The sequence below is a fragment of the Pinus tabuliformis genome, chromosome 8, assembly GCF_031772625.1.
Source record: "Pinus tabuliformis cultivar Carrire ecotype Pingquan chromosome 8, CPIR1, whole genome shotgun sequence".
Classification (NCBI taxonomy): domain Eukaryota; kingdom Viridiplantae; phylum Streptophyta; class Pinopsida; order Pinales; family Pinaceae; genus Pinus; species Pinus tabuliformis.
The window spans coordinates 1,119,877,599-1,121,031,031 of record NC_142294.1 but is presented as its reverse complement, the minus strand read 5'-3'; the positions used below and the strand labels follow the sequence as shown (position 1 = coordinate 1,121,031,031).

At 39.0% G+C, this 1,153,433-nt stretch overlaps 5 protein-coding genes and 2 pseudogenes across 7 annotated transcripts; 4 read left to right on the top strand and 3 right to left on the bottom strand.

The window, feature by feature from the left end:
* The first annotated feature begins 32,205 nt into the window (after positions 1 to 32,205).
* Positions 32,206 to 33,505, top strand: LOC149239269 (non-specific lipid transfer protein GPI-anchored 9-like). The gene is made up of 3 exons (XM_089373378.1): positions 32,206 to 32,935; positions 33,033 to 33,056; positions 33,240 to 33,505. Exons 1-3 carry the CDS (start codon positions 32,608 to 32,610, stop codon positions 33,371 to 33,373), a joined length of 486 nt encoding a protein of 161 aa, XP_089229504.1. The 5' UTR covers positions 32,206 to 32,607; the 3' UTR covers positions 33,374 to 33,505.
* Positions 33,506 to 152,211: 118,706 nt separating this feature from the next.
* LOC149239268 (putative ribose-5-phosphate isomerase 3, chloroplastic pseudogene) lies at positions 152,212 to 153,317 on the top strand (annotated as a pseudogene).
* Positions 153,318 to 164,719: 11,402 nt separating this feature from the next.
* Positions 164,720 to 165,787, bottom strand: LOC149239267 (uncharacterized). Its single transcript, XM_089369811.1, has one exon. The coding sequence runs from the start codon at positions 165,785 to 165,787 to the stop codon at positions 164,720 to 164,722; it is 1,068 nt and encodes a 355-aa protein (XP_089225937.1).
* A 93,883-nt stretch (positions 165,788 to 259,670) lies between these two features.
* On the bottom strand, positions 259,671 to 262,281 carry LOC149239266 (large ribosomal subunit protein eL15y). The gene is made up of 4 exons (XM_089373377.1): positions 262,126 to 262,281; positions 261,859 to 262,025; positions 260,390 to 260,587; positions 259,671 to 260,117 (listed from the first exon to the last, which is right to left on the bottom strand). Exons 1-4 carry the CDS (start codon positions 262,127 to 262,129, stop codon positions 259,872 to 259,874), a joined length of 615 nt encoding a protein of 204 aa, XP_089229503.1. The 5' UTR covers positions 262,130 to 262,281; the 3' UTR covers positions 259,671 to 259,871.
* A 348,287-nt stretch (positions 262,282 to 610,568) lies between these two features.
* LOC149239263 (SNARE-interacting protein KEULE-like) lies at positions 610,569 to 1,125,080 on the bottom strand. Of its 3 annotated transcripts, XM_089373374.1 has the most exons (22): positions 1,124,718 to 1,125,080; positions 1,037,988 to 1,038,046; positions 1,011,552 to 1,011,644; positions 1,007,484 to 1,007,565; positions 944,164 to 944,242; positions 911,542 to 911,592; positions 911,270 to 911,366; positions 911,071 to 911,103; positions 910,515 to 910,643; positions 891,877 to 892,071; positions 891,684 to 891,767; positions 891,481 to 891,576; positions 891,306 to 891,382; positions 846,161 to 846,257; positions 826,692 to 826,817; positions 826,458 to 826,553; positions 749,341 to 749,454; positions 749,139 to 749,216; positions 720,311 to 720,510; positions 680,687 to 680,777; positions 680,450 to 680,539; positions 610,569 to 611,192 (listed from the first exon to the last, which is right to left on the bottom strand). In XM_089373374.1, exons 1-22 carry the CDS (start codon positions 1,124,794 to 1,124,796, stop codon positions 611,136 to 611,138), a joined length of 2,103 nt encoding a protein of 700 aa, XP_089229500.1. In that variant the 5' UTR covers positions 1,124,797 to 1,125,080; the 3' UTR covers positions 610,569 to 611,135. The 3 variants fall into 3 exon arrangements, with proteins under 3 accessions (XP_089229500.1, XP_089229501.1, XP_089229502.1); XM_089373375.1 differs by lacking the exon at positions 1,011,552 to 1,011,644; XM_089373376.1 differs by lacking the exons at positions 944,164 to 944,242; positions 1,011,552 to 1,011,644; positions 1,037,988 to 1,038,046; positions 1,124,718 to 1,125,080 and having other exon boundaries at positions 1,007,484 to 1,007,504.
* On the top strand, positions 647,050 to 649,028 carry LOC149239265 (uncharacterized). Its single transcript, XM_089367099.1, has 2 exons — positions 647,050 to 648,039; positions 648,150 to 649,028. Exons 1-2 carry the CDS (start codon positions 647,085 to 647,087, stop codon positions 648,743 to 648,745), a joined length of 1,551 nt encoding a protein of 516 aa, XP_089223225.1. The 5' UTR covers positions 647,050 to 647,084; the 3' UTR covers positions 648,746 to 649,028.
* LOC149239264 (SNARE-interacting protein KEULE pseudogene) lies at positions 970,189 to 971,642 on the top strand (annotated as a pseudogene).
* Positions 1,125,081 to 1,153,433: the final 28,353 nt, after the last annotated feature.

Here is a 1,153,433-nt window from a genome sequence, read left to right as displayed (position 1 = left end):
AAGCAACGTTCGGTAACTGTCTGTTGGTTTTTTGTGGCAAGCGTCCAAAACCGGAGCGGAGCCCGTGGAGTGTTCTACGCCCTCTGCCCTCTGCGTATGTTCTGAAAAATTGTGGAGTGGTTCCATTGGCTAGAGCCTCATGCTTTCCAAAACCTGTCTAGTGCCTCCGCGTTGACTGGCGAGGAACCTGCGTGTGAATTGCTGCAACTGCAAACCCATTTTCTGCATGTGAAGGGACTTGCGTGGAATCTTGTTGCTTGTCGAGCAGAACGTGAAGGGAGCTGTTGCCCAGTCTTTGTTGCAGAGAAAGAAAGAGCCGCTGGACCTGGCTGCATACCTGTTGCTGGCCACTTGCGTGTGATCATCTTGGAAGGTTCGCTGCAGAGAAAGAAAGAGCCGTTGGACCAAGCTGCGTACCTGTCGCTGGCCACCTACGTGTGATCATCTTTGAAGGTCGGGTATTTTTTTTTTAAATTTGTGAAGAAATTTAGGGTTTGTTGAAAGATTTCTTTGAAGTAAACAAAATCTTTGAAGGGTTTATTGAAAGATTTTTGTAAAGTGAAGAAAATTTTTGAAGTGAAGAACAAAGTTTTTTTTTTCCAAATTTCATTTAAATTGAAGAAAAATAAATCCAAGGGTTTCTTCCATTAAATTGATGAAAAAGAAAACAAAAGATTTGAAATAAAATCTGTTGAATTGGGGAATTATTTTTTTCATCAAAATTTTTTTTTAAGAAAGGGAAACCAAAGATTATAAACCCTAGTTGAAAGATTGAAACTGTAGGAAGAAAAAATGGCCAAGATGTCGAGTGCAAAATTCGAGGCGGAGAAATTCACCAGCAAGAGCAATTTTGCTCTTTGGAAACTGAAAGTTAGGGATCTGCTTGTGCAATAAGGGTTGCACAAGGCATTGGATGGGAAAACTAAGAAACCTGCAACTATGATTGATTCAGACTGGGAGGACTTGGATGCCGGAGCTCTCAGTACCATCAGGTTATGCCTGGTGGACGAGGTTCTCTTCAACATTGTTGAAGAGAGTACAACTTCAGGGTTGTGGGAAAAACTGGAAAAACTCTATATGACAAAGTCATTAACCAATATAATTTATCTGAAAAGACAGTTGTACAGTATTCGAATGAAAGAAGGTTCAAAAGTTGCAGAACATTTGAATGTTTTTAATACACTCATATGTCAATTAACAGATATGGAAGTTAAAATTCAGGAAGAAGATAAAGCCATAACCTTGTTGTGTTCTTTGCCCGAATCATGGGATCACTTTGTAACTTCAATCAGCTTGAGCACTGTTGATTCTTTGAAGTTTGAATCAGTGGTGGGAGCTCTCCTGTCTGAAGAAGTACGAAGGAAATCCAGTACTAAAACAGTCGCATCAGAAGCCATGGTAGCTAGAGGACGCTCAAAGGAAAGAGGAGAAAAACCAAGGGGGTCTTCCAGATATAAATTGAAGGGAAAGAAGTGTAAGGCAAAATGTTGGCACTGCAATAAAATTGAACACTTGAAGAAAGACTGTTGGAAACAAAAAGAATTCGATAACCCGAAGAAGGAAGCAAATCAGGTCGATTCAGGTATGATAGACGAAGTTTTATCTGCTAAAGAATTATGTATGATAGATGAAACTTCACCTGAATGTAATGTCTCTCAGGGTTTAGAAAGCTGGCTGTTAGACTCTGGTGCTTCTCATCACATGTGTCCACACAAAAATTGGTTTACTTCATATGAAAATGTAAATGGTAGTTATGTGTTTATGGGTAATAATGTGTCATGTCAGACTGTTGGGATGAGGAATATCAAGATTAAGATGTATGATAACACAGTTAGAACATTAACTAGTGTTAGACATGTACCTGATTTGAAGAAAAATTTGATTTCTTTGGGAGTGTTGGATTCAGATGGTTATAAGTTTACAGGTCAGGATGGCGTCTTGAAAGTCTTTAAAGGAGCCCTAGTGGTTATGAAAGCAGAAAAGGTCGGAAATCTTTACAGGTTAAAAGGAAGTACTCAGGTCAGTGAAGCAGCGGTTGCGTCAGAAAAGGAAGAAGCAGGTACTTGTCTATGGCATCAACGATTAGGTCATATGAGCGAGAAAGGTCTTCAGATACTGATGAAACGTAAATCTCTTCCCGATCTGAAATCCTTGAAGTTAGATTTCTGTAAACATTGTGTGTATGGAAAACAGTGTAAACAGAGATTTAAAGTTGGAAATCATAATAGTAAAGATATTTTAGACTATATTCATTCTGATCTGTGGGGACCATCCCCTATTGTGTCATATGGAGGTGCTCTATATTTTTTAACGTTTATTGATGATTTCTCCCGTAAATTTTGGGTCTTTATGCTAAAAAAGAAAGCTGATGTATTCAATGTCTTTAAACAATTTAAAGCAATGGTAGAGAAAAGAACAGGCAAATCTATTAAATGTTTAAGAACTGACAATGGTGGTGAGTTCACTTCAATTGAATTTGAACAATACTGTAAGGATGAGGGAATTATTAGACACAAAACTGCTGTTTATACTCCTCAGCAAAATGGTGTTGTTGAGCGTATGAATTGGACTCTTATGGAAAGAGCCAGAAGCATGATCAGCAATGCTAACTTGCAAAAGGAGTTGTGGGCAGAAGCAGTATCTACTGCTTGTTATTTAGTTAACAGATCACCTTCAATAGCAATTAATTGTAAAATTCCTAAATAAGTTTGGACAGGTCAGTCTTGTGATTATTCACATTTGAGGATATTTGGTTGTGATGCTTATTCTCTTATTCCTAAAAATCAACATTCAAAATTAGATCCAAAATCGAAGTGTTATGTCTTTGTTAGGTATGACTATGCAGTGAAAGGATACAGGTTGTGGGATCTTACATTGTGGAAAATAGTCATTAGTCGAGATGTAACATTTGATGAATCTTCTCTTTTAAAATCAAATGTTGAAATAATTGAACAGGAGCAGGTATCGCCAAACCAATGAGTTTAGTTGGAGGCTAGACCTTTCGGTGACAGTCAAAAGGAAGGAGAGACTTCTGGAGAAAAAGGTGTTGAAGACACAAAGGAAGTCATTGAAGCTTTTGAACCAGTTCAGCAACCAGTCACTCTAAGAAGGTCTACAAGGGAAAGAAAAACTCCCAAAAGGTATGAAGATTCTACTTCATCTCTTGCTTTGATTACTGAAGATGAGGAACCTTCTTGTTATCAGGAAGCAGTAGATGATACAGATCGCGAAAAATGGAAAACGGCTATGGGAGAAGAAATGGATTCCTTAGCCAAGAACAATACCTGGGATCTTGTAGAGCTTCCTGAAGGGAGAAGTGTTGTTGGATGCAAGTGGGTCTTCAAATTGAAAAGGAAAGTTGATGGAAGTATCGAAAGGTATAAGGCGAGACTGGTAGCAAAAGAGTATTCTCAGGTTGAAGGTATAGACTTTCATGAGAATTTTTTCTCCAGTTGTAAAACTTGTTTCTATTCGTACTGTGTTGGCACTAACTGCGTTACTTAATCTTGAGTTAGAACAGTTAGATGTTAAAACAACTTTCCTACATGGTGATTTGAATGAAGAGATATATATGGAACAGCCAGAAGGTTTTGTACAAGGTCGCAGCAGAAGATTAGTTTGCAAGCTCAGGAAATCATTGTATGGTCAAAGGCAGTCTCCCAGATAATGGTACAAGAATTTTGATTCCTTCACGGTGAGCCAAAACTTTATAAGAAGTGAGTATGATCATTGTGTATACTTCAAAAGTTTCAATGGCATATTCATTATCTTAGCTTTGTATGTTGACGATATGCTTATTGCAAGAAAAAGCATGGAAGAGATCAACAGGTTAAAGGCTCAACTCTCTAGGACATTTGATATGAAGGATCTTGGAGCAACAAAACATATCTTGGGCATGGAGATACACAGAGATAGGAAAAATGGTAAGCTTTGGTTATCACAACAGAAGTATGTGGAGAAAGTACTTGAAAAGTTCTCTATAAACAATGTGAAACCTGTTAATGTTCCACTAGCTTCCCATTTTAAGCTTTCTTCGGTTTTGAGTCCTAGAACTGATGAAGAAAAGCAGTATATGTCTCATGTACCATATGAAAATACTGTAGGAAACTTAATGTATGCGATGGTATCTACAAGACCTGACATTTCACATGCAGTTGGAGTTGTCAGTAGGTTCATGGCAAATCTAGGTAAAGAACATTGGCAAGCAGTGAAATGGGTGCTTCGATATCTAAGAGGCACAAGTGACCATTGTGTCATCTTTAATGGTAGTGAAGGATCAGTCTGCGGATATGTAGATGCTGACTATGCAGGTGATTTGGACAAAAGAAGATCTACTACAGGTTATGTCTTTACTCTTGCAGGTGGAGCAATTAGTTTGATGTCAAAGCTTCAAGAAACAGTTGTGTTGTCCACTATTGAAGCTGAATATATAGCTGCTTTAGATGCCAGTAAAGAAGCAATCTGGTTAAAGGGTCTGCTCGATGAGATTGGAAGGACGCAGGAGAAAGTGAATGTACTTTGTGACAGTCAAAGTGTTATTGACTTAGCTACAAATCCTGCTTATCACAGCAGAACCAAGCACATTGATGTAAGGTATCATTTTCTGAGACATGTGATTGATGGCGAAAAAGTAGCTCTTCAAAAGGTCCATACACAAGATAATTGTGCAGACATATTCACAAAGCCAGTTACAGTAGAGAAGCTGTGATGGTGTTTAGCTTCTCTTGGGTTGCAGAAAAGATGATGAATGGGCATGGGCAAGGGATTAGGAAAATTGTTGTCAAGGTGGAGTTTGTTGGAAGTTTGACAACGAATTATGTAAATTTGGGTAAAAATGTAACTAGTTAGTTTTATACCGAAATAGCAGTTATGTAACAGAGGAGGCTTGTATAAAACTAGTGAATGCCCGAGAAATGTAATCATGGAGAATCATTGTTGAATTAATAGAGATTCCAATCCCTTGCCCCGTGGATGTTTCCTTGACACCCTGTCAAGGTTTTACCATGTAAATCCTGTGTGTTTATTTGTGTGTTTGGTTTCAGTTTTCCAGTTAGTTATGAATCTTTCTTGGTCAGTGTATAACTGAATGTTTATTTTATTTATTTATTTCCCCTATTTGAACTACAAAATTCCATTTGACTTTACTCTTTTGGCATAAACCCAGATAATTTTTATCTTTGGTTTTGTTGTTGGGGGCTTGAATGAATAAGATGTGGGAGTTAGGTGCAAAGACGCTTGGATCTGAATCTGTTATATAATATGACTTGTGGTGTGGGTATGCATGTTGGGTCCCTATAATACTAGTGATTACCCCATTACTATTGTAGTTATACCCCTTATTTATATTGTTGTGCCCCTATTACCCCCATATTGTTATTTATGTGCCCCATAGAATCCCTCTATTGTTATTTTTGTGGCTTTATATTATTATTGTTAGGTCGACTGGATTATAATGTGACTCCATAGACTCCTATATATAGAAAGGAGGTTTTGTCATTTGAATCATCCAAGAATTGTTCATTTATGTAATGTAAAGGAGGTTTCCCCTCGAAGAGGCTGAATTCTAAGGCGTTGATCTATCTTTTCTATCTTTTCTTGAGCTGGTTTCATAACATTTGGTATCAGAGCTTTGGATTCTAGGGTTTCGCTGCTCCAAACAGGTCATTGTGGCATTTTCGCTATAACTTTTTTTCTGTGACGTTTCAGAAGTCGCAGAAAAAACCCATTTGAGAAGGAATCGCGTTGAACCTTGGGTCCAAATTTCAGAGCTTTTCACGCGATATTTGCGGAGATATGATCTGAGGAAGTTGGTCTTTTTGTAGACTCCTGAATTACATTCAAAACAGGTGACCTGGGGAAAATCGTCATAACTTTCTCTCTGGGGATAAGATTGAAATTTCATAAGAAGCTACAGAAAGAGGACGGACTTTACTTTCTTGTATGCAAGTTTCAGATCCAAAGGTTGAAATAGTGACTGGTGGCACGTCGTACAAGTTCGCTCTACTGAACTAGTCTAAAAGCAAGTCACTGTGGGAGATTTCACATAACTCTTCCTTGGAGAATCCAATTTGGGTCAGACTTGTGGCATTGGAAAGAGGACACAGAGGGATACTACAGGTCACAAATTCAGAACTAGATGATTGGAAAGTACAGAGATACATCAGAGGCAATATCGAGCTCCTACAAAGTGAAAAAAGGTGTGTAGATTTTCTTAAATTTTTGCTTAAGCTTGGTTTGAAAATTTATTTTGAAGGAATTCAAAGGGCATAGTAGAGCATTATTATCGGTAACTGATGCCCCGAGGAAAGAAAATGCAAACACCTAGTAAGGAACCTGAAAGCTCTAGCATGACTCATGAAGAAGAGGAAGAAATGCAACATGATATATCAAAATTACAAGACCAAGTGCAACAACTGTCCCTTGCACAAAAAGGAACAGAATCTAAGATGGATGGTTTAAAGAAAGATGTAGAAGCTAAGATGGATGGTTTAAAGAAAGGTGTAGAAGCTAAGATGGATTGTTTAAAGAAAGGCGTAGAAGCTAAGATGATTGACGTGGAAGCTAAGATGGATGATTTGAAGATAGATTTGAAGACAGACATGGACGAATTGAAGATAAATATGAATAAGTTGCTACAAGAAATGGTCCCTAAGGGTGAAAGGGTACTAAAGGAAACTCATGATGAGAACAAAAGAAATGTTAATCATGATTCCATAGACGCTAATGTTGGATCGAAGAATCACCATATTCCAAAAATCGATATGAGGAAGTTTGATGGCAAGGATCCCGCCACATGGATATTACAGATGGAGCAATTCTTTGATCTCAATAATGTGCAAAACACACAAAAGGTACGTATGGCAACTGTATATTTGGAACCAAATCAGTTTGTATGGTATCAATGGCTTTGTTCTCGTAAACAATTTATCACTTGGGCAATTTTTACGGAAGAATTGATAGCACATTATGAGGATACAAAAAGCAACACTTTTTTAGCCAATTGATAAGTCTCAAACAAAAGGGTTCAATAATGGAGCACATTGAGGAGTTCCAAAAATTGAACATAAGGGTAAAAGATATTCCAGAGGAGCATAGGATTGATGTGTTCATAGGGTCTTTAAAGGATAATATCCAACATGATGTTCGCCTTTGGGAACCTGATTCATTAGAGAAGGCATTCAGGTTAGCAAGAAAAATGGAAAGCAAAATTATGGCAACTAGGAAGCATACCACTCACAACTATAAAGATGGAAGTGTTGTTGCCCCTAGTCTTCCACAACCTACAAGGTTGACACCACAACAATTGGAAGAAAAAAGAGCAAAAGGGCTTTGTTACAATTGTGATAGCAAATACACAAAAGGTCATAAGTGTGCTGAGAAGAAATTATTCTACATAGATTGTGAAGAGGAAGAAGAAAAGGAGCAAGAAAGGTCAAAAGAAGAGAATATACTCCAGGAACAAAGCCTAGATGAAGAACAAATAAATCCGACCATATCTTGTAATGCATTGGTGGGAATTACCACTCCTCAAACCATCAAGATAGAAGGACAAATCAAGAAGAAAAAGGTAATAGTGTTGATTGATTCAGGAAGCACCCACAATTTTATTCATTGTAGGGTAGCAAAAGAATTGAATTGCTTCCTATATCCAGCACCAGAGTGTCAAGTGATGATTGCAAATGGAGGAACAATAAATTGCTCTGGAAAGTGCCATAATATCAAGCTATCCATGGGAGAATATGTATTGACTAGCCCAATGCTTTCCATTCCAATGGGAGGTGTTGATGTTGTACTAGGAGTCCAATGGCTACAATCCTTGGGTACAATAGCTTTTAATTTTCAAGAACTTTTCATCAAATTTCTATGGAAGGAAAGGAAGTTGAATTAAGGGGTATTGCAGGGAAACCAGGAAAGATAATCAGCTCTAATGGCATGACAAAGCTTCTAAAAAAGGAGCAAAGAGGTGTAATTGCACAATTATGTTCGCTAGATGTTTCCACATTGGAATCATCTATTTCTCCAGATCTCCAAAAAGTCCTGGACAATCATTCCAAGGTATTTGAGACTCCCAAAGGTCTCCCACCTATGCGTGATCATGATCATGCTATTCATCTGATTCCAGGAAGTGTTCCTCCAAACATCAGGCCGTACAGATATCCCTATGCCCAAAAAAGTGAAATTGAACGTATGGTTGCAGAAATGCTAGAGGCTGGTATAATTCAACCGAGTCAAAGTTCTTTCTCAGCTCCAGTAGTATTGGTGCACAAGAAGGATGGATCATGGCGCATGTGTCCGGATTATAGGGAGCTCAACAAGCTCACTATTAAAGATAAGTTCCCCATTCCTGTCATTGATGAATTACTGGATGAATTGCATGGATCAATTTACTTCACCAAGTTGGATCTTCGTTCGGGATATCATCAAATCAGAATGAAGATTGAAGACATTCCGAAAACGGCATTTAGAACTCATGAGGGTCATTATGAATTTTTGGTCATGCCTTTTGGCCTTACCAATGCACCTTCAACATTTCAAGGTTTGATGAATTCAATTTTCAAACCATTCCTTAGAAAATTTGTGTTAGTATTTTTTGATGATATACTAATCTACAGCAAGTCTTGGAAGGATCATGTTGAACATGTTGACAGGGTGCTACAACTATTGGAGGAGAAACAATTATATGCAAAAAGATCCAAATGTTTCTTTGGAGTCCAGGAGGTGGAATATTTGGGTCATATTGTATCTCATGAAGGAGTTAAGGTAGACCCTAGCAAAATTAAAGCCATTAAGGAATGGAAAATCCCCACATCCATAAAGCATCTGCGAGGATTTCTTGGGTTGACAGGGTATTATCGCAAGTTTGTTAAGAATTATGGGAGAATAGCAGCACCTCTAACAACATTATTGAAGAAAGATTCATTTTCATGGACTCCGGAAGCAACAAAGGCCTTTGAACATCTTAAAGAGGCAATGTGCCAAGCACCGGTCTTAGCTACACCGGACTTCACAAAAACCTTTATTGTGGAATGTGATGCTTCAGGAAATGGAATTGGTGCTGTTCTAATGCAAGATGAAAGACCCATTGCTTTTGAAAGTCGTCCAATCAAGGGAAAGTTTTTAAGAAAAGCTATTTATGAGAAGGAAATGTTGGCAATACTCCATGCACTTAAGAAATGGCGACCCTACCTAATGGGAAGACACTTCAAGGTAAAAACGGATCATGATAGCCTTAAATACTTTTTAGAACAAAGATTATCCTCTGAAGAGCAACAAAAGTGGGTCACAAAGATGTTGGGTTATGACTTTGAAATCATCTACAAAAAAGGGAAGCAAAATGTGGTGGCAGATGCACTCTCAAGAAAGGATGAGGATGTGGAAGCATTGTTGTGTGCCATTTCTATTATCCAACCAGATTGGATAAACGAAGCAAGGGAGGAATGGAAGAATGACGAAGAAGTGTGGGCACTTATTCGAAAGCTACAACAAGATTCCAGTACTTCTGATACATTTAGCTGGCAAAATGATTCGTTATGGTACAAAGATCGCTTATACCTCTGTAAGAATTCCCAGCTAAAACAAAAGATTCTTATGGAATTGCACACTTCTCCCTTAGGAGGGCACTCAGGATTTTTAAAAACTTACCACAGGGTTAAGAAGGAATTTTTTTGGGATGGCCTTAAATCAGATATTCAAAAGTTTGTGGCGGAATGTTTGGTTTGCCAACAAAATAAAGTTGAAACAATTAAGACACCGGGTCTATTACAACCTTTATCCATTCCAAGCCAACGTTGGGAGGAGGTTTCAATGGATTTTATCACAGGTTTACCCAAGTCTGAGGGAAAGAGTGTCATCATGGTGGTAGTTGACAGACTTACCAAGTATGCACACTTTTGTGCATTATCACATCCATTTAAAGCCAGTACAGTTTCTACTGCATTTATGGAAACAATTCAAAAGCTACATGGAAACCCAAAGATTATTGTAAGTGACAGAGATCCCATTTTCACTGGAAATTTTTGGACAGAATTATTTTCTTGTCTTGGTACTCAGTTAGCTCATAGCTCATCTTATCATCCTCAATCTGATGGGCAAACTGAGATAGTAAACAAATGTTTGGAAGGATATCTTCGTTGCTTTGTATCTGATAAACAGACACAATGGGTCAAATGGTTGCCTCTGGCTGAATGGTGGTATAACACTTCCTTCCATACAGCAACAAAAATGACCCCATTTATGGCACTTTATGGGTATCAACCACCATCCATCACATCATATTTAAGAGAAAATTCTAAGGTTCAGGCAGTGGAACATCACATCGAACATCAACAACAAGTCCTCCAACTCTTAAAGGATAACCTCGTGTTGGCACAAAATAGAATGAAACAACAGGCAGATCAACATCGCAGTGAAAGAAGTTTTGATGTAGGTGATTGGGTATTCCTACGGCTACAACCATATAAGCAAATGTCCCTAAAGCAAGCTAAGAAGGATAATAAATTATCACCAAAGTATTATGGTCCGTACAAGGTGTTGCAAAAGATTGGTACTATGGCATACAAATTGGAGCTTCCTGCAGCTTCTCGATTGCACCCAGTTTTCCATGTTTCATGTTTAAAGAAGGTTATAGGTGACAAGCTCCCAATTCAAACAATATTGCCAGAACTTGACGAGGAAGGAAAAATTATATTGGAACCGGAAGCAGTCACAGAAACAAGAACTCGACAGCTACGAAATCGATCAATTTCAGAGTATCTTATCAAGTGGAAGAACTTATCCGCTGAAGATTCCACATGGGAGGATGAGAATTTTATGCAGAAGTATCCAGAACTACTCAAGCGTTGAGGACAACACTTTTTTGAAGGAGAGGGGCATGTTGGGTCCCTATAATACTAGTGATTACCCCATTACTATTGTAGTTATACCCCTTATTTATATTGTTGTGCCCCTATTACCCCCATATTGTTATTTATGTGCCCCATAGAATCCCTCTATTGTTATTTTTGTGGCTTTATATTATTATTGTTAGGTCGGCTGGATTATATTGTGACTCCTTAGACTCCTATATATAGAAAGGAGGTTTTGTCATTTGAATCATCCAAGAATTGTTCATTTATGTAATGTAAAGGAGGTTGCCCCCTTGAAGAGGCTGAATTCTAAGGCGTTGATCTATCTTTTCTATCTTTTCTTGAGCTGGTTTCATAACAATGCAGGATCCGGTATGCAGGATATGCTCCACTTAATGACGCTAACACTTCTTATGTCAGCACAAAAAAGAGAGCAATATCTTCATAGGCTTTTTCTAAGATATTGCCTCTGTTGGCTTTCATTCTGCTTGGACTGGATGGCCAAGTATACCAGTATCAGTTTCAAAATATTTCCGCTATTTGCAAGGACTTGGTTGTTTGACTTGGTTCTGTGAGTAGCAGAGTTGCAATTGCTTGTCTTACTTTGATTTTTAGTATTAGAGATAAAAAGAGTTTCCTTCATTTTACTAGTCTCATTGATGGCCTGGTTTTGGAATTGAATTATTGTGATATACATGTCATATTTTCACATTAGGTTTTCCAATTATTCTCAAATTAGGATTTCCAATAAAGAATCTTTTAGGATTTCATTCGCTTAGGTTTTCAATAAAATATAAGAGAATCTTTCAGGATTTCATTTATTTAGGTTTGATTATGTAGGGATTTGTTTCGGTCAGTTAAGGGAATAGTGGGGAAATAATATTTACAGAGTTGTATATATAGATATCTTTAATTATAATTCAGGTCATTGCCAACTAAAAAATGAACTTAGTAAGCTCCAAGGGTTAGCCCAACTGGTCAAGTCGTGCCTCGCCAAAACGGGAGGTCACAGGGTCGATTCTACCCGAAGCCCTTGGGGTTAGGTTTGTGATGGCCGAGGGGTGTGATCCTAGAGATCAGCCCTAGTTATTTCGTGGATGTAGCCTGCACCCCCTGACCACGGGTGTATGTGAACCACCGGGAAAAAAAAAAATGAACTTAGTAATAAAAGTGAAAAAAAATCATAGCATTGTTTTTTTGCGCTGAGGGGTTATGGCCTTGTATGTGAAATGGAGAGAAAAGGAAGAACAAAAGAAATTCTTACCCTTCTCCTTTGACATTGTAAGTCAATCAAGTAGCTCTTAGTGCCCTGCTTCAACTGCTACCTGAGTAGAAAACAAAAAATTCTTTGACCAGATCCCAATAAGACAATTGCATAAGCAAGGACTTTGGTAGATGGAGGACCAAAAGGTTTGTGATCTAATTATCTAGTATTATGTAACAAAGAGCTAGCTTTGAAATGCTGGGTAGACCTGGTTCTATGTTAATCTTATTCTTTAAGTAGTATCTATGATGTGGGAAACCTCCCAAGTTTATGGCAGAATATAGCTTTGGACATTAAGCTACATACAGGTAAGCTTAAGTATTAGATCTGGCCAATTATGACAATTTCAAGTAATTGGAGCAGTAATTTGGCCAATGAACTATTTGCTTTGCTATCTAATGATTGATCTAAGCGGGTGAAGTAGCCTTCAGCTGTATTTCACTTTTATTTTTTTGAAAAAATCTTCGACGTAGGGACTTGAATTATTGAAGGGATGGTATTGTTATCTTTCCAAAGCATACCCACTGATCCATCTTTACATCAAAACAACCTTCCCCTACCTATCTGGGTATAGTGCAATTACGTGAGGTGTGGCTCCTAGATCAAGATTTTCACGACCATGAGTGGCCCATAGCTTATGATTTATTTGATTTAGCAGGTGAGAAAGCCTATAGCGTTTAGATGGGTTGCAATTCTGTGTTTTAAAAAAGTTGTTGAGAGGGATATAATTGTCATCTATTATGCTAAGCTATTATTGCATAAAAATGTATTTTATTTTACCTATTCAAATGTAGTTGTAAATATAATCGGTGTGGTTTTTATATTTAACTTTTTAAATTTTATTTATATATATATTTTTAAATTTATAGTCAGGTTGAGCTTAGGATGTGCAGCTCCAAATTTGGATAGAAAAATACCTATCTATTCAAATGTAGTTGTAAATACATGAGGTGTGGCTTTTACATCTAATTTTTTGAAATCTTTTTGTTTTGGTTCTTTTTTTTGTAAATGTGTAGTTATGTTGAGTCTAGGTTGGGGCAGTTTCATTTGCCAATTGCAAGGTGTTGTCACAGGATTGTGCGAGGCTTGATTGACCCTAGACATTTCGCGGGACAATTTTTATCTCCTATAGGTGGCTCCCATCCTCAACCCCTCCTCATGAGATTTTAACCATTGACCTAATGAGAGACTGTACTTCATACAAACCAACTAATCTACACCTCATGGGTATACCACTTGAACCAATTTTCACAATATTTTGTTATGACAACAAGTTGAACTGAAAAATAGGAAAGTGAAGGTCAGTGCTGGAGCCAAAAAGCAACTAAGTTTGAAAATGAACCTGACAAATGCTAGGGGACCCCTTCACCACCATGAGAGCATGATTAGACAATAGTAGATTGTAGCTCTTGCAACTCGAGGATAAATTCACTTAGTTGGATAATTGGAAAGTGGAGAGGTTCATGTAAATCACTGCTCATTTGTACTGAGATTTGGCATCGAAGGAAGAGTCTTTGAAGAAGATACAAGAAGTTGTGCAAAAGACCAAGCAAGCCCATTTTGTCACACTATGGAATCCAACTCCATGACTAAGCTAAGCATGGTAAAGTCACCTTCAAAGATCCTCCCTTAAGAGATGTTTAGCAATGTTGAAAACCACAGTAATGACATTATTTCCAAGCTCATGAGGTAAATGGGCTATGATGGCCAAGGCGTAGGCAAGGAAGGCCAAGGGATTCCGATCTCCATTTTAGCTCAACAAAATACCAAACATGAAGGCATAGAATTTAGTGAACAAGAAGCAAACACAAGTTCATCTCAAGCCACTTTTGTTAGGCCTACAAGAGGAATCATAAAACATGACATTCCTATGGAGACAAAGGAAATTGAGAAAGAAGTGTACAGTGAGCCACTCAAATATGTGTGTAGAGGTTTGGAAGAGGGAAGCAAAGAGTTTATTCTATGATGCATATTTGCTCCCACTCTTACAGGACCAGGCAACCAAGTTAGCAAGCATCATCACAAGCTAAAAAGGCATTGCATATTATATTTGGTTTGCTTCTACTACAAGAAAAGGGGTCATAAGGCTAGAAATTGTTGGAAAACTAGAAGGCCAAGCAACCCGTGTAGAAACTATTTCCAGTACCATAGACTAACCAAATATTAGAATGCCAAACGTTAGAGGCTTCACTTGGAACTCCATCCCAAGAACCAAATGGCCGAGAAGAAAGCTTGGAGATTCAAAGTTAAGGGGATTGAGGAGTTATTGGCATTTGCAACCCAAGGAACAACCATTATCCAATGACCTGTTTCAAGAATGATTGTCATCTCTATCATGAAATGGAAAACAAACTTATGCCAAAGGTGACCCCTATTCAACACTTATCTTCCATCTTGCAGCAAAGGAACCCTTTCTTGGAGATTTTCTAGAGAATACTTGAGGGAAGAAAAGAAGAATATTGAAGGGAATTGAAGCTTTTGAGGACCAAAAGCTTGCAAATGGAGAGGTGTTATTTGCACTAGATCCTTTCCATACCATAAATAAATAATTTAAACCTAACTCTTTGTACGCTGTGTGAGCATTTAATTGTTTTTTGGCGAAGTTAAGAAAATGTTCAAATTTCCCTTGTAAGTTGAAAGAAATCGTTGTGAAGGTTTGCCTTCCAAGGGAGCCCTTTTGAAAATGAAGCTTGTGATGGAGAAGAGCATTGAATGGAACAACAAGGAGGAAAGAAAGAAGAGCAATAATAGAGATAAGAGCTCAAGGAAGCAATCTACTTGATGATCGGAAGAGAAGGAGACATTGAATTTGTTCCATAATGAGTGAAGATTGTTTTGAACTATGGTCATCTGCAAGCTTCCTATTAGTTATTAACAATACAATAACTGTAAAAACAAATCTTGATTGTCTCATAGTGTTAATGATTGTGTATACTTAATGCGGCATTAGATTTAATATGTTTTTGCAATCTATGTAAACCACTAGAACTATAACAAAAGTACATTGTAATCCTGCACCTCTATTCATTAGTTTATATTGTTAATTCACTATTTAACGACATTCTACAATCAATCTTATAATTGATTTTGTTGAGTGTTTGTCTTTATGGTGGGTTTGTAAGAGCACACAACTTTTCATTAATTCTAATACCATACATTACCACATTATTTTATTCACCCATTATTCACTTATTTGATAACTAGAATATAACTACAACTCTACCACATATCTTCCATTAAATATGTAGAGAGAACTTATAGCTAGACAATTATAAAATAGAGCCATTAAACTTTTATATTTGTTTGTAATAAGTAACCTAAAATATTATTATATATATTTTTTCATACAAATTTCATTTTAATTTTCGAAAATTATTCGATTAATTTAAAAATTACTAATACAAACTAATCATTGTTATTTTAATTCAAACTCAAATCATCATTTTGAATAAAAATAACTATTTTTTCAATAAAAATAGTGGCACCTTCCATTTATTTTATGAAATTTAATACTTTTCTAACCCATCCACATATTTACCATCATTACTTTAATTTCCTTTCTAAAATCAAAACTCAAATCATCATTTTGAATAAAATTAAATATTTTTTCAATAAAAATAGTGGCACCTTACATTTATTTTATGAAAATGAGGTAAGCTTAAACTTGCAAGGTCATTAAAAATATGTTTTAATTTTACTAGGCCTATAAGTAACTATAAATTATAAACACGAATTAAAGAAAAAAACAAAACAAAGTTTCCACAATAAAATTGTAAAAATAAAATCATTTAAAGAGAAAAATAACATATATTCTCTTGGGGTTTTGCATAAGGTTGGTGATTAAGTTCACTATGATCAAAACAAGTTATCTAGAACGTAGTAAGACCAATTTAAATCCATCTTAACTTTAGATCTACTAAGTGTTGAGGGATCAAATCTTCTTTTTTTTTACGCTAAAAGAGGTTTGCATCTCAAGAGATTTTATCCCTCTTGGTGCTTGGTTGATCTAAAGTTAAGATGGATCGAAGATAATTTAATTATTAATTATAATTATTTTTATTTTCATTTTATTTTGACCGAGTCAAAATGTTAAAGAAGACATTACAACTTACCTTGATGGGGTTGACAGTCCCAAGACATAAAACAGACGGTGTCAGTGGTCTTAATACCCCAGAGGGAGGTCTCTCAGATGATCGTGCGGCGTAACAACAACTGGGGCTGGAAGGTGAGGACAGTTGGATCCTCCAACTCGCGCCTGCTCATTATATCTTTGCAGAAGCACATTTGGAAGTGGTATACGGTAAAGGTTATGGGAGAGTAGTCAAAAGGTGATATAATAGAGGCGAATGCGCATGTGGCTTGGTTGTGCATGCCCAAACCATGGAGGGCACATAATTATTTCATCAATTACAATTGTAGGGTCGGAAGAGGGGTCGGGGCAGTGAGTGAGTTTGGTCGGACTTGGGACCCTGGTGTGGGCACGTTTTGGAGGTGCATTTTTCGTTAACAACTTCAATTGAATTGGGATAGCCACGCTAGCGGGTGCGTTGTTTGGGGGGTTTGGACAACCTAGTCTTTTCCAGGTTCCATGCTGCGATTTCGTGTGGTGACAAACTTTCCAGTGTCGAGGTTTCCTCATCTTCATCCTTTGATTGGGCTTGTGTACCAGTCTAGAGTTTTGGGTGGAGAGGTTGGGCTTAGGGGTCTTCCAACTTGTGGTGGGTTTGTCGGCTTATGGCACTAGGTCTTGGAAGATTCCCTACTTCTAGAGGTCGTGGTGGGCTCAACAAGGGTGGTTAGTAGCAACTGATAGCTAGAATTTCAGTGGGTGCGCATTAGTGGTGGTGACCCTTCTTTTTGGGCGGGGCAATACAATAGTGGGATCAAGGGTTTTGGGTCTTAAGAGGTGTGAACGGTGACAGGGTGGTTTAGCCGAAGCGATACGAAGCGGTACATTGGCCGATTCATTGCAAAAGAAATTATGATGTGACAAAGAGCCAGGTCTAGGCGAGGAGGAGCCTAGAGGGGCGAAAACCATGTTCATGCTAGCAGAGGAGTTGGGGATGCAGGAGGGGGTGGACCCGAGGTCGAGTCAAATGGTGAGGTGGCCCAAGAATTCGTTCTTGTGCCGGGTCCAGGGGTTGGGCTACCCTCACTAGAATTGATTACTAGGAAGCTCCAGCGAAATCTAGTAGACCTAGGTGAAATGAGCTAACAATGTCACGACTATTGTAACAAGTTGATTTCCTTACTAAATGATATCCAACATAACAAATGGGTGATGATGGACATGATGGACCCCATCAGACGTCGCCAACTAGACAGGAGGATTGATCACTTGGAGCACCATGCACATGATGATATTCGACTCTTGGGCCCACTGGTGGATGGGCAAGCACTAGCACCCACAAGAAACTTATGATGACATTCGACTTTTTTTATTATTTTGTATGTTTTATGGTGTACCTATGTTTATGGTTTGTATTTCAAATCTAATGTTTGGTCTTTTGTGTTTTGCCTATACATTGCTCTCCTGATCAACAAATCCAGTCGGAGTGATGCCAAGAGAGCTAAGCAGATATGGAAAATCCAATGTAAATTTTTGAGAAAATATTAGAACTCCTTTTGACCGAAAAAAAGAAGAAGAAGACATTACAACATTTACCATAGAATTTTTTGTTTTTATTTTATTTTTTAATTTAATTTAATTTTTATTTTGTTTTATTTTATTAATTTAATTTAATTTTTATTTTGTTTTATTTTGATCCAATCAAAATGTTTAAGAATAAATTACATGTTTAATAGGACATGAAAACATATCTTCCATACTAGGCTAGAAAAGGCAACAATAAGATTTATATCAACATTATAATATATTTTATTAAAAAGTTATTTTTTCATATGAAATTGATTTCTTTAAATTTCTTTATATATTAATTACGCTGTAAGGTGTTCCCTTTGAGAAAAACTCCCCTAGGTGCCACCTTGCACCATTATGCACCTTCAGATTTAATGTTAGATGATTGAACAATAGTCAACCATCAGATTAATAGTTAATAATAATTTCAGGTTAAAATTCAGTTAATAGTTACTTATTAACTACCTCCCTCTTGAAACCCATATGAGCAAGAGGATGCTAGCATCTTGGGAGAAGCTTTCTTTGAGGTTTTTAATGTTCATTTTTAGTGATAAGAATAGATGCAGGGGATTTGATTATCTGACATTGAGTCACGAGTAGGAAATAAATGCAGACTAGGGCACAAAGTTGGCAGCAACTCCTTCTGCGAGATCTACTTAGGTTTTGCTTCATTTCTTTTTTTTTCTCTCATTTGAAGAGTCCCCGTTTCATTGACTTTATACCATTGAATTTGTTTAGTGTTGTGGACTGTTAAGAGAATTATAGGGTTTAATATGGTAGACTTAGGAAATTTAACTGATTTTTAAGGTGATGTAGGGTGAATTAAAAGCACCAATGACAAATGACGAAGTCAACATTAAAATGGTAAGTTCTTTTCATCATCCATGATTTGATTCGATTCAATTCAATTAGAAGTACACATTGCACAATGACAAAAATATAATTATGTTTTACTAGAGTTTACAGTTTGATTCTCTTATTTAAGACTTTGTTTTAATGTTTGCATGCACATTGTTATTCTGCGCAACTTTCCAATCCATAATATTGTTATGGTTACAGACAGAAGTCACTCTACTAATGTTGAAGCTCTGATGGCGTTCAAGAAATTCGTTGCTAGAGATCCCTTTAATGTTTTATCCGACTGGGACAACGACTATTTAAATTATGTTGAACATCAACATTGTAATTGGTCTTGTGTTGCATGTGATTCTCTCAACAATGTCGTCTCGATAAACTTATCGAGCCAACAAATCTAAGGCGTCATTTCTTCATTCTTGTGAAATCTATCTGATTTGTCTTCACTAGACCTAAGTTCTAACTTATTCAAATGACCTATACCTTCAGAGCTCGCCTTATGCTCTCAACTTAAAATTCTGGAGCTATTCCACAATTCTTTGATGGGTATCATTCCTTGCAGCTTGGGTGTGCTCCCTTATCTCGAGGCCCTAGACCTCACTGTGAATTTATTTTTGGGAAGCATTCCTGAGATCATCTGCCATTGCACCATTTTAACAACTGTAGGTTTTTCATTCAACGTTCTTACAGGAAGAATCCCCCACAACATTGGCAATTTAGTTAAATTGAAAAATTTTGTTGCTAATGATAATCATATGGTGGGAAGAATACCTCCTTCATTTGGAAAGTTTAGAAGTCTTAGATCTCTTTAATGATCTCCTCGAAGGCTCCATACCTCCCAAACTAGGGCGTGTCCTAAGCCTACAATATGTGTGCTGGGTGAAACCCACGAGATGAAGGTTCAAATCTTATTGAGTATATATGACCTGTTGTGTCTTGGCTAGAAGAGTAGGCGACCCCAGAGCAGATGTCTCGGCTCTTGTTGAGGCATAAGTTAATTGCTATTGTGTGGCTTGCAAGCTGTTGCACCTAGCCTAGGTTTATAGTGGCAGCCAGTTAGATTTGATCCTGGGTTTGTTCAGGATAACTCTCACCAGTTACCTATTATCCTAGATTAAAAAAAAAAGGTAATGCCTTAACATGCACTATTCGTTCCACTCTCAGCTCCTGCAGAAAACTTCTTAAGATCATTGTGTATGAAAACAACATGACAGGTTCCATTTTGGATGAATTTGGTGAACTTTCTCAGCTACAAATGTTGTCGCTCCATAAAAACAATTTATTTGGAAGTATTCCACATAGTGTTTCTCGATGTAAATTTTTGTTAGATTGGAACTCTCAAACAACCAGCTGACTGGAAGCTTCAGCTTCGGCATAATCCTCATGGAGTTTTTGATAATGAGAAGACCCACCAGTATCATTAACTCCTCCGGATTTGGTTCAGACAAAATGAGAGCAAATAGTTTGCAAGAATAGATATAAAATAGTTGCAATGATGGGAGCTTAGTTACCCTAGTTTATCTTGCTCTATTGCATATAGAAAAAGAGGAGAAGATGACAGTGAGCTTATCGAAGATGGCGTTGTTGTGTGCAAAACCAAATACAGGGCATCATCTAAGCATGAGACAAGTGTTGTTGTGGCTCTCGGTTATAAAAGAGAACCGCATGAATGATAGATGAAGTAGTCGTGGCAAGACATAAAATTTGATTGTAATGGTCGTACTGTTTGCTAAAATGTTGAACTTAACTCATTTTAGATTCTAGGAAGAATGTCAACTTAACCTTAATTTAATTGTATGCATTCCATTACTAGATGTGAGGAGTAACAATCAACGTCCAAGGCTTGTTCTTTGTAAGTTGTAATTGATTTTAAGAGGGATTAAAAAGAATAAAAGAAGTATTAATTTGAATATTCAAAAAGGATTAGTCATTGACTCGTTAAGTGCATTTTTTTTTTAGGTTTTGGCAGATTTCTTGACGGAATACGGGGGAAAAAATTGTGGCTAAATCTTGATTTCTGTTGTTTAGACTAGTTTTTTTACTGCATATATGGATTCAACACCCTTAAAAACCCTAGGAAACTTTGATTGTGAAGAGTTCACCTGTCAAACTTGTGATTTCAATGAATCCCTCCCAGATTTTAGATAAATTAGATCGGAAAATAAACTGGAAAACTTTCCAAAAAGTCCCACTTAAAGACTACTCTATTCAGAAATAGAATGCAAGTTAAGTAGGGTGATTAGATACAGTTTGTATCTAGTTTTTGCGATTAATTTAAAAGTTAATATTTATACATAAATTACTAATGTATTAGCATACCAAGGGGGATGCTAGGGGAAGGTAACATACCATAAGGTTAAATTTTGATTTTATGTAAATGTGTTGAATTGAAAATTCAGGCATGAATATTGCAATATTATATGTGATGCAGTTATCCACATGGCATTGTATGACATGCTAGGGGAAGGTAACACATCATGACATTAAATTTTGATTTTTTATATAAATGTATTGAATTTCAAATTCACACATGAATATTGCAATATTATATGTGATGTAGTTATCCACATGGCATTGTATTATGTAAAGGTTACAATAAAACCTTTAAGTTATGGTACAATCAGATATTTGAAAAATAGTGTTTTTAATAATATTGAAAAATATATATTTCGCAAAGTTAAATATTATAAATCATATTGGTCAATGTTAAAATAATAATGATCAAGGTTATCACAGTCTCATGATAAAAAAAACATTTGTAAGTAAATTAATGAATCGATACATTTTTGGACCAAGAAACAATTCCTCTAGGATTTTTTTACCCTACAAACTCTATCTGCAAATCCTATCATTCAAAATTTCAGATGATATGCAACAATGAATACATACCTGAACCTCTAGGAATTACCTTGAAGTGAGTAAAATGTACCAGCCCATTTGTATTATCAACTTGAAGCAAGCTCTCTTTTAACTTACAAACTATACCCATAAACATTATCATGGAAAATAACAAATGACACGCTATCGAGAGATACATATATGAATCTCAATGCAGTGTGTGATAAGTCATCTTATCAAAGGACAAGAGTGGAGATCACAGAGTAACAATTGCATTAAGTTAAGCATGTATCACCATACTTACCGACTCGTACACTCAATGTTGACTCTCAATTTAGGGGATTTCCTTATTTTTAGCGAATAAACCCTTTTTTGGCAACGGCAGAGTATAACGAGTCGTTTCTAGGTGCATATTTGTTCAAGTGGTTGCGAAATAACTTGTACATGTTGAGAAACTTTTATTTTCTTCATATTTTCCAACGCTAAGACTCAAATTGGAGTTTCCTTTCCTTCAGGTAATTTCCTCTAGGCATATTGCCTAATAATATCATTGAGTAATGTACTATGGAGTTATATTCACAAACAGGATGTACCACCATAATTTGGTGATTCTTACACTCAATGTTGACTCTCAATTTAGGGGATTTCCTTCCTTTTGGCAAATAAACCTTTTTTTGACAAATGTAGAGTACAATAAATGGTTTCCATGTGCATATTTCTTCAAGTCATTGCGAAATGACTTATGCGTGTTGAAATTTTTTTATTTTCTTTATATTTTCTAGCACAAAGACTTAGATTGAGTCTGCCTTGCCTTCACTCAATTTCATCTAGCCATATTCCCTAATAATAGCATTGAGTCTCATAATTTTTTTCGAGGCTCGAACCTTGTTTCGGAATTTAGGTTGCGCCCTCTATGAAATGATTTATTACTAGATGGAGAGCAATATTCCGATCGCAGAGTAAATCCTACTTTGAAGTTTATAGAAGCTTTGTTTAATTCTTCCATAAAATTCTCAATTCAAACATTTCATGACACCAAGTAATCGAAAGTTTTTCCCTCTCATGTTTTGAGTTTTAAACTTAAGATATTTTACCGTGTTTGTACCTATTGCACTTGAACAAAATGTTGGAAATAATACTGAGAGGGGGGGGGGGTGAATCAGTATTATCAAATCAATATAACTTTTTCATTTCCATATTCAGATTCATATACGCTACTTTAGTTAAGGCAAACCGCGTGTATACGCAACTGTGTTTAATGCAACAAGTGTATATCTAGTAAACTTATGATTCAGTTAGTTGATCCTTAATGAGTGCATCAGAATATTATTAACCATATGAACAGTAAACAGGATCATAAGAACAGAACAGATCATCACACATAAGAAACACACATGAACACCGAGATGTAAGGTGGAAACTCAATGTGGGTGAAAACCACCTGCTACAATTCGTCTCTATCTTCTTTTAATAAGAAACTTCTTTTGCAATATTTCTATACGGGTGCAGTCTTATACCAATACGCAGGCTTCTAACTGCAAAAGGCTACAACCTTCTCTCATTTTCCAGTTTCTACTGGAAGGGAGCTACAACCCCCTTAGCTCTTGTACTGGCCGATATGTTTACGAGTACATAGGCGTCGGCCTACTGAAGGCTACGATCTTCTTTCTTCCTCCAGGGACCACGTTTCATAAATTTTCATACTGGATACTCCTGAAGCACAACATCATAATCTGAAGGCCACGTTTCATCCAATTTTCATACTGGACCCATCAACAACATTGAAGCACAAAAGTAATCATCACTACAATAAACCGATCAACTACACCTGCATCATCAATCTCTAAATCACCCAATACTGAAACACTGAAACCTTGTCAACAACATAGTCACCAGAACACTGAACAGACAACAGAACATTGCAACAATAACCAGATCCAACTGCAACTTCAAATATCATATCTCATAATGTATATGCTACTATGATGAACCAAACCAGTGTACATACGCGCTTTTACCAAAGCCAACCCGCGTACAGATATTCTAAGCCTCTCGATCCATTGTTCATCATCATCCACATGAGTGCATCCTTGGTCCATATCAAGTAAAGCATCACAAACCCATAACCAACATCAAATATTCATCACTTCCTCACTTGCACCACTTGGCCTAATGATCTTCTCCTTATATAGGTTTAGGCTTCTCTCAATACCATGGTCCAAAACCATGTTGAACCAATACCTTGGACCCAATACCTGGGGTCAACACTTCGGACCAAATACCATGGACCAAATACCACGGACCAAAACTTAGTTTTCCGACATGTACGCGCCTTTCCTTCTGTGAACCTGCGTGTGTACGTATACGTGTCTTCTGTTATGCTCATCCGCATGTATATGCACTTTCATCAAGGTTAACTTGCGTATACCTCTCTCTTGACCTGTTGTACTATGATCTATCATTTGATTGAGTTGCCACCTGTATCATACCTCTGAGTGAGTTGCCATCAAGGACAACACCTATATCATAATGCCAACAATCTCCCCCTTTGGACTTGATGGCAACCACCACGCCAAGTCACTCTCCCCCTTTGACATCAAGGGCAAAGGGCGGACCAAGATATTCTCTTCTTTGATATACATTCTGCTGTCCATGCTCCCCCTGAGTACATGCTGAAGTTTCTGATTGAGCTCCCCCTTTGTACATGCCAAGATGTACCAATCCATCCATGCTCCCCCTGAGCACATGCAAGGTCTGAAAAAGCATAACATGACTCTATACATGCATCAATCTCCCAACCAAGTGGGGATACACCATTTTTGACTCAAACACAAGAACCATTACATCATCCATCCCATGCATAGTGGGGTAACAAGATACATCATATGACTCACAAAGACCAAGGACCTAAACAAGACCATGACAGTTATCAACAACTATCATACACTATATGATCTGCACTATAAGCATCTTAACCTGCAATCCATTCTCTTGGTCAATCAACAATCAGTAGTAAGATATGTCAATAAGCATCATCACCAAGGACTTCTAACCATAATGCCAACAATGCATTATTTGAGGCATATGCTCCCCCTGAGCCTGTGCCAACCATCATATACCACGATAGAACCATTTCCTGAGTCTGTTCTGTTGTTTTTCTTCAGAGCTCCATATACGCGACTGTGCAACGTCTAACTCACGTATATACGCGACTTGTCTTCATGATACCTGCGTATGAGATTTAGAACACTGATGTTCCACACTTTCAGCTTCCTCTGAGTCTGTCATGTCTGTGTACTCTGCTATGCCACATCTTTCTGGTTGTACTTCCTTTTTCTTCCATATCTTCAACTGTGATGATGTTTTCTCCTTTTGGTATGGTGCCCAAAATCTTCTCCTGCATTCCTTTGCTATGTGTCCAAGCTTGTTACATGCATAACATCTTACATGTTTCATATTCCTTCTGTAGCAATCAACAGCTTTGTGACCAAACATATTGCAAGAAAAACAATATCCCTTAAAGTATCTAGAACGTGATGATCTTTCTGAGTGATGGTCTTGAACCATTCTACTTCTGCATCTGGCTGCAACATGTCCAAGATTATGACATACATAACATTCAACATTATTCATCGGAGGAAATAATCATCTATCACTTCCACAGTTAGGAGCAAAAGATATTCTTTGAGGAATTTCTTTCCTTGGCTGTTGATGGGGTTGTCTTCTCATCTCCTTGTTGAGCATTTCAGATTTCTCATTAGAGTTCCTTGCCTCACCTTGTGATCTAGATTCACCTTCAATAGATTCATAAAAACCAAGACCAGTTTTGATAGCAGGCGACCTTTGACTACTGAGAATATCATCCAAAATCTTAGTACTATCCTGAAATCATATTAGTTTATCCTTTTCTTCTAATTTACCTTTCAAGATATTTACCTCAACCTGATGTTGTTCTTCCTTTTCCATACATCGCTTCTCAAAATTTCTTTAGACTTTCTTCCTTCTTCCACTTGTTGCCTTAGTTTGAGAATCTCTTTTTCTTGTTCTTCATTCAACTCCTGCAGCATTTGACGAACTCTGAAGGAACATTCCAGCTGAGCTTTTAAGCTAATAATTTCTTCTTTGAGGTCACTCTCCCTTTTGCTAAGTAGATCTTGTTGATTTATGATTTTATCTGATGCTTCATTTGGTTGTTCATCTTCAATATGAGGTGATTCAGAATCTGAATACTTTAACGACAGACTGTCATTGTTCCTTTGAGCTGTCTTCTTCTTTTGACGTGCTTTCTTTCCCATTGTTCTACGAATCTCCTTCAAGCGATCAAGCTTCTACCAAAGGACCTGCTCTGATTCCAATTGTTGGAAATAATACTGGAGGGGGTGAATCAGTATTGTCAAATCAATATAACTTTTTCATTTCCATATTCAGATTCATATACGCTACTTTAGTTAAGGCAAACCGCGTGTATACGCAACTGTGTTTAATGCAACAAGTGTATATCCAGTAAACTTATGATTCAGTTAGTTGATCCTTAATGAGTGCATCAGAACATTATTAACCATATGAACAGTAAACAAGATCAGAAAAACAGAACAAATCATCACACATAAGCAACACACATGAACACCGAGATGTAAGGTGGAAACCCAATGTGGGTGAAAACCACCTGCTGCAATTCGTCTCTATCTTCTTTTAATAAGGAACTTCTTTTACAATATTTCTGTACTGGTGCAGTCTTATACCAATACGTAGGCTTCTACCTGCAGAAGGCTACAACCTTCTCTCGTTTTCCAGTTTCTACTGGAAGGGAGCTACAACCCCCTTATCTCTTGTACTAGCTAATCCATTTACTAGTACATAGGCGCCAGCCTACTGAAGGCTCCAACCTTCACTTGTTTTCCAACTGCTACTAGAAGGGAGATCCAACCCCCTGGCTCTTGTACTGGCCGATATGTTTACCAGTACGTAGGCGCCGGCCTACTGAAGGCTACGATCTTCTTTCTTCCTCCAGGCACCACGTTTCATAAATTTTCATACTAGATACCCCTGAAGCACAACATCATAATCTGAAGGCCACGTTCATCCAATTTTCATACTGGACCCATCGACAACATTGAAGCACAAAATTAATCATCACTACAATAGACCCATCAACTGCACCTGCATCATCAATCTCTGAATCACCCAATACTGAAACACTGAAACCTTGTCAACAACATAGTCACCAGAACACTGAATAGACAACAGAACTCTGCAACAATAACCAGATCCAACTGCAACTTCAAATATCATATCTCATAATGTATACGCTACTATGATGAACCAAACTGGTCTACATACGCGCTTTTACCAAATCCAACCCGCGTACAGATATTCCAAGCCTCCCGATCCATCGTTCATCATCATCCACATGAGTGCATCCTTGGTTCAGATCAAGTAAATCATCACAAACCCATCACCAGCATCAGATATTCATCACTTCCTCACTTGCACCACTTGGCCTAATGAACTTCTCCTTATATAGGTTTAGGCTTCTCTCAATACCATGGTCCAAAACCATGTTGAACCAATACCTTGGACCCAATACCTGGGGTCAACACTTCGGACCAAATACCATGGACCAATACCAAAATACCAGGGACCAAAACTTAGTTTTCCGACATGTACGTGCCTTTCCTTCTGTGAACTTGTGTGTGTACGTATATGCATCTTCTGTTATGCTCATCTGCGTGTATACACACTTTCATCAAGGTTAACCTGCGTATACCTCTCTCTTGACCTGCTGTACTATGATCTATCATCTGATTGAGTTCCACCTGTATCATACCTCTGAGTGAGTTGCCATCAAGGACAACACATGTATCATAATGCCAACACAAAAGGATTGTTGTATGCCAGAGATGATGCTAAGCGCACACAGTATTGTGAAGTATTGTCAAGATACATACAATTCTTGCAACATGAACATAGTTACTTATGAAATACTCTCAATATATAAACAATTCTTGCAATGTCGCTATAAAATTTATGAACTAAGTATATTCTACTTGCCAATTGAAAATGACACACACACACACACACACATATATAATTTTCAAAATAAATTTATGAAAAGTATTCATACTATACTTACAATTAACAATGACATATACATATTATATATATAATCTTTTTCAAAATATTTAATTAACAAAGATAACCATTCATCATATGAGTAAATCCATATCATTTTAGCTTTTTTGGAGTTTAAGAGATTCAAAATAACATAAATACCCATCAAATTAATTTATTTAAGTCATTTGAAAATACCAAGTCATCTCTCACACTTATGCTGGTTAAAGCCTGCAACATAATTTTTTGGATGTAATAATAATTTAGAAGATAGTTGTATTTTTTAACATAGTAAATTATAGGTTGATTATATTTTGTGTAAGAATTTTAAGCATATGTTTTTTTAGTGGGTTTATATAATAAATATTTATTAAGAAAAAAAGTTATCATAAAGTATTGTTTATGGTTTTGATATGTGAGGATTTAAGAAAGATAATTTTGAAGGAGAACAAGTTTTGCAGTAACACTATTGAATTATAATATGGAGATATTGAAACATACTAGATGGCTTGCAAGAGCATATTTCTCAATATCTTCTAAAAGTTGTCCAACTTTGTCACTTGAGAGGGAAAAAATGAGCGCAGATTATCCTCGAGAGTGCTTCGAATCAAGCTACAAAATCACAGACTCGCAAGTGAGAGCATGTCAATCTGGCAAAGGATGATTTTCTACTTACTCTGGGATGCTTACAATTGAAAACTTGATATGCGGAGGTATATAACCTCTCCATGAGGGGCATATCTCACTGGGAGAATAAGATGAGAGAGGCTCTTTTATGTTTCCCACACAAGTTGAACATAAGCAGGTTACTTCATAACCAAAATTCAAGGAATAATGTTACTTTCAAATTTCAATGTTGAGACAAAACAAGAATACATATTATTTTGATTTTTGAATGGCTTGGACGACTTAATTGAATGAATGCCTATGGGGTGGGAAATTTGCTTCTTCATAGACTCATACAAGTCAACACCTTCCATGAAAACATGACACTTGGATTTTATTGAATATTTAGTATAGAGCTTGTGCTCTTACCCCAATCACACTTTAAATTGCATCCTATCTACTTAACTTGTCTGATCCTTGCAAAAGGACAGGAAGGATGACTCCATAACTCAGGCATTTTACTCATGATTGACATTTTACTCCAACATCCTGGTTATTTGAATTGGTACATTTGTATGAAAATTTAGTTAAGAGAAAGAAATCATAGGAAATCAGTAGGAGTATTCATGGGAGTTAATATGGAAGACTTAGGAAATTTAACTGATTTTTGGGGTGAATTACAAACACCAATGACCAAACCAACGAGGAAGTCACCATTAAACTAGTAAGTTCTCTGTGTCATCCATGATTCAATTCAATTAGCGGTACACAATAGTAAAAATATAATTCATTTTTTAGTTAGAGTTTACAGTTTGTGACTTTGTTTTAATGTTTGGATTGTGCTCCGGGGTTTGTTTTGTTGGATATTTGTATGTATAAATAACAAGATTTAAAATGATGAAATCACCTGATCATGTGTGAAAAACCTATGTATACATATACAATTTGAGAACTGGAAATAAACAAGTGTACATGTGGATACAATGTGTGAGAAGTAATGTAATCAAAGGACACGTTCGAAGATCATAGAGTAACAATTGCATTAATTTAAGCATGAAAACTAATAATGAATTGGATGCCACCAAGTTGAAGATGGAATTTCCATAGTTGTTGTCAATAAAAGATTAAGATGAAGATTCTTTGAGCCCAACAAGAAGAACAAGTTAGCCACTTGTGTCTTATCGTTGATTATTGTTCTTAGAATGGGTAGGATTGGTCATGTTCAATGAAGAAGCTTCTCATATTCTTTTAGATATTTATGCCTTCCCATTGTCAGCAGAAAGAAAACAAAATGTGGAAGAGGGATTCTAGTTAGCTAACTTGGAAATCATCTTAGGTTGTATCTAATAATTCGTTGAAGTCCACTTGTACAAAAAAAGCACCTTATCTATAGAATCACTCAATAGCCATTTCATTATTCAATCATTAAAACTTGCCACAAAATCTATATTGAGATTATCCATTCAAATTTAAAATAAATCATGTATATTGAAATGATGAAACATTCAATAAAATAGTCTATTAATTCTAGAAATGACAATTTTAAAAATGAACCTATCTTGCAATTATAATCCATGATATAACTATATTTTGCAAAATTTAAATTTCGAAGTTTTTCTTAACACTAATAAATAAATAAAATTGCATAAAATTTTGACTTCCATCTTCTATGCTACTCTTTCCTACGCTCTTCCCTTAGGGCATTCCCATTGCAACATGTGGTGCAATTGCTAGTTATAAACTTCATGGATTTATTATTGGGCCAAGAGGCCCTCTCCAACCCAATATGGTAGAGATGTTGTAATGTAAGTATGAGATGTATTGTAATGTAAACATTTTAACTCCTTTGAAATAAAATAAAAATAACTCATAGAATTCATGTGGAATATAGGCTATTTAAAAGGGGAAATTAAACCAACCTAAATCCATCTCAACTCTCGATCCAAGACGGAGAGAGAGATCAAATCTCTTGACATGCAAACTGATCCAAGGCAGAGAGAGATCAAATCTCGACATGCAAACCTCTTTTATAGTGAAAAGAGGTTTGATCCCTCTCAGCTTAGTACATCTTGAATTAAGATGGATCTAAGCTGATTTATATTTTTGATTAAATAATAATTATATTTTAAAATTATTTTACAATTTAATATGGAAGAGATGTTGTAGTGATATGTTGTAAAAAAAATTCAATTATATAATAATAAAAAACATACAATTGTCTCAATTAAAAAGATAATAAAAACTAAAAGATAATAAAAATGAAAAAGATGAATAACTTGCTTACATTTAAAAGTGCATATATGTATTAAAATTAAAATTAAAAATATTTTCATATAGGAAAATTAAAATTTATATATATAATCTAAATACTATTATAAAAAATCAATATAGATTCCATTGGTGTATAAGAACCCCTTGTTTGTGGGACAAGGGATCCATCTCGGGGAAGGCATACATACTCTACCCCTTTGGTTTTGAACCTATAATTTCTTATGAGGAAACACATGCTCTTAACCATTAGGCCCACTCACACTGTATTATTAATTATTATTAATAAATTTAAGTAAGTAAATAATTTAGATAAATGTTTTTCAAAATAATCACATCATTAGAATTTGATCCTAATGATGTAAATTATTTTGACCAAATCCTAATGATGTAATTATTTATCTACAATATGGATCACAAAAGTCTAAGATCTAAGTAAATAATTATTAATTTATAATAATTTAAATGGTTATGGGATCATTTTGTAGTGTTTCAATAACAACAAATAGACTTTTCCATAACTATGGTGATTAGCATTTCCCTTGTCAGTGGTTGTCTTAGCTCCTTGGAGCGCATCTCCACTGCTGGAAAGCTCTCTCACTTTCTATCACTGGCTAAGTCTTCTGAACGTTGTTTATCAATAGCCATTAGAGTATTTCTTTCAATATCTACTGGATCGGTAGGTAATTTGTGATGACAGTGGTTTTTAGTGTGATCTTTTGTACTTTCCTGTACCTGAATCTAGTGGAAAAATTTGAGGTGAAATCTTCATTTGTGTTATTTAAACGGGTTTTTTGACTTTAGATATGGATTCAGTGCCCTGAAAAACTCTTAGAGCACTTCGATTGTGCAAAGATTACCCATCAAACTTGTGATTTCAATAAATTCTTACTAAATTTTAAAAAAATTAGACATAAAAACTCACTTAAAAAACTTCCAAAAAAAATCTATAAAAACAACTCCATTTGTGATACAACAACACAATTAAAATAATTAAAATTCTGCAAATCACGTGCCTCTCTATTTTGGAGTTTTTGCCTTTGCCGCCCAAAATATACCAGAAGCCTTTGCCCAAGTCTCACGTGTATTGCCTCGTACAATTAAAATAATTAAAATTCTGCAAATCACGTGTCTCTCTATTTTGGAGTTTTTGTCTTTGCCGCCCAATATACCAGAAGCCTTTGCTCTCACGTGTATTGCCTCATTGCGCTCTATCCACTATGCCAATAGTAATACCAACAGCTACGCAAAAGCCCAAAATATTATAAAAATCTGCAATATCATTTCACTTTTGACATTTGCAGCAACAACAGCCCAATTGAAAATAATGTAAGGAGTCGGTGACACTTATTTGATGGCCTTAGCGCTTGAGTTGTGAATACACAATAGGCAACATCCATTTTGAAAGAAATGGCCTTCAACTTTTTATATATATCTTCATAATTTCGGTCGACTGTTTTCTGTTGTCACTCCTACATCATACTGATTAGTGTGGTGTGTTTTAATTTATATATAATAATGATATGGTTCCTCCCAGTGTCGACAAACCCAAATGGTGGAACTGTCATTAAATCACTTAAATCTGTCTATTTAGATAGGTGCACATCGTCATCAATCACTTTGTCTGGGCTTCTTTTCAATAATGGCTATTATAAAAAATCTGGTTGGACTTTGACCTAGGGGTTGTTTGCAAGGATCAGAACAACTCTTTTGGCTCTGCTGCTTTTCAATAATTCGTCCTTGAAAAAATAAAAACATCATGTTGGGCTTTGATCTAGGGGCTGTATCTAAGGATAACAACGAGACACGTAAAGAACACGAATTCACTACCGACTTCCACCAACTTCAGGGAAGACCAAGGGCACACGGAACTAGAAGCATGCATTTATGATAAACCAGTGGCCAGCACGATACTTTACTTTCACTGACTCGGGTACTCTGGCATTCCCACTAACAAAATAAAAAGCTGGGGTCTGAAAATTTATTCAAACCATCTCCTCCTCCCCTCTCCTGCCTTGCTGCAAAATCGATTAGGTGTTTAGGTTTGGGCTTTGAGAAATCCACACAGTTGATTGTTTGGGCTCTGGGGATTTGAGAAATCAGTTCTCAGACACATTGATTGTGGTTTTGGGCATTTAGAAATCATATCGATCGATTGATTGTTGGGTTCATTTTGTTTCAAAATGGGAAGCATGAGCAGAAACGGTGTATATTTTGGAACAATGGCAATGGTTCTGTTGAGTCTATGTGGCCCTGCGAGAGGGCAAGATTCAAGCGGTAGTACTGATTGCATAACCGCGCTTGTGCCCTGTGCAAATTATCTGAATGTTACGAAACCACCCAGTTCCTGCTGCTCTCCACTGGTGACAGAGTACAAAACTAATAAGGCATGCCTGTGTAAGCTGTTGAACAATACTGCACTCATTACGCAATTCCATATCAACATCACTCAGGCATTCGAACTCCCTATCAAATGCGGCCTCAATGCTTCTGCCAGCGGTTGCTCTAAACGTACGTTTCTACCTCAAACCCCATTTTCTCTTCAAAAATCACCATTTTTTATAGTTTTTGTGAGACCTTATAGTTTCTCTCTTTGTTGTTTTGACAGTTGGTGAAAACAGCACCTCTCCAGGTTTAGTTTTTTTCTTCTCCTCTTCATTAATAAAGTTTTTGTTTGTTCTCTTGGCATAAACCTAGATATTTTTTATTTCCGGTTTTGTTGTTAGGGGCTTGAATGAATCAGATGTGAGAGTTAGGTGCAAAGACACTTGGACTGAATCTGTTATATAATATGATTTGTGGTGTGGGCATGCAGGATCTGCTTCAGCTCCTAACGCTAACACTACTTCTGCCAGCAGTAAAAAGAGAGCAGTATCTTTGCAGACTGTTTCTGAGATATTGCCTCTGCTGGTTCTCCTTCTTGGATTGGCTGCCCATGTATACCAGTAGCAGTTTCAGAATATAATTTCCGCTATTTGGAAGGGCTTAGGTGTTTACTTGTTTCTGTGAGTAGTAGAGCTGCAATTGCTTGTCTTACTTGGATATTCAGTATTAGCAATAAAAGGTTAAGTTTTATCTTCATTTTATCAGTCACATAGATGGCCTGGCTTTGGAATTGAATTATTGTGCTCTACACCTCAGATTCTCACATTAGGTTTTCCTAATATTCTCACATTAGGTTTTCCAAATTTTCTCACGTTAGGTTTTCCAATTTCAATAAAATATAAAAGAATCTCCTAGGATTTCATTTGTTTAGGTTTGATTCTGTAGGGACCTGTCTTGGTCCTATAAGAAAATAATCTTTTAGGATTTCATTTGTTTACGTTTGATTGTGTAGGGATCTGTTTTGGTCTTTATAATTAGATAGATTAGATAGATTTGGGAGAAATATTGGACAAATAATATATACGATGTGTGTATAGATGTCTCTTAATTATAATTTATATCAGTCATTTAAGAAAAGGAATGTAAGAGTAGAAGAACAAAGAATGGGGATGGAAAGAAGGAAGAAAGAAAAAACCTCTTAACCTGCTCTGGCTTTGACTTTGTAACTCAATCAACTAGCTCTGAGTGCCCTGCTTCAACTGCTACCTGAGTGTTCGATGTGGAAAACAAAAAATTCTCTTACCAGATCCCAGTAAGACAATAGATGTGGTCTTGTGTGAGGGAAAGAAGGAAGAAAGAAAGAACCTCTTACCCTGCTCCTGGCTTTGACTTTGTAACTCGATAAACTAGCTCTGAGTACCCTGCTTCAACTGGTACCTGAGTGTTCGATGAGGGAAACAAAAATTTATCGTAACAGATCCCAGTAAGACAATAGCATAAGCAACTACTTTGGCAGATGGAGACTACAAAAGGATTGCGATCTAATTAAATAGTATTATGTATCAAAGAGCTAGCTTTGAAATGCCTGGTAGACCTGGTTCTATATCAATCTCGATCTAATTAATTAGTATTATGTATCAAAGAGCTAGCTTTGAAATGCCTTGTAGATCTAGTTCTATGCCAATCTTCTTCTTGAAGTGGTATTTATGATGTGGTAAACCTCCCAAGTCTATGGCAGTTTGCAGAAGATAACTCTGCACATAAAGCTACATACAGGTAAGCTGAAGTATTAGATCTGGCCAATTATGACAATTTCAAGTAATGTTTGAGCAGTGATTTGGCCCAATGAATTATTTGATTTGCATATGATTTCTTTGATCTAAGCAAGTGAAGTAGCCTTTAGGTGTATTTCACATTTTTGTTTTTTTAAGCAGTTTGAGACGTCAATTATTACAATGGATGGTATTGTCATCTTTTCAAAGCATACCCACTGAGACATATTTACATCAAAACCACCTTCCCCTACTACCTATTTACATATAGTGCAAGTACATGAGGTGTGGCTCCTACATCAAGCTTTTCACATTCTAAACGGGTGAGGTGGCCCATAGCTTATGATTTATTTGATCTCAGCAGGTGAGATACCTTTAGATGTGTTGCACTTCTATGTTTTGAAAAAAATGGTTGAAAGGGATATAATTTTCATCTATTAAGAACATACTTGCTAAACCACGATTATATTAAAATATTTTTTATTTTACTTATTCAAATGTTGTTCAATAATGGATGTGGAAGAACAATCTGTCCACTTACAAGATGTTGTGAAAGGATTGTGCCAGGCTCCATCAAGCCTGGACATCTCAGGAAACAATTTCTATACTCCACAGGTAGCTCCCACCCTCAATCCTCGGCGATGAGATTTTAACCAATAACTTCATAGAGAACTAAACCCATACCAACTGATCCACACCTTATGGGTAAACCAGTTAAATCGATTTTCTATACTCCACAGGTAGCTCCCACCCTCAATACTAGGCGATGAGATTTTAACCAATAACTTCATAGAGAACTAAACCCATACCAACTGATCCACACCTTATGGGTAAACCAGTTAAATCGATTTTCACAATATTTTGTTGGGACAGTAAGTTGAACTGAACATTAAATGGTGTGTCCTTTCTCTACCTACTCAATTGTAGTGAAAGCGCTGGCCCCTACATCAAACTTTTCACAATCTTTCCTGAAGGCCAGAAGAGTAACGGAACGATAACACGCATGAAGTGTGACTACGACTCAGTTTTTTCACAATCTTTTCTCCGAGGGCAGCCAGATAAGCTGGACATTGTATAGCTGTGGAGTTCAATGTCTAGATGTGCCACTTTTAGTTTCCATATTATTTCACTTCTACTCTTATGTAGAAAACCCATAGCATTTTTGAGTGAAGAATGTATTTCTGTGGTGAATTGCAAAAAACAACACTTTCTGTGGCAGTATGTGTTTAGGTCCCCCTTTAAATGAGTTTCCAAGGTTTTTTTTTATACCACGTGTCTCGCCAAAATCAGTTGCTGGACCATAAATTCCAATGGGAAAATAATTTTTTTGTTAGCGATCAAAATAAAGACCTCTCTGATCATTGATGTCTTCTGAAAAATCTGTGCCAGTTTTTCTGCCCCTTTTCATCCTCTTTTCGATCTCCAGTTATTCTATTTACGAGGCATAACTTGCTTGGAGCAGGCAGTGATATTCCTGTTGCCCGAGTTAATAACTTGGAGTTTGGTTTCTCAATCTCGAAATTCAATTTGACAGTTAAAGGTTCTCTGATGCACTTCACTTGCTTTTCACAACCATTTGTCAGTGGTTCACTATTCAGAGGAAAGGTTCATATATTACCAGGTTAAAACATTAAAAACATTGTTAAAAATTCCCTAATTTTTAGAATGCATTTCCATCTGCAAAATCGAAGTTTCGTTTCCAAAGCATTTTTTAGTTTTTGCAAAACTATTGTTAATGTAAACCTGAATTTGTATGGACTAGTAAAATAAGGCCCCGTTATCCCAGTAAATTAAGAAAAGCATTTTATCTGAATTTTTCCCTTTGAAAAGCACTTTGTCAGTACCTTCTGTTATGGGTAAACTGAGTTATGTCGTTTGCACTGTGCTTTAGTTATAAATGGGAGTTCTCATTAACTGGTTCATGTTCGATTCCCAGTGTCTCAGTGCCGGCACCCTGTCCACGCTCATTTAGGAATGACCACAGCAACACATCCCAGGTGATTGACCCCACTCCAACCACAATATCAAGAAAGTTGCTTGCACCCTCTCCCCACTGACTGGGAATCCCCAGAGCAACACATCCCAGGAGATTGGAGATTGACCCACTCAAGCCGCAATGTCAAACGAGTTAGAGTGAATCCTGAAGATTGCAGATATTACTCAGAAAATTTCAGATATGACTTAGAGTAGCTCCTAACCTCTAGATACTTTAAGAAAGTTATTTGCGCCATCTTTAAGCCAATCTGCCCTTAGTTTCTGCAAAATGGCCACATGGTAAGAGACATCAATCTCGTTTTAAAAAGTTACTTGCGCCATCTTTAAGCTAATGTGCTGTTAGTCTGTGCAAGATGGCCACGTGGTAAGAGACATCAGTCTTATTAGCAAAATTAATGACTCAACAAATCTTTTAACTACGTTTTCTTACATTGGTATAGGTGAATGCATGATCATGATCTGGAGTTAGCTTCCTCTGGAGTGGAAGTTATCTGTCCAATGCTAGTTCTCGCAAGTCTTAAGCTCTTCTGGGTTACTGAAGGAAATATATTTTTTTGGGTTTTGAATTATATTTTTATCTGGGTTACTGAAGGAAATATATTTTTTTGGGTTTTGAATTATATTTTTCATTAGTTTTTCCGGTAGTTTCCATTGGTAATAGGAAATCTGAGGTTTAAATTCAGTGCGTTTTCTTACATTGGTATAGGTGAATGCATGATCATGATCTGGAGTTAGCTTCCTCTGGAGTGGAAGTTATCTGTCCAATGCTAGTTCTCGCAAGTCTTAAGCTCTTCTGGGTTACTGAAGGAAATATATTTTTTTGGGTTTTGAATTATATTTTTCATTAGTTTTTCCGGTAGTTTCCATTGGTAATAGGAAATCTGAGGTTTAAATTCAGTGCGTTTTCTTACATTGGTATAGGTGAATGCATGATCATGATCTGGAGTTAGCTTCCTCTGGAGTGGAAGTTATCTGTCCAATGCTAGTTCTCGCAAGTCTTAAGCTCTTCTGGGTTACTGAAGGAAATATATTTTTTTGGGTTTTGAATTATATTTTTCATTAGTTTTTCCGGTAGTTTCCATTGGTAATAGGAATTCTGAGGTTTAAATTCAGTGCGTTTTCTTCAATTGGTATAGGTGAATGCATGATCATGATCCGGAGTTAGCTTCCTCTGGAGTGGAAGTTTATCTGTCCAATGCTAGTTCTCGCAAGTCTTAAGCTCTTCTGGGTTACTGAAGGAAATATATTTTTTTGGGTTTTGAATTATATTTTTCATTAGTTTTTCCGGTAGTTTCCATTGGTAATAGGAAATCTGAGGTTTAAATTCAGTGAAGAGACATAAGTAGGTACATAAGGGTTACAGTGGTAGTACACTTAAGGTCTTGGAAATTATAGTGGTAGTAGTTGAAACTTAAGGTCTTGGAAATTATAGTGGTAGTAGTTGAAACTTGAAACTCAGATTTTAAAATGAAAATCTTTAAATAAAATTAAGATTAATTTGACTAATACATTTTCTTAAGAGAATAATGTGTAAAATTGGCCATTAAGCAAATAAAACTTGACTCTAATAATTTTAATTTGACTAATACATTTTCTTAAGAGAATAATGTGTAAAATTGGCCATTAAGCAAATAAAACTTGACTCTAATAATTTCTTAGTTTCACTTTTGACTCAATACATTTTCTTAAAACTTGACTTTAATAATTTCTTAGTTTCACTTTTGACTCAATACATTTTCTTAAGAGAATAATGTGTAAAATTGGCCATAGTCAAATAAAACTTGACTTTAATAATTTCTTAGTTTCACTTTACATTAGTTTCACTTTTGACTCAATACATTTACATTAGTTTCACTTTTGACTCAATACATTTTCTTAAAACTTGACTTTAATAATTTCTTAGTTTCACTTTTGACTCAATACATTTTCCTAAGAGAATAATGTGTAAAATTGGCCATAAGCAAATAAAACTTGACTTTAATAATTTCTTAGTTTCACTTTACATTGGTTTTCATAAGTAATTTGCCAAAATTGAAATTAGTATATACAATGAGCCTGCCTTCCATTGCAATACACATGTTCAACATACTATTTATATGATTAAATACAAATGTTTGAAGGCAATACACATGTTCAACATACTATCTATATGATTAAATACAAATGTTTGACATGTTATCTATATGATTAAATACAAATGTTTAACATGCTACCTATTAAATACAAATGTTTGACATGCTATCTATATGATTAGGTTGATTTGGTAAAACAAATCTGTTTACATTACAGCTATTTTTAAGTGTGTGTATTGGGATCTGTATTATCTTTGCTAATAAATGTGATGTAATTATTGATTTAAGAGTGTGTATTGGGATCTGTATTATCTTTGCTAATAAATGTGGTTTAATTATTGATTTAATTGCTATTTGTTGTTGAAATAAGTTTCATAATATTTGGAAATGGTTTTATGATGGGATTTAAATTGCTATACTTAGGTGAGTTTTTAATTATATTTGTTTTATATATGGTTTTTCATTACTGAATTTTAATAAATAATTGATAAAGAAGATAACCTTCTCTCAATCACCTAAACTACACTCTTTATATATATAAATTTGGTCAAAATACATGAACTTATAAACCTAAGTTGCTTTGTATAGGTTGCTTTGTTCAAAATGAGAAACAAACTGGTCAAAATACATGAACTCATAGTTTATTGCTTCGTTCAAAATGAGAAACAAAATAATTATGAATTAATCATTGATTAAAAATTGTACAATGAAAACTAATCATTGATTAAAAATTGTACAATGAAATATGAATAGCATAAAGCTTATTAAAGCAACAAGTATCAACCCATGACTCAAACTCAATGGGCAGCAAGGTAACTCTGAATTAAATATTAATTAATTAAATTGTGCAATAGAATATAAAAACATAAAACTTATTGCAAGAACAAAATATCAGCCGATCAACAACCAACTTATTCACAACCTTAGCTTTGGCTATAACTACTTTACTAAAAGCATACAAAACACTTCAGTTCTCATATGCTTTAACTTTGTAATGGTATAAAAGTTGGGAAAAGAAAGAGATTTATTGTGATTATTGGTCTTCACGTGTGACTATACACTGAGATTTCCCAATATCGTAATGTGTCTTAGCATTATTAATGATAAGGGTTGGTGTATTGTTCCCACTATGATAACGTGTCTTAGCATTATCAATGATAATGGTTGGTGTATCGTTCTTAATATTGTAATGTGTTTTACCATTATTAATAATAAGGGTTGGTGTATCGGCGCGGATGAGGGTTGGTGTATCGGCGCGGTGAGGCAATGTTAGCACATTTGAACTTTGAGATTCTGTGATCATGGTTTGGTATTTGAATTACATGATTATGAATATTAGCAGTGTTTGTACCATGACAACTTATTTCTGATTTTGTGTTGAAGTTGTTCACTACAGTATGTCTTAAAAATAAATTAATAATTTTGTGTTTGTTTTTATTTTGAAACTTTAATAATATTTTTTGGTGCGAATTTCTCTTTTGCATTGCTCACTAAATGATGGGTATAGTTTTATTTTTATCCCTTTGAGGTTCAAACCTCTCCACCTAGAAGTTGTTGGGACACTGTGCTCAAGTATGTTCTAAGGTGTATCATTTATTGCCCTGGTGATTGTTCTCTCAATTTAGTTTGACAAAGTTATAAGGTTCTTTATCTGGTTTCATATATTTTTGCACAACAGAACTATATGTGTGTCTAGTTTTTTTGTGAACTTTAGTGACAATTTCTTTAGGACTTTGATGCAATAGAATCTTCATATTTGTTTAGCATCAACAGTTCATATATTCAAGCAATTTACATTTGCATTGAATATTAGATGAATGCCCAAGCACATTGGGAGATCCAACTTGAGTGTGTTCTCTCCAATGTGCTCAAGGATGGTGTATGAACCATATCATAACAATGTTTCTTTTGTTTCTCCTTAAATCACTCTTTCTAAAGACAAATTAGAGATTTGACTCTTAAGTGACATTGATGATTGGCTTGATGTTGATCATCCCTAGCATTGTGCTTTTGTTGAGTATTTTGCAAAGCTTTTCAAACTTGATCATGAATCTTCATAAGTGGGAAATGAACCATATGGCTTCTCCAAGTGTAGGTATCACTGTCATTGCATTGCCTCATGGATAGGACTTGGAATGGAGAATGGGCCCTTCGTAAATAAAAAAACGCTTTAAAAGTTGAAGTGTGTCACATTGTGTCGTGCATGAGTGATTTTGTTTGCACATATCAGATGTTGTCATCTTGTGTCTTTGAGTGTTTGCAATTAAAATTTGTAACTTTATGATGGTGTGATTTGTTACCTTTGTTTGTCCCTTTGTCTCCAAATCGAAGATAATTCTCCTCTTCAATTTTGTATCCATTAATCAATATGATGTTTGTCAAAAGTACTTGAGAAATATATTATAGCTATCAAAATATGATTGAGGATGGAAAATTGAAGTGCACCCATACTCTATAAAAAACAATTGTGACTTATTGAGTTGAAACCATTGTTTTTCAATGAATAAAAAAATTGTACTTTAATTTAAAAAGTAATTACATAGTATGGGGATCAAAGTCTTATCCTTGCTTCTATAGTCCACAAAATAAGGATACTCATCAACAAAGATATTCTTAGAATCATAATGTCCCTACAAAAACTATCCATCTATCTAAACTACTAGGCATTGTCTCCTACCATTACTTACATCTATTGATCTGCACGAAGTAATGAAATGAAAACATTAATCAATATCAAAATATATGATAGTTACATAGTTTTTGTTGAGGAAAGTAACCAATTCTTTATATTTTAATGTTCCCCTTGTTGTACAAGGAGCCATGTTCATATAATGAATATAAGATCTTACCTCACTCGTAGTAACAACCCTCCTTTGATAGAAGATCTGCCACATTGTTCTATTCTCTGAATATGTGAGAAAAAGATAAACTCTGGAAAGATCTCATCAATATCTTGATACATTGCATCCAGTATATAAGGGAGTGTGATATGAAGTTAGAAATTTGCAAGGCCCAATCAATGATCACCTTAGAATTGCCATTCATTGCAAGGACCCCAATTGCAACCCATTGTGCATAGAGAATAGCCGCCCAAAGTGCAATTAATTCTACTCTATTGTTTGACCCATTGCTGCTAAGCCATCTGAAGTGGTGGAAACTGTGAGGACTCGTCACTAGAAAAGCTCCACTGCCACAAACTTTGGCATTAGAAGCCACATCAAATAATACTATTGGGAAAAATGACCAAACCTCCTTATTGAGAAACTCTCTTATGGGGCTTCGACAACTTCAGCCCAATTTCCTTATAGTATGTGATGATGCTAACAACAATGCCTCGGATATTTGAGATCTTCTGTTCAAATATCCTTTCGTTTCTGCAACTCCAAATCCCCCAGAGTATATAGAAAGACAAAGTGCGAAAATACTTGAAATCTATGAACCAATTTGTGAGACAACTTTCCATAGAAGACATATTACAAACTGCTTGAAGACATTTATGCACATGGTATCATAATGATAATTTTCTTATAGCAAGATATAAACCAAATGTACAAGCATGCATGCACTTAATCGCCCTTAGTGATAATGGTTGATCCACCTTTCCTTCTAGTGTCACCAAGATTACTCCATAATGGAGTGTGCACATGGAGAACATGAGAAAGCTCAAAGGAACAACATGAGTGAAAGTGAGGGATGTGCATGATTTTCACTTGAGAGAAACACATGGACAATGGGGCTCCAAGAGTGATTGAAGAGAAAATATCCATACTTCAAAGTTTCTCAAAAGAGGAGAGGACTTATTTCTATTTCCAAGAGTGCATGGAATTAAGATATGCTCATACAATGGTCCAACATTTTGCAATAAACTTTGAGACAAAACAATGAGGCAAAAGAAAGCACAATATCACTTCGCATAACAAATAGATGGGCATCAATGCATTAAGAGTCACCAATTTATCCAGGTTAATCATAATATAACGACAGATCATTATCCAAGAGTTGATGGCCTTATGGAATGGAAGGAATAGTGAATTTATAGAAGAAAGGAACCAAAAATAACTTGGATACTTTTGTGTGTTGAATGTAGGTTTTTATATTATGGATTTTTAGTTTATAGAGACATTATGTCTCTAGAGTCAATGAACTAGTGATAAATCCACACTTGAAAAGCCAAAACATACAAAAGATGAGAGATCATATAGAATACTTGCAAAAATCCAAAAATTAGCTTTAGGGGTCTCATACATGTGAATTTTAAAATGGAAAGTTGTCACTTTATAACTCAAAATGCCTAGGATTGAAAAACTCATAAATGGATATAAGGATGCATGGCCTTGTTTCCTAAATCTTATTTAAACCCCTTGTTGTGAAGTTTTGATTCAATGATATTAGGTTGAAGAAGGGAGTTTTTTTGTGAATTAGAAATGGTCATCAATGTGACCAAGGGAGGGCTTACATACGTGGAAATACCCAATTAAAATAGAGAAAATAAACATGTATTGTGCATCCTGCCTTTTGAGATTAAGAATCCAATGAGATGATTCTAAATACCTCGAAGATAAGAAAGTAACACTAAAGAAATTACAAATGAAGGTAAGATTAAAAAAGTTAGAATGGGGACAATTAAGTGAGGTGAACAAGTAAAACAAACAAAATGAAGTAAAACAAAAAGACACCCCATGCAAAAATAAGAATTCACTAGGTGTGATTTGATAAAAAGGGAGTAAGATTCATACATTGAACTAAGATGGTAGGTGGTCGTCTTGGGGTATTAAATGAGTAGCATTGGATTTACATCATCCTCTTGATGCAAGGAAGATCAACAAAGTAAGAAATTGAAAATAAAATAAAATAAAAAGACCCTGCATCTAGAAATAAAGGTTTCCTAGATGTAATTTAATAAAAAGAACTAAGATTTACAAATTGAACTAACATGAGAGATGTCAACCTTCAAATATCACGAGTAACATTGTATCCACATTGTCTTATTGAGATTGGAAGCTCCATAATCTAATTAGCAAATAACATTGATGTAAAACTTTTTTGTTTCGTAAAATTTCAACTGATTAAAATACAACAAATGAATAAGTGAAAAAAATGTCATGGATTAGGATCTACAAGTTGAATACCAACCTATAATTTATAGCCATTGCTTCATGATATTGTGAAACACAATGGTATATTTATTTTACTACAGTTGATTTGGGTAAATTGAAACTTTCTTAACCATTGATGAAGTATGAATTAAAAATATATAGATACAATATTTAATAATTATATTCTCATAACTATTACGTCATACAAAAACTTCATTTTATTAATTTAAAATAAATTAAATATGAAGTAAATAATCTTTAAACGGGGAATGTTATTGTGCATACACCCATTCAATCAAACTCTTGATAACAAAGGGATTGTATGATAACATTTTCAAATATATAGGTCATATCCAAGTCCACATGCAATTACCATACTGCACTTTGATAATAGTCATGGACTAGTAAATTCCTTCTTGTTCTCCATTCACATAGAATTATTCACTTCTTTTCAAATACATGGAATTATGTAACATAACATTTGAGATACGTCTCTGTTAAAATTCCCTGATGGGGTATTGTGGCAGATAGAACGAGGCCTTGCGCGATGAGCTGACCACCCTCGAGTATGTATCATTACTTAAATGTGTAGAGGATGTGGCCAACACTTTGCATGCATGAGCATGCATTGTAATAGTTGGATGATGGTGTATTTATGGGCTTTGTGAGTTGGTGAAAGCATTAGCAATGATGGAGAGGAGTCGAGGTATGGCCCTCGGCCTCTCAAAGTGATTTCTTTGTGAATTTGTATTGCGTAACAATCCTGGTGCTATGGGAGGAGATGAATTTTGAGGTTTGGCAGGGAATTCATGTTGCTCTATGTATTTGGGGAGTGGTTGTTTGAGGCATCCGTGGAGCTTGGTTCTGTTCATGGTTGATGGAAGTCTTCGCTCCAGAGGTCCTGCTGGGGCATCAATGTGTAAGCATATAACGCTCACTTGGGCCTCATATTTGCTTCTTTTGGCTACCTTGTATAGACGTATTGGTGGGTTTAGTAACAAGTATTATGAGCTCATTTTTCTCTGTTTAAATCTTTGTCTTTTGTATGGGATTTTCGCTGAGAGTGTTTGTTTATTCTAGTGTCGGGGCGTGTCTAGGGTATTGTTCTCTTAGTTTAATGTGGTATTTCTATGATGTAGTAGGAAGAATTTTCTAGGGTTTGCTTGTGGGATCTTATATTTGTGGCAAGTCAAGGGTTGGTTGTGGGAATTGGGTGTCTAGTTGCACTATTTAGGGTGCCGAATTTTATGGGTCCTGGTTTTGCTCCTTTCTTGTTCAATGGTTAAGAGTGAAGGGTCTTTGGTTGAGGAAGTTTCATCCTTTGCCCTTTATGGTGGGTCTTCGTCCAAAGTGAAGTCTTTTATCTAGTGTTATTGTGACAAGTTGGTATACTGGTTCCTTGGTTCTATTGAAGGTTGATTAAGTCAGTTTTGTTGCTCTTTTGCACATAGAGGAAATCATATTTACTGATTTTAAGTCTCCTCCCCGAGATTTGATAATGCCACCTAGGGAAAGGATGAGGAGTAAGAGGCGGGGAGGTGGAAGGGCTCAGCCTAGGCAATGTGGGGCAAGACTCTTTGCCCATGATTCGCGCTCACATATTTAAACGCAATTTCGCTTGATACTCATAAGGAAATCTGAGAGCTCGAGTCCAAAGCAGGGGAGGAAAGGAAATCACTCTTGGATTCAAACCTCCTAGAAGATATGTCAGCTTGGGTTATAGGCCCTGAACACACCAGTGGTAGGAGGAAACAATATTTAAACTTGATCGCTCTTCATTAGAAAATGAAGACCTTGTTCGGCTTGGTATTAAGGGATAAACAAGTGGAGAAATATAACATATTTTCTTCTCTAGAGGATGTCAAGAGGATGCTAAGGAACCATAGGTTCTACTTGGATAGGATTGACTCTCGTCTAGCCCATGTGGAGAGTGATATTGGTTGTGACTTATATGGTGGGGACATGTTGAATCCTGTTGGTCCCAGTGCAAGGGTTCCAGTAAATATCTCATCTATCGATAATGACTAGGGAGCATGGGCGGTGGGTAGCACAATTTGGGGATTTCATGATGGTTCTAGTTTTGTTCAACGCAAAAGATTACGACGACATAACCTAGTTGCAGTTTTGTGTATTATGTGATGACTTTATTTCGTTGTTAATTGGAAGTTGGTTTTCCCTTTTCTTACCATGTTATTTGTCTATGGTGGGATGTGGCTTATATGTATTTGTGGAAGCCTTTGATCGGTTTGGGCTCACTTCATTGGTTTTTTGTCATCCCTGTTGGTTGTAGTTGATGTTGTGTTTAAGGAAAGGTCGTGGCCCAGAGTCTCTAATTGTTTTCTAGTTCTCCAAGAGTGGTGCAATTTCCAGATATCCTACGTCTTTTTGGGAGGTTGTTTCTTGTATGTTAGTGTTAGACATCAACTTTTTGTGGGCAATATGGTTTGTACTTGGGAATGGATTGTTTGGGTAGATAGGTAAGCCATATTTGGTCGTGATCCATTTGTATTCTGATCATTGTAGTCTCTTGTGTTCTTAGGCTTCTGGGAAGGTTGATGTGGTGTTTTTTGCCCTCTATGATCGAACGTGATAGTGATGTAATACAATTTTTTTGAGTAGTACAGAACATTAATTCACAAAAAAATGAGATATGACTAGTGCAATTATAAGTAAATGTCAATAGGCATCAACCTATAATAAACATCAAAACACTTACTTCATTATACATGTCAATTTGATAAAATAAAATAAAAAACCATAAAAATTAACTAAATTATAATTTTATTTAAAATAATAATAATTATTACTAATGATAAAAAAACTAATATATAATTTAAACTTATATACATCGTAAAAACTAATGTAACAAGATTCTTAACCATAGAGATTCGCCCCACTTTATCATGGAGATTCTTAATATGTAATTAGGTTTTGTTACAATACCATGGCTTATCAATACCAAATCCCCAAAAAACTTGACTTGTTTTATATGATATTTTTAATTAATAAATTTAATTAAAAGGGAAAAATGACATAAATACTTTGGAAATAAATTTCAGCCCTTATTTTTATATACTACTTAAAATATTCTATGGAAGTTGAGTACCTACCATCTACCTAATACTTATTGATAATTAAATGAAAATTTTGGCCCCCCTTTTGATGCAGGGGCATCTATAATTCTCATTGACCGAGAGGTCAACAACATTTACCAAAAGAGTTAATTCCTTAATGAGTGGTTTGTTAGGATAGGAGTTGTTTGAAATTGCCATGTAATTTGTTTAATGTAGGCAAATTGCTAAATAATTTTTATAGTTGCTTAATTTTTCCCTAAAAAGGTCTTTTGATCCTATATTTATGGATCTAGATCGAACCATAATGTAATCTTTATATTCTTTGAATTTTCATAAAAATGGGTTCGTGTGTGTAGTGATGAGAGGCCCAAAATTCTATTATAAACCAGTGCTTCTGCAATCTCATCATTATTACACAGTCAAATTATAATAATACCATATTTTATTGACAGGGCTGAGTGTCCATATATGTGTATGCATCACTTGTTGGAGTGGTTGCAAGAGGGCGAAGAAGGGATAGGAGTTTCTCAAGAGTGGCATTAAAGAGCACAAAGACAAACCAACAGAGGAGTCGAGCCTTTGTAAAGAACAACGAAAAACTTCATGTTTTTTTCCATTCCTCGCAGGGATCTATCATTAGACGGTGCGATAGTCAACATAAGTGTTAATTGACAGAATCCGCCCGACGGTTGTTACCCCGACGACTTTGTTAAAGTGCCAATTCGAATGCGTTGGGTTATTGTGAGCGGGTCGGTCCCACCTAGAAGTTTCCACCCGACGGCGAAACAAGAGGAGTTGGGAGGCATTGGAAGGTTACAATTTTCGTAACGCTTATTTTAAAGGAGTTACAATAAAGAAAGGCTCTGATATCGCAGCCCCTCAGGGCTAAGCCTCTAGTCATGGCACCCGGTTCCGCGGAGGAGTTGCGATAAGAGGGCCAATGGAAAAAGGATCACGGTGGCATCAGAACTTTACGATTTTGGAAGGTGATTTCAAATGAAGTTACGAGGATAGGAGGCTCTAATATTTTAGCCCCTATGCTCTAAAGCCTTTTGTCACAGGAAGTGGTCCCATGGTTGAGAAGAAATAAGGAGCTAAGCATAAGAGGGCTGAAGACATTAGAAGGTTATGTTTTCGTAATTTCATTTTAAATAAAACTACGATGAGTTGCGGATCGAAAGTGACGTTGTGGTAATGTTAAAGGATATATTGGGCTTCGATAATGTAACATAGAAGTAATAGAGGATGGATAAGTCGAAATCTATGTTACAGAGCATCACTTAGGCCACCACATTCGATCGCTTCTAGCTCTAGAAAGTGGGGAATTCAAATAGTTAAGGGGGAAAGTGACAAGCGTATCGGTTGGTAACTGTGGAGGAAAATTGTGGTAGAGATGTGGCCTGATCAAAGGAAATCACAAGAAATGGCATGAGAATATTTTGTTGTGGCCATCATTCAGTTTTTCCACTTTTGTTATTTTTGAAATTTCTGTATCTTAAGGAAGGTATTAAATCTGTTGTAATGATTGGGGCAACAGAACCTCCACATGCTGAGACAATTAGTCGATCAGACAGTTGGAGTATGGCTGAGATATTTTGTATATGTTGTTTCAAGCTTCACTTCTCCCTATAAAAAGAGGGAAGAAACTCTTTAGAAAGGTTCCTAAATTTTGCACTCGAGAGGCCTGAATTTTGTTTTTGCAAATTCTAAGCTTTGTTTGCAGAGAAAGTGGTTCCACTTTTGGTTCAATTTTGCTTGTTCATGAGGTGCTCGGGCTTATAGAAATGTTAACTATGATGGATTGGTGATTTGGACTCTATCTTCAAAGGTTAATGAAGCAGTTTTGTTGATTCCAAGCAGAGTAATGTGTAGTATGTTTTCCCTTCTTTGTATAATTTCATGTATGTTTTTCCTCCTCTAAAATTGTCTAATGAAGTGGCAAGTTTCACTCTCACTTATGGTTGTATGTATGTTGTGAAGTAGTAAACAATACCTATGTAAATGATAGATTTACATAGCTTGTTGTACTTGTGTGAGAACATATTTACTAATTGTTTTTTGGTGACAAAATGTTTCCATGAGGCATAGAGCTTGAGACCTTAATTTGTGTTCCACTATTTCTGCATTTTCACCTCCTCATCCTTCCATACTTCTATTGGAACTTGTTCCTTAGGATTTTGTGTTTTATCCAGCCCTCTGTATCAAATTCCTTCCTTTCCTTCCTCCCATTCATCTCTACTACAATGCCAATATTAAGCTACATTTTGTTGTGTGTTGGCCACACGAATCAGGACATTCCTCTTGGAGATGAGCCATATCTACCCATATCTATATATATATATATATATATAGATATATATGCTTGAGTCTACCTTGGTGAAGGGCTATTGAACAAAACTCTGAGTTAACTTACGTCAAATTATGTGAAATATGGAGTGCAACAGAAAGCCCTTAGAGAATGTTCAAAATCACTCCTCTAGGATTCCATAGGCAGTGACCTTTTCCTTCAACCTGAGGGTTGTCTCTAGGAGGCTTCTACATATTTTGAAGCATCTGCGTCGGGAGATAAAAAAAGCTAGAACATCTTCTGGCGTCGCTTCCAGGGAACGAATCAGAGTATTTTTCCTTGTGTACGACAAGTCTTACATTCCCTTTGTTAGGTGAGCAAGGGAATTGTTGGCTGAAGATCTCTCACCTTGGAAACTCCAATGTCTGAATCTTATTTTAAACACCCTGGCTTTCTGGAGACCTCATACTCGCTCTGATACTAGCCAACAGAAAACTCCTCCTATATTTAACCTTGAGAAAATCATATCCCAGAGGATTTGGAAAGCGCAGACCCCTGTTACTCTAGATTCCATAAGATCTTTTCCAGAAATATCATCAACCAGTTCTCAAAAAGTTGTGATAAACTACCCTGAGTCTGCCTCCAAAGTCTTGGAATATCCTGAAGAACATTGTGTATTGTTTGGCTCATTTCCTTCTAGAGTAAAAAATGAAGAAGCTTCTGTCAGTTCACCCCATTTCTCATTTCATCCCTCCCCTAAGGCTGAAGAAGTTAAAGACATCCTCATAAACAGTCCCACACAGAGTGTGAATAGTTTCCCAACCTAGATCCAGTCAGCTGTGACTCAGATACCCTCTTAGCAAGGACCTGTGATAAATATCCTACCACCTCCTTTGCTCAATGATCCAAATCGGATCCATAAACGACTTTCAAAGAACCCTGACTGTATCGGGATGAAACAAATCCTTGAAGAATCCAAAACAACGATCGAAAACACCCTGAACCAGTGGCCATGGCAGTCGGCATGGAACGACGAGGACCTCGGTCAAAGCGCGCTGACCGAGGCCCATGGAGACTGCGCAGGAGGTCGATGTAGCCCTTAGGAGCCCCGGAACGGGAAAAGGAGCTGATTTTTGATGCGCGATTAGCGCCTCGCTGGGAAAACAGGGCCGAAATGGAGGGGCCTTAAGCCCTTGGTCACGTTGGGAGCCGGAGAACCGCGGGCGGAGAAACGAAAAGCGCCAACGTACGAAGGTGGGACCCATGACCTGGAAACCGACGGTATTGATCGGGGCGCCCTTGAACAGTAAGAGGTTTTGGAGGAGAGCGGAGCGATCCCACTCAGCGATCGACGCGTGGCAGTGGAGGTGAGAGAAAAACCGCCGTGATCGCGTGTTATCAGTCGAGCAAGTCAACTGCGCTTGACGTGTGTATGACGTTGGATTTGGAGGAGCCCAAATCGGACGGCTGAGATTGCCCCGATAGACAGAAGCGGAATCGACAGGGAATTAAACCACGATTTAAGGGGATTTGGAATTCGTTGACCGCCACGGTGGAGAAAGGACGTATCCACGACATAACCGAAGAAACGAATCGACGAACAGGCTGGCGCTGTTTTGATGGAGACACGTGGCTACTTCTTGAGCATTCATGTTGACACCGAACAAGGAACTCCCAACACACAGGTGGAAGGAGAATCGACACAAGTAGGAGAGGAACCGAACAGGCATGGAGATCGAATGGCTAAAGCCATGAACAGAGACAGTCGAATAGGGAGATTCAGAGAGAGAAGAGTCCAAGCGACCAAGAGAGACAGTGAACAGTGAACCCTGAGAGGAGGACTGAGCACAGAGAGCAGTAAAGCCAAGCAGAGGAGACAGAGGGCCGAGCTGACCGCAAGCAGCATCGAGCACCAGAGAGCTTGAAGAATCAAGCCTTCCCATAGAGGAATTTGTCCGGATTGAGCATCATAGTTGGATCTTTCCACTGTAGACCAAAGGTCACAAAGTTGGTAGGAAGAACAAGAGTCTGTGTACTCCGAGTGGCTTGGGGGATCCAAGAACCACCCTGCCAAGCAAAATCTGCTTCAAGAGAACTCATATTGAGTACCTGCATTGTAATCTCTCTGATGAAAGACAATAAAACAAGGCCACCACTGAAGCTGGACCGGAGACGTAGCCCTGGAGAATAGGGTGAACTCCTTATTAAAAACTGCTTGTGTCTTTGTGTGCTTACTGTATTTCTGTGCTGTCTTTCCATTTATTTTCTGTGTATTGGCAATCTGATCGATCCGTTGTTTCAATAACACAGAACACACACTGTTGGCATTATGTTTTCTGGTATGACTGTATGTTACAGATGTTGTACTTGATGGCAACTCCAGTGGTAAGACTCTCAGTTTGTTGAAAATTAAGAAGGACGCAGGCAATCGGTTCAGAAAGTGCGTCCCCGCAGGTATACCATGCAGAACCCGCGTCCAGGGACGCCGGCCAGCCGTTCAGGGGGTGCGTCTACCCAGTGCACACATTTCAAGGCAGAGAAAAGCACGTGGGGGTTTCTTGTGTGGTATCTAGCCGATGGTTTTGTGTTTCTTTGGTGTCGGCTCGTGGTATTGTTCCATGTTTTGGGGAGGAGCTTGCCTATATAAAGCAAAGGAGTTCATTTGGATTGAGCAAGTGTCTTGGGTTGAATATCTTATTTGGTGAGATCTAGTCCAGATCTAAGAGGGCGAATCTTCTAATGGACTGTGATCTCTATGGCGCATGATCAGATCTGTAGATCTGACTATTTGGGTCTGTTCTGAAGTCTTCATATCATTTACATCTGAAGGGTCGCAGGTTCAGTGAAGGGAAAGTGCGCCGGGACGCTGATACTGTAAAGGGCAAGTGCGCCGGGACGCTGATACTGTAAAGGGTAAGTGCGCCGAGACGCAGTACAGTAGAAAGAGACCTGCGTGGGGACGCAGGGCGATCAAGGTTCAGGTGCGTCTCTGAAGCAGAAGGACGCGGCGCGATAATGTTTTCAGGTGTGTCTCTGTAGCGAAAGACGCGGCGCGATAGTATCTTTGGGTGCGTCCCTGAAGCAACAGAACGCAGAGCAGTCACAGGAACAGTGCGTGGGCACGCAGCGGAGCAGAAGGATATCTGCGTGTGGACGCAGAGTAGCAGAAAGTTAACGGCGTCTGGTCGCAGGCCACAGAAAGAAAAACTGCGTCTTTGTTTTAAGATGTTCTGTTGACTGAATTTCTCTGTTGATAAGGTGTTCTGGGTTGTTTCTGTTATTACTGATCTGATATCTGTAGTGGTCTATATCTGTTATGTATTTGTTGATCATCTGATGCTTTATGAAAGGAAGTAGGGGGTTGTAGCTCCCTTCCAGGAGTAGACTGGAAAACGAGAAAGAGAGAGAGTTGTAGCTCTCTGCAGGTTGCAGCCTGCGTACTGGTAAAGGACTGCACCAGTACAAAATCATTGTAAAAGAAGTTTCTAAATTGAAAGAAGATAGAGACATATTGCAGCAGGTGGTTTTCACCCACATTGGGTTTCCACCTTACATCTTGTGTTCTTTGGTGTGATTATCTGTTTTTCATGCTCATTATTTTATGGTACTGACATGCAAAAATAATTCAAGATCAAATAAGGAAGATTTATTAAATTGCTTGATAATACTGATTCACCCCCCCTCTCAGTATTATTTTCAACAATTGGTATCGGAGCAGGTCCTTCAGAAAAGCTTGATCGCTTGAAGGTAGATCGTTCATCATGAGCAACTACGAGAAAGAAGCATCAATCAGGCCACCTATTTTCGATGGGACAAATTTCAATTATTGGAAGGTAAGAGTTACTGCATATCTTCAATCTCTTGGTACAGAAGTTTGGAACATTGTAGAAACAGGCTATGCTTTTCCTTCAGCTACTCCTACAGATCCAGCTGAGAAAAAGCAGTATGAAACAAATGCAAAAGCAGTCAGTACTCTATTAGGAAGTATATCCCAAACAGAATTCATGAAGGTCATGCACTTCAAATCAGCAAAAGAGATATGGGACAAAATGATCACTAGCTATGAAGGAGATGAACAGGTAAAACAAGCTAAACTTCAAACTCTCAGGATTCAATATGAGACTCTCAAGATGTATAATGATGAAAGTGTGGCTAATTATTTTCTTCGGGTAGATGAGATTGTTAATTGTATGAAAAATTTGGGTGAAGAAATAAAAGAGACTATAGTAGTTCAAAAGATTCTAAGATCATTATCCCCCAAGTTTGAATCTAAAGTATCTGCAATAGAAGAAAAGGAAAATCTCCGTGTTCTCACTATGTCTCAGCTACATGGAATTCTAACTGCTTATGAAATGAGAAAGGGAGGTCCATCAGACAGAAGGGAAGCTGCTTTTAAGGCATCAGGCAAAGAAGATTACTATGAAGCAAGCCATGTTCCAGAAGAAGAGGAAGAAGAATCAAATTTTGTCAGAAATCTTCAAAGGGGTTCTGGAAGGTTCAGAGGTAAGCTACCTTTCAAATGCTTTGCTTGTGGAAGAGTAGGTCATTATGCTGCAAAATGTCCTTATAAGGATAAAGGAAAAGAATCTGCTAGATGGAACAGGAAACAAAGTGCAAATAAGAAAAGCTACTACACCCATGAAGATAGTGATGGCTTATCAAACAGTGATGAAGATGAACAAGGTAATAAATATAAGTTGTTAATGGCATTTGAAGATGATGATTATGAGGATGCTGTAGATGTGGATAATCTCTATGATGAAATTACTAGACTCAAGAGATGCATAGAAGAAAAGAATGTGATCATTGATACTTTGCAATTTCAAATTGATGAAAAGGAAAAACATCTTGAAAAACTAGAAGGTGAAATTGTTGGTCTCAGAAAAGAAATCGAGAAAACAAAAGCTATTAATCTTAAGTTTGTCAAAGGATCTGAAACTTTGGATGAGATTATCAATGTGCAGCGATCTCCTCTAAACAAGACAGGTTTGGGCTATAATGGAGAAACCTCTCAAGCATCCACCTCAAAAAGTTATCTTGATGCAGCAAGAAGAAATGAGCAGAAGAACAATGAAGATAATCAGGTAAAGCAGGGACGAATTACAAACAGAAATTATCAGGGACAATCCATCCTAAGGGTGAACAAAAGCTACAACCAGCCACAGGTAAAATCTTCTCAGTTTGGTTCAAGAATAGATGAAAATAGAAATTACAATCAGTTGGCTGGTAGATTCAATAACCGCAGAAGCTTCTTCAATGGACAATGCTTTTCTTGCCATAACTTTGGTCACAAAGCAGCTCAATGCGTTTCATATAAAACAATCATGACTAGGGAAGCTCAAAAACAAAGAAGTATGACAGGGATTACAAAGAGGACCTATAACAACTTTTCGGTTCTTGAAAATGAAGTTGAATGTTCTATTTGCAATAATTTTGGTCATGAAGACTCTGAATGCAGGAGCAGGTTTCAGGAGAAAAAGGAACAAGCCACAAGCACCAAAACATGGAGAATAAAGGAACCTCAAACAGAAAGATGTGGGATAGCATTTTATGCAGAAGGACAGGAAAATCTATGGTACATTGACAGTGGATGTTCGAAACATATGACAGGTGATAAAGAAAAACTTGAATCTTATTCTACTTTAGAAAAGGGAAAGAAAGTTTCTTTTGGAAATGATACTCCTGCAACTATAAAAGGAAAAGGTATTGCTCCTTTGAAAGAAAAGGTCAAGGCTGGAAATGTTTTGTATGTTGATGGATTGAAGCATAATCTACTAAGTGTCAGCCAGATGTGTGATCAAAAAACCGAGGTTATTTTCAGATCGAATGGATGTCTTGTTCGTGATCTTGATACAGGTAAAACAGTACTCAAAGGCAAAAGAACTCCAAATAATCTGTACATATTTGAAGAAGGAGAACAACAATGCTATCTTAGCAAGGATGAAGAGCACTGGTTATGGCATCGAAGGTTGGGACATCTAAGCTTCTCACAAATAAGGAAAGCATGCAAATATCAGGCAGTTCACGATCTTCCAGATATCAAAATTCCTGACAACACCATATGCAGATCATGTCAGTTTGGAAAACAAACCAGGACTAACTTTCCAGAGAAAGAGGGATCAGCTAGCATGCCTCTTGAGCTAGTACATACAGATACATGTGGCCCATTTAGGAAAAGAACACCTAGAGGAGAGGAATACTTGATATTATTTATTGACGATTTCTCCAGGTTTGTCTGGTTAGGACTTATGAAGCACAAAGATGAAGCATTCGAAAAATTCAAGACCTTCAAAGCCTTGGTTGAAAATGAATCAGGTCACAAAATTAAGTGCCTCAGATCCGACAGAGGTGGGGAATTTACTTCAAATGAATTTTTCGATTTCTGTGATGAACATGGGATAAGGAGAGAATTCTCTACAGCTAGAACTCCTCAGCAAAATGGAGTTGTTGAAAGAATGAACAGAACAATCCAACAAATGGCTCGTGCTATGCTTGATGAATCAGGAACTCCCGCAACTTTCTGGGGTGAAGCTGCACATGCTGCGGTTATTATTCTCAACAAGACAAATGTCCGGGTGAACAGCACTCAAACTCCTCATGAGCTCTGGAGTGGTAAAACTCCTTCGGTAAAGCACTTCAAAATCTTTGGGAGCAAATGCTATATCAAGAATACTGATGAGCAGCTTGGCAAACTTGAACCTAGAGCAGATGAAGGCATTCTTCTTGGCTATTCTCCACATAGCAAAGCATACAAATGCTACAATAAAAGACTTGGCAGAATTGTTGACAGCATTGATGTAGTGGTTGATGAGAAGGGATATATTCCTAGGCAAGTACATCATGAAGATATAGAAGAAGATGAAGGCTACCCTCAAAGACAGAATGATGAAGAAGAAGAACCCCAAGGAGAACCTCAAGAAGAACCAGAGGAGCAGACAAGAATAGAAGAGAAAACTCCATCCAGATATGTTCAGAAGAATCATCCAGAATCTCAGATTGTGGGGCAGAAAGAAGCAGGTGTACAAACAAGAAGAACAGTTGCAGAAGCTTCAAGCTATTTGGCATTACTCTCCTCTACTGAACCACAAAATGTGAAAGAAGCCTGCAAAGATGAATGTTGGGTGAAAGCAATGGATGAAGAACTTGAGCAAATCGAAAAGAACAACACTTGGGAGCTGGTTCCTAGACCAAAGGATAAGAATGTTATCGGAACAAAATGGGTCTTCAAAAATAAATTGAATGAAAATGGAGAAGTAATTAGAAACAAAGCCAGACTTGTTTGTAAAGGGTATGCGCAGCAAGAAGGAATAGACTTTGAAGAAACTTTTGCTCCTGTTGCAAGACTTGAGGCCATCCGAATGTTCCTTGCTCTCTCAAGTTTTCAAAACTTCAAAGTATTTCAAATGGACGTGAAATCAGCCTTTCTGAATGGAGACTTGGAAGAAGAAGTGTACATTGAACAGCCAGATGGGTTCATTCTTGGAAATGATCCAAATCTTGTATGCCGATTGAAAAAGGCTCTCTATGGTCTCAAACAAGCTCCAAGGGCTTGGTACTACCGGTTGGACAAATATCTTCATCAACAAGGCTTCTCAAAAGGTTCAGCAGATAGCAATCTGTATATAAAAATTGAAAATGACAAATTACTAATACTTGTTGTGTATGTAGATGACATTATTTTTGGCAGCGATGAAGAAGCTATGAGTCAAAGCTTTGCCTCGGTCATGCAGAAAGAATTTGAAATGTCCTTGCTAGGAGAACTGACATATTTCCTTGGTTTGCAAATCCAACAAAAGAAAGGAGGAATCTTTTTATCTCAAACCAAGTATCTCAAGCAGATTTTGAAGAAATATGGCATGGAAGATGCAAAACCAGTATGTACACCCATGGTCACAGGATGTAGTCTCAGTGAAAATGATGAATCTGCAGCAGTACATCAACCAACCTACAGATCTATGATTGAAAGTTTACTATATTTGACAGGTACCCGACCGGACATCATGCATGCAGTTGGAATAGTTGGAAGATTTCAGGCAAATCCGAAGGAGACTCATCTTCAGGCAGTAAAGAGAATTTTCAAATATCTTCAAGGGACTCAAAATTATGGCTTATGGTATCCTAGAGATACAGATCTTACTCTTCATGCTTATACAGATGCAGATTGGGCCGGAAGCGTGGATGACAGGAAAAGCACAAGTGGTGGTGCGTTCTTTATGGGTTCCAGACTGGTATCTTGGTTCAGCAAGAAACAGAGTTCGATTGCCTTGTCTACAGCTGAAGCAGAATATGTTGCTGCTGCATCTTGTTGCACTCAACTCCTTTGGATGATGCAGACTTTGCAGGATTTTCAAATCACTTGTACACCACCTATCCCCATCTTATGTGATAACACAAGTGCAATCAGCATCTCAAAAAATCCGGTTATGCATTCAAAAACCAAGCACATACCAATCAAGTACCATTTTCTCCGGGAACAAGTGCTTGAACAGAAAGTCAAGTTGGAGTATGTTCCTTCCAAGGAACAAGTTGCTGATATTCTTACCAAACCATTGCCCAGGGACACGTTTGAATACCTCAGGCAAAAGCTGGGGGTTGTTGATGCATCATCTTGTTGAACTTCTTCTTATTGGTGGTACAGGCTCAGGGGGAGCACATAATGCATTATTGGCATTATGGAGAAGGAGATCTTGGAAATAGCTGCAATATGTCTCTATCTCTTTCATGGTGGTGCGTTGCTGCAGATCTGGTTCATTTTCAGGGGGAGCATGAGCTTAGGGGGAGCATACCCTTTGCCCTTGATGTCAAAGGGGGAGAATGAAGCTGAAGTTTGTGAGGTTGCCATCAAGTCCAAAGGGGGAGATTGTTGGCATTATGTTTTCTGGTATGACTGTATGTTACAGATGTTGTACTTGATGGCAACTCCAGTGGTAAGACTCTCAGTTTGTTGAAAATTAAGAAGGACGCAGGCAATCGGTTCAGAAAGTGCGTCCCCGCAGGTATACCATGCAGAACCCGCGTCCAGGGACGCCGGCCAGCCGTTCAGGGGGTGCGTCTACCCAGTGCACACATTTCAAGGCAGAGAAAAGCACGTGGAGGTTTCTTGTGTGGTATCTAGCCGATGGTTTTGTGTTTCTTTGGTGTCGGCTCGTGGTATTGTTCCATGTTTTGGGGAGGAGCTTGCCTATATAAAGCAAAGGAGTTCATTTGGATTGAGCAAGTGTCTTGGGTTGAATACTTATTTGGTGAGATCTAGTCCAGATCTAAAAGGGCGAATCTTCTAATGGACTGTGATCTCTATGGCGCATGATCAGATCTGTAGATCTGACTGTTTGGGTCTGTTCTGAAGTCTTCATATCATTTACATCTGAAGGGTCGCAGGTTCAGTGAAGGGAAAGTGCGCCGGGACGCTGATACTGTAAAGGGCAAGTGCGCCGGGACGCTGATACTGTAAAGGGTAAGTGTGCCGAGACGCAGTACAGTAGAAAGAGACCTGCGTGGGGACGCAGGGCGATCAAGGTTCAGGTGCGTCTCTGAAGCAGAAGGACGCGGCGCGATAATGTTTTCAGGTGCGTCTCTGTAGCGAAAGACGCGGCGCGATAGTATCTTTGGGTGCGTCCCTGAAGCAACAGAACGCAGAGCAGTCACAGGAACAGTGCGTGGGCACGCAGCGGAGCAGAAGGATATCTGCGTGTGGACGCAGAGTAGCAGAAAGTTAACGGCGTCTGGTCGCAGGCCACAGAAAGAAAAATTGCGTCTTTGTTTTAAGATGTTCTGTTGACTGAATTTCTCTGTTGATAAGGTGTTCTGGGTTGTTTCTGTTATTACTGATCTGATATCTGTAGTGGTCTATATCTGTTATGTACTTGTTGATCATCTGATGCTTTATGAAAGGAAGTAGGGGGTTGTAGCTCCCTTCCAGGAGTAGACTGGAAAACGAGAAAGAGAGAGAGTTGTAGCTCTCTGCAGGTTGCAGCCTGCGTACTGGTAAAGGACTGCACCAGTACAAAATCATTGTAAAAGAAGTTTCTAAATTGAAAGAAGATAGAGACATATTGCAGCAGGTGGTTTTCACCCACATTGGGTTTCCACCTTACATCTTGTGTTCTTTGGTGTGATTATCTGTTTTTCATGCTCATTATTTTATGGTACTGACATGCAAAAATAATTCAAGATCAAATAAGGAAGATTTATTAAATTGCTTGATAATACTGATTCACCCCCCCCTCTCAGTATTATTTTCAACACACCATCACATGGATCTGTAATACCTTTTGTTTAATAAATATTCAACTGAGGTCACTCATATGGTGATTATCAGATCAAGTGGTATCAGAGCTCTAGGCTGTAAGGTTAGACAAGCTTGTGTTGGTTTAGCTGTGAATGCTCACTAGATCAAAGCTCAAATTAGGAGAAAGAGAGTTGGTGGAAACTAATCCTGAAATTGGGAGAGTCTATTCTCAGAAGACAATGTCAGAAGAAGGTTCTATAGGGCCAAACCCTCAATTCATAGAAAGTTTCCTAGCTATAAATTCTATGGTAGAGGAAATGTATAGGGACTTTAGAAAGCATAAGGGTGAAGATTCATCAGGCTTTAAGCAAGATAAAGAAGAAGATGAATCTCATTCCCATGACCACTCCAAAGGAAAGGGGAAAGAGGAAAGCTTCCCTACACCTCCTAGTAGCCCTGTGCATAATAAGAAGGCATATTTGATTAAGATAGATGTTAAACTTGATTTGCCTATATATGATGGAGAGCTAAATGCTGAAAAGTTGGACAATTGGATTAGATAAATTGATGTGTATTGCAGAGTACAAAATATAGACTCAGACAAGAGTAAGATTCAGCTAGCAAGCCTACGCCTAGGAGGCACTGTCTTGGTTTGGTGGGAAGGCAGAACCCAAGTTGATATGAGGAAGCATGGTAAGACCATCTTTGTCTAGAGTGAATTTGTTACTGCAATAAAAAAGCAGTTCTATCCATTGGCCTACATGCAACAAGTCATGATGAGTTGGAAAACTCTTTGGCAGTTGAAAGGGAAAAGTTTGCAAGGGTATACTCAAGAGTTCAGAAAGAGAGCATTGATGTTGGGTATTTCATTAGACTCACCAGAAACTCTTTTGAAGTACATTGGTGGTCTACACAGCTACATGAGGCATACCATCTTCATGTTTAATCCCACTAGTATAGATGAGGTATCTATACAAGCTACTCATCTAGAAGCTAGAGGAAAGAATGGAAATCCAGAAGTTGAGGGACCATCCCAACCCACTGTAAGCAAGAGCAAGGAGAAAAGAAAGCAAAAGTGGAAAGCAAGGAAGGCTAACACTGCACAGAAAGGAAAAGCTTCATGCACTCATTGTAAAAAGGAGGGGCATGATGATGAACACTGTTGGATCTTGCATCCAGAGCTGAGACCTAAGAATTCTGAGGGCAAGAAGAAGAAGACTGCTGCAGCTATTCAGAAATATTTGGGGTCAGACTCGGGAGATGAAACAATCATTGCAGCCACAGGTATAAAAGGTAATAATTCTGAAGCATCTACTAGTAATTCTGCTCAATCTGTTATTTATGAAGAACATGAGAGAAAAAGACATGAGATTTTCCATTGGCTTGACCAATGCCCCTGCTATTTTCATGAGATTAATGAATGATGTACTCAGACCTTTTCTTGATGATTTTGTTATTGTGTATCTGGATGACATTCTGATTTTTAGTAAAATGTGGGAAGAACATTTAAAGCATGTTAAGCAGACATTAGATGTTTTAAAAAGAGAAAAACTTTATGTTAAACTCTCCAAATGTGAATTTGGAAAAACCTCTCTAAATTATTTGGGTCATATAGTAGGGGGAGGTGAATTGAAAATAGATCCCTCTAAAGTGGCAGTGATTGTAAACTGGCATAAACCCAAGTCTGCTACAAAAGTGAGAAGCTTCTTAGGAGCAGCACAGTATTGGAGGAAGTTCATTTCAAATTTTTCCTCAATTGCAGCTCCCTTACATGCTTTGACAGGATTGAACAAGGTGTTTCAGTGGGGAGGCAAACAGCAGAAAGCCTTCGACACCTTGAAAGAAAAAATTAGTACAACACCTGTACTAGCACTGCCAGATCTACAAAGACCATTTGAGATCCAAACTGATGCCAGTGACTATGCCATGGGAGCAGTGTTGACACAACACGGTAAACCCATATGTTATCATTCTGAGACTTTTAATCCTGCAGTAGTCAACTATCCTACATATGATAAGGAATTGTATGCATTAGTTCAAAGTGTGAAAAAGTGGAAACATTACTTAATGGGCAAAGAAACAGTAATACATACTGATCATTAGCCACTTCAATATTTACACTCCCAAACTAAGTTGCAACAATCAAGACATTACAAATGGATGGGTTTTCTACAACAGTTTCATTTAGTCATCAGATATAAAAAGGGCATACATAATAAGGTTGCAGACATGTTATCTAGACCCATTATAAATGCATCTACCATACTTAAGCATAATTCTATGCTGCATGAAAGCTACATAGAACAGTATGCTCAGGACATGGACTTTAAAGATGTATATGAAACTTTGAGTCAAGGCAAAAGAGTAGAAGAATTAGACTATCATGTGAAGGATCGACTCTCATATCATTGTGGGAAACTCTGCATTCCACAAACTAAGAGAGCAAAGATAATTAGGGAAGCACACACTTCTCTGATATCAAGTCACTTTGGGGTAAGTAAAACAATTGCACAACTGCAAAGGTTCTACTATTGGCCAAGAATGAGTGAGACAGTTTCTAGATATGTAAAGGGATGTGCTATGTGTGCTAAAAGCAAGCCCAACAACAAAAAACTAGGCTTATACACTCCCTTGCCAGTTCCTTCTTACCCTTGGGAAAGCATTTCCATGGATTTTGTTGGAGGACTGCCTAAATCTAGGAAAGGTCATGATTATCTATATGTTGTTGTGGATAGGTTCAGCAAAATTTGTATTTTGATACCCTGTAGTAAACAGATTACAGCTGAACAAACTGCAAAATTATTCTTTGAACATGTATGGGTTCATTTTGGATTACCCACTTCTATTATATCCGATCGAGACACCCGATTTGTGGGAAAGTTTTGGTCCAGTATGTGGGAAATAATGGGCACCAAATTAAAGAAAAGCACAGCTTTTCATCCACAAACAGATGGCCAGACAGAAGTAGTTAACAGGACGGTGATCCAGTTACTGAGAGGATATTGCAGCAAACACCCTAAGTTTTGGGATGAACACTTGTGTTATGTGCAGCATGCTTACAATAGAGCTAAACACTCTTCTACCCAGAGATCTCCTTTTGAGACCTGCTTTGGTTTCATACCAAGGTCTCCCTTGGATTTTGTCTTTGGTAAAGATACCATAGTTGATAGACATAGTGATGTGGACAGGGCAACTAGGTTCATTGAACAGATCCAGGAGATCCACCAGGCAGTACAGGAATAGCTGGAAAAGAGCCAGGCCAAGTAAAAGGCTAGCCATGATAAGCATCAGATGGAGCATAGTTTTCAAGTTGGAGACCAAGTCTGGCTGTATATCAGCAAGGACAGGATGCAAGGTGAAGGCAAGAAGCTAAAACCTATCAGGTATGGACCCTTTAGGATACTTGAGAAGATTGGTGAAAATGCTTTTCGCCTTGATCTACCAGCTTACATGCACATATACTCAGTCGTGAACGCAGATTTCTTGAGGTTATTTGAACCTTCAATGATTGAGGACCCTGAAGAGCAGAGTCAATTTCCTTCTGTTGACGACCTGCTACCTGAATATCTTAATGAGTTGCAGGAAGACACAATGCTGGACAGGAAGGTATGGACGACGTGTAGTGGACAGGTGGAATACCTCAGGATTGGGCTTAAAGGTTCGAAGTTGAGCAGTGCGAAGTGGATTGAGATTGGACAAGTGAGCAGTTTCCTCACTTAGTCGATGCTTGAAGAAAACCAACTTTTGGTGGTCCAAAAGCTTTTCAGTAGGGAGGGCGTGATCCAAATCGGATCCATAAACGACTGTCAAAGAACCCTGACTGTATTAGGACGAAACAAATCCTTAAAGAATAAAAAACAACAATCGAAAACACCCTGAACCAGTGGCCATGGCAGCCGGCGCGGAACGACGAGGACCTTGGTCAAAGCGCGTTGATGGAGGCCCATGGAGACTGCGTAGGAGGTCAATGTAGCCCCTGGGATCCCCGGAACGGGAAAAGGAGCTAATTTTTGATGCGCGATCGTTGGGCAAACAGGGCCGAAATGGAGGGGCCTTAAGCCCTTGGAAACATTGGAAGCCAGAGAATCGCGGGCGGAGAAACGAAAAGCGCTAACGTACGAAGGTGGGACCCATGACCTAGAAATCGGAGGTATTGATCGGGGCGCCCTTGAATGGTAAGAGGTTTTGGAGGAGAGTGGAGCGATCCCACTCAACAATTGACGCGTGGCAGTGGAGGTGAGAGAAAAACCGTCGTGATCGCGTGTTATCGATCGAGCATGTCAATCGCGCTCGACGTGCGTATGACGTTGGATCTGGAGGAGCCCAGATCAAGCGGCTGAGATTGCGCCCGATAGACAGAAGCGGAATTGACAGGGAATTAAGCCGCGATTTAAGGGGATTTGGAATCCGTTGACCGCCATGGTGGAGAAAGGACGTATCCACGACATAACCGAAGAAATGAATCGATGAACAGGCTGGCGCTGTTCCAATGGAGACACGTGGCTACTTCCCGAGCGTTCATGCTGACGCCGAACAGGGAACTCCCAGCACACAGGCGGAAGGAGAATCGACGCAGGCAGGAGAGGAACCGAACATTCCTGGAGATCGAATGGCTAAAGCCATGAATAGAGACAGTCAAGTAGGGAGATTCAGAGAGAGAAGAGTCCAAGCGACCAAGAGAGACAGTGAACAGTGAACCCTGAGAGGAGGATTGAGCATAGAGAGCAGTAAAGCCAAGCAGAGGAGACAGAGGGCCGAGCTGACCGCAGGCAGCATCGAGCACCAAAGAGCTTGAAGAATCAAGCCTTCCCATAGAGGAATCTGTCCAGATTGAACATCATAGTTGGCTCTTTCCACTGTAGACCAAGGGTCACAGAGCTGGTAGGAAGAACAAGAGTCTGTGTACTCCGAGTGGCTTGGGGAATCCAAGAACCACCCTGCCAAGCAAAATCTGCTTCTGGAGAACTCGTATTGAGTCCCTGCATTGTAATCTCTCTGCTAAAATACATAATAAAACAGGGCCACCACTGAAGCTGGATCGAAGACATAACCCTGGAGAATAGGGTGAACTCCTTATTAAAAACTGCTTGTGTCTTTGTGTGCTTACTGTATTTCTCTGCTGTCTTTCCATTTATTTTTTGTGTATTGGCAATCTGATCGATTTGTTGTTTCAATAACACAGAACACACACACACCATCACATGGGTCTGTAATACCTTTTGTTTAATAAATATTCAACTGAGGTCACTCATAGGGTGATTATAAAATCACTCAATATGGTTCTCCCAGGTTTTCTCATGAACAAATATGCCCCATTGGACTTGCCACAACCCTTGAATGGTATGCCACAAGATTATCTCAATCTCTTGCCAAGATTCACAGGGGAAGATGACTTTTCAGCACAGAAACATATAGAATCTTTTTGTGCCTTTGCAGAAAACATAAATGTTGAACACCTAGATGTAGTGTTGAGGATTTTTGTCTAGTCTCTGGATGGGGAGGTTGGGAAATCATTCAAATCTCTACCAGATGCTTCCATTACCACCTGGGAAGAGATGGAAAATTCTTTTAAGCAAAAAATGGGGGGAGAAGAGAGATCATGGTTACATCCTCACTGAATTCAATGCCATGAAGAAGAAACACAATGAAGACGTGTCAGAATTCATAAAAAGGTTCAATAAATTATATAATAATCTTCTTGCTAAAATTAAACCTCCACAAGCAGCTGCCAAATTAGTCTTTTCTGGGGCGTTCGAACCAGAATTTGGTTTCACACTTAGGGAAGGAAGTCTTGTACTCTCGACCATATTCAAATGGATGTCTTAGAGGTTGAAGCAAACGTTACCTCTACCGAGAAGTCAAGAGGAAGAATTGATCATGGAGAAAGGAGGAGAGGAAAAGAGGAAGCTAGCTCCTCAAATCATGGAAAGGAAACCCAAGAGAAGAAACTGGAGGAAATGAATAAATTGATAAGAAACATGTCTAATAAGCTCGTGAAGTTGGAGCTAGAAAATAAGAATCCTCCCCGACAAAATCCACAAGCCCCTAACTGAGGGTTCAATCCTCAGTACAGGAGACCTCCCTTGCAAATTTTGCAAAGGGAGAGAAAAGAGAAGCAAGACCACATTCAACCCCCATTATACCTAGAGGATGATCCAGAAGAACAAATACAAGAAACCAGTGAGGTTCAAGAAAATATATTCTCTTCTTTTTTAGATGAGGAATACGAAGTTGAAATACATGAGGAAGGAGGGGATGATTTAGATGCCCCACTGGATGATGGTGAGATTGATGATTACTATAGGAAGTTTGCGGACTTCATGCAAGCACAGTTGCATGGGGAATATGATCTTAGGGCTTCCAGAAAGAGATCTAGAATGCATGACCAAAATGAAGACTCCTCTCCCCAAATTTCTCCTAAATCACCAGAAAATGGAAAGAAGCCTTTAGACTCAGTCATACCCAAAAACAAGGATCCCTTAGATCCAATTTGTCATAAGTATAAATCTTCTAAAGCATAAAAATCACCCTCACCTCCCAAACTAGTCTGTGATAAGGAAAATGAGCTTGTTGAGGTTGTCATAGTTGAGAAGAGTCTTATCATCTTTAATCTCAAAAAGAACTTGAGAAGGTCAAAATATTTGTCTCGCTGAATGAATTGCTAAAAAAACCTACTTATAAAGCTCAAGTTTCTCAGTTTATGTGTCCATCCACCACGGTCCCCCTACACAATAGTTTGAATCTCCAAGAATAAAGGCCTATGGTTGTATTTGGACCCCACGGTGAAGAACAAGACCCTTCCACTGCCCCTTTGTATGTTACCTTGGTAGTACATGACCTTCTGCTACATAATTGCATGCTAGACTCAGGTACGTCTCATAACCTGATGCCTTTATTTTCCATGGAGAAACTGGGGCTACAAATAACCATACCATATAAAGACCTATATTCCTTTGACTCCAAAAGGGTAAAGTGTCTAGGTATGATTAAAGATTTGGTGGTGAATTTGGCTCAGATTCTTGTAAAAAGTGTAGTGATGGATATTGTAGTGGTTGAAATCCCTGCAAGGTTTGGTATGCTCTTATCAAGGTCATGGGGGTCCAAGATTGGAGGGTCCATTAAATTGGATTTGACTTATGCTACCATCCCTGTATTTGGTGGAGAAGAAAGATGACTGTATAGAGAATCAAGGTTTGTTAAGATAGTTACAAGAGCTGACTGTTTGAATAACGCTCTTGTGTATGGTAAAGAAAGAGAGTTCTCTTGCTTGTTGTTAGAGGAAGATGATCTTATCCTGGAAGAGACACAGATGTAGTATTATGTCCAAGTAGACGAATAGTTGCTAGATTGTGATAAGGTGTGGAAGTTATACTTTGATGGTGCTTATTCCAAGGAAGGAAATGGGGTAGGTGTGTTGTTGATATCCCCATAAGGCAGTTTGATCCCTCTCTCTTTTAAATTGGAATTTGAGGCCACCAATAATGTTTCTGAGTATGAAGCTTTACTCTTGGGCCTGCAAGCTGCAAAAAATCTGAACATTGAGTGCTTGGCTGTGTTTGGAGATTCAGAGTTGGTAGTGAAACAAATAAAAAATCAATGCCAAACCAAGCATCTAAGATTGAAGGCTTACTGTAATGAGGTATGGGATCTGATTGATAACTTTTTCTTAGCCTTCAACATTCAATTCTTCCCCAGAGAAAGAAATCGAATGGTTGACTCCTTGGCCATAGTTGCCAACAATTTTAAACCACCTCAAAATCCACTTCTTAGGTATGAGGTTGAAGTCAGATATAGGCCCTCAGTGTTAGATAATGTCAGACATTGGCAGGTGTTTGAAGATGAGGAGAAGATCAAAAGCTTCATGGAAGTTATTGGGGAATTCTCAAATTCAGTAATTGACCAAGGGGATGAGAAGATGATAGATGAGCAGCAGGTCAGTTGGGAAGAAACCATTGTGGGGCACAAGATTTTACAACTGAAGGGTAACACTATTCCCTGGGGTTTGGTTCCCCTGGAAATATTGTTTAACTCAAACGATGTAGCTACCAAACCAACCGAACAAGAAATTGAAGAACAAGTGGAGGATTGCAACATCGGTTCAGAAAAGGATCCCCGGATAATCAAGCTGGAAAAAGGAATTTCCCACAAGTACAAGAAAAGGTATCTGAACCTTTTTAGAGATTATAGAGATGTGTTTTCTTGGTCATATGATGATTTAAAAATGTTTGATACTAATATTATTCAGCATAAGATTCCTTTGAAGAATGGGCTGAAACCATACAAGCAAAAGCTTAGGAGACCAATCGTCTTCTACTCCCATCCATTGAGAAGGAAGTAAGGAAATTACTCCAGGAAAAAATCATTGTACCCCTGAGATATTCAAATTGGTTGGCAAATCTAGTTCCTGTTAGGAAAAAGAATGGATAGATAAGGTTGTGTGTGGAATTTAGGAATCTCAACAAAGCCTCATTAAAAGGAAATTACCCGTTGCCTAAAATGGATTACATCTTATAGAAGGTATATAATAGGGTCAACTCAGATGTCTATGGTGGATGGTTTTTTAGGATACAATCAGGTGGAAGTGCATCCAAAAGATCAAAATAAAATTGCATTCACCACACCTTGGGGGACCTTCATGTATGCCAGAATTCCATTTGGTCTCATAAATGCAAGAGCCACTTTTCAAAGAGAAATGGATATAGCATTTGTGGGAGAGTAGGACAAGTTTGTAGTAATTTACCTGGATGACATTATTGTCTTCTCTAAAACAAATGAGGAACACATTGAACACTTACGACTCACTTTTGAGAAATGTAAAAAGTATGGCTTGTCCCTTAATCCTAAAAAATCTCAGTTTGCTTTAAGTGAGGGAAAGTTATTAGGCACATAGTAGCAAAAGAAGGGGTGAAGATTTATCCCAAGAGGGTGGAAGCCATAAAAAACATTCCCCTACCAAGGAATAAGAAAGAGGTTCAAGGTTTTTTAGGCAGGATTAAAATTTTTAGGAGATTCATACCCAACTATGTTGAGATAGTAAAAGAAATCATAGAAATGTTGAAGAAGGACAACAAAGTAAAATGGATTGGAGAAGCTCGGGAGTCATTCGTCATAGTCAAAAGGGCCCTTGCAGAAGCTCTTGTATTAGTTAGCCCTAAATACCTAAAACCATTTTTCATTTTCTATTTTGCTTCTCCTCATACAGTGGTTGTTGTCTTATTGTAGAAAAATAATGCAGGATGCCGAGTTAAAGTATAAAATTTTGGAAAAGGAGGCCTATGATTTGGTCAAGGCCCTAAATAAATTCAGGATATATGTCCTACAATCATGCATAACATCTTATGTTCCTACAGTAGCTATGAAAGACATTTTAGTACAAGGGGACAATGAGGCAAAAAGAGGTAAATGGATTGCTAAAATCCAAGAATACGACTTGGAGATCAAACCCATGAAGTTGATCAAGGGGCAAGGATTAGCTAAAATCTTGTCTGAATCAAACTTCCAAGCCTTAGGTATAAATTTGTTGACAGAGGAGGAAGAAAGTTGAAGATAAGAGGAGCAGAACAAGGTCAAGAGCTCAACGCAAAAAATCCAAATGAAGTACCTTGTGTCTCACTGGTATAAACACATAATCCACTATTTACTTTTTTCTGAGTTGTCTAGTCAATTTTGATAAAGTTCAATATAGAGCTTTGAGGCTACAAGCCTAGAAGTTTCTCATTTCAAATGGCCAATTGTATTGGAAATACGTAGTGGGGATTTTGCTTTTATGCTTGGTTGAAGAAGAGATCCATGAAGTGATAGATGACTTCCATAATTGTTTGTGTGGGGGGCATTATAGTTGGAGAGCAACAAGCCATAAAATTCTCAAAGTAGGTTTATATTGGCCCAAGTTGTTTGGTGAGGCACATGCATATGTTTGGGCCTATGAGAAGTGCCAAATGTTTGCTGAAAGGCGAAAATTAACACCCTTTCCTTTAATCTGTGTTTTCATTAAAGAACCTTTCAGATAGTGGGATTTATATTTCATTGGGTAAATACACTCGCCCTCCAGCAGTTAGCACAAATGAATCCTTAAGACCACTGATTACTTCACTAAGTGGGTGGAAGTAGTCCCAGCTGAAAATGAAACCGATGTTGTGGTTGTCGAATTCATGGAGGAGAATATCCTTGCAATGTTTGGTTTCCCAAGAAAGATTATCAATGATAACGCTCAAGTTTGAAATTTGCCGAGTTTATGAATTTTTTCCAGAAGTACAACATCATTGTGGGTCACTCCACTGGCTACTATCCACATGGGAATGGATTGGCTTAATCATCAAATACAACTTTGGTAAGGATTCTTAAGAAGACAATATCAGAGAATCAGAAAAGCTGGGACTCACAACTGAAGTTTTCTTTGTGGGAAAATAGAGTTACTACCAAAATTTCAACTTGAATATCTCCTTTCGAATTAGTGTATCGGAAAGATGCAATTTTCCCCATACAACTGGCAATTCTCGTGGCCAAAATTCTACAGGATGTTGATGAAGAGCCAAATTATCTAACTAGGAGGATCCATCAGCTGGTAGAAGTTCAAGAAGATGGGGGGAGGTGATACAAAATCTGATTCAATATCAGGAAAAGATGAAGGCTCTGTTTGACAGAAAGGCAAAAGACAAAACCTTACAGCCAACGGATTTGGTGCTTAGGTGGGATGTCAGATGAGAAGATAAAGGAAAAATGGAAAATTCAATCCTTTATGGTTTGGACCTTTCAAGGTTGTTGAGGAAAAGGGGAAAAACACTTTCTCATTGGAAACTTGGATGGTGAAATGCTTGAGATGCCTGTGAATGGGTAGTTTCTCAAGATTTACTTCCAGCAATAAAGAGGTCCATTTTCACGCATTGTACATACCAGTGAGCCATTGTAGATACCAGTAATTCTGTAAGTGTTTGATGTTTTTGTTTTTGTTTTTATATACTTGAATAAAATGACTCCATGCCTAATGGTTAGAAGGCTACTAGTTTGCAGGTTCTCAGCACCTTGCCAGCAAGGAACTATCCCCATTTGGAGCCAATGTTGTCACCTACTGCACCTTGTTCGAATTGTGCCAAAATGATGTCAAATGAGTGCAGAAGGGTAAAAAAGAGAACAAATATCAAAGGACAAAAGTTAGAGGATGAGGCCAAAAGCCAAAAGCCAAAAGCCTAAGTTTCAAAGCTAAAATGAAAGTTGAGTTTTAAAGAGGACTGTCGAAGTTTGGGAGCCGATCATATCGAAACCTGATATCGGAGGGATGGGAAGAGAAACATATCAGAGCTGTGGCGTATCGGAGGTCATTTTTTCGGAAGATTGGAAGCATCAAAACTAAATTTAAATTCATTTTTAAAAAGTTTTGATGAAGAGGGGCTTCGATTTAAGCAGGAAATTGGTTACAAAGACTTCAAAGGACCAAGGGCGCAAAGCTAGGGGTTGAGCATTGAGAGATTCAAGCCCATTAAAATCGGAGGTTATCATAATTCCCATGTTAATTCCTCTTCAAAAAGTTTTGATGAGGGGGGGCTTCCTAATACAGGTTGACGAATGGTCACGGAAGATCCATTGAACCTGAATCCAGGGGAAGATTTAGCACCTGAGAGCTTTGAGCCCATTAGAAGCAAAAATTATCGTAACTTCAATGTAAATCCCAATTTGAAATTTTTCCGATGTGAGGGACTCTGATTTAGGTTGGCACTCGTTCGCCAAGAATTCCAAAGGACCAAAGGGCAGAGAACAAGGCAACACCTCAAAGCATATGCCTGTAGAAATTTTGAATAATTTAACACATATTCAATGGAGATTATCCTGATCATGTACTATTGCGGAATACATACACAATACATAAGCTCCTCTACGTTGATCATCAATATAGTAGCATCAATAACAATAAAACATCAAGAGCATTCACACATTAACACAGTATGTAACCCGGGGAAAGCATCTCGCTAAAAACCCCAACTATCTGTTTATTAATGATTGAGACCATGTAACATTACAAAGTACAATGCTTATCACAAGCAATCCAGTACCAGCTCCACCTGTTACACACAATACAGCTCAGATCTGATCTCCAAATCTATTCCACTGCTTGCCTGCCTCTCCAGCTCAATACCTGCTCAAGAACTGATGAGAATGGTTTACCAAACTCGTATTTTACCTGCAAAGAATCACTCACACTGTGTTGGACGTGAGCACAAGCTACAATTCTTGATATTGGCCAATTCATTGGCATACTCAATCCCTCTGATTGTGCAAATCATCATGCACAACTATAGTCACAACTGATAGCAATCTGATCCTCTAACACCTGTCCTTGCTGAACTGAACATGCACTGACATGCAACTGAGTTAACTGATGTATTCTATAGTTGCATTATGAGTTAATAACTTGTGAATTAATTAATAACTAATTCACCCAACTCATCTCTAGTCTATTTTCCAGTTAGACTAAATACATCAGTTTAACAAAGCTAAACTGAACACAACTCCATCAACTGCACCTCCAGTCCACTAAACTCAACTCACTTGAGTTCTAACTGAAGTCCTGCATGCAAATATTAGTCATCCCATAGGTAACCACGTATTTCCTTCTGGGATCTGCATGTACCACATCCGTAGCTCATCCTGAAGTGCTCCAAGAGAATAAGATCAAGTTTATAGTCCAAATATTATTATGAGACAATAATATTTGACTTTTCTATTTTTGGCAGCCAGTCTAAAAATAGACTTTGATCACTCATACTATGATCACTCACACTGTGGTCACCCACATTGTGATCACTCATACTGTGGTCACCCACACTGTGATCATCCCTGTTGGGACCAAAAATAGAACTTGCGCCATAATTTGCCTGCGGGCCCACTTAGTGAAGGCGACTCTTTTCACTAAGCTCCATCATCTTGTTGCAATCTCAACAATGCCATCAGAACATCGATGTTTCAGAACCCCTTAACAAATGCATCTTTTTGAAAGCACCGAAATCTTGGAGGAAAGGAAATACAAAAGAAACCTTCGAAAATCCAAAGACCCCAGGGACATTTCTCTCTCATCCTTCGAAGACACCTGGTAGCAGATAGTTGGTTCCAATGAGCTAACAGGGCAGATTATGTCAACATGATGTGGTGGGATAAGGACACGTGGTAGGCAATTTTTCCATTTTGAAGGGCCTATGGGGGAAAATATGGGTGACATGTGTCCCCACTTAGGAGGCGCCACATGGAGGTGATGATGTCAACATGATGTCACTTTGGAGGTCTGCATTTTGGAGGATGGTGGCCATCGTAACTCTGTTTTAATTCCTTTTCGAAAATCTTTTGATGAAAGGATCTCTAAAATCTACTAGCACCCGATTGTGGAAATCGAAAGGGACCAAGGGCGCAGGGCTAGCCAGAGCACCTAAGGGCTAAGATGGAATTTCGGAGGATGGTGGCATCATGACTCTTTAAATTCCTTTTTTAAATTATCCCGATGAAGAGGGCTTTGATATATGCTGGGCTTGGTCACAAAGACTCAGTAGAACCAAGGGCTCAGACTAAGGCCAAGCACCCAAGTGTTATAAGGCAATAGGAAGGCAGCTATAGTGGAACCCAATATCGGAAAGCTGGACCTTAGAGAAGAGGGATTTTGGAGCCTCGGAGTTTCGTAACTCCTTAAAAATTGAATTTGTTTGGAAATCCCCAAGGTTTCTGAGAAGGGGAAATGCAAAGGTAATCGTCGTAACACCAAGGACCCCATGGACCCTTTCTCTCTCCTCAAGACAGGACACATGGCAGCAAATAATTTGCCTTGAGAAGTTGACGAGGAAGATGATTTCATCTTGACGTGGCAGCATGAAGGACACATGGCAGTCAGTTTCATCATTTTTTAGGACCTAATGGGGAAGATATGGGTGACACGTGTCACCACTAATAAGGCTCCATGTGGAGAAGATGGCGTCAAGATGATGTCATTTTGGAGGTCGGAATATCAGAGGGAGAGGGCATCGTAACTTTGTTTCAATTAGAATTTGAAGAAATTCCAATGAGAGGGGCTCCGAGATTATATGACACTCGATCATGGGAAACCAAAGAACCAAAGGCATAGAGCTGGGGCCGAGCATCAAGTGTTATTGAACCTTATCGAGGATGTGAATATTGGAACTCCTATGAAATTTCTTTTCTGAAAAAGTTCCAATGAGAGGGGCTTCAGAGGCATCGTTGGCATTAGTATAGTGGGCTCAAAGAACCAAGGGCAGAGCATGATTACAAAGGGAGATAGGCCCCTGACAGGAGCCCAAAGGCTTAAGCACCCAAGCATCAAGCGTTTGGTCATTGCATCTGGTGCCATGGAGGAAAAATAGAAACTTGGCTAAAAAATAGGAGTTGGGGGGCATCAGAATGTTACAAATTTTGTAACATTTATTTCAAAGGAGTTACGATAGAGAAAGGCTATGATATTGCAACCCCTTAGGGCTAAGCCTCTAGTCATGACACCCGGTTCTGCGACAGAATTGCGATAAGAGGGCTAATGGAAAAAGAAGCACGATGGCATCTGAACTTTACGATTTCGGAAGGTGATTTAAATTGAACTTACGAGGATATGAGGCTTTGATATTTCAGCCCCTATGCTTCAAAGCCCTTGGTCACAAGCATTGGTCCCATGGTTGAGAATAAATAAGGAACTAATAATAGGAGGGCTGAAGACATCAGAAGGTTTTGTTTTTGTAATGTCATTTTATATAAAATTACGATGGGTTGCAGCTCTGAAGTGGCGTTGTGGTAATGTTATAGGATATATTGGGCTTCGATAATGTAACGTAGAAGTAATAAAGGATGGATGAGTCAGAAGATATGTTACAGAGCACCACTTAGTCCACCACAGTTGATTTCTTCCAGCTCCAGAAAGTGGGGAATTCAAGCGGTTAAGGGAGAAAGCGACAAGCGTATCGGCCAGTAACTGCGGAGGGAAACTGTGGCAGAGACATGACCTGATCAAAGGAAATGACACGGGGATAAATTTGTGTGGCCATCATTCATTTTTTCCACTTTTGTTATTTTTGAAATTTATGTATTTTAAAGAAGGTATCAAATTCGTTGTAATGATTGGGGCAGCAGAACCTCTACATGGAAAGACAACTAGTCGATCAGATAGTTGGAGTATGCCTGATATATTTTGTATCTGTTGTTTCAAGCTTATCTTATCCCTATAAAAATAGGGAAGAAACTCTTTAGAAAGCTTCCCAAATTCTTCATTCGAGAGGCCCCAAATTCGTTTCTTGCAAATTTTGAGCTCTGTTTGCAGAGAAAGCAGTTCCACTTTTGGTTCAATTTTTCTTGTATAAATGTTAACTATGATGGACTGGTGATTTGGACTCTATCTTCGAAGATTAATGAAGCAGTTTTGTTGATTCCAAGCGGAGTAATGTGTAGTATGTTTTCCCTTATGTGTATCATTTCATGTATGTTTTTCCTCCTCTGAAATTGTGTAATGAAGTTGTAGGTTTCACTCTCACTTATGGTTGTATGTATGTTGTGAAGTAGCAAACAATACCTGTATAAATGACATATTTACTTGTGTTATCATATAGCCTGTAGTGCCTGCGTGAGCACAAATTTACTAATTGTTGTTTGGTGACAAAATGTGTCCATGAGGCATAGAGCTTGAGACATTAATTTACGCTCCACTATTTCTGATTTTTCACCTCCTCATTCTCCCATAATTCTACTGGAACATTTTTCTTAGGATTTTGTGTTTTATCTAGCCCTCTGCATCAAATTCTTTCATTTCTTCCCTCCCCTTCATCTCTACTACAATGCCAATATTAAGTTTCATTTTGTTGTGTGCCGACCACTAGAATATAGACATTCCTTCTTGAGATGATCCATATCTACCCTTATATGTGTGTGTGTATGTATTCTTAAGTCTATCTTGGTGAAGGGCTATTGAACCAAACTTTGAATTATCTTACTTCAAATTATGTGACATATGGAGTGCATCATAAATCCCTTAGAAAATCTTTAAAATCACTCCTCTAGGATACCCTAGGAATTTACCATTTCCTTCAACACGAGTGTTGTCTCTAGGAGGCTTCTACATCTTCTAAAGAATCTACAATGGGAAATAGAAAAGGCTACAACGTGCTAGATGTGCAATCAAGGTTATGATCTCACTTTTTGTGCTAAAGATTGTGAAATAAGGAAGACTAATTCAAGAAGATTAGTGAGAAGAAAAATGAGGGCTCTAGGAAATGTATATATTCTTGATGAAATTGAAGGATAAAAATGCTACATTGGGCAAATAGATGAGGTTTGGTTATGGAATAAAAATCTAGAACACTTGAGCTTTGAATTTTTTTTAAAAATCAGTAGAACACAAGCAGTGAAAGATATGCTTAAAATCTCAAAATCAACAAGCATCATCTATGAATATTTCCAACATGGGAAACAAACAAGAGTAAGCTCCAAGTCAAAGGAGTGTTTGATATCAAGGCCACTAGAGCTTGTTCACACAAATCTATGCAGACCAACAAGAACACCAACCCTGCAAGGTGAAAGGTACTTTATGTTGTTTATTGATTATTATACTAGAATGGTTTGGGTTTCATTTCTTAAAGAAAAATTAGAAGCACTAGATGCCTTCAAAACATTCAAATCCTTGGTTGAAAAATGAAAGTGATATAGGAATCAAACACCTAAGATAAAATAGAGGAGGTGAATTTACCTCAAATGATTTTAATGAATTTTGTGAGAGGTAAGGAATCAAGAGACAACTTTCAGTTACCAGAACTCCACAACAAAATGGAGTCCTAGAAAGAAAGAACAAATTAGTACAAGACACAATGTTGCTAGAAGCCAAATTACCATATAAGTTTTGGAAAGAAGTAGTTATTGCAATAGTTTACATCAAGAACATAGCACAACTATGAGTTAACGACGACAAGACACCATACGAGATATGGAAAGGTAGGATAGCTTCAGTTGTAATAAAACTGCAAATAGATTGAAACCTTTGATAGAATAGATCCAAAAGAAATTGCACCAAGAACAATAAAGATATGTAAGGATAACCCTTGAGGTAGGGTAACACCATATATTACTCCTTAAGGAAGGAGAACACTCCACAAACCATGTGCTTTTCAATACAATACAATACTCGATATATCTCCAATGGAGAGTCTCTAGCCTCTATATAGGCTTCATACATACAATACCATGGGTAATACCTTTTGTAATGACATAAGCCCTCAATACCATACATCTAATACCATGGTCTTATTACATTTACATCACATTATTCCCTTGTGTATCTTCCTAGGTACCCCATGATATTATCCACCCCCAGGTATACTACAATCCACCCCACTTAAAGCATGTTTCTTCCTGAAACATGAGAAGAACACAAAGAATGTGATATACTCAAAAGAGTACTCCATTGGTACCATTAATGTGCATACATCCATCCAAGAGAAAGGTGAATACTCGGTCTATCAATTTCCTCACTCGCTTGAGATGGAAGTTGGTTCTTGGGGTTCCTATATGTTGATGTGTTGTGAGGGGATTTCCATCTCTCTCTTTGTGTCTTTCAGGTGCATCTGTCCTTGTTACTAATCTTGTGCCATCTTGGTGGTTTTTGTCTTGTTGATTGGAGTATTTTTTGGTGTTATCATGTGAATATCGTTATCTGCATGCACTAGAAGACACTCAAAGTCAGTTATCAGCACCTACAGAGGTTACTTTTTCAGCTGAAAGCACCATGAAGACCAATAATTAAAATATTTCCTAAGGTTCAAGTTAAGAAATTGAACCACGTGGGTGCCCCATTTTTGGAGATTAATAATCATGTGGTTATTTCTTCGATAGCCATGCGGTTTTGAAAAACCCAGTCAACACCTCGGGCCATGAAATTGCATGAAGAATGTAGAAATTTTGAATAATATAACACTTATTCACAGAGATTATCCTCATTATACACTATTGTGGAATGCATGCATAATACATAACCTCCTCTACGTTGATCATCAACTTTGCGGAATTAAAAACAATGAAACATCAATCGCATGTGCACATTAACACAATATTAACCGGGGAAAGCATACAGCTGAAAACCCCCAGCTATTTGTATATTACAATGATAGAGAACATGTAACAATACATAGTACAATACTCCTCACAAGTACTCATTACAATACTCCTCACAAGTACTCAGTACTATCTCCACCTGCTACACACAAACTAGCTCAGATCTGAATCAAGTCACAGGTTCAAATCTCCTCCGCTGTCTGCCTGCCTCTACTGCGCAATCCAATGTGAGAATAGGAATGATCCAAGCTCGAATTCCTTTTTGTTGTACTACGCAATCCTCATTGGCAATCTCAATCAATCATTGTGCAAATCTCATGCACAACTATAATCACAAATGATAGTAGTCTCTACCTCTAACACCTATCTCCACTGAACTATCCATGCACTGAGTTAACTGATGTATTCTTTAGTTGCTTTATGCGTTAATAATTAGTGAATTAATTAATAATTAATTCACATCACTCATCACTAGTGTATTCTGCAGTTAGACTAAATACAACTAGTTCAACTAAGTCAAACTGAACACAACTCCATCAACTCCTCAATCAACTCCACCAAACTCAATCACTTGAGTTGTAATTGAAGTCCATCATGCAATAGCTCAGCTGACCCATAAGAAAAGCGTATTTCCTTCTGGCAACTGCATGTGCCACATCCGTAGCTCGAACTGAAGTGCTTCAAGAGGATAAGATAATGTTTATAGTCAAAATATTATTAAGAGCTAATAATATTCGACTGTTCTATTTTTAGCCTAGCAGTCTAAAAATAGACTCCGCCCATATGTCTAAAAATATAAGTCCATCTATTTTTACCAACATGACCAATCATCCACAAATAGCATCCTGCAACTCATAGACCATGATCCATATGTCTAAAAATAGACATAGTCTAAAAATAGACTTTGCGCCAAAAATATCTTGCGGGCCCACTTAGTGAAGGCGACCTCTTTTCACTAAGCTCCATCATCTTGTCCATTTTCAACAAAGAAAACTCCAACTCTTGACATTACGGGTTGACAAATTCGAAGATTGAGCCCCAAGAATCCTTAAAGGCAAGGAGATGGTAGCTCTCATCTCATTTATGAGGTAAAAAACCACATTTATGAGCCAAGGAGGGGAGTGTCCAAAAAACTATATAAATACAAGTTCAAGGAGAGCTTATAGAGAAGAAACATAACATTGTTATGATGCCAAAATTTCTCCCTAGCAATCAAGCATACCATTGAGAAGAGTATCCCATCATTGAAAGTATACTTCTTTGATAGAGAGAGAGAGCTTGCAAGGAGATTTGAGAAAGGGAATTCCTTGTTGAGGGTTTTTTATTACCATTGCTCAAACAATTTTCTTCAAGTGTCTTTTTCACTTATATTGTAACTCTTCTACCTTCAACAATCAATAAAGGGGACCCTTTTCCTAACTCTTGTTGATTTGTTTGCTTCATTAAGCTTGTTTATGTATTATTTAGCGTAGTTTTTAGTTTATGTTCCTTCATGCATTGTTTCCATTACTTTCAATGCTTTGTTTATCCATGTTTGTCCACTAACAACATCCAATTACTTGTATGCTCCTTGTAGGTAACAACCAACTCCAAGGAAGGTGTCTTTGGTACTCACAAGAAAAAAACACACCAATACAAGATGGTGACTCCACTTGTTTCCTTTCTTTGATCTAATGGTTGTTTTGCAAGACCTTTCTCTCTGCATTTTCACTCCATTGTGCCTCTATTAGTTCTCTAGAATTTTTGCAGCCCCCCTTGGACTTGTTTCCGGCCTGAAAAGACTTCCTTTTAAAAAATTCACGTGAGTCGGATTTTATCGCAAACATACATGTGGTTCGCATGTCTATGCATAACATATCCCGCGTAGGCTACAAAGAACTCAAAAAATCATTTTAATTCTTCTTTCCTAAGTGTTGGGCAACCTTTAGTGAACTTCCCACACTTATGCAATTTTTTTATAGTTAGATAGATTGTTTAATTTCTTTACTAACCACAATTAGTAGGGTAATTACTTAGTCTTTACTTTCAAAATTTGCAATCCAAACATAGCTTAATTAGGGGAAGTGTAAGTGGCCATTATCCACCCATATTTTTTCAACTTGTTTTTCTATTTTTTCACAAGTCACATAGCTTAATTCAGAGGACAGTAAATGGCCCAAAATCCACACATCCTTTTGACTAACCAAAGCATTTTACTTCATTAGTAGTGGGACAAGGTCCTTGTGTTATTAAAGAAAGGGAGTAGCCCCTGCTTGCCTTGTGTCTTTTAGACGATCCTGGGCTTGCATCTGAAATCTTTCTTAACACACTTGGTTTTTCCATCTCCCTTTTTGGCACACATAGTGTAATAAGAATCAAGTAAGCGACCCATTATCCACAGATTATTTATTTTCATGCAAGGAACAATCATAACTTAGTGTAAGTAGGGAATTGTGTAAAGGATCATTGCATATCCATATCTTTACACACTTTGGATGCTCACTTTGTCACTTGAACACACATTACACTCCATATACTAAGATACTATAAACTTTGTTACAAAGGGCATCCAGTTTCAGGAGCCTTTGTACTTTGTTTATTTTAGCTCAAATTTTCACACCATAATTGAAGTAAGACTCCCTAAAAGAAACCATAACCTTGAACACATTAAATTCCACATAGGGGCCATAAAAGAATTTATAGTTTAGGTTAGGACCATTGGGGGTAGGAATCCCATAAGTTTCCATGGTCATGTTACATTTTCAAACATAGAAGTTGTCTTTTAGGGTGCTTCAAATCCCTCATCATCCCATGTAAAAGACTACCTGGGAATGTCAGAAACCTGATTCAGAGGGGGTTCAACTTAGGTCTTTGTGTGTGCGGTATTATGTGGGGCTACCCAACCGGTATAATGCTTGATACTGATGACTGACTACCAAGAATCTAAAGACTCGATTGTCCCCCGTGGGATCAAGGTATCCTAGTGGCCATATTTTAGGAAATATTTCCTTATAGGTGGAGGTGTAGGAAGTAGTAAATCCTCTTCATTACCTTTGTTTATTCTTTTGGTTATTGGAAGTGTCACTAGTTCTTTTGGGATGTAGCCCCAATACCCTTCAAAAAAGATATATTCACAAGTCCCAGTTACTTTGAGAGTGGAAAGGATGAATAGGTATAGTTAGTACTTTTTATCATATGCAAAATAAACAAAGACCTTTTTCTTGTTTGATTGATCACATAAGATAAGAAACCATTTATTTTTCGCTTTGTTTTATGTATGTGACTTACTTTCTTTGATACATATCATCCATCACCACAGAAGTAGCACACACTACATTTGACACCATAGGGGACCCAATGATACCTCATCGCTCTAGGCACTTCCAAAACCTCCCCCCATTGTTGGGAGGTGTGCCAAGTCTCTTGCCATTTTGACATAGAAGACATCACACAACCACTATTATTGGTTCATCCTTTATTAGTGTAACTTTGATTAGGACCCCTCCCCCTCAAAGTACTCCTTTCACTACCACTCATGGGACTCCACAAACTACCCCTCAGGGGATTCCACACACCACCCCTTTGGGGAGTCCACACAGCACCCCCTCGGTAGTCCATCTCACACTTTCCCACAAGGAACTCCTTTACAAATCACAGTTAAAAATAGTTTTACGATAGCGAACAACACCATAGTCTCATTTCTAGCTTCCTTAAATATCCCAGATCTAAGCAAGTTGAAAAATGACCTTATTACTCATAATCAAAATTGGCCCCCTATGCCATTCAAGTTACCCTCATATATTCCAAAAGTTGAAGGGAAACAGGGGGAAGATCTGAGAAACCACATAATGACCTTTCATCTTTGGATCTCATCCAACAACATCACAGATGAGTCAGTTCGCCTACGAATTTTTTAATGCACCTTCTCCAGGCTTGCGATGAAATGGTACATAAGAGAAACCTCTAGTTCCCATGGAATCTTTGACTCTCTAGCTAGGTCATTTCTCACTTTCTTCAAACTCTCAATATGTCATGATACTGGATTGGAGATGCTCACCCATTTTCGACAAACGTCTTCCATACATATCTCAGACCATGTCCATGAATGGTAGAAACATCGTAGCTTGGGCAAGGTGCATGTAGATGAGGACCACCTCCTCGACTTATTTTTGAAATATCTTAAAAGATGCGGCTTCCACAAATTTCCCACAAATTGAAGAAGAGGTTATCAATAAAGCTCAACAATTTGATCTCATTTATACTCAATCCATATACCTCTATCATGTTCTACCTGCCCCTCGCATATAGTCTTTCACACCAGAGATACCTGGAGCATCGAGTGTTGCAAACGACTTGAATGGAACCATAGAAAAAAATCAACCTGGAAACACTTTCCAATAGCCTAGAAATGTGTACAATGGACCAACCACTTACCAACCATATAGTACCCCACCTACAGTACAATCACCATCTAACATGGGATACTATCCCAATCAGCCTATAGCCCCGCAGAACTCTACTATGTTGGGTAACCAATACTCTGCCATGTAAAGTAGCCAATACCCTCCCATCTAGGGTGGTACATACCCTCCAACGGAAGGTGGTTAATACCCTCTCACGCAGGGTGCTAAATACCCTCCATGTGTGGCAGAGGTGGTTTCCACCTCCCAAAGCACTTATACCAACACAGAATAAGCGAATCCCTACTTCCCTTTTACAACACCCCAAGAGAGTAACCCCCAAGCACAACCTAACATTGGGGCTAATTTCATGGAACTCTCTTTTCCGCAACAACATCAGTATTTTGAACAACTGAATATGGAAAACCCACTAAATGCCAATAAGAAGAAAGGAAAGAACAAGAAAAAAGGGGAACCTGGGCATGGGACAACAACTAGCAGCAATCCTCGCAAGCACCGGCTGGGGGAAATCCCCCTAACTAGAACCAAAACCAGGGCCAAAACAATAACAACCCACAAAATCAGAAAAAGGACCCTATTCTAGGGACTCATCCTACTTGTGTTGTTTTTGGGGAATATGAGCATTATACCCACCATTTCCCTCAAATCCCTGAGTTGAAAAGGATGAAAGATTCCAGGGGAAAGGGGGGACCAAACCAACAACCTACAGTTATGCAGAATCCCTTGCCACACCAGGGAGTGGAAAATACCCAGCATGAACCCTCCCACCAACAGTATCAAAATTCTCCTCGAGGAAGTTTCCAAGGTCCCACTAATTGCCACATTTACATGGTTGGAGAATATGTCCTCCTACAAAAATGAAACTGGGAGTACAGAACCCCTCCAGAAACCAACCCTTCCACATCAACCACTGTTACAACTACAACACCTTTGACATTGCCTCGACCCCCCTTAGAAACCATCCCACGTATGGTCAAAGGGTCACTATGTCAAGCATGAGATAATTCAAAGGTTGTTCAGAGTTATAGCATCAACAATGGTCTAGCTCAATCCCTATCAACTATGTCAACATTATAGGTATTACAAGATTTCCCAACCCAATGGAAAGCTTTCCCAACCCAGTCGATTCACATTTGATGGCTTTCAATTTGGATAACACCACTCCTCACCTTCCTTCGATAGTCGCATTCCAGATTTTGGTCACCATTCAGAATATCAACATCCATCATTGCATTGTCTACTAGGGGGAATCCACATGTATCTTGTCCAAATTAGTTTGGCAGAAACTAGGGTCCCCCAAGCTTAAACCATCACCCATTACACTCAGAGCTTATGACTAGCACCCCTCGGCCCCCATAGGACTTTTTCAGAACATTTTGGTAGAGCTTATCGGAAAAAATATTCTCATAGATATAGAGGTCCTTGATGCCCAGCTAGATTAAAATATCCTGCTAGGTCATAGGTACATGTATGCAATGACTGCAGTGGCATCTTCATTTTTTTGTATCACGATGTTCCCCCATGATGGAAAAACCGTTACGGTAGATCAACTAAAATACTATGAGAAAAGGACGTCGACCACCTTGATGTTGTATTACCTTTCGTAGGATCCCACACAGAGTTCATCACATCTTTTACTTAAGTTGGTCCAGGGATGTTCAAAGCATCATCACTCCTTGGCATATACCCTAGTGACCCACCTTTAATTTAGGTTTCCCCTGCAACTTCGGTGTGTATGACAAGTTCGTCAAACACACCTCAGCCTCAAGAACTAGTTTCAAACACCCCTAGTGTTGTGACTACTGACTCAACATTCCTCCCATATAAAATCACTCAAAAACATTTCTTGTATCCCCCACCTGGTTTTGTCTCGCACCAAGTCATGGAAACATTGACATTGCCAAATATGGCTTTCGCGATACCTATTTGGTATTTGGCCCCACAAGCCATGTCAGAAAACTCAAGTATTACCTTGACAAGAATCATTCCTGTATCCACCCCTTAGGAAGCCACCCCGAAACAAGATACACGACACCAGCGGGTGCCAAAAATAGGGACAAGAAAAAAGGAAAGGAGGTGGAAGCCTCAACCACCTCTTCATCCAGGGTACAACCACCCTGTGTGTTATGTGAACTATCAGGGCACCCTACCGACTTGTGCCCAAAATTAGAGGAGTTAAAAGCTCTTCTTCATGCCCCAAAAATTCCAGTAGCCCCACCTCCACCGACAGGAGAAAATGCCACACCAACACGTAACAAGGCATTACGCACCAACCATGCATGCACTATATGCGCATAATATGAAAATTACACACATCATTGTCTTGAAATTCCTCGTTATTGAGATGCATTGGGATCCCTCACTCAAGAAAATATTATGACACCATCTTGTCCAAAACCATTTATTTTTTCTTTGAGGAAGAAGCTTCATTCCAAATTCCATTCTACTGCTTACTCGCGATTAGTATCCAGAAGGATGAAAAACCTGCCTAAGACAATATTGCCACAACCTTCCCACTCCTGCACCCCATGTGACAGACCAACCCATTTTATTAATTAATGTTGCGAATTGAGAAAAATCAGAGATGTTTTTCTCTTGTTGGTCCACATTCCTCGACCTAAACACTCAAACTAGTCTAGACATGTGCGCAATCATTGTTGCATTTGTTCCCAAGTTCATCATATGCAGAACTGTCAATACCTCCTGTGATTTCGAGCAGCAAGAGAAGCCTTGCATCAAACTGACATTGAGATTACAAATCCTCCTCCCATCGCTGATACTAAGATCCAGAGGTGGCATGCACCCTTAAATTCCCCACCTCATGACATCAACCATGTGGCATCATAACGAACCACAAGAAATTTTGATATGCACACCATTTATTACATTGGCACAAAACCTGCATTTTGTGTAGTACATGCATGCAACATTTGTAACAACAACTTTCATAGCTTAGACACGTGTCCTATGTTCCAAACATTTGGATAGCTTAGCATACAGTGCCACCCAGTTCAAGAAATCGTTGAACATCATCCTCCAATAGAGGGAGATGCCTTGTCTCCTAGGATGCCAACATTATCTCGGGAACCTTCTCCCACTCATCATCAAGCCACCATCACATAAATTCTCCCACCATATGGTGCTAACAACATACAACATCATATATGATTCATTTCCTCGATTGTAGGAACCTTGATTCATGTCATTGGCTCATCATTTTTTAGTGTCGAGACCGTTATACTCACCATAAAGGTAGTATCATCCCTGACTATGCAGACCCAAGAAATCTACACATTTTCAACATCGTTAGGTTCTACAACAGCGACCATCGAGTCATTCTCTTGTTTTTGAGCCAGCACCACTAGGTCCCAATCCCATCCTCATGACCTTTCGCAACCTCTATGACCATTAGGCAATATTTTTCACTCGGATGAAGATATTTTGGAGGTTGTGATGGAACCAAAGTTTCCTTGGGATGCCATGTATCATTGCTCTTTATTTTTACCCGAGAAACCATTCTCGCATATTAATGCAACAAGCCACAATATTGGCACAATAGAAACAAAGGACTTCCTACCACTAGGATAGGTAGATTGGTTCAAAAATACCATTCCTACACCAGACGCATTTGAGGAAGGGAATATTTCCAATATCTCACCTACAGTCAAGGTAGATATTTCCACCAAGCATGGCATAGTTGAAGAAATCTCGCTTGGGGTACCATGCTCCCGAGACGAAGTAGCCTCATAAAAAGTACTATTTCAAGAATATAGGGGCATATTTGCATGGTCTTACTTCGAAATGTCAGGCATTAGTCCTATAATTGTGGAACACCACATCGACACATGGTTTGATGCCTACCCTTTTAGGCAGAAGCAACGTTAGCTCCATCCCTCTAAAGCATAAGTAATTAAACAAGAAATCAACAAGATTCATAATGTCAGTTTCATTTACCCGATCGCTTACACGTCTTGGGCTTCTAACCATGTACCCATAATGAAGAAATAGGGCACCATTCGAGTTTGTATTGACTTCAGATATCTGAACAAGGAATATCATAAATATAATTATCCTAACACCCTTCATTGATCAAGTAATTGATGTATGTATCGAGCACGAAGCCTTATCCTTCATGGATGGCTTCTTAAGGTATAACCAGATTTAGATACGACATACTAATTAGTACGGAATAGAATTTACTACCCCATGGGGCAAATTCTCCTATCAAGTAATGCCTCTTAGCCTTAAAAATGTTGGTGCCATCTTTCAACAGGCCATGAACTACATTTTCCACGACTTGGATCATCTTACACTAGCTTATTTGGATGACCTTACAGTGTGATCCAAAAAGCACTCTAACCGTTTGAAAATCTTCGCCTGGTTTTTCAAAGGTGTCGGAAATATAACCTACACTTGAACCCTATCAAGTGTGCCTTTTGCATCAATGCAGGATGACTGTTGGGATTCATTGTTTCCTAGAAAGGCATTATAGTCGACCCTTTGAAGATCTAGGCCATATGAGAAATATCACCATTGAAAACTTTGAAGCAATTACAAAGCCTGCAAGATAAGGCCAACTTCTTACACTACTTTGTCCTCGATTACACCACTTATTTTCATGTTTTCTTATGTCTCCTTCATCAAGATGTTACCTTCCACTGGGATGAGCAAGCCCAAAAATAATTTGAGGCCTTGAAAGATACATTATCACAAGCACTGCTGATTAGACCTCCTAACCATACCAAGGATTATACCCTCTACTTATCAGCATCTGAAGTAGCCATTCCAGGGGTATTAGTCCAAGAAGGAACATATAATAGAGAACACGTCATCTATTACATAAGAAAAAACCTCTCCAGGCTTGTTTTAAAGTATGAGCCAACAGAGAAAAAAAAAAAAAAAAAAAAAAAAAAAACAAAACAAAAAAAAAAACAAAAAACAAAAAACAAAAAACAAAAAGCAAAAACAAAACAAAACAAAACAAAAAATAAAAAAACAATAACAAAAATAAAACAAACACAAAAACAAAATAAAACAAAACAAAACAAAACGAAACAAAACAAAACAAAACAAAAAACAAAAAACAAAAAACAAAACAAAAGAAAACCCTAGCCATTGTACACTCAACACAAAAACTTCGACACTACATCATCTTGCGGACACCACCATAATAGAAAACATAACCCCATGAGATACTTTCTCACTCGTCATATGATGAACCTTAAGTATGCCTGATGGGTATTTATTTTGCAAGAATTTGATTTACAATTTCCTTCACCTAAAAGAAAGAAAGCTCTTATACTTGTAGAATTTATCACGGATCTCCCAACAGAATCCCAAGGGTCTCCTGTTAATGATTATTTTCGAGACGAACACTTGTTCATCATATCTATGGATGACCCTTGGTATGGTGATATCCTTATTTTTCTTAGAACTTAGAAGTTCAACCCTCAGCTCATTAAGCCACAAGGTATTCATCTTGAAAACCTCACGGCTATCTCACTCACAGTCACACGCATTACACGATTGTGTTTCTCTTGACCACGCAACTAACATTGACTCTCCCACGTGATTTACCAAAGATGACCCTAAAAGGGTCTATACATGCCATCATGTATGACCTACCTAACCTAGGTTACAAAAATCATAAAGGTGGGGCCATAATCTCTTACTTGGCTCTCCTCATGCGCTACTTGGGTGCTCTGGCCGATCGCTAAAGATAAAAATAGCTTGTGGACCTTGCTCTGGATTCCACCACAGAAAGTACAAATGAGGTGGCATATGACCCATACCCCCCTATATATCACCCTCTTTGTCATTTTCTAGAGGCACGTTCATGAGCTCAAGACCTCCTTTTGCAAAATTGTCAATGATGTTGGGATCAGGATGTCGTCATCTACATCATCGTCCCCTCTGTTTCTTTTTAGCATCATACTCATGTTTGGGACCATTTCACTTTTCTGAGTACCCATCAAGTGCACCCTTCCTCATTTTTTGGTTCATCTTGTTTAGTGCATTTAAGTTTACACATGGTTTCATAAAGATGTTTTCATTTGGGGTATTGGTTGTTGAAGTTGGATTCCCTACAATTTCTCAAAAAAATTATTCCCCCGGTGATAATCTAGAGTTAAGGTATCATTCTCCACTCAGCATGATAGGATTCCTAGAAATATTTGCATATCCTGACATCATTTCTTTGAAATAAACCATAGGTTCCATCATCTCGACCACGTTTACCACCACCTTCCACTTGCACATGGTAAACATCCATATCGGTTGATAGCACTTCCCTTACATGGATCACCTCATTTTATAGTTCACCTTACACTATTGGGATCCATGACTATTCTCCTAGGCCGAGGAGCCATCTCATATGCATGTCTTGAAGATCAACCTCATTCTTCTCTTCATTACTCAGGCTTACCAACCTTACTCTTGGGCCACCATATTTATACATTGTCGGATTGAATCAAATGCACACCCACATTCTACATTTGGCCTATCACCCCTCCATATGGAAATATCCCATCTGCGTCACTTCATCCACCTCATCAACCTCACATTAAGAGAAACCAATGGGGCCCCTGCCCTCAGCAAAAACCCCACCTGCATCATTACATAGACCACCATTTGCTTAGGGAATCTGTCTCTGTGCTTGTACATCCCAAACCAATTTTACATTCTTTTGGAAAGTGTACAAATATTTTTTAAGGAAAAATATTCTCACCCATATTTTTGTGTCAGTTACCCAGTGGCAGTCCCTAGTCACCCTTGGTTGGAGCTTGATATCATCACCACACCATGACTCATCATTCATTCAATATCCACCATTATAGTCATAACATACTTATACCCACCCTGCATGTCCTATCGGCTCTAAGGGAATTTCCCTCAGAAAAAATGTTTTATTTTGTGCCACTAGCATTATAGCTCCAATTTCAGGCAGTTTTCTGTATCCACTCATACTGTCAGCTCTTGTTATCAAGTCTTTATGACCCATCATATTACAACCATCTATTTTCCTTCACAAAGATTCTCTAAATCATCTTTTTGAGTGGTTGACACTTCTTTCATGTCGACTTCAACACTCATCTTCCACGATAAAATAAATACCTCGGTTGCTCCCCCCTTTAAGGGAAAACCTTGGGTGGCGCAATGTGAATCATTATTTCCTATTGATGTCATTGATCTCCATGACATTCAAAACAAACATATATTTTCATGTCAAGGTAGTATCATACCTTGTGACCATTGCAATTCTCTCTTTCAGTCGAAGACTCTGTTAGTGTCAGTCTTTCCAGCCTTCCTACAGTGATCAAATGTGCTCTTACAAAGTGATTTTGAAGTGTCAAGGTCAAATTTTGTCATTTCAGTGAGTCTTCAAGCAAAATTTGGTCACTAGGCATTAGGTCTAGGGTTTGCCCAAATGTCAGTCCATGTCACCATTCAACTGAGTTTATCATCATTCATAGGGTTGTCATTATCATGTCAGTGTCTAATGAGTCATTTTACACCTTGTTCATGCTTCATGTTGCGCCCAGGCAAGGTCATTTCCCTCTCCTAGGGTTTTGAAGGCAATTTCTCTTGGATGGTCAAATCACCGGCAAAACTTGTTTCCTGATATTCATACACCTTCCCCTATCCTTAAAGTACCTTATCAAACACTTCCCATCCCTTAGATCCGCCAAATTCCTCATTTTTGCACAAACCCTAGTTTCTAGCTACAACCTGGCAATTTTCTAGGTTTGGCCTGTGTTTTGTCCTTTTCGACCCCTTCCCCTCACTCAATCTCTGAGATTCCACTTTCCCCTGCTTCCTAACATCCCTCCCCACTCCCAAAAATTTCCCCAAGAATTTAGAAGCCCTCTATCCCCTTCATTTCGCTCCATTTCGACAAAATCCCTTGCTTCACACATCGGGACAAGTTTCACTCAAAAGCTGTTTCTGAGCAATCAAAGATGAATTTTGAAAAACTGAGGGAGTTTTTTGTCCACAACATGACAAGGAAGAAAAACCTCTTTCACTTTTTACACAGGTGTCATGGTTTGAGAGAAATGTCAAAAATACCGGCGAGAACGAAGGTGCTCCAAGGACGGTTGGCCAAAGCACAAAAACGAAGGAAAACACCCGATCCACTCCAAATTTTGGCCAAAGCCTCTTTGACTGAGCATGGTACTTGATTGGGGACTCCCAGCCCAAATTTCAAGAAATTTGGAGAAAATTTTGTCATTTGTGAATTTTTTGTGCAATTTTACAGGTTTTGGCCGTTGGAGTGGTCTCACCCCGCGCGCGACCATTCGGGGGGACAGCTCAGAATGAGAAAAACTTTGCATTTTTGGAATTTTCATGCAAAAATACACTTGCCTATGCATGGGGTCAAGTTTTTATGGAGATTTGGGCCTCCAAAAGCTCAAAATACATGCAAATTTTGACTTTCTGCCCACTTTTTGAGTTGCAAAAAGCTGTCTTGGGAGAAATGACTTTTGAGGGGTCAAATCAACTCCAAATTAAGAAATTCCAGTGGGGTTGGAAAGTAGACTCATAGACCTTTCCAACAAGCTATTTTTCACTTGATTTGGACACCAGGAAGGCCCTCAAACACAGCTGCCAATGTGCGCGACCACTCCAAGGCAGGGGCGCGACCACTCAGGGAAATTTTGCCAGTTTGACCATTTCGGCCTGCAAAACTCAGTTTTTACTATGGTTGACTCTTAATGCTTGTAAATGATGGATTTTTGGATAATTTTCATGGCACATGGATACATTTACTCTCCTTTAACCCTTCTAGAAGTTTCCTTGATGTAAATAGTGAATATTAAATGCATGGATGGGTTACCTAAGTTTTAGAGGCAAGTTGTTTTGATTGCCTATTATCTAGTGCTTAGTTTAGAATTAGTTCAAACTGCTCCTAGGAAGCTAAGCTCGACCCCTAGAGGTGGGGAAAGGAGTTAGATCATCTATATTATGCCTTCTCTTGCTCATTTTCATGGTTGGACTCTTGAGGGAGAAGCTCTATTGTATATTTTACTTGTATCTCTGCAATTTGAGGAAAAGGAAGGCCAGGGTTTTGCAGACATCATTGTGGATTCTTGTGGATTATTGTGTTGATGGTGTGTTTCCTACTTGTCATTGTAAGTGTGTTTATGTGTTCCATCTCTTATTCTATTGTTGCTAATTAAACAAAAGAAGTGATAAAGTTTGAATTCATGCATGCCATGCTCAGCTTTCAATTTTGTTTAATATTTATGTTTTCCACTGTCTAAAGAGGATTCAAAGTCATTGTTTGCCCTCTTTAGCTCCCTCTCTTTCTTCCTTGATCATCCATCTCAGCTAAAGGCATCAACACAAACTCCTACCTTGCCCCAAAGACCCACCTGCAAAACCTGAGCTCAATCCCCGCACCCTGAATTGCACTCCCTCCAATTGCCACCAAAAAACCCTAAAAACTTTAAATCAACCATCCTTATCAGTTTACTAGCCTAATATCAGTGTTCCTAATTGGGTCAGCTCATCCTATTGAAAGATCTACCGAGTTTGACCGGAGAGAGCCTTCTCATACTCCGTAGGGCTAGCTACGAGGTGAAATGGTTTGATGTTGCCTTGAAGGTTTACCTTCCTCAGCCTAGGGTGAAATCTCAAGTGCTAACATAGTGGCGACCATACTGGGGAGAACAAACTTGTTGTGGGTTGATGTGTTTGTTTCATAAGTCTTAGACGGAGCCTGAAGTTACGCCAGGTAGCCTTCGAAAACGCTCTTGTTTTACATCAGCGTAAGTAGATAAACGCTGCTTCAGTCAATCTCCGTGAGCTTGTGAATATAGCACTTCATTTGCATTTTACCCCAGTACATGTATCAAGTTCAGATCTGATTGTTGATGGTGAACAGCGATCAGACACTTGAAAGGCTGAAATCATTCACTTGGCGACTCTAAATCAGTTTTGAAGATCAGATCCAAAGACTCCACTGGAGGATGATCCCGACCAGCAGAAACATGAAAGGAGAATATGGCAAAATCATGTATTCAAGTTGGAATTTCATCCAAGACATTTTGTTCTTTGTCATAAATTATTTCTTATCTTTTCCCACGAATGTCAAGAAGGCTTTGCAAAGTATATTGTATTTGAGAAGAGATCCTCAGCCTACAGTTAATTCTTTTCCTTCGAAGATTGTGAATACCAAAGATTTGCATGCTTTTGAGCTTGATCAAGATCCTTTTTCCGAATTTTGTGATGAACCCCAAGCGACCAAGTCCGATTATATACCTGCTGTACATACCCATACACCTTGTAAAATTCCAGATCGGTATAAACCTCTTGTTTTACCTTTTGTTCTTCATGCTTTCCCCAAAAGCTATGATCTATACTTGCCGATGTTTGATGGTGAATGTAAGAATGTCAACGCTGAGCAACATGTCCAGAATTTTGAGAATTTTCTAGATCTTTTTGAAGTTGATGAAGAAGATGTTAGTATAAGGCTTTTTGCTCTTTCTTTGCAAGCTGAAGTGAAGAGTTGGTTCAAAGCCCTGCCTGATGCAAGCATCTCAGATTTCTAGCAGTTTGTCAAAGTTTTTCTCGACAGGTGGATGATCGGGCAAAACCTTCTCTTGATTGTAGAAGAGTATAACCATCTGAAAAGATTGCCAGGGGAGACTGTACAACAATTTTCAGCCAGATTTAACCAAGTTTATTATTCAATCCCAGTTGATATAAGGCCTACTCCTAGATCTGCTCTCTTGCACTATCCGGGTGCCTTTGATCCGGAGATGGAGTTTCAGCTGAGAGAAAGGGATATTGCAACACTTCACGAGATGCAAAACAGTGCAGTAAATGTAGAGGCGCATCTGCTGATCCGAAGGGCAAGGTTGAAGGAAGAAGAGATGAAAAACATAGATCCGGAAAAATCAACATCTCTAGAGGTGAAGCTTGATATTTTGGTAAGTGCAGTGGAAAAGATGATGGAGAAGGTCACCTCAAGAAATGCTTATGATGTTCAAGGCTCGCTGATTGAAGAAGAACAAGTTGCTGATCCAAAACATTTTGTTTCTTATCCTAGTTGTCGTAGATCTGATAATGATTGTTTTGTAGATCACCTTGGCGAAGAAAGAACTGTTGATATGACCTGCATGCTTGATGATATGTTTTATAGTGATGATTTGCCTCATTATGATCAGTATGATGATGATTATGTTCTCCAAACAGAAGCTAATCTTGCAATCAAATCAGCAGCTAGTTGGTGGGAGGAAAAAGTTCATTTTCAGCAGCTTGAATACAATGTTCAGCCATCACATATCAGCTATGACAGTGACGAGGAAAGTGCAGCAAATTTTGAAGTAAGTGAAGGATCTTTACCTTTTTGTTTTGATTCATGTCAGTTCATTAAAGACAACTTCCATGAAATTAGAAATCAGCTGTCAACAAGTCTTGATCTAGACCATCTTGGAGGCAATAAAAACTTTGTTCAAGACTTCTCATATTCAGATTTGCAGCCCCCAAATGCCATTGGTTGTCAAGTTGCAGATGAAGGTATGGAAGTTGACATATTTGATCAAATGATACAAGAAGGTTCCCTACCTTTTTGTTTCGAATCATTTCAGTTTTTGAAAGGTAGATTGCATAGTAAATCTTCAAATGAACAGCCTTTAACAAATCAGCAATCTCTCAGTGTTAATGTTGAGGACGAGACAAATAACAAAATTCTTGAGCAGCCTGTAGCATTAGATTTGCAGCCACCAAATGAAATTGAAGGGCAGATTATAGATGAAGCTGTGGAACACGATTTGATGATGCAGGAAGATTCTATACCCTTTTGTTTCGAAGCATTTCAGTTTATAAGGCAGAATCTTCGTAAAATTTCTCAGGAAAAAGATGAACAGCTAGAAGGATGTCATGCATTTTCAATGGATACATTGCAGCAGTCTTTTCAGGTTTTTCATGATCCAATAGCTGATGTTTTGGATGAGGTTTGCAGTCAAAGTCTTTCTCCATTGACCACATGTGAGCTTGAAACATGTGCTGATATGAATTTGATCCGGCAGCCGGTTTCTTTGTCATTTTCAGCAGAGGTCTCATCACAAGGCTCAGATCGAAGTTTGCATTCATGGTATGAGGAAAAGAGAAGTAATCCATTGGATGAGCTAAGTTCCAGTGTGCTTGAATTGCAAGATCCTTATGCAGTGTTTTTGGAGGCGGATAGAGCATTCATATCATTCAGCGGATCTGTTCCCAGGTTGTCATCGGAGTTGCCTTTCAATAATTCTCTTTTGTTGTTCATAAGTGAGAACTTGCGGAGATTTCAAACAGCAGATGAGATACTTACTTGGTTGCATTGGTTGTTTCATTTCACTTGATCAGGTGATGAATGAAACTATTAGAGTAGGTTTTGATGAATAAGCTCCACTTTGAGCATCATTTTCAGTTGGTCGAGTGTGTTTAAGTATCGAGTTAGTTTTTAGTTGAGTCATGAGTCCTTTATGAGTCAATTTTTAGCCTTGTGGTTAAGTTAGTTTGTGTCAGTTTTCAGTCTTGCATTTCAGCTTGAGTTTATGACTCCATTGCCCAATGATTGTAAGGCACTGGTCTGCTCTCCCAGAGGTCTAAGGTTCTTGGCACCTCCAAGGAGCTACCATCCCCATTGGAGCCAATGTTAGTGTCAGTCTTTCCAGCCTTCCTACAGTGATCAAATGTGCTCTTACAAAGTGATTTTGAAGTGTCAAGGTCAAATTTTGTCATTTCAGTGAGTCTTCAAGCAAAATTTGGTCACTAGGCATTAGGTCTAGGGTTTGCCCAAATGTCAGTCCATGTCACCATTCAGCTGAGTTTATCATCATTCGTAGGGTTGTCATTATCATGTCAGTGTCTAATGAGTCATTTTACACCTTGTTCATGCTTCATGTTGCGCCCAGGCAAGGTCATTTCCCTCTCCTAGGGTTTTGAAGGCAATTTCTCTTGGATGGTCAAATCACCGGCAAAACTTGTTCCCTGATGTTCATACACCTTCCCCTATCCTTAAAGTACCTTATCAAACACTTCCCATCCCTTAGATCCGCCAAATTCCTCATTTTTGCACAAACCCTAGTTTCTAGCTACAACCTGGCAATTTTCTAGGTTTGGCCTGTGTTTTGTCCTTTTCGACCCCTTCCCCTCACTCAATCTCTGAGATTCCACTTTCCCTTGCTTCCTAACATCCCTCCCCACTCCCAAAAATTTCCCCAAGAATTTAGAAGCCCTCTATCCCCTTCATTTCGCTCCATTTCGACAAAATCCCTTGCTTCACACATCGGGACAAGTTTCACTCAAAAGCTGTTTCTGAGCAATCAAAGATGAATTTTGAAAAACTGAGAGAGGTTTTTGTCCAAAACATGACAAGGAAGAAAAACCTCTTTCACTTTTTACACAAGTGTCATGGTTTGAGAGAAATGTCAAAAATACCGGCGAGAACGAAGGTGCTCCAAGGACGGTTGGCCAAAGCACAAAAACGAAGGAAAACGCCCGATCCACTCCAAATTTTGGCCAAAGCCTCTTTGACTGAGCATGGTACTTGATTGGGGACTCCCAGCCCAAATTTCAAGAAATTTGGAGAAAATTTTGTCATTTGTGAATTTTTTGTGCAATTTTACAGGTTTTGGCCGTTGGAGTGGTCTCACCCCGCGCGCGACCACTCGGGGGGACAGCTCAGAATGAGAAAAACTTTGCATTTTTGGAATTTTCATGCAAAAATACACTTGCCTATGCATGGGGTCAAGTTTTTATGGAGATTTGGGCCTCCAAAAGCTCAAAATACATGCAAATTTTGACTTTCTGCCCACTTTTTGAGTTGCAGAAAGCTGTCTTGGGAGAAATGACTTTTGAGGGGTCAAATCAACTCCAAATTAAGAAATTTCAGTGGAGTTGGAAAGTAGACTCATAGACCTTTCCAAAAAGCTATTTTTCACTTGATTTGGACACCAGGAAGGCCCTCAAACACAGCTGCCAATGTGCGCGACCACTCCAAGGCAGGGGCGCGACCACTCAGGGAAATTTTGCCAGTTTGACCATTTCGGCCTGCAAAACTCAGTTTTTACTATGGTTGACTCTTAATGCTTGTAAATGATGGATTTTTGGATAATTTTCATGGCACATGGATACATTTACTCTCCTTTAACCCTTCTAGAAGTTTCCTTGATGTAAATAGTGAATATTAAATGCATGGATGGGTTACCTAAGTTTTAGAGGCAAGTTGTTTTGATTGCCTATTATCTAGTGCTTAGTTTAGAATTAGTTCAAACTGCTCCTAGGAAGCTGAGATCGACCCCTAGAGGTGGGGAAAGGAGTTAGATCATCTATATTATGCCTTTTCTTGCTCATTTTCATGGTTGGACTCTTGAGGGAGAAGCTCTATTGTATATTTTACTTGTATCTCTGCAATTTGAGGAAAAGGAAGGCCAGGGTTTTGCAGACATCATTGTGGATTCTTGTGGATTATTGTGTTGATGGTGTGTTTCCTACTTGTCATTGTAAGTGTGTTTATGTGTTCCATCTCTTATTCTATTGTTGCTAATTAAACAAAAGAAGTGATAAAGTTTGAATTCATGCATGCCATGCTCAGCTTTCAATTTTGTTTAATATTTATGTTTTCCACTGTCTAAAGAGGATTCAAAGTCATTGTTTGCCCTCTTTAGCTCCCTCTCTTTCTTCCTTGATCATCCATCTCAGCTAAAGGCATCAGCACAAACTCCTACCTTGCCCCAAAGACCCACCTGCAAAACCTGAGCTCAATCCCCGCACCCTGAATTGCACTCCCTCCAATTGCCACCAAAAAACCCTAAAAACTTTAAATCAACCCTCCTTATCAGTTTACTAGCCTAATATCAGTGTTCCTAATTGGGTCAGCTCATCCTATTGAAATATATACCGAGTTTGACCGGAGAGAGCCTTCTCATACCCCGTAGGGCTAGCTACGAGGTGAAATGGTTTGATGTTGCCTTGAAGGTTTACCTTCCTCAGCCTAGGGTGAAATCTCAAGTGCTAACAGACTCGTGCATCACTTAGCACCTCATTTAGTAGTGCTCACCTTTCGATGCATGGGAGGTACCTAGAGTCAAAGACCCATGCATTGCATAGCACCTCATTCAACAATGCTTCACCATTGATGAATGGGGGCACCCAATTAATTCTATTTATCAGAGACACCCCTAAGGGTATAAGAAGTTATCTTCATCATCCATCAACATGTCAACCAAATCAATGTTGACTTTAGAGGACCATTTCATGTATGATTTTAATACTTAGTCATAATCATCATAACAAGCATGGGATATGCCCGCCTCATATATACATTTTTGTATCAATATTTCTACCGAGTATGGTTCTCTTTAGTTCTCAATCAAGGATTTTCCCTAATCATATCTACAGTAAGTTTCTCTATCTCTCAATAAGTTAGAAACGCTCTTAGTCAGATCAGTAAAAAACGTGATTTATTTTGGCTATATTCTTTCTCCTAACCTCATACATCAGGGGGAAATTGTTATCAAGTGAAAAACGTACACTCATATATACACACTAGAAGACACTCAAATTCAGTGATCAACACATACAAAGGTTACATTTTCAGTTGAAAGCACCATGAAGACCAAAAATAAAAATATTTCCTAAGGTTAAAGTTAAAAAATTGAACCGCAAGTGCACCATTACAGGAAATTAATAGTCCCGCAACTATTTCTTGGATAGTTGCGCGGTTGCGAAAAACCCAGTCATCACCTCAGGCTGTGAACTTGCTTGAGTAACACTCCAACTCATGACATGATGGGCTGACAAATTCGAGCCTTGAGCCCCATGAAGCCTTAAATGCAAGGAGATGATAACTCTCATCTCATTTATGATGTGAACAACCACATTTATAATCCAAGGAGGGAAGGAGTGTTCAAAAAACTCTATAAATACAAGTTCAATGAGAGCCAAGAAAGAAGTAGAAGTAGGGCATTGTTATCCTACCAGAATTTTTCCCTAGCAATCAAGCATACCATTGAGAAGAGTATTTCATCATTGTGAGTGTATTCTATACTTCTTTGAGAGAGAGAGAGATAGCTTGCTGGGAGATTTGAGAAAGGGAAATCCTTATTGAGTGTTTTTTCGCACCATTGCTCAAACAGTTCTCTTCAAGTATCTTTTTCACTTCTATTGTAACTCTTCTACCTTCAGTAGTCAATAAAGGGGACCCTTTTCCTAACTCTTTTTTATTTGTTTGATTCATTAAGTTTATTTATATATTATTTATTGTAGTTTTCATTTTATGCTCCTTCATGCATTGTTTCCATTACTAGCAATGCTTTGGTTATCCATGTTTGTCCACTAACAACAACCAATTATTTGTATGCTCCTTGTAGGTAACAACCAACTACAAGGAAGGTGTATTTGGTACTCACAAGCAATAAACACACCATTACACTAGGTCATGTGGGTGGGGATATGAAGAGGCCTTAACTAAAGGTGTTTCCTTCTGCAATTCCCCAACTGATGGTGCCTTAGTGGTGTTTAGTTCCTTTTATGGTGCCTACTTTTTTTTATGTGCTATCTTGTCTTTCGTCATTTCTTCCGCCAAGGACTCATCAACTGATGTGTTAGTTCCTGTAGAGATTTTTTATTGTGCCTCCTCAGTCTCTACCTATTTACTAATGGAAATATCCGACAAGGTAATTTCCTTCTTTTTGTACCATAGCTTCAAAGTTTTATTTTATACATTAACATTAACTGTACAAACTAATTCCATCCATGGATATCCCAAAACAACATCCTTCCCATCCATGTATAAAGCATCAAAGTATGAATGTAACACATATTTATTCATGGTAACCTTCAAGTCCTTAAATATTTGAATAATCGCACCATCAACTTGTGTGTTTTCAATATGTTGTGGAGTAAGTTGCAAACTTTAGGCCTATTTTTTATCGATGAGATTATGCTTGCAACTAGCATTAATAGAAACAATGACCTTCTCCTTGCGAATACATCCATGAACTTGTAATATGGAAACATCAGTCAAAAATAATCCTTTATGGTTCTCATTATCCATGTTTCTAGCATGAAACCATTTTTCCAAAAGGAATTTTTCAAATTCTTCATCGAGAAGTGCCACCATCTGATTACGGTCAAGTGGGTTCCACCATATGGAAACCTAAATTTTGAAATAAAGCCATGATAAATATTTCCAAAATGTTGGTTATTGTGATTTTTCACGTTTATAAATTCTTTAATAGTAAGACCATCATATTTTCTTGTAAAAAACATCTTGCTATAACCCCTAAAATAGAATGAGGGTTTTGAAAAAAATCACTTACTTTGGGGTGGAAAATTTGAAATGGTCACAACTTGGCTAATATAGCTCAGAGTTATTATTATAACTTGTTTTTGGAAATGGAATTGTCACTCTACATCTTCCTACATCACTGGAATCACAATCTGGGCACTCTGTTACATAGATATGCGATGCAAACTTTCTTGTCGTATATATATATATATATATATATATATATATATATATATATATATATATATATAATTGATTTTAAATCAGCGAGATCTCCTCCATCTAGACTTTGTTTCAGAATACTTTTTTTAATTGGTTATTTTCTCTAGAGGAATTTATATCAGCAATTATTTTCTGAAAATTTTGCACCAAAATCTCCAAAGAGTGACCTAAAAGTCACCACTCACTATTTTCCATCGCCAAAATTTTTGCAAAATAGTTGATTTAAATCAAGGAGATATCCTCCATCCAAACTCCAATTCAGAGGACTATTTCTTTGAAATTGGGTATTTTCTCGAGAGGAATTTAGATATGCAATTATTTTCTACAAATTATGAACCAAAATTTATAGATTTGTTATGTAAATGTGTGTTGTCATAAAAATTTCTAAAAAATAGTTGAGTTTAAATCAGCAAGATATCCTCCATCTGAACTCTGATTAATACGGTTTTTTTTATTAATTGGATATTTTTCGAGAAGGATTAAGGTTTGCAATTATTTATTTAAAATTATGTACCAAATTTTTCAGAAATTGAAATGAAAGTCGCCACCCACTATTTTTCCCCAAAAATTTCTTAAAAACCAAAAAAAACAAAAACAAAAAAACAAAACTTCCCACTTTTTCAAGGAAAAAGATTTGATACCAATTGTAATAAACCTTATTTGATACTTCAAAAAAAAATTCCTCCAATTTCTATATTAGAATAAATAAGAATGTTCTTGGTATTTGTGTATTTAAAAAACTTCAAGTTTATCAAATGGATGTTAAATCAACCTTTATGAATGGAATTAAATGAGGAATTATACATCAAACAAATAGAAGGTTTTGACTTGCCCGAAAATAAATATTATGTTGGGAAATTAAAGAAATCTCTTTATGGATTAAAGCAACCTCCAAGAGTTTGGTATGCCAGGGTGGGCCACTATCTTCAACAACAAGGTTTCAAAAGAGGGAATGCTAACAATAGTATATACATCAGGGTGGAAAAGAACAACTTATTGATTACACTTTTATATGTGGATGATCTCATATTTGGAAGCAATAACAATGATATGAGTCATGGATTTTCCCAGAAAATGTCAAAGGAATTTGAAATGTCAATGATTAGAGAATTATCCTTCTTCCTTAGACTACAATTTTTCAAACTGACAAAGGAATATTCATTGCACAAACCAAATTCCTCAAGGAGATGTTCAAGAATTTTTGAATGGAAGAATGTGCACCAATTAGTACCCCTATGATTATCAGATGCAATCTAAGTAAGGATGATGAATCTTATAAATTCAATTCAACACTTTACATATCTATCACCGGGGGTCTACTATACTTGACGACTTCAAGAACAGACATTATGCAATCATCTGGAATGGTTGCAATATTTCAATCGACACCAAAGGAATCACATATGGAAGTAGTGAAAAGGATATTTCGATACTTAAAGGGGAACCTTGATTTTTGGCTTTGGTATGTTAAGAGTGAAAATTTTACATTAACAACATACACAAATGTTGATTGGGAAGGTCACATTGATGATAGAAAAACCACCAGTGGGAGTACACTTTATTTGGGATATTTCCTTGTATTTTAATTGAGTAGAATACAATCATCAATTTCACTTTCGGCAGTTGAAGATGAATATATAGTAGCAGTAGACTGTTGTACTCAAGTTCTCTGGACGAAACAAACTTTACAATACATCAAAGTGGAATATGATCAGTGCATTTTTATTTTTTACAACAACACTAGCGCATTCAATGTCTCAAAAAATCCTATCATACACTCAAAAACAAATTGCATTTCAATCAAGTATCATTTCCTCATAGAATAAGTCATCGAGCAAAATGTCAAGATGGAATATATTGGCACCAAAGAATAGATTGTTGACATATTTACCAAAACTTTGCCTAGAGAAGATTTTGAATATCTCTGACAGAAGTTGGGAGTGATCTCTCCTTTATCTTAGTAAAGGAATCACAAACTCAGGGGGAGAAACTGGCAATAAGTATGAAGAGAATGCATATAGGGGGAGCAGTCGTCGAAATAAGTAGATATCAAAATATTTCCATCAATAACAAACGGGAGAATTATTGAAAATGGTTCTTATTTATTTCAAAGGTTGTCCAAGTGAAAGAGGAAATTACATAGTCAAATAGAATATTCTTAGACATTTCCAATGGTATATGGAAATCCCTCTAATTCCATTGAAATGAGGAGATATGAAATATTTTGTCAAGAAGACCCAACCAAAGTAGAGGCATGATGCATTTGGATATCCTATGCTTAAAGTAATTTTTACTCCAATTACCTATCTCAATGGGAGCATAGGATATATGGTTGGAAATCTTATTATGAGAAGTTTAAGATGATATATTGCATGCCTTCTAACTCCTCACGGTTGAGGATAAATCAATTTTTGAATATTCACTATACATTCTACCAGTTGTAGTAATCAGCCCAGCAAGTCGATAAGTAAACCCTAATCCAACATCCAAATGCACTATAAATAGGCATGAGAAGGGGCATTTATAACCACTCAACTCAAGAATTATGTTATATGCTTAGGAGGACAAAGGATCATGTCTGAATTTCATACCTCATGAACCAAGAGGAAGTGAAGTGAAGTTGAGTTGAAGTAGTTTTCTGTGGAAGGGTTTTGACACATATTTTGAAGGGGTTTTGGCATTGTTCTTGGGAGGGGTTTATGTTTTGTTTGAGGTATATTTTTTAGGGTCAAGGACACGTGTCCTTGGAGACCGATTAGGCTAAGTTATGGTGAGGTGAAGGCTGATATTTAGGCTTTTCTTTGGGGGTAAATTTTGTCACTATAGAGGCTAAGTTTAGGTTTGTCTTAAGGTAAAGTTTCAGTTCTAAATTGAGGGTTAAGTTTCATCCCTATAAAGGCTAAGTATTGTTGTTTAAAGGACAAGTCCAAGTTCAGGTCTGTTTTGAAGTCAAAGTTCTGGTGTATTAAAGATTAAGTTCGAGTTGGAGCCTACAAGTACTATAATTTGGATTTGAGGATTGGTGTCCTCATCTACTTGACAGCTTGGAGCCTGCAATTTTTGTAAGTTGGTTACTACAAAGGATTGGTGTCCTTATAAGATATTTTAATAAATTAAATATTGTTTTCAAGTATTTATTCTTCAAATTCATTCGGGATCCTATAATATGGGTTTGGATTGCTTTGGGACGAGCAATCTCAATAAGGGAGGGTCGTAATGTCTCTTTCCAAGAATATTTGTTTACTGTTCATTTCCACTTGGAGAGAAAACAACATCAAAAAGTGAAATGAATAATTAAATTAAAATGTTTCTATTAAGTGACTTTATATTATTGAGTGAGAAAAAGTTAAAAAGGGTAGATCCATGGTATTTTAATGACCCATAGCAAACTAACTCATGGTAATATGATGAACCACAGTGTGCCCATGGTATTCTGACCCATGGTATTCTACGATAAAGTTATAAAAGATAATTGGAGCTCATGTTTGGATTATGCATTTGTGATTGTCTTTGATATTGATTGTGATCTCTTTGAACCTCGAATGTAAGGGTGTGAACCCGTGTAAGGCGGATAGTTTCAGTGGTGTGAGATCCACATTAGTTGTTTCAACTATATTGGTTCTTGTGTTGCAACTATTCACCCTATCCAGTCGACAAGGAGTATCACTTCATATCTCTCAATTATTCTTCATATCGAGGAAAGGGAGAGATCATACATATCCACTCATTAGAGATTTAGTTTGGAGGTGGAGGAGGGAATCACTCAAATTTACTCATTACTGATCAACATGGAGATCAATAGGGGATATCAATTAAATCTCTCACTAGTCTCCTAAAGGGTATTTTGTAGGGCCAATCATTATGGATTGAATCATACATTGTATATTTGTTTTCGGGTAGAGTGTTTTTCACGAAGGACTGAGTATAGGATAAATAAATTATTGTTAGTTGAAGCATAGTTCTATCTCCAATAGACTAAGATTATAACATACTTGTAGGCCAAGTTTGAATTTGATTTCCTTCTAGGAGAATAGTTTGAGATCCTATTGTGAGGCCAAGTATACTATGTAGTGGAGGTCGAGTTTTGCATTCTTTGTTTATGGCTAATGTCATGTACTTTTTATAGGCCTATATCATACCTTGATTGAAGGCTAATTAATATCTCAAGAAGGAGGCCAAATTTACTATAGGAGAAAGGAAATTTGGATAGATAGTGTTGTGTCTATGGAGGTTGAATTTTTTTTTTTGGTTAAGGATCTGCACACTCCTTTTTGACAAGTGTTGTTGTCCCAAATGCCACACTGAGAGGGAGGGTGAATTGGTGTGAAGATAATTTTACAATTTAACAATTTTAATTAATCACACATTCATTTAACAGTGATCATAAACATCAATAATCACAATGAAACATAACTAGAAACAACACAAGAAAGAATCACATCACAAGGAGACACAAACTCTTAGGTGGAAACCCAAATGGGAGAAAACTGCCAACTCTTCTTCTACCCAGTCTTTAATTTCTTTACATCAATTTGTAGGCCCAAACTTGTAGGAGACAACTACCCCAAAAATACATAAGTTAACACTTGTGATAGGCTACAACCTGATTGAGGCTTTAACCTCAAGAATGCACATGCTCCAACCTTCTCCAAGCTCCAACCTGATTGAGGATCCAACCCCCTTCTTCAACTTCCTTGTGGACCTTTCTTTCATCACATTTTCAAATTGGATCCAACATTATCATATATAATTGAGTCTGCATATAAGATACCTATCACAATTTACAAATGTTTCCTTTTCCATAAGCATTTCCATTGTACCATTCATTGTCACTTCAAATAATGATGCTACCAACCTACATTAATATTGTCATAAAAATGACCTACTAGGAATTATGAGCACCCTACGTTTCTCGGATCTGAAATTGACTTACCTATGCCTTCAAATGACCAAGTCAAAATATGCCCCTCAATAATTGACATGAAATCCCAAAAATAAAAAAAACATATGTCTGATCATATCCCCTAACAACACATTTTTGAGCATATTTCCACCTTGTCAAAAGGTTTAGTCTCTTTAGGACATTTATTTATTTTACTATACAACCATCAACATACAAATCATATATGAAATTCTCCATCATATATCAAACTTATATTGGTGCAAGTTCATTAACATTATATCAACAACTTCATCCATATATCAACTTTATATCTGTGCAGAGGTCATCAACATTATTCCAATGGGGTCATAAACATATATTAACTTAACACCAATGCAGAGGTCATCATATATATGTCAACTTTATACCAGTGTGGGTTCATAAAATATATTTCAAAATTATACCGGCGGGGGTCACATATATCAACTTTTATACCATCACAGAGGTCATCAACCATATATATCATGTGATCACACATTAAAATGCATACCATGATGAATTTCCACGATCAAGGATCTAGGTTAGAGTCTTAAAATCACTTATGCTACCAAACCAAGAATCTCAACCATAAACTGCTTTGTACAACATAAATATTAAAGCAGTAAATCACATATGCACAATATACATAGTTTCAAACAAAATTGTACAATCCCAAACTTCATTATATTAAACCAAATTTGAATAATACAACAGCCTATGGTTACAAGATACAATGACAAACTTGGTTGCAAAACTTCTATGTCGTATCTTGTCATGTCGTTCCATCACACCCGTACTTCTCACTAGTAGTGCCTTAGTCCATCAAGGCATCTACACTTCGAGACTCCAATAGGGTTGCCTCCTATCACCGCTGCAAGTCACGTCTGCTACAATGAACACAGACTCATCAAACTGCTCTCTGGGTAGGCCTAATTCCTGAGCTCCAATCTACCATGCTAGCGACAACTTTAGTCCATCAAAGTGTTGCACTTTGGCACCGTCCTTCACCCAACCTTTAGTTGCTCTTCGTCCTTCAAGATAACTTGTCTAGGGCTACTTTGGGTAGCCATCACACTACCTTCCAACCAACTCTATGACACCCAATACTTCATTACTGAATCTGCTCCTAGGAATACATTACACCACCTCAGAATGTCCTCCAATTAGCTCCAACAAGATGCTCTATAATATGATCCAAATCTGACCCAAAGACAAGGATCCAACACTCATAAAAATTGTTTTTCAAATCTGCGCCACTGTTGTTATGGTTGTGATTGGTTAGGTTATCTTTGATTGCTGTAATAGCCCCTAAACAGTCACCAAAACAACCTTTATTGACTTCGTCCCACCTTTGGAGAAGTGCCCATCCACTTTATTTTTATTCTGGGCATAGCCATGCCCCAAACAACTCAACACTGCCCTCCAAATATGAGGTAGGGCATGCATCCCACCTACAATAAACTTTGTTTCCTCTCCAAGGCTTCAACACTCAAGAAACCACCTCTACGCAGTTTAAAACAACCCTCCCTTGACTCGGTCCTCTAGGGAGCTACCTCGGCCTCCCTTACAGCATACTTGGCCCTCAAAAAGACCCCTGAAACAGATCTCAATTTCCCTCATTGTCCAGTCTCCTTTGCAATAGCCAAATCAGAAGTAATCCTCCTCTCCAACGAGTTTTTCTCAAGTGTGAATGTTGCACAATTGGATACTCAAAATGACTCCATATCACCTTTTATATATACCATAAACAAGGGCTCCCAAAACGTCATATTTGAAGAAACACGTCCATTGGAATATTCAAGTCAACCTACTTAACAACCAATAATAATTATGTCAACTTCAAAAATTCATTTCTCCTAAACGAAAACTCCTATTCAGACGAATTTCAATGCGTTGGAATCGTCTTTCCGAGTAATATCATCCTCATCCGTCACATGTCGTGATTCCAACATGGTTTTTCCACAAAACAGGAAGGGTGCCAAAACCCCATACTTGGTTTCCAATCCCACAAGTTTCCCTTGTGGCACTTTGTCCTCTAAACCTTGAACCCTAGGGCTTGGAGTACCTCCCAAGCTACACAAATAAACACTCCCTCTTAGCGAGGGAGGTACTTCCAAGGCTACGAAGTATATCGTCATCATCATGATTTCTCGGAACACTTGCCCAACTCTTGGCACTCACAATTGTAGCAATCCCTGTACGGTGAACTATGCCCTTCTCGGAAGTGTTGTTGTCACTACTGGAAGCAACCTTCTTCTTCTTCTTATCCTGTAATTTCTTCCACTCTTTCCGTGATTCCTTCTTATCATTTGTAGGAGCACCCTTTCTCACCACTAACCACGTGCTCTTCTTGGGTCATAGAGTCTCCCTCTAAATCTGCAAACACCCTCTCGAACTAGACTCCTTCTGAGCCTCTGGAACCTAGACCTACTTAGAAAATCTTACCTTCTTCTCGGGAACCCGTACCTTCTCCTTTGAAGCCTACATCTTCACATGCACCTTCTCTTACTTCTCTGGAACTTGTACCTACACCACTTGTTTCTTTCCATGATCCACATGCTTTCCTGTCAACCTGTAGAGACCATGCTCTCTAACTCTAAGTATAATCACAGCGGACTTAGAGCCTCTGAGCCTGAATCTTGCCTTTCCATCCTAGAACAAAACCTCAAACCCCCTCTTCTCCATCATCGAGATGGAGAGCACATTATATCTGAGTCCTAGTACAAACACAACATCCTGGACCCGCATCATACGTCATGTCTCCATTTTGAATGGCACAACACCCAATCCTCAAATCTCCAACTGACTCTTGTCACCCAACACCATGTGCAACTTCGAGTCCCGTCCAGCTAGAGTCTCAAAAATATCTTGTGACCCTGTCATATGTTTTGTTGCACCACTATCCATATACCATCCATCCCCTTTGATAGTACTCTGCGAGAAATGAGAAATCATAGAAAAATCATCATCTTCATCTTCAAATCTTCTAGCGAGCTCGTCCATCTCTGGTTTATTGGAAATAAGAGCGGCTTGCTTCCCTTTTATTTTCTCATCATCTTCCTTCTTCTTCTTCAGACATCTTGACGAAAAATGACCCATCTCACTACAATTGAAACACTTGACTTTACTCAAGTCCTTCTTTTTCTTACCCTTCATTCGTGATGCAAGTGCCACGTCATCATCTGAAGCTTTCTGCTTCGGCTGAAAATCCTCTTCTCGTAACTCTTCCTAAATGAAGTCATCCCACAGCCTATCCCAATCTGGTAGCTTATCCCTGGCAACGATCCCTTTGATGAAGGGATTCCATTCATCAGTGAACCCTTTCAAGGCAATCCTTACCATATCTCCATCTGAGATAGTCACACCGATGGCAGCAAGCTCATCTTTGACCTGAGATAATCTCGTTAGATACGAGGTCATGCTTTCACCCTTTAACATCTTGGTGGACTTCAACTTATCCTTCAATACCAATACCTGGTTCTCATTCTTATTCTGGAACAAATTCTAAAGAGACATCCACATCTCATGTGCATTGTTCTTCACGGACAAATGAGGTATTAGGGCATCCCTCACACCATCAAGGATGATCAATCTCGCCCTCGCATCCAAATCTTCCCATATTTCCAGCTCCTTAGGATCGGTTGGTTTTTTGATCTCTTTCTCGGAAAAATCCCAGATCCTGTTGACTTGCAAGATAAGCTTGATCCTTTCCTTCCATGGACTACAGTTGGACAACCCGTCCAATCTGTCCTCATATCAGATACCTACCTACAACTTCAAAATTGTAGTGAACCCTTCACTCACAATGTGACCAATTCCCTCTCACATTGTACTTTTTTGTGCACAACTCCGATTTACTTACTTCCTAAGTAGCTCATACACGCTCTGATACCATGTTGAATTTCCATGATCTTGGATCTAGGTTAGTGTCTTAAAATCACTGACACTACTAAACCAAGAATCTCAACCATAAACTACTTTGCACAGCGGAAATATTAAATCATTAAATCACATATGCACAATATACAATCCCAATCTTCTTTATATTAAACCAAATCTGAATAATACAATAGTCTATGGTAACAATATAAATGAAAAACTTGGTTTCAGCCCTTGTATGTCGTATCTTGTCATGCCTGTCCGTCACACTTGTACTGCTCACTAGAAATTGCTTAGTCCATCAAGGCATCTACACTTCGAGACTCCAAGAGGGTTGCCTACTATCATTGCTGCAAGTCACGTCTTCTACAATGAACACAGGCTCATCAAACTTCTCTCTAGATAGGCCTAATTCTTGAGCTCCAATCTGCCATGCTAGAAACAACTTTAGCCCATCAAAGTGTTTCACTTCAGCACCATCCTTCACCCAACCTTTAGCTTCTCTTCGTCCTTCAAGATAGCTTTTCTAGGGCTACTTTGGGTAGCCAACACGCTTCCTTCCAACGAAATATATGACACCCAATACTTCATTGTTGAATCTAATCCTATGAAAACATTACACCACCTCATAATGTCCTCCAATTGGCTCCAACATGTTCCTCTATAATCTTATATAAATCTGACCCAAAAACAAGGATCCAACATTCATCAAAACTATTTTTCAAACCTATGTCACTGCTATTATCACTGTGACTGGTTAGGGAATATTTGACTGCTGTAATATCCCCTAAACATTCACCAAAACAACCTTTCTTGAATTCGTCCCACCTTTGGAGAAGTTCCCATCCACTTTTCTACTATTCAGGGCATAGCCAGCCCCCAAACAACTCAATGTTACCCTCCAAAGATGAGGTAGGGCCTGTGTCCCTCCTATAGCAAACTTTGTTGCCTCTCCAGGGCTCCAACACTCAAGAAACCACCTCTACGCAGGCTAGAAAAACCCTCCCTTGACTCGGTCCTCTAGGGAGCTACATCGGCCTCCCTTACAGCATACTTGGCCCTCCAAAATACCCCTGAAATAGACCTCAATTTCCCTCGTTGTCTAGTCTCCTTTGTTAAGGCCAAATCAGAAGTAATCATCCTCTCCAACGAGTTTTTCTCAAGTCTGAATGTTGCACAATTTGATGCTCAAAATGACTCCATATAAACTTCTATATATATAATAAATAAGGGCTCCCAAAACCACATATTTGAAGCAACACGTCCATTGGATCCTTCAAGTCAGCCTACTTGACAACCAATAATAATTATGTCAACTTCAAAAATTCATTTCTCCCAAACAGAAACTCGGATTCGAACAATTTTCGATGCATTGGAATCGTCCTTTAGAGTACTATTATACTCATCCATCACATGCCATGAATCCAACATGGTTTTTCCCCAAAAAATTATGGGTTCCAAAACCCCATACTTGGGTTCCAAGCCCACAAGCTTCCCTTGTGGCGCTTTGTCCTCCAAACCCTGAACCCGAGGGCTTGGAGTACCTCCCAAGCTACACAAATCAACATACCACATATAAAGCCATCGAGGAGACTCAATCCCAGAACCTCCATCGTCTAGTCCAATGAGATAACCAATCAAGCTATCGGTCGTGGCTTGAAGAGCCATGTGATCAACCCATTTTGTTTCCAAATTATTTCCTTATGTCAAAAATGTGCCATCTCCAGTCACAAAAACCTTACCCGCATAAAAATCATTCACAACAAGGTTATGTATGAACATTATAGGATTTTCCATAATGCCAAGAATCCTTTGAGTGCTAATCCTGCATCAATGCAAATATAAGACTATTTCCTATGTGGACTAGTCAATAAGGAAGCTCGTCCTCCACAAACTAGTCACTGTGAACCATAATGTAAAACTTACACACCCTTCGTGGACTTGTCACTATGAACCATAACGAAAACCATACCCATCCTCCACGTACTTATCACTATAAACCATAACATAAATAATACACGATCTTCGCAGACTAGTAATTGTGAACCATAATGAAAACCATACTAATCCTTTGCGGACTAGTCACTATGAATAATAAAGAAGCTTGTCCTCAACAGACTAGTCACTATAACCAAACATCATTGTTACCAACACAAATTTTCCCTCTACAGACTATTTACTGTAGCCAAACATCACTGTAAACAAACAAAATTTTCCCTCCACGGTCACTGTAGCCAAACATCAATGTAAACCAAACAAAGCTCATCCATCGCAGACTCAAAATCACAACCAAATATTTGTCATTGTAACCAATTCACCACATAGTTCTTGTTTGTTTTTCTCTATTGTCGCCCTTGTCACATGTATTTATACATGTAGCTGGGGGTTTAACTCCACATTTCGAGGTTTGGGCCAACCATATGAATTTTTCATTCATCAAATAAGGTAGCTCCATGTTGGTTTAGCTCTTTTGTTTACTCATGTGACCAAAATGATATGACTCGGTCCTTCGGGATATAGTCTTCCATTTGCTGACATCATCATGATATCACACCAACCACGTGGTACACAGTGAGTGGGCCACCTATCATCCAAAATCGTGCCCATTGGATAACTGAAACTACCAATTCTTCCTGCCATGTGGAAGCCCCTGGTGGCTCCATGTGTCACTATGTTGATGACAGCAAAATCCATGCCATCTCCCAATAAGGCCTTGCCACCTATCATCGTCATGTTGGTCCAATTGAATTGGTTAGACGTTGAGCATCTTTTCCTTGATCTAGCCATTAACCTATTAATGACATTTTTGTTTGATTTGAGACTTGCACAACCTTTAACTGTGTTAACCAATGCATAACTACATTCGCTTGTGGTCGTTGATATGCTTGTCCACTGGTGGGTCTAATCCCAACTTGCACATTGTTTAACATATTATATTTTTGGGTTTGACATTGTAGTTTGGCCTTTCAATTTTACCTTAACTAATATCGAGTTTCAACTGACCATAACTTCTTATCTAGGAGGATATTTTCTGATAAAATTATATCGTTAGAAATATATCAATGAAAACTATGCAATTATAATATTTTTAATATAGTTTTATCATCTTAACTTCATCAAAAACTCAAATAAATTCAAGCACCCATATCCTCATGTAATGAGACCTTACAAAAGGTCAAGTTGTCATACTACTTCACAAAGAGCCTTGTTACGTCCTTGGTCATCAAGGATGGTCCTGCTGGTGTTGTCCCATGCTCCCCTTTAACATCAATGACATATTTTTGTCATCAATGACAACACTATGTGCAAGAATCTCACCCTTTTTCATTTATGGCGACACCCCTAGACATTGATGGTCATTGAATGTCAAAGTAAATCAAGAGCTCCAAGTGAAGTGTTGCACTATTTCCCCCGTACAAATATAAGTGAAATTATTGCAATATCTCCTCAATACATCAATTTCTACAAACTCAAATAAATTCAAGCACCCATATCCTCATGTAATGAGACCTTACAAAAGGTCAAGTTGTCATACTACTTCACAAAGAGTCTTGTTGCCTCCTTGGTCATCGAGGATGGTTCTGTTGGTGTTGTCCCATGCTCCCCTTTAACATCAATGACATCTTGTTGTCATCAATGACAACACTATGTGCAATAATCTCACCCTTTGTCATTATGGTGACACCCCTAGACATTGATGGTCATTGGATGTCAAAGTAAATCAAGAGCTCCAAGTGAAGTGTTGCAATCTTTCTTTGGTACAAATATAAGTGAAATTCTTGCAATATCTCCTCAATACATCAATGTCTACAATATCTCCCAGTTACATCAATGTCTACAATCTCTCCCCTTTTGACATCGATGGCAAAGGTCTCGAAGATCTATATAAATCCTATCATGTTGATGATCCTATAAAACTACATGTTCCTGAATGATTTTGTGGACCTATCATGAACCATTCTCCTTTCTTTCTAATGTATAGTCTCCCCATGAGATCATGCTTCCATTTTGTGCTTCTAACTCTTCCAATTCTCCCCCTAAAACCTTGCTTTCACTATTGCTTTATGACCCATAAGATCATGCTTTTTCTTGCACTCTTTTTGCATTTGAGGTATCACCATCAAAACATAGTCAACATGCTTCCTTCATAATTTCTTCTTCATGTTTCAATTTGACAAATTTTGATCTTGAAGAAGCTTTCTCCAAAGGATTATATCTGAGGGATCAAACCTAATCGAGGTCCTCCTTGACCTCTTCTCCATCTGCCAATATTGATAGGAATTATTTCTCTATTGCACCATCCTAAATTAAGTGTGCAATCTTGAGCTATATTACCTTCATTTTGACATATATGACATTAAATATCAAGCTTCAATGCTTTCTTGTATTTCTAAGGTATTATTTTTATTTGGTCCACATGTATCCATCTAGGTACTTGTTCATATCCTCTATAGCTAACCATATCATTGGTCCAGCAATCTTATGTTTCATGTCCAAAATTTGTACATGAGAAAAAATAACCAAGAAAATTTCTTTGATACCTAGGCATAGATCGACATATCGATCTTTCGATGGTGCTTCATTGATAAGTCATGTTTCCTTGTTGTTCAACCTAGCCATAAGGCATTTTTACACGTTGATTTCAAATATTTTTCCCATTGTTGCTTGAGGATTCTTTCTGATGATCTATGTTCATTGTCTTTCCTGTATAATTTTTGCTTGTGTGTCCTTCTTCATTCTAACTCCTTGCATGTTTCTATTTTCCATGAGCATCATTAAAGTGAACATGATTGGCTTGGTGTTCTACTTGCTTTGCATCTTTGAGTGAGATGTTGCCTGATGTTATGAATGTTTGATCAATCCTATTGGAATTACTTCCATTTGACCTTATTGGATCATTGTCTCTTGGTGTCTCAGCTTCTTGATAGCCAAGACCTATTTTGATGAGCAAGGACCTCTACATGCTAAGAATATGATCTAGGGATTCAGTCCCCTTGATAAACTTTGAATTAACCTGCTCCAATTCTTCTCTTAATTACACAACTTATTCTTCCAATCTTTCACATATATGTTCATTTTCATTTATTTGTCCAGATAGATATTCCTATATTATTTTTTCTTCTTCTAGTTCAAATTTAAGAGCATCAATAGTATCTTTATTTAAACTCTTGTCTTGCATCAATTGATTTTTTTTCTCGAGGATCCTAATTTCCTTTAATGCAATTTTAAGCTTGCCTTCAATATCCACTTCTGCTTCGGGTTCTTCAACCTCGGTTATGAATAGTATCTCATTCCTTTCTTCATCAGACGCACTTACATTGCTTTCATTGTCACTTTGTTCCTTTCAGTAAAAGTTATTTTTCTTCCATGTTTTCTTCTTCTTTTGATACTTGGATTTGAGTTTTAATTCATCATCACTTTCTTCCATCTTAGCATAATGAAATTTAGATTCACAATGACCAATTCTTTCACATTCGAAACATTTAAAAGGAACCTTACCATTAAATTTGTGGGTTGCTCTCTTGATATTTTGAACAAACTTGGATTCTTCTTTATCAAAATTTGAGTCTTTTTTTATCTTTTATCTTTTTCTCTTCTCTTGTTGCCTTGAAAGTTTCTTTCTTGACTACTGGATTGTCTTCCTTAATTCTTAACTCATATGCAAAAAGATTTCCATGGAGTTGATCTCTAGTCATTTTTTAAACTTCTGTTAGTTCCTCAAGAGTTGAGACTTTACGATTGAATCTTGATGGGATTTATCTCAAAAAATTTCAAATAGCATAATTGTTAGAGACATCTTCCCCAAATCCTACAATGGAGTTAACTATATTTTCTATACGAAGGAAATATGAAGCAATGTCCTCATCATCTTCCATCTTCAAATTTTCCTCTAAGAGCTTGCAATCATACATGTTTAACTTTCTTATCCCATTCATAATAAGTTTGAAGCTTATTCCATTCCTCATGAGCTAACTTTCACTACATAACTTTAACAAATTCTCATTCTTCCAACCCACTTAAGATAGCATGCTTATCTTGTACATTATATGAGTAAACTTGTTGTGCAGACAATCCCTTCTACAGACAATCACTCTGATGCTAAATGCTCGTTGATGTTTTCCTCAATCTTCTCGCTTTCAAGTTCACTCCTCTTTATGCCATTGTGGATGAGTACCTATAGGGAAGATCAAAAAAAATTACAAAGGCATAGCATAATTCATTCTAACATAAACTCTATGACATATCAAGGAATATCATACTAAATGAGTAATGCTTTACACACTTATGGAAAGTAAACACATGGTGTATTTATTAATAGAAAATGAGGGAAGCATACAACCCCTCAAGCCTTGATGTTGGAAGCCTCCTTTGGATGAGTTTCCAAGTCCTAGGCAAGACCTTCAAGCGCTCCTTCTCCTTAGCCAAATGCGCAGCATTTAGGCATAGTTTCAGCATTGGAATGCAACCAAGCAATGACAAACTAGTTGTGGATAGTATGGATCTAATTTATAGGGAAGGAGAGGGAGTTAAGGATCCATTAAAGGAGGGATAGGTTCCACAACTCAAGGGGAAGATCCATGAGAGTAGTATCAAGGACCAAGAATGGGAGATCTCGTTCTAATCCTTATTCACCTGTAACCAACTCATCTTTCTCGAGACTTCTAGTAAGGGAAACTTCTCCTCCACTTTAGGAAAAATTCCCTGAAGAGGTTCAGTGCAAGTTTTCCTATAAAAAGTTGCACTGACAGTGCTAGATCAGAAGAGTGAAACAAGTTACCAGCGCTGGTCACCAGTGGTGCAAAACGCGTTGATCCAGAAAACTAGGTTTTTGACAAGTTTTCTCAGGAAATCTTTAAGGAAAAATTTTCTTCTATTCTTCAGGGAAGCTTATATATATGTTTCATGGTGAATACAGTGAAAACTTTCATCATTTACATGCTTCATTATACGGGACGAGAAGTGTGACAAAATATTATGTAACAAAACTTCCTTTTCTATTGCATTTGTTGGAATAGAATTGGGGACTTTACATTCTTTGTTCACAATTTCCCAAAATTTTGCTCCCAAAGAAATTAGATGTGTCTCAATCCTTATCTTCCAGAATATGTAATTGATTCCATCAAATATAGAAGAATTCCCAATTGCTCTAGTAGTATCCATTTCTTCTTTATCTTCAACCTTCTAGTAATTAATTGTTTCTAAAGGCACCTGCTCTGATACCACTTGTTGGCCCAAATGTCACACCAAGATGTGGGGGTGAATTAGCGTGGAGGAAATTATACAATTTAGAAATCTTAATTAATCACACATTCATTTAACAATTATCATAAGCATTTGTTATCACAATGCAGCATAACTATAAACAACAGAAGAAAGCATCACATCACAAGGAAACACAAAATTTTAGGTGGAATCCTAAATGGGAGAAAACCACCAACTCTTCTTCTGCTCAATCTTTAATTTATTTACATCAATTTTCAGGCACCAACCTATGGGATACAGCTTCCCCAAAAATATGTAAGTTTACACTTGTGATAGGCTCCAAAATGATTAAGGCACTGACCTCAAAGATGCAAGCAACTGATAAGTATGGGGTACAACCTGATTGAGGCTCAAACCTACTCTAGGATCCAACCAAATTGAAGCTCCAACCTCCTTCTTCAACTTCCATGTGAACCTCTATTTCATTACATTTTCAAATTGGATCCACCATCATCAAATATAATTGAATCTACATATAAGAGACCTATCACATCCTAGAAACACAACCAATAAATGTTTCCTCTACTTAAGAACTACCATTGTACCAATCATTGTCACTTCAAATGTTGATGTTGCCAACTTGCATTAATACTCTCACAAAAATAATTTACTCGGAATTCTGACACCTTGCTTCTTTTGGATATGAAATCGGCTTACCTATGCCTTTAAGCAACCAAGTCAAAGTATTCCCCTCAATAATGTCACAAGGCTAAGTTGACATGAAATCCCAAAAATAACTAACATATGTCTGATCATATCGCCTAACAACATTGGTTTAAGCATATGTCAACATTGTCAAAAGGATTAGTCCCTCTAGGACTTTTATTTATTTTTGTATACAACCAACAACATACAAATCAGATACAAAATGCTCCATCATATATCAATCTTACACCAACATGGGGTAATCAATATTATACCGATAGAGTCAACCATATATCAACGTTATATCAATGTGGAGGTCATCAACATTATTCCAGTGGGGTCACAAACATATATTAACTTAACACATGTGCAAGGGTCGTCAAATATATGTCAACTTTATACTAGTTTGAGGTCATCGAATATATTTCAACATTATATGACCTAGGTCACATATATCAACCTTTATACCATCATGGAGGCCACCAACCATATATACCATGCGGTCACACAATAAAATGCATACCACATATAATGTCATTGATGGGACTCGATCCCGAAACCTCGATCGTCCAGTCCAGCAAGCTAACTCGCTCCCATTTTTTTCAAGATTATTTCCCTTTTTCAAAAATGTGTCATCTTTGGTCACAATAACCTTACCTGCATAAAAAACATCCTTAGCAAGGTTATGACCAAGCATTACAAGGTTTGCTACAGTGCGAAGAACCTTATGAGTGTTAAGACCACATCAATGCAAATATATTAATATGTCCTTCGTGGACTAGTCAATAGCGCAGCTCGTCCTTGCGAACCTGTGAGTCACTATGAACCATAACGTAAATCGTACATGTCCTATGGAGACTGGTCACTGTGAGCCATAATGAAAAATAAACTCGTCCTCCATAGACTAGTCACTGTGAACCATAACATAAACCATACACATCCTCTACACACTAGTCACATTGAACCATAACAAAAACCCTACACATCCTCCGCAAACTAGTCACTGTGAATCATAATGAAGCTTGTCCTCCACGGACTAGTCACCGTAGACAAAAAATATTGTAAAAAACAAAATTTTCCTTCTACAAACTAGTTACTATAGCCAAACATCATTGAAAAATATCAAAATTTTCCCTCTGTAGACTAGTCATTGTAGCCAAACATCACTGTAAACAAACAAAGTTTTTCCTTCGCGAACTAGTTGTTATAGCTAAACATCATTGTAAACAAAACAAAAGAAGAAAAATAATTTCCCTCTATGTACCAGTCAATGTATCCAAACATCATTGTAAACTAAACAAAGCTCTTCTATTGTAAACTTGAAATCAAAACCAAAGATATGTCACTATAACTAATTCACCACATTGTTCTTGTTTGTTGTTATCTGTCATAGCCTAGGTCACATGTATTTATACATGTTTCTTGGGGTTTAATTCCACATTTCAAGGGTTGAGTCGACCATATGACTTTGTAATTCAACCAATAGGGTAGCTCCAAATCAGCTTAACTCTTTTGTTTACTCATGTGACCGAAATGATATGACCGATTCCTTAGGGTCGCGGTCTTCCATTTTTTGATGTCATCATGATGTCAAACCAGACACATGGAACACACTAAGTGGGCCATGTTTCATAAAAAATCACACTTATTGAACAACTGAAACTTCTATTTTCACCTACCATGTGGTAGCCCCTGGTGGCTCCACGTGTCACTATTGTGATGGCAATGAACTTCATCATCTCCCAATACATCCTTGGCATTTGTCATCATCTTATTGGCTGATTGGACTAGTTAGACGTCAAGCATATTTTCCTTCATCGGGTCGTTAACCTGTTGAGGACACCATTGGTTGATTTGAGACTTGTAAGGTCTTTAACTATGTTAATTATTGCACAAATCCACGTGCTCATGGTCATTGATTTTCTTGTCCAATGGTGGATCCGCTCCCAACTTGCACATTATTTAATAGATTAAATTTTTGGTTTTTACCCTATAGTTTGGCCTTTCAATTTTTCCTCAACTAATATTGATTTTCAACTAGCTATAGCTTCTCATCCGAGGGGATTTTTTCCGGGAAAAATATACCATTGGGAAGATATCGATGAGAACTATAGAACCATGTCATTTGTAAGATATTTTGAGCATATGAACGTCAACAAAAACATATGCTCATGTAATGAGACCTTACAAAAGGTCAAGATGTCATACTACTTCACGAAGATTCTTGTTGCTTCTTTAGTCATCAAGAATGGTCTTTTTGGTGTTGTCCCATGCTCCCATTTGGCATCAATGACATCTTGTTTTCATCAATGACAACACTTTGTGAAATGGGTGGCATTTCCTTGGAGAGGTCAAGCATCTAGTCATCAAAAGGGTGAGTTGTATTAACGGAAGACTGACATCCAAGCTTGCAATTTTCAGGTTGAATTTTCCTTAGAAAGATGCCAAAAATATTGAGGTTGTTTGGGTCTCGTACACCCATAGTGGAAGGTTGATTTTGTTAAGGAGATAACATTTCTTAAGTCGGTTGAGATTGATTATCAATTGTTGGGTGAGTTACCCTCCATTTGCATGCTACGTCACTCTTATTTTAGAAGGTAAAGATTTTTGTTAGCAATTCGAATTTACTCTTTGCTTGTGAGGGTCAAGTTCCCTATCCTGGAGGCCAATTTATTGAGTTTCTTGAGGTCAAGTTTAGCATTTTATTTCATTGGAGTAAAGGTTGACTCTTCTTCCTAGTGCGAGAAAAATATATTAAAGGAAGGTCATGTAATGGTGGAGCAATTGAGTGCAACCTTCTTGGAGTATCTTATGTAACAACATCTCATTGGAGCGGCATATTTATTCAACAACCCACTTTCAAGCAACTCATTTTAATTCTCAAAGTATTTACAAGTTCCATAAATTAAAAATTTCCATGTAAACTTCAAAATTTCATTAATAAAAGTGGTTGTCCCGTGGAATTATTTGAGTTCCTTGTTGTATAAGAGTTTGTGCTCAAGTTGCCTAATAAATGTTTGAAGTAATGTCCTTTCTATAAATTGTTATTTACCTTGCATGCTAAGTGTTTGTAAAAAAAACTCATGCAAATTGTTTGACAAAATGTTCCTTTTAAAAGTATTACAAGTTTGTTTGCTTTATTCTAGAGAGGTACATTACATAATTTCCTAGGGGTACTGCATTTATCAAACCAGTGGATGCATCTACATATGTAAAATATGAATCATTATTGTGCGAGTTGTTGGATGGGTTCCTCCAAGAGATTTGTTTTCCCAATGTGGTGCAAATCATAACTGATAATGCAACTAATTATGTGTTTGCTGGCAGGATGCTTATGGATAGTCATCATTCAATATTTTAGACTACATTCACTACGAATTGTATTGATTTGATGCTCGAGGATATGGAAAAACTTTCTTTCATCAAGGAAGTGTTTAATTAGGCTATGAGCATCCCCAAGTTCATATATATAATCATTCTTATTCTCATGAGGAAATGCACTAGAAACATGGAAATAAGTCATCATGTAATCACATGCTTTGCAACCAAATTCCTTAATCTTCAGTCATTACTTCAATGACAATTTGAGTTGAAGAAAATGTTTGTTTGTGATGAGTGGTATGCATGTACATTTAGAAGGATATATTGTGGAACATTTATAGCTAAATTGATGTACATTGACCACTTATGGGAAGGAGTGGAAGAAGTGTGCTCGGTTAATGAACTTTTAGTAAAGGTTTTGAGATTGGTTGATTGTGACAAGCCTATGATGGACTATCTGTATGAGGCCATGGACAAAGCCAGAAAAAATGATAAGATATTATTATGTGGGATTTGATTGATCATCAGTAGACTGGGATGCTCCATCAACCCACTCATACAACAACTTTTTTCCTCAACCCCCCATTTTCCTACAAATGAAACTTTGATTTTGAAGGCAAGGTGATGGAAGGGTTGCATACTTGTATTTATAGGATGGTACCTAGTTTTGAAGTTCACAACACAATTAATTGTGAGATAAAAATGTATCAGAAAGAAAATGGACTCTTTGGTTGTGATGATGTTATTCATGGAAGGACCACTTTGATTTCACACATGTCATTAAAATTTAGAACTTCAGATTTTTTAAATTCACTTTTGTTTTATTTGAAAGTTTAGTTATGTTTTCTTTGTTTTTTATCATCCACTTTATTTTAAAATATTTTCCATTTTACTTTAAATTAATATTAAAATATATTTTTATTTTTATTTTAGTATTAAATAGCAATACCATATTAAATATAAAATTATGCATTATGTATTTTGGAATAGCGCTTCCAAAATTTTAATTTAACTATCAGTAATTATTAGGTTGATGATAGGGATTTAACATCCATAAAATATTCTTAGTAGTATACACAAATCAAACACTCAGAATTATTTCCAAAGTAGTAATGCAATTTTTCCCTTTTAATTAAATTCATTAATTAAAAAATGTTATATAAAGAAGTGTCATATGAAATGAGTTATGGTTTTTTGGGCATGTTATATTCATAATCCATGTTATTATAACAAAACATATTTACATATTAAGAATCTCCATGATAAAGTGGGGTGAATTTCCATGGTTAAGAATCTTGTTACATGTTTTTTTGAAATACAAATATGTTTAACTTATACGTTATTTATTTTTATCATTAATAATAATAATCACTGGATCCCCAAGGCTTAGCTCAATTGTTAAAGTCCCCATCATTAACATGTATGTCACTTGTTTGTAACTGGCATGCAAAGTAATTTTATGGCATGACTTTATGTCATTGACATGTATGCCACTTGTTTGTAATTTGCATGCAATGTAATTCCATGGCACAAGGGAAATTAACAATAAGACTTGAACCTATTAGACCAATATACTCATTATAAGTTCAACATGTAACTTGTGGGAGTTGAACCTAAATAGGGAGGATAACTATCATACTTCCCAACCACCTAAAATAAAACCAATTGACCATGATGATGTTATCTATTAATCATATTTAAATATTTGAATGTACATCATGAGACATTAAGGATCACATAGATATGAATATTACCAAATGAGTAGTAGTTAAAATTCACATATTTGTTGACGAACAATGAATGAGACTGACATGAGCATTATTATCTTCACTAACGTCTAATATGTCTCTGTAATCTTGAACAATTTAGTCTCCCTAGTGGTAGAATTAATTGATTTAGAAACCAGCCCATAAACCTCCTCCAAAATTTGGGTTGCAAACAAGGTCTTCTTCCTCTCCCCAACTTCCATCTCAATTTGCTTTGTTTCTTTTTATGCCCCATTCAAGAAAAGTACATAATAGAATTTCTTGGCTTCCCAAGCCATCCCAACCACCTTGGATGGGTGAATGGGGTGGGAAATGTAAGAGGCCCAACCAACCTCGTACCTCGATTTCATTTCCTCCGACCTCCAACTCAGCTAACCCCTTGCGCCATACCAACTCTACTAATCAACAACCATGGCACTACTAAAACCAAAATAGACACACCACTCAAGAAGAATAAAATAAAGCAAGGTAAGTTTGACTTAACCCCCACTCACTTAACCTTCTTCTTCTTGTAGATTGAAACCCTCAATTGTGGGGGCAACCAATTGAGGCCACAATTTTTTTGATTTTTCTACAATAAACATAGTAAAAATAATTTTCTAATATCATAATTACTTCTAATAAGCTTTAATTATTTCTTCTTATGCCACCGATATCATTAAGCAATTATACAAAGAAAATATCAATAGTAATGAAGCAAAAACAATAGAAACAAATAAGATCATAAAGATACAACCATGCATAATAGAGACAACAAAATTTCCCAAGGAAACCAAACCTGTGAGAAAACCCAACAACTCTTCTTCTAGTATAAATTCTTCTTTAGCAACTTTTACAATAAAAATGTCTAGAAATGTGTGCCAAAAACTAAGTCCAAACTTTAGCCATTTCATCACTTTTCTACTCCCACGAGTGTCTTCTATATAAGAGAGATGTTGAGTGAGTGAGTCAAATGAAGTGTCACATCATGTGTATATATTCAAGTCGAATGGTTTTATTTACCCCAAGGGACACACCCTTTCATAGCGAGGCTGACTTATCCCTATTGAGCCTACATGAAACCCAAAAAAAAACTATGTTATTTTAATTTCCATAATTTTTCTAGGTCGACTTAGGAGTCCTCTTGGAATGTAGGAATACCTCATGATGCTACACAAAAATCAACACTCCATTTTAGAGAGGGAGGTATTATCCTTGGCTACAACAAATTCTCCTTTAGCCGAAATTTATCCTTCCTTAAGAAGATTTTATGAGTTTTTGTTGTTGATGCATGCCTATAAAAAACTCCATCCTGAAGTGGGAAATGTAACTCTCTCATATGTACATAAGCATCCAGGGATTTTGACCAAAGTCCTTTATGTGTCCTGAGGAAAATGTATCAATCTCCTCTTGTCATGACCCAACCAAGTCCTGCTAATTTTCTTAAAAATTTGTAACTACTTAGATGAATTTACTAAACAATCAAGGAAACTGAAAACTGAAAAATGAAACCAAGATTAATTTTCACCAAGATACAGAGTTTCTTAACATTGAACATGCAATGGAAATTTTTTAAGATAAAAACACATGCACATGTAAATTTGAAACCAATGTTTACCCCAGGAAACCCAAAATGGGAAAACCTACTTTCTTTGTTGTGGTCTTCTTACTGCTTTTTCTTTGAGAAAATAAATCTTTTACAATTCAATGTGTTTCTATTGTAACTAGAAAATAACCCCTAAGAAAGATCTTGTATTTATTCTCACTAATATCAGCTCCACCAATTGTTCTCAACTTGTCACTTGTCTGGGCCTTGAGAAATTTCTCTCGATCCTGCCTTTTGATCTTGGCCTGTTCACACAATTTTTCCCTACTAAAACTAGTATCAGCTTGCTCCTCAAATTTCTAATCTTTGCTCCTCAACCAATGTGATGTACCATCAACAAAGAATCATCAATATTTGTGTGTTCATCCTTCTCTTTCCTTAATAGAATTTTAACGCATGAAAGAGGCCAAGTTCGAATGGTTGTTCACACTAATGCAACGAGTTCCTTTTTCTAGTTAACTGGAGCAAGTCTCAATAACACTTGGACTAGCTCTCAATTAATTGGCTCGAGTCGCTCCTTGATTTCCTCTAGTTCTAAACTCAGTTAAATGAGGACTTAACTTTTCCTCTCTTCACTTCTCTCTGAAGTCTTAACTCACCCTAACTGAACTTGTCTCTATAGCCTCACTCTATAGTCTAACTAATGAAGACTCAAACGACCCGAAGCTCCAACACCACGCATGCAGTCTACTAATGGCCATTACAGTGAACTAAAAATCAACTCCTCACACTAGTTTCTATCTCATGATCTCCCAAGTAAGCTATAGAAAGACAATTCGAATTCTTTATTGGCTAATGCACAAGCCAGAAGACCTTCCTTAGATACATTTTCAACGCTCCCTCTTACCGAGGAAGGGTTTGTGTACAACTCCCAACTTATCTCTAAAAAACATGAACTTGCCTTTGACTAAGGCCTTCGTCAAGATATCAATGACCTACGTGTCTATGGGAATGTACAGTAGCTTTTCTATCCCTTTATGCACACAGTCTTTGAGATAATGGTACATGATCTTGATGTGCTTGGAGAGGTCATGAAAATCTTGATTCTTAGAGAGATTAATGCAACTATGATTTTCATAGTAAATCACGGTGGGCTCCAACTCTTGCCTAAAAATACCCACAAACAAATTCCTCCTCCAAATGGCTCCACATGCTGCCAAGATGGAAGCCATGTATTCAGCCTTTGTTGAATTGAACTGATCTTTGCTTCCTGCTGAACTAGGAAACAACTGTTGACCCAATGTTGAAGACGCAACTTGAATTACTCTTTCGATCTGTGGATCTCCCTTCCCAATCTGCATCTGTGAATCCCTCAAGCCTCACTCCATCAACATGTCTATGACATAATCCATAATCTATCGTGCCTTTGAGATACCTCAAGACATGCTTAGAAACAACCCAGTGAAATCTGGTAGGCTCCATCATGAATTGGCTCAATAGGCTCACTACAAAACATATGTCAGGTCATATGTTGAAAAAGTATATCAAAGACCTAATGATATGCATGTACAACATGGTATCTACTCGCTCTGTTATACTAGCATCCACCTTCCTCTAGTTTGTCACTAGAGGGGTGGTCAAGGGCTTACAATCCTACATACAAAAACTCCTGAGAATATTTGTTGTGTACTTCTCCTAGCCTAAGAATATTTACCCATGACCCTTCCATACCTTGATCTGATGTAAATAATACAAAATCTTTGTGTCCTTCATGTCAAACTCTCTTGTAATATTTTCCTTGCAATCTAGGGTCAAGTTGTTTCCCTCGGTCAAGATAAGATCGTCAATATAAAGCACTAGAATGATTGAAATATCTCCAACCGTGATATAGTACAGGTTTGCATCTTCCTCACTCTCAGTGAATCCCAATACCTGAAGATAGTTTTCAATTTGAGTGTACCAAGCTCTCGGTGCCTACATGAGCCTGTAAAGAGCTCTCTTTAACAAACATACATGAGTGTCTCTATTGAAAGTCTCAAACACCTTTGGATGCTCCATATAAATCTCTTCCTCAACTACCTCATTGAGGAATGTTGTCTTCACGTCGATCTGGTGTATTTTCCACCCCATATGAGATGCAAGTGCCAGAATCATCTTTATGGATGAATAACGAGTCGTTGGAGAAAACCTCTCCTCATGGTCAATGTCCTTAACCTTCAAGAAGCCCTTTGCCACAAACTTGGCCTTGTACATCTCCACATTCCCATATTCTCCATGCTTCACATTGTACACCCAAAGTGAGCCTACCACTAATCTACCCTCTGGGCGCGACATAATATCCTAGACGTCATTCTTGATGATGGAGGAATATTCCTCCACCATGGCATCCTATGAAACTTTTTGAGAGGTTTCCTCCTTGAAAAAGGAAGGCTCTGAGTCTAAAAACTCATTTGTTAATTCCATATACCTGGTGTACCTATGTGGTCGCTTGATTTACCTAAATGTAGATTTGGGGGTATCAACTTGCTTCTAGGTCTCTTGAATCAACCTCTCATCCCATTTTTCTCTCTTCCTCCCTATGTTAGAATTCACTGATTGAGTGGTTTCCTCTACTCATCCTGGTCTCTCCTCCTTATCCTCCAATGTTATGCAACGAACTCGCAAAATATAAGAAGAGATAGATCAATGACTTCAAAATAAGCCTCTTCAAGGGGGAAACCTCCTTTACATTACACAAATGGACAATTTTTGGATGATATAAATGGCAGTACCTCCTTTCTATATATAAGAGTCTAAGGGGTCAAAATATAATCATATCCTACATAAAAATAATATTTTAAGGGCACAATAATAACAATAGTGGGCTTCTATGGGGCACAATAATACAATAAGGGGGTTGCACTAATAACAATAAGGGGCTACATTAGTAGTATAGGGACCTAACATGCCCCTCTCCCTAAAAAAGTGTTGTCCTCAACGCTTGAGTAGTTATGGATGTTTTTGTATAAAATTATCATCCTCCCATGTGGAATGTTTAACGGGTAAGTTCTTCCACTTGATGAGATACTCTGAAATTGATCAATTTCATAGTTGTCAGGTTCTCGTTTCCATGACTTCTTCAGGTTCCAATATGTTTTTTCCTTCCTCTTCAATTTTTGGCAATATTGTTTGAACTAGGAGATTTTCACCTATCACCTTCTTTAAGCATGAAACATGCAGAACTGGGTGCACTCAGGAAGATGTAGGAGGCTCCAATTTGTATTCCATATTACCAATATTTTGCAACACCTTCTAAGGAACATAACACTTTTTTGGTGATAACTTTTTATCCTTCTTAGCTTGCTTGAGGGACATTTTCTTGTATGGTTTTAGCCGTAAAAATACCCAATCTCCTGCATCAAAACATCTTTTGTTGTGATGTTGATATGCCTGTTGTTTCATCCGATTATGCGCCAAAGTGAGGTTATCCTTTAAGAGTTTGAGAACTTGTTGTTGATGCTTGATGTGATCTTCCACTGCTTGAACCTTAGAATTTTCTCTTAAATATGATGTGATGGATGATGGATGATATCCATAAAGTACCATAAATGGGATCATTTTTGTTGCAGTAAGGAAGGAAGTGTTATACCACCATTTAGCCAGAGGTAACCACTTGGCCCATTGTGTTTGTTTATCATATACAAATCAACGAATATATCCTTCCAAACACTTGTTCACTATCTTCATTTTTCCATCATATTAAGGATGATAAGATGAGCTATGAGCTAATTGAGTGCCCAGATAAGAAAATAATTCCTTTTTCTTCTTGATATTTCCTTCTATCTTGAGAGTTTGAGGAGTGGTAATTCCTGCCAATGCATTACAAGATATGGGTTGGTTCCTGGTGTATATCCTCTTCTTTTGACGTTTCTTGTTCCTTTTCTTCATCCTCTTCACAATCTATGTAAAATAATTTCTTCTCGGCACACTTATGACCTTTAGTGTATTTGCTATCACAACTGTAACAAAGCCCTTTTGCTCTTTTTTCTTCCAATTATTGTGGTGTCAACCTTGTAGGTTGTGGATGGCTAGGGGCAGCAACACTTCCATCTCTATGATTGTGAGTGGTAGGCTTCCTTGGTGCCATATTTTTTCTTTCAATTTTTATTGACAACCTGTATGCCTTCTCCAATGAATCAAATTCCGAAAGGTGAACCTCATGTTGGATGTTATCCTTTAAATTCCCTATGAAGTCTTCAATCCTATGCTTCTCTGGAATATCATTTACCCTTATATTCAATTTTTGAAAGTCCTCAATGTTCTCTGCCATTGAACCCTTTTATTTGATATTTATCAATTGGCTAAAGAAGGTGTTTCTCTTTGTATCTTCATAATGTGCTATCATTTCCTCTGTGAAAATTAACCAGGTGATAAGTGTTTTATGATAATAAATCCCTCTATACCATATAAATTGATTCAGTTCTAAATATAAATATGTAATATGTACCTTTTGTGGCAGTTTCACATCATGTAGATCAAAATATTGCTCCATCTATAGTATCCAAGTTATCGAATTCTTTCCATCAAACTTCATCATATATATCTTTGGAATATGGTGGCTCTGACATTAGATTCTATGAAATCATGATTAACATTTTTGTTGTTCTTAGCATGAGTTTCCTTTACTACCTTTTCGTCATTAGGAAGCCTTTCTTGTAGCAACTTTGTCTAGCCTTCCTTCAAACCTTCCCTGTATTTCTTCAAATATTCCATGTTGCCTTTAAATTTTTCTTCTATACCATTAGTCATAGCTTCCATTCCATAGATAAAACCCTTGATCTTAGCTTCGATCACATTCTTCAAATCATCCATCCAATTTTTCTTACTAGGTGTTTCTATTTTCTTGATTCGAGTCATTCTTTTTATTTCTTTTAGGAGCTCGATATTGAAACAACTGTAACTCGGTAATTTTGGATCTCCAAGGCTTGAAATTTTGTCCTGTGGTACCCCTCTAAATCCTCTTTCTAACCCTACAAGTCTTTTCGATATTGTATTCTTCAAGCAAGAGTTAATTCAAATCTTCCACGATGACCTGATTATAGACTAGTTCAGTAGATAGAACTTGTACAAAGTTACACGTGTCATTGTTTCAACCTTCAGCCCTGAAAATGATATAAAACAAACCGCAGTCTATCCTATTTTTTTAAATTTCAATATGATGCTCAGAGATAAAGTTATGATGATTTTCCCAAGGTTACTTGTTTCAAACGGAATTTTGGATCCTGCAAAAACCCTATCTTCCTTGGATCACATCTCCGAAAATAGAACGAGACAAGATCAAAAATTTGGTCAAGAGTTTCATCAACATTTTAGCTCAAATGGTTTTTAATGTCAACTTCTGAATATTTGTAGAAAAAATGTTATATCGAAACTTCCATGATGACCTATTTGAAGTAGCGAAATCCTAGAACCCAAAGCTCTGATACCAAATGTTATGCAACCATCTCACAAAATAAAAGAAGAGATAGATCAACGACTTCAAAATAAGCCTCTTCAAGGGGGAAACTTCCTTTGCATTACACAAATGAAAAATTCTTGGATGATACAAATGACAAGACCTCCTTTTTATATATAGGAGTCTAAGGGGTCAAAATATAATGAGAGCCTACATAACAATAATATTGTAAGGGCACAACAATAATAATAGTGGGATTATATGGGGTAAAATAATACAATAAAGGGGTTGCACTAATAACAATAAGGGGCTACACTAGTATTATAGGGACCTAACACATAATCTCCCAGACATCGTTCTTCATGATGGAGGAATATTCCTCCACCATGGCATCCTACCAAACTTGTTGAGAGGTTGCCTCCTTGAAAAAGGAAGGCTATGAGTCTAACAACTCTGTTGTTAATTCCATGTACTCGGTGTACCTATGTGGTTGCTTTCTTTTCATAAATGTAGATTTGGGAGTCTCAACTTGCTTCTAGGTCTCTTGAATCAACCTCTCATCCCACATTTCTCTCTTCCTTCCTATGTTAGGAGTCACTGACTGAGTGGTTGCCTCCACTCATCCTGGTCTCTCCTCCTTAACCTGCAATGATTCCTTGTCATCCTATTGTATAGCATGATTTCCACCTAGATAAGACTCAATCTATGGTAGTAGTTGAGGCTCTTGTTTGGGAGTGAGAAGCTCCTCCTCAGGCACTTCAACCTGCTCTCACCCCAGGGACTCCCTCAAAGCTTGGTCCTCCTAAAACTTCATGCCCCGCCTGATAACTATCTTCTTGAGTGATGGTAAGTAAAACTTGTATGCTTGAGGTGTCTCATAGTAACCAAGAGAAATTCCATTTTTAGATGTGGGCTCTAGCTTCTTCCTACTCTCCTTAGACACATGGCAATGACAGGTTTCAAAATTGTTATATTTTATACATCTTCTTGCCACCATGATATTGTATTTTACCCCCTTGTTTTACCAATTATGACTCTTTTATCATGCACTGCCTTATGAATTTGACACAAAAATGAAGGATTATATCTAATGTGTATTTGTAATCAAATTCCTTCGTTCATTTATGTATTCTGAAATTTATGTGTATCATAAGTCACTAATACAAGTGTTTATTCAGTTTTTTCACTCCACAGAGATCCTACACCAGAGTTAAAATACATGTAGAACGATTTATCATTTGATCTTTCCATGGAGGCCAATGCTAGTTGGTTGTATGAGCACCTTTTCGAGATTATTTTGGAACCTATATGACAATCAAAGGCGCACTTATCATTCACTGATTTGTTCCTGCACCAATTTGGGGGTTTGATGCATTGGCACACTTCCGGGGAAAACCGAAGATGGTTTTTGTCCATAATGATGTTTTAATGCTTCCACATCATTTAAACAAACCCAAGTTGCATGTGTGAGTTTGTAGGATTAAATTAATTCTACAACCCTAAATTTGCAATAGTTTTCAAACTTCCAACTTCCTCCTCTATTTGCATGCAAATGAAGGAAAATTTAAAAATTATGGAACATGGGTTTTTCTCCTAGTATAGGAAATTGAGTAAAATTAAGGTGGTTTTTGAAAATTCACTATAGTTTGGGAGATACAAAGGGTTATTTGAGGCATATATGTAAAAGAAAAAACAACTTTTTCCAGAATTATAAAATTATGCCCATATTTGCAAAAAAAAGTACAATTACGTGTCATATTTACATTTCCTTGATTATATTATCGTTTTAATAGGTATCCATCGATTGAAAATGGTTGGGATTCGATTTTTCACCTTGTTGTAATGGATTGGCTAGCCTAAAGCCAAATTTGTATAATGAAATGCATAAAAACAAAGTTATGGCTCTAGGCAAGAGGGGAAATTCATTCCATACTGTAATTTTATTGATTTAGATTGGGAGGTAGCTCTCTTTTGGGTGTTAGATCTTGAGCATTAACGATGTAGAAGGTTGAGTTATACTTCCAATACAAAAGAAATCTTGTGTTAGGTTTCACTTTTCAGTTTTTTTCAACTTTTGATTTTTTAATTTAATTTATCTCAAGAGGAACCAAGTTTGTTGGGAGGGCCCCTCAACCCAACTTGTTTTCCTCTCTCATTTCCCTCCTTTGTGTTCATTTAGAATTATATATTTAGATATTCTAACATTGTTTGAAAAGATGGTGTGCTAATTTGTGAACAACAAGTTATTGTGTGTTCACAGAAATAGGGGTTGTGCCTTTTATTTCTCTGGCATTATCTTTATTTTGTGCCTAGCCTAAAATTTATTGTCCTTGATAGGTTCCTCATCATATCTATAACCCTAAAGTTCCATGGAAGACTTATAATCCTCCTCAAATTCAAAACCCTACCTTGTGGCCATAGTGGCCCCTCCCTCGAGCTAGATATTGACGAAACTTCAAGGATGGTTTGGAGCTCCCTCTCTATGGAAATTCCCCATGAAAACCCAATTTAATTAGCAGAAATAGTTGCAATTCCCATCCAATGTATTACGAATTCGTCCTCCTCTATTGTTCTAGTTACCTGTGCAACAAAACTCTAACTCTAATCCCATCAAGCAGGTTGTTGTTACATGTCAACTTGTTGCCATGACACTTGATTAGTTTATGGATTTTTTTAACCTCCATGAACATGTTTGAACCATCTCCCTCAGAAGTCAAGCCACCCAAAATATTTTGAAGTACATGAGAAATTTGGGGAAAATAGTTGTCACACCTTGTTAAGTTCCACCTGCACTAATTTTTCTAGAGTTTCTCCCGCATTCACTAGAATTAACTCTGAGAACAACGCAGAGTTGCGCTTTGTCTACCACTATAAACCCGGGCAGGTGAATTCAAGAAAGTAAAAATAAAAAGTATATTCTAGAAACATAGTTGGTCAAATATTTCCCAACTAAATGTGTCTAGGTGATGAATATTCGAACTATAACTCTCAGATGATGCATCTTCATCCATTTTCTCATGGGAACCTAATATCTCAATGAAGGAGTCTCATCCTCCCCTTTTGGATCTGAAACTTCTTCCTCTTGGCTTGTAAAATGACTAGAGGGTAGAGGGATTGAGGAGGTAAAACCTCAAAGAAGACAAACTTATGTTATTGGTTTGAGATTGGAAATCATGTCATCTAAGGAGGAGATTGAAGGAATTTGGGAGGGACCTCACGGAATCAAGGCGAAGGTTGTAAGGCTCCTCTTAATTTTTTATTAATACAAATGAACACTTTCTCCCATTGATTTGTCTTATTGGAATAATGAATGGTTTACAATTGTTTATAATGTTTATTAAGGAGAATTCAATTCCTAATCTCCTTGATCATTAGGTTAAGTTGTTTGGATTATTATATCATATGTGCTTTTGATCCTTTTATGGTCGATGTTTGCAGGTCTTATCAAGCATTGAAGAGATACATCGAATCACAACAATGGATCTTCATCTAGCATTTAGTGAAACAAGTAAGAGGCTCATCCATTAGCTACAATTCTTATCATTCAAACAAGTTCAACTTAGGGAAATGGTTAGTTCAATAGTCTTGCTTGTTTCTAGTTTCTGTCAAGGATCCAGGGAGATCGCTCTTGTCCACAATAGGGATTTGTCCGATGTAACAAATTGGTGACCATACTAGGGAATGTCTATGTTCTCGTCTTTTTCATTAGTTTTTCTTTCTGATTCTTCTGATTTATCCAGACCAAAGTCTTTATAAATTAGCGACCTTTTAGATCTGTGTGGTTGATTTTTCAAATTTTTATTTTTTCTTAAGTTTTTTTACCCCCACGTTGTTTCTATTTGCTAACAAAATGCATGCGCTCTCGTTGCCACTATAAACCCATGCAAACCTTGAGAATTTTTGAAAATATAGCTTTTGCTTCAACCCATACCTAAGTTTGTTTTTCTAGAAGTGTCATTATCTTTGTTTGGACTGTGTTGTGTCTCTTATAAACTCAATTGATTGATTTGTTAATGATTTTTGAGAATTGGGTCTTTTTGAAGGAATTACATAGGGTTTTACCTGGTTGATTTGTTGATTGACCAAAACAAGATAGATTTTCATTTTGCTTATGATATTCTTATTTTGTTAGGTCAAATACACCAGTTAAGCCTTAATTGTTTCTTATTTGTAGTCAAACTCATTTTCAATTGCAAATTAGGGTTTCTTGAGACGTAGTGCTTTTGTGAAGGGATTGTGATCATTTTTGCTTCATAAAGGAAATTGTTGCTTTCATGTTGGAAATTTCTCGCAATTACACTGTTATTATCATTAAATCAAAGCATTCATAGGGAAAAAAGTGTTTTCTCCAACTCTCTTGATTGGTTTCTATGTGCTTGAAAGTTTTGAGTGATTAGAGATAAAAGAGTATTTTGGTTTATTTGATGTTTAGGGAAATCTGGAATTTGGTTTGTTGACTGCATTTTCATTACATTATAGTGAAATTGGTTGCTTTAGAAAAATTAGAAAAGTTGTGAGTTTTTGCATTCCATTTCTAAAAATTCAAAGAAACTCTTTCTTTTCTATAAATAGGATTTCATCGAATTTGAAAGTTGCTATTGAATTTTTGAGTGCATTAAGATTTCGAGTCATGTCATAACATCATAAGTTTCACCTTCATCACCTATTGAGTAAAGAACAACTTAATAATATGGCGTTAATTAAAATTCATCTAGAATTTTACATTTTTTAGGGCTCTTGTCACCTATAGTAGCTTAAGTGTAGGGATTTGGAATAGGGAAGGAAGTAAACTTTCCAAAGCTACAAACAAACAATAGAATCTTGAGTTAGGGAGAGAAAATCCAATTATTTCCGTTTTGCTTTGGGAAGCTCTTCTTATACATGAGTTAAGCACGAGATTGTTTCGAATTTGGTGAAGTGATCGTACCCACTTCATCGGCCTAGATATAGTGATTTGCACGTATTACGACAGTACTGAAAGGTACTTGGGGTCACTTGAAATTAAACCTCCAATTGATCATGTGGAGAAGCCTTCATGAGGATTCAACTTGTTACTCTGCCCTTGCGTGTACTTCCAATCTGTGACTTTCCCCCCAGGTAAAATTATTGTATTTGGTAAACTTAGTGACTATAATACTAGGGCTTAGCCCACGGGGCTTTGGATTGGCGGTGAATGGGTGCATTGTTAAGACAGTCCTTGTGATAGGTCACTGGTTCAAATCCCCCGTGGGTGCTTACCTACCAAAAAAAAAGACTATAATACTAGGGCTCTACCTAAGGTGACGGCAGAGGGAAGGTCTTGTTGTACTTGGAACAGACGTTGACTATACTCACTTGGAATTTTTGGAGGGTAATCTTTGCTCCATATGGTTTATAGCAGAGTTACTTATACCAGACTGTTTCATTAAGCAGGTTGTCAGGGTAGCTGGTTCCAAACGCTCATTTCTATAAATATTTTCACCTTGATCACTGCGAAGTTGGATTTAATCACAAACTAGTAATCATTGATCTCTGTGAAGAGTTATTTTGTATGGTTTGAACTTGATTTTTAGCGCGTGTTACTTTTTGTGTTGTTTTTTTTTTTTACTTTTCAGAGACTTCGGGTGTAATTTAGATATTGTGTAATTGATCAATTGAAATTTTTTCATTGTGGCGGAATTACCAAGACAATCACATAGAATTCTCGGGGACCCCCCTCGGTATACATCGAGTCAGTTAGAAAATATTAAAGCCGAAATATCTAAATCATCAGGATCCGGAACTGCAACAGAAACTGAAACTTCTACTATTATAGACTCCAAAGTAAGACGAATTGAAGTTAATCAACCGATAACATCTACTATTTTAGGCCTTAAAGTAACAGAAACTGAATTTGATAAAACTCAAAAATTAACATCACACTGAGAAGGAACTGATTTACAAATTACTAAACTCGTTCAAACTGAATCAGATACTGGAGACTTTTCAAATACAAATCCCATTTCTGAACTAGATATTGACGAACCTGAGTCTGATATTTCTGATCCTGAGACTTATACATCTGCTACATCACATATTTCAGATCCTCCACATTCACTGCATGTGAAACTTATTATTATTGATAGTCTTCCTCCTAGTCTCATTGCCATTGAAGAACTTGTTTCAGACGAAGAGGAAGAACCAATAGTTTCTACCAGTGAACCTACAAATATCTCAGAGCTTTTGTTTAGATCTCTTCACCCTGACCCTTGGTATTTTACACCCTTGAACTTTTTAGGACAAGGGATTCCGCAATACATGACTCCTTATTCTACCGTACCAGGTTTTGACTGGTCTATGATGGCTTCTAGAAGTACCTCATCAGACACATCTATGTTTTCTACTTCTCCGGAGTCAACATTGTATGGTGGTTTTCTACCACCTGGATATCACTCTCTTGCGGGAGCTTCTTCCTTGAACTCATCTTCAAACATGTCAACTGGTGTAATTAACCCTACCAATGAAGGTTTGACATCTGAACAATTTATTAATATAATTTTCGGTAATATTGGTAATCCACAAACTAACCCAACAGGTGGTTATTACACACTTCGGGGGTAACCATCCTATCCTCCACTCGGAAGACAACCTTTTGGTGGATCTTACCCTACAGCTGGGGGGAAACCCCCTACCAGGAATTACCTTAATTATGCTCAAATGCCTCAAACTGGTTTTGGTCAACCTGTTATGCCTCAACCCATCATTGGAATGCCTTACCCTGGAATGAATACAATCTGGAACCCTTCGTTAAATCAACAGTCAATTCCAGTTGCTTCTCAAGTGCCTTTGTATCAACCTGTTCAACCTATTGGACAACCTATACAACAAATACCTTTTCAAGGTATTCCTTTTCAAGTCCAACCAACTGTCCAGGTTAATCCATCGACACCTACCCAACAACCACTTCAACATCCTATCCTGAGTACTCCTCAAACCTTGGTGTAGTTTTCCATACCAACGATTGTTCAGAATCCATGTTCAGGCTCGCCTCAAACTCCCATTCCAGGAGTATCGCAGGTAACTATCCCACTTATATCACAATTTATGGTGCAACCCTTGTTTAGTATTTACCTCAGGTATCTGGTGTTCAATCCATTCCTACAATTTTGTCAATACCCCAAATACCTGTTGTACAGCCTAACGTCCCATATATGCAAGTACCGTTTCAAGGGCCACCTTTCCAAGGTTTACCCTAGAGTTAGTTTTTTCAAGGTCCACCTTTTCAAACTCAATTTCTCCAAGGTCAACCTTTGCAAAATCAACCCTTTCAAGGAAAGTTCATTCAAGGTCAAATGGGTCAGAGTCTCCCTTTTTAGAATCAACCATACCCAAGTCATACGTTTCAACAACCTATACAACTGCAATACGGTATGGCTCATCCTAGATATCCAGGAGGTATGCAGATTCCAACTGCTCAGGCTATCCCAAGATATCCTGGGTATCCTCCTCCCAGTACAGGACTCATCCCTCAGGGTTATCAGTATCCATCTCAGGATCCTAACCGCCAATTTCCCTTCATTGCAACTTTGGATTTTCCTGACCTCTCTCAGTTAACTAATGATCCACTTTTTTATTTACCATTTTGGCCAGCCATTCCTACTAAGTTTCCCAGTGATATTCCTAAGTTTGAAGGTAAGTTGGGTGAAGATCCATCTAACCATGTTATGACCTATCATATTTGGTGTGCGTCTGACTCATTAATTGACTATTCTATTAGATTATGACTTTTTCAATGGACCTTAACCAGTTCGGAAGCCAAATGGTATGTATAATTGTCACATGCTTCCTTCAGCACATTTAACGCCCTTGCTATAGCTTTTTTGACCCATTTTCAGTTGCTCATTCAATATGATAATGGAACCGAGCTTTTAACTTCTTTGAAGCAATCAATGTCAACCCATATCTCAAATCACATTCATGAATGGAGATGAATACGTCGCTTGGTTAAATTTTACATTCCATACCAGATTTGGGCTAAATGGTTCATAAAATATCTTTTACCGGTAATAACTGAAGATGTGGCCAAAGGAGGTGTTGTAATTGAAGAGAAATTAATTGCTCGTGCTCAATACCTTGATCTTGTTTGTACTCAATTTGGTCCTTTGTATGAAAAGATCCTAGATTTACCTCGACCTAGTCAAACTAATCCAGCCCTTACAGGATCACATGCCACAGATGGCATGATTAGTTTTGTGAGCCAAAAATTTAAGAACAAAAAGAAAATTTCTAATAAAACTCAGATTTCGGCTCTATCTTATTCACCTGAAGAAGATCCTTCTCCTGAAATTACTTCAAAAATTGGCGTTGTAGAGTCATCTACCAACAAGGGTAAGCAATCCAGAAATAAGGAAAAGGGAAAAGGCAAATCTAAACAAGACAATCTTTCTGATGAAAAGAAGAAAACTCGGTATCCTTGCCTAATTTATGATGAAGATCATTACACCAAGGAGTGCCCACATCGTGTGAAAGTTTCCAAATTCATCAAAAGTTCACCCACACTCGTTGTTTTGGAGGATCCTTTTCCTCCCCAAGACATTAAAATGGTTTCTCATGACCAATCCTCCTCATCCGCATCGGAATATATCATGATGATGTCTTCCAAAGTGATGGTAACAATGATATACAAAGATTACACGTCAAAGAGTCCTACTGAAGATGGAGATGACTCCAGTCCATCTGGTCAAACTTCTACATCTACTCCTCCTTCTTATGAATAATTTCATATTGAAAAACCAAACCCTAATATGATAATTCATTCGCCTCCTAAGGGCGTGCTTCAATAGTCAGCCTTTAATCCTAATGCTAGGGATGCTCAAAACTATAACATCGTCGAGGATTTGGCTATGTCACCTTTGGCAATGTTGGCTCTTGAAGTGCTGCAAACTTGTCTAGCACAAAGGAAGTTATTATTATCGGCCATAGGAGCAATAGATCCTCATGACTCCAATTTAATTATATTCGATCTTGAAAATCATGTCCAGTGTCTCCCACACCAACTGGCTTTTCAGATACCAGCCCATGTCAAAACTCGACAAGTTTTTCGAACAGTGATTGACGAAGGAGCATCGGCATGTATTATGCCCATTTCCTATTGGAAATCTTTGGGTTCTCCAACAATCAATCAATCTCCCATGACATTGAAAGCTTTTGATGGAAGAGGTTTTCGTCCATATGGACTTTTAAATTAATCGAATTAGAGGGAAAAATGGTTGCAATAGATGTTGAGGTTGTTGATGCTCAACTTGAATATAACCTTTTGCTTGGTCGGAGCTAGACTTATGCCACGACGACAATATTCTTGTCATATTTTAGGATGATCATGTTTCTTTACAAAGGAATAATTGTGAAGGTAGACCAATTATCCTACTATACCTCAGACCCTAATTCCACTGGTAGTGTGCCTTTTCTTGGAAAATCATTGACTCCACATGAAGAAGTTGGTGTTGGTTTTCTCAAAGAATCATCTTTGATGGGAACTTTCACATTCCCTCCAACCAATTTCCCTCATAATGATGCCCAGTTTAACATGATTACATCAAGTACTTTCAAATCTAGAGATCTGTGGAAGTACCTTCAGAATCAGAAATGATCTTATATGGAAATTAAATGCCTCGTAGCCCTTTTGAGTTAGCCTATGAGGCAATTCAGTGCTTTTATAACTCATCAACATCTGAAGACAATCGATTGAATACGATTATTGATGAATATTCTCATTTGTCACACTTGGAACCAATATATATGTATGATCCTTTTAACACGGATTTTTTTAACTAATGAAGGGATTATGGAAGTTTTGACCTTGGACGAAATTCCATGGAACAATACTCATCATCGTTCAACCTTCTTGCTATCCTTTAACAAAATTGAGAATAATTTCTTGTCTATGTTTTCATTTGAGACCCTTAGTGATCCTCAATGTCCAATATCTACCCTTTCTCCCATTTTTGAATAGAATTTAGGGAACATATTAGCAATGATACCCATAGATATCTCATTGAAACCCGGGATAACTAAAAATATTCATATAGGAGCTTCTTCTTCTTTAGAATAAATTCAAACTTACAAGTCTCTATTTCAGGAATTTTCGACATCTTTTCCTGGTCATATGAAGAAATGCTAGGAATCGACCCTGGCATAGTTGTACATGAAATAAAAACTTATCCGGATGCTAAGCTTGTTAAACAATGATTACGTCCTATACATCCACGAAAAGCTTCCGCTATGAAGACTAAGGTTGAAAATTTGTTGAAAGTAGGATTCATCTACCCCGTTCCTTTGACTAATTGGGTATCAAATATTGTGCCCGTTAATTAAAAAACAAGGAACTATTCGAGTATGCGTTGATTACCGAGATATTAATAAGTCTTGTCCCAAGGAAAATGATCTGACTTCGTATATCGACCAATTTGTCGATGACTATGCCGGGAATGAAATTTTTTTCTTCATGGCTAGATTTTCTAGCTACAATCAAATAAAAATACTCCCTGCCGATCAATACAAAACTGCATTTATATGCCCATGGGGAAATTTTGCTTATCGCAAACTCCCATTTGGCGTGACTTTTTAGCAAGCAATGTCTTGCATTCCATGATATCAAGCATATTTTCAGCCTTATTTAGATGACCTACCGGCTCATTCAATGAAAAGGCAGGATCATCCATTTCACTTAAAAGAAATTTTCATTAGGTGAAGGCACTACAATATCCGCTTCAATCTGCACAAATGTGTTTTTTGTGTGCAATCAGGTCAGCTTCTAGGTTTCATCATTTCAAAAGAAGGCATTTGTGTCAACCCCCTCAAGGTAGAGGCAATTTTGAATTTGCCTGCTCCTTCTAGCCTTACTCAACTCCAAAGTTTGCAGGGGAAAGCAAACATTTTGCGTAGATTCATCCATAATTATGTCAAACTAACCCAGGGTTTTACTCGACTATTGAAAAGGGCATTCCATTTCTCTGGGATGATCTTGCTAATAAAGCTTTTGATGCATTAAAATAAACACTGACCAATGTGTCATTACTGCATCCACTCAATTATCATCGAGATTACTTTATGTACTTAGCCACGTCCGATGCCACCATTGGCATGGTGTTCGTCGAAGAGGATGATTCTAGCAGCAAAAATGTGATTTAATATTTAAGTAGCAGTCTCACTAATACCGAAATTAAATATGCACATGTGGAGAAGCTAGCCTTGTCAGTTGTACAAGTTGTTCAACAATTCCGTCACTTTATACTTCTCCAAAAACAATGTCGTTTCATATTGCAACCCTATGATGTATATTCTCACTAAACAATTTCTAGGGGGAAAATACTCCAAGTGGATAGTTATCTTACAAGAGTTTGATTTGGAATTTGAAAAATCCAAATTAAAATAATCTTTGATTTTCGTCGAACTATTGTGTGACTTTCCTCATACTGATATAGAAAATTTAGCAGAAGATTCTTCTGCTGATGAATCTCTCTTTCTTATTAGTACGTCAGATTCGTGGTATGGAGATATCATTATATATCTCTAAACACAGACTTTTAGGCATGAGTTATCCAAAATTGATCGTCGTCGAATTCGATACCAATCCCAACAATACAATTGTGACACTCTTACCATCGCGGTATCGGTTCTATATTTCAACTTTGTTTGACTCTCTAAGAGGTAGAAAAAACATTAAATGACTACCACTCTAGAGCGTGTGGTGGTCACATGCCTGGGTATGTTACTGCCCAAAAGATATTACGTGCTGGTTATTTTTGGCCATCATTGTTTAAATATTTCATTATTACAATCTGCAAATGCCATAATTTCCAAATCTATGATCGCAAAATGTGAGCACCTCCAGCTCCTCTTGCTCCTATCATAGTTGTCAGTCCTTTTGCCAAATGGGGCATCGACTTCGTCACTTGTAACCCTCACTTGGACGGCCGGCATGGGTATATTATCCTTGTTGTCGATTACTTTACGAAATGGGCCGAGCCAATGCCTACATATAGAGATGACAGTGAAATTGCAGCAGTTTTCATTTTCAATCATGTGATTGCTCGGTTTGGTGTCCCACAAGATATTGTTACAAACCATGGTAGTCATTTTCGTAACTTTATGATTTTCAAACTATCCGCACAAATCGGCTTACGCCATGATAGCTCTAATCTATACTATCCACAAGCTAATGGTCAGGTCGAAGCTATGAATAAAGTTTTAACCAATATTATTAAACAGATAGTTGGTATTCATAAAGGAAAATGGAATTCTATTCTCTTTTCAGGATTGTGGGCTTATCATACTACTGCAAAAATATTGACCGGTTTTACTCCTTTCCAACTTGTTTATGGTTTGGAAGTAGTATTACCCATTGAATGTGAAATCCTATCCCTAAAACTAGCTATTGAATTATTACCTGCTAGCTCTGCAGACGAAGAACGCTTTGTACATTTAGCACATTTAAATGAAAAACGACATGATGCCACATTGGCTTGCAAGGCTCATAAAAAATGTGTCAAATCTCAGTTTGATCAAAACGTTAATCCTCTTTCATATTTAGAAGGTGACCTAGTCTTGGTTTATGATCAAGCTCATGACAAGTTAGGTGCATGAAAGTTTGAACCCATGTGGAATGACCCTTACATCATAAAACACGTATTAGCTAAAGGTGGCTATGAGTTGGTTGATTACAATGTTATTCCTTTGGGAAAGCCTAGAAATGGTCTTTACCTAAAGAAATATTATGCATAAAAAAATTGGTGGAGATCTGTACATTATTTACCATTTTTTTTAGGTATGTGTGATAGTTAATGTTTTTCACATTTTCTACTACTTCTCCTACTTATCTCGTTTTTACGCTTGATTTTCAAATGTCGAAATTCTCTAATACTTACATTGGCTTTGTTGATGGTGCTAGTCATAGTACTTGGAATTTATCTTCCGCAGCCTGGGTTATCTATTCACCCAATGATGAGCTAGTCTCTATCCATGGAAATGTCTCGGTCAAACAACAAACAACATAGCGGAATATAGCGCAGTCATTGAACTATTAGCTTATTCCATCACATTTGGTATTCGGTTTTGGATCGTTAGGTTAGATTCACGGCTCGTGGTATTACATTTAAACGGTGTCTATACAGTAAGGAGTCCAAAAAAGTTGAGAGTATTTTTATGAATCCGTCTTTTGGAAAGGCAATTTGATTATATCAAATATCGACACATTCCAAGATATTTAAACACATTGACAAATGCATTGGCGAATCATGTGTTAAATAGACATTTGAAACATTTGTAAATTAAAAGAAATATTCATTCATACATTGATCAAGATAAACAATAGGAAAAAGTAGTAGTTTTTCATTAAAATAGAGTTTGTATAAAAGTGTGTGTCTACAAAATATGTCATCCGAGGACATAAGGCCCTGTGGCCTTTTATTTTCTGAATATTCTAACACCAAAAATCAAAATGTGGTCCTAGAAACTAGAACAGCTAAGCATGATGATGCTCATGATAACAAATGATAGCACGAGCAACTCGACGCAGCAAACGTTTGAGGGGCCCTGGAACCCCAACTACATGTCTCTGATAGGTGCGAGGAATGTCATCTGTCCTAATATCTGGGATGTTCAAAGTCAACCTCTCAAGGTTGTGTTCCAGCTCTATTAATATATCCTATGCCTCTGGGTTTTTCGTCATAACTGCTATAGGTTGCTCGCCTCGTCTATCAAATCGTCTCAGCTCAGCTGGTCGGGTTGGGCCCACATCTATACATGCATTTTGGATAATTAGCCTTTCAAGACAAAAAAAAACACATAAAAAATTGCAAATATGTCAAAATGAAAAATTCTCACATAGATCACCCCACTGAGTTTTGGTTGGAAGTGGGATATTAGGATCACCTCTGTAATCCATCCTGGCATATGGAAAGTCCTCAATCGGAACAATCTACTGGCCTAACCAGTCAAAGAACTTTGCATTATACCTCACTACTAGTCCATCACCTCCATGGTGTGCCATCAGTGCAACCCACCTCATCATGCGTGGATCCCTGGGACCCCCCTCATCTGCTAAAATATATTGTTGCGGAGAATAAGAATCCTCTCTAGGGAAAAAGCAACAAGAATGGCACCATAACCGAAATTCTTCAGTTTTCCATTCTTGCATCTAGTCAACTGGCCCTTCATGCTCACCACCACTGCCTCACACCAATTCTACACCATGGATTCCCAGCATTCCACAGTCCTCTGCATTTTTGCCCATGTGGCTAAATGAAGGGTAGCACTACCACACAGTTTTCAAACAATGAAAGTAATGGTCCTTTGTCTGAATAGTGAAATATCGGCTCCCCAATGAGACAGCCTAGTCAAGAAATAGATGTCATCAGCCTCAATGGTAATGCGATGATCGGAAATCAAAAAACATTGTTCCTAGACATTCTAGGTTCTTTCCATTTATGTCATCAGATCTACCTGAGCTTTCATCCTAGGAATGAGCCAGTATTTCAGGAGGCCACAAGTCTTGAGAGCCTGCATGGTGGTTGGATCTGCCAATGTTTCCAAATCATTGGCTTCATGCTCTCTTTCCCTCCACTCCACTTTGAGCAATCAAATGACCTGAAATGACCATTTTAAAAGGATTAGAATAATTTTAGAAACCCATATCACATTTTTTTTTCCCAAAACTTGTATAAAAATAAAGCCTCGGCTCCTACGTAGCCACCATTTTATAGACAAGGCGCAGCTGCGCAGATTTTTCCAATAAAATTCCGCGCAAACTGTGATTTTCTGTATGGAAAATTTTATCGGCCTGCACGGGCCCAACTAAAAATAAACAGCGCAGGGCCAAGGCACGTTTTTTAACATATTTTTGCCCCAAAAAAATAAATGAAAGCTTAAAATGAAATTTTAAACGGATGAAAATCTATGTTAAGGAGATATTTTCTACCTGGAAAAAGCGGTGTGCGATTTCTTCCATCGGTTAGCTTGGAATCAGTCCTGGAAGTCTGGTGGTAAAAGCCCCTCTCTCTGCTCTCAAATGGAAAAATGTAAATGGTGAAAATAATTTACCATTCCCACTTTTATAAGTTTTTTGGAGCTAAATATATCATTTTTTATATTTAAAACCTTTTAAGAGGTAAAAAGACATTTTTGAGCAATTATGAAGAGTTATTGAGTTTAAATGTGCATGATAGGTTACGGAGCGAGTATGAATCATTTTGATTTTTTAGCGAACTTTTATCACTTTTCATGCTCTTAAAAAATTACGAAAAGCGAAAATCAAATAGTTCTCTTTTAATCCCTTTTCAGACTATTTCAAAACGAAAAGATTATCTAGTACTTGGTTGTTCGAACTCGTAAAAGTAAATGAACAACAATCCACTCATTATAATTTTACTCCTTTTACGGACTGAGTTAGGACTATTTATGAAAAAGGTATACGTTGACCGAACATGGTCAATAGAGTTCTCTCTTGTATTATTTTATTCTTTTTTGGGTCTGATAGACTAAAACTTACAAAAAAGAACCCGCTGGAGTCTACTTATGTTTTTTTTCCGACTCTCTCAAATTGAAAAACACCAAGCTTTACTTTCTCTCGGCTCATTAAAAATTTACGGTAAAAGAACTGAATGAGTTTCCTTTTTGTGCCTTTTTCAAACCCTTAAAATAAAATGACATCGAGTTACTCCTTTATTGGACTCGTAAAAAACTAAGCAGTATAAGACCCATTAAGCATAATGGGACCGAAGCATTCCTTCTTAGGGTTCGTTAAAAATACTTCGATGGACTCATTTGAAGGATGAGCTTATAGTCCAAGCATATGTTATCCTCCTCAAGCTTGTAAAAAATAAAGAGGTAATGTCCAGTAATAGTGGGGGGAAATTGGGAAAAGGTGTCCATTTCACATTTTCATTTTTTTTAAAAGGTAACAAGTTGCTCTTGAACACGACACTCCGTCACACTCATGTCCGGGTTAGGAAATCCATTTGTCTTACAATTAATCAAGCCTTTTTTGAAAGTCTTCATGGTTTTGGGTATTATCGTTAAATCAAATGTTGCCAAGTCAATTATCGTGTCGTTATGTGTTCAAAATAAGTTCAACCTCTGTTCAAAACCCCTTTGCAAATTCTAGCCTTCAATCGTGTCGGCCATCCTTGAGTCAGTTCTTGTAAACTATTTTCAAAACTTGACATTGTGTTTCGCGTCGTAGGCTTTCCTACGATGGGTCACTTCTTATCGACTTTGTTGAAAATAGCAACAATAAATGATAAAAATAGAATCTGGAAATTCCAATTTAATTTGTCCTTGAATTAAATTGTGAATTAAAATTGAATTTAGTCTTAACAGATACTTGGAAATAATTAATTAAGTTATTTTGACTTAGTTAGTTGGATAAATTCAAGTTAGAAGTCTTTCTAAATTCATGCAAGAGTTATCCCTTAAATTAAGGAGATAAGATTGAGTTACATTTGAGTTGTAATTAGTTAACTCAGTTTACTGAGTTAAGTCCAGTTAAATTAGTTCCAAACTGCTTGAGGAACTAATAGAGAGTTAACAATTAGTTGATGCGTGCATGCACTCAACTAGTGTACTCTAGTTAACTGAAGATTCGCTCATCAGAAACTCATGCATGTCTATTCTGAGAAAGAACCAGTTGAGATTAAAGACAAGGATAGTGTACTATCAGTTGCATGTATTTTCCTATAAGGAAAACTCATGCATGCATAAGGAATCAATTCCCTGAGGATTGCGCAGTTCTGACAGTGTGTGAGAGCAATGTTCCACTTGGTGAAGTGAAGATCATCCACTAGGAACAATGCAAGGAAATAGGAGCTTGGAGGGTAGAGAGGAAGGTTTGTGAGAATCTAGGATTGCCTGTGAGCATCTGTGAGGATTTTACTGAGAGATGGCTAGTTGTGAGAGCTAAAGCTTTGTATAATTCCTATGTATTTCCACCTTGTATGATAATACAGATAGTGGGGTTTTTAGCTGAGGTTTTCCCCAAAGTATTTTTATGTGTATTCTGTGATTGATTCTTCTTCTTATGGTTATATTGTTCAGCTCAATCTTTAGGCTTCCACAAAGAAAACTTTGATAGTAGAAGTAGGTTATAGTATTCTGCTTTGATTTATATTGCATTATCGGGTTAATCTACAGTCATATTTTCTACATGGTCATCAGAGCGAGATTTGTAGAGAATTTGCAGAATTTCTACAAACTTCAGCTCATTATCTAGGAAGTTGATCTAGAAACCTTCAGTACCTTGAAGCCTGTATGCCTTAATGGCATATTTCTCACTTTCGACAACGAATTCTCATCATTGGCATTCGATCGAACGATTCTATGAGTGTTCGACTTCATATCACCTATTCACACTTCATAGATTGTATTGGAAGTACATTGAGAACCATTGTCATTATTCGTGGTTTCTCTTGCACTTGTTAACGGTTCATGTCATTGACCGGTAATTAAGTGGTTTATGCCATATTCGACTTCGAAACATTCATTCGCATGGTTAGATTCATACTATGAATCAAGAGATGAAGATCAAGACCCTGGATCTAGTTTTATCAATCCAGGTTGCAAGGAGATTTTATATTCATGATTATGTAGACAGATGGTTGCGTCCATGTTGTGTCTACCATCTATATGATTTTGGTTTATCCAAGCTTGTTCATTGAGTTCGTTTTACTTTGAGTATGGGAATTCCTACCTCAAAGATGATTTTTGATATATATTTGCATTATAATCCTTGAAAGTTCCCTGCAGGTTTTCGACCATTGCCTCTGATACAATCCTTGGAATGATAAATTGCTTCAATCTTTTAAACTTGTTTTTACAGACTTCACACTTTATGGGGAAATCTATTATATGTCAATTTGTCGCCATGACACTTTATCATTTTATGGATATTTTTACTCTCCATGAACATGTTTGAACCAACTCCCTCAGAAGTCAAACAACCCAAAATATTTTGAAGTAGATGAGAAATTTGGGGAAAATAGTTGTCACACCTTGTTAAGTTCCACCTACGCTGATTTTTCTAGAGTTTCCCATGCATTCGCTGGTATTAACTCTGAGAACAATGCAAAGTTGCGCTTTGTCCACCACTATAAACCCGCGCAGGTGAATTCAAGAAAGTAAAAATAAAAATTACATTCTAGAAACATAGTTGGTCAAATATTTCCCAACGGAAAGCTTCTAGGTGATGATTATTTGAACTATAACCTTCAGATGATGCATCTTCATCCCTTTTCTCATGGTAACCTAATCCCTCAATGAAGGAGTCTCATCCTCCTCTTTTGGATCTTAAACTTCTTCCTCTTTGCCTATAAAATGACTAGAGGGTAGAGGGATTAGGAGTTCAGAACTTAGAGAAGACAAACTTATGTTGTTGGTTTGAGATTGGAAAGATTGTTATCTAAGGAGGAGATTGAAGGCCTTTGGAAGGGACCTCACTACATCAAGGCATTGGTTGTAAGGCTCCTCTTAATCTTTGATTAATACAAATGAACACTTTCTCCCATTGATTTGTCTTATTGGAATAATGAATGGTTTATGTTTATTAAGGCAAATTCAATTCCTAATCTCCTTGATCATTAGGTTAAGTTGTTTGGATTATTATATCGCATGTGCTTTTGATCCTTTTATGGTCGATGTTTGCAGGTCTTATCAAGCATTGAAGAGTTGCATCGAATAACAAAAAGGGATATTCATCGAGCATTTCGTGAAATATGTAAGAGGCTCATCCATTAGCTACAATTATTATAATTCAAACAAGTTCAACTTAGGGAAAGGGTCAGTTCAATTGTATTTTTTGATTCTAGTTTCTGTCAAGGATATAGGGAGATTGCTCTTGTACACAAGAGGGATTTGTCTGGTGTAACAGTTGCACAAAAAGTTAAAACACCTACTCTTACTACTCACTCCCCTATAGAATGTAATTTCATATCTTTTAGAGAGGGGAGAGGTGTGAATTTTGAAACTTCCCCTATTACAAAAAAAAAACATTTACCTCAGGAAGAAAATTTAATCCATAAACCATTAGAGGAGAAATCTATGATTGGAACTTGTTAAATTTAACGTTGAATCTCATGAACAATATCAAGATAAAAACCCTATAATTTCACTTAACCATCCTTGTCAATCTAAGGAATAAACATTGGAGCCTGAGATTGAGGATTTTCTCTTTTTCCTTTCACCAAATCTTGTATCTTTTCGAGAGAGTTTCCATCAAGCTAGGGAAGACCTGCATAACATATCAAAGGAGTACATGCGAATAGTTTTGAATGAATTAAATAACCATGAATATGTTCATCCAATCAAAACTTGGTTCCAAACAATCATCGGCAGGCAACCTTCCCTCATCATTCGACGAGATCTAATACCATATCAATTAAATCAGTTGGTTTCTCATACTCAAGTATGTGTTAAAGTCTAGTTTTAAACCTGAGTGTGAGTATATTTAGAATTATGTTATGCACATGGATACACTGGAAGTACTCCTACACTTGAAGGAGATCTTCATGTCTCTAAATTAGAGTACGGTAGCATAGAAACAATAAATAAAAGTGCCATTTGGAATAAAATTGTTATAGCAACACTCTTGAAATTGAAATTCCCTAAGGCACAACTATTGAAATTTATGTTATTATGCACTCTTGTGGTAAGTCTTGTCAGAAGCAATTCACTCTTAATGCCTCATTATTTTGTAAAGTGACTATAATTGATGGGTTGGTTCCTCTTAATTGTTTGCTCATCCATTGAGGTTAGTTAGGGGGAATTCTCATTGTTATGCTTAATACTTTCCATTTATAAGCCCAAAACCCTAACCTAGTCACTTGATCAAGTTTCTATCCAAGAAACCTTTTCAAGTTTCTCTTCGAAGGTATTGATGAAAATCCTCCTATGGTGGACCACTTCTATGAAACCCTAATGAGATCTCATGATAAACCTAGCATGATTAACTTGAGGAATCTTTCAATCATTATCTGAGATGATTTCTTTAAAATTAGTCTTTAGGGTTGCAAGACCAACCAGTAAATATTAGTCATTAAAAAAATTTCATGCCATCCTGTGCTCTTAAGGAGCATATTTTCGTCCCCAGTTATTAATCAACCTATGTAAGGTTAATCATAATCATATTTTATTTTAAAAGGATTAATTAAGGGATAGTGGTCTCATTACGCGCCAACCTACCATGATCGTGGATCCTAAAAAGAATGGCGTTACCGCTACTAGTCACCAATCCAGGGTAATGGATTTCAGTTGAAAAAATAGAAGACAAGAAGTCTCATCATGAGTTGGCTTGTTCATTCTTGTTATTTCTTGTGAATGGCATTGTCGTTAGTTGGTTACCGAGCTGGGACAATGACCTTCAGTTAATTTCTATACCAATGTAAATGATTTTAAATGAATTTGAAACTATATCTAATATATGGGACACATAAATTTCATTGGGTTAGAAGGTATTCTTGTCGAGTCTATAGACGCTTGTTGGAAGCAATGACCTTGGCTATCGTATTAAAGTTAATCTTACACTATGATTTACTTGGTCATATTTGTCTTTCCCTAAACTCATTATCATATCTCTCTAAGAATGGCTTTAAGATCCTTCCAGTATTGTTCTTTGGAGTTCTATCTTTTAGAAATATGAAGGTTTTCATGGATGTGGGATTGTTAGTGCAGGTGATTCATTTTTCCCAAACAAGAGAAGCTTTAACTATATGATTGGATAATGGTAAGATTCTCATCCTAGGAAGGTATCATTTTTCCATCTTTCTTTTTCCTATTTTCATCCATATTTAATGCCATGGCTTTCAAATTATGTCACTTTTATTTGTAATGAGGGTATTGAGATGAAGAACTACTAACTAGGGTTGCTCCTAAGATGCTTTGTGGAAATTTTAATGGTTGGCTATTTCATAATGAAATTATCCCTGCTATGACAACATTGTTATCATTCCTAGGGAAACCATGGCATCAGTTTTTCTTTTGGATCATAATCCAACACAAAAACAAACCAACAACATTTTTCTATCAGGATGGCTAGATCTAGTAAAGGAACTTGTGTTTATGCAAAGTAGCAGGAATGTTACTGTGAGTGCAGGGCCATTTATGTTACAATTTTGGTTTTTTTGCAAGGGAGTGAAAGTACAACAGCTAACTCTCTTGCATGAAGACATGCAAGATGATCGGCATGGCGGAGATGTCAGGTCTCAAAATTGTTATATTTAATACATCTTCTTGCCCCCATGATACTGTATTTTACCCCCTTGTTTCACCAATTTTGACTCTTTTATCATGCATTGCCTTATGATTTTGACACAACAATGAAGGATTGGGTCTAATGTGTATTTGTAATCAAATTCCTTCATTCATTTATGTTTTCCGAAGTTTATGTGTATCATAAGTCACTAATACAAGTTTATGCAGTTCCTGCACTCCACAAATATCATGCACCAGAGTTAAAGTACGTGTGGAACGATTTATCATTTGAGCCTGCCATGGAGACCAATGCTAGCTGGTTGTACGAGCACCTATTCAATATTATTTTGGAACCTATTAACAGTCAAAGGTGTGCTTATCATTCACTAATATGTTCCTACACCACCAACAATTCTTGCACCAATTTGGTGGTTCGATGCATTAGCACACTTCCGGGGAAAATTGAAGATGGTTTTTATCCATAATGATGTTGTAATTCTTACAAATGAGCTAAAACGCACCCAGGTTGCACGGGTGAGTTTCTAGGAGAAAACTAATGCTACATCCCCAAATTTGTAGTAGTTTTCAAACTTCCAACTTCCTCCTCTATTTGCATGCAGATGAAGGCGAATCTCAAAATTTTGGAACACGATTTTTCTCCTAGTATAGGAAATTGAGTAAATGTTAGGTGGTTTTCAAAAATTCGCCATGGTTTGGGAGATTAAAGGGTTCTTTGAGACAAATTTGTAAAAAAAGGCAATTTTTCCAGAATTATAAAATTATGCCCAAATTTGCAAAAAAAAAGTAAAATTACATATCAAATAATATATTTTATTGAATATATTATTTTTACTAGGTATCAATGGAAAATGGTTGGGATTCGACAAAATATAAAATTACATATCAGATCTATATCTTATTGAATATGTTATTTTTACTAGGTATCGATGGAAAATGGTTGGGATTTGATTTTTCACCTTGTTGTAATGGATTGGTTGGCCTAAAGCCAAATTTGTATTGTGAAATGCATAAAAGCAAAGCTATGGCTCTGAGCAAGAGGAGAAAGCCATTCCATACTCTTATGTTATTGGTATATATTGGGAGGTATCTCTCATTTGGGTGCTATATCCTAAGCATTCACGATGTAGAAGGTTGAGTTATATTTCCAATACAAAATAAATCTTGTGTTAGGTTTTTCAGTTTTTATTCAACTTATGATTATGTAATTTAATTTATCTTAAGAAGCAACAAGTTGATTGGGAGGGCCCCTCAACCCAGTTTGTTTTCCTCTCTCATTTTCCTCCTTTGTGTTCATTTGGCATCATAGATTTAGATACATTGACATTGTTTGAAAAATTGGTGTGCTAATGTGTGATTGTATTTTCAAACCCGAAAAGTCACTATGTTCACACAATTTCATTTCTTTGACATGATTTTTATTTTATGATTGTCTTGCCTTTATGAATCAATCTGGAAATATGGCACAATTGTCATGGCCAAGTACAATGTAAGATCATTTGTAGATCATAACATGTTTTTCATATGCGCATTGAGATGAGTAAGTAACCAACACTTTGTTCCACATGTTTTTCCTATTTTTTCAAGTCTCAACTAGTCGTTAAACTCTGGAGCGTTGTGATTAATTACAAGTGTATAAAACATGTCTCTTTGGTTGATTTATAACCGTTATGATCTATAGTCTACTGTTGGAATTACCTTTGTGGTGTTTCAATTGCATTTGCTTAGATCCCTTCATAAAACACCAGTTCAAATCTAGAAAGTTATATCCCTAAAGAATTAATTTCCAATAATTTATGTTTAAAGGGGATCCTTAAATATTCGAAGTGCACATTTGAACTTATTGAATATGCATGTAGCCTTGAGAATTGATTGTGTAGAAAACCATTCAAGTGGAATGTAACCCTCATCCATGTAATGTTGTCTTCTTTATGGAATTTCAGATTAAAACACGTCTGTAAAATTGTGTGCAATATTATAATGAAGACCATGTATATTTTATGAAGTTCGCTTCATCTCTTTTATGAAAACAAAATCTAAAGAGTTCTAATCACAATGCTTGTACAAATTTTAATGCTTGGTTGAAATGTTTCCAAATAAGATTTAATAAGAGTATTTTTTGGCTGCATTTGAATTTGTGGAAGTGCATTTTTTATTGGTTGGGCTTTATGTTAGTAATGACATACATGCACAGGATGAGCCTCAAATATAAACAAGGAGCCACTGTCGTGGCGGTAGTCTCTGCTGGGGTCTGCAGGGAACTTAGAGGAGGTGGCAACCTTGCAGAAACCATATTTAACTTTGCCTTTGGATGACCAAATGTGATTAATGAAGAGTTTGGTGGGTGCGGCAATCACATTCCATCCAACATAAAACTCGTTTTGTGCTTTGTGATACGAATATTATATTTCTACTGTAATATAATTTACTGTCTAAATATTTGTTAAGAATAAAACTTCTGATTTAAAAACAAAAAAATCAAACTTTCGTAAACTATTACATTAATTTATTAAGATATTTAAATTAAAACATTATTTTATATAATGAATATGTTTAGGCCGATAGGCCTTTCCTATTGAAAGAGACTTTCGTCGTCTTTTTCAATCTCACGTTGACACCTGGACCGTCTACGCTTTTGATCTCCGTCTGACATTTGTGCACAGTTTTTTAGCGCGACCAGTCTGCTTTAACGCATTTTCAGGTTTTTAGCGCCACCCGTCGTCATAGTCTTTATCACCCTGTCTCGTCATGCTCTTCATCATCCTTCGGACGAAATGGTAGGAATTTCTGTTACGGTCTTCATCCTTCATAGGTATTTCTATTATGGTCTTCGTCCTTCATGCAGAATGATATCCATTTGTGATATCAAAGATCGAATCTGAGATGGTGCAGTCAACCACTTAAATAAAAAAAGGCCAGAGGAATCGACGAGCATTATCCAGGCCCTGCAGCAATCGACATAGTTGAAGTTGTGTCCATAGTCTCAGGGTTCCATGTCCATGGCGATCGCAACAGGAGCTGCTTTTTGTACGTTACCCTCGTTGTCCTCCTCCTTAGAATTGAATAATTGGAAGCCCTTGAATTCCAATACCCACCTTCACTTCAACCATAACAGGAACCTAAACACTGCCAGATTATCAGTGAGAGCCATGTCCTCGTCGACCGGCGTCCTGACGTAGGATCAGTTGAAAAAATTGGCTGCAGAGAAAGCCGTGGAATATGTGGAGAGCGGCATGGTGCTGGGATTGGGCACCGGCTCCACCGCTGCCTTTGCCGTGGCTAGAATCGGGGAGCTTATGAAGGCCGGGGAGCTGAAAGACATCGTGGGCGTCCCCACCTCCAAGCGCACTGCCGAGCAGGCCGCGTCTCTAGGCATCCCCCTCTCGGTGCTTGATGATCACCCCAACATTGACCTTGCCATCGATGGCGCCGACGAGGTCGACCCGGAGCTCAACCTCGTCAAGGGCCGCGGTGGCGCGTTGCTCCGAGAGAAGATGGTGGAGGCTGCCTCCGCAAAGTTCGTGGTCATCGTCGACGAATCGAAGCTCGTCAGTGGCCTCGGCGGCAGCGGCCTGGCAATGCCTGTGGAGGTGGTGCCCTTCTATTGGAAGTACAATGCTTCGAGGCTGCAATCCCTCTTTCAGGCCGAGGGCTACGAGGAGAAGCTCAGGATGGACGGTGACAAGTCGTACGTTACGGATAACGCCAATTACATCGTGGATTTGTATTTCAAGACTCCGATCAAAGATTCGAGGGCCGCGGCTAAAGCCATGCTGGCTTTCGAAGGCGTGGTCGAGCACGGGCTCTTCTTGGATATGGCCACGGCTGTAATCATTGCTGGGGCGGAAGGTGTTAGGGTCAATACCAAGTGAGAAATTTTTGGGTTGTCGTGATGACTGTCGGTGTCCGGGTAGCTTTCTGTAATCAGCTAGAAATAAATGCAATATAAATATTGCATGCATTTGTATCGAGTTAGCAGGTAATTGTTTGACTAAATTCAAATCGTTTAGGCCATATGGGGCTTTGGGTCACTGTACCTATTTGGCATGAGACCAAGTGTTTCCTTTCTACAATATCTTACATTGAACGACGTATACAGTTTCTATGAAAAGCCTGCAAATGTTGAAAAAGTTGTTTGAAATTAGCAAATGACAAATTTTTCTATCCAGTTATTATTCAATTTCAGAGGCAGAGTTGTCGGACGTTTCTTTGTGATGTTTTTGCCCTTTAAACGCAACATTTGCCATCTTGTTCTACTATCTGCTGTTTAAATGTTTATCAATTAAGCTTGTTCCATTTCAGTAGAAACATCTGGTATTGGATGTATCAAATATATTTAAATTGATTATCATTTTACACTGGTCAAAAATATTGTTGCTCAAACCAATCTCTTTCACTTAAATTTGATGCTTCATTTCATAGGATTAGAAAAGTATTTCCTGAATTTGTTTATCATTTTACATTGGTCAAAAATATTGGTGCTCTAACTAAACTATTGTTCTTAAATTTGATGCTTCATGTCATAGGTTTAGAACAGTATTTTGTGATTTTGCTTATCTATTTGCATTAGCAGACAGCAGTCTTAAAATGATGCACTAAGTTAGCCCATAAATTTGAATTTTCCTCCAACGTACTTGCGAGTATGCTGGTTACCAGTGGCAAATTGGAATCTTTTACCGCATTTATCTGTGATTGATAATTTGTTCTTTGGATTATTTGCAATATGTTTTGCCAATTGTGCCATCTGACCATGGAACATCTTCCATTCCTAACTACAAAGTGGTATATTTATTTTCAGAAAAACCACTTGTTGTTTGAGCTTTCTGGGTACAAACTGCGCAATTTTTTTTGGGCATTTCACATGTTTTTACATATTTTATATCCAGAAAGGTCAAGCAACATGATGACTAACTGTGAAAACTTATACACTCAAACCATTTGTACTTTTTGCATAACAGCTCCAAGATCTTCCCAAGCTCTTCTGGTAAAAGGTAAACTGCTTTTCCTACGTATGGCCATTGCATATGTGGTGCATAATGTTCAAGGATCGCTAAAGATTGCTTGTGAACTTATAAGTGTGGTAGCTCCCCATGTCAATCCTTTGGAGTATTTCTAGAGCCGGATAAAATTCTTAATGCAGCATTGGAAAACTTTAGCATTGCATATTTGCAGATTTTTGGTTGAGTGAAATCTGTTTTTAAATGGTCTTTGAAGGTTCAGGAACAGGAACCATCTTCAAAACACCAGAGATGTTAATTCAACAATCTTTTTTGACAATATTGTATGCCAAAATAAGGATTTTGTGTATAAACTGTTAGTTCATCATTAAATTATAGTCTAAACATATGACCTACTTGGTATCAGTCTGAAAAAATATTGGATTCTATTCAGCTGCGCTGAGAATCATCTATTATGATGTTTCTGAGCCACATTAGTGTTTGTAGGTTTGTGGATAATGCAAATCCAATGAGAGATGGGGTTCATGTTTTTCTTGTTCTTAAATTTGACATAGCCTTGAAACTTTCCTTTCAGTTAGGAGCAGGTCAATAGGAAATTTTCCAACTGAGGCACTGCAAAAGTCTAGAGGCACATGAACAAATAATTTGAGAATAAATTCCTGAAAGATCTAGCGAAATAGTTTTTGAATGACCTTGTGAGAATTGCGGTGATTGTGGAATACACAGTCGGTCTCTCTTTTTTAATTCCAAGCATTGATAAAAACATGTGACAGCACTGATTACTTGTCTCAGTTTCCAACTATCTTCTTCGTCATTCCTTAAAAGCATCTTGTGCATGTATTTGGGTCTTGTAGATTGGGTTTTACCACATCTTACTGTGTTTACAATGTTTTTTTATACACATCCTTTTGACATTTTAGCTACTTCTTACCATGGTTATTCTTTTTTTTGTTGGATGTGACTCAAGTGCCATTAACCCACTTTGGTCATATGTGGACATTAAAAGAACCTTTTTCATGTATCTACACAGAAAATTTAAAAACAACATGTATTTTCACTACCAATATACTGACCTCACAATCTGAGCCATTGTTTCCATCGCAGAGGCTACCTGCAATGATTCCAATGCATCCAGGTAAGCTTGGTCCTGCCTCTGCAAATCTTCCTGCACATTTTTCATTTATTAGTCATCAAGGTCTCTCAAACCCTCTTTGCATCCAACAAAAATTCATGAGCAAACTAATCATGTATAAAAGGATTTAAGACATTCAGTAAAACTTTCTCTGTCACTAAATACACCCTCTAAACATACGTCCAACAAAGTCCACAACTAATATCAAGGAAACCTCATGGTATCCAGCAAGAATTGGTGATGAGAACCTTTCATTCATACATCACGGCTTTGCAAGCCCTCATTACACCAAACAAGAATTCGTGACAAGATATCCAGTAGTGTTCTCAAATTTTTCGTTGGGTAAAGAAATTAAGAATTCACGGATTCTTTTTTTTTGTTCTAGTCAATTTGCTCATGCTACATTCGACCTGACTGACGGGTTTTTGTATAAAGACTCTTATTCAGGGTAAATATATTGGAATTTTCCACAGCATAGGAATCTGCGCACGCGTTTGGAGCCTCATCTTTTCAGCATCTGTGTGGGTCTATTTTTCTTTCAGTCATGAATCAAAATTTTCTATTTGACCGAGTCGAACTGTCCGCTACAAAAATTAGTGACAAAATCGGTATAAATTTAGGTTTGCAACCGTGGAGTTGTTGTTAATCTCGTTCAGAAAGAAACCTTGCAAAGTGCGTCGACTGAGAAGTTCGGCTCTGTTAGCTTTTCAGATGGTAGAATTTAATAAAGCTTCTTGTTGTCCTGTGTGTTGAAATTGGATCCCCAAAAGCCACTCGAACTGTGTTTTTGCAAAATAACCATCATATTTTGATTGATTGAGCGGTTGTAGAATTAGGTTTATAAAATGAACCCAGATTGTCAAAATATCAATCATAGTACTGAATTGTGAACTCTGACACTTTGTATCCTCGGATTTTGGCAACTTTAGAGGGATTTGTTGCAAAACTTTAGTTCTTCATGGAACTATGACTAACACATCATTTCCGCCCAAATTTTACCGTATCAATCAAAAACTTGTTAGTTCGGGATGATAGTTAGTGCACACCTCCCGTGTGTGCTTGTTGTCACGTTTAACTGCAATGGCATACCTAACAAACATCTTCTCACAAGGTAGAGCCAATATATTTGACTATTATATTAGAGCCAATATATTTGACTATTATATTTTTGAGTAAGTAGATAAATTCAACTTCTTTTGGTAGAAATTATTCTTCAAATTTAGTAAGAATTCTATTTCACGTTGGAGCTCTAGATGATTGATGGGAATTTTGATCCCGAAACTCTTCCTTCCAGGGTTTTGGTATGTTTTAAGATGATCTATATTGTTTTTTGTGAAATCATAATATTTATATTATGATTAAAAACATGAGCATACATTACCAAATGTTTCTATTGGTCTGTCACTCGGAAACCAGACCAATAGCATAGACCCAATTGAGGATTTGATAATGCAAAAGCTGCTAGGAGTGCTACATAGAAAACATAATAATATAATGCTCCTCCTCTTTATCATTTTTCCAATTTTCATACTATTTATGCAATTGAGAATTTGTGATTATTTAATATTCTTAGTTTGAATATTTGTGATTGAGAATTTGTAATTATTTAATATTCTTAGTTTGAATATTTGTGATTATTTCACTCTTCAATTACTAGCCAAACTCATCCTGGCCTTCATTTTTGTTATGGGGGTCCTTCATTTTTATGAGCTGAATACATATCTATAAATGCATTTTTTTTATCATTTTTCCAATTTTCATACTATTTATGCAATTGAGAATTTGTGATTATTTAATATTCTTAGTTTGAATATTTGTGATTATTTCACCCTTCAATTACTAGCCAAACTCATCCTGGCCTTCATTTTTGTTATGGGGGTCCTTCATTTTTATGAGCTGAATACATATCTACAAATACATTTTTTTATCATTTTTCCAATTTTCATACTATTTTTCTAATTTAAAAAATCTATCGGCCTCTTCTTGCACTTTTTAGGGCAATTGCTAGTTATAAAATGTTTAAATTAAAATTTAGCAAATTGTCTATCCAGAAGTTATGAAATTGACCAATTAATTGTTTCCCTAAAAAATAGGAGGTTGTATTTGGGAGTGGGAAACAAAATCTCATTAATGATCTAGCAACTACCTGCCACTTTTTGGTGAGGTGGAGGTAGTTACTAACCACAAAAGAGTGGTAGATTGGAAATTGATAAAAATCTTGTGTTGATTTCTTTTGGCTCATTGTGAGAGAAAATGCTAAAGAGAAGCAATATCCTTGAGGGGATAATGGTTGGATGCAATATCAATGTTGAGAGGAGCCAAGTACTCAACTACTAGGTTTCCCAAACTACTGATTTTGAAGTCAGTGTCCTTACTTATTGTTCTTTTTTCTTTGGAAAAAGTAAATAATTATGTTTTTCATTAGAAAATTCTATGTAGAAGAAAGAAAATAATTTAGTTACATTTTACTTACTCATTTTCCATAGTAAAAGAAAAGGAAAAGAGTTAGTTATAATTTTATTAGAGAATTTTGAACTGTAAAGAGAAAAGGGCTAATTGTTTTGTTTTATTTTATAAATTTTATATAGTAGAAAACTTATGGTTATATTTTTATTCATAAATATTGTGTGGAGGACTATTAAAGGAAGAAAACTAGAAATTATGCTAAAGAAAACAATCGCATACATAGTAGACATTTATTGTGTTAATTGAGAAATTAAACATGAAGGTATTTGTTGAAACTAGATAGGTATTGGTTATGTATACAAGTCTATCTATATGTGTTATTTCAACACACACCGTACCTAGTAATACAGGATTAGAAAACCTTGTTCGACTTTGAAGAGTAAATATGTATACAAAACAATAATAAAATATGTATATAATAAATTTAGATTAACGTAATAACTCTTAATCTTCACTTTGCGAATATAATAAACTAGCCTAGATACACAATGATCGAAAATACAAAAGTATCAATATTTACCATTGTTTTCACAAGAAAACACAATGGTATTGTTTTCCAAAATTATACAAAGTTTCATTTATGATCTAAAAATATCATTACATGGAGACAAGATTTGGAAGAGCTCTAACCAACCTCAAGAAACATGTAATTAGAAAAATAATTATATAACTTAAATGTTTTCTTCATAATCGAAAACAATACTCAATACATGAGAGGCTCATATCATTTTATAAATAATTATGTTTTAGAGGAAGTACATGTCCCAAAAGACGTGAAAGAAAACAATTAACAAACATTTCGGAGGTTAACAGTCGGGAGATTCCTCTTCGAACAAGAGAAATCACACCCATGTAGAATGAGAAACCAAAATTTGGGTACCTTAGACGTGGCGGAAGAGTTGAATAAGTTGAAATCAAGCCATGCCAAATTTGGAAAAGTTAAAGGAAAACGTTATGTTCAAAAGAGAAATCGGTACCTGAAATAAGCATATACGAAATTAATAATTAGTAAACAAGAACTGGATAAATAACACAAAGAAAATTTAGCATTAAAGGAACAAATGTGAAGAGGGTTATAAAAATAACTTGAAAATAAGTTACAAAATTTTGATGGCTTCTTCCACCTATACAAGAGTAAAATTAACTTATTTACTATGCATAGAAAAATGGTTGCTATCTAAAATAAAGACAACAATGTTATAGGTAAAAATAATTAAAGATTGAACTCAGAAATTATAAAGTGAATAACAATGTAAACCCGGTGATTACATTATTTTAACCTATGTAAAACAAATAATTGATTTTTGGATAAATACCAATCTAAACTCTGTACAATGTGGGAAGGAAATAATTGCTAAGTAATTAAGAACTTCAATTCATAATTATTTTTGGGTAAATTTACCGCAGGCATATGACTTTATCGCGCTTCATGCAAATGGCAAGATGAAAGAAATGAAGAACTTTAGCACATAATTTTTTTGGATTTATTTGATTTCGAATCATGGAAATGCCAAAAAAAGAAGAAGGAAAAAGTGTGGCACATAAATTCATGACAGAAAAATGCTAAAAATTCAGACCAATAAAGAATAGAATGAAAATCTTAGGGCATCAACAAAAATGATACACACACCAAAAATTACAATACACGCACCCAAAAAAATACGAACGGCCCTAACCAAAAAAATTAAAAATAGTTACCTGAGCAGTAGCATAGGGAAGAGCGGGAGACATCCCTGCTGCCTTTTCTCTATAGAAAACTGTCCTTTCCGCATCAACTACTGGTTGGACAAAGACGACATTAGAGAAGCCCAGAAAGATAATAGCTGCGAACATGGATCCCAAAGCATTGAATATATCTTGTTGCTTCTACCTGCAAACAACATCCAACCACACATAAGAATTGGATCGTTTAGTCCACATCGAACAACACATTAGAATTGGAGAAAGTAATGTTTACATGTTCCGGTCAATTCTGCAAAAAATAGAGCCAAATATTAGGGCGCAGCAAAAGGTGAAAATGAGTCGAACGGTGTTGTACTGAGGATTTCACCAATACGACCAGTGTTGCTTCCAGAAACAAGCCATGGTTTGAACGGCAAAGGATTGACCAAATTGCCGTTCGAAACACAAATCCTTTGAGTCCGGGGCAAGTTGGCTGAGTCCCTGAATGAGAATTTTATTATGCCTGTGCAAAAAATAACAATACATTTCGTTTTCAGTCACATGAATAAACCCACATACATAAAACACAAAAATGTGGGCATTATTGCTAATGGATCTCTAAATTATAAGTCAAAAAGATAATAAATTGGGATAAATAAATAAGAAAACTTCTTTTTTTTTCGGAAGAAAAAAAATAGAAATATGTTTTATTAGATGTGAAGATTGTTTTATATCAGCTTATATCTATGGCAGGCTTTGCCTTAGCTGGATTGTAAACTTCGTACATATAACCAAAAAAATTGATCACTGATATATTAACAGAATATTAACAAAAAAACAGTAACAGTAATCTTGTAGTCTAGGTCACAAACCTTACCATAACTTGCGCCCTTCCATAGCTAATTTCCCCCGGTGACTGAGATTACACGATAATCGACTGCCTGTTCTGGACGATAGAATCCAACCGCTGGTCGAAAGAAAGAATCAACCCAAGGTTGGGATGGATAATAAACTGGCTTGCTGACTTGTAGATAGCACTAGAGTTGCATGCATGCAGATAGACATGTGGCAGATACAAAACTTTGCCCCAACTGCACTTTGGATAAAATGAACTTTGGATAAAATGAAGGCAAGTTTGTGTCAGTGAATTATATGTAGTTTGGATATAAAAATCTTTAGTGAATTATATTTAGTTTGGACTAGGAATTTACAAAATCCGCTTTAAGTAGGCATCAAAACATGAGAAATAATCAAATTGATAATCACATACTTATTAAGCTTTTTTATAGTATGAAAATAGGGAATATCTGAAAAATAAATAAAAATGGATAGTAAATGAAAGGGTAATAGGTTCCAATAAGTTTATAAAAATTTCAAAGTTAAATCTTGATAATTATAAATTAAAACATAGTTATTAAAAATAAAAGTAAATAAAGAAAAAGATTAAAAAGAAAAAAAGAGTAAAGTATAAATGGAAAAAACATAGAATGGAAAAACATATATTTTATATATTTTACAAAATATAAACAAGAGCGATATTTTATTGAATATTTAAATGAAGGGATTATCATCGAAACTTTTGTTTACATATTAAAAAAGAAAAAATATTATTTTAAATTATGAATATGAATTCAAAAATAATATGTTTGTCAAGATGAATGAAAATGGATTATTTTTGGTTTAATGGTACTGAAAAAATGATATTTGATTTTGAAATCACTACGAAATGAAAAAGTAGTAGAAGAAACATCTATATTTTAGTTTTTGCATTATTTCATTATGTTTTTTTTTTTAGACAAAAACGGTTATTTTATTTATTAAGCGCCAGCAATAATGCAATTGGAGAATACATCGTTTTCCTGGAGAATCCAGCGATTACACAACCCTGGTAGAAACGGATTCAATAGCGCTGCCCTTTCGGATTTGTAGCCGATCTCTGGTGGCTGGATGGGCCGGTGGCAATAGCTCTCCCCATAGCCGCAGTCGGATTCGACAATCTCAGAACTCCTCAAATCGTTCTTCTTATTGATCCTTTGGATGCCCTTACAGCAGAGAGAAAACGCAAGGCGACGAAACAGCAACAAATCCAGCGAGCTCATTTTAGGGGATGTTGCAGAAACAGTCGATCTGGTTGACTGACATCGAACATTTGCTTCGCAAAACGCCTTGGTTGGCTTCCATATCTGCTTGGGAGTTTAAATTCCTGAGGATGTGATAGAAGGAGATCTTGTGAAATTTGGGCAAAATAGATCTGATTCTCCTGAGGATGGTTGATAATTGGAGCTGCGAAGGATTCTTTTTGGAATGCAGAGCCTGAATAATAATTCTGGAGTCCCCGAAGACTGATATGGAACGGACGTTGCCTTTGATCGCTTGTGAGAGCCCCTGCCACAGAGCCAGAGCCTCCGCTCTGTTGTTGGATTCCTTGCCTAATCCCCAGGCAAACCTTAACTGCTCAGAGCCATCCGGGCACAATAGAACTCCGCCTCCTCCTGCGAAACCGGGATTGCCTTTGGAGGCCCCATCAAAAAACAGGCAATGCTCATTCAGAGCCGACCTCCATTTTATGAACTCTTGCTCCTCCAGCCTGATTTCCCAATTAGAGGGAACGTTGATAGCGATGGCAGCACAATCTTTATGATTTGGGACCAAACAGTTCAGCCAGAGTTCCTCTTCTCTATTCAGGGCTTTCCCAGATTTTTTGGCAGTGTTGGCATCCAGAGTTTCTCCTAAAAGAGCTTTAATTTTGGTGATGACTTTGAGCGGGTTGCAGCTTTCATTTCTGAAAAGTCTGTTATTCCTTTCCAGCCACAGCTTCCAACAAACGAACTTGGGGATCCAGAGCCAGCAGTTTTTGAGAAGGATATTTTTGGAGAGACCATACGGCGACAATTTGCTCCAGGACTGGAAAAGGTTTTGGATGTTCCTCGGGAGTTCGAAGTTATCAGCATTTAGCATGAGGACTCCCCTCCAGACTTCTGATGCAAAGGGGCATGTTAAGAACAAGTGATCAGCTGTTTCTTCCTCTGACTTACACAGATTACACCAGGATGGTCCTTCCATTCCTCGCCTACGGAGATTATCTCGAGTGAGAATACTATTATGAGCTAATGTCCAGCAGAAGAAATCAATTTTGGGAAGAGAGGGGGAGTCCCAAATAAAATGCCATTGAGCCGGGTTTGGGGGAACATTCGGGATGGCCGTGATGCTTTTGTATCCTTCAGCAGCGGAATACGAGCCTGTGACAGATCCCCACCCTCGTTTGTCTTTTGCTGAAGCTTTTACAGGGGCTTTCCCTTGTAGCTTATCCAATAGAACAGAGGCTTCACCCTCCAGCCACTGAGGGACCTCCCCCAAATGCCAGCTTTCCCAAAGACCATCCTCCGACCAAGAGGAGATATCCCAAAGAGTGTTCAGGTTGCGATCTTGAAGCCAGTCTCTGATATTAGAAATTTCTTCCTCCTGATTCATCGGTTGGTCACCTAGAATAGGATCATCCCAAATTCTTATTTTTCGCCCATTACCTGGAATCCAATACAGATTACGACTAAAATGATCCCAAGCTTTGATGCAGAGATTAAAGACATGAGAACCTTTGGTGGAGCGAGGCGGATGGTCCAAACATCTGAGGCGCTTCCCATGGAAATATTTTCTCCACAGGACCTTCTTGCTCCAGCTAATTTTCCCAGAGACAATGTCCCAGAGCAGCTTGGTTCCCAAGGCCAGATTTTGAGTAGCCAGATCGCGGATTTGTAATCCTCCTTCCATAAATGGCTTTTTAATAGTATCCCATTTAACAAGGTGCAGCCTTCTTTCGTTGTTTTTCCCCCCTTCCCACAGGAAGCGTCTGAGCAGAACTTCCATCTTGTTGATGAAGGTTTTAGGGGCCAAGAGGATAGAGTGCTGATATAACGGAAGACTTGAGAGGACCGCTTTCATCAAAATGATCTTCCCTGCGTTATTCAGCCATGAAGCTCCCCAGGCATGAATTCTGTTTTTGATCTTGTCCAGCAAGGGCGTCCAATGGGCAACTTTGGAAATGGTCCTGAAGATAGGAATCCCCAGATATTTGAAGGAGTCCCAATCCCAAGACCCTTCCATTTGGAGAATCCTTGCAATATCAGATAGTTCCCTGGCCGAGCAATTCCAACTATATACTGTGCTTTTAGTATAATTGATCTTGCTGCCCGAAACTTCTCTGTAGCTGTCCAGCTCCTTCTTGAAGGATTTTGCAGAGTTTATGTTTGCCCCACCCAACAAAAGCGTATCATCAGCAAATTGGGCATGGTTTATGTCTTTGACCTGATGAACCATACGGAGTCCAGGAAGGATTTGAGACTAGAGATTATGATCCAGTTGGAAGCTGAGAACCGAGGCTTGGATCGCGTAGAGGAGCGGGGACAAAGGGCAACCTTGTCTGAGGCCCCTAGAGGCTTGGAAGAAATCTGAAGGGCGCCCATTAACTAAAGGCGCAATCCAAGGAGAGGCAATGCAGGCTTTTATCCAGTTAGTGATAGCTGGAGAAAAGCCCATTTTTTCCATAACCATAAACAGGAATTCATGCTTTACCCTGTCAAACGCATTTGCCAGGTCAAGCTTAATCACCATACCTTTTTCCTTTCGGTGATAGCTTGAATGAACAGCTTCTTGCACCAGCACTATATTATCAAGAATTTTCCTCCCTTTGATGAAACCACCTTGATTTTCCGGAATAATGGCAGGAAGGATTTTTTTGAGGCGGTTGGCTATAATTTTGGTTATAAGCTTGTAGCTGGAGTTGCACAACGAGATTGGCCTAAATCTGCTGAAATTAGCTGCTCCTTTCTCCTTTGGTATCAAGGCCAGAAACGTTGAATTGATGCCGCCTCCGATCTTGGCACAAGATTGGGATTTCTTAACCATTCTCAGAAGATCAGAACTGATTATATCCCGACAGGAAAGGTAGAATCTAACAGGGAACCCATCCGGACCCGGAGCTTTGTCCAGTTCCATACTGTCCAAGGCGCTTCTGAGTTCATTCATGCTGATAGGGGCCATCAGCATAGCGTTGGTAGGATCTTGGACACAATGAGGAATCATATTCATCGGATAGATATGGGGATCCAAAGGTGGTTCTTCCGGGGCTGAGTAAAGATCTTTAAAGTAATTGTGAGCTGCCCGCTTTATTTCTTCGAAGTCTTTGACCACCACATCTTGATGGTGAATTTCTTTAACTGATTTGAATTGCTTGCGGGCTTCAGCGTGCTTGTGGAAAAAGCTGGTATTTTTGTCCCCAGCTTGTAACTAGAGAGCTCTAGATTTCTGCCGCCAGAATTCTTCTTCTTCCCTGCTTGCTTTGTGAAAATCTTTTTGCAGGTCAATTTCTCTCTGAAGAAGGTCTTGGGTGACTTCAGTGTTTTCCAACGACATTTGGTGGATTGCTAGATTGTCCATGGCCGCTTTTCTGTTGGAGGAGGGGGATTTCAGCGTTCTTGCCCAGTCCTTGAGTCTTCTTTTGAGCCTCCTCAGCTTTTCTTCCCATACATAGAAGGGGGAACCTTGAACCGGTCTATTCCAGGCTTCAGAAACCATCTCTTGGAACCCCTCATGCTGAAGCCATAATGAGCTGAATCTGAAGGGAATGGGCCCAAGATTTTCCTCCGTGGAGAGCTCAAGAATAATGGGTTTGTGATCCGAAGTGCTGTTTGGCAAAATCTTGGACGAAGCCATGAGACCACAGGTCAGGAAAGAGGATTGAACCAGAAAACGGTCTAACCGAGCTGCGATATGATTTGGACCCACTCTTTTGTTGGACCATGTGAACTTCCCGGATGAGGGCTTGATATCCTCTAGATCCCATCCCAATATGAGATCTTCAACCCATTCTCTTGCTGGGTCCCTGACCGGGGTCCCTCCCCTTTTCTCATTTGCATCAAGAGTAACATTCATATCCCCAGCTATGATAATGTTTTTAGGGTTGTTCAGAGAGAGATAGGACGAAATTGAATCCCAGCATAGTTTTTTATCAGAAGGGAGAACAGGAGCATAAATATTGAACAAACTTACTTGATGACCGGAGTCTTTGTGGAGGAGCTTCGTGAATATCCAGTGGGTGGAGTTCTCTTTTTGAAGCAGGTCATATATAGTGCTGTCCCAGAAGGTAGCGATTCCACCGGAGGCACCTCTTGCACTGACAGCACAACCAATACCTTTTCGCCAGAAGGATTTGCTAGTATTAAGGAGGAAATTTTCCTCCATCTTTGTCTCCTGGATTAGTAGGATTTCAGGCGAGTATATTCTGACTATATCTTTGAGGGCATCTTCTTTTAGCTTGTTGCCTAATCCTCTGCAGTGCCAGGAGACGTACTTCATTATTTATTGGCTTGGGGGACTGTGGCTCCTTTTGGAGCCGAGCCATGCTTGCGCCCAGACCTTGCATTCATCATTCCCTTGAGATTTTTTTGGGATCCTTGAAGAACATCCCTATAGGTTTTCTCCTCTCTTAGTTTCTTCTTGGATTTTCGCCCCCTGGATGACTTGATAGGGGTGACTTGAGAGCTGTCTGACTCATCGGTTCTTCCTTCTGAGTCCTCATCCGATTCGGAGGCCAGGCTTATGTGATCTTCATTATCTTTGTTTCCTTCAATGCCTCCTGAGGCTGGGGGGGTGATTGTTTCAGTACCCGTTTCTTTTGCTTCCTTCATTGGGTTTTCAGTTGCTTCTTGAGTCTCGATGGTTTCTGCGTTCCCACCAGAGGAGGTTCCCACTTTTGGATCTTCATTGTTCTTCAGATTGGACTTCGGCTTCTCCCCTGAACCAGAATTTTTCTTTTCTGTTGGTCTTGGGATGGCCTTTCCCCTTTTGATTTCTTTCCATCCCTCCTCGTCTTCCTTAGTCCCGACTTGGGATTTGGGGCAATTTCGTTGGAAGTGTCTGTGTTCATGACATGTTCTGCACTTGAACGGAAGTTGTTCGTAGTCCAGCTTTTGATAGTGCTGCCATTCTCCCACTGTGATTTTAATCGCTTCGGGAAGCCCAGCCTCTAAGTCAACCTCCACACAAATTCTTGCACAAGTGTATTGGCCTTTAGTGTCTGCTTTGTCAATGAATCTGCCCAGACCGTTCCCGATCTTTTGCAATGACTGATAGCTCCAGCAGTGGATCGGAAGGTTGGGGAGCCTAACCCAGACTGGAACTTCCTTCGGAACATCTACTGAGGGATCAAAGTCCGGGGTCCATTTATTGAGGTACAGACCCTGGTTTCCCATGAAATACGGTCCATTCCTGAAAACCAGATCCCGGTCTTCTTTGGTGGTGAACTCGAAAATGAAGAAACCTCTCCCTACCGGATAACAGATCACATTGTTCTTCAACTGAGGCCTCCAGTTGCGTTGAATCCAATCGTCCGTGATTTTAGTAGAAGGCCAGCGCCCCATGAATTGCCTGACCAATCCTCTATCAGCAAGGGCAAGAGCAATTTTGATCGGCTGATCTTCTTGCAGGGCTATCTCTGGCACTTCCTCGAGTTTCTTAATGAATTTAGGGATGTCTGGGGCTGGGCGTTTCTTTCCTTTCTGCTTTAATAATCGCCGAAAGGCTTCTTCAGAGGATAGCGGAGGGGTGGGAGAGGATTCCCCACCCCCAGGATCACCCATGGCTGCCTCACAGGAGCGCAACCTGGAATCTCAGATGCCCCTGCGCCCTTTCAACGCCAAGAAAACAATCTATGGTGCTCAGAAAAGCACCCATCTAACTCACTGCTACAGAGAGAAACGGATCCAGGGAGGAAGCCGGATCAGCCGCAGAGGGCCGAGGCCGCCATCACGAACCCTAGCAGAGCTCCGCCTCCAGGTGCATACAACACACTTACTCCTCCCAGCTTGATTGTTGTAGGGAGGGGTTGTAGCTAATTATCAGTCTGATCCGCTCCTTCAAGTGCATTATTTCATTATGTTACCAGAAAGGAAAATAAGAAAAATAATATTTCTTATCTACAAAATTAACTTTGAATGTCAATCATATATATGTAAGTGTGATATATTCTAAATTGTTGTTAAAAAGATATTAGGAAAAATGAAAAAATATTTAGTTTTTGCATTATTTCATTATATTACCAGAAAGGAAAATAAGAAAAATAATATTTCTTATCTACAAAATTAACTTTGAATGTCTATCATTTATATGTATGTGTGATATATTCTAAATTGTTGGTAAAAAAAATATTAGGAAAAAGGAAAAAATATTAAATTTTCTCTGGTTTATAACATTTCATATTTTTGATGTGGTTACTTCAAAGTTATGCCCAAAAAAACATAATACAAGAGATTACACAATGATGCTACCCTTTCAGGGCTCTAATCGAAATATGAAAAAGTAGTAATATTTTGACTAAAGAAATTATTAGAGATAATTGTTAAAAACTTACTAAAATATGACGTAAAAAAATGAAATATATCAATTCAAAGTAGCTGCTAGAAAATAAAACTTTTATTTATAATATAAAAATCTTTTGCACGAGAAAACCTTGGATAGCAGAAAAGTTGAATATCTTTTGCACCTGAAAACTTTGGATATCAGAAAAGTTTGCCGCAAGGACACGCAGAAGAGGTACCAAAAACTTAGGATATCTTACTTTTACCCGTCTTGAAACCTGCAAAGCCTGCAATAAGACCCTCAACTTTGTTGGCCAATCAGCAATTACATAATAAATTTTATATTATTTTTTAATATGAAAACTTTGGTTAAAATTGTGATGTATAGCAATATTTTTTGGTCAAACAAGAGATTAATAGACAGTCAACGCACGATCGATTGCTAAGAGTCCCAGGCAGGGACTAATAAGATGCATTATGCTTGGACTATTATGTTGAATTAATGATTGATTATGTAAGGAATATTTTTATGGATTTGGGGCATCATAAATTACTTTCTAAATCTTGTGGCAACACGGTGTTATAAATATTTTCCATGTTCCATAAGTTTGAAGGATATGGTTTTGGGAGGAATTGTAATCTTAAGGTTGATATTGTGCAACCCTTTTATTGAAAATTGAGGCGGTGAGTAGATTTCTTGAAGCATATCTTTTCAAATTTTGATTGAGTTTGATTTTGTAAGTACATGCTCGGGTTTTGACAATAAATGTTCAGCTTCAGATTTATATACATCGGTTACATCTTGCATAGAATATTGGATTGGAATTGGCACTTGAATCCAAATTAATGTGAGATTAGAGCATACCTAAGAGCCCTTTTCCTCTACACATTTCATTTTATCACAGAGTAGTGTAGAATTATAATAAATTTGGTTGCCTAAGTTTTCAATTTTTTGTCTTTGACTTATTGAAGACGGCTTTTTTCTTAACTAAATGCTCAAGTTTTCAATTAATTAGTACAATACAAAGAAAATATCTTCTAATATAGGCTATAACGAAGGTTTTTAGTGTTATAAAATTGTCAAAAAACATCCACTAAAACATTTGTTTTAGGTAGCAGATGTTTTAGTGGAGTTTATAACGGAACTTCATCACAACTGAAAAAATATGGGTGGTTGGAGGTTTTAGCGGATGTTTTTTTAGCGTTGCGCTTCATGGAAAATAATATAGGTGCACTACATATATAAAAGCACCAAGGATGCATAAGTAACTAAAAACACTGAGTCATTGAATGCAAAGAACATCAATGCATGAAATATATATTGTCCTGGTGTGTATATATTAACAAAACTCACTAGGGCGTTCTTTTCAGGAATAGCACCAAGGCAGGCAAAAACATATTGTAGACCCAGCTTTTTTATTTAAACTCGCAGCTCCAATGTGTATGGTTGGTATAAAAGCATCAGTGTGTTAATGATATAAACGAGTCAGTTTTTTTAATTTGCATAATGCACCGGGGATGGAAATATTATTATTTAGCATCGAACGTTAGTTCTATAAAAGCGTCGGTGCTTTAAGAATTACAATGCACTGGGGCGTTAATTCCAAATAATACCAGTGATTGAAGAATTAAACGCCATAGTATTTTGGAATTCATAAAAGGCACCAGCCATGCAAAAAAATGGTGTAGCAATGCTTTTTAGATAACATAACACATTTCTGTATGAGACTTTCTCTTTTTTAGAAACATTGACCTTTGATAGTGTAGTTATTATGATTTTTTCAATTTGTTATTCTTCGAAAAATCAACATATATCTTATAACAGTATTTATATAAATTAAATTTTGATTAGTGCATTTGTATATGATGTTTGGATTAATTTGTTGCATTATCATGTTTTGCATCTTTTCATTATAATATTTAATCATCCATATATTTAATTAGTGGTGTAACATTTCACAATGACATTGGATAACACAATAGAATAAATTAAAATGTATTTTATTATTTATCAATAAGAAGTTCTCTGTCATACAAAATAGAATTTTTATTGGCAACCCCTTGCCTTTCAATTGGGACACTATGTCCATTACATTAAATAATTTGTTTGATTTTGACAGAGAATTATTTCAAAAAATAAATCATCTTGCATTGATATCCAAATTGATCATCATTCTCCGTCGAAACTATCGTCACTGTTTGATCTAATTCCATGGCTTGAGTTATTTGGATGAATGTTTTGTTGATTGCATCGATTATTTTTACCTTTTTGATCTTGTTCCATCTACAAACATAAAAATAAAATGTAATTAGTGTATCTACATTGGTGAGAATAATGAAAATTCAAATGAATAATATACATCAGTGTAAATCAAATAGAAATGTACCATAGCAAAAAGTGACTCATGAACTGCACACATGGTTTCAAAGTCAAGTCTCATTCCTTGTTGCAACAACTCTTCTTTTGGTGTAGTTTCATACTTTATTTTCTGCAAGTTTTATACCTCATTATAAATCATAGATTTAATATAAAGGTTTCTTTTGTTCTATTAATTATGAACTCAGATAAATAAAACAACATAGATACTTACAAATTCCACAATTAATTTTTGATATGCCAATATATACTCACAACCCATATTTAACCCAATGTTAATCAATTCTTTTGATGGCTCTTCTTTGTATGTTAACATCTATTTGAAGACATTCAAGGACCGTTGTTGTAAAACAACTTAAAATATACAAAAATGAAACCTTGGGTTGTTATAAGGAAATATTAACAGTCACTCAAAAACTTCGATATCAACCATTTTCTTCCTTGTCGTCATGTTTTATGTGTTGAATGAGTTCCATTTTCTTTTCTTTTCTGCAAGAAAATACTTGAAAATTAATATTTAATGCTAAATTATTTGTTTATATGTACAAAGTCAATCATGATTACATACATTTGAAACTTGTTGTTGTTGAGATGGCTCTTCCTGTGATGCAATAACGTCCATTTATTTGACCATCTCCTTGTACACTTTTTGGGACATTCCTACTGGCATGTTTTGCATATCAACTCATTGATCCTTTTGGATTTTCATAATTTTCCTAAAAAAAAGTAATACACTATTTTAAATTGATATATGAAAACTAAATATAACAAAATTGATATTAATAAATTTGTAGTAATATATACATATAATTCTAGAAAATCATTTTAATTAGGAATGTTACCTTTTAAATGATTCTTGTTTGTTGTTGTATGCTTTTGCTATTGCAAGTATGACGAGTCTTATTGACAATTGCTTTGAAAATGGTTCCTATAGTTTAGATATAATTTGGTTATTAGAATCATTGGATTGATTTTGTATTATAAGTGAAAAGTATGTCTATACGTTCATTCCACTATATCCCTGATAGTTTTGTAAAAAAAAATCCCCCTTTCATTAACCTCCAGTACCACTCCAGATGAGCTAAGGACTAATTCATCATCATTTACATGTTCTATAATTTTTCTTTTCTTAGAACGACATTTATTTTTTCCTTCATTGTTACTCCCTATAAAACATTAAACATATATTAATTAATACATTATTTGAAACATGTTATCTAATATTCTTAAGTATATTATTAATGAAAATTCAAAAATAAAAACTCATATTGAATAATATTTTTTCATTCACCTGATTCATTCTTTTGAAATTTTTTTATCAAGTTGTTATGCTCTTCTGCACTTAGATTATAAATAATATTATCAACCTTCCTCATTTTATGGCTCTGCATGACACACACTAACCAATACATATTAGTTAAACTTACGTATAGTTCAAACATATTAATTTTGTAAAGAAATTACAAAGAACTTGTCTTCTATGTTATTTTGGATGCATTATCATTGCGTCGATCAGTGTTTTGTTACTTAACAACTTCACAAACATTTTTTATCAATATACAACGTGTACCATTTAATACAGAAGCTATTAAATATATTTTATACATAAATCAAATAATTTTCAGCCAAAAAGAGCTCTGGTAACCGGTGTGGTTATTTTAATAAACGTTCTTGTGCGTTTAATATACTAAATTCATCGCACGTTTAATTGTTCAGCACCGATAGCGAAAATTATTTTTTTAAATGATTTTAAATTATGACGGTGTTATTTGGAAGAGGCGCGTCGATGTATTATATTACACTAGGCGCACCGACAAACATACTGGACATGGTCGATGGGATTCGATGCAATATGTATTGATACAAGCACCGCCAGCACTTATGTGTTATATTACACAAGGCATACCGCGAAACAGACGACGTTTTTTTTAACGGACGGGGCCTACAGGGTTTGAATCTAATTCAATAAGTAATCCCCCTAATTTACATGTAAAACACCCTGTATAAGTACACAAACTCATTAAATTGAAAATGCCTAAAATGAAAAACCCTAATTGTTAAGTGGTAGGAGTTAAACTCTAAGGTGAAATTTTGCAATCACATAAGTAAGGAGAAGCAAGGGTTTAAGGTAAGTATTGAATTTTTTTTTTTGAATTTTAATTAAATCTGAATAGGAACAGAGATCGTAAAAAAATTTATTAGTAAAATCAATAGCTATTTTTTTTATTATGCAGAGTTTTTAATTTTTTTTTCTGAATTTTGAATAAATCTAACATAAATTGTAAAAGTTTTTAAGAGTAAAATTTAAAAAATTTGTTATGCAGGGTTTTGAGTGAATCACCATACCTTTCAAATTTTGATCTTTCTACAATTCCAAAATATTATGTTGCTTCATAGTGCTCCCAGTATGTGTCCCTTGCAAATGATATCTCTTTTAATTAAACTCTAATAGAAATGTAAAAAAAAATATTCGTAAAATCAATAGTAAAATTTAAAATTTTTATTATGTAGAGTTTTGAATGAATCACCATACATTTCCACTTCTTATCTTTTGAATAGTTCTGCTACTCCAAAGTATTCTATTGTTGCACAATGCTCCCAGTATGTCTCTCTTGCAAATCACTCCCTTGAAATTTTGGGAAAAATAATGAAATAGTGAATAACTTTTTACTATTTAAAATGCTTTATGAAATTAGATTTTGAAAAATCAATTGTCGCTCATTTTTCAATTAAAAAAAAAAAAACCTTGCACTTTTTTTTCACTTAATCCAAACATCAGTACTTTCGATAATCATGAGCATGAGTGCATTTACAAGGAAAGCGCACCAAAATTGTCGGGGCGCTTAATTTTCTAAATGCACCAACATGACAGAATTTTTTATTTTTTATTTTTTTTTTCGAAACCCTGAAACAATGTAGTTAATATTTTAATGCGACAGTGTGGTTTGTAATTAAATGCATCGGTGTTCTAATTGTTATAAAAACACTGACATGGTAGAATTCATTTTTATTTTTGAAATCCTGGAAACAGGGGTAGATCAATGTTGTTTTTATTTAAACACATTGGGGCTTTTTTTACAAGAGCACCAATATGATAGAATATTTTTTTATTTTTCAAAATGTCAGAAATTGGTGCAGTTGTTATTTGAACGCCTCGGTGCGGTTATTATTGAAATGCATTGGTATGATTAATCCTGATAAAATCATTGGTAGGGTTTAAAAGCTATTTGAAATTTTATTTTCACATAAAATGGCATATTCATTTCAAAATATCCTTTACAACACATCCACATGAGTTACAGTGGTTCATAGTATACATTGTTCGCTTGAAATCGCCTTATTTTTGAAAAATTGTTTGAAAACTATATTGAAATTAATTTTAGATATGTACACAAAATTTTATTTCTGATTTTTCTCAAATGCAAGGAGAAAATATCATAATATCAAATGATCAATTCTTCAAATTCCATTTCGTTCCATATTGTTGATCAAAGTCCTTCATGCATTTCTCCCTTTCCATCTCCAGTAAGTTCATATTTTATTTGTATTTCGATTATCTAATTGAATTTATTTTTTTTATTCCTTGTTAATTAGAATAAAAATGTATCCAAATTTTCAAAATCCTAATTCAGAATCGACTACAGATGCAGAAAATACTCTTCCATTTCAAAAATGTCAAAATCTCTTATTGTAGGCAACATATCGCAAGAAGTTGGTAGATGAAAATGGACAGCCACTTCACCCTGCCAATTGGAACATGGCATCTTCCAACTGCAGTTCTTAACCAACGATGGTAATAATTGTTTGGTATAATGTAATTTCAACAAACTAATTGCATTGACGTGTTTACTAATATCATTGATGTACTAGCGTTCAATATTTTTTGAAATCGGTATTCTAGTGATGATGAGCGGCCACCTACCATCTTCTGGTGCACTCCACTACAACGTCAAATCGGGAGAAGGTTTCATTAAGAGAAATACTCGAAGAGGAAGCATACAAAGAATGGTTGAATCAATAACCTATTAAATTCCTACTACGTCCAAATTCACCAATTAGGCATGAATACAACAATAGTAATTCTTTATCACAACTTGGCAATGAAACGACACAACTGTGGGTCACATCGTACGATTAGTAAAGGAGGAAACGGGGTAGTGACAGGAAATAATTCAGACGGTTGAATGGTAGAAGTGTGCCTTATCCTAATCATTTAAAAGAAAATATGTCAATGACATGTCCTAATAATTGGGTTGCTAATCAAGTCAGAGAGAAATATGGTGCATCTAGTTGTTACCCACGTGCTAAAGAGGATGTGCTAAACATAGGGATTAGGTGCAGAAACTCAGTAATAATCTCTTTCTATACATTTTTAACTTCATAATGCACCTTTGAATTGTAACATCTATATTTTATATTTTTAATTATGCTCCGGTTATTAGACAAATGAAACTGTGATTTTTTCACTTTTTTATACTTGCATTTGTTCCCATCTATGTGGGCATATGGACATCATTTTCGCACAGAGGATGTCAATGATGGATGCATGACACAATACTATGGGGTGGAAGTCGAGTTCTATCAATCTAGTCATGTTAGCCACCACGATCGAAACCTAATAGAGGGGACATTAGGTTATGTCAAAAAGATACAAGAGATCATTCAAGTGGACTTCTCTTCATTCCTATGTATTATTTTTAGGTGCAAGTAGTGGGACACCTTTGATTAGAATAATGTAAAGGAAGATCATTTTAGTGGGTTGATATCTATCAACTTTAAAAAGATGTGGCATGAAGCTAGGGAGCCTTATGTTTTTCCCAAACACTGCAACCATGTGTTTTTACGCAGATGTGTTGGATAGGGGTTGTTGGTTCGTATTAAGACATGGCCCTAGATCAAAACATATTTTTGAGAACAAAACTGTTATCATGCCAAACGAGAAAGATAATCAAGGTGATGACAACGGAGAATGATATGTACTTGTGTTATTTCATGATTTTTACTATTGTTTTATGTTTTTGTTTTCTTTATTTCGCTAATTATATTGTTGTATATTCGTCTTGTTGGCATTTTATATAATTGGTAAGATTCACCAACGTTTTTACACGTTTTTTTACAGTGGAAACATTTTTACTCTTAAAACTAAGTATTTCCACTTGTGTAATTTATAATTTAAAAAATAAAATTTTAGCATACTTTTTAATGTGTTTAAATCAAATTTACAGTAGACTTCTTCTATAGGCTTTGGATAGACATCTATATGGATCATAAAATTGTAATTCTAAGCATGAGTTATCAATTTATAAGTATATTGTATTAAGATATCAATCTAAATATACTGATATTATATCCTTCTTCAAATGATATTGTTATTATCAATCTAATTAAATAATTCACAAAGTGATAGAAAATGGATAAAAAATGATCAAAAAATTCACAAAGTGATAGAAAATAATTCACGTGTTTTATCTTTAGGTTTACTTCAACATCAATATAAATCATGTAGTGATAAATCTATGAGGACTTTAACAATGAAAAAATTGTGTATTAATATGTAAAATTAAATTTTTTGCATGAGAGGTAAAGTCATGTTTACTATATTTACATTTCAGTACTTACAACATTTTGTAAACTAAAAGGAGGATGTATGCGTGTATAAAATGTTGATTACATATTTTATGGATAATAAGAGAAACAAATGGGATTACATGGATGCATGAGAGGTTTTAATTTTTTCTTCATGGATAATGGAAGAGTTTTGACTTTTCTTTTCAATGATAATTATAAATAAAATTTGAATTAATAAATATTTTATGGCTAAGAATTAAATGATAAATAATGTGATGGTGATTAAGAGGCATTTGTTTGACTTTCTAATAGACTTGGTGATGCATTTTTCTTTCTTATTTAGATTATGTAAAATAAATATGTATTTGTATATATTTACAAGTAAATTATTTAAAGTAGACATGTCTTTATCATTGTGAACATGATGTAATATTAGCTAAGAAAAATGTGAAAACATGAATTTTAATGACTATCGCGTGATAAGTATGTAGAAAAAATGATATTTCTTAAATTGTTCATCGAGATTTAATCAAATATATTATTTTTCAAAAAGTTAAATGTAATATAGCATGATTTTTGTATTATTTAACTCACGGTTATTATTAAAAAAAAAAAAAAAAAAAAAATATGATAAATTTAAACAAGTACAATAGCAAATAAAGAACCAAAATAGCACCAAAATGTTATATCTTTATTACTAGAAAAAAGTTCCCTTACCTCTTTAAGGGAGAACTTCCAATAGAGCAAATCCCCAACTACAAGTAACTTCACAAGCCTTATTTTACATTTCTTGATCCTCATCTTTAGAGAGAGAGATTTTTAATCTATATTGGTAAAAGTTATTATAATATTAAATTTAAAATTGCTTGAAAATCTCATAGGTGTAGTGATAAATTGAATTTTATAAACCAATATAGATCCATCTTAACAATGGATCTACTAAGAGTCAAGAGGGATCGAATCTCATTATAAGGAAATCTCTTTTTAGAATGTAAAACTTGAAAAAATATGTGCATGTCAAAAGATTTAATCTCTTTTACTGATTGATAAATATGTTCTTAAGATGGATCTATAGTACTGGTATTTTATCTCTATATATAGATCGACCATAGTGTAATTTTTCATTGGTTAAATTGTATTTTTGAATAATTTATTATTATTATTATTATTTTATATTAAAAATTGAATGAGCTACACATTTTCGTCTTATTAAGAACTAACTATATTATTTTACATTTAATTATTTTTTCCTTATGAGTATTGAAATATTTTACTAGTTAGGTTAAAATGAATATGAATGAACTATCTAAGCAATAGAAAAGTATTTATCATAATTTTACAATCATAATTTCAACCATACTAAACATTGTAATTTATAAAAATATATTTGCACTTTTATTTTTTAAAATAATTCGTTTTACATGCAATTTCATATATAAAATTTTGATATAAGTTCACCAACACAATCTGTGATAAATATTATTTCATAAAAACAAACAGCGTGATGATAACCATCTAACAAACATAAACATCATCTAAGATACACATTCAAATTCACTACCATCATCTAATTATATACACCTCTAGCACATATAAATGTCACTAGCTAGCGCACAAATCTAATAATTTAACAAAGCATCATCATCACATCTAACAAAACACAAGCATTGCAATCTAACATCATCACCACACACAACCTGAAATTAATATACATCTCATGTCAAATAATTTCTATCACATACACATCTATTTGCAAGCACATTAAATGAACATATCTAACAAAACCTAACAATATACACATCAACACCAGCATATAAATTAAATACATAAACATGAACAAAAAAAATGCAACACACACACACACGCATATATATATATAGATATACAAACAAGTCAAATAACTCTTATCAAATATCTGATACAACAGATGTAGTAGTGGCATCCTAGTCTGTGGCAGAAGAGATGGATGGTCAAGTACTGCGTCAACTGTCGAAATATAAGGTGGGGGAGAAGGTGGTTGGTTTTCTCTCTCAAGAGAAACATGAGGCACATCCTCTAGCTCTGGAATGTGATCACCATGCGAATGATGAGGAGGTGTACTACCAGAAGGATCACTAACACCCTAACCATGATCTGATGGGGTAGTACTACCAGAAGTATCATTAACACCCTAACCATGATTCAATGGGGTAGTAATACTAGAAGCATAGTCACACCTACATCATCATGATCTGGCGGGGTAGTATTACGTGAAGACTCGTGTGACGTATCTAGCACTGCATGCCTTGCATCCCTTCTTGCTACCAGTAACCTTCAAGCTTTGACGATATAACGTATAAGACTCATCATATCTTGCGGACAGTACCTCAAGAGATCCATGAACCTAGGATCTACACTCATGTATCGAACCCTCACAGGGCAGACCCCCTCCTCAACCAAAACTCTAGACAATTGGTTGCAATGGTCCATCTTAAATATGAGACCAGCCCTACAAGCCCAGATGCCCATGACCCTCTGCATCTGAGGATGTGCCTCACCCTCTTGGGCCTCGCTCATCTCCTCATATGCTCCCTCTGGTGGGGGATGAGGCACCTCCCCAAGTAATGTGTTGATGTCTACAAAATATGTAGTACACAACAATAATTAAACAATTTCATTAAATAATTTACTAAAACAAGATAAATAATGTGCTAGAATAAATTTTATTCTAATTAGTTAAGACAATAAAATGAAACTAGATTAATTTAAAGAAAACATTAATATTACCTCTATCATTTGCAGGATTATCCAATGTGAAGAAGATGTTGGGACACTATCTCCAATCCATACCCACGTAAGAAAATGGAAACAAGATAAACATGTGGTCATCCTCATTGGCTAGTAACGTCAGTGCCTTGGTGGAAATCCTAGTCAGGTACTCCGCGGGCCCTCTTGGGCATCATCTGGACCCACATGCGCATTCACACCTCAGTCATCAACCTAGGAGGGTGACGGTCAAATGTAGTCCTTGTCTCTAGAAACCTCTCAAAAAATACACAAAAAATATCTGAAGTGAAAAGTAACTTTGTCCTCTCATGTATCATCACATGACATCTATCTAAATCCCTACAAAAATGCCTCAAAAAAATGGCAGACCACCTGATACATCATAGCGCCTGCATCAAGGAATCAACATAAAATAAAAGAGGGCAACTAATATGTTGCACATCACTAGTATAGTGTGCAATGGTGGTCACTAATAATGAAAGGAACCAAAAATCCAGTGCAACAAAAGAAGCAATATGTAGTTATCTGTCATTCACCTGAAAATATATTGGATGGACTACATGACCCCCAACATATCTCTGAAAGTAGACAATCTAACTCTTTGTTGGAACCCCATGGTGAACATCAGGGAACTCGGGAAAATCCTCCCCTCTCTTGGATAGGCCAATGATAAAATATATATCCTTCTTAGAGGGCTTATACCACGTGTTAGGACCAACACAGAAATATTGTCGCTGGACATCCCACTGACGAACTAGTTGTGATAGCAAGCCAAAGTGTGCCTTTAGGGATATAGCCTCCTCATAGTACTTAAGGAGGCCTACATTTTTCAAGAGCGCTTGGTTCGATGCGCTAATAGGGCGAGAGTATAAATCCCTCTCCCTCTCTAGTGCCTCCCATGGTCAGATCATATTGTATTGATCCACTATTTGCTCATGCTCTGACTCCCTCTGTTGACGTTTATTCTACATGATTGGCATATAAAATACATCAGCCTCATAGATAAAAACATATTTTTTCTTATTAAATAAAAAATGTATTTATAATTATGGAAACATAACTTTCAATTAAAAAGAAAAAAAAAATCATCCCTGGTGCGCCAAAAAAATAGTAATGCACTGGCTTTGGTGCACTACTAAACATAAGATCACCAGCAACAACGTGTACATACATATGATGCGTTACTTTTGGTCTGCATAAATACATTTTCAACATTGTGCATCAACAAACTTAGGCACCAGTGCATACATATATCCTTTTCGCACTGGTACGGAACATTCTAGTTGTAGAACACACCGAGCTATATTTTTTGAATATTATGTTTGTGGTGTGTGTTAGTGTCGGTCTTAAGCCCTCCATCGGTGATCAATAGCTCTTTGCATATGCATTTGTAGGTGTCTCATCAGCATCAGTCTTGCATCCCGTTAGGCATGCCATAACACTGATGGAGGAGCTGGTCTTGTTCCCTTCTTGGCTTTGCTGGAATCAGGTCATACCATTTGAAAAAACCTTGTGTCACACTTGTTTCATTTTTGTCTTGAAATTCCAAGTCTAGGTATAGGGTTTCGGTCAAAATCATTGCCAGGTCATGAGTCAAAAATCTGATGGTCTTTAGTAAGCCAGAAGGAGGTTTGTAATTATGTTTTATTGATAGTTTTCATCTGCTACAGCTTATTTTTACCTTGGTTTTAAAAACTCTATTTTTAAACCCAAGGTCATGTGAAAATGGCAACAATAAAGGAAATTTTCAAAAATCTTCAGAATGCCGGCAACAACCCTGGTTTCTTCCTCAGAATCCATCAGAGAATCAGCCTGCAAAAAGAACCAAGTGAAAACACTCAAAAGATCAATTTCAGGGAAAGTGAAACTTAAAAAACAGTGTTAAAATGAATGTCAAAACATACAACATTATAAAGTGGGTTTGATGATTTAATTTTTTCTAATGTGGACCTATAAAGATTAAAAAAGCCCTCTTCATGGCCTCATTATGCATTTGCAAACTTGCATGACACAAGAAAGAAGCAAAGAAAGGCGATTTTGCAGCGATTTTGGTCATTTCTGGAGGAGCGACTAGTCGAGTTTGAGGTGCGACTAGTTGGGCAGGTGCGACGAGTCAGAGCTGCTCTCACAGTGTAATTTTTGAACTGGAGCGACGAGTCAGAGGGGTGCGACTAGTTGAGTGGGAGGTGCGACTAGTCGAGCTGGGTTTGCCAAGAAATGTGCCAAATCACCCTAATCGCCCTCTCAAATTGCTAAAACGACCAGGTAAGCTCCAAATTCATCTATGATAACAAGGAATAAGTGAATGATGACATGTCTCATGGTTTTCTTCTTCAAAAATTTGCAAGAGAAATGGTGAATTTAAATGTTGTCAATGTAGGCAAATCTGCTAGGGTTTTGTTTGTTTTTCAAGGTAAAAATCCCTCTTATCCCATCCTTGTTCCCTTGGCAATTAAATTCACAAATGTTGCTACATGTTTATCTTATTATTTCATTTATATCGTTTGCCAGAAATACAAGGTTTCCATCCCATATTCCTTCAAAATCTTTCCCTTCCCAAATTTCTTTGCTAAACCCTAATATCCTTCATGTTCCCACAAACCCTAAATTGCCCTTCTCCTTCCCACAGCAAGCAAATTACATGGACCTGCAGCAAGAAAATAAAACAAAAAGAATAAAAAATATATATATATAAAAATTGATATGAAAAGAAAAATAAAAATAAAATGCCAAAATGACCCAAATATGAAAAACAAAGATATTATTGGGTATAAAAAAGAGGCAAGCTGCTGTTATGAAATTTATAAAAAGAAAAATCAAAGATTGCAGCTGTGTATATATTCATAATGGACATATTGCTGTGTTTTTGGTCTATAAAATCGTGTTGTTGTGCTGCCCAAAATAAACTCTGTTTTCCCTTTTTTACCATTCCCTTGAAGTTGTCAAATCTCCTTTTGATAAAAATACAAGTGAAGCTCTCTTTCCCTTATCACTAAATGCATATGAATCCCGTCCAGATAGCAGAGTTTGCTTCATTAAAGGATAAAAATCAAATGGATAATGCTGCCCCATACCCCCTGTCATAATATATGTTCTTTCCCTTGGTCCCTATCATACATGGTTTCGTTGCAAATGATTTCTTAAAAATGATAAGATGGTATGTGTGACATTTTGTGAATTTTCCCTAAAAATCCCTGTTTTTATTTCCCATTCCTTATTAAAAATCCCTCCCCTAACAGTTCCCTTATGATTTTTCCCTTTGAAAACATCATACTTCTCAGCATTTTGCAGGCAGAGGCAGCAGTTCTATTTACCTTTCAGCTTGCTCATCTGGTTCCAAAACCATGTCAGACACCGAGAGTTATGAGCCTAGTGATGACCATTCATCAGCTACAGAGGTGGTGGTACAGCAGAGGGTTCCTAAGAGGGGTGGTCATCATAGGAGACAGGAACCTACTTCTTTGGCAGCATTGCAGGCTTGTCCTTTGGCAATGAATGGTTTTCGGTACATGTCATGTTTTCAATTCTGTGAGAGGCTTGCTCACATTCAGCATCATAGTGAGTTGGCACGTTTATTTGTTTTGCACCTTCATGATGGGCAGGTCACTCTTGCAGGGGTGAATTTTGTGTTATCTCCAGAGATGATTTCAGAGGCTACCGGGATACCGAATGTAGGGGAAGTGTGGCCCAAGCGCAAACTGCTGGACTTTATCTTTTTTGAGCCATATGTCAGGCCCTCATTTGTGAGCCACTTGTCAGGAATCTTTCCTTCCAGATTCCTCCGGGCGGAGTATGTTTCGATCATGAAGCTTATCATGCAGTACTTTACATGTGACGGAAGATTTTCACTGGTCTCCACTTGTCATATTCGCATGTTGATGCACTTTACCAGGGTGAGGATGATGAACATCCCGGTTTTCTTCTGCCAGGACTTTCAGAGGATGTCATCCGTATTTCAGAGGCGGACCCCAGCCCAGCAGCATAGGAGTTTGTGCCATCATGGTCTCATTCAGCTCATTGTTTCCCATCAGTTGAGGCAGCAGGGCATTTCATGGGTAGACTTCATTTCTCATGAGGTCTTTACAGCGACATCACGGCCACAGCCAGAGCCACAGAGAGGTCAGCCAGAGCCACAGATCATTCATGAGGAGGGAGGTCCATCACGCCAGGCAGAGATTATTGTGCCTACACATGTTGTTTCCCCACTACAGTGTACATATCAGAGAGGTCATAAGACCTTATTTGCAGCAGCTCGACGAGTACTTTCTCCACAACAGGTGGAAGGGGTCTCGTCATCATCTTCAGAGCAGCGAGTGTTATCTCCACACCAGGTGGAAGGGGCCTTGCATCCTTCAGTAGCAGAGGCAGTACGGGAGGGCAAGCAGCCCATGATTGAGGAGGAGAACGCTGGCGATACACGTCATGATTCCATTGATTTTGATGCTCATTCTCCTTCTTCAGATTTTTATGAGCTTATCAGACAGAGAGAGGAGGAGAACCTCGTGTTGCAGCGGAAGCTCGAAATGGCTCAATGGACCATCACTTATCTGGAGCAGCGCAACAAACAGTTGGAGGAGGAGAAGGCACTCGATGAGTTGTGGAAGATTCGTACTGACCGAGTCTTAAACCGAAGGAGGCCCGGTGATCTATTGCCTGCTGAGCGAGAGTCCATGCTCATTCAGGTGAATGCCCACTTGGAGAGATTGTTGGAGAAGGCAAATCATGACAAAGAGCTGCTCCGAAACATGAGGACACATTACTGGGCCAGGTTGCACGTTTGCAAGGCAAAAATGAAGATACTCCAAAGGAAGTTGTCCGAGGCCCGCAAGAGGAAGAAAAAGACCAACCCACTCCGTATCTTGGCTGAGGCCTCTCTTACTCACCATGATACTGACTAGCCTTCTTCTAGCAGCAAAACCAAGAAATTTTGAGGATTTTGAGGCATTTTTGGCATTTTTTGGAATTTTACAGGTTTTGGCCACTCGACTCGTCTCACCCCGTACGAGACGAGTCGTTGATACAGCTCAGAACGGGGAAAACTCTACATGGTTGGATTTGTCTTGTAAAAGTACACTTGCCTATGGAAGGGTTTCAAATTTTGTGAAGATTTGGGCAGCCAAAAGCTCAAAATACAACCAAATTTTGACTTTCTGCCCCTTTTTTGAGTTGCAGAAAGCAGTCTTGGGAGATTTGATTTTTGAGGGGTCAAATCAACTCCAAATTCAGAAATTCCGGTTGGGTTGGAAAGTAGACTTCCAGACCTTTCCAACGAGCTATCCTGTGCTTGATTTGGACTCTAGGAAGGCCCTCAAACAGCGCTGCCAAAAGGTGCGACTAGTCAAGCCAGAGGTGCGACCAGTCAAGCAAAATTTGCCAGTTTTTGACCAGTTCGGCCAGCTAAGCACAGTTTTCACTTGGGTTGATTATTTAGGCATGTAATTGATGGATTCTTGTGTAAATTTCATGGCATTAGATACTTTTACTCTTCTTTACCTCTTCTAGAAGCTTTTTTGATGTAAAAAGTTAATATTTAATGCATGGATAGGCTTCTTAACTTTTAGAGGCAAGTTGTTGTGCTGGCCTATTATCTAGTGACTGATTTAGAATTAGTTGTAACAGCTCCTAGGAAGCTGAGCTCGACCCCTAGAGGTGGGGGAAGAGGTTTGACCTTCTATATTATGCCTTCTCTTTCTCATTTTGATGGTTGGACTCTTGTGGGAGAAAGCTTTATTGTATATTGTACATCTATCTCTGCAATTTAAGGAAAGGAAAGCCAGGGTTTTGCAGACTTCATTGTGGATTCTTGTGGATCATTGTGTTGATGGTGTGTCTTCTAATTGTTACTGTAAGTTTGTTTATGTGTTACATCTCTCTTTCTTAGCTGCTAATTGAACAAGATGAAGTGATAAAGTTTGAATTCATGCATGCCATGCTCAGCTTTTAATTTTGTTCAATATCTATGTTTTCCACTGTTTAAAGAGGATTCAAAGTCCTTGTTTGCCCTCTTTAACCTCCTCTCTTTCTTCCCTGATCACTCATCCAAGCCAAAGGCATCAGCACAAGTTCCTACCTTGCCCCAAAGAACCCCCTGCAAAAACTGTGCTCCATCCCCGCACCCTGAATTGCACTCCCTCCAATTGCCACCAAAAACCCAAAAATCTTTAAATCAACCCCCCTTATCAATTTACTAGCCTAATATCTTTGATCCTAATTGGTCAGCTTATCATATTGAAAGATCTACCGAATCTGACCCGAGAGAGCCTTCTCATACCTCGTAGGGCTAGCTACGAGGTGAAATGGTTTGATGTAGCCTTGAGAGTTTGTCTATCTCAGCCTAGGTGAATTCCAAGCGCTAACAGTGTGTATGGTAAATATAAATGCACTGGGATTAACTTAAAATGTATGCACCGACGTACAATTTATATTCTTTCCCATTGAATTTTAATTTAAAATATGCACCGACAACACCATGGTGTGTTAGGTTCACACACCAAACTGTGGTGCACCCTGTAAATTTACAAGTTGGTGCACTGCTATAAGTGCGAGTCGAACCTTTTGAATACATTGTACAGGAAAAAAATATCCAAAATAGTGGGTTTTTGGAGCTATTTTGAAATTCTATTCCACTAAAGAATTAAATTAAAGAGAAACATAGACATTACCTAGACATTTGGTCGTTAGGGAGGCATATTTGACACATAAATTAGAAGAAGAAAAATTCACCATCGTTTGAGAAAAGTGGAAAGATATGCACTGAGCATGGTACAGAAGGATGGGGAGCAAGAGAAGCACTAATGTTGGGGTGCTTGTCTAAGGAAAGAGTGGCACTGTTGGTTCAAAGCTATAAAACACTGCAAATGGAAAAAATGGAATTTACGGTTGGTATCTTTTTTATATTTAACCTTGTTTATGTGTGTTATTGCAACAGCATTAGTGTGCCCTATCTCCAAGAGCACTGCTTTTTTTTAATTAAAAACACTATAGCTATGCTCTTTTTAAGATGCATCGGGGTGTTTCAATATGTGAATCGCACTGTTTCTTCGTGGAAAAATAGCACCGCATCATTTTAAAATAAAAAACCCCCCTAGAGGTGTTATTTCTAGGACGTACTGGGGAGTTTTGATACATGAACAACACCGACGCTTCATGGGAATACGGCATCGCATTTTGTTTAAATTAAAAACCTTATAGCGGTGCTCTTGATAATAAGCATTGGGGCATTCTAATACATTAATCGCACTGGTGTTTCGTGGGAATATAGCACCGCATTTTTTAAATTAAAAACCCAAAAGAATAACACTTTTTAAGTATGCATCAGGGCGTATCAATGCATGAACAACACCAGTGCTTCTACTGTATATAACATTAATATGGTGAAAATAATTTTAGGACCGACACTTTTTAAATTTAACATTGTTCTGGTGCTATCAATATTTTACACATTGGGGAATTATCGTATTATTTTAGCACTAGGGCGTCATCACAAGATAGCATCGGACTTGGAAAAATGAATTTTACGACCTACATTTTTGTATTTTTTTTAATAAATCTCGCACGATGTACCATGTTCTATTAGGCATTTTTATTTATATGTATAGTAAAGCACCAGTGTGTTTTTATATTATAGATGCACCGTTAAAAAAAATAATTCCAGCCCACCTCCGCCAGTGACCTCCACTACAAATGGATTTTTGGGCTATTTTTATAAGGGCTTCCACAAAAAACTCTGCTAGCTCGTCTTTTCCTTGTAGTGGTATCTAGGGTTTGTAGTTGTCTTTTAACTCTCAAATAGGGTTTGCATTTCGATTGTTATGATTTGTTATTTTCTTGCCAATAGTTAGGATATTCTTTCCAGATTTCACTTGTTAGGGTTTGTTCATTGATTTTTGCTATTTAGGGTTTACTTTCTCAATTGACAATAACTAGGGTTTGCTTCCAAATTTTTGTGATTTGTAGGATCAGTGATTGAAATGGTTAGGGTTTTATTTCTAATGAATGTTTTTGAGTGCAGGATTAGAACAGGTGTAGGAACTCAAGGTATGAGCATTTTTCCGAAAAATTAGGGCTTTATTTTGCAGGTTCCCAAAGTCCTTCTCTAGCATTTCCAGTGTTGTGTCTCGAAGTCCACGGACCCTGGATTGACATTAAATGTTGATCAATTATTCAAACACATACTGCAAACTCTTGTCCCAAATATGTGAAAGTGAGAAACACCATTCTTCTTTCCTATGAAATCCCCCTCTGGTGTAACTCATCCAATCACCTTGTGTGGACTCCTATTCTATAAAGATATTACATTGGCGCATGCCTCTTCCTACAAGAACATGAGTAGCCCCTTGTCATGCAACATGGCCTTGGTCACTCCAACTATGTTGCAGTTCTTCCTCTCATCCACCCCATTCTACTTAGGGTTATGGGGTGTTGTAGGCTGTCTCCTAATGCCCTACTTGGCACATGCGTCCCTGAAGGAATTGGAGACATATTCCCTGCCATTTTCACTCCTCAATTATTTGATCTTCTTCCCAATCTGGCTTTCTACCAAGGCCATAAACTCCATGAACTTAGAGAATACCTCCTCCTTCTTAAAGATGATCCATGTTTTCTTATAATAAGAATATATGAAAGTGACAAGGTACCCGTGTCTCATGAGGGATGGAGAAGAGAAGGGCCCACATACGGCTAAATTTACCAGCTCCAAAATCCCTCTGGCTCTATTGTCTCGACCCTGAAAAGAAGACTTTGCATACTTACCAAGTGTGCATCCCTTGCACACTACATGTTGGTCAATAATTCACTATTATAGCCCTGTGGTTATTTGTTGAAGGATCTCTAACACCCCATGATGCAAATGCCCCACGTGTCTATGCCAAAAATACCCCACATCTCTGCCATGCTCACACCCTACCTTGCTACTCAAGGTTGTGTCTGTCTCAACTTGCAACTTGTAAAGGTTCTTTGCCCTCACACCAATCTGCTTCATGACTCTAGATGCTAAGTTCTTGAGGTAGGCATTTCCTCTGTTAAAAATGACATCATAACCCTTGTCCTCTAGGGTTGAAACAAAAAAAATGTTCTTTTTAAGGTCTTGAAGATGGATTACATCCTTGATATGGAGAGAGTTACTAGGCTTCCTCCCAAAACTAATAGTACCCATGCCCTTGGTCAAGTACCTGCCATCATCCCTAGCTCAATATGCAACTGCATGTCCTTCTCTTTTAACTGGCTGAAATATTTCTTGTTCCCATTCATGTGAAAGGATGCTCAAGAATCAATGTACGCACATTGTTGCACACTAAGCTTGCCATGTAAGCTATCAATGAGAAATCCTTATCAAACTAAGAATAAAAAGAATCTACCTTATTTGATGTTGCCACATGATCCTTATTAGACCCATTCTTCCAATAAAGACACTTACTAGCATAGTGTCCAAACTGGTGGCAAGAGAATCATTTGATCTTGCTTAGATTTTTCTTCTTCTTCTCACTCTTCTTACTGGACTCAACCTTGCCTTGGCTATTCTTGCCCTTGGCCTTGCTTCCTTTTCCTACCAAGGAAAATTTCTACTCGTTCTCTGTCTTCACTGAAGCTCTAACTCTCATCCCCCTGCGGATTTCTTCTTAGAAACAGTCTCCCCACATCCTTTACCAATTAAGAATATTCTCTCTTCCACTGACTGCATCCTAGAAATTCTCCCAAGACTTATGAAGTGTTGGCATTATGATACATGTTTTTAATTTGATGGAAACCCAATTGTAGCAGAACAACTAACTTGTATATGGTCACTAGATGAATCTACGTAACTAGATGAATCTACAGGAGAGATATCAGATGTGACAGAATGCATGGCAGTTGTGTTTAGAGATGTGACAAAATGCAGGGCATTTCAAAAAGAATCATTTCAAAAGTGATATGGCAAATCGCATTATAAAAGGTCTATTCGGAGGGAACAAAGTAATGGTACAAAAAAATAGGATGAAGGAACAAAGGGCTACAGATCAGAATCAAGAAATTGAAGAAAGAGAATGGTTCAAGAAGTATACGTTGGTTCACCTTGTCGAAGTATCGTATACACGCAGGTTCACAGAACAAAAAGAGCATATACCTATGCACGCACTTTCACAAGAGGAAAAGCGCGTATAGGTTGGAAAATCGAGGAATTTCAAGAGTAGAGAGCAATAGGGGTCAATACCATGGTATTATCCCACAATATTAAGTGGAGTAACGACTATTTGATCCCATCCAAGGATACCATAGATCCTAAGTGTGGTTTTAGTCTGAGGTATTGGTCCGAGGTTTTGGTCTAAGGTTTTTAGTCCGAGGTATTGGTCCGAGGTTTTGGTCTGAGGTTTTTAGTCCGAGGTATTGGTCTGAGGTATTGACAAAGGATCAAACTATATATATAAGGAGGAGAAGATAAAAGGGCTAAGTTCAGAAGTAATGAATGTCTTATGAACTGATAGATCAAAAGCAAATATGCATGTTATGGGTTTCTGATTATTTTCTTGATCTGAACTAAGTATGCACCTGAGTGTTTGATGATGGATGAGATCTAATGATGGATCGAGATCATAATGACTTATCATTATGTGATTTGATAATGGATCGGCTAGATCTTATTTCTAACACACGTTTTATCCTTTATATGTGATGATCTGGGTATGTCTAAAGTCTGGATGCAGCGAAGTTATAAGTAAGTATTTGCAGATCTATACGCTGGTTCGCTTTAGTGAAGGTGTGTATACATGTTTGTTCGTCTCTTCCAAGTAGTGTATGCAAAAGAATATATTGATGTTCAGGGATGATTGATCTATCATATCAGTGTTGTTGTTTTACTGTTGTATGTTAATGAAGTCTTCTTAGATCTAAAAGTAAAACTGAATGCACAAAGAGTTTGTGTCTGATTGATTGATTGATTGAGTAAGAAGGGTTATCCTTGCTGCTGTCTGTTTAGAACTTTGTAAATTGACAGTAGATCTTTAATATGTCACTGATTGGTACAGTTTTTGGTTCAGAGGTTTTATGATTCAGTATCTTTAGAGGTATACGCAAGTTGGGCTAAAGGAAGTTGCGTATACATGCAGGTTGTCTTCATTGAAGAAGTGTATACAGTCTGACACATGATTTTTGAGGTTACAGTTGGTTCTAGCTTTTGATGCAGTGTTCTAGGTTCGGATCTGTGTACAGGTTACAGTGATCTGTCTATTCCGGTTAATTGGTTGAATTTTATTAAGTTTGAATGAATGGTTGATTTAGTTGTGTCAGAGGTTCAGTGATTGTTTGATTCAGTATGTCATAGGTTCAGTAATTGTTTGATTCAGTATGTCAGAGGTTTGAGTGATTGGTTGATTCAGCTATGATTGATTCAGAGATTGATGATTGGTTTCAGTTATGTCAGAGATTGATGTTTGGTTTCAATTATGTCAGAGATTGATGATTGAGTTTCAATGATTGGTTTTGATGGTTGTGATTAATTTTGAGCTTCAATGTTACTAATGGGTCCAGTGTGAAATTTTGATGAAATGTGGCCTTCATATTGTAGTATTGTGTACTAGGAGTATCCAATGTGAAAATTTATGAAACGTGGTCCCTGGAGGATACTGAGGGTTGGAGCCTTCAGTGAGGAAGTCGAAGCTTCCTGCTAGTAGTGGCTGGTGATTTGATCAAGGGGTTGGAGCTCCCTTCCAGTAGCAGCTAGAGAACAAGTGAAGGTTGTAGACTTCTGTAGGTCAGAGCCTACGTACTAGTAAACATAGCGGCTAGTACAAGAACTAGGGAGTTGTAGCTCCCTTCTAGAAGAAGTTGGAGAACAAGAGAAGGTCATATCCTTCTACAAGTGGGTGCCTACGTACTAGTATGAGTCTGCACCAGTACAATATTGTAAACAGATTTTTTTATTATTAAAATAAGACAGAGATGACAGCAGCAGGTGTTTTTCACCCACATTTGGTTTCCACCTTAAATCTTGGTGTTCATGCGTGTTGCTTATGTGTGATGGTTTATTCTGTTATTACTGCACATGGTTAATGTTTAATGCTTAATAAAGTATTGATGCACTGATTAAATATCAACATATGGTGAATTAACTGAATCATAAGCTCACTTGATATACGTTGGTTGCCTTAAGAATAGTTGCGTGCACACGTGAGTTCCCTTCACTGAAGTAGCGTATATAAATATAATTATGGAAACGAAAAAGTTATTGATTTGTAAATACTAATTCACCCCCCCTCTCAGTATTATTCCCAACAATTGGTATCAGAGCAGGTCCTTTGGCAGAAGCTTGATCGCTTGAAGGAGATCCGTAGTATCAATGGGAGAGAAGCAAAAGAAGAAAACACCTCAAAAGAAGATACCTCAAAGGAACAACGACAGTGGGAGAGACGATTGGACATTATGTGGAAGCAACTCTTCATATAAGAATCGCCTCAGAATGAAGATGAACAAGCAAAAGAACTATCAAGTATGAAGTTGTTGTCCTCTGGTGATACATTTCTTTGTTCATTTGAATATAGTGAAAGTGACAACAAAAAAACTAAATTTGATCTTATAAGTGAAAGAGAAATAAATCAAATAGAGGCCGAATTTAGAAAGCTCACAGACACAATTAGAGATCAAAAAGATCTAATTGATAAAAGGGAATGTGCCTACAAAGAAGAAGTTACCAGGTTAAAATCCCAGTTGGAGGAAGGAAACAAAATAAAGAAGCAGTAAAAAGAAAAGGAAGATCAAAGTCAAAGGTTGCAGGATGAAGTGACATCATTGAGAAATGAAGTGAATGAAAAGGACACAACAACCAAGGAACTTATAGAAAGAACCAGCTATTGTGAAGGTCTTGAAGCTATGGTCATTTCTCTAAAAGAAGATCTCAAAAATTCAAATAAGCAGAATGAAGAACTACTCCAAGCATTTGAAGAACAAGAAAATGAAGTTCTCGAATTAAGGCAACAAGTGGAAGAAGGAAGAAAAGTTGAAGAAATCATGAAGAAGCAGTATCTTGAAAAGGAAGAGAAATATCAGGTTGATGTAAATATCCTAAAAGGTAAATTAGAAGAAAATGATAAAATTTTACGGTTTCAAGATAGTACTAAGATTTTGGATGATATTCTTAGTAGTCAAAGGTCTCCTGCCATCAAATCTAGTCTTGGTTTTCATTAAACCGTTAAAGGTGAATCTAGCTCACAAACTCAAGCAAGGAACTCTAGTACAAAATCTGAAATGCTCAACAAGGAGACAAGAGGTCAACCCCATCAGCAACCAAGGAAAGAAAGTCTTCAACAAAAATCATTTACTTCAAACTATGGAAGTGTTAATCGATTCTTTCCTCTAATGAATAATGTTGAATGTTTTATATGTCATAATTTTTAACATGTTGCAGCCAGATGCAGAAGTAGAATGGTTCAAGCTAATAACAGTCACATACAAAGATCGTTAGCTTCCAGGTACTTTAAGGGATATTGTTTTTCTTGCAATATGTTTGGTCACAAAGCCATTGATTGCTATAGAAGGAATATGAAACATATAAGTTGTTATGTTTGTAACAAGTTTGGGGATATAGCAAAAGAATGCAGGAGCCAATTTCGGCCAACATACCAAAAGGAAAAAACATCATCACACTCCAATGAATGGAAGAAGAAGGAATTACAGTCAGAAAGATGTGGCATAGCTCAATATACAGACAGAATAGACTCAGAAGGAACTGAAAGTATGAAATTTCAGTGTCCTAATTCTCATACACGGTTATCATGAATATAAGTCGCGTATATACGTGAGTTAGAATCTGAACAATCGTGTATATTTTGGTTTGATGAAGAAGTAGTGGGACAAACTTAGGAAAAGGGATCTGATATGGTTCAGTCAATTGTCAATTATCTTTTCTATTCTAGTTGATTATGATTACAGTCTGTTGATGATATGTAGAAGTGATTTTGACCCTCATAAGTTGTTGATGCCTTGATGTATAACTATTTGATGATGATGTCTTGATGATCCTTATTGATATATGCAATGATCAGATCTGACAGTGGACAGTTGGCACAGGTTCAGGGGGAGAATATGTTATGCTTCTAATAATGCATTGTTGGCATTATGTCTAAAAGTATTTGGTACTTATTTTGTTGAAGTGTTTAAATGATACATCGTGCTATGTTGCAAGTCATGAGTTGCCTATAATGAAATCTCAAATGATACTTATATTGCTTGAGCCACATAGTTGTTATTCAGATCAGATTTATGGATGATTGTGGATGACCTTTTTGATGATGCATATAGCACATATGATATGTTGCTTACATGGTGATATTCGTAAGGACAAGAAGAAGTACAAATATTGAGTACACAACTTCATTATTATATGATGAGTCACTCATTTCTTTTATGTTGTTGTCATGATGCCTTCAGAGATGCATAAAGTTCATATGGTACAGTTATGGTGCGGGATTCCTATAGTTCTTGGCTCTCACATGGTTGAGGATTGTTGTTGTTGATGGTATCAATAAAACTTGACAAATGACTATGAGCTCATTGTTTTCTAGATACATATTGCTATCTCTTTGATGGATACACATTATGTTGGATACATGGATGATTACTTAAGTTGCATATTGATAAATATTGTTGGTTGGCCGAGAGAATGGCGTTATTGCAAGTCACTTGAAGACATAGCTATTTGAAGACATGGATATTCGGAGAGATGGCTTACTTAGTCACATAATAATGATGACTTCTTACTTTATGATGATAATTTTGATACTCACACATGTTGATTATCATGGTTGATGCTTATCAGATGTGGGATGTTCCCTAGTGATGATACATGGTTGATATATTGAGGGTTCTTGTGGAAATATCATGCAGTTCTTGATGATGATGTATGATAAAAAATGATGACTATGGTGTTTTCACATACATATGATATGATGTGAATGATTTTGTGTTACTTATTGGAGATATGACATATGCTTAGTTGATTCATGGAAGGTTATGATAAGGCTCTTTCTGCTAAGGAAACGAAGCAAGTTGATCTTGATGAGATCAAGAGGATGAGTTGATCTCTATGTGTGGCATACTTTGTCACAAGATGATGATATTTACATATCTTGGGAACTGATGATGGACATATACAGGTTGCTGGTATGGATGTTTTGTGTAGTATTTACTGGATTATCCACAATATCATATTCATCATGTCGACATTTTGAACCCCAAAGAGGATCCATCATCAGGACCAAAAAATTATAGATATTGTTCTTTGAGAGAAGAATCCTTCGACCAGTGTATATTGTAGGTCGGCAGTTCTTCTCTCAATTTTTATCCTTGAGATTTCGAGAAGACAAATCTCATTCCATGTATCCCCTCCGTACAGGGAAGTAATGTAAGACTTTAAGCTCCTGTGGTCGTTATTTTGTGTAGTATTTACCAGATTATCCACAGTATCATATTCATCATGTCGACGTTTCGAACCCCAAAGGGGATCCATCATCAGGACCAAAAAATGGTAGATATTGTTCTTTGAGAGAAGAATCCTCCGACCAGTGTATATTGTAGGTCGGCAGTTCTTCTCTCAATTTTTATCCTTGAGATTTCGAGAAGACAAATCTCATTCCATGTATCCCCTCCGTACAGGGAAGTAATGTAAGACTTTAAGCTCCTGTGGTCGTTACCGAATTATCCACATTATCATATTCATCATGTCGACGTTTCGAACCCCAAAGGGGATCCATCATCAGGACCAAAAAATGGTAGATATTGTTCTTTGAGAGAAGAATCCTCCGACCAGTGTATATTGTAGGTCGGTAGTGCTTCTCTCAATTTTGCTGATAGATGCTTATGGTGCAGATCGTATATGGTGTATGATAGTTGTTGATAACTATCATAGTCTTGTTTAGATCTTTGGCCTCTATTATAAATTTCATGTATATCATTCGATGTAAAGTTCATTTAAAGGCCCATGATGTAATAATATGTCTTTTTCTATCATAGTCTTTTAATGAGTCCTTTTTGATATGATGTAATTTGTAACCCTACTATGCATGGGAAGGATGATGTAATAATTTCTATATTTCAGTCATGTATAAACAATTGGTATATCCCCACTTGGTTTGGTAAATGAGTCAAATTTGGTATATCCCCACTTGGTTTGGAGATTGATGTATGTATGAGTCATTGGTGATAGGAAGGTCATACTCACATAGTTGAGTTATAGAGTCATCTTATTCTTTTGGAAAATATTTTTTTGCAAACTCTGCATGTGCTTAGGGGGAGCATGGACGATATAGTGCATCTCAGCATGTACAAAGGAGGAGTTTAATCAAAGAATTTAGCATGTGCCTAGGGGGATCATGATCAATGTTCATATTCAGGTGTTCAGATATGAAAGTCTTCGTTTTGGTCAACCCTTTTCCCTTGATATAAAAAGGGGGAGAATATCTTGGTCTGCCCTTTTCCCTTGATGTCAAAGGAGGAGAGTATTTTGGTGTTGCTTGTTATCTCTAATAGTTTATATAGCTTGCAGTAATCAACACCAACATGGTTGCCATCAAGTCCAAAGGGGGAGATTGTTGGCATTATGATACATGTGTTGTACTTGATGGAAACCCACTTGTATTAGAACAACTGACTTGTATATGGTAACTAGATGAATCTACGTAACTAGATGAATCTACAGGAGAGATATCAAATGTGACAGAATGCATGGCAGTTGTGTTTACAGATGTGATAAAATGCAGGGCAGTTCAAAGGAATCATTTCAGAAGTAATATGGAAAATCGCATTATAACAGGTCTATTTAGAGGGAACAAAGTAATGGTACAAAAGAATAGGATGAAGGAACAAAGGACTACATATCAAAATCAAGAAATTGAAGAAAGAGAACGGTTTAATAAGTATACATTGGTTCACCTTGTCCAAGTAGCGTATACACGCTGGTTCACAAAACAAAAAGAGCGTATACGTATGCACGCACTTTCACAAGAGGAAAAGCGTGTATAGGTTGGAAAATCAAGGAATTTCAAGAGTAGAGAATACCAGGGGTCAATACCATGGTATTATCCCACAACATTAAGTGAAGTAACGACTATTTGGTCCCATCCAAGAATACCACAGATCCTAAGTGTGCTTTTGGTTTGAGGTATTGGTCCGAGGTTTTTGGTCCGAGGTATTGGTTCGAGGTTTTGTTCCGAGATTTTGGTCTGAGGTTTTTTGGTCCCAAGGTATTGGTCCGAGGTTTTTGGTCCGAGGTATTGGTAAGAGGTTTTGGTCCGAGGTTTTTAGTTTGAGGTACTAGTCTGAGGTTTTGGTCCGAGGTATTGACAAAGGATCAAGCTATATAAGGAGGAGAAGATCAAAGGGCTAAGTGCAGAAGTAATGAATGTCTTATGAAGTGTTAGATCAAAAAAAAATATGCATGTCATGGGTTTCTGATGCTTTGCTTGATCTGAACTAAGTATGCACCTGAGTGTTTGATGATGGATGAGATCTAATGATGGATAAGGATCATAATGACTTATCATTATGTGATCTAATAATGGATCAGCTAGATCTGATTGCTAACGCACGTTTTATCCTTTTATATGTGATTATCTAGGTATGTATGGAGTTTGGAATTGCAACGAAATTATAAGTATTTGCAGATCTATACACTGGTTCACTTTAGTGAAGGTGCGTATACACACTAGTTCGGCTCTTCCAAGTAGCGTATGCAAAAGAATAGCTTGATGTTCAGGGATGACTGATCTATCAAATCAGTGTTGTTGTTTTACTGCTATCTGTCAATGAAGTCTTCTTAGATCTTAAAGTAAAACTAAGTGCATAAAGGGTTTGTGTCTGATTGATTGATTGATTGAGTAAGAAGGGTGATCCTTGCCACTATCTGTTTAGAACTCTGTAAATTGACAGTAGATCTTCAGAATGTCACTGATTGGTACAGTTTGTGGTTCAGAGATTTTATGATTCAGTGTCTTTAGAGGTATATGCAGTTTGGGCTAAAGGAAGTTGCGTATACACGCAGGTTGGCTTTATTGAAGAAATTTATACAGTCTGACACATGATTTTTGTGGTTACAGTTGGTTCTGGATTTTGATGCAGTGTTCTGGGTTCAGATATGTGTATTGGTTACAGTGATCTGTCTGTTCCAGTTGATTAGTTGAATTTTATTAAGTTTGAATGAATGGTTGATTCAGTTGTGTCAAAGGTTTAGTGATTGTTTGATTCAGTATGTCAGAGGTTCAGTGATTGTTTGATTCAGTTTCAGAGGTTTAGTGATTGATTGATTCAGTTATGGTTGATTCAGAGATTGATGATTGTTTCAGTTATGTTAGAGATTGATGATTGGTTTCAGTTATGTCAGAGATTGATGATTGAGTTTTAGTGATTGGTTTTGATGGTTGTATTGCAGTGGTGATTGATTTTGAGCTTCAATGTTATTAATGGGTCCAGTGTGAAAATTTGATGAAACGTGGCCTTCATATTGTAGTATTGGGTCCAGTGTGAAAATTTATGAAACATGATCCCTGGAGGATACTGAGGATTAGAGCCTTCAGTGAGGAAGGTGAAGTTTCTTGCCAATAGTGGTTGGTGATTTGATCAGGGGGTTGGAGCTCCCTTCCAGTAGCAGCTGGAGAAGGAGTGAAGGTTGTAGCCTTCTATAGGTCGGAGCCTACGTACTAGTAAACATATCAGCTAGTACAAGAACTAGGGGGTTGTGGTTCCCTTCTAGAAGAAAGTGGAGAACGAGAGAAGGTTGTAGCCTTCTGCGGGTGGGTGCTTGCATACTGGTATGAGTCTGCACCAGTACAAGATTGTAAACAGATTTTCTTATTATTAAAATAAGACAGAGATGACAGCAATAGGTGGTTTTCACCCACATTGGGTTTCCACCTTAAATCTTTGTGTTCATGTGTGTTGCTTATGTGTGATGGTTTATTTTGTTATTAGTGCACATGGTTAATGTATAATGTTCAATAAAGTACTGATATATGATAAATTAACTGAATCATAAGTTCACTGGATATACGTTGGTTGCCTTAAGAACGGTTGTGTGCACACGCGAGTTCCCTTCACTGAAGTAGCATCTATAAATCTAATTATGGAAATGAAAAATTTATTGATTTGTAAATACTGATTCACCCCCCTCTCAATATTATTCCCAACATGAAGTCCCAGTAGTGCAAGACTCATGAGGTATTTGTCTGCTACGGTATTTCCCACTCCAGCTAGTTCATCCCAAACCCAAGTGAACTTGGAAAGGTATACAATGATGGGGCTCTCCTTTTCCCATCTAGATATTTCTTAACTTGTCTTTAAAGGCAAGCTTCATGGTATCACTAGATCCCTGATACAAAGCCAATATGGCTTTCCACATATCATTTGTTTTATATTCCCATGGATATGAGGGATAATTTGGTCTTTGATCCCCTCAAGAATGATCCTCCTAGCCTTGGTGTCATTCTTATCATGTTGGAATAATTGTTGGGCCTTTGTGGGTGTAGTTTGTGGGTTCTTCACAAAATATATCACCCCATTATCTTCCAAAACTACTGAGATATGCACCCTCCGTGAGAAAAATTTAGAGGTTCTCCCTACACAGTGATATGCCCTTAGTCCTTGGAATGACATATTGTTATCCAAATACTGCTATCCAAAATATTGCTCTTCAAAATCTAGTGCAAGCATGCTGACCCAATTGCACTCTTCACTAATTGAACAATTTTGGTGTTTCCTTTAACATAGAGTGTGGCTCTGATAACATGTTAATTTCTTGAAAATTTGCAACTACTTAGATGAATTTACTGAAAAACAAGGCAACTGAAAAATGAAACCAAGTTTAACTTTCACCAAGATGTAAAGTTTCTTAACTGCTGAAAAGAGCAACAAGAAATGCTAAAAATAGAATTGCTAAAAATAGCACTGCTATAAATAGCAATTCAGCCAGTGTTGATCTTAGCAACAATGGATGGAAAAATGGAAGTGCTAAAAATAGCATTTCGGGATACCTTCCTATTTTAGTCAGTCCCTATACTAAAATAGTGAAGTAAAATTCGAATTTGATCTTAGCAGCAGTTTGTAAAATAATTAATTAATTCATCTTGAGTTAATTAGTTAAGGAAAATCAAACTTGAAGTCTATGTGGGGACATGCAACAGTTTCTCCATTAATTGAGGAATTTATCCATCAGTTAAAGAGATAAGAGTGAGTTGTAATATTGAGTTGTAATTAGTTGACTTAGTTAACTGAGTCAAGTCCAGTTAGATTAATTCAAACAGTTTGTTGAATTAATGTAAGTTCAGTTAGTTAATGCTTGCATGCATGTAACTACTACACTTCAGATAACTGAGTATTCTCTCATAAATAACTCATGCATGTTAGTTCAGTCAGAGACCCAGTTGAGATCAGATGGAGGGGCAGTGTATTATCAGTTGCTGGAATATTCCATTGTGAATATTCCTTGCATGCAGAAGGAATTATTTCCTTGAGGATTGTGCAATTAGATCAGAGGTTACAGTGAGTGCGATGAGGCCAATTCACACATGTGGTTTCATTGGACCCCAAGAAAAATTGTGCAAGGAAATAGGAGGCTTGGAGAGCTTGAGGAGGACATATACTATGTCTATTCAATCTGTGAGCTGTATTGTTTGATTGCAGAGAGAGCAGGATAGCTTGAGAGCTGATTCTTTTTGTAACTTGAACAACATTTCCACTTGTATGATAATATAGAGTTGGGGTTTTAGGCTGAGGCTTTCCCGTGATATTTCTTTTGTGTTATGTGTCATTGATTTCTCATTCTCATTTATATTTGTTCTCTTGATCTTGCTCAATTCGATTAAGCTTCCACAAAGTGTTGTAGATGTAAATCTTGTATTGTGTTTTAGTATATTGCATAATCTGTTGATCTACAGTGAGAATTTCTACATGGTATCAGAGCAAAGGTGATCAAGGCGAAGAACAGTATACAAGAAGGAGAAGTTCGAAGTTTGGTTCCTGAATATAGAAATCGAGTTCTTATCACATCTCTATTTCACCTATGGCGTTCAGTGGTTTAAGACTCGAGTATGCCCTTGATGGCAGCTCAAATTATATAGCCTGGAAGGATTACATGGAGGCAGTATTAGAGGATAACAGTCTAAAGGACTTCATTGATCAAGAAGTCCCCAAGCCGACTGATGCTACTCAACTGGCAGAATGGAATAAATGTGTGTCTAGAGCAAGGAGAATCCTCCTGGAGGGAGTTCGAGACCACATTGTCTCGAGCCTCCATGGGAAGGAGACTCAGTTTTCGATGTCTAAAACATTGAAAGATTTATATCAAAACAGCAGCGATCAGAGGAAGCTGGCGCTGAAAGACAAGCTTCGTAAGATCAAGTGTGAAAAGGGCAACACAATCTCTACATATCAGAATAGGCTCACCACCTACAGGGATGAGCTTGGAAGTGTAGGGATCACTACCGCTGATGATGACATGGTGAGTCTTGCACTCATCGGTCTTCCTAAGAGTTGGCATAGCTACCAAGACTCGGTTAATGGAAGAGAAAAACTGCCAGATTGGGAACGACTTTGGTCAGATCTGATGCAGGAGGAAATAAGAAGAAGCACCAGAGATGGATCCTCATCAAAGCAATAAGATGAGGAAAATATAGCCTTGGCGAGTAAGGCAAGGAAAGGGAAAGGGAAGGCGTCCCATCCCAAATCTAGTTCTTCCCATGGTGGGAAGAAGATAGACAAATCGAAAGTGTGATGTTTTCATTGTCATGAAGTGGGCCATTATGCTACGAATTGCCCACAGAAGAAATCCAAGAAGGGTTCCTTGAAGGGATCTGATGGTGAGGCACTGGCCTCACAGTTTGAGCTGGATTTCTCGCTTATCACATGCATGGTTTCATCCATGGTGGGATGTGTGTGGTACCTAGGCAGTGGAGCTTCATTCCACATGTTAGGTGACAAGAATCTTTTCAGTACCTTGGAGGAGAAGGATCTCCAGATGCGGATCAAGATGGGCGATGATGGAAAGTACCATGTTTCAGGTGAAGGTACAATTGTATTTCAGAGGGATCATGGAGCTCCCCTCACCCTAACTGATGTAAAGTATGTACCAGGTCTGAAGAAGAATCTTTTGCCTGTCACTATGCTAGAAGATAAAGGTTGTGATGTAGTCTTTAGTAAAGGAAAGGTATTCCTGAGGCATATCGGTACTGGACAGACAAAGCAAATAGGGATTCGAGTCAAAAAACTCTACAAGCTAGAGGTAGACGACTATGATGCTTTGAGTTCCAAAGCTGAGATGGTGCAGAGCCAAGATGTTGGCGAGCTATGGCATAGAAGACTAGGCCACTTGCACCATGGAGCCCTGAAGATCATGCAGCAAATTTCTACCGAATTACCCAAGGGAAAACTTGAGCAGACGACTACATGCAAAGGTTGTACCTTGGGTAAGTATGTGAAATCTTCCTTTCTGGATCGAGACAGTAGAGCTGGAGCAATCCTGGAGCGAGTTCACTCAGATGTTTTTGGACCTTTCTCTACAGCCTCCACCGCTAAACAAAGGTACTATGTTATTTTTATTGATGATTTTTCTCGTAGATGCTGGATCTACTTTATGCAAAAGAAGGATCAGACCTTCTTGAGGTTTTGTGAGTTTAAAGCCTTGGCAGAGAAAGAATCTGGAAAGAAAATAAAAGCCTTGCGTAGCGACAATGGTGGAGAGTATGTCTCCCAATAGTTTAAAGACTTCTGCGCTACAGAAGGTATTAAACGGGAATTGATGGCACCCCATAACCCACAGCAGAATGGGGTGGCCGAAAGGAAGAACAGATCGATTGTGGGAGCAGCTCGAGCGATGTTGCATGACCAAAGCCTACCACTGCATTTGTGGGCTGAGGCATGCAATACAGTAGTATACTTGCAGAACAGAAGCCTGCACCATATACTAGGGATGAAGACACCTATGGAGGCCTATTCTGGGAAGCGACCTAATGTAAGTCACTTCCGAATCTTTGGATCATCATTTTACTGCCATGTGACCAAAGATGCCAGGAAGAAGCTAGACCTAACAGCTGAGTTGGGAATACTTGTGGGGTACATGGATACACCCCACAACTATCGGGTGTACCTTCCTTCCACTCAGAGGATTGTGGTACACAGGGATTTGAAGTTCGACGAGCAGAAATCCATGCACTATCACTTGAGAGGGAGCTCAAGTTGCATGTAGATGAGGAACTTTCAGTTCCTAAGGAGGAGGAGCCTCAGATTGATGCGGAGTAGCTGCATGCAGAGGATCTGGGAGTGGAGACATCCACTCATGCTGATACTTCTAGAGATGGACAGAAACGCCCAAGGGAAGCTGACAGGTTGATGTTGGATGCGCAAGAGAATGTGGGACAGCAATCTTCTCAGCGCAGACAGAGGAGGTCACCCGAGCGGTACACTGGGTACATGGCCCTAGTTGGGGAGTGTGTAGACACCGAACCTTCTTCATTCGAGGAGGCAGTGTAGCAACCAGTCTGGGTTGATGCAATAGTAGAGGAGTACGAATCTATCATTCGGAACAGTGTGTGGGATGTTGTCCCAAGGCCGCAGGGCAATTCAATGGTGAGTTCTAGATGGCTTTACAAGGTAAAGCAAGTCGCTGATGGCAGTGTTGAGAAACATAAGGCAAGGTTTGTTGCCTGGGGTTTCTCACAGGTCGAGGGGATCGACTACGATGAGAATTTTTCTCCCGTAGCAAGTTACTCATCGATTAGATCAATATTGGAACTATCATCTCAGATGGGGTGGAAGATCCACCAGATGGATGTGAAGATAGCATTCCTCAATGGTAAGATTGATGAGGATGTGTGCATTGAGAAGCCAGAGGGTTTCAAGACCTTCGCTCGTGAGTCGCATGTGTGCAGACTCAAGAGGGCTTTTTATGGGCTGAAGCAAGCACCCCATGCTTGGTACACCAGGATCGGCAGCTATTTCACTGGTTTGGGCTTCACCAAGAGTGAAGTAGATGTGAACCTTTACCACATCATGGTAGAAGGTAAACCATTGATCATTGTTCTTTATGTCAATGATCTGATTTTGACAGGTGATGATCAGCTGATACAGTCTTGCAAGGAGGACCTTGCAAGAGAGTTCGAGATGAATTACATGGGCCTTATGCACTACTTTCTAGGCATGGAGGTGTGGTAGAAATATGGGGAAGTATTTGTGTCTCAAGGAAAGTATGTCAATGAGATACTCAAGCGCTTTTACATGGAGAAGTGCAAGCCCATGTAGACTCCTCTAGCTGGGAACTGGAGGAAGGAGGATGTTACTTCAGGTGAGGTAGTAGCTGCTACTGGTTATCAGCAACTGGTGGGTTCACTTATGTATCTGGTGAACACATGACCCGACTTATGCTTTACGATGAACCAGCTGAGTCAAGCTCTGGTTCAGCCTACCAAGCTTATTTGGAAGGTGGTGAAGCATGTGCTGAGATACCTCAGAGGCACATCTCAGTTCGGATTGTGATACAGACAGACAAGGCAGCTTCAGGGCTTCGCAGATGTGGATTGGGTAGGGATTCCATCAGACCGGAAGAGCACTCCTGGAGGAATCTTCAACCTTGGTTCAGTTGCAGTTTCCTAGTACAGCGGGAAATAGAGATCAATTGCACTTAGCTCAGCAGAGGCTAAATACATGGCTACTAGTCAGGCTGCATGTGAAGCCATTTGAATGCGGAAGATTCTAGTGGGATTGTTTGGGCAAAGGATGGAACCTACAGTGATCTACTGCGATAACCAGAGTTGTATCAAACTCTTTGAGAATCCAGTTTTTCATGAAAGGTCCAAGCACATAGATCTCTGGTATCACCATCTTCGAGACTGTGTGGTCAAGAGGATCATGTTGTTGTTGTATGTTTCAACCGAGGAACGGGATGCACATATTTTGACTAAGGAATTTTCAAGATGCAAGTTCGAGTTCCACAGAGACAAGATCGGGGTTACTGATAATCCCTTTCTTGTTGAGAGGGAGTGTTGAAAATAGCAACAAGAAATGCTAAAAATAGCACTACTATAAATAGCAGTTCAGCCAGTGTTGATCTTAGCAACAATGGATGGAAAAATGGAAGTGCTAAAAATAGCATTCTATAAATAGCATATCGGGATACATTCCTATTTTAGTCAATCCCTGTACTAAAATGGTGAAGTAAAATTTGAATTTGATTTTAGCAGCAGTTTGTAAAATAATTAATTAATTCATCTTGAGTTAATTAGTTAAGGAAAATCAAACTTGAATTCTATGTGGGGACATGCAACCGTTTTTCCATTAATTGAGGAATTTATCCATCAGTTAAAGAGATAAGAGTGAGTTGTAATATTGAGTTGTAATTAGTTGACTTAGTTAAACTGATTCAAGTCCAGTTAGATAAATTCAAACAGTTTGTTGAATTAATGTAAGTTCGGTTAGTTAATGCTTGCATGCGTGTAACTACTGCATTTCATATAACTGAGTATTCTCTCATAAATAACTCATGCATGTTAGTTCAATCAAAGACCCAGTTGAAATCAGATGGAGGGGCAGTGTACTATCAGTTGCTAGAATATTCCATTGTGAATATTCCTTGCATGCAGAAAGAATTGTTTCCTTGAGGATTTCGCAGTTAGATCAGAGGTTACAGTGAGTGTGATGAGGCCAATTCACACATGTGGCTTCACTAGACCCCAAGAAAAATTGTGCAAGGAAATAGGAGGCTTGGAGGGCTTGAGGAGGACATATACTATGCCTATTCAGTCTTTGAGTTGTAATGTTTGATTGCAGAGAGAGTGGGATAGCTTGAGAGCTGATTCTTTTTGTAACTTGAACAAGATTTCCACTTGTATGATAATGCAGAGTTGGGGTTTTAGGTTGAGGCTTTCCCCATGATATTTCTTCTGTGTTATGTGTGATTGATTTCTCATTCTCATTTATATGTGTTCTCTTGATCTTGCTCAATTCGATTAAGCTTCCACAAAGTGTTGTAGAAGTAGATATTGTATTGTGTTTTAGTATATTGCATAATCTGTTGATCTACAGTGAGAATTTCTACATTAACATTCAACATGCAGCGGAAAACAATTGAAATAAAAACACATGCACACACAAATTTGACACCATTGGTTTACCAAGGAAACCCAAAATGGGAAAACCTTCTTTCTTTGTTGTGGTCTTCTTATTTATTTTTCTTTGAGAAAATAAATCTTTACAATTCAACGTGTCACCACTGTAGCCAGCAAATAACCTCTGAGAAAGCACTCGGCTTTCTTCTCACTAATCTCATCTCCACCAATTGGTCTCATCCTGTCACTTTTTCATCCTTGAGAAATTTCTCTCGACCCTACATTTTTATCTCGGCCTGCTCACACAGTTGTTCACTGTTAAAACTAGTCTTGGCTTGCTCCTCGAATTTCTGATCTTCGCTTCTCAACCAATGCATTATAACATCAACAAAGAATCATCAATCTTTGTGCCTTTATCCTTTTCTTGCCTTAATAGGCTTTAGATTAATGCAAGAGGCCAAGCTCAAATGGTTGTTCACACGAGTACATGAGTTAATTTTTCCAGTTAACTTGAGCAAGTCTCAGTGACACTTGGACTAGCTCTCAGTTAATTGGCTCAACTTGCTCCTTGATTTCCTCTAGTTCTGAATTGAGTTAAGTGAGGACTTATCTTGTCCTCTCTTCAATTGTATTTAAAGTCTTAACTCATCCTAACGATCTTCTCTCTATAGCCTCATATTGTAGTCTAACTAAAGAAGAATCTAATGAACTAGAGATCCAACTCTACGCATGCAATCCACTGATGACTATTCCAGCAAACTGAAAGTCAACTCATAGCACTGAAGTCTATCTAATGATCTCTCATGTAATCTAGAGAAAGACAATTTGAAGCCTTTACTATCTAAGGCATAAGCCAATAGACATTCCTTTACTACATTTTCAACATGTCATTCTGGCATCCAAGTTCTTCAAGCTTCTCTGGAGAGAATTTTCCTTTAGACCATTCACCTTTCTATTCAAACTCCTTTATGACCTAACCATGTCCTTCTAGATTCAAAGGTGAATTACATCTTTCTCCTTTGGTTGACCCGCCAAGTCCTTCTGGAATCCAAGTCCCTCTAGCTTCTAAGGAGAATATCTATCTCCTATCCTACCTCTTGATCAACTTAGCCATGTCCTTTTGGCTTCAGAGGTGAATGTATCTTATAATTTCCCCTATAATTTCCTTGTGCCATTCATCTTTCTGATTAAATTCCTTTATGACCTAGTCAATTATTTATGGCTTCAAAGGTGAATGTATTCATATCCCCTGGTCAAAGTTATTTATGACCCATCCAGAGTCCTTTATGGCTTCAGGAGATTGTCTTCCCAATCCTATAAAGACCTCATCATTCCCTTCCAATGAGGGAGAAATTCAGCATCATGCTAAGCTCATATTTGCACACAATCTACTCATTTGTGGATATGTACATGATCTCTACTACTCCTCTTTGTATCATGTCTCAGATGAAGTAGGTTGGCCATGTCCTTTTGGCTTCTGAAGCAGGTCTTCTGGTGGTAGTCCTAGGTGACCCCTCTTTCATGGAAGCAAATCCTTCTGCCATGGATGCTCTCTCTGTCACTGAAGCATATCCTTCTACCACTTCTACTCCCTCTTACACGTGAGAAATTCCTTTTTCCACCACTACTCCCTCTTACACGTGATCAAGTCCTTCTACCACTAATGCTCCCTCTTACTAGGAGAACCCTCATATCACAAGTCTTGCTTCGTTTTTCCTGATGTTTCCATCCACTTTCAGAATCATTGCCTTAGTAGTCTTCACGATGTGCCTGGTTAGAAATGTGAAGTTGGGTTACACTTTTGTGAGAATTGGTAGTGGAAAATTTGTCATCACGCCTTTTTGGCCGAACTATTTCATTTTTCGACCGAATTAGGAAATTTGTTTTAGCTGGAGAATTTTTTTTTGATTGAACTGTTATACATAAATTTTAGCTAAAAATTTCAATGTTAAAGTTAATGGCAGCCTGCAACGGATTTTTGGCCATTGTGGGGAAATCGGGCCACTCGATTTTTCAAACAAGATATTTTTTCGGCCTAAAAAAGGTTTATATATATCTGGGTCATGAGCCCATTGCAAAATTTCACTCTATTTTTTCTGTTCAACGTTGTTTGTGCACTATGATGCGGTAAAGGGAGAAGGTTGGCTCCTACATTGCAGGTCAGGTTGATGTTTAATGCATTTGAAATTTCTAATTTGTTGGTATTGTTGTGTTGGTAGATTGGTTAATTTATTTATTTTTTTGCAGATTTGTTGGGCTGGAGAAGTTCAATGTTGGAGGAGTTTGGCGCTGGAGAAATTCGACTCTGGATGAGTTCGATGCTTAGGAGTTCAACGTTGAGGAGTTCGAGCTGAGGAGTTCGACACTAGCTGGAGGAATTCAAAGTGTTTCATGGAATATTGTAATTAGGTCAAACCTTAAATATAATACAAGTGTATCTACTTAGGAAATTGTTTTTCAAATAATTGTGTGAGAAATATGTGTTTGTATTTCCAATAACGGGATCGTAGATTAGCGGGGCAGTCAGATGTTTTGTGCTTTTGGATGGTCTTGGCCATGTTTTTTACTTTTGTTCAAATGGTGTACTTCGGTCCTACCCAACTCTACTTTGTTTTCCTGTTATATTTTGGTTTGTCACAGTTTGATTACTGTTCTCTTGGGCATCATCTGCATGTATCTAAATTGTGTAACTTCACATTTCTTAATGATTCACCCAAGGAATAAATGGGTTGATAACTCCATCCTTCACGCCAAAATGTGTAAACTCCTACTGAGTATAAAATGTGAATTGCTTGATAGTTGAAACTTATATCCATGATTCCTTAAGAGGCATGTCTGGCTTTTCAAAGGTCACCCTGTGTATATCATTATGCTTCACTGTCCAGTCTTAAGTAAAATAGGTACCTGCTAACTCTGATACGTGTAAAATCCTTCCTTATCTAAGCACAAGTTATTAATTATATTGTCAGACAAGATCCCATATGTCTCAGATTTAAACTATGATATATTCAACTTATAGTGAGTGTGCTAGCTTGAGAGCTATTAAGACCCAAATCACATACCATTATCTGCTACATGGTAACTGGAAGTGATCTGGTAAATTATGGGGTGGCTGAATGTCTAGTCGATTAAAATTCCTCTTTAAATCTTTGGGGAGAAAATCATACCATCAGATCCAAGTAATGATGACACCCTGAATGGTGACTCGTACAAGTGTGTGGGCTTGGATAACTCGTACAAGTTTTTTACTTCTAAAAAAGGGATTTGCAGTCATATTCCTAAGTGCTTTCTAATCAACGTGAAATAATCCTAAACTTTTGAAACCATGACCATATTTTTCCTTAAATAACTGTATTGTTTTTTGAAGGCTACGGGAAATGTGAGAAAAACATAAATCAACAATTTCCTTTTGTATCATCGAGACCAAATCAGAATAATTGGTGCATGCTCCATCTCTGATTTTTGTATTTGCCCCAGGTATTACCAATAATTTTTATTCACCTATGTAATTTTGAACTTGGTTGATACCAAGTAGTATGGATTTATGTATGTTGTCTTGTAGTGTTTAAATTATAGAGTTGAACACTTACATTGGCTGCAAGTCTTACTAGTGTGTTCTTGTACCCATAGAACCAATGTAACTTTTTATCCATTTCTTAATGTGAATGGGGACCCAACTTAATGTGCCAATGTTATTTCCAATAAGATAAATAAAACTTCAAACAAACCATTAAGATAAAGGTTATGATCTCGGAAGGCTCCTCTTATTCCAAATAACTTGGATTCGATCACCTCAAAGTTCTCACTTAGCTCTAATCATACGGGGGTTAGGGTTCTTACTTCACCTAAGTGAGAACTTATTTTTGGCATCATTATATAATGTAGTTTCAACCTCTTGTTTTGGAATTTTCAAATGATCATATCCATTAGTCACTTACGAGAGATAAATTATTACAATTCTAGCCGATTTGTATTGATGTTTTAAGTAGATGAAATTCCTTTATATAAATCTCAACGCTGACTTGTTTTTTGGTTTTTATTTTTGATATTATGGCAACATTGCATGTTCGTTTATCTCAAACATCATGTCCTTACCTTGAGTTCTTTTATGATGTTAGACGACCACCTTCATTAAATTCAAAAACACTTCACAGATTTTGGGAATATTTTTTAACTTTTCTTTCAATTCTATTCATCGTGAGGTTCCAGATTGAGAGCCATTTCCCCAAATGAGTAGAATCATTGAGCTGGCCCACTTCTTTTCAAAGCTTTAAATTCGTTAAATCAATAGGTAGATATTTTATCTTTCATTTTCTATTCTTTTCTTGCCATAGCTTTATGTTGTTTAATATTTTATACTTTTGGCCTAACTCTTCTAAAGAGATGGAATTGTTCCTTTTTCCAGTAATACTTTATCTGAATTTTCATTTTCTACTATCAATGTAAATTTTTATCCAATGTTATTGTAGTCTTCACCAATTCTTCAATAGATGTAAGAATATAATGTTTGTTTACATAGAGTTTGATATATATTTTCCTAGTCAATTTTACATTCAGTTTCTGATCTATGGATTAGAACAATGGAAAATACCCATCTATAAACAAATTGTCACAAGTTAAATGTCGCACAATGAATTGTTAGTTATGTTCCACAGCAAGTGAAATGTTGTTTAATGAATTGTTAGTTCTATTCAGTGGAATAGTGAAACATTTGTAGATTTTATTATGCAAATGTCTCTCAATTATGATATAACTTGATTTTCCAAATAGAAACCTTCATTCGATTTATAATTGTTTTAGCAAAGGATACATCTAATATAACTAAAGATCATTGATTAGTGAGGCAAGGGCCATGTTAGATGTTATTTTGGAAAATTGTTATTTATATGGTTGGAATAATGAAATATTTGTTGATTTTATTTTGCAACTGTCTTTTCATTATGATATAACTTGATTGTGTGAATAGAAAATTTGCACTTGCTTGTGACTATTTAGGAGAGTAATTATTTACAGGAAGATATATATCGTTATAAATAGGAGCATATATAAGTAAGAATAATGTTTTTTTTTTTCTTTATTTTATAAGATCAGATATATTATATGACTGCAAAAAGCATATTTACAATATCGATAATTTGTGAAAATGGATAATTTGAAATCAATTTAGATAACTCATTTCAAATTATCCATTTTCTCAATAAATTTCCCAAGTCCAAGGAGTGTGGGGAGCATTGTTGTTAGGGACGTGTCTTTTTGGGACACTAGAATAAACTAGGACTAGGAATAATTCTTTTTCATTCTTTTCCCACATATTTATAGGAATATGATATGAGCTTTAGCATAATTAGTTAACGTTAGATTCATAAAGATTCACATAAACCTTAAGACCAACCTATTTAATCAAGGATTTATTAACTTTGTCTAAAAGCTTCAGTTAAGTTTAATCCAATTCTTAGCAGGTGCTTCCTTTGATCACAAGCCAAATCTTTATAGATTCAACAGGGGAGAGGCTAGACATACAATCAACAATACCATATCTAAGCTTGAAACACTTCTCCCCTTGACAACCTCAAATGTGTTAAATACATTCCTACAGTCTACCTTTGATACACAAGCCTAGGGAAAATGATGGATAGATACAAAGGTGAAATGTTGCAGTATCTAAGATGCTAAAATTTTGTGACAAAATTAGGGGTGATCACAAAAACACTTAAGATGAGATGTCGTCAAAACTAGCTACTCAGTTAGTACATGTTTTACAAAGGAGATGAGGAAGTAGTGTTAAATCTACCAAAACTTATAATACTTATAATCTTATAATACTTATTTACTACTTTGAACTCAGTGAACCAAATAACAACCATGTATAAACTAGTTGTTGGGAACCAAAAACTGTCAGTTTCAAGTGCTATATTGGTTTTCCCTTGGCCATTTCTTTTGCAAATGCAAACACCTAAGTAATCCAATTTGAATAATAGATATGATTCCAACTATAGTTAAAAATAAATATGTCAGCAGGAAGACTAGTAACTACTTTTTGTTGTCAACTCTATCTAACCATGCCCTGAGATCGATGCAAAACCAATTTTCAACTTCACCTAGGAATCATCTTGGACTTGAATTACTTTCATTAACTATAATGGAATGAAGATTCTAAAATGGTGGGAAAGAAGTTGGTACTTTGCATGGTTATAAAAAAAACTAAATTTGAACTTTACAATACTAAAAAATGACGAGTTCAATCTCTCCACTTGAAACAAACAATCGGCAATAATGTTTCCAAAAGGAAGTAAAATTGGACTCCTCCCCACTTGCCATGCTAACCATTTGCCTAGTACTTAGAATGTATTCCATGATAGAATTTGATTTTAGATATTTATTTTTCATCATTATCCCATAAAGTTATTGATCAAACTTTTTATGGCCAAGGCATTTGCAAAAAAGAAATATATTATTCATTTTATTGAATTTGTTTTTTACAAGGATCAGAAAACCCATTAAACATGGTTGAAAAATGGACATTATGCATTGAAGTTTCTTGTTATCCCAATAGAGGATAAGCAATGATTACGTTTTTAATATACAAAATTGTGACGAACAAAGTCCTCCAAAGAAAAGGGATGTACCTAGAAGGAAAACAAACAATGAAGCATATTATATTGCATTGATAGAAGGCTTAGGAACAGTTAGGGAGTATGGATCCAATGGAATTGTAGTCTTCACCAATTATGAACTTGTGTGCAACTAGATGAAAGGTGTGTACCAAGTCAAAAAGGAGAAGTTAAAACAACTGCATAGAGAAGCAAAAATTATTGCTAGTCAATTTCAATCATTTAGCATAAGTCATTGTGCAAATGTTAATAGGATGTCTAGTGATCTATTGTATGGGGCAATGCCAATTCAATATTTGTGTGTGAAAGATGAATTGGTGTCAAGAACCACTCCATCAAAATTTATTGATGGACATTGTAAGATATCTCTTATATGTGTATGTTTTTTAGTTATAAATGTGGTGTCTTTAATGACCATGTGTTTCTTTCAATACTATACTAAGTGTGCCCCCACTGTGTAATCAAAACTTGGTGAATTATAGGAGTGACAAGTTTAAGAAAAAAAATGTATTTAATCCTCAAGATGTGCACTTTAGCATTTGTATTTTTAGTCTTTGAGTATATTTGAAATGAAGAATTTACACCAAATAATTTTAAAGAAACCTTCAGATAGTTACATTTATTTGTCTTATTAATTTTTTGAATTCTTGATATTTTTAAATAGTATTTTAAATATTTTTAAATGCATGAGGTAACTTAGGTTTTTTAAAGATCACACACACACACACACACACACACACATATATATGGATTGAGGGTCTAGATCATCACATGAGCTCTCACCACCTAAATGTTCGAGGCGTAAATAGGATAAGGCATCAATTGAGTCTCGAACATCGACTAGACTAATACTTTCTTTGCATGTCGATGAGATTGGTCGTGGATTGAGAAGAGTATCAGATGAATCAGGGGAGGGCCATTGTTCATTACATCATCATCGTGGTATTTATATGTTTATGTGCAAACTTAAATGATATCCATAGAATCATATGTACATACATATTGAATTGATTTTTGTCAATTTAGCTTTAATAATTTAAATAAATTTAATCTTTTTTAAGAGCATCTCTTACTAGGTCGATGAGAGTATCGGATCAATCAACGGAAGACCATCATTCACATCATCGTGATATGCATGTGTGTGTGTGTGTGTGCATTTACTTAAATGATACATTGGTAGAATCATATGTACATACATATTGAATAGATTTTTGTCAATTTAACTTAATTAATTTATAATTTCTATTTTTTTTAGAAGCATCTCTCACTAGGTTGTTGCGTGAGGGTGCTCAACATTCTCCATGTGGTAAACAAGGTCAATCAACTCATGTACTTGGGTGTGATGGTGCTCAACCATCTTCAGGTGGTCGTGAATCTCAATCAGATCATGATCCTCAATTTGGTAAATTATATCATTTTAATTATTTTATGTTAAGAAAAAATTGTACGTAAATAAATTGTATGTACATATACATGTATGTCTATTTTTCATGTATATAAATACATTGAAATGTTTTAATATTTATGTAATTATATTGAATTAGGGGTGAAAATGTTAACTAAAGTCAACATAGTCGAAGGAGGGTGATTCAAGAAGAAGACCATATGCCAATTACACCTTTTCGTCTAATATTCCTGATGAGATTCCTTGGAAAAAAAATCCAATGGTGTACGTTACATAGGTGCATGTATCATTGTTCAAAATTGAAGAACGATCTTGGGAGGTTGGAGCTCCCTATAGAGAGTCGGCAAAGCTTAGAAATAGTTTTGCACTCTCTAAGTACATTTCTTGATATTTACAAGAACCTTGGGCTAACAATTTATGGCTTTATAGATATGATGAGGCATAGAAAGAAAACAGTGATGGGTCCCGATAAATGGGTCGAGCTAAATAGGAGGGTTACAAAAGCACATGCCAAATCTATGTTTAATTTCAAATATATTACAAAATCGGAAAGGCAAAAATATTTTCTTATGTTGATAATTACTTGTGATATTATTATGTTCTTATTAACTTATTTTTTTATTTTTTATATTATTATCATCAAGAAATCATCAAAGCAAAAACATGAAGATCAGGGACACCAGAACTAGGCACTCAACCAAGCTAAGACCCCTTTTATAGGGGAAAACCCAGTCAAACTCTTCCACTAGAAAATTCAAATTAAGATAGATCAAGACCTTAGACCCAAAGGCCTTCCTCCTCCACCAAGTCAGCCTTCTAGTGAAATAAAACAACCTTCAATAGTCTCTTCTTGTCCAGCAGTTATAACCCAACAACAATCCAAAATTTAGGCCCCCCATAAACTCATAATTTTGGCCCCGCTTCAACATTGTACTTTCTGCTCATCTATAAGCTAAAAAACTTCACACACACACACGTGTGTGTGTGTGTGTGAGAGAGAGAGAGAGAGAAATTTTTGACTTCTTATTCTTGATGATGACCTCATTCTCTTTTGTTGGCCCTTTCCTCTTATTTCCTTGAAATTTGCACTTTTTCTAGCCCCATAATTTTCAGATCTAACTTGATGAGTGAGTGTTCCAAATGAGATCGAATTTTTGCCTTTATATAGGAGTTTCTACCCCTTAGTTAGGATGACTTGTCAAATTTGAAGCCGACTTGGTGGAGGAGACCTAGAAGACCTAATTTAGATTAAAAATAATGTATTTCTATCCCAAGAAGGGTATTGTACATTATGACATGGACAAGGATACTTGACATAAACCCTAGAATCCTTCAATGGAGGATTTGACCTTAAAAAAAATTGACCCGGGCATGAAACCCATGCTTTAATGAGTCGATTTCATTAATAATAAATTTTATTTTTCTTTTATTTTGACAAATACATTTCATTATGACTCAAATATAATTATGAAGACGGACACATGTTACATTCTTCAACATTCCCTATTAACTAGGGAGGTATTCATAATTACATATGTACATAGGTACATGGAATATCTCAAAATTATATGCTATATGAAGAGTCATAGCACACTCAGTGTTGCGGACTAGATACTTGAATAGGGTATTCTATCTGGGTGGGACTAAGGGGACTCAAGCTCTAGACACTCTAGGTACCATCAGGCTTTTAATCTCTATCACCAACCCAGGGATATAGGTGAGTATCCAAGGTCTTAGCTCCATGAAAAATGCCACCCTCCCTCTTCAAGATCTAGATATCAACACATATTTCCATAAGATGCTTCATCTCTCCCTATTAACTAAATCAGATATATCCATTTTTCCAAGGATGCTTCTAGAGTGTTCAACCTTTTTATGGAGAGATTTACCTATACAAACAGAACCCCAATCAGTAATAAACTTTCAAATGTATATATACAAGTAAACACAAACCTTCATGGTCCTTAATCATTTGGATGTTGCTTATATCATCATCATGTTATCCAAATACATCTTGTTAGAAGCTTTCTTCTTTTAGTTTTTTAGTTGTACCAAATACATCCTCAGTATTTCTTAAGTCTTTTTTTCCAACTTCAATAATCATGAACATCCATCTGTAGTACTTTCATTCATTTGGTTTCATTCTTACTTCACGGTATTCATTGTCATAATATGCCCTCCCTCTCAACTGGTGAGGTATACCCTTTCTTTTATCCAGACTCCCTCTCAACTTGGGGAGATCAATAGCTTCATAATATCGGAGAAGATTTGTTCTTTCATAGATTTATTTCTTTCTTATGACATCAAGGTCATCTTGATCATATTTATTCTTATAGTTTCCTTCATCGTGTTAACCCATATTTACTAACATCTTCAACATATTGAAGATTGTGTACCTGCAAAACTTTAATAGAAAGTACAACCAAAAACAAATATACATAACTAATGGAAACATCAACTCAATTATGTTTTTAGATATCAAATACCTAAACCTAGTTAGGTTCATAATCAGCAAGAGTCATATCTTTTATATTCTAGAATTCAACTTCTTGTTAGGGATTTGTCATAAACCCTAGACTACTTCATCAATACTTAAAGCAACTCAATCAAGATATCGGTCTCATTATACCTAGGGCTTCAATATTACTTTTGGAGATATATGACAGGCTCTACTATGATTTATTTCAGACCCTATATTTTTCATCATTAAAGTTAAACAATTGAAAACAACATCATCATCTCCTAGAATATCAATCTCTACTAGGGTTTTACAGACCCTAGAGTTTACAAACTAAAACATGAGTAACAACAATTAGGTAAGCATACTCGCATATACATATCTAGGATTTCATGTACTTGCATTCCTCATCAATACATCAAAGTTAGATATACAAAAAAAATTCTTCGGGCTAGGGTTTCGATCAGATGAATATACACCTAGGGTTTCATTACTAGGATCTTACTATAGATATAATAGGGGTTTTTCTCATAAACCCTAATTCACCAAACCATAAATATCTAGGGTTTGAATACATAACTTATACATTAACAGCAAACCCTAAAGAACTAGGGTTTCTATCATAACAATGCCAAAACCCTAAACATCAAAATAATAGGATTTCTAGATTTCATCAACAACCCTAAGTAGACTAGGGTTTCATAATCAATATTGACATGCCCTTAGCAATAAGAGGCTAGGGTTTTATAGTGAACCCTAAAGGTTAATGTTTCACAAGAATGATCCAAATGATAGAATCAGGAGGGTAGATTTAATCTAATGATTTATCACCCTAACAATAATCTTTAAGATTCAAAACCCTAGATATAGTGATGTCATTAATGCAAAGAAAAATTTAAAAGAGAATGATCGTACCTTTTACATGGAGAGAAATTTATAACAAATCTTATAGTCTAAGACATATCTTAAGTTGTTTCTTAACAAACCTTGTAGGACATCAATTTTGAAAGGGATTCCTTTGCAATAGAAATTCTTCCATGCTTCAAATCCATATTTTGAAGTCTCCTCCATAACCTTTGTGTATTCTGCAACATGTCCTACCAAGGAAAATATATAAAGAAAAGGCTAGTAGCATACAATACAAACAAAATCCTGATGTGAGAAGGAAACCAAACATGAAAATATCAAAGAACAAAATACTTATCTTTTGGTAAAATGGTGGAGGCTCCCTCTTAATTAAATCTTTCTGAGGGACACCTACAACTTATAAAAATAATTTAAAATGTTCTAACAAGGCATTTTATACCTACAAATTATAGAAATTAAAACATAAATCAAAATAATACAAGGCTATGAGGGATATGTGAGAGAGGACTTACTAATATAATTCCTTGACTTCTAATTCTTCAGTTGTGTTCTTCTTAGGTGGAGCTTCATCGGTAATATTTTCTTGCCTCCTATATCTCTTCTTATTCCTTGGATTCTTAGGACATTGATTCTTGTAATGAGCCATATTATGACAATTGTAACTTTAAATTTTGGATAGGTCAACTTTCTTCTTTTGTCCTTTGAACTTCTTGAAGTATCCCTTTTTCTTGTGATGAGCATAATAAGCATTAGAGGTATTTTCTTCTTCATCTTCCTTCTTGTTATTTACTAATGATATTCTGGCTTCTTCTTTACTGCGTGTATTCCACATTTTTTCAAATGTTGGAGTTTCCTTCCAACTGTTAATTCTTGATGCAAAAGAACTCCAAGATTTTGGTAGTCCTAGAAGAGCAGTAATTACGGGCTCTTTTTCTAGTACAGCTTCATATGTTCCTTGGAGTTCATATGTGATTCTAGATATCCTTATAAAGTAGAATGATACAACGTTTTCTTTCATCATCTTAATAGTTCTTAATTCATTCTTGAGGCTTTCTATTTGACCAATGTCCTTGATGGTGAATAATTTGGAGAGAGCCTCATGCATTTCTTGAGCGAAATCTATGTTGGAAATGTATGGGATTAAGTTGTGCTTTACTCCATCCACTATTAGGTTCATGGCCAAATTTTCGGTTTCTATGAACTTATTTTTCTTTGCTTCATCAAAAGGTTTCTTGACTTTTCCTTGAACAAGATTCAAAACTTTGTGATTTTCAAGGATAAGATCTATCCTCTTTTTCCATGCCCTATAGTTGGAGGCTCCTTCTAGCTTGTTTTCTCCCTTCATTGAAGTTGACATAGTTATTGTATATTGTAATCTTCTCTTATTATATAATCATTTTCCTTAATTACCTTTGTTTGATCCCCTTTTCTTCAATAGATATTTAGTCTGCCTTTTTCCTTCTTCACCTTAGCTCTGATACCATGTTCGAAAATCGAAAAGGAGGAAGTATTTTTTTATGTTGATAATTACTTGTGATATTATTATATTCTTATTAACTTATTTATTTTCTTCTTTTATCTTCTTCTCATCAACAAATCATTAAAGAAAAAACATGAATATCAGGGACACCAGAAGTAGGCACTCAACCAGTGCTAAAACCCCTTTATAAGGGAAAACCCAGTCAAAATATTCCACTAGAAAATTAAAATTGAGATAGACCAAGACCTTAGACCCAAATACCTTCATCCTCCACCAAGTCATCCTTCCAAGGAAATACAAAAACCATCAATAGCCTCTTCTTGTCCAGCAGTTATAACCCAGCAACAATCTAGAATTTCAGCCCCCCAACAACTCAAAATTTTGACCCAGCTTCAACATTGTAGTTTTGTCCCCTCCGGCAGCTCATTAGCTTCACACATGTGATAGAAAGAGAGAAAATTTTGACTTCTTGTGCTTGATGATGACCTCCTTCTCCTTCATTATCCCTTTCCTCTTCTTTCCTTGAATTTGGCACGTTTTCTGGCCCTAGAAGTTTAAGATCGAACTTGATCAGTGAATGTTCCAAATGAGGTTGAATTGTTGCCTTTATATAGGAGTTTATGCCTCTTATTTAGGCCAACTTGTCCAGTTTTAGGCCAACTTGTCCAATTTGAGGCCGACTTGGTGGAAGATGCATATAAGACCTAATTTACATTAAAATAAATTTATTTCTTGACAAATAGAACCCAAGAAGGGTCTTTTACATTATACATGGACAATGATACTTGACATAAACCATTGAAGCCTTCAATGGAGGCTTTGACCTAAAAAAAATTGACCCAAGCATGAAACCCATGCTTTAATAAGTCAATTTCTTTAATAACAAATTTTCTTTTTCTTTTATTTTGACAAATGCATTTCATTATGACTCAAATATAATTATGAAGATTGGCACTAGTTACATTCTTCAACAAAAGAAGGGCCAAAAAGAAAAATGTTGAAGGTGCAATATTTCAAGCACCCTAAAAAAATAGCTCGCCATTTGTATGATAGGTTCCTTGCAGCGTATGGCAAGTTGTCATGGAATGATGAGGTTCCACATTATTTTTCTCAATTATTTTGTACAGAGTTTTTTTGGGCATGAAATTGATTATATTGACCTTCCATCCGAATTTATGGTACTGGGAAAGGTCAGACATATGAATGTAAGGGTGCATTAAGGGATACTAAATTTCCTCGTCCTCCGCCTCCTTTGGTACCTCAACCTTCATGTCTAGTAACTTTGCAGTCGAAGATGGATGTCACTTCTCATATTGGTCGAGAAGAAAGGGATGCCATTATAGACAACATATAGACTGCATTGGATGGAATTGATGCCGATCTAAATCGACAAATAGCACGAGTTGATGCATCTGTTAATTTTTTATTTAAATCTGGCGTGGAAATAGATAACATGAATATTAAAGAGTTAAGAGTGTATGCAAAGGCTTGTCGTAATAGTTGGCAAGACCTAGTTGGTCATGAGGAAGAGGGAATGGCATCGGTATGTGTTAATGTTTAGGGTTGATATTTTAATGTAATGTAATGTATGTGTTAATGTTGATTCACATATATTTTGCAAATTTTTCAGATATAATCTAACACAAATGTATCATATGTTCACCATTTGCAGTTAAGTCGTTTGTTGAATGAAAATTTTGATAATATAATGTTGTCAAGTTTGGGTTCAAATGAAGATATGTTGAGAGATGTTAGTTTTTTTTAAGAACATGTTCATACTATTAATTTACTTTTATTATATCGGTATTGTGAAGACATTTTGTAAAAGAAATAATTACATAATTAAATGTTAACAAATTTCCATTCCATCCAGAATTTTTGACACATCACGACTCTCTTCCTCCCTATTAGGAGATGTGTCAGATATTGGCTATTGAATATTTCAATTTTGTTTTGTTATAAATTGAAGAAAGTTTCGTTAAAAAATGAGATCTATCTTACAATTTTAAAATTTTTGAATTTTAGGTTTGTGGAGATAGTTTCCCTTCTCCGGGGACATTGGTGATGGATTCAGCTATGGGGATAGGATCGTCTAGATAATTTGAAAAAGTTGTTACTATTTTTTTAATATTACGAGTTTATGCATTTTCATGTGCAATTTTAAATTTTTAATATATACATGTACATGTGTTGTACAGGGCATCCATGAAGACATAATGCAGGGGGAACACCATGAGGTATTGCATGGAATTTGAAACCTAAGTCAATTATGGGGATTGGATCATTTAGACGATTTGAAAATTTGTTACAATTTTTTTAATATTACGAGTCCATGCATTTTCATGTGCAAAATTTAATTTATAATTTATACATGTACATGTGTTGTAAAAGGCTTCCACGAGGGTGCAATGGAGGGGGAACACCACGAGGTATTGCATGGAATTTGAAACCTTTTATAATTTTGTTTTGATGATAAAATTCTCATTTAATTTTAATACATTAAAATTTAATTTAAAAGTACACAATCTTATGTATATATGCATATTACACATGTTGTGTAGGGCACCCATGAGGATGAGGATGATGATAGATTGTATATTGCAGCGAGATTCTCTTTTATGCATATTTTTATTTGACAGTCTTTTTATTATATTTACTTTTATCATGCTATAAATTTTGGACATATTTTAAGTAAAACTCTTTATTATGAATTGATCTCTTTGATGCATATTTTTATTTGACAGTCTTTTTATTATATTTACTTTTATCATGATATAAATTTTGGACATATTTTAAATAGAACTATTTATTATGAATTGATCTTTAATATGCAAATTTTGGAGTTTATACATTTTGCATGATGATTCTTATAATGTTAGTAGAAGATAATATGGATTTGGGTTGATTCTTAGGTTTTGTGAAGTTGTTTTGTCAAGTTGTTTAATGAATAGTAAAATTGAAAATTATAAAACATGGTACATTTTGCATTCATGAATCTTATCATGGTGTAGATGTCTAAAACAATCATAACTTAAAATTGCATTATAAAACATGGTATAGATTTTTCCGTCATGAATAGATCATCATCTTCTATAGAAGAGCTACTATGGATGTGGGTTGATACCTAACTTTTAATATAAAGTTGTTCAAAGCAAACATACTATAAAATTGCATTATAAAACATGGTACATTTTGCATGATGCATGGTTTGATGCTTAAAGGTTTTACATTTAAGTTCATGAATATGAAGCAATGAAAGTAAATTTGCATTTAGTTGGTACTTTGTATGGCTCACATATGTAGAGTTTTAGAACCCAATTTTTGATACCCTTTGTAATAGTTACAATTTCCCCATACCAACTTTTCAAGTGATGTATATTTCAAGTTAAACGATAAGTAGTAGAATGCATATAGTTAAAATGTGGATAATTAGAATGCATCACAATTGTGAACAAATGTAGTCACATATAAGTCACATTTTGGATGTCATTATTACCCACCAAATCTCATATTGATCAACTTTTTATTGGTTCTTCAAGTTAACTTCCAACTCTTTATTTGATGTAAGGTTTCAAGTTATAGTTTGTGAGATTAATCAACAATCAGCATTATAAACATTGTACATTTTGCATGATGCATGGTTTGATTCTTAAAGGTTTTACATTTAAGTTCATGAATATGAAGCAATGACAGTAAATTTGCATTTAGTTGGTACTTTGTATAGCTCACATATGTAGAGTTTTAGAACCCAACTTTTGATACCCTTTGTAATAGTTACAATTTCCTCATACCAACTTTTCCAGTGATGTATGTTTCAAGTTAAATGATAAGTAGAATTCATCAAGTTAAAATGTGGATAAGTAGAATGCATCAAAATTGTGAACAAATGTAGTCACATATAAGTCACATGTTGGATGCATTATTACCCACCAGATTTCTCATTGATCAACTTTTGCTTGGTTGTTCTAGTTAACTTCCAATTCTTTGTTTGATGTAAGGTTTCAAGTTATAGTTTGTGAGTTTAATCAACAATCAACATTATAAAACATGGTACATTTTGCATGATGCGTGGTTTGATGCTTAAAGGTTTTACATTTAAGTTCATGAATATGAAGCAATGAAAGTAAATTTGCATTCAGTTGGTACTTTATATGGTTCACATATGTAGAGTTTTAGAACCCAACTTTTGATACCCTTTGTAATAGTTACAATTTCCCCATACCAACTTTTCAAGTGATGTATGTTTCAAGTTAAATGATAAGTAGAATGCATCAAGTGATAAGTAGAATGTATATAAGTAGAATGCATGATTTATGGTACATATATATGAGATATGTGTTTTGTACAAAAGGACATTCCATTAAGCTTGTTAAATACATACATTCTAAAGTTAAAGTACCTTATTTGTCTTAAAGTCTCTTACTATTGTATTTTTCATGAAATTTGAGAAAACTTAGAGATTGAGAATTAAAAATTGCAATGTTGAATCAACTAAAGTTGCATTAATCTCAATGTGGGCCTAAATTTTGTCTTAGTAAATAAAATTTTCAAATATTAAATACTATGTGTGGAGCATGCATTGTTAGTTTTAATAGGTTCATATAATGGAGATTATGCAATGCACATATAGATGGTGTATGCACTACATGTATAGGACAAACATTTTTTTTAACTATCAAGATGTACAAGAGATACAACACATTTGAAATTGATGGTAATGTGATTTTAATAAAGTATATAATGTTACTAAGATAGTACTAAAAATATTTGAAAAGATACAATAATGACATTTAAAAAAAAAATATGCATTGCAAACATGATAGGTGTATAATCAACAAAAAACAAGAAGATTGTGATGCTACATCCTTACATTATAGTATTATTTTGGATCTTTGAATTTTATTTTAACTTAACAACAAATGCACCACATTAATGAAAATAGTTTTGTAATATAACCTAGTAGCAGCTAGAATGGACAACTTAAGAGTGCACAAAAAGAAAGGCTAACAATCTATTTGAGCTCTTTCTCAAAGATGAATACAAGGAGTAGATATTGTTAGGATATTCCGACACATAGGAAATAGTTAAGTACAACTTGGTCTAGTATAGAGTTAGGTAAAGTGTGTTTCTTTACTATGTACATTTTGTAACTTACAATCCGACGGTCACGATATGTAGTGATCCGACGGTTCATTCTCTCCTCGGTATTACCGACACTTGATCCGTGGCTTAACACCCGATTGGTCCATGATCTCTATTTAAAGAGCATGGAGGGTCATTTGTAGTGTAATCCGTCTATGAGAGAAGCATATGTAAATTTTCATTCTTTTATTAATAAATTGCCTGAAGTGGCCGCGTTGGCTCAGGCCGTGGACTGTTTCCCTCTTTGAGGGTTTTAACCACGTCAAAATACTGGTGCATTGATCTGTGATCCATTTGTGAGCGGTGTCCTTTGGTGTTCTGTCTGAGGAACTTACCTTGTAAATCCCTACATGGTATCAGAGCTATTTGAGGGCCGCGTCTGTTGGTGATCCAATTCTGAAGCCGGTAGAACTGCATTCGACTACCGTTTCCTAGATCTATTGTTTCTGACTGCTTTCGGGCCGAGAGGACTGCTCTGTTGTGTTGGGAGCATCTGTTCCAGTGAGGAACCCCTTTTGTTTCACACGAAAAGGTTTCCGGTAGCCCTAGCTGCGTCATTTTTAAGATCTGGAGGTATACAGTGTTTATTTGCAGTTTACAGTTATTTTCTCTCTGTTTATTTCGGTTTTTGGTTTATTTAGCTTTTTTTATTACCGGATCTATACCTTTCATTTCTACGTATGCTCTTTGCCCTGCGACTCTGTGCGATCTGGGCAAATCAGAAACAGAAAGGAAGGATTTTTCTCATGCGTATGCTCTTTTCCGCTGCGCCTTAGTGTGATCTCAGAAAATCAGAAACATTGAGGAAAATATTTAGTTTCCGGCTAAAGCTAACTTCGAGCCGCAAGGTTCATTTTTGAAAATATCTAGTTTCCGGCTAAAGCTAACTTCGAGCCGCAAGGTTCGTTTTTTTTTGTATGTCCGTGTTGGGTTTTGTGTTTTTTGTTTTGTAAGGAAAAAGAGCTTTCTCAAAGCAAGCACGCAACCCAAAGCATCAACCCCCCCCCCTATCTCTCAAACTTTTTGTATAGCTCACTTGGTGCAAAGCTAATTTATGAGAGTATAGGTCTTGGGTTCAAGTCTCCATTTTTTGGGGGCGGATTTTTCATTCCCGCACTTTGTCGGCAACTTCATCAAATTTTCTTCAAAAAGCCATAACTTCTTCATCCGAAGCCGTTTTTAGAACCGTTTTTTTTTAAACAGCCTAATTTTTCGAGATCTTTCCATTGAAACACTTAGTTTCAGCATCTATAGCTTCAGTTTTTTTTAAAATGGAAAGTCCATGCCAAGTTATTCTTGATAGCACCAACTACTTCCAATGGTGGTCCTACATTGTGGATTTACTTAGAAGTAAAGGTCTTTACAGAATAGCCACAGGCCAAGAGACCAAACCAAAAGATGAAGACAAGGTAGCTAAATGGGAAAATAGGCAAGACCAAGCACGTGGGTTGATAGGGATGTCTATTTCTCCAGATCTTAGATTCCATATTGCAGAACTTGATACTCCTGATGAAGCAATGAAACAGATTACTAAAGTCTTTGGAATTAAAAATGAACTTAAAGCCCATCAACTTGAAAATGAATTGCTTACATTGGACCCCAATAATTTTTCTTGCATTGAAGATTTTTTGTCCAAGTTCAAGACCCTTAGACTTCTCTTGGAAGGTGTTAAGGTTAAGAAAGAAGATAGTAGCCTTATCTACTCCATTCTTACTAAGTTGGGACCAGCCTATTCTGTGTTTGTTTCCACCTTCCATTCTACAAGAGAAGCCTTCATTTCTCAAGAACAAACCTACAAGTCCCCTTCCTTTGATTCCTTTTGTGATTCTTTAATAAGAGAACAAGAAAAACTCGTACACCTTGGTCTTCTTCATCTTGGAAACTCTTCTAAGAAAGCGTTAGCCGCCCAGCAGCAACCAAATCCAAAGAATCCTAGGAAGTTGTATCCTAAAAAGAATGGTCCTAAACCAAACAAGGGTCCTAAGCAATTTCAGCCTCAAAATGAAAAATCATTTCAACAAAATGATAAGACAAATAAAAACAAAGGGAAGAAGACTAATAGACATTGCAACTTTTGTAATCGAGATGACCGCTTAGAATCCAAATGCTTTAAGAAGATGGAAGCCTTGGAAGCAGCAATGAAGAAGCATAACATCCATTTGGAGCAATCTTCAAATTCAACTTCATCTTCAGGAATGGCACTTTCTGCATGTGGTTGTCAAGCATCTCGGTCTGGCTATGCACTAAATGTATCTTCTTCTTCTCATTCTCATGAGTGGCTCATTGATTCTGGAGCTTCTTATCACATGGCCAAAAACAAAGCCATGTTTTCTTCTTTAAATGGTTGTAACACCAAAAATATATATGTTGGTGATGATAGATCTCTTAGTGTTGTAGGGACTGGAACTGTTCATCTAGACAATGGTCAGTTAATGATGTATTATGTGTTCCAACCTTATCCTGCAACCTTCTATCTATATATCAGATAACCCATTCAGGTGAAGGTAAAATCGTTGAATTTTCACCTCACGATGTTGTAATTAAGGACCTAAGAGATCCTAGACAGATTTTAGCTACTGGCATTGCTGATGATTCTAGAAGGTTGTATAAGTTTCACAAATTTGGGTCATCAAATCTTCCCTCAGTATTTGTTGCTCATAATGATGAAGTGAGCAAACTTTGGCATGAGCGATTTGGTCACTTAAACTATTGCTCTCTTCAGAATCTATGTAAAGAAAATATGGTGACAGGTCTTCCAATGGTATCTTGCAGAGATGGTGTTTGTTCCGGATGTGTACTCGGAAAACATCATCGGGACAGTTTTGGAAAACGTGCCTCTTGGCACGCCTCAGCCCCTTTACAGCTCGTGCATAGTGATTTATGTGGTCCACTTCCAGTTGCTTCATTCTCTGGCTACAAGTATTTCTTAACTTTCATTGATGATTTCTCTAGACGCACTTGGGTATACTTCTTAAAACTCAAGAGTGAAGTATTTAACATATTCTTGGCCTTTAAGGCCTTTGTTGAAAAACAATCTGGACATCAAATTCTTAAGCTAAGATCTGATAATGGCGGAGAATATGTTAAAAACACATTCATCAACTTTTGCACTGAGAATGGAATTCAAATGCAACATACTGTTCCATATACTCCACAACAAAATGGTGTAGCTGAAAGGAAGAATCGCACCTTAAAGGAAATGGCTAATTGTATGCTTCAATCTAAAGGGCTTAGTCTTAATTATTGGGCAGAAGCAATTAACTGTGAAAATTACATAATAAATCGCACTCCTACTAAAGTTTTAAATAACATCACTCCAGAAGAAGCATGGAGCTCAATCAAACCAGATGTAAGTCACTTTCGTGTTTTTGGAAGTGAAGCATGGGTCCATATTCCAGATGAGAAACATAAAGCTTTAGAACCTAAGAGTGAAAAATGTATTTTTGTTGGATATTCTGAAGATGTCAAAGGATATAGACTTATTCCACTTAAGTCCAAAAATGTTATCATTAGAAGAGATGTAAAGTTTGCTGAAATATATCGGCCTGCGAGCCTAGTTCAGCGGATGTGCCACCTCTCCCTATCTCTTCTACTTTTGACAATATTTCTTCTTCAGATGATGAAAGCGAGGATGAAAATCCTCCCCCACCTTCTCAGGATCCTCCTTCAGCTCCTCAGCTTCCAAAATGGGTCCGTGCTACTCGAGATGCAGCAAGTGATCTTGCCGGTGATCCTACAGATCAGCGACGTACACGTTCTCAATTCGAGAGAGCCTCTTCTTTACTGGCACAAGCTTCAGTGAATTATGATCCTGACACCTTTGCAGAAGCTTCAGGCCATCCAGATTGGGAAGCAGCTATGAATGAAGAATATCATTCATTATTGGCAAATGATACATGGGATCTTGTTCCTCTACCAAAGGGACGAAAACTTGTTAGATGCAAATGGGTTTACAGAACCAAGTATGGACCAGATGGGAAAGTTGATAAACATAAAGCTCGTCGTTGTTGCTAAGGGTTTTTCACAAGTTGAAGGCATTGACTACACTGAAACCTTCTCCCCTGTTGCCAAAATGAACTCTATCCGCCTTGTTCTTTCCCTTGCTGCTTCTTTCAAATGGGAAGTCCATCAGATGAATGTTAAATCCGCCTTCTTGCATGGGGACTTGCATGAAGAAATCTGTATGGAACAACCTATTGGCTTTATACAAACAGACTCCAGCCTTGTATGTCGGCTTAAGAAATCCCTTTATGGTCTCAAGCAAGCTCCTCGAGCTTGGTATGCCAAAATGGATAGCTTTCTTTTAGAAAATGGATTTTCTAGGTGTCATTCTGAAAATACTGTCTACACCAAGAAAGTGGGCAAGTCTCTTATCATTCTTGTGCTTTATGTTGATGATCTTATCCTGACTGGTAGTGATCCCAACCTTATAAACCATGTGAAGTCTAGCCTTAAAAGGAAGTTTGAAATGACAGACTTAGCACACTTACATTATTTTCTCGGTCTTCAAGTCTTGAAATCCAAGGAAGGTATTTCCCTTTCTCAGTCCAAGTATGCCTGTGATATTCTACGCCATTTTCACATGGAAGACTGTAAGCCAGCCCCTTCTCCCTTTCAGTCTGGAGTCAAACTTTCAGTCACTTGTACTTCTCTTGAAGTTGATGCTACCTTATACCGTCAACTTGTAGGAAAACTTTTGTATCTAACCCATACTCGTCCTGACCTTTCCTTTGTCGTTGGCCTTGTTGCTCGGTTTATGCAAAACCCACATGAAAGTCATTGGAAAGCAGCTAAAAGAATACTTCGTTATGTTCGAGGTACAGTTCAGTTTGGGATTCATTACAGTGCCGAAGCAGCTCCTCTATTGGTTGGTTTCACTGATTCCGATTGGGCTGGTGACCCTGATGATCGGAAGTCTACTACAGGTTATGTGTTCACTCTTGGTTCAGGACCTATTACATGGGCTTGCAAGAAACAAGGTGTCATTTCTCTTTCTTCAGCAGAAGCAGAGTATCGTGGTGCCGTAGAAGGTAGTAAGGAAGCCTTGTGGCTTCATCAGATCCTGTCAGAGTTTGGCATTCAGCAGCAGCATCCGACTACACTTTGGTGTGATAATCAAAGTGCCATTCAACTATGCAAAGATCCAGTCCAACATCAGCGCAACAAACACGTTGAACTACACATGCACTTCATCAGAAAGCTCATTCATGACCATGTTCTTGAAGTGCAATATTGTTCAACAGATGATCAAGTTGTAGACATCTTTACAAAGGCTCTCACAGAGGCGAAGTTCACTAAACTTCGATTTATGGTTGGAGTTCAGGAAGTTGTCACTAAGGGGGGATAGGCTCTAGTGCCTCCTTCCTTCTCCTATTGTGTCATATTTGTAAATCCTTCAATCCTATCCCAAGTTGTTCTTAAGGGGGGATGTTAGGATATTCCAACACATAGGAAATAGTTAAGTACAACTTGGTCTAGTATAGAGTTAGGTAAAGTGTGTTTCTTTACTATATATATTTTGTAACTTACAATCCGACGGTCACGATATGTAGTGATCCGACGGTTCATTCTCTCCTCGGTATTACCGACACTTGATCCGTGGCTTAACACCCGATTGGTCCATGATCTCTATTTAAAGAGCATGGAGGGTCATTTGTAGTGTAATCCGTCTATGAGAGAAGCATATGTAAATTTTCATTCTTTTATTAATAAATTGCCTGAAGTGGCCGCGTTGGCTCAGGCCGTGGACTGTTTCCCTCTTTGAGGGTTTTAACCACGTCAAAATACTGGTGTATTGATCTGTGATCTGTTTGTGACTGGTGTCCTTTGGTGTTCTGTCTGAGGAACTTACCCTGTAAATTCCTACAGATATTATTGGTCGGTTCAATTAAAAAAATTCTAATGGATTGATATCCTCAATTATCCGTTCATGGTCAACTTTTGACATTCTCCATTTTTTAAATTTCGATTTTTTTCTTGATTGAACTTCTACCAACTTTATGTGCATTGCACACACCAAGTGACTATATTGACAACTTATGGCATCAGGTTGATAGTCTTGAAAGTAAACATGACTCTCAGTTTGATGAGTTTCTTGGAAAAAATATCCTTTCAGTATAATAGACCCTCTTTCATATATAAAACTGTTATCATCATAGTCCTCCAATAACTTCATCTTTTGTTCAGTTCACCGCATCAAATAATACTTGACATTTTCTCTGTTGTTAACGAATGCAACTACAGCAAAAAAATATCCTGCACAGTAAAAAAAATGTGTGAATTCATATCATAATTAACAAGAAATTAATTATCAACATGTACTTGATTTTATTACATTTAGATCTAAATTTTAACTATTATCTATAATTATACACAATGATTTTACACACACACACACATATCCTTTGAAAGCAATTGAAATGTTACCTTCTCTAACAAGATCAAAAACTCTATCACCTTCAGATGACATTATAGTCTCCTCTGATTCCATCTCTTCGAAGCTTGCAAGCAGCATTTTCCCCTATGTGTTAAGTTTTGTATGTTTCCAATATTTCACATACATATTGTTCTCACAAACATCATTGAATTGTGTGTCCTCTATGCAAACAAGACAAAACAAGATTCTTTTCTTTTATCAAATGCAAATGCATTTCGGTACTCTTTTGTTTTAATTGAATGCAAGTTTTGAGTCCCTTTTGTTGTTTCAAATTCATATGGAATCAATTTATCTACATCTTGGACTCCATTATGCGAAAAGAACCTATAATAAATTCAAACAAGAATTTAAATATGTTACTTAAGATACAATTTACATATCAAAGATAATCATTGATCACTTTTTTAAACTATACTTTTTTAATTTTTAAAATTTAAAAATTAATAAAAAATCATCATATATTAAAAATATATACAAGTTCATATATATGTACATACCTGTGAACCTCCCTTGATGGGTTAGGCTCATGGCTTAGTGCAGCAATGCACCATTGAACAACTTGATCAGCTAAGACAAGTTGGTTTGCAGAGTGGCCCATTTGATATCTCTGAAGTGCTCATTTTATGCATTCCTTTGCACCATCATGTTCTCCTTTTCCATGACCAGTCTCAAGGAAATTCCAACAATTTTTAATGTTGGTTTTCATTTGAAGAAGACACAACCAAAAGAATTATCATGAAGATTTGAATTGTTGTGCATCCATCTGACCATAACCAATGTTCATTGAATTTTATTTCATGGCCTTTCAATGAATCATAAATCTTATCAAAGCAATGTTGTACAAAATGTCTATCATGTGTACGATCATCATTGATATAAAAATGGTATTCTTTAATAACATGTTGATTCTCACTAATGTTTTCTATGTGATCAACATTATGTTCAAAATGTCTATATTGAACATGGACAATCATAGAGACTTGAACAGAATGATAATATTCACTCTGTATTTCATTTTGTGCAACAAATGTGTAATTTTCTGCAAAATCAACTATCAACATAATTATCCTTAATGGAAAATTTTCACAAGATTTTTTGAATTGTAGGTCCTACCATCGAGCTCTATGAGAATACTTGGTGTATTTATAAATTTTTGTTTCAAACTTCTTCAAAAACTCTATCACAGAAAATTCTTCTTCTTGTAAATCAATCCTTCTAGCACTTGTACTACCACTTTCACACTTCGATGTATGGATATATTCATCTCTCTTCCATTCCACTTTTATGTTGGACAATGATTGATTATTCATATCAATAGGATATTTATTTTGAAACAAAGTCAAATTTCTACAATTATCACATTTTTTACCACCAACACATTTCTTTTGGTAAAATTATTCATCATTTTCTCTTCCACATACAATTTGGGATATGAAATCATGGATAGTGGAAGGAGGAGGTGAATTTCTCCAAAATGTTTTACCAAAATTAAGGAATGTGTCATAATATAATTGAAATTCCACATGATAACAACAACAACAAGTGTCAAGTGTAGTGATAAACTTAACATACCATCGTTTTTGTTGCACAAAAGTATTGATTGAGACATTAATTGCATTATTCTCTTCTTTGAACTTATTGAACAACTCTATCTGAGTGGTGTCCAAGATATGTTTTGCATGTTCTTCATATTGATTTTGTGTTATTCTTCGTTGCATCACATCCCTTTCTTTTGGTGAAACACGTGATTTTTCACCCAATATTCATATATCATTTTTTTAACATTTTCTCCAAGTCTATCTTTGTATGGTTGCCTACAAATAACTGTCCAGCAAGCAAGCTCATCATTTGCATCTATTTGCAATCGAAATTTCCTATGCTTGTGCAATATTTTTCGTGAGGTCCCTAATGCTTTTGCCATATATTTTATCAAACGATTTTCTTTAGTAGTTGATGAAACCATTGTTGTTTGTATTGCTCTACGTGCATCTAGATCACTTTTCTTTCTAGATCTTCCAATTGATTTTAGAGCACTACTTATATTTTGAATCACATTTTCCTTCACCTTTTTATATTTTGTTGATTTTTGAATACCCAATAGTGTTGTAGCTTCTTTTAATTTCTTCGGTATTAAGAGACTTATAAAAATTTAAGTTTGAACTGTCACATTTTCATCTTTGAAGAACTTATCAATAATGAGCTTAACACGATATCGTATAACATGGTCAGCTTTTTTATCTCCATATGTGTCAATGTCGACATTTTCTAACATCTCATCATTGATATTGATTTCATCTGTACATATGAGAATTTAATGTAAATGAGTATAAATAGACATTAAAAAAATAAATTAAAAAATAGAGTTCATGAAATTGAAACTAATAAATATGTATAATTTCAATAATACATGACATATATATACATACCTATGGGTGGTTCAACTTCTTCTTCACTTGAATCTCTTTCAACATCTTCAACAACATCATCAATGACTGGTTCATTTTCTTCTTCACTTTGTCTTTCAACATTTTCAATCTCATCATCAGTGTTACGAAGAAAATATATTTCTGTTTACATTGCAAATATTTTTCAAATTAGTTCTTCAAATAAAAATTAAATTGCACATTACACCATTGAATTTTAAATATCATTTATAATATCAACGTTTACATACCTAGTTCAACTTCTTGTTGAGATTGATTTGCCCTTTCAATATTTAAGTGTTCTTCCTTCTTTCTTTTCTATTCGTTTCTTAAGTATTATCTACGGGCCTCAATGTCTCTAATTCGATCATATTTTCTCTTGCAATTTCTTCGATTCCCCGTGATAATTCAATATATATATATATATATATATATATATAATGAAAAATTTATATTAAGAAATATAATTTCAAAGCAAAAGTTTTATACTAAAAAAAACAAAAAAAAAAAAAAACAAAAACAAAAAAAAAACAAAAACAAAACAAAAAAAACAAACAAACAAAACAAAGAAATCAAAACAAAACAAAAAACAAAAACAAAATAAAAATAAAAATAAAAAATAAAAACACAAAAACAAAAACAAAACAAAACAAAATATATATATATATATGGAGAAGAGAATGGGAAATAGACATTTCCATTAAAATAAAAGTTTGAAAAAAACTTTAATACTAAAACCTTAAAAAAATCTTACTTATGCTATCTACAACCTTATTTATCTATTCAAGAAATATGCGACTCAAAAAAAATTACTATCTAAAAGTTAGCCCAAAAAAGTTCAATATACAAAAAATAAATCCAAAAAAATTTACTAGATCCATTTAGCATATAAATGAAAATCCTATCTTCTACTTCAACTTTATCAATCCTTAAAGATAAGTCAGCCATTAGCCCTAGTCAACAAAAATATTATTAAGTCAAACCCTAACCAGTAACACTCAACTTAGTAGCTTCAATAGTAAACCCTTGTGATTGGAAACATTACTAACCTTGAACAATAATTTGATCTAACAATACAGTGACAAACTAGCACTTTCAATACATCTTAAATATTCATAAACAATACAGTGACAAACTAACACTTTCAATACATCTTAAATATTCATATAACCAAACCTTGAATCGAGAGTTTTGATAAGTGCGGCTTAAACCAACTATTTACCATTCTTCAATAAGGCACTCAATGAAAGAGATGATAAACTTTTTTTTTGTAAAGAGAGTTGCATATACAAATATGTTATCCACAATCTTACTTACCTATTCAAAAAAATTGTTAAAAAAAAAAAACAAACAAACCACTTTCAAAATCCAACCCAAAAAAATTACTATCCAAAAGTTAGATTCAAAGAAGTTTTTTATTCAAAAGTTGCACATGAAAGATGTGAGTGATAAAATGATGTTTCTGTTGAGTTTATTTATATCTTTCAGCCTAAACGGTTACATTGGGCAGTTGCATTATTTTAATTTCGCGGCCCACGGAAAAGGAAGAAAAAATGGGCCAATAAATATAGATTTTCAGCCAAAAACCTTTTTCTCGTTAAACTTTACGCGTGTTCGGGGTAAAAAAAATATATATATAAAAAAATTGGCCGAAAACATTATTACTTTCGGCCGAATGAGTTTTTTGTCTGAAAACCCACAACTCTTCAACAACTCGGCTTTGTTCACTTTTATCCAATTTTGGAATGGTTAACCTCCATATAGTGAATTTACTTTTAGAACCAACACCAATATTTGCAAAATTGAATCTAGTTTTACTAGATATATATTTTATAGAATTTCATAGATATTTGCTAATTTTAACTAATTTTCTAGTAAAATGTGTGCCAAAATTTCTGAAGGTCATTATGATTCAATGAAATCAAAATTTTGTATATTCCAAAATACATTGTGAAAAAATATGGAAAATTTATGGTGCATTACATTGGTCCATCCTCTTTAATGGGTAATCTTTAGATTTTTAGTTTTTAACTAATATAATGAGAAACATGGCGCTTTGTTAAACATCTTCAAAATTTGCAGTTTTTTCATAATGGTTCAATTCAAAAAATTCTAGTAATTATGATATTATCTTTTGGTTTCGTAAATAGAGCCATACTGAAGTAGAGTCTGTCTAGATTGTTGCAATACATTTTGTTTTTCAAAAATGCAAGGTTAACAAACAAGTACAGTGGGGCCAAAAAAACATGACCTTTTATTAATCCCTTAATTTTTAAAGAACACACGGTCAAATAATTGTTAGGTTGACATATAAAATGTGAACAAAAAAGCTAAAAAATAAGGATTAGAAAGCTAATAAATTTTATTTTTACTGTAAAATGAAATTCTAAATAGAAAATTTACTTTTGCTTAGTGAAAGTTGAAAAACTTCTAGAAATGATTTTTTTTTTTCTCAAAAAAGGGCCAAAAGTGTAACCCAACTTCACTTTTTCACCCAAAGGTACCATAATGGAAATTTTATTTTTATTTTCTATATAAGTTTATGGCAATGAAAAACTTCTAAAATGATATTTTTTTCTCAAAAAATGGCCAAAAATGTAACCCAACTTCACATTTTCACCCAAAGATAACATAATGGAAATTTTATTTTTATTTTCTATATAAGTTTATGGCAATGTGTGCCTTAACACTGTGGACGTTATCAATTAGGTATTTGATGACAGAGAACCATGAACGATGAGGAACTTCGGTCAAGAAACAGATATATGAATGCTTGTCATGCACACAATAGCCTCGAATTCTCCTCATGCTCTGTAGTTAACTAAAATCAATATATCAATGGATTATTCTTGCTTTACAACCCAAATAAATAGTTGTACTCTTTGACAAACCACTTGTTACCATATGTCCTTTACATAAATAACTTTATTTCCCAAAACTATTGCAGACCATTTCTTTCCAACAATTTTGTGTTTCCAATGGTTCTTATTTTTTTTATTGAAACCATTTGAGACCTCCAACACAAACCTTGGACTACTATAGATTTGGGATTGATTTGAAGGTGAATACATATGTAACAACCTCCATAATGTGTCCTTCAACCATATTTTCAACTATAAATCATCCATTAACTATAAGTGGACCATCCAAAAAAATGCTCCTATCTTTCTACAATGTCTATGCCTCATTTAGCTTTGGCATACCCCTTCCCTTACTTTTGGAGTATAATAGTTTTAAGGAGGAGCACATGATGAATTTTATCAATTATGGAATTCGTTTTTGTTGTTATCATTAGATGTGTAACAATTTTATTTTTGAACAAAGCATTATGAATGAGCCAATGATAAATGATAAATGAACTCGTCTAGTAACTAGTAAATTTTACATAAGATATCTAAATTCATCTAGTAACTAGTAAATTTCACATAAGATATCTAAATTCATATTTGGGATTCCACTTATTTTTTCATTTTATTTAAAACACTGGGAATAAAAATCATTATTTGATTCATTATTATTTACTTTTAAATGACCTAAACTCCGTTCAATGATTTAGGCTTTAATAGATTATAGATAGGATCTCTAATGCCCAACCCATTTTAATGTTTTTATTCATAACAAAAGTCAAGTAAATGTCATTTGTTTATATATGTATTAAAAAGCAAGGCATCTATGTCATTTTTGTTTACTCTTGTTTCCTCAAAGTACCTAAACTGAAAATTTGAATCCTAATAGGTGTCCAAAGAATTGGTGAATGTTCCAATAGAACCAAATAATTGGTCCACATCTCCATACATATATATATTCCATGCACCATTTTAGATACATTGGAGTTGTCACATTTGCCTTTGTATTTCGAAACTAATTCATGCTCAAAATGTTTTGCAAAAATAACGAACACTAACAAACTTTTGATTAATAGATATGAATTCCATATGTTATTAATAGATATGAATTCCATATGTTTATAACATACCCAAAAGGAAAAAGATCCAAAGAAGTATCCTCAACTCCAACCCTTTCACAAGAACATGCAGTACCATCACTTTCACTAGACACGTCTTTCAATACAAATTGAACTATAACAGATTATAATGACCATTATTTGAAACTGTATAGCAAAATGCCCTACTAGTACTTGATGAAGATGCAATTTAACCATGTTATTCAAAGACCACATCTTCATTACATAGTAGATTGAGTAAAAAATCTTCCATGGTTAGATATAATCCATTGCCTAATGCAACCATTCAAGTAGGAGTTCTCTCGAAGTCAAATATAATCTAGTGGCTAATTTTCAATAGCTAATGTAGACAACAAACAAATTTATTAAAACATAAGAACCATTGGTTCATATGCACCTAGTGCTTTGATTGCTATCTACAAATTCTAGAATATTGAGTGGTTCTTAAATGTTCGACCTCGTGGGGAGCTTCAACAAAGAAAATGATAACTAGAAAAAAGATTTGTTGACACCTAATCATCAGGATTGGGTGAATAACTGAAATTGATGTAGATAAATAATAGAAAATATGAATAATCATCGGGAGATGAAATGAACAGTCTCTCCCTCATGTATATAATAAAGACCAACCTGAATGAATATCAATGAATTGATTTGAGGAGTTACCTCCTCGTTTGACATGGTATTAGAGCCAGCGCCCAAAAAATAGCTTTTGTGTAAGTCCTGGTGTCAGTTTCCTACCTATGTTCTACCTATTTTGTAGAAATCACACCTCTGCCTGGTGTCAGTTGCCTGAGGCCTGAACCTACCTTCCATACAGTGTCATATGTGTTTTACATTCCCTCTGAATAGTCGGCCCTCCAACCATCCTGCTCGGTGGTATCGTTGGTCCGACCTACTCAGTTGTATCGCTAGAAACTTAGTGGTATCGCTAGAATTGCTGGAAACTTAGTGGTTCTGGTGTAGTGGTATCCCCACAGAGCTGAGGAGGAAAAGCTTCGTCTCGTCCCACAGATTTCGTAAAGGGAGAGAGCCAAAAGCTGCTGGCCAGAACACCCCTCCTACACATTTTAGAAATCAGAGTGTCGCAGCAGGAAGAAGGATTGTTCCTTAGTGAAGCACGTCCTTCCGAAATTCTGAGCTAGTGATCATCACGCTTTCCACCTGTGTAACTCCTGGTATTTTCCTACTATTGTCCTCATTTTTTTACCCTGTCTTTATCGTCTTTCCCTCTGCCAAAATTTGAAGCCTTGAGTTCTGAGTGTGTTGGCTCGTACTCATCTTTGTGTGATGAAACTTCTCCTGTAAAATCTGGAAATTGTGTGTTATTTGTTTGAAAGTCGATTGTTGTTCTAAGTAATGTATTGAAGCAGTGTTGAATAGTCTTGAAGAATGTGTTGAACTCCTGGTGCATTGGTCATTTTTATTGGGTTGGTTGAACGATGGACCGTGTATGCCTATTGTGAAGCTGTTGCAGCAATTTTGTTGCATCCACTAAAAATCCTTCCAATTTTCACTGCAATTGGTCGATTAACGCTCGAGTTTGAGCCAGGCTAGAGCAATGGGAAAGTGATATTCATTAAACTGTGGATATGGTGTTGCATTCTGCATTGACTATATTCAAATATTGTTGTCGTTTGGTATGTCCTTTTTTAATGGTCGAAATCCATTAACAACACATACGTTGAAGCGTTCGATGGTCAATGGCATGTGTTCTAGGGGATACAATACCACATAATACCTTTGTCTCCATATATCATATATCAGAACCAATTTTTTAGCAGCAGAAGTTTTTTTTTTTTTTCCTCCACAAAAGCACTTTTTTTTTTGCCAGCAGAAGTATTTTTTACAACACTCAGATTTTACAATGCATTCAATCATATCTATTGTGGGAGTAGTTCTCACTGGCAAGGAGAACTATCCTAAGTGGTCCCGAAAGATAAAACACACCCTCATTTTCAATGAGTTGTGGAAAGGAGTGTGTGTTGGAGACGGAGACAAAGAGCCAGAACAGCCTACCTCAAACAAGGAATTTGTCATTTGGGAAAATAAGAATAGCAAAGCTTATGCATTACTTGCAGCATCTGTAAGTGAAGAGGTGAGTCGCCATATTTTGCCATTTCAAATGCTTTCGAAGACTTACAAACGCTAAAAGAATTCTATGACTCACACTCTGCACTTGAAGTTGTTCAAATCGTTATTAAACTCTTCACTCTTGAATTACAAAATAATGATCCTCTTGCTCTTGCATCTGAAGTAAAATCTATAATGCATGATATCAAAGCCACTAAGGTTGAATTGGATATGCCTCTGATAGCTTTTCTCAAGGCACTTTATCCTACTTACTCCAATTATCTTGAGTCATTGCAAGCAAATGGAAATCTAAAAGAGAGAAAGCTTTTGGAAAGAAGACAGCCCCTGAATCTTCTGAAGAGGTTGTGTGCCTTGCTCATAAAGAAAAGAATCTTGCCCAAGATTCTTCCAGAGGAAGAGGTGGTCGAAGAGGAAGAGGAAGATATTTCAAAGGCAGGAGGGGCAGACACTCTCAAGGAGAAAAGTCAGATTTGCACTGCATACGCTGCAAAAGAAATGGATCACATGATGCCTCTACATGCAAGTTACCTTGGGACAAAATTGAGCAACAAAGAAACCAACCCAAGGGTAAAACTAATGACACAGACAAAGGTAAAGCACCTGAATCCGCTCATTATGTTGTGGCACAATGTAATATCGGAGTAAATGAAGATTTATTTAATGCTTCACTTACTTCTTGGAAAAATGATTGGTTGCTTAAATCAAGAGCAACTTTCCACATGACTCATAGAAAAGATTTTTTTAAGAATTTACTAACAATGTTGATTGAGTAGTATACTTTGCAGACCAATCAAAACTCAAGCCATCAGGGCTTGGCACAATCAGGCTTAAATTGCCTGGTCTTCCAGACTTTCTTCTGCATCATGTTCTATATCTCCCACAGTTGAAGAGAAACTTGTTGTCCTTGGTCCACATCCGCCAGCAAGGTCACTCCATTCATATGTTTGATGGCAATCTTGAGGTAAGGAAAGCATCTGACCACTCACTTGTCATGAGGGGGATAGAAGAAGAAAGGCTTCTCAAGTTGTAGGGTACCTCTGCTCGTGCACAACATTTCTCATACAATTCTAATTATGAAGAAGGTACACTTCCATCAAGTTTATTATGGCATGCTAGATTTGGACATTTCAACTATGACAGCCTCCGCTTGTTGAAGAAAAATGGTGTTACTGTTTTACCTACAATTCCTAGGAAACTTAAGCAATGTGATGCTTGTATTCTAGGAAAGCATAGCAAACAGTGTTTTCATGATTCACATTCAAGAGCACATAGAAAACTTGAACTCATTCATTCAGATTTATGTGGTCTAATGCCTGTTCCTTTTGCAAATGGAAATAAATATATGATGACATTTATTGATGGATGACTACACCAGAATGTGTTGGGTTTATTTATTGAAGGACAAATCTGATGCTTTTCAAACATTCAAGAACTTTCATACATGGATTGAAAATGATGCACAATCTCATATTGGTTCTATTCGCACTGATAATGGAAAAGAATACACTTCAAATGAATTTGAAACTTATCTTCGCCAACATGGGATCAAACATCAAACAACTGTGCCCTATAATCCCCAACAGAACGGTGTAGCTGAAAGAATGAATAGGACAATCTTAAATATGGTGCGCTCGGTGATGTTTTTCAAAAATGTAAAATTGATGTTTTGGGTTGATGCAGTTCTATGTGTTGTATATATAAAGAATAGATGTTCATCTAATGCTATCAGAAACAAGACTCCCTATGAAATTTGGTATGGGCACATTCCTTCGGTAAAGCATCTCAGGGTCTTTGGTTCCACCTGTTATGCCTTGATACCAAAGGTACATAGAAACAAACTTGGTGCAAAAAGTCGTAAGTGTATCTTCCTGGGGTATTCAAACACTTCCAAAGCATACTGTCTCTATGATGAAGTCAATAAAAATTTTGTTGTATCTAGAGATGTAATCTTTCTTGAATCATCCAAAACTGACAATGTTGTTGAGCAGAAACTTGATCGCTTGGATAGATTCGCAAATGCAAAATCATTTCAAGAATTTGATAATCAGATTCCACATCTTGAAGGATGGATTCTTATACTAGATCAACCAGTGGAATCTTCTTCTAAAGCACTCTATCCCCCGCATGAAACTCCAATAATGGATGATACTTTAAGTGATGTGATTGATAGAATTGGGAGACTCAATCTTGATTCAATCCTAACTCAATCAACGGAGCAACGTGGACCATCTGAGAAAGGTCCCCCAAAGTGGCTGACAAAAACACTTGAAAGTGTTCACCCTGATGAGGTTGGAAAGACAGGAACTAGAAATTCAAACCGACAAAATGGAGGTGATGTAGATGACTCTGATTCACTTGTTGATATGGATGTTTCTTATGATTGTGAATTGAATTTGTCTACAGATTTCGAACCAACTTCCTTCAAAGAAGCTGCTTCTCATGATGAATGGAAAGAAGCTATGCAAAAGAAGTATGATGCCCTGATAAAGAATGGCACTTGGAAGCTGGTTGATCCTCCATTAGGAACCAAACCAATTGGCTGCAAGTGGGTCTACAAGAACAAGTATAAAGCTGATGGCTCACTTGACAAGCACAAAGCCAGGCTTGTGGCAAAAGGTTTTGCATAGAAGGAAGGGTTCGATTATGAGGAGACTTTTTCCCCCACATCAAAATGGGCTACCATCCAGACACTCTTTGCCCTAGCAGCTCAGAACGGTTGGAAAGTCCATCAAATGGATGTAACCACTGCTTTCTTGAATGGAGATCTAAAAGAGAATTTTTTTATGTCCCAGCCTGAAAGATTTTTTGTGAAAGGAAATGAACATAAAGTATGCAAACTTGTGAAATCCTTGTACGGCCTCAAACAAGCATCGCGAGCCTGGTATGAAAAACTAACTGAGCATCTTTTGAAACTCAATTTCAAACATTATGATCTTGATGATGCAACTTTATTTATCAAGAAAGTTGGCAAAACAATTGTGTATCTTGTGGTGTATGTAGATGATCTTTTGATGATAGGGAACAATGAAAGCTACATTAGATCCATAAAGAAGGAATTGAGGAAAGGTTTTGAAATGACTGATTTGGGCTATGTTCATTACTATCTTGGTATTGAAGTAACTCAACATCCGAAGTCCATATTCCTTTCTCAAAGAAGTACATTGGAGATCAGTTGAACAGGTTTGGCATGACAGAATGCAATCCTCTTACTACTCCAATGGAACAAAACTTAAAGCTCACATCCATTGAAGGAAAAGAATTTGAGGATGCAACAAAGTATAGACAGCTTGTAGGAAGTCTCAACTACCTAACTACTACCAGACCAGAAATTTCATTTGTTGTTGGAATCCTCTCCAGGTTTATGCAAAAGCCTTGTGAGGGACATTGGTCTGCTGCAAAAAGAGTTCTAAGGTACTTGAAGGGAACTCAAGACTTTGGAATCAAGTATACACAGGTGGACGACTTCAGCTTGATTGGATACTCTGATTTAGACTTCGATGGAGACAAAGAAACTTGGGTATCTACTTCAGGTTATGCTATGAGTCTTGGATCAGGAGCTGTCTCCTAGAGATCACGCAAACAATCAGTTCCAGCAGATTCCACAACAGAGGCAGAATATGTGGCAGCAGTTGAGGCAACAAAAGAAATTGTGTGGCTCAGGAAAATTCTTGAAGATTTGCAGGTAAAACAAGTACAATCAACTCCACTCATGATTGACAATACCTCGGCAATAAAGTTGGCCAAGAACCCAAAGTTCCATGATCGAACGAAGCACATCAATACTAAATATCATCTGATTCGACATCATGTTGAGGCCAAAACAATCCATCTCCACCATTGTTCCACTAATGAGCAAATTGCAGACATCTTCACCAAAGCGCTTGGAAGAGAAAAGCTTGAAAGATTCAGAACGATGCTTGGACTCACCAACATCCCTTCAGATTAAGGGGGGGAATGTTGACACCTAATCATCAGGATTGGGTGAATAACTGAAATTGATGTAAATAAATAATATAAAATATGAATAGTCATCAAGAGATGAAATGAACAGTCTCTCCCTCATGTATATAATAAAGACCAACCTGAATGAATATCAATGAATTGATTTGAGGAGTTACCTCCTGGTCTGACAAGATTAGGTCAACGATGGTTATTTTTTGATTAAAAAAACTTTCAGAAACATCTTTTAAGAAGCTATACCATTAGAAAAAAAACCACCCTCATAAATACCATAATGCTAATCTTCAACACTAAATATTTGAAGAAAAAAAACTAGCTACCAATAATTGATAAAGGTTGTGCAAAAAAAAACAAACAAACCTCTTGAGTTATACTATAACTGAAACTTGAAATCTTTTAAGTAATTTGAAAGATAATATAAAGAAGGTTGAAACACTTATAGTGGGTCAAAAACCTAAGTTTTAGGTGGCTTCGTATTCTTTTAAGTAATTTGAAAAATAATATAAACAAGGGAGGTTGGTCCCTGCCTTTAGCAGGAAGCATGCCGAGTCTCTCGGCTCATCTGTTCAGAGCCAATACAAGCAAGCTAGATGAAGTGTCGGATAAAGTTCCTTGCTCTATGTCTCTCATCTCATCCGCTAATCAAGGCATTGATAAGGAAGCCTAATTTAACAATCATATGTATTAGTTCTTCATTGTCAGGTAGGTTGGAACTCACAAGTATGGAAACACTTTAGTAATTAATAAAATGCATATTGGAAAGATCATGGCAATAAGGTCAACCAAACAATAGTTATGATCTATTCACACTCACACAGACTCATTGATAAATATATTTTCGAGTCCATTCCATTCCAACAATCTCGTTAATAAATCCATTGCATTTATTCTAGCATTAGGTTGTGAGAAATTTGCCAATATACAAAAGAATGGGCATATAGATTGTAAGTATTCTCCACACATCTTCCCGCTATTCATATAATAATAACAAGAGAAAAATTGCATCCACAATTGCAAAGCAGATACCCATGAATAAGTGCCTATAGCCGTATATCATGCTCGCTTGGAGAATGAGAAGTTGTAAGATGAGATAGATCACAAGGTAAACAAGCAATTGAAGAGAACTATGCACAGTACTCACTCAACTTTCGTCTATCCCAACTTTCATCTATCTAGGATGGAAACTCTATTCATTCATAGATTCACCTGCAACAACAATTAAGGAGCATAGCACTCTAACTCTACTCATTGGATTCCAACTGCGCTTATTGCATGCAAAGAGTTATAATTTTTCCCATTCGTATATGCCTATCCATTTGATTTAGTTGTCGCCTGTAGTGATAATAGCAAAGATCCAAATTTAATTGATTTGTTTGTCGCCCGTAGTGATAATAGAAAAGAGCTAAATTGGGGTTTTGGAGGATTTATTGTTTTTAAAGTTAACTCAATCACACAGTCAAATTTAAAATTAATCGCAATCTCAATTTGACTCCTAACTACCTATGAGAAGAAATCATGCTTTCTTTCCATTTTCAGCATGCACGGAAAAAAAAAATCCCTCAAGCGCTTGCATTCATAAACTATCCATGTTAATCAGAATAGCCATGTTGCTTCTTTCTGATGCATTAACTCACTCAGCCACCAACATTGTTGAAAACCATGCAACTCTTAATGGGATTGGTCATACACATCCTGGGTCTAATCTTCTCAACTTGGCAATGACATACTTTCTTATCAATCAAGCATTTGGTTCTACTAAACTCCGCCTCCTACTAGAACAAGGAATGCATAGCAATGTCAACGCTTGTCTTTTTCCCTTACAATTCCTATAACCCGCGGAATATATGTTTCTCAAAGTAGACTTTCTTAGCTTTGACTGATTGTAAGGTGCTACGCTTCAGTGCAAGCACTGGGTAGTTTTAACTATGATCTAGAAAATAATCGCTAGTGTAAATATAATCATAAAAAATACCATTCAATAAACAAAAAAAACAAACAACAATAACAACATAAAATAGATTTTAAATTTTCAAAAAAATTCAGTCTTCATGAAATATCTGGAATATTTTTGTTGAATCAAAGTTTGTCTTGGTTTTCAGTTAGCTCGGTTTGCTATCAGTCGGATGTCTTTTCTTGCTCCATGTGTTCCTAACTCATTGGGGCTTTTCTTACTACTAGACTATGATCTGGTGGTGTTTCTCGAGTTCTTAAGTAGTAAAGATCATTGCTTGGTCAATAGGTCTTCCAAGCAAATTTGTTAAAATGGTGGAGTCAATTCTCTCTTGGTTTCATTCTCTGCGAAGAAGAATGTGACTACATTGAAGGAAAGAGGGTTGATTGATAACTTCACTAGCTTTTGGCCTAGTTATAATTATGTTTTGGAATGGACCTCTCTCAATTGGCTAAATCATGTGTATGGGAATTTTCTATTGTGGAAACAATTATTATTCTCTTTTTTTTGAAACGAGGATAGGGATCAAATCTACAGATATGGGTCTCATTTCATAGGCACTAGAGGAATGTTTCTCACCAACTAGTCTTTGGATTTCAATCCCATGTTGGAAAAAATTTCTGCACTAGTGTGGACTAGATTGTCATATATTCACCTTATTTGTTGGGGTGAAGGCATTTTCAAGGCTATAGGAGATAAATTGATTCAATTTATTTCTAGTGATATCGACAAGGAGAATAACATCACTTGTATCAGAATTTGTGTTGAAATGGATTTTCCAAAAGGCCTTCCCAAGTCGATTCAACTTAACATGGACAGTGGGTCCCATCTTCAAGCTTGAATTATGAACATTTTTCCTTTAAATATATTTTTTTCTACAAGTATGAGCACTTTGTAAAAAGTTGTCCTACGGCTCCAGCGTCTCAGAGTTCCTCTGTTCCTCTACCATCTTCTCATAGTAATGATGAACAAGAATCATTCAAACCAATTACAAGGAAACACAAGAAGCATTTGACTAAGAGTTCAAATGCTAAAAAACCTTAATCTCATCAGCATCCTCCCTCCAGTAATAGATATGAAGTTTTGAAGTCCCAAAGGCAAAAATTATGGGTAATGAGGCCCAAGTTGATTAGTTAGTCTAAAATCAAGTGTCTTCAAAGAATATTAATTCATCCGTTGAGGAAAATTCTTCATTCAAGGATACTGACAAAATCACTCTTACAAAAAGAAAGAAGTTGGAATAGAGGATGGAGAGGAGATCAAACCCCCCTCTTCTTCTCCTTCCTATTCGGAGATGCTAAAAAAAAATCACATTCTTCCCCTCCTCTAACAAGAAGTAAAAAAGATTGAAGCAAGAAAACCTTGAAATCTAGTGCTAAGAATTCTCTTGCCTCTCGGTGGGTCAACTTCTCTCAAATCTTAAAAAAAAAAAAAAAATTGCATCATTCTGTGAAAAAAAATTGCAAAAATCCACTCACATTCTCAAGAAGTGATAGGTGCAAGATTTAGAAGGTCTAGTATTGTATCTCCAACCCCCTTCCTTTTTTAGGCGAAGGATAGTTTAGCTGCTTTCTTTTTAGATTCATGGAAAAAAAAATGTAATAATCACTTCAATGTACTTGCTACATATTTCAAACACAATTTTTTTTATTAATACAAATTCTCAACTATATATATAAATTAAAACAAATTTAAAATAATAATAATAAATAACAAAAAAATTATGTGCCCTAGAAAAATATTGGACTCTTATCCTCTAAGTGATAATTTGAATAAAATAAGATTAAAACAAAAAAGAAAAAACACTTTTTGTTCACATAGAAAAATCTAGGCAGATCAACCCCAAGGAAATCAAATCTCGTCGGCCAAACTATCAAGGCGTCAAGGAGAATTGACCCTGTGACCTCCCAATCGGCAAGGCACTTAACAACAAGGATTCGACCGGTTGAGCTAACCCTTAGGACTAAAAAATAAAATAAACATTTTATATACATATAATCAAAATTTTAAAATAATAATGATAAATAACAAAGAAGTTATGTGTCCTAGAAAAATTTCAAACTCTGATTCTCTGAGTGATAGGTCATGTTATTCATGTAGACTTTAGGGTAAAGGAGAGAGGGCTTGGAAGGGATATCTAACATCACCGGACATCATTTGTTTTGTTTTTGTTTTTTTTTTATAATTTTGCTTTGTGTTTGTTAAGTTGTATGAGTCCTAAGATGATTGTATGCTTAACCTTTGGCTTGAAAAATTGTGACCCGAGGGCATCTAAGCCATCAAAATCATCGAAGGATTGCACTCAACCTAGGTCACACTAGCCTTTGGCATGGTTGGATTTTTGCCCACAAAGTTTCGAACCAGTAACCTTCACATCACGGAGTGCTTTAACAGTGCACCCTATTATCATCTATTCTACACCCAGTAGGTAAAAAATAATAATTTATATATTTATGTTATATTTTATAATTTTTTCAAATTTTATTAATAATTTTTTTAAATTGATTTTTTCTAAATTGCTTTTAATTTTTTTTGAGTTTTTTTTTAAGTATTTTCAATTATGTAATTTTTTTAAATTTATTTTTGGTTTTTTTTAATTTATTTTTTATTTTTCTTAAAATACTTTTTTTGGGGTTTTTATTTTTTTAGGTCAAAGTAGTTTTTTTATTCAATAGATTATATATATATATATATATATATGTTTTAATGTTTTTTTTTCTCTAAGTTTAATCTATTAATATGATACAAAAAAGGATTACAGTGAGGTTCGACCACAGACGATTCTAGCAAAAATCATCACACAGTCGGAATAACTATTTTTGACTGCCCCAACAGAGGGGAAACTAGTCCAAAAGAGTATGAGTCCAAAAAAGATAGCCCACACAGGGGTAACCAGTTTTACCACAGCATAACAAAAACAGTGGAACCAAATCAAGGACCTAACCAGAAGACACATAAGACTGAACAGTAACTGAACCATCAACATGACAAAACGTCCACCTGGCTAACACGACACTTGGCACTCAGTCATCCGGGGTTGGTTCCTCTACAATCGGACACGCGTACTTGCCCGAGTCATTATCCTCGTTCGACGTGCCACGTCCATGTGTTAGTTGGCCTCCCTCAGTGCTGCATGCTCCAGCACACGGTCCTGACATGTCTTCTCAGTGACTATCAGTAGCCTACATGTAACTGAGTTTGCCCTTCTCAACGTGCTAACTACCAGCAATTGTTTGGCCATGCAAGGTGGCCCGAACTTCATTAGCTTCCCAATCACCAATGGTGTCCCATCTCCTGCTGCTCGGCCCTGCTCTGGTCGCCTCCTCAGCGTGATCAGCCAGAGGAGCTAGTAGCTCCATTTCTTCAATGAAGGTAATTGAGATGGTGGCGACAATTACTGGGCGATTCAGAAGACTGCGAGAACGGAATTGCGTGGTGTGAGTAGCAGGGTGCGGAGGAAGGGGGAAGGTAGCAGTGTGGAGAGCAGCATCTCCACGACCAGTGCCCTGGAGCCATGCTCTGCCTCTGACGCTTCGGGTCTCTGGGTAGCGCCTCGCGAAATTAATCGAGTTGGGGTTATCCGCTGAGGAGGCAGGGGAAACCGAGTCGGGGCTAGGCATTGCAGGAGAGCGAGAGCTTCCACCTCTTGTGCCTCCTTTTCTACTGCGCATACAATGGTGGACCATGGTGGGGATGGATACAAGGAGAGAAGCAGCAAGGTTTGTGGATGAATTGACAGAGGAGCAATGCGGGGAAATTACAGAGGAGTTGTGGTCATGAGCAAGATTACAGAGGTTGGTGTGGGAATGGTGGAATCCATTACCCATATCAATACAGCGTAATAGCCAGCGTCTACGACCAGTGACGGTGCGTGCATTAGGTTCTCCCACCTACGGAGGACAGGCATAGTGAATCAGGGGAGGAGGAATAATAGAGGAATTCGCAGGCTCCATGGTTATGTGGAAATTGGCTCTGCCTCGGCCTGTGCAGTTATTTAATGGCTCCTACAAGGTTCCATGAATGCCATTCAGAGTGGCATGGGGGAAGTTGCAGGGGGCCATGTGGCCAGCCCGTCCGCCGCCATGCTGTCTTGTCATTTTAATCTCTGGGATGAACAATTGCATCCGGGTAAGTTGTTTTAATGTTAATTATTAAAAGAAAATTAATAAAAAAATTCAAGTAGGGTACTAGTCATTGAGCCATAATATCAATTAATTCATAACTTGAACCCCAAAAATAAAATTAAAAATAGAAATTTTACAAATTTAAAAAGCACTTATCAAATCCAATGTTTGAAAGAAAAATGTTGATACTTTATGGATAAGAAGATTTAAATGTCTCCCTAGGGGGTGTCTCCAGCAAACAATCAAGTGACAAGTGACAGACGTGACTTGGCTTATAGCCACCTCCCTTCTCTATATGCCACTAGTAATCAACCCTTAATACCTATGCCAATCGAGACACCACCCTCCTCGCATTATGCCTCACATTAATCCCACTTGTGTAAGCACTTCCAAAGCCTTCATATAGGGTGTTATCCTCAAGATAGAGGACATGGTTTCCATTTTTACTTTGGTCCTCTCCTCCATGTTTTCTTCACTCACCATGACTTTTAGTTATGGTTCTCCTTTTATTGATCCTCGCATTGGTCTCCTCCCTCTTGCCTTTCTCTTGCCTTAGTTGGGTTTAATAGAGAGGGATGGTCTTGACTCTAATTCAACATCATCATACATCATTTGTTTTGTTTTTGTCTTTTTTTTAATAATTTTGCTTTGTGTTTGTTAAATTGTGTGAGTCCTAAGATGATTGCACGCTTAACCTTTGGCTTGATAAATTGTGACCCCGGGGCATCTAAGCCATCAAAATCATCCAGCGATTGCACTCAGCCTAGGTCACACCAGCCTTTAACATCGCTAGAATTTTACCCACAGAGTTTCGAACCAGTAACATTCACATCACGGAGTGCCTTAACAGTGCACCCTATCACCGTTTATTCTACCCCCAGTGGGTAAAAAATAATAATTTTATATATTTATGTTATATTTTATAATTTTTTCAAATTTTATTAATAATTTTTTTAAATTGATTTTTTCTAAATTGCCTTTTATTTTTTCGAAGTTTTTTTTGAGGTTTTTTTAATTATATATTTTTAAAATTTTATTTTTTGTTTTTTTTCAATTTATTTTTTATTTTTCTTAAAATACTTTTTTGGGGTTTTGATTTTTTTGGGTCAAAGTAGTTTTTTTATTCAATAGAATGTATATATATATATATAGTTGTTTTAATGTTAATTATTTATAATAGAAAAAACAATTAATTAAAAATTTTCAAGTAAGGTACTAGTCATTAAGGCCATAATGTCAATTAATTCATAACTTGAACCCAAAAATAGAAAATTTACAATTTTAAAAAGCACTTATCAAATCCAATGTTTGAAAGAAAAATGTTGATACTTTATGGATAAGAATATTTAAATGTCTCCTTAATGGGGGTGTTTCCAGCAAACAATCAAGTGGCGAGTGACAGACGTGACTTGGCTTATAGCCACCTCCCTTCTCTATATGCCACTAGTAATCAACCCTCAAGACCTATGCCAATCGAGACACCACCCTCCTCGCATTATGCCTCACATTAATCCCACTTGTGTAAGCACTTCCAAAGCCTTCATATAGGGGTGTTATCCTTAAGATAGAGGACATGGTTTCCATTTTTACTTTGGTCCTCTCCTCCATGTTTTCTTCACTCTCCATGACTTTGGGTTGTGATTCTCCTTTTATTGATCATCACATTGGTCTCCTCCCTCTTGCCTTAGTTGGGCTTGATAGAGAGGGATGGTTTCGACTCTAATTCAACAGTTCGTCCTCTTTTCTTTGAGACAGCATCACTCTCTTCTTTGGCATGCACTTCCTACACCCCCTATTATGGGTCTCCTTGACTCCATACATTTCTTCCTCCCTCTAGTTGCTATGACCAAACAGTGCACCCGTTGTCACAGAGGAGGTGGTGGTTGAGGCAGTGCAGGAAGATCACATGCTTGATTCCACATTGAAACCTCAACTTGTCATTATCAAGCTCACACCTTGCATGAAATTCAATCATAAATCAATGCAATTGGGGAGGAAGTGCACCAAGAACATCAAAGAATTTTGGACCTCTAGGTTCTTGATGGTGTTGCATACTAAATTTCAAACACCAAGAATAGTAGGGGACATCAAAATCACTACCTACATATTGTTGATCTATATTGGCATGTCAGGTTACTTCTTGGGAAGCCTCTCGTTGATAGGAGGGGGGCATAGGACAACCTCATTCACAAGTTGGAGGAGTTGAGGTAGTTGATGATGGATGTGGAGGATCATCTAGCACGTCTAGAGATGGGTTCGGCCCCAGGTTCTACAGCAACATCTTGGTGCAAGGATGTCGACCATCCCATCAATATGGACACCTCCCTATCTTTTGCATTTATAGGTTTTTCCTTATTGTTGTTATGTCTACTAAGAATTTTGGTCTATGTGATGTTCACTCTAAGGGTTGGTGTTCCCACTAGTGAGATAGTCTTTTTTCCTTTTTGTTAGACATGGTTAGTGTTGGACATGTGGACATACATGACTATCCATAATTGTGTTTTTATTCACTGATTTTCCCTCAATATGGCAACAAATCTCTCTAATCTCTATATCTATTGGGTGTTGTTTTCCTCGACTATCTTTTGGACAATTATTGACTCGTAGTGTTGTCTGTAGTCTGGTTTCCCATGTGTTAGGCCAGAGACAATAACTCTAATCAGATGTATATTTCATAATTATCAATAGAAGACTAGTTTAAAAAAAAAAATAGAATTAAAATGTCAAAAATGTACCCCCCAAATAAGGGGTGCTACAAATATTATTCCAAACTAACCAATCATTATTTATGTCTACAATTTATCAACTTTTAAGTATGTATTGATAGAATGTAGCTATATGGTAAACTGCTCACTTAGAGAAGAATACTTCAAGAGGTGTGACCCACTAGAGATGGTAAAAGTTTGCACTACTTCGCAAATCATAAGCTACCATATAGTAACCACAATATCTTAATGAATATTCTTAAGGAAACACCCTTGATTATGAATGAGTCTTAAAAGGGAAAACATATATAGCTCAAACGAGGCAAGAATTGAAGTTTCCATTAGAATCTGAACTTTGCATTGGAATCAATGCCAAAATGCATGAATAAAACTAGAGGACATCCAACTACCTCACATCAAGAAGGGACAACCAATTAGCAGCAATGATGAAAACTCAATGCCCAACAACTTAGAGCATTGACATCATTGATTTCATCGAGGACATTAATACTCAAACATTGACAAAGGTGTCATAGTCATATTGGAAAGGAGAATCCAGGAAATCTAAGTACATGAAAGGGTTAATGGGGCATAAATGAGGCAACAAAGTAGATTGAATAGTTAAACCAAACAAACCTTAAAACGGCTTGCGGTGCTAGAGAAGGGAAATGACAAGCATGGGACACATTAAGGGAACTCCTCCCCGCAATCATTGAAGAATCGTGGTTCTAGCAAAATCTTAAGGCTCCCTAGACCTTTGCATATGACATTTGTGAGACATTGGAAATATTTTCTTTTGATAAAAAGAAAAATTTGTTGAAGAAACAAAAGAAAGATAAGCCAAGGGTTAGTTCAATCGGTTGATGTCTTGTTGCTAAAGCACCTTGCCATTAGGATGTCACTGGTTCAATTCTCCTCAATGCCCTTTGGGTTAGGCTCGATTAGTTTGGTTGGGGGGTGTGGTTCCTTTGGATGGACCTACCTGATTTTCCATAGAAATTAATAAATAACAAAAAAAGATAAGATAAATACAAATGAGCTCTTAATCAAAACCACAAAGGCCATCAACATTAATGTGAGGACAATACATCTTAATGTCATTGCATTGCCAAAAGTAACAATAATGTAGATTGTCCACTAGTTTATAGAGATGATGGAAAAGCTCTAACTTAAGGATGAGGAAGTATCCAACCTAAGAATAATCAAGTCTAGTATTACGAATCATCCTTACACAATTTGAAATAATTTACCACTTAATATCTATGATGAGAATTTGCCCGCAATCTTAAAAGCATTGATGCCTCGAAATTTTGAAGATATACCCATCATAATTAATTTGTCTACATAAGATAATCCTGTAACAAAACAAGTTTAAGTCCATCCCAATAAAAATAGACACCTTGAGCCCTAAAAGAAACTAAACAATTTGGAGTCAATGTCACAATGTAGGAAAGTATGAAAAGGGTCACAAATATTTTGAGACATTGTTACTGAACAAGGAAAAATGTTTCATAAATGCATTAACAATAACAATGTTATGCAACCTACTTGCTTATGAGTTAAAATTACTTTCAATTTAATTCAAACTTTGATCACTTGATCAAAGAACCTACAAATATACCAACAATTTGCAATTCCCAATTTGTTTGTATAAATATGTAAAAGAGTACCTAACCAAAGGTCCATGGATTTTAGTGAAATGTCCTTTGCATCTAAATTTTGAAAATATTTAACAACCATTTAATGAAGCTAATGAATGTTGTGTTTTTACATTTACCCTCTTTTGCTATCATTTATTTACGAGTATATTTTAATGAATGTATTTTAATGTTTTCATGTCCATGTATCCTTCAATGTTAAAATAGAAATGGAAATAGGATTTTACCAAGTAATTTGTAGTGTTTTTATGTTTTAATTTCATTCTTTGCAATGTATAGTCTTACTCTTTAATTATTACATATTTATTTATTTCATCAATAAAAAGTGACCCCCAAATTAAGGGTTTTTATCTAATAAATCGTTTACATTGACAAAACTCGAAGGCTAAAGGGTATTTTTCCTAGTGTTGGGCAAGGATATTATCCTTCCATGGGCAGGGTGCTTTTCCAAGTGTTGGGCAAGGATATTCTCCTTCCATGAGCAATCAAATAAACGCAAGAATGATGAATTTGATCTATTTTAAAAATTCTATTTTAATAATGCTAATAATCCAATTTTAAGATCACATTCAAGTCAAACAAATTGATATATGAAATCCTCTTGTTTGTAAAACAAGGAACCAACTTCTACAATGGTTAACTATTAAAGTTGATGGACGTATACATACTCTTCTCAAAATACATCTTAACCGTTAGATCCACTCAAGCTATCAATATCTCCATATGATATAACAAATACACCATATTATAAATTGAGCAAGAATGCATTCAATTTTTTTAATAAATAGAAAAAAAATTATATTTGAAAAAAAAGAAAAAATGAATCATACAACAAACACACCAAAGATAAAAATATCATTATAATTAAAAAAAAATATTATATTGAATCATCGTGGCAAACTCTATCTCCATATATATATATGAAAAAAAATATTTGAAAAAGAAAAAATGAACTATACATCCAACATACAAGATAAAAATATAATTATAATGAAAAGATATTATATTGAATCACGGTGGCAATATATATATATATATATATATATCTTCTAGATGTGGGTATTTTTATCGATTGATTTCGTAAAAAAAAAATAAGAAAGGACAAATTGTAAGTTTGAGTTGTGTAATCTACTAAATCAGTTCCATAGTCTACCAAATCAATTACACAAATGCTAGATGGTTTTTCAGATCACTAAATCTAATTATGAATTCAAAAACATTTTTGAAATTGGGGAAGTTGGAGGATTAGGGGATTAGGTGTGGCAAGCAATAACCAGGCAAAGTTTTTGGCACTTTGGAAAGGTCTCAATAAAGCTTTATTGAAAGGAATTCATAACCTCCAAGGATTTTGGATTTGATGTTATTTGTACAAGTCCATAGGTATCAAGAGCACCCTCACACTTTGGCATCGCCAATAGTGCAAAGAATAGGGGCTTTGATAGTTAAATTTGATGACATTGCTATCTATCATGTGAAACACCTTCATAATCATCTCGATGATGCTATGGCCAACCAAGGCATCAATCTAGGCTTTGGGAATACAAGCAAGACAAACAGCCCATTGAATTAGAATACTTACCATGATAATTTTTTGAATGATTGAAATATTGTAAGTTTGGAAGATTGATTGGGGAAGACTTGTTTGGGTGGGTGCATCCATTTTTGAATGATTGAAATATTCGTAGATTAGAAGATTGCTTGGGGAAGACTTGTTTGGGTGGGTGCATCCTCCCAGGCCTCCGCTTGTTTGGGTAGGTGCATCCTCCCAGGCCGCCCCTGCCAAGTATTTGCTTCTGCTTAGGCAAGAGGTGTTTATGGTAAAGGCTCACCAGTTGGAGGTGGAGGTCAACGCTAAATAACATAGGTATATGACTAAATTTAAAAAACTAATATAAATCTCCTCGATGGGGTGAGAACTGGGATAAGGTCATTGGTGGGTTCTGTGACACTGATGTGCAATTAATTGAATGACCCGAGGGTGGTGAAGAGACACACACCACCCTACGCGAGCGATGTTAAGAACATTTAATAGGCATTTGGAGAAGCATGTAGTGATATCCCCTGGATCCATTGCAAGTGGTGTAGTGTTGTATTCAGTGCTCAACCCTCCTTCCACTGCTTTCAAAGGCAAGGAAACATACCAAGGTCGCTGGGAGAGGGATAGACAACGCTCTTTATGCATTGTATGCAAAGAGTTGTTGATAGTCAGTTTTGTCACGTCTTTCTAGTTTAGAATGAAATCCAGTGTGGAAATTCTGGGAGAAAGGGTTGGCTTCTATGTTGGCATGGTGTTGGTGGCTCTTCACTAATAAACTCACCATCGTTCTTAATAACTTGTCATTCCCTGGGTTCATGCATCTTGGGGATATGTATCTATCCTGGTTGCTAGTCAATTGATGCTCGTAACCATCAATGCCTCCACATTTTATATGCAATAATTAGACAAGTCAACTCAGGGTGGGTACGCAAGGGAGATACTATGCATACGTTATGTTTCCTCTCTCCGAGACAACGAGTTCTTTGGAAAACTTGGATCAAGCTCTTCAAACAAATTCATGACGATTGTGCAGGGAAATCTCTTTTGTTTTGGTTGATTGCATGTTTTTCTCTGGACTTTGCATGTTCACACATTAGTTTGGTTCTCTAGTTATTCCTCCAATCAACCTCCAAAATTTAAATTTGTAGTCAGGAAGAGTAAATTTGGAGGGGCATATGTTTCCCCAATGATTGTCCAGCGCATTCCCAACGACATTCAATTGCAGAAGATGGCCCAACCTATCTCACAGCGTGGGCGAGCCCCAACTGTTGATCGAGGTCAAGGTCGTGTCCATGGGAGGGGACAATTACAACCCACTAGAAGTCGAGATCCTCAGAGCAACAATGAATTGGTCTTGAATGCGACCAAAACCTACAAGACTAGCACCCATCCCCAAGCCCACTAGATAATTAATGGCTGGGAAACTTGAGAACAAGCAACAAGAAGAACGACGAGCAAGAGATTAATGATAGGGATCTTATTCCAAACCCTAGCCATACCCATTGTCATCGCACTTAGTTTTAGCAAACCCTCTAACTTTTTTGGATGACAAAGAATCTCTTGGCTAAAGGTTTAACAACCACTTTTACATAAATCTCAAGGCCCATAAAAGAATTATAGGAAATACACAGAATTCTAGTTTATGTAACACTAAATCCAACAGCAAAACACTCACCTTGCATGCATAAAGTGGCACATACCTTCCCTTCCACAAATTGAGTTGGCAAGCTCAAATGCCAAAGACCCAACGCCAATTGTCTTCTGACGATTAGTATGGTTTTTAGTATAGTTTGAATACTTTGTTATTTTTGTCATGTTTAGATTAACAATAAGTTGTTTTTGTATATATGGTATAGGCATATGGTCAATAATAGTTACAAAGACACTCAAGTATATTTAGCCTTACTAAACATTCTCAAACAATTCAGATTATGGCTGGCTTATAATGCAATCAGATATCAAAAGACCTGACAGACTTGAGACTATGGTTATGGTTGCTAACCTTGTAATACCTAATTTTTTAAAAAATAATGGAAAGAAAATAACAAAAAAATACAACTCAACAATATCAAAAAAAAAGAATAAAGAATATTTAACTATGGTTATGGTTGCTAACATTGTAATACGTAATTTTTTTTAAATAATGAAAAGAAAATAACCCAAAAAAAATACAAATTAATAATATCACAAAAAAAGAATATTTACATAGCCAGCACACCAACGTTGATACATAATAAGATTAGACATACAGCTTACTATATAAAGCATGCAATAACATCACTTATAGAACAAACATTTTAAAATGAACATAGTACCAAAATCCAAGCCCCCCTTTAGACTTTATTAACCGATAACGTTTAGAATATCACTGTAACCCAGTGTCGCACCTTACCATATAGAACAGAGTTCATTTGAGAAAGGGGCCAAATTTTAAGAATTCTCAAACCTTGTTATCAAACATCTTAAAAATGACCATCAAAGCATATAATGATTTTAATTTAGGATCTTGGAAGTTACAGACTACACATCAAAGCATACGCGTAAGAACACGGTATACGTTCCACCCTTGAAGGGGCCACTCTAGCATATGATGGCAGACATCTGTCAGTCATCATCTCAGAAATGACAAACAAGATTTTCCACCCTTGAAAAAAAGAGTTGTCATTAGTCATTACCGCTAAATTAATCTGAAAGAATAAGATTTTCACCCTTCAAAACACTTGTCATTAGTCATTTTAATCCTAAAACGACTTCTTTCTTGCTTTCGTATAATATACTTGATATATACATCGATATGAAAACCAACCACCTTTTGTATAGTCGTAACAGTATCTATTAGCTGACCATTAACTTCGCGAATTACAAGACCATTTCTTCCCACCAAACTTTTATCTCTTCTAGTTACAAATTAGAGGGAAAAGAAATGCGAGACTTCTGGTTGCATAACACGAAAACGTCTAGGGGCTGAAAATATTTAACAGGAAGTGACTAAATACAAGAAATAAGAACAAAAACGAAAAAGAGTTCAGGAGAGCTACTGGAAGACACGAAAAAACCTCTCAGAAAAGACGAGACACATCGTACAAGTGGCTTGTTAAAGAGAACGAAGGACCGAACATACGATGACCCAACACAACATATGATGAATATGACAGCAACTGGAGCAAACGTGACAAACGCAGTTCAAAGGAAGAATACGCTAATTCTCTCTACTTTTAGTCCATTATTTATTTTAGTATTGTTTTCCCAGATATGATTTACAGGGAACCATAGTAATCCTACATTTGTTTGTCCATATAATATGTTAGGGAAACGAGAATATATATATATATAGGGAAACGAGAATATATATATATATGTATGTGAGAGATTATTTGGACAAAGCTCAGCTTCACATCCAGATGATTGCTGTGGCTGGAATTGAATCTGAGTTGGAAGGAAAGCAAACTATATCCACCCAAACAATCCCACCATGAACCCTTGATTTCTATATAGTTTATAAATTCAAACAATTATACATACTAATGTCCAACCCCACATTCATGTACTTACAGTAGAAGGTAATTTTTTAGATATTCCAGATAAATTTTTTGGTTGATTTTCACTGAACTGAAATGAAATTGGGAAACTTTTTGGCCCTCTTTCCTGATAATTTTTTTGGTTGATTTTCCCCGAAAACTGCCCAGATATTGGGAAACATTTTGGCCCTTTTTCCAAATAAAATTGTTGGTTGATTTTCACTGAAAACTGACAGAAATTGGGAAAACGGTTTTTTTTTTCAATAGACATTTTGGTTGATTTTCACTGAAAACTGACACAGAAATTGGGAAAATTACAAGTTTAACAATTCAAATGCCCCAGAGGATTCCCAAGGCGTTCAATAGCAAACACAAAGGCAGTGATCTCACCATTTTCTACATTCAAAATAGAGTATAAAAAACAAAACATTATTATCTCACCAAGTATTCCCAAGAATGATGTCAAACATTATGATCTCACCAATAATCATGTCAAAACCAAAATTATTTTATTCCCAAGACATTATGATCTCAACAATAATCAGGTCAAAACCAATTAGACTGTCCTTTTTACGTCCCAGACTTTCCCAAGGCTCAATGCTAAGGCTAAGAATATACCAATCCCAACCTTCACCAAGGCTAGGAATGCTAAGCCTAGGAATTCCCAGAGTGATCCGGATATAAAATATTTGGATATTAAAATATATATACAATTTCTAATCAAATGTCTTTAACCCATCTCAACTGGCAAGACACAGATCATCCAAGAGATGTAGCCAATCTACTTGGAAGTAGATACGGTTTAAACATATTAGTCGTCTAACGCAAAAACATAATATAATATCTAATTGAGAAATACAACATATTTGAGAAGTGTAACATTACATTCCTTTGTTTCCACATGTGAATGTTATATAGTACCATGTAATTAAACTACACAAAATAGGGCTTCCATGGGATACTTATGACGACCAGCTTGTAGGTCCAAAAGCTCCCAGTTTGGAAGCGAATTCCAAAGCATTTTTTATAATATATATATCTTTATAAAAAATGTTTTTTATAATATATATATATATATATATATTTTATATTTTGATATAAAAAATATGTCAACAAAAAGAACGTGTAGAACGTGAATGTAGAATGATGAATTAGATATAAAGAAGAAAGAAAAAAGAAAAAAATTGAATCATATAACAACAATCATCTAGAAGTTATAATCTTCATCAACCACGTCCACAAGTTAGTAACATAGTAATATACAACATATTGAGTCTCATGATTCATCAATCTTAAAGTTTCAAGCTTTCAAAATTCAATATATAACATTTATCATCATTGATCACCAAAGTTGCACTTGTAAGCTAAATGTAGCCATTACAACAAATAATATCTAACATGAAATGAAATGTTATAAAATGAAATGAATGAAACAACTTTCAACTTTTATGAAGCATCATATTCATAATTCATTACTAATGAATTATAATTGCCAACTTCAAACTTAAATTGCCATATACTGTTTAGAAAAGATATCATAATAAATATGAAAGAGTTGATAGTTATAAAAACTACTAGAAACTAGAAAAGACAAGTAAATCTATTATCTATTGCTTATGTTTGGGCCTCTTGCCACCACAAGAAATGTCTAATTTTTTAGTCTTGTTGGAAAATCAAGATCTTTGTCATTAATATCACCCTCTAATCATTAATATCCAGAGGTATCTTTGTCATTAGCTCTGTATCTGTACAGGGATCTTTGTCATTAATAGCACCCTCTAAGCATTAACATAAGATAGAAAAAGCATAGCATGTCAAGTCAAGATTTTGTTTGAGTGATGAGTACATTTTTAAGAGGGTCATGATAGAGAAGTTCAATCTCCAATTTCACTAACATCAAGGTACATAGAGGGATTGGTGCTCTTGATTAAATACGAGTTCCATACCCTAATACATGACAAAATTCAATGGAAACATTGCAATCCCCCAATCCTGAAATCCTGAAAAAACTGGTAAGTCCGCTGGATTTTGAATGAAATCTAAAATTCTACTTTCTCGATATGAAATCCAATGAGGTCGGAACCACTCTCAAACATCCAGAGTCATTTCATGGTAATGTTAAAAATTCAAGTAAAATGATAAAAATGAAGATCAAGGAGAATGTCACTTTTACTTTAACTTGTTTCTTTGAAAAAATTGCATTTGGAACATTACTGCAAAAAAAAATTTGCAAAAAAGGCTAAACGCTCCCGAAAAGGGAGGGAGCACGCTCCCAAAAACGCTCCAGAGGCTCCTGCTCCTCCTGCTCAGAGCACGAATTGGGAGCAGGAGCGAGAGAGGGGAGTGCTCCCCGCAACACTGGATGATACGGAGCTTACAGGTAGATTTCTGGGCAATTAGACAGAAAATAAGAGATGAACCAAGTGTTTGCAACTAGAGGATAAATAGTAGCATTGTTGTCAGAGAACTCAACAATTCAAGTTCGTAAGTTGCTTTTCCAGAAATCTATCGTCCGAATATTGTCTATTATTTTAACAAGGTATAAATACTAAAGTCTAATCTGCCACGAATGCCCTAACATGAAACAATACATTTCAAGCAACTTTAATAACGTGGCATTAAGTGGACCTCTATTTATTGCAGTTAAACAAAGATAATAAGCACATATATGTTCCACTTCAATCCCTCTCAATTATATGGGACAACAAAATATAGATATCAGCCAAAAAATTAAAGACACAAATACCTGCCCGGACTCAATTTGGGTCAAGAAGACTAGATCCAATCAGAAACTCTAAAAGATCAACAATTTCAATTTCTCGCATGTTTCAATTGCAGAAACAGTAAGAGTGCAGACTCAAAAATTACGTCCATTTAGAAATAAACTAAACCACCAGTTGTTTCTCTAGAATAACAAAACAGTATGCTGCCGACCAATGAAACAATATAAGTTTTGAATGCAAAGCTATTATAGATGCTACCCAAGAATCTATCGATAACGCCGGAGAGATAGAGTATTGTTTCTTTTCCATGTAGCACGTTTGGAAGGACGAGCCTTGTGGTACAGATGGCCCCGTCCTCGGAGACCCCTGTACTTCTTTCCAGCTGATGTAAGTCCACGAAGCTCCCTGTGCTTGTGAACTGCATTACAGATCCAGTTGATTCGAGGATCATTTCGTATTACCTTGTGTGCCTGGTCAACCAGGATCACTTCATAATACTTGTAGGTGGAGTCCTGAAAAAGAATTATGTCACCATAAGCGTAAGAAAAACAGAAACTAAACAACTAGGGAATACTTAGTAAGAGATACACTCGAGTTTAACACAATCCCTTTTGACAATTAAAGAACCTAAGCGAATGCACACATGCATCTGACAACTCTTTTCGATGGAGAAAAAATTACTAAGAAAAGAAAGAAACTAGCATGCTGAAAAAAACATCTACATAAAGCATGCATTTTGAATTAACAAATGGTAAGTGAGATTCACAGTATAGAAAAAACTGACCTGATTGATCCAGTAAGAGTTCAAAACTCTCAATCCTCCCAACTTCCGTCCGGCTCTCTCTTCTGCCACGGATCTCAAGCTACGCTGGAACTTGAGTTGGGTAATACCCTGGTTCTTGGGCTTCCCGTAAACAATACCTTTGGGCACTGGCCTCTTCCGCCCACCACGCCTTACTCGTATGCGGTAAACAACATAACCCTGTTCATGGGGAAAAATCATTCAAACATGGCAAAATAAAACCATATAAAGACGTGAAAATAGCGGTATCTATAATCTAGGAATGACATGAATGACACATTAAGTAAAATAAGTCTAAGCAGTTCCTTCTCCATGCAAGAGCATCATATTTCCCCCCCAGAATGTGCGATGTTGTTTCTGCTATATGAGAAACACTCTTTACATACATAATAACAATCCCTACATCCACAATAACCCAACCCTACGATTGGCATCTGCTAGTGTTTCAAGTTTTCATGATTCTTTTAGACTACGGAGAGACAAATAATGGGGGACGCCTATCCTTTCAGCCAAAACACTTCGGGCCATTACTCACTGCACTAGTTCTGATAAAAAAGAGCAGCAGAAAAATACATTTTTGACAAGATGTTTTATCAAATACCTCTAAGCGGTTTCTTCTCTCCGCAAGAACATCAAACTTTATGGCTAGAATGAATAATATTGTTTCTGCAATACAAGCAATAAACAATACATACATATATAACATTCGGCCCTGAATCCACAATCACCCAACCTGTGATTGGCATCTAATAAGGTTTAGAATTTTCACGATATAACTTACAGCATAAAGGTATTTTGACAAGATGCTTCTAAAATAACTCTAAGCAGTTCCTTCTCTCTGCAAAATCACCATATTCCCCCCCCCAGAATGTGCAATATTGTTTCTACTTACGAATGTACAATATTGTTTCTACAACACGAATGACATAAGATCTGACCCCGACCACAATCACCCAACCTATGATTCATATTTTCGCACTAGAATGAGCAATATCGTTTCTGCTAGGGTTTTAAGTTTATGATATTCCTTACTACCTTAGTTTTTAAAATAGGAACAGCTAAAAAATACATTTTTTGACAAGACACTTCTGTTCGTGCTGTAAAACAAATGTGCCCTTTCCCATGGGAACATTGCAATAAATGTTATTGGTTTGCAAAGATCCCATGGGTGCGACATCTAATCCGCCAGCTCGTTCCACAGGAATGACGACCCACCAGAAGAAACATATCTAAGGGGACTTGAACCTTGTTGGGTGTATGACAAACCGCAGTTTTACCATCTAATCAAGACCCCAAGACCCTAGAAACCCCAAAAACTAAACAAAACATTACTTTTGAAGGAATTTTTCATTTGTGCTCGCCAAAACCCACACCATGCTTTACTTTGTGGCATTTAACTCTGGCAGTTCGTGGCATAAATTCATTTATACGAAAGAATATGAGAAAACTACCTGTTTGGCCTTGTATCCAAGGCGGCGTGCCTTATCGGGACGAGTTGGGCGAGTAATCCTCACAATGCCGGGGAGCTGCCTGTACTCCCAACACCTGACCCTCTGCAGAAATCTCATCACATCCGATTGCTTCTTCTTCCATAACTCCTCTATGTACTTATACGCACCTGCAATCCCCACACCAGCGCCGCTAAATAGATCATAACAACCATGAAAGAAAGCCATGCGAATGAATGAATACATACAGAGATTGAAAACAATACGTACCCATGGATGGATTGCTCAAATCCCCTGCTACCTCTGAGTCTCTGTCTGCGCCCCCTCCGCCGATGCTCCCACTTCTCAAAACAATAGAGAGGAAGTGACAATGTAAAACCCTAAATATCTATAATCCCTCTTGATTCGATGAGGTGGGGGTCTAACCTGCTTTTTCGTGCCATCTTTAAGCCCTTGATTGTGGTCACATGACATAGTTCGTTTATGCGTCTAATGAATAAGCTTGCCTGCGGTCATTACGTATAGCTCGTGGTTTCATGGGAGCTAAGTCTCCAATCACTAACGGAAGGAGAGCTATAAACCCCATCTTTCCAACAATTTCTTAGGAAGGGGAGTATTAATGTGAATGAAATAGATATATTTTAATTATTTAAATCATTTTGAAACATTATAAAGATAATAAAACTATCCATTAAAGTCTTACAAATCACTATTTTAAAATGGTATTTAGTATTGGTTAATGTTCTGTATATTATTTTTATATTTTATTTCTGCAATATTAAATATTATAAAAGGGTAAAAAAAAATAAAAGAGTATTTAATATAAATTAGAAAATGAAGTTTTATAGGGGTTTCTTCTTGGGTGTAAGTTTAAGCAATGTAATTTTGTGGAAAGCAGAGAATTGTAGAAAAATATTTGAAATAAATTATAACACTTAGTTTATGATATCTTTTAATTGAAGAAATGTAAAAAATATATTTTAAAATTTTGGCACATCACCCTCTTTTTCCAATGGATTGATATGATAGTATCTTTCTTGTTGGTATGAATATTGATACGATAGTATCTTTCTTGTTGGTATTAATATTGTTGATGGTTTTGATGTTATGTTTTGTAAGTCTTTTTTAGCTTGTAATTTTAGATGGGTTTGAATAACATAAGGACGAATAGGCATTCCCAACTCAAGAAGTAGAGGTAAGATTATTGTATTCCATTTAGGTGGCGAGCTAACTTTAAGCGAGATAGGTAAACAAGCAAAGGGATAACTCCTAGGGTAGCAAACCAACTCACTGCCTAATGGTGTTTGTTGGGCTTGGATGACTAAAGTTAATAAATAGGATTTGTCTCTTGGTTTTAGTACAAACTCATAAAGAAAGGAAATGGAGGAAGGGCAAGGCTCATTAAGTATATTAAGGTTTAATCTTTCATATTATACCTATGGTTGTAGATAGTTGAATTTTATAATGTTGGGAATTTTTCAGTAATAATCATATCCAGAGAGTTTGGTCGACGCGTTTTGAACCAACCAATGTGGTTCATCATCAGGACCAAATACAGAGTCAGATCTAGGCAACCGAATAAATAGTGATAGTGATGGAAAGAGTCGATAATTTGACCATTAGAATCTAATGACTAGCTTAACCCACAATATAAAATATTCAATAAAGACGAGGACCCTAACTAATTATTGACCAAATTCATATAAAAATATATTTATTAAAATAAAATAATACTCTTTATTGTTACAAATAACTCTATGATGACTCTCCGTGAGAAATAGAAAAGTTCTATTATTTTAATTCTTTTATTTTATTTCAAGTTATGATTAATTAAATAAATAAATATAAATTAAGGAAAATTACACTAAAGGTACTAAAAAACATGTTGAATAATAGAATAAAAAACAATAAAGTGAAGGTTAAATCAACAAAAATACTTAGAATCAAAATTAATTTAAGAAAACCACTTTAAATAAATTAGGTAAAGAGATTAAAAATAAATCAAAAATTAGACAATAAGCAAGCTATTAATAATAAATGAAACCAATATTAATAAAACTTAAATAAGAAAATCGCAAGCATTAAAATTTTGAAACTAAAACAAAATTAGAAAATATAAAGATCTTCATAAAATCAAAAGCTTAAATGGTAATAATAAATAATAAAAGAACAAAAGGGAAGAAAAAAAACATAGGAACGAAAGACAACTAAAAGGAAAAGATAAAACTAGGAGGAAAGCGCAGGGACCAACAACTACTAATCTTTCAGTCACCATCTCGGTTCAGATTGTTAGGCCTCCTTTCGATTTCTATAGCTTCCCTAAACTTATAGTGATGGAAATGGTCAATTTTAGCAATGACCTGAGTGTCCTCAATGCAGATATGATGCTTTGTCTTATCTGCATGCTCTGCCAAAGCCGATGAACGCGTTCTTCCATGTTTTATATCTGTTGCATGTTCTTGAATCCTTTAACTTATAGAGCGGCCTTTCACCCACGTAGGGAGTCCCATAGGAACAGAGGATGAGATAAACACCTTTCATATTCTTGGGGTCCACATGGTCCTTCACCAACCTTAGAGAGCTCTTAATGCTATTAAGGGGTCTAAAGGTAAAGGTCGAGGGGACTTTATGTTTCCTTAAAATTTTAGCAATTTTATCGGTGGTCCCTCGAATAAATAGAAGATGCACTCCTGAAAACTTATCCGTGGGTTCTTCCTTAATCGAAGGACCTTTTTCCACTTTCTAGAAAGCTTTTAGACATTGATTCTTACTATAAGCATTACTATAAAAAAACATTCATAAGATGGGTTTTTTCTTCATCAAGGTGCTTTCCATCATAAACTCTAAATGACCTAGTGGCTAAGGTGTTGAGAACACCCAGTTTCTGGGTCAGGAAATGATGGGATTTAGCATTAAGATATATCTATGTGTGAGTTTTTTTTCCGAAAGACCTGATGGGAAAAATAACCATCCTCTTCTTTTGAAATAGGGACATTAAAGAAAGGCAGTCAACCATTAGATTCACATTCCATAGTAAACTTTATGGAACTCGATTGATTGTTCAGATGTTGGAAAAATAGGTCCAACCTTTCTTGACCATGGGGCCATATGACACAAGTGTCATCTGTTGAAGAAAAGTGCAACCAGGTTCGATAATTGTCAATGCAATTTTGATCTTTGTACTTGTCAAGAAAAATAAATATTATTTTTGTAAATATAATTTTGATTTGTTATATTATATGTGTTGGATGGGCTATGTATGAACGTTGAAGACAATGCAAACCTATGTTAATCTATTTTAAAAGTTCGATAAATGATGCTCTCCATATATATGAAACATTTTCATTGGTATTGAATAAGTGTGAGGAGCCCATTTAAGTTATATGTGTTGGTTATGTTAAAGCATGGATATGGTTCATATATTTTATGCATTTGAAATCCTTTTATATGTTGAGGTCGTGGTATATAATGTGAGAGTGGGTGGAATTCTTAAGGTATGAGTGGTGGGTATGATATATCTTGTTATTTATTTATATATATATATATTATTATTATTGAAATAGTGTAAAGTGAAAAATTGCTATTATATATTTAACAAGTTTTTTACTTAATCAAGAATGCAAAAAATAAGGTTGTAATTATTTTGGAAATCAAAAGTACATAATTTTTATTGTTTTTTTTGTTTTATGTTGCATTCACTAATTTTCCATTGTGGGAGTAGTTCTCTCTAGCAAAGAGAACTATCATGAGTGGTCGAGGAAGATAAAAACACACTGTTATGCTCTTAACCTGCAAAATGATACCCAAATACAGAATATGCGAAGAAAAAATACCCAGAACACAGAATAGCAATGATTTTATTATTCAGATAGTAATGTTCACTTGCCTCTTCGAGGGGGCAACCTCCAATAGAGCAGAGCTCGATTACAAAATAAGACACGATGCTCCTCGCAGGGAGTCTCTATCCTTTATATATGACTCATACATGCAATACCACGGGCCAATACCGTGGGTTTTATTAATACCATCTATCTAATACTACGGCCCATTTGCAACTAACTGTGGTTCCGTCATTAATTGCGGATTAACCACTTACAATTATTAATATGGGCTTTATTGACTCTTGACTATGACGTGATCCCATTACATAAATAAGGGGGTTAGGGTGGGACCCTAACATGCCCTCCCCCTTAAGACTAGCCTTGTCCTCAAGGCTGAAGCTGCGGAAACTGCTGAAGAATAGTGGTTGGTTCCCAAGTTGCATCTTCTGGAGAGGTGTCTTTCCATTTGACGAGGACTTCCTTAATCATGCGCCCGCGCAGTTGCTTGTCTCGTGTGTTTAGGACCTGTTCGGGTTGAAGCCAGATGGACCCTTCTTCGTCCAATTCAGGTAGACTGGTCTGAATTCTGCAATTGTTCCCAATCACTTTCTTGAGGCATGAGACATGGAAAACTGGATGGATTTTCGCAGTAGGTGGCAAGGCCAACTTGTAAGCCACTTCTCCAATGCGCTGAAGTACTTGATATGGTCCGTAGAATTTGGGAGATAGTTTCTGACACCCCTTGTCTTTGAGTGATGTTTTCTTATATGGTTGTAGCCGTAAAAAGACCTGATCCCCTTCTTGAAATTGGTGCTCTGAGCGATGCTGGTCTACCTGTTGCTTCATGCGGTTCTGAGCTTGATGAAGATTCTCTCGAAGATGGGCGAGCATGGTTGCGCGGTGTTGTAGGAGTTGATCCACTGCTTGTACTTTTGAGCACCCCTTGAGATACGAAGTAGGTGAAGGTGGGAGTTGACCATATACTGCTTCATAGGGAGTCATTTTGGTGGTGGCATGATAGTTGGTGTTATACCACCATTCAGCCAGAGGTAACCACTGTACCCAAAGGTGTTGCTTTTCTGAAGTGAAACACCTAAGGTAGGTTTCTAGACATTTGTTGACGGCTTCGGTTTGACCATCTGTTCGCGGATGATAGGAAGTACTGAGTTTTAGTTGAGTGCCTTGTATTCTGAAGAGTTCCTGCCAAAATTACTGGTGAAGATCGGGTCACGGTCGGACACAATAGAAGTGGGCATGCCATGCAATTTGAAGATCTGATCCATGAAAGATTGAGCAACCAAAGTTGGTGTAAACGGGTGGGGTAGGGCGCAGAAATGAGCATACTTCGACAGTCGGTCCACAACCACCATGATGACTGACTTGTTCCCTGACTTTGGAAGACCTGTAATGAAATCCATAGAAACCTCCGTCCAAATTGATGCCAGAATGGGCAATGGTTGTAATGTGCCTGGTGTGTTGACGGTTTCTCCTTTGTGGCGTTGACAGACATCGCATTTTGCTACGAAAGTAAGGATGTCCTTTTTCATGCCTGTCCAAAAAAATGATCTTCTGGTGCGAGCATACGTCTTTTGAAAGCCCGAATGTCCTCCAATGGGAGATGAGTGCAATTCTGCCAAAATGCGACTTTTGAGGGTGGATGTTGGTGATATTACGACTCTGTCCTTGTAGCGAAGAATATCATCCTGCCACGAGTAGCCCTTGGTGGAATTTGGATCTACCTGCAATTGAGAAATGAGTTGGGAGAGCCCGGGGTGTGAAAACCATTCCCTGCAAGCCTCTTCAATCCATTCTAGAATGGGGAGGGAAATTGCTAGCAGAGTACTTTCCTCCTCAAATTGGCGAGATAATGCATCTGCTACACTATTGTCTTTCCCTTTCTTGTAAATGATCTCATAATCATATCCCAGCATTTTGGCGAGCCATTTATTTTGTTGTGGGAAGGATAGGCGTTGCTCCAAAAAATATTTAAGACTGTGATGATCTGTGCGGATTTGGAAACGTCGCCCCAATAAGTAAGGTCGCCAGGTCTCGACTGCATGTAAGATGGCCATCATTTCCTTCTCGTAGGTAGATTGGCCCAGATTCCTCCCACTTAGTTGTTGGCTTGTGAAGGCCAACGGTCGCCCTTCCTGCATTAAGACCGCCCCAATACCTATACCCGAAGCATCACATTCAATGACAAAAGATTTGGTGAAGTCAGGTAGTGCTAAGACTGGAGTGGAACACATGGCATTTTTTAGAGCTGTAAAGGCCTGTTGTGCTTCCTCATTCCAGAAGAATGAATTTTTCTTTAGGAGTTGGGTGAGGGGCTTCGCTATGCGACCATAGTTGCGGACAAATTTACGATAATAGCCTGTGAGACCCAAAAATCCTCTCAAGCTCTTCAAGGTCTTAGGTTGAGGCCATTCCTGCATTGCCTGGATCTTTTTGGGGTCCACCTTGACACCTTCACGCCCCACAATGTGGCCCAAATACTCTACTTCTGCCATGCCAAACGAACACTTGGACATCTTGACAAATAATTTATGCTTGCGGAGCAGTTGCAAGAGTAGATCTACATGCTGAAGATGTGCGGCCCAAGTGCAACTATAGATGAGGATGTCATCGAAGAAGACAAGGACAAATTTCCTGAGATATGGTTTGAGAATGTGGTTCATAAGGCTATGAAAAGTAGAGGGGGCATTACAAAGACCAAATGGCATGACCAGGAATTCATAATGGCCTTCATGAGTTCTAAAAGCAGTCTTAGGAATGTCGACTTCCTTCATGCGAATTTGGTGGTAGCCTGAGCGAAGATCCAGCTTAGTGAAGAATTGAGCCCCATTGAGTTCATCCAGCAAATCATCAACCACCGGGATGGGAAATTTATCTTTGACTGTCAACTTATTGAGGGCCCTGAAGTCGGGACACATCCGCCACTCCCCATCTTTCTTGAGCACCATGACCATTGGGGATGAATAAGGACTAATGTTGGGACGAATGACACCTGCTTCCAAAAGTTCCTTGATGATTTTTTATATTTCATTCTTTTGGGTGAATGGATATCTGTATGGGCGCACATTTGGGGGTTGGGCCCCTGGAACCAAGGTGATGCTATGATCATGTTCCCCTCATGAGGCTTGTCAAAGACCGGCAGATGGTTATTTAAAATCTGTTGCATCTCAGGATGAATCGGCAGAGGCTTGGTTTCGACTGCCTGGATGGCATTAAATTGAGCTACAACTCCATGATTGCCCTTTTTTAACAATTTTTCCATCCTATGCGAGCTGATGATAGAGGGGGCTCCCGCCTGGAGTCCACGGAGGGTATGTGTGTAGTTGTTCTGCTTAAAACTCATATATAACTCCTGGAAATCCATTGTGATTGGCCCAAGAGTGCGGAGCCATTCAACGCCGAGGACAATGTCGCAACCCCCCATGTGTATGGAAAACATGTGGGTTTTCAACTGATAATCCCCCATTTGAAGTTTGACAGTTTCACAGCGGCCTTCACATTTCATTGTGCCTCCATCCGCAATTTGAACTTGGAAGTTAGAAACTGTTCGTACAAAACAATGCACTGCTTCTGCGACTTTTTGATGGATGAAATTATGTGTACTTCCACTATCAATCAAGACTACTACTCGGCGATGTTTAATAAAACCTTTGATTTTGAGAGTTTGAGGGGAAGAAATTCCTGCCAAAGCATGCAACGAAATAACTGGTTCGTCAGAGACATTGTCCTTTTGGTTGTCTTCTTCTAGCGGCTCATGTTCCTCCAGTGGTGGATCTTCCTCTGTTGAGCTGTAGTCAGTGGCATCAATTTGAAAAAATTTGGGCTCCTTGCATTTATGACCTAGGGAGTATTTTTCATCACAGTAGTAACATAGGCCTTGCCTTCTTCTTTCGGCCATTTCCACAGGTGACACCTTTTGGACCTTAAGTGTTTGAGTCATGTTGTGAGCCTGTGGGGGGCGACCTTTAGCGAAGAAATTTGGGCGACTGTATTGGGCTGCTAATGCACGTTCCAAGTTACAAGCTACCTTGCAAGCCTCCGTCCATGTGGGAGGGTGGTGCAGTAGGGCTTGGGCTTTGATAGCTTCTTTAAGACCACTGATAAAACATTCCGTGTAGAACACATCTAAGAGACCCCAAGTGCGGAAGGCTAAGGCTTCAAAAGCTGTAATATATTCATCCATTGTACCAGTCTGTCGGAGCTTAGTAAGACGACCCAAAAAAGATGATTCATGGTCAAAGCGGTCTTGAAGAGCTTTGGTGAATTTGGTCCAAGTCCTAAAAGGTCCAGTGCAACGTTGATGCCATTCCCACCATTGCCACCTTTCATTGTCCACGTACATGCTCCCCAAAATAAGCTGAGTCTCATCATCGAAGATGTGATTCAGTTTGAAATACTGCTCCATTTGTGCTATCCATGCCGACGGGTGAGAACCGTCAAATTTATGCATATCCAACTTGGGAGGTTGCTGACTGGGTTGTTGGTGAGTGTGCCAGACGTGAGGAGAGTGGCTAGACTCACCCTCATTGTGTCCATTGCCATTACGCCTCCTCGTGGGCTTGCTCCTTGCCCTTCGGGATTATTTTCTCGACCATGCTACATAGTCTGCTAAGCTGAATGTGGAGGGATTGCACTGATTCTTCAAGTTTTTCCATCCTTTCATTGGCCATGCTTGAGCTCTAGTTTCTACCATACACCAACCTGATTTTTTTTTAAAATTGGGACCACCTAAAAAAATTTCACTAAGAAGTGAATGGTACCACCGTGCTCAGCTCGTCGTCCTGATTCTGATGGGCTAGATCACCAATAAGCGCCCCGAAAGATCTCAGACTCGTTTTTGTTTTTGTTTTTGTTTTTTTTTTTTTTTTTTTTTTTTTACTCCTTCCTTATCAATACTGCAGTGGCCAAATCCTCAAAATGTCAATGCGGCCAAAAGTCCTGCGAAAATTATACCCCGGTATAGGAACCCTTCACAACGACTCCGATCTGGTGGATCTGAGAGATCTGAATGGCGGATCTGATAGCTCTGGGCGGCAGAACAGACTACTTCTGCGGATCTGATGGATCTAATAGATCGGAATGGCTGATCTGCGAACTTGAGACTGCGGGACTGATGTCTGCTGCTGCTGCACCCCTTTGCACAAGTGGATCTGGAAGAGATGATGTGTGATCCCCCGATAGAAAAGGGAACTATGGTCTTGAGGAGTGTCAGGTGCTACAGATCGCAATATACATAAGGGTCTGGCAGTAGTACTCGGCCCAATGTTTCAGGGCTCTAACTAAGGAGGATCGACCGTACCCTTAGCCGTACAACCCGACTACCCTATCGTACAGGCGAGTAATCTCTCTGAGTGCTGTTCTCGGTGTACTGTAGCCGCAAGACGGCCGACAGTTTATCTATGGCGAGGTTTCAAGGGAGCCTAGGGGGCTTCCGATATACCCAGAGGTTACGTGGAAGACAGTCCGTGCGCGGTTCTATCTAATGCGCTACTACTCGAAGGGGTACCCACAGGGGTTACAAGGGAGTCCAACAGATGTGACCACCTCTTGTATTTCCTGCGTGCATGCCTCCCCAAATCCACAGGTTTATGCGCTCAACGACAGATCCCGTGGTTTAAAGACGCCGGAACACGTCTCTAGCCAAAAAAAAAATTGCTAAGAAATGGAGATCCCACCGGCCCTGGAAAGTGCTTTGATACCACTTGTTATGCTCTTAACCTGCAAAATGATACCCAAATACAGAATATGCGAAGAAAAGATACCCAGAACACAGAATAGCAATGATTTTATTATTCAGAGAGTAATGTTCACTTGCCTCTTTGAGGGGGCAACCTCCAATACAGCAGAGCTCGATTACAAAATAAGACACGATGCTCCTCGCAGGGAGTCTCTATCCTTTATATATGACTCATACATGCAATACCACGGGCCAATACCGTGGGTTTTATTAATACCATCTATCTAATACTACGACCCATTTGCAACTAACTGTGGTTCCGTCATTAATTGCGGGTTAACCACTTACAATTATTAATATGGGCTTTATTGACTCTTGACTATGACGTGATCCCATTACATAAATAAGGGGGTTAGGGTGGGACCCTAACACACACCCTAATTTTCAATGAACTTTGGAAAGGAATTTGTGAAGGAGAAGGAGATAATGCACCTGAAAAGTCTACTTCTGACAAGGAGCTTCCCATTTGGGAAAACAAGAACAACAAGAAGTATGCCTTGATTGCAACTTTAGTAAATGAAGAGGTGAGCTATCATATTTCACCATTTTCAAATGCTTTTGAAGCTTTAAAGAAGTTGAAGGAATTATATGACTCACACTCTAAGCTTGAAATTATTCAATTGATGATCAAATTGTTCAATCTTGAGTTGAAAAATGATGGCCCCCTTGCCTTAGCATCATAAATAAGATCCATTATGCATGACATAAAAGCCACTGGTGTTGAAATAGATGTAACTTTCACTACTTATTTCAAGGCATTGTATCCCACTTATTCACATTATCTTGAGTCATTACAAGCAAGTGGCAAACTTAAGGAGATTTCCTTTGACTCCTTTGAGAAGAAGTTTGCTAAAAGAGAGAAGGATTTTGGGAAGAAGACAACTCCTCAGCCTTCTGAAGAAGTTGTATGCCTTGCACAAAAATATAAGAATCATGCACAAGATTCTTCTAGAGGAAGAGGTAGTAGAAGAGGACGTGAAAAGAATAATTTTAGAGGTAGGGGGGCAAACATTTCCAAGGAGAAAGGTCAGATTTTCATTGCATACAGTGTAATATAAATAGACATGATGCTTCCACATGTAAGTTGCCGAACAGGAAAGAAATGAAGAAAAAGGTAAAACACCTGGTAAAGAGAAAGAAAAATCACTTGAGTCTGCTCATTATGTTGTGGCACATTACAACATTGAAGTAGCTGAAGACTTATTTAATGCTTCACTTGCTTCATGGAAACATGCTTGGTTGCTTGATTCAAGAGCAACTTGCCACGTGATTTTTAGAAGAGATTTCTTTGAAGAATTCACTAACAATGTTGATGGAGCAATATACTTTGCAAACAAGTCAAAACTCAAGCTATCGGGGCTTGGCACCATTAGGCTCAAACTTCCTGGTCTTCCATACTTCCTTCTACATGATGTTCTATACCTCCTGGAGTTGAGGAAAAACTTGTTGTCTTTACTCCACATCCGCCAGTAAGGACACTCCATTCATATATTTGATGGCAAGGTTGAGGTCAGAAAAGCATCAGATCACTCACTTGTCATGACTAAGATAGAAGAAGAAAGATTGTTGAAGCTGCAAGGAACCTATGCTCGTGCACAAAACTCTTCATAAAATTCTCATTATGATGAAGGTACACTTCCATCATGGCATGCTAGATTTGGACATTTGGACTATGACAACCTTCATTTGTTGAAAAAAAATGGTGTTAAGTGTAACAACCCTAGGTTAAAAGTTCATGTAATAAATTTAATAAAGGCAAAATAAGATCAAGGTCATGGGACATGTATTCCAAGTTGAATGTTGGGGAAAACATCCTAGTGGGTGTTCATTTGGTTTATTATGGCTAAGGGAAATTGACAAAAGCAATGGAAAAGACTTTGAAAAGGAAAAGTGACATTAATTGGCACTTTATTTATGAAAATAAAGGAAAATAGGAGAAAAGGAATATGAAAGGTCACAAGTTGCATGTGAGGAGGAAATTAAAGGAAATTAGTGGAAAGTGGAGAAAATAGAGGCCTCATTAATAAAAAGGCTTATGAGGATCAATTCACAACTTTTGTTAGTTTAATCTTTTGTCAGTTTAGTTTTGGAGCTCTCTCTTTATTCCCTCTCTCTCGCACCCTTGCACACTTAGAGCATTCTTGGAGCATAGGAGAGAAGAAGGCAAAGAAAGGACAAGGAAGCAAAGGGAAGCAAAGGCCAAGCAAGGAAGAGTTGGATCAAGCGGCTACAATGGGAATACCTGCTGGTATCAAATCGCATGTATGATTTCCTTACTAGTTTTGGCATGCATTGTACATGCATGTGTGTATTTGGTTCTCTTGCTATCATTGTCATGGGATTTGCCAAGTGTGACAGTGGTTTCAACCTTACCTTTCCATTTTTTGATAGCCATGGTGTGATGGGGTTATTTCATTGGTTTAGCTTTGGATTGTCGGATGGTTTTGGAACCGGGTGAGGTGGTCTCAGGAAAATTCCCAAGGGCCTGGGAATCCCTTGACCAGTAATGATGAGATACACAATAAAGCCTGAGGGTGGAGACAGGAAAATTCTTCAAGGTATTGGTGAAGATATCTGGAGGCATCCAAGCTTGTTTATTCCTACTAATCCCTTAACTAGTAATGGCAGCCGGTAAAGCCTGTAGTGTATGTTTCTTTGTTTGGGCCTAGGAATCTCTTGACCAGTAATGATGGGATACTCTGTAAATCCTGGTTGTATACACGAGGGTTTCGGACCTAGAAATCCCTTGACCAGTAATGGCGAGATATGTGGTAAAGCCCAAGGAATCCTTGGTTATTTTGTTGTGAGTCCCGCATTCGTGCTTGGAATATGACACGAGGGTGATTGACTGAAAGAAATATTTGGTTCAGCCTAATCTATGGTCGGGTGGTACGTGGACCTGACTTAGTTTCCTTTTGAATATGTTAATAAGAGCTCTTTTCCCCTTGAATTTCATGATTATTTATACTTGTTATTGTGTGGCTTTGATGGTTGTTCTATCATTGTTATTTTTGGTTATATGTCGGTTATAAGCATGATTTTATGACAAACTTTAGTTATGGATCTCATCATGTTTTGATTAGTAAATGAATGGTTAATGAATGCATGACCTATTATATGACAATACAATGATTGAGAGAAATTCTCACTGTAGATCACCTGATAATGCAATATACTAAAGAAAAATACTTGATCTACTTCTACAAACAAACTTGTGGAAGCTTAATCGATTTTGAGCAAGATCAAATAGAACACATATAACAGATGAAGAAGAAACAATCACACATGAACACAGAAGAATACTCTGGGGAAAGCCTCAGCTAAAAACCCCGATCTCTGTATTATCATACAAGTGGAAATATCTCCGGATTACACAAATCTTTAGCTCACAAGCTATTCAGCTCTCAGTACAATCCCTCACTGTTGCTCATAAACAGAATAGACAACACATATGCCTCCCTTCAGTCCTCCAAGCCTCCTATTTCCTTGCGCATTTTCTCCTGGGTCCTCAAGCTGCCACCTGTGTGTAATTACCTCACACACTACTCACCAACCTCAGAAATAACTACACAATCCTCAAGGAAAGAATTCCTTCTGCATGCAAGAGATATCCTCATGGGAATATTCCTGCAACTGATAGTACACTGTCCCATCCTTTGATCTCAACTGGGTCTCTGTCTGAACTGACATGCATGAGTTATTTATGAGAGAATATTCAGTTATCTGAAGTACACTAGTTGCATGCATGCATGCATTGACTAACTGAACTCACAATCAGTTCCACAAATTGTTGGAACTAATTTAACTGGACTTAACTCAGTTAACTGAGCTAACTAATTATAGCTCAAAGTACAACTCATCCTGATCTCCTTAATTAAGGGATAACTTCCTCAATCAAAGGGATAATTGTTGCATGTCTTCATATAGACTTCATGTTTGATTTTCTTTAACTAATTAACTCAAGATGAATTAATTAATTATTTTACAAATAGTTGATGAGCTCAAATTCGAATTTTAATTTAGGGACTAATTAAAATTGGAATGTATCCCAAAATGCTATCCATAGGAATGTTATTTTTAGCATTTCTATTTTTAGCATTTCTTGTTGCTATTTTCAACGCTCCCTCTCAGCAAGAAAGGGATTATCTATCACCCCGATCATGTCTCAGTGGAACTCAAATTTGCATTTTGGCAATGCCTTAGTCAAAATATTTGCATCATGCTCCTCGGTTGAAACATACTGCAACAACATGATACTCTTCACCACGTAGTCTCGAAGATGATGATACCGGATATCGATGTGCTTGGATCTGTCATGAAATACTGGATTCTCAGAGAGTTTGATACAACTCTGATTATCGCAATAGATCACATTTGGATCCATCCTCTAATCAAACAATCTAACTAGAATTTTCCACATCCAAATGGCCTCACATGTTGCCTGAATGGCAGCCATGTATTCAGCCTCTGCTGAGCTAAGTGAAACTAACCTCTGTTTCCTGCTGTACCAAGAAACTGCAACTCAACCAAGGTTGAAAATTCCTCTTGAAGTGCTCTTCTGATTTGATGGACTCCTTGCCCAATCTACATTTGCGAAGGCCTGAAGATTCACTCCCTCTGTCCATCTATACCATAATCCATACTGAGATGTGCCTGTGAGGTATCTCAGCACATGCTTCGTTGCCTTCCAAAACAGCTTGGTAGGCTGAACCATAGCTTGACTCAGCTGGTTCACCGCAAAGCACAAATCTGGTCGTGTGTTCACTAAATACATCAATGAACCCACAAGCCGATACACAGTAGCAGCTACTACGTCACCTGAAGTAGCATCCTCCTTCCTCCAGTTACCTGCTAGAGGAGTTTTCATGGGCTTGCACTTCTCCATGTGGAATCTCCTGAGTATCTCATTGGCATACTTGCCTTGAGACACAAACACTTCCCCATCCTTCTGCCACACTTCCATGCCTAGAAAGTAGTGCATGAGACCCATGTCTTTCATCTCGAACTCTCTTGCAAGGAGGATCTTGCAAGACTTAATCAACTGATCATCACCTGTTAATATCAGATCATCAACATAAAGAACAATGATCAATGACTTACCTTCCACCATGATGTGGTATATGTTTGCATCTGCTTCACTCTTTGTGAAGCCCAACCCGGTGAAATAGTTGTCGATCCTGGTGTATCAAGCACGAGGTGCTTGCTTTACCCCGTACAAAGCTCTCTTGAGTCATCACACATGCGACTCACAATCGAAGGTCTGAAATCCTTTCGACTGCTCTGTGTACACCTCTTCCTCATTCTTGCCATTGAGGAATGCAGTCTTCACATCCATTTGATGGATCTTCCAACCCATCTGCGCTGATAGTGCCAACGTCGATCTGATAGATGAGTACCTTGCTATAGGAGCAAAAGTCTCATCATAGTCGATCCCCTAAACTTGTGAGAAACCACGGGTAACAAACCTTGCCTTATGTTTCTCCACGCTACCATCGGCTGCTTGCTTTACCTTATAAAGCCATTGGGAACTCACCACTGACTTGTTCTCCGGTCTTGGAACAACATCCCAAACACTGTTCCGAACTATGGAGTCATACTCCTCCACCATAGCATCAACCCAGACTGGTTGTTGCATTGCTTCCTCGAAGGAAGATGGTTTGGTATCTATACATTCCCTAACCAGGGCCATGTAACCAGTGTACCACTTAGGTGACCTCCTCTGTCTGTGCTAAGAAGATGGTTGTCCCACATTCTCTCTCGCATCCATCAACAATCTGTTAGCTTCTCTTGAGCGTTTCCACCCATCTCTGGAAGACTCTGCATGAGTGGATGCCTCCACTCCTTGATCCTCTGCATGTGGCTGCTCTGCATCAGTCTGAGGCTCCTCCTCCTTAGGAACCAAAAGTTCCTCCTCTGCATGCAACTTGAGCTCCCTCTCAAGGGATACTTGCATGGCCTTCTACTCATCGAATTTATAGATCTTTGCGTACCATTGTCCTCTGACTGGTAGGAAAGAACACTCGATAATTGTGGTGTGTATCAGTGTACCCCACAAGTATCCCCAACTCTAATGTTGGCTCTAGCTTCTTTCGGGCATCTTTGGTCACATGGAAAAATACTGATGAGCCAAAGATCCTGAAGTGACTCAGTCTCTTCCCGGAGAAAGCCTCCTCTGGTGTCTTCATCCCCAGTATGCGATGTGAGCTTCTATTCTGCAAGTATACCGCTATATTGCATGCCTCAGCCCACAAATGAAGTGGTAGACCTTGGTCATGCAACATCGCCCAAGCTACTCCCACAATCGTTCTGTTCTTCCTTTTGGCCACCTGATTCTGCTGTGGGTTATGGGGTGCCGTCAACTCCCATTTAATTCCTTCTGCTGCACAGAATTCCTTAAACTCTTAAGAGACATACTCTCCACCATTGTCGCTTTGCAAGGCCCTTATCTTCTTTCTTGATTCTTTCTCAACCAAGGCTTTGAACTCACAAAACCTTGAGAAGGTTTGATCCTTCTTCTGCATGAAATAGATCCAGCATCTATGAGAAAAATCATCAATGAAAATAACATAGTACCTTTGTTTAGCGGTGGAGGTTGTCGAGAATGGTCCACACACATCTGTATGAACTCGCTCCAGGATTGCTCCAGCTCGACTGTCTCGATCCTGAAAGGAAGATTTTGCATACTTACCCAAGGTACAACCTTTGCATGTATCCACTTGCTCAAGTTTACCCTTGGGAAGTCTGGTAGAAATCTGTTGCATGATCTTCAAGGCCCCATGGTGCAAGTGGCCCAATCTTCTATGCCATAGCTCACCAATATCTTGGCTTTGCACCAACACTGTTTTGGAGCTCAATGCAGCACAATCATCTTCCTCCAGCTTGTAGAGATTCTTCATTCGAATCCCAATCCTCTTGGTCTATCCTGTGCCGATGTGTCTCAGGAATGCCTTTCCTTTACTAAAGTTTACATCATAGCCTTTGTCTTCCAACATTGCGATGGACACCAAGTTCTTCTTCAGTCTAGGCACATACTTTACATCAGTCAGGGTGAAAGGAGCTCCATGCTCCCTCTGAAACACAACCGTGCCTTCACCTAAAACATGGTACTTTCCATCATCGCCCATCTCTATGCGCATCTGGAGGTCCTTCTCCTCCAAGGTACTAAATAAACTCTTGTCGTTGGTCATGTGGAATGAGGCTCCACTGTCCAGGTACCAAACACAACCCACCATCGATGAAACCATGCATGTGATGAGGGTGAAATCCAATTTGAACTGTGAGGCCAGTGCCTCACCATCTGATCCTTTTGAGGATCCCTTCTTGGATTTCTTCTGTGGACAATTTGTTGCATAATGGCCCACCTCATGAAAATTAAAGCATCTCACTTTAGATTTATCAATCTTCTTCCCACCACGGGAAGAACTCGATTTGGAATGGGAAGCCTTCCCTTTCCCTTTCCTCGCCTTACTCGCTAAGGCTAGATTTTCTTCATCGTCATGCTTTGATGAAGAACCATCTTTGGTGCTTCTCCTGATCTCCTCCTGCATCAGATCTGACCATAGTCGTTCCCAATCTGGCAGTTTCTCTCTTCCATTTACTGAGTCTTGGTAGCTATGCTAGCTCTTAGGAAGACCGAGGAGAGCAAGACCCACCATGTCATCATTGGTTTTCATGATTCCTACACTTCCAAGCTCATCCCTACAGGTCGTGAGCTTATTCAGATATGTAGATATCGTGTCGCCCTTTTCACACTTGATTTTCCGAAGCTTGTCTTTCAGTGCCAGCTTCCTCTGATCCCTGTTGTTCTGATATAGATCCTTCAATGTTTTCCACATTGAAAATGGTGTCTCCTTCCCATGGAGACTCGAGATAATGTGGTCTCGAACTCCCTCCAGAAGAATCCTCCTCGCTCTAGCCACACATTTCTTCCATTCCGCCAATTCTTGGGCATTAGCAGCTGCTGGCTTGGGGACTTCTTGATCAATGAAGTCCTTCAAACCATTGTCCTCTAATACCGCTTCCATGCGATCCTTCCAGGCTATATAATTCGAGCTGCCATCCAGGGCATACTCGAGTCTCAAACCATTGAACGCCATTGGTGAACTTTGAGATGTGATAAGAATTCGATTTCTATAATCAAGAACTTCAACCTTCGAACTTCGAACTTCTTTGTATACTGTTCTCTGCTTTGATCACCTTTGCTCTGATACCATGTAGAAATTCTCATTGTAGATCACCTGATAATGCAATATACTAAAGAAAAATACTTGATCTACTTCTACAAACAAACTTGCGGAAGCTTAATCGATTTTGAGCAAGATCAAATAGAACACATATAACAGATGAAGAAGAAACAATCACATATGAACACAGAAGAATACTCTGGGGAAAGCCTCAGCTAAAAACCCCGTTCTCTGTATTATCATACAAGTGGAAATATCTCTGGATTACACAAAGCTTTAGCTCACAAGCTATCCAGCTCTCGGTACAATCCCTCACTGCTGCTCATAGACATAATAGACAACACATATTCCTCCCCTCAGTCCTCCAAGCCTCCTATTTCCTTGCGCAGTTTCTCCTGGGTCCTCAAGCTACCACCTGTGTGTAATTACCTCACACATTGCTCACCAACCTCAAAAATAATTGCGCAATCCTCAAGGAAAGAATTCCTTTTGCATACAAGAGATATCCTCATGGGAATATTCTTGCAACTGATAGTACATTGTCGCATCCTTTGATCTCAACTAGGTCTCTGTTTGAACTAACATGCATAGTTATTTATGAGAGAATATTCAGTTATCTGAAGTACACTAGTTGCATGCATGCATGCATTGACTAACTGAACTCACAATCAGTTCCACAAACTGTTGGAACTAATCTAACTGGACTTAACTCAATTAACTCAGCTGACTAATTACAACTCAAAGTACAACTCATCCTGATCTCCTTAATTAAGGGATAACTTCCTCAATCAAAGGGATAATTGTTGCATGTCTTCATATAGACTTCATGTTTGATTTCTCTAACTAATTAACTCAAGATGAATTAATTAATTATTTTACAAGCAGCTGCTGAGCTCAAATTCAAATTTTAATTCACAATTTTAATTTAGGGACTAATTAAAATTGGAATGTATCCCGAAATGTTATCTATAGGAATGTTATCTTTAGCATTTCTTGTTGATATTTTCAACAGGTTTCGAACCTAGAAATCCCTTGACCGGTAATGGTGGGATATGTGGTAAAGCCCAAGGAATCCTTGGTTATTTCGTTGTGAGTCCTGCATTCATGCTTGGAATATGACACAATGGTGATTGACTGAAAGAAATATTTGGTTTAGCCAAATCTAGGGTCGGGTGGTATGTGGACCTCACTTAGTTTCCCTTTGAATTTGTTAATAAGAGCTCTTTTCCCCTTGTATTTCATGAGTATTTATACTTGTTATTGTGTGGCTTTGATGGTTGTTCTATCATTATTATTATTTTGGTTATATGTCGGTTATAAGCATGGTTTTATGACAAACTTTAGTTATGGATCTCATCATGTTCTAATTAGTAAATGAATGGTTAATGAATGCATGACCTATTATATGACAATACAATGATTGAGAGAAGGCATCAAACCTTCTTGGTGATTCTCATGTAAGTATAAGATCTCTATTTTCAGATATGAATTCATGACTTGTATCAGAGCATGGTTCAACACTTGGACTAGTTGGGCAAATTTTGGTTGTCATGCATGCATGAAGGTTATACATATGCTTGTTATGTATGCATGGTGGTAGTCATTGTTACAATTTTGTTGTCATGTCGAAATTGATGATGTTGTTGTTGGGATGTGTTTGTCATGAATGCATGTCGGTTGTATATGAATTTGTTATGCATGTTAGTTTCTATATGTTGTTATGCATGCATTATAATGGCTATGATTAGCATGTATTGAGTTGTTGTTACAGTCTGTGACATCATGCATGATAACTGGATGATGATTGAGATTATGTCGATATATTGTTATGATTATGATTTGATCTGAATTGGATCGTTATATTGTTTTTCATCCATCTCGATGCATTTGGAGTGGAAAAAGTAGACGAATCAGCTCACCGGACCGTTTTTTTATCAGCAGGACACAGTTTGGCGAAATGGGGTCCGAAACCTTCTGAGAGAGTTTTGAGGCATCAAACAATGTTTTTTGGGGGTAAAAATTTGCCACTTAAGTGAAACACCTTTTAATATTATTCTACACACAAAGATCTTTCCAAATACGTAAGAATCACGTCATTCGGAGTCCGTATGCCAACGTTATGCCACTCAAAAGTTGACCTTCCTGTTTTCACACATATAGTTCGGGAGGATGCTGTGTCAACCCCCATTATTCATGGAAAAGGGGTTAGCCACATGTTTATGATGTAAAAGGATTTAGAAGCATCTATTTTGTAACTATAGTTAAGAGTTGATGTAGTCAAACTTAACCACTAGTAGGCTATCAGGCTATGTTATAATCGGGCCACTGGGAGGAAGAGGCATTCCATTCTTTCGAGAGCATTTTGTTCCATAGTTGAGAAAATATAGCCAGGAGAGATAGGAGGCATAGAACGTAGAGAGGATTCGTGCACTATAGCACCCATGGGCCACATACATTACTTCTTTGTATCTGCAGCCATATTTCTAGACAGAGAAAGAGAGCAAAGTAGCCTCACCTTCCAGCTGGGTTTTCTCCCGAAAGGGTTTACCAGAGAGCATATCTTGTGTATTATGTGTGTGTGAGATTATTTTTTCGTTTTCTACTTTTCTGCTTGATTTATTTTTACATGCATGCACTAATTACAATTAATTAAACATATTAGAAATTAAATAAAAATGTGATAGTGTAGAATCTCATATTTTTAATATAATATTATCATATCTGTTGTGACGAACTGTCTAGTGGAATATCCATGATAGTTTACAGATCATTTGGTATCAGAGTGGGTTTCTTTGGGTATTTTGTGGAGATTGCAGGGATCTAGATCGACAAGGCCGAAAATTGTAAAACCCTAATAATGGGCGACGAATTTGTAAATGAACCTCGTGATCCTGCAAAGGTGAGGTTTTCGCGGCTTGAAGAACAAGTTGCGGATATAAACTACAATGTCAACCTCCTCATGGAAGCCCTAAGAAATAAGCTTGGGATATTTGGAGAAGAAGGGGGTTCAAATGCAAAGGACAAATCAGAAGGGGGATTGGGAGATCAGGAAGATGCAGATAACCAGTCGAAGAAAGAACCCGGAAAATATCAACCCAGTTTGAGTGTCGTGAACCAATCCTTGTTTAAAGTGGAAGCAAAATTCAATATCAAGCCATACCATGCGAGATAGACATTATGAAGCTGAACCACTGGTTGCAGCAATTGGAAGTTTATTTTAGTGTACATCAGATCGAGGAAGGGCAAAAGATCTCATTCGCGTGACTGAAATTAGAGGGCCATGCACTGACTTGGTGGGAGAGCCACACAAAAACCCTGAGGTTCGAGGGAGAACCTCTAGTGACTAAGTGGGAGGATTTCAAAACCCTCATTAACTCATGGTTTTATCCCATTAGGTACGTGGAAGACTAGTGGATCCAGTGGCATTACTTCAGGCAAAAGTCAGCCCAAAGTGTGCAGGAGTACACCACAACATTCAAAAATATGGCTATAATGTTGGGTATCTCTCCAAAGAATCTAGATGTACCCCTCAAGTATTTGGGGGGTTTGCATCGCCATCTACGTGAGCAAGTGATGTTGTTCAAGCCCAAAATGGTGGACGAAGCTTGTGTACAGGCACAGTACCTGGAGAACATACGCCTAAAAAGAGCGCAATTAAGTGGATCGAAGCAAAAGGAGCAACAAGACGCTTCTAAGGATGGGAAGAAGAAACAAAAAGGGGGAAAAGATAAAAATACGACAACCACAACACACCAGTGCAAAGATCCTAGCAAACCACTACAACCACTGCAACATTGTTGGCCATACAGAGGATAAGTACTGGAAGTTGCATCTAGAGCTAAACCTGAAGAACAAGAAGAAATATAATAAGAAAAAGAATCTCATGGCCACTGATTTGAGCAACCAAGTTGAAAGCAACTCAGACGTGGATGAGAAGATCATCTGTACATCAGTGTAGAAGGAGGTGAATCTGAGTAGCCTTCAGCAATAGGAAGAGAAGGAAATGACCAAACTCTTCCATGTAAAGATACAGGTCAAGAAGATGAAGATTGATGTTATGTTTGACTCGGGATCGCAGGAAAATCTCATTGTAGCAAATATAGTCGAGAAGTTGGGACTGGAAGTTCATGATCATCCAAACCCATATCCACTGGGATGGGTACATAAGGATGCAGAGCTGAAGGTAACAAAACAATTTAAAAATAGATTTGCTAACAGTGTTGATTTTATTGATGAAGTAGATCTTGTTGTGGTTCCCCTTGATGTATGTGGAGTTGTGTTTGGGAGTCCATACATGTACATGTGTGATGTAATATTCATGAGGAGAGCTAACCAGTACCAGCTCATCAAGGATGGAAAATAATTCATCATCAACGTGCACAAAGGTAAGTAAAAAATTTCACTAGTAAGTGCCAACCAAGCCAAGAAATTGACCAGTTCCAACAAGAAGTATGATTTATCGTTTTTAAGGGAAAATTAGTTTGTAGAGAAGTCAATAAGAGGCAAGGCATCCCTAGAGGGGCGTACTAAGAAACAAAAACATCAATTGGAGGAGTTGTTATAGGCATACAAGGACGTGTTCTGAGAGCCTAAAGGGCTACCCCCTAACAAAGAAGTGGAGCACGAGATCTAGCTATTGATAGACTCCCCATTGCCAAATATTGGGCTATAGTAGTCTGTTATAAAAGAAAGTGAGGTGAAGAAACAATTGCAGCAGTTGTTGGAACATGGTGTCATTCGACCAAGTACATCACCATGTGGGCCACCCATTATCATTGTGCCAAATAAGGATAGGACTTGGCAGATGTGTATAGATTACAGGACATTGAATAAAATCACACTCATGAATAGATACCCCCTGCCCAGGATAGATGATCTGCTAGATCAGTTGCAGCAAGCAAATTATTTCACCAAGATGGACTTAAAGTCTGGATATCACCAGAGTCAAAGAAGAAGATACAAGGAAGAGCGCCTTCAAAATGAGATAAGGTTCGTATGAGTGGTTAGTTATGTCTTTTGGCCTATGTAATGCACCAACTACATTGATGAGATAAATGAATGATGTAATGTGCCCTTTTATAGATTCATTTGTTGTTGTCTATTTGGATGATATACTGGTATATAGTGCTATGTGGGAGGAGCATATTTCACATTTGATGCAGGTTGTAACACCCCTCCCTTGTATGTAAAATTTTTCAAACCTAAGCTAAGAAAAGCTAGGTCTGATGTGTAACAAGGAAAGTAAATACTTTATGAAATAAATAAAATAATTAATCACTTGGAAAAGCGAGACACCAAGAGATGAGATTCTTGCCAAATCTCATTGGTGAATGGGAAGGGATAATTCTTTCATGATAAAGCTTCTAGATAATCTGGATGGATTGGAGATAAATATCCATTGAGAAAAAACATAAAAGCTTCGCGAGAGAGAAAGGCAAGCTTTTATGAGGAAAAGCCTCATGAGAGAGAAAGGTGAGCTTTTATGAGAAAACCCTAAGCAAATGGATAAAAAAAGATCCATAAAAGCAGGATGTCATTAATGGAAACCATATCATGAAAAAGGGCATTAAATACCCATTGCATAGATCAACAGGAAGTAGTTGATCCATGGCAAGAACTCTCGGCTCGGGGGTGAACTAGAAGAGTCAGTTCTAGGTTGGGTGGTGGTGCTCTGTTTTCCAAGTGGTGTTCTCCCTTCTAATCTAGTTGGATTCACTTGCATGGGATACATTGTATGTGTAATCCTTACTTTTTATGATGTCGAATCATTCAACTCAGATATATAGATGTTTGTGTTATCTTTAGTATGAGAATGATTGAATTCTTATGCATGTTATTTTTATTGCATCCAAGTGTAGAGTTAGTAATGGAAGCATAGTAGGTAGTTGTTAATACTTGGGTCAAGGAGCTATCCGACACATGTTATTCATGGTAGAATCTGCATGCATAGGTAGAATTGCCTATACTAACTTTGCTTATAAGATGATCATATACGGATGTGTGGGATATCTATTGAATCTAAATTTGAACATTACTAAATTTAGTGAATGAACATAGTACACCTCTAACCTTATGTGATATATTGGCTTTAAGTTGGCAAATATCTATGTATGAGACATTGATGCATGCATAACAGTTATGGAATAATGCTTCTAATTGTATAGTCTATGGTTCAGGTTATCTATGCCATGCATTATGCGTCATCGGAATTGCATTCAATGATGCTAGTTTAACTATTCATGCATATTGCATAAGGGTTATGTCAGTAACACTTTTTACCATACCTGTAGGACTATGATCATGATTCATGGCCATGCTAGCCACAGTAGATTCAAGATAATGTTCCATTAATGCCTGTGTGAAGTCAGCAAAGAATTTTATTGGTTGCATGCCATGACTAATTCCTTTCTCCAAATTGTCAATTATGCTTTAAGGTTGATCTGATATATAAGTTTTATAAATGAATCTAAAAGTCCACGTCGTGGATCCAATACATCATAGAAGGAGTATGTAGTATTATGATTTCTTTACTTTGATATTGTTCATTTGTTAAGATTATGAGTATAGTTGCAGGAATAGTATTTGTTCATGTAATGTTGGAATAATATTACTTATGTTGGCGGTTGAATCTTAACTTTAACCAAAGAAAACTTATAAAATGAGAGCCTAGTAAGTAATTCGCAAAGTAGGCTCAGGGGGTATGTTAAAAATGGTATCAGAGCTCCAAGTTCCAACGTTGCGGCCTAAGGGCTAATCCACCTCTGTAAGATTATGGACTTCCATTTTATTATAATTTTTTGTAGAACAAAAAAAAATGTTTCTTCCTAGATATAATATAGCTACATGCACTATTTGTGTGAGAACTCCGTGCATTATTGTGAATGGGATATAGTATAAAATGCACGATTAACTATTTTAGCACCATATCTATTATGGTAATTGAGGATGAGTTGGTGGATGCTCGAAGTCGGTCATTTCACATTTGGTTGGTGTAGACCTACCAAGCTGTGAGAGAATGTGTGCAACTATTAAATGATGAACTACACATCAACCTGTCTGAATAGTAAAAAAAAATTGAAAAATTAATTAACGGGCTTTGACTTCTTGTTGACCTCTTCATAGTTAATCTAAGTTGTGAGAAGTATTTTCCCCTACCAGCATACTGTTGGCAACCTAAGTGTGGTGAAAGAAATGCTTATTGGTTACAGAGGTACTTTTTAAATAAAAGTAGAATTCATTGTTGGGAAGTCTGGTTACCTCTTTTTTTTTCAAGAAAATTTTTCATTTTATAGTTAGAGGGTTATCATTATTCATTGCAAGTTTGCGTGAGTGAGGCATGCATGAGTTTGTACGGTGTAGGAGCCAAGCCCTAATGACAGAGCTTCATGCTGGACCATGTTGAAGCCTAGTTTTCCTGTCGAACCAAGGTTACTCTAGCGTTCAAGGAAACCTGCGACGTTTGAGCCAAGCCTTGAATTGTTCTAAAATATTTAGCAAAGGGAGCCAAGCCTTGAATTTCTTTTTTCCAAGTGTTAGCCTCCTATTGCAATAGGTTTCATATTTCATGATTGACTGTTTTACATGCCAAATATGTCATCTTGTCATGCTGCAAGGTTCCATATTTCCAAGAAGTTCCTTTTTGAAGAATCATAACATTTTGAAGAGTTTTACAGTTAAGGGAAAGCCAAACAGCTTAATCTTGGTTTCCCTAGGTTTAAATTGCTTGTTTTAGAAGATAGAGAATGAATATCTATCCAAACAGCTTAAGCTTAGCAGATGAGTAGCTAGGTAGAGAAATGAAGGAGCCCAACTGCTTAATCTGGGCCCTTGGAAGATATAAGGGTACATTTAGATAGGAGGGCAGTCAAAAGAAAAGAAGATAATCAGGGTCTGCAAGTCCAAGTGCACCCATGCAAAAGAAGAAAAAATGCTAGGTAAGTAGGCTGGGTAAGTAGTTTTGTGGTTGCAGAATCAAGCTATGTGATCCATTTCATGTTTTCAAGTGTTATATCTATTCAGATCACAATTATGAGGCAGTTTTTCATTTGGAGGAGCTCAAACGAGGCATGTCTAACTCCCCCTTCTTCTTATTCCCCAAATCACTCACTAACATCCCCTTGAGGACCTTGGGATCTACCCAACCAGTCCTGTTATCACTTCATTTTTGAAAGATACTAAGTCAAGCTTTGACTTTCTTCAGTGAAAAGAAGCCACATTTCTTGTATAAAAATCATTTCTCCGCAGTCTATTCACTTCCTATGTCTAAGTTTCAGTTCACAAACTTAACCTCTCCCCTACACTTCACCTCACAAATCCATATTAACTCCTAACTCTATTATCTAGCTCCCTAGATCATTTCCTTATCCCCTATTATACAAAAACTATATTAAATTCCAAAAATAATACATATCCCACCTTATAGCATTATAGCTATGTATATATGGTTTTGGGAAATGATAGTCCACCTAGGGCTACTATTAACCCATCCGCGTCCTAACCCTCGAATTAACTTAACATTTGGTTAAGTTAATAACCTATTTCCTCACCCCTTTACCCATAACATTCCATTAGTTTTACCCTCTTGCGCTCGTCGTTTGAAATGTAGTGTTAAAAATGTTTGAATAAACATTAAACACCACCAGCGCATAACCCACAACCCAAAGGTTTGAACCCCCGCCATGTAAAAAAATATTGATTTAATATTTGGGCGGGCCCCCGCACATAAACCTACCGCCACCTCTGCGCTTCGACAGCCCTCCGATCCGCCCTCCCAGATCCAACAGCTATCGGCGATTTCGGAGCCGCCCCGTCACTCGACAGTTAGCATCGGATAGCATGGTGGCTTTGTCGTCGTACAGAAGACAGGTGTCTGCCCTTGATTGCATCGAAGCTCCTCTGACAATTACCGCTCTCGTACAGAAGGCGGTCCGATGAAACCACAAACTGCCTTCTACCTCTCCCCCTTGACGTCAGCGCCACGTCAGCGCTACATCACCTCTGCATCGACCCCCCACTGCTACGTGTCTGCCACCGCATCTGCCTCCGTCCCTACCTCGCCACCGTGTCCTATGCCACGTCACCTTGCCGTACTTCCACGTCACCCTGCCGTACTGCCACGTCACTGCCGTACCGGGACCCACCGCTGACATCATCACCAAAAAAGGCGTGAAGGGTGAAAAATCGCAGCGAAGGATGCCCGGAATCGCTAAGAAAAAATGATCAAAATGGAAGGTTGCCTATTGCTCTGCTACCTGCAAAACCCACAAATTCGCAATTTGACAGGATTTCTTTATAAAGTTTCATATTTAATCAGCCAGTGCCGATAACATTCTAGAGGCCATGAAAAACATTTGTAGCAACCATTTTTGCCTTGAAAGGGCAGAAAGGGGGCGATTTGACAGTTTCAAACGTATCAAGAGAGAGAAAGTGACCCGAATCAACTGTTAAAGAGTATCAGAGGAAAAATGAAGCCCAGATTAAATTGAAGAATATCAGTGAAGTGGCAAAGAGTATCAGATCGACAATACCAAAGCAGGTGAACATTAAAGGCCCCCAAGCAAAGTCAAAGAAAGCGGTGAAGCCATTTAAGGCTCTCAAATCACAGTTAAGGCACGTCAAAACCACTCAAGAGCAGGGGATCAAAGCCCAAAGCATAGTTATGGCTAAATGAACAGCACAGAGCCATAAGGACACCATATTAACTCATTTTGATACAGCTGCCTCCAGCGCAGCTCAGAGATATTTTCTTGCATTAATTTCAGGACAAGATTAGGTTAACGAACTCATTTCCCTCAGACCTGTTTGAGGTCTGCTATAATAGATATTTTTAGATATTTTCCCTATATAAACCACCCTAATTCGTTGTTTAAAGGGTTGGTTGGTTGATAATTCTCATTCTGGACTTGCGTTGTATTTCTGAGAAGCTCTGTAATCAAAGACTGCTGGAATGCTTTGGATGAAGAATTGATTGTTGTGTTGTTTGATGGCCAAAGAGTGACTGTGGCATTCCTGTGCTACTACATGGCTCAATAAGTGTTATCCTATCTCTGTTTACAGTTTACATATGTTTATGCACCATTGTGTTACCATCTAAATAACAAGAAAGAAGAATAGCTTAGGTTTTGCTTAACTGCACCCTATGCTCAGTTCTTGTCATTTCTATATGTTTTCTTCAGAAATGGTTATGAATATGCATACTTAAATGATCATGTTTACCCTGTTTCTTTCACATATGACTGTTATTTAGGAATTCTTGACTGCTCCTAGACAAACTTTCATCCACCTTCCCTCTCTGTTAGCTAATGAAAGATTCTTAGTTGCCTTTCATTTTTGACCTTCATTCCATCTTTATTCTAGCCTGATATTGTTCTATGTGTAGCTATCCTGCTCCATATTCCTCTTGTGACCAAGAAAACGCAACAGCAAGCCCTAATCCATGACTCCATGCCCAATGGTTTGAACTTCTCACTCTATGCATTCCAACTCTACTTGAAAACATCATCCTTCCCACCAAAATCGAAACAAAACCCATGTACACCATAACTAGCCTAAAATCAACCCAAAACAAAGTTAAATTTTAAAGAGAGAGCCCTCTCTGACTGCAGGTAGGCTAGGACCTGCAGCCCAAAGATTGGTTTGTGGTTACGTCGGTTGTATCCCTTAAGGAGCCAAGGGACAACCTGAGTGATAACATCATTGGCGACTCCGCTGGGGACATTATTCAGAAAATTCCAAAAAAAAAGTTAGAAGCTGGCTCCAAAGAGGAAAAATTATTATACCAGGTCAAACCCAGACCCAAATCCACCAGCTGTTTTTGAAAATCCCAATTTAATCTCTAGAAACCTTAGCAAACAAAAACAAGAAGAGGTTGCTGATTCTAGTCCTGAAACAGTTCAGCCAAGCTGTTTTCCAACCCCTGTTAAAGTTTTGTTTCGTTCAACCCCTACTTCCCCTTGTTCATCATCCACTTCTCCAACCACCTTTTCCACACCTCCATTCACTGCGCATACTACCACTACCACCATTGTTATTACAGTTGTCCCAGCTGTTCCAGTCGTTCCACTTATCCCTGTAAATATGGCTAACAGATATGCACCTTTACAGCTACCTGCAAATCCAGGGGCTATGCCTCAGGACTATCAAACTAAAATCACATACTTTGATGCTACTAGTTCTGGCACAGCCCTGCAACATACAAAGAAAATGCAGGACTTTTTTGAGAGTTATGAAATAGATGATGATAGTGTAAGAATGAAGATTTTTGTCCAAAGTTTAACAGGAGATGTAAGGCCCTGGTTTAGAGCACTTGCTGTAAATTCCATAGCTGACCCAAAGGCCCTTTACCAAACATTTCTTAACAGATGGGAGAAGAAGAAGGACCCTCTGCACATATTATCCGAGTATGACACTATCAAAAGAGGCCCTCAAGAAGCTGTCTTAGACTATTGTGCCAGGTTTAACAATGTTTATAACGCTGTTCCACAAAACCTTAGAACTCCACCTGATCTTGCTTTATACAAATTCCCTGATGGATTTGATTCAGACATGGCTTATCAGTTAAGGGAAAGAGCCCCTCAAACCTTAGCAGACATGCAGAATGTAGCTGTTAGTGTGGAGGCAAATCTGATTGCCAAGCGAAATAGAGCAAGAGCTGAGATAAGAACCACTTTCAAAGATGAACCTTCAGCCTTTGAGCAAAAATTGGACACAATCATCAAAGGTATGGACAGCTTTGAAAATAGAATGGGAACTATCGAAAGAAAAGCCTCATGGGAAGGACAGCAAAACAATCCTATCAGAAATCCAAACTTTAGAAAAAATCAGAACCCAAACGTTGGAAGGGCAAGTCCTAACCATGATATAAGACCTCCTTTTCATGAAAACTATGTTGAAGCATCCACATCTAGTGAGCAGATAGAGGACACTCACATAAACTTGATGGGTTTGAAAAGTGAACAACAAGTATTTCTAACCCAAGAAGACCAAGATGACCATGATATAAATCAATTTCAGACCAAGTCTGGAGAGTCATTTGATTTCAAACAAGGCTATGATTCAGCTGTCTACGAAGTCCATAAACAATACAAATTGAGAACAAGAACCATTGATGTTTCTGATCCCATCAAGCCAAAGCATGCCAAACTAGCTAAGAAAGTAAAGGACAAGGCCGCTATCACAGAACCTACTGATAAAACAGACCCAAAATTAAAAGAAGTGACCATAGAGGATGTATCTGACATGCAGCCCTCTAATAACCAGCGTTTTGTATCCTTTCCCTCAAAAGACAATGTAAGTTGCACTCCTCAAAGCCTTCCCAAAACAGAACAATCTCAAGAAATCACTGATAACCAAGAGAAGATCACTGAAGATACAATTGAAAAGGGAAAATCTGCCAGTCACAATACTAAAACACAGTCAGAAAAACTGTTTGATTTAGAAGCAGAAATTGGTAAATTAAAGATATCTATTCCTCTCTCTGAGCTTGCCAAACATGATGTGTACAGACAACAAATCAAAAGATCACTGCAAATGCCAGAGAACAGGGATGATGTTAATGTCTTAGATAATCAACCCGAATTACTTTTTGGTCCTGAAGTCAATGGTAAATCAGGACATCGAGCTGTTCTACCCTTTTATGTCAGTTTGCACATTCATGATAAAGTGTTGCACAATGCTATGTTTGATTCAGGTGCTTCACACAATCTAATGCCCAAAGCTGTAATGGAGAAGCTAAACCTTGATGTCACTAGACCCTACAAAGACTTATTCTCATTTGATTCTAGTCAGGTCAAGTGTTTAGGCTTAATCAAAGACCTTTGTGTGTCTTTAGTCCAATTTCCCAACAAAAGGGTCCTAATGGATGTGGTGGTTGCTGATATTCCACCAAAGTATGGCATGCTCTTATCAAGATCTTAGGGAGCAAAACTCCAAGGATCTCTCCAACTAGACCTCTCCTATGACACTATTTCAGTCTTTGGGCAACCAAAGAGACTGTATAGAGAAACACTGATGAAGTATGTGGTAAGTAGTGAGGAAAAACCCCAAAACTTTCCCATTTACTCAATCCATTTTGATATGGATTCCTTTATATTGTTCAATAATGATAGCTACCCTCCCACTGATGAGAAGCCTTTGCCTTTAGAACAAGAAACATGTATCAATCAAGAGTCGGTTGCCCATACCTGTGAAACTGTTAAAACAATTAGTGCAACCAGCATACAAGAAGAACCACATGAAGCACAAAACCTAGGTCCGCCCAATCCTAAAATGACTGAAACTCTTAAGACTAACCACAAGCAAGAAATCACATGGTATTTAGAGTTTGATGGTTCTGTTAATAAGCTAGGAGCAGGGGCAGGAATATGGATTCACAATACACATAATAGCCATGCAGAGGGTCATGCTTACAGACTAAACTTCAAATGCACCAACAACATGGCAGAGTATGAGGCTCTCTTTTTAGGCCTTAAACTGCTCAAAGCTCTAGGAGCTGCAAAAGTGTCCATTCTAGGTGACTCTGATTTAATCATTCAACAGATAAAAGGTAACTTTGTTACTAATGATAATAGGCTAAGAGCTTATAGGTCTGCTGCCACAAAAATACTCAATTCCTTCACCGAATCCAAGCTTGCTAAGATTTCTAGAAACCATAACATGCATGCTCATAGTCTAGCTACTTTTGCTAGCACTTGCAAGCTGCCCTTTGAGCCCAATTACCACTTTACTGCTGAGATAAAGCACAGGCCTGCTGTCCCTAACAATATCAAAGATTGGCAAGTGTTTGAGGATGATGCTCAAATCAACAATTTTCTTACCTTACAGCAAGAATTCTCAAGCTTAAACATTGATGAAGATGCCATGAATGACCCACAACAGCAAATGAGCCAAAATGAGAAAACTATAACAGCTGAAGCAGCAAATCAAATGCTGCACCCAACCATTTTTGATGAGAAGAACATGCAAGAGTTGAAGCAAATGCATTTAGATGAAATAGCTAAAGCAGAGGCTGAAGTGATTGATTTAAAAGACAATTTTCTACCTGCTGGCCTCACTCCATTAGAAGACATATTTGATTCAAACGATGTCCCCAAAAAGCCAAAGATGCAGCCCTCAAACGCTGCTGTGGAAGACTGTAATATTGGGACAACAAAGAAGCCCAAAATGATTAAACTGTCCAAGTCTTTGCCTCCCGATCAAAAACCAAAATATGTTGATTTATTTAAAGAGTTTCAAGATGTATTTGCCTGGAGTTATGAGGACCTTAAGTCCTATGACACCTCTATTATTCAACATACCATTCCCTTAAAGCCAAATCAAAAGCCCTTCAAACAGAAACTAAGGAGAATCAATCCTGTGCTTCTCCCTTTGATTGAGAAAGAAGTGAAACGAATGTTGGAAGCTGGTATCATAGCACCCATTAGATTTTCAGAATGGTATCCAATCTTGTTCCCACAAGGAAGAAAACAGGGGAGATTAGACTATGTGTGGACTTAAGAAATATGAACCAAGTCTCCCTTAAATATCACTACCCACTGCCAAAAATCGACCACATTCTACAAAGAGTAGTGGGGTCTTCAAGAATTTCTTTGCTAGATGGTTTTTCAGGTTTTAATCAAATACTGGTTCACCTGGATGACCGAGACAAGACATCCTTTACAACACTGTGGGGAACATTTAAGTATGTGAAGATGCCTTTCAGACTAAAGAATGCAGGTGCTATCTTTCAAAGGGCCATGGACATTGCATTTGCCAAAGAAATCCATGATTTCTTAGTGGTTTACCTTGATGACCTTACTCCTTTCTCAAAATTTGATCAAGAGCACCTAAAACATTTGAGGCAAGTGTTCATAACATGTAGGAAATATGGTATTTCCTTGAACCCCAAGAAGTCTTTATTTGGCCTTGAAGAAGGTAAATTACTAGGCCATATCATTTCAAAAGATGGGATTAGAATTGATCCTGAAAGAATTCAAGCCATCCTTCAAATCCATTATCCAAGAAACATCAAAGAGTTGCAAACATTCCTAGGAAAGATCAATTTCCTAAGGAGATTTATCCCAAACTTGGCTGAGCTGATAAGAATGCTAAATAAAATGTTAAGGAAGGATTCCAAGGTAAAATGGACTTTAGAGGCCAAGCAAGCCTTTGAGGGCATAAAATCTGCCTTAACCCAAGCCCCAGTCCTCACAAGTCCTCAATTTGATAAGGATTTCATCATTTTTTCATTTGCATCTGAACACACCATTGCTGTTGTTCTTTTGCAGAAAGATGATTAGGGAAATGAAAAGCCAATTGCATTTTTCAGCTGAGCCTTTAGAGCTGCGCCCTTGAAGTACCAAATCATGGAGAAGCAAGCATATGCCATTGTTAAAGCAATCAAAGATTTCAGAATTTACATTTTATATTCACATGTGATTGCTTATGTACCAAATGCTGTTGTAAAAGACATATTAACTCAAAAGGGCATAGAGGGCAAAAGAGGCAAGTGGATTGCCAATATCCTTGAGTATGACATTGAGATAAAACCCACCAAGCTGATAAAGGGACAAGTTTTAGCCAAACTGATGTCCGAAACTAATTTTCAAGCCTTAGACATTAATCAACTGGACAATGAACAGGAGCTGGCGACTCCATAGATCAGTCAAGCTTTTTTGCAATCCCCATGGTATGCTGATATATGTTTTATATTGTTAAACCTGTGTGCTCCTCTAGGGTTGTCCAGAACCAAAAAGAGATTTTTAAAGATGAAAGCATCAAAGTTTTGTGTCTTAGATAATGCCCTGTTTTGGAAAAATCATGAAGGAATATTGCTGAATTGTCTAACTATGAATGAAACTGACAATGTCATGAAAGAATTCCATGCAGGTGATTGTGGAGGGCACTTATATTGGAAGTCCACTGCTGATAAGATACTAAGGGTTGGTTTCTATTGGCCCTCTTTGTTTGCTGATGTGAGAAAGTTTGTTGTTTCATGCCACAAATGCCAAATCTTTGAAGGCAAAAGAAAGCTTTTGCCCTTGCCCCTTAAACCCATTTCAACCGAGAAGCCTTTTCAACAATGGGGTTTGGACTTCATTGGAGAAATCCATCCATCCTCTTCTAGCCTGCATAAGTGGATTCTAACAGCCACAGATTACTTTACCAAGTGGATTGAAGCCATCCCATGCAGGCAAGCCAATGACTCTACCATCATCCAATTCCTTGAAACCAACATTTTGTCCAGATTTGGCTGTCCTGAGAAGATCATTACAGATAACGCTGCTGCCTTTAAATCAAAGAAAATGATTAGTTTTTGCCACAAATTCCACATTACCTTAGGTCACTCCACAGCCTATTACCCTCAAGGGAATGGCTTGGCCGAATCATCCAACAAGAGTCTGATTAACATCATTAAGAAAGTCTTGGAGGAGAACAAGAAGAACTGGCACAAAAAGCTTGTAAATGCCCTATGGGCAGACAGATTGTCAACCAAGAGATCCATTGGGATGAGCCCATATGAGTTAGTTTATGGCATGGAGGCCAAGTTCCCCTCATCTTTGGGAATCCCTGTTATCAAATTGTTGCAAGAGATTCAGGCAAAGCCAAATGATCTCCAAAGAAGAATAAACCAAACCATCCATTTGCAGCAAACAAGAGAGCAAGTGTACGACAGAGCTCACATCTTACAATAGAAGCTCAAGAAAATGTTTGACAAAAGAACCAAGGTTGAAGATTTCGACATAGGCAACAAAGTCTGAAGATGGGATTCAAGAAGAGAGGACAAAGGAAAGCATGGCAAGTCTGATTTCCTGTGGAAAGGCCCCTTTATTATTTTTGTTGTTCAAGGCAACAACACATATTTTCTGAAGAGTTTGGATGGTAGCACAGCTAAAGAAGGCCCTGTTAATGGCCGAATGCTAAAGTACTATCATGATCCCTTTTGTTGAACGCAACACAGTTCTGTATACTATCTGTACATTAATATTTATATTTTTAGCACTTCTTATAGCAGGCCAATAAGAGGGAACAACGCAACAAATTTTGAAGGAAAGATCAAGGGAAGCTCTATTTCAGATCTCTGTTTTAAAAATAATTCCAAAGAAGTGCTCAGGCAGATTTCAATATGTTTACAAGCACCCAAAAGGCAAGAAGCAGAGCTGTAATTGTTCGGAAATTCAGCTCAAAAGGATACTGCATATCAGCTTAATTTAGTCAAAGGCATTGACAAGAAGGAGAATTTCAGTTTACAGCAACAATTGAAGATCAAGGCATTCTGACCTGCTGTTCTTGGCTTTTCATCCTAAAAAACCATCCCCAAGTGGAGCCACTATTAGCCTCCTACTGCAATAGGTTTCATATTTCATGGTTGACTGTTTTACATGCCAAATATGTCATCTTGTCACGCTGCAAGGTTCCATATTTCCAAGAAGTTCCTTTTTGAAGAATCATAACATTTTGAAGAGTTTTACAGTTAAGGGAAAGCCAAACAGCTTAATCTTGGCTTCCCTAGGTTTAAATTGCTTGTTTTAGAAGATAGAGAATGAATATATGTCCAAACAGCTTAAGCTTGGCAGATGAGTAGCTAGGTAGAGAAATGAAGGATCCTAACTGCTTAATCTGGGCCCTTGGAAGATATAAGGGTACATTTAGATAGGAGGGCAGTCAAAAGAAAAGAAGATAATCAGGGTCTGCAAGTCCAAGTGCACCCATGCAAAAGAAGAAAAAATGCTAGGTAAGTGGGCTGGGTAAGTAGTTTTGTTGGTTGCAGAATCAAGCTATGTGATCCATTTCATGTTATAAAGTGTTATATCTATTCAGATCATAATTATGAGGCAGTTTTTCATTTGGAGGAGCTCAAACGAGGCATGTCTAACTCCCCCTTCTTCTTATTCCCCAAATCACTCACTAACATTCCCTTGAGGACCTTGGGATCTGCCCAACGAGTCCTGTTATCACTTCATTTTTGTAAGATACTAAGTCAAGCTTTGACTTTCTTCAGTGAAAAGAAGCCACATTTCTTGTGTAAAAATCATTTCTCCGCAGTCTATTCACTTCCTATGTCTAAGTTTCAGTTCACAAACTTAGCCTCTCCCCTAGACTTCACCTCACAAATCCATATTAACTCCTAACTCTATTATCTATCTCCCTAGATCATTTCCTTATCCCCTATTATACAAAAACTATATAAAATTCCAAAAATAATACATATCCCACCTTATAGCATTATAGCTATGTATATATGGTTTTGGGAAATGATAGTCCACCTGGGGCTACTATTAACCCATTCGCGTCCTAACCCTGGGATTAACTTAACATTTGGTTAAGTTAATAACCTCTTTCCTCGCCCCTTTACCCATAACATTCCATCAGTTTTACCCTCTCGCGCTCATCGTTTGAAATGTAGTGTTAAAAATGTTTGAATAAACATTAAACACCACCAGCGCATAACCCACAACCCAAAGGTTTGAACCCCCACCATGTAAACAAATATTAATTTAATATTCGGGCGGGCCCCCACACATAAACCTACCGCCACCTCTGCGCTCCGACAGCCCTCCGATCCGCCCTCCTAGATCCAACAGCTATCGGCGATTTCAGAGCCGCCCCGTCACTCGACAGTTAGTGTCCGATAGCACGGCGATTTTTCCGTCGTACAGAAGACAGGTGTCTGCCCTTGATTGCATCGGAGCTCCTCTGACAATTACCGCTCTCATACAGAAGGCGGTCCGATGAAACCACAAACCGCCTTCTGCCTCTCCCCCCTGACTTCAGCGCCACGTCAGCGCTACGTCACCTCTGCGTCAACCCCCCACTGCTACGTGTCACTGCCACCACATCTGCCTCCGTCCCTACCCCACCACCGTGTCTTGTGCCATGTCACCTTGTCGTACTGCCACGTCACCCTACTGTACTGCCACGTCACTGCCGTACCGGGACCCACCGCTGACGTCATCACCAAAAAAGGCGTGAAGGGCGAAAAATCGCAGCGAAGGATGCCCGGAATCGCTAAGAAAAAATGATCAAAATGGAAGGCTGCCTATTGCTCGGCTACCTGCAAAACCCAAAAATTCACAATTTGATAGGATTTCTTTATAAAGTTTCATATTTAATCAGCCAGCGCCGATAGCATTCTAGAGGCCACGAAAAACATTTGCAGCAGCTATTTTTGCCTTGAAAGGGCAGAAAGGGGGCGATTTGACAGTTTCAAACGTATCAAGAGAGAGAAAGTGGCCCGAATCAACTGTTAAAGAGTATCAGAGGAAAAATGAAGCCTAGATTAAATTGAAGAATATCAGTGAAGCGACAAAGAATATCAGATCGGCAATACCAAAGTAGGTGAACATTAAAGGCCCCCAAGCAAAGTCAAAGAAAGCGGTGAAGCCATTTAAGGCTCTCAGATCACAGTTAAGGCACGTCAAAACCACTCAAGAGCAGGGGATCAAAGCCCAAAGCACAGTTATGGCTAAATGAACAGCACAGAGCCATAAGGACACCATATTAACTCATTTTGATACAGCTGCCTCCAGCGCAGCTCACAGATATTTTCTTGCATTAATTTCAGGACAAGATTATGTTAAAGAACTCATTTCCCTCAGACCTGTTTAAGGTCTGCTGTAATAGATATTTTTAGATATTTTTCCTATATAAACCACCCTAATTCGTTGTTTAAAGGGTTGGTTGGTTGATAATCCTCATTCTGGACTTGCGCTGTATTTCTGAGAAGCTCTGTAATCAAAGACTGCTGGAATGCTTTGGATGAAGAATTGACTGTTGTGTTATTTGATGGCCAAAGAGTGACTGTGGAATTACTGTGCTACTACATGGCTCAATAAGTGTTATCTTATCTCTGTTTACAGTTTACATATGTTTATGCACCATTGTGTTACCATATAAATAGCAAGAAAGAAGAATAGCGTAGGTTTTGTTTGACTGCACCCTATGCTCAGTTCTTGTCATTTCTATATGTTTTCTTCGGAAATGGTTATGAATATGCATACTTAAATGATCATGTTTACCCTGTTTCTTTCACATATGACTGTTATTTAGGAATTCTTGACTGCTCCTAGACAAACTTTCATCCACCTTCCCTCTCTGTTAGCTAATGAAAGATTCTTAGTTGCCTTTCATTTCTGACCTTCATTCCATCTTTATTCTAGCCTGATATTGTTCTATGTGTAGCTATCCTGCTCCATATTCCTCTTGTGACCAAGAAAACGCAACAGCAAGCCCTAATCCATGACTCCATGCCCAATGGTTTGAACTTCTCACTCTATGCATCCCAACTCTACTTGAAAACATCATCCTTCCCACCAAAATCAAAACAAAACCCATGTACACCATAACTAGCCTAAAATCAACCCAAAACAAAGTTAAATTTTAAAGAGAGAGCCCTCTCTGACTGCAGGTAGGCTAGGACCTGCAGCCCAAAGATTGGTTTGTGGTTACCTCGGCCGTATCCCTTAAGGAGCCAAGGGACAACCTGAGTGATAACACCAAGGAAAAAAGCATAATTTTCATTAAAAAATTAAGAAAATTACATGTTGCAAACCAGCATGTATGAGATTATTTCACTACTAAACAGTAACAATCCAAAAGTCATAAACAAAATATTTACATAATAGCCTTGTAAGGCAATAAAAACAATGGCTACAGAAGCCATAAGTCTAAAAACCGATCCAGCTCAAAAACTAGTATCTGCAAAAAGCAAAAAAGGAATGATCCCATAGATCATTCCAAGTGGTTGCCCTCTCCTTTAATGAAAGGTCGATGGTAGATCTGGAAGAAAGCCCCAGCCCTGTACTCATGAATCAACCAATGTCCTCTAATCAGTTTCGTGACCTCTTTGGAAAGAATATCAACGACTTCATTTCTTTCCCTATATATATGAGAGCAGAAAAAAAACTCAAACTGAGATTTTAAATATAAAGCATCCTTCAGAAAATCTCTGAGTGTGTGCAAGTGACAGAGATGGATCCCATTGGTCCAATTAATGATAAGCTAAGAGTCCTCAAAAATCTGAATCCTGTGGCAATTTTGCTCCCTGGCGAAAAGGAGGAGGTGTCTAAGGCTGTTTAATTCTGCAAAATTGTTTGTGCCTCTCCCAAGACCCACTTTTATTTTGAAGTACACAGAATCATTTAAATGAAGGACTGCCCCCCCACCACAACCATCAGCCTGTGCCGAGCCATCGAAATAGGCCCAAGGCAAACTTTTGTCTATGATCTCAGGGCTGATGACCCTGATAGAATGTTGAACCAGATCCTCAGGAATCATATTGAAAATAGACAACATGTGATTGCAAGAGACAACCCAATGAATAGGCAACTCCTGAAAAATCAGGTGGTTTCTAAATAGCCAGATACCCCAGCAAACAATGAGGGGAAGATTCCTGACTTTCTGAGTGGCAACATTCGACCACCAATGATGCCAGGCATCATTAACATTCTGGCCTGCCCAATGAATATCAATAGAGAGCACAATAGTAATGAGGGTCCATATTTCTGTCGAGGTCGGATAGTGGAGGAAGAGGTGGTCAGTATCCTCTGAATCAAATTACACATGCAACAACGGGATGGGCCCTGTAGCATACATTTGCTCAAATTTTCTTTCGTAGGAATTTTTTTAGCGAGATGCACTACATGAACAGGTGTGATTTGTGGGGGGCCTTGAGTTTCCAAAGGTGCCGCCACCACCAACCAACCTCACCCAAAACCCAAGCCTCCATGATCGTAGCAAAGCCATCTTTTGGGGAGTATCTGCCATTTGGGGCCTTTGCCCAAATAATATCATTAACCCTATCTGAAATTCAGATGTTGGCTTCCTCCAAAGCCCCCACAAACCAGAACCAAACCCTGCTCCATCTTTCCTCTATTCCCAGATTCTCGAAAGCCAGCCAATGCAGCCTTGGCCAAGCTAGTTGCCCCACCGCCACAATGTGAGCAAGCTGAGTGAAACCTGCCTCCATCAAGGCCAGACACATTTCTCTAGGTAGGATGTGTGCATTCCCACTACCAGCCCAAGCATTCGAGCCAATTCTAACCTGTGATCCATCGCCAACTTTCCAAGCCAAACCATCCTTGATAATGCCAAATGAGTGAGCAATGGCTTTCCAAATAATCGAGGCTCCCGTGATGCTTTGATGGCTTCGGATCCATTCAGCAATAGATAAGGGGAATATATACTTGCTGTAAACCACCTCCTTCTAGAGACTGTCAGAGGTTATAATTTTCCATCCCAACTTTGCCCCAAGGGATTTTGCAAACTCCTGGGGTTCCTTCAGCCCCCACCCACCCCACTTTTTAGGTTTTGTGATCTTGTCCCAGCTGACCCATGCAAAGGTACGTCCCAAATTTTGTCCCCGCCAAAGAAATCTGCAACAGATCTGCTGAATTCTATGAAGAATTCCTTTAGGAATCCAAGCAAGGGACATCCAGTATACAGGGATTGCCTCCAGCACAAATTTTATCAGGGTGAGCCTTCCGGCTCGAGAGAGCCATTTTTGCTGCCAAATGTTGATATGACTTTCAATTTTTGCTAATAGCCACGACCAATCAGCAATACGGTATCCATTCGGCTTCAACCTAAATCCCAAGTACTTAAGACCTGAATCCAACTCCTGCCTAACGAATGCAAAGTGTTGGGTAGCAAATCTTTGTTCATTTTGTAGACATGAATTGAAAATGATAGTTGATTTGTCATAATTCGGCTCCATACCTGTCACTTTACAAAACAGAGATAGGATGGACTTGAAACAAGAGGAATCATGGAAAGAGCCATTTAAGAAAATAAGTACATCATCTACAAACAAAAGATGAGAGAGTACAATCCTGTCAGTGATCGAAACCCCTCCCACGTCTCAAGTCGAGTGCACTTTTTTTAACAGTCTACTTAAACCTTCCATAATTAGAAGAAACAACAAAGAAGAAAGAGGACATCCCTGCCTAAGCCCTCTTTCAGCATGGAAGAAGCCCGAAGCCGCCCCATTAATAAGGACACTAAACGACACAGAGGTGAAGCAACACATAATCCAATTGATAAAAGGATGAGGGAAACCAATGTGTGTAAGAATGAGCTGAATGTAGGACCAACTCACATGATCAAAGGCTTTGGACAGGTCAATCTTGAGGATAACAACCTTTTTGGAGAGGGATTTGATCGAGTGGAGCCCTTCTTGAGCAGTACCAATCGCTTCATGTATCTGGCGGTGATTGAGAAAGGCAAACTGTTCCTTGGAAATCATCCTAGAAAGGATAGGCTTGATGCGAAGGGCTATAATTTTGGAGATAATCTTGTAGACACAATTGCAGAGGGAAATGGGCCTAAAGTCATCAAAGGTAAGGGGCTTGTCCACCTTAGGAATGAGGGCCAGGAAAGTAGAGTTGAAACCTTTCGACATCCTACCAGATAACTGACATTCCTCAATGGAAAGCAGAAGGTCCTACCCAATGAGATCAAAAAATAAATTGTAAAATTCCATGGGCCAGCCATTTGGCCCCAAGCTCTTGTCTTTGCTAAAGCAATTCATAACTGCTTCCAATTCCCCCAAAGTGACTAGATGATTTAGAGCCTCCCCTTCATCCTCCTCAACAAACCTAGGCATAGCCTCTACAACCCGAAGGATTTCAGCGATGGAGGTCCCCCTTGGATCCTTATAAATGTTTGAAAAATGTCGAACTCCCATGTCAGCCAGCTGAAAGAAAGAACTGGCCTCTCTGCCTGTATGGTCCTTCAATGCCCATATCGTATTAATAACTTTTCTACCTCTGGCGAACTACTAAAAAAAATTGTGTTCTCGTCACCCGCCTTTAACCATAGTGCTCTACTTTTTAGACATAAGGTTTCCTCATTCCTTCGCAGCAGCCTGATCTTCTCTTTCTCGAATTTAATTAAATGGTCTTTTGCTTGAAGAGAAGTGTAGCTAGACAACCCCAACGACTCAAGTTGTTTTAACTCCCTTTCAATCTTATTTAACTCCTCGCCTTCCCTTTTCTGCTTGGACTTAGCCCATTTGATAGTTTTCTCTTTTAAGCAGGCTAGGTTGTTTGATATAACCACCGCTGGAGGGGGATCATAACCCATATAGCATTGTATCAAATTTCCTTGATGATAACAAGGAATTCCTCCTTGTTTAGCCAAGAAGCATTAAATTTGAAAGGCGAGCCAGGTTTGAAATTAACATCCTCAATTTCAAGGAAAATTGGTGAATGATCAGAGTATCCCCCTGAACCCACCCATTTTCGAATGTGTGCAAGGCAATTAAGCAGGGGGGTCTTGATTAGGAAATGATCGAGCCTTCTAGCTAGGGCATCCACCCCCGTTCTGCGGTTCCGCTAAGTCGGCATGATACGTGCCATGTCAATGTTTATCAGGTCATGGACATCCAACAAATTCTCAAAAAAACCTGTTAAACTATCCGACTAAGCTCTATGCCCCCAAGATTTCGCGAGCCCGAGTGAGAAATTGAGGTCACCACCAATAAGCAGGTTCTCATCTTGCATAAAATCTGCTTGGAGTAGGTTCTCCCAATAATCCTCCCTATTTTGGCAGGGCCCATAGATATTTATGACCCTCAGGGGGATATTGAGCGAGATGGAGGAGATGTTTGCTCCCAGAAAACCATTACCACCCCAAGAATTTGTAACCTTAATCGATTTGTTATTGAAACCCAAGGCACAACCCCCTGATCTCCCTCTCACATCCAGAAAAAAGAAAACCCAATCTGGCAAGAAGGATTTTAGGGCTTTGTTGATAAGGTAACCATCGCCTAGGGTTTCTTGCAGTAAGAGGACATCCAACTTTTCTGAAAAACACAGTCTCTGCAACGTTAATTTTTTCCTGGGCTGGCCAAACCCCTGCAATTAAAAGAAAGGCACTTCATGGGGCAACTTTTATAGGGTTCCCCTTTGCTCTAAGAACTTGATATATGGGAGACTATATACCTGAAGCCACTTTAATGCTGTCCCATTTGATAGCTTTAGACAGGCGGGATTGTCTGCCCTGGGGGACCTTTGGGGGTAAGGATGGGTGAGGGTCCTCATCCAATCCAAAAGAGTGCAGGGTGGGAGGTAAAAAGCGCAGGTTATACCGGCGAGAGGCGCCAGAGGCTGAGTTCCCCTTGGAATCTCGAGAAAGAACATCTTGATCAAAGGCAAAAGGGGTACAAAGGGAAGGTGAAGGAGCAGAAGCCACATGATAGATAACGGGGCTCAGCTTGCCGACCTCGGAAACAAGACCCGTCATACATACAAAAGATGAAGAAACAAATAACATACAATCTTTTGTAAACAGAGGATGGGGAGGAGAAGAAGTACCTGAAAACAAGGCAGTATCTCTAGCGTGTGCTCTCGTAATTGGTGCAACAGAGGTCCAGGTGTCCATCTCAGATCACACCTCTCTAGCCAACCCTAGTTCCTACATCGACTCCTCCTGTAGAGCAACTTGTGCACCTTCCACCCTCGTCTTAGTTTGAGTACCCACCGAGGTAAAGAATTTCAGAGGGCTCGGCCTACACCCGATTATCAAGGGGCAAGATTTGTAGAGATGGCCAACCTCATGGCACCTTTGATGCCTGAAGGGGATACCCTCATAATCCAACTCTTGCCATCTGATATTGTCCCCCATTTGAAAATGGTAGCTCTCCACAAGTCCCTCGCGGGTATCCAAATGGACGAGAATTCTGGCCATTGCCAGACAACCGGAATCCAGATAAGTTCTGTCATGGTCAAGGTAAATCCCCAAATCATCCCCTATACATCTGAAGATGTCTTCTGACCAGAACTACAACGGAAGCCCCGCAGTCGAACCCAAATCAGCCCAGCCCCTAGATTTTCCTTTTCCAGATCAAAGAGAGGTGACCAACGTTTTAGCAGGACGGGGGTCATTTCAAGATGCCAATAACGTGTCAACACCCAATTCACCTACTCTGGCTCCGGAAAAATAAGGGCAAACCATCCCCCAGACATTCTCAAAACTGCAAGAAGTTGCTCCATCACATTGCCCCACACCTCCACAGTCCATTTCTTCAATCGTCCCGGGGAGTAGTTCCTACCACGGGCCCTGCCCACCAACACTATGCTTGCACATAACGAAAGCGAGAATGCAGAAATGCGGAAATAAACAAGATCCGTGACTGATACTTTAATCACAGAGAGGGAAGAGACTCCTCTACTGCGCAATCTAGCATCACGAATCTGTTTTTGAATATATTTGAATACGAATGCCAACAAGAGTATTAGTTCATAATAAATACCAGGTCTGCTTAATCGCTCCAATATCTGACAATTCTTCTGAATAATATCCTCGTGCCGAAACACAAACTCTGGCCCAACGGTCTACTTCTGCGTCTTTGTGACTCCTTCAACCTTAACAAGGCTCATACAAGTTCGAGAATAGAATCCAAAACAATCTACAAAGGAGACATAGATTTACAGAAATTGAGGAATCTCTATTGATGAACTTCAAAACTCAAGTATTACAAAGTTTCTTCTCAAGCAATACCAAGTTACTCCTCCAGCAGAAAGGCTCTCTAAATTTCTCAAAACCTGAATGCCTCTCTTCCCTAGTCTTCATCTATTTATAGATCCTCCCAGTTCTAGGTTTGGTGATACCTCCATGTCGGATATGACAAAATCTTACTTGACATCAAAATCAAATCCTTACATCAGATAAGAGAGAATCCTGTCCTTACATCAGATAAGAGATAAGAGAGAATCCTACTTTCGGGTAACCCGGAGGACATCCACACAGTATCTCAATCACAAAATATTTTATATTTATTCTTATCCCTTTTTTTAATTATATATGTCGGATTGATTACACTGTAAGAGATTCTTTTTCAGGGAACCTTACGAAAAACCTGTCTGCCACCAAAGTCGGACAGAAAGACATTACAAAATGACAAAATGTTCTAGTTGTTCACGAGAATAATGATGTTCTTTGAACCTAGTCAAGGAGTCATTATTAAAATACTGTGAGTAAATTTCTTCCTCACATTCCCAAATTGGTACTTCAGCATATTCTGGTACTTCGTCCTGAAAAAGTAGTGGGCCAAAAGGATTTAAATCTGGATCTGTCATGGCATGAAATGACTCATAGTCATGTGAAGAGGAGCCATTCATATTTCCCCCGAATCTTCTGAAGAAAATATTTCGTGTAATAAACCAATGAAAGGATCCATTGGCGCGGAGTGCTGCAAGCATGTGATAATTGGTGATATTGCTGATATCCAAAATCCTTTTGTATAAAATTCTTGATTGATGTGCCCGTGGTTTTGTAAATCCAGGAAGTTGTAATAACCAAAGAGAGAATGGGTAAAAACATAGAGGACTGATACCATAAATGTTCCAACATTCTTTAAACCATTCAGGTGTGGGGTCTTGTTCTTTGATTTGTGTAACTTGCATCCCATGGTATCTAAAAGAAAATTGCACATTATAGAAAAACGAGTTAGTTTTATTTTCAAAACACATACCTGTATACCGGGGTTTCTCTTGGCGTGCATGATCTTTAGAGTTTTGAAAGTTGGGTGTCAATAGGAAGTGATCAATGTAGAGTTCACAGCAGATTAGATTTTCATCTGCATCTCTATGTAATGTGAAATCAAGATTTCTCAAATCTTGAAGAAAGCTTAAAGCTTCAAAAGCTTCATCATTTCTTTGCATTTGATCATCCCATGAGAAATAATGCTGTCCAGTTCCATGCTGATATTTGATTTCTTTTATTGGAAACCAATCTGCTTGATAATCGAGCAGAGGTTTCTGCAGATTCAAAGTGTGAGAACCATCAGCACATTCAATGTGAATCTCATTTTCTAATCTTCTTATGACGTTACATCTAAGATTATTTACATCATTTCTTTGTAAAAATTCCTGGCTGAGAAGATCTGCGAAGGAATTCTTAACTCTAGAAATGAACTCTACATCAAAACGATATTGGGCCAATGTCATTATCCATCTAACCATTGCTGCATCTTCAAAGTCACATTTATGGATAGCAAACTTAAGGGCTTGGCAATCTGTTTTGACTGTAAAATGTTTATAGATCACAAAATCTTTGAATTTGGAAATGCCAAGGCAGACAGCTCTAAGTTATTTCTTTAGGTTGGACCAATTTTTTTGTGTAGTTGACCAGATTCCAGAGGCATACTGGCAAATTTCATATTCCATTTTCTTTTTATTAGGATCATGTTGGCAGAAAATTTCACCCCATCCGATATCACTGGCATCTGTAATGATGGTTTTAGGCCATTCTTCATTGATTGTGCTTAAAGGAGAAATATTCCTAATTTTTCCTTTAATTCTTCTGATTGCCTCTGTTAAATCCTCTGTCCATGGAATTGGATCTTTTTGCAATCTTTTATTCAATAAGACTCTATCTTGGGCACAATGTCTGACAAATTTGGAGATGTAATTCAAACTACCCAAGAATCTTTGTAGTTGAGTTTTATCAGTGATTCTATCTGGAAATTTATCTATGAAATCAAGACTATGTTGCATAATGTAATATGATCCATATTGAATCACATATCCCAAGAAATCTATCATAGTCTGAAATAACTTCATTTTTGAATCTGATAAAACTATACCTTTTTCTTTGACTCTCTTGTAGAATATATTAAGATGCTTTATATGAGAGGGAATATCTGCAGAATGAATTAGAACATCATCAATATATTTCTTCAAGAAATCATCCATACCATCAAAAGTTTCATCCATAATCCTATGGAAGGCAGATGGAGCATTTACTAGTCCAAAGGGCATAATATCCCATTCAAAATGTCCTTCTGGTACTGAAAAAGTTGTTTTCCACTTATATTCTTCTTTTATCCCTACTTGCCAGAAACCAGACTTTAAATCAAACTTGGAAAAGATTTTTGACTGTGATATCTGAGACAAAGGCACTGAGGGCTTTGGCAAGGGATAAGCATCATAATCAAGAATATTATTCAGAGGCTTGTAGTTTACTACCAATCTTAGTTTTCCTCTGATAATCTTTGAATGTTTGTTGACATAAAATCCAAAACAAGCAATAGGGCTATGAGATTTTCTGATCAAACCTTTTTGCAGTAAGGATTTTATTTCTTCTTTATAATACCTGAGTTGTTCAAAATTCATCGGTATTGCTTTTGATCTTCTGAGTTTTCCATGAAATTCCTTTTTCAAAGGCAATTCTACTTCATGTTTATGAATATGCCAAAAGGCATTTGGATCTTCAGAACAACAAGATTTTAGTTTTTGAGAGATCTCACTTATTTCTTTTTCAAATTTGCCTTTCAGAAGATTTTCATCAATCTTGAGCATTTCTTTCTTCTTCTCCATCTTTGCCAAGGTATTCTGTAACCTGTCAATTCTGCTCAATCTATTAGGAGAATTGGAATGAATAAAAGGATAGAAATAATCTATACCTTTGAAGAGAAGAAAATATCCCCATTTCTATGATTTTTCATCATAAGTGCTTCCATGTCTTCTGAAATTGCTTAGGAAAGGAGTTCCTAAGTACATAGCACAATCAAGCCCTGTGACTAATGGAGCATGAACTTGAATTCCTTCAGATTGAGAAACGAAGACATCTATTATAGCTTCTTCTGTTGTCTTTATTTCTCCACTTGCAGTAACAACTCCTGGAAACTTTGTCTTTTGTCTTTGAGGGTAGGGAATTACAGTGCCACTTACTATGTTCAATCTTGAACCTGTATCAATTAGAACCTTCCACCATTATATGGAAGAGCCAATTCTAATTTTCATTTTACACAGTACATTACATCTGCGTTCATTGCATTAATTCCTAATCCAGATCTAGGATCTTCAAATTCTTCATCTGAAATTTCAAAGTCTTTAGATTTAAAAATCCTTTTCATTGGATCATGATATGGATCAGGTTGTCTTTCTAGTTCTTTCTGTTCTATCTGTGAAGATTCTCCTTTTGTGGGTTGTGCATGTAAAGAATGTATATTGTGCCCCTGAAGTGCTTCAATGCATAGCCTTCTATTTTCTCTGACTTTTTTTCTGAGATGTTTGATAGCTTGACTAATTGCAAGAAGTGTTTGAGGAAGATCATCTTCAATTGTTTGTTGTCTGAATTGTCTTGTTAGACCATCAACTGAAAATAAGGCTGCAGAAGGAATATAGCTATGTTGATGATTTATCTGTGACTTTTGTTGTTCTTGATATTGCTGTGACTTGGACTGTTGAAGATGGGTCATCAGCAATCCTTTATACATTTCTTTGAGTTTTGGATCATCAGCATTAACCATTTGTGTAAAATAATTTCTAGAAAGCTCATCATGATCTAAGCTTTCATTTGATAGTGGTATGAACATCCTGACTGCATTACATTTGCAAATGTGAGGATCACTGTTCACAGAGTTCTTGAAAACATTCATTACAGTGTGGATCTTTGCAATATTCAACTTCAGAATCTTCTTCTTCATAAACAACATGTATCTGGTCATTTAGATCATAATAATTTTTTGAATCTGTTAATTCTTCACAGCTAGAAGAGAGATCAATAATATTTACCTTGCCAGATTTATTCTTATAGCTAAATTGTTTCTTCTTCCCAGATCGTTGTTTCAGTTTTGGACAATTTGGAGCAAAATGTCCTTTTTCATTACAATGGAAGCAAAATATTTGCTTCTGTTTTGGCCTTTCATGAAACTGGCGTGTTTTTTTGTATTCTCTAGGCAGCCTTCAATGAATGATTTTTTTGTTTTCTGCGGATCTCAAAGTTTGCTTAGAGTAAGCTTTCTTTTTAGAGCGACAATGATCATATCCCCCTAAACTTTTGGAGCCATGTAAATGCCATTGTTTACATAGTTGTTGATAGCCCTGTGGTTTAGTGGAGCTGGTGGCAGCTCAAGCAACTTTCATCTGAGAGCAGAGTTCAACAATGACAGCCTTAATAGCTTGTCTTATAACACCAAATTTATAGGCACCAATCTTTCCAGGAAGCTTATTCAAAATGGCAGTAGTTATCCAATTTGGTAAAGAAGAAATGAAGATTTCTTTCCATTTGGGATGTAGAATCATGTCAGAAGAAAGAGTATGCAGACGATGAAGATATTCCATAAAATATTCTTCAAAATGCTGCATATTAGTAAGCTTCGTGGATGTAAGTGTGACTGCAGCAAGTTCATTATTGATCTGAGGATAACCACAAAAATTGACAAGAATGCCATGCATTAAGCAACCAATCATGTTATTCACAGGTAATGAAGTTTGTGGATCCATATATGTAGTATTATATGGGTTCATTACCACAGATGTTTCCCAAGAAGGAATGAGGACAGGATCATAAGGAATTTCTGCTTTAAGCCAAGAATCAAGGAGTCCTTCAAATCCACTGATGATTTTCCTGGTTGCATTTATTGGATAAATGTCATATGCTAAATATGTGTGGTAGCAAACCAACATGGAACTTATTGTAGACAATATTTCTGCTTCAAAACAATTTTCAATATTCCATGAATATGTGGAAGAAGCAGACAAATCTTTATGATATTCTGATTTCATGACATCTCTTTTATCAGGAGCAGGTGACCAAGAAGAATTCCAGGAACTTCTATCAGATACTTTATGTACAGTTGTATCTTTGGGTTCTTCTTCATCAGAAAATGAAATCAGATCAGGAATGTCTTTTTCTATCCGAAAATTTTCTTTATTAGGAGGAGAAAAGTTATTCACAAGAAACTCTAAATCTTCTAGAGTAGGAGGAGCAGAGGGCGCTGCTTCAAATTTGTTGAGTACTGTATCAGAATTGGAAGGCTTATCAGGATCATCTCCTGATTTCAACCACTTAGAAATTGTCATTTTATGTCCAGGGCTTGAAGATTTTAGACTGGAAAACATGCCAGGATTAGCCATAGGAGCATAGACAAAGGTAGTTTCTGGTTTAGGAAAAATGATATCACCAGGATTCTTCATTTTTGATTGAAGAGTAGCAGGAACAACATGGAAAGGCAATTGATCTTGAGGATCTGAGAAATAAGTAGTAGCTTTAAAAGTAGGATCAGGAGTGTTTTTCTTTTTCAGACTTTCAACAGAAGTAGAGACAACCCAAACTTGTTTCTTTACTACTTCAAGTGACGTTTTTAAGCTTGTCATCATATCCTGATTCTTATCTGCTACTGAATGTACTTTGCCAATCCATTTGGAATTATCATTAATCCCTTTTTCTAAAACATCAATAGTTTTAGCAATATGCAAATCATTTGATCCAAGAGTTTTTATTCCATCTAGTAATTGATCTCTGGTAAAATCTACCTTTTGAAGAATTTTATCAATTATTTCTTGGAGCATTTTATTTTCTCTGGCTGCATATTGATGATTTATTTCTAGATGTTTAATCAAACTATCTAGAGCAAGATTTGTCCAGTTTGTTGCTGCAACCGATTCCCTGTCTGAAAGATGAGACTGGTCAGACTGAAGTGGAAGTAACTTAAAAATCTTATCATCTTGTCTGATAACAAGATTTTTCCAAGGAGGAATTGCTGTCTCAATGCTAATAATAGTGCCATCTATTAATTCCCATTTGTGTTGTGGCACTTCTGTCTGTAAGGTTGACCCTTGCATCATATTCACTCTAAGGGTTTGACAGATGTGTTCTAACAAAAGCTGCCCTTTCATCTTAACAGACTGTAAATGTTTCAGAACATTTGATTTTTGCAACATATTTTTATATTTATCATCTATGTGAGGGATGATAAGAGGTCCAGGAATTTCAACTGGATTTTCCTTAATCTTTGTTTTTATATCTTCACAAGATAGATTCTTGAAATTTTTGACCAAAGCCATTTCTACTTCATTTGTACTTGGATAATAAAATTCATAAAAAGAAATCCATTGGTTATTCTGTTCCATCTAAGCTTTCCAATTTTTATTGTTGACTTTGTTGATTGTTGACCTATCTTTCTTTGAATAGGTTTTCATTTCTTCACAATATCTTTACTCTTGTTGATGAGTATACAGATCCCAGTTAAACATTTTCTTATACCATTCATTTGAGGGATCATAAGGACTTATTCCTTTGTATATCTTAAGAAATTGAATGATTTCTTCATCAAAAGGAAGTTGTATTTTACTAGGAATCTTATTCCTAGGATCCAATCTGTAGTTGGGGATTTCTTTTGGATATCCTAAGCCTTTTGTAGCAGATTTTCCTATTGATTGAAGCAAAATTTCTTCATGAGCTGAAAAAGGAGTACACTTTGTATATTCCTGTGTTTGATTTCCAGAACTTGGAACAAAACGAATCATGTTTATTCTTCTTCTGTCTTTATCCTGTTCTTATTTTTCATGGGGTTTTGGAAGACTAGGAGTTTGCTGACAAAATCTAGGAGAACAATGAGGATGATTACATACAGATGGTTGTGGAAATTGTGGAATTTGGAATGCTAATTGCATATTAATTGTTCTAGGATGAACAATATTTGAATGCAGAGACTGAAGAGTTTGTGCAATCATATTTGATAACATATGCATGAAGTTTGGATCAGAAGTAAGATCATATGAAGGACTTGGTGATCCTTCAGGAATATATGCAAATAGGACATTTGTGGTTTTATTGCGACTTCAATTTTTACAGGGTTTTGTATAACAAGAGGAGGAGGAAAAATTAGGAATATTTCTCCTTTAAGCACAATCAATGAAGAATGGCCTAAAACCATCATTACAGATGCCGGTGATATTGGATGGGGTGAAATTTTCTTCCAACATGATCCTAATAAAAAGAAAATGGAATATGAAATTTGCCAGTATGCCTCTGGAATCTGGTCAACTACACAAAAAAATTGGTCCAGCCTAAAGAAAGAACTTAGAGTTGTCTGCCTTGGCATTTCCAAATTCAAAGATTTTGTGATCTATAAACATTTCACAGTCAAAACAGATTGCCAAGCCCTTAAGTTTGCTATCCATAAATGTGACTTTGAAGATGCAGTAATGGTTAGATGGATAATGACATTGGCCCAGTATCGTTTTTATGTAGAGTTCATTTCTGGAGTCAAGGGTTCCTTCGCAGATCTTCTCAGCTGGGAATTTTTACAGAGAAATGATGTAAATAATCTCAGATGTAACGTCATAAGAAGATTAGAAAATGAGATTCACATTGAATGTGCTGATGGTTCTCACACTTTGAATCTGCAGAAACCTCTACTCGATTATCAAGCAGATTGGTTTCCAATAAAAGAAATCAAATATCGGCATGGAACTGGACAACATTATTTCTCATGGGATGATCAAATGCAAAGAAATGATGAAGCTTTTGAAGCTTTAAGCTTTCTTCAAGATTTGAGAAATCTTGATTTCACATTACACAGAGATGCAGATGAAAATCTAATCTGCTGTGAAATCTACATTGATCGCTTCCTATTGCCACCCAACTTTCAGAACTCTGAAGATCATGAATGCCAAGAGAAAGCCTAGTATACAGGTATGTGTTTTGAAAATAAAACTAACTTGTTTTTCTATAATGTGCAGTTTTCTTTTAAATATCATGGGATGCAAGTTACACAAATCGAAGAACAAGGCCCCACACCTGAATGGTTTAAAGAATGGTGGAACATTTATGGTATCAGTCCTCTATGTTTTTACCCATTCTCTCTCCGGTTATTACAACTTCCTGGATTTACAAAATCACGGGCACATCAATCAGGGATTTTTTATACAAAAGGATTTTGGATATCAGCAATATCACCAATTATCACATGCTTGCAGCACACCGCGCCAATGGATCCTTTCATTGGTTTATTACATGAAATATTTTCTTCAGAAGATTCGGGGGAAGTATGAATGACTCCTTTTCACATGACTATGAGTCATTTCATGCCATGACAGATCCAGATTTAAATCCTTTTGGCCCACTACTTTTTTAGGACGAAGTACCAGAATACACTGAAGTACCAATTTGGGAATGTGAGGAAGAAATTTACTCACAGTATTTTAATAATGACTCCTTCACTAGGTTCAGAACATCATTATTCTTGTGAACAACTAGAACATTTTGTCATTTTGTAATGTCTTTCTGTCCGACTTTGGTGGTAGAAAGGTTTTTCGTAAGGTTCCTTGAAAAAGAATCTCTTACAGTGTAATCAATCCGACATATGTAATTAAATAAAGGGATAAGAATAAATATAAAATATTTTATGATTGAGATACTGTGCGGATGTCCTCCGGGTTACTTGAAAGCAGGATTCTCTCTTATCTGATGTAAGGATTTGATTTTGATGTAAAGTAAGATTCTCTCATATCCGATATGGAGGTATCACCGAACCCAGAACTGGGAGGATCTATAAATAGATGAAAATTAAGTAAGAGAGGCATTCATGTTTTGAGAAATTTAGAGAGCCTTTCTGCTGGAGAAGTAACTTGGTATTGCTTGAGAAGCAACTTTGTAATACTTGAGTTTTGAAGTTCATCAATAAAGATTCCTCAATTTCTGTAAATCTATGTCTCCTTTGTAGATTGTTTTGGATTCTATTCTCGAACTTGTATGAGCCTTGTTAAGGTTGAAGAAGTTGCAAAGACGCAGAAGTAGACCGTTGGGCCAGAGTTCGTGTTTCGGCACGAGGATATTGTTCAGAAGAATTGTCAAATATTGGAGCGATTAAGCAGACTTGGTATTTATTATGAACTAATACTCTTGGTGGAATTCGTATTCAAATATATTCAAAAACAGATTTGTGATGCTAGATTGCACAGTAGAGGAGTATCTTCCCTCTCTGTGATTAACGTATCAGTCACGGATCTTGTTTATTTCCGCATTTCCGCATTCTCGCTTTCACTGTGTGCACTTTGTAGTTGGTATCAAAGCTGTCAGAGCTGCTTTGTCCATACCTATACCTTCCTCAAACACCAGCAAATGACCCCTCTCTCTTGATTTCGTCAGTTTGGATTTCTTTCTGGCCTTTGCACTTGAAACCTGGCCTACACTTTACTCTCGTTCGGCTCCCTGTGGATTTTCATCTGAGTCCGAGGCACGAGCCTCTTCCACCTCAGAATCCTTGCTCACAATGACGTCAAAAAAACCGAAAGGCAGAGGGTTCCCTAAGGGAGTTGAGTTTGGAAAACCTTCTGAGAAAAACTCATGACTGCATATGGGAATGTTCGCTACTTCATGAATGTTCACTGGTTCGTTTAAACTGTGCCCCAAACCGCAAGACCCTTCCAACGAAACCCCCACGCTACGCAACAAAACCTCGGCACGTTGGTTTTGAGTTGTCTAGTTTTGTAGATATGAGGGCCACGAGATTGAGAAAAACGACAAGCTCGTGCCTCCTCCTGGGTGTATGAACCCTTCAGCCACTGCCTCAGCTGGTTGAGAAAGCCCCAAACCCTGCAAAGACTCCTCCATATCAACTGTCCCTAACACTAAATCATTCCCCTGCGCTTCTGGTAAAGGGGGTGACTCTGGTCTTTGCTTAGTGCGCAACATGGGTCGTGATTCCACCCAGATGTCCGAATGTGTTAAACTGTCCGAGGAATAATCAATTAATTCCTCCTCCATTCATTAACACACAATAAACAGTGGGAAAAATGATGCTGAGTCTTGGGAGGTGTCGAGAAACCTGGGTCAAACCCCTTAAACCTGCGTTGAAACCCTGCATTGCCTCTGTTACTCCGCCAAGACCACCACGGGAACCATGGAAACACCAAGATAAACGGTGGAGGTCGCGCCAATTGTTAAGGAAAATAATAAACGGAGCAAGAGAAACGATAACCGGTGCAAGAAAATCAAACCCAAAGGCTAACTATTAGACACCTTAGAATTTTGATTGCCACTCTTCACAACTGCCCCGATGAGACCCCATGTGTGCATAGAGGCACCGGTCCATTCCCCATGGGAACCTCTATCCCAACCATGAGCCGTTGAAACTAAACCAGAGAAAAACCTTCCCCTTCAGAATTTGATATTTGATGAAGAGCAGACAAGCGTCGTGTGAACGTTGGACAAATGATTACTATCTGAAAGGAATGAGTTAAGAATTTTCAAATCGTTTTTTGCAATAATTTTGTGGGCATCACAAGCATATGTTGTGGCAGATTTGACGTCTGCAAACTATTCCAACCGAAGAAAAAAAAAATCACTGCGTGCTTAGATGGACAAATGTAGACTTAAATATATGTTATAATATCATCAACTCTGTTGGAAGGCCTCATGTTTTCTGAGGCTTTAGAATTCAAAGTATGAAATTGAGTCCATTTGAGAAGAATAAGGTGCATGTCTGGTTTAGAATTGACGAACCAAGGGTGACCATTGGCCTTTTTTATAAAACGTGCTTCATAAAATAACCAAAGAAATGTTGCTTACATAGTGAGGCTATTTTGTTTTACCATCAAGGCACAAAATATTTGTCTTACAAGTTTATTCCAATCGAATTAACTTTGTTCAATGTGTTAAGCATATCATGTGCTCTCAATGAAATATAGTGGAGTAAAGAGTAATACAAAAAGATAACTACAAATTAACATATTGATTAATTTCAATTGATTACTATTGGATGATGTGAAAATTTTAAAATTCTTTTTATTATATGTGTGGAAGGTTTTGAAATCTAAGCTATTGATGAATGCTATCATGGGGGCCTAAATACTGTAAACCATAAGTTAAAAGTGATACTTGCATAGTTATAAATATGCATAGCAGAGTTAAACAATTTGGTAATACTAGTGAAGTATGGTTCCATACCCACAGTATTAGTGAGATAATCAATTAGATCACGGGCAGTATCTCTATCATGAAAATTATGGTGGTAAATAAGAATTTTTAAAATATGTTATTGGATTAAATTTTTTGATGATATGGTCATCATGTTATTTTACTCGTAGTAAAATCAAATTATGAGTTGTACAATTGCTATACAAGGGCATGGTTTAATAAAATTCCAACTAATATGTGAAAGGATGGTCCACTCTGTTAGCGCTTGGAATTCACCTAGGCTGAGATAGACAAACTCTCAAGGCTACATCAAACCATTTCACCTCGTAGCTAGCCCTACGAGGTATGAGAAGGCTCTCTCGGGTCAGATTTGATAGATATTTCAATATGATTAGGCTGACCAATTATGAATAAGGATTTTAGGCTAGTAAATTGATAAGGGGGGTTGATTTAATGATTTTTGGGGTTTTTGGTGGCAATTGGTGGAAGTGCAATTCAGGGTGCGGGGAATGAGCACAGTTTTTGCAGGGTGATCTTAGGGGCAAGGTAGGAGTGAGTGCTGATGCCTTAATCTGAGGTGAATGATCAGAAATGATAGAGGAGGAGCTAAAGAGGGCAAACAACCAATTTGAATCCTCTCTAGACAGTAGAAAACATAAATATTGAACAAACTAAAAAGCTGAGCATGTCAAAGCATGAATTCAAACTTTACCACTTCATCTGTCCAATTAGAAGCAAAAGAGAGATGTGGAATACATAAACAAAACTTACAAGAACATGTAGAGAACACACCATCAACATAACAATCCACAAGAATCCACAATGATGTCTGCAAAACCCTGGCCTTCCTTTTCCTTAAATTGCAGAGATAGATGTACAATATACAATGAAAGCTTTCTTCCACAAGAGTCCAACCATGAAAATGAGAAGGAGAGAGCATAATAAAGACCATCTAGACCATCTAACTCCTTTCCCCACCTCTAGGGGTCGAGCTCAGCTTCCTAGGGGCAGTTTGAACTAATTCTAAATTAAGCACTAGATAATAGGCAGTCCAACAACTTGCCTCTATTACTTAGCTAACTGATTCATGCATTAATTATTCACTTTTTACATCAAGGAAGCTTCTAGAAGGGTAAAGAGAGATAAAATCTATCAAAGTGCCATGAAAATATTACATTTATCCATCATCTACAAGTAAAAATGGTCAACCATAGTCAAAACAGTGTTTTTTGACAAAAAAGGTCAATTCTGGCAAAGCTGGCTCGAATGGTCGCACCCCTTTGCAGCTACTTTTGAGTGGGTTCCACTGATCCAAATCAGGTGCAAGATGGCTCATTGGAAAGCTTGGTCTGTCTACTTTCCATCCCAAGTGGAATTTCTGAATTTGGAGTTGTTTTTCCCCCTCAAAAACCATTTCTCCCAAGGTCACTTTCTGCAACTCAAAAAGTGGGCAGAAAGTCATTTTTTTGATGTATTTTGAGCTTTTGGAGGCTCAAATCTCAAAATCAGGCTTCTCCCAAGTATTGGTAATTTTTCTCTTTGCATGCCCTTTCCAAAAATGCCAAGTTTTCAAAATTCCGAGCAGTCCTCCAAAATGGTCTCACCCGGGGTGAGACCATTCCAATGGCCAAAACCTGTAAATTGCACAAAAAATTCACAAATGAAAAAATTTTCTCGGGATTCCCCAATCAAGTACCATGCTCAGTCAAAGAGGCTTTGGCCAAAATTTGGAGTGGATCGGGCGTTTTCCTTCGTTTTTGTGCTTTGGCCAACCGTCCTTGGAGCACCTTCGTTCTCGCCGGTATTTTTGACATTTCTCTCAAACCATGACACCTGTGTAAAAAGTGAAAGAAGTTTTTCTTCCTTGGCATGTTGTGGACAAAAACCTCTCTCAGTTTTGCAAAATTCATCTTTGATTGCTCAGAAACAGCTTTTGAGTGAAACTTGTCCCGATGTGTGAAACAAGGGATTTTGTCGAAATGGAGCGAAATGAAGGGGATAGAGGGCTTCTAAATTCTTGGGGAAATTTTTGGGAATGGGGAGGGATGTTAGGAAGCAGGGGAAAGTGGAATCTCAGAGATTGAGTGAGGGGAAGGGGTCGAAAAGGACAAAACACAGGTCAAACCTAGAAAATTGCCAGATTGTAGCTAGAAACTAGGGTTTGTGCAAAAATGAGGAATTTGGCGGATCTAAGGGATGGGAAGTGTTTGATAAGGTACTTTAAGGATAGGGAAAGGTGTATGAACATCTGGAAACAAGTTTTGCCGATGATTTGACCGTCCAAGAGAAATTGGCTTCAAAACCCTAGGAGAGGGAAATGACCTTGCCTGGGTGGCAACTGAAGCATGGACCAGGTGTAAAATGACTCATTAGACACTGAGATGATAATGACAACCATATGAATGATGATAAACTCAGCTGAATGGTGACATGGACTGACATTTGGGCAAACCCTAGACCTAATGCCTAGTGACCAAATTTTGCTTGAAGACTCACTGAAATGACAAAATTTGACCTTGACACTTCAAAATCACTTTGTAAGAGCACATTTGATCACTGGAGGAAGGCTGGAAAGATTGACACTAACACACTCAAGGACATAAATTAGTGGAATAAAGTTTATAGAAATCCTAAGAAAGGATGATATATAAAAGAGAAATGTTAAAATTTAGTAAGGTAACTCACAAACAAAAAGAGATAAAATATAAAGTGTTTCCTTCCATAGATCATGGACAACATGAGGAAAAATCAAAAGTAAAAGTATATAAAAGGAAATTATATACCTCATTAGATAAGAGACCCAAGACATACCATACACATTAACAGAAGTTGATGGTTAATTAAGTGGGTTCCACCCTAGAATAAATTCTAAGGTGTTATGTAGGATATCTATTCGTAAAGATTCCCATGAAAGATAGTAAAGCTCAGGAAGGACAAGTCATAGTATAGGACTATGTAATTGTACAAATTATCTTTCATTTTAAGCTTTTGATTAATTCATCTCGAATGTAATTTTGTCATTGGAAAAAATGCTATTGAAGAGAACTTAACCTTAACAGGTAACCTATGCATAGTTGGACCTACAGGTTCTTAAGTGAAACCATACTTAAGCAATTGTAACCAATAAGAAGCACAAATTTTATGTTTAGATTTGGACTGAACTAGGGTCAAAGTAGGCACACATGCAATACAATTTTATTATTATTATTATTATTTTTAATTAATTAATTAATTTTATTTTATTTTATTTTAATTTTTAATTTTTTTTTTTTTTACAAGAACGGTTATGGAGCTTTATATTAATCTTGGGCAGAATGCCAAAAACTGATTACATTATGTGCTACTTTGTCTTGATGCATTTCTTCGCTAAGAATGTAGCTGAGACTTACAAGATTCTTCCTTGGATAGACCCCTGCTAAGTTATTTTCAGAGATTTTCCCCCACTTGAAAATACAAACGAATTGTTTTAGTAATAAGCAGTAGAACATGGCAGCAGTCTAATTATGGAATAGGTTCCCATGATTCTTCTTCCTCTTTCAGCTTAGTCCCTGCAGAGAGTTGGGCAACTTTATTAGCTTCGATGTCTGCCTTTTTATTGTGTATTGTCAACACATGGTAGTACTTCAAATCCTGAAAGTTGCTTTCCAAGCCTTTGATCCCGGCGATCAGCCTTGCTAGATTGAGGTCCGGTATTGGATTGCTGGAAACCATTGCATTTATAATGATTTGAGAGTTTCCTATTACAGTTGCTTCATTAATGCCCAGATCTTTAAGGGGCTTGAGTCCTTGGAAGAGGGCTAAGGCCTCAACTTGGATGCTGGTAGTGTAACCAAGACCCCAAGCGTAGGAATGCATTTTTCCCCCGGTTTGATTTAGAACAACACCTCCTGCACCAGATTTGCCCGGATTTCCCTTTGCTACTCCGTCAAAGAAAAGGGAGTGCCTTGCTTGCGATTTAAGCTACTCTTGGAAGTCATTCTCTGGCTTTCTTATTTGCCATTCTTTGATAGTGGGGGCTTTTTTGATTGCTGGGTGAAATTGAAGTTCTAGCATTGATCCCCATGCTATGTCCTGTTGTCTGAGATTGGAGTCGTCTTTTAGATCAATCAAGCACTCCTTTATGTGACTTTTAATTTTGGTTTCTAGGACTTTGTGGCTCTGTTTTGTATTTCTGAAAATTCTTTTATTACGCTCTATCCATAACTGCCAACAAATAATTTTTGGGAGGACAGCCCATGATGCTTTGATAATCAGATTTTTAGGTGGAGGACCTGGAAATCTGTTTGCCCATTCAGAGAAAAGTTCAGATGTGGAGCGAGGAACAGTGAAATTAGGATCCAGATCGTGGGTGAAATAGGCCCAAATCTGCCTGGAGAAGCTGCAATCTAGCATTAGATGGATTGCTGTCTCGGCGTTGTCATTGCACAGAGGACATATGGAAGGGCCGTAGAAGCCTTTCTTTTGCAAATTGTCATAAGTTAAAATTTTTCCATGGCAGTAAACCCAGGCGAAGAAATCGACCTTGGGCCAAGAGGGCAGTTGCCAGACGCCTTTCCAAGGAGCTGGATTCGTGGGAACATGAGGTCGCTCGATAAGTTTAGCATACCCCTGTGCGACTGTATATCCGCTGCCTTTTGGCCCCCAGCCCATCTCATCTCTCTTCCGCGAATGCGTTGGTGCCAGACCATGGAGGGCATCGAGGAGCGTGGTCCACTCTGAGATCAGGTTGTCCGGCACATGTAAATGCTTCCAGCCTGCCCAATTCGCATCATTCCAGCAAGAAATATCCCACAAGGTTTGCATGCCTTCGCTGTCCATCCAACAACGCAGCAAGTTTGTGGACGCTCTGCTTTCAATTGGCTCGTTGTTCATTATTCTGTCCGACCATATATTAATTTTTTTCCCGTTGCCTGGTATCCAGTAGGAGTGGGCGGAGATTAGTGTTGCTGCTCTGTCATATATTTTGAGGAATGTCGAATTTGGCCGGCGTATCACATTGTCTAAGCATCTGGCTCTTGGACCTCTGAAATATTTTTTCCAGAGCGCCTTTTGGGCCCAGCCAGGATTGGGGGCGATGATCCTCCAAACGATTTTTGCAGCCATTGCCACGTTCTGCTGTCGAAGATTCTTGAAATTTAGGCCACCTTCCCACAGCGGCTTGGAGATGATATCCCAGCTGACCAGAGGGATCTTTTTTTCATTTTGTTTCCCTCCCTTCCAGAAGAATCTCCTTATGTATTCCTCCATTTTTCTTAGGATGGTTGTCGGAGCGAGGAGAACTGAGAATTGGAATAGAGGCAAGCTGTTGAGAACAGATTTTATTAAGACTGTTTTGCCAGCAGCATTCAGCCAGGAGTATCCCCAGGCTTGAATCTTTGCCTTGAACTTTTCTACCTGTGGGAGCCAATCTTTGCTAGATGATCTCTTTTGAGATAATGGGAGGCCCAGGTATTTGAAGGAAGACCAGGTGGAGGAAGCTTCAAAGCCCAAACATCTGGAGATGGCAGATAGCAGCCTAGGCGAAGTATTCCAACTGTAAATATGGCATTTTCTCTTGTTAACAACACTTCCTGAAGCTTCACTAAACTCATTCAGGATTTCTTTGAACTTTGTGGCAGAGGGAATAGAGGCGGGACCTAGCAGCAGAGTGTCATCCGCAAACAAAGCATGGTTAATATTTTTGGTCCCTCTTGCAATGCGCAAACCATTAATTTCTTGTTCATGCAGCTTTTTATCTAGCAGGAAGCTGAGGGCTGAGGCCTGAATGACAAAGAGCAGGGGGGATAGAGGGCACCCCTGCCTGAGTCCTCTCGAGGCTTTAAAGAAGTTTGTGGCTCTTCCATTGACAAGAGGAGCTATCCATGGCTCTGAGATGCATGCCCAGATCCAATTGATGAAGCTTGCTCCAAAACCAAATTTGCGCATAACATTTACAAGAAAGCTATGATTGACTCGATCAAAAGCATTTGCTAAATCAAGTTTGATCACCATACCTCGCTCTTTTCGCTGTAGACTCGAATGAATTGCCTCCTGGACCAGTAGAAAGTTGTCCACAATCTGCCTTCCATGAATGAAGCCTCCTTGATTCTCTGGAATTATTTTGGGGAGGATAAACTTTAATCTGTTTGCAATTACTTTGGTGATCAGTTTGTACCCTGTATTACATAGAGAGATCGGCCGAAATCTGTTGAAGTTATTGGCACCTTTTTCCTTGGGTATGAGCGCTAAAAACGCAGAATTAGTGCTGCCTCCGATTTTCTGAGTATTTTGGGATTTTTGAACCATTTTGAGAAGATATTTTTCAATAATAGGCCAGCAAACTTGGAGGAATCTAATAGAGAAACCATCCGGTCCAGGTGCCTTATCCGGGTCCATATCGAAGAGAGCCTTTTTCACCTCATCTTTAGTGACTTTGGCCTCCAGAAATTCATTTCTTCGCTGAGAAATTACAGAGGGTATATTTTCTAACAGCTCCGGGTAGTGGCTTGGGTCCTTGTCTTCACTATATAATTTTTGGAGATGAGTAAATGTTGCCCTCTTTATGTGATCAAAATCCTTATGGATATATCCCTCTTCTTTAATCTCTGAGATGGTGTTGAAGCATTTCCTTGCCTGGGCTTGTTTATGAAAAAAAGCAGTGTTCCTATCCCCTGCTTTAAGCCAGAGATTTCGAGATTTCATTCTCCAATACTCTTCTTCAGCTAAGCAGGCTTTGTGATATTGCTGTTGAAGCAGACTTTCTTGTTCTAGAGAAACCTTTGTGGGCACTGCGTTTTCCATATCATTTTGATGGGCAACAAGAGCTGCTTTAGTGGTTTTCCTTATTGTGGCCGGATTGGACAGCGTTTTGGCCCATCTTTTTAGAGCTCGTTTCACCCTTCTGAGTTTTTCCTCCCAAATATAGAACGACGATCCTTTAACTGGTTGGATCCAGCATTCCTTGACAGTTTGCATGAAATCAGGCTCCTTTACCCAAAGGGGGCTGAATCTAAAAGGAATGGGACCCATATCATGGTGAGCTAAAAGATCTAGCTTTATGGGCTTATGATCAGAGATGTTGTTGGCAAGAATATGCATTCTGGGCTCTAAACCTAGCAGCAGGTAGGAACTTTGAATGATAAATCTATCTAATCTAGCAGCAATGTGTCCAGGGCCCACTCTTTTGTTAGACCAAGAGTACTTACCTGAAGAGGGCTTGATGTCCAACAAATCCCAGTCTTGCACTATGTCCTCCACCCATTCTCTAGCCAGATCTCGAACTATGCTGCCTCCCTTTTTTTCTGATGGATGAAGGGTAAGGCTGAGATCGCTGACAATTATTATGTTTTCCGTATCTGTCAAATCTGCTTGAAGTCTTATAGAGTCCCGACAGTCTTTTTTTCCCCTAATGTTGACTGGAGAGTAAACATTGAAAAGGTAGAACTTTTCCTTAGTATCCAGGTTCTGCATTTTCAGCATCAACCAATGGGTGTTCATGGCCTCGAATAATACTGTAAATTTGTTTGCATTCCAAAGAGTACCTATCCCTCCTGAGGCACCCCGGGCGGAGATTGCTCTTGCTTCGCTTTTGCTCCAGAGTTTCTTGCTTGTTTGAAGGAAGACAATGTCTTCCAGCTTTGTCTCCTGGACTAGAAGTAGGTTTGGGGTTTCTGTCCTGATTAGGCTTCTGATGGCTTCTTCTTTAGTTTTGCTCCCCATCCCTCTGTAGTTCCAGGAGATGACCTTCATTATTTATGCTTCTGGTGGGCTCCCTTGGAGCCTTGGGGTGGGTTTTTCAATATCTTCGGCTTTGATGCTAGCATTTTCTCCAAGGTTGGTTGACTGCCCTGAAGTTTTTCTTTGTAAGTCTCCTGCTCCCTTTTTTCCCTATCGGTTTTCCGGCCTCTTGCTGATCTTCTTACCGGGGTGTGGGACTCTCCTATTTCTCCTTCCTCTTCTGATTCTTCCGTTTCTTGCTCTTCTTCTTCATCTTCTATAGTCATGCCTTTTGGATCTTCAACACCTGTTCCTTTGAGAGAGATTGAGATTGAGGGAGTACCTTTGCTTGTGGGTTGAGCTTCGGTCTCCTGTGTTGCTTCTGTCTTCTTTTGAGTCTCGCCCTCTTGTGTGCTCTCTGGTTGCGTGTTCAGGAGATCAAACTTGTTTTCAGAGATGGGTTTGGAGACGATCTGCTGAGTAGCAGTTTGTTGGGCTCCTTTGCCATTGGGGCCTCCTTGCTTCTGGTTCTTGGGATAATTTTTGTTTCGTTTGACTTGGTTCCATCCATCCTCTTTTCCCTGCTCAGTCTCTTTATTAGATGGGCATCCTCTGGCGAAGTGGCCGTAAACATGGCATTTCCGACATTTGAAGGGCAACTGCTCATAGTCCAATTTCTGCATGTGCGTCCAGTTTCCGACCTTTATTGTGATGGCCTCTGGTAGTCCCACCTCCAGATCTACTTCTACACATATCCTGGCACAGTCATATTGATCCTTGTTATTCGCACGATCTATGAATTTTCCCAGGGCATTTCCAATGTGTTTCAGTGAATCCCAGTTCTAGCAGTGCACTGGGAGATTTGGGAGTCTGACCCACACCGGGACTGCTTTGGGCACGTCTACTACTGGATCGAAGTCCGGGGTCCATTTGTTCAGATAAAGACCCTGGGGACCCATGAAGTAGGGGAAATTTCAGAAGATCAAGTCTTTATCTTCTTTTGAGGTGAACTCGAAGAGGAAATAACCTCTCCCCAAAAAGTAAGAGGCGACGCTTTCTTTGATCAGAGGAGCCCAATTTCTGTTAACCCAGCTTTCTGTGGTTTTTGGAGACGGCCATAGCCCGGTGAATTGGCCGATGAGAGCCCTTTCAGCCAATGACAAAGCAACCTGGATCGGGGTTTCTGGAGGGAGGGAGATCACCGGTATATCGTCCAACCTCTTGACAAACTTCGCTGCTTCAGTGTTTTTCTTCTTTGGCAGTCCTGCCAGAAGCCTGTTAAAAGCCTCAGCAGGAGAGGACGGCGGAGGAGGCGGATGAGGCGCATGGGTTCCCATCCCCTCCATGGTCAGAAGATCTAAGAATACCTCTGATACACTGCTGGACGGTCCATGCAGACAGGCCGCAGCAGGCAGGAGGCTCACCAGCGGGTCGCAGGACGGGCCAACAGAGGGCGGGCTCACTGACCTAGCGGGGGCTGCGGATCGGATGGAGGTCGAGGGTAGCAGAGCGCCGCACAACAGGGATCCGAAAAAAATCTCAAAGTTTTAGCTTTGTTCTAAATTTATCAAACCTGAATTTAATTTTAATTTCAATTTTAATTTATTATTATTATTATTATTATTTATTTATTTATTTATTTTTTAAACTGAAACGGTTATGTTTTATTTATAGAGAGAATCAGGTTGGGCTACGCCAAACAACCAAAATACATTCTTCGGAAAGTCAGAAGCACAACCTTCCCACTCAGGGGATTATTGCCTTGATCGGGGAATCAACATTTGTACTTATCATCCCAATTTGCAATGTACATCCTATATTTGCCAATCTGTCTGCTTCCTTGTTTAAACCCCTGAGAATATGGTAAAATTGAACAGAGGGAATTTCTCTCAGAATTCTCTTTAGTCTTGTTAGCAGCTTGTTTAGCACCAGATCCTTTAGCTCTTTCTCACTAATGAGCACTTTTATCAGCACTTCCGAATCTCTAAAGACTAAGATTTCTCTTATATTTTCCTCTCTCACCATTTGACAAGCTTTCAATAAGCCGAGAATTTCTGCTTGGTTGTTGGTTCTCTGACCAAGCCCCCAGTTGAAACTATCTTCTTTCTTCCCATTCAGTGAAAAAATCACCTCGCCCACCCCTGACTTTCCTGGGTTGCCTTTTGAAGCACCATCGAAGAAGATTGTGCACTTGCCTTGGGATCTCCACCAATGTTGAAAGTTGTCCTCTGAATCTTGGATTTGCCATCTTTCCTTTTGAATTGGGTGAGGATTTGCTTTGATTCTTACCTTGCTGGAATAAGCATCCAGCCACATCCTTTCTTCAATTAGAAGGGAACTGTCATCTTTGACGGGGAAATGATTCAATGTTTCTAAGAGCAGGCCCTTTGCTCGGGCAACCACCATTGCTAGAGACCAATTTGTTTTGTTGAAAATGATATCATTCTTGGCGAGCCAAAGCTTCCAGCAAACATATTTCACGGCAACAATCCACACTCGGTGCCAAAGAGACTTGCTAGTGATGCTATGAGGATAACTATCTTTCCAAGAGGTAAACATGGAGACAACCGAGACCTGAGATGGAGGGCAAACATTCAGCCCATGCAGGAAAAAGGACCAGACCTCCTTCATGAACTCACACTCTATAAATAAGTGATTAGAATTTTCCTTTGTGCATTTGCATAACACACAGCGATGGGGGCCTACTATATTCCTTTTGCACAAGTTTTCTCCGGTCAGAATTTTCTTGTGCATCAAAGTCCAAAAGAAGAAATTAATTTTGGGGATGTTGAAGCTATCCCAAATCTGCTTCCAAAAAGATTCCTGGTAAGTCGATTCCTTCCTAGTTTGCATCTGAATGTAGCCTTGAGCTGCCAAATAGACCCCAGTCTTGCCCCAGCCCCATAATCTTCTTCTTCCTTATGGACTGATGCGAAATCAGAGATTGCTTCAAAAATAATTTCCAACTGCATTTGTAAATGTTCTGGAGTTCTAGGAAACTTCCATCACTGCTAGTTCCCATGGATGTCCCATTCCGAGATGTCTTCTATTTTCCTGATTCCTTTCACATGTAACCATGATCTTAACTCAGAGATTTCGTTAACTTCTGCATGAGGAGGATGGCCCATAATGCTGTCTCTCCATAACATTGTGTTTTTGCCATTGCTAGGAATCCTATACAGGTAGGATCTAAAAAATTCAATGCCTTTGCTACACAATTTCCAAGCCAAAGATCCTTTTGGATTTTTCTCCACCGTGAATTGCCTCAATGACTGATTGTTGATATATTTAAGTTTGATTAATTAGCTGACCGGGTGGCTAGGCTTTGTGTGGATCTGCCATAATTACTTGCATCCCATTGCTAAATTGGCATGCGTGGGGTCTCTAATTTGCAATCCACCTTCCACAATAGGTCGCTTCACCATGTCCCAGTTTATTAAGTGAAATCGGTTATTGTTTCCACGACCTCCATTCCATAGGAAATCATGAATGAGCCTTGAAATCTGATCGGAGATTGCTGTTGGAGCTAGCATTAGAGAAGCCTGGAAAGTGGGTAGTGCCAAAAGAATAGATTTGATTAAAGTGAGATTGCCTCCTGTGGTGAGCCAAAAACCTCCCCAGACAACGATTTTCTTCTTGAATTTTGCTATAACTTCCTCCCACAATTGGTTTCTGTTGGAACCCAACGTTAGAGGAAGGCCTCAGTATTTTATTTTTTCCCAGGAAACGTGCCCAACAAAGCCTAAATGGTTTGCAATCTTCTCAATTGTGTGTTGATCTGTGTTCCATCCAAACACAATGCTTTTCCTCTCACTTATAAGGGCTCCTGAGATGCTACCGAATTTTTGGAAGATGACTTTAAAAGAATTTGCTATTCTCAGAGAATCTCCTCCAAGCATTAAGGAGTCATTTGCGAACAGAGCATGGTTCACGAGTTCAATTCCTTTTACTATTCGAATCCCAGGAATATTGCCAGCTTGTTTTTCAAAGGAAAGCTTTCTACTCAAGGAGTCTGCCATCTGAATATAGAGGAAGGGGGATAGAGGGCAACCTTGCCTCAATCCCCTGGTGGCTAGGAAGTAGTTGGCAGGCCTTCCATTTACCAAAGGCACGATCCAGATCTTTTCTATGCAGGCTTTGATGAGATTAATGAACTCCTGACTGAAACCAAAGGATAAAAGAACCCTGTACAAAAATGAACGGTTAACTCTGTCAAAAGCGTTAGACATGTCCAGTTTGATCAACATACCTTGTCCTTTTCGGGAATGGCTGGAATGCAAAGCTTCTTGGACTTGAATTACATTGCCCAGGATGTGCCTTCCTTTCACGAACCCCCCTCGAGCTGGAGAAATTAATTTTTGTAGCAAAGGTTTGATTCTATTTGCTAGGAGTTTAGCCAGAATCTTGTAGGAGGCATTGCATAGCGAGATCGACCTATATCTTTCAAAAGACCCAGGGTTCGATTCCTTGGGAATTAACGCAAGGAAGGTGGAATTGATTCCACCTACGACCTTAGCTTTCCTTGGGAATCCATGAATCATTCTCAGAAGGTCTGATTTAATTATCTCCCAGCATAGTCTATAAAAATGAATTGAAAAGCCGTCTAGCCCAGGAGCTTTGTCGGGCTCCATGGACCACACTATTCTAGAGATTTCCTCTTCCGAGATGGGATTCAACAACATGTTATTGTCATCTGTGTTAACTAGGTTCGGGATATGAGTGAGGAAATCATTTATGTCCTCTTCGCACCCATCCCTTTCAGCGCTGAGAAGAGTCTGAAAGTGGTTCCCAGCTGCTTCCTTTATCTGATCAAAACCTTTGCACACCTGCCCACTGGAAGTGGTGATTTCAGCGATGTGGTTTCACGAAAGGCAAGCCCTATACTGTCTGTGGAAGTATGCAGTGTTTCTGTCTCCAACTTTTAACCACAAGCTGCGAGACTTGATTCGCCAATATTCTTCTTCTCTTCTGAAGTAACTGTAAGTATTCCTTTGAGCAGATTTTTCTTTGTCAATGTCTAATGAGGAGATTTCAGTCTTTTCCAAACCAAATTGGATTTTGGCCAACTGTTGGACAACTTCTTTCCTCTGGCTGGTAGGAGTTTTTAAAGCCTTCTTTATCCAATCTTTCAAGGCATACTTTGGATTTTTTAATTTTTTCTCCCACACAAAGCTTGGGGAGCCTGTTACTTCTTTTTGCCAAGTTGCTTGAACTGTTTCGAAGAACCCTTCTATTGCAGCCCAGAGAGGACTAAATCGAAAAGGAAGTGGGCCTAAGTCCTCTTCTTCTTTCAAACAGAGAAGTATTGGCTTGTGGTCCGAGGTTAATTTTGGAAGAATCTTGGAGAAGATGATTCTTCTATCCATCATGATTGAACTGTGGGTGAGAAATCTATCTAGCCTGGCTGAGATATGAGTCTCCCCTATTCTATTGTTGGTCTAGGTATATTCTCCTTTCACTGGCTTGAAATCTACCAGATCCCATTGAAGCATGAGGTTTTCCATTGTGTAGAGCATAGGATCCCTGGTATAAGAACCTCCTCTCTTCTCTTTGGGATCCATAATAATGTTCAGATCTCCTTCTATGACAATGTTCTTTGGATTATGAAGTTCTAAAAAGTCCGAGAGTGACTTCCAACACTCTCTCTTTTCAACATAGTGTACAAGAACATACAAGTTAAAGAGAGCTAAGATGATATTGCTTGAGGTATGTCGAAGCTCGATGAAGATCCAATGCTGTGTCTCATAGGATCTTTCTAACAAGAAGATTCTTCCAGACCAAAAGGTGCCTATTCCTCCAGCTGAGCCTCTGGCGCTTACTGCCTTCCCATTGTCAAATTTCCATTTTGTGCTGCTTGTATTTAGAAGGAGCTCCCCTTATATTTTTGTCTCTTGGAGCATGAGAATGTTTGTGGGTTCCATTTTCAATAAGTCTTTAATAGCTTTTGCCTTTGAAGGATTCCCCAATCCCCTGCAGTTCCAAGAGACTAGCTGCATTACTTACTGCTTGTTGGGATGGGTCCACCTCCCTTGGGAGGTCTGGTTCTGGTGCTTCTCCCGAGAGTCATCTCGATGGTGGCTTGGCTCCCTAGGGTTTTTTGTCTTTCTGCTTCTTCTTCTCTAGTTTCCTTGTGAGTTCTCCTTCCGGTTCTCTTTGAGGGCCTCTCGAAGGTCTCATCCTTCGATGAGCCAGAATTATCTATGGTCTTTTTCTTTTCTTTTTTATAATGTCTACATATGACAGAGAGGAATTACTACCTAGAACCAGACTTGAGGGAAGGATTTCCACATTGCTTGAAACCGGAGAGGCGAAGTTGTTCGTCTGGATGAGTCCTTCCTGATCTGCTTCTGGTGGTTCTGGAGGAGTGTTGAGAGGTTCGAAGGAGTTTTATCTTCCTCGGTGTTGTTTGGTTACATGCTCCCTGAGATTTGAGGGTTTCCACTGTCTTGCTTGGATCTTTTCCCCGTCTCTTTGCCTTTGGATTTATTATTTTGCTCGTTGTGTGTTGGTTTCTTTGCTTGCTTCCATTGTTCTCCTTTGTCTTTCTCTGCTGTCTCCTCGCACTTATTCTTGTAGTACCTTGCGAAATTCCCGTACTCGTGGCAGTGTCGGCATTTGAAGGGAAGATGTTCGTAGTCAAGCTCTTGGATGTGGGTCCAGTCTGCAACTGAAAGTTTGATGGCTTTAGGTAAACCGACTTCCAAGACAACTTCGACACAGATTAGGGCACAGGAGTATTGGTATTTTCTCACCGCTTGGTCTATGTATTTTCCTAGGGCATTGCCTATATACTGCAGCGATCTCTGGTTCCAGCAATGAAGAGGGAGATGAGGAAGGCGCACCCACACTGGAACTGCTGTGGGCACACCTTGTGCCGGATCAAAATTTGGTGACCATTTATTCAAATAAAGCCCTTGAGGGCCCATAAAATATGGCCCGTTCCTGAAGATCAGACTTCTGTCTTCTGCATTGTCGAACACAAAGACGAAGAACCCTTTGCCAACGAAGTGACTTTTAATTCCTTCTGAAACCAACGGAATCCAGTTTCATTTTACCCATTCTTCTACTACTTTCGGGGATGGCCATAGCCCTGTGAACTGGCCAATAAGACCCTTTTCGGCTAGATTCAATGCTAATCTGCAAGTTTCTTCCACCGGCAATACCACTGTGGGGATATTATCTAGTTTTTTCACAAACTTCTGCTGTGATCCAGAGATTGTTCTTTTTCTACCTGCTTATTAACTTCCTGAATGCTTCGACTTTAGGAGGCGAGGAAGGAGGGGCCTCAGAGCCACCTCCAAGATCCATTGCAGCAAGGAACCTCTCGATAGGAAGGGAGAACGTAGCTAGGGTAGCTACAGTCCAGCCACGCGCGTGATCAAGAAAAAATTATAAATTATATTTTGATAAGTATTTCATGCAATACAACTTAATGTAAGCAAGAAGACATCATACATTAATAATTGTATGACCTTAATAAGGAAGTCAATGGGACTGACATCAAAAGTATCTCTAGTGTAAATACATAATGGGAGTGTAAAAGAAACTCCTGGTACTTCTTGGTTAATAACAAAAATACCGTATTGAGTTAAGAGCACCTTTTCAACAACTCACTCAAATTCTAATGTGTAAAACCTTGAAACTTTAGGTGTACCTTAATGAACATATCCATCTAGATATAGATGGATCTCCGTTAATATAGCACAGAGAAGAACCTTCCAGAAAAGTGCTTACAGTAGGACGATAGAAGATCTTACAATTATACCTTTCGAGGAAAGTGATAAGGGAATAATAATCAGTGGGTTTCTACTTAACTGAGTAAAGTATATTGGTAGATTAGACATGATGGGGCTTGATGCATTAGAGAAATGCAGAGCAGCCTAATGAATAACAAGAATGCTACACTAGATTCAGAACATGATGGTCTGAATTTATAAGAAAATTCTTGATAAACCAAAAGGTTTCGCATAATTATGGCTTATGATGATCTAAGAATATTATGTTAGTAGTAAAATAACACATGCAACGAGTAAGATAAGAGAAAGGATAACAAACTATGCAACAGATCGTGGTTAAATTAATATGACGACTTCGCTATATTGATGGCTAATTGATATTGGTAATTGAGATTGTGTATACAATTGGTTCGATAAAATGATCCATTCAAATAGATTTGACAACTACACAAATTGAAATACATATTTTGTATCACTAATCCCTAATAAGCAATAATGGGACGTTTGCTTGACAAATGCATTGATAATGTTGTATGGGTGGATCAAGACAACATAAGAATTGTTGCATAAACCACGCGGGAATTCATGCTAATAAATTTGATAATTGATCTCTTTGTTTCAAGGATGAATTAATGTTAAAAGGAGGTGTTAACATTTAAATACCCTAGGATCACACCCTCGTACACATAGTGCATAAAAAATTAAGGGTGTGGAATTGAAAACATTGTAACTTTTAATTATAAGTCATGAAGGGGAAATGAGTTCATGCCTATAATTATTCATGGCCAACAAGATGTTGGAAGAGGTGTAAAAAGGGCATATGACATGACTAGTTAAAGTATGGAGTACTTTTAAGTACCAAACGATCATTTTCTTGGTTAAAGATAAAGTTAAGTATCATAGTCAATAGTCTGCTTTATGACTAAGTGGAAGTAATATTTCGTTGTTATTAAAACCTTGTCCAGATGACAGATTTAATCCCAAAACTCAAATTTATGGGTATGATAAAGTTGTAGTATGCATGATTACTTTTATGATACTATTTTACTGACATTGTACTGCAACCACCTGGCACGGGAAAATGAATCGCTAAATAAAAGCACCTAATACTTTGACATAAAAAATTGCACTGATTGCAAAAGTTGAAGAGGTCCATGAAATTCCTTATTCTCTTATCAATAAATGAAGCACGGTTTGTTCCACTTACCTAAAGGTAATATAAATAAATGAAGGAATTTTTGGCATAATACCAACATGGTTAGAAACATGTGGATGAAGTATATGTCATACAAGTGATGCTATGGACATCGTTATGATGTACAAGTTGTACAGATAGTACTGTGTACAAGCGGTACATATGGTACCGGTATGGATACATGTATTGTAATATATGATAGGTATAGTTGTGTGTGTGTAATACACACTATGTGCAGGTACGCATGAGGACACTGGGTGATTGTCTGGTATGGCAACCAACCCGGAGTGTGTATAGAAGAAAGAAGCTAAGAAGTGATTCAAGGAGAAGTATCAGTGTTTTATTTCAGTTTTGTATGTGATTATGAGTCTGATCTATGTGGATTACAGGTGATCTATAATTGAGGGGTACATGTGATTTTGATGGTTATGTTGAACTAACATGATATGATATTTTGTACATATTGATTTGGAAAATGTGCTAGTTGACTTGTTGGATGTAGGGGAAATTGCAAGAAGTAAGTGTTCGACAAGAATACAAAGGCTTGAAATAATGTAGGGGAAAAGCATGCATCTCTTCAAATACAATAAATGGCAGGCAATATAAGTCGTAGCTACTCAAATAGTAGTAATGTGTATCAAATTATGATATTAATTATGGTAAACATAGTTGATTTTCTGCATCTAAAATCTCTCACAAAATTGATTGAAACAAATGTTTCAGGTAGTGATGGAAGGAGATGTGTTCCTTGTAACCGATATATATAGGAAGATCTCCATCAGATGGCAAGGCCATGGGAGCTTGTAAATTTAGAAACAACTACCTGTGAACGAGGAAATAATATTGTAAGATGCAGTAATACACCGAGGACAATGTAAATTTAAGGGGGGGAGTATGTAACACCCCTCCCTTGTATGTAAAACTTTATAAACCTAAGCTGAGAAAAGCTAGGTCTGATGTGTAACAAGAAAAGTAAATACTTTATGAAATAAATAAAATAATTAATCACTTGGAAAAGTGAGACACCAAGAGATGAGATTCTTGCCAAATCCCATTAGTGAATGGGAAGGGATAATTCTTTCATGATAAAGCTTCTAGATAAGCTTGATGGATTGGAGATAAATATCCATTGAGAAAAAAATAAAATCTTTGTGGGAGAGAAAGGCAAGCTTTTATGAGGAAAAGCCTCGCGGAGAGAGAAAGGCGAGCTTTTTTGAGAAAAGCCTAGGCAAATGGATAAAAAAGATCCATAAAAGTGGGACGCTGCTAATGGAAATGATATCATGAAAGAGGGTATTAAATACCCATTGCATAGATCAATAGGAAGCAGTTGATCCATGGCAAGAACTCTCGGCTCGGGGGTGAACTAGAAGAGTCAGTTCTAGGTTGGGTGGTGGTGCTTTGTTTTCCAAGTGGCGTTCTCTCTTCTAATCTAGTTGGATTCACTTGCATGGGATATATTGTATGTGTACTCCTTACTTTTTTTGATGTGGAATCATTAGCTCAGTTGTATAGATGTTTGTGTTATCTTTAGTATGAGAAAGATTGAATTCTTATGCATGTGATTTTTATTGCATCCAAGTGTAGAGTTAGTAATGGAAGCATACTAGGTAGTTGTTAATACTTGGGTCAAAGAGCTATCTAACACACATTGCTCGTGGTAGAATCTGCATGCATAAGTAGAATTTCCTGTACTAACTTTGTTTATAAGATGATCATATACGGATGTGTGGGATATCTACTGAATCTAAATTCGAACATCATTAAATTTAGTGAAGGAACATAGTACACCTCTAACCTTATGTGATATCTTGGCTTTAAGTTGGCAAATATCTATGCATGAGACATTGATGTATGCAGAACAATTATGGAATAATGCTTCTAATTGTATAGTGTATGGTTCAGGTTATATATGCCATGCATTATGCGTCATCGGAATTGCATTCAATGAGGCTAGTTTAGTTATCCCTGCCATGACTAATTACTTTCTCCAAATTGGCAATTATGCTTTAAGGTTGATCTGATATATAATTCTTATAAATGAATCTAAAAGTACACATCGTGGATCCAATAAAGCATAGAAGGAGTATGTAGTATTATGATTTCTTTACTTTGAGATTGTTCCATTGATAAGATTATGAGTATAGTTGCAGGAATAATATTTGTTCATGTAATGTTGGAATAATATTACTTATTTCGGTGGTTGAATCTTAACTTTAACCGAAGAAAACTTATAGAATGAGAGCCTAGTAAGTAATTCTAAAAGTAGGCTTAGGGGGTATGTTACACAGGTGCAGGAAACATTGAAGAAGCTCCACCTGCTAGCAAATATCAAGAAGTGCAAGTTTGCGCAACGATCCTTGGTGTATTTGGGATATGTGATTGATGGAGGAGAATTGAAGGTAGATCCTTCTAAGATGGAGGCCATCATGAAATGGCCGGTGCCTACTATTGTTAATGAGGTTAGGAGTTTTAATGGAGCAGCACAATACTTGAGGAAATTCGTAGCCTCGTTTTTAGCGGTAGCAGCACTGCTCCATGCCATAATAGCAAGTGGTAAGAGTTTCTAGTGGGGAAAAGGGCAACAAAAGGCTTTTGTTGAGTTAAAGAAGAAGATCAGTGAAGCACCAGTTCTGGAAGTACCAAACTTGCAATGGACCTTTGAAGTGGAGACAGATGCGAGTGGGTATGCTATGGGAGTTGTCTTGATGCAAGGATGAAGGTCTGTTTGCTACCATTCTAAAGTATTTCATGGGGCAATTCTTAATTACCCTACCTACGATAAGGAGCTCTATGCCATGGTGCAAGTTGTGAAGAAGTGGAAGCACTATCTGATGGGAAAGGAGACAATAATCCACACGGATCACCAGCCGTTACAATACCTGCAAGCCTAGAATAAACTACAACAGACCAGTCATTACAAGTGGATGGGGCTTTTACAACAATTTCATTTGGTGATCAAGTATAAGAAGGGAAACACAAACAAGTTGGCTGATATGCTTTCAAGGCCACCCACGTCAAATATTAAAGCTTTGGGGACTCTTATGCACATGGATTTCACCCATGATGCATACAAAGAGGCATATTAAGAAGATGAGGACTTCAATGAGGTGTATCAATAGTTGTAGAGTGAGAGTCATGTGCACGATGGCGACAACACCGTTGACTACCATCTTCAGGATGGGTTACTCTATAGGCTGGATAAGCTATGTGTTCCTAAAGGTGAGTGTTTGCAACTAATTAGATAGGATCACACCTGGTTGAAGGGAAAGTACCCCTAGGGTCCTTTGGGCTAAGACTCTACCAGACTGAAAATTGCTTATTCAAAGAAACACACACACACAGCCATCATTTTTACTTTTAAGCAAATTCTAATGTTTAGGGCACGTACCTAAGGTCCTACGTTCGAGAAGACCTTAAGGGTCCAAATCCTTCTTGGAGTTCCCTTCTTCTTTCTTCGACCTGCAAGACAAACAAATCAAAGAACACAACAGTACATGTATAGATACTTATGTATAAATCATCTTTATGCCATAAAGTTAGTTATAAAAAATCTTTAAGTAACCACTTGCATAAGAATTCAAGACAAGAATCTCATAAGCATAAAGAAAGATTGTTTCGGGAACAAAGACGTGTTTCTTTATAAATAAAGGCAAGTAAAGTACATATATCGGAAAGATATCACCTGAACACCTTCAGCAGGCTCCAAGCAAAGCTTCCTCCCGGATTCGTTCCAGCCTCAAGCCTCCGACAAGAGCTCCTTCCAAGTCCTACTCAAATGATGATATCAAGGATGGATGATCACCAAGACACATGGAAACAAGGGTTTCCTATGCAAGATGGGGGAAGTGCAGAAAACACCAAGGGCTTCAGACCTGGTCTAAGGGAAAAATCTCAGCATAATGATCTTGCTCTCTTCTCTCTCCCCTTGGCCTTCCCTTTGATGTCTTTTTATACCCTCTCCAAAGTAGTTTTTTAGTTAGGAGTTAGTTGGGAACAGTTGGGCCACGGGAAATAACAGGTGATCCAGCAGGTAAAACCCGCGATCTCCGCCCGAAAAAGAGGAATTTATTATTTTTTAAGTGTTTTAATAGATACACGCGGGTTGGGTATAACAGACCCGCGTGTACACGCGTTTAACTCAGGGCAATGTCGCGTATAGGGAATAAAACACTGTTTTTAAAATTTTTGGACCAGGTCTGGAAGGAGGGGTTGCCCTAGGCCATGAGTGCAGCATCACAAACCATAAGAGTGAGATTTGGAGCTATAACAGATGCCCCCTAATGTATGAGGTCAGAAGGGGAACATGATGGCCGAAATATATTAAGTAAGTACAAGGAAAGGAACTCTGCCGAAAAACCGAGGAGGACTTCACCAGAATTCAGCCTGCCAAGCCACCGAAAGGAGATCAGAAAGAAACACTGTCTGAGGCGGGCATACCCATGCTCAGGAAAAGTAAAGCATGTCCGCATATCAAGTATAAGCGGATCCACTAAGTATACAAGTATAACTGACTGGAAAATACATAATGGATCATCTGATCATAATGAGTAAGTACATGTCTGAATATCACATATAAGACTATCAATGATGCTGAAAGATGCAACGGATCACTGAAATCAAAGACTGATCCCATAAGGTACCAACTGAACATGATGGAATAGGATGGTACTACACTGCAAACTCAGGTGCCAGCATATAGAATGTCGCCGTGACTGACTGCAACATATAAGGTGGAGTGGTATCAACTAGCAGCAACAGGAGCAACTGTCAAGTGAACCAATGAATGCTGATACAACCTGAGGTCTTCACCGACCGCCGTGGTACATTTCTACACTATGGGAATAAATGATCTGAAGTCGACCATGTGAGAAATCGTTTGATTACCGGTCATTGATGTATACCGTTAACAAACGCGAGACTACTCACCGATAATGATAATGAGCGTCAAGGTACCCAGTATAATCTAACAAGTGTGAATAGATGAGCTGAAGTCGAACACCTGTAAGAGTCTATCAATCAGGAGACAATGATGGTTTCCCACTGTCGAGTCGATCCCATAAGAGATTGCCTCGGATAATAAATTGATAACAGCTGTATACTCGGCCATATTGTTTGAAGCAGGACCGATACACACGCCTCTCGATGTCATCAACTGACCAGTTGGGTAATAAAGTACCCAAGCTGCGGAAGCAAGATTCCGAGTGTGCCGACTAGCACCATCGGCGAATCCAAAATAAACCAAATCATCCATCAGCACCTGTCAAGGCAGACCAAAAAGTGCTGATATCAGAAAACGCTCGATAATATATGTACAAATACACATAAAATACAAAGAAGCCATTGCCTGGTAAAACTAAGCAAAATACTTCTTTAAATAGAGCCCATTTCGGGGCTCCGCCAGCTTGTTTCCTTCGAAATCAATTAACTCATACGATCCTTTTTCTAAGACTCGTTTGATAATGAAAGGACCGTACCACATGGGCTTGAATTTGCTTGCCCCCAAGGCGTCCTTATCTTGGTCATAGACCAAGACAAGGTCACCTTCAGAAAAGACACGAGGACGGACAGACTTATCATACTGAGTTTTGACCCTTTTCTTATGGGCCTCATTCATCATGGCAGCATCTCGACGCTGCTCATCGAGATGTTCCAGGTGAACTAGGTGCTCCTCGAGACTCGAAGTCTCAGGAAGAAGCTCGACAGCCAATTTCAGAGATGGAATTTCACATTCGACCGGAAAGATAGATTCCATCCCGTAAACTAACTGAAAAGGAGTAAAACCAGTAGCCGTTTTGACGGAGGTTCGGTATGCCCAAAGAGCCGGGTACAACATAATGTGCCAATTGGACCGATTCTTATCGATTGTCCGTTGGAGTATCGTCTTAAGAGTTTTATTGACTGCCTCGACCTGTCCATTGGCCTGAGGATAGTAAGGGGACGAATGCTCCTGACGGAAACCTAATTTAAAAGCCAATTCAGACATTAGCTGATTTTGGAAATGATTGCCATGGTCAGTGACAATCTCTCTTGGGATACCGAATCTTGAGATAACTTGATTGAAAAGAAACAAAGCTGCCGTGTCACTGTCGTTCTTATAAGTAGGCATGGCCTCCGCCCACTTTGTGAAGTAGTCTACGGCCATGATAATGTACTTGTGATTCGCCACTGAAGGCGGATTACAAGTCGTAAAATCAATACCCCACTTAGTGAAGGGACCGACGGTGACAACGGGAAAAAGGGGAGCTGGATGCGCGCGCATCTTGCGAGTAAAAATTTGACACGGGTGACAGCGTTTTACCGCTTCCACACAGTCCTTAAAGAGTGAAGGCCAAAAGTAGCCGGCACGTAAGATGCGCTGGGCTGTAGCAAGCCCGGATAGATGACCACCACAAGCTCCACTGTGGCAATCATTAAGAACAGACTCTGCTTCCTCTAAGGTTAAACAACGTCGAAGAATTGAATCAACCCCTCGACGGTATAATGTGTCACCAATGATAACATAGTTTTTAGCCAGGTGACGTAACTTGCGACGTTCATCCTTGGAGAAAGTAGAGGGAAACTTCGAAGTCTGGAGATAAACAATGATATCTCCATACCAAGGGTCTTGTGAAGAGATGAGGAATATATGCTCGTCGGGTAAACTTTCCTCATAAACAATATCCTCTCCACAAGGAAGCTCAGAAATTAGCTCCGCGAAAACCATAGATTTCTTAGACTTGGCGGACAAGAACTCGAGATCGAATTCTTGTAAAATAACTATCCATCTATTATATTTGCCCCCAATCACTCGCCTACTGAGGACAAATTGGAATGGATTGACCGCCGCTAGGACAAAAGTTTTGCGTAGCAAAATATAATGACGGAGCCTCTGGACAGCATGGACAGCTGCCAAGGCTAACTTCTCAACCGGAGAATAGCGAAGTTCAGGGCCTATTAAGCCTCAGCTCAAATAATAAATCACGTGCTCGACAAGAGCATCGTCTTCCTGAACTAGAACCATACCAATGGTAGATTCTGCTGCGGCGAGATATAAAAGGAAGTCTCTACCATAATCGGGTGGACTCAAAAGCGGGGCAGAGACTAATGCCTTTTTCAAAGCATCAAACGACCGCTGCGCAAAGTCGTCCCATACAAATGGAACTCCTTTTCGTAACAAACGCATGAACCCTTTAGTGATCTCGGCGTAGTTTGCTATAAACCGTCTCAAGAAATTGGCCTTCCCTTGAAGACTTTGAAGTTGACGGATTGAGGACGGGGGAGGCAACTGAACTATTGCCTCAACCTTGAAGGGATCAACCCGAATCCCTTCATTGGACACTATAAACCCTAACAATCGACCGGATGTAACCGCAAAAACGCACTTATTGGGATTCAACCGGATTTTATAGAAACGACATCGCTCAAAGACCAATCGAAGATGACTAGGGTGATCTGTTCTCTTTCGAGAACGAGCAGCGAGATCATCTAAGTATGCTTCGATGACATGTTTGATGTCGTGGAAAGCGTAGGACATGGCCCGCTGAAACGTGGCTCCAGCGTTTTTAAGACCAAAGGGCATCTTTCGATATGCAAAGGTACCCCAGGGACATATGAAGGCAGTCTTATGCTGATCCTCAAGACGAATAGAGATTTGATTATAACCTGAGAAACCATCCATAAAGGAGAAAATCTCATTACCCGCACACTCGTCGATAATCTGATCAATGAATGGCGTGGGGTAATTGTCTTTTGGACAAGCCTTGTTTAAGTCCCTAAAATCGATGCATACACGGATTGTTCCTTGCTTTTTGTCCACAGGGACTGGATTTGAAACCCAATCCGTAAGAGGAACAGGGTATATAAAACCCGCCCTTAGCAGCTTCTCAACCTCAGCTTTGATAGCCGCTGCTTTCCTAGGGTTAACCGGCCGAAGCCTTTGACGAATTGGTTTTGCGTTTTCGTACGTCTTGATCTCATGTTGGACGATAGAAGGATCAATGCCGGGCATTTCCTCATAAGACCAAGCAAATACATCCCGATATTCCTTGAATAGGTCGGTATAAATTTGAATTTCTTCAGGGGAACACTCAATTCCGATGAAGATATTCTCGACGATGTTAGGATTCTTAGAGATGTTTATAGGTATCGTTTTTGAGATTACCGACATATTACCTTCGGCACGTACGTGTGTTGGAGCCAAAGGGTTCGACACCATACGAACATCACTATCAACGAGCTCGGAGAATTTAGATTCCACTTCCTGCAATGGAGGAAGAAAATATGAACGATGGTGTAAGTCTTCCCAAGGTCGATCTATACCCATCATTACTTCGAGGATTGCTTCTTCAGAAGGTAGAACCGAATCTAAGCAGTCCAAGGCAGAGTTAGAATCAAAGCTCCAAGCGGGGGCCACATGACCATCTAATTCCTCTTCGGAAAAAGGAGTAGAATGGTTATCTGCAGAGTCTACGATAGACTGATATCTAAGCTCAGCTGCAGATATAGGAAACACCATTCCATTCACTTGTCCTTCAACTAATGTGGTGGTAGGTGAAGGCAAGGTCCAAGGGTCGGAAAAATAATGAGTTCGGAAGAATTCTTCTCGAGAATACTCCTTGGATGATGAAATAGCATTGATTCTTGCAAAAGGAGAGGGAAGATCAAACGTACCCATCAATGAGGAATACATCCCTACTCCTAAATTCTCAGTCGGCGGGCGAGGGTTATCCACCAAAGGAACAGTAGAGTCGGAGGTTGCTTGAGGATCGATTGGAGCATAGTCCAATTGATCAACCTTAACGATTTTCCCCTCATGAGGAAAGCAAATGACACGAAACAGAGTCGATACAACGGCTTCCATCTCGTACACCCAGTTCCTTCCTAATAGGAGATTATAATCTAGGTTAGCATCTACGACTTCCACTTCGATATTAACGACCTTTCCTCCAACACATATAGGAAAGGCCGGGATAATCCCATGCGGCTTGTGAGAATGGCCATCAAATGCAGTTAAGACGGTTGGTGAAGGAACGGCCGAAGGTGAACCAATAGCCTTCCAACATGACATGGACATGACACATGTGGAAGCTCCTTCATCTATAACGGTGCGAAAAATATTGATTTTCCGGTATGTTGACTTTACCTGGAAAGCCATATGATGAGGGAGTCTCTTTTTGACATTTGACATGTCGAAAGAGAGCACTAACGAGTTACCTGGATCGACTGCTCCAATGGCGGAGAGTAAAGCACTTCTCTGAGACGGACACGATTGGAGAACTTCCAAAGCGGACATAGCACACGGGCTTTGAGCCAAATCCTCCACAATGGAGTAATTTTGGGCGGCCCTAGCGTTAGGGTTAATCGTCGCGCGTTTGGCGGAACCTTTCGGTATCCTAGGTATAGTCTCAACAAGAGGTCGCTCAATATGAAGGTCATTACTTCCGGGAGCCGTTTTATCCTTAGATGTTTCGGCTTCACCATAATCGCGTGACCGAGTAGTCACGTTAACGTTTGAACCCATCATAAAAACATTTGATGCTTTTTCCCCTTCCTGGTTGCCCCCTGAGGAGGTCCCAGGATTTGAATTTGCGCCAGCAAGAAGTTGCTGCCCTTGGGGAAATGGGTTAGTTAACACAGCTTGCGAACTAGAAGTCCCTTGCTGTCCTAACAAGCGCTGAGCGTCTTCAATTCTAGGGCAAAGATGAGTTAGATGGTCCCCACTGCATAACTTGCAAGGGAACTTAACTTTCTTTCTCGACTCACCTTTACCACCACCAGCGTTGTTGCCGGATTTATTTGCATCGGGCTTCCCTTCCGAATTCTTCTTCTTACCACGTCCTTTCTTTTTCCCATTGGAATTTTGATTTCCTTTGGGGTTATCGGATTGGACGGCGTTAATGGAAGAATTTTGGGAAGCTTGAGGATTAGACATTGTGACTTGGTTGTTAGGAGCAGTTTGTAATGACAACTGCTGCAATTGATTCAACAAGTTCACTGTAGTCGAGTCTACTGACCCCACAATACCATCCGCGTGCGGACTTGGCTTCGGCTTAGCTAGATCAACCTTAGATCCAGGAGCATCTTGCAAGTACTTTTGGAGGATCCCAGACTGAGAGTAAATCAGTTCTAACTGCTGGGCCCTGAAAATGGCTTGCTCCTCAGAATAGACCCCAGACATGGAGACATCCTTGGAGATCTCGGGTTGCAAAGACTTCAAAAACCACTCTAAACGGTACTCCGGAGGGATTTCGGCTTTGATGAGCCTCTTTCTCCGTCTCCATTCCTGAATGTGATCAGAAATGTGGGTTGCCTTATCCTGACGAAAGGTAGCCAGAAGTTCAGTTCCGACATCATAGCGGACAGGCAACTGGAAGTGATTCAAGAAGATATTAGCTAAGTCTGCGAACGATGTAAAGCTGCCCCCTGGCAACTCTATATACCATTTAGCCGCATTACCAGTCAAGGTGCGCTGAAAGAGTCTCAACCTAACCGAATCTTCGATGAGGGAGTTGGATGAGCACCACAAATGGAATGTGGTTACATGATCGCCCGGATCTTCACCACTCTTCCCTTCGAATTTTGGAATGTCCGAAGGGAGTTTGGTTGGGACCGGAGGCCAGGCCGGATTGTATCTGATAGGGTCGTTTGTTAGCTTAGTGAGGTCTGGCAAGTTTAACGTTGCCAGAAACGGAAGCCTAGGAGGACCTAGGGGATTCCACCCAGACTGGGCAGAACTCCCAAAGTTCTGAAAAGATTGTCCTGGGATTTGAGAGGCACCAGGCTGCCCGAAGTGACCATTAGAACCGGCTGAACCAAAAGGCAAACCTTGTGGCCCAGCAAAATTCGGAGTTTGACCAACTCCTGCCGTATAACCTCCATAGCCTGCAAAGTTTCCTCCTAAAGAATGGTAAGGAGTTGATAACCCCTGATATGGGTTCCAAGCCGAAGCAAGGGGAGGAATACTTTGAAACATGCTAACCGTGGAATACGGCCTACTTCCTTGTTGGCCGATGAATGGATTCGCAGTTCCTGCGTTACTAACCCCAGGGTTATTCCAACCTTGGAAAGGATTGCTGCTTTGTCCTATTGAAGAAAAAGGCATGGATCCTACCGTCGGGTTGGAATGTGGTATATGACCACTTCCAAAAGGAAAACCCTGGAATGAAGCCGATCCGCCCATCATGGATGTAGCGGCACTGAACGGAACCGATGGAATACCCTGTGATTGGGTGCCAAAAAGGAAGGAACCAGTACTAAAAGCATTGGTTTGGGCATTTCCACTCGTGGACGGAATGGAGGTAGACCCCACCAAAGATGTGCTAGCAAACGATCCGAACAAGGAAGTAGAGGGGATGGAAATGGTTCCTCCCCCTTGCACCGATGTTGGGGTTTGCATAGTCGCAGCACTCGTAGAAGCCATGCTTCCAGTAGTGATTATAAATGGTAAGCGCGTAGCGTAACCTGGACTCGCTGGTCTATGCGACGGAGTCCCAACGTATTGCAATACGTCCGGATAACTAGATGGTAGTGGAGAATTTGGAATCACTAATGATTCTGAAAGTTCTTCTACCTCTACGTTATTCTCCGCTTGAAAGCGAACTCGAGAAGGGACTGAAGTGTCCCTCTCTTGCTCAGAAGTACCAGGCCTTGCTTGGCCGCTAATATCCCCGAGAGGAGGATCAATCCCCGATGCGTCAACCGGCGTGGGACGGGCCCTACCGGTAGTATCCCCTCTGCGCCTTCTAGGAGAAGGCTCTAAACTAGGTGGCGAGAGACCACGAAGTCTTCGAGACCGTCTTGGAGACCGGTCAGCCACTTTGAATTTTTTGTTATGATCTAACTAAAGACTCAAAAAATTAAAAGCTAAGCCGACTAGGAGCACAGAGCACACACTATAAAGTTCCTAAAGAAACAGCCAGTCAAACAACTTTCAAGTATTTCCGCTCCGAGTGATTAGGACCGGACACCAAAATACGAGAAAGTGAATCAAAGGGCCTTCCGAAGATAGTCTGGGATGATGAGGGCCCAGTCCTATCAGCGAAGGTATCAGAGGAAGTTACGCTGACCTCCTAACAACAGCCTGCGCCGGTGCAAGCCCCCAAGCTTCGCAAGGGTGCCCTCCAGTAGTACTGTTGAGAGTGATACAACGTCGACCTCAGGTGCCACGGGATTCCCCTCCGCAGCCACCTATGCAGATCCCTAGGAGAGGCAACTATGGGTACCAACTCGTCGCAGAAGCCAGGCGGAACAGTCGTGAGGTAAGTTCGGACAAGTAGGAGAGGGGGTATCTCTCTTCCCTGTCTTCACAGACCCTCGTGCTTAACTCCCAGATCCGGAGCTTTCCTGGTCTTCCTAACGCTATTGGATTTACTCTCGTTAATCAGACTCTTATGTTTGATGTTTTATGTGGCCTTGGAGAGTTAACTCTCCACTCGCCTATTCCAAGGCCCTAAAATCCTAAACTTGTTGGTGTAATAACTAAAACAAAAAGTTCTAGTGGATTTTAATTAAGCGCTTGATTTTATTAGGCTGTTCTTTAAGTCACAGGGTTATGGAGATGAAACTTGTGGTGTTTTTATGGATGCAAAAGAAATTAATAAAACTTAGCTACATGCACATGCACTTTTGTTTTCGATGAAAAGCAATTTCTATGAGGTTCAGAGGTACTTCTAATATAAACAAATTTTTTTTCTTTTTCTTTTCAGACTCCACACTCACAAAAACTAACAAAACTAAATATGCCTAAAAAGAGATGCAAATCTTACCCTAATGCAAGAACTATATGTGGATGCAAGATTCAAAGACTACTCTAAAAACAAAGAAGGAAAGTTGCTGCTTTACCAAATTTTGTCTTGCCACTAAAATGCTTAGATAGAAGATGATGTGTTACCAATCATTTCGTCCAAACAATAAAAACAAGTTCTAAGATAAAAAACAAAGCACTTTCACTTCGCAAAAAAGGAAATCAAATGAGAAGCAAGTTTAAGAAAGCGAAACTCAAAAACTTTCAAAAGATTTTCTTTCAATCAAACCAAAAAGTCTTTTTCAAGGGAAAGCTCTCAAAAACTGACACCAATGATTGATAAACAAGCAACCAAACACTTTTGTGAATAGACACCTTTCAAATGATGAAAACTCAACAAAAATAAAATGTGTTCGAAATCGCTTTTGACAATCAAAAACAACAATGAAAGTCCAAAATATCAAAAGACAAGTTTCAAGAAAATGGTAACAAACAAATTTCCCGAAACGAAGGAGCAAATGGTCATAAAAATGATTTCGTTAAGCAAACAAAAAGTGTCATGAAAGCAAAAATGGACACAAAGATTGAACCCAATCTTCCCACTCTGCCGAAACAGAGCAATCAAGATTCTTAAACAGAAATCTTGTGTGTCAAAAATCAATGACGCTTGCAATCAACGAAAATAAGACTAATACTCCTTATGACTAGAGAGAGTTCAAACAAGATGCCCCCTGTCAAACAGAGAACTGTTACTGGAGAAATAACTGCTTGACACTGACCCAAACCACCAGACAAACATTCAGCAAAAAGAAAATTTATCAATCTTGAAATTTATGTAATATACGCGCCTGCAATTAAGTGCAGAATGCGTGTATACGCGACTGAAACTAAGGAAACCTGCGTATACGCGGGTTCACTTAGTGCAACTAGCGTATATACGCTTCTGTAATCCAGAAAAAGAGCGTATCTGAAGTCTTTCAAGAAAAATAAAAAAACACAGACTGAAACTGGAAAAGTTTGGAATTCAAGAAAAGATCAGACAGTCAGAGCCAACAAACAGAGGGGCTGAGCCTTGATTGGCTTGAAGACTACCCAAACTAGGAACAACAAGAGTGTTGTCCCCAGCGGAGTCGCCAATTCTGGTTGAAGGGAAAGTACCCCTAGGGTCCTTTGGGCTAAGACTCTACCAGACTGAAAATTGCTTATTCAAAGAAACACACACACACAGCCATCATTTTTACTTTTAAGCAAATTCTAATGTTTAGGGCACGTACCTAAGGTCCTACGTTCGAGAAGACCTTAAGGGTCCAAACCCTTCTTGGAGTTCCCTTCTTCTTTCTTCGACCTGCAAGACAAACAAATCAAAGAACACAACAGTACATGTATAGATACTTATGTATAAATCATCTTTATGCCATAAAGTTAGTTATAAAAAATCTTTAAGTAACCACTTGCATAAGAATTCAAGACAAGAATCTCATAAGCATAAAGAAAGATTGTTTCGGGAACAAAGACGTGTTTCTTTATAAATAAAGGCAAATAAAGTACATATATCGGAAAGATATCACCTGAACACCTTCAGCAGGCTCCAAGCAAAGCTTCCTCCCGGATTCGTTCCAGCCTCAAGCCTCCGACAAGAGCTCCTTCCAAGTCCTACTCAAATGATGATATCAAGGATGGATGATCACCAAGACACATGGAAACAAGGGTTTCCTATGCAAGATGGGGGAAGTGCAGAAAACACCAAGGACTTCAGACCTGGTCTAAGGGAAAAATCTCAGCATAATGATCTTGCTCTCTTCTCTCTCCCCTTGGCCTTCCCTTTGATGTCTTTTTATACCCTCTCCAAAGTAGTTTTTTAGTTAGGAGTTAGTTGGGAACAGTTGGGCCACGGGCAATAACAGGTGATCCAGCAGGTAAAACCCGCGATCTCCGCCCGAAAAAGAGGAATTTATTATTTTTTAAGTGTTTTAATAGATACACGCGGGTTGGGTATAACAGACCCGCGTGTACACGCGTTTAACTCAGGGCAATGTCGCGTATAGGGAATAAAACACTGTTTTTTAAATTTTTGGACCAGGTCTGGAAGGAGGGGTTGCCCTAGGCCATGAGTGCAGCATCACAAACCATAAGAGTGAGATTTGGAGCTATAACAACACCTCCAAGGTTGCAGGGCACTTTGGTGTAGGGAAGACCATGGCTAACTTGCAGAGGTATGTGTATTGGCCCAAGGTGCAAGAACAAGTAGCTAGGTTCATAAGAGGATGCATGATTTGTTGTACCAACAAGCCTAGCGACAGGAAACAAGGTATGTACCATCCCTTACTTGTACCTACTCGTCCTTGGGAAAGCGTTTCCATGGATTTTGTGGGAGGTTTACCTACAACCAGGAAGGGACATGACTACCTATTCATGGTAGTTGACAGGTTCAACAAGATGTGTGTTTTGATGCCATGTAAAAAGACCATCAACAGACAAGAAGCAACAAACTTGTTCTTTGGATAGGTGTGGGTACAATTTGGGATACCAAGGAGCATCATTTCAGACGGGGATACAAGATTTCTCAGTGCATTTTGGATTGCATCGTGGGATAATATGGACATGAAGTTGAAGAGATCTACAACATTCCATCCATAAACAAATGGGCAAACAAAGGTAGTCAATAGGACTTTGGTGCAACTTCTCAAGGGTTACAACCAGAAGCATCCGAAGAACTAGGATGAAAATTTGGTATGCACACAACATTATTATAACAGAGTGGTCCACACTTCTATAGGAAAGTCCCCATTTGAAACTTGTTTTGGATATTTTCCACCTTCACCTTTGGATATTGCATATGGGCAACAAGGAGGAGTGAAGGAAGACATTACAAGAGATGCTTTGAGGGTTGAAAAATTTATAGAGAAGATCATGTAGATCCATATACAAGTATAGGAAACACTGCAAAAGTCGCAGGTGAAGTATAAGGCTATGCATGATCAACACATAATAGAGAAATCATTCAAGGTGGGAGACAGAGTATGGCTACAGTTGAATAAGGAGAGGCTGCTGGGGTCTAGTAAGAAAATCAAGGCTCTAAGTTATGGTCCCTTTGAGATACTGGAAAAGGTTGGTGATAATGCTTATCGACTTAGTTTACCACCATATATGCGCATTTACTCAATTGTAAATGTAGATAATTTGAAACTCTATGAGCCTTCCATGTTAGATCGAGAAAAGGAACAAATCCTATCCTCTATTGAGGATTTGGCACCAGAAGTTGAGGAAAAGTTGACAGAAGATATAGTTTTGGAGAAGAGGTCTAGAACTACAAGACAAGGGCAACAAGACCTTTGGTAGATTGGGTTAAAGGGACAAATTCCAAGCAAATCTAAATGGTACACCAGAGAGAAGGTGGAGGAAAAATTTCCTCACCTCATCTAGTAAAAGCTTTTGGGGACCAAAATCCTCCCAAAATGGGGAGGTTTGATCCGAATGGGATCATTGTATTGTTTTTCATCCATCTCGATGCATTTGGAGTGGAAAAGTGGAGGAATCAGCTCACGAGACCGTTTTTACCGGTGGGACCTAGTTTGGCGAAACATGGTCCGAAACCTTATGCGAGAGTTTTGAGGCATCAAATGATGTTTTTTGGGGGTAAAACTTTGCCACTTAAGTGTATCAGATTTTCATGCTAGTCTACACATAGAGAGCTTTCCAACGGCGTAAGAATCACATTAATCAGAGTCCGTATGCAAACATTATGCCAAAAGAAGTTGACCTTCCTATTTTCACACATATAGTTTAGGAGGATGTCGTGTCAGCCCCCATTATTCATGGAAAAGGGGCTAGCCACGTGTTTGTGATGTCAAAGACTCTAGAATATTCGATTTTGTAACTCTAGTTAAGAGTTGATGTAGTCAAGCTTAACCACTAGTCCGCTATCGGGCTGTGTTATAACTGGGCCACTAGGAGGAAGAGACATTCCATTATTTTGAGAGCATTTTGTTCCATAGTTGAGCAAATATAGCCAAGAGAGATAGGAGGTAGAGCACACAAAGAGGATCTGTGCACTATAGCAGCCCACGAGCCACAAACATTACTTCTTTGTATTTGCAACCATATTTCCAGACAGAGAAAGAGAGCGAAGCGACCTCACCTTCCAGTTGGGTTTTCTCCCGAAAGGGTTTCCCAGAGAGCATATCTTGTGTATTATGTGTGTGAGAGATTATTTTGTTGTTCTCTACTTTTATTCTTGATTTACTTTTACATGCATGCACTAATTACAATTAATTTTACAGATCTAGAAATTAAATAAAACTGTAATAGTGTAGAATCTCATATTTTTAATATAATATTATCAGATCTGTTGTGATGAACTGTCTAGTGGAATATCCACGACAATTTACGGATCATGATTATACATGTATCGTGCTAATCTGGTTGATCTTGTAGACGAGATAGCCTCCCATGAAATTCACTGAGGTATGCTGATTATGTTTATATTTTTGTTTATCTGACATGGTATGCTTGAAGGAAGAAGAGCATCAAAGATGACTAGCAAAATGGTGGTTTATGGTTCATGAGAGTCTCCTTACAGATCAGATGAGCAACATGGTGATGAGTGCTCCGCTCACATAATAGATACTTTGAGAAGTTTGAAGGCAAAAATAATAAGTTGCAAAGCAGATAATGAGATAATCATTCAATCACAAGAGAGACTTATCAGGACACAGGAGAAACAAGCAGAGGTCAATGTAGTCATCCTTCTGATTTTTTATATTTGCAGAGACAGGGACCGCTTAGCATTAGTCATGGATAGGGGGGACAAGACTAATTGATCCTATGGTAGCAGATCTCATGATGATCATAGATTGAACATGAATGATACTGTCAGGGATGACAGATTCTTGGACACACCTGATAGGAGAGGCAGTGGATTGTAATGACCAAAAGTCGTATACGCGACAAAAATCTTTAAAATACTTCAAATACATAAATGTCCATTGTAAGACATGTAACTATATGTTGAATATTGTATAAGAATTGATATAAGATATGAGATATTTTCAAATGAGAATGAGTGCATGCTTTTATACCCTAGGCATGTTCCCTTTCATGAATGGTCATGTCTCTAAGACACGCCTCTTCATTACTAACTAACTAACCATTAGTTAATTAATTATTAATTATTATTATATTTATATTTATTATTTTTATATGAATTATATTCATAACATTGCCTCTCTCTTCAAGAAGCTTTGTCATCAAAGATTATTGAGAATATCTTCTCATCTCTTAAATTTCATCTCCGTTGATACAAGATGATATGATGCTCTGAGTGATAGAAAAAATTGTCGTATTGAGAATGGATTAGACCATTTTAGATTAATCTTTTGATCTCTAAGAATTTGTGTTGAATAGTTATCATAGGACTGGATTCTGCAAAATCCAGTATTCTTGGGAACATAAATTTGTTATTTATGTTATGAGTGATACTGGTATGTAGATTGATTAGAAAGTTTACTCTTGTGATTCAGATGTCGATAAACAATTCTTCTGGTTAGACTTTCCCTTATCATGTTAATGGTTATTTCTTGATTTCCTTCAGGCATTGTTATTGTTGAGTTGTCTATTGAATCATCATTTGGAATGTCCATCGTTTGAACTACAAATTCTACAAATGTCTTCACTTCAATAGGTTTATCCTTTGCTTGAGTTACGATTTTGACTGGATTAATATTTGTTTCTTTATCTTCAACTTGGACTGAAACAACTGGAGACTTCAATACTACTTCTTGAAGTTGCTCTAACTTGTCATTTAGTGATTTCTTGTCACTTTTAAGTTTCTTTATTTGTGTAAGTAAGGTTTAGTTATGATTCCTTAGACGTGAAAGTTTGTCATTTTTCTAAATCGTTGACTTTGTCCTTAGTATCTTTCTCTTTATCTTTTAAATTTTTTATTTGCTCTAAGAATTTTTTATTAAGTGTTTTTAGGAACTTTTTTTTAGATAGATTCTCTTTTAGTTCCTTATCAGAACTTTCATTTTCTTGTTTTAGTCTTTGTTTCTTAACCTTGGAATTATTATTATTATTATTTATTTATTTATTTTTTGTTTATGAAAGTAATTTTTCATTGTGGTCTCTTAGATGCCAAATTCGTTGATTTTTCATGAAACCGATCTTCGAGATTTTTATATTTCTTCTCTAAGGCTTAGTTCTTTTGTTGAATTTTTGTGATTTCTTCCTTTAATTGTTTTATTTGTATTTGCTCATTATCCTTATTCTCTTTGGTACTAAATAATATTCCACACCTTGGACATCTTAAATTGCATTTTTTTTTTAATATAAGTATATCAAATTTCGTCTAAACAAACTGAACATTTAGTCCAAAATAATGATTGTTGTGTGGGACTCATCTTGACTACTTCTTTCATTATTTTCGAATTAGGCTATATTTTTCTTAACTAGATAACCTTCCTCGTTGTTTTTTTCTTCTTAAACTCTCTTATATATATATATATATATATATATATATATATATACTTTACTTATTTTTTATATAATTTTTTTTCTTCTATATATATTTATAATTTTCTTTTCTTTTCTTTTTGAAAAGTTACAACCCTAGTGAACGTGGCTATTCACCTCTTTGGGGTATAATATAAAATATATGTCCACTTATGTGTCTTTGACTCGGTTAATTTTCTCCATGTAAAAGTAAAACTTAGCATTCACATAAAGAGATTTTATATTCCTTTTGTTTTTTTTTTTACCTTGAAAATACCATGGGCAATTACAATGGGTTGCTAAAACCACGAGCTTGTAAACTACTTAATGAAGAAGCAAGATAATCTTATCTACTCTTCTTTCTCTTACGTATAGTTTTAAAGATATTTGGAAAGATTCTCTTTTGACTTTATCATGCACTTTTTATTAATACTGTAGAACCTTTTTATATATATGAATGTTCTCCTTCAAAATTTACATGAGACTATATTTTTTTTTACTAGAATAATTGAAATGTCAATTTCCAAAGGCCTTATTATTATTATTATTAGTATTATTTTTTCATTTTTTTGGGTCAAATGCCTGAATGGTGATATGGAGAATCTCCAAACTCTTAGCGAAACACTTCAATTACACACACAAGGTTGACGAGAGGTTGATGGCCAAAGGCCTGATAATCAGCCAATGTGGCTCTGATACCAATGTAACGAACAAAGTTCGGTTATGCTCATAGGAATTCTCTGATACCAATGTAACGAACAAAGTTCGGTTACACTCAGAGGAATCCTCTGATACCAATATAACGACCAAAAGTCATATACGTAGCGAAAATCTTTAAAATACTTCAAAGATGTAAATGTCCATTGTAAGACATGTAACTGTATATTGAATATTATATAAGAATTCATATAAGATATGAGATAGTTACAAATGAGAATGAGGGTCTGCTTATATACCCTATGCAGGTGCCCTTTCATGAATGGTCATGTTTCTAAGACATGCCTCTTCATTACTAACTAACTAACCATTAGTGAATTAATTATTAATTATTATTATCTTTATATTTATTATTTTTATATGAATTATATTCATAACATGGGCACGAGCTTTATTCTAGTTCTGGTTTGGACAAGTACCATGGTCATCATCGCTATCATCCTTACAGAAGGAACGATAGAGGATATTTTCCAGATGAGTTCAAGAAATCCAAGTCACCTACATTTGATGGAGAGTTGAAGAAACCGAAAGATGCAGAGACATTATTTCTTGGAATGAAGAAGTTCTTTGAGTTACATGATTACAAAGAGAACATGAAGGCCATGATAGCTATTTTCAGCCTCAAAGGGAAAGCGAACATCTGGTGGGAAGATGTGAAGTAGGTCAAAGACACATCATGATAGAGGAGTTGAGTTGGCATGAATTCAAGAAACTTTTCAAGAATCTTGTCAGAGAGGTACTTCGACAGTAAAGCCAAGGAGTTCTACGAGTTGAAGATGGGATCGATGACATATGAGGAGTACACGACTAATTTCTTGGAGTTATTGAGGTATGTATCGTATCTTAAGGATGAGCAGGAAAATTTTAGAGATTTATCAGTGGATTACCATTAACATTTAAAGGATTGAGTATGATGGGCCTCGGTCACTTGAAGAAGTAATTGGAAAGTTGAAGCACTATTATGAGCAATTGAAGTGTAGACAAAATATCAACAAGGTTGGAAAGGGAAAGCCAAGACTAAGGGTAAATGATCACTGGTGTGAACAAGGCCTCAGGATGTAGGTGATAAAGAGAATGATGTTCCTTGCAAGAAGTTTAATGTAGTTGGAAAGGGACATGGATCACAACATGAAGGGCAACAGAATAAAGTTGAGGGTAAGGGACAATTGTAGTGTTGGATATGTGGCAAGGAGCATCTCAAGAAGGATTGGCCACCGTATCAGGGTGGTAGGCCTTAGATATACATTGCACAAGAAGTGCAGACAATTGAGAATGTTGGACAGATCATTCCTCAGATCTATGCAACATTGGATAAGAAGCAGGCAGATCACCAAGCATTTATTATTGAGATGGATGGTAAGCTTAGTGATCAAGTTGTTTATATTTTTATTGACCCTAGATCTAATTATATTTATGTTAAACCTAACTTGGTGGATAAGTGTGGTTTGAGAAAATAAGTATATGCATAGTCTTGGGTAATACAATTGGTTATAGGTATTAGGAAGAGAGTCCATCATTGGGTAAGAGCTTATGCATTTGAGTTGAATGGTATGCCCACATCATCACATCTGAATGTACTTCCATTAAGATCATACAATATGTTTCTAGGTATAGATTGGTTGTACCTTTATAAGGCTGAAGTAGATTGTTACAAAAAGGCTATCGAGTGCCTGGATGACCATGGAGAAAAAATAATCTTATAGGGTAAGAAGAAGGAAACATCAGTTAGGATGGTTACAACTATGCATGAAAAACACAATTGTAGGAAAGGGTGTGTACAATTTGCAGTGCATATTTCTAGTGATAAAGGTAAGGATGTTGAGGATGCGGAAGTCTTCAAGAAGTATCCGGTCTTGCAACAATTTTAAGATGTATTCCCAACAAAGATTTTAGAGTTGTTGCCTCATAGGGAACTGGACTTTTCTATTGAGTTGGTACTAGGAATAACACCAACATCAAAGGCACCATACAATATGAGCAATCTAGAGTTAGTGGAATTGAAGTTGCAGTCGAAGGAAATGCTTGGCAAGGGATACATAAGGCCAAGTGTATCACCATGGGGTGCACCGATGTTGTTTTTCAAGAAGAAGGATGGCACTCTTAGATTGTGCATTGATTACAGACAACTGAACAAGGTAACCATCAATAACAAGTATATGTTTCCAAGAATTGGTGACTTGTTTGACCAGTTGAAGGGAGCAACGATATTCTCGAAGATTGATTTGAGATCAGGATATCATTAGGTACTTATTAAATAAGAGGACATTTACAAGACTTCTTTTCGAATCAGGTATAGGAATTATGAGTTTGTTGCAGTTCCTTTTGGTTTGACTAATTATCCAACTACTTTCATGTGCTTGATGAACAGTGCATTGCATCCTTATCTAGACAAGTTTTTGATTGTATTCATTGATGATATATTGATATATTCTAAGAATGAGGAAGAGCATGCCGAACACTTAGCAACATTATTGAGATTTATAAGAGAGCATCAGTTGTATGCCAATCTTAGTAAATGCAGTTTCTTTCAGACAAAGGTATATTACTTGGGACATGTGGTTTCCAAGAAAAGCATAAAAGTGAATTTGGAAAATATAATAGATATCATGGAATAGGCAGCTCCCAGGAATGTGGATTAGGTCATATCATTCATGGGGTTAGCAGGTTACTATAGGAGGTTCATCGGGTACTTCTCACATATTACCTATCCTATTACATCATTGCAAAGGAAAGGAAATAGATTTGAATGGACAGAGGAATGTGCAACAAGTTTTGAGCAGTTGAAGTGGTTGCTTACAAATGCTCTAGTTCTCAAGATTGCAGATACGGATGAAGAGTTTGTGGTGTTTACAGATGCTTGCAAGAGAGGACCCAATGGAGTCCTCATGCATGAGGGATAGGTGGCATGCTAGGAATCAAGGAAACTAAATGAGCACGAGTAGAACTATGTGACGCATGATCTTGAGTTGGCAACGATCATCCATGCATTGAATATGTGGAGGCACTATCTTCTTGGCAGGAGGTTTGTGCCGATGAGTGATCACAGTGGACTAAGGTACTTGTTTGACCAACCGAATCTAAATTCCAGACAAGATATATGGTTGGCCACGATCAATGAGTTTGAATATGAGATCATGTACACAGGGTTGCATATGCTCTTAGTAGAAGAGTAACATTAAATCACATAGCAACTATGAGTTCATATGGGACGGATTTATAGGATCAAATCTTACAAGTAGGACAATATGATGACATGTATAAGGATCTTAGGCATAGGTTACAATAGCAGGGTGTAGGCGATTAGGATGTGGATTATCATCTCAATGTAGATGGTTTGGTGAGATTTAGGGACAAGATCTGTGTTGGACAACAATGAGCTCAAGAAGCTCATATTGAGGGAATTTCATGTTAAGTCGTATTAAGGTCACTCGGGATATCAAAAGACATTGAAAACAGTGAAGAAGTTATACTATTGGCCGAATATGATGAAGGAAGTGGCAGCGTTTGTGGCTAGATGTTTGGATTGTCAACAGGTAAAAGAAGAGTGCATGCATCCAGGTGGTCTACTACAATCGATTTTGATTCCAGAGTGGAAATGAGAGGTCATTTCCATGGATTTCATTACAAGTTTTTCGAGGACATCTAGACAACATGATTCTATTATGGTTGTGGTTGACAAAGGTAGTACACTTCATTCCAATGAAGTCTACTTATTCAACTAGTGAGGTAGCACAGGTCTTCATCAGGGAGATAATGAGGTTCATGGTGTTCCGAAGAAGACTGTATCTAACATAGATGCTAAGTTCACTTCAAGGTTTTGGAAGGAGTTATTTGCAGGTTTGGGTACAAAGTTAGCCTTCAGTACAACTTATCATCCACAGACAGATGGACAGACAAAGAGGGTCAATAGGATTTTGGAGGACATGTTGAGAATGTATGTTATGCATTAGCAATGAAACTCGGAAGAGTATCTTCCATTGGTAGAATTTGCTTACAACAACGAGTATTAGGAGTCACTAAGGATGAGTGTATTTGAGGAACTTTATGGACGAAGTTGTAATACTCCCATTAGATGGAGTGATTCATTGAAAAACGTATTGAAAGGACCATATATGTTGGTAGAGATGGAACAAGAAATGCAGGTTGTCAAGAAAAATCTAAAGGCAACACAGGATATGCAGAAGAGTTATGCAGACCATTACAGGGAAATTAAGGAGTTTCAGGTTGGGGAATATGTGTACTTGTGCATCAAGCTCAAGAAGATCTCCTTGAGGATTGGGTCATGTGCGAAGTTGGCACCTTGGTATTGCGTGCCTTTCGAGATCCTTAAGAGGATTGGAGTAGCGGCCTACAGACTTGCACTCCCTATGACAATGAAAGTCCATGATGTTTTCCATGTTTCTTTGCTTAAGAGATATGTAAGGATGTTGATGATTTGATTGATTGGTTTGTATTGTAGGTGGAGCCAGAAGGAGAATTCCAGCCGGAGCCTCAATGCATTTTGCAACATAAACAACTTATGCTCCATAATCGATAAATTGGGAAAGTTAAAGTGCAGTGGAAGCACTTTAGGCTCGATGAAGCTACATGGGAGATGAATGATCAGATGCGGGCTATGTATCCTTCATTATTTTCCGGTGAAGGAAAATGAGTTGTGGTATATGTACATATTTATGTATGGTTGTTATTGTAATACCATAATGCATTGTGTTATAAAACTCTAATAAGCGGTATGGGTGTCATGTTGTTATCTTTGTCATGTTGGTTTTGTTTTTCAGTAGGTTATTCATTGTAAACATTACATTGAGCTAAGTTATAAAGCTCCATGCAGTATGCTTTGGTTTTCAATGGTCTTGCTAGTTATAGGTGTCATAGAATACCGAGGACGGTGTTCCCCTAAGGGGGAGGCGTTTGTAACAACCCCGGGTTAAAATTTCATGTAATAAAGTTAATAAAGGAAAATAAGACGAAGGTCATGGGACAAGTATTCCAAGTTGAATGTTGGGAAAAACATCCTAGTGGGTGTTCATTTGGTTTATTATGGCTAAGGTAAATCAACAAAGTCTTTGAAAAGGCAAAGAGACAATAATTAGCATTTTATTTATGAAAATGAAGGAAAATAGGAGAAAAGGAAGATGAAAGGTCTTTGGTTGCATGTGAGGAGGAAATTAGAGGAAATAGAGGCCTCATTAATAAAAAGGCTTATGAGCATCAATTTAACCTTTTGTCAGTTCAGTTTTGGAGCTCTCTCTCTATTCTCTTTCTCTCATATTCTTGCACACTTAGAGAATTCTTGGAGCATAGGAGAAACAAAGGCAAATGAAGGACAATGAAGTAAAGGGAAGCAAAGATCAAGCAAGGGAGAGTTGGATCAAGTGGCTACAACGAGATTACTTGCAGGTATCGAGTTCATGTATGATTTCCTTGCTAGTTTTGGAATGCATGGTACATGCATGTGTGTATTTGGTTTTCTTGTTGTTATTGGCATGGGTTTTAGTAGGTGTGACAGTGGTTTCAGCATTGTCTTTCCATTTCCAGATAGACATGTTGTGATGGGGTTCTTTCATTGGTTTAGCTTTGGATTACCAGATGGTTTTGGAACCGGGTGAGGTGGTCTTAGGAAATTCCCAAGGGCCTAGTAACCCCTTGACCGATAATGGAGGGATATGTGGTAAAGCCTGAGGGTGGAGACGGGAAAATTCCTCAAGTTATTAGTGAAGAAATTTGGAGGCATCCAAGCTTGTTTAGGCCTAGTAAACCCTTGACTAATAATGGTGGGATTGCGGTAAATCCTGTAGTGTATGTTTCTTTGTTTGGGCCTAGGAATCCCTTGACTGGTAATGATGGGATACACGGTAAAGCCTGGTTGTATAAATGATTATTTCAGGCCTAGAAATCCCTTGACTAGTAATTACGAGATATGTGATAAAGCTTGAGGAAGCCCTGATTGTTTTGTTGTGAGTCCCACATTCATGCTTGGAATATGGCACGAGGGTGATTGGTTGAAAGAAAGATTTGGTTTAGTGCAATCTATGGTCGGGTGGTACGTGGAAGTCCTTAACTTGGTTGGCTTTTGCATATGTTAATAAGAGTTATTTTCCTCTTGTACTTCATGAATATTTATACTTCTTATTATGTGGCTTTGATGGTTGTTCTATCATTGTTAATATTATGGTTATATGTTGGTTATAAGCATGGTTTTATGACAAACTTTAACTATGGATCTCATCATGTTTTGATTAGTAAATGAATGGTTAATGAATGCATTACCTATTAGATGACATTGCAGTTATTGAGAGAAGGCATCAAACCTTCTTGGAAATTCTCAAATAAGTATCAGATCTCTATGTTTAGAAATGCATTCATTACTTGTAGATTACACGTTCATGATGTGTTTAGCAAGATCACTGTCATGGTTAGGACGGGTTAGGTTAATTCCTTGATCAAGTTTTGAAAGGTTTTTTATTTGTGTCATTTATCATTTCCAAGAGTTTCATCAAGTTCTGAGTAGAGGTTTGGATCCCAGCCCTGAAAAAGTGGCTCAGATCTCGGGGTTGTTGGCACAAAACTGAGTAATTTAGTCTACAGTCGTTGGGAAGCAAGCTCATGGGAGAAATTGGAGGGTTATAGTCACTGGATTGCCTTATCATGGGAGCGATTGGGAGTCTAGATCATTCAAATGTCAAGTTAACTCAAGGGTTGGGAACCTGGAGTGGTTGGTTAGCTCCTAGGGGTCCTGTAGTCCCTGAGGGTCATTAGTAGCATTTTGGTTGGACGATTTCACTTCCTTAATTGTACCAAGGAGGTTGAGTCATATCATAGTAACACTTCATCACATATTTACCCAAGTGGAATGATGAACTTGGGTAAGCGTGGGAGGAGGGTGTTCCATTACTGGTTTGCCTGCAATTTCTAGGAAACTTAAGCAATGTGATGCATGTATCTTAGGAAAGCACAACAAACAATCATTTCATGATTCTCAGTCCAAAGAACATAGAAAGATTGAATTCATTCATTCTGATTTATGTGGTCCAATGCATGTTCTTTTTGCAAATGGTAATAAATATATGATGACATTTATTGATGAATACACTGGGATGTGTTGGGTTTATTTATTGAAGGAGATATATGAAGCTTTTGAACATTAAGGAATTTTCATGCATGGATTGAAAATGACGCACAATATCATATTGGCTCTATTTGTACTCATAATGGAAATGAATATACTTCAAATTAATTTGAAAGCTATTTTTGTTGGTATGGGATCAAACATCTAGCAACCATGCCTTATAATCCCCAACATAATGAAGTAGCTAAAAGAATGAATAGGACAATCTAAAATATGGTATGTTAAATGATGTTTTTCAAGAATGTTAAGCTGATGTTTTAAGTTGATGCAGTTATATGTGTTGTGTATATAAAGAATAGGTGTCCATCTCATGCTATTAAAAGCAAGACTGCCTTTGAAATGTGGTATGGCCACATTCCTTCGGTGAGGCATCCGCCAACTTTATCGCTTGGATAGATTCGTACAAGAAAAGTATTTGCAAGAGTTTGATAATGAAATTCCACATATTGAATGGGGGATTCCTATATTGGATCAATCTACAGAATCTCCTTCTGAAGCACTTTCTCTCCAATATGAATCTCCAACCACTAATCAAGAAGACACTTTGAGTGATGTGATTAAGAGAATATGGAGGCTAAATCTTGATTCAGCCCCATCTTAGTCAATTGAGCAACTTGGGACATCTCAAAAAGGTCCTCCAAAATGGCTCACAAATACACTTGAAAGTATTCATCCTGATGAGGTTGGAAAGACAGGAACGAGAAGCTCAACGATACAGAATGGAGGTGATGTAGATGATCCTGATTCACTTGTTGATATGGATGTTTCTTATGATTATGGACTAAATTTGTCTACAGATTTTGAACCAACTTCCTTTAAAGAAGACGCTTCTCATGATGAATGGAAAGAAGTGATGCAGAAATAATATGATGCTTTGATAAAGAATAACACCTAAAAGCTGGTTGATCCTCCATTGGGAAAAAAACCAATTAGCTGTAAGTGGATCTTCAAGAACAAGTATAAAGCAAATGGCTCACTTGAGAAGCATAAAGCCAAGCTTGTGGAAAAATGTTTGGCACAGAAGGAAGTGGTTGATTGTGTGGAGACTTTTGCCCCCACAACAAAATGGGCTACCATCCATACACTCTTTACCTTGGCAGCTCTAAACAGTTGGAAATTCCATCAAATAGATGTAAAAATTTCTTTCTTGAATGGAGATTTGAAAGAGAATGTTTCTATGTCCCAAGCAGAAGGATTTGTTGCAAAGGGTAAGGAACACAAAGTATGCAAGCATGTAAAATCCTTGTATTCCCTCAAGCAAGCACTGTGAGCTTGGTACAAGAAATTGATCGAGCATCCTCTGAAACTCAATTTCAAACATTATGATCTTGATGACCAACTTTGTTTGTCAAGAATGTTAGAAAAACAATTGTATATCTTGTGGTGTATGTAGATGATCTTTTCATGACGGGGAACAACGAGAGTTTAATTGCATCCATATAGGAAGAACTAAGGAAAGGTTTTGAAATGACATACTTGGGCTATGTTCACTACTATCTTGGTATTGAAGTAACCCACAATCTAAAGTTTATATTCCTCTCGTAGAAAAAGTACATTGGCGATCTATTGAACATGGTTGGTATGGTTGAGTCCAATCATTTGATTACTCCATTGGAACATAATTTGAAGCTCATATCCACTGAAGGAAAATAATTTGAGCATGCAACAAAGTATAGACAACTCATAGGAAGTCTCAACTACCTAAGTACTACTAGACCAAACATTTCATTTGTTGTTGGAACCCTTTCTAGGTTTATGCAAAAGCCTTGTGAGGGTCATTGGTTTGTTTCAAAAAGAGTTCTAAAGTACTTGAAGGGAAATCAAGACTTTGGACTCAAGTATACATAGGTGGGTGACTCCAGCTTGATTGGATACTCTGATTCAGATTTCAATGGAGATAAAGAAACTAGAGTATCTACTTCAGGGTATGTTATGAGTCTTGGATTAGGAGTCGTCTCTTGGAGGTCACACAAATAATCAGTTCCAACAAATTCCACAACTGAGGCAGAATATGTGGAAAGGGTTGAAGCTGTTAGTGTCAGTCTTTCCAGCCTTCCTCCAGTGATCAAATATTCTCTTACAAAGTGATCTCAGAGTGTCAAGGTCAAATTTTGTCATTTCAAAGAGTTTTCAAGCAAAATTTGGTCACTAGGCATTAGGTCTAGGGTTTGCTTTAACTCCTTCTAAAGTTGTCAAAATGTCGGTCCATGTCATTATTCAGCTGAGTCTATCATCATTCATAGGGTTTTCATTATCATCTCAGTGTCTAATGAGTCATTGTACACCTTGTTCATGCTTCAGTTGTGCCTTGGCAAGGTCATTTCCCTCTCCTAGGGTTTTGAAAGCCAATTTCTCTTGGACGGTCAATTCATCGGCAAAATTTGTATCCAGATGTTCATACACCTTCCCCTATCCTTAAAATACCCTATCAAATGCTTCCCATCCCTTAGATCCCCCAAATTCCTCATTTTTGCACAAACCCTAGTTTCTAGCTACAACTTGGCAATTTTCTAGGTTTGGCCTGTGTTTTGCCCTTTTGAACCCCTTCCCCTCACTCAATCTCTGAGATTCCACTTTCCCCTACTTCCTAACATCCCTCCCCACTCCCAAAAATTTCCCCAAGAATTTAGAAGCCCCCTATCCCCTTCATTTCGCTTCATTTCCACGAAATTCCTTGCTTCACACATCGGGACAAGTTTCACTCAAAAGATGTTTCAGAGAAATTGAAGATGAATTTTGGAAACCTGAGAGAGATTTTTGTCCAAAACATGCCAAAGAAGAAAAACCTCCTTCAGTTTTTGCACAGGTGTCATGGTTTTAGAGAAATGGCAAAATTACAATCGCCGGATCCAAGGAGGTTGGCCAAGGCACTAAAACGACGGAAAAGGCCCGATCCACTCCAAATTTTGGCCAAAGCCTCTTTGACTGAGAATGGTACTTGATTAGGGACTCCCAACCCAAATTTCAAGAAATTTGGAGAAAATTTTGTCATTTGTGAATTTTTTGTGCCATTTGCGGGTTTTTCCCATTAACGGGTCTCACCCCGCGCGCGACCCTTCATCATGGCAACTCCTTTTGGCGAAAACTCAGAATTTCTAGATTTTTCATGCAAAGTTACATATGCCCATGGATGGACTTGAGATTTTGTGCAGTTTTGGTCCCCCAAAAGGTCAAAAAACTACCAAAAAATGACTTTCTGGCCCTTTTTTGAGTTGCAGAAACCAGTCTTGGGAGAATTAAGTTTTGACAGGGAAAATGACCTCCAAATTCAAAAATTCTAGTTGGGTTGGAAAGTAGACTCACAGACCTTTCCAACAAGCCCACTTTTTCTCAATTTGGACACCTGCAAGTGCCTCAAACATCGCTCCAAAGGCACACAACCCGTCAGGCAGGGGCGCGCGACCCGTCAGGCAGTTTTTGCCAGATTGCATTGTACAGCCTAGAAAATGCAGTTTTGACCTAGTTTGACATTTTGGGGTGGAAGATGATTATCTTTGATGTAATTATTATAACTCTAAGACACTTTTACTCTTGTTTAACACTTCTAGAAGATTCATTCATGTAAAGGGTAAATATTTAATGAATGGATTGGTTTCCTAGCTTATAGAGGCAAGTTGTTTTGACTGCCTAGATTGTAGTGCTTAGTTTAGAAGTGGTTGAAACAGGTCCTAGGATAGTGAGCTCGACCCATGGAGGTAGGGAAAGAGGTTAGATCATCTATATTATGTACTTTCTTGCTCATTTTCATGGTTGGACTCGTGAGGGAGAAGCTATCATTGTATTATTTCACTTGTATCTCTGCAATTTTTGGCTAAGGAAGACCAGGGTTTTGCAGTCCTTTTTGGGATTCTTGTGGTTTCATGTATTGATGGAGTGCTTCTTAATGTTCTTGTAAGTGTGTTATGTGATTCATCTCCTTTCTTTCCTTCTGCATATTAAACAAATGAAGTGTTAAAGTAAGAATTCATGTTTGCCATGCTCTGCTTTTAAATTTGTTTAATTTCTATGTTTTCTATTGTTTAAGGAGAATTCAAAGTATTATTTGCTCTCCTTAGCTCCTCACCGGTCTTTTCTATCTACTCACCTCAATAAAAGGCATCAATACGGTCTCCTACCTCGCCCCAAAGAACCCCCTGCAGAAACTGTGTCAAATCCCCGCACCCAAAATTGCAATTCCTCAATTTGCCACCAAAAACCCAAAAAACCCCAAATCAACCTTTTTAATCAGTTTACTAGCCTAATATCAGTGTTACCTTGTTGGTCATCTCATCCCATTGAAGATCTGCTGAGATTGACCGGAGAGAGCCTTCTCCTGCCCCGTAGGGCTAGCTACGAGGCTAAATGGTTTGATGTAGCCTTGAGGTTTACCTTTCTCAGCCTGAGGTGAAATTTCAAGCGCTAACATACTGGCGGCCATACTGGGGAAAACAAACTTGTTTGTGGGTTGATGTGTTTGATTCATAAGTCTTAGACGGAGCCTGAAGTTATGCCAGGTAGCCTTCGAAACGCTTTTGCTTTGCATAAGCAGAAGTAGATAAACGCTGCTTCAGTCAATCTTCGTGAGCTTGTGAAAACAACACTTCGATTGCATTTTACCCCAGTACATGTATCAAGTTCAGATCTGATTGTTGATGGTGGACAACAATCAGACACTGACAAGGCTGAATCATTCACTGGTGACTCCTTCACTGAAAACTCCAGAGATCAATGCTTCATGGTGACTTCACTATAGAGAGATCAGTAGCTTTGAGCTTTTCAAGATGGATCAGATTGCAAGAAGATACGCTCCCCTGAGCCGAGATCACATTCCAGGTTTTCCGAATAAGATTCCCAAGGTAGATTGGTCAAGGAATTTGCCTACATTTAATGATGATGGTAAGAAGGATGCTGCTTTACATGTAGTTAGATTTCATATGCATATTCGCGAGTTGAAGGTGGATTTTCCTGAAGATTGCTTGATGAAGATATTCTTGGCCACTCTGGAAGGTAAAGCCCAATCATGGTATGAAAGTTTGCCACCTGCTTGTATTTACTGTTTAAAGGATTTTCATGCCTTGTTCATTGAACGATATAAGGACTCTTATCCATCATTGAATTTAGTTCAAGACTGTTGCAAGCATGCCTATAGTTTTATTGAAAGCCTTGAGAAGTTTTATGAAGATGATAATTTCATGGATGAAGAGATCATGGAAGCCCTGTATGAAAAGCCGTTTCAGCAGCACATAGAAATCTTAGAGGATACTTGTCAAGATCAACAGGTTGAAGATGGCCATATGGCTGTAATTGATGAAAGAGAAGAGCTTGTTTCAGATCTGCCCACAGAAGAAGACAGCGTGCAGGGTAGCCAAGATTCAATTTTAGAATGTAATGCAGTCAACTCAACTATTTCAGATCAAAATTCAGAATATGGTGACAATGAATACCTTGTGTTGAATCCTATAAAGAAGAACTCGACTGTTGAGATCAGCTGGCATGAAGAAAATGAAGTTACAAATCTAAGTGCTCCCACCTCACCGGAACTAGATCTTCATGAGGAGGTCATTCAGTCAGCTCATGAACAAAAAGGTGAGATCTTTGCTCAAGCAAGTGAAAAAGTTTTTCTGCATGAATTTGTGGTAGACGATATAAATGATCATCTTGTGCTTCAAGGACCATCTGAAGTTTCTTCTCTTATGATTGATGAATGTAATAAGGAACATGATAACCTGGCCCTCATGTCATATACAAATGACCTACAACACATTCACACCATAGAAGATCAAAACATTCAGGATTTCCTTTCAGATTCTTCATATGTTTCATGTGCTGAAATGTCTTTCCAAGAAGAGATCTGCTCATCCATTTGTTCAGAGTTTTTTGAAGCCCATGAGCGTACTTTTATTGAAGCACATGATGAAGGCAGATCAAAATTTGAAATAAAGGATTACTTGTTCTTTCAGCAGAAGGTGGCAATGGCAAATCTTCATGTTTTTCACGATCCTCTAGCAAGTTTGTTGCAGCCAGCAGTGACAGGGTTTATTGCAGTATTCAGTGATGAAGGAGAATATGGTCGACTATATTTTTGGATGCCCAGTTTCCAGTATCTATTGTTGATCATGAGATCTGATTGGGAGAATCAATCAAGAAGGCATCTGCTTGATTGGTTGCATTGGCATTTTGAAATAGTTTGATGGTATATTGTTTTGTAAGAAACACAGGTGGTTGTCATCATGATTTCAAATCTTGATGCACTGCTGCCCTTCAAAAAGCTTTGTATGTTCTTGTTTTAGTTAAGTCAGTCATGAGTCATTTGTGTTTGGTCTGTTGAGTGAGTTTTTCAAGTTATTTCAGTTTGCCATCGAGTTGGTTTGAGTCAAGCTTTAGTTAAGTTTCAGTCAAGTTATCATTCAATAAATGAGTCAAAGTCTTGTGTCGTTTTCCGAAATAATGACTCCATCGCCCAATGGTTGAAAGCACTGGTCTGCTCTCCCAGAGGTCTGCGGTTCTTGGCACCTCTAAGGAGCTACCATCCCCATTGGAGCCAATGTTAGTGTCAGTCTTTCCAGCCTTCCTCCAGTGATCAAATATGCTCTTACAAAGTGATCTCAGAGTGTCAAGGTCAAATTTTGTCATTTCAAAGAGTTTTCAAGCAAAATTTGGTCACTAGGCATTAGGTCTAGGGTTTGCTTTAAATCCTTCTAAAGTTGTCAAAATGTCGGTCCATGTCATTATTCAGCTGAGTCTATCATCATTCATAGGGTTGTCATTATCATCTCAGTGTCTAATGAGTCATTGTACACCTTGTTCATGCTTCAGTTGTGCCTTGGCAAGGTCATTTCCCTCTCCTAGGGTTTTGAAAGCCAATTTCTCTTGGACGGTCAATTCATCGGCAAAAATTGTATCCAGATGTTCATACACCTTCCCCTATCCTTAAAATACCCTATCAAATGCTTCCCATCCCTTAGATCCCCCAAATTCCTCATTTTTGCACAAACCCTAGTTTTTAGCTACAACCTGGCAATTTTCTAGGTTTGGCCTGTGTTTTGCCCTTTTGGACCCCTTCCCCTCACTCAATCTCTGAGATTCCACTTTCCCCTGCTTTCTAATATCCCTCCCCACTCCCAAAAATTTCCCCAAGAATTTAGAAGCCCCCTATCCCCTTCATTTCGCTTCATTTCCACGAAATTCCGTGCTTCACACATTGGGACAAGTTTCACTCAAAAGATGTTTCAGAGAAATCAAAGATGAATTTTGGAAACCTGAGAGAGGTTTTTGTCCAAAACATGCCAAAGAAGAAAAACCTCCTTCAGTTTTTGCACAGGTGTCATGGTTTTAGAGAAATGGAAAAATTACAATCGCCGGATCCAAGGAGGTTGGCCAAGGCACTAAAACGACGGAAAAGGCCCGATCCACTCCAAATTTTGGCCAAAGCCTCTTTGACTGAGAATGGTACTTGATTAGGGACTCCCAGCCCAAATTTCAAGAAATTTGGAGAAAATTTTGTCATTTGTGAATTTTTTGTGCCATTTGCAGGTTTTTCCCATTAATGGGTCTCACCCCGCGCGCGACCCTTCATCATGGCAACTCCTTTTGGAGAAAAATCAGAATTTCTAGATTTGTCATGCAAAGTTACATATGCCCATGGATGGACTTGAGATTTTGTGCAGTTTTGGTCCCCCAAAAGGTCAAAAAACTACCAAAAAATGACTTTCTGGCCCTTTTTTGAGTTGCAGAAACCACTCTTGGGAGAATTAAGTTTTGGCAGGGAAAATGACCTCCAAATTCAAAAATTCCAGTTGGGTTGGAAAGTAGACTCACAGAACTTTCCAACAAGCCAACTTTTGCTCAATTTGGACACCTGCAAGTGCCTCAAACATCGCTCCAAAGGCGCGCGACCCGTCAGGCAGGGGCGCGCGACCCGTCAGGCAGTTTTTGCCAGATTGCATTGTACAGCCCAGAAAACGCAGTTTTGACCCAGTTTGACTTTTTGGGGTGGAAGATGATTATCTTTGATGTAATTATTGTAACTCTAAGACACTTTTACTCTTGTTTAACACTTTCTAGAAGATTCATTCATGTAAAGGGTAAATATTTAATGAATGGATTGGTTTCCTAGCTTATAGAGGCAAGTTGTTTTGACTGCCTAGATTGTAGTGCTTAGTTTAGAAGTGGTTGAAACAGCTCCTATGATAGTGAGCTCGACCCATGGAGGCAGAGAAAGAGGTTAGATCATCTATATTATGTACTTTCTTGCTCATTTTCATGGTTGGACTCTTGAGGGAGAAGCTATCATTGTATTATTTCACTTGTATCTCTGCAATTTTTGGCTAAGGAAGACCAGGGTTTTGCAGTCCTTTTTGGGATTCTTGTGGTTTCATGTATTGATGGAGTGCTTCTTAATGTTCTTGTAAGTGTGTTATGTGATTCATCTCCTTTCTTTCCTTCTGCATATTAAACAAATGAAGTGTTAAAGTAAGAATTCATGTTTGCCATGCTCTGCTTTTAAATTTGTTTAATTTCTATGTTTTCTACTGTTTAAGGAGAATTCAAAGTATTATTTGCTCTCCTTAGCTCCTCACCGGTCTTTTCCATCCACTCACCTCAATCAAAGGCATCAATACGGTCTCCTACCTCGCCCCAAAGAACCCCCTGCAGAAACTGTGTCAAATCCCCGCACCCAAAATTGCAATTCCTCAATTTGCCACCAAAAACCCAAAAAACCCCAAATCAACCTTTTTAATCAGTTTACTAGCCTAATATCAGTGTTACCTTGTTGGTCATCTCATCCCATTGAAGATCTGCCGAGATTGACCGGAGAGAGCCTTCTCCTGCCCCGTAGGGCTAGCTACGAGGCTAAATGGTTTGATGTAGCCTTGAGGTTTACCTTTCTCAGCCTGAGGTGAAATTTCAAGCGCTAACAGAAGCAACGAAGGAAATTATGTGGCTCAGGAAAATTCTAGAGGATTTGCAAGATAAACAAGTACATTCAACTCCTATTTTGATTGACAATATTTTTGTAATAAATTTTTCCAAGAACCCAAAGTTCCATGATTGAACCAAGCATATTAATACAAAATATCATCTGATTCGACATCATGTTGAGGCCAAGACAATCCACCTACGACATTGTTCTACAAATGAGTAGATTGCAGAGATCTTTACCAAAGCACTTGGAAGATAAAAGTTTGGAAGATTCACAATGATGCTTGAACTCACCAACATCCCTTCAGATTAGGGGGCAATGTTGACACCTAATCTTTGGGATTAAGAAAAATCATGTAAACATTGTAAATACAAAATAAAGGACATTGGAAGATGAAGAGACATTGGGAGATGAATCCGAATAGTCTTCCTCTCCTTTTATATATCCATGTTTTCGCTTAATGCAAAAATACAATTGATTTGTGGAGTTACTCTCCTGGCCTGACATATTCTATAATTTTTTTTTTCCAACATATCAATATTGACAATGTTTTTAACTCACAAATCACACACTTTGGGGTGTTATTTCGCCTCATACCGAGGCAAGGGATAATTTTTAATTTTAAATAAACTTAGGAAATGGAGTATATATTTCCACTCATTTACAATGAAGCTAATTAATGCTAGCCTTCGGGCTAGCATTAATTCATGACATTTTATGTTTTCCTTTTTGTAAAGGAAATAACGTGGGTTTATTTTTCTATGCTATCACATTGCATGTAGGCATAAGTTTTGTGCTCTATCTTCTTTTCTTCCACCAACATGCCACCTCTCATTGTTTCGTTCCACCATTTCGCACACATTGCTTCACTACTTATGCAAATTGCTTCTATCCACCACTTATTTAGGGGACCACGGTCACTATATCAAAATTATGTATAATCTCTTCTCTATTGATGAATGCTTGTCTACTTATGAACAAAATGAACATAGTAGAAGAACAAGAAGCAAGTAGGCAAGCAATCTGGGATTTTTCACCTTCCATGTTGTGAGGTTGCACACAAGCAATTTGAGCTTTCACACATTCCTTGCTGCAAGGTTGTTGTTGAGATGATAAATGGTTGCATCTTCAACTCTACAAACAATTATACAAAAAGGTAGGTATCTCTGAAACCAAATTTTGCAACTAACTATCATATTCAATAATATCAACGACATATTATAGATAGATATATCACACGTACTTATAAATTGTGAAAAAATCACATGTAATTTAGCTTAAAATGTGAAAACATAAAATTGATTCAAATTGAACATTGGTTCGTAGATTATAAATCCTAGTATGATGTTGATGCCTATCAAATCTTCTATTATTTTTAGGCCCATAACCCCATGTAGAATAAATCATTATCTAAATCAACAATCTTTGTTAGCTCAGTAGCCTCTGCCTCACCTATTTTCCTACCCTCATCCTCACATTTTGTCGTGGCTTTAGAGGCATCTATTAGATTTTTTGTAGCACCGAACAAGTGTTCTAGTCTCTAAACCGTCAAAGAGAGTAAGGGACATGAGATCTCCAATACCCACAAATGGTTTCGTGAGATATAGCTCTAAAATACCTTAATTAAATTAATTGACCATATAATTAAATGTCCCAAGTTGAACTTGTTGTTGGAGGCCTTATGGTTTGATTAGATTTTCCTTCTTTCACAATTGCTTGTGAAATTTGTTGGCTTATTATTTGTTCAATTATGTTCTTCTTCATCAAACAATTGTCAAAACATAAATATGAATATCACAAGAAGACAAAGAACACAAGATATAGGCTCCAAGCCAAGGCAAAACCCCTCCAAGGGGAAAACCCATAAAATTTTCTTCTTATAGAATCAGATCAATGAGATATCCAACTCCCACAACCACATAAAACTTCCACCTCTAGATACCAAGTCAAGCCTTCCTTCTTTCCAAAAAATCCATCAACAAGAGACCAATAATAAGAGATGTACCAAGGAAAAACTTCCACAAATTCTAGCTCAAAAAGAAATGCTCTCTTTCAAACTTCGGCCCTCCACTTCTTCTCTACCCTCTTTGCAATATTGCAGACCATAATCCATCAAGTGTGTGTGTGTTTCCAAATGAGCTCCATCTTCCCTCTATTCATACTGTTCATAGGGGTGCGAATAGAAATGTCCATTGGGGCAGGGCTAACTTGATAGGTAGGTTGACTTGACACTTAGAGGGGTTTTTGACCCAAAATTACATATTTAGAAATTCTCTTTCTTTTTATTTTATAATAGGGCCAAATAGGACTTTGACTCTTTGACTCAAAAACCTAGAAGCATGAAGAACATGCTTGTTTGGAAAAATAACAGTGATAATTTTTCTTTTTCTTTTCTTTTCCATTTTACATAAAATACATAATGGTACAAATTATGAAGACCAAACTTAGTTACATTTGCCAACACTCCCTCTTAACCAGGGAGGTATTCATAATTGTACACATGGTACAAGGATACTCGTAAATTGAAATATTATCATAAGAAGATTCAGATTGATAAACCATATTTAAGCATCAACATCATAACCAACATTATCAACATAGTAAGGCTTTAACTAGCAAGCTCTACTTATACTAGAGCATAATATTGGGAGGCTTTACGTGAGACACCACACTACCTCTTAAGGAATATACCCCATCTAGATGCTCACTAGGTATGTCCTTTTAGGACTATTCTTTTCTTGGATTTCCAATCCTTAAATAATATCACTCCTCTTAGACCACTCTTGTCTTGGATACCTATCCAATCCGAAAAGAGTGTCGGTCTACTTCCTATCTTGGTTTCTCTATCCTCAAGGAGATATCATATGCTTATCCAATCCTCAATTATCCTTCCTTGTGCCTTCACTATACTTACTGTTTTTAGTCTTAGCCTAGTGCATGACACATGGAGAATATGATGTCTTAACATCACCCCCCTCAACCAGAGAGGAAATCCTCATTCCCTCTTATTAGGGAATATATCCTTGCTCCTTATTAAATATTTTAAGGAGACTTTCTACTTCCTCTCAAACATAGAGGAGATTCCTTACTTCCTTTCAATTGGGAAGTCATAACCATGTGTCTTTTTCAATACATCAACTACTAGTTCATCATGGAGATCTTCAAGTGGTAATTGCAGGACTCCTCCTCCTCCTTGCATCTCATCATATAGAGTTTTTATCTTTCGAGATATAATGGATCCAACCTTTATCTTCAATATGTGACAAGGTTAAGACCATCAACCTTTTATATTACTTTCCTCTAGGCATCATCAATAAAGGCATTTTATTGAGATAATAAAAGTAAAACTAGACATAACTCCTAATCATGAAAGTGATCTTCATCATCATTGAAACATAAACATCAGGTTATCCATTTGTACTCCCACCTTTCAACCCCAAGATGATGTAGACATTTTGACCACATAATCCTCTAAATATTATCAAATCCATCCACTCAATCCATGTATTCATTGAATTGAGTTCAAAACAAATAATTGTAGATACACTTGCCTCAACTACTATTATGCATTTATGCAACATTCTTCCAGGAAGCGAAACCATATACTAACCAACTAACCAATATCGAAACATTACTATAATTACTTCATCATGATGGCCTTTTATCAGGACTTCAAATTATGCTTACTTGTTTCCTTTGAGATGAACATCCTTTTTTTTGCATGTTTTATCTCCATATTGTAACAAATTTTTCTTACAACTTTCAATGTGTTCCCAGAATGAACTCATCAGCTGAAATCTTCACTATCATCAGGGTCCTTAGAACTCCCTCTTTCCATCATGCTCATCATTATCAATGAGTCATCATCAGGCAATAGTCTTGCCTTATCCATCCTTATCATCTTGCTTTCATAATTTTGACTCCATTCATTATGTTCTTGGAATTTTCACCAACAAGTACAACCAAGCAAGATATACAAAGACAAGAGCATGATGTCAATTTGGTTAATATACAGTTTCTATGATTTCAAAAGTGTATTTCTAGGGTTTTAGATGTAGACTTTAAAACTTCTTGACCTAACCCTTATTATGGTTTTTACTTTTAACAAAAACACCCATTCCTAGGGTTTTGTCTTCAAGCCCTAGGATTTGTCTTAATCCACTTTTGCTAGGGTTTAATACATACCCTAGATCATTTAACCTTGCAAACCCTAGATACCATTTCCCAAGAGCTAGGGATTCCTAAAGAGGGAACAATTAGTTAGGGTTTCCTTTACTAGGGTTTTCCAATTCAAGTCTCATCTAGGGTCTACAAACCCTAGATACCAAAAGCTTAAAAACCCTAGATTCTTATTAGGATCGACCATGCAAAACTTCTACAAGTATGCTACAAAAACTAAATGCATTTCATTTCTAGATCTTAGTATCTAATATTCACATTCAACTAAATATTTGGACCATTTTTCATCATATCTGGTCTTAACATCAAGATGACGTAGTATCTGCCATGCTTAAGAACTAGGTCCTCTTTCCTTTCATAGAGGAAACAATAATTTAGGATTTCCATCTATAGGGTTTCTCCTTTCATTCCATACTTTGTTAGGGTTTGCAAACCCTAGATGCCAATACCTGCCACTTACAAATTATAAAGTTCTACAACCACACACAATAAGGTTAGTTAGAAAACCCTAAATTTTAAGGTCTTTAGGATATGTTTACACAAATCCTATAGATTTACATATCCTTAGCCTTAGATTTCTTCAAGCTGATGAACTGCAATTGATATATGTAGGTGAGTTCTTCACAAAAATGATCTATAGGAAGGACTCTGAAAAATGATCCTCAAAACACATTGAACTATTGTAGTTTCGAGCCATTGCCATATCCAAATATCACATATAATGCATCAAGACACAACCATATAATTCTGGTGGTGCCATGATGTTACTATACATAGGACGACGATTATCCAATTATGAGCTTCCATAATGTATATAAGTCGTTGTTGTAAAGAGCGAGCCATAGTACGATACACCATAGAAGAAATAGGTAACGATCCCATCATATAGTCTCTATACTTTCCACTGAGATGTTAAAGACATAATTTATGAGGAAGGAGCCATAACCAATGTCAACAAACCATTACTACATGAATTTGAAATGTTGCCAAATATTGTCTTCAAGGCTCAGTAATTTAATACAACATCACAAAGATGAATGCCACCGAGCCACATAGTTAACACCACTAAAAAAGTGATGCTACTGTGTAGACATATCAAATGATAAAAAATTGTGATGACTCTATTTATATAATTGTAATGTCACTGCAATATGATACACGGAGTGTAGAATGAATTCAAGCTATCATAGGATCTATACTATCTTCCACAAAGCAATCATCAAGCAATATAATGAGTGAGTGATTTCTAGATCATAGTAACTCTATATTACATAGAGATCATAGATGCGAGACATTCTGCCAGAGATATAGTGAAAATAGAGTGCGAGATCATTGAAGCGAGACCACTGAGCACATAGAACCTCATAACCTCATAGTAAAATGTGATAATATTTTTCATGAGAGTCACTGTTTGACATGTATGCGCACTATACAATGTAATGCCATAGTGAAATAACGATGCCACTAATCCAACAATGCAAGCAAGCTACAAATTGCAAAATTATGAACTATGGATTGCAAGATTCTATAGAAAATGTAAATAGCACAGAAGATGTTTATTTGAATCTTCCAACTATTGTAGTGCGTGACCCTTACAAACTACTGTATCACAAAAAATAGGATCTGACCTTCAAGCGAGTCGTAGAACCACAATATCAGATCTCCTAGGGTTACCACAAAGAATTTTGCAACAAATATTTACACCCTTTAGATGTTTGCAGATTTCAAATGATGATCTTCATCAAAGATGCCAACAATAATGTGATCTTTAGGCGTCCTTTCCACAAACCTTTGCTCTCATACCATGTTGGAAAATTAGGAGGCTTTATGATTTGATTAGATTTTCCTTCTTTGATAACTGCTTGTGAAATTTGTTGGCTTCTTATTTATTTAATTATGTTCTTCTTAATCAAACAATGATCAAAACTTAAATATGAAGATCAAAAGAAAAAAAATAACACAAGATATAGGCTCCAAGCTAGGGTGAAACCCCTCCAAGGGTTAAACCCCAAAAAATCTCTTCTTATAGAATCAGATCAAATGACATAGCCAAGATCCATAACCACATAAAAATTTCCACCTCTAGATTCCAAGTCAATCCTTCCTTCTTTCCAACAAATCCATCAACAAGACACCAACAATAAGAGATTTACCAAGGCAGAACTTTAATAAATTCTAGCTCAAGAAGAAATCCTCTCTTTCAGACTTCGACCCTCCACTTCTTCTATGCCCTCTCTGTGATATTTCAGACCATAATCCATCAAGTGTGTGTGTCCAAATGAGCTCCATATTCCCTCTATTTATATTGTTCAAAGGGGCGCGAATAGACATGTCCATTGGGGCAGGGCCGACTTGGCACTTAGAGGGGTTTTTGACCCAAAATTACATATTAAAAATTTTTATTTCTTTTTTTTCTACAATAGGTCCAAAAGGACTTTGACTCTTTGACTCAAAAACCTAGAAGCATGAAGGACATGCTTGTCTGGAAAAACAATAATAATAATAATAATACTTTTTTCTTTTCTTTTGATTTTTACATAAAATACATGATAGTACAAATTATGAAGACCGAACTTAGTTACATTCTCCAATAGAACTTAGGAAAACTGGTTAATTAAAATGTATTAATTAAGGAGATCGACTTATGCTCTAGAGACTTCCAAAGTGACTTGGACCAATTCTAAGATGATCTTAGGAATTGATCACGATTAGATCTTGTTCGTTGGTGCTTCAATGAGAGATTATAATAGAAAGTCAGGGGGGGCTTGGAAAAGACACCTTGAAGGAGAAAGAGAGAAGGGTAGTCTGAATTTCCTTGCACACAACATTCAACGAGGGAAGAGTTCAAGCCAATAGAGCATTAGTGAGAGGATCAACAAAGATTGGAGAAAGGCCTTCCATAGAAGGTTTTCTCTGAAATTTTCAGAGGCCAAGTCCACTAGTAGGAAGGTTATGTGAGTTTATCCATTGCGCAGATCTAGGCAACAAATTGTGTTTTCCAGTTGTCGAGGTTAGATATAGAGTATAGAGTGAGTTTCCTAGTGCGAGTGTACGATCACCAAAAGCAGTGTAGGATCAATATATCTCAGTTTCCAACAAGTGTGTATTTCCTACAGAGAGCATTTTTTGTGCACATTTATTGGAAGAGTCCGAGCTTGATTTTGCAAGGGAAACAAAGGGTTTCCATGTTGATCTGCCAGTTGGAGTGGTGGAGTTAATTTCCGAAGCTTGGCCAGTGTTTTGGCAAGCAGATCTATGTACTCTCTAATTTGCTAAAGGTAATAAGATATAAACCCTCATATGCTGCAACGTTTTTCCCTTCATGTTTTTTCTGGGGACCTTAGTATAAACCTTAGCGTCATTTTACATGTGTGCATTATTTCTCAGTGCCTGATTTATTTCCACAACATTTATTTAATTTGTGAAGATTGCAGTAGTGAGCTATTCGTTATTTGCCATTAATTAATCAACAAAAGACGAATAAACCGCATTAGTTAGAAGAATAGTTTCAAGTTTATTGCAATCGTGGATTTCTCACAACATATACCACTTGTGGAGCAACAATAGGTGGAACCATTTCTATGGTTACAAATGGATTAGGTGTTTTACCGGAAGAGGATTGAGTTCAATGAACTTTCACAATTTTTTTGGTTAACATGACCTCTTCACAAGGCCCTTTGAGAACTACTTGTTTCTTTCCCATGAACATCTTCATCCACAACACATGGATCATCATCCCTTGACAACTCCCTTCCCACTAGTCTCCTTCTCAAAACACCGATTGCATAATTTACACCGCCCATTTGAGTTAGCTTATATAAACCAATGTGTCACCTTGAACTCTAATGGTTGTTTCCTAGGGTGTTGATATTATTTTTTCCTTTTTCAAAAATTTCTCATTTGGTCTTTGGATAGTTGCTTCCTAAAGGTACAACCATTTAGGATCAAAAGCAGAGAAAAAAATAGGCATTCAAATTAAACACAAAGCAACAAAACAAATATGAGTATTTACATTGAAATCAAAGAAAACATATAATAACCACAAGGAGCATCTAAAACCTTAAAAAAATATCATTTGATCACAATTCAAGTAACAAAGCCCAAACACTCACATGTTTGTACAGTATCCAAGTAATGTAATGTATGAGGCTATACTATATTTGTTTATGACCATGAATAAAATCTAAGGATGGATTCTTGGAAAAACATAATATGCCCACTTGAGAAAATAATGAAACAATAATCAAGATCATAAGGGCTTAACTGAAGTTAATATAAATATAACAATCACACCTACTAAGGAACATTTAACTATATAAACTAAAGAAATAACTATTTTAAAAAATAAGTCCCTGATATCTCATAAACCCAATGATCCAACACTATTGCCACTTCAGAGCTCTCAAACCTTAATATCTTAGAAACCCAATCAACCAACTCTATGGGCACTTCATACCTCTTAGTCCTTGGTGAAGACATGGGCATAATAAATGTGAAGTAAATATCAAGACTAAAAATACAATAGAAACAAAAACAAATCCAACACATCTTGTACCACCCATTTGTGAAATTCTAGAATCTATTTTAAACAAAACAAGGATTGCCCAAAAATTTAAATAGTTTGCATTAGCTAAAACAACATCTAACTATTGGGATTTAAAGATACCCACCTTTCCTAATCTATGATTGAAGTTGTTATGTTAATGGATCCATAGGTCCAGGACGTCATAGAGCTATAATTTTCCACAGAGTAATTTGCATCCCTTCCATTTTGACTATTTGTGATCTACATTGTTTTCCTTCTCGTTGCAAGTAATGGTTATCGATATGCTTATGGTGCCCTTGGTCATGGATCAACCTTAGCTAGACTCACTAAATGAAACCTATAATGTTGACAAATGTTGGGGCTTACAACATGTTGGGCACATGGGTAATAGATGGTTCTATGGCCTACATATTAAGTTGTCTTCCATAATTAATTAAATTAATAATATAAATCATTGATCAATTGAGCATAGACCCAACCATGTCACCCCATTCCATGTGATCCATAGTTGATTAAATTAAATAATATAAAACGTTGATCAATTAAACATGGACCCAACTAGCTATCTCACCTCATTTGTATGTATTGCATGTGTAGATTAGGTTCTCGATTTTCCATGGATAGAATAGGTCCATAAGGAGATTTTATGGTGCTTCAAGGAGAGTTTTGGTTTGTAACTTAAGGTTTTGCATTCTCTTTTATAAGAAAATAAAGTTACCATTTAATGAGAATCGCAACCTCAAAAGGAGAACTCTAGTCCTAAAATCTCATATTTTTGCCTAAAAAACATGAAAAAACATTTCAAAATGCAAATATGGTGATGCAACATCACCATTTTTCATTTTAGGGTTCAAATTTCAACATTTAAAACCAAATATCATGACTACAAAAAACATGAAACAACACCCCAAAATGAAAATATAGTAACACAACATCACCTTCCTTTTAGAGTTAAAATTTCAACTTTTTTCAACCATGGAAGTAAAGAACAAATATCATGACCATGGAAAACCTTAAATTTCATCACTTAAATCAAAGAGCATTTTTTTTAAATGTTAAAATTATAGCTCATTTGAAATCCTAGCCTAAAACGACTTAATCCCCTTTACAATGAGGCATTGAAATTGAACATTTTTTATGCAAGATTTATATAAAATCCTTAGTGTAAACAAAATCATAAAAACACAATTTTTTTTCTCAAAAAAACATCATAAAACATATTTAAAAAGTAAGTAAAAATGTTTGTTGTTTTATCATAAGGAATATAAATTAAATAGTTTAAAAATATACATTTTCTTTAAAAATCAATTAAAAATTATTTAAAAACAATATTTCAAAACCCATTTAGATTTTTTTTTTTAATAAATAAAATAAAAAATAAATGTAATTTAATTTAAATAAGAAAAATAATTATTTTGAAAAAAATCAAATAATTAATAAAATAGAAAAGAGAGAGTTAAAGACTTATGTATTATTTTTAAAAGAAAAATTAAAATAAATAAAAAATCAAATTAATAAATAAAAAGAAAACAAAGCAATTAGAGAGGAAAAATAAAAATAAAACAAGGATAGGAAGAGCGGGAGTCCCTATTCTTGATCAAACAATAGAATTAACATTTTTACAAGGATTGGGACAACAAACCAACAAACATATATAAACATATGAAGATTGGGACAAGAAACCAACAATCATGCAGGAACATATGCCCAAGTTCAATAATCATGGAGAAGCATATTCCCAAGTTCAAGTGTGGTGTCAGTGCATGTCAAAGCCCAATGCTCTCATAAGGTTAGTGAGCTACTATGGTCCTTTTGTATCTAGAGTTTGGTTATAAAATTTAGTGGCATCTCGCTCTAGCTCCTCTGGTTCAATATTTATGGGATTCTCCTGTGTGAGGACCATTAAGATGATGTGAACCAAATTATGCAAATGATGAGAGACATATAGCAGGGATGCCTCAACATTCATGCAGGAAATCCATAGACAAGTTACAAAATCCATAGATTTAGGATGGCAAGGCAATTGTTTGCAAGGTTGGAGCCTAAAATTGGTAATTCGCTCAGTAATTGGAGTGGTACGAGTAGCCTTGAAGGCTTTTTATCTATGGTAACCTTTTGCTATGTTGTGTTATTTCCCTCTGATTGTGAACAATAAATGGGTTGAATTGAGAATTCAAAGAATTGTATTTGTATGGGTAATTCAGACTAAGTTTGGTATTGACCCCACTCATGGCCATAGCCCAGTCTCTATTTCATGTGGGTCAAATGGAGTGAGGTAATTTTGAGCTCAATTCGACACACATATCACTTCTTCGCTTGGACCAATTGTGGGTGGCAATGTCTTATGTTAATTTATCATGTAATTCACTAGCATTGGGTATAAATATTTCCCTGCTCTCTATCTTGTCTTTTGATTGGTTTATTGGTGCAATCGAGTTTATGATCCGCTTTGGGAACCTCCAATCAAGTTCTGGCATCCTAGAACAGTAGTGTTGGACTATTTACCAGCTTGTGCTGCACAAGAGAAATATTGTTATGCAGAGCAGGGTAAGTGTATTTGGCACGAGAGCGAAAGTGTGGTAAAGCCAAGAAAGGAGAAACAACATCTTTATGGGTTCCATCAATCATTAATCTGTGTATTGATTTGTGCTGAGAAGAGTGTTTTCGCTCCAACAATGCAATGTCAGTTTCACATGATTTGTGCTAAATTTCAATTAATTAACAGGAATAGGAAAGAGCGAGAATAACTCAGACTAAGCTCACAACCTAGTTTTCCTCTTTCCAAGGTAGTGGATACTAGGTTTGTTTCATAAAAACCTACAATTACTAAGTTATTTACTTGAATTCTTCTTTTCAAAGCATCAACACCTCTTTTTTTTGCCTTTTATGTACTTGATTTCAAAGTCAAATTCACTGAGCGTGGCCAACCATCTTGCTTGCCTAGAATTCAATTTCGGTTGCCCAAACAAATACTCGAGTCCAGTATGGTCTGTCATGAGTGTAATTTTTTTGCCAAGGAGGTAATGCCTCCACATTTTCAAGGCATAGATGATGGCAACCAACTCTAAATTTGTTGAGAAATCAATGCATGTAGATATTAGGGTTAGATTCCCCATTTCTTGATAATTACTTGTGATATGTGTTGGCTTCTTTTCCTTCTTTATTATGCTGGCTTTAGTCCCTCTCTTGTATTCTTTCCTTGTTCTTTTTCAAGTCATTTCATTTATTTATTTATTTTTAGGTAGGAGTTACATCACAAAACTTGCAGTTGTAGGTTTTCCTATCACCTAGGAAGATATACAAGAACAACTCAAAAACACGTGTTTATGATTTATTGGAAATTATTAGTTTGTAATCCTTCTGCAGGCTTGGTTTCTGCAACTTAGAAGTTAGTAACATTGATTTGGAAATTAGAGTTGTGTTATAGGGTAGAGTAGATTTTAAGAAAATTCAACTCATATTTTCCATGTTAGTTTGTTGTTCTATAATATTGATCATTTGATGCATATTCTTGATTAGTCTGCGGGGATTGTTTTTTTACTTGCAGGGGTGGGCACACTCTTCCACATCCACCTATACCTTTCCATCTCTCTCCTAGACACTTCACATTGCTTCTAAAATCTACCACTGAGATCACTCTTCCAGGGCAAATAAAGGACATCATGGGCATAAACCTTGGTGCAAGACAAGCCTCCGAGGGGTAATAAGCTTGGATAAGGGGCTCCCAAACCATTCATTTAGCTTCATCCACCTTCCTTCACCTTCAATATACCCTTCTTGACCTCAAAAATCTCTTGGATCCCTTCTTTAGAAAAACAAAACCTCCTATAACACTTTGTGTAGGAGTCTTGTAGCATTGCTTCCTTCAACCAGATTCACTCTAGAATTTGACCCTTGCATTTTGAAGTTGACTAATGGCCCCGAAGCTTTGATTTCATGATTAGGGAAGAATCTAAGACCACTTCAACCCCATCCTTTCCTCACTACAAATATAAGACAACAAGTAGAATCATACTTAGAATTTTTTTCATTGTTGTGTTGAAGATTGAATTCCTCATTTTAAGCAAGTTACAAATAGATAAATGCTTCATGCAAGTAGGCTATTGATTTGATTAAGTGTGCAAACATAGTATCATGGTTTACTTATGCAACTAGACTAACCTCTTCCTTCCATGAAATTTCAATTAGCATTTCCATTTAATGAATGGCATTTTCACTTCTGTAGTTAGAGTCATGTTCATCTCCTTGCAATCATGATATGATTTCATAAGAAATTCTCTTTGTAGTTAGTTGAAGGAGTGGTCTCTGAATACCTTGATTTGATCTAATGACACATGGTGACATGTGTAGAACCTAACCTGCTATGCCTATAACACTATCACCTCTAAGTTTGTGCGAACCTCGGGTTGATAATTTAAGTTGAGAAGCCTTGGTAGTTGCAACATCCTTGGTGCAATAACGGGGCTCATCAACAACCATGCTTTTGAAATATTCAAACTTCTTATTTGGAAGAGATTTTTTCAACATGTCAGCTACCTGTTCATTAGTTAGAATGTATTGTAGCTTCACAACCCCATTCTGCACGAAACTTCTAATATAGTGATACTTGTTATTGATATGCTTTGTCCTAGCATGTAACAAGAGGTCTTCAGACATCTTGATGTTGCTTTGATTATCAGAATTTATAATTGTAGGATCTAATGGCCCTCCAAGAAAACATAATAAAAGCTTTCTTAACCAAACTACTTCTTTTCCTACTTCACATGCAACAACATGTTCAACCTAAACACTACTCAAAGTAATTGTATCTTATTTTATACTCATCCAAGAAATCATTGTGGATTCCAAACAGAAACAACCACCGCTAGTGCTTCTTCCATCTGTCTCACTACCACCCCAATCAAAGTCGGTAAAACCAGTTAATCAAATCTCCTTCCCATCATATTTTAGGCAATGATGAATAGTTCCACGTAGGTATCTCAAAATGTGTTTTGCAGCTATCCAATGATCATAATGATGCTCCAATTGAAATTGACTAAGGATGTTTACAAAAAATCATATGTCGGGTCTAGTGTTCACCAAGTACATCAGGGAGCCAACAAAATTTCGATAACTTATGGGATCAATAGGGATAGAATCAAAACTTCTCAACTTCTTTAGATTCGTGATCACAAGAGTTATCACAGGCTTGGAATCCATCATACCAGACTTTTATAAAAAAATAATTATATATTTTCCTTGAGCATGATATACCTCAGTGTATTTTTACCAAAATTCCAAGCCCAAGTAGTAATGCATAAGTCCTATACCTTTAATTTCAAATTTGGCTGCTAACATCTTCTTACATTCTAGAATTTCGTGCTCCACACCTATAAAAAATAAATCATCCATATATAAAAGTATAATGACCAGTTCATTCTTCACTGTCTTGATGTAGAGGTTTGCAGCTGGAGAACTTTTGATAAATCCAATCCTTAAAAGATATGCCTCCATTCTTGTGTGCCAAGCCCTAGGAGTTTGCTTCAAGCCATATAGAGCTTTATTTAATCCGCAGACGTGATTTTCCATCCTGTTTATCTCAAAGCCTTTTGGTTGTTCAATATATACTTCTTCATCTATGGTTCCATTTAGGAAGTTTTTTTTGACATCCTTTTGATGGATGTTACATCCCACAGTGGCTTCTAAAGAAACCAAAGATCTAATAGTAATGTACTTGGCAGTAGGAGAGAATGTTTCTTCATAGTCTATTCCTTCCTTTTGATAGAAACCCCTTGCAACAAATCTTTGTTTGTATTTGTCTATGCTTCCATCAATGGAATGTTTGATTTTGTAAATCCATTTGGAAGTGAAAATAGATTTATCACTGGGTCTAGGAACAATTTCCCAAACCAAATTCTTCAAGATAAATTGATATTATTCCTGCATTTATTTCTTCCATTCTTATTAATGAGCGGCTTCTTCAAAAGTAGTTCGTTCTACTTCAATTAAATTTGTCATGTATGCTACATATCCTGAATATCTTTTAGGCTTCTTGCTTTCTTTGAATGTTTCCTTCAACTTCTTCAAGTGTAGCTCTAAACCAGGTTGGTCTCTTTTTTACTTCGAGAATTATAGTAGGTTGAATAGGCTCACTTGGTCCTTCTTCTTCTATATTTGTAGGTGACTTGTCATGTTGCTCTGCTTCTTCAAATAGTGGTGCATCTTCTTCATCAGATTCAATATGTATATCCTTGGATCTTTTGTATGCAATATTTTCATCAAATATGACATCCCTACTGGCATCAATTCACCTTTCTTCTTTAATGTAGATTATATAAGCCTTTGATGAAAGGTTATAACCAACGAAGATACCTTTTATACTTGTAGAGTCTAACTTCTTTCACTTGTCTTTTGGAACATGAATGTATGTAGGACATCCAAATATTCAGAGATGATATACACATGATTTCTTCCCCGAGAATGCTTCTTCTGGTGTCATATTGTCAAGAATTCTATGTGGAATTCTATTTTGTATGTATAATGCTATCATGGATGCTTCTCCCCATAGGAATTTTGGTAGGTATTGATCAAATATCATAGTTCTTATGCATTCCTCAATGGTTATATTCTTCTTTTCTGTTACTCCATTTTGTTCGGGATTGTAAGGAACTATGAGCTCCCTCTTAATGCCATCTTCTTTACAATAATCTATGAGTTCCTGAGAAGTATATTCACCCCCATTTTTGGATCTAAGATTTTTTATCTTTCTTTTGGTCAGGGTCTCTAATTCAGATCTAAATTCCTTGAAATTTTCAAAAACTTCATCCTTTGCCTTGAGAAGATAAATCCATGTCTTTCTAGAGTTACCATCAATAATATAGATGGCCTCTAAGAGATTTATTAGACATGGGTCCACATACATCAGACTGAATGAGGTATAGTATTTCTTTAGACCTTTTGTCCAGGCTTGTAAAGGGTTTCCTAGTATTCTTTCCCAAGGAACATTGCTTACATACTCCTTCATGGTCTTCCTTTATGTTGGGGATGCCCTTCACCATTTGACTTAGCCCGAAAGTATCTTGTAGTGAATATGTCAATATCTTCTATGCCAAAGATCGATGGGACTAATTTCCATGTGAACGAGGGCTTGAGGAGATATTCCTTCACGAATCCCAATAACCCTCACCTTTTCAAAACTAGAATCCTTTCCCCAAACCAAAACTTTACTATCTAAAAAAGAAACTCTATATCCTTTATTTTCTAAACAAGAAATGGAAAGAAAATTCTTTTTCAAAATTGGGACATAGAGAATGTTGTTGAGATGTAGATTTATTCCACTTTCTACTCCAAAGATGTAAATCCAAGGCCTTTGACTGCATAGCTATTGTTATCTCCAAGCTCCACTGAATTAGACGATGATCCTTTTGATAAAGTATGAAGTTGTCCAATTTCTCCTGTCATATGTCTTGAGGCTCCACTATCAATAATCCAAGCATTGTCATCATCAAGTGTACCTAAGTGTAGCCAAGAATCCTGAACTCTTGACTCTTATAGATAGATTGTAGATGACCCTTACACCAAATCTTCCTATAATTTTCAAGAGGTTGAGTCCCATATTCAAATAACTTGCCATTGAGAGAGTGATATTTCTTCCAAGATTACTTTCATTCCTTCAAATGATAGCCAACAAAGTGATCTTCAAATAGTCCTTCCTTCACCTTAGTACTTCCACTATCAATAATCCAAGCATTGTCATCATCAAGTGTACCTAAGTGCAGCCAAGAATCCTGAACTCTTGACTCTTATAAATAGATTGTAGATGACCCTTACACCAAATATTCCTATAATTTTCAAGAGGTTGAGTCCCATATTCAAATAACTTGCCATTGAGAGAGTGATATTTCTTCCAAGATTACTTTCATTCCTTCAAATGATAGCCAACAAAGTGATCTTCAAATAGTCCTTCCTTCACCTTAGCTCTGATACCATGTTGATAAATCAATGCATGTAGATATTAGGGTTATATTCCTCTTTTCTTGATAATTACTTGTGATATGTGTTGGATTCTTTTAGTTCTTTATTATGTTGTCTTTCATCAATCAATTACCAAATCAAAAGTGCATGAATATCACAATAACAAGAGACACAAGATGTATGCACCTAGCCAGGGAAAAACCCCTATGAAGGGGAAAACCCAATCAAACTCTTTCTTTAATAGATTCAAACGAAGATGAGACAATCCAAGATCCTTTTGACCTAGAAAAAGACTTCCTCCAGTCACCAACCCAACCCTTCCTTCAAGTAGTCAAACTCTGCCAAAGTCACCAAGTATTAGCTCCTCAAATACTGCTTCAATCTATAATTTCGCCCCCTAGCTATAGAATTTTAGACCTACAATTACTGCAGAAATTTTGGCCCCTCCAACTTGCCAAGAAACCCTTGATAATTCTCCTGTGTGAGAGAGAGATGCCCAAAAAATTTGATGTGGTCTTCCTTAGCTTTCTTCTTCCTTCTTCTTGACTTCACTCTTCTTTTTGTTGCTCCTGAATTGTCGATCAAACTTGTGGATGAGTGGTTTCCAATAGGTCAAGCTCCTCTTCTATTTATAATGCTTCTATGGTCAGGTCCAACTTGGTGAGGAGGTGACAAATGCCACTTTTGACTCAAAGATAATTTTCGTTACATGATATTGTTGGGCAGCAGATCCCCCGATAGCGGGTTTTTGGGGCTAGAAGCCCGGGTTTTGGTCAAGTGTAATGAAAAGACCCCGCGAAATGCGGGCGCTGAGCACGAGAATCTAGGGTTGTCCACCCTAAAATAATGTAATGTAATGAATAGTATGTCGGCCTACCCATGGTTTGCGGACCATGGGAGTGTATAAATAGAGCGAGGCTCTAAGGGTAAAGGAGGTATTAAGTCTTATGTTCTTTTGGATGATGAATTAGCTCTGAGTCTGTAAGTCCGAGTCTTGGGTTATAGTAGTAGGAAGAGGCTCTGCAGCTGTGTGTGCAGAGGCCTGATAGAGTCCGCAGCTGTGTGCGTGGACCCTTGCAGCTGAGTGTGTAGGGCGGAGTTGGGATTGTACTTGAACAGAGGATTAATAAAAGATAAATTGATTCTGAAATACTGTGTGTTTATGCTTCTGTTATATTTATGCATCTCTTTATAGTTTTATGATTGCACGCACTTGTTATGAATGTTGAATGGCTAATGAGAATATTGGGTACACATAATTAAGTCAAGATCTATAATAATAGCACAATAAGGATTAAGGATCTAGACAATGCCTCTTTGCGCTCCTTACAGAGTTGCATGGAAGCAGTCGCACAAGTTGCGAAGGACAGACGGCTGCGCGGAGCAGTACAAGCGCACAGGTTTGGTCCGTGAACTTCCTAGAATTCATCAAGACATCCATAGGGTGCGGAAACCTGGTTCTAGCACCCTCCCATACTACCTCAAGTGAGACCTCAGTCTGCGCACCGCGGACTATTGCCAAAAGGGTCGGTAGTTTCGGGATTTGTTTGGCTAAATCACTTCTGAACCCGGGTCAAGCCCCAACAAGCCAACAAATGGTTCTGTTGTCGGGACCGAGATCTGCCTAAGGGATGTCTGATGTCGTGCTACTGGAACCCAACAAAGAAGGAAATTAAAAAGTGGTTGGACAAGAAGACCCACGAGTTCGTGACGCAGGAAAACAGAAATCCGTAGGTATCCGAGAAAAGGTGGTTGAATCATTACGTGTATACAGAAATCCATGAGATCTTCTTTGCATCCTTTCCTTATGAACTATATGAGTGGATCGTGAGGTTAGTTTATAGCCAGGGAAGGTGCAAGCTCTACCAACCGATAGTGTGGACCAAGGAATTAGTGTGCAAACTAGAGGCATTAGAAGATAAGATCGCACGAGCTATGGACCTTTGGCTCGACCGGATAATTGGGGGATTTATCACTGAGTTTGTGATAGACACGACCATGAGCTACAACGAAGCAGAGCAACGTTTTCTCAAGGGACCGTAAGGTAAGTACATTAAATCCCTGAATACATGGATTAAGATGCTGTTATGTGAAAAATGGGTGATGCAAATACATTAATGTTTTGGAACGGCGTAGAGCGGAAGGATCTACAAAGGTAGCGGGGAATTAGGAAACAACCCCTTGATTTCACCTTCGTGAGAGAGCGAGGAAGAGCTCGCTCGGGTCTCTCCTAGAAGTGCGGTTAGTTTGATAAGGCAACGCATTCCGTAGTTACCACCTCCACTTACGCCATCACCTACTTCACCTCCTTCACCTCCATCGTCACCCACTCCACCTCCACCAAACCTGCAGTTGATCATGGCGAGCACGATCAAGCTACCCGTATTTAGAGGAGTAGGGAATGAGGATTCGGATCAGTTCTGATTCATGGTAAGAGTAGTGTGGGAAGCACAAGGGGTTATGGACAACAACATTAAGAAGGCTACATTGGTGAGCGCGCTGCAGGATCGTGCGTTGACGTGGTATATCAAGCACTCTAATGATCACCCAAATGCAAGAATAGCAGAGATCCAGAATGTACTGAATAGAGAATTTAGCTAGTCGAAATCAGAGACATAGCCATTTATCGGATTTAAAGAGATCACGATGCTTCCAGGTGAAACCCCCTGGGATCTGGATCAGCGGCTGAAAAGTATGATCCACGAGGCTAATATGACGTTAATGGATGCGTAGCACTGCGCATGATTTGTGGCATCTTTGGCACCACACCTGAGGACGGTGCTATCACAGCAGAAGCTTTCAACCCAGGCCAAAGCGTTGGAAATGGCGATGAGGTTGCATGAAACACCGATACAAGATCCGGGGTTGGGAGTTCAACAAATCCACGTGCAACTACAGAATCTTTGCCTGGAAATGCAGAGCTTGAAGCAGGATAGGGCACCGCGGCTAGAGGCGCGCGAAGAAGTATGGTGCATAAAATGCAAAGGCCAGGTCCACAACAAGGATCATTGTCCGGTATTCGCGAATTACTTCGTAGGAGGGGGATCAATGCCATTGAGACCAGAGGCATAGGCAGGGCCGAGTGCAACACCCGCGTTATGGTGTGCGATCTGTCAAATAGGGGCAAACACACAACGAATAACTATCATTTGTTACAGAAGTATACACAAACTCCCCAGTAGCTGTTTTGTAATTTTTGCAGGTCTGTAGTCTACGACGAGCGTACTTGTCGCAACTACGAGTTAATGATGGATCAGACCCCAGCCTACAGGATGCAGATAGAAATGCGAGGCCTCGACCTAGCCACGGGGATGGCGCATGCTAGATTTCAGGGGATAGGTCGAGGACGAGGAGGAATGGGGCGAAGAGGGGCTGTGGACAGTTAATATGTTACAATTGCGGAGGACCAAGGCACTGCGCTCGTGATTGTACCAACCCAATGAGAGTATCTTGTTCATACTGTGCTCAGTTTGATCATGAAGCAGTAGATTGTCCTACGTTGATTGAGCATATGTGTGAGAAAGGGGTACTCCAGCCTACTCTAACTCAAAATATCCAAATGATGAGATCTGAACCGCGTGAAGAAGACCCAAATGTGAACATGATGCTCAGAAGCGGTGCGACCACAGGGGAAGCAGCCCGAGGAAGATACATGGGTTCGCAAGGCTCATACAAAGGAACCTGAGTTTGACCTAGAATGCGTAAAGGAGATGTTTATGGAAGCTAAGAAGAGCTTCACGGAGGCCTCTACTTTAGGTAGTAAGGATCAACCAAAGCCATTGATGGATCCTTCTATGCTTACTACCTTTTTAGAGACATGCATGAAACTACTGCGCGAAAATAAGGCAGTTAAGGGACTACAAGAGTTGATCACTAGGTGCACGGGGTTAGGGGAACCATGTGTAGTCTGGAAATTGGGGAAGCATAAATTGCGCATTGGGAGGGAAATGAGGTTGACGGCGTAGATTGACAAATATGAAATGGATCAGGTAATCCTAGACTTGGGTTTGGACGTGAATGTATTACCGAAGCAGACATGGGAACGTATGGGCAGGCCCGCATTACAGTGGTCTCCTATTCAATTAGGAATGGCGAACCAACAGAAGATTTTGCCCATGGGGAGGTTGCAAGGGGTAACAGTTGATATCGAAGGCGCGAGCACACAGACGGACTTTGAAGTAATAGATATTGTCAATGACAACAATCCTTATCCCACGTTTCTAGGAATAGACTAGGCCACTGACATGAATGGAGTCATTAACCTGAGGAAGTGGAAGATGATATTCGAGAAAAAGTCCCTACGCGTAATAGTTCCGCTAGACCCAGCTGAAGGAGCACGCTACACTGAACCAGTGCACGACGATGAGCTAGATTGTATTTACTAGATAACAGTGCAAGACTAAGATCAGGTGAACCTGACTGCAGATGGGAGAATCTCATGGGAGCGTGATAGTTCCTGTACTTTGGATTCAAATGAATAAGTAGAACGTTGGTAGAACCGGTTACACGAAGTGACAACGTTGAATTGCAATATGATGATTAGATCATTGCGTTGAGTGATGACAGAGGCAAGGGAACTGCCAACATATGATGGGTTGACAGCAGTGGATGAATTCTTGGACAAATTTGAAAGCGCAGTACCGGAAGAGCAGTAGTACGGTGCGATGGAATGGGCACTGCGCACAACACCCGCACGATGGTGGAGTACACATCAGAAGACCATTGGAAATTGGCACGAATGTAGAAGATGGATGTGCTTACGGTTTGGAAGTCCCCAACGTCGAATGAGAGCCGGGCAACCAGGATGAAGTAGCTTGCGCACCCACCTGTGTTGATGGGTGCAGACGTGTGCTGTGCAAGCACAACCCAGACTAAGGATTGAAAATTGAAACTAGATGTGGCAGCAGGAAAAGCGACACGCACCACAAATATTCCATGTTGGAGAATTCAAAAAGCTGTGCGGAATCATGAACAGAGTTTTCCAGGCGAGACGAACTGACTAGGACCTGCGCGTACCAGCGGTTCGATGGGCCTATAGGGCCATAAGCAAAAATCAGAGTGTGGAAGTGATCCCAACACTGACGAGAAGAGACGAAACCATAAGAGTAGAGAAGAATCCCCCTAAAATAGCTCCCACAGTTGGGATAGTATGTGAAGACCCGGGTAAAGGAATTATGTAGTTACAGGAAGCCATTCGGCGAGGGAACTTGAAACTTCGCGAACTCAACGACGATTGGTTACGGCTGAGAAAGAAAAGTATGATATTGGATGAAGAAATCAACAAATTGGAAACCAAAGTTGCGCAAGCATGCTGCGTCAAGAAACTAAGCATGATGGGACAAGGAATAGTCAGCCATACTACTGCAGTAGAGGAAGTTATGACCCTGCTACCATGGCTGCGACCACACCTTACTAGACAAAGTAAACAGGGGAGCACACCGTGGAAGGATGAATGCAAGGCGTTGACTGGCGCGAGGGTAGCAAAGGAAGGCCTGTGGACTGGGTTGGAAGGTAACTTGAAGCTTTGCACCGGTGGTGTAGGAAGCACAGTCTCAGTGCTCCAAGCAGTTGAAGGAGAGCGTGGGACACTAAACGAGTCTGTATGGGAACTGCGTGACAAGGAGGTTGTGCGCAGGATCGGTATGTCACAGGGGTCGTGGTCGCGCATAAGGAGTTGCGCTGCTGCGCAGGTAGGTTGGGAGGTGACTGTTGGTATCACTGTTCATGACAAGAGATCCAATTTAAGGCAAACAGGAGTGGGCGACGAGCAATTAAGACACAAATTAAGAACGAGATTTGGGATGATTTTCCGCCAAGAAGGCATTAATGATGCAGAAGTGGAGGGAAGGGTCGAATTCAAATTCAAAGGATGCTATAAAAACCCCAAGGCCAGCTCCAAGGCAACACTTGGTTGGTTAAGAATTGAGCAAGCACAGAGCATTGAGCGCCATGTAATCTTACCATCCTCAAGTGTAGACACAATGACAGCTGCTAGAACGAGAGTGCGATTCGCCGAAGTTACCGTGGAGCCCGGTATGGCCCATGAGGAGCCTAGAGAGGCGGTAACTACGGCCGAAGTTCCAAAATCACCACACACGTCGCGGCCACAGAAAGATAAGCAACCGATGGGGCCAGTCTGGGTATCCCCAAGGAACCCACGGTTTGGCAAATTGTCAATGGCGGAGAAGGGAAAAGCCGTCACCATGGAAACAGAGGAGGAGGAGGAAGACTTGCAGGCCCTGATTGCCCAAATTGAGGCGCAAGATGACGAGGCGGAGGATGCCTCCCAAAAGCATTCGGCGATAAAGTTACCTCTTTACATCCCCCCGTGGAAGGGGAAGGCCAAGGTACCTGTTAGCGCTTGAATTTGGCCTCAGGCTGAAAAAGACAAAATCCAAGGCAACATCAAACCACTTAGCCTCGTAGCTAGCCCTACGGGGCAGGAGAGGGCTCTCTCCGGGTCTATCTCGGCAAAAGGTCTTCAAAGGGTGGAGATGACCAATAAAGAACACTGATTTTAGGCTAGTAAACTGATTGAGAAGGTTTGATTTCAGATTTTTAGGGTTTTGGTGGAAAACATGAGGAGAGCAATTTTGGGTGCGGGGATGAGACACAGCTTTTGCAGAGGTCTTTTTGGGGCAAGGTAGGAGATTGTCTTGATGCCTTTGATTTAAGTGAATGGATAGGAATGATCGGTGAGGAGCTAAAGAGAGCAAGAAACTTTCGAGAGTTCTCTTCAGACAGAGGAAAACATAGATATTAAGCAAACTTAAAGGCAGAGCATATAAATTATGAATTCTACCTTAACACTTCATTTACTTAATGTGCAGAAAAGAAAAGTGGGAAAATGATACACACAACACACTTACAAGTACATGAGAGAAGCACACCATCAACACAAATAACCACAGGAATCCCAAAAAGTGCTGCAAAACCTTGGTCTTTCCTTTGCCAAAATTGCAGAGATACAAAGTGTAATACAATAGAAGCTTATCCCTCAAGAGTCCAACCATGAAAATGACTAAGAAAATACATAATATAGGCAAGCTAACACCTTTCCTTGCCTATAGGAGTCGAGCTCATCATCCTAGGAGCCGTTTCAACCAATTCTAAACTGAGCACTACAATCTAGGCAATCAAAACAACTTGCCTCTATAAGCTAGGAAACCAATTCATTCATTAAATTTTTGACTTTTTATGAATGAATCTTCTAGAAGAGATAAATAAGTGCCATGACATCATAAAATTACATCAATTACATCAAGGAGGATGAAAAACCACTCCAAAAAGTCAAAACTAGTCAAATCTGCGTTTTGTTGAGCTGTAGGTGAAAATCTGGCAAACTTCCCTGATGCGTAGCGCCCCAATCCTCAACGCGTAGCGCGCATTTGAGCCAACTTTTGAGGCACGTCCCAGCATCCAAATGAGGCAAAAGTAGGCTTGTTGGAAAGTTCTGGATGTCTACTTTCTAGCCCAAGTGGAATTTCTCAATTTGGTGGTCATTTGCCCCTCCAAAATTGCAATCTCCCAAGACTGCTCCCTGTGTGTCCAAAAAGTGGCAGAAAGTCATTTTTTGCATGTTTTTTGACCTTCTGAGGGCTCAAAACCTAATGAAATGTCTTGGTAATTGCTGAGCAAGTGTAATTTGTCATGAAAAATCCAAAAATGCTGAGTTTTTGAGGAATGGACTTGCCCATCTTCAGGGTAGCGCGCGACGCGCTACGTGTTGAGAGCAAAACCTCTGTGTGGCACAAAAAAGTCAAAATTGACCAAAATTGCTCAAAATTTCCTGAAATTTGAGCTGGAAGTGCATCATTGAGCACCATGCTCCTTCAAGGTAGCCTCAACCAAAATATGAAGGGGATCGGGCCTTTTCCTCCGTTTTAGTGCCTTGGCCAACCGTCCTTTGAGCACCTTCATTCTTGCTTTACACACATGCATTCGAGCCCAATAGTGATTCTTCATGTGTTGGAGCATGTATTTGTCCCTGTTTGCCTTTGCTATCAACCTCTCTAGATGTGTGTTCACCTGGATGAGCATAGAGATTTGCTCCTTAGGTGTCAAATCACCGGGTCTCTTGCGAGCCAAGTTCCGGTCTTCTCGGATCCTCCGCAACTCATCAAGAGAGTGTTCATCCTCTAATTGCTTGTTGCGCTGCTCTAAATAAGTAATTGTCCAATTTTCCATCTCCAATTTTTGCTGCAACAAGTCATTTTCAGCCCTTAGCTGCTGGATGATCTCCTCTGACTCTAGGCTAGGAGAAATGATATCAAGGTCCACAACATCTATGCCTGGAACACCTGATGGCCCCTCATCAATCTTGGGCTTCTTTCCTCTCTCTGGTACCTGTGCTGCTACCGAAAGCGAGGCCCCTTCCACCTGATGTGGAGATAACACTCGCTATGCTGATGAAGAAGGTGAGACCCCTTCCACCTGATGTGGAGATAATACTCGCCGTGCAGATGCAAATAAGACCCTGTGGCCTCTCTGATATGTAACATAAGGAGGAGTGCTGACATGCTCGGGCTCTGGAATATAAAACTGATGTGAAGGCCCTCCCTCATCACGGACAACCTCAGGAGGTGGCTGTGGCACTGTGAACAAGTCACGAGAAATGAAATCCTCCCATGGAATATCCTGTTGTGCCAACTGATGCATGACCACAATCTTGATCAGTGCATAATGATAGATGCTCTTGTGTTGCTGTACTGGGCTCTTTCTTTGCACCAAGGGCACCATCCTCTCTATATTTCGGCACATGAAGAATGGAATGTTCATCATTCGTACCCGTGTGAAATGCATCAACAAACGGATATGGTACGAATACAAACGTGAAAATCTGCCCTCACAAGTGAAATAGCGAATGATGATCCTCATCAAAGGTGCATACTCGTATCTTAAGAATCTGAAGGGAAAAACACCAGTTAGGTACCTCATATATGCAGGTTTGATATATGGATCATAATGAAATCTGTCCAACTGCTGGCGCTTGTTCCATTCTTCTCCAATATTGGGTATCCCTGTTGCTTGAGCAACAATCTCGGGTGACAATGTGAAGTCCACTCCTGCAAGATTCACATGCCCATTGTGCAAATGTAGGACAAACAAGCGGGCCAATTCCTTGTGGTGTTGAATTTGGGAGATTCTCTCACAATATTCATAGCATGATAGATATTGGAAACATGACACTGCAAGTGGACAAGCTTGTAGATAAGCCAAAGAGGTGGGTTCCTCCCTGACATGCTGACCACCCTTACCACCCCTGTGATGCCTCCTTAGCACCTCTACCTCTGGTGTTGATTCACGGTCATCACTTTGCTCATAATCTGTTTCGGTTTCTGACATGGTTTTGGAGGCAAGTGACTGAAAAATAATGCTGACTGTGCACCCAATGAACTGCTGTTTTGACTTGTTTAAATGCTGTTACCAAGGGGACAAACACACATGGGAAATGTTAGGGAAAAGGGAAAATTGAGGGGATTAGGGAAAACAAATGTGAAAGGAAATTTTAGGAAAGGAACATGGAACATATACAATCATAATTTGTAGGATTGTAATGGGAAGTGGGGTTTAGGAAATTTACATAGGATTTTAGGAATTAGTAGGGTTTGGGGATTTTAATGATTTTTAGTAGGGAAATTATATGATTTTCATGGAAAATGTCAAGGAAAATGGTGAGGAAAATATGGGGAAAGAGGAATGGGAAAATGGGTAACCTTGGGCAGCAAATTTCAATGAAACCCTAGCACATTTGCAATTTTAATATTTGATACAGCAAGGTAGGGTTTTACTCCATATTAGCATGGCATTTTTGCATTTTCATTGCTCATTCATCTTAGCCAAACCAAAACCACCATAGATTAGAGGCCTACCTGAAAAAATTTGGAGAGAGAAGCAGTTTTGGTGGCTTGCTGGTGATTTCCTGAGCAAGGAACCCAATGCGTAGCGCACCCAGCCTGATGCGTAGCGTGCCTTCAACACGTAGCGCCTGAGTTAATTTGAACTGGAAAATGCGCGCTAATGTGTAGCACGCCTCCAACGCGTAGCGGGCCTCCTCTGATGCGTAGCGCGCTGTTGCAACTGCTCAATTCGCCCAATGAACTTTGAAATCGACTTGACAACTATTCTCTTGGAGTGTTGAGAGGCAAATGAATTACCAATGAGGGATGGCATGCTTTTATAGGCTTCCTTTTAATTTTTTACTTGCCCAAAACCCACTTTGTAATGTTTGAATGTTGACACTTTTTGCTTTAATTGGCTCTGACCTTTAATTTCATTTCTTTGAAAAATTGGTTGAAATGATGATTTCTTCTGAAAATTTTTGCAGGGATAGCTTCTGGGATGCTTTGGCAAAGGAGACCAAGGCTGCACTTTGACATTTGAAGAATTTGAAATTTTGATAATTTTTACAAAAATGAGATAATGACCTTGTTTTCAAAAACAGAGTTTTTGAGAACAAGGTAAAAATTTAGCTGTACAATGATGAGAAATGTTTAATGAAGGACATCCCTCTAGCCTACTGGTCCTTGATGACCTCTCAAGATAAAATTAGACTCAACCCTAGACCTAAAACCTAAAAACTTAAAGCAAAATGAATGACCCTTTGAGGACTTTATTTATTTGAACAAACCTGAACCAGCAGTGCCAAACAAGAGGGGAATAACGACATAAACTCCTTCCACCGAGATTATGGCATGCCTAACGGAATGCAACATGATCACACTGATGAGACAGCTAACTATGAAATGCAAAGAGCTTTTGATCTCTGGTGGAGGGCTACTAGACCGACTCTAACAGTACCAAAGGACCTGGAGGCCATGAAGAGTGCGCTCCAGAACTCGCTCCTCCCTGATGATATAAGGTTTGAAGGTTTGCCATTGGGACGAGTACCTACTATGAAGTTCGAATATTGGGACCTCGTGGATAGTGAGAAGTTCCCATAGTTGGCCGCGGAGAAGTTAATAAAGCAGAAATGGTTGCACGGTGTGGAGAAGGCTGGGTTACTCCATCTGCGATGGATACCCCACTACCACCACGCGCCCATCACCATTTTTGTCATCAGGCAACTGCTGTGCCTGGTGCATGATGGGTATCTCTAGCTGGAGGAGCCGATTCCCATCATGGCCGATCTGATTCACCAAATTTCTTGACTCTCAATCAAAGGAAATGACCCCACATCCATAGCAAGAAAAAGGAGCGACTTGGCCCTCGTAGAAGCTATGAAGGCCAAGTATAGGCTAGAAAAGAGAAAGCAGGGGTACGTAATAGCAAGTATTAAAAACCAAGGGGTGTGGGTAGCCACCCAGCTGCTGGCCGACAAGCTAATGAGGAAATGCTGCACCGACGAAGTACCAGTGTCTGTGGTCGCATTGGTAGAGCAATGCGCAAAGGGGGTCCAGTTCAACTGGGCGTAGTTCTTATGTGACGAATTCTTGACAAACTGCAGGGAGGCCCAGGAGAAGGGTAAGACATTCCACTATGCGTGGTTGCTCTTATCCATTCGTTGGTTGTAGGGGAGCTGCCAGCGGACAGCCAATTTCCCACTACTGAGGGTGACCTGCTCGAAGCCGTGCGGTACACCTTGCTCTGGGCTACGAGAGACGCGAAAAGGATTCGCGAGATAAAGGTGTTCTAGGTGTTCGTGGAGGCAAGCATTCGAACATGGATCAACAACAGGCCATGCTTGTCCCCTACAATTCATAACAGCTTGCAAAGCACAACAGAATTCAAGGCGGATATGCATAACCTATATATCCAGGCGCACAAGGATCCGGTACGAAAGTGGGAGAAGCTTCTGTTCATTGCAATAGACGATGCAATTTTTGTAGTGATGGAGTCATGGCCTTCGAAGTGGCATGCCCCAGACTTGGCGGAAATGGAGAAGGTCACATCTCAACAATGCAAGAAGGACACCAAGCTGCGCCTCGCGCAGCTGGCTGAGAGGAAGCGCTAGGAACAAGAAGCAGCACAAATGGCAGAAACCACAACCACGCTAACCAGAGAGGCCGAGGAAGGCCAGGAGATGTCCTCGAGGTAGCAGACCGGGGAAGTGGACAGGGAGGAGGACCATGCGGACCCTAGTATGACATCAACACAACTCAAGCGACTATGCGAACGAGAGAAAACAGCCCCAGGAAGAAAAGGAAAGCCACGAAGATGTCTGTTGACCCAATCACGCTCACAGAAGGTGATCTATTGGATATCAGCAAAACGATTTGGGAAGTCGCGGAAGGCGTGCTCCAGAGATTGCGTATGGAGAAGAACACTGTGTTGGGGGCGTTCAGCGCGCAACTACAAGGTTTACAGGTACAACACCCCCGAACAGGTAAAATGGCCCAGTATGTCACAGCAGGAACCGCTGAGGCCGAATAGACGTTGCGTGCCCGTATGAGTAACAAATTCATATTGCCCGAAGGTGCGTTAGCAGCAACAAACGAGGATGACCGGGCTGCGATGAGTAGCATGAAAGGCGTCGGATTGAACTTGGCCACCTTGCTGCGCAAAATACTGTACCAGCTACAGGATGGGGTCATCGCCGAACTCGACACCTGGGAAGGCCGAGCAATCTAGGTCCTAAATGAGAAGAAAATCAACATGGACCAGATCAGCATCCAGAGGGATGTGTTGGCTGTGATCCTTCAACTCTGGAGGCTCTGTGTCACCCTTTGTGTGGCTTCTGCACAGAAATGTGTCACCCTGGGAAGCTTCTACATCACTCCTCCTGGGTATTACGTTGCCTCTCTACTGGCTAGGAAATCGACTTTCCTACCTCCTAGAATTACACCCTCGCTTCGGACAACTGAAATTCGAATTCCCTCAGCAGAAACTCGACTTTCGCTCATTGACTGCGTTGCCTCTGTGTCAGCACTTTGTAGGCCAGCGTCAACCTTCTTCTGGACGTCTTTATGTCTTCTCTCTGCCTTGTACTCTCCAGGAATTCCTTCTCCCAGATTCTCACTGCCCCTTTGCTGCAAGATCTCCTCAATTGATTTTCCTCCTGAGAACTTCTCACCTCAGAAAATTGATTTTCTCAATCTCTTCGTGTGTTTTCCAAATGACCCTCAAGCCCCTTCTTATGTCTTCATGTTGGATCACCAACGACCTAGATTAAAACATAATCAAAGGCTCAGATCATTTTGGCACAATCCATGGTTTTTTTTAGAAGTTTCACCCCTAATTAGATTAATACCCATTAATATTTTAATTTTCCTAAGTTTAGACTTAGGAATCCCATTAAAAATATTAATTATTTTAATAAAATTACTTGTGGGTGGAATTTCTCAAAATGCATTCTGGGTTCTTTGGAATACTTATGCCCAAGCCTCCCCACAAAGCTTGAGGCTTAGAGCACATTCGATGCTACCCCAAATGAACACCTTCCATCCTGCAACTCCAACAGATCCCAAGCCTCATTTTTGTGCAAAGATGCCATTTCATTAACCATGGCCTCTTTCCAAAGTTTTCCATCCTCTGAAGCTACTGCTTCCCTCACAGTTCTGGGATCATCATCAATAATAGATAAAGAAAAAAATTGAGCTGAAAGCAGATGGACTATACCTTTCTAGCTGCCTTCTTTCTCGAACTAATCTTCTCATTACTGGAGTTTGTGGCTCTTCATCTTTTGATTCCTCTTCTGTTGTATAGTCCGATTCTTACTCCTTTAGCTCAAACGCTATCTTCTTAGGTTCCTTTGGTAGGACTTCATGTTTAATAACATCTTTCACCTCTCTAAACACCACATCACAGCTGTACACAACCTTCATTGTTTATGGGTTCCAAAGCTTATAACCTTTTAAACCATCCTTATACCCAATAAAGATGCACCTTTTAGATTTACTATCCAACTTTGTTCTTTTCTCCCTTGGAACATGTACATTTGTATCATGTCCAAATACCCTCAGATGTGAATAAGCAAGGTTTCTTTCCAGTCAATACCTCTAGTGGAGTCTTATCCTCCAACGCTGATGAAGGTGATCTGTTGACCAGGTAACATGCAGTCTCCACCACCTCCGCCCAGAGTTCCTGTCCTAACCCGACACCACTGAGCATTCTTCTTACCTTTTCCATCAACGTCTTGTTCATTCTTTCCACAACTCCATTTTTCTAAGGTGTGTATGGAGTAGTCTTCAGTCGTGCTATACCACTCTTCTTACAAAGCTCTTCAAATTCCTTCTTGCAAAACTCTCCACCGTTATCTGTCCTCGACACCTTTATCTTCTTCTCCGTTTGGTTTTCCACCAGAGCCATAAATCCTTTAAACCTGTCAAAGAATTCAGATTTCTTCCCGAGGAAATATATCCATGTATTCCTTGAGAAGTCATCTATAAATGATACATAGTACATAGAATTACCTAGTGATGGAATCGACATAGGTCCGAACACATCACTGTGCACAAGCTCTAATATTTTTTTCGCCCTCTTAGCACCAGAGTAGAAACTCACCCGATTCTACTTCCCATATACACAATTCATAGAAATCAAAATCCATAGAGAAATTAGACATACCTCTACCATACCATCACCATGAAGTATTCAAAGGCCCATCTCTCCAATATGTCCAAGCCTTTGATGCCATAACATGGTCTTTTCTCCAGAGACCACTAGATTTTCTTCTCCACTTTCAGGAACTACAGAACTGTTGCACCCATCAATAACAATGCTACCTAAAGCTTGTATAGAGTTCCAATCTGAACTCCCCACATCAATACTAGTGCTCCTCGAACCATCTTTCATGTATCTTTATCGAACACTATTTTTACACCTGCATCATCCAGCTTGCTTACAGAAATCAGATTTCTAGCCAATGCATGAATATGCAGAACTCCCGTAAGTGTTATAATCCTTCCACCTTGCAACTTCAACTTGAATTTTCTGCAACCAACGATTATATCCTTCCTATCATCCCCTAAGTAGACATCACCACGATCATATTTCTCATAGTCGCAGAACCACTCTCTATGGGGAGTGAAGTGAAAGGATGCACCTGAGTCAATCAACCATGCCTCATGATCTACATGTGTACTTGAAGAAGAAGCCAAGTACACATCCCCACCTTCATCTGAGGTGGTTTTTTCCTCTGCAGAAGGAGCATCATCAGATCCCTTTCCCTTCTAAGGAGCTTTAGATTTATAGTCCCTTTTGAAGTGCCTTTCCTTTCTGCGTTTCTAGCACACATTTACATGTTTTCTTCGAGATTTTGATCTCCCACTCAAGGACTTATTTTTGTTTTTGTTCTGGGACCATCCTTGTACAGAAAAGGCATCACCATTCTGGCCCTCCATATTTTTTCATCTCATCTCCTCCGACAGCAAGGATGAGACTATTTCATCAAACTTCAAGGCAGTTGCATTGCTACCTATTGCAACAACCAAACTATCCCACGAATCTGGTAGATAACACAACAAAATGATGCACTTATCTTCATCTAAAATTTTAATATCAATAGATAATGATTGGCTTACCATAGTATTAAAGGCGTTCAGATGCTCTATCACCGAGCCTCCATCTTTCATCCTCAAGTTATACTGATTTTTATGTAGGAACAATTTATTCACCAAAGACTTAGATTGGTACAAAGTCCCTAACTTTTCCCACAAAGCCTTCACCAAAGCTTCCCCTGATACATTCAATAATACTGAATCTAAGACACACAATCGTATAATTTGTTCTCTTTTCCTTTCGATCCAACTTTGCCCAATCTTCAACTGACATTGCCATTGGTTTAGAACTCAGATCTACCGTGATCCACTGATCTTTATCCACCAACAGATCCTCCATCTTGAGTTTCCACAACTCAAAACTATGACCATTAAATTTCTCGATCTCTATCTTTTCACTGTTCGCCATCTTCTTTCACCACAAGAAACGATCCCATAGATCTCCCACTGAACAGGGTCTACCACAGGCTTGAGCAAAACCCCTTAGCAGCAAAGGTGTCTCCTTGAAGCTAAAACAAGTATGATACCAAATGTAGGTTTTAACCGCATACATAAATTACCTGCAAATGAATTCTTAAAAGCAGAAAATAAACAATGGTGAGAGAATAAAACATAAAATAGATATACACAAAGATTTTCCCCTGGATCCCAAAACCCTTACTACCGGATTGATTTTTCATTATATTCCTTTCAATATTACAATACATATATATACACGTCGAGGCATCCATAAACCCCAATCCATTAACCCTGGATTAGAACATAATTGTAGTTCCCTTGACTGGATCTACAAAATACCATGGACAAAAAACCATCATACCCAAAACCATGCGTGAAATCCATGCACAAAACCATAGGTAGGGCCCCCCACCTAATATAGGGTCCAATTTTTTTTTCATGGGGTGCTGCCTCGAACCCCGTGTAGGGGGGCTACCACCCCCCATGTGACCCCCCCGCGTGTGGGGTATTCATGGAAAGAATATAACACACACCTAACATGACGCACCAACTTAGTGCCTCCACCTATTGTTCCTTTTAAGTAACCTGGGTGGGGTCGTTCCCTCACACACTCCTTGCTTCTGATTGGTGCATGTGGAAGATCTACCACGTCATCGCACACTACTCATTCTGCTCTCCTCTTCCTACACCCTTGTAAATGTTCCGAAGGTGAGCTCAATGGAATGACCTATCAACGGGTCCACCCCATGTAAATGTTCCGAGGTGAGCTCAATGGGATGACCTATCAAGGGGTCCCCCCCTAGCCAATAGAATGAGCCCCAGGCTGGCGTGTCATCCATCTCATCCCGATTGAACTCATCCTGCCAACCCCTTTATGATGCAAACTAATTCTTCTAGGATAGAGGCTCCAACCCTACATGGCCCGTGGGCTCCACTTCCAACTAATAGTAGGACCATTGAGCTTGCACATTAGCCAACTCATCTTGGCTGAAATCATCCCAGTCGATCCTATAAGTCTGGAGCTAGGTCCTCCCTGCATCGCATCAGTCAGGATAGGATAACTCTTTTTTTGAGTATAACCCTTTGCTACATAAAAGAATAAGAAATTCCCTTTGTCGTTGTGGGATAACAAGCATTCAAATATTGATCGATTTATCTAATCGATTTGGAGCTATTTGATCCAGATGTTGGGGGGAGGCCCCCAAGATCTAAGAGATTGAAATGGATTTTGGGGGAGAGGCCCCCAACATCTGAAAAATTGAAATGCCAGAAGAAAAAGAGGAGAATGCCCAATAAACAAAACCACAAAGATTTTTTTTATTAAAACAAAGAATAACTGTAAAAGCTACATTGTGGACAGTGTGCGGCCTAGCAAATGGACTTCAATGACAAGGATTTTGTGCAGTTGACCCATAACCTATTGGAAATACTGAGGGGGGGGGGGGTGAACCAGTATTCCTTTTCAATTGTTATTTTTATCAGTTAAATAATTTATATTTAGAACACAAAATGAACAACAGGAATAAATGGTTTTATTAATATAATCTTTACAATAAATCAAGTACAATGTATATAGGGCTTCAACCAGTTTCCAAGCACCAACTTGGAATTTTTGTGAGGCTCCAACCTCCAGGGCACCAACCCTGTCTTGTCAAGGCGCCAACGTTGGATTTAGGAGCACCAACTCCAAGGACACCAATCCTTCTGCTGTATATTGTCTGGATATGTTTGGTAGTTATTATCTACTCCCAACCTTGCTGGAACTACGACTTACTTCTGTCCTCCTGATCACTACCCTCTCTCTCCATCTTCAGCTTCTTTTGTACCTTCATCGTCTGCCAGACCTTTGGTTTCTCGACCTTTCGAGTTCTTCTTTTGTTCGCTTGACCTTCCAGCTTCCTCTGTTCCTTCAAGTTCACGAACTGTTACTTCTTCTCTGTGATAGATGCCCGAGATAAGTTACCCATATGGAGATCCCATGTGCCACGTCAACACCTTAATTACAATTGGTAGTTTACCATCTTTACATTTCGTCAAGACTTGCGATATGCGACAGATGCGATATTCCAATAAGTTATGTCATAGTGGTGCAGTCGGGTCCACCACAATATTTCGCAATTTTTATTGTGACATCCATTTTTGAATTGCGATATGAAAGTTCTAACACAGCGGATGCGATATTACGATAGGGCGTGTTATAATGGAGTAATCAGGTTCGTAATAATATCGCGATCGGAGGTTTTAATGTGACAAGGCTTTAAACACTTACGGTATGGTGGATGCGATATTTCATTAAGATGTATTATAATGGCGCAGCGGGTCCACAATGTTATCTCAATCAACGGTTTGCGGGACTTCAACTGACACATAGATTAAAAACTGCCCTTAATCCCCACAGTTGACCGTGATCTAAGGGTTGACTATGAGATCGATGACTAGGATTGAGTGTGGGACTTCAACCACGATCAAGGAAGTCTGTACTTTCCTACCCCCTCTCTTACGATATGTTAATTTCCTGATACTTTGCAATACTCCTCTGTTATCGCTGTTCAATTGCTCCTGTTCAATTGCTGGTCAATAGAAGTCAATTGACCTCCTGCGTCAATTGTTGTTCAATTGCTGTTCAATCTACCTCTTGCGTCATTTGCTGTTCAAATGCTATTCAATCGACCTCCTGCATCATTTGCTGTTCAATCGACCTCCCGCGTCATTATATCATCATATATCAAACTTTCATCACTATGAGCATTATGATCAATGGGCATCAATGGGAAATCATTGTATCAAAGAATTTTCCATCACAAACACTGCTATATTGACATCAATGAAAACCTAGAATAAAATTCTCCCCCTTTGTCATTTATGGCAATATTCTTCTTCTCTCCCCCTTTGACATCAATGACAAAGGAGTGCACAAGGACTCCCCTTGTCATGCAACATCTTTATGAATCAACTTAATGTGATGCTAAGGAAATAACCCCCATCTTTAGACGAAGATGTTCAAATGCTTATCGAGGAAGAGGTTTTGTGAAAATATCAGCTATATGCTCCTTAGTATTGATATATTCCAAGATGATGTTTTTTTCAACTACTTGTTCACGAAGGAAATGATACTTGATTGGTATATGTTTGGCCTTTGAGTGCATCACTGGATTTTTGCTGAGGCTGATAGCACTTGTGTTATCACAATAGATGGTGATTGGTTGATTTGTACCTATGTTGACATCTTTCAGAGCTTCCTTCATTGATAATATTTGAGTACAACAATCTGCGACAGCTATATACCAGGCTTCAACTGTAGATAGTGATATGGATGTTTGTTTTTTGCTGAGCCAAGATACTAGACAATCTCCCAGGAAGAATGCGTTTCCACTAGTACTTTTCCGATCATCGACACTTCCAGCCCAATCAGCATTGGTGTATGTCGTCAAAGTAAGAGTTGAGCTCTTAGGGTACCAAAGACCGAAATCAGGGGTTCCTTTCAAGTATCTGAGAATTCCTTTTATAGCCAACAAATGGGATTGTTTAGGAGTTGATTGAAATCTTCCCACCATTCCTACTGTTTGCGTAATGTCGGGTCTCGTAGTAGTTAAGTATAGAAGGGCTCCAATTATTGACCTGTAATGAGTTGCATCTATCAGAGGAGAATCATCATCTTTGCTTAATTTGCAATATGTGGTCATAGGTGTCCTCATGGGTGCATAGTCTTCCATTCCATATCTTTTAAGCATGTCTTCAAGATATTTGGCTTGAGATATGAACATGCATGCCGTGGTTTGAGATACTTGTAGTCCAAGGAAGTAAGATAACTCTCCTATCATCGACATCTCAAACTCTTTTGACATATTTTGAGCAAACTCATGGCTCATCTCATCATTATTACTAGCAAAAATTAGATCATCAACATAGACAAGTGTGACTAGTAACTTATCCTCATCCGTCTTTATGTAGAGATTACTTCCTGCCACCCCTTTCTTGAAGCCTCGTTGTTGTATATAGTGATCCAATCTTGTGTACCAAGCTCTAGGAGCTTGTTTCAACCCATATAATGCCTTTTTCAACTTACAAACAAAGTCTTTTCCTTCTGCTAGATTAAACCCTTCTAGTTGCTCCATGTAGACTTCTTCCTTGAGTTCCCCATTCAGAAATGCTGATTTTACGTCCATTTGATAGATTTTAAATCCTTTTGAGCAAGAAAATGCCAAGAACATCCTTATAGCTTCCACACGAGCTACTGGTGCAAAAGTTTCTTCAAAGTCAATTCCTTCAATTTGTGAATAACCTTTACAAACAAGCCTTGCCTTATTTCTGATGATTTGTCCATCTTCATTCATTTTGTTTTTGAACACCCACTTGGTTCCAATTATATTTTTATCCTTTGGTTGAGGTACCAGCTCCCATGTCTCATTCTTCTCGATTTGAGACATTTCTTCTTCCATGGCTTTTACCCAATGAGGATCCTTACTTGCTTGAGTAAATGTTTCTGGTTCTATCATGGATAGAAGAGAAACATCATTTTTCTTTGGTGTACTTGTCATCCTTCTTCGGGTTTGCATCCCTTCATCTATATTGCCAATAATCTGCTCTTCTGGGTGATGTTTTTGGAGAAACTTCATCTTTGAAGGGGTTTGAGATGGTTCTTTTTCCTTGTGTTTTTCTTGATCTTTTTCCTCTTTTTCAGGTTCTTCTTCAATGAGAGGGTCAACTTCATGATCTTCAATTTCTTTTTCTGGAAGGTCTTCATCAATCTTCACATCAATGCTTTCCACTATTTTCCATAGTTGATTATTGTAGCACTTGTAGGCTTTGCTCCTTGTAGAATATCCAAGGAATATACCTTCATTAACCCGAGAATCAAATTTTCCTGGTGGGCCATCATTGATTTTTATGAAGCACTTGCTTCCAAAAATCTTGAAGTATTTTACTGAAGCATGTCTTCCTTTCCATAATTCATAAGGAGTCTTCTCATTATTTGGTCTTAGTTGAGTTTGATTCAAGGTATAAACAACTGTCCCGACTGCTTCTCTCCAGAATTTTGGCTGCAAGTCAACTGCTATTAACATTGTTCTTGCCATTTATTGAACTATTCGGTTTCTTCTTTCGACTACCCCATTTTGCTTGGGTGTTCTGGCAGCAGAGAGTTCTCTTTCAATTCCATGTACTTTACAGAATTCGTCAAATTCTTGTGATGTGAATTCTCCCCCTCTATCTGCTCTATGACATTTAATCTTAGAATCCTTTTCATTTTCTACAAAAGCTTTAAGATTCTTAAAACATTCAAATGCTTCAGATTTATATTTTATGAAATATACCCACATCATTCTAGTATAGTCATCAACAAATAAAGGAAAGTACCTTTCTCCTTGGAGTGCCAGAGTTCTAGTTGGTCCACATAAATCAGCATGGATTATATCCAAAGGTTTTGATGTAGAGAATCCTTGGTCTTGTGCCTGGTTCTAGTTTGTTTTCCATGTTGACATGGACCACATACTCCTTGATTTGGCTTGAATAAATTTGGGATGTCTCGTACTGCTTTAATCTTGCCGATATTGATCAAGTTATCGAAACTTGTATGTCCAAGTTGCTTGTGCCACATTTGTTTGACTTAAGTAACATTTATCTTCTTGAATTTTGTTCAGAATGTAGACCTTATCTGATGTTCTAACTCCTTTCGCCACAAGTTCCCCTGAGGAAGAGTTTCTTATTTCACAATATTTAGTGCTAAAGACAACATTATGTCCTTGGTCACAAAGTTGGCTAACACTCAGGAGATTGTGTTTCAACCCGTTTACTAGCAAAGCATTTTGAGCCTTTCCTTTTCCATTAATAAGGGTAACAATTCCTTTTCCAACAATTTTCGCAGATCTACTTCCAAAGGTTACATTTCCTTCCTTTTTGTTTAATGAGACAAATTTCCTTTTGTCCCCGGTCATATTTCTAGAGCACCCACTATCCACAAACCAATGATTTTCATCACTATGAGCACATAGAGCTCGGCCACATTTATCCATATTGGGATTCTCATTTTTTCTTTTCTTCTTTTGAGAGGGAAATTTTGTTCATTATGTCCATTATCATTACATAATGAGAAAAATGGATCAAATTTGGCCAAGGGATCAAAAGAGTTGTAGGTCTTGATTTGTACTTGCCCTATGAGGCCATATGGTTTGCTTGTTTGATCCTTCAATTTTGGTGTTTCATTCTTATGGGTCATGTAATGTTTAGCTTGATGATCGAAATTTTTACAATAAAAACAATCCCCAAAAAACATAGTTTTGTACCTGTTGTAATAGCCATGATTTGAATCAACATTCTTCCTTGGAGTTACTCTCTCTTCATTCTTTGGATTTGAGATGGGACTTTGATGAAATAATCTTTCTTCTTTTGGGTTGCTGGAAAGTATGTCGGCATAGCTTTTAGCATTATTCTTAGTACTTGATCATTCTCCATTAAAACCTATCCTAGATTTGTCATGTTGAGGTTTTTGATTATTTAGGAGAGTCAAGTTTTTGAGAGCTTTCCCAACCCTTTTTGACTTTCTCCAATTCCTTCCTCAAAGATACTATTTCGGCTTCACGTTCTTCACAAATTTCTTCTTTTTCTTTTAGCTTATTTTCCAAGAGGTCTTCCCTTGTTTTGTTTCTTCATTTTCTACCTTGAGAGAGATGATTTTATTTCGTAATTTCTCATTTTATTCAATGTCACTTATGAAAAATTCATCTACATTTCCTTCTATACCTGAATCATCATCATTTGTGAATGCCATGAATAATACTTCTCGGCTTTTAGGATGGTCATTTTCTTCATCTGATTCTTCATTGCCTCCATTGCAATGAGGGAACTGATTAGTTGATTTCTTTTTTATGACTATGTTAGCGCTTGAAATTTCACCTCAGGCTGAGAAAGGTAAACCTCAAGACAACATCAAACCACTTAGCCTCGTAGCTAGCCCTACGGGGCGGGAGAGGGCACTCTCCGGTCTATCTCGATGAAGATCTTCAATGGGCGAGATAACCAATAAGGTAACACTGATTTTAGGCTAGTAAACTGATCAAAGGGTTGATTTGGGATTTTTAGGGTTTTTGGTGGCAAATTGAGGAGGTGGCAATTTTGGGTGCGGGGATTGGACACAGTTTCTGCAGGGGGTTCTTTGGGGCGAGGTAGGAGACAGTATTGATGCCTTAGATTGAGGTGGATGATTAAGAATGACAGATGAGGAGTTAAGGAGAGAAAACAATAACTTTGAATTCTCCTTAAACAGTAGAAAACATTGAAATTAAACAAACTTAAAAGCAGAGCATGACAGTCATGAGTTCTACTTTAACACCTCATTTGCTTAATGTGCAGAAGGAAAAGAAAGGAAATGATTCACATAACACACTTACAAGTACATAGAGAAACACACCATCAATACATGTAACCACAAGAATCCCAAAAGGGACTGCAAAACCCTGGTCTTCCTTAGCCAAAAATTGTAGAGATACAGTGAATAATACAATGATAGCTTCTCCCTCAAGAGTCCAACCTTCCAACCTCTGAAAATGACTAAGAAAATACATAATATAGGCAAGCCAACCTCTTCCCTTGCCTCTAGGGGTCGAGCTCATCCTTCTAGGATCTGTTTCAACCAATTATAAACTAAGCACTGAAAACTAGGCAGTCAAAACAACTTGCCTCTATAAACTAGGAAACCAATTCATTCATTTAATTTTCACCTATCTCATGAATGAATCTTCCAGAAGAGATACATAAGTGTAAAAGTGTCATAAATTTACATCATTTACAACAAGAAGGATAAAAATCAACTCCAAAAAGTCAAACACAGTCAAAACTGCGTTTTGCTGAGCTGTACACTGAAATTTGGAGAAATTTGCCTGACGGGTCGCGCGCCTCTGCCTGACGGGTCGCGTGCCTTTGGGACCACTTTTGGGGCACTTCCAGGTGTCCACATTGAGCAAGAGTAGGCTTGTTGGAAAGGTCTGTGAGTCTACTTTCCAACCTAACTGGAATTTCTGAATTTGGTGGTCATTTGCCCCTCCAAAATTGCAATCTCCCAAGACTGCATTTTGTGTCTCAAAAATGTGGCAGAAAGTCATTTTTTGCTTGTTTTTCGACTTTCTGGAGGCCCAAAACTTCATAAAATCTCTTGGCCATGGATGAGCATATGTAACTTCTCATGAAAAATCTAGAAATGCTGACCCGTTAATGGAGAAAACCTGTAAATTGCCTGAAAAAACCCAAAATTTACCAAAAATGCTCAAAATTTCTTGGGATTTGTGCTGTGGCTAGGCTATTTAGTGCCTTGGTCCTTCAGTGAGGCCTCGGCCAAGATATGGAGGGGATTGGGCCTCTTTCTCCTTTTTTGTGCCTTGGCCAACCGCCTTTGGAACATCTTCATCTTTGCCTTGCACACGTGCATCTATGCCCAATAATGATTCTTCATGTTCCGGAGCAGGCTCAACTTCTGGTGTTGACTCAAGGTCATCACTTTGCTCATAGTCGGTTTCGGTTTCTGACATGGTTTCAGGGGCAAAGTGACTGAAATGTACTGCTGCTTCTGCTTTGAAATCTGCTGTTTTAACTGTTTTGAAATGTTGTTTCAAGGGGACAAGTAGCACAAGGGAAATGTTAGGGAAGGGAGACTTGGAAGGGAAATTGGGAAAAATATATGAAACAGGGAGTTTAGGGGAAGAATTATGACATATACATCATCATACAATTTTATTTGCAAGGATGTTATGAGAGGTAGGGTTAGGGTTTGATTTTTACTTGTTAGGGAAGAGGGGTAGGGTTTAGGGATTTTTACTAATTTTGCAAGGGAAATTTACATGGAATGACAAGGAATAAGAAATGGGAAATGGGGAGAAAATGATAACAAGGGGATACCTTAAAACAGCATATAAACCCTAGCCATTTTTACAACTTTAAACCAAAGCAAAGTGGAGCTTTTCATTTGCAAATGAAGGCCTTTGAGAATGCAATCATGATTTCCTTTAACCATGGCAAGCAAGAATTGTTTAAGATTGAGGGCCTACCTTACGAAGTTTGGCGATTTGTGGCTCCTTGATGAATTTGCAGGCGGTTTTACAAAGAGGGCGCTGACGGGTCGCGCGCCTGGTCTCACGGGTCGCGCGCCTGATCTGCTCACAATTTCGCTCCAACCCTCGCCCAATCTCTCTTGCAAGTGAGTTAGATGCACAATGAGGGTAAATGGAGGGAGATTGGGCTTTTATAACTTTGATTTGAAATAATTTCATGCCCAAACCCACTTTATAATGTTTTTCTTTGACACTTTATAAAATTGACCATTTTGGTTTCCTTTGTCCTGAAATTGACTCATTTAATGCTTTTGCTCGATACTTTTTGCAGGGATATCATCTGAGGGATCTTGGCAAGGGAGCCAGGGTTACATGCTATCCTTGGAAGCTTTTTTGAAATTTCATCACTTTTTAAAAAAATTTGAAAAATGACCTTGGCTTTAAAAACAGGGTTTTTAAATCCAAGGTGAAAATTAACTGTACAAGATAGAAATTTGCGAAGAAACATTTTGAAAATCATCCCTCTGGCTTGCTGAGCACTTATTGACCTTCAGAGACATGACCTTGTAAACAAACTTGACCAAAACCCTAGACTTAGGAATTTGACCTCAAGACAAGACAAGACAAGCCTGAAAGAGATTAAGGACTGAAATGACTTTGATCCAGCAATGCCAAGAGGGGGACAAAGACACCAGCTCCTCCATCAGGGTTATGGCATGCCTAATGGGATGCAAAAATTGACACTGATGAGACACCTACTTATGCAAATGCAAAGAGTTTTGATCGCTAATGGAGGGCTACTAGACCGACTCTAACATTGGCCCCAATGGGGATGGTAGCTCCGTGGAGGTGCCAAGAACCTCAGACCTCTGGGAAAGCAGACCAGTGTCTTATCCATTGGGCAATGGAGTCAAAAAATCAAACTACAATGCATGACTGAAAACCGACACAAACTAACTTAACAACAAGACTGCAAATTGACTCACAAAGGACTCATGACTCAACTAAAAACTGACTCGATACTTAAACACAATCGACCAACTGAAAATGATGCTCAAAGGGGAGCTTATTCATCAAAACCTACTCTAACAGTTTCATTCATCACCTGATCAAGTGAAATGAAACAACCAATGCAACCAAGTAAGTATCCAGTCTGCTGGTTGAATTCTCCACAAGTTCTCGCTTATGAATAACAAGAGAGAACTACTGAAAGGCAACTCCCATGACAACTTGGAAACAGATCCGTTGGATGATATGAATTCTCTATCCGCCTCCAAAAACACTGCATAAGGATCATGAAATTCAAGCACACTGGAACTTAGCTCATCCAATGGATTTCTCTTCTCCTCATACCATGAATGCAAACTTTGATCTAAGCCTTGTGATGAGACTTCTGCTAAAAATGACAAAGAAACCGGCTGCTGGATCAAGTTCATGTCAGCACATGTCAATGGAGAAAGACTTTGACTGCAAACCTCATCCAAAACATCAGCTATTGGATCATGAAAAACATGAAAAGACTGCTACAATCCCATTTCTATTGGTTCCATTGTGACTACATGATTGCCTACATGCTGCTCATTCTTCACTGAAGATGTACTATGCAAATTTACCTTGAAATACTGAAATGATTCAAAACAGAATGGTAGGGAACCTTCTTGTATCATTTTATCAAATATGTCAGCTTCCATGCCTTCATCTGCAACTTGACAACCAATGGCATTTGGGGGCTGCAAATCTGAATATGAGAAGTCTAGAACAAGGTTTTTATTGCCTTCAAGATGGTCTAGATCAAGACTTGTTGACAGCTGATTTCTAAGTTCATGGAAGTTGTCTCTAATGAACTGACATGAACCAAAACAAAAAGGTAAAGATCCTTCACTTACTTCAAACTTTGCTGCACTTTCATCATCATTGTCATAGCTGATATGTGATGGTCGAACATTGTATTCGAGCTGCTGAAAATGAACTTCCTCCTCCCACAAACTAGCTGCCGATTTGTCTGCAAGATTAGCTTTTGTTTGGAGAACATAATTATCGTCATACTGATCAAACTGAGGCAAATCATCAGTATAAAACACATCATCAAGCATACATGTCATATCAACAGTTCTCTCTTCTCCAAGGTGATCTACAAAACAATCATTATCAGATCTATGACAACTAGGATAAGAAACAAAATGTTTTGGATCAAAAACTTGTTCTTCTTCAATCAGCGAGCCATGGGCTTGAACATCATAATCATTCCTTGCAGTGACCTTCTCCATCATCTTTTCCACTGCACTTACCAAAATGTCAAGCTTCACCTCTAGAGATGTTGATTCGGCCAGATCTATGTTTTTCATCTCTTCTTCCTTCAACCTTGCCCGTCAGATCAGCAGATGAGCCTCTACATTTACTGCACTGTTCTGCATCTCGTGAAGTGTTGCAATATCCCTTTCTCTCAGCTGAAACTCCATCTCCGGATCAAAGGCACCCGGATAGTGCAAGAGAGCAGATCTAGGAGAAGGTCTAATATCAACTGGCATCGAATAATAAACTTGGTTAAATCTGGCTGAAAACTGTTGTACTGTCTCCCCTGGTAGTCTTTTCAGCTGGTTATACTCTTCTATAATCAAGAAAAGGTTTTGCCCGATCATCCACCTGTCGAGAAAAACTTTGACGAACTGCTGGAAATCTGAGATGCTTGCATCAGGCAAGGTTTTGAACCAACTCTTCACTTTGGCTTGCAAAGAAAGAGCAAAAAGCCTAATACTAACATCTTCTGCATCAACTTCAAAAAGGTCTAGAAAATTCTCAACATTCTGCACATGTTGCTCAGCGTTGATATTCTTACATTCACCATCAAACCTCGGCAAGTATACATCATAGTTTTTGGGGAAAGCATGGAGAACAGAAGGTAAAACAAGAGGTTTATACCGATCTGGAATTTTACAAGGTGTAGGGGTATGTACAGCAGGTATAGAATTAGTCTTGGTTGCTTGGGGCTCATCAATTTGAAGATGGTCATCACAAAATTCGGAAAAAAGATCTTGATCAAGCTCAAAGGCATGCAAATCTTTGGTATTCACGATCTTCAAAGGGAAGGAATCAAATGCAGGCCGAGGATCTTTTCTCAAGCATAGTATACTTTGCAAAGCCTTCTTGACATTCTTGGGAAAAGAGAAGAAATAATTTATGACAAAGAACAAAATGTCTTGGATGAAATTCCAACTTGAATACCTGATCTGTCTGTTAGCGCTTGAAATTTCACCTCAGGCTGAGAAAGGTAAACCTCAAGGCAACATCAAACCATTTAGCCTCGTAGCTAGCACTACGGGGCAGGAGAAGGCTCTCTCCGGTCTATCTCTGTAAAATCTTCAATAGATGAGATGACCAATAAGGTAACACTGATATTAGGCTAGTAAACTGATCAAAAAGGTTGATTTAGGGTTTTTAGGGTTTTTGGTGGCAAATTGAGGGGATGGCAATTTTGGGTGCAGGGATTGGACACAATTTCTGCAGGGGGTTCTTTGGGGCGAGGTAGGAGACAGTGTTGATGCCTTTGATTGAGGTGGATGGTGAGGAATGAAAGGTGAAGAGCTAAAGAGAGCAAACAACAACTTTGAATTCTCTTTAGACAGTAGAAAACATTGAAATTAAACAAACTTAAAAGCAGAGCATGGCAGGCATGAATTCTTACTTTAACACTTCATTTGTTTAATGTGCAGAAATAAAAGAAAGGAAATGAGTCACATAACAAGCTTACAAGTACATTGAGAAACACACCATCAACACATGAGTCCACAAGAATCCCAAAGAGGACTGCAAAACCCTGGTCTTCCTTAGCCAAAAATTGCAGAGATACAGTGAATAATACAATGATAGCTTCTCCCTCAAGAGTCCAACCATGAAAATGAGCAAGAAAGTACATAATATAGATGATCTAACCTCTTTCCCTGCCTCCATGGGTCGAGCTCACTATCCTAGGAGCTGTTTCAACCACTTCTAAACTAAGCACTACAAACTAGGCAGTCAAAACAACTTGCCTCTATAAGCTAGGAAACCAATTCATTGATTTAATATTTACCCTTTTCATGAATGAATCTTCTAGAAGTGTTACATAAGAGTAAAAGTGTCTCAAAAGTACAATAATTACATCAAAGAGAATCATAATTCACCCCAAAAAGTCAAACTGAGTCAAATCTGCGTTTTCTGAGCTGTACAGTGCATTTTTGAAAAACCTACCTGATGGGTCGCGCGCGTTTGGCACCATATTTGGGGCACTTTCAGGTGGCCAAATTGAGAAAAAGTAGGCTTGTTGGAAAGGTCTATGAGTCTACTTTCCAACCCAACTGGAATTTTTGAATTTGGAGTTCGTTTTCCCTGTCAAAAATCAAATCTCCCAAGACTGCTTTCTGCAGTTCAAAAAAGTGGCAGAAAGTCAATTTTTGCTAGTTTTTTGACTTTCTGGAGGCCCAAAACTTCACCAAATCTCAAGTCCATCCATGAGCATGTGTAACTTTGCATGAAAAATATGGAAATTCTGAGTTTTTGTCAAAAGGAGTTGCCATGATGAAGGGTCGCGCGGGGGGTGAGATCGGTTAATGGGAAAAACCTGCAATTTGCCTGAAAATGCCAAAATTCACCCAAAATTCTCAAAATTTCTTGGGATTTGTGCTGTGGCTAGGCTATTTAGTGCCTTGATCCTTGAGTGAAGCCTCAGCCAAGATACGGAGGGGATTGGGCCTCTTTCTTCGTTTTAGTGCCTCGGTCAACCGCCTTTGAAACATCTTCATATTTGCCTTGCACACATGCATTCTTGCCCAGTAATGGTTCTTCATGTTCCTCAGCAATTTCTTCTCTTGGTTGGCCTTAGCCAACAGCCTCTCCAAGTGTGCATTTACCTGGATGAGCATGGACTCTCGGTCAGCGGGCAATGGGTCACCGGGTCTTCTTCGGTTCAAGATTCGGTCACTACGGATCCTCCACAGCTCATCAAGTGCTTTCTCATCCTCCAACTGTTTGTTGCGCTGCTCCAGGTATGAGATTGTCCATTGTGCACCTTCTAGTCTCTTTTGCAATACCTCATTTTCAGCTCTAAGGTGCTGAATGATCTCCTTTGCCTCTTGGCTCGGGGAAATGGCCTCAAGATCAACAAGCTCAATATCTGGAACTCCTGATGGCCCTTCATCAATCTTGGGCTGCTTGCCCCTCTGTGCTGCCTGTGCTGCTGAAGAGAGCGAGGCCCCTTCCACCTGATGTGGAGATAACACTCGCTGAGCTGATGATGAAGGCGAGACCCCTTCCACTTGCTGTGGAGATAGTACTCGCCGAGCTGCTGCAAATAAGGCCCTCGGGCCTTTCTGATAGGTAACCAGAGGTGAGGAGCTGACATGTCTAGTGACAAGGATGTCATGCTGCTGGGATGGTCCTCCCTCCTCGTGAACAACCTCAGGATGTGGCGAGGGTGGTGCTGTGAAAAACTCACGAGAGATGAACTCCTCCCATGAGATGCCCTACTGAGCCAACTGATGCAATACTACAAGCTGAATCAAACCATAATGGTACAGGCTCCTATACTGCTGTGCCGGGCTCTTCCTCTGCAACATGGGCACCATCCTCTAAATGTTCTGATAGAAGAAAACAGGGATGTTCATCATCCTCACTCGGGTGAAGTGCATCAAGAGGCGAATATGATATGAATATACCTGTGAAAATCTTCCCTCACAAGTAAAATAGTGCATGATGAGCCTCATCATGGGAGCATACTCACTCCTGAGAAACCTGAATGGAAACACACCTGCCAAATGTCTCATGAATGGTGGCCGGACAAAAGGCTCAAAGTGAACATTATCCAGCACCTTGCGCTTATTCCACACCTCCCCAACATTAGGTATCCCTGTGGCATGTGAGATCACCTCGGGTGTCAATGTAAAGTTCACCCCTGCAAGGTTGACATGTCCATCATGCAAGTGTAAAACAAATAGGCGAGCCAACTCTCTGTGGTGTTGAATCCGAGAGATCCTCTCACAAAACTCATAGCAAGACATATATTGGAAACATGTGACTGCCATAGGACAAGCCTGTAACTCTGCTAAAGAGGTGGGCTCCTCTCGCTTATGATGTCCACCCTTACCACCCTTATGAGGCCTTCTCTGTACCTCCATCTCTGAAGCTGATGACCGGTCATCACTTTGCTCATAAGTTTCGGTTTCTGACATTGTTTAAGGAGCAAAGTGGGCAAACTGTGCTGCTGTTTCTGCCTGTAAAAAGTTGATTTATATGCTGTTTCAAAGGGACAAGGAACATGAGGGAACTGTTAGGGGAGGGACATTTTTACAAGGAAAATGGGAATACATGTATACAACAGGGAATTTAGGGAAATACACTGCAAACATCATTGCATATACATCATCAAATTCATATGTTTACATGGGCATAAGGAGAGATAGGGTTAGGATGTGATTTTTTATTTTCAAAGGGAAAAGGGGTAGGGTTTATTCTCTTTACAAATTTAAAAGGGAAATTGACATGGAAATATAGGGAAAATGAAATGGGAATGAAGAGAATAATTACAAGGGGAAAAACAATGAAACAACAATAAACCCTAGCATCTTTTTACAAATTTACTATACAGCCATATGGAGCGTTTTCTCTTGCACGATTTGATCATTAAAAACACACTCATGATGCCCTTCAACATAACCAACAACCATTTCAAAGTTTAGAGAACCTACCTCAAGCAATTTGATGATTTAGAGGGTGCTTAAGCAAATTTGAAATGAATTTGGAGGGAGGTTGCTTTGACGGGTCGCGCACGCCTGACGGGTCGCGCTCGTTGAAAATTTGAACTGCGGGAAGCCTTCTGACGGGTCGCACGCCTCTGACGGGTCGCGCGCCTGTCCTGCTCCCAATTTCAACCAGTTTCGCTCAAATTCGCTTGGAAGCTCGCCCAATCTCTCTTGCAAGTGTTTTGGATGCACAATGAGAGTAAAAGGAGGGAGATTGGGTCTTTATAGATTCCATTTGAATAAATTTCATGCTCAAACCCATTTTCTAATGTTTCTCTTTGACACTTTATAAAACTGACTTTTTTGGTTTCCTTTGTCCTGAAATTGACTCATTTAGTGCTTTCGCTTGATTCTTTTTGCAGGTAGATCATCTGAGGGATCTTGGCAAGAGGACCAGGGTTGCATACTGTCCACTGAAGTCTTTTGAAATTTCATCACTTTTTACAAAAATTTGAAAAATGACCTTGGCTTTAAAAACAGAGTTTTTAAATCCAAGGTGAAAATTAACTGTACAAGATAAAAATCTCGAAGAAACATCTTTACAATCATCCCTCTGGCTTGCTGAACACTTATTGACCTTTAGAAACATGACCTTGTAGACATACTTGACCAAAACCCTAGACCTAGGAATTTGACCTCAAGACAAGACCAGACAAGCGTGAAAGAGCTTAATGACTGAAATGACCTGATCCAGCAATGCCAAGAGGGGTATAAACACACCAGCTCCTCCATCAAGGTTATGGCATGCCTAACGGGATGCAAAAATTGACACTGATGAGACACCTACTTATGCAAATGCAAAGAGTTTTGATCGCTGATGGAGGGCTCAAGACCGACTCTAACATTGGCTCCAATGGGGATGGTAGCTCCTTGGAGGTACCAAGAACCTTAGACCTTTGGGAGAGCAGACCAGTGCTTTATTAACATTGGGCAATGGAGTCAACTTTTACACATGTGACCAAATTTGGACAACTTTATTTGACTTGGACAATTGACTGAAATCTTAGACTAACTTTGACACTAACTGACTCACTTTATGCAGAAAACAGACTGACTAAAACAACTTGAAAAACTCACACCAACTAATCATCATCTTCAGAATTATAGCCTTCACCGCGGGCCCCAAACTAAAGATGGGAGATCAGTTCACACTTGCTGCAGAATGAAAGTAAAATGGTAATTACAATGAGAGTGATTAGTGCAGAAAATGCTCAAGCATGATACCTTTTGAGCAGCCGGCCATTCACCGACCCACCAAGACATTCCTCACCGTTCATTTCTTTGAGAAGAAAAGCATTTGGACCACGGTACACTGCAATTTTGTAGGGACCTTTCCATAAGTTGTCGAATTTTCCATGTTTCCCTTTGTCTTCATTTCGGGCATCCCATCTCAAAACAACATCATCTATCTGAAAATCATCTGATTTGGCCTTTTTGTCATAGATTTTCTTTATGCGCTCCTGCAACTTAAGGGAATTTTGATGAACCTCCTCTCGTGTCTGCTGTAAATGAATCATTTGACTGATCCGCCGTTGCATAGGATCTTCCTCGCCACCAGCTTCTTGAAACAACTTGGCCACTGGAACACTAAGTGAAGTAGGAAACACTGCATCTACTCCATAAACCAGTTCAAAAGGTGACATACCAATTGACTTCTTTTGACTTACCCGATCAGCCCATAATGCATTTACTAACTTTTTGTGCCAGCTCTTCTTATTTATTTCCAGCAATTTCTTTATGATGTTCACTAGAGATTTGTTCGAAGATTCAGCCAGCCCATTACCTTGCGGATGGTAGGCGGTCGAATGCCCCAAGCTGATGTTATATTTATAGCAAAAATCAACCATTTTCTTCGATTTGAATGCTGCTGCATTATCTGTAATCAACTTATGTGGACATCCGAAACGTGACAATATGTTACTTTCAAGAAAAGAGATAATTACCGAGTCCGTGGCTTGCCGGGTGGGAATGGCTTCAATCCACTTCGTGAAGTAATCTGTGGCGGTCAAGATCCATCGATGCTGCCCGGATGATGCTGGGTGGATTTCGCCAATAAAATCCAAGCCCCATTGCTGAAATGGTGCGCTGATTTCAATGGGCTTGAGAGGCAACGACTGTAATTTCTGCTTTCCTTGAAAAATTTGACATTCGTGACAGCTCTTTATCGCTTTATACACATCAGAAAATAAAGAAGGCCAATAGAAACCAGCTCTCAAGATCTTATTAGCCGTGGTCTTCCAAAACAAGTGACCCCCATAGTCACCTTTATGAAAATCTTCTACTGTTGTCTTAGCTTCTTCTTCGACCAAACAGTTCAGCAATATACCACCAGGATCTTTCTAATAAAGTGCTGATTTGATAATGCAAAATTTGGCAGCCTTTAGCTTCAATGTTCTAGCTTTGTTTCTAGGCATCCCAGGGGGTGAAGACAAATTTTGAAGCACATAAACTATATCAGCATACCAAGGAGAAGACACAAAGATATCGGATACCTGTAGAGCTGAATTTTCTTCATCTTCATCGGACAAGGCAGCAATCAAATTGATGTCAAGGACGTGGAGATTCGTTTCAGCCATCAACTTAGCAAGACCTTGACCTTTAATCAACTTGGTAGGCTTAATTTCTACGTCATATTCTAATAGTGCAACAATCCACTTACCCCTTCTTCCTTCCGGTTCTGTTTGTACTAAAACATCCTTAAGAGCTGCATTGGGAACATATGCTAAAATATGAGAATTCAATATGTATACCCGGAAATCTTTCAAGGCTTTGATCAGCGCCAATGCTTGCTTCTCAATAATATTATAATTCAGCGCTCCGTCCCTTATGATACGGCTGAAAAAAGCGATGGGCCTCTCAACCCCATCTCTCTTTTGCATCAATACGGCTGCCAATGTATGCTCAGAAGCAAATGAAAATAAAATAAAATCCTGTGTATAATCTGGGCTGATTAAAGTTGGGGCTGAAGATAAGATTACCTTTATCGAATTAAAAGACTTTACCGCCTCTTTGGTCCATTTGAGCTCGCTGTCCTTCTTGAGCATGTTGGTTATCTCTCTAAGATGTTCGGCAAGATTGGGAATGAAGCGACGGAGAAAATTCAATTTGCCATTGAAGGACTGAATTTCTTTCTTGCTTCGGGGCTGCTCTAATTTCTGAATTGCTTCCACCCATGCATGATCTATACGAATGCCATCTTTAGAAATGATATGGCCCAGCAACTTGCCTTCGCTCATAGCAAAAAGACTCTTCTTCGGATTCAATGAGATACCATACTTTCTGCACTTTTGGAACACCTTAGTCAAATGAAACAAATGCTCTTCATCTGATTTAGAAAACACGGTCAAATCATCAAGATAAACAACCAAAAATACATCTTTCTCATTAGCAAAGGCCATGTCCATTGCCCGCTGAAAAGTGGCACCCGCGTTCTTCAATCCAAACGGCATCTTGGCATAATGAAATTTACCCCATGGAGTAGTAAATGCTGTCTTGTCACGGTCATCTTCATGTACCAAAATCTGATTATACCCGGAATAACCATCAAGCAATGACATCCTCGATGCCCCCACTACCCGCTGCAATATATGGTCCATTTTGGGCAGCGGATAATTGTCTTTTAATGACACCTTGTTCAGATTTCTGAAGTCTATACACAATCGAATCTCGCCGGTCTTCTTTCTCACGGGAACCAAGTTGGAAATCCAATCAGAAAATCGGATTGGCACTATGATTCCAGACTTATACAACCTGTTGACTTCCTTCTCAATCAATGGCAGCAATTTAGGATTAATTCTTCTCAACTTTTGTCGGAAAGGCTTTTGATTTGGCTTTATGGGAATGGTATGCTGAATGATACTTGTGTCATAAGTTTTCAAATCTGAATAATCCCATGCAAAAACATTAGAAAACGAAGACAATAATCTGATATACTCTTTCTTTACCTTTGGCGGCAATGCTTTCGAGAGCTTCACCATCTTTGGATTTTCGGCTGTCCCAAGATTGACATCTTCAACTCCTTCGTCCATTGGCCTCAAAGTTGGCTTGCGGGCCACATCATCTTGATCGAACAATTCTTCTAAAGGAATTAATCCTTTAGGAATGTAATTGTCCTTGAGCTGCAACACATCCATCTGATTTACTCCTTTGGCTTCCGTGTCTATTGAAATGTCTTCGAATTTACCCTCAATTTGCAGAAAATCTTTGATTTCTTCGTCATCTTGGAAAACTTGCCAACACCTTTGGTTATCTGGAACTGTAGGACGATGCTTCACATATATCTCAAACTTATTGCTGGAATTCATGGGTATTTTCAGATTACTTGCTGCCTTTGCCAATGCATCCGCAACACCATTTTGAATCCGGGGCACACATGTCAAAGTATGTTCTGAAAACCGCTTTAAGATATCTAGGACAGCATTCCGATATGCTCGCATACGAGGATGTCTGGCCTGAAATTCACCTTTCACTTGCTTGATAACCAACTCGGAGTCGCCATATACCGCTATCTTCTTTGCCTTCAACTTCCGAAGGATTTTCAGACCAGCAATAAGAGCTTCGTATTCCGCCTCATTATTTGAACAATCAAATACCAATTTATAAGAACATACCTGTACCTTGCTTGGAACTTGGTTTTGGACTGAAAATGGGCTTCGAATCCACACACCTATACCAGCACCATCGCTGCCCACTGCGCCATCAAAATCCATGGTCCAAAGACCATCCTCATCATCTTCTAAGTGTTGAAACTTTGATGTTGATGCATGCTCTGTTTGCTGTCCATTTGTTTCAGCAATTGGCCTTAAGACAACAGACCTTTCTTCACTTTCCTTTCTCAAAACTTCTCTGAAATTTTCTGAAATGTCTGGTATATCTTCTACTTGAACTAACTGACTATCTACCTCATTGAAATTATCCGCAAACAAAACAAAAGATTCTAAATCTGTTTGTACATAATTTACAGGATGATTGACGGGCTTTTCCTTACTAGTGATCATGTATTTCATCTTTTGTTCCCGATATAACTTCCTCATTTGACCAAAAAATAGAATTGTGGCATATGAAAAATCAAGCTGAAGTGTACCTTTGAGCTTGGCTCCCCATGATCTCGACAACAACATGCCAAACCGCGGAGGAATATCCGCCACCACCACATCCATCAAAACATTCTTCGCTGGAATTTGATCTAGACTCACTACCAAGTCTTTGATCAAACCAATACATCTTACCCGGCTGGAATCAAACGAATACAAATCATGATACTTCCTTGTGATGTCAAGTCCCAGCTTCTCCATGATTATTTTTGGCATCAAATTATGCGAAGCTCCCGAGTCAAACATGGCATTGTGCAACACAAACTCATGCAATCGCAAACTGATATAAAATGGAGGAACATCACTTTCAGGAGACTCACCATTTAAAGCTGGACCAAAAATCAACTCCGGCTGATCATCTTGTACATTCACCGTGTCTAGCATTGGATCAAAATTCAACATTTTGGAGAACTGGCCTCGGTAGGTGCTATTCTTCATGATTTCTGTCAAAGGAATGGGCACTTTCAACTTTGCAATCTCATTCTCCAAACTGAAAACTGAAACCTTCTCACCTTCTTTAGCCGGATTATCTCTTTTTTCAGCTTTATCTTTTGGTGCATTTGATGGCTGATCCGTCTTAGCTGCTGGTGATGATTGACTTGTTGAAGGACCGACTATGTCTTTTCCTTTTGCGTGTGAAGAAACCGAATCATTCTTTGCTGATGTATCTTTCCTTTTCTGAATGGGATTTATGGGAACAACTCAGTTTCTCAATTGTCTTTGCTGGCCTTGCTGGCCTGATAAAGCATGCAAATACCCTCTTTGATACTCTTCGGATTCTTCTTCAAGTATTGCATCGTTTGACAAAATATAATGCTCATCTTGGGGAATGATGGAATTACTCACCAGTTCATCTTCTTCTGTAATATAAGTGGGCATATCATCAGGAGTGAAGAAGTGATTTTCCTCTCCAACATTATCACCTTCATCCTCTGATTCTTGGCTAACAAAATTCTGCTGAAAAGGAGGTTTCATTTGCTGCTGAACTGCTGCCTCTTGTGCCTTTGTTTCATGCTGCTTGATCCTATATTGTTGCTGCTGTTGACCTCTGAAATTTGGATTACGAATTTGAGGCTCTGGCTTGTCAATACTAACCTTTTCAAATACCCTTTTAAGCTGTTCAAGTTCACGGAGAACCTGATTTGATGTGGATGCTTCCTCCTTGATTGTGACTCGCTTTTCAGCCTTCATTCTTGCTCTTTTGTCATTTAAGTTTGCTTCAACGCTGACAACAATCTTCTGCATATCCTCCAAGGTAGGAGGGTCTCTATCTCTCAATGAGTAGGCCATCTCCGGATCAAAACCATCCGGGAACTTAAGAAGTGCTGATTTCCTTGATGGTCTCAAATCATCGGGAATAGCATTGTAAACTGTATTGAATCTGATTATGTAATCTTGAATCGACTCACCCGGATTACGCTTGAGGTTGTTGTATTCGGCATTTATCTGAAGCGGATCCTTTCTGATTTCCCACCGATCTAAAAACTGATTCTGAAGTGCTTCCAAAGTGGCAATGCTGTTAGCTGTCAACCCTCTGAACCATTTTCTAACTTCTCCTGCAAATGTTTGCACGAACAACCGCATGGTAACATCTTCTTCATCTAACTCATATAGATTAAAGAAAGTGGTCATTTTGTCGATATGTTGCTGAGCAGTAATACTTTGCGGAGTGCCATCAAACATGGGAATTTTACTTTGATAATCAGCTGGCATATCATGAAGATTTGCAGGCAAAGCAAGTGGGGCAAACCGAGCAGCCATTGCTCTAGGAGGGGGGGTAGGATGAGTGTGAGGAGGAGGAGCTGTGATAGCAGGGACTATAATAAGAGGAGGTGTAGTTTGTGGAGTTGGGGGAGTCGGAGGGGTAGGAGGAGTAGGAGGGGTATGAGGTGTAGAAGGAGAACCGACTGTGGATTCGGGATAGGTGATTATAGGCGAAACTAAAACATAAGGAGGATAAGATTCTTCGTGAGCCGTGATAGTGGATCCAATATGATCAGAGATATTCTCAACAAAGTCAGCAAGGGTAGTAGCTTGAATATGCGTCTGGAGATGTCGCAAGATGAAATTTTCGACCAATTTGTTATGTTTCTCAAATTCAATAGCAGCTGCAAAATCAGGGTCAAGAACTAGAGAATCTAGCGCACTTTCAGACTTGGCTTTAAACAAAGACAACTCAAAGCTTTCGTCAAAATCTAAATCTTCAAGATAATAAAAAATAACTGGGCATGAACGAGATTTGAAAATGGGTCTAGGATCTGTAGCCAGCTTGTTTTTCTCAAAAAGACTAGGAAATAAAAACCATTCAGCCTGTGAAAACTCTCAACCTATCATCCACGGCTCAGAGTTAACAATTATATTGGGATAAAGTGTCAATGAAGCGCTACGTTCACAAGCTCACGGAGATTGACTGAAGTAGCGTTTATCTACTAACGCTGATGTAAAACAAGAGCGTTTTCGAAGGCTACCTGGCGTAACTTCAGGCTCCGTCTAAGACTTATGAAATAACACGTCAATGAGCAAATGATTAGTTTGTTCTCCCCAGTATGGTCGCCAGTATGTTAGCGCTTGAAATTTCACCTAGGCTGAGAAAGGTAAACCTCAAGGCAACATCAAACCATTTAGCCTCGTAGCTAGCCCTACGGGGCAGGAGAAGGCTCTCTCCGGTCTATCTCGGTAAAATCTTCAATAGATGAGATGACCAATAAGGTAACACTGATATTAGGCTAGTAAACTGATCAAAAAGGTTGATTTAGGGTTTTTAGGGTTTTTGGTGGCAAATTGAGGGGATGGCAATTTTGGGTGCAGGGATTGGACACAATTTCTGCAAGGGGTTCTTTGGGGCGAGGTAGGAGACAGTGTTGATGCCTTTGATTGAGGTGGATGGTGAGGAATGAAAGGTGAAGAGCTAAAGAGAGCAAACAACAACTTTGAATTCTCTTTAGACAGTAGAAAACATTGAAATTAAACAAACTTAAAAGCAGAGCATGGCAGGCATGAATTCTTACTTTAACACTTCATTTGTTTAATGTGCAGAAATAAAAGAAAGGAAATGAGTCACATAACAAGCTTACAAGTACATTGAGAAACACACCATCAACACATGAGTCCACAAGAATCCGAAAGAGGACTGCAAAACCCTGGTCTTCCTTAGCCAAAAATTGCAGAGATACAATGAATAATACAATGATAGCTTCTCCCTCAAGAGTCCAACCATGAAAATGAGAAAGAAAGTACATAATATAGATGATCTAACCTCTTTCCCTGCCTCCATGGGTCGAGCTCACTATCCTAGGAGCTGTTTCAACCACTTCTAAACTAAGCACTACAAACTAGGCAGTCAAAACAACTTGCCTCTATAAGCTAGGAAACCAATTCATTCATTTAATATTTACCCTTTTCATGAATGAATCTTCTAGAAGTGTTACATAAGAGTAAAAGTGTCTCAAAAGTACAATAATTACATCAAAGAGAATCATAATTCACCCCAAAAAGTCAAACTGAGTCAAATATGCGTTTTCTGAGCTGTACAGTGCATTTTTGAAAAAACTGCCTGACGGGTCGCGCGCGTTTGGCACCATCTTTGGGGAACTTTCAGGTGGCCAAATTGAGCAAAAGTAGGCTTGTTGGAAAGGTCTGTGAGTCTACTTTCCAACCCAACTAGAATTTTTGAATTTGGAGTTCGTTTGTCCTGTCAAAAATCAAATCTCCCAAGACTGCTTTCTGCAGTTCAAAAAAGTGGCAGAAAGTCAATTTTTGCTATTTTTTGACTTTCTAGAGGCCCAAAACTTCACCAAATCTCAAGTCCATCCATGAGCATGTGTAACTTTAAATGAAAAATCTGGAAATGCTAAGTTTTTGTCAAAAGGAGTTGCCATGATGAAGGGTCGCGCGGGGGTGAGACCCGTTAATGGGAAAAACCTGCAATTTGCCTGAAAATGCCAAAATTCACCCAAAATTCTCAAAATTTCTTGGGATTTGTGCTGTGGCTAGGCTATTTAGTGCCTTGATCCTTGAGTGAAGCCTCAGCCAAGATACGGAGGGGATTGGGCCTCTTTCTCCGTTTTAGTGCCTCGGTCAACCGCCTTTGAAACATCTTCATCTTTGCCTTGCACACATGCATTCTTGCCCAGTAATGGTTCTTCATGTTCCTCAGCAATTTCTTCTCTTGGTTGGCCTTAGCCAACAGCCTCTCCAAGTGTGCATTTACCTGGATGAGCATGGACTCTTGGTCAGCGGGCAATGGGTCACCGGGTCTTCTTCGGTTCAAGATTCGGTCACTACGGATCCTCCACAGCTCATCAAGTGCTTTCTCATCCTCCAACTGTTTGTTGCGCTGCTCCAGGTATGAGATTGTCCATTGTGCACCTTCTAATCTCTTTTGCAATACCTCATTTTCAGCTCTAAGGTGCATAATGATCTCCTTTGCCTCTTGGCTCGGGGAAATGGCCTCAAGATCAACAAGCTCAATATCTGGAACTCCTGATGGCCCTTCATCAATCTTGGGCTGCTTGCCCCTCTGTGCTGCCTGTGCTGCTGAAGAGAGCGAGGCCCCTTCCACCTAATGTGGAGATAACACTCGCTGAGCTGATGATGAAGGCGAGACCCCTTCCACCTGCTGTGGAGATAGTACTCGCCGAGCTGCTGCAAATAAGGCCCTCGGGCCTTTCTGATAGGTAACCAGAGGTGAGGAGCTGACATGTCTAGTGACAAGGATGTCATACTGCTGGGATGGTCCTCCCTCCTCGTGAACAACCTCAGGATGTGGCGAGGGTGGTGCTGTGAAAAACTCACGAGAGATGAACTCCTCCCATGAGATGCCCTGCTGAGCCAACTGATGCAATACTACAAGCTGAATCAAACCATAATGGTACAGGCTCCTATACTGCTGTGCCGGGCTCTTCCTCTGCAACATGGGCACCATCCTCTAAATGTTCTGATAGAAGAAAACAGGGATGTTCATCATCCTCACTCGGGTGAAGTGCATCAAGAGGCGAATATGATATGAATATACCTGTGAAAATCTTCCCTCACAGGTAAAATAGTGCATGATTAGCCTCATCATGGGAGCATACTCACTCCTGAGAAACCTGAATGGAAACACACCTGCCAAATGTCTCATGAATGGTGGCCGGACAAAAGGCTCAAAGTGAACATTATCCAGCACCTTGCGCTTATTCCACACCTCCCCAACATTAGGTATCCCTGTGGCATGTGAGATCACCTCGGGTGTCAATGTAAAGTTCACCCCTGCAAGGTTGACATGTCCATCATGCAAGTGTAAAACAAATAGGCGAGCCAACTCTCTGTGGTGTTGAATCTGAGAGATCCTCTCACAAAACTCATAGCAAGAAATATATTGGAAACATGTGACTGCCATAGGACAAGCCTGTAACTCTGCTAAAGAGGTGGGCTCCTCTCGCTTATGATGTCCACCCTTACCACCCTTATGAGGCCTTCTCTGTACCTCCATCTCTGAAGCTGATGACCGGTCATCACTTTGCTCATAAGTTTCGGTTTCTGACATTGTTTAAGGAGCAAAGTGGGCAAACTGTGCTGCTGTTTCTGCCTGTAAAAAGTTGATTTATATGCTGTTTCAAAGGGACAAGGAACATGAGGGAACTGTTAGGGGAGGGACATTTTTACAAGGAAAATGGGAATACATGTATACAACAGGGAATTTAGGGAAATACACTGCAAACATCATTGCATATACATCATCAAATTCATATGTTTACATGGGCATAAGGAGAGATAGGGTTAGGATGTGATTTTTTATTTTCAAAGGGAAAAGGGGTAGGGTTTATTCTCTTTACAAATTTAAAAGGGAAATTGACATGGAAATATAGGGAAAATGAAATGGGAATGAAGAGAATAATTACAAGGGGAAAAACAATGAAACAACAATAAACCCTACCATCTTTTTACAAATTTACTATACAGCCATATGGAGCGTTTTCTCTTGCACGATTTGATCATTAAAAACACACTCATGATGCCCTTCAACATAACCAGCAACCATTTCAAAGTTTAGAGAACCTACCTCAAGCAATTTGATGATTTAGAGGGTGCTTAAGCAAATTTGAAATGAATTTGGAGGGAGGTTGCTTTGACGGGTCACGCACCTCGCCCAACGGGTCGCGCACGCCTGACGGGTCGCGCCCGTTGAAAATTTGAACTGCGGGAAGCCTTCTGACGGGTCGCGCGCCTCTGACGGGTCGCACGCCTGGCCTGACGGGTCGCGCGCCTGTCCTGCTCCCAATTTCAACCAGTTTCGCTCAAATTCGCTTGGAAGCTCGCCCAATCTCTCTTGCAAGTGTTTTGGATGCACAATGAGAGTAAAAGGAGGGAGATTGGGTCTTTATAGATTCCATTTGAATAAATTTCATGCTCAAACCCATTTTCTAATGTTTCTCTTTGACACTTTATAAAACTGACTTTTTTGGTTTCCTTTGTCCTGAAATTGACTCATTTAGTGCTTTCGCTTGATTCTTTTTGTAGGTAGATCATTTGAGGGATCTTGGCAAGAGGACCAGGGTTGCATACTGTCCACTGAAGTCTTTTGAAATTTCATCACTTTTTACAAAAAATTGAAAAATTACCTTGGCTTTAAAAACAGAGTTTTTAAATCCAAGGTGAAAATTAACTGTACAAGATAAAAATCTCGAAGAAACATCTTTACAATCATCCCTTTGGCTTGCTGAACACTTATTGACCTTTAGAAACATGACCTTGTAGACATACTTGACCAAAACCCTAGACCTAGGAATTTGACCTCAAGACAAGACCAAACAAGCTTGAAAGAGCTTAATGACTGAAATGACCTGATCCAACAATGCCAAGAGGGGTATAAACACACCAGCTCCTCCATCAGGGTTATGGCATGCCTAACGGGATGCAAAAATTGACACTGATGAGACACCTACTTATGCAAATGCAAAGAGTTTTGATCGCTGATGGAGGGCTCAAGACCGACTCTAACACTCTCCATGTTGTCCTTTCATGCTTTTGCTGGTCGGGATCATCCTCCAGTGGAGTCTTTGGATCTGATCTTGAAAATGATTTTAGAGTCACCAAGTGAATGATTTCAGCCTTTCAAGTGTCTGATCGTTGTCCACTATCAACAATCAGATCTGAACTTGATACATGTACTGGGGTGAAATGCAAATGAAGTGCTGTATTCACAAGCTCACGGAGATTGACTGAAGCAGCGTTTATCTACTTCCGCTTATGCAAAGCAAAAGCGTTTCGAAGGCTACCTGGCATAACTTCAGGCTACGTCTAAGACTTATGAAACAAACACATCAATCCACAAACAAGTTTGTTCTCCCTAGTATGGTCGCCAATATGTTAGCGCTTGAAATTTCACCTCAGGCTGAGAAAGGTAAACCTCAAGACAACATCAAACCACTTAGCCTCGTAGCTAGCCCTACGGGGCGGGAGAGGGCTCTCTCCGGTCTATCTCGATGAAGATCTTCAATGGGTGAGATAACCAATAAGGTAACACTGATTTTAGGCTAGTAAATTGATCAAAGGATTGATTTGGGATTTTTAGGGTTTTTGGTGGCAAATTGAGGAGGTGGCAATTTTGGGTGCGGGGATTGGACACAGTTTCTGCAGGGGTTTCTTTAGGGCGAGGTAGGAGACAGTATTGATGCCTTAGATTGAGGTGGATGATTAAGAATGACAGATGAGGAGTTAAGGAGAGCAAACAATAACTTTGAATTCTCCTTAAACAGTAGAAAACATTGAAATTAAACAAACTTAAAAGCAGAGCATGACAGTCATGAGTTCTACTTTAACACTTCATTTGCTTAATGTGCAGAAGGAAAAGAAAGGAAATGATTCACATAACACACTTACAAGTACATAGAGAAACACACCATCAATACATGTAACCACAAGAATCCCAAAAAGGACTGCAAAACCCTGGTCTTCCTTAGCCAAAAATTGCAGAGATACAGTGAATAATACAATGATAGCTTCTCCCTCAAGATTCCAACCTTCCAACCTCTGAAAATGACTAAGAAAATACATAATATAGGCAAGCCAACCTCTTCCCTTGCCTCTAGGGGTCGAGCTCATCCTTCTAGGAGCTGTTTCAACCAATTCTAAACTAAGCACTGAAAACTAGGCAGTCAAAACAACTTGCCTCTATAAACTAGGAAACCAATTCATTCATTTAATTTTCACCTATCTCATGAATGAATCTTCCAGAAGAGATAAATAAGTGTAAAAGTGTCATAAATTTACATCATTTACAACAAGAAGGATAAAAATCAACTCCAAAAAGTCAAACACAGACAAAACTGCGTTTTGCTGAGCTGTACACTGAAATTTGGAGAAATTTGCCTGACGGGTCGCGCGCCTCTGCTTGACGGGTCACGCGCCTTTGGGACCACTTTTGGGGCACTTCCAGGTGTCCAAATTGAGCAAGAGTAGGCTTGTTGGAAAGGTCTGTGAGTCTTCTTTTCAACCCAACTGGAATTTCTGAATTTGGTGGTCATTTGCCCCTCCAAAATTGCAATCTCCCAAGACTGCTTTTTGTGTCTCAAAAATGTGGCAGAAAGTCATTTTTTGCTTGTTTTTTGACTTTCTGGAGGCCCAAAACTTCATAAAATCTCTTGGCCAGGGATGAGCATATGTAAATTCTCATGAAAAATCTGGAAATGCTGAGTTTTTGCAAAATGGAGTTGCCAGGATGAAGGGTCGCGCGGGGGGTGTGACCCATTAATGGAGAAAACCTGTAAATTGCCTGAAAAAACCATAATTTACCAAAAATGCTCAAAATTTCTTGGGATTTGTGCTGTGGCTAGGCTATTTAGTGCCTTGGTCCTACAGTGAGGCCTTGGCCAAGATATGGAGGGGATCGGGCCTCTTTCTCCTTTTTTGTGCCTTGGCCAACCGCCTTTGGAACATCTTCATCTTTGCCTTGCACACGTGCATCTGTGCCCAATAATGATTCTTCATGTTCCGGAGCAGGCTCAACTTTTGGTGTTGACTCACGGTCATCACTTTGCTCATAGTCGGTTTCGGTTTCTGACATGGTTTCAGGGGCAAATTGACTGAAATGTACTGCTGCTTCTGCTTTGAAATCTGCTTTTTTAACTCTTTTGAAATTCTGTTTCAAGGGGACAAGTAGCACAAGGGAAATGTTAGGGAAGGGAGACTTGGAATGGAAATTGGGAAAAATATATGAAACAGGGAGTTTAGGGGAAGAATTATGACATATACATCATCATACAATTTCATTTGCAAGGATGTTATGAGAGGTAGGGTTAGGGTTTGATTTTTACTTGTTAGGGAAGAGGGGTAGGGTTTAGGGATTTTTACTAATTTTGCAAGGGAAATTTACATGGAATGACAAGGAATAAGAAATGGGAAATGGGGAGAAAATGATAACAAGGGGATACCTTAAAACAACATATAAACCCTAGCCATTTTTACAACTTTAAACCAAAGCAAAGTGGAGCTTTTCATTTGCAAATGAAGGCCTTTGAGAATGCAATCATGATTTCCTTTAACCATGGCAAGCAAGAATTGTTTAAGATTGAGGGCCTACCTTACGAAGTTTGGCGATTTGTGACTCCTTGATGAATTTGCAGGCGGTTTTACAAAGAGGGCGCTGACGGGTCGCGCGCCTGGTCTAACGGGTTGCGTGCCTGGTCTGATGGGTTGCGCACCTGGTCTGCTCACAATTTCGCTCCAACCCTCACCTAATCTCTCTTGCAAGTGAGTTAGATGCACAATGAGGGTAAATGGAGGGAGATTGGGCTTTTATAACTTTTATTTGAAATAATTTCATGCCCAAACCCACTTTATAATGTTTTTCTTTGACACTTTATAAAATTGACCATTTTGGTTTCCTTTGTCCTGAAATTGACTCATTTAATGCTTTTGCTCGATACTTTTTGCAGGGATATCATCTGAGGGATCTTGGCAAGGGAGCCAGGGTTACATGCTGTCCTTGGAAGCTTTTTTGAAATTTCATCACTTTTTACAAAAATTTGAAAAATGACCTTGGCTTTAAAAATAGTGTTTTTAAATCCAAGGTGAAAATTAACTGTACAAGATAGAAATTTGCGAAGAAACATTTTGAAAATCATCCCTCTGGCTTGCTGAGCACTTATTGACCTTCAGAGACATGACCTTGTAAACAAACTTGACCAAAACCCTAGACCTAGGAATTTGACCTCAAGACAAGACAAGACAAGCCTGAAAGAGATTAAGGACTGAAATGACTTTGATCCAACAATGCCAAGAGGGGGACAAAGACACCAGCTCCTCCATCAGGGTTATGGCATGCCTAATGGGATGCAAAAATTGACACTGATGAGACACCTACTTATGCAAATTCAAAGAGCTTTGATCGCTGATGGAGGGCTACTAGACCGACTCTAACAGACTACAAATTCACCTTCATCAGACTCATCTTGCTTAGAGAAGAAATTCTTCTTATTGAACCCTTTCTTTTTGTATATCATCCTTTTAGAATTTTCCTCACCATCACTATCATGCTTATGAGGACATTTTAAAACATAATGACTTATTCTTCCACATTTGAAACAAATAAGAGGGTACTTACCTTTTAACTTAGATCCTTTCTTTAGTTTTCGTACAAATTGTGCTAATTCGGATTCAACATCGGAGTCATCACTACTAGTATTCCATTCTTTCCTCTTTTTTGATTTTGAGGCCTTGAATGATGCATCTTTGGAACTTTGGATTCCTTTTCTCATCTCATAGCCAATGAGAATTCCATGAAGTTCATCCATATTGAGAGTATATAGGTCCTTCATTTCTTCTATAGCACTTACTTTGGAGTCAAATCTGTTTGGGAGAGATATTAAGACCTTTTGAACAATAGTGCTTTCTTCAATGTTTTCTTCCAATCCTTTAAGAGAGTTGACCAATTCAGCTACTCAGAGAAAGTATGATGCAATATCTTCTTCATCAACCATTTTCACACTTTCAAATTTCCTTCTATGAGTTTGAAGCTTTGCCTTCTTAACTTTGGAGTCCCCATCGTATAATCTAACTAGCTTATCACATACTTCTTTGGCCGAGTCTCAATTCACGACTTTTGTAAATTCAGAATCAGTGATTCCACTAGTGATGGATTTTAAGGCTTTTGCATTTGAAATGTAAGCTTTCCTTTCATCTTGATTTGTTGGAAGAGTGGAAGGAGCTGTGTATTCATTTAAAACCGAATGCCAAACTTCAGGTCCAAGGGACATTAAGTAGTAGGACCTTATTTTTTTTTCCAAAAATCAAAATTTGTGCCATCGAACAGAGGAGATCTTCCTGACACTTCTTGATTTCTCATTGTGAATAAGAATCATTCTTCTAGCTGTTAGGCTGATATGAAGAAGTTGGCTCTGATACCAACTGTTGGAAATACTAAAGGGGGGGGGGGGGCTAATCAGTATTACTTTTCAATTGTTATTCTTATTAGTTAAATCATTTATATTTAGAACACAAAATGAACAATAGGAATACATGCTTTTATTAATATAATCTTTACAATAAATCAAGTACAATGTATATAGGGCTTCAACTAGTTTCCAAGCACCAACTTGGAATTTTTGTGAGGCTCCAACCTCCAGGGCACCAACCCTGCCTTGTCAGGGCACCAACCTTGGATTTAGGAGCACCAACTCCAAGGACACTGATCCTTCTGCTGTATATTGTCTGGATATGTTTGGTAGTTATTCTCTGCTCCCAACCCTACTAGACCTACGACTTACTTCTGTCCTCCTGCTCAGTACCCTCTCTCTCCATCTTTAGCTTCTTTTGTACCTTCATCATTTTCCAAACCTTTGGTTTCTCGACCTTTCGACTTCTTTTTTCATTCGCTTGACCTTTCAACTTCCTCTGTTCCTTCATGTTCACGAACTGTTACCTCTTCTCTGTGATAGATGCCCAAGATACGTTACCCATATGGAGATCCCACGTGCCATGTCATCACCTTAAACACAATTGACGGTTTACCATCGTTACATTTCATCAAGACTTGTGATATGCGACAGATGCGATATTCCAATTAGTTATGTCATAGTGGTGCAGCTGGGTCCACCATAATATCGTAATCGCAATTTTTACTGTGACATCCATTTATGAATTGCGATATGAAAGTTTTGACACAGCGGATGCGATATTAAAATAGGGCGTGTTATAATGGAGCAATCGGGTTTGTAATAATATCGTGATTGGAGGTTTTAATGTGACCAGGCTTTAAACACTTGCGGTATGGTGGATGCGATATTTCTTTAAGATGTATTATAATGGTGCAACAGGTCCACAATGTTATCTTGATCAACGGTTTGCGGGACTTCGACTGAAACATAGATTAAAAACCAGCCTTAACCCCCGCAGTTGACCATGATCTAAGGGTTGACTATGAGATCGACGACTACGATTGAGTGTGAGACTTCAACCACGATCAAGGAAGTCCATAATTTCCTACCCCCACTCTTCTGATATGTTAACTTCCTGAAACTCTAAAATACTCTGTTATCGCTATCCAATTGCTTCTCAATAGAAGTCAATTGACCTCCTGTGTCAATTGTTGTTTAATTGTTGTTCAATCGACCTCCTGCATAATTTTCTATTCAATTACTGTTCAGTCTACCTCTTGCATAATTTTTTGTTCAATTATTGTTCAATCGACCTCCTGCGCCATTATATCATCATATATCAAAGTTTCATGACTATGAGCATCATGATCAATGGGCATCAATGGCCAATCATTGTATCAAAGAATTTTCCATCACAAACACTGCTATATTGACATCAATGACAACCTAGAATAACAATCTCACCCTTTGTCATTTATGGCAATATTATTCTTCTCTGCCCCTTTGACATCAATGGAAAAGGAGTGCACAAGGACTCCCCCTGTCGAACTGCTCCCCTTGTCATGCAACATCTTTATGAATCAACTTAATGTGATGCTAAAGAAATAACCCCCATCTTTAGATGAAGATGTTCAAATGCTTCTCGAGGAAGACATTTTGTGAAAATATCAGCTATCTCCTCCTTAGTATTGATATATTCGAAGATGATGTTTTGTTCAACTACTTGTTCACGAAGGAAATGATACTTTATTGGTATATGTTTGGCCTTTGAGTGCATCAATGGATTTTTGCTGAGGCTGGTAGCACTTGTGTTATCACAATAGCTATGTTGACATCTTTCAGAGCTTCCTTCATTCATAATATTTGAGTACAACAATCTACGGCAACTATATACTCGGCTTCAGCTGTAGATAGTGATATGGATGTTTGTTTTTTGCTGAGCCAAGATACTAGACAATCTCCTAGGAAGAAGTCATTTCCACTAGTACTTTTCCGATCATCGACACTTTCGGCCCAATCAACATTGGTGTATGTAGTCACAGTAAGAGTTGAGCTCTTAGGGTACCAAAGACTGAAATCAAGGGTTCCTTTCAAGTATCTGAGGATTCTTTTTATAACCAACAAATGGGATTGTTTAGGAGCTGATTGAAATCTTCCCACCATTCCTACTGCTTGCATAATGTCGGGTCTCGTAGCAGTTAAGTATAGAAGGGCTCCAATTATTGACCTGTAATGAGTTGCATATATCGGAGGAGAATCATCATCTTTGCTTAATTTGCAATCTGTGGTCATAGGCGTGCTCATGGGTGCACACTAGTCCAAGGAAGTAAGATAACTCTCGTATCATCGACATCTCAAACTCTTTTAACATATTTTGAGCAAACTCATGGCTCATCTCATCATTATTACTAGTAAAAATCAAATCATCAACATAGACAAGTGTGACTAGTAACTTATCCTCATCCATCTTTATGTAGAGATTACTTCTTGCCACCCCTTTCTTGAAGCCTTGTTGTTGTAAACAATGATCCAATCTTGTGTACCAAGCTCTAGGAGCTTGTTTCAACCCATATAATGCCTTTTTCAACTTACAAACAAAGTCTTTTCCTTCTGCTAGATTAAACCCTTCTAGTTGCTCCATGTAGACTTCTTCCTTGAGTTCCCCATTCAGAAATGCTGATTTTACGTCCATTTGATAAATTTTAAATCCTTTTGAGCAAGAAAATTCCAAGAACATCCTTATAGCTTCCACACGAGCTATTGGTGCAAAAGTTTCTTCAAAGTCAATTCCTTCAATTTGTGAATAACCTTTACAAACAAGCCTTGCCTTATTTATGATGATTTTTCCATCTTCATTCATTTTGTTTTTGAACACCCACTTGGTTCCAATTATATTTTTATCCTTTGGTTGAGGTACCAGCTCCCATGTCTCATTCTTCTCGGTTTGAGACATTTCTTCTTCCATGGATTTTACCCAATGAGGATCCTTACTTGCTTGAGTAAATGTTTCTGGTTCTATCATGGATAGAAGAGAAACATCATTTTTCTTTGGTGTACTTGTCATCCTTCTTCGGGTTTGCATCCCTTCATCTATATTGACAATAATCTACTCTTCTGGGTGATGTTTTTGGAGAAACTTCATCTTTGAAGGGGTTTGAGATGGTTCTTTTTCCTTGTGTTTTTCTTGATCTTTTTCCTCTTTTTCATGTTCTTCTTCAATGAGAGGGTCAACTTCATGATCTTCAATTTCTTTTTCTGGAAGGTCTTCATCAATCTTCACATCAATGCTTTCCACTATTTTCCATAGTTGATTATTGTAGCACTTGTAGGCTTTGCTCCTTGTAGAATATCCAAGGAATATCCCTTCATTAACCCGAGAATCAAATTTTCCTCGTGAGCCATCATTGATTTTTATGAAGCACTTGCTTCCAAAAATCTTGAAGTATTTTACTGAAGCATGTCTTCCTTCCCATAATTCATAAGGAGTCTTCTCATTATTTGGTCTTAGTTGAGTTCGATTCAAGGTATAAACAACTGTCCCGACTGCTTCTCTCCAGAATTTTGGCTGCAAGTCAGCTGCTATTAACATTGTTCTTGCCATTTATTGAACTGTTCGGTTTCTTCTTTCGACTACCCCATTTTGCTTGGGTGTTCTAGCAGCAGAGAGTTCTCTTTCAATTCCATGTACTTTACAGAATTCGTCAAATTCTTGTGGTGTGAATTCTCCCCCTCTATCTGTTCTAAGACATTTAATCTTAGAATCCTTTTCATTTTCTACAAAAGCTTTAAGATTCTTAAAACATTCAAATGATTCGGATTTATATCTTATGAAATATACCCACATCATTCTAGTATAGTCATCAACAAATAAAGAAAAGTACCTTTCTCCTTAGAGTGTCAGAGTTCTAGTTGGTCGACATAAATCAGCATGGATGATCTCCAAAGGTTTTGATGTAGAGAACTCCTTGGTCTTATGGCTGGTTCTAGTTTGTTTTCCATGTTGACATGGACCACATACTCCTTGATTTGGCTTGAATAACTTTGGGATGTCTTTTACTTCATTAATCTTGCTAATATTGATCAAGTTATTGAAACTTGTATGTCCAAGTTGCTTGTGCCACAACCAATTTTCATCTGTTTGACTAAAGTAACATTTATCTTCTTGAATTTTTTTCAGAATTTAGACATTATCTGATGTTCTAACTTCTTTCGCCACAAGTTCCCCTGAGGAAGAGTTTCTTATTTCACAATCTTCAGTGTTAAAGGCAACATTATGTCCTTGGTCATAGATTTGGCTAACACTTAGGAGATTGTGTTTCAGCCCGTTTTATAGTTGTTGTGGCCACAACCACCACCCTATTAAAACATGCTCTGGCAGCAAATTTGAATGGGTTCCCTAGAAGTTTGATCTTTCATTTATCCGAATGATAACTCTCCGAATGATTTGTTTTTATCCCAGGGATTTCAACTCTGTGCCAAGTCAAATATTCATTCTTAATGGTTAAGGCCCCCTGAATAAATCTCTGCGACATGATTCATTTATAACCCAGTCTAGCCCTTCATTCATGTTCTGTCATCGGGACTTTTCTCATTCCTCATAAACATTCATGGTACTCTATGCCCGCACATATAATCACCCCACTCTTTACTATGGGTGTTGCAGAATCAACCCTCAAAAAGCTTCTGTCATGTCCTTATCTCCATATCAATGCTTTGATAATAGAAATACTCCGCGAGCATCCTTAACTTACCTTTTCCGTGCTTTTTTGGTCTTTATACATCTCCCCTATGCCTACCTTTATCGCTATCGCAATATCACAATTTCCACGGTCACGCTACGCATTCCCCTCTTGCATCTGATATGCGATGACCTTCCGGACCCCGAATGCAATTAATCGCATCTATATCCTATCGGGTCCGCCGTTACATCGCTTATAATAATCGCTTGCCTACCCCCCATCGCATATCACAATCGCGCTTCATTGAAACCAAATGTCCATTCAATCGCCATTGAAACACTGTGATGCGATATTTGTTAAAGCTTTTTCAACGTTGATCAAAGAATATAATCCAATGGTCAACCGATTGCATATTGCAATCGGCAGAAATCGAGGCTCATACATAAGGCGTTCCATGATATGTCAGACCCGCCGAGATCATTAACCGCAACACATATATTTTCGGGTCCGCTTCCCCAATCGCAAATCGCAATTGGTAGAGTTTAGCGTTTATATATAAAGCACGTTGCGATATGGCGAACCCGTTGGACTATTAAGCACAACGTATATATTTTCGGGTCCAGGCCTATCTCATATCGTAATCGACAGTCAGCAAAAGTAAAGTGACATGCGATATGTGAAGGTGCGATGAGCGGACCCGATGTTAACTATAGATCTGGGTGCATAGTATTTGAAGTCTGGCTTTATGGTTCGTCTGAGTGTTTTCTCGTGTATTCCCATGTGTCCCGATTTAGTGTTGCGGTCCGGGTTTTAAAGGAAAATCTGATAAAAATGAATGGTCGAGGTTTAACGGCTTAATAATTACAATTTCTCTGCGTTGTGGGATTAAATAGAAACTTTGATTGAAGACGAGGTTTGTTTGTGGGCATGTCTGTCATATTCTCTCATAATCATAGCTGATATGAACTGTTTCTGTAGGTGAGCATCAAGAGAAGAAAGGCGAGTTCAAGTGGACCCGATAACGGATACATGCAATTTATATCAAGACGACACCTCTGTGCCACCGATGTCAATATTGCAAAGACATACTCTGTAGGAAAGGGATACGAACCGCCATAGTGCATAATGGAGGCACACTCTATGTTTAGTGGAAGCACTCATGACAACGCTGATCCATCAAGATGTCATTACCTCCGAATACACCTTAAAGCATGCCAGATGTGAGATGATGAGTGTAGTGTCTTTAGTTTCGTTCAGGAAATGATAGGGAATAATGTCCACTCCATACAGGTGTAGAGAGATGACACGCAGTCACACTCTCTTAATCAACATCCTTTCATTTTCCCCAAAAAATAAAAACGCCCCAGCAAATGTAACCTCAAGGTGTAAGTAGTTTGACGGACCATTCTACATCCGTATATTTAATTTGTCTATTGAATAAGCTGGGAAGATGGAGGGTCACGGGGATACAAAGAGTTAGTTTCTTCCTGCATAAATATTACCCCCGGAGATGGGGGGAAGACCTTTTTTGGGAAGAACAACTTTGGATTTATTGTGCTAATAAAGAAGACTGTTTGGGTCAAGAAGGAGCCTTTTTTAGATTTATTTCCCTCTTCTTTCATGTGTTTAGAATCAGGGTGTTGTTGCTGGCATAAATATAAATGTGTTTTGTTTTGTGCATATTGATAACAGACAATTCATGACTAGTCTTGGTTATTCAGATATAATTTGTTACCATGGTTAATTCATGAAAGGTTGTTGATTCGAAACCTTGTTAAACATCAGTTGCAAATTTTATTTGTATGGAAAGGAATGTGTATTCCTGTATGGGTAATTAGATTGAAATTAAGATTTAATACAACCTTAATCATCTGTGAACCAATAATTGATTCATTTGGACTTGGAATCTATATATGATGTTTAACCTCTTTTGTTATGCTCCTGCAGGATAGATTAGTGTAGTTAGGACTAGCATAAGTAGTTAGAATTAGTGAAGACAGGATTTGATACATATAGGTTAGTTGTTTCTTTTGTTGATTTAATTGAAGTTTTCCTCCAAGAAGCAATCTTTCAACATCTATAATAGTTTACGGGATCCTTTAAAACCCGTTGAAACTAGCCACTCCAAATGAAAGCGGATCTAATTGGGGTCTGCGATCAAGTTAGTTCCCCTTGTTGGCATAGCGAAAATTCGCCACATCAACAAATTGGCGCTAGAAGGAGGGCCTGAACCGATGTCCACAACTTTTTATGATTTCATCTATAAATGTCGCGCATGGATTCGAAAAGATTAATGCATGGATCGTAAAGGTCGAAAAGATCCTTCCTCCTATTTGGAAAAGCCTCATTTCGAAGAAACAGAGATCCCTCCAAGTCTCGTGTTTGGGTCACCCAAGGAAGAGAGACTGTGGGAGTACCCTGTCACTTAGGAACAACCAGTCAGATTACTTACTCGTGCTTATGATCGTTCCCTATCACAACTCCCCATATTTCAGTCTTTACCTTTGATAGATAAAAGAAAGCCAAGGATCTATCACATAAACGAAGATACATCTGCATCCCCTTCTCTTGAAGATATTGTACTAGAGTCTTTGCAAAGTATCGACACTCCTTGTGAAGAAATTCCTAAGGATCCCCCTTCTAAAGGTAATCCATGGCCTGATTTCGAAAATCCTAATGAAAAACACCTGGGGGAAACCTTCAACCAGAACCTCTCTATCCATAATATGGCTAACGTTCCCCCTCCAGGTGGGAATCCGCCTCTATCGCCCCCTCCAGGTGGGAATTCGCCTCTACCGCCCCCTCCAGGTGGGAATTCGCCTCTACCGCCCCCTCTAGGTGGGAATCAACCCCCACCTCCTCTGGGAGCACTCCCTCCCTGGCTTGCTTAGGATGCCATAGCGGTACCTGGGCAGCAACATGCCTTACCCAAGAATGTAGAAAGAGTATTGCCTAAATTCGACCCTGAGAGGGGAAACACTGCTGATAACCATATTCACTCTTTCTTCCTAGCTGTGAGCATGTTGGGGGTAGCCGATGAAGATGTAGTATGTCGCTTATTCCCTTTTACTCTGATTGGTGTGGCCTCCACATGGTACTTTAGCTTGAGAATAGGATTGATGACCTCATGGGTCTCCTTTCAACATGCCTTTTTGGACAAGTTTGGAGATGGAAAAACACCTGCGGCCTTAGTTTTAGAACTATCGCGTTTGAAAATGGAAACTAAAGAAAAGGTCAGGGATTTTAACATCCAGTTCAACACTTTATTCAACAGAATCCCGGCTAATGCTAGACCTACTGATGAGGTGCTCATGGAATTCTACATCACTGCTCTCCCTGTCCCTACTGCGATGTGGGTCAAGAGAAGTAATGCACAAACCTTACAAGGTGCTATCGATGAAGCAATAAAATTTGAGAATGAAATGATCAGTCTCACAACATGTCATCATACGACCGAAGGAAAGAAAGCCTCTCAGTCATCCAAGAAGAATAATGGGAGTGATAACAAAGTGGCTGAGGTCAAAGAAAGGGACACCAGAGATGTGGAAGGTTTGCATCGGATCATTAAGAAATTGATGAACACAATCATCGATATGAAAAGGAATTTTGGAGAGAGTACAAGTGGGAATGGAGGAGATTATAATAACGGAAAACCCTTCAAAGCTGTCTATCGTAAGAAGATAGAAGGTGGTCATGTTCAACTTGCGTTGCTGCTCCACCCAATGAAGGGAATTTAAATATGGAAGAGCTGGCTCTTATCGGATCGCTTCTTACCAAAGAAGAACCTATAGTAGAGTTGGATCTAGAACAAGAAGATGAGGAGGAGTATCAAGTAGAAGAGCCCTTGGACGAGGCATCTCAAGTCAATGTACTATGGTATTTCTATACAAATGGGAATGATGACGACGAAGAAGATAATACAGCAGAAATCCACACTAATGAAATCCACACACGAAGTAAAGGGCCACTTGCAGACGTGATGAAGCTTGTAGACCAGACAAAGGAAGATGTTCACCCTTCGAACACATCCGCTCCTAAAAATCTTGTTGAGAAGGGTAGACCCAATGGTGATTCCAAGAGTGCTCTAGTTGTGAACTATCCACATAAAGATAATACATCTCCAAATGCAACGAAGGCAACTCAAAATGGTAAAATCCCACCTAAGAATGGAAAAACAGGTACGTTTACTCTGCCCTACTCTGTTTATAACATTGATTACAACATTGTGGATGATCTTAAGAAATCTCGAGCTAATATCACATATTTCGATTGTTAAAGTTAACGCAGCAGAGAGATCTACCTTTGAAAGCTATGAAAGAACGGAATTGCAAATCTCCCACCAACCTGACCAGCCAAACCAAGAAGTCGGTGTCCAAACTTGTTAGTATCCCTAGTATAGCCCAAACACCATCAGCTATGGAAGCCACTCTATAAAAAATGAATCGAACCTCTCAAGATGTCAGTACGGCCATGATAGGAAGGAAATCAAAATCCATGACTCCAACTTTCCTTATCACATTTGAAATCTTCAACATGAACGTACACAATTGCTTGGTAGATTCTGGTGCCTCGTCCACTGTTATGCCTTACGCTGTTGCTAAAAGACTTCATGCGATACCTGAGAAAACTAGAACTTGAATTATGCAATTGGACAGAACGAATGTTAAAGTAATTGGGGAACTGAAAGATGTGTTGATTTGGATGGCTACCAAACCACAATACACACAAGTCATTGAAATAGTGGTAGTTGACTTACCCAAGGCTTATGGAATGATGCTTAGTAGGGACTAGTCATCAAAACTGAATGGATATTTCTCAACTGATTGGTCCCATCTCTTGCTGCCTCAGAAGGGAAAAGGTGATATGTTGAGAGTTGATCGAGAAAGATACATGAAGTATGTGGCGACGAAACTAAACGACCCCAATGAACCTATAATGTTTACCAACTCTATCCTTGGGAATTATAGTTTCGATGTTTGTGCCATCGAAACTTGCTTCAGATAATTCCATGCGGAGACAGTTGAAGAAACTGTGACAAACACACAATTGGAAGCTCTCCCCCATAGTCCAACTGATGAGCCACCCTATAATATAGTAGATAATAGGAACAATTTCATAGGAAGCAGTTCATTTAATGTAACATCTGATGGCCAGCTAGTTGGAGTTCGCATGCACCAACAACACGACAGAATACGAAGGCTTGCTGCAGGGCCTGAAAAAAGCCATTGATATGAAGGTAAAAAATCTTAAAGTTTTTGGTGACTCACAAATAATTGTGGACCAGGTAAGGAAAAGGATACACTGCAATTCGCCACACCTGGTAAGATACCAACATGAGGTATGGAGCTTAATTGACAATTTTGATTCTTTTAATATCACATACATACCTCGAGGGCAAAACCAAGATGCTGATCTGATGGCTGGTATGGCTGTGAAACTTTTGCCTGATCTTAGACTAAACAAGAATAAATGTTACGTTGAATTGATTTTCAGACCATCCGTGCCTGATAACATCTCGAATTGGCAGGTGTTCGAAGGTGATGAGCAAATCCTTGAGTTCCTGCATGGTGAAAAAACATTCAAAAATGCAGTCATTGATGAAAAAGAGCATGACAAGCTTATGAATGGGAGTAAAGATGAGGAAAAGGAGCAACTCAATATAATTCCCAAGTCAGTTGTCAAGATGGAGCACCTGTATGACCTGCATGATAAATTTAAGAAGCCAACTAACTGCAAAATGCATAGCTCATCCATGAAGTGTGAATTGGTCAACCTTGGAATCGAAGAAGACCTGAAAATTGTTAATTTGGGCTTGGGATGCTCTCCACGAGAAAAGGCTACATTTGTTAAGCTGTTTAAAGAGTACAAGGATGTCTTTGCATGGACATATGGCGACTTAAAAACCTTCAGTACCAACGTTATGCAACATGTGATTCCGTTGGAGAAGGATGTTAGACCATAACAACAAAAGCTTCACAAGATGCATCCAAGCCTGGAATCATTGGTGAAGAAAGAATTAAACAAAATGCTGGACGCCAAAATCATTTTTCCTGTCAGGCACACCCGTTGGGTAGCCAATGTTGTGCTAGTAAGAAAGAAAAATGGAGACATCAGGTTATGTATCGATTTCAGAAACTTGAATAAAGCATCACATAAAGATAACTATCCTGTCCCTTCTATGGAACACATTCTTCAGTGCGTTTCTGGGTTTGAAATGTTGCCCCTATTGGATGGTTTTTTTAGATATAATCAAGTGTTGGTATTGAATGGAGATCAGCTTAAGACAACCTTCAACACTAAATGGGCACTTACACATACCGTAAAATGCCATTTGGACTTATTGATGTGGCACCACATTTCAAAGAGCTATGGACATAGCTTTCCGAGGATTGATTAACATATCAGTAGTAATGTACATGGATGACATTACTATGTATTTGTATCGCAAAAGGGATCATATTTATCACCTGAAATAGATTTTTGAAAGATGCAGAAGATACAGAATATCGTTGAATCCAAATAAGAGCATCTTCGCAGTTACAAAAGGGAAACTACTGGGTCATATCCTCTCTAAAGAAGGGATTGTCATTGATCCTGAAAGAATAGAGACCACCATGAAAATACAACCCCTTGCAAATAAAAGGGCAATGCAATCTTTCTTCGGGAGAATTAATTTCATTAGGAAATTTGTTTCAGGTTTCACAGAAATAATGCGTCCCATGCAGCTAATGATGAAGAAAGACGTTGCATATAGGTGGAGTGATGAAGCTAAGAATTCGTTCAACGAATTAAGGAGGCCATCACAGAAGCTCCTGCGTTGGATAGCCCCAATTTCGACAAGGAATTATTCTTGTACACTTTCGCTTCTGATGTTTCATATACCACAATCCTCACCCAAAAAAATGAAAATGGCAACAAAGTCCCTATTTCTTATATGAGCTCTAATCTTCAGGGAGCATAACTGAACTACCCAGATGTGGAGAAACAAGGTTTTGTGGTTTTTAAAGCCGTAAAACATTTCCACCCTTATTTATTGAAGGCCAAGACTAAAGTAATTGTTCCGCACCTTGCTGTAAGAGCCCTCTTCGTACAAAAAGAAATGGGTGAACAGAGAGGGAATTGGATAACGCCCTTCAAGAATACGACCTCGAGATTAAGCCAACGAAGATAGTTTGAGGGCAAGGATTGTGTGAGCTCTTGGCAAAAGCCTTGGTGGATAAAGAAGTAGCGTCCAAAGAACCAAAAGCGCAAAACATACATAATGCACAAGTAGAATTCAGGGGGGATCCCTTATGGATTAATGAGACGCTGATGTGTGAACGCGAAACGTTGGAAGTCCCTTTGGACCCTGAGTCGTGGTATTACGACATACGCTTTTATTTAACACGGGGATCATGTCCTGAGCACATGGATGCATCACGAAGGAGAGCACTTAGATTAAAATCTAATCAGTATCACTTGGCCAATGACACATTATACAGGAAAAATTATGATGGAGTTTGGCTGAGGTGCTTGGAAAAGGATGATACTGATTATGTCTTGAAAGAAATGCACGACAACCCAACAGGTGGTCACTATGGAGGAGATACCACTGCTCACAAAATATTAAGAGCTTGATATTATTGGCCCATAGTGTTCAGAGACTCGCATGCCTACGCTTGGAAATGAAAGGTATGTCAAACTGCTGTAGGACGAGAAAGAAAGCCAGCCGTTCCCCTCAGGCCCGTTATGATCTATCGCCTGCTCCAACAATGGGGTCTAGATTTCATAGGTGAGATCACTCTAAACTCTTCACAGCATCATAAGTATATACTCACGAAAATCGACTACTTCACCAGATGGATCGAAGCCATCCCGCTTCAGAAGGTTAACAAAGACGAGGTAATATCTTTTATTGAGAAATTTATTATCAACAGGTTTGGCATCCCTGACACACTCATATTTGGTAATGCTTCTTACTTTTCATCACTAAAATTGACTGAATTTGCTATCGATAAATCAATTCGCATAAGGTATGCATCAAACTATTACCCCCAGGGAAATGGAGTTGCAGAGTCCTCAAACAAAAACCTCATACACATAATCTGTAAATCTGTCACCAACAACCAGAGGAATTGGCACAACGCTCTAACAAACGCCCTTTGGGCCGATAGGGTCACCCCAAAAGTAGCATTATGAAACTCCCCATACTTCCTCGTCTATGGACAGGAAGCCATCTTGCCTCCTAACATTACCCTTCCCTCTTTACAGCTCTCCCAAGCTTCGAGAGGGACCCCTTTAGCCTTACTTCAAAAAAGGATCAACCAACTGGTGAGGTTGGAGGAATTGAGAGATAAAGCCAGAAATAAATTTAGAAATCACCAAATGATTGTAAAGAGATGGTTTGACCATCATCTGGCAGGAGATAAATATTACCAAGTAGGAGAGCTAGTCTTGAAATGGGACAAGCTGAGTGAGCCAAAAGGTATGCACACGAAATTCCAACACTTATGGCTAGGACCATTCCAAGTTGAAGAAAAAATCGGTCAGGGAACTTATAGATTGAAAACTTTACAGGGAGAAACTGAAAAACTCCCTGTTAATGGCCAACATCTTAAGAGATACTTCCGGTAGCCACCACATGGTGGTTACCTCCTGAGTAGGTTAGGATTCATTTTATTTTGCAGTTAGCTTAGTTACATTTTCATCCTGTCCTTTCCTGGTTTATGCAAAGTTTATTTTCCTTTTGATTTTCAGTCCTTTTCAGCCAATTGATTTCGGTCCTTTAGTCTTGTTTTCACCTTTATATCTCTCTTCAGGTTGCCGTCATTCCCCACCTTCATCTTTTTGCCTCCCTCAGTAACCCGCTGATGAGTCTACCAATCCTAAATTCATCGTTACCTTGCAAATCAAGCAAACTTTTAATGAGCCTATGAGAACTGGAAAATCAGCAGCGAAATTCAAATCAAAGCCACTCATTGGCATATGTCGGGAACTAGGTAGGATCTATTGATAACCTGGATACCGGAGCATGTAGGGACATCTTTATAAAATGAAAAATGTGTAACCACAACTGGTCTGGCATGGCAGAATGCTACATTTTTAAAATCCCATCCAAACCTAGCCTATACTTGTCTATAAGGTTTATAGTCATTCTCCATTGGCTTCGTCCACCACACTAAAATTTCGAATATCTGTCATCTACAAGTAAACATCCTCTCATGATCTAAGCTCGATGTCGTATATCCTATGGCAAATCCAATTGTGCTCTAGTCCTTGCGCCTGAAACTGGAAGGACTTATTTAAAAGAAAAGGAAACGTCAAGTCCTTGTGCCAATATGGAAGGACAGGTTGTTTGGGAAGCCGGTTGGAGTAGGGCTGTTGCTGGACTCAGAGTACCGTTGACACAACAAGCCCAACCTTGCTTAAGCAGTTTAAAAACATGGCATGATCCATGGCTGCGCCCCATTCAATCACACGAAAGTATAGCAATAAAATTCTTACATAAAGTGCAGATAAACATATCTACATCAAGTTTGATGAACGATAAAGAGCTGAGGTACACACCTAAACAGGTATTGATAGACTAGTGATGGCCCCGAAAGGATTTTGAAAGTAGAAAATAGGTAAAGGAAGGTCAATAAATCCCAGAATACAACCATTGGAGAATGCCTATGAAAACGCTATCAGTAAGTAGAAGCTATTTGTCTTTATCCCACATAAAGCTATTAAATGCTGAAGTGGAACCCATGCCTATCCATATATACAGTTTTCATTTCAAGTTTATCTTAACACCTTGATGTTATACTAATCCAGAGTTTATTTGGTAACAGAGATAACTGGTTCACCCAGCGGTTCGCCATTTGTTGTGACCACAACCACCATCTTATTAAAACCTTCTCTGGCAACAAATTTGAATGGGTCCCCTAGAATTTTTATCTTTTATTTCTCCAAATGATAACTCTCCGAATGATCTATTTTTATCCCAGGGATTTCAACTCTGTGCCGAGTCAAATCTTCAATTATTAATGGTTAAGACCCCCTGAATAAATCTGTGCGGAATGATTCATTTATAACCCAGTCTAGCCCTTCATTCATGTTTTGTCATTAGGACTTTTCTCAATCCTCATAAACATTCATGGTACTCTATGCCCACACATATAATCACCCCACTCTTTACTATGGGTGTTGTGGACTCAACCCTCAAAAACCTTCTATTGCGTCCTTAACTCCATATCAATGCTTTAATAATAGAAATACTCTGCGAGCATCCTTAACTTACCTTTTCTGTGCTTTTTCGGTCTTTATACATCTCCATATGCCTGCCTTTATTGCTATCGCAATATCACAATTTCCGCGATCACGCTACGCATTCCCCTCTTGCATCTGATATGCGATGACCTTCCGGACCACGAATTCTATTAATCACATCTATATCCTATCGGGTCCGCCGTTACATCGCTTATTGCAATCGCTTGCCCGCCCCCCATTGCATATCGCAATCGCGCTTCATTGAAACCCAAGAACCATTCACTCACCATTGAATCATTGCGATGCAATATTTGTTAAAGCTTCTCCACTGTTGATCAGAGAATATGATCCAACGGTCAACTGATCGCATCGCATATCGCAATCGGCAGAACCCGAGGCTCATACATAAGGCGTTCCGTGATATGGCGGACCCGCCAGGATCATTAACCATAGCACATATATTTTCGGGTCCGCTTCCCCAATCGCAAATCGCAATTGGCAGAGTTCAGCGTTTATATATAAAGCGCGATGTGATATGGCGGATCCACCGGACTATTAAGCACAACATATATATTTTCGGGTTCAGCCTATCGCATATCGTAATCAACAGTCGGTGAAAGTAAAGTGACATGCGATATGCAAAGGGGCGATGAGCGGACCGACGATTGTTGAGATTGCAACAAGATGATGGAGCTTAGTGAAAAGGAGTCGCCTTCACTAAGTGGGCGCGCAGGCCAATTATGGCGCAAAGTCTATTTTTGGATCACAACAGGAGTGATCAGAGTCTATTTTTAGACTGCTAGTCAAAAATAGAAAAGTCAAATATTATTGTCTCATAATAATATTTAGACTATAAAATTTATCTTATTCTCTTGGAGCACTTCAGTTTGAGCTACAGATGTGGCACCTGCAGCTGTTAGAAGGAAATACGCTTTCTTTGTGGGTCAGTTGAGTTGTTGCATGCATGACTTCAGTTAGAACTCAAGCAGTTGAGTTTGGTGGAGTTGATGGAGTTGTGTTCAGTTTGACTTGGTTAAAATAGTTGTAATTAGTCTAACTGCAAATAGACTAATGATGAGTTGTTAAACTAATTATTAACTCATAAAGCAACTAAAGAATACATCAGTTAACTCAGTTGCATGTCAGTGCATGTACAGTTCAACAGGGACAGATGTTAGAGGATGAGATTGCTATCAGTTGTGACTATAGTTGTGCATGAAGATTTGCACAAGCAATGTATTGAGTATGCCAATGAGTATTGCGTTGATTTGCTTAGTAGAATAGCCTGTGCTCACGTGATTTCCAGTGTGAGTGATTCTCAGCAGGTTTATGCAATAGAGGCAGGCAAAGCAGTGGAGTAGATTTGAACTTGTGACTTGTTTGAGTCTGAGCTGGTTTGTGTGTAACAGGTGGAGATAGTGCTGGATACTTATGAGGAGTATTGACTATGTAATGTTACATGTTCTCATTCATTAATATACAGATAGTGTGGGGATTTCAGCTGTAAGCTTTCCCCGGGTTACATACTGTGTTAATGTGTGCATGCTATTGATGTTTTATTGTTATTGATGCTGCTAAATTGATGATCAACGTAGAGGAGCTTATGTATTGTGTATGTATTCCGCAATAGTACATGATCAGGATAATCTCCGTTGAATATGTGTTTATTGTTCAAAATTTCTACAACAATAACTATAGACCCGGATGCATAGTATTTGAAGTTCGGCCTTATGGTTCGGCTGAGGGTTTTCCTGTGTATTCCCATGTGTCTCGATATAGCGTTGTGGTTCAGGTTTTTAAAGGAAAATCTGATAAAATGAACGGTCCAGGCTTAGTGGCTTAATAATTATGATTGCTCTGCATTGTGAGATTAAATAGAAACTTTGACTGAAGACGAAGTTTATTTGTGGGCATGTTTGTCATATTCTCTCATAATCATAGCTAATATGAACTGTTTCTATAGGTAAGCATCAAGAGAAGAAAGGCGAGTTCGAGTGGACCTGATAACGGATACATGCGATTTATATCAAGACGACACCTCTACACCACCAATGTCAATATTGCAAAGACATACTCAACAAGAAAGGGATACGAACCACCATAGTGCATAATGGAGGCACGCTCTATGTTCAGTGGAAGCACTCATGACAGCGTTGATCCATCAAGATGTCATTACCCCCAGATACACCTTAAAGCATGCCATATGTGGGATGATAAGCGCAATGTCTTCAGTTTCCTTCAGGAAATGACAGAGAATAATGTCCGCTCCATACAGGTGCAAAGAGATGACACATAGTTACGCTCTCTTAATCGACATCCTTTAATTTTCCCCAGGATATAAAAATGCCCCAGCAAATGTAGCCTCAAGGTGTCCGTAGTTTGATGGACCGTTCTACATCCATATATTTAATTCGTATATTGAATAAGCCGAGAAGATGGAGGGTCAGGGGGATACAGAGAGTCAGTTTCTTCCTATATAAATATTACCCTCGGAGATGGGAGGAAGATCTTTTTTGGGAAGAACAACTTTGGATTTATTGTGCTGATAAAGAAGAATGTTTGGGTCAAGAAGGAGCCTTTTTCAGATTTATTTCCCTCTGCTTTCATGTGTTTAGAATCAGGGTGTTGTTGCTGGCATAAATATAAATGTGTTTTGTTTTGTGCATATTGATAACAGACAATTCATGACTAGTCTTGGCTATTCAAATATCATTTGTTACCATGGTTAATTCATGAAAGGTTGCTGATTTGGAACCTTGTTAAACATCAGTTTCAAGTTTTATTTGTATGGAAAGGAATGTGTATTCCTGTATGGGTAATTAGATTGCAATTAAGATTTAATACAACCTTGATCATCTGTGAACCAATAATTGATTCATTTGGACTTGGAATCTATATATGATGTTTAACCTCTTTTGTTATGCTCTTGCAGGATAGATTAGAATAGTTAGGACTAGCATAAGTAGTTAGAATTAGTGTAGATAGGATTTGATACATATAGGTTAGTTGTTTCTTTTTTTGATTTAATTGAAGTTTTCCTCCAAGAAGCAATCTTTCAACATCTATAACAATTTACGAGATCCTTTAAAACACGTTGGAACTAGCCACTCTAAACGAAAGCGGATCTAATTGGGGTCTGCGATTGGGTTAGTTCCCCTTGTTGGCATAGCGAAAATTCGCCGCGTCAACACTAGCAAAGCATTTTGAGCATTTCCTTTTCCATTAATAAGGGTAACAGTTCCTTTTCCAACAATTTTGGCAGATCTGCTTCCAAAGGATACATTTCCTTCCTTTTTGTTCAATGAGACAAACTTCCTTTTGTCCCCTATCATATGTCTGGAGCACCCACTATCCACAAACCAATGATTTTCATCACTGTGAGCACATAGGGTTAGGCCACATTTAACCATGTTGGGATTCTCATTTTTTGCTTTTCTTCTTTTGAGAGGGCAATTTTGTTCATTATGTCCATTATCATTACATAATGAGCAAATTGGATCAAATTTGGCCAAGGGATCAAAAGAGTTTTAGGTATTGATTTGTCCTTGCCCTATGAGGCCATATGGTTTGTTTGTTTGATCCTTCAATTTTGGTGTTTCATTCCTATCGGCCATGCAACGTTTAGCTTGATGACCAAAAATTTTACAATAAAAACAATCCCCAAAAAAGATAGTTTTGTACCTGTTGTAATAGCCATGATTTGAATCAACATTCTTCCTTGGAGTTACCCTCTCTTCATTCTTTGGATTTGAGATGGGCCTTTGATGAAATAATATTTCTTATTTTGGGTTGCTGGAAAGTATTTCGGCATAGCTTTTCACATTATTCTTAGTACTTGATCATTCTCCTTTAAAACCTATCCCAGATTTGTCATGTTGAGGTTTTTGATTATTTAGGATAGAGTCAAGTTTTTGAGAGCTTTCCCAATCGTTTTTGACTTGCCCCAATTCCTTCCTCAGAGATACTATTTCGGCTTCACGTTCTTCACAAATTTCTTCTTTTTCTTTTAGCTTACTTTCCAAGAGGTCTCCCCTTATTTTTGTTTCCTCATTTTCTACCTTGAGAGAGATGATTTTATTTTGTAATTTCTCATTTTATTTAATGGCACTTATTAACAATTCATCTACATTTCCTTCTAGACCCGAATCATCATCATTTGTGAATGCCATGATTAATACTTCTTGGCTTCCAGCATGGTCATTTTCTTCATCTGATTCTTCATTACCTCCTTTGCAATCAGGGAACTGATTAGTTGATTTCATTTTGATGACTACAAATTCAACTTCATCAGACTCATCTTGCTTAGAGAATAAATTCTTCTTATTGAACCATTTCTTTTTGTATATCATCCTTTTAGAATTTTCCTCACCATCACTATCATGCTTATGAGGACATTTTGTAGCATAATGACCTATTCTTCCACATTTGAAACAAATAAGAGTGTACTTACCTTTTAGCTTAGATCCTTTCTTTAGTTTTCATACAAATTGTGCCAATTCAGATTAAACATCGGAGTCATCACTACTGGTATTCCATTCTTTCCCCTTTTTTGATTTTGAGGCCTTGAATGCTGCATCTTTGGAGCTTGGGATTCCTTTTCTCATCTCATAGGCAATGAGGATTCCATGAAGTTCATCCATCTTGAGAGTATCTAGGTCCTTCATTTCTTCTATAGCACTTACCTTAGAGTCAAATCTGTCTGGGAGAGATATTAAGACCTTTTGAACAATAGTGCTTTCTTCAATGTTTTCTTCCAATCCTTTAAGAGAGTTGACCACTTAAGGCACCAACCTTGGATTTAGGAGCACCAAATCCAAGGACACCAATCCTTCTACTGTATATTGTCTAGATATGTTTGGTAGTTATTCTATGCTCCCAACCTTGCTGGACCTACGACTTACTTCTATCCTCTTTCTCACTACCCTCTCTCTCCATCTACGGCTTCTTTTGTACCTTCATCGTCTTCCAGAAGTTTGGTTTCTCAACCTTTCGACTTCTTCTTTCGTTCGCTTGACCTTTCCGGCTTCCTCTGTTCCTTCAACTTCACAAATTGTTACCTCTTCTCTGTGATAGATGCCCGAGATACGTTACCCATATGGAGATCCCACGTGCCACATCATCACCTTAATCGCAATCGGCAGTTTACCATCGTTACATTTCATCAAGACTTGCGATATGCGACGGATGTGATATTCCAATAAGTTATGTCATAGTGGTGCAGTCGGGTCCACCATAATATCACAATCATAGTTTTTACTGTGACATCCATTTATGAATTGCGATATGAAAGTTCTGACACAACGGATGCGATATTACAATAGGGTGCGTTATAATGGAGCAATCAGGTTCGTAATAATACCGTGATTAGAGGTTTTGACGTGACAAGGCTTTAAACACTTACGGTATGGCGGATATGATATTTCTGTAAGATGTATTATAATGGCGTAGCAGTCCACAATGTTTTCTCGATCGATGGTTTGCGGGACTTCGACTGACACATAGATTAAAAACCAACCTTAATCCCCGCAGTTGACCGTGATCTAAGGGTTGACTATGAGATCGACGGCTAGGATTGAGTGCGGGACTTTAACCATGATCAAGGAAGTCCGTAATTTCCTACCCTCGCTCTTCCGATATGTTAACTTCCTGATACTCTGCAATACTCCTCTATTATCGCTGTTCAATTGCTGTTCAATTGCTCCTATTCAATTGCTGGACAATAGAAGTCAAATGACCTTCTGCGTCAATTGTTGTTCAATCGACCTCCTACATCATTTGCTGTTCAATCTACCTCCTGCATCATTTGTTGTTCAATCGACCTCCTGCGTAATTTGTTGTTCAATCAACCTCTTGCATCATTATATCATCATATATCAAACTTTCATCACTATGAGCATTATGATCAATGGGCATCAATGGGCATCAATGGGCAATCGTTGTATCAAAGAATTTTCCATCACAGACACTGCTATATTGACATCAATGACAACCTAGAATAACAATCTCCCCATTTGTCATTTATGGAAATATTCTTCTTCTCTCCCCCTTTGACATCAATGGAAAAGGAGTGCACAAGGACTCCCCCTGTCGAACTGCTCCCCCTGTCATACAACATCTTTATGAATCAAATTAATGTGATGCTAAAGAAATAACCCCCATCTTTTGATGAAGATGTTCAAATGCTTCTCGAGGAAGAGGTTTTGTGAAAATATGAGCTATCTGCTCCTTAGTATTGATATATTCCAAGCTGATGTTTTGTTCAGCTACTTGTTCACGAAGGAAATGATACTTGATTGGTATATGTTTGGTCTTTAAGTGCATCACTGGATTTTTGCTGAGGCTGATAGCACTTGTGTTATCACAATATATGGTGATTGGTTGATTTGTACCTATGTTGACATCTTTCAGAGCTTCCTTCATCCATAATATTTGAGTACAACAATCTACGACAACTATATACTCGGCTTCAGCTTTAGATAGTGATACGGATGTTTGTTTTTTGCTGAGCCAAGATACTAGACAATCTCCTAGGAAGAATGCATTTCCACTAGTACTTTTATGATCATCGACACTTCCGGCCCAATAGGATTGTTTAGGAGTTGATTGAAATCTTCCCACCATTCCTATTTCTTGCATAATGTTGGGTCTCGTAGCAGTTAAGTATAGAAGGACTCCAATTATTGATTTGTAATGAGTTACATCTACCAGAGCAGAGAATAACTACCAAACATACCCAGACGATATACAGTAGAAGGTTTGGTGTCCTTGGAGTTGGTGCTCCTAAATACAAGGTTGGTGCCTTGACAAGACAGGGTTGGTGCCCTGGAGGTTGGAGCCTCACAAAAAGTCCAAGTTGGTGCTTGGAAACTAGTTGAAGCCCTATATACATTGTACTTGATTTATTGTACTTGTCATCCTTCTTCGGATTTGCATCCCTTCATATATATTGCTGATAATCTGCTCTTCTGGGTGATGTTTTTGGAGAAACTTCATCTTTGAAGGGGTTTGAGATGGTTCTTTATCCTTGTGTTTTTCTTGATCTTTTTCCTATTTTTCAGGTTCTTCTTCAATGAGAGGGACAACTTCATGATCTTCAATTTCTTTTTATGGAAGGTCTTCATCAATCTTCACATCAATGTTTTCCACTATTTTCTGTAGTCGATTATTGTAGCACTTGTAGGCTTTCCTCCTTGTAGAATATCTAAGGAATATCCCTTCGTCAACCCGAGAATCAAATTTTCTTGGTGAGCCATCATTGATTTTTATGAAGCACTTGCTTCCAAAAATCTTGAAGTATTTTACTGAAGCAGGTCTTCCTTTCCATTATTCATAAGGAGTGTTCTCATTATTTGGTCTTTGTTGAGTTCAATTCAAGGTATAAATAGCTGTCCCGACTGCTTCTCTCCAGAATTTTGGTTGCAAGTCAGTTGCTATTAACATTGTTCTTGCCTTTTCTTGAACTATTCAGTTTCTTCTTTCAAATACCCATTTTGCTTGGGTGTTTTGGCAACAGAGAGTTCGCTTTTGATTCCATGTACTTTACAGAATTCATCAAATTCTTTTGATGTGAATTCTCCCCCTCTATCCATTCTAAGACATTTAATCTTAGAATCCTTTTCATTTTCTACAAAAGCTTTAAGATTCTTAAAACATTCAAATGCTTCGGATTTATATTTTATGAAATATACCCACATCATTCTAGTATAGTCATCAACAAATAAAGCAAAGTACCTTTCTCCTTGGAGTGTCGGAGTTCTAGTTGGTCCACATAAATCAACATGGACTATCTCCAATGGTTTTGATGTGGAGAACTCCCTGGTATCGTGGCTGGTTCTAGTTTGTTTTCCATGTTGACATGGACCACATACTCCTTGATTTGGCTTGAATAACTTTGGGATGTATCGTACTGCATTAATCTTGTTGATATTGATCAAGTTATCGAAACTTGTATGTCCAAGTCGCTTGTGCCACAACCAACTTTCATCTGTTTGACTTAAGTAACATTTATCTTCTTGAATTTTGTTCAGAATGTAGATGTTATCTGATGTTCTAACTCCTTTTGCCACAAGTTCCCCTGAGGAAGAGTTTCTTATTTCACAACCTTTAGTGCTAAAGACAACATTATGACCTTGGTCGTAGATTTGGCTAACACTTAGGAGATTGTGTTTAAGTCCATTTACTAGCAAAGCATTCTGAGCCTTTCCTTTTCCATTAATAAGGGTAACAGTTCCTTTTCAAACAATTTTCAAAGATCCGCTTCCAAAGGATACATTTCCTTGCTTTTTGTTCAATGAGACAAACTTTCTTTTGTCCCTTGTCATATGTCTGGAGCACCCACTATCCACAAACCAATGATTTTCATCACTGTGAGCACATACAGATAGGCCACATTTATCCATGTTGGGATTCTCATTTTTTGCTTTTCTTCTTTTGAGAGGGAAATTTTGTTCATTATGTCCATTATCATTACATAATGAGCAAATTGGATGAAATTTGGCCAAGGGATCAAAAGAGTTGTAGGTCTTGATTTGTACTCTCCCTATGAGGCCATATGGTTTGTTTGTTTGATCCTTCAATTTTGGTGTTTCATTCTTACGGGCCATGCAATGTTTAGCTTGATGGCCAAAATTTTTACAATAAAAACAATCCCCAAAAAAGACAGTTTTGTACCTGTTGTAATAGCCATGTTTTGAATCAACATGGAGTTGCTCTCTCTTCATTGTTTGGATTTGAGATGGGCCTTTGATGAAATAATCTTTCTTCTTTTGGGTTGCTGGAAAGTATGTCGGCATAAATTTTCGCATTATTCTTAGTACTTGATGATTCTCCTTTAAAACCTATCCCAGATTTATTGTGTTGAGGTTTTTTATTATTTAGGATAGAGTCAAGTTTTTGAGAGCTTTCCCAACCTCCCATAGATACTATTTCAGCTTCACGTTCTTCACAAATTTCTTCTTTTTCTTTTAGCTTATTTTCCAAGAGGTCTTCCCTTGTTTTTGTTTCCTTGTTTTCTACCTTGAGAGAGATGATTTTATTTCGTAATTTCTCATTTTATTCAATGGCACTCATTAACAATTCATCTACATTTCCTTCTAGACCTGAATCATCATCATTTGTGAATGCCATTAATAATACTTCTTGGCTTCCAGCATGGTCATTTTCTTCATTTGATTCTTCATTACCTCCTTTTTAGTGAGGGAACTGATTAGTTGATTTATTTTTGATGACTACAAATTCACCTTCATCAGACTCATCTTGCTTAGAGAAGAAATTCTTCTTACTGAACCCTTTCTTTTTGTATATCATCCTTTTAGAATTTTCCTCACCATCACTATCATGCTTATGAGGACATTTTGTAGCATAATGACCTATTCTTCCACATTTGAAACAAATAAGAGGGTACTTACCTTTTAGCTTAGATCCTTTCTTTAGTTTTCATACAAATTGCGCCAATTCGGATTCAACATCAGAGTCATCACTACTGGTATTCCATTCTTTCCCCTTTTTTGATTTTGAAGCCTTGAATGCTGCATCTTTGGAACTTGGGATTCCTTTTCTCATCTCATAGGCATTGAGGATTCCATGAAGTTCATCCATCTTGAGAGTATCTAGGTCCTTCATTTCTTCTATAACACTTACTTTGGAGTCAAATCTATCTGGGAGAGATATTAAGACCTTTTGAACAATAATGCTTTCTTCAATGTTTTCTTCCAATCCTTTAAGAGAGTTGACCACTTCAACGACTTAGAGAAAGTATGATGCAATATCTTCTTCATCATCCATTTTCAGACTTTCAAATTTCCTTCTATGAGTTTGAAGCTTTGCCTTCTTAACTTTGGAGTCCCCATCGTATAAGCTAACTAGCTTATCCCATACTTCTTTGGCCGAGTCACAATTCATGACTTTTGTAAATTCAGAATCAGTGATTCCATTAGTGATGGAATTTATGGCTTTTGCATTTGCAATGTAAGTTTTCCTTTCATCTTGATCTGTTGGAAGAGTGGAAGGAGATGTGTATTCATTTAAAACAAAATGCCAAAGTTCAGGTCCAAGGGACATTAAGTAGTAGGACATTCTTTTTTTCCAAAAACCAAAATTTGTGCCATCGAACAAAGGAGGTCTTCCTGACACTTCCTGATTTCTCATTGTGACTAAGAATCCTTCTTCTAGCTGTTAGGCTGATATGAAGAAGCTTGCTCTGATACCAATTGTTGGAAATACTGAGAGGGGGGGGGGGTGAATCAATATTCCTTTTCAATTGTTATTTTTATTAGTTAAATCATTTATATTTAGAACACAAAATGAACAACATGAATACATGATTTTATTAATATAATCTTTACAATAAATCAAGTACAATGTATATAGGGCTTCAACTAGTTGCCAAGCACCAACTTGGACTTTTTGTGAGGCTCCAACCTCCAAGGCACCAACCCTGTCTTGTAAAGGCACCAACCTCGTATTTAGGAGGACCAACTCCAAGGACACCAATCCTTCTGTTGTATATTGTCTAGGTATGTTTGGTAGTTATTCTCTACTCCCAACCCTGCTGGACCTATGACTTACTTATGTCCTCCTACTAAATACCCTCTCTCTCCATATTTGGCTTCTTTTGTACCTTCATCGTCTTCTAGACCTTTGGTTTCTCAACATTTTGAGTTCTTCTTTTGTTCGCTTAACCTTCCTGCTTCCTCTGTTCCTTCAAGTTCGCGAACTATTACCTCTTCTCTGTGATAGATGCCCGAGATACGTTACCCATATGGAGATCCCACGTGCCACGTCATCACCTTAATCGCAATCGGTGGTTTACCATCTTTACATTTCATCAAGACTTGTGATATGCGACGGATGCGATATTCCAATAAGTTATGTCATAGTGGTGCAGTCGGGTCCACCATAATATTGTAATCACAACTTTTACTATGACATCCATTTATGAATTGCGATATGAAAGTTCTGACACAACAGATGTGATATTACAATAGGGTGTGTTATAATGGAGCAATTGGGTCCGTAATAATATCACGATCGGAGGTTTTAATGTGACAAGGCTTTAAACACTTGCAGTATGGCGGATGCGATTCTTTAAGATGTATTATAATGGCACAACGGGTCCACAATGTTATCTCAATCGACGGTTTGTGGGACTTCGACTGACACATAGATTAAAAACCGGCCTTAACCCCCGCAGTGGACTGTGATCTAAGGGTTGATTATGAGATCGACGGTTAGGATTGAGTGTGGGACTTCAACCACGATCAAGGAAGTCCGTACTTTCCTACCCCCGCTCTTCCGATATGTTAACTTCCTAATACTCTGCAATACTCCTTTGTTATCGCTGTTCAATTGTTGGTCAATAGAAGTCAACTCACCTCCTACGTCAATTGCTGTTCAATTGACCTCCCGCGTCATTTGCTGTTCTATCTACCTCCTGCGTCATTTTTTTTTCAATTGTTTTTCAATCGACCTCCTGCATCATTTGCTGTTCAATTGCTGTTCAATCGACCTCCCACATCATTATATCATCATATATCAAACTTTCATCACTATGAGCATTATGATCATTGGGCATCAATGGGAAATCATTGTATCAAATAATTTGCCATCACAAACACTATTATATTGGCATCAATGATAACCTAGAATAGTAATCTCCCCCTTTGTCATTTATGGAAATATTCTTCTTCTCCCCCCCTTTGACATCAATGGCAAAGGAGTGCACAAGGACTCCCCCTGTCAAACTTCTCCCCCTGTCATGCAACATCTTTATGAATCAACTTAATGTGATGCTAAAGAAATAACCCCCATCTTTTGACGAAGATGTTCAAATTATTCTCGATGAAGAGGTTTTGTGAAAATATCAACTATTTGCTCCTTAGTATTGATATATTCCAAGATGATGTTTTGTTTAGCTACTTGTTCATGAAGGAAATGATACTTGATTGGTATATGTTTGGTCTTTGAGTGCATCATTGGATTTTTGCTGAGGGTGATAGCACTTGTGTTATCACAATACATGGTGACTGGTTGATTTGTACCTATGTTGACATATTTCAGAGCTTCCTTCATCCATAATATTTGAGTACAAAAATCTGCAACAACTATATACTCGGCCTCAGCTGTAGATAATGATATGGATGTTTGTGTTTTTCTGAGCCAAGATACTAGACAATCTCCCAGGAAGAATGCATTTCAACTAGTACTTTTCCGATCATCGACACTTCCGGCCTAATCAGCATCAGTGTATGCAGTCACAGTAAGAGTTGAGCTCTTAGGGTACCAAAGACCGAAATCAGGGGTTCCTTTCAAGTATCTGAGAATTCTTTTTAAATCCATTAAATGGGATTGTTTAGGAGTTGATTGAAATCTTCCCACCATTTCTACTACTTGCATAATGTCAGGTCTTGTAGCAATTAAGTATAGAAGGGCTCCAATTATTGACCTATAATGAGTTGAATCCACCGGAGGAGAATCATCATCTTTGCTTAATTTGCAATATGTGGTCATAGGTGTTCTCATGGGTGCACAGTCTTCCATTCCATATCTTTTAAGCATGTCTTTAAGATATTTGGCTTGAGATATGAACATGCCTGCCATGGTTTGAGATACTTGTAGTCCAAGGAAGTAAGATAACTCTCCTATCATCAACATCTCAAACTTTTTTGACATATTTTGAGCAAACTCATGGCTCATCTCATCATTATTACTAGCAAAAATCAGATCATCAACATAGACAAGTGTGACTAGTAACTTATCCTCATCCGTCTTTATGTAGAGATTACTTCCTGCCACCCCTTTCTTGAAGCCTTGTTGTTGTGGATAGTGATCCAATCTTGCGTGCCAAGCTCTAGGAGCTTGTTTCAACCCATATAATGCCTTTTTCAACTTACAAACAAAGTCTTTTCATTCTGCTAGATTAAACCCTTCTGGTTGCTCCATGTAGACTTCTTCCTTGAGTTCCCCATTTAGTAATGTTGATTTTACGTCCATTTGATAGATTTTAAATCCTTTTGAGCAAGAAAATGCCAAGAACATCCTTATAGCTTCCACATGAGCTACTGGTGCAAAAGTTTCTTCAAATTCAATTCCTTCAATTTGTGAATAACCTTTACAAACAAGCCTTGCCTTATTTCTGATGATTTGTCCATCTTCATTCATTTTGTTTTTGAACACCCACTTGGTTCCAATTATATTTTTATCCTTTGGTCGAGGTACCAGCCCCCATGTCTCGTTCTTCTCGATTTGAGACATTTCTTCTTCCATGGATTTTACCCAATGAGGATCCTTACTTGCTTGAGTAAATATTTCTGGTTCTATCATGGATAGAAGAGCAACATCATTTTTCTTTGGTGTACTTGTCATCCTTCTTCGGGTTTGCATCCCTTCATCTATATTGCCAATAATTTGCTCTTCTGGGTGATGTTTTTGGAGAAACTTCATCTTTGAAGGGGTTTGAGATGGTTCTTTTTCCTTGTGTTTTCCTTGATTTTTTCCTCTTTTTCATGTTCTTCTTCAATGAGAGGGTCAACTTCATGATCTTCAATTTCTTTTTCTGGAAGGTCTTAATCAATCTTCACATCAATGCTTTCCACTATTTTCCATAGTCGATTATTGTAGCACTTGTAATCTTTGCTCCTTGTAGAATATCCAAGGAATATCCTTTCGTCAACCCGAGAATCAAATTTTCCTGGTGAGCCATCATTGATTTTTATGAAGCACTTGCTTCCAAAAATCTTGAATTATTTTACTGAAGCAGGTCTTCCTTTCCATAATTCATGAGGAGTCTTCTCATTAGTTGGTCTTAGTTGAGTTCAATTCAAGGTATAAACAACTGTCCCGACTGCTTCTCTCCAGAATTTTCGCTGCAAGTGAACTGCTATTAACATTGTTCTTGCCATTTCTTGAACTGTTCGGTTTCTTCTTTCAACTACCCCATTTTGCTTGGGTGTTCTGGCAGCAGAGAGTTCTCTTTTGATTCCATGTACTTTACAAAATTCATCATATTATTTTGATGTGAATTCTCCCCCTCTATCCATTCTAAGACATTTAAACTTAGAATCCTTTTCATTTTCTACAAAATCTTTAAGAGTCTTAAAACATTCAAATGCTTCAGATTTATATTTTATGAAATATACCCACATCATTCTAGTAAAGTCATCAACAAATAAAGCAAAGTACCTTTCTCCTTGGATTTTCCGGAGTTCTAATTGGTCCACATAAATTAGCATGGATGGTCTCTAAAGGTTTTGATATAGAGAACTCCTTGGTCTTGTGGCTAGTTCTAGTTTGTTTTCCATGTTGACATGGACCACATATTCCTTGATTTGGCTTGAATAACTTTGGGATGTCTCGTACTACATTAATCTTGATGATATTGATCAAGTTATTGAAACTTGTATGTCCAAGTCGCTTGTGCCAAAACCAACTTTCATCTGTTTGACTTAAGTAACATTTATCTTCTTGAATTTTGTTCAGAATGTAGACATTATTTGATGTTCTAACTCCTTTCACCACAAGTTCCCTGAGGAAGAGTTTCTTATTTCACAATCTTTAGTGCTAAAGACAACATTATGTCCTTGGTCACAAATTTGGCTAACACTCAGGAGATTGTGTTTCAACCTGTTTACTAGCAAAGAATTTTGAGCCTTTCCTTTTCCATTAATAAGGGTAACAATTCCTTTTCCAGCAATTTTTGCAGATCCGCTTCCAAAGGATACATTTCCTTGCTTTTTGTTCAATGAGACAAACTTCCTTTTGTCCCCTGTCATATGTCTGGAGTGTTAGTGTCAGTCTTGAAAGCCCTCCATCAGTGATCAAAGCTCTTTGCATTTGCATTAGTAGGTGTCTCATCAGTGTCAAAGTTTGCATCCCGTTAGGCATGCCATAACCCTGATGGAGGAGCTGGTCAATTCATACCCCTCTTGGCTTTGCTGGATCAGGTCATATCAGTCATTGAGTTTTTTAAGCTTGTCTTGATGTGTCTTAATGTCAGAATTCTAGGTCTAGGGTTTTGGTCATTTGTCTCTGCAAGGTCATGTCTCTAAAAATCCTTGAGTCCCCAGCAAGCCAGAGGGAGGATGGTAAACATGTTCCTTTGATATTTTCATCATATACAGTTCATTTTTAAACTTGGATTTAAAAACTCTGTTTTTAAAGCCAAGGTCATGATAAATTTTGTAAAAAGAATAAGTTTCCAAAAAGATTTCAAAAAGGCAGCAATAACCCTGGTCCCCTTGCCACAGTCCCTCAGATGATCTACCTGCAAAAAGAATCAAGTCAAAGCACTCAAAAAGTCAACTTCAGGATAAAGCAAACCAAAAAATCAGTGTTTTAAAAAGTGTCAAAATAGACTTTGTAAAGTGGGTTTATGGATGAAATTTTTTCAAGTGAAGATTATAAAAGGTCATATTCCCTCCTTTCACTCTCATTGTGCATTTCAAAGCTTGCAAGAGAGTTTGTGAGAGAGTGATTGAAGAAAGGGCGAAATTACAGTGATTTCAGGCAGTTTGGAGGTGCGCGACCCGTTCAAGGAGGTGTGCGACCTGTTGGGCGGTGCGCGACCCGTCCAGACCCTTCCCGCAGTGCAAATTTACTACGGGCGCGACCCGTTGGGCGGTGCGTGACCCGTTGGGAAGCCTGCGCGACCCGTTCAGCTGTTTGCATTCAAACTTCAAACAAATTCCTCAATTTCCCTTCAACTCTTCTCAATCGGTCGAGGTAGGCTCTTTATGCATGGTTTTCAAGATTGGTGGTGAATGTAAGGTTGTGTGTTATGATTCTAACCTCAAAAATTGCAAATGAATGGATTGATATGGCTGCAATATTTGTATGCAAACTGTGTTAGGGTTTATGATGTTTCAAGTTGTTTTTCCTTTGATTCCTTTCCCTTCCTTCCCTCTTGCTCACACTCATATGTATATCATTTTTCCCCATGTCATTTTATCAATGAAATGAAAATCCCTTTACATCCCTAAATCACTAAAACTACAAACCCTACCCCTCTCCCAAAGTATCAAAAACAAAACAAAGTGAAACTCTAAATCCCCTTTACCATATACATGTAAAAAACAAAGAAAAGATTCATGTGAAAACAGTAGCCAATATTGGTGAATATATCAGCAAATTTTGTATATGGTTTCCCTATTTCCCTATTGATACATATATGCATATGTGCTCATGTTCACTTGTATGCATGTTTCTTCCCATATGTAATACTCTTTGCAAATGATTTCCCTATCACAAAAATGTGTTCCTTTATGAATATGATTTGCAAAGCTTCCCTTAAAAACTCCCTGTTGTTGTTATATATTCCCATTCCTTGTTAAAAAATTCCCTCCCCTAACATTTCCCTCATGTTTGGTTCCCCTTGAAACATCATAGATTTCAGCACTTTTGCAGGCAGAGACAGCAATTTAGTTTGTCCACTTTGCTCCAAAACCATGTCAGAAACCGAAACTTATGAGCAAAGTGATGACCATTCATCATCTACAGAGGTTGAGGAACAGAGGAGGCCTCGTAGAGGAGGTAAGGGAGGACATCATAAGCGGGAAGAGCCTACTTCTTTGGCAGAATTACAAGCCTGTCCTTTGGCAGTGAATTGGTTCCAGTACATGTCTTGCTATCAGTTTTGTGAGAGGATCTCTCAGATTCAGCATCATAGAGAGTTGGCCCGCTTGTTTGTCTTACACCTCCATGATGGACATGTCACTCTTGCAGGGGTGAACTTCACATTGACACCTGAGGTGATCTCAGAGGCTACATGGATACCAAATGTGGGTGAGGTGTGGCCTAAGCGCAGATTACTTGATTTTGTTCACTTTGAGCCCTATGTCCGGCCATCATTTGTGAGACTGTTGACGGGTGTTTTCCCATTCAGATTTCTCCGGAGCGAGTATGCTCCCCTCATGAGACTTATCATGCATTATTTTACCTGTGAGGGCAGATTTTCACAGGTGTATTCATATCACATTCGCCTGTTGATGCATTTCACCCGGGTGAGGATGATGAACCTCCCGGTCTTCTTGTTTCATAACATTCAGAGGATGGTGCCCATGTTGCAGAGGAAAACCCCGGCTCAGCAGTACAGGAGCCTTTGTCACTATGGTTTGATCCAGTTCATAGTCTCTCATCAGTTGACTCAGCAGGGCATCTCATGGGAGGAGTTCATCTCCCGTGAGTTTTTCACAGTGCCACCTCAGCCACATCAGGAGGCCGTTCATGAGGAGGGTGGACCATCTCAGCAGCCTGATGCTCCCATCACCCGACATGTCAGCTCCACTCCTTTGGTCACCTATCAGAAAGGTCCAAGGGCCTTATTTGCAGCAGCTAGGCGAGTACTATCTCCACAGTAGGTGGAAGGGGTCTCGCCTTCATCTTCAGATCAGCGAGTGTTATCTCCACATCAGGTGGAAGGGGCCTCGCTTTCTTCACCAGCACAGGTACTGCAGAGGGGCAAAGAGCCCATGATTCATGAGGATCCGGTGATTGATCTCGAGGCTAGTTCTCCTAGCCAAGAGGCAAAGGAGATCATTCAACATCTCAGGGCTGAGAATGATGTTTTGCAGAGGAGACTTGAGGGTGCCCAATGGACCATCACTTACCTGGAGCAGCGGAACAAACAGCTAGAGGAGGAGAAAGTTCTTGATGAGCTATGGAGGATTCGTAGTGACCGAGTCCTAAACCGAAGGAGGCCCGGTGATCCTTTGCCTGCTGACCGTGAGTCTATGCTTATCCAGGTCAATGCACATTTAGAGAGGCTATTGGCTAAGGCCAACTAAGAGAAGAAGCTGCTGAGAAACATGAAAAATCACTATTGGGCGAGGATGCATGTCTGCAAGGCTAAAATGAAAGTTTTTCAAAGGAGGTTGTCCGAGGCTCTTAGGTGGAAGAGGAAAACCAATCCACTCCGTATCTTGGCTGAGGCATCCCTCAAAGATCATGGCACTCATTAGCATCAGCTACAACACAAATCCCAAAATTTTTTGAGAATTTTGGGTAATTTTGGTATTTTTTGGAAATTTACAGGTTTTGGCTTCTCAACGGGTCTCACCCCCGGTGAGACCCTTTGTTATCGTAGCTCCGTTTTGAAAAAACTCAACATTTTTGGATTTTTCATGCAAAGTTACACATGCCTATGGATGGACTTGAGTTTTTATGGAATTTTGGGCCTCCAAAAGGTCAAAATACAACCAAATTTTGACTTTCTGCCCCTTTTTTGAGCTGCAGAAGTAGTCTTGGGATAATTGACTTTTGACTGGGCAAATGACCTCCAAATCCAAAAATTCCAGTTGGGTTGGAAATTAGACTCAGAGACCTTTCCAACGAGCTATCCTGCACCTCATTCTGACACTGGGAAGGCCTCCAAACAGGGCTCCAAAGTGCGCGACCCGTTGAGGAAGATGTGCGCGACCCGTTGAGGGAACTTTGCCAGATTTGACCAGTTCAGCCCAGAAAACGCAGTTTAGCTCCAGTTTGACTTTCTGAGGTGGATGGTGATCCTCTTGACTGTACTTGTGACACTTTTTGGATACTTTTACTCTAGTTTATCTCTTCTAGAAGTTTCTTTCATGTAAAGAGTAAAAATTGAATGTATGAACTGGTTTCCAAGTTTATAGAGGCAAGTTGTTTTGACTGCCTATTTTCTAGTGCTTAGTTTAGAAGTGGTTCAAACAGCTCCTAGGATAGTGAGCTCGACCCATGGAGGCAGGGAAAGAGGTTAGATCATCTATATTATGTACTTTCTTGCTCATTTTCATGGTTGGACTCTTGAGGGAGGAGCTATCATTGTATATTTCACTTATATCTCTGCAATTTTTGGCTAAGGAAGACCAGGGTTTTGCAGTCATCTTTGGGATTCTTGTGGACTCATGTGTTGATGGTGTGTTTCTCCATGTTATTGTAAGCTTTGTTATGTGATTCATTTCCTTTCTATACTGCTGCATATTAAACAAATGAAGTGATAAAGTTAGAATTCATGCTTGCCATGCTCTACTTTTAAATTTGTTTAATTTCTATGTTTTCTGCTGTCTAAAGAGAATTCAAATTCATTGTTTGCTCTCTTTAGCCTTCTTATCTTTCTTCCTAATCATCCACTTCAGCTAAAGACATCAATACAGGCTCCTACCTTGCCCCAAAGACCCCCCTGCAGAAACTGTGTCAAATCCCCGCACCCTAAATTGCAGCTCCTCAAATTGCCACCAAAAAACCCCAAAAAACCCCCAAATCAACCTTTATAATCCGTTTACTAGCCTAATATCAGTGTTACTTTGTTGGTCATCTCATCCTATTAAAATCTACCGATATTGACCGGAGAGAGCCTTCTCCTGCCCCGTAGGGCTAGCTACGAGGCTGAATGGTTTGATGTAGCCTTGAGGTTTACCTTTCTTAGCCTGAGGTGAAATTTCAAGCGCTAACATACTGGCGACCATACTGGGGAGAACAAACTTGTCTGTTGATTGATGTGTTTGTTTCATAAGTCTTAGACGGAGCCTGAAGTTATGCCAGGTAGCCTTCGAAAACGCTCTTGTTTTATATCAGCGTTAGTAGATAAACGCTGCTTCAGTCAATCTCCGTGAGCTTGTGAATAGAGCACTTCATTTGCATTTTACCCCAATACATATATCAAGTTCAGATCTGATTGTTGATAGTGGACAACGATCAGACATTGACAAGGCTGAAATCATTCACTGGCGACTCCTTAACTGAAAACTCCATAAACCAATGCTTCATGGTGACTTCACTGCAGGAAGATCAGTAGCTTTGAGATTTTCAAGATGGATAAGATTGCAAGAAGATATGCTCCCTTGAGCCGAGATCACATCCCTGGTTTTCCAAATAAAATTCCGAAGGTAGATTGGTCAAGGAATTTGCCTATATTTAATGATGATGGTAAGAAGGATGCTGCTTTACATCTAGTTAGATTTCATATGCATATTCGCAAGTTGAAGGTGGATTTTCCTGAAGATTGCTTAATGAAGATATTCTTGGCCACTTTGGAAGGTAAAGCTCAATCATGGTATGAAAGTTTGCCACCTGCTTGTATTTACTGTTTAAAGGATTTTCATGCTATGTTCATTGAAAGATATAAGGACTCTTATCCATCATTGAATTTAGTTCAAGACTGTTGCAAGCATGCCTATAGTTTTATTGAAAGCCTTAAGAAGTTTTATGAAGATGATAATTTCATGGATGAAGAGATCATGGACGCTCTGTATGAGAATCCATTTCAGCAGCATAAAGAAAACTTAGAGAATTCCCATCAAGATGATCAGGGAATTTTGCAGCAGAATCAAGATCAGCAGCTTGAAGATGGCCATATAGCTGAAAATGATGAAAGAGAGGGTTCTATTTCAGATCTGCCCACAGAAGAAGACATCGTGCAGGGTAGTCAAGATTCATGTGATGCAGTCAAGTCAACTATTTCAGATCAACACTCAGATCATGACGACCAAGCATACCTTGTGCCGAATCCTGAAAAGGAGAGTTTTGTTGTTGAGATCATAGACAAAGTTCTTGATCCAAATATCCTTATGCCATCAGAACAGAGCCTGCATGAGGAGGTAATTCAGCCAGCTCATGAACAACAAGATGAGATCTTTGTTCAAGTAAGTGAAAACTCTTCTTTCAATCATGATTTGGATAGTTTGATTGCCATGTCATATGAAGATGATCAACAATGTTTCCAAGTTTCAGAAGATCAGGACTGTCATTCAGATTTTTCATGTTTTGAAATGTTATTTCAAGAAGACAAGACTTGTTTGAGCAAAGGGAAACAGAAAGCCTTATCTCCTTTGTCTGAAGAGGAGATAGATCAGCTTTTGAAAGGTCATGCTACAACCCAAGCTAAAGCAAATCGGCAGTGTGCACATGGTCACGAAAGTGTTGGTGAAACTTCTTCCTCTTTTGAAAATGATGACAGTCTTGTAATTAATTTTATAGATCAGCAAATAGATAATATTTTCTTTCATGAAGATAATGAGGCTGTCATGTTTGATGATCTTGAGGATTGTTTTCTGTTTAAGAATGACCTAGACCATGAAATTGAGGAATATAAGCTTGAGAGAGACAATATGCCAAAATTTCTCACGGTCAAGGAATTTACAGCCAACACTCATATGGCAGAAGCTTATACCTCTATGTGCCTTCCTATCAATCAGCAACTCACTGTTCTTTCAGATCAGAATGAAGCGAGTACTTATATTTTTGCAGCTGGAACTCCAAACAAGGTAGTGCTTCAGGATTATCAAGATCCCTTTGGCATTCTTCTGCAAGCATTAGAAAAGATAAATGTTGCCTGGTTCATTATCATAAGCTTTGGTTTCAGTGGTTATTTTGAGTTGCCTACAGGTTCATCGTTTCGCCTGCTCGAGATAAGCGAGAGCAGAAATTTGGTATGTAGCCATCTGCTGGATTGGTTACATTGGAAAGCTCATTATACATGATTGTACATATTTCATTAGTATGCAGGTGGTTGTCATCATGATTCCAAATCTTGATGGATTTCTGCCGTTTTTCCAAAAGCTTTGTAAAGTTTTGTTTTAATTCGGTCATGAGTCATTTGTGTTTGGTCTATTGAGTGAGTTTTTTCAAGTTATTTCAGTTTGCCATCGAGTCGGTTTGAGTCAAGCTTCAGTTAAGTTTCAGTCATTTTTCAGTCAAGTTTTCATTCAATAAATGTGTCAAAGTTTTGTGTCAAAGGTGTAAATAATGACTCCATCGCCCAATGGTTGCAAGCACTGGTCTGCTCTCCCAGATGTCTAAGGTTCTTGGCACCTCCAAGGAGCTACCATCCCCATTGGAGCCAATGTTAGTGTCGGTCTTGAAAGCCCTCCATCAGTGATCAAAGCTCTTTGCATTTGCATTAGTAGGTGTCTCATCAGTGTCAAAGTTTGCATCCCGTTAGGCATGCCATAACCCTGATGGAGGAGCTGGTCAATTCATACCCCTCTTGGCTTTGCTGGATCAGGTCATATCAGTCATTGAGTTTTTTAAGCTTGTCTTGATGTGTCTTAATGTCAGAATTATAGGTCTAGGGTTTTGGTCATTTGTCTCTGCAAGGTCATGTCTCTAAAAATCCTTGAGTCCCCAGCAAGCCAGAGGGAGGATGGTAAACATGTTCCTTTGATATTTTCATCATATACAGTTCATTTTTAAACTTGGATTTAAAAACTCTGTTTTTAAAGCCAAGGTCATGATAAATTTTGTAAAAAGAATAAGTTTCCAAAAAGATTTCAAAAAGGCAGCAATAACCCTGGTCCCCTTGCCACAGTCCCTCAGATGATCTACCTGCAAAAAGAATCAAGTCAAAGCACTCAAAAAGTCAACTTCAGGATAAAGCAAACCAAAAAATCAGTGTTTTAAAAAGTGTCAAAATAGACTTTGTAAAGTGGGTTTATGGATGAAATTTTTTCAAGTGAAGATTATAAAAGGTCATATTCCCTCCTTTCACTCTCATTGTGCATTTCAAAGCTTGCAAGAGAGTTTGTGAGAGAGTGATTGAAGAAAGGGCGAAATTACAGTGATTTCGGGCAGTTTGGAGGTGCGTGACCCGTTCAAGGAGGTGCGCGACCTGTTGGGCGGTGTGCAACCCGTCCAGACCCTTCCCGCAGTGCAAATTTACTACGGGCGCGACCCGTTGGGAAGCCTGCGCGACCCGTTCAGCTGTTTGCATTCAAACTTCAAACAAATTCCTCAATTTCCCTTCAACTCTTCTCAATCGGTCGAGGTAGGCTCTTTATGCATGGTTTTCAAGATTGGTGGTGAATGCAAGGTTGTGTGTTATGATTCTAACCTCAAAAATTGCAAATGAATGGATTGATTATGGCTGCAATATTTGCATGCAAACTGTGTTAGGGTTTATGATGTTTCAAGTTGTTTTTCCTTTGATTCCTTTCCCTTCCTTCCCTCTTGCTCACACTCATATGTATATCATTTTTCCCCATGTCATTTTATCAATGAAATGAAAATCCCTTTACATCCCTAAATCACTAAAACTACAAACCCTACCCCTCTCCCAAAGTATCAAAAACAAAACAAAGTGAAACTCTAAATCCCCTTTACCATATACATGTAAAAACCAAAGAAAAGATTCATGTGAAAACAGTAGCCAATATTGGTGAATATATCAGCAAATTTTGTATATGGTTTCCCTATTTCCCTATTGATACATATATGCATATGTGCTCATGTTCACTTGTATGCATGTTTCTTCCCATATGTAATACTCTTTGCAAATGATTTCCCTATCACAAAAATGTGTTCCTTTATGAATATGATTTGCAAAGCTTCCCTTAAAAACTCCCTGTTGTTGTTATATATTCCCATTCCTTGTTAAAAAATTCCCTCCCCTAACATTTCCCTCATGTTTGGTTCCCCTTGAAACAACATAGATTTCAACACTTTTGCAGGCAGAGACAGCAGTTTAGTTTGTCCACTTTGCTCCAAAACCATGTCAGAAACCGAAACTTATGAGCAAAGTGATGACCATTCATCATCTACAGAGGTTGAGGAACAGAGGAGGCCTCGTAGAGGAGGTAAGGGAGGACATCATAAGCGGGAAGAGCCTACTTCTTTGGCAAAATTACAGGCCTGTCCTTTGGCAGTGAATTGCTTCCAGTACATGTCTTGCTATCAGTTTTGTGAGAGGATCTCTCAGATTCAGCATCATAGAGAGTTGGCCCGCTTGTTTGTCTTACACCTCCATGATGGACATGTCACTCTTGCAGGGGTGAACTTCACATTGACACCTGAGGTGATCTCAGAGGCTACAGGGATACCAAATGTGGGTGAGGTGTGGCCTAAGCGCAGATTACTTGATTTTGTTCACTTTGAGCCCTATGTCCGGCCATCATTTGTGAGACTGTTGACGGGTGTTTTCCCATTCAGATTTCTCCGGAGCGAGTATGCTCCCCTCATGAGACTTATCATGCATTATTTTACCTGTGAGGGCAGATTTTCACAGGTGTATTCATATCACATTCGCCTGTTGATGCATTTCACCCGGGTGAGGATGATGAACCTCCCGGTCTTCTTGTTTCATAACATTCAGAGGATGGTGCCCATGTTGCAGAGGAAAACCCCGACTCAGCAGTACAGGAGCCTTTGTCACTATGGTTTGATCCAGCTCATAGTCTCTCATCAGTTGACTCAGCAGGGCATCTCATGGGAGGAGTTCATCTCCCGTGAGTTTTTCACAGTGCCACCTCAGCCACATCAGGAGGTCGTTCATGAGGAGGGTGGACCATCTCAGTAGCCTGATGCTCCCATCACTTGACATGTCAGCTCCACTCCTTTGGTCACCTATCAGAAAGGTCCAAGGGCCTTATTTGCAACAGCTAGGCGAGTATTATCTCCACAGCAGGTGGAAGGGGTCTCGCCTTCATCTTCAGATCAGCGAGTGTTATCTCCACATCAGGTGGAAGGGGCCTCGCTTTCTTCACCAGCACAGGTACTGCAGAGGGGCAAAGAGCCCATGATTCATGAGGATCCGGTGATTGATCTCGAGGCTAGTTCTCCTAGCCAAGAGGCAAAGGAGATCATTCAGCATCTCAGGGCCGAGAATGATATTTTGCAGAGGAGACTTGAGGGTGCCCAATGGACCATCACTTACCTGGAGCAGCGGAACAAACAGCTAGAGGAGGAGAAAGTTCTTGATGAGCTATGGAGGATTCGTAGTGACCGAGTCCTAAACCGAAGGAGGCCCGGTGATCCTTTGCCTGCTGACCGTGAGTCTATGCTTATCCAGGTCAATGCACATTTAGAGAGGCTGTTGGCTAAGGCCAACCAAGAGAAGAAGCTGCTGAGAAACATGAAAAATCACTATTGGGCGAGGATGCATGTCTGCAAGGCTAAAATGAAAGTTTTTCAAAGGAGGTTGTTCGAGGTTCTTAGGCGGAAGAGGAAAACCAATCCACTCCGTATCTTGGCTGAGGCATCCCTCAAAGATCATGGCACTCATTAGCATCAGCTACAGCACAAATCCCAAATTTTTTTGAGAATTTTGGGTAATTTTGGTATTTTTTGGAAATTTACAGGTTTTGGCTTCTCAACGGGTCTCACCCCCGGTGAGACCCTTTGTCATCGTAGCTCCGTTTTGCAAAAACTCAACATTTTTGGATTTTTCATGCAAAGTTACACATGCCTATGGATGGACTTGAGTTTTTATGGAATTTTGGGCCTCCAAAAGGTCAAAATACAGCCAAATTTTGACTTTCTGCCCCTTTTTTGAGCTGCAGAAGTAGTCTTGGTAGAATTGACTTTTGACTAGGCAAATGACCTCCAAATCCAAAAATTCCAGTTGGGTTGGAAAGTCGACTCAGAGACCTTTCCAACGAGCTATCCTGCACCTCCTTCTGACACCGGGAGGGCCTCCAAACAGGGCTCCAAAGTGCGCGACCCATTGAGGAAGATGTGCGCGACCCGTTGAGGGAACTTTGCCAGATTTGACCAGTTCAGCCCAGAAAACGCAGTTTAGCTCCAGTTTGACTTTCTGAGGTGGATGGTGATCCTCTTGATTGTACTTGTGACACTTTTTGGATACTTTTACTCTAGTTTATCTCTTCTGGAAGTTTCTTTCATGTAAAGAGTAAAAATTGAATGTATGAACTGGTTTCCAAGTTTATAGAGGCAAGTTGTTTTGACTGCCTATTTTCTAGTGCTTAGTTTAGAAGTGGTTCAAACAGCTCCTAGGATAGTGAGCTCGACCCATGGAGGTAGGGAAAGAGGTTAGATCATCTATATTATGTACTTTCTTGCTCATTTTCATGGTTGGACTCTTGAGGGAGGAGCTATCATTGTATATTTCACTTATATCTATGCAATTTTTGGCTAAGGAAGACCAGGGTTTTGCAGTCATCTTTGGGATTCTTGTGGACTCATGTGTTGATGGTGTGTTTCTCCATGTTATTGTAAGCTTTGTTATGTGATTCATTTCCTTTCTATACTGCTGCATATTAAACAAATGAAGTGATAAAGTTAGAATTCATGCTTGCCATGCTCTACTTTTAAATTTGTTTAATTTCTATGTTTTCTGCTGTCTAAAGAGAATTCAAATTCATTGTTTGCTCTCTTTAGCCTTCTTATCTTTCTTCCTAATCATCCACTTCAGCTAAAGACATCAATACAGGCTCCTACCTTGCCCCAAAGACCCCCCTGCAGAAACTGTGTCAAATCCCCGCACCCTAAATTGCAGCTCCTCAAATTGCCACCAAAAAACCCCAAAAAACCCCCAAATCAACCTTTATAATCAGTTTACTAGCCTAATATCAGTGTTACTTTGTTGGTCATCTCATCCTATTGAAAATCTACCGAGATTGACCAGAGAGAGCCTTCTCTTGCCCCGTAGGGCTAGCTACGAGGCTGAATGGTTTGATGTAGCCTTGAGGTTTACCTTTCTCAGCCTGAGGTGAAATTTCAAGCGCTAACATGGAGCACCCACTATCCACAAACCAATGATCCTCATCACTGTGAGAACATAGATTTAGGCCACATTTATCCATGTTGGGATTCTCATCTTTTGAGAGGGAAATTTTGTTCATTATGTCCATTATCATTACATAATGAGAAAATTGGATCAAATTTGGCCAAGAGATCAAAAGAGTTGTAGGTCTTGATTTGTCCTTTCCCTATGAGGCCATATGGTTTGTTTGTTTGATCCTTCAATTTTGGGTTTTTTATTCTTATGGGCCATGCAATGTTTAGCTTGATGACCAAATTTTTACAATAAAAACAATCCACAAAAAAGATAGTTGTACCTATTGTAATAGCCATGATTTGAATCAACATTCTTCCTTAGAGTTACTCTCTCTTCATTCTTTGGATTTGAGATGGGCCTTTGATGAAATAATCTTTCTTCTTTTGGGTTGCTGGAAAGTATGTTGGCATAGCTTTTCGCATTATTCTTAGTACTTGATGATTCTCCTTTAAAACCTATCCCAGATTTTTCATGTTGAGGTTTTTGATTATTTAGGATAGAGTCAAGTTTTTGAGAGCTTTGCCAACCGTTTTTGACTTGCTCCAATTCCTTCCTCAGAGATACTATTTCGGCTTCACGTTCTTCACAAATTTCTTCTTTTTTCTTTTAGCTTATTTTTCAAGAGGTCTTCCATTCTTTTTGTTTCCTCGTTTTCTACCTTGAGAGAGATGATTTTATTTCGTAATTTCTCATTTTATTTAATGTCACTTATTAACAATTCATCTACATTTCCTTCTAGACCTGAATCATCATCATTTGTGAATGCAATGAATAATACTTCTTGGCTTCTAGCATGGTCATTTTCTTCATCTGGTTCTTCATTACCTCCTTTGTGGTAAGGGAATTGATTAGTTGATTTCCTTTTGATGACTACAAATTCACCTTCATCAGACTCATCTTGCTTAGAGAAGAAATTCTTCTTATTGAACCCCTTCTTTTTGTATCTCATCCTTTTAGAATTTTCCTCACCATCACTATCATGCTTATGAGGACATTTTGTAGCATAATGACATATTCTTCCACATTTGAAACAAATAAGAGGGTACTTACCTTTTAGCTTAGACCATTTCTTTAGTTTTCGTACAAATTGCGCCAATTCAGATTCAACATCGGAGTCATCACTACTGGTATTCCATTCTTTCCCTTTTTTTGATTTTGAGGCCTTGAATGCTGCATCTTTGGAACTTGGGATTCCTTTTCTCATCTCATAGGCAATGAGGATTCCATGAAGTTCATCCATCTTGAGAGTATCTAGGTCCTTCATTTCTTCTATAACACTCACTTTGGAGTCAAATATGTCTAGGATAGATATTAAGACATTTTGAACAATAATGCTTTCTTCAATGTTTTCTTCCAATCCTTTAAGAGAGTTGACCACTTCATCTACTTGGAGAAAGTATGATGCAATATCTTCTTCATCATCCATTTTCAGACTTTCAAATTGCCTTCCATGAGTTTGAAGCTTTGCCTTCTTAACTTTGGAGTCCCCATCGTATAAGCTAACTAGCTTATCCCATACTTCTTTGTTCGAGTCACAATTCATGACTTTTGTAAATTCAGAATTAGTGATTCCACTAGTGATGGGATTTAAGGCTTTTTCATTTGCAATGTAAGCTTTCCTTTCATCTTGATCTGTTGGAAGAGTGGAAGGAGCTTTGTATTCATTTAAAACCGAATGCCAAACTTCAGGTCGAAGGGACATTAAGTCACATGACATTCTTTTTTTCCAAAAACCAAAATTTGTAACATCGAACAGAGGAGGTCTTCCTGACACTTCTTGATTTCTCATTGTGACTAAGAATCCTTTTTCTAGTTGTTAGGCTGATATGAAGAAGTTGGCTCTGATACCAATTGTTGGAAATATTGGGGGGAGGGAGGTGAATCAATATTCCTTTTTAATTGTTATTTTTATCAGTTAAATCATTTATATTTAGAACACAAAATGAACAACATGAATAAATGCTTTTATTAATATAATATTTACAATAAATCAAGTACGATGTATACAGGGCTTCAACTAGTTGCCAAGCACCAACTTGGAATTTTTGTGAGGCTCCAACCTCCAGGGCACCAACCCTGTCTTGTCACGGCACCAACCTTGGATTTAGGAGCACCAACTCCAAGGACACCAATCCTTCTGCTGTATATTGTCTGGATATGTTTGGTAGTTATTCTCCGCTCCCAGCTCTGCTGGACATATGAATTACTTCTATCCTCTTTCTCACTACCTTGTCTCTCCATCTTCGGCTTCTTTTGTACCTTCATCGTCTACCATACCTTTGGTTTCTTGACCTTTCGACTTCTTATTTCGTTCGCTTGACCTTCCAGCTTCCTCTGTTCCTTCAAGTTCACGAATTGTTACCTCTTCTCTGTGATAGATGCCCGAGATACGTTACCCATATGGAGATCCCACGTTCCATGTCATCACCTTAATCGCAATCGATGGTTTACCATCATTACATTTCATCAAGACTTGCGATATGCAACGAATGCGATATTCCAATAAGTTATGTCATAGTGGTGTAGTCAGGTCCACCATAATATCACAATCACAGTTTTTACTGTGACATCCATTTATGAATTGCGATATGAAAGCTCTAACACAGCAGATGCGATATTACAATAGGGCGTGTTATAATGGAGCAATCGGGTCCGTAATAATATCGCGATCAGAGGTTTTAATGTGACAATGCTTTAAACACTTGCAGTATGGTGGATGCGATATTTCTTTAAGGTGTATTATAATGGTGCAGCGGGTCCACAATGTTATCTCAATTGACGGTTTGTCTGACTTTGACTGACACATAGATTAAAAACCGGCCTTAACCCCCACAGTTGATGTGATCTAAGGGTTGACTATGAGATCGATGGGTAGGATTGAGTGCGGGACTTCAGCCACGATCAAGGAAGTCTGTACTTTCATACCCTCGCTCTTTCGATATGTTAACTTCCTGATACTCTACAATACTCCTCTATTATTGCTGTTCAATAGAAGTCAATTGACCTCTTGCGTCAATTGCTGTTCAATCGACCTCCTGTGTCATTTGCTGTTCAATCTACCTCCTGTGTCATTTTCTGTTCAATTGCTATTCAATTGACCTCCTACGTCATTTTCTATTCAATTGCTGTTCAATCGACCTCCTGTGTCATGATATCATCATATATCAAAATTTCATCACTATGAGCATTATGATCAATGGGCATTAATGGGCAATCATTGTATCAAATAATTTTCCATCACAAACACTGTTATATTGACATCAATGAAAACCTAGAATAACATAACCGTGATGTTGGTTTTTGATGAAGTAGCAAGTGCCTACATAGCCTAGCGTGGGAGGGAACGTCTCCAAAGAACCCAAGACGAATGCTGCTATGTTGAAACTAATGAATATGAAGCAGGTGCCTACTAAAGCGGGGTGGGAGGGCACGTCTTGGAACCCGCTCCGGATGCTGCTCCAGAAGTAAAATAGACATAACTTTGTCAATATAACTCAAAATATTTATTACAACTTGTTTTTGGAAATAGAAGGACCATTTTGCATCTTCCCATGTGTTAGAAATCCTTATCTGGACACTCTAGAATCTTAGATTCACGCTGCAACTTTTCCGTCGTCACAAAAGTTCTGAAAAAATAGCTGATTTTACATCAACGATATCTCACACATCTGTACTCCGATTCAACCCATTTTGTTTTTGAAATTGAGTGATTTTTTGAGAGTAGCTCAAATCTACAATCACATTTATGAAATTCTTCACAAAAATTGTAAAAAATGATAGGAGAGCCACTGTCCACGAATTATCGTCAGAAACATTTCTACAACATAGTTGATCTTAAATCAGTGATATCTCCCTCATCCGGAATCCGATTCGGCCGATTGTTTTTTTGAATCTAGGTATTTTTTGGCAAGGAATCCAGATATGTTATTTGTTTTTGTAAATTTTGCACCAAAAATTTTAGATTTGATCTACAAAATCGCCACCCAAAAACATTCCTTCAAAAAAATGAAAAAAGAAAAAATATTCCCGCTTGGCCCAAGAAAATTCTCTGTGGAGGACGTAGCACGTGCCTGAAGTTTGTTTAATATTTCTGCAGAAACTTGAAACTGAAAGATGCATCAAGCCCTCATTCCCATGGAATCATAACCTGCTCTGAGACTACTGATCCAGATGTTGGGGGGAGGCCCCCAAGATCTGAAAGATTGAAATGGATTTTGGGGAGAAGCCCCCAACATCTGAAAAATTGAAATGCCAGAAGAAAAAGAGGAGAATGCCCAATAAACAAAACCACAAAGGTTTTTTTTATTAAAACGGAGAATAACTGTAAAAGTTACATTATGGCGGACAAACTGTCATTTTACAAAATGCGACTTGTTACTTATAGTTTTTTTTTTCGGTTACAATACCATGGGTAAATTCCATGGGTGATTGAATACCATGGGTGGATGCCACAATACCATGGGTGGATGCCACTTACAATACCATGGGTAAATTCCATGGGTAGATGAATAACATGGGTGGATGAATACCATGGGTTGATGCCATTTTCCATTCAGGTCACTATTAGAGTTGGATCCACTCTTTGGGGGATATGAGTGGAAGAAATAACAAGAATATTTTGATGAGTACTACGAGAGCTTTCTTTAGCTCCTCATCGATCACTTCTTGCTAGTTATTCCAACCAGGGCTCTACCACATAGATTCAGTAAACATTGAGAATGACATTGTCACTCAATGACAACGATGGAGAAAGTGGCTAACGAACCCCATGGTGCTACTACTCCTGAGCTTGGACGAAGGCATCTCCAATGAGTTCTTGGCCAATAGACATTCCCCATATCAAAATAGGGAATTTTGGGTAGGTTGGCGTGGGTGCTCTTGCGTCCTCTCCGTGTCAGAGGTTCGTAGTGAACTCTTGAAGGAATGCCACCTCCCCTGCCACATGCCAAGGGTTCTAGGCTCCAAATTAGGTCTGTAAGTGTCTCCATGGTGCTATGTAGATGCTTCCCATGCCTAACCAGCTTCATGGTGGCACTAGTCAAATACCTGTAGAGAATTTGGCTACTAGTGGTGACATCCCCCCATCAATTACAGTGCCTATAGGGAAAGAGTGTAGGCTACTGATAATACATGGCTGAGAGGCCACTTAGGTAAAGAGCATAGGGATCGAATGGGCTCAAAAGAGGAATAATTCCTCAGCATTGGCTCAAAGCCCGCTGTGTAGTTTGACAGACTTGTAATTAGGTGGACAAATATATGTGTATGCAGATACTACTAAACGAGCAGTCTCTCATGTAATCATTTCTTCTTAAGAGAAAGGGGTTTATGTACCTAATGTTCCCATGCTTTAATCCACATCCTCATGGATCCTTTCACTGCCTGTAGCATTTCATAATGTCTCTATATTATATTCCTATGTGTTGTTAATCAATATAGAAAAGCATTTACTACATGACGATATTCTATATCTAGGGTATAGCATAAAACTTGTTATCATGTAAATCATACATATTCTACTTCTTATTATGTGTTATAAACAAATATTTTGCACAACACTTCATCTCCAGTATAGAAGCACACACATGCTTGACTTATTTGACAACATTATTCATCTCAGAAATACAACACACATACACACACATATTTAGTCATAAATGTGAGTGTCATTTCATATAGAGGTGTATCCACGCACTCATTGATTAGTAGCACTGTTATAGTCCAAAATCCAAAGCCATTTCGAACCATAATGAATCACAATTTCATTAACTTAAAAAAAATAATACAAAAGGATACTTATCTTTAAAATTGCAGGGCAACTGAGTTTGGTACAAGGACTCTCCTTCCAACCTTAGATAGTTATAAATAAGCTTACTTTCAGTTTCCACCCCCAATCCAGATTCCAAAGACTAAGGGGGCTTTCTTATAGGACAATAACACCATTTTTCTAGCTGAAACAGGGACTCAAGAGGACCTCTGTCTTCAATCCCACCAACTGCCCATTGCAATGAGCAACACACAGGGAATCTAGAGGTTCTCCACCTCCACCCTCAAGAGTAATACCATGGGTTCACCTCATTTCTAGGAAGTCTAGAATCCACTGCAAATGTTGAATCAAAGACTGGTATCCTCCCAAGATGTCGAGGGCTCCCGGGACTACTATCTCAACCCACAACCTCTAGAAAACCCAAACTGTTATAGGGATCCAAATATTTCAATCTCAACCCACAACCTCCAGGGGATCCAAACTGTTACATGGTTCCAGAGACTAGTATCCAAACCCACAAACTCTAGGGATCTGATGACCAATCCCTTCACTTCTCTTCACTTCTCTTCTACAAGTTGTTGATCTCCATTGAATGTTGCTCCAACCATTTCCCTCTGGCATGAATGAACAAATTCCCCCAATTCTCCCCAACTGTTGCTACTTGGATGTGAATCCCTTGACTTCTTCTCTGGGCTTGCATTTACTACCTCCTCCTTGTTACCTTATGAGTGATATCCCAAGCAACATGGGGACGTGTATGTTAGAAAATTATATATTATAGAGAAATGTAACACAAAATACTGCAGAAACATAAACACAGAAAATGCATAAAATAAGAGAGAGACATAGATATACGTGATTGCCCCAATTTGGGCTACATCCAAAGAGAAATAGCCACTCCTTCCTTTTATATTATCCAGCAAAATGAAGAGATACAACCTACAGCCAATCCATTTTAATTTCCTCTTCACTCCAACACAATATCCTCTCTTTTTCTCGCTTAGAATACCCATTTATTCATCCACAATTCAATTCCCTCATATATAGTGAGGGGTTTCCTTCTAGGGCAAAAAACCCTAAATTAAATATAACTTCTACTGTCAGATCATCCACCTAATGAACGACCCATATTGACTACAAAATTAAAATATTTTACAAGGCAATTTTACATCTATTTTTAGTTCGGGGTCATTGCCCTCGAACTCTCGCTGAGGGGGGGCTCATAAAAATCATCGTCGCCCCCCATTGGACCCCCCTAGTGGTGAACAAATGGGCGGCGTTGCCGCCCCATTACAAACTGGGGTCCAATGAGGTGATACCTATGAATAAAGAAGATAATCAAGCCCCACACCCAATAATGTGCTTTCTTTTACAACTCATTTAATTTAAGAATCAAACCATTCAAATCATGCACCAACCAACCTTTAATGGGTTTCCAATTAATTCAGATTTTATGCACAAGAAAACCTCAATATCCCAAGTAAGAAATCCTCGTCCTCAACTCTAAAATCCATGTCCCTTTGATTCAGTCCCCTTTTTATAAATTTGTATATTTGTAAAAATAATAATATTTACAATTCATTTTATGAGAGAACCATGGGTGGGCCTGTCACATTACCACCAACTTGCAGGATCCATTAAAATGGGTATCTACTTGAAGGATGACGAATTACAAAGGTTGTGTAAGGATCACTATAAAGGTTATATATGACAATGCATGCAGATATCATATATCGAACACTATAAGGGATTATAAATTGAACATTGCAAATGAAAACCATAAAAGTAAAAGCAAGGAAAAATATTGTTGGCATATGAAAAGGAAGATAAGATCAAGTTGAGAGAAATAACCTCTGATATTGTCAATGCACCAACAAAGCATCTTTTCCAAGCTAAGAAGCTTGTAAGCCATTGATTTCAGCTAGGGGTTTCTCACAAAGGTTGTGCAACTATGGTTTCAACCAGGAAGCAAACTAGCTCCATATAGACTTCTAGGACCATTCGATAATCCCAAAGGCATGACATCATAAGATGGTTGAATGAAAATGAGGCATAAAGACAACTGACATACATTATGCGAGGGTTGGATCAATTTCCATAGAATGGTCCCATATAGCTACCCGAGGCACTATGTCAACCAAGTTAGGGAATGTTGATATTGGTCTTAAAACCAACCAACTTGATGACAGGTGCAGTAGTAGGAAAATTTACATTCAATACAACAAATGAACATAAATAATTTGTTCATCAGCTCTTGCAAGCTCCCATGTCTTTGCAACAACATTAAGAACAAGTACTTTAGGGTTTCAAATAACCATCTCTACTCTCCTCACAAATTCTCTTCTCTCATAGTGTAAATACTTCTTATCCTAATGAAAACATCTATACATATATCAATTGGACATGTAATAGTCATTAGACATGAGAGAGTAGTTAGGAATTTCAAGAGACATGAGGGTTATCAAAAGGTCATGGTAGGTGAATATTCACCCCACTTCTATAAATATACCCTCATGCCTCATTTATGGGGAATTTTAGCACTTGAGCTAGGACTAGCATTAAATAGCTGATTTTTTCTTAAAGAACTAGAGGTACTCAACTCTTGATAACTAGTAGGGTGAGTTGTGGTGAGGCCAAGGTTTTTCTTTAGATGATGGTGTTAGTGTCGGTCTTGAGCCCTCCATCAGTGATCAATAACTCTTTGCATATGCATTTATAGGTGTCTCATCAGTGTCAGTTTGAATGGAGGAGCTGGTCTTTGTTCCCTTCTTGGCTTTGCTGGATCAGGTCATACAACAATGTAATTGAGTCATACTTGTTTTTGTTTTTGTCTTGAGGTCCCATGGTCTTAGGTCTAGGGTTTTGAGTCAAAATCTTTTCAAGGTCATGAGTCATGGTCAGCAAGTGCCCAGCAAGCCGGAAGGAGTTTTGTACATATGTTTCATTATCATTTTCTTCAGCTACAGTTCATTTTATGCCTTGGATTTAAAAACCCTGTTTTTAAGTCCAAGGCCATGTGGAATTTGAAAAAATAAAGAAATTCTCAAAAATTTGTAAAAGTGCCGGAAATAACCCTGGTTCCTTCACTACAGTCCCTCAGGCGGTCAACCTGCAAAAAGAACGGAGTCAAACGCATCAAGAGAGCTCATTTCAGGACAAAAAGACTCTAAACAGTGTTAAAAAGCAAAGCAAGTTGAAAACATTAGAAAGTGGGTTCTAAAGTTAATTTTTTTTTAAAGTGACCCTATAAAAGCTAATTTCCCTCTCAATTCACTCTTATTGTGCATTTGAAAGTCAAAAAATTTGTGTTAGAGGCAAAAGGAGGCAATTCGGGCAAGTTTCTGCAAGTTCCAAGGTTAGAAGTGGTGCGCGACCATTCTGGACAGGTGCGCGACCACCTGGGTGCGTGCGACCAAACGGAGGCCAAAGCGCAGTGTTAAATAACACGGGCGCGACCAAACAAAGGGGCGCGACCATTCTGAGGGCGTGCGCGACCAAAAAGTCTGCCCGCCTTGAAACTCTCCCAAACGCTCAAATTCACTCAAATTTTTAAAGCATACTTCACAGCATTTTGCAGGCAGGGCAGCGGTCATCTTGACTTGTTTATTCCACCTTGCTCAATAACACCATGTCAACCACTGAGACTAATGAGCAAGGTGATGACCGGTCTTCTTCTATAGAGGTTGAGACACAGCAGAGGCCTCGTAAGGGTGGCAAAGGTGGTCATCATAGTGGTTACATGTTTGCAAGGCTAAAATGAAAATTCTCCAAAGGAAGCTGTCTGAGGCCCGGAAGAGGAAGAAAAGGACAAACCCACTCCGTATCTTGGCTGAAGCCTCCCTCACTCATCATGGTACTGATCAGCCTTGATCTAGCATCAAAATGTGAAAATTTTGAGAATTTTGGAGCATTTTGGAAATTTTTGGTAAAATTACAGGTTTTGCCCACGGTTTGGTCTCACCCCGGGTGAGACCATTTTGGAGGACTGCTCGGAATTTTGAAAACTTGGCATTTTTGGAAAGGGCATGCAAAAAGAAAAATTACCAATGCTTGGGAGAAGCCTGATTTTGAGTTTTGAGCCTCCAAAAGCTCAAAATACACCTAAAAAATGACTTTCTGCCCACTTTTTGAGTTGCAGAAAGTGACCTTGGGAGAAATGGTTTTTGAGGGGTCAAATCAACACCAAATTCAGAAATTCCACTTGGGATGGAAAGTAGACAGGCCAAGCTTTCCAATGAGCCATCTTGCACCTGATTTGGACCAGTGGAACCCACTCAAAAACAGCTGTGAAGGGGCGCGACCAGAACTTCCAGGGGCGCGACCAGAACTTCCAGATTTGCCAGAATTGCCATTTTCGGTCAAAAAACACTGTTTTGACTATGGTTGACCATTTTTACTTGTAGATGATGGATGAATGTAATATTTTCATGGCACTTTGATAGGTTTTATCTTTCTTTACTCTTCTAGAAGCTTCTTTGATGTAAATAGTGAATAATTAATGCATGGATGAGTTAGCTAAGTAATAGAGGCAAGTTGTTGGGCTGCCTATTTTCTAGTTCTTAGTTTAGAATTAGTTCAAACTGCTCCTAGGAAGATGAGCTCGACCCCTAGAGGTGGGGAAAGGAGTTAGATGGTCTAGGAGGTCTATATTATGCTCTCTCCTTCTCATTTTCATGGTTGGACTCTTGTGTAAGGAAGCTTTATTGTATATTGTGCATCTATTTCTGCAATTGAAGGCAAGGAAAGCCAGGGTTTTACAGACATCTTTGAGGATTCTTGTGGATCTGATTGTTGATGGTGTGTTCTCTACATGTTCTTGTAAGTTTGTTTATGTGTTTCACATCTCTCTTATGCTTCTAAATTGGACAGATGAAGTGGTAAAGTTTGAACTCATGTTTTGACATGCTTAGCTTTTTAGTTTGTTCAATTTTAATGTTTTCTACTGTCTAGAGAGGATTCGAATTGTGTGTTTGCCCTCTTTAGCTTCTCCTCTATCATCTCTGATCATCCATCTCAGATTAAGGCATCAGCACTCATTCCTACCTTGCCCCTTAGATCTCCCTGTGAAAACTGTGCTCAATCCCCGCACCTTGAATTGCACTTCCACCAATTGCCACCAAAAACCCCAAAAAATCATTAAATCAAACCCCTTATCAATTTACTAGCCTAAAATCTTTATTATTAATTGGTCAGCCTAATCATATTGAAAGATCTATCGAATCTGACCCGAGAGAGCCTTCTCATACCTCGTAGGGCTAGCTACGAGGTGAAATGGTTTGATGTAGCCTTGAGAGTTTGTCTATCTCAGCCTAGGTGAATTCCAAGCGCTAACAGATGGTATGAGCAGCCCATGTTTCACTATTGGGATTGATGTTTTGTAGCACATGTACTTGTATTTAGAACAACATTAATAATAATTTCTCCGCTTTCAACATTGATTCCCGTGTTTATTCATTTTGGTTATATTGGTTGTCCATTATTTCCATTCTGCTTGTATGTGTTTTTTCATGTGGGCAATATGTTAATGAATTCATGCATGGCTTATGGCTTGCATGTCTGCTTTGAATCTTTGCTTTCATGTTTCACGCAATGCCGATAAATTGTTGTAAACTGATTTGCAATTAACCTCTGACACCTTCCTGTTCATGTATGTTTGAGATGGGTTTAGCTCACTAACTCTTTCTTGAGGCATACTTCTTATTGTTTTGTTGTTACATTCTTGTATACCATTCTACAGGTTATCAATGATGACCTAATATCAATCCCATTCTTCGGGCATTTCATGCTTTCCCTCACTCTAACATCTCCACATCTGATAGTTAGGAGCAAAATATTCATGGTTGCAGCCAGACCCACATACCAGATAGGGCTCCTATACTAAACATTGTGAGGTCTAATTGGGACTTCACACTGGGGATACCCCCTATCTATTGACGCAACATCCCCCCCCCCCTCCCCGTCAACAAATTCATAACTTAGCTAGAATTTGATGTCTTCTACGAAATGGAAGTTCTCTCAAATCGTGGTTTAAAAATGATTACAAACTAATGAAATGGTGGAGATGGTGGTTTAAATATGACCACAAACTATTGTCTAGTAGAAATTGTAAGTCTTCTATTGAGTGGCGATTTAAGGAAGACCACAAACAAAATCATGCTCATGGAACATTACTCCAACTACAACTTTGATTTTGGGTCTATGATATATCTGATGGATTTAGTTGTGGATGTGGCACAAGCTTGCTTGTTTTTGTTTGATTGATATGAATTCAAAACTTGAAGCTTGGTTTTCAATCACTAATATTTCCCACTTGTCAGATACAAGGTGAGAAGATGAAAATATCTCCGTTGTAAGATGTGTCAATAATCAGGAATGAATCCTATGGTATGAATAATATATCTTCTTGGCTGCTAATGATCATTGCCAAAAAGTAATCCATCCATTGTGATTCTTTACTAACCATTACCAAACAATGATCCATCCATTGTGAATATTTACTTTTGTAGGATTATTATGAAAAAACATCTATTTAAATAGTGAATATGCTTCCCACAATTATCACAAATATGAAGGTAAAAAAAATAATCCATCATGTGGCCAACTCAATGGAAATGTTGACATCTAGGAATCTGATGTGAAATTTGTTGAGAAATCTAGGGAATCATGTAGTTAACTTGATTTCTCCTGTTATGACATTATCTTATGATGTTTTACTTATTATATGTTATTTCAATTTGATATGTTCTTATCATTAAGACTAATTCAAATTCATGAAGATCATGAAAAAAAGGGAACATAAGATATAGGCACACAACCAGGGAAAACCCCTAGGTAGGGAAAAACCCAGTCAAGAAATCTTCCTTCAGTAGATTCAAATCACAGTGAGAAAACCAAGACTCTTAACTTGAACCTTTCTCCATCCACAAGTCATCCTTCGAAGTATTCTTCTTCCAGAATAGATATTAAAGTTTTGATCCTTCTTGACATCTTCTGCAATTCCAGAAATGTTTACATCTTGCAATCATAGAGGCTTCGACTTCCTGCAATTATAAACTTCAAAATTTGGCTTCCTGTAATAGAGTTTACTTCCTTTACTTCATACTTCAGTCCTGCAATAATTTCTCGGTCCTGTGAAACTTCACTGTCCTTCACTCTTCTGTAATATCCGAACTTGACTGACTATTCCCTGAACTGGGTCGAGTACACATGGGTATTTATAGTTGTTGTTGCCTATAAATGAGCGGACATGAGTAATATCTTGTAGAAGATTAATTTGAGGCCGAATTGCAAGGTGACAAAGGTCGACTTGATGGTGGAGGAGTTATCATGACTCAAATTATTTTCTTTCTATAACACAATGATCCCAAGAAGGGTTTACATAATTAAATTTGACTTTGACTCAACAAATTCCTAGATCACTCAATGGGTGCCTTGACCTATTAAATATTGACCCAAGCATGAAACCCATGCTTTAATAAGTCAATTTATTTAACAATAAAATTTTAGTTTGACAAATAAAATACGTCATGACTCAAAATATAATTATGAAGATCAACACTAGTTACATTCTGTTGTGCTATACAACAACCCCCCATTTCAAAAAAATTTACTTTCAAAACTATAATATGAAATGGGTCCCTTTTTAGATTAAATTGGTATCAACTTATCATTCCTCAAAAGGTCCGAAAAGAAATAAAACATTATAAAACCTTTTGAGACAATATATAATCGGTCTTATAATAAAAAAATGAATAATTCTTTATTATTGCGATAAAGCGATCGCAAGATCGCATATCGCAATAACAAAAGATGCATAACAAAAGGCCCCTCTCTTTGCTCCGATGTGATATCGCTATCGGCGATCGGGGAATGTAACATGCATGCATCTAAAAGCCCTCTTTTAAAAACTCCCGATGCGAATTGGCGATATCGCTATCGGCGATCGGGGAATGTAACATGCATGCACCTAAAAGCCCTCTTTTAAAAACTCCCGATGCGAATTGGCGATATCGCTATCAGCGATCAGGGATTTCAAAAGGACACCAATATAACAACTTAAGCATTCCTCCGATCGCTGATTGCGATAAAGCTAAGCGCGACTTTCAAAAAGGATTGATAAGGCCTGGATATATTGTGTTGAATTATTATTAAAGGCCTTTCTCTTCCCGATAGTGATTCACTTACGCCCAACCGCCAAAACATCAAAGCCATACTTAAATGAATTATTCAGCCAATAAACGATATGATGAGCATTTAAATTATTGACAGGTTTAAGCGGCCATTTAATGGAGCAGTAATGCCAAAATCTCTTTAGAGATTGTATCCGCGGCCACCTTATGTTAATACTCCATTATTCATTGATTAATATACCTCATTCATATTTGGTTTGCGCCACCTATTCTCTGCATTACATTCATTTTATCTCCTGTGCAGAGCTCCTCCGAAGCAGCAAATTTAGGCCAAATGGGGAAGAAGTCTAAGAAATCTGGAACAGCTATAGCTTCCGCAGTAACAGGACAACACACTGCCGATCCGGGACCAAGTAAGAAAGGATTAATCTCAGACACCACATGTCTTGGTCTTGGTAATACTACTTGGCAGAGCATCTATAATCTGGTTGAGGCCAAAGAGCCTCAGGAAACATCAATACAAGCTACAACAGACTCGACCCAGAAGTCCGAGGCAACTCTAAAGGATTTGGCCGATTCTTACCTACACTGGATAGCGGCTCGAGAGCAAATTCTTCCATATACAGATGTGGTAAGATGGGCAGTTGAGGAAATCCCAATTACAAACAAAACGTTTTGCACTATCGACGGGAGAGTATTCGGTTCATTTCAACCCGATGATTTGAGACAAATGTACCAGTTGCCCAAACTAGAGAAGAAGTATAACAAAGCGTTTCTGGAGAAGTTCACTGAAAATGAGATTGAATCAACGCCTATATAGGAATGGAGACAAAACCCAGTACAAGCATGAGTCCTCGGGTAAGTACTCTGTCGATTCCTTGTGTTCTTCTTATTGTTATGCCAGAGTGATGATGTGTAGGATTTGGGGGTTGCATGATTCTTCAAACTTCACCATAGAGATGGTACCTTTAATGGAAGCAGCATGCAATAGAGAAATAATGGATTGGGGGAATATATTATCTGATAAGTTAGCAACAACTATTCTTGAGTTCAGAAACAAAACCCGCGTTACTGAAAGGTTCATTCCTCCATTTTACTTTAGTGCCTACATCTTAGATACTCTCTGTTTTAACTCTGAATTTCCTGTGCTGGGGTGGAGATGGACTCCACAAGACCCCATGCCCATTCATATCTATCACCAGAAGTTGTGGAAAGCCCACTATAAACACCACCTATATCAAGTTTGCAATGGATTTATGTTACCCATTTACTATGAAATTTTTGACAAAATTGCTCCTAAAATTTCCTCTCAAGCACAGATTGACTTGACAGCCGCAGGAACCTAGTTCAGAGAAGAAAAATTTACATATATAAGAGTTTTTGTCAGTCATGCCAGGCCTCCGTCCTCCCCTTGTATATACCTGACAAACTATTGGCTTGAGAAATAGCATATCAGCTTACATCCCAAGGAGTTACAAAGACTCCGAGGAATAAAAAGAAGCAAGTTTGGCCTCCTTTTCCTCTAAGGTGCGGCGTTTACACTCTGCATGACTACAAGCATGCAGAGAAAGAAGCGGAAAAGATAAATACACTGAATCTCACCACTCTTCCTAATAGACGATTTGATCCAAACAAAGTCGTCTATAATGCACTAGAACAAGAAAAGCTCACTAAATTTGAACATCAAGAAGATGAGTTTGAGGACCTATTCTCCTGGTCCGAGTCATTATTTCAGATTCAAGCGATAGCTAAATTGAGATATCACGACGACGGGTTAGTTGAATTTAACAAACTTAGAGAGCAGAGGTTGAAAACTCTGCCTCTAGATTTGTTAGCCACTACCCCGATGACACAGTCAAGCGAGCCTGAACAACGACTTACCAACGAACCTCTTGCTACATCAGAAATTGCTGGAGAAGTCCAAATAAGAGAGCAGGAGGAACCCCAGAGGAAAAAACAGGAGGAAGTGCAGAGGAAAGACCAAGAGAGGATATGTGAAGAGGAACAGAAAAGGCAGCAGGAGCAGAGCAGCAAGGATGTGAATGTCGATGCCCACATTGACCCAAGGTTGCTACAGGAATGGCAGCAATTTGATTCAATCATAAGCAATATAGAAAGCTCAAGAGAAGCCGATACATCCAAAGCGGCTAATACATAGGATACAACATCAAAAGAGGTTCCAAGCGAAGGAACCAGTGGTCTACCCCCTACTACAGACTTAGAAGTAATTCCCAAAGATCCTTCAGATCAAATCATTTTGCAAGTGGAGGATATACCTCCATTGGATGTCTTTTACAGCCCAAAGCACAGGGCCGTAGTAAAGCGACAACGGAAAAGGAGAAGGATTGATCAACCTTCCTTGTTACCTGAACAAATAGTGACATCCAATGTAGTTTGGAAGGAGGAGTTTGATCCTTCTGATGACCTAACAAAATTGTCCCAATATGCTGGAGCCTATTCGGTGGCCACCATGGACAAGGCATCGGAAGTGAGTAATTTGTTAAAAGAAAAAGACCAGGCAATCGATTCGCTACAAGCACAGCTATCAGAGACACAACAGAAAGCAGAACAATTAGAACAACAATTGTCCACGTAGCAACAGTTAAATAACCAATTGAACAAGCAGTTGCATGAAGAGAAACAGAGGATCAATTCGAGTGCGATTCAAAAGCAGAAAGAACTATCGGAGGCATTAGCAAAATTTAAAGCAATGAATGAACAGATGGCAAAGACAAAAGATGAGCAAATTGCTCAATTATCAGGTCAAATAGAGAAGTTCAAGAATCTTCCGCAGCCTGCCAAGTTCAGAGCAGAAGCACTACAGATTAATAAGGCACTGGTAACACAAATAAAATTATTATGCCATAAAATTGCTCAAGTTGAACCCCTGTGTGACATAACAACATCAATAATCGATAAATCAGTCGATGCTAGACAAGACTTCGAGCAGGCCGATGAGACCGTGACAAATTTTCTTAATTGGAAAGACAAGAATGAGGGAGAGGCAACAAATTTGCCTAAAATCTTAGAATCCCATAAAGAAATTCTATTTATGGAGTGGCAGTCCCAGTTGATGAAGGCAGAGAGAGTAATTTCTAGATGCAAATTATCCACTAGTAATTTGATTGAATTGATTAATGATACTCTCTATTTATCTAATATGATCTCTCAGTGTACACCAGGTAAATTACTATCAGCCAAAACATTGGAGCAATCATGTTATCAAGAGCTGGAAAAGAATAGGAGATTGATCACAGGTATTAACAGTTTAACTTGGGACACCTATTGGTTGTTCCTAGTAAAACCATACAGCCAGAGAGCCGCCCTCAAGTGCCTAACATATGTAATCGAGTGTATCATTCCCGATATACATGATGCCACCTATGCTGCTCAACTCAATTCTCGTCTCAACCGCCCTCAAGAAGTGGAACCAATGCTAGCGATATGCCAACTCAGGTCTAAAGGCAAACAGTCAGAGTGATGAATCATGCTGCCGACTGCCAGATTGCTATGGGGAAGATATTCAAGATCAAGTTGTACCAATTTAGTAGCATTTTAATTTTGTAGTTAGTTAGTTTAATCAAGTATTTATAGACCCTTTCAATGCATTGGAAAGGGTCGTAAGTTTTTGTATATGACTTAAACCTGAAGTTGCACTACTGTACTTTAGGTATATTTTTTTATAAAGGCTGGGCCAATTATTCCAATTTTGATAACGAAGCTTTTATGTGGATGTGCACTACTTCCTTTATTTAAAAGTATTTCTGAGTCGGAAGAAGGAATTCGAATTGCGATTGATGTTGGGAATGATTTGCAGCTTATATGGTACTACTATCTATGTCTGAATTCATTCTTTTTATGTGAATTGTTATTTGGTCACTCTTGCTATTATTGAATATATGCATGTGTTTTAACAGCATTCTTTATACTTTCCACTATTGGATGTTTACAACATGCTTTTCTTCTAATCATACATGTATCAGTAATATAAAAAGATAAGTGTAACAATGTTTTATTAATTACTTTGTTCAACTATTTGAACAAAGCAATTATTATATGAATGAATGTCTATGTTTATTGAATAGAATCATCTATATGCCTATTGATGAACAAAGATCATCAAAAGTTGTACTTAAGAATAGAAGCTTCCCGGGATAGAATAGTCATTTGTATTTTCGCTTTTAGATTAAGTCATCCATTCATTATCATTTATTAGAAAACCAATCACTCATCCATCCCATTTTTATTTATTACTGGGAAACTGGTCCCATTATATCCAGTCAGAGCCATCATCCCAAACGGAAAAGGAGCTGTATTAAGGTCTGGACCGGGTGGTTATCCCCGATGTTGATGCAATGACTTTCGAGGCATCAACACATTCTTAAACACTCCCTCTTGACTAGGGAGGTATTCATAATATGTATGAAGGTACATGGAAGATCTCAAAATGAAATGAAATATGAAGAGTTCTAGCACACTCAGTGCTATAGACTAAATACCTGACCAAGATACATAAGAAAGTTAGTAATACAAGGCAAATTTCAAAAAGATTGTATCCTTTTAATAAAGAAGTTTAGCTATGAATTTTTATACATACATTGAGATACTTATTTTACAAACCTTATAGGATCTCCTCTTAAAGGGCTCCCTCTTACCTTGAAATACCAACATTTATTTATATACTTGTAGTATTTACTTAAAAATATACAAGTACAAGAACATGATAACAAACTTCAAACCTTAAGTCATCTTTTAAGATATCAACTCTGGGGTTTTGAATTCAATTCTATATTTTGCCAGGGTTTCCAATTTCTCCCTAGACTTCCTACAAACCCTAGAGACTAATAGGCTAGAGAATAGGGTTAGGGTTTCTTAACTAGGGTTTACAAGAGTTTAGATGCCAATAATTTCATAAAGGTTACAAACCCTAGATCCAAAAATGAGATATATAAAAAAAGAAACTAATTAGAGCTTTGCAGAAATAATTATATGTACCTTATATCCTTCTTACCTCATCCTATCTTTGCAAGTGACTTCCTTTCAAGGATAAAGTTGTACCTTCTTTAGTTCTGCCTTCAAGACAAGATTGACTTCTGCTTCTTTTGTTTAAGGTGTTTTGTTGTAGATTTTCATCTTAGCTTTTATAAACCATATGCCACTTTCTTATTGCAAATTTTCAAGCCTTTGAAATATCACTGCAATTCTTCCTCTACAAGTCTACTGGACTGTAGCTTCGTACCACACAATTCCCGATCACTGTAATTTTCTTTAAATTACTGAACTATTATTGCAACCTAGAATCACTCCAACTTTGACTATAAGATCGGATCACAATAACTTCAACTACATCTTTGGGTCACTGTATTTTCGTCTGCTCATTTGGATGGACAAACTTGCAACTTCAGATGCAACTTCAGATAGACTAATTTTGGATGACAGACCTGTAACTTTGGATTACACATGCAATTTTTGAGTCATTGCAACTTCGGATGATAGACTTGCAATTTTGGATAGGCATATTAATGTAGCTTTTGGTCTTCTTTTATAAGTGTGATGCTTCTTACTGCAATCTTTGGGTTACTATGGTATCACTGTACCTTCGTTTTGAATGTTTCTTTCAAAATTCTAGATTTCACAGAACTTTGTATTTATGCCCAGATCTTAGTCTTTTTCCATAGGGATCTCTACTATTATCACATATTATGGTGACTGATGCTTCATAATAGACCTTCCAGCTAGGCCTATAAGGCCTCTAAAAATTTTAACTTTGGTTTCCTTCTAGAGAAGGGTCTTCACTGAAGATTGGGATTGATATTAGCATACAAAAGGCATCTCAAAAAATATGATTCGATTATCTCTGTAATGATGCACAAAACATGAATTTCAGACCTTCTGAGGTGACACCAAAATTCGGATGTGAACACAAATTTTTGCTTTTTCTTCCAAAGGATTCGACCTAGTCTAGGCTTATATCTTAGCACTTCGGATCCCACAAACAATGCTTCAAATTCTTTTGCTTATATTAATTGAGACCTAAAATCTAACCATAGGGAATGTGTCTTTCTAGGAGCTTAGTCCTAGAGAACTAGATTTTGTTCCTTGTCTTGAAGCTCTTGTGACCTTCTAACTGCCCTCATAATGATGTCCTTAGCTCTGATACTATGTTGATAAATCTAGGGAATCATGTAGTTAACTTGATTTCTCCTGTTATGAAATTATCTTATGATGTTTTACTTATTATATTTTCTTTCAATTTGTTATGTTCTTATCATTAAAACCAATGCCAATTCATGAAGACCACAAACAAAAAGGGAACACAAGATATAAGCACACAACCAGGGCAAAACCCCTAGTTAGGGGAAAACCTAGTCAATAACTCTTCCTTTAGTAGATTCAAATCATAGTGAGACAACCAAGACTCTTGACCTAAACCTTTCTCCATCCATCAAGTCAGCCTTTGAAGTATTATTCTTCCAGAACATATCTTCAAGTTTTGATCCTTCTTGACATCTCCTGCAGTTCCAGAATTTTGACTTCCCGTAATCATAGAGACTTCGACTTCCTACAATTATAATCTTCAAACTTCAACTTCCTATAATAGAGTTTACTTCCTTTACTTCATACTTTAGTCCTGTAATAATGTCTCCATCTTGTGAAACCTCGTTGTCCTTCGCTCTTTTGTAATATCCAAACTTGACTGACTGTTCCCTAAACTGGGTCAAGTACAAATGGGTATTTATAGTTTTTACTGCCTGTAAATGAACTGACATGAGTAATAGTTTGTAGAAGATTAATTTGAGGCCAACTTGCAAGGTGAGAAAGGTTGACTTGATGGTGGAGGAGTTATCACGAATCAAATTATTTTATTTTTTTAACATAATGATCCCAAGAAGGTTTTACATAATTAAATTTGACTTTGACTCAACAAATTCCTAGACCACTCAATGGGTGCCTTAACCTATTAACTATTGACCCAAGCATGAAACCCATGCTTTAATAAGTCAATTTATTTAACAACAAAATTTTATTTTGACAAATACAATACATCATGACTCAAAATATAATTATGAAGACCAACACTAGTTACATTCTATGGTATGAATAATATAGTTTCTTGGCTGCTAATTATCATTGCCAAAAAGTAATCCATCCATTGTGATTCTTTACTAACCATTTCCAAAAAATGATCCATCCATCGTGAATCTTTACACTTGTAGGATTATTATAACGAGAACATCTATTTAAATAATGAATATGCTTCCCACAATTATCACAAGGATGAAGATAAAAAGAAAATCCATTATGTGGCCAAATTAATGGAAATATTGACATTTAGGAATCTAATGTGAAAGTGGAATAGGGGGTGAACATGAGTTTTATTGAAGGAAGCCAATGCTCTAGAACTGGATTGGTTTGTAATAGTATGGAATGGGAAAGATCACTTTCTTTTGATATCCAAGATTGATTCTATGATTGTTGTTGATCACTTCTTCCCAAGGTTTAATGATGGGATTGAGAAGTGAAAGTGAAACTTCTTCATCTTCATTTGAATCTGCTTTTGAAGTGGTGTCACTAATATGATCATATGTTAGATACTGATAAGAATATGTATCAAAGTTAAAAAGAGAATTGTTATAAACAAGGAGTATTTCAAAATGATGAATATTTTTTTTGTAATTCATCTTGTTGGAGTTGTGATTCAAGTTACAAAAATTTGATTTTATCCCATGAATCTTGTAGACAGGGTAGGACATGAATAAGAGTTTCTTTTTAGATTTTAACTATATTTTAACAAGAAAGAGTATTAAAGTATTAAATAGCTCTCATACTTCATTAATTTGATTCACTTAATACTTCAAAGAGTTTTTTGAAACTCCACCCTTTAAAAATATTAACTTAGCAAATGAAAGGTGTAAGCTTTTACCAAAAATGCACTTGTTTACAATGAAATTCAATTTACTTTTGAAAGAGTACAAGTGTGTTGAACACAATTTTTTAATGTATCTTCAATTTTTGTCAATGTGGGTCTTCTCAAAAGTATGCATAATGGGTACTCATTGGATGTGGAATTTAATTCCACATCCAACGAGTGTCTACACTTGAAATTTGAGTAAACCTATAAGGAGATAAGCCAAAAATACAATTAAAAAAAGTAGTTTTTCTTCTTTTCCCTCCAAAATATTTACATGTACCTCTTTTTAAATTTAAAGGATTTTGATTGGTTTACATATTATGAGATGGAAATTACGTGAAATTTTCATGGGCACTTTTAGGCTAAAATTTCCTCTAATGTCTTTTGATGCTTCAATGATCAAATTGGATGGCTATAAATGGTGCTATGAATTGATTGGTGTTCCAAAAGCTAGATACCACTTAACATGTTATTGCAACGCTTGAATTTATACACAAAAATTAAATATATTTAGATACAATGTCATTAAAAAATCACTATGATCAAAAGGAAAAGTGCCTCCTCTATGAGGGCACTTGCTAATTCTATGGTTGCATCTGCTCACCAAATGAACAAACTATATGTATATTTGTGTGCCGACCTATGCTCTTTTTTTTTTTTACAAGAACAGGTATGGGTTTATATTAGAATTTGGCCAAAATTCCTTTCACCGGTTACATTTGATCGGGCATAGCCCTTAAACTTTCTTCCACTAACTGATCAAAGGCCCCAAATCCTGCAAACCCACAAGATTTACTCGAGACTATCGAGTCTATCTCCATTATTTTCCCTACCTTAAAAAGACAAACAAATTGATTCAGCAAAATGCAGAAAAACATGACAATCTTTATGGAATGGAGTCCCAGCTCTCAATTCTGTCTGCCCAGAGACAACCAGCGGGAAGAGGAACTGCCCTGTTGGCTTCCAAATCAGCAGCTTTGTTATTTTCCCTCAAAACGTGGAGGAAGGTTGTAGTCTGGAAAGATTTCATCAAGGTTCTGATTCTTGAAATCACTCTTGCCAGTCTAATGTCTACAGGAGAGGAATCCTCTACTAAGACTTTGATAATGGCTTGAGAATCTCCTATAATGCTGACTTTTGAGAGACCAATAGCCTTTGCTTGCTTAAGACCTTGCAGAAGTGCCAAAGCTTCAGCTTGCATGCTGGTAGACTGCCCTAATCCCCAAGCGAACTTTGCCACAGTTATGCCCTCTTTATTTTTTATAGTTCCTCCTGCCCCAGCTAGTCTAAGATTGCCTTTCGCTGCTCCGTCGAAGAACAAAGAGAATCTGGATTGCCTGAGGAGCAAATCCGATAGATCATTCTCCTTCCCTTTGAATTGCCACTCTTTTATGGCCTTATGATGCCTTGTTTCGCCAGAGAAATGGAGGTCCATTGAGTCACCCCATTCTAAGTCATGCTGGGTCAGATTCAAATCTGGCAGATATTCCCCTATACTTTCTTTCCAAAGGCATTTTGTTTTGGTGATGATGAACTGTGAATTTAGACTTTCATCTCTGAAAACTCTTTTATTACGCTCGAGCCAGATCTGCCAGCAAGCGAATTTCGGCAAGGAGAGCCATGCAGCTATGAAACTTTCATTTTTTGGGAGCGTTTCTGGGTAGTAATTCTGCCAGTTTGCAAAAAGATCTGATATAGACACGGGTAAAATGAATTCAGATTTCCAGTAACTCAAAAGGCCATGCCAGATTTCTCTTGAAAATTTACAGTCCAGAATGATATGCTGAGCATTCTCCTCACTGTCACAGCATAAATGGCATCGAGAGGGACCATGAAATCCTTTCTTCTGCAATCTGTCTACTATTAAAATCCCTTTGTGACATAACAACCAACAAAAAGAATCAACCTTAGGCATGGATTTGAAATTCCAGATCCCGTTCCAAACAACAGGATTAGGGGGGACGTAAGGACGATCATGGAGGCATTTGTAACCTTGCGCAACCGTGTAAATCCTTGGGGTGGCTCCCTAGCCACGGGCATCCTTCTTACCCACGCGCAGAGGTGCCATACCATTTAACAAGGAAAGAAGAAGATCGCGAGCTTGAGACAGCTCAGGAGGGACGGGAGGGAGTCTCCAGTGTAGCCAGTTTCTGCCTTCCCATTGCGAAATGTCCCAAAGAGTGTTGCAACCTGTGTTGTCCAACCACAAATGCAGCGCATGAAGAGAGGAGTGAGACGATAGAGGGGGGTGCATCATAATGCTGTCTTCCCATATCTTACATTCTTTGCTATTTCCTGGAATCCAATACGCTCTGTCTCTGATTAAAGGGGCTACTTTATGGCAGATTTTGGTCAGTTGTGAGCCTGTGGTGGGTAGAAGGGCGTCCAAACATCTCTTCCTCTTTCCCATGAAATATTTCCTCCAAAGAGCTCTTTGCGCCCAACCTGGATGTGGTCCAATGACTCTCCAGAAGATCTTGGCTCCCATGGCTATGTTTTGGAGGCTGAGATCTTTAAAGTTAAGGCCTCCTTCGCTCTGGGGCTTGCAGATTTTCTCCCAACTTACCAAAGGGATTTTCCTGTCATTGTGATTTCCCCCTTTCCAGAAGAACTTGCGAATGAAGGCTTCCATTTTTTTTATGATGCTTGAAGGGGCTAGAATTACAGAGAGTTGAAAAATGGGGAGACTGCTGAGAACGGATTTGATGAGGACAGTTTTTCCAGCAAGATTTAGCCATGAGAATCCCCAAGCTTGGATTTTGGCCTTAAATTTGTCAAACAGAGGAACCCAATCTCTGTTGTAAGCCAATTTGCGGAAGATGGGGAGGCCCAAATATGTAAAGGAGGACCAGTTGAGGGAGCAATAAAGCCTAGAATTCTTGAAATGGCAGAAAGGGTGGAAGCCGAGATATTCCAACAAAAGACTTTACACTTACCATTGTTTAAACTGCTGCCTGTAGCTTCACTGTAGTGGTCCAAGACCTCCTTGAATCTTGAAGCAGATGTGGCGGAGGCAACCCCTAACAAGAGGGTATCATCCACGAACAGGGTGTGATTAACAATTTTAACCCCTCTGGCTATATTGAGCCCCAAGATCTCTTGGTCAACCAGTTTCTGATCCAGGTAGAAACTCAGGACAGAAAAATGAAGGATGAAGAGGAGCGGAGAGAGGGGGCAACCCTGCCTAAGCCCTCTTGAAGCTTTAAAAAAACCAGCTGCTCTCCCATTCACCAGAGGGGCGATCCAAGGATCAGCAATACAAGCACAGATCCATTTTAAAAAGCCCATTCCAAAGCCAAATTTTTTCAGGACTTCCCACATAAAGCTAAGTCTAACCCGATCAAAAGCATTAACTAAATCTAATTTAATTACCACACCTTTCTCTTTACGAAGCTGGCTTGAGTGAATCGCCTCTTGCACGAGGATGAAGTTGTCAGCAAGCTGTCTCCCTTGAACAAATCCGCCTTGGTTCTCCAGGATGATGGCTGGAAGAATACCTTTTAGTCTATTGGCAATAACCTTTGTGATTAATTTGTATCCAATATTACAAAGAGAGATGGGGCGGAACCGATTGAATTCTTTAGCACCCTTTTCCTTGGGGATGAGGGCAAGGAAAGCTGAATTTCCCAATTTTCTGGCAAGTTTGGGATTTCAAAATAATTTTGTAGAGGTCTTTCTCCACAATCTGCCAACAGGTTTGAAGAAATCTTGCAGTGAAGCCATCCAGGCCTGGGGCTTTGTCAGGCTCCATGTCGGAGAGAGCATCTTTTATTTCTTGCATAGAGATCTTCACTTCAAGCTGTTGATTCATTGAAGGTGAGATCCTAGGGGGGACTGTCTCCAAAAATTTGGAGTTTGGGTCCGTCACGCCCTCTTCTGTATACAGGTTTTGAAAGTGATCGAAAGCTGCTCTTTTTATGCTATCAAAGTCTTTGTGTGTCGAGTTTCCATCTTTGATTTCTGCGATAAAATTGAAGCTCTTTCTGGCTTGAGCTTGTTTGTGGAAGAAGGCAGAATTTCTGTCTCCTGCTTTAAGCCATAAACTCCTCGACTTTTGTCTCCAATTCTCTTCCTCCGAAAGGCAAGCTTTATGGAAGATTTGCTGGAGCTCGGCTTCCTTGTCTAGAACTTCTTTAGTGATTTCTGCATCTTCACTTTGAGCATGGTGCTGGACGAGATTGTCTTGGGCCTGCTTTCTCTCTTTTGTAGGGGAGGGAAGGGATTTGGCCTAGGTTTTAAGAACTGCTTTCAGTCTTCTAAGTTTTTCTCCCCAAATGAAGAAAGAAGAACCTTTCACTGGCAACTTCCAACAGTCTTGAACCAAATTCAGAAACTCTGGTTCCTTGACCCAAAGAGGGTTGAATCTGAAGGGGATGGGTCCAAGATATTTGTGGCCCAACATCTCAAGCAAAATGGGCTTATGATCTGAAACATTGCATGGGAGGATATGCAATCTGGATTCTAAGCCTAGCAGAAGGAAGGAACTCTACACCAAACATCTATCAAGTCTAGCAGCAATGTGACCAGGACCTATTCTTTTGTTAGACCAGGTGTACTTACCATTTTCTGGGGGGATGTCAAGCAGATCCCAGTCTTGCATGAGGTCTTCCACCCATTCCCTTGCAGGGTCCCTTATGATTGTGCCTCCTCGCTTTTCCTCCATGCACATGGTAAGGTTTAAATCCCCTGCCACAATGATGTTTTCCAAATTTTCTGACTCCGACAGTTGTCTGATGGAGTCCCAGCACTCCCTTTTCTCCCCTATATTTGTTGGAACATAGACATTGAAAAGGCTGACTGCCTCCCTCGAGTCCAAAGGCTGGAGCTTCAAAAACAACCAGTGGGTGTTGTGTAACTCGATGACCAGCCTATACTTGAGAGGATTCCAGAGGGAGCCTAGACCCCAGAGTCTCCCCGTGCTGAAACTGCATGTCCGCTGCTTCCTTTCTAAAATTTTTTACTGATTTGGAGAAACTCCTTGTCCTCCATTTTGGTCTCTTGAATCAGAAGAATATCTGGGGCTTCTCTTCTTATAAGGCTTCTCGTTGCTTCTTCTTTCACTTTGCTCCCCATTCCTTTGCAGTTCCAGGAGACAATCTTCATCATTTATTTTTATGATGATGGGCTCCCTTGGAGCCCTGCACTTGGTTTTTGGTCATCTTCGGATTTTTGCCAAGGAGTTTCTCCAGAGTGGGCTGACTACCCTGAAGCTTGTCTTTGTAAGTTTCCTGATCTCTCTTTTCTCTAGCAGATTTGCGGCCTCTTGCAGATCTTCTGACCGATGTCTGCATGTCTCCTATTTCTCCATCCTCCTCGGATGCTTCTGTTTGCTTTTCCTTGTTTCTTGCCGTGGCACTTTCTTCAGGTCTTGCATTTGCTGAAGTCATTTTTTCCGGAGGTTTATCTTGCTTATCTTCTTCCTGAGGAGTCTCTTCAGCAGAGCTTAAGACCTCATACCTGTTTTCTTGGCTTTTTGGCGGGGGAGCATTCTGTGTGGAGGCAGGTTGGGGGCCATGTACGCCAGATTTCTTGTGGGATCTCTTTAACCTCTTGACCTGGTTCCAGCCCTCTTCCTTACCTTTCTCTTCTTCCCCTTTGTTCGGGCACCCTCTTGCAAAATGGCCATAGATGTGACATTTACGACATTTGAAAGGGAGTTTCTCATAGTCCAACACTTGTACATGCGTCCAACTGCCAACCTTTAATTTGATGGCCTCCGGAAGCCCCACCTCTAAGTCCACCTCGACACAGATTCGGGCGCAATCATACTGATCATTGTTGTTTACTCTATCAATGAATTTTCCCAAAGTATTTCCTATGTGCTTGAGGGACTCCCAGTTCCAACAATGCACTGGAAGATTAGAGAGCCGAACCCAGACAGGGACTGTCGTTGGGACATCCATGGTCGGATCAAAGTCAGGGGTCCATTTGTTGAGGTAGAGACCCTGAGGTCCCATGAAATAGGGCCCATTCCTGAAGATCAGGTCTTTGTCCTCCTTTGTGTTGAACTCGAACAGGAAGAAGCCTCTACCCAGAAAATAAGAGGTGACATTGTTTTCGATCAACGAGACCCAGTTCTTGATGACCCAGTTTTCCGTCAATTTTGGTGAGGGCCAAAGGACCCACCAAGGCACGATCTGCCAGGGACAAAGTGACCTGGATCGGGCCCTCAGGAGGGAGGTTTACCTACAGAACATCGTCGAGCCTTTTGACGAACTTAGCGACTTCAAACTTCTTCTTTTTAGGCAGCGAAGCAAGAAGAGAGGAGAAGGCTGCTTCAGCTTCTGGGGATGGAGCTTGCGAGGGACCGATAGGCGAGCCTTGGGCCTCCATGGCAAAGCACAAATCAGCAAAACCGATCTGCACCAAGCAAATACAAGAAGCGAGGCATCTCAAGACCGGAATGAAGGAAAAAGGATCCGATCAGACCCTGCAGGAGCCAAGGGCGCCGATCCAGGCAGATCTGACAAGAGCAGGAGGCTCAACGAGATCTTGAAGAAGAGCAGGAGGGAGGGACCTAGAAGATCCGAGCGACACAGAGGTCAGGAGGACCAGGGTCAGGGGCGGAGTCAGCCGAGAGGGCAGAGCCCAGTCTTAGTCCGCGCAGAGCAGATCGCAGCGGGAGGCAGCAGTGCTTCGTGCCGACCTATGCTCTTACAAATATATATCTATACAATTGAATCCAAAATGTAATGCCATGAATGTTCGTAACAAACTCAAAATCTTACACAAATTCAAAAGACCCTTAGAGAGTGTATCCTATGTGGCCATGGCTACGAGTTATTTTATTTAAGGAAATGGAATATGCTCATTAAAACCTTTACAAATATTATTAATCCTAAACAAATTGTTAACTAGTGGAATATTTCTCAAAACAAGATATTCTTCCTTTAATATGGTGTTCTATCTTAGGTGGATCACTTTTTGCATTAGACAATCACCTTGAAGTTGCTTGATGGCCACCAAGGTTTCGAGAGGCCCAAAGTCAAGTCAAGGAATCAATGCAAAAACAATGCTAATGCTTGATCACGTGGAGAAATATCTATAAGGGAAGTCACTTCGAGAGATGAAGTCACAAGATCCAAGTTCTCTCCACATTCAATGAGATATTGTTATGAATATAAACAATTAATCATTAATAAAAATTAACATACTGAAGAGGCATCTTTCTAAGGACATGGATACTCGTGAAGGGGCATCTTGCCTAGTATATAAGCGGGGCCCTCATTTGTAACCACATCAGATTATATTTATTGTACATTTAAACATTCTTATATAAATATATTACTTGTCCTATAATGTATATTTACATATTCCAAATATTTTGAATATTCCATTGTGTATACGAACTTTGTTTGCTACATTGGTATCAGAGCTTCGTTCTCTGATCCTGGGCTTTTGCCATCAATCCTTCGTCAAGTTTGTTGTTGTTGCGATTGAGGATTTTAGCCATAGAAAGTTTTTTTGGAAGTTCTCCATTCTATTGTCAAGCCTTCGGCCATTAAAAAATAAAACAATGATATATGTGTTTGTATGTGTGTATTAAAAAAAGGAATACACACATACATATTTATATATATATATGTATGATTATATTTTTTAAAAAAGTCAAAGATTAAAAAATAATTAAAAAAAGAAAGAATAAAAAAATATTTATTTCTGGAGTCGTCTCCAACCACCTTTGGTTGTTTCCACCACACATAACACATCAACAACAATATTATGTAGTTGCAACCCCATCATCATCGCCACCAAGAAACTCTGGTCATCTACAAAATCAACTTAAATTGCATATTTGATTTTGGAATCAAGCACCATTAGGAGCTTTTCTTTGATTTTGATCCTGTTGGCATTGAAAATTTAGATTCCATTGCCATTAAAGAAAAATAATACACGTGGCTGGGAAGGGATCCAGGAGGATCCTAAAAAGACCTAAAATTTAAAATCTCAAAAATTTGTTGGAAATATCGTCATGTCAAATAACTCAACAATCCAGAAAAACTAATATCCAGAAGGATTTACTAATAAAAAACCCTCAATAATGATGCTACTGTCCCTTAGTTTCCTAAGACATTCTCATCTAACTCACAAAATTCCATAATTCATTGCTCTGATTTTCCTCCTAGAGTCCTGGTATATCTTTAGAAAGTGGTTAGCTACTCAGTACCACCTCCCTAGAGGTCAAGGAAGAAGAAGTTTTAGTAAACATCCCCTCTCTCTCATTTCCTTCCCTCCTTGAAGTTGAGGAGGTAAAATATATCCTCTAGAGAATCTCCAACCACAATGTGAACAATTTCTCATTCCACGATCAATCAGTTGTCTTGCAATTGGCCATATCTCAGAGACCCCTAATAAATCAAGCACCATCACCTCCGCTCTAGATGGCTGTCCCAGGTTTCCTGTTAAACAAATACTCTCCCTTAGACCTGCCTCAACCTTTAAATTCTATGTCGCATGACTATCTCAAACTCTTGCCCAGTTTTAATGGAGAAGATGACACATCGACGTAGAGACAAATAGAATCTTTCTGTACCTTTGAAAAAAAGTTTAATGTTGAGCACCTGGATGTAGTGCTGAGGCTCTTCGTCTAATATCTGGATGGGGAACCAAGAAATGGTTCAAATCCTTGCTGAATTCTTCCATTGCCACTTGGGAAGAGATGGAAAATTATTTTATGAATAAATGGAGAGAGAAGAGAGATCACGGTTACATTCTAACTAAGTGTTAACCAGGCAATCCCTTTTATGGATAGAAGTGATCCCTTTAGCCCAATGTGTGGGTCTAGTAACAATCGTGACAAAACAAGCAAATCTCCCTAACCTAAATCAAAATGACAAATGAGAAAGGAAGATGGCCTACCTCTCTCTATGCGCTCGACCTTTGATGAGGATCCCGATCCCTTAGCTCCCAGGCTCGCTCCTCACTATTCCTTGCATCCAAATACCTGCAAGAGAGATAAAAAAACAACACCAAGAGAGATCATAGCATATGCATTCCAATATAAGTTATGCAACCGATCAAAGAGTATTGTACTAAGCAAACCATCATAGACAATCTTATGTGAAGTAAAACATGCTTTGTATTAATGATTAAATCAAAGAGGGAAGCATAAAACCTGTGCCTTGATGTTGAAGGCCTCCTTCAGGATGTTTCCAAGTCCAAGCCAAACTTAACAAGATCACCCTTCCTCTCTCACCAAAATGACAACATCTAAGCACAATTGAGCAGAAGAATGGAAACTAGCAATGACCAACCCATTGAGGAAAGTGAAGAAAAAATTTATAGTGAGGGAGAGGGAGTTAGAGATCCACAAAAGGGGGAAGAAGGTGCTTATTCCAAAGGTAAGATCCCTAAAGGTAGGATCAAGGGCTCTCAATGGGAGTACTCGACCATATCTTCATCCAACAACTACCATCTCGTCATTCTCGAGGCTTCTAGTATGAGAAGCTTCTGATCCATTTTTGGAGAAACTGCCTGAAGAGGACCATCGTGGATTTTCCTATCAAAGTCGCACTGCCAGCACTAGTCATTACTTAGACAAAAGGTTACCAACACATATTTTCCTACTAAAAGTAGCGCTAGTCTTGTAAATTATGGTTTTTCACAAGTTTTTCAGAATTGCTTCAAGACATTAGTTCTCCATCTATTCAGGGATGTATTGAGCATATAATCCATGGTGAATGAGTTTACACAGGTTTTGTCGCATTCCGAAAATTGTGACAATAGTGGCACAAAGGACGAGACTTTAGGTATAGAGTTGGGTATGTGACAAAATACTATGTAACAGATGCCCCTAAAGCATGAAAGAACAACATGAAGTGATGGTTGAAGTACTTTCTCAGTTAAGGCAAGGAGCTTGGAAGACCATCATAAGGAGACCTGCAAATCAAACATGATACAATATATGACATATTTGATATATAAATATGCCTCATAATACATCTGAATAGGCATCAAAATATAATACATGAATCCAAGGTATGGATGCAACCATCCATTTGAAAAGGATCATGTCTATGGATCCACAACATGGATGCAACCATCTATATGAAAAGGATCATGTATACAATCATGAATACTCAATAACTCCCCGCAACCTAGGTTTTAATGGATGAGATCCAGGGGATTCATCCCTATCCCCATCGAAGTACGAATCTAACCATGTGAATAGATGTGTTGACATATAACATGGTAGAAACCACCTAATTACTGGTCAATAATGTAAACCATTAACAGGCGTGAGAGAAACTACAATAATGACGATAACCCTCAAGGTACACCAGTACAATCTACAAGCGTGAATATGTGAGTTGAAATTGAACACTTGCCGAATCATTCGATCGAAGGCCAATGATGCAAGCCTGTCATCAAACACAAAGAACTTGCCATTGAGGCATGCAAGCTCCAAGGTACTGAAAGGGCGTTTGTAAATCAAATTCCTGGATAATGAGCTGAAGTTGATAGGAAGTGATTTGTCGAAGGAGGGCCATAATGTTTCCCACATCATCGAACCGAAACATAGGATATCTCAAAATGATAGGAGTGATTAAGGATTGTTGCAAAGAGGGTCACATAGGTATAAGAGTTTTGATTTTTTCACATAGGACTTCTCTTGAACATATTGACGACATGACTCTAGAGTTCGACAACACTTGACTCAAAATGGAATCAGAGGTCATGATGACAACAAGGGTGATCGAATAAGAGGAAAATGGATTTTCCAAACCCAGGAAGGCAAGTGGCGAAGAGAGGATATCCCAAACCCAACACGAGATGTAGATGAGTGTCATGTTCAAGAGTGACATGCTGCCTTTACACAAAATACAGGACATGTTTACTTCCATTTTTCCCCACTATCGCTAGCGAGTACCTCTTTATTTTTAATCACAAGCTTGAAGAGGATACCATATGCTTGTCGTATAAGTTCATCCTTTGGATGAATCCATCCTAGTAAGTTTAACGATCCCTAGGAAGGAGTAACTTGGTCTCGTCATGGTGACAAGTCCTGCATCATTTAAGTTTTACGAGTCTGACGAAGGGTTAACTCAACGCCTTTTTCATGTTTAAAGAGTTTGAAAAAGAGGCAAAAAAGAAAACTCTAGAGGTCCCTTTTCGTAAATAGTCTCTCGAATCCGAAAAGGTAGAAAAAAATATCCAAGAGAACCTCTTAGCCACGTGTGACCAAGGTATTCCTTTTTCGTACATTAGTCTATCTCTGTCCGGAAAAGGGTTAAACTTATACTCAGTAGACATCTTTTCATTTACTTTTACGAGTTCATGGAGTCTGAAAATAGCTGAAAGACGAATCCGCCTAGAAGAACAAGTGGTATAAAAGGATAACAATAGGTTCCGGTGATGATGGAACTAATCAAAACATTTAAAGGTCAAGAGGCTGGCTAATAAGACCACTCATCACAGATGTTCCTCAAGCAATGGTAATACAACCAAGTGAAAGCGTATGATCGACCAAAGAGATGGTGACGATGGAATGAAAAAACCAAGGCTCATCCAGCAAAAGCAGGCTGATAAAGATGGAAATCACGAGAGTTAAAGTGGGAATAGTTTTCTTTTTACACAAGCTTGAAACATGGGAAACTATGCTTGACTATACTTGAAGATAGTTTCATTTTTTCACAAGCTTGAAACATGAGAAAAAACTGTGCTTGGATTTGGTTTCATTTTTACACAAGCTTGAAACGGAAAAAAATTGTTGGGATTTGGTTTCATTTTTGCACAAGCTTGAAATGGAAACAGACTATGCTTAGATTTTGATTCATTTTTACATAAGCTTGAAACAAATATAAACTATGCTTGAGACGAGTTTGCATGCCCCAAACATAATGAGTCAATTCGAGGTACATCAAACTTCCCTAACCTAAATAAGAATGAAAATGAGAAAGGGAGATGGCCTACCTCTCTCCTATGTGCTCGAACTTTGATGATGATACCAATCCCTTAGCTCCTAGGCTCACTCCTCACTATTCCTTTCATCTAAATACATGCAAGAGAGATCAAAAGACAACAACAAGAGAGATCATAACATATGTATTCCAATATAAGTTATGCAACAGATCAAGGAGTATTATACTAAGCGAACCATCATAGACAAGCTTATGGGAAGTAAAACGTGATTTGTATTAATGATTAAATCAAAGAGGGAAGCATACAACTAGTGCCTTGATGTTGAAGGCCTCATTTAGGATGGTTCCAAGTCCAAGCCAAAGTTAAAAATCTCTCCTTTCCTCCCTCACCAAAATGACAACATCTACGCACAATTGAGTAGAACAATGGCAACCAACAATGACCAACCCATTGATGAAAGTGAAGAACGGATTTATAGTGAGGGACAAGGAGTTAGAGATCCACCAAAGGGGGAAGAAGGTCCTTATCACAAAGGTAAGATCCATAAAGGTAGCATCAAGGGATCTAAATGGGAGTACTAGACCATATCTTCATCCAACAACTATGAGCACACCGTTCTCGAGGCTTGTAGTAGGAGAAACTTCTACTCCATTTTTGGAGAAACTGCCTAAAGAGGACCAATGCGAATTTTCCTATCAAAAGTTACGCTACTAGCATTAGTCACTTGTTAGAAAAAAGGTTACCAACATGGATTTTCCTACTAAAAGTAGCGTTGGTCTTGCAAATTAGGGTTTTTCACAAGTTTTTCAGAATTGCTTTAAGGTATTAGTTCTCCATCTCTTCAGGGATGTATTGAGCATATAATTCATGGTGAATGAGTTTACACAACTTTTGTCTCTTTAATACATTTGTGACAACAGTGGCACAAAGGACGACACTTCAAGTATAGAGTTGGGAATGTGAAAAAATAGTGTGTAAGAGATGCCCCATAAAACATCAAAGCAGAACAATAAGTGACGATTGAAGTGCTTTATCAGTTAAGGCAAGGATATTGGAAGACCACCATTAGGAGACCTACAAGAGTTGGGAATGTGAAAAAATAGTGTGTAAGAGATGCCCCCTAAAACATCAAAGTAGAACAATAAGTGACGGTTGAAGTGCTTTATCAGTTAAGGCAAGGATATTGGAAGACCACCATTAGGAGACCTATAAATCAAACATGATACAATATATGACATCTTTGATATATACATATGCCTGATAATACATTTGAATAGGAATCAAAATATAATACATGAATCCATGGTATGGATGCAACCATCCATTTGAAAAGGATCATGCCTATGGATCCACGACATGGACGCAACCATCCGTTTGAAAAGGATCATGTATACAATCATGAATACTCAATAACTCCTCGCAACCTGGATTTTAACAGATGATATCTAGGGTCTTCATATCTATCTCGGTCGAAGTACGAATCTAACCATGTGAATAGATGTGCTGACATCGGTAATGGTAGAAACCACCTGATTACCGATCAATAATGTAAATCGTTAACAGGGGAGAGATAAACCACCAATAATGAAGATGACCCTCAAGGCAGACTAATACAATATACAAGTGTGAATTTGTGAGCTGAAATCGAACACTTGTCGAATCATTCGATCAAAGGCCAATGATGTAAGCCTGTCGTCGAACACGAAGAACTTTCCATTGAGGCATGTAAGCTCCAAGAAACTGAAAGGGCGTTTGTATATCAACTTCCTGGATAATGAGATGAAGTCGACAGGAAGTGATCCATCAAAGGAGGGCCATAATGTTTCCCACATAGTTGATATGATACATAGGATATCTCAAAATGATAGAAGTGATTCAGGATTATTGCAGAGAGGGTCACATAGGTATAAGAGGTTTGAATTTTGCATATAGGACTTCTCTTGAACATATCAGCGACACGACTCCGAAGTTTAGAAACACTTGAATCAAAATGGAATAAGAGGTCATGATGACAATAGGGGTGATTGAATCAGAGAATGGATTTTCAAAACCTAGGAAGGCAAGTGGTGAAGAGAGGATATCCCAAACCCAACACGAGATGTAAATGAGTGTCATGTTCAAGAGCAACATGTTGCCTTTACACAAAATACATGACATGTTTACTTCCATTTTTCCCCACTATCGCTAGCAAGTACCTCTTTATTTTTAATTACAAGCTTGAATAGGATACCATATGCTTGTTGTATAAGTTCATCCTTCAGATGAATCCATCCTAGAAAGTTTAACGAGCCATAGGAAGGAGTAACTCGGTCTCGTCATGGTGACAAGTCCTGTGTTGTTTAAGTTTTACGAGTTCGACGGAGGGGTAAATCGATGTCTTTTTCAAGTTTAGAGAGTTTGAAAAAGAGGTGAAAAAGAAAACTCTAGAGGTCTCTTTTCATAAATAGTCTCTCGAATCCGAAAAGGTAGAGAACAATATCCAAGAGAACCCCTTAGCCACGTGTGACCAAGGTATTCCTTTTTCGTAAATTAGTCTATCTTAGTCCGGAAAAGGGTTAAACTTATACTGAGTAGACGTCTTTTCATTTACTTTTACGAGTTCGTAAAGACAAGTGCTTGACAATCTTTTCATATTTTTGGAGTCTAAAAAGAGCTCAAAGATGACTCCAAGTGGTATAAAAGGATAACAACTGGTTCTAGTGATGATAGAACTACTTAAAGCATGTAAAGGTCAAGAGGATGGCTAATAATACCAATCATTGCGGATGTTCCTCAAGTAAGGGTAAAAAAACCAAGTGAAAGCGTATGATCGGCCAAAGAGATGGTGATGATGGAATGAAAAAACCAAGGCTCATCTAGCAGAAATAGGCTAATAAAGATGGCAATCACGAGAGGTAAAGTGGGAATGGTTTCATTTTTACACAAGATTGAAACATGGGAAACTATGCTTGAGTATACTTCAAGATAGTTTCATTTTTTCACAAGCTTGAAACATGAGGAAAAACAATGCTTGGATTTGGTTTCATTTTTACACAAGCTTGAAATGAAAACAAACTATGATTGGATTTGGTTTCATTTTTACACAATATTGAAACGGAAACAAACTATGCTTGGGTTTGGTTTCATTTTTACATAATCTTGAAACAAAGATAAACTATGCTTGAGATGAGTTTGTATGCCCCCAACATAATGACTCAATTTGAGGTACATGCCCCCTAAGCTTCATTTCATTCACCTAAGGAGACCACTGGTTACTAATAGGTTGATAGAATGAAGCTTCACTTACAAGATCAAGTGAAAGACTCGACTGGGATTTTACAAGATCTAATCAAAGACTCGAATTGGAAGGGCATTAGTTTCACTTTTTAGTGAGCTTAACACATGAAAAGAACCATGCTCATGACACCTTGTTTCATTTTTAACGAGCTTGAAACAAGTAAAAGAACTCTGCTCATGGAGGCTTATTTCATTTTTTAATGAGGTTGACATAGTAAAAGCACTCTCCCTATGGGGACCTATTTAATTTTTTAATGAAGTTGACATAGTAAAAGAACGATCCTCGTGACACTTATTTATTTTTAACGAGGTTGACATAGTAAAAGAACTATCCTCATGGGAACCTATTTCATTTTTTAACGAGGTTGACATAGTAAAAGAACTATCCTCATGGGAACCTATTTCATTTTTTAATGAGGTTGATATAGTAACAGAACTATCCTCATGACCTTGATTATGGACTATAAGAGACCATGGATTCCAAAAGGTTCTCATCAGATGGGAGAACATCACTTTGGAAGGGATACCTGTCAAGGGATCTAATGGAAAGATCAAGTTCCAATGTACCCAATACATGATGCACTATATCACTAACTAGATCATTAGTAAACGTGCGCATGGAATAGGTAGTCACATAATTAATTTGTGGCAGGGGTGACACCACTTGCATACAAGGACCATTTAGGGAAGATGGTTAATCAGGAGTCAAATTAGGACCAATGAATGGAAGTTGATCAATGGCCATAATTCTTCGTTCATGTGGGAAACATATCACATGAAAGAGAGAATAGACAAGAGCTCCCATGACATAAACATAATCACGAGCGAGGAGTAAATTAAAATCCATAGGGCATTGGACAAGCATCACGTTAGGATAGATGATTTTTCCTCCCAAAGTAATAGGCAACTTAGGAAGGATCCCTAATGGTTGACTGGTTCCTCTGTTAAAAGCTAATAGATTCTGGGTAGCTGGTACAAGCTGTAGAGAACCTAAAGCTTTCCAAGTAGCTAAAGATAGAATATTAAGAAATGCGCCTTCATCTATGATTGTGCCAGGTACAGGAATATGATAAGCCTATACGGTGATTCAAAAAGGCACATGAGAAGGAAGACTTTATCCTACTAGTTGAATCCAATCAAAGAAAGTGACTAAACTACTTGGAGGGGGTGCCATTGGAATGGGATAATTTCCCCCTTACGTTACAGGAATAGGAGGATCGCCCCCCTGTATCGTGGGAATAGGAGGATCATCCCCCTCTATCTTAGGAACAAGAGGATTTCCCCCTAATTCTTTGGAATATGAAGAAACCAGAAGAACCTGAGCAATATGAACTTCACTCTGTATAGGGTGATGAGCCCCAAAAATGGATAATTATTTCGGCTCATTCAACTTCCTAATTCGACTTAATCCACCATTCTCATTAGTTTATTGCATGTTTTTAATTATATTTATGCTAATAGAGTGAATTGGGTTAGTCATTATGCCAACAAGTCTAATGGGTGCTTTGTGTAGCCTTTTTGGTCAATTTGGAGACAAAATTGAAGGTTTTAATGAGAACTTGGCAACCAAATTCGTGGGAGAACAAGGGAGAGGATTTGTAGGAAGGTGTCCCCTTCATTTATGGGCCCTTAACTGAAATTCTCCACCATCAGCTCGGAGTTCAAGGGCCACCAAATCAATTAACACAAGGGCAGCCAAGCAAGTCAAGTAGGACTGCTGTTAACTACAAGTTTTGGGCAGTCGAGTCCCTAAAGTTTAGGAGGACTGTTGGGGTCCTCAATTTGTATAAATAAGAAGGCTTAGGGCCTCATTTTGGTTAGCTGGTAGTTAGTCATTTCATAGTCTTGTTGTAGTCATTTTGTAGTTCGGTTTTTAGGCAATAGATTAGTTTTGCAGTCAGCTCATTTTCAAGTTCTCCTTGTGGACAGTTTTGATGTAACTCTTCATTTCTTGATCAATAAAGATGAATACAGCTTTGCACCAGCTCTAAATCTCTCTTAGGAGGCTGTAGCTCTTGGGGTTGGGCCCATCTCAAGTGCCCAGTACCTCCTTTGTTTACTTTCATGTGTCTTTGCTGCATTCTTAGAGTAAAATCTGCTATTTAGATTTAAAACTTGTTGTGTTATTTAGGTTGCTTTTGATGATTAAAGTAGATTTTCATGTTCAGATTGATTTGGATAGATTAATAACATAAAGGATCCTTGGAAAAAGGGGCTCAAGCACCTCTGATCTTACCTCTCTCTCAGTGGGATCGTGAGTTGGGACAAAGGTGACCTTGCTGCCCACAAAAACATTGTTTTGCTTCACCATGCAAGTATTAGTGTTGGATTCTTAGTTGTCAAACTTGATATCAGTTTTGACTGCATGCTTAGGGTTATGATTGCTTAGTTGCATAGTTAGTTCATCTGATTTTGTGCAAATAAACTTCTGTTCCATTTCTTTTGCTATTATCTAGGTCAAATTAGGTCAAGGTAATTAGGTTCTTGATTTTCCAAGTCTTCATTTGTTAAATTCGAAAAATAACTTGCAGAGCACCTGTTATCCTTCTCTATCTACCCATAATCCATCAGATAATCTGCTCCAACCCTTAGTCCATGATTCGTACCCTTCATTTTCCATACTTTCCCCACCTTGCCCTAATTCCTACATTCTTGTGCATCATCGCTTCCTCCATCCTTGAACAAATCCAATCGCTCCTTAGCCTCATCCACCAAGTCCTAGACCTCTTCACACCCCTATTTCACCTCCATACTCATTCCTCCATCTTTTTCCCTCCATCCATGCTCCAAAATCCCATTTCGAAACATCCTGTAGAAGAATTACAGAACATCCTGTAGAAATCCTAGAACATCCTGTAGAACCCCTGCAGACTTCCTGTAGAAGCTCATAAACGCGGTTTCTTGGCAGCCAAACTTTGTGAAACTCTCTGGAAGGGTGTTAGGGACTCCTTAGACCCTCTCTGAACCTTCCCGACCTCTTCCAAGCATTTCTCCTCCTTGATCCACCTCTGCACAGTCAAAAATAGTTAAAAGCACATGCATGATAATTCCAACAACTTAATCAAAAATGCAAAAAGATGTTTTCTTCAGATAGAGGTAGTCTAGACACATGTATTTTACCTTCATAGAAGTAATGGCATCTCTTTCAGTAGTTTGCATGCTCTCCTTTGCGTCAGTAGGACTAGCTGGTAGAATTAGGGTTTGCTAGGGTTTGTGTTTCATTTTGGCTTTCAGTTTCTCTTTGCAATTAGATTAGCTTCCTTCGAATTAGCTTTCATCCATCAATTAAAAAGCTTCTTCTAAGAGCTCATAGAAGTTGGCTTAAGCTCCTAGTGGACTTGTGCCAGCTGACCAAGTGACAGCTGCGGCAAGAGCTAGTACTTGTGCATACAGCACCGTCGCTTCCAAGTTTGTTACGAACTATCGGGTTGATAAAATTAAAGAAGGGAGTTCCAGGAGTTGTAGCATTATTGCTACAATACTGGAGCCCACCATCTTTTTGGCGCCGTTGCCGGGGAAGCGTCAGAGTATTGGTGATTGCTGCTTTTCTTCTATTTTCCACTACAATCTTCTACTAAGTAGTTTATTTCATTTCCATTATGCAATTTCGTTTATGCAAAAGTAGATTAGCATTTCCCACTTTCATAGATTAGCATTTCAATTCCGCAATTTCATTTTTGCAAGCGTAGATTAGCATTTCAATTCTGCAAGCGTAGCCTAGCATTTCATTCCTGCAATTTCATTTGAGCAAAATAGATTAGTCCTTTCATGCTTTCATTTCAATTCCGCATTTTCGTTTCAGCAAGATAGTTAGTTGCAGTTCAACCTATTTTAGTTTTGCAGGTACAAGAAGAAAAATGCAAAAATCAACCAAAAAGATTTCATTTCATGCCTTGTAGGAGTAGAGATAAGTTAGAAAAATGATTGCACAACACCCCCACTGCTTCACACAGTCAACCTTCTCTCTTCTTCAATGGCTGTGATGAAAGAACCCTCAGGTGGACAACAAGACATATTTGAAGAACCTCAAGGGAAGAAGAAGAAGAAACCATTCCTCTGGAGCAAATGGCTACAAGCAGAAATGTTGGGAGCAGTCCCTTGTCCAAAGATGAATTTGAAGATCAGATAGAAGATTTCAAGAGTGATATGAGGCAGTTTCTTGCCATGCAATTGGATACCCTGTGGATCCAAAAGAAGCAAGAGGAAGCCAAGAGGGCTTTGGTCATCTTTTGTCCCAGGTGCACTAGAAAGCATCCTAGGAACGAATGTCCAATGCACTCCCTAGAAGTGTGTTTCATCTGTGAAGAATACCATCCTACAGATCAGTGCCCTTCCTTACCCAGAATCAAAGCTGCATATCAGAGAGCCAAAGGAGCCACTGAATCACTCTACTATATGAACCAAAGGAGGCCACATGAACCAAGATCTTATCAGCAGGAATTGCAAGGGACATCTGAGACCTATTATGACCCCTATCAAGCCGCTTTCATGCCTTCTTGGGGTCCCCCTGCTCATCCTTCCTGGTTCACACCTCCTCCTTGTTCCTTCACAGATCCATATTATGCCCAACCAGCTGCTAATTCATTTCACTCTTATGCTCAGCCACAGCCTCAGTGGAATGCACCTCATCAGGGGCGGAGGCCCCAGTACAACACTCCTCTCACTCATTTTCCTCCACCCCCTGCTCAACCGCAACCATCACCTCCTACTCCACCAAGGCAACCCCAAATGCCTGCCCAACCACAACCCCATCCACATCCATCTCAAATACACACCTCCACTCAACTACCCATACCACCATCTCCAAACCCGTACAATGGAGCAGCTCAACCCAATTGCAAAGCTGAGGCACAACATGTCCGAACAACTCCTCTTGAGCTCAATGATCTTCACCATAGCTCAGGAAAGAGTAATGCAAAAAAGAGATTATATTGACAACATTGAAGGACCAAAGGTAAAAGAAGATTCAAAAGAAAGGATCAAAGAACCATGGGCTGCACTTGATGAAGAGAAGAGATTAGAATCAGAGATCGAGGAAGCTTCCTCATACTTACCATCAAATCTTCCATGTATTCAAGAGAAAGATCAACAAAAAGAGAAAGATGAGAAAGTCATGGTAGAAGGTGACATGAAGCATGATCCAGATCAGCAAAAGGACCAAGGATATCAAAGCTATATTGAGATATGGTTCCAGACAGTCACTAAGTTGCAGCGGTACTCTCTTCCTCAGCTATGTTTGATCCCTTCAAAGTCAGATCATTTGGTCTCTGAAATCCGGATAACTGTCAAAGCATGCATTTCGAGCCTCCACATCATTTTGTCTCTAATCTCGATGTGCACATGGCTCCATTGGAAGTATTCTTATACTTGAAAGGAATTTTGTTTTTCAAGTAGGGTAGGGTAGGAAAAAAAATGAAAATAAGAAGAAAAAAATAAAAATCTAAAGTGAAAACCTCCTCGGAGGCGCCTTAGATTGGCTCATTGATTGAAAACCTCCATGAGGCGGTCAATGGGTTGGGAAAAAAGAGAAAAGAGAATAAGATCTCTGGGTGAAAACCTCCCTTGGAGGCGCCCAGGGCAGGCAATTAGGGTGAAAACCTCCATGAGGCGCCCTAGTTGTTTTTCAAAAAAAAAAAAAGAGAAAAAGAAAAAGAAAAATAAATCTAATTTCCATTGAATAATTTCAGGTTGCAGCAATGACATTGCAGGTCTGGAGGATCACTCAAAGCAAAGACAAAGGAATTTTTGTGCCTTCTACAGGAAGTTCTGTATTTCTACAGGAAACATCCTGTAGAACCTTTGGATGAACCAAATTCAATTTTAAAAGGGAATTAGATGGTGGGAATCTGTTGGTTAGGCCTGCAAGTACCTCTGTGTCCATCCCTCACCTTTCTCCATCATTTTTCCACCTCATTGTGCTTCTACATTGTGCTTCTACAGGAAGTTCCTGTAGAAATTGTAGGAAGCTAGAAATGGATTTCAAAGAGGCGGTTTGGTTAACATGGTAGCTTCCTCAAGGGTTCAGAAGTCCTCCTGCACTTTTCAAACTCCTCCTCCATCATCTCCATGCCTACATCACAACCCAAGCTCAGTTTTTCTTACCATGCAACAAAACTGCAAAATGCCTTGAAGCAAAAATACCTAGAACAGAATTTGTTTTTGCCCTAACTTGAAAACCATGCATCCATTTGAACAACCGTTTTATGGGGAATTGTACAAGGGTGATGGCAACATGCCTGAGCAGTTTCAGCCAATTCCGATGCACGATTTCCGAGAAATCAACCTCCATCTCCTTCAGCCATTTTTGCATTTTCTCCATATCCGTGCATCCGTTTCAAAACCTGTTTCATGGGGAGATGAAAATGGGTGATAGTAGCCTACCCAAGCAGTTTCAGCCGATTCCGATGCACGGTTTCCGAGAAATTGATCTCTGAAATCTTCAACCATTTTCCATTTTTCTCGACATCTGTGCATCCATTGATCGCAATTTTGATATGGGAGGTGCATCATGATGATAGGAACAAGCTCAACAAGTTTCAGATCGATCTGGTTTACCGTTTGGGAGCAATGGCGAAAACAAGTTCTGGTCCGGTGAAAATTCAGCAGCAGCAGCTTGAAGGTGCAGATCTGAGCGTGGAAATGAACTCCTGCAGCATGCATCCAGCTAGAGGACACCTGCACAAGGAAAACAACCAAAAATCATCAGCCAAGCCCTCATGCAACCAAAGAAACCAGTGCATGCAGCAATGACTAGCCACAGCACCTCCCAGCAGCCATTTGACTTCAGGTACGTGATTGAAACTCGTTCTTCTGTTGCACAAATCTAATTTAAAAACTGCATGAATGAATGGAATGGTGGAATTAAGCCACAAATATAGCAAGGTTAAGCCGATTTCCTTCTCTATCACTCAGCCGGAAGTCACGCAGTACACGTGGACAACTGACTTACGTGAAAATTAAAGCAATCAGGAGTGTTGGCCATTTAAACTTCAGTTCAATTCACGGCAGTGATTACAGGGGGATAATGCACAGTTCAAGAAAAACACTTCCAGTTGCATGTGGCCACGTACACTTGGCCACTTCACTCTCTCACGTGAATCATGCTGCAGTTAAATGACACTCGACTGAAACTCTCACCACTCTTTGTTCAACTGCGGTCAACTGAAGCACATGTCCACCACTTCCATATCAGTTAACCAATGGTCCTCTACAAGATTTATGCCTGGTTTCTCGAGATTTCTGCCGTTTCTTGAAGAAATTCCCGCCTGTCACGCTCTACAGGCGTTTCTACAGGAAACACATAAAACAGCCTTCCAGAGCAGAAAAGCTTGGATTTTTCTTCGATAAATTGGAGTTTCGAAGAGAGGTAGGCTCAAACATGCCATCCCCATGCTTACTTTTCGAAAGGTGGTGAATTATCTCGTTTGAAGTGAAAAATATTGGAACCAATCTGCCTGTGGGTCTAGACAGTGTTTTGCTTATATAATACACATAATTTGTTTTGAATGGTGCTGCATCATATTCACCTCCATGGTTCCTGCCAGAAAACTCTCCCCATTTTAATGACAAACCACTGTAACGCTCACCTGTGCGCATATAAACTACTTTTTTTTGTGACTGTTATATGGTTAGTGTGAAAAGTAGCTCTACACTCTGTCTGTGAGGGCTTAATTCCTTTTGAAAAGTTTATTTTTGGGCGGCAGCAGTATTATAACCAAAGAATTGGTGAAAGGGGAGATACAAACAACAGAGAAATCTTGTCCTAAGAACCAAGGAGGAAAGCCACATCTGAATTTCCATTCTAACCAGAGCTCAAGCCGAAAACAGGGTATTCTCACCATGCCTGGAGGTTTTATCAGAAAGGAACCCTCGGATTCCAAGAAGTTGAGAGAAACTCCTGAGGTGGTAGACCTGTTTACCTGTGCAAAGTGGATGACCTTCTGTTCCTGCAGCCCAAATCAAAAACATTAGCAACTGTGGATTTCAGAGGGTTGACCCTAAAGCTTACCCCACCACTCATTAGAAGAGAAAGCCAGTGGAAAAGAAACACAAGAAAGACCACCACAGAAGGAATAAGAAGAGGAATGAGGGAAAAGGATAAGCTGTTGAGGCCAAAGTTGTGGGTGAAGTAAAAACACAAATGCCAAGGGAGAAGCGGTTGCAAGCACGGGCAGAGAAGACTGAAAAAGGCCAAACAAGTAGGGACACACCCAAGGCAACCGCAGCACAGGTCAAGGAGAAGGCACCCCCATCCAAGCAAGCAAAACTAGAGAAAATTGGTTCTACAGGAAGCCAGCAGACTGTTTATACAGGAAGACAGAGAACTGCTTCTACAGGAAGCCATAAATCAGCTACAGGACTTTCTACAGGAAGTCCTGAAAAAGGGAAGCAGAAGGAGAAATCGACCGAAATCCTAGCTAGGGAGGCAGCAGCTGTGCTGGCCACCCTAAGTACCTCTCCCAAGCTGAAGGAGAAGTGAAAGAGTGAGCTTCCACTATATTTTAAGGCAAGAAAGGGCATGCAGATACTCTAGGAAAAGAAGCATAGGCAGTGGGAAGAAGCAAAGAGAAAAGCATGGTTTCATGACATAGAAGAGGGCATCACTTTAGAAGCTTGGCATGACAGGGAGGCCACCAGGGCCATCAAAGATGAGGAGATAAATTGGTTGCTCAAAGGATGAGCAACACTTTCAGTAGGGGGTGATGATGAGCCCCAAAAATGGATAATTATTTCGGCTCATTCAACTTCCTAATTCGACTTAATCCACCATTCTCATTAGTTTATTGCATGTTTTTAATTATATTTATGCTAATAGAGTTAATTGGGTTAGTCATTATGCCAACAAGTCTAATGGGTGCTTTGTGTAGCCTTTTTGGTCAATTTGGAGACAAAATTGAAGGTTTTAATGAGCACTTGGCAACCAAATTCGTGGGAGAACAAGGGAGAGGATTTGTAGGAAGGTGTCCCCTTCATTTATGGGCCCTTACCTGGAATTCTCCACCATCAGCTCGGAGTTCAAGGGCCACCAAATCAATTAACACAAGGGCAGCCAAGCAAGTCAAGTAGGACTGATGTTAACTACAAGTTTTGGGCAGCCGAGTCCCTAAAGTTTAGGAGGACTGTTGGGGTCCTCAATTTGTATGAATAAGAAAGCTTAGGGCCTCATTTTGGTTAGCTGGTAGTTAGTCATTTCATAGTCTTGTTGTAGTCATTTTGTAGTTCGATTTTTAGGCAATAGATTAGTTTTGCTGTCAGCTCATTTTCAAGTTCTCCTTGTGGACAGTTTTGATGTAACTCTTCATTTCTTGATCAATAAAGATGAATCCAGCTTTGCACCAGCTCTAAATCTCTCTTAGGAGGCTGTAGCTCTTGGGGTTGGGCCCATCTCAAGTGCCCAGTACCTCCTTTATTTACTTTCATGTGTCTTTGCTGCATTCTTAGAGTAAAATCTGCTATTTAGATTTAAAACTTGTTGTGTTATTTAGGTTGCTTTTGATGATTAAAGTAGATTTTCATGTTCAGATTGATTTGGATAGATTAATAACATAAAGGATCCTTGGAAAAAGGGGCTCAATCACCTCTGATCTTACCTCTCTCTCAGTGGGATCGTGAGTTGGGACAAAGGTGACCTTGCTGCCCACAAAAACGCTGTTTTGCTTCACCATGCAAGTATTAGTGTTGGATTCTTAGTTGTCAAACTTGATATCAGTTTTGACTGCATGCTTAGGGTTATGATTGCTTAGTTGCATAGTTAGTTCATCTGATTTTGTGCAAATAAACTTCTGTTCCATTTCTTTTGCTATTATCTAGGTCAAATTAGGTCAAGGTAATTAGGTTCTTGATTTTCCAAGTCTTCATTTGTTAAATTCGAAAAATAACTTGCAGAGCACCTGTTATCCTTCTCTATCTACCCATAATCCATCAGATAATCTGCTCCAATCCTTAGTCCATGATTCGTACCCTTCATTTGCCATACTTTCCCCACCTTGCCCTAATTCCTACATTCTTGTGCATCATCGCTTCCTCCATCCTTGAACAAATCCAATCGCTCCTTAGCCTCATCCACAAAGTCCTAGACCTCTTCACACCCCTATTTCACCTCCATACTCATTCCTCCATCTTTTTCTCTCCATCCATGCTCCAAAATCCCATTTCGAAACATCCTGTAGAAGAATTACAGAACATCCTGTAGAAATCCTAGAACATCCTGTAGAACCCCTGCAGACTTCCTGTAGAAGCTCATAAACGCGGTTTCTTGGCAGCCAAACTTTGTGAAACTCTCTGGAAGGGTGTTAGGGACTCCTTAGACCCTCTCTGAACCTTCCCGACCTCTTCCAAGCATTTCTCCTCCTTGATCCACCTCTGCACAGTCAAAAATAGTTAAAAGCACATGCATGATAATTCCAACAACTTAATCAAAAATGCAAAAATATGTTTTCTTCAGATAGAGGTAGTCTAGACACATGTATTTTACCTTGAGAGAAGTAATGGCATCTCTTTCAGTAGTTTGCATGCTCTCCTTTGCGTCAGTAGGACTAGCTGGTAGAATTAGGGTTTGCTAGGGTTTGTGTTTCTTTTTGGCTTTCAGTTTCTCTTTGCAATTAGATTAGCTTCCTTCGAATTAGCTTTCATCCATCAATTAAAAAGCTTCTTCTAAGAGCTCATAGAAGTTGGCTTAAGCTCCTAGTGGACTTGTGCCAGCTGACCAAGTGACAGTTGCGGCAAGAGCTAGTACTTGTGCATACAGCACCGTCGCTTCCAAGTTTGTTACGAACTACCGGGTTGATAAAATTAAAGAAGGGAGTTCCAGGAGTTGTAGCATTATTGCTACAATACTGGAGCCCACCATAGGGTAGATATGATCAATTGAAAGAAGAATCGGGTCAACCATTTTTTGACCAATGGTTGGTTGGAAACAGACTCATGGGATTCACTTTCAGAGAGAGTGGCATTGACTAGATATGAACTTTGATCAATCACTTGATCAACTAGTGATGGATTAGGGGAAAACTTTTGATAACCAGTCGGAAGACGGGGTTGAGAAGTGGTAAGGTTATCCAACACGTTAGAGGCTTAATCCATATAAGGACAAAGGTGAATATGATGTTTCCCTTCATATAACCTACATGGAAATTTGCCTTTTCCCTTTTTCCTATGGGCTTTACTGTAACTAGTCGAAGGTTTATCACCAACATGATCTCCAGAGGCTGATGACAAAGGTTGATGTGAACTTGTAGACCACACTTCGAATATCTTGGGAATACTAGGACATTTTTAAAGAAGGTGGTCACCCTTACAAATCTTGCAAGGGAATTTCACTTTACGGGGTTTATTAGAAGATTTTTCAACATCAATTACATCAGTAGAATTGACTATTTGGTTGCCCCCTTGCTTATTTTTATTTTTCTTAATCTTCCTTTTCTTCTTCTTCTTGTCCACCTGGTTACTAACTTGCATGTTTTCACCAAAAGAAGCAGAAGAAGAGGAAGAAGAATGAACAAGCAAAGAAGGCAAAGGGTCAACTTTAAGATCAACTGGAGGTTGATATACTTCAGGGGGAGGAGAGCACGGTTGAGGGGTAGTTTGGACATTCAGAACCATAGGGGTCGAAAATAAACAAATCGACAAATCAATGGTAAATCCAGGAAGAGACAACGTTGCCATATAGGGAGAACAAACATTTCCAAAAGAAGAAAAAGGACTAGGGTTCCCATCAGAGGGGTTTCCTTGGTTGGTAGACTCAGGAACTGTTGCCATTAGTCTCAACCTAAGATCTACTAAGCAGTATTTCCACAGGCAGGATATTTTTTCGAAGCCAATTAATTTTAGAAATTAACAACAAATAGATCAAAAAGGGGTAAATAGGAATAAAGGTTTACCAAGCAACCATGAACTGAAATATACACCTTGGCGAGCCAAGGACTTAACATACAACATCCAATCTCCCCGAATGCTGTGTTTGGTGTATCACGGTATACAAGGCGACAGACTCGGTTACCTATGGATGGATAACAACCTATAGAGGACTCCCAAAATATACGCCACAATACATGGGAGTGAAGTCTATAGTAGTGCTATCTAATGCATAACCGTTTGATGAGAGTGTTCCCATATACTTACGATGCGTGGAGCACCTCCAATATACTCGAAAGTACTGGAGAACGGTCCTATACACTTCCATATGTGGAATGAGATTTCACCCCCGGGATACAATGTTGGAAAATAATGACAGCTCCTACGTTTAACGACACTGAAATACGTCTCTAGCCTAGACCTCTAAATGTTTGCATTAAGTTCCAAATGCTCCTTAGGTTAATTGAGGTAAATTTTAAGTTTATCTTCAATTAAGTTTTGGTTTTAAGGCTCAAAACGATGTCACCTGAACTCCTATGATGCAACTATCATGAGAAAAGGATTCTTTCTGTTTCAATGAAAGCTAATCTAGTAAGGGAAGAGATTCAAACAATGATGCAACAATGAAGAATGCAACAAACAAAGCTTTCCTAACTAGATCTTTCACTTTCACTTTCCAAATGCAATGCCAAAAAGTAAAAATGATTTTCACTTTTCCTAAGATGCACTTATATGAATTATGCTTTTCTTTTTGCTTTAAATGATTTAATGCAACTAATGCACCATTTAGTTTTCAATTATTGAAAAATGTGATCTATTTCCAATAATTAATTCCAAAAAATAACTTTTCATGCAAGTGATCTAATGCAATTTTAACAAAAAGTAATTTTTTCGAAATGAAAACTAATTCAATGCAAAATCAATTCCTTTAATCAATGAAAAAGAGAAATCACTGTTTAATTAACAGAACAATCAATAATTATCAAGAACACAAGTAGTAACCAAAGATCTCAATTGACTCAAAACTTGAAAAAACTCAATCAAAATCCGATTCTTTACCACTTCAAGCAAGATACAATCTTTTTCATTCCACAAAGAAATTAGAAGCATACAAACAAAGACTGATGCAAATAAAGCAGAGAAGAGACCTCGGAGACTATGACGAACTAGAGTTTTCAATAGAGATGCTAAAAATTCTCACATTCAAGGACCAGAGCTACTTTATATAGCAAAAACTATGCTGACAGGTTCATCAGTGCTACTTTTCATAGAAAAACCCGTGTTGGAAACACTACTTTTCATAGCAAAACTCGTGTTGGTATTCATCACAGGTAAACAATGGAAGACAAGGTTTTCAGTGCGAATGTACAGGGAAAAACATGCGCTGTCGGCATGAATATCATTGATAAAACACACGTTGAGCGAGGAAATTTTAGGAAAAACAAGAAAGAATCAGGAAAAAACTCTAGACTTGATACCCTAAGACACCAACAATTCAGAGTACATATTGAAAATCAATCCAAAGACAAATGTGTTAAAATATGGATGAGTCAACAACTATGTTACAAAACACAACTAAGGCTATCATAGGTGATCACTCCTAGCTCCAGAAAGTGGGGAATTCAAGCAGTTAAGGCAAAAATGATAGGTGAACCAACGAAGTAGATGAAGAAGAACATCATCGAAAAGACATGGCCTGATCAAAGACAGTCATAGGCATGACATGGAGATATTTTCTCGACCATCATTCGGTTGTTCTGTTTTGATATTTTTATGATTTTGTGTATTTTAAAAAAATGGATCAAATCTGTTGCAATGATTTGGGCGACTGAACCTTCTCACGCCGAGATGGCTAGTTGATCAGACAACTGGAGCTCGGCTAAGATATTTTTCTCGATCATCATTCAGTTGTTCATTTTTTATTTTTTATTTTTGTGATTTTGTTTATTATAAAGAAAGGAATCAAATTTGTTCAATGATTTGGGCGAATAAGCCTTTGCACGCCAAGACGGCCAGTCAATCAGACAACTGGAGCTAGGCTAAGATATTTTTTAACTGTTGTTCAAGCTCTCCCTCTCCTTATAAAAAGAGGGAATAAACACTTAAGGAAGGTTCAAAATCTTTGGAAGGAAATCTTCGAAAGAGCCTTTTCCTATTTTCATGAAGGTAGTGCTATGAATCTTGAAGTATGCACATTTCTCAGGAAATTAATGCGGGATTTCTGGTGATTCCAACTTATTAGATTGCAATATGTTCATCTCCCCTTGTGTTTTCATATATGTTAAATATTCTTCTCATATTTCATGTCAAGTAGCTACTTGACATATTTCTCATTAGATGTAGATTCATTTAGATCAAGTTATTGATGGAAAATGCTTGTATTGATGTGGAAACAAGGTCTTTAAAAAATGCTCCATGTATCTTAACATTCCATAAGAAATTCCTTACTCCTGTTTCTCTCTAAATCCAGATACACAAAATTCTTAACGTTTAAGCTCTATATGATGGATTTCTCCTCTACTGTCTTCTACAATTATATATGTCTTAACAACTGATTTGCTGCAAACTCTCAATTTGATTTGGCCACCACGGATCGAGGATATTTTCCTGTGTATTCCTGCATGTGTGTTGGTTCATACAATTTATCTTTATGGATGGTTCTGAATCAATCTTATTTGATTTATATGTAAAAGATATGGTGCTACAAGTCCTTAAGACAAATTTGACAACACTAATTTAGATGTCCTAGGCACTGGTCTCCTGTTAACCCAGAGGCTTTCCCTAGGAGTGACAACATCTTTTTGGCGCCATTGTCGAGGAATGAATCCGAATATTTTTCCCTAGGTACTACAATTTTTACATTACCTCTATTGGGTGAGCAAGGGAAGTGCGGATTGGAGACCTCTCACCTTGGCGACTCCACTGTTTGAATCTTATTGTAAACACCCTGGCGAATCCACTGTCTATATATTTATTTGGTCATCTTGGCTTTTAAGAGGCCCCATTTCTCTTGAAATATAGATACACAAAATTCTTAACGTTTAAGCTTTGTATGATGGATTTCTCCTCTATTGCCTTCTACAATTATATCTGTCTTAACAATTGATTTGTTGCAAACTCTCAATCTGATTTGGCCACCACTGATCGGGGATCTTTTCCTATGTATTCCTGTGTGTGTGTTGGTTCATACATTGTATATTTATGAATGGTTTTGAACCAATCTTATTTGATTTATATGTAAAAGCTATGGTGCTATAAGTCCTTTAGACAAATTTGAAAACACTAATTTAGATGTCCTAGGAACTAGTCTCCTATTAACTCAAAGGCTGTCCCTAGGAGTGACAATATATTTCTGGCACCATTGTCGGGGAATGAATCCAAATTTTTTTCCTTGGGCATGAAAATTTTTACATTCCCTCTGTCGGGTGAGCAAGGGAAGTGCGGGTTGGAGATCTCTCACCTTGGCGACTCCACCGTTTGAATCTTATTGTAAACACCTTGCCGATTCCACTGTCTATATATTTATTTGGTGATCTTGGCTTTTAAGAGGCCCCATACCCAATTAGATACCTCTTAGCAAAGAAATCCATCTGTATCTGATCCAGCAAGACTAGTATCCAAAAGGATTTATAAATAAAAACCCCCCAATAATGATGCCATTATCTCTTTATTTCCTGAAACATTCTCATCCAGCTCATAGAATGCCATAATTCATTGCTTTGATTTTCCTCCTAGAGTCCTGGTATATCCTTCAGAAAGTGGTCAGCTACTCACCGCCTCCCTAGAGGTCAAGGAAGAATAATTTTCAGTCAACACCCCTTCTCTCTCATTTCCTCCCCTCCCCGAAGTTGAGGAGGTAAAAGATATCCTCTAGAGAAGCCCTAACCACAATGTGAACAATTTCTCATTCCACGATCAGTTAGTTGTCTCACAATTGGCCATAGATCAGAGACCCCTAATAATTCAAGCACCACCACCTCTGCTCCAGATGGCTGTCCCGGGTTTCCTTTTAAACAAATACGCTCCCTTAGACCCGCCTCAACCTTTAAATGCTATGTTGCATGACTATCTCAAACTCCTGCCCAGTTTTAATGGAGAAGATGACGCATCAACACAGAGACACATAGAATATTTTTGTGCCTTTGCAGAAAAGTTTAATGTCAAGCACCTGGATGTAGTGCTGAGGATCTTCATCCAATCTCTGGATGGGGAGCTAGGAAATGGTTCAAATCCTTGTTGAATGCTTCCGTTTCCACTTGGGAAGAGATGGAAAATTATTTTATGATAAAATGGGGAGAGAAGAGAATCATGGATACATTCTTACTGAGTGTTAACTAGGAAATCCCTTCTACGGATAGAAGTGATCCCTCTAGCCGAATGTGTGGGTCTAGTAACAATCGTGACAAAACAAGAAAACTTCCCTAACCTAAATCAGAATGACAAATGAGAAAGGGAGATGGCCTACATCTCTCCTATGCGCTCGACCATGATCCCAATCACTTAGCTCACATGCTCGCTCTTGCTATTACTTACTTCCAAATACTTGCAAGAGAGATCAAAAGACAACAACAAGAGAGATCATAACATATGCATTCCAATATAAGTTATACACAAATAAAGGAGTATTTTACTAAGCAAACCATCATAGACAATCTTATGGGAAGTAAAACATTCTTTGTATTAGTGATGAAATAAAAGAGGTAAGAATAAAATCAGTGCCTTGATGTTGAAGGCCTCCTTCAGGATGGTTCCAAGGCCAATCCAAACTCAACAAGCTCTCCTTTCCTCTCTCAGCAAAATGACAACATCTAAGCACAATTAAGCAGAAGAATGGCAACCAGCAATGACCAACCCATTAAGGAAAGTGAAGAACTGATTTATAGTGAGGGAGAGGGAGTTAGAGATCCACCAAAGGGGGAAGAAGTTCCTTATCCCAAAGGTAATATCCCTAAAGGTAGGATCAAGGGCTCTAATAGGAGTACTCAACCATATCTTCATCCAACAACTACCAACTCACCGTTCTCGAGGCTTCTAGTAAGAGAATCTTCTGCTCCATTTTTGGAGAAATTTCCTGAAGAGGACTAGTACAAATTTTCCTACCAAAAGTCACGTTGCCAACACTAGCCACTAGTTAGACAAAAGGTTACCAACACAGATTTGCCTACTAAAAGTAGTGCTAGTCTTGCAAATTAGGGTTTTTCACAAGTTTTTCAGAATTACTTCAAGACATTAGTTCTACATCTCTTCAAGGATGTATTGAGCATATAAATCATGGTGAATGAGTTTACACAACCTTTTTTTGCTTTACAACATTTGTAATGACAGTGGCACAAAGGACGACACTTCAGGTATAGAGTTGGGAATTTGAAAAAATACTGTGTAACACTGAGTTCAATGCTATGAAGGAGAAACTTGATGAGGATATGTCAGATTTTATAGAAATGTTTAATAAATTGTACAATAGTCTACCTGCTGAGATTAAACCTCCACAAGTCGTTGCTCGAGTAGTTTTTGCTGGGGCCTTTGAATCAGAATTCGACTTCACACTTAGAGCGAGGAATTCCTGTACCTTGGACCAGATTCAAACTGATGCTCTTGATGTAGAAGTGAATTTTACATCAACAGGGAAGTCAAGAATCAGAACTGACCCTGGAGAGAAGAAAAAGGGAAAAGAGGATGTAACCTCAAGTCATGGAAGAGAATCCCAAGAACAAAAGGTGGAGGAGATGGATAAGTTGATAAAGAAATTAACAAATATATTGATGAAACTAGAGCTGGAAAATAAAAACCTCCCACAATAGAAATTCCAGGCTGCTAATCGAGGTTTCAATCCCCAATACAGAAGGCTTCCCCTATAGATATTGCAAAGGGAGAGGAAATAACAACAAGACCACATCCATCCTCCATTATATATAGAAGATGATCCAGAGGAGCAGATACAAGATACCAACAAAGTTCAAGGGAACCTATATTCCTCTTTTTTTGATGAAGAATAAGAAGTCAGAACGTATGAAGAAGAGGGGGATGATCTTGATACAACGTTAAACGATGGTGAGACTGATAATTACTGCAAGCAGTTCGCTGATTTCATGTAGGCTCACTTGCATAAGAAATACGATCTTCGGTCATCTAGGAAGAGGTCAAGAGGGCAAGAACAAAGCAAAGACACTTCCTCCCAAGTGCCTCCTAAGCCAGCTGACAAGGGGAAGGGGCCTTTAGATCCAATTACTCAAAAAAATAAGGAGTCCCCAGATGAAAACTACCATAAGCTCGAAGTCCTCAAAGAAGAGAAGTCATCTCCCCCTTCTAGGCCCATCTTTGAAAAAGAAAAAAAGCTGGTAGAGGTTAGTGCTACAGAAAAAGGCCCTGTTATCTTTAGCCTTCAAAAAGAGCTTGAGAAAGTCAAAATCCAGGTCCTGTTATCTGAGCTCTTGAAACAACCCACATATAAGGCCCAATTTTCCCAGTTCATGTTTCCATCTGCTTCAGTCCAATCCCATGATAGTTTAAACCTCTAAGAAGAAATACCAATGGTTGTCTTTGGACCCCATGTTGAAGAAAAAGATCCCTCCACAACACCTTTTTATGTTACTCTAGTAGTACATGACCTCATGCTCCATAACTCCATGTTGGACTCTGGCGCCTCTCATAATTTGATGCTACTATCAGTAATGGAGCAACTAGGTTTGCAAATAACTAGATCATACAAATATCTCTACTCTTTTGACTCTAAGAGGGTAAAGTTCTTGGGAATGATAAAAAGTGTAGTGATGGACATTGTAGTAGTCAATATCCATACAAGGTTTGGGATGATTTTGTCCAGGTCTTAGGGATCGAATATTGGAGGTTCCATCAAGATATATCTTACCTATGCTACCATCCCTATATTTTGGGGAGAAGAAATGTGACTGTATAGGGAATCAAGGCTCGTTAAAACAGTTACGAAAGCCGATGACCCAAATAATGCTCTTGTGTATGGGAAAGAAAGGGATCCCTCCTGCTTACTGCTAGAAGAAGATGATTTTATTTTAGAAGATACACAGGTAGCTCAGAGATTGTAGCAAAGTATGGAAGTTGTATTTTTATTGTGAAAATTCTAATGAAGGAAATGGAGCAGGAGTGTTGTTGATATCTCCAGAGGGTAGCTTGATTCCCCTCTCATTCAAATTGGAATTTGAGGCAACCAATAATGTGGCAGAGTATGAGGCATTACTACTAGGCCTGCAAGTAGTGAGGAATTTGAACATTGAATGCCTGATTGCGTTTAAAGAATTAGAACTGGTGGTAAAGGAAATCAAGAACCAATGTCAAACTAAGCATCCCAGGCTAAGGGATTACATAAATGAGTTTTTATATTTAATGGATAACTTCTTCGTAGATTTTAATGTCTAATTCTTAACCAGGGAAGGAAATCGAATGGTCGATTCCTTGGCTATAGCTACCAATAATTTTAAGCCACCGCAAAATCCACTTCTCAGATATGAAGTCGAATTTAGGTACAAACCCTTAGTGTCTGATAATGTGAGACACTGGTAGGGGTTCGAAGATGATGAAAAAATCAAGCTTTTCATGGAAGTCATTGGGGAATTCTCAAATTTTGTGATCAAACAAGAAGAAGAAGAAGTGATACAGGAACAACTAGTTGCTTGGGAGGAAACTATTGCATGGCATAAAGTTGTGTAGCTAAAGGGAAATACCATTCCCCATGGCCTAGTTCCTTTGGAGATATTATTCAAATCCAACGACGTGGCCTCAAAACCTGCTGAACTGGGAGTCGATGACCAAGTGGATGATTGCAGTAATGGCTCTGAGCACGAACCCCCGATGATCAAGTTGTCAAAAGGGATACCCCATCAATATAATCAAAGGTACTTAAATCTCTTTAAAACCTATACATATGTATTTTATTGGTCATATGATGATTTAAATACTTTTGATACAAATGTTATTAAACATAAGATTCCGTTAAAGAATGGAATGAAGCCTTGTAAGTAGAAACTCAGACAGATCAATCCCATTTTACTCCTATCCATTGAGAAGGATGTAAGGAAGTTACTTCAGGACAATATCATTGTACCCTTGAGGTACTCAAAGTGGGTGGAAGTAATCCCACCCCGAAATGCAACCGACATTGTGGTCATAAAATTTTTGGAGGAAAATATCCTGGCTAGGTTTGGGTGTCCTGTGAAAATTGTGACTGATAATGCTGAGGTTTTTAAGTCTGCAAAATTTATCAACTTTTGTCAGAGATTAAAAATTACAGTTGGCCACTCTACTACCTACTATACTCAGGGAAACGAACTAGTTGAGTCTTCCAACAAAACGATAGTGAGGATCCTGAAGAAAAGAATTGGAGAAAGCCAGAGAAATTGAGACTCCAAACAAAAAATTTGCCTTATGGGCTAATAGGGCCACTCAAAGATCCACAGGGAAATCTCATTTTGAATTAGTCTATGGGAAAGCAGCTATATTCCCTATACAACTCACCATGCCGGTTGCCAAGATATTACAAGATGTGGAAGAAGAACCAAAATCCCTGACTCGAAGGATAAATCAACTAGTGGAGCTCCAGGAAAATAGAGAGCATGTAAACCATAGGTTAATCAACTACCATCATAAAATGAAATCTTTGTTCGATAAGAAGGCTAAAGACAAACCTTTCCAGCCCGGAGATCTAGTTTTGAGGTGGGATGTAAGAATAGAGGACAAAGGTAAACATGGAAAATTTGATCCCTTATGGTTTGGAGCCTTCAAGGTTACCGAGGCAAATGGAAACAATACTTTCTTGCTATAAAACTTGGAGGGTGAAATGATTGAGATTCCTCTAAATGGGAAATTCCTCAAGCTTTACTTCCAGCACTAAGAGGTCCATTTATCAGCCATTGTACATACCAGTGAGCCACTGTAAGATATTAGCAATACTTTCAGTTATTTATGTTTATGTTTTTGTTTTTACATACTTGAATAAAATGATCACATTCCCAATGGATAGAAGGCTACTAGTTTGCAGGTTCTTAACACCTTGTTAGCAAGGCACTATCCCCAATTGAAGCCAATGTTATCACTTACTACAAAATTGTTTGAATGGTGCCAAATGATGTCAAAAGAGTAGAGAATATTGCAGTCATTTTCCTAGTAGCAAAATGACTCAAAGCCTACATCGAACCCTCTCCATTGGAAAGTGCTCTGGAGAAGATTTCCAACGATATGTGGAAGTCCAAAAATGGACTCCTGGATCATATGGTCTGCTGAAGTTTCAAGGGTTCAAGCCTTAGGAAGGAAATAATATTGGAGATCGCATGTTTGAGGTCCATAGATATTGACGATCGCATATTGGAGGTCCAGATATATCGACAATTGCATATCAGAGGTCCAGAGATATCGACGATCGCATATTGGAGGTTAGGATGTTGGAGGTCCAACATATCGGTGACCAGATATCAGAGTTCTTTCATATCAGAGAAACAATGCATCAGAAGGTCAATGAATCAGAGGAACTTCTTAAGGTGAAAACCTTTAAAAAGTTGCGATATGCATAATGTGCCGATAGTGTTAAAAACTGCCTGGGAACGTCGATAAATATTAACAAAGGATTTCATCGCAAAACCAAAGGTGGATGGGCCATTTTCTCTCTCCTATAGTGGGACACATGGTAGCACATGATTGGCTCTAATAAAGCTACAGTGGCATTCGACGTCAACATGACGTGGCAGTATGACAGGACATGTGGCAAGTAGTTTTGGCATTTTGAGGGGCCTAAGGGGACAAATCTGGGTGACACGTGTCACCACTCACGAGGTGCCACATGGAGTGATGACATCATATTGAAGATCGCATATAAGAGAATGAGGATGCCAACATTTTATAATAGTTTGAAATTGGAAACTTCTGATAAGGGGGCTCTGCTATTGGGCTAGCACACAGTCGTTAAGACTTAAAGAACCAAGGGTGCTAAGTACTTAACAAAGAAAAATGGCCCTCGGCTGGAGAAAAACGCCCTAGCACCTTAAGGCTAAGCGACAGGCCAAAACCCTCGGTCCTATGATGAGAAATGTAGAAAGGGGCTAAATAAAAGGAGCTTGGTGGCATAGAAACTTTACGATTTCAAAAGGCTTTTGCAAATGAAGTTCCGATGAGTTGCAAATTTGACATATTGGGCTTCGATAGTGTAATGCATAAGTGTTAAAAGATGGATGAGTTAGAAGATATGTTACAGAACACCACTAAGGCCATAACAAATGATCGCTCCCAACTGCAGAAAGTGGGGAATTCAAGCAGTTAAGGCACAAATGACAGGTGAACCGATTGAGTAGATGAAGAAGAACATCATGGCAAAGACGTGGCCGGATTGAAGGAAATCAAGGGCATGACATGCAGATATTTTTTTCTCGGCCATAATTTGGTTGTTCCGTTTTGATATTTTTGTGATTTTGTATATTTTAAAGAAATGAATCAAATATGTTGCAATGATTTGGGTAGCAGAGCCTTCACACAGTGAGACGGCTAGTCGATCAAACAACTGGAGCTCGGCTAAGATATTTTTCTCGGTCATCATTCAGTTGTTTCGTTTGTTAATTTTGTGATTTTGTGTATTTTAAAGAAATAAATCAAATCTGTTGCAATGATTTGGGCAACTAAGCCTTCGCACGCCGAGACGACTAGTCGATCAGACAGCTGGAGCTCGACTAAGATATTTTTCTCAATCATCATTCAGTTGTTTCGTTTTGTTATTTTGTGTATTTTAAAGAAATGAATCAAATTTGTTGCAATGATTTGGGCAATTGAGCCTTCACATGCTGAGACGACCAATCAATCAGATAGCTGGAGCTCGGCTAAGATATTTTGTAACTATTGTTCAAGCTCTCCCTATCCTTATAAAAAGAGGGAAGAAACACTTAAAGAAGGTTCATAATTTTTGGAAGGAAATCTTGGAAAGGGCCTTTTCCCATTTTCATGAAGGCAATGTTATGAATCTTGATGTATGCACATTTCTCAGAAAGTTAATATGATATTTCTGGTGATTCCAGCTTATTGGATTGCAGTATGTTCATCTCCCCTTGTGTTTTCATATGTTATATATTCTTCTCAGATTTCATGTCATGTAGCTGCTAGAAATATTTCTCATTAGATGTAGATTCTTTTAGATCATGTTATTGATATAAAATGCCTGTATTGATGTGGAAATAAAGTCGTTAAAAAGCGCTCCATGTATCTTAGCATTCCATAAGAACTTCCTTACTCTCGTTTCTCTCTAATCCAAATACACAAAATTCTTAACGTTTAAGCTCTGTATGATGGATTTATCCTCTACTATCTTCTACAATTATATATGTATTAACAATTGATTTGCTGCAAACTCTCAATCTGATTTGGCCACCATTGATCGCGGATCTTTTCCTGTGTATTCCTGCATGTGTGTTGGTTCATACATTACATCTTTAAGAATGGTTTTGAATCAATCTTATTTGATTTATATGTAAAAACTATGGCGCTACAAGTCCTTAAGACAAATATGACAACACTAATTAAGATGTCCTAGGAATTGTTCTCCTATCGACCTAGAGGTTGTCCCTAGGAGTGACAACACATCCACTACAGACTCATCATCTTCCTGTACAAATCGTGTCCATACCGAGTTGTTTGAGCTTGCTCAAGTTTTAAATTTTTCTAAGTTAGTAGTCAAATGCCCTGCCTGTCAATCATTGGTTGACTTAGAATCTCTTGTACATTTTGGCATTCATGAGAACCACAACCCAAGAACGGGAGAAGCACCATCAGCCATGTTGAAAAATTCTTGTCCGAACCCCAAATGCAGTGACATATCATTCCCTCATGATACTCTCTAAATAATCCATGAACTTCCATCTCTTGAAAATGAGGACCCAAGGCAGATATAAATGTTTATCAAAATGAGGCCGCCTGGAATGCCCAAATATGGACTTGAATATCTAGAATAGATGGATGATCTCATTCCATCCCGTCAGTTTCAAAAACCTGTGCCAAATGACTGCAAAAATCCATCCAAGCCAGAGATTTATAAATTCTTTACTAATATAGAAGGTTGATCAAAGCACAAACTGGACACAATATGGATGAAAAGAATGTTAAATTGGGATTTATTCACTCATCCAAACTCCAAAATATTCAGTATGACCACATCCCGAGAAGAGAAGACAAATCTCTCCTTAAGCTAGAAAGAATATATAGATAAAACATATGGATTTCTTTCTATGAATGGAAGAAGCAAGAAGAAAATATGGATGTACAAATGATATCTGTAGAATCCTCCTCTTCAAAACATTAATGGACAACCAGTGATGGCACAAAGATTGAATCCTCTTCTACTTTTCCTCCATATAAAGGAATCATCCTTGAAGACACAAACAAAGTTTCTAGAGCAGTACCTTTAGTACTAATCAATGACTCCACTTTAGAGATTGCTGGTAGAATATAAAAATTTAGTGAGCAAATAAATTGGACTAATACTGCCCTGAAAGGATTAGCAGTACATTCATCAACAACCAGTGCACAGAAGGAACAAGTAGACTCTTTGCAAGTTTCTGTAAATAGTGTAAATAAAAGCATGAATGAGTTTTAGTTTTCTGTTTCTACTATAGAAGGCTTTGTTCGAGAAAGTTATAATGAAGCAAAGACATTATCAACAAAAATAGATAGTCAATTTGGAGAAATAGAAAGTGAAGTTCACAAGGGATTTGTTTTAACCCATGCAAAAATTGAAGACCTTTCCTCACAATTTGAAAAATGTCTTTGACAAATAAAGACAAAGAGATCCCTTCTTCACTATTATTTAGCCATCATGTGCCAGTACATTCTATCCAAAAGTCTGTAGATAAATTTCCCAGTTTGTTCCCAAAAGAAAAAACAGAAAAACCATAATCTTCATATGATTCTCATCTTTTGTTGGTTTATGAACCTCTACCTAGCCAATACTCTCAGTATTCTGCCCCTGATTTGAGCGGTTAAGGAAAGTTGCCTGAGTCCCACACATTTTTCACTGATGCCCATAAAGAATGGAACATTGACAACTTAAGCTCATGCCAAATAAGGCAAATGATTGATCAAATGTTCACAAAATATAAATTGATGTGCATGAGGGGACAAAGTGAAGTAGAAGCCTATAAGACATTGATTCAGTGTTTTACTGGTACCCTTCAAAGATGGTGGGAAGCAAAATCCTCTCCAACACTTGTAGACAAAATGGAAAAAGAAATAGTCAAAGATGAATAATGAGATATTGTACATAATGAAGATGGGAATTCACAAAATAACATGATAGGTGATCTAACATCATTCATTCTTGAGAACTAGTGTGGTGCAGAGACAAAGATTTCAGATAAACACTCCTTGGTACTAATGAATCTCAAATGCAAAAAGATTTCCCAATATGAAAATTTTCATAGGGATTAGGTCTAGAGAATTTACGAAGTGAAAGATAACAAAAATATTTTGTGGAAACAAGTATATCTTACTTCTCTTCCTTCCAAATTTGTATATTACTTGAAGATTCGAGAAGTTTTGCAAAATCCATATGAATCTTATACTTGGGGGAGAAATATATAACCTCATAACTAAATCTTTGTTAGGACTTTGTACAAGCATGAAAGTGAACAAATCCATACAAAAACTGTCCAAGTTGCCTGATAGCAGATCTATCTGTAATAAATATGGTCTATCAATAGATGATCTAGTTGTACACAAGAAAAGAATGAAAAAGGCCATAAAGAAAATTTCAAAAAGAAAAATGAACTATTATACCAAGCTCCAAAGGTCCAAAAAATCGAAAGGATATTACAAAAGGATTCCTATATCCCACTATTATGGTCCTCAAGATATTCATCTTAGGACACATAAGCAAGAGGCTTGGAATAGACTCACCTATTGGTTATGTGGAAAAAAGGGGCATACTTCAAATAATTTCCCACAAGGAGAAGAATCAAAATTACACAAAGGGAAAAAATCACATGAAATTGCTAAGAAATACCAACAAGATAGACAAAGAAGAGAAGAAAGGAAACCACTAGTCCAAATTCAATGTTACAAATGTGGTTTTAAATTCCATAAAACTGAAAATTGTCCTAATATTCACATCAAAGAAGAAGTACATGTTTTGGGACAAAACTGTTGCGACTCTACAGAAACTTCCAGTTTCAGTATTTCTGATTCAGAATCCACAGATGATCATGATGCAGTTTTTCTTGCTGACTATTGTAGATGCACATATTCAGAAAATTATCATTGCAGTAGCTCAAAGCCACATCTATATGAGGAAGAGCCTATCTTACAATAGAAATTAAAAATATGTATGGCTCATATTTTCGATGACAAAGAAGCCAAGGCCTTAGCAGGAATCAAAATGCTTCCTGAAGGAGAGATGAAAGAAAAGCTGATGGAAACATTCCTGCAGACCATGCTTAATAACCAAGGTTCTACATCAATCCCTACAAGCAAAGGTACTACCTCAAGAGCCCTCTTTGTTGATGCTTCATATGAGAAGAATACTAAGTCATTTCAAAGAAACCATCAACAAGATAAACAAAGAGTTCTTACAATCAATGAAGTCAGTAAAGAGATAAAAAAATATGAAAAAGGAAATCAATGAAATTAAAGCGCAAGTTGCCAGATTAGAAAAGGGAAAAATGAAGAAAGAAAAAGAAGATAATATCCCAGAACATCATTTGGTATCAGAACAAAATCCCTCTTCAAGAAAGAATTCAAATATAGAAATTTATGAGGTTAAATCAGATGACTTCTCAGGGCTAAACAATATGAAAATTATGGCAGTCCAACACCAACAATATCATGTTATGCTCAAATTTAAAATTCAAGGTGAAGTCTTTACTCTAAAGACTCTATTGGACACAGGGGAAGAAATAAATGTATTAAATAAAAAATCAATTCCTACTAAATATTGGGTTAAGGCAAGAAGATGAGTCACAGGGATAGGAACACAAGAAAACAACTTTTAGTATGAAGTTCCTAAAGGCACCATTTATTTAGAAAATTATTGCATAAATATTAACTTTACAGTAGGAAGCATCCTAGTAGACTATATTTTGGGAAGTCCATTCTTAGCAGCCGTTGAACCCCATGGTTCAACAAGATTAGATTATGGTCGGATTGGGTATCATATCTCTGTCCCAAATCAAGAAGGGTATTTACAAGCCATAACACTACCTTTTGTCTCAACTCCAAGGATTTTAACTATGGTCCAGGCCATGCAAGAATTGGGTCAGTCCGAAAAGTGTATGGAAGAGCTCAAAGACCTGAAATCCCATCTTACTATTGATGAAGGATTGAGACAAGCTAGAGTCATAAGAAAAATAGAAGACTTGAGGAAACAACTAGAGGCTGAATGTTGTGTAGAAGAACCCAATGTTTTTTGGCACAAAAAACTGTGTTTTGTAGAACTACCCTACAAAACTGAATACATGAAAAACTTGTAGGAGTAGAGCCATCCCAATGAATGAAGAATACAAAAATATTTTCCAAAGAGAAATACAAGATCTTTTGAAAAGACGGCTAATAAGAGAATCTAACAGCCCCTGAAATTGTCATAGATTTTATGTGAATAAGCTCTCTGAATAGATTAGAGGAGTACCTAGATTGGTAATAAACTATAGATCACTTAATAATGTTTTGACTGACGATACTTATCCCATTCCCCACAAAGGAAATCTAATAGCCAGAATTGTAGGAGAAAATATGTTTTCAAAATTCGACATGAAGTTTGGTTTCTGGCAAGTATCAATATAGGAAGAATATCGATTGAAAACAATGTTCAGTGTCCCCTCCGGACATTATGAATGGAATGTGATGCCTTTTGGACTCAAGCATGCTCCTTCTAAGTTCCAAAAAATCATGGATCAAGTTTTCAGGTCATATTTTGATTAGTTAATTGTCTATATTGATGATGTTTTAATCTTTTCCAAGTCCATAAACAAACATTTTAAGCATGTATATAAATTCATGTATGTAGTCAAGAACAATGGATTAGTCCTAAGTAAGAAAAAGATGGATATTTTTCAGACAAAGGTCATATATGGATTAGTCCTAAGTAAGAAAAAGATGGATATTTGTAACAGTGGCAGCTATAAAAATCTTAGCAAAAATCCCCTGAAGAAGGTCTCTCGAACTATTGCTCTAGCTATTAAATCTAGCAATATTGTGGGTTACTTTTGCTACAAGCTTATTGAGAGTAGCCCCATCATTCCTCGGATCTATGGTCTTCCAAATATTCACAAAGAGGGGGTGCCCCTAAGGCCAATTGTCAATACCATAAGTGGTCCAACCTACCTCCTTGCTAAATACCTTGCCTTGAAGCTTAGACCCCTTGTTGTCCTCACAGAGTCGTTCATCAAAGACTCTTCATCCTTTGTCAAAGAGCTTAAAGACAAAAAATTCAACCCCGAGGAAATTCTTGTGAGTTTCGATGTGGTTTCCCTTTATACTTGCATTCCTATAAGGGAGGCCATTGAGTTCATCAACCGCCTTACTAATCCTGATACCGCTCATTTAGATGAAATTTGTCTCACTTCCACTTTTTTCAACTTTGAAGGGGAATTCTATGAACAGACCTGTGGGGTTGCCATGGGCTCACCCCTATCCCCGATCATTGCTAATCTCTTTATGGAAGGCTTTGAATCCAAAGCTTTGGCCTCAGCTCATCTCTTGACCAAGCTCTAGAAGAGATTTGTTGACAACACTAGTGTCATCTGGTCTCATGGCCAGGAAGAATTGGAACTTTTTTTTCCAGCATCTCAACAATCAATCCCCATCCATAAAGTTCACTATGGAGCAAGAAGTTGATGGGTGTTTACCTTTCCTTGATGTTCTAATTTCTAAGAATGATGACGATTCTTTCTCCCACCAAGTGTTTAGGAAGAAAAATCATATTGAGTAGTATCTTCATGCTAGCTCCCATCATTTCCCTGCTTAGAAGTTGGGTGTCCTCAACACACTTGCGACTCGTGCGTTGAGAATCTCTAATGAAAAGAACCTTGAAAGGGAGAAAGCCCATCTCCTTAACGTTTTTGTTAATAATGGTTATAGTAGGCATCAGGGTCTAAAAGCTTTCCTTAAAGCCAACAAAGGTCTCAAGGTTAAGGGAGACCCTAAGGATCGAGTCTCATGGGTTCATCTCCCTTTCATCCAGGGGACCATGGATAAGATTGCAAGGATCCTCAGAAAACATAATGTTCCCTCTACCTTTAGACCCCTTAGCATCATCCGTAGGTCCCTTAGGTCTGTAAAAGACCCCATTGACCCCAAGGACATGAAACGTGTCTATGTTATTCCTTGCTTCTGTGGTACCCCCTATGTTGGTGAGACGAGGCGTTTTATTAATCACAGGATTCATGAACACTCAACTGACATTAAACACGGGAGGACCAGGTCTTCTGCCTTAGCAGAGCACACGAAAAAAACCAAGCATCACATATGCATTGAGGAGGCCCAGGTCATTGCCAAGATTGCTCATTTTCATCATCGGAAATTTAGGAAGGCCATTGAAATTGAAAAAAGGCCAACGAATCTCAATAGGGATGACGGCTAGAAAGCTAAAAGTTGTTGGATCCTTGCCCTTTCTTCCTAGCTACCCCTTTCCCCTCTCACCCCCACCCTTTGGTTGTTCTTTGCGTTGAGGTCTTCTTTATTTTTCCCCCTCATCTTCCTGGTCATCTGTTGTCCTTTTTTCCTTCTCGTCTCTTGGGCTTTTATTCATTTTCAAGGTTTTATTTCACTCCTTCTAGATTAAAATTTCAGAACTAAATGTTTAAGTAGGTTATAAAATCCTTTTAATTAACATAATACACTATTATTGTCCGTTCCTAAACATTGTTGAAAGGATTCCAAAGGTATGATTTTTTCTTACCAACCCTTTAGATATTATTAAATAAAATTAATATTGAATCAACTAACCTAGTGAAGAAGCTATATTTTTTCTAATTTAATTAATTTCCAATTAGGTTGGATTCCTTATAGTTAGTTTGAGGTCAATATTTAACTAATTTAATAAGATATCTAATTTAAATTTTCTTATTTCGTATAAATTTAATGATATATGTTTTATTCATTTAGATAGTTTTAATAATATTAAATGTATCTATTAATAGGTTATGGTTCTTGGTAATTAAATACAAACATTTATTTTTTAGGGTAATAAATATAATAACTAACCCTTAAATTAATTAACTAATTATTTGTCTATTTAGTTTTAGTAAAAAGGCCCATTAATAGATTATTGCTCAACTTTAGGGTAATAATTATAAGAAACTAACTTACAAATTATTTATTTTCCTCCGACCCCACTTAGTAATTAATGGACCTTTATATATATATATATAATATATATATATATATATATATATATTTTAATTGTATAATATATTTATAATTAAGTGGTTAAAATCGTTAATTATCCAATTCCTTTCAGTTAGTATGAGGTCATTATTTAACTAATTTAAAGGTTATCTATTTTAATTTTTCTTTTTATTTCATAAATTATTGATATATGTTTTATTCATTTAGATGGTTTTAATAATAATTAATGGACCTATTAATAGGTTATGGTTCTAGGCAATTAAATAAATATAACAAAATAACCCTTAAATTAATTAACTAACTATTTGTCTATTAAGTTTTAATAAAAAAAGGTCTTTTAATAGATTATTGATTCATTCTCTTAATAGTTAATTACTAGCATATGGTAATAAATATAACTAAAAATTTAATTAACTAATTATTTTTTCCTTTCCCTATCCCTTGGTCTTGTTGCCCAGTCAATCATAGCCGTTGGTCCAGTCTAGTTGCCCAGTCAAATTTAGCCGTTTCCCAGTCAAATATAGCAGTTGGATGACCGAATCTCCCTATTTAACATGCAGCCTTCATCTGGTTCTTCAACTCATCCTGACGATGAACCACACTTGTTGGTTTGAAACGCGTTGACAATATGAATTATGATGTGATTTTCGCTGAAGACTCTTCTCATAAAGGTCAAATTTCTCGGACATATCATAGAAAACGACTAGATTTCTCTCCAACAACATGTAGTTGCATTTGCAGACAAATTCCCAAATGAAATAAAAGATAAGACTTAGCTACAAAGGTTCCTAGGTTGTCTAAACTACGTTTGTAATTTTTATAAGGATTGTGCACAAGACAGAAAAATTCTGAACCAGAGACTATAGAAGAATCTAGAGCCTTGGACCACAACACATACAACTATTGTAAAAAAGATTAAAGAAAAGGTAAGAATGCTTCCCATCTTGTATGTTTCAGATGAAAATCTGTATAAAATTGTTGAAATAAATGCCAATGATATAGGCTAGAGTGGAGTTCTCAAACAACTCAAAGAAGATCAAGAGAAAATTATCCAATTTTGCTCAGGTGTGTGGAATCCTGCAGAGAAAAACTATTCAAAGATTGAAAAGGAAGTGAAAGTTGTCTAGAATTGCATTGATAAATTTGATATACACCTAATAAACAAAAGATTTCTTCTCAGAACTAATGCTTCAACCATGAAGAAGGTGTTAACCAAAGACATCAAGAAACTAGGAGAGTCAAAGTTTGCGTGATGACAAGCTCTCTTCACCCACTTTGATTTTGAAATTGAACACATCTAGGGTAGTAAAAACTGTATTCCTGATTTTCTCAGTAGAAAAAATCTTCAAGAACATTCCTATCTAATGGTTATAGTAACTGAATGGGATTCTTCTCTTAGTCATGAAACTCGCAGAGAAATTCTAGACTCCATGAATTGGGAAGATTATATAAATTTGTGGAAACCAATTTGGCAGCTTCAAAACACTCATGTCTTAGACACAAATCTCCAACCTCATGGAGATATACAACATTTGGTCCCAGAACGTAAAGTTTATCCAAAATACAACAAATGGATCCATGATATGGCTTTTAACCATTCTAGACATTTGGAAATCCTGGCAGAAGATGCCTTAAACCTTCATTTCAAAGACCTGAACATAATTTGGGAAGAGGGAAATAACAAATTTAAAATTTTCCACAAATATTATGTGATAAACAAAGCCAAATATCCAAAATTCCATAGACTCTTGTGGCCTCAACATAATCCAGAACTTATTTTTCATGATTCTTATGATTTCGCTAGATATAAAAAGTTATGGTGGAACATAATTTACAGAGACAAACCAAATTGTACATATTATACTCTTTTAAAATTTGGATCACTATTTGTCACTTAGATACTATATCGGCCAGAGTGGTTAAAAGAATGGTGGACATGGTTCAACATCAATAAGATTGTTATGGACCCAATTTATTTCCAATCAGATTACAGACAAGCATGCGACGAAGGTATGGACTGCTTTCACCAGCCTTGTAAAACTATAGCAGATTTGAATAGATTCACAGATGATGGGATTCTTTTGGATTTTATGGATAAAAATCACCAATGGTTAGTCATGACAAAAATAAAGCATCAAATAGTACTAGGGAAGCCCATGATAGTTCGACGCATCTTTTCTAAAGCATGGGAAAACAATGGAAAATATGCCAAACAAAGATTCCTTGGCACAAATATGTTGGGAACACAATTATTGTACATATATTCATTTCTCGTGGGCTTTGCACGATAAAAACATCCACTGTGTAAAATAATGTAAAATTCTATTCACCTGACAATGAGTGTGACTGATATTGTGGGATTCCGATAATATCTCCACAATGTAAATACAGGTATCATGGGATGCCTTACATCTCCACGTTATATACTTTTAGGATGATTCCCTGTCCCAAAATTCATTGTTATAAAACTTTACCGAATGATTCTCTGAGACCCTGAGCACCTCTCCAATGATTGGTGCAGTTTGACCCACATCTCAGAGCATCTACGGAAAAGGCATTAGTCAGTATCAGTAGTACCATAGGATGCCTTTTGTCTCCCCCAACTTCTTATAAATAAGGGGGAGGAGAACCATTTGAGGCATCAAAAGTTAGAGAAATTTAGGGTATGAGAGTCAAGAATTATCCCTGCTCTGCATTTGCGTCTTGAAGGTGATATGTTTGAATCACAGAGAAATTATTAAGTCTGAGTCATAGAGAGTCTAAAGTCTGAGAAGCATATGCATCAAGACTCATGAGCTTGGTGAGAACCTAAAGTGGCCATACTTTCTTAGGGAAGAGTCTTTCGATTTGAGTTCTCTAGTTCATAGGAAGAGTCTGCAACAAGCCAGGAAGCCTTCAATTTCTAGCTTGTTCTGGGATAATATAACTAATAAATGCCTTAGCGGTCAATCTCTGATAAAAATCGAGACTCTATGATCATTGTAGTATCTATTTATTATGAAAATCAATAAAAGAAGTATTCTATCTCATTTTTGGTTGCGTTATCTCTTCATGTTATATTTTGACTGTGTGAAGTTAGTATGAGATTCATTGGAGGTTCGCTTAGTATCCTAAAGTGCAGTTTTTCTCATATAGGTAGGAGGTTGTTAATTAAGAGAGCTTGTTTTGCATTGGATCTGTCTGAAGGTTTGTGTACAAGTTTGCGTAAGAGTTCGTGTAACACAGTCAAGAATCATACATATTTGCAAGCTTCATTCTCTGGCGGAGGAAGCCTCTGCGACCAAAGTTATATGGTTATAACAAAATAGCTGAAGTTTATTTATAGTATGATTACATTAATATATAACCTGAGTTGCATTGGTGGTAACAATTATAACGAAGGTCATAAATTATATGGTCACATTATACCATATATATCACATGGTTACGATGTAATGTTGTTGAGTATAGTACATGGTTGTAACAATATATATGTGGGCCAACCATTGTTGGAGGGCACAACATTTTATGGGTTCAAGTGCCAATATATTTATTTTGATATGGTTGCAACGATAAACCATATAAGATGGTTGCAACCAAAACATAAATAACCCCTATTTTTGTCATATGCCAACGTTATATAAGTATTGAGATTTGCGAGCAACAAGTCTCTTTAAAGTACAAGCTTTGAAAGAGTTATGTGGTTGTAAAAAATAGGATGTCGAGAGCCTTTTGAGATATGATTGGGCTTGTGTTTATTTTTGTAGAAATTTGTAGACAAAGAGTGTTGGAGTTTAATTTTTGTAGTAACCTGAGGATGGTTTTGATGGTATTAGAGGCCACTTTTTGGCATCAAAGAGCTTAGTTTTGTAGTTGGCCTTTGGAGGCATTTTGAATTTTGTAATTTCGATTTTGGGTAGAATAATAAAGAGGCGACTTCCTTGGAGGAAAGACTCGGAGATGTAGTCCACACTAGCCAAACTCCATTACTAATTGGTTTTGTGTCTATTTTATTCTTGTTTCGATATTTTATATTTTGTTTTAGATTGCAACTCCATTTAAAGTATTTCATGCTTGATTTAAGTTATTGTTAGTTTAAATATAATTCGCGCTTAAATATATTTACAAGGCGAGTCACTTTAAAATATCCTAGAACAAGTCCAAATCAAGAAGACATCCACCTTTCTCTTGGTCCACAAACATCACAGTGGCCACTAATAACTATCAAGCAATTGCAGGGTTGATACAATTTTCAAGTAGAAAAAAGCTACAGTTTGAAATTCCATCTAAGTAATGCCATTATTATTTTTTGAAGATATTTTGCCACTAATACTTACCAAATAGAGTCACAATAGTCAACTCAACCATGCTAATTAATCAATCTACAAGTTGATAAAACAAAGTGACCCTTCAATAATTAAACCGATAGCAAATTAAGGATACATATCTTTAATTCTCAAGCCACCAAATCTCATGCATTTTCAAGTCAACATTAAAAAATAAACCATATTCAAATTTCATAAGTCTATAACAAAAGTGTAATTAAATATTTTAGTATTAAATTAAAAACAAAATTTTTCCTCCCATGTGAGAAAATAAGGGTGAATTGTTTTTATTTAGTTTGTGGTTAAAACAAAAATTTGTTTTCACTATGTAAGGGTGAATTATTTTTAAGTGGAATGATAGAAATATTAAAGAGTTAAGTATTGAAATTCAAACCAACCTAAATTCATTTTAAATTTTTATCTATCAAGTGCTGAGACGGATCAAATCTCTTTTCACTCTAAAAAGGTTTAAACCTCAATAGATTTGATCCGAAGTTATTCTCTCTCTCTCTCTCTCTCTCTCTCTATATATATATATATATATATATATATATATATAATTGGCAAAACCATGGGCTGTAAAAAATTGTAGCCCAAAAACCACCAATGATTAATTGACTATTTTACCTCAATTCTATTTTAATTATAAGTTTTTATTTATTTATTTTAATTTTAATTTATTTATTTTGTTTTGCATGTAATATGAGAAGCTTGATGGAACTACCATGTCCTTCCTAGTCTAGATGATGCTACATCGTATCTTCACATTGCATAATATGCTTCTTAAATCACTCTCGAAAATGGTTTTAGCAACCGTAAGTGTGATTTCAAGCTTCATATTCATCATTTTTATAGTGAATTCCTTCACGAACGAGGGCTTATCTATTAAAATATGTAACCAGGTTCGATATTCATAATGACATATGTAATCATGATTTTATGTATTTAATGAAAATAGAAAAATAAATTTATTATTGTTATTCTTGAGGCACGAGTTTCATGCTCAATGGAAATTTTTGTTTACATCAAGCACCCATTAAGTGCTTCTAGGGTTTGTCATTGAGTCTACAAGTCAGTTGAGTCATTGTCATGTATGAAAGACACTTTTGGTCATGTTACATATTGTAAGGAAAAATTATTTAAGTCAAAATAAAGTCAAAAGACCCTCCAAGACCTCATCATGGTGCAAAGATCAAGTCAACCTACATGAAGGGACACGTTTGCCTAAATATAGCAATTCGTAACCCTCAAAATCCTATAAATAAGAAGGAACTCGACCTCATTTGGACACACTCTTAAGCAAGTTCGGTCTCCTCAAGAAAGTAGTTGGAAAAGGATGAAAAATAACAAGAAGAGCAAGATCTAAGTTTTGGGCTTCTCTTTCTCTCTCTCTCATGCTAGGGTTTCTACAGTTACTAGGTAAATCAAAGTGCTGGAGAGCTGCTGGGAAAGTAGAAGTGTTGGAAAGCTGCTGGGAAAGTTAAAGAGCTGGGAAGTCGAAGTGTTGTTGGGAAAGACGAAGTGCTAGGAAGAAACTGCTTGGTTGAAATTCTAGAAGAATTTTCTGTGTAGGTTGAAGTTCGAGAAGAATTTGCTAGGTAGGTAGAAGTGACAAAAGAATTAGCTGGGCAGGTCGAAGTTGTAGAAGAATTTGTTGGGAAGGTCGAAGTTGCAGAAGGTGTTGGAAGGAAAATTTTGTCAATAAAGAAAGGTTTGACTTGTATTAGAGAGTCTTGGTCAAGGGGAATAGGTATTGGAATTCGTCAATTGAAGATTCTATAAGAAGAGAATAATTTTCATGGGTTTTCCTCTTAGTTGGAAAGGTTTTGGCCCTGGCTGATCTCCTATATCTTGTGTCCTTTGTCTTATTGTTATTTATGGTTTGGTAGATGTTTAATGAAGAGAATACTAATAATAATCAAGTGAAATAATAATCTCATAAAGTTAAGTAAAAAAAATTCACAAGCAATTATCAAAATAAGATAAATCACCTAACCTAGCCGCCCCTAGATTTCTCAACATGGTATTAGAGCTAAGGTGACTACATCAAGGAAAAGCAACTTAAAGAAGGCCACTCAAGGGTCGAAGCACTAGAATATCATCAAGAGAATCAATCATCAAGAAGGACCATTCATCTCAAGGATCATCACATCCCAAGAAAGAAGACCTCAAAACCCTAGCTCATCCAAAGAAGGGTTATACACTTGAAGCATTCTTAAGAAGCTCACATCATCATCACAAAGATAAGATCTATAGGACCCTACCTCAAATTAAAGAAGGACTAATCATTGAAGCATATTTAAGTCTCTACATCCAAGGGAAACAAGAAGAGGCATTGTCATCATCATCAAGGAATCAAGGTGATTTCCCTCTCTTTGAAGGATCACTTTTGAAGGAAGACATCTTCATCAAGAATATATCTTCTAGTATCAACATCATCATCAAAATCAAGAAGGCATCAAGTTGAATATATTGTAATCAAGGAGCATCTTCACTTGACAAGTACCTCTATATTTAAGACTGAATTTGTTATAAAATGACTTCATTTTGCAAGGAAAGCAACAAATTGTTTGGGTCATCAAACTTTATTGCATGGAAGAATAAGACAAACTTGATGCTCATAGAAAATTAAGTCATTGAACATGTTAAAGGATCAATTACTAAGCCTCCAAAAGAATAATATCAAGCTCTAGAAAAGTATACGAAAAGGGAAGTAAGGCCTCAAAGGATTTTCATTGAATCCATCAAGCATCCCCTCATACCTTATGTAGTAAAGTTGGAGACATCAAAATAAATATATGACAAGTTAATAGAATTGTTCTCCGTAAGTATCGTAGGAGAAGTGATATCTTTTAGGAACAAGATGTAAAAAATGAAGATCTCAAGGGAAGATGGAATAGCCCCATATTTTATGAAGGTTTTAGAAATAAGAGACCAACTACAAGAGTTGGGAGAAATAATGCCTGATAAAGAAATGACCACCATAGTGCTCAATACATTTCCAGAGGAATGGGGCAACTTCACATCTAACATCTTGGAAATAAGGAAGCCAACCCATTCAATGAACTTTGGTCATTGTGTAAAATTGAATAAATTAGATTGAAGGCAAAAAGTGATATAGGATAAAACGAGCAAGTCCAAGCATTTGTTGCCATGGCTAAGAAGAAAGGAAAGTTTGGAAGGTTTGGTCCTCAGAAAAATAACAAGAAGAATATGTCAAAGGTCCAATGCTATGGCTGTCATGAGTATGGGAACTACAAGAGAGATTTTCTGAAACTCAAGAAGGACAACAATAAAAGAGGAAGGGAATAATCCTACATTACCAAAGAAGTGGAAGAACTTGAGAAGAAGAAATCAAAGAAGGAAGAAGTAAGAGATCTCTACTATGAATGAGATAATATCCTCCACTATGTTATTTTTAGTTTTGTAAATAATAGGTATCATAGGATGCATCATATTAGGAAATGGCATCATGGGAGAAGAATACGATTGAAACAAGAGCTCATTATAGAAGCTTGAAAATCATAACAGAAGTAGAAGTCTACACAGATGTAACAATCATCACATAAAGGAAATAGCTCATGGTAACCTCATTGAAAGCATGTATAGTGCATATAGTTGAAAGAAAGTCATCAATCGTAATAGAATGAAATCATCATACATCATCATCATGAGAAAGGAGCTTATGCCGAATGAGGATAGTCTAGATCCTCTATTGGAATCTTCATTAGAAGGTTCACTTCTGCTTGGAAGAAGTAAGTGTCTCACTAATCATTCCACCTTGTGTGGGATATATTGTTTATAACGATGATGGTATGGTGACAAAGGAGTGCTGTTAAAATTGGCAACTAGGGCAAAACTTCATGTGGGTCATCTTATTCATGGCTGGTAATATTTTTATTAGATTCCTCTCGTTGAGAGGTGTAGGATTGATATAAATATCATCTGATTCCGATAAGTATTCATGGAGATATGGATTTATTTTGATTATGGAATTATTATCAAGCCGACCTACAACTCATGTAGGCTCAGAAACCCAACAGTCACATCTATTCAAACACCAACATTGTGTATAAATATAGGAGGAATTTTTCTCATTTAGAATCACTCATCTCAACACATCTCTCTCTCTCTCTCTCTCTACTGCGTAGAAAAGAGTCTCTTCTCTACTGCACAGAAAAGGGTCTCTCCCTCACACAGTTTGAAGCCAGAAGCTGCCAAAACTGAAGCTGCAACTGCAGAAGTAAATATTGACCTGAGTGGACTAGAAGATCTCCTTATCTGAACTGTACTATACGTTCATCTGAACCTCCTCTGAAAGCCGCAACTTTTGGTGGTGGAATCAAGTCAATCCGATGGACGGTTTGCAAGATATCCATTGCCCTAGTTTGAACCCAAAAGCTGCCGAAAACTGAAGCTGCAACTGCAGAAGTAAAGTTTGACCTGCATGGACTAGAAGATCTCCTCATTTGAACTATATTGTAGGTTCATCTGAACCTCCTCTGGAAGCTACAACTTTTGGTGGTGGAATCAAGCCAATCCGACGGTTGGTTTGTGAGATATCGTCTACCCTAGTTTGATGATGAAGCCACTAATGCTGATGTTGTTAATCTAGGGTTTGCTACTGCTGATATGAATCAGATTTATTGTACTATTTCTCTCTGCTAAATTATTGAAGATAAAAGAAGATTTGATAAAAGGGTTTCCCCACACATTGTGGGGTTTGTCCCTGGCTAGCCGCCATATCTCGTGTCTCTTGTATTGGCTTGTTTTCTGTCGATCGTTTAATGTTCTATCTGCACTTTACTTTATGTACATGTGATTGCTAATCTGTGGAATATAATAAGGAAAAGAAGTAAACCGTTATAAGCATAGAACATACCATAACTTAACATGGAATTGGAGCTGAGGTGAAGACAAAGCCCGAGCAAGAGCAAGAGCATTCACCGAAGAGAAGATTGGCAAGGCTATCCTAAAAGAACGATGGGGTCCTCAACACTCTTTCCTGCCGAAGACAAGCTCCGTGAGAAAGTTGACTATCACAGATGGAAGATGTCTATCGATCTAACCCTTGAGGATCAAGGAGTGTTGGACCATGTGAGAGGCAATATTGTTGAGCCTCCATCAAATGCATATGTTGCTACCAAGAACAAATGGAAAACCGGTGAAGTCTAAACAAAGAAGATCATTCGAGACTCTATCGACAAGTGCTTGGTGGCCTACATCTCCGATCTGGACACCTCCAAGGAAATCTACGATAGACTGGTGAGTTTATTTAAAGTAAATGATGCAAATCAAGTTTTGTTTCTTAGAAATAAGCTGAAGGAAATTAAGAAGGGTAAAGATGAGAGTATGCAAGGATACTTCTTAAGAATCATCAAGATCAAGAACAATCTCCTATCTATTGGGGAGACTATTATTGATAGGGAAATGGCACTCACGACTCTTGGAGGATTACCATCCGAATGGTACGTGTTTAGGACTACTCTTCTGAACAATAATGTAATTCCTGGTTTCGAGGAATTAATGGCTAGATGCATTCAAGAAGAAACAAGGGTAGAAGAGCAATAAATGCCCATGCCTAAAGGTCCTCCTGCTGCCTTTTCTTCTCATACTAAGAAAATAAATAATTCCAGGACTAAATCAAAAGGAAAGGCTAGACCTAAGGATGGAAGAAAAGGATGATGTTACATCTGCAATAAAGCAGGTCACTATGCAAGGGAGTTCCATAATAGAAAAGACTCACACCGAGACGATGATCAAAATCCCTTTGATGGAAATCAAAGGAATGACAAATTCAATAGCAAAGGTAAGAGTAGAGCTGGGAATCAAGGAAGAGGACAACCATTCAAGAAGGCTAGAAATTCCATCATGTATTAAATGCACCTGACCTCAAAAAGAACCTGGTGTCCATATCGGAAATGGAAGACAAAGGCTACAAGGTAACCTTCAACGATGGCAAGGTACGTATATGGAAAAATAATGTTAAAGATGCCTTTACTCTTGGGTTTCGTGTTGATTCATTATATCAGGTCGATGGAAGTCCATTAGGTGTCATATCTTATGACACATCTCTTCAGTCCGAACTTTGGCATCAGAGGTTTGCCCACCTTCATTATAAATCTCTACCCGGTGTAAGACAAATGGTGACAGGGATGCCCGAATTCTGAGTAGAGAAAGAAGGTGTATGTCTAGGATGTGCTGAAGGAAAGCTCAAAAGGGGACCATTTCCCTCAAGCCAAAGCAAGACCTCCGATATATTACAGTTGGTTCACTCAGGCATATCTGAGGCTAGCATTAAGAGGGAGACTACTACACCACATACTCCTGAGCAGAATGGTGTGGTGGAAAGGAAGAACCGTACGATTGTGGAAGATGTCTCTATGGGTAGATGATGTAACAATTCCTGATGTGGAGGAACCCGTAGATCTTATTTATCCACCTGAAGAGGCCTTCATGGATTAGGGGGATACTTGATGATGCTGAAGGACACGTTGCACCCCGAGGAACCTTCTGTGAAAGTAAGAAACCTAACAAGTATCAGGGATACCTGACCATCATGAGCACATTCATACAAAATGAGCCTCCATCATTCTCAGATGCCGTCAAGCATCATGTATGGAAGGATGCTATGACCAAAGAATATGAGTCTATTATGGAGAATGATGTATGGGAAGTAGTTCCCAAACCCTAGGACAAGACAATTGTCACTTCTAAATGGCTTTACAAGATAAAGCATGCAGCAGATGAAAGTATGGAAAAGTATAAGGCTCGTTTTGTTGCTCGTGGTTTCTCCCTAAAGGAAGGTATAGACTATGATATGATATTTGCACCTATTACCAGATATATGACCATCTACTTGATCATAGCCCTTGTGGCTTCAAAAGGATGGAACCTACATCAGATGGATGTCAAGACCGCATTCTTGCATGGTTCGATCAAAGAAGAGGTCTACGTGGAGAAACCTGAAGGATTTGAGATTTATGATAAAAAATATCATGTATGCAGGTTGAAGAAGGCTCTCTATGGGCTGAAGCAAGCACCCCCAGCATGGTATGAGAGGATCGATAGTTACTTGATGAAGCTGGGATTCACTAGGAGTGAAGCCGATCCTAAACTTTACTTTAAGGTTGAAGATGACAAGCCTCTCATACTGGTGTTGTATGAAGATGACCTCTTTCTAATAGGCGCATACCCTCTCATTCACAAATGTAAGAGGGAGTTGGCTTCTGAATTTGAAATGAAGGACAAAGGACTTGAAGTGTGGCAGAAGCCAAGGGAATTTTTCCTATCTTGAGGAAAATATGTGGTAAAGATATTGGAAAGATTCGGTATGATGGACTGCAAGCCTGTGACTACCTCGAAAATCTTAAATTTTAGAAGTTACATGGTAGTGATGTCAGACAAGATTTGGGAAATGCCTCTGAGTTTCATAGACTCATTCATGTTGATGTTCTTGGTGAACCTCGAACATATGTTTTGCAGTTAGCATTGTGAGCTCATATTTGGTTGAGCCTCACTGGATTGATGCCAAGAATCTTCTGAGATATCTTCATGGCATAATTACTAATGGGTTAAGATACACTACCGAAGATGTGAGACTACTTGGATATAATGATGCTGATTGGGCAGGCAGTGTGGTGGACCATAAGAGCACTTCTGGGTGCTATTTCATCTTGGGATCTACTTCAATATCCTAGATGAGCAGAAAGCAAAAGTTGGTGGCTTTGAGCACCGCCGAAGCATAATATATTGCTGCTAGCATGGCCTTCTATGAGGCAGTCTGGTTGCGAAAGCTCTTCAGTGAGCTGTTTGGATTTACATTAGATACCACTGTGATTCTTTGTAACAACCAGAGGTGGGATTCAATTGTTGAGGAATCCCGTATTCGTCGATTTCTCCAGCAGATAGACATCATCTAGGATATGGTAATTCGATGAGCAAGGAGGCTCCACTGCATTAAGATGATGTATAGGTCGATACACCTTGTCAAAGCCCTGAGGAAAGATCTAATCTGTGATTTTCCCAAACAACTTGGAGTCGTCAAGAAACCCTTGTACAAGGGTCCTGTATGTTGCATACATTGAGCTCTGGGAGCTCTGAGGGCTTGCGGTTCTTACTGGAGCAACATACGACCACAGGGTGACTCACCCTCCCCTAGTGGTGTGCACTGGAACAAGATGATTCGCTCTCTTGTGGGACAAGATGATTCGCTCTCTTGTGGGACAAGATGATTCGCTCTCCTGTGTAGCAGGCTGATTAGTTCTCCTGTGAGGCATGGATTTATGTGTTCTCCATGGCAATTGTAGCAGGATTGATGTGTTCTCCTGTGAGGCCTAGATTGATGTGTTCTCCATGGCGATTGTAGCAAGATTGATGTGTTCTCCTGTGAGGCCTGGATTGATGTGTTCTCCTGTGAGGACAGGATTGATTAGTTCTCCTGTCGAGGCATCTTACCCATGCAGTTTGGGACTCATGGGAAGTACCTCTCATCTGATCAATGAGCAGGGAAATGAAGTTAGGGACCATAGTAGTACCAATGGACGCATTGTTGTATCTACCGTACTCCCTACGCTAGGATGACCTCCATTGATCTGGGATAAATCATACTGGTCTGGGACCAGTGGTAGGAGTTGTACCATACTATGACACTGACTTCGGGTCGGTTGAGACTGGTTTGGGACCAGTGGTACATACTCTGAGACTGACTTCGTGTCAGTGCAGTACTGGTCTGGGACCAGTGAGAGTGGTACATACTATGACGCTGACTTCGGGTCGGTTGAGATTGGTCTGGGACTAGTGGTACACTCTTTGAGACTGCGATACTGGTTTGGGACTAGTGGTAGGAGTGGTACTTACTATGAAACTGACTTGGGGTCGGTTGAGACTAGTTTGGGACCAGTGGTACGCACTCTGAGATTGACTTTGAGTTAGTGGAGGATGATACTTGTCTGGGACCAGTGGAGTTGTACTCACTATGACACTGACTTCGGGTTGGTTGAGACTAGTCTGGGACCAGTGGTACATACTATGATACTGACTTTGAGTCAGTATGATACATCCTCGATCATTTCTTCTTCTTCATAATTCGGACAAAAGCAGAGTAGAACAGAACAATGCAAGAGCAAAGCAGAACATAGCAAAAAAATACAGATCAGTATAGGGCAGAACAAGACAAAGCAAAACAGGCAGAATAGAGCAGAGAAGGGCAAGGGACAGGTTGTACAGGGCAATGCATTTGATGGATGAATAGTAATGACCGATAGACAGATTGCAGATGAAGTTCTCCCTAGTTGAGAGGGAGTGTTAAAATTGGCAACTAGGGAAAAACTTCATGTGGGTCATCTTATTCATGGCTGATAATATTTTTATTAGATTCCTCTAGTCGAGAGGTGTAGGATTGATATAAGGATCATCTGATTCCATAAGTATTCATGGAGATATGAATTTATTTTGATTATGGAATTATTATCAAGCCGACCTACAACTCATGTAGGCTCAGAAGCCCAACAGTTCACATCTATTCAAACACCAAAATTTGTATAAATACATGAGGAATTTTCCTCATTTGGACTCACTCATCTCATCACATCTCTCTCTCTACTGCACAGAAAAGAGTCTCTTCTCTACTGCACAGAAAAGGGTCTCTCCCTCACACAGTTTGAAGCCGGAAGCTGCCGAAATTGAAGTTGCAACTGTAGAAGTAAAGATTGACCTACATGGACTAGAAGATCTCCTCATTTGAACTATGCTATAGGTTCATCTGAACCTCCTCTGAAAGCCGCAACTTTTGGTGGTGGAATCAAGTCAATCTGACAGATGGTTTGCAAGATATCGGCTGCCCTAGTTTGAAGCGAGAAGCTGCCGAAATTGAAGCTGTAACTACAAAAGTAAAGTTTGACCTACATGGACTAGAAGATCTCCTCATCTGAACTATATTGTAGGTTCATTTGAACCTCCTCTGGAATCCGCAACTTTTGGTGGTGGAATCAAGCCGATCCGACAGTTGGTTTGTGAGATATCGTCTGCCCTAGTTTGATGATGAAGCCGCTAATGCTGATGCTGTTGATCTAGGGTTTGCTACTGCTGATATGAATCAGATTTATTTTACTATTTCTCTCTGCTGAATTATTGAAGATAAAAGAAGATTTGATCAAAGGGTTTCCCCACACATTGTGGGGTTTGTCCTTGGCTAGCTGCCACATCTTGTGTCTCTTGTCTTCGCTTGTTTTCTGTTGATCGTTTAATGTTCTATCTGCACTTTACTTTATGTACATGTGATTTCTAATATGTGGAATATAATAAGGAAAAGAAGTAAACTGTTATAAGCATAGAACATACCATAACTTAAAAAGTGCAACAAGTCAAGTTGATTGAAGTACTCTTAATCAAGAAAAGGAAGCTGCCGAAGGAAGTCTAGATGACCAAAAGGAGGAAAGAGGTATGTATATGTTTGATAAGTTAAGTAATGTCATCATATAGTTGCAGATAACATGATAAAATTTCACGAGCATGATCAAAAGAAAGGATATCTCTTCCTTTGAAAAATGCATGAAAACAAGGTTCACATATTGACAAGATGAAATCAACATAATATGTCCTCATATGGAATATGAGGTGGTTGACAATCATGATGAAGGAACTTTGTCAAGAAGTTCCAGGGGAAGCAATATGTGAAGGAAGGAAGAAGAGATCATAAAAATTGCAACTATGGTCTCATAAGATAAGGAATCAACATCCGATAAAGAATCTGATGTAACATCTCCATGAAGAAGGTATGAAGACCTTGATAAGGTCTGTAAAAGAAAGAAGACCCTTGACACATGAAGTCTTGGAGATGTGTTTATGAATGTGCAAGATGTTGTAGGAAAGCAAGACGTCATAATGAAAGGCCATTAGAAAAGGTAACTTTGATTTGATGTTCATTTTTTATTTTTAAACAACATCTATGTGGGTTGATATTGAGCTAATGAAAAGAGACTTGTAGATGTCATCTACAACTAGCACTCATGTGATTGGATGGAATATCCTAGAGGAAACATGAGTTGAAAGAGGTTGCTGTATGAGGAAAAATCTAGATGGGGACTAGAGGATCACTTTTTGACAGAGAGAAGGATGACATGATTGATGTGGTTCATGAAGGAAAGTTATGGATGGTCGATGCCCTATGAAAGATGAAGTCTCCATAATGTTTAAGATGAACTTCATGACATAGCAAGAAGGATCCCCAAAAGCAATTTATAGTCCCATGATCTCCACCTAGAGAAGAAAGCTGCTAGAAGGAAGTCCTTCGTTAAGAGGGGTCTTGGACAAGTACCTAAATAAGAGGGATCTTGGGTACATTCCTTTTATAAGAATGGGTATATCCTCCCTAGTTGAGAGGGAGAGATAGAAACATCATTATTTTCTCCACTTTGGAAAGAAATAATGGAGGATTGGGTAAACATCTGACATCTGATACTCTTTGAGGATGAGGTAGGGCATCCAAGATAAGAGTAGTAGAAGAGGACCAATATTCTTTGAGGACTGGGAATCCAAGATAAGAATAGTCTTGGAAGGACATTCTCTATTAACACTTGGGTGGGGTATGTACCTTGAGAGATAATGATGATGGTGTCTATAAGTCATTGGTCTTGCCAGCATTGTGCTCTAATCTTGTGGAGAGATATATATGTTAGTCGAGGCCTTGCTATGTGACAATATTGGATGATATGATGCTAAACATATGGGTTACCAATCTGAATCTTCTTATGAGAATTATTTAGATTGAGAATTTCCAAGTACCTTGTATGGCTTATGAATACCTCCCTAGTTAAGAGGGAATGTTGAAACATGTAACTAGGTTTGGTCTTCATAATGACATATGTAATCATGATTTTATGTGTTTAATGAAAAGAGAAAAATAAATTTATTATTATTATTCTTGAGGCATGGGTTTCATGCTTAAGAGAAATTTATGTTTAGGTCAAGCACCCATTATGTGCTTCTAGGGCTTGTCATTGAGTCTACAAGTCAAATGAGTCAATGTCATGTATGAAAGAACCTTTTGGGGATGTTACATATTGTAAAGAAAAATTATTTTTGTCAAAGGAAATTCAAAAGACCCTCCAAGACCTCATCATGGTGAAAAGATCAAGCCAACCTACATGAAGGGACAAGTCAACCTAAATATAACAATTTGTACCACTCAAAATCCTATAAATAAGAAGGAACTCAACCTCATTTGGACACACTCTCAAGAAAATTCGATCTCCTCAAGGAAGTAGATAGAAAAGGAAGAAAAAGAAGAAGAAGAGCAAGATCTAAGTTTTGGGCTCTCTCTCTCTCTCTCTCTCTCTCTCTCGTGCTAGCGGTTCTAAAATTTCTGGGAAAATCAAAGCGTTGAAAAGATGTTGGGAAAGTTGAAGTGTTGGAAAGATGTTGGGTAAGTCGAAATGCTAGAAAGTTGCTAGGCAAGTCCATAGAAAGTCAAAGTGCTGTTGGGTAAGATGAAGTGCTAGGAAGAAACTGATGGGTCGAGATTCCAGAAGAATTTGTTGGGTATGTCAAAGTTCTAGAAGAATTTGTTGGGAAGGTAGAAGTTGCATAAGAATTTGTTGGGTAGGTCATAGTTGCAAAATAATTTGCTGGGCAGGTCGAAGTTGTAGAAGAGTTTGCTGGGTAGGTCAAAGTTGTAGAAGAATTTGTTGGGAGATCGAAATTGCAGAAGGTGATGGAAGGAAAGCTCATCAAGGAAGAAAGGTTTGACTTGACTTCAGAGGGTCTTGGTCAAGGGTCATATGTATTTGAATTCGTTAATTGAAGATTCTACTTGAAGAGAAGAATTTTTGCGGGTTTTCCTCTCAGTTGGAGAGGTTTTGGCCCTGGCTGATCGCCTATATTGTGTCCTTTGCCTTATTTTTCTTTATGGTTTAGTAGCTATTTGATGAAGATAATACTAAAAATAATGAGGTGAAAGAAGAAGCTAATCAAGTTAAGTAAAAATAAATCAAAATCAATTACCAAAATAAGAAAAATCACCTAATCTAGTTGCCCCTATATTTATCAACATTATCAATGCCATTTAGCAAAGGAACAATCCCTGAAACCCATGCTGAATAGTTGGATTTTATTGCACCAAAAAGTCCATCGATATATCCACATTCAATTCCTCCTTCATAGGATCCATCGTTCAAATACCTGAGGAAACAACAACAATGCTTATATGACTAATTGCAAAAAAAATAGAGGAAAGTTTATGGAGATTACAACTTTAGTGCCTATAGTTTGGTTCTTTACCTTAGGGAAGCACACAATAATATCCCACCATTCTAGAAACTCAATGACATATGTACACACACTTGTCTATTGTAAGATCATATAAAATGGTGAGAAATGTATGGTAGAATATCTTTCCACATCGACTGGTCAACCCCAAATCTGTGTGAGAGAACTAATATCCACTCGCCAAAGCTAAATACTCTTACATTAAAAGCCACATCAATTGGTTTCCCCCAAATCCATGTGAGATAACTAGTATCCACTAGCCAAAGCCAAAAATTCTTACGTTAAGAGCCTCTATCAATGCATGAGATTCCAATTTCACCATTTTTGGAGGTCAGGAGTTTATTGCTTTCTTCCCTTGAAGCGAGATATATCCAACCGATTTGGGTGTGAAGATCTAGGATTCTTGTGGGAGCAATATTAGTGATAATCACATAATTATTTTTCCAAGAATCATAATAGGATCAATGAATATAATAACAACTTGGATGTAGTAAAATAGATTGATACTCTACATAGGCTTCTTATAAAATTTCTCAACACAAACTATATGGAGGGTGCCTGCTCCAAAACAAACCTAGACTATACATTGATGTGATCATCTTTATTTTCTCAAGACAAATTACACACAAAGTTCTTACTATTGTCTCTATGCATATATAATAACGATGAACAAAACAACAATATAACACAAATCAAGAAAAAAACATGATTGCATGTCATAGTGATGTTCATGCACAAGTCAATTTGATCAACGACTTGAACCTTACAAAAAAGTATAATCAACAGACTTCCATTTAGCTCATAATGTCAGAAAACCCAAAAATTAGAACACAGGAGAAAAAAAGGTATTCAAAGAATTTTTTTACTGGGTAATCCAACAGATAAACTCAGTGAGCGGGACTATCACAATGAGTGAGTGAGTGGTTGATTGATATATTATATGTTGTATATTTAGTTATACATTTACTTTTGATTTGTTGAAGTCAACATTTAATTGTGTTTAGTTAGTTTTTCCTCTATATATTTTTATATATGTATCTCAACCATATGTAATGTGTAGTAGAGTTGACATTTAAAAAATGTTGGCATACTTACATTGCAGTTAACATATAATGCCTACACATATCCCCTATACCAAGCTATAGATTTCCTCTCAATACAATAAAAATAAATTATAAACATATAAATCCCCATTTGAAGAAAAATGTTAGGTTATAAGGGGTAAATAAAACAAAAAATTAAGTGGGCATATGTCATAAACGGAAATCATGTTTATTTTCTAAGTGCAATATAGACTAGAACAATATTTCTGAAATACTGATAATTACTTTTGATGTTGATCTTCTTTTAAATTATTCCAATATATCATTCAACAATTATACTTCAGAAAGTCAACCATATAAGAATAATAAAATAATAGATATCACAATGCACAAAAGGAAGACAAGATTTACTCTGGGAAAACCCAAGGGGAAAGGCACAATAACCTTTTCAATAGAGAACTTTTTATGTTCAACAAAAGACACACCTAGACCTATGGTCAAAATTGGTCAACCCATCCAAGTCTAGCCTCCCAATCTGATCCAAAATTTTGCTCTTCCTGATCTAACCCATAATTATGCCCTCCTGTAGCTTCTATCTATCCAAGAATTTCGGGCCCTACGACTGCCCAAAATTTTGATCCCCTACAACAAAACTACTTAGAAAAACTGTGAACCAGAAGAAGAGACTATCCAAAAATGCGAGTGTGAGAGAGAGAGAGATAATTCATCTTTTTTTTGTCCTCCTTGTCCTTCTTGATCTTCATTAAGATGCCCAAAAATTGTCTTCACAAGAGAGTGTGAATTGGTGCCAAGAGAATGAGGTTGAGCTGCCTTTATATAGTGATCTGTTGGGAGGGAGGTTGACTTGAAAAACTTGGAGCCAAAAATTTCAATTTTAAAATTCAAATTTTCTTCTTTAAAAGTCTCAATGGGACTTTTCAAAATATATTTTTCTTTTGACTCTAGCATTTAAAATATATGATTTATAATAATCAATACAAATACATCAAGTGGCCAAATATACATTATGAAGACCGACCATAGTTACAAATTATACAAATCATAAGAGATAATATTATAAAAAGATATCTAGGGGTACATTTGAAAGTTCAAGTCATTAAAAGTTTCACAAGTCTCAATCCAAGTTATAAAGGGTTAAATGATTTGAATTGGATAATTATATTGTTTTTCATCCATCTCGATGTATTTGGAGTGGAAAAGGTGGAGGAATAAGCTCACGAGACTGTTTTTACCAACGGGTCCCAGTTTGCCGAAACGAGGTCTGAAACCTTCCAGGAGAAGTTTGAGGCATCAAACGACATTTTTTTGTTGGCATTATGATGTATGTGTTGTACTTGATGGCAACCCACTTGTAGCAGAGCAACTCACTTGTATATGGTAACTAGAAGAATCTACAGAAGAGATATCAGATGTGACAGAATGCATGACATTAGTGTTTACAGATGTGATGAAATGTAGGGTAGCTTCAGGGAATCAGTTTAGAAGGCAACTCACTCAGATGAAATATCACAATATAGCAGGTAAACAAAAAAGAATGACAGATCAGTCTTCACAGAATGAAGAAAGAGAGGTATACGCAGGTTCACTATTAACCAAGGTATGTATACACGTAGGTTCACCATTAACCAAGCTGCGTATACACGCAGGTTCACTGTATACAAGCCGTGTATGCGTACACATGCACTTTCACAGAAGGAAAAGCGCGTATACCTTGGAAAACTAAATTTTTGGTCCGAAGTATTTGGTCCATGGTATTGGTCCAAGGTTTTTGGTCCGAGGTATTGACCCTAGGTATTTGGTCCAAGGTATTGGTCCTAGGTGGTTTTGGTCCATGGTATTGAGAAAGGCCTAAGACTATAAAAGGAGGAAAAGATCATTAGGCCAATGTGTGCAAGTATCGAATATCTGATGAAGTGTGAGATCTAATATGTAGGTTATTGGCTTATGGTGCTGTGCTTGATCTGAACCAAGGATGAAACTTAGCGTTTGATGAAGGATAAGATCTAATGATGTATCATGATCTTAAGGTTTGAAGTGAATTATATTTATGTGGTTTGATCACGTATCTGAATAACTGGCGCATGTTGTAGTCTGTAAATATGATGATCTGGGTATGAATGAAGTCTGGAATAGTTGTAATGTTTAAATCATCATTTACAGATCTGTACGCATGTTCACTTTAGAAAAGGAGCATATACACGCTGGTTCTGCATATCAAAGCAACGTATACATCATAAATTTGATTTATAGATCTGTACACTGGTTCACTTTGAGGAAAGCACGTATACACGCAGGTTCGACACATGGAAGTAACGTATACCTTATAAAATATGTTTTAGTTGCTTATGTTTGTTGTTGCACTGTTCTGGGTTCTGGCTTGGGTTCTGGTTACTGTATTCTGGTGATAGAATTCTGAATGATTAGATTGATGGGTTGTCAAAGTGATTGATTGATTCGGTTGTGGTTGATCAAAAGGAGATTGGTTGATGCATATATATTTGATGATTGAACGATGTTGTTGATGGATCCAGCCTGAAAATTTATGAAACGTGGTCCCTGGTAGAAAAGAGAAGGTTGTAGCCTTCTGTAGGCCGACACCTACGTACTAGTAAATATATCAGCTAGTACAAGAGCTAGAGGGTTGTAGCTCCCTTCTAGTAGAAGCTGGAGAATGAGAGAAGGTTGTAGCCTTCTGCAGGTAGAAGCCTGCGTACTAGTATAAGACTGCACCAGTACAAAAATTGTAAACAAAATTTTCTTATTATTAAAAGAAGACAGAGACGACAACAGTAGGTGGTTTTTACCCACATTGGGTTTCCATCTTATATCTTGGTGTTCTTGTGTGTTGCTTATGTGTTATGCTTTATTCTTCTTTTACTACACTGTCTAATGAATTCCTGATATACTGATTAAAGTTCAATACATGATAATTTGGGTAAATCTAAAGATCTCTGCATATACGCTAGTTGCATTAAGTATAGTTGCGTGTACACGCTAGTTCACTAAGCTGAAGTAGCGTATATAAATAAATTTTTGAAAATTAAATTATTGATCTGATAATACTAATTCACCCCCCCTCTTAGTATTATTTCCAATAATTGGTATCGAAGCAGGTCCTTCAGAAGAAGCTTGATCGCTTGAAGGAAGATCCAACATCATGAGTAATCAAGAAAGCAGGATATCCATTAGACCGCCAATCTTTGATGGGAGAAACTTTGTTTATTGGAAGGTAAGAACCACAACCTATATTCAATCACTTGGAACAGATGCCTGGGAAATCGTGGAAGGAGGATATACATTTCCATCAGCAATTCCTACAAATACGGTAGGTAAAAAGCAATATGAAACCAATGCCAAGGCTGTCAATACATTAATATTGGGAAGTATGTCACAATCAGAGTTTGTCAAAGTTATGCAGCTCAAATCAGCCAAAGAAATATGGGAAAAAATCGTTCTAATCTACGAAGGAGACTCTCAGGTAAAACGTGATAAACTGCAAACTCTCAGAATTCAATATGAAACTCTTAAGATGCACAATGATGAAAGTATAGCTAGTTACTTCTTACGTATAGATGAGGTTGTTAATTGCATGAAGAATTTGGGTGAAGAGACAAAGGAAGTTACCTTAGTTGAAAAAGTTTTAAGATCCTTGTCTGCTAAATTTGAATCAAAAGTATCTGCCATAGAAGAAAAGCAGGATCTACATACTATTACTATGACACAACTTCATAGAATCTTAACTGCCTTTGAGATGAGAAAAGTAGGTCCTTTAGATATGAGAGAAGCCGCATTTAAAGCTTCAGCAAAAGGAAAAGAAGAAATCAATGAATCATGACATATTTCAAAAGAAGAAGAGGAAGTAAACTTTGTCAAAAATCTTCAACGGGGTTCCAGAAGATTCAGAGGTAAACTACCTTTCAAATGTTTTGCCTGTGCTAGAGTCGGTCATTATGCTGCTAAATGTCCTCACAAAGATAAAAATGATAAAGGGAAGGAATATGAAAAATGGAATAGAAAACAAAGTGTAAGTAAAAAGAGCTACTATACTCATGAAGATAGCAATGGTTTATCAAATAGTGATGAAGATGAAAATAGTAATGACTATAGACTTTTGATGGCTTATGAAGATGATGGTTTCTGAGATGCTTTAGATGAAGATGACCTCTATGAAGAAATCTCTAAACTCAAAATATATTTAGAAGAAAAGAATATGATTATAGATACCTTGACATACCAACTTGCTGAAAGAGAAAAACACAATGAAAAACTAGAATGTGAAATTGTGGGTCTAAGAAAGAATCTTGAGAAAAAAAAGCTCTCAATCTTAGATTTGCTAAAGGATCAGAAACCTTAAATGAAATTATCAAAGTGAACTGTTCTCCTCTAATAAAGACAGGTCTTGGATATACTAAAGAAGCATATCAATCACAGAAGCCGTCAACCTCCACTAAAACTATCTTGATGCAGCAAAGAGAAGTGGACAGTTTGACAATCGTCAGCAAAGGCATAAAGTAGATCATCAGGTAAATCAGGCTCAATTTACTTCAAGGATGAATAGAAGCCACAACCTACCTCAGGTAAATCGTACTCAATTTGCTTCAAAGATGAATATCAATAGAAACTACAATCACCAGGTTAGTTGATTCGATAATTGCAAGAACTTCTTTGGTCAATGTTTCTCATGTCATAATTTTGGACACAAAGCTGCTCAATGTGTTGCTTACAAAACCATCATGACTAGAGAATCACGAAATCAAAGGAATGTGACATGGATCAAGTAAAGTTCCTATAATAACTTTTCTCTTCTTGAAAATGAAATAGAATGCTCAATCTGTAACAACTTTGGCCATGAAGAATCTAAATGCAAGAGTAAATTTCGGAAAATATCTCAAAAGGAGCAAACTCCATTAAATCCCAAAATATGGAGAAAGAAATAACTGCAAATAGAAAGATGTGGTATAGCCTTGTATGAAGAAGGACAAGAAAACCAGTGGTACATCGACAGTGGATGCTCAAAACACATGACAGGTGACAAAGAAAAACTACACTCATATAATGCCTTAGAAAAGGAAAAGAGTGTCTCATTTGGAAACGACACTCCTGTTGTCATAAAAGGTAAAGGCTTTGTTTTCTTGAAAGAAAAAGTTAAAGCTGGGAATGTTATGTATGTTGATGGCTTAAAGCATAACCTATTGAGTGTGAGTCAAATGTGTGATCAAGGAAATGAAGTAGTGTTTCGATCAAATGGATGTGTTTTTCGTGAGCTTGATACAAGAGAAACCGTGATCAAAGGTACAAGAACTCCAAACAACCTATACATACTCAAGGGAGGACAAAAACAATGGTATCTAAGCAAAAATGATGAAAACTGGCTATGGCATAGAAGATTGGGACATCTAAGCTTTTCTCAGATAAGAAAAGCATGCAGATTCTAGGCTGTTCGTGATATTCCAGATATCAACATTCCTGAAAATACTATATGCAAATCATATCAATTCGGTAAGCAAACCAGATCTCACTTCATCGAAAAGGAAGGAGCAGATAGTAAGCCTCTTGAACTTGTTCATACTGATTTATGTGGACAGTCAAGGAAAAACTCACCTCGTGGAGAAGAATACTTTATATTTTTCATTGATGATTTTTCCAGAATGTGTTGGATAGGTCTTCTAAAGCATAAAGATGAGGCATTTGAAAAGTTCAAGGCCTTCAAAGCTTTGGTTGAAAATGAATCATATCGCAAAATCAAATGCCTCAGATCTAATCGAGGAGGGGAACTTACCTCAGATGAATTCTTTGACTTTTGTGAACAACATGGAATAAAAAGGGAGTTCTCCACTGAAAGGACTCCTTAGTAAAATGGAGTGGTATAAAGGATGAACAGAACTGTTCAAAAAATGGCTCGTGCTATGATAGATGAACCTAGAACTCCTGCAACTTTTTGGGGTGAAGTTGCATTTGTCGCCGTCACTATTCTCAACCAAGCAAATGTTCGAGTAAACAACAATCAAACTCCACATGAACTTTGGTATGGTAAGACTCCTACTGTAAAATACTTCAAAGTTTTTGGAAGCAAATGTTACATCAAAAGGACTGATGAAAAACTTGGTAATTTTGAACCCAGAGCAGATGAAGGTATTATTCTTGGCTACTCTTCTCGAAGTAAAGGATATAAATGTTATAATAAAAGACTTGGGAAAATTATTGAAAGTATTGATGTTGTGGTTGATGAAGCATGCAAAATTCCAAAATAGATAAAAACCAAAGATTATGACAATGAAGAAGATGAGGATCATTTTCCTACATCAAATCACACTGATTCTAAAGAAGAAACCAATGAAGCACAAGAAGAAGAGATAATGATAGAAGAAAAAACCTCGTCCAGGTATGTTCAGAAAAATCATCCAGAAACTCAAATTTTGGGGGAAAAAGGGGCAGGTGTGCAGACAAGAAGGACTATTGCTGAAACCTCAAGCTATCTAGCATTACTATCTTCCACTGAGCCTCAAAATGTAAATGAAGCATGCAGAGATGAATGTTGGGTCAAGGCCATAAATGAAGAACTTGAGCAAATTGAAAAGAATAATACTTGGGAATTAGTTCCTAGACCTCATGATAAAAATATCATAGGAACCAAATGGATATTCAAAAACAAGCTGAACGAAAATGGAGAAGTTATTAGAAACAAAGCTAGAATCGTTTGCAAAGGATATGCTCAACAAGAAGGTATAGATTTTGAAGAAACTTTTGCACCTGTTGCTAGACTTGAAGCCATAAGAATGTTTCTTGCTCTTTCTAGTTTTCAGAAATTCAAAGAATACCAAATGAATGTAAAATCTTCCTTTCTTAATGGAGACTTAGAAGAAGAAGTCTATATTGAACAACCATAAAGATTCATTCTTGGAAATGATGAAAAACTTGTATGCAAACTCAGAAAGGCTCTCTATGGTCTAAAACAGGCTCCAAGGGCTTGGTATTACCGTCTTGATAAATATCTCCATCAACAGGGTTTTTCAAAGGGGTCAGCAGATAACAATCTATATACAAAGATGGACAGTGATAAGTTGCTAATAATTATTGTGTATGTTGATGATATCATTTTTGGTAGCAATGAAGAATCCATGAGTCAAAATTTTGCTTCGGTAATGCAGCAAGAATTTGAAATGTCTTTGCTTGGTGAGCTTACCTATTTTCTTGGTCTACAAGTTCAACAAAATAAAGATGGTATTTTTCTCTCACAAACCAAATATCTCAAACAGATCCTGAAAAAGTACGGCATGGAAGATTCTAAAATAGTATGTACCCCAATGGTAACAGGATGCAGTCTTAGGTCAAATGATGAATCAGCAACAGTACATCAACCAACTTACAGATCCATGATTGGTAGTCTACTTTATCTAACAGGTACTCGACCGGACATCATGCATGCAGTGGGAGATTCCAAGCAAATCCAAAGGAATCACACCTTCAGACAGTCAAAAGGATTTTCAAATATCTTCAAGGAACACAAAACTTTGGTTTATGGTATCCTAGAGATACATATCTTACACTTCATGCATATACAGATGCAGATTGGGCAGGAAGTGTTGATGACAGAAAAAGCACTAGTGGTGGTGCATTCTATATGGGTTCCAGGTTAGTGTCTTGGTTCAGCAAGAAACAAAGTTCAATTGCATTATCTACAGCTGAAGCAGAATATGTGGCTACTGCATCTTGTTGCACACAACTACTTTGGATGATGCAAACCTTGCAAGATATTCAGATCACATGTACTCTACCCATCTCCATTCTATGTGATAATACAAGTGCCAACAATATTTGAAAGAATCCAGTCATTCACTCCAAGACCAAGCACATACCGATCAAATATTATTTCATACGTGAACAAGTGCTTGAAAAAAAGGTCAAACTGGAATATGTTCCCTCCAAAGAACAAGTTGCTGATATATTCACTAAACCACTGCCCAGAGAGACATTTGAATATCTCAAACAAAAGCTGGGAGTAGTTGCTGCATCTTCCTGCTATTAAATTCTATTTTTTTTTAAGAAAAAGGTGGTTATACGTGAGTTTTATGAAGCGTAGTCACGTACATACGCGGGTTTCTGTGGGCACAGTCGCGTATATGTTGGTTTAAAGAAAAGCAGTGACCTAGACTCAGGAAAAAGGGGTATGCTATGGTTCTGTCAATTATTTGCTCTATTTGATGATGTTTTCACTCTGCTAATAACATGTGGAAATATGGTCCTCATAAAGTTGTTTATAACTTGATGTATATTTGATTGATGATGATGCTTTGATATCTCTTACTGACATATGCAATGATCAGATCTGACAGTGAACAAGTGGAATAGGTTCAGGGGGAGAACATGGTTGATGATATTTTGGGAACTAATGATGGACATACACAGGTTGCTGGTCTGGATGCTGTTGATAGATGCTCCTGATGGTGCAGATCATATGATAGTTGTTGATGACTATCATGGTCTTGTTTAATATATTTGGTCTCTGTTATATATGTCATGTATATCTTTTAACGTAACGGTCATGAAAAGACCTAATTTGTAACCCCACTAGCATGGGATGGATGATGTAATGTTTCTTGTTTTTGACATGTATAAACAATTGATATATCCCCGCTTGGTTGGGTGGTTGAGTCAAATTTGGTATATACCCACTTGGTTGGGATATGGATGTATGTATAGAGTCATGTTATTCTTTTAGAACATCTTTTTACAGACTTTGCTTATGCTTAGGGGGAGCATGGACTCGATCATGGGAGCTCAATCAGCACACTTCAACATATCAGAGAATTCAGCATGCAGTCAGGGGGAGCATGACCCTTTTCCCTTGATGTCAAAGGGGGAGAGCGACTTGGTGTGGTTGTTGCCATCAAGTCGAAAGGGGGAGATTTTTGGCATTATGATGTATGTGTTGTACTTGATGGCAACCCACTTGTAGCAGAACACCTTACTTGTATATGGTAACTAGATGAATCTACAGAAGAGATATCAGATGTGACAGAATGCATGACAGTAGTGCTTACAGATGTGATGAAATGCAGGGCAGCTTCAAGGAATCAGTTCAAAAGGAAAATCACTCAGATGAAAGATCACAGTATAGCAGGTAAACAACAAAGAATGACAGATCAGAGTTCACAGAATGAAGAAAGAGAGGTATATGCAGGTTCACCATTAACCAAGCTGCGTATACATGCAGGTTCACTATATACAAGCCGCGTATACGTACACACGCACTTTCACAGAAGGAAAAGCGTGTATACCTTGGAAAACTAAATTTTAGGTCCAAAGTATTTGGTCCATGGTATTGGTCCAAGGTATCTGGTCCGAGGTATTGATCCTAGGTATTTGGTCCAAGGTATTGGTATTAAGTGGTTTTTGTCCATGGTATTGAGAAAGGCCTAAAACTATAAAAGGAGGAGAAGATCATTAGACCAATGTGTGAAATTATCGAATATCTGATGAAGTGTGAGATCTAATATGCAGGTTATTGGCTTATGGTGTTGTGCTTGATCTGAACCAAGGATGAAACCTAGTGTTTGATGAAGGATAAGATCTAATGATGTATCAGGATCTTAAGGCTTGAAGTGAATTATCTTTATGTGGTTTGATCATGTATTTGAATAATTGGCGCATGTTGTAGTATGTAAATATGATGATCTGGGTATGACTGAAGTCTGGAATAGTTGTAATGTTTAAATCATCATTTACAGATCTATACGTAGGTTCACTTTAGAAAAGGAGCGTATACACGCTGGTTCTGCATATTAAAGCAACGCATACATCATAAATTTGATTTGCAGATCTATACGCTGGTTCGCTTTGAGGAAAGTGCGTATGCATGTAGGTTAGACACATGGAAGTAGCGTATACCTTATAAAATATGTTTTAGTTGCTTCTGTTTGCCGTTGCACTGTTTTGGGTTATGGCTTGGGTTCTAGTTACTGTATTCTGGTGACAACATTCTGAATGATCAAATTGATGGGTTGTCAAAGTGATTGATTGATTCAGTTGTGGTTGGTTCAAAAGGAGATTGGTTGATGCAGATATATTTGATGATTGAACGATGTTATTGATGGATCCAGTCTGAAAATTTATGAAACATGGTCCCTGGTAGAAAAGAAAAGGTTGTAGCCTTCTGTAGGCTGGCACCTACGTACTAGTAAATGTATCAGCTAGTACAAGAGCTAGGGGGTTGTAGCTCCCTTCTAGTAGAAGCTGGAGAACGAGAGAAGGTTGTAGCCTTTTGCAGGTAGAAGCCTGCCTAGTATAAGACTGCACCAGTACAAAAATTGTAAACAAAATTTTCTTATTATTAAAATAAGACAGAGATGACAGTAGCAGGTGGTTTTTACCCACATTGGGTTTCCACCTTATATCTTGGTGTTCTTGTGCGTTGCTTATGTGTGATGCCTTATTCTTCTTTTACTACACTGTCTCATGAATTCTTGATATACTGATTAAAGTTCAATACATGATGATTTGGGTAAATCTAAATATCTTTGCATATACGCTGGTTGCATTAAGTACAATTGTGTATACATGCTATTTCACTGAGCTGAAGTAGCATATACAAATCAGTTTTTGAAAATTAAATTATTGATCTGATAATACTGATTCACCCCCCTCTCAGTATTATTTCCAACATTTTTGGGGGTAAAATTTTTCTTCTTTAGTGAAACATTTTTTCATACTATTCTACACATAGAGAGCTTTCCAATGACGCAAGAATCACGTCAATCGGAGTCCGTATGAAAAAGTTATGACACTCATAAGTTGACCTTCCTGTGTTCACACCTATAGTTTGGGAGGATGCCGCTCAGCCCCCATTATTCATGGAAAAGGGGCTAGCCACGTGTTTGTGATGTAAAAGAATATAGAAGAGTCTATTTTTTAACTCTAGTTAAGAGTTGATGTAGTCAAACTTAACCACTAGTAGGCTATCGGGCTGTGCTATAACCGAGCCACTAGGAGGAAGAGGCATTCCATTCTTTCGAGAGCATTTTGTTCCATAGTTGAGAAAATATAGCCATGAGAGACAGGAGGTATAACACACATAGAGGATATGTGCATTGTAGCAGCCCATGGGCCACAAACATTACTTCTTTATATATGCAGCCATATTTCCAGACAGAGAAAGAGAGTGAAGCGACCTCACCTTCCAGCTGAGTTTTCTCCCGAAAGGGTTTCCTAGAGAGCATATTTTGTGTGTTATGTGTGCGTGGGCTTATTTTGTCATTCTCCACTTTTCTGATTGATTTAATTTTACATGCATGCACTAATTATAGCTAGTTTTACAGATCTAGAAATTAAATAAAACTGTAATAGTGTAGGATCTCAGATTTTTAATATAATACAGATTTGTTGTGATGAACTATCCAGTGGAATATCCACGGTGGTTTACGGATCATTTGGTATTAGAGCAAGTTTCTTTGGGTATTTTGTGGAGATTTCAGGGATCTAGATCGGCGAGGCCAAAAATCGTAAAACACTAATCATGGGCACCGAATCTGTAAACGAACCTCATGATCCTGCAGAGGTGAGGTTTTCGCGGCTTGAATAACAAGTCACGGATATAAATGGAAATATAAACCTCATCATGGCAGCTCTAAGTAATAATATGGGGATATTTGGAGAAGAAGGGGGTTCAAATGAAGAGGACAAATCAGAAGCAGGATCAGGATATTGGGAAGACACATATAATGAGCTAAACAAAGAAATCGGAAAATATCAACCCAGTTCGAGTGCCGTGAACCAATCCCTGTTTAAAGTGGAATCAGAAGTTGATATCAAGACATACCATAGCGAGATCAATGCTCTGAAGTTGAACCATGGGTTACAACAACTGGAAGTTTATTTCAGTGTCCATTAGATCGAGGAAGGGCAAAAGATCTCATTCGTGCAGTTGAAACTGGAGGGCCGTGCACTGAGTTGGTGGGAGAGCCACACGGAAACCCTGAGGTTGGAGGGAGAAACTCTAGTGAATAAGTGGGAGGATTTCAAAACCCTCTTTAAGTCACATTTTTATCCCATTGGGTACGTGGAATACCAGTGGATCTGGTGGCATTACTTCAGGCAAAAACTGGGCCAAAGCGTGTAGGAGTACACCACAGAATTTAGAAAGATGGCTATAATGTTAGGTATCTTTCCAAAGAACCCAGATGTAATCCTCAAGTATTTGGGGGGTCTGCATCGCCATCTGCGTGAGTAAGTGATGTTGTTCAAGCCCAAAACGGTGGATGAGGCTTGTGTATAGGCACAATACCTGGAGAACATAGGTCTGAAAAGAGCGCAATCAAGTGGATCAAAGAAAAAGAGGGAAAGAAGAAAAAAAGGGGGAAAGTATAAAAATACGACAACCACAACACACTAGTGCAAATATCCTAGCAACCACTGCAACTATTGCAACATTGATGGCCATAGAAAGGATAAGTGTTGGAAGTTGCAACTAGAGCTAAACCCGAAGAACAAGAAGAAAGATAATAAGAAGAATAATCTCATGGCCACTGATTCGAGAAACCAAGTTAAAAGTAGCTCAGACATGGATGAGAAAATCGTCTGTACATCAGTGAAGAAGTAGGTGAATCTGAGTATCCTTCATCAACAGGAAGAGAAAGAAATGACTAAACTCTTCCATGTAAAGATACAGGTCAAGAAGACGAAGATTGATGCTTTGTTTGGCTCTGGATCACAGGCAAATCTCATTGCAACAGATCTGGTCAAAAAGTCAGGGTTGGAATTTCGTGATCATCCAAACTCATATCCACTAGGATGGGTACATAAGGATGCCGAGCTGACGGTAACAAAACAGTGCAAAATTAGATTTGCTATAAATGCTGATTTTATTGATGAAGTAGATATGGATGTGGTTCCCCTTAATGTATGTGGAGTCGTACTTGGGAGTCCATACATGTACATGCATGATGCAGTATTCATAAGGAGGGTTAACCAGTACTGGCTTATCAAGGATGGAAAATCGTTCATCATCAATTTCACAAAGGCAAGTCGAAAATTTCACTGGTAAGTGCCAACCACGTCAAGAAATTGATCAGTTCCAGCAAGAAGTATGTGTTATTGTTTTTAAGAGAAGGTCATCTGTAGAGGGGTTAATAAGATGAAAGGCATCCCTAGAGGGGTGTATTAAGAAACAAAAACAACAATTGGAGGAGTTGTTACAGGAATACAAGGACGTGTTCTAAGAGCCTAAAGGGTTACCCCCTAAGAAAGAAGTGAAGCACAAGATCCAGCTATTGCCAGACTATCCATTGCCAAATATTGGGATGTACATCCAGTTTGTTATAGAAGCAAGTGAGGTGAAGAAACAGTTGCAGCAACTGCTAGAAAAAGGTGTCATTCGAACAAGTACATCACCATGTGGGTCACCCATCATCATTGTGCCAAAGAAGGATGGGACTTGGAGGATGTGTATAGATTACAGGGTGTTGAATAAAATCACGCTCAAGAACAGATACCCCCTACCCAGGATAGACGATTTGCTAGATCAGTTGCAGCAAGCAAAGTATTTCACCAAGCTGGACTTGAAGTCTGGATATCACCAGGTTCGAGTCAAAGAAGAAGATACATGGAAGACCGCCTTAAAAAACCAGACAAGGTTTGTATGAATGGTTAGTTATGCCATTTTCCTATGTAATGCACCCGCTACATTTACGAGATTATTGAGTGATGTATTGCACCCCTTTATAGATTCATTTGTTATTGTCTATTTGGATGATATACTAGTATATAGTGCTACCTAGGAAGAGCATATTTCACATTTGACGCAGGTGCTGGAAACATTAAAGAAGCACCAGCTACTAGAAAATCTCAAGAAGTGCGAGTTTGCACAACAGTCCTTGGTGTATTTGGGATATGTGATTGGTGAAGGAGAATTGAAGATAGATCCTTCTAAGATGGAGGCCATCATAAAATGGACGTTGCCTACTAATGTTACTGAGGTTAGGAGTTTCATTGGGGCAACACAATACCTGAGGAAATTCATAGCCTCATTTTTAGCGGTAGCAACACCGCTCCACGCCATAACAGCAAGTGACAAGAGTTTCTAGTGGGGAAAGGGCAGTGAAAGGCTTTTGATGAGCTAAATAAGAAGATCAGTGAAGCACCAGTTCTGACATTAACAAACTTGCAATGACCCTTTGAAGTGGAGACAGATGCAATTGGGTATGCTATGGGAGCTGTCTTGATGCAAGGAGGAAGGCATTCTTTCTACCGTTATGAAATATTTCATGGGGCAGTTCTTAACTACCATACCTATGATAAGGAGCTCTATGCCATGGTGCAATCCGTGAAGAAGTAGAAGCACTATCTAACAGGAAATGAGATAATAATCCACACGGATCACCAGCTGTTACAGTACTTGAAAGCCCAGAGTAAGCTACAACAGACCAAGCATTACAAGTGGATGGGGTTTTTACAACAGTTTCATTTGGTGATCAAGTATGAGAAGGGAAACATAAACAAGTTGGCCGATATGCTTTCAAGGCCACCCACATTAGGGGAATTTTGAGTTTTAAAAGGGGTCTCCTAAGGAAAATATAAAATAATAGTGGAAATAATAAAATAAGATAAAATTACATCATCAAATTTTAGAGGGAAAAAGGAAAAACCTATTTTTTCAACTTATATCCCTACGGGTTACTCAAATTTTGAGAGGAAACACTCATTGGATGTAGAATTTGATTCCTCATCCAAGGAGTACCCGTGTTTCATACTTTTTATGGACCCTACTACACGAAAAATGAGGAATACATGAAAAACGTCATTGCAATCACATTTTTTCATGTACTCCTCATTTTCCTTGAAGAAAGATCCATCAAAACTATGCAACATGGGTGCTCCTTGGATGAGGAATTAAATTTTGCATCCAATGAGTACTCCCACTCGAAATTTGAGTAAAACCTTAGAGAGAGATAAGTTGAAAATACGAGTTGAAAAAGTAGTTTAATTATTTTATTATTTTTTAATCTTTTTTACTTTTTTGTTCCAAAAATGGTGAATCATCCCCCATGGTTTACATCATCATCTTGAATCCTATTAGTTCCTATAAAGTTTATTTTTGCTATTCATTTTTCTTTGGAGGCCCATTTTAGACCTCAAAATTCCCGTAATGCATCAAAGATCACAACTTTAGGGACTCTTATGCACATGGAGCCATTCACCCATGATGCATACAAAGAGGCATATTCAGAAGATGAGAACTTCAAGGAGGTGTATCAACAGTTGCAGAGTCAGAGTCATGTGCACGATGGCAACAACAAAGTTGACTACCATCTCCAGGATGGGTTACTCTACAAGCTAGATAAGCTATGTGTTCATAAAAGTGAGCATTTGCAACTGATTAGAGAGGCTCACACCTCCAAGGTTGCAGGGCTCTTTGGTGTAGGGAAGACCATGGCTAACAGATAGAGGTATGTGTATTGGCCCAAGATGCAAGAACAAGTAGCTAGGTTCATAAGAGGATGCATGCTTTGTTTTACTAGCAAGCCTAGCAACATGAAACAAGGTCTGTCTCATCCCTTACCTGTACTTACTCATCCTTGGGAAAGCATTTCCATGGACTTTTTGGGAGGTTTATCGACAACCAGGAACGGACATGACTACCTGTTCATGGTAGTTTATAGGTTCATCAAGATGTGTGTTTTGATGCCATGTAAAAAGACCATTAGCAGACAAGAAGCAACAAAATTGTTCTTTGGACATGTTTGGGTACACTTTGGGATACCAAGGAGCATCATTTGAGACATGGATACAAAATTTCTTAGTGCATTTTGGACTACATTGGGGGAGAATATGAACACGAAGTTGAAGAGATATACATTATTCCATCCGCAGACAGATGGACAAAAAAAAGTATTCAATAGGACTTTGGTGCAGCATCTGAGGGGTTACAACCAGAAACATTCGAAGACCTGGGATGAAAATATCGTATATATAAAACATTCTTATAATAGAGAAGTCCACACTTCTACAAGAAAGTCCCCATTTGCAACTTTTTTTGGATATTTTCCACCTTCACCTTTGGATATTGCATCTGGGTAGCAAGGAGGAGTGAAGGAAGACATTACAGGAGATGCTTTGAGGGATGAAAAAATTATAGAGAAGATCAGGTAGATCCATCTACAGGTACAGGAAACACTGCAGAAGTCGCAGGTGAAGTATAAGGCCAGGCATGATCAGCACAAAACAGAGAAATCATTCAAGGTGGGAGACATAGTATGGCTACAGTTGAACAAGGAGGGGCTACAGGGGCTTGGCAAGAAAATCAAGGTTCTAAGGTATGGTCCCTTTGAGATACTAGAAAAGTTGGGTGATAATGCCTATTGACTCGATTTGCCACCATATATACGCATTTACTCAGTTGTAAATGTGGAGAATTTGAAACTCTATGAGCCTTCCATGCTAGATCAGGAAGAGGAACATGTCCTACCTTCTGTGGAGGATTTGGCACCAGATGCTCAGGCAGAGTTGATAGAAGATACAGTTTTGCAGAAGAGGTCCAGAACTACAAGAAAAGAGCAATAAGACCTTTGGCATATTAGGTTGAAGGGGCAACCTCGAGTCAAAGCTAAATGGTACACCAGAGAGAAGGTGAAGGAAATTTCCTCACCTCATTCAGTAAAAGTTTTTGGGGACCAAAAGCCTCCCAAAATGGGGAGGTGTGATCTGAATTAGATCATTGTATTGTTTTTCATCCATCTCGATGCATTTGGAGTGGAAAAAGTGGAGGAATAAGTTCACGGGACCGTTTTTACTAGCATAACCCAGTTTGGAAAAACGGGGTTCGAAACCTTCGAGGAGCGTTTTGGGAATCAAACGACATGTTTTAGGGGTATAAAATTTATTTCTTAAGTGTATCACCTTTTCATACTATTCTACACACAAATATCTTTCCAACAGCGCAAGAATCATGTCAATCGTAGTCCGTATGCAAAAGTTATGCCACTTAGAAGTTGACCTTCCTGTTTTCACACCTATAGTTCGGGAGTGTTAGAGTCGGTCTTGTTGCCCTCCATCAGCGATCAAATCTCTTTGCATTTGCATAAGTAGGTGTCTCATCAGTGTCAATTTTTGCATCCCATTAGGCATGCCATAACCCTGATGGAGGAGCTGGTGTCTTTGTCCCCCTCTTGGCATTGCTGGATCAGGTCATTTCAATCCTTAGTCACTTTCAAGCTTGTCTTGTCTTGTCTTGAGGTCAAATTCCTAGGTCTAGGGTTTTGGTCAAGATGGTTTACAAGGTCATGTCTCTGAAGGTCAATAAGTGCTCAACAAGCCAAAGGGATGATTTTAAAGATGTTTCTTTGCCAATTCCAATCTTGTACAGTGAAATTTCACCTTGGATTTAAAAACTCTGTTTTTAAAGCCAAGGTCATTTTTCAAATTTTTGTAAAAAGTGATGAAATTTCAAAAAGCTTCCAAGGACAGTATGAAACCCTGGCTCCCTTGCCAAGATCCCTCAGATGATGTCCCTGCAAAAAATATCAAGCAAAAGCATTAAATGAGTCAATTTCAGGATAAAGGAAACCAAAATAGTCAATTTTATAAAGTGTCAAAGAGAAACATTATAAAGTGGGTTTGAGCATGAAATTATTTCAAATCAAAGCTATAAAGGCCCAATCTCCCTCCATCGACCCTCATTGTGCATCCAAGTTGTTTGCAAGAGCGATTGAGTGAAAGATTGAGTGAATTTGGGAGCTGGACAGGCGCGTGACCCGTCAGACTAGGTGCGCAACCTGTCAGAGGCGCGCGACCAGTCAGCAGCGTTCCGACAGTGCATTTTTTCAACGGGCGCGACCAGTCAGAGGTGCGCGACCCGTTGGGTGAGGCGCGCGACCCGTCAGCGCCCTCCTTTCCAAACCGACTGCAAATTTGTCCAAGGACCCTACGAAATCGCCAAATTTCCTAAGGTAGGCTCTCCAACTTAAAAATGGTTGCTTGTTATGGTTAAAGACATCATGAATTCATTTGTAAAGATCTCATTGTGCAAGAGAAAAGCTTCCATGTGGCTGTAGTTTGAAATTGTAAAAATGCCTAGGGTTTTATGCTGTTTGAAGGTATTCCCCTTGTAATCATTTTCCCCATTTCCCATGTCATTTTCCCTGTTTTTCTATATAAATTTCTCTTTTGAATTTGTAAAGAAAAAGCCAAACCCTACCCCTCTTCCCTAAAAAATGAAAAATTAAAGCCCTAACCCTACCTCTCATTACTCATGTAAACAATGTATATGATGATGCATGTGCAATGATTTTTTGCAATGTTTTTTCCTTAAATCCCTGTGTTATATATTTATTCCCATTTTCTCTTTAAAAGTGTCCCTCCCCTAACATTCCCTTCATGCTCCTTGTCCCCCTTGAAACAGCATACAAATCAACATTTTACAAAGTAGAAACAACAGTACATTTTGTCCACTCTGCTCCTTAAACAATGTCAGAAACCGAAACCTATGAGCAGAGTGATGACCAGGCATCAGCTTCAGATATTGAGATACAGAGGAGGCCTCATAAGGGTGGTAAGGGTGGTCATCATAGGCGAGAGGAGCCCACCTCTTTGATAGAGTTACAAGCTTGTCCTATGGCAGTCTCATGTTTCCAGTACATGTCTTGCTATGAGTTTTGTGAGAGGATCTCTTGGATTCAGCACCACAGAGAGTTGGCTCGCCTGTTTGTTTTACACTTGCATGATGGACATGTCAACCTTGCCGGGGTGGACTTCACATTGACACCTGAGGTGATTGCACATGCTACAGGGATACCTAATGTTGGAGAGGTATGGAATAAGTGCAAGGTGCTGGATAGTGTTCATTTTGAGCCTTTTGTTAGACCAGCACTCATGAGACACTTGACAGGAGTGTTTCCCTTCAGATTTCTCAGGAGCAAGTATGCTCCCATGATGAGGCTCATCATGCACTATTTTACCTGTGAGGGCAGATTTTCACAGGTATATTCATACCATATTCGCCTCTTGATGCACTTCACCCGAGTGAGGATGATGAACATCCCTGTTTTCTTCTATCAGAACATTGAGAAGATGGTGTCCATGATGCAGAGGAAGAGCCCGACACAACAGTACAGGAGCCTTTATCATTATGGTTTGATTCAGCTAGTGGTATTACATCAGTTGGCTCAGCAGGGCATCTCATGGGAGGATTTCATCTCTCGTGAGCTTTTCACAGCACCATCACCGCCACATCCTGAGGTTATTCATGAGGAGGGAGGACCATCACAGCAGCATGACATCCCTGTCACTAGACATGTCAGCTCCTCACCTTTGGTTACTTATCAGAGAGGCCAGAGGGCCTTATTTGCAGCAGCCAGGCGAGTATTATCTCCACACCAGGTGGAAGGGGTCTCGCCTTCTTCATCGGCTCAGCGAGTGTTATCTCCACATCAGGTGGAAGGGGCCTCGCTTTCTTCACCATCACAGGTACCAGGGAGGGGCAAACAGCCCAAGATTGATGAGGGACCATTAGGTGTTCCGGATATAGAGCTTATTGATCTTGATGTCAGTTCTCCTAGCTGAGAGGCAAAGGAGATCATTCAGCATCTCAGAGTTGAAAATGATGCCTTGCAGAGGAGATTAGAGGGGGTACAATGGACCATCACATACCTCGAGCAACGCAACAAATAGTTTGAAGATGAGCAAGCACTTGATGAGCTGTGGAGGATTCATAGTGACCGCATTTTGAACCGGAGAAGACCCGGTGATCCATTGCCCGCTGACCGAGAGTCCATGCTCATCCGGGTAAATGCACACTTGGAGAGGCTGTTGGCTAAGGCCAACCAAGAGAAGAAATTGCTGAGGAACATGAAGAACCATTACTGGGCAAGAATGCATGTGTGCAAGGCAAAGATGAAAATGTTCCAAAGGCGGTTGGCCAAGGCACAAAAAAGGAGAAAGAGGCCCGATCCCCTCCATATCTTGTCTGAGGCCTCACTGAAGGACCAAGGCACTAAATATCCCAGCCACAACACAAAGCCCAAGAAATTTTGAAAATTTTGGGTCAATTTTGATTTTTCAGGCAATTTACAGGTTTTTGCTCATTAACGGGTCTCACCCCCCACGCGACCCTACATCATGGCAGCTTCATTTTGCAAAAACTTAGCATTTCCAGATTTTTCATGAGAAGTTACATATGCTCATCAATGGACTTGAGATTTTATGAAGTTTTGGGCCTCCAGAAAGTCAAAAAACAAGCAAAAATTGACTTTCTGCCACATTTTTGAGTTGCAGAAAGCAGTCTTGGGAGATTGCAATTTTGGAGGGGCAAATGACCACCAAATTCAAATATTCCAGTTGGGTTGGAAAGTAGACTCATAGACCTTTCCAACAAGCCTACTCTTGCTCAATTTGGACACCGAGAAGTGCCCAAAATATGGTCCCAAAGGCGCGCGACCCGTCAGGCAGAGGTGCGCGACCCGTCAGGCAAACTTCTCCAATTTTCAGTGTACAGCTCAGAAAAACGCAGTTTGACCCTGTTTGACTTTTTGGGGTGGATTATTAGGCTCTTTGATGTAATTATTGTACTTTTATGATAATTTTACTCTTATGTACCTCTTCTAGAAGATTCATTCATGAAAAGGGTGAAAATTAAATGAATGAATTGGTTTCCAAGTTTATAGAGGCAAGTTGTTTTGACTGCCTAGTTTATAGTGCTTAGTTTAGAAGTGGTTGAAACAGCTCCTAGGATAGTGAGCTCGACCCATGGAGGCAGGGAAAGAGGTTAGATGATCTATATTATGTACTTTTTTGCTCATTTTCATGGTTGGACTCTTGAGGGATAAGCTATCATTGTATTATTCACTGTATCTCTGCAATTTTTGGCTAAGGAAGACCAGGGTTTTGCAGTCCTTTTTGGGATTCTTGTGGTTACATGTATTGATGGTGTGTTTCTCTATGTACCTGTAAGTGTGTTATGTGAATCATTTCCTTTCTTTTCCTTCTGCGCATTAAACAAACGAAGTGTTAAAGTAAGAATTCATGACTGTCATGCTCTGCTTTTAAGTTTGTTTAATTTCAATGTTTTCTACTGTTTAATGAGAATTCAAAGTTATTGTTTGCTCTCCTTAGCTCCTCACCTATCATTACTGACCATCCACCTCAATCAAAGGCATCAATACTGTCTCCTACCTCGCCCCAAATAACCCCTGCAGAAACTGTGTCCAATCCCCGCACCCAAAATTGCCATCCCCTCAATTTGCCACCAAAAACCCTAAAAAACCCCAAATCAACCTTTTTGATCAGTTTACTAGCCTAAAATCAGTGTTACCCTATTGGTCATCTCATCCATTGAAGATCTCACCGAGATAGACCGAAGAGAGCCCTCTCCAGCCCCGTAGGGCTAGCTACGAGGCTAAGTGGTTTGATGTTGCCTTGAGGTTTACCTTTCTCAGCCTGAGGTGAAATTTCAAGCGCTAACAGGGAGGATGCCACGTCAACCCCCATTATTCATGGAAAAGGGGCTAACCATGTGTTTGCAATGTAAAAGACTCTAGAAGAGTCTGTTTTGTAACTCTAGTTAAGAGTTGATGTAGTCAAACTTAACCACTACTAGGCTATCGGGCTGTGTTATAACCGGGCCACTAGGAGGAAGAGGCATTCCTTTCTTTCGAGGGAATTTTGTTCCATAGTTGAGAAAAGATAGCTAGGAGAGATAGGAGGCAGAGCACACAGAGAGGATCTATACACTGTAGCAGCCCACAGGCCACATACATTACTTCTTTGTATCTGCAGCCATATTTCTAGACAAAGAAAGAGAGTGAAGCGACCTCACCTTCTAGTTGGCTTTTCTCCCAAAAGGGTTTCCTAGAGAGCATATCTTGTGTATTATGTGTATGTGAGCTTATTTTTTCATTCTCTACTTTTTCCTCATGATTTAATTTTACATGCATGAGTAATTACAATTAATTTTATAGATCTAGAAATTAAATAAAACTGTAATAGTGTAGAATCTCAGATTTTTAATAAAATATTATGAGATGTATTGTGACAAACTGTCCAGTGAAATATCCACGGCAGTTTATAGATAATTAAATCTAGAGTTATAAGGAGACTTATAAAGACAACAAGTTATCATAAAGGAAGTGGACTTCTATAAACCATTTAAAAAACCATTATAATAAGATATAAAGTGAGAGAATGTTGAAATAGTGGAGAGATATTAACCCTCTCTAAAGTGGGAAAAAACATAATTGAGGAAAATAACGTTAAAAGGATTTCAATAATAATAATAATAATAATAATATTTGACATATAAATATAAAAGCAATGGTTTTGTTACCAACGTTATATTAAGAAAGACAATAAAATAATTTTTTTTACTAATAAAGGAATTCATAAAGGTGTTCAACACCCATCAAATAAAAAGGAACTTTATTATATCTGGAAGAAGTGGGTCACTCACACAAAGAATATATAAGCTTTATAAACAAAGTATCACTTGACAAAATTATCAACAAAACCAAATGGTGTCTATGGCTGAAGAAAAATGAATGAATTATAATTCGAAAATGAGGGAATATTTTTTAGAAATCTCATATAGGGAACAATGCTATTAAAATTAAGGGGATTCTGGAAAGAAAAGATAATATTTATATCTCTCCTGCTGAAAATAAAAATGATATAAACCATACACTCAAAAACCAATTGGTGATTCATGACTCAAATCTAATAAAAAAAGTAGAGCATTTGGATAAGAAACAATATGACATAACCAATTTACAATTAACCATTGGGGATTATATATTTATATCACAATTCTCTGTTTGATCCCTATGGAGTGATCAAGGTGACATTATTCTGGGTCCACCCTGGACAAAAATATTAGGGTCCATCCTAAATACAAAGAATATTTTAACATGTTTCTATGGGAAGAAAAAAAACACTACATGACATTACATTGAAGTCAGAATCAATAACACCAGAAAACATACAAGATATCTCAAAAGTAATTCTTCAAGAAAGTCGAAAGTTGGGCAAAATATGAAAAAGGAAGTTGACAAAATTATAGCTAACAAAAATGAAGAAATTTCTTAGCTTAAGGACCAAAATGATAAATTACTTACATAGATTAAGAAGCTTATGAAGGATAATAAGTCATTGGAAACCAAAGTACAACAACACATTGAGAGGGAAGCATGAAAATCTTTATATGTAAAAATGTAAGTTGAGGAAAAATGAACAAATATCAATCCAGTCAATATCACAACTTAAGAATATGACAAACCAATTGAAGTAAAAATGTCTTCAGATGTTGTAGTTCAAATGACAAATTTCAAGTGAAGACCCAACAATTAGTCAAGTAACTTCCGTACATGGAGGAAATCAGATACTTCAAGTAAATCAAGGAATTTCCACAAAAAATATAAGGGGAAATAAGATCACAAGAACTCATTATCAATACCCAAATTGTAAAATCATAAATCTCAACTATTGTGCAAATCCATATCACTTAGACTAGAGACAAGTGACTTATGTTCCAAAGAATATCAATGTCACCATAATTTAGTCTTATGATATCAATTCATCCCAAGTTTCTCGTAATCACAAGATTTCACAAAAAAATAATTTGCAATGGTTAGACCGTTTCATAATAATACAATTCTATACTAGACTTAGAAGTTCATATCATTTTGTATCATCAAAGTCTTGAAGAATGTAACTAGTTTTAGTCTTCATAATTGTATTTGTCAAAAGAAAAATTTATTGTAAAAGAAATATTTTTGAAGCATGGGTTTCATGCTCTTTTATTTATTTTCTAGGTCATAGCCTCCATTGAAGGATTCTAGGTTTTGTCAAAAGAGTCCTTGTCACATTTATTAGACCCTTCTTGGGTATTTGTGTCATGTAAATAAACTTATTTTTGAGTCAAAAGTGTCATTTGTCACCTCCTCACCAAGTCAACCTTGTCTTGGAGAAGTCAACCCAGAAAGAGGGAATTTGAACTAGCAGAAGCAGTATAAATAGAGGCAACTCGACTCATTTGAAGCACACACTCACAAGTTCAATCTACAAGAGAAAGTGGACGAAAAAGAATGAATTGTACAAGAAGAAGACCTAATTGAAGGAAGAAACAAAATCAAAGTCTTGGGCATATATCTCTCACATGTGTGAAGTCTTCTACGGTTTTTGGACAAGTAGTTGGGGCCAAAATTATGAAGTAGCCGCAGGTCTGAAATTTTGTAGTTGGGGGGCTGAAATTATGGATTGAAGCTGCATTTGGAGAGTTGACACTTGGAGACTAGCATAATACATCTTCTTGAAGGAGGGGTTGACTTGGCGATTTGAGGAGGTCTTTGTCTAAGTTAAAAGGGTCTTGGATTGTCTAATTTTGATTTGAATCTACTAGTGGAAGAGATGGACTGGGTTTCCCCCTAGATAGGGGTTTTCCCTCGCTGAGTGCCTATATATATTGTGTTCCTTGTTCTCATGATATTCCTACATGCATTAATTTATCAACAAGGCATCAGAGCTAAGGTGAAAGAAGAGCTATTTGAAGATCACCTTGTTGGCTATCATTTGAAGGAAGGAAAACAATATTGGAAGAAAATATAACTCTCTCAATGGAAAGTTATTTGAAGATGGGACTCAATATCATGAAAATTGTAGGAAGCTTGGTTAGAAGGATCATCTACAATCTATCTAGAAGAGTCAAGAGTGGAGGATTCTTGATTGCACTTATAGGTACACTTGATGATGAAAATGCATGGATTATTGATAGTGGAGCCTCAGGGCATATGACAGGAGAAAGTGGACAAATTCACTCTTTCAAAAGGATCATCGACACATGCAGTGGAGCTTGTAGACAACAAAAAATATGCAGTCAAGGGCCTTGGATCTACATCATTGAAGCTAGAAAGTGGAGCAAAGCTACACTTCAACAACATCCTCTATGTCCTAGGTTTGAAAAATAATTTATTTTCCATTTCTTTTTTAGAAGATATAGGAGATAGAGTTGCTTTTGTAAATAGTAAAGTTTTGGTTTGGGGAAAATATTCTAGTTTGAGAAGGCAATGATTATTGGGATTCACGAAGGAAGATTATATAGAGTTATAACTCCATCTCCTCAAATCCTTATTCATATGGAAATTAGTCCCATTGAACTTTGGCATTGAATATATGGACATATTCATTACAGGATAATACCCTCTCTAAGTCAAATGGTGAAGGGCATCCCCAACATAAAGGAGGACCATGAAGGAGTATGCAAGGGATGTGCCTTGGGAAAGAATACTAAGAAACCCTTTACAAGCATTAATACAAGGTCTAAGGAGACATTAGATCTTATTCATTATGTTGTAGGTGGGCCCATGTCTAATAAATCTCTTGGAGGTCACCAATATTATTATGTGACCTTCATTGATGCTCACTCTAGAAAGACATGGCTTTATCTTCTCAAGACAAAGGATGAAGTATTTGAGAATTTCAAGGAGTTTAGATCCGAAGTTGAGACCCTAACTGAAAGAAAGATAAAAACTTTGAGATCCGAAAATGGAGGTGAATACACTTGAAAGGAATTATAACATATTGCAAAGAAGCATTGATTAAGATGGAGCTCATTGTTCCCTACAACCTCGAACATAATGGAGTGATTGGAAGGAAAAATAGAACCATTGAAGAATGCATAAGGACTATGATATTTGATCAATACCTACAAAAATTTCTATGGGAAGAAGCAATCATGATAACAGTGTACATACAAAATAGAAGTTCTCACAAAATCCTTGATAATATGACACCAGGAGAAGCATTCTCAAGGAAGAAGCCATGTATAGACCATCTATGAATATTTGGATATCCTGCATACATTCATGTTCCAAAAGACAAGGGAAAGAAGTTAGACTCTACAGGTATAAAGTGTATCTTCGTTGGTTATAGGCTTTCATTAAAGGCTTATAGAATCTACATCAAAGAAGATAAACAAATTGAAGTTAGAAGAGATGTTATATTTGATGAAAATCATGCCTACAAGATATCCAAGGATATACCAATCGAGTCCGATGAAGAAGATGTACCACTATTTGAAGAAGAAGAGAAACATGACAAGTCACCTGCAAACCTAGAGGAAGAAGGACCAAGTGAATCCATTCAACCTACAATTGGTTAAATTGGTTAAAAGCGAAGAAGAGGCGAAATTGGTTAAAAGCTACGCTTGAAGATGCCGAAGGCCATGGAGCAAAAAAGGAACTTTTAGAAAAAGAAAATGACCAAAAAGATACTCAGGGTATGCAAAATATATGACAAATTTAATCAAAGTAGAACCAACTACCTTTGAAGAAGCTGCTCATCAAGAAGAATGGAAGAAAGCAATGTAGGAAGAATACCAATCTATCATGAAGAATGGGGTTTGGGAAATCGTTCCTAGACCTAGTGACAAATCTGCTGTCACTTCCAAATGCATTAACAAGACCAAACATGCCATTGATGGAATCATGGAAAAATACAAAGAAAGATTTGTTGCAAGAGATTTCTCTCAAAAGGAAGGAATAGTTATGAAGAAAACTTTGCTCCCACTACCACGTACACTACTATTAGATCTTTGGTTTTGCTAGCTACAACTATGGGATGGAATATCCATTAAATAGATGTTAAAACACCGTTTCTAAATGGAACCATTGATGAGGAAGTATATATTGAACAACCATAAGGATTTGAGATAAGTAGAAGGGAAACTCATGTTTGCAGACTAAGAAAACTCTATATGGCTCGAAGCAAGCTCCTAGGGCTTGGTACGCAAGAATGGATGCCTATTTTTTAAGGATTAGTTTTGTCAAAATATATGTTGATGCAAACCTCTACATGAATATTGTGAAGAATGAACCAATCATTATACTTATATATGTGGATGATTTATTTATTACAAGTGTGGAGCGCATAATTCTAGAATGTAAGAAGTTTCTAGCGGCTGAATTTGAAATGAAAAATTTGGGACTCATGCACTACTAATTGGGCTTGGAAATTTGGTAGAAACCTGATGAGATATATATTGGTAAAGGAAAGTACATAATAAATATGTTACAAAAGTTTGGTATGATGGATTCCAAGCCTATGACTACTCCCATGATCACAAATCTAAAGATGTTGAGAAGCTCTAACTCTAGTCTGGTTGATCCTACAAGCTATCATGAGTTGGTGGGATCTTGATGTAATTGGTGAATACCAAACCTGACATATGCTTTGCTATAAAGATTCTTAGTCAATTTCAGTTGGAGCCTCATCATGACCATTGGATAGCTCCCAAACATATTTTGAGATATCTACATGGAACAATTCATCAATGCCTGAAGTATGATGGGAAGGAGATTACATTGATATGTTTTATCGATTCCGATTGGGGTGGTAGTGAGACTGATGGAAGAAGCACTACCACTAGCTATTTCAGTTTTGGATTTGCAATGGTTTCATGGATGAGTAGAAAACAGATCCTATTGCTTTAAGTAGTTTTGAACCTGAATATGTTGTTGCATGTGAAGTAAGAAAATAAGTAGTTTGGTTAAGAAAAATCTTGTCAAATTTCTTTGGAAGGCCACTAGATCCTACAATGATAAATTATGATAATCAAAGTAGCGTCAATATGTCTGAAGACCCCTTGTTTCATGCCAGGATGAAGCATATAAATAATAAGTACCACTATATTAGAAGTTTGGTGCAGGATGGGGTCATAAACCTATAATATAGTATGACAGATGAACAAGTAACTAACATGTTGACAAAATCCCTTCCAAATAAGAAGTTCAAATATTTCAGAAGCATGCTTGGATTGGTTGATATTACATATTTAGTAGATAGGGAGAGATGGGACATCTTGGGGTGATAAGATGCTTGGGAGAACATCTGGCCAACCTATGATTATGTCTAGATCTCAAAGTAGGGAGGGTGGCATTGGTCTTGGAGCTTCGACCTTTGATATGCACCTAGATCCTTGGGTTGGTGTTAGAGCTAAATCCTGATGGTACCTAGAGTGGCTAAAGCTCAGAACACACCTTAGTCCCACCTGGTTAGATACCCTGGTCAAGTATCTAATCTGTAGCATTACGTGTGCTATGACTCTTCATAGAACATATCATTTTAAGATCTTCCACGTACCTCTGTATATATGTAATTATGAATACCTCCATAGTTAAGAGGAAGTGTTGAAGAATGTAACTAGTGTCAGTCTTCATAATTGTATTTGTCAAAAGAAAAAATATTGTAAAAGAAAAATATTTTTGAAGCATGGGTTTCATGCTCTTTTATTTATTTTCTAGGTCATAGCCTCCATTGAAGGCTTCTAGGTTTTTTCATGAGTCAAAAGAGTCTTTGTCACATTTATTAGACAATTCTTGAGTATTCCTATCATGTAAAGAAATTTATTTTTGAGTAAAAAGTGTCATTTGTCACCTCCTCACCAAGTCGGCCCTGTCCTGGAGAAGTCAACCCAAAAAGATGGAATTTGACCCAACAAAAGCAATATAAACAGGGGCAACTAGACTCATTTGAAGCACACACTCACACGTTCGATCTACAGGAGAAAGAGGATAAAAAAGAGCGTGAATTGCAGAAGAATATGACCTAATTGAAGAAAGAAACAAATTTGAATTTTTAGAAATCTATCTCTCACATGTGCAAAGTCTTCTAGGGTTTTTGGATGAGTAGCTAGGGGTCAAAATTTAGAAGTCGCTGCAACTCCAAAATTATGTAGTTGGGGGGCCGAAATTCTGGATTGAAGCTACACTTGGAGAGATGACACTTGGAGACTTTGGCAGAATACATCTACTTGAAGGAGGGGTTGACTTAATTGGAGGAGGTCTTTGTCTAGGTCAAAAGGGTCTTGGATTGTCTCATTTTGATTTGAATCTACTAGTGGAAGACTTGGATTGGGTTTTCCCCTAGATAGGGGTTTTGTCCTAGCTGAGTGCATATATCTTATGTTCCTTGTTCTCATGATCTTCATACAAATTATTTTGGTAATTTATTGATGAAAGATAACATAATAAAGAAGTAAAAAAAACCAATATAATTGACAAGTAATTATCAAGAAAAGAGGAATCAAACCCTAATTCCTACATGCATTGATTTCTCAACACAAATAAGATGACAAGACATGATGAGACATAAAAATATATCAAGCATTGCTATCAAGAAGCTTTGAGGACAAATATTTTCTAAAGGGGAAGAAAATGTTATGAATATAAATAATTAATAATTAATTGATAATAATGATTAGTATATTGAAGAGGCATGTCTCTAATGACGTGAAGGGGCACCTTTCCTAGTATATAAGCAAATCCCTCATTTGTAACCACGTCACATCATATCTCTTGTACATTTAACATTATTAGATAAATATACTACTTGTCTGATAATGGTAATTTACATATTCCAAATATTTTGAATATTCTGCTGTGTATACGAACTTTGCTTATTACATATATTTTCATTGAGATTGTTGTCACTAAGCCAAGGATACAAATAGATGGGTCTAGAAAGCCATAGGCCTATATTCATTGTGTATTTAAAGTTTTTCGGTTAATTTGAAATTTCACCTCATCATCTATAACCCTCAAGTTTTCCCTCACAAAAGCATAAGAAATTTATCTAGATCCTCTTGAATCAAGAAAAAGAAGATACCTTAACCACCTTTTGTTATGCTATTTAATGGACAAAACCATAAAGTTTGATTAATGTAGAATTTGTGGCTTAAAACACTTAAGTAAGAACCAAATCATTTAATGAGAAGAATCTATAACAAGCAATATACTAATGCGTATTTTCCACCCCTTTTTTAATTGTACTACAACATGTATAACTAGTATGCCACATTAAAATAGATTTGGCACTTAAACAAATTTGATAATGACCCTTGTAGCTTCTTCTGTTGCTTCATTCATTATGTAAGCATTCTCACCACTAAAGGTTTCAAAAGAAGGGTCTAGGAATCCTTTGCAAAACATTTATTAGATTTCAGGACATTTAGCCATAAAAGTTCCCATTGATAATTATTTGCTATGCTTCATCCTTTCAAGAATAGCTCATCTTTTTTGAAAGAAGGGAATGGTAATATCTATAACTTACACATTCATTGCCAACTTAAGAGACGTCTTGTAGAGCAAGAATTGTGGTAAGAATTCTCAACGATGTTCAAGTGCATTCATAGATTAAAGACTATTCTCAAGCATAAAGCATGTTTGTCACTAGGTTGTTGAGTGGCTTTTTTTATTATTTGTTCTAACATGACATAGATTCATTTGGGCTTCTAAGCTCCTTTGCTCATTTCGATTGGAAAATGATTGCTTGTTTATCTTTGATCAAGTCCACCATGAACTACTTCAATTCTCAGTTGGTGACATCTGATATAGAGGGAATTATGTGAACTACTTGGTGATTTGTATGTATTCTCTTGGCCAATTAAGTTGCTGAGGCTGGCTAACTTGATATCTCACCACACTCGGTATCAAGAATACTTAATAGGGACTTGAAATGGTGATGACCGCCAAAACTAGATCTACAAATAAGTTGTAGTGGAGACATAATTTAAATTGTATTATGGCATTTGTATCTATCGGAATGTAAGATGTTGGATAAACCTTGATCATATGAACATACCATGAAAGAGAGAGCTAGGAGGGAAGGGACAAGTCAAGGAGTGGTGCCTAGATCAAGGAAGCTCTGGAGTTTCCACAAATAATGTATGGAGCCATATTTGATCATGTATTGGGTAATGAGATGTTGTCTAGGGTTGTGGGGGCTTTGAGGGAAATTGCAATAGGGACTATAGTTGACATCAACTATGGTCATGGAAATTACCTTAGAGCAACTAGGGTGATTGTTATGATGTGTTTTAATGCTTTCAAGTATCTTGATGTAATTTTGTGTTTAGTATCATAATGATTATCATTATAACATCATTTTTGGGGCACATGTACATGTAACTTGTCCTTAATGAACTTTTGTAATATTTCACGTGTGCACATGGAGATAGTTTTGTTAATTTGGTGGTGACCTATCTCGCAGGAAATGGTAACCTACACTCATATAAGTAATTCTTATCCACTATTTTTTCCTTATCTCTTGATGAACTTATTATCAACCTTTATGGATTTGCTAATATCCACCTTTGATTGTCTTATGATCAAGGTTCCAGGTTTCTCCTAGTTACTATCAACTGAGGCAATTGGTCTTGAATGAAGAAAGAGTGAAGAGTGTCATAAAGTATTGATCATTAGCTTGAACCTTGGGATCCTTTGGCTAGATCCTTAAGAGTTGTATGAATCCCATTTGAACTTCATACATGTGTGTGCTTTAGATATTGCAATTGCAATTGTTATATGAAGAATAAGGCCTTGCTTCCATGAATGATTCCCCACCTTGGGGTTTTACTATGTGGATTTCATATCTTCTCTCTCTTAATTGATAATGTTATAAATATAAAGAGCGAAGAATAAAAAACTAATTAAAAAAACAAATAATAATAATAATGGAAAAATCATGATATGAAAAGACATGACTAATTTAAAGGGACACCCACTTGGATTATTTATATGGGGCCCATCCATGTAGTCACCATCTCATTCATATTCCTTCTTTATTAAAATATTATATTTTATTATTCCATTAAGTAAATTTAATTTTACTTTTTATCATAATATATTAGAGCCAAGTGGCCTAGTTAGACTTAGAGTTGTCAAAGGTGCACATAATTCATTTATACACATCTAGCTTCTTGTTACAGTGGTCTTGCAAATACATACTCCACCTGTACTCATCTGATGAATGTACTCAATCACTATCCTGCTATCTTGCTCATTTCCAATGTCATACAAATTGCATCACCTATTTTGTTGGAATTTGTTATATATCCGTAGTATGATTTGCAGTGGCTCATCATACAATTTGTTTGTGATCATATTGCCATTTAATGGGCCATTTTACAAGCTCCATTTACAACACGTACAATCACGTCCACACAACTGTACAAAAAAACATTTTTTTTTTTAAACTGAAACGGGTATGTTTTTTATTTATTTGAAGGTAGATGGTTGGGCCAAAGCCTAAACAACCAAGAGTATAGTTCTCCTTATCCTCTTTCTTATGCTAGGATGGATTACAATTCTGTCAAGAGAAGCAAGATTGGTATGATATCTCGTCATTAATGTTGAGCTATCCCTTCTGAAGAGCGCACCCTTTATTTGCCATGAGGTCTGCTTCACTGTTCGAATTCCTTAGAATGTGGTAGAATTTGTAGGCATCGAATTCAAGGGGGGTTCTCTTTAATCTGCTGAGAATTTTGTTGAGGCTTGCATTATTGAACAATTCCTCCGTGTTGAGTTTTTTGATTAGTATTTCTGAGTCTCCAAATGCTTGAAAGTATTTGATCCCTCTTTCCCTTAAAATTTGGCATGCTTTGAGGAGAGCTAGAAACTCTGCTTCATTGTTGGTTTTTTGCCCAATACCCCAGCAAAAGCAATCCCTTCTTGAGCCATCCAGAAGTACATAATACCCCTGCTCCAGCAGCACCGGGGTTCCCTTTGGAAGCCCCATCAAAGAAAATCGAGGTTAGATGTTGTTGCCTCCACCAATCTTGGAAAGTGATGTCAGAATCTCTTTTTTGCCATTCAGGGTTTGCAATGGCTGGGGACCAAGGGGAGCTTTCGAGGCAGAGGGGAAAGAGAATCCAACCATATCTTTTCTTCAAGAAGGACAGTGAGGTATTCTTTAAAGTAAGATTTCTGGACTGCTTCTAAAAAGAGGGATTTTGCTTTGGTTGTTACTTTCAAGGGAGTATAAGAGATTTCTTTGAAAATCTGTTCATTCCGGGTCAACCAAATTTGCCAATCTACGTATTTGGGGATGGCGATCCAAATTCTGTTCCATAGAGATTTAGTGGGAATATTGTGGGGATATAGGTGGCTCCATGAGGCAAATAACTCTGCTACAGAATCATGGCCTAGGGGGGCAATATGGAGTTCATGGAGAATGTAGCCCCATACTTCTTTAGCAAAATAGCAGTCAACAAAGAGGTGTTTAGTTGTTTCAGTGTTACTTCTATAGAGGGCACATCTATGCGGTCCTGCGTAGCTTCTCTTGGCCATATTTTCTCATGTTAGGACTCTGTTATGCATCAAAATCCAGGAAAAAAAAAAAATTGACTTTGGGAAGACCTCCAGGATCCCATAATTTTTTCCAGAAAATGGGCGGATGATTGCTGATTTTTGTTGGGTGAAGGGCGCTGTAACCAGCAGTTGTGGTATACCTTCCTGAGTGTCCCCATCCCCATGTGCCCTTCATGCTTCGATGAACTGGTGCTGCCTCTTCAAGCAATTCGATGAGCCGATTTTGTTGCTGCAAGAGTCTAAAAGGGACGCCGTGGAAGTCCCAACAACACCAATTTCCTTTGCTGTCCCACCTAGAAAGATCGTAGACGCTATTGATGCCAGCGCATTGGAGCCACACCTTTATACCTGTGATGTCTTCAGACTCTGATAGCGGAGCACGATCCATAATGCTATCGTCCCACAAAGAGGTTTTCTTTCCATTTCCGGGCACGTGATACACCTCTCTGAAGAAGTGTAGACTTTTTCGGCATAAATTCCAGGTTTGGGAGTAGTTAACAGATATGTAGGCTTGCAGATTCCGTAGCGCAGGACCATCTGCGTAATTGTGCAAGAGTGATTCACTGACCGGGTGCTGTGGATCACAATGCAATTTCCACAGGATTTTTCCACCAAGCACAAGGTTAACCATCACAGGATCGCGAATTTGTAAACTGCCCTCTGTGATGTCTCTTTTGACTGTGTCCCAGTTGATCAGGTGAATTTTTTCCTGATTCCCTTTCCCCCTTGCCATACAAAATCCCTCAGGAGTTTAGATATTTGATCCATAAAATTTTTAGGAGCAAGAAGAAAAGCAGCTTGGTAAATTGGCAATGCAGACAACAAAGTTTTAATAAGAATTACTTTTTCTCCTTTTGTTAACCAGTAGCCTCCCCAAAATGAGATTTTTGTTTTGATTTTGCTGATAATGTTGCTCCACAGATCCCTTTTGTTAATTCCATTTGTAATGGGAAAACCCAGTTATTTGATCTTGTCCCACTTTGCATAGGCTTTAAAGCCCAGCATCTGAGATATGCTCATGAGCTCTTGCTGTTCCATATTCCAGCCATAAATTTCACTCTTTCTTTCACTTACTAAGGCTCTTGTTACTCTGCAATAGCATTTGAGGATTGAGTCAAATTCCACTACAATTCTGAGAGAGGCTCCTCCGAGAAGAATAGAGTCATCCGCAAACAGGGCATGGTTAAATGGATCTATGCCATGGGAAATTATGAGGCCAGGTAGTGACCCAGTGTCTCTCTCAGCAGTGAGCTTTCTGCTCAGAGATTCAGCCAGCATAATGTACAGAAAAGGAGAGAGGGGGCAGCCCTTCCTAAGGCCTCTCTGGGCATGAAAGAAGCCAGTAGGGCGCCCATTAACTAGGGGGGAAATCCAGGGATTGTCAATACAGGCTTTTATAAGATTCATAGACTGGTTTGAGAACCCAAAGGAGTATAAGACTTTGATGAGGAAGGTGTGATTAACCCTATCAAAAGCATTCGCCATGTCTAGTTTTATCAACATTCCTTTTTCTTTTCGCTGTTTACTTGAGTGAATTGTCTCCTGCACTTGGATGACATTATCCAAGATGTGTCTACCTTCAACAAATCCTCCTTGGGAGGAGGAGATGAGCCTTTTGAGTAATGGTTTAATTCTGTTTGCCAGCAGCTTGGCCAAAATTTTGTAGGAGGCATTACATAGAGATATGGGTCTGAATCTGGCAAAGGTTTCTGGGTTGGCCTCTTTTGGAATTAGTGCGAGGTAGGTGGAATTGGTTCCTCCTCCTATCTTAGATTTCTTCTGGAACCCTCTTATCATTTTCTGGAGGTCATATTTAATGGTATCCCAACAGATCTTGTAGAAGTGAATGGTGAACCCGTCAGGCCCAAGAGCCTTATCAGGTTCCATAGACCAAATAACATTAATTATTTCTTCCTCCGTGAAGGGTTTGATGAGAGCATGATTGTCTTCTGAGCTGACAAGGAAAGGGATGTTTGAGAGGAGCTCTGCTGAGTCTTCCTCGTTGCCTTGTGTCCCTGCAATAAAAAGCTTTTGAAGTGACTTTCTGCTGCCTCTTTTATTTGTGCAAACCCTTTGCAGATCTGCCCTTCTTCAGTTGTGATTTCTGAAATATGATTACGTGAGAGTCTAGCTCTATATTGGCGATGAAAGAAAGAGGTGTTTCGATCCCTAGCCTTCAACCACAGGCTACAGGATTTGATTCTCCAGTACTATTCTTCCATTCTAAAGGAGCGGAAGGAAGAGCGTTGGGCTTCTACCTCTTTTCCTATCATCTTTGAGGTGATATCCTTGTGTTCCATTTCAATTTGTATGTCCTCCAAAGTCTGCACTATTTCTTTCCTTTGGCTGGTTAGATTTGAAGTGGGTTTTTTTATCCTTTCTTTCAAGGCTTGTTTTGCTGCCTTGAGCTTTTGCTCCCAAACATAACATGGTGATCCTGAGATTGGTTTGGCCCATGCTTCTTTCACTGTTTCCATGAAACCATCCCTTTTAATCTAGAGGGGGCTGAAGCGAAAAGGAAGATGACCCAAGTCTTCTTCATCCTCTAGGAGAAATTGAATGGGCTTATGATTTGAAGTTAATTTGGGGAGGATTTTTGTATTGATTATCTTGTTGTTCATCATGAGCAAGCTTTGAACTAAGAATCTGTCCAAACAAGCATATATGTGTTCCTCCCCTGTCTTGTTATTTGTCCATGTATAGAGACCTCTTATTGGGCTAAAATCAAGGAGGTCCCATTGCTGGATGAGATCTTCCACAAAAGGCAACAAATGGTCTCTACTGCTGTTGCCCCCTCTCTTTTCTTTGGGCTTTAGAACTATGTTCAGATCTCCAGCAAGGATTATGTTATTGGGGTTATGCTGCTCTAAGAATGCTAGGAGGGAATTCCAACATTCTCTTTTTTCAGAGTAAAGAACTGGAACATAAAGATTGAAGAGTGAGATAGTCAACTTACTTGCACAATGCTTTAATTCTGTGAAGATCCAGTGCTAAGTTTCGAAGGAGTTGTTTAGGTGGAAGAGATCTTCTATCCATAGGGTAGCTAGCCCCCCTGAAGAGCCCCTTGAGCTTATTGCTTTGCCTGTGTTTTTCTTCCACTTCACCTTACGATGCCGAGGAGGGCTTGCCCTTCGATTTTTGTCTCTTGGAGCATGAGAATATTTGGTGGTTCGATTTTCAGTAGATCCTTGACTGCTTTTGTTTTCATGTGGGTCCCCAGACCTCTATAGTTCCAAGAGACAAGACACATTATTTACTAGATGGGGGGAGGGATCCTCCCTTAGGAGGCCTTGTTCTGGTATTTCTCCCAATAGACATCTCTATCGTAGGTTGGCTGCCTTGAGTTTTAAGTCTTTCAGCCTCCTCCTCCCTTGCTTCTTTATGGGATTTCCTTCCAGCGCTTTTTGACGGATGCTTGTAGATCTCGTCCTCTGATGATCCTGAGATATTTGCTGGCTTTTTCCTTGTGACTTCTACATACGAGGGATTGGAGGGGCTGCCTTTGGAAGCCTTTGGGTGGCTTGCTTCTTCGTCTTCTTTGTTGGAGTTGGATGTTCCTTCCTGGTCTACGTTTTTTGGGATTATTTCTGAGGGTTGGGCCTGACTGCTTTCTTTTTCATTTGGGTTTGGACCCCTTCTTCGGTGGGTTTGGAGTTGTTGGGGGCCTCCTTCTGAGTGACTTTCCCCCTACCTTTTTTTTGCTACGATGCTTTTTGGACTAGGGTCCATTGCTCGCCATTGTCCATCTCTGCTTGTTCCTTAGCCTTTTTCTTGCAGTGTTTTGCGAAATGGCCATGACCATGGCAGTGTCTACATTTAAAAGGGAGTTGTTCGTAATCCAGTTCTTGAACATGCGTCCATCCGACGACCGTTAGCTTGATTGCTTCTGGTAGTCCCTCCTCTAGATCGACTTCGACACATATGCGAGCACACGAATACTGATCTTTTTTGACTGCTTGGTCTATGTATTTTCCTAGAGCATTGCCGATTAGCTGAAGAGACTTTTGGTTCCAGCAGTGGAGGGGAAGATGGGGAAAACACACCCAGACGGGAATAGCAGATGGAACATCCTGAGCAGGATCAAGATCGGGCGACCATTTGTTCAGATATAATCCTTGTGGACCCATAAAATATGGTCCGTTCCTGAAGATTAAGCTTCTGTCCTCTGTACTTTCGAAGATGAAAACAAAGTAGCCCTTGCCCACAAAGTATATTTTTATGGCCTCTTTGGTTAACGGGATCCAATTTCTCTAAACCCACTCTTCAACAGATTTTGATGAAGGCCAGAGGCCAGTGAACTGGCCTATGAGGCCTCTCTCTGCAAGATTCAGAGTTGCTTTGCATGTTTCCGGGAGTGCAACAGAGGGTATGCTGTCCATTTTCTTCACGAATTTTTGTTGCATGGTGGAAGGGGTTCTCTTAATGCAAGCTGCTATCATCGTTTTGAAAGCCAGAACCTCTGGGGGGAGGTGGACCCCTGCTAGAGTCCATTGGAGAGTCGAGGGGCTCAAGAGCTGCTGTGCGCAACATCCACAAGGGGCGCGCAGAGCAAAGGCAATAGACCTAGTTTGCAGCAGAGAGGCAATGCGCGCAAGTGAAAGATTCTTTACAAAAAACCACTTTTTAACTAAACTAATGGATGTACAATTAATTAACCCAACAATTATTAACTTTAATATGATATCATTACAAGTATTAAAATTAAACTGCTATAAATTTCAATTAATTTAACTTACAGTAATTACAATTTGATTAAAATTGATCGAAAAACCCTGCTAGTGACTAGGACAATGTTTATGAGTGAATTCAATACAAGGTTGGTCAAAATGGAAAAGTAGCAAAAGCAAAGTGGTGAGAAATACAAGGCACTTTAAAGGAGTTAAAAAAGAAGCATGAATTGTTAGCAGTACAAACCAATTGAAATCATTATATTGTACAACAAGATTAGGCAGAGATAATAAGCCGCATCAACAAAAATCATTGAATTAAAAGATCGATTCACTAAAATACTTGTCAAGTCGCAAAACATGGCCAATCCACAATAAAAAAATTCAGATGCTTCAAACCCTCCGAGCCCATCAAAGATGCCAAACCCACAAATCAATATATCTCGAAGCCCGACTAACACACAAAACCCACAAATAAATATACCTCGTCATGCTTGATGCTTCACAACAAATTCACAAAATAAAACCAACCAATCTTCACATATCCACCAAGAGTAAAACTTGAATTGCCAAAATTTCATGGGAATAAAAAACAAGGTGTGGCTTGGTTGATTAAAGCAAAATAATATTTTGAAATATATGGTATTTGTAATGATGATGAAAAATTCAAATATGCATCCATGCAAATAGAGGGAGACACATATGATGAATTCTTTAAACAATTCCAAGGCATCAAAGAAAAATATTTTTTCACCGAATTCACCAAGACATAACGCAAAAGAAATGTGAATAGTTTTACACGTGAATAATAACGCTAACTACAAGAGTACCTGAAATGTCAGCAACATGTTTAGTGAAATTCTACATCATTGGACTAAAACCACACATCTAGGATGAGATAAAATTATATGATATTACAACTACGAAAGAACAAATAGGTAAGGACAACAATGCATACAAAAAAGTTTAAAAGATCAATTTTAACAGATTTTGATAAGACTTATTCACAACAAAAGCAATACAATTGTAGGTTTAGTGGAGACAAGTGGACATCGAGACACATATGCATGGCCCAAAAATCTTATGGATATGAAGCCGAAAAAGAATTAGACTCTTCTAGTAGCAACTCCAAGGAAATAAAAAAGAGAAAACAATTATCGTAGATGTGGTAAAAAGAGGACGAAGGCCCATAAATGTGCAACCAACCACAAATATTTTTGTAAATTTGTAGAATGGAAGGAAGTACAAGTTCCCGCTACAGAAGATGTGATAGACATTGATGAGGAAGGAAATTCATCAAGGGTGTCATTAGCCTCAATCACATGCATAAAACAAACTTGTGAGGAATATAAGTCTTAAATTTTAGCCCAAGAAAAGTACAACCACCTTTAGTACATTATACTTGTCATCTAAGAAGAAGGGTAATCCCCAATACCTTCGGTGAAAAACCCATGATTTCATTTGAAGAAATAATAACAAAAATGAAACCAAGTAAGTATAGAAAGAAAAAAATATCACAATATTAGTAGATTCTGAAAGCACCCACAATTTCATGGACATTATTCTTGTAAGAAAATTAAATATTTTTGTATACCCTACCAAAGGTCTCATGGTTACAATTGCCAATGGTCAATCAATCAAAGGGCTAGGATGATACCATACAACCTTAGACATGTATGCAAAACTTGAACTACAAACAAGATATTACACTCTATCACTTGACGAAATGGATATGTTAGGAACATAATAATTGTTGCAACTAAGAACCTACATGGAAAATCTTTGTATGAAATATTAAAAAAATAGATCCCATTTTATAGGACATATGAATAGCTCCCATTTTATTGTACATATGAATTCTTACCACAAAGAGAGAATGGACCATGTATGCATCTATATAGAATTGATCTTGATATTGAATATCATAGATTTGAACATTGGATTATAATACCTTGTGTATTTGGTTGTTACGAGGTCTTATGCTTAAAACCTATTACTCTTAGCATTAATTAACATTTTGTTGAATATTTTATCATTTGGAAAAGTAGCCATATAATTGCTATGTGGACTCGTCCATCCAACTGGCATGTAACACATCAATAAGTGTATCCAAACATAATGCCAATTCAACTACCGTGTGTTATTTTCAACACATATCACTTATGCATTCTTTACATGCCACATAAACATTATATACATGCAATGTTAGCTGATGTAGTTTTCCATGTCAACATATGGTGGGTTCCATTCAGACCAACCAAAGGCTGCCATGTAGCACTTTTGCTTACTTGCATGCATTAACACCAAATTTGTAAATTGCCACAACTTTCTTATACATCATCAATTTTTGATGCAATTTTTTGTAGATTGATTTTTAGTTCTTTACACAATGACATAAGTGGCTTGAATGCGTTATTCTATTTGATGTAGGTGGGTTTGTTTGCAAAACTGTAAGACTAGACATTAATTTTGAGACTTCAAACAATCATAAATTTTTGATACATAAATTGCGTTAAGTGATTTTATTTTTTGTTTAAATGCACAAAATTTCATACTTTATGCAACAGTGATATTAATTCATGTTGATTTGGCCACATGATTATTAAGGATGGTAAATGTCACATATTTCACTATTGTTTCATTATGACAATGGTTTGCTTGAGATACTTTTTTGATGGCAGAAATTTGATGCTTCTCTTGGCACTTTATATCTGTGGCAAGGAGAAAATTTTGCATTGCATGTTGTGCACATTTGAGCACTTATTGTACTTGATGATGCTTGTAAGATCATATTCAAGTTCTTGATTGTAGTACTTTAGTTGATTATCAACACTTTCAACTTGTTGAATCACTTCAATATTTTATCTTGCACTATTATTCATGTTTTATTTGAGAGATTGTACTTTTGACACATTGTGGACTTACCATGATGATTCATGCCTTTGCTCCTGAAGGATCTTTCTTGTATTTAGCCCTTCATTTGCTTCACCTTTTCTAAAGTGGTGTGTGTGAATAGTTGGAGGATACATTGGTTTGTAGATTACTACTCTATCTTGAGTTGCTTAGCACTTCATCACAAACATATTGATGTTGTCATTATCAATGATTTTGCATTGGTTATTGACAATAATAAGTGTCTTCTCCTTGCATCTTATTGGTGGTTTTGTAAATTGTTTCACTCAACTGCAAAATTTGACACTATATTTTTCACTTATTCAAGATGTTTGTGGTTGTCATTAGGAGGAATGTATTCATTACAATCCATGATGTAATGATTGTCTAGTGGAAACATTTACCATTGTATAACCTATTACTATGGTGACTATGGAAACATCTACACAATGAGACATCATTAAGAGTTGTAAGATCTCAATATCTCACATTATTGGCCTATTATTCTTATGTAATACAACTTCTTTGACTCAAGTGCTTCCTCTCGCTTGATATAATTTTGTATTTAGATTCATAATGATGATCATTATAACATCATTCATAGGGCATTTACACATGTAACATGGTCTCAATAAATTTTTGAAATATTGCACATCCATCTTTTAGATAATGGTGACCTACAATCATAGGCTATTCTTATCTACTACTCTCTTATCTATTGATGAACTTATTATCAACATTTATGGATTGGATGATCACCATCCTTAATTGTGATTTCTAATCAATGGTCTATATTTCTCTCTATCACCATAAATTTTCATACAATTGGTCTTGAATCAAGAAAAAGTGGAGGGAAACTTATGGTGTTAATCGTTAGACTATACCATATGAGTTATAGGTTATTATCTACTACTCTCTTATCTATGGATGAACTTATTATCAACATTTATGGATTGGTTGATCACCATCCTTGATTGTGCTTTCTAATCAATGGTCTATATTTCACTCTATCACTATACATTTTGATACAATTGGTCTTGAATCAAGAAAAAGTGGAGGGAAACTTATGGTGTTAATTGTTAGACTATACCATATGAGTTATTAGGCTAGATCATCCATATACTTGAGAGTTGTATAGATCCCATTTGAACTCCATACATATGTTCTCTATGAGAATTGTAATTGGGAGAATTATACGAAGAATAAGACAGTGTTGCTTCCATGTTGTATCCACACTTTGGGGTTTTACCACAATTTTTTTGTCTCCTCTTATTTGCTAGATATGATTTATGTATTTGATGTTTCCCATAAGAATTTAGATATAATAAATCTTGATGTGTTTTTACATTTTTTTCCCAAATTTTCAGTGGTAATGGCACCCCATGAATATGGCTTGGAGTCCACTATATGGAACACATGAAAATAACTTGTTTTCAATAAATTAGGATATACATACCAATAAATTGGCTATTCACAAAAAAGAAGAAGAAGATTGCTTTCACCTTGGTTATGATCAAGCAATCTTATTTTAAAAAGTGTTTTTGCCTATTGGCATTGCCTTTGAAATGCGATTTGCAAAATATAAATAATACCATTAATAAGTTACATATAGACAAAGAGCACCTTATACCACATTCATTAGGACTTTCTTCTATTTAAAAATGGCCACTTGTGAATACATAAGTCCTCAAATTGAAACCTTGTAAAGATGGAAAGTGTGGGTGGTATATGGTGTGCGATTCAAATTGATCACAATGACCTTCATAATACCAAATAGGTAATCAACTTTTGCCTTTGATGTGAAAAAACAAACATGAGAGACATTTTCATTAACCATCCATAGGTAAGGAAACATTTATTGTCCAAATATGTGACACTTGAAAAACCACACTATGATTATATGGAAGATTTAGCTGAATTTGTCCCTATTTATTTTAGATAACCTTCCATATTTGCATATGTTTATCATAATATTCATTCACACTTGCTTATATGTGTTTCATTCATGTATGTTACAAATTTAGAACTAGGAGGGTATGTATTATTGCATAGTCTAACTAGTCAAATCATTGCATGGAGGGATCCCTTGTTCCATAAACAAGAGGTATTATATATCAATTTGGATTCTATCTAAACCATGACCTTATTATTATTATTATTATTAAACATGCCGCTTTGTAGTTATTTTACCTGCATCACAACAGATCAAAATCTTCTATAACTTTTTCCTAAACTTAACAATTCAATCAAATCCTATTCCTACAAAATAGAACTCCTCCTCCTGTGATCAACCTAATTCTTATCACTGACATATCTATATCTTAGATTGATAGATAACCATTTCAATACACATTGCCAGGTTCTTTAAGAGTTAAAAAACAACATCATTGGACAAATGTTTATGGACAAAACCAAAGTAATATCACCTTCCAGTAATCTCAAGGTTGATAATATTGATGCACTAGCTATATTATTGCTATTACCTAGAGCAAACAATAACTATAAATCTATGAGGGATGCACATACCTTTTTCCATCTCCAATTATAACAATAAAAACTTGGCATTGATGAGATATCCCTCTTTTCAATTGAAAGACCTTATTTTTTGTTGATTTTGGGTAACATCGAATGTGCTCTAGCTCCGAAATTTTGTGTTGGGGCTAGAACACATGAGATCTCCAAAACCCAGAAATCGTTTGGAGAAATTCGACCCGGATGAGGAGTTATTAAAATAATTAATATTTTTAAGGGTTCTTAAGTCTAAACTTAAGAAAATAAAAATATTAACGAGTATTAATAAGAATATGGGTGAGAAATTTCTAAGTGATGAGGTTCAAGTTTGTTTTAATCTTAGCCGTTGATTAGGGACTTAATCTTGATCGTTAATTCATCAATAGGAAAAGTATAAGAGGAGGCTTGAGGGTCAATTGGAGATACACTTGAGAGATTAGTCAGGTCGATTTTTCTAGGGTGAGGTTTGCTGAGAAAATCGAACAAGTGATTTGTTGCAGCAGAGGGGTAGGGATAGTTGAGGTTGGAGGATCTTCTCCGGTTCCTCGAATACACAGTAGAGAGAGGCAGAGAGATGCCAAAGGAGGCAACGCAAACCCAGGGAGATTGACGCTGGGCTAGGAAGGGCCCATGCATTTCTAGCACTAGGGTAGAGCCACCCTCCAGCAGAAGTCCGAATTCAGCTGGATAGCAACAAGATCAACATAGAAGGCTGACATCAAAGCTCCAAGAGGCAGAGGAGACAACGCAATGCTGACGCAGTGTCCCAGTGTGCTCCACACAGGCCCACACAACAACTGCTAGGGGGCAACGTAGTTGTAGCCGAAGACAATCGGTCTAGTTGCCGGAATGGAGAGATTTTAAAGGGTGAAGTGAGGTAATCTCACTTAGGTTTTTGCCAGTATATTGTTATCTCTGTAATTGGATCGCTGAGAGGGCATCTAGAGTTGTATTCAGAACTACTGCTTAATAATAGAAAACCTTCAAAGCTGCTGCACCAGTTTTCCCGCATTAGGTTTTTCTGGGATGTTTGTCCAAAAATAACGGTGTCCCTTGTGTATTTGTCTCGTTCTATTTTTAGTTCATGATTTGTATGTATGCGTAGTCTGCAATAGTGTTTTCATCATTGTTTAATATTTAAATAACTTGTTGAATGTAAACACAAGTAGGAGATGATAAACCAGTGATTGCAATAGGATTTTTGATGTATAGATTCAGAATTTTTCACATGATATCAGAGGATTGCAGATCATAGGAGACTGAAGACACCAAACAGGAGATCCAGAGAATTCGCTGCAGAGAGGCAGCTGTCCCAAGTGACAGCGTTGTTTTAAAGCCCCAGACGCAGAGGGAGAGTGACACAGTGCAAAAGAGGTGACGTAGAGGCTCACGCAGTGCCTGCGTCAACATTTTGAGCCAGGTGAGGGTGACGTAGTAGCTGGGAGGAGCCCACGTAGTAACTGCGTTGGCTGTCTAGGCCAACACAGAAGCAAAGAGGGGCAGATGAGGCTCACGCAGAGCCACGTCATCTTTCCGGACCAGGAAGGAGTGATGCAGTGGCCAGGAGGAGCTGATCTAGCTCACGTAGTGATTGCGCAGAGCCAGAGGAGCTCAGATTCTTCAGTTGTCGGGGCTGGTGGAGTAGAGAAGATTCGATCTGAGGAGCTGGTGGGACGCTGTTACTATTGTTGCAGAACACCGTCTGTGGTGACAAAGCCGAGGTAGAGGGAATCACTGTCTTGACATATTTCTAGCCAAAAAAATCTAGATCCGTATTGCAACAACAAATGAGAATTAGAGAAGAGTCATTTGACGTTTGGTCGGAGGATTTCCATGAAGGAAATCAAGAATCAAAGGGAGTCTAGAAGAACTTGTTCCTTAGAGGGTTTCTTGCGCCAAAGAAATCCAGATCCAAGTCTTGCTGGATTAGCAGTAGGAGAGGGAGAAGAGAACCTGTCCTACATTTGTTGAGTAGAGATGGCAGTCCATAGACTGAGGGATTAGGACAGATTGGATGGAGCATCCAATTTTGTCATCTGGAAGGCCAAGACCCTGACAATCCTAGACAAACATTGCATCAAGGACTATGCCTTGAAAGTAGTTGTTCCGGTCGACGTTGATTCGCTAAATAAGTACGAGGAGGCCCAGGTGAAGGCCAAATGCATGATCTTAGACGGGGTCAAAGATCATGTAGTACCACACATTGCTAAGAAAGAAACAACAAGGGAGATGTGGGAGACACAGACCACCTTGTACCAGGGCACTTCCATCCAACGGAAGATGCTATTAGAATATTAGCTGAGACAATACCAGATGCAAAAGGGAGAAGAAATCGATCCCTTCCTCCTCAAGTTGCAAGGGATTAAAGACCAGTGGACTTCCGTGGGGTCTACACCAGATCCTGAGTTCATGATCAGGACTGCCATGAATGCAATCACCGAGGACTGGGAGACATTTTTCCAAAGTATCTTGGGTAGAGCGACTCTCCCCAGTTGGGAGGAGATGTGGGCAGCTCTTCGACAAGAAGAGATCAAGAGGTTGACCAAGGCGAGGGGCAGCGACAAAGGAGCCCGGGTCAAGGAGGAGGAGGATGCAACTCTTGCATCATCGGGAAAACAAGGGCAACATAATCGAAAGAATAAGGATATTTCCAAGGTCAGATGCTTCAAGTGTGGGGTCTTTGACATTATGCCACTCAGTGTCCCTAGAAGAAGGGCAAGGAGGAAGCTTCATAATCAAAGGCCACTCCAGCGAACGCTGACAGGGAAGGTGAGGATGATGATTGTGCCATAAGTGCTCATGTGCCTTTGGAAAAGAGGTGGGGCGACATGGAGTTGTAGTGGAGAGGACTACATGAACTGGGGCAGGATCCTTGGGGCGACATGGAGTTGTAGTGGAGAGGACTACATGAACTGGGGCAGGATCATTGAGGTGCCCAAACTCTTGGATCACATATGGACATGAGAGCCCTTAATGACAACAGGAAAATGAAGGGTGTCAATTGGAGCAAGGTGTGATGCAGTGATAATGGCAGAGCTAGAGTGCTAAAGTCTGAGGCAGCGCAGTGGATGTTGTAGCAGTGCAAGGCACAAAGCAGTTTGTAACAGTATAGGGCTAGCACAAATTAGCAGTAGAGGTAGCTTCAGCGTCACGTGGCATCTAGACTGACCAACATGTCAATTTTTGGGTGAAGTTTCAGTTGCTTACTTCTCAGCAACTGAGTTGCAGTGCAGCAGTTAGCAGTGGCAGTGCCATGGGCAACATGATGTAACATTTTGAGAGGGAGCTGTAGTACAGATGTAACAGTGGCAGTGGCAGAGTCATGGGCAACAATGCAGTAGATGAAGGGCAACAATGCTGTAGTACAGGAAGACCGATGCAATGGATAAGTGTAGTACTTCTGTTGGGAAGTATTACTTAAGCACATTCCTCACTAAGAGGGAGTGTTGATTTTGGGTAGCATCAGATGTGCTCTAGCTCCGAAATTTTGTGGAGGGCCTAGAACACATGAAATCTCCAAAACCCAGAAATCGTTTGGAGAAATTCCACCCGCATGAGAAGTTATTAAAATAATTAATATTTTTAATGGGTTCCTAAGTCTAAACCTAGGAAAATAAAAATATTAATGGGTATTAATAAGAATATGGGTGAGAACCTTCTAAGTGATGAAGATCAAGTCTGTTTTAATCTTAGCTGTTGATTAGGGACTTAATCTCGGCTGTTGATTCATCGACAAAAAAAGTATAGGAGGAGGCTTGAGGGTCAGTTGGAGATACGCTTGAGAGATTAGTGAGTTTGATTTTTTTGGGGTGAGGTTTGCTGAGAAAATCGAACAAGTGATCTGTTATAGCAGAGGGGTAGGGATGGTTGAGGTTGGACAATCTTCTTCAGGACCTCGAATACACAGTAGAGAGACACTAGAGGAGACAATGTAGACCCAGGGAGACTGACGCTGGGCTAGGAAGAGCCCACACATTTCCAACGCTAGGGTAGAGCAACCCTCCAACAGAAGTCCGAATTCAGCCAAGGAGCAGCAGGATCAATCAAGAACGCTGATGTCAGAGCTCCAGGAGGCAGAGGAGGCAACACAGTGCTGACACCGTGTCCCAATGTGCTCCATGCAAGCCAACACAGCGACTACAAGGGGGCAACGCAGTTGTAGTTGGTGACAGTTGGTTCAGTGGCTGGAATGAAGAGATTTTTCTGGGTGAAGTGAGGTAATCTCACTTAGGTTTCTGCCACTATACTTTTATCTCTGTAACTGGATTGCTGAGAGGGCATCCAGTGTTGTATTCAAAACTAATGCTTAATAATAGAAAACCCTCAGAGCTGCTGCACCGGTTTTCCCGCATTGGGTTTTTCCGGGGACATTTGTCCAAAAATAATGGTGTCCCTTGTGTATTTGTCTCGTTCTATTTTTAGTGCATGAACTATATGTATGTGTAGTCTGCAATAGTGTTTTTATCATTGTTTAATATTTAAATATCTTGTTGAATGTAAAAACAAGTAGGAGATGATAAACCATTGATTGCAGTAGGATTTCTGATGTATAGATTCAGGAACTTTCACATATTTGTCATGGTAAGAATATACGAAAAGAAGAATCTTCTCCTTCATGGCAGTCGAAACATCTTCTGACAGTAAATCAAAGGGGAACTTGGGTCTTGATTGAACTGCATGCTGTTTCCATCTGAAATTGGGAGAAGCATGAACAAAAGAAACACAGTTACAACTAGAAAGACCTTATTTGTCATGGTAGGTATATACCAAAAGAAGAATCTTCTCTTTCATGGCAGTTAAAACATCTTCTGACAGTAAATAGAAGAACTCGAGTCATGATTGAACTGCATGCTGTTTCCATCTGAAATTGGGAGAAGCATGAAAGAAAGAAACACATTTACAACTACAAAGTCCAGTTCATTCGAATGATCTTGTCCCAATAGTAACATCAATCATGCTATGTAGTGAACAACTCCTTTGCACTATGTAGCATAGGATTAAGACACCCTCAAGGCCTCCCTTTCCCTTTCATGAGGGAGACAAAAGTAGAATCCTCTCACACCGATTAAAAGAACAATTCATAGTAGCAGATGCAACGTTCTTTTGGATTATGGGCAGTAAAACTATCAATTGGTGATACTTAGTTTTTAATGTGTACGCTGCAAGTTTAGCTTCTATGCTGCAGCACAAATAAAGAACTTTTTCATGCAACATGCCCCTCTCTGCATTTTAAAAGTTTGAATTTATTTTTCCCTTCAAAGCAGTACTGTTGCACATACATTCACAAATAACTAAAGCAAATACATGGACTGGAAAATTGTCAGTTTAATGCATCAAAGTGCTGTGCAAGCCATCCCAAGGATAAGGGCTATAAAGATATGAAAAGCTGTAGGTGATCAAGGATCTGTTATTCTTATCAATTACTATAAGGTCTCCGATCTATAGATGTGATTCTCTTTCCTGATGAAGTTTGTCGAGCAAAGTGGCTTTTGAACTAGTCCTCTTAATACTTTCTAAGGTTTCATACAGAACCTATATAGAAAAATACATTAAAGCAATGGACACCACTGTAGGAAATTGGAAAAAAGATTGAGCAAATAGGGTCCTTGTGCTGCAGCAGTAAACATCTGACATAAATGCAACATCTTTGTGCACATCCATCAATATCAGGCTCCAAATGATCTCTTCTGGGTTTCCCACTCAGAGGACCAAACAATTTCAAATGTAAGATCCCTCCAATATGGTGCAAGTAAAATGTCATACATCTGAAATGAAGTTTACAAGAAAATAAAGGGGAGGTGAATCCTACATACCATGAGATTTCCATCTCTGTTGACTAGTGTACAAAGGCTTAATTTTCAGACTCCCTACTCCCTTATTACAAATAAGGTTTGCAAATATAAATGGATACTCTTCAATATAAAATGAATTTACACTGAACTAAATCAATCCTCCAGTGCATATTTGGAGAAGTGAAATACTCACGAATATACAAAAACTCACTCTGGTTACAAGAACAGAGGTTGCTATTTTAAGATTAGCAAAATAAGCATAAAGTATTCCTTACTAATCCCTTCATATATTGTTTCCTGATCAAATATGAAGGTCCTTACTGATCCCTTCATATATTGTTGCCAGATCAAATATGAATGTCATCCAAAGAAAGGTCCTCAACATCACCAAGCAACTTCAATTTCTGCACAGAACAATTCACCAAATTACACTTCAGAATTATATTTTCTTAATATCTCAATCTTCAGAGTCAACTGTAGATGGGGTATCAAAAACATATATTTTAACAATGAAAAACCTTCATTAATTGCTAGATAGGGAGATCATCAGTCAATCCTCGCGTAGTTTTAACTTAATTTAATTTCAGGTAGATTCAGATTCACTAACCAGTCACAAATATTTTTTCTCACATAAATAGAGCTAAAAATTACTTAGTGCTAAAAAAGTAGCAGATAGTAGACATACGTTTTTAGTGCTCATTATTGCCTCTCTGTTTAGAGGACATTTTCTTTGCTAAACATGTGGACACTGATAAAAAAGGCTAAGTTCCCTTTCAGACTCTGTAATAGTTTAGTTGCTCTGTGTATTTCTGGTCTCCATATGTAGCACTGCATCTCTAAAAGTGGAGTCAGATAATCTGAAGCACTTGGACTAGGGGTTGAGCTCTCTGTCAAGCTGAATAATTTTGGAATGGCAAACCAGAAGAGTCCTCCCCACCTAGAACAACTCTTATGGAAAAAGATTGTTGAATGTTACGAAGTGCAGGCACTAATGTAAAATAAACTGTGCCTGCCTTCAAGCAGTTGAAAGGCTCATTAGTGTCCGGTTCATTAGTCTGTCAGTCTTCTCGATATTATAAAAAGAAAGATTGCCATTCTTGACTGCTGTGTTGTTCGAGACTGTGATGAAGACATGAATTTATACACCTCATTGTCCTTGTGCAAATATAATCTTTTATGGTAGCCACCATATATAGCCTTGTGTCGTCTTGATATGGTGTGTGATCCATATAAGAGGGGATTAAGTTATATTTTGAATTCAGTGACAGTATCCCTATGTACAAGTTGATATTAATCATTAATAATTAGTCAACATTGAATTTTGAATGGCCATCAAGAATAACAAGAAGGTGAGACCAACACGCCAGGATAGTCTATGCCGAGTTTTGGCATAAGGTGCCTTGGGGAATATAATGAACATGAGTTACTGTGACAAGTAATTTAACCGGTCACAATGGGTGGAATGAAAACCTTCTCTAACACCTACGGAAGTCAGTTTGAAGTTAACTGCACATAAAAATTCAAAAATATTGATGAAATGATACGAAACAGCTGGTAGCCTGGTAGTTAGTTTGATATATCTTATAACTACAGTACCAGATTTAAGTCATCCAGTTGGTCATGTTTCCCAGTTTATATGTTCTCCTAAAGTGGTGCAGAGGAATGCTGCAAAAAAAATTTAAGATATGTTAAAAATTAAGGGACCTGTTACCCCTCATGTCAGTAGGGGTACATATAGATTTTTGCAGCACATTTCACCATCATTGTAAGCCCCAGGTCACAAGGCAAAAGCCTTGCAACAACCATGCGAGACCTTGTGTTGGCCAAACCATGGCCAGTCCCTTTGGGTTCATCTTTGGTTCCTTACATCCTGCATAGGATTGGAGGGCCTTGGATGGGCTTACTTGAAGACTCGTGGTTCTAGAGGAGACTGCTTTTTGTATAGGTGATCACCGGTGTATGGACTAGTCTAGCCCGTGTCAAGGTGCACCATGTCTTACTGCATGGCTGTGTGTCTATAGACTCTGTATGATAGTTCTTATACATGGCAGTCTCAACTCTCACACAAACAACTTTTCATGTTTCCCAATGCAAGAGATTCCAAAAGTCAAAAAATCATTTTGGTCTCATTTTGTTCAGCTTGATGAGAAGATAGCATGCCATGTAACTTTTTTTTGAATAATGAAGGTAGTGGCAAGTTACAGCTGGTCAATGTGGTCAAACAGATACCACAAGTTTCTAGGTTGCAGAACAGGGTTAGCATTGAACAGTTTGAAGCATGCATTATGTTAAAAGTGCTCTATAGAAGAAGAGGAATAAAACCCAAGTCTCAAAATCCTCAGGGTGTTAGAGAACTAGAATAGAGGCATGATGACGTGGACAAGGCAATGCTGATGTGGCAATGCTAGGCAAGATGTGGAAATTTGAAGCAAGTCCGAGTTCATATCAGGGTAGGTTACAACAATCCTAGGTATCAAAAATGCAAAATTCATCAAGGTGTTGGAGATCTCAATCAAAGGTGTTCAAGTCGAGTTTATTAAGCAAGAAAGGTCAGGTGAACTCACTGTTGGTGAGTCAACTAACCATTAAATGGGTCAAGCTGGATGTTGGAGATACTTTGGACCATCGCTGATATTAGGAAATATTGCGATATTTTCAGGGAGCTGAAACATCATCGATAAAATATCGCAATATTTCCAAGATATCGCTGATACCTCACGAAGTATCGCACAATGATATGAAATATCGCCGAGCCAGTTGGGTCCGTGGCTAGACAAGGGAATTAGTGATTTTGTTTTGCTCATTTTTGTTTTCTGAGTGTTGGAGAAGGAAGGGGAGAGCGTTGTGGTTGTTGTCAAGGAGGAATTGAGGATCGAATAGCCATTATCACCACCAACTACGAATTTTTTGTTGATCAAAGATTGAAGAACAGTGAGACAATCTTCATTTCTTCCATTAACAGGTATGTTCTTAAAAACCCCTGTTGTCAAGGAGGGATTGAGGATCGAATAGCCATTATCGCCACCAACTACGAAATTTTTGTTGATCAAAGATTGAAGAACAGTGAGACAATCTTCATTTCTTCCATTAACAAGTATGTTCTTAAAAACCCCTATGTTAATGATTTTTTTCATAGATTTAGGGTTATTCTTGCTTGCCTCTTTGCCTACCAACATTTTGCTTCTTTTTTTTTCATTTGCTATGATTTTCATGCCCATGAGCCAATGCAAGGGTTTTCTCCATATTTGGACAACAAACTCCATTTCTTTTTTTAACTTTCAAATGCACCCTCTTATTGTCATTTTTCATTGAATTCACATTGCAAATAATGTAGCAAAAAAATTATTTTGTAAAATGAGGTGGTTATTACTTATTATTTTTTGTGTATGGGTGGAGTAACTTTAATCATTAATTCCATTTTTTTGTTTTTTTTTGTGCCCTAGGTTTGAATTAGCTCACTACAAATATGCCAAAAGCTTTGGACCCATTTTGGGAGTACGGGGCGCCTGATGTTGGGACAAATCGGGCATATCTATCATGCAAATTGTGTGGGACTAGAATGACTGGAGGGGTTATGCGATTGAATACCATCTGGCTAGACTCCATGGACATGATGTTAGGCTTTGTATAGTTTCTAGTTTGGAGCTTATACAAAAAGCTCTTGAAGCAATTCATGAAAAAGACAAAAAGAAGGAAGAGGCAGAAAGAAACAAGGTTGAACATGTAGGTAGATCTTTCGAGATATCTTCTTTTGATTTTGAGGCTGAGGGTAGTGGGAGGGGCTCCACTAGTGCGAGGTCATCATTTTTTGTTCCACCAACAGGACATGGAGCACAACTTTCCATAAAATCAATTGTTAAAAAAAAGGAGAAGCAAGAAGCAGAGAGAATTATGGGGAGGTGTCTTTTCTAGAGCGACTTACCTCTCAGAATCACCAAAACCAATCCATTTTGGCAGCCAATGTGTGATGCTATTGCTGTTGTGGGCCCAGGGTACAAAAGTGCTACATATGAGGAGTTGCGGGGGCCAATTCTTTAAGCAGAAAAGTAGGACATCAACTCTAGATTGGCGGAGTTGAAACAAACATGGGAAGTTTCTGGATGCATAGTGATGTCTGATGGTTGGACAGATAGGAAGGGTAGGACCCTTCTAAATTTCTTGGTACATTGTCCTAAAGGTACCATGTTTATTGAATCAATGGATGCATCAGCACATATCAAAGATGCAACAACGATATGTGAGTTGTTAAATGGGTTCATTTGAGAGATTGGTGTGCAGAATGTGGTGCAAGTCATAACAGACAATGCAGCTAATTATGTGTCTGCCGACAGGATGCTTATGGAGAGGCACCACACATTGTTCTGGACTCCGTGTGCAACACATTGTATCGATTTGCTGTTTGAGGATATGGGGAAACTCTTCTTCATCAAGGAGGTGATTGATATGGCTAAGAGCGTCCCCAAGTTTATTTATAACCATGCTTTTGTTCTTAGCCTCATGAGGAGGTACACTAGTAGTTGCGGTGTCCTGCAATCACACGTTTTGCCACCAACTTTAATTCTCTTCAATCGTTGCTTCGATGCTAGTTCGAGTTGAAGCAAATGTTTGTTTCTGATGAGTGGCATGATTGTAGATACAATAGGAGACAGGACGGGAGAGCCATTGCAAAAATGGTGTACTCTGACACGTTTTGGCAGGGAGTAGAAGAAGTATGCTCAGTTAGTGAACCTTTAGTAAAGGTTCTAAGATTGGTATATGGGGACAAGCCTGCAATGGCTTATTTGTATGAGGCCATGGATAGGGCCAAGGAGGCCATTCGTTCTTATTATGCAGACAAGGGTTCTGTTGGGCTCGATAAGCATATGATATGGGATGTGATTGATAGTCGGTGGGCAAGGATGCTTCATCGATCCATTCATACAACAACACTCTTCCTCAACCTCGCATTTTCATACAAATGCGCCTTTGATTTTGATGGCGAGGTGATGGAAGGGCTCCATTCCTGTATTCGGAGGATGGTACCTGATCCTGAGCTTCGTAGCAAAATCAATAACGATATACAGTTTTATCGGGATTGTGTTGGCCTATTTGGCTTTGATGATGCTATTAGGGAAACGACCCTCTTCATGTAGCGTAAGTGACAAGTCATCACTCATTAGAATTTTCAATTTAGAATTTCCTTATTTATAATTCTAGATTTTTAAAATTTAATTATGTAACTTTTATTTGAAAGTTTAATTATGTTTTAAGTTTTTGACTTTTTTATTTCTTTATTTTGTTGTAGATATTTGATGGCGAAGCTATGGTGCAAGGGCACCAAATTTGCAGAAATTGGCCATAAGAATCCTGAGTCAAACATGTAGCTCTTCAGGATATGAATGCAATTGGAGTGTATTTGAGAAAATACACTCAAAAAAGTGCAACAGGTATAACTTTGAGCTTCAGCCTTCAGTTGAGCAGTTACATTTATTGTAATTTTTAGTTTTTAATTTATGATCCTCAAGTGTCAAGAATCAAGACTTAAGACTCATTATTTTTTTTGACACTCTTACAGGTTGGAGTTTGCATGCCTCAATGATTTAGTGTATGTGCATTATGTTGACCTCGCCACCTACACCTATTTACAAGTCAGTGAGAAAAACCTTCAACCCCACAAGGTGTGGTTGGTGGCAGGGAACTCAGAGAAGGGGCTATCACACTAATCCCGACTCTCTCCGTTTGAGCTATCTCCTAGGTTAGCTAAGGGGGGTGGTCCCTAATGAAAAGTTAAGTTAAAATATGTGAGTTTCTAGGAGAGTGTTATAGTGAAAATAGATTACTTTTAAGGATTTATGAGCAAATATGAAGTGAGCAACTTGAAATAACAATGCCAATCATTAATATGATTAAAAACCATAAAACCAGTGTCTTATAAGGAATTTTCTCAACAATTTAAAGATATATTTGTTGAAAGTAAAATGCAATGCTCTCAAAAGAGAAAACAAAGTCACTCTGAAATGTAAATAAGAATTGTTAGCACAAGATATGTAAGATACAAAATGTTTTTGAGATAATCAACTTTATAAATCAAAACATGTGAAACATATCTTGCCAAAACACAAAAATTAATAATTAACTTGGAAATGTAAAAGAAAGGAAGTGCTAAACCAAGACATCAGTATGCAATTAGACTCGAAACATGAAAAAAAACACTTGTTTGAAATGATTACAATACTTGCTTTTGGAATAGACTTTGCATATGAAAACTCAAACCATCAAGAGACAAGTAAAGTAAATGTAATGGAAAGTGCTCTTGGTTAATTTTATTAATTAGCTCTACAACAAGTTTACAATTTAACTCTTCAATCCTTAGACCTCACTCTTGCCCAATGATATGGATCTCACAGTGAGGAGTCAATAGAGGAGTAGAGGATCCCTAAGATGTTTATTTCAATCAACTTATGTTGGAGGTAAAATTTTAATGAGGCTTGGGGCCTTCCTACACTAAAATGCCTAGATGAAATGCAAATTGTGTTAATTCCCCAAATTAAAATAATGATACATGCAAATGCTTCAAAGAGATTGATTTGCAATGCTTGAAAATGAAATAATATTCAACATAAGTTGCAATTATAACTTCAATTGGAGGAATAAAATTAGCTTACAAGTGTTGCATGTGTTTTATCAATGAACTAAAATGATACAAGTAATTTGTTTGAAAGTAAAATTTGTTTCAAATAGACAATGACAATAAATTGCTCCAATATTCAAGATAACAATGTAGCATAAAATTGAAGCATGTATTCAAGTGCCCATGAAACAATTTACCAAGGTAAATGGAAACGAATCAAAGTTTGTTAAGAATATAAAATGCTTGCATGTAAAGGATGAATTGCCCAAAGTAAAGTGTAAGCTTGTAGTTCCAAGCAACAATGAGAAAGAAAATGCAAAGCTCAAATGAAATTGTAACAAAATTTAACTTAATGAAATGTGATAGTAAGGTTGTGTTAATTCCCAATTAAAGCATGCATGTAAGTGAATGAAGTATGAAAGCTTAAACCATGCAAATGTCAATCCACCCAAGAGAAGCCTCCCTCTAAACGGGGAGATAGGATACCATGGGAGAAATCCCAAGCTCCCACAAGCAAGTTAGATCTTTTATTAAATTACAATGAGAAGAGGGCCCTTCAAAGTTCTCAACTATGCTTCAAGGAGAGTCCTCACAATAATTGCTTGAAACTTGGACACTAGACCTCCTTTCTTGAGAAAGTAGTGACAAGATCTCACAAAACTTATGCAAGGGAAACAAAGTGTGAGTTTCCTCCAAATGCCCACGGTTTAAAGAGGAAAATGAGCAGCCCTCTAGTGAACTCGACTTGGCCAAAATAAGCCTCAAAAGGGCTCACAACCTCCTTGGAAATCGAACCCCCAACACTTGCCAAAGGTCTTGCAAATACTTGTTAGATGTTGCGGGAAGTTGTTCTTCAAAATCTGCCACACGAGTTAGCAAACAATCTAAACAATGGCTGCAAAACAAGTTAAGTATTAATAGAAAAATTAACAAGATAAAATGTGTATGTACAATTATAATTTACAAGAGGCTAAGCTAAAGAGTGAGAGTAAATTCTCGTCTTTGCTTAGCCATCTTCAAGCTCTTAGATAGCAAATTAAATAAAGGAAGTACAATGTTTTTTTTAAAAGAGATTTAAATTTAAAAGTTCTCGGCTTGTGTACAAGCTATGTGCTGAAATCAATGTTTTAAAAAACGGCCGAATCGAATCCGAAATGACTGAGTTGATCCAAGTCGTTGGGATTTTTTGTGACCCGACAGAAAAAACGGAACGGGAGGCCGAGTCATGACTAACTCGGCTGAGTTATTGCATGACTCGGTCAACCCGGCCGGTTCTGCAATAATGTGGCCTGTAACCCCAAAAAAAATGCGATTTTTCATATTTAAAAAAAAAAATTTAACTGTTAGTTGGGGACTCCAAGGTGTTTTCTAAATTAGTTAAATGCTATTTGGGGTCCATTCCCCTCTCATAGTATTGCTATGCTATTCAAATTTCATGGTAATGTTAAATTCTTAAAATAAAAGTGACATTCTCCTTAATCTCCATTTTCATCCTTTCACTTAAACTTTTAACATTACCATGAAATGACTCAGGATGTTTGAGAGTGGTTCCGGCCTCATTGGATTTCATATGGAGAAAGTAGAATTTTAGATTTCATTCAAAATCCAACAGACGTATCAGTTTTTCAGGATTTCAAGATTAGAGGATTGCAATGTTTCCATTGAATTTTGTCATCTATTAGGGTATGGAACTCGTATTTAATCAAGAGCACCAATCCCTCTATGTACCTTGATGTTAGTGACATTGGTTGTTGAACTCCTCTGGGATTCGCTCCCAAACTAGGAGCTTCTAAAAATGTCGCTCCCGATCCCGTTTTCGCTCTCGCTCCCCACTTTTGCTCCCGCTCCCAAGTAACACTGAGCCAGATGATGTTGGCAACTCTAGCAGTAGCCAGTAGTATTGGTCACAGAGATTTGTTGTAGAGGCCATTTATAGCCTCCTTGGTTATGTGTTTTTGTTTTGATCTCTATATCAAAATCGTGTATGTATTGGACAGTGCACTGGGTGCCATTTTGATATAATGGATATATTCATGAGCCTACTTTGATCATATGTTGTCTTCTATCTATATTCTAATGCTGTGTGTTTGGAAACATGAATGAAAATCTTTAAAATTATGTGTTTTTATAAAAAATAAATATTTAATGTATTTTTTGCAACGACCGAGTCACTGAAATCAAGCCGGCAGAGTCGGAGTTTTAAAACATTGGCCGAAATCCCTGCAAAACCACTTTGTAAGATAAGACTATGAAGGTTCAAAGAACAAATGAGAGCTCCTTTAAGAATGTATCAAGAGTGGGTAGGTCTCTCCAAAGACTTCCCCTCACGCTTGATTCTGTAATCCCAACAAGGTGTTCCCTCTACAAAACTTCAATCAAGAATTAGTTCCATATAGATTTAGCAATAAACAATGATAAGAAAATCTAGAGATTTATTTAAAACCAATTAGAGCATTCTATACCTAGAGCTTACTTCTAAATCAAATGTCAATGCAAGATAGCTCTACATTAACAAATCTACAAGAGCATATGGAAACAAATTAGATCAAAGCATGAGTAAAAGGTATTATACCAATGCTCAACAATTCATCACACTCGAAAAGGAGCAACACCCCATGAATGAAATCCCAAAGTCTTTATTGATATTTCTGAAAGTGTACAAGGCAGCAACATTTCCGCAAGCACAATAGCTAGTAACAATATTCTTACAATGTGAGAGCCCATGGCTCTATTATATAGAGAGTTGGGAGCAAATCCCAATGAAGAATGACAATGACAAATGGAATTGGAGCCAATCCCAATGTAGAAGTGATTAAACAAGTGGCATGAGGTGACAATCCCAAAGATAAATTCAAATTTGTTGAATGGGGCTCCAATGCCAAGTGTAAAAATCGAATTTTAGCAAGTGGACATCATTTTCTTGTTCCCTTATGTGCCAAATTCGAATTTTATAGTGGAATGACAAGTGTATATGGGTGGTAACCCATGTGGGGATAATTTCACACAAAAATATTCACTAAATATTCTCCCAAATCCTCCCAAATGTGCATTAATTTCACAAATTCGAATTTCCAAGTAGTTTTTTCATTTAATGCCAGAAATTCGATTTTATTTGAGCACATGTCATTTCCTTGATTTTAGGAGTCCACATCACCTTACGATTTCACTTTAACTCTCCCATAATTTTCCACTTCATTTACACAACATTTAGCATGTGTGGATATTTATTTTTCTCCATTTATTTAATTTCTGGCTTAATTAATAGCCAGATTTCCCACTAAACTTAGGAAAAGTGGGTTTTAAGGGTCCAAAACACATTATAAACCCCTCAAAGTGTCATAGTAGAAAGTTGAGGGTGAGAAGTGTAAATTTGATTACTCATACCCCATACAACTTCTCTAGACTACACTTATTACAATTTAAATACAATTTTATTTGCAATTTTTGACCTGCGGGAAATCTAAAAAATTAGAAAATGACTAACTAGACCTAACCAAATTCCACGAAATTTTTTGTGTGATCTAATATGGTAATATACATCGATTCTAGACACTAAGATGTGTCAGGGGCTCAACCTTCAAATCGTCACCCCAGCTTTGGGGTAAAACATGAGTGAAAAAACTTAGAAAATTATCTGCCTCTGAAAAAGAAGGGATAATTAACTAGATAAAAAAAACACTCCAAGGTGTACTCATTTGCTGATCGAGTCCAAACATCCTAGGCCTGCTACAGACTCAAAACTCATCATTACTAGTATAACTTATTACAATTTCCCGTAGGGTGTGGAATCTGGGCACAAGAAAGATGATGAGAAAATAGAAGTAGAGTTAAAAAACTCCGTTTACTAATGATATCTGATGGTACAAGTGTCCTCTGGATCATCCTTGGGCATGGGGTCTTCATATAATCATCAGGTGCCACTCTAGTGGTCAACACATTACAATATCCGACTTTGAGTGAAGCAAATAGAAGCACCAATGGATCTAAATGCCATTTCCTTAGACAATATTTGATGTATTGTCTCAGTGGAGGGTGGAGTTTGAGGTGCCCATCTTGGACGAGTCACTTTCATGGTTAGAGCCAAATGATCCATTAGAACAGGGGCAACAAGAGGACTCGGAGGAGGAGTAGCACGAGGAGGATGTTAAAATTGGCAACTAGGGCCAAACTCCATGTGGGTCATCTTATTTATGGCAACTGATATTTTTCTTGGATCCCTTTCATTGAGAGGTGTAGGATTGATCTAAAGGTCATTCGATTCCGATAAGTATTCATGGAGTTATAAATTTATTTGTGTTATAAAACAATTCGTCAAGGTCAGCCAGCAACCAAATAAACCCCACATGTGCTCAACGTTTTAGTATAAAAGGAGATGACTTGAGAGTCATTTCTCACACACACTTCTATATTGATTTCTCTCCACTTGTCTTGGGTTTTAGTGGAAGAGAAATCTAGGAGTGGAAGCCCTAGATGTTGGAGGAAAGAAGACTAAGGGAGCTGCCCTAGCCCTAGACACTATCAAAGAAGAAGTCAAAAACCACTGTCAAGGAAGCATGCCCTAGCCGCAGTTTTGGAGGAATCTTATCACAACAAAGAGAAGCCATAACGCAGTCTAAAGGCATCCCTAACGCTAACCTATAGTGCCCTAGATGCAAGCCTAATACACCTAAAAAGGTGGGTTGTAGGTGACCCTCACAACAGGGACAACCCTCAAACATGCCCAGGACAACAATGCTAATAAATGGGACAGCTGGGCTACATGGTGCTGCTAAGACACATGGGACAGGAACAGATATGGTAAGGCTAAGGGGACAGCAGCAAGGGGATAGCAGCAAGGTATAGCATGATTGTCAAGGGTAGCAGCTACACTTATATATCTAGGCAGCAGTGGCAAGGGACTGTTGAAAATGCAACAAGATGATGGAGCTTAGTGGAAAGGAGTCACCTTCACTAAGTGGGCCCGCAGGCTATTTTTGGCGCAAAGTCTATTTTTAGACATATGGATCATGGTCTATGAGTTGCAGGATGCTGTTTATGGATGATTGGTCATGTTGGGAAAAATAGATGGACTTCTATTTTTGGTTCATAGCGGAGTGATCAGAGTCTATTTTTAGACTGCCAGGCTAAAAATAGAAACAGTCAAATATTATTAGCCCTTAGTAATATTTGGACTCTAAACATTATCTTATTCTCTTGGAGCACTTCAGTTCGAGCTACGGATGTGGCACATGTAGCTGACAAAAGGAATCACGTGGTTTCTTATGTGTTAGTTGAGCTATTGCATGGAGGACTTCAGTTAGAACTCATGCATGTGAGTTCTGTGGAGTTGGATGTGGAGTTGATGGAGTTGTGTTCAGTTTGACTTAGTTGAACTAGTTGTATTTAGTCTAACTAAAGAATACACTAGTGATGAGTTGTGTGAATTAAATATTAATTAATTCACTAATTATTAACTCATAAAGAAACTAAAGAATACATCAGTTAACTCAGTGCATGGACAGTTCAACAGAGACAGGTGTTAGAGGTAAGTGAAAGGGTGAGTTGTGACTATCAGTTGTGCATGAGATTTGCACATGCATGGATTGAGTAATGCCAATGAGGATTGCGCAGTGTGGGCCAATATCAAGGCAATTGTAGCTTGTGCTCACGTGATTCTCTTGTAGGATTGTGCAGTGGAGGCAGGCAAAGCAGCGGAGGAGATTTGAACCTGTGACTTGTTCGGATCTGAGCTAGTTTTGTGTGTAACAGGTGGAGATAGTACTGAGTACTTGTGAGGAGTATTGTACTATGTATTGTTACATGTTCTCAATCATTATAATATACAGATAGTGTGGGGTTTTCAGCTGTATGCTTTCCCCAAGTTACATACTGTGTTAATGTGCGCATGCGATTGATGTTTCATTGTTTTTAATGCTGCTAAATTGATGATCAACGTAGAGGAGGTTATGTATTATGCATGTATTCCGCAATAGTGTATAATCGGGATAATCTCTGTGAATAAGTGTCATATTATTCAAAATTTCTACATGGTATCGGAGCTGGTTGATTTGTAGAAAAAGTTCTACAGGATATCAAAGCGGGATTGATCATCAGATCTATTATTTAGAAAGCATTTACATTTTATTTCTTCAGGCAGAGTCTGTAATCGGTCCAGGTAGCTTATGGATTCATCCTTCTTTTGGAAGGTGAGATATCCGGTGAATGCCCATACAGTCGATCTCTGTACAAGAAATACTTTGTTCTCACGAATTTTAGATCAGAAGCGGTTGAGTTTTGAGCTGGTGGAATGGCGCTCAAGGATAAACTCATAAGCATCAAAGCTGAGAATGGAGATGCCAGAGATTGTCCACAGAAGAAGAAAAATAAGCAAGCTGTTGGATCTGTAGCGGGAGAGGCCTTAGCCTCGCAGTTTGAGCTAGATTTTTCGCTGATCGCATGCTTGGTATCAAGTGTGATGGGATCGGTATGGTTCTTGGACAGTGGTGCGTCTTCTCACATGACAGGAGATCGAGATTTGTTTTCTGATTTGGATGAGAAAGGAGTGCACATCGAGATGAGCGAGATGGTAGATACAGTGCGACCGGTATCGGTACCATTTCCTTTGAGAGGGAGTCTGGTAAACCCTTCAGATTGAAGGAAGTGATGCATGTTCCAGGATTGAAGAAGAATCTTATCTCTGTGGCGATGTTAGAAGACAAGGGGTATGATGTTGTTTTCAGCGAGGGAAAGGCTTTCCTGCACAACAAGACAACTGGAGAAACCCGAAAGATAGGGGTTCGAGTTAGGAATCTTTATCAGTTGCATGTAGATGCATACAAAGCCTTGAGCAGCGAGGCAACTGATGGAGACTTGGTGGTTGAGAGGGAGGGTATATTACCTCTCAACATGCAGAGCCAGAAGAAGTCTCAGACGATTGTGGAGGAGCCACGATTGGTGCAGCAGCTTTAGGAGGTTGTGGAGCAGCCACAACAAGGGAAGGGAAACTTCGAGCCAGGTGGGCTGAGGGATCGCATGCAGCCATACCTCCAGGTAGGAGGTGGGGTGATGTGGATTGATCGTCCCAAGCAGGAGGGGCAAGATCCTTGAGGTACCCAACCTCTTGGATGAGACCTTGCTACGGGAGCCCCGATGTGGAGTAGCAGGAACTGACTGATTGGGTAGAGACAGATGCAGATGGAGCAGTAGAGAGAGTGACAGTGTAGGGAATCCCAGGACAGCTCATAGCTAGCAGGTTGCAACAATGCGAGAGGCACAAGTGTTTTGCACAGTGTTAGGTGGCACAGAGAAGTGTGCAATGGTGCGAGATGCATGGAGATGTTGCAGTAGCGCAGATGTCAGAGAGGGAGCACTTGTCAGCAGTAGGTAGAGCTTCAACATCAGAGTATGTTCCTAGCCTAACAGAGTGGTCAGTTGGGAGTGTTTTTGTTCCAAGTGTTGTTGGAGAAAGTGGACCGGGCAAATGTGTTGCATGCAGAACATTCCAGAGTTGCAGGATAGGGGTTGCAGATAATCCATATCTTGTTGAGAGGGAGTGTTGAAAATGCAACAAGATGATGGAGCTTAGTGGAAAGGTGTCGCCTTCACTAAGTGGGCCTGCAGGCTATTTTTGGCGCAAAGTCTATTTTTAGACATATGGATCATGGTCTATGAGTTGCAAGATGCTGTTTATGGATGATTGGTCATGTTGGGAACAATAGATGGACTTCTATTTTTGGTTCACAGCGGAGTGATCAGAGTCTATTTTTAGACTACCAGGCTAAAAATAGAAACAATCAAATATTATTAGCCCTTAGTAATATTTGGACTCTAAACATTATCTTATTCTCTTGGAGCACTTCACTTCGACCTACAGATGTGGCACATGTAGCTGACAAAAGGAATCACGTGGTTTCTTATGTGTTAGTTGAGCTATTGCATGGAAGACTTCAGTTAGAACTCATGCATGTGAGTTCTGTGGAGTTGGATGTGGAGTTGATGGAGTTGTGTTCAGTTTGACTTAATTGAACTAGTTGTATTTAGTTTAACTAAAGAATACACTAGTGATGAGTTGTGTGAATTAAATATTAATTAATTCACTAATTATTAACTCATAAAGAAACTAAAGAATACATCAGTTAACTCAGTGCATGGACAGTTCAATAGAGACAGGTGTTAGAGGTAAGTGAAAGGGTGAGTTGTGACTATCAGTTGTGCATGAGATTTGCACATGCATGGATTGAGTAATGCCAATGAGGATTGCGCAGTGTGGGCCAATATCAAGGCAATTGTAGCTTGTGTTCACGTGATTCTCTTGTAGGATTGTGCAGTGGAGACAGGCAAAGCAGCGGAGGAGATTTGAACCTGTGACTTTTTCGGATCTGAGCTAGTTTTGTGTGTAACAGGTGGAGATAGTACTGAGTACTTGTGAGGAGTATTGTACTATGTATTGTTACATGTTCTCAATCATTATAATATATAGATAGTGTGGGGTTTTCAGTTGTATGCTTTCCCCAGGTTACATACTGAGTTAATGTGCGCATGCGATTGATGTTTCATTGTTTTTAATGCTGCTAAATTGATGATCCACGTAGAGGAGGTTATGTATTATGCATGTATTCCGCAATAGTGTATAATCAGGATAATCTCTGTGAATAAGTGTCATATTATTCAAAATTTCTACAGGGACAACTGTATAGTAAATGGGATAGCAAAGGAATGCTAAGGCAAGCATGGCAAGCATGGTGCTGCAAGCACATGAGACATGCTGCGTGTCAACAGGGTTCAACATACCACTTGGGATAGCTGTGTGGTAACATGATCAACTTCAGAACAATGATGGGACAGCAACATGATGGGACAACAATGACATTGATGGGACAGAACTACGATGGGACAACAACATGTTGGGACAGAACTATGATGGGACAGCAATGACATTGTGCAACAGTGGCATAATGGGATAACAGCAACAGCAAGGTGCAACGATAGTATTGGGACAACAATAATGCTTGGTGCAGCAAGTACATGGTACAGTCATGATTGGTGAAGCATGATGAGATGCAACATAGTGATGATGGGTGCAGCATGGTGTAGCATGATGACGAGATTCAACACAATGATAGGTGAAGGAGTCACCTTGGAGAATCAGTTGAAGCAGCGTGTCTTCAACTGATCTCACGTATCATCTTCTTAGAGAAGATCTATGCTCTTATCTAGATTAGTCAAAGTGTTGACTTCTATTGTAAATGTACTATCTCTCTCTCTCTCTCTATGCTGAACTATTGAAAAACATATAAGAAGAATTGGTCAAGGGTTTCCCCACATTGGGGTTTGTCCCTGTCTAGCGCCACATCTTGTGTCCTCTTGTCTTGGCTTGTATTCTGTGATTTATGTTTATGTTCTATCTGTAGTTTACTTCAACGTTGATGTGATTACTAATCTGGAAAAGATATTGAGCTAACTGTGAAAATTGAAATAAAATGCTCTAAGCATAGAACATACCTAAAATTAACATGGTATCAGAGGTGATGCGAAGACAAAGCCCAAGCAAGAGTGAAAGAGCAATCATTGAAGACAGTTGGGAAAGGACAAGGGGATCAATGGATTCCTCATCCCTCTTCAAATTCACCAAGGGTGAAATCGAAGCAGAGAATATTATCAGAATGGCGTAGAAGAAGCTTCTGATGACCTACCTAAAGATCACTTCAGTGGGAAGATTGGATCTGAGGGTAGAAGGAAAGGTAGATGCCTTGTTTGCAATAAGTTCAGCGATTATACGAAGGAGTGTCCAAGGTAGGGACACATCACTTTATGATGATAAAAATCATTCTAGGGACATCTTCAATGATCAGAGGAATGATAGGTAGTACAAGTCATCAAGGAAATAACCGACTTTTCAAGAAAGCAAGGAACCCCAGGTATGAGTTTCTGATAAGATATAGAAGCGTTATCTTGTATTGGCCCTCTCCTTTAGACTCTTTGGGAATCTGGCTTATTGATTGTAGTGCTTCAAGGCACTTCATCAGATAGAAGGGTGCTCTCTCTAACTTGGTAGAGATGGAAACAATCGTGAGATTATACTTGGAGTCAATGCCACCTATCCCGGAAAGGGTGTAGGGAATGTTACCCCTCAATTGAATGAGGGTAACTCAATTCATTTACGAGAATCTCTTTATGTACCTGTTCGCAAGAAGAACTTGGTGTCCATTTCGGCAATGGAAGTCAAAGGTTTCAGGGTGGCATTAATCGATGGAAAGGTGCGTGTTTGAAAATAGAATTTTCAAAGATGCTTTTTCTCATGGGTTCAGGGTTGGCAATTTGTATCAAGTTGCAACATGGTCCATTGGGAATCATGTCAATTGACATATCTCATCTATAACACCGAAGGTCTACTTTATGGGGCCCTACCCGATGTGAGTCAGATGGTGACAGGGATGCCTGAATTCAAAAGGAGCATGAAGGTACATGTCTGAGATGTACCGAAGGAAAATCTTACAAGGGGACCATTCCCCTCATGTAGCAGGTCCACAGGTTTGGAACAACCCAAGGGGTTTGAGATTCATGATTGGGAATCTCATGTATGCAGGTAGAAGAAAGCCCTCTATGGCTTGAAGCAAACACCCCGAGCTTAATATGAGAGGATTGATAGCTGTCTGATAAAGCTGAGATTCACTAGGAGTGAAGTCGATCCAAACCATTGCTTGAAGGTTGTGGATGATAGACCTCTCATACTGGCACCTTATGAGGACGACCTCTTTCTAACAGGTGCAGACCCTCTCATTTGCAGAAGTAAGAGGGAGTTGGATTCCGGATGTGGAATGGTAAACTGCAAGCCCGTGACTACCTCGAGGATCTTAAATTTCAAAAGTTATATGGTAGTGATGCCGGACCAGATTTTGGAAATGCCTCTGAGTTTCATAAACTCATTTGCATTAATGTTCTTGGTGAACTTTTGTCCGGACATATGATTTGCAATTAGCATGTTGGGCTCATATTTTGGTTGGGCCTCACTTGATTGGTGCCAAGAATCTTCTCTGATATCTTCGGGGCACAATCTCTCATGGATTGAGATACACTGCCGGAAATATGAAGCTGCAAGATTATTCGAATGCTGATTGGGCAGGCAGTGTGGAGGATCACCAGAGCACTTCTCAGTGCTGGTTCTCTTTAGGTTCTGCTTCAATATCCTGGATGAGCAGGACGTAGAAGTTAGTTGCTATAAGCACTGCTGAGACCGAATACATAACTATGAGTATGACCTCATGTGAACCTGCCTGGTTGTAGAAAGTCTTCAGCGAGCTGTTTGTATACATGATGAATACCACCGTTATCCCTTGTGATAACCAGGGGGGAATTCGATTGTTGAGGAATCCCGTATTTGATGATTGCTCTAGCAAATACTACCTTCTCTGGGATATGGTACATCGACGAGCGAGGAGGCTTCGTCGCATTTAGACTGATGTACAGGTCGCAGATATTTTGTCAAAGCCCCGCGGAAAGGTCAAATCTGTGACTTTCCCGAACGACTTGGAGTCGTTGAGAGACCTTCTTATAAGGGTCCTGCATGTTGCATGCATTGAGCTCTGGGAGCTCCGGGGGGATTGGGGTACTTACTGGAGCAACACATGACCATAGGGCAACTCACCCTCCCCTAATGGTGTGCTGTGTACAGGGTAAATGGCTTAGCCTTCCCCGGTGATACCCCAAGGCGACTTAGGGACAGGATGAATGGTTCTCCTGTCGAGGCATCCTACCCATGCAGTCTGGGACTCATGGGAAGTACCTCTCATCTGGCCAATGAGCAGGGAAATGGGGTTAGGGACCACAGTAGTACTATCGATGGACGCATCGTTGTATCTACCATACCCCCTATGCAAGGATGACCTCCATTGATCTAGGATCAATGAAACTGATTTGGGATTAGTATGAGTGGTTTGAGACACTCTCTTGTGACATTGATCTGGGATTAATAAAATTGACTTTGGGTCAGTAGAGAATGGTATGAGACATTCTCCATCAATTCTTCTTCTTCATGGTTCAGCAGAGCAAAGCAATGCAGGGCACTGATGCCAGAGATAGTACAGTCGGACATATGGATTAGCGGATGGAGTTCTCCCTAGTTGAGAGCATAGTTTTCAAAACCGTTTTAAAAAACCGGTTACCGGTCTAACCGGCCGGTTAGCAAGGCCGCCGGTCTAGACCGGCCAAAAAACCCGGTTGGAAGGCCCCCTTCGCCCAGTTTTTGCCCTAACCGGTGAAAAACCGGCCGGTTCCGTCCTAAACCGGCCGGTTTTAGGCATGCTCTTCAAACGAGTTAAGAAACAGTTTACTGATCATATAAAATACCACTGGTGACTGAAGAAGCCAAGTCTTTAATTCATTGAGAAGCTGATCTAATGCCACCTTGAAGTTTGAAGTCATGCCAGCAAAAAGGTGATGAGATCTGTGAACACAAAGCCGAGGAGCTGAGCTGGTGTCTCTGTGGAGGAAGCAGCCAAAAGAAGATCTCAGTCTGAAGACAAGCAAGCTAAATCCTTGTCTTTCATGTACAATAATGAGAACCAGGAAGCCAGAGATCAGAATTACAATGAAGTCTGAAAGGTGTACTAACACTATCATTCTAAGGCTCAGATACAAAAGCCAGCAGCTAAAGGACTATACCTTTTAGTTTTAAATCACTCCACAATGAAATATCTATGAAGAAAAACAATTGCTACAAAGTCTGAAATTTGAAAGCATTTTCAGAAGCCAAGCTAGTATCACCTTGGAGATAACATCCAAAAGATGCTTGAAAGGATTTCTGTCTGAAGACAAGCGCATTGTGAACAAGTCATCCTTTGTGAGACATTATACATTAAATAAGAGTTTGGGTTGATGTCACAGTTTGGACTAATATCTCGTAAGTGTTTCATGGACCCTATATGAGTATTCTGGATGATACAATTTACATTGTCTAAGAAGGATTGATCTACAGTTCTATGATGAATATGAGGCCTGATCTACATCAACAGTATGTGTCTGCAAAGTAAAACATATGAAGCAATCACTGAATTTGCTATCAGTGATTTTTCATTCTTGTAGACTGTCCGTGGACCGGTATAGGTCTGCAGAAAATCAGAACTATTGGTCTCAGTATATCTTGAAGTTTGAACTTGAAGACTCATTATAGATTAATCAGGGACTGTAAGGTATCCTTAAATCCTTAAGGACAACGATGAACAGTCTTCAATCATGCCAAATGAAATAGTGCTAAAGCAAGAAGAAATGACAAGAAGTACAATATGGATTGTGGCTCAAAGCAAGTCATAGCCACATATAAGAAATGTGAGATCTTTACTCATATACTGAAAGACTGAAGTGTGGAAATATTATACTGTGAATCTTGCATTGCATATGATTACTGATGGGTATTTGAAGAACTGTATCTGTGATGCTCACCCTTGAAATAGAAAATGGATCACTTTCACTAGCATGCCTTTGGAGAAAGCACATTGTGGTAAAGGGAGTTCTATCACAGTGGAAATGAGACCAAGTACTTCTTCAGTTGAAACTTGAGAAATCAAAGGTCCTCCCTTGAACAGGTCAAATCTTTTGCAGCAGGCCAAAGACATAAAGGACATGTTGGATTGAAGATTGATGCCATATGCATTTACTACTATGAACACTTAGGTTCTGAAATCTAATGCTAAGGCCTGAATAATGAAGGTCATTATTTGCACAAAATGTTGCTACAGTGATTTGGAAGCAGTGATGGACTTCATCACATGAGCAAAGGCTCTAGGGTTTTGACATTTGGGTGTGAAAAAGGAACTTGTGAAATTGGAAGGACTGTAGGCCAATGGCCTCATAGCTTGCACCATTGTTTTTGGACTTTATAGGCCATTTAAAGCCTCATTTCTTATGTATTTTGCTATTTTGTCGATGATATGTATTGCACTCGGTGCCATTTTGATATATTCACCTTTACATGGTATATAAATGAGCAAACTTTGCATATTTTGTCTCTATTGGCTTGGAATCATGGTTTTACATCTTAAAAATAGTTTTGTTTCATTAAAAATTAATTATTTAATGTTTTTTTTAAAACCGGTTCGTTTAGACCAAACCAGTCCCGGTTAGACCGGTTCCGGTCGGTAAACCGGTTCATTAGGTGGACCGGTCCGGTCACCGGTTCCGGTTTTAAAAACTATGGTTGAGAGGGAGTGTTAAAATTGGCAACTAGGGCCAAACTCCATGTGGGTCATCTTATTTATGGCAGCTGATATTTTTCTTGGATCCATCTCATCGCGAGGTGTAGGAATGATCTAAAGATCATTTGATTCTGATAAGTATTTATGGAGTTATGAATTTATTTGCGTTATAAGACAATTCATCAAGGTCGGCCAACAACCAAATAAACCCCACATGTGCTCAACGTTTTAGTATAAAAGGAGATGAATTGAGAGTCATTTCTCACACACACTTCTATCTTGATTTCTCTCCACTTGTCTTGGGTTTTAGTGGAAGAGAAATCTAGGAGTGGAAGCCCTAGACGTTGGAGGAAAGAACACTAAGGGAGATGCCCTAGCCCTAGACGCTGTCAAAGAATAAGTCAAAAAACGCTCCCAGGGAAGCATGCCCTAGTCACAGTCTTGGAGGAATCTTATCACAACAAAGAGAGGCCCTAACGCTATCTAAAGGCAGCCCTAACGCAGTCTAAAGGGAGCCCTAACGCTAACCTACAGTGCCCTAGATGTAGGCCTAATATGGCTGAAAAGGTGGGTTGTAGGTGACCCAAAAAACAGGGATATCGTGAGAGTTTGCGGACTCAAACATGCCTAGGACAACAATGCTAATAAATGGGACAACTGGGCTACATGGTGCTGCTAAGACACATGGGACAACAACAGGTATGGCAAGGCTATAGCATGACTATTAGGGACAGTAGCTACACCTATATATCTACGCAGCGGTGGCAAGGGACAGCTGTATAGTAAATGGGACAACAAAGGAATGCTAAGGCAAGCATGGCAAGCATGTACAACATGGAAAGCATTAAGGTATAGCATCACTGTTAGGGATAGCAGCTACACCAATATATCTAGGTAGCAGTGGCAAGGGACAGCTGTATAGTAAATGGGATAGCAAAGGAATGCTAAGGCAAGCATGGAAAGCATGGTGCTGCAAGCACATGAGACATGCTGTGTCAACATGGTTCAACATACCACTTGGGATAGCTGTGTGGCAACATGATCAGCGTCAGAACAATGATGGGACAACAACATGTTGGGGCAGAACTATGCTGGGACAGCAATGACATAGATGGGACAACAACATGTTGGGACAAAACTATGATGGGACAACAATGACATTGTGCAGCAGTGGCATAATGGGATAGCAGCAACAACAAGGTGCATCAAGTACATGGTGCAGCTAGGTGCAACAATAGTACTTGGGACAACAATGATGCTTGGTGCAGCAGGTACATGGTACAGTCATGATTAGTGAAGCATGATGAGATGCAACATAGTGATGATTGGTGCAACATGGTGAGGTGCAACATGATGACGAGATTCAACACAATGATAGGTGAAGGAGTCACCTTGGAGAATCAGTTGAAGCAACATGTCTTCAACTGATCTCACGTATCATCTTCTTAGAGATGATCTATGCTCTTATCTAGATAAGTCAAAGTGTTGACTTCTATTGTAAATGTACTATCTCTCTCTCTCTCTCTGCTAAACTATTGAAGAACATATAAGAAGAATTGATCAAGGGTTTCCCCACATTAGGATTTGACCCTAGCTAGCGCCACATCTTGTGTCCTCTTGTCTTGGCTTGTCTTTTGCGATTTAAGTTTATGTTCTATCTGCAGTTTACTTTAATGTTGATGTGATTGTTAATCTGGAAACGATATTGAGCTAACTGTGAAAATTGAAATAAATTGCTCTAAGCATAGAACATACCTAAAATTAATAGAGGAGGAGCAGGAGGTAGAGGAGGAGGAGGAGACTGTGGAAGCATCACCATCAACACCATTTTCTATAGATAAAGAAGAGCACAACTCCATACCTATTACTCATTATTTGACATTAGGTGCAGGGGCAGGGCCTTCTACTGCTAGGGGCAAGCTTGGCAAACAACCCATCATGTTTTCTTGTAAAAGGGGGAGAGGGCACTGATTTTAGATAGATAGCTGCTAGTTTTATTTGTTTTTCTACATATAACTCATGATGATGAGATACTTTTATATATGTGATGTTATTTTGTATTGGTTCTCCACATTTGAGTCCTTGATTGGACAATTATTAGGGATCAACAGGATTTGGTATCACATTTGATGTATCATTTCTATTTGACATCATATCTATCAGTGCTTTCTTCATATTTATGTGCCAATGTGTTTATTTCATGTTGTTATTGCTTTATATATTTAAAAATCTGAAAAAAATGAATATATTATGCATTTTTTATGCTTGTTGATATTTTCGCCAATAAGATGTTTTCTGGACCCTCATTGATATTTTGCTGATATCAATATTATCGACACTGCTTTGGACCAAGGAAGTTAAGGAAGGGACAACAAACTAGCCATTGTGAAGTTAAAAAGTCATCTTGAGGGCCTATTGCCTCACAATCTAATATGTTTCGTGAGGGTGACTCACAAGAAAAAGCTAGACCAGGGGACAACAATATGAGGTGTGGCCCATTGTCACCACGGCCACTACCTCCTGCTCTTTTATGGACTTTCAACACCAGGGAGGCTTCCCTTTAATAGGTAACCTAAAGGATTTATCAAGTACAAGGGATGAAGTCACAAAGCAGGTTGAAGGAGCACAACTCTTCCCAAGAATGAGGATTATCTAACATAATAGGGCAATTCACATCCTCCAATATGCCTAGTTAGGGAACAACGTGACTTAGCACTTGAGAAATAACAAGGTAAATGGATCAACCTAGGATCACAAGGCCAAGAAAACGCTTCTAATAGATGAATACTTTCAATTCATGTAACAAAAAGCCTTCAATATACCCCAAGTTGAATCCTAGAGCAAACTAAGGCTTTTCTAGGGTAAAATCTACTTAGGGCACAAGACATTAGCCGTAATATGGATGGATTGGCCATTAAAAGGAGCTGATTTTGAAGCAACCACCTTTTGGACAATTGTTGAATCCTCCCAAAGGCCAACAAATTTAACCCTAGTTGAGATTCATGCCCTAACCCTAACTAGCAGCTTGTCCTTGAAGGGTTGAAAATGAGGTTAAGGAGAAAAAGTGAAATTTAAGGTGATTTTAAGACGATCAACCATGCAACAAAAGGCCAATGCCTTGACCTCGGGTGATGGAGTCTAGGAGATGTTAAAGATTGCAAAACCTTGGCAAAAGAGCAAGGGAATTTGAAACCCTACGTTTCAAACCCTAACTATCACTTTTGCGAGGGAGCAAAGTCAATGGGGAGAGCTAGTTGAAAGGTTCACCCATGGGATTGTCATTCACATTCTATAAGTGAGCAATGCATGCAATACTATCATCTAGAATTCATAGAATGATTTTCAACAATAACTGGCACAATAGAAACCTTAGATAATTAACCATTCCATACATTAGACATAAATATCAAAGATTTATCAATTACAAGATAGAATGCACAAACTGTGAAAATTCCTACAATTGGAATCCTATTGCAGCCACTGGTATTATTTCTTCTAACTGATAAATCAATTATTCAGTTTATTGCTATGGCAACATCGAAATAAACACACTGCAACCTTCACAAATAAATAGCACTGGAACTGAGAAAAAACTAGTACACACAAAATTTACACCGTTGCTTTAGGACAAAAGTCCCCAGAAAAACCCAATGCAGGAAAACCAATGCAGCAGATGAGGGTTTTATCTTACTATGCAACAGTGAAATTCTGAGTACAATCTATGGATGCCCAACTGGCAATCCAAACAATAAGTAAATCTAGCCAAAATTATTTAAGGGAAACTACCCTTCTTCCACAAGCAACCTTGACACAAATTCTCTTCAGAAACTCATCCTCCTGGACCCTCTACACTGCTCTGCGCAGATCCTATGACGTCAAGCCTTTGAACTGCCTTTGATGAAGTCGTTCTGCCTGTCTCTACTAAGGAAATCGCTTCTCCGACAGTCTAGACTGTCTGCTCGACCTCTGGAATTGAAAACGAATTTCTCTCCAGCAAAATCAAATTGCTATTGAAGCAACTGCGCAGTCCTCTGCGCTGCCTCTTTGGGAATAACTCGACCTCCTTGTTGCTGCCTCTCCGGATATGGAAAACTTCCTCCAGATCACTGTCTTTACCCCTCACTGACCCTGCTTCGATCTCTAGCTCTTCGACAACTGCTGCTGCTCTCTGGAAATCGATCTTCAAAGAAAATCGAACTCTCCAAGTGACTCTGGTGCTTTCTCCATCACCACATCGATCCCTTCTTATATCTTCCTGTTGGGACTCCAACGACCAAAATTAAATCTTAATCGATGGCTCAGATTATTTCTGGATCGATTCGTGTGAGTTTCTAGAGAATTCTCCCCTTGACTTAATTAATTCTGATTAATTAGCCATATTCCCCAAGTTTAGACTAAGGAAATATTTAAAAATCATTTAATAATCTAATTAATCCATCTCTAGGTGGAATTTCTAGAAACGATTTATGGGTTTTGGCGATCTCATGTATTCTAGCCTCTCCACCAAATTTCGTGGCTAGAACACATTCGATGCTACAAAAGCTAACACTCCCTCTTAGCGAGGAATGCGTTCTAGTGCTACATACCCTGCTACAACACCCTGTCTCTATATCACCTCTTGTCACGCTGTTGATGTCTGGCTACTGTGACTGCCTGCCACTGCCCATCAACCACTGTGCAACTTTGATGCTGCTTCTGTGCTATTGTTGACACTGCCAACTCTGCATCTGCACTACAACTCCCTCTCATCTGTTGTTGCTGCAACTGCAACTTTTGCAACTGAGAAGCATCCAAAATATTGAATCCACTGTTTTCAGTATGATGCATCTGTCTCCCGAGTCCTAACTACTACCAGCATCTGCACTGTCACTGAAGAATCTGCGCTATTGCCAACTCTGCACTGAGCTACCTGCTCTGCTGTCAACACTGCATTGCGCTCCTCAACATTTGACTGCTACTAGTCTGCAACTGTCACTCTAGTACTGACTGCACCTTTGACACTGATCCATCCTACTACTGAACATTGTGGGCTCCTATAGCCAAGTAATGATCCACGAGATGGACTCCTCAAGGACCCTGCCCAATCTACATAGCTCTCTGGGGCTACAACTCCAAGTGACCCCACCTCACTCCTGGAGGTATGTGGGCAATCATAGCAAAGTCTTCTTCCAACCTGAAGGATAGCCTATCTATCTCAAAATGTGCTGCTGCCTAGTCCTGCTTCTCCTCTTTGTCCTTTCTATGAGGACAATGGGTACTGTAGTGGCCAAACTTGCCACACCTAAAGTAATTGACCTTATATAGGTCCTTCTTCTTTCTCTTCTCCCCCTGACAACTCGCACTGTGCTCCTGTATTGGAAACTGGACTGTGTAGCTCTGCGCTAAGAATCTCCTGGCCAAAACTGCACCTGCATATTGCGATTGGGCAATTCGCATTGCCTGTGTCACTGGATCTAGCTCTGCAACTGTCTCACATGTACTGATTGCAACTAGATCTGCAATTGTCATCTAAATGATTGACAACGCCTGTTGACACTAAATTTGCTACTATGATATTGTGGGCCCCTGTAACAAAGGTGATGGTCCGCTACAACAATCTGGAATTGATTTGACTGGACCATGTTGCAACTGCGTTGGACCCTGCCCATCTGTCACATTGGAGTCTCATAATCCTCCATCTCCTGGATTTGGGGCCCCACTATATCCTTTCAAGCCTAGTCCCTGGCTGGGACCCTTCCTTTCTTTTCAACTCACACTTCCTCTGGCATCTACCTCTAGCAATTGGAAGTCGATCTATTGCCCAAATCTGCATTCTGGACTCGCAGGACCTTCTATGGAAATCTCGAACGGTCATCCTTGCAGAGCTGTAAAATCTAGAAACTCAAAATTGGAGACTGGATTTGGAAATCTCCCTCTTCTCTGCTCGATTGCTGAATCTGCTACTTGCACTCCCTTCTGGAGTGAGAAAATCTGCTCACAACTACTGCCAATTTCCAACTGGGAAAATTAGATTTCTTAACTAGAAACCCTATGAGAGAAGTCTCCCTCTATTGTGTGTGCTTTTCTCTTCCACCCGACGCTGATTCTGCTACTGCAAAATCCTCTGCGTCCAACCAAGGAATCTACTCAACGAAAATATGAGTTGTTGCTGCTCCCTCTGACTGTTGGAATCACTATCTTGGGCAATTCGACTTTTCTGCCAACCTGCAATTGAAAATCAAATTCTACCCCATCAATTCGGCTTTCCTGTTTGGGTACTACGCTGCCTCTGAGAATTTCGGCCCGCTGCTCCTATTGAACAACAAAATTCTCACCTTCGCTTCTGAGCTTCCCGACTGATCACTCACCCTCTGATACCATGTGAAAATTCCTACAACTGGAATCCTATTGCAACAACTGGTATTATTTCTTCTAACTAATAAATCCATTATTCAGTTTATTACTACGACAACATCGAAATAAACACACTGCAACCTTCACAAATAAATACTGGGGAAAATAAATAGCGCTGGAATTGAAAAAATACTAGCACACACATAAAATTTACACCGTTGGTTTTGGACAAAAGTCCCTAGAAAAACGCAATGCGGGAAAATCGATGCAAAAGATGAGGGTTTAATTTTATTATGCAGCAGGGAAATTCTGAGTACAATCTATGGATGCCCAACTTGCAATCCAAACAAGAAGTAAATCTGGCCAACAAAATTATTTAAGGGAAATTACCCTTCTTCCACAAGCAACCCTGACACAAGTTCTCTTCAAACAATCGTCCTCTTGGACCCTTTGGGTTAGCCTCTGTGCAGACCCTATGATGTTAAGCCTCTGCACTGCCTCTGATGAAGTTCTTCTTGTCTCTGCTGAGGAAATCACTTCTCCGACACTCTGGACCCTCTGCTCGGCCTTTGGAACCGAAAACAAATTTCTCTCCAGCAAAATCAAATTGCTGCTGAAGCAACCGCGTAGTCCTCTGCGTTGCCTCTCTGGGAATAACTTGGCCTCCTTGATGCTGCCTCTCTAGATTTGGAAAAATTCCTTTATTGTCTCTGCCCCTCACTGACCCTGTTTTGATCTCTAGCTCTCCAGTAACTACTGCTTCTCTTTGGAAATCGATTTGCCAAGAAAATCGAACTCTCCAAGTGACTTTGGTGCTTTCTCCATCACCACGACGATCCCTTCTTATATCTTCCCGTTGGGACTCCAACGACCAAGATTAAATCTTAATCGATGGTTCAAATCAGTGTTGATAATATCGGTATCGGGAAAATATCGGCGAGGGTCCGGAAAATATCTTATCGGCAATATCGGCGAAAATATCGGCAAAATATCGGCAAATATCGGCAAGCATAAAAAATGCATAATATATTCATTTTTTTCAGATTTCTAAACATATAAAGCAATAACAACATGAACTAAACACATTGGCACATAAATATGAAGAAGGCATTGATATATATGATGTCAAATAGAAATGATACATCAAACTTCAAAGGCGATACCAAATCCTGCTGATCCCTGATAATTGTCCAATCAAGGACTCAAACAAAATAACATCACATATCCTGCTGATCCCTGATAGTGATAATTGTCCAATCAAGGACTCAAACAAAACAACATCACATATATAAAACGACAGCACCCCTCAGTGAGGAGTCCTTAGTGAACTAAACCTTACAAACTCAAATATATGTATTATGGACTGATATTTAACGTAGCATGTAATCATCAGAATAGGCAATTACTTCAATTACCTCTACAGGTAAAAAACATCAAATTAATAAACAGTTGTAGAGGCTTTATTAATTGATATGCCTACAACTGAAGGTGTGCATTTTTCCATCCAACCATAGGTTCATCTGTGCCTATCTCTATCCACAGTTGGTCAGTTCCTAGCCAAGCAATGAAAGGCCGAAAGGTTCCTCAGGTAGGCTGAATATTTCAGACAATTTAAGAACAATTTCTAAGAGATTGCATATGTGCATATAGTTACTCATAATGTGGAATAAAGTTAGTGCTACATGTCCCGAAGGCTTAGAGGGCTAGGTATAAGAGCTATTCATATTTCAAAGCTTCACCACCGATACTTAAGACTCTGTTATAACTTATGATATATTTTATATGCTCAGAATACAGTTACACCATGGTGGTTACATGCAGATATGCCAGTTACAGTCAACCAGGTCTCCAAGTTGCTGGACTTCACATGACTGAGCATCAGTCACCAAACTGATGATGCAATGGTTCTGTTCCTTAGCATCAACCGCAATCTCCTCAGGCCACAGTCAGTTAGTCACTATATCCCAGGCTGCTGAGTCTCAAGTCATCAAGTCTCAACTTATATGATTATGCTTTATTCTACGATATATTAGATATTATATTATTTTAGGAATAAAATGCAGCCTTCTTAGCAGCCTTACAAAAGCCAAAAATGAGCTCTTCAGTAAGATATCACACCCAGGTAGATAAGATAGGATAGGATAAATGTATTAATGCCAACAAACAGGTCAAAGGGACTGTCGTTTTCGTTGAAGAGAAGAAACATTAAAATATTAGTGATAAACAGATCACATAGCGTGCAGAGTTAAGAGTCCAGACGTAACGTATAATGTAAGGCATATATTGAAGGTATAAGAGCATATATTGAAGGCATATATTGTAAGGCATATGCCATATATTGAAGGTACCTGTATCAGCAGCAACCTTCCAGCGCCCCTCAAATGAAAACGACGGCACCCCTCAAACCCCAATGGAAAACGACAGCGCCCCAATGGAAAACGACTGCGCTCCTCAAACCCTCGGGCCTCCTTCGCAGCAACCTTCCAGCGCTCAGAAGATCATTAAAAACCAAAATGACTAAACAGAAAGCGCAAAAATTCATTTATACAGCCCGCGCGGAATTTTTTTAACCGCAGCCGCGATATTTACCATCGTCGCGCGATTTTTTGGAAAATATCTCCGAAAAATCGGATTTCTTGCGCGATTTTCAAAATGGGAAAATAGCGCGATATTTTCCTGCCGATATCTCGTTTCGCAGAAAATCGCGCGATATTTACGAATATCGCCGAGATATCGGCAATATTATCAACAATGGTTCAAATTATTTATGGATCGATCCATGTGAGTTTCTAGAGAATTCTCACCTTGAATTAATTAATTCTGATTAATTAGTCATATTCCCTAAGTTTAGATTTAGGATATATTTAAAAATCGGTTAATAATCTAATTAAGCCATCTCTAGTTGGAATTTCCAAAAATGATTTTTGGGTTTTGGAGATCTCATGTAATCCAGCCTCTCCACCAAATCTCGTGGCTAGAACACATCCGATGCTACAAATACTAACATGAACAAAGCCTTTTTTTCTCCAAAATGACATCTCCAAAGCCAGATAGATAGCTCCAATAGAAAAATCCACCATAGATCACATCTCCACAAGATACAAGTTACAATTCAACTAGGCTGAATTCTCTAAGAGGGCCGAAATAGTCATAAGTGATGATCAACAATGAAATGAAACTATCCTCTACTTATATGAGGATTAGGACAAGTAATTATCTCTATGAAGCCCCTAAAAACAAGTTGTCACTAAATGACCTTAGGTAACAAGCCAAACCATTACCTAACATCAAAGCAAGCCTAATTGATCCACACGTGTGAGTCGTAACCTCCCAAAAAGACTATGTCATCCAATATAAGTGCTAAAAATACCATGTCCAAGGGTCATGAGGTGTCCAAGAAGGTGTAGATGCCTGTAAGGTCTAAGATTTGAGGGTCCACCCTTAAATTCACCTCCATATCTCCTGTGGGGTCCTAGGATCCAACTGGGGTGCCATAAAGTGGTCTCCATGGGTCTCCATCTATTTAATAGGGCTTCCTTCTCTCCAACATTAGGGCTCCCTCTGGTGCAACAAGCCCTCCCTAGTCTCTCAATGTGAGACCATCCTCATCTGGGCTTTGAATCAACTCTCACCCATCAAGTTGTGTCAAGGCTAGCCTAGGGGCATGCTGGATCTTGTGGTGTCATCCTTAAGAATGCTAAAATCTCGATCAAAGTTGACCAACGTCCTAGGTCCTGGAAGTGTTCTAGGACGTGTCATCTGCTAGTGCTGTTAGGAGACTCTAGATTCTCAACGCTGCACTTGTTTTGGCCAATGTACTCCTTTAGAGGGCCTGTGTACCTGTGTAGTGGGTGCCCAAAGCCTGGGTTGTTGAACTACCTGACAAGAACAACATGGATTTTAGTGAAAGCAACTAGTCATTAGGGACTAAGATCAATAATGCATCTAAGTGAACCAAACTTGAATGTTAAGGGCAATCTAATACTTCAAACAAGGATCCCTTTCCAAAATCAGGACCAAGACATGGCAAAGGTATTTTCTCCATAGGTAAAGGTGGCTAAAAGTCAACCTTATTACGTGCTTCCATCTCCTAAGGGGAAGTAACAATTCTCTGGTCCACCCTTCAATTGATAGGTGTTAGTGAATAATAATGTGGTAATGGAGGGGAGAATGCTTCATGGCCAAGTGCCATGGTCAAAGGGACTAGCTGATCGGGGTGTCCACATCCTGAGTGTATAGATGTGAGGAGAGAGCATTTGTGGATGCATGAGTTACCAACTCGGCCTTGGTTTTTCCACCCCTTTTGTGTGCCTTTTACTTCTTGATTTTTCCTTGTATTATCACTTATAGCTCAAGGGTTAGAACTTGCTTTGTATGATGTAGTAGTTTTATTACCCCTTTAAGATGAGCCAGTTTATCACTCATCGGGGTTGGTGTGAAAATTCCTGAATCTAACACATTAGAAACCCCTACCGCAATTACTGTTTTACAATCTCCTACTTGTTTTTTACATTAACAAGTTATTTAATTGCATAAACATCGAAGTAAACACTATTGCAGCCTTCACAAATATATAGAGCATGCACTGAAATAAACTGAGACAATAACACAAGGGACACCGTTATTTTTGGACAATTGTCCCCGGAAAAACCCAATTCGGGAAAACCGGTGCAGCATATAGAGGGTTTGTATTATTAAGCAGATTCGTGAATATAACTGGGGTGCCAGAAATGGCTCACCCAACAGAGAATATCATTGGCAATAGTACCTCTATCAGGAGACAGATATTCCGACAAATCAACAATCGGATGATCAAACCCCACAGCGACTCCGGCTGTTCCCCCTATTGGACAGCGAAAGCTGCTCCAAGCATTGCTCTGGAACTATGTCATCCTCTCCTGGCTCAGAATCTACGGATCTGCTCTTAGTCTGCCTACAAAATCTCTCCAGCGTCAGCCTCTGCGGCTTCTGCGTCCTCTGCATCAGCCCTTCTAGGGCTTACGTTATCTCTCCCGGCACTGCGCTGCCTCTCTGCTATGTATTCTTCAACCTCGGATGAAAATCCCTTGTTGAACTTCCCCTCACTGCAAATTTGACCACTAACTCAATTTCCTTAGCAAACCTCGCCCCGAAATATTGAATTCTTTGATCTCTTGGTGTATCTCCAATTGACCCTCAAGTATCCTATTATACTTTTCTTGTTGACGAATCAACAATCGAGGTTAAGTCCCTAATCAACGGCTAAGATTAGAACTGGCTTGATCCTCGTCACTTAGAACTTTCTCACCCAAATTTTATTAATACACATTAATATTTTTATTTTCCTAAGTTTAGACTTAGGAACTCATTGAAAATATTAATTATTTTAATAACTCCTCATCCGGGTGGAATTTCTCCAAACAATTTTTGGGTTTTGGAGATCTCATGTGCCTTAGCCTCCCACCAATTTTCAAGGCTAGAGCACATTTAATGCTACCCAAAAGCAACACTCTCTCTTAGCGAGGAGTGTGCTCTAGCAATGCTTCAACAAAGAAGCATCACACTGATCCTCCGCATTGGTCCTCTGTGCTGATGCTTGGCCTATTGCCCCACATCCACTACACTGTAGCTTCCTGTACTACTGTCCATGATACTGCCACTGCCACTGCTACATCTGTACTGCAACGCCCTCTCAACATGCTACCCATAGCACTGCCACTGCTAATTGTTGCACTGCAACTCAGTTACCGAGAAGTAAGTAACTGATTTCACCCAAACACTAACATCCTAGTCAGTTTGTAAGGCTCATGATGCTGAATCTACCTCTGCTGGCACTGCTGCAACCTCTTCTGTGCCTCTCGCATTGCTGCAACCTCCACTACACTGCTACAGACTTCTGCACTCTAGCACTGCCTTGTCGCTCCATCACACCTTGCTCCACCTCACACCTGTCATCATGCTACTGTCTTTAAGGGCTCCCGTAGTCGGATGTGATCCAATATTTTGGGCACCTCAAGGATCCTACCCCGGTATGTAGTCCTCTCGACTACAACTCTAGATCACCCCACCTCTTCTCTAGAGGCGCATGAGCACTCATGGCACAATCGTCATCAGTCTCGACATCCTTCTTCGCCTTTGCTGGAGCATTCTTTGAGTCGGAGGCTTCTCCCTTGCCTTTCTTCCTGGGGCACTGAGAAGCATAATGTCCCTGCTCCACACAATTGAAGCACTTGACCTTAGAGATGTCTTTCTTCTTCCTTTTCTGTAGCCCCTGCTATCTCGCTGATGCGAGAGATGCATCCTCGTCCTCCTCCTTGATTCGAATTCCCTTACCGCTACTCCCTGCCTTGGTCAATCTCTTGAGCTCTTCTTGTCGAAGAGCTGCCTACATCTCCTCCCAACTAGGGAGAGTTGCTCTACCCAAAATGCTCTGGACAAACGTCTCCCACTCCTCAGAGACTGCGTTCAGGGCAGTCCTGACCATGAACTTTGGATCCAGTGTAGACCTCATGGAAGTAAGATGGTTGCGAATCCCTTGCAACCTAAGAAGGAAGGGATCTATCTCCTCTCCTTTCTGCATCTGATACTGCCTTAGTTGATTTTCTAATAGCATCTTCCGTTGCACGGAAGAGCCCTGATACAAGGTGGTCAGGGTCTCCCACATCTCCCTTGTTTTGTTCTTCTCAACAATGTGTGGTAGTACATGATCTTTGACCCTGTCTAGGATCATGCACTTGGCCTTAGCCTGAGCCTCCTCGTATTTCTTCAATGGATCAGCGTCGACCGGTTCAGCAACAACCTTCAAGGCATAGTCCTTGATGCGATGTTTTTCTAGGATTGCCAAGATCCTGGCCTTCCAGATGACAAAATTGGATGCTTCGTCCAATCTGTCCTGATCTCTCAACCCATTCATTTCCATCTCTGATCCTCTTCTCTAGACTCCCTCTGATTCTTGATTTCCCTCTCGGAAATCCTCTGACTGACCGTCGAATCACTCCTCTCCAATCCTCCTTTGCTGCTGCAACTCGGATCTAGATTTCTTGGCTAGAAATCTATTGAGGTAGTGCTTCCCTCTACCTTGGTTCATTCTCCTTAGACACTGTTCTGCACCGACAGAAACAACGTCCCACCAGATCCTCAAATCAAAAATATGCACAACTCCCTTAGCCCTGGCAACTCGAAGAATCTGAGCCCTTAAGGGTTTGCGCAATCTCTGCATGAACTGAATCTGCTCCTCTCCGCCAACTGCGTCAATCCTTCCTGGCTTAGAAAGATGACGTGGCTCTGCGTGACTCTGATCTGCCCTTCTCTGCCTCTGCGCTGGCCTTGATGGCTGACGCAACTACTGTGTGGGCTCCTCCCAGCTATTGCGTCTTCCTCTCCTAGCTCAGAATGCTGACACAAGCACTGCGTGAGCCTCTGCGTCACTCCTCTTTCTGCTTCTCTGGCTCTGGAACAACGCTGTCTCTCAGGACAGCTGTTTCTCTATTGCAAACTCTCAGATTACTTAGCTGGTGTCTTCAGTCGCCTATGATATGCAATCGCTCTGATACCATGTGAAAATTCCTGAATCTAACACATCAGAAACCATAGTTTTAAAAACCGTTCCGGTCCAACCGGTTACCGGCCTAACCGGCCGGTTGGGAGGCTCACCGGTCAGAACCGGTGAAAAAACCCGGTTTACAGCACCCTTTGCCCGAAAAATTGCCCTAACCGGTAAAAACCGGCCGGTTTAGGGCGGAACCGGCCGGTTTATTGCTAACCGGCCGGTTTATGGACAGGCCGCCGGTCAAGCAAAAAGCGCAGCGGTTTTTTGGAACTGAGGGCGGTTTAGGGGTTTTGGGGGTGAGGGAAAGGGATTTTCCCTCCAAAAACACCCTCACACTTGCTATAAGACACCCCTCTCACTCTCATTTGTCTCACACAACTGATTTGGAGTGTTTGTGAGTGTTTGTGAGTTTGTTTGTGAGCTTGGAGAGTGTGGAGTTTTTGCTGAAGTAGTCATCTTGGAGTTGGAGTTGGAGCTATTTTGGAGATAGTGTGTAGCTGTCAGTGGAGTTGCCATCATCAAGAGGAGGCTAAGGGAGCTACTTTGCATTTCCAGGTAAGGATTTGCACTTGATAATTCCTCATTTGGGTCTGCTGTCCATGAATTATTTTTTTTGTGCTATAAACTTCTCACTTCAATGATCTATCATCTATGCTAAGCCTATGAACTCTCTAGCTCTATGCTATCAATTTTTGTAGCTTGCATGTGCATTTTTTTTCCTACATTTATCATTGGTTTTCCATGTTCCTTAGCTGCAATTTTTTTTTTAAATGGCAGATTTCTTTGCAAATTGTTATTATTTCAAGCAAACATGGCTCCAAAAGGAAAGGACAGTGCATGGGTTCATTGTGATGTAATTGAGGGAAAAATGATATGCAAATTATGCCATAAATCTATTGGAGGTGGGGGTATTCTTAGGTTGAAACAACACTTGGCTGGGGTAAGAGGCCAAGTAAAGCCATGTGATGCACCAAAAGAACTGTTAGGTCCTATTAGGGCAGAATACATTGCCAAGCTTGAAAAATTTTATGAGGATAAGGCTAGGGAGAAGGCCATCCAAGATGAAATTGCAAGGAAGAGGGAATTAATGGAAGCCATGAATCTTATGAAAGAGAGTGGGTATGATGATTATGAGATTCAAGACTCCACTTCTATCCCTTCCACCAATGACCCCTTTCACTATGTTCATCCTTCTGTTGGAGTTGGCCAACCATCAAAAGGAGCAAAGAGACCAAACATCCAAAGTTATTTCTCATCTTCTGCCAACATTGCCTCTTCTAAATCTAATCCCACTTCCTCCCAGCCAAGTTCTCAACCCACTTTGGATCAGCATTGGAAAAAACAATGCAAAGAAACTTCTCACCAATACATTGCTAGATGGTGGTATGATTCAGATATCCCATTTAATGCTGCTCGCTCACCTTATTACCAAGCTATGTGGGACTCTGTTATAGCTGCAGGAAAGGGCTTCAAAGGCCCTAGTATGCATGACTTGAGGGGAGCTCTTTTGCAAAAAGAGATATCTTCCATTGATGAGTATTTGGCTGAGTTTAGAGAGTCATGGGTCAAAACAGGTTGTTCCATTATGTCAGATGGATGGACCGATGGAAAGAACCGCACTCTCATTAATTTCCTTGTTTCTTGCCCTCAAGGAACCATGTTTTTGAAATCAGTTGATGCATCTGATAGGGTAAAGGATGCAAGCCTTCTATTTGAGCTTTTGGATAACATTATTCAGGAAGTTGGGGAGCAGCATGTTGTGCAGGTCATCACTGATAATGCCTCAAACTATGTTCTTGCTGGAAAGATGCTTGAGGCCAAATATAACACCATATTTTGGACTCCATGTGCTGCACATTGCATAGACCTCATGCTTGAGGATATAGGCAAGGTGGAGTGGGTAAAAAACACTGTAGAGCATGCCAAGTGCATTACAAAATACATTTACAACCACTCATGGGTATTGAGCCTAATGAGGAAACACACTGGAGGCAAAGAGCTTGTTAGGCCTGCAATTACGAGATTTGCAACTCACTTCCTCACGTTGCAATGTCTCAATGGTCAACATAGAAACTTGCAGAAAATGTTTTCCTCTGATGAATGGTCTGAATCTCGGTGGGCTCGTAGACCAGATGGAAAAGACACCAAAAAGAAAGTGTTAGACACTTATTTTTGGAAAAGGTCTGTAGAGCTTGTGAAAATTACTGAGCCCCTTGTTAAGGTGCTAAGGTTGGTGGATGGGGAAAGATTGGCCATGGGCTACATTTATGAAGCTATGGATCAGGCAAAGGAGCAGATACGGGCAGCTTACAATGACAGGTTAGCTAAATATGGCCGTATATGGGAGATCATTGATAACAGATGGAACAATCAACTCCATCGTCCTATACATGCAGCCGGGTATTTTTTGAACCCAAGGTATCACTATAAAAATCGGCTAGGAGATCAGCATGATGGGGAGGTCAGAGCTGGATTGATTGATTGCTTGGAGCGCATGGTCCCTAACCATGTAGACCAGTTGGATATACATAGACAGCTTACTATTTTCAATCAAGCAAGTGGTACTTTTGGCAAAAACTTGGCAAAGATGGCAAGAGATGTGGACCAACCAGGTAAGCAATTCCAATTTCCATTTTGTTTTTCATTTCAAGTTAAAATTGTTTACGTTCTTTACAATTCAAATTATAAACTAAGTTACTAATTATTGTCTTTTTCTTTGCAGCACATTGGTGGGAGTCATTTGGTGGCCAGTGTCCTCAATTGCAAAGGTTTGCAATTAGAGTCCTCAGTCAAACTTGCAGTGCTTCAGGTTGTGAGCGCAATTGGTCTGTTTTTGAGCGCATACACACGAAGAAGAGAAACCGTTTGGAACAAAAACGGTTAAATGATCTTGTTTTTGTGCAATACAACCTTCGACTGAGGAGGAACCAAATGATGAGCAAATCACCTGATCTAGATCCCATTGTGTTGGACGATATTGATCCAACATCAGAATGGGTGGAGGAGACTGAAGATCCTGTGTTTGAGGCTGATTTTGATATCGACATGGCTTTAGCGGAGGATGAGGCAGATTATGTGGCGGCATCAGAACCAGGATCAGTAGCGGCATCAAGGAAAGGCAAGGAACCAATGGAAGGCACTAGTCGTGCAGGTCGAAAAACTCGTGCTTCCATTAGGTCCACTTCTATTGTCATTGGTGGCATTGATACTGATGTTGCAGATGAGGCAGAGGCATCCTCAGACTCTGAACCAGATGATGTCTATGTAGCTCCTGATGATGATCCTGTGTCTAGTAGTGGTGATGGACTTGATGATTGATCATGTGTACACTGTAGACTTGTAGTAGGCCAATGGCCTCATAGCTTGCAGCATTGTTTTTGGACTTTATAGGCCATTTAGAGCCTCATTTCTTATGTATTTTTCTATTTTGTCGATGATATGTATTGCACTCGGTGCCATTTTGATATATTCACCTTTGCATGGTATATAAATGAGCAAACTTTGCATATTTTGTCTCTATTGGCTTGGAATCATGGTTTTACATCTTAAAAATAGTTTTGTTTCATTAAAAATTAATTATTTAATGTATTTTTTAAAAACCGGTTCGTTTAGACCAAACCAGTCCCGGTTAGACCGGTTCCGGTCGGTAAACCGGTTCATTAGGTGGACCGGTCCGGTCACCGGTTCCGGTTTTAAAAACACTGTCAGAAACCCCTACTGCAATTACTGGTTTATAATCTCCTACTTGTTCTTTACATTATTATTTAATTGCATAAACATCAAAGTAAACACTATTGCAACCTTTACAAATATATAGATCATGCACTAATATAAACTGAGACAATAACACAAGTGACATTCTCCTTAATTTTCATTCTCATCTTTTTACTTAAATTTTTAACATTACCATGAAATGACTCGGGATGTTGAGAATGGTTCCGACCTCATTGGATTTCATAAGGACAAAGTAGAATTTTAGATTTCATTCAAAATCCAGCAGACTTATCAGTTTTTCAGGATTTCAGGATTGGGGGATTGCAATGTTTCCATTGAATTTTGTCATGTATTAGGGTATGGAACTCTTATTTAATCAAAAGCACCAATCCCTCTATGTACCTTGATGTTAGTGACATTGGTTGTCAAACTCCTCTATCATGACCCTCCTAAAAATGTATGCATCACTCAAACAAAATCTTGACTTGACATGCTATGCTTTTTCTATCTTATGTTAATGCTTAGAGGGTGATATTAATGACAAAGATCCCTATACAGATACAGAGGTAATGACAAAGATAGCTCTAGATATTAATGCTTAGAGGGTGATATTAATGACAAAGATCCTAATTTTCCAACAAGAATAAAAAATTAGACATTTCTCGTGGTGGCAAGAGGCCCAAGAATAAGCAATAGATAATAGATTTATTTGTCTTTTCTAGTTTCTAGTAGTTTTTATAACTATTGACTCTTTCATATTTATTATGATATTTAAAAAAAAAATATATGACAATTTAAGTTTGAAGTTGGCAATTAGAACTCATTAGTAATGAATTATGAATATGATGCTTCATGAAAGTTGAAAGTTGTTTCATTTCATTTCATTTTATAACATTTCATTTCAGGTTAGATATTACATGTTGTAATGGTTACACTTAGCTTACAAGTACAACTTTGGTGATCAATGATGATAAATGTTATATATTGATTTTTAAAAGCTTGAAACTTTAAGATTGATGAATCATGAGACTCAATATGTTGTATGTTACTATGTCAGTAACTTGTGGACATGGTTGATGATGATTATAACTTCTAGATGATTGTTGTTATATGGTTCAATCTATGCTTTTTTATGTTTTTTATATCTAATTCATCATTCTACATGTTTTTGTTGACATATATGTATCAAAATATAAAAAATATATATATTATATAAAAAACGCTCCGGGATTCGCTCCCAAACAGGGAGCTTCTGAAAATGTCGCTCCCGCACCTGTTTTCGCTCCCGCTCCCAAGTAACATTGTTCCGGCAAATCAGCAATCAGATGATCAAACCCCACAACGAATCCGACTGTTCCCTATGCTGGTCAGCGGAAGCTGCTCCAAGCACTGCTCTGGAACTGCGTTACCCTCTCCTGGCTCAGAATCTACTCTCAGTCTGCCCCACAAAATCTCTCTAGCGCTGCCTCTGAGGCATAACATCAGCCTCTGTGTCTCACTGCATCAGCCCTCTGCGTCCTCTATGTCAGCTTTACGGTCTCTGCGTCAGCCCTTCTAGGGCCTGTGCTGTCTCTCTCGACACTGCGCTGCCTCTCTGCTATGCATTCTTGAGCCTCGGATGAGAAAATCCCTTACTGAACTGCCCCTCACTGCAACTTTGATCACTAACTTGATTTCCTCAGCAAACCTCACCCCAGAAAATCAAATTCTTTGATCTCTTGGTGTATCTCCAACTGACCCTCAAGCCTCCTTGTATACTTTTCCTATTGACGAATCAATGGCCGAGATTAAGTCCCTAAGCAATGGCTAAGATTAGAATTGGCTTGACCTTCTTCACTTAGAACTTTCTCACCCATATTTTATTAATACACATTAATATTTTTATTTTCCTAAGTTTAGACTTAGGAACCCATTAAAAATATTAATTATTTTAATAACTCCTCATCCGGGTGGAATTTCTCCAAACGATAATCTGGGTCTTGGAGATCTCATGTGCCTTAGCCTCTCCATCAATTTTCAATGCTAGAGCACATTCGATGCTCCCCAAAATCAACAGTTGGGACATGCAAGGGTTCCTTGATCTAATGGAGCATCATGTGTTCAAGAACTAGGTGATGGCCATATGAGGTAGGTAGGACCCATACTAGGCTTTTGCCTCTGTGCTAATTCTTATGTCCCGACCATATGAGGTATGTTGGACTCATGCTATGCCTTTTCCCACGTGCTAATAATTAGGGTTTTGTTGTTAGGGCATCAAAGTATCACTACTCCTTTGCAAGTTTTGGCCATTTGTAAGAATCCATAGACTCCATCAAACATAGGACTAGGCACTGACCATGTCTTGTTGGTGATGAAGTCATCTTTATTTGGCCCTCTTAAGGCTAAGTGGCTCAATTAGGGTATAGTGCGAATTGGCTTGGGAAGGAAATTTTTGGACTTGGAGGGATTCAAAAACAAAGGTAGAAATGGTTGCCTCAAAATCACTCTTCTTGGTGGCCATTCTCTCCATTTCCATCCATAATTTCTCTTTCCCTAGTTGTTTTCCCTAGTAGAAGCCCTAGTTTGGTTAAGCTTCAACTTGAGGGCTTGTTGAAGGTTTCATGTGCCTTTGTCTTGCTAATTGTTATGAACAAAGTTCATATATGGAGCAAAATACTCAGAAGAGCTAAAATATGTAAATATCCACTATAGAATAAGTAATATATTTATATAGAAATGTACAAAAGATATGAGATGACCTTACAAATGAGGGCCTGCTTATATACATAGGCATGTGCCCCTTCATGAACTGTCATGTCTTTAAATACATGCCTCTTTATTAACTAATTATTATTTAATTAACTATTATTATGATTATTATTTATTTATATTTAAATTATTTTTTATATAAATTATATTCATAACATTGCCTTCCTTTTCAAAAAGCTTTGTCCTCAAAGCTTATTGCTGACAAGGCGTGTCATATGTTTCTTGTCTTGTAATTTGTTCGCATCTTCTACAAATTCTTGGAGTTGTCATCTTCATTGATACAAGATGATACGATCTTTTGAGTGATAAATAAAATTGTCGAACTGAGAAGGGATCTAACCATCCTAAATTAATCTTCTGTGGAATCTTGCGGTTACTGGATTCTTCATGAGAATATTTATCACAAGACTGAATTGCACTGACGTTAGTAGTCTTCAAAACATAAGTTCGTTGTTTCTGTTATGAGTGATACAAGTATGCAGAATGATTGAGTTGTCAGCTCTTGTGATTCAGATGTCGATAAGGGGTTCTTGTGGTTTGATTTTCCCTTATCATGCATGTGGCAATTTCCTGATTTACTTCAAGTATTGATGTTGTTGAATTGGTTATAGAATCTTCACTTTGTTTTCTCATCGTTTCAACTGCAACATCTGAATATGCTTTCACTTCAACTAATTTGACATCTTCTTGAGTTGTGATATTGACTAGATTGGTATTCGTTCATTTTTCTTCAATTTGAACAAGAATTCAATACTTCTTTCGTAATAAGTTCTACTTTTTTTTAATGATTCCTTATCATTTTTAAGTTTCTTAATTTGAGTGAATATACTTTGATTATGATTTCTTAAATGTGAAAGTTCTTCAGCGTCTGATTCAACTTCATTTTGATGCTTAAGCCTCTCTTTTTTTAAATCTCTAATTTGTTTTAATAACTTTTGATTAAAGTTTTTTAAGAGCAAATTTTCTTCTTCTCTTTGATAAACTTTCATTGAGTTTTTTCTCAAAACTTCCTTTTCTTGCTCCAATTTGTGCTTCTTAGTTTTACACTTTCTGATTTGTGCCAGTAGTTTCTGATTATGATCCTTCAAACGTGAATTTTCTTCGTGTTTTTGTTGGATATGACTTCTTCAAGCTCCTTCTGCTTCTTCGACATTGTTTCTTGATTCTTTTGAAGCATCAGTTTTGAAATATCCTTAAAATCTTCTGATGAAGGAATTATTGATTCTGAGTTCCTTGTCATGTCTTGGAATGCCATCATCTTCTTCTTACAAGGAGACATTACAATTTTTTGCTCTATGTTTAACATGAACATGCCCAGTTATTTAAACCAAGTTAGAGTGAAAATTATGTCAATCTCTTTGTTATATATAGATATGATGCGGAATTGAGATATATATTCATAACGATCAATTGTTACTTGTAAATCATTAATTTCATACTATTCTTTCTCGCCAAAAATATTTTCTCTTTCACCAATATTTGGCTTTGGAATTGATTGCTGATCCGTCAAATTAACATTGATGTCCACGATTAGCCTATCAGATTGCTGCTTGATCATGCTACATCGTTAAATAGATTATCCCATTAGCTGCCAGCGTATCTGCGTTTTTGTTGTCCCTTTCTAAAATAAAATGGTTTCCATTCTAATTTTCTTTGTTGCTCATTAATATAACATTAATCGTATAGTAATCTGAAATCTGGAATTGGAAGTCCCTTATGGGAGAATCTTCCTTCCTTCATTTTTGGATTAAAACTCATTCTTTTTTCTTTAGTGAATGACTCCATTTAATCTTCCATCAACAATTTACAATTTTTTTTATACTTAAATTAGTACTTATAATTTAAATAATATATATATTTTTTAAGTTTCCCTTTTATAAGTTTGTATTTTATAATACCCTTGGTTTCTGGTTTACAATATATTGAGTCTCCTTAATTAATGTTTCACCTGTCCCAATTAGTGATCATAGCCTTCAAACAAAGGGATCTGTTTTCTTTCTTATTGTGATGCTTGTTATTTTTTTAACTTTGAGCAGTCAGCTTGATTTTATTTATTTATTTTTCCATTACTATTTGACCAATCGATTTGTATACCGGTGCAACCTTTGGATTAGCAGTGTACCTGCACACAACACTTCATTAATTCTAGTGTCAATTTTGAATGTTATTTGATTAATTTTTTTAGCCGAAGCCTGGAAGTGGAGTACAACGTAACCCCAACGATGATGGGTGCCTTTTGGTGAGACTTTATTTTTGTCTTAGGGTTAAATTATGCTTTGCGGTCTCTACAAGGTTCGACTCTCTAGTTTTTCCACTTGATCTTTCTTAGGTGTTATGTGCTTTTTTGAAGCTCTGCAAATCCTAATCTCGTCTTGGCTCTAGTGTGGGTGACAGAATGATGGCGTAGAGGTTGATAACAGTGGCGACCGTGGCTTTGGACAACGGCAGCAGCAAGCAGCGTGTAGTGGTTGTGGTAGGCTTGCGTGTAGCAGCGAGGGATGAGGCTACAACTGTCTGGAATGGACGGTTGTGACAGCGGTGGGCTGAGGTGGCTCAAGTGCAGTGTTTGCTGGAGATGCTGGCGATGTCGGCAGTGTACCGTAGAAGAAGAAGGCCGTGTGGTCTGTCGATGACACGACTAACAACACTAGAGATGGCCTGTCGGCGACACGTATGACTTTTTTTATTTTTTTTGTTGTATTTTTAATTATATGGTTTTTTAATATATAATGCTCTTTTTTTATTTTTTATTTGTAAATATAAATAACTATTTTTTTCTTTTTTTATAAATACATATATATATATATTTATGTTTTTTTAAATATTATAAATTATTTCCCTCTTTTTTTAATAACCAAAGGCCTGACGGCAAAATGGAGAACCTCCAAAACTTGTGTAGCAAAGCACTTCAATCACAAAGACAACAAAGTTGACGTAGGTTGATGGCCAGAGGCTGGATTAGACTAGCTCTGTGTAGCGGTTGAGCAGCCAGAGGGTCGAACAACCCTGATACCAATGTTATGAACAAGATTCATATATGCAATAGAATACTCACAAAATATGAAATATGTAAATATCCATAATAGAATAAGTAATATATTTATATAGAAATGTACAAAGTGAGTGAGCCTTCGGCTCAGTGATTGAGCCTTCGGCCAACCTTCGGCCAACCTTCGGCCCCACCTTCGGCCAACCTTCGGCCCACCTTCGGCCCTCCTTCGGCCCACCTTCGGCCCTCCTTCAGCCCACCTTATTGCTACTGTTGAGTTTTTTCAGATTCTATAAATATTTTGGCATTATATCGGAATATAATGCCAAAATATTTATAGAATCTGAAAAAACTCAACAGTAGCAATATAAGGAGGGCCGAAGGTGGGTTGAAGGAGGGCCGAAGGTAGGCCGAAGGTGGGCCGAAAGTTGGCCGAAGGTGGGGGGCCGAAGGTGGGGCGGAAGGCTCACTCAGGGCCGAAGGTTGGCCGAAGGTGGGCCGAAGGTGGGGGGCCGAAGGTGGGGGGCTGAAGGTGGGCCGAAGGTGGGGCCGAAGGCTCATTCACTGAGCCGAAGGCTTAATCACTTGGCCAACAGATATGAGATCATGTTACAAATGAGGGCCCACTTGTATACATAGGTAGGTGCCCCTTCATGAACAACCATGTCCTTAGAGACATGCCTCTTTATTAACTAATTATCATTTAATTAACTATTATGATGATTATTATTTATTTATAATTATATTATTTTTTATATAAATTATATTCATAACATTAATATTCATCATTGGAAACCTTTTCTTTACACCTTGATACAATGAATTTGGATTATTTTTGCATATCTTTTACCCACCGTATCAAGTATTTTTTTTGCAGATCTGAACATTTTAGTGGCAGTCATTGAATAAATTTGCAATACTTTGAAGGTCCCCTCCGAAGGCTCAATCACTTGGCCAACAGATATGAGATCATGTTACAAATGAGGGCCCACTTGTATACATAGGTAGGTGCCCCTTCATTAACAACCATGTCCTTAGAGACATGCCTCTTTATTAACTAATTATCATTTAATTAACTATTATGATGATTATTATTTATTTATAATTATATTATTTTTTATATAAATTATATTCATAACATTAATATTCATCATTGGAAACCTTTTCTTTACACCTTGATACAATGAATTTGGATTATTTTTGCATATCTTTTACCCACCGTATCAAGTATTTTTTTTGCAGATCTGAACATTTTAGTGGCAGTCATTGAATAAATTTGCAATACTTTGAAGGTCCCCTGCTCATACCAAGTTCTTTGTTGGGATTTTGCATTTAAACTCTAATAATAATAATTTCATTGCTGATTTATTGATTTACAGTCATGAATATAAGCTTTTTCATTTTTTTCCTATTGAATACCTAATACCTATCACTGTAATTTTTCTGGGCTTAAAATCTAGTGGGACGTGATCCCAAGATCACAAAATTACAATTTCCAGCTTGCTAAAAATTGATATTTTATGTTGTCCCACGCTTGGAAGTGATCTCTTACGAACTATTTAACACCTTCCAGCTCCCCCAACCCCAGAGCTATGATCTACAAGTTCTTTGACGCTCATTGGGTGGTCTGTTAAAGTGAAACAGGTTGCTGTCCCTGCAATTCATGCAAAATTTGTAGTCTGTAGTTATAGGGCAACAAGGTTGATTTGATTTGCAACCTCTCTAATCAATGACCCAAACTCAAAAATAACTTCATAGTTGATTTTACATCAATTTCAAGTATTTGTATGCCATATTTAATGCTGCTTGGTGTAATGTTTTGCTGGTTTTAGTTTTCTACTGCAATTTATATACAAAAATCAATAGGATAGCCCCCTAATTAACTCCACCTCATCGTTCACCACATTTAATGCACTAATCTTACTTGGAGTGGTTGGGGTATAGACAGCAAATACTCCCTTCACCTTTTAGGAGGATGTTGGGACTAAAAAGTTGGGGTTCAGGCCGAGGTGATAGTGAGCAATTACCCTATGTGTGCCCATTCTAACAGGGTGCACGAACATTTGTAAACCTGCTAATTGGATTGGTAACGAGACCATCACATTCTATGGACGGATTTGTGAAGAATAGTAATTTTACTTTGATAGGGTACAAAAGCAAGATGTGCAGATGAGAGGTAGTCAATCGTACATCAATTACACCAGATTTAAGTCATGCAGTTGGTCTTGTTTATGACTTTATATGTTTTCCTAAAGTGGTCCAAAGGAATGCAAAAAAAAAAGATTTTAAGATATGATATGAGACTGATACTGCAAAATCTAGTAGGCCTAGTGCAAAGCTTCACTAAACAACCTAGCTCTTATGGCAACAGGAGATCAACCACCACTGTCACACCAATGGATTTTCTACAGGTTTTTAGTGGTGGATATTATCCCCACAAAGGAGGCTTCCCTACAAAAGATCACCAATAAGATATTCAACCAAGGAAAGCTCAATGGTGATGCAAAGTCTAATAATTGAAGCAAAAGGTACTAACCAAGCTTGTTGAAGTTTGTAGCTCGAGAATTTATTTCTGCACAAGCCTTATGTCTATGCATGTAGAAATTGCCCACATCTCCTTAGAACACTTGCTCTAGGTTGAGCAAGTTGTTGATGTAACTTAGCCTAAGTTTAGCTTAGGAAAAAGCACACATTAATATGTTGCCTTATTGAGCGAATACAACTTAGGAAAAGTAAACTAATTTACTTTAGTAAGTTTTAATCTTAGCCATTGATCTCAAGTGACATGAGATCTGATTTCGGCCATCAATCACTTTGATATTAGGTTAAGGATTAGGGTTTTGCCTCAATGTAAAGTTATAAAAGCAAGGTCGAGGAGAGGCAATACAATAGTAGCACAAGATTGAGAGGGACATCTCAGTGAGCGGTGTGCTGGGTCCAAGGGAGAGCAAAGGGGCTAGAGATCTAGATCTGCAAGAGAGGTCGAGCATTGATCTAAGGCAAATCTGCTGGATCCTAAGTCACCTGACATGGGGATTCGGGATTCGTAGGATTCGAGATTCGTGGTGTCGGATTCGGACACGTTGACCCCCCGGAACAGGACACGTAGGATTCGTTATATATTATTTTATTAAAAATTATAAATATATATTAAAAATTATAAATATATATTAAAAATTAAAAATTAAAAATTATATATAAATTAAAAATTATATATATATTGCTGACTGTAAAATTCCCTTTCCTTCAGTTTTCATAAATTTCAACAATTTCTGGGTTTGTGTTAAAGTTTGTAGAATGATATAAGCACGATTAAGCAAGAACAATAATAACTAGAATTCTGGAACTTTCACAATTGTGAGAATTACATTTCAGTTGGGTTTATAAATGAAGGAACAGTGGAACCTGATTTGTGGCATGAAATATATATTAGTTTCTATCGTTGATGATGTGAAAACCTGTCCTTCTTCAGCATTCTAAACTCAACAAAAGGTGGCAAGGATCGACCCGCTTCAACGCACTGTGTACTTTGATCAAAAGAGTCTTGCTACAACATTAATACACTCAAATCATGATACCTTCCAGGAATAATAACCTCAAGCTTGAATCTTTGTTGGATTTGTATGTGATGTGTTTCTTCTTTTGACTTGACTGTGAATACGCTTAGCACCAGTGTCAAATTTGGCCCGCAAAGAGTCGTATGGCAATTTGTCACAAGAGACAGATTTCATATCCCTTGCAATCTTTAATTTGGGCACTTCAAATTGTTAATGTGGTCCTTTGCAAATAATAGTCGACCCCTTCACCGTTCTTTTATGGTTGATAGTAAATACTTCACGTCCACGACAGTGTTAATCTTGTCCAACCACTAATATGATCCCGCAAACTTGGCAAATGCCCTGGCTAACCTTATTGCTCACACCAACGCACATATCAATGTTTTTGAACAATGAATTCAGTGTCACTGTAGACAAATTTTGGGTTTATTTTTTTATTTTTTCTTTTGACAGAAGCTCAAATTGGCCTGTGCCTTTCCCCACATGCATTTCCAATCGAATCCCTTTGTGGTTAAGTCGATTGGTGTAAATTTTGTCTCATGACAATGTGCACTGACCAAAATGAAACTCAACGATATACTCGCCGTCAACAAATTCGGCCCTGTGGCCTCTCGCAACCGCTTTTTCCACAACCGGCTTCGGTCTGCGCAAAACTTGATTTCTAATTTGCACGACTTTCCTTCATCGTTGCAATGACGGTAGGTTCGGTGACACAGCCGCCGCCCAATTCCGCCTGACACGATGTCAAAAATCGTGACACGCTGGTGAATTTCGTGACACGCTTGGGATTCAACGTGTCATGTTTTTTGGACACGATTTTCGGGCGAATCGTGTCCGACACGCCGGATTCGGATTCGTGGACCCTATATAATGAATCCGTTACTTAGGCTGGATCAGATCTAGGTTATTGTATTTGTGTTTTCTCAGTTGGGTCATTATACCAGGATGGGAGCCCAAGTAGGTTATGAGTTTTTATTAATGATGAACTGATTTGTTTGGTGGAAACCTGTGTATCATTGCAATTACTGTGATTCAGATCATTATTTGCTTCCACCAAATATTTTTTTTGTTTGTTAGGAACCTAGCTATGTATTTATTCAGTAAATTTTTGCTAAGAATTAAATACTAGGTATTGGGTTCAAGGAAATCTATCACGGTATTAGAGCCGAAACTCTGAATCAATCCTACAATTGTAGGTGCTAGTTTCGTACTAGATTGCCAAAGCCAAGTTCGGGCACAATTCTTTTTAGGGTTGAAGGGTGTTGATTTGAGGTAGCATCGGGTGTGCTCCAACCACGAAAATTGGTGGAGAGGCTAAAGCACATGAGATCTCCAATAGCCAGAAAGGGTTTGGGCAGATTCTAAACAGTTTGGGAGATATTAAAACAATTAATATTTTTAATGGAGTCCCTAATTCTAAACTTAGGGAAAATAAAATATTACTGTGAATTAATATAAAATTGTGTTAGAATGGTCCAAAAGTCATGGATCAAGCTAGATCTAACTTAGTCGTTGATTAGGGACTTAATCTCGGCCGTTGATTTGTCAACGAGACAAGTATAAGAAGAGGCTTGAGGGTCACTTGGAGAACACACCAAGAGATCAAGATTTCAACTTTCTAGGGCTGGGTTTGCTGAGAAAGTTGAGAGAGTGATCAGAGTTGTAGCTGAGGGGCAGTGAATACAAAAGCAAAGAGGCAGAGATAGCATCGAGAGGATCAGCGCAGTAGCCGGAGAGAGGGACGCAAAACTAGCTAAGGGTTCACATAGAGGCAACCAGGGCTCACACAAAGGCAACCAAGAGCTGTGCAGTGCCTTAGAGGGTCAATGTGAGTGACACAGAGGGACAGAGGACTGATGCAGTGCCTCTAGAGGCTAACATAGGCCAAGCCAGAGTCACACTGGGCTATCGCTGGGCCAGAAAGAGTTGACGCAGTCCCTAGAGGCTGACGATGGGGTATCGTGGGGCAGATTGGAGTTACACAGCTGCAGGAGTGTTTATCCGGGGTTTCAGCCGAAATATCTGCTTCCGAGTAGAGAGGTACTACTGTCGGGATTTTTTTCTGTTGAATGAGCCAAATTTGGCACCCAAATTGTGTTCTGAAACTGCCTAATAAATCAAACCCTCAGATAGCTGCACCGGTTTTCCCGCATTGGGTTTTTCTGGGGACATTAGTCCAAAAACAACGGTGTCACTTGTGTGCTTGTTTCTGTTTCCTTCAATTGATGATCTGTAATGTGTTGAGCATGCACTTGTATTTATTTCTAGTATTTACATGGTAAATAACTTGTTAATTAACAAAACAAGTAGGTAGGAATAAATTAGTAAAGTACATGAAGGGTTTCTAACGGATAGACTTAAAAATTCTAACATGGTATTAGAGTGTGGTTGCAGATCACATGAGAACTGAAAACATCAACCGAGCAGAGCAACAACAACAGAAAACAGCTGTCCCGAATGACAAAAGTTATTCCTAGCAGAGAAGCAGCAAGGGAGGGGTGACGCAGTGCCTGTGTCATCAAGTTCGAGCCAAGAAGAGGCAGCGCAGAGGCTGAGGGAGGCAAAGACAGGCTTACACAAAGGCTAGGAGGGCTGATGCAATTGGTTGAGGAAGCTGATTTGCCGGTGCCAGGATTGCGCAGAGCCTAGGAGCTCTAACCTTCAGTTTGCTGGGGTTCAGGAGGCTATGGGTAAGTTGCAGAGTGAAGCTGGTGGGGTACGTAGTCAGCACAGTACCTAACAGGGCAAGGCCAAGGAGGAGGGAGTTGCTATCGAGGATTTCTAGCCGAGAAATCTGGATTAGTGGTGCAGCTGCACTAACGATCAGAGTGGGGGCATCTCGACATTGGCAGAAGGGTTTCCAGGAGGGAAATCGAGGCTCAGAGGGAGTCACACCAAGAACTTCCAGGAGGGAAGTAGAGCGAGATGGCAGTGAACGGGGTAAGAGACCAGGATAGACTGGACGAAGCCTCGAACTTTGTAGCTTGAAAGGCCATAATCCTATCTGTTCTAGACAGGAATGGTGTCAAGCACTTCACCTTGAGGACGATAGCTATCCCAGTTGACCCAGCTGATAACGACAAGTACGAGGAGGTAATGGCAAGGGCCAAAAGCATCATTCTTGACGGGGTCAAGGACCATGTAGGACTACATATTGCCAAAAAGGACACGACAAATAAGATGTGGAGGCCCTAAAGAAACTGTACTAGCGTACTTCTGTGCAGAGAAGGATGTTACTAGAAAATCAACTGCGATCATACCGGATGCAAAAGGGAGAACAGATCGACCCCTTCCTCGGTTGATTGGAGGAGATCCAGGATCAATTGATTTCCATAGGGGCCACGCCAGATCAAGAATTGATGGTCAGAACAGCCCTGAACGCAGTCTCAGAAGACTGAGAGGTGTTTGTCCAAAGCATACTGGGCAGGGCAACCCTTCCAGATTGGGAGGAAATGTGGGCTGCTCTTCGCCAAGAAGAGATCAGAAGGTTGAGCAAGGCGGGAAGTAGCGACAAGGGGATCAAAATCAAGAAGGAGGAGGAGGTGGATGCTGCCCTAGCATCTGACAGAAAGCAGGAGAAGCGAAAGAACAAGGACCTCTCCAAGGTCAAATGCTTCCACTGTGGGGCGTTGGGTCATTATGCGACCCAGTGTCCAAGGAAGAAGAGCAAGGGAGAGGCCTCCAAGACCAAGGCTGCGCCAGCAAGGGCAGAGAAGGAAGTGAAGACAGACAATGACTGTGCCATGAGTGCACACACACCACTTGAGCAGATGTGGGGAGACATTGAGCTGTAGTCAGACGGACTACAGGCGATGAGGGGCAGGATCCTCAAGGTACCCAGCCTCTTGGACTAGACCTTGCTACGGGAGCCCAGAAGAGGAGTAGCAGTACTGGCGGATGTCAGGAGAGACAGATGTGGATGGAGCGACAGAGGGAGCTACAGTGCAGGATTCCCACGACAGTGTGAGGTAGCAGTGCGAGAAGCACGGGAGTGTTGCACCTGTGTAAGATGGCACATAGAGGTGTGCAACGGTGCGAGATGCATGGAGTTGTTGCAGCAGCCTCTGTTTTAAAAAACGACCGGCTTGAAATCGACTCGGCCGAGTTGGTTTGAGCCAAGCCCTCCAGCATCGACTCGACCTTGGGTTCGATTCGGCCGGCCGGGTTAATACCGCACCGGTCGGGTCGTCTAACAACTCGGCCGGCTCGGTCGAGTCTGAACCTACTCGGCCGGGTCGTCTAACAACTCGGCCGGCTTGGTCGAGTCTGAACCTACTCGGCCGGGTTGGAATAGCGGCCCGTAAAACCCGTGTTTCAACGATTTTTTTTTAATGTTATTTTAGGGGACTCCAAGCCATTTATTATTTTGCCTATGTGGTTTTTGGGGTCCATTCCCCTCTCCTAAACCCTATTTAACCCACTCAACCCCTCTCATTCTCTCACAACCATCTCATGCATTTGAGTGAGAGTTTGTGAGGAGTTGTTGAGTTTGTTTTTGGAGCAGCAGTGAGGAGTCTTGGGCAAGCATTGTAGCTAGAGTGAGGAGCTTCTTGGGTAGCCATTTAGAGCATCATTGAGGAGTTGGTTTCTTGGAGCAAGCTTGAGGAGGCAGTTTGTGCCTGGAGGTATTTTTTTTCACTTGTAAAAATCTGTTTTTGCTTATTAAATTTTATGTGCAAATCTAGAAATCCTAAAGAGTGTTTTTTGTGAAAGAAATTAACATTGAATCAATGTTTTTTTTGTTTGTTTTCATTTTCAGACTGTTTGCCTTCATTTCCAAGTCAAAAAATGGCACCTAGAGTGGAAGATGCTGCTTGGGCATATGTTGAAATGGTTAATAGCCAAATGCATTGCAAATTTTGCCATAGAAAAATTAAGGAAGGTCCTGGGGCATTAATAGGCTGAAACAACACTTGGCGGGGATTAGAGGCCAAATTACTCCATGTACCTCACCAGAAATTGGAGAGATTAGGAAGGATTTGTTAGCTAGCTTTGAGAAGTTTAAAGAAAATAAGGCTAGGCAAAAAGAGTTAGAGGCTGAAATTAGGAGGAAGAGGAATATACAAAAAATGCTGGCTACCAACCCCCATTTTGATTTTGAGGGTTCTTCCTCTATCCCTTGTACTGATGCATCCAACCCCTTCCGATATGTTCCTCCCTCTTTTGAGTCTATTCAAGAAAAGGGAAAGGGTAAAATGAAAAAGGGTGATATGAATATCAAAAGTTATTTCACTCCCTCCTCTCCATCAGATGCACATAGATGACCATTGGAAGAAAGAATTGAGGGAGACGGCTTGTGACTACATAGCTAGATGGTGGTATGATGCTGATATACCCTTCAGTGCTTCCCGTTCACCATATTATGAGCCTATGTTTGATGCCATACATGCTACTGGAAAAGGCTTCAAAGGCCCTACTATGCATGAGCTAAGGGGGTATCGTTTGCAGAAAGAAATTGCCTCCATCAATGAGTATTTGAAAGATTTCACGGACTCATGGGCAAGAACAAGATGTACCATCATGTTAGATGGATGGACTGATCAAAGAAACCGTACCATCATAAACTTTCTTATCTTCTGCCCATAGGGAACCATGTTTCTAAAATCAATTGATGCATCTAATAAGGTAAAAGATAGACAATTGTTGTTTCAACTATTGGATGAGGTTGTTGAGGAGGTGGGGGTGGCTAATGTTATTCAAGTCATCACAGATAATGCCTCTAACTATGTTCTTGCTGGTAAATTGTTAGAGGAAAAGCACAGAACCATCTTTTAGACCCCATGTGTTGCACATTGCATAGACCTCATGCTTGAGGATATTGGAAAATTAGATTGGGTCAAAAACATTGTAGATCATGCCAAAAGCATAACAAAATTTATCTACAATCGTTCATGGATTTTGAGCTTGATGACGAAACAAACAGGGGGCAGGGATATTATTAGGCCTGCCATCACTAGATTTGCTACTCATTTTTTGACATTACAATCTATGCTTTCACAACATAGAAACTTGCAAAAGATTTTTTCCAGTGAAGAATGGAATCAAAGCCAGTGGTCTCACAAACTGGAAGGCAAAGAATTCAAAAAGAAAGTTAATGAAGACATATTTTGGAGAAAAGCAACAGAGATTGTGAAGCTTGCTGAGCCACTGGTTAAGGTGTTGCGGTTGGTGGATGGGAAAAGACTGGCTATGGGCTTCATTTATGAGGCTATGGATCAAGCAAAGGAGCAAATAAAGAGTGCATACAAGGATAAAGTGGCTAAGTATGGGCCCATTTGGGCAATCATTGATGAAAGATGGAACAATCAACTCCATCGCCCTATACATGCAGCTGGGTATTTTTTGAACCCACGATATCATTATAAAGCTAAGACGACAGTTGCTTTGAAGGGGGAGGTTAGAGATGGATTGATTGACTGCATTGATCGCATGATCCCATTGAGTGTGATCAGCTGGAGATACATCGACAGGCCACAACCTTCAGGAGTGCCTCACGTACCTTTGGGAAGAACCTAGCAATGATTGCAAGGGAAGTAGATGAGCTAGGTAAACAAAGATTTCAATTTTCAAATTCTTAATACTTATTTCGTTAAATCGTTCATACTTTATAATTTGAAAGTTGGATATAATTTGTAATTTTGTTGAGCTAACTCATTACACTCCTATGTTTTTTGCAACACAAATGGTGGGAGGCTTTTGGTAGCCATTGTCTTGAATTGCAGGGGTTTGCAATTCGTATTTTGAGTCAAACTTGCAGTGCTACTGGGTGTGAGCGCAATTGGTCCATCTTTGAGAGGATTCACACAAAGAAGAGAAGTTGTTTGGATAAAAAACGATTAAATGATTTAGTCTATGTCCAATACAACCTCCGGCTTAGACGCAACCAATTGCTGAACAAAAGACCTGATTTAGATCCCATTGTGTTGGATGACATTGATCCAACATCAGATTGGGTAGTGGAGAGTCATCCAGCAGAGTTTGATTTTGATGACGATCTTGATTTGGATTTACAGGTGGAGGCAACACTCGAACATAATGTTCAGTTGAATGCAGATCCTGATCCACTTGTACTAGCGTCAGGGCCAGCCCCAAGTCCTCCAGTTGCAGGTCCTTCTTCTGTGGAGCCACGACAGAAGTGCATATCTCGTCTATCTCAACTTGCAGCTGTTACACAGCCTGCTAGTGCTACCACTTCTACAATTGTAGTTGGAGATGATGAGGAGGAGGTTCCATGGGGCCCCCTGTCTGACTTTAATGATGATCCAGAGATTGATCCACGTGATCTCGACTCCTCCGGCAGTAGCCAGTAGTACTAGACCACTGGTCACAGTTTACTTTTGTTGTAGAGGCCATTTCCAGCCTCCTTGGTTATGTGTTTTTGTTTTGATCTCTATATCATGATCATGTATGTATTGGACAGTGCACTGGGTGCCATTTTGATATAATGGATATATTCATGAGCCTGCTTTGATCATATGTTGTCTTCTATCTATATTCTAATGATGTGTGTTTGGAAACATGAATGAAAATCTTTAAAATTATGTTTTTTTATAAAAAAATAAATATTTAATGTATTTTTTACAACGACCGAGTCACTGAAATTGAGCCCGCCGAGTCGATACCGAGTCGGAGTCAACCTTCGACAGAGTTGGTGTCGGAGTCGGAGTTCTGAAACATTGGCAGTAGCGCAGAGGTTAGAGAGGGAGCACTTGTCAGCGACAAAGGGAGTTTCAACATCGAGGGCGTCTCTGACCTGACAGAGATGTCAAAGTTGGGAGATCAATTACTTACTTCTTAGTAACTGAGTTGCAGTGCAACGGTTAGCAGTGACAGTGCTATGGGCAGCACAATGTAGCATGATGAGAGGGGTTGCAGTGTAGATGCAACAACACAGATGCAGAGGGAGTTGCTATACAGATGCAGCAGTGGCAATGGCAAGGCCATGGGTAGCAGTACCGGATGCAGAAGTGCAGAGGATGGTGGGTAGCATGCCTAGCATCAGCACAGGGACCGATGTCAGATGATCATGGTGATGCTCAGTGATGAGTATTGCTAGAGCACAATCCTCGCTAAGAGGGAGTGTTGATTTGAGGTAGCATCGGATGTGCTCTAGCCACAAAAATTGGTGGAGAGGCACCTCCAATAACCAGAAAGGGTTTGGGCAGATTCTAAACAGTTTGGGAGATATTAAAATAATTAATATTTTTAATGGAGTCCCTAAGTCTAAACTTAGGGAAAACAAAATATTAATGTGAATTAATATAAAACTGTGTTAGAATGGTCCAAAAGTCATGGATCAAGCTAGATATTGCAGGAAGAATTTCTAATGGGTTACACTTAGAAATTTCAACAAAAAATTCAAGTCTGGAACAAGTTTCTTTAGCAAAGCATGGTTTTCAGGTATGGACATCAAATTTGGCCTTTTTTCTTTTTGTTTTTTTCTTGTTTTTCCTTGGGTTTTTATCATCCATTTATTTACAATGATTTTTGATTGGATTTGATTATGTTTTTTTTTCATTTTTGTTGCATATAGTGGAAGGTTTATTTTGGTAAAAAATGCAAAAACTTTATTGTTAGATTTATTAGTTTAATTTCTTCTTGTGCCCTAGTTTTTTTCCATCATTTTTGCTTGGGTTTGAATGTGTATTTTTTCCATTACTGTTGCATTGAGTTGAGGTTTGTTTTTTGTCAAAAATTCAATATGTTGTATGTAAATTTTAATTTTATTCTTTTAACTTGCAGTTCTTCTTGTGCCCTAGGTTCAACTTCAAATTTCAAACTTCATCTTACATTAAAACTCAAGAATTCAACAAAGTTACAAACATGCCAACAAAATTGGACCCTTTGTGGGAATTTGGTGAACCTGATGGAGGGTTTGATATATCAAACTTGAATTGCAAGTTATGTGGGCATCATATGACAAGGGGTATATAGATTGAAGTATCACCTTACACAAATTCTCGGACATGAGGTAGGGCCTTGCACAAATACAAATCCAGAAATCATCTGAAGATCCCTCAGATCATTGAAAGAAATAGAGCAAACCGAATTGTCCAAGTCAGGTCTAAAGAGTCAACTAGCAGGGAGTAGAGTGTTAGAATTGGCAGGTGAACATGAGAGGTACTGGTCCTACTTCAACATCAACATCTACAACCAACCCTGTAGCTGCTTCATCATTTTTTGTTCCTAGAACCACATCTGCTTCACAACCATCTATCTCTTCAATTATTAAAAAAAGGGAGAAAGAAGAAGCTAACAAGTTGTTGGGAAAGTTTCTTCTTTGAAGTGATATTCCTTTCAGCATTACAAAGAACAATCCATTTCTCCAGCCCGTGGTTGATGCTATTGCTATTGTTGGCCAGGGTACAAAGTCCCTTCTTATGATGATTTTAGAGGGCACATTCTTCAAAATGAAAATGTTGACTGCACCAAGAGATTGGAGGAGTTTAGGGCATCATGGGCACACACAGGATGCACTGTGATGTGAGATGGTTCGACTGATCAAAAGGGTAGAAGTCTTATAAACTTCTTGGTTAATTGTCTCAAGGGGACAATGTTTATGAAATCTGTTGATGCATCTACACATATCAAAGATGCACAATTATTATGTGATTTATTGGATGTGTTCATTCTGAAGGTGGGTCCATAACATGTTGTCCAAGTCATAGCGGACAATGCTGCAAATTATGTTGCTGCTAACAAAATGCTTATGGAGAGGCATCCTACCTTGTTTTGGACACCTTGTGTTGCACACTGCATTGATTTGATGTTGGAGGAAATAGAAAATATTCCTTTTGTCAAGGATATTGTTGAGTCATCAAAAAGCATTACAAAATTTATATATAATCACGCATTTGTACTTCATTTGATGAGAACATCCACCAACAACAATGAGTTGGTGCGCCCTGCCATTACATGGTTTGCCACCAGTTTCATATCTCTTCAATCCCTCTTGAATTTTATGTAGGATGTGATGAGAATGTTTCTTTCAAATGAGTGGTGTGCTTTGGCATTTAGCCGCAAACCAGAGGGAGAGGCCATATGCAGGTTAGTTTCATACTAGGAAATATTATGGGCGGGAGTGCATGAGGTGTGCAACATTACTGAACCTTTGGTAAAGGTTCTTCGATTAGTTGATGGAGACAAGCCCACAATAGGTTACTTGTATGAGGCCATGGATAGGGCCAAAGATTCCATTCAGACCTATTATGATGATAAGGGGGATGAGGAGTTTGAGAAACAACAACTCCTATGGGAAGTGATTGATAAGCGATGGAACAATACACTCCATCGTCCCATTCATGTTGTAGGGATCTACCTGAACCCCGCATTTGCTTACTCCTGTGGTTTCTTATTTGTTGATTTGGGGTAGCATCGGATGTGCTCTAGCCACGAAATTTGGTGGAGAGGTTGGGGCACATGAGATCTCCAATACCCAGAAAGGGTTTGGGCAGATTCTAAACAAATCAGGAGTTATTAAAATAATTAATATTTTTAATGGAGTCCCTAAGTCTAAACTTAGGGAAAACAAAATATTAATGTGTATTAATATGAATCTGTGTTAGAATGGTCCAAAAGACATGGATCAAGCCAAATCTAATCTTAGTCGTTGATTAGGGACTTAATCTCAGTCGTTGAGATGTCAAAAAAAAAAGTATAAGAGGAGACTTGAGGGGCACTTGGAGAACACACTAAGGGAGACCAGTCAGTTCAATTTCTAAAGCGGGGTTTGCTGAGAAATTGAACCAGTGGTCTAGAGAGCAGTCAGGAGGCAGCAAGTACGGAATAGAGAGACGGGCCAGAGGAAGCCAGGCAGAGGCAACAGAAACTGCGCCATGTAGAGGCTATAGAAGTGACGCAGAAGCCTAGAGAGGCTGCACAGAGCCTCAGTAGGCTGACGCAGAGGGTTTCAGGCTGTAGCAGAGGTCAGTAGGGCCTACGCTGGGTTTAGAAAAGTGTTGGAAGTTTGTCTATCTGTGGGTAAACCAGTTTGGCACCCCGCTGCACAAGAAAATTGCTGAAAAATAAAGTCCTCCCTTGCTGCACCGGTTTTCCCCCTTTGGGCTTTTCCGGGGACATTGGTCCAAAATGATTGTGTCAATGTGTGCATATGTTTGTTTTTGTATTATGGTGTGATATCTGCAGCAGTATTTATTTTAATGTTTGTTGAAGTAATTTCATGAATAACTTATGATGAAATAAGTAGGAAAAGTAAATCAATTGCTGCAGTGATAGAATTTTCACATGGTATCAGAGCAAGTAATTAGAGGTAGAAAGGGAAAATCAGTTATGGGTCAAGACCACGATGCAGAGGCATCCACCTCAGGAGACTCACGTAGATTTTCAGAAGATTGCACAAGAGAGAGAGATTTCGATTTTTCTATGTTGGCTTCCAGGTTGGAAGAATAAGTGGCATGCATGACTAGTGCTGCATCATCAGAAGTATGGTATATAGACAGTGTAGCCTCGTGGCATATGACGGGAATCAAGGAGTGTTTCTCAGAATATCGAGAAGAGAAGATGAACTTTTAGATCACCATGAGGAACAAGGCAAAGTGTATTCCAGTAGGAAAGGGTACCATAGTTTTACAGAAAGAATCAGGAGAGCGGTTCCGTGCCACAAATGTGTTGCATGTGCCAGGATTGGGGATGAACTTACTTTTCGTGTCACAACTACAAGGCAAGGGCTATGATGTCTACTTCATCAAGGAAAAGGTATAAATCAAACACCCGAGCTGGAAAACGAAAGTGCAGATCGGGATCAAAAGTAATCGGTTGTACAAATTACAACTAGAATCTCCAATGGCACTAATAGGCAGTCACGGGGACAAAGACTTGAACGAACTATGGCACAAAAGGATGGGTCACTTGTACCATGGAGCTCTGAGAATTCTCAAGAGCACTGTAACAGGAGCTTCAGATCTGAGTATTGAATGAGATGATGTATGCAGGGGATGCGCTCTAGGAAAGTATGCCAAGGCGACATTTCCTAGGAGCAACCACAAGGCCAAGAGTGTACTAGGATTGATACACTCAGATATCTGCGGACCTATGTCCGTCAAAGCTCTCAGCGGTGTCGAGTATTTCCTTACCTTCATTGATGATCACTCGAGGAAAACTTGGATCTATTTTCTGAAAACTAAGGATGAGGTTTTCTGTCAATTCAAGGAGTTCAAGGCCCTAGTGGAGAATCTGACAGGTAAGAAAATAAAAGTCTTGCGCTCAGATAGTGGTGGAGAATATGTCGATAAGGACTTCACTGATTATTGCGCTAAGGAGGGCATCAAAAGAGAGTGGATAACTCCCTACAATTCGGAGCAGAATGGGGTGGTAGAAAGGAAAAATAGGACTATTGTAGAAGCAACTAGAGCCATGCTGTATGATCAGGATATGCCAAAATTCTTGTGGGCAGAAGCATGCAACACAACTGTTTACGTTTAGAATAGGACTCTTCTTCGGACATTGGGCAAGATTACTCCAGAAAATGTCTTCACTCTGAAGACACTTGAAGTTAGTCATTTCAGGATATTTGGGAGTTTGGCATATTGTCGCATACCCGAAGGAAAGAGTAAAAAGCTGGATCAGACTGCAGAAAAGGGATATCTGCTAGGATATAGCGAGAATGCTAAGGCATACAGGATCCATCTTCCAGAGAGCAAGCAGGTAGTAGTACGATGAGATGTAAAGTTCATGGAGGACAAAGCTTTTAGAAGATCTCGTGAAATGCCTTCCAAGGAGCAGTCGAAAGAGGATCCGTTGGTCATGCCTCTTCAACCAACAGAAGTGAAGAATCCTTCCTCAGATCAAGAAGATTCTCAGGATGAGGAAGAAGAGTGAACAGAAGCACTTGTTGGCAGAGGAAGAACCAGCATGGAACTTCGTCAGACTCTGCGTAATGCAGAGAACTTCATCGGAGAGCCAAGGAACAGTAAAAGGGAGCGAAAATAGCTAGACAAGTATCAAGCGTTAGTAGCTCAGGATGGAGAGCCTGCCAGCTTCAAGGAGGCAGCTCAGCATCAGGTCTGGCTAGATGCGATGGTGGAGGAGTATAACTCCATAATGGTAAATGATGTCTGGGAGGTGGTGTCAAGGCCTCAAGATAGATCTATGGTAGGTTCAAAATGGATCTAGAAGATCAAATATGCTGTGGACGACAGTATTGAAAAATACAAGGCCAGGTTTGAGGCTAAGGGGTATGCTTAAAAGGAAGGGATTGACTATGAGGAAACCTTCGCCCCGGTAGCCAGGTATACATCTGTTAGGACTGTGATATCTCTTGCAGCTCAGATGGATGTCAAGACAATATTTCTGAACAGGGTAATAGAAGAAGTATACATTAAACAACCAGAGGGCTTTGAAACTCATGAGAAGAAGTCTCATGTATGCAGACTGAAGAAAGCCTTGTATGGGCTGAAGCAAGCACCAAGAGCGTGGTATGGTCAAATAGATGGCTACTTGCAGAAGATGGGGTTTGTCAAGAGTGACGCAGATTCGAATCTCTACTATCTGGTCGTAGAGAGCAAGCCACTTATCTTAGTATTATATGTGGATGATCTCTTCCTGACATGATCATCCAGACTCATTAAAGACTGCAAGAAGAATTTAGCCACAAAGTTCAATATGAAGGATCTAGGACGAATGCATTATTTCCTAGGGTTGGATGTTTGGCAGTAGAAAGGAGAAATCTTCCTTGGGCAAGGAAGGTATGCTACAAAAATCTTGAAAAGGTTTGGGATGGGAGACTGTAGACCTATGGCTATGCCAATGATCACCAACTAGAAGAAGATTGATACATCAGAAGACAAGGATGTCGATCCCACCCTATACCAATAGTTCACAGGGTCCCTGATGTATCTAGTCAATACCAGGCCATATATTTGCTACGCTATCAACACCCTCTGTTAGTTCATGGTGGAACCAAAGAGGGCTCATTGGGCAACAACCAAGCATGTTCTCAGGTATTTACAGAGAACAGTTGATTATGGGCTCTTGTACAACAAGGGGAAGGATATCAGGTTGAGTGGATTTACTGATGCAGATTGGGCAAGAAGTTCAATGGATCGGAAAAATACCTCTGGGCACTGTTTCAATATTGGATCAAGAATAACCTCCTGGTGTAGTAGGAAACAAAATTCCGTGGCTCTGAGCTCGTTTGAGGCAGAATATATAGTAGCAAGCACAGCTTCGTGTGAGGCCATATGGCTTAGAAAATGGCTGGTAAACCTATTCAGAAGAAATATGGAGGCGACCAGAACATGTGTGATAATCAGAGTTGCATCAAACTCTCTAAGAATCCAGTATTTCATGATAGGTCAAAGCATATTGATATCCGATGTCACTTTGTCAGAGAATATGTCCAATGAGGAGCTGTACAGTTGAGATACACTCCTACAGGGGAACAAGTGGCAAATATCCTCACCAAGGCCCTTGGAAAGTCAAAATTTGACTACTTCAGGGAAAAGATGGGGTTGGTAAAGAACCCCTTTCAGAAGTAGTGTGTTCGCAGCACGAATGAAGAGGGAGTTGCAGTGCAGATGCAATGTTGGAAGAAAGGACCACCAATAGCACAAATGCAGAGGGAGTTGCAGTGCAAACGCAGTGTTGGGAGAAAGGACCAACAACAACACAGATGCAGAGGAAGTTGCAGTGCGGATGCAGTGTTGGGAGAAAAGGACTAGCAACAGCATGGATGCAGGAGCTGTTGTACATATGCAGCAGTGGCAGTAGCAGAGTCATGGGCAGTAGTGCAGAGGATGTTGGGCAGGAAGGCCTAGCATCAGCATAAGCACCGATGCCAGATGATCAAAGTAGTACTCAGTGAGGAGTATTGCTAAAGCATAGTCCTCGCTAAGAGGGAGTGTTGATTTGGGGTAGCATCAGATGTGCTCTAGCCATGAAATTTGGTGGAGAGGTTGGGGCACATGAGATCTCCAATACCCATAAAGGGTTTGGGTAGATTCTAAACAGATCAAGAGATATTAAAATAATTAATATTTTTAATGGAGTCCCTAAGTCTAAACTTAGGGAAAATAAAATATTAATGTGTATTAATATGAATCTGTGTTAGAATGGTCCAAAAGACATGGATCAAGCCAGATCTAATCTTAGCCGTTGATTAGGGACTTAATCTCGGCCGTTGAGATGTCAACAGAAAAAGTATAAGAGGAGGCTTGAGGGGCACTTGGAGAACACACTAAGGGAGACCAGTCAGTTCAATTTCTGGAGCGGGGTTTGCTGAGAAATTGAACCAGTGGTCTGGAGAGCAGTCAGGAGGCAGCAAGTATGGAACAGAGAGACAGGAGATCAGCGCAAAAGAGGCAGATGCAGAGCTAGAGGAAGCCACGCAGAGGCAGCAGAGACTGTGCAGAGCCAGAAGGGCCTGCGTCATCCACGCAGAGGCTACAGGAGTGACGCAGAAGCCCAGAGAGGCTGCGCAGAGCCTCAGTAGGCTGACACAAAGGGTTTCAGGCTGTAGCAGAGGTCAGTAGGGCCTATGCTGGGTTTAGAAAAGTGCTGGAAGTTTGTCTATCTGTGGGTAAGCCAGTTTGACACCCTGTTGTACAAGAAAATTGCTGAATAATAAAATCCTCCCTTGCTGCATCGGTTTTCCCACATTGGGTTTTTCCAGGGACATTAGTCCAAAATAACCGTGTCAATGTGTGCATATGTTTGTTTCTGTATTGCGATGTGATATCTGCAACAATATTTATTTTAATGTTTGTTGAAGTAATTTCATGAATAACTTATGATGAAATAAGTAGGAAAAGTAAATCAGTTGCTACAGTGATAGAATTTTCACATTATTTGATGCTGAGGTCATGAATGGACTCTTCACTTGTGTTCAGAGGATGGTGCCATCTCCAGCAGAACGTGTAGAAATCTCCAAAGAAATGGACATATACAAGATGGTAGGTGGCACATTTAGCTTTGACATCGCTATGGTTGATAGGAAGACTAAAATGCCAGGTATGTTTTAGTTTGTTTCAAATTTCATTGTCTCTTCAAGTTCAGAACTTCATACTTTGCTTCAACTTTCAAATTTCAATTTTTTCTTATGTTTATCTTATTTCTTGTAGATGCATGGTGGAGAAGCTATCGTGGCAAAGTACCCAATCTCCGAAGGCTTTCCATTTGAGTGCTCAGCCAAACATGTAGCTCCTCATGATGCGAGTGCAACAGGTTAAAACATAAAATATTCCAAATTTCCAATTAATTTTTTGAATTCATTAAATAATATTTTTTTTATAATTTTTTTATAATTTATTAATTTATGACCCTTGTACAGGTTGGAGTCCCAACGACTTAATGACATGGTCTACGTCTACTACAATCTTTGATTGTGGGTGAGTCAACTTGAGAGGACACCTGATGTCGAGGCCATCTCATTAGATGGGATTGACACCACTGATGCATGGAGGGTTGAGGCCGAGAGGCCTCTCATGGAGTCGACTGCTGATTGGTTAGAGCAAGAGGTAGTGGAGGGGGTAGAGGAGGAGGAGGAGGTGACACCACCTACCCAGGCTACCCGTCACTAATAGAGGATGTGGTCTACCTCCTATAGCTCCTAGTTCTTCAACTTCTAGAGCAAAACAGAGTCCACTGCCAACTCCATCGCCATCTACATCTAGAGGGAAAGCTATTGCATTTTCTCGCAAGAGGGGCAGAGGAAATCAATAGTATTAGTTATTTGGTTCATTTCATTATATATGACATTATGACTCATGATATGAGATACATTATTATATTTTTTATTGATATTTTGAGACTGAGTTGGGACTTAGGACTTAGTATTCAGGATAGGATTCATTGTTATGTGTGATGTAGCACTAGAAATGATATTACACATCTTATATATTAGTTCTTTTATCATATTTATGTGTCAATGCATTTATTTTATGTTGTAGATGCTTTAGATATTAAAAAAATTGAAAAAATTGAATATTTTTGAATTTGCCGACTTTTTCCCGATTTTTCTGATTTTGGACCTTACTGATTTAATCCCAATCGCGCTGTACGCAACACTGATATATATATATATATATATATATATATATATATATATATATATATATATATATGATCCTCTAAGGGATTTAAATTGCCTAATTAGGCCTAATGATGCCCCTAGTAATAAAATAAAGTAGAATTAACAAACTTTTGGTGACAAGCCCACCAAATAGCTCAATAATAAGAATGATAAGCCTCTCAAGAGGGCCCAAATGATAATACAATAACTAGGAGGGCCATTAGAAGGCCTAATGAAGTCCCTCATGCCAAAACGAGTGGAAGGGCTCCAAAAATAGTGATGAAGGGGATGGCCCCTTGATCTCCAAGCAAATGACCTGTGGTGCTCCCAAGTGGTTGTGGGGGCACAAAAACATCCTCATGGGTCTCCAAATGAATCGAATAAGCATGTATCCCATCTGCAAGGGCTGGAACAATGATGCAAGCCCTCCCTTGTCTCCCATGGTGAGACAAAACCTCATCTAGGCCCTGGATCCACTGCCAAGTGTGTGGTGCAAGTGTGTAGCGAGTTGGGTAAGGTGGTCCAGGTGCATCATCATCATCAGCATCATCATCAAATAAGCGCAACACGAGAGAGCAATGAATGGTGCTGAAGGATCCCATGGCATGGCTGTCTGCTCTCTGCTAACTGGAGGCCCATGGCTCTCAATGCACACTCTATAAATGCCAATATGACCCTTGGGGGGCTTGGATCCCATATAGGGAGACTAAACCCCAAGATGAAGATCCATCTGCAATTTTGTATAAGATCGAGTGTGCCTCCTCACCTTCCAGTACAACAAATCATTAGTGTAATTAAGCAAATGAGCTTACAGATCGTGGAACCAATTGGGCACTTCATAGTGGCATGCCCTCTATAATGGGATTTAGAGTGTATAGGGGTCTCCAAGTTCAAGAAGCAGGTTAATCAATGACCCTATTAGGTGGTTTCAACCTCTAAGGGGGTGACAGGTCTATGGTACATCCGTCATGTGGCTGGTGTCATGTGAAATAATGATGGAACAGAGTGGGGCATCAGGGAACGACTCTAAGCCACATTCCATGGTATAAGGGTAGCTATGATGAGGGATGCCCACATTTGGGTGTATAGATGTAGGAGGGGGCAATCATGGTACATGAGTTACACACATGTTTGTTTTTACACCCTTCTTCATATGATTTTTGCCCTTTTATTGATTTTTCTTTTATACCTTCTCGGGGCTCCAGGGGATGAGAGCATGATGTGAATGATATAGCAATGAATACCCCCTTTAAGGTTGGGCAGTTCACCACTCACCAGGGGGGGATGGGATAGTAATGGGTTCCTTAATGATGCAGGGGGCCAATATAGGGGCCCTAGGAACCAAGGTGATGGCCATGATGATAATGGGCAGAGCTTATGATGACTTTTGCCCATGTGCTAAATTTGTATGTCCCGACCATCTTTTGCATTTTATGGTACATTCCCTGTTGAAAGTGGCAAAATTATGCTTTTTACTTTCTTTTAGCAACATCAACCTCTGGGACATCATTCGAGGCTTGATCCAAAGTGTGGACAAGGGGAGGGTGGCTAACTCCTTGTGGACCCAATGGACAAGTGTGGACCCGAATGAGAAATATGTGAAAAATGGGTCATAATGAGTGGAGGGGAGTGATGTATGTGGTGTCGGGAAGTGGGACCACACAACCAAAATCAGGGTTTCCCATAAAGTGTCACCCTAAAGCTAGTAGCTAAAAAAGAAGATCCCATAGGATTAGGATACAAGGTAAACCACCTAGTTGGACAAGGGGACAAAAGTACAAACCAAGCCCATTCTTTCCGCCGAATCCCCTCACTAATCCATGCCCAGAAGTGAACATGATAATTAAGCAAAAATACCTAACTACATAATGAAAGCCATACCTTTAGGGTTGAAAGGCCCACCTTCAAACATATGGTCATTACAGATGACGAGGGTGCATAATGTCTAGCTTAGGTGGTAGAGATAATGGCACATCAAGTTATCTGGTGGCTGCAAGGGGTTGCTGGCTGCCGACTGAAGACAATCTAGGAGAAAAATTTCTCCTATGGGTGTCATCCACAGGTGGTGGGTAACAAACACATTACATATAAAATTTTAATTACATAAAGATTATAAATTTTGAGAAGAACCAAATGTTGGAATTTCTAAGTTTAACTCATTAGAAACTCTTCCTGTACTATCTGATTTATTTCTTCCTGCAGGGGGCCAATATAGGGGCCCTAGGAACCAAGGTGATGGCCATGATGACAAGGGGTAGAGCTTATGATGACTTTTTCCCACGTGCTAAATTTGTATGTCCCGACCATCTTTTGCATTTTATGGTACATTTCCTGTTGAAAGTGGCCAAATTATGCTTTTTACTTTCTTTCAGCAACATCAACCTCTGGGACATCATTCGAGGCTTGACCCAAAGTGTGGACAAGGGGAGGGTGGCTAACTCCTTGTGGACCCAATGGACAAGTGTGGACCCGAATGAGAAATATGTGAAAAATGGGTCATAATGGGTGGAGGGGAGTGATGTATGTGGTGTCGAGAAGTGGGACCACACAACCAAAATCAGGGTTTTCCATAAAGTGTCACCCTAAAGCTAGTAGCTAAAAAAGAAGATCCCACAGGATTAGGATACAAGGTAAACCACCTAGTTGGACAAGGGGACAAAAGTACAAACCAAGCCCATTCTTTCCACCGAATCCCCTCACTAATCCATGCCCAGAGGTGTCCATGATAATTAAGCAAAAATACCTAACTACATAATGAAAGCCATACCTTTAGGGTTGAAAGGCCCACCTTCAAACATATAATCATTACAGATGGCGAGGGTGCATAATGGCTAGCTTAGGTGGTAGAGATAATGGCACATCATGTTATCTAGTGGCTGCAAGGGGCTGTTGGCTGCCGACTGAAGACAATCTGGGAGAAAAATTTCTCCTATGGGTGTCATCCACAGGTGGTGGGTAACAAACACATTACATATAAAATTTTAATTACATAAAGATTATAAATTTTGAGAAGAACCAAATGTTGGAATTTTTAAGTTTAACTCGTTAGAAACTCTTCCTGTACTATCTGATTTATTTCTTCCTACTTGTTCAATTACTTAACAAGTTATTTACCATGTAAATATTGAAAATAAATACAAGTACAATATCAACACATACAGATCATCAACTAAAAGTAAACAAGCACACAAGTGACACCGTTGTTTTTGGACTAATGTCCCTGGAAAAACCCAATGCGGGAAAACTGGTGCAGCTATTTAGACGTTTTTATTATTATGCATTTTCAAAAATACAACCTAGGTGCCAAAAATGGCTCACCCAATAGAGAATGCCCTCAGCAGTAGTACCTCTCAGTCAGCGACAGATATTCCGGCTAAAAACTAGATGAACGATTTCACAATGACAATGCAGCTTCTGCTGCTATGCGTCACTCTGATAGGGACTGCGTCACCCTATCCGGCTCTCCAGCTCTTAGTCTGTCCCACGAAATGCTCCCAGTGCTGCCTCTAGGCCCTGCGTTAGCCTCTCTGGCCCTGCGTCAACCTTTCTAGCCCCTGGACCCTATGCGTCTCACACGTTGGCCCTCTCTGGCTCTGAGCGGCTCCTGGATGCCTTTAGCTGGCTCTGCGTCTCTCTCCCTGCTCTTCGCAGCTCCTGGCTGCCTCTGCGTGGCCTCTAGCTGGCTCTGCGTCCCTCTCCCGGCTCTGCGCTGATCCTCCTGGTACTAACTCTGCCTCTCTACTATGTATTCACTGCCCCTCAGCTGCAACTTAGATCACTCACTCAATTTCCTCAGCAAACCCTGCCCCAGAAAATCGAGTTCTTGATCTCTCTTGGTGTGTTCTCCAACTGACCCTCAAGCCTCCTCTTATACTTTTCTCGTTGGTCTATCAATGGCCGAGATTAAATCTCTAATCAACGACTAAGATTAGATTTGGCTTGATCCATGACTTTTGGACCATTCTAACCCAGTTTTATATTAATACTTATTAATATTTTATTTTTCCTAAGTTTAGACTTAGGAACTCCATTAAAAATATTAATTATTTTGATATCTCCCAAACTAATTAGATTCTGCCCAAACCATTTCTGGGTCTTGGAGATCTCACGTGCTTTGGCCTGTCCACCAATTTTCATGGCTAGAGCACATCTGATGCTACCCCAAATCAACACCAAAATTTATCTAAAATATTGAAACTTTAAACTAAAATAATATTACTTATTAACTAATGATCTTCTAAGACTCGGGTGAAAGGTTGGCTGACATGTAAAAAAAGAATGGAGAATTTAAAATAAAACTCAGAAAATCCAAATGATTAAATTTATTTCGGGCCTTGACTCACTAAGTGAAAACGCTTTTGACTGCCTATTGCTGCTGCCATGGCCAAGAATCTGCTGCTGCTACTGTTATCAATATATATATATATATATATATATAGTTTTTTTTAATTTTTGACTAGCACATCCCAGGTAACATGGATGCCCTGTGATTTCAGATCTTGTAGTGTGGGGATGTTTCTATACACATCCTGGTTACAGAAAATGTGTTCCAGGGAAAGGAACACATCTCCCAGGCTGTGGGACTTGTCCCTGGCAACACATTGGTAACCTTATACATAGTATAGTTTATCAAAATTATACATTAGTTATTTTCTTTGTAACAAACATGCTCATTTGCAAAAAATGCATTATCATTATCATTATCACTAGCCCTTGTTCAAACATAGAACAGGTAATCATAAAATGCATGGCCTCTATATTTATTATTTATTATTTCTTAATACCAGGTAAGCCCACAACAACAACTCTCAGATATTATGATGATTCAAGTAAAGCTTGGAAAAAGTTCTTGATATAGTTTCTTAATTATTGGGGAAATTCATGAAGAAAACTCTGAAACTACTCATTACCAGGGTAAATTTGTGATTATAATTGTTGGGTGCTAATTAGCAATTATTAGTAGGAACTTATCAGTTATAAGATGTTACCGTAATGAACTGGTGAGGATCATCCAGACTTGTTGAGCCCAACACAACTTCTCGTTTCAATTTTTCAGTGAGCTTATGTACAGTGCGCAACTGATCATAGGAAAAACAAATTAAAAAAAAAAAACAATATATTGCTAACTTCAAAGTTTTCAAAATATAACCCATCATTCCTTGTTTTAATGGAAACTTAAAATCAGCAATAGAAACTAAAAAGTAACAATCACAAGTATATTATACCTCCGAGCGAGTAGCTCCTCCAATAATAAATACAAAAATGCGCTTCCCTAGAATCATGGGGTCACTTGTAGCATGCCACAAACTAGATTCACTGCACAGACATGAAATCAAATTTTAGCCCAAATTTATTCTTTTCAACTATCCCAACAATTCAATAGGAAGAGTTGAAGATATTCTTTTATTTCCCAAAATTTGATAATGGTCAGATAGTAGCTTTCTGGCTATCATCTTTTGGCAATTTCATCAGTTACAACTTACAACAGTCTGTTAAAGGCATACAACTCCAAGCTATATACAAAATGAATTGTTGAAAAGTGAACATTTTCATAGCCTCCAAAAAAAAGGAGAAGACATCACATGAAACATAGCAACCCAAAGGTATCTCTCCAGATATAAGTTATTCAATCATAAGATTTTCATAGATATCTTGTCGTATTCATTGATTCACACATTAACAAAGAAGTGATACATTTATGAGACGGTACACAAACACCTTATCACATTGTTCATAATAAGGATGAAAGGGTTCAGAATTGTCTGTATCCAACAGGGTTGCGGGGGAGCGGCTCCCCCCTCTCGAACCCGCTCCCGACTCGGGAACACGCTCCCGAAATCACTCTTGCAGGGAGCGGATTTCGGGAACACGGTCCCTAAAACAGAATTCATTCCTGCCTTTTTTTGTAACTTTTTTTTTTGGAAACACTTTCCAAATGCAATTTTTTTTCAAAGAAACAAGTTTTGAGTGGGGCAGCCTAATGATCAGGCCTATGGCCCCAGTATTGATATGCAATTCATGCTAATGTTAAATTCTTAAATTTTTAACATTGAAATGACTCAGGATGTTTGAGTGGTTCCGACCTCATTGGAGTTCATATGGAGAAAGTAGAATTTTAGATGTCACTCAAAATCCAGCAGACTTGTTACCTTTTCAGGATTTCAGGATTGGGAAGATTGCAATGTTTCCATTGGATTTTGTCATCTACTAGTGTATTGTTAAAATTGGCAACCAGGGCCAAATTCCACTTTGGACAGCTCCTTTGGGGAAGATAATTGTGGCATTGAATTCCTCTTTTTGAGAGGACCAAAATGGACCTAAAGATGACTGAATTTGGATAAGGAAAAATATTTATTTATTTAAAAAAAATTCTACAAGACATGATTTTATTAAGGCGGGAAACTTGAAAATTTCAAATTCAAATTTGCCTCCTAGTTTCAAGGTCGGCTTCACCTCCATAAGGACAAATTGTTATATATATAGGTGTTCTCCATCCTCATTAGACACACCGTATGGGAATCAAACTCAAAGGTATCATCTTTTGTGGCAGCTGCAGCACAAGGTCAGGGCCGAGGTAGCTAGGGGTTGTTTAGAGGTCTGTTTGTGGGCTTTGATGGGTCTGTAATGCAGCAGGGGCAGGCCAAGGCATATTGGTGAATGGCCTGAGTAATTTTCTCCCCGTTTGGATAGGCTGCAAGCCTTGAAGTAATTACAGGAGGACCGCAGGCCTATTCTGGGCTAGTTAGAGAAGCCGTTAGGCCTTATTCCCACAGCAAATCAAGTTACAGGCAGTCATGACAGGCAACATGAAGAAGGATGCTAGCCGCAGGGATTGGAAACCCTGTTGAAGGAAACTGAATGGGCTAATGTGGAATAATCAAGACCGAACCAAGTTTGAGATCTTCTGCTGTTACATTCTCACATTGACCAGGCTTGACTGCCCAGTATATATCTGTTTTGGGTTTCATTATAATCAGTTATGAAGGCCGCTCTAATTGGACTAGTACCAAACTCTATTTGGAGACTTCCTTGTAGCTGCTCTGTCTACTATTGATCTCTGGTTAGGGCAAAATCTGATTGCTATTGTTTGAAGACAGAATGGATGTCTTGCCTGGGCTGCCTCTTTGTCATTGATTGTATTTTTCTCCCCTGAACATTTGATATTGATAATAAGAAGATTTGATCAAGGGTTTTCTCCATCTTGGGGTTTTTCCCTAGCTTGAGCCAATCCCGGTGTTCTCTAGTCTTGGCTTGGCTTTTGCATATGTTATTTATGTTCTTTCTTCAATTACTGTCAATGAGATAATGGTTTATGTGATTGCTAATGAAAGAAGATGGAATTAAACTTGGGTTTATGAGTTATTGAAGTAATTGACCAAAGCAAAGAACATGTTATTCAAATTAACATGGTATCAAAGCTCAGGTAAGGACATGCCCAAGCAAGAGCGAAAAAGAAAGCAATCACCAAGAGAAGTTTGTTGTCAAAATCTCCATGATGTTCCTCAAGCAAGACTTCACATTGCCAAACTGATTAGAAGCAGAAGAAAGGATGGATTTACTAAATAAGGATGCCAAGTTTAGGACCTCTGTTCTAAGACAAAGAAAGGCTGGGATTTCTATCTTACCTGAAGGTAATCTTGACTGGTTCTAGGCTCCTCCTCTTTCAGAATAATTAGCCCAATAATGAAAGGAGCAAGGAGAAGTTTGTTGATCACATTACAGAAGCCATTGTAGGGGTTTCAGACCTGCGGTTTCTCCAAGCCAGAAGGATAAATTTGCAGGCACTGATTTAAAAGCCCTCTCCAGATCGCACTTATGGTAAGCTGTCTGAAGCTTTTGGGCATCATTATCTAGCCCTAATCTCTGCATCGAAGGTAGAAGACCTAGCAATCACCAAACGCGCAGTTATGAAAACTAAGGGACCTTTCTAGCAGCAAGAGAGAGACTGTCAGATCTGCATCTTTCACCGAATATTTGGACACCTTCACAACTCTGGTATGTACATTACAATCATGATTGATCAGTAAATTTATCATAGTTTAATGACTAGTGTTGCTTGGCATCAAAAGGCCTTCCTGTTTGGCAACCATATCAACCCTAGGAGGAGGGAAAATCTTCAGCTCATATTCTATGGTATCGTTTCATAGATTAGTTTCATTGATAACTCAGAAAGGTCAGTCCCCAAAGGAATCGAAATTCTGAATCTTCATCTGTGTTAATAATCAGTCCTATATCGATTTTGTTGGAATCGTATTTTGAGCATGAATCTATATATATTCCCGAGTGTGAGGTCCGAACTACCCTTCAAAATTCTGATCATTTAATAAAATCTGGAAAAGAAGAAACTCATCTCATCTACATTTCAAAAGGGATCTAATTCAAAGCCTGTGTCATAAAGAAAGAGGAGCCAAGACTTCCATGTATAAAGGAGACCTAGGAAGAAGGATCATTAAGTTATCATCCAATAAGTCTAGACTCATCATCTTGTTCTCGATCTTTATCATAAACATAAGGAGTATCTTATAGAGAGAAGAATACTCGCTATCCTGTGGAGATAATATGAGCCCTTGTGAAATCGGAACCTTGACTTCAGTCCTCATATCCATATAAACTCAGTCTGACCTACTTGAGCTGACCTGTGGAGAATGCTATCCTGTGGAGATAATATGAGCCCTTGTGAAATCAGGACCTTGACTTCAGTCCTCATATCCATATAAACTCAGTCTGACCTACTTGAGCTGACCTGTGGAGAATTTTGATTAACAGTGGCAATATTGTCATTAATAAGAGCCTACCAAATTCCCAAGGTATTCACATAAGTGAATATTTTGGTCACGTTGGAAAGAAGGAAAGCTTCAGACAATGGAAGCGTGTTATATTGAAATTTATGTTGAAGCCCTGTAATCAGCATCATTAAAAGAATCAATCTTGTATAGTTGTGGCAAAGGCGTGTACAGGTTAACAGTGAAGGGGGGATTAGCAGACTTGTGGGCACTATTATTGATATACTTGACAGGCATCTTCAGTGGCACATTTTGCATAAGTAGAAATCTTTAAGGATTACAGGAGCTCATCGCCAGATTTGAGATCTTGAGGAGCTGTTGGTCAGCTTTGCATCATTACTGATTATGAGCTTATGATGCCACCAATATTCCTATGTCAGAGATCTCTTCTCTTCATGAAGTGAAGGAGGGTTAGTTTGGATCCTCCATTGGCTTCAGAAATAAATCAACATTGTATTACTCCGTGTCTCTAATTCTAGGCTTCTGCAAGTGTTCATCAACCAATAACAAGTATAAGAACCTTGAGAGCAGAAATCAGGTTTTCATCAAGTTAAAGAATTACATTGCCATGTCCTTTTGTAACAACGATGCATCTTTCTGCAGCATTTGATTCAGGATATGCATTGCCTGGGTACTCTCTAGACTATCTAGATTCCAGAGTGTGGCTAAAGATGTCAGGAACAGTGCTTAAAAAGGGCCTGGGCTCAGAATCAGGGTCACATAAGAAATCAGATTTGAAACAAGCTACTCCAGTAAGGTTCTTTCAAGAAGTTGGAAAGATTTATGATATCCCTGTTCGGAGATTAATCAGAAGGAAGTCTTGGAGCAGTCAAAAGTTCAGGAGCCAAGAAAGAATATGGTGATGTAGGTTGCAATATGAACAACCTTGGAAGTTTCCTCGTTTAAAGAACATAGACCAGTCTTTTGCAGCAGCCTCTATAATCATGAAGGACAGTGGTTGGATTATTGAAAGGTCTTATTGTTATGGTTGCATGGATACAAATGCCTGGATGAGAAGGACCTCCACATGATGGATGGGTAACAGCTGGTTGATTGGATAATCTCATGGGAGGAGTTCTTCACCCTAGTTGAAGAAGGACCATGATGATAACTTTCTCTCTGATTTGGATTAAAGAAGTTTTCTGATGAAATTGCAGTATGATAAATCTTCATATTAAAGCTGAAGGGCAGATCGATGAAGGCTTGATGTCCATCTAAAGTAAGATTTCTGAGGGAGCCATAGAATTCCTGGTAGAATGTCTTATGGCTGAATGAAAACCATATGATTATGATTCAAGTACCTGAATGAATAACCTTGCAACATGGACCAAAGGATTAATGACAGGGAAAGTAGCAGGTTGCAGACAGCTTGGTGGTTATGTTATGGGAAAGATAGCTTCCCCAATATTTAGAAAGAGCCATGGTCAAAGATACAGCTATGATGATATCCGTCCAACAAATGATGATCCTCTCATTCATCAAGATGAGAGGGAGTTGATCTTTAAAATAAAAATAAAAGACAGGCCTGATGAAAAGGAGGAGCTGTTAATTCAGATGTAGACCACTTCTCGAGATCCTGGTGTTCTGGTTATCAGATGTGTACCTTGCTACAATTTATGGTTAAGCCACGCATATTAGATATCTGCCTATTGTTGTCTGATCTGGCAATGTGAAGAATGGAAAGAGCACATCAAGGTGTTGTATCTCCTAGGATCCAACTTTGTTTCGTGGATGAATCAAACTCTGGAGTCTATTACTCTGGGAACACCTTTGAGGCTGATTATATAAAGCAGCAAGCATGGCTTATTATGAAGCCATTCGGTTGAAGAAGCTCTTCAATAAGGCATTAGTGCTCATTCTAGAATCCACCGCTATATATTGGGATTCATCTCTCGAAAAACCTCATGTTCCACGACCATTTCAAGCATGTTGGCATCAGGTACCACTCTATTTGGATATGGTAGAGCACGAAGCAATCAAACTCCATCATTTCAGGATGGTTGTGCAGGTTTCCGACATATTCTCAAAGCCTCTTGGTAAGAACAAGTTTCCAGAGAGAGGCTGCAAGTCATGGATAGACCCTACTAGGAGGGTCCCAATTGAACATTGAGCTCTGGGAGCTCTTGGGGGGTTTGGGGTACTTCTTGGAGCTATGAGCAACCATAGGGTGAGTGGTTCACCTTTTCCTGTGACACCCCATGACAGATGACATGTGTGTAGGTGAGTGGTTCACCTTCCCCTACGATTGATGACATATGCATAGGATGAGTGGTTCACCTTCTCCTACGGATACCCCAATGAGAGATGCATATAGGCATCTATGGACATGTCGGTGGGACGTGGTTCATCCTTTCCCCACGTGTAGGATGCTCATTCCCTACAATCTGTGATAGACATGTTGGTGGGATGTGGTTCATCCTTTCCCCACGTGTAGGATCTTTCCTACAATTGTTGGTTGGCATGCATGTAAGACGTGGTTCATCCTTTCCCTACTCTCGATGACTTGCATGTGCGTAGGATGTGGTTCATCCTTTCCCTACGATGATTGTGACATGTGACTATAGGACGTGGCTTATCCTTTTCCTACGTGTGGTTGTGAGTAGGATGTGATATATTCTTTCCCTGCTATTGTATCATCCTACCCATGTAGTCCAGCACACATGGGAAGTATCTCTCATCTGGCCAATGAGTTGGGAAAAGTGGTTAGGGACCATAGCACGAACGATGGACGCATCATGTATTGCCATACTCCCTATGTCTAGGATGCATGTTGTTCTACAACTTGATCTAGGATCAAGTTTGATTGGGGTTCTACCCCTGGAATGACTTTTTCCAGTGGAGAGCGGTAAGGTCTTGTGACTCACTCTCGATCAATTCTTCTTCATTATCTATATCGGTGTTCAACAGAGTTGAGACAAGATATAGAGATGGTTCATAGTGACAGGATGGCATGATGATCGGTGACAATGGCTGATAGTTTGACAGGTGGAATTCTCCCTAGTTGAGAGGGAGTGTTAAAATTGGTAACTAGGTCCAAATTCCACTTTGGACAACTCCTTTGGGGAAGATAATTGTGGCATTGAATTCCTCTTTCCGAGAGGACCAAAATTGACCTAAAGATCACTGAATTTGGATAAGGAAAAATATTTATTTATTTAAAATAAATTCTACAAGACATGATCTTATTAACGTAGGAAAATTGAAAATTTGAAATTCAAGTTTGCCTCCTAGTGTCAAGGTTGGCTTCACCTCCATAAGGACACATTGTTATATATATAGGTGTCCTCCATCCTCATTAGACACATCATATGGGCATCGAACTCAAAGGTATCCTCTTCTGTGGCAGCTGCAACACAAGGTCAGGGCAAAGGTAGCTAGGGGTTGTTGGAGGTCTGTTTGTGGGCTTTGATGGGTTCGTAATGCAGCAGGGGCAAGCCAAGGCATATTGGTGGATGCCTTGAGTAATTTTCTCCCTGTTTGGATAGGCCACAAGCCTTGAAGTAATTATAGGAGGACCGCAGGCCTATTCTGGGCTAGTTAGAGGAGCCGTTAGGCCTTATTCCCACAGCAAATCAAGTTACAAGTAGTCATGACAGGCAACATGAAGAAGGATGCTAGTCACAGTGATTGGAAATTCTGTTGAAGGAAACTGAATGGGCTAATGTGTACTATAATCAAGACCTAATGAAGTTCAAGATATTCTGCTATTACATTATCACATTGACTAGGGTTGACTGCCCAATATATATCTATTTTGGGTTCATTATAATCAATTATGAAGGCCGCTCTAATTGGACTAGGACCAGACTCTATTTGGAGACTTCCTTATAGCTGCTCTGTATTCTATTGATCATTGGTTAGGGCAGAATCTGATTGCTATTGTTTGAAGACATAATGAAGTCTTGCCTGGGCTGCCTCTTTGTCATTGATAGTATTTTTCTCCCTCTCTTTCTTTGTTGAACATTTGATATTAATAATAAAAAGATTTGATCAAGGGTTTTCCCCATCTTGGGGGTTTTCCCTGGCTTGAGCCAATCCTACTATTCTCTTGTCTTGGCTTGCCTTTTGCATATGTTATTTATGTTCTTTCTTCAATTACTGTCAATGACATAATAGTTTATGTGATTGCTAATGAAAGAAGATGGACTTAAACTTGGGTTCTTATGAATTATTGAAGTAATTGACCTAAGCAAAAAACATGTTACTCAAATTAATAGATATGGAACTCATATTTAATCAAGAGCACCAATCCCTCTATGTACATTGATGTTAATGACATTGGTTGTCGAATACCTCTATCATGACCCTACTAAAAATGTACCCATCACTCAAACAAAACCTTGACTTGACATGCTATGTTTTTTCTATCTTATGTTAATGCTTAGAGGGTGATATTAATGACAAAGACCCATATACAGATCCAGAGGTAATGACAAAGATCCTAATTTTCCAACAAGACTCAGAAATTAGACCTTTCTCGTGGCGGCAAGAGGCCCAAGCATTAGCAATAGATAATATATTTACTTGTCTTTTCTAGTTTATAGTAGTTTTTAACTTTTTATAACTGTTGACTATTTCATATTTATTATGATAATTTTTGTAAACAATATATGACAATTTAAGTTTGAATTTTGAAGTTGGAAATTATAACTCATTGGTAATGAATTATGAATATGATGCTTCGTGAAAGTTGTTTCATTTCATTTCATTTTATAACATTTCATTTCATGTTAGAATTTTTATATAATTTTGTTGATCAATGATGATAAATGTTATGTATTGGACTTTGAAAGCTTAAAACTTTAAGATTGATGAATCATGAGACTCGATATGTTGTATGTTACTAACTTTTGGACATGGTTGATGAAGATTATAACTTCTAGATGATTGATGTTATATGGTTCAATCTATGTTTTTATGCTTTTTATATCTAATTCATCATTCTACATGCTTTTGTTGACATATATGCATCAAAATATATAAAAGTATATATTATATAAAAATTCGCTCCTGATTCACTCCCGAACTGGGAGCTTTTTGAAAATGTCGCTCCCCATTCATGCTCCCACTCCCAAGTAACCTTGGTATCAAATAAGATTCACGTCTTGAATTGGGGCTTGCATGTGCATAGGACCAAAAAATATAAGAGACATCGACATATGGTGACCTCCTAGGTCATCCAAGCCTAGATTGGCAGTTCCTTAGCACAAAATAGCATAAAGATGTTGTCTAGGGTAGATGATCAATAAAAGTGAACATTTTCTAGCAAAGAATGGACCCCTTCCTTTGATGATTTTGTATCTGATCAATCTTTTCCAAGGTTCCTCACCAATCCCATTGCTTGGGCAAAGGTAGAAATGCTCCATGGAACCATAGATAAAGCATAATACCCCCTAAATTTCAACCATTAAAAGCTTCTAAATCGTCTCTTCAAGAAGCTAAATTGGGCACTGGAAGGAAACTAGCATGAGCCATAGTAAATGCCTTTGGCCTAAAGGATTTTGCCCAGAACTACAATTTACCAATAGATAGCAAATACCCGAATAGCCAACAATTATGTTCTGTTGAATCCCAAATAGAAGAGAGGGAGATACTTATATGTAAAGGAACTCTCAGTTATATAACTATATCTCGGTCTGTCATGTGCTGCCTGTTGATTTGTGGTAGCATCATATGTGCTCTAGGCATGAAAATTGATGGAGAGGCTAAGGCACATAAGATCTCCAAGACCCAGAAATGGTTTGGAGAAATTCTTCCCGATTGGAGAGATATTAAAATGATTAATGTTTTTAATGGGGTTCCTAAGTTTAAACTTGGGAAAATTAAAATATTAATGGGTAGTAATATAAAACTGGGTGAGAATGTTCAAAATGACATGGATCAAGCCAAACCTAATCTTAGCCATTGATTAGAGACTTAATCTTGGCCATTGAAGACTCAACAGGAAAAGTATAAGAGGAGGCTTGAGGATCAGTTGGAGATACACCAAGATTGATCAGTCAGTTCGATTTTCTGGAGCGGGGCTTGCTGAGAAAATTTGAACAAGTGATCTGTTGTAGCGAGGGGCAGTGAGTACATAGCAGAGAGGCAAGGATAATGCTTGAGGGACAACGCAGTGATTGAAGAGGCTGACGCAGAGGCAGCGGAAGCTACGCAGAGGCAGCTAGTGGCTACGCAGAGGCTGAGAGGCTTACGTGGGTGACGCAGAAGGCCAGAGAGTTGACGCAAAGGGCCAGAGTGCTTGCACAGAGGGCCAGAGGACTAGCGCAGAAGCTTTAGGGGCTGATCGGAAGCTAGTAGGGCTGACGCAGAGCCAAGAGGAAGAGCCGAAAGGATTTTCATGGGGCAGAGTATAACTGAGACGTTGAATATCTGTCTCCGAGAAGAGGTATTATTGCCGTGTAATAATCTCTGTTGGGTGAGCCATTTCGACACCCTAGTTGTACTCGAAATCTACAAAATAATAAAACCCTCAAAACTGCTGCAACAATTTTCCTGCATTGGGTTTTATCGGGGACGATTGTCCAAAAAAATCAGTGTCCCTTGTGTGCTTGTTTCAGTGTTTCAGTTGATGATCTGTATATGAGTTAAGGCTACATTTGTGTTTATTTCAGTATTTATATTTATAAATAACTTGTTAATGGAATAAACAAATACCAAAAATAAACCAGATAATGCAGTAGGAATTTCTAACGTGTCAGACTTAGAAATCGGAAATTTGCAACAGTAGCAGTTGTCCCAAGAGACAGAGTTGCTCCTAAGCAAAAGGCTGCAGAGGAGTGATGCAGAGGGCCTGTGTCATCATTTCAAGCCAGAGAGAGGGTCAGAGCAGAGGCAGAAGAGGCTCACGAAGAGTCGTGTCATCCTAGTCAGCCAGGTAGGCTTGACGCAATTGGCTAAAGGAGTGATTCAGCCTTTTTCGGGATTATGCAGAGCTAGAAGGCTCAGTTTCTTTAGTTGCTAGGGCCTAGGGAGCTGTGGGCAGATTGTGGATTGGGAAGCTGGTGGGGTGCTGTTTCTGTCGAAGAAGAACAATACCTAATGAGACAGAACCAAGGTAGAGGGAGTTGCTACCTTGACAGATTTCTAGCCAAGAAATCCAGATCCGAGTTGCAGTTGCAAAGAGGATTAGAGAGGAGCGGTTCGACAGTTGGCGGGAAGATTTCCAGCAGGGAAATCAAGACTTAGAGGGAGATTTCTAGGAGGAAAGTCGAAACTCAAAGGGAGTCCAGAAGAAGAGTGGAGATGGTAGTGAACAGACTAAAGGATTAGGACAAGTTGGACAGGGCTTCCAACTTTGTCATTTGGAAGGCCAAGATCCTGGCAGTCCTGGATAGACATCGCATCAAGGGCTTCGCCTTGAGAATCATAGCTATCCCAGTGGACCCAATTGATAATGGGAAATATGAGGATGCAATGGCGAGGGCAAAGTGCATAATCCTTGATGGGGTCAAGGATCATGTCGTACCACACATTGCTGAAAAGAACACAGCAAAGGAGATGTGGGATACTTTGATGACATTGTATCAGGGCACTTTCGTGTAGCGGAAGATGCTATTGGAGAATTGTTAAATTTTAGGTAAGTCCTATGCTTAGAGCAATTTATTTCAATTTTCACAGTTAGCTCAATATCTTTTCCAGATTAGCAATCACATCAGCATTAAAGTAAATTGCAGATAGAACATAAACATAAATCGCAGAACACAAACCAAGACAAGAGGACACAAGATGTGGTGCTAGCTAGGGACAAACCCCAATGTGGGGAAACCCTTGATCAATTCTCCTTATATGTTCTTCAATAGTTCAACAAAGAGAGAGAGAGAGATAGTACGTTTACAACAAAAGTCAACACTTTGACTTATCTATTGAGACCATAGATCATCTCTAAGAAGATGATACATGAGTTCAGTTGAAGACATGCTGCTTCAACTGATTCTCCAAGGTGACTCCTTCACCTATTGTTGTGCTGCATTTCGTCATCATGTTGTACCTCACTGTGCTGCACCATGCTGCATCTCATCGTGCTTCATTAATCATGACTGTACCCATCACTGTACTGCATTATGTGCCATTGCTGCACCATGTTGCCATACTGACCTATGTGCTTAGTTGCATCTTGCTTGCTTGTTGTCCCTAGCATGCTTGTTGTCCTTTGCATGCTTGTTGTTGCATGCTAGTTGTCCCTTGCATGCTAGTTGTAACATTACATGCTTGGTGTCTTTGCTGCTAAGTACCATACAACTGTCCCAATGTTAGTTAGTTGTCCCTTGCATGCTGCTCTCCTTCGGAGATAGATGCTCAGGCTGTTCCGGCAGTTTCGGCAATTCTGGTTATTCCCGACAATTCCGGCTGTTCCCGGCAATTCCAGCTATTCCCGGCAATTCCAACAATTCTGGTAGTTTCGACTGTTCCCGGTTGTTCCTGGCAGTTCTGGCAGTTCCAACGATTCTGATTGTTCTTGGCGGTTCCGGCAATTCCGACAATTCCGACAGTTCTAGCAGTTCCCGGCAATTCCAGCAATTCCTGGCAGTTCTGGCAATTTCCGACAGTTCTGACAGTTCCCGGCAGTTCCCAACAATTCCGACTATTCCGGCAATTCTTGCTGTTCTTGGCAGTTCCTGGCCATTTTGACTGTTCTCGGCAGTTTTGGCAATTCTGGCAGTTCCCTGCAGTTCCGACTATTCCCGGCTATTCTCGACAGTTCCGGCTATTCCCGGCAGTTCCAACATCTGCCTTCTGGATTAGGGCAACATTATCCATTAAGATCTCTCCTCCTACTAGAACCCAAAGACAAGTAGAGAGGAAGAGATCCCAAGTGTGTTGAAAATGACTTGAAGGCCACCTCTATTTATACTAAAACGTTGAGCACAAGTGCGGTTTATTTGGTTGCTGGCCGACCTTGACGAATTATCCCATAACACAAATAAATTCATATCTCCATGAATACTTATCGGAATTGGATGATCTTTAGATCAATCCTACACCTCTCGATGAGAGGGATCCAAGTAAAATATCAACTTCCATTAATAAGATGACCCACATGGAGTTTGGCCCTAGTTTCCAATTTTAACACTCCCTCTCAACTAGGGAGAACTCCATCTGTTGATCCATATGTCTGACTGTACTATCTCTGCCATCAATGCTCTGCACTGCTCTGCTTTGCTCTGCTGAATCATGAAGAAGAAGAATTGATCGAGAATGTCTCATACCATTCTATACTGACCTGAAGTCAGTTTCATCTTAAGAGAGTGTGTCACATCACTCTTACTCGCCCGAAGTCAGTTTTATTGATCCTAGATCAATATCACAAGAGAGTGTCTCAAACCACTCACACTGATCCCAGATCAATGGAGGTCATCCTAGCATAGGGAGTATGGTAGATACATCGATGCGTCCATCGATAATACTACTATGGTCCTTAACCCCATTTCCCTACTCATTGATCAAGATGAGAGGTACTTCCCATGAGTCCCAGACTGCATGGGTAGGATGCCTCGACAGGAGAACTAATCATCCTGTCCACAGGAGAACGAATCATCTTGCCCCACAGTCGCCACGGGAGAACTAATCATCTCGGCCAAAAGGAGAACTAATCATCCTGTTTCACAGTTGCCACGAGAGAACTAATCATCCAGGTCCACAGGAGAACTAATCATTCTGTTCCACAGTTGCCACAGGAGAACTAATCATCCTGTTCCACAGCTGCCACGAGAGAACTAATCATCCCGCCCATAGGAGAACTAATCATCCTGTTCCACAGTCGCCATAGGGTATCACAGGGGAAGGTTAAAATTGTCATCTTGTACATAGCACACCACTTGGGGAGGGTGAATCGCGCTGTGGTCGTATGTTGCTCTAGTAAGTACCCCAAGCCCCCCAGAGCTCCCAAAGCTCAATTCATGCAACATGTAGGACCCTTATAAGAAGGTCTCTCAACGACTCCAAGTCGTTCAGGAAAGTCACAGATTTGATCTTTCCCTGGGGCTTTGACAAAATGTCTGCGACTTGTACATCAGTTTCAATGCGATGGAGCCTCCTCGCTCATCGACTTACCATATCCTAGATAAGGCAATATCTGATGTCTATTTGCTAGAGCAATCATCGAATACGGGATTCCTCAATAATCGAATCCCCCCTCTGGTCGTCACAGAGAATCACAGTGATATTCATCATGTGTACAAACAACTCACTTCAGAGTTTCTACAACTGTGCAGCTTAACACGAGATCATACTCGTAGCTATGTATTTGGTCTCAGCGATGCTTATAGCAACTGACTTCTGCTTCCTGCTCATCCATGATATCAAAGCAGAATCCAAAGAGAACCAGCACTGAGAAGTGCTCTAGTGATCCTCCCCACTACCTGCCTAGTGAGCATTCGAATAATCATGCAGTTTCATATTTCCGACAATGTATCTCAATCCATAAGAGATTGTGCCCCAAAGATATCTCAGAAGATTCTTGGCACCAATCCAGTGAGGCTCGACCAAATATGAGCTCACCATGCTAACTGCAAAACATATATTTGGATGGAAGTTCACCAAGAACATCAACGCGAATGAGTTTATGAAACTCAGAGGCATTTCCCAAATTTGGTTCGACATCACTACCATATACCTTCTGAAAGTTAAGATCCTTGAGGTAGTCACAGGCTTGTAGTTTATCATTCCACATTCGGAATCCAACTCTCTCTTCTGCAAATGAGAGGCTCTGCACCTGTCAGAAATAGGTCGTCCTCATAAGGTGCTGGTATGAGAGGTCTATCATCCACAAACTTCGGGTAATGGTTTGGATCGGTTTCACTCCTAGTGAATTTCAACTTCATTAGACAGCTATCAATCCTCTCATACTACGCCCGAGATGTTTTTCTTCAAGCCATAGAGGGCTTTCTTCCACCTGTATGCATGAGATTCTCGATCATGAATCTCAAACTCCTCGGGTTGTTCCAAACCTGTGGACCTGTTGCATGAGGGGAATGGTACCCTTATAAGATTTTCCTTCGATACTTCTCAAACATGTACCTTCATACTCTTGTTGAATTCAAACATCCCTATCATCATCTGACTCACATCGGGTAGGGCCCCATAGGTAGACCTCCAGTGTTATAGATGCGATGTGTCAATTGACATGATCCCCAATGGACCATCCTGCAACTTGATACAAATTTCCAACCCTGAACCCATGAGAAAAAGCATCTTTGAAAATTCTATTTTTTAACACGTACCTTTCCATCAATGAATGCCACCCTCAATCCTTTGACTTTCATTTCCGAGATGGACTCCAGGTTCTCTTGTGATTAGGTACATAAAAGAGATTCTTGTAATTGAATAGAGTTACCCTCATTCAATTGAGGGGTAACATTCCCTACACCCTTTCCAGGATAGGTGGCATCGACTCCAAGTATAATCCCACGATTGTTTCCATCTCTACCAAATTAGAGAGTGCACCCTTCTATCCGATGAAGTGCCTTGAAGCACTACAATCAATAAGCCAGATTCCCAAAGAATCTGAAGGAGAGGGCCAATACAACATAACGCTCCTTTATCTTATCAAAAACAAAATTTGATTCTTCATACCTAGGGTTCCTTGCTTTCTTTGAAGAGTCGGCCATTTCCTTGATGACCTGCATTACCCGTCATTCCTTTGATCATTGAAGATGTCCCTGGAATGATTGTTATCTTCATCAAGAGATGTGTCTCTGCCATTCAAACACTCCTTCGCACAATGACCGAACTTATTGCAACCAAGGCATCTGCCTTTCCTTCCACCCTTAGATCCGGTCTTCCTAATGAAGTGATCTTTAGGTAGGCCATTAGAAACTTCCGCTGCGCCATTCTGATAATATTCTCTGTTTCGACTTCACCCTCGGTGAATTTGAAGAGTGATGAGGAATCCACTGATCCTTTTGTCCTTTCCCAACTGACTTCAGTGATTGCTCTTTCACTCTTGCTTCGGCATTGCCTTCACCTCAGCTCCGATACCATGTTAAATTTTAGGTAAGTCCTATGCTTAGAGCAATTTATTTCAATTTTCATAGTTAGCTCAATATCTTTTCCAGATTAGCAATCTCATCAGCATTAAAGTAAACTGTAGATAGAACATAAACATAAATCGTAGAAGACAAACCAAGACAAGAGGACACAAGATGTGGCGCTAGCCAGGGGCAAACCCCAATGTGGGGAAACCCTTGATAAATTCTTCTTATATGTTCTTCAATATTTTAGTAGAAAGAGAGAGAGATAGTATGTTTACAACACAAGTCAACACTTTGACTTATCTAGCTGAGAGCATAGATCATCTCTAAGAAGATGATACATGAGATCAGTTGAAGACATGTTGCTTCAGCTGATTCCCCAAGGTGACTCCTTCACCTATTGTTGTCCTACATTTCATCATCATGTTGCACCTCACCGTGCTGCACCATGTTGCACCCATCATCACTATGCTGCATCTCATCGTGCTTCATTAATCACGATTGTACCCATCACTGTACTGCATTATGTGCCATTGTTGCACCATGTTGCCATACTGACCTATGCGCTAGCTGCATCTTGCTTGCTTGTTTGTCCCTAGCATGCTTGTTGTCCTTTGCATGCTTGCTGTTGCATGCTAGCTGTCCCTTGCATTCTAGCTGTAACATTGCATGCTTGGTGTATTTGCTGCTAAGTACCATACAACTGTCCCAATGTTAGTTAGTTGTCCCTTGCATGCTGCGCTCCTTCGGAGACAGATGCTCAGGCTGTTCCGGCGGTTTCGGCAATTCTGGCTGTTCCCGACTATTCCCGATAGTTTCGACTATTCCCAGTAGTTCTAACAGTTCCGGCGATTCCGACAATTCTGGCTGTTCTGGTAGTTCCCGACTGTTTTGGCAGTTCCGGCAGTTTTGGCTGTTCCCAACGGTTTTGGCAATTCCAGCTATTCCCTGCAGTTTCGGCAGTTCCTGGTAGTTCCGGCAGTTCCCAGCAGTCCCGACAATTTCCAACAGTTATGGCAGTTCCCAGCAATTCCAGTTGTTCCAGCAATTCCTGCTGTTCTCCGCAGTTTTGGCAGTTCTTGGCAATTCCGACAGTTCCGGTAGTTCCAGCAGTTCTTGGCAATTTTGGTTGTTCTTGCTGTTCTCGGCAGTTCTAGCAGTTCCTAGCAATTCTGGTTGTTCCGGCTGTTCTCGGCAGTTCCGACAGTTCTGGAAATTCCGACAGTTCTCGACTGTTTTCGGCAGTTCCGGCGATTCCCAGCAGTTTTGGCTTTTCCCGGCAATTTCGGCATTTGCCCTCTGGGTTAAGGCAGCGTTATCCCTTAGGATCTCTCCTCCTACTAAAACCCAAAGACAAGTAGAGAGGAAGAGATCCCAAGTGTGTTGAAAATGACTTTAAGGCCACCTCTATTTAGACTGAAACGTTGAGCACAAGTGGGGTTTATTTGGTTGCTGGCCGACTTTGACGAATTGTCCCATAACACAAATAAATTCATATCTCCATGAATACTTATCGAAATTGCATAATCCTCTAGATCAATCCTACACCTCTCGATGAGAGGGATCCAAGAAAAATATCAGCTTCCATTAATAAGATGACCCACATGGAGTTTGGCCCTAGTTGCCAATTTTAACAAGAATCAACTGCGGTTGTATCAAATGCAGAAGGGGGTGCACATAGATCTATACCTTCTCAGATTGCAGGAGATTCAGGACCAACTTACTTCCATAGGGGCCACGCCGGATCAGGAGTTCATGGTGAGAACCACCCTGAGTGCAGTCTCCAAGGAATGGGAGACATTTGTCCAAAGCATTTTGGGGAGAGCTAATCTTCCAGGATGGGAAGAGATGTGGGCAACTCTTCGCCAAGAAGAGATCATACAATTGACCAAGGCGGGGAGTAGTGGCAAAGGAGGTCGAATCAAGAAAGAGGAGGATGCGGCTCTAGCATCTGCAGGACAACAGGGAAAGAGGAAGAAGAAGGATATATCCAAGGTGAAGTGCTTCCATTGTGGAGAGCTGGGTTTATGCATCCCAGTGTCCTAGGAAGAAGAACAAGGGAGAGGCTTCTGACTCAAGGAAACTCCAACTAAGGCGGAGAAAAAAGTTGAGACTGATGACGACTGTGCCATGAGTGCTCATGCCCCTCTAGAGAAGAGGTGGGGAGACATCGAGTTGTAGTCAGGAGGACTACATACTAGGGGTAGGACGCTTGAGGTACCCAAACTCTTGGATCATATTCGTCTACGGGAGCCCTTAACGATAGTAGCAGGATGACAGATGTTGGGAAGAAGCAAGATGCGATGGAGCAACAAGGTAGTGCTAGGGTGCAGAGGTCTGTAGCAACACAGTGGGGATTGCAGCAGTGCAAGAGGCACAAAGGGAGCACATGATAGCAACAGAGGTAGCTTTAGCATCAGGAGGCTTCCAGACCGACAAGGATATTAGTATTTGGGTAGATCAGTTACTTCTCAGTAATTGAGTTGCAAATTCAACAGTTAACAGTGGCAGTGCTATGGGCAACAGGGGCAACATATTGAGAGGGCGCTGCAGTACAAATGTAGCAGTGGCAGTGGCAGTGTCATGGGCAACAATACAGGAAGAAATAGTGCAGTGGATGTTGGGCAGCAAGCCAAGCATCAACACAACTACCGATGCGGAAGGATCAGTGTGATGTTCAATGGTGGAGCATTACTAGAGCACATTCCTCGCTAAGAGGGAGTGTTGATTTGTGGTAGCATTGGATGTGCTCTAGCCATGAAAATTGGTGGAGAGGCTAAGGCACATAAGATCTCCAAGACCCAGAAATGGTTTGGGGAAATTCCACCTGGTTGGAGAGATATTAAAATAATTAATATTTTTAATGGGGTTCCTAAGTCTAAACTTAGGAAAATTAAAATATTAATGGGTATTAATATAAAACTGGGTGAGAATGTTCTAAATGACATGGATCAAGCCAAATCTAATCTTAGCCATTGATTAGAGACTTAATCTCGGCTATTGAAGACTCAATAGGAAAAGTATAAGAGGAGGCTTGAGGGTCAGTTGGAGATACACCAAGATTGATCAGTTAGTTCGATTTTTTGGAGTGGGGCTTGCTGAGAAAATTCGAACAAGTGATCTGTTGCAGTGAGGGGCAGTGAGTACATAGCAGAAAGGCAGGGATAGTGCCTAAGGATTAGCGCAGTGACTGAAGAGGCTGACGCAGAGGCAACAGAAGCTACGCAGAGGCAGCTAGTGACTACGCAGAGGCTGAGAGCCCTGCGTGGGTGACGTAGAAGGCCAGAGTGGTGACGCAGAGGGCCAGAGGACTGACACAGAGGCTTCAGGGGCTGATCTAAAGCTAGCAGGGCTGACGTAAAGCCAAGAGGAAGCGCTAGAAGGATTTTCGAGGGGCAGACTAGAGCTGAGAGGCTAAATATCTGTCTCCGAGAAGAGGTATTACTGCCGTGTAACAATCTCTGTGGGGTGAGCCATTTCGACGCCCTAGTTGTACTCAAGTAATTTGCATAATAATAAAACCCTCAGAATTGTTGCACCGATTTTCCCGCACTAGGATTTTCCGTGGACGATTGTCCAAAAATAACGGTGTTCCTTGTGTGTTTGTTTCAGTATTTCAGTTGATGATCTGTATATGAGTTAAGGCTACATTTGTGTTTATTTCGGTATTTATATTTATAAATAACTTGTTAATGGAATAAACAAGTACCAGAAATAAACCAAATAATGTAGTAGGGATTTCTAACGTGTCAGACTTAGAAATTTCAACACTGCAACGGATGATTCAACCAATCTAGTTTCTTCTTCATTCCAACCAACCAACAATTATAATTCAACTCGCTTACCACTGCCTTGGCTGCAACACATGGGCATCATATCCCTCAGGAGCTTCGCCTGGAACTTGCTTTCTTAGTGTTGATTTTCCAAGTGCAGTAGTTACTAGCACAATATTTCTGAACACTGATATTTACTTCCAATGATGTTGATCTTCTTTTAATTTTTATAGTATATCATTAAGCAATTATACTTCATAAATTCAACCATACAAGAACAATAGAACACTAGAGATCACAATGCACAAAGAGAGCTCAAGATTTACCAAGGGAAAGCCCACTAAGGGGAAAAACCCAACAACTTTTTCAATTGAGAAATTCTTCTATTCAACAAAAGGCACACCTAGACCTTCTAGTCATCAACTTCTATGCTCAAACCAGGTCAAACCCTCCACAAGTCAAGTCTTCCAAACTAATCCAACAATTCACTTCTTCTAATCTGCCCTAGAATTTTGGCCCTCTTGCAACTGCCAAAATTCCAAAATCTTGGCCCCTTGCAATTTCCGGCCCTTGCAACATAAATATCCTAGAAAGTATGCAAACTAGAGAGAGAGAGAGTCCTTCCACACATGCGAGCTAGAGAAGAAAGAAATAGATGAATTTCGTCCTTTTCATCCTCATCCTTTCTTGTCCTTCACTAGGATGCCCAAAAACTGTATTGCTTTAGAGAGCACGAATTGGTACGTTGAGGAGAGGTCGAGCTGCCTTTGTATAGTGAATTGGATGGGTCGAATGGGTGTGACTCCCCCTGGGTCAACTTGACTTGGAGGGAGGCCGACTTGACTAACTTTGGAGCCAAAATTTCAAATTCAAAAATTCAAAATTTCTTCTTTTAGAAGTCCAAAAGGACACGACTCAAAAATATAACTTTCTTTTCCCTGTAGCATGAAGAACATGCTTTACAATCAATATAAATACATTAAGGGCCAAAATATACATTATGAAGACTTACCATAGTTACAAAATTCAACACTTAGGTTCAAATTGGAGGAACTCTTGCATAGGATCTCTGAATTTATATTGCAATATCTAAGATAGGATATGATATTTTATTAATTCCCAAAAAACGACCAAGAAATAGGTCAATGGGACTAGAGACCATAAAAGTATAACACACCATTAGAAGTCAAAAAGCTAATGAAAAAGGAAATTATACAACTGATAATAAAAGAAAGAGTAGCAGAATCTAGATACAACAATGAAGGAAAACCCTCAAGAGGCCCAAAGCCCTAGTATAAGCATCATAACTAGATATAAAAGTAAAAGTAGAGAAGGAAGAAGACATATTTGAACCCTAACGATGTCCTATAGAGAGCATTGAGTGCTCAAGGGGCTTTGGCTCCAAAATCTCAAGAGGATCTTTGGAGAAAAATGAATTGGTCTTCTAACATCAAAGGTCGAAGGGAAAACCCCCCAATATAACTCTGGTTGCTCAAGCAAACTCGATGGGTAGTACTCTGTATGGAGTGGATCTAGCTCTAAAATTTCCCACAAGTATGGTGCTTGTTGGTTATGTGGGAGGAAGTCTATTGTCTAACTGTGACACCCTTTATATGTTATGTTTGAGTTAGGTGGTTGTAGGAGATGGCATTTTAGACTCACTATCCCCTTGTTGGTTTATTAGCTATGTTGCACGGGTTCCCGAACCCAAGGGTGGGGTTCTCAAACCCGTCCCGGCTTCCCGTCCCCACGTTCCGGGTGTTGGAACGGGTACCTCTGAGAAGAACCCTGAAGAACCCGGTTCTTCTTGAAAGAACCCGAGACTTCAAAATCATAAACCGGGTTCTTTTGATACATCAGAAAGGATTGGAAAGTGTCGATGTAGATGTAATATTCCCAACTCAAATATACTCAATTTTCTCTTAAAATTTCTGAGTTTTTAATTGAGTTTCAATGAGTCTTAATTGAGGTATTTTATCAAATAGTTGAAGGACAACTGCTGTACATGTTGGTTTTATATTTTCTCTCAAGTGACATGGACAGGGGTCATTGCAGCAATGAGAAAATGCTTCAAATAACTAGACAACTTATTTATAAACTCAGAATTAGACTTTCACTGCTGTTACAACTTAAAATGATGAAAATTTCTGAGCATAAACAGCCATGCAATTAACTAGACACCAATAGATGTAGTGAAGGTCAAAATGGTGGAACCTCATAGTATTACAACAGTATGTAAATGGAATATCAGCCTTTAAATAATAGATCTTCAGCCATTAAAATCTGTCTTCTACAGCAGAGATGGATCAGCAATAAACATAGCCTGTTCTCTGAAAAATCGTTGTTTAATAAGGCAAAGTCTGATATTGTTTAAGAGCAAATTTCCCAAATTTTACAATGCCATTGCGAAGGACACACCTGGAACATGCTCCATCTCATAAGAACTTAAACTTGCTGATTGTCAGAGCTTTTGCAATTAACTTGATTTCTTGAGTAGGCAAGGGATTTGGCAAAAATCTTGAAATCTGGACAGTGAATAAGGATACATAAATTGGGCTCTATTATATCTTGAAAGAGGATATTCGATTAGCCTTTAACCTCTGAAATCAATACGGTTAAATCATAAATATTTTAGTTTTCTTGTTTAAAGTTGAAAAATATACAAATTCATATATATTATAATTTATAAAATATAATATTTATATTATATACATATATAAATTATAATATACCCCCAACGAACCCACGCACCTTGTTTCAAAAAATGATGTCCCCGGACCCCATTCCCGTAACCGTCCTTGTCCTCGAACCCACATTTCCTGGTAACAGTTTATTAGTGATGATTGATTATGTTAGGCTTATATCATTGTATCACTAATGGAGGAATGGTACTAATGACATGTATATGCATTGTAAGGGGTAGGATATCTTATTATGACGATGTCATATATGTATTAATTTTAGTGGACTACGCTATGACATGTTGAGGCATTGATGATGGATGGGTACAACCTTAATTTGGTGTTAGGAAGCCTTTGGGATGGGAAAAGACTCGAAAAGTAGCCACCAAGGTGAAACTAGGATGAAAAGGGGAAAATCAAAGGCGTCGTAATTTACTTTTACCTTCTATGGGACACTTGTAAATTCTCTCATTAGCTTGATTTCTCCCTAGATAAGTTAGATGGGGGAAAGGGAAAGTGGTTACACTTGGTAACCACTTGAGTGCACTTTAAGAAGGGAAGACCTCCTTTGAGAGGAAGGGGGTAACAAACAGGGACTGGTGACTTTTGTATTGGGAAAGAGTTGGTGAATCTAGGCAGTGATCCTAACATTCTGTCATTAAGGATTATTAGTTCTTGGGATAACAATGTCCAAGGACTAAAAGGGGTATAAAAATCCTTACAAGATAGAAGAGTCACCACAACCAAGTTGGATGTTGCCAAGGAGTTGTAAATTAGTAGCAAGACCCTATTGACTTAGAGTCATTTGCATACCGTAGTCCTTATCCTCATTGGCACTGAACCTTACTTTGGGGGCAACACTTGTGTAGGTGGATGCATTCATTAGGTGGAAAATCGACCCTTCAATGTGATTTCTTCTCTATTGATTGAAGAGTTGTTCATCAAATCTAGAGCATTAGTAAAGCAACACCTAGACTCTAGAGAGCTACAAGATATAGGCATTTTTACATTTGTGTATTTAGTTTTATATTTATGATTATCTTGCATACGTGACATAGCTGCTTATATACCCTTGATGGGTTCATGGCATAATTGTTGCATTATGTTCTTGCTGGACACTTATATTTGACTACTTGATGTTGATATAGAATTCTAAGTAGATTTACTAGTCTACTTTAGAGTAAGACATTGAAGGGCTTGTTACCCACCAGAAAGGGTAATACTATAGGAAACAACTTTTCTTCTATTCTTCACATCTAGTTGGCCAACCATGCGGCCCTTGATAGCCACCACTTGCTGATGACATGTCATTATATCTCCACCACCTGCATCAGCCATATGCTTTTCACCCATTCGACAAAAGCACATGGATGAAGGTGGACTTCCAATCAAAAGGTACTTTATTCATTTTGCAATCGAGTGTTTATGCTTGTTTGTATTTGGCCATTTGATATGGATTATGGGGTGAACTTGAAGAAGGAAGGGTTTTGACCAAGATCTTGTTCTCTCACCTTAAAGGGGGGGTTAATCTTCGATTCTAGTCCAGTGGGACCTCTCAAACTAGTAGAGGTCCAAGAACGAGATCCTATAAAGCCACTATTAGGTCAAGGGCGACAATGGAGCGATAGCCCACTGTCACCTCAGCTAAGGCTCTCACTGATGGGAGGAGACCTGGAGTAAGAGGAATCACAAAGAAGGATAAATCTATGAAAGGGTAGGAGGTGATTCCTAGGGCCTATTAACAAGGGAGACTCAATTAGATGGCTTGCTTGCTTCAAAAGCAAGGTGGTGGGCTCTCTAGGAAAGGCTAAAGGGATTCTTGAGGCTAGGGTTTGGGAATATATTTTGTCAAGATGATTCCTAGACCAAAGAATCCTTATGGAGAATTGGCCTTTATGTGATATTTGTGAAATTAGAGTTGTAAAATTGCGGGACCACAAAAGACCAAGTGGACCCAAAATTAGGTCAAGGGTATGGAGTTGATCACTCAAAGAGGGGCTTGACCTAATTGGGGAGGAGAATAGGATCAAAGGACTAATTTTCTTTTGAAATACAAATACAATGACCCAAGTGAGGACACTAACCCAAATCAACCTAGGGCAAGATATGGTCTCATGGCTAGGGCTTGCTATATCTCTCACCATCGAAATTGCTTGAAATTTGGAGGACCCCTTGAGCAAACTGTGAAAATTATATCACTGCAACAACTGATTTATTTTACCTACTTATTTCCCAATAAGTTATTTATGAAAATCCTTCAGTAAACATTAAAATAAATTCTGCTGCAAATATCACATCATAATACAGAAACAAACACATGCACGAGAATTAACACATTGACACAAATATTTTGGACAATTAGTCCCCGGAAAAACCCAATGTGGGAAAACTGGTGCAGCAAGGGAGGATTTATTATTCAACAATTCTTTAGTACAACCGAGTGCCAAACTAGCTTACCCAAAAGAGAGAAAATTCTTTAGCACTTCTCCCAGTCTCAACGTTGGCCTGGCCGACCTCTGCGAAGTTCCCAGTCCCTATACGTCAACCCCTGCCTCTCTACGTCAGCAATGGGCCTCTTTGCCTCACCCACGCAAGCCCTCCAGTGACTGCGAGTCTGTTGCCTCTGCGTCTGCCTCTCCAACCTCTGCACTGTTCCCGAATTTCTGTTCCGTACTTGCTGCCTCCTGTGGCTCTCCAAACCACTAGTTCGAATTTATCAACTAACCCCGCTCTAAAAATTGAACTGACTGGTCTCCCTCTGTGTGTTTTCCAACTAACCCTCAAGCCTCTTCTTATACTTTTCCTATTGGTCCTTCAACGGCCAAGATTAAATCTCTAATCAATGACTAAGATTAGATTTGGCTTGATCCATGACTTTTGGAACCTTCTAACTTAGTTTTATATTAATACCCATTAATATTTTTTTTCCTAAGTTTAGACTTAAGAACTCCATTAAAAATATTAATTATTTTAATATCTCCCAAATCGGTTAGAATCTGCCCAAACCATTTCTGGGTCTTGGAAATCTCATGTGCTTTAGCCTCTCCACCAATTTTCAAGGCTAGAGCACATTCGATGCTACCCCAAATCAACACTCCCTCTTAGCGAGGACTATACTCTAGTAATATTCCACACTGAGCATTACTCTGATCATACAACATCGGTACATGTGTTGATGCTAAGCCTCCCTGCCCATCATCCTCTGCACTGCTACATGTTATACTGCTGCCCATGGCTCTATCACTGCCACTGCTACATCTATACTATAGCTCCCTCTGCATCCGTGCTGCTGCTAGTCCATCTTCCCAACACTGCAACTCCCTCTGCATTTGTGCTGCTGCTGGTCCTTCTTCCCAACACTGCATCTGAACTACAAACTTCTCATCATGTTGCATCGTGCTACTACTAACTGCTACTACACTGCAACATCATACCCATTTATGCTACTAAAATGGATTCTTTATCATCCCCATCTTCTCCTTGAAATAATCAAACTTGGTTCTTCCAAGGGCCTTGGTAAGGATGTCTGCCACCTGTTATCCTGTAGGAATGTAGCTCAACTGTACAATGCCTTGTTGGACACAGTCTTTGACAAAGTGACAGATATCAATATGCTTTGACCGATCATGAAACACTGGATTCTTAGAGAGCTTGATGCAACTCTCATTATCACACATGATCCTGGTCGTCTCCATCTTTCTTCTGAATAGGTTCACAAGCAGTTTTCTAAGCCATATGGCCTCGCACGAAGCTGTGCTTGCAGCCATATATTCTGCCTTTGTTGAGCTCAGAGCCACGGATTTTTGTTTCCCACTGCACCAGGTGGTCATTCCTGATCCAATGTTGAAACAATAACCAGAGGTACTTTTCCGATCCACTGAATTTCCTGCCCAATCGACATCAGTAAATCCACTCAATCTGATATCCTTACTCCTGGTGTATAGGAGTCCATAATCGACTGTTCCCTGTAAATATCTGAGAACATGTTTGGCTGCTGCCCAGTGCGCCCTCTTCGGCTCCACCATAAACTAACTGAGGGTGTTGACAGCATAGCAAATGTTTGGCCTGGTATTGACCAGATACATCAGGGACCCTATGAGCTATTTGTATAAGGTGGGATCAACATCCTTGTCTTCTGATGCATCAATCTTCTTCTAGTTGGTGATCATTGGAGTAGCCATGGGTTTACAGTCCTCCACCCTGAATCTCTTCAGGATTTCTGTAGCATATCTCCCTTGCCCAAGGAAGATCCCCCCCTTTTGCTACCAAACTTCCAAACCCAGGAAATAATGCATTCATCTCAAATCCTTCATGTCAAATTCTGTGGCTAGATTCTTCTTGCAGTCTCCAATGAGCTTGGATGATTCTGTCAAAAGAGATCATTCACATATAATACTAAGATTAGAGGTTCATTCTCTATAACCAGATAGTAGAGATTTGGCTCTGCATCACTCTTGACAAATCCCATTTTTTGCAAGTAGCCATCGATTCGACCATACCATGCTCTAGGTGCCTATTTCAGCCCATACAAGGCTTTCTTCAATCTGCATACATGAGACTTCTTCTCATGTGTCTCAAAGCCCTTTGGTTGTTCAATGTATACCTCTTCTTCTATCACTCCATTCAGAAATGCCGTTTTAACATCCATCTGATGGATCTCCCACCCCATCTTTGCTGCAAGAGATATCACAGTTCTAATAGATGTATACCTGGTTATCGGGGCAAAGGTCTCTTCGTAGTCAATTCCTTCATTCTAAGCATAACCCTTAGCCACAAACCTGGCTTTGTATTTCTCAACACTGCCGTCTGCAGCGTATTTGATCTTGTAGATCCATCTTGAACCTACCACTGATCTGTCTTGAGGCCTTGGCACTACCTCCCAGATATTGTTTACCATTATGGAGTTGTACTCCTCTACCATCGCATCCAGCGAAACCTGATGTTGAGCTACCTCCTGAAAGTTGGTAGGCTCCCCATCCTGAGCTACTAATGCCTGATATCTATTTGGCTGTTTTTGATCCCTCTTATTGTTCCTTGGCGCACTGATGAAGTCCTTTGTATCTTGCAGAATCTGATGAAGTTCCCTTCTCATTCTTCCTCTGCCAGCAGGTGCTTCTGTTAGCTCCTCCTCATCTTATGATTCTTCCTGACCCGAGGAAGAATTCTTTTCTTCCATTGGTTGAAGAGGTTTGACCAACGGTTCCTCTTTTGACTGCTCCTCGGAAGGCATTTCTCGAGATTTTCTAAAGGCCCTGTCCTCCATGAACTTCACATCTCGTCGAACTACTACCTTCCTGCTCCCTGGAAGATAGATTTTGTATGCCTTAGCATTCTCGCTATATCCCACTAGATATCCTTTCTCTGCAGTTTGATCTAGCTTCTTCCTCTTTTCTTCGGGTATGTGGCAATATGCTAAGCTCCCAAATATCCTGAAATGATTGACTTCAGGCATCTTCCCTATGAAGACTTTCTCTGGAGTAATCTTGCCCAATGCCGGTGAGGAGTTCTATTCTGAACATAGACTGCTATGTTGCATGCTTTTGCCCACAAGAATTTTGGCATATCTTGATCATACATCATGGCCCTAGCTGCTTCTACAATAGTCCTATTCTTTTTTTCTGCTACTCCATTTTGCTCTAGATCGTAAGGAGTTGTCCACTCTCTTCTGATGCCCTCCTTATCGCAAAAATCAGTGAAGTCCTTGTCGACATACTCTCCACCATTATCTGAGCGCAAAACTTTTATTTTCTTCCCAGTCAGATTCTCCACCAGAGCCTTGAACTCTTTGAATTGAAAGAAAACCTCGTCCTTGGTTTTTAGAAAATAAATCCAAGTTTTCTTTGAGTGGTCATCAATGAAGGTAAGGAAGTATTCGACACCACTAAGAGCTTTAGTGGACATGGGTTCGCAGATATCTGAGTGTATCAATCCTAGTAAACTCTTGGCTCTGTTTTTACTTCTAGGAAATGTTGCTTTGGCATACTTTCCTAGAGCACACCCTCTGCATACATCATCTCATTCCGTGCTAAGATCCGAAACCCCTGTTACAGTGCTCCTGAGAATTCTCAGAGCCCCATGGTGCAAATGTCCCATTCTTTTGTGCCATAGTTCGTTCAAATCCTTGTCTCCATGACTGCATATTAGTGCCATTGGTGATTCTAGTTGTAGTCTATACAACCTGTTACTTTTGATCCCGATCTGCACTTTCTTTTTCCAGCTCGGGTGTTTGACGTATACTTTCTCCTTGATGAAGAAAATGTCATAGCCTTTGCCTTGAAGTTGCAACACGGAAAGTAAGTTCATCCCCAATCCTAGTACATGCAACACATTGGTAGCACGGAACCACTCTCCCGTTTCTGTTTGAAAAACTATGGTACCCCTCCCTACTGGAGTACATTTTGCCTTGTTCCCCATGGTGATCTGAAAGTTCATCTTCTCCTCCCGATAATTTGAGAAACATTCCCGGATTCCCGTCATATGCCAAGAGGCCCCATTGTCTATATACCATATCTCTGATGATGTAGAGCTAGTCACACAAGCCACTTCTTCTTCCAACCTGGAAGCCAACATAGAGAAATCGAAATCACTTTCTCTTGTGCAATTTTCTGAAAATCTGTGCATGTTTCCATGACATAAATGCCTCTGCATCATGGTCTCGACCCATAATTGATTTTCCCTTCCTGTCTCTGATTACTTGCTCTGATACCATGTGAAAATTCTATCACTGCAACCACTGATTTATTTTACCTACTTATTTCCCAATAAGTTATTTATGAAAATCCTTCAATAAACATTAAAATAAATTTTGCTGCAAATATAACATCATAATACAAAAACAAACACATGCACAAGAATTAACACATTGACACAAATATTTTGGACAATCAATCCACGTAAAAACCCAATGTGTGAAAAGCGGTGCAACAAGGGAGGATTTTATTATTCAACAATTCTTCAGTACAACCAGGTACTGGTTTACCCAACAGAGAGAAAATTCTTCAACACTTCTCCCAGTCTCAACGTCAGCCTAGCTGACCTCTGCAAAGCTCCCACACCCTCTGCATCAGCACTGGGCCTCTCTGCGTCACCCACGTAGGCCCTCCAGTCACTGCGCAGTCTGCTGCCTCTACGTCTACCTCTCCAACCTCTGCGTTGTTCCCTTGGTGCTGTTCCCGACTCTCTGTTCCGTACTTGCTGCCTCCTGCCGCTCTCCAGACCACTAGTTCGAATTTCTCAGATAACCTCACTCCAGAAATCGAACTGACTGGTCTTCCTCGTTGTGTTCTCCAGCTGACCCTCAAGCCTCTTCTTATACTTTTCCTATTGGTCCTTCAACAGTCGAGATTAAATCTCTAATCAACGACTAAGATTTGATTTGGCTTGATACATGAATTTTGGAACCTTCTAACACAATTTTATATTAATACCCATTAATATTTTATTTTTCCTAAGTTTAGACTTAGGAAGTCCATTAAAAATATTAATTATTTTAATATCTCCCAAATCGGTTAGAATCTGCCCAAACCATTTATGGGTCTCGGAGATCTCATGTGCTTTAGCTTGTCCACCAATTTTCAAGGCTAGAGCACATCCGATGCTACCCCAAATCAACACAAACTACAACACAATAGTGGACCAATTTTCAAGATGTTTGGACGACTACCAAGAGATTCGTTTGATGCCCTAGGTGACCTTCAAGGGTTAGGCCTAGAAATTGGAAAGGTGAAGAAAAGAGGTAAATTTGACCACCAAAGGGATACGAGGATCAATGCCTTATTGCTTGGGCTTAATGGAGTCAAAATACACATAGATCATGAATTTTCGTGAGCTAAGGAGCCCTAATTGATCTTTGCTAGCCTCTCCAAGGGTAGCAACTAGATTAATAGAGATTTATACTTCAAATTTGTGGAGGACACAAAGTTTTGAGGTCTTTAACCTAAGAGGTGCCTCTTGGAACATTCACCCAATCCCTCAATGGTCAACGCATGCATTTAATCACTTATTCAAGGTCCTAGAAGAATTTCACATTACTTTTAAACCATACAAGAATAAAAATAACAACATACATGCAGTTAACCAGTAAGATAACAAGAATATCATCAAAATTTCGACTTACATGAGAGAGAGAGTATATCCATTTGTCAACTTCGCATAAGAGAAGCTCCAAAGACAATAGCGAAAATCCAAACATCATAGTGCATCAAGAAAAGCTCCAAAAATTCATCCCAACAAAAGGTGCAAAAATCTCATAAGAGATACTAATCCAATCCAAGTGATGACGAGAGAAATGAATCACTTCTCATCTATTTATACCATCTCTAATGAATTCGGTTTGCCTAATTGGCCTAATTAAGCCTATCCACATCCCTCAATTGGAGAACATAACACACAACATACAAGTCATCATCTTTGCAATCTACGAAGTACTCAAGGAGAATAGAAGGCCGAAGTGAAGAGAGATAAGAAGAGATCTATGTACCCTTGCTCAAGCAAGAAAAGATGACCAAAGGACAGTCCAAATCTCTATGACATTTTTCTGTAGCATCCGAGCTTACTATGGCAACAATTTTCTGTGCATTCGAGCTTACTATGGCAACAATTTTCTGTGCATCCGAGCTTACTATGACAACAATTTTCTGTGGTATCCATACTTACTGTGGCGATATTTTTCTATGGCATCCAAGCTTACTATGGCAACATCTTTCTGTGACATCTGAGCTTACTATGATCATATACTTCTGGGTATCTGAGTTTACTATGATACCACTGCTACCGTGGAATGTGAGCTACCTAAGAACGTGGCATCTAAGAATAGAAATATGACATCTTGTGAAATTTATTGACAGAGTTGTGATGAAGTTTTGGGCCATTAATGGAGGGTTGACTTGGCACTTGGACTACTAGCCAGGTTAGATGTGACTTGGATTTTTCTCATTAACAAAGATTCTACAAGGAAAGGATTGTTGGGTTTTCTCCTTGTGGGTTTTGCCCTGGTTGCTAGCCTAATCTCATGTATCTCTTGTCTCTTGTGCACTTTCTTTATATCTTTAAATGCATAATTGCTTAATGACATAAGTAAATGAAGTAAATGCTAAAAAGAAACATAGATAACAGTCACAAGTAATGATCATCATTAGAAATTCTAGTCTGCAAACGAATTTCAATAACAACTACCTCCAATTTGAAAGGGTATCAACGAAACACCACCTTCATGGAAATTCAAATCATGATTATTCTTTTTCTTGGAATCTTTAATGATATATAAATGTATTTTAAAATTATATTACTATACAAATATAGTAGGGGAAAGAGAACATTCTTGTTTAACCCTAATGGCACTCTTAACACTGCCAGAGAACCACAAGATATGCCAAGTCTGCCCATGTGTTAATTTTAGGTAACAATGGTATGTTCTATGCTTAAGAGCAATTTTACTTCAATTTCATTATTAGCCCAATATCAATATCCAGTTTAGCAATCACATCAACATGATAGTAAAATGCAGATAGAACATAAACATAAACAATAGAAGACAAGCCAAAACAAGAGGACACAAGATGTGGCACCAGCTTGGGACAAACCCCAATGTGGGGAAACCCTTAATCAATTCTTCTTATATTCTTCAATAGTTCAGCAGAGAGAGAGATAGTACAATTTACAAATCTGATCATTTATGACAGTAGCAAAAAGCTCGAACTAGAAAAGTCAACGGTGGTCAAACAGGGAAAAATTCTTCCTCTATTCAACTCGATCAAACCCACTCAACTTCAGCCTCCAACAACAAGTCTAATCAACTGAGTCAGATCGAGCCAATGCTTGGCCGAGTCGGCTCTGTGGCCGAAAAGGAACAGCTGGTTGGGTTGTTACCAAGCCGGTCATTGACTCGGTCGACTCGGTAACAACTCATCCGACTCGGTAACAACTTAGTGGGTTCGGTAACAACTCGGCCGACTTGGCTCTTTGATAAAAATCCTAAAGCACATTTGTCAAAAGTTGTTTCGCCTCCTACATATCAATGGTTGGGTTGTTGTTTATTGCATATTTATAGCCCTAAAGTAATCTATCACTGTGAGAAAGTTTTGAAAATGCCGAAGTATGGTTATCCTAGTGGCATGAATTAGAAAACTAAAACAATGCATTGAGTCATACAATGTTTTTAAAAAGGAAAACGTTCTGGAAATGGACTAATAAATACATATTTACCTCTAATTGTTCCGGAGCTTGACCAGAATTAAATCAAGGGTTTCAAGACTTCATTAGGGGTAGAGTATTGGTATTATTGTTGTTGTAGTCTAGCGATTGTCCTTAGACTGAGGCAAAAAAGATTCATGGCATTGGTGGCTAAGTATGAACTGTTGATTTGGGGTAGCATCGAATGTGCTCTAGCCACGAAATTTGGTGGAAAGTTTGGGGTGTATAAAATCTCCAATACCCAGAAAGGGTTTGGGCAGATTCTAAACAGATCAAGAGATATTAAAATAATTAATATTTTTAATGGAGTCCCTAAGTCTAAACTTAGGGAAAATAAAATATTAATGTTTATTAATATGAATCTATGTTAGAATGGTCCAAAAGATATGGATCAAGCCATATCTAATCTTAGTCGTTGATTAGGGACTTAATCTCGGCCGTTGAGATGTCAACAAAAAAAGTATAAGAGGAGGCTTGAAGGGCACTTGGAGAACACACTGAGGGAGACCAGTCAGTTCAATTTCTAGAGCGGGGTTTGTTGAGAAATCGAACCAGTGGTCTAGAGAGCAGTTAGGAGACAACAAGTACAAAACAGAAGGATGGGAGTTTAGCGCAGAAGAGGCAGACGCAGAGCCAGAGAAAGCCACGCAGAGACTACGCAGAGCCAGAAGGGCCTGTGTCATCCACGCAGAGGTTGCAGGAGTGACACAGAAGCCCAGAGAGGCTGCGCATAGCCTAAGTAGGCTGATGTAGAGGGTTTCAGGCTAACGTAGAGGGTTTCAGGCTACAACAGAGGTTAGTAGGGCCTACGCTGGGTTTTGAAAAGTGTTGGAAGTTCGTCTATCTATGGGTAAGAAAATTGCTGAGTAATAAAATCCTCCCTTGCTGCACCAGTTTTCCCACATTGGGTTTTTCCAGGGACATTAGTCCAAAATAACTGTGTCAATGTGTGCATATGTTTGTTTTTGTATTACGGTGTGATATCTGCAACAATATTTACTTTAATGTTTGTTGAAGTAATTTCATGAATAACTTATGATGAAATAAGTAGGAAAAATAAATCAGTTGCTGTAGTGATAGAATTTTCACATGGTATCAGAGAAAGTAATTAGCGACCGAAAGGGAAAATCAGTTATGGGTCGAGACCATGATGCAAAGGCATCCACCTTAGGGGACTCATGCAGATTTCCAGAAGATTGCACAAGAGAGAGAGATTTCGATTTCTCTATGTTGGCTTCCAGGTTGGAAGAAGAAGTGGCATGCATGACAAGTGCTACATCATCAGAAGTACGGTATATAGACAATGGAGCCTCGTGGCATATAACGGGAATTAGGGAGTGCTTCTCAGAATATCAAGAAGAGAAGATGAACTTTCAGGTTACCATGAGGAACAAGGCAAAATGTACTCCAGTAGGAAAGGGTACCATAGTTTTTCAGACAGAATCGGGAGAGCGGTTCCGTGCCAAAAATGTGCTGCATGTGCCAAGATTGGGGATGAACTTACTTTCTATGTCACAACTACAAGGCAAGGGCTATGACATCTACTTCATCAAGGAAAAGATATACGCCAAAAACCCGAGTTGGAAAAAGAAAGTGCAGATCAGGATCAAAAGTAATCGGCTGTACAAGTTACAACTAGAATCTCCAATGGCACTAATAGGCAGTCATGGGTACAAAGACTTGAACGAACTATGGCACAGGAGGATGGGTCACTTGCACCATGGAGCTCTAAGAATTCTCAGGAGCACTGTAATAGGAGTTCCGGATCTAAGTACGAAACAAGATGATGTTTCAGGGGATGCGCTCTAGGAAAGTATGCCAAGGCAGCATTTCCTAGGAGCAACCACAAGGCCAAGAGTGTACTAGGATTGATACACTCAGATATCTATGGACCTATGTCCGTCAAAGCTCTCAGGGGTGCCAAGTATTTCCTTACCTTCATTGATGACCACTCGAGGAAAACTTGGATCTATTTTCTGAAAACCAAGGATGAGGTCTTCTGTTGTTTCAAGGAGTTCAAGGCTCTAGTGGAGAATCTGACAGGTAAGAAAATAAAAGACTTGCGCTCAGATAATGGTGGAGAATATGTCGATAAGGACTTCACTAATTATTGCGCTAAGAAGGGCATTAGAAGGGAGTGGACAACTCCCTACAATTCGGAGCAGAATGGGGTGGCAGAAAGGAAAAACAGGACTATTGTAGAAGTAGCTAGGGCCATGTTGTATGATCAGGATATGCCAAAATTCTTGTGGGCAGAAGCATGCAACACAACTGTCTACGTTCAGAACATGACTCCTCATCGGGCATTGGGTAAGATTACTCCAGAGAAAGTCTTCATTGGGAAGACACCTGAAGTCAGTCATTTCAGGATATTTGGGAGTTTGGCATATTGTCGCATACCCGAAGAAAAGAAGAAGCTGGATCAGACTACAGAAAAGGGGTATCTGGCAGGATATAGCGAGAATGCTAAGGCATACAGGATCTATCTTCCAAGGAGCAGGAAGGTAGTAGTACGACGAGATGTAAAGTTCATGGAGGACAGAGCTTTCAGAAGATCTCACGAAATGCCTTCCAAGGAGCAGTTGAAAGAGGATCCGTTGGTCATGCCTCTTCAACCAACAGAAGTGAAGAATCCTTCCTCAGATCAGGAAGATTCTCAAGATGAGGAAGAGGAGCAAACAAAAGCACTTGTTGGTAGAGGAAGAACTAGCAGGGAACTTCGTCAGATTTTGCGTGATGCAGAGAACTTCATCGGAGAGCCAAGGAATAGTAAAAGGGAGCGAAAACAGCCAAACAGGTATCAGGCGTTAGTAGCTCAACATGGAGAGCCTGCTAGCTTCAAGGAGGCAACTCAACTTCAGGTCTGGCTAGATGCGATGGTGGAGGAGTATAACTCCATAATGGTAAACGATGTCTGGGAGGTGGTGTCAAGGCCTCAAGATAAATCTGTGGTAGGTTCAAGATGGATCTACAAGATCAAATATGCTGCGGACGACAGTATTGAAAAATACAAGGTTAGGTTTGTGGCTAAGGGGTATGCTCAAAAGGAAGGGATTGACTATGAGGAAACCTTCACCTCGGTAGCCAAGTATACATCTATTAGGACTATGATATCTCTTGTAGCCCATATGAGATGGGAGATCCATCAGATGGATGTCAAGACGACATTTCTGAACGGGGCAATAGAAGAATAAGTATACATTGAACACCCAGAGGGCTTTGAAACTCATGAGAAGAAGTCTCATGTATGCAGACTGGAGAAAGCCTGTATGGGCTAAAGCAGGCACTAAGAGCATGGTATGGTCAAATAGATGGCTACTAACAGAAGATGGGGTTTCTCAAGAGTGACGCGGACCCGAATCTCTACTATCTGGTCGTAGAGAGCAAGCCACTTATCTTAATATTATATGTGGATGATCTCTTCCTGACAGGATCATCTAGACTCATTGAAGACTGCAAGAAAAATCTAGCCATAGAGTTCAATATGAAGGATCTGGGACGAATGCACTATTTTCTAGGGTTGGAAGTTTGGCAGCAGAAAGGAAAAATCTTCCTTGGGCAAGGAAGGTATGCTAAAGAAATCCTGAAAAGGTTCAGGATGGGAGACTGTACACTTATGGCTACGCCAACGATCACCAACAACAAGAAGAATGATGCATCAGAAGACAAGGATGTTGATATCACCCTATACCGACAGCTCATAGGGTCCCTGATGTATCTAGTCAATACCAGGCCAGATAATTGCTACGCTGTCAACACCCTCAGTGAATTCATGGTGGAACCAAAGAGGGCTCATTGGGCAGCAGCCAAGCACGTTCTCAGGTATTTACAAGGAACAGTTGATTATGGGCTCTTGTACAACAAGGGGAAGGATATCAGGTTGAGTGAATTTACTGATGCAGATTGGGCAGGCAGTTCAATGGATCGAAAAGGTACCTCTGGGTACTATTTCAACATTGGATCAGGAATAACCTCCCGGTGCAATAGGAAACAGAACTTCGTGGCTTTGAGCTTGTCTGAGGAAGAATATATGGCAGCAAGCACAGCTTCATGTGAGGCCATATGGCTTAGAAAACTGTTGGTAAACCTATTCAAAAGAAATATGGAGGCGACCAGGATCATGTGTGATAATCAGAGTTGCATCAAACTCTCTGAGAATCCAGTGTTTCATGATAGGTCAAAGCATATTGATATCCGGTGTCACTTTGTCAGAGATTGTGTCCAACGAGGAGTTGTACAGTTGAGCTACACTCTATAGGGGAACAAGTGGCAAATATCCTCACCAAGGCCCTTGGAAAGTCAAAATTTGACTACTTCAGGGAAAATATGGGGATGGTGAAGAAACCCTTTTAGAAGTAGTGTGTTAGCAGCATGAATGAAGAGGGAGTTGCAGTGTTGGGAGAAAGGACCAACAACAACACAAATGCAGAGGGAGTTGCAGTGCAGATGCAGTGATGGGAAAAAGGACCAACAACAACACAGATGCAGAGGAAGTTGCAGTGCAAATGTAGTGTTGGGAGAAAGGATCAGCAGTAGCACAGATGCAGAGGGAGCTGTCGTACAGATGCAGCAGTGGCAGTAGCAGAGTCATAGGCAGTAGTACAGGAGGCAGTAATGCAGAGGATGTTGGGTAGGAAGGCCTAGCATCAGCACAGGTACCGATGCCGGATAATCAGAGTAATACTCAGTGAGGAGTATTGCTAGAGCACAATCCTCACTAAAAGGGAGTGTTGATTTGGGGTAGCATCGGATGTGCTCTAGCCACGAAATTTGGTGGAGAGGTTGGGGCATATAAGATCTCCAATACCTAGAAAGGGTGTGGACAGACTCTAAACAAATTAGGAGATATTAAAATAATTAATATTTTTAATGGAGTCTCTAAAGTCTAAACTTAGGGAAAATAAAATATTAACGTGTATTAATATGAACCTGTGTTAGAATGGTCCAAAAGACATGGATCAAGCTAGATCTAATCTTAGTCGTTGATCAGGGACTTAATCTCGGTTGTTGAGATGTCAACATAAAACGTATAAGAGGAGGCTTGAGGGGAACTTGGAGAACACACTGAAGGAGACCAGTCAATTCAATTTCTGGAGCGGGGTTTGCTGAGAAACTGAACTAGTGGTCTGGAGAGCAGTCAGGAGGTAGCAAGTACGAAACAAAGAGATGGGAGATCAGGTAGAAGAGGCGGACGCAGAGCTAGAGGAAGCCATGCAGAGGCAGCAGAGACTGCGCAGAGCCAGAAGGGTCTGCATCATCCACGCAGAGGCTCCAGGAGTGATGCAGAATCCCAGAGAGGCTGCACATATCCTCAGTAGGCTGACGCAAAGGGTTTCAGGCTATAGTAGAGGTCAGTAAGGCCTACGCTAGGTTTAGAAAAGTGCTGAAAGTTTTTCTATGTGTGGGTAAGCCAGTTTGGCACCCTGTTGTACAAGAAAATTGCCGAATAATAAAATCCTTCCTTGCTGCACCGATTTTCCCACATTGGGTTTTTTCAGAGACATTTGTCCAAAATAACTGTGTTAATGCGTGCATATGTTTGTTTCTGTATTAAAGTGTGATATCTGCAATAGTATTTATTTTAATGTTTGTTGAAGTAATTTCATAAATAACTTATGATGAAATATGTAGGAAAAATAAATCAATTGCTGCAGTGATAGAATTTTCACATGAACTTTGTATTGGACAGTGCACTGGGTGCCATTTTGATATAATGGATATATTCATGAGCCTACTTTGATCATATGTTGTTTTCTCTCTATATTCTAAAGCTTTGAGTTTGGAAACATGAATGAAAATCTTTAAAAATATTTTTTTTAATAAAAAAATTAATATTTAATGTATTTTTAACAACGACCGAGTCAATACCGAGTCGGGGTGGGAGTCGGAGTCGACCCTCGGCCGTTTTTGAGTCGGAGTCGGAGTTTTAAAACATTGGTCAAAACTGGTCAATGGAAGTCAACTCTGCAGCCAGCCCTAGGACAGTCAACGCTGCTCAAAGGAGAGGTCAGATTGCCTCGATCTTAGTGCCCAGATCTGCAGCCTGCTAGGACAGATATACCTCACCCAAACCGAAGTCAAAACAGGGCAACGCTTGAGGTCAACACAGTCAAACAGCCTACCTGCAGCTCGGTCAACGCTTGAGGTCAAAGCAGTCAAACAGCCTCCCTGCAGCTTGATTAACGCTGGTCAACACAGTCAAACAGAAATTCGTCCTTCTTCCTTCGCACATGTGAGAGAAAGCTGCCCAGATATGCCTACCCAATCACAAGAGGAGAGAGAGAGATTAGATGATTGTTAAAATGAATTGAGGTCTCCTCCTTTTATATGCAACGTTGCGGATGAGTTGGGGGCTTGAATGCCTGTTTTGCTTGCTGGCCGACCTTGACAATTTATCCATAATATAAGTAAATTCATATCTTTATTTGTACATGTCGGAATCAGATGATCTTTAGATCAATCCTACACCTCTCGGAAAGAGGAATCCAAGAAAAATATCAGCTGTCATAAATAAGATGACCCATGTGGAGTTTGGCCCTAGTTGCCAATTTTAACACCATGATAATCTTAGAAAGTCACATGACCACTGATACCAGGAGAAATACATGTCAACTTGTCCTTGACCACTTTAGGTTTGTCAACATTCTTCCATAGAACAAATTTTAAAATCCTATAAATGGTGATTAGGTGATGGCCTTAGTTTTTAATGTAAAACTGGAATCCTCTTTCTGGCTTAGTAAGCTTATGCTGCATATAAGCTAAAGATGGCAAAAACGCTACCCTACAACCAAATATGAGCTAACAGTCTAATTTTCAGGAAAAACAAGGAAAACAGAGAGTTCAGGAAGACTTACAAACTCTTCTAGAAACTCTTCAGATCTTTTATGTTTTCAAACTCTTCAAAAGTTTGTATGGACACTTAAATATTTGTGAGCTCTTCAAAAGATAAGCTGTATGAATAGGCTGCAATGTACGCAGTTAACTTTATGCACTGGAAGAAACCATATTGTACAGAAAATTAGAGAATGTAGGTAATGATTTCTGGTTTCTTATATTCTGTTATAATTCATGGCTGTACTCACAATGAAGAGCATAATTAATAGACTTCTCTCTTGAATATAGGAAGAGAACGTCAATATTTGTAGGTAAATTTCTTGTTCTTGATACACTGCATCATCTTCCCCCAGTTAATTGCTAGACATATTGGTGTTATCAAATGAAATGTCCATACCAAGAGGAAACTGGCGCAGATGAAATAATGCCAAGTGACAACAACAGGCATAATAATGCTACAAACATGTATGCATTCCTATAGAAAACTTAAGTTGCAGTAAGCAATGCACATGTTGGGCATATTCAAGTTATGTAAAGATCATATTTTTAATATTTTATTCTTATCCATTTGAAATCTCGAGTCTAGTGTACTTAATAATCAGGATGTGGCAGTACCTCGAATAACCATCATCTGATTGACGAGGTCTTGCCCATGTAGAAGTTGCCCTTGATGTTCGCCTTGAATGAACTGGTCGAGAGTTGTTTGTTGAAGATGGGATGTCTGCCCAGCTTGCCTGAAAAGATGAATTTGGGTCCCTCAAAACCGGATACTCATCCATAGATAACTCCCCTTTTGCCAGGTTTTCAATCAGTTCCTGCAAGTCAATCAAGGATTGCATCTGAATGTTAAAAAGATCAAGCTACAAGAATTCTGCATTTACAAATTGAAGAACAAGAATTCTGCATTTACAAATTGAAGGGCACCCACACTATATTTTTACAAAGAATCAAAATTAATTAAAAATAAGGATCTCCCTTTTATAACAAGTATAGTAGAGAATCATGATTCCTTACACCACAAAGCAATACAGTCTATGCAAAAGAAAAAAACCTCTCAAATAGGACACCCCTAACAAGGCTAATAGTAACAAGGACTCTCTGAAGTAGAAAAATAAGGGAATTTTTCAGTAAGCTTGAAAAGGATTGCGCATGAAAACAGGACAATTTGAACCATAAGAATGAATGCAAAAAATACGTAAAAAAATTAAGAAAAAGGGTAAAGAGGATTATATCACCGATTGAAGAATATTAAGTGAATCCATTAATCTAATAGAACATTTTAGGTAAACCAAAAGCATTCCCTTGAAAAAGAAACAGATTGTACCATTAGAAAATGCATATCTCTTACGGTTTGAAAATAATGAGTTCTACATGGAAAAGAATGGGGTAACCTTGAATAATGTGAAATCATGTCAAACCTGTTGATAATAGATATTTCTAGGGAAAACAAACTAGAATAATTTTCTTCCACAGATAACTACTTCCAGTGATCAGTTAGCATTAATTTCACATATCATTCATCCAATATCATTAAGCAGTTATACAGAAGAAAATTCAACCATTAAACTGTTAAAAAATAATGTACCTATGGTCGGTATTTTTCACTGTGAACATAAAGAAGAAATACATTTTTTGGACACCTACAAGTCGGCCGAATTAAGCCCTACAGGTCAGCTCCAAGAAGGTCTTCATGTCGGCCTACTAGGGCTAATTAGCCCTCACATGACGCCTATATATATGAGCTCATCGACTCTCATTTCAACAAACCAATCGTAAAGAAATTCAATCTGCAATTACAAGAAGAAGAAACCACATGTGCGAAGAAGAGGATAGGATTTCTGTGATCTGCATTGACCTTACTTTTGGATCTGAAGTTGACCAAAATTTGTATTGGGCTATCTTCTCTTCTGTTTGGGCTACTATTTCATGTCACCTTGAAGCCGAAATCTAAAGAGACTTGGATATACTCGCAGACTGTAGCTGATGCTCCTTGACCGAAGTTTCTTGTCCAAATTCTTGATGCCGAGCTTCTGTGATATCTCTGTGGAAACTTCAGCACTATTTTCTGCCTCCCATAACAGTGACTTCGGCCTTCTCAAGCAGTCTATTACAGGAAATCAAGGGGTGTTGAGGCTTTGCAAGTGAAGCGTTGCTTGGGGAGACATTTGGCTGACACTTTGTGTTGATGTCTGAGTCCCCGAAGTTGGAAAGATGGCGTTGGTCATTGAGCTCTAACAATAACTAGATTTTGGGTTGGTGGTTAGCAAGTAACCCTGATTGTACCTAAAAGGGCTGAACGCTTGAGTCCACCTTAGTCCCACCAAGATAGATTTCCCTGGTCAAGAATCTAGTCCATGGCATCGTGGTGCCCTAAAGTTCCTCATGGTTTATATAGTTTGAGATCTTCCATTGTATATGTACATTATGAATACCTCCCTAGTTAAGAGGGAGTGTTGGAAAAAGTAACTATGTTTGGTCTTCCATAATGTATTTGAGTCATTATGTAATGTATTTTTCAAAAGAATAAAGAAAAGAATTTTTACTGTTATTATTGTGACTTATTAAAGCATGGGTTTCATGCTTGGGTCACCATGTTTTAGGTCAAAGTCCCCATTGAGGACTTCTAGGGTTTATTTTGGGTCTATAGAATTATTGTACATTTAAAGAGACCCTCCTTGGGCTTTTGAACATGTAAATCGGTAAAGTATTGAGTCAAATATGAATTATGTAACCTCCACACCATCTCGGCCTAAGAGTAGATCAAGTCGGCCTAAGGACCCATTCTACCCCATGTCTTTCTTGAGAAGTCATCAATAAAGGTGATGTAGTAGAGATGACGACCAACAAAACATACAGGTATCACACCACATATATCAGAATGAATAAGATCGAGGATGTCATTTCTCTTGTTCTTACTAGAGGGAAATGGTCCCCTTGTTTTCTTTCCACTTGTACAACCTGGACAAACTCCATCATGATGAGCTTGAACATTAGGAATACCAAAGACCAATCTCTTCAATTTTGGAAGTGCATCATAGTGCAGATGAGCCAGCCTGCGGTGCCATAATTCACTCAAATGATTGGTATTATGAACCAATGCTACAAGAGGTCTTCTAGTGATTCTGTAGAGTCCTTCAAATCTCGATCCTAATGTGAATGCATCTTTCATAGGTAAATCGACAGGCCAAGTTAAAACTTTTCCTTTGATGAAGGCAACCCTCATACCTTTATCTTCCAAAGTGGGTACAGATACTAGATTCTTCATTAATCCTGGTACATACATAACATCATGCAACAAAACTGATTTCCCCGAATTTAACTGGAATTTGACGGACCCAAAGCCTTTCATGGGATGAGTGGAGTAGTCTCCAAGAATGATCTTTAGCTTAGTATCCCTCGTTACTAGGTTAGAGAGGACTTCCTTGTAACCAGAGAAATGATGAGTGGCCCCATTATCAACCAACTAACTATCCCACGAATCCCGTGGAGAAGAACTACTAAGAGAAGAAATAAGAATGTATTCAAATTTATTTACAACAATCCTTTCATACCTTGGAGCCTTCGATTTCTTTTGAGGAGGACGATTTTCTTCACAATCACTTGAGGAGTCTCTTCTTCTTTCATATCTCCTATCACGGTTCTTCTTTTAATAGTCATTTCTTCTTTTGTTATTGAAGTTGTCTCTAGTGTTGTAGTGATGTCTTTTGTTCCTTTCGGGACAGTCACAAGCATAATGACCTGTCTTGTGACAATTGAAGCATTCAACATGAGATAATGATATGTCATACCTTCCTTTGGAATTTTGAGAAGGAGGCTTCCTTGATGGACCTCATTTTGCCTTCTTCCTTTTGTCATAAGAGGTAAAAGCAACGAGCTCTCGCTCTTCATGTTTTTCAATTCTTCCTCTCGCAATCATTCTTGACTCTTCTTGAGTGAGATTTCCAATAATTTCATCAAATGTCAGAAGGACATTACTACTGCTAATTGTAGTAATGAAGACTTCCCAAATAGGAGGTGTTGTCGCACAGATTGTCATGGCAACGCTCAGACTGGGGCTGTCACCCTAATCCCCGATCTCTCCGTTTAAGCCGTCTTCCGAGGCTAAGGTGGGTAGACCCTATGGGATGAAGGAAGACCAACTGTGGACCAGTTGGGTTGGAAGACACAACAAGGCAATTTAGCACCTGATTGATTTTAGAATATATGTACCAGTGCCTTATGGAGTTAATGATTAAATGATTATTTATTAAATCTTGCAAAAGTATGAACCTTATAAAACAATCATTTATCATCAAATAACCCAAGCAATGAAAGATAATCGATAAACACACAATGCTTTAATAATGATCCAACAATTAAATTTCTAAAGATTAAATGCTTTAAACAACCACGCAAATTTTAAATGCTAACCAGTTATCACTTTCATATAGCTAATTTCCAAATGAGCATTTGAGCACGTTTAACCACATAAAAAATGATAAATATTAATCCCACATCAAAATTTTAGCCTTAGCAGAAAAGATGCATCAAAATCACAAATATGAAAAAACCTTGAGCCAAGATTGAATCTGACAAAATATTTCCAAATTTATTTTTTGTATTTTTTTATATTATTTATTAAATAAAATAAATCTAATTCTAAAATTAAAACTACAGAATCAAAATTTTAACTCTAACCAAATGAAAAATTATTAAAACTAAAACTTAACTAAACAAATCTTAGAATAAAATAAATCTAAAACCAAAATCTAACTAAAAATTTATTCTAATACTAAAATCTGAACTAAATCTAACTCTAAATGAACTAATGCTAGCTCAGAAAATAAAACAAAACCATAAAAACCTTTTTTATTGCTTTGATTTTTTTTTTCTTTTTCTTTTTTTTTTCTTTTTTTTCTTCTTTTTTTTCTTTTTTAAATCTAACTTCAAACAAAATTAAATCTATTTAAAGAAATCTAAAGCTAAACAAAAACTTAAAATTTAATAAAATCTAATCTGAATTAAACACCTAAATCGATTCTAAATTATTTCCTTTTTTTTAATTCAAGTCCTAAATTAAAAGTTAATGAAACAAAAAAATATACATATGTAACCCCAAATAAAATAAACAAATAAACCTAAAACTTAAATAATTCTAAATTAACTAAATAAAAGAGCTATCTAGCCTAAGACTAAACCAACGTATATACATCCCAGGAATAAAAATAAACTTTCTACACTAACCTTACGTATGAAATCAGAACATACAAAAATAAATAACTAAAAAAATTTCGAAATGCTTTGCATACGCAGGTGACAAGGGTTGCGAAGGCTGCGTGGAGCTCCAGTGACGAGGCCAGTGGAATTGCACAGGTATGTAGAGGAGCAAAAAATTGTATGTAGGGACAGTAGCGTGGATTTGATATGATTTGCAGGTGAAGGCGTGGGCTGGTGAAAAACGTTGGACGGTCGTCGGGCAGTAGGGAGAGAACAGGTAGCACGCTGGAAGGGTTTGGCAGCAAAAGAACTGGAGATGGAGCTGCGTAATGCATAAAAAAGAGAAAATGTGTGGAAGGGTGGATACACAGAAGGCGCTGAGGGAGAGCTGAAAGGCGCCGACACAGAGGAAGAAAGCCAGACGTGAGGATGGAAAGAGGACTGGCAGAAAGGAAAGACAGCAAAGAGAGCACGTGCGGAGTTTTTTTTTTTTGTGCAAGTCGACAGCGGAGGGAGAGTAGTACGCAAGTTTGGAGGAGGCTGCATGTAGAGGACAGGCAGCCAAGGGAAGGGATTTGCAGGGGTAACTGAGAGGAGTACGATGATGGGAGCGTGAGATGTCTAGCATATGCAGAAATAATGGATACCATGAGATTTTGCAGTGTTTTGCAACCTGCTTGAAAGAAATTTCGAAAAAAATTTCCTGCAATAAAAGTGAAGCCCCGAGTAGCAGAGAAAGTGAAACTGGCGGCCTAGAAACTCTAGGATGCCACAGCATAAAAAAATTTCGAAAAAATTCTGTCAATATGAAATCCTAGGTAGCAAACAGATAGCCTAGAAAAACCCTCAAATTTCTTCAGAAAAAACCTGCAAATTCTCCAGTAAATTTTAAATTGCCCTGCATTCAGATTTGTCTAATGAAAACCCCGAATTTTTTTTTAAGATCTGTACCTGCAACCTGCAATGGCAAAAACAGAACACCGAGAAGTAAAATGTGCCAGAAACAAAACTGAAAACCCTAAAACCAGCTAAAAATTTTACAATATTTATAGATTTTCGACACTTAAGCAGCCAGATTTGTCAATAATCCATATAAATATTTTCAGAATTTAAATTTAATGTGAGATACTTCAAAAAACCCTTCATGCATTCATAAAAAATTTCAAATGATAAGCCTGGGATTAAAATTGGCTGGGCTCTTTCAGAAAACGCAATCCGGAAGTTTGCTGGTTCAATCGAGAACTTCCCCTAACCCCGGTAAACTCAAAACTAAGATTTCTTGCACAACTTAAAATCAACCATTAACATAGAGGGAAAAAACAATAGTGAAATCCAAATCAAATGGAGATACCTGCCATTATATTTCAGAATCTAAACTATCATTCAAACCCCAGAGATCAGACAAGATACCTGTGCCCAAATCAATCTTCATCAAGCTATTATCAATGGCTGAAAATAAAATTATGCAGAAAAATAAATAATCTTACAGCACTTCCAGAAGAGTAACACCAGCAAGATTTCAACCCCAAAGTCTTTCTTTATTGCACAAAAAATGACTACAAGAGAGCTTTCTTTAGCACACGACTCTAAGATCGAATCTCATCTCAAATGACCCCTAACACCCTATTTAAAGGAAAATTTCCCAATGGCTAGTTTGAGTGATCCATGTCAAACTAATCTCGACAGTCGATGAGGATCAAAATCCCTTTTAATCTCATCCGTCAAATTTTTTAAATGCATTTTAATATATTAAAAAATTAAAATTCTGCATTTATTTACTCAAAACTTTGACTTAATATTATTTTATTTTATTTTATTTTAAATTTTTATTTATTTTTTTATTTGTTTTTTAAATTTTAAATTTTATTTTTTATTATTTATATCTTTTATTTTTTATTGTTTTTTTTTTTTTTGGATCCTCGAACTTAGCCTTTGGAAAAATCACCTAGGACTTAGGACTTATGAGGGGATTAAAACATTTTCTAGCCCCCAAGACACTTTACATCATGAATTTTACAATTTTACATCTCAAGGGGGAAAGCCCATTTGACATAGACCCTCATAGACCACCCAGTACTGCGACACAAATATAATCTAGCAGATCAAACAATTTGTAATAACCTAACCAAATAGTTAGAATTATTTCCAAATTACTTTTACATAGACTCGAAGCACACTAGGATTCCCTTAAGATTCTAATGACAAAATCCATTCCGGTTTTGGGGTTAGGCTGAAGGAAAACTCCGCCGATCATGGATCGGTGAGACAAAAAATCTTCCGGAACGTAGATCATCACTAGAAGATTAGGTTTACCTAGGCAAATACATACATGACACAAATCTGCTAAGATTATTTACAATTTACACATGCACACTGGGTTTACAACATAACATGATCGAGCTAATGATGAAAGTCGAATGGCACAGACATATCGATCAAGCGCTATCCCTTTTGCGAAAAAGGGGGTGTACTGCTATGGGTAGTTGACACGTAGTGGTCAACATCTGGCTCTTCTTGGGGACACGTTGCTGCACTGTAGGAATGTGAAAATCCAGAATCTGCAGCCACGCAACACACAACAAAACATAAGTAGTGTCCATTCAAAAATCATCATATAACATTAATCACATGAAAGATATAAGCTCTCATTTATTAACTATCTAATAACAAGGAAAGTAAATCTAATCCTAAAACAGAAATAAAATGTTGAAATGACAAGGAGTAAGGTTAGAAATACAATACAAAGGATGCCCCATGGCATCAGATATCATCTTTGAAGAACAGCTTGAGAATTTGGCCATTTGCAGGTAAATCAAGTGGTTCACCATCCAATCTGCTCAAGTGGAATGAGTTTGGTCCAACAATATCTCGAATAATGCATGGTACCAGCCACAAACTATCAAACTTCTTATGTTTTCTTGGAGAAAAAACAGTAAGATTATCCTGATAAATTTCAATAAAATTCCCAATCAACCCCTTGAAAGCATAATCCATAGCCCTTCGAAATTTCAATTCATCATAAGAAAATGCTAAAACATCTCGATATTCGAGAAGTAAATTGGTTAACTTTTTTCTTTCTTCAACACTAGTACCTTTACCAATTTTAACAATCTTTGGGTTCGCAGGAGTACCAATGTTTATCTTGAGATATTCGCCTGGGTCCATCTTAGTTTCCTCTCTCAACTTCATGGCATCATGCCGATCAAAGTGTTGCTCTAAGGCAACCACATTCCTAGGAGTAGGAGTTGTGATATGCTCATGATTAAAAGATCCATCCTCTTCATAATCTATCCGGAAATCTTCAAACTCATCTAGACTATCAAGAAAATGAATCACTTGCTTTTTTTCATTAAAGACTTGCCAATGCTCTGAGTTATCTGGAACAGACGGTCTAAATATTACTTCCATTTTGATCTTATCCTTAATTAGCTCTTCAGATAATTGGAAGGTAGTAGCAGCTACGGCAAGTTCATCCGCCAAACTATTATGCTTTCTTGGGATAGCTTCAAGGTCAAGGGCATCAAAGTGTTCCAAAGTATCTCACACAGCGTTTCGATAATTCCTTAATCTTTGATTTTCGCATGTAAAGTTATTTTTAACTTCAAGGTCAAGGGCATCAAAGTGTTCCAAAGTATCTCACACAGCGTTTCGATAATTCCTTAATCTTTGATTTTCGCATGTAAAGTTATTTTTAAGCTGCATGATAATTAAATTAGAATCCCCCTTAATGCTAAGCAACTTAATTCTCAAAGATTTTGCCAATTCAAGACCCAACAATAAAGCTTCATATTCAATGACATTGTTGGTTGCTTCAAATTCTAATCGATAGGCAAACTTGAAAATGTGACCAAGGGGAGATTTAAGCACTATTCCTGCACCTTTACCATGCCTAGACGATGCACCATCAAAGTACATGTACCAAACTCTATCATTGAGATCCTTAATCTTATCATCAGGAGGAAATATGAAATTAGACATGATAGCATAATTCCCAATGTTTGATTGTTCTTTAATTATCTTGTTGTGGGGTATCTTAAGATCTTCAACATGAAATTTTCTTTCGGGCTCTCTATTAAGTCTTACAAAACCATCACCTGTAGGCTACGAAACCGGATTCGTCCAAACCCCTGGACGAATCCCGAATCGGACGAATCGGACACGATTCTGTCCGGACACGTGTCATATTTCAATGACACGTCGTGTCATATCCGGGTACGTCGTGTCATGAGCGAGTCAGCGAAAATGAAAAACGTGTCGCGATTTTGGAGTCGAATCCTGGTTTCGGATTCGTTTTTCGGGCTGCTGTAGGTTTAAGTTAGCTGTTCTCGTTCCCATTTGACCGCATTTGCAACGTTAACATCGATTTGGAGCGAGTAACAGCGATTTGGAGCGATTTGGAGCAGCGGACCGCATTGCAATTTGCAGGTTTAAGGTTAGTTTTCTGAACGATTCACGCGGCACGCCTTATCAGTGATTCAATATATAAATCCAAGTCATTAATGTGACAATGCCCCATCTCAAGCCCTAAACCGCAGCCCAAAAACACTGAGCTGAGTGTCTTCGAAGGTTCGTTTCGTTTCGTTTTACGGTTTCGGTTTACGGTTTACCTTTGTTCTGGTTATTATAACAGTGGGCCGTGGCGTATACAGTGGGCCAAGACTTATTTCTGAGCATAAACTTATTTGGTTTATGCTCAGAAATAAGTCTTGGCCCACTGTATACGCCACGGCCCACTGTTATAATAACCAGAACAAAGGTATACGCCACGGCATCTTGTTTATTAAATTATTACCTTGATGACGGATGTGTAATAAGACAATGGTCTCTCCACGGGTTCTAACGACGCTTTATTCTCTATTCATACTGGATTTTCAGATAAAAGATTTTCAAAACTCCAATCTCCACAAATAGAAATAACCTCGGCACTGCATACACTCTGCTTTGGAAGATTCGAATCAACTGTCAGAACTTGTAATCTCTCACACAAAAATCCAGATGAACTAAGGCTGTGAATCAAGAAGCTGAGAGGCCATGAAATCCATGTTACAAGATTCGAGTTTCAAATATTATATTATATTTATCATTCTTCCTTGTTATTAAAAGTTATATTTCTTTGTAAATATTTTAGTAAGAACCTGCCATCGGCCCATCATTATACAACCACAAGAAAATCTCCTAGTGGTTGTGCACTCACTCTCTTAGTGGCTGTGCATAGGCCTAGAGTACTCAGAAGTGCCACAAATTCAACATATTTAGGGCTGCTGAGCAGTGAGAACACTGTCTTGACTCTTTTATAATTATAAATTTATAACACTCAGTCTTCAGACCTTGGCCTGTCCTGGCAGTGTAGAAGTTTACAACACTGTCTTTAATTTTTTATACAGCAACATAGATGATAGAACTAAGAATAGTAAATATAAAATACATTATACAGCCAGTTGGCAGTGAGCCACTGCTAGCCTATAAAATGAACTTGATTCTTGTTCATTTCTTTTGCTGTTTGCATTTTAAAATTTTTACAGCAGTTTGACTGTTTGTTCAATTTTTTTACAGGTTGAGGTAACATGGCTCAATCAACGGCAGGGGCAGCAAGGAAGGGCAAGAATGTCATGGGTAGAGATGCTCTTCCTCCCCCAATATCATCAGAGTCTGCTGCAAGTAATATTGAGGGAAGAGGAGTTAAAGACAATGAAAAATATCCATTGTGGAAATATGTCGCAAGAGAGGATGGGTCAAACAGCAAGGGAAAGGGAGGAGGCAATGTGCAATGGAAATGCAGCTTTTGTAACATTTCTTTCACAAGCACATATCACCGTGTGAGAGCACATTTGTTGGCTATACCTGGTAAGGGGATTGGAGCTTGTAAAGATATTCCTAAACAAAAGAGAAAAGAATTGGAAAAGGAGGCCCATGTTGGTATGGAACATGTGGCACTGGCTTCAAAATCAAAAGCACCCAAGGGCAAGAATGAAGACCCCCTTCCATTTCTGAGGAAAGCCACCTCCAAATTTCCATTTGAGAGTTCTACTTCTACTGGGGGACAAGCATTAAAAAGAAGATCACTTGGTCCAATGGACAGGATTTTCCAAAAAGAGAGACGGGACGAGCTTGATCTCACCATTGCCTTCTTTTTCTATCAAAACTTCATATCATTTAATGTTGCACGTTCACCTTTATTTGTTGAGATGTGCCGAGCTCTAACTCAAGGGGCTCCAGCAGGGTATGTGCCTCCTGGGTCAGAGAAGCTGAGAACCACATTGTTGACGAAGGCAAAAAAAGAGGTGCAAAAAATGCTCGAGCCTATTAAGGCATCATGGCCAACATCTGGGGTTAGCATTGTTTCTGATGGATGGACAGATCCAGCACGACACCCAATCATCAACTTCATGGTGTCTTCCTTGAATGGTCCAGTTTTCCTGAAAGCAGTGGATACACTTGGCGAATACAAGGATGCACAATTTATGGGTGAGTTATTTATTAGAGTTATTGAAGAGGTAGGTGTTGATTCTTGTGTGCAAATCATTACAGATAATGCACCTGTTTGCAAGGCGGCTGGCATGATTGTGGAAGCTAAATATCCACAAGTGTTTTGGACACCTTGCATTGTCCATTCATTGAACTTAGCACTGAAATCCATTGCTTCTGATGTGCTTTGGATTGGAAGCATTATTGAGGATGCAAGACATATCCGTAACTTTGTGCAAAATCATACAAATGCCCTCACTATCTACAAGGAGTACAGCAATCTATCATTGTTGAAGATTGTTGATACACGGTTTGCATCTTCATTCATGATGTTGAAGAGGTTGAGGGAGGTCAAGACTGCTCTTGGGTCCATGGTTATTTCTGAGTTTTGGTCTTTTTGGAGAAAGACAGATCAGGCAGCCTCTAAAAGAGTGAAGGACACGGTACTAGATGATGCTTGGTGGGAGAGGGTAGATCTAATTATTCAGATCATGGACCCTATCATCTCTTTGCTTCGAGTTGCAGATACAGACAAACCCATCCTAGGAGAGGTTTATGAGGGATGGGATTCCATGATTGAGTCTGTGAGGAGCATTATTCTACAGAGTGAGTGCCCCCCGTATGAGACATCACCAGAGGCCTTCTGTGATACCATACATGATATTCTTGTCCGCAGATGGGACAAGAATTGTACACCTTTACATTGTTTGGCTCACTCATTGAACCCCAAATACTACAGCCATGAGTGGCTGAATGGTGGACCTTCCCGCAGATTCCCTCCTCACATGGATGGTGAAATCTCACAGGGGAGGAAAGAGGCGCTTCAGCGGATTTATCAGGATAGTGCATTGCTTGCTGAGGTGGAGGATTCCTTTGCAGAGTTTTCCACTGGCACTGGTCGGTTTGCAGGTTATGATGTGATTAGAGACAGGGGGCTTAAGAAGCCATACTCTTGGTGGGCATATCATGGGGCAACAAGCCGTCCTCTTCAGCAGTTAGCCATGAGGCTCCTCTCTCAGGTGACTTCATCCTCTTGTTGCGAGAGGAATTGGAGCACATATGGGAATTTGCATACTGTGAAGAAGAACAGGCTTGAGCAGTCCAGGGCAGAGACAATGGTGTATGTGCACACCAACCTTCGTCTTATTTACAGGCAGAGGGAAGAGTGGTTGAGGGGAAAGACAAAGATGTGGGATGTCTTTCCTAAAGATATGGGTCTGGACACCACTGTTGAGTTGGCATTGGCCAACATGGATCTCGGTGATCCAGTGCTAGACCCTATTAGTTTTGATGACTCAACCTCCATACCAGCAGATGCAGAGGCGACTATGGATACAGGGGAGGAGGAGGATGCAGAGGAGAGCAGTGGGGACCATGATGATGGGGACAGTGATGCTGATTCTGATTCTGATTGATGCCTTGAGGGCCTGAGGCTTGTATACCTATAGTTGTTTTATATTTTCTATTTCTATTTGCCATTGGCATTGCACCAACACTACCTATGTAACAGATTTTGATTTGATGACTTAATGAGAAAACTACAGTTGTCAGTGTGTTTATCTTACTATCTTGTAGTACAGTAGTTGTAAGTTGTCTTTCAGTTATGAATTATGAATCATGATTTAAATTTTTAATAGATTTATCATTTATCATTTATGTGACCAGTACCACTGACATTTATTTGAATTTTGTATGTACTATGCATGCTAATAGCTATAGATGAAGATCTATGTTTGAAACAATGAAATCAATAAATTTGTATCATTAATTAAAATTTGTGTAAGAAATATGCTAATAACTAATTTTTAAGATATATATATATATATATATTTTAAATATATATATATATATATATATATATATATATATATATTTTAATAAAATAATATATAACGTGTCTTGTTCCGGGGGTCAGCGTGTCCCGAATCCGACACCACGAATCCCGAATCCTACGTGTCTCGAATCCCCGTGTCAGGTGACTTAGCCTGTAGGAGAAGGAATCATAGCATATGACCAATTCATTTGAATACTTCCTCCTAGATCAGAAGCCCACTTTCTGGATAAAAGCATACCCCAAGCATCAGGCACATCAACAACAACAATATCCATAACAATCATGATGTCTGATAGATGAACTTGTAAATCTTTGACCAAACCATGCACTTCAATCTTTTTAGAATCCATGGCACATATATTATAGTAGGGTCTAGAAACTCTTCAGTTAAGCTGTTCCATGACCCTTTTAGTCATGACACAAGTTGATGCACCAGAATCCAACATGCAATTATTCAATTTATATCGATTAAGCAACAAGGTGATAAAGAAAGGCCGGTGATCTTTGTTATCCGTATCTAAGCTTTGCAAATATATGGGAGCATCGTGATAGTCAACTTCCTGGGTCTTCTGTTGAGAAATATTTACTTTAGGACTCTAAATAGCTTTTAGTACCTTATCTCTTCGGGAAGGGATTTTAGCAATCTCGGAGACAGGAACCCAGATTTTCGCATTGTTAACCAACTTCCCGAATCAACATCTAATCTAGAGTTTAAATCAGGGTTAAAAGTTTGAGGGGGAATTTGATTCCATCTCTGATCTTTATCCTTTCTCTGATAGGTTTTATCTCTAGCAACTTCCATGATTTGTTATGGAGAGGGTTTTTCACCATATAACTTAGCCAAAATGTCATCTTCATTTTCAAGATTATTTATTCCAAAAGCTGACGAGGGATGCATAACATCTCGACTATTTTCCTTAACCTCCATCCAATCGTTCATAGACAAAGGAAACTTGTTACCCACTACATTCATTTGATCACCTGCCCCAAACATTCCACTATCCAAAATTTTTCTAACGATGGGACAAGTAGCCTCCTCATGAAGAGCATCACAAACCCGAGAGTAAGGTGAAGCATCATCGACCGAATTAGTAAGTAGATTAGGAGGTCTTTGCTCACTAGATTGACCCTTCTTTTGCCAATTATTATTTCTGGGTTGGAAATTTTGCATTTGCGCTCTTTCCATTTGGACCAACCTATTCTGCAAAGTAACTATCTCTTTAGCATGGTTAGATATTAATTTAGCTATATTAATTTCCATGCTTTCAATCTTTTGGAGCAATTTTTGAACAAGTTTGCTTTCAGGCTCTTGAACTGCTCTTCCTTCAGGTTCTTTTAGCTTCGTAGCAGCCCTATCGAAACCTGGGATCTCAGACTTCCCAGACGTCGCCTTCTCCTTTTCAAGCTCTATTGCTAGGTCTTGGCAATCCCTATAATCATTAAGTTTAGCGCACCTTAATTCATAAGAGGGCTCAGGACTAAAGGCATCAATGTAAAAATCTCGAGGAGATTTGTCGGTAGGTTTATAATTTTGAGGTAATTCTTTAACAATATCATTAAACCTTTTGTTAAATTCTTCAACGGTTTCATTCTCTCTCTTTTTTATTATGCTAATAGCTTTCACGAGGTGTCTTCCTTCTCTCTTATCTCCATACTTTTCCTTAAAGGCATCAATGATCGATTGTAAGGAGTTAAATGAATTCCGAGGTTTTTTTGAAAACCAGTCATGAGCATCACCCCCCAAGGTTAAAATAAAAAGAGTCATTCTAACACCCTCATGATCGAAATCAGTAGACCTTGCGTACTTAGCCATCCATATACTAAAATCTCTCAGATGCGAATTAGCACTAATCACATTATCTCCTGGAAAGCTAGGCAAATTATCTATCCCAAGTGCTGAAAGATCATTGGGATAACCTTGAATGTTAGAAAAATCGCAAGGGGCATATATACTCATGATGTTGTGCCCAACTTGACTAGTAAAAAGCAAATGGATATCAGAGAGGGCTTCTTGTTCAAGGTTAACAAGAAGTGTATGAGAAGAGAGTTTGTGTAATCGTACCCTAAGAGCCCTTCCAGGATCAGGAGCAAAATTGCACAAACTGTTTGGATGTCTTCTAGTATACGCTCTTGTAGATGATATATGAAGTGGAGTCGCCACCCGGACAGGAAGTGAAACACGGAAGGGCTCGAAATGAAAGAGCTAAGGACGAGAGGAAAGAAACAAGATGAATGTCAAAGGAACCAAGGACAGAAAAAACTCTATCCCCAGCAACGACGCCAAAAAATGTTGCTGTTGCCGGTTCAAATGAAAAGATGAGAAATGAGAAGAAAGATGAGGAAATGTTGTTGAAATGCCAAGAATAAAATGTCCCCGGCAGCGGCGCCAAAAAACGTTGTCGCACAGATTGTCACGACAACGCTCAGACTGGGGCTGTCACCCTGATCCCCGATCTCTCTGTTTAAGCCGTCTCCTGAGGCTAAGGGGGGTAGACCCTATGGGATGAATGAAGACCAACTGTGGACTAGTTGGGTTGGGAGTGTAATATCCCTTATTAGAGATATCCTTCAAACACAAAAAAACTCCAACCAGAGAAATAACATACAATAATGTATACATGGAATATAAGCAGATACTCAAGAAATGCAGAGAGAAATGCTAAGCCATTTTATTATACTGAGTAATGGAAAGAGTACAAGAGGTGATCAGAAAGATGGCACCTCGACTTGCACAAGGCAAGTGAAGAAATACACTCAGAATGGTAAGGAAATGGCCTCTCTCTAGACTGCGTCCAAACTGCCGGAGAACTGTTGTGCTGCTGCTACTGCTGGAATCAAATGAGGATTTGGGGTTGTTCCCCTCCTCGGAAAATGTTGAAACTCTGTAATCAGCCTCTGCTCAAAAAACCCAGAAAACTCCAGAAAGCTTTTCTAAAATGGCTAACCCCTGAAAATCACCCCCTTGGGGATCTACGCAATCCCTCAAGGCTCTGCGTTGCCCCTGAAGAGAATCTTCCAAAACTCTACCCGAAACTCTGCCAAAATCCTCCAATATGCAAGGGTTGATCCCTTGCTCAATCTCCAAGCTCAAATCCTCCACACAAACCCAGTCCAAAGCTCCTACCAAAAGACGCTGCATCCTCCCCTCTCAAGACTACACAATCATAAAAATGCTTAGTTCCTCCTCAACTCCAGAAATCGCTCCTCCTGCAAAATACTGCTGAAACTACCTTGCCCGAGCAGGCACTCGAAGTCCCCCGGGGCTAAGAGTGAGATCTCTGAACGGAAACACTCGATGCACTAAATAGTGCTGCAGACAGGCTAAATAGCCAGCATGCTCTAAGGCTCAAATGCAACATAATCGAATGATCAAAATGAGGAGGCTCCTCTCTCCTTTATAGTGTTGGCCTCTCTCAAAACCCTAAGGCCCACCTCCTCCAACATAGCCTCTCTCTTGCCACATGTTCCTTCTCCATCTGTGCAGTCCCTCCAAGTGTCTACGTGGGCCCCTTCTCTACGTGGTCCTTGGGCCCCCTTGGCTCCCCTTTTAAGTTACAACGTTGTGCTACTAGGGAGTTACTTTATTCATAAAGTGAGTTATGTTCCCCTTTCCTCACCTTTTTATTTATAAATAACTATAGAAGGCAAAATTGAGCAATATCGAATATTCTAATTAGCCATGGCTAATTAGGAATATTACAGTCTCCCCCGGCAAAATGTTGCTTGTCCTCAAGCAACTGAAGTGATGGATGCTGCAAAATTTCCTCACTTTCCTAAGTGGCATCCTCATCCGGTAAATTCTTCCACCTCACCAAGAATTCCCGGACTGTCCTGCTTCGTAGTTGCCTCTCCCTGGTATCAATAATAGCCTCTAGCTGCAACACCAAATGCCCCTCATCATCCATGGGTGGTAGCTCATCTGTCACTTTCACCCGTTGCCCCAATGCTTTCTTCAGGCATGATACATGAAAAACGTTATGAATCTTGCTGCCTTGGGGCAGCGCCAATTCATACGCAACCTGTCCAATCCTGTGTATCACCCTGTATGGCCCATAAAAGCAGGGCTTGAGCTTATCAGCTCCGTTCTACTTCAGTGACGACTGTCGGTATGGCTGTAATCGCAGGTAGACCAAGTCCCCTACCTCAAACTATTTCTCCACCCGACCCTTGTCAGCATACAGCTTCTGCTGGTTCTGTGCTATAGTCATATTATCCTTAAGAGCTCAGAGGATATCCTGACTCTCTTGGATCCAAATCTTGGCTCTCGGAGCCTTGCTAGCACCAAACATCACGTCAGCAAAAGATAAAGGATGATATCCATACAAAGCATAGAATGGTGACATACCAATGGACATGTGATGTGTAGTGTTGTAGCAGTACTCCCCCAGATGCAGCGACTTCAGCCATGCTCGCTGCTGCCCACTGACATAGTTACACAAGTAGCCCTCCAGCCACTTGTTAACTATCTCCGTTTGCCCGTCCGTCCATGGGTGATAACTGGTACTCGGTGTCAACTCCGTCCCCACCAACCGGAAAAGCTCCTGCTAAAACCCGCCCATGAAACCGCTGTCCCTATCACTAATGATGGTCTTAGGAAGACCATGTAGCCTAAAGACCTCTCTGAAGAACAGCACGGGCACCTGCGCTGCTGTGTAGTGTGCGGATATGGCGAAAAAATGTGCATACTTTGTCAGTCGATCAACGACGACAAAGATACAATCCTTGCCCTGCACCATGGGCAACCCTGTGATGAAGTCCATCGAAATACTCTCCCATTTCCCCTTCGGAATGGGAAGAGGTTGCAATAATCCTGCGGGATGACTTATCTCCCCCTTGTTCCTCTGGCAAATATCGCACTCCTGAACATGCTAGTGTACGTCCTCCTTGAGGCCCTTCCATGAGAACCTCTCTCTAATGACCCTGTAGGTTTTGGTAAACCCCTGATGGCCGACCAATGGTGAATCATGTGATGCCTGAAGTATCTTCTTCTTGAGCTGAGATCCCTCAGTCAAGAAGATCCGGTCCCTATAGCAGATGATCTCATCGATTACCCTATACCTATCATCCACCACTTGCCCATCCAGAACCTCACATGCAAATCTGTCCTTGGAGTACTCTACTAAGAGTCGAGCCCTCCAGTCTATGTCCAAGCTCATAAGAGACAACGTCGCTGGTCTACATGAAAGGGCATCTGCTGCCACGTTGTTCTTACCCTTGACATATTCAATGTCAAAGTCATATGCTTGGATCTTACTAATCCACTTCTGCTGCCTCTCCTGTCGCTGTTTCTGCTTCAAAAAAAACCTAAGGCTGTTGTGATCAGTCCTCACCCTGAACCTGTTACCTACTAAATACTGTCAGAATTTGGCCAATGCATGCATAATGGCTAGCATCTCCTTGTCGTATATAGAATACAACCTCTCATGCCAAAGGAGCTTCCGGCTCTCGAAGGCTATAGGGTGACCTCTCTGCATCAACACTGTGTCGATCCCCTCTCCCGATGCAACACACTCCAAAACAAATGGCTGCGAAAATCCGGCAATACAAGCACTGGGCAGTTGCTCATAACCTCCTTGAGCCTGTCAAAGGCTTGCTACACTATATCCAACCAACCAAATGCCCCCTTCCTCGTCAGATTTGTCAGGGGTGCAGCGAGCTGTGAGAAACTCTTGATGAACTTCCAGTAGTAAGTGCAAATGCCAATGAATCCCCGGAGTTCTGTCACATTCCTCGGCTCCGGCCAATCTCTGATGGCCCTGATTTTCTCCTCGTGGACTCTCACTCTGTCCACCCCTATGATGTGTCCCCAGTACAACATCTCCGTCAACCCAAACTCACACTTGGAGAGCTTGGCATAGAAATGTTGCTCCTCCAAGATGCACAACACTGTCTCAATGTGCGGGAGATGCTCCTCCCAAGTCCTGCTGTAAATGAAAATATCATTAAAGAACACCAACACAAACTTCCTTAAGTGGCTGTGGAAGATGTGAATCATGTAGGATTGGAATGTAGCTGGGGCGTTGGTTAGCCCGAAGGGCATCACCAAAAACCCAAAGTGCCCATAGTGACACCTAAAGGCGGTCTTGGGAATGTCCTGCTCCCTCATGCGAATCTGATAGTACCCAGATCTCAAATCAATCGTTGAGAAGAACCGTGCTCCTCTCAACTCATCCATCAACTCATCAATCCTAGGTATGGGGTACCTGTTCTTCAGGGTCTTCTTGTTCATGGCCCTGTAGTCAATGCACATCCTCAATGTGTCGTCCTTCTTCTTCACCAACACCACAGAAGAAGCAAAAGGACTCGTGCTCGGCCGAATGTGCCCAAGAGCCAGAAACTCCCGAATGGCCCGCTCAATCTCATACCGATAGGCCTTGGGATGCCTATAGGGGGTAGTAATCACTGCCTGTATGCCTTGCTCAAGCTCAATGGTGTGCTCAAACCCCGGTCCAGTGGCTGTCCCGGCGGAATCTCCCCAAACACTGTGGCATACTGGTCAAGGATGGACTGTATCTTTGGGTGCATTGTCTGCCCTGTGGTCCCTGCCTCTGATGCACGTAGCTCTGGACAGTGTTTGGGGAGCTCCCGGTCGGTGCCTCTGATGCATGCAGCTCTGTCGTGACCTTCCCTAGAGTGATAAGCCACTTAACACCCAGTATCATGTTGGTGTCTGGAATAACGACCACGAAAAAGTGGTCAGTCAATGTGTAGGTGCCCATCGTCACTGATAACTATGGAACATAACGAGCACACACCATGGTCTGATCTCCTGGGACCAAAACTGAAAAGCCATCGAAGCTCTCTGTCTGTATACCTCTCCGCTCAACCATCTATGCATCAATGAAGTTGTGGGTTGCCCCACTGTCAACCAACACTGACACTCGTTGGCCACGTACTGTCCCCCGTACGCGCAGCGTCAAATACTTTGGAACTCCTCGCAACGCTGCAAGGGCCCCTTTGGTAGGTGCAAAAGCTGCACCACCTGCTGTTGGTGGTGGAGGTAGCAAAGCATCCTGCGCGGCATGACTATCTCCTACCTCCACATCATCCTCCTCATCCTCTTCCCCGTTGCTCTCGGAGAAGACCTTAATAAAATGTGCTTTGTCGGCAACACATCTATGTCCCGGTGCCCACGGTTCCTGACAGGTAAAGCACAACCGCTTTTTCTTCAGCTCCCTCCTGGAATCATCATCAATCTGTGCTCGTCCTGGATTCCCATTTGGAGGCGGAATCCTCACATCCTTCCCCTTAGACTGGAAAGGCTGTCTCTGGGGGTAAGGTGTCCGGGTCCTGGGTAAGGCATCTTGTAAGTCCCGGGTCCTGCTAATAGCATCCTGGAGTGTGGTTGGTCTAGTGGATCTGACTAGACCCCGAAGTGGCTCTGCTAACCCCTCAACAAACATGTAGATCCTCCGTGCCATGGATAGATTTGGCACCATCACTGAAACCCTCAAAAAGTCTGCAATGTAGGTCTCTGGGTTCCCGATCTGTTTGAGCCTCGTCAGCTTAACAAAGTGTTGTTCCAGATCCCTCCGGTCAAACCTCTCTATCAGTCTCCTGGTGAACTTGGCATATGTCGCCACTGTGGAGTGTCCGAGTGTAACCAACCCATGGAACCACCAGTCCTGGGCCTCACCATCCAAAACTTGATGGCCTCTGTCTCCGACATCTGGTTAAGCTGGAAATAGATGTCCAGCTTCTCCACCGAAGACTTTGTCGAACTGTTTGATGAGCCATCAAATGTAGGCAAGTGGAATCTACTAGCTGTGCGGTGGGTGTCTCCATCATGATAATGTCGGTATCCTCTATGATGGTCATGGGGTCTACTATCCCGCTGGAGCTGAACAAAGTCTCTGAATGACAGAGCATCCCTGAACTCCTACCCATAGGCCTGGTACTCCGCAAAATAATCGCCCATATGACCGGGCTCTGCCTCCTGCTGTGCTCCGGCCCCCGTGTTTGCTCCTGGGAAAGTGTTCATGGTAGAATGTGTAGGGGCATGTGAGGCCATCTGCTAAGTAATATCACACTGAGTGGCGCCTTGCTTTGGCAAATGGTGGGATGTACCCGATCCCTCACCAACCTAGAAAACCTGTGGGTTCTCACGCTGTCTAGCCCCGACTACTGTGAATCTCTGCCCCATCACCTCGATCTGCCTCGACAGATCCTGCACTTATTTGAGGAGCATGTCTGCAAATCTCTTCCCATCCTCATCTGCCATCGGATCCTCTTGCTCTGCATCCACCACAGGCTCCTCCTGTTCTGTGTTCACCACAGGCTCCGCCTTTTCTGTGTCCACCACCCGAACACAGTCTCCCTCTCCGTAGGTGTTTTCCAACCTACGCTCCCTATCTTTGTATTTCCTACCTCTGTAACAAATGTAGGGCTTCTCCCTCAGTGTCAAAGACTGTAGCTCCACAGGCTGAGCCAGATCTATGCTCTGATACCACTGTAATATCTCTTATCAGAGATATCCTTCAAACACAAGCAAACTCCAACCAGAGAAATAACATACAATAATGTATACATGGAATATAAGTAGATACTCAAGAAACACAGAGAGAAATGCTAAGCCATTTTATTATACTGAGTAATGGAAAGAGTACAAGAGGTGATCAGAAAGATGGCACCTCGACTTGCACAAGGCAAGTGAAGAAATACACTTAGAATGGTAAGGAAATGGCCTCTCTCTGAACTGTGTCCAAACTGCCAGAGAACTGCTGTGCTGCTCCTACTGCTGGAATCAAATGAGGATTTGGGGTTGTTGCCTCCTCGGAAAATGTTGAAACTTTGGAATCAGCCTCTGCTCAATAAACCCGGAAAAGCCCAGAAAGCTTTTCTAAAATGGTTGACCCCTGAAAATCACCCCCTTGGGGATCTACGCAATCCCTCAAGGCTCTGCGCTGCCCCTGAAGAGAATCCTCCAAAACTCTACCCAAAACTCTGCAAAAATCCCCCAATATGCAAGGGCTGATCCCTTGCTCAATCTCCAAGCTCAAATCCTTCACACAAACCCAGTCCGGAGCTCCTACCAAAAGAGATTGCGTCCTCCCCTCTCAAGACTACACAGTCATCAAAATGCTCAATTCCTCCTCAACTCTAGAAATCACTCCTCCTGCAAAATACTGTTGAAACTACCTTGCCCGAGCAGGCACTCGAAGTCCCCCGGGGCTAAGGGTGGGATCTCCGAACGGAGACACTCGATGCACCAAACAATGCTGCAGATAGGCTAAACAGCCAGCGTGCTCTAAGTCAAAGTGACTAGCTCAAATGCAAAATAATCGAATGATCAAAATGAGAAGGCTCCTCTCTCCTTTATAGCGTTGGCCTCTCTCAAAACCCTAAGGCCCACCTCCTCCAACGTAGCCTCTCTCTTGCCACGTGTTCCTTCTCCATCTGTGCAGTCCTCCAAGTTTCTACGTGGGCCCCTTCTCTACGTGGTCCTTGGACCCCCCTTGGCTCCCCTTTTAAGTTACAATGTTGTGCTACTAGGGAGTGACTTTATTCATTAAGTGAGCTATGTCCCCCTTTCCTCACTTTTTTATTTATAAATAACTATAGAAGGCAAAATTGAGCAAAATCGAATATTCCAATTAGCCATAGCTAATTAGGAATATTACAAGGAGACACAACAAGGCAATTTAGCACTTGATTGATTTTAGAAATTAATGTACCAGTGCCTTATGGAATTAATGATTAAATGATTTATTAAATGTTGCAGAAGTATGAACCTTATAAAACAATCATTTATCATCAAATAACCCAAGCAATGCAAGATAAACAATAAACACACAATGCTTTAATAATGATCCAGCAATTAAATTTCTAAAGATTAAATGCTTTAAACAACCACGCAAATTTTAAATGCTAACCAGTTATCACTTTCATATAGCTAATTTCCAAATGAGCATTTGAGCACGTTTAACCACATAAAAAATGATAAATATTAATCCCACATCAAAATTTTAGCCTTAGCGGAAAAGATGCATCAAAATCGCAAATATGGTAAATCCTTGAGCCAAGACTGAATCTGACAAAATATTTCCAAAACCTAACTAAACAAATCTTAGAATAAAATAAATCTAAAACCAAAATGTAACTAGAAATTTATTCTAATACTAAAATCTGAACTAAATCTAACTCTAAATGAACTAACACTAACTCGGAAAATAAAACAAAACCATAAAAAACCTTTTTTATTGCTTTGATTTTTTTATTTTTTTATATGATTTTTTTATTTTATTAAAATCCAACTTTAAACAAAATTAAATCTATTTAAAGAAGTATAAAGCTAAACAAAAACTTAAAATTTAATAAAATCTAATCTGAATTTAACACCTAAATTGATTCTATATTATTTCTTTCTTTTTTTTAATTGAAGTCCTAAATTAAAAGTTAATGAAACAAAAAAATGTACATACGTAACCCCAAATAAAATAAACAAATAAACCTAAAACTAAACAAAACTTAAATAATTCTAAATTAACTAAATAAAAGAGCTATCTAGCCTAAAAGACTAAACCAATGTATATACATCCCAGGAATAAAAATAAACTTCCTACACTAACCTTACGTATGAAATCAAAACATACAAAAATAAATAAATAAATAAAATTCGAAATGCTTTGCATACGCAGGTGACAAGGGTTGCGAAGGCTGCGTGGAGCTCCAGTGATGAGGCCAGTGAAATTGCGCAGGGATGTAGAGGAGTAGAAAACTGTATGCAGGGACAGCAGCGTGGATTTGATGTGATTTGCAGGTGAAGGCGTGGGCTGGTGAAAAACGTTGGACGGCGGCTACTCGTCGGGCAGTAGGGAGAGAACAGGTAGCACACTGGAAGGGTTTGGCAGCAAAAGAGTTGGAGATGGAGCTGTGTAATGCATAAAAAAGAGAAAATGCGTGGAAGGGTGGATGCATAGAAGGAGAGTTGAAAGGCGCCGACGCGGAGGAAGAAAGCCAGACGTGAGGATGGAGAGAGGACTAGCAGAAAGGAAAGACGAAAAAGAGAGCACGCGTGGAGTTTTTTTTTTTGTGCAAATCGACAGCGGAGGCAGTGCAGTACGCAGGTTTGGAGGAGGCTGCGTGTAGAGGACAGGCAGCCAAGGGAAGGGATTTGCAAGGGTAACCGAGAGGAGTACGATGATGGGAGAGTGAGATGTCCAGCATATGCAGAAATAATGGGTACCGGGAGATTTTGCAGTGTTTTGCAGCCTGCTTAAAAAAATTTCAAAAAAAATTTCCTGCAATAAAAATGAAGCCCCGAGTAGCAGAGAAACTGAAATTGGCGGCCCAGAAACCCCAGGATGCCACAGCATAAAAGAATTTCGAAAAAATTTCTGTCAATATGAAATCCCAAGCAGCAAACAGATATCCTGGAAAAACCCTCGAATTTCTTTAAAAAAAACCTGCAAATTCTCTAGTAAATTTTAAATTGCCATGCATTCAGATTTGTCTAATGAAAACCCCGAAAAAAATTTAAGATCTGTACCTGCAACCTGCAATGGCAAAAACAGAACACCAAGAAGTAAAATGTGCCAGAAACAAAACTGAAAACCCTAAAACCAGCTAAAAATTTGCAATATTTATAGATTTTCGACTCTTAAGCAGCATGATTTGTCAATAATCCACAGAAATATTTTCAAAATTTAAATTTAATGTGAGATACTTCAGAAAACCCTTCATGCATTCATAAAAAATTTCAAATGATAAGCATGGGATTAAAACTGGCTAGGTTCTTTCAGAAAACGCAATCTGGGAGTTCGCTGGCTCAGCCGAGAACTTCCCCTAACGCCCAGTAAACTCAAAACTAAGATTTCCTCCACAGCTTAAAATCAACCATTAACATAGAGGGAAAAAATAATAGTGAAATCCAGATCAAATGGAGATACCTGCCATTATATTTCAGAATCTAAACTATCATTCAAACCCTAGAGATCAGACAAGATACCTGTGCCTAAATCAATCTTCATCAAGCTATTATCAATGGCTGAAAATAAAATTATGCAGAAAAATAAATCATCTTACAGCACTTCCAGAAGAGTAACACCAGCAAGATTTCAATGCCAAAGTCTTTCTTTATTGCACAGAAAATGACTACAAGAGAGCTTTCTTTAGCACACGACTCTAAGATCGAATCTTATTTCAAATGACCCCTAACACCCTATTTAAAGGAAAATTTCCCAACGGCTAATTCGGGTGATCCATGTCAAACTAATCTCAACCATCGATGAGGATCAAAATCCCTTTTAATCTCATCCATCGAATTTTTTAAATGCATTTTAATATATTAAAAAATTAAAATTCTGCATTTATTTACTCAAAAATTTGACTTATTATTATTTTATTATTTTATTTTATTTTTTCAAATTTTTATTTAGTTTTTATTTTTTTATTTTTAATTTTTAAAATTTTATTTTTATTATTTATATCTTTTATTTTTTATTGTTTTTTTATTTTTATTTTTATTTTTTTTTATTTTTGGATCCTTGAACTTAGCCTTTGGAAAAATCACCTAGGACTTGGGACTTATGAGGGGATTAAAACATTTTCTAACCCTCAAGACACTTTACATCATGAATTTTACAATTTTACATCTCAAGGGGGAAAACCCATTTGACATAGACCCTCATAGACCACCCAGTTCTGCGACACAAATATAATCTAGCAGATCAAACAATTTGTAATAACCTAACCAAATAGTTAGAATTATTTCCAAATTACTTTTACATAGACTTGAAGCACACTAGGATTCCCCTAAGATTCTAATAACAAAATCCATTCCGACTTTGGGGTTAGGCTGAAGGAAAACTCTACCGATCATGGATCGGTGAGACAAAAAACCTTCCGAAACATAGATCATCACTAGAAGATTAAGTTTGCCTAGGCAAATACATACATGACATAGATCTGCTAAGATTATTTACAATTTACACATGCAGACTGTGTTTACAACATAACATGATCGAGCTGATGATGACAGTGGAATGGCACGGACATATCGATCAAGCACTATCCCTTTTGCGAAAAAGGGGGTGTACTGCTATGGGTGGTTGACACGTAGTGGTCAACAAGAGGGAGATCTCTAAGAGTCACAACTACTAGCTCCTTGTTAGGGACATTTTCTCCAACTCTCTGCAATTGATCTCTAAGGCGAGAGATCCTCATAATGTAGGATTGAACAATTTCCCCTTTGTTCATCTTAGTTTCCTTGAGTTGATCTTTCAGAGTGATGATCTCATTCAAGTTGTTCACTTCATACATGCTAGCTATCTTGTCATACATATCTTTGGACTTTCTTAAATTCCCTACATATGCAAGTAAATGATCTTGTAAGCCATCAGCTATAATTTGCTTTGCTTTGGACTCACCTTTCTTGTACCTATTCTTGAGGGAAGCGAAAGCATTTTCTGGAGGCTCGGGCATTCTTCCTTGGATGTATTCCAGCACATCATTGTTGTCAGCTATGATCTCCAATCTGACTTTCCATGTAGCAAAGTTTGATGCATCACCCAACTTTTCATGCTCCTTGAAGGTAGAAGATGACATCTTGACCTTGACCCGATAATCTGCTATTTGAAAGAGAGGGCTTCAATGGTTGTCTTCTTTTGGGTTTGTCCTTCACCTTCACCTCACCTCTAATACCATGTTAAATTTTCTGATTGTTCTATGTTGTATTAGTTACTTTAGCCAAATATATCTTTTCATTAACAATGCATCCAATTATTAGTAGTATAATCAATCATAAATGTAACTGAAGAAAGATTAATGTCTGCAGTGACAAAGAAGACAACAACACAACCATAAGATACAATAGATTGGTCCAAGACCAGGGAAAACCCGCACTAGGGGGAAACCCTTTCAAATCTTCTTCTTTAGTAGATCGTCATAAAAGGATTTCAGCAGAGAGTACAATGAGCCCAATACATGTAATTGCAACGAATAGTAACAAATCAGATCTACAAATCTGTGTAACAGTAGATAGAAATCCAGATCTACTAGATCACTGAAGTTGACTGAAGCCAAGATGAAAAAACCCTAGATCTAAATTGGGTCGCTCTCATCAACACTGTCTGTGAGTGACTAAAACTCCTGGGTCGCTCTCTCGAATACTGTATGTGAGCGACTGTGACTGCAGAGTCACTCTCAGGAGGCCTTCATGGGTGCGATTGTGGCATAATACAGTAGAAACCTAGAGTCGCTCTCTTCCTGTTGATGTTCGTGCGACCAAGGTGGCAAGGTCGCCCCCTTACTGATGTTCTGCGAGTGACTGAGATGGCAAGGTCACTCCCGAGGCTACCCTGTGCAAGCGACCGGGGACCGAAACCTTCCGATCTGATTCTGAACCCAGAGTTGGTCCCACTGAACTCTCTTCGGCCGACCAGAGAGCCAGAGTCACTCTCTTGCCTACTTTGTGCTTGCGACCGGGGACGAAAAACTTATGTTTTGTGCCAGCGACCGAGATCCAAAAAACTCTAACCCAGAGCGAACCTTTCGCCTGTAATTTCGGACCCTATTTGAACTCCTTTCGACGCACCTATGCGAGCCAAGACAAAATAGAAAAATAGAAAGATGATGATGTGATCAAATGAACTTGAGGTTGCTTCCTTTTATAGGCTTTCCTGAGGGTTAACTTGGGGTTAAGATTGACCCAAGCAATTACCGATGTGGTTAGGGCCGACCCATTCCATAATGTATGCATGAATAAAATAATTCAAAACTTAACTTCCATTTAACCAAATTAGGTGATCTTTAGGTCGATTTTGGTCCTCTTGAAAAGAGGAGTTTCATGTAGGCATCATCTTGGTCATCTAAGTTGTCCAATGTGGAATTTGACACTAGTTGCAAAAATTAACACTTATATGGTGATGCCAACAATATTCTAGAATAAACAATGAACAACACACGAAGGTGTCCAATGTCATTATGGATTATATGACAGACTAATGGTTGATTTCTTTAACATAAATGATGCCTTCACAGAACAAAGAAAGCACCTCACTGTGATATTGGAGGAGAGGACAACAACATGTAAAGGAATAGGCAAAAAGGGTTATACAAATGAAATGAACACAATGAAGGTAAGGGTTCAAAGGGAAAGATGATAAACAAAAGGAAGGAAGGAATGCAAAAACACATTACTTTAAATCACATGCAAAAAATGGGAAGAACTGAAAAGTAATCGGGGTTTATTGAGTGGTAAGAAAAACAAGAAGCAGCAATAGAATACTGAAAATAAAAGGAGGAAGTTGAAGCCAGCAAAAGAATAAGAAAAGAGCTTATTGTTCTGATACCACATGTAAGATATAAACCCGATTAACATCCATTTCTAGAGAAAGAGATATAAAAATTGTTGAAAAGTGATAATATTGATTGATTGAATGACAATCGTGATGATTCTACGAAATCAAATGGGTTGTGTGATTGGTTGAATGATGATTCAATGCAATTTAAATCAACCACTTTTTACAGAGTAAATAAGATGAGTCATGACAATGGACATACCCATTTATAAATCATTCAAATATAAAATATCACATTAATATGAGTAATAATTAATTAATTCCCCAGTAAATGTTAGCCCCTCATAGATCATCATGATCGCAAAATCATACCAGACAGTGAAGAAACAACTTACAAGTTCCTAGCCCTAGTGTCAAAGGCTTTCCACTTTGGTGTTTATTGGAGAACACTAATAGTCAAAGGAAACTTATTAAAATAATAATTCGTTAAATTAATATCTTGGAAGTTAGAACTTGAGACACAACAGAGGTTGTATTGCAGCATACATGAGGAATGATTCCTAAGTTGTTCCTTGTAGTTGAATTTACTAATAAACACAAATTCCATACCAAAACATAAAAGTATCAAATACAAACCATTACTCCCAAATGCGATCTTGGCCTTTATATAATCATTCCAGAAATCCTGTTATGAAGCTGTGAAAAATACCTCAAGCACTGGAGAGAATCGAGAGAGCTCCCACACTTTCTCACCATTATCTCTCTCCTTTCTTACAGCAAAGTTTTTCTAAGAAAGGCAAAAAAACAAATGTAAGTAACCTTTAAAGACAACAAATTTCCTCAATGTCAAACATCTTAGCACATTCAAACAAAAAGTGGGAAATGGCTTAAAAATAAGGACAGACCAATACCTTTCGATTGCCAAATTTGAGAGAAAAGCCACTAGCATGTTTTTTACTAACTGAAATGCCTAGGTACTCCATATTCTTCACAGCATTCATGTCATCCACTGTAAGCTGTGCCAACTGCAAGAAACAAAAACAAGAAAAGTTGTCAAAGAAACTCAAAGAAGTCACGCAATTAAATAACAAACAAGCTGACAGCTTGTGTGGGCCTGATGGTTATGAGCATGTGCTTTCTCCAAAGAGGTCACAAGTTCAAAGCCAGAGGGGGGCAGAATATGTACACTATAAACTTTAGCAGTCAAATAACTGCACAGAGGGGGGGAGGGGGGTTGGGCGCGCTCTCTTGTCCCACAAACAAGAGAGTGTTACACACCAATTTAGTGTCTGACTTAACCATGACATTAACATTAAATTATTATTATTATTATTATCATAATATAAAGTGAAGTACAACAGTAGGTAGCTATCATGGAATAAGAGACTCTAATTAAACATTCATGAATCAAGCAACGTAATTCACTAAGCGAAACTACAATAGATTTCAATTGTGGGCCTTAAACATCATGGTGCTACCTCAAGAGTGTAGTATTGTAACAAAAAAAATTAACATTTTTGTAGTTTAAAAAATGACAAAAGGAAAAACATAAACCCAGAAACGAAGCACTTTCAAATTTATCAGGACTGTTATTTTATCTTTTTTTTTACTTAACTATGCATGCAAATGGAATAATTGCACTGAAAATTTTCGAATAAATCACAAGTTTCAGAGTATATTAGACAGCTAAATAGAACTGATTTTTATGCCAATAATCAAATGCAACAGCGAACATGCTCCGACATTATCATTCCGAGGAAGAACTCCTTAGGTGACAAAACAGATTGAAATTGATTGATTGAATGGCTGCGGTTATCCTCAAGTGTCCTTTTGTCTGCGGTTTTATTACCTTTCTGTGGTAGACTTTAGATAAAAGCCAGCGTAATTGTTCTGAGCAAGATCTGAGCGTAAGGTGTCTGATTTATATCTCTCTGTGGTTTCCTAGGGCCAACAAAGCAGGCCTAAACACCAAATCTCTGTGTCATTTCTTTTAATCAGCACACATCCTATCAAATTGAACTACAAGGCATTTTATCCTGAACCAAAATTCGCTTAACCAGAATTCGCTTAAGAACTTCATCACAAATTGAAGGGCTTAGGTGTGACACTTAGGGCACATATCTATTGTGACTGAATCCTCAACACGTCATATCATTGATATTTAAACAAGTAATTACAATGTAACACATAGGAGAATTTGGCTGCTAAATTTGAAGTCAATATGATACATGCAACTCAAAGGTTGAGTTAGGGGACGCATATTATATCGCTGAATGCTCAATGGTTCCTAACCTTGACATTTAGAAAGGTGTTCCATTTAATTATACATAGCAATGTTGGCAGGTTCTGTTACCCACCATTTTGTGGGTGATATCCCTAGAAAAATTTTCTCCAAGATGGACCTCAACCAGCAGCCACCAACTAGCTCATTGTGCCATTTCTCTGCCACCTGGGCCAGCCATGTGGTCCCTCACCCATCGGTCATGATCATATGTTTGAAGGTGGGCCTCCCGAACCTAAAGGTATGCCTTGTCATTTGTTAATTGAGTATTGTAGTTTGCTTATCATGGACACTTCCGGGCATGGATGGGGGGATTTGGTGGAAAGAGTGGGCTAGGTATGTGCTCTTATCCCCTAGACCCCTTTTGGATGTTAACCTTGGACCATAGTCCCGCGGGATCTCTGTTACTGACCCTTGGGCTTTAGGGATGGTATTGCAATTGGTCTCCATCTTGGGCTTGGTCTCCCTATACGGGGTCCTAACCCTCCAGAGGGCTACATTGGCACATGTAGGGTGTGTGTTGAGAGCCATGGGCCTCCACAGTAGTAGACAACACTCCATGGATCCCCAAAGATGTTCAAAGATTGCTCAAGATTCACCTATTGGACGAGGAAGATGCACCTGGTTCACCTTTGCCCAGTCGGCCCCACAATTGTACCATGCACTTGGTAGATGACCCAGGACTTGTATGCTGATATGGCATCACTTACACCATCATCTGAGCCCTTACAGATGATTTACAGGCATCTTCGACTTACTTGGAGACCCATGAGGTCACTTGTGTGCCCTCACATCCATTGGGAGCACCACAGGTTTACTATGTGGAGAACAAGGGGTCAATGCCTTGTCCATTACTTTTGGAAGCCCTATTCATCATTATGGCACTTATAGGCTTCATCAGGCTCCTTAGAGAGCCCAATGATATGTATTATTGATCATTCGATCTCTTGAGAGGCTGGTTATTTTGTTTATGAGATAGTTTGGTGGGCTTCTCACCAAATGTTAGTTATTTGCACATTATTTCTATTTTAGGGGCTAATGTCGGCTCAAGTAGCTAAATCAAACTCATTAGGAGTGTGTAAATACAAATGATGAGAGTTCATTTATCATCATCACTTGGTTTGGACTTGTATCCCTCTTGAGATTTTCGCTATTCCTTCTTGGTGAACGAAATTTTGGAGCACGAATGAATTTTGATGTATGGATTGTCTTTTCTTATCTTGGAGCTTCTTGATTGGCAAGTTTATTGGTTGTTGGATATATTCTCTTACATGTAAGTACAAATTTAAAGTTGTTTATTCTTTTACTTTGTCACATACATTGATAATGAGATTTTCCTTATACTAGGGCTAGTTGCTGCATGCATTCACTGCAAAATCGGGGAATTATGTTTCTATATAGCATATCTCTATGTATGGGCCATGTATGTGGTTGAATTTATCTTGACAAGCCATTTTACCTTGCAAAATGAAGTCTAAAAGATTTTAAGGTCACTCTCCTTTGCCCTAATGACAAGCAAAGTTGATCTTAGAGCCTCCTGACCTTAGAAACAAAGTCCATTCTCATATTCTTCTTGACTCCAATCTCCCCAAAGGATTAGGCACTGGTCTACCATAAGGTTATCACTTAAAGAACCATTTTTCTTCCCCTCTCCTTCTTTATTCTAGGTCTAGCCATACTAGGGCTCCTACGACATCACTTTCTCGGCAAACCACCCATAGAAAAACTTTGATCTCTTGGCCTCTACTGTGTTCGTCTGTCTCCTAGGCCTCATCCAAATTTGAGAGAATTCTAATGGTGGGGTTGTGAGATATCCCAAGCCCTAGCCTCAAGATCGGCTTTTACCTAAGTTTCCCTAGGCTAGTTCCTCATAGGGATCATTTTGTGCCTTTGAGTGAAAATCACTTCTTTGATCCCCTTCTTCTCCTTGTTTAGGTCAAGTCTATCATTGATTGCTAGACTTCGTCCTCTTGACCTAACCTGGGTCCGCTTGGTCCCGTGTGGTCCCATACCTTGTCAAAGTCAACTCTTCAAAAACCACTTGGGAAACTAAGTTCAACAAGGATTTTAGGGTTTACGAAGCTCCTTTACAATTCACACTCCTTACTCCTAGCCCTTAAATACTCACCCCCTTCTCTTAGAAAGCCTTGTACCTTGCTTAAGAGGCAAGCAAGTCCCATTCTTGAGCCTCCCCTAGGAAAGGGTCCCCGAGATCACTTCACATCCATCTTATTTGATCTATACTTCATAAGTGATTGTCTATATATCGGGTCTCCTCCCATCGGTGAAAGCCCGTAAAGAGTAGGAAGTTTTAGCTGTGGTGACAACGAGCTTTAGCTTCATTATTTCTCCTAACCTAGCAAGTTCCCCTCTAGAACCCCCTACTAGTTTGAGCAGTAACATTTTGGTGCCATTGTCGAGGACACAAAACGTGTGTTTTGCTTCCCCATACGACATATTGACATAACAATATTGGTGATTCCATTAGAAGAACGAAGCCCTAGTTCTTCATTGAACTTTAAGGTCGATGCTTGAATGGTGAAGCAAGCATTTTTATAGGCACCTTTAAATTCACCCTATTGACTCCTACATATCTTTCATGTATATCTTAAATAGGTTGTCTTTCTTTGATAAATTTACAGCTTTGGACATTGCTAGCATCCCTAGGCATCCTAATCATGTCGCGAGAAGGATGGTACATGGGGTGCCTGTGTTTGATGGTGATCCACTCTCCACAATTGACCACGTAGAAAGATTTAATGTGCATGCTTCAAGAGAGGAGGTTGTTCACCAAGATGTCCTTATGTTATTATTCATGGGATCTCTTAGTGGTGACAACTCATGGTTGCATGATCATGAACCTAGGAGCATCTCATCTATTGAAGAGTTTGTTGATGGCTTTCTTAAACATTTTGAAGTAAGTTTATTGATGGCTTTCTTAAACATTTTGAAGTACACCCTACATTAAGCATCCAAGAGGAAGCCTTCATCGAGCATCATCAAGTTGTTGAGAATCTAAGTAGTAAGCAGGGAGATGAGTCCTCCTTAGGTCCACATGATGAAAAGGATGATTTTGAGGACACGTGTTGGGAAGAATGAGTCTATGGAAAGTGAAGTTGAGTCTGACCTTACCTTTCTCAATGATAGTACTCCCGATGATTCTCATTTTGAAAACCTTGAGGAAGGTAATCCCATTAACCCCTTAGAGGATGGCATTGGAGATTATTTCCATATTGAAAAAGAGAAATGGGAAGTTGTTGGCCCTCAATTTGACTGTGCTCCCATTTATGACACCGATAATGTTTTAAAAACCAGTGAGCTTGAACCAAAAACTAGTCAAACCGGTACAAAATCCTGGTTCAGGGCTCCTCTTCACCCATAAACTAGAAACACCAACCCTAACCGGCTGGTTTAGGACAGAACCGACAGGTTTATGGTCAAACCGGTTAGTTCTGTCCTAAACCAGTCGATTCATTGCCAAGGCCGCGACAGACCCACACGACGTGGTTTAGGGAGGTTCCATGGTGTTTTGGAGGGAAAATAAGGATTGTTCCCCTCCAAAATCACCCTCTCCAAGCCTTTAAAAGGAGCTTACCCCTCTCATTTGTCTCACACATCTCGTTTGGAATTTTTGTGAGTTTGATTGGGAGCTTGGAGTGTGTTGAGTTTTCGCTGGAGTAGTTATCATGAAGGCTTGGAGTTGGAGTTGGAGTTGGATCTATTTTGGAGATAGTTTGGAGCTATTAGTAGAATTGGCATCTTCAAGAGGAGGCTAAGGAAGCTAGTTTGCATTTCCAGGTAAGGATTTTCACTTGAAAAATTCCTCATTTCACTGTTGTGCATGTATTTAAATTTTTTTATGTGTTCTATGCTATCAAATCTCTAGTTCTATGCTATAAAAATTTGTAGGCTACAATGTGCATTTTTTCCCTAAATTTAGGTTTGGTTTTCCAGTTTTCTTAGCTACAATTTTTTTTAATGGCAGATTTCTTGCAAATTTTAATTATGTCAAGCCAGCGTGGCTCCAAAAGCCAAGGACAATGCATGGCCTCATTGTGATTTGATTGATGGAAAAACAATATGCAAATTTTTCCATAAATCTATTGGAGGTGGGGGTATTCTCAGATTGAAACAACCCTTGGCTAGGATAAGAGGCCAAGTAAAGCCATGTGAAGCACCAAATGAAGTGTTAGGTCCTATTAGGGCAAAATACATTTCCATGTTTGAAAATTTTGAGGAGAATAAGGCTAGGGAGAAGGCCATCTAAGATGAAATTGCAAGGAAGAGGGAATTATTAGAAGCCATGAAAGAGAGTGGGTATGATGATTATGAGATTCAAGACTCCTCTTCTATCGCTTCCACCAATGACCCCTTTCACTATGTTCCTCCTCCTCTTGGCCAACAATCAAAAGGAACAAAGAGAAAAAACATCCATAGTTATTTCTCATCCTCTGCCACCATTGCCTCTGCTAATCCCACTTCCTCCCAGCCAAGTCGTCAAACCCACTTTAGATCAACATTGGAAAAAACAATGCAAAGAAATTTTGTATCAATACATTGCTAGATGGTGATATGATGCAAATATCCCATTTAATGTTGCTCACTCACCTTATTACCAAGCTATGTGGGACTTTGTTATAGTTGTAGGAATGGGCTTCAAAGGCCCTAATATGCATGACTTGAGGGGAGCTATTTTGCAAAAAGAGATTTCTTCCATTGATGAGTATTTAGTTGAGTATAGAGATTCATGGCTCAAAACAAGTTGTTCCATCATGTCAAATGGATGGACCGATGGAAAGAACCACACTATCATTAATTTCCTTGTTTCTTGCCCTCAAGAACTATGTTTTTAAGATCAATTGACGTATCTGATAAGGTGAAGGATGCAATCCTTCTATTTGAGCTTTTGGATGACATTATTAAGGAAGTGGGGGAGCAGAATGTTGTGCAAGTCATCACAGATAATGCCTCAAACTCTGCTCTTGCTGGAAAATGCTTGAGTCCAAATATAAGACCATATTTTGGATGCATAGACCTCATGCTTGAGAACATAGGCAAAGTGGAGTGGGTAAAAAATATTGTAGAGCATTCCAAGCGCATTACAAAATACATTTACAACCCATCATGGGTATTGAGCCTAATGAGGAAAAACACTAGGGACAAAGAGCTCGTTAAGCCTGCAATTAAGAGATTTGCAACTCACTTCCTCACGTTGCAATGTCTCAATGCTCAACAAAAAAATCTGCTTAAAATGTTTTCGTTTGATAATTGAACTGAATCTTGGTGGGCTCGTAGACAATATGGCAAAGACACCAAAAAGAAAGTGTTTGACAATTATTTTTGGAAAAGGTCTGTAGAGCTTGTGAAAATTACCGAGCCCCTTGTTAAGGTGCTAAGGATGGTGGATGGGAAAAAATTGGCCATGGGTTATAGTTATGAGGTTATGGATCATGCAAAGGAGCAGATACGGGCAACTTACAAGGATAGGTTAACTAAATATGGTCATATATGGGAGATCATTGATAACAGATGGAACAATCAACTCCATCATCCTATACATGCAGTTGGGTATCTTTTGAACCCAAAGTATCATCATAAAGCTCGGCTAGGAGATCTGCAGGATGGGGAGGTCAGAGCTAGATTTATTGATTGCTTGGAGCATATGGTCCCTATCCATGTAGACCAGTTGGAAATACATAAACAACTTACTCTTTTCAGTATGGCAACTGGTACCTTTGGAAAAAACTTGGCAAAGATGGAAGAGATGTGGATCAACCAAGTAAGCAATTCCAATTTGTTTTTCTTTTCAAGTTAAATTGTTTACAAATTTACAATTCAAATTAACTATAAATACTTGTAATTTGTAAATAAGTAATGAAATGAACTAAGTTACTAATTAATGTCTTTTTCTTTGCAGCACACTGGTGGGAGTCATTTGGCGAACAATGTCCTCAATTGCAAAAGTTTGCAATTAGAGTCCTAAGTCAAACTTGCAATGCTTCAGGTTGTGAGCGCAATTGGTTTGTTTTTGAGCACATACACACGAAGAAGAGAAATCATTTCAAACAAAAATGGTTAAATGATCTTGTCTTTGTGCAATACAATCCATTGTTGCACGAAGCCTCATTGGACTTCATATGGAGAAAATAGAATTTCATATCCTATTCAAAATTCAGCAGACTTAACAGTTTTCAGGTATTCAGGATCAATGGGATTGTGGCATTTCATTAGATTATATCAAGTATGAAGGTATGCGATTAGCATTTAATCAAGAGCACCAAGCCCTATATGTACCCTGGTGTTGGTGGTGTTAATTATTGAACTCCTTTGTCACGCGGCACGCCCTTAGCAAAAAATTACCTTTCAATCAAGTCAAAATCATCGATCAAACATGTTAAGCTTTTTCTACCATATTTTAAGTCTTGAATTAGGTAGTTTGATCAAAATTGGGCAATGTTGACTAATATCCCTAGACAATCGAGGTAGAGGCAAAGGCTAGACAAGAGGAGAAGAATCTAGATTCTAGATCATTAATGTACAATGGATGTTATATCTATCTTGATTTATGCAAAAATATGCATGTTTTCATGTCTTCTACAATTAATTTGGTATTTGGGATGTTTGTTTTGAGTATAAATGCAAAAAAATATAAAAAATATATATATATAGCAGACGCTTCCGCGGACACTTCGCTTCCTAGATTTTTGGAAAATGACGCTTCGGCGTCCCCGCTTCCAAAAAACGCTTCCGCTTCGCTCCCGCTTCGTGCAACATTGATACAATCTTCGACTAAGGCAAAACCAAATGATGAACAAAACACCTGATCTAGATCCCATTGTGTTGGACGATATTGATCCAACATCAGAATGGGTGGAGACTGAAGATCTTGTGTTTGATGCTCATTTTGATATTGGCATGGCATTAGCAGTGGATGAAGCAGATTTGGTGGCTCCATCAGAACCAGCGTTCGTAGTCGCATCAAGGAAAGGCAAACAACCAATGGAAGGCACTAGTCATGCAACTCAACCAACTCGTGCTTCCATTGCGTCCACTTCTATTGTTATTGGTGGTAGTGCTACTGAGCTTGTAGATGAGGCTGAGGCATCCTCAAACTTTGAACCAGATGATGTCTATGTAGCTCCTGATGATGATCTTATGTCTAGTAGTGGTGATGAGTTTGAAGATTGATCATGTGTAGAGTCTAGACTTGTAGTCTTGGAGTAGGCCAATGGCCTCATAGCTTGTAGCATTGTTTTTGGATTTTATAGTCCATTTAGAGCCTCATTGCTTATGTATTTTGTCAATGATATGTATTGCACTCAGTGCCATCAAAACTAGCAATAGTAGTTGCATCAAGGAAAGACAAACAACCAATGGAAGGCACTAGCCATGTAACTCGACCAACTCGTGTTGATTTGGGGTAGCATCGGATGTGCTCTAGCCACGAAATTTGGTGAAGAGGTTGGGGCACATAAGATCTCCAATACCCAGAAAGGGTTTGGGCAAATTCTAAACAGATAAGGGGATATTAAAATAATTAATATTTTTAATGGAGTCCCTAAGTCTAAACATAGGGAAAATAAAATATTAATGTGTATTAATATGAATCTGTGTTAGAATGGTCCAAAAGACATGGATCAAGCCAGATCTAATCTTAGCCATTGATTAGGAACTTAATCTCGATCGTTGAGATGTCAACAGAAAAGTATAAGAGGAGGCTTGAGGGGCACTTGGAGAATATACTGAGGGAGACCAGTCAATGCAATTTCTGGAGCGGGGTTTGCTGAGAAATTGAACCTGTGTTCTGGAGAGCAGTCAGGAGGCAGCGAGTACGGAACAAAGAGACAGGAGATCAGCGCAGAAGAGGCAAATGCAAAGCCAAAGGAAGCCACGCAGAGGCAGCAGAGATTGCACAGAGCAAGAAGGGCCTATGTCATCCACGCAGAGGCTACAGGAGTGACGCAGAAGCCCAGAGAGGCTACGCAGAGCCTCAGTAGGTTGACGCAGAGGGTTTCAGGTTGTAGCAGAGGTCAGTGGCGCCTACGTTGGGTTTAGAAAAGTGTTGGAAGTTTGGTTATCTATGGGTAAGCTAGTTTGGCACCTTGTTGTACAAGAGCATTGCTGAATAATAAAATACCTCCTTGTTGCACCAATTTTCCCACATTGGGTTTTTCCGTGGACATTAGTCCAAAATAACTGTGTCAATGTGTGCATATGTTTGTTTTTGTATTATGGTATGATATCTGCAGCAGTATTTATTTTAATGTTTGTTGAAATAATTTCATGAATAACTTATGATGAAATAAGTAGGAAAAATAAATCAGTTGCTGCAGTGATAAAAGTTTCACAACTCGTGCTTCCATTACGTCCACTTCTATTGTTATTGGTGGTAGTGCTATTGAGGTTGCAGATGAGGCTGAGACATCCTCAAACTTTGAACCAGATGATGCCTACGTAGCTCCTGATGATGATCCCGTGTCTAGTAGTGGTGATGAATTTGATGATTGATCATGTGTAGAGTCTAGACTTGTAGTCTTGTAGTAGGCCAATGGCCTCATAGTTTGTAGCATTGTTTTTGGACTTTATAGTCCATTTAGAGCCTCATTGCTTATGTATTTTGTCGATGATATGTATCGCACTCGGTGCCATTTCGATATATTCACCATTACATGGTATATAAATGAGCAAACTTTGCATATTTTGTCTCTATTGGCTTGGAATCATGTTTTAGATCTTAAAAATAGCTTTTTTTCATTAAAAATTAATTATTTAATGTATTATTAAAAAAACCAGTTCATTGAGATCTGACCAGTCTTGGTTTGACTGGTTCTGGTTTGAAATCCAGTTTATTAGGTGGACCAGTCCAGTCATCAGTTCCGTTTTTTAAAACTATGGACACCGACAAGGAGGATGAGGTTGAGAGTCATTCTCCCTTTCTCTCGAGCATTATTTATGAGGACATATCCATCGATACCCTTGGAAAGGAGAATTATCACTTTCTCTTGCATAAAAAGGAGAAATTGGAGCTGATTGATTCTCCTTTTTGGTAAGACCCTATCTTTGATACCAACAATGATAGGATTGATAAGGCCCTTGCTCATACCTACCTTCCTTATGACTTCGAGAGTATATTCAAATCACTTGAGCCTCTAGAGTTGGATTTTCAAGAAAAGGGTCCCATTAAGACTTCACCTTCCCCTTTGCCCTTTTCTATTGTTCATCATATTGAGTCTTCATCAAGCAACTCCCTCACCCCTTGTCATATGATCTCAAGTGATTGCGAGCCCTTTTCCCCTACCAAGTACAATGTCAAGGAAGAGCCCCTCATTGATTATACTTTACCTTCTTGGACGCACCCTCAAGGTCTTGATCACTCCATGACCTCCCCTCTGCAATGTGACCATCACCTTGAGTGACCTATTTATTGCACCTCTTCCTTCCCTTGCCCTTTGTTACCCTCTCATCACGACCTTGTGGTATCTACAAAGCATGATATTGTAAACATTGATTGTGATAGGGAGTTTTTCAGAATGATATTTCATTCCACCATTGTGTACTTAGAGGGAAAGCCCTGCACTTCTAGATTGGCTTATTCTCCTTCTCCTAGGGCTTCCATTTACCTCGAATGGAGATCATGTTTTCCTACCTCCCACCCACTTCATCCTTCATACAAATGTAATTGCATCCGCTTCGGGATTTGCTACATGAGTAGTCATATTGGCAGACATATACATATTGATATGATGATATGTTGCTTGCACTGACTTTATGATTACACTTAGCATTAGCACTATTATATGCATGTTAGGGTAGGATGCATTGCATGCTGATTTTTGCATTAGAACTAATGACATATGATATTTCTCACCTCTCCTTCTCTATTCTAGGTCTAGCCACGCTAGGGCTCCTCGACCATCACTTTCCCGGCGAACCACCCATAGAAAAACTTTGATCTCTTGGCCTTTACTGCGCTAGTGTGTCTCCTAGGCCTCCTCCAAATTTGAGGGAATTCCGACAGTGGGGCTGTCAGATATCTCAAGCCCTAACCTCGAGATTGGATTTTGCCCTAAGTTTCCCTAGGCTAGTTCCTCATAGGAATCATTTTGCGCCTTTGAGTGAAATCAATTCTTTGATCTCCTTCACCTCCTTATTTAGGTCAAGTCTATCATTGGTTGCTAGACTCCATCCTCTTGACCTAAACTGGGTCCACTTGGTCCCGTGTGATCCCATACCTTGTCAAAGTCAACTCTTCAAAAACCACTTCGGAAAGTTCAACCAGGATTTTAGGATTTATGAAGCTCCTTTACAATTCACACTCCCTAAACCGAGCCGTTAAATCCTCAAATCGTTCTCCTAGAGAGCCTTGTACCTTGCTAGCCCACTTCTAATTCTCCCCTAGGCTAGCCTAATATTCATGCCTATGGCCCTCAGCCTAACAATCAAGCATACGGCCCTAGTATTGTTATGCAATTCATCGTAATGTTAAATTCTTAAAGTAAAAGTGACATTCTCCTTTATCTTTCATTTTCATCCTTTTATATAAATTTTTAACATTACCATGAACTGACTCAGAATGTTTGAGAGTGGTTCCAACCTCATTGGATTTCATATGGAGAAAGTAGAAATTTAGATTTCACTCAAAATCCAGCAGACTTAACAATTTTTCAGGATTTCAGGATTGAGAGTGGTTCCAGCCTCATTGGATTTCATATGGAGAAAGTAGAAATTTAGATTTCACTCAAAATCCAGCAAACTTAACAATTTTTCAGGATTGCAACGTTTCCAATGGATATTGTCATGTACGAGGGTACGAAACTAGTATTTAATGAAGAGCACCAAGCCCTCTATGTACTTTGATGCCAGTGGCATTGGTTGTCGAACTCCTCTATCATGGCTCTACTAAAAATGTAGCCATCACTCAAGCCAAATCTTGACATGACATGTTATGGTTTTTCTATCTTATTTTAATGCCTAAATGGTTATATTGATGACGAAGACCCCAATATTGAATATAGGCAATGATTTTGATGATATGTAGGAGTTTGTTGTAGCATGATTTTTTTGGATGCTAGAGGCCATCTAGAGCTTATATGTTGATGTATTTTCAGTTCATAGATGGATTGCACTCGATCGACAAGGTTTTTCGGTTCAATCATCGGGTTGGTTCTGATAACATTCATTGAAAGCTAACATATCCAAGTGCTTAATAGCTATATTTCAGCAGCTATAAGACATATGCTAGTAGCCCTACTTGGGTAGAGTTTGAAAACATTGCAAGCAGGTCATATGGATGATCTAAGGCATCTTGGATTATGCTGTCATCAGACACTTGCTTTCAGCACTTGCAGTTGTACAAGCAATTTGGTACAATGGTAATTGGTAGCCAACTTTGTGAGCACTTGAATGCTCAATTTATTCATGTGCAGTGTAGTGATTTGGCAACGATGTGCAGTGGCCTGTTTGACCTGTGACATGCAGAGATGTGTAGTGGTCAGTGGTAGCAATTAGTACAGTGATGAGCAGTGATCAGAATGTGCAGTTGTCAGTTGATTTGGCATCGTTGATAGTTTGGGATTGATATGTAGTGAGCAGCATTGTGCAATGATCAGTTTGGACAGTATTGTGCAGTGTGGTAAGTGGCTACCAGGATTTCACAGGATATACAATATAGCAGTATCTTTTATTCAACTTTCTTATATTGATTCAGAGCACGAGGGGATCTAGTCTGAAAATTGTGAAACGTGGTCTACAAGCCCTTCAGGGTGATTGGAATCACCTTCAAGTTGTGGCCTAAAAAACCTTCAGGGCGGCAAGGTGGTCCTAGGGCAAGTCATAGCTTGCATAGTGTGTTGGGGCTGATAAATTATAGGGCAATGAAGCATCCTTTCGACAACAGCTAGTAAACAAAGTGTTGGGGCACTTGTCAGGTTGTGGTTTGACTTACATGGCATTGGGGCGTCCTTCCGATTGTAGCAAGTTATTAGGGTGTAGTAGAGTCCTACAAGTTGTAGCCTCCTTTAGTTGTAGTTAAAAACTTGATTTAATTATTTTCTTTTAAAAGGGAGAAGACAATTACTAAGAACCATTCGATGGTTTTTGACCTAGAGCGATTTTCCACCTAAAAATATTGTGTCTACCGTCTTTATCCTTTTGCGTCGCTGAATGGTATTGTTTACTAGTTTTTCTATTTGATATTGAGTTATAATAATATTGTTGAAGCTTAACTAATGCTTTGAAAAAAATTAATAAAGTGTTGATTGCTAACAAACACTGATTCACCCCCCCCCCCCCAAGAGTATTTCCAACAATTGGTATCAGAGCATGTTCCTTCAGTAGCAACTTAACAATTGGAAGGCAAATCTCAGAGTACATAGATGGTAAAATCGAAGAAGAAATCCGCCAAGCATTCAAAGGAATTTTCAGGTACTGTAACAATCTCCAAATCTAAAGAAAATCAGTTTTGTACACCAACTCCCTAGTTACTGGATATGAGAATCTAGAATGATAGTCCATCCGAAAGCTCATGATGTATGACAATCTATTGTTTCCAGAAACACATCTACCAACGAAGCTAAAAGGTACAATATGAAAGCCATGAATGTCATTTGTAATGCTCTGCCAGATCCTGTAAAAGCAAGAGTTGGTTAACACTCAACAACGAAAATTCTTTGGGAAAGGCTCCATGTAATGTTCCCAAGTAGGGCTTTACGTGATATTCCAAATAAATCAATAGTGCAGCAACATAAAATTAAAAACAAGCATTAAACACACATGAAACACTGTAACTGTTGAGCCATATATTATGAAATATGAGTATAAATACAATATATAAATGAAGTGTTGCACCTGAGCTTGTCTCAAGGACAAGCTGGACCAAACCCAGGTGATGGAATAACTGAGATGGTTGTTCAGTTGCTGCACCACTCTGCACTGCGTTGTCCCAGTAAAACTGTTGATCTGCTGACTTCGACCTGCTGGAATGTGCCCAAAAACCACCCAGAAAATTTTGTCCTTTTAGCCTTAGACTCCTTGGACAAAACCCAGAAAAACCCAGAAGGGAATTTCTCTGGTTTTGACTTTGGATTTTCGGCCTCCTTGGAGCCCCTCTCTGGCTACTGCTGCCAAATTCGATTTGCAGGAAACAACCTGCAAATCCACCTGGAAACACCCCTCAAATGTTGCTTTCACCTGTGATAGCTGATTCCTTGCTCCCCGAATGATCCTTGGCCCGGATGGCTGCTCTCCTAAGCCCCACGAAATTGCTGCCAGAGGCCACTACGCAGTCCCTTTGCCCAGAAATGCGTATTGTTGTGATTACTGACTGGCTGGCTACAAAACTCTAAGAAAATGTCCTCAGCCCTCTACCTTTCCTGCTCCCAGAACCCCCAGCAAGCTAGGGACCTCCTGGCTGGCTCAATCCTCTTCTGCGTATTTCTGGCTGCCAAGAAAGTACACAGTCTCCTCCTTTGCATCGCTGGATGAACTGTAAATTGATGTTGGAACTCCTGCAATCTCTGTGGAACAACCTCCCTAGGGCAGGCATGGATAGTCCCCGAAGTGGAAGTTGAATCCTCCCTGCGGAAGACTTGTGGCTAAACCACTGGTAGACTCACTAAGCAGTAGAGCGTACAAAGGTAAGTTTGTTTGTCAAATGATTAGAATGCTGCAAAATGAGAGCTCCTTCCTCTTTTATCACTTTGGGCCCCCTTAGCCTCTTGTGGGCCCCTCCTTCCACTAGTTCGATTTCCCTCCAACGTATTCCTTGGCCAATTCGAATTATTCATGTGGGTGGCCCCCACATTCCACTAGCTGCCAAAAATAAAGTCGAATTGCCTATAGTTCCTAAGTTCTGCGTGTGGGGCCCTCCTCCTAAGCCAAAAATGATGCCAAAATTGTGTAGTTGCACCCCGTGACTAATACATTTGAGAAGGGACATGACAGTCATCCCCTCCCAAATGTTGCTTGCCCTCAAGCAACCTCAAAGCCGAGTGCTCCAATATGTGCTCACCCTCCCAGGTGGCATCCTCATCCGGCAAGTTCTTCCATTGTACCAAAAACTCCATGACAATTCTGCTCTTCAGTCTCCACTCCCTGCTCTCCACAATGGCCTTTGATTCCAACACCAAATGGCCCTCATCATCCAATGGGGATAGATCAGTTGTTGCGGTCACCTATTGTCCCAACACCTTCTTCAGGCATGAGACATGAAATACGTTATGGATTCTACTCCTCGGAGGCAGCTCTAGCTCATAAGCCACCTCTCCAACCCGCCTAGTCACCCGGTAGGGCCCATAGAAGTGTGGTTGTAGCTTCTCAGCCCCCTTCTGTTTCAGCGTAGATTGTCTATAAGGCTGCAACCGAAGGTACACAAGGTCCCCGTCCTCAAAGTGCCTCTCTATCCTATGCCGATCTGCATACAGTTTTTGCTAATTCTGAGCTATAGCTAGATTATCCTTGAGACCTTTGAGGATATCTTGGCTCTCTTGGATCTAGTCTTTGGCCTTTGGGGCCCGACTGTCTTCAAAAATAAAATTAGCAAAAGTCAGAGCATCATAACCATAAAGGGCACAGAAAGGAATCATACAAATAAACATGTGGTGTGTGGTGTTGTAGCAGAACTCGCCCAAGTGCAACCACCAAATCCACGTCCTCTACTGACCTGTCACATAGTTTCTCAGGTACCCCTCCAACCATTGGTTGACCCTCTCTGTCTGGTCGTTCGTCTGACGGTGATAACTGGTGCTAAGAGTGAGCTCCATCCCAACCGACCTAAAGAGCTCCTGCCAAAAGCCACCCATAAATATACTGTCTTTGTCGCTCACAATCTTCTTGGGGAGTCGATGTAGTCTGAAAACCTTCCAAAAGAACAACTCGGTAACGTGGGCAGCTATGTATCTAGTGGGGATGGTGAAGAAGTGGGCAAATTTGGTTAGCCTGTCGACCACCACATATATGTAATCCTTCCCTTGTACCATGGGGAGCCCAGTGATGAAATCCATCGAGATACTTTCCCATTTGCCCTCTAGAATGGGAAGTGGTTGTAATAGCCCTGCAGGGTGAGCCAGCTCCCCCTTATTCCGCTAGCAGGCCTCACACTCTCTTACATGCTCCAACACGTCCTCCTTGAGGCCTTTCCACGTGAACCTCCCCCGAACAGCCATGTAAGTTTTACGAAACCCCCGTTGTCCGGACAGTGGTGAACCGTGAGTTGCCTGGAGTACCCTCTCCCTCAACTACGAGTTAGGCACCAAGTAAATGCGCCCCTTATAATAGATGACCTCATCCATCACACGGTAACGCTCATCTGCATGTGTCCCCTCCAGCTTCTCGCAGACATTCTTATCCTTGGAGTACTCTATCAACAACTGAGCCTTCCAATCCTGGCAGATGCTCATAAGAGATAACCCATTCAATCTCCTAGATATAACATCAACCAACACATTGTGCTTGCCCCGCACATACTCAATATCAAAGTTGTAGGTCTGCACCTTGCTGACCCATCTTTGTTGCTTGTCATTGAGGCCCTACTGCCCCATGAAATGTCGAACACTGTTGTGATCAGTCTTCACTCGGAATCGGTTGCCCACCAAGTACTGGTGGAACTTGGCCAATGCATGCATAATGGCCAGCATCTCCTTGTCATATATGGAATATGACAACTCATGTAATAGGAGCTTCTGACTCTCAAAAGCTATGGGGTGCCCCTCCTGTGATAATACAGCTCCAAATCCTACCCTGATGTATCACACTCCACCGTGAATGGCTGGGAAAAATCCGGAAGTGCCAGAACAGGGCAACTGCTCATCACCTCTTTGAGCCAATCGAAGGCAGCCTGTGCTCCCTCAGTCCATGCGAAGGCCCCTTTCTTGGTCAAGTCAGTCAAGGGTGCTGCCAGCTGTGAGAATCCTTTGCCAAACTTCCTGTAGTAAGTGCAAATGCCCAAGAAGCCTCTCAACGTAGTCACATCTTGGGGTACTGGCCAATCCCGGATGGCCTGAATCTTCTCCTCATGAACCTTCACCCCGTCGGTTACAATGATATGCCTGAGGTAAAGCATCTCTGTCAATCCAAACTCACACTTGGAAAGCTTGGCATAAAACTACTGCTCGTCCAAAATGCGCAATACCTCCTCCAAGTGTTGGAGGTGCTCCTCCCATGTCCGGCTATAGATCAGGATGTGAACAAAAAATACTAGCACGAACCTCCTCAACTACCCTCGAAAGATATGGTCGATGCAAGAATGAAATGTGGCGAGAGCATTGGTCAGCCCAATGGCATGACCAAAAACTCAAAGTGCCCATAGTGGCACCGGAATGTTGTCTTCGAGATGCCCTGATTCTGAACTCTAATCTAGTGGTACCCAGAACACAGATCGATCTTAGAGTAGTACTTGGCTCCTCTAAGCTCATCCATCAACTCATTAATGCGAGGAATGGGGTACTCGTTCTTGAGGGTCTTCCTATTAAGGGCTCTGTAGTCGATACACATCCTGAGGGTCCCATCCTTCTTCTTCACCAGCACTACAGAAGAAGTGAAAGGACTGGAACTAGGCCTAATGTGACCCAAAGCAAGCAGCTCTTGAATAGCCTTCTCTATCTCGTCCTTATAGGCTTTGGGGTGCCTATAAGGAGTAGTGATGATTGCTTGTATACCCGGCTCCAGCTCAATGGTGTGCTCAAACCCTCTATCTGGTGGAATGTCCCCGAACACTACTGCGTACCTGTCTAGTAGAGCCTGTATGTCGGCTGGTGGTGACTGTGCCTGTCCCCCAACCTCTAAGATCCTCAACTCGACTGCCCATGCAATGTCCCCATGTCGAAGATCTGCCTCCATCCTGTGGGCCAAAACTGTCTGAGGTGGATAAGACTGCATGCCTCTCAAGACCACGAGTTTGCCATCTGGCACCATGAACTCCATCTCAAATTTCCTCCAATCTGTCGTGACTCACCCAAGGGAATACAACAACTCGACACCCATCACCACGTTGGTGTCTGGCACATCGACCACAAAGAAATGGTCTGTCATAGAGTAGTTTCCCATAAATACTGTCAAGGAGGGCACGTATCTGGTACACTGGATGGTACGGTCGCCTGGCACTAGGACGAAGAACCCCCAAACTCTGTTGTGGTGAGGCCCCTCCTCTAGACCAACTGTGCATCTATGAAGTTGTGGGTAGCCCCACTGTCCACTAGTACCGACACCCTCTGTCCCTGTACCGTACCTCTGACCATGAGTGTCAAAAACTTAGGAATCCCGCATTGAGATGCAAGGACTCCCCCTGATGAGGCAAGGGATGCCCCTCCCTGTGAAGGTGTTGGTGGTGGCCCCATGGTCCCCAAACTCTCTCCATATGTCCCACCACAATCCTATTCCACCTTGTCCTCCTAGTCATTGTCAGAAAATACCTCAATATAATGTGCTCTACCTGTTGTGCACCTATGGCCTGGTACCGAGGGCTCTCTGCATGTGAAGCATAGCTTCCTCCTCCAGAGGTCCTTCTGTGTCTCCTCATCTAGTTGCCCCCTCCCTTGTGTGGTCTAGTCTCATGCCCCTTCTGTGGGAAAGGGGTCCATGCACGAAATGGCACTCTGGTCTTGGGGATGGTCCCCTGCAAGTCTCTAGCTCACACCGCCGCTTCCTGCAGCATAGAGGGTCTGTGTGACTTCACTAGTCCATGCAGAGGCTCAAGCAAGCCCTCAATGAAGGTGTATACCGTCCTGGCCTCGGACACATCAGGGACCATCACTAACACACACAGAAAATCATAAAAGTACTACTCTGGGTTGCCTGTCTGCTGCAGTTGTGTCAACCTCCTGAAAGATGCCTCCGAATCCCTCTGATCAAATCACTCCACCACCCTCCTGGTGAAGTCCTCATAAGAAACTATCTAGGCATGCCCCAAAGTGGTTAGACCGTGAAACCACCATTCATGGGATTCCCCCTCCAAGTGCAGTGCTGCCATCTTAATGGCCTCCTGCTCCATCATCTGGTTGAGTTGAAAGTATGTGTCCATCTTTTCAACCCAAGCCCTGGTTGTGCACATGGCAGTGCCATCAAATGTAGGGAAGTATATCCTCCCTATAGTTCTCTGCAACTCATAGTTTTGGATCCCCTGTCCTTTGTACCCCTTGTTCCTCTCACTCTATTTGAGCTTGCAGTAATCTCTGAAGGAGAGGGCTTCTTTGAAATCTTCAACCATTGCCTGCCACTCTCTGAAGTAATCACCCATCTGGGGAGTGTTTTCCTCCCTTGCTCGTTTGATTTGTGTTATTGACACGAAGGAGGGTAGTGTAGCCCTAGTGGGCACACTCACTGAAAGGCGATGCACTGCTGGTGAGGGATAATCAAAAGGCTGAGAAGCCCCGGAAGTTTCTCCACACAAAAACCCCCTAGGTGTGGCTCTATCTCGGCTCTGTGATTTGATCTCCACCAGCATGTCTTTCTGCCCCTTGGCCAAGTCACTCAAAGCCCTCAAGAGGCTATCGAAAGCCATCTCCTCCCTGCACTTGGGCTTTGTCATCTTCTCCTCTCCGGCCACTGTATTCCCTTTTCCCCCCATGTCTGGTGTAACTTCCAGCTCCCTTTCTCTGCTCCTATACCTCTGCCTTCAGTTAGTGATGTTCTCCCGATCTTCTCCTCTCATAGGAAACCAACCCCACAACTCAGCCAAGAATTAGGCTCTGATACCACTATAAGGCTCCCAAGTAAAAATTTAAGTGATATTCCAAATAAACCAACAGTGCAACATCGTAAAATTAAAAACAAACATTAAACACTGATGACACACTATAAATCTGGAACTGTTGAGCCATATATTATGAAATATGAGAGAATAAGTACAATATATAAATGAAGTGGTGCACCTGGGCTTGTCTCAAGGACAAGCTAGACCAAACCCAGGGGATGGAATAGCTGAGATGATGGTTGTTCAGTTGCTGCACCACTCTGCACTGCGTTGTCCCAGTAAAACTGTTGATCTGTTGACTTCGACCTGCTAGAATGTGCCCAAAACCCACCCAAAAAAAAATTCCTTCTAGCATTAGATTCCTTGGATAAAACCCAGAAAAACCCAGAAGGGAATTTCTTTGGCTTTGACTTTAGATTTTCGGCCTCCTTGGAGCCCCTCTCCGGCTACTGCTACCAAATTCGATTTGCGGGAAACAACCTGCAAATCCACCTGGAAACACCCCTCAAATGCTGCATTCACCTGTGATCGCCGATTCCTTGCTCCCTGGATGATCCTTGGCCCGGATGGTTGCTCTCCTAAATCCCACAAAATTGCTGCCAGAGGCCACTGCGCAGTCCCTCTGCCTAGAAATGCGTACTACTGTGATTACTCATTGGCTAGCTACAAAACTCTGAGAAAATGTCCTCGGCCCTCTACTTTTCCTGCTCCTAGAACTCCCAGCAAGTTAGGGACCTCCTGGCTGGCTCAATCCTTTTCTACGTATTTCTGGCTGCCCAAAAAGTACGTAGTCTCCTCCTCTACGTGGCTGGGTGAATTGTAAATCGATGTTGGAAATCCTGCAATCTCTGTGGAACAGCCTCCCTAAGGCAAGCATGGACAGTCCCCGAAGTGGAAGTCGAATCTTCCCTGTAGAAGACTCGTGGCTAAACAATTGGTAGACTCGCTAAGCAGCAAAGCGTACAAAGGTAAGTTTGTTTGTCAAATGATCAAAATTCTGCAAATGAGAGCTCCTTCCTTTTTTATCGCTTTGGGCCCCCTTAGCCTCTTGTGGGCCCCTCTTTCCACTGGTTCAATTTCCCTCTCATGTATTCCTTGGCCAATTCGAACTATTCATGTGGGTGACCCCCACATTCCACTAGCTGCTAGAAATAAAGATGAATTGCCTATAGTTCCTAAGTTTTACGTGTGGGGTCCTCCTCCTAAGTCAGAAATGATGCCAAAATTGTGTAGCTGTACCCCGTGACTAATACATTTGAGAAGGGACATGACACTCCATAATCTCTACTCAAGAAAGCATGCAAGTCAAGATATAGATGTTGATGATCATGCAGATCTTGATATCAAGGAATCAAGCAATGATAATTATGAAGAAGTTGAAGAAATGAGTGAAATCGAATTTCAAAATAAGTTGTCAATGTTATAAAGAAACTCAAGAGTGAAAAGGAAAGGGCTAAATTTCTGGAAGAAGAATTGAAGATAGAAAAACGACATGTTGGAAGACTTAATAAGAAGAATGAAGAATCCAAAGAAATTATCAATAGTCTTATAATCCAGTTAGAAGAAGCCGGAAAAGTCAGAGAATTGTACACTCAAAAAGAAGTTGCTCTATTGAAATTCCAAGTGTAGGAAGCAAAGCAGAAAGAGAAAGATTTGGCAAGTCAATTAAAGGAATTTGGTAAGAGGTATGTATCTGAGGTTGATCAAAAGCGAAAGGAATTCGATATAACTATTGCAGAAATAGACAGGCTCAAGAAGGAAAATGGAAGGTAGAAGGAACAAATACAAGTTCTCAATAGAGAAGCATAAAAGGTCACTCTTTTAAAGCTATAAATAGAAGAAGCAAAAATAAGACAAATCTTGAAAAGTCGGTTTCAAGAAGACCTTGCTCAAAAGCAAGAATATCTTGACACAACCCTTAATGAAGTCAACAAGTTCAAGGATTGGCAAAAGGAACATTTGCAGGTTATTGACAGGAAAGATCAAGAATTGTCCCAGTTGAAGATAAAGGCAGAAGATGTAGGCAAAACTCCATGTGACGAAGGCACAAGCTCTAATTCTTTGCAAAATCAGGATGAGGAAAAGACTGAGAATGTTGCATATTCAAAGAATGATGGTGACGCAGTCAAGGGCAAAGGACAATGAAAGACTACACCAATGCCTCTGAAGAAGAATACAAAAGACCATCCAGGTACACCCATTCATTTAATGGTAATTGTTTTTCATGTACTATGGACATATGGCTAGGGATTGTGAAGTTGATGACATGTACAATTATCAAAGGCCACTGCCTACAAAGAAGTATGAATCATCTAGGTACACTCAATCGTTTATTGGTTATTGTTTTTCATGCACTAACTATGGACATATGGCTAGGGATTGTGAAGTCTTGGGCAAGTACAATTATCATCAACAAAACCCTAGAAGCAAGGTTACAGGATCACAAGACAAGTTCCACAATGTATTTGTCAGTAGAGAGTACATGCCAGATCGGCTCGCAATCCCAGATATTAGATGTAATCTTCTATGGACAACATTGAATGCTTCAAATGTCACAACTATGGACACATAGCTCAAGATTACAAGTACAAGAAGATCAAGCAGATAAGAGGGTCTCAACAATTATGCTTTTGGGTTTCATAAAGGCAAAGGGTCATGATGAAGCAACAAATGTATCAGATAATGACCTGAGTCAAGATGGTTTGTTATGTGATACATTATTTAGAAAGATCGAGCTCGTCAACTCCTTGAATTTTGAAGAAGGGGAGTTTAAGTGACAATATGTGGCACAAATCTACAGTTAACAGATAGGTAGCATTATGGGCAGAATAGCAGCTTCAAGTTAGATATATCAAGCCCATTATAGGATCAGGGGGACAAGAATAATTAAAGGATTACAGGTCCACAGTGATAGATCATAAAAAGAGTCATCAACATTGATAGCAGGTTAACATTACAGGGTTACAGATGGTCATCAATATGAAGCACAGTATGACAGTGGGAGACAAGTCATTGCATTGAGTATCAAGGAAAGTACTTCGAAGTAGACAAGCACTTTGCAGGAGGATAGAGGAAGGTTTCTCGTCAAGGGGAGCACAAGCAGGTTAAAGGTCCACAAGAAGCAAGCAGATTGTCAGGGGGAATCACCTTTTGCCATTGATGTCAAAGGGGGAGAGAAATCATGAGAAGTAGATCGAAGCATGAATTTAGGAGAAGTTGTACTCACAGAAGGAGTACGTGTGTTGCCAACTTGCCACCAATGACAAAGGGGGAGATTGTTGGATGGTGTTCTTAGTCATTGACGTCAACTCTGGGGTTTGATTCAGTTTGACTTTGACTCAAACACCCGTCATTGATGTCAAATTGTAATGAACGGTTCTTATAATTGTCTAGATTAGATCAAGTTGGCAGCTCCACTGTTGGATGGATGAAACCCCAAGACTTGGGGTTTGGGTTCCCTAGACTGAGGACATACCCTGCCTTTGTTGATGGATTTTGAAGAGGAAAAACACTGAGTTTGTTCCAGAGATCCATGTCATTGGATTCTCCTCGGAAAGATGTTTCTGATGGTATGTGTTAAGCCCTTATAGGCCTCCTGGTTTGAGAGATAACTGAGTTTGAAGTAGAAGAACGCAGATTCTGGGCTCAAACCCCAGAGGATAGTCATATTGTTCCCACACCGTGATCAAAGTTCAAAGGAAATCTAAATAAATAAATTTAATTAAAATCATAATTATAATCTTAATTAATTATACAAATACTTTAATTGATTATATACAATCATTAAAAGTATAAAGCAAAAAAAAAAACAAAAGAAATGGGAACATCATAAAAAAAAATAGGTTAAATTATATATTAATTATTAAGGTTTTAATTTTATTCAAATTGAATTAAAGTTTTAAATTTAACCTAAGTTGGCCCCCTCCTAAACTATTATGTCGACTCTCTCAAATAATGTCTTTATACCATTATAAAAGGGGTCCTACCCTCAATGTATCGAACAGTCAAAAGTTCTCTAGAAGATTAATTTGCTCTGCGGCTAAGGTATTTCGAATGATACATCTTTCGTATTTGTGGTCTAGCTCAGTCAATAAAATCTGAAGCAGTAGCTGAAATTGATGTGTTTTTATTTTGCATTTGGGATTCGTAGGGGTAGATTTCTATTGCAGGTAGAACAAGTCTTTTGAAGGAATCAATTCTTGGAGTAATTTTCTGAGACTTATATGCATACCCTCTAACATCATTTTGTGCCTACATCTGCAGATTCTCTGCATATCTTTCTCTCATCTGTTGCGTCCCTAATATCTGAGATAAGCATACCACAGAGCATTGTAGCTACCATTTCAGTATTTTGTGGTCTATCACACCAGTCCTTAAGTGATCTCATTCTAGAGCCAGCAAGTTTAGCACAATTCTGTGAGCAGGGAAGAAGGAAAGTATATATACATTTGTTAACAGTAGAGCTGACCTTACATAAGCAGCATGTTAATGCCTTGATCTTTTGCCATCAAACAAGCAATTGAAGAGGAACGCCTCTTTAGATTAAGGAACAGACATAAGAGGCTCGTGGCAATTGATTGAATGCCTGTGGTTATCCTAAAGTGTCCTTTTGTCAGCAGTCCTATTACCCTTCTGTGGTAAACTTTAGATGAAATCTAGCGAAACTGTTCTGAGCAACATCTGAGCGTAAAGGGTCTAATTTATATCTATCCGTGGCTTCCTAGAACCAACGAAGCAAGCCTAAACACCAAATATTTGCGGCATTTCTTTTAATCATGACACATCCTGGCAGATTGAACTACGTGGCATTTTAACCTGAACCAAAAGTCGCTTTAGAACTTCGCCACAAATTGAACAAGGGCTTAGCTGTGACACTTAGGTTACATATCTATCATGATTGAATCCTCAACACATCATATCATTGGTATTTAAACGAGTAATTACAAGGTAACACATAGAAGAATTTCGTCGCTAAATTTGAAATCAATATGATACATGAAAAAAGGGTTTACTTGGGGGATGCATATTATATGGCTGAACGCTCAATGGGTCCAACCCTTGACATTTAGAAAAGTTTTCCATTCAATTATACATAACAATGTTGGAAGGTTCAAAATAATTTCTATTTGATTTTTTTTTTTCCATTTTGTCGAACTATTAAGAAATCAAAGGTGCATCTTTTGTAGAAAGGTTGTCAGGAAAGGGTTATCTGTAGAACCAATTCTGAAAGGACCATTTTGTAGAACAAATAGTTTAGTTTTAGTTTCTAGACTGAAATTATGAACCAGCAAAAGTATTGATCTTGTTGAAGTGTTTGATACTTGCTAGTATTGAAAACTAACATATGCAGGTGCTTCATAGCTATATTTGAGCAGTATAAGACGTATGCTTGTAGCCCTCCTTGGGCAGAGTTTCAATGCATTGCAAGTAGGTCATCGGAATGATCTGAGGCATCTTGGATCATATCGTCATTAGACACTTGTGTTCAGCACTTGCAGTTGTACAGGCAGTTTGTGTTGAAGAATCTAGGGCAATCAGATAATCAGATTCTTCTCATGATCATAACTATTTGTGAGGTTCTTTTTACTCTTTCTTATTAGCACAATTTTCGTTTATTATTAGTGTGTGTTTTCTTACTTCATCAAATAGTTACCAAAACAAAAGAGACAAGAACACAAGATGTTGGCTTTCTGCCAAGGCCAAAACCTCTCTCATTGAGAGGAAAACTAGCACAAATTCTTCTTATAGAGATTCCAATTGACGAATACCAAGACCATGACCCTTGACCTATTTGGCCACTCCAAGAAAAAGACACCGATCCTCTTCTTCATCATTGCTGAGATCATTATCACTGCTACTAAAGTCATCACTGCTGTGACACAGAGGCCATCGCTACTGCACCACCGAGATCATTACTGTCGCACCATTGCTGCACCTTCACTGAGATCTTCATCAAGACAATGAGATCTCTATATTGATACATGTATTTAAGAGAGTTGCATCGAGATCTTTATCAAGATCATGACCTTGTCACTACGTCTTCATCAAGATCATGATCGAGATCATGACTACAACTATGCCAAGATCATGACTGCGTCTAGAATGTATGCCGAGATCATGACTACATCTAGAATGTATGCTGAGACAGAGTGTATCACTATGGGATCACCGAGATCATCCTCATCACAACTATGCCAAGACCGTGATTGTGTCTAGAGCATATGCCGAGAGTGTGTCATGTGAGATCACCTAGATCCCCCTCATCACAAATATGTCGAGACTGTGACTGCGTCTAGTATACGACAGTGATCACCAAGACTGTGAGGAGGCTGAGACATCATCTCTGTGGTACCCATCCGAAAACATAGTGATATCCGCATACTGCACCATGGACAGACTTCTGAATTTACCTCATTGTGGCATCCGAAACCTTTTTCTATGACAACCATCCGAAACTTCAGAAGAATCTGAGTTCTCCACTGCCCTTTTGCAAAGACCCTAGGTGGGTATTTATAGTAGTTCAACCCACATATTAAACTGACATGACAGTGTCAAGAGATGTGTCTATTGATGCAAGCCGACATGATCTTCCTTTAATTCAATTTTCTAGCCGACTTCTTCAAGAGGTATTGTGCTTGTCTTTGGAGGGCTTCTAGACATTTCTATAGACATGTATACATTAAACATAGGCTCAAGAAGAGCCCTTCATACATGACATTGATTCTAGACTCTATATGACAAATCCTATTATTCTAAAATCACTTGCTCATGAAACCCATGAAGCAAGTTTACTATAATAATTTGGTTCTCTTTATTACGTCATTTACATCAATCCTAATTACATGTCATTATGAAAACCGAACCTAGTTACACTTTCTTCAACACTCCCTCTTAACTAGGGAGGTATTCATAATGGTACTTGGTCATTCTCAATCTAAAGAATTTCTCATAAGAAGAATCGGATTGTTAATCCATCTGTATGGCATGATAGTAACCAATATTGTTTCCACAACAAGGCCTTGACTAACAACTCTATCTCTCATCAGATCAGAGCACAATGTTGGTGAGACCAATGATTATAGACACCATCATTATCTCTCAAGGTACATACGAACTCGGGTGTTCACTGAATATGACCTTCTAGGACTATTCTTATCTTGGGTTCCCAACCCTCAAAGAATATCAGTCCTCTTGCCTACTCGTATCTTGGATTCCCTACACATCTTCAAAAAGCATCGAATGCTAGATGATTACTCAATCCTCCATTCTTTCTTCCCAAGTGAAGACAAGAATGTTGTGTCTATCTCTCCCTCTCAACTAGGGAAGATATGTCCATTCCTGTAAAGGGATGTATCCAAGCTCATTCTGACTAGGAACTTGCCCAAGCTCCCTCTTAATTAGGGACTTATCAGAGCTCCCTCTTAACTAGGGACTCTCCTTTGCATCAACAACTTCTTCTCCGTGGGTCCTTCAGAGGCTTGATCAATTTCTTTCCTTGATGTCATGCAATTCAGTCGAGCTTCTTCCTTGTAGGGCATTAGCCATCAATCACTTTCCTCCTTGGTTCGTCATGTCATTCCTTTCTTCATGGAAAGTGACCTTCTTGGTATATATCTAGAACTTTCTTCAAATGGCTACATCTTTCTCATTATGCTTCTTTCAAGGATTTCCATTCACCACATGAATGCTAGTTGTACTTGTGCTTACAACTCTTGTTGCAATAGCCCTGCATGAATTCATCCAAATATTATTCAAGAAATCAAAACATAACACTAAATCAAATAGTACCTTCTGATATGGCTCTTCATCATGACATCTTCCAGTAGGTATCAACATCCTACATACATATTGACACATCTCCCAAAGATATCCATTGTCAAGGGTCTCCATCTTATTCGGACTTCCATCAAAGTATACATATCTTTCCAGGAGATTTCCTAGTCAAATCTTCTTGGTCTTTTGGATGTTGATCGCCTTCATCATGGTTGCATATCTCACGATCTCTTCCTTTCTTACACATTCCATTCCTGGGAGCTTCCAAATAAAGTTCCTTGATTGTGGTCAACCACCTCATATTTCATATGAGGACATATTATGTTGATTTCATTTAGTGTGACTTATGCCTTCCTGCATCCTTTTGGAGGAGGAGATCCTTTTTCCCTTGATCACACTTCTCAAGATAGAAGTAGTGATCCATGTTACCTACAACCATACAACATGACTTTATAATATTAAATACAAGCATACATATGTCATTTATCTTTAGGACATCTAGGCTTCTTCTAGCAGCTTCCTTGATTGAAAAGATCTTCAACCCCTTGATCTGCTTCATTTCTCATGTCATCATACCATCATTCCATGAATTCCACAAGTTGGAGTTCCTAATGAAACATTTGCTTCCTCTCTAGATTAGTGAACCCTCTGATGAGGATTACATCAGAGAATCTTGAGGATCTTGCATATCCCCATCTGGCAAATGTTTCCTTTTTGACTTGATGTATGATGAGCCTTGTGTTGGGTGACTTCATCCTTTCCTTCAATGTCCAATGAGGTTCCCAAGAGCTATATTCTTCATGTTTGACTGTCATGGATTTAGTTCCTTCTATCCTTCATGATTCCCATGGTGATGTCACGAGCTCTTGTTTCTAATGCTTCCATGATGCCACGATGCATCTTATTATTTATCATGGTCATATCTATAACAAAAGATTTAGGAGCTTATGATAAGACCCTTTTGTGAGGGATACCATCTCAATCATAGTAGAGATCTGTTACTCCCTCTTTCCTTGGCCCTTTTCTTCAACTTCCTCCATCTTTCCAGTGATATGAGCTTTCTTTCCATAACATTGAATCTTAGCTATATTGTTCTGTCTTGTTTGAGGACCAAACTTCCCTTTCCTTTCTGCAAATGTTTGAGTCCTTTAACCTTCAACACTTTTGCCCTCAACTTGTCTTTTTCTATCTAGCATAGAGACCACAAGTTGTCAAATGAGGTAACTTTAGTGCATTTAAGAACAATGATGATTATCTTCTTATCATCTCTCCCAGATCTCCCAATTGAGATCTTATAAAGATATCCCTTCATTCTTTGATACCTTCAATTTTGTGTAGATCAGGTCTAAGTGATATGACCTTCTTTACTGCATTTTCAGAGAATATATCTTCTAGCATTTCATATATCTCTTTGATGTCTCCTCTGCTACATAGGGATGAGAGGACCTTTGACTGATTTCATAAGAATCCTATGAGTCCCTTGATCCTTTTCCATGCATTCAAACAATGCTTGACCTTCAAAGACTTTTCCATAGATATCAATGACTTCTCTTTCGGGGACTATATCTATCCTCCTTTCTTATGCAAGGAATTTTGATGACCTATCCAACTTATAGATCTCCTTGCAACCACGAAGTCATTTTACCAAATAAATTAATGAATGAAAGATACTTACTTGACAAGTGAAGATGAACTCTTCTACTTGATCACTAGTTGAAGAAGATGTATTAGAGCTTCCTCTTGGATGATCTTCTTTCAAATGAAAAATCCTTTCTCCAATAGAAAAGATTACTCCTTTCGATGAGGATGATTTGTTGCTTCCTTGGAAGATCTTCTTCTAGGGCAAGGAGATGATCCTTGCTTGTTTTATGACCTTGAAGATGATGACAATGCCTTCAATATGCTTTTCCTTCTTTTGTAGTGCAGATTAGAACTGCTACTAGGGTTTCGACTTTCTCCAAGATGATGTGATCTTCGTTCTTAAGCTTCTCTGAGCTAACCTGCTTTGTAGACAACTTGATGAGGGTCTTGGTGGCCTTTTGATGATGACTATGGAAACAAAAGCTCTTGCTATTGTAGACTGCTTCTTCGATCTAGGATTTGATCAAAGTCAAGGTTTGATTCTTCAATGTAGATCTTGATCATTTTCTTTGATAACCTTCAACTTGCTTTGATGCCCTTTTTAAAACTTGTTACTTGAATGTCTCTTTGCTACCCTTACTTTGACTTCAGCACCCTAGCTTCGATACCATGTTGAAGAATCTAGGGCAATCAAGTTAATCAAATTCTTCTCATGATGATAACTATTTGTGAGGTTCTTTTTACTCTTTCTTATTAGCACAATATTTGTTTATTATTAGAGTGTGTTTTCTTACTTCATCAAATAGTTACCAAAACAAAAGAGACAAGAACAAATGTTAATTTTAGGTATCTTCTACGTTGATAGCAAATTTACTTCAATTTCCCATATTATGTAATATCCCTTATCAGGAATATACCCCAAACTCAAGCAAACTCCAACCAGAGATGGACTGGGAGGGCATTTACCAAATATGTTGCCTCTGAAAAGAGGACGAGATCCAGAGGCTACCTGGCCCTTTCCAGACTCTGTCTAAGAGTATAAGAGAAACACCCAAGTGGTATAATAGCCAAGAATGCTCAAAGAGATACAAATAATAATGATGCAACGTATAACAATAAAACCATAAGCAGATACTCAAGAAATGCAGAGAGAATGCTAAGCCATTTTATTATACTGAGTAATATAATGAGTACAGGAGGTGATCAGGAAGATGGCACCTCGACTTGCACAAGGCAAGTGAAGAAATACACTCAGAATAGAAAAGGAATGGCCCCTCTCTAAACTGTGTCCCAGCTGTTGGAGAATTGTTGTGCTGCTGCTGCTGCTAGAAATCAAATGAGTATTTGGGGCTGCTCCCCTCCTTGGAAATGGCTGAAACTCTCGAATCGGACTCTACTCAAGAAACCCAGAAAAGCCCCGAAAGCGTTTCTGGAATGGCCAACCGCCGAAAATCACCCCCTCGGGGTTCTACGCAGTCTCTCAGTGTTCTACGCTGCTACTGAACGAAACCCTCCAGAAATATGCCTGAAACCCCTACCAAAACTCTCCAGATGCAAGGGTTGAACCCCTGCTCTATCTCTCAGCACAAATCAAACCCTCAAACCAGAACTGCGTCCCTCTCTTAGTGCTGCGCAGTCCTCCAGAACTGCATCCCTCTCTCAGTGTTGCGCAGTCCTCCAAAATGCTGATAAAACTGCTGATGTATCTACTGCTGAAATGCCAATGAAAATACCTTGCTCGAGCAGGTACTCGAAGTCACCCGAGGCTAAGGGTGAGATCTCCGAATGGAAACACTCAGTGCACTAAACAGTGTTGCAGACTAACTAAACAGCGAGCGTGCTCTAAGTCGAAATTACTATCACAAATGCTCATAACTGAATGAACAAAATGAAGGGGCTCCTCTCTCTTTTATAGCCCTTGCCTCTCTCAATCCAAAGGCTCACCTCCTCCTGCATGATTCTCCTCCTTCCACGTGTTTCTTCCCTCCTGCACAATTCCTCCATGTGTCTGCATGGGCTCCATTTCTGCGTCCCCCTTTGGCCCCCTTGGCTCCCCTTTAAGTCACAACGTTGTGCTACTAGGAAGTGACCTTTTTATTCTAAAAGTGAGTTATGTCCCCCTTCCTCACTTTTTTATTTACAAATAACTATACAAGGCAAAAATTGAACAAAATCGAATATTCAATTAGCCATGGCTAATTAAGAATATTACATATTACCTCAATATCAATACCAGATAGCAATCACATTTAGCATGATAGTAAAATGCAGATAGAACATAAACATAAATCGCAGAAGACAAGCCAAGACAAGAGGACACAAGATGTGGCACTAGCCAGGGACAAACCCCAATGTGGGGAAACCCTTGATCAATTCTTCTTATATGTTCTTCAATAGTTCAACGGAGAGAGAGAGATAGTACATGTACATCTAAAGTCAACCTTTTGACTTATCTAAACAAGAGTAGAGATCTTCTCTAAGAAGATAGCATATGAGGTAGCTGATCTGAGCTGAGTAGACGGCATACTGCTTCCACTGATCCAAGGTGACTCCATCACCATGTTGCTCCTCACTGAGCTGCACACAATCATCATGTTAGACCTCCTCGTGCTGCATCATCAAGTTGTACCTTACTGTAGCCATCATGTTACATCTCATTGCAACATTCATTATCACAGTGTTGCACTTTGATACACTTTTGTTGCACACCCTTGACTGCCTTTAGCAGCCCTTGCTATGGTGCTATGGCCTGCAGCCTAGCACATAGCAACCCTTGTAGCAAACATATCCCAGATAGTGTCCAATCATCATTAACACACCAATATTTAACCTATAGAAATGTCAACACTTGACAATTCTGCAAATTTTGCAATTATGGGACTGGTTAGGGTACTAACCACAGTCCCTAACAGCCCATCAAAACTAGCCCAGAATTGCTCCTAATGACTGCGTTTGTCCTCCAATGAGATGTTGCCCTCCATGCTATCCCTTTGAGGTAGTTTCAAGCCCAATGCTTTTACCTATCTCCCTCACACAGTTGCGGCACCCAAAGAGTCCCAGACAACAGTGTTGTCTTCTTCATAAACTCTGTCTAATTAACAGCACATGCTAGCACTCAAACACATTCATTCTTCACGCTATTATAGGGCTCCTTCTGTTGTGGCTAGGGCTTTTCTCTTGCTGTGGCTAGGTCTTCCTTAGATCTGCGGCTAGGGCTCCTAGACTATGGATTTAAGGCCTCCTCATGACAGTGAATTAGGGATACCTTGTTGCATATTGAAACTCCTCTAGATAGTGGATAGATCTCCCTTCAATCTGCAGCTAGATCTTGCTTTTGCTGCGGATGAGGAGCCTCTCTTGACTGCAGTTAGGGCATCCCTCTTTTGTTGCGTATAGGGTCTCCTTGCTGCCGAATGGAGTCTTCCTTTTCTAGCGACTGCTGCCAGATGTCTCCTTTTAACTGCAGCCAGACCTCCTCATTGCCAGATCTTGCTTTCAACTGCGGCTAGGACACATTGTGACAGCTGACTTAGGGCCTCATAGATCAGCATTGTAGGTCTCTTCTAGACCTGCATTTAGAAGCCTTCTCCACTGCATTAAGGCCTTCTTCATCATGATAGCGTTAAGTTATCTCCTTTAGTGTAGAGCTTCTTTACATTAGGGCGACATACCCCTTCTTGAATGTGGCCAAAGCATCTCCTTTCCTCCTGCATCTAGGGCTTCATCCTCTTAGATTTCTCTTGCCACTAAAACCTAAAACAAGTGGAGAGAAATCAAGAGTGAAGTGTCTGTCTAAATGACTATTAAGCCACCTCCTTTTATACTAAAACGTTGAGCACAAGTGGGGGTTATTTTGGTTGTTGGCCGACCTTGACAAATTGTACCATAACAAAAAAAAATCATATCTCCATGAATACTTATCGGAATCGGATGATCTTTTGATCAATCCTACATCTCTCGATGAGAGGAATCCAAGAAAAATATCAGCTGTCATAGATAATATGACCCACATGGAGTTTGGCCCTAGTTGCCAATTTTAACACTCCCTCTCAACTAGGAAGAACTCCATCTGTTGATCCATCTACCAGACTATGCTATCTTTGCCATCAGTGCCCTACACTGCTCTGCTAAACCATGAAGAAGAAGAATTGATCGAGAATGTCTCATACCATTCTCTAATGACCAAAAGTCAGTCCCATATGAAGAGAGTGTCTCATACCACTCTTACTGATCCGAAATCAGTTTCAAATAAAGAGAGTGTATCATACCACTCTCACTGATTCGAAATCAGTGCCAGAAGAGAGTGATTTATATCACTCTTACTGACCCGAAGTCAGTTTCATTGATCCCAGATCAATATCAAAAGAGAGTGAGCTATATCACTCTTACTGACCCGAAGTCAGTTTCAAAAGAGAGTGTCCCAAACCACTCATACTGACCCCAAGTCAATTTCATTGATCCCAGATCAATATCATCCTAGCATAGGGAGTGCGGTAGTAACACAATGTGTCCATCAGTACTACTATGGTCCCTATCCTCATTTCCTTGCTCATTGGCCAGATGAGAGGTACTTCCCATGAGTCCCAGACTACATGGGTAGGATGTCTCAGGCCTCGGCAGGGGAAGGATGAACCACTTACCCTGCCTACATGTCGCAAGGGGTATCCCAAGGGAAGGCTAGCCGCTAAACCACTCACCCTGTACACAACAAATCACTAGGGGAAGGCTGAACCATTCACCCTATGACTGTGTCTCAGCAGGAGAAGGATGAACCACTCATCCTGCCTACATAGCAAACCACTAGAGGAAGGTTGGACCACTCACCCTATGGTTGCTCAACGCTTCACGATGTACCCCCAAGCCCCCCTGAGATCCCAGAGCCTAATGTCCATATCATATAGGACCCTTAGGAGAGAGTCTCTCCACGACTCCTAGTCGTTCTCGGAAAGTCACAAATTTGACCTTTCCGAGGGGCTTCGATCGGAATGTCGGTGACCTGCACATCAGTCCCAATGCAATGGAGCCTTCTTGCTCATTGATGTACCATATCCCAGATTAAGTGGTACCTGATGTCTATATGCTTGGAGCGATCATAGAATGCGGGATTCCTGAACAATTGAATCCCTCTCTGGTTGTCACAGAAGATCACGGTGGTATCCAACATGTGTCCAAACAACTCACTGAAGAGCTTCCTCAAGCAGGGAGCTTCACACGAGGTCATACTCGTAGCTATGTTTTTGGTCTCAGCAGTGCTCAAAGCAACCGACTTCTACTTCCTGCTCATCCAGGATATCGTAACAGAGCCCAAAGAGAACCAGCACCCAGAAGTGCTTTTGCGATCCTCCACATTGCCTACCCAATCAGCATTCGAATAACCATGCAGCTTCACATTTTCGATAGTGTATCTCAATCCATGAGAGATTGTGCCCTGAATATATCTCAAAAGATTCTTGGCACCAATCCAGTGAGGCTCATCCATATATGAGCTCAACATGCTAACTACAAAACATATCTCCGGACGGGAGTTCACCAAGACATCAATGCTCAGAGGCATTTCCCAAATCAGGTCTGATAGTACTACCGCATAACTTCTTAAAGTTAGACTTCATCGAGGTAGCCACGGGCTTGCAGTTCACCATTCCAAATCCAGAATCCAACTCCCTCTTACTTTTGCAAATGAGAAGGTCTGCACCTGTCAAAAAGAGGTTGTCCTCATAAGGTGCCAGTATGAGAGGTCTATCATCCACAACTTTCAAGCAATGGTTTGGATCGGCTTCACTCCTAGTGAATCTCAGCTTCATCAAACAGCTATCAATCCTCTCATATCAAGCCCGAGGTGTTAGCTCTAAGTCTAGAGTGCTTTCTTCAACCTGCATACATGAGATTCTTGATCATGAATCTCAAAACCCTCCGGTTGTTCCAAACCTGTGGACTTGCTACATGAGGGGAATGGTCCCCTTGTAAGATCTTCTTTTGGTACATCTCGGACATGTACCTCCATGCTCTTCTTGAATTCAAGCATCCCTGTCACCATCTAACTCACATCGGGTAGGGCCTCAAAATAAGCATACCTTCAGTGCTATAGACGATATGTGTCAACTGACATGGCCCCCAATGGACTTCCTGCAACTTGATACAAATTGCCAATTCTGAACTTCAAAAACATCCTTGAAGATTCTATTTTCAAACACGTATCATCGATGAATGCCACCTTGAAACCTTTAACTTACACTGTTGAAATTGACACCAAGATCTTCTTAAGATCAAGTACATAAATAACTTCTTGTAAATGAATCGTGTTACCCTCATTCAATTGAGGGGTAACATTCCCTACACCCTTTCCAGGATAGTTGGCATTGACTCCAAGTATAATCCCACGATTGTTTCCATCTCTACCAAATTAGAGAGAGCACCCTTCTATCCGATGAAGTGCCTTGAAGCACTACAATCAATAAAATAGATTCCCAAAGAGTCTGGAGGAAAAGTAGTGGAGATGGCCAATATAGGATAATACTCTTTTAGCTTATTAGAAACAACATTTGATTCTTCACACCTGGGGTTCCTTGCTTTCTTTGAAGAGTCAGCCATTTCCTTGATGACCTGCATTACCTGTCATTCCTCTGATCATTGAAGATGTCCCAGGAATGATTGTTATCATCATCAAGTGATATGTCGCTACCTTGGATACTCCTTCGCATAATGGCCGAACTTATTGTAAGCAAGGCATCTGCCTTTCCTTCCACCCTTAGATCCGGACTTCCCACTGAAGTGATCTTTAGGTAGGCCATCAGATGCTTCCATTGTGCCATTCGGATAATATTCTCTACTTCAACTTCACCCTTGGTGAATTTGAAGAGGGATGAGGAACCCATTGAGCCCTTTGTCCTTTGCAACTATCTTCGGTGATTGCTCTTTCACTCTTGCTTGGGCTTTGTCTTTGCCTCAGCTCTGGTACCATGTTAATTTTAGGTATGTTCTATGCTGATAGCAAGTTTACTTCAATTCTCCATATTACCTCAATATCAATTCTAGATTAGAAATCACATTTAGCATGATTGTAAAATGCAAATAGAACAAAAACATAAATCGCAGAAGACAAGCCAAGACAAGAGGACACAAGATGTGGCGCTAGCAAGGGACAAACCCCAATGTGTGGAAACCCTTGATCAATTCTTCTTATATGTTCTTCAATAGTTCAGCAAAGAGAGAGAGATAGTACATGTACATCAAAAGTCAACCTTTCGACTTATCTAAATAAGAGCAGAGATCTTCTCTAGGAAGATAGCATATGAGGTAGCTGATATGAGCTGAGTAGAAGGCATATTGCTTCCACTGATCCAAGGTGACTCCATCACCATGTTGCTACTCACTGCAATGCACCCAATCATCATGCTGGACCACCTTGTGCTGCATCATCAAGTTGTACCTCACTGTGGCCATCATGTTGCATCTCATTGCAGCATTCATTATCACAGTGCTGCACTTTGATACACTTGTGCTGCACACCCTTGACTGCCCTTAGCAGCCCTTGCTATGGTGTTATGGCCTGTGGCCTAGCACATAGCAATCCTTGTAGCAAATGTATCCCAGATAGTGCCCAATCATCATTAACACGGCAATATTTAACCTATAGAAATGTCAACACTTCACAATGTTGCAATGCTGCAATTCTGGAACTGGTTAGCGTACTAACCACAATCCCTAACAGCCCATCAAAATTGGCCCAGAATTGCTCCTAATGATTGCGGTTGTCCTCCAATGAGATGTTGCCCTCCACGTTGTCCCTTTGAGGTAGTTTCAAGCCCAATGCATTTACCTATCTCCCTAACACAGTTATGACACCCAGATAGTCCCATACAGCAGTGTTATCTTCTTCATAAACTTTGCCTAATTAACAACACATGGCAACACTCATACACATTCATTCTTCACGTTGTTATAGGGCTCCGTCTGCTACGACTAGGGCTCTTCTCTTGTTGCGGCTAGGTCTTCCTTAAATCTGCGGCTAGGGCTCCTAGACTATGGATTTAAGGCCTCCTCATGACAGTGGATGAGGGCTACCTTGCTACGTATTGAAGCTCCTCTAGACAGTGGATAGATCTCCCTTCAATCTACGGCTAGATCTTGCTTTTGTTGCGGATGAGGAGCCTCTCTTGACTGCGGTTAGGGCATCCCTCTTTTGCTACGTATAGGGTCTCCTTGTTGTGGAATGGAGTCTTCCTTTCCAGCATATAAGGCCTCCTACACTGCTGCCAGATGTCTTCTTTGAACTGCGGCTAGACCTCCTCACTACTAGATCTTGCTTTCAACTACAACTAGGGCACGTTGTGACAGCTAACTTAGGGCCTCATAGATCAACATTGTAGGTCTCTTCTAGACCTGTGTTTAGAAGCCTTCTCCATTGTGTTAAGGCCTTCTTCATCATGACAGTGTTAAGGTATCTCCTTTAAAGTAGAGCTTCTTTACATTAGGGCAACGTACCCCTTTTGGACTACGTCCTCCTGCGTCTAGGGCTTCATCCTCTTAGATTTATCTTGCCACTAAAACCCAAAACAAGTGGAGAGAAATCAAGAGGGAAGTATGTGTCTAAATGGCTATCAAGCCACCTCCTTTTATACTAAAACGTTGAGCACAAGTGGCGGTTATTTTGGTTGTTGGTCAACCTTGACGAATTGTCCCATAACACAAATAAATTCATATCTCCATGAATACTTATCGGAATCGGATGATCTTTAGATCAATCCTACACCTCCCGATGAGAGGAATCCAAGAAAAATATCAGCGGCCATAAGAAGATGACCCACATGGAGTTTGGCCCTAGTTGCCAATTTTAACAACAAAAGATGTTGGCTTTCTTCTAGGACCAAAACCTGACACTCTTAGAGAGGAAAACTTGCACAAATTCTTCTTATGGAGATTCCAATTGACGAATACCAAGACCATGACCCTTGACCTATTTGGCCACTCCAAGACCAAGACACCAATCCTCTTCTTCATCATTGCTAAGATCATTATCACTGCTACTAAAGTCATCACTGCTACAACACCGAGACCATCACCACTGCACCACCAAGATCATTATTGTTGCACCATTACTACACCTTCATTGACATCTTCATCAAGACAATGAGATCTCTATACTGAGATATGTAAATGCATTTATGAGAGCTACACTGAGATCTTTATCAAGATCATGATTACAACTATGTTGAGATCATGACTGTGTCTAGAATGTATGCTGAGATCATGACTAACTAGAATGTATGCCAAGACAGAGTGTATGACTGTCGGATCACCAAGATCCTCCTCATCACAACTTCGTCGAGACTGTGATTGTGTCTAGAGTGTATGCCAAGAGTGTGTCACATTGAGATCACCTAGATCCTCCTCATCATAAATATGCCGAGACTGTGACTACGTCTAGTATGCCGAGATAGTGATCACCAAGACTGTGAGGAGGCCAAGACTTCATCTCTGTGGTACCCATCCAAAAACACAGAGATATATGCATACTGCACCATGGACAGACTTCCGAAATTACCTCACTGTGGCATCTGAAACCCTTTTCTGTGACAACCATATGAAACTTCAGAAGAATCCGAATTCTCCACTGCCCTTTTGCGAAGACCCTAGGTGGGTATTTATAGTAGTTCAACTCACATATTAAGCCGACATGACAGTGTCAAGAGATGTGTCTATTGATGCAAGCTGACATGATCTTCCTTTAATTCAATTTGCAGGTCAACTTCTTCAAGAGGGATTGTGCTTGTCTTTAGAGGGCTTCTAGACATTTCTATAGACTTGTGTACATTAAACATAGGCTCAAGAAGAGCTCTCCATACATGACATTAATTCTAGACTCTAAATGACAAATCCTATTATTCTAAAATCACTTGCTCATGAAACCCACGAAGCGAGTTTACAATAATAATTTTGATCTCTTTATTACAACATTTACATCAGTCATAATTACATGTCATTATGAAGACCGAACCTAGTTACACTTTCTTCAACAGTTTGGTACAATGGTAGTTGGTAGTAAGCTCTATGAGCATTTGAATGCTCATTTATTCATGTGCAGTGCAGTTATTCAACAATGATGTGCAGTGGCTTGTTTGACCAATGACATGCAGAGATATGTAGTGGTCAGCAGTAGCAATTAGTATAGTGATGAACAATGATAAGATTGTGCAGTTGTCAGTTGATTTGGCAGCGTTGACAGTCAGGGTTTGATATGCAGCGAATAGTTTGGACAGTATTGTGCAGTGATTAGTTTGGACAGTATTGTGTAGTGTGGTAAGTAGCTACCAAGATTTGACAGGATATACAATACAACAATATCTTCTATTAAGCTTTCTTATATTGATTCAGAGCACGAGGGGCTCCAATATGAAAATTGTGAAACATGGTCCACCAACTAGCCTGGGTGATTGCAGTGACCTTCAATTTGTGGCCTGAGAACACTTCAAAGCGGCAGGGTGGTGCTAGGGAAATTTGTAGCCTGCATAGGGCATTGGGGCATCCTTTCAGCTGGTGTTGATAAATCGCAGGGCGCTGGAGCATCCTTTCAGTTGGGGCTGATAAATTACAAGGCGACGAAGCATCCTTTTGACAACAACTGGTAAACAAAGTGTTGGGACACAAGTCAGGTTGTGGCTTGACTTACACGACGTTGGGACGTCCTTTTGGTTGCAGCAGATTATCAGGGTGTAGTAGCATCCTGTAAATTATGGGGTTGGGTCCTCCTTCATTTGCAGCTCAAAACTTGATGTAATTATTTTCTTTTAAAAGGGAGAAGACAATTACTAAGAAGCATTCAGTGGTTTTTTATTCAAAGGGGGTTTTCCACCTAAAAATCTTGTGTACTATATCTATCCTTCTACATTGTTGTATGGTGTTGTTTACTAGTTTTTCTATCTGACATTGAATTATAATAATATTGTTGAAGATTAACTAATGCTCTGAAAAAGATTAATAAAGTGTTACTTGCTAAGAAATATTGATCCACCACTCGAAATATTGATCCACCAACCCTCTCAGTGTTTCCAACAAATAGAATAGAAAGCCTTTTCCACCAGTTCACTTTTCATGTCTCGCTCATCTTGATTCTTAGCATAGAAGAGGTATTTATGAAACTTGTTGGAGCAGTTAGAAAACAATTACAGTTTTTGGCATATTTATTAGATTAGCGACCATTATGGAAATGGTCTAATAAATTCCTTGAGGCAGATTGTAGAGAAGGACCGCATCCTTGTACACTGCCTCGTTTGGTTTATTGTTTCTCAAGGGATGGATTGGGTCAAAAGCTCAAATGTATTGCTATTTTGAGTGTCTCTTGGATGTTGTGTGGAGTTTGTTATGCATTGGAGGGAGGGCTCTCACCTTTCCGACTTGGAATTTATAACATTTTACTTGGAGTTGGCTATGGAGTAGATTCCTTGAGGAGAATATTACATATGAAGGGGACAAGTGGCACTTTGCATGCCTTGCATGAGATTGGAGCTTGTGGAAAATAAGAATGTGGAATCACATTTATTTAGAATCTTTTGCCTAGAGTATTTTGATGGGCATTTTGGTCTTAGTGAGCTCAATTATGCATTATTATAATATTCCAATGTGTTATTGTATTGTTTCCCTTGATAAATTCATGGACATAGGAAAATAAAAACTCTTTATTGTTGTGTAGATTGAGCTCAAACCTATATAAGGGTCTCTTCCACTTCATGCATGATTGGATTTGGGGATAAACACCCTTGGAGCTTAGTTGAATAACTATTGGATATCTGTGGGATATTGAGTATATTGCTTTATGGATGAGAAAATCCTCTAGACTTTAATGCTAGTGTCCCTGCTAGAATTATCTTGACATATCATCTTGGAATAATGAATGGACTATCTCTATTCCTTTTTCTTTTATGTTATCAATGGGGTGCTATTCATGATCGCATATTTATCTACTCCTGGATGGGTGCACATACATTATGATCCTAATAACCATAATCTTGATAAGTGTGCTAGTTTAGTTGTACTAGTAATTTCCCTCGCTATATTTCTGTAGTTTGGAGCAGCAAGGAGAGGATTTATGTAGCTTGTATTTCTTAGCCTCAACTATCATTATTCCTCACTATCATAGCCTACTATTGAGCCTTTATTTGATCCCATTTTCCCAATGGAAATACACTAATCTTCAGTCCATTCATCTTCTTATTTATTTAACTTTATAAAGTCATTTTGCTAGAATCATCTCTTCAGTTCACATTGGACTTCATTGTATAAGCTCTAGAAATCCTTTTCTATGGAACCTCCCTTGATCCAAAGCAAAGTCGACCTGAAGTGTGATGAGGATTTGTGAGGTCACATTGGCATCCCTCTTAGTTCCTCCAAGGTCTTGCTCGAGCTTTTTCTCAAGAAGTGAGGGTTTGAGACATAACAATTTGATGTCAATGTTGGGGATAAAGTCCATTTCACAGATTCAATGGATTTGCTACATTGATGTTATGGGTACTTTCAATAAAGGTCTTTTGCTCATATGGTGGCTGCAATGTAGAAAAGAAACCCTTATTTGTTGAAAAACTTTGAAGACATTATTGTGTTATGAGGTGAGCACACTCAACAATCTTGAAGACACTTGAAGGCTTACCTTGGCGACTCCACATCTTGGTTAGACGGTTGTTTTATTGTTATGCTCTTCCCCTGTGAGAAATTTCAAAATACCAAATATGCGAAGAAATACAACCCAAAACAGAGAATAAAATGAGAAAAACAGCAAGTATTTTATTATTTAGAGATAAAAGCAATGTTCATTTGCCTCTTCAAGGCGGCAACCTCTAGCAAAGCAGAGCACAATTACAAAATAAGACTCGATGACCTTTTCCTTCTAACTACGACTATTTAAAGCTAAATGACCTTCAACAACCTAACGACTAGTGGTCCTTTGCATAACATGGGTTAACCACTTTATTTATTAATTATGGCTCGTTTGCAACTAACTGTGGTCCCTTTCTTAAATGCAGGTCAACCACTCACAATTATTAATACGGGCTTTATTGACTCTTTAACTAACTATGACTATGACTTGACCCTATTGGGTTTATTACATAAAGAAAGGGGTTAAGGTTGGACACTAACACACCCTCCCCCATCAAAATCAACCTTGTCCTCAAGGCTGAAGCTGCAGAAACTGTTGAAGAATAGTGGTTGGTTCCCAGGTTGCATCTTCTGGAGAGGTGTCTTTCCACTTGACGAGGACTTCCTTGATCGTGCAACCACGCAGATGTCTTTCACGAGTATCAAGGACATGTTCAGGTTGGAGCCAGAGTGAACCTTCCTCATCCAATTCGGGTAGACTGGTTTGAATTCTACAATTGTTCCCCACCACTTTCTTGAGGCATGATACATGGAAGACTGGATGGATTTTTGAAGTTGGTGGCAAGGCCAGCTTGTAGGCTACTACTCCAATGCGCTGAAGTATTTGATAAGGTCCGTAGAATTTTGGAGCTAATTTCTGGCAGCCCTTTTCTTTGAGCGATGTTTGCTTATATGGTTGTAGCCACAGGAATACCTGATCCCCTTCTTGAAATGTGCGCTCTAAATGATGTTGGTATGCATGTTGCTTCATTTGATTCTGAGCTTGATGGAGATTATCTTTGAGACAAGCTAGCATGGCGGCACGGTTCTGTAGGAGTTGATCAACTGCTTGCACCTTAGAGCATCCAGGGATATAAGAAATAGGTGAAGGTGGGAGTTGGCCATACACTGCTTCATATGGAGTCATCTTGGTGGCTTCATGATAGTTAGTATTATACCACCATTCAGCTAAAGGTAGCCACTGTACCCATTGATGTTGCTTTTCTGAAGTGAAGCACCTTAGGTATGTCTCCAAACATTTGTTGATTGCTTCAGTTTGACCATCAGTTTGGGGATGATAGGCAATACTTAGTTGGAGTTGGGTGCCTTGTAGCTTGAAAAGTTCTTGCCAAAATTTGTTGGTGAAAGTCGAGTCACGATCAAACACAATGGAAGTTGGCATGCCATGCAATTTGAAGATTTGGTCCATGAAAGCTTGAGCCACCAAAGTGGGGGTAAATGGGTGGGGTAGAGCGCAAAAATGAGCATATTTAGAAAGTCTGTCCACAACCACCATGATGACGGATTTGTTGCTCAACTTTGGGAGACCAGTAATGAAATCCATAGAAACATCCGTCCAGACAGAGGCAAGGATTAACAATGGTTGTAAGGTTCCTGGTAACTTGATTGTTTCTCCTTTGTGGCATTGACACACATCACATTCAGCTACAAAAGTAAGAATGTCATTTTTCATGCCTGTCCAAAAGAAAGAATGACGAGTGCAAGCATAAGTCTTCTGAAAGCCTGCATGCCCTGCAGTGGGAGATGAGTGCAACTCTGCCAAAATGTGAGTTTTTGGGGTGGATGTTGACGATATAACTACTCGATCCTTGTAGCAAAGAATCTCATCCTTCCAAGAGAAGCCAACTGAGGAATTAGGATCTGCTCTTAAGTTATTAATGAGTTGGGAGAGAGAGGGGTGTGAAAACCATTCCTTATGGGCTTCCTCAATCCATTCTGGTATGGGAAGAGAGATTGATAGCAGGGTGCTTTCATCCTCAAATTGGCACGATAAAGCATCTACTACAACATTGTCATGCCCTTTCTTGTAAATTATCTCATAATCATATCCCAACATTTTGGCCAACCATTTATTTTGTTGTGGCAAGGATAGACATTGCTCCAAAAAATATTTGAGGATTTGATGGTCTATGCGGATTTGGAAATGTTGCCCCAATAAGCATGGTCGCTAGTTATCTACTGCATGTAAGATGGCCATCATCTCTTTCTCATAGGTAGATTGTCCCAGATGTTTTCCATTGAGTGGTTGGCTGGTGAAAGCCAAGGGTCGACCTTCCTACATTAAGACAACACCAACACCAATACCTGAAGCATCACACTCAATCACAAAAGATTTGGTGAAGTCAGGCAGTGCCAATATTGGAGTGGAACACATGGCTTGTTTGAGAGCCACAAACGCCTATTGTGTTGCATCAGTCCAGAGGAATGAATTTCTCTTAAGAAGGTTAGTGAGGGGTCTAGCAATATGACCATAATTGTGCACAAATTTGCGATAGTAGCTAGTGAGACCAAAGAATCCCCTCAAACTCTTCAAGGTTTTTGGTTGGGGCCAATCTTGCATTGCCTGTATCTTTTTGGGATCAACCTTGACACCTTCACGACCCACAATGTGTCCCAAATACTTGACTTCTTCCATGCCAAAAGAGCACTTGGACAATTTGACAAATAATTTGTGATTTCGGAGCAGTTGCAAGATCAAGTCTACATGATGAAGATGTTTTTCCCAGGTTAGGCTGTAGATGAGAATGTCATCAAAGAAAACGAGGACAAATTTTCGGAGATATGGTTTCAACAGGTGATTCATGAGGCTTTGAAAAGTAGATGGAGCATTACAGAGACCAAATGGCATGACCAAGAATTCATAATGGCCTTCATGAGTTCGGAAAGCAGCCTTGGGAATGTTTACTTCTTTCATGCGTATTTGGTGATAGCCAGAGCGAATATCTAGCTTGGTAAAGAATTGAGCACCATGTAGTTCATCAAGCAAATCATCAACAACCGGAATAGGGAATTTTTCTTTGATAGTGATCTTGTTGAGGGCCCGAAAGTCCGGACACATGCGTCATTCCCCATCTTTCATTAGCACCATGACCACTAGTGATGAATAAGGATTGATGCTAGGACGAATAACACCTGCTTCAAGCAGTTCCTTGATGATTTTTTCAATTTCATTCTTTTGGGTGAAAGGATATCAATATGGGTGCACATTAGGCGGTGCGGCCCTTGGAACCAAAGTGATGCTATGATCATGTTCCCCTCTAGAGGGTGGAAGCTCTTTAGGTTTGTCAAATACCTGTTGGTGGCGGTTTAAGACCTGTTGCATCTCAGGATGAATATGAAGAGTAGTGGATTCTATGGCCTGGATGGCATTAAACTGGGCGATGACTCCATGATGGCCCTTTTTCAACAACTTTTCCATTCGATGCGAGCTGATGATAGAAGGAGCACCTGCCTGGAGTCCATAGAGTGTATGAATGTGGTCATTCTGCTTAAAGCTCATATATAACTCCTGGAAATCCATTGTGATTGGGCCTAGTGTGCGAAGCCATTCAGCACCCAAGACAATGTCACAACCACCCATGTTAATCACAAACATGTGGGTCTTTAGGTGGTAGTCTCCCATCTAAAGTTTAATATTTTCGCAGCGGCCTTCACATTTCATTGTCCCCCCATCAACAATAAGGACCTGGAAATTAGAGACTGCCCTTACAAAATAATGAACAACTTCGGCGACTCGCTTATGGATAAAGTTATGAGTGCTGCCACTATCAATCAATACTACTACAGGGTGATGTTTAAGAAAGCCTCTGATTTTGAGAGTTTGGGGCACAGAAATGCCCGCCAAAGCATGTAGCGAGATAACTGGTTCATCTGGCGTAGCTGTGAGATCATTGTCCTGCTAGGTTTCCTCAACTTCATCCTCTAGTCCCCCAAGGGGTGGGGCTTCCTCAGATGAGCTGTGATCAGTAACATCAATTTGAAAGAATTTTGGTTCCTTGCATTTATGCCCCGGGGAGTATTTTTCATCACAGTAGTAGCACAATCCTTGTTTTCTTCTTTCAGCCATTTTTGTTGGAGACACCTTTTGAACCTTAAGTGTTTGGGTAGGGCCCTGAGCTTAGGTGGAACGCCCCTTAGCTACGAAATTTAGACAAGTAGACTAGGCAACTAAGGCAAGTTCTACCTCAACAGCCTTTTTGCAAGCATCTATCCATCTGGGTGGGTGGTGTATCAGGACATGTGCTTAGATGGCTTCTTTGAGACCACTGATGAAACAATCCAAGTAGAATTCATCTCCTAGACCTTTCGTTCTGAAGGCCAATGTCTCAAACGCTGCAATGTGGTCTTTATTGTGCCTGTCTGTCAGAGCTTAGTGAGACGGCCCAAAAAATTAGATTCTCTATCAAAGCGGTCACAAAGGGCTTTTGAGAACACCTGCCACGTTATGTTCTCAGAATAATTCTTTCTTGGTCCAAGTAAAGGGTTCCACACGTAGTTTAGTTTGATCATCATGGATATCATTCAGGGTGAAATATTGTTCCATTTGTGCTACCCATACTGCCGGATTAGAGCCATGAAATTTATACATGTCCAGCTTGGGTGGCCGAGGGTGGGAATGTTGGTGATTTCCATGGAAGTGAATATGATGGCTAGATTCTCCTTCAAGGTGTTCATCAATACTATGCGCCTCCTGATGATACCCCGTCATGCTCTTGGTGACTAGGTCAAGCGATTTTGAAATGTTGTCCAATTGTTTGTTGAACAAATCCAACCTTGTTTCAAGGCACTAGATCCTCTCATTGGCCATGACTTGAGCTCTGGTTTCTACCATACACAGATCTCGATCACTTGAAGTCACTCCGAAAAAATTTGGGACTGCCCGAAAAATGAGGCTGACTAGTGAATGGTACCATTGCGATCAGCTCGTCGTCCTGAATCTTATGGGTTAAGTCTCTTGTAAGCATCCGAATGGAGTTTTACTCCCTGCAGATCAATACTGCAATGGCCAATTTCCAAAAAACTTGACCCTGCCCAATGTCCAGCGAAAATCGGGCCCAAACTATAGCAACAACAAGCCTCACAGCACAGAGAGTCAGATCTGCCTATGAAACCCCAACTACTGAATGTGAGTTGTACTGCAACAACAGAACCCCAACTAGTGGATCTAATTGGTGCGGCGGCAATAGAACCCCAACTGCTAGATCTGAATTGTACTGTGGCAGTAGAACCCCAACTGGTGGATCTTATTGGTGCGGCGGTGACAGAACCCCAATTGCTAGATCTAAATTGTACTGTGGCGGTAAAACCCCGACTAGCGGATCTGATCTGGCAGATAAGATAATGGGCGATCTTCAAAGAGCCGAGGGAACTATGGTCACAAAGGAGTGTCAGGTGCTACAAATCGCAATATACATAAGGGTCCAACAATAGTACTCGGCCCAATCTTTCAAGGCACTAACTAAGGAGGATCAACCGTACCCTTAGCCGTACTACCGACTACCCTATCGTACGCGCGAGTAATCTCCCCGAGTGTTGTTCTCAGTGTACTATAGCAACAAGACGGTCGATGGCTTATCTAAGGCAAGGTTTCATGTGAGCCTAGGGGGCTTCCAATATACCCAGAGGATACGTGAAAGTGCAGTCTGTGCACAGTTTTGTCTAATACGCTACTACTCGAAGGGGTACCCACAAGGGTTACAAGGGAGTCCAACAAGTGTGACCACCTCATCTATTTCCTGCATGCATGCCTCCCCAAATCCGCAAGTTTATGTGCTCAACGACAGATCCTGTGGTTTAAAGACACCAGAACAAGTCTCTAGCCTAAAAAAAGGTCTATAAAAATGGAGGTACCACTAGCCCTGGACAGTGCTGTGATACCACTTGTTATGCTCTTGACTTGTGAGAAATTTCAGAATACCAAATATGTGAAGAAATACAACCCAGAACACAGAATAAAATGAGAAAAACAGCAAGTATTTTATTATTCAGAGATAAAAGCAATGTTCACTTGCCTCTTCAAGGGGGCAACCTCTAGCGGAGCAGAGCTCGATTACAAAATAAGACTCGATGATCTTTCCCTTCTAACTACGACTATTTATAGCTAAATGACCTTCAACAACCTAACAACTAGTGGTCCTTTGCATAGCATGGGTTAACCACTTTATTTATTAATTATGGCCCGTTTGCAACTAACAGTGGTCCCTTTCCTAAATGCGGGTCAACCACTTACAATTATTGATACGGGCTTTATTGACTCTTTAACTAACTATGACTATGACTCGACCCTATTGGGTTTATTGCATAAACAAAGGGGTTAGGGTTGGACCCTAACATTTACTATTGTATTCACTGTCGTAAATAAAAAATTTCAGATTGAGTTTATCAATGATAAGACTGCCCTAAAGGGCTCAAGCTTATTAGAACACTTTCGTATCTTTTCTCTTGGGTTGCCTAGAAGTTTGGGATTGTTAATTATTGAAATATTGTCCACTGGCTACAGTTTTAAGTGTTTCATTACAGCCCTAATGCTAAAAAATCACCAGGTTAAGATTTGGAAAACCGTAATGTCCTCTCCAAATTGATGGGTTGAGAAGGACAAAATAACCTATTTGACCCCGTAAGCTATAGTCTTGATAAAGGGGTAAAACCAAATTTTTCCAACATTGTGCAAAAGTGTTGAAGTTTTGTAGTTGCGGTCGATCTTCAAAATAAAGAGAAATGACAAATATTAATTGGATTCTAAGACAACTTCAAAAAGGACCAAATTTTGAATTTTAAATATTGAATTATGCCCCCAAAACATAAGTTTGGCTCCAAGTCGGCCCAACCCAAAGACGTGACCATTCGAACCCCTTTTAATCACTATATAAAGAACATTAGGCCTCCTCCAAAAGTACATTTGGATCACCATATCTATTAGCTTTGTTCTCACATGGAAACAAAAGAAGGATGAAAATCTGAGGAAGAAGAAGGATAAATTCGTTGTTTCAAGGAGGGCCAAAGTTTCAGGAAGGCAAATTTTGTCTCTGTTTGACTAGGCTTGCCCTGGACCTAATTTCTGGGTTGATTGATTTGTTTTTCACTGAAGAAGGTTGGATGTATTTCTTGTAAAATGGACAAATTTCTCTAAGAAAGGTTGTTGGGTTTTGTTGAAAAATGTGTAACTAGGTTCGGTCTTCATAAATATGAAATGTACTTTGATTCTTATATATTGTAAAATGAAAGAAAAATTATTATTGTTATTTTGAAACATGAATTCCATGCTCAAGGTCTTTTATTTTAGAGGTCAATCACCCATTGAATGCTTCTAGGGTTTGTCCTAGGTCAAGAAGTCAAAAGCGTCATTGTCATATGTTGAAGACCCCATCATGCACATTGTAAATTGTAAAAATAATTATTTTTGTATTTAAAAGTGTCAGAATAATCACCAAGACCAAGTTGGCCTGCTAGCTAAGAAGTCAACCTAATTTAAGGAACTTCATCCACCTTGGAAGCCTATATATAGGAGGGAACTCAACCTCCTAGAGAGATAATCCATTCTCTCATCAAGCAAGCGAAGGAAAAGAGGAAAGAGGCTAGTGAAGAAGGAAAAGGACGAAGATCAAGTGTTTGGGCTATTTTCTCTCTCTCTCTCTTCACACATGTGAAGGAAGGAAACTAGGGTTTCTGTTGTTAGCTAAGGTTTTTGTCTTTGCACGATCAAACTTGGAGAAAGTGCAAAAAGAAGATCAAAGGAAGGGTCATTACATCATCCTCAAGCCCTTGAAGAAGGAGAAAGTGAAGTGAATCTCTAAAGAAGTCTCGGAAGCCCAAAATAACCTCACATGTGTGGAAGCAACTTTTGTTGGGAGGGTTGCAAATTTTAGACCTGCAATAGAGGCTGAAATTCTGTTGTTGGGGGTCGAAGTTGTGCTGCTGGAAGAGATTTGATTAGGTTTGTCTTGGATAAAGGAAGCACATCATCAAGAAGGATGGACTTGGTCTTGGAATTCGTCAATTGAAGAATCTATAAGAAGAGAAGAGATTTGTGGGTTTTCCTCTAAGTGGAAAGGTTTTGGCCCCAACTTGAAGCCTATATCATGTGTTCTTGTGTACTTTTGATCTTCTTGTTTTGGTAGTTGTTTGATGATAAGAATAACATAATAATACAAGAAGCTAATAAGTAAGAAAAAGTAAAAAGATATCACAAACAATTATCAAGCTAAAGAGAAATCATTATATCCATTGCCCTATAGATTTCTCAACATGGTATTAGAGCTAAGGTTGGCTAAGGGCATGATGAAGATCACTACTCCCTTGAAGAAGTTTCTAAAGAATTGTTTGATGGTAGCAAGTCATCTCAAGAAGGGCATCAAGGCATTGTGGAATCTCCTAGTTTTCAGGAATGATATGGCCAAGACATCTACAAAGGATGAAGGACTATTCTCAGCTCTTACTAGCACATTTGAAGATGAGAACATTTGGGTGATCGACAGTGGAGCATCAAGACATATGACTGGTGAGCACAAGCAACTAAAATCCTTATCAAGAGGAAAATCTTATTACTCTATTGAGCTTGGTGACAAGAAGAGCTATCCTGTAAGAGGAATTAGATCAACCTCGTTGGAGCTAGAGAATGGAGGAAGCATTCATCTCAACAACATCCTATTTGTTCCAGGTTTGCAAAAAAACCTACTTTCTATTTCATGCCTAGAAAATAAGGCAGATAGAGTCACTTTTATAGATGGAAAGGTTGTAGTATGGGATAAAAATTCTAGCACCGAAAATGCAAAGATTTTTGGGATTGGAGAAGGGAGACTTTACAAATTGTTGAGTCCTCTATCTCAAGCTTTGGTTCACATTGAAATTAGCTCATGTGAACTTTGGCATAGAAAGTTTGGTCACCTTCATTACAAAATCTTACCTACTCTAAACTCATTGGTGAATGGCATCCCTGAACTCAAGGAGGATCATGGAGAGAGTATGCAAGGGATGTGCATTAGGAAAAAATGTCAAGAGACCATTTGGAAGCAGTCCTTCAAGGTCAAAAGAAATTTTGGATCTCATTCATTCTAATGTTTGTGGTCCTATGTCTCAAAATCTCCCGGAGGTCATCTATATTATGTGACATTCATTGATGACCATTCAAGAAAAACTTGGGCTTATTTGCTGAAATCAAAGGATAGAGTATTCATCAAATTCAAAGAATTCAAAGCTGAAGTGGAAAACCTTACAGAAAGATTAATAAAGATTCTAAGGTTCGATAATGGAGGAGAATATACTTCAAAGGAAATCATAGCTTTCTATAAGGAGACTAGGATTAAGAAGGGGTTGATAGTCCCAATACAATCCCGAACAAAATGGAGTTGTAGAATGAAAGAATCGATTTATTGAAGAAAGTGTAAGAGCCATGTTACATGATCAAGATTTGCAAAAATTTCTGTGGGGTGAAGCAACAAAAACTGCTCTATATATTCAAAATCAAAGTCCTCACAAATCACTAGACAACATGACTCTTGAAGAAACATTCACTGGGAAGAAACCAAGCGTGGACCATCTCTGAATATTTGGTTGTCATGTCTATATTCACATACCAAAGGGCAAGAGAAAGAAGTTGGAGCCTACAAGCATGAAGGGAACATTTGTTGGCTATAGCAAATACTTCAAAGGCATATAGGATTTCTATAACGGAAGGACACCGAATAGAAGCTAGTCAAGATGTGATATTTGATGAAAGTATTGCATTTAAGAAATCAAAAGACTTCCAGGTGGACTCTGATGACAAAGAACTTCCCATATTTGAAGAGAAAGGTACTAGGTAGGAAGAAAATTCAAATCATGAAGATGAAGGTCCCAATGAACCCATGCATCATGTAGTCATCCCTAAAAGTGGAAAGAGACCTAATTAGCTGAAATCTACGCTTTTAGATGCAGAGGGGCATGGTGTAGCCAAAGGCACATTCAGGGAAAGTAAGAAGTCCAAAAGATATTCAGGGTATGTAGCCTGCATGACAAAGTTAATAGAAGTTGAACCATCCACCTTTGAAGAGGTTGTCAAACATCAGGAATGAAAAGATGCCATGAATGAAGAATATCAATCCATACTGAAAATTGGAGTTTGGAAGATCATACCTAGGCCCGAAGACAAATCTGTGGTAACTTCCAAGTGGCTCTATAAGGTTAAACATGCAGCAAATGGAAGTATTGACAAGTATAAGGCAAGATTTGTGGCTAGGGGCTTCTCTCAATAGGAAGGCATCGACTATGAAGAGACATTTGCACCTACAAAAAGGTATACAACTATATGTTTGTTGGTCTCTTTGGCAACATCGATGGGATGAAACATCCATCAAAAGGATGTCAAAATTGCACTCCAGAATGGAACTATTGATGAAGAAGTCTATATAGAGCAACCCTTGGGATTTGAAGTCAAAGATAGAGAGAATTATGTTTGTAGGTTGAAGAAGGCATTGTATGACCTCAAGCAAGCACCAAGGGCTTTGTTGATTTGAATCTATACATCAAGGTTGTGAAGGATGAGCTTGTAATCATTCTTCTATACATGGATGATCTTCTCATGACAGGTGTGGAAGGTCGTATCCAAGAGTGCAAGAAGCCACTAGCAACAAAATTCGACATGGATCTAGGGTTTATGCACTATTATTTAGGACTCAGAATTTGGCAAGGTCCTAATGAGATTTCTCTAGGTCAAGGAATGTATTTGATCAAGATGTTGAAGAGGTTTGACATGATGGATTGCAAATCTATGACTACTCCCATGATCATAAACTTGAAGACGTTAAGAAGTTCTGAGTCAAGCCCTATGGATACGACCAAGTATAAACAATTGGTTGGCTCACTGATGTACCTGGTGAATACTCGACCAGACATGTTTTGCAGTGAATGTTCTTAGTCAGTTCCAGGTAGAACCCAAGCATGATCATTGACTAGCAGCCAAGCATATACTGTGATATCTGCAAGGAACAATCCATTATTTCCTAAAGTATGACAAGAGGAATGATGTCCACTTGATTGGATATACAGATTCTAACTGGGGAGGCAATGAGCAGGATGGCAAAATCACTACTAGAGGATAGTTTAGTTTGGGATCCTCCATAGTCTCCTGGATGAGTAGAAAGCAAGAATTGATTGCTCTGAGTAGTGCTAAGGTTGAATATATTGTAAGCAATGAAGTAAGCAGAGAAGTTGTCTGGACGAGGAAGTTGTTGTCGGATTTGTTTGAAGGACCAATGGACCAAAGACAAAGCACATAAATAACAAGTATCACTACATTTGAAAGCTAGTGCAGGATGGAGTGTGTTGTAGCTATGGGTATATCTCCACTGATGAACAAGTAGCTAACATCTTGAAACAATCTCTTCCTAACAAGAAGCTTGTGTATTTGAGAGACAAGCTTGGACTAGTTGATAGATCTTCCCTGGTTGCGAGGGAGAGATAGACACACATTCTTGTGTTCACTTTGGAAGAAAGAATGGAGGATTGGATAAGCATCTGGCATCTGATACTCTTTGAGAATGAGGTAGAGCATCCAAGATAAGAGTAGTTGTAGAGGACCAATATTCTTTGACGACTGGGAATCCAAGATTAGAATAGTCTTGGAAGGACATACCCTGTGAACACACGGGTGGGGTATGTGCCTTGAGAGACAACGACGATAGTGTCTATAAGTCATTAGTCTTGCCAACATTGTGCTCTGATCTTGTGGAGAGATAGAGTTGTTAGTCAAGGCCTTGTTATATGGAAATGTTGGTTGATATGATGCTAAACATATGGGTTAGCAATCCGATGCTTCTTATGACATCTCTTCATATTGAGAATGTCCATGTACCATTTATGAATAACTCCCTAGTTAAGAGGGAGTGTTCGAAAATGTGTAACTAGGTTTGGTTTTCATAAACATGAAATGTACTTTTGATTCTTGTATATTGTAAAACGAAAGAAAAATCATTATTGTTATTTTGAAGCATGTGTTTCATGCTCAAGGTCTTTTATTTTAGAGGTCAAGCACCCATTGAGTGCTTCTAGGATTTCTCCTAGGTCAAGGAGTCAAAAGAGTCATCATCATATGTTGAAGACCCCATCGGGCATATTGTAACTTGTAAAAAGAATTATTTTTGTATTTAAAAGTGTCAAAATACCCTCGAAGACCAAGTCGGCCTAATTTGAGGAACTTCGTCCTCCTTGGAAGCATATATATAAGAGGGAACTCAGCCTCCTAGAGACAATTCATTCTCCCATCAAGCGAAGAAGAAGAAGAAAGAGGCTAGCGACGAAGGAAAAGGACGAAGATCAAGTGTTTGGGCCATTTTCTCTCTCTCTCTCTTCACATGTGCGAAGGAAGGAAGCTAGATTTTATGTTGTTGGGTTAACGTGTTTGTTGTTCCAGGATCGAACTTGGAGAAAGTGCAGAAAAGAAGGTCGAAGGCAGGCTCATTAGGTCATCGTCAAGCCATAGAAGAAGGAGAAAGTCAAGCAATGATCTGAGAAGTCTTGGAAGCCCAAAAAAAGCTCACACGTGTGGAAGCAACTTCTGCTGGGAGGGCCAAAAATTTCAGACCTGCAGTAGAGGCTTAAATTTTGTTGTTGGGGGTTGAAGTTGTGCTGTTGGAAGAGATTTGACTGGGTTTGTTTGGGTATGTCTTGGATAGAAGGTTGGACTTGGTCTTGGAGAAGTATTGGTCTTGGTCTAGACGTCTTGGAATTCATTAATTAAAGAATCTATTAGAAGAGAAGAGACTTGTGGGTTTTCCTCTCAAGTGGAGAGGTTTTGGCCCTGGCTTGAAGCCTATATCATGTGTTCTTGTGTATTGTTGATGTTCTTGTTTTGGTAGTTGTTTGATGATAAGAATAACATAATAATACAAGAAGAAGCTAATAAGTAAGAAAAAGTGAAAAGATATCACAACAATTATCAAGCTAAAGAGAAATCATTCTATCCATTGCCCTATAGATTTATCAACAGGTTTTTCCCCTGGTTTGGGGTTTTCCCAAGGTAATTTTGTGTCTCCTTTCGTTTGGTTCTCTCTTCATGTTCCTATTGTTGTTATTGTCAATTGCTGAAGATTTTCTATGTGTAATTGCTTAATGTTGAATATGTGATGAATTAGCTAAATAAACATTAGAAGTAATTATCAGCTAAAGGAAATCATGTAAAATTCAACATGGTAGCAAGCCTATGGTTAAAAAGTTGCCTATAAGGTCAAAAATGATGCTAATGAAAGACTAAGATTTGTTCCCTTGCTTATGAATGAGAAGAAGGATGGAAAAACCCTAAGAAATCTAGTCCAAATCTTTGACAAGCTTGTGTCAAAGGTCGAATGGCCTCAATCCTTTTTTTAGGCCAAAATTTTTAGAACTGATTACAAAACTAGGCCATAGGCCTATTAGTATCTGAAGTGCCTCAGAAGTACCATCAGACAGAGAGTATGTTTCACAATTTGCAAAGAAGAACAATGTACATCATAGATCTATCCAGGATCATTCTTGGAGAAAATTTTATATAGGCCCGAAAACATAAGTCTTTTGCAGTAGAACAAAAGCTTAACCTCAGAACCAATACGAACGTCTAAGTTACCTTAGGAAGTTGGAAGAAGACTGAATAATTCAGGACTAATGATAGAGGCCTAAATTAACATAGTCTACATTTTGTCATTAGAGCATATCTTGTTTACAAGGATCAAGCCTATGTCTATTGGACAAAAAAACTTCATAATTTGGGACCAAGAAGCCTCAAAGGTGAAAGCAAAGGCAACTTGTATTATTATTATACCACACTGAATAAGTTGAATTATACCTCATTAAAAGGCAAATCATCTTAAGAAGAAGAAACATGAAGTCCTTTGAGAAGTCTATCTAATGTTACCTTGAAGTTTGAAAGGACCTCTATGTATCCTTAATCTTTGAGCAAAGGAAGGCACTAATCATAAAAGAAGGTGATAAAGTTTGTGGAGCCTATTACCCACCATTTTGTGGGTGATATCCCTAGGAGATTTTTTTTTCTCCAAGATGGTCCTCAACCGGCAACCAACAGCCCCTTGCAGCCACCAACTGGCTTGTTGTGTCATTTCTCTGCCACTTGAGTCGGTCATGTGGTCCCTCACCCATCTATCATGATTGTATGTTTGAACGTGGGCCTCCGGAACCTAAACGTATTCCTTGTCATTTGGTAATTGAGTATTATAGTTTTCTTATCATGGATTATTTTGGGCATGGATTAATGGGGGGATTCAGCAAAAAGAGTGGGCTAGGTTTGTGCTCTTGTCCCCTAGAACCCTCTTGGATGTTAACCTTGAACCCTAGGCTCGTAGGATCTCTTTTACTGACCTTTGGGCTTTAGGAATGGTACTACATGGGAAACCTCGATTTTGGTTGCGTGGTCGCGTTCCCTCATCCACATATATCACTCCCCTTCCACTCATTATAACCCCATTCATCATTTCTGCCACTTGGGTCCACATTCCTCCACTGGCTCCACATAGGGTTAGCCTTCCCCCTCCCCTTGTCCACACTTTGGGTCGAGCCCGAAATGGTGCCCCGGAGGTTGATGCAACTAAAAAGAAAAGTAAAAGCATAATTGGCCACATCCAACAGGAAAATGTACCACAAAATGCAAAAGATGGTTGGGACAAACATATTTAGCATGTGGGCAAAAGCCAATGCATGAGTTCTAACTTCTACCCCATTATCATGGTCATCACCCCGGTTCCTATAGGCCCTAGATGAGCCTCCTTTATCATTCATGAACCCATGATCATCCCAACCCCTAGTGGGCAATGAACCGCCCTACCTTAAAGGGGATATCCACTACTATACCTTACACATCATTGCTCTTACCCCTTGAGCCTCGAGCAGTTAATCAAAGAAAAATCATAAAAGGCATATAAAGAAGGGTGGAAAAGTCAAGGTCGAGGCACCTCATGCACCACGATTGTTGCCTCCTATACATTATATACCCAAGTTTGGGCTTCCATTGTATTAGCTACCCTTGTACCCGAGCATGTGGCCCAGGGTTGCCCCTTTCATTCCCTACTCCAATCATCTCTTTATCACATGCCACCACCCTTTGAAGGATATACCTTGCACATACTATCCCCTTTAAGGGTAGAAACCACCTAATAGGATACCTAGTTAACCCTATTTGGAGGATAGAGACATTAGCACATGCCAAAGCCCACTATGGAAGGACATGTCATTATGAAGTGTCCACTTATTGTCCATGGTTTGTAAATTTCCTTTGATGACTTATTGTACTAGAAGGCTAGGGGACGCATTGGATCTTACGTAGGATTGCAGATGGTCTCCATTTCTGGTTTGGTCTCCCTATACGGGGTCGTAACCCTCCAGAGGGCTACATTGGCACAGGTAGGGTGTGTGTAGAGAGCCATGGGCCTCCACAGCAGTAGACAACACTCCATGGATCCCAAGAGATATTCATAGATTGTTCGGGAATCACCTATTGGACGAGGAAGTTGCGCCTGGTTCACCATGCCTAGTCGGCCGCAAAGTTGTACCATGCACTTGGCAGATGACCCAGGACTTGTATGTTGATGTGGCATCACTTACATCATCAGAGCCCTTACAAATGGTCTACAGGCATCTTCAATCTACTTGGACACCCATGAGGTTACTTGTTTGCCCTCACACCCATTGGGAGCAACACAGGTTTATTATTTGGAAAACAAGGGGCCAACCCCTTGTCCACTACTTTTGGGAGTCATATTCATCATTGTGGCACTTATGCACTTCATTAGGCTTCTAAGAAGAACCAATGACATGTATTATTGATCATTCGACCTCTTAAGTGTTGGAATTTCTAAGTTTAACCCATTAGAAATTCTTCCTGTACTATTTGGTTTATTTCTTCCTACTTGTTCAATTACTTAACAAGTTATTTACCGCGTAAATACTGAAAATAAACACAAGTACAGTATCAACATCTACAGATCATCAACTGAAAGAAAACAAGCACACAAGTGAGACCATTATTTTTGGACCAATGTCCCCAGAAAAACCCAATGCGGGAAAATCGGTGCAGCTATTCAGAGGGTTTTATTATTGTGTAGTTTTCAAAATATAACTAGGGTGCTAGAAATGGCTCACCCAACAGAGAACGCCCTCGACAGTAGTACCTCTCCTCGGAGACAGATATTCCAGCTAATTAATCACCGGAAGAACAATCCCACAGCAACAATTGCAGCTCCCACTGCTCTGCAGCACTCTGATCGGGACTGCATCACCCTGCCCGACTGACCAGCGCCCAGTCTGTCCCACGAAATCCTTCCAGCGCTGCCTCTTGGCCCTACATCAGCTCTACTAGCCTCTGCGTCTTTCGGAACTTCTGCGTCAGACCCTAGACCCTCTACATCTCACACGCTAGCCTCTCCTAGCTCTGTGCAGCTCCTGGCTACCTCTACGTAGCACCCAATTGCCTCTATGTCAACCTGTCCGAACTCTGCGCTGTCTCTCTGGTACCAACTATGCCTCTCTACTATGTATTCACTGCCCCTCACTGCTGATCACTGATTCTATCTCTCTTAGCAAACCCTGCTCTAGAGAATAGAGTGACTAATCACTCTGGTGTGTTCTCCAACTGACCCTCAAGCCTCCTCTTATATATTGTTCGTCGGTCCATCAATGACCAAAATTAAATCTCTAATCAACGGCTAAAATTAGATTTGGTTTGATCCATGACTTTTGGAACCTTCTAACCCAGTTTCATATCAATACCCATTAATATTTTATTTTTCCTAAGTTTAGACTTAGGAACTCCATTAAAAATATTAATTATTTTAATATCTCTTAAACCGGTTAGAATCTACCCAAACCATTTCTGGGTCATGGAGATCTCATGTGCTTTAGCCTCTCCACCAACTTTCATGGCTAGAGCGCATCCAATGCTACCCCAAATCAACATTAAGAGGTTTATTCTTTTGTTTATGAGCTAGTTTGGTGGGCTTGTCACCAAAAGTTTGTGGTTTTGCACAATATTTTATTTTAGGGGCTAATGTAGGCCCAAGTAGTTAAATCAAACTCATTAGAAATGTATAAATAGAAGTGATGAGGATTCATTTTAGCATCATCACTTGGATTTGGAACTTATATCTCTTTAGAGATCTTGGCTATCCTTCTTGGAGGACGAATTTTTGGAGCATGGAATGAATTTTGATGTTGGATAATTTTCATGTCTTGGAGCTTCTTGATGACAAGTTTTTGGATGGTTGGATATATTCTTATACATGTAAGTACATTTTAATGCTATTCTTTCTTTCTAATTTTGTCACATACATTGTTTTCGGGATTTCGCTATACTAGGGCTTATTTGCTGCATCTCTTATGCGAAGTTGTGGAAATTTTGTTTATGGATAGTGAATGCTTCATGTATGGGCCATGTATAATTAATGAATGTTCCTGGGGATGTTTCATTACTGAAATTCATCTTGACAAGCCATTTCTCTTGCAAAACGAAGTATAAAGTCTTTGATGCTACTTTTGTTGTTGCCCTAATTCCAAGCAAAGTTGTCTTTGAGGCCTCCTTGACCTATGTGAAAATTCGAGAAACCCCTAATCACTATTGCAACAAACTAATATTACTTCTCCTACTTGTTAATCCATGCAAGTTATTTAGTGTGTTCTACTATAAATATCGAAGTAAATACAATTGTAGCCCTCACAACTTTAAATAATATGCAGAAACAAGAATCTGAACAAGAAAGAAATAACACACACAAGTGACACCATTGCTTTCGGACCAATGTCCCCGAAAAAACCCAATTTGGGAAAATCGGTGCAACAGCTAAGGGTTTGTATTACTAAGTAGTGATTTCTATACACAATCTTTGGATGCCTTACTGGATATCCAATACAAAGAATCTGACTGACAGAGAGATGAGTGAGATATACCTCACACTATCATTGGCGATCCAATAATGATCCAGACACTGAATAGCTAGCCCTTAGCTACCTCTGTGCAGTTTCTGTGCAATCACAGCACTGCTCTGCGTCACTCCTTTGGTTGATTGATTTGCCTCTGGAACTCCGAGTTTCTGCCCTTCTGTTCCCACACCCGACTTCTGGCTCTAGAACTCGACTCGTCAGCAAATTTTGAATCTCCTCCCAGGCTCTGCGCTACCTCAGCTTGGATCTACGCTGCCCAGCGTGGCTCTACGTTGCCTCTTCTAGATCTCTCTCTGCCTCCTCCACAATGTATCCCCAAATCAAGAAAACTTTCCAACCGAAAACTATCTTTTCCCCTCACTGCAAGAAATCACCTCGATCACTTCTCCGGCAACTGTTGCGCTGCTCTCTTCAGAAATCGATCTCTTGATCTCTTACTCGATGTGTCTTCCAAATGCCCATCAAGCCTCTTCTTATATCTTCTCGTTGAGTAACCAACAACCCAGATTAGATTCTAATCAACGACTCAGATCATTTTGGCTTGATTCTTGTCTTCTTCTAGAAGTTACACCCCCAGTTTAATTAATACCCTTTAGTTATTTTAATTTCCTAAGTTTAGACTTAGGCATCCATTAAAAATAATTAATTATTTTAATAAAACTGTCTCCAAGTGGAATTTACCAAAACGATTTCTAAGTATTCTGGAATACATGTGTCCCAGCCTTCCTGCAAATTTTGAGGCTTAGAGCACATCTGATGCTACCAAAAATCAGCACTCCCTATTAGAGAGGAATGTGCTCTAGTAATGCAACTTGCTGAAGCATCACCCTGACTTTGTAACATCTCCCTCTCTGCAGCGAATGTCTGGCATCACAGTCCCCCAACTACTGCGCAAATGTTGCATCCCTGTTGTTCATAGCCCTGCCACTGCCGACACTGCATTTGCACTGCAACCCTCTCCTACCGCTGTTGTTGTTGCAACAACAACATAAAAGTATCCAGAATACTAAACCAAGGGTGTTCAACGTGATGCATCTGTTGCTGGTCTATATGATGTCACTAAAGCCACTATACTGCTGCTGACTCTGCTCTGCGCCAACTGCACTGCTGCTAACACTAGCTCTGTGTTGTTCAGACTCTAGCGCTCCTAGCTACTGCAACTGCCACTCTGACACTCCTCTGCACCGACTGACCCTGGTCCATCCTACTACTTCTGATATGGGCTCCTGTAGCAAGGTATTGATCCAAGAGGTGGACTCCTCAAGGATCCTACTTTCGAACTACAGTACTTGATCACCCCACCTCTCCCCTGGAGGTATCTGGGATATCATGGCAAACACCTCCTCGATCTTTGCAGTTGCAGCCTGCGAATCATGTTTCTTGTCTTTGTCCTTCTTCTTGAGACGACACTATGTAGCATAGAGACCAAATTCACCACACCGGAAACATTTGATCTTTGAGACGTCCTTCTTTCACCTCTACTGCTCCTATTGCCCCTTTGATGCAAGGGCTGCATTCTCCTCCTCCTTAGGCTTCGTCCCACTGCTGCTGCAGCCATCAATTTTGCACTTAACTAAGTCTCGCCTCATCTCTTCCTGTTGAAGAGCGACCACATTCCCTCCCAGTCCAACAATCTCTCTCTTCCAAGATACTCTGGACAAATACTTGTCATTCTTCTGAGACTGAGTTCAAGGCCAACCTCACCATTTATGTAGGCTGAGGTATTGATCCTACAACTGCCAACTGATCTCGGATTTCATGAAGCTTTGATAGGAATGGATCAATGTGTTCCCCTTTCTCCATCCTTGTTGATCTTAGCTTCTCCTCCAAGTAGATCTTCCACTGCTCAAAGGATCCTTGATATAGCATAGCAAAGGCACCCCACATCTCTATGGTCGTCCCTTTGCCAGCAATGTGACATACAATGTGATCCCTCACTCCATCGAGGATTAACGCTTGGCCTTTGCAATCTCAGCCTTGTATTTTTTGAGTGGATTTGCATCAACAGGTGCAACTACAACACTATCGACATATATCTTGAAATCATGCTCATCCAAAAGGCATGAGATCCTAGCCTTTCAAATCACATAGTTGGATGCTCCGTCCAACCGATCTTGATCTCTCGGCTCGTTAGTTGTGATCTCTACCAACAAAATGTTGAACTATCTCCTCTCTCCTGCTACTCAGTAAATGAGAAATCAAATTCCCTGGCTAGGAATTCTTTGAGGAAGAAATTCCCTCAAATAGTGTCTCCTCCCTTCTTCTGACGTTTCTCTGCAGTAGCAACTGCTGCAAAAAACTGCATCTCACCTGAAGACTGCTCAGCCCCTGATCTATTGTTGCGCTACTCCCTCTGCCACTGACAAATCACGAACTGGAAATCTTACCTCTGTCAACTCAAAAGGAAAAATGCATATAAAGAAGGGTGGAAAAATCAAGGTCAGGGCACCTCATGCATCGCGATCTCTGCCTCCTCTACATTATATACCCAAGTATGGGCTTCCCTTGTATTAGCTACCCTTGTACCCCAACATGTGGCCAAGGGCTACCCCTTTCATTCCCTACATTCATCTCTTAATCACATGCCACCACCCTTTGAAGGATGTACCTTGAACATACTATCCCCTTTAAGGGTAGAAACCACCTAATAGGATACTTGGTTAACCCTATTTGGAGCTTGGAGACAATAGCACATGCCAAAGCCCACTATGGAAGGGTGTGCCGTTATGAAATGCCCACCTGTTGTCCATGGTTTGTAAGCTCTTTAACTCGATTTCTTTTGATGACTTGTTGTACTAGAAGGCTAGGGGCGCATTGGATCTTATGCAGGATTGCAGATGGTCTCCATTTTGGGTTTGGTCTCCCTATACGGGGTCCTAACCCTCTAGAGGGCTACATTGGCACATGTAAGGTGTGTGTAGAGAGCCATGGGCCTCCACAGCAGTAGACAACACTACACGGATCCCCAGAGATGTTCAAAGACTGTTCGAAAATCACCTATTGGGCGAGGAAGATGCGCTTGGTTCACCATGCCCAATCGACCCCACAATTGTACCATGCACTTGGTAGATGACCCAGGACTTTTATGTTGATGTGGCATCACTTACATCATCATTTGAGCCCTTACAAATGGTCTACATGCATCTTCAATCTACTTGGAGACCCATGAGGTTACTTGTGTGCCCTCAAACACGTTGGGAGCACCACACGTTTATTATTTGGAGAACAAGGGGCCAACCCCTTGTCCACTACTTTTGGAGTCTTATTTATCATTGTCGCACTTATGCACTTCATCAGGCCTCTTAGAAGGCCCAACGACATGTATTATTGATCATTGGACCTCTTAAGAGGCTTATTCTTTTGATTATGAGCTAGTTTTGCAGGCTTGTCACCAAAAGTTTGTGGTTTTGCACATTATTTTATTTTAGGGGCTAATGTAGGCCCAAGTAGCTAAATTGAACTCATTAAAAATGTATAAATAGAAGTGATGAGGAATCATTTTAGCATCATCACTTGGATTTGAAACTTATATCTCTTTAGAGATTTTCTCTATCCTTCTTGGAGGATGAATTTTTGGAGCATGGAATGAATTTTGATGTTGGATAATTTTCATGTCTTGGAGCTTCTTGATGGCAAGTTTTTGGATGGTTGGATATATTCTTATACATGTAAGTACATTTTAATGTTATTCTTTCCTTCTAATTTTGTCACATACATTGTTTCTGGGATTTCACTATACTAGGGCTTATTTGCTGCATCTCTTATGCGAAGTTGTGGAAATTTTGTTTCTAGATAGTGAATGCTTCATGTATGCACCATGTACAATTAATGAATGTTCCAAGAGATGTTTCATTATTGAAATTCATCTTGTTAAGCCACTTATCTTGCAAAACGAAGTATAAAGTCTTTGGAGCTGCTTTTGCTACTACCCTAATGCCAAGTGAAGTTGCCTTTGAGGCCTCCCTAACATATGTAAAAATTTGAGAAACCCCTAATCACTAAACTGATATTACTTCACCTACTTGTTAATCCATGCAAGTTGTTTACTGTGTTCCACTATAAATATCGAAGTAAATACAACTGCAGCCTTCACAACTTTAAATAATATGCGGAAACAAGAATCTGAGCAAGAAAGAAATAACACACACAAGTGACACCGTTGTTATTGGACCAATGTCCCGGAAAAACCTAATGTGGGAAAACCGGTGGAGCATCTGAGGGTTTGTATTATTAAGCAGTGATTTCTGAATACAATCTTTGGATGCCTTACTGTCTATCCAATGAAGAGAATCTAACTGACAGAGAGATGAGTGAGATATACCTCACACTATCATTGGTGATCCAATACTGATCCAGCCACTCAATGGCTAGCCCTTAGCCGCCTCTACGCAGTTTTTGCGCAATCACTGGGTTGCTTTGTGTCAGAGCTTCTAGGGACTACGTCACTCCTTTCGTTGATCAATTTGCCTTTGGAACTTCGATAGGGACATTCTCATACTGAAGAATTCTCATAAGAATGGTCGAATTGGTGAGCCATCTCATAAGCTATCCTTTCAGCGTCTATTAGAGCATCTCATCATATTAACCATCATAGCCATATAGCAAGGCCTTGACTAACAACTCTATCTCTCCACTAAATTAGAGCACAATTTTGGGGAGAATGATTTATAGACACCCTCATCATTGTCTCTTAAGGCACATACCCCATCCGGATGTTCACAAGGTATGTCCTTTTAGTACCATTCCTTTCTTGGAATTATGCATCATCAAGGAATCTCTTCTTCGACTACTCTTACCTATTAGATGCCCTACCTCATCCTCAAAGAGTATTGGTTTTCATATGTTTACCCAATCCTCCATTTTTTCTTCATAATGTGAAGACAAGAATGACACATTAGAGGAAATTTCAGCCTAAAAATGGCCTCCTAGGGAAAAATAAAGATATTAATAAAAAATGTCATGTAGACAATTTTTTAATATTACTTTACTTTTATCTATGTTCCACAATATTTATTAGCACGTGATTTAATATAATTTTTTAATATATTCTTTCTAATTTTTTACTTTTATTGAAATCCCTCAATATATGGAACTTTTATTAAAATAATTGTCTATATATATTTAATATTTAACTTTTTATAATCTTTTTTTAACGACATTATCTACAGAAGCCAGAATTTCGCCTAGAATATATATTTTTGGCCGGAATATGGTAATTTGTCCTTTTTGGAATATGTTTTCTAACTATTTAACTATTTTATATTTAACTAATTTTTAACTATTTAACTATTTTATATTTAATATTTAACTATATATTCTATATTTTTGGCCGAAATCCAGTAATTTGTCCTTTTTGGAATATGTGTTTTTAACAATTTTATATTTAACTACTTTCTAACTATATAATTTATATTTATGGTTGGAATCTGGCAATTCGTCCTTTTTGGAATACATTTTTCAACCATTAACTATTTTATATTAACCATCTATTTATATTTTATATTTAAATATTTAAGGCCAAAATTTGGTAATTTGTCATTTCTCGAATATAATTTTAACTATTTAACTATAATTGTCTATATTTATATTTTATATTTAACTGTCTATATATTTTATGTTTAACTATTTTTTGGTGTTTTTTGGGGCATGGTTATTAATGTCAAATGGGCATGCATTTTTAATTTATATTTTCTCAATAATAACAAAATTCACAGTGCATTGAGAACTTTTTTGATATTCTAATTCATATGGGTAAGGTAGGTAAATAATATTAATAAAATATTTCATGAATACCCAAATTAATAATAAAATATTTCACCAATACCCAAATTAAACAATTGAAAATTATTTAGGACATATACCTCTTTTCAAATTTAAAGTATTTTGATTGGTTTACATATTATGACATGGAAATTACGTGAAAATTTCATGGGCACTTTTAGGCTGAAATTTCCTCTAATGTATCTATCTCTCCCTCTCAATTACAGAGGAAATATCAGCTAGTCCAAGCTTGCCTCTTAAATATAGAAACTTCTTATTAGGAAGAGATTTTGTCTAAATATCAACTACTTGTTCATCAGTGGAGATTTATTGTAGCTGTACCACCCCATCTTGCACCAATTTTTGTATGTAATGATACTTGTTGTTTATATGCCTTTATCTTGCATGGATTATGGAGTCTTCAGATACCCTTATCACACGTGTTGTCACAATGTATAATTGTAGGGTCCATCAGTCCTTTAAACAAATCAGATAGTAACTTCCTTAACCAAACAACTTCACATGTTGCAATATATTCAGCTTCAACACTACGTAAAGCAACCGATTCTTGCTTTCTACTCATCCATGAGACCATAGAGGATCCCAAGCCAAAATGTTCTCCAGTAGTGCTTCTTCCATTAGTCTCACTGCCACCCCAATCTAAATCGATATATCCCATTAGATGGATATTGTTCTTTCCATCATACTTCAAGCAGTAATGTAATTTTCCCTCACAAATATCTCAATATATGTTTGGTTGCTATCCACTGATCATGTCTAGGCTACATCTGAAACTGACAGAGAATATTTACCACAAAGCAAATATTTGGACGTGTTTACAAGATACATCAGAGAGCCAACCAAAAGTCTATAATTAGTGGGATCTACGAGGCTTGATTCTGAACTTCTCAATCCCTTCAAATTGGTGATCATGGGAGTTGTCATTGGTTTGCTATCCATCATGCTAAATTTTTGTAGCATCTTAATTACATACTTTCCTTGACCTGGATATATTTTGTCATACTTCTGCCAAAATTCCAACCCCAAGTAATAATGCATAAGCCCTAGATCCTTCATATTGAATTTTGCTGCCAATTGTTTCTTACATTCTTGAATACAACTTTCCACACCTATTATGAGTAAGTCATCCACATATAGAAAAATGATCACTAGTTCATCCTTCACTACTTTGATATAAAGATTTGGAGCTAGAAAACTCCTTGAAAAACCAATCTTTTGTAGATATGTATCCATCCTAGCATACCAAGCCCTTAGGCTTGTTTAAGGCCATAAAGTTCCTTCTTCAGCTTGCAGACATGAGTTTCTTTACTATGTACTTCGAATCCCAAGGGTTGTTCAATATATACTTCTTCATCAATGGTACCATTCAAGAAAGTTGTCTTGACATCCATTTGATGGATGTTCCATCCCATAGTTGTTGCCAAAGAGATTAATGATCTTATTGTTGTGTATCTTGTTGTAGGAGCAAATGTTTCTTCATAGTCGATGCCTTCTTGTTGAGAGAAACCCCTAGCCACAAACCTTTCTTTGTACTTGTCAATACTTCCATTTGTTGCATGTTTGATCTTGTAGAGCCATTTGGAAGTTACAACAGATTTGTCATTCGGCCTAGGAACAATTTCCCAAACTCCATTTTTCATTATAGATTGATATTCTTCTTTCATAGCATCTTTCCATTCTTGATGTTTGATAACTTCTTCAAAAGAGGATGGTTTTGCTTCAATCAATCTTGTCATATAGGCTGCATACCCTGAATATCTTTTGGGCTTTTCACTTTCCTTGAATGTTCATTTAGCTGCAGCATGTCATTATGCTTCTTTAAGAGTAAGACGTTAACCAAGTGGGTCTCTTACAGGTTTCAGGAATATGACTTGTTGCACAAGTTCACTGGGACCTTCTTCTTCATAATTAGGTATAGTATCTTCTTCTTCCCTTGGACATTCTTCAATATTCGTAGATCATTATTAGAATCAATAGGGAGATCTTTAGACTTCTTATAGGAAATCTTTTCATCAAAAATCCAATCTCTACTTACTTCAATTCGGTGAGCTTCCTTGATGTAGATTCTATATGCCTTTGACAAGGCACTATAATGAACAAATATGCCCTTCATACTTGTAGGATCCAATTTCATCCTCTTATCTTTTGGAATGTGAGTGTAGACAGGGCAACTAAATATTTGGAGATGATCTACACATGGTTTTCTTCTAGTAAATGCTTCTTCAAGAGTCATGTTGTCAAGTATCTTATGAAGACTTCAGTTTTGAATATACATTGTTGTTTTGGATGCTTCACCCCACAAAAATTGAGATAAGTCTTCATCATGCAACATAGCTCTAATACATTCTTCAATTGTACAATTCTTTCTTTCTGCTACTCCATTTTGTTGAAGGTTGTATGAAACTATTAGCTCCCTCTTAATTCCAGCCTCCTTACAGAAAGCAATGAGTTCTTTTGAAGTGTATTCCCTTCCATTGTCAAATCTTAGCACTTTTATCTTCCTTTCTGTAAGATTCTCTACTTCTTCCTTGAATTCTTGAAATTTATCAAATACTTCATCCTTGGACTTAAGAAGATAAACCCAAGTTTTTCTTGAGTGGTCATCAATGAAAGTTACGTAGTGCAGATGACCTCCTAGGGATTTTGTAGCCATAGGACCACAAACATGAGAGTGAATGAGATCCATAATTTCTTTAGATCTTGTAGTACTGCTTCCAAAAGTTTTCTTCACATTTTTGCCTAATGTGTATCACTTACAAATTCCTTTATGCTCTTCCTTTAGATCAAGGATGCCACTCACCAAGGCGTTTAAAGATGGTAAGATTTTGTAATGAAGGTGTCCAAACCTTCTATGCTAAAGTTCACATGAACTGATTTCAAGGTGAACCAAGCCTTGAGAGAGAGGTGTAAGTAATCTGTAGAGTCTACCCTCACAAATTCCAATGTTTTTTGCATTATTAATGCTAGAGCCCTTACACCATACCATAACTTTTCCATCAACAAAAGCAATTCTATATCCTTTATCTTCTAGACAAGAAACAGAAAGTAAATTTTTCTTCAAATTTGGGACATATAGGATGTCGTTGACATGTAAATTTCCTTCGTCTTCTAGCTCCAACGTGGTTGATCCAATTCCTCTTACTGCATAGCTCTTTTCATCTCCAAAGTCGACTGGATGAGAAGATATTCCTTTTAATAGGGTCTTTAGTTGTCCATGTTCACCTGCCATGTGTCTAGAAGCTCCACTATCAATTACCCATATGTTGTCATCTTCAAAAGTACCTATAAGAGCTGAGAATAATCCTTCATTCAAATCTTTTATAGTGAAGGTTTTGGTCATATAGTTCTTGATAGACAATAAGAGATCCCCAAATGCTTTGATGCCTTGATTGAGATGTTTTCTCATCATAGAAAATTGCTTCAATGAGAACTTCAATGACTTCTTCAAGGACGTAGTGATCTTCATTATGCCCTTTTTCAACCTTAGCTCTGATACCGTGTTGAGAAATCAGTAGGGCTACAATTGAAGTGATTTCTCTTTAACTTTATAATTGCTTGTGATATTCTTTTACATTTTTTTATGATTGGTTTCTTCTTCTCTTATTATTATAGTGTTTTTATCATCAAATAGCTACCAAAACATGAAGATCAATAAAACAAACGGACAAAAAGATGTAGGTTGTAAGAAAGGGCCAAAACCTCTCCTAAAGAGGAAAACCCACAAAAATCTCCTTTCTTCTTCTAGAATCTTCAAATGACGAATTCCAAGACCCTTAGACCTCAGACCAAGACCCTTCCAAGACCAAGTCAACCTTCTTGAGGATGTGTTTCTCTTCACCAAGTCAAACCAAGTCAAATATCTTCCAAATGCACAAATTCGACCCCCCGCAACAAATTTCGGCCCCAAAAAAAACTTCGTCCCTCACTGCAATCTTGCAACTTCAGCGTTCCAATGATTTACTGCAACTTTGCATGTGTGGGTGATTTTGGGTTCTTTAGGCTTCCTCCTTCCTTTGCTTGGGTTGCTTCTTGATCAAAGGCTTTTAGATTATTAACTTGACTTCTTTGCGTCAAATTCCGTACCTCTTCTTGTAGTTCAAAAATTTCGTCCTTATAGTTGCAAAAACCCTAGTCTACTTCACACGTGTGAGAGATAGAGAGAGAGAAAAAAAAAATCGAAATTTATCTTTTCTTCTTCCTTCTAGACCTTCGCTTGCCTTCTTGCTTCTTGTCATTGTTTCCTTGATCAAATGAATGAGTGCATCTCCAAATGAGGTCAAACGGTCTCTTATCTATAGGTTTCCAAGGCAGACGAATAGCCCTATATAGGCTAATGTCTTCACTGCTAGGCCGACTTGATCTTGGAGGGGCATATTGACACTTTTGACTCAAAATAAATTCTTTTGGCTTGTTACAAGATGCCCAATAGAGTCTAATACATATGACAATGACTCCTATGACTTCTTAACTCTATGACAAAACCTAAAAGCACACAATGGGTGCTTTGACCTAGAACAAATTAAACTTGAGAATGAAACCCATGTTATAAAAATAACAATAATAATTTTCTTTTTCTTTTTACATCAAATACATGAGATCGAGAGTACATAAAATAAGATGAAGACCGAACCTAGTTACAAATTTCAACATTTTGAGATGGAAAAGCCCCATTAGCTAAAGACTCCATACAAGAAAGTTAGGGCATTCTCAAGATACTCAAAGAAAACATGCAGGCTATACCCGAAACTGGAAAAAGTTGTACGCAGACCAACACTGAACAGAACGCAGCTTTGAGGTAGGAGACCTCGCTTTCTTGAGATTGCAACCATATAGGCAATCTACACTAAAGACAAGCGATATAGAAAAGTTAGACCTTACAACGTTCTCCGGAAGGTTAGTGAAGGGGTGTATGAGTTAGAACTACTGAAGGAGAGCAAAATTCATAGCATCTTCCATGTATCATGTCTCAAGAAGGTTGTCGCAAAGCATGTCACTACTTCTATCGAACTGCCCCTTTAGATGAAGAGGGACAGTTGGAGCTAATCCTAGAAGCAATCATGGTAGTACGAGAAAATAAACTAAGGGGCAAAGTAATTTCAGAGTATCTTATTTGATGGAAATACCTATCGGAAGAAGACGCCACATCAGAAGGAGAACGAATTTGACAACACCGGTATTTACAATTGCTAGAAGGAAAGCAATTTCGAGAGGGGGGGACTGTAATGTCCTCTCCAAAATTGATGAGCCGAGGAGGATGTAATAGCCTATTTGACCCCATAGGCTATAATTTTGATAAAAGAGTAAAACCCAATTCTGCCAATGTTGGGGCAACATTATGCAAAAGTGTTGATTTTGGGTAGCATCGGATGTGCTTTAGCCTTGAAAATTGGTGGAGAGGCTAAGGCACATGAGATCTCCAAGACCCAGAAATCGTTTGGAGAAATTCCACCCAGATGAGGAGTTATTAAAATAATTAATATTTTTAATGGGTTCCTAATTCTAAACCTAGGAAAATAAAAATATTAATGTGTATTAATAAAATATGGGTGAGAAAGTTCTAAGTAACAAGGATCAAGCCAGTGCTAATCTTAGCCATTGATTGGGGACTTAATCTCGGTCGTTGATTCGTCAACAGGAAAAGTATAAGAGGAGGCTTGAGGGTAAGTTGGAGATACACCAAGTGATCAAAGAATTCAATTTTTTGGGGCGAGGTTTCCTGAGGAAATCGAGTTAGTGATCAGAGTTGCAATGAGGGGTAGTTCAACAAGGGATTTTCATCTAAGGTTGAAGAATACATAGTAGAGAGGCAGCCCAGTACCGAGAGAGACAGTACAGGTTGTAGAAGGTTTGACGCAGAGGCCGAAGAGCTGACGCAAAGGCTGAAGAATTGATGCAAGTGACGCAGAAGCCGTAGAGGCTGGCACTGGGCCTCAGGGCAGCGTTGGGGAGATTCTGTGGGATAGACTGGGAGCATATCAGCAGATTCTACGCTGGGAGAGGGTGGCGCAACTCTTGGAGGAGTGACGCAGTTCTAGAGTAGTGCTTGGAGTAGCTTTCGCTGTCCAGCATAGGGAACAACTAGAGTCGCTATGGGGTTTGATCATCCACTTGCTGATTTGTCGAAATATCTATCTCCGAATAGAGGTACTACTGCCAAGGATATTCTCTATTGGGTGAGCCATTTCTGGCACCCTAGTTGTATTCACGAAATCTGTTTAATAATACAAACCCTCTATATGTTGCACCGGTTTTCCCAAATTGGGTTTTTCCGGGGACGATTGTCCAAAAATAACGGTGTCCCTTGTGTTATTGTCTATGTTTATTTCAGTGCATGATTTGTATATTTGTGAAGATTGCAATAGTGTTTACTTCGATGTTTATGCAATTAAATAACTTGTTAATGTAAAGAGCAAGTAGGAGATTGTAAACTAGTAATTGCAGTAGGGGTTTCTAATGTGTTAGATTCAAGAATTTTCACATGGTATCAAAGCGATTGCAGATCATAGGCGACTGAAGACACCGGCCAAGAAATCTAAGAGTTTGACACAGAGAAGCAGTTATCCCGAGAGACAATGTTGTTCTAGAGTTGGAAAGGCAGAAGGAGTGACGCAATACAGAAGAAGTGACGCAGAGGCTCACGAAGTGCCTGCGTCAACATTCTGAGCCGAGAGATGAAGACGCAGTAGCTGGGAGGAGCCCACGCAGTAGCTGCGTCAACCATCAGGGCTAACACAGAGGCAGAGAAGGGCAGATCAGGCTCACGCAGAGCCACGTCATCTTTCTGAGCCAGGAAGGATTGACGCAGTTGGCTGGGAGGAGTAGATTCATCCCATACAGAGATTGCGTAGAGCCTGAAAGGCTCAGATTCTTCGAGTTGCCAGGGCTAAGGGAGATGTGCATATTTTTTAATTTGAGGAGTTGGTGGGACGATGTTTCTGTCAGTGCAGAACAGTGTCTAAGGAGATGGAACCAAGGTAGAGGGAAGCACTACCTCGATAGATTTCTAGCCAACAATTCTAGATTCGGGTTGCAGAGGCAAAAGAGGATTGGAAAGGAGTGATTTGATGGTTGGCCGGGGGATTTACGAGAGGGAAATCAGGACTTAGAGAGAGTCTAGAGAAGAGGAGCAAATATGGCAATGAATGGATTGAGGGGTCAGGACAGAATGGACGAAGTATCCAATTTTTTTGTCATCTGGAAGGCCAGGATCCTGGCAACCCTAGACAAACCTCGCATCAAGGACTATGCCTTGAAGGTTGTTGTTGAACCAGTCAACACTGATCCATTGAAGAAATACGAGGCCCAAGCTAAGGCCAAGTGCATGATCCTAGACGGGGTCAAAAATCATGTAGTACCACACATTGCTGAGAAGAACACAGCAAGGGAGATGTGGGCGACCCTGACCACCTTGTATCAGGTCTCTTCCGTGCAACAGAAGATGCTATTAGAAAATCAATTGAAACAGTATCAAACGCAGAAAGGAGAGGAGATAGATCCCTTCCTTCTCAGGTTGCAAGGGATTCGCAACCAACTTACTTTCATGGGGTCTACACTCGATCCAGAGTTCATGGTCAGGACTACCCTGAATGCAATCTCCAAGGAATGGGAGACGTTTGTCCAAAGCATTTTGGGCAGAGCAACTCTCCCCAGTTGGGAGGAGATGTGGGCAGCTCTTTGACAAGAAGAGCTCAGGAGATTGAGCAAGGCAAGGAGTAGCGGTAAGGGAGTTCGAATCAAGAAGGATGAGGAGGAGGATGCAGCGCTTGCATCAACGGGACAGCAGGGGCTACAAAAGAGGAAGAAGAAAGACATCTCCAAGGTCAAGTGCTTCAGTTGTGGGGAGCTAGGACATTATTCCTCTTAGTGCCCCCACGAAGAAAGGCATGGGAGAAGCTTCTAACTCAAAGGCTGCTCCAGCAAAGGCGGAGAAGGATGTCGAGACAAATGACGATTGTGCCATGAGTGCTCATACACCTCTAGAGAAGAGGTGGGGAGACTTGGAGCTATAGTCGAGAGGACTACAGATGGGGAGGCTAGGATCCTTGACGTGCCCAAACTCTTGGATCACATACATCTACAGGAGCCCTTAAAGACAGTAGCATGATGACAGGTGTCGAGTGGAGCAAGGTGTGATGGAGCGACAAGGAAGTGCTAGAGTGCAGAATTTTGTAGCAGCGCAGTGGAGGTTGCAACAGTGGGAGAGGGACAGAAGAGGTTGCAGCAGCGCAGTGGCAGCAAAGGGAGCATAGGATAGCATCAGAAGTGGCTTTAGCATCACAAGGCTACCAAACTGACCAGGATATCAGTGTTTGGGCGAAGTCAGTTACTTACTTCTCAGTGACTGAGTTGCAGTGCAACAGTTAGCAGTGGCAATGCTATGGCAACATGATGCCGCATGTTGAGAGGGAGCTGCAGTTCAGATGTAGCAATGGCAGTGGCAGTGTCATGGGAAACAGTACAAGAAGCAATAGTGCAGTGGATGTGGGGTAACAGGCCAAGCATCAACACAGAGGACCGATGCGGAGGACTAGTGTGATGCTTTTATGGTGAAGCATTGCTAGAGCACATTCCTCGCTAAGAGGGAGTTTGATTTTGGGTAGCATTAGATGGGCTCTAGCCTTGAAAATTGGTGGAGAGGCTAAGGCACATGAGATCTCCAAGATCCATAAATCGTTTGGAGAAATTCCACTCGAATGAGGAGTTATTAAAATAATTAATATTTTTAATGGGTTCCTAAGTCTAAACTTAGGAAAATAAAAATATTAATGTGTATTAATAAAATATGAGTGAGAAAGTTCTAAGTGACGAGGATCAAGCCAGTTCTAATCTTAGCTGTTGATTGGAGACTTAATCTCGATCGTTGATTCGTCAATAGAAAAGTATAGGAAGAGGCCTAAGGGTCAGTTGGAGATACACCAAGTGATCAAAAAATTCGATTTTCTGGGGCAAGGTTTGCTGAGGAAATCGAATTCGTCATCAGAGTTGCAGTGAGGGGCAGTTCAGCAAAGGGATATTCATCTAAGGCTGCAGAATACATAGCAGAGAGACAGTGCAGTGACGGCAGAGACAACACAGGCCGTAGAAGGGTTAAGGCAGAGGCCAAAGAGCTGACGCAGGTGACACAGAAGCTGTACAGGCTAACACTGGGCCTCAGTGGTGGCACAAGGGAGATTCTGTGGGGCAAACTGGGAACAAAACAACAGATTCTAAGTCGGGAGAGGGTGATGCAACTCTTGGAGGAGTGATGCAGTTCCAAAGTAGTGCTTGGAGCAACTTTCATTGTCCAGCATAGGGCACAGCTAGAGTCGCCATGGGGTTTGATCATCTGCTTGCTGGTTTGTCGGAATATCTGTCTCCAGATAGAGGTACCACTAACAAGGATATTCTCTATTGGGTGAGCCATTTCTGGGACGCAGAACCAGCCAAGGGTTCATGCAAAGCCAACCAAGGGTCACGAAGAGGTAGCCAAGAGCTGCGTAGTGCCTCAAAGGGCTAGCGTGAGTGACATAGAGGGCCAGAGGATTGACACAGGGTCTCGAGAGGCTGACGCAGGCCAAGCCAGAGTGACATTGGGCTAATGCTGGAACAGAGAGAGCTGACACAGTCCCTAGAGGCTAACATTGCGGTTTCGTGGAGCATATTGGGGCTGTGGAGCTGCCGAAGTGTTTATCCGGGGCTTCCACTGGAATATCTGCTTCTGAGTCGAGAGGTACTAATGCCGAGATTTTTCTCTATTGGGTGAGCCGGATTTGGCACCCAGATTTTATTCTGAAACTACTTAATAAATCAAACCCTCGGATAGCTGCACCAGTGTTCCGGCATTGGGTTTTTCTAGGGACATTAGTCCAAAAACAATGGTGTCACTTGTGTGCTTGTTTCTGTTTCCTTCAGTTGATGATCTGTAATGTGTTGAGCATGTACTTGTATTTATTTCAAGTATTTACATGGTAAATAACTTGTTAATTAACACAAGAAGTAGGTGGGAATAAATCAGTAAAGTACATGAAGGGTTTCTAACAGTTAGACTTAGAAATTCCAACATTATTCATTACTATTGTCACTTTTAAATTCATTGTTGAATAAGAAAGAAATTATGTTGAAAACCCTAGATTTTTAAGAAACACTAAGGGCAAAATTACGTTAGGTCATTACAGAACCTCTAAGACAGAGGTAAAAAAATTGTTTTGCTTTAAAACCTTTGGAATGCAGAAATATTTACATTGCCACCCCTGCTGAAAATTCACAGGCTTATGATCTAAGAAACCTCTAATATAGAGGTGAAATTTATGATTTGCTTTAAAACCCTAGGAATGCAGAAAATTTTACATTGTAACTCCCTTCCTAATGAAGGTGGCATCATAAATACAAAAATGGTTCACTGACCCCTATCTTATAGCTATGGTAATAAGCATAAGGAGTTCATTCCAAGGTTTCGACATTATTTACATGAAAAGGGTGAGATGTCTGCTTTAATATTTAAAATGTTTTCAATTGTGTGTGGTCATGTGCAGGTCCTTTTTACTCTAGCTATGGGAAAAACAACAGGTGTATCATCAGTTAGTCTCCCCTTGGTTAGCTTGATATGAACACAATACCAACAATATGAATATTCACAAGAAAGAGAACATAAAACAGTGATCAATTTAGAATAAGTCACCCAAAAGAGAAGGATAAATTACAAAACAGAATGGTCTCGACTCTTGACTCTCAGTAGGCATATAAGGATTAAATTTATATATGAAAATAGTTGGTCTGTTGGAAAGTGGGTGAATTTGGGAAATGAGAAAGGACTAATATATTTTAGAGGTCAATAAAGTCATTATTAAACACATTGGCATATGATTACTGTACATGCATGTATTTTAGTTATTTGGGAGTTTATCTCTTAATCTGTGAGTTATTTTGTAACTTATCATTAATAATACTTTTGAGAATTGTTATCCATGACATGATTAGTTTACAATGTGCGTATGCAGGTTTATCATGCTTTATTGTGTATTGTGTTCATTACATTTGGTATCAGAGAGAACAATTCCCGATTAAGCAATCAAACGGGAATGCACGTGGCTAATATGTGATACATACAGACAACAAGCAATATAAACATGGTAAAAGACCTTAAGAGAAAGGCATCTCACAATGATGTTGACACCAAGCTATTGAAGTAGTCCCCTATACACCAGAATACACTGATGCAATACAGCAAGAAATAAATATAAACAGAACAGGGGACAAAACATGAGAGATGATTGGAGCTTAGGAATGATTATACAGTACCGCTGATGGATAAACATAATACTTGGATATAAAAAACAGAATAGATACCTCTGTAGGAAGCACCAACAAAAATAACCAACTAAACTGAGATAGTGAGAGTAAAATATTACCTGCCTCCATTGAACCTGTTTGGTAGCATCAAATTTCTCTGGATGGGTTACCGCATAGATCATCAATAAACGTAATTTATTTTCTGTACTTATAACCTGAATACGAAGGAAATACATATATAGTGTGTTATTTAATATATCTTCAATATGGCACAAGCATATCTCTCAATAAAATGATAGTTCACCATTGCGAATCATTTGAATTTTGAACAGCCTACTTGGAATGAGCTGTACCTCCTTCGTCTTCAGAAAACTAATCAACTCCTTTGTCCCAGCATCCCCAAATACAAAATCCTGCTCTAGGTGGCCAATGTCCCTTAATTCATTCACTTTAATTATATCATTAAGCTTTGCAGCAATCTGCACACAGAAGATGACCATTTATAGCTCAAAGAAAATTAATTAAATTGATATATATTCAAGTCATAAGGCTACCAGGCCTGCATGGGCATAGCTCAAGCCTCAGTCACTTCAAGAGACAGTCTGCCAACCATCCATTGCTTCAATAACAACAAAAACCAAAACTGATCTAACTTCATCTCCATCAGAAATGTGCTATCAGAACTCAAGCACAGAATCTGAAAGATACAAGGTATTCTCTACCCTGACCATTCATGCAAAAGCTTAAATTTTCTTATTTTGAGATAAAAACAGACAGCAAAGAACAGAAATATTAGGCATAAAATAGAAGACCGGCTGCTTTCAGCATAGACTATGGGAATAAATAATTGTAACATTCGCTCTATGACTCCATACCATAGTAAAACCACTCCGATTAGTTCAAGGCCAGATAGGCTTAATGTTCGCAATATGCATATAGCTGCATGCCATCCAAGAGTCATGAAGTACCAGGCAATGTACGATAGATACCATATGTCTTCTTTCTAGTTGTATTTCAAGGGGAAGCGTAGCTCTTGATTGGAAATCTTCTGTTGTGCTAGAAGATATACATGACTAGAGGAGGAGGGGCAAGTACAAAATCCCCCATACCATTTATCTACTCCACTACGAGTGCTAATTACCATCAGAACTAGATATGCAAACAAATTTGTGATAATCCCCAGAGGCATTGTTCTTGTTAATTCCACATCAGTAGCCACACAATTTTATATGTTGAAAATTGAAAAGTTACTATTTGATGAAAAATCAATATCACAAGAAAGAAAAGAAGTGTACAATATTCCACTGAGAGACTGTCAAGGAAATCCATTTCATTGTCTAGAAATAATTAGCAGAGCAGTATGTACTAAGAGCCCACATTTGGAGAATTACTGTAAAAACAGTGCTAGCATTATGTGTCTTTAATGGAATATATGATAGGCTACAGAAAGAAAGGGTGTTGATGTCAGAAAACTGAAACAATCAAGTGCATAAGTATCATGCAACTTACAAGACAACATATGACTGGGCCAACCATAGTGTCCTGCAATAATAATGCAAATGGAATCCCAGATGAGGAACCTAGGCCATTTTGAGACAAGACTATACTAACACTATAAATACTTCCAATATAGGCTACATTTCCCCACATATCTTCAGATTTTCTTCTCTTGCTTACTCAACACTTATTAAAATCAGCAACTTTTTATTGTATAAACTCTCTATCATGACAGTAACATTGACTTCTTTGGAGTCACTATTGAAGCTGCATCATAAGAGAGACGAGCTGTGTCAAGTAACTATAATATGAAATACTTTCACTATTCTTCATCTTCATAGTAAACTATTTTACCACTTATTTCAGTTCGTGTATACTCCTTTATAACGAAGATACTAATTTGTATAAACGCATGATCATGTGCCATAGTTCTTGCCTTGAAATTACTCCTCCTAACTTATACTATCTCCCCCTCTATTATTTTTGTTCCTTAATTAGTGGGGTAAGCCTGATATTAGATCCCTTGGATCTTATTCATTATCAATGTAAGACTGCAACAATAATCTCAATAATATTTTGATTACCAGGGTAAATTTCGTTAAAATCTCTATTCCAGCAACCTAGGTCAATTAACTCCTTATGACTTTCTCACTGAAAAATTAATTTAGGTTGAATTCTTCAGCTCATAGAACAAAATAAACTTGATTCAAATTTCACTGGAAATTAAAAAAAACAGCAGAAGCTACAGAAAACCAATCTCCAAAATACACACAATTTCTGCCCTTCAAAAATCAGCTTTTCATTAAAATAAATGCCATATTACAAGGGCTCCCAAACAGGAAAATTAGCCCATTGAGAAAACAAGAAAAAATTACAGCAAAACCTGGTTGTTCTGGCGCATCGTATAGCCTGTAAAGCCCTACCAACACATGCTGTAAAAACCCTTTTTATGTTGTTGAATTCTGTCCCAGAAACTTGTATGCCCACCCTTCTCTTTTGATAGGTTGAACGACCTTCTGAAGTTGCCTCTGCACTTGCGATTTACAGCGCCTTCAACTTTTGAGAGCTGGGTTAATATACTTTTGCTGCTCACACTATTTCCTCTTTCTTCTTTTGGACTCGCACACTGAGTGAAGATCCTTTGGTACTCTCTCAATTGCATTTTTCCTAACACTCTGTGTATCACACTCTCTATCTCTTTTCCTTTCACTTTGTCTGCGTAATGTTCCTAAACAGGAATTTAAGTGATAAACCAATTAAACAAACAGTGCAACAGTGGAAACTTAAAAACAATTAGCAAACACCCATGAAACACTATAATATTGGAACTGCTGAGCCATATATTATGAACTATGAGAGCATGAGTACAATATATAAATGGAGTAGTGCACCTGGGCTTGTCTCAAGGACAAGCTGGACCAAACCCAAGTGGTAGAATAGCTGGAAATATGGTTGTTCAGCTGCTGGTCTACTATGCTCTGTGCTGTCCCAGTAACTATTGATCTGCGGACTTCGGCCTGCTAGAAAGTGCCCAAAAAATTCTGCCCTTTTAACTTTCGACTTGGACAAAACCCAAAAAAACCCAGAAGGAAATTTCTCTGATTTTGACTTTGGATTTTCAGCCACTTGGCAAATGCTCTCCGACTACATCTGCTGACTTTCGGCCAGCTAGAAAGTGCCCAAAAACTGCTCAGAAAATTCTGCCTTTTTAACCATAGACTCCTTGGACAAAACCCAAAAAAACCCAAAAGGGAATTTATCTGATTTTGACTTTGGATTTTCGGCCTCTTGGGAGCTGCTCTCCAACTACATCTGTTGACTTTCGGCCTGCTAGCAAGTGTCCAAAAACTGCCTAGAAAATTCTACCCTTCTAGAATTAGACTCCTTCGACAAAACCTAGAAAAACCTAGAAGGGAATTTCTCTGATTTTGACTTTGGGATTTTAACCTCTTGGGAGCTACTCTCCAGCTACTGCTGCCATATTCGATTTGCACGAAACAACCTGCAAATCCACCTGGAAACACCCCTCAAATGCTGCTTTCCCCTGTACTATCTGATCCCATGCTTCCCGGATGGTCCTTGGCCCTAATGGCTGCTCAATCAAGCCCCACGAATTCGCTGTTGGAGGCCAGTGCACAGTCTCCCTGCCCAGAAATGTATATTGTTGCGTGTATTGGCTGTCTGGCTACAAAACACTGATAAAACACCCTCCGTCCTCCACCTTCCTTGCTCCCGAAAACTCCTAGCAAGTGGGGGTACTCTTGGCTTGGCTAAATCAACCTCTACGTATTTTTGGCTGTAGAGAAACACGCAATCCCTTCCTCTGTGTGGTTGGTTAAGCTGTGAATCGTTGCTGGAAACTCCTGCAATCTTTGTGGAACAGCCTCCCTAGGGCGGGCACGAATGCCCCTCGAAGTAGAGGTTGAATCTTCCCTGCAGAAGACTCATGGCTAAACAGCCGGTAGACTCGCTAAGCAGCAAAGCGTACAAGAGTGAGTTTGTTTGATTCAAAATGAGAAAAAATGAGAGTTGATCTCTCTTTATAACTCCTTGGGCCCCCTTAGCTTCATGTGGGCCCCTCCATTCACCCATTTAATTTTCCCTCCCAGCATATCGAATGGCTAATTCGAACTCCTATGTGCGTGGCCCCCACATTCCACTCGTAGCTAAATAAAGTCGATTTGGCCCCTAAGTCCCTAAGTCGAAAGTGTGGGGCCCTCTTCCTTGGTCAAAAAATGTGCAAAATTGTGTAGCTGCACCCTGTTACTAATGTGTTTGAGAAGGGGCATGACAGTCCTCCCCTCCCAAATGTTGCTTGCCCTCAAGCAACCTCAAAGCTTGGTGCTCCAAAATATGCTCACCCTCCCAGGTGGCATCCTCATCTGGCAAGTTCTTCCAATGCACCAAACTTCGCTTGTCCTCAAGCAATTCCTGTCCAAACACCCTCTTTGACTGTGGACCCCCACTATCACTGCAAACTTCACCAGGGTTCCAAATGTGCCATTGGATCATCCTTGATCGTTGCACTATCCTATAGTGAAGGACTCCCTCGATAACAGGATCCCAAGCCAACCTGATCAACATGAAGCCCCCCTTCCTCCACTCACTATCCTTCTAGATATGGGCATTAGGACCCCTGTGTCTATCACCAATAAGTAGAGTATCTTGACGATGTAAACTCTGCCCAAATCCTCATGAAGTTGCTCTATCGAATAGTCCATCTCATGCACTACAAGAGTGAACTCTTGAATATGAAATCCACTGCGCAATCTCCCTGCCCAAAAATGTATATTGTTGCGTGTACTGACTGGCTGGTTGCAAAACACTGATAAAATACCCTCAATCCTCCACCTTCCTTGCTCCTGAAAACTCCCACCAAGTGAGCAGCCTCTTGACTAGCTAAATCAACCTCTGCGTATTTTTGGCTGCCCAGAAAACACGCAGTCCCTTCCTCTGCATGGCTAGCTGAGCTGTGAATCGTTGCTGGAAACTCCTGCAATCTCTGTGGAACAGCCTCCCTAGGGTGGGCACGAATGGTCCCCTGAAGTAGAGCTTGAATCTTCCCTGCGGAAGACTCGTGGCTAAACAGCCAGTAGACTCGCTAAGTAGCAGAGCATACAAGACTGAGTTTGTTTGTCAAATATTTAGAATGAGAACAAAATGAGAGTTGATCTCTCTTTATAACTCCTTGGGCCCTCTTAGCCTCATGTGGGCCCCTCCATCCATCCATTCGATTTTCCCTCCAAGTATATCGAATAGCTAATTCGAACTCCTATGTGGGTGGCCCCCACATTCCACTAGTAGCTAAATAAAGTCTATTTGGCCCCTAAGTCCCTAAGTCGAAAGTGTGGGGCCCTCTTCCTCAGTCAAAAATGTGCAAAATTGTGTAGCAACACCCTGTTGCTAATGTGTTTGAGAAGGGACATGGCAGTCCTCCCCTCCCAAATGTTGCTTGCCCTCAAGCAACCTCAAAGCTGGGTGCTCCAAAATATGCTCACCCTCCCAGGTGGCATCCTCATTTGGCAAGTTCTTCCAATGCACCAAGCATTGCTCGTCTTCATCAATGCCTGAACAAACACCCTCTCTGACTGTGGACCCCCACTATCACTGCAAACTTCACCAGGGTCCCAAATGTGCCATTGGATCATCCCTGATCATTGTACTATCCTATAGTGAAGGAGTCCCTCGATACCAGGATCCCAAGCCAACCTAATCAACGTGAAGCCCCCCTTGCTCCACTCACTATCCTGCCAGATATGGGCATTAGAACCCCTGTGTCTATCACCAATAAGTAGAGCATCTTGACGATGTAAAACTCTGCCCAAATCCTCATGAAGCTGCTCTACCAAATAGTCCATCTCATGCACTACAAGAGTAAACTCCTGAAGATGCAATCCAATCCTAGTGAAATTGAACCCTCGTCTACCCGAGCCTCCCTTGATCTCCTCCTGTCGATCACCCTGCCACACCAGTGAAGTTCCCCACACCATCAATGAATCACTAAAACCAAATGGAAGATCTACATGACCCTCCCTTGTAGAAACCAGCTCACCTCTACGGGTAGTTGAACTACTCAACCCTGTTATGCCAGAATCCCCTACCCATCGCAGAAGGAACCTATCCTGCTGACATCGTGACACTCTGGTCATGAATGACTGCCTAGCATGCTCATACCAGAACCTCCTCTCCCATAACTCTCGACCATAATCTATGCGATGATTGAGGCTAGGCCAATCTTGCCAAAGTGACTCAATAGTGCCAATGCCTATCACTCCATGGCTAGCCCAAATCCTGAGCAACAATCTACCTTGTCCTATAGTGAGGACTTCGGTGATCGCCCATGTGTCCGCCTGTGAACGAATCAGTCTGCTTGTTATCCCAACCATGCTCACTGAGGAGTGGAGTATCCCACCAATCCAATGGATACCTGGATCCCATAACCATACTGCAAGTCCACAAACCCCAATCCTCTATGTTTGTCGCTATGATATGCTGCTAGTTGTTGGGACCCCTTTGTGCCCCATCTCTGCCTCCTGTAGGTATCCAATTGGTAGGCATTGAGCATCAAGAACACATGTCGCCAATATCCAACTGTTCTGTGCCTGCCAAATCACAAAACGAGATCTGCTATCCCAGCTCCTGATGATGTGCTCGGGTACTACCAAAATCCTAGGCATCATCCTGCCAACAAGGACTACTGTCCTCCGCACCTCATGCTCCCCTAACGCCTCAAGCTGTCCAACTGAAAAAGCACCATGTAACTCCCTCTCGGTCACCTCCCCAAGTGTGAACCTAGGGGTGGAACATATGCTACCTCGACAATCAACCATGCCATCCCTAAGTCTATAACCGTCAACTCGTGCACCTACCAAGTGTCTCAACTAGAGAGTCTCCTCTCGGCCCATGACACGTGGTGTCTCATCCAAGTGCCTAGGGTGAGTCCCCCATGCCCTATTGCCTGAATGGAGAGTGTCAAAGTGAAACAACCAAACTCTCTGCGACTATAAGCAACCTAAGTCACCTGACACGTGGATTTGGGATTTGATGAATACGGGGATTTGAGTGTCGGATACGCACACGTTGACCCCCCAGAACAGGGCACGTTTGGATACGTTATATATTATTTTATTCAATATATATATATATATATATATATATATATATATATATATATATATATATATATATATATATATATATATATATATATATATATATATATATATATATATATATTAAAAATTAGATATTTCTTACACAAATTCTCATTCATGATACAAATTCATTGATTCAAACATAGATCTTCATCTAGATGTAAGTTTTACAGAGTAACATTATGCATACAAAATTACAAATACAATTGTGACATAAATGATAAATGATAAATTATAAATTTATAATACATATTCAATTCATCAATGATCCAATAGGAGAAAGACAAGATAGTAAGATAAAGATATTGTAGTTTTCTCATTAAGTCATCAAAATCAAAATGTGTTATTGTTTACATAGGTAGTGCAATGCCAATGGCAAATAGAAATAGCAAATACAAAACAACTACAACTACAAGTCTACAAGTATACAAGCCTCAAGGCAGTAGGTAGCTCATGACTCATGAGTCATCAATCCTCATAGTCATCATCAAAATCAGCATCACTATCCTCATCATCATGGTCACCACTGCTCTCCTCTGTTGCATCCTCCTCCTATGTATCCAAAGTCATCTTTGCATCTATTGCTGTGGAGGATGAACCCTTTATAGTATCACCATCATCAAATCTGACAAGCTCTAGCACTTACCTGTTGCTTGAATCTCCTTGAAAATGCTCCCAAACCCTTTGCTCCTTGCTCCCAAACACCCATAGCAAACCCACAGCAAACTAAACAAGTGAATGTGCAAATAGAAGTGTCATGATCGGGACACGTTCCGGATTCGAAGTGTCCTAATCAATGTTGCACGAAGCAGGGACGAAGTGGGGACGTTTTTTGGAAGCGGGGACGCGGAAGCGTCATTTTCCAAAAATCTAGGAAGCGAAGCGTCTGCTATATATATATATATATATATATATATTTATATTTTTTTGCATTTATACTCAAAACAAACATCCCAAATACCAAATTAGTTGTAGAAGACATGAAAACATACATATTTTTGCATAAATCAAGATAGATATAACATCCATTGTACATTAATGATTAATTATTCGAGCATCAACCATTTAGATGCATCAACCATCTAGAATCTAGATTCTTCTCCTCTTGTCTAGCCTTTGCCTCTACCTCGGTTGTCTAGGGATATTAGTCAACATTGCACAATTTTGATCAAACTACCTAATTCAAGACTTAAAATATGGTAAGAAAAGCTTAACATGCTTGATTGATGATTTTGACTTGATTGAAAGGTAATTTTTTGCTAAGGGCGTGCCGCGTGACAAAGGAGTTCAACAATTAACACCACCAACACTAGGGTACATATAGGGCTGGGTGCTCTTGATTAAATACTAATCGCATACCTTCATACTTGGTATAATCTAATGAAATGCCACAATCCCATTGATCCTGAATTCCTTAAAACGGTTAAGTCTGTTGAATTTTGAATAGGATATGAAATTCTATTTTCTCCATATTAAGTCCAATGAGGCTGGAACCACTCTCAAACATCCTGAGTCATTTCATGGTAATGTTAAAAATTTAAGTAAAAGGATGAAAATGAAAAATAAAGGAGAATGTCACTTTTACTTTAAGAATTTAACATGATTCTTACATTACCATGAGGGAGCATCTGCTATATTTATATTTTTTTTGCCTTCATTCGTCACCCTAACCCAAGGTGGACCCACCCCCAACAAGCAAACTCACCTAAAATTAAAAAAAAAATTGAAAAAAAAAACGATTTTCTAAACGTTTTTCCAAAAGCTTTTCTGGAAGCATACGGAAGCGTATGGGAAGCGTACGCTTCCTCCTCCGAAGCGCCACGCTTCCAACACCCAAAGCGTCGTACGAAGCGCGCTTCGGCCCTTCCGTACCACGCTTCTGAATTTCCAGGAAGCGGCAGAAAATTTGGAAGCGCGCTTCCGTCCAAGCTTCCTAGGCGCCTCCGTACAGGATGCGCTTTGAGGCTTGGAACCGGGGGGCGCTTTGTGCAACATTGGTCCTAATTGGGACATGTTTCGGATTCGAAGTGTCCCGATCGGACATGATGTGTCCCGATCGGACATGATGTGTCCCAATTTTCGGACACGAATCCGCCATAATCGTGTCCGATTCACCGGATTCGGGACACGTAGGGCGTGGGGGACGAATCCAGTTTCATAGTAAGCAACACTGTAGGATGATGGGTGGGTACGGACAACCCTCTCGCCGCCTAGGATCTGTTGATAACTCCCTCGAGGCCCTGCCTCCACTAAACATGGTGACCCCAAATGCTCGACAATGTCCTCATCGATCCTAGGTGAGTTGCGTCTATTGGTACACCTACTATCCCTGTCTGTAAGTCTCCATGGAGGCAAAGCTCCAAGAGCTCGTTGCACCGCATCATGTGTCACTGCATATCACCAAGTACCACCGCACTCCATGAAATGCCACTGTATGCCGCAACCTATCCCTATACACCACTGGATACCCCCAACTATAGCTATACCATCATGTACCCTCCTGTGTCTTGCCTGTGTCACTACACCTATCACTCCTCCAATGTCCTCAATGCGATGTGAGTCACTCCTCCTAACCCACAATGTAAACCGGCATGCTATGGTATACCACCATGTATCTCCATGCTCCTCTGCAAACCACTACTCCTCGCTGCATAGCCCTACAAACCACTAGGTGCTATGGCCTAGAATTGGGTTTGTATGCATCAAGCCATGTCGCTCTAACACTGAATGCTATGCCCTAACTCTATGTAGTCTTGTGTACCACTGCCTACTATCATACCACCCTGTAACATATGGTATCCTACATGTGCCAAAGTGTCTGCCACTCTGATAGTGACCCCACCATGACACACGTCATGTCCCCTCGTCCATCCTGGTAAACCTGAGCACCCTAACTCCACTCCTGCTAAGGGAGATATCTCTGCTGTGTCGATCGTTTGTGAACCCTGAGTCCTAAACCTCAATGGGAGAACATTGTATGCATACAATATCTGGTCTGGTGGCCTACCCATGCCACCTCCTCGAACCAGCTCCTACCAGAGAATGTTAATCATCCTGTGCCCCCATGTGCAACCAACATGCCAAAACAACCAATGGATTCTGCTCACAAACCACTTGGCCACTAGCGTCAACTGGAGCTCCCCTAAGGAATGCATGCGCTCAGGCATGGAATTGACTACCTCATCAATGCCATAGCCATCTCGCATGTCTAATATCAAATAGGAAACCCTGCCTGGATCCCAATGCCAACTTGGGCCTCCAACACCCTCAATGTCTAAGAGCTCCTCCTGAGCTTTACTCCGAACTACGACCATCTCCATGAGTCTAGCCCACTCCACCGGTACCAACTCAGAATCTCTCGCCATCCAACCCCAAGAGAGGGATCAAATGCACAAACTCTAGCACATAGAACAAGCCCGACATGCGGATGTTGCACCTTGTGCAACTCTCACTGTCTCATCCCACTACCCAGGTCAACACATGAGATTTGACTAGGTAGCTCTGTCTCTCTCTCTCTCCAATGGGAAAAGGTGAACCAACAATGCTGCTAACCTAGTCATCCCCTTTGGTATGTCTAGACAACTCTGCCTCTCTCAATCCAATGTGCAAGGATGCGTTGATAGCATTGTAGATCCTGTCAGTGTGCCTCTGAAGCGAACTGTGTTGAAATCCCAATGTGTGGTCTCTATGCTGCCCCTCATCACTGGCTAGCCCAAAGGATGGTTGCACATCCTCCTCCATCATGGGCTCGACATGAGCCTCCAACTGCTCCTCCCTAGACAACCCAACATGCAAGACATGCTCATCAGTCAGTTGTAGGTGACTGTCGTCCGACAACTGTGTCATAGATCTGGATGCCTCTGTATCTATTGGCTCCTCATCAATAGTGGGGATGTTTCCTGACACCTCATCAATGGATGGTCCTATGGGTGTATGCTCTACTTTCTCCCCCAAGGTGTCAACTGGTGCTATCAAAGAGGCCTCCAACAATGGTGACTCTTGTGCCACACTGGGTATACCAATGTGATCCTCACACTCCCGCGTGTCCTCTACCTCATGTTCAATCCCCTCCTCAGGCCCCTGATGTCTAAGACCAGGTCTCCACCAGCAAAATCATCTCCTTGACTCATCCTCTAACTGTCTCTGGCCTACTTGCTCCTTTCTAGGAGATCTGGTGCCCTGATTCTGTTGGCTTTCCCCACATAGTGTAGATGGTTGTATTCCCACGGCTTGTGCCCCTCTAGTGTCTATGTTGTAAGGACAAGGATGGATCTGGTCTGGCACCTTCCTCAACTGAGCCAACCTCTCATCACTCCAGTGGATTCCACCCCAGAATCCCTGCATACTGAATCTACCTTGAGCCATGGGTAGTGTACGATGTAACACGTCACTATGCATACATGCCCAAATCTCCCATGATCTTACTGGTTACCCACAACTGGGCCAAGATCATGCTCCGATACCACTATAATGTTCCTAAACAGGAATTTAAGTGATAAACCAATTAAACAAACAGTGCAACAGTGGAAAATTAAAAACATTTAGCAAACACCCATGAAACATTGTAATACTAGAATTGTTGAGCCATATATTATGAAATATGAGAGCACAAGTACAATATATAAATGGCGTAGTGCACCTGGGCTTGTCTCAAGGATAAACTGGACCAAACCCAGGTGGTAGAATAGCTGGAAAGATGGTTGTTCAGCTGTTGCTCTACTATGCTCTGCGTTGTCCTAATAACTATTGATCTGCTGACTTCGGCCTGCTAGAAAGTGCCCAAAAATTGTCCAAAAAATTCTGCCCTTTTAGCCTGAGCCTCCTTGGACAAAACCCAGAAAAACCCAGAAGGGAATTTCTCTGATTTTGACTTAGGATTTTCGACCTCTTGGGAGCTACTCTCCAGCTACATTTTCGGACTTTCGGCCTACTGGAAAGTGCCCAAAAGCTACCCAGAAAATTCTTCCTTTTTAGCCTTAGACTCTTTGGACAAAACCCAACAAAACCCAGAAGGGAATTTCTCTGATTTTGACTTTGGATTTTCGACCGGAGCTGCTCTCTGGCTACTGTTGCACATTCGATTGCAGGAAACAGCCTGCAAATCCACTTGGAAACACCCCTCAAATGTTTCTTTCACTTGTACTATCTGATCCATTGCTTCCCGGATGATTCTTGGCCCTGATGGTTGCTTAATCAAGCCCCACATATTTGTTGTTGTAGGCCACTACACAGTCTCCCTGCCCAAAAATGTACATTGTTGGGTGTACTGGTTGGTTGACTGCAAAACACTGATAAAATACCCTCAGTCCTCCACCTTCCTTGCTCTCAAAAACTCCTAGCAAGTGAGGGGCCTCTTGGCTGGCTAAATCAACCTCTGTGTATTTCTGGCTACCGAGAAAACACACAGTCCCTTCCTCTGCGTGGTTGGTTGAGCTGTGAATCACTGCTGGAAACTTCTGCAATCTGTGTGGAACAACCTCCCTAGGATGGGCACAAATGGTCCCCCGAAGTAGAGGTTGAATCTTTCCTGCAGAAGACTCGTGGCTAAATAGCCAGTAGACTCGCTAAGCAGCAGAGCGTACAAGAGCAAGTTTGTTTGTCCAATATTCAGAATGAGAACAAAATGAGAGTTGATCTCTCTTTATAACTCCTTGGGCCCCCTTAGCGTCATGTGGGCCCTTCCATCCACCCATTTGATTTTCCCTCCAAGCATACTGAATGGCTTATTCGAACTCCTATGTGGGTAGCCCCCACATTCCACTAGCAGCTAAATAAAGTCGATTTGGCCCCTAAGTCCCTAAGTTGAAAGTGTGGGGCCCTCTTCCTTAGTCAGAAAGGTGCAAAATTGTGTAGTTGCACCCTGTTACTAATGTATTTGAGAAGAGACATGAAATTTTGTTTTATAACATTCAGTTGATGACCTAGTCTCCGTAACGCTAATATCTCAATGAAATTGAGAGTTAAGATTAAATCCTAGTCGATGGTGGTACTTTACATTTTATTACACATCAATCAACTCACCAACAAAAGACTCTTCACTATAATAATTAACTTTAATTTAAAAGTTCTTCTCTGATGCTACAAATATCAACAAGTTCAAAAACAAGACCTCTCAAAATAATTTCATTACCAGGGTAAGCTCACAATGACATGAATCAGATACTAACTATTGGGGTCTGCTAGTACAGACAACCCTCAATACAATAAAACAAATGAGTGATAAAAGATATGGTATATTGTTAGTGAGCCAAAACCATGTGGGTTGATAAAAGCGATGAGTCTGAAACTACAATGACAATCTGAATTTTGACCATAAGTGAGGTTTGATGCTAGCCCATACTCTCTATTCTTTCTCAACGTATATATTTGAGAAAATATGCCACCAATTTATGTTGCATTTCAAAATTCATGCCAACATCTTTTCATGTGTCCATAGATGAAGACATTCTGTAGTGTGGAAGGAGTATTAAAAAAACAGAACAAAAATACAATAGAGAACATAAGAGAGTAGTACATCTTAGATATCATATGGAGAAAACAATAGTTTCCTTATAACAAAGTATTGAAATGAAATGAAATGATATTTTAATGTCCACGAGACTAAAAATAGTCTATGGGACTATTAGTTCCCTGCTTTTCGTCTTTTGCAATTCAATCATTTTCTTGTTCAAATTGATGATGAGCTGGCCCAACTTAACAACAATCCCTTCACTGAAGAGAAAATGCCAAGAAACCAATGCTAGCATATTCCCATAACTTTCTCAGATGTCTTTGAATGCATCACATTCCAAAATGAAATGTTTTTCCGATTCCACTGCCCCAGACGTGCAAAATGTACACACTCGTTCTTCCCAAGCTTCTTTAGGCCTTTTCCGTTGTCCGGTTTCACACCGAAGTTGATGCGAGTTGGTTCTTAATTGAGCAATAAGAACCTTTACCCTCCATGGAATGCTAGCTCCAATGAACTCTTTTTGTTGTAGATCACACGTAGGTTTGAATTCCTCAATGTAGTACTTCTTCTTTCTACCCAACTCTTTTCCCCATACTCGTTTACAAAACTTCTCCATAACAAAATCCTTTAGCTCCTTGCAATTTGCGGGACAGGCATTGAGGTAGATATTCCATTTTTGCATCCATATGTAGTTTTGTTTCATCCATGTTTTCTTTCTTTCATTCATGCCTTCATTGAAGATAACATCAGGCCATGTACCTACACCCATTTGCTCAATTCCTTTTAGATATCTTATGAGCCGCACTATAGCAATTGCTTCGATGGGAGTTTCTCCTGTTTCACTCAACATTATCTCATAAGATACCGAATTTTTTATTTTGAACTTGCTCATGATATAACCCTCTATGCATAAACCTTAAAATGCTAGATTGTCGCTTAGGCCATTAATACAACACTAAAGCATAAATTAAACAAAGTCATATGGTAACCTTATTATTATGACAAACTCTCTCTCTCTCTCTCTCTCTCTCTCTCTCTCTCTATATATATATATATATATATATAGTCTAGTTAGGAACTAGTGGGTGACTAGATCTTAGATGCTGATGTGGGGACGCTTTCCTCATGGTTCTGGTATTGAACATGAGCTAGATGGATTCATCAACATAGCTGAGCTCATTCAACCTTTTTCTTGGAATGGAGAAATTTTATTCATCATATGTACATCAATGGAATTCAAGGAGAAATACCTCCCTTGCTAAGAGGGAGTGTTGAAAATATGTAGTTGTAGTCAGTGTTTAAGTCAACAAAGCCAAAGGGAAACAAAGTTATATTTTATTGTTTATGTAGGCTCCAAAACTGATAGGTCAGTGTTGGAGCCTACATAAACAATAAAATATAACTTTGTTTCCCTTTGGCTTTGTTGACTTAAATATTGACTGCAGCTACATAATTTCAACATTCTTTTGTGCATTTATAGTGGTTAAATGGGTGCCCTTTAGAACAAGGGTCACCTCTAATGGTGGGGCTGACTTAGGCTTCTTGGAGCCTTACATAAACCAATAGAAAATGAGTGTAAAAAGGACTTTAAGGGATCATACACCCGGTTTAAAGCACATTTGCTTGGGTTAAAAGGCAATGGCATTTGAATATGCACTGGCCCACCTAAAGCGGATGGGACAGATGGAAAAGGTTTTCACAAGGAAAACTTGCAAAATATCATAAAGAACAAGACAAGGAACATGCTAAAGCAAATCAGGCAAATCCTACCTCTCAATTCAAACAACCAACAAGATTGGGAACATCTTCATCAAAGCCTCCACTTCCCTCTTATGGAATTAGCAACCCTAGTTCAAAGCTGTTAGAAATACTAACAGGGGGAGTGAATCAGTACTTCTTTTACAAATGTTATTTTACCAGTTTTAGATCACTTATAAACTTAACACAAAATGAATAATACAAAATAAATAAGTCTATTAATCAGATATATCAAGGACTCCAATCCTCCTTTTACAATAAATCGAATACAATAATGTTTAGGGCTCCAACCCTAGATGAAAACACTGTATTCCAGTCCACCAGGCTCCAACCTGTACTTTGCCAAGCACCAACTTGGACTCCACGAGGCTCCAACCTGTACTTTGACAAGCATTGACTTGGACTTCACGAGGCTCCAACCCTATCTTTCACAAGGCTCCAACCTTGTCGCTATTTGGCACCAACCTCTAGCACTCCAACCCTCTCACTGGAACAGGCTCCAACCTGATCTTCTTGAGGACTCCTATCCCCTATGGCTCCAACCCACAACTTCAAGATATTTAATATGGAATTAACAGTTCTTCAAGGCTTCCAATGTCGTCTGCAACAAGCCTTAGAAATATCTTCAAGTTCTTAAACAATGCCCGCACTTAATCTCCAATACGCTTAGCTCATCAATGACAACTTTAGTAATCATAGTAGATTTCTCCAAGACTCTTCGTATTTACCCAAACAATCTATTCAATATCACTCCATGAGGGCTTCAGCAGTGCATCTTTAAATGTCCTCAAGGATTTTGACAAATCTTTAAGGGTATTCTAGCAACTCAAAGCTTCTCCACAAAGTATCTTTAAAGGTATCTGCACAATGGTTCTCCAGAGGCTACATCAAAGATCTTCTATTACTGCTTCAGAACTAGCTTCACAATCTGCTCTAGGATGATACTCTAAGGTCTGCCCAAAGTGCCTTCAAGACTCCTCCCTAACGCACTTCAAGATGCCTTCAGAACATCTCCATAATATAGCTTCAGAGATCTTCAATACTTCTATAAGATGTAATCAAGAATACCTTCAAAGAATGCTCCAAGATATTGACTTCAGTCTGCTTTGAGACTCTTCAAAAAGGTGTTTTAAGTTTGTTACACCGTCTCGCGGTTTGCTTCAAGACTGCTTCAATAAGCCAGCTGCAGGATTGACATTTAGAATGCTCTTAGGTCTGTTCCACAAGTGTTGAGCCTTCCTTTTCCAAAGATCTGAGTCTGCCACAAAATGCTCACAGGTCCAATATTTGTTGCTTTTACACCTGTCCACATGTCTGAGCCCTCCGAGCCTCTTCACAAATCTGAAGGTCATAGGTTTGACTACTATTGCTAAAGGGTCGAGACTGTGTTGTTACCAGGCCTGCAGCTCCACAGGTCTGAGATCAGCACTCAGGGTGAATGTCCACAAGCCTGAGGTATCACAAATTCCAGGTCTGTCTGAGCAATAATCAGAGCTTCTTGTGCTGACTGTGCTTCAGGTCCATGGTCTGTAACTCTTCCATGGGTTCAGTCCAAGCTTGAAAGATACCTTAACACAGAAATTGCCCAAACAGTAATCTTCGTCCTCCTCAGTCTCCTTTAACACCTCAGATGCGAACTTTTTGCCTTTGTACTTCACCAATTTTCCGAACTCAAATTCTCCCATTATCTGAATGCACTAGATTCATATATATAGTCGTTTGATCCTATGAACCGTCATGTCTCTTTTGGAGAGCCAACATGACCATGTGGAAGTCAACCTGTATATTTTCATTAAATATTGGAGTTGACCTGAATATATGTATATACATTTTGAATAGATTTTTGTGTGTTGTCTTTATAATGCTAGAATAATTAATAAGTAGTCTAATCACGTCACCCTCCATTTTTCCTCAGCCTGGGGACACTGAGAGTAACTTTTTTTGCATTGACGCCGGAATAATGAAAAGTATTCAGTGTTATCTGAGTAGCTTGTTCACCAATGGATTGCGCTGCAGCCTGCAACACAGCCAATCATCTCACCTAGAGCAACTAAGGACTACAGGAAACGAGATTCTATATCACCAATTACCCATTCAAATGTCTCCCTTGTAAGGTGGTACCCCTTCAGCACACACTTAGTAGCAAATGTACTTCGAAGCAGAATGTTGAAAAACAGAGTGGCCTGTCAGATGCATATATGATGGTTTTCTCATATCAATTTTTAATGTCTTCTGGCTGTTCTAGATGAGCCTCTTAAGATTTACAAGAATAGGCCACGTGTTATCTCCAGTGGTTACAATCTCCATACCTAGTTGTCAAGTTCATATTTATAAGCATTTTCTAACTACTCCTTTTCATCTCCAGAGAATCAAGCTTCTGTGACTCAATCCAAATAGCGTCCATACCATTTTCACCAATACAATGTTTAGGGTATCTTTGTTATAGACCTAGGATTTCTTTCATAAGTGCTCATTCAACATTCGGCATGCTTCAACGATTTTAGGGCTTTGTTATCATCAATGAGGTTGTATCAACAAGAGCTTAGGGTTTGTCATGTACCTAGGTTATGCACTTAGGGTTTCTTCAACTTTATTAATTGCCCTGGGGTTGACTTCATTAATGGCTTGACATCATATTGTCTTAAGTGATTCTATGGTTAGGGTATCATGGACATATGCGCATAGGAATTTCTCCTAGGGTTTTCCAACTTTCTATGGTTTCATGAAGAATTAGGGATTGAGGTTGGACTTAAGGTATTATTAAGGTTTAGCCATAATGCCATATTGACATCAATGATAACTTTGACCAACAAAACCGGTCTAATTTGGCACTGCTTGAAAAGAGTTTTAATAATGATGCTCGAAAGAAGGCAGATACAGTTATAGGTCAATGCATTTATGCAAATGGCCTTCCCTTTAACCTTGTCCGATTTCCTTATTGGACAAAGATAATCAAAGCAGTGAATGAAGCCCCAAAAGGGTACATGAGCCCTGGATATGAGAAGGTCTGCACTACAATGTTCAGTGCTGGGAAGTTAGATTTGGAGGCTAAATTAAGCCCCATTCGTAATTCATGGCACATTTCAGAGGTCTCCATCATTTCTGATGGATGGAAAGATCAAAGGAATAGGCCTTTGATCAATGTGATTACTCAGAGCCCAAAGGGGCAATGTTTTCGAAGGCAGTGGATTGTGAAGGGAAGTTGAAAGATTCCCAATTCATTGCTGACATCTTGATTGAAGCAATTGAATTGGTGGGGCCAGAAATGGTTGTCCAGGTAATAACTAACAATGCAACGGTGCAACAGGCCTAATAATTTAAGGCAAATATCAGCACATCTTATGGACCCCTTGTGTTGTACATTCATTGAACCTCATGTTGAGAAAGATGGGGAAGCAAATTGAGTGGATTCAAATTATTTTTGAAGAGGCAAAAGAAATTCAAGCCTTCATCACAAACCACCACATGTCCCAACGCATCTATAGGGAATTTGCAAAGATGTCGCAATGCATCTAGCAAGAAGAATTACTTTGATGGATGGCCTTCATAGAGACTGTTTCCAATTATGCAAATGAGGCAATTATGTTCTGAATGATAGACCTCAAGTGACATAATCATTATCACTTAGCTCTATGTCATAGCCTAATGTCCTAGCTTAGTCAAGTTCAACATCTGATTTTGCATTCAACATTATTTTTATTCCTTCTGTTAATGCATATCTTGCAAAACTATTACCAGTTCTAGCACATTACAATTGATTTCTGTGATGTTTTTCATGAAGATTTTTTTTTTCCAGCAAATGAAGTGATTATGAATGATTACCTTTCAAACAATAGTTCTCAAGTGATTTAATTTTTGTGTCCTTTCGTGTGCTTTGAATCTTGATGCACTGGCATAGTCAAGTTTAACTCCCAATTTTCATTTACCCATTCATTTTTATTATCTTCTAGGTAACTATGTCATTTACTTTGCCAATAACCTTCAAACCATCTGAAGTTGGCAAAATACACGAAACATGTGAGTTGCGATGATGTCATTGTTGGCTTAAAATATTCAGCTTAATTGCTTTTTATGTTGGCTTAAAATATTCAAGTTAATTGCTTTTTATGTTTACTTATCGATGTTTAGGAGATTGCCTTGAACTACTACAACTAAATCAATCAAAATTGTCAGCATTCGGCAGATGTCATCCACAAATTTCTGTGCAATGCACTTCAACTGAAAAGGAATAAATGAATTTTCAATAATCATTACAAAACTTTAGCCTTAAAAAAAATTGAAGTAAATGCATGAACAACAAATAGATACTCTCTAACATTTTCATTCAACTGTGCTTCCAACAATATAGATTACAGTTTTTAGCACCTTATATCAAGAAATTTTGACCAAGCAGTTTTTATGTCATTTGAAACATAATTTTAAATGAAATAAACTCAAACTTTGGTTTTAACTTTTTACTCACATCAATATGCAGACTAAGCTTGTCAAGTTGGTCACCGTATTGTGGCAAAGCTTGAACCATCTTCTGTAAGTCCCTAGTTGATAAGTCATCCCCCTCCCTTTTTTGCCAAAGATTTCGAAAGTATCCAAATATGTCATCAGATAAACATTTTCATTTAACTAAATACAAATGTTATATTAGAATTTACAACAAAGTATCACCATTCTGCCTTCGAAATAATAGTAAAAATAAAATTTCTAAAACTGATGCAGGAAAGCCCTACAAAGAAAATGAGGACTTTCAATGAAAATTAATTACAACTATAATTTGCAAAGAAACAATGAAACTGGATTAATGTCAATAGCTGACCAAAACAATCAATGGGATTCATGAGTATTCCATGGCAAAGAACAACATGGTGAAGAGCAGGAGGCGCAATAAATTTCCACATAGCAAATGCACAATGAGATCTCTATAAAGTTGCATTAAGTATGAGTTAATTTTTATATAAATACACATTTTGGGGCTGCTAGACACAAAGAGATGACATTAGTGTTGAAGAAAAGTGTAACTAGGTTCGGTATTTGTTAATGTAATTTTGATCTTTGTACTTGTCAAAGAAAAAGAAATATTGTTTTTGTAAAATATATGAATGAGTTTCTTGCTCATTCCAGAGGTCTAGGAAAGCCAAAGAGTCAAAATCATGTTAAAGAGCTCTTCTTGAGCATTTATGTAATGTACATGGGTCAACATAGTGTCAATTAGCCCTCCAAGACAAGCTCCATCCTCCAAAGAAGAACTCTGCCTGCAAAAACGATGTGAAAGTCAGCCAAGTCAGCCTATAGATGACAAGTCTGCTCAGAGAATAAGTGACAACGATTCATCATGACATGTCGACTTAAATAGGTGGGTCAAACCACTATATATAGGCGTGTGAACTCAAAGTCAAAGTAAGAAAAACATTCGGATACATTTCTGATGCTTCGAAGCACAAGTAGATAAAGAAATCTTGCATGAAGAAGACAAGGTTACAATATTTCGATGGAAGAACGATTCTACAATCTTCGATGTGTATAACAGTGTCACACAATATGATCTCGGCACTCTGTCTCAGTGAAGGAGGAACACACTCTGTCTCGGCAGCCTTGTGTTGTCTCCACGCAAACACGATCTCGACACTCTGTCTCGGTGAAGGAGGAACGCACTCTGCAGCCGTATGCTATCTCCACGCAAACACTGTCTCAGCATTCCTGTCTCAATGCTCTATCTCCTTCGTGATGATAACAATCTCAGGATAATTGCAATATACTCTCGTCACCCCTCTGATGTATGATCACGTGACATCTCAGTCACCACCTCTGGGTAGTTGTGTAACATGGTCTTGAAATTTTTGAACGCAGTCACAAATTGAACATTGTTATAAATCTCTGCCTCGGTACACAGTCACGACATAATAGTGGTGGTCTTGAAGATAGATAGACACAGCATAATTTTGAAGTCTAAGATCTCAGTCATATATTCACAGTCTCGACATACTTGTAGATGCAGTTACAATCTTTGGATAGTGACAATTATGATGATTCTAAAGAAGATAACGAGAAGATCTCGGTAATGATCTAGTTGACATTATGAAGATCTCATTGAATGAACAGCAGTCTAGCAGCAGTGATGAGCTTGGCAGTGACAAAGCAGAGGATTGGTGTCTTGGTCTTGGAGTGGCTTAGTAAGTCAAGGGTGGTGGTCTTGGTTTTTCGTCAATAGAAATCTCTATAAGAAGAATTTTGTGCGGGTTTTCCTCTCTAAGAGGGAGAGGTTTTGGCCCTGGCAGAATGCCATTTTCTTGTGTAACTGTCTCTTTGTTCTGATAGCTATTTGATGAAGTAAGAAATACACACTAATAAAATTGCCTCGCAAATAGTTATCATGTAAGAAGAATATCATTAATTATTATGCCCTAGATTCTTCAACATGGTATCAGAGCTATGGTTACAATCAAAGGAATGGCAGAAAAGAGACATTTCAAGGACCAAGTTTCTAGCAGAGCATCAAAGCAAGCTGAAAGGATATCAAGATCTACATTGCAGGATCAAACCCTAACAATCTACAACAACAGCCTATATCAGCAAGGGTTTTTGTCTATGCAATCAAGGAGACAATCTACAACGGCATGAACTTGTGTCTCCACAGTCATCATCGAAAGGCCACCAAGACTCTCATCAGAATGTCTACAAATCAAGATAGCTCAAAGGATTTCAAAACGAAGATCACATCATCTTGGAGAAAGTTGAAACCCTAGCAGCAATCCTAATCCACACTACGAAAGAAGATCATCTGATGGAGTAGAAAATCATCCTCATGAGAAGGAGCAACCTATCTATTGAGGAAAGGCTTTCTCATTTGAAAAAAGATCATCCAAGAAGAAGCCCTCATACATCTTCTTCATCAACATGATCAAGGTGAAGATTTTGTCTTCACAAATCAAGTACTTTTCATTAATCAATTTGGTAAAATGACTTCATGATTGCAAGGAGACCTACAGGTTGATGAGTCATCAAAAGTCCTTGCATAGAATAAGGAGGATTGTCATAATCCTCATAGAAAAGAAAAGTCATTAATATGGAAAGGTCTCTGAAGGTCAAGCATTGTTTGAATGCAACAAGAGACTCATAGGATTTGTATGAAATCACTCAAAGGTCCTCTCATGCCTATGTAGCAGAAGAGGAGACATAAAGAGAGATATATGAAATGCTAGAAGATATACTCTCTGAAATTGTAGTAAAGAAGGTCACATCACTTAGACCTACACAAAAATAAAGGTATCAAAGAATGAAGGAATATCTTCATGAGATCTCAATTGAGAGATCTGGGAAAGATGATAAGAAGGTAGTCATCATTAATAAGCAAGGTAACAAATGTCAACAAACAAAAAGGTTACCTCATCTGGAAATTTGTGGTCTCTATGCTAAATAGAGAAAGGCAAGTTGCAAACAAAAGTATTAAAGGTTAAAGAACTCAATCATGTGCAGAAAGGAAAGTTTGGTCCTCAAACAAAACAAGAATAGTATAAGGTTCCATGTTATGAAAAGAATATGGAAAGAAGTTCATATCGCCGGAAAGATCGAGGAAGCTGAAGAAAAGGGCCAAGGAAAGAGGGAGCAACAGATCTCCACTATGATTAGATGACCTCCCTCAGAAAAGAGGTCTTATCATAAGCTCCTAAACCTTAGATATGCCCATGATATTAAGATGCATCGTGGCATTATTAGAAGCAAGAGCTCATGGCATCACCATGGGAATCATGGAAAACAAAATCCATGACAGTCGAACATGAAGAACATAACTCTTGGGACCCTCATTAGACATTAAAGCAAAGGAAGAAGTCATCCAGGACAGGTCTCATCATACATCAAGTCAAAAGGGAAACATCTGCCATATGAGGATATACAAGATCCTCAAAATTCTCTGATAGAATCCTAGTCGGAAGATTCACTAATCAAGAGAGGAAGCAAGTGTTTCATCAAGAACTCCAACTTATGGAATTTATGAATGATGGTATGATGTCATAAGAGATGAAGCAGATCAAGGGATTGAAGACACTTCAATCAGGGAAGTTGCTGAAAGAAGCCTAGATGACCTAAAGATAAAATGAGGTATGTATGCTTGTATTTAATTTTTATAATGTCATGTCATATGGTTGCAGGTAATATAGATCATCATTTCTATCTTAAGAAGCATGATCAAGGGAAAAGGATCTCCTCCTCTAAAAGAATGCAGAAAGGCATAAGTCACACAAGATGAAATCAACATAATATGTCCTCATATTAAGTATGAGGTGATTGACTACGATGAAGAAACTCTGATTAAAAGTTGTTGGGAATGGAATGTGTGAGGAAGGAAGAGATCGTAAGATATGCAACCATGATGAAGGCAATCAACATCCAAAAGACCAAGAAGAATTGAATAGGAAATCTCTCGGAAAGATATGAAGACTCTGATGAAAGTCGGAAAAAGATGAAGACCCTTGACAATGGATATCTTTGGGAAATATGTCAATATGTGTGCAGGATGTTGATACCTACAAAAAGATGTCATGTTGAAGAGCCACCTAGTAAGGTACGACTTGATTTAATGATATACTTGACTTCTTGAATAATATCTAGATACGTTCATGCAGAGCTACTTACAAGTACAACCAGCATTCATGTGATGAATAGAAGAAGCATGATGAGAAAGAAGTAATCATAGACGAAGGTTCCAGATATGAAGAAGGCCATTTTCCATGAAGAAAAGAACGACCTGACGAACTTAGGAGGAAAGTGATTAATGACTGTTGCCCTACAAGAAAGAAGCTCAACTAATTTTCATGACATCAAGGAGAGAAGCTAATCAAGCAGCTGAAGGACCCACACAGAAGAAGTTGTTGATGTATTGAAAAGTCCCTAGCTAAGAGGAAGCTCTGACATGTCCCTGATCAAGAGGAAGCTTGAGCTAGATCATCCCTGATTACAAAGAAGCGACAGTTGTGTTTTTCTATTTCATGTGTCATGCACTAGACCAGGACTAACAGCGGTAAGTCTAGGTGAAGGCCATGAATGGAAATATAGACACATGATAGACACAACATTCTTCTCTTCACCTGGGAAGAAAGAATGGAGGGTTGGGTAATCATCTAGCATCTGATACTCTTTGAGGATGTGTAGGGCATCCAAGATAAGAGTAGGCAAGAGGACCAATATTCTTTGAGGGTTGGGAACCCAAGATAAGAATAGTCCTAGAAGGTCATACTCAGTGAACACCCGAGTGGGTATGTACCTTGAGAGACAATGATGAAGGTGTCTATAAATCATTGGTCTCGCCAGCATTCTAGCTCATGGTCTCATGGAGAGATGGAGTTGTTAGTCAAGGCCTTGCACTGTGACAATGATGGTTAATATGATGTTTGTTATACAGATGGGATTACCAATCTGATTCTTCTTATGAAGAATTCTTTAGATTGAAAATGACCAAGTGCCATTGTAAATACCTCCCAAGTTAAGAGGGAGTGTCAAAGAAAAGTGTAACTAGGTTCGGTATTTGTTAATGTAATTTTGATCTTTGTACTTGTCAAAGAAAAAGAAATATTGTTTTTGTAAAATATATGAATGAGATTCTTGCTCATTCCATAGGTCTAGGAAAATCAAAGAGTCAAAATCATGTTAAAGAGCTCTTCTTGAGCATTTATGTAATGTACATGGGTCAACCTAGTGTCAATTAGCCCTCCAAGCTCCATCCTCCAAAGAAGAAGTCTACCTGCAAAAACGATGTGAAAGTCAGCCAAGTCGACCTATAGATGACAAGTCGGCTCAAAGAATAAGTCACAACGATTCATCATGACCAATGTTTTCAAAACCGGAACCGGTGACCGGACCGATCCACTTAATGAACCGGTTTACTGACCGGAACCGGTCTAACCGGGACTGGTTTGGTCTAAACGAACCGGTTTTAAAAAAATACATTAAATAATTAATTTTTAATGAAACAAAACTATTTTAAGATGTAAAACCATGATTCCAAGCCAATAGAGACAAAATATGCAAAGTTTGCTCATTTATATACCATGTAAAGGTGAATATATCAAAATGGCACCGAGTGCAATACATATCATCAACAAAATACATAAGCAATGAGCCTCTAAATGGCCTATAAAGTCCAAAAACAATGCTGCAAGCTATGAGGCCATTGGCCTACTACAAGTCTACAGTGTACACATGATCAATCATCAAGTTCATCACCACTACTAGACACAAGATCATCATCAAGAGCTACATAGACATCATCTGGTTCAGATTTTGAGGATGCCTCAGCCTGATCTGCAACCTCAGTATCAATGCCACCAATGACAATAGAAGTGGACCTAATGGAAGCACGAGTTTGTCGACCTGCATGACTAGTGCCTTCCATTGGTTCTTTGCCTTTCCTTGATGCCGCTATTGATCCTGGTTCTGATGCCACCACATAATCTGCTTCATCCCCTGCCAAAGCCATGTCGATATCAAAATTAGCCTCAAACACAGGTTCTTCAGTCTCCTCCACCCATTCTGATGTTGGATCAATATCGTCCAACACAATGGGATCTAGATCAGGAGTTTTTCTCATCATTTGGAGATCTAAGTGCATTTATTGTTTACCCCCAAACCATGAAATCTTGAAAACCATTAAGTCTGCTGAATTTTGAGTGAAATCTAAAATTCTAGTTTCTCCATATGAAATCCAATGAGGTCGAAACCACTCTCAAACATCCTGAGTCATTTCATGGTAATGTTAAAAATTTAAGTAAAAGGATGAAAATGAAAATTAAAGGAAATGTCACTTTTACTTTAAGAATTTAACATTACCATTAATTGCCAACATTGTTAGGGTTGAAACACCCTTAGTTCCCCCCCAAAACCCCTCAAACACAGTCAAAAATATGCTTTTTTAACTTTATGGTGGGTGTGCCTAAAACCGGCCGGTTTAGGACAGAACCGGCCGGTTTGTTACAAACCGGCCAGTTCCGTCCTAAACCGGTCGGTTTTCACCGGTTAGGGCAAAAAAATGGAGAAATCAGCATTTAAACCGGGTTTTTTGGCCGGTTTAGACCGGCGGGCTTGCTAACCGGCCGGTTAGACCGGTAACCGGTTTTTAAAAACGGTTTTTAAAACACTGATCATGACATGTCGACTTAAATAGGTGGGTCAAACCACTATATATAGGCATGTGAACTCAGAGTCAAAGTAAGAAAAACATTCGAATACATTTCTAAAGCTTCGATGGCACAATAGATAAAGAAATCTCACATGAAGAAGACAAGGTTACAGTGCTTTGATGGAAGAAGGATTCTACGATCTTCGATGGGTGTAACGGTATCACACAATACAATCTCAGTACTCTGTCTCGGTGAAGGAGGAACGCACTCTGTCTCGGCAGCCTTATGTTCTCTCCACACAAACATGATCTCGACACTCCGTCTTGGTGAAGGAGGAACGCACTCTGCAGCCTTATGTTATCTCCACGCAAACACTGTCTTGGCATTCTTGTCTCAATGCTCTGTCTTGATAGATGCTCTGTCTCCCTCGCAATGATAATAATCTCAGGATCACTGCAACATACTCTCGACACACCTGTGATGTATGATCACGTGACATCTCAATCACCATCTCTGGGTAATTGTGTAACATGGTCATGAAATTTCTGAACGCAGTCACAAATTGAATGATGTTATAAATCTCTGCCTCGGTACACAATCACGACATAACAATGATGGTCTCTAAGATAGATAGACTCAACATAATTATGAAGTCTAAGATCTCAGTCATATATTCACAGTCTCGACACACTTGTAGATGTAGTTACAATCTATGCATAGTGACAATTACGATGATTCTAAAGAAGATAACGAGAAGATCTCAATAATGGAGAAGCAATAATGACCTAGTTGACATTATGAAGATCTCATTGAATGAACAGTAGTCTAGCAGTAATGATGAGCTCGACCGTGACAAAGCAGAGGATTAGTGTCTTGGTCTTGGAGTGGATTAGTAAGTCAAGGGTCGTGGCCTTGGTTTTTCGTCAATAGGAATCTCTATAAGAAGAATTTTGTGAGGGTTTTCCTCTCCAAGAGGGAGACGTTTTGGCCTTGGCCGAATGCCAATTTCTTGTGTTCTTGTCTCTTTGTTCTGATAGCTATTTGATGAAGTAAGAAATCCACACACTAATAAAATTGGCTCACAAATAGTTATCATGTAAGAAGAATCTCATTAATTATTATGCCCTAGATTCTTCAACAATTAGTTACCAGTTACCACCCATTGTAGGCCTGAGAACTCCCAACCTCAGGTTATAACAAGCTCAAAACCAAAACCTTCAATGCAAGTTAGTATTAATTTCAAGGTCTAGTTGTCGTATCCCATAAAATCACGTGAGTAGTGAATACAGATGTCAAGGTTCTGTAAGGATAGGACCCCTTTAGCACTAGTAGCTTGTTGAAAGCTTTCACCATACAATCTCAACAAAGAAAACATAGGAATCTCAGGATTTGCCACCAAGACTTTCACAGAAGTTAAGATATGACTAAATATGGGTCTTTAAGGCTAAGTTTTGACTAGGCCAGGGTGTTACTGCCTATTCATAAGATAGCATATCATGGTTTAGTTCCAAAACCAGTTCACTTAAACAACTACAGTATGCACATTGTTATTACAACTCCCCAATGGGCCAAATTTGAATCTTATCCCATCAGACTATAAACAATTTAGGGATTTAATCATAAAGTAAAGGCCTAAAATATTACACATCCCTGATAACAAAACTGAATATGGATCACTATAACCCAAGTTGAAAGTGAAAGCCCGAATTTAAGTGAGGTTTAAATGAAAAAAAAATGTACAACAAAAATAACGATGAGCATTTTGTGACATGCATAATAACAATGACCAAATATAGTGCTCTAAAATAATATGAGATACCAAGAGGGTATTAAATCGGTGGGGAGTTCAAGTAAGTGTTATGCCATCTATCAGGGTTCTATCATTGATTTGGCCTACCCTGCCCGTAGGGCATAAGCTTTGAATGGATGAGGCTGGCTACGAGTCCTCACCGATCTTGGTGGAATGGATTACCCAGACCCTATTGAAAATGGTTGTTATTTATGTCAAAGGTTGTCCAAATGAAGGAGAAAGTTACATCGTCAAATAAAACTTTTCAAGACCTTTCCAATGATAGGTGGCACGCCTACTAACTCCTCAATCCTCACAGTTGAGGAGAAATTAATTTTTGATGTATATATATATGCCCACGGGGTGTAGCTCAATTGGCAATCGCCTTGTTATGAAGTAATATGTAAAGCATGAGATTTAAAGTTCAAATCCTCGTGGGTTAGACCAACAATATATATAAACACCCTGTCTTTGCATAGGTCAGCACAAAAGTCGGCCCTACTTTAGGTGTCAAACACACTATAAATAGGCGTCAAGAGGAGGAGAAATCATCCAATTTGCTCAAGCATTTTCAGTTCTATTTTAGTGAAGAGAAGGAGCTAGTCTTAGGTTCATACCTAATGAACCAAGAGGAAAAGAAATAAAGTCGAGCTCAGGAGTTTTTCACTGTCATACCTGAGTTCTGTTGAGGAGGCCAAGGTTTGGCGGAGTCTTGTTGAGCAGGCCGAATTCTGTAGCAGGTCCAGCTGAGCTGAGGTAAGTTCTAATTGTTGTTCTTTATGATAGGCCGAATTATGTTCTGAAAGAGGTCGAACCCTTGTGGCAGTGCTAAGGGGAATTTGTGGTAGGAAGCAACACTTACTAAGGCCATATGCAAGTTAAGGGCCTGTTTGTGGACAGATTGCTATTGTGCAGACCTATTGAGTAGATCAACCCGTAAACCATTGAAGTTACACACTTTTGAAGGCAAAGTCAAAGAAGAAGGAGAAGTTGTAGGAAAAGCTGATTGCGTTGATTTATTACGAAAAAGAAGAAGGAGAAGTTATAGGAAAAGCTTTGCGAAAAAAGGGAAAATTTGACTTGATCTAGGAGGAGTTTGGTTAAGGGTCTAGGTCTTGGAATTCATCAATTGAAGATTCTATAAGATGAAGAATTTTGTGGGTTTTTCTCTCAAGATTGGAGAGGTTTTGGCCCTAGTTCATCGCCTATATCTTGTGTCATTTGTCTCATTGTTATTTATGTTTTGATATCTGTTTGATGAAGAGAACACAATAATAATCAAGCTAAAGAAGAATCTAATCAAGAAAAAGTAAAAAGCATTCACAAGCAATTATCATAAGCTAGAGTAACCATCTATACTGCTGCCCCTAGATTTCTCAACATGGTATCGGAGCTAAGGTGACAAATCAAGAAAGGGAAGCTCAATAAAGGATAGTCAAGCACTCAAGGACCGAAGTTCTAGAAGGGTATCAAGGGTTCGAAGTATAAAGAGATCATCTTGAAGATCATCAAAGGCATCAATCATCAAGAAGGACCACTCACCTCAAGAGCACCTTGAGGATAAGGATCACATCATCATCTTGGAGAAATTCAAAACCCTAGTTCGATCAAAGAAGGCATCTACTCTTAGAACATTCTTGGGATTCGCACTCAATCATGACCTCAAAGAAGGAGACCTCAAAGACACTATCTCTACTTAGAAAAGGAAGGACTACAAATTGAAGCATCTTGCAGAATACTCGTCCAAGGGAAGCAAGATCAAGGACGTTGTCATCATCATCAACGATTCAAGGTGATATCCCTCCTTTTGGGTTAAGGATCACTTTTGAGAGAAGACATCTTCTTCAAGAAATCTTCTATTACCATATCATCATCAAACTCAAGAAGGCAACAGATTGAAGATATTGTCATCAAGGAGTATCTTCTCAAGTAAGTATTTTTATGTCCACATCTGAATCTATCAAAATGTCTTTTTGCAAGGAAAGCAACAAGTTGGTTGTGTCTACAAACGTTCTTGCATGGAACAAGAGGACTAATTTGATCCTCATAGAAAAGAAGTGGTGGAACATGTTAAGGGCTCAATCACTAAACCTCCAAAGGAAGATGCTCAGCACTTGCAAAGAATATGAAAAGGGAAGTAAGGGCTCAAAGGATTCTCATAGAATCCATCAAGGATCCCCTCATTCCCTATGTAACAAAATTAGAACCATCAAAAGAAATATATGACAAACTTGTAGAATTGTTCTATGTAAGCACTGCAGGAGAAGTAATCTTGTTAAGACAAGAACTCTACAAGATGAAGATATCAAAAGAAGAAATAATAGCCTCATACTTTACGAGGGTGTCTGAAATAAGGGAACATCTAAAAGAGCTGGGAGAGATAATGTCTGACAAGGAAATGACTACTATAGTACTCAATGTACTACCAAAGGAATGGGGTAACTTTACATCAAGCATTTATGGGAAAAAGGAAGCTACTCCATTCAATGATCTATGGTCACTATGCAAAATTGAAAAAACCAGGTTGAAGACAAAGACCGATGTAGGATAAAATGAGCAAACTCGAGCATTTGCTGCCATGGCAAAGAGAAAAGGAAAGTTTGGGACATTTCGTCCTCAAAAAAGAAAGAAGAATATGACAAAGGTTCAATGTTATGGATTGCAAGAATATGGGCATTACAAAAGAGATTGTCCTAAGCTCAAGAAGTACAACAACAAAAAAAGAAGGGAAGAAGCCCATAACACTGAAGAAGTCGAAGAAGCTAAAAATAAGAAATCCAAGAAGGAGGAAGTAAAAGATCTCTAATATGATTGAGATAGTCTTCCTCACCTATTTCTTTTCAAGTTTTTGTTTCAAGTTTTATGTTGTAAAGTATAGCTATCATGGTAGGAATCATTAGAATCATGATAGGATGCATCATGTTAGGAGATTGTGTGAAAAATTCTGAATCTAGATACATAAATCCTACAGCAGTAAATCGTTTAGCATCACCTACCTGTTATTTCATTCAACAAGTTATTTAATTTATAAACAATGCTGAAAAACACTACTATAGACTACACTGACATACAAATCATAAACTGAAACAATAGATGAGACAAACACACAAGGGGCATCATTATTTTTGGACAACACGTCCCCAGAAAAACCCAATGCGGGAAAACCAGTGCAGCAGATAGAGGGTTTGTATTATTAAGCAAGCAGAATCTGAGTACAATAATTTGCCTCTCACACCAGCTAACCTTGCAGGGAAACCATCGCAACAAGAAATACATTCGAGGGTTTACCTCGTTCCCCAAGTCACAGCAAATCCAATGAGTGATCTAACCCTCCTGGCAAACACTGCGAAGTCTCTGCGCAATCACTGTGTGGGTCAACGTCTTCCCTCTAGAAGACTGTGTCACCCTTTTTGCTAGATCGAATTGCTAGATGAAGACTGTTGTTCAGCTCTCCCGGCTCAAAACCTTGCTTCACCAGCAAAATCTCGGACTTCTGACGAATACTCTGCATTGCTACTGCAAGAGTCCCTCAGGATTGTGTCAGCTTTGCATGAGCCCCTGTTGGGCTACGTAGGCCTCTGCGTTGCCTCTATCGATGCTCAGGCTACCTCTCTGCCACGTACTCTTTGGCTCAAAACTTCCTCTCCAATCCAAATCTTTGCTTCCGCCCCTCCCACTGCAACTCAGATCACTTGTTCGATTTTCTCAACAAACCATGCCCCAGAAAAATCGAACTAACTGATCAACTTGGTGTATCTCCAACTGACCCCCAAGCCTCCTCTTATGCTTTTCCTGTTGATGAATCAACTGTAGATTAAGTCCCTAATCAACAGCTAAGATTAAATTAGACTTGATCTCCATCACTTAGAAGCTTCTCACCCATATTTTCATTAATACCCATTAATATTTTTATTTTCCTAAGTTTAAACTTAGGAACCCCATTAAAAATATTAATTATTAGAATAAAACACAATCCTAGTGGAATTTCACCAAACGATTTCTGGGTCTTGGAGATCTCATGTGTTCTAGCCCCTCTACAAAATTTTGGAGCTAGAGCACATTAGATGCTACCCAAAATCAACAGATGGCAACACAGAAGCATATGATTGAAAGCAAGATCTCGTGACATCATCATAAAGAAGCATGAAAGATAGATGGAATAGAAGTCTATAGCAGTCACCTACAGAAGGAAGTAGCTCTTGGTAACCTCATTAGAAGCATAAGTAGTACTTATGGAAAGAAGAAAATCATCTAGTATAGAACTCATCATACATTATTCAAAAAGGAGCATTTACAGGTTGAGGATGATTGAGATCCTCTATTGGAATCTTCATTGGAAGGATCACCTACTGGAAGAAGCAAGTGTCTCGCCGAACAATCCACCGTGTATGGGATTCATGGGATGATGGTATGATGTCAAAAGAAGTAAAAACCGGTCAAGGTGATTGAAGTTCTTTCAATCAAGGAAACTACCGAAGGAGGACTAGATGACCAAAAGGAAGAGATGATGTATGTATGCAAAAAATTGAGTCATGTCATATAGTTGCAAGTAGCAGGGATAAATGCTCTACCTCATGAGCATAATCAAGAGAAAGGGATATCCTCCTTTGGAAAGATGCATGAAGGCATAAATCACATATTGACTAAGATGATATCAACATAATAAGTCCTCATATGGAATATGAGGTGGTTGACAAAAACAAAGGAACTATGGATTGAAGTTCCTGGGATGCAATATGTGAAGAAAGTAAGGAGAAAGATGCAACTATAGTCACATAGAAAAGGAAATCAACATCTAATGAACTAGAAGAATTGACCGTGAGATCTCCAGGGAAAAGGTATGAGAACTCCGACGAAATCTAGAAAGGAAGATGACCCTTGACATGTAATATATTTTTGGAGATGTGTCAATATGTATGCAAAATGTTGATGTGACAACAAGCAGATTTCATGATGAAAATACCATCAGAAAGGTAATTTTGATTTAATTTTCATTCTTGATTTTTGAACAATATCTAGATGGGCTAATGCAGGGCTACCAGAGGAAGAGTTGTAGATGTCATCTACAACTGATACTCACGTGGAAGGATGAAATATCTTGAAGGAAAACATGAAGTGAAGAAGGTGGCAAGGTATGAAGAAAGGCCAGATATGGACAAATGGATCACTTTCCGAAGAAAGGAAGGGTGACATGACTAACATGATTCATAAATGAGAGTGATAGATGGTTTGAGCCCTACAAAGAAGTCCCAAAAGATGAAGCCTTTGTATCAAAGAAAATGAAATTCATGAAATCAAAAGAAGGAGCACTTCAAGCAGTTGATTGTCCCATGCTCTCCACCTAGAGAATTGTTGGAAGGAAATCCCTAGTTAAGAGGGAGCTTGGGTACATTCCTTTTATAGGAATGGGTACATTCCTTCTTTGGAATGGGAATATCCTCCTTAATTGAGAGGGAGATGTAGACACATCATTATTGTCTTCACTTGAGAAGAAAGAATGGAGGATTGGGTAAGCATCTAGTATCCAATACTCTTTCAGGATGTGGTAGGGCATCCAAGATAAGAGTAGTCGTAGAGGACCGATATTCTATGAGGACTAGGAATCCAAGATAAGAATAGTCCTGGTGGAACATACCCTGAAATAACCCTGGTGGGGTATGTTCCAAGAGAGACAATGATGATGCCGTTTATTAATCATTGGTCTCACCAGCATTGTGCTCTGATCTTGTGGAGAGATAGAGTTGTTAGTCAAGGCCTTGCTATGTGACAATGCTGGATGATATGATGTTAAACAGATGGGTTACCAATCTGACTCTTCTTATGAGAATTCTTCAAATTGAGAATGTCCAAGTACCTTGTATGGATTATGAATACCTCCCTAGTTAAGAGGGAGTATTGAAATATGTAACTAGGTGGTCTTCATAATGACATGTGTAATCATGATTTTATGTATTTAATGTCATGAGAAAAATAAATTTATTATTATTGATCTTGAGGCATGGATTTCATGCTCAAGGAAAAAAAAAAAATTTAGGTCAAGCTCCTATTGTGAGCTCTTAGGATTGGTCATTCAGTCAAAAAGTCAATTGAGTCATTGTCATGTATTGAAGACCCATTTGGGCATGTTACAAGAAATTTATTTGAGTCAAATAGAGTCAAGAAACCCTCCAAGATCAAGTCAAAAATGCATGCAACAAGTCGGTCCTCCTAACATGTCAAGTCGGCCTAGAAGTTGAGAGATGTCAGCCTATTTTGAAGGGACTAGAAGGCTATATATAGAAGACTAGTTGACCACATTTGGAGAAAAGCACACACATAAGAAACTCGTCCAAGAATACAGAAGATAGCGAAGAAAGGAGAGGAAAGAGCAAAGAAGAAGAAGCATCATTTCAAGATTGTTTTTGGGTAAATACTCTCACACGTGTAGGCTAAAGCTAGGGCATCCACCACAGAAGATACATCAGATTACAGTCAAGTCTAAAAGAAGAATTGTGGTATCCATATAGTCCAAAGTGAAGACCGAAGTCTTGAAGAGAAATATGTTTGTCAAGCGAAGGAGGAAAAGGGATAAAATTACCCTGTTTCACTTCACACATGTGAAGACTACAAGAAGTTTCAGGAGGCCGAGAAATTTAGACAAAGAAGCAGTCTTCTATTGCAGGGTCGAGGTCAAAGAAGAAGGAGAAGTTGCAAGAAAAGTTGATTGTGTTGACTTATTGAGAAAAAGGGCAAAATTTGACTTGATCATGGAGGACTTTGGTCAAGGGTCTAGGTCTTGGAATTCGTCAATTGAAGATTCTATAAGAAATGTGGGTTTTCCTCTCAAGATTGGAGAGGTTTTGGCCCTATTTGATCACCTATATCTTGTGTCGTTTGTCTCATTGTTATTTATGTTTTGATATCTGTTTGATGAAGAGAACATAATAATAATCAAGCTAAAGAAGAATCTAATCAATCAGCATTCACAAGAAATTATCATAAGCTAGAAAAATCACCTATATTGTTGTCCGTAGATTTCTCGACACAACAGGTACCTATCTCAAGTCGTCTAAAGATTAAATCGAGCTCTGAGGCCCACAATAATATCAGTATATGCAAAGCTAAGAAGACCGCCCAAACACCAATGGTATACTTGGAATTAGATAGTGCTGTTGTAATGACCAGAAGTCATATACGCAGTGGAAATCTTTAAAATACTTCAAAGACACAAATGTCCATTGTAAGACATGTAATTTTATATTAAATATTGTATATTGAATTGATATGAGATATGAGATGGTTACAATGAGGGTGAGAGCTTACTTATATACCCTAGGCAGGTACCTCTTCACTAACAATCATATCCATAGGGGCATACCTTTTCATTAACTAGTTATTAATTTAACCATTATTTATTATTATTATTGTTTTACATTATTTATATTATTTATATATATTTTTATTCATATTGCCTTCCTCATCAAAAAGCTTTGTCCTCAAAGCTTACTGATGAAAGGGCTTGATCTCTTTTCCCGTTTTGAGTATCTTATCGCCTCAATACTTTCATCCTTGTTGATACAAGACGATATGATGCTCTGAGTGATAAACAAAATCATCGAACTGAGAATGGATCTAACCATCCTAGATTAATCTCTTGTGGAACTTTCCGGTGACTGGGAATTTGTAGTGAATTGTTATCATAGGATTGGATTCTGCAAACTTCAGCATTCCTTGGAACATAAATCTATTGTTTCCGTTCTGAATGATTCAAATATATAGATTGACTTAGCTATTTTCTCTTGTGATTCGGATGTCGATAAGGAACTCATGCAGTTTGATCTTGCCCTAATCTGTTTGTGGAGATTTCTCGACTTACTTCAGGTACTGTTGTTGTTGAATTGGTGACTAAATCATCACTTGGAATTTCCATTGTTTGAACTGTCACATTTGAATTAGTTTGAACTTCTATAGGTTTATCTTCTTCTTGAGTTGTGATATTGACTAGATCGATATTTGTTCCTTTATCTTTGACTTGGACTGTTGCAACTAGAGACTTCAATACTTCTTCTTGAAATTGTTCTAACTTGTCATTTAGTGACTTCTTGTCACTTTTAAGCTTCTTTATTTGCGTAAGAAGGGCTTGGTTATGATTCCTTAAGCGTAAAAGCTCTTCGTTTTCTAAATCATTGACTTTGTCTTTGATATCCTTCTCTTTATCTTTTATACTTTTGATTTGTTCTAATAATTTTTTATTAAGGTTCTTTAAGCGTAAATTTTCCTCTTCCTTCTCTGATAGACTTTCATTGAGCTTTTGGTCGAAACCTTCTTTTTCTTGTTTTAGTCTCTATTTCTTAACCTTAGATTTCTTGATTTGTTCAAGTAATTTTTTAGTATGGTCCCTGTTGACCACTACGTGTCAACGACCCATAGCAGTATACCCCCTTTTTTCGCAAAAGGGATAGCGGCTGATCAAGGTATTCGTGTCGTTTAGCCATCATTGTCAGCCTAATCATCATGTTATAATGTAAACCCATTCTGCATGTATGTGATGTAAATAATCTCAGCAAATCTGTGTCGTGTATGTAACAACCTAGATAAACCTACTTTTCTGGTGACGATCTACATTCCGGGAGATTTTTTGTCTCGCTGATCCATTCTCGGATGGTCACAGAGTTTTCCTTCAGTCTTACCCCAAAGCCGGAATGGATTCTGTCACTGGGATCTTAGGTCAATCCTAGAGTTCTAGATCCAATCTATGTAAAAGTGATTTGGGAATAATCCTAACTATTTGGTTACGTTATTTTATTACAAATTGCTTGGTCTGTTGTATTATATTTGTGTCGCAGAAATGGGTAGTCTATGAGGGTCTATCACAAATGGGTTTTCGGTTTTCCCCCTTAAGATGTAAAAAATATGAAAATTATGATGTAAAGTGTCTTGAGGGTTGGAAAAATAATTTATCCCCTCATAGGTTAATTAATTAAATTTTCTGACCAAAAATTAATTAAAATCCTAAGCCATAAATTTAATTAATTCTAAGTCCTAGGTAAATTTAAATTCTCCGAACGCAAAATTCGTCAATCCTTTAAAATTAAATTTTAAGAGGTCCAGGGACAAAGGTAAATTAATTATTTTGATAAATTTTAAGCCTTTGATCCCTGGGTTTAAGTCAAACTCAAAATTTTCAGAAAATTAATTCAAAAATTTGAATTTTCAATTAATTAAAATGGATTTAATTGAAAAATTCGAATTTCCTCAAGAATTTAAAATTTCGATGGATAAGATTATAAGAAATTTTGATCCTCATCAATGGTCGAGATTGGTGATGCATGAAGGGTTTTGAGCTAAGCACTTCATTTAAAATTTAAAGATTTAAACCTTTTTTATGTGCGAAATTGATGAATTTGGCTATTGAAAGCCTTAGACTATCAGATCTGGGAGCGGACTCAGAGTCACACTCCCCAGATCTGATAGATCTGCCATTCCTGTGGATAGATCTGTAAATTATTTTTTGGTTTTCTGACTTGGGTTTTTCTGAGTTTTAGTTTTTATCATTGTATATATCGTTTGGGTGTTTTCTTGTTGTCGTGCAGCTACAGATCTAAAGAAGAAAACTGTGTAGAGTCCATATCTAAGCACTGGAGGGTAAGATCTAGATCTCTAGGGTTCATCAACATCTTTTTGCAGGAATATTATTCAAATTAATTTTGCAGTCTAAGGGTTTAAAGAATTTTAAATCTAGAAAATTTTAAAAGGGTTCCAAAATTCTTAGATCTGGAAACTTTGTGAGGGTTTCAGGGTTAGATCTGAAGCAAGTGGATTCAACATTTTAATTAAAATTTCCGGAAAGCTTTCAAAGGGTTTCTGGGCTACCATTTTTCTAATTGGTTCGTTCCCTGGTTTTTTGGGTTCATTGTGCATTTCGAAGAAAAAGAAAAATATTTTCAAAACCCTCGCTGCCATCTCTTTTAAATCTGCAAGGGTCCCTCATCTCACTGATCCGCAGCTCTCAGCTCCATCCATCTGTCTGTCGCTTTTCCCATTCTTCTCGTTGTCCACGTATCCTTCCTTCTGTTGCATCTTCGTTGACCTGCAACAGCTCACCATCGCTTTCCTTTCATCCCATCTACATAATCCTCTGCCTCCTTCAAAACCCTTAGTCTATTAAACACTCTCAGTGCAGCTCCATTCTCCCCTTTGAATCCTCTTCACTCCACGCAGCCATCATTCCTAACCCGCACCTTCATCACCCCTCCGTCGCTGCCATACCTGTTGTCAATGCTCCATTTTCCTTGTTGCTCGCCCATCGACCTGCACATTAATCTTTTGTCCAGCCAACAAACCCTCGACCCTCATACCAACATCGCCCTCCTCTCCATCTGCGAACAACCCATCGCAGCTCCATTCTCACCTTTCCGTAGTCTTTAGATCTTCTCCTCCCTCGCATCCCTGGGACTATCCTTTCATCGCTATTGTCGAACCCTCTTTTACGTCGTCCAAACGTTCCTCGACCTGCAAACGCACACAAATATTCAAGCTTCTCTCTCACTCCATCGTTACGCTGCTCCTCGCTCGCCCTCCTTTTTGTTGCCTATAGCATCCCTCCTCCCTCCACGTTGTCGTCGACCTGTTCTCCTCTCTGCCGCCGAACCTGTAAAACATAAACATTCGATTTTTTTTGTGTTTAAATTTTTAATGTTTATGTTAGCTTAGGGTTAGGCTTCATATAAAATCAATTCTTCATAAAATCAATTCTTCAGTTAGATTCATTAAAAGTTTAAAAAAATCGATTTTGTTTTCACTTTTATTTTAATTCGATTTCATTTCATTTTTTTTTTAATTTATGATTTTCATTTTCATTAAAAAATATAAAAGTTTCAAAAATCTAAAAAATAAAATTAAAAAATTAATCTTTTGACATTTGATTTTTTCCTTTTTTTTATTTTTGATTTAAAATTCTAAAAATTCTAAAAATCTAAAAAAATAAAAAAATCAAAAATCCTAAAAATTAAAATCTAAAACATTAAAAAATTCTAAAAATAAATTAAACTCTCATGACTAAGGAATTAAATTAAAGGGATTCACGCATTCACATTAAAATTTTAATGTGGTCTATGGCCCGTTAAAATTTTAATTTATTAACCCTTTGATTTGGATTTCTTCATTCACTAATTGCCTAAGGAATAATTAAAATTTTAATTTAAAGTTCCTTGGTGTTATTTGGTGATTAAATGCATTTTTGTGATTTATCTATGGTCAAGGTGCGATGTTTTAAATTATATTGGCTATAACATGGGTGGGACTACTGAAAATCGATTCCAAACACCAAAACTCCAGAGGAGAAAGTTAATTTTTCTAGACCTGAGTCATTAATGAAAATTACTTTAAATCTAGAATCTCTTGCATATTGCAGTTTTGGTCATTACATTGATCATTCATGATTGTCATTGTTCGTCACATTGGAAAATTGTTCTGGATGACTTGTTTTCTTACTTAATCTATGGTTAATTGAACATAAAGGCATTGGTCTATAATCATTTCTATCTTGTGGTCATGTCTTGGTTACATTAGCGTTTAATCTATTCATCTAAGTTAATCAAGACTCATTTACATTTGTCAGGTTGTCCATCTTTAAGTCTCCTAAAGCCTGTGTTCCACAGGTTTTTCTCATTCATTCACCTTAGGGACTACCCCCCTTGACTTGTCTAGGAGAGAGTCTAAACGGAGTCAGTAAGGATTAGAGTGACAACGCTTACTCTGAGCGTTGTCGCGGTGCCTAGACACTTTGTTCGACAACATTTTTTGGCGTCGTTGCCGCGGACCAATTTATTGGGCCTTGGCTCTACGACATTTCATCTTTCATCTTTCCATCATTTATTTTAGCCAGCAACTCCAGCATTTTTTGGCGCCGTCACCAGGGATAGAGTTTTTTTGTCCTTGGTTTCCTTGACATCATTTTAATCATCTCATCTTTTCTGCCATTCATTAGCCCGTCAAGCGGCACAACATTTTTGGCGTCGCTGTCGGGGACCATTTCCTAGTGTCATTTGATCTTTTCATCGCTTTATTTTTCATCATCTCATTAATCATTTCATCTGCACTTTTAGCACCTGGCCATTCCGGTTTGTTTCTTGTTTGGGTGGTGACTCCACTTATTCATCCATTATTTCTCAAACAAGAAGCCCTCCCTTATATCCAGTTGTTTCTACCGTTTGGATCCTAGAGCTAAATTCATGTTCAAATGGCGACTCCATTTCTTCCATTTCTTACAAGAATTTCTACTAGAAGCTCACTTCTTGTGGATCTCTTGATTTTCTTGAGCAGGGATCTCTCTCTAACATCCATTTGATCCAAGTCACCATGGATGACTTGTTTACCCCGTGTCATTTTGATAATTTTCTCCATGATATCCCGAAAGATGCCATTCATAAATTACCTTTTTCCTCAGTTGGTGATTCAGTCGTTGCTAGAAACCATCTATCTAGGGTTACTCATACAATAATCAAATATTGTAGTTCTTCCCAATATAAACATGAAGATGTCAAGATGCGTCTATTTGCCTTTTCTTTAGAGGGTGATGCTTTGAATTGGTTTCATAATTGTCCTGAAGATTCTTTCGCTTCTTTACAAGACATCATCAATGCTTTTAAAGATAGATATGAAGATCAAAGTAGCTCGCTTGTGCCCCTAATATTATGCAACAGGATGAAAGTGATCTTGTAAAGGATCCAACTGTCAATGAAAGATTTCAAGACAATTCTCCATATCAAAATGTGCCATCCACTTGTACCGTTGCAAGCCGAATCCATGATAGTGGAAAAGCAAGAACAAGTTATCAAATCAGTGTCGACAATGAAAGGAAGAATGATAAGCATCTTATAGAAGAACTAAAGCAGTTGGTTAGAGACATGTAGTTCATTCAAACGCAGCTAGTAAAAAATATGGAGCTTAATCAAGAAAAATTTATCGCTGATTACGCCAAGGATATGATAACTTTATACACCCAGCTGGAAAAACGTGATAAGGAGATGGAAATCATGAAAATTAAACACTCTGATCACGTAGCCACCATAGTAGTAAAGTGTGCTCAGAATATGGAGGCTCATCATGAGAAAGAAAGGACTTCCATGCAAAACTATTTACTTGTCATGAGAGAAAAGCATGCTAAGGAAATGGAAACCATGAAAGCTAATCATGACAGAGAAATGAGCTCTATGAAAAATTGCTTGATGACCATAAAAGTAGACAATGGCAAAGTAATAAAAGATATGGACGTTGCTCAAATATGTCTTCAGAATAAGTTATTGACCATGGAGGAAAACCATGCCAAGGAAGTCAGTGCTATGAAGGTTGAACACTCTAACCAAATGGATGCCATAACAATACAGGTACAGAAACTTCAGCATCAGTCAAAGGATGAAAGAAACAAGGAAATGCCAATAGAGCATAAGCCTCCTGTCTGCTGCAACAAGCTCCATCTTATTATGAGGAGGTCATTTGTTCCATTGAAAAGTGGTTAATTGAAGGTGACCCGGATAAAATTGAAATTGATAAGAATCAGGTTGACGCTCACATGGTTAATCCACCAATCATAAAAGATCAAGCTATAACTCATGACACCGGTGAGGCCGATCCATCATTCTTTACAGAGCAGATGCAGAATGAAGAAATACGTGTCATGCATATCTTACATACTTCATCTGAGAGTTTTGAAGCAGAATGTTCCACATCATCAGTGATACAGCCTGCCACAAAGAAAAAACACAAGAGAAAGAGAATGAGAAAGCGGTTTGATGTATCTGATGGTCGCGAGCAGCTTGATTTTCGGATAGGAAAAAGTCCGACCATATGCAGGATTGGACATGGCACATCTGAGAAACAACCGACAGATTTGCCTGAAAGTAGGCAAATGCTCAATATGCACTGTATTGAACACATATGATGTCATGGGGCATCTTTGTATTGTATTTCTAACCTTATACCCTATTATTTTAGTATTTCATTTTGTAGTTAGATTTGTGTTTTCCATGTTATTATGATAGTTAATAAATGAAGAACTTATATCTTTCCTATGCTTAAAGTTATATGATGATTTTTTGCATGGATGCTACTTAAGTTATATTGTGTGTTGCGTGGATGCAAATTCTAGATTCTCACATTCCCCCGGTGCAGTAATGTGTCCCCAAGTAGAGCCAAATGTTGACCACTACGTGTCAACGACCCATAGCAGTACACCCCCTTTTTTCGCAAAAGTGATAGTGCCTGATCGAGGTGTTCGTGCCATTTAGTTATCGTCGTCAGCCTGATCATCATGTTATAATGTAAACCCATTCTGCATGTATGTGATATAAATAATCTCAGCACATCCGTGTTGTGTATGTAACGACCTAGGTAAACCTACTTTTCTGGTGATGATCTACATTCCGGGAGGTTTTTTGTCTCACCGATCCATTCTCGAATGGTCGACAAAAGTTTCCTTCAGTCTTACCCCAAAGCCGAAATAGATTTTGTCACTGGGATCTTAGGTGAGTCCTAGTGTTCTAGATCGATTCTATGTAAAAGTGATTTGCGAATAATCCTAACTATTTGGTTAAGTTATTTTATTACAAATTGCTTGGTCTGTTGGATTATATTTGTGTCGCAGAAATGGGTAGTTTGTGAGGGTCTATCACAAATGGGTTTTCCCCCTTAAGATGTAAAAAATATGAAAATTATTATGTAAAGTGTCTTGAGGGTTGGAAAAATAATTTATCCCCTCATAGGTTAATTAATTAAATTTTTTGGCCAAAAATTAATTAAAATCCTAACCCAAAAATTTAATTAATTCTAGGTCCTTGGTAAATTTAAATTCTCCGAAGGCAAAATTTGTCGATCCTTGAAAATTAAATTTTAAGAGGTCCAGGGACAAAGGTAATTATTTTGATAAATTTTAAGCCTTTGATCCCTAGGATTAAGTCAAAGTCAAAATTTTCAGGAAATTAATTCAAAATTTTAATTTTTGAATTAATTAAAATGCATTTAATTGAAAAATTCGAATTTCCTCAAGAATTTAAAATTTCGACAGATGAGATTAAAAGAAATTTTGATCCTCATCAACGGTCGAGATTGTTTTGACGAGGATCACTCGAACTAGCCGTTGGAGGATTTATCTTTAAATAGAAAGTCATTTGTCAGTCAATTCATCCGACCTTTTAGTCATGTGCTAAACGAAAAGCTCTTGTAAAAATTTTCGGATTATAAAGAAAGACTTTGGGGTTAATTTTCGTCGGTGTTACTCTTCATGGAAATACTGTAAGAAGTGTCGTTTTTCATGCGTAAATTTTTTTTTAGCCATTGATAATAGCTTATGAAGAGTGATTTGAGTATAAGTATCTTGCTTCATCGTTCGGGTTTAAGTGGTAATTTAAATTTTGAATGTAATAGCATGTATCTCTATTTATCTGAATTTTATTATCATTTTCTCGCTCTATTTTGATGGCTAGATTGAGTTCTGTAGGAAAATCTTGATTTTAAGGTCATCAAGCAATCGGGGAAGCTTTCAGTTGGACCAGCCAACTCCCGATCCGTGTTTTTTTAAGAGCCAAGCTTAATTTGATCTCGAGCTTATCATAAGATTTTTATTGGTGATGATGCATGAAGGGTTTTGAGCTAAGCACCTCATTTAAAATTTAAAATTTAAAATTTTAATTTTTTTATGTGCGAAATTGATGAATCTGGTTGTTGAGAGCCTTAGATTATCAGATCTGGGAGCAGAGTCGGACTCACACTCCCCAGATCTAATAGATCTGCCATTCCTATGCATAGATCTGTAAATTATTTTTTGGCTTTCTGACTTGGCTTTTTCTGGGTTTTAGTTTTTATCATTGTATATATCGTTTGGGTGTTTTCTTGTTGTCGTGAAGCTATAGATCTAAAGAAGAAAACTATGTAGAGTCCAGATCTAGACCCTACAGGGTAAGATCTGGATCTCTAGGGTTCATCAACATCATTTTGCAGGAATATTATTCAAATTAATTTTGCAGTCTACGGGTTTAAAGAATTTTAAATCTGGAAAATTTTAAAAGGGTTCCAAACTTCTTAGATCTGGAAATTTCGTGAGGGTTTCAGGGTTAGATCTGAAGTAAGTGGATTCAACATTTCAATTAAAATTTCCGAAAAGCTTTCAGAGGGTTTCTGGGCTACCATTTTGTTGATTGGTCCGTTGCTTGGTTTTTCAGGTTCATTGTGCATTTTTGAAAAACCAAAAAAAAAAACAAAACCCTCTCTGCCATCTCTTTTAAACCTGCAAGGGTCCCTCATCTCACTGATCCGCAAATCTCAGTTCCATCCATCTGTCTGTCGCTTTTCCCATTCTTCTCGATGTCCACGTATCCTTCCTTCTGTTGCATCTTCGCTGACCTACAACAGCTCACCGTCGCTTTCCTTTCATCCCATCTGCATAATCCTCTCCCTCCTTCGAAACCCACAGTCTATTAAACGATCTCATTGAAGCTCCATTCTCACCTTTGAATTCTCTTCCCTCCACACAGCCATCATTCCTAACCCGCAGCTTCATCACCCCTCCATCGTTGCCATACTTGTTGTCGATGCTCCATTTTCCTTGTTGCTCGCCCATCGACCTGCACATTAATCTTCCATCCAGCCAGCAAACCCTCGGCCCTCATACCTACATCGCCCTCCTCTCCATCCGTGAACAACCCATCACAGCTCCATTCTCGCCTTTCCGCACAGTCTTCAGATCTTCTCCTCCCTCGCATCCCTGCAGCTATCCTTTAATCGTTGTTGTCGAACCCTCCTTTTCACCGTCCAAACGTTCCTCAACCAACAAACGCACACAAACATCCGAGCTTCCCTCTCCCTCCATCGTTATGCTGCTCCTCACTCGCCCTCCTTTTTGCTGCTTGTAGCATCCCTCCTTCCTCAACGCTGTTCCTCGCTCGCCCTCCTTTCTACTGCCTGTAGCATCCCTCCTCCCTCAACATTGTCGTCGACCCATTCTCCTCTTTGCCGCCAGACCTGTGAAACAAAAACGTTCGATTTTTTTTGTGTTTATATTTTTAGTGTTTATGTTAGCTTAGCATTAGGCTTCATATAAAATCGATTCTTCAGTTAGATTCATTAAAAGTTTAAAAAAAATCAATTTTGTTTTCACTTTTATTTCGACTCGATTTCTTCATTTTTATTTTTTTTAATTTATGATTTTGATTAAAAAATATAAAAGTTTTAAAAATCTAAAAATTAAAAATTAAAAATCCTAAAAATTAAAAAATCTGAAAAATTAAAATCTAAAACATTAAAAAAATCTAAAAAAAAAGAAAATCTCGTGACTAAGGAATTAAATTAAAGGGATTTGCACATTCACATAAAAAATTTTAATGTGGCCTATGGCCCATTAAAATTGTAATTTATTAACCCTTTGATTTTGATTCTTCATTCACTAATTGCCTAAGGAATAATTAAAATTCTAATTTAAAGTTCCTTGGTGTTATTTCGTGATTAAATGCATTTTTTTTATTTCTCTATGGTCAAAGTGCGATAAATGTTTTACATTATATTGGTTATAACCAATGCCACATGGTTCGGGTTCGGGTTCAAGTTTGACAATGATTAGGTTCGGTTTGAGTTCGAATTTTCTGATGAGGTTCGCTATTAGGCTCCTCTATATATATACACATATATTAATTTAAAATGAATTATAGGATAAAATAGTAACAAATCAACATCAATAAACATAAAATATGCTATCACAAACATGGAAACTGCAAGGATAAATTACAAGCTTGAGTTGTGACATGAAATTTGTAAAATTTTCTGTTTCCCACCCCGGTTTTCAGTTTCACCTTATTTCTCCCATGTAGTTAAATGCCCATTCCCATAACCATACATTTAACAGACTGAAAAAAATAAATATTGCTGAAAACACAAATTCTGGAAATTTTTCAGAATGCTGGAAATTGCAGAAATAAAAATCAGCAATTAAAACAGCCATTAAAACACATTTAAACTCAGTGATTTTTGGTCAACTTGACCCTGGAAAAACCCCCTACAACTCTTGGGGAAAACCAGTTTGAGAGCTCTTCTTTATTTCTGGAAATGCCTTTTTACAGTGAGAAATTTTCAGCAAAAATCAGCAAACAAATTTACAACTTATCTCGATTTCTGAGCCTCACAGACCACCAGAAATTTCCAAACAGCAACACAATGCTGTACGACCACTGTACGGACGGTACGTGCGACTGTACGGACGGTACAGACGGCTGTACGGACGGTACGGACAGGCTGTACGGACCTCGATTTTTGTGCAGAAAATCAGCTGCCTCGATTTCTATGCAAAAACAAATCTGCCTTTTGCTGTTTGCTCAAGAAAAATCTGCCTTTTACTGCTTGCACATTCAGCTGTAAGGATTTGCTTAAATGCTGCCTTGGTATGTGTGCCAAGCTGCTGCCTCCTTCTCCTCCTTGTCCAGAAATCTCCCTTGCTCTCTTGCTCTATCTCTCTCAATCTACTCATGAAAGAATGAATGATCTTTTCCTCCTTTTCCTCCCTTAACCCAACCCTAAATGACTTTTAGGTGATCCCTAAATCCAATGGCTGAAATAGATTTAGATCAATGGCTGAGATTAAATGCTCATTTAAATCTCACTTTCTATTTTTTAATTCACCCCACTTTAATAAAGACCCACTTAATCATTTATTTCCAAAGTCACTTTTCCTTTCTAATTTTTCATTGACTTTATAAAAGTCACTTTAAAATTAGACTTAGTAACTTTATCAATTAAAGTCACTTTCAAATTAGATTTAACTTTATAAAAAATTATAAAGTTACTTTAGGAGAAAAATTAAATTCTTTTGGACACTTTTCCCTAGGCCAAAGATCAAAGCCTTAGGGAACCATCTGTCCTCCGGTACCAAATTTCAACACTCCCTCTTACCGAGGAAGGTGTTCCTCACCACACCCATCTTGTCTCTGAAGTAGACATGCTTGCCCCGTGGTAAGGCTTTGGTAAGAATATCTGCAACCTGCTCATCAGTGGAAATATACTCAAGCTTCACAGCTCCCTTCTGAACATAGTCTCTGATGAAACGATATCTGATCCCGATATGCTTTGACCTGTCATGAAATACTGGATTCTCCGTGAGTTTAATGCAACTCTGATTATCACAGTAAATCACTGAAGGTCTCAACGGCTGACCAAATAAGCCAAACAACATCTTGCGAAGCCAGATGGTCTCACAACTAGCTAGACTGGCTGCCATATACTCTGCTTCCGCTGAACTCAGTGCTACTGACTGCTGCTTCCGGCTGAACCATGACACTACTGCTGAACCCAACCCAAAACAACACCCTGAAGTGCTCTTCCTATCAGAAGCACAACCTGCCCAATCAGAATCAGTGTATCCAGCCAATCTCACTCCATCTCCCTGCCTGTAGTCCAGACCATAATCCACTGTCCCCTGCAAGTACCGCAAAATGTGTTTTGCAGCCACCCAGTGAACCTTCCTAGGCTCACACATAAACTGACTCATCGTGTTGACTGCAAAACAGATATCTGGTCTAGTGTTGACCAAATACATCAAGGAACCAATCAGCTGCCTGTACAATGTGGGATCCACCAACTCGGAATCCGAAGCATGAAGCTTCTTCCAGTTGGTGATCATCGGTGTCGACATGGGTCTACAATCCTCCATGTGGAATCTGCTAAGGATGTCCACAATATACTTCCCCTGCCCCAGGAAGAAATGCCCCTCCTCCTGCCACACCTCCAAACCCAAAAAGTAATGCATCAAGCCGATGTCCTTCATCTCAAACTCCGCCGCAAGATCTCTCTTGCAGTGCTCTATGAGTCTCTCTGCACCTGTAATGATCAAGTCATCCACATACAGCACCAGAATGAGAGGCTCCTCACCAATCACAATAAAGTAAAGGTTCGGATCTGCCTCACTCTTTGTGAAACCCATCCCCTGCAAGTATGCATCTATCCTGGGGTACCAAGCTCTGGGAGCTTGCTTCAGGCCATAAAGGGCCTTCTTCAATCTGCACACATGGGACTCCTTCCCATGCACCTCAAAGCCCTGTGGCTGCTCAATGTACACCTCCTCTTGTATGAAGCCATTGAGAAATGCGGTCTTCACATCCATCTGGTGGATCTTCCAACCCATCTCTGCTGCTATCGATATAATGGAGCGGATCGAAGTATATCGAGCCACGAGAGCGAAGGTCTCCTCATAATCAACTCCCTCTACCTGGGAGAACCCTCTAGCCACAAACCTCGCTTTGAATTTCTCAATGCTGCCATCTGCAGCATGCTTTACCTTGTAAAGCCATCTGGAAGTAACCACGGATTTGCCCTCAGGCCTCGGCACCACCTCCCAAACATCATTCTTCATGATAGAAGAATACTCCTCCTGCATGGCCGCTCTCCAGACCTGCTGGCTAGCTGCCTCCTCATAGCTAGAAGGCTCAGAGTCAAGGATGCTGGTAACCATCGCCATATAACTACAAAACCTCTCAGGTGGTCTACTCTCTCTGACCGGCCTCTTCGGCTCAGCAACAGATGTGGCATCTCTCAAGGTGTCCTGAAGCCACTTGGGCTTCCTCTTCCCTGAGCATGCTTCTCCCATAGGAGAATGAAACTCCTCCTCCTCATCACCATCAGTAGCCTGAACTCCTGACTGTCTGTCTGCTGTCCTCCTGCCTGCACCTGAACCTGTAGAAGCTGAGGTACCGTGTGAACTGTCCATCAGTGGACTCCCTAGTGAACTGCTCTGTGAACTGCTCTGCATGCTGCCCGGAGCACCACCCCTTTGGCTCGGCGAGCCACTGCTCACTGATGGACCTGACATCCTCATAGATGTACCTCCGGATCCTCCTGATCCCTGCCCACTGGATCCCTGCGACTGACTCAACTGCTGCCGAGGGTCTGGCTGATCCAGATACTCTAACTCCCGTGACCTCCTAAAGGCCCTGTCCTCCTCGAACTTCACATCCCGTCTGACAACAACTCTCCTCTGTGCAGGAATGTAAATCCGAAAGGCCTTTGAGGTCTCACTGTAGCCCACAAAGATACCCTTCTCTGCGGTGGGCTCTAGTTTGGTCCTCTTCTCCTTGGGTATATAGGAGTATGTAATGCATCCAAAGATATGAAGATGACCAAGATCAGGCTTCTTTCCAGAGAAAGCCTCCTCCGGAGTCATGCGCCCCAAGGCACGATGCGGACTCCTGTTCTGCAAGTAAACAGCTGTGTTGCAGGCCTCTGCCCACAAGAACAATGGCAACCCCTGATCATGTAACATGGCTTTGGCAGCCCCTATGATGGATCTGTTCTTCCTCTCCGCAACCCCGTTCTGCTGGGGGTTGTAAGGAACAGTGAACTCCCTCCTAATGCCTGCCTCCGCACAATAGTCAACAAACTCTCCAAGGGTGTACTCTCCTCCATTGTCCGACCTCAGGGACTTGATCTTTCGACCTGTCTGAGTCTCCACAAGAGCTCTGAACTCCTGAAACCGCTTGAAGACCTCACTCTTGGTCTTCAAGAAATAAATCCAGGTCCTCCTGGAGTGATCATCAATGAATAAGACATAGTACTCATATCCACTCAAGGAAACATGAGACATCCGACCGCTCACATCGGAATGAATCAAATCAAGTATCCCCGTCGCTCTGCTGTCACTGCTGGGAAAAGGGGATTTGGCAAACTTGCCCATCGCACAACCTCTGCAAGTATCAAAGTGATCAGTACTGAAATCTGGCACACCTGTAGTGATCTCCCGCAATGTCCTCAAGGCTCCATGATACATGTGTCCCATCCTGCGGTGCCAAATCTCACGCAGCTCAGAACTGCTAGCTCTGCTGTCGGTACTACTGCTCAATGCCAAAAGGGGCTGGAATGCAAACTTGTACACCTTTGCATGGCGTACACCTATCACTCTAGCTGAATCAGCTGGAGTGCCCCTGGGATACATCAACACCTGTCCTCCCCTGAACAGTACCTCATATCATCTGTCCTCCAAAGCTGAGACGGATATGAGGTTCTTCCTCATCCCTGGCACATAAAGAACATCTGACACTTTCAAGGGAGGTTTGGACTCCCTCTGAAATGTCAGTGTACCCACCCCGACTGCTCTAACAACTCTGTCATCACCGAGTACTACCTCAATATCAGTGCCACTCTCTGAAAGCTCTGAGAAGTACTCCCGGACTCCTGTCATGTGGCGTGAAGCCCCACTGTCCACATACCAGATACCAGTAGATGCTCCGCTAATCGAGGGAAAAGCATGCTCCCTCTGAACCTGTGTGGCAGGTGATCCTGCACTAGAGGACTCACATGTAGTGAACGCAAACTCCCGGTCAAAACGACCTGCAAAGTCCTCAATCTCAGCTGAAGCTGCCACATCCTGGTTCTTCCCCTTCTTCTTCTTCTTCTCCGGACACACAACTGCATAGTGTCCCATCTTCTGACAATTCCAACACTTCACTTTGGAATAGTCCTTCTGTGAGTTACCCTGTTTACCTTTACCTTTGCCTTTGCCTCCACCACCGCTTGTGGAAGCCTGCTTCTTCCCTTTGCCTTTCTTGCCTCCTGCCACCAGTGCTATGTCCTCATCCTGCTCAACTGGCTTGGCTGCCCCAAGCTGTCCTTTCCTGATCTCTGTCTGAATACAATCATCCCAAAACCTCTCCCACGTGGGAAGGGTCTCACGTGCACAAACCCCATCAGCAAAGTTCAACCATGAACGGGGGAGGCCATTCACTGCAATACGCACCAACTCAGTGGATGGAATGGCCTCTCCAATCGCTGCCAACTCATCTCTCACATTGGTAATCTTTGTGAGATATCCAGCTGCACTATCATTCCCCATCTTAATGTTCTTCAGCTTCTCCTTCAGGACCATCTTCCGGTTCTCATTGGTACTCTGGTAGAGATTGGACAATGATGTCCACATCTCATGGGCATTGCTCTTTCCTCTCACATGAGGAATGCAATGGTCTTTGATTCCGTCTAGAATCAGCCTCTTACCCTTGTTGTTCTTTCTATTATAAGCTGCCAACTGAGTAGCATCAGTAGGCACAACAACAGGGTGCTGTGCTTTATGCACCATGATATCCCAGACTTCTGCCTCCTCAAAGATACTCTGCATTCTCTCCTTCCAAACGCTGTAATTTGTATGCCCATCCAACCTATCCTCCACCCTCAATCCCAATGACATCTTGCTGTCCTAAAACTGAAAAATAGCACTGTTGTGGTAAAGATAAAACTGCTGTTTATGAAAAATCAGCTTGCTGGAATTTTCTGAGTGAAAAAATCAGCCGCTGTATTTTTTCCTTTTGCTGTCCCAAACTGCCCTTCAGCACTCAAGCTCTGATACCATGTAAAATTTTCTGTTTCCCACCCCGGTTTTCAGTTTCACCTTATTTCTCCCATGTAGTTAAATGCTCATTCCCATAACCATACATTTAACAGACTGAAAAAAATAAATATTGCTGAAAACACAAATTCTGGAAATTTTTCAGAATGCTGGAAATTGCAGAAATAAAAATCAGCAATTAAAAACAGCCATTAAAACACATTTAAACTCAGTGATTTTTGGTCAACTTGACCCTGGAAAAACCCCTTACAACTCTTGGGGAAAACCAGTTTGAGAGCTCTTCTTTATTTCTGGAAATGCCTTTTTACAGTGAGAAATTTTCAGCAAAAATCAGCAAACAAATTTACAACTTATCTCGATTTCTGAGCCTCACAGACCACCAGAAATTTCCAAACAGCAACACAATGTTGTACAGCCACTGTACGGACGGTACGGGCGGCTGTACGGACGGTACGGACGGCTGTACGGACGGTACGGACAGGCTGTACGGACCTCGATTTTTGTGCAGAAAATCAGCTGCCTCGATTTCTGTGCAAAAACAAATCTGCCTTTTGCTGTTTGCTCAAGAAAAATCTGCCTTTTACTGCTTGCACATTCAGCTGTAAGGATTTGCTTAAATGCTGCCTTGGTATGTGTGCCAAGCTGCTGCCTCCTTCTCCTCCTTGTCCAGAAATCTCCCTTGCTCTCTTGCTCTCTCTCTCTCAATCTGCTCATGAAAGAATGAATGATCTTTTCCTCCTTTTCCTCCCTTAACCCAACCCTAAATGACTTTTGGGTGATCCCTAAATCCAATGGCTAAAATAGATTTAGATCAATGGCTGAGATTAAATGCTCATTTAAATCTCACTTTCTATTTTTTAATTCACCCCACTTTAATAAAGACCCACTTAATCATTTATTTCCAAAGTCATTTTTCCTTTCTAATTTTTCATTGACTTTATAAAAGTCACTTTAAAATTAGACTTAGTAACTTTATCAATTAAAGTCACTTTCAAATTAGATTTAACTTTATAAAAAATTATAAAGTTACTTTAGGAGAAAAATTAAATTCTTTTGGACACTTTTCCCTAGGCCAAAGATCAAAGCCTTAGGGAACCACCTGTCCTCCGGTACCAAATTTCAACAAAATTATGAGTTTTAATCTATGGACTTGGTCAATGGCTATGAGGTTCAAAGAGGTTCGTCGAACTTCAAAACATTTTTGAGGTTCGTCAAAATTCGAACCTTAAGGTTAAAGTTCGACGAACCTTGTGACATAGGTTATAACACGAATGGGACTACTGCAAATCGATTCCAAACACCAAAACTCCATAGGAGAAAGTTAATTTTTCTAGATCTGGGTCATTAATGAAAATTACTTTAAATCTAGAATCTCTTGCATATTGCAGTTTTGGGTGTTACATTGATCATTCATGATTGTCATTATTCGTCACATTGGAAAATTGTTCAGGACGACTTGTTTTCTTACTTAATCTACGGTTAATTGAACATAAAGGCATTGGTCTATAATCATTTCTATCTTGTGGTTGTGTCTTGGTTACATTAGTGTTTAATCTATTCATCTGAGTTAATCAAGACTCATTTACATTCGTCAAGTTGTCCATCTTTAAGTCTCCTAGAGCCTATGTTCCACAAGTTTTTCTCATTCATTCACATTAGGGACTACCCCCCTTGACTTGTCTAGGAGAGAGTCTAAACGGAGTGAGTAAGGAATGGAGTGACAGCCTTTACTTTGAGCGTTGTCACGGTGCCTAGACACTTTGTGCGACAACAGTCCCTTAGGCGCAAAATCTCTTCATTACTTTTTAAGGTTTATTCATGAAACTGATCTTCGAGATCTTTATATTTCTTCTCTGATACTTCGTTCTTTTGTTGAAGTTATGCGATTTCTTGCTTTAATCATTTTATTTGCATCTGCTCACTGTCTTGATGTTCTTCTAAACTAAATAATCTTCCACACCTTGGACATCTTAAATTGTATTTCTTTTTAATATAAGTATATCCAATTTCGTTTAAAAAAATGGACATTTAGTCCAAAATAGTGATTGTTGTGTGGGACTCATTTTGACTACTTCCTTCATTATTTTTGAATTTTTCTTCTTAAACTCTCTTCTTCTTTTTATAATTTTATTTTAACTTCCATTTTTTTTTCCTTTTTAACTTTATTTTGTTTTATTTTATTTTTTTTATGAACGTTTTTTATCTATATATATTTATAACTTTTTTTTTCTTTTTGAAAAGCGACAACCCTAGTGAAACGTGGCTATTCACCTCTTTGGGTTATAATATAAAATATATGTCCACTTATGTGTCTTTGACTCAGTGAATTTTCTCCACGTAAAATGTAAAACTTACAATTCACCTAAAGAGATTTTGTATTCCTTTTGTTCTTCTTTTACCTTGAAAATACCATGGGCAATCACCGTGGGTTGCTAAAACCACGAGCTTTTAAACCACTTAATGAAGAATCAAGATAATCTTATCTACTCTTCCTTCTCTTACGTATAGCCTTTTTTTTCTAAATTAAATAATTTTTTTAAACTCCTTTCTTTTATAATCTTTTTTCAAATTTTTTGTAACTTTCTTCCTTTCTTTTTTAAGTTTAAATTCTCCTCTTTTTTTTATATATGGCCAAAGGCCTAAATGGTGATATGGAGAATCTCCAAACTCTGAGCGAAACGCTTCAATTACACGACAACAAGGTTGACAGGCGGTTGATGGCCAAAGGCCTAGTGATCGGCCAATGTGGTTCTGATACCAATCTAATGACCAAAAGTCATATACGCAGTGGAAATCTTTTAAATACTTCAAAGACGTAAATGTCCATTGTAAGATGTAATTTTATATTAAATATTGTATATTGAATTGATATGAGATATGAGATGATTACAATGAGGACGAGAGCCTGCTTCTATACCCTAGACAAGTACCTCTTCACTAACAGTCATGTTGGAAAATCGATAAAGATGGTGATTAAATGATTTCCCTTATTAATGACATTATCTTGTGATGTTTCCGTTATTATTATTAGTTCTTACGATTTATCTTTTGTTATCATCAAGACTAATGCCAAGCAACAAAATAGAAAGAACACAAGATGTAGGCACAATGCCAGGGCAAAACCCCATTCTAGGGGAAAACCCAGTCAAATCTTTCCTTCAGCAGATTCAAGATGAGATGACCAAGACCCTTACAAACTAGACTAGACTCCCTCCATCAAGTCATCCTTCATCCTTCAACATTGCAACCTTATCACTGTCATAATATCCAGACCTTGAACTGAACCTTGAAACCATATCATTGTACTAGCATCAAGATTGATCATTGTTGTAGTATTGGAAATCATCAAAACATCATCACAGAATAGTACCGAACCATCCACAAAAAAAAATTATTTTTCCTTCAATGAAATCCGCATCTATATCACAAAAAGTATGTCGATATTATCCCTGTGATTCATATGAATCCTTCTCTGAAAACTGAACTTGTCTTATGAAATTACCACTGAAACCTCCTCTCTAAAATAATGCGATCTTTTGTATTTCTGTCCTGAGATCACCGAACTGTTCCACAGAGACCACCAAAACTACTTCAGAAAAATGTGAGCTCCACAAATGATGAAATGCGACAAGCTCAGTTGGGTATATATAGTAGTTTTCCATCCAAAAATGAACTGACATGTGTACATGAACAGGCGTGTCGTTGTATTTAGGCCGACATGATCTTCACTTAATAGTTATTCTTTTGAGGCCAACTTGAAGAGGCAGTCTTGAAGACTTTGCTAAAGAGGATGACTTGATGGAAGAGTCAAACAACAAATGACTTTAACCTAAAGCCTACAATGGAGGCTTGACCTATAATTGACCCAAGCATGAAACCCATGCTTTAATAAGTCAATTCAATTAAATAATAAAATTCTTTTCACTCTCTTTTGACAAATAAATTACATTTTGACTTCAAGTACAATAATGAAGACCAAACCTAGTTAAATTTTCCAACACTCCCTCTTAACTAGGGAGGTCTTCATATTTACATATAACCAAAGAGGTGCACGGAAGATCTCAAACCACGTGCCATGGACTAGATTCCTGACCAGGGCAATCTATCCATTGGTCTCTCAACAATTTACGCACCGCAATGCCACGGACTAGATTCCTTACTAGGGCAATCTACTAGGGCAATGTGTACATGAATAGGTGTCTCGTTGTATTTAGGCCGACATGATCTTCACTTAATAATTATTCTTTTGAGGCAGTCTTGAAGACTTTGCTGAAGAGGATGACTTGATGGAGGAGTCAAACAATAAATAACTTTAACTAAAGCCTACAATGGAGGCTTGACCTATAATTGACCCAAGCATGAAACCCATGCTTTGATAAGTCAAATCAAATTCACTTTCTTTTGACAAATAAATTACATTTTGACTCCAAGTACAATAATGAAGACCGAACCTAGTTACATTTTCCAACAGGTCATGTCCTTAGGGACATACCTTTTCATTAACTAGTTACTAATTTGACCATTATTTATTATTATTATTGTTTTACATTATTTATATTATTTTATATATATTTTTATTCATAACAGCTGCCACAAGCCCCCTCAATAGCCAACACGTTCAATGGCAGTACAGTAGACAGTGCGTTAACTAGTATAGTAAGAGTAGTATTGGATTGTGCTAGCATGAGCTATAATTGGAATATTGAATATTGACATTGCAAACAAAATTTTACTAGTGGATTATTGGTTGAATACATCTTCTGTTCATTGAGCGGTCTGGCCTAACTCATTGTGGTTATATCACTGTTGGAAATCTTTTATATTATTCGTGGATACCTACTATTGGATAATGTGCACTATTGTTGTATAGTCCTTTCTGATTAATTGAAGAAAAAAACGTACTCAAATAGAACCCTAAGCGCAAAAAATCCCCTTGGGATATTATAGTGGTATCAAAGTTGGCCTATCCTGCCAACCTGTTGTTAAATTTGGCAGCCAGGAAATAATTCCCTAATATTATTTGACAAAATTTATATTAGTCAAAGAGAATTGGTCAAACAAATTAATTGGGTCAGTAATTTTTAAAAAGGGGGGGTTTTGGAAATATATATTTAAATATAATTTGCTAAATTCTAAATTGAAAATTTCCCTCCAAGCATACTTAGGTCAGCTCCATAATTATTAAGGTCGTCTTATGCAAATAGACGTGACTATTCATTCATAAAAATGACTATAAATACCCAATCGGGTTAATCTCCAAATATGCCTTGAAAAGGCGTAACTCTCTCTGAGATTTTCGGATAGGTTCCATAGAACCTTCGCTCTCTGTTTTGGACAACTGTAATGGGCAAATATGTTCTGCACTTGAACAACTATGGGATCTCAAACTTCTGAAATAAAAACTCAATGGCTCACAATGGACAAATCGCATAAGAATCACCTGTGGAAAGATCAACGTAAATTTTGGCATTCGCATATTATCTGAAGTTCATTGGTTTGCAATATCAGGCTGGATATTCATATTTTGAAGCTCGCATCTTTATTGTGAGTTTCACAATATTCGTAAAGCTCGCTAATAATCTCTGAGGTTCTTTGGAGTCCGTTGGTTCGCTTCTGGAGCTGCTCGATGACTTACATATCTAGGGCACGTACATAATTAATATTGCAGAGGATTAGCACAGTGCTTGTATCATTTCTCAGTGACTAAGGCTCAGGTGTCATATGAGTCGGATCCCTCTTTGTTCCGCATTGAAATTACACAGAGGCAGTGATTGACAATTAACTACACGCATCGTTTTACAGTGCATTCTACAATGGTGACATCACATTACCTCTATGACCTTATGGACTCGCTCTCTGTAATGACGGTTGTTTTACGTGTAATGGATTCGCTGTACCTCTACAGTATCGAGTTGTTGTAGCTCATATTACAGAATGGATTCGCTCCGTTTATTATCATGATATTGGATTGATATCCTCAATTGGTAGATACCTTCAGTAGCAAGCTACAAAGTTTTATAGTGACTTAGAGTGGTCTCACATTACAGTGGTTATGATGGTTATTACAATGGAGACATTCTCTGCTCTTATGATGCTTGGCAACAACAATAGCATATATGGTCTCAATGCACAGTATGTATGTGTCTAACAGTTCTACGAGATATATATATATATATATATAATGGTTTATAGTGACCTAGAGTGGTCTCACATTACAGTGGTTATGACAGTTATTACAATGGAGACATTCTCTGCTCTTATGATGCTTGGCAACAACAATAGCATATATGGTCTCAATGCACAGTATGTATTCATCTAACAGTTCTACGATATATATATATATATATATATATATATATATATATATATATGGTCTCACTATATATGGCATCATCCTTTGTTAGGTTCATTATGTTGAAGACTCTCTTAGCTGTTATATGTACGGACTGAGCACTCAGGTATGGCGTTACAGCTATGTGGTCTAGATACTCATATATATATCATCACAGCATTTAATACATATGTCATCACCGCATTATAGTACACATGACATTACAGTGAAAGTTGTTTGGCATCTCAGTTCTTTAGTATATCAGCTCGGTATGGCTTCATTGACATTAAAGTACCTTGGTCTCAACCCTGGCAAGTTATTAACATTGGTGATAAATCTCGTTCACAAATGAAGGTGTGAACAAGTCATGTATAGGTCTTGGGTAGCCTGATGACATTTGTACTTTGTATCTTAGCTGTACAGTTGATGAAATCTAACAGAAGGAGAAGTGATTGAGAGTTTTCCCCCTTGTGGGGTTTTTCCCTGATCTCTGACCAATCTTGGTGTCTCTTTGTGTGCATGCTTTTCTTCTGATATTCTTTTTACTGTTTCGCTGCATTACTGTTGATGTTGTTCTTTCTACATAATTTCATGTGAGGTAATGAAGTCATAATGCTATAGGGGTGAATTCAATGTGTAAATGATGTAATGCAATTATCTTAAGCGAAGAACAATATCGCCCTTAGAAATATTAACACATGTTAATTTTACACAGTGTTCTATGTTGTTATAATCAATTAAAACAATTTCATCTAATTCCATTAACCCAAGGAATAGTTAAGCAACTATAGATAGAACAATAAACAGTAATGCATAATAGAAGAAAGCCAAGCACAATGACACAGATTTCCTGGTCAAAGACCACGGCAAAACCCCACAAGAGAAAAAACCCAGATTCAATTATTCTTCTTTAGATATTCATCTCAGCAGAGATACAATCCAATAGTACATCCATAAACTAGTCAAAGTCAAGCTTTGACTTTCCAAGAGAATGGGAGTCAAATCAAATCAACATCAATCAAAGATCACAAATCTGTTACCAATCAACAGTCTAGTCAAAGGGCCGGATTTCAGCCTGCAACTTCCACAGAAAAGTTCAGTCAACGTCAACAGTCAACCCTGCAGTCAACACCCAACATAACCCAGAATTTGGTCAACTCAGAGTCAAAGATTTGGCCTTCTCCCTTAGTCAAAGATTCAGTCAAACAGAGATAAATTCTTCCTGCAATCGTCAGCCAAATATTCTAGTCAACATTGCAGTCAAACCCTAGTTCAAGCCTGCAGTCAACCTCATTCAACGTGCCCAATAAACAAAGATAAATTCGATCAACCAAAGTCAAAGTCAATCTACAATTTTTGGCCTCCTTCAACATTTAAGAACACTGTCAAAACACCTCACTCAACAGTTTTGTAATTCGGTCAAAAATCACAGAGTTGACCAGTGGTCAACTTGTGGTGAACGTGCCTAGAAATAGTGTGAAACCTCAATCAAAGAAAGTCAAGGAGTCCCTGTAATTTTCAGCCTCCAAGCACAGTCAAAATCTTGGTCAACAAAAGCATATTAAGCCCAGGTCAATGCAAGTCAAACAGAGAGAGAAGAGGTTGGTCAATGCAGATAAAAGATGCCTTGACTCCTTCACACGTGTGAGAAGCTCCTGCAAGTTTAGACCAAACTTGTGTGATGATGTGATGTCCAAATGAGGGTCAAAGATAGTCTATTTATATGCATTTTGGGATGTGATTTTTCACACATGTGGGCCAGCATGAATTCTTTGAGGCCAACTTGGTCAAACCCACAAATATTAATTTTCTCCATTAATTAGCAAAATAAATTTTGACTGAAGTTTCTTATTTTCAACACTCCCTCTCAGCTAGGGAGGAATTTCTTGCTGCACCATAAGTCTCATCTCAGATTTACATGTCTCAGCATAAGAGAAGCTCATCTCATAGAAGAATGATCCACAATCGACGATACGGGAGATAGATTTACCACAACCAAGTCCATGGCAGTCACATTTGATCTTGGTAAAAATCACACACACCCTATTGGACTCGAGGTCAATCTCCATGACCTGAAGGAGTATATCTCACTCAGTTGAACAATGATATCTCGATCCAAAGAAGAAGAAGAATGATCCACACGACAATAAGGGAGATCGACTTACCACAACCAAGTCCATGGCAGTCATAAATGACCTTGGTAAAGATCACACGTACGGTCCCTATGTCCACTGACTAATCCTCACCCAGCTCGATCCTCAATAATCAAGTGGTAGAACACCTACATCCAATACAGAGGGAGATCAATTTACCTTAACCAAATCCATGGCAGTCACATCCGACTTTGGTAATGATCACATGCACCTAAGTCTACTCACCCATTAGCCAGATGGGTGGCAATCCCGGCAAGCTTAACCATGTCAATATGGCCCTTGGCCAATAAAGACACGTAGGTAACTTGCAGGTAGGGTGCATACCTTAACCAAGTCCATGGTAGTCGCATCCGACTTTGGTAATGATCATATGCACCTAAGACTGCTCATCCATTAGCCAGATGGGTGGCTATCCCAGCAAGCTTAACCATCTCAATATGGCCCTTGGCCAATAAAGACATGAAGGTAACTCGCAAGTAGGATGCATACTGGTGTGTACTCGGCCAAGTCCATGGCTTCAAGGAGTAACCTCACACCCAAGAGCCTCACTTCTCATCCCCCCCCCAACCAAGTCCATGGCTAGTCAAAAGACTGGGGGAAGAGCATATGCTCAATGTTCTCGATCAACAATGTTCCCTCTCGGAGAGGGATACATTCTCCTGCACTCCAAGCTCCTCTCTAAAGAATAAGAACTTCGCTTTCGACAAAGGCTTGCTGAGAATTTTTGCAACCTACTCATCTGTCGGGATGTGTTGGAACCTCATTGTTCCTCTCTGTACCATATCCCTGATGTAGTGGGTACTTAATCTCGATGTGCTTCGACCTATCATGGAATATTGGATTCTCTGAAAGTCTAATCCCGCTTTGATTGCCACAGTATGTTACCGTCGTATCTGGCACATGATCAAACAACTTTGCAAAGAGCGTACGCAACCATACTAGTTGCAATGTACTCTGCCTCAGCTGTACTAAGAGCAGTGTTATCAGAACTGGACCAGAACTAACGGAACCAACTGGTCTGACCAGTTTAAGCCCACTCCCAAGCAACCATGGTTAGGGCTTCGGAACCGAAATAGACCAGTTTGGTACCGTCACCAAACTGGGTAGTTCGAGACCGGTTCCGTCAGTTTGTACCTGCATGGGCCAACGTAAAAAAATTGCCTTTTTTTATTTTTTATTTTATTTATTTTTTCAATTGGTTGGCCCACTTTTGATTCTCTCCTAGGCCAGCCTAATATTCAAGCTTATGGCCCTCAACCTAATGTTCAAGGCTATGGCCCTAGCATTGCTATGCGATTCAAGGTAATGTTAAATTCTTAAAGTAAAAGTGACATTCTTCTTTATCTTTAATTTTCATCATTTCACTTAAATTTTTAACACTATCATGAAATGACTTGTGATGTTTGAGAGCGGTTCCAACTTCATTGGATTTCATATGGAGAAAGTAGAATTTTATATTTCACTCAAAATCTAGTAGACTTAACAATTTTTCAAGATTTGGAGATTGGGGGGATTGCAATGTTTCCATTGAATTTTGTCATGTACGAAGGTATGGAACTAGTATTTAATAAAGAGCACCAAGCCCTCTATGTACTTTGATGTTAGTGGCATTGGTTGTCGAACTCCTCTATCATGACTACTAAAAATGTACCCATCACTCAAACAAAATCTTGAGATGACATGCTACGTTTTTTCTATCTTATTTTAATGCTTATAGGGTTATATTGATGATGAAGATCCCAACATATGCAATGATTTTGATGATATGTAGGCATTTACTGGAGCGTAATTTTTTTTGGATGTTAAAGGCCATCTAGAGCCTATTTATTGATGTATTTTCGGTTCAAAGATGGATTGCACTCTACGCTATTTTGGTGATGTGCACCCTTACATGTTATATAAACGAAAACTTTAGCTTATTTGTGTATAAATGGTTTGGATTCATATGGACACACATTTATATATATGTTTTTCTTTAAAATTTGAATATTTTATGTGTTTTTGGTCAACCGGTTTTTTGGTCTAGTTTTTTTACCGGTTCTCGATCCGCATGGTTTTCTGGTTCGATCACTAGTTCAGTTCTAATAACATTGACTGAGAGCGACAAATTTATGCTTCTTGCTCATCCAGGAAATCATGGCAGATCCCAAGCTAAAATAGCACCCTGATGTGCTCTACCTGTCAGCAACACTCCCGGCCCAATCTACATTTGTATATCCATGCAATCTCAAATCATCACCTGAAGTGTATCTCAATCCATAATGGCTCATCCCATGTAGAAATCTCAACACATGTTTTGCAGCCACCCAATGAGCATGCAAAGGTTCCACCATGAACTGGCTCAAGGTGTTCATGGCAAAACCTATATACGGTCTTGTATAAACCAGAAAAATCAGGGACCCAATCAATTGTCAGTACAAAGAAGGATCCACTAGATCTGGTCCCGCAGCTTCACCACATAGCTTCTTGAAGTTTGCCTCCATTGGTGTGGCCATGGATTCACAATCCACCATCCCAAATCTCTCCAAAAGTTTGACAACGTATTTTCCTCGACTATGGAAAATCTCTCAAGGTCTCTGCCACACCTCTAAGCCCAGGAAATAGTGCATCAACCCAATATTTTTTAACTCAAATTCAGAGGCAAGCTCCCTCTGACATTGAATGATCAGAGGCTCTACTCCTGTCAAGGATAAGTCATCAACATATAAAACCAAAATAAAAGGCATACCTTGGAAAATCTTGTGTTGAGATCTCTAGGGCAGCGAGTACAGATGATTTCTCTAGCTGGTGATATCTGCTTGTGAATACTTTTTAATCTTTTCTTATTAGATTCTTCTTTAGCTTGGTTATTATTTTGTTCTCTTCATCAAACAATTACCAAAACATAAAGAACAATGAGACAAAGGACACAAGATGTAGGCTATCAGCAAGGGCCAAAACCTCTCCAAGCTTGAGAGGAAAACCAACCGAATTCTTCTTCTTATAGAATCTTCAATTGACGAATTCCAAGACCAAGACCCTTGACCTAATAACCACTCCAAGACCAAGTCAATGCTTCTTCTAGATGAACTTCTCCTTCTCCTTCTCCAAGTCAATGTTGGACTAACTTGTACCACAGCTTCAGATTTCAGCCCTAACTCAAAATTTCGGCCTTTTCTACAGAAACCCTAGGTCACATGTGTGCCTAGAATATGGACAAATTATCCTCCTTTTGCCTTCGCTTGACTTGGACTCTCTTCTTTGACAATACAGCTTGCTAATTTGACCTTCCTTGACCCAACTTTGGCTCCCTTTAAGTGACTGTAATTTTCGGCTTTCACTACTGTAAATGATGCCCTAACCTTCGCATGTGTGGAAGAGAATTAGCCCAAAACAGATAAGAAAAATCTTTCCTCTTCTTCCTTCTCCCTTCACTGGGTATTAGGCTCCTTACTCTTCCTTGATTGAACTCTTCTTGATGCTCGAATGAGTGATCCTTTAGTGAGACCGAGTTCTCCTTTATATAGGCCTTCATGAGCCCTCAAATAGGCCGACTTCATCTTCTAGAGAGTTTGGCTCGCTCCTTTGTAGGCCAACTTGATCAGAAGCACTAGACAAGGTCTTCGAGGGTTACTTGACTTGACTTTGACTTAAATCATTTTTCTTACAATATGTAACATGGCCAAGAAGGGTTATTCATACATGACAATGATTCTTTTGACTTTATAGACTCAATGAAAAATCCTAGAAGCTCTCAATGGAAGCTTGACCTAAAATAAATTTCCCTTGAGCATGAAACCCATGCCTCAAAAACAATAATAATAAATTTATTTTTCTCCTTTTATTGAATACATAAAATCAACATTACATACGTCATTATGAAGACCGAACCTAGTTACATATTTCAACATCTTGAAATAGAGGTTCGGATTGACACTGCTTCTATTGGATCCCAACTTCATCAGGTATCCATCAATCCGAGCACGCCTTGCTTCAAACCATAGAGGGCTTTCTTCAATCTGCAAACATGGGATTCGCTGTCATGTTACTCAAAGCTCTGTGGTTGTTCCAAATACCCCTCTTCCTTAAGTACACCTCTTCTTGTTGTCTTGCATGTTATGTACCTCAAAATATTGCTATTCTGTGCTCTTCTATCCTGTGTTTTCACATGTATCTCTCCAACTAAATATCGATATTTCAATTTTAATCATTAGATAACCCAATGGCAGATTGCAAAGATAAATACTAACCAGTCAGGCATACAGGAGTTGTCACAACAAATATGTATAACTAGGCTGTGGATTGAATGGAAAAGCATGCACATAATTATATGTTTGGGTATAATTGTAGTAGAGTAGCAGGTGTGTTAAAAATTCGGTGAATAGTAGGTAGGTTTTGAGACAAATTTGGTTAGGCGAAGCAAGATGGAAGCATGTCTTTTATATCTTTAAGTTCAGTAGTCATTCCATCCAATCGGGTTTCCAGCTTGTGTAATCTAGCTTTGTTTTCTCCCCACATTTTGGTCACTTGATCCATTTTTGAATGAAATTCTGTTGTCAATTGGTCCAATCAGTTATCCAATTTAGCACTGAACTCTGATTTTCCAAATATTTTAGGATAGCTTCAATGACTGGTAAATGCCTCACTTGAAGCTGTAAGTAAAGAACATTTATTTGGATTTTTTATGTTTATGTAATATAATATATGCTGCATTTTCCAAAATAACTGCCAGCATAAATCTTGTTGCAGTTTTCACATATAAATTAGAGATCTCATAAAAACAAGGATGCATACAAGTAAATTTAGTAATTCTGCCAATCGATCAACCCAGTTCCTACAACAAAATTGAATAGATAGACCAACAGATATCTGGAAGTTCAACCACAATCTATCCTTACCACACCTTGAACCAAGCCGAATTTGTGCAGCTTTGTTCACTGACCCAAATTGAGACATATTTTCATGCAACCGCAAGCTTGCCTGTCATGACAATGGTTATAGTATAGTAAGTACATAACATTCATTCATATATCACTAAAATTTCGTAGATAGATTCTGTAATTAATTAAAAAACTTACTTCTGCAAAATGGAGATCACGCAATTCAAGCCAAACTGGGTCGTGCTCCTCCAAAAGAACCTCTTTTTTTTCCTTTCTTCCTTTATGAGTAGTCATCTAGAGAATACACAAGAATCACTTGCCTCATAGGAAGATCAAAGAAAGTACATTTTTCCTTTGTAAAGCAACACAATGCAGACCTCACAAGAAAATAAGAAACCTACCTCATAAACATACTTATTTCCTTCCATATTCAATAGATCATGACACATAGCATCATATGTCCATTCATGTATCACTGGAGCAATCTGCATAATATACAGGTACAAGAAGTCAAATGAGGTGATCAATCTAATGCCATAGCTTAAAAGATCAAACACAACATATTTGAAGGCAAAGGATAGATAGTGGAGTTACTGGATCAATTGATCGATCAACAATGAGCAATTCACAAGTTTCTGTCTGTGGATAATTTAGTATTGTTGATTTGTATTTGACAAGGCGATCCAACAGTTCCGCTGCAAGTTTGGTAGAAACCAATTCACGGAAAGTGGTCGGCATTGTTGTATCTTTAGCTGATTTGGGGGCACAATATCTGACTGTTGGGAATTCCTGAGACAATACAAAATGATAAGCAAGAAAGGGAACTATACTGGAAGGTTCACAGATATTTTCAGTAAAATGGAAGAAAACTGTAATGGTCATGGCCATGATCACAAACAAAAAATAGTTCATCATAATCATGATAAACAAAATGACCAAGCATGGCTACAAAGAATAAAATCTACAAAAATGACGCATAAAAAATGAGCAGTTTACCATAGTAGAAAGTAGGCCACTTAATAGGCATGGTAATTTTTAAAAGGAAAATGAAAAATGAAAACAATACAAACCATTCAACTTCCTAAAACCATATAGCATAATAAACCATCTATGTTTGGTATTGAATCATTCCCAATACGGCAGCATAGTATGGATAAAACAGTTAACACAGTGGGGGCTTAAATATAACAGTCCAACCTTGAAAGATCAATGTTCCATTAGCCATGAAAATAAATTGAAAGATGAGCAACTAACAATGACAAGCATTGTAATAAGAAAAGGAAAAAAAGAAAACATAGGAACCACTCAACCTCCTTGAACTCTTCGACATAATAAACAATCTATGCTTGTTATTGAATCATGGTCAGTGAAACAGCATAGTATAGATAAAATGTGTAAACACAAAGAGTACTTCTACAAATGGCCAAATCCTCAATGCTCATCAGAGGAATTTTCTATTGTTCCACAACCAATGAAAATGCATAAGATAATCCACATCTCAGATATTAATTTTCAACCATAAGAATAGATGAACTTTTAAGGAAATGTAAACCCTTTCATGATCTAGCTGTGCATCCCCTTGAAATGTCATCCATTTTACCCTGTTTAAGAATCTTGCTTTTACTTTCAAGTTTCCTATTATGATTGTCCATGAAGTATAGTGTTCCTTCTTCCATAAGGCTCACTTCATCCCATGTCATTCAAATAAATGTTTCATCAATACCGAAACAATACACTTCTCATCTGTTGAGTTTGTGCAAGACATTAAAGCAGAAGCTGTCTTCCGCATTCAATAATAACCATTTCTAGCCCTTCAACTCTTGTATTTTTTAATCATTATCTTCATTGCAAATTATCATTGGCCTATAGTTTCTCTTATTAAACCATATCCATCAATATTCTATTAACAGGATGTACAGTTTGAAGTGTCCAACAGATATTGCAAAGTTCTTTATGCTTTGCTGTAAAACTCCTTGGAATTTGTAAAGAAACCTTGTACTGTGGAAGGCCTGAGATATGCTTGGACTCGACCAATTTTGGTTTCTGATAACTGTTACCTGCTCAGATGTACCTAGCAGGGAAGTAGACTCCATTGCCCAATGGACAGGGCACCAATAAAAAAATTTGAAGTTCAGAAGATATCAGGGCAATTTTGCCCCTTTCTCTCTCTATCTTGTCTCTCTTCTACCACACAAATTCCATAACCAACAGGGGAATTGTATAAAATGACACTAGCATGATGAATTTATATAACACACTTAGACCCATGGGGCCTAGTTACTAAGGAAGTTACTCTAGAGTATTTTTTGACTTGATTAATTATTTTAGTTTTTCAGCGATAAATAACTTGTGATATTCCCACTTGCATTATTGCTAAGTGAAATATCAATTTTGGTAAATTGTCTTCATTCATGTTTGCACTTAGGAAATGTGGGTTTAGAGGCCCCACGTCAATTTTTTATTAAAAGCAATGCCCCAAACATTAGAGGAGGAGGAGAATATCAAGTCCCTAGTGGAGCATGCAGGCCACACATGGAGAATTGCAGCCCACATGGAGAATACGAATGCCTTGGAGGGAAATTCGGTGGGAGGAAATCGAGGTGGGCCCACATGAGTACGTTGGAGGCATTTTGACAAAAAGGAAGGGAAGGCACTCTTTTGGTCATTCATTCATCTATTCAAAAATCTTGTCTTTGACATAACACACTTGAGCTGAAGCCAAGTCTGCAAGTGTTGTTTAGCACACCACTTTCTCCAAGCAGGGTACTCAACCCTTTCTTCAATGGTTTCGAGTGCCAACCCAAGGATGTGTTGGAAAAAGTAACTGTGTTCGGTCTTCAATAATGTACTTGAGTCATTATGTGATGTACTTGTCAAAAGAATAAAGAAAAGAATTTTTATTATTGTAACAATGACTTATTAAAGCATGGGTTTCATGCTTGTGTCATCATTATATTAGTCAAAGTCCCCATTGTGGACTCCTAGGATTAATATTGAGTTTATAGAGTCATTGTATATTCAAAAAGACCCTTCTTGGGCTTTCGAATCATGTAAAAAGGTTTTGTATCAAGTCAAATAAGAATTATACATCCTCCACACCATGTCGGCCTACGGACCCCCATTCAACCCACTAGAAGCCTGTATATTGAAGGAGGTCGAAATCATTTGGAGCACTCACTCTCAAGCACGTTCAATATCTCAAGAAGAATTGGAAAGTGTGAAGTTTGTTGTCCGAAGGATGAAAGAAATGCAAGTTTGGGGGAGTCTCTAGAGAAGAAGAAAATCGAACTTTTGGTGCCTCTCTCTCTGTTTCGTGGTCTGGGTTGGGAGATCGAAGTCTCCTAAGATTTCGTTGTTGCCGTAAGCTGCATGTTGCCGGAAGTTGTTTCCTAGTCGAAGTTGCTAGAAGGGGTTGAAGATCTTGGAGGCTGACATGGTGTGGAGGGAAAGTTTGGTCTTGGTCTAGGGTAAAGAGTCTCAAAGAATACTATTGAAAGAAAGAATTATCATGACTGGGTTTTCCCCTCGAAGGGGGTTTTGCCCTGGCATGTGCCTATATCTTGTGTCTCTTGTTTTGTGATCTTCATATATGTATAATTGCTTGATGAAAGATAAGATAATAAAGAAGTAAAAGAATCCAACACACTCATAAGTAATTATCATTAAAGGAGAATCAAAGCCTAATATAATATCCTTAATTTTCCAACATGGTATTAGAGCTAAGGTCAAGGGAAGTCAAAGATCACTTTGTTGGCATGGATTCTCCCTCTATGGTGAACTACATAAGATTGGGTTTCAACTCTACTGGAAGATGGATCAAGAAGATCATCTACTACCTATTCAACAAAGTCAAGAGTCAAGGTTTCTTGGTTGCCCTTACAGGATCTCTTAATAATGACAATGCATAGATCATTGATAGTGGAGCATCTAGACATATGATAGGTGAAAGTAGGCAACTACACACACTATCAAAAGAGTCATCCTCTCATGCAGTGGAATTGGGTGACAACAAAAGCTATGCTGTTAGAGGCCTGGGATCTACATCATTGAAGCTAGATAATGGATCGAAGTTGCATCTCAACAACATTCTCTATGTTCCAGGTTTGAAAAAGAATTTAGTTTCTATTTCTTGTTTAGAAGATGAAGGGGAAAGAATTGCTTTTGTTGATGGAAAAGTATTGGTTTGGGGAAAGAACTCTAGTATTGACCAAGCTAGGGTTATTGGAGTTCGTGAATGAAGTCTTTATCCAGTTATCACTCCATCTCCTCAAGCTCTGGTTCATATGGAAATAGACCCCATTGAACTATGGCATCGAAGGTATGGCCATCTTCAGTATAGGGTCATCCCTACTCTTAGTCAATTGGTTCATGGTATTCCTGATATGAAGTTAGACCATGAAGGTGTGTGCAAGGGATGTTCTTTGGGGAAGCATACTAAAAAGCCATTTCATCATAGTGAATCTAGATCTAAAGAAATATTAGATCTCATCCATTCCGATGTATGCGGGCCCATGTCTGACAAGACACTTGGAGGTCATCTCTACTATGTAACATTCATTGATGACCATTCAAGGAAGACATGGCTCTACCTACTCAAAACTAAAGATGAAGTATTTGATAAGTTCAAGGAGTTTAGGGCTGAGGTGGAAACCCTAACCGAAAAGAAGATAAACACTCTAAGGTCTGACAATGGTACACCTCCAAAGAGCTAATTACATATTGTAAGGATGCAAGTATTAAGAAGGAGCTCATTGTTCCCTACTATCCCGAACAAAATGGATTGGCCGAAAGGAAGAATAGGTCAATCGAAGAAGGCATTTGAACTATGCTCCTTGATCAACATTTGTCGAAGTTCTTATGGGGTGAAGCAGCGATGACTGTCATGTATGTTCAAAATAGAAGTCCTCGTAAGAATCTTGATAAACTACACCCGAAGAAGTATTCACGGGAAAGAAGCCGAGTGTGGATCATTTCCGCATATTTGGAAATAGCATATGTCCATGTTGCGAAAGAAAAGTAAAAGAAGTTGGACTCGACAAGCATCAAGGGAATATTCGTTAGTTATAGTCTTTCGGCAAAAGCATATAGAATCTACATAAAGGAGGGAAGATACATTGAAGTTAGTAGGGATGTTATATTTGATGAGAATCACGCTTATAAGAAATCAAAGGATATTCCTATTGATTCTGATGAGGAAGAAGTTCTCGTATTTGAAGAAGATGAAGTTCATGAGAACTCTACTGCAAATGATGAAGAAGAAGAACTAAGTGAGCCTATTCAATCGGTGGTTATCCCACCCACAAGGAAGAGGCCAAATTGGTTGAAAGCTACATTAGAAGATGTTGAAGGACATGAAGCTGCAAAAGGCTCCTCCAGGGAAAGTAAGGAACCAAAAAGGCATTATGGTTATGCTGCATATATGACAAAGTTGATTGAAGCCGAACCATCTACACTCTAGGACACTGAGCATGAAGAGGTTTGGAAGAAAGCTATGCAGGAAGAATATCAATCCATCATGAAAAATGGGGTTTGGGAAATCGTTCCTAGACCTAGTAACAAATCGGTTGTCACATCAAAGTGGATGTATAAGATCAAACATATTGTTGATGGAAGTATAGACAAGTACAAAGCAAGGTTTGTTGCAAGGGGTTTCTCTCAAAAGGAAGGCATTAACTATGAAGAAACATTTGCACCTACTGAAAGGTACACTACCATTAGATCATTGGTTTCATTGGTTGCTACAATGGGGTGGAATATCCATCAAATGGATGTTAAGACCACATTTCTGAATGGGACCATTGATGAGGAAGTGTACATCGAACAACCTGAAGGATTTGAAGTGAATAGCAGGGACTCTCATGTTTGCAGACTCAAAAAGGCTCTATATGGTTTGAAGCAAGCACCAAGGGCATGGTATGCAAGAATGGATGCATATCTTCTTAGGATTGGGTTCGTGAAGAGTATTGTTGATCCGAATCTATATGTTAAGGTCGTGAATAATGAGCGAGTAATTATTCGACTATATGTGGATGATCTATTCATCACTGAAGTAGAACGAAGAATTCAAGAATGGAAGAAGATGTTGGCAGCTGAATTTGAGATGAAGGATCTAGGACTGATGCATTACTACCTAGGTCTAGAAGTATGGCAGAGACCTGGGGAGATATATTTGGGGCAAGGAAAATACATCATCAAGTTATTGCAAAAATTTGGGATGATAGGCTCCAAGTCAATGGTTAATCCTATGATCACCAACCTCAATAAGTTGAGGAGCTCCAACTCGAGTCTCGTGGATCCTAACTTATATCGTCAGCTGGTGGGTTCCTTGATGTATCTGGTAAATACTAGGCCAAATATATGTTTTGCAGTGAACATTCTTAGTCAGTTTCAGTTGGAGCCTCATCATGATCACTGGATAGCTCTCAAACATATATTGAGGTATCTTCGTGCTACTATACATCACTGCCTAAAGTATGAAAGTAAGGAAGTCAATCTAATTGGCTTCACAGACTCTGATTGGGGTGGCAATAAGACCGATGGAAGGAGCACTATCGGAGCATGCTTTAGTCTGGGAGATGCTATTATCTCATGGATGAGTAGGAAGCAAGATCTCGTTGCATTAAGTAGTGTCAAGGCAGAATATGTGGCTGCATGTGAAGTAGGAAAAGAGGTTGTTTGGTTAAGGAAGCTTCTGACACATTTGTTCGAGAAATCTATGGGTCCTACTATGATTCATTGTGATAATCAAAGTTGTATCAAGATGTCTGGAGATCCCTTGTTTCATTTGAGGATGATTCATATCAATAATAAGTTCCACTTTAATAGGAACTTGGTGCAGGATGGGATCGTGAAGTTAAAGTATGTTCCCACGGATGAACAAGTAGCAGACATTCTGACAAAGGCTCTTCCTAATAAGAAGTTCGAATACCAAAGGAACCTGCTAGGTTTGGTAGATATTGGTGATTGTATTGATGATAAATAAATGGAAGAGATTTTTTGAGGATTTAAGCATTGCCTGGGGTGACATCAAGCTGGCACTCTGTGTTGATGTCAGGAATCCCGAAATTGAAAAGGTGGTGTTGTTTATTGAGCTTTGTTTTGGATACACACTTGTATGTTTGGGTTGGTGGTTAGCAAGTAAGCCTGATGGTACCTAGAGGGGCTGAAAGCTTGAGTCCACCTTAGTCCCACTTGGATAGATTGCCCTGGTCAGGAATCTAGTCCATGGCATTGTGGTGCCTAAATTGTTGAGTGACTGGTTGGATAGATTGCCCTGGTCAGGAATCTAGTCCATGGCATTGCGGTGCCTAAAGGTTCTTCATGTTTTCATATAGTTTGAGATCTTCCATTGTATTTGTACATTATGAATACCTCCCTAGTTAAGAGGGAGTGTTGGAAAAAGTAACTATGTTCGGTCTTCAATAATGTACTTGAGTCATTATGTAATGTACTTGTCAAAAGAATAAAGAAAATAATTTTTATTATTGTAACAATGACTTATTAAAGCATGGGTTTCATGCTTGGGTCATCATTATATTAGTCAAAGTCCCCATTGTGGACTCCTAGGATTAATATTGAGTTTATAGAGTCATTGTATATTTGAAGAGACCCTTCTTGGGCTTTCGAATCATGTAAAAAGGTTTTGTATCAAGTCAAATATGAATTATATGTCCTCTAAGGACCCCCATTCGACCCACTAGAAACCTATATATTGAAGGAGGTCGAAGTCATTTGGAGCACTCAGACTCAAGCAAGTTCGATATCTCAAGAAGAGCTGGAGAAGTGCGAAGTTTGTTGCCGGGAGGACGAAAGAAGTGCGAGTTTGGGGGAGTCTCTAGAGAAGAAGAAAATCGAACTTTTGGTGCCTCTCTCTCTTTGTTTCGTGGTCTGGGTTGGGAGATCAAAGTCTCCTAAGATTTCGCTATTGCCATAAGCTGCATGTTGCCGGAAGTTGTTTCCTAGTCGAAGTTGCTAGAAGGGGTCGAAGATCTTGGAGGCTAACATGGTGTGGAGGGAAAGTTTGGTCTTGGTCTAGGGTAAAGAGTCTCAAAGAATACTATTGAAAGGAAGAATTATCTTGACTGGGTTTTCCCCTCGAAGGGGGTTTTGCCCTGGCATGTGCCTATATCTTGTGTCTCTTGTTTTGTGATCTTCATATATGTATAATTGCTTGATGAAAGATAAGATAATAAAGAAGTAAAAGAAGCCAACACACTCACAAGTAATTATCATTAAAGGAGAATCAAACCCTAATATAAAAAATCCTTGATTTTTCAATAGGAGGGAGTTCCATCCTTTTCCGATTGTTCCAGCAGTGGGAGTGCAAGTTGTCGGGAGGAGACACTAGCAGCAACGCAATGACTGTGCAGTGCTTGGTGGAGGCACACTTGAGAGTTGCGGAGTGAAGGGAGTTTGGGCTTGAGATTTGAGGAGGATCCTGGGAGAGCCTTTGCTTGGAGTTTGCAACTATTTTTGGGCCCATTCACAGCAGGATTGAAAGGTGGGTCAAATTTCCCAGCAGCAGAGCCATAGAGGGAAAAGAGGGTCGAAATTCTAAGGTCAACCATAGCCAAATTTCTTCGTGGGTTATTTTGGGTTTTTGGTGGAGAGGTTGAGGTTAAATTCCCAGAATTTTCTGAGCACCAAAGGAGACCCTAGCAACAAATCTTCTCACCCAGTAATGTATTTCTAGGCAGTTCAGCGCAGAGCCAGAAGATAGAGCAGCAGTGTACCTGAGGGAGACCTCTTATTGTTCATTTGCGCTTAGCTAGCTTACCTTAAGCAAGACTAGGTACACTCTTTCCAACAAGTCATTGCACCCTCTTCATATTATAATAAAATGGCTTAGTAGTGCGGTGCATATTCATGGTCTGATTCATGTGTTTAATTTTTGTGGTTTTTTGTCTATGTATGCTTTGTTATTTACTGTAAAAATTCCCTAGGAATATTACATAACTAATCAAGTTTTTTCACCCATAACCTCCAAAGCTGAAGTGTGTCTTAACAGTTGTTCCTTTTTCTCAAATCTTAGAGGAATAATCTGCAATAAAATGAGGGGAAAAAGGAATGGGAAAGAGTAGGATAAAAGGAAAAAACAGCAAACAAGGAATACAAGGAAAGGAGGGAGTTGGGGTTCACGCTTAGCTCTTTAGCTCTTGAGAAATTGGGATAGATGGAAACCTTTTTTATCTTCTCCAAGCTCCTCTTTCTTCACTCCTCCATGGTCTCCTTTGCTCTCTCCTCCATGCTCTCAAAAATCTGCCCTCAAAAATATGCTCTCTCCTTTTCTCTCTTTCCCAAGCTCAAGAAAATAAGATGGAAAAATGATGAAAAGGGAGGGGGAAGAGGTGTTTTAACCTCATCCTCACTTTTCCCTCAACAGTAAACCCACCCTAATGTTGAATTTTGTAGCTATGGTCAATATTCATAATTAATATTTTAGCCCTTGAAATATATAATGAAAATGTAAGACATGTTCTTCATGTCATTTTTATTGATTACCCGTGAAATGATTAAAGAGAAAATTTTGAAATTTGAATTTTGAATTTTTGGCTCCAAACTTGTCAAGTCAACCCATCCCCTTCAAGTCAAGTCGACTCTAGGCAAACAGACAACCACTCGACCAAGAATAACACTATATATATGTAGTTGACCTCCTCCACAAGGCACCATTTGACCTCTCACACAAGCAGATATATTTTGGGCAACCAAGCGAAGGAAGCAAAAAGACAAGTAGGACAAAGAAGGAGAAGTTCAACTCAAGCATATCTCTCCCTCTTTGACTTCACACGTGCAACTTTTTGGGCATATTCTAGGCAGGTCGAACTTCTTGGTAGCAATTTCTGGGCAACAAGGCCAAAATTATGGGCAGCATATTCTGGACAAAAGAATCAAGTTTCAAGGCAGTTTCTATTGAAAAGTGTAACTAGGTTCGGTCTTCATAATGACATGTAATTGTGACTTTTGTAAATGATGTAATGAAGAAAATAAAATTATTTTTGTAAGCCTTCCTTCATGGGTTTCATGAGCAAGTGATTTTATTTTAGATGGCTCCCATTGAGAGCCTTAGGATTGGTAATTAAAACTCAAAGAGTCTATGTCATGTATGAAGAACCCTTCTTGGGGATATAACAATGTATTTGAGTCCATAATGTGTCTAAATAGACCTCCAATGACAAGCACACAATCCTCTTCCTATGTCGGCCTGCATGTTGAAATAATAACACATGTCGGCTCAGTTATATGGAGACACATCTAGTCAAGATGTCATGTCACCTTAATATATGAACCAACCACTATAAATAGGGTGAACAAACTTCGCATTTCCACAGTCAGATTTCACATAACTCTGTGACTCGGATGGGTAATAACAAAAGAAATTTTGGATGGATATGTTTGACATTTCGGTGAAGAAGTCACAAAAAGAGAGGTTTGGATTACCTCCAATTCGGATAGATCTCTCAGTGAAGTCTTTAGTTTAAAGGCTACAGTTGAAGGCTACAATTCTGTGGGAAGGAAAAAGGGAATTTGGATCCCTCTAAGATTCAGATCACAAGAACAGTGGTAATGTTACAAGTTCGCATGTCTAGTCATTAACAAGAATGAGGGACGGCAAGTAAAAGGACAAGGGAGTAACGAATTGTAAGGGCTGAAGAGAATCTCAGATCTCTCTCAAAACTCAGATCACAGAAAAGAGGAGGTATCCCTGAATTTGGATCACAGTGACCAGTCTAGATCAAGTCATTACATGAAGTTCGGATTTCTGGTAGGAAGAGGTCTCAAGGATTCGGAGCTATCTTTGATGACATGACAGTTCGGATCACAGTGACCAGTCTAGATCAAGTCATTAAATGAAGTTCGAATCTCTGCTAGGAAGAGGTCTCAAGGATTCAGAGCTATCTTTGATGACATGACAGTTCGGATCACAGTGACCAGTCTAGACTCTAGATCAAGTCATTACATGAAGTTCGAATCTCTACTAGGAAGAGGTCTCAAGGATTTGGAGCTACCTTTGATGACATGACAGTTCGTTGACATGAGAAGAGATGATCTCAATTTATGCTATGAAGAAGGTCGAAGTGGAAGAGAAGATGAGAAGATGTAAAAGGATGTGTGTCTTGGTCTTGGAGAGGCTACTAGGTCAAGGGTCTTGGTCTTGGCATTCGTCAATTGGAATCTCTATAAGAAGAATTTGTGCATATTTTCCTCTCAAAGAGTGAGAGGTTTTGGCCCTAGCTCATAGCCTACATGTTGTGTCTCTTGTCTATTTATGTTGATGCATTGGTTACTGTTTGATGAAGAAGAACATTAATAATCTAACATGAAGAAGACCCTAATCTAAAAAGGTAAAAAGCATTCACAAATAGTCAGTAATCGAAGAGAAATCACCTAATGCTAATGCCCTAGATTTCTCAACAGTTTCTGGGAGGACGAATTTTGTCCTAGAAAGATCAAGGAAGGTCGAGTTTGTTCAGCAGAAAATTGACTTGATGAGAGGATTTTTTGACCATGTTTGACCATAGCATTGTTGGACAATTTGACCATCATAGTTGACTAGCAGAATTAGGTGTATCTCTTGTTGAACTAAAGAATTCCTCTAAGGAAAAGGTTGTTGGGTTTTTCCCCCGAGTGGGCTTTTCAAGGGTAAATCTTATGTTGTCTTTGTGCATTGTGATCTCTACTATCCTCATGCATTTATGGTTGAATTTTTGAAGTGTAATTGCTTAATGATAAACTGAAGTGCTAAAGAATATCTACATCATTAGAAGTAACTAGCAGTTTTAAAACATTAGTGCTTGTATCTATTGCACTTGAAAAATCATGGTTTTAGAGCTTTGGAGAAGAAAAGGGCATTGAGATGACTTTTGAAGAGCTTTGGCAAAGGAAAGAGCCTTTGAAGAGACCTACATCTACAATTTGATTTTTTGTCTAATATCCATGGGTTCCTCTATGAAGTCAGAGAACAAGATTGAAGGAGCAATAAATTTCAAGGCTTGGAAAACAAGGATTGACCTCATCCTTGCAAAGAATGATATCTTGGATATTGTGAAAGGAAAGGTTACTAAACCTTTAGATGATGAAGGGAAAGCAAAATATGAAAAGGATGACATCATAGCTAGAAGTATTAAGGAGATTCTATCAGAGATCATTTCATTCCATAAGTCACAAATCTTGACACTTCAGAGAAGATGTATGATGCCCTAGTTGGATTATACACCATCAACAACATTGGTCAAGCAATGAGTTTGAAGAATGAGCTTCATGATGTTAAAATGTCAAGAAATGATATCGTGGCCTCATATTTCATGAGGATCTCTCAACTAAGAGATCAACTTCAAGCAATTGATGAAATCATTTCTGATAAAGAACTTGTGACTACAACAATTAATGGTTTGCCTGACTCATGGGATTCGTTTTCATCTAGTATCTGTGGCAAGAAGAAGATTCCAAGTTTCAAAGAACTATTGATCTCATGTACTCAAGAATAATCTAGACTCGTATAAAGGGAAGGATTCAAAGATCTGAAGAAGGTGACTCTCAAGCATTTGCGACACGTTCCAAGGAAGTTGGAGGAAGAAAGAAGTTTGGCTTCCAAAGAAGAAATGAAGATAGAAGACCTGAATGTATAAGACCTGCTCCTCAAGGGAAGAATAATATGTCGAAGGTTCAATGTTATCATTGTCACGAATCTAATCATTATAGAAGCCATTGCCCTGAAAGATCAAATGATAGAAGAGAAAGGGCAAGCACCATGCTACCATAGCAGACATTGATGAACATCCAAAGAAACCCAAGAATGAAGATTTGGGTGACAAAGATTTCTTCTATTTCTCTGCTCTTACAGGTTTTGTTGCAGATAGCAATGACTTGTGGTTGGTAGATAGTGGTGCCTCAAGACACATGACAGGAGATCGTGACAATCTCACAAGTTTGATGGAAAGGAAATTATCTCAAAAGGTAGAGCTTGGAGATAACAACAGTTATGTAGTCAAAGGCATTGGAAAAATGTCCATTGAGTTGGCATCAAGTGAAAATGTTCATCTTAGCAACATACTATATATACCAAGTTTGAAAAGGAATTTGGTTTATATTTCATGTTTGGAAGATAAAGGGGATAGATTAGCATTTGTTGAAGATAAAGGAGATAGATTAGCATTTGCCAATGGTAAAGAGTAAATGGAGTTCCTGAAGGAAGGTTGTATAGACTCTTGAAACAACTAGCTCAAGCATTAGCACATAATGATATCAATCTATGTGAACTATGGCATAGAAGATACGCTCATCTTCATTATAGAGCTTTGCCAACTTTAAATCAAATGGTTTCAGGTGTTCCAAGATTGCAAATGGAGCATGAAGGAGTATGTAAAGGTTGTGTGCTTGGGAAGAATGTCAAGAAGTCTTTTCCAAGCAGTGAAAGTAGGTCCAAGGAAATTTTGGATCTAGTTCATTCTGATGTATGTGGTCCAATGCCAGTAAAATCTCTTGGAGGCTCTTTATACTATGTAACTTTTATTGATGACTTCTCTCGAAAGACATGGATTTACTTCATGAAGACCAAGGATGAAGCCTTCAACAAGTTTCAAGAATTTAAGGCTGAAGTAGAAAACTTGATAGGAAAGAAAATCAATATTTTGAGATCAGATAATGGAGGAGAATACACTTTCAAGGAACTTGTTGCCTTCTGTAAAGAAGCTCGAATTAAGAGGGAGTTGATAGTCCCTTACAATCCACAAGAAAATGGCGTTGTTGGAAGAAAGAACAGGTCCATTGAAGAATTTGTCAAGGCAATGATGCATGATCAAGAGTTTCCCATGTTCTTATGGAGTGAAGCATCCATGACAGTAGTCTATATTCAAAATATAAGTTCTCATCAAATTTTGGAAGATAAGATTCCTGAAGAAGCATTCACCGAACAGAAACCAAAGGTTGGATGTTTCAGAATCTTTGGTTGTCCATTTTACTTTCATGTACCCAAAGATAAGAGGAAGAAACTAGAGCCTTCTCGAAAGAAAGGTATATTCATTGGGTACAGTGAGTTATCAAAGGTCTATAAGATCTATGTTCCAGGACAGCGATAAGTTGAAGTCAGCAGAGACATTACCTTTGATGAGAACGAAGCATTCACCGAACAGAAACCAAAGGTTGGATGTTTCAGAATCTTTGGTTGTCCATTTTACTTTCATGTACCCGAAGATAAGAGGAAGAAACTAGAGCCTTCTCGAAAGAAAGGTATATTCATTGGGTACAGTGAGTTATCAAAGGTCTATAAGATCTATGTTCCAGGACAGCGATAAGTTGAAGTCAGCAGAGACATTACCTTTAATGAGAACATTGCCTACTAGAAGTCTAAAGAAGTTCCCATGGACTATGATGATGATGAAGAACAAGAAGCTCCCAAGGAAGAGGGCTCAGGCCCATCCAATCCTTCATAAAATTTCATAGATCATCAAGAAGAGCCAGAAGGGCCTAGTGAAACAATGGATCCAGTTGTTGTTTCTAAAATCAGGAAGAGGCTAGCTTGGCTTAGATCTACCTTGCAGGAAGTAGAAGGAATGCAGCACCATGTGGCACCTTTAGGGAAAGCAAGAGACCGAAGAGATATTCTGGATATGCAGCATTAATGACAAATCTCATTGATTCTAAACCCTCCAACTATAAAGAGGCAACTAGCCAGCAAGTTTGGAAGGATGCGATGATGGAAGAATACGAATCTATTATGAAGAATGAAGCATGGGAAATTGTGCCTAGACCTGAAGGGAAGTCAGTGGTGACCTCCAAATGGGTATACAAGATTAAGCATGCAATGGATGGCAGTATTGACAAATACAAGGCAAGATCTGTGGCTAGAGGATTCTCCCAAAAAAAGGGAGAGGATTGCGATGAGACTTTTGCTCCAGTGTCTAGGTACACTACTATTAGATCTATTATCTCTATTGCTTCTTCTACGGGTTCGAATTTACATCAAATGGATGTAAACACTGCTTTCCTCAATAATGTGATTGAGGAAGAAGTGTACACAGAACAACCTCAAAGTTTTGAGGTTCGTGGGAAGCAGTCTCACATTTGCGGATTGAAGAAAGCCTTGTATGGACTCAAGCATGCACCTAGATTCTGGTATTCTCGAATTGATAGCTACCCGGTTTGGGAGATATTAAAATAATTAATATTTTTAATGAGTTCCTAAGTCTAAACTTAGGAAAAATAAAATATTAATGGGTATTAATATAAAACTGGGTTAAAAGGTTCCAAAAGTCATGGATCAAGCCAAATCTAATCTTAGCCGTTGATTAGAGATTTAATCTCCCCGTTGAAGGACCAACGATAAAAGTATAAGAAGAGGCTTGAGGGTCAGTTGGAGAACACACGAGAGTGATCAGTCATTCATTTTGCTGGAGAGGGGTTGCTAACTAAAGTTGAATTAGTAATCAACAGCAAAGGGCAGTGAGTACGAGGCAGAGAGGCAGGGACAATACTAGGAGACCAGCACAGAAGCGGAGAGAGCGAGAGCCGCAATCAGTCCAGGCTACGCAGAGCCCAGCAAAGGCAACACAGAGTCGAGAGAGACTGCGGCATCCACGCAGAGGGCAGAGGGAGTGACGTGGAGGTTGCGAAGTGCCTCAGAGGGTTGACGCAGAGGGTCCTGGGGCTGACGCAGGTCAGCAAGAGGCTAGCGCAATGGCCAGAAGGGCCAGCGCTGAGCTTCAGTTGTGCCGGAGAGGGTTTCATGGGACAGGTTTTCTGAATACCTGTTTCTGAATATAGAGGTATTGTTGCCGTGTATTTTTCTCTGTCGGATGAGCCGGTTAGGCACCCAGTTGTACTCAGATAAACTACATAATAATATAACGCTCTAAATAGTTGCACCGGTTTTCCCGCATTGGGTTTTTCCGAGGACATTTGTCCAAAAATAACGATGTCACTTGTGTGCTTGTTTTCTTTCAGTTGATGATCTGTAGATGTTGAGACTGTACTTGTGTTTATTTTCAATATTTACATGGTTAAATAATTTGTTAAGAAATTAAACAAGTAGGTGAAATAAACCAGATAGTACAGGAAGAATTTCTAACAAGTTAAACTTAGAAATTCCAACACGATACGGCAAGGAAACAGAGTATATATATATATATATAGGTGTATGACAAAATAAAAAATTCATCTTACCATTCATCTTTTAGAATCTAGATTATATATTTAAAAATACATAATCATCATCATGAAATAAACATAAACAAATCATCATTACCAATTCAACATAAACATGGTCATCACCATTAATGATTATTATAACATTCAACATATCATCAAGTTCTTAATTCCAATTTCAATCATCAACATCATCACCAAAATTAATAATGCTAAATGCACACTACATAGTACAAATTACAAAATGAACTATGACTAGCAGTCTACTGTCATAAGACATATTAAGGTATTCAAATGTTCATTGTTCAAAAGTTTAAAACATCATCATAAATTACATTTACATATCATCAAAATGTCTTCATCCATGCAATTAAGATCTACATCAACATTTGGATCCTCTCAATGAGTGGGAGCATTGCTGCCATGTCCACTTGAAGATGCAATTATTGGTGTCTCCTCATCAAACAAAGTCATTCGAGACATGGCATTCAACGTCATATCCAAGTCAGGCAACTCTGGAAACGGATCCAAAACCCTTGAAAATGCCTGAAACATTTCAGAAACATGATCCTTTGTTTCCAAAAAAAACTGAAATGTTTCAGAAATAGGATCCTGCATTTCCAAAAAAACTGAAACGTTTCAAAAATAGGATCTTGCGTTTCAAAAAAACAAAACATTTCAGTGTCATTTCGTACCCGCTTCCGTTTCTGAAACAATGAACGGCATTTCTGGGGGTTTGGAGGGACGTTTCCGGTAACTTGGACTTCAACAAGCTTGATTTAATGCTCTACATCAATTCCATAAGATGGTTAATTTATTAAAGACCATACACAAGGTACGCAGTCATCGATCTGTCTTAGCTCTGAATCATCCAATGCACAGGTACAAAACCTCAGATTATGCACCAAAACGATGTTTCCATGTTACGTACAGAGATTGAAACTGCAGAATGGACGTAATCTATGAGACAAGGGTGGCAAGTCCATACAAAACATAACTCACCCAACACCAAAATTCGAACAACACAGGTCTTGTAAAAGAGATCTTCAATTTCCCCTTCAGACGTTGCTAGGCAAATTTTCCAACACAGAGAGTTTTAGTCATACAGCTACTCATTGTCAATGGGCTTGGAAATTTCTACCAATACCTTCTGCCTGCTTGCGCGCAATGGAAATGAAAGCAGGTGCCTAAAAACAATAAAAGTTACGGACTGGACGTGTTACCTCCTGCTCAAAGTCCCGTGATACATCACACAGCCATAAGCAGCAAAGTCTGAAATTTTAAAGTCAAGGAACGAAAAAGAATTCAAAGAGAAAATCGGTCAACCAAAGATTTCGTGTCAAATTAAACCAAATATATCACAGATGATCTGTCATGATCTGTCATGAATAATTCACCTGATCAGATACACATCACACAGTTTCAGTGGATCACATTACCAACGTGAGACTCCACACACCAAGCCTGCACTCTACGCCAATCGTAACCATTTATCATGCTCTTGGTTCTGCATATGACAAAATGAACCAAACCACTCTGCCAGAACAAGATTGCAATCGGAATAGAACTATTGTCGTTACACCCAAAATTTGATCCATTCGGAACTAAAAACACAAAACAAAACTATCTTTTTGTTCTCCACATCGTTATTCGAACACCGCCGCAAAGAAGATCATTACTTCAACCAAAACGAGTCTCAGAACCCTGAACCAACTCGAACTTGTCAACAAATCTCAGAACATATCTTTGGTTGTTGCTTGTATCATTTGGTAGTCATTCCTCTATATTTATATTGTTTAAGCAGTCCCGGGGTCGACAATGGGTGTAGCTTCATGCTTGTAAACATGACGTGTCATCCATTGTTACTAAGCATGGTCAACATGGATCATGTGCTTTAATAGAGGTTTATTATTAATTTTTAATTTAACCAATACAGTCGACCCTGCATACATGAAAATTTAAAAACAGTCATATCCATATGAGTATGACCAAGCCATTAAAATTCCTTAGGACCCAATGACCATGACCCATGCACATTCTTTAATAAGATGGGTTTTGGGTGAATTGGCCAATGCAATGGGGCACACTGACTTCAAATAAGCATATCTCCTCAACCAAGAGGAACCACATGACATGCAACCTACTGTTGGAAACAGCTTGACGAGGTCTATCCAAAGGTGAGGTCTTGGTAGCAAAATCACTATTCTTCCCATCCAATTACCTCAACAATTGCAGGGCATCTGACTTGAGCCTCCTTTCCTTCTCTTACAGGGCTTCTTGTCCATTGGAGCTTCCAATTAGTGCAATCCACTGACGTATAATACAAGCGTTCAAAGACTGATTATGATATTGACATCAATGACAACACCATTCAACAGGATGAAGGAGAATATCAACTTTTACTTCAATAAACGAATATTACCAGTAATTAACATTAAGGGGCATTCAAAAGTTAAAACATTGGACTTTGGTAAAAAGTGGGTATGGGAGCATCTCATTTTTCGAATTCCCTGTTGTGTTTCGTTGCGTCTCCCAAAAACGGTGATGAGGAAACATGCCCCTTAGAGTACTTACATCCCGGGACCATGGGGAGCATGGGGAATGTGTCCCCGCATGGCAGTGAAGGAAACATCATCCCTACTTGTTTCTTCACAAACACCAGACAAGTCTTCAGAGACAGCTTAAAATTTTTCTAGCAAGATGAAATCATTTCCCTGGTGATGAATCCCCAACAATTTAAAAGGTTCTCAAATAGCTTTACCTATGGAAGTACCTGTAGATTGTCTCAAGGTTCTCAAGCCTCCTTGTTTCAGTGAAACTCCTTGCTGTTATCTTAGTTGTAAACAAGTGTACCATGGTTATCAACCTTAGGTCAAGTGCAGTTTTTATGAGAATTTTACCTTGAACAAATTGCATATTAGGTTTCCAATTGCGCATCTAGATCTCAAACAACTAGAACTTGTACATAACATATAAACATTGCACTCATGAATTACCTCAGCAACTCAACACATCACAAACTCATACCAAAAGCGAGAACAAGGTGAAAGTACACAGTCCAATTTTATGGATAGCAGTGAAAGACAAACCTTCATAGATGCAAAAACAGTGGCAAGTCGGCAGGCCATGGTGTCAATGCAAACTTTATAGTCTTGACTTTTATCACTCTGCTCTGCAAATAGTTGCTCAAGTGCCCTCTCACTGTCTGTAGAAAATCCCTAAGATGAATGTAAAAGCAATGAGTCAAAAGATCATCTCTATAAGCATAAATAGATCTTAAACAAACACTTAAAGTGGAAAACCAACAAACTGTTAAAGTAGAACATCAACAAAACGTTAAATCTGTTAATGGATCCAGATGGGCAGAGTCTATAGCCATAAAAAGAGAAAATGAATATAACATTGTTGTATGTTCTCTTATAAGCAGAATTAAAGATACAATACAGCACCCCATCTTTTCTACCCCAAACCAAAATCCCCCATCTTTTTCCATAAGGAGATTTATGATAATGAAAAATACTACCCTAAACACAAAAAGATAACATAATTTGATGAAAAAGATTCTTTACTTGGAGCAATTATGTGATAAAGTAAACTAGACGTGTTTTTTTAAGGGGAATACCATTATTAACCATAAAAAAATACCTGAGTATCAATAGCTAGGTACTCCAAATTCACCTGCACAATATGGACAATAGAAAATGAGATCATTTACAAATAAAGCATACTCTGGACCCAGAACACATTCATGATCAACTTCAAAATGCATGCCTCAAGCAGGTCATTCGTTTCTGACAACCATTCAGTCATCCCTTAAGAAATGAGAAATGTGATTCTTTAATACCTCCCTCAGAGCTGATATTCTGGATAATAAACTTGCATCATTTTTGATAAGTTGCAGTAAATCTCTTGAAATAGGTGAACTGAAGAACACATATGCCCTGAGAAAAATAATTTTCCCAAAAAAAAAAATCACTCGATGATAGAGGCAATTCATGGCAATAATGAAGAATAATTTTAAATAAAAATCATATGAAGTGGTTATATTATTAAGAAGATAGCCCCAAGTAGTAAATTTTTTTGGAAGAACAAAAGAACAAGATCAGATTTACATACTTTTTGTATAATGGAGACCTTCCTGTCATGTCAGAAATAAACATAGAAACACTGCACAATAGAAGCAACAGGGTTTAAACAGGACAGTTATTTATGCAAAAAATGAAGTTCTTAAAGCAGCAAAACAAATTTCTATGAAGAAACTATTCAAAGCCATCTAAATTATATACGTGCACTTCACATTACAAATGGTCATCCATAATGTGTGTAATATCCCGAATGGAAAATTTAACAGTAGATACCAGGAATGAACTTGAACAGAAAAATAATTGTAAATAGACATGCAGCCAGCAAATTAATACACAAATAGATGTCAATAAAATCACTGAGCCATTTTATTAATCAACTGAAAAGAGCACATCAACATGGAGAAATAGTGGAACCTGAGCTTGCCAAACAAGCGGAGCAAAACCCAGAAAATATCTCTGATCCAACTGATGAATGACCCTAGCGATGATGTAGATGGCCCGGCAAAAACACTGGTGTAAACCTACTACTGCAAAACTGCTCTCTCTAAAACTCTAATGAAGCACCATGAAATTTCTGAGTGAAATCTCCTCAAGAGTGTTGGGTTTTCATCCAACACCCACTAGCAACCCGAGGGTTTCCGTCCTAGGGCTATAAAACAAGTAGAGAATTGAGTTCTCAAACCTCTCATACAAGAAGAAAGATCAAAACCAAGATGTCCTCCAATGGACTCCTCCTCCTTTTCTAGATCTGATAGACCCCTCTAGAACCTCCTATGTTATTATTATTTTAATCATTGAGAATATTTCTTTCTTTTTAATTCAATTAAAATATCTTTTTAATGTGGGAAAATGGTAAATTGGCGACCATGCCTCATCAGGGCACTAAAACTCACTTTTCACCCTCCCATCTTGTAGATCTTCTCGTTTTGGTTTCAACAAACTATTACACTAAGGTGTTTTGTCAAGTATTCCTCTCGGAATGCCACCTTAAGCGTAATTAATTGAGTCAAGCCCATTAATAACTTTCTTTTCTGAAAGTTGTCGAGATGCACCGGAACTAAAGGCAAATTGTGTGCACGATGGAATATACCAAGTGAATGCCATCAGACCTCATAGAACTCCTCAAAACCCCTCCAAAAGCCCCTAGGCCCGCTGATAGAGTAAACCCGCTCCTCTGACCTAGCTGCCTCCAAACCTGGAAGTCCATCATGACCATGTTGTAAGGGAAACCAGACAAAGGAACATGACAAATCCTCCCACCCCAAGATTGCTTGCCCTTAAGCAATCCAAACCTGTGGAACCATAATGCCCCAAAAAATTTTCCGATTTTTTCAAATACACTCCAGTTGTGCTCGCATCTTGAGGAGCTACATGTTTGGCTGAGGATTCGAATGGCAAGCTTTCACGGATGGGGTACTCTGGCACCATAGCGAGTCCAACATGCACCTACAACAAAATTACAAATAAGATAAACATAAGAAAACAATGAAAGTTGAAAGTTGAGGCAAAGTATGTAGTTATGAACTTAAAGAGACAATGAAATTTGAAACAAACTAGAAAATACTTGGCATTTTAGTCTTCCTATCAACCAAAGCCATCTCAAAGCTAAATGTGCTACCTGCCATCCTGTATATCTCCATTTCTTTGGAGATTTCTGCACGTTCTACTAGAGATCGCACCATCCTCCGAATACAGGTTAAGAATCCATCCATGATCTCAGCATCAAATAAGAACCCACATGGGTAAGAAAATGTGGGGTTTAGGTAAATCCCTGCAGCATGAATCGAACGATAGAGTGTGTTGTTCCATTGTTCATCAATCACTTCTCACTTCCCATAGGAGGAGTTGTTTCTGAAACCCCTCATCTCCCTTATCATCATAGTAGGCCCGAACGGATTCTTTGGCCCTGTCCATGGCCTCAAACAAATAGCCCATTGCGGGCTTGTCACTATCAACTAATCGAAGAACCTTTACCAAAGGTTCAATAATGTTGCACACCTCCTGCACTCACGCCCAGAAGTTTTCCTAGTATGAAACTAATCTGCATATGGCTTCTCCCTCTGGTTTGCGTCTAAATGTCAAAGCATGCCACTCATCTGAAAGAAACATTCTCCACATCCCACATAGAATTCAAGAGAGATTGAAAAGATATGAAATTGGTGACAAATCGTGTAATGGCGGGGCGCACCAACTCCTTGTTATTGGTGATTTTCTCATCAATCTAGGCACAGATGCATGATTATATATAAATTTTGTAATGTTTTTTGATGAGTCAACAATATCTTTGACAAAGGAAATTTTGCCTATGTCCTCCAATATCAAATCAATACAATGTGCAGCACAAGGTGTCCAAAATAAAGTAGGATGCCTCTCCATAAGCATCTTACCAGTAGCAACATAATGTGTAGCATTGTCGTTATGACTTGGACAACATGCTCTACACCCACCTCCAAAATAAATACATCCAGCAAATCACATAATAATTTTGCATCTTTCATATGTGCATATGCATCAACAAATTTCATAAACATTGTCCCCTTGGGACAATTAACCAAGAAGTTTATAATGGTTCTCCCCTTTTGGTCGGTCCAACCATCTGACATCACAATGCATCCTGTTTGTACCCATGATGGCCTAAACTCCTCCAATCTTTTGGTGCATTCAACCTTTTCATCTTGAAGAATGCAGCGTCTAAAGTCATCATAAGAAAATATTTGTACCCTGAGCCAACAATTGCAATAGCATCAACAACAGGCTAGAAAAATGGATTATTCCTTGCAACGCTAAAAGGAATATCACTCCAAAGGAAAAACTTGCCCAACAACTTCTCAGCTTGTTCTTTCTCCTGTTTTTTAAGCATTGAAGTGATAGATAGTTGTGAACCAGCCGTGGTTCTAGGAACAAAAAATTATAAGGTAGCTACAGGGTTGGTTGTAGATATTGATGCTGAAGTAGAACCAGTGTCACTTTCATATTCACCTAGTAACACTCTCCCTGCTAGTTGATTCCTCAGATCTGACTTGGACAGTTTGGCTTGCTCTAATTCTTCCAATGACCTAAGGACTCTTCGGATGATTTCCGGATTTGTATTTTTGCAAGGCCCTACCTCATGTCCAGGTATTTTTGCAAAGTGATACTTCAACCTATAAACCTCCCTGTCATATGATGCCCACACAACTTGCAAGATAAGTTTGATCTATCAAACCCTCCATCAGGTTCATCAAATTCCCACAAAGGGTCCAATTTCCTTGGCATGTTTGTAACTTGGTTGAACTCAAGTTTTAATGTAAGATGAAGTTTGAAGTTGAACCTATGGCACAATAAGAATTGCAAGTTAAAAAAATTTAAAAAAAAAATACATACATGACACAACACATTGAATTTTTTACAAAAATTGAAAAAAAAAAAACTTCAACTCAATGCAGCAATAATAGAAAAAATGCACATTCAAACCCAAACAAAAATGATGCAAAAAAAATAGAGCACAAGAAGAAATTTAACTAATAAATCTAAAAATCAAGTTTTTGCATTTTTGACCAAAATGAACCCTCTCCACTCTATGCAACAAAAATGTAAAAAAACACAATCAAATCCACTCAAAAATCATTGATAATCAATGGGTTATAGAAACACAAACAAAAACAAGAAAAAAACCAAAAAAATTGGCCAAATTTGGTGCCCATACCTGCAAACCACGTTTTGCGAAAGAAATTTGGTCCAAACATGAATTTCTCTTGCTTGGAATGCTAAAATCTCCCGTTTTTCTCCTCCTCTGCCCTAGTAGTCGCCTTCCTCTCCTCCTCAGCTCTCAAACAAGTCCATTGTCTACTAAAAATGAGAAATAAAACTCATGAAATCGCTTATAAAACGTGTTGTCCCGGAGGGCCATGATTTTTGCTGCTCGAATCACGATTTTTGGAAATCGCGATTTTTTCGGGAGAAACAACAAAACAATTAACAACAGAAAACAGAAGAAACCAACAAAAAAAAACAAAACTTTATAAAAATCAGGCGATCTTATCAGCAGACTTAAAAAATCGCAATTTTTTTAAAACATCGCGATTAAATCACAATGTTCATAACACTGTTGTGAGTTTCTCCATGGTTTCTGCTCAATGAGGACAAGTACATGTTTCATACATGATAGTACAGCAATAATAGTACCACAATTCCCTCACCACAACTTACAGCAATATGGCCCAACAAAGATGACAACAATGATGCATCAATCTTTCCACAATACTAGACCCTCTGACTCTATACAGCTCAGCAATATACATGCATCATTCAAGACTCAAGATGACAACAATGATGCATCAATCTTTCCACAATACTTGACCCTCTGACTCTATACAGCTCAGTGATATACATGCATCATTCACGACTCAACATTACAAGCCAATGACCTTCTGCACATAAAGGATCAGTTTTTTACCTCTACAATACTGTTATAGTAGCAATAATCTGCCACAAACACAATGACTCAATTCCAGCCCCAGCTACATCAGTACAAAGATATATGGACCCACAAAGTTTTAACTTTATAATGACTGGCAGTCGGTTCACAAGTGTTGTAGGTGTTTTCTTAGACATTTAACTTCAACAAATGTACATAGTGGACAGTAGGCATAGCTTCAAGTGATTTCAATGATTAAGAAAATACACACAGAACTGGTACATGGATTTCACCACACAAAAAAAACAAGAACAATCCTTTTTCTTTCCCCTGTGCGAATAAATAATGGATTAGAGGAACCTGTGTTTTAGCTCCAGCAGAGTGGCCTTCAATTTACCAATCTTCAGCCTTCTTTATTTTGACAAATCCAGCAGGATCTGGAATCATTTCTTCGTTGAAGACAGCATATTCATCCCTTTTATAAGGATGGCACCCTCCAAAATGTCGTAATCTGTTCCGCAGGTCAATGCTTTTGACATTAAGACCACCAATCTACCAGCGTTCTCAAGCAAATTGATTCACTGTGATTCCTTATACGCACAAAATCTTTGATCCAATGCAGTAAACTATGCACACAAGTCAAATACAACATTACACAATCATACGCAGTTGTTGTTCTTTACAAGAACAAGATATATATGCTCGCCGGAAATTACTCACAGTAAATTTGCCTCCGAAGTATTAACGCACAAATAAAATATATACATGTGATTGGCTCCGGATCGACTTGTTGGACGTGACCCCGACTCACTAGCTTATTTGGCCTTGTTATGGGCCACTCAACAGCTTGGATCAACTTGCTACTTCTCCCACCAATTGCGAGTATCTATGCCTTTCTACGCCACAGACATTGGTTTTCTTCCAATCATATAATCTACACGCTCGAATCCTGGCCCACCGAATCCTTCTCCATGATCCACCGTCCGCCAATCTGATGCAATTATTAATTCGGCCCAACACCAAATCTTTTCGTCGGCACTTGATCAGCATGTCATTTCTGTTATCTAAGTTTTCGCACACAAGATTCTCAAGGAGCACCCACAATTTGATGCGATGTAGTATATAAATTACTTTGCTCTCAACTTCTTCACGTAGTCCTTGACTTGTCCCGTCTCTGATCAGCCCCGTCGTGGAAATGGGAATCCAACAGGATCTCTACTTTGGTTGCACACAAGTTATCTCCTACATCGATGGCCGCTCCTAATCGATGGGCATTGTGCACAACTACCTCCTTTATTTCTCGAATGGGTCGTGATTCAAATCCCACCAGACCGATGTCTGAAGAAACATCGATCAATTTTAATCTTTCAAGTGTTCACGTAATCAACTTGTCAGCCACAAACCCCACAAGATCCACGTAATGCATGTGCTTCTCCCAATCAATTTCAATCATTGATTCATGCCCACAACGGCCCTCAGGGCTCCTCTGCTACCAATAAAATACCCTACACATCTTCACCGCCTTAGTTCCTTACAATGCGACTATGCCCAACTGCTATAGTATTACGATCCTACAACTCACAGTGGAGAACTCAATTACACCCTTAAACAGTTCTTAATTTTTAGGCAATGCATCGACCCTTCTAATTGGCATTACAACTCCTACACATTTACCCAGAATTTCTTAGTCTCCACTTCCCAACGATTTACGCTCCTTCGGCTGCCAATCCTAGTCTAGCATAGTTGCCAAATCGACATTTTGCATTATCGCTCATGATTACTGATTATTTTGACATCACATGCATTGTGCAGGATGTTATTCATTTGCTCAACTAGAGCATTGTCACGCTTGCTTGATGAAATTATCTTCCCGCAAAGAATCACGACTTGCCAAGAATCTCAAACAATTCTCAACCCTTATGAATCGCAGTTACGGCTGGGTTGGCTCATGGACGTCTTGGCTTCACATCATGAAGAAAATGTCTCCGACATATCAAGTTTTAAGTGGGCCCTTTGGAATAATAAATAATGGCCAAGTGATTCAACAATTGAAATGGAAATTGTTGATCATTTAATATATAAAAGAAAATTTCACATGGCTTGCACAAAGATGTCTTTAACAATTTTGGCACATTCAAAGTAAATTCTCAACCTTGGCTTCAAAATTAACCCACAGATTGATCTGCAACAAACCCTCAGGCTAGCAAGATGACCAACTCTGTAATATCCCTAATGGAAAATTTAACAGTAGATACCAAAAATGAATTTGAACAGCAAAATAATCGTAAATAGACACACAACCAGCAAATTGATACACAAATAGATGCCAATAAAATCAGTGAGCCATTTTATTAATCCACTGAAAAGAGTACATCAACATGGAGAAATAGTAGAACCTAAGCTTGCCAAGCAAGTCGAAAAAAACCCAGAAAATATCTCCAATCCAATTGATGAATGACCCTAGCAATGATGTAGATGGTTGGGCGAGAAGACTGCTATAAACCTGCTATTGCAAATATGCTCTCTCCAAAACTTTACTGAAGCACCGTGAGACTTTTGAGTGACATCTCCTCAAGAGTGTTGGGCTTTCATCCAACACCCACTACCAACCCGAGGGTTTTCTTCCTGGGGCTATAGAAGAAGTAGAGAACTGGGTTCTCAAACCTCTCATACAAGAAGAAAGATCAAATCCAAAATGTCCTCCAATGGCCTCCTTGTCCTATTCTTATAGATCCGATGGACCCCTCTAGAACCTCCTATTTTATTATTATTTTAATCATTGAGCACATTTCCCTCTTATTAATTCAATTAAAATATCTTTTTAATGTGGGAAAATGGTAAATTGGCCACCATGCCTCGTTAAGCCATTGAAACTCACTTCTAACCATCCCATCATGTATATCTTCTCGTTCTGGTTCCAAGGAGCTATTACACAAAGGTTTTTTGTCAAGTATTCCGCCCGGAATGCCACCTTAAGCGTAATTAATTGAGTTAGGCCCATTAATAACTCTATTTTTTGAAAGTTGTCGGGATGCACCTGAACAAAAGGCAAACTATGTGGATGATGGAATATACCAAGCAAATGCCATTGAACCTCATAGAACTCCTCAAAACCCCTCCAAAAGCCCCTAGGCTCGTTGATAGAGTAAACGCGCTCCTATGACTTAGCAACCTCCAACCCTGGAAGTCCATCTTGACCATGCCATAGGGGAAGCAAGAAGAAGGAACATGATAATGTGGGAATGTTTTATTCATAATTTTATCAACACTGAAAAACATAATGGATTTTCCAGCACACAAAAGGAAACCAAAAAAATTAAGTTATTTTCCATGTAACTACTAAATGCATTCCTGTAGTCTGACTTGGTCAAAGTAAACTATGGTGTATTCTTTAAGCAATTAAGTACTTATTCAACGATCATTGGTATTAAAGTCCCAATCCTTAACAGACTGAAAGAATATAAAATTCATGGTTGGCACTAGATTTTTGTTAATACAATCAAATGTTGAGATTCCAAAATGCAAAAAACATGTTTTGGTTTGCATCAAAAGACACCTTTTACATTGAAATTAATTTCGAATTTTGTACATTGTGGTGTATATTATAAGCAATAAAGTGCTTATTCACAACCAAAATACACCATTTTATCCTCGCCACACAACATCAAGCCCTTTCTACTTTTGTGAATGGGCCCTCTTCTGGGTGACACTTGGATGTCTCAAGATAGCTGCAAAAGCTCTGGTGCTATTGGATTTCTGCACTGTACAGTTTGGAGTTGAGGAGCTTTAAGCAGGAATTGGTTCTACTTCTGCAAGTCAAACTCATTCCTTTTTGTCCATTCTGTAGGTGCACTAACTCATAAGCTTTCCATTTTGGCTTTCTTGGGGCGAGATTCACCTGGACTCCTGTTGTGCATGTGATGTAACTTTTCTATCCCATAATGTACCGGGTTTTATCTTTGAAATAATGTATGCAGCATTTTCAAAAAAAAATTGCTAAGAGTAAAGTGTTTACTCAACTATTCTTGGTATTAAAATCCCAATTCTTGACAGACTAAAAGAATATACAATCCATAGTGTATCTGAATAAGCTTTCTATGGCCTACTCGTTCCATTGCTACACCGGGAAAATGTTGAGATTCTAAATAAGATGAGATAATTATATTAATAATTAATTTCTAACAAATGACAACAAAAGTAGGTCAATGGCACTGAAGAGTACAGCTAGTATGGATACAAAGTGGAAGTGCAACTGCAACTCCTAGAAATGTCAAAAATAATATAAAGAAAGTGTAATGAACAAAGTTCGTATACTCACAGGTTAAATATTCCAAAAGATTTGGAATATAAAGATCTCCATTGAAGATACAAGAATATATATTAAAATGTATGAATGAGAATGATGTTACAAATGAGAGTGAGGGCCTGCTTATATAATCTAGGCAGTTGTCCCTATATAAATAACGAAATAAACACAATATAGTCTCAACATCTACATATCATCAACTGAAAGAAAACAAACACACAAGTGACACTGTTATTTTTGGACAAATGTCCCCGGAAAAACCCAATGCGGGAAAACCGGTGCAGTGATTCTGAGGGTTTATTATTATGCAGTATTTCCTTGAGTACAACTGGGTGCCAAACTGGTTCACCCGACAGAGAAAAATAATTGGTAACAATACCTCTCTATTCGGAAACAGGTATTCAGAAAACTTGTCCCACGAAACCCTCTCCAGCGACTCTGAAGCTCAGCACTAGGCCTTCTGGCCTCTGCGTCAGCGCCAAACCCCTTTGTGTCAGCCCTCTGAGGCACTACACAGCGTTTGGGACCCTCTGCATCACTCCAGCTGCTCTCTGCGTGAATGACGCAGTCCCTCTGGCCTCTGCGATGTCTCTGCTAGGCTCTGTGTGGCCTGCTCTGGCTGTTGCTTCTCGCTCTCTGCCTCTGTGCTGGTCTCTTGGCACTGTCTCTGCCTCTCTGTCCAGTACTCACTGCCCCTTGTTGTTGATCATTGATTCGACTTTGCTTAGCAACCCCACTCTAGCAAATCGAATGACTGATCACTCTGTTGTATTCTCCAACTGACCCTCAAGCCTCCTCTTCTACTTTTCCTGTTGGTCCTTCAACGGCCGAGATTAAATCTCTAATCAACGGCTAAGATTAAATTTGGTTTGATTCATGACTTTTGGAACCTTCTAACCCAGTTTTATGTTAATACCCATAAATATTTTATTTTTCTTAAGTTTAAACTTAGGAACACCATTAAAAATATTAATTATTTTAATATCTTCCAAACCAGGTACAATCTGTCCAAACCATTTTTGGGTCTTAGAGATTTCATGAACATTAGCCTCTCCACCAATTTTCATGGCTAGAGTACATCCAGTGCTACCCCAAATCAACAGGGAGGGTGCTATCCCAAGCCTTATTACGCCCTCCTGGTGGTTTGGTTGCCAGATAAAGTTGAAGGTCAAGGGTATTAGTTATATGTCCCCTGGGGGCAGGGGTGTTTTCAACTGTGAGTCCAGGGGTGGAGGAAGGTTCTTAACCTATTCTGGCCCTGGGACTGGGTAATAGCGGGCTCCCCCTTTGTCACTGTGTATGTTAGCTGGTTGTTGGTCTACATCATTCAGGAGCTGCACTTCCGTGGGTTCGGCTACTTTGTTATGAACTACTTTCTCTGGCCTCCCCCTTCGTCGGAGGTTTCGCTTCGACCACTTCAGTATGCCACGCCAACGGGGTCGGCCTCATCGACAAGGAGAGAACAATATTCGCACAAGGCATCCCGACCCTGGCCACAACTCGCCCTCGGATACTTCAGACAGCCGAGAGACTGAAGAAGCGACCACCATCTCACTAGCTCACTCCCCAGGCCATGTTGTGCCCCCTGCCATTTTGGATTCCATCGCTGACCAACTTCGAAATATCCATATTAACATGGATATTCTCAGGGACCACCACTATGAAGATCGCAATGAGCTTGTGGGTTACATAAATGAAATCCAATACAGTCAAAACGAAACTTTGGAACAATTGTACAGCCTTCGTTGCAACTACCGCACCAATGACCACCTTCGCAACTTGGAAGCGAGTGTGGAACACATAGATTTTCAAATGCACGAGCATGTCAGTTACTTTGAATCTCCCCCTACAATGCCCCCCAATCCCCCTCCTTGATATGCTGCCATTACTTTTGGTTATTTGTAATCTTTTAGTATGCTAATGCTACAATGCCTATCGGAAACAATGGGTGTTAACTACTTTCTATGGTTTCCTCCAAGCCCCGATCTCAACAAGTCTGGTCGGAATGAGGGAAAGGGCACTGTTGAGATGATTTTTGTAAACACCGTTTTTTCTGTAATTCTAATGAAATTACTTTGAATGACAAAAAAAAACTGTAAATTGACTACGTCATATTTTTTGTTGCCAAGGCAGTCTAATTTTTCAACTGTATTTGACTCACGAATCACCAATGTTCCACCAAGACTCCGGGATGGGGAGATGCGGGTGCGGGGAGATGCACAAGGGGGACATGTGGGAGTACCCTCAAATTTTAGGGAAATTTAGGGGGACGAGGGGGACGAGGGGTATATAATTTTTTTACCTTTTTAATATATATATATATATATATATATATATATATATATATATATTTCAAATTCATATTCAATAATGAAAGCATAAATAGAATGATACATACATAATTGAATTAAATAATGAAATACATTGATCCATACTCATCATCCTTACTAATACATACATGATTCATCCATAAACCACGAGATTCAATAATGAAATACTCTGATCCACATTCATTATTCATTATTCACCATTCTTGAATCTACATTGATTTAAAAATTAAATTCATCATTCATCATTTTAGATTCTAGATTCTAAATTGATTCAAAATTAAAATCCATCATTTATCATTCTAGAATCTAATTAGTACTAAGCAAAATAGACTATAATAGATATTGAAATCTAAACACAGGAATAGTAAATTGATATAACTAAACTCAAAAACAATGGAGTGATGAGTCTAAAAGTCACTCTAAAGTACACAGAGGGCTTGGTGCTCTTGATTAAATACTAATTCCATACCCTTGTACATGACAAAATGCAACGGAAACATTGCACTCCATCGAATCTTGAATTCCTGAAAAACTGATCTAAAGACTAGAATAGTAAATTGATATAACTAAAACTCAAAAACAATGGAGTGATGAGTCTAAAAGCCACTCTTAATAACACAGAGGGCTTGGTGCTCTTGATTAAATACTAATTCCATACCCTTGTACATGACAAAATGCAATGGAAACATTGCACTCCATCGAATCCTGAATTCCTAAAAAACTGTTAAGTCTGCTAGATTTTGAGTGAGATCTAAAATTCTACTTTCTCCATATGAAATCCGATGAAGTCAAAACCACTCTCAAACGTCCTGAATCATTTCATGGTAATGTTAAAAATTTAAGTAAAAGGATTCATTTTCATCCTTTTTCTTTAAGAATTTAACATTACCATGAATAGCATAGCATTAGTAGGGAAATATGGTCAAATACTACGTTTTCCCTGTCATAAATCATTGTTTACAAGAAAATTTAAGGGGGGACGCATAGCCCATTTTGGGCCGGGATGCCGCTTGAGGCGTCCCCCTTTTGGGGAGTCGCGTCCCCCACACTAGGGAAACGTCCCCCCTGCGTCTCTCCAAAAGGGGGATGTGGGGACACAATTCCCCAGACGTCCCCCCATCCCGGGTGCATCGGGTGCGAGGGGTGCTCGCACCCAACCCTGGGGGACACGTCCCCATGGAACACTGGGAATCATTAATTGGTTTGTGATTTTAGGTTTTATCTAATTTTTATCTTCGACTAGTGAGATAGCACCAGTAACATCTTTTCCTGCAATATTTTAAATAGCACTAAAGCATAATTTTGTGAGGTTTCTGGAAATCTTCCTTCCTTTATTTCCGAACTAGACTCCATCTTGGTCTTGAATAATTGATAATTAAATAATTTCAAGACTTTTAAAAGCAATTCTTTTTAAATCTTTTCACGACTTTCACTTCTTACGTGGTATATAACTTGGGCACTTGAACCTCATTAATTACTTTTTTTCTTCTTTTATAAATCACACTTTTATATCTTACTCAATGATTGAACTCTTTCTTTTTTTTAAATTCTTATTTTTATATAAAAAGAGACTTTCTATAATAACAATTATATATATAAATTGAATTATAATTTTATAATGTTTTTATCTTTAAATAATCCTCCAACATTTACTATAAACAAATCACACCTCTGTAATAAACAGTCAAGACTTATAAATATTGGGAACGCTGCACAGAAACCAATTAAAATGAGTTTGAATTCGACTTTTATGTCCAAAACGAAATGTATAGATGGACACAGTGGAACGACATGCAGTTTTGTGAGTCCAAACAAAATTTGAATATGCAGTGTTCAGATATGTAGAGAAATAGGAAATTGGTGGGTGTAGGTACAACTGGTTTGGCAATTGCTAAATTGGCAATCAGAGCAGCGGCTGACCCGCGGTGATGGTGGTGGCCTCGACGCGGTTTGCGTGCAGCAGAAAAGGCATGACGACTGTTGGAAATAATGGTGAATACGATTTGCAGCGGGGCTTCTGTGGGACAAGCACAGTGCAATGATGGCGGAGGTGTGGTGTTTTTTGTTGAGGCTACAGGGTGGAAGGCTGTAGAGGCAGAATCGGGGTCAAGGGGTAGAAGGCGACACAGACTCACAGTGGGTAACAACAGACAGAATGGCAGTGTGACGACTTTTCCAGGTCGTCGGTGGCAGGAGCACAAGTAGCAGGGGTTGTGAACAGTTGCATGCAAGCAGTCTCAGTCTATTAGCGACTACAGCTAGTTGGCAGTGTTGCATATGGCGACTAATAGCAGCCGCAGATAATTTCTGATTTTTTTTTTTGTTATTGTTTTTTCTAATCCATTTTTTTTATTTTTTAGTATAATTCTTTTTTTTTTCTTTGCATATATATATATGCATTTATTTATTTATTTATTGTTATAATATATATATACATATATTTTTCTCAATCCTTTTCAGCTTTTTTTTTAAATAATAATGTGTATTTTTTAAACAAATAATCTCTCTTCTTTTTATAATAATTTTTTTATATGATTTTTTTTAATCTTTATTTTTATCTTTTTGGAGCGGCCAAAGGCTCGAACAGCTCTAATACCAATGTAACAAACAAAGTTTGTATACTCACAAGTTAAATATTCCAAAAGGCTTGGAATATGAAGATCTCCATTGAAGATACAAGAATATATATTAAAATGTATGAATGAGAATGATGCTACAAATGAGAGTGAGGATTTGCTTATATACCCTACGCAGGTGTCCCTTCGTGAACGGTCATGTCCTTGGGACATACCTCTTCATTAACTAATTAATCATTATTTATGATGTGTTATTATTATTTATATTTACATTATTTTATTCATAACAGAAAACAACCTTTTGATTTTTCGTAGGTCTTCTACTGGTAATTACTTCTAATGATATTCATTGTAGATCCTTTCATATTCACATTAATCATTAAGCAATTACACAGAAGATCTTCAACAATAGACATTAAGATCATAAAGAGAGCCAAATCAAGAACTCAAGAATTTACCCTGTGTTAATTTTAGATAACAATGGTATGTTTTATGCTTGCAACAGTTACTTCAATGTCCTTTTATTAGCCCAATGACAATTTCCACTTAGATTTCAATAGAAATCACATAAACCATTAATAAATATTAACAGTGATTGTAGATAGAACATAAACAATCAAAAGTAGAAGACAATTCAAGACAAGAGAACACAGATATTTGGCTAAAGCCAAGGGAAATCCGCCAAAGGGGGAAAACCCTTAATCAATCCTTATTATCAAAATCAAATGTTCAGCAGAGAGAGAATGTTCAATAGAGTACAATGATAAAATTCAAAGTCAATGTGACTTCACTTTTGCAAAATATCCAAACTAATGTCTAACTGATGAGGTCAAATCTAATCAACTTGATGAAGGTCTACAATTCTGCAAAGTCAACAGCAGTCAACTCGCCCTAACCAGACAGCAGTCGACAGTCAACGCAACTGTTAAACAGCTCCTCTTGAGCTTGGTAAAAGTCAAGGATACTCAGCCTTCCTTGGTGGTCAAACAGCAACAAAAAATAGTCAACAAAATGGCGGTCAAACCTAATCAAATGATGAAGTCACCCTATGGTCAAAGCAATCCTCCAAGCCTGTGGTCAATGTTGGTCAACCTGCCCAGAAAACCTCGAAATTTGTGCCAGAAGATGTGGTTTGCCCAAATAGAGTCTCTTCCACAAAAACTGTAGTCAAACTGTCCCTAAAATCCCTCGGTCAACGATGGTCAAAATTCAGTGCAACAAAGTCAATGCAGAGAAAACAAATATGCCTAGTCAACCCTTAGCACGAGAGATGAATTTGTTGCCTCAAATGTGTACGAACCAATCAGAAGAGAGAGAATGTTTTGTGTGTGAGATATGCCAAATGAGGCGAACATGAGGCTATATTTATAGTGGTTGGCGTGGGTGAAGACACATGTCTTTTCATCAAGAGGGCTGACATGAATAAGGGCAAACCTGAGCTGACATTAAAAAGAGGCATTTGTAGGACGACAAAAATTCCAAATTTTCAAATGAAGAATGATGCCATCAAGTGTACTTCAAGGGTGAAGAGTGCCATCAAAAGAGAGGTTGCCAAATGAGGGAATTAATCCCTAGTTGCTAACTTTAACACCCTGGGAAAACCCACATGGGGGGAAAAACCATCAACCTTTTCCTTAAAGAAATTCTTTAGTTCAACAAGAGACACACCTAGATCTTCTAGTCATTCACAAGGTCAAACTAACCATTAAAGAGCTTGGTCAAACCTGGTCCAACTCCTTCCTAGTCAAGTCATCTACCCACTGATCTTGGTCTGGTTAGGTCTGTTGTTGCCTTGGTATGTCTCAGAAAGTTCAGTCTGTCACAATTATAATGAACTCGGTTTACCTCAGCTCGGTCTGACTCGGAATCAATTCGTATTTCTTTATCGGAGATGTGCCTCGTCCTTATACCTCGGATGATTTGAATTATCGTTGAACAGAAGAGATTTGAATTCTTGCATTGGAAGGAGGTCGAATGCCTCATATATATAGTAGACTAACCAGTGGAATGGGTGTCTTTATGACTGGGCCGACTTGGCTTCTTTGGAGCCAAAAATTTAAATAGCAAAAATTCAACTTTTCTCTTTTAAAAATCGACATGAAGAACATGTCATATATTTCTTCTTTGACAAGGTCATGAAGAACATGCCTTATTTATTATTTCAAATACATCAAGAGTTAGAATATTAATTATGAAGACCGACCATGGATACAAAATTCAACAAAACCTACATAGGTATAATATCAGAACACATGTATAAATGTATAAAATCGTGACAAAGGTACAGTGTTACAATATGCCAAGTGAGTTTGGGCAACTCAAGAACCTGTCGAGAGAGAGGGAGAGAGATCGGACAATGAGGCTAATGATGTCAAGATCTCCTAGGTTTAATGACTGAGGGTGAAGGGGGCAAACATGGCACTAGCTTGCTATTGAAGTCCTCTGGAACCATCAAGGGGGTTTCGGCTATATGATTTGGGGGAAATGTATGAGCGAGGAATACTCTTAACATCTAAGGTTGGAAGAAGGAAACACCAAAAGGATTTTTGACTGCTCCTCTGGGACTGGGAGACAATCTGAAAGGTGGGTGTTACTCTACTCTGAGACAGTTTGGGGCTAATCTCTCTAGCACTCTAAGACTGTGTGGCCTAATGTACAGACCAGTACCATTGAGCCACCCCCAATAAGATTAGTTTACTTCCTTAAGGGGGATGGCGAGAATAAACCTAGGGTCTCACCATTCTATTGTCTAGTGCACTTTGGAACTTTGCTTGTCTTTTGTTGCTCTGATCTAATGGATCAACAAGGAAGTATGAAGTATCGTTCTTCTCATCACAAGGCACGGCATTGTTGATGTCTTTGCAGCATCAGGCAGACATTCTCCCATTGCGTCATGCTGATTTGACTAGGGGAGAATGATACATTCACCCATGCTGATTTGGCTAGGGGTGAATGGCCCAAGGGCAATCTTTCTCCCATGGGGCCATGCTCATTTGGCTAGGGGAGATTGGCCTACAATGTTCATATTGTGCTCCGGAATGCAATGATCAATTTTTAATAGCTTGGGTTTGAATTGTTTATTGATTGGGGATTTTCACCCAATAGTGGGGTAAACAATTCTAGTCTAATGTTGAGTTGTGATGTAGGCTCCATTAGTGAAGGGGTTTTTTGTGATGAGGAACTACCTTAAAAAGCATGTGCAAGGCAAATCATCATCATTGCAAGCTCATTTTGATCTTTTCTAGTGGAGGAGAAATTTCAGCTAAAGGAAAAATTTGTTATTCATCATTTCTATCTCTTTTTGGAGGCCGCACGTGTAAGGAGTTTGACAATTGACCAACACTTTGATAGCCAAGTGTTAGACCCCTATACTACTAGTGTAACCCCTTATTGTTATTAGTACAACCCCCTTATTATATTGTTGTAACCATGTAGTCCCCATATTGTTACTATTGTGCCCCATAGAAGCCCACTATTATTATTATTGTGCCCTTACATTATTAATGTTATGTCAGCTCTGATTATATTATGACCCCTTAGACTCCTATATATAGAAAGAACGTCTTGTCATTTGTATCATCCAAGAATTGTTCATTTGTGTAATGTAAAGGAGGTTGCCCCCTCGAAGAGGCTTATTTCTAAGGCGTTCATCTATCTTTTCTATCTTTTTGTGGGCCGGTTTCATAACATTTGGTATCAGAGCTTTGGATTATAGGGTTTCACTGCTCCAAACAGGCCATCGTGGAATTTTCATTATAACTGTTTTTCTGTGACGTTTCAAAAGATAAAAACAAAACCCTTTTGAGACAAAATAGCGCTGAACCTTGGGTCCAAATTTCAGATCTTGTCTTGCTATATTTTCGGAGATATGATCTGAGGAAGTGAGGGTTTTTGCAAGATCCATAATTTCATCTAAAACAGGTCATCGTGGCATTTTCACTATAACTTTTTCGCTACGAAGTTTCAGAACCTAAAACAAAAACCCATTTGAAACAAAATCGATCTGAACCTGCGGTCCGAATTTCAGATCTTGCCTCACTATATTTTCAGATATATGATCCGAGGAATTTAGGGTTTTTGCAAACTCCCGAATTACATCCTAAACAAGTGACTTTGGGAAAATCGTCATAACTGTCTCTCTGAACATCAGATTGAAATTTCGTAAGAAGTTACAGAAAGCAGACGGACTGTAGTTTGTTGTGTATATTTTTCAAATCCGAAGGTCGAAATAGTGACACGTGGCACTTCATAGAATTCCTATCTTCTGAAAAGGTATATAATCAGGTCATCTTGGTAGATTGTGCATAACCCTTTCTTGGAGAATCCAATTTCCATCAGACTGGTGGCATTGGAAAGAGGACGCAAAAGGCTACTGCAGGTCGCGATTTCAGAACTAGAAGATTGGAAATTACAACGTGACATTCATTTCAAGATTGGGCTCCTAAAATCAAGAAAAAGCGAGATAAGGAAGTTTGATGGCAAGGATCCGATAAATTGGATATTACAAATGGAGAAATATTTTGATCTACATCGTGTACCACTGTTACAAAAGGTATGTATTGCATCTAATTATTTAGAACCGAATCAATTTTTATGGTATAAAGGGCTTTGTTCTCGTAAACCACTTGTCACATGATCAATTTTCACAGAAGAAATGATAGCACATTATGAGGATACAAAGAAACACACCTTCTTAGCCAATTGATAAATCTCAAACAAAAGGGTTCAATGGCAGAGCACATTGAGGACTTCCAAAAATTGAATATAAGAGTAAATAATATTCCAGAGAAGAAAACGTTTGATGTCTTCATAGGGACTTTAAAGGATAACATTCAACACAAGGTTCGTCTTTGAGAACCTGATTCATTGGAGAAGGCCTTCAGGCTGGCAACAAAAATTGAAAGCGAAATTATGCAAACAAGGAATTCTACCCCTCACAACTATAAACATGGAAGTGTTGTTTCTCCTAGCCTTCCACAACCTACAAGGGTGACACCACAACAATTGGAAGAAAAAAGAGAAAAAGGGCTTTTGTTACAATTGTGATAGCAAATGCACTAAAGTTCATAAGTGTGCTCAGACGAAATTATTTTACATAGATTATAAAGACGAGGAAGAAAAGGATCAAGAAACATCAAAAGAAGAGGATATACACCAGGAACCAACCCTAGAGAAAGAAGAAATGAATCCAACCATATCTTGTAAAGAATTGGCAAGAATTACCACTCCTCAAACTCTCAAGATAAAAGGACATATCAAGAAGAAAAAGGTTCAAGAAGTGAAAGATCACATCGAGAAATAAGAAATGAATCAAACCATATCTTGTAATGGATTGGCCAGAATTACCACTCCTCAAACTATCAAGATAGAAGGACATATCAAGAAGAAAAAGGTTCAAGCAGTGAAAGATCACATCGAGCATCAACAACAAGTTCTCCAACTTTTAAAGGATAATGCCACTTTGGTGCAGAATCGAATGAAACAACAGATAGATCAACATCGCAGTGAAAAATGTTTTGATGTAGGTGATCGGGTATTTTTACGGCTACATCTCAAGCAAGCTATTTATGAGAAGGAAGTGTTAACAATACTACATGCACTTAAGAAATGGCAACCTTACCCAATGGGAAGACACTTCAAGGTAAAAATGAATCATGATAGTCTTAAATACTTTTTAGAACAAATATTATCTTTAGAAGAACAGAAAAAATGGGTCACAAATATGTTGGGTTATGACTTTGACATTATCTACAGAAAAGGGAAGCAAAATTTTGTTGCAGATGCGCTCTCAAGAAAGGATGAGGATGTGGAAGCATTTTTTTGTGCTATTTCTATTATCCAACCAGATTGGATAAACGAAGCAAGGGTTGAATGGAAGAAGGACGAAGAAGTGTGGCCACTCATTCAAAAGTTGCAGAAGATCCCAATTCAAACAATATTGCCAAAACTTGAAGAGGAAGGAAAAATCATATTGGAACCTAGAGCAGTCACAAAAATAAGAACCCGACAGCTACGAAATCGATCAATTTCAGAGTATCTCATCAAGTGGAAGAACTTACCCACTGAAAATTCCACATGGGAGGACAAGAATTTTATACAGAAGCATCAAGAACTACTCAAGCGTTGAGGACAACACTTTTTGAAGGAGAGGGACATGTTAGGCCCCTATACTACTAGTGTAACCCCTTATTGTTATTAGTACAACCCCCTTATTATATTGTTGTACCCATGTAGTCCCCATATTGTTACTATTATGCCCCATAGAAGCCCACTATTGTTATTATTGTGCCCTTACATTATTATTGTTATGTCGACTCTGATTATATTATGACCCCTTAGACTCCTATATATAGAAAGGAGGTCTTGTCATTTGTATCATCCAAGAATTGTTCATTTGTGTAATGTAAAGGAGGTTTCCCCCTCGAAGAGGCTTATTCTAAGGCGTTCATCTATCTTTTCTATCTTTTTGTGTGCTGATTTCATAACACCAAGTTTGACCAATGTTGACTAATCCATACAACCGAGTTTTTGACTAGCTCTGATCATGGTTGTTTGACCGAGAGTTGACCACAAGAAGGCCATTCGTGTGAGGGTTTGACTAGCTGCAATCTAACTACTCCAGGGCTGCACTTGAGGATTGTTGACCACAAACTTTGACAAAGGTCGAGAGTTGACCACAGGGACAAAGTTCAAGCACATGGCAGCTTGACCAAGATGTTAACCAGCATTGACTTTTGATTTTTGAATGGTTTGACCAACAATTGTTTGACCAAGTTTGACTAGTATTTTGACTTGTATATTGGCACAGAATTCTAGACAAATTGTTATTTGTAAACCTGCTAAAAGGCAATTTCTCCTCAAGAAAATATTATTGGGTCTTCTCCCAAGATTGGGTTTCCCAGGATAAAAATATTGTGTAAATTGTGCATGGGTGTCTTTCTTATGATCTTTATTGTTTCCGCTACATTTATTATTGAGATTTTCCGAGTATAATTATTCAATGATAGTAGTGTCATAAGAAATATTGTTTGAAAATCATTAAGAAGTAATTATCAAGTATAAAATTGTATTCTATCGTACTTGTTATAAAATTTCAACATGGTATCAGAGCTCTGTTGAAAGATCAACCATTGAACAGCCTAAATCCCAGTATTCAGGGAACTTGTAAAGGTTCCAGTTCTCCTATCCAGAGGGTGCCCAGTCTCAAGGTAGAAGACAGATTATATGGTCCTACAAATTTCAGATTTGGAAGAAAATGACATACAAAACTATGTAAAGGAAATTGTCTCAAAACCAACAAATACTAAGGAGAAAACCAAGCATAAGAAGAATGAAGCAAAGGCTAAGAGGATCTTGATAGATTCCATCAAGGACCACTTGATTCCACATGTTGCTGAGTTGAAGATTGCTAAAGAAATATTTGATGCCTTGGTGGGATTATTCGAGAGTAACAACACTACTAGGAAATTGGCCTTGAGACATCAGCTCCATAGTATCATGATGTACAGATCATATTCAGTTGCCACTTATCTCATGACAGTCTCCCATTTGAGGGATTAACTTAAGGCCACTAGAGATACATTGCTGATGCAGAACTTGTTACAATGACTCTTAATGGATTTCCTTCTTCATGGGATCCATTTCTACGAGTTATTTGTGCATGAGCTAAGTTGCCCAAGTTTGAACAGCTTTGGATTTGTGTCCAAGAGGAGGCCAAATTGTTGTCCAAGAGCATCTTGCAGAGACCTTAGGATGAAGAAACTCAAGCCCTTGCAACCCATGCAAGGAAAGGAAAAGGAAGAAGGAACTTTGATAAGAAGAATACAAGTGGAAGACAAGCTCCAATTACAGATCAGAGGAAGAAGCATCTTTCAAAGATTACGTGCTTCAAATGTCATACATTTGGTCATTACGCCTCCCAGTGTCCTAAAAAAAAGCCAAAGCAACATGCATCAAGAGCCAATGTTGATGATGATGATGAGCATCTACCATAGAAGAAGACAAAGGAATCTAAACTTGATGAAATTGCATATGAACTTCGGAAGGAATATTTCTTTGTCTCCACTGTTACAAGCACTATTACTAACAGCATCGATATTCGATTGGGGACAGTGGTGCCTCTAGGCACATGACAAGTTTACGAGATTCTCTCTTGGATTTGATAGAGAAGGATTCAGTGTTGCAGGTGGAACTTGGAAATAGTACCAAGTATGCAACAAAAGGAGTTGGCACAACATTGTTTCAACTAGAGTCTGGAAATTCTTTACACACATGAGAGATGCATTGTTTGTACCGGGATTGAAGAAGAAACTGCCCTCTATTACAAAAATGGAGGATAGAGGTTACAGAGTTGCATTTGTGGATGGCCAAGTTCTTGTACAGCCTAAGGGCTCAAGCATAGACTCAAAAAGAGTGATAGGTGTTGAAAGGAAGAATTGTGCACATTATTAGGACATCTAGCCCAGACATTGGTACATGATAGTATCAATTTACGTAAGTTATGGCAACGGAGATTTGCTCACCTACATTATGGGGCTTTGCCAGCGTTGAGGAAGATGGTTACAAGTCTTCCAATGCTCCAAGCAAAGTATGACGGTGTTTGCAGAGGTTGTGCACTTTGCAAAAATGCCAAGGGATCTTTTTCGAGTAGTGATAGTAGGTTCAAGGGGATCTTGGATCTAGTACATTCAAATGTATGCGAACATATGGCAATACCATCTTTGGGTGGTTTCTTGTACTATGTGACATTCATTGATGATTTCTCCCAGAAGAAATGGATCTACTTCATGAAGACCAAAGATGAGGTCTTCAGCAAGTTCCAAGAGTTCAAAGCTCAAATAGAGAACTTGATAGGGAAGAAGATCAATGCTTTGAGGTCAAATAATGGGGGATAGTATACTTCCAAGGACTGAAGTATTTTCTACAAGGAGGCAAGAATCAAGAGGGAGTGGATAGTTCCTTACAACCCTCATCATAATGGGGTTGCAAAAAGGAAGAATAGGTCCATTGTGGAGGTTGCTAAGGCAGTGATTCATGATCAGGATTTACCCATGTTCTTATGGGCAGAGACATCCAACACAGCAATTTATGCTAAGAAAAAAGGTCCTCACCGGAGATTGGAAACAAGACTCTTGAGGAGGCATTCATAAGAGTGAAGCAAGAGGTCAGACATTTGAGGATCTTTGGTTGTCTAGTATACATCAACATGCTCAAGGAGAAGAGGAAGAAGTTACAACCTCTCGGAAGAAGTGTACTTTTGTCGGATACAGCAAGACTTCGAAGACCTATAGGATTTACATTCCAAGACAGCATCAGATTGAGGTTCATCGAGATGTTACTTTTGATGAGGAGTTAGCCTTTAAGAAGTCTAGAGAGTCTCATATGGAGATTGATAGTGAGGAGCAGGAGGCTCCAAAGGATGTAGGTATAGATCCCTCTAGTCCTGTTGTTCATTCTTCAGACTATAAAGAGGAGTCAATAGAGTCAACAAAGTCAATGGACCCACCTATAGAGAGTTGCAGTGACCAAGAAGAGGGCAATATGGCTTTGTGGCACTTTCTAGGATGCCAAGAGGCATGCAGCTTTCAATACTTTCAAGGATTGTAGACGACCACAGAGGTTCTCGAGTTATATGGCATTAATGAGCCACATCATTGATTCCGAACCTTCTAGATATGAGGAGGCAACAAGTTTGGAGGGATCCCATTATGGAGGAGTATCATTCTATCATGAAGAATGATGTGTGGGAGGTAGTTTTGAGACCAAAAGGGAAGTCAGCAGTGACTTCCAAGTGGATTTATAAGATCAAGCATGCAGTGGATAGCAGTATCAAGAAGTACAAAGCAAGGTTTCTGGGAGGAGGGAGAGGACTGTGAGGAGACCTTTGTCGAATCGCCAGGTACACTTCTATCAGGACTATTGTCTCTCTTACTTCAGTTATGGGTTGGAGGTTACATCAGATGGATGTAAAGGTTGTGTTCCTCAATGGTGAGATTGATGAGGAAGTGTACATAGAGAAACCTCAGGGCTTTGTGAGACATGGGAAGGAGTCCCATGTTTGCATATTGAAGAAGGATTTTTACGGACTCAAGCAAGCATCTAGGGCATGGTATTCTAAGATTAATGGATACTTGATGAGTTTGGGCTTCACCAAGAGTGATGTAGACCCTGAACTTTACTTCATGGTTGTTTACGGTGATCCTCTGATCTTGGTGTTGTATGTTGATGATTTGTTCCTTAATGGGGCAGAGAGGCTCATTGTTAGGGTGCGAGGGAGTTGGCTTCAAAGTTCAAGATGAAGGATCTTGGCTTGATGCATTATTTCTTGGGATTGGAGGTGTGGCAGAGACCTATTGAGATCTTCCTTGGACAAGGGAAGTACACAGTTCAAATCTTGAGGAGATTCAGTATGATGGACTGCAAGTCCATGGCTACACCTATGGTGACCAATCTGAAGAAGCTGAGTGATTTTGCTTCAGATTCAGATTTGGTGGATCCCACTATGTACAAGCAGTTGATCAGATCCTTGATGTACCTAGTTAACACCAAGCCAAATATTTGTTTTGCAGTGAGTACCCCGAGCCAGTATATGGGAGATCTAAGGCATTTACATTGGGTTGCAACGAAGCATGTGTTGAGGTACTTGTGGTACAATTGGATATGGTCTGAGATATGTCTCAGGTAGTGAAGTGAGACAGCAGGGATATACTGATTCTGATTGGGTCGAGACTGCAGTGTACAAAAATAGAACCTCAAGGTGTTGCTTCAGCTTGGGATCATCTATGATATCCTGGTTTAGCAAGAAACAAGCTTTTGTCACACTCAGTAGAGTAGAAGTGGAGTATATCGCAGTCAGTGTTGCAAGTCAAGAAATAGTGTGGCTTTTGAAATTGCTTGCAAGTCTATTTGATCAGGTGTTAGAGACGACCTTGATATATTGTGGTAATCAAAGTTGTATTAAGCTTTCGGAGAATCCAATATTTCATGACAAGTCGAAGCACATTGAGATCATATATCACTTCATCTAAGACATGGTGCATAAGGGAGTAGTGAAGCTCCAATACATATCCACAAATGAGCAAATACTTTCTCGCCAAGCCTTTGTCTAAAGGGAAGTTTGTATACTTCAAAGACAAGCTTGGTGCGATGCAGAATGTCTCCCTCGCTAAGAGGGAGTGTTAATGTTTTTGCAACATTAGGCAGACATTCTCCCATGGTGTCATGTTGATTTGATTGGGGGAGAATGATACATTCACCCAAGAGGCCATGCTGATTTGGCTAGGGGTGAATGGCCGAGGGCAGTCTTTCTCCCATGGGACCACGCTAATTTGGCTAGGGGAGATTGGCCCACGATGCTCACATTCTAATTTGAAATGGAGTAATATATTTTTTATAGAGAGGGTTTGAATTGTTTATTGATTAGGGTTTTTCACCCAACAGTGGGGTAAACAAATCTAGTCTAATGTTGAGTTGTGATGTAGGCTCCATTAGTGAAGAGGTTTCTTGTGATGTGGAGCCACCTTGATGGGTCTTCACTCAACATTAGAGCTCTATATAAATAGACAAGCATGCAAGAGGCAAATCATCATCATAGTAAGCTCATTTTGATCTTTTCTAGTGGAGGAGAAATTTCAGCTAAAGAAAAAATGTGTTCTTCATCTTTTCTTCATCATTTCTATCTCTTTTTAGAGGCCGCACGTATGAGGAGGTTGATTGTTGACCAACACTTTGACAACTAAGTTTGACCACCGTTGACTAATCTATACAACCAAGTTTTTTACCAGCGTTCACTGTAGCCTAATGTCCCACTCAAATAAGAGGCAATCAGAAGGTAAGAAGATGCAAGTGGGAGGTTGCCCAAGAAATCATAATAGGAGGTGGTGTGGGAGAACAAGGTCTGGAGTCAAGATCAAGAAAAAAGGTGCAAGATCAAGGGAAAGGGGCACACCAAAAGGCTTTCGAGGTGTGGCATAGGGCATTGCAAAGTACATGTCTCCTCTGGCAGAGAAATTCTCTAAAGTATGTTTTGCGGAAGTAAGGGGTGATCGATTTTGTTGCAACACCACACCATATGCTACCCAATACAATGTGGTTGAGTGTTGAACTTTCTACAAGATGAACAATAGAAACTAATTTCCTGATCTGATAATTACTTCCTGATGATCTTTAACAATTTATCTTCCACGCCACTGATATCATTGAGCAATTAAACACATAAAATATCACTAGTAATACAATAAAAACAGTATGATCATAAAGAGACAGCGATGCACAATAAAGACAACAAATTTTCTGTAGGAAACCCAAACTTAGGAGAAAACCCAACGACTTTTCTTCTAGCAGAAATTGTTCTTTAGCAAGGTTCACAATTACATTAATTGTCAGAAATTTGTGCAAAAAGCGAAGTCCAAAATACCAGTCAAACCTGGTCAAATATCAACTAGTCAATGTTGGTCAAACAACCCAAGAACATAAAAGTCAATGTCAATGTTGGTCAACTCCCAAAATTTCAATCCTATAGTCAACTCGAACCTGCGGTCAACTTCGGTCTGCAATCAAAGGTCTACAACCAAAAATTTGTACTTTGGTCAATAGTCAAACTTGGACTTGGTCAAACTCAGTCAAGCTTCAATTGATTCATTCTTCTTCTGTTCACACATGCAGTTGTCTTGTGTAGAAGATGTTGTGTTGATTTACTAGTCGAAATCAGGACGAATTTTGTGTATTCATACTTGTCAAGTGGGTTTGACAACGGGTCACACCCATTCATGATGGGGATAAGTTGTCATTTTGGAGCCTACATGAAACCCAAAAATTTATACTTATAAATTTTATTTTCATAATTTTCTTTGGCCAACTTGGAAGGCCTCTTGGCATGCGGGAATATGTCCCAATGCTACACAAAAATCAACACTCCCTCTTATCAAGGGAGGTATTGTTTGCAACAGATTTTCCCTTAGCTAAAATTTCTCCTCCATAAGAAAAGTTCATGAGTTTGCCATGTTGATGCATGTCTATAAGATAACTCCATCTGGAGTGGCCAATGTAAGTATCTAAGGCTTTTTTTTAAAGTCCTTTGTGGCTCCATAATCAAAATGTATCAATCTCCTATGGTCAAAGTCCTTTATGACCTAGCCAAGTCCTTCTGGTTTCAAAGCTAAATACATCTATCTCCTCTAGTCAACCTAGCCAAGTCCTTCTGGCTTTTCAGGAGAAAAATTATCCAATCTTATAATTTCCCTTAGTCATTCACCTATGGTCAAAGTCCTTTATGACCTAGCCAAGCCCTTCTAGAATCCAACGCCCTTACCATCACTGCAAATTTGTCTCATGAATGTATTCTCCAAATGCCCATCAATTTCCTCTTATAATCTCTCATTGAGCAATCAACGGCCACAATCTAACTCCAATCGATGGCTAAGATCATCTTGACTTCATTCAATCACTCTTCTAAAAGCCACTAGAGAAAAATCGATTTGTCTCAATCAATACTGATTAATTAACCACTTTTCCTAAGTTAGAATGAGGAAAATAATTAAACTAGCTAATAAATCTAACTAAGACAACTTTTCTTAGAAACTTTTTCTCGATATTGGAGATAATTAATCCATTTGCGTTTCTAGCTTCATAGACACCACTTGAGACTAGAACATTTGTCCAAGCTTCAAAAACTAACACTCCCTCTTAGCGAGGAAGGTGTTTTTCATAACACCCAATTTATCTCTTAATAAAATGAATATTGCCTTCCCAAAAACCTTCATCAAAATGCCTGCTACCTGCTAATCTATAGGTTTATATTATAGCTTATCTATATTGCGTTGTGTTTACTTAACTATATTGTGTTGTATACAATCCCTGATGAAGTGATACCTGATGTCTATATGCTTAGACCTATCGTGAAACACTGGATTCTCTGATAACTTGATGCAACTCTGATTGTTGTAGTGTATCACTGTTGTCTCTACCTTCTGACCAAACAAGGCTATTAACAGATTCCGAAGCCATATGGCCTCACATGTCACCATGCTAGTTATTATGTATTATGCCTCTACAAAACTCAGTGCCACGGACTTCTACTTCCTACTATACCAAGAGACAACTCCTAATCACATGTTGAAGCAACACCCTGAAAAGCTTTTCCTATCCACTGTACTGATTGCCCAATCAGCATCAGTATAGCCCACCAATCTGATACCATCACCTTGAGCATATATCATCACATACTTGATTGTACCATGAAAATATTGCAACACATGTTTTGTCGTTGTCCAATGCACTCTCTTCGATTCAACCATGAACTGAGTGAGAGAGTTTACTAAAAGGATACATCCAGTCTGGTGTTGACCAAATACATGCGAGAGCCAATCAACTGCCTGTATAAGGTGGGTTCCACATCCTTCACTTTGGATGTGTCTACCTTCCTCTAATTCATGATCATGGGTGTAGACATTGCTCAGCAATCCTCAATCTCGAACCTCCTCAAGATCTTGATGCAATATTTCCCTTGCCCAAGGAAAATCTCCCCCTCTGTCTGCCACACCTCCATGCCTAGAAAATAATGCATGAGTCCCAAATCCTTCATCTCAAACTCTGCTGCAAGGTCCCTCTTGCACTCCTCTATGAGCTCCAGTGAACCTGTTAGGAACAAGTCGTACACATAGAGAACAAGAATGAGAACCTCACCCCCAACCACCAATTAGTAAAGGTTCGCATCTACCTCACTCTTCACGAAGCCCATTCCCTGCAAGTATCTATCATTGCACTCATACCACGCCTTGGGAGCCTACCTAAGCCCGTACAAATCTCTCTTCAATCTACACACATGGGTCTCGTCATTGTGTGCTACAAAGCCCTCTGGTTGCTCTATGTATACCTCCTCTTCCAACTCACCATTAAGGAACGTCGTCTTGACATCCATCTAATGGATCTACCATCCCATCTCTATTGCAAGTGAGATCACGGCTAGTATAGAAGTATACATAGCCACAGGAGTGAATGTCTCCTCATAGTCTCCATGTCCTCCTGATGCATCTCTCAAATCGGTTGCATCTACTGCTCCATACTCTGCCAACTCTCAAGAACAGTTGCACCTAAGCCTGTGCTCATACTAGTACCTATACTCGTGCTCTATTGCCCCTGATCCTGCTACTCAATCCTTAGAGATTTTGTTGGCTGCCCATTCTGATCATCTACTATCAAATCTTTGGACCTCATGTATGCCTTGTCTTCCATGAACTTGACATCACGCCTGAGAATAATCCTCCTAGTCCCTGGCATAACTATCTAATATACCTTTGAGGTCTCGTTGTATCCCACTAAGTACCCCCTCTCTGCAGTATGATTCAACTTGGAATGTGTCTCCCGAAATGTGATAATATGCTAAGCTACCAAATACCCTTAAGTGACTGACGTTTCGCTTCCTCCCTGTGAACGCCTCCTCTAATGTCATCTTTCCTAATGCCTTATGGGGAACCTTGTTCTGTATATATATTGCCATACTACATGCCTCTGTCCATAAGTAATGTGGCATATCCAAGTCATATAGCATTTCACTTACTGCCTCTGATATTGAAGGATTCCTCCTCTCAACAACCCCATTATGTTGCGGGTTGTAAGGAACCGTCCACTTTCTCTTGATTTCTTCCCTAATACAGAACTCCTCTAACGCTTTCCCTATGTACTCGCCTCCATTGTCTAACTGAAGAACCTTCACCTTCATGCCTGCTGCATTCTCTACAAGAGCTTACAACTCTTGGAAACAACTGAAGACTTCATCCTTGGTCTTCAAGAAGTATATCCAGGTCTTCCTAGAGAAATTATTGATAAAAATAACATAGTACGCGTACCCTCTGAGAGATTTTGTCGACATCGGTCCACATATATATAAATGTACTAGATGAAGAACACCCTCAAATCAGGGGTCACTCCTTGGAAAAATTGTTTTTGCAAACTTCCCCAACACACATCTCCTACATAAATCAGCGTGCTCTATGCTCACCTTTGGAACATTTGTCACTATCTCATGAAGCAATTTGAGTGCTCCATGATGAATATGGCCCATCCTCCTATGTTAGAGCTTTGCCTGATCTTTAGGATCACTGCTGCTCACCAATGCCCTAGGAGTATCAAACTGCAACCTGTGAAGTCAACCACTCCTGACTCCAATAGCTATGGGTGATTTCCAATCCCTGTGCTTGATCAACAAGTGTGCCCCTCTAAAGAGTACATTGTACCCTTTATCCTGAAGGATAGATACAAAAATCAAGTTCATGCCCAAGCCTGGCACATGCAACAAATCATGGATGTGAATCGGCTTGCCATTCTCCCTCTGAAATAGAACAGTCCCTCTCCAACTGGATTTCACTTGGACTTGCTCCCCATCTAAATCTGGAATCTAATGTCCTCCTCCTTGTCACTGGAGAAGTTCTCCCTAACTCTTGTCATATGGAATGACGCCCCACTGTTTATATACCAAACACCCTGTGAGGTTGAGCTAGTCAAGCAAGCTCTGAGCGCAAACTCTTGTTCCATCATGCTAGAGAGCTCATCTGCATTTGTTGAAGCTGATGTCTACCTCTTGCCTTTCTTTTCGCTTTTCTTCATCTAAGGGCAATTGTTGACATAGTAGGCAAACTCATAACTGTAGTAGCATTTGACCTTAGAAAGGCCCCCCTTCTTCTTCTCACCTTTTCGGTTAGGTCCTTTGCTAGACCCATTCTTCGCTTTCCCTTTTCTTGCTAGTGTTCTTGTTGCTCCTTGCTTTTCTGCACCTTACTGTTATTCCCACTGACAAGACTAAGTCTAAGCTCCTCTTGAGTGAAATTGCTCCACAGTCGATCCCAACTCTAAAAGGTGTCACGTTCATTGATGATTGGAACAAAGACATCTCACTGCTTAGTAAACCCATTCACGATTATTCTCTCTGAGAATTAGCTTCCCGTAAGTAGTAGAATTCTGGTACAGATTCAGAAGAACGTCCCACATCTTCCTAGTATCCAAATCTGTGATATGTGGAACTATATGATCCTTAACTTTGTCAAGGATTATCCTCCTCGCTTTCGCATCCTCCTTCTTGTATGTTGTGAGCTGTGTTGGATTTGCTAGTACAGCTACAACACTAGTTGCATATTCCTTGAGACCATTCTCATCTAGCAACAAAGAAATTTTGCCTTTCTAGACACCAAAATTAGAAGCTCCATCCCATCTCTCCTAATCTCTCAATCCGGCTGAATCCATTTCTGAAAAACCCTCAGAAAATAAAGCAAAACCCAAATAAACCTGAAGAAGTCAGACTGGGTTTTATAAACCATCGATTTTCTCTTCCTCTGCCTGTATTGAGCCTCTTTTGTTCTCAGGTTTGCTCTGATACCATGTTAAATTTTTTAAAATTGTTGCAATTAATTTGTTTATTATTCACCCATCTTCAATATATTATTTTTCTTTTGTAAATTATATATGGAAAATACTGAATAAAACACTATTGCAACTTCACCATGATTAAATCATAGGAACTGAGAAAATATCACACAGAAAATAATATACATTGATATTTTTGGACAAATTGTCCCTGGAAAAACCCTAGTGTGGGGAAGACCAGTTCTGCAACTGACTATTTTATCATTCTTCAACAAATCTATAATTGAAATTACATAAATTGTTTGTTGTAAAATTAGCAAACCTCTGGCAAATTATTTTCTTCACTGCTACTAGATGATCTAACCTCTTGGAAGCTATTTAGCCTCTCAAAATCAATTCGTCCCTCCTCTGCAACCCTGAATCGATCCACACATGCGGCCCTAAGAGATAACTCGGTCTCCTCTAGCAATTCAGCAGAATATCACGACCTCCACTAGTTAGATCGTGATCTTGAACGTGTTTGAGTAACACCTAATCGTCATTCTTTCAATTTTCCCCACCTAGAATATAATAATATTGGGATCTGGCTTCTTTGTTGGCTAATAAGACATAATCCAGTCGGTGATGAATTAGCAAAGGTAGCTCAGTAAAAGCATGAGATTACCATATCTTTCCTTTTACCCCTAATCTGGGGCATGGACGCATGAATAGGGACTCTGAATGAAAATTTATTTATCAGTGGTAATGGCTCGGACTGAAAGGATTGATGGTTATATGGATACATGATGCATACGAGGAAATTCAATCTCTATTGGCCAATTTGATTTCTCTCTTGCAAATTGACTTTCTCTAGGAAATTTGTTCTTCCTTCGACAACTCAGCCTCTTCAACCAATTTGTACCCCTACTGGGAAACTCGGCCTTTGCATATAAAACCAATCTTCCTCTATCACTGAGAGAAATTTCTATCACGAAATTTCTCTCCGATAACTCGATCTTTAATCATTGTTGAACTCAATTGTTGTTGCCCTCCACACTATCACTGCGCCCTTGCTATCACTGCAAATTTGTCTCACGAATGTATTCTCCAAATGCCAATTGATTTCCTCTTATAATCTCTCTTTGAGCAATCAACGGCCACGATCTAACTACAATCGATGGCTAAGATCATCTTGTCTTCATTCAATCACTTTTCTAGAAGCCACTAGAGAAAAATCGATTTGTCTCAATTAATATTGATTGATTAACCACTTTTCCTAAGTTAGACCTAGGAAATAATTAAACTGGCTAATTAAATCTAATTAAGACAATTTTCCTTGGAAACATTTTCTGGGTATTGGAGATAATTAATCCATCTATGTTTCTAGCCTCATACACACCACCCAAGACTAGAACACCTCTCTAAGCTATACAAACTAACACTACAACATCCTTAAATTGCACAAATTTGGTTTACAGGTATTTTTGAACTCCTAAAGCATTCATGAAAGTTCAAGTGAATATTTAACACCATAAAAAATATTCAACTTCCAATATCTCTATCTAACATTTGTGCAACTGTTTTCCTACTAGGTGAGACTCTATTATTAGAGTTTCTATAAACTCAAGATAAATTATGTACTTTAAACACCAAGAAAATAATTGGACAATAAATGAAAACAACTGCAATCTTTACAAGCAAACAAACTTACCTTTCCCTTGTTGGCTGAATAAAATAGACAACCTCCATAGTGGGAAGAGGTTGCCTCCGCTTACTTAAGTCCTCGACCACTGTTAAACAATCATAGACATGGTCAAGACTCAATAAGTTGACTGCAGTAAAAAAGGGTTGCCTTCTTTCTATCAAGTCATTAAAATACTTTTAAAATAGTAAGGTACTGAAAAATAGTATTTATCTCTTAAAGTGGCTACACAAATTGGAAATATGAACTATTTATTGGATTTACACACAAAAAAAGCATAGACAAAAAGAACACCAATAAATGAAAGTGAATAATTGCTCAATTGTTAAGTGATGCAATGTATCACTACACAATTGGTGAGGAAGGAATACACTACATCACTTGATAAATCCCAAATACCTAATCACTAAACTCAAGTCCTGATCTGTGGAAGACGACATGGTTCATCAGTCAAAAGATCCAATGGAAATTGAAGACCAAGACCCTCCTTACTCGATAGGAAAAGAAGTACAGGAAAGTACTCAGCTCTAAAATATGAATATATGTTTTTTTCTTTCAATTTGTATCCTGTGTAGTTTTTTAAAGTTGTTGACATACAGAAAAACCTGGAATTCTAGCCTGTCTAGAATGCTAGAAAATGTATCAGGGCCCAGATGCTTGTTTTTCTTTTCAATTGTGAATTTGTTTCTTTTGCAGTGAGAAATGTACCACTGCTAGCTTCGACACAGCCATATTGACTGATATAACGACTGTTCTGGTTTAAAAACTAAAAATAAAAACCGTTGAGTCATGATTACATCATTTTATTTAAAAAGACACTAGATCATTTATTATAACTTTGTAACAAAATTACATTTAATGTAAAGTCTAATTATGTTATATGCCTAGGTCTAATTATGACCATTATATCTAACACCCTCCCATATAGGTCATGTTGCTTGTCCCAAAACAAAAATAAAATCTTTCAACCAAGCAAGCCACTTCACCAACCTTTTGTTTGACCAATGAATCAACCTCCAAATGAGAGATAATGTTGGCTGAATAGTTAGATTCTCCACCATTGATGTAGAACTTGTCTTGTTTTCTAAACTCACCCCTTCCACACCATGAGAGCTAAACATATCAAAATTTTGGTTATGCTTCTTTATGGAAATGACATCCCACTTCACTATAAAATTTGTTTCATCTTCACCTGCCCTAAAGGTCTTATTTTGTTCACCTTTGACCTCAGCAGATAGAGCATAATAAAGTTGTTTCTTACCTTGCCTTTGTCGTGTCGTCTTCTCTTCATCATCAACCAATCAAATAAAATAAAATAAAATAAACTTGTTCTTTCATACCCATACAAAACATCTTCCTGTGGATTTTGTCAACTATTAAACATCTATTATCACTAAAGAGAATATCTAAGCATGGGCTATGCTTCATAATCCAACTAACTCAAAGTAGATATTTCTGCAAACCGATGACATAGTAGACATTCCTAAAAAGCATCCTCTTGCCCTTCATCTGATCTTACACCGTTCCCTTCAACTATGTAGTCTGTACTCTTTTCCACCACTCAAGACGAGAATCAAAGTTTGATCTTTCCCTCTACAAAATAAATATACCTATCTTTGCGAGTAGTAAAATGTTGTGATACTCTTGAATCAATATTTCAATCTGTCTTGATCTCAATGTCCCCTTTATTACTAATAATCAAAACATAAAAGTCGTCTTCTTTATGTTTCACTGATTGATCTTCCAAAAAAGGCTCTTGGTTGTGTTTTTTGTCCCGCAACTGTTTCCTATACAACTTGGACGTATGCCCCTTCTAAGCACAATAAAACACTCGATACCTTTTCCAAGTTTTGGAGTATCTGAATCAGCACACTTGTTGCCATTTTCACGCCCATTTTCATGTGTGCAAGGCTTTTGTTCGCCCTTGACTTTTCCAATAGGACCACCTCTAATTATCCATTTTGTATCCATCTGTGACAGATTGTCAAACCTCAACTCCAAGAGACATTAAGTAGTACTTCATTCTGACCTTCCAAAAGGCAAAATTTGTTCCATCAAATTGAGGGACCTTAACATCTTTACTGGCCATTGTGATTCAAAAATCCTTCTTTCAGCTGTTAGGCTGATCTTGAAGAAGCTGGCTCTCATCAATTGCTGGAAATAATGAGAGGGGGTCTGAACCAGTATCTTTTTCAATTGTTATATTATATCAATTAAGATTTTTATCACAAGTTAAACTTGAAAACAAGAAATAAACAAAAAATAATTTTATTGATGAAGACAGTGAGGACTCCAATCCTCTTTCAAAAATTCAGGCTCCAACCCGTACAACAAAATCTCTAACTTTTTCAAGGCTCCAACCTTGAATGAGGACTCCAATTCTCAAATATAAATCCAGACTCCAACCTGTACAATACTTCAACAAGGCTCCAACCTTTAACTACTTCAAAGACTTCAAACGTTGCTTCAGAATACCATCCAAATAACTTCAACTCTGCTACGATAAACTTCTTCACAAACTGCTCCAAAGATGCTGCTACAAAAATATTCAAAAACTACTCCTTGGAACATCAAGTTTGTCAACAAAAAGGAGGCTTCAAGCACTTCAAAGTCTGATACAAAAAATGATCCAAGTCTGTTCTAAAACTGGTCTAAACTTTGCTCCAAATCCAGCTCATAGACTGATCAAAATGTGTTGATCCAATTTTGCTCTCAAAACAAGATCACAGAACTCAGGTCCGAAATACTACAAGGAAGCCACACTCCGAGTTTTAGTTCTGTCACAGTCCGAGGACCTACAACCAAGCCATTGTCTGAGGGTGTACAGTCCGAACCACAGTCCAAGGGTTGCAGGAGGCCGAAAGTTGCAAGAGGCTGAGATCTGTTGATGTAGACCGACTTCTGCTCCAATGTAGGTTGAGGTCTGCTCCCAAGGTGGGCCGAGATTTATCCACAAGAAGACTGAAATTTAACAATAGACTTCCTCAAAAAATGCTGACCGAAATAACTTGCAACAAAGCTTGATCAATAGACTTCAAGAACATATCAAAATGTCACCAAAACCCTATCCCATGACCCTTATAATCTAGAAACCATAAACCCAAGTGTATCTTCTTCAATCTGCTACAAGGTTCATGAGATATGAACCTGTAATTCTTCTTGCTACAAACTGAACACTTTATCATGTGCTTGGATGAGTTGGAGGTTTGTTGAAATGTGTGGCGAGGGAGGTACTCCCACAACCCCTGGGATACTCGGTTTGTGGGGAGTTGACCCACGAAAATGAAGCTTCGTGGGCAAAGTACCCAAGTGGTGGGCTTTCTACCCAAAGTCGTGGGTGAAAGACCAATCAGGAAAATCATTGTTTATTCATTGGATGCATGAGGCGCACCCTTGAAGGGCTAAGAGGCGCCTAGGGCTTCAATGGTGAGGGCTAAAACAAATGAAAAGGAATTTATTCCTTGTGTTAGTGGGGTTTCTATCTGTAGGTTCAAGTCGGCTTGGCCTACAAGACACAACCCTTGGGTTTTAATGTGCTCCCCTAAGATCACTATAAGAAGAGGTGAATTCAAGTTCATTTGGCATCATCCACAAGTGCAATTCATCCAAAGAAGACAAGAAAAGAAGTCGCAGATCTGATGGAGCCGAATTAGCAAGGATAAGAAGAACGATTTTAGCTCTCTTATCTTGTGATCTGGTTGGCCAATTTAAAGGAGGATTGTACGTCGAGGTTCTGGGCATAGTTCTAGTTTGTTTGCTTCTATGCTAATCTATGTGAGAGTCGAGCTTGAGTTTTGTGCATTAAAGGAGGGTCGAGACCCTTGTTTGTGGTGGAAGACAATGTCGAATGAGGGCACAAGTCTCCTCAAGGAACAACACAAAAGTTTGAAGGTCTAGAAGGGAGGTTATCACGTGTTTCAGTGACCGCAGGATCTGAGGTGACCGCAGGATCTGAGGTGGCCGCAGGGCGCCAGGTGGCCGTAGAAGTTTGTCATCTAAGCCGAGAAAGTTCTAAGTCATGCCCAGAATCGAGGAGCTTTAGGAGTTATGTCGAGTTCCAAAAGAAGTATGTTTGTTGTCTTAAGGTTGATGAATTGTTGTGTATGGTAGGCATGTTCATAAGGGTTTCGAACAGTAGAGTTTGGTACCTAAGAACTGTGATGTTAAAGGAGCAATATCATTGTTAGGAGGCAGCCTTGTTAAGCCCTAAGTATAGTAAGATTTGGAGGTGCAATCTCACTATTGTATGGGCTATCTAAGAAGCCCTAAGTCCTATTATCTTTGGAGCAGCAAAGAGATAGTTTGGAGGAAAACTTATTGTGCCCTAAGTTTAGTGAGTTCAGGAGGGAATTCATTGGTGTGAGGGTGTTGAAAAGTGTAACTAGGTTCAGTCTTCATAATGACATATGTAATTGTGATTTTATGTAATTGATGTAAAGAAAAATAAAATTGTTTTTGTAATACTTGTCTCATGGGTTTCATGAGCAAGAAATTTTATTTTTAGTGATGGCTCCCATTGTGACCCTTTAGGATTCGTCATAAAGTCAAAGAGAGTCAATGTCATGTACAAAGGGCATGTTACATTTTGTATGAGTCATTAGATAAGTATAAATAGCCCTCCAAGACCAAGCAAAGCCTTCTCCTACAAGTCAGCTCCAAAGGATAATAATATCTTCATAAAAGGATGGGTTGGTTCTCCACATGTCATGTCGGCTAATTGGCATGGGCAACAACTATAAATAGGGCAGCTCGGCCCTATTTCAGAGACAAGTTCAGAGGGATTTTCGGTGAAGCATTCAGTTATGGTCTGCAATTGGAGGAAGTGCAAGAAGGGGAAATGGAAGCTTAATCATCAACGAGGGGAGAAGGAAGAAAAGCGAAGCTCTTAGCTTCATTTTCTTGGGTTTGTTTTAGGGTGATTTTGTTGTCACATATGCGTAGAAGGAGATCATCTGCTGCAGTAAGGTCGAGAGGAATTACAATCCTCTTAGATAGCCAAGTTGGAAGAAGAACAAGTCTAAGAGGAAGCTGAGGCAAGCTAGAAAGAGTCCCTATGCAAAGAAGGCCTAATTCTAGGAGGCCGAAACTAATGAAGGACTAGGAAGCCGAAGTTGAAGGGTAGCCGAAAAGAAGGAAGGAGAAAAAGTTTGACTAGTGTTGACTTGGGCTCGGAAGAGAAGCAGTGAAAGAGGACTTGTGTCTTGGTCTTGGAGAGGCAAATAGGTCAAGGGTCTTGGTCTTGGTCTTGGTATTCATCAATTGGAATCTCTATAAGAAGAAGAATTTGTTCGGGTTTTCCTCTCAAGTGGGAGAGGTTTTGGCCGTGACTGATAGCCTACATGTTGTGTCTCTTGTCTTTTTATGGTTTATGCATTTGTAATTGTTTGATGAAGAAGAACACTAATAATCTAAGTAAAAGAAGATCTCAATCTAGGAAGTAAAAAATTCTCACAAGCAGTTACTAGTAGAAGAGAAATCACTTAATTGCTATGCCCTAGGTTTCTCAACAGAGGGCAGCATGTGGAAGACCCTAGGAGCAGAAACCTTTGGAGCGACAAAGGACTATTAGAAGGCAGCCTATGTTCAGTCTTCTTGGAGCAGCAGGAGGATTGATAGAAGGCAGTTTGCTAAGTTGTATGTGCAAGTGATTATGAAGTTGCTGAGGACCTTGTGAGCAGCAATGGCAGAGGCATTGGGACAGCAATACCTTTTGCAAGTATAGGTGGCAAAGGCCCTGCCGGGTGTTCAAGGTACATGGACTAAAAGGGTAGGTGTGAGATCTCCTTCAACAAGTCAAGTGTGTCTTGTTCAAGGGTAGATTGGTTGTCATACATTGTTCACATCAAACCCTAGTTTTCCTTGTATCTGAGCTAATTGTAAGGGCCATGATCCTTAGGACGAGAGCCCTATGTTTGTTGTATTAAAGTTGTAATATAACAAGTTTTCGGTTGTGTAAATTCTTGAGTACTACATTGATTCGTTGTTGTACATTTTCCATTGTGCAAAGCACTTGTGTTATGGAATTTTAGTGTGTTTGTGAGCGTGTTTGAGACATAGACCTGATTCTAAAGTGCCAAGGAAAAATCAACAAGGTCGAATGGAGGAGAAGAGTTGTATATATATACTGATTCAATCATACTTGAACGGACACGTCTGTTTGGGGGGGGGGGGGGCCGCATGCAACTTGATCTTTATGTAGGCCGACTTGACAAAGATCAAAAATAGGTACTTTCTAACTTGTAAATTCAAATTCTCTTCAACAAGGAGGTGTTAGGAGGCAAGTAAATACTCATTTAAAAGGGTTTAAAGTCCTCTTTAGGCCTATGTGTTTTTAATCTTCATTTGAAGAGCCTTTGACAGCAATAACAATTAATTTCTCCAACAATCTCCCCCTTTGTTATTAATGGCAACAATTTCCTCATATGCTACTCCCCATGTCATCGTCCTGCTCCCCCTGTCATGATGTTGCTCCCATTGTCATTGATGTTGCTCCCCCTGCCATGATGTTGCTCCTCTTGTCTTCATGTCCCCCCCGCTCTTTGACATCAATAGCAAAGGGATGCTCTACTGGGATGCAAGAGAAATGACCTCCAGTTTTTGACGAAGATATTCAAATGCTTCTGGATGTAGGGGTTTTGTGAAGATATCTGCAATCTATTCCTTATTGTTTACATACTCCATTTTCATGTTCTTCTCTACAATCTATTCTTGAAGAAAGTGATATTTGATTTGAATATGTTTTGTCTTTGAATGCATGACTAGATTTTTTGAGAGACGGATGGCACTGGTATTGTCACAGTAAATGGTGATATGCTGATTTATTTCTATTTTGACATCCTTCAATGCTTCCTTCATCCACAGGATTTGTGTACAACAATTTGTTGTTGCTATATACTCGACTTCAGTTGTGGAGAGAGAGATACATGATTTTTTTTGCATAGCCAAGATACAATGAAGTCTCCTAAGAAGAATGCATTCCCATTAGTGCTCTTTCAATCATCAATGCTTCCTGCCCAGCCTGCATCGGTATATGTTGTCAAGGTAATATTTGTGCCCTTAGGGTACCATAGTCCAAAATCAGGAGTCCCTTTAGATATCTGAATATTCTTTTCACTTCTTGCATGTGTCATTCCTTAGGGGCTGGATGGAATCTTGCCATTATTCCTACTACCTGCATGATGTTTGGTCGTGAAGTTGTCAAATACAAAAGCCCTCCAATCATTGATCTATAGAGATTTGCACCTATTGTAGAGGATTCATCGTCCTTACTCAACTTGCAACTTGTAATCATAGGTGTGATTAAAACAACACATTCTTCCAACCCAAATCGCTTAAGCATCTCCTTGAGGTACTGTGTTTTGTGTTATGAACACTCCAGCATCGTTTTGAGTTATTTGAAATCCAAGAAACAAAGACCACTCTCCAATCATTGACATTTCTTGGGCAAATTTGTGACTCATCCATCATTGTCGTTGCCAAAAATCAGATCATCCACATATACTAGTGTGATCAGTAGAGTGCCTTTGTCCATCTTCGTATAAAGATTGCTTCCCACAACTCCTCTTTTGTATCCTTGTTGTTGAAGATATTGATCCAGTCTAACCTACCAAGCTCTTGGAGCTTGTTTTAATCCATAGAAGGCCTTCTTTAATTTGTAAACAAAGTCTTTTTTTCTGACAAGTCAAACCCTTCTAGTTGTTCCACTTATACTTCTTCTTTTAGTTCTCCATTTAGAAAGGTTGACTTCACATCCATATGATATACTTTGAAGCCTTAAGAACAAGCAAATGCTAAAAACATCCTTATGGCCTCTAATCTGGCAACAAGAGTGAAAGTATCCCTTCCACACCAATCTTGCCTTATTTTTTATGACTTATCCATATTCATTAATTTTGTTCTTATACACCCACTTGGTTCCTATGATATTCTTATTCTTTGGACGAGGTACTAGTTCCCATGTTCCATTCTTTTCAATTTGGTTCAACTAGGGATAGTAAGGAAATATCACTCCTTTTTGGTGTGTTTGTCATCTTTCTTTGAGTTTGTATTCCTCCATCCACATCTCCAATGATTTGAACTTCTAGATGAATTTATTGTACAAACATTAACTGTGATGGTATTTGAGATGGTTCCTCCTTTTGATTTTCCGGCTCATTATCTTCTTTTGCAACACCTTCCTCTCGATCTGCAAGGATAGCGTTTTTTTCATTGGTTTGAACTACTTTTTCAGGAATAGCCTCATATATCTTTACATCGATGCTTTCAACTATCTTCAATAACCGATTGTTGTACCATTTGTAGGCCTAGCTTCTTAATGAGTATCCAAGGAAAATTCCTTCGTTAACTAGTGAATCAAATTTGCCTAGTACATATGGAGTTTTATCACTATTTACCTGGAGTTGAGCTCTATTCATGATATAGGCCACTGCCCCAACTACCTCCCTCCAAAATTTTGCCTATAAATTAGCTTCCAACGACATTGTTCTTGTAATCTCTTGTACAAATTTGTTCTCTCTTTCTACTACTCCATTTTGTTGTGGAGTCCTAGTAACAGAAATTTCCTTTTTGATTCCATATTTTTCACAAAATTCATTGAATTCTCCTAAGTTAAATTCCCCACCTCTATCTGTTCTTAAGCATTTGATCTTCAACTCACTTTCATTTTCAATTGTTGCTTTGAAAGTTTTAAAACAATCTAGTATTTATGACTTATATCTTATGAAAAATACCCACATCATTCTAGTATAATCATCTATAAATAGAATAAAGTACATGTACATTTCTCCTTGTAGAGCTAGAGTTCTAGTTGGACCACACAGATCTGCATGAATGATTTCCAAAGGCTTTGATGTCGAACATTCTCTTGATTTGAAATTTGTCTTGGTTTGTTTTCCATGTTGACATGGCACAAATAGCATTTGTTGCCTTTGAGATTTTGGGGATATATCTTACTGCTTGAATTTTGCTAATTGTCACCAAGTTATCAAAGCTTAGGTGTCCCAAATGCTTATGCCACAGCCAGCTTTCATTTGCTTGACTAATGTAACATCTTTCTTCTCGAATTTCACTGAGAATGTATACATTATATGTTGTTCTTACACCTATTCCTACAAGTTTTCCTGAAGACGATTTCCTTATCTCACGATCCTTGGAACGAAAGATGAGATCATGTCCCTAATCGCATATTTGGCTAACACTCAGAAGATTGTGCTTGATCCCTTCAACATATAGAGCAATTTGTGTTTTCCCCTTGCCATTGATGAGACTCGCTATGCCTTTCCCACCAATTTTAGCAGATCCATAGTCTACAAATGTCACATTCCATCATTTTTTGTGCTTAATGAGATGAACTTCTTCTGGTCACCTAGCACATTCAACAAACCATTGATTTTCCTTTTTCTAAGCACACAAAACCAGACCATATTTTTTAGAGGTAGATCCTTTAGTCTCGTTTCTCCAAACTTTCTCTCTTAGCTCCAGTGGACAATTTTGTGATTCATGGCCTGGATTATTACATTTGCAGCATTCTAGGCTATACTTTGAAAGAGGAACAAAGGAATTATAAGTTCTAATTTGGTTTGCCTCTGTCAAGCCAAGAGGTAACTCCTCAAAATCAATTGTGTTTCTTCATTAAGATTGCTCATGGATAGATACAATGAGGGAGAGACTCTTCGGCTTCACCTCCCACTATGTCTTCATTTTCCTATTCTCCATTACTTACGATTTACATTATTTACAAATATTCACCCAATCCCAATGATTAGGTGTCAACATTCCGCCGTAAATCTGAAGGGATGTTGGTGAGACCAAGCATCGTTCTGAATCTTTCGAACTTTTCTCTTCCAAACGCTTTGGTGAAGATGTTTGCAATCTGCTCATTAGTGGAACAATGGTGTAGATGGATTGTCTTGGCCTGAACATGATGTCGAATCATATGGTATTTTGTATTGATGTGCTTCGTTCGATTATGGAACTTTGGGTTCTTGGCCAAATTTATTGCAGAGGTGTTGTCAATCATGAATGGAGTTGAATGCACTTGTTTCACCTGCAAATCTTCCAGAATTTTCCTGAGCCACGCAATTCCTTTTTTTGCCTCAGTCGCTGCTAAATATTTTGCCTCTATTGTGGAATCTGTTGGAACTGATTGTTTGCGTGATCTCCAGGAGACAACGCTTGATCCAAGACTCATAGCATAACCTAAAGTAGATACCTTAGTTTCTTTGTCTCCATCGAAGTCTGAATCAGAGTATCCAATCAAGCTAAATTCGCCCACCTGCGTATACTTGAGTCCAAAGTCTTAGGTTCCCTTCAAGTACTTTAGAACTCTTTTTGCAGCAGACCAATGTCCCTCACAAGGCTTTTGCATAAACCTGGAGAGGATTCCAATAGCAAATGAAATGTTCGGTCTGGTAGTAGTCAGACAGTTGAGACCTCCTACAAGCTGTCTATACTTTGTTACATCCTCAAATTCTTTTCCTTCAATGGATGTGAGCTTCAAGTTCTATTCCATTGGAGTAGTCAAAGGATTGCACTCAGTCATGCCAAACCTATTCAACAGCTCTCCAATGTACTTCTTTTGAGAGAGGAATATAGAATTCGGATGTTGAGTTACTTCAATACCAAGATAGTAGTAAACATAGTCCAAGTCAGTCATTTCAAAACCTTTCCTCAATTCCTTCTTTATGGATGCAATGTAGCTCTCATTGTTCCCTGTCATCAAAAGATCAATTACATATACCACAAGATATATAACTGTTTTGCCAACTTTCTTGACAAACAAAGTTGCATCATCAAGATCATAATGTTTGAAGTTGAGTTTCAGAAGATTCTCAGTTAGCTTTTCATATCAGGCTCGTTGTGCTTGCTTGAGGCCATACAAGGATTTCACAAGCTTGCATACCTTGCGTTCTTGGCCCTTCACATCAAATCCTTATGGCTTGGACATTGCAACATTCTCTTTCAGATCTCCATTCAAGAAAGAAGTTTTTACATCCATTTGATGAAGTTTCCAATCGTTCTGAGCTGCGAAGGCAAAGAGTGTCTAGATGGTAGCCCATTTTGTTGTGGGAGAAAAAGTCTCCTCGTAATCAACCCCTTCCTTCTGTGCAAAACCTTTTGCCACAAGCCTGGCTTTGTGCTTGTCAAGTGAGCCATCAGCTTTTGTACTTGTTCTTGTACACCCACTTATAACCAATTGGTTTAGTTCCCAATGGAGGATCAACTAGCTTCCAAGTGCCATTCTTTATCAAGGCATCATATTCCTTCTACATCACTTCTTTCCATTCATCATGAGAAGCAGCTTCTTTGAAGGAAGTTGGTTCACAATTTGTAGACAAATTCAATTCATAATCATAAGAAACATCCATATCAACGGGTGAATCAAAATAATCTACATCACCTCCATTTTGCCAGGTTAAATTTCTTGTCCATGTCTTTCCAACCTCATCAGGATGAATGCTTTCAAGTGTCTTTGTCAACCATTTTGGAGGACCTTTCTAAGATGGCCCAGGCTGCTCAATTGACTAAGTTAGGACTGAATCAAGATTGAGTCTCCCCATTTTGTCAATCACATCACTCAAAGTATCATCAATGGTTGGAGCTTCATGTGGAGGAGAGAGTTCTTCAAAAGGAGATTCCACAGATTGATCCAGTATAGGAATCCCCCCTTCAAGATGTGGGATCTGATTATCAAATTCTTGAAATGACTTTGCGTGTCTGAATCTATCCAAGCGATCAAGTTGCTGCTCAACAACATTGTCAGCTTTGGAAGATTCAAGAAAGATTACATCTCTAGATACAACAAACTTCTTATTAACTTCATCATAGAGACGATGTGCTTTGGAAGTATTTGAATACCCCGAGAAGATACACTTACAACTCCTTGCACCAAGTTTGTTTCTTTGTTCCTTTGGTATTAAGGCATAACAGGTGGAACCAAAGACCCAAAGATGCTTTACCGAAGGAATGTGGCCATACCACATTTCATAAGGAGTCTTGTTTCTAATAGCATTAGATGGACATCTATTCTTTACATACACAACACATAGCACTGCATCAACCCAAAACATCAATTTTACATTCTTGAAAAACATCATGGAACGTACCATATTTAAGATTGTTTGGGGATTATAAGGCACAGTTGTTTGATGTTTGATCCCATGCTGGCGAAGATAGTTTTCAAATTCATTTTAAGTATATTCTTTTCCATTATAAGTGTGAATAGAGCCAATATGAGATTGTGCATCATTTTCAATCCATGTACGAAAGTTCTTGAATGTTTGAAAAGCATCAAATTTGTTCTTCAATAAATAAACCCAACACATTCTGGTGTAGTCATCAATAAATGTCATCATATATTTATTTCCATTTGCAAAAGGAACAAGCATTAGACCACATAAATCTCAATGAATGAATTTAAGTTTTCTACGTGCTCTAGAATGTGAATCATTAAAACATTGTTTGCTATGCTTTCCTAGAATACAAGCATCACATTGCTTAAGCTTCCTAGGAATTGTAGGCAAACCAATAACACCATTTTTCTTCAACAAGTGAAGGTTGTCATAGTTCAAGTGTCCAAATCTAGCGTGCCATAAAAGACTTGATGGAAATGTACCTTCATCATAATGAGAACTGTATGAGAAATTTTGTGCACGAGCAGAGGTACCTTGTAGCTTCAAAAGTCTTTCTTCTTTTATCGCCGTCATGACAAGTGAGTGAATTGATGCTTTTCTGACCTCAAGCTTGCCATCAAACATATGAATGGAGTGTCCTTGTTAGCGAATGTGGACCAAGGACAACAAGTTTCTCCTCAACTGTGGGAGATATAAAACATCATGCAGAAAAAAGTCTGGAAGACCAGGCAATTTGACCCCGATTGTGCCAAGCCCTGATGGCTTGAGCTTTGATTTGTCTGCAAAGTATACTGCTCCATCAACATTGTCAGTAAATTCTTCAAAAAAATCTCTTCTAAAAGTCGTGTGGCAAGTTGCTCCTGAATCAAGCATTTTTGCAAGAAGCAAGTAAAGCATTAAACAAGTCTTCAGTTACTCCAATATTACAATGTGCCACAACATAATGAGCAGATTTAGATGCTTTAACTTTCTTTGTCATTTGTTTTACCTTTGGCTTGATTTCTTTCCTGCTCAATTTTGTCCCAAGGCAACTTACATGTAAATGCATCGTGTCCATCTCTATTGCAATGTATGCAATGAAGATCAGACTTTTCTCCTTGAGAGTGTTGCCCCCCCTGCCTCTGAAATTTCTTCTTCCTCTTCCTTTTTGACCACCTCTTCCTCTAGAAGAATCTTGGGCATGATTCTTCTCTTTATGTGCAAGACACACAACTTCTTCAGAAGACTAAGGAGTTGTCTTCTTCCCAAAATATTTCTCTCTCTCAACAAATTCTTCACAAGGGAGTCAAAGGTAATCTCTTTGAGGTTTCCATTTGCTTGCAATGACTTAAGATAATTTGAATAAGTGGGATAAAGTGCCTTGACAAAAGCTATAAGAGGAATGTCTAGTTGAACATCAATGGCTTTGATATCATGCATAATAGATCTTACTTCTGATGCTAAAGCAAGAGGATCATCATTTTTCAATTCAAGATTGAACAATTTAATCATCAATTGGACAACTTCAAGTTCAGAGTGTGACTCATAGAGTTCCTTCATCTTCTGTAAGGCTTCAAAAGCATTTGAAAATGGTGAAATATGTCCACTCACCTCTTCATTTACAGATGCTGCAATCAAGGCATAGGCCTTGCTATTCTTATTTTCCCAAATGATGATCTCTTTATCTAAGGTTGGCTTTGCAGATTCATTATCTCCTTCTCCTACACAAACTCCTTTCCACAACTCATTGAAAATGAGAGTGTGTTTAATCTTCCTTGACCATTCTTGATAGTTCTCTTTCCCAGAGAGAACTGCTCTAACTATAGATATCAGTGAATGCATTCCCAAAGAAAAAAAAAGTGTCTGCTTTTGATTTCCAAAACAAACACAATTTTTCTTGATATCTTTTGTTTAGGTGGCGAAAATTCACTATATTAATACTTTTAATGTAGCATATATTCTTCCACTCACAAATATATTATATGATGGTTTCAACGTATAAACCATATAATATATATCCAAAAAAAATCTCAACTAATTTCAGGTCTTCAAAAATGCCACCATTCAAAAAAAATCTCATTATGTACCATCCAAAATTCTCATTCTATAATCACCATCCAAAAATTTCAACGAACTTTAATACTACCACCATCTTCAAAGGAATTGAATGCGCTTCATAATATATACATTCACCACACCTTCAACTTGTGTCTGCGGAACTGTAGTAGTGAATTTTCACCCAGTTTGAAAATCGGCAAGAGATTCAACGCACCGGAGATTATAATACCCCAGCAGTCTTTGATGTTGTGACAACGAGAGCTTGTGGAGTCGAACTAAGGAACAAGGGGGAAGGGGCGGACATAGATAACCCGACGCGATGTTAACTGTGCAAAGGTATTAACAGTTAATAATTGTGGCGTGGTATGGGCAGGTATGGTAGCGTATGTTGAAGTTTCTAAATTTACTTAGTTTAGAAACCCTTCATGCACTTTTTCTGATTTATTCCTACCTACTTGATATTTTTCTTTAACAAGTTATTTACAAAGTAAATACTGAAAATAAACATCAGTGCATGCTCAACATATTACAGATTAACAACTAAAAGAAACAAGAACAAACACACCACATGACACCATTATTTTTGGACCAATGTCCCTGGAAAAACCCAATGCGGGAAAATCAGTGCAGCTGTCTGAGGGTTTTCTTATTAAGCAATATCAGAGTACAATCTCGGTGCCGAAACTGGCCTACCCAACAAAGAAATTCCTTAGTAGCTATACCTCACAGTTTGAGAGAAATCTCCTGGCTGAAACCCCGGAAAATCCTTCCGGCAGCTCCTCAGCACAAAACTGCTCTGCAACCCCAGCGTTTGCCCAATCTGGACTGCGTCAGCCCCTCTTTATCTCACGCTGGCCCATCATCAGCCTTTCTTGGTCTGCGTCAACCCCAGGAGGCCCTACGTCAGCTTTCTGGGCCTCTGCGTCAAACACGTTGGCCTCTCTGGTGCTCTGTGCAGCACTTGGTTGCCTTTGCGTGGCCCTGCGTGAGCCCTTGCTGTCTCTGCGTCACTCTCCTTGGCCATTGCGCTGCTCTCCCAACACAATCTATGCCTTCTCTGTTTCTCTGTACTCAATGCCCCTCAGCTGCTCTCCCGATCACTGATTCTATCTGTCTTAGCAAACGCCGCTCTAGAGAATAAAATGACTAATCATCTGGTGTGTTCTCCAAGTGACCCTCAAGCCTCCTCTTATACTTTTCCTGCTGCCATCTCAACAGTCGAGATTAAGTTCCTAATCAACAGCTAAGATTAGATCTGGCTTGATCCATGTCTTTTGGACCATTATAACACAGATTCATATTAATACACATTAATATTTTATTTTCCCTAAGTTTAGACTTAGGGACTCCATTAAAAACATTAATTATTTTAATATCTCTTGATCTGTTTAGACTTTGCCCAAACCCTTTCTGGGTATTGGAGATCTCATGTGCCCCAACCTCTCGACCAAATTTCGTGGCTGGAGCACATCCGATGCTACCCCAAATCAACACTCCCTCTCACTGAGTATTACTCTAATCATCTAGCATCGATACCTACGCTAATGCTAGGCCTTCCTACCCAACATCCTCTGCACTGTTGCCTCCTGTATTGCTGCCCATGGTTCTACCGCTGCCACTGCTGCATCTATATGACAACTCCCTCTGCATTCGTGCTGTTGCTGGTCCTTTCTGCCAGCGCTGCATCCGCACTACACCTCTTGTCATCATGTTGCATCATGCTGCCCACTGCTGCACTGCAACTCAGTTACTGAGAAGTAAGTAACTGATCTCCCAACTGACCTCCTTGTTGGGCTAGAAACACGCACTGATGCTGAAGCTCCCTTTGCCATTGACAAGTGCTCCCTCTCTGACCTCTGCATTGCTAAAACAAATTCTTGCATCTCGCACTGTTGCACACCTCTCTGTGCCATCTTGCACTGGTGCAACATTCCTGTGCCTCTCGCACTGGTGCAGCCTGCTAGCTCTGCACTGTCTTGGGACTCCTACACTGTAGCTCCCTCTACCACTCCATCCGCATCCGTCTCTACCCACTCAGCCAGTCCTACTACTCCTTGTCAGGGCTCCCATAGCAAGGTCTAATCCAAGAGGCTGGGTACCTCAAGGATACTGCCCCTCATCACCTGCAGTCCTCCTGACTACAGCGCGATGTCTCCCCACTTCCGCTCAAGTGGTGCGTGTGCACTCATGGCACAGTCATCGTCTATCAAAGCTTCCGTCTCTACCCGTGTTGGCACTGCCTTAGTCTCAGAAGACTTTCCCTTACTCTTCTTCCTTTGACACTGGGTCGCATAATGACCCAACTCCCCACAGTGGAAGCCCTTGATCTTGGAGAGATCTTTCTTCTTCTGCTTCTCCTGCTTTCCCTCAGATGCTAGGGCCACATCTTCCTCCTCCTGCTTGACTTTGATCCCTTTGCTGCTGCTACCCGTCTTCGACTGCCGTCTGATCTCTTCCTAGCGAAGAGCTGCCCACATCTCGTCCCAAGGTGGAAGTGTCCCTCTGCCCAGTATACTTTGGACAAATACTTCCCAGTCTTCTAAGACAGCATTCAGGGTTGTTCTCACCATTAGCTCATGATCTGGTGTTGCCCCTATAGCAATCAACTAGTCTCGGATCTCATTCAATCCTCCGAGGAAGGTGTCAATCGATTGTCCCCCTCAGGAAGGAAGACATCAGACCCTAAGCCCAAAGACATGAAAAACACCCTAAGCCGGGTGCTTCATTCACTCTGAAAAGAGAATCTTTATCAGAGAGAGCATCCGTATCTATTCTCCTCTATCGCCTCTAGTGTCCACCTCTGTCGTGTGTCCAGGCCTCCTCGTGCTATGTGAATCGGGATCTTCTTCATCTGATACGACCTCATCTGATTCTCAAGCAACATTCTTCTTTGCACAGAAGTACGCTGGTACATCTTCTTGAGAGCCTCCCACATCTCAAATGTCGTTTTCTTCTCGATTATATGTGGTACGACATGATCCTTGACCCCGTCAAGGATAATGCTCTTGGCCCTCCCCATCGCCTCCTCATACCTATCATTATCACTGGGGTCAACTAGGACAGCTATTACATTCAAGGCAAAGTTCTTGACACGATTCCTGTCAAGCACGGATAAGATTTTGGCCTTCCAGACTGCGAAGTTCGATGCTTCGTCCAGTCTATCCTGGTCTGTTACCCCATGTAGTGCCATGATGCTCCTCTACTTCCCTCCTGGAAGTTCTCTGTTCGACTCCTCTGAGTCTCTACTTCCCGTCTAGAAGTTCTCTTCTGGACTCCCTTTGAGTCCTGATTTCCCTCCTGGAAATCCTTCTGCCACTTGTCGAGATGCCCCCTACTCTGATCCTCTTATGCAACTACATTGCTGATCCGGGTTCCTTGGCTAGAAACCCTCAGTAACAACTCCTCTGGCCCTGCTCTGTCAAGTACTGCTCTGACTACAGTACCTCACCAGCTCCACTCTGCAATATTCCTGCAGCCTTCTAGACCCCAACAACTCCCTATTTGTGGACTGCGTTAGCCCCTCTCTGCTTCACGTTGGCCCTGCGTCACCCCAGATGGGTCTGCGTCAGCCCTGGGATGCCCTGCGTTAGCCTTGGGATGCCCTGCGTCAGCCCTCTGGCCCTCTGCGTCAATGTCACATGGTTCAGGTTCGAGTTCGGGTGCGGCAATGATTAGGTTCGGTTTGAGTTTGAATGTTTTGATGAGGTTCGCCATTAAGTTTATATATATATATATATATATATATATAATGAATTATAAGATAAAATAGTAAGAAATCAACATCAGTGAACATCAAAAAATGCTATCACGGACATGGAAACTGCAAGGATAAATTACAAGATTGAGTTGTGACATGAAGTTATGAGTTTTGATCTATGGACTTGGTCAATGGCTATGAGGTTCGATGAGGTTCGTCGAACCTCAAATTTTTTTTTAAGGTTCGCCAAAATTCGAACCTCAAGGTTAAAGTTCGACGAACCTTGTGACATAGCTCTGCGTCAACAACGTTGGCCTCTTTGAGGCTCTACGCAGCTCCCAGCTTCCTCTGCGTGGCCCTGGCTGGCTCTGCGTCACACTCCTTAGTTTCTGCGTTGCTAGAAACAACTTCTGTCACCTCAGGACAGTTGTTTTCTGCTGCTATTGCTCCGCTCGGCTAATGTCCTTTAGTCCTCCTGTGATCTGCAATCACGCTCCGATACCATGTTGAATTTTCTAAATTTACTTAGTTTAGAAACCCTTCATGCACTTTTTCTGATTTATTCCTACCTACTTGTTATTTTTCTTTAACAAGTTATTTACAAAGTAAATACTGAAAATAAACACCAATGCATGTTCAACATATTACATATCAGCAACTAAAAGAAACAAAAACAAACACACCACATGACACCATTATTTTTGGACCAATGTCCCCCGAAAAACCCAATGCAGGAAAACCGGTGCAGCTATCTAAGGGTTTTCTTATTAAGCAATATCAGAGTACAATCTCGGTGCCGAATCTGGCCTACCCAACAGAGAATTTCCTTAACAGTTGTACCTCACAGTTTGAGAGAAATCTCCTGTCTGAAACCCCGGAAAATCCTTCCGACAGCTCCTCAACACAAAACTGCTCTGCAACCCCGGCGTCTGCCCAATCTGGACTGCGTCAACCCCTCTTTGTCTCACACTGGCCCTGTGTCAGCCTTTCTTGGTCTGCATCAGCCCTAGGAGGCCCTGCATCAGCTTTTTGGGCCTCTGCATCAAACACGCTGGTCTCTCTGGTGCTCTGTGCAGCACTTGGCTGCCTCTGCGTGGCCCTGCGTGAGCCCTTGCTGGCTTTGCGTCACTCTCCTTGGCTGCTGCGCTACTCTCCCGGCACAATCTCTGCCTTCTCTGTTTCTCTGTACTCAATGCCCCTCAGCTACTCTCCTGATCACTGATTCTATCTCTTTTAGCAAACCCCGCTCTAGAGAATAGAATGGTTGATCATCTGGTGTGTTCTCCAAGTGACCCTCAAACCTCCTCTTATACTTTTCTAGTTGACATCTCAACGGCCGAGATTAAGTCCCTAATCAACGGCTAAGATTAGATTTGGCTTGATCCATGTATTTTGGACCATTCTAACACAGATTCATATTAATACACATTAATATTTTATTTTCCCTAAGTTTAGACTTAGGGACTCCATTAAAAATATTAATTATTTTAATACCTCCTTATCTGTTTAGAATCTGCCCAAACACTTTCTAGGTATTGGAGATCTCATGTGCCCCAACCTCTCCACCAAATTTCGTGGTTGGAGCACATCCGATGCTACCCCAAATCAACAACGTATTTAACTACAGAGGCTGAGGCGTATGGAGGTTGTATGGGAGTTCTGGTATATATATATATATATATATATATATATGAAACTGGTATGCGGGATATCTTATATAAAAGCGCAGTTATGCATTGAAAAACACAGCTATTAAAAAACTAGGAGATGGATATACATTATGGACATCGTAAGTGATATATGTAATGGAAAGCGTTATATGCCATTCAACGGAGTATGCCATTTATGTTGACAGGCACCGTGGTATGGAGCATGCGCAGGAGTTGTGTGTGGTTCCGCTGAACAGTGAGGAGAGGAGTTCATACAGCTTAACATGTATAACACAGCATTCAACACTCTGTTCAACACAACGTATGCAAGGGATATGTGTATGGAGGGCGGAGGCACAGTCAAGGGCCGAGGTCTACTGTGTAAACAAACGGAGCCGACTGTGAGGTGAGTCCGATAAAAAAAATGCACCAAGTATCCGAGGTATGGAGGTATGTGTGGAATATGGGTGGAGACTAGTCGTTAATCAACAACGTTTGGGCCAACGTTTAGGTAGCGTTCAGGCTTGCAATAAAAAACGCATATGAGAGTGTATAGAAGGTGGGTTGAGGCCTCAGAAGCATGGCAGAGGTGTCAGTTCTGCAAAATAGGCAGAACATAGGCAAGAGGGAGTTACAAGGGCAGAGAGGAAAGCCAAAAATGGCACTAGCTCTGATACCATGTCAGGCCAGGAGGTAGCTCCTCAAAATCAATTGTGTTTCTTCATTAAGATTGCTCATGGATATATATACAATGAGGGAGAGACTCTTGGGCTTCACCTCCCACTTTGTCTTCATTTTTATATTCTCCATTACTTACTATTTACATTATTTACAAATATTCACCCAATCCCAATGATTAGGTGTCAACAACCTCTTTGGATCAACAATCTTATTTTGATGATTGGACCCATAAGCCTTTCAATGTTTTGCCTGGTGACCAAAATTTTTACAAAGAAACAGTGACCAAGGAAAATAGTTTGATCCCCATCAAGATAAGCATGTCTTGATGAGATATTCCTTTCAGGAAGGGGTTGCTTCTCATTCCTTGGATGAACTTTGTTTCCTGCAAGGTTAGAATGATAAGATCCTTTAAGGACATCAACAAAACTTCTAGGCTTTTCTTCATGATGAACATTGGTTTCTTCCTTTGAATTGGAAGATTTTCTAGATTTCTCATGTATTGACCTTTGAGAGCTGATAATGACATCCAAGGTATGGAAACTCTTCAAATTCTTGTTGGCTTTGTCCAACTCTCCTTTTAAAGATACAACTTCAACTTCCAATTTTCACATATTTCTTCCTTTTCCTTCAACTTATTGCTCAACACTTCTTTTATTATTTTAGCTTCTTCCTTCTTGGTTTTGAGAGAGTTGATTTCTTGAGATAACTTTTCATTCTTCTAAGTCTCTCATTTTCTTCTATGGCACTAATCAATAGTTCCTCCACATTTCCTTCTACTTCTTCTGGACTTTCTTCTTCTTTTGGATTATCTATTTCATTTGTGAAGGCCATGAACAATACTTCACTGCTTCCACCATATTCTTCTTCTTCATCAGAGTCATCATTGTCTTGTTTGGAGAAGAAATTCTTTTTGTTTGAGCCTTTCCTCTTGAAGGTTCTTCTCTTAGGTTCATCTTCATCATCACTGTCATCTTTAAAAGGACACTTTGTTGCATAATGTCCTATTTTACCACATCTAAAGCAAATGAGAGGTAACTTACCTTTGAGTTTGGATCCTTTCTTCAACTTCTTGACAAATTGTGCCATTTCAATATTAGAATCATCATTGCTGCAATCACAATTCTTTCCCTTTCTTGATGTCTTGGATGCCTTGAATGCAACTTCCTTATGAGTTGAATTTCCTAGCCTCATCACATATACTATGAGAATTCCATGAAGTTCATCCATTGATAAAGATTTCAAATCTTTTAACTCTTCCATGGCACAAACCTTGGCATCAAAACAATCTAAAAGAGATCTCAAGACCTTTTGGACAATCATCTTTTCATTAACTTTTTCACCTAGTCCTCTGAGAGAGTTGACTACCTCATCTACTCGGAGAAAGTTGTTGAAGAATCTAGGGCAAATCATGGCTCAGTGATTCTTCTTTAAAAATTTTAATAACATTTGTGTTGTCTTTCTCTTCTATATGCTTATCTTCGTTATGTTAGTGTGTTCTTCAACAGTTATCAAAATAGAAGGTCAACAATAGAACAAGTACACAGTATGTTGGCTCCAGGCCAGGGCAAAACCTCTCCTCTTGAGAGTAAAACCCTTGAATCTCTTCTTATAGATGTTTAGTGTATGAATACCAAGACCCTTGACAAATAGTTGACTAAAGAGTACCTTCAGTATGCTTGTCACTATCCCTTGCACTATTCAATCTTTGTTTCATAGTCTTTAGTCTTTTACTGCACTCCTTCAGATTTCGGGCTCCTTATACATTCGTCTTCTTATCACAGTGCACTACTTCTCGGCTACCACAGTGCTTTAGTTGATTTTGAATGACACAGTCTTTGAGACAGTGTGTTGAGTTCTTCGCTATGCTGGCAGTGATAGGACAGTCTTATACCTAGAGAGTATAGATCATCCGAGTTTCACTGAGAGACAGACTTCACCGAGAGACAGACCTCACTGTGAGATAGATGACTTCTCTGTGGGATAGACTGTGTTCTGAGCTTCACCAAGAGATAGACTTCACCGAAAGACAGACCTCACTATGAGATAGATGACTTCTCCGTGGGATATACTGTATTTTGAGCTTCACCGAGAGACATACTTGTATCTGAGCTTCTCCGAGTCACTGTGGTTCTGTGTATTTCTTCTTTGCTTTTCTTCTTTAGAGATGATCTGAAGTTTTGTGCTTGTAATGCCACTTCATGCATTATATATATGGGTCAGCGTTGACATATATTAGGCCGATATGTGAGCCATAAGCTAGGCCGACTTATCAAGGAGATCATTGTTTTTTATTTAGCCGACTTGCAAGGGATAGTGACACTTATTCATTGAAGCGTAGATCTTTTTGACATGACTTCAATAATACTTATGTTAAGACACAAAATCCTAAAGACATCAAGAAGATGTCTTTGACCTATGGTAAACACATCTTGCTCATGAAACCCATGATGCAAGGAATAATAAATGTTTCTTTTCATAATATTATATTTACAAGTCACAATGAAAACTGAATCTAGTTACGGTTTCTTCAACAAAAGTAAGCAGCAATATCTTCTTCATCATTCATCTTGTGACTTTCAAACTAACCTTCTAAAGGTTTGAAGATTTGTCTTTTTTACCTTGTCATCTCCTTTATAAATATTGGCAAGCTTGTCCCACATATCTTTAGCTATTTCAATACCCATAACTTTGGTGAATTCTGAATCTGACAAACCACTCGCTATAGAATTTAGAGCCTTGGCAGTTGGCACATATGTTTTCTTCTCATCCGGATTTGTTGGTAGAGGAGATAGGATTTTGTATCCATTTATGACATATTGCCAAATGTTACGAATATAAAATTACATAAAATAAAATGAATATAAATAATAAATAATCAAAATAATGATTATTTTAAATAGTCATTAGTTAAGTGAAAAGGCATGTCAAAAGGACATGCCCGATCATGAAAGGACGCATGTCTGAGTATATAAGCAAGGTCTCATTGTAACATTCATCATCCTTGTACATTTATATATATTAATAAAATATTATTTATAAATACCCTTGTGTATTTTATATTTAAGAGCACAAACAATTGTAAGTTTTGTTGTTTCAGTGGTATCAGAGCCATGCGAGCCCTTGGACGTTATCCGCCGCACAATATGCCATTACGTTTACGTCCTGAAATCATTGAGCAGTTGAGTGAAATTCAAGAAACGTTTCAGCAATTAAAAAAATCATGTGCAGAATTTACAGCACGTCTAAAGGAAGAATACATTAACATGAAAGGAACTAACATTAAAGAATGTTCTAACCAAGGAAATGTTGTTGAACATGTTGAATTACAAAATCCTCAAGGTGACATAGATAAGACAGTTGAAGAAGATGATAAAAATAAATCAACAGAAATTATTCATGAAAAATCACTACATTCTGCAGAAGAACAGGAAGAGGTTATGTCAATTTCAGATTATGATGAGAATGAAGATGGCCTGGATTATAATAAGCGTAAAGAACTCTGTGATGATGCTTTTCAGCAGCAACCAGCAAGGCCACCTTTGGTAAGAAGGTCATGTGCAGAATTTACAGCACGTCTAAAGGAAGAATACATTAACATGAAAGGAACTAACATTAAAGAATGTTCTAACCAAGGAAATGTTGTTGAACATGTTGAATTACAAAATCCTCAAGGTGACATAGATAAGACAGTTGAAGAAGATGATAAAAATAAATCAACAGAAATTATTCATGAAAAATCACTACATTCTGCAGAAGAACAGGAAGAGGTTATGTCAATTTCAGATTATGATGAGAATGAAGATGGCCTGGATTATAATAAGCGTAAAGAACTCTGTGATGATGCTTTTCAGCAGCAACCAGCAAGGCCACCTTTGGTAAGAAGGTCAATGTTTCCAATTTCATGGAAAAGACCTCTACAAGCCATGACTTTTAAAAGTGCAATTATGAAGTTTCTCCCTCCAAGAAGTTCATGTCAACCATTAAATTGGATGAAGACTTGTAATTCCGAACTTTCATTACCTCAAAACATTGATGATCACAAGCACAACAGGGGTTACACTTTCATGGAAAATATAACAAATAGTTCAGCTACACTAAAGATTTGCAATCACAGTTTCCAGATATTAAGGTATTTCTAGTAGATGTAAGGTCAACACTCCTAAGTACCTGTGATGCGTATGAGAGAAATCCATTTGAGGGTTTAGCAGTGTTGAAAAGTGTAACTATGTTCGGTCTTCATAATGACAGTATGATCTTTGTTAGTGGCTCCCATTGAGAGCTTTAGGATTTATCATGAAGTCAAAGAGTCAATGTCATGTATGAAGAGCTCTTCTTGAGCGTGAGTCAATGTATATGAGTCTATGTATATGTCTAGATAGCCCTCCAACGACAAGCACTTGCCATCCTCTTGAACGTCGGCCTCCAAACTGTGTGGAAGATCTCATGTCGGCTTACATCAATAGACAATCATTCGCACTGTCATGTCGGCTTAAATATATGGGACAGACCACTTTATATATATGGTTATGGTCTTCGCAAAAGGATAGAACACAGAACTCGGATACCTCTGCAATTTTGGTGGGTAATTACAGTGAATAGAACTTCGCATCTCTGAGGTTTTCGCATAGCAATTACAGTGAAAAGTTCAAGTGATTTCGGTTGGGTAGCAGAAGAACAGAATTCGGATTTCCTCTGAAATTTTGGTGATCAAGTACAAAACAGTTCGATGTATCTATCTGATTTTTTCAATATACAGAAAGGAGTTCGTATGATGGCACAGAAAGAAGTTCAGATGGGTAACTCTATGATTTCGCAACAACAGTGGCAGCAAGTAGTTCAGACTACCTTCAAGATCGGTGTGACTGTTCCAGTGCCCTAAGCACAGTCACAAAGTTTGGCTGAAGGCTACATAGGTGAGTTCTGTTCATCTATGTAATTCAGATTACAGTGACAATGACAAGTAAAGGAGCAGCGAAGTAGATGAGAGAATTCAGAATTCGGATTTCCTCTGAAATTTTGGTGATCAATTACAAAACAGTGTGATGTATCTCTCTGATTTTTTCAATATACAGAAAGAAGTTTGCACGATGGTACAGAAGGAAGTTCGGATGGGTAACTCTATGATTTCACAAGAACAGTGGCAGCAAGTAGTTCAGAGTCCAGACTACCTTCAAGATCGGTGTGACTGTTCCAGTGCCCTACGCAGTCACAAAGTTTGGGTGAAGGCTACATAGGTGAGTTCTGTTCATCTATGTAATTCAGATCACAGTGACAATGACAAGTAAAGGAGCAGTGAAGTAGATGAGAGAATTCATAGTGCATCACAGTCATACATTTCGGTACTATGGTGGTCATAACAACAAGAAAGAAGATCTTGATAAGACAGTGATATGAAGACAATGTCTTGATCCAAAAAACGTTGAAGTGAAGGAAGAATCTCGAAGAAGAAAAGACAGTCAAGAGAAGCAGTGTCTTGGTCTTGGAGTGGCTAATAGGTCAAGGGCCTTGGTCTTGGTATTCGTAAATTAGAATCTCTATAAGAAGAATTTGTGCGGGTTTTCCTCTCAAAAAGTGAGAGGTTTTGGCCCTGTCTTATAGCCTACATGATGTGTCTCTTGTGTATTTATGTTCATGCATTGGTTACTGTTTGATGAAGAAGAACACTAATAATGTAATGTGAAGAAAATCCTAATCTAAAGAAGTAAAAAGCATTCACAAGTATTCACTAATGGAAGAGAAATCAACTAACACTAATGCCCTAGATTTCTCAACAAGTGGCAGCTCCTAGGAAGAACATAAAACGTTTAAATTTTGCTTCAGTTTTAAGTGGATATGGTTCAAAGTCAGATTGGAAGGTGCTTATCATGGACAAAGTAACTGTCAAAGTGATGTCCTGTTCTTGCAAAATGGCTGATATAACCGAGGAAGGCATCTCATTGGTCGAGGACTTAAGTAAGCGGAGGCAACCTCTTCCCACTATGGAGGTTGTCTATTTTATTCAGCCAACAAGGGAAAGTGTTTCTATGTTTATTTCTGACATGACAGGAAGGTCTCCATTATACAAAAAGGCATGTGTTCTTCAGTTCACCTATTTCAAGAGATTTACTGCTAGTTATCAAAAATGATACAAGTTTATTATCCAAAATATCAGCTCTGGGGGAGATGAATTTGGAGTCCCTAGCTATTGATGCTCAGGGATTTTCTACAAACAGTGGGAGCGCACTTGAGCAACTATTTGCAGAGCAGAGTGATAAAAGTCAAGACTGTAAAGTTTGCATTGACACCATGGCCTGCTGACTTGCCACTGTTTTTGCATCTATGAAGGAATTCCCAACAGTCAGATTTTATACCCCCAAATCAGCTAAAGATACAACAATGCCGACCACTTTCCGTGAATTGGTTTCTACCAAACTTGCAGCGGAACTGTTGGATCGCCTTGTCAAATACAAATCAACAATACCAAATTATCCACAGACAGAAACTTGTGGATTGCTCATTGTTGATCAATCAATTGATCCAATTGCTCCAGTGATACATGAATGGGCAGATGATGCTATGTGTCATGATCTATTGAATATGGAAGGAAATAAGTATGTTTATGAGATGACTACTCATAAAGGAAGGAAGGAAGGAAAAAAAAAATGTTCTTTTGGAGGAGCACAACCCAGTTTGGCTTGAATTGCATGATCTCCATTTTGCAGAAGCAAGCTTGCGGTTGCATGAAAATATGTCTCAATTTGGGTGAATGAACAAAGCTGCACAAATTCGGCTTGGTTTAAGGGAGGGGGATGACTTATCAACTAGGGACTTACAGAAGATGGTTCAAGCTTTGCCACAATACGGTGACCAACTTGACAAGCTTAGTCTGCATATTGATATTGCTGCAAAGCTTAATGATATAATTAAAGTGAATGAAATAAGGGGCATTGGCCACCTAGAGCAGGATTTTGTTTTTGGGGATGTTGGGACAAAGGAGTTGATTAGTTTTCTGAAGACAAAGAAGGTTATACGTACAAAAAATAAATTACGTTTTTTGATGATCTATGCGGTAACCCATCCAGAGAAAATTGATGCTACCAAACAGGTTCAATGGAGGCAGTTGGCACAGTGTACAGTGGATGACATGAATGTTGTGAAGAATATGGTGTATAGTGGATGACATGAATGTTGTGAAGAATATGGAGTACCTAGGCATTTCAGTTAGTAAAAAACATGCTAGTGGCTTCTCTCTCAAAATTGGCAATCGAAAGAAAAACTTTGCTGTAAGAAAGGAGAGAGATAATGGTGAGAAATTGTGGGCAACATATAGAGAATTCAAGCAAGCTTTACTCATCGCAATGGAAGAAAATAGCAAAGAGGTAAAGGATAAACAGGTCGATCGAATCCGTAACCTATTTCGGCAACAACTGTCAATACCATTGAGTGACATTGATTCAACGCTTCAAGATTATAAATTTTGGGAAGAGCAGCAGGGAGTTGTGATTAGGAATAACATAGATCATTTAGTTGGACTTCCTTCCAATGTGATACCAGCTTATAAAAAGGCTCTACAAATGTACAATTCTCATGCTGGTTATGAAAAAAAGGTGGCTAGAGGAAAGCATGCGGATACTGAACTTTTTCAAAATTACCTGTCCTATATCAACTTTGAAGAATCCTCACGAGATCCAGCTCGTGTTCAAGCTCTTTATGAGAGAGCAATAATGGAATTTCCAGTTGCAAATGATCTTTGGCTCAGTTATACTCAATATTTGCATAGTAATTTGAAGGTTCCCAGTATTATAAAATACGGTTATGCCAGAGCTGTCCGAAACTGCCGCTGGTTGAAGCACTTTAGGCTAAATGCATGCTTGCTTTGGAACGCTTTGATGCTTCAGAGGAAGAATTTATTGAAATTGACAAGACTTTTCCATCATCAGGAAGAGATGAAAATTCTCCTGTTGTAAGCGTCAGCTCCAGAGAAAGCTCGTTTTCAGCTTCTTATCGGCATTCTTCAGCTTCTTCTCGTTCTTCCAAGTTTGTTGTTCCTTCTATGTCCGGGGTTCCTACCACAGCTAGGGTTTTTGTCGCTACAGCTTCCCCCACGCTTTGTCTGGATCAAGATGCCTGCAGGACCCTCACTAGAGAGGAGGAGGAGAAAAGGATCTCTGAATTTGTTGAGAATGCAGCCCAAGAATATGAAATTCAAGTGGCTTACTGAGTAAATCAACAATCAGATTGCGGAAGACGCGAGTGCTACAAACTCCCTCGAGATGCTCCAAACAGACATCGTGTTAAAGATTGCCTAGGCATAACCAAAGGTTCACGTTCAAGGTGTCACGGTAAATACCAGTTAGATATCTTGATCAGGAAACTCGCCTCAGTCAAACAAGCTTCAGTCAGTCGTAACCGTACGAATCTGTACGATAACCATTGGGTATATCTAAAAAATGAAATAAAAATAAAACCTTTAATTATTCAAGTCACTTTATAAAGTAAAAATATAAGGTAACTTTATTAATAATAAAGTTAACTTATAATTAAATTTTATGAAGTCACTTAAATATATATATATATATATATATATATAAAATAAAATTTTACTTAATTAATTAAATATATATAATAATAATAATAAAATCAAAGGAAAAATGGATAAATCACGATTCCAAAACAGTACTACCGATGACTTACACATGCCGAAATAATGTGGGCAAGTAAAAAAAATTTAGCAAATATAGCTTTGAGGACAAAGCTTTTGAAGGAAGGGCAATCTTACCAATATATAATTACATAAAATAAAATGAATATAAATAATGACTATTTTAAATAGTCATTAGTTAAATGAAAAGGCATGTCAAAAAGACATGCCCGATCATGAAAGGACATCTTCCTAGGTATATAAGTAGGGCCTCATTGTAACATTCATCATCCTTGTACATTTATATATATTAATAAAATATTATTTATAAATACCCTTGTGCATTTTATATTTAAGAGCACAAACAATTGTAAGTTTTGTTGCTTCACCAAACCTCAACTCTAAGAGACATTAAGTAGTACTTGATTCTAACCTTCCAAGAGCCAAAATTTGTTCCATCAAATTGAGGGGCCTTAACATCTTTACTGGCCATTGTGATTCAAAAATCCTTCTTCCAATTGTTAGGCTAATCTTGAAGAAGTTAGCTCTAATACAAATTGTTGGAAATACTGAGGGGGGGGTGAATATGTATTTCTTTTAGTTGTTATATTATGTCAGTTAATATTTTTATCACAAGTTAAACTAGAACACAAGAAATAGAACAAAAAATAGTTTTATTAATGAAGAAAGTGAAGACTCCAATCCTTTTTCAAAAGTCCAAGCTCCAACATGTACAACAAAATCTCTAACTTTTTCAAGGCTCCAACCTTGAATGATGACTCTAATCCTCAAATATAAATCTAGGCTCCAACTTGATCTCTCACAAGGCTCCAACCTTGTATGACGACTCCAATCCTCTATTTCACAAATCAGGCTCCAACCTGTACAATACTTCAACAAGGCTCCAATCTTTAACTACTTCAAAGACCTCAAACCTAAGTTGCAGGAAACGTGGCCCTACGTTTCGCCAGGGGAAACGAAACGAAACGCGTTTCCCCGTACCGTACGGCCTGGAAACGCGTTTCCGGCCGTACGGCCACGTTTCCCGAAACGGAAACGTGGCCGTACGGCCGGAAACGCGTTTCCAGGCCGTACGGGCCACGTTTCTCCCAAAAAAACATTTGTTTTTTAATTTTTTTTTTCTAATGTAGATCTCTTACATTTGTTTGCTCTAGTGTTGATATGCAGTTCATGGTAATGTTAAATTCTTAAAGTAAAAGTGATATTCTCCTTTATTTTTCATTTTCATCCTTTTACTTAAATTTTTAACATTACCATGAAATGACTCAGGATGTTTGAGAGTGGTTTCGCCGTCATTGGATTTCATATGGAGAAAGTAGAATTTTAGATCTTACTCAAAATCCAGCAGACTTATCTGTTTTTCAGGATTTCAGGATTGGGGGATTTCAATGTTTCCATTGGATTTTATCATGTACTAGGGTATGGAACTTGTATTTAATCGAGAGAACAAAGCCCTCTATGCAGGGGAGACTCCCAATAATCAAGAGAATGTAGGGTACTAGGGTATGAAACTTGTATTTAATCAAGAGCACTAAGGTCATTCGACTATGTAGGAGGAGACTCCCAATCAACCACGAGACAAAAAATTAGAAATTTCTCGTGGCTGATTTTGGATATTTCTATTTTCATTATGTGATTATTCATGAGTAAATGTGATGTAAATTTAGATACTTATAGTCTATGCATTGACAATTGACAATTTTATCATAATGTAATAAATTAGAATGTATCATATATGCTTTATGATTGCACATATTTCTTAAATTCCTAATATATATATATATATATATATATATTCGCGTTTCCCCGTTTCCAAAATTTGGGGAGGTCGCGTTTCGTATCGCTTCCCGTTTCGGAAACTCGTACCCGTTTCCCCGTTTCGTGCAACCTTGCCTCAAACACTACTTCAAAATATCATCCAAATAACTCTAACTTTGCTACAATAAACTTCTTCACAAACTGCTCCAAAGATGTTGCTGCAAAATCCTTCAAAAACTGCTCTAAGGAACATCAAGTTTGTCCACAAAAGGAAGGCTTAAAAGCACTTCAAAGTCTGATACAAAACTGTTATTTTGGCAGCTCAATGACAAATTCCAACCATGGGGCAAAATTTCTCTTTTCGAGACGAGCAATTTTGACTATTGAAGAGTTCAGTTTGGACAAGGGAAAGTGTATTTTTGAATTGAAGCCCACATGTGCACATTTGATCAGGTCAGCCCTAAAACAAATTGGAACCCCTTGGAAGGCTATAAATACAAGAGACCTCAACCTCATTTGGACATCATCCTTATGATCATTCATCTTCTTTCTTTGGTTTTGGCTCACACAAGTCTAAGATGGTTCATGGAAAGTTTGCTCGCACAAGTCTGAGATTGCAGGGTCCAAAGCTCGCACGTGTCTATGGTTTTTTATTTTCGACCACAGGTATGACACATGCAGTTTTCAGCTATAACTGCAGGCATGCATGCCTATGCGTGCAGTTGAAGGGTTTTAGCTGCATGCATGACACTCCCTGCATGCAGTTGGGACCTAAGGGTTGAATTTTATAGTTGACCGCAAACAGCGACAGTTGATCACAGGCTTCTGAATAAGGGTTTTGATTATTGGCATTGTTGGGTTCATCTCATGATATTGTTTAGTTGATTTTGTTGTATAGTTGTATGGATGAAGATATGGATCATTGTACTCTCTTTTATTGAATCATTCAATGACAATCTAATAAGAAGAAGAATTTGAAGGGCTTTTCCCCATAGTGGGTTTTGCCCTTGTCTCCAACAATCCTAGTGTCTCTATGTGTGAATGTTTTTCTTTTATTGTTCCTTTATGTTCCGCTACATTGATGTTGATGTTATTCTTTCTATATAATTGCATATGTTGCTGAATGATGTTGTAAATCAGAATAATGTTATGATGCTATGGGGTGAATTCTATATGTAAATGATGAAATGCAATTATCAAAGCAAATAACAATATAGCCCTAAAAAACATTAACATGGTATCAGAGGTGGGCTGAAGAAAACTCATCGAAGATCACCCCTATGAAGACACCACCGTTGGAAGCAAGAGAAGATGGTGGAGACCTAAAAGAATGCTAGGGTTTGAAGGAAACCCTAGGAAATTTGAGTATTAGGGTTTGATGGATATTATGAGGTTAAGGTTTGGAAGAAACCTTAGATTATGACAAAGATTTGAAATATGCAATCTAGAAACCCTAGCATGCTTCGTGTGAAGATGTTCTAGTACCTGTGATAGATTTTATGTAACCCTTGACAAGATAGTCTCAATTAGGCCTTGGTTATTGATGAAGTTGGTTGAAATATTAAAGGCAACAATGTTATATGGTCAATGGATAGTCAGCACTCTTGAAGGTTGGTTCAAGACGGAAATAATCACCTCTCATTGAAGACAAGTACTTTTTGATTCATGTTACTCCTTTACAACTTTACTTTTGTTTAGATTTATTGATTTGATTATTACCTATACTTCCTGCATGTATATGTGAGTATTTGTATACGTCTAACTCCTTGATGAGATATGATAAGTGGATCCTTCTTGAAGATCATCTAAGACGCAAGAAAAGATGGCTAATGCAGGAATAAAAGAGCTAGTGTTGGAAAAGGAAAAGAGGCAATTGATGAAAAATCGACAAGTGCTCCAGCTACCAATATCAAGGTGCACAAGTATTTGAACACTACAAGGTATATATGATGTATTGTTTCAATGTTATGTTGCAATATTGGATGGCAAGGTAAGCCCTAAGGTATGATGGAAATATCACCTTCATGAATGACTCATTTTGCATATGAAAGTAAGTTTGATTCATGGTACTTATGATGAGTTGGTGCACTTTGTCATGTCCCTTCTCAAACACATTTGTAACAGGGTGCTGCTACATAATTTTGCACAATTTTGGCTATGGAAGAGAACCCATCATTTTCAACTTAGGGACTTAGGAGGCAATTCGACTTAATTTGGTTGCTAGTAGAATGTGGGTGCCACCCACATGGAAATTCGAATTGGCCCATTCAAATATCTTAGAGGGAAAGTTGAATAGGTGGATGGAGGGACCCACATGAGGCAAGGGAGGCCCAAGGAGTTATAAGGAGGGAGCAGCGCTCATTTTGGGATTGAGTCATACATCTTGCAAACAAAATCACTTGATTGTTCACTCTGCTACTTAGTTGAGTCAATCGGTTGTTTAGCCACGAATCTCTCAAGTGGGAGATTCAGCCTCTACTTCGGGGGACCATCCGTGCTCGCCCTAGAGAGGCAGTTCTACAAGGATTTCAGCAGATTCGGGGCAATGACATAGCACCACCAACTAACGCAGAGCAGGGAGTGCATATTTCTGGGTAGCCAGAGAATATGCAAAGGGAGATAGAGGCCAGCAAAGATCAGATTGTTTGTCGAAGAGTTAGAGAACTGAGATAGCAACAATAGACCAACATTCTTGCTGAGTTTTACAGCCAGGCTGCCAGCAGAGTGAACATCCTAGCAGTTCGAATTGTTGGGCTAGGGGACAGGACAGAGGCCACTCAGCAATTTTTCTTGGAGCTTAGGAGCGGGTGTCCTAGGTCAAGAGCTCACCCAGGAAGTGAGGGATTGATCATTGGATAGCAAGGGTCAGCCAGCAATTTGGGGGAATTTCTAGGAGGGTTTATAAGCAATGTCCAGCAGGTCGAGTTTTGGCAATTGCAACTCAGGTAGGGCTCCAAGGGGGTCGAATCTCATAATTCTAAACCAGCCAAAATCCTTTCTAGGTTTTTCTGGGTTTTTGACAAGGATCCCAAATATAAAGTTTCATAATTTTCTGAGCACCGGAGGTGGGGTTTTAAGCCGTATCTTTGCAGCAGACAATGTAGAATCACTAGGGATTGAATAGTGCATTTGGGGGTTGATTTTGGGAATTCCAAATCGAGCCAAACCATTTTTGGGTTTTTGTGGGTTTCGGCCAAGGAGTTTGTTGCTGAAGTTTCATTAATTTCTGAGCACCAGAGGAGGAGTTTCTTGCAGTTCCTTTCCAGGCAACAGTGAAGTTTTCTAGGCAACACAGAGCATTAGAGGAGCAGTCATTTCCAGCATTTGAGATCATTGTATTATCACCTGGGTTTTGTCACGCTTGCCATTGAGGCAAGCCCAAGTGCATTCCTCCATACTATTGTACTTGCTCCATTGATTAATAAAATGGATCAGCTGGTTCTTAATTCCAGAGTTTTTATGAACATTTGTTGATTGTTTAAAATTTTTGTGTTGTAAATCGTTTTTGCTTTGCATATCACTATTTATTTAAGTTTGGAACATTACAGTGGTATTACAGCATGATCTTGGCCCAGTTGTGGGAAATTAGCAAGAAGATCATGGAAGCTTTGGGTATGAGTGCACAGTGATAGGTGAAACCGGAGACAAATCCCTGGCTCAAGGGAAATCCAGTATGCAGAAATTCTGGGGTAGAATTCATTGGGATGATGAAAGGTTGGCCCAGTTGAGGAGCGTGACAGACGAAACCCATCCTCACCCTTACAACAAAGACATTAGAGGTGAGCAGGCCGTGGGGGTGCAGCCATCTACATCGTGTGGGGAAAGTCGACTAGATCAAGGCACCAGATCTCCTTTAAAGGAGCAGACAGGACAAAGACGGTTAGAGGGTGAGACCAAGGGGCGCTTTTGCTGGTGGAGATCTGGCTAACTGGCTTTAGATATCAGGAGCCTGAGGAGGAAGTTGAGCATGATGCTGATAGCCCACAGGATGGTGAGGAGCACATCGATATACCCGGTGTGGCGTATGAGTCACCTTTACTAGAGACCTCTTTGATAGCCCCAGTTGACACCCTGGTGGAGAGGATAGAGCCTACTTGCATATAGCCATTTGTTGAGGGGGGTGCCATCCCTGGACGAGATGCCAACAGTTGTTGAGGTATCTGGAGCCATGCCCGAGTTTACAGGTGATGGATGCCCACGACAGTTCCCTTAGTTTCAGGATGACCTTCTAGCATTAAAAAGGAAGGTCGCGTTAGTGCGAGAGGCCATTCTGCAGCAGAACGAGGAGTTGGAGGGCATGGGAGCGGTTTGTGCCAAGTCCACAACCAAATTGACTCACGTTGGGGAGCAGTTGGATTCCCTACTGGTGCAGCTAGAGTGCATGTTGGAGCATGAGAGCAGCCCTCTTCGAGCATACATAGACGGGGCTGGCAGCACTGTTAGGTTACCTTGGCCCATTGGACAAAGGGAGACAGAGCTACCTAGTCAAATTGTATGTATTGACCAAGATAGCGAGATGAGACGACCTGAGTTGCACAGGGTGCAACACCCGCATGTTGGGGTTGTTCTATGTGCGGGAGTTCGTGCATTCGATCCCTCTTAGGGTTGGGTGGCGAGAGATTCTGAGTTGGTACCCGATGGAGTGGACTATGGAGATGGTAGTGGACCCAGGTGGAGCTCAGCAGGAGTTTCCAGGCACTGGGGATGCTGGAAGCCCCGACTGGCATTGGGATCCAGGAGGGACTACCTATCATTTCCCATGTATGCTGGTTGACTACAACCGGGATGGTGCAATTGACCTAGCAGTTGAACACGCACATTCACTAGGGGAGTCTCGGTCAGCACCAGTGGCCGACCAGTTTATGGACAGACTCTTTTGGTTTTCTTGGTATGGCTTTTGTACACGGGATCACTGGGTGATCAACATACTTTGGCAGGAGTTTGTCGGAGGAGGTGGCATTGGCAGGCCACCAAACGATGCCTTGCATGGAGCTAGGGGCTCTCCACTTTTGTGTGGGGCACAAGGGATGCAAAGAAGCAGCACAGGGATAGCATCATTTTTGACACATAGGGAGACTCACTTCTCAGATCCCTCGAGGAGGATCTGGAGTGAAGATCCATTCACCGAAGGGTGTGATGATGCGACGATGGAGATGATGATACTGATCAAGTGTGGCCTGACACGTAGAGAAATAGCTCTAGGCCATCACATTCATGGATGTGTGGGAGCATCTAACGTTGAGCAACGGTCTATAGGGGGGCATGGAGATGCATGGTGGTGTGTTATAATGTGTTGGACTCCGTTGTGGAGTGGGAGTGCCTCACATCACATTGGGTACATGCGAGGACTGTACAAGACAACATAGTTGTAGCTGAGGGTTCCAGCAGTGTACAAGCGGGGAGAAGGACGGTACAGGACAACATAGTTGTAGTCGAGGGTACCTAGCAGTGTACAGGGGTGCGCCGCAGTGTACAGTGGCATGTCCAGGAGTACTGGGATGATCGGTAGTATGCAGGGGCATATCGTGTTGCACAATGAGGTCTTGGAGTGTTGCCTCTAGGGACACCCATGGACGAAGACACTGGACATACCTCTGGGTGTAGTTCACCCATGATCGATGGGGGCACAGATGAGTGATATTTGATGGTATCCGCAAGGACTCACATGCCTAACCCTCTTCTACATCACTTACATTGACGAGCGCTCTAGTTGTTGTCCTTTGACACTCTGGGCACGAGCAACATGGGACGAGGAGATCACCCAAGATATTTGGATGACACTTGGTGCGATAGAGGAGCAGGATGGATCCGCATACACTGGGTCGATTGCGCGTATGAGATACCCATCTATTGGTTGCATTCAGGGGATAGCTATTTGATACAGGTGGTTTCCAATGGTCATCAGTACTACACAGTGGCAGGCATCGGACAGTTTCGCATGCCTCAGATTAGTTCATGATGTATGGAGCTTATATATGGGTGGCATGTAGGGACTAAAGATGAGGGCCGAAGGGATTCCATCGGTTGTCAGGGCTATGCCGTAGCAGGTTTGCCTATGGGATGCAGGGATACAGTTGATCGATAAATCACTCGTGATGAGCGGAGTCGTGGCAAAGAGTGATATAGTTCGCTCTTAGGATGACACATGGAGGTTCACAGAGAGTTTCATCACATGGAGAGGTAGACATTCTCTATTGCTACATAGGTTTGGAGTTAGATTTGGATGGGTAGGCCTTGGTGCCATGGAGATGCCCAGGCAAGATGTGTCTTGCCTCTTCAGTATTCCACCATCGAGTTCCAAGAGAGGAGGATACTTTCTGTCCACGATGGGGAGTATGACATAGTCAGAGTAGCGCAATGTCAGCATGGTGGCACCACTTTGGGACTAGCAGGGAACTGGGGCATCACAGCTCAATAACCTTTAGGGATGCGTCGGCTACTACAGGGGGAGATCATACAAATCTTCCATTGGGCTTTAGCGAGTCACTGATGGAGCAAGGGACTTTTGGTACTTGCACCGGGCAGGATAGTGAGTGGAGTGAGGGGATATTCATGTTGGACAGGATGACCTAGGATCTTGGTATTGAAGGATTCTTTCATATTAGGATAGCGCTGAGGTTAGGGACGATTTAGTGGCACATCTGGGACCCTGGCACATGTTGCAGTGACAGTGGGGAGCAACAGTTAGAGAGGATGCTCGTTCAGGCATTGCTTGAGGACAAGCGATTTTTGGAGCATTGGAAGAACTTGTCGAATGAGGATGCCACCTGGGAGGGTGAGCACATATTGGAGCACTCAGCTTTGAGGTTGCTTGAGGGCAAGCAAAATTTGGGAGGGGAGGATTGTCATGTACCTTCTCAAACACATTTGTAACAAGGTGCTACTACACAATTTTGCACAATTTTGGCTAAGGAAGAGAACCCATCATTTTCGACTTAGGTACTTAGGAGGCAATTCGACTTAATTTGGTTGCTAGTGGAATGTGGGTGCCACCCACATGGGAATTCGAATTGGCCCATTCAAATATCTTGGAGGGAAAGTTGAATAGGTGGATGGAGGGACCCACATGAGGCAAGGGAGGCCCAAGGAGTTATAAGGAGGGAGCAGCGCTCATTTTGGGATTGATTCATACATCTTGCAAACAAAATCACTTGATTGTTCGCTCTGCTGTTTAGCTGAGTCAACTGCTTGTTTAGCCACGAATCTCTCAAGCGAGAGAATCAACCTCTACTTCGGGGGACCATCTGTGCCTGCCCTAGAGAGGCAGTTCTACAAGGATTTCAGGAGTTCCGGGGCAGTGACATAGCACCACCAACCAACGCAGAGCAGGGAGTGCGTATTTCTGGGCAGCAATGGACCAGCATTCTTGCTGAGTTTTACAACCAGCAGAGCCAACATCCCAGCAGTTCGAATTGCTGGGCTAGGGGAAAATCCAGAGGCCACTCAGTGGTTTTTTGTGGAGCTTAGGAGCAGGTGTCTTAGGCCAAAAGCTCACCCGGGAAGTCAGGGATTGGATAGCAAGTGTCAACCCAACACTTTGGGGGCATTTCTAGGAGGATTTACAAGCAGTTTCTAGCAAGCCGAGTTTTGGCAGTTACCGCTGAGGTTGGGCTCCAAGGGGGTCAAATTTCAAAAGTCTAAACCAGCGAAAACCCTTTCTAGGTTTTTCTGGGTTTTTGACAAGGATCCCAAATATAAAGTTTCATAATTTTCTAAGCATCGGAGGTGGGGTTTTAAGCCGTATCTTTGTAGCAGACAATGTAGAATTGTTGGGGATTGAATAGTGCCTTTGGGGGTCGATTTTGGGAAGTCCAAATCGGGCCAAACCATTTATGGGTTTTTGTGGGTTTTGGCCAAGGAGTTTGTGGCTGAAGTTTCATCATTTTCTGAGCACCAAAGGAGGAGTTTCTTGCAGTCCCTTTCCAGGTAGCAGTGAAGTTTTCTAGGCAGCGCAGAGCATTAGAGGAGCAGTCATTTCCAGCATTTGAGATCATTGTATTATCACCTGGGTTCTGTCATGCTTGCCATTGAGGCAAGCCCAGGTGCATTCCTCCATACTATTGTACTTGCTCCATTGATTAATAAAATGGATCAATTGGTTCTTAATTCCAGAGTTTTTATGAGCATTTGCTGATTGTTTTAAAATTTTGTGTTGTAAATCGTTTTTGCTTTACATATCACTATTTATTTAAGTTTGGAACATTACACACTTGGTATTGAACAAGTATCTTACATTCTATTACGTCATGGTAAAGCTACTTAGAAATAATGATTTTTGATATATTGGTATACCTGGCAAAGTATCTTACATGAAGAATTTCAAGATCTTATGAAGCAAGCTAGATACATTGTTTTTGATATGGTGACTTGATACTATTGTTAATTCTTGTGATAAGCATGATAACCATGATGATAGAAGTGTAACAATAAGATTGATATTGAAGATCTTCTTGTTGACCTTGGTTAGCTTAATTAATATGACATATGGTAAAATTGGATGAAGAAGTGATGTAGTGATTATAATCTTTGAAGTATGATGATGCACCTATTAGTTTCCCTAATCATATGACTCTAATCCTTGATGAAAGTTTGATGTCATGTTCATGAAGTAGTTGATGCTAACATGATGAATATATGTTTTAGAACTTGATATAGTTTGATTTCATGATCTATTTGTTGATGCGTGACTGTATTATGATAAGGCAGGTTGATAATAATGAAGTCTAAAGTAGTTTCTCACTAAGAGGGAGACTATTCATAAGATCCCTACACCTATTGGCATTTTCATTAAATGTGTAAAAGATTATTTACTATTGAATTAAGATTTTTTATATAAATTGACAAATATCTGATATTGTTGGTCTGCCGCAAGTTTTGGTCTAAGAATAGAGGGCTTCCCTTAGTCTAAGCCCCAACCACATGGAAGAAGGCTTAAGAGTGTGGTTATAGCCTCCTAACCACACAAAAGAAAACCTGTGAGTGCGGTTATGCATGTAGTCACAAAATCTGACGCCTCATGCACGAAATCAGAAGAGCACCTGCAGTATGACAGTCCTATAGATATGGAGCAGAGATCAGAAAGTTCTATGAGCATGGAAGTTTGAATGTTTGACTTACTATAGAGAATGTAAACATGTTGACTAAACTTGTGTTTGCAGGGGACCGAAATATGTATATTAGTATGTTATTTTGATCCAATCATTAAAGCTAGTATATGGCAGTGTCTGATAACAGTTGCAAGGGTTTGACAATATTTGGCTTGTTGACTTGACTTAGTGAGCATACTAGCTTGGATGATTGATGATGCTTTATAACTTTGACATGATGCTTGATGGTCCATAGATATGTTTTGGCTTATGGATTATTTGAATTCATAGTGATAACAAGTTAGAGTTTTGATCTAATTTGGTACTTGATGACTGATGATTTGCCTTGATGACAAGACTACGTAGGCATAGTGACTTTCAATGATTGACGTTGGCATTGATTTTGTATTGGCTTCATTGTCTTTGGCACATTGGTTGAAGTATAAACAGTTGTGACTTATCCTTGGTATATGCATTTGCATCTAGTGACAATTCATGTTATGATGGCATGATGGAATTTGATATTGCTTAATAACAATTTGTTGACATGACAATAGATGAAATCATGACTTGGTATTTAGATGTGAGCTCTACCTAACATTTGGTCTAAAGAAGTTTGTCACAGTGATATTGGCAGAAACTTTTATGATTTTGATATTAGTTTTGATCTGACATCTAAGGCTTAATAAACTGACTTAGTTGATTTGATTGCACAATATTGATTTGTGTAAGGCTAAGCATATTGGTTTGTTGAAACGTGATGTTTGCAGAAAACATTATATAAAACAAATTTCCCGAGCATGGCATGTACGCACTAACAGTTACCTGGCGAAGCCAAGAAGATGTGCAAATCCAAACATATACTTCAAAAGTGGTCCAAGGTATGGCTTTGATTTTGGTTTTATATACTGATGGTCAATGAGCCTCTAATGATCAAAGTAAGAGGGAGTTGGCCTCTAAAGTTCGAAATGACGAATGATGACATGATGAACTACTTTCAAAAGTTTGGAAAGAAAATCTATTGAAGAGCTTTGGAAAGTGGAAATGCAAATCCTTGGACACTTTGATTGAATTTCAAAAAGTTATGAAAAGATATTGTTGAACCTAACTTGGTAACCGGTAGTTGATTTAGCATTGATGTTCTGAGTGAACACTCGTCCGTCTATTAATATGTTTTGCATAGAATCTGAGTCAATTCATGATTGAGCCTCTTCATACACATTGAGTTGTCGCCAAGCACACTTTGAGATATTTGCATGAGATGATCAAGTTTTGGTCTGAGATATTCTTCCTATGATATGTGACTGCATAGATGTGTTGATGTTGTTTGGTATTGTTATTTTGATAACATAAGCATATATGGGTGTTGCCTTAATATGAGATTTGCCATGATATTTTTGGATGAGAAGTTCGTAGTTTTAAGCATGGTCGAGGTAAAATATGATGTTGTTGGCATAGCTAGTTGTGAGGCAGGTTGAAGAAGCTCTTTGGAGAGATATTTGAGCAGGTTCTAGATATGACATAAATACATTGCGATAATATTGACTGGGATCTGATTGGCAGAGAAACACGTAAATAGTTGGGACTAAGATCTCTTCATATATTGTGACAACGTTGTTGTACGAGACAAGCTTAGGCTTGTGGTTGTCGTCTCCATGAGAGGGAGGATGAATAAAGTATCCTTTTTGTGATATATATTTTTGATATAATATTTGATTTTCTTGTGACATGATGATTAAGAAAGTACCAGATATGAGCACAATGATATGCTTTTGATCTATAGAGTGTTGGACTGATCGAGAACACAGAGCTAGCTCTTCCCCCTTATCTGAGCTCCCAGAGTGAGCAATTGAGATGGAGGGCTACTGGGGTTGAGGGATCTCTAGACAATAGGGTCATAAATGTTGCTCACCTATCTGTCACCCATACGGTCGGAGATGTTAGCTCCCCTATCTTGGTCTATGCAAAGTATACCCCAGTTGACATCATATCCACAAGTTGGGCTTGTTGGGAATACCGCTCCCCGTCTAAGCAACAGGTTGAGAGTGTACTTGGGGGTGTGCAACCCAAGTTGATTATGATGCAAGTGTTCTACCACATGACTCTTGGGGGTCATTGTTGGGAAGATTAGTGGGCAATGGGATGGGCTGAGATGTGCTCCCTTATATCAGCAATTGCTCAAGATGGGGTTGAAGATGTTTTGCTCCCCCATGAGATTTTGGGTTAAGATGTGCTCCCCGATGTGATTTTAGGGTTGAGATATGCTCCCCTATGAAATTCCGGGTTGAGAGTAAGCTCCCTGATGTGTTTCAAGTTGAGATGTGCTCCTTGATATTGTTTTGGATTGAGATGTGCTCTCCGACATGATAGAGGGTGGTAGCTTAGGCTCCCCTCCAATGTCAAATTCTTCTTCTTTTAGATTCAAGAATGTTCCACATATGAGCAGAGACAATCAAGAGATGAGTAGAGATGAGCAGTGATAACATTTGATGACAAGAGACTTGAGATTAGATATGATTTGATGACATGATTGTTGTGATGATTACATGATGCAGTAGAAATTTCTCCCTAGCTGAGAGGGAGTGTTACTTTAGTAGCTTAGTGACACAAAGTCCAACCATGGGACGAGATTCCTCTTTTCGAGAGGACCAATTTTGACTATTCAAGTGTTCAATTTAGACAAGGGAAAGTATATTTTTGAATTAAAGCCCACATGTGCACATTTGATTAGCTTGGCCCTAAAGCAAATTGGACCCCCTGGGAAGGCTATAAATACCAGTGTTGTTAAAATCGCGATTTTATCGGAAAATCGCGATTTTTTCATCTTGCCGATCAAATCGCGATTTTTATACGAAAAAATCGCCTACTTTTTTTTTTGCCGATTTTTACTGAAAAAATCGCGCTTTTTTCAAAAAATCACGATTTTTTCGAAAAAAGCGCGATTTTTAACGAAAAAATCGTGGGGGATCAGGACAGCATAGTTTTATAACTTTTTTTGGGTTTTTTCATGCAATGTTTTTTGAAAGAAACAAATAATTTTTGAGTGGGGTAGCTTAATGATCAAGTCTAGGCCCTAGTATGGATATGCTATTCATGGTAATGTTAAATTCTTAAAGTAAAAGTGACATTCTCCTTAATCTTCATTTTCATCCTTTTACTTAAATTTTTAACATTACCATGAAATGACTCAGGATGTTTGAGAGTGGTTCCAGCCTCATTGGATTTCATATGGAGAAAGTAGAATTTTAGATTTCATTTAAAATCCAGCAGACTTATCAGTTTTTCAGGATTTCAGGATTGGGAGATTGTAATGTTTCCAGGTGACACCACCTGCCCGGGCTACCCCTGCCACCAGTAGAGGACGTGGTCTACCTCCTATAGCTCCTACTTCTAGTTCTTCAACGTCTAGATCACATCAGACTCCACTGCCATTTCCACCTGCACGGGCACCAGCATCTACATCTAGAGGGAAAGGGAAAGCTGTGGCATTTTCTCGCAAGAGGGGCGGAGGAAATCAATAGGATTAGACTTTCATTTTATTGTATATGACATTATGACATGATGAGATACATTATCATATTTTTTGTTGATATTTTGAGGCTGAGTTGGGACTTACTATTCAGGACATGATTCAATGTTATGTGTGATTTTAGCGCTAGAAATGATATTAAACATCTTATATATTAGTTTTTTTATCATATTTATGTGTCAATGTATTTATTTTATGTTGTAGATGGTTTAGATATTAAAAAAATTGAAAAAAAATGAATATTTTTGTGCCAAACGATTTTTTCCCGCTTTTTTCCGATTTTTTCCCGATTTTAACGATTTTTTCCGCTTTTTTCCCGGCGCCGATTAAATCCCGATCGCGATGTGTGCAACACTGATAAATACAAGTGACCTCAACCTCATTTGGACATCATCCTTATGATCATTCTTCTTCTTTCTTTGGATTTGGCTCGCACAGGCCTAAGATGGTTCGTGGAAAGTCTGCTTGCATAAGTCCGAGATTGCAGGGTTCGAAGCTTGCATGTGTCTAGGGTTTTTCGTTTTCGACCGCAGGCATGACATAGGTAGTTTTCGACTATAACCGCAAGCATGCAGGCCTATGCGTGCGGTTGAAGGGTTTTAGCCGCACACACGACACTCCCTACATGCGGTTGGGACCTAAGGGTTGAATTTTACAGTTGACCGAAGGTTTCGCCAGTTGGTCGCAAAGTTCGACAATTGACCACAGACAGTGACAATTGATCACACGCTTCTAAATCAAGGTTTTGATTATTGGTATTGTTGGGATCATCTCATGATATTGTTTAGTTGATTTTGTTGGATGATTGTATGCATGAATATATGGATCACTGTACTCTCTTTTGTTGAATCATTCAATGACAATCTAATAAGAAGAAGAATTTGAAAGGGCTCTCCCCATAGTGTGTTTTTCCCTAGTCTCCGACCAATCCTAGTGTCTCTATGTGTGAATTTTTTTCTTCTATTGTTCTGTTGCATTGATGTTGATGTTGGTTTTTTCTATAATATCGCATACGTTGTTGAATGATGTTGTAAATCTGAATAATGTTATCATGCTATGGGGTGAATTCTATATGTAAACGATGAAATGCAATTATCAAAGCAAAGAACAATATATCCCTAAGAAAAATTAACAAAAGCTAATCCAAGTCTATTCTCAAACTGGTCTAAAATTTGCTCCACATCCGAATCATAGACTGATCAAAATGTGTTGATCCAATTTTGCTCTCAAAACAAGATCAAAAAACAAAGGTTTGAAATACTACAAGGAAGTCGCAGTCCAAGGAGCTACAACTGAGCCATTGTCCAAGGGTGCACAGTCTCAGCCACAGTCTGAGGGTTGTAGGACGCCAAGAGCTGTAGGAGGTTGAAGGTTGCAGGAGGCAAAGGTTTGTTGATGTAGGTCGAGTTCTACTCCAATGTAGGTTGAGGCCTTCTCCCAAGGTGGGTCAAGATTTATCCACAAGAACAAAATTTAACAATAGACTTCCTCTAAAAAAGCTAACCAAAGGAACTTTCAACAAAGCTTGACCAATAGATTGCAAGAACATATCAGAATGTCACCAAAACCATATCCCATGACCCTTATAATCCAGAAACCATAAACCCAAGTGTATCTTCTTCAATCTGCTACAAGGTTCATTAGATATAAACCTGTAATTCTTCTTGCTACAAACAGAACTCCAAGTCTTGTGTTTGGACGAGTTGGAGGTTGAATGGAGAAGAAGAGTTGTATATCTATACTAATTCGATCATACTTGAACAAAAACGTCTATTGTGGAGGGGGCCAACTTGATCTTTATGTAGGCCGACTTAGCAGAGATCAAAAATAGGTATTTTCCAACTTGTAAATTCAAGTTTTCTTCAACAAGGAGTTAGGAGGAAAGTAAATACTCGTTGGAAAGGGCTTAAAGTCCTCTTTAAGCCTATGTGATTTTTATCTTCATTTGAAGAGCCTTTGACATCAATAACAATTAATTTCTCCAATGCATATAATCTAATAAAATGCCACAATCCCATTGATCCTAAAATCCTCAAAACTATTAAGTCTACTGAATTTTGAATGGGATATGACTATTTTCTCCATATGAAGTCCAATGAGGTTGGAACCACTCTGAAACATCCCGAGTCATTTCATGGTAATGTTAAAAATTTAAATAACAGGAATTTTCATCATTTTATTGTAGGAATTTAACATTACCATTAGGAAGCATCTATGAAGCATCTAGGGAGCATCATGGGAGCAGCTTGGGAGTATCAAGGAAGCACAGTTCCTCACATAGCGGTTCCAAAATTCCAAGAACCATGCAAATCCAGCCCAAAGTGTGGTTCCTTGTTTGAAAGTGTGGTTCCAAGGTTTGGTGCATCGGGGGGGTAGTTCCTGTTGAAGAATCTGGGGCAAGTAGGATTGATGTGATTCTTCTTAACTTGATAACTATTTGTGCGGCATTTTAATTTTCTTTTTAGCACAATCTTCTCTTTGACATTATTAGAGTGTGTTTCTTATGTCATCAAATAGCTACCAAAACCAAAGAGAAAAGAACACAAGATGTTTGGCTTTCTGCCAGGGCCAAAACCTCTCCGACTTGGAGATGAAAACCCACACACAATTCTTCTTAGAGAGCTTCCATTTGACGAATACCAAGACCATGACCCTTGACCTATTAAGCCACTCCAAGACCAAGACACCAATCCTCTTCTTCGTCATGGCTGAGATCATCATCACTGCTACTAAAGTCATCACTGCTGCTACACGAAGTCATCATCATTGTATCACTGAGATCTTTACACCTTGTTGCACCTTCACCGGGAATATTGTTGCACTTTTACTAAGATCAGTGCTATTCCTTCATTGAGACCTTTACCATGAAGTTGAGATCTATATACTAAGGTATTTAGAGCGAGATCATCACTGCTTCCAGAATACTTGTTGAGAAAGAGGGTGTCACTTCAAGATCCTTCTCTTCACACATATGTCGAGATAGTGAGGTTGCTTCACTGTGTTAGTAGGTTGAGACCGTGACCAATATTGAGACCTTCATTCTTACTGCTACATCGAGACAATGACTACTTTCCTTGTACCGAGATCATGATTGCAAGTATGCTGAGATCGCCACGACCGAGGAGGAAGAGGCTGCAATATTTTCTCACTGTAATCGTCCACAAAATTGCAGAGGTATCCGACACTAAGCCTTCCTGTACCTATCCAAAGTTACAGTGATGTCTGTACTTACCCAAAATATCAAAGATGTCCGAAAATCCTTACTCCTGTAATGCGGATCTCTGTCTGAGTTCTTCTCTGTTGCATTGAACCAAGATTCCTATACCTACTGCACCCATCCGAATTTCAGAGAAGAATCTGAAATCTTACTTTTCTGTGGTGACCCTAACTGCATATATATAGAAGTTAGGTCTCTATATTTGAGCTGGCATGACAATGTGAAGTGATGTGTCCTTTTATTGAGGCGACATGACTTTCTTTAGTCTATTTAATTTGATTTGAAGTTGACATGACAACTTGTTGAAATTTCTAAGTCTGATACGTCAGAAATTCCTACTACATTATCTGGTTTATTATCTCCTACTTGTTCTTTCCATCAACAAGTTATTTATAAATATAAATAACGAAATAAACATAAATGCAGCCTCAACACATATACAAATCAGCAACTGAAATAACTGAGACAGTCGCACAAGCGACACCGTTATTTTTGGACAATCGTCCCCGAAAAAACCTAATGCTAGAAAACCGGTGCAACAGATATGAGGCTTTTATTATTATGCAATTTCTTAATACAACTAGGGTGCCAGAAATGGCTCACCCTTCAGAGAATTTCCTTGGCAGAAGTACCTCTCCTCGCAGACAGATATTATGGTTGATCACCCATCGGATGATCGATCCCACAACAACTACGGCAGCTCCTTAGCTGGACAGCGAGAGCTACTCCATCCTTCTCCACTGCTCTACGTCACTTCCAAGGACTGTGTCACCCTCTCGCTCCATTCTGCCCCACGAAAATCTCCAACGCTGCCTCTTGGCCCTACGTCAGCTCTACTAGCCTCTACGCAGCTACTGTTGTCTATGCATCAGCCACTTGGTTTTCTACAACAGCATTCTGGCCCTCTGCGTCCGCCACGCTGCCCTCCTCAGCCTCTGCGTCAATCCCAGCTGCCTCCACGTCAGCCTTCTCAGGCTTTGCGTTGTCTCTCTGGCACTATCTCGGTCTCTCTGCCATGTATTCTCGCCCTTTTGAGAATTGCCCCTCGCTGCAACAGATCACTAGTTCGATTCTCTCACCAAATCCCGCTCCAAAAAATCGAACTCACTGATCAATTTGGTACCTCCAACTGACCCTCAAGCCTCCTCTTATACTTTTCCTGTTGAGTCTTCAACGGCCGAGATTAAGTCCCTAATCAACGGCTAAGATTAGATTTGGCTTGATCCTCGTCTCTTGGAACCTTCTAACCCAAAATTATATTAATACACATTAATATTTTAATTTTCCTAAGTTTATACTTAGGACCCCATTAAAAATATTAATTATTTTAATATCTCCTCATCCGGGTAGAATTTCTCCAAACGATTTCTGGGTTTTGGAGATCTCATGTGCTTTAGCCTCTCCACCAATTTTCATGGCTAGAGCACATCCGATGCTACCACAAATCAACACTCCCTCTTAGCGAGGAATGTGCTCTAGTAATGTTTCACCATGGAAACATCACACTGATCCTTCGCTTCAATACCTGTGTTAATGCTTGGCCTACTGCCTCACATCATCTGCACTGCTACTTCCTGTACTGCTACCCATGACACTGCCACTGCCACTGCCACTGCCACTGCTACCTCTGTACTGCAGCTCCCTCTCAATATGTTTCCCATGTTGCCCCTAGCACTGCCACTGCTAATTGTTGCATTGCAACTCAATTACCAAGAAGTAGGTAATTGATTTCTCCCAAATATTGACATCCCAGTCAGTCTAGAAGCCTCATGAAACTGAAGTTGCCTCTGTTGCTATCCTGTACTCCCTCTGCTACCACTGCGCTGTTGCATACACCTTTGTGCCTCTCGCACTGCTGCAACCTCCACTGTGCTGCCTCAGATTCCTACACCCAAGCACTGCCTTGTTGCTCCACTACACTTTTCTCCACCCGACCACTGTCACCCTGTTACTATTGTTAAGGGCTCTCGTAGCCGGATATGATCCAAGAGTTTGGGCACCTCAAGGATCCTGCCCCTAGTATGTAGTCCTCTTGACTACAACTCGATGTCTCCCCACCTCTTCTCTAGAGGTGCATGAGCACTCATGGCACAATCATCATCAGTCTTGACCTCTTTCACAGCGGGAGTTGCCTTTGAATCGAAAGCCTCTCCCTTGTTTTTCTTCCTGGGACACTAGGATGCATAATGTCCCAGTTCCCCACAATGGAAGCACTTCACCTTGGAGATGTCCTTCTTCTTCATCTTCCCTTGTTGTCCCGCAGATGCTATAGTTGCATCCTCCTCCTCTTTATTGATTCAACCTCCCTTGCCGCTACTCCCCGCCTTAGTCATCCTCCTGATCTCTTCCTAGCGAAGAGCTGTCCACATCTCCTCCCAACCGGGAAGAGTATCCCTGCCCAAAATACTTTAGACAAATGTCTCCCACTCCTCGGAGACTACATTCAGGGAAATCCTGACCATAAATTCTAGATCCGGTGTAGACCCCGCGGAAGTAAGTTGGTCGCGAATCTCCTGCAACCTAAGAAGGAATGGATCTATCTGCTCTCCCTTCTGCATCTGATACGACCGCAGTTGATTCTCCAATAGCATCATCTGTTGCACGAAAGAGCCCTGGTATAAGGTGGTCAGGGTGTCCCACATCTCCTTTGATGTGTTCTTTTCAGCGATATGTGGTATGACATGATCTTTGACGTCGTCTAGGATCATGCACTTCACCCTTGCCATTGCATCCTCATACTTCTTGTTCTCAGTTGGGTCAGCTGAGATAACCAAGGTTTTCAAGGCAAAGTCATTGATGCAATGTCGATCCAGGGCTACCAGGATCCTAGCCTTCCAAATGACAATGTTGGAAGCCCCGTCCAACCTGTCCTGATCCCTCAGTCCATTCACTACCATTTTAGCTCCTCTTCTGGACTCCCTTTGAGTCTCGACTTCCTTCTGGAAATCTCCCTCTAAGTCCTGATTTCCCTCCTTGAAATCCTTTGGCTAGCTGTCGAACCGCTCCTCTCCAATCCTCCCTGCAACTGCAACTCGGATCTGGACTTCTTGGCTAGAAATCTGTCAAGGTAGCAACTCCCTCTACCTTGGTTCAGTCTCCATAGACATTGTTCTTCTTCGACAGAAACAACGTCCCACCAGCTCCTCAAATCACAATCTGCCCACAGCTCCCCAAGCTCCAGCAACCGAAGAAACTAAGCCATTCAAGCTCTATGCAATCTTGGCAACGGCTGAGTCTGCACCTCCTGGCCACAACGTCGATCCTTCCTGGCTGAGAAAGATGATCGGACACTGCGTAGGTCTAATCTGCCCCTCTCTACCTTTGCGCTGACCCTCCTCTTGGCTCGAAATGGTGGCACAGGCTCTGCGTCACTTCCTCTCTAGCTGCTTCTGCTCTGGAACAGCGTTGTCTCTCAGGACCACTGCTATTGCTGCAAATTCTTCAGATTACTGTTGGTGCCTTCAGTTCTCCTGTGATCTGTAATGCTCTAATACCATGTTGAAATTTCTAAGTCTAACACGTCAGAAATTCCTACTGCATTATCTGGTTTATTATTTCCTACTTGTTCTTTCCATCAACAAGTTATTTATAAATATAAATACCGAAATAAACACAAACGCGGCCTCAACACATATACAGATCAGCAACTGAAATAACTGAGACAATCACACAAGGGACACCGTTATTTTTGGACAATCATCCCCAGAAAAACCCAATGCGGGAAAACCGGTGCAGCAGATATGAGGGTTTTATTATTATGCAGTTTCTGAATACAACTAGGGTGCCAGAAATGGCTCACCCTTCAGAGAATTTCCTTGGAAGAAGTACCTCTCCTCGGAGACAAATATTATAGCTGATCACCCACCAGATGATCGATCCCACAACAACTACGGCAACTCCTTAGCTGGACAGCAAAAGCTGCTCCAAGCTTCTCCACTACTCTGCGTCACTTCCAGGGATTGCGTCACCCTCTTAGCTCCAATCTGCCCCACGAAAATCTCCAGTGCTGCCTCTTGGCCCTGCGTCATCTCTGCTAGCCTCTGCGCAGCTACTGCTACCTCTGTGTTAGCCTTCTGGCCCTCTACGTCGCCCACGCTGGCCTCCTCAGCCTCTGTGTTAGTCCCAACTGCCTTTGCATCACCCTTCTCAAGCTCTGCACTGTCTCTCTGGCACTATCTCTACCTCTCTGCTATGTATTCTCGCCCTTCTGCCGCACTGCCCCTCGCTGCAACAAATCATTGGCTAGATTCTCTCACCAAACCCTGCTCCAGAAAATCGAACTGACTGATCAATTTGGTGTACCTCCAACTGACCCTCAAGCCTCCTCTTTACTTTTCCTGTTGAGTCTTCAACGGCCGAGATTAAGTCCCTAATCAATGGCTAAGATTAGGTTTGGCTTCATCCTCGTCTCTTGGAACCTTCTAACCCAAAATTATATTAATACACGTTAATATTTTAATTTTCCTAAGTTTATACTTAAGACCCCATTAAAAATATTAATTATTTTAATATCTCCTCATCCAAGTAGAATTTTTCCAAACGATTTCTAGGTTTTGGAGATCTCATGTGCTTTAGCCTCTCCTCCAATTTTCATGGCTAGAGCACATCCGATGCTACCACAAATCAACACAGCTCTCTTTATCATTTTGCTTGATGTCTTCTTCATGAGGATTGTGCTAGTCTTGGAGGGCTAATCTAGTCACTAGGTAGACTTATACACATTACTTATATGCTCAAGAAGAGCTTTTTGACTCTGCCTTTCCTAGACCTGTGAAATGAGCAAGAAACTCATTCTCATAATTTAAAAATAATATTTATTTTTCTTGACAAGTACAAAGATCAAAATTACATTTGTAAATACCAAACCTAGTTAGACTTTCTTCAACAGTTCCTACATACTTTATTCAATGCAAGCATATTTCATAAAAGAACAAGATTGAGTTTTCATATGTCATATATTGAGTATGATTCAAATCCTCTATCCACACTATATTTTAAACAATATCTTTGTAATGTCTCCAATCACTTGAGCATGGAGTTGTCTCTCCCACTAGCCTAAATTGTCTCCTTTAGCCTAGAAAAAGGGAAATTGTTAAGGGAACAAATAAATTTTTCCCAACTCTACGTTATAATATTAGTAAATAAAAGGGGCAAAAGTCAGTTGGAGAAAATAAGAAAAACCCACTTAGTGACTTTATCAATTGAAATAATAATAAAGATGCTTCTAGAAAGTTGGAGAAAGATCTGACAAATATTTAAAAAGGGAGAGGAGCTCACTTCTCAATTATCCTATTCTATTCATCATTTCTTTGAAAATCGATTTGGCTCAAGAGAGTCATCGTGCGAGTGTTTCAAGCAAAACTCTTCAGCTGATTTCGATGAACTTAGAGTACCACACTAGTTGGTTCTTGGGGGAAGATACTTCCACTTGTGTTCAATCAACAATGATTGGAGCAGATTTCTGGACGAGAAAACCTTATTTGAAGGGTTAATTTTCTAGGATTGGTTATTGTAATTGCAAGACCATCTTCAGGGAATAGATTGGGGATTTACAAGGGAAAGACTGAACCCTCAGCTCAGATCATTTGTTAGCAGCAAAACCTCCTTTAGATTGAAATTTCTAGCAAAGGAAGCTGAATTCTATTGTGGGAGTTGAACCCTATTTGTGGAGACCAAGTTCATCATTCCTGTAAGCCTAATCTATTTGGACGATCGAAATCTTCTTGTGGGCCGAATTTACTAAGGTGGCCTCACCAGTCTTTTGGGCTGAGTTTAATCCTTGCATTGAGGCCGAATATATTTACCAGAGGAAGGGTTTTTTACTAATGCTAAATTCTTTGTTAAGGCCAAGTTCATTTGTTGGAGGCTGACTCCATTGCTGAAGGCCGAGTTCATTTGTTGGAGACAGAGTTATTTGTTGGAGGGGCCAAGTTCATTTGTTGGAGGCTGAGTCCATTGCTGAAGGCCGAGTTCATTTGTTGGAGACCAAGTTATTCGTTGGAGGGGCCAAGTTCATTTGTTGAAGCCAAATTCTATTACAGAAGTTGAGACTATTTCACTGGGTTGAGTTACCTTGAAGAGACCGAGATCTGATCCTCATTGGGCAGAATCGTGTTGTAATCTGGAGGGCCCAATTTGCCATAACAGAAGATCACAAATTGTTATGATTAATTTTCAATTTTTCCGGAGAAGTATGCTTGAAATTTCAGAGAAGTGTTTCAGGTTCTAAACCCTCCCTTGTATGCCAATTCCAGTGATGAATTTAATAAAAAATTGATTTGCCCCCTAGTTGACATATCATTGTTTTACGACTGTAGCATTTAGTAATTTTCCTTCCAGTTGCTAATATAGTTGCTGAAAATTAAATAGTTCCTCTAATACATTCTTGTTATATTAGTAATTTCTTAAAAGGAATATTACAGTGGTATTAGAGCATGTTCCTAGCAAACTCTGGGGGCATGATCAACAAGGTGGGCTTTTTGAGTAGTGCATATGACCCCTAAAGATAGACAAAATGTGACATTTAAACAACAAAGATATAGGAGTAGGGAAAGGGGAGTGCAGACTAATCCAGAACCAAAGTGTCACAGGCACAGAGAAGGGGATTTGGTCACACAGGAAGATACAAGTATCGAACACATGGGGAGTTGGGACAAGGATGAGATAGCATTTCAGAGCCTTCTAAAAGCTCTGAATGATTTGGCGAAAGGCCAAATGGAGATAGTGCAGGGCCAAAAGGAGATAGTGTGTATGTTGAGGCAACAAATTCCCAACAATGGTCGGCCACAGGATAACAAGAGTAGTAATGGAGTGCAGACTAATCCAGAACCAAAGTGACACAGGCACAGAGAAGGGGATTTGGTCACACAGGAAGATACAAGTATCGAACACATGGGGAGTTGGGACAAGGATGAGATAGCATTTCAGAGCCTTCTAAAAGCTCCGAATGATTTGGCGAAAGGCCAAATGGAGATAGTGCAGGGCCAAAAGGAGATAGTGCGTATGTTGAGGCAACAAATTCCCAACAATGGTCGGCCACAGGATAACAACGGCAGTAATGGAGAGTCGAACATTGGTGACAGGGTAGGTACATCCCGGAGTACACCTGCAACTAACCCACAGAGTCATCCACACATCTACAATGGGCTACCTCAGTCCACTATGCCCAAATTCTTGGTTGCAAGTACAGTGGGCCAGGCAGATCAGGATGATTTACCATTAGATGCTTACTTCCAGGAGTATTAGTTTATGGGGGCTGATTTCCAAGCCACAATGACCTTTAACGAGTTCTACCATCACAAAGGAAACAACAAAAACAAGGGTTTTAACAGGGCATCCACATACGACATGGAGTTGCAACATACAGTTGGGAAATTGACTCTCCTGAATTTTGATGGTACTGCTAAGTGCACAGCGAGAGCATGGGTTCAAAAACTTGACACTTACTTCCAGTTGAACCCAATGGTAGAGTTGGATGCTAACAAATTAACCACCCTACACCTAGATGGGGAGGCATTTATGCATTTTTCTGCCACCTTTTTAGGGTTGATGTCTAGGGTTTTGTAGTTATCTGTGCATTTTCATTCATTGATAAATTGTTGCAAACTATTTCCCTATTTACTCATTTAATAGCCTTTGTTTATTTATGGTTTTTCACTATTTATAAGCTAGTTTATTATATCTCTCATAAATTTTCAATGTTGTAAACTATGCTTCTTAAAGACTCTAATTTATAACAGCAATTATTAATTTAAAGGCAGCATGTGTTTGGCATTTATTTGAGCTTCTCCAAGACTATCAAAGCCCTCTAGATTTAGCCATAGGCCCTTTGAACTCGATAGCTTATTTCATCTGGAGCCTTTCTTTATTGAACATTATCCTTGGGTGTTTTATTTAGTGGAACCCTTGGAAGCCTCCCTTGTAGGGATAGTATCCATCCACTGAACAGCAGGGGAAAATTACCAAGTTCTCAATGGTGGTTTATTCCATTGTTGCCATTAACATAGAGTGCTTAGTGAGGATTTGCACTAAGGTGCTAGATTTTGTGGTAGCAGGAACAATATGCACCTAGACAAGACTGTCGACATTCGAGAGCAACAGTTTTCAGATTCTCCTCGGCTGGAAGCTTGCGGCTATGATCTTTGGCGGCTAAGCTTTGTTGTCTGAGGAATTTAGAGCCAGATCGTAACCTTTGTCGAGCCTGCGGAATTTAAAGCCGGATCGTAACCCTTGTTTGTCGGTGCAAGATTGTAATAATATTCTGGAAATTCGAGCGTGGAATTAACACCGTCAACCCATCACGTTTGCGGAATTGAGAACAGGATCGCATCTGAATTTCAAAATTAACTGGTTCCGAAAGCTCTGTAATTGCTCTGAATCCACATAATCTACCTCAAACCCTCCTGCTCCTCATGCTGTTCCTCTGCAGTCTCCCTTCCAGCATCCTTTGCGGCCGTCACAACCAGTCGAGTCTGCGAAATTTAGAGCCGGATCGTAACCTTTGTCGAGTCTGCGGAATTTAAAGCCAGATCGTAACCTTTGTTTGTCGGTGCAAGATTGTAATAATATTCTGGAAATTCGAGCGTGGAATTATCGCGTCTGCGGAATTGAGAACAGGGTCGCATCCGAATTTCAGAAAATTAACTGGTTCCGGAAGCTCTATAATTGCTCTGAATCCACGTGATCTGCCTCAAACCCTCCTGCTCCTCACGTTGTTCCTCTGCGGCTTCCCTTCCAGCGTCCTTTGCGGCCGTCACAACCAGTCGAGTCTGTGGAATTTAGAGCCGGATCGTAACTTTTGTTTGTTGGTGCAAGATTGTAATAATATTCTGGAAATTCCAGCGTGGAATTAACACCGTCAACCCATCACGTCTGCGGTATTGAACAGGGTCGCATCCGAATTTCAGAAAATTAACGTAGGACCTGTCGCTGAGTCAGACAAGACAGGATTCAACCTGTTGAAGTGGATCGAAATTGGAGTAATATGTGGATCCTGAGTGAGTCCTTTCTTGATTTCTCTCCATGGATGTTCTTCCCGAGGAATCAGAGGATTTTGAGCAATCTAATGCTCCCGAAGAAAGATCTGCATCTTTCTCTCCTCCGTCCCCAATCCCTGCTACGCAGCCCTCAAGTGTTGTACGATCCGCTGCTCGCTCTGAAGATCATAATTCCACTTCAACCCCCATTGGCCATGGACGCAAGCTACACAGCATACGGGTTGGAGACGGACCCGACAGTACCCCGGAACCAGCTTACATGGCAATGATGGACGAGGTCTCGGACATCCGCTGTGAATTCCTACGAACTTCAACTGTAGTAGCAGAGCAACAACACAATAAGGACCCCGGGGAAAACAAAACGCCACTATCCAAAGATTTCAACAACAGAGGTCCGTTGAAGTACTTACAACAGTGCCACAATAAAGGTGAACATTGAAAATGTATACAACCCCACCAATATTGCATTAGAAACAGATTTTGCTTTCTGAACATCCCAAATTAGACAAATGATGAGGAAAATGGAACACCTAGAGGCGGAAAATCGCAGGCTGCGAGCCAACATCGGCACTTTGTCAAACAGAGTTCTATCGATAGAGGGAGACAACACATCTATCAGAAAAACACTGCAGGAATACCGAGAACAAAGTGCAGGGCAGAATTCCGACGAGATTTTACAGGCGGAGATCAGAGATCTTAAAAGCAAACAGGAGGAAATTAGATCCCAACAAATGTCCTTTAAACAGGAAAGGGAGACGCATATCAGCACATGGGCACAGGTGGTCAAAGGAAAGGACAAGGCCCCTCCGCTCATAGCGATGGAGGAAGTAGTGCAGGCAATGCTCATGGAGGAAAGAACCCGAAGAGCAAGAGAATTAAATCTTAAGGTAAGAGGACTCCCTACACCTCCCCCCTCGGCGGACCCAATGGAACTGGGGAACAGGTTTCTATGCGACACTCTCGACATACCAGACATAACCTTGGATAAAGCCTGGATGGGGCAGGACTCTACCCTCTTCCTCAGGTTCCATGACTCCTCAGATAGACTTCGGGCACTCCGAGCCAAGCGGAAGCTATTCTCTCTTCCAAATAAAGTGTTTTTCGATGAAGACCTCACAAGAGCTCAAGTAGCTGAATTGAAACAGGCCAGGGAAGAAGTTGCAGCAGCAAGACAGGCAGGGAAATGGGTAGTGATTAGAAACCTTCAGGCAGTTATTCAGGACACCTTTCCCCCAGGATGGGCATCCCGTTCAAGTAGCTCCAAATGACGGGCCTGTGCGGAGAGGAGGCGAGGCACGGATCTCTCGGTTCACTATTGGAATGGCAATGGCTCCTTCTGGTCTTCACCAGGCCTACTTTATGAAGCCCTTAGCTCAACAGACATCCCCCTGGTTATCGAGACTCATGCGAGCCCAGTCTGACCTCTCCCCGACATTACAGGATACCAATGGACCGCGGTTTGCAGACAGGAGACACAAAGTTCAGGAGGTGTCAGGGGATCAGGGGGTGTTGCTTGCCTCGTCCGTGATAGCCTCAAGAGTAGAGTATCAATGGCCGCGATTGATGAGTATGCCAGATTCATGTGGATTCAGATCAGAGCCAAAACATCACCTCCGAGAGACATTTATGTCGCGGCCTGTTACTCCCACCTATCTCGTCCTCCTACGCTATTCACAATAGCTCAGAGGGAGACCCTTTTACAAACCTGTACTCTGACATCACCAGGTTTTCGGCAGTAGGGGACGTCATTCTCATGGGGGACTTCAATGCCCGGACCAAAGACCTCCAGACTCCTATGCACGACCGGACAAAGGATATATTTTGCACTCGGGGGATTGACCCGACCACGATCGGCATGCACCGGACCTCCGAGGATCACTTGGGACCCACCACAGCCTATGGGAGATATCTGCTACAGTTGGGAGAATCTCATGAGCTAGTAATTCTGAATGGCCTACCATGTTTCCCATCCTCGCACTTCTTTACCTGCAGACCATTTGGAGGCAGGGCAAGTGTGGTTGACTACGCTATTGCAAACCCAGATCTCCTCCCTTACATCAAAAATTTCTCGATCACCCCCATCCCTCTCGCAGATCATGCACTTCTCTCACTCTCTCTGCAGTTTGACCTCCTGAATCCATCTCCTACTCTTCCCCGCAACCCTCCCAAGACTACCTTCCGATTTGAGGAGGTTGACCCTAATCTATTCTCCTCTATCCTCAGACAGACACTCCCATCGGAGTCCCAGTTCACCTCTCTCAGCTCCGCCAAGGACAAATACCAGTGCCTCTCATATGCAATCTAGGAAGCTGCCCTCCAATCTTTCCCCCTTCTACCCGTACCGCCACCACCTCCCGCAAACCGGGAAATTTCCCTATGAATAAATGGTATGACTGGAATGCAAGTCTATGCAATAGGACCTCCAACACGCATTCCGGAACTCCTTACCAACATACCCAGACCTCTGTTCATCCTATCGTCGCCTACTTCGCCATAAGAAGCGCCTTTTCATTGCCCATAAGAGACAGGTTCTTTCTACTCTCCTCCTTCGCTCCCCAAAAGATTTCTGGAGGACCATCCTTTCCCGGCGCTCACCTACCCCAGTCGACCTTGATCCTACCTCAATGTTTTCTCACACCTCCCAGCTGTATGACATTCCTGGGCAGCCTCTGATTCAGGTTACTTCCCCCCACCTCCTACCACCTTTTCTCCGACAAAGATATCAGAGAGGCAATATGGACAATGAATAGCAACAAGGCAGCAGACGAAGAAGGCTTCCAGGCAGAATTCTTCAAGCATGGACTTCGCCCCCTAGTAGGATATCTGGTGGACCTTTTCAACTAGGTGGTTCGGGATGGATTTCCGGATGGTTGGTCACACCACATTATCTACCCGATCCACAAGTCAGGGCCTACTTCCGATCCCAACAACTACAGGACAATCATGGTTGGGCACACATTCTCCAAGCTATATGCTACAGCACTCCACAGGACACTCTCCCATTTCCTTGAGCAGAGACAACTCAAGGCCAAGGGCCAAGCAGGTTCCGCCCAGACCACCAGACAATCGACCACATCCTTACTCTTTGTGCGATGATCGAGGAGGCTAGGCATCAATCCTCTAAAGTATAATGCTGCTTTGTAGACTTCCGGAAGGCCTTTGCATCGATCCTCTAAAGTATAATGCTGCTTTGTAGACTTCCGGAAGGCCTTTGACTCGGTCCCGAGGGAAGATCTTTTCCAGAGGCTAAGAGAGATTGGCATTTCCTTGACTCTCCTGACAGCTATCATGCGCCTCTATGAGGCCGTCCTTGGTCGTCTCCGCACAGTCGGAGGAATATCGGATTTTATCTGAAGCACCATTGGAGTCAAGCAAGGATGCCCCCTTTCTCCTACTTTATTCGGGATCTATATCGATGAGCTTGAGTCCTTCCTCCGAGAGCATATCCATGATGCAGATGGGTGTCTTCTTCACCAGGTCCTGATTTCCATCCTCCTCTTTGCAGACGATATTGCCCTTATTGCCTCCTCCCAAGAAGGCCTTCAAAGACAACTAGATGCTCTTGCAGCGTTTTGTGACCGGAGGCATTTAACTATGAACTTGAGTAAAACCAAAGTGATTATCTTCAATGGAGTCAAGAAAACCTCGGACTTCCACTTCTTATTTAATGGAGAAGAGATCGAGATTGTCAGCACCTATACATATTTGGGAGTTCAATTTTCAGGGCCTCGCTTCAGCCTACGGCCAGCCCTTCAGCCTCGAATCAACAAAGGGTATGGCTCCCTAGCCCTTCTGGAGAGGCAGTGTTTCCAGCACCATTTCGAGGACATCTCGTCCAAAATGAGCATCATGGACACTTTGATTCGCCCCACAGTGCTTTACGGCTCAGAGATTTGGGGTCCCTCTCTCCTAGAGTCAGATTGGGCCTCAGCGGAGAGGGTCCAGACCCTCCTCTTGCGCCGTTTCATTAGGTGCAAGCAAACAGTTCCTCATAACATCATTCTAGTAGAGTTCGGGGTTCAACCTTTCCGCCTAGAGGTGATATCCAAGTTAGTGTCGCTCCTGCACAGGCTCCGAGGCCTCGCAGACACGAGGAAGGGTCGTGACAGATACCCATATTTAGCATATTGCTCCTCGGAGAACATCGCCCGTATGTAGACAGGTCGATCCAAATGTTGGTATATCGGTGTGACAGAGCTTCTGGAGGCTTCAGGAATCCAGATTGACCATCTCCCTCCTTTTCAGTACTCTCTGAATGCTCCAAGCCACCTCCTTCCCAATCAGCAAGAGCTGAATAAAATCATTAAGGAGGATATTTACAGATGATACATTTAAACTACATGGACCAATCCTCCCAATGGGTTGCGTCCAAAAATGGCCTTCTACGCGAAGCATTGCCTGGAGATTAGGGATGGGCTCATCATCAGACCCCAGTACACGTTCCAGCATTGGATGCATGCCCTTAGAATCCCCCTTGAGCAGCTCAAAGTTGGGTCTCACAGACTCCGGGTGGAGACAGATCACCACATCGATAGGGCAGATAGGATTTGCCAGCTCTGTCACTTACAGGAGATAGAGACAGAGACACACTTCATCTTCGGATGCCCTGCTTACTACGAGATTCGAGGTCATTTCCATTGTCTCTTCAGGTCTTCTCAGACTTTGACCAGCTTCCTCAGATATGTTGATCAGAGATGCCTTTCACTTTATCTCCAAGAGGCCTTCAAATTTCGGTCCAGTTTTCTTCAGCCCCCCACCAGATCGAACACCACACAGAAGATCACAGACTTCTTTAGGGCGCTACCATCAACGCGGGGCACCAAAAGAACCATTGACCAACCCACAGACGCTGAGACCAGATCAGTGTGGTCCCGGGGGGGGCCGACCCACCGGACTGCACCAGTGCTCCAGGATTGGATCCACCCCTAGGAGACGCCCTAGAACCTCCAGGCAATAGCAGCAACAGCCCAGTATGCCCACAGGACAGTAGACTTTGACAAGCTTCTCTCAGTTTTCTTCTCTTGACCTCGAATGTTAGGAGTAGGAACTGTGCAGGAGACTCCTTCCCTTCTTCATCGCTCCTTCTTCTTCTTCTTCTCCTTCTCTGCTTCATCACAATGCTTTGTTTCGAAGCCTAGAGCTTCTAGCTTCTACATTTACATTTACTTAGATTATAGATGTATTTTCTGCTTTTTAAAAGAAATGAACCGGCTTGGCATGATGTAATCATTGTAACCGACAATCTCGTTGATCTATTATGGTCATTTGTTTGACATTAATAAAATTATCTTATCTTATCTTATCTGACCTATCCATGCACTTGCAACGGAAACCATTTCGACAATGCACTACATGACCGACAATACAAAGCACCTAGAGATTAAAAATTAATTATCGAATGACAACTCAGTTGAAAGGAGAACTAAATTAGTTGAACATCATCAAATTTGCATGTCTACTCACTAAATGTGCTGAATTTCAAATTTTATGATATGTTCGGTGAATGCAGTGACCATGTTTACACTGATCTATGCAGCAACAAATAGTTTTAGAAATCCTGGGAAGAAAAAATCTGCCCTCCTCAAAATTCAGTACTTCAATATCCTAAACAATTGCACTAGTCACAGAGACCATGTGTTAAAGTAAATATTAGTTTATAATAGTCATTAGATATTAGACTTGGGCATTAATAAAGTCAATTTTACTTTAGGTTATTTTATGCTTTTATGTCTTATTTCACTCTATTGTGTTTAGACTTAGGTATTAATAAATTCAATTTTACTGTAGGTTATTTATGCTTTTATACCTTATTTCACTCTATTTTGTTTCTCGGTCTATCTCACATTCATGAAGTGGATGTTGAGATTTGTAGCTTGGGAGGTACTCCAAGCCCTAGGATTCGAGGCTTGGAGGAAAGGGCGCCACAAAAGTGGTTTGTGGGCTCAAAACCCAAGGTGGGGGTTTTTGTACCCAAAGGAGTTGGGCCAAAACCATGTTGACTTTTTGTTGGTTTGACTCTTGGAGATGGAAGAGGACCCTTAGAGGAGCAAGGGGCAACTTCAAGCACCAAGATTGGAGGTCTAAAATGCAAGATATTACTTTTTGTTTATATATGTGGGTAAAAGTGGCACAAAAAGGAGGTCGGCTTGGCAAGTTTTATGTCACCTAATGGGCTGGTTGTTTAGCCTCAAGACACATATAAATAAGGGATCACGTAAGACCTCAAAGGCACATCCAATGTGCAACAATTCATAAGTAGCACACTTCTGAAATAGGCCACAGGAATCTGGAGCTCAGCAGGGGAGGAAAAGGAGACTTGTCTTGGCTATTTTTCTATGTTGATTGGGTAGATTCAGAGCAAGAGCAGGTCAAGTATTTCTGTGGGTTTTCTGAGCAGTTTGGTGTGAATTTTGTCTAGGTATTCTCCTCTAAACAGGCTACACTTCAGGACAGTCGGAGCAGGAGGACTGAAGGTCCTGTACCATCCAGTTAAGGGGGCCGAGAGGCCTAAAAAGGGTGAAGATCAACCCTTGAGGCCTGCGAAGGATGGCAGCATAAGTGTTGAGGGAAGCCGCAGCTGTGTAGAGAGGTTTTGGAGCAGGAAACAGAGCTGAAATGATTGTCATATCAGCCCTAACCAGGCAGCCAAAGCTATGGCAGATGCACCAGCTCAAAGATGTATGTGTCGTTGCGCTTGAGTTGAATTGTTGCTAGTGGATGAGTTGTCCAGGTTGGACAGATTTGTACTGGGCATCTTGAGGTTGTTGGAGGGCAACAAGTAAGTGCTCAAAGTAGCCCTAGGTCAGCTTGCCAAGAAGGACATTGACAGCTGTAAGGAGGGTGAAGGTTGGAGGCTCTAGTGCTGACACCTTGAAGGACAAAGGACAGCTAATAGAGTCAGCCCAAGTTCAATGTTCGAGAAGGACATCTTGCATTGATAGGTTGCAGGCCTCTGGCCTAAAGTTTGTCTTCATTGGAGCAGCGCAGGTAGGCATTAGAGGGAATAAATCCCAAAGGAGCTGAGGAGCAGCAGTGGGCAGTTGAGAATTGTTCACAAACAGAGTTGTGAACAGTTCAACAGGAGCCCCTATGTGTTGATGAATTGGAGGACTAATGATCAGCTAGAGAGCAGTTGGAGAAGTCTTGTTCAGTGACCTAAAGGAGCAGGACCATTGATAGAGGCAGGAGCTGCAGATTGGGAGCAGACAGTCTGACAGACCAGAAGTTGTGTTCAAGGAACGACAAGAGTTGTGATTGTGCACTACATCAGTTAAACCGTCACTTTATATCGTTCCTGTATTCTTGTATCAGTGGATGTATGAGGGCCATTATCCCTGGTACGGGAACCCTAGACAGTTGTATCACAGTTTATTAATATATCAAAGTTGGGTTGATGAAAATCGTAAAAAGTTGTCTATATTTGTGCACGTGTTGATTTGCTGTTGTATTGTGCACGTGTTGATTTGCTGTACAAAGTAGTTTGTTGTGGTATATTGGATTGGTAGTGTCAGTGATTCTAAGACCCTAATTAGATTCCAGTACCGTGGAAAAACAACAGTGAATTAACTTGACTTGCCTCTAATCCTATATAAGAAAGTTTTCACTTTCCCATTATGTAATACAGTACAGACAGAACTCTTTCAAGTTATCCTGGTTTCCTTTTGTGCTTGTTTTATACAATGAACTGTGTCATCCTAGATTGGAGGTTCACACTCATTAAATTGGGTAATGAGTCGGTAGCCCCATCTTCCCAATGGCTGACCACTTGAACACCCATATTCTTCTAGTTCATTTTTGCTAAGATGTCCTAAGTTGAAATAATAAAAATCATAAAGCAGAAATCCTGGAATACATACATGTCAAATGTAATAAACTACATATCCAGAAATGTATACAAGTGAGCTTACAAGAGATGCCTTCATCGGTTATATCAGCCATCTTGCAAGAACAGGACATCACTTTGACAGTTACTTTGTCCATGATAAGCACCTGCCAAATCCAACAAGAAACATAAATACCTTGATACTATTCATAAAACAAATAGGCAAGGAAATAATTATCAATGCCAGATATCCTGTACCCTTGTCACTAGAACAGAAAGGAATACAAAAGAAACCAAGAGGGAAACAGAATAAGTTGATAGAGTCATTGGTCCTCCCATTGCATTAGGCTCATGCTCAGGAAACATTTCCCCATAGCTTATATAACTAGTCATCTTCACACACACATATACTAGGAATAAGCACCTATCTGTGTAATATATACATTGCATTTTAGGCAAAAGCACACATCAGCACAACAGTCTACTCTGATGCAACATAATGAAAGTGAGACAAAGCAATGATTATACCAAACCCTCCACCAGAATAGCACTGTAATTGATATCAAGACTCAAATAGCTAGGTCCTGAGTGACCAACAATCAGAGATAACGACCAAGGTTCAACTACCCATTATACTGACCACCTGTCAAGCTAACCATCCACCAAGCTGACCAATCATTGAAACAATCAATGGGTCTTCACATTGCAAACCAACAGAACAATGTATCACTTGTAAGAAAGGCTGTTGGGTGGTACCCATCGCCAGTATAAGAAGATAGTTACATTCAATGAGGGGCTTCAAAGCAAAGATAGAGAGAAGTGACTGGAGAACTAGAAGGTAGATAGAAAGTTGAAGAAACTTAACCAACAGAACAATGTATCACTTGTAAGAAAGGCTGTTGGGTGGTACCCATCGCCAGTATAAGAAGATAGTTACATTCAATGAGGGGCTTCAAAGCAAAGATAGAGAGAAGTGACTGGAGAACTAGAAGGTAGATAGAAAGTTGAAGAAACTTTGACTTCTTGACATCTAACTCTAGAAGACAGCATGGGAAACAAATCATGGCTGAGCGAACACCACCTCTGTGACTGTAGAAGTTATTGTGTAATAAGCCGTATGGAAATATTTTCATGTTTTTGTGCAAAACTCATGACTCCATATAAAGAAACAAACACTTGCCTGCTTCAACGAGTCAAGACAGTAAAAGAAAAAGCTGCATTTAACATGAGAAGTCTGACCAGTTCCCATGTCAAAGTACATAGTGGATCAGTCAACAGCACTGAAATAGTCAACAAAGGACCATTTTGTCGCCAGGTCAATGTACAAAACGAATCACAGAAGAAAAACAGATTAAGAGTAATATAAACAATAACAGAATATAATGCAAATACAAAAAGCATAACATCCATAGCACATAGATATGATGAGGACAGAATATTGTCCTTAATTATTATTGTTGAGTATGTTGGCAGTTTGTTGTCATTGATGTCAAGTTCAGTGGGATCTGGAGCCTGGATAGTCTATCTTTGTAGACATTTTGCCTCCAGATACCTTGTTCAAAAGAGCATGAAAAGTGTTTGGTTTGAACACCCTCTCAGAGAGCTTTCCAATGGTATATGGCAGTTAGTCTAGCTCCCCAGGAATGAAGAGAAACTTGAGTTTTAAGTAATGGAATCCAGACAGGCCTGGTCCAGATTCTGATGGGTCATGGTTCCATGAGACAATGGATATCTGACCATCCAGGGGTCGAGCAGCGCTGTGAACTGGGCAGACGTCCTTCTATCCGGATTCATCCAGGCATCCAGACCCATTTGGGATTATGCCCCAACACATGTAGGCCTCCGAAAGTGCAAGAAAAAAAAACTTAAGAAAACAGCCAGATCTGGATTTTCCAGTGCCAAACCTAACATGGACCCCAATATGAAAGGAAGCACACGTGGAGACAGGTGGCAATGACAAAGAGGTTGACATGGCAAACAGGTGGCTTTGATGGCATGCCACCTTGAGGGCTTACATATCGCATCCACTTTTGGCCTTTTTGGGCCATGTGGACATTTTTCGCGTGACTGGTGGTAGTGACAAGGGTAGAGAGACGACGTGGCAGATGACATGAAAGTGACATCGCAGTTTATGTGGCAGCCTCACGATTCACGCTGGGAAGATGTTTTGTAAGGCTTCACATTATTAAGGAATTTCAGCGTTTTTCAATATTTTTCAGTCTGTAGGCAAAAGATCATCCAGGCATCTACTGGTCCAAAAATGCACGCAGCATGCACCATTACCAAGTGCCTAAATCTGGATTTGACTAAGTGCAGAAGACACACATCAAAGTTCCATGCATTGCATAGAAGGTTCCAAAATCATAGACATCTGAGCATCCAGGAATCAGGCTGTAAAAGTGGTTGATCGCTTAAGAAAGTCCCAGATGCCAGATCCTCGAATCCAGAACCTAGCACAGATTTCAAGGCAAAGGTGCACCTAGCATCAATGTTCTTCTATGGCTCAATGTTTTGTACTCAAGCCATCTGGGCATTTGGGGGTTGAGCAGTGTATCCATAGTTTGTTGTTTTAAATGAGCCAAATTCCCAATCCCTAGATCTAGGACTTGGTGCAAACCTCAAGGTCAAGGTGTCATTCGGGCTACAAGGCATCCAGTGGTGTAGTTCCGTTGTGAAAGGAAGTGGGCACCAGATCCCCGGATTTATCCAAATGCGAGGACATCCAAGCCTAGACCATATCCAGAAGCACACAACCAAGAGCGTAGGTTGGAAAAGCCTGAATGCCAAATTTCGCAAAGAAAAGTGTTATAACAGGAAAAGGTCGGATTGCATATGTCCAAGACTTAGCCCCTTTTGAGCTTAAACAGTTAAATAATTGAAATAAACGAAGTCTCAATTGGGGCCAAAATTTTGAGGTCTGTGGGTATAAAATAAAAATCAAATGACATGAATTTGAAGCATCTCATATTCTCATGATTGTGAAGGCAAAAAGATTGTTGTATAGATGAGCAATATTATGGCAATTCGTGAGAGAGAGCATGCTATAGAAATTTATATAAGTTGAGTTCTTGGTCGGCCAAAAAGAGAGAGAGTGTGTGCACGAGAGTACTTGGCAAAGGTTGAAATTGCTAAAGTTAGAAATCTAAAGCATATATGGGACAGTGTTCGAAGAGCTAAGAAAACGTTGAACGTGCAAATTTGCTAAGATATGAAGTTGTTGTGTACATGAAAATTGTTTGTCTTGAGTGTTGAAGATTTATTTGTTGAAAAGGAGTTGTGTCCATGCACAGAATTAAAAGGGAGTTGCTGTGATCTGAAGTAAATCCATTTGAATCAAAGAATCAAAGCAAATAGGTGCTTACTTATCATAGGATTGGAGCCTCCAGCAGGTCGGTGTCTGCAAACAGTGGGAGTTGGTGCTTCCAGCAAGTGGGTGCTTGCAAAGAAAAGGGGGTTGGTGCCTCCTGTAGGTTGGTGCCTACATAATTTGATGTAAATCAAAGTTGGTGCTTGCATTTACATTATAATTAAAAGAAGATTTGTGGTTTATCCTGTATGGGTTTCCACATAAACATCATGTGTCCAATTCTTTATGTAATTGATACATTGTTGCATTATTGAATGTGTTTCACCGGCTAAATAGTAGTTAAAATTTATATAATATTGATTCACCCCCCCCCCCCCTCGGCTCAGTATTATTCTGGTTTCCAACAATTGGTATCAAAGCAGGTTCTTTCAGCGACAGTCTAGCCACTGGAAGCTAGATACAATTTGAAATATGACCAGCCAGGATGGTAGTCTTACTAACAAAACTCCTATTTTCAATGAAACGAACTATACCTCTTGGAAAGTGAGAATATGGAGATACCTAATGTCCCTTGGTGCAAATGTCTCGGATGCAGTGTTGAATGGCTATGAAAAGCCAGATGTATTGGTTGACAAAGATGACAAGCTTGAGTTTTCTTATAATGTTAAAGCAATGAATGCAATCCTAAGTGGATTGTCTAAATTTGAATTTGTTAACATTATGCATTGCAGATATAGGACAAGGTGAAGAACAACTATGAAGGTGATAGTATGGTAAAGAAAGCCAAACTCCAAGTCTATAGAATGAAATTTGAATCATTAAAAATGAATGAGGATGAGGATATACCAAAACTTTTACTCCGTGTGGATGAAACCGTGATAGTTCTTGATGAAACTGTGAATGATTCCACAGTGGTTCAAAAAGTGTTGAGATCTCTTCCTGCTAGATTCAATGCCAGAGTATCAACTATTGAGGAGATGCAAGACCTTAGCACATTAACAATGGACCAACTAGATGGAACATTAACTGCCTATGAAGTGAGAACTACGAAAGGTACATCTGCATCAAAGGAAGCAGCCTTTAAAGCAGATAAGAAGACCAAAGATGATCAAGAATGCTCAAGGTATGGATCGGATGATGAAGAAGCCAAGTTTGTTAGAAGACTGAAGAGAGGATCTAGCAAATACAAAGGTAAGTTGCCTTTCAAATGCTTTAATTGTGGAAAAATAGGTCACTATGCATCTAAATTCCCATACAAAAAGGAAGATAATGAACATGATAATAAAGAAAAGAATAAGTATATGAGAGTTAAGAAGGAGAAGAACCTCAAGAAGAAGAGATTCTATACCCAAGAAGACAGCAGCTCCTCAGAGGATGAAGATGAACAACCTTCTGATGAAGAAGGGATGAATGATTTCATGGTCATGGTTATAGAAGCCCGAGTTGAAGACCGAGATGAATATGATATAGGTGAAGAAGAGGCAGTAGTAGATTTAGAAGGTGAATTAGTCAGTGCCTTGGAAGAAATCAACAAACTTGGGGAAAAGAATAAGAAGCAAAAAGAGTTATCGATTAAGTATGGAAAAGAAGAGCACAAATCTGAAGATTCATTACTTCTTCATCTGAAAGTAGAGTTGGAGTAAGCAAATAAGATTGAAGACATTCTATTACAACAACTGAAAGAGAAGGAAAAGGAATGTGAAAAACTAGAGGAAGAAATAATCTCCCTTAGAAAGGGGTTAAACAAAACCAAGTATCAGCAAAAGCATAACTTAAAGTATATTAAAGGATCTGAAAAATTAGATGAAATTATTAGTGTTCAAAGATCTCCCCTCATCAAGACTGGTTTGGGTTATGAAGGAGAGAAAAGCACCAAGAAACTTGAAGACAAAGAACCAAAGAGCTTCACTGAAGCACTCAAAAGACATCATAACAATGGAATCCAATGTTACTTGGGAGCGGGAGCGAAAGCGGGGAGCGGGAGCGAAAACGGGAGCAGGAGCGACATTTTCAGAAGCTCGCGTTTTGGGAGCGAATCCCGGAGTGATTTTATAAAAATATATATATTTTTTATATTTTTTAATTTTTGATACATATATGTCAACAAAAACATGTAGAATGATGAATTAAATATAAAAAAACATAGAATGATCATTGAACCATATCACATCAATCATCTAGAAGTTATAATCTTCATCAACCATGTCCACAAGTTAGTAACATACATATTACAACTGCAACATATTGAGTCTCGTGAATCATGATTCATCAAATTCAATCTTAAAGTTTCAACTTCAAGCTTTCAAAATTGAAAATTCAATATATAACATTTATCATCATTGATCACCAAAGTTGTACTTGTAAGCTAAGTTTAACCATTACAAGAAATAATATCTTAGATATGTCTAAGTTCTAACTTCTAACTGTTAACATGAAATGAAATGTTATAAAATGAAACATGAATAATGAAATGAAATGAAACAACTTTAGTCTTTCACGAAGCATCATATTCATAATTCACAATCATTACCAATGAGTTATAATTGCCAACTTCAAACTTCAAATTTTCATTATCACAGACTACAGTCATATATTGTTTACAAAAAATATCATTATGATATGAAAGAGTCAAGAATCAAGGACTCAAGACTCAACAGTTATGAAAACTAATAGAAACTAGAAAAAACAAGTAAATTGTAAATCTACATGTGGCCCTTGCCACGAGAGTCTCTAGGAGTATAAGCAGGTTGTGGTGGTCTTCTAGGAGTCTCCCGCACAGACCGATGACCAGAACTAGAAGGCACATGCCCTCCACGTGAGGGTGTAGATGGAGGTGGCGACAGCAAAGGAACAAGACTCGGAACTCGAGCACTGCTACTGGATGGTGGAGGTGGCATGGCTGCTGCAGCTGCTTCATCTTCATCCCTTATAAGTTCCTCTTCCAGTTCTTCAAGATGTATAGTGCCATCCTCCAAATTGTCTTCCTCTGGGTGGTTGTCCCAAATTTTATATGTGGGATCCTCATAAGCCTAATCACAGTGATGACTCAACAACCTCAAGTTGTAGTGCACATAAACCAAGCTTTCTGCCCGGTTTTCATTGAGTCTGTTTCTTTTCACATTGTGTATGAAGCTGTAGGTGCTCCAACACCTCTCTGCAGAAGAAGTATTTACAACCTGTGATAGAACTTTTTTTGCCAATTTTGGCAAAAGTCCCTGGCCGCCAAATGTTTCCCACCATGTGAGAGAATCAAATCTGTCTTTGTCTTCCATTGCATGGAAGTTACCAAACAAACCAGTGCCACTGAAGTATTTGCCTATTTCAAGGCGCACAGCTGCACATTCCTCCCTGTCAGGTATCAACTTTTCTAATGCTTGCAAATATCCTCTAGTTACCTCTGCATCTAAATGGGGTTTGGTCCTAATCTCACCCCCTGGTGCAGGTTGACCCAACCACGATGTCGAGTAGTATTTTGGCGTAAGGATATACGCCAAGCAATGTAGTGGAAGATTAAGTTTATTCCACCGTACGCACACACAATCGTGAATCAATTTGTACAAGTCGGGATCTCTGTTATGAACAATATCTTTTATTTGCCCCAACATGGTATCCATCTGCTCATACACCTCGCCACTCACTAGTTTATCTGTATCTACAAACCGAATCATGTGATAAATGGGCTTGGTGAAATCCAATACTTACCTCACACTTGATCAAAACTGACCATCAAGAGCGGCCTCCTCCACCAGTTCAAAACCTCGCCTGTCAACTGCATTTGTAGCCTTTCCTTTAATACCTGCCAATGTGGACTTGATACCATGCTAGCCAATGACTCTCTTACCTTCAAAAGGCGCCTGAAGGTGAGGTAATAGCTACCAAATCTGCTCTTCGCAGTCTTCAACAACTCCAATCTTGAGTGACTGCGAAAAAGGCCATGGGTATTGCTATGATTTGTAATAAATTTTATCATTTGTTTGCCTTTCTTGTACAAATCACCAATCCATTTGTATTGTGCATTTTTGTTCTTGACAACATCATGCATCAGAAGGTTCAATGTGTGAACCAAACATCCAAACCAAAATCTATTGGGGTCTTTATCCTCAATAATTGCTCCCGATGCCTTACAATTAGGAGCATTATCAGTGATGACTTGGATGACATTGTATGCCCAATACGATCAATTGTTTCAAGTAATGCTTCTGCAATGTTGATGGCAGTCTTCAACTTGTCTGAGTAATCACATGCAGTTAGAAAGATGGCACCACTAACAGACACAGCAAGAACACTTATCAATGGCTTGCCTTTTACATTTGTCCATCCATCAGATACAATGGACACCCCATGGTCAGTCCAAGAACTTGTCATTCTATTCAAAGAATGTGATATTTTTGCTTTTTCATGATCAAGTCCAACGGTTCTTGCCTTGTCATACCCAGGGCTCTTGTATCCTTTAGGGGCATCATTTATGGTAGAAACCATTCCGTGCCAATAAGGTGAGCGAAGAACATTGAATGGTATCCCACATGCATAGAAAAACCTGTAAACCTTTGAATCCACATCATTCCTACACCCCTCATCAAGGAAATCTGATATGGTTCTACGCCTTAAAGCTGGTGACCTTGTGCCTCCATATCCACTGTCTTAGGAGGATGCTAAAGGAGTTCTTTGTGCTTGTGATTGTGAGCTTGGTTCAAAGAAACCCCTTGATTTTTTAGATTTGTATTGGGCTTCCTCCTCTTCCCTTATGTATTTTACTCTATCTGTTGCTGACACAACTGCACAAGTTTTGATTCCTATTTGTTTATCTCCATCCCATGGCCTTTTCCCGCAGAGGTGTTTTCTGGCACGGGTGAATGAACCTGTGTAATTATTGTTGTAATGGGGGCAATGAAATTTAGTGGTTCCACCCACTTTCCTTGCTTCAGGCCTGTTAACATATTTCCACAATGGGGTTTGGTCTTGTTTAGTTTTTTGAGAGTCATGTTCACCCTCCTCCAGCTCCTCCTCATCAGGGTTTTCATCAAATCCACTTTCTCCAGCTTCTTCATCCCCCTCTTCATTTTGGCCCCTCCATTTCCTACTCTCCAGCACCATAACAACCAGAAAAGGAACCAAGAAGAGGAAAATGCCAAGAAATATAGTCAGGTCCATTATGTTTGATATTTGTAGGCTTTTGAATCTGCAAAATTTAATGGGAATGGGAATATGAATGAGAAAATTAATTTAATTTATTTAGATTAATTAATTTTATTTATTAATTTTATTTAGATTCATGATTTTTTTACTAAATAAATTAAACTAAACTAAATTAAACTAACTAAACTAAACCAAATTACTAAATTACTACCTAACTAATGTTTAAAATACTAAATTACTAAGTTACTAACGTAACTAACCTCTCCTCTGCGCTTGCTCCTTGCTCCTCAGCGCTTGCTCCTCGCTCCTTTGCTCTCCGGCTTCTCCTCAACTCATTCAAGTGACAATGAATTTTTTTTTTGCCCCCAAGTCGTTTTAAAACTATTTTTTTTTAAATGAAATTTTTTCGTGTCTACAGAATTTTTTCGTGCAAATCGCTCCCGGCGTTGCCCTTGTCGCTCCCGGAGCGAAAATTAAACGCTCGGGAGCGATCACTCCCGAGCTGTAATTTTCGCTCTGGGAGCGATGCTCCCGAACTCGCTCCCGAACTTGGCAGGGAGCGTAAATTTTTATCGAGAGCGCGCTCCCGACTCGCTCCTGAGCCGCTCCTGCCCGGAGCGGGGATTGGGAGCGGGTTCAAAGGGGGGGGAGCGCTCCCCCGCAACTCTAATGGAATCCAAGGAAATGATGACAATCAGCAACAGCAAAGAAAAGTGAGTGACAGCAAGGCAATTAAGGGCAACGATGGTCAAATTCAACAGCAACAAAAAGAAGAAAATAACAACAAAGCAATAAGAGAAATTAATAAAACTCAATAGCAGCAAAGAGAGAAAATGACAAGAAGGAAATAAGAAACATTAATGAAACCCAGCAATAGCAAAGGAGGGGAATAACAGCAATTCGAACAGTCAAAAAGATCAAGCGAGAAATCAGCAGAAGCCTTACTCCCCTCAAAGACAAAGCCATCAAAAAATCGAAAGATGAGATCCTCGAAGGCAAATTCATCTGAGGTACCAAAACATCTTCTATAGTTATAGTTATTCATGTACGAATTTTGGCCATAAGACTGTAAATTGTAAAGTCTATCATAGAAAGAATCAGATCAGAAATAAAAGAAATTGAATCTTTTCAGTCAACAAGAAACAGAGATAACAGATTTGCAAATCCACATAGGAATGATCCCAGAGATGTCAATCATTTTGCTCATTTATTTGATTATATTGAATGGTATAACTATCATAACTATGAACATAAAATAGTTGATTATAGAACCAGCAAATTTAGATCTGTTGAAATTTCCATGCGCCCTACATCTGGTCTATGACTTAGCCAAGAACATAAACACGCTAGTAGTGCCCAACAATAAACAACCTTGCACAGCAGAATATGACAGCAAACAGATCAACAACAGTACACAGTATTTATTGGCTCAAATCACGTTTCTCATTAGTCCTTCAATAAGAAAACACTAGGGCTCCCGTACCAGGGATCATGGCCATTTACAAACCCTGATACAAAGCTATAATACATAGTCAAATATTTGACCAATGACTTAAAGCTAAGACCAATTCCTTTAGGTCCTAAACCGCCCATAACAACAAAGACAAAACTACTTAACTTGTTGTCGGTTGTCCTTTCCAAGCAGCCCTTTCTGTCCTCTTTGTCCTCGATGTACTTTGTTGTAGCTCACTTCCTTCTGCTGCTACAGGTTTTTCTTCCACGTGATCAGCTCCTTTTGACTACTGTCTCCCTTGTTGCCCACCTGGAAGGCTTATCAAACAGCACCTTGAGTCTGGGCTTATCTCTTCAGCCTACAGACTCCTTTTCACATTGTCGTCAGCTCCTTTTATTGCCTGAAAGGCTTCTCCTTAGTCCTGATCAACCCTCCTTTCTTTGCAGTCAACTCAGCAGGACCTATTCACACCTAGAGCAACCTTTCTACTGGTTGTAGGGCACTAAGTCCCCCACAAAGGACCCTCTGCTGGCCTGCCCTTGATGACTGAGGCCTTGGCCTTCTAGGCAGACTAATGTTGCTTCAGCGGCCCACCTTAAGGACCAGATCTGCCCTCTTTCACCTTGATCAGCTCAAACAGACCTCAGTATGTTCCTTGGCCCCTCTCTCTTTGTTGTGGCCAGCTATTGGAATGCCCTCAGCCAGGTCTGTTTGTTCTATGGGCAGCCCTAGCCAGGCTGCAGCCACTCTGTGTCACTCTCAGACTAGGTTCAAGAGCTACGGCCAGGACTTTTCTAGGTTTTATTTGGCTGCGGCCTGCCCTAACCAGGCTGTGGCCTTCACCAAAAATTAAAATGGGCCTTCCACTCTCCCTAGGCCTGCAGCCCTTCTCTACCACAGTCCAGCCACTAAACAGAACTCAAACAGACTTCGGCTACCTCAACTTTTAGCTCCTTGCTGGCTCCTTAATTCAGCTCAGCCTCTTGAACAAAACAGAAACTTCAAACTCAGGTTCCTTCTTCCTACTACGGCTCCTCTGAGGCAAATCTGTGGCTAGGTCATTAGCCTCCTTTCTCCACAAGCTCAAAGTCCTCAAACTTGTGATTAGACCTCTCCATTGGCCTTCTATTCATACTTTTGTGTGAGTGACTTGGGGGTCTTCTCTGTCCTTCAAGAAACCCCTATTTTACCACTCAACAACCAATTAGAGTTTAAAATTTAATTTCCTTTGTTCCAAACCCGCCACATTGGATCCAACAAAGTCCTTTTTGTGGGTTTTCTCCACTCAGAAATACCCTCTGAGCTACCCAAATTTCAACAAGATAAGCTCCTCAAATCAAGCAAGCACAAGAAGAACCAAAGACATGGAAGAAGAAAAAGGAAAAAAGGAATGAAGAATGTGGCATTGTCATATATGCCCAAAACCAAGGCAGCCATAGGTATGTGGACAAGGATGCTCCAAACATATGACTGGTGAAAAGAGTAAATTTTTATCACTAAGAAAAAATAAAACAAGCAATGTTACCTTTAGTAATGACGCTCCAAGCAAAATCATGGGCAAAGGAACAATTAGCTTGGACAATGGAAGAGGAAAGACTAGTAATGTTTTTTTTGTGAATGGACTCCAACAACACTTGCTGAGTGTGAGTCAAATGTATGACCAGGGGTAATATGTCACTTTTCACCACAAAGGTTGTGAAATAAAGAAGACAAGCATAGGGAAAGTAATAGAAAAGGCTGTGAGAACACCAAGTTGTTGGAAACACTGAAAGGGGGGGTGAATCAATGTTTCTTATCAATTAGTAATTTTAATTTCATAGAGCATTAATTGTTATTAGCATCAGATAAACATAAAAATTAATCAACACCATTCAGCTATGCATAACAATAGAGACAGTAGACACAGTGATTTTTAGATGGAAAACCCTTCGGGACAAAACTCACCGAATGCTTCTTAATATTTGTCTTCAAAAATATTTACATCAAGTTTTCAGCTCCAACTGAAGGAGGCTCCAATCTGCAGGACACTATGCCCTGTTTACCAGTTGCAACCGAAAGGACACTCCAACGCCCTAGTTTTCAAGCTCCAACCTAACAAATGCTCCAACATCGTGTTTACTAGCTGCTACTAGACGGACGCTCCAACATCCTATGCAGGCTACAACCTACCCTAGCACCACCCTGACCAACCAGTGGACCATGTTTCACAATTTTCATATTGGATCCACCTATGTTCAAAAATCAATACAAAGAAATTGCAATACAAGCAATGACACTCCAAGCAAAATCATGGGTAAAGGAACAATTAGCTTGGACAATGGAAGAGGCAAGACTCGTAATGTTTTCTTGTGGATGGGCTCCAACAACACTTGTTGAGTGTGAGTCAAATGTATGACCAGGAGTAATTTGTCACTTTTCACTACAAAGGTTGTGAAATAAAGAAGACAAATATAGGGAAAGTAATAGCGAAGGCTGTGAGAAAACCAAGTTGTTGGAAACACTGAAAGGGGGGTGAATCAATATTTCTTATCAATTATTATTTTTAATTTCATGGAGCATTAATTGTTATTAGCATCAGATAAACATAAACATTCATCAACACCATTCAACTATGCATAACAATAGAGACAGTAGACACAGTGATTTTTAGAGGGGAACCCCTTCAGGACAAAACCCACCGAACGCTTCTCAATATTTGTCTTCAAAAAGATTTACATCAAGTTTTCAGCTCCAACTGAAGGAGGCTCCAACCCCCTGACTTACAAGCTCCAATGTGCAAAACGCTCCTATGCCCTGTTTACCAGTTGCAACCGAAAAGACACTCTAAAGCCCTAGTTTTCAGACTCCAACCTAACAAATGCTCCAACACTGTGTTTACCATCTGCTACTAGATGGACGCTCCAACACCCTATGCAGGCTACAACCTGCCCTAGCACCACCCTAACCAACCGGCAGACCATGTTTCACAATTTTCATAATGGATCCACCTATGCTCAAAAATCAATACAAAGAAACTCCAATACAAGTGAACTGCAACACAAACTATGTCAAATCAAATTTGCCTCTACTCAAACTGCACATCAAAACCCAGTTGCATCAAATTCAACCAATTCATCTTTGTTCAACCTCAGTACCAAACCTAACCACTACACAACACTACTACGCTCTTAATGTCACTACTGTTGCTATCAAGACTGTTGTCATAGTTAACGGTCACTGTCATAGTCAAGGTCCACTATATAGTCAAAAGTCACTGCCACTCATCAAGGTTTGTTGTCATGTCAAGGATTGCAATCATTCAAGATTCTCTCACAAGAGATAATCAACATGTCACCATCACTGCATACTTTAATGTTGTTGCCATCGCAATACCAATGTTACTGCGATGTATCATATACCAAAAGCATTATCAAACATCAAAGGTATTGTCATTGTCATAAATCAAAGTCTAACCCTGTCTCACTATTATAGTCACTGTCATATTAAGGGACTATTATTGTCATCTCAAACACTGTCATGTACCAATGTTACTGTCAAGGGCACTGTCATCAAGTTATATTACTATGATTGCTATACAAGAAGTTCACTATCATATATCACACACATCTTTGTCACAACATCATCACAACAAGCTCACAAGGTCCCTGTAGCATCAAATTCACACATAGAGACACCAGGATTGGTCGGAGACTAGTTCTTAAGTCAGGACTGATCTGGTGGTTAACAAAATTATGTCCATATAGTTGTCCATAGCCAGGGAACTCGGTCCCTGAGGAAGTAAGACTAGATTATGTTTAGTAGGCAGTAAACTAGTATAAGACTCTGGATTAAGACTCTAGATTTGATATAGCATAAGTTACATATTGTTTTAACTAAGACCGTGACCTTGCAAACTATATTGGTTAAATTAAGGGTTGGATATAATTTTTGTTACACTGGGCAGTAAGCCCTAGATCAGTGTGATTTTATTGAAGAACTATATTGTTGTTAAAAATCATTCTCATTACAGAAAGGGATCTTGTTGTTTATGTATACTGATGTTTATGTTTTATTGAAAGAAACCCTAGCTAGAAGGGAAACCCTAAGGGAAAAAAATTACCTTAGGTCATTACATCTTGGTAATTGTCAATAAAACCTTACCTTGCAATAAAATATTAATAATTTTTTTGAACCTAGTGATACCTTTGAATGTCCACTATAATATCCACCTTAATTTTTACACCTTGTATTGATACACTTTGCTTAAAAATTTAATTCATTGTTTCCTTTATGCATCTAGTGAAGAGTCATGCGTGAAGGGCAACAATGAAAGTCAATTGTCACATTTTTTCCTGGAAAGTTCAATTTAATAGATATGGTGGCAACCCAATGGTGCCTCATGTGCAAGTTTTGGCTTCCAATTGATAATAACCCATGGCTTCTTGCCACAATGGACTAATGAAACAATGGCTTAATTTGTTAATTATTGGCAGCTACTTTGCTTTCCAATTCCTTTAGCGTTTATTCATTATTTTAATATCCTATTTCAGTGGTGGCAACTTTGATTCGAAGCAGACATGTTGCAACCTAGATATTTTTTACGGTTGTGATCTATTTCTTCTTCAGTGTTATTTGAGTTTCTTGTACTAGCAAATACTAATAAATTGAACTACCATAATTGGTTCACTTCTCCACAATGCTACACTCACAGCAATTTCAATGTGAATGTGTTGGTTAAAATAAAGTAGCGTTTGTAGGACTAAAATTATTTCTTATCTCATGTCCATTACCCATGATGTGTTCTCGTAATTTAGATGTGACTATGGTGGCAATATCTCCTTGAATTGGGGGTGCAACAATTAGATCACTTGATGGATCTCTACAAGGTTTTTGCCCAATTTGTTGGCAAATATTTTTCTTGGAATTGATAATTGGCAGCGAAATAATCCTTGATCTTTTCTAATTATTTTTTTTTTCTCTTTTCCTTTCTTTTATTAATGGTTTCTTGATAATTGCTCTCTTTTTCCTTTTTCTAAGCTTTTTTTCCTAATTTAGGAACTATTAGCAGTGGGAAAAAAAATTGCGAAGTTTTGTACTTCAATTGGCCAAAAACCAGATTAGACAAAATCCAAATGAAGTGTGGACAATACCCAAAATATTAAAATGAAGTTCTTATACCAAATGTGACAACCTATCTGGCTCACCAATTAAATATCCAAAATAATTGGAATGTAAAGAAATATATAAGGACAATAAATATATATAAAATGCATAAGAAATGATATGATCGAATTAAAATGACAGCCCTGTATATATAACAGTTAGAGTAGCAGCCATAGTGAATTAGATCACCAAGAATTATCTAAGAAGCATGGGTCCTAGTGACCAACCAGTCAAGATTACCATACAGAAAGAGAATCAACCGTTGGCAGCCCCAAAATAGGACCTCTATCTCTGTGGCTAAGCAGAATCTCTATCTCTGCAGTTTTGCACAGAAAGGAGGTTTGGTTCTTAAGTCAGGACCCAGGAGTGATCTGGTGGTTAACAAAATTATGTCCATGTAGTTGTCCATAGCCAGGGAACTCGGTCCCTGAGGAAGTAAGACTAGTTTATGTTTAGTAGGCAGTAAACTAGTATAAGACTCTGGATTTGATATAGCATAAGTTACATATTGTTTTAACTAAGACTGTGACCTTGCAAACTATATTGGTTAAATTGTGGGTTGGATACAATTTCTGTCACATTGGGCAGTAAGCCCTAGATCAGTGTGATTTTATTGAAGAACTATATTGTTGTTAAAACTCATACCCATTTACAGAAAGGGATCTTGTTGTTTATGTATACTGATGTTTATGTTTTATTGAAAGAAACCTTAGCTAGAAGGTAAACCCTAAGGGCAAAAAAATTATCCTAGGTCATTACAGCTTGGTAATTGTCAATAAAATCTTACCTTGCAATAAAATATTAATAATTCTTTTGAACCTAGCGATACCTTGGAATGTCCACTGTAATATCCACCTTAACTTTTACACCTTGTATTGATATGCTTTGCTTAAAAATTTAATTTGTTGTTTCCTTTATGCATCTAGTGAAGAGTCATGCATGAGGGCAACAATGAAAGTCAATTGTCACATTTTTTTCCTGGAAAGCTCGAATTAATAGATATAGTGGCAACCTAATGGTGCCTTGTGTGCAAGGTTTGGCTTCCAATTGATAATAACCCATGGCTACTTGCCACAACAGACTAACGAAACAACGGCTTAATTTGTTAATTATTGGCAACTACTTTGCTTTCCAATTTCTTTAGCATTTATTCATTAGTTTAATATCCTATTTCAGTGATGGCAACTTTGGTTCGAAGCAGACAAGTTGCAACCTAGATATTTTTTTATGGTTTTGATCTATTTCTTCTTCAGTGTTATTTGAGTTTCCTGTACAAGAAAATACTAATAAATTGAACCATAATTGGTTCACTTCTCCACAACGCTACACTTAGAGCAATTTCAATGTGAATGTGTTGGTTAAAATAAAGTAGTGTTTGTAGGACTAAAATTATTGCTCATCTAAAGTCCATTACCCATGATGTGTTCTCGTAATTTAGATGTGATTATGGTGGCAATATCTCCTTGAATTGAGCGCAACAATTAGATCACTTGATGGCTCTCTACAAGTTTTTTGCCCAATTTGTTGGCAAATATTTTTCTTGGAATTGATAATTGGCAGTGAAATAATCCTTGATATTTTCTGACTCTTTTTTTTCTTTTCCTTTCTTTTATTAATTGCTTCTTGATAATTGCTCTCTTTTTCCTTTTTCTAAGCTTTTTTTCCCTAATTTAGAAACTATTAGCAGTGGAAAGTTGTTCTTTTACAAAGTTTTGTAATTCAATTGGCCAAAAGCCTGATTTTGGTCAAAGACCTAATAAACACACAAACTCTAAAAAATGGGGTTGGCCAAAACCCAGATTAGACAAAGTCCAAATGAAGTGTAGACAATACCCAAAGTATTAAAATGAAGTTCTTATACCAAATGTGACAACCTATCTAACTCACCAATTAAATATCCAAAATAATTGTAATGTAAAGAAATATATAAGGGCAATAAATATATATAAAATGCATAAGAAATGATCTGATCGAATTAAAATGAGGACCCCGTATATATAACAGTTAGAGTAGCAGCCATAGTGAATGAGATCACCAAGAATTATCTAAGAAGCATGGGTCCTAGTGGCCAACCAGTCAAGATTACCATACAGACAGAGAATCAGCTGTTGGCAGCCCCAAAACACCCTGATCCATCATTTTTGCATAGTGCAAGCTTATGCTTGGATGATCATGAACCAGTAGTTGCACCACTTGAGTCATATGCTGAGTTCAATGAAGATGAAGTTGAAAAGCCAATTTTTCAAGTGGGTCTGTTGCTTCATTCAATTAATGATGATAAAGTTCAAGAGGAAGCGCAATAAATCAACCATGCAGAATTGGATCAACAAGAGACCTCGTCATTGCGTGACCCCACAGTGTTGTTGGAAATACTAAAAGGGGTTGAATCGGTATTTCACTTTTTCTTACAATTTAAGTATCACAAGCATTAACCAATCAGATCATATGAAGAGCACACAAGAAATATATGAACAATTGATTTATATTAAAGGGGAAGCTACAACTTCTGGTTTACCAGCTACAACTAGAAGGGCTACAACCCCAATATTTACCAACTCCAACTGGAAGGAAGCGACAACCTCCTGAAGGAAGCTACAACTTCCTTCCCTAGCACCACCCTGCCACCCTATAGAATAAAAGGTAAAACAAAATCTTCTTGGGCTCCCGTACCAGCGACAATGGCCCAATTACAAAAACAATCAAACAACTTCAATTCTGTCCCTTTGTCATATGCAATCTGTGGATAGTTAAAAAATGAAATGCATACCTCAAATCATCAAGACAAGTGCCCTTAGTTTGCCCTTGATTTGCCTTACAAGTTCTTCAAGGTTTGCTCCAAATTCTGCTCCACAACTTCATTAAAGGGCTGCTTCAAAACTTCTAAAATCAACTCCACAACATGTATACAACTACCAAATATGTGTTTCAAAACAAATATTAAAGTTTGCTCCAGAAAACGTCTGCTACAAATTCATAGTCTGCTCTCAAAGGTCTGCTTCAGAACAAATCAAGTCTGCTCCCAAGATTCAATTTTATGCCTCAACTTCAAACTAACACAAACTTCAGACTTGTCTTCAAAAATGACTCAGAATCATGCTTCATATATACCCTAAGTAGGATCGAATTTACCTTAGAATTTTGCCTTAACATAAGGCCGAACTAGGCCTTTGGTAAGCCTCAAAGATCAATCTGCCTCAGGTTCGCATGCACAAGTTCAAACTCCAGAGCTGTCATAGAGATTCGAACCTCTGGTAGAAGGGGCCTTAGAAAGGCCGAAACAGAGCCTCAGATGCAAATCCGAATTAGGCCTCAAGCAGGTCGAAGATCCACCTCAGAGACTTTCCTTAGAGAGGCCGAAAATGCCTCAATAAGAGTGTGAATGGAGGCTTCAATACTAGCTCTTAACCCAACCTCAAAACAACTCAGAAATTGACCCTTAACCAGCTCGGATGCACCTCTGCTTCAGGGCTGAAATTAGGCCTCAAGTAGAACTCACTGGTTAGATCAGAGCATCCTGAGGTTAAAAACAAGCCCTCTTGAAGCAAACTTTGATCTAATCTGAGGCTTCAATACTAGCTCTTAACCCAACCTCAAAACAACTCAGAAATTGACCATTAACCAGCTTGGATGCACCTCTGCTTCAGGGCCAAAATTAGACCTAAGGTAGGGTTAAAACAGGCCAGAAATTACTCTCAAATTAGATCAAAGCTTGCTTCAAGAAGGCTCGTTCTTAACCTCAGGATGCTCTGATTTAACTAGTGAGTTCTTCACAGAAGATAGGGCAACCAAATCACAATTTTTGTAACTTCAACCTTCCTTCTTCAGATCTTCAATAAGCTCTAGAACTCAGACAACTCCCACGACTCTGTGATTGGAGAATGTTCCGAAATTTTGCATGCCATATTAATGCCATGAATGGGATATAAATACACATTTGAAGGTGGCCCTATACTAGGCCGACCTGAGCAAAATAATAATTTTCTTTTGAAAATACACAACTATTCCAGGAGCCAACCTGAACCTTTATCAAGCCAACCTGTACAAGGAAGCTTAGGCTTCTTTAAAAAATATTTTTTTCTTCCATGAAATATTCTTTCAAGGTTGATTGAACACATGGACTAAGGCAAATTTATTTACAATTTCAGACCTCGTCCTAGAGTTGTAATGAAGAATTAAGGTCATAAACTTTTTGGGCAAAGACTGGTGCTACACCCATCCATATGGGGCTTCAGACTTCATAAATCAATATCTCTCCAACCAAGAGGACCCACAAGATGTGCCACCTATCAAACGAGATGGCATGACAAGGGATACCAATCTAGAGGGCCCGTGTTCCCAAATTCACTTGATTTGTGCATACAAATCATCAAACAAGTGTTGGCCCATTCACCCTTTGACATCAATGATAATTTCTTCCAAAAAGTGGTTCAAAAACAGTTTAATCAAATCAATGTGCCATTGCTACAGGGGGAGAAACTTTGGGCTCAACCAGAGGATAATCTTCCTTACAATCTACTTATAATCGAACATTAAGATTCTATTTTCCAAGAAGATCCTCTGTCTACCCATTGTTTGGATATCAAGGTTACTCATGATCCAGTTGAGTTCAGGATGATGGAGGTGTTTCAACAAGCAAACTTGAATGAGTTTTGGATCTTATACTTTCCTTTTCATCACTGTTGAGGTTTCATGCTCCAAATTTAAGCAGGCAATCTTTATTAGTTTCTTAAGCAACAAACACGTGAATGCATGAGACTTCATGATTGGTTGCGCTGGAGGGTTGACTACGTTGATATTTCCGGTCTAACCAATCACTTGGCTGCATGGTTACATTGGTCATTCGAGTACGTTGGTTGATGATGGAAATTTGAGAAAATTCCAATACTTGAGATTTTGGGCTCTGATTTCTAGGGGAAAGAAAAAGGATGTTTTTCTAAGTTTTGGGTAGTATGTTTATCGCTGATTTTTAGTGACAAATTCAGATTTTCATGTAGCCAATTTTCTGCTTTTTCGACAGCAAAGTCAGTCTTTTAGTTTGCATATTTTTCCTTTGTCCTTGTTAGGATTGGGTTTTGTTTAGTCGTAAGTTGGTTTTAATGCTTTATCAGCATGTTGTCTTGTATCATCACATAATAAACCTCTTATAGGGCTAGTTTGTCTTTCTTTGGTTTTAATGCTTTATCAGCATGTTGTCTTGTGTCCTCGCATAATAAACCTCTTATAGGGCTAGTTTGTCTTGCTTTTGAATCGCATATGTCAATAACCTTGCTGTCCATTGTTGTTGAGAGTCAAATCTTTGACTCATACTTAAGTCAAGCCTAGATGAGGGGTGTTCATTGCTTATCATTGTGTTGTGTCTGACAGTTGAGTTGTATTGGAGAGATAATAGGATGAGCCTCGAGTCATGAAATTGTCTTGTCTCTCCACTCCACATTGAGTCATTATCCTAAGTCAATTGTCACCACTCATCCAGCACTATGAACATGGTGCCATATTATCCATGCTTCCTGGTGATCATTTCACACTCGGGAAGAGAATTTACTATCGCCTTTCTTGCAATAGATTACCCCTCATTGACTCTGACACATCATGTGGGGCATGATATAGAAGTTGAGCACCTTGGTGGTCATTAGCCTCATTGGCAATCACTTCGCATCTGACAAGGCTAATAATCATTAGGCCTTGATCAGATGATCTTCCCCAGTTGTTCAACTCCAGTACATCTTTCACAGCTAGCAAGTTGTGATCATACCTTAGGGCCCGTTAGACTCATTGGTGGGTTCCTCTATGCTTGACAAATGTTTTCTCATTGGCATCTGTCCAAGTGCATACCTCCCATCTATTGACTTCAACACATCATCCACTAGGAGCAACATTCAGGTTATGTAGTTGCAGGCTACGATTTTGGACGGGCATGTGTGTGGATGAGACCCCCTTTCAACCGATCAGCCAAGGCTCCATTCCTATTGAAACCCTTGCCCACTAGATAGGCAGATTGGACTTGGATCATTCTTCAAATCATGTTCCTTAGTATACAAGCACAGATTCTGGTCTACAAGATTAGTGGTTACAAACTTACAAGATGCCATTCATAGATACAGTTTGCAGAGATCACTGGGTTCTCAGCATCCCACAAGGGGATCCCATCCCCTTGAGTCGCCAGTGTTAACCCCTAAATTTGTCCCTTGCAAGCAAATTTGAAGGGTTAAAGACCAGCACATTTCATCAGGCTAGAGGTGCAGAGATAAAGTTTTGCTCAAGCTACAGGTTGGTTCCCAAGAAGAATGGTCGTAGGATGGATCCAGTGATGATTCAAACACAGTTTTGCACATATTGGAGAGAGTTACTATTTTTAGTAGGTCCCCTACTTTGTAGGAAACAGAGTTCTAGGGCTTGGATGGTGGTACTAATTACATATTTGGAGTCCTTATGAATTCAAGACTCCAGTGAGGCTTCTCTGGGTGAAATGCATGGCACTTACTATTTTTAGCAACTTTCATCTAGAGACTAGCATGTCAAAGATAATGGTACATTTGGAATCCTTGTGAGATTCTGAGTTCAATGAGTTACTTTTGGAAACATGCAATCAGTTTTCATTTCTAGCAATACTTGCATGCTGGATTTGATCACGCATTCATATTCCTACCATGAGTATGGTTTCATGAGAATCTAAGCACTTTCTATTTTTAGCAATGGTCGCATGTCATATCTAGTTACACGTTTGGGTTCCCAACCAAGTTTTGAGTTTAAATGAGGATAATTTCATTAGAACCCAAGACATTTATATTTTTAGTAGTCTTTGAATGGTAGTGGTGATAGCATATTTGGGTTCCCCATGAGATTCTAAGTCTGTTGAATATAATATTGTGAACATGCGGTCATATTTCTATTTTTAGCAGTGCCTATTTTAGGTGTACTATATATGGCATGGTCCACATGTTATAAACATTTTCTATCTTTTCCTATATTTTAGGGGGATTACTATTTATGGCATGTATATTTATAGCAGTGTGAAAGGTTGATATATGGAAGCTTGGGAAAAGACAAGTGGCAAGATTTACAGCTGAATCATCAGTGATGTGGCAAAGCACATGGGTGAATTATTCACTTGATGGAGTTGTGATGGGGCAATAATGGCAATTTATTTGTCCCTCCACCCTATTTTCTCTCTCATAGTGCGCATTGGTTTTCTCCCCCCGTTTCTCACTCCACTTCTCCTCAGCTAAAAAACATATTTTTGCCTAAGTCGAATTTCCTGATTTCCCTCAAGAACATTTTTATCTAATTTGAATTCTCCGAAATTTCCTCAAAAATTATTTTCATCCTCGTTCGAAAATGCAAAATTTACCCAATGATAATTTTATCAAGTCAAATTTACTCAAAATACTCGGAGATGCTTTTTACCCAAGTCAAATTAGCTACAATTGAGCTCAAGGATATTTTTGTCTCATGACAAATTTACCCAATGATAATTTTATCAAGTCAAATTTACTCAAAATACTTGGAGATGCTTTTTACCCAAGTCAAATTAGCTACAATTGAGCTCAAGGATATTTTTGTCTCATGACAACTCAAGCATGCGCTACTTCACTCAATTCTCCAATTCAATTTAGTGGATGACAAGTTGACTCTACATGCTTTTTTCAAGTTCAAATTGATTGCCATCTTTAAGAAGTTCAACCTCCTATTCTTCCTATGTGTTTTGGAGGGATTAGAGGAGGAAGAGGAGGATTATATATATAGGTAGTATAATGTTAAAATTGGCAACTAGGGCCAAACTCCATGTGGGTCATCTTATTAATGGAAGCTGATATTTTTCTTGGATCCCTCTCATCGAGAGGTGTAAGATTGATCTAAAGATCATCCGATTCCGATAAGTATTCATGGAGATATGAATTTATTTGTGTTATGGGACAATTCGTCTAGGTCGGTCAGCAACCAAATAAACCCCACTTGTGCTCAACGTTTTAGTATAAATAGAGGTGGCCTTCAAGTCATTTTAACACACTTGGGATCTCTTCCTCTTTACTTGTCTTTGGGTTTTAGTAGGAGGAGGGATCCTAAGGGATAACGCTGCCCTAATCCAAAGGGCAGAAGCCGGAACTGCAACAACTGTCGGGAAAAACTAGAATTGCCAAAACTACCGGGAATGGCCGAAATTGTCGGAACTGCCGAGAATAGCCAGAATTGTCGGAACTGCTGGGAACTGCTAAAATTGTCGGGAACTATCGGAACTACTGGGAACAGCCGGGAAAGCTGACGCAAAGGGCAAAAGCCGGAACTACCAGAACTGTCGGGAAAAGCCAAAACTGCTAGGAATAGCCGGAATTGCTGGAACTGCCGAAACTGCCAAGAACAGCCGGAATTGTCGAAACTGCTGGAACTGTCGGGAACTGCCAGAACAGGCAGGAAAGCTGACGCATAGGGCAGAAGTCAGAACTGTCAGGAACTGCCGGAATTGCCAGAAATGCCAGAAATGCCGGGAACAGCCGAAATTGCCAGAACTGCAGGAACTGCGGGGAATTGTCGGAACTGCTAGGAACAGCCGGAACTGCCAGGAACTACCGAAACAGCCAGAGCATCTGTCTCCGAAGGAGAGCATCATGCAAGGGACAATTAACTAACACTGGGACAGTTGTATAGCACTTAGCAGCAAATACACCAAGCATGCAATGTTACAGCTAGCATGCAATAGCAAGCATGCTAAGGACAATAAGCAAGCTAGGGACAAGTGACAACAAGCAAGCAAGATGCAACTAACACATAGGTCAGTATGGCAACATGGTGCAGTAATGGCACATAATGCAATATAGTGATGGATACAGTCATGATTAATGAAGCATGATGAGATGCAGCATAGTGATGATGGGTGCAGCATGGTGCTGCGCGGTGAGGTGCAGCATGATGACGAAATGCAGCACAACGATAGGTGAAGGAGTCACCTTGGAGAATCAGTTGAAGCAGCGTGCCTTCAACTGATCTCATGTATCATCTTCTTAGAGATGATCTATGCTCTTATCTAGATAAGTCAAAATGTTGACTTCTGTTGTAAACGTACTATCTCTCTCTCTCTGTTGAACGATTGAAGAACATATAAGAAGAATTGATCAAGGGTTTCCCCACATTGGGGTTTGTCCCTGGCTAGCGCCACATCTTGTGTCCTCTTGTCTTGGCTCGTCTTCTGCTATTTATGTTTATATTCTATCTGTAGTGTACTTTAACGCTAATGTGATTGCTAATCTGGAAAAGATATTGAGCTAAATGTGAAAATTGAAATAAATTGCTCTAAGCATAGAACATACCTAAAATTAACATGGTATCAGAGCTAAGGTGAAGGCAATGCCCAAGCAAGAGTGGAAGAGCAATCACCGAAGACAGTTGGGAAAAAAAAGGATCAATGGATTCCTCATCCCTCTTCAAATTCACCAAGGGTGAAGTCGAAGCAAAGAATATTATCAAAATGGCGCAGCAGAAGTTTCTAATGGCCTATTTAAAGATCACTTAATGGGAAGTCTGGATTTAAGGTTGGAAGGAAAGGCAGATGCCTTGGTTGTAATAAGTTTGGCCATTATGCGAAGGAGTGTCTAAGGTAGGGACACATCACTCGATGATGATAACAATCATTCCAGGGTTATCTTCAATGATCAGAGGAATGACAGGTAATGCAGGTCATCAAGGAAACGACCAACTCTTTAGAGAAAGCAAGGAACCCCAGGTATGAAGAATCAAATGTTGTTTCTGATAAGATAAAGAAGTGTTATCTTGTATTGGCCCTCTCCTTCAGATTCTTTGGGAATCTGGCTTATTGATCATAATGCTTCAAGGCACCTCATCGGATAGAAGGGTGCTCTCTCGAATTTGGTAGAGACAGAAATAACCGTGGGATTATACTTGGAGTCGATGCCACCTATCCCGGAAAGGGTGTAGGGAATGTTACCCCTCAATTGAATGAGGGTAACTCTATTCATTTACAAGAATCTCTTTTATGTACCTAATCGCAAGAAGAACCTAGTGTCCATCTCGGAAATGGAAGTCAAAGGTTTCAGGGTGGCATTCATCGATGGAAAGGTACGTGTTAAAAAATAGAATTTTCAAAGATGCTTTTTCTCATGGGTTCAAGGTTGGCAATTTGTATCAAGTTGTAGGATGGTCCATTGGGGATCATGTCAATTGACATATCGCATCTATAACACCAGAGGTCTACCTATGGGGCTCTACCCAATGTGAGTCAAATGGTGATAGGGATGCCTGAATTTAAGAAGAGCATGAAGGTACATGTCTGAGATGTACCGAAGGAAAATATTACAAGGGGACCATTCCCCTCATGCAACAGGTCCACAAGTTTGGAACAACCCGAGGAGTTTGAGATTCATGATTGGGAATCTCATGTATACAGGTGGAAGAAAGCCCTCTATGGCTTCAAGCAAAACACCCCGGGCGTAGTATGAGAGGATTGATAGTTGGCTGATGAAGTTGAGATTCACTGGGAGTGAAACTGATCCAAACCATTACCCAAAGGTTGTGGACGATAGACCTCTCATACCGGCACCTTATAGGACGACCTATTTCTGACAAGTGTAGACCCTCTTGTTTGCAGAAGTAAGAGGGAGTTGGATTCCGAATGTGGAATGAGAAACTGCAAGCCTATGACTAACTCAAGAATCTTAACTTTCAAAAGTTATATGGTAGTGATGTCGGACCAGATTTGGGAAATGCCTATGAGTTTCATAAACTCATTCGCGTTGATGTTCTTGGTGAACTTCGTCCGGACATATGTTTAGCAGTTAGCATGGTGAGCTCATATTTGGTTGAGCCTCACTGGATTGGTGCCAAGAATCTTCTGAGATATCTTCGGGGCACAATCTCTCATGGATTGAGATACACTACCGGAAATATGACACTGCATGATTATTCGAATGCTGACTGAGCAGCCAGTGTGGAGGATCACTAGAGCACTTCTCAGTGTTGGTTCTCTTTGGATTCTGCTTCGATATCATGGATGAGCAGGAAGCAGAAGTCGGTTGCTATAAGCACCGCCGAGACCGAATACATAGCTACGAGTATGATCTCGTGTGAAGCTGCATGGTTGCAGAAGCTCTTGAGTCTTAAGTGAGTTGTTTGTACACATGATGAATACCACTATGATTCTCTATGACAACCAGAGGGGGGATTCGACTATTGAGGAATCCCGTATTCGATGATTGCTCCAGCAGATAGACATCAAATACTGCCTTATTTAGGATATGGTAAGTCGATGAGCAAGGAGGCTCCATCGCATTGAGACTGATGTACAAGTCGCAGACATTTTGTTAAAGCCCCGGGGAAAGGTCAAATCTGTGACTTTCTCGAACGACTTAGAGTCGTTGAGAGACCTTCTTATAAGGGTCCTGCATGTTGCATGCATTGAGCTCTGGGAGCTCTGGGGGGCTTGGGGTACTTACTGGAGCAACATACGACCACAGGGCGACTCACCCTCCCCTGGTGGTGCGCTATGTACAAGATGACAGGTTCAACCTTCCCCTGTGACACCCCGCGGCGACTGTGGAACAGGATGATTAGTTCTCCAGTAAGTCGGGATGATTAGTTCTCCCGTGGCAATTATGGAACAGGATGATTAGTTCTCTTGTGGTTCGGGATGATTAGTTCTCCTGTGGGTCGGGATGATTAGTTCTCCCGTGGCAACTATGGAACAGGATGATTAGTTCTCTTGTGGGCCGGAATGATTAGTTCTCCTATGGGCCGGGATGATTAGTTATGCCATGGATTAGTTCTCCTGTGGGCCGGGATGATTAGTTCTCCCGTGGCAACTGTGGAATAGGATGATTAGTTCTCCTGTGGACCGGGAAGATTAGTTATCCCATGGCAACTGTGGAACGGGATGATTAGTTGTCCTGTGGGCCGAGATGATTAGTTCTCCCATGGCAACTGTGAAACAGGATGATTAGTTCTCTTGTGGGTCGGGATGATTAGTTCTCCCGTGGCGACTGTGGGGCAGGATGATTCGTTCTCCTGTGGACAGGATGATTAGTTCTCCTGTCGAGGCATCCTACCCATGCAGTCTGGGACTCATGGGAAGTACCTCTCATCTGATCAATGAGCAGGGAAATGGGGTTAGGGACCATAGTAGTATTATCGATGGACACATCGATGTATCTATTGTACTCCCTATGCTAGGATGACCTCCATTCATCTAGGATCAATGAAACTAATCTAGGATTAGTATGAGTGGTTTGAAACACTCTCTTTTGATATTGATCTGGGATCAATAAAACTGACTTCGGGCCAGTAAGAGTGATGTGACACACTCTCTTCAAATGAAACTAACATCGGGTCAGTAGAGAATGGTATGAGACATTCTCGATCAATTCTTCTTCTTCATGGTTCAGCAGAGCAGTGCAGGGCACTGATGGCAGACATAGTACAGTCTCCCTAGTTGAGAGGGAGACTGATCAGCGGATGGAGTTCTCCCTAGTTGAGAGGGAGTGTTAAAATTGGCAACTAGGGCCAAACTACATGTGGGTCATCTTATTAATGGAAGCTGATATTTTTCTCGGATCCCTCTCATCGAGAGGTGTAGGATTGATCTAAATATCATTCGATTCCGATAAGTATTCATGGAGATATGAATTTATTTTTGTTATGGGACAATTCGTCAAGGTCGGCCAGCAACCAAATAAACCCCACTTGTGCTTAATGTTTTAGTATAAATAGAGGTGGCCTTCAAGTCATTTCAACACACTTGGGATCTCTTCCTCTTTACTTGTCTTTGGGTTTTAGTAAGAGGAGAAATCCTAAGGGATAACGCTGCCCTAATCCAGAGGACAGAAGCTGGAACTGCCGGAACTGCCGGGAATAGCCGAAATTGTCGAAACTACCGGAATTGCCGAGACTGCCGGGAAATGCCGGAACTGCAGGGAATAGCCTGAATAGCCGGAACAGCAGGAACAGTCGGGAACTGCTGGAACTGCCGAGAATAGCCGAAATTGCCGGAACTGTTGGGAACTGTTGGAACTACCGGGAACAGCCAAAACTGCCAGAACAGGAAGGGAAAGTTGATGCAGAGGGTAGAAGCTGGAACTTTCGGAACTGCCGGGAAAAGTGGGCACTGCCAGAACTACCGGGAATAGCCAGAATTGTTGGAACTGTTGGGAACTGTCGTAACTGTCGGAAACAGTCAGAACTGCCAGAACAGCGGGGAAAGTTGATGCAGAGGGCAAAAGCCAGAACTATCGGAACTGTCGGGAAAAGCCGGAACTGTCGAGAATAACCGGAATTGCTAGAACTGTCGGAACTGTCGGGAACAACGGGAATTGCCGAAACTGCAGGAACTGTCGAGAACTGCCGGAACAGGCGGGAAAGCTTACGCAGAGGGCAGAAGCCGAATCTGTCGGAACTGTCAGGAACAGCCGGAATTGCCGTGAACTGCCAGAACTGCCAGGAACAGCCGGAACTGCCGAAACAGCTAGAGCATCTATCTCCGAAGGAGAGCAGCATGCAAGGGACAACTAACTAACATTGGGACAGTGGTATGGTACTTAGCAGCAAATACACCAAGCATGCAATGTTATAGCTAGCATGCAACAGCAAGCATGCTAAGGACAACAAGCAAGCAAGATGCAGCCAACACATAGGTCAATATGGCAACATGGTGCAGCAATGGCACATAATGCAATACAGTGATGGGTACAGTCATGATTAATGAAGCGTGATGAGATGCAGCGTAGTGATGATGGGTGCAGCATGGTGCAGCGTGATGACGAAATGCAGCACAACGATAGGTGAAGGAGTCACCTTGGAGAATCAGTTGAAGCAGCATGTCTTCAATTGATCTCATGTATCATTTTCTTAGAGATGATCTATGCTCTTATCTAGATAAGTCAAAATGTTGACTTCTGTTGTAAACGTACTATCTCTCTCTCTGCTGAACTATTGAAGAACATATAAGAAGAATTGATCAAGGGTTTCCCCACATTGGGGTTTGTCCCTTGCTAACGCCACATCTTGTGTCCTCTTGTCTTAGCTTGTCTTCTGCAATTTATGTTTATGTTCTATCTGCAATTTACTTTAATGCTGATGTGACTGCTAATCTGGAAAAGATATTGAGCTAACTGTGAAAATTGAAATAAATTGCTCTAAGCATAGAACATACCTAAAATTAACATATAAGCAATGGGTTAGGTCACAATATTGAGCAAGCAACAATATTACTCTCCTGTCTCCATATTCTTTATTTCTTCTCTCTTGTAGCTTCTAGTTTATTGTATCCAAATATCATTGTCATCGGTTCTGTAACAGTCATCTTGGTGCAGCCAGCCTTTTGGCCTTTGCAGAATAAAAGCTTGGTTATGATCTATTCTATCTTTCTAAGTTTGTCCGATGTCCCAATGGTATCTTATGCAATTTGGTAAGAGTTTTTGAGCTATTTTCATTGGTGAAATCTGCCATTTAAATATGTTTTCTACCTATTTATTTTCCATATAAACAGCTGATTGGTAGAGATCATCCCACTTATTAGAATGGTAAGTATTTTACAAACTTGTTTGGCCACCAACTTGCTGGTCGAACAGCCATCACTTCGCTGTTTTTTAACATGTTATAATGCAAATTTATAATTGAAAACAGCACATGCTAAAATCAGGGACACCCCCCTAAGGTTGGCACGCACCAACCCGAATGGAGAGCAGATTTGCTAGTGACACTAAGGTCAGATTTTCCTAGATGTTTCATTGATTTCTGCTGCATATTTTGAAAGATATTCTTATTTGCAAACAGTCTAGAAATTTGTGCTAACACCACCATTGTGATTGGGTAATTTTCAAGGAATCATGAATAAAGTAAGGTGTTCACCTTAGAAGGTCCCAATCCTCAAGTTCTCAAACTTCATGCTTCTTTGTTGAAGTTTGTAGCTCAGGCAGGTACTTCTGCAAAGGCCTCCTTGTGTCTAGGCATGCAGAAGTTGCTCCCTTAGTTATTTGCTTTTGTAGTTTGAAGTAACTAGCTCCATTCTCCAGTAATATTGTCTATAACAATATAGTAGGAACATCAAGACCTTTTGCAGGGATAACAATCTCCGCTTTTTCAGGGATTTCTAATTTTAATTATTTCAAAACACTTAGCTTTAAAGAGTCCCACTCAGTGTTTGTCTCCATAGTTTAGAGGAAAAATACTCCTACTTTTCCAACAGTCTGACTTGGAATCAATGACTGACACAACTGAACACCCAAGGGCCAAATGGCAACATAATAAACATAAGATATTTGACATCAGCAATGTTTAGAATCTACTAGAGGTTTTAAAAATAAAGACACCACATTTGAGGAGAAAGGGTGTCTATGTCAGTTCCTTGAAGACTAATCTGCTATCGAAATGTATTGCTCCATTAACAATAAATGAATCTGGAATTAAACGAATCAGAAGACTGAAGGATTTGACATAGGCAAATACCAAGTAAAAATATTATATTGTTGAATGAACCAACAGAAAATGGCATTTATGATAAAGAGTAGAAATTCTTAACTATACAAAACAGGAATAGAGTGCAACATTGCTACCTTCCAATCTGACTTTGATCCACCTTTCTTTGTTGACCGGAGCATTTCATGCAGCAATCCTGCATGGCAAACTCATAGACAAGTTTCAAAATTCAGCCGATGGGATAACGAAAAGCAAAACTCATTAGATGCACATTTGCCAAAAAAACATTTTTCATTCCCCTTGAGACATATTAATTGTAAGTTACAACTGACATTCTTGGCATTACATTTATCAGCATATAAGGAAAAAAAATAAAAATAAAAACTATGACCCATGAACAAGATAACACAACATGTATGAGAATGGTCGTTATTCTAATAAATGGTATATATGATAGTATTTTTAAGCACCTTGGTTAACACAAACTGCCACAAATATCTATTGGGGTAAGTGCCTCACAGAAAGAGGAAACATGGCAACCCTATAAGTTCCCCAACACTTTAGAGATATAATCAATTCTGAAAATATGAATTAATAGATCCAAACCAAAACTAGGGACATGTACTGAGAGATCCAAAACAAAATTTGGGATCTACACATACGCAAGAATCTGTGTGGAGGTATATTTGGAGAATGGCCTCCACAAGGCACTTGAGCTTAAGCTGGACAGCTGGTCACACATTTAGAAGCTCGTCTATGAGCAGATCCCCTTTAAACATAATATGTCAAGCTAAATATCGTCGCTTTGCGAAGAATAACAATAAGAATTGAGAACAACCAATGCAAGAACAGAAGAAACAACCAGAAAATACAGGGGAACCGTGGAACAGTCAATGGCCATGAGATTCGACAAAACCTTTATAAACATCAAAAACAATTTTAAGTCCGCCAAACTTCAAACCTCAAAGTTGAAGTTTGGTGAAAATTGTGGCATGGGTTAGAGGAGGGGTAAATTTGTTACTAACATAAAATATATTATTAATAATTAATAATGATTAGTATATTGAAGAGGCATGTCCTATAGGACATGACTATTCGTGAAGGGGCACCTTGTCTAGTATATAAACAGGGCCCTCATTTGTAGCTAATCATATCACTTGTACATTCAACATTATGATATATTACTTGTCCTATAATGGATATTTACATATTCCAGATATTCTGAGTACTCACAAGTATATGAACCTTGTTTGTTACATTTGTAATAGAGCAAGTCTGATCCTGCCCTTTGGCCACTAGATCCTTGGTCAAAATTTTCGGAGTTTCTGTTGGTTTACCCAAATTTTCATTCTTTGTTTTCCTAGATCATTGACCACATCAAGGGTTTTTGCCCATAAATTTTTGTTTGCAATTTCTTTTGACGAAAGAGCTACACTACTGCCAACAAAACTGTGTAAAAAGCAAAAAAAATAAAAATAAAAGAGTATATAATATTAAAAAAGGAAAAATTAACAAAAAAATAAATTACTACTCCACTAACAAAAAAGAAGGAACATAAACATCTCATCAAAAGATTCGGAATTGCGGATATCAAATTCAAGCTATTGTGTAACAACAGATAAAAGATAGTGAGGCCTGGATGAACAGTTTTATGAAGTCTGGAATAATTACTTGGATGCTCTCCAAAAGAGCCACATCGGGCTGACAGACAGGGAGGATGATTTAATTTGGTCTTTCTCACCTTTCAGCTCCTATACACCAACACTTGGATATATCCATCTCAACATGCTACGATTGCAAGAGGAACCAAAATGGTGCTGGAGAGCAGTTTGGTGTGCCAAGTGCCCAGCTAAGGCAAAGATTTTATGTGGCGCTTAATGGGCAATAAAGCCCCCACCTAGACAGCATGCAAAGGCATCATAAAATAGGTCCAGGTTGGTGCTCACTTCGCAAACAGAATGAAGAAACCATAGCACATATTTTCATAAGCTACCCATTCACTACACAACTTACAAGTGTGGAAAACCTGTCAATAAGCGCTGGGACAGTTCTATGTTTCGGTAGGGGTTACAGTGGGAGAACTGTGGAGATCCTGGAACTCCTCTCCTGATACTCATTCGTTTAAAGCTCTTCCATTAATTATCTGTTGGGAAGTTTGGCTGGTACGGAATAAGGCTATTTTTCATGACAAACCATCCTTCCCAGATCAGGTGGCTGCTGAAGGTTTGCCAATTTTTGGCTCACTTCCCTCAATCAAAGGATGAAGCTACTCCTAGGTGCATTGTTGCAGAAAAGCTTGATTTCTCAAAGCCATGGGGGTACTTCAATGGGGCATCTCAAGGGGAGGCCCAGAAAAGTGGAGGCAGGGCTATCTTAAACTTATCTGAGTCTCACTTCTTCGAGATAAAAATGGGTTTAGGCAATGGCACAAACAACCAAGCAGAACTCTTAGCATGCAAAAACCTATTAGCCTTCACAAGGGAGAAAGCATGTGATCAGCTTCAAATTTATGGGGTTCCTTTCCTTGTGGTCAACTGGCTGAATGAAGTACAGCAGTGTCAAAATCCTTTTTGGGTGCCTATTTTGGAAGAGATCGTTTGTTTAAAGCTTTCTTTTGCCTATTTCTCTTATTCTCACATCTACAGGGAGCAAAATCACACAGCCAACCAACTTTCTAAAGAGGGTTTACACCTGGATCGGGGGCATTGATTGATTTTGGAGCAGCAGGATGGTACGCTTTTTGAGTTTTATCATAGGTCATTCATAGATGAAAATGGCTCAACAGTTTTTTAGTGAAGGATACTTTCTACTTTATATTTTACTATTTCTGTTTATCTTATATATGCGGTTACGATGGGATGTACACCATACATTGATATAGCATAGACACTTTTTTCAATACTCCAGGGTGATATCATCACCATTTTTTATGTACTTAAAGTATATGGTCCGTAAGGACAGGATAGAACTAAATGACCATTTGCAATCTGGATAGATCCACAAGAATATACACGTTGACGCATATATGAAGAATGTAATTTTGTATCATTATGCTAATGAAATAAAATTACAGTTTAAATAAATAAATAAAAACAACTAAAAGATAGTGCCGTCATACAATGTTTTCCATCTATAGTGCAACCATACATCTGCCCAACACTAGTTGTACGATCCATCTGAATATTAGTCATCTTGCAATCTAGATTACAGTGCCACTGAGCATTACATTTGGTAATCATACGACTAGCCACAAGTTACATTCGGTGATTGCTGCCAATAGTAAGCTATCATCGGGAGCATATAATACAATATTAATAAAAAACGGGTGTGAATAAAAGTTTTAATAGATTTCTGAGTGCCACTGCAATTCATTAAATCATGGGTAATAGCCCTATAGCCGCTGAAGATTTCTGCAACAAGAAAAGATCACCTAAGGAAAAAACAGTCTCAAAGGAAAGTACTCAAGCCCTTCGCAATAAGCACTCAAACAAGTCCCCTCTACAAGCACGTGGCAACAATAAGTCCAAAGGAAAAGTCATTGATGATTCTGCCTTGTATAGTCCCACATCCACACCTCTCACTTGGTCATCTCATCTTTATGTGAAAGCATTGTTAAATGCAAAGCAAAGGTTGGAGGCTTTAGAAGCTAAAGAGCGGGAAAAAGATCACAAAATTCATATAATAATCGTTGAGAACAAGGCTTTAGCAGAAAGCAATAAAGTTTTGAAAGAACAAGTAGCATTGCTACAGGAAGCTCTCCTGATAGGGAAGACAGAATGGCAACACATGAAGGCGGATGTGCAAAACATAAAGAAATCTGTAGTGGAAAGTACAAAGGTGGTGAATGCGAAATCATCCCAGGATAAAGGGAAAATGATTGCCCAAATAGACAACCATGAAGAGAAAGCAAGAGAAGAAAGGAAAGGAGATTCCACCAAAGTTTCCAAAACTTGGGCTCAAGTTATTAGCAATTTTGCTAATAAGGAAGGAGAAACAAACATTCAGGTTGACAACATGCAAGATAGAGAAGGCAAGGAAAGACAAAATAGAGCAGCAAACATAATTATTAAAGGGGAAAAAGACTATGGGAAAAATGAATGTACTCTTGACCTTCCAAGAGACTTCTTGAAAGACAAGTTCTTATGGCAAGGACAAATATGCCAGGCATGGAGGGTGGGTAAGTTTAACGATGAGAGAGCCAGGCCCATAAAAGTCATCATGCCTAACCTGAGTGATAAATATATCATTCTAAGCAAGAAGCATCTCTTGAGGGGTTCTCACTTTTTCCTAGAAGAAGGTTTAACTGTAAGACAACTGGAGGAAAAGAGAGAGGAAATTTAAAGGTTAGAACAGCAAGAGATGAAGGCAAGAGAGCATGGATTTATAAAGGCAAAGTTGTGATAGCGCGATTTGGACCTCCTTCCAAAACAAAGCAGCAAGTTGGTAACAAAGAAGAGGCAACAAACTCTTCAACAGGAAATCAAGAAGCAAGGTCAGTATGGGAAAGTAGGGACAAAGACTCAAATATGAGTCTTGCATGTCAAAATAAATAGCAATCAAGTCATACCCAGGTTTTCTTAAGATTAGTTTGTTGGAACTATAGAGGTTACCCATGGAGACAAGGACCTAGGCTAGGGCCTATTGCGAAAGATAGAGACATAATTTGCCTCATAGAAACACATCAGCATGAAGGGTGCAAAACACCTCTGTTTGAAGGATACTGGAGGATGGCAGTGTGGAACAAGGCAGCAGGGAATGGCAAAGGGCACTGGGGTATCATTGTTTTAGCGAGGGAGAAAGAAGGGTGTCTCATTCAGTTAGAAAAACAAGACTCAAATAAGCAAATTCATTTGGTTTAAAATATCAGAAAATGGAAACCACATCAGAATTGCAGCATGCTATTTTGCGCCGCAAGTTTAAAAAATCTACAAAGGTAGAGGGCTTGACCACAAAGATCCATTTGCAGCCTTAAAAGCAGATATTGCAACATATTCTCAGCTAGGTGAAGTCTTTATAATGGGTGATTTCAATGCTAGGACTGCAAGTGAGCAAGCTAGCATTCTTTGCTGTAAAGAAGATTGCGACCCTATTTGGCTTACAGAAGAGAGTAATCATCAGTGGGAAAGAATTTCAGAGGACAAGGGTTGCAATCTCTTTGGTGAACAATTGCTTACTCTATGTGGGGCCTTTGATTTAGTCATTTGTAATGGCTTGACTAGATGGGCAAAGTCCGGTAATTTCACTTGCAATACTTACAATGGAGAAAGTGTAGTAGATTATGTAATTTGCTCGCATGGTTTGTGTGAGAAAATGGAGGAAGTTTTGATTGGAGATGGGACTTAAAATCAAATCATAGGCCAATTTATTTAAGTTTCTCTTAGACTGGAAAGAAACAATTAGAGTCAAAAATTCAGCATGTCCAACAAAATCTCCCACAGGGCAAAATTCTTTCGACTCCAGAAAATTGTAACACCTTTAAAATGACGCTAGAGAGGCTCTTCGAGAGGGAGAAAATCACAATTCACACCCTTCATAGTCATGAATTAACACATTTAATTCAATGCACACTTGCAAAGTGCAAAAGAGCAAAAATTAAGAAGTCTGAAACAAATTGCTTTCCGGCTAATGCTTGGCTTGACAAGGAATGCAAAAAGGCAAGGAGAATGTGGAAAGAGTCAAACAATGATAACATAAAGCCCAAAGCTTACAAGCAATTCTTAAGCAATAAAAAGGCTGATTTCATGGTTTCAAGGAGGGAAGAACTAATCTTCCTTTGGAAAAATAATCCCAAATTATTTTGGAAGGAGCTCCAACCGAGAAAGATACAAACTGGAAATAGTATTACAGCTTCTAAATTGTTTGACTATGCAAGACAACTCTACGAGCAGGATCCCAAAGTTGACCCTCCCCCCTTGGTCAACATTGATACTGAACTCTTCACGGTCCAAGAGGTAGAGATGGGTATCAAGAAGAAGGGTGTTGGAAAAGCAAAAGACTTAGTTGAACTCCAAGCAGAATATCTAAAGCGAGGCTCAAAGATCCTTGCACCTCACATTACAAAATTTTCAACAACATCATACAACAGGGGCTCCCCACAGATTAGACAACTAATCTAGCAATACCTCTTTGCAAGAGTGGTGACATCAATAATCCCTCCAATTATAGGACAATCATGATAAACCCTTTGTTTGCAAAGCTATTTGAAAGCATGCTAGAAAATAAAATTTGCAAGTGGGCAGAAGAAAGAGATAAGTGTGCTAAAGGGCAAGCAGGTTTTAGGCCTAAACATTCCACAGTTGATCATTGTATAACTTTAAGGCACATCATTGAAAAATTATGGGAGAAAAAGGAAGAAGTCTTTTGTTGCTTTGTTGATTTCAGAAAAGCGTTTGACACGGTTCCTAGGGAAAAGCTTTGGTACAGAATGGAGGAACTTAGGGTTCCTAAACATTTGAGAGTAGTTGTGCATAAGTTGTATCAAGAGGTGAAAGTCAAAATTAGAACTTCAGCAGGCATTTCTGAAAGTCTTAGAAGTGATATTGGGGTCAAGCAAGGTTGCCCACTGTCTCCTACCCTTTTTGGTTTATATATCGACAATCTTGAAGAGTGGTTAAATTCACAAGGGGGTGATGGTATCTATTTGGGCAAGTTTGTTATAAGGCTTCTTTTGTATGCATATGACCTTATTCTAATTGCTAAATCGGCTCTTGGTTTGCAAGAGCACTTACTATCCCTCGAGCATTTTTGTAGAAGTGTGGGGATGCAAGTCAATATCAGCAAAACGAAAGTAGTGGTTTTCTCTAAAAACAGAAAACATAACCAGCATAAATTCTACTTTGAAGGCAAGATTTTGGAAGAAGTTGTGGATTACAAATACCTCAAAATTGACTTCAACAAAAATCTAAGCTGGGATGGTTGTAGAAAGAAAAGAACTTTGGGGGTTTGGAAAGCATTTTATGCTTTTCAAAATAGGCGTAGAGAGGCAGAGTTATGGGACTGGAAAACCACTCAAACTCCTTTGGGCTTCTAGTGATTCCAGTGATTCTCTATGGTTGTGAACTATGGGCCAACAGTCCATCCGACATGCAGTGGAGACAAATTGAGAAAATTCAGAAGCGTTTGATTACAAACAAATTCAAGATTCAAAGTGTAATTCCTTATGCTATCTTGTTAAGTGAAACAGGGGTTACTCTTATTGAAGCAATTTCTATGGTGCGAGTCATAAGGTATTTCAAAAAAATTGAGCAGATGGAAGAGGGTAGATGGCCTAAGGTTGTCTTTAATGAGGAAAGAGTATGCATTTTTTGTTCTTCCAGAAAAGTGGAAATAGAAAAGCATTTCATTTTAGAATGTGAGGCCTTCAAAGACAACAGGGAATGTTATGCAGATATGCTGGCAGCTAGCTCTTGGGATAATATATTTAGCGAGGAGTTTGTCAAGAAGTTAGGGAGCATTTATTGTGAAGCTTCACAGAAAAGAGTCGAATACATCAAGCAAATGAAGAAGTAATATGTCCCATAGGTTATCTTTAGCCTTGTGGATGTTAAAATAATTTACTTCCTTCTTTCTTTCTTCTCTTCTTCCAAAGGTAGTGACCTTAAATGAAATCAACATGTCATATTCATCGAGCCATCACCATTACCATAAAAAGTGACCAACGTGAAGTCAAATATATTAATTGAAATATAAAGTTAAGAAAGCTAAGTAAAGGAAATTTTTAAATATAACTATTGGAACTTGGAAGCCAAAAGGGATTCAACAAACCAGTTTTAAAAAATTATCAATAAAATATTAAAGTACTTTTCATTTACAAAAATAAAGTTACGGAGAACAAAAAAAATATATATATATAATATAAAAGTTTTAAAAAGGAAATAATTCAGAAGGTATTTATAAGTTAAAAAAAAACAAACAAACAAACAAACAAAGGGAATACATTATCATATTGTAAGGTTAATTCGTGTGTGTGTGTGCGCATATATATAAATATATATATAATTGGAGTAATATTTAAAAGTTGAGTTATAAAAGAGTATATTCCTTAATGTTACGAAAAAAAAGGTTTTTTTCACTAGGGGTTTAAAAATATTTAATTATTCAACTATTTAATTGCTTGAAAATTGAATATTTAAAAGAAAGGGAAAAAAATAATTATTAAACAATTAAAAGGATTACTTTTAAAGTCTAAGGTAATTAAAAATAACCGCAAAGTTCAACTCAAGTTAAAAGAAGAGAAATTCAAAAATGATGAAAGGATGATTCTCTAATAAAGGTAGCATGATCTCATGTTTTGGATTATGTACACTAAAAGGAAATATTCGAGGAAAAGAGATTACTATCATTATCAACGAGAATCATGAAGAAAATTACATTAATGTTAATTTAGCGAATCAGTGATTCATTCTAGAATAAAATATAATTGAGAATAAAGATGCCTCTTGTTTGGCAACAGAATACAAAATTAAGAACTTGTAAGTAATAATTGATAATTAAGAATATGTATCTCAATTCAGTGTAGTAACTATGTTTAACGAAGAGATTGAAATAATTTTTTGTTCACATTGGTTTAAAGAACTAGGCACGTTCATGTTAAACATGGAGAAAAAAAATTGATGTTTCCCTATAAGAAGGAGATGATGGTGTTCCAGAACATGACAATGAAGACAAAATCGCTAATATAGTCATTAGAAGACTTTAAAGATATCTCGAAGGAAATACTCCACGAAAATCAAAAGACAATGTTAAAGATGCAGAAAGAACTTGAAGAAGTTATCTCCAATAGTTCATACAATGGGAATTTCAAGTGAAGGACCCAGTAATCAAACCAGCAACACCAATACATGATGAAGATCATATGCCAAAAATAAGTCAGGAGACTGCCACATGTATGTTTAAAGGAAGAAAGATCACAAGAACTCCTTATTAACATCCTAATCACAAGCGCAATCAGCGTCAATCAAAAGGAAAACAATCAACATATCTTCCAAACAATACTGATATCAGTACCATAAACTCTCGTGACAATACTTCATCTTGGAAGGCCTATAAATGCAACATTCCACTGAAGTTTTGATTAGGATGGTTAAATCATTTCACAATATAACAATTTTGTACCACACTCAAAAGTTCATATCATCTTGTATCATGGAAGATGAAAAGACGAGAAGAGATTATGAGACAGAAAAAGATATCAAGCATTTCCATCAAAAAACTTTTGAGGAAAAAGCTTTTCTAAGGGGAAGGCAATGAACATGAATATAGAATCAATAACTAATAATAATTAGTATATGAAAGAGGCATGTACTTGTTGGAAATTGGGTAGCTCAAAAGGTATCTCCGAGTGGAGAAAACCCACCAAAAAGGAGTTGGTTGGGCAAGTTACCCAAGTGGTTAGGATTCATACCCAAAGTTTGTTAGGATATTCCGACACATAGGATATAGTTAAGTTCAACTTGGTCTAGTATAGAGTTAGGTTAGAGTTAGGTAAAGTGTGTTTCTTTACCGTTGTACATTTTGTAACTTACAATCCGACGGTCACGATATGTAGTGATCCGACGGTTCACTCTCACCTCGGTATTACCGACACTTGATCCGTGGCTTGACACCCGATTGGTCCATGAGTTCTATTTAAAGCGCATGGAGGGTCATTGTTCGGGTAATCCGTGCATGAGAGAAGCTTATGTAAATTTTCATTCTTTGATTAATAAATTGCCTGTAGTACCCACGTTGGGACAGGCCGTGGACTGTTTCCCTCCTTGCACTCTGAGGGTTTTAACCACGTCAAAAATACTGGTGTATTGATTTGAGATCTGGTTGTGAGCGGTGTCCTTTTGGTATTCTTTCTGTGGAACTTACCCTGTAAATTCCTACATGGTATCGGAGCTATTTGAGGGCCGCGTCCGTTGGTGATCCAAATCTGAAGCCGGTAGAACTGCATGCGGCTGTCGTTTCCTAGATCTGCTGTTTCTGACTGCTTTCGGGCCGAGAGGACTGCTCTGTTGCGTTCGGAGCATCTGTTCCAGTGAGGAACCCCTTTCGTTTCACGCGAAAAGGTTTCCGGTAGCCCTAGCTGCGTCATTTTTCAGATCGGGAGGTATATAGTGTTTTTTTTGCAGTTTACTGTTATTTTCTCTCTGCTTATTTCGGTCTCAGTTTATTTAGCCTTTTTTTTAACCGGATCTATACCTTTCATTTCTGCGTATGCTCTTTGCCCTGCGACTCTGTGCGATCTGGGCAAATCAGAAACAGAAAGGAAGGATTTTTCTCATGCGTATGCTCTTTTCCCTGCACCTTAGTGTGATCTCGGAAAATCAGAAACATTGAGAAAAATATTTAGTTTTTCGGCTAAAGCTAACTTTGAGATTTTTTTAAAATTTCTAGTTTTTTGGCTAAAGCTAACTTCGAGCCGCAAGGTTCGTTTTTCTTTGCATATTCGTGTTGGGTTTTGTGTTTTGTGTTTTGTGTTTTGTAGGGAAAAAGAGCTTTCTCAAGGCAAGCACGCAAACCGAGGCCCCCCCCTCTCTCTCTCTCTCTCTCTCTCTCTTTCTCAAATTTTTTGTATAGATCAATTGATTCAAAGCTATTTTAAGAGAGTAGAGGTCTTGGGTTCAAGTCTCCATTTTGTGGGGGCGGATTTTTTCATTCCCGCACATTCGCGCACTTTGCCGGCTACTTCAACAATTATTTTTCAAAAAGCCATAACTTCTTCATCCGGAAGCCTTTTTCAGAGCCGTTTTTTTTAAAACCGCCTATTTTTTCGAGATCTATCCATTGGAACACCTACTTTCAGCATCTTCAGCTTCAGTTTTTTTTTAAAATGGAAAGCCCATGCCAAGTCATTCTTGACAGCACTAACTACTTCCAATGGGTAGCCTACATCGAAGATTTACTTAGAAGTAAAGGTCTCTTCAGAATAGCCACAGACCAAGAGAAGAAACCAAAAGATGAAGACAAGGCGGCAAAATGGGAAAATAGACAAGATCAAGCACGTGGTTTGATAGGGATGTCTATTTCTCCTGATCTTAGATTCCACATTGCGGAACTTGAGACTCCTCATGAAGCATTAGAAAAACTTGCTAAAGTTTTTGGGATTAAAAATGAAATTAGAGCCCATCAACTTGAAAATGAGCTGCTTACTTTGGATCCTAATAATTTTTCTTGCATTGAAGATTTCTTGTCCAAATTCAAGAACCTTAGATATCTCCTGGAAGGTGTTAAAGTTAAGAAAGACGATGGTAACCTTATTTATTCCATCCTTACTAAGTTGGGACCAGCCTACTCTGTATTTGTTTCCACTTTCCATTCTACAAGAGAAGCTTTCATTTGTCAAGGACAAGACTACAAGCCCCCTTCCTTTGACTCCTTTTGTGATTCCTTAATAAGAGAACAAGAAAAACTCTTACACCTTGGTCTTCTTAATCTTGGAAACTCTTCCACGAAAGCGTTAGCCGCCCAGCAGCAACCAAATTCAAAGAATCCTAAGAAGTCATATCCTCAAAAGAATGGTCCTAAACCATTTCAGCCTCAAAATGAAAGATCATTTCAGCAAAATGATAAGACCAATAAAAACAAATGGAAGAAGACTGATAGACATTGTAACTTTTGTAATCGAGATGGCCACTTAGAATCTAAATGCTTTAAGAAGATGGAAGCCTTGGAAGCCGCAATGAAGAAACATAACATCCATGTGGAGCCTACTTCAACTTCAACTTCCGGAATGGCACTTTCTGCATCTCATTGTCAATCATCTCAGTCTGGTTATGCATTAAATGTATCTTCTTCTTCTTCTCATTCTCATGAGTGGCTCATTGATTCTGGAGCCTCTTGTCACATGGCCAAAAACCAAGCCATGTTTTCTTCTTTAAATGATTGTAACACCAAAAATATATATATTGGTGATGATAGATCTCTTAATGTTGTAGGGACTGGAACTGTTCATCTAGACAATGGTCAGTTTAATGATGTATTATGTGTTCCAACCTTATCCTGCAACCTTCTATCTGTCTATCAGATAACTCATTCAGGTGAAGGTAAAATTGTTGAATTTTCACCTCATGATGTTGTAATCAAGGATCTAAAAGATCCTAAACAGATTCTAGCTACTGGTCTTGCTGATGATTCCAAAAGGTTGTATAAGTTTCACAACTTTGGGTCATCCAATCTTCCCTCAGTATTTGTTGCTCATAATGATGAAGTGAGCAAACTTTGGCATGAGCGATTTGGTCACTTAAACTATCGCTCCCTTCAGCATCTATGTAAAGAAAATATGGTGACAGGTCTTCCTATGGTATCTTGCAGAGATGGTGTTTGTTCCGGATGTGTACTCGGAAAACATCATCGGGACAGTTTTGACAAACGTGCCTCTTGGCACGCCTCAGCCCCTTTACAGCTTGTGCACAGTGATTTATGTGGTCCTCTTCCTGTTGCTTCATTCTCTGGCTGCAAGTACTTCTTAACTTTCATTGATGATTTCTCCAGACGCACTTGGGTATACTTCTTAAAACTCAAGAGCGAAGTATTTACCACTTTTTTGGCCTTCAAAGCATTTGTTGAAAAACAATCTGGACATCAAATTCTTAAGCTAAGAACTGATAATGGTGGAGAATATGTTAAAAACACATTCATCAACTTTTGCACCGAAAATGGAATTCAAATGCAACATACTGTTCCATACACTCCACAACAAAATGGTGTAGCTGAAAGGAAAAACCGCACCTTAAAGGAAATGGCTAATTGTATGCTGCAATCTAAAGGACTCAGTCTTAGTTTTTGGGCCGAAGCAATTAATTGTGCAAATTATATAATCAATCGCACTCCTACTAAGGTTCTAGAGAATATCACTCCAGAAGAAGCTTGGAGTTCCATTAAACCAGATGTAAGTCACTTTCGTGTGTTTGGAAGTGAAGCATGGGCCCATATTCCAGATGAAAAGCATAAAGCTTTAGAACCTAAAAGTGAGAAATGTACTTTTGTTGGATATTCTGAAGATGTAAAAGGTTATAGACTTATTCCATTTAAGTCCAAAAATGTTATCATTAGAAGAGATGTAAAATTTGATGAAAATAAATCGGCCTGCGAGCCTAGTCCGGCGGATGTGCCACCTCTTCCTATCTCTTCTATCTTTGAAAACATTTCTTCTTCAGATGATGAAAGCGAGGATGATAATCCTCCCCCACCTTCTCAGGATCCTCAACTTCCAAGATGGGTCCGTGCCACTCGGGATGCAGCAGGTGATCTTGCCGGTGATCCTACAGATCAGCGACGTACACGTTCTCAGTTTGAAAGAGCCTCTTCTTTACTGGCTCAAGCTCCAGTAAATCATGATCCTGACACTTTTGCAGAAGCTTCAGGCCATCCACATTGGGAAGCAGCTATGAATGAAGAATATCATTCATTGATGACAAATGATACATGGGATCTTGTTCCTCTACCAAAGGGACGCAAACTTGTTAGATGTAAATGGGTTTACAGAACCAAGTATGGACCAGATGGGAAAGTTGATAAACATAAAGCTCGTCTCGTTGCTAAGGGCTTTTCACAGGTTGAAGGCATTGACTACACTGAAACCTTTTCTCCTGTTGCCAAAATGAACTCTATCCGCCTTGTTCTTTCCCTTGCTGCCTCTTTAAAATGGGAAGTCCATCAGATGGATGTTAAATCTGCCTTCTTGCATGGGGACTTGCAGGAAGAAATCTATATGGAACAACCCATTGGCTTCATACAAACAGACTCCAGCCTTGTTTGTCGACTTAAGAAATCCCTTTATGGCCTCAAGCAAGCTCCTCGGGCTTGGTATGCCAAAATGGATAGCTTTCTTTTAGAATCTGGCTTTTCTAGGTGTCATTCTGACAATACTGTCTACACCAAGAAAGAGGGCAACTCTCTTATCATCCTTGTTCTTTATGTTGATGATCTTATTCTTACTGGTAGTGATCCCAACCTTATAAACCATGTGAAGTCCAGCCTTAAAAAGAAATTTGAAATGACAGACTTAGGACATTTACACTATTTTCTCGGTCTTCAAGTCTTGCAATCCCAAGAGGGTATTTTCCTTTCCCAGTCCAAGTATGCTTGTGATATTCTTCGTCATTTTCACATGGAAGACTGTAAGCCAGCCCCTTCTCCCTTTCAGTCTGGAGTCAAACTTTCAGTCTCTTGTACCTCTCCTGAAGTTGATGCTACCTTATACCGTCAACTTGTCGGAAAACCCCTGTATTTAACCCATACTCGTCCTGATCTTTCCTTTGCTGTTGGCCTTGTTGCGCGTTTTATGCAAAACCCCCGTGAAAGTCATTGGAAAGCAGCTAAAAGAATACTTCGTTATGTTCGAGGTACAGTACAGTTTGGGATTCATTACAGTACCAAAGCAGCTCCTCTGTTAGTTCGTTTCACTGATTCTGATTGGGCTGGTGACCCTGATGATCGGAAGTCTACTGCCGGTTATGTCTTCACTCTTGGTTCAGGACCTATTACATGGGCTTGTAAGAAACAGGCTGCCATTTCTCTTTCGTCAGCAGAAGCAGAGTATCGTGGTGCCGTGGAAGCTAGTAAGGAAGCCTTGTGGCTTCGTCAGATCCTATCAGAGTTTGGCTTTGAGCAGCAGCATTCAACCACACTTTGGTGTGATAATCAAAGTGCCATTCAGCTATGCAAAGATCCAGTCCAGCATCAGCGCAGCAAACACATTGAACTACACATGCACTTCATCAGAAAGCTCATTCATGACCATGTTCTTGAAGTGCAATATTGTCCAACAGATGATCAGGTTGCAGACATCTTCACAAAGGCTCTCACAGAGGCGAAGTTCACTAAACTTCGATATATGCTTGGAGTTCAGGAAGTTGTCACTAAGGGGGGATAGGCTCTAGTGCCTCCTTCCTTCTCCTATTGTGTCATATTTGTAAATCCTTCAATCCTATCCCAAGTTGTTCTTAAGGGGGGATGTTAGGATATTCCGACACATAGGATATAGTTAAGTTCAACTTGGTCTAGTATAGAGTTAGGTTAGAGTTAGGTAAAGTGTGTTTCTTTACCGTTGTACATTTTGTAACTTACAATCCGACGGTCACGATATGTAGTGATCCGACGGTTCACTCTCACCTCGGTATTACCGACACTTGATCCGTGGCTTGACACCCGATTGGTCCATGAGTTCTATTTAAAGCGCGTGGAGGGTCATTGTTCGGGTAATCCGTGCATGAGAGAAGCTTATGTAAATTTTCATTCTTTGATTAATAAATTGCCTGTAGTACCCACGTTGGGACAGGTCGTGGACTGTTTCCCTCCTTGCACTCTGAGGGTTTTAACCACGTCAAAAATACTGGTGTATTGATTTGAGATCTGGTTGTGAGCAGTGTCCTTTTGGTATTCTTTCTGTGGAACTTACCCTGTAAATTCCTACAAAGTTGTAGGTTTGGACCTAAGATAATTAACTGTTTATTCTAATTTGTGTTTGAGTTGTTAAATGAGAGTTTCTTGATGGGCAAGGAAAAACCCTAAGTCACTCATACGAAAAGTATAAATAAGAGGCCAAAGGAGAGGCCTTTTTTTTTTTTTCTCTGAGTGTAATGGACCTGTGTCGAGCGATAGTTCTACACCATTCGGCTTGACTTCGAAGACTAACCTGGGTGGACCTAAAGGATCGAACCCACGCCTGCTAACAAAGGGCTGTGAAAATTCCTCGAAATGCAAAAACTGGAAATATTTCTTCTAGCTGATAAATTATGCAGTTTATCTTGTTTACGGTAAAATATTGAAATAATAAAGCTGCAATTCCTTCACCAATAAAAAATATTGTGGAAGCAAAAATAGGAACTGGGAAATGCTAGCAAACACACATAAAAATGGCACAACTATTTTTGGACAAATGTCCCCGTAAAATCCCAATGTGGGAAAATCAGTGCAGCAGCTGAGAGTTGTTATTATTATGCCACAATGACAAATTTTGAGTACAACTGGATGCCCAAACTAGCAATCATCTACAAGATAAATTGGCCACAAAAAATTAGTGAGACAAATTATGTCTCACCCGACATTGATCCAGGTCCAAAATTGGTACCAACTAGGCTCCACGAAACCCCTGCGTCAACCTCTATGCCAATGTTTTTCAGTCCCTCACTGTTTTTCAGTCCCTCACACGCTTGGCCTAGATGCTACTCTGATAAAGTCATCTACCTGAACGTAGCCTCTGTGAATGACTCACTAGCCCCTTTGGTAATTCTCCCAGCCTCCAGCAATTGAATCAACCCTCTATTTGGCCAAATCGAACTCTACCTTTGAACCTTCTACGCAGTCTCACTAAGAAAACTCGCCCTCCTGTAGCTAACTCTCTAGAACTGGAAAACTTCCTTCGAACTCACTATCTTTTCCCGTCTCTATCTCTGTGTACCCTCTCTGGCTCGATCTCTTCCGACAGAATGTTGCTCTCTGGAAAATCGAATTTCCCAAGGAAACTCGCTCTCCAAGTGTGTTTCTCCATCTACCCATCGACCTCCTCTTATAATCTCTAGTTGGGGCTCCAACAATGAAGATTAAAACTTAATCGGTGGCTAAAACCATATCCAAGTCGATCTATGTGAGTTTCTAGAGAATTCTCACCTTTCTCAATTAGTTATTATTAATTAATCGATTTCCCTAAGTTAGACTAGGCATTTTTTAATTATTGATCAATTAATTTAATTGAGCCATCTCAAGGTGGAATTCCCATAAACGATTTCTGGGTTTTGGAGAAATCCTGTGTTTTAGCCTCTCCACAAAGTTTTGAGACTAGAACACCCTCTAATGCTACAAAAACTAACAAGGGCCATCGGACTAGCAGGAGGGATCCGACCAATCGGACTACCATCCCAGGCTAGGCCAAAGGAGAGGCCTAGACACAAAAGTGGAGAAGGACTTTCACTTGTGGAGAGAGGGAGGGTAAGGGACCTAGCCACAGATCTACCTTAGAGGAGTTGCAACGAGGAAGGTCAGGCCATGTTTAGGAGACCAAGGCGAGGTCGAGTTCACTTGCAAAGTCAACTCGGCCAACAACAGAAGGGTTGAGGCCTAGTTGAGACAAGCCGAGGGTTTACAGGCCTTAGATCTAAGTGCTGGTAGGTTAGATATGTAAGAAGAAAGCCAGATCTAAGTGTTGGAAGGTCAGATCTACAAGAAGAAAGTCATATCTGAGTGTTGGAAGGTCGGATCTACAAGAAGAAAGTTAGAGCTGAGTGTCAGAAGGTCAAATCTCCAAGATTTGAGTGCTACAAGGTTAGATCTACAAGAAGAAAGTTAGATCTGAGGGCTGGAAGGCCAAATCTGTAAGAAGAAAGTTAGATTTGAGATCTGAAGAAGCAGATCTAGTAGATCGAAAAGTCGTAGCATGATTGCAAAGGGATTGGTTGCCAAGGACAGCGACAATCCAAGGACCTTGAGTTGAAGGCACGAGCTCAGGTATGCATTTGATTTTATCAATATATATCAAGATTATCACTCCCCCCTTAAAAATCAAAAGAGTATCGCTATCTTAACAAAATCCACTTTGGGTTAACACCTACTATGGTATTCATTTTGGATGACCTCTCCATGTGGACTCCACATAGTTGACTTTGGGACAAATTGAAATCCCCATCAAATTTCAATGATTTTGTCCCACAACTCCACAATGAGTACCAGTCCCTACCTCAATCATTAAAAGAATGGTCGCCCATAAATCTTCTTTAACTGGAGAAATGAAGGAGTATATTTAGTAAAAGAAGGATTTCTCTAGCTACAAAAACATTTCAATGGAATAAGACTTCGAGACTTCAACTAGTTGTAAATCTAGGAAAGGTCTCACTTACAAAGTTCAATGCATTTCTCTACTTGTTGCTTCATAACAAGCTCCTCATAATGAAAAATCCAACCAAAAGAGGAACCAATGGGTTGTCACAACTTTGCGCTAAAGAAACCTCTCACCTCTCCTTCTCTTGCAAGTTGAAGAAAGAAGTTTATGCTCCCATTGTTTTAGAAGCACAAAGACTTCAACTAGTTGAAAATCTAGGGTAAGGTCTCAATTCCAATGTCCAATGCATTTTTCTAGTTATTGCTTCATTAACTGCTCCTCATAATGAAAAATTTGGCCAAAAAAGGAAAGATAGGACCATCATAATTTTACCTCGCAAAGGTAAGTAAAGAAATCTCTAACCACTTCCTCTCTTACAAGTTGATAAAAGAATTTTATGCTTCCATGCCTTTAGAAACGCAAATTCCTTTTAATCAAGGACCACTATCAAGAGAAGTGGTTTTCCCCTCCCAGTGTATAGATTACCCAAGTAGGATGAAAAATAAACCCTAGAAAAATACATGGGATCTCCTCCCATGGTTTTTGTTTTAAAAATCTAATAGTATAAAAATCAAAGCTTGGTATGGAGATGAAGGCAACCAAAAAACTAAAGATATAAGAGGAGGGGGGCAGAGGAAAATGTAAAGGTTTATGGGAAATTGTTGGAAAGGAAGGAAGAGTCGTTTCCAATCGTTAACTTTTCTAAGTTTTCCAACTGGATATCAATGGTTACCCACCCATTCCACTGGCGCACAGCACAATTTTCATATTTTAGCAGTTTTCTTTGTTTGCAATTTTTAGTTCTTGAACTTTCAAAGCCATTTTGAGGCCTTAAACAATGTTTCTTGGGGAAACAAAACAACAGCAATCGAAAAATGTAATCCTTGAATAGACCTTTCCAACGGGCTATCGTGCATGCCAAACGGAGATCGTATGCCAAAGCTACGACCCTAGGAATTTGACATTCCAATTTACCCCATCGAGGCCTATAAGCCTTTGGCACTTCATCTCTTAGAGTTGGGTTTTTGGATGTTTAAGGTTTCCCACTGCTGCTTCATCCTAAAATGGCCTTCGAGCCTAATTGTAACACAATACAAGAAGGCACATAGTCATCACATCTCTCCTCAGAGATAAGCTACCAACGTTTGAGCTAGTTTGCTTTCATTCTGCATGTACGCAATTTCAACGTTTTCCATTTATTAATTGAAGTCAAGTTTCACTATATCTTTGTGTTTTAGGTATAAATTTGTATTTCATTTCATTCCCTCCATAAATTCGAATCACTAAGAATCTCTCCCCTAACGACATGGATTGTTGAGGTATGAAGGTGCTAGATAATCAAGCCTGAAGTGGATATTTCAGTTGTTTAAAGCCTCCTCCATCAAATACCATATAAGTTATCTACCATTTTAGCACTTACAAAGACTTTCTTCTAGAATAAAGTACAAATTTTAGAGTGTTCATTTTATCATTCAATGGGAGTGAGCATTCAATTTTCAAAAAGCCACTTTATTTTATATTTTTTGTCTTTCAATGGCACTTTACAAGGGACAACAAGTATTCAGTGATGTACTTCAAGGAAGAACAACAACTTTGTTGAATTTTGGGGTAGTTGCGGTCAGTATTGATGAATTATGTAGCTATGGTTGGTCTACAAATTAATTTTTAACTATTGATGTATTCGAAATAATAAATAAGGCATGTTCTTCATGACCTTGTCAAAAGAGAAAAATAGATGACATATTCTTCATGTCAATTCTTAAAAAGAAAAAATTTCAATTTTTAATATTTGAGTTTTTGGCTCCAAGAAGCCAAGTTGCCCCTCCTAGTCAAGTCGGCCCCAGTGAAGAGGCACCCATTCGAATAACATGATCACTATATATGTGCCATTCGACCTCCTCATAAAAGCAAGGACTTTGGACCTCCTTAGGCAGAAATAAAGACGAGTCTGAGGCAAATAGAAAGGTTGAATCCAAGGCATGCAAAGAAGATGAATATGAGGCAATCCAAGCAAAGCAAACCGAAATTGTTATCTCTGTGGCAAACCAAAATGGTTATCTCTATGGCAAACCGAAATTGTTATCTCTGTGACAAACCAAAATTCTAAGGTACCATAAGGCTGAGTTTTTGAGGTGAATTGGAGTTTCAGGACCGAGTTTAATGGGTGTAGAAGCAAACAAAAATTCGGCCCTAGCATACCTAATTAGATCAAGTTCAGTGGACAAACCTATGAGTTGACTAGGAGGAAGTGGCCAAGGTTTGACCAAGCATTCTTTGTTGATGACTAGAAGATCTAGGTGTGTCTCTTATTGAACTGAAAAAAATCTCTAAGGAAAAGGTTGTTGGGTTCCCCCCGTGTGCATTTTCCCAAGGTAAACTCTTGTGTTCTTTGTTTGGTTGTCTCTTTTTGATCCTACTGTTCTATATGATGCATTGTTGATGTCTTCTATGTAATTGCTTACTAATGGATAAGAATATGAAAAGGAATTAAATCATTAGAAGTAATTATCGGTTTAGAAGAACTTTCGAAAATCAACATGGTATCAAAGCTAAGGTTGAAGGAATAGCCATTAAAAAAGGAGCCAAGCCCTCGGAAAGTTTGTCTTGTAGAAGTACTTATCAGCTTGACTAACATCTAGAAGAAGTTATTGTCTAAAGGACCTAAGCAAAGTCATCTTTTGTTATGAAAGCGAAGTTTTTAATATCTCCAGGAAGAGGGTTGAAACCCTAATTCTGAGCTTCAATCCATTCATTAGAATATCAAAGGCCTCATACCTTGAAGAGGACGAAATAAAACATGGTCCGAGCCTCAGAGTCTGTTAGAAAGGACCGAGGAAAACCTCAAGATCTGTTGCAATAGACCAAAGAATATCAGAGGTAGAATAAACTATTGCAATGGATAGTGATATTATGGATCATTAAATGAATTGTCTATGTCATCAAACAAAGGTTTGTTTGTGTAAAGATAAGAACCATCTCAAGCAAGAAAGTCAAGAATGATTTCAAGTACAAAGGCCCATTGTTTTAAAAAATGGCCGAGTCGAAGTAATTGTTTTAAAAAACAGCCGAGTCGACTCTGACTCGGTCGAGTTAGACCGAGCCAATGCCTAGCCGAGTTGGTTCGATGGCCGAAACAGAACGACTGGTCGGGTTGTTACCGAGCCAATCATTGACTCGATCGACTCGGTAACAACTCGGCCAACTCAGTAATAACTCGGCCGATTGGGTTCTTTGTCAAAAATTGTTCCGCCTCCTACATATCCATGGTTGGGTTGTTGTTTATTGCATATTTATAGCCCTAAAGTAATCTATCACTGTGAGAAAGTTTTGAAAATTACAAGGCCGAAGTATGGTTATCCTAGTGGCATGAATTAGAAAACCGAAACAATGCATTGAGCCATACAATGTTTTTAAAAAGGCAAACGTTCTGGCAATGGACTAATAAATACATATTTACCTATGATTGTTCTGGAGCTTGACCAGAATTAAATCAAGGGTTTTGAGACTTCATTAGGGGCAGAGAATTGGTATTATTATTGTTGTAGTCTAGTGATTGTCCTTCGGCTGAGGCAGAAAAGAATCCTGGCATTGGTGGCTAAGTATGAACTTAGTACTGGACAGTGCATTGGGTGTCAATTTAATATAATGGATATGTTCATGAGCCTACTTTGATCATACGTTGTCTTCTCTCTATATTCTAAAGCTTTGTGTTTGGAAACATGAATGAAAATCTTTAAAATTATGTCTTTATTAAAATAAAAATAATATATATAATGTATTTTTTACAACGACCAAGTCATTGAAATCAAACCAGCCGAGTCAATACCGAGTCGGAGTCGGAGTCGGAGTCGACCCTCGGCCATTTCCGAGTCGGAGTCGGAGTCGGAGTCGACCCTCGGCCATTTCCGAGTCAGAGTCGGAGTCGGAGTCGACCCTCGGCCGTTTCCGAGTCGGAGTAGGAGTTTTAAAACATTGCAAAGGCCACATAATGGTGCAAGCATAAAGATATAGTAAGCATACTTTCTCAAGGTCATCACAATGGATTTCTATGCAAAATAAACTACCTTGAAAGGAACACTTCATTTGACATAAACTCAAAAGCTAACATGTTGAAGCAAAGATCTAAGCCTCAGTGGTTAAGAAGAAGAACCTCAAGAATGTCGAAAGGCCTCAGTATAACATACACAAACACCAAGAAGCCTAAAATATGAAAAGGGTTACAACTTTGTCGTGCGAGCTCTTTGACTGAGTCATTTCCATATTAAAGAAGTCGAGTGCCTTAATTTCCTAAGAAGTCAAACGTGTGTCACTTTGAAGGAAGCAACCAAAATAAGTTTAAAATATCTTTGTCAGAAGATTGTTTCTATACAATCACATTACAATGATGAGATGTTTAAAGGCAAGTATGTGGCTTGGAAATTACAAATATATAAAAAGACCAAGGAAGCCATTTATTGCTCGGAACAAGAGGTATGTATCATCACCTACAATGATTTCATTTGAAAAGTTCATTTTGGTAACATTCTTGAAGACCTCAGTGAGGAGAGATGATTACCAAATATTTTTGTCAATATGCTTGGTTGAAACGACGTGTATCAAGGTTGTTTTCATAAGAGATTAAACAAGACTATGATCTAATTCGAAGTCATATCATAAGACTGTAGTTATATAGGGATCCTTGGAGAAACCATCAAAGAAAGATACGATGGATTTGAAGGTTAAAAGAATCTCCTCATCCTACAAATTCATTGATGAGTTTTAAAAGTAATCTTCGATCATGTTCATGGAAATATTGTTAAAAGGTATCTTGATATGACAAGAAAGATTGTGGCTCAAAGCAAGACTTAGCCACATAAGGGAAATACGTGATCTTTACTCATGTACTAAAAGGTTGAAGTGTGAACTATTGAACCTGTACTTCGTGGATATGATGCATATTTAGAAGCAAGTTATGTCATGAACCCTACATTGCATATGATTGCTAAAGAATGGTGTTATGGATGCTCAGTCTTGAAATATCTCCTTTTCAAGAAAGAAAAGGGATCATTGTCATTAGTATGCCTTTGAAGAAAGAACGTTTTGATAAAGGAAAAGAGGTCGAGTCCCACTTTAAGGTTTAGAGATCAAAATTCTCTTAAGTTACTTACAGATCTAGTACTGACCTATCATAGCAGCAAGTATATAAAATAAAGATTTTGTTGCAAAGATTTGTGCTTCTAAATTGATGCCATGGAAAATTTTACATCTACTACTATCGGTATTTAAGCGCTGAGATCTATTTGTAAATATAATGCTCAACCCAAAATGATTAAGTTTATTCTTTGACTGTTAAAATTGGCAACTAGGGCCAAACTCCATGTGGGTCATCTTATTAATGGCAGCTGATATTTTTCTTGGATCCCTCTCATCGAGAGGTGTAGTATTGATCTAAAGATCATCCGATTCCGGTAAGTATTCATGGAGATATGAATTTATTTGTGTTATGGGACAATTCGTCAAGGTCGGCCAGCAACCAAGCAAACCCCACTTGTGCTCAACATTTTAGTATAAATAGAGGTGGCCTTCAAGTCATTTGAACAATCATCTCTTGTGATCTCTCTCCACTTGTCTTTGGGGTTTGGTGGTAGGAGAGATCGAAAGGGATACGTTGTCCTAAAGGATGCCCTAACTAATACGCAATCAGGGAGAAGGTTTCATAATGTAGCAAGGGAGTGACCTAAACGCAGGTCTAATGTTCCATTGATTGGTTTGCATATCTACTAGTTCGTGGAATATAGAAGTTCGCAGGATTGTCTCACACATGGTATGACCGCAATCCCTTTTCGCATAAGGTATATCTGTGTATGTCATAATCTCTGGCCCGCAGATGGAATAACCGGTGACTCGCTGAAAAGCACAGTCACGCTATCAAATTGCATTATATATTATCACCACACTGTGTATGGCATGGTATCGCAAACAACATATGGCAGACAGTTCTTTGACATGGCAGACAATGTCATGGTATGGCAAACATCATGCTGAAACATGATATCGCAGACAGTGCTTTGACATGGCAGACAATGTCATGGTATGGCAAACATCATGCTGAAACATGATATGGCAGACGGTTCTTTGACATGGCAGACAATGTCATGGTATGGGAAACATCATGCTTAAACATGATATGGCAGACAGTGCTTTGACATGACAGACAGTGTCATGGTATGGCAAACATCATGCTGAAACATGATATGGCAGATAGTTCTTTAACATGGCAAACATCATGCTGAAACATGATATGGCAAACAATGCTTTGACATGGCAGACAGTGTCATGGTATGGCAAATATCATGCTGAAAGCCTGAAACATGATATGGCAGACAATGAACATCATGTATATACATGGTATGGCTGACAGGATTTTGGTATTGCAGACAGTATATATATATTATATGACAGGGCAAACATAGTATCCATGACAGGGTAGTCTCCCCAGTGACATGATATAGTAGACGTGGCAGACAGCTTGATGTATCATGATCCACAGTATGTATTCTTTGTTTCTCTTGATCGATACACTTTGTTTCTCTATAATATGGTTGGCATCAAGATGCTTTGGTTTTCTTTAGATATGACATCAACTCACATTGCTCCTCTATATGGGAAGCATCATTGTATGGAGAGACCTAGTTGCAGTTCACTGCTGAGCTAGGCCGCAGGCCATAGCCAGCAGTGGAGACCTTTTATGGAGTTGTGTTCATAACCAGTCGTATAGTGCAGCACAGTGATGATTAGTGCAGCATGATGAGATACAGCATAGTAGTGATGGATGCAACTCTGTGATGGGTGCAGCATGGTGATGGAATCACCTTGGAAGATCAATTGAAGCAGTTTGCCTTCACTTTAGTTCAGATCAGCTACCTCATGTATGATCTTCTTAGAGAAGATCTCTGCTCTTATTATGACAAGTCAAAATGTTGACTTCTGATGTATATGTACTATCTCTCTCTCTCTCTGTTGAACTATTGAAGAACATAAGAAGAATTGATCAAAGGTTTCCCCACATTGGGGTTTGTCCATGGCTGGCGCCACATCTTGTGTCCTCTTGTCGTTGCTTGTTTTCTGTGATTTATGTTTATGTTCTATCTGCATTTTACTATCATGCTAAATGTGATTGTTAATCTGGAATCGATATTGAGCTAATATGGAAAATTGAAGTAAATTTGCTCTTAGCATAGAACATGCCTAAAATTAACATTGACCAAGTCTCCAAGGACAAGATATTGTTGTTGCTACATTAATTGTGAGGAAGCTAAATTACTTGGTTTGGAGTAATCAGGGATATTCATTGGACGAAACATCCTTGATTGACTGATTGATGATCATGATGTAGTTTATCTCATATGTAAAGAGCATATCAATTCCAGAGTTTGGACATTTGGATATTAAAATTGGAAATCCAGGGTTTGAAAACCCTAGCCAGCTAAAAGGGGCTTTGAATAAGAAAGCTTTAAAGGTTTATGGACAAAACCCTATAACTTAACCTAGGTTAGTGTTTCTGTTGAAAGAAGAAACCCTAGCCTATGCAAGAACAAAATGACATCATGCTAATGATGAGGACAAGGTTGATAAAATTTGCAAGTTGGATGCAAGAGGGCTAAGATTAAGAGGGAGTTGACATTTCCCTAGAATGCTCAAAAGATAAGTATTATCTCATCTTTGATTATTACTATTGTTGTTGTTTTACTATTAGTTAGTCTCATGTCTTTGTACACTTTGCTTGGTTGTAAATGTTCTTCCATGGCCTCTTAGAGAGGATTGCAGGTACATGGTAAAGCACGTCAAGGTCGTAGATGTAAGTAGTGGAAGAACAAAGCAAAGCTTGTAGGAAGAGGACTTTCCCTGAATCGTTAATTCGTGTTGAGAAATATTGTACTAGATGAGATTTGAGTCCAAAGGAAGCAAGAAAATCATCAAGTTTGAAATATATATTGTTTGTGTCGAATTGAAGTCAATGATAACTTCCAAATGGATCCACAAGATCTAACATGCAGCATAGACAAGTACAAAGTGAGAACTGAAAATAGAAGGTTCTCCCAGAAAGAGGGAGAGGATCATGACAAGCAATTTGCTCCAGTTGTTTGCTTCTATTAGATGTATTATCATTCCTTTGAAAATTGCACTGGATGGATGCAAAGATCAATAAGTATACATAGAGCCACCTCAAGATCTTGAAGTACATGAGAAGAAGTCTCATGATTGAAGAAGGTTTTGTACGACCACAAGCAAACACGTTAGACTTGGTATTCTTGGATTGATGGATATCTGATGAGTCTTGGCTAATCATATAATTATATTATTCGTTTCTGACAGAAGCAAAAGATCTCATGTGCCAGAGGGAAAAATTGTAGCAGAAAGATCTGCTTTCGTAAAAAAGTGAGCGGTCAAGGACCCTTGTTTTTCAGCTTCATAGGGAGTTGACCTCTGAGTTTGAGATAATGGACTATCATTGACATTGTTAGGCTAGATAGCTAATATGTTGGAATACAACAGTGGTAGAGGGAGCAGACAAGATTGCCACAACAAAAGTTGTTTCAGAAAGAGCACCCAGTTAGGGTAACCAGAAAGTAACCACGATGATGAATCCAATGAAGGAAGCATATCAGTTTATGGTTGAGCCAAGGCAGGTAGTCAACATGTGTTGGAGTACCAACATCGTACAATGGGTCATGGCACAGTGACTTATGGTTTATATATTCCTCAAATAGACTGCAAGGATTCACACATTCAGAGAGTGCAGAAGACAGAAAGCGTTTAGCATAATATTGCTTCAGTTTGGGCTCTGTTATGATTTCTTGGATGAGAAGGAAGCAGTCATTTGTCGCACTCAAGTATTGCAAAAACCAAGTATATTGCAATTGGATTAGGAAGTTGAGAACAATGTTGCAGGATTGTACTACATGAGATTTGAGTCCAAAGGAAGCAAGAAAATCATCAAGTTTGAAATATATCTTGTTTGTGTCGAATTGAAGTCAATGATAACTTCCAAATGGATCCACAAGATCTAACATGCAGCATAGACAAGTACAAAGTGAGAACTGAAAATAGAAGGTTCTCCCAGAAAGAGGGAGAGGATCATGACAAGCAATTTGCTCCAGTTGTTTGCTTCTATTAGATGTATTATCATTCCTTTGAAAATTGCACTGGATGGATGCAGAGATCAATAAGTATACATAGAGCCACCTCAAGATCTTGAAGTACATGAGAAGAAGTCTCATGATTGAAGAAGGTTTTATACGACCACAAGCAAACACGTTAGACTTCGTATTCTTGGATTGATGGATATCTGATGAGTCTTGGCTAATCATATAATTGTATTATTCGTTTATGACAGAAGAAAAAGATCTCATGTGCCAGAGGGAAAAATTGTAGCAGAAAGATCTGCTTTCGTAAAAAAGTGAGCGGTCAGGGACCCTTGTTTTTCAGCTTCATAGGGAGTTGACCTCTGAGTTTGAGATAATGGACTATCATTAACATTGTTAGGCTAGATAGTTAATATGTTGGAAGACAACAGTGGCAGAGGGAGCAGACAGGATTGCCACAACAAAAGTTGTTTCAAAAAGAGCACCCAATTAGGATAACCAGAAAGTAACCACGATGATGAATCCAATGAAGGAAGCATATCAGTTTATGGTTGAGCCAAGGCAGGTAGTCAACATGTGTTGGAGTACCAACATGGTACAATTGGTCATGGCACAGTGACTTATGGTTTCATATATTTCTCAAATAGTGAATTACAGCTGTAAGGATTCACAGATTCAAAGAGTGCAGAAGACAGAAAGCGTTCAGCATAATATTGCTTCAGTTTGGGCTCCGTTATGATTTCTTGGATGAGAAGGAAGTAGTCATTTGTCACACTCAAGTATTGCAAAAACCGAGTATATTACAATTGGATTGGGAAGTTGAGAATAATGTTGCAGGAAACATCCCCCCCCCCCCGGGATCAAAAGCCCAAAACGCGATCCGTACGGATCCATGGGCGATCCGCCCTCCGAAACACGTTTCGGAAAAACCGATACGCGGATCGGGTTGAAAAATATGATTCTTGCCATTTTGAAACCATACAGCCCAATCCCTGTTTCAGTTTTTCCGAAACACATTCCGTACGGCAGATCGACCGTACAATCCGTAGTTTTCTGGGTGGGATCCGTACGGATCGCAACCGCTTCGCCGGGCAAGCGCCCGTTTCCGCCGCGTGGGCTACAAAGTGGCGCATTTTTTTTTTCCTTTTTTCTTTGTTGGGGTGGGTCCACCTTGAGTTAGAGTGAGGAGTGAAGGTATTAAAGACCCTTTCATCTCTCATTTGCTCACTTTTATTTTATGAGAGCTTAGAGAAGAGAGGTGAAGAGAAGAGAAAGAGAGGAGAGTTTGGAGGAGTGGAGGAGGAGGAGCTTGGAGGACTGCCATCTACAAGAGCTAAAGAGGTAAGTGCAAACCCCAAACTCCCTCATTTTTTTGACATTGTCTTTCGTATTTTTCTCCTCCCTCTCCTACTCTTTCCCATTCTTTCTACTTGCTCATTTAATTGCAAGTTGTCCACCACCTATATCCGTATTCCAAGATGGTGTTCTTTTGGCTTGTATGCATCACTCCACTTTTGGTTTTAAAGATGGCAAGGGGGAGTAGGAATAGAAGGGAAGAAGAACAAGAGGATAGTGGTCCCCATATGAGTGACCCAATGTATGATCAGGAGAAAGGGTTTGAAGAGGACAGGGATGAACCTAAAGGGAACACTAAAACACTAGAGGGGAACGCTGCATTAACACCCTTGTGGAACTATATGACCAAACTTGAAGGGGGAAAGGGTGGTGGAAGCTACAAATTTTTGTGCCCTCGTGGTTGTCATGGAGGAAAACAATTTAGTGGTTCATATACCCGTGTGAGGAGACATCTTTGTGGGGTGATGGACAATGATGATAAAAAGGGCGCTGTGGGGATACAAATTTACCCAAACATTTCCGCTGAACAAAGAAGAAAATACATCCAAATAGAGGAGGTTGCACAACAAAAAAGCAAGAAACAAAAAACTCATTTTGAATCAAGTGCAACCTCTAGATTTGGTAGCTCATCTCCTCATGGTACTTCTACAAGCTCTGGAGGTAAAAGAACAATAGGGGATTTCTTGAATGTTGCTGGGATGATGTGGATGGAAATATAGTCTGATTTCTTTGTGCTTGCGGTGTACCATTCAATGTGCTTCACTCTCCCTATTGGCATGAAATGGTAAAGACCATCAATGAAGCCCCAAAAGGATACAAGTCCCACAACTATGAGAAAGCTAGAACAGTGTTATTAGAAAGAGAAAAAGCAAAAGGTTCAAAGAGATTTGACACATTTTACAAATGAGTGGGTAGATTGTGGGGTATCCATTGTATCATATGGGTGAACAAATATTAGAAACCAACATTTGATAAATGTTCTTGGTGTTTCTGCTAGTGGTGCAGTATTTATTACATGTCATGACTCCTCCTCCATCAGTGCATCTTTTCCCAAAACATTGCAGATCTCCTATTGCAATCAATCAGAGATGTTGGTCTGAATAATGTGGTTCAAGTGATCACAAATAATGTAGCAAATTGCAAGGCAGCAAGAAAATTTATTGAGCGTACTCATCCACAAATCTTTTGGTTTGGGTGCTTGGTTCACACATTGAACCTTTTGATGCATAATATTGTGAAGCATAAAGAATGTGGGTGGATTAATGAGCTTTACAGGAGAGGGAAGCAACTCATTAAATTCATCACAGGGCATACAAGGGTAAACTACTTCTATGGCACTTACTCCAAGTTGCAGTTGCTTAAACTTGCAAAAACAAGATTTGCCAGTTATTACCTCACCTTTAGGCGGCTAGTGAAGGTGAGACAAGCTTTAACTAATATGGTGTGCATTGAATCATGGGAGGAAATTAACACTGATAGAGATGGTGCTAATGTAGCCAAGGACACTATTCTTGACATGTACTTTTGGTCACAGGATAAATATGTTTTGCAATTCACCAAACCAAATTTTACATGATCAAGTTTGCAGATTCAGATCGACCAATAACTTGGGAGGTGTATGAGCAAATGGATAGCATGTTGGGGCAGATTAAAGACATTGTTGAGCCTAGAGATATCACCTTGTACAATTATATTCGTGCAAAGGTGGAAAACCGATGAGAAACGTTAAATGTTCCATTGCATGCATTAGCATATGTTTTGACACCTAAATACTATCATCCATCATGGCTTTCAACACCAGCATCTGGTGGGGGAGCAGGAGAAAACCACACCAAGATCAAGAGGTTCACAAAAAATATATGATTGCATTAAGTAAATTAGTCCCTGACGAGGAGGAGGTTGCCATGGTACGAACACAGTTGAGCAACTATCGCTTAGCACTAGTCCATTTGGGAGCATGCATGCAATTAGAGATCGAGAGACTTTTTCTTCTCGAGTGGTAGAACATACATGGAGGTGCTACTCCACTTCTACAGACTTTGGCATTGCGGGTGGTATCACAGGTGGTAAACACTTCTTCTGTAGAGAGGTGTTGGAGCTCTTATTCTTTCATCCACAGTGTTAAAAGGAACAGGTTGAGTTTAGACCGGGCAGAGAGCTTGGTTTATGTTCATTACAACTTGCAATCGTTGTCTCATTACTGTGATGATGCAAAGACTAATAAAGATCTTAAGGTTTGGGATAGGAATCCAAAGGAGCCCAATTTGGAGGATGGAGTATTGTGATTAGAGCAATTAGAGGATGCTCTTATCTAGGTATGTCCATTGTGGTATGAATTTTGCTTATAAAGCGTTTCTCTAATTCCTGTTTTTAATTTTTTTTGTTAACTAGTGGTTTTTTTTGTATGAATCTTTTGAGCAATTCCAAGATGATGATGATCAAGTTGAGATGCCACCCCCATCTGGTCCCTTGGTTCCATGGTTCAACACCAACAGCAGGGGGTTCATCTTCATCAGTTTCAGTGCCACAACTTCCACAGGCACGATCTTCTTCATTGCCACCACGTGGAGGCCCACCACCACGTTCTCTTCATGGTGGAAGGAGGAGAGATTAGTAGATATATTCACAATTTACTACTTCTGTCATAGATTAATCATTAGACTTGTAGGCTTGTTGTGAATTTGAACCTTTTTGTCTTGGCGGTGACCAAGTGACCTATTTTGTAAACATTATTATTTGAATTTTGGGCATGAAAAATGTTGGCAGTTGCTCACTTGCTAGATAAATCATAATATGCTCTATGTTTTATGTTTTATAATATGCTTAAACGTTTTATGTTTTATAATATGCTTAAAAATTTTATGTATGTTTGTAATTGTTGGAATATAGATGTTTGATGCTCGAATAATTAATCATTGATGTACAATGGAATCATGGATGCCATATCTATCTTGATTTATGTAAAAATATGCATGTTTTCATGTCTTCTACAACTAATTTGGTATTTGGGATATTTGTTTTGAATATAAATGCAAAAAAAATATAGAAAAAAAATAATATATATATATATATTATATATAGTAGACGCTTCCTAGATTTTTGTAAAATGACGTTTCCGCGTCCCCGCTTCCAAAAACATCCCCATTTCATACCCACTTTGTGCAACATTGGTTGAGAAGCAATATGGCTTCAGAGGCTAATTGGAGGATTGCCTTGTTCAGGTGAAGGTGATGACCACGATGACAGGTCAGAGCACAATGAGCTCTAGTACTAAACATGGTACAAAAGGAAGCAATGTGGCTTTAGTACTATTCTACAGTATAGCAAATTGTTGGCAAAGCCTTTGTCCCAGGATGAAGTCTACATATACTTCGAGGACGAGCTTGAAGTGATTGAGCATGTCTCTCTCAACAAGAGGGAGCGATGAAATTGCAGCATCAAGGATAGTCATTCTCCCTATGTCAAGTATGACCGGAATTAGGGAGAATGCTCCAAAGTATTGATAACATCATGCACTGACATTTTCCCTATGTCAAGTATATTGAACCGAATTAGGGAGAAAGGTCCGGCAGAGGATAGTCATTCTTCCTTTGTCAAGTATGTTGACTCGAATTAAGAAGAATGGTCTTGGAGCATCAAGTTCATTTAGCATCATGCCCCAAATTACTTAGATAGAGTGTGGCCTTTGGAGATTCCCATGTGTCAAAGATATTGACCGAAATGATCGCGAACCAAGACTAGTTTGTATACCATGTGACAAATAAACCAAAATTATGGTGATTAGTTCATGCTAAATGATGTACCATTGGTCAGAAGTACTGAGCAGGATTAGGGTGAGGATACACCATAGGTCAGAGGTACCGATCTGAATTATGGTAATTTGTTGATGATGTTGGTTTACCATGTGTCACAATTGTTCACCAAATTATAGTAATTGGATGATGATGTTGATGCTTTACCATGTGTCACAATTGTTGACCAAATTATAGTAATTGGATGATGTTGATGTTGATCTTGATGTTGATAAACTTTTCTTAGAGAAATTTGTCAACATGAGAACTAGATAGTCATTATGAATATCTCCCTAACTAAGAGGGAGTGTTGAATTTTGTAGCTATGGTCGGTCTTCATAATTAATATTTTTACTATTGATGTATTCGAAATAATAAATAAGGCATGTTCTTCATGACCTTGTCAAAAGAGAAAAATAGATGACATGTTCTTCATGTTGGTTCTTAAAAAGAGAGAATTTGAATTTTTAATATTTGAGTTTTTGGCTCCAAGAAGCCAAATCAGCCCTCATCCTAGTCAAGTCGGCCCTAGTGAACAGGCACCCATTCAAATAACATGATCACCATATATATGTGCCATTCAACCACCTCATCAAGCAAGTAATTTGGACCTCCTAAGACAAATAGAAAGGTTAAATCTGAGGCATGCGAAGAAGATTATTCTGAGGCAGTCCAAGCTGAGGCAGACCGAAATTGTTATCTCTGTGGCAAACTGAAATTGTTATCTCTGTGACAGACCGAAATTCTAAAGCACCGTAAGGTCAAGTTTTTGAGGTGAATTGGAGTTCCAGAGCAGAGTTTATTGGCTGCAAAAGCAAGCAGAAATTCAGCCCTAACAGACCTAATCAGATCAAGTTCAGTAGGCAAACCTATGACTTGACTAGGAGGCAGTAGACCAGGTTTGACCGAGCATTCCTTATAGATGACTAGAAGATCTAGGTGTGGCTCTTGTTGAACTAAAAATTTTCTCTAAAGAAAAGGTTGTCGGGTTTTTCCCCCATGTGGGTTTTCCCAGGGTATTCTTGTGTTCTTCGTTTGGTTCTCTTCTTGATCTTACTGTCATATATGATATATTGTTGGTGTCTTTTGTGTAATTGCTTAATAATGGATAAGAATATGAAAAGGAATTAAATCATTCTAAGTAATTATCAGTTTAGAAGACCCTTCAAAAAATCAACAGGTATTATTCCCAGATACTCCATGTCAGCGATGAAAGAAATTTAAAATGGAGAGAACGTCAAATTTAAGATTTGAATTAAATTGATTTTTTAAGGTCGGCTCCAAGAAGTTCAAGTCAACCAGCCCCAAAAGACACACCAATTTGGGCTCATTAGATCACTATATAAAGGCAATTCGTCCTCCTCCTCTTGGCACTAATTCAGATCACAACTTTCTCCTATTCACACATGTGAGTACAGAAGAGGCTTCTAAGGCAAACCAAAGTTTCTCTAAGGCAGACCAAAATTCTCTGAGGCACGGTTGATCAAATTTCTGAGGCTATCTCAACAGGCCAAATTTTGTCTCTAGTTGACCAGGTTTGACCTGGGTATGTTTATGGTTAGTTTGATTGTGTTTTTCAGTGGAATATCATATTGTATCTCTTGTTGAATTGAACAATTTCTCTCATAAAAGGTTATTGGGTTTCTCCCGAGCTTGGGTTTTCCCAGAGTAAATTTATGTCTTGTGTTTGGTTATCTCTTTATGATCCTACTACCATTATTGTTTCTATTGTTGAGACCTTTTGTGTAATTGTTTAATGATAAATGTGAACACAAGATGGATTAAATTAAGAAATAATTAGAAGTAATTATCAAATTAGAAGGTCTTGAAAAATCAACAAACTTGTCCTCCCCAACTCACCCCCCTTCTCCCGTATCTCACCATTGATAACAAGCTTGCAAATGTCGAGGGAATTGTTCATCTCTAGCTCTACTAATCATCTCTCCTCTCCAATAAACCCCACTCAAGCATGCCAAAACTATAGGGATTTAATGTAGAATCTACTAAAATATTTCAACTACAAGGCAAGATTTGATAAGAGTAATGAATCCTCTAAAAGGCCAATCATCCCCAATATCGCCCATAGCAAATCCAAGGCCAATGATTTTGTGTATATGTTGTAAATGATCATTATATCATCATACAACAAATATTTTGTTTGTAAAAGAAATTAGACAGCCTAACGCCAAAAGACAATAAAAAGAAAAAAATATATGGTTGAGCCCCTAGAAAAAAGATATAATTTGTGAAAATAAATGTAACCATCAAGTTATTCAACAACCTGTAAGGCGTTAAAAACCAAAGAAACTAACAAACCATTAAAGAAAATAAATTACAGACACATCATGTATCTATATTACTATTCTAGAGAATAGACAAGCATCACAATTGGTTGCCCATATGACTTGAGGGGTAGGAGTTGACCCACATGTGATCTTCAAATCAAGTTTTTGTTGAAGTTGTAACTAGAGTCAACCTTCATAATGTAAATTTATCATCGATGTATTTATTATATTTATATTTGTTATATTTTTGTCAAAGCATGTTTTTCATGCTTAGAGAGTCAAAAAGAGTCAAAAACTATTTATTATGAGTCGAAAGAAAATTTATTTGAGACATGTCCCATTTGGACATTTGTAAGAAAAAGGAATTTGAATTTTATTTTCAGTTATAAATCCACTAGATGACCATGTAGGTCTGGCCCTCTAGAGTGACACCTATTCGACCATCCTGGACAACTATATATAAGAGGCAGTTTGACCTACTTGGAGCATGCACTTACAATACAACAAGAAGCAGATTTGAACCTAGCGAAGCAGATTTGAAAGTCGAATCAAAGGAGAGAGAAGACGAAGTCAAAACAAGAAGAATATTCCCTCATTTGACTGAATCTTTGACTACTGCAGTTCCCACATGTGAGAGGTCAGTTTTCTGTGGAAGGAGGCTGAAATTTCTAAGGTAACCAGAAGCCAAATTTTGTCCCCTTGTTGCGGGTCCGAATTTCATAACTTTGAACAAATTTGGACTAGTTTGACCAGCATTGACTTTGACTTTGGAGGAGAGCTGGACTTGGTATCTTGGTGGAAGTTTGGTCTTGGTATTGGTCTTGGATATCTCTCATTTTGATCTAATTCTATAAGAGAAGGATTGTTGAGTTTTCCCCTTGTGGGTTTTGCTCTGGCTACTAGCCTAATTTTGGTGTCTCTTGTCTCTTTGTGATCGCTATATTTTCCTGAAAGATTGAACATTTATATAACTGCTTGATGAAGAATACATAAGAAGTAATAAAGAAGACAACTATTATTCACAAGTAAATATCAAGAAGAGAAATTAGGTGTTAGACTTCACTATACTTGGTTTCACAACACGGAATCAGAGCTAAGGTGAAGGAAGGGAGCTTAAGATCACAATAAATTGAAGACACTCTTGTAGCAATTCTCTTGTTGAAAATTGTAACTAGGTTTGGTCTTCATAAGGGCCTAATTGTAATCATGACATTGTATATTCTTTATAAAGAAAGAAAAAGAAATTATATTTTATTTTGGAGTATGGGTTTCATACTCAAGTTTAAGTCAAAATCATGTTCTTCGTGATTTTAGGTTTTCTAGGTCTTTCTGTAATAAAGAATAATATTAGTCATGTGTCATAGTCCCATTTGGACTCATTGTAATAAAGAAAGATATTTATTTTATCAAGAAAGTGTCATTTTGTATCCCAAAGTGTTGAAATATGTAACTAGGTTCAGTGTTCATAATGACATATGTAATCATGATTTTATGTATTTAATGAAAAGAGAAAAATAAATTTATTATTGTTATTCTTGAGGCATGGGTTTCATGCTCAAGGGAAATTTATTTTTAGGTCAAGCACCCATTAAGTGCTTCTAGGGCTTGTTATTTAGTCTACAAGTCAATTGAGTCATTGTCATGTATTGAAGACCCATTTGGGTATGTTACATATTGTAAAGAAAAATTTATTTGAGTCAAAAGGCCCTCCAAGACCTCGTCATGGTGCAAAGATCAAGTCAGCCTACACACATGGACAAGTCAGCCTAAAAGGTGCAATTCGACCTAGTGAAAGACCTATATAAAGGAGACTTCGACCTCACTTGGAAGAGACACATTCACTCACCAATTCATAGAAGGAAGAGCAAAAAGTGTGAAGAAGAGAGGGACTAGAAGAAAACAAGGAAAAACAAGTTTTATGATTTTGTTTTGGGCTATATTCCTCCACACATGGGAAGGAAACCGAGTTGCAGCCACTTCAAGAAGGTCGAGTTTTGGGTCAAAGGAAATCTATCTTGCAAGTTGAAGGTCTCATCTCAAGCGAAGAAGAAAAGAAGGACAAGGTCACCATCATTCTCTCACACATGTCAACTAGGGTTTTTGCAGAAGAATCTGCTAGAAGGATGAAGTTGCAGAAGAATCTGTTGGAAGGACGAAGTTGTAGAAGAATTTGTTGGAGGGGTAGAAGTTGCAAAAGAATCTACTGGGCAGAAGAATTTGTTGGAAGTCAAATTTACAGGACTTGCTAAAGAATTTGACTTGGTCTTGGAGGGTCTTGGTCAAGGGTCATAGGTCTTGGAATTCGTCAATTGAAGATTCTATAAGAAGATAATTCTTGTGGGTTTTCTACTCAAATTGAGAGGTTTTGGCCCTAGCTGATCGCCTATATCCTGTGAAAGACCTATATAAAGGAGACTTTGACCTCACTTGGAAGAGACATTCACTCACCAATTCGTACAAGGAAGAACAAGAAGTGTGAAGAAGAGAGAGACTAGAAGAAAACAAGGAAAAATGAATTTTCTGATTTGGTTTTGGGTTATATTCCTCCGCACGTACGGAGGTTAGGGCATCATTTTGCAGCGGCAGAAACCGAGTTGCAGCCACTTCAAGAAGGTCAAGTTTTGGGTCCAAAGAAATCTATCTTGCAAGCCGAAGGTCTCATCTCAAACAAAGAAGAGAAGAAGGACAAGGTCACCATCATTCTCTCACACGTGTCACCTAGGATTTCTACAAAAGGATTTGCTAGAAGGACGAAGTTGCAGAAGAATCTGTTGGAAGGACGAAGTTGCAAAAGAATCTGTTGGAGGGGTAGAAGTTGCAGAAGAATCTACTGGGCAGAAGAATTTGCTGGAGGTCGAAATTGTAGGACTTGCTAAAGAATTTGACTTGGTCTTGGAGGGTCTTGGTCAACGGTCATAGGTCTTGGAATTCGTCAATTGAAGATTCTATAAGAAGAAGAATTCTTATGGGTTTTCCTCACAAGTTGAGAGGTTTTGGCTCTGGCTAACCACCTATATCTTGTACCCTATTGTTTCATTGTTCTTTATGGTCTGGTAGATGTTTGATGAAAATAACATAATAATAATCAAGAAGAAAAAGAATCTAATCAAGATAAGTAAAAAGACATCACAAGCAGTTATGAAAGGAAGAGAAATCACCCAACCTAGTTGCCCTAGATTTTTCAACATGGTATCCAAGCAAAAGGTGACAAGACGAGGAAAGGCAGCTTAACGAAGGACACTCAAAGGTCGAAGCACTAGAAGATCATCAAGAAGGACCATTCCTCTCAAGCATCATCACATCTCAAAGAAAGAAGACCTCAAAACCCTAGCTCATCCAAAGAAGGGTTATACAATTGAAGCATTCTTGAGAAGCTCACATCATCATCACAAAGAAAAGAGCTACAGGACCCTATCTCCATTTAAAGAAGGACTATACATAAAAGCATCTTGAAGTCTCTACATCCAAGGGAAGCAAGAAGAGGCCCTGTCATCATCATCAAGGAATTAAGGTGATTTCCCTCTCTTTGAAGTATCACTTTTGAAGGAAGACATCTTCATCAAGAAGACATCTTCTATTATCAACATCATCATCAAAATCAATAAGGCATCAAGTTGAAGATATTGTCATCAAGAAGCATCTTCACTCGACAAGTAAGTACCTTTATATTTATGACTGAATCTACTGTCAAAATGACTTTATTTTGCAAGGAAAGCAATAATTGGTTGGAACATCAAATTTTCTTGCATGGAAAAAGAGAACAGATTTGATCCTCATAGAAAATGAAGTCGTTGAACATGTTAAGGGCTTAATCACTAAACCTCCAAAAGAAGAGCTCAAGCCATAGCCAAGTATATGAAAGGATGTTAAGTTTAGGCAACAATGGTATGTTCTATGCTTTAGAGCAATTTTACTTCAATTTCTTTATGATCCCAATATCAATTTCAGTTTAGCAATCACATCAACATGTACTTAAAACGCTGATAAAACATAAACATAAACAATAGAAGACAAGCCAAGACAAGAGGACACAAGATGTGGCACCAGCCAAGGACAAACCCCAATGTGGGGAAACCCTTGATCAAATCTTCTTTTAGTCTTCAATAGTTCAACAGAGAGAGATAGTACAATTTACAAATTTTGATAATTTATGACAACAGCGAAAGAGCCCTAACCAGAAAAGTCAACGATGGTCAACAGGGCAGATTTGACCCTCAAAGATTCAGTCAACTTCGACCTCCAAACAGCGAGATGAAACAACCCTCAAAACAATCAAATTCAGCCCAATCAAAGCTTTGTCAAATAGTCAACCTGCGTCAACCCTAACCAGAGTCAACGTTGGTCAAACAGTCAACAAATTGCCTCGATTTATGTGCCTAGAAATGTGCCCTGCCTAATCAGAGATAACCCTCACGAAAACACAATCAAACAAGTCAATGCTTGGTCAAAGCAGCCCAAAACAGCCTTCTGGAAATTCGGTCAAACTTGGTCAACGCTGAAACAGAAAATGTCCTTCCTTTCCTTCACACGTGTGGAGAGAGGAGTTGCCCAGAAATGCGTACCCAATCAGATGAGGAGAGAGAGATGTGTGAAGATGAGTGATGTCCAAATGAGGATGAGGCATCATGTATTTATAGGCTAACGTTGAGGATGAATAGACGTAACTGTTGGGCTTCTGAGCCTACATGAGTTTGCTGACCGACCTTGACAATTTGTCCATAATCAAAATAAATTAATAACTTCATTTGTACATGTCAGAATAGGATGATCTTTAGATCAATCCTACACCTCTCGGAGAGAGGAATCCAAGAAAGATATCAGTTGTCATAAATAAAATGACTCATGTGGAGTTTGGCTCTAGTTGTCAATTTTAACACTCCCTCTCAACAGGGGAGAACTCCATCTACTAATCCATCTGCCAATTTGTACTATCCTTGCCATCAATGCATTGTGTTGTTGCATAAAGTGTCTAGGCACCGCAACAACGCTCAAAGTAAGGGTTGTCACTCTAATCCTTACTCACTCTGTTTAGACTCTTTCCTATACAAGTCAAGGGGGGGAGTCCCTAAGGTGAATGAATGAGGATAGCTTGTGGAACACAGGCCTTAGAAGACTTAAAAGATGTACAACTTGACGAATGTAGGATAAGTCTTGGTCAACTGAGATGGATAGATCAAAATAAGACACAACCACAAGATAAAAACAATTATAGACCAGTGCCTCTATATTCAATTAACCATAGACTAAAAAAAAACAAGTTATCCAAAGCAATTTATAAATGTCGCAAAGCAACGATCATGAATAATTAAATGTCAACACCCAAAACTTTGTCACGCAAGATATTCTAGCAATTAAATCCTGTGAAGAATTATGAAATTTAAATGCTAAGCAATGATTCCAAATTTAAAATGATTTTCATTAATAACCCAGATCTAGAATAATTTATCATTCTCCAATAGTTAATGATTTTAAAACATCAATCGCACTTGACAATAGAGAAATCACTACCACAAAAAATTAAAACTTTACAATTAACACCAAAGACACCAAGGAACTTTAAATTTGAATGTTAATTATCCTTTAGGTAAATGCTAAGCTTATGAAACAACGTTTAATGTGGCAAATGAAAAAAAATTGAAGTGACCAAAAATCAAATCAAAAGACCTTAATCAAATTTAAATTTTTATGGGTCGTAGGCCACATAAAAAATAAAAATTTCTTCAATGTAAAAGCTCAAATTCCTCTTTTGATTTAATTCCTCGGCCATTCTAAAATCACCAAAAAAGTTTAAATTTTTTTAAAATTTTTAAAGCAAAATCAAAAAATAAAAATATAAAATATAAAAATATAAAAGGAAAGGAAATCAAAATCAAAAATCATAAGTTAAAGTAAAAAAGAAGACGTGAAATCAAAACAAGACACAAACAAACAAAAATCAAAAATCAAATTTTAAATCAAAACGAATCTAAAAGACAAAATAAAATAGAGAGGAACATGCTTCTTTTTTTTTATGACGGATCGACCTGGTGCGAGCGCCCTTGAACCCTAGTCTGCGCTTTGGCGTCTGCGCTTTGGCGCCTGCGCCCTAGGTCCCCCTGCCCTGTGGCCCCGAGCCCTCTATCTACCTATGCTCTTCAGTTGAGAGCCTGTTGTGTGGCTCGTTTGCTGTTGGGAGGAGCTCGTGTTCATGGAGGCCCCAAGCTCGCCCCAGGCAGCCCCCCTCCCTGGAATTCACCTCTAATGAAGACAAGGATCTGATCTTCCAGAATGGCCCCTATTTCATGGGCCCCCAGGGCCTCTATCTCAACAAATGGACGTCAGATTTCGACCCTGCAATCAATGTTCCTACGGCTGTTCCAGTGTGGGTTAGGCTTCCAAATCTCCCAGTGCATTGTTGGAATTAGGACTCGTTGAAACACATCGGCAACGCCCTTGAGAAATTCATAGACCGGGAAAACAACAAAGACCAATATGACTGCGCCCGAATCTGCATATAAGTAGACCTAGAGGTGGGACTTCCGAAAGCCATCAAAATCAAAGTTGGAAGTTGGACTCATTTGCAGAAGCTTGACTATGAGCAGTTGCCCTTCAAGTGCCGAAAATGCCATGTCTACGGCCACTTCACCAGAGGATGCCCAACCAATGCCAAACCAGATAAGGGTAAAGAAGAAGGCTGGAATCAAGTCAAGCATGCCAAGAAAACCCAAAAGCATGCTGGTACAACTGGAAGAGGCCCTCAGCAGGCCCCTTCTCAGCAACCCCCTTCCAGAATGGAGCAAGAAAATAAATTCGCCCCTCTAAGCTCACAAATAGAGGAAACTCAGGAAGCAGACATCCAAAAATCAACCCCCCTCACAAAAGGTACCCCCTCTTCTCCCAAAGGGGCAAGCCTTGCTGAGAGTTCCAAAGGAAACACTGTAGAAGTAGAGGAAGTTGAGCAAGAATCTGAAGGCTCAGAGGAAGAAGGCCAACTAGGAGAATCCCAAGCCTCGACAAGGAGATCCACAAGAGGCCGTAAAACAGATTGAGAAAAAGGGAGCTGGAAACTTTCAAAGACAAGCTCCAAGGCAGCCAGCCAACTCTTGAGAAGCTATTAGCGACAAAACCTAAGATGGCAAGAAATCAGCCCCAAGGCTCCAAGGGAGCCAACCAGAAATACAAATGATGAAGATTGTCTCCTGGAACTGTAGAGGTATGGGGAGCAAAATCAAAGAAGAAGCTATCAGAAGTTTAATAAGAACAAAAGCTCCTGACATACTACTCATCCAGGAGACCAAACTGGAAGATTTTGTCTTCCTTCAGGCAAGTAAGAAACTTTGGAACAACTGTGAGGCGAAAGCAATCTCAGCTCCAGGGGCATCCGGGGGGCTGGGTACTCTTTGGAACGCTAGCAAATTCTCAGTCATTTCTGACACCCTCAACACTCATTAGCTGTTCTTAAAATTGCACCATTTAGATACAAAAGAGATTATTAATCTCTTCAACCTGTATGTCCCTGTGAATGCTGGGGAAAAAAGTCTGCTGGGAATCCATAAGATATCAAGCAGATTTCGTTAATCTTGAGAATATCATCATTGCAATAGACTTAAACCTCACTCTCTTATCAGCAGACAAGAGAGGAGGCAGCATTGTTCGAGATCCGGCAAGGGAATGGGCAGAGGACCTTATGCAGGATTGGGATCTGCTGGACATCAAGCCAATCTCTGGTAAGTACACTTGGACTAATAAAAGAATTGGCCCTGGCCACATTGCTGCCAGGTTGGACAGATTTTTTCTTCAAAGCTCCTTTCTTCTGCTTGGATTAGAGGCTAGAGTCCATATTCTCCCATGCAGTACTTCTGATCATAAACCCATCAAGCTGGAACTGGTGTTTCAGCATGACCTCGGAGCAATTCCCTTCAGATTTAGCCCGCTCTGGGCTAAGGATTCGAACTTTATGCAATTAGTTAAGGGCATCTGGATGCAGCCGATCAAAGGCTCCCCCTTTTTCGTCTGGGAGGAGAAGCTTAGAAGAGTGAAAAGGGCTTTGAAAAGTTGGGCCAAATCTCTGCCCAATCCAGCCAATGAAAGGAAAAAACTCCAACGCATTCTGGAAATTCATCACCTCCAAGCTGAAACAACTGACATAACAAAAGAGATTCTAGATAAAGAAGCCCAGCTCCAGCAAAACTATCACAAGGCTTGTCTAGCTGAGGAAGAGTACTAGAGACTTAAGTCACGCAGTCTTTGGCTTAAAAAAGGGGACAGGAACTCTTCCTTCTTTCACAAACAAGCTCAGGCAAGGAAATGTACCAACTCCATTTCCGAAATCAATGATGGTACTATCATTCACAAGGACAATGCAAGCATCAAAAAAGCAGCCTCCCTTCATTTTAAAAGCCTGTATAGTGAAGATATTAACCTGGACAAAAACTCAGATATGATAGATGTGGTCCCCTCCTTGATTACTATTGAAATGAACCAACTTCTTGAAGCTAAAGTCCCTAAGGACGAAGTCAAGGATGCCCTCTTTGCCATGGACCCAGACAAAGCCCCTGGGCCAGATGGATTCTCAGCCAGATTCCTCCAAGCTTGCTGGTCGATTGTGGAAAAAGACCTTTACAAAATGGTTATTAAGTCCCAAGCTTGCCAAAAAATCGGAGGCAGCACGAACTTTGCTTTTCTTGCACTCATCCCCAAAGAGAAAGGTGCCAACTCCTTCAACAGGTTTCGCCCGATCTCGCTGTGTAATATTGGTTACAAACTGATTACCAAAGTTATCGCTAACAGACTGAAGCTCATCCTCCCCAAAATCATTCTGGAAAGCCAAGGAGGATTCATTCAAGGTAGACATATAGTGGACAATTTCATCCTGGTCCAAGAGGCAATCCACTCAAGCCTGAGTCGAAATGAGAAAGGTATGGTTGTCAAACTTGATTTAGCAAATGCCTTCGACAGAGTTAGGCACAGTTTTCTGCTGGAAGTCTTACATAAGCTTGGTTTTGGTGAGAAATTTATAAATTGGATTCGGGCTTGCATTTCGGACCTTAGATAGCTCCTTTAGTAAATGGCAGAGCTACTGATTTTTTCAAAGCCATGAGAGGGCTCAGGCAGGGATGCCCTCTCTCACCCCTTCTATTTGTTCTTCAAGCCTCTATCCTCAGTTTTTTATTTAGATAAAAAAATGACAGATCAGGAAATTGTTGGGCTTTGTGTAGCAAGAGGTGTAAAAAATATAAATCAAGCCCTCTTTGCGGATGATACCTTGTTACTGGGAGCTGCATTTGTGCTTATGGCCTCCAGATTTAAAGGAGTTATGGACGAATTTTGTACGGTTTCGGGAAGTAGTCTAAACATTGGCAAATGCCATATCTATTGCTGGAACACCACTTTCAGCTTGCTCAACTCCATTTCCAGAACCTTTGGTTTCGCTGCCTCTTCAAACTGGTCTTCCTTCAAGTACTTGGGCCTTCCTGTATTTCTCAAAAGAGCCTACAGCAGAGATTGGCTCCCTCAATTGGAGAAATTCAAGAACAAGTTGCTCGCCTAGGGCTTTTCCTGGCTTAACATTGTTGGTAAATCTGTTCTCATTAAATCAGTCCTTAACAGTCTTCCCTTCTTTCAATTTTCTGTCCTACTTGCTCCCATTGGCATTCTCAGAAAAATGGAGGAGATCATTCGAAAATTTTTGGAAGGGGGGCAAGCAAAATGAGAAAAAGGTTCCGCTACTCAACTGGGAATCCATCTCCAAACCGCTGTTGGAAGGAGGCTTGAACTTCAAAAATCTTGGCTATCACAATATTGCAATGGGAGCTAAGCTTATCTGGAGAATTATTGCACCTAACCCTGGCTGGGCGCAATTAGTTCTCTGGAAAAAATACTTCAAAGGCTGGCGCTCCCGCTGTCTGGACCACCCTCTGACGCATCCATATTCACCCTTTCTGAAGCTCTGTACCAAAGCCTGTCCGCTTATTAACGCTCATGCCTATTGGGTCCCCGACAATGGAAAAAGGATCAATCTTTGGACAGACAGAATTATGAACAATGATCCGCTGGGTGACTGTCGCTCTCTTCAAGCGCTGCGCAGATGGATGAATGAGGCCGGTCTGCGGTCCCTGTGGGACATATCCGTCTGGCAGGATTCTCGCTGGGTTGGCTGGAATCTTGAAACCCCCCCAGATTTATATATGGAACGCGAGGTCCTGCTCTCCAAGCTCCACGGACTGGCTCCAACGCTAATTCGAAAGCGGGACTCAAGAGGTTGGGGTGTGCAGGCTGGTGGATATACCGTCGCTCAAGGATATGCCAAGCTATGTGAGCACCCTCATGTGGCCACGAATCCAGAGCCGTGGAAAGGGATATGGCACTATCCCTCCTTGCCAAAAATTGACTTCTTCAACTAGCTGTTATGCCACTCCAAAATCTTGACAGATGATAATCTTTAGAAGCAAGATTTCCACGGCCCTTCAAAGTGCAACCTTTGTAAGGTAAACCAGGAAACTGTATCTCATCTAATGCTTGAATGTACCTTCACATTGCATATCTAGACCGAGCTGCTGGGAACTTTGAGTTCCAGCTTCGCGTTGCCTTCCTTCATCCCTGATTTCTTTGATAAATGGCTGCAAAGGTATCTTGGTCCTCCTCCAAAAAACAAAATTATCAGAGCTGCTTGGTCTACCCTCCCTAAAATAATCTGTTGGCAGGTATGGCTTGAGCGAAATAAAAGGATCTTCAGAAACTGCGAACAGGATGCCAAGCTTGTGGTAGTTAAAATAAAATGCCAGTTAAAAGAGTGTTTGAGAGACCATAAAGATGACTTAAGTCTCAGCCAACAAGATATAATTTGGGGCTCTTCTCTCGATCTTCAGTTCCAAAAATTCGCAAAGAGTATCTCCCTCCCAAAAGTTTGGCAAATAAGGGCTACAGCAAAAGAGTTCCAGCAATGGATTGCAAACCACCAGAGACACTTTCTATTTTTTGATGGGGCTGCAAAGGGCAATCCTAGAAGAGCTGGCGCTGGAGGAGTCATTTTGAATCCAGCTGGCTTTAGGATCCACAGTTTCGCCTGGGGTTTGGGCATCGCTTCTAGTATTCAAGCTAAGGCTTTGGCTCGTTTCCAAGGACTCGAGATTTTGGAAGTGTTGAACATCAAGGAGGTTAATGTTATCGGGGACTCTCAGGTTATCATTAACACTATGATGACACATTCTAAGCCAATGGATCTAAGGCTTGCAACGCTGATCCAAAGAATTACAGACCTTGGAGACTCTTTCCAGAATTTGAATTTCTACCATGTGTTGAGAGCCAATAATAAGGAGGCGGACATTGAAGCTAAAAAAGCAGCCCTTCTTACGGCTAGAGCTATACTCAGAGGGGGACAGGAAATATGGGAACCAATCCCTTAAATTAGAAAGCTATCATGTTTTATTGCCTACTGTTAAATCAGTTTGTTTGTATCCACTATCTTGGGAAAATCACTGATATTGACCACATAGTAGTAGCAAAAAAGAGATGTGAGATAAACATAAATGTCACGGCCTTACAAGGTTGTACGGTACTTCTGGAATTAGATCCACCTTTTGTAATCCGCTCTTTGGTATTAAGACCAACTATCTAATATATCCACTACCCGTTTCTGTAAAAAAAAAGACAAAATAAAATAAATCCCAAATCCTAAACTAAACAAACAAAATTAATAAATAAATAAATAACAAATTAAAATAAAATGAAAAATGAAACTAACTAAACCAAGTCGAGGGGGACAAGAAGCCACGGAATAAGGGTTTAGACGCAGGTAGAGGGAAACTGGCATCAACAGCGAGGGGCTTGGCAGCAGAAAGGGAGAATTCGTGGATGGGAGAAGACGACTGTGGGTTGCAGGTGCGGACAGCACGCACGAGGAGAAAAGGGACAGCGGAAGGGCTGGGATAGATGAGGAGGGAGCTAGCTATGGTTTCGGGAGGAAGGACACGGTTATGCAGAAAAGGGATGCCAACGAGGGATAGAGCGACTATGAAAAGGAGAAAGGGAAGTTGCAGGGCCCAGGGACAATGGGGAAAGGGTTGCGATTTTAATGGAATTTCGAGGGCAACGTTTGGAGATTGCAGGTTGTAGCAGAGGGAAGAAAAGGAAAGGGTTCTCTAAAAAAAAGAAATTTTGCAGCAAATCGAAAAACCCAATTAGCTAATCATAAAACTCAATCAACTGATAAATGGTAGCCAGAAAACCCTTTAAAAAATTTCCAGTAATTCTTATTAAAATGTTGAATCCCTTTTGCATCAAATTTCCTTGAAATCCTTGTAAAAATTTCCATATTTAAAACTTTTTAAACCCTTGGACTGAATAATGTCCCAGGAAAATTATATTGATAAACCCCGGAGATCCAGATCTTACCCTCCAGGGCCTAGATCTGGACTCTACACAAATTTATTTCTCAGATCTGTAGTTGCACGGCAACAAGAAAACACCCAAACAATATATACAATGATAAAAACTAAAACCTAGAAAAACCCACGTTAGAAAAATAATTACAAAATTTACAAACTGCAGGCTCTAATCAACCAGATCTATCATTATTCCACACAAAAATTTATTAAATTTTAGAGGAGGTGCTAACTCGAAACAATTCGTGCATCACCAACAAAAAAATCTTATGATAAACTTGTAGCTAATTTAATTGGGCTCTTCAGGAAAAACAGATCGGGAGTTGGTTGGTCCAATTGAAAACTTCCCCTAACGCCCAAGGATCTAAAATCAAAATTTCCCTGCAAAACTCGATCAAGCCATTAAAGATAGAGTGAGAAAATAATAATAAAACTTAAACAAATAGAGATATCTGCTATTACGTTCAAAATTTAGATTATTATTCAAACCCCAGCGACTTAGCAAGATACTTGTACTCAAATCACTCTTTAGAAGCTATCATCAATGGCTTTAGAAAAAATTATGTATGAAAATAACACATCTTACAGTATTCCCATGAAGAGTAACACCAGCAAAACTTAACCCCAAAGTCTTTCTTTATTATCCAAAAAAAAAAAAAATACACAAGAGCTTCTTGCTAAGCACACGACTCAAAGGTCGAATGGATCAACTAACAAATGACTTCCTATTTAAATATAAATCCTCCAATGGCTAGTTCGAGTGATCCTCGTCAAAGCAATCTCGACCGTTGATGAAGATTAAAATTTCTTTTAATCTCATCCGTTGAAATATTTAATTCTTGAAGAAATTTGAATTTTTCAATTAAATGCATTTTAATTAACTCAAAAATTAAATTTTTGAGTTAATTTCCCCAAAAATTTGACTTTGACTTAACCCGAGGGATCAAAGGTTTAAAATTTATCAAAATAATTAATTTACCTTAATCCTGGGACCTTTTAAAATTTAATTTTTTAGGACCAACGAATTTTGCCTTTGGAGAATTTAAATTTACCTAGGACCTAGAATTAATTAGATTTATGGCCTAGGATTTTAATTAATTTTTTGGCCAGAAAATTTAATTAAATAACCTATGAGGGGATAAATTATTTTTCCAACCCTCAAGACACTTTACATCATGATTTTCATATTTTTTTATAGCATAAGGGGGAAAACCCATTTGTAATAAATCCTCACAGACTACCCATTTATGCGACACATATAATCCAACAGACCAAGCAATTTGTAATAAAATAACCTAACCAAATAGTTAAGATTATTCCCAAATCACTTTTAAATAGACTCGATCTAGAACACTAGGACTCGCCTAAGATCCTAGCAACAAAATCCATTCCATCTTTGGGGTAAGACTGGAGGAAAACTCTGTCGACCATCCGAGAATAGATCGGTGAGAGAAAACCTCCCAAAATGGAGATTGTCACTAGAAAAGTCGGTTTACCTAGGTCGTTACATACATGACACAGATCTGTTGAAATTATTTACATTACACACATGCAAAAAGGGTTTACATGACATCCTGGAAGTCACACTGATGATGATAGCTGGAGGGCACGGACACATCAATCAAGTGCTATCCCTTTCGTAAAAAAAGGGGGTGTACTGCTATGGGTCGTTGACACGTAGTGGTCAACACACTGCTCTGCATTTCTCTGCTCTGCTCTGTTGAACTATGAAGAAGAAGTGATCGAGAATGTATCATACCATTCTCTATTGGCACGAAGTCAGTGCCAATCAAAAGAGAGTGTCTCATATCATTCTTACTGACCTGAAGTCAGTTCCAATCAAAAGAGAGTGTTTCATACCACTCTTACTGACCCGAAGTCAGTTCTCGTTGATCCCAGATCAATATCGGACATCCTAGAATAGGGAGTATGGTAGTACACGATGTGTCCATCGGTAGTACTATGGTCCCTATCCTCATTTCCCTACTCATTGGTGAGATGAGAGGTACTTCCCATGAGTCCCAGACTGCATGGGTAAGATGTCTCGACAGGAGAAGGATGAACCACTCGTCCTGCTCACATGTCGCCAAGGGGTATCACATGGGAAGGATGAACCACTCACCCTGTACATAGCAAACCACTAGTGGAAGGTTGAACCACTCACCCTATGGTTGCTCACCTCTCCTAGAAGTACCCCAAGCCCCCCGGAGCTCCCAGAGCTCAATGTGCATTTCATACAGGACCCTCATAAGAGGGTCTCTCCACGACTCCAAAGTCGTTCTCGAAAGGCCAAGAATTTGACCTTCCCCAGGGACTTTGTAAGAATATCAGCGACCTGCTCATCAGTTCCAATGTGATGGAGCCTTATTGCTCCTTGTTGTACCATATCCTGAATAAAGTGGTACCTAATATCTATATGCTTGCAGCGATCATGAAACACGAGATTCTCTAATAATCGGATCCCACTCTGGTTGTCACAGAGGATCACGGTGATATCCAGCACATGTCCAAACATCTCACTTAAGAGCTTCCTCAACCAGACAGCTTCATAGGAGGCCATACTAGCAACTATGTATTCGGCCTCGGCGATGCTCAAGGCAACCGATTTCTGCTTCCTACTCATCCAAGATATCGAAGCAGAACCCAAAGAAAAAAACATCATCCAGAAGTGCTCTTGCGATCCACCACACTTCCCACCCAATCAACATCGGAATAACCATGCAGCCTCACATTTCTGACAGTGTATCTCAATCCATGAGTGATTGTGCCCCAAAGATATCTCAGAAGATTCATGGCGGCAATCCAATGTATATGATGAGGCTCAACCATGTATTGGCTCAATGTGTTAACTGCAAAACATATGTCCGGACGGGAGTTCACCAAGAAAATCAGTGCTCCTATGGGTTGAAGATACTCATAAGCATTTCCCAATTCAAGTCCAGCAACACTACCACATAACTTCTTAAAGTTAAGTTCCATCGGAATAGTCACAGGCTTGGAGTCCACCATCCCAAATATTTCCAATATCTTCACAACATATTGTCCTTGAGAGAGGCAAATTTCACTTGCTTTTGCCAGACCTGCAACCCTAGGAAATAGTGCATCGGTCCTAGGTCCTTCATCTCAAATTCAGAAGTCAACTTACTCTTACATTTGTGAATGAGAGGGTCTGCACCTTTTAGAAAGAGGTCATTCATATAAAGTACCAGAATGAGAGGTTTATCATTTTCAACCTTAAAGTAAAGTTTCGGATCGGCTTCACTTCTAGTGAATCTCAGCTTCATCAGATAGCTATCGATCCTCTCATACCAAGCCTGGGGTGCTTGCTTCAATCGATAGAGAGCTTTCCTCAACATGCATACATGAGATTCTCGATCATGAACTTCAAACCCCTTGGGTTGTTCCACATAGACTTCCTCTTTGATTGAACCATGCAAGAAGGCGGTCTTGACATCCCTCGGATGTAGGTTCCACCGTTGCGAGGCAGCAAGGGCTATGGTCGAGCGGATGATGGTGTGTATCGAGCAACAGGTGCAAATATCTCATTGTAATCTACACCTTCCCTTTGAGAGAAGCCTCGAGCAACAAAGCGACCCTTGAACTTTTTTGCACTTCCATCAGCGCCATGCTTGATTTTGTAGAGCCACTTAGAAGTGACAACTAATTTGACCTAGGGTCTAGGGACCACATCCCAAACATCATTCTTCATAATTGACTCATATTCTTGATTCATAGCATCCTTCCATACTTGTTGTTTCACGGCTTCTTCGAATGATGAAGGCTCATTTTGAATGATAGTGCTCATGGCGGTCAAATATCCTTGGTACCTGTTTGGTTTTTTGCTTTCGCAGAAAGTCCCCCTTGGTGCAATGTGCCTCTCAGCATCTTCGAGAGTCTCCCTAAGCCACGAGTTCCTCCTCTTGGAGGAGGAAGGCTCATAAGGGAGTGGATCAATAGGATCCATAGGTTCATCAACATCAAGCATTGTTTCGTCCTCTTTTTCACCCTGATTTCCTGTGTCGACTTCTTTGTCCTTCCTTAGGATATGAAGGTTGTTGATCTTCCTGAGGGCCATATCTTCGTTGAAGGTGACATCAAGAGTTATCTCAACTTCTTGTTAACCAACCACATAAATTCTATATCCCTTAAAACTTTCACTATAGCCCACAAAGATTCATTTCTTCACAGATGCACCCAATTTGCTTCTTTTCTCTTTCAGCACATGAAAATATACGGGGCTTCCAAAAATTATAAAATGAGAGACATCGGGTTTCTTATTAGTGAACATTTCTTCGAGAGTCTTGGAGTCCAATGCTTGATGAGGGCATCAGTTTTGAACATATATGGCGGTATTTGCAGCTTCAGCCCATAGAAACTTCGGAAGGCCTTGATCATGAAACATGGCACAGACAACTTCTACAATAGAGCGATTCTTCCTTTTAGCTACACCACTCTGCTTGGGAGTGTATGGTGTTGTCTCCCTCTTAATGCCAACTTCTCTGCAATAATCTTGAAATTCATTGGATTCGTACTCGGTCCCATTATCAATCCTTAATATCTTGATTTTCTTCTCGAATTGGTTTTCAATTAAGGCTTTGAAGTGTCGGAACCAGGTGAACACTTCATCCTTCTTCTTCAAGAAGTAGATCTAGGTCCTGCGAGAATAATCATCCACAAAGTTGAGATAATATAAGTATCCTCCCAAGGAGTTTACAGACCTCATACCAGATATGTCGGAGTGGATCAATTGCAATATGTCTATGGTCTTACTATTACTTGAGGGGAATGGTACCCTTGTAAGTTTTCCTTCGGCACATCCCGGACATACACCTTCATGCTCTACTTTGAACTCGGGCATACCTGTCACCATCTGTCTCACATCGGGTAGGGCCTTATAATGAAGATGGGCGAACCTCCGGTGCCATAATTCAAATTGTAAAGATGGGTCGCAAGACATGGCACCTAATGGACTTCCTCCAACTTGATACAAAGTGTCAACCCTGAACCCAAGAGTAAAAGCATCTTTAAAATTTCTTTTCCAAACACGTACCTTTCCATCGATAAAAGCCACCTTGAATCCTTTATCTTCCATTGCTGAAATGGACACCAGGTTCTTCTTGAGATCGGGTACATATAGTACTTGCAAATGAATAGTGTTAATTGATTCAATTGAAGGGTAATATTCCCTAGTCCCTTCACAGGATAGGTGGCATCGTCTCCAAGGATGATATCCAAGTTTGTCTCATTTTCTATCAAATTAGAGAGGGCTTCCTTGTATCCGATGAAGTGCCTTGAGGCACCACTATCAATCAGCCAATTTCCCAGTGTCTGGAGGAGAGGCAGTGGAGAGGGCCAATATAAGATAGTACTCTTTTTGCTTATTGTTAACGACATCGGATTCATCATACCTGGAGTTCCTTGATTTCTTGGAGGGTCGACCATTTCCTTGATGTCTCGCATTCCTTTTTCCTTTGCCATTGGACCTGCCATTCCTTTGATCGTTGTTGTTGAAGTTGCCCCTGGAGTTGTTATGATAGTCATCATCTCGAGGTGTATCCTTCTATTAGGACACTCCCGCATAGTGGCCAAACTTGTTGCAAACAAAGCATCTTCCCTTCCATTTTTGAATCTTGGTCTTCCTTGACTTTGCTTCTTTGAACCTACATTGTTCTTCCTCTTGGCATGAGCGGAGAATGCAGTGGGGTTGCTTCTATTAGAAGGCATTTCTTGCTCCACCATTCTTGTTTCTTCTTGAATGCATCTCGACATCAATTCTTCAAACCTTGGAATTCGATCATTGTTGAGTATAGTGGTTCTAAATACATACCACTCAGGTGGGAGTCCTCCAAGGGTGGTGAGAGTAAGTTCCTTGTCAGGAATGACTTCTCCAATCGAGAGTAGATCATTCTTGATCTCAGTAATCCTCAAGAAATAGGATTGAATGTCCTCGTCCTTGCCCTTCTTAATATCCTTCAATTTATTCTTGAGAAAGGGAATTTGATTAGCATTACTAACCTTGAACATGTCGACCAACATGTCATATATCTCCTTATAGGTCTTCAATTTGGAGATATGGGCCACCAAATGCTTGTCAATGGAATCCCTGATAATCTTCTTCACTTTGACTTCAGCCTTATTGTACTTGATCTTCGCAGCAGCCGATGCATTTGAAGGAGGCTCAAGGATTTTACCCTGCACATAATCCATCACTTCCTTCTCTTCAAAGTCAAATCAAGAGACATCTTCCATCCATGATAGTCAGATTTATCATGGAGCTTGTCTTCAACCGGGAAGTAAGATGAGGAACCGATTGAGTCTTTTGTCCTTGTCCAACTGTCTTTGGTGATTTCTCTTTCACTCTTGCTTGGGCTTTGTCTTCACCTCAGCTCTAATCCCATGTTAAGTTTAGGCAACAATGGTATGTCCTATGCTTTAGAGCAATTTTACTTCAATTTCTATATGAGCCCAATATCAATTTCAGTTTAGCAATCACATAAACATGTAAGTAAAATGCTGATAGAACATAAGCATAAACAGTAGAAGACAAGCCAAGACAAGAGGACACAAGATGTGGCACCAGCCAGGGACAAACCCCAATGTGGGGAAACCCTTGATCAAATCTTCTTTTAGTCTTCAATAGTTCAGCAGAGAGAGAGTACAATTTACAAATTCTGATAATTTATGACAACAGCAAAAGAGCCCTAACCAGAAAAGTCAAAGTTGGTCAACAAGGCAAATTTGACCCTCAAACATTTGGTCAACTTCAGTCAACTTTGGCCTCCAAACAGCAAGATGAAACAGCCCTCAAAACAGTGAAATTCAGCCCAGTCAAAGTCTGGTCAAGCAGCCAACCTGTGGTCACCCCTAACCTCGATTTTTGTGCCCAAAAATCAGGCCTGCCTAATCAAAGATAACCCTCACAAAAACGCAGTCAAATAGGTCAACGTAGCCCAAAACAACCTTCTGGAAATTCGGTCAAACCTGGTGAACGTTGAAACAGGAAATGTCCTTCCTTTCCTTTGCACGTGTGGAGAGAGGAGCTGCCCAAAAATGCATACCCAATGAGATGAGGAGAGAGAGATATGTGAAGATGAGTGATGTCCAAATGAGGATGAGGCATCATGCATTTATGGGCTAACGTTGAGGAAGAATAGACGTGGTTGTTGGGCTTCTGAGCCTACATGAGTTTGTTGGCCAACCTTGACAATTTGTCCATAATCAAAATATATTCATAACTTCATTTGTACATGTCAGAATAGGATGATCTTTAGATCAATCCTACACCTATCGAAGAGAGGAATCCAAGAAAAATATCAGTTGTCATAAATAAGATGACCCATGTGGAGTTTGGCCCTAGTTGCCAGATTTAACAAAGGAGAAATTAGGGCTCAAAGGATCCTTATAGAATCCATCAAAGATCCCCTCATACCATATGTTGCAAAATTGGAGACATCAAAAGAAATATACGAGAAGCTAGTAGAATTGTTCTCCGTAAGTATTGTTGGAGAAGTGATAACTTTGACAAACGAGCTATACAAAATGAAGATCTCAATGGATGATGGAATAGCCTCATACTTTATGAAGTTATCAGAAATAAGTGACCAACAGCGACAGTTGGGAGGAATAATGTCTGATAAAGAAATGACCACCATTGTGCTCAATGCACTACCAGAGGAATGGGACAACTTTACATCAAGCATATATGGAAAGAAGGAAGCTACCCCATTCAGTGAACTTTGGTCATTGTGTAAAATTGAAGAAACCAAGTTGAAGGCAAAAAGCGATGTAGGATCAAACGAGCAAGTTCAAGCATTTGCTGCCATGGCTAGGAGGAAAGGAAAGTTTGGAAGATTTGGTCCTCAGAAAAAGAACAAGAAGGATATGTCGAAGATCCAATGCTATGGTTGTCATGAATATGGGCACTACAAGAGAAATTTTCCTAAACTCAAGAAGGACAACAACAAAAGAGGAAGGGAAGAAGCCCATATCATTGAAGAAGTGGAAGAACTTGAAAAGAAGAAATCAAAAAAGGAGGAAGTGAGAGATCTCTACTATGACTGAGATAATCTCCTTCACTAAGCTCTTTTCAGTTTTTGTAAATAATAGTTATCATGACAAGAAGCATTGTAGGTATGATAGGATGCATCATAGTAGAAGATGGCATCATATTAGAAGCATACCATGGAAGCAAGAGCTCATGACATCATTAGAGAAGCTTGAAAGAATAAGTTGAAGCAGAAGTCTACATGGATGTAGCAGTCATCATATAAAGGAAGTAGCTCTTGATAACCTCATTGAAAGCATAGATAGTACATATGGTTAGAAGAAGGTCATCTAGCATGATAGAAGGATTTCATCATACATCATCACCATTTGGAAGGAGCATTTGCAAGAAGAGGATAATCAAGATCCTCCATTGGAATCTTCATTAGAAGGTTCACCTCTACTTGGAAGAAGTGTGTGTCTCGTTGATCATTCCACCCTGTGTGGGATTCATTGTTTAGAAGGATGATGGTATGGTGACAGAAGGATGCAGCAGGTCAAGATGATTGAAGTACTCCCAATCAATGAAAGGAAGTTGTCGAAGGAAGTCTAGATGACCAAAAGGTGAATAGAGGTATGTATATATTTTATAGATTAAGTCATGTCATCATATAGTTGCAGACAGTGTGGGTAAATGCCAATGTTGCACTACTCGTACTCGTATAAGACTCGTCTAGCTATTGACTCGACGACCCGTCTAAGACTCGTAAAAGACTCGGTAAAATATAGAAAAAACTTAAAATATGGTAAATTTTACGCACAAAAAAGAAAAATTTAAAAATTTTGAGGGTCCACAAGTCTTATGCAGGTCATATGCGGTTCTTCACAGATTCAATGTGAGTAGTCGAGTTTTATACGAGTTTTGGCAGGTACGGGTAGAAACCGCGGGTTCTATGCGAGTGAATTGTCTCGCTATAAACACGTCAAGACCCACGAGTACTCACAGGTCTTATCAAAGTCGTGCTACATTGGTAATTGCTCTACCTCAAAGAAAAAGGATCTCTTACTTTGAAAAAGATGCATGAAGGCATGATTCACATATTGATAAGATGAAATCAACATAATATGTTCACATATGGAATATGAGGTGAATATGAAGGAACTATGAGTTCCTGGGAAACAATGTGTCAAGAAAGAAAGAAGAGATCGTGAAAGATGCAACTAGGTTCACAGGAAGCCAACATTCGATGACTAGAAGAATTAATCATGACATCTCCATAGAGAAGAAAGACCGTGATAAGGTCTACAAAGAAAGGAGACCCTTGACATACAAAGTCTTGGAGATGTGTATATCAATGTGCAGGATGTTGCAGGCAAGCAAGATGTCATGATGAAAGGCCATCACAAAAGGTAACTTTGATTTGATGTTCATTTTTTATTTTTGAACAACATCTGGATGGGATGATACAGGGCTACTGAAAGAGGGTTGTAGATGTCCCTTACAACTAGCACTCATGTGGTGGGATGGAAGATTCTAAAGGAAACATGACTTGGTAGAGGTAGCAGTATGAAGAAAAAGCCAGATGTAGACTAGAAGATCACTTGTCGATGAAGAGAAGGGTGACATGACTGATATGGTTCGTGAAGGAAAGTGATGGATGGCCAATGCCCTACGACTGATGAAGTCTCCATAATGAAAAGGATGAACTTCATGACATCAAAAGAAGAAGCCCCACAAGCAGTGGATAGCACCATGATCTCCACCAAGAACAGAAAGTTGTTGGAAGCAAGTCCCTAGTTAAAAGGGAACTTGGACAAGTCCCTAGATAAGGGGGAGCTTGGGTACAATCCTTTATAAGAATGGGTATATCTTCCCTAGTTGAAAGGGAGAGAGAGAGACATCATTCTTGTCTTCATATTAAGAAGAAATAATGGAGGATTAGGTATGCATTTGGCATCCGATACTCTTTGAGGATGTGGTAGGGCATCCAAGATAAGAGTAGTCAAACAGGATCGATATTATTTGAGGACTGGGAATCCAAGATAAGAATAGTCCTAGAAGGACATACTCTGTGAACACCCAGGTGGGGTATATGCCTTCAGAGACAATGATGATGGTGTCTGTCAGTCATTGGTCTCGCCAGCATTGTACTCTGATCTTGTGGAGAGATAGAATTGTTAGTCAAGGCCTTGTCATGTGACAATGTTGGTTGATATAATGCAAATAGATGACTTACTAATTCGACTCTCCTTATGAGAATTCTTCAGATTGAGAATGTCCAAGTACCTTCTATAGATTATGAATACCTCCCTAGTTAAGAGGGGGTGTTGAAATATGTAATTAGGTTCGGTCTTCATAATGACATGTAATCATGATTTTGTGTATTTAATGAAAAGAGAAAAATAAATTTATTATTGTTATTCTTGAGCCATGGGTTTCATGCTCAAGGGAAATTTATTTTTAGGTCAAGCACCCATTAAGTGCTTCTAGGGCTTGTTATTTAGTCTACAAGTCAATTGAGTCATTGTCATGTATTGAAGACCCATTTGGGCATGTTACATATTGTAAAGAAAAATTTATTTCAGTCAAAAGGCTCTCCAAGACCTCGTCATGGTACAAAGATCAAGTCAGCGTACACACATGGACAAGTTGGCTTAAAAGATGCAATTCGACCTAGTGAAAGACTTAAATAAAGGAGACTTCAACCTCACTTGGAAGAGACACATTCACTCCCAATTTGTTCAAGGAAGAGCAAGAAGTGCGAAGAAGAAAGAGACTAGAAAAAGCACGGAAAAACAAGTTTTCTTATTTGGTTTTGGGTTATATTCCTCCACATGTGCAAAGGTTAGGGCATCATCTTGCAGCAACAGAAACCAAGTTGCAGCCACTGCAAGAAGGTCGAGATTTTGGTCAAAGGAAATCTATCTTGCAAGCCAAAGGTCTCATCTCAAACGAAGAAGAAAAGGACAAGGTCACCATCATTCTCTCACACGTGTCACCTAGGGTTTCTGAAGAAGAGTTTGCTCGAAGGACGAAGCTGCAAAAGAATCTGTTACAAGGACGAAGTTGCAGAAGAATTTGCTGGAAGGACAAAGTTGCAGAGGAATCTGCTGGAGGGGTTGAAGTTGCAGAAGAATCTACTAGGCAGAAGAATTTGTTGAAGGTCGAAATTGCAGGACTTGCTAAAGAATTTAGCTTGGTCTTGTAGGGTCTTGGTCAAAGGTCATGGCCTATAGGTTTTGGAATTCGTCAATTGAAGATTCTATAAGAAGAATAATTCTTGTGGGTTTTCCTCTCAAGTTGAGAGGTTTTGGCCCTAGATGATCGCATATATCATGTGTCCTATTGTTTCATTGTTATTTATGGTTTGGTAGCTATTTGATGGAAAGAACATAATAATAATCAAGAAGAAAAGGAATCTAATTGAGATAAGTGAAAAGACATCACAAGCAGTTATCAAACGAAGAGAAATCACCTAACCTAGCTGCCCTAGATTTCTCAACACCAAGACCAAGTCAGCCCAAGAGCAGATCAAGTCGACCTAAGGGAGCGCTATTTGACCCCTCAAGAAGGCTTATAAATACAAGGAGCTCGACCTCATTCGGAGCACTCACTCATCACAAGTTTGATCTGCAATAGCGAAGAAGGGGAGCTAGAAGGGCGAAGAAAGCAAGGAAGAATCAAAGTTTCTTGGGCTAAATCTCTCTCTCCCTCTCTCTGTTCACATGTGTGAAGCTAGGCTTTCTGTGCAGTTGCAGTTGCAGGAGGCCAAAATTCTGAGCAATTGCAAGGCCAAAACTCTGGGACGTAGTTGCAGTAGGTCGAAGTTTGGACGCTGCCTTAGAGAAGATCTTGTTGGGCGCTGACTTGGTGCTTGGTAGGGTTGTTGGCTTTGGTCTTTGGGTCTTGGAAGTCTCCTTGTAAGCAGATTCTATATAAGAACAGAAGCATTTTTCAGGGTTTTCCCCTTGGTGGGGTTTTTCCCTGGCTTGGAGCCTATATCTTGTGTACTTCGTCTTATTGTGATCTTCATTGTTTTGGTAATTGCTTGATGAACAAGATGTAATAAAGTAATAAAATGCCAACACATATTACAAGTAATTATGAAGTTAAGGAAAATCATCTATAATACATAAGTCTCCTGATTTTCCAACATGGTTTCAGAGATAAAGTGCAAGAAGGAGACTGAAGGTCACATCCTAGTTGGCACTATGACAAAGGTTTTGAAGAAGGGTTTCAAGATTCTTGGGAATCTCACTACATCCATCAAGGATTGCATATTGAAGATCATCTCCAAGCTAGCAAGGAATGTATAAATGGAAGTTTGTTCTCCGCTTTATCCAGTACATTCAAGGACGAGAATGTATGGGTTATTGACAGTGGTGCCTCCAGACATATGACGGGAGAATACAGTCAACTTCAAACCCTATCTACAGGAAACTCCTCTCACTCAATCAAACTTGGAGATAAGAAGAATTGTCTAGCGAAAGGAATTGGATCTACTTCACTGGAGCTCAAGTCTGGTGGAAGCATTCACCTCAACAATATTTTATATGTTCCAGGTTTGAAGAAAAACTTACTCTTTATTTCTTGTCTAGAGGATAAAAGTGATAAAGTTGCTTTTGTTGATGGCAAGGTTTTGGTTTGGGGTAAGGGCTCTAGTATTGATGATGCTAGGGTGATTGGGATTCGTGAGGGGACATTACATATACTTTCTATACCTCTATCTCATGAACTATGGTATAGAAGGTACGGACACCTTCATTAAAAGATTTTGCCATCTCCAAGTCAAATGTCAATGGCATCGCCGACTTGAATGAAGGACATGAAGGGAGTTGTAAGGGGTGTGCTCTAGGCAAGAACGTGAAGAAGCCATTTTCAAGAAGTGATACCAGATCTAAGGAAGTTTTAGATCTCATACACTCGGATGTATGTGGACCTATGGCAGTTAAGTCACTTGGTGGGCATCAGTATTATGTAACCTGCATTGACAATTTCTCATGGAAGACTTGGTTATACCTCCTCAAGAACCAGGACGAGGTATTCGAAAAGTTTCAAGAGTTCAAGAATCAAGTGGAGAACCTAACCGAGAGAAAGATCAAGACTATGAGGTCAAACAATGGTGGAGAATACACCTCCAAATAATTGATAGCTTTCTACAAGGAAGAAGGGATCAAGAGGGAGCTTATCGTTCCTTATAATCTTAAACAGAATGGTGTGGCTAAACAGAGGAATAGAATTATTGAAGAATGTGTCAAGGCCATGCTACTTTTGGAAACACTGAGAGGGGGGGTGAATCAGTATTTCTTTTACAATTGTTATTTTTATGCCAATAAAGATCACTTTAGGTAGAACACAAAATCAACAATAATGAAATAAATAATTTTATTAATAACAATGGTGAGGACTCCAATCCTCTATTACAACAATTCAATTTCCAATTTGTACAATCACACCTATGATTCCTTTAGGGCTCCAACCATAGATGAAGACTCCAATCTTCAATTTCACCAAGCTCCAACTTGTACTTCACCAAGCACCAACTTCGTCTTCTTGATGTTGATTTCTAGTAGCATCGGATGTGCTCTAAGCCTCAAAATTTGCAAGGAGGCTTGGACACATGTATTCCACAATACCCAGAAATTTTCACACTTGAGGACTCCAATCCTTTAGGGCTCCAACCCTCTCAATTGATTGAGGCTCCAACCTGGTCTTTGTGAGGACTCCAATCCTCTAAGGCACCAACACTCTCATTTAATTCTTCAATATAGATACAAATGGTTCTTCAAGGCTTCCAATATCTTTTGCAACAAGCCCTGACAATATCTTCAAGTTCGTCTTCAACAATGCCCTCAATTGATCTCCAAAGCACTTAGCTAATCAATGACAAATTTATCAACCTTAAAGATATTTTCACAATTCTTCATGATACCCAAACAATATATTTCAAGCACTGCTTCATTTGATCTTCAATAATGATACCTCCTTTGATAAATTCTTCAATATACAGCGTCAAGATCCGTCTTCATAAATTGTCTCCAAAAAAGAAAAACTTTCTACAAGCCTTCAATTGTGACTCAACAAATCTTCCAAGAGACCTTCAAGATGCAAATGGTGTTCTTCAAAACAAGTCTTCAAGGTCCAAGTCTCCAAAAGTTGCTTCAAGGTTGTCTTCCAAAGTTTACTCCAAATAGCTTTGAATGCTATTCCAAACAAGGCTCGCCCAAGGCTATTGTAAGCTCTTCTTCAAGGCTTCATTGCTTTAAGTAATATAACTAGGCCAGCTCCATATCCTTAAATTGTGATTTCATCTTTCCACAGGTCTAAAGAGCTTTGTGTAACAAAGATTATCCTCAAGTCCAAATATTGTGCAATGGAGACTACCCTCAGGTCTGCAATATATTCTTCACAAGGTTGCTATCAAAAGTCTACAAATAATCCAAGAATTGTAGCTCCAATAAGGTCTTAAGGATGCCTGCTTTAAGGAAAGAAATCTGAGATGCTTGTTCTAATATAATGCTCCAAGGTTCACAAAAGTAACAGCTCCAAAGTCCAACAAAAAACCCACAGAGAAAACAGTTCAAATCTACTTAGAAAAACAAATTCCAATACACTGTGAAAATTCCAAACTAGAACCCTATTGCAGCAACTAGAAATTATTCTCCTAGTTGTTAATTTAATTTAACAATTTTTAACATTTGCTACAGCAAATAAATAATAAATCACACTGCAATCTACACAAATAAAATTGTGAAAGAATAAATGTTGGAAGAAATGCTAGCGCACACATAAAATAACACAATTATTTTTGGACAAAAGTCCCCGGAAAAAACCAACTTGGGAAAACCAGTGCAATAGCTGAGGGTTTTATTATTATGCAACAGTGAAATAATCTGAGTACAACTGGATGCTGAAACTGGAAATCCTACAGAGAAATACTAGCGAAAATCTAGAGAGGTATTTTCCTCACCCCACAAGCCATTTCCCAGCACAACTTGCCTTCAAAATTTTGGCCATTTGAGGCTCTGCGTAGCTGGCTGGATGTCTAGCCTCGGACTGGACTCTGATGAAGTCATTATGCCTTCTGCTGACTAGAAAGACGCTTCTTTGGCACTCTGGGACTCCTTCCCGGCCTCTGGAACTGAAAACATCAATCTCTCCCAGCAAATCGACTTTGCCTCTAGAGGCTACTGCACTACCCCAGCGTCAGCCTCTCTATGGCTCTCTTGCCTCTCTACAAATGCACTCACCAGATCTGGAAACCTTCCTCCAGCTTCACTGTCTTTGCCCCTCCCTCACTGCTTCGATCTCACTAGATCTCTCTTCGACAACTGACTACTACTACTCTAGAAATTGATCTACTCATGAAATCAAACCTCTCAAGTGTCTTCTCCATCACCACATCGACCTCCTCTTATAATCCTCTGATGGAGCACCAATGACCTAGATTAAAACATAATCAATGGCTAGGATCATCTTGGAGCCGATCCATGTGAGTTTCTAGATCATTCACGCCTTAACTTAATTAATTCTTGATTAATTAACCATATTCCCTAAGTTTAGACTTAGGAAATATTTAAAAATTGGTTAATAATCTAATTAAATCATTTCTATGCGAAATTTCCATAAACGATTTCTGGGTTTTGGAGATCACATGTATTCTAGCCTCTCCACAAAATTTCAAGGCTAGAACACATTTGATGCTACAAAAACTAACACTCCCTCTTAGCGAGGAATGTGTTCTAGTGCTACTGCTCAACCCGTAGTAGCACCCTGTCTCTGCATCATCTCTTGTCACGCTACTGATGTCTAGCCACACTGCCTACCAACCACTGCACAACTCTGATATATGTTGTTGACACTACCATACTGTTGCCAACATTGCATCTGCACTGCAACTCCCTCTCATTTGTTGTTGCTGCAACTGCAACATTTGCAACTCAAAAGCATCCAAAATACTGAATCAACTGTGAACAATATAATGCATCTGTCACCCGACTCTCTGACTGCTGCTAGTATCTACACTGTCACAGAAGAATCTGCACTGCTGTTGACTTTACACTGCTGCCAACTCCGTACTACGCTCCCCAACATCTAACTGCTACTAGACTCTACAACTGTCACTCTGGCATCTGACTATAACAACTGTCACTACCCATCCTGTTACTGAAAATTTGTGGGCCCCTGTAGCAAGGTACTGATCCACGAGGTGGACTCCTCAAGGATTCTGCCCATCTGTAGCACTCTGGGGCTATAGCACCAAATCTCCCCACCTCACTCCTAGAGGTATATTAGCTAACATAGCGAAGTCCTCCTCCAGACTAAAGGAAATTCTATCGATCTCTATTGACGCTGCCTACTAGTCCTGCTTCTCCTCCTTGTCCTTCTTCTTGAGAGGGCACTAGGTACTATAGTGACCAAGCTCACCACATCTGAAGCGCTTGACCTTCGACAGGTCCTTCTTCCTCCTCTGCTCCCCCTGCCCCTGACTGGGACCCTTTGATGCGAGGGCCACATTCTCCTCCTCCTTTACCTGCTTCTGTCCACTGCTACTGCCACTAATGGAGCTCTTTAGAAGAGCTCGCCTCAATTCCTCCTGCTGCAAGTCAGCCCACATCCTGTCCCAATCTGGTAGCCTGTCTCTACCCAATATGTTTTGGGCAAAGACTTGTCATTCCTCGGAGACATTGTTGAGTGCCAATCTCACAAGCTCTGTGGGTTGAGGCGTTGCCCCAACAGCTGACAACTTGTCCCAAACCTCCTGAATCCTGGTGAGGAAGGGGTCTATGCCTTCCCCCTTCTACATCTGGATGAGCCTCAGCTTCTCCTTGAGGTACATCTTCCGCTGCTCGGAAGTACCTTGATACCACGTGGCAAGAGCATCCTACATCTGCTTGGCAGTATCTTTGCTAGCAATAAGTGAAACCACATGATCTTGGACTTAGGATCAATCTTTTCGCCCGTGCCATCTCCTTTTTGTACTCCTTCAGCTGATCTGCATCCTAGGGAACTGCTACCACTGCATCGATATACATTTTCAGGCCAAACTCATCTAGAAGGAAGGACATCCTTGCCTTCCATATGACATAGTTGGAAGCTCCATCCAACCTGTCTTGATCACGAAGCCCAACAGTGGCCATCTCAACAAATGTCGAAAACCTCCTCTTTCCTTCTGCTCAGTTGTTGCTCTGCTATTCGCACTCCCTTCTGGAGTGAGAAGATCTACTCACAACGACTACTGATCTGCAAGGAAAAATCGAACTTCTTGACACTAGAAGTTCCCCAAGGAAAATTTAGCTCTGCTTTAGCAAACTATTGCAAAATGATTGCGTCCAGCTAGAGATCTGCTCCACGAAAAACCTAAGTTGCTCCCTCTGCCTCTGGAATCACTCGATCTAGAGAGATCGAATTTTTCTGCCCCTCACTCAGAAAAATCGAATCTCCTCAAGTAACTCGACCTCTTGGCAAAGTGACTGTGTTGCCCCTGGGAATTTCGATCTGTTGCCCACACTGAACAACGAAATTCCTTCTCTCTTTGCCTCTGAGCTCTCCAGCTGATCAACTGCGCTCTGATCCCATGTGAAAATTCCAAACTGGAATCATATTGCAGCAACTGGAAATTATTCTCCCAATTGTTAATTTAATTTAACAATTTCTTTATTGTTTGCTACAGCGAATACTAAATAAATCACACTACAATCTACACAAATAAAATTGTGGAAAAATAAACGTTGGAAAAAATGCTAGCACACACATAAAATAACACAATTTTTTTTGGACAAAAGTCCCCTAAAAAAACCAACTTCGTAAAACCAATGCAGCAGCGGAGGGTTTTATTATTATGCAGCAGTGAAATAATTTGATTACAACTGGATGTCGAAACTGGAAATCCTACAGAGAAATACTGGCAAAAATTATGGAGAGGAATTTTCCTCACCCCACAAGCAATCTCCCAACACAACTTGCCTTCAGAATTTCGGCCCTCTGCGCTGCTCTGCGTAGTTCACTGGACGTCTAGCCTCGACTACACTCTGATGAAGTCATTCTAGCTTCTGTTGACTAGAAAGACACTTCTCCAGCACTCTGGGACTCCTTCCAGGCCTCTGGAACTGAAAACATCAATCTCTCCCAGCAAATCGACTTTGCCTCTAGAGGCTACTGCACTGCCCCCAACATAAGCCTCTCTGTGGCTCCCTTGCCTCTCTGCAAATGCACTCACCGGATTTGGAAACCTTCCTCCTACTTCACTATCTCTACCCCTCTCTCACTGCTTCGATCTCACTAGCTCTCCCTCTAGCAACTGACTGTTGCTGCTCTGGAAATTGATCTGCATTGAACCTCTCAAGTGTCTTCTCCATCACCATATCGACCTCCTCTTATAATCCTTTGTTGGAGCACCAACGGCCAAGATTAAAACATAATCGATAGCTAGGATCATCTTGGAGTCGATCTGTGTGAGTTTCTAGATCATTCACGCCTTGACTTAATTAATTCTATTAACCATATTCCCTAAGTTTAGACTTGGGAAATAATTAAAAACTAGTTAATAATCGCATTAAGTCATTTCTAGGTGAAATTTCCAAAAACGATTTCTAGGTTTTGGAAATCACATGTATTCTAGCCTCTCCATAAAATTTCAAAGCTAGAACACATCTGATGCTACAAAAAATTATATGTACTGCTTTAGATAGTCCTCAACAAGCTCTTCAATAGGTTAACAAGTCCTTATCCTAGCACAATAAATTCAAACCTAACAAATTTTCCCTAACAAACCCTTCAAATCTGTCACTAGGTCACTCCAAATAATGCCAAAGGCTGTTATAAAACTGCCAACCAAATTTATATATTCCACACGTAACAAGTCTAACTTTTGGAATCGCAATACATAGGTCTGAGGTCCAAAGAATAATTAAAAACTCAAAGATCAAGTTGTGTCTCTGAGGAATGTCACAAGTCCGAATAGCATAGGCTTAAGGTCTGAACTGTGTGAGAAGCTTCCAAAAGGTCCAAACCCTTTCCAGCTCATAAGTTGTGAACTATCTTCTTCATAGTATTTTGCACTTTATTCTCCTTGTTATGCATCTTATTCACCTTAGATCCGAATTGTTATTCATTGTTCTTAATTGCAGATCTATGGCTAAAAAGGACGAGCTCAGATGGGTATTTATACTTGTTTGAACGTTTGATGAAGGGTCATGTCGGTTGGAAAGGTGTGTTGAGCCTACATAAGTCAACTTGCATAGGCTGGCAAATATATATTTTTTGAATTCAAAATCGAATTTCTCCTTAATGACAAGGAGTTAAGGGGCATATGAATACTCATTGGAAAGGGTTTTAAGCCCTCTACAAGCTGATGTAATCAGCTTTTCAAGACATTGTGTCTAATGTCAAAAAAATATTTTTTTTTCTTTCATAAAAATATATTTTTATGATAGACTTTTAGGGTTATGAACATTTGGAATGTGGATAGGGCTTTAGGGTAGTGGATAGGACTTCATTTATTTATGCTAGGATGTAATTATTATGGATCTTATGGTATTAGGATTAGGGTTTCATTAGGACTAGGGAGCTAGGGCTTTTCAATAAAGAGCTAGTCTACAACAAGGCTAGAAATGATATCATGGGACATGAACTAGAGTGCTAAGGTTTTTCATCAAGGCTAGCTTTGAAGGGTTTCATCATCTTAATGGACCTATGACAGCTTTTTCATCATAGACCAAGGACTTCAACAATGTTATGGCATACGCCATCACTTCATACGTCATCATGTGTCAAGGAGGATTTCATGGAAGGGGGTTTGCATCAACAAGGGTTCAACAAGGACTAGGGTTTTATCTGGACTACTTCATTTAGAGCATAGCTCCAACAATGCACCTAGGTTACCATCTTATTGACATCAATGACAGCTTTATCCCACAATCTCCCCCTTTTTCACTGATGGCAATATTCTCTTGTCATTGATGGCAATATTCTGCCCCTTTGACATCAATGGCAAATGGGGTGTTTTTCCTGTAAATGTTTCATCAAGTGCTCCCCCTATCATCAAGCATATCCTTGTCCATGTCATCATGTTGCTTCATCATATTTTCTTCCTTTCTTCATCAATGATAGTTCTCCATGATAGATATGTTGCTCCCCCTGTTATCATTGTATTGCTCCCCCTGGTATTGTGCTAGTCTTCTTGTCATAGGGTTGCTTCTACTATCCTTAATGTTATCATGGTGTTTGACTTGTGCTCCCCCTAACAATATGCATATTCTTCTTATGGTGCCCTTAACTTGATCAACAACAAGTATTGATACCTTGAGCATTAAAGACACATTCAATATGTTCTTTTTCTGGTGCAACCTTCTTCCTTCTCCAAACCTTTATGACTCTTTTCCCAAGCTTGGTTGATGATTCTTTAGATCGTCTAAGGACCCACTTTAATTGGCAATATCTAGCTAAATGTCCAACATTATGGCATTTGAAGCACTTAGTTTTGTACATGAATGATGGAGCATAATTTCTGTAGGTTTGCACATTGGAGTATCTCCCTAAAAATTTACTTCTGGGGAACTGATTGGAGTCCTCTTTGTTATAATCCCTGCAATCCTTTGTCGTGTGCCCAAAATTTGTACAATAATAACAATAACCCAAAAATATACTTTGATACCTGGAAAATGAGGATTGCCTTTGTGCATCTCTAACACTGTTCTGCCTTGAGGTTCTTTGTTGATATTTATTGCTACCTGCAACATCAACATTTCTTTTTGGAGCATAGGTTCTTCGAAAGTTATTTTGACTCCTTTCCTTACTTCTATTGGAGTTGGGGTTGCAACTTTCAAGCTTCATATTCTTGTCCTTTGATGTATTAGGGTTTGCACCATTTTTGCTAGAAGGCTCACCTGCATATCCAAGACTAGATTTGTCAAGAGGGGATCTTTGATAACTGAGGATGTCATCCAAGGTTTGAGAACTCTTTAGATTCTTGTTCAACTGATCAACTTCTTTCCTTAGAGAAACAGTGTCTTTTTTCATCCTCACATTCTTCACCTTTCTTTGCTAGTTGTTCCCCATTTCTTCCTTCATCCGTGTAGCTTCACATGCTTGGACTTTTAGAGAAATGACATTTGATTTCACTCTGAAAATTTCTTCATCCTTTTCCTTTAACTGGCATGCCATGATTTTCTTTTCCTTTTCTGCTTCATCAACTTGTCCTTCTAGTAGGTCCCATTCTTTCTTTAGCTTTTTATCTTTAGCTCCTCGATTTGTTTCGTTGTTTCTTCTAGTTGAGCTTTTAGGGAAGTGACTTCTTCATTATATTGGCCAATTTCTACTTCAGCTTTGCTCAATTCTTCAGACCTTTGTTTAAGACAATTTGCCAAATTGTCTTCCTTTCTTTTTGCTTTGTCTAATTGATTTGTCATGGATATGACTTCTTCATGATGTTTCTTCTTGTTTTACTGCAATTCTTCCTTAAGCTTGTTGAGATCCTCATCCCTTTCTTGTATTTGATGCCTTAAAAGGACAAATTCCTTCTTTGTCTTGTCAAGATCATGATCAACATCTTGTACTTGCTTCTTGAGTTCCTCATTTTCCTTTTTCAAACTACTTATTTCTTCCAGGGCAGCTACAAGCTTTGTCTTGAGGTTTATTTCAATCTCAACTTCAGAGATCTCTTCATCATCTTCTGTTATGCAATTGGTGCTCTCATCTTTGCTTTCAATTGTCTTCTCTGGTTCATCTTTGAGCTTTTTGCCATCATCTTCTTTATTAGAGGTCACGAGCATCAATCCTTTTGAGTGAAGATCTTGAATATTTTCCCAAAGCTCCTTTGTTGATAAATATTTCTCCACTTTGGCCTTTATAGGATTTGGTAGGCCACTCAAGATTGGCTTTATTGCTAATGCATTATGTTCCTTGGACTCTTCTTCTTGCATTGTGCTTCCATTAACAACTGAATACCAGACTTTAAAACCTTGAGCCATTAAATAATTCTCCATTCTCACCTTCCATATTTCAAAAATGATGAAATCCTTCAAAGCTAGCCTTGATGAAAAACCTTAGCACTTTAGTTCAAGTCCCATGTTATAATTTCTAGCCTTGTTGTAGACTAGCTCTTTATTGAAAAGCCCTAGCTCCCTAGTCTTAATGAAACCCTAATCCTAATACCATAAGATCCATAGTAATTACATCCTAGCATAAATAAATGAAGTCCTATCCACTACCGTAAAGCTCTATCCACATTCCAAATGTTCATAACCCTAAAATTTTGTCATAAAAAGATGTTTGTATGATTTTTTTTTTCATATAAATATATTTTTATGAACATTTAGGGTTATGAACATTTGGAATGTGGATAGGGCTTTAGGGTAGTGGATAGGACTTCATTTATTTATGCTAGGATGTAATTATTATGGATCTTATGGTATTAGGATTAGGGTTTCATTAGGAACTATGGCTTTTCAATAAAGAGCTAGTCTACAACAAGGCTAGAAATGATATCATGGGACATGAACTAGAGTGCTAAGGTTTTTCATTAAGGCTAGCTTTGAAGGGTTTCATCATCTTAATGGACCTAGGACAACTTTTTCATCATAGACCAATGACTTCAACAATGTTATAGCATATGTCATCATGTGTCAAGGAGGATCTCATGGAAGGGGCACCTTCATTCATTCATTATTAGACCATGCTTCAACAAACTAAGGCTTGCCATTATATCAATAGGGATATATAGCTAGGTTTAGAGCAAGAGTTACTAGGGTTTGCATCAACAAGGGTTCAACAAGGACTATGGAATTATCTGGACTACTTCATCTAGAGCATAGCTCCAACAATGCACCTGAGTTGCCATCTTATTGACATCAATGACAACTTTATCCAACAACTACATGATCAAGATCTCCCTCAATTCCTCTGGGGAGAGGCATGTATGACAGTTGTTTACTTGCAGAACCGAAGTCCTCACAAGATTCTTAACAACATGACTTCGAAAGAAAAATTTACAAGAAAGAAGCCAAGTGCGGATCATCTTCAAGTATTTGGATATCTTGTGAATATTCATATACCCAAAGACAAGATAAGATAAGATAGATAAGATAATTTTATTAATGTCCAACGAATGACCACAAAGTAGGTCAAAGGGACTGTCGGTTACATAAGGGGGCCGTGCCCAGTAGGAGAACCAATCGGTCTCCTCAGAAAGACAAATGCTGAAAGGAAGATAGAAACTAAAAACGAGGCGGGTTGGGAAGAGCGTATGGAGCTCCGATCCCGGCCACGCCTGTTGATCTCTAGACTGCGTCGTAGTCTCACTGGTGAAGAAGACCCTGGGGACTCGGATGTGGGAGTCCGCTACTCCTAGCATCCGAGGCCGAGAGAAAAGAGCTGTGGGTAGTTCAGCAAGGTTTGCTGGTTTGAAGCGGTGGGCGCTGGTTGCCTCCCATTGTGTTGTCTCTGTGATCTAATGATCCTGGGCCGCCTCTCGGGGAGATGCCTGGAACGGTTCTGCTGCTGGGCCCTCGTAAGTAAGGGGCCTCTCCTCTTAACTGAACGAGGGTCTGTCGATCTGTGTGAGCCGGACTGATCGGTACTCGGACTGGTTGATCTCTTGACTCCTCGGGCTGAGGGGAGTATGCTGAAGAAAGAGGTGATCTGACGAGTAGTGTTGGGTCGGACGGGAGGCTGGAGGATATGCTCCCGATGCTTTAGAGTCTCCTGGATGTAAAGTGCGACACATCTCTGGTCCGTGTAGCTGAAGAAGCTGGATAGGTTCTGTGGTCCTCTGAACAGACAGTGGTAGCGACCTCTGATCTCATAATATATCGGACAACCGAAGATGAAGTGCCATTCGGTTTCCACCTCCTGTGTATGGCATAGCCGGCAAGTTCTGTCAACTCTCTCTATCTGGTGGTCTGTCTCTACCCGAAGCCTATGTGATCCAACTCTGAACTGCCCGAGGGGGATCCGAAGAGCATGCATCCAATGTCGAAGCGTGTACTGGGGGCGAACTATAAGCCCGTCTCTGATACTCAAGAAGTGCTCTGCATAGAACGCCATCTTTGGGCGCAGGCCCCCCGGGGGGTTAATCCATGTGACCTGGATAAACTGCCTGTAGATGTCTTCCTTGATGATCTTGTTTAGTTCCTGCCTGGGGGGGAGTCCTCTGGGGGCATTCAGGGAATACCGAAAGGGGGGGAGATGATCTATATGGAGTCCTACTGCCTCGAGGAACTTCGAGACCCCTGTATACCAACACTTGGCTTTTCCTGGTTGGATGCGGTCGATGGCTTCAGAAGAGCAGTAGGCTAGGTAAGGGTACCTTTCGCGTCCTTTCAATGTATCTGCGAAGCTCCGGGCTCGGTGAAGAAAAGAGACCAGTCTGAAGGCTGTCTCAAGGCGGAAGGGCTGCGCACCAAACTCGGCCAGTATGATTTGATGTGGGATAGTATGCTTGCAACGGATAATACGTCGGAGGAGAAGGGTTTGGACTCTCTCAACTGCTGCCCAATCAGACTCAAGCAAGGAGGGGCCCCAAATTTCCGATCCGTACAGGACCGTGGGTCGGATTAGGGCGTCCACAAGGCTCAATTTGGACGAGATATCCTGGAAGTGGTGGCGAAAACATTGTCTTTCTAAAATGGCTAGAGAGCCATACCCCTTATTGATCTGAGGTTGCAGAGTTGGCCGCATACTGAACCGGGGGCCCGAAAACTGTACTCCCAAGTATGTGTAGCTATTGGTAATCTCCACTCTCTCTCCCTTGAAGAGAAATCAGAGATCCTGAGACTTCTTCGTCCCGTTGAAGACTATTACCTTTGTCTTACTCGGGTTCACTGACAATTTCCGGAGATCACAGAATAGGGCTAACGCATCCAGCTGCCTCTGGAGACCTTCTGGTGATGAGGATAAGAGTGCAATGTCATCTGCAAAGAGTAAGATATAGATCAAAACCTGATGAAGATAGCAACCGTCAGACTCCTGTATGTGTTCCCGCAGAAAGGCTTCGAGCTCATCAATATATATCCCAAATAAGGTGGGGGAGAGTGGGCACCCCTGCTTAACTCCAATCGTGCTCCGGATGAACTCAGATAGTCCCCCCACCGTGCGAAGACGGCCCAGGACAGACTCGTATAGACGCATAACAGCAATCAGCCGGGAGTTTGGGGTATTGGTGTCTTTGAGTCGCTGTAGAAGATCCTCTCTCGGGACTGAATCAAAAGCCTTCCGGAAGTCCACAAAGCAGCAGTACACCTTCGAGGACCGGTGGCGTGCTTCCTCGATCACAGCACGGAGTGTAAAAATGTGGTCAATGGTCTGATGATCTGGCCTGAAACCAGCTTGGCCTCTGGCCCTGAGATCTCTTTCTTCAAAATCGCCGGAAAGCTTTCTATGGAGGATAGTGGCATAGAGTTTTGAGAATGTATGGCCCACCATAATTGTCCTGTAGTTGTTGGGGTCCGAGGTATCCCCTGACTTATGGATGGGATATATAATATGGTGGGACCATATGGGGGGGAACCCTTCTCGGACCACATGGTTGAAGAGATCTGCCAGGTATCCGACTAAGGGTCGGATGCCTTGTTTGAAGAATTCGGCTTGGAATCCTTCCTCGTCCGCTGCTTTGCTGCTATTCATCGCCCAGATGGCTTCCCTGACATCTTTATCAGTGAACAGGTGGCAGGAGAGGGGAGGAGATGTGACCTGGATCTGGGACTGTCCGGGAATGTCGTAAAGGCGGGAGGTGTGTGAGAACATGGAGACTGGGTCGAGATCGGAGGGAGGAGGAGAGCGACGGGGGAGGATCTTGCCCCAGAATTGCTTGGGGGAATGGGTAAGGAGGGCGGAAAGCTCCCGTCTTTGTTGGGAGATGAACTGTCGTTTTTTGTGACGGAGGAGGCGACGGTAATTCTTTTGGATGGCAGAGTATGAGGGAAGGGACTGGCGGAAGGCTTGGCGGAGATCCTGGTGGAGGAGTTTACAATCTGTATCGTACCATTTGTTCATAGGGGAAGTTCCTGTCTTACGGGAGGTTGAGGGGGTCCGAATTGAGTGTGGAAAGGATTTAAGCGCCGACTCCCAGATTGCTGAGGAGAGACAGTGGTACTTATCTGAGACAGTCTCGAGACGGGAGAAGTCATCCGAGTCGGGGAGGATTTGTCTGAGTGAGGAGGAGAAAATGTCGGGGTCGCCCTCATCAAAACGGAAGATGGTTCTACCTGGGGATTGGGGTAAAGAGAAAGAAGTTGGATCCTACCAATCTAAAGGGCATCTTTGTTGGGTATAGTGTTTCATCAAAGGCGTATAGAATCTATATTAAGGAGGATCGTCGAATTGAAGTAAGCAGGGATGTCATCTTTGATGAAAGTATAGCTTACAAGAAATCAAAGGATGTTCCAGTTGACTCTGATGAAGAAGAGATACCTATCTTTGAGGATATCTCAAGGGACAATGATGGTCAAGATCAGACATCTACTCAAGAAGATGTTGAAGGTCCTAGTGAGCCTATACAACAAGTGATTATTCCAAAAAATCAAAAGAGGTCTGCTTGGTTGAGAACTACTCTACAAGAAGCAGAAGGACATACAGCATCAGGGACCTTCAGGGAAAGTAAAAGATCGAAGAGGTATTCTGGGTATGTTGCATATATGACAAAGCTTATTGAAGCAAAACCTTCCTCCTATGAAGATGTGGCTAAACACCAAGAGTGGAGGAATGCAATGCAGGAAGCATACCAGTGAACAATGTCTGGGAAATTGTCCCCAGGCCAAGTGACAAATCTATAGTCACTTCAAAATGGATTTACAAGATAAAGCACATTGCAGATGGGAGCATTGATAAATACAGATCAATGTTTGTAGCAAGAGACTTCTCATAGAAAGAAGGGATTGATTACGAGGAAACCTTTGCTCCTACAGCTAGATAAACAACAATAAGATCGCTTGTTTCGTTGGCCACTACTATGGGATGGAACATCCATCAAATGGATGTCAAGACAGCTTTCCTGAATGGGACTATTGATGAAGCGGTTTACATTGAGCAGCCTCAAAGATTTGAAATAAATCAGAGGGAGACTCATGTCTACAAGTTGACGAAAGATCTATATGGCTTAAAGTGAACCAGTTATCATCGTCTTGTATGTGGATGATCTACTAGTCACAGTTGTAGAGCATCGAATTCAGAAATGCAAGAAGCAGTTAGCAGCCGAGTTCAATATGAAGGATCTTGGGATTATGCATTATTACTTGGGATTAGAAGTTTAAACCTTTGCTCCTACAGCTAGATAAACAACAATAAGATCGCTTGTTTCGTTGGCCACTACTATGGGATGGAACATCCATCAAATGGATGTCAAGACAACTTTCTTGAATGGGACTATTGATGAAGCGGTTTACATTGAGCAACCTCAAAGATTTGAAATAAATCAGAGGGAGACTCATGTCTACAAGTTGTCAAAAGCTCTATATGGCTTAAAGTGAACCAGTTATCATACTCTTGTATGTGGATAATCTACTAGTCACAGTTGTAGAGCATCGAATTCAGAAATGCAAGAAGCAGTTAGCAGCCGAGTTCAATATGAAGGATCTTGGGATTATGCATTATTACTTGGGATTAGAAGTTTAATAAATCTAGGTGAGATATATCTTGGTCAAGGTAAATATGTGATCAAGATTCATTGAAATTTGGCATGATGGATAGCAAGCCAATGATGACTCCTATGACTACCAATTTAAAGAAGTTGAGGAGTTCATAGTCTAGTCCGGTGGATCCTACTTGCTACAGACAGTTGATTGGGTCCTTGATGTATCTGGTAAATACAACACTAGACATTTGTTTTGCAGTAAATGTCCTCCGTCAATTTCAAATGGATACAAAACATGATCATTGGATTGCAACGAAGCATGTCCTAAGATATTTGCATGGAACTATACATCATTGCCTCTAGTATACTGGTAATGAAATCCAATTCATGGGATATATAAATTTAGATTGGGGTGGTAGTAAGACAGATGGAAGAAGCACAACAGGTGGATGCTTCAGCCTAGCGTCTTCCATGGTCTCATGGATGAGCAGAACCAAGATACAGTTGCTTTGAGTAGTGTTGAAGCAAACTATGTTTGCTACAAGTGAAGTCTGTCAGGAAGTTGTTTGGCTCAGGGAGTTATTATCAGATTTGTTTGAAGGACCGATTAGTCCTACACGTATATACTGTGACAATGAAAGTTGTATAAGGCTGACAGAAAACCCAATGTTTCGTGCTAGGACAAAGCATATAAACAACAACTACCACTACATTAGAAGTCTAGAATGAGATGGGGTCGTAGAGCTGCATTATATACCTACTGATGAACAGGTAGCAGATATACTAACTAAAGCATTACCAAACAAGAAGCTTGAGTATTTGAGAAACAAGCTTGGTTTGGTAGATATCTCTTCCCTAATTGAGAGGGAGTGATATTGGATAGTTCTTGTCTTTATGGGTCATGCACTAGACTAGGACTAACAGTCGTAAGTCTTAGTGAAGGCCATAAAGAAAGAATGGAGTCTAGAGGATTGGATAAGCATCTAAAATTGGAACTTCTTATGGATTGTAGAATCTAGGGAAAAAGAAGTTGTTGACCGATACTCTTTGAGGATGAGGTAGGGCATCCAAGATAAGAGTAGTCAAAGAGGACCGATATTCTTTGAGGATTCAGGATTGGAAATCCAAGATAAGAATAGTCCTAAAAGGACATACCCGGTGAACATCCGAATGGGGTATGTGCCTTAGAGGTAGTGTGGCAGCTCACATAAAACGTCCCAGCATAATGCTCTCAAATAAGGATGAGCTTGTCTATAATAAAGATGCTTGACAAAGATGGTTTATCAATCTGACTCTTCTTATGAGAATGTTTCAAGATTGAGATTCCTTGTACCATGTAATGGGATTATGAATACCTCCCTAGTTAAGAGGGAGTGTTGAAAATTGTAACTAGGTTTGGTCTTCATAATGACCTAATTGTAATCATGACATTGTATATTCTTTATAAAGAAAGAAAAATAAATTATATTTTATTTTGGAGTATGGGTTTCATACTCAAGTTTGAGTCAAAAGCATGTTCTTCGTGCTTTTAGGTTTTCTAGGTCTTTCTAGGATAAAGAATAATATTGGTCATGTGTCATAGTCCCATTTGGACTCATTGTAATAAAGAAAAATATTTATTTTATCAAGAAAAAGCCATTTTGTATCCCAAGACCAAGACAACCCAAGAGCAAATCAAGTCGACCTAAGGGAGGGTTATTCGACCCTTCAAGAAGGTTATAAATACAAGGAGCTCAACCTCATTTGGAGCACTCACTCATCACAAGTTCAATCTGCAATAGCGAAGAAGAAGGAGAGTTAGAAGGATGAAGAAAGCAAGGAAGAATCAAAATTTCTTGGGCTAAATCTCCATCGCTCTTCGTTCACACGTGCGAAGCTAGGGTTTCTATGCAACTATAGTTGCAAGAGGCCGAAATAGCAGGGCCGAAATTCCGAGGAGCAACTGCAGGGTCGAAATTCTTGGAGAAAGTTGCAGTGGGTCGAAGTTTGGAAGTTGTCTTAAAGAAGATCTTTCTAGGGGCTAACTTGGTACTTGGTAGGGTTGTTGGCTTTGGTCTTTGGGTCTTGGAAGTCTCTTTGTAAGTAGATTCTATATAAGAAGAGAAGCATTTTTCTAGGTTTTCCCCTGCAATTATTTGCAAGGAAGGCAACAAACTTGATGGAGCATCCAACTTCAAAGCTTGGAAGAAGAGGATTCTAATACCAGATAAAAGCAATGCATAAAAAGTGGCCAAATACAATAAGGGAGAAGTTAGAGCTCAAAGGATTCTCTTTGAGTCCATCAAAGACCATCTCATTTCTTTTGTTTCAGATTTGTCTACATCCAAGGAATTCTATGATACATTGGTGAAATTATACTCCATCAACACAACTGGTCAAAAGATATCTCTAAGGAATCAACTCTATGGAACAAGGATGTCAAAAGAAGAGAATGTGGCTTCATACTTTATGAAGATATCAAAAATCAAAGATCAACTTCAAGGGCTTGGTGAAACCATATCTGACTCTAAATTGATCACTTTTGTAATCAATGCTTTACCTCCAACTTGGGATGGTTTTGCAGGAGGCATCTATGCTAGAAAGGAAACTCCAACCTTTGAAGAATTATGGGCTTCATGTGTTCTAGAGGAATCAAGACTGAAGGCTAAAGTTGATACTCAACCTAATAATGAAGACTCTCAAGCTTTTGCAGCTAGATTGAGAAAGAAGTTTGGAAAGTTTGGATCTCAACACAAAAACAATGGCAACAAGTCTCATAGAAATAAGGATATGTCCAAAGTTCAATGCTATGGTTGTCATGAATATGGACATATCAAGAGAGATTGTCCCAAGAACCCTAAGAACAATAAGAGCAATAAGAGGAAGGAAAGACATGAAGCATTAACAACTAAAGATGAAGAAGCTCCAAAGAAACCCAAGGTCGAAGACAACAAGGATCTCTACTATTAACGATAACGAAGAATATGACAAGTGTACATCAGCCCAAGAGCCCATTTTGGTACTAGGTTTGCAGTCAAGTTTGATTTCTATTTCTTGTTTAGAAGATAACAGATAGAATAGTATTTATTGATGGCAAGATAGTTATATTATTTATGGGGGGCGACATAGAAGAATGTAGGGATTCGTAAATTAAATCTTTTCTTGGAGATGGAAATTAAGAAGGGAGCTCAGTCATTTACAATGAAGTAGTTAGAATTGACTCACTAAAGTAAGAAGAGGAGCCTCCTTGACCGTTGTCTACATATAATCCATCACAAAACTCTAGAAGAAGCTTCTAGTTACATTTGCAGATAATGTTGAAAGATTCATGTCCCCAAAATTTCATCATGAAGATCCAGAGGAAGCTAACATTTCTCTCTAGGAAGTAAGGAAGCCAACAGGATGACAGTCAAGAAAAGGGCAGAATAATCAAGAAGTATATCAATGGTAGTCAATATCTAGCTTGCAGCATGTAAGAGATTCTGTTGAAATTCCAATGCAAGGGAGAATTTCTTAACATGATAATTACTTGTGAAGTTATTTAGTGTTCTTTTGATTTTCCTTTATTATTCATCAAGCAATTACCATTCAAAACAAGAAAATAGAGATCATAGTGCACAAAAGACAAGAGACACCAAAAATTAGGCTCCAAGCCAAGGAAAAACCCCACAAGGGGAAAAACCCAACAACAATCTTTCTCTTATAGAATCAAATCAAAATGAGATATCCAAGACCAAGACCCAGACCCAAAACTGCAACCAAAACTCCAAGTCCAACCCTCCTCCAAGTCATCTCCAAAGTCAAAAGTCAACATAGGTCAAACTAGTCTTCTTGAAATTTTGCTCCTAAATTTTCGGGCCTTCCTAAAAACTTGCTCCTGAAATTTCGGGCCTGCAATTAGCTTTGAAATTTGGCCCTGCAAGTTTGCAACTAGATCAGAATTTCAGTTTTTCCTCTTCCACATATGCAAGCTCTTCTCCTTTTTCTTTGACCTTTTCTCCATTAGTTAAGTGCAAAAGATATGTATGCCAATGATGAGTGAATGTCCTCCAAAGTGATCGAACTGTCCTCTATATTTATCTGTCCAAGAGGTCGAATGGGTGGTTGTTGGAGGCCCAGGACGACTTGTTCCCAAGGAGGGCCGACTTGACAATTTTGGAGGACTTTGACTCAATATAAAATTATTTTCTTTTTTTTACAAAAGTCCAAATGGGACTTGACTCAAAGACATTATTTTTGACTCTATAAGCATGAAGAACATTCTTTAACCAAAATAAAATAATAATATTGAATATAATAATATGATAAAAAATACATTTTATTACATTATAAAGATCGACACTAGCTACATTTTTCAACACTCCCTCTAAACTAGGGAGGTATTCATAATGACAGAATTGGCTACTCTCAAGTTGAAATATTCATATAAGAAAGGATTTGGATTGATAAGCATTGATGATGATTTACATCACATAGCCAACATTGTCAAAATAGGAAGGCCTTGACTAACAAGCTCTAACTCTCCACTAGATCAAAGCACAATGTTGGGAGGCATAAATGTGGACACCATTGCCTCTCAAGTACATACCCCACCCGGTTGTTCCTAAGGTATGGCCTCACAAGGCCATTTCCTAATCCAAGGAAAAGTATGTCCTCCGGACCATTCTTTACCAAGTCCATGTATCCAACTTTGGATGTTAATCCTAGTTAATCACAATACATGACTCAAGAATGTATGTCCCTGATGCTTATCCAATCCACCATTCTCCATACCACTACCTTTACTAGGCTTACGATTATTAGTCCTAGCAATACTACATGACACATGGAGAAAATGGAGTCCATCTTCACTCCCTCTCAACCAAGGAGGAGATTCTCACTCCCCCTCAAACAGGGAGAAATAACCACAAGTTTAAGCTTGTCTCAAAAATACTCATTCTTGAAAAGGAACAACTACCTGTTCTTTCATGGAGATCTGTGGTAGCTTCTCGGCTCCTATTTGCATCATACTCTCTAATCATAAAGCACTTCAACCTTCCGAGTTCTCTAAGAATCTTCATGCAGCTTTGAACCCAACATGGCATCAAGTAGTTGATTAAACACCTTATGGAGCCAAACTTCTTTACAACTAATTGCACAAGCCTTTACATCTTCTTTCTTCATATTGCAACAAAATTTTGCTTCATGCTTTTTCATATCAAATTCCAATCATCAGTAGTATCTTTATCAGCATCAATAATAGTATTGTCAACCCAATCAATGTGCTCCTAAATCGAACCAATCAGAGCTTCCTCTTTCCAACTAAGGTCGGTGAACTTCTTCTCCTTTATGCTGCCATCTAATGATGCACACTTCAAACTGATATCTTCTTGTCTCTGTGCTTTGCTACGTTCTTCCAATTCTTCCATCTGTTAATCAAGCTTAGATAGATCTTGTCTCGACCTGCAACCTTTATTAGAAGACTATGAAAGAATAAAAGGCAAAGTGCATGGACAAAATAGCAACAATAATAATCAAAGGAAGGAGGTGTGGAATACCTATCTCTTTGAGAAGAGTCAGCTCCCTCTTAATCTTGGACCTTTCCATCAACCTTGTCCTCACATCAGCATGATATCATTCCTATCATTCTCAAGGGCTAGGTTTTTTTTTACAACAAAAAAGATTAGTTCAGGTTTTTGTTCCTAGGGCTTTCTAGCTCAAAACCTTTGCTAGGGTTTACACACCCAAGATTCTCCAAAGTTTTCAAGATCTGCCATTTAAGAATTGCAAATTCTACAGGCATACTAGAGAGTTAGTTGCAAAACCCTAGAGATGCTATAGACAAGCTTTCTATGTGATGGGGATCATTTCGTTCATTGATTGCAAAGACCTAGTGTTCATATGTAAGAAAAGAATCTAAATGCTAACATATCAATTAAAACATGATTTCAAATGTATCTATGCAAACCCTGCATAGATCATTAGCTTACTCTTGATTCCAAGAAGTGACTCCATCATGACCTTTTTAATAGTCTTGGTATCATGTTCAATATACTTGATATAGATCACAAAATTTATACATACCTTTTCAATTTTACCTGTCCTTCCTTACATAGATATGTTTCATTACAACATAAATGATCTTTTTCCAACAGAGATGCCTCAAATTTTCAACCATCGAACTAGGATATGAACCACAGAGTTTTCTTTGGGCTACTTGTAATGTCCTTTGTCTTGGTTTCTAAATATAGCTTGGATCACAGAATATAGAGATCTTAGGAAAGGAAGGTTCAATCTCTGCATGCACTTTGAATTCTTTAAATCATTCCTTTGAGACTTTAGGTCGGCTTCATTGATAGAATTTGTCTTTCTTTTATATCTCTATGTCATAGTTACTTTACAGGCTTGTGCCACAGAGATGATCCATATAGTTTATGTTCCTTCCATTATGTACCTTGATGTATTACTGAGGATGTGATCTTTATGCACAGACTTTCGGTCCTCTATCTCGGGAACTAGCCACAAATTTCAGTTCTTCTAGCATCCTTATTCACTAATTCAAACCTCAATTGCACATGTAATATGTCATAGGGTTCGGACCTTTCTACAGGATTTGAAACACAAAATAGTATGTCACTTTGATCTGCGTGAATTCGTATGCCCGGACTTCATCATTTGTAATATTCTCAGTGCCAACATAATGCCTCCGATTTTGATACTTGCCACAAAGATAATTTGAATGCTATGGATGGTTTGGGCCTCTTGTCACAGGAGTAAATTCGGATGCCTTCAAATCATAATTTTTCTTTACAAGGGATATATCACACTTCCTTACTTTCTCACCAAATTTGTTATGTTATAGAGATCAGCTACAAAGTCTCAACTTTTTATTAACAGGTAACTCGAATTTTATAGTGATGACGACTTGGATTTCAAAGATACAATATGATGCCATAGTGAGTTCGGATATCATCTAGTCACAGTAAGTTTGAATGCCATAGAAAAATTGCGCTCCTGTAGCTTGCATTATTACTGATATAGTAGACTTCATGTGGCTCGCATTTTCCTGTAGCTTTCTTCAAGTCTTTCTTTGCTTTGTTTTGAGACCACTCCACAGGATTCCACAGAGATATAGCACTTGGAGAAAGAGTATAGTTTGGTTCTTCACATATGAGTTATGTCCTTTGCACGTGACAGGCAAACGTCCTCAAAACAAGAGTTCTCATATAATGCAAGTATGCTTACCACAGAATTTGCATGGTACTCCGTTCAAGGTGTCACTTCATGTATCTTTAGATAATAAGCTTTGGCCTTTTAATTTATTTGAGCAAGTGCCACTAAAACTTGTATTACCATAGGAGAAGATGCCTCTAAAATTTGCATCATTATGTAACTCTAAAATTTGTATTAGCACAATGAGTTATGTCATAGAAACTCACATCAAATATGTCACAAGAAATATGCCACACAGACTCGTATAACAAAGACAGATATGTCACAGAGCTTATATCAAGCCACTACCGAATTTCAGATTGCTTCACGGGTTTTAATCTTGTTCAAAGTACCACCACAGGTTTGGATTGTTCACAAATGCTACCACGAGTTCGAACTGCTCACAAGGTATCATCATAGATTCGGACTGTTCAAAAGTGTCATCACACGTTTGGATGTGCTTCTTTTCTAGGATTTGGATGCCCAAAACTTTCTTTCCTATGTTCCAGCTTCTTCATTAGTGCTCCATAGCTCTGATACCATGTTGAAATTCTAGTGCAAGAGGGAATTTCTTAACATGATAATTACTTGTGAAGTTATTTAGTGTTCTTCTTTTGTTTTTCCTTTATTATTCGTTAAGAAATTACCATTCAAAACAAGAAAATGGAGATCACAGTGCACAAAAGACAAGAGACACCAAAAATTAGGCTCCAAACCAAGGCAAAACCCCACACGGGGGAAAACCCAACAACAAAACTTCTCTTATAGAATCAAATCAAAATGAGATATCCAAGACCAAGACCCAAAACTGCCACCAAAACTCCAAGTCCAATCCTCCTCCAAGTCACCTCCAAAGTCAAAAGTCAACATAGGTCAAACCGGTCTTCTTGAAAATTCGCTCCTGAATTTTCAAGCCTTCCGGAAATCTTGCTCCTGAAATTTGGGGCCTACAATTAGCTCTCAAATTCGGCCCTGCAACTAGATCAAAATTTCGGTTTTTGCTCTTCCACGTGTGCAAGCTCTTCTCCTTTTTCTTCGTCCTTTTCTCCATTAGTTAGGTGCAGAAGATGTATGATGATGATGAGTGATCAAACTATCCTCTATATACATTTGTCTAGGAGGTCAAATGGGTAGCTCTTGGAGGCCCAACCCAACTTGTTCCCAAGGAGGGCCGACTTAACAATTTTGGTGGACTTTGACTTAATATAAATTTCTTTTTCTATTCTTTACAAAATTCCAAATGGGACTTGACTCAAATACATTTCTTTTGACTCAAAATAATTTATTTTTTACTCCTTTTGACTATATAAGCATGAAGAACATGCTTTGACTAAAATAAAATAATAATAATGAATATGATAAATATGATAAAAATTACATTTCATTACATTATGAAGACCAACACTAGTTACATTTTTCAACAGATTCTTCCAACCAAAATGATTTAACATTCCCCTCAAATTGCAATGAAACTAATTCGAACTTAATCAAAAAATGACCAGTGATACTACGATGGCTAGAGCATAGTATTTCAAGAAGCAAACTTTTCTTATATATATAGCAAGATGTAGCAAAGCGTATTCTACAAGGGAAGCGGACAGTTTGAAGTATACATCAAAGAAGTCAACACTTAGCATTAGATGGCAGCATGGAAGCAAGTCTTGAATAGGTTCCCCCAGTAAAAGGAAGAAGTTCACAATCCTCAGCTAGAAAGGATACTCTCGATTCTTGAAAGACTAAAGAAGACCTCGTATTTTGGAAACAAGAAGGACTCATGAGTTAAAGAAAGGTATTATCTTCAAAGGGAGCTGAAAGCAAAATTTGACATATCTTAGATGGATACACTATTGCTTTAAGTTTCGTAGAAAAACTAAAAGAAGCTTGTGACCAAGATCCTCCAGAAGGTCAATTGACAGATTATGTACCTATGGCAACACCATTTAGCAATAAATTGAAGAGTTCTGATATTGTTGATTCATAATTATACCAACAGCAGGTTGGTTCCCTAATATATTTGATTCTAGGACACGTCGATTAGGTTGCCAGTATTGATAATACCACTAATGGTTGGTTCTACTTGGGATTTGGTTTCTTGGAAAATCATGAAGTAGGATTCTGTTGCACTGCAAAGAAAGAAGATATGAAGCAGTTTGGCTCCATAAAATGTTTGATGAACTATTTGATGACATGTTGAATTTGATTCATTAAAGCTATATAAAGACTATTAGAGAACTAAGAAGGTCAAAGCACAATATGATTCATGACATGATGCAAAACGGAGTCGTGAAGCTATAGTATAACTCCATTGATGAACAAGTAGTCGATGCATTGATGAAGTCAAGAATGGTCCAGAGGACTAACATTTCCTTTTGTCAAGTATTGTGACAACGAATTAGGAAATGGTCTTGTGAGAACATACATTGGTGAACCTAGGTGGAGTATGTGCCTAGGAGAGGCAATGGTGTCCTATTGAATGCCTACCAGCATTTTGCTCTAATCTAGTGGAGAGATAGAGCTCACTTGTCAAGGCCTTGGTATTTTGACAATGCTAGTTATGATGATATCATCATTGATGCTTATCAATTTGGATCCTTATATGAATATTTCAACTTCAGATTATCTTGTTGAGTCATTATGAATAACTCCCTAGTTAAGAGGGAGTGTTGAAGTTGCAACTAGAGTCAGTCTTCATAATGTAAACTTGTCATTGATGTATTTATTATAATTATATTTGTTATATTTTTGTCAAAGCATGCCCTTCATGCTTAGAGAGTCAAAAAAGAATTATTATGTGTCAAAAGAAAATTTATTGTGCCATGTCCCATTTGGACATTTGTAAGAAAAAGGAATTTGAATTTTATTTTGAGTCATAAGTCCACAAGATGACCAAGTCAGCTCTCCTTGTACAAGTCAGCCTAGCCCTCCAAAGTGACACCTATTCGACCCTACTATACAACTATATATAAGTGGCAATTCCACCTACTTGGAACACTCATTTACAACACAACAAGAAGCACATATGAACCTAGCGAAGGAGAAGAGAAAGTCAAGTCAAAGGAGAAAGAAGACGAAGTCAAAATAAGAAGAATATTCCCTCATTTAACCGAATCTTGGACTGCTACAGTTCGCACGTGTCAGAGGTCTATTTTTTGTGGAAGAAGGCCAAAATTTCTAAGGTAAACACAGGCCAAATTTCGGCCCCTTGTTGCAGGTCTGAATTTTAGAACTGACCATATTTGGAGCAGTTTGACCAGCATTGACTATGACTTTGGAGTTAACTTGAAGGGTTGGACTTGATATCTTGGTGGTAGTTTGGTCTTGGTCTTAGTCTTGGATATCTCTCATTTTGATCTGATTCCATAAGAGAAGGATTGTTGGGTTATCCCCTTATGGGTTTTGTCCTCGCTACTAGCCTAATTTTGGTGTTTCTTGTCTCTTTGTGATCTCTACATTTTCCTGAAAGATTGAACATTTATATAATTGTTTGATGAAGAAGACATAAGAAGTAATAAAGAAGACAACTAATATTCACAAGTAATTATCAAGAAGAGAAATTAGGTGTTAGACTTCACTACACTTGGTTTCTCAACAGTTTTGGATGAATAATCAAAGGATTTTTTAGGTTGGATGACAAAGTGCTTCAAAGGTATCCTCTTCGAGCAAACATTCTGTAGAAGGAACATTCAAGGGGTTGTGCATTGATAATTGCTTAGGGGAGTTTGGCATAAGTCATATATTCTACTTTTGAACATCAAAGAGATGGGGAACCACTAGTGAATAATGGTAGGTTCTAAAGATCGTGGGAAGAGAGTGATTGAATTGTTTGCCAAGTTTGAATGGGGGTGTTGGAGGAGTAAATAATGAGCTCCAATGTTATGATAATGTATAACCATGTATTAACGTATGTAACATCTGAACACTAAATGTTAGAGGTTAGATTATGTAAATATTTGGGGTTAGAAACTTGTGACCAATATAACATTAAATAAGGGCTAGGTAGCTAAACCATCATAAATTTCCAAGGATGCTATAAATATGTCATGTGAGCTGGTTTATGTTAGAGAATGTGGTGCAATGGTTATTTATCATGGCTGTAGCATCATTACTAAAGAATAATGTTCATATTCTTTCCATTGCCATGTGTCTCACTTCTATGTGCATTACTAAATTTAACATGAGAGTGCCTTAAATAATGGGATTTATCTTTGCCACACACGAAGTTAAGTGACACTTATAATATAAAGATTTTGACAAGTCATTCTCCTATTAAAATTGTTTATCAAAGAAATCAAAAAGAGGTGGTTGATTAAGTAGAATTATCAATTGATGTGCCATGCTAAACGAGTTGTAAAACACATACTGGAAACTGGAGGTGAAGCAACAATTGCAAGAGCTGATTGAAAATTTGTGGAGATGGATTGGAAGAAATGGCTACAAATAATAAGGGAGAATGAATGAAACGAGTTGTGGGCAGGAAGATAATGCCTTGGCAAGCAAGAAAATGCAAACCTTCTTGGAAATGATTACCATATTCAATTAAAACTTGCATAACTGAAATGTAATTTCTCAAATATAGAGCGAATAGCTTGATAGACACATAAAAATCTACACTATTTCAATATGAGTGGGGACCAGATGTGGGGAAGACGACGCAAGTGCCAAGTTCATATGCTGTAGGTAATATGTGTCAAACAAAGATAGACTGTGGATTCAAATAATTTGTGGATTTGATGAAGTTTTAGGAGCTGCAAGATTAGGTTGCAAGCATGTGATAGGTTGCGAGCTAGCAGATGGGAATAAGTTGCAAGAACCTCAAGGTTAGGTTGTGGGCTCGTGGAAGCCTTGTGAGGTTGTGGGACCGAACTATGGACATAAGGTTACATTGAAAATTTGGCGTGTGGGCCACATTAAAACTGGAATGTTGGCCCCCAAGCTAAGTTGCAAGATCAAGTTGTCGGTTAACATGGCACCATGGAAGCCTGAAGGGCATTGAAAGGTTGGGTTCTGTGTCGATGGACAAATTGCAGTATTTTGTGAAGACAGGGAAAAGTGAAGTAGATGGGTTCAACAGGAAGATAATGCAAAACAGATCAAGAGAGAAGCTGAAGGGTTGAAAATTGAAAGTTCAATGACATCTGTCACGGATATAACTTATAACAATTGTGAATATGTCGATGTCACGATACATAAGATTGAGTCTCAATACTGTATAAAAAGGACCTGGTCGTTTTGAACGTGATTGCACAAATCCCATGCCAAAACACAGTAGCAAGCCTAAACAGTCTTCATTTTTCACATTTTCGCGGCATTAGAAAAGAAATTAATTCTGAAAAATCTTTGCTTCGAAGCAGAGCAGCAGAGTTGGGATCAAACAGTTAGAATCAAAATTAAACAAGTAGAAGACGAGTATGGTGTTTCGCCACTTACTGTCCTTTGTGGCGTTGCGGAAGGATTTCGAGGAGCCGTGGGAAGAGGAAGCGGAGGAGGAAGCACCATTGTCTGTCATTTCTCGCTGACCAGTGGCTCCCTCCGAATTGTGGAGAAAGGGGTATGAAACCTTCTAACCCTCGCACCGACGCAATGTCTTAAGACATACTCGCCTCTCTTACAAAAGAAATTGTGATGGTATTATACGCTGCCTTCCATCAACCCACGCAAAGCTTCCGTCCATTCGCGTCTTTCCTACTTTTCATTTCCTTTCCATGTTGGAATCCAATCCCCAACGCCCTTTTCTACCCTTGCTTGTCGGGTGTGGCAAAATCTTTCTCCAGTAGACTGCAAGCAACAAACTGCCGCGAGTGATTCTTATAACTTGTCACGTGATTTGTTCCCTTTTATTAAATAACCAACCAACTAATTGTTCTTTATTATTAAGTAACCAACCACATAAACTTCAGATAAACTTCCATTTACTACTAGGAAACCATTAACTTCTTTATTGGTTTATTGGTATTTATTAGTAGCCAGGGTTATTAAATTGAAAAAGAAAAGAAAAAGGAAAAAAATTGAATATTAATCTTATATTAAATTGAATATTTTAATGTGTTTTTTTTGTAATTATATGCATGGTGGAAAATTACTTTAATGCTAGCTTATTCACAAGAACATCTTCACAGTTCAGATTTTCGAGGATTCAATGAATGTTATAAAATGGTTCAATGGGCAAAGCAGATGTCAAAATTATATCTTATTATTTTTATTAGAAGAGACAAAACAGTTAAAGCACTCCTTTAATGTTTTTTTCTCTCTGCCACATCTACAGGAAATGCAATGATACAGCAGACAAGCTTTCTAAAGAGGGTCTGCAGCGGATGAAGACCGGGGAGAGATCCGTGTGTCAAATCTGCCTCCATATTCATAGTCAGTTTACACCACAGTCCCTTCAGGCTTTTTGCACAGCCTGATTTTGTTTACAGCATCTATCATGTGGTTTATATTTTTTTTGTCACTGGTTTTACAAACTGTTTTCAGACGTTGGTTGACTTATGCTCTACTTCCTGTTTGGGTTGTTTTCCTCGATGAGGAGACCATGGAAATGGATGCATCATTTTTATCCTCTCACAGAGATGTTTAGACTATGTTTTAAAACTGTTATTTCTGTCTATTTTGAGCTGGAAACTATCGATGTTTTCCTCGATATGAGGAGGTCCATGTTTTTAGATCAGTGCTCTTTTTTTTCATGGTTTTGGAAAGGACTGGTATAATCCTGTGGAGCTCTATGATTTTCAAATCATACAGCAAACTGAATGCCTCGGCATATACTATGTAACTTTTTATTTGGTTATAAAAAGTTCGATTTTTTCTTTGGAAAAAAAATTATATGCATGGTGGACCATTCAACCAAAAAGGCACACATGTAACATAGCTAAAAAAATAATTTGAAATTTCCAAAGTCTGTGTTTTATTTAAAATAAAAAATAAAAATAAAATGTTTCAGTGAATCCTCACGAGAAAGCATGATGCCTTTGTCATATCTCTAGCAAAAAATTTCAAAATCTTGTCTTAGTGGACAGTTAAATGTTCATGTAAAAATACACAATGGCCAAGTCATATTTAGAGAAATTTGTGAGAATTTGTCGCAAGAAGCAACAAAACAGTGTTTTACATTCGTCGCTAGGAGAATTTAGATGTAAAAAATAACAGACTACTCGCAAATATAAAACATAACCATAAATATACTTATGTTCCTTACCAGTACTCAATGAATTCTCTTAATGACTCACTGCCATAGAAGAAATTTACAACAGCAGTTCAAAACAAAAAGTTAAGTAATTAAGCTAATAATTAGCCTTTTAGCAATTTTCTACCTCTTGAGTGTTAAACCAGAACTGAAAAGATTTAAACCAATGAATGGCCCAGTGAAAAATCTTCGCTTTACAATAGTTGCATCTAGGTGCTCCCCCACCTTTTTTAACAACAAATGTATAGTAATGTATGATACATGCCATACTCTTGAATTGGTCAATCTCCTCGACATACAAGAAATCAAATTTGGTGTCGTATAGCCATTTGCTTCTTCTGTACATTGCCTTCCCCATACAACACACTTGCAAAATATCATGAAATTTATTTCCTTAAAGAAGCATATATCAATTCCATACAATATATTAGTTCCTAATAACAGTATCTGTGTAAAAGATACCAAAATATGCTTGCACTCATGGCATGCCAACTAGTCGAGTGATCTACTTGGACTTCCTAATAAGTTTAGCTGAAGAAGTTGCAGTGAACTAACCAGATGCAATGTATCCTTTGTACTCCGAAAAGCAAACCTAGATTAGCTTTAAAAATAATATATTATCAAAAGTCTGAGAGTCTTGGGTGAGGAAAATTGAATTGTGACTTGGGAATGTACAATGAAAAGATATCCCCGATGAGGATTTGCTACTTGGCATCTTTGTTCTTTTTCATATGTTATATTGAAGTGTTTTTGTGCACGTGTTGATTTTGATCTTAATGTTTTATATTTCAACTATATTGCAGTAATAAATGTCAAAACAAAACGCTTTGCACGGAGAAGCTTGCATTGGTACTCAAAGATATACCACCTTCTATCCCACGGCAGTGGACATTATGCAATGATGGGTAATTCATGCGACCTTTTAAAAACAGAGTTTGGAAAAGAGATTGACATTTTTGATGTTGTCATACGAGGGAATGCAGCTCCCACAAAAGTTAGTATGCTTATCTATGCTTCATTTCAATTTTCCTTCGTGATATTTTCCATTCGAACTATGAATAAATTATTAGAATGAAGGGTTAAATTGTGATGAAATCCTCTAGTATTCTCTATCTGGTGAACTTTTATATCCAGACACATTCTATGTCTTATACAAATTTAGAATTATTCACACTGTGTTGCAAAGAAAAGTATATTTCAGCTTCTCAACAGGGGATCAGCCAAGGCCCTTGATAAAGTTGCAGAATTAGATGGTAGTGTTTTATATTCTATATTTCATATTGATTTCATGTCATTCAAATACAATCTTAACATATCATACAAATGAAGACAATTCCATTATTCTAATAATATGATTGATAAGCCATTGTTATCTTTGATGCAAGAATGAGCTTAGCATTTGAGAGAACCCTACAAAGACTACTTGTCAAAAAAGCCTGATTGATCACTGAGGTTTTATAAGGATTTTACAACTCTCGGGGTCAATTTTACAAGCTTTCTTATGTTAGTCTCTTCTTGAAATCTGATATATTTTGATATTTGTACTGTAGAAAATCTATTATAGGTTAACTCGATAATGCAATATAAATCAAAGCAGAATACTATAACCTACTTCTACTATCAATTTGCGGAAGCTTAAAGATAGAGCTGAACAATATAACTAGAAGAAGAAGAATCAATGGCACCATACACATAAAATACTTTGGGAAAAGCCTCAACTAAAAACCCCACACTATTGTATTATCATACATGGTGGAAATACATAGGAATTATACAAATCCTTAGCTCTCACAGCTAGCCAGCTCTCAGTACAATCCTCACAGATGCTCATAGGCAATCTTGGCTTCTCTCTAGCCTTCCTCTCTGCCCTCCAAGCTCCTATTTCTTTGCGTTGTTCCTTGTGGATGATTTCTTGTTACCAAGTGGAAAACCCTTCTTCAAAACTGCGCAATCCTCAAGGATGAATCCTTGACTGCATGCATGAGTTTTCTCCATGAGAAGACACATGCAACTGATAGTACATTATCCTTGAACATTAATCTCAACTGGGTCTTTCTCAAAATAGACATGCATGAGTTTCTGATGAGGGAATCTTAAGTTAACTAGAGTAGCACTAGTTGAGTGTATTAACGCATCAACTGACTGTTAACTCACTATTAGTTCCTCAAACAGTTTGGAACTTATTTAACTGGGCTTAACTTAGTAAACTAAGTTAACTAATTACAACTAACTCAACCTTATCTCCTTAATTTAAGGGATAACTCTTGCATGACTTCTGAAAGACTTATAACTTGAATTTCTCCAACTAATTAATTTAAAATAAATAAATTAATTATTTCCAAGTCGTTGTTAAGACTAAATTCGATTTTAATTCACAATTTAATTCAAGGACAAATTAAATTGGAATATTCTTGTTGCCATATTTCAACACTCCCACTCAACAAGAAAGGAGTATCTGCCACCTCGATCCTGTCTCTATGGAACTCGAATTTACACTTTGACAATGCCTTTGTCAAAATGTCAGCATCTTGCTCCTTTGTCGAAATATACTACAGCAACATGATCCTCTCGACTTGTGAAAAGCCACGGGCAACAAATCTTGCCTTATGCTTCTCTACACTACCATCAGCAGTTTGCTTTACCTTGTAAAGCCAACGGGAACTCACAATTGACTTGTTCTCCGATCTCAAAGCCACGTCCCAAACATTGTTACGAACTATGGAGTCATACTCCTCCACCATATCATCAACCCAAATTGGCTGCTGCACTGCTTCCTCATAGGAAGATGGCTCGGTCTCAACACATTCCCCAGCAAGGGCCATGTATCTAGTGTACCTCTCAGGTGACATCCTCTGTCTGCGCTAAGAAGATGGTGCTCCCACATTCTCTCTCGCATCCTCCAACAATTTGTCAGCTTCTCTTGTGCGCTTTCGTCCATCTTTGGAAGACTTTGATTGAGTGGATGTCTCCACTCCTGGAACCTCTACATGTGACTGCTCCGCATTAGTTTGAGGCTCCTCCTCCTTAGGAACCAGCAGTTCCTCCATAACCTATAGTTGGAGCTCCCTCTCAAGGGAAACTCGCATGGCCTTCTGCTCATCAAACTTGAGATCTTTGTGAACCATTATCCTCCAACTGGTAGGCAAGTACACCCGATAGTTGTGAGGTGTATCAGTGTACCCCACAAATATCCCCAACTCTGTTGTTAGCTCAAGCTTCTTTGGTGTATCCTTTGTCACATGGCAATATACCGATGAGCCAAAGATCCTGAAGTGACCCACATTTGGTCTCTTACCGGAGAAAGCTTCCTCTGGTGTCTTCATCCCAAGTATGCGATGCAGGCTTCTATTTTGCAAATAGACTGTTGTGTTACATGCCTCAGCCCACAAGTGAAGTGGTAGGCCTTGGTCATGCAGCATTGCTCGTGTTGCCCCTACAATAGTTATGTTCTTCCTCTCGGCCACCCCATTCTACTGTGGGTTATGAGGTGTCGTCAACTCTCGTTTAATTCCTTCCACTGCACAGAAGTCCTTAAACTCTTAAGAGACATATTCTCCACCGTTGTCGCTTCTCAAGGCCTCGATCTTCTTCCCTGACTCTTTCTCGACCAAAGCTTTGAACTCACAAAAATTTGTGAAGGTTTGGTCCTTCTTCTGCATGAAATAAATCCAACATTTACGAGAATAGTCATCAATGAATATCACGTAATACCTTTGCTTGGTTGTGGACACCGTCGAGAATGGTCCACACAAATCAGTATGAACTCGCTCTAAGATAGCCTCTGCTCAACTGTCTCGATCATGAAAGGAAGACTTGGTGTACTTTCCCAATGTACAACCTTTGCATGTGTCAACTTGCTCAATTTTACCTTTGGGAAGTCCTGTAGATATCTGCTGCATTATCTTCAAAGCCCCGTGATGCAAATGGCCCAACCGCCTGTGCCACAACTCGCCAATGTCTTGGCTTTGCACCAATTCTGTTTTCGTACTCAATGTTGCACAATCATCTACCTCTAGTTTATAGGGATTCTTCACCCGAATCCCTATCCTCTTGGTCTGACCCATGGCTATGTGTCTTATGAACGCCTTTCCTTTACTGAATACAACATCGTAGCCATTGTCCTCCAACATCACGACCGATACCAAGTTCTTCTTCAATCCAGGCACATACATCACATTTGTCAAGGTGAGAGGAGCTCCATGCTCCCTATGAAAAGCAACCATGCCCACTCCTAAAACTCTATACCTTCTGTCGTCACCCATCTCTATGCGCATATTGAGGTATTTATCCTCCAAGGCACTGAATAAATTTTTATCACCGGTCATGTGGAATGAGGCTCCACTGTCAAGATATCAGACACAACCCATCATCGATGACACCATGCATGCAATGAGGGTAAAGTCCATTTCGAACTGAGAGGGTAATGCCTCACCTTCCGATCCTTCCGAGGGTCCCTTCTTAAACTTCTTCAATGGGAAATTAGTCGCATAATGTCCCATATTGTGACAATTAAAGCATCTTACTTTATACATGTCACTCTTCATCCCTCCAAGAGAAGAAATCGATTTGAAATGGGAAGCCTTCCCCTTCCCTTTCCTTGTCTTACTTGCAAAGGCCAGATTTTCTTCATCGTCATTCTTGGATGAAGAACCATCTCATGTGCTCCTCCTCATCTCCTCCTGCATAAGATCCAACCACAGTCATTCCCAATCTGGCAGTTTCTCCCTTCCACACAGAGTCCTGGGTAGCTATTCCAACTCTTTGGAAGGCCAAGGAGAGCAAGGCTCACCATATCATCATCGACAATAGTTATTCCCACACTGCCAAGCTCATCTCTGTAGGTGGTGAGATTGTTCAGATATGTGGAAATAGTATCGCCCTTCTCCATCTTGATTCTTTGAAGCTTATCCTTGAGCGCCAATTTCCTCTAGTCGCTATTGTTCTAGTAGAGGTCCTTCAATGTCTTCCACATTGAAAATGGAGTATCCTTCCCATGGAGACTCGAGACAATATGGTCTCGAACTCCCTCAAGGATGATCCATCTCGCCTTTGCCACACACTTCTTCCACTCAGCCAACTCTTGTGCATTAGTTGAAGCTAGCTTTGGGATTTCTTGATCAATGAATTCCTTCAAGCCATTGTATTATAATACAACCTCCATTATGTCTTTCCATGCTATGTAATTCGAGCTACCTTCCAAGGCATACTCGAGTCTCAAGCCATAGAACGCCATTTGCCAACCTTGAAGTATGATATGAATTCGATTTACACCTGCAATCGCGAACTTCAAACTTCGAATTCTCTCCTCAGTATATTGTTCGCAGCTTTGATACCATGTAGAAAATATGTGATAGGTTAACCCGATAATACAATATAAATCAAAGCAAAATAGTATAACCTAATTATACTATCAATTTGCGGAAGCTTAAAGATGGAGCTGAACAATATAACCAGAAGAAGAAGAATCAATGGCACAATACACATGAAAATACTTTGGGGAAAGCCTCAGCTAAAAACCCCACACTATTGTATTATCATACATGGTGGAAATACATAGGAATTATACAAAGCCTTAGCCCTCACAGCTAGCCAACTCTCAGTATAATCCTCACAGATGCTCACAGGTAATCTTGGCTTCTCTCCTGCCTTCCTCTCTGCCCTCCAAGCTCCTATTTCCTTGTGTTGTTCCTTGTCGATGATTTCCTGTTACCAAGTGGAAAACCCTTCTTCAAAACTGCGCAATCCTCAAGGATAAATCCTTGGCTTCATGCATGAGTTTTCTCCATGAGAAAACACATGCAACTGATAGTACACTGTCCTTGAACATTAATCTCGACTGGGTCTTTCTCATAATAGACATGCATGAGTTTCTGATGATGGAATCTTCAGTTAACTGGAGTAGCACTATTTGAGTGCATTAATGCATCAACTGACTGTTAACTCACTATTAGTTCCTCAAACAATTTGGAACTAATTTAACTGAACTTAACTCAGTAAACTGAGTTAACTAGTTACAACTCAAATATAACTCAATCTTATCTCCTTAATTTAAGGGATAACTCTTGCATGACTTTAGAAAGACTTCTAACTTGAATTTCTCCAACTAATTAATTTAAAATAAATTAATTAATTATTTCCAAGTAGCTTTTAAGACTAAATTCGATTTTAATTCACAATTTAATTCAAGGACAAATTAAATTGGAATATTCTTGTTGCCATATTTCAACATGTACTTTTGTTGCGGTTGTTGTTGCATGGGCAACAAGGGAGACATATAAATCACACTCCAAATGCTTCAATAATTTTGTCAACCACAGGAAAAGACAGATTACAGTTTGGGAGATAATAAACCAGGAAGGCGCGAAGGTCAATAAATTTTCAAAAAATAGTTGGGGCTGGGAAGTCATACTTTCCATCTCTTTTCAAGGAACCTGGAAATTCTAAAATTTTATGTTTTCTTACCAAGTTTTGGCATTGCAGCTATTGGTAAAAAACATGCATGGGTGGAGTTTGAATGTGAGCAACCTTGAAAGAGCAAAGAATGAAGTGAGTTTAAAGAGTTTTTTCAATGATCCGTGAGAATATGAGATAATGAACATGGTCTTTCTCTACTGGCCAGGGTTGTGTCCCTGCATTGTGGTGGATTATGTCACTTCGATGAACCTAAGGTGGGGAATGCAATCAATCTCATTTCCTATAATGTGTGAAAATCATACTTTTGATGATCTTGTAAGTAGAATCCCAAAAGAAATATTGTTATTGGACTATAGCGATATTCTTTCCAAAACATTGGAGAGGAGTGTCACCAAACACATTCCGTAGAATTCGATCTCATTCCAACTACGCCCATTCTTGAACTATTTATTCCTTGACATGCCACCTTTTTCCCCTCATCATTATAGAGATGACAGTCGGTATGTTAAAAAATTTTGACATACAAAATTATTTGTTTTTTCTTTGTTAAGCTTGGTAGATCCTCCTTTTTCATTAATTTATAAAGCAAATTTACACCACATAGATTGCCAACTAGAATTTTCCGCATCCAAATGGCCTCACATGCTGCCTGACTTGCAGCCATGTATTCAACCTCTGCTGAGCTGAGTGCAACTGACCTCTGTTTCCTGCTGTACCAAGAAAGTGCAGCTAAACCAAGGTTGAAAATTCCTCCTGATGTGCTCTTCTGATCTGATGGACTCCCTACCCAATCTACATCTATGAAGCCTTGTTGTTTCACTCCCTCTGACCGTCTATACCATAATCCATATTGAGATGTGCCTCTGAGGTATCTCAAAACATGCTTCGCTGCCTTCCAAAACAGCTTGGTAGGCTGAACCATAGCTTGACTCAGTTGGTTCACCGCATAGCACAAATCTAGTCGTGTGTTCACTAAGTACATCAGTGAACCCACAAGCTGCTGATACACAGTAGCTTCTACTACTTCTCTTGAAGTAGCATCCTTATTCCTCTAGTTGCCTGCTAGAGGAGTCTGCATGGGCTTGCACTTCTCCATGTGGAATCTCTTGAGTATCTCATTGGCATACTTGCCTTGAGACACAAACACTTCCCCATCCTTCTGCCACACTTCCATGCCTAGAAATTAGTGCATGAGACCCATGACTTTCATCTCGAACTCTCTTGCAAGGTCCTCCTTGCAAGACATGATCAACTAATCATCACCTGTCAATATCAGATCATCAACATAAAGAACAATGATCAACCGCTTACCTTCCACCATGATGTGGTACAAGTTCGCATCCGCTTCACTCTTTGTGAAGCCTAACCCGGTGAAGTAGTTGTCGATCCTGGTGTACCAAGCACGAGGTGCTTGCTTCAGCCCATACAAATCTCTCTTGAGTCAGCACACATGTGACTCACGATTGAAGGTCTCAAATCCTTCCAGCTACTCTATGTACACCTCTTCCTCAATCTTGTCATTGAGGAATGCAGTCTTCACATCCATCTGATGTATCTTCCAACCCATTTGTGCTAATAGTGCCAACATCGATATGATAGATGAGTACCTTGCCACAGGAGAAAAAGTCTCATCATAGTCAATCCCCTCGACCTGTGAGAAACCACGAGCAACAAAACTTGTCTTATGTTTCTCCACACTACCATCAACAGCTTACTTTACCTTGTAAAGCCAACGGGAACTCACAACTGACTTGTTCTTCGACCTTGGAACCACATCCGAAACATTGTTCCGAACTATGGAGTCATACTCCTCCACCATAGCATCAACCCAAATCGGCTGCTGCACTGCTTCCTCAAAGGAAGATGGCTCAGTCTCAACACATTCCCCAACAAGATCCATGTATCTAGTGTACCTATCAGGTGACCTCCTCTGTCTGCACTGAGAAGATGGTTCTCCCACATTCTCTCTCGCATCTGACAACAATCTGTTAGCTTCTCTCGTGCGCTTCTGCCCATCTTTGGAATACTTTTCTTGAATGGATGTCTCCACTCCTGGAAGCTTTGCATGCGGCTGCTCCGCATCAATCTGAGGCTCCTCCTCCTTAGGAACCAAAAGTTCCACCATAGTCTGTAGTTGGAGCTCCCTCTCAAGGGAAACTCGCATGACCTTCTGCTCATCAAACATAAGATCTCTGCGAACCACTGTCCTCCGACTAGTAGGAAAATACACCCGATAGTTGTGGTGTGTATCATTGTACCCCACAAGTATCCCCAACTCTGTTGTCGGCTCCAGTTTCTTTTGGGCATCCTTGGTCACATGGCAATAAACTGATGAGACAAAGATCCTGAAGTGACCCACATCTGGTCTCTTCCTGGAGAAAGCTTCCTCTAGTGTCTTCATCCCAAGTATGCGATGCAGGCTTCTATTCTGCAAATAGACCACTGTGTTGCATGCCTCAGCCCACAAATGAAGTGGTAGACCTTGGTCATGTAGCATCGCCCGAGCTGCCCCCATAATCGTTATGTTCTTCCTCTCGACCACCCCATTCTGTTGTGGGCTATGAGGTGTCGTCAACTCCCGTTTAATTCCTTTTGCAGCACAGAAGTCCTTAAACTCTTGAGAGACATAGACTCCACCATTGTCACTTTGCAAGGCCCTGATCTTCTTTCCTGATTCTTTCTCAACCAAGGTTTTGAACTCACAAAACCTTGAGAAGGTTTGATCCTTCTTCTGCATGAAATAGATCCAGCATTTACGAGAAAAATCATCAATGAAAATCACATAATACCTTTGTTTAGCAGTGGAGGCTGTCGAGAATGGTCCACACACATCTGTATGAACTCACTCCAAGATTGCTTTAGCTCGACTGTCTCGATCATGAAAGGAAGATTTTGCATACTTACCCAAGGTACAACCTTTGCATGTGTCCACTTGCTCAAGTTTACCTTTGGGAAGTCTGGTAGAAATTTGTTGCATTATCTTCAAGGCCCCATGATGCAAGTGGCCCAACCTTCTATGCCATAACTCGCTAATATCTTGGCTTTGCACCAATTCTGCTTTGGAACTCAATGCAACACAGTCATCTACCTCCAGCTTGTAGAGATTCTTCACTCGAATCCCAATCCTCTTGGTCTGACCCGTGGCTATGTGTCTCAGGAACGCCTTTCCTTTACTGAAGACTACATCATAGCTTTTGTCTTCCAACATCGTGACCGATACCAAGTTTTTCTTCAGTCCAGGCAGGTACTTTACATCAGTCATGGTGAGAGGAGCTCCATGCTCCCTCTGAAAAGCAACCGTACCTTCACCTGAAACATGGTACTTTCCATCATCGCCCATCTCTATGCGCATCTTGATGTCTTTCCCCTCCATAGTACTGAATAAACTCTTATCACCGGTCATGTGGAATGAGGCTCCACTGTCTAGGTACCAAACACAACCCACCATCTGAAACCATGCATGCGATGAGGGTAAAATACAATTCGAACTGTGAGGCCAGTGCCTCACCTTCTGATCCTTTAAAGGATCCCTTCTTGGATTTATTCAATGGACAATTAGTTGCATAATGGCCCACCTCATGACAATTAAAGCATCTCACTTTAGATTTGTCAATCTTCTCCCCACCATGGGAAGAACTTGATTTGGAATGGGAAGCCTTCCCTTTCCCTTTCCTCGCCTTACTTGCTAAGGCTAGATTTTCTTCATCATCATGCTTAGATGAAGAACCATCTCTGGTGCTCCTCCTGATCTCCTCCTGCATCAGATCTGACCATAGTCATTCCCAATCCGACAGTTTCTCTCTTCCATTCACTGAGTCCTGGTAGCTATGCCAGCTCTTAGGAAGACCGAGGAGAGCAAGACTCACCATATCATCATTGGTTGTCGTTATTCCTACACTTACAAGCTCATCTCTACAGGTGGTGAGCTTGTTCAAAAATGTAGAAATTGTGTCGCCCTTTTTACACTTGATTTTCCAGAACTTGTCCTTCAGTGCTAGTTTCCTCTAGTCACTGTTGTTCTGATATAGGTCCTTCAATGTTTTCCACATTGAAAATGAAGTCTCCTTCCCATGGAGACTCGAGACAATATGGTCTTGAATTCCCTCCAGAAGAATCCTCCTCGCTCTCACCACACATTTCTTCCATTCCACCAATTCTTGGGCATTAGCTGCTGCTGGCTTGGGGACTTCTTGATTAATGAAATCCTTCAAACCATTGTCTTCTAATACCACTTCCATGCGATCCTTCCATGCTATGTAATTCGAGCTTCCATCCAAGGCATACTCGAGTCTCAAGCCATTGAACGCCATTGGTGAACTTTGAGATGTGATAAGAAATTGATTTTGTACTTGCAATCAAGAACTTCAAACTTCGAACTTTTCCCTTCTCAATATGTTGTTCACAACTCTGATCACCTTTTCTCTGATACCATGTAGAAATTCTCACTGTAGATTAAACTGATTATGTAATGTACTAAAGCAAAATACTTAATCTACTTCTACTATCAAACTTGCGGAAGCTTAATCGATTTGAGCAAGATCAAACAGAACACATATAACAGAGAAGAAGAATCAATCACACATGAAACACAGAGGAATACTCTGGGGAAAGCCTTAGCTAAAAACCAAGCTATATGTATTATCATACAAGTGGAAATATCTCAAGATTACACAAAGCTTTAGCGCTCACAGCTATCCAGCTCTCAGTACAATCCCTCACTACTACTCATAGATAGAATAGACAATACATATGCCTTCTCCTCTGTCCTCCTAGCCTCCTATTTCCTTGTGCTGTTCCTTTGGGATGATTCACCTTCAACCAAGTAGAACACTGCTCTTGCACACTGTAAAACTGCGCAATCCTCAAGGAATGAATTCCTTCTGCATGCAAGAGATTTCCTCATGAGAATATTCTTGCAACTGATAGTACACTATCCCCGCCTTTAATCTCAACTGGGTCTTTGTCTGAATTGACATGCATGAGTTATTTATGAGAGAATATTCAATTATCTGGAGAACACTAGTTGAATGCATGCATGCATTAACTGGCTGAACTCACAATTAGTTCCACAAATTGTTTGGAACTAATCTAACTGGACTTAACTCAGTTAACTGAGCTAACTAATTACAACTCAAATACAACTCATCCTTATCTCCTTAATTAAGGGATAGCTTCCTCAATCAAAGGGATAACTGTTGCATGTCTTCACAAAGACTTCATGTTTGAATTTCTCTAACTAATTAACTCAAGATGAATTAATTAATTATTTTTCAAACAGCTAGTGAGACTAAATTCAAATTTTAATTCTCAATTTTAATTCAAGGACAAATTAAAATTGGAATATATCTTGAAATGCTATCTATAGCAATTTTATCTATAGCATTTCTATTTATAGCATTTCTTGTTGTTATTTTCAACATATTTTGTTGGGTGCGCCTATTTAGGACATTCCTCCTCCTTTGGTCCAGTCTATTAGTACTTCTTTTCACCCTGATTTCTCCCTCCGCAAAGTTTGGAGCCCAACATCTAGTTTCTAATGCTTTTCCCTCTTGGTCAGCATGCCTCGATAACGCATGTGCAGCTGCCGAGGAGGGGGTGGTCAATGCCCTTGGGGCAAACCTTGTGCCCAATCCCAAGCAGAAGAGGTCGCGACCATATACAATTTGGCCACTCCTTCACAAATTTGGTGAGAAATTCGTCCTCTGGGATCCTTATTTATTGTTGATCAACAAGCCTTTTTAGATTCTGATATTATTGATGAGGTTGTCTTATGGGTTCTTGACCTTAGAAATACCAAGGGACAATAGAAGCAATACCTCAATTCTATAGCATCGCATTGGAAATTGAAAACCATCTTGGGTCGAGTTCTGAAAGAAAAAAGGAGGAACAATACAACATATTTGCAACCCTGGATATCAAACTTACTCAGCAGTATCAATGCTTTTGTTTGGAGAATTTTGATACTAGGACATCTCACATGGAGATCCACCTTTAGTGTTAGGAGAAACACACAAGCCCCCGAGACCGAGTTTTAAAAATCCTACTCATGTGACTTCATATGAATGATGTGTTTACTATGTACTCTTGTAATAATCCTCTTATTAAATATGTTTTAGATGGGATTGCTTATTTCCAAAAGGTGTTAATTTTTCTTCAGACTTTATCGTTGGTAGTTGATCAATATACCTAGTTTCCCAGATGTTGGATTGAGATCACCTATGACTAGCTCAGTTCTATCAGGCTAGGAGGTAACTCCTTAAACGAATTGTGTTTCTTCACTAAGATTGCTCATGGATATATACAAGGAGGGAGAGTCTCCTGGGCTTCACCTCCCAGTGTCTCTTCATATTCCTATTCTCCATTATTTACTATTTTCATTATTTACAAATATTCACCCAATCTCAATGATTAGGTGTGAACATTCCCCCCCTTAATCTGAAGGGATGTTTGTGAGTCCAAGCACCATTCTGAACCTTTCGAACTTTTCTCTTCCAAGCACTTTGGTGAATATGTATGCAATCTGCTCATTAGTGGAACAATGGCTTAGATGGATTGTCTTGGCATCAAGATGATGTTGAATTAGATGGTATTTTTTATTAATGTGCTTCGTTTGATCACGAAACTTTGGGTTCTTGGCCAATTATTGTAGAGGTGTTGTCAATCATGAGTGGAGTTGAATGCACTTGTTTCATCTACAAATCTTCCAGAGTTTTCCTAAGCCACACAATTTCCTTTGTTGCTTCAGTTGTTGCCACATATTCTACCTCTGTTGTGGAACCTGCTGGAACTAATTGTTTACGTGATCTCCAAGAGACAACTCCTGATCCAAGACTCATAACATAACCTAAAGTATATACCCTTGTTTATTTGTCCTCATTGAAGTTTGAACTAAAGTATCCAATCGAGCTGAAGTCGCCCACCTATGTATACTTGAGTCCAAAGTCTTGAGTTCCCTTAAAAGTACTTTAGAACTCTTCTTTTAGCAAACCAATGTCCCTTACAAGGCTTTTCAATAAACCTAGAGAGGATTCCAATAACAAATGGAATGTCTGTTCTAGTAGTAGTCAAGTAGTTGAGACTTCCTACAAGTTGTCTATACTTTGTTGCATCCTCAAATTATTTTCCTTCAATGGATGTGAGCTTCAAGTTCTGTTCCATTGGAGTAGTCAAAGGATTGCACTCAACCATGCCAAACCTATTCAACAAATCTCCAATGTACTTCTTCCGAGACAGGAATATAAACTTCATATGTTTAGTTACTTGACCAAGATAGTAGTGAACATAGACCAAGTCAGTCGTTTCAAAACCTTTCCTTGATTCCTTCTTTATGGATGCAATATATCTCTCATTGTTCCCTATTATCAAAACATAATATACATACACCACAAGATATACAACTATTTTTCCAACTTTCTTGACAAACAAAGTTGCATAATCAAGATCATAATGTTTGAAGTTGAGTTTCATAAGATGCTCAGTTAACTTTTCATACCAGGCTCGCAGTGCTTTCTTGAAGCCATACAAGGATTTCACAAGTTTGCATACTTTATGTTCATGGCCCTTCACAATAAATCCTTTTGGTTGGGACATAAAAACATTTTCTTTCATATCTCCATTCAAGAAAGCATTTGTTACATCCATTTGATGAAATTTCCAACCGTTTTGAGCTGCCAAGGCAAAGAGTGTTTGGGTGGTAGCCCATTTTGTTGGGGGGGCAAACTTCTCCTCATAATCAACCCCTTCCTTCTATGCAAAACCTTTTTCCACAAGCTTGGCTTTGTGCTTGTCAAGTGAGCCATCAACTTTATACTTATTCTTTTAGACCCACTTGCAACAATTGATTTGGTTCCCAATGGAGGAACAAATAGCTTCCAAGTGCCATTCTTTATCAAGTCATCATACTCCTTTTGCATCACTTCTTTCCATTCATCATGAGAAGTGGTTTCTTTGAAGGAAGTTGGTTCAAAATCTATAGATAAATTCAATTCACAATCATAAGAAACATCCATATCAACAAGTGAATCAAAATCATCTACATCACCTCCATTTTGCCTGTTGAGTTTCTTGTTCCTGTTTTTCCAACCTCATCAGGATGAACACTTTCAAGTGTTTTTGTTAGTCATTTTGGAGGAACTTTCATAGATGGCCCAGACTGCTCAGTTGACTGAGTTGGGACTGAATCAAGATTGAGTCTCCCAATTCCGTTAGTCACATCACTCAAAGTATCATCAGTGGTTGGAGCTTCATGTGGGGGAGAGAGTGCTTCAGAAGAAGATTCCATAGGTTGATCCAGTATAGGAACCCCCCCCCTCAAGATGTGGAATCTAATTATCAAATTCTTGAAATGATTTTGCATGTGTGAATCTATCCAAGCGATCAAGTTGTCGCTCAACAACATTGTCAACTTTGGAAGATTCAAGAAATATTACATCTCTAGATACAACAAACTTCTTATTAACTTCATCATAGAGACAATATGCTTTGGAGGTATTTGAATACCCTAAGAAGATACACTTATGACTCCTTGCACCAAGTTTGTTTCTTTGTTCCTTTGGTATCAAGGCATAACAGGTGGAACCAAAGACCCTGAGATGCTTTACCTAAGGATTGTGGCCATACCACATTTCATAAGGAGTCTTGTTTCTAATAGGATTAGATGGACATCTTTTCTTTTCATACACAACACATAGAACGACATCAACCCAAAACATCAATTTTACATTCTTGAAAAACATCATGGAACATACCATATTTAAGATTGTCCTGTTCATTCTTTCAGCTACTCCTTTCTGTTGGGGATTATAAGGCACAATTGTTTAATGTTTGATCCCATGCTCACGAAGATAGTTTTCAAATTGATTTGAAGTGTATTCTTTTATGTTATTAGTGAAAATAGAGCCAATATGAGATTGTTCATCATTTACAATCCATGCATGAAAGTTCTTGAATGTTTGAAAAGCATCAATTTTGTTCTTCAATAAATAAACCCAATACATTCTGGTGTAGTTATCAATAAATGTCATCATATATTTATTTCCATTTACAGAAGGAACACACATTGGTCCACATAAGTCTGAATTAATAAATTCAAGTTTCTTATGTACTCTTGAATGTGAATCATGAAAATACTGTTTGTTGTGCTTTCCTAAGATAAAAGCATCACATTGCTTAAGTTTCCTAGGAATTGTAGGTGTTATACTCCTATACCAATAGGTGTCATATTTCATGGTTGACTGGTTGAGCTCTGTAATATGTTCGTCCATTTCCTTGCTGCAAAGGTTTTCCATATTATCAAAAATAAAAAAATGTAAAAAATGTAAAGAGGGTATACCCTAAAAGAAAAATCAAAGGGTAAAAAGAATAAAATGGTCAAAAAAGTGAAAAAAAAAATGAACCCCAAACAAAGAAAGACCAGGAAAGTGTGCAAGTCCAAAATGACACTACTTTTTCATTTTATGCAAATAAAGCATTGTGTGCAGCTTGTTAAATTCATGTCACAATTGATGAATGGCCAAACAACTTAATCTTGGCCAGTTCATGTTTGAATTTCCTATTTTAGAGATAGAGAATAAAATCTGACCAAACTGTTTAATCTTGGCAGATAAGTAGATAGGTAGAGAAGCAAAGGAGCTCAACAGTTTAAACTGAGTCCTTGGAAGTAATAAGGGCAGACTTAGGTAGGCTTACCATGAAAAGAAAAGAAAAGTTAATGAGGGTTTGCTAGTCCATGTGCACCCAAGTAAAGAGAAGAAAAAATGCTAGGCCAAAGTAGGTTGGGTAGGTACAATGGTGTTGCAGAATGATACCATTGATAGACTATGTCTCCAAAAGTGTTAACCTTCACTTCTATCACAAGTGCCATGACAAATATTTTTTGATGCAGCTCAAGTGAGGCAGATTACATAACTAACTCCCCTCCATTTTTTCCCTAAAAATCATTCACTAACTTCCCAAAGGTATTAAGATCTGCATAATATCCCTAAAAAGCCACTCATTCCATTTCATCAATTGTCTAAGTAAATTCCTATTTGTACTTAGGAAAATGGCCATATTTTTCTATAAATCCCACTTTTCCCTTTTAGCCTAAGTTTTTAACCATATAACTTAGCGCTTTCCACTTCAAAATTCATATTAACTTTAATTTATATTATTTAAATCCCGCTTTATCACCCTTCCTCGTATTATGTAAATATAATAATAATAAAAAACCCCCAAATATTATGTATCCCCTCCCCCGGTCGAATACGACCATATCGCTATTTAAAAGGGATTAAAGGTTTATTTGAAACCTTTTAATAGCCTTGCCGCATGCTCAAAGGATTAATTAACCACTTGGGTTAATTAATAACTAACCCTGCAGACCAATCAAAACAGCCCTGATACCATTAAAAACCTTGGTTTATTACGCCGGGCCCGCTGCTTAACTCCCCACCATCTCCATAGTGCGTCCGTCGTCAGATCTGTGCCCGTTCATCCGACGGTCGACGATCATTTCGCGACCACCATAACCGCCAAACATTAATGCGCGGGGAACCGGTGGTTTTGCCGCCATACCAAGGACACGCGTCACTCATCCAACCTGATCACTCGCCCCTCGCCCAAAACCGCCTAGCCCCAAAGGCGGTGCAGGCCAAACCGCTTACCACTATCCTCTTGCTGACGTCATCCACTGACGTCAGTTGTCCTTTGCTGATGTCACCTGCCCATACTATTGCTTACGTCATCCTCCCGGTCGAATCAAATTTTCCCGCCAAAGCTTCGTTTGTCAAATAAAAAGGGAAAAAGGTCATTTTTGCTACATTTTTTGCATACAGCACCCTGCGCTCTCCTGCAGAATAAAGTCGTTTGAGGTCGCATTTCCACTACCTGACTAGAAAAGGCTCCATCGACGAGCTCCGCCGCTTGTCAACCGACCCTCCAGTGTACGGTTTCCTACTCTTTTGACACAGGTACCTGTGAATTTTCTCAATACATGGCTATCAACGCATCAATTGCCAGGACTTCTCAGCAATATCCGCGGGAAATTAGCAATACCAGCCACAAAAAGATTTCGATGTCATGGATTATAGAGCGCAGAACAACCTCCAGTATCCAAAAAATAGGTGTTTATGCATAGTTACGTTGTTGCCCTTAGAAAAAGGAAATTTTGGCCGAAATACCAGAAATCGGTGATCAGGGGTTAGATCAGCATTAAAGAGCATCAAAACAAGTCAATGAGTATCAGTTCAAGCATCAAAGTGTATCAGACCAGCATTAAAGAGTGTCAGAGCAGAATTAAAGGCAGTAGATCATAATTAAAGAGCACATTTAAGATAGGTAGTCGGCGCAGAGCTACTATAGAAGACAGCTGCAAGCTGAACCCTAAAGGCCTGCCTCCAGCACAACATTAGTTATCTTTCTCTAGCCGCTTCTATTTCACTTGTAAACTATTTTGGGTTAAAACTAGATATTATCTCACAGCTGTTATGAGATAGAGGTTGTACATATTTTTTTGTATAAATACCCCCTCCATGAGAGTATTGGGGCGGGGTCTGTGGTGTGTGGATTTCCTAGACTGTGCTGTAATACTGAAATTTTTGGAATAAAGAGCTGTTGGAACCAATTATTGTTTGGCCTACTGGATGAAGAATTGAAGCAGAGGACTTGTCACAAAATTCTTGAATCAACCTCCGGATCAATAAGTCCCCTATATCTTGTGTTTTACAGTTTTCTGATTTACTATATCAACTGTGTTTCATAATCTGAATGATAAAGAAAAAGGTTAATTTCAGAATTTGCTTGATTTCACTATGTTTTCAGTCTTAATTGTTCTCTGTGTTTTCTTCCGAATTAGAATAAAGAGTGAAATCTTAATTTCTCCTGTTTCCTGACTCTGTCATGTTGTTTATTTGTTGAGGAATTCTTAACTGCTCCTTATCAGTAATCATCCATTTTCCCTCTTTCAATATGTTGAAGGACTCTTAACTGCCCTTCACCCATTTCAGCCCATTCCATCTGTTTTCAATCCTTCATTTGTTCCCTGTTTCACTACCTTGCTGTATGAAGCCATCCTTTTTTTTTTACTCCATCATGCCCAATGGACTGAACTACTCAGTTTTACCTCTTTGTTCTATCAAATCTCACCACCCAAACTCAAAACAAAACCCTTGAACTTCATAACTAGCCTAATAATTTTTCAAAAACAAAGCTAAATCATAAAGAGAGAGCTCTCTCTGGTTACAGATTGGCTAGGTTCTGTATCTAAAAGATTGGTCTGTGGTTACCTCGACAGTATTCCCTTTTTTTACAAATTTTGGGGAAAAACCTGAGTGATAACATCATTGGCGACTCCTCTGGGGACCTGAATAATTGTTTGCTATTATTTTTTATTTTATAAGCTATAGATGGAGCTTGAAGTTAGCCAGGTAGCCTTTGAAATTGCTTTGCTTTGCAATTGCAAAAGTAAATGAATGCTACTTCAGTCTATCTCCAGTCTAGCTTATAGATTGAACAGTTGGTTTCAAATACTTGATCAGTTCCTCTTTTCAAAAACTCTTTAGGAAAGTTCAAAACTCCCACATCTAAAACCTCCTAGAAGAGACTATTAAAAGTTCTATTGTCAAATCTATTTCAAGAAAAAACCAAAAATACACCTAGAAACTGGTTTCAGAAAAGATTCGTTACACCAGATCAAATCCTGATCCTAATCCCCCACCTGTGTTTAAAAATCCTAATCTGATTCCTAGGATTCTTAGAAGACAAGGGAGCCAAGGAAATTCTGCTAATTCACACCTTGACAAACATTTGTAGAACTCCATTCAATCTGAGCGTACCTCTGAAAGAATACCAAACCTTTCTGTGATTACTACATCTTCTCCAAGTTCACCATCAGCACCTCCAACTACCATTTCCACTCCTCCATCTACAGTGCACATTTCCATTGTTATCCCTACTCCTCTAGTTGTCACATATTTTTTTGCAACCATGGCAAACCGATATACTCCCCTGAACTTACCTGCTAATCCAGGGGCTATGCCCCAAGACTATCATAGTAAAATCCCTTCTTTTGAAGGTACTGGCACTTACACAGCTCAACAACACACCAATAAAATGACCAACTATTTTGAAAGTTATGAGGTTGATGGTGATGATGTTAGAATGAAAGTATTTGTTCAAAGTTTAACTGGAGATGTTAGAACCTGGTTTAGAGCCCTCCCTGCAAACAGTATCAATGACCCACAAGCTCTTTATCAGACCTTCTTGAATAGATGGGAAAAGAAGAAAGATCCTCTCCACATTTTATCTGAGTATGAAAACCTAAGAAGAGGCACACAAGAAACTGTCCAAGATTACTGTGCCAGATTCAATAATGTCTACAATGCTATTCCTCAAAATCTCAGACCTTCTCCAGGTTTGGCCTTGATCAAATTCCCTAATGCATTTGATTCGGATACGGCATACCAACTTAGGGAAAGAGCTCCTCGAAACTTAGAAGAGATGCAGAGTATAGCTGTCAATGTTGAATCCAACCTGATATCTAAACAATCTAGAGCCAGAGCTGAAAGGAAGACACCTTTCAAAGAAGAACCTTCTGCCTTTGAACAGAAATTAGATGCAATTATTAAAGGAATGGATAGACTTGGAGATAGAGTAGAAACAATCAAGAGAAAATCCCCTTGGGATGGTCAACCAAACAATACTGGGAGAAATCCAACTTTTAGGAAAAATCAAAATCCTAACACTGGAAAGACATGGCATGACCAAAATATTAGGCCCCCATTTCAAGAAAATTATGCTGAAGCCTCAACTTCTGATGAACCAATAGAAGACACTCAAATTAATCTGATGGGACTCAACAATGAACAACAAGTTTTCTTGATCCAAGAGGATCAAGAATCTCACATTGTGAAACAATTCCAAACTCAGTCAGGTGAATCATTTGACTTTAGGGAGGGATATGATACAGACATTTGTGAAGTCCACAAACAGTACAATCTAAGGAACAGAAGGATAGATGTCCCTGAAATCAGTAAACACAAATATACCAAGCAGCCTAACAAAGGTAAGATTAGTAACCCCCTTGTACATAGTCTTACCAAAACAGGTCCTAACCCTGAAAACCCACTTGTTGAAGATATATCAGACAATCAACCACCTAACAGACAACCTTCTAATTCCACCCCTGCTAAAGGAAAAGTAGGAGAGCCTCTAGAACTTGATTTGGAAACAACTTCAGCCCATAAATCCACTCCTGAGGAGGAGAGAAACGCAGAAAATTCAGCTGTCCAAAATACAAGAACTTAGACTGAAAAACCTTTCAATCTTGAGACAGAAGTAGGCAAACTAAAGATAGTTGTTCCATTATCAGAATTAGCTAAACATGATGTCTACAGAAGTCAAATTAGCAAATCACTCAAAATTTCTGTGAACGAAGATTTAGTAAATGTTTTTGATGACCAGCCTGAATTGATATTTGGCCTTGGAGTAAATGGAAAAACAGTAGACAAAGAAATTCCTCCTTTCTATGTAGGTTTAAACATACATGATAAAGTACTTCATAATGCCATGTTTGATTCTGGTGCTTCCCATAACTTAATGCCTAAATCTGTAATGGAGAAAATTGACCTTGACATAACCAGACCATATAAAGATCTTTTCTCTTTTGATTCAAGTCAGGTCAAATGTTTGGGTTTAATCAAAGATTTATGTGTGTCACTAGTCCAATATCTTGCCAAAACCATCTTAATGGACATAGTAGTAGCTGATATTCCACCAAAGTATGGCATGTTATTGTCTAGATCTTGGGGTGCAAAGCTTCAAGGATCTCTACAGTTAGACATGTCTTACGCTACTATTTCAGTGTTTGGTCAACCTAAGAGACTATACAGAGAAACCTTAATGAAGTATGTAGTAAGTAGCCAAGAGAAACCTCAAAATTTCCCTATCTACTCAGTACATTCATATATGGATTATTTTATCCTTTACAATGCTGAAATTGATCCCCCACATGAAATAAAAGTTCTAGCAGATGAAACAAAAAAAATTGCAAATGAAAGGTCTAGTGTCCAAATCCAAGAAATTTCTGAAAATCATGAAACATCAGGTAAACATAAGAAATTGAAAAACCAGAGCTCCCTATTGGACAGACCCCTGAAACTCCAGATATTAAGTATGAACATCAAATCCTGTGGTACTTAGAATTTGATGGTTCTGTGAACAAATTAAGGGCAGGAGCAGGAGTCTGGGTGCACAATCTTGAAAACAATCACACTAAAGGCCATGCCTATAGGTTAAACTTTAGATGCACTAATAATATGGCTGAATATGAAGCTCTGTTGCTAGGTCTTAAACTAGTCAAGAAATTGGGAGAAACTAGAGTGTTAGTCCTAGGAGATTCTGATCTAATCATTCAATAGATAAAAGGGAATTTCTTGACAAATGATCCCAGATTGAGAGAGTACAGAGGAAAAGCTATAGAGATCCTCAATACATTTCTAGAAACTTAGCTTGCCAAAATCCCGAGAAAACATAACTTGCAATCTCACAGCCGAGCAATGTTTGCCAGCACTTATAAATTGCCATTTGAACCAAATCATCAATTCACAGCTGAGATTAGACACAGGCCAGCCATACCTGATAATGTGAAGAACTGGCAAGTGTTTAACAGTGATAATTAGATCAACAATTTTTTAACCCTAGATTAAGAATTTTCCAGCACTAATGTAGATGGAGATACAGTTAGTGAGTTTGATCAAACAAATCAGATAGAAACAGACATTTCAGCAAAAAATGCAACTCAAATGCTTCATCCAACGAAATTTACCAAAAAGGAAATACAGGATCTTAAAGAAACAGATGTTGATGAGATTATTGAAGGAGAATCTGAAATTATCAATTTGAAAGACAATCATTTTCCCAAAGGATTAACTCCTTTGGAAGATCTCTTTGATTTCAATGATATTCCAAAGAAACCTCAGATGGAACCTCCAAAATTAGACATTGAAGACTACAACATAGGAACTGAAGAGAATCCAAAAATGGTAAAATTGTCCAAATCTTTGCCCCCTGATCAAAAACTTAAGTATGTTGAACTGATCAAAGAATTCCAGGATGTTTTTGCCTGGAGCTATGAAGACCTGAAATCTTATGACACCTCTGTAATTCAACATACAATACCCCTCAAGGAAAATAAAAAACCATTCAAACAAAAGCTTAGAAGAATCAACCCTGTACTGCTCCCTTTAATTGAAAAAGAAATCAAACGAATGCATGATGCAGGGATAATTGCTCCAATCAGATTTTCAGAATGGGTGTCTAATTTAGTACCTACCAGGAAGAAAACAGGAGAAATCAAGTTATGTGTTGACTTAAGGAATGTAAACAAGGTTTCTTTGAAGGACAATTACCCTTTACCTAAAATGGATCATATTTTACAAAGGGTAGTAGGTGCTTCTAGGATTTCACTTTTGGATGGGTTTTCGGGTTTTAATCAGATTTTGGTTCATCCTGATGCCAAGAAAAGACTGCATTTACATCACCATGGAGTACATTCAAATATGTTAAAATGCCATTCGGACTTAAGAATGCAGGGGCAAACTTTCAACGAGCAATGGACATAGCTTTTTGCAAAAGAAATTCACGATTTTTTGGTTGTATATCTAGATGACCTCACTGTGTTTTCTAGATCAGATCAGCAACATTTAGATCATTTGAGATAAGTGTTCCTAAAATGCAGAAAGTATGGTATTTCATTAAATCCTAAAAGGTCTTTGTTTGGTCTAGAAGAAGGCAAACTGTTGGGCCATATCATCTCCAAAGATGGCATCAAAATTGATCCTGCTAGAATAGAAGCTATTCTGCGAAAACCTCACCCCAGAAATGTCAAAGAACTTCAAGCTTTCCTAGGGAAGATTAACTTTTTGAGAAGATTCATATCTAATTTGGTTGAATTAATTAGATTGCTAAACAAGATGTTTAAAAAGGATTCAAAGGTTAAATGGACACTAGAAGCCAAACAAGCATTTGAAGAAATTAAAATGGTTTTGACTAGAACACTAGTCCTTACAAGTCCAAAGTTCGATAAAGACTTCATAATTTTCTCATTTGCATCAGAACACACTATAACAGTTGTATTACTGCAAAAAGATGATCAAGGATGTGAAAAACCCATAGCCTTTTTCAGTAAAGCACTTAGAGATGCACCTCTGAATTACAAAATCATGGAAAAACATGCTTATGCACTTGTGAAAGCTATTCAAGACTTCAGAGTCTATATACTGTACTCCCATGTAGTAGCTTATGTAGCAAATGATGATGTCAAAGATATCCTGACTCAGGATGGAATTGAAGGCAAACAAGGTAAATGGATAGCTAAAATATTGGATTATGACATTAAAATAAAACCTACAAAGTTGATAAAAAGACAGGGATTGGCTAAACTCATGACTGAAACAAACTTTCAAGCCCTGGATATTAATGAACTGGATAACGAACAGGAGATGGCGACTCCACAAATCAGACATGCCTTCTTAGAATCACCTTGGTATGCTGATATAATTCATGTATTATTAAACCTGCAGGATCCTCCAGGGTTATCCAGAACAAAGAAAAGGTTTTTAAAGACGAAAGCTTCAAAAAGGTCTGAATTGCCGTGATTGTGCACAAAATTTTGCATGGAGGAAAAACCTTTGATTTCTTTAGATCCATTCTAAACCATCTACAAAATATAATCAAGGCACAACCCTTTTGCCAACAATGAATCCATGAGAAAAGGACAACTCAAAACCCTTGCAATTAACCCCAAGTGAGACCCTTAACCAATGCCATCCAATAGATCAAGTCTTCAAACATACCTCTCATCAATGCTCCATAGGAGTAAAAGCACTTTAAAGATCACTTGATTAGTTTTCATTTAAATACATATGCCTACGATGGATATGAGAAGCCTTTGTTGAATTTCCACGACCTTGGGTCTAGGATAGAGTCTTAGAATCATTGACACTACCAAACTGAGAATCTCAACAAGAACTACTTTGCACAACGGAAAATATAAAGCAGTAAATCACATGTACACAAGTATACACAAATTTTAACAAATATTGTACAATAATGTACAACCCAATCTTCATTGTACTAAACCAAATTTGAATAATACAAAAATCTATGGTATACAAGATACAATGACAAACTTCACAGCAACTTCTATGTTGTATCTTGTCTTACCGGTCCTTCACTCCTGTATATCTCACTAGCTGCCCATTATTCCTTCAAAGGACAACACATCGAGACTCTAAGAGGGATGACACCTAACACTGCTGCAAGTCACTTTTGTAGAATGTACATGGGATAATCCAATATTCTCTCCGGGTAGGCCTAATCCCAACCTCCAAACTGTCAGGCTAGCAATCACCTTCGTCCATCAAGGTACTGCACTTCGACACCAATATTCACCTAATCTTCAGCTCCTCTTCGTCACTTAAAGATAGCTCGTCTAGGGCTACTTTGGGCTATCAACACTCTACCCTCCACCAAACCAATGATTCCCAATACCTCACTATAGATTCTACTCTTAGGATGGACTTTTCACCTCCACAAAAAGTCTTCTAAATGGCACCCACAGGATGCAAGATATACTGATCCAAATCTGACCCAAAAACAAGGATCCAACACACATCACATTGTTGTTTCAAGTATGTAATACTATTTTTCTAACTATGACTAGTTAGGGCATCTTGGATTGTTGTAACAACCCCTAAACAGTCACCCAAACAACCTTCCTTGACTGCGGCCCACCCTTGGAGAGGTCTTCTCTTGGTTTGTTGTTGTTCTGGGCATGAAAAACCTTCAATATACCCTACGCTACCCTCAACCAGTGAGGTAAGGCTTGTGGCCTACCCACAACAACCTTCGATGCCTCTCCCAAGGCTTCTCCACCTAAGAACCACCTCAAACAACCCTTAAAACAATCTTCCTTTGCCTCGACCCACTAGGGAGGTACCTCGACCTCCCTTACAACAAACTCGACCATCCAAAAGGCCCCTAGAAAAGACCTTGAAACTTCGTTGGTCTGTCCTTCACTTTTGCATCCCAAAATAGAGTTATGTTTCTCCTCCAATGAGCTCTTTGTTGGCTATGTGTGTTGCACTTTTGGATCAGGAATAGTCCTCCCAACCCACCTCTATATATACACATAAGGAGGGCTCCAAAACATCACATTTTAGGGCTATCTAGCTGTCACAATCCTATAATAATCTTAGGTCGACCTTGACACTTATGGTGTCAACCCCAAAATTAACTTCAAAAATTCATATCTCCACTTCTACAACTTGAAATTCGACGATTCTCGAAGCGTTAGATTTTCCTTTTTCCCTCTATTGTCTCATGCCATCACATGTAGAAATGTGCTCATAGAAATGCCCAAAACACGATTTGGTGCAAAACCCCATACTTGGGTTCTAAGCCCACAAGTGACTCTTATGGCGCTTTTCCCTCCAAACCCTGAACCCTAGGGCTTGGAGTACCTCCCAACCTACACAAATGAAAAACATTTATATAAAATTTTGGGGGTGACTTTTGAGAATGAATATTGAAGGGAAATAAATTATTTTGAACTTTGAATTCAAATGGGTTTGGAACCAAAAACTAATTAACTTCGGTATCATTCAAATTTTAAATTTTTATCCCAAGTATTAACATAATTTATATTTATCCTCAACAATAATAACATATCCTCCACATGAAATGTGCCACAGTTGGCCAATACTAGATTGCCACATCATCACACTAATGGTGTTTTATTACAACAAAATTATTTTGAATGCAACATTATTCATGCTTTTGGGTTTTTGACCACATCATGGGTCTTGGACCTCAAACCAAGCATATCTTTCCAAATGTGAGGCCTCTCATGATGATCCACATATCGTTGGAATCATCATGATGAATGGAATCCAATGGTTAGGGTATCCAAGACAAATTTGGTGATATGCATCATCAAAGGAAACCAAACCCTATATATCCAAGGAAACCAACCCTAGAGAGATGGTTTCATGAATGCATCATCTCATCCATAACAACCAACATACCGAGGACATCAATGACGAAATCCTGCACCTGCTTTGATATCCTACACCCGTTATGACATAATGCATCTACTTTGACATCAATGACAACATACTCAGCAATATCCTCCTTTGTGATTGATGTCAACACACTGATCATCTCCTAGTGTGTTGCATAAGATTCCCTTGACTTCATGCTTATTCTCTACATTCCTTTCCGATATTCTCTCCCCCTTTCACATCAATGGAAAAGGGTGGCTGATGCGTCCTTCATGATATGTTCATGTGATATGGCTCCCCTTGACAATGTAGTCTCTAGTTGCATCATCTGCTCATCAGACTCCCTTAGCCAATGTGATTTCCTCCTACATCATCTCTTCTATTACATAGGTTTCCCTTGTGTTGACGGTGCTGGAAATCCATCAACCAGGTGGCGTCCCCGATGTGAAGTCCCAATTAGACCTCACACCATTTGGAGTAGGAGCCCCATCCGGAGTATTGACCCAGCTA

Excerpts from the sequence above, each read along its gene's own strand:
- LOC149239269 (XM_089373378.1), top strand. The coding sequence starts at position 32,608 with ATGGGAAGCATGAGCAGAAACGGTGTATATTTTGGAACAATGGCAATG. Across the intron at positions 32,936-33,032 it reads TGCCAGCGGTTGCTCTAAAC|TTGGTGAAAACAGCACCTCT; the intron begins GTACGTTTCTAC and ends TTGTTTTGACAG. Across the intron at positions 33,057-33,239 it reads TGAAAACAGCACCTCTCCAG|GATCTGCTTCAGCTCCTAAC; the intron begins GTTTAGTTTTTT and ends GTGGGCATGCAG.
- LOC149239267 (XM_089369811.1), bottom strand. The coding sequence starts at position 165,787 with ATGAAGTACGTCTCCTGGCACTGCAGAGGATTAGGCAACAAGCTAAAA.
- LOC149239266 (XM_089373377.1), bottom strand. Across the intron at positions 260,588-261,858 it reads TTGGATACAAGGCCAAACAG|GGTTATGTTGTTTACCGCAT; the intron begins GTAGTTTTCTCA and ends CCCCATGAACAG. Across the intron at positions 260,118-260,389 it reads ACTCTTACTGGATCAATCAG|GACTCCACCTACAAGTATTA; the intron begins GTCAGTTTTTTC and ends ATTCTTTTTCAG.
- LOC149239265 (XM_089367099.1), top strand. The coding sequence starts at position 647,085 with ATGTTTTTGAAATCAGTTGATGCATCTGATAGGGTAAAGGATGCAAGC. Across the intron at positions 648,040-648,149 it reads AAGAGATGTGGACCAACCAG|CACATTGGTGGGAGTCATTT; the intron begins GTAAGCAATTCC and ends TTTTCTTTGCAG.
- LOC149239263 (XM_089373374.1), bottom strand. The coding sequence starts at position 1,124,796 with ATGACAGACAATGGTGCTTCCTCCTCCGCTTCCTCTTCCCACGGCTCC. Across the intron at positions 910,644-911,070 it reads ACCTAGCTATTGATACTCAG|GGATTTTCTACAGACAGTGA; the intron begins GTATTTTTTTAT and ends CATTCATCTTAG. Across the intron at positions 749,455-826,457 it reads AACAGGTTCAATGGAGGCAG|TTGGCACAGCTTACAGTGGA; the intron begins GTAATATTTTAC and ends TGTTTCTTGCAG.